We start from the raw sequence: 923,623 nt of genomic DNA on the forward strand, positions 1-923,623 counted from the left end.
TGGCAAATATTACAAAATAAAACTAATCTGAATGTACTGTCTTTAGGTTAAAAACTTAAAATATAAAACTCTTCATACAGAAACACTGAAAAGGTGTTCCCTTGAACACTATATACCAAATTGAAAGCATTCCACTATAAATTCAAAGAGTGCCTCATACTCTCTGTGTTTCCACAGGACTGGACTATATGTTATTCAGAAGAAAGGCACCTTTGAAAACCTGAAAAGCTGCTGTGTGAAAGGAAGCTGTCTTCAGCTACAGTGACACTACAAAATGACTGGGAATGGGCAGGCTGTTCACAGGTAACGTTTATTATTCCACAACGGGGTTCTTTACTGGCTGCAGATAATCTGAAAAATGTCTTCATTTCATAGATTTGTTAACTGTATGAAACTATGAGCCGTTTTCATGCAAATATATTGCAGTCTTTAGATTTCTTGTGGAACCCTACTGTGTGTATTACTTTAGACACAACTGAAAATTCAGACTATTTTTATAGATTCCTACATTACACCACTTGAATTTCTGTTCCTGCTCTGGTCTCTGTGTGGGACACCGCTGTCTTCATTGGCCATGCGGCAGCTACCAATGTGGATGAGCAATTGCTGAGAACTCAGAAACATGTTTGACCTCAAAAATTTGCGTATGACCTCTCATTTGCTTACAGATAAGCATGAGGCTTAGTTCATCGCTCTCTTAAGATCTAGCATGTTCGTAAGTGCTTTGATTACAATCTAACACTCTAGCACATGCATGTACTTCATTTGCATGGTGTTTCCAGTCATGTTACTCAACTGAAAATTAAGCATGTGTATTAACTCTCTGTAGGATCAGCTTGTAAATATCATTTTAAAGAGTAAAGTTTCCAGTGCAAATATTCTATTTATTAGTTTAAAATTCATTGCATTATTATGCAGCAGTTGCCATTTCAAATTCACTACTGTTGCAAACATTTCTACTCATGAACTTATTTGTTGGACTATTTATGAAAATCCATTAAAGAACATGGGGCCAGATGGGGTCATATTCAGGTCAGGCAACCAGGCTGCGTCAGTCTAATCCTTCCTGCTCTCAGCTCAGGTGCCCAGATCTGCACACAGCACAGCATGTACCATCTCATGTCTGCAAAATGCAGGCCAAGTCATGCTCAGCTCTAGGCTGGAGTATGTCCAGTGCAGGTGGACATGTACAAAGAGACAGATAATGTGGATTTATGTTGAAGTTAGAGATGTCACATTTTGTAGAAGCATCAACAACATTTCATGAAGTCATGAATTCTTATGGGCTAAAAATTCAGCACTGAAGTGCAAAGCAACATTGTCTTTTGCACCTGGGACCTTAGGTGGAGCTGTACTCTGAAAAACAATAGCTTGAGTGCTGAAGAGACCATCTGGCAGCGTGTTTCTACCCAGTTGTCCACAGCATCAGATGAGGCTGACCTGAGGGCGGCTAGCAAAGTAAGTGTTGATTGTTTGTTAACGTTTCCCATTACATAGCACCAAAGAGGTCATTCTAAATGAAACAAAGAATCTCCCTCACATGCCGTGCAACCTGCAAGCAATATCTGATATAACTGAAAATGCTAATTTTAATGCTAAAAAAAGTGGGAATTGTCATGCAGGATCAGGCCTGAAGCCTGTCTAGTCCAGAATCGTGTCTGAGCTAGAGGCCAGCACCAGATGTCTCTGTGGTAGATATTATGATTATGTGCTCTAAAGTAGCCTGCTGCAAATCTGGGTATCTGAGCCAGTGCAGGCACAGGACATTAATTACCTGGATGGCAGTATTTCTCAAGAGATGCACCAGGAAGGCAGCAGCTTTAACTTAGATACTAAAGTTAGTCACTAGCAAGCTGTTTAAACAAGTGCAAAACCCAGACAGGTGCATACTTCATTCTATCAAACTATCCCCTTTCTGCAGTCTCTAAGGGAAAGTACGCATCACACAAGAAATGTAGCAGTTTTCAACTAGATTGTGGTTTTGTCCTAACAGATATTTTCCAGATATTAATAATCAGGAAGTAATAAGCATATGAGCAATCCAAGCACATGACTGCATCTTCATACAGAAATTCCTGTTTTTCATATTGCTTATGAAGATGGAATATGGTTGCTCATGTGCCATTATGGATCATTACTCTGCTGAAGTTTGCTTTTGTGTTTCAAACACTCTTATCTGATACATTTAATAAACAATGTTCTGTATATCTGATGCTCACCAACATTTGCCATGCAAAAAGGAGATTCATTTGTTGAAAATTCAGTTTTGGAAAAATTATACAAACACATAGAGAAGGAATATGTGTGGACTTAGTTCTATTATGTTTTGCTGTATTAACCCATTAATAAAACCTAAAGTCTTCTCTAACAAAGGCAACACATCATTCTCTTCATGTTTCTCTGCTTCCAAAGTGCCGGGTTCCCAGCCCAGTAGATCTCTTAAATACTGTTTGCTCGTGCTGCTACAGCGACCAAAACCTCATGACACAGTCATCAGTTGACAGAATTATTTATTTATTTATTTATTTATTTTTTACAATAGTAACTACAGGGACAATTCAACTCCCATTCATTTTGATGTTAATCCAGAGATTTACTCTGGGGAAAGTGAAAATAACAGGAACACAAAGGAAAATATCTGTTTAAGAACATTTATCAGCCCCATTTTCTCTGGCTCCATTTTTTATTACATAGGCTCATTTATCAGTATTGCTCAGGTCTTCCAATCTCAGTGCAGTCTCCAGTTCTCAGTCCTGTACCTCTCTGCCTATTTTTTATTGCAACAAAATATTTATATATATATATATCTGTCTTAATTTAAAATTTTTAATTTTTAAGGCACATCTGGAGTATAAACATTTACCTATATGCACCTCTGAACAGGGCACACTGTCTCCAGGGAATGGTTTCAGAGTTCCTCTCAAGAGGATATAGACTTAGACTTGGGCACTGGAGACGATCAATAGAAAAAAGATTATTTTTCCTCATATTCATGCACAAAATAAATGTGCCTGTTAATTTAATTTAATTTGCCATTCCAGGTACAGCCTTAAGCTTGGATCTTGAAAAAAACCTAAGTCATTAACATTTAGTTACTGTGAGGCTCTGTGATTTGTTTCAATTCACAAGCAGTTTGTCTGAAGCATGCACATTTACAGTGAAGCCCAGGAGGAAGGCAAAAAGGGACTCAAAAGATCACTTAAGTAAGGGATGAAAGGAGGACAAAGCCATCAAGAATGCAGGGACACAAAGCAGTAACAAGGTAGTAGTGGTCACTGTGAAATACAGCAGTCAGACTCGAGTGAAAATTTTCTGGGCATCCTAATGAGGGGTGTATCCAGAAAGGATTTGTAGGGTGTCGGTGGGCTAACTGAGCAGAGGTTTCCAGGAAATCGCCTTTCCTGCACTTAGATTGATGGGGGAGAAGGCATGAAACATTTTCAAACAAGCATTAGACAGCATGGGCACCTGGCAGAACAGAGACAGGAATTGAAATCTGGCAGCAAATAGGAGGTGGTAGGTTTGGTAAGGATGGGCTACAGAGCTTTAAGGTGTGCTGTCTTTGAAAAAAGAAAGGACAGTGAGGATATGCAAAAAGAGGTGATGTGGTAGAAGCAATGTGCTGGGAAAATGATTTCTACTGCAGCTCATTAATGGGATAAGAATGGGAAAAGACTATTTGTCAAAGCCAGAGAAGAGGCTGTATTCACCAAAGCCTAACATACAAGCTGTCAGAAGATCAGATTGTTTTAAATGCATCAAGCCAGCAAGGTCAGTTACAGTAATCATGTTGTATCTCTACTAGGAGAAAAGTTCGGAAGACCTGGCTGTAAGATTGCTTGCTTCCCAGACTACTTGTAACATCAGTAGCTCAAATAGGGTGACTCATTGTCAGGCAGAGATACTCACATTTTAATGCTTGGGTGAGTGAAGTCAGTCATACGAAAAATGTCCAGATTAGTGGAGTCACTGCCAGGACCAGCCCAAATTCAGCTGTCCCAAAAATACAGGGCCACTGAGTTATTTATATAGGCATTTTCACTTAGATAATTAAGTCTAGGAATTTTAGACATACTTTCATGATCACTCCATGAGACAGAGATTACAGTAATAAAATTGCAAGACAGCTTTACTGTTCTTATTTCATTTATTTTGTAAACCAAATGTCATACAACTTTCATTACTGTTTACAAATATTAGTAAATTTCAGATGCAGGTTTCACTCAGAACAAATTGATTTTCATATTGTGTAGGGCACACACCTCTAGAGAAATCTACTTATGTAAGTTTCACCTTTCCTTCTAGATTTCGTTACTAACTGCCCAAAGTACTGTGTTTGTTTTTAATCAACCCAGGTTGGGAGTTGATACAGATTTAAACCTAAACATTCTTCCCTTGACTTTCTATGAAGCCAATTATTCACTTGTTTGTGGATTTTAGGAAAAAAAGGAGTAATAGTGATAGAAATCAGTCACTGCCAGGACTATGCAGTGTGAACTTTTTCTCTAAAATAAACACAAACCCCAAATCTGTAGCAGGGCTTTCTAAGTGTTTGAAGTTTTTCAGATCCCTGGATTTTGTTCACGCTATCACAGGCACAGGAACTGTAAATAAAAAATAGGTCTCAAATGTGATTCACCTTGCACTGTCTTGATGTGACTTGAGACTTGTGACTCAGACCCATCAGTAGTCACTCCCTGCCATGTACACCGTGCAGGAAATCCAGCTGATCTTGTCTGAAACAGCTGAATCTCCTTTCTTCAAACAAGTAATCAGTTCCTCAATATTTCCAGAAAACGTTCTATTCAAAGACTGTTCAGCTTTCACATGGACATCTGCATTTCTCCCTAGGACAAAATACAGATTTCTTCTGTACTTCGAAATACAGATACAAAACCATGATTCTACAGAATCTGTGCAGAATCAGTGTCTCTCAGGAGTTCATCTGCTCCTGATGGTCGTTATTTCATGATACTCAAAATCTTTTCAAAGTTAAATTTGTCTTCCTATCAATATACTTTTGTATTCACTTCTTGCTCATAGCTCTCACAAGTGCTGCTAAATTCGCTAACGTGCTTGATACTTTACAACATGAACAAACAAAATTCTGTGCTGAAAAGAACTTATTTTCTTGGTTTCATGACAAGACACAAACAGGCAAATAAAGCACAGATGCAGGATATGAGAAGGGCAGTGAGCGTGAAAAAGGCAAACCAATAGTCACAGCTCACTGCCTGCCTAGGTACCAACTGCCCTGCGAAATGAGAATTTAGCATCACTGTAGCTTTTTCCTTTCTTCAGTGAACTTGGAATATGGAGTGACTTGTTTCCCTTAAGCTTCTACAACAATCTCCTCAGCTGTTGGCAGTCCAGGTCCCCACATGTTCAACCTGTGGCTAACACGCCACAAGGTGCTATCTTTGTTGCTGTCATTGCAAGCTGTTCTGAAAGACTGATCTGATTTGGCATATAATTACAAGATTCCTGGTTATGCAGTTGCACAAAAATGTCTGTGGCAAGATGCATTGAACTTGATGTGTACCTTAATGTGCCATACAGAAACCCATTCAGTATCTTCCTTTCCATGCTGTCAGGCACAATACTGTCCTCGTTAGGGACAGCAGACACTAACTGCAGTGTTTATCCTGGCCCTCTTGTAAGTAACACTGTTTAAATGTTTTGGCTATGCTCTATGCTAAGCTTTTCTATATAAACTATTTTAAAGGGCTGATGTGTTTTCAATGTTTGAATCGAGTGTTAATATTATTTACTGTTAATGTCTAACAAAGCAGTAAATTGCTTGCAACTGTGTACTGTCTTCTACAGATATCCACATAACCATCTATATTGCTAGGTATTTATGCCTAACTCCCTTCAAATATTAAACTCTTTCTGAAGTACTTGGAAAGGGCATAAAACAGAACCTTAAAGTAAAGAATTTCCTCATGTTATTCATGAGTGAAATACAGCCTTTTTTATTCCATGACTAGCCTGAACTCTCTTCTGAAGGAAAGCATTCCCTATCATGAGCAATCTTTTGTTTCAATTTGAAATGTATCTGATGACATACTCTTAATCTCATTTAGGAAGCTGAATAAAATTTGACTAATGTTCTCTGCTTAAAATCAGGGTGCCGAACACCTCAAAGGAATGGTGAGTATTATATTAGCATTTAATGATTTTAAAAGATTGTGTTTCAGTTACTGCTACATTTGTCTGTCCTGGATAATATATCACTCACTCTTTGGGGGTACCTTTGTGCAGTAAGGTACTAATAGCATCAATAAGAAAACGAGACTTCGAGACTTCATTAATCTGTCTCAGCCTGAGAACAGCATTTCCAGTGTCTTCATTTTTTCCTATGAGTCAGCTATATTGCTCCCATTCAGGACTTTCTCAACAAACATGATGATATAACTTCGTAATTTTGGTACATCTAGCATGCAGTTACCCAAACTGTCTTTGCCTGCATTTGACTTCAGTGATCTCCCATTTCACTTTACCACTCTGATGGGGGCTACCAGTTAGTTCAGCATCATGGGAGACTGATTCCTTGCAGGGACCACAGAGCTAACTTTACGCATGGCCTGTTATGAGACCATAAGTCAGCCACAGTTTTGAGGTGGATCTGCCTAGTCCTTTTCCCTATAGAAATTCCCCAAAGAAGACAAAAAGATTCAAGAAGCCAATTATGATTTGAGTGAAAGCTAGAACAAAAACAACTTGCTAGTGAAACCCAACCAGTCAGGGAAGAGAGCAGAAAATTGTTTACACCTAACTTTCTCCCTGATCACCATATCCCTGCAGCAGCTCTTGCCTCCAGACTTGCTTTCAGATTAACTCAGTGCCTTTCTGAGCTGTAGTAAAACCCATGTTTCCCTCTGGTCCTTATGAAGTTCTTTCAGTCCCACCTGAGGCCTGGGTGGCCCTCATCTTCAGTGCTGTCTCTGCATGAGCTGCTGGCTCCCAGCTCCACGTGGTGCTGCACGACCCTGTCATCTTTAGGATCTTCTCTGCCTGAGCACAGTTGGTAGCTCCATAGGAGAGGTTGCAATCTCCCTGCTTCTTCTAGAAGGTCTTCCTGACCTGCTCTTCTTGGGCTGTCTACACTAGTGTGGTATAGTAGGAAAGGATCTGTAGAGAGAAGCAATCAGTGCTAAGGGCGCTGTGTCTGCAACATATGTATTTTGGAGGGAACAAAGGTATTCTAGACCAGCTCTAATTTGGTCCCGTGGACAGAATACCTGTGGGTGGAATGAACTTGTCTTTCAGTTTAGTTTCATTCAAAAGGAAAAGTTTGCATGCTCTGAGACTGCTCTGTAATGCAAACCACTAACTCAGGCTCAGTGGGAGGTTTGCTTCAAGAGTACTCCCTAATGCAATCTAAAACAGTCATGTAGATTCACTGATGCAAATCTCATCTAATACAGTTGTGAATAAAAGAAAAAATGTATTATTGTATGGCCTGACCCAGTTTTGAACACAATCCTCCAGAAAGGAAACAATGGATCCATCAGTACATTTTGTACAGCTTGCTTCTGTTTTCTTCTGAGTTGTACAAATGTGCACAGCCATGGAACTGAGCAAAGATTCATTTTATATTAGTTATAGAATGTCCCTTTGTGGTCTATTTTGTTGTTAAAAATCTGGAATTGGGATTGTACAAGATAATGTCCTGATACCGTGTGATAAATTTGGTACATGTTTATTGTGGAATTTGAATTATATTCAGAAAATGCAACTGTTGTATTTCAGTTATACAACAATACAACGTGTTCTTCTATGTCTTACTCCAGGTTATCACTATTAAGAGAGGAAAGAGGGGTTAGTTTTAAAGATAATTGGTATTGATAGCTTCAGATATTGTGTAAAACACATACCAGTTAATCTGAAACCTGTAAAACTGAACCTTTCAGTGATGTTGTAGGAAGTCTGTTGATGCTAGTGTAATTTCAGTTATTGTATTCAGCCAATAAGGAGGAGATTGAGGTTTATTTCATTTTTTTAGTCTGCTTACTTACTGCAAGATGCTCAAATAAAATGAAAGGTGTTCTTCTGAATAAGCAGCAATAGGTAGAGCTGCATACTTGAACTGTGTAATCTTTAACTACAGTTCCTGGACCAAATGTAATCCTAGTACAAACTTATGAAATGAAATGGAAGACAAAGTCTGAATCTACTGTTATGCTAGTGTAGACCTGAAGAAATGCTAAGAAAGGGGAGAAAAAAGAAGTTAGAGTAGAGATGAACTGGGAGCAGAGCAGGATGTGATAGGCTAGGAAACAGACATGGAAGAGCTATAACTGCATCGCCTTGTTTCTCAATTTTGTCTCCTCTGGTGTGATAATTGAAGTGAGTTTGATCAACTGTGGAGATGAAACTAGAAATTCCAGCCCATTAGCAAATCCAAAACTTGATAAAAGGAAGTGGGGAGAGCGCAAAGCAAGAAACCTGACTGGCTGTCTTTCCCACTTGCCTGCCTTCAATGGAATAGCTAATCGGGGCAAGAACTGCAAGTGCAATCATCTATTTTTATAATAAGCATTGTAAATTTATCCAAGGGTTTTCCAGCAGCACCTAGCTGTCACTAAGCACTTCCCAAGTAAAATTTCCTTGGGATTTTAAGGAGAGTAATTTATACTGATGATGAAATCAAATGGAATAACACCTATTTCAGGACAAATAGAACAGTAAGTGTTTTGGGTTTGGGGGATTTTTTTCCTCCACTCTAAACCTTGCTGACACATTTAGAATAGGTTATAAATCCATTGTTCTATGGCTTGATGGAGTGTAATTTAAGCATGTATCTCATGAAGGATTAAGTCCCTTCTTGGATCGAGGCCTTAACAAGATTGACTCAGAATTTTAAAATGTAATGGAATTGCAAGACATTTTAGTTTAATGACTTATGGGTTTTTGATTTGTCGGGAAAGGATCACTAGCATTGAAAAGTTGCACACCATATTGAAGAAGAAAAAACTCACAAGAGTAATATGAGATAATTATATTCTCAAAATGTATTCATGATAGGGTTTAAAGAAATTTAGTACTTGGAACAGCTTAGGAGTCCTAGAGACATCCACCTATAGGAAATAGAAAATGGTCACTTATGTCAAGACTTATGTCAATGAACTGAGCATTAATCATATGTGAAATCTGAGTTGCTGCTGTGTGTATTTTAAATTTAAGAACATGCTCATGTGCACTGTTGAATTGAGGAGTCTGAACTAGTTGTCTCGCATAGGTAGATTACCAGACAAAACTTCTTGGAATGCAACATTTTTTAACCCTTGCCATATTGCAGGATAGGATGAACTATCCTTTACAGGCTATTATATATTTGGTGGCACTTTTGCATGTATAATTGTTGAGAATCATATAGTTTAGACTGAATTTTGAGTAAAGCATTTTTTTTTAAATAGAAAAATCCCTGCTTAAGAAAATCATCATTGGTATCTACTCTCTGCAGTTGTCCACCAAAAGCTTCCATGCTTAGAACTATTAATGTAGAATGTGGCAGAACTTTTTTCTTATGAAGAAATTTAGGCTCAGTAATTAATTCTACTTTGATTACTAGTTGCTACTCAAGGAAATTGGTTTTGAAACACACTTGTCTATCCTGATATAAACCTTGTTACAGAAAAGCTCCCATTGATTTCATCTGTTTTGTGATCTGGTGTTTGATGTAGAATTGCTTAAACGAGAGGTTTTCTCTTTTGACCTGGATAAATTCAAATAAACAACTTGGAGGAAAACTGCTTGATACCTGACATTTTGAATTCCTATTGGAAAACAGGCACATGTAACTGTTCATGTAACATTTGATTTCCAGTATCATTTTTCAGTGAATATTCAGAATGGAAATGATTGTGGAACAAGGAGGCACTTCAAAAGAAAATGTTACTTGTAGGATATACATACTGGTTGTTAAAGTAACAGAAGGTGGCACCAGTAGAAATTCTGATCTAGGCCAAATTCTCATTGAACTTGATGCATTCTGTCTGAGTAGAGAGTTCAGTATCTAAAAATTGGAAAGAAGATAGCAAAAGGTCAAATATAGAGAAGTATTAACCCATTAGAAAAAAGTTGATGAGTCAGCTCAAGTTATTGAACCAATTTTACTACCACACTTAGTTAGGAATATAATGCCATATTCTTCATGTCCCACTATAGGAGCCTCGTACTTGCTTTATAAAGAGAGAAGGAAGATTGTACTGACAAAGTGTAACAAAAAGACAGGCAATGCAGGGACACAGCACAGCAGCTAAGAACTTGAACCCTGGGAAACAGATGTAGAGTGAAGCTCCTAATGTTAACTGCAGTTCACATGTTTGGAAGGAAGCCTAGAAGGTTGCAAACTAGACTGAAAAATGCTTCTACCGTAAATAAGGCAAAGCCAGGAGAAAGTAATGTGCAGGAGCAAGCAAGCTGAAGTCTTGACCTCATCTGGTGCAAAGGAGATTCACTGACACTCTCATTCTCATACAGGCTGCATCAACATAGGCAAGCTCAGTTTTCCCCTAGCTAAGTCTGCAAATGTAGAATACCTTTGGATAGAGTGGGCCATTTGTTTGTACGCATGCTTGCTTAGATCTGGAAGCTGTACGTCACACTGAGCCTCGGAGCAGAGCTGAGCTCTGTATCAATTCAGCTATACAGCCTCCCACACTGAGCTTGCTCTCTCCAACAGATGCAGGTCTTTCTACACATGCTGATGCAGACATGTTGTTGAGAAAAACACACTTGATCACCAGATTCTCAGCTACTCTAAGCTTGCCTTTGGGGACTTACACTGGTAGGGATATATTGCAAAAAAAATATCTCTGTGCTTTCAATTACAGAGTAATACTGCAGCAGGATTCTATTGTTCTATAATGTAATGTTATTTTGTTGTTTCTAGTATGAGTACTAAATGCATTGCTCTCTCAAGTAGCCCTGTTCTCTCAAGAAGCCCTGGCTCTGTTTCTTGCCTCTGTCATTAACAGGCTGTCTGTCTAAAATCTGTAAACACAATAGCAGATGAAAAAAAGTGTGAAACCTTGCATTACAGTTTAGCTAGACAGCACAATTTGCATTTGGTTCAACGCTCTGTGCTATAACATGTAATTTTCTTTGTGTATGCTCAGGCTGTTCACCATCTTCAGTGTGGGATTTCTGTTCAGTGTTTGAGCTCTGTAATATCTCCAGATTTACAAGGATGCATGTGCCACAGATGCTTCTCTGGCATAAAGCACTTTCTGATCAGTTGAAGGGTGTGATATTTAAATGATCAAACATTTTGAATCTCAGGCTAGCATAAAGAGTCTGTATGAATGTTTACATGGCTGATGAAAACAGTGTCAGCGCCCTAGGAGTACCAATAGCCTTAACTGCCCTTAGCTATGTCATCTGGGGCCATCACCCCATGCCCGCTGTGCAAGGGTCCAGGAGCCCTATTTAAGCTCAGTCCTCACTGTGAGGGAGCAGCAGGTGTAAGGCTGCCCCACGTGGCAGGGCTGAGCCAGGGCCTCGGGTGGCCCCAGCACAGACAGGGCAGGGACCTTGCTGGCAGGCCCCATTCTGAGCAGGGCAGGGCTGTTGGCAGCCTGGCTCCCCCCAGCCCGGTGACCGCCTGAGCAAGGCGAGGGGACGAGGCAGGCTTGGGTCAGCTTGTCAGGGCCAGGACTGGGCGCAGGCGGTGGCACGGCTCAGGCAAGGCCTGGCCCCGGCCTGAACTGAAAGGAGCTCCGGTGCCTGGTGTGAGCCAGGTAAGGCTGCTCAGGCTGGGGAAGGCCATTGGTCCCCTCAGCACCTTGGTAAAGGGTGGGACTCGGCTGAAGATTGCTCACTTTCTCCACAAATGATTTCTCCAACTTGCTGTCCAGAAGAAGAAAAAAAAAAAACAATCACATGCAGAACACGCTTCATCTTCACGATGAGTGTCAGAGATTGCTGTTTCCCACAGATCTAATCACAGTAGCGAGAAAGGAGCTCAAGAGCAACTAACCAATCATAAGAAACACTTTTCTAAAGTTTGATTTTTATCATCTTCCTTTTATATATGTTTAAAGCCATAACCAGCTTCATAGCTAGTCTTGATGCCACCGAAGGCAACTGAAATTCAAGTGGGGAGGTATGGACCTTGAACTTAGGACATCTTAATGTAATGATACAGTGTATATACTTGATAATTTGGGGGGGGGGCAGAAATCTGTGAATATAATGTAAAGGTGTCCCTTTTATAAGGAGACTGAAAACAAAAGAAGAGCTTAAATTTTAAGGGGAGTGTGGGGCTTTCTTTACAGTGAATTTACCATTTGAGTCAGGCATATTATGTCACTAACATTATTGCTGTCCTGAGCCAAATGTCCCATTTATTGTGCATATAGGAGACTGGCCATGAGCCAACTTGAGCAAACTAGAGTTGGAGGGTGCAGCCATGATCTGGACATACTGGAAACAAGCAATTTTGAACAGATTTTCTGGTTGATGAAATTGAAAGAGTGATGAAAGGAATGGTAACATAAGTCTGTCAATCACTGAAATGTAACATAAAAATATATTTAATATATTTAATGACTACTTCCCTCATGTCCATGTCTATAGTACCTCTGTTCTCCATCCAGTTCTACTAGAACACCCCCATGCTTTAATGGCATTCTACCTAGTAGGAAAGGAAAAGCAGGTCAAAGTTCAAAAACCCCAGGTAAATGTGCTACTAAAATGGAGTGGTTCCTGCTTCTGAGGCTCCCCTTACTTCTGTTTGGGTAAAGAGTTTATTCCTCTTCTACTAACATATAGTTCACAATACAAAAGGAGGAAAACTGCTGAATAGTAACCTGGTCAAATTAGGGGTCCTTACCCACCTCCCAACCTCTCCTTCACATCATGGACATGCTTTTCCCTGTAGTTTGCTGGTGGCCCTAGGAAGGGGCTCCAGCCACTCAGACCAGGAGAACTAGGATGTGCTGCTAACCCACACCTGATGTGGGCAACAGTGAGATTGAGTGCTTGGCCACGCCACAGGTAGCATACACAGATCCTGTGTGTTAACTAAATTTATTACATGCCTGCCACTGTGGGTGATTCAACATAATGCAGATGGACCCTTCAGTCAGGTGTTCCTATATTCTCTTGTGTACCCTACATTGACTACCTGCATGGCTTTAGGAAGGCTATAGCCTGCCACTTTAGACACGTATATTTTGTTGCACAGCAACAGCAACCATCCTAAAGTACAGCCATCTATTTATGCCCCTCCATCTCACAAATTTATAACTGGTAGGACTGATTGAAACTGAGCAAATGTAGCTGGCAAGAGCAAACCCACAGTCAAGCAGAACATGTAGAAATTGAAACTGGGCTCATAGGGAAAATATTATTATTCCAAGGGGCGGGCATAGCTCATGCACAATTATAAGTGAATATCTTAGGCCCCTGCCTGCCATATGACTGTAAAATGTGCTGCTCAGTTCAAGCAGATTGAAAAGCCAATAATAAGTCATCATCATTTCATTTTACTGTGGCTCTTAATTTGTCAAGCCTGTATTTCCCAGCAGAGCATGCATTTTATAGAACCCTAGAGCTTCCCAGGAAGCCAGGCAGTGCAGCATGTTCTGTTCTGTTACATTTTGTTTGAATTTTCATTGTCAATGCACGTCATTAACAGTGAGTCGTTTTACAAGGAAAGAGTCTACTGAATACCCCCTTCCAGGAGCTGGACACACCCTTGAAAGGCCACAGTTACGGGCAAGGCTTGTGCTGGACTGGAACAAACACTGATTTTTTTTTTTTTCTTCTTCTTCTTCTTCTTCTTCCTATTTCCAGTCTGCTGTTCTGGGTATGGGTTCTGCTCTGCACGATGTTACCAGTTTGTTCCATCCAAGTTACAGACTAGGTTGCCTGAATCCTCTAGTTTGTTAGACTGGAAATGTTTTCACGAGCAAAAAGGGGAACGCACCTTATGTGCAAAGCAGAGAACCTGTTTTTAGTCTAATTAAAGTCTAAGCAGTCTGATCAAAGAATTAATTTTAGCCTAGTTACAATGATGCTTACATAATTCAAATTGTATACAGTTAAAATGATATATACATAAACTTCCTAATACTTACCCCTTTCTCTGGTCCTTGCACTGCCCCTCCAGGTCTGAAGGTTGATGGTTCAGGCTGCTAAGCAGGGAGTTACAGCATGGTCAGTATCTCTTGTCTGGGAGGAGTATGATGTTGATTCTTCCTTCTCACTTTAGGATCTGGTTGGGGTCAATTTAGTGTTTGCTAAGAGGATCTACACCCCGCTCTTTCTTCCTTGGTCTGTGATACTGCGCTACAATTGTGTTTGTGTGTTTCACATAGGTTACATACTAATTTTGTTCTCTTCCCTTACCAGAACTGTTTTTACTCAGTTCCCAAGGTTGCTTTCTTTTCATGACCAATAATTGACCATTTCTGACTTGTTCCTAGTCCTCTGGCCTCTGATATCATCCTGTGCCTGTGCTTTCAAAGCCCCTGCTCTCATCCCCTCATCCCACACCTGTGCTCTTTTGTGCTTTGTCTTTTATTTGAAGGTTGTAGATAATTCATTCTGCATATAATAACTGCTTGCTGTTGCTGTGGGTTAGTTGCAGATAGCAATAGGTATTACATCACACAGTTGTACAAAGCTAAGCAAGAACTAAAACAAGGTCAGTAAATAGTTACCTGGTCATTATATAATTGCTGTTACAACCAAACAAGCCAAAAGGAAGCTTTAGGGAGGCCAAGACAAGTCCAAAGTCTGACAGGTCCCGAGGCCCATGGTAGCTGGGAGGCATGTAGCCGGTTGCAAGCAATGGCAACACCATGTTTACTGCGCTACAAGGCTACACCTACATGCACCATTGAGCACAGAGAAAATATCTCAGCCAGCTCCAACCCTCTTTGAGAAAATCTTTTTAGTACACAGAGGGAAGTGAAACATCTAGTCCACTCCCCCAACCTCCTTCCTCCGAATAGACAAAAGAGCTAGGGGAGATAGAAATAACCAGTCCCCAAAGAGCTCAGAGCTCTGGCATTCCCCAGGAGCAAAAAGATACTTGCACATGCAGTGAGATCAACTGGAGAAAGAAATTCTGCAGATTTTGGAAGAACAGGATATACCTCTATTAAAACTAGATGGGAAGATCATGTAGAAAAGTTATAGGGCCTTCCCCACAAGTGATATGCACTATGATACACTGTCTGAAGCCCCAGAGCATCTTCCTCCCAGGCTGAAAGGCAACTGCTCAGATTAGTGGCTGCTTTGTTTTTCCTGAGTCTGAGAGATCCTGGTGCTTATGGCTCAAGAATATGACTTCCAGTGAAACCCCAGAGTCTTCTGTAAGAGAGGCTCCCTGTTCCCTCTGGAAAGGGAAAGGGATTAAGCATTTCTCTGGAAGAGAAAGTGAGGCTTTTCTCATTCCTAGTTCTTTCTGTGATCCATCCCAAAATTGCTTCACCTTGGGCACTCCAAAAGGCTGTGTTTCCAAAGCCCCTTTGCTATACCTGCACCAAGTTTGAGTAATGCAGTTGCTTAATGCTTGGAATATGTCTTTTTCTTTTTCATTGTCTGAATATTATGTAACAGGCTTGAACAAATCTCACTGTCTTCCTGCGAGGATCTGGGAATCTGCCTGATCTTTTTGCAATCATTTAAGGGCACTCCTAGAAGATAGAGCAGACAGGTGCTTCTCTCCCCATATTGCTGTACTTCCTTGTAGAAACACTGTGCTAGGTGCCATTCTGAGGTCTTATGTTACTCAAGTGCTAAAAGAGTTGGTAGCAGGTATGACCTTGCAGCTACGCATGATAAAACATATCAGGTTCAGTTTGTCTCCAGTCTACCTCTGTAGCAGAGCTGACAGAAGAGAGGAAAAGGGTTTTACAAGGAGCTTTGAAACTTCAATTCTTGGCTTACTAGGCAGAGCAATTTTACATTCACGGGGGGCTTGCTTTGTTTGTTTGTTTACTGAGGGGAGAAGGTTGAAAAATTTTTCTCAGTTATTTGATTTCTTTTCCTTCCTTCCTATTTCTTTTCACCATTAGTAAATGGCATGGAGATTAAAAAAAGAAACATTTTAATTAATTTGGGAATTTTTTTTGAAGAAAAAAAAACCCCAAACATTTTGATGAAATAAGTCTTCATTATGATTTTTACCTTTTTAAAATATAAACAAACCTATTTTGTAGATTTATTGGCATGCTACTGGAATTCATTCTGAACAAAACAGAGAAACCACAGTGGGAAGTAAGAGATCATGTTTATAGCCTTGGTACAAGGTTTTCCAGCCCATCCATTTGAAATCAGTTGCTGGTGGCCATTGCTACTTGCCGCCATTACTGCCTGCTGTTGCCTCCTTTGACCCTTTGTTAGCCTCCAGTTTTCCTCTTATTGATACAGCTTTCAGATCCAAACACTCATGTGGCACTTTAATTGTCATGGCTAGTACACATGAGCTACACATATTTAGATATAGTGCTCACTCCCAGAGCTCATTATTTTCTAAATTAGGCTCCTTCAGGCTCCAATCCAACTTTAAACTCCCAGCTGCAGCAACCACTGCACAGTGCATTAGTCAACCCTCCTTTGCTTTTTTGTTCCAAGAAAAAAGTCAGTCACTACAACAAATCTACAATTGTTCAAATTGGGATTACACACAGAGGTTCCTTTTGCCCTCCTTTGTTTTTTCTCCAAGGACATGTCAAGAACACTAACTGATTTTCTAGGAACAGAATTAATGGCATGGTCCAGAGATGAGTCTTATAGCTCTATTTTCCATACATTTGGAAAAGCTGCTCTAAACAGCAGAAGGTTCACTCCCAGGGCTTGGAATTACATCCTGTAATTCCAAAAATAAAAAGCTTCACATATTATCAAGGTTTCTGGGTAAACAGAGCACAACCCTATGTACTCCTAGCAATCCACACAGTGACAGAATGTGAGGTTTTAAACCTGCAAGTTCAGAGGCTTCAAAGGATATTTTTGAAACACTTCTGTCAAAGGCCACAGGCTACAATGAAGAGTCAGTTTCAGCTTGTTTGGAATTATTTTCTGACAAAGTAAATCTGTGACTTCAGGTTTTCCCCATGGCTATGCACCTTTTTTCCTGACTGTGGAAAATGAAAATAAGATCTCACTGGCCATATCTGGATGTGATTTGCCCTGCCTTCAAACACTGAATCTTTTAGGAATATAGATCCCCAAGTATCTTTGTAAGTAGAGAAGAAGGGAGAACAACATGATAAATTCTATAAAAGAAACTGAGCAGTCTAAATCAAAATCTGTGGCGGAAGTTGGCTCCAGCCAGCCATTCCAAATGATATTAATCTCTCATGTTGGCATTCAGAACCCTCTGTTCTTCTACCAACCCTGCTTGTATAAAATTCTGTTTTCAGATCTAGACAGACAAAATCTCTCTCTGCTACAGGTCTGCTCCAATCTAGACAGGTCTACTCTTACAGATCCCACTACAACACACAGCTAACTCGTTCAGTTCAGTGATACCCAGCTTGCCCCCTGAGTCACATCTGAATGAAATTAAGATACCTTGACCCATTATACTTCCAGCTACAGAGATTCCAGTTGGGAAACATCAAGCAAATCAAGTTTCTTTCTGTAGGGAAATGGAACATCATTATCAAACCAAAACTCATTACAAAAACTAGAGAGTGAGACATTTATTCCTCTGCAATCCGTCTGCCTACCCTATGAATAGTAACAAGCTTTAGTCATGTATACAATCAGAACTGGACAAGTTTCAAGCACAGCAGCAAAAATAAGGAGACAGAATTATGGATGAATTTAAATTTATGTCTACTGAGATGCCCACAGCTGTATTAGCCTCTTCACTTTTAGACCTCCATCCCACTAAGCCATTTCAAATGCCCCAAGCAGTGTTTGGCACCAGGCCATATCCCAATACATAATGAAAGACCTTAATACTTACCTGTGTGCTTCCAATTGCAATATTGTGACCTCAGTGCTAAAACACTGAAACAAAGCAATTCTGTATGTAAAATGAAAAAAATTAAATTGACCCACAAATACCCCAGAGGAGCTAAATGCAGAGAAATGAACAAAACAAAGATTAGAACTCTTACAGCCTTAGGAAATCACGTGCAGGCTTTTTATAGCAAATTTTTATCTGATCACATCCATTAAGACTTGTTTTTTTGTATATCTTGCACAACGTTCCCTCTGCTTAAAGAACTAAATTTGGTGAATGATTTTTTAAAAAAGCGTTAAGTTCAGTTTCCTTTAAAGTTCCACAACTCAACCTTATTTGATTATTTAGAACTGTGATTTGGCCTCTCCTTGTCCCTTTAAAAAACTGGGACTCTCACTACAGACTGAGCTGCTCAGGGAGAGAAAAAAAATAAATCTATTTTTCCATGAAATATATTTCTACATGAAAAGTGATAAAAGGAGGTGGTTGTAGAACACCAAGTCTGCCTATTTGCTATGGAAACAGCAGTTACAAGAAACAGTGATGGGAAGGATATGAACTACTGCTTCAGTCTGATTATTCCACCACGCAGACATAGCCAACTGTAGATTGTTCCTTACGCAGTTTGATAGACTTGCCAGTTTTATTAGCATGGTAATTATGAGTTGCTTCTTGCTGCTACTTTTGAAATGTCCTACTTTGTTATATTCAGGAACTATAAGGAATGAAATTAAAAGGAGAAGGCAAAGGTGCAAAGGGCTCTCACCTAACACTGGCCTCTCACCTCATTTTTGTGAGGCCAGCAGTAGCCCTGATGCACATTTCATTTATCTAGCTTCATCTTCCCGTTTCTCTCCATCCTGGCATGGGCCTACATTATGAGGAAAGAGAGGGACTCCTTGGAGACTCCCAAGAGACAAAGCAGTGTAGGTCTTATTCTGGTGTTCTACTTTTTGAAGGTTTTCGTTTCATCTTTGTCAGGAAAAGGTTGAAACCAACAGTGCCTCCAGGTTCTAACGAAGCTTAATCCAGGTTGCAAATCCAAATTTTAGCACAGAGTTCCCTTTCCAGAACTGTTACTACTCCCTTAATCGTCATCTCTCTGATCTTTGCCTCTTTCAATTTCCTTTGCCTTGCTCCTCTCCAGTCACCTCTCACTCCATTATTCCTTTCTTTTTGCTACCAAAGCTATAGTAGCAGCTTCCTGCTCTCCCTTCTCCCTATTGATGTGAGCAAAAATACAGCAAAACCAAGCAACTGTTTTTGCCAAAGGAAAGACAAACACACGCTGAATGCATCAGACTCTACAGAACAGAGATGATTCATAATCTGGAAGAATTAGCAGCATTTGATGTCCTGCCCATAATAAATATGCCATGAGGTTTGGCTGCTTCCAGTGTTAGATAAATGCCCTTCTCCTAGCTGTTTGTAGCACTGCTGTTCAGCAGGGTTCATAATGATTACTCTCTTGCAGAGCCATCTTCAGCTGTGATAAAGCAGCTGAGTGCAGATTTGAATGTATGCTACCAACAGAGGAATTTCTTAATGCTCTAGTCTTTTGTCATAGCTCTGGCATCCTTCTACTTTCCACAGTGTATTACTGATCAATATAGGAGGAAATGAGTTAGCATGGCAGCTTTTCTTTGCTTATCTCTAGCAGCACCTGTTTGTTTTCCACAGTATTGCTAAACAAAGCTCTGTCACTAGCAGAGATGCATGGAAATTTCATGCTATCAGACAGATGAGAAGTCCATCCAGGAAGTTTGTCCTTCAGAAATGATTAGTCCCCAGCTTGCCACATTCTCCTGAACCAAATGCAAGTAAGGTAGAGTGTTGCCAACCTTTTTTTAGTGCTGGATTTAAAGTATTTATAAGTAACTGTTGCTTCCCTACGTCTTTGCTGATTTCAAGGCACTTGGGAATGTTTTGGTCTCCAGCCTAATTAAACATTCCCTAAGCTTAAACTGTCTTTTAGCAACATGCCCTAGTAGAGGTTATGATGCTCAAAGATCACTGCCTCCACACTTGGGAGGCAGTATAGGGAGGAAAATGGTCAAGGTTAGAGCTCAACACCAAGCAATTTTGCTGGTCCTTTGTTCTAGGGAAGTCCTAGTGGTATTTGTTTACATATACGAACCACTTCTGGAAGGGATATGTTAGAAACAGGTCACACCCCTTTTTGAAGCATCCCAGACCACAGCCAATGCCCAGTTCCCTGATATCAGCTTTACCCCAAGAATTGGCTGAAGTCAGAGCAAAGCGACAGCCATCTCCCTCATTCCCTGATACATTTCCCACAAAACACGTTCCCATTATATAAATACATCCCTGAGGACTAAAAACTTGCTCACAGGCTAAAAAAATGTATTGGAATACACTTTAAAATCACAGCTAATACATGATACTATAGCAAAGATATACCCAAATACTATAGGGTATTTTGCTTGCTTTATTTGATCAAGAAGTGATGCTGAAGACAGAATATGACTGTGCTTTAGCTGGATCCAGATTTTAGCTGAGTCATCAAGAGCACTAAGAATTCATGCTGTAGTCATGCAAACTTTACACACACTGCCCTTTAATCAGAAAATCCCTGTGCTGTTATGTCCTCTCTACACAAGGTACTGATTTTTCCTTTTAGTACTGTTCTAAGTAAAGTAAGATTCAAAGGCGCTATTTTGAGAGGGACACTCTGGTCCGTGTTTATGCAATGAAAACAAAATTAAAGAAAACATTGTTTAATTCATCAAATCCTATTTTAGATGTACAATTTGAATTTACTACATTAATTTTTTATGAAGTATTATTGCCTGACCATACAATGGTTATAATCAGTAAAATGCAGCCACTTTGAACATGATGGCATGAATATGACTCTTCTGTCATGCCCCTTTATTTCATACTTAGCAGCCATATGCATTGGATATGGGCTGTTAACTTTAAAAAATAAACTTAAATACGGGAATTCAAAATTTCTCAGAAGCCTTGGGTATGCTTTGAGGGCCTACAGGGAATATGTTATGAGAAGAGACTTTCATTTCTCTTCTCCTATTGAGGGGTATTAGAGATGTTTATCTAAGTCCAAGTTGATGAAAGTTTTCTTCAAGGTGGCCGAATGGCTATATTAGTATCCACAAGACAACCTGTTTTAAAAAGTTATTTTTAAAAATAACAATGTTATTTCTTCTTTCTGATCTCAGTGTGCCTAAGGTCATGTCCTTAATGCTTCCTTATCCTATTTTAAGGATCTGTATATGACAGAAGAAAGTAAAGTAGCTAATCCACTGGACCATCTCAGCTCGGTGTAGTTTATCTGAGGCAAGGGAAAGCCAAATTCTTTCAGCAATAGGCATGGAAGTGGAATAAAACACTATTCAGTAGCAGCTGTCTCACATAGAAACTCACATTTTTTACCCATATTACTTGCCACACTAGGTGCTAAGCAGGCATACAGCCAATGGTTTGAGCAGTATTTTACAGCTGTTTTAGCTGCCAGCATAGCTAGACAGAATGACATGGCTGTGCAGTCCTTGGCCTGGATAGCTCCAGGCCACTTGGCCCCTGTGGCTTCCAGATAACTTCAAACTACTCTGATTAAGACTGGGAACAGCTTCACTACTGGCAAACCCTAAAGAAGGGGGATAGAGAGCGGTAAGACAGGGCATGGCAGCGTAGCAGACGTGAGTTTATAAACAGTTCATGGAATAATTTGGTGAATCAACAGTAACTCTGCCAAAGTGGTTGTTCAGTTGATAACTGCAACGGAGAGCAAACCTTAGGCTTCCTTTACAGGGCATGGGGGGATTCAAAAGTCTCCAAAGGTGATTCAGACCAGCCCATGAGATAAGTGGGGAGTGGTCTGAAGTCACAACATTGAGTGTGCAGCCTTTAGCAGATGCTAAGTACAGAAGTGTATCTAAAATCCCAGCCTTTTCTTAGCTTGCGCAGGCTTCAGTAAAGTGCCTTCCTCATCTGAAGAGCCATAGCTGTGACCCTGCAAATAAGTGCTGTTCTCTTTGTTCTGGAAAACCAAACAGGGATGGCTCTTTCGCAAGGAGAAGGGTACTGCTCTTTTATATAATGTATGCTGCTAATTTGAATGCCCGCTAGGAGCATCTTCAGATCATGTCTTCCATCTCCCAGCAAAATGCTTCTAGTACCATCCTATGCTATCATGGGAGATGGAGAGACTTTCCATCCCTCCTGCTGAATGTGCCAATATATATAACAGCCAGGATTCGTTGTGTGAAAAAATATGCATACAACAGCAAGCATGAGTAGACACTGTGATGGGGCACTTACTAGAGACGGGGAAGTTGAGGTCCGGCTCCTGCTCCAAGGTCAGCTTCTGAATTTTACAGTTGCAGTCCATGAGGCCAGCCCAATGTGCAGGAATTTAAGTAACATTTAAACATAACTAATTTAAAAAATAGCATTAATGGATATATACATATGGGAGTAAGTAGCAGGTTGAGTGGGAGTTTTCAGGATAATTTTGAACCTATTTCCACCTAAGTCTCACCAAATGCACCCAAGTACTTATCTCTTCCTGGGTTCAGTTTACACAGAGGCACTCAGATGTGGAATAATATTTATGGTGAGCCTGGGATTCAGATCCAGCATGCAGCAATCTGAGAAGTGATATCCAGAGTTTCTTACAGTCCCCCAAATTTTCAGCTAAATAAAATCAGCTTCGCCCAATTTTATCTTTTAATCAACAGCCCAGACATGCATTAATGAAATTAACTTGACAATAAGTTTTCATATGAGAGTATTCAGACAGGCAAATAAGCATTGTTGTAATGAAATCTACCAATCACCAGAAGCCAGATTCTGCTACACTGTTCTTCTTTGCACTGGTGGAAATATGCATTTGGTCCACTGACTTTAGAGGAATAATTAACATTTATAGTGGAGTAACTCAGAACAGAATCCAAAGCTTTGTTTGTTATTAGGTGCCCTGATTGTATAAGTAAGCACAGAGTGCAGCCATTGCAATTTTTTTAAAGCCATCTTACATTTAATATGCAAAAGTAGTCAAAACTAGTTTACCTCTCATTTTATTGTGACATTTCTAAAAATAACAGGTGACAAACACTAATTCACATAGTAGTATTAATTCAAAATCTAAAATATAGAGATAAAAAAGAAAAGTGCTCTCATGAAATAGCTTATCTTAGTCTTTAAATGAGATTGCTCATCAGACTGTCTCCTGTGTCCTTCTACATACAAAGGGCATTTACAGATTTTCAGTATGAATAAGAAAAAGGGGAAATAAAGTCTCCTAAAGGAAACACAACTGTATTTCTTCTCTATCATGGTATATCACAAAATGGCAGCTGTTTTACTTGCACCGTAAAATCCTACAAATTACAGAGACAATAAAACAGAAAAAAAACCCAACAACAACAACAAATGGAAAACCCAACCTACTAGCACATCTAGAGGGCCAGACTATCATCTGGGAACTGAAAGCCAGACATCCAAGCATCTCAAAACAGGAACAGCTATCACACTGATTTACTTGACTGCAATAAGAACTAGTGTTTTATCCTCCATGTTTTTCTTGAAAGTATCTTCTCAGGAACACTTATTTGGGCCAGTCATTCACCAGCTTTTCCATAGTGTCACTGTTATTCACCAGACTTTCCTGGAATGAGGATTTTGCTTCCCTTGTTGCTTCTGTTTTCTTCACAAATAACCCATAACATGCCCAGGAGAAGCTGTTCTGTTCCCATGTGCATATATTTGCTTTCATACATGCATTGTCCATAGTCCTGACTGCAGCCCTTGTGTCAGTGGCTAGAGACATTCTGAAGAGATCAACAATACTCTGTCAGGTCTATTCTGTTCCTGACAAGACTGTTCTGTCACTGATTTGTCACTGCTTTAAAACTTCATGTTACATTTCTCTATGCAATTCCTTGGGTAATGACCTTTCTCCTCTCTTTCCATTACAAGAAACTAGCTCTCCTTAGTCTCAGAAAGCTGGGGGATGTGAGTAGAGGAGAAAAGATTTCTTTTCTCTTTCCTGACTGCAGTATTCATCTTTGCAGCTGCTAAGCATAATTTCCTAGAAAATAAAGTCTGGAAGGGACATCCCAAAGTCATCTGGTCCAACTCCCCACTCCTCATACTGATTATACATAACCCCTAGGTCATTTTTGCATATAAAGCTCACAACATAGTGTTCAGACTGCAGTTAATACTGTATTAGAACAGCCTCTTTACTTAGCCTCTGTTGGGAAAAGCATTTCATGCCCTGTGAGGTATTGAAACAACTCAGAAGTAGAAAAAAAATCCCAAAACCTTAATTTTAAGGTCAAGCTTGGAAGATTTATGGAGGACGTTGCAGGAATTTGGAGTATGCAATAAAAGGGAAGCGATGGACTCAGTGATTCAGGATATTCCTCCCACTCTTGTCTATGGGTGAAATTCAGCAGATTTAGACATCTGAATTTAGAGGTCTGCATGAGAACTAGGTGTCTGAACTCCCATTATAGAAAATCAGAATCAAGGATGGGATTCAGTTGCTCCTATTGAAGTTTGTAACACCACTTGAAATGCCCTCAAGTATCCTGCCAGAAGCTCCTCCAGAAGGGCAGGTTTCCCATAGATCATGGGCCATCTCTGCCAGGCCCATATAGATGTCTTTCATATCTTGGGGGATCTCAAATGACACTAGACATGCATTTACAGGCAAGTGAACTGAGCCTCTAGACAAGATAGTCAATAAGCCAGTGAGTCTAAATTATGTTTGGATCATCCTAAAATAGACATCTCCATTTAGTCATGTGAATAGCCCTCAGACGCCCTTGAATATGTTTGTGTTGACTATAGGGTTGCTTAGACACCTACTTTCTATGTGGACACCTAAACATGGACATGAAAATGACCGTTTCTCAACCTGTGAAGGTTTCTCAACCTAATTCATCTAGACAAAAGAGTCAAGAAAGACAGAGTATTATAGTGTGTGGATGGGGTACACATGCTGTAGAGCAATCCAGCAAAGTTACCAAAGGAGTCTCCAGCAAGTCTAGGGCCAACACAGATGCTGGCAGCTGAGCACAGGACTAACCTTCCTTGTGGTAAAGGTCCTTGTTACTGCTAGCAATATAATCAATGTCACATGGATCCTTGACAGCATTATCAATTAAAAATAAATAGTCTCACCTAAAACACTTCCTCTGCCAAAGACAGTTTGTTTTTTTTTTGTTTTTTTTGTTTTTTGTTTTTTTTTTTTTTTTAAACAGTACAATAGGAAAGTATCTCTTCTTCCAGTGGAAAGAGTAAAATTAATAGCTGAATAGGAAGTGAAGGCTCTGAACATACCCCTGGAATGCAGCATTAGCTCAGGACTTGATTCCAATATTTCCCAAGTAATAGCATTCAAAATGTTTTGAACTTTCAGAACAATGTTATAGGCGTAAGCTGTGGCATAAAAAATAGCTAAAGATATATACATAAGTGAATACACAAAAGCATCAAGTATAACGATGAATACAATGAGAATCTCTTCCTCAACATTTCCCCACTTGTGGCAGCAGTGTGCTTAAGCAGTCAAAGTAAAATAGGAGACACAGCAAACCTTGAACTTTATGTAGCACACCAGATTTGTCAGGTCCTTTTTCAATAACAAGGTCATAAGCATGAGCTATCCAAAGGCCATATGTGACAAGTCACTTCTGTTCTCTATACACATACATATGAAAGGAAAATTACCTAATAATTTCAATTTCAATCCCTCAGGATTATCTCACTGTACATATTTTTCCACATTTCTATTGTGTCATTAATCTTCATCCTGTGGCTTCTGCAGAAACTCCTTTTTTCCTCCATGAAGGCTGCCAGGCTCCTGCTCTCCAAGGGGTCACAGGTTGCAGAGGAATCCACAGAAACAGGAAACCCGACTTCCTCATTCAGTTTTGAAACACCAAAACCTGTTTCCTTTCTACAGAATAAAACCCAGCAGGGCATTCTCTGGATAGGCTCACTGTATGAGCAGCAGCTCAGGGGAAGGAAGAAGCAGCAGGGTCCTTGCTTGGGGAGTACATGTGAGAGATCTTGTAGCCTTTACAAACCAGCAGAATGAAGGAGGTAATTTTACTGCTTGTATTACACTTACAGAGTGGCAGTGGTGGAGCTAATACTCCACACAAGCTCTGGACCACAGCTCTGGGTGGCAAAACCCAGACAAGTCCCTCAGACTTGGCTCCGTCTCCTACTGCAGTGCATGGCTCTGTAAACCCACTGACAATCGTAGAGTCTCCCCATTTTGAGATCCAAGCTGGCAAAGAGAGTATATTACAGGGACCCACTTTGGCATCTTCAGGCAAGACTCTGGGACAGAAAGCAGTGAAGAAAACCTCCAGTCCTACAACCTCTACTCCTACAAGCCAGTCAAATGGACACAGTGACAATGACAAGGATAAGATCAGAAGCTCATCTAGCAGCAATGGAACATCTCTACAGGGCAATCCTAGAAAGGCCCCTCTTTTGCAAGAGGTCACTAAAAGCCAGGATTCAGCTACAGGGAACAGATCTCTCAAGCAGTCAGCCCACAACACTGATATCACCAGCACCCCGCAGGATGTCAGCTTCAAAGCATCTGGCTTTGCAACTACCAGAGGAAAGTAAGCAAAATTACATATTTTTTCTTCTTTCTTACATACTGCTTAGGAAAGCTGTTGGTTATTTTCTTGTTCAAGTTAAATAATTGGCAAAACTCGTAGTAATTTCAGTAAGACTGGTTTCTGAGCTTAAGGAAGACCATCAAAAAAATAAGCAAGGGACCAAACCTGCAGTATTTGCTCAGTCAAAACCGTACAGTTGTAACAGAATAAAGGCTGAAATATTTAATTCCTCACAGTAGTTATCTCAAAGTCAGTAGGAAAGTTATTACCACATATGAGTAGGAAAGGACTAGAAGAGATGCCTCCTGTTTTATGCCCAGTAAATTTTTCTTTCTTGTGGGTAAAAGAAACTGCAAATGCACAGTTTTGTTTGGAAGCCATTAAAAATTGTGCTTGTAAAATTCTTATTAAATAGAAAAGTAAACAATTAAGCACAAAGTATGTCAATATCTGACAATTAGAAATGCCATTACTATTATCATCAAAAGGCGTGTTGCAGGATGGTGTGCATTAAGAACTGTATAACTTGATACCTAATAGCTGTGCTTAACAGGGAATATCAAGTTGTCCTGTCTAGTTTTATGGCTCTGGAATAGTCAGTTAGCCTCTTTGAGCTCCTACATCTTCACCTCTAAATGGGGATGTTAATATGACACCTCCAAGGTGAGTAAGTATTTCACTGAAATAAGTCTTTAGAACAACTATGAGTTGGCAAGTATTGTTTCTACCTTGTACATATGATCAGTCTTAGGTAAATAAGCTTTCATATTTTATTTATTGCAATAGGATTTAATTGTGATTGCAGAGAAGCAAAATAATCAATTCTTGTATTTTCTAGCACCTTGTTTCATGAGTGGCTGAGGAATAACCAGCTGTGCAACATGCATAAGGGTCTTATTTTGCTTGAGTTCACGTAGCAAGTTAGAAATAAAGCTAGGATTAGATACTGAAGCTAGTTATGTGTAGCAGCATGCAACCCCAGCATAAAGCAGTGCTGAATCTCCTCACTTTTTCTCCAACTGCTAGGCTGCAAAGCCTCTTTGTAGCAAGTTTCTACAGTTCTTGTGCATTACAGATCTAGTCTTCCTACTGCATACCAGTGCTTTTGAAGTCTTGTAAGGTGACTTGAGCTGTTCTTCTAGTTTTGCCACTGACCTAGACTAACTCAAGTAAGTCACTTTATTATTGTCTCACTTTCTCTATGAACTAGACCTGGATGAACAATAAAGTCTTATGTGACTCTCAGCAAAGTCATGAAAAAAAAATGCCAAGTCTAGTGTGCTCGATATTATTGATCACTACTGCAACACACCTGCAAAGTTACTGCCAAGGAACTATGCATTAAGGCACATGTGTTTTTATTTATTATGTGCAGGTGTTATTGCCAACACACTAAATCCATTTCCAGGGTGTTTTCTGTTTTTAATTTTGCATCTTTATTGCAAATAGACTGAAAGCAATGCTGTAAAACTTCCCATAAAGACTCACAGCTTTCTTTGAGCTTTACTTATTTAATGCTTCAGAGCAGTATGAATGAGTCAATGGCAGATTTCATAGCTGTAAAGTGTACTACCTCTGAGGAAATTTGGAAGCACAATTTGCTTTTTGCTTTGAATTGAGACAACTCTTCGGTTATAATCTGCATTTTAACCTGAATTTTCCAGTGACCTTGTAGGAACGGCATGAATCTAATTCTTTATGGCAACCCATTGTGCTACCATATGTGCAGAGATGCTGATATCAAAAGGTTCCGTATAGAAGGAACAATAGAGAGAGTTCAGGGACAGATGAGAGGGAGAGAAAGAAAAGGATGTGCCTTTTTTTCTTTTTAATATATTCAAAAAAATTTTTTTTTAAATAGTAATACACATACTTTGGTGGAGAGTGACTCTGTCTCCAGGGCTATCAAATTATCCACAAGGTAAAATATGTGCCCATTGTACAAGCTTAATTACGCAAACACCCTCTTTCTGAAAGAGGTTGTGTGCCTTCATAGCTTAATTGCTAAGAGAATTCCCTCAGTTAGCTTTACCCTAGATTATCTGAGGACAATATTATGTATAGATATCACATGGATACTAGGAATAGATTTAAAAAGTTCTTCTGAATCTTTTTTTTTAAATTTGTTCTTTTTTGACAAAAATCATGAAAAGATGTCATAGGAGTGTGATTTGGAAAGACAGGTTTAGAGAGTCTGCATCTGAGAAATTCTTTTTTTAATAATTTTTTCTAACTTTAAAAAGTCAGTTGCATTCACTCACTATTAAAAATAATTTCACTTGTATAGAACTTCCGCTCCAAGCTATGTATAAAGACCAGTACAAAAACTGAATTAAAAACACATAGAATTAAAGAGCAAGTTTTCAGGTACAGTGGTAAGAAAAGTTACCCATTATCCTATGGAGACAACAAATTAAACAATGGATTTGTGGTTTTAAATACTCTTTTCAGGGCAGAGCAAGGGCTGGCTGCTCTCTAAGGGACAGAGAGCTGGGGGTGAGTAGGGGCTCCTCATGGTGGCAGGGCAGGTCCTCACCAGCCAGGGTCCATCCCACCACCCCCAATGAGGGAGTAGGGCAGGCTGGGGGCAGCCCAGATCCCCAAAGACCAGGCACACCTGTGGTGATGGGGTAGGGCTAGGCTCAAGCTGGGAAGGCAGGTCAGTGAGTCAGGGTCCAGACGGGGCCTGTGGGAATAGTCAGGTTCAGACTGGACACAGGCCCATGATGGCGAGGCAGGTGACATAGCAGGGCCAAGGCCAGGCCCTCCATAGGGCAGAGGTCTGGATCGGCAAAGCCTGTGGACAGGCACAGCTGCAACACAGCTGGAACTGAAGATCTATATTCTTATGATGTAGCCCAGGCCTGAGCTTTAATGGGGCTCCTTGGCCCAGGTGAGACTGGTTAGGGCAACTAAGGCCCATTAGGGTACTCAGGGCCCTGACAATTTTCTGTTTCACTTCCCTGATACTGAAGAAACAGGCTGAGTATTAGAACTGTCAGAAGAAATTGATGGGGTTTTTTCTGCTGAAAAAAACCAGTTTTGCAAAAGACTATGCCTTTATTTTAAAAGCTTGTCTCAGGCTGGCTTTAGGCTCAGGTTCTAAGAAACTGTCTCAGGGCAGAAAGAGAGCAAGAGAGCCATAGTGCAACAGTCACTGAGTATATATAATAGGGCTATAAGACTCTGGATTGAAAATTCTGCTATAAACAAGGCAAAGCTTGGCTTTGAGCACTTCCCATATCACATTCTGATTTGGTATTTTAAGTGCTAACTATTAGGCATATCCATATCTCTAAAAACACTCAAGTTTTCTTTATTATTCACTGGAATGGAAGTGCAGTTGGAAATCTTGTTATTCTGCAGTAAATTAGAAGAATTTTATAGTCAACCTTAGAATAGGTACATAAGTTATAGATTCTTTAACTGAGACATTCATTTTAATATTCATTTGTCAGCAACATAACATGCATGCTATCAAACCATCTCAGAAGAGTGGTCTCTGGTTAGGTACCTTATTTTCTGGGAGGGTCTACACCCAAGGCTTCAGAAGGATAGGAAATTTCATAGTAAAAAATCTCAGCTAGGCTGAGCTGAAGAAAAACCTCTTTTTTTCACTGCCAGTAATGATTTTGACCTGAGCTCTGAAATGCACGGATTATGTTTCTACAAACAAATTTTCCTTTTTTTTCTTTAGAAGTATTTCTAGTTTGTTATCTCCAAGTTTTCATGCTATCTATATCAATATCCTATATTCACACCTTATCACATTTTTTGAAGTCTCTGAGGAAAATCCTGGAACAGCAAGTTTCACTATCCATATAGGAAAATTATTCCTTTATAGTACTTACTTGCCAATTTCTGAATGTCCCCTAGAAGAAGAGATGCATGGGGAAGCCTGAGGCAGGATTAAATTACAGTACTGTTCAGTTTTTCATTATTTTCCTGTTAGGTTCATTTTTTGTAGACCTTGCAAGGAAATACACTACTTCAGAGAAATCCATATATATCAACTCCTAAAAACGCTTCCCTGTCCTATTATAATGGCTGACTACTTGACCACACCTGGAGGGGGGAGAGCCAGGTTTAACCTTTTAAATCAGAGGGTGTTCCTGTCAGGGGGCTTGCAGGTGTGAGCTAAAACAATGCTGGATAACTAGTTGTGCTTCAGCAGTAGGGATGGAGTCTAACTTGAGTTCTTCCAAAGGTCAGTAAATTTAGATGTGAGCACCACTTTGATATCTAAGAAGAAAACTGATGCTCCATCCTTTTCAATTGACTTTATGTGAGAGATGCAATTTTTTTCAATCTGTGGAGAAGAAGCTGTTGCAATATTTTACTGTATAAAGCAGCTTAAATAACAGTGGGACTATGGAGCAAGTCTGAGGCCAAGTCCTGAGACTGGTACACTTATCCTTCCATTCTGAACCCAATTTTATTAATTACTATTCAAGACAGCTCCTGAATCCATCAGGCATTCATTTAGGCTGTAAATTAACCACACTTTCTCCACATTATTGGATAGCTCTGCATTACTCTTTTCCTCTTAGTATGTGCATATTCCAAATTTTCCAATTATCATGAATCCACTGAGGGTCTTCCTGGACTTCCCCTGCCATTACCTTGTGTAGCAGTGAGGTGATACTGTTTTATTATTAAGTGCAGAAGGGTTTAATAATCTCAGTACCAGGGACAGATTTGCTTAGCTGTCACATGCTGTGGGAGTGCTGAAGTATTTCATTCTCATGACCAGATCTCTGGATTTCTCCCTGGAAATTGCTTCTGCCTTTATCAGCTTGGTAGAATTCCTAATATATAGTTAAAATAAAATCAATGGCTAAGCTCGGTAGATGGTTCAAATGCACAAGACACAGAGAAACCTGATTTAACTGCCTGGTTAATTCCAGGTTCACAGTCTCTTTTGATCATGTCACTTTTTAATGGAGCAGAGAGAACAATTCTTGAATGGATTTCTGAAGATTTTGCATTGCTGTGTATTTACAATAAATAAAAGTGATGCATGGTATAGGTTTCTTCCTCACTAGGCATATTCACTAGAGCCTGGAAGGAAGAACCTTTTATGCTCACACTTAGTTTGCATTGGTAGCTAAGTGGCAGAAGAGGCTTGACAAGCAGTGTTTGCTTTGCCTTCCAAACGTTGTATTCTAGCCATGTGCAAAAGACCTTTGCAATGATCCCCTCTTTTCCAGCAGTGTCAGGTTCTTGAAAGTACTTCTGAAGTTTGGCTACTAGCCCACAATTTAATGCGCTGAACATAAGCTGAACACAGTGTTACTCCCACGGCAGTTCTAAAGACCAAAGCAAATCATTCAGCCAGGTACTGGTATTCACTACTTTTACTGATTCTTCATCTACAGAATGAAAGGGGCAAAGACGTAACTGTGTAGTTTTATAATGGTGCATGCAGTGTGATACCAAGATATAAGTGTCCAAAGAGAATTTTAAGGGAAGTATTTAAAAACTGGTGCTGTTTTCTGCTGAGCACAGATGTAAAATAGTTGATGGGCTACTAAGAGTGCTGGTATGAAGTAGCAGAAGAGCTGCATTGTACAGATTAGGTACTACAGCACACTGAACAGCAATATTTGTATGGGGCAACAGCTGCACAGGGTCAGTACTATTCACAGAGGTTTCATTTATATCAGTGCTAATAAGCATTGAGGAAATCTCTGCCACTACTGATGTCCCATGCACAGAATGAACTAAGAGTCCACTTGTTCCAACATGCTGTTCTTATTACAAATGATTCCAGTACCTGATTTTGAAGGAGTCGCTGCAGGAGATGGCATACACAGCTTGCACAGGCTCCCAGAGAGAATCTTAGGATCTTTCATCTTTCAGGGAGAGAATGGTAAACAGATATCCATACAATTTTGAACTGCAGGTGAAAATAATAATCATAATATCTGAAAACTAGACAAAAATGCAGGAAATAACAAAATCCAAGGTTCTGGCTTTCTGAGACTCAACCTTTCAGCAACGATGGCTCTGCAGTCATGACAGACTGCTTTCAATAGCATAGGAAACACAGCACTAGGGAAGAAAAAACAGAAACACGTCTCCATCCACACCACTTCTGAGATGCTAGCAAGGTACTTACCAATCTTCCAGCAAGCTTCTTCCAGGAAGCTCTTAGCTTCCTCAGAGTTTGATTATTTAGTTTTCCTCTGATCAGATTCAGATAAGGCATCACTATGCTGACAATTTCTTTCCTAAGTCCACAAAATTTTAATGAAAATAATAAAGGTTTTCATCCTTCTCATTACACTAACTACTGCATTACTATTATGCTTATCTTTGCTCTTGCTTTTTGTTGGTGCACTATGGGAGCAGCGAGGATTTAAGAACAGATTGTTTGCCTTTCTTGTTAATGTCTCTCCATCCCATTGCATAGATTAGTATTACAGTAACAACCTGGACACAGTGTTAGGATTTTGTTCCCAGCCACTGCAAACATTAAATTCTTTGCAGCATTTTCTTTATGGTACATCAGAAACATCTGCTCAAATTTGCACACAGAATATAGATTCTCACAAATCTGAATATAATTAACACTTCAGAAAACTGACACTCTAAATCCTAGAATAGATGTGGCAAGGAAAAGAACAGCAGCAAGGTGTCCCCATATGTTTTCCAAAGGCATTATCTGTGTTGCTAACTAAAAAATGCAAGTGACTCAAAAGACAATTTTTCTACTGCCAAATTCAAAAGCATGTATTCTGTATTACACTTCTGGTGAGTAACATCATAGCTGATGAGGAAAAGCCTGCTGGAGGGTCTGGGAAAAATCACCTTGAATTTCATGGACTTTTGCTCAGATTCTTTTTGTTCAAGAGCCCCACAGAAATCAATCAATGACAGAGTAAGGATACAGCTCTGCATGAGTAAGTGGCAAATCAGGTACAAAGCAACTGATAAGGCAATTTAACCCTTTAATGAAGCTAAATAAGAAAAGAGAAGCTGCCCAAAACAACACTAAAAACAGGGATTAAAGAGGAGTGACATTCATTCCTGGAACTGGGATGGGATTTTTTCTGATGTTGTCAGTATTTCCAAAAGTGTAAGTCATTACTGCCATATTGCAATCTCCTTTTCCGTAGATTAGAAGAGGACTAACAAAACAGTGAAAACCTGTGCCACTGAATGTCACCTGAGAAGCAGTGTCAGTAAACCAGAACAGGACTAGCTTAATGAATTTTGTACTCTGAACCAATTAGAGGAGGGAAAATAAATTTATATTCCCAAAGTAAAATCTTGGATTTAAGACCTTTTCAAAAAGCAGTTTATTTGGGTTTTCAAATGTGTTTTAGTGGATGATTCTCAAACCAGACTGATGGATATCTTTTCAACATTTAAATTTTATCTGTGAGAAATTCTGATTATTTTGAGGGACTCTGGGAAATAAGGTCTGAAAGAGCTGATCTGGTATGAAACAAGACATTTTTTCATGCTAAAATAGGTTGGTGAAATGCTAGATAAGTGGAAATTGTTAATTAATGTTGCAGGACAGGGCAGGACATGCAGTTAGTCACAACAGTAAATAAAAATTTGGATGGGACAAAGAGGCCATTCACAGTCCAAGGTTCCAGCGCTGTACATACAAAAAAGGGAAATGAATGATGAGAGTAGAATTTGTATTTTGGAAGAGGCAGGACAAAGTGTCAGGACCCTGAATCCTGCAAAAAAACCACAATCCAAACACTGTAACTCTCCACACCCGATACTCCCATGTCAACAAGTCAGCTGCTATCAGGGCTAAAAACATATCCTATGAAACACGTTTTATTGTCACATACTACAACTATATTTCAAGTCAAATGCACTTTTCAGAGACTGTCTGTTTTTTTCATTCCATTCAGCATGGAAAACAGATTTCTCAATTTCACTTTTGTTTGTGGTCAGTTCCTAGACAGTATTGGTTATTTTTTATTTCAGCTGAGATTAGTAGATTCATACATCTCAGATGAAAGGAAGCAGAGCAGTGAACATAGAAAATTAATCAATTTTGATTCAGGTTTACAATTTCTGTTTGAACTAGAGCTTATATTTTAGAAAGATGTCTGATATTCATTTAAAGATACAGAATCTATCATATCACTAGTATCAAACAGGTGAGAAGTCTCCTTAGTGACCTATTGGAGTTTAAAAAGAGTTGTTGAAACCAAAATCTGGTCTCCCATGCAATAGCAAAAAAATTGTAAGGGTGCTTTCTATCCTTTTAATATGTGTGTTTACATTATGCCAGTCAACATTATCTCTCCTCATCAAAACTTGGCAGGATTTTAAAGCAAACTGAAAATATATGTTTTTAAATTAATCACAGCAATGTACTGTTATACAACCTAAATTCAGGGCCTTACTCATTCTATGCTTATATGCTGTTCCTTGCATAACAGTTTTTCAGATTGGGAAGGATCCTAGCTTAAGAAAGTGGAATAATTTCTGGATTTTCACAGTTGTGGATTTCTGCCACACCATGTCAGTGTATGTTTTTATATAAGAATACACTTAAACTACTGTATTCAGAAGAACAATTGTATCACCCAGCAGATATATATAGATACATATATAGATATATATATATAAGCAAAGATCAAAGGATCACAGAACCATAGGATCATTCAGGTTGAAAGGGACATCGAGGGGTCTCTACTCCAACCTCCTGCTCACAGCAGGGCCAGCTGTTAGATCAGACCAGGTTGCTCAGGGCTTCATCCAGTCCTGTCTCAAAAACCTCCGAGGACGGAGACTGCAGAGCCTCTCTGGGCCCCTTCCAAAGCCTGGCCGTCCTCACAGGGAAATAGTCTTTCCTTACAGCCAGTCTGAACCTCTCCTGCTTCAATTTATGTCCCTTGTCTCTGATGCTCTAGTGCTCTGCTGTGAAGAGCCTGGCTGCAGCTTCTCAAAAGCCTCCTCATAGGGACCGGGGGCTGCCGTGCGATGCCCCTGAAGATGCCCTGCTCCAGGCTGAATGAGCCCTGGCCCCTCAGCCTCTCCTTGCAGGGCTCCTGCTCCAGTTGCTTGTAATACCTTTCCACAGTCTCTTTGCCTAGGCGTAAAGGACAATACAAAGAGAAAGCAAATCTAGAATCAGGATTCCTATTTCATACACTATTCTATGAAACACTCATCCACTGCATATAAACTGAATGAGGCATGACCACCAAGTCATGCACTGACTTTAACAAAAGCTCTAGCTCCCGGTCCTTTTGTATTCCTTTAGCTACACAGATTTCCCATATTCATGATTCAGTGATGTTCAGCTGTGCTGATTCAATATAATTTCTATTAAAAGCCAAGTAATCTAATTTTCTTGTGGATAAAAATAACCCATTTTCAGAGATAATATGAAAAGGACAGAACAAAATCTGTACCTTTTGTGTTCTGGCTGCTGCTGGTGTTCCTTTTGTGTGGCTTTAGGACCACTCACAAGGCTTGTTCAAAAGCATGGCCCACGCTTAGAAAGCACATGGAAGGGATCACGTACGGGCATACTCTATAGGCTGTAGCTGGCAGTTTTTGTGGATTTTTTTTTTTTCTTGGCAATGTACTCAAAGAACTGTTTACAGTGGAAACCTGCTCTGGAAGTGGTCACTGCCGTCTCAGAAACTTCCACTCACCCTCTCACCCTAAGGAAATCATCACTTTGCAGTGACAGTGTAAACTGTACTTTGCTTTTCATTAACATCAGATATCACAGTGATAAGGGGACTGGTTCAAAGCCCGTTGAAGTAAGCGGAAATATCTCCATTGACAGTAACAGTGTTCAGAGCAATCCAGTCATACACCAGATAGTTTTGTCAGCAGGCTGCTATATCCTTATGACATACTTTTGCAAAGCTAGAGGAGTTATTTTTACTTAAAAAGAGGGACGAAGGGCCTGCTTTCAAGAAAACAAAAGATAACGGGTAAAAGTCACAGCACCCTTTTCTTCACGCTTTGGAATCAAAAAGAAATTTATTGTGGTCTTTCCTTTTTTCCAGGCCCTTTACCCTCCCTAATGAATTCCTGGGAGTTTAGCAGAAGGTCGCAGGCCTCTCCGTAGCTGTTCGTGTCAGTAAACGGTACGAAGTGAAGCGGCTTCACCCCGCGCTATATGGGAACGTCAGGTAGCCACAAGCCCGCCCGACTTGGCCCCGCGGGCACGCGTGAGCGGCGCCTGGCGGGGCCGGGGCACCTGGCCCACCAGCGCCTTCGCGGCACGGCCGCTAGCCCGGAATGTCCCCCCGCGGCCCCGGTTACGCCGGCGCTGCGGCGCGAGCGGCACGTTAACGGTCGCCTTCCCGCCTGTGCGGGGCAGCGCCGCCACCTGCTGGCCCTGCCCGGCAGCGCCGCGGCGGCCGCCCAAGAGAGAGTCAGCTAAATAGAGGGAAACACTCCAATAATTTGTCTTTTCCTTTCAGAAATAAGTTTTTTTCCAACGGAGGGAAATGTATTATTAGTACAGACTCGTGTAGACTGGGCAGTGGTTTTGTTGCCATTTAGTATACGCAGTGTGGGCAATCCTTGCTTACAATTGCCCTGAAACTGCTTTCGTTTCACAGCTATATCCAAGCTGCATCCTTTCTGTTTTCTGACCAATTACAGAAATAAAGAAATGCTTCATTGGAGTCTTTTCTCTGTGGAAAAGGAAAAAGGACTGGTGTAAGCAGAAGAGAAGAAAACTTGCACAGTAGAGCTTTAACACAAGATTTGAAAAAACCATATAGGACATGTAGGATCCTGAAAGCTATATAGAGGCTTAAAGGCTTCCTTTAATAAAACCTCATTTAGGTTTCATTAATATTTTCCCAAATGCAGGCCCTTTGCTCCAGCCATGTGTGCAGACTCCACAGCCTGAAAGCTACTCAAGACTTCAAAGTCATAATGGCTGCACAACCCACAGGACTCTGGCCTGCTAAGACGACAGCGTAGACGTACATTTTAGTTGCAAGGGAAACATGCCACGCTTTGTACTAAGCCCTGCTTCTCATATGTGGTCAAACTGCACTTGATATAGAATTGGGCCAGCAATATTTTGCTTTGAGCTGAAAATTGTGTTGCAAATACCGCAAGTGAAGAGGTTATTTTAAAGATTCGAGGACGCAGAGGTAGTCTGCCGCGCTTGGCTATGAGTGATTTTTCCTGGCCAATACATGCAAGTGAAGGATGAAATCTGTCACAGGGGCTTTATGCCAATCAGGGACTTGCACTGCTTTCTCTAGGGTGGAGAAAGCTGTTGTATGTTGTGAGGATTTTGTTTTGTTTTTAAATATAGCTTTCTTGATTGAAATCAGGCTCAATGCAAAAGAAACAACAGGCTCCTGCAGCTCTCAACAAAATCTACGTGTTAGAAGCCTGTGTTGTTAATCTGGAATATATTATTCCATGAAACATAAAGAGGATTTTCAGGTTTAAATTCCTGTTATGCAAAACAGTTGTCTTGTATCCTGCCTTTGCATTAACACACCCTGTCGTAGTCCTTCTGCCACGCTTCATCTTCTATTTTCAAAGCTACATTTTTTCAGACAATTTGATTTCAAAATTATATTTACATTCTTAACATCTCTTAATGAGCTTATTTCATTGGTAGCATAAACCTAATTATGAGTCACACCAGGGGCTCTTTTGCCATGGATGTTTTCTCCAATTTAGTCTGATCAAAGGTTGCCGGCCCATGAGAGAACCACAGCCTCAGACATTGCACTGATGTACCTTAAGAATGAGTTAACTACTTTAAATAGAAACAGTCTGTTCACGTTCAGTTAAATTTTTGGTGGAGATCAGAGATTGAGTTCAGACTATCTTCCAAAAACAACAGCAACCCTTTACTGGATATTTGGGGTTCACTGTATTACTTTTTTTCCTTTGGAGTGCATCTCCAAATGTGCAAGATTCTGTAGCTGTTACCTTGAAGTTAGCCACTCTCAGTCATTATGATAATTAGTGAATTTACATGTTAAAAGTAGAGGTTTTTTTAAATTCCCTGTATTCCAGGCCTTTCATGTATTTTACAACAGCTTTTTATGTCTGCTTTCTTTGTTTTATCTTTTCGCTGATAACATTTGTTCAGATGTAAAATGAATCCTGTTATCAAAAATTATATCTAAACAATATGCAGCACAGAAAGGATCTGCACTGATAACACTGCTATATTTCCTTTGCTTTATCCCTTTCTTTGGTGAGCTGTAGGGCCCTGCACATGAGGGTAGAGCACAGGTTAGGGAGCTAGGAGCCTAAGTCCTAACCACTGGCTCCCTACAGTTTGGGATGAACCGCTACTGCCAGATTTTGAAAGCTGACTCCTATTTTGGGGACCTTGGTTCACAGATGTGTTAAGGAACTTAACTGCCCAAGGTACTAGCTCTTAGTTCCTCATTTTCCAGACAGCTAACTTCCTATAGTACAAGAGGTGAGACAGTAAATATCTGCTTAACGTGGTATTATCACTTTGGAGATCTTCTGATCAGACTTTTCATATTGTTGGTTAATTCCTGAGAATTATTCAAGAATTTAGATTTTACATTCTTTCTACCAAGTTCAAATCATAAGCAAACTACCACCTTTAGTGAGAGCTCTTCCTAAATAAACCACTGTCAATCTGGCCCAGTATCACTGTGAAGAGAAGATGTTTAGTACCCTGTTCATACACTGAGAGGCTTTTTTTCTTCATCTCTTTGCTGTGCTTCAGAGAAAAATACAGTTTTTATTCTCAGGTATGAATATGCAGAATCCTCACTAGAGCTATGACATGGAGAAGGCCCAATGCCTGTAGTGAGAAAGGAGCTCAGTGTCAGGTCCCTGAGGGCACTAACAGGCCTTAATTGCCCTGAGCAGCCTCACCTGGAGCCTCCCCTCCACACTTCCTGCTTAGGGGCTCTATTTAAACCCAGGCCTGAGACTTTGTTCCTGTTTGGAGCTCTGTTGTAGGGGTATCTATGTTTAGTCTTGCTCCTGAGTTGTTCTTTGGCTTTCTTGGCTTGAACTTGGGCCTGACTTGTTACCTGGCCTTTGCCTGATGCTCACTGGGTTGTCAATAAGGCCTGTTGCTGTTACCATGCTCCTCTGCTCACTTGGTTGTGAGGCGGTTCCCTCCCAATGAGGTTAGTACCTGGCTTAAGTAGCAGCTGCCATTGGCTTCCTGCTTGCCTTCCCTGAGGAAGTAACCCTGCCTTTGCTGCTCCCTGATGCTCAGCAAGAAAGCCATCTAGAAGAGCTGAGCTTCTGGCTGGGCTCCTAAAAACTAACAGCCCAGCAGGTGCCTTACCATGTCCTGTTCTGACTGAATGCTGAGTGGGAGGAGGTACCTATATTCTCTGCAAAGATATGCTAGAATGGATGAAGTGATCTGCACACTCTCCACTGTCATTTAACTTGTGTGCTGAACTGCTGACCATGTTTTATTGAAGGTATCATTATTGTTTGGTTACTAGTATTACAGTCTCCTCTAAGCTGAGAGCATAGACTCATATATGACCCATACTCCCCAACCACAGTGCTGCTGTAAGTAATCTTATGATCTGTTTGTGAAACACAAAAGGCATAAATCTCCTTTTGATTCTGCCTATTTTATGTGCATATAATGCCATAAAGTGGTGCGGAGTTCCTTCTGACTTCCACAGAGGTGGTGAGAAGAGAACCTAATCTTTAAGCTTATGGTTTAGAGCTGAATTTCATCTTTGGTGAATCTTTATTCATAGAGTTTCTAATGTAGAGACTTGGACAAAAGGCTGCAGCCAGAGGAGAGAGAGAACATAAAGGATGCATCAAACAAAACCACAGGCTCTTTATACCCAATTAAAAAAAATATTATCCTAATGAAAACTCTCAAGGAAGTGGAGAGTGAGTGGGTGAGATCAGATCAAAGAGATTCAACAGCACTCTCACATGAAATGCATTATTCATCAATTAAACAATGTGTGTTGTGTAAGGAGCACCACAATATGATATTGGAAGCATAAATACTGAGAGGTTCAGTATAGTGACTTCACTTAACATCTTACTTGCTAGGTTATCCTACTGTTTTCTCAGGAATCATTTCTCCAAGTAAAGCACTACTGAATCTGAGAGTAGTGCACCAGTAGGACCTCTGAAGGCAAAAGCAATCACTTGGGGATAACCATTGCTCTCATTTGCAGCAGTGGAAATCTGTAGTAATGCTAATTAAGTAAATGGAACTAGTGTCTGGAACTGTATTTTGATTTCCACTGTGAGCAGCCTGTAGCAAAATACTGATTTTTAAGGCTGGCTGGGTAATGTAAATATATATTTAACTTTCTTACCTGATTATGAAATGCTTACAGAACTACAACAACTGGAAGCAAGTAGCATGAGCAAAGCATGACAGTGGAAGGCAAGCTTTCAGTTCTCATACGCAAGTATTAGTGTAGAATTACTTGCAAGTTCACCAGTCCTATTAATCTTGTCACTTAGTTGCCCAGTCAAAATCTAAGTACATTTCAAAATGAACAAGGAAAGGGTGTATGACTGTAAGAATGGCCAGAGCAGTAGTGGTCTATCAGTAGAAACCAGTAAATGGGGGGGGGGGGGGGGGGAGGAGGAAAGGGAGAGATGAGGGGCAAATATGCAATGATACCTTCTTCAGCATGCCTTCAATCTGCAGCTGAGGGACTTGGTGAGTCAGAGATTATACCTCCATCTTTATGTTAAGGAGCCTTAATGGCACTTTTTTCATGAAATCAATTGCTCTTTTGTATTTATTTTGGCTTCCAAAACATCCAAATTTGGCAGACAGTCTAACTTCATGAAAACATTTTTTTCCTCTTTATTTTAGAGCTGATTGTTTTGTTTTCATGCCTGTTGGTCTTGTTATGACAAACAGTGAATAATGACCTCCATGACTTCCCATCCTTCAAGCCTTTCAAGTTGAAGGAGTCAGGCACTGCTTAGTGTCTGCTCATAGACAAGCTTTCTAGTACTTCTGTTATCTTTTTTTCACCTGTCTCTATCTGTTCAATTTGAATCTTTTCCTCTTTTTAGGATACAGGGGTAAAAACTGCCTTCTGTATTCAAAATGTGAGCTAAACCTAAGTTCTTGTACAGAAACAAGGAATTAATTTAGTCAAACAATGGTGGTTTCTGTTTTTTCTCTAGTTCTTCCTTCATAACTCCAAGCAGTTGACTTGCGAATTTGACTAATGTGAAGTATCAAATTGACATATTCAAAGAGATACAATGGCTTCAGCCCCTTTTTCCTGATTATTGTTGATGTAGATATTGTCATACCACATGTACAAGGCTGTCTTTTTGTGCACCAGTCTGCGTTATGACTTTTCTGCCATTTATTTAGTTGGAAATGCAGTGTCATGATTTCAGCAATTCTTTATGATCAGTTTTAGGTTTACTATCCAAAAGGATTTTGTATACAAAAAGAAAGCTATTTGACTACTTTCTACATCATTAATGAATATAATGTCTATTACAGATTCATGTTGGATTCTGCTGATAAACCCTTTCTTGAGAAAGCTGACTGTTGTCTGCTTTCATTTAATGCCTTACTAATCTACAGGAGTACCTATTCTCTCACTATTCAACAACCTTTAAGAGCTTTTCTTTAAGAGCTTTTGGTGAGTGACCTTGCCAGAAGCCTCTGAAAATTGCCCTTTATCCACATGCTTATGACTCAAAGAATGCCAGTAAACTCGTGGCATGATTTTCCTGTACAAAATCTGTTCTGAGCCATTACCACTTAATTCTGTTCTTTACTATAGTTTCTACTAACTTGCCTGGTTTTGATATCAGATTTAGCAGCTTGTAGTTTCTTGCAACCACCTTAATCCCTTCAGAAATTGGCCGTACACTTGCCAACTCAAGTCTTGTGCTACAGTTAAGTTTGATCACTTCATTTGTGACTTTTTTTGGGAGGAGAAAGGGGGGAAACTCCCAGGGACACAGGCTGGCACGGAGCTGTGGCACATTCTGGCTGGGTCTGGCCTTGGCCTCAGAGTGCAATGCAGAATAGTCATGCAGTCTACATGTATGCAGCCTCTCCTGGGAAAGGGAGGAAGAATAGAAATATTCATCCATAAAATAGAAGAATGGATAGTTTTGCGTGTGTAAAAAAATATATATATATATATATATATATATATATATATATATATATGTAGCTAAACCTTCCTTTGAATTGTGAAGAAACAGTTTGTGGTCTGTAATGTGGGTGTATTTTAAGACCTGTTATTACTGCAGTCTAGAAAGGCCTCTTTGTACTTGGTGCTCCACAAACATTTACAAATAAAGATTTAGATTTGCAATATAAATATGCAGAGGTGGAGAAAATGATTGGCTCTTTTCTTTGTTAGTGGGTAGCTGAAGCACAAGGACTAAATGTCTTGGGCAAGACTACTCTGGCAGTTTGTGAGAGAAATTAAACTTAATTTTCATAACTTTTCCTATGCCTTAATTATGGGATTAATCTTTCTCTAAGTATCATGTCTTCATCATGTTTTTGCATATACTGTTTGTATATTTGATTATATTTACCTTCTGTCTCCTACAGGAACTGGTGTGCTTATGTCCATACCAGACTCTTACCTACAGTGGTAGTGGACAACCTGGAAACCTTCTCATCAGGCAGAGTGAAGCCTTGCACTTGGCTTACTGGATCTTGTGCTCAGAGGTTTGTGGAACTAGAAAGAAAGAAAGTACTTGCAAATATTTGAATTATCACCAGCTGGCAAGTAATACAGCTGAGACTTCAAAAATGCAAACAAGAATGCATTTGAATTAATATACTCAAATGAAAATTACAATTGTGCCTCTTCTACTCCCTCTACCCCTCTTACAGGACTAAGTTTAAAAAATAAAAAAAAGTTGGGGTAGTTAAGTTGTATAATCTTTTGGTCTCTAAGCAGTTCTTGCATCCAGAAAGTGTGCATTTACCTAGCTTACCTAATCAGCCAGCTTGGAGCCTGCTGGAGCAAGTTTTGGAGCCTGTTGTCCCCACATACCTACCTGGGTTTCCTTCCTGTGGAAATTAGAGTGTGGAGGAGAGGGGGAAGCAGACTAGCCCACTTCCAGGTCTCATCCTAACAAGGGGCTGAAGTAAGTATAAAAGCTTACAGCTGGGAAATGCCTCCGAGCTCCTCAGTAGGGACTTCGGTGCCCTCACTCTGGCACCCTCTGGTTAGTACAAAGCCTTCAAATAGGCCCACTGCTTATTCACCTCTTTCACGGTTCTGCAAGGAAGGTGCACATGTGCAAAGCTTTAAAGCACATGCGGAAAAGAAAATCCCGTCTGTGCAGCTTCCCATGTTTGTGTACTGTGAGAGCATAAGGCTTTCCCTGAACAGCATAAATGTTTTTATCTGCTGGGGTTTTTATCTTTGGCAGGACTTTGGTGAGGCAGTAAACCTAGATGAGTAATGGTTGTGGACATAACTTGTAAATAAAGATTGTGCTAAGCATATTCATATTGTCCTTTGCAGTTTGGGTGCCTCATTAGATTCTACATATGTACAGACCTCAGTAAATGAGGTTGAATTTAAATACATGAGGCTGGAAAACAGCAGCTTGAAACAACAAAATGAAAATTGTAAAATATTTGTCCCTTGAAAAATTTCAAAAGCTTCTCACCTGTCAGTATGACTGTACTGAGAATTGTGCCCTAGGTGGTATGGCAGAACATGCTTAAAGCTTTCATGTGAGACCTGGAGTATAGTATCCTTAGTATTTTGGGACTCTGAGATACAGCCAACAGCATCCTACAACTGTGGCATGAGCCCTGCAGTTGCAATTTGGCCATCTTTTTTCCTAATTTGATCTTCGGAATAATTCTGATTTTGTAAGAAAATAAGTTCCTTAGGTTACTTCTGTAAATAAGTCTGTTATATACAGTTCTGGGGCTTGTCTACATGAAGAATTATTTTGGAATAGCTATTCCTGATTAATTCCTTTCATGGATACTACTTTTTTTGAGTGCTTTCAGGAATGTATTAGGCTAATGCAGGATATGGCACTCCTATAAAATAAGAGCATCCCTACAGCAAGAGAATCAGAGCTCTCTCACTTTTGGTTCACTTTATTCTTTATTGCATTCTTGCTATTGAAAGAGCCTTTTTTCAGAGGCAGAGCTGACTGGGGATGCACAGAGCTCCTGCCAGGTGCTGTAGAGTTAAAGATATAAGATGGCATCCCTTGTGGAAGGGTGACAAGGCTAACTGCAGTGGAAGACATGGTGGCATTTTTTTCGTTAATTCATTTGGAAGATATTTTTTGGTGTGACGTAGTTGGCATTAGTCTTCAGATTTGCCCTCTTTCTGCAATGATTTAAATAGGAATTGTGTGTCCAGAGGTTCTCTGTAGCATTTTTTATCTTCACATTTTCTGAGTTTTGAAATCTTGTTCTCTGTAATAGCATTTAGCAACTGCCAGGACTGTTTGATACTCTTTATTCTAACTTTGTATTTAACTTGTTAAAACTGGCAGGCAGACTTGCTGTGGCTTTTTTCTTGTATGCCCTGTTGCAGGAGGTTCATTCTAAACTGACTTCTCTGAAGTTAAGAAAGCTAAAAGAGGGAATGATATGGGTAGCCAGGGCACACAATGTGCTGGAACACAAAACCAAAGTTGCTGCTGTGTCTGCAGTTGCATATTTAACAGTAATAACTGAAATGTCACAACTGTATAGCTATACATCCTTCAATTGACTTGCAGGCTGGATATCTCAAAGTTTTGAGATGAATGTGTGTAGAATCTCCTTCAAAATAATCAACCAACATGGCGTAAAGTCATCTTTAAAGTCTGGCCCCACAGAGAGCAGCAGAGGCTTTATCACTGATTTTAAAGGAGCCAGGATTTCACAATGGCATTTTTTTGGCTCACTCTGTCCAGTTTAGTAGATACTATAATATCTCCCATAACAGTTGGTAGTATTGAGTGCCTCAGTAACATATTTGGGGGAAAAGCCTGACAGTGCTGAATAGACATCAGGCTCCTTTAAGATGTATCCGGATGGTAGAAGGTTGCAATTTTAAAACTGTGGTTGCTGTTGAAACACCAAGCCCTGATGAGGTTTTACTTTCAAGCAGTTAATGAAAGAATACAGTTGACATGCTAGAAAGTATAGCTATTTATATATGTATCCTACAGCTCCTTTACAGTCACCTAAAATAGGTTTAAAATGGTTTTTTTGCAGGTCTCAGACAGCAATGCTTCAAGCCTACAGAATCAAACATAAAATAGTGACATCACTAGAGTGGAAGTGTTGTCCTGGGTACAGCGGACAAAACTGTCAGCCCAAAAGTGAGTGAGTTTTAGTGGTTTGAAACCTATTCACTTCCAGAGAAGAAAACAATACAATCTGAGAGCAAAGGGCTCTGCTGAAAATGAATACAACTCTTTGTTGATTTAAAGCCAGGAAAAATGCAGAGTAGGCTAAAACATTTTGGGATGTTGACTGTTTACCCTGCATGAATTTCCAAATCAGATGAGCAGTGCTTCCTTTCTTCTCTTCCACTCCAACTAAAATTCATAATGTTGAACCTCATTCTGTTTTGCTAAAATATGGAGTTTGCGTTCAGTGCTTCACCAGTTCTGACTTTTTAGTTATTGAGTGTTGCAGCCTTGGTGATGTTAAATACAGGTTCTCCATTGAATACTTGCTATAAAAAGTCTGCAGCACTGTAATGCTTTGGCTTTCAGACTCAGGCTCTAAGAATATATTTTAGATGTAATAAAATAATCTGGCAACTTTGTTTCTCTCTGAATTGGGTAGAAATGTTGTTGTTCAGTTCAATAGGGACTGAATTTTACTTGGTGTTTTACATGATCCATGTGTAACTTTGCCTTTTTTAGACAGAATGGAGTGTTTTACCATTGCCCTGGTGATCAAACATATGGCAATGTACTGTAGTTTAACATCTGTACAATAGCTGTTTCTTTGCTCCTGTCCTTAAGTAAGCTGCCCTTGAAAAATAAGATATGGCATCAGCATACACACTTTAATTGAATGAATATTACAAGAAAGGCCATTAGATGTGGTAGGGAATTCAATCAGCAGTGGTAAAGTAGAGGCTGTGATTAAAAATTAATGTAGAGGAATGAAGAGAAATCACTCTTATTTACATCCAGGAGGGAATTACCAATGCTGAAGAGACAATCTCAGCAGGCACAGAATTCTCTTCTGTGCAACTAAGCATGGAGTCAGACATTAATGTGGGGCTCAGTCAGCAAGCAAGGCTGTCCAGTAAGTGTGGATCAAATGGTTTAAAGGTTTGTTTTTACCTGTGAACATTTGAAAAAATAGATTAGAATTGCTTAAAAAGGGGAAAGTACAGTTGATGGAACTGATATAGCATTAAAACAGGGAAGCATTGGTCAGCAAAGAAGATGTAACAACTTGCAGTGACATAACATAAAAATAAGAATAAAGGAATATATGTTGTCAAGTGTTACAGCAATGGGTTTTAAAGCAGATCTCTTCAGTTGTGTTCTCAAACCTCTTCTGACTTGCTGAATAACTTGGAAGTCGCTTATAATCTGCATGCCCAAGTGTACCCGTCTAGAAAATTGAGATGACACTTATCTTGCAGGGGCACTGGGAGATTTAATTAATGCTTGTAGAAGTGCTTAAAGAGATTGGGATGAAAGGTGTTATGTCAGAAATACTCCTCTTCCCTGCTTTTGGAATCCTCCCTCCCAGGAGGAGCAGACCACCAGCGCGCGCCCTGCCTGCATTGTTCAATTCCCAAGCAGGGACTTCAGCTAATGAACTCGAGCAGTTGGGATCCCAGCAGCACTGTCTTCAGGCACTCCACTTATAGAGTGGCAGCAAGAGCTACTCTGTAAGCTCTGACTGGTGCTCTGCAGAGTCCTCCCCTTGGCCTCCCTGCTCAGACAACAGAACTGTGATTTAACCACTTCTTTGCTAAGGGAACTGGGATGTTCTGACAGTATGCTTTAGATCCTGGGGAGGCACCATTAGGGTGATATGGGCTGGTTGTAACACAAACTAATAATTTAGAAACTCCTTCTGGTTTAGCTTTTCTCTCAAAGTTACCATGCATAGTGATTTCAGTCTGACAGTCTAGGCAGGAAAAAAAATCACTGTCTGATAGCTATTACTAGACATGTTTTAACCAGATCTGGTAGCCTTGTTGCAATTGCTTGGCTACAGATATTTCTGCAGGTAACAGTAGTGAGTGAGACTAAAGAGCCTTTGGAAAGAGACAGGGTTTTAGATCACTGTCTTCAGCTCCATTTGGCATGTGGCAGTGCATATCCCAAACTGGGATATGACATGGATCCTAGTCCAGCATGGACAATGCAACTTTACAAGGAAGTCTTGTTAAGCAAGGAACAATGTGGATTTAAATTACTTCTTACAAGTCTTACAAAACACTACCATATGTTAACAGTTTAGTCTGAGACATTCTGGACCATTCAACAAAATAAAAATATCTTTATTTGGGAATATCAAATGCTTAAGTGGGAGTAAAATTGCTGAAATGAAAGTTTGTCAGTTCTGAGCTGCAATGTTCCTAACACTTCATCTTTACCAAGCACAGCTTTATATTTCAACTTTCATCCTTATTCCAGAGCAAATGTCTATTACAGTGTCTTGGGAGAGGTGAGAACTCTCAGTTCACTCTTGCTCATATGGTCTCTGCATGCTATATAATGTGCCACAAATCATTTCAAGAACCAGAAGATTCATCTTCACATGTAAGTCACACTGCATTCAAATTCAGCTGTTCTATGGAGGGAAGCTGAGGTGACTTAATGTACATGGATTCACTTCCATCTACCCTAGCTGTGGTTTAGAGCACACAGGTCTTGCTTGAAATTGCTGACTGTCATAACTATTGTTAGTGCCGAGTTCTCTAACCTTGTAGTGATATAACTTCTCCAGCAGATGGCTCTAAAACGTTCTGCTGAGAAGCCAGCGCTATCCTCTGTGTGTGGTGTGCTGCAGACACAAAAGGCAGTGGTTCACCTTTAGACACAAGCGTTATAAGGCAAAACAGGAGGAAACTACCAAACTCCCTTCAGTGATTCCCCTTTAGCTATTCCTGCTTCATCAAAAATATATTGAGAGAAAAAGATCCAATTTCCATATTTCTAATATTCCCTGAAATCATTTTGCACACTGTGTTTAAAAATACATGGGACAATAAATTATACATCTCGGCCAATATATTCAGTGATAGGAGCCTAACATTGGGTTTCTATGTGCATTATCTGATATTCAGAAGTGAACACCCTGAAGCTCCTGGAGGAATGGGAAGAGCTCTTCATTGCTCAGCATTTCTAAAATGCAGCTTTTTTGTTGTTGCTTTCATATTGTAAATGGCACATGTAAAAAGGATGTAGAAGTCTACTTTCAGTTTTATGTTTTCTTTTCTGAAGGTTTAGCTTAAACTGAGTGTAGCATATCCAATTTTTAACCATTCTCAAATGTAAGCCATCCATTTACTATATATAACCTAAAGAATATGTGTTGGGGTTTCAGTCTGGCACTCCCATCACATCTACTGCTGTTTCCTATCCAGGAATATGCACATAAGACTTAATCACCACATGAGGTGATTACCACTGTCTCGGGGTGGTTCCTTTGGAAAAGGGCTGAGGCATATTAGAAGAATGATGTAGGAGAAGCTATATTGCCATTGACTGCTCTGAATTTGTTTCATAAATGAAGATACTGATTTTCTAAGGCTGCCCAAGAAGTAATCTTGCCATATGGTTATGATATACCATAATTGTAGAATATGGGGTTTTGTCTTTTGGCTTTTGCTTGTGGGGAGGTGTGCATGCACATCCCTGGCTCCAGTCCTTGCTTCTGTTAAAAGCAGGATAATGCATCAGTGGTACTGCTGTTTTGTTCCAACAGTGTGATATCTATGCCTCTTGTCTTACAGAGACTGAATTATCGGAACAGTTTAAAGCATTAGTAAAACAAGCACACAGTGATAAATATATATCCCTAAAACTCTAAAAGTGAATAAAAATGACCCTAAGGGTTTGGGAATTCTGCAATGTGAAGCTGTGAATGAGGCATCTGGGATAGCATAAAAAATAAAATAATATCTATAAAATCTCTGCTGTCTGTAGCAGTAACACTGGTGGTAAATATGGGGGGGGAAGGACAGAGGGACAGGAAGATTGGTAAATGGAAGAATAAAAGGACATCAGTCAGCTGGTCTTTATCACAGGCAAGTGACTGACAGGCAACTGACTCCCTTGTCATAGATTATATCATCTAATCTAGTCTAACAGATTATATCATCACATCACCACCTGATAAATCCTGTGTAATGAATTGGGCTGAATGCAAGTATTTAACTCCTGTCAACAATCATGGCCACAGGAAGATAACAGAAGCTGTTGAAATTGTAAACATTTGAGGGTTTTGGTTTTGTATTTTTTTTAACCAGTCAACTCCAATAGATTGCATGAAAATTTCAGTACATATGACAATTTAATCTGATGAGTACCTGTTCTAATTGCTTCTTCTCCCATTAATTTACAACCTCAAACATATTATATCATCCTTAAATATAATTTATTGATCCTCATATACACTGCCAAGAGGCCGATGATATGTAGTGAATTTCTTGATTCAGCATTTCATTCTGTTTCCTTGGAAACTTACATTATGGTCAGATTAGATTTTTAGTGCTTGGACTACTGAATAGTGTCCCCATAACAAGTTCATCTGCTTGTACTGTACTGAAGGTTAGAAATCATATCAGCTAAAGTGGCATTCCTTAGATATGCTCCTGCTATGACAACATCTACTTTAAAATGCTTCATGAACTGAACAGCTGTATAAAAATTGGTATGAACTTACACTAGCGCATATACAGCCTACTTTGTATATGTTTCATTTTGCTCAGCAATACTGAAATGAGAGACAGTTAAGTCTAATGGGTAGAAGAGGAAGTCAGGAAGGTGGAAATTTCATTTCAGTTCCCTGCTCCATCAGTTGTTCCTGTTTTTTTGTGGGTAAAGGCACTTCACTTTTCTGGGCCTCAGCTTCTCCAGCTGCAACACTGACATAATGTTTGCGTATCTTTTTGTGAAGTGCTCTGGGATCTTTGGGTTGAGATATAAAATAAGCTCAGAAAATCTCATCTGCTATGAGCAGAGAAAATATTTTTCAGACTTACCACCTTCCTGAAGGCAGGTATGTTACTATACGTACCAATCAGTTTCAAATCTCTGATGACATTTCTTGGAATTTGATTGCATTTTGTAATAATTTTAAAGTGCTGCAAAGATGTAATGTCACCGCTGCCTTTAGTGAGTGGCTTTCATGGTTGAGCTTTTGTGTAATCCACAAAAAAAAAAAAAAAAAAAAAAAAAAATCAAGAAATTTGGCCAATTTCATACCTATGAAAAACATCTAATCAATTTTAGAGCTGACAGTCTGTATATTGAATATATTTTAGTGCTGTTTTATATTGATCTAAAATCTCAATAATTTTTAGCCTTGGAAATTTTCAAATTCTACTTGCTATAGGGCAAGCTTTGACCTTTGAGTATTAACACCAACCCCTGCAAGTTGCCAACAACTACAGTCTCAGGAAGGCACTTATAAAACCTTTCACTGTTCATCAATGTGGTCCCACACTGTGTTATAGATGAACTAAGCATATAACACAGAAATCACTGCAGATGATTAGGCTTTAGTAGAATTGGAATAGAATAGAGAAAAGGCAGTTGTTGAATCCTGATTTTGTCATGTTCAGTATTTCATTTGCTTTCCTTCCTTTTTTTCCTCCCTCTTTTAGCTCAACAAGAATTACTTATACATAGCAACCAGGCTGAAAGCAGCAGAACTGTCAGTGAGAGAACACCAGGAGCTCCACAGGACCCCAGTGAGCCAGGTCAGCTGTTATAATTGCTGTCATCTTTTGCCCAGTCTCTGACCACGTGACTCACTAAGATCACTGCAAAAATAATTTAAGAAAAATCCCTGTCTGCTGAAGAGACTTGAATGACTGATTAGGGTTTCTGGTGGTCATATTTCAGTGGCGCACTTCTCTGAGAAAGTTAGGGAGAAAAAACTGAATTTAAAGATCGTTTAGCAGTTATAGAGTGTCTATGACTAAGCTAATAAAAATGGGGGAAGTCATTCTGCATAAGAAGACTTAAACCACAGTATTACTGGGTAGAATAGGTGAATTCACATAAACTAACCCAAATCTAGGAGTAGTAATATAGACTAGCATTGCATCATAAAAGAAAATGGAGTTAATTATATTATCTGAAGACACGATCATTGTCATTGTGTATCTTCTTATAAAAATTGATGTTATATTCAAAATTGGTACTGTACGGTGACTCTTCAAACTTTGGCAAGGGTAGCTTAAGTTTATTTTAAACTGTCCCATCTAGGATGATGAAATAACTAAGCAAGGTAGGGGCAGTTTACAGCTTTATATCACGAAGGTGTTTATATGACCATTTCTTATTGCAGTGTTCATTTGCCCACTACTGTGTTTACTTCTGTCTATCTAGACTGTAAGGTTTTGGAGCAAATTGATCAGTATTTTCTTGTGTGCATATGTACAGAGCTCAGCATTGTCAGAGCTAGTCAGCAACAATAATGCTTTTATTCCAAGTTATCTCCACTGAGAATTTACCTTAGGTGACTGCTGCATGAAAAGCTGCTTCATCTCTTAGTCTCTTGAGTTGTTGGGTGTGCTCATTTCCCTTTATATTTATTTTCCATTACCATCTGTGTGATTTAAAGTTTACCAGCACAAATGTTCCAGAAAATTAATTTCATAGTTGTCTGCATAAGCATTCTTAGGAACGGAATTTTATTCATGCCAGACGTGTTTGCACACTCACTAAACTAGGAGCAGAAACAATGATGTGATTTATCAGATCAGTCTAATTAACCAAAAATTCAAATATCAAGTGTTCACTGTAAAGAAACATGAAAAGACACCCATGAACTAGATGTATTCAAGTAATTGATAGACTGTAATATATTCTAGTCTGTATCTCCTGAAGGTGTATCTTCAAGAGTGCAGAGATGTTGGCAAGGCAGAATGATTTAGAAATAGAAGGGCTTTGTACTCAGAGAACTGCTAATAATCAGCCTATCATGTGATTAACAACAAAAGAAATACATGAAATATGTTTGAATAAGGAAATTGTCTGAAAAAAATTATTCCCTACTTGGGATATACTCACCTATAGTGACTGAAACTGCATTTGTCAGGTAAATTTTGGGGGCAAATTGCATGCAAATTATTTGGCAGTGTTATCTACGTACTGCCAAATGAGCTTGTGCAGTTTACATGGTGAGGGGCCAGAAGATGGACAAGAGGTAAAAGACATTGTAAAGTTAAAAAGGCAGGTTCCTTGAACTTTCTTACTACTATCCTTTTCTTATGATCCTTTGGTGTTTCAGTTACAGATGTCTTCACTAGCTTATTATATAACCTCCACCCTGTTACAGTCTTTGTCCGTCACACAACTGGCACGTATCCTAAAACACTTTACAGAACCAAATAATAAGGCAAATTATCTTCTTGGGTCTGTATGTTCCATTTGTCAATATACTGCTTTCACACTGGAATGGATGTAGGGGGAAGACAGTGTCTGAATCCAGACTGCTGCCTGGCTCTAAAGAGAGAGTACATGTGCATATGTTTATGGCCATGTATGTGTTTTACTTTAATAATAGACAAAGAGAAAAATTAGAAAGCATAGGCGGGAGAGGAAAAGACTGAATGCAACATGGAGATATAGAAAGGCAGTCTCAAATGGGAATTATAAAGGAGAGGGCTCTTGCACTTTGATGCTGTGTGAACAACCAAGTTTCTCAGCATTGGAGGAAGCTGTCAAGATATCAGGACCCATATGAAGAAGTGAGCCAAATCAACAATGCATGAAAGTAAACATGCCACTTCTCTTAGTACCAATTCTGCTCTGAAAAATAACTCTAAAATGGGTATCTCAGAGTTCTGTGTTAATTGCCTTTCAGTGATTTTTAAATCAAATGGGGTCAGAATAGAAGTACAGAGATACCTGTTCTATTTGCCAGCCCTGCAAATGTGGCCTGAGGCCAGAACTATCTGACTACCCTGGTCTGTTGCTCCATCAGCAGCTGCCAGGACTCTGCAAGCCAGATTGTTTTCAACTCCCACTACGCAGCCGTGCCATCTATTAACCAGACCTTCAGGTTCATTTACGCAGCTCGTCTATTCCCTTCAAGAGGAGCTCACAGAAACATAACTGGGGAAAGTGTTGCACCCTGCAGATGGCAGTTAGCTATCACTTTTGGTGACCATGCATGAGCCAGTAATGAATTCAGCTTGCTTTCTCCTAGTAACAATTCAACTAGGAGCAGAAGTGTCCAGACCTTCCTTCCTTCCTTCCTTCCTTCCTAGTCAGAGAGTAGTATTTTGATTAAGAGTATTCAGACAAAGAAAGTACATCAATTGCTTGTCTCCGTGGGGCACTGAGGAAAGCTGAGAATTGCCAGACTTCAAACCAGTCATAAGCACAATTTTTCCTCTATGGAAGCAGACACCCTGGATGGGCAGACTGGACAGCTGGAGATCATCCTAACCCAAAACAGCTATATCCACCAGGCTCCACCTATTAATAGTTTTACAACCAAGGTGCCTCTATGTGAGAGCATTCTTGTGGGTGTTGGCACACTTATCTGCACAGACTTGGTGTATTTAATGGATTTTTTTTTTTGTGAATGCTATTGAGCTGAATATTTTTGTTTTCTGCATACTAGAATTTTGAAGAATGAAAGTCTAGTCAGAAGATATGCCCTTTTACATGCAACTTACTCTTTCTTTGTGTAGTCTTTAGGCTCCTGTGCTTCCACATCATTTCTGGTTATAAACATTTACTGCCATGGGGAAGGACACTGATGTCATAATGCAAAGTGACATAAGATCAATAGCAATACTATAAATTTACACTAGTATGTATTTGTATGTACTGTTAAAGAATATCTTGCATAGCAGTTTATTAAGTCATAGCATGGTTTGGGTCATGCAGCGTAGCATCATGTGTATAAGGTAGGCCATTTAGGCTGCATTGTTAAAAGAACCAAAGAGATTTTGTAGCTTAGTTTATAGGAATTAGAGCATTTAATTCTCTCAGCGTCTTTGGAAAATCCCAGGCCAAGTCTTATCCCTGCAAGCAGCGAAACTCAAATGGATGCTTGAAGTCATGTAGTGTCTCGATTTGCAAGATCAAGGCCGCCTTCTCCGCTGCCTAACCTAAAAAAAGCCAGGCAGGCCTTCTAACACCTAAGGAGACCACAGATGTCAGGGACAACTTGTGCAGGTTTTAAAATAAACTGGACTTCACGGGTTGGACGTTTTTTCTTAATGACAGATAAATAATCATTTTGAAATCATTTATTAGGTGTTTTTCTGGTATTTTTTCTGCCTTGCTACTGTGTTGAACTAGTCTTTATTTTGACCCCAACACTGAAAAGATGATGTATTCCTTCAGACACAAGCATTGCAAATTCATGCAGTTATGTTATAAATGATAAGTAAAAATTAACGCTTTTGTGATTATATTAAAGGAGATAGAATAAATGAGAGCTAACTGAATCCCCTGTAGGGTGCTAGGTGGAGGAAGACTGGCATTATGCTGATTAAAATATGTTAACCATTCAAAGTACTCTTCTAGAATTATAAATACTTTATAATGGATACAGATGCTTCAGTAATTAGTTACTGCTGTGCTGCTGAATGTCACTAATACATGATACATGACAAAAATCAAGATGATTCACTCATGACTAATAATTCAGAAACTTTTCACTCCACTTTCAGCTAGTATCTCTCAAGTCAATTATACTTTCTCCCTCCCCCCCCCCATTTAATAATAATATATTTTTTTTCCTCTCTCGTTATGTTCTCTGACCAAGCACTTACTCAAAAAATGAATGAGAAGATTAGCAGCCAGGAGATGAAACTGACTTTTCTACAGAAGAAGGTTGACAACATTGCTGCTGCCATGAGTGATGTGAGCAAGATGCTTTCCTCTCTGGAAGGCAAAATCAATGAAGATAAGGGCAGAGACTTCCAGTCTTTTCTGAAAGGTAAGAAAAATAAATTAATGTAATCACTCACCCAGTTAAAAGTGCCAGAAAAAAAAATACTGTTAAAAACATTCACTGTGTCCTATTCTGTTGTTCCACGTTTGCAGGAAGAACTCTTTCTTAGCTTGATATCATAATAGAGGATTTTTTTTCTTTTAAACATTTCTTATGGTGTCCTTTATAGTAACAAAAATAAATTACGTTGTACTGCATCGTTTACATGGTAACTTAAGTCGAGCCACTATTAAGGCATTTCCATTTACTTAGAGCTTCTGCAAATATTCTAATCTCTGTTTTTTGTTTACTTGACAGCTGCTAAAGGAGGTAGTATTTGCTTTGCTGCGAAGTCCAAGTAATATTCTTTAATACATAATTCACATATGCAGGGGAAACATTTAAGAGACTCTGTAGTTGTATTAATAATGTGGCAACCATCCTGCTGAATAATTTGGCTCTGTGATAGTAATAGGCTAACTTTGATAAACACCTGTGATCATGAGTTAAAAAATCAAGTAAAAACACTATTGCTCATCTGTTGGGTATATGAGAAAGATATGGCTGGTGATCAGAAGGTTGGGCAGCAGAATCATGCATCTGTTCTTTGTGAATCCTACAGTAAGAGCTATTTATTATCCAACTACAAAAGGTGCTTAACAAACAGATCAGGACTGAAGCTTTCATCTTCTTGATATGCAATATTTTCCACTTTTTTGCAGGCGTTATCCCCAGACTGAAGCTCTTTACATTGAGGTCTTGACATTGAAATAAAACAAAATAATAAGTGCTTTTGTATCTCCCTCAAATTTATCAAATGTGGTGCCATTTCTTATATTTTCAGTCCTCCTGTCTCCTGAGTTGCCTGTGCTACATGCTAGATGGCTCTCTTGTACGCTGGATCACATTTATCCCATCTCTCTCTGTGACCTGCTTTCACCTCTCCGCATATTGCTAGATGGCATTCCTGACCCTTGGGCATACATTTAATTTGTCTTGGAGTATTTCCCATTTCCCTTCTGCTTTCTTTTCATTCTTTTTATGTTCTACTCATTCTAGCTGTCATTTTCATGCTCTTCCAAGAGGTGTTTTGCTGCATCCTTTGCCCCGATTCTCCATTCCCTATCCACATTTTTGGGTCCAGATTCTAATTAAAATGCACAGTACGAGAAACATCGCTTCATGCTTGTCTGCAAATGTGTTTTAAGCCCTTATTGCTTTTATCTGCCATGTCCTATTTTATACCTGCTTAGATGAAATCTCCAGTTGCTAGTGCTTTTTTGATTTATGTTCTCCATCTATCTCCTAATCAAGTAGCCCTAATGAAAATGTTGCTATCAACTGCTTTCCTTCACTCTAATTATGGGCACTCCAATACAGGTTATTCTTGACTTGTACATAGATAAACATTGGGAAAGAGGGAAGGAGGGGGGAGAGGAAAAGATCTGTGTTTCTCTGTTGGCTTGTGTACGTAATGGCAAGGGGCAACTGTAGTTCCTGTCCACTGAGTATCACTCTGTCATACTTCAAGTGGGTAAAGAGCATCCTAAAATAAGGGGAGTACAGATGTGCAGCATATAGCAGTGCAGACATGTCAGACTTGCAAGACTTGTTTGCACAGAAGCTCACTGGAAGGAAAGCACTTCACAACTTTCCCCAGCACTACTGCCATCCTGAAGCAGCGGGCTTTTGAAGCACGATTAAATCTGTAATGGCTCCGTGCTATTCAGACTTCTTCCTGCTTCACTCCCTTTCCATTTTCTTCCCATGATGCTCTGGTCCTTTGCTCACATCCATTTTTCACCCTCTTATCACAGAATTTCTAATGGGTACTCAGCTTTTTATCAAGGTTCATTAGGCCTGAGGTCTGTTCTGTGAACAAACAATACAATACAGTTTGCAAAGCCTTTATTTCTTGTTTTCATTTGCAGACAGACTTTGGTCCCACATACATCATCTGTTGATACAGGGCCACGATCACTGTAGTAATTGATATGTTCCTGTAATTTCATTAGCGAAACCTGCTGTGCATTCAAAAAGGTTGTTTTCAGTAGTCAAGAGACTGATCTCAGTTTTCACTTATTTAGAGAAAGTAATTTGGTGTTCTCCCTTTAATTTCTCACTCTGCTTATTATGCATTTTTCTTCCTTCCTTCACCCATGTCTAGCCTTTTTAAGGACTCCTTTCCTCTTCGTTATTAAAATAACAATATATACTCTTTTAAAAATGAACCTAACAATGGAGAATTAATCCCTTCCAAGTCAGAAATGTCATTTACAACTGAATATATAACCTTAACTTAGTCCTCTGTGTACATACTTTATTTTGCACATTATTCTTCAAATAATAGTTGAAACTGCAAAGGGAATATATGTTGACCCAATGTAATTACACACTTTGGATTTCAGCCAGGGAATTAGAATTAAAATTTATAATCTTATAAAAAGTGCAGGAGATCTTTAATGATCATAAGTAGTTTGGACATTCCTATTTCAAAATGAGCAATAGAAAGATCAAGTTACATCCGTGAGGGTACTTGTGTGTATTCTTAGCTCAAGCTAAGATCATCCCCAATCGTCGCCTACAGCACAAATTCTCTTCAGGATTTTCCATGGAGAAGTGTGCTCCCACAGCTCCCAGTGAACTTCTAAATACTTTTTGCTTACTAGTTACCTGGTTGTCCTAGCCAGCAACTAAGGGAGGGAAACCCAAAGTTGTCTGTTTTGTCAGTTTCTACCCCCTTTAAAACAAGACGACCATCTGAAGAACAGAAGCTGAGCTCCACACAGCACCTGTGATTCAACCAAATAGAGTGGGAATGGGAGAGAGCAAGGCTGTTTCTTTACTGTCACAGAAGAAAAGGTCAGTATAGATCCTGTGCAAGACCTCTTGCTGCAGAATGCCTCTTATCAAGATTTGACACAGATGACAAAATTTAATGAGCTCCTCAAAGAAGGCTTTGAGTAACCTTGCCTCTCTCTGTAGCCATTAAACTTCTTTTCGGAGTTCCTTGTATCTCTTAACACCACAGAACGTTTTCCAGCAGCATGAAGTAACCTGACCAAATCATTAGTGGTAACAGATTTTTTACATGTCAGTTATTTTGCCCTTCATCCATGTCTTGGTTGCTCTTCTCAGCTGCCAATATATCCTCATTCTCAGGTATCTTCTTGTTTTCACTTCCCTAAAGTTCAATGACAAAGCTCTGTGTTATGTGTGAGTGCACATCCATATGTTTGCATCTGTCTAGTCGTTTACTTGCTCTTCTAGTAGTAAAAGTAAAAAATAGAGAAAATCTCAATGCTATCACTTTGCTGTTTTTTACACTTTGTGTAAAAATCACTGTAACATCTGTGACCACGGTTCAGAGCAATTGAGTGTATTGCTTGGGAAACTTCATGCTATTTCTTAAGTGGCTTTTTTCAAGGCTATCAAACTTACTGCACCTACCTATTATATCCTGCCTTGGAAAAAACACTGAGCAAGTGACAGTTTTCTCCCCTGAGCATCGGCAGTGTTTATCATCCATTTTCCCAGACACAATAAAGAATGAGACTCATTTTTAGTTCCTAAAAAGCAACTATTATCAATTACTCTAGCTCTGTTTCCAGCTGGAATCGCACAATTCAAAAGGATTTCCTGAATAGAAAAAGTACTGTACTGCTCTCTAGCTTGCTGAACAAAACCATTTTTATTTGGAATCCTCTGGATTTGGGCTCCCCTGGAGCCCAAATAATTTTCACAAGTTGCACGGGCATTTACTACCACCAGCTTTCATGGGTCTGATTTCCTACCATTTTACTGCTCTTGCTGAGAAGGTACTTTCAAATATGGTTTCAGAACTTGCTGTGCTGTTTTAGAGATGAAGCAATAAAATCCAGGCAATAGCAGTAAAATGGGAAGAAAATGGGGGAAGTCAACAGGATAATTTCTGCCCTTATCAAGACTGTTTTAATCAGAATTGATGATCATCAAGGAATTATAGAGGTTAAAGGATTTGACTATCATATCTTTAACTATTATATGGCAAGCTGACTGCAAGGGTGCATTGGGTTTGGAAAGAAACCTGCAAAAAATGCTCCAGTCCTTTAACTTATGGGACATAGGGGCTACCTTTGGTGAACAAATTAAAGAAATCCTTCTAATCTTAAAGGAACAGAATTGCTGCTCTAATTAGCCCAAATTTGTTATGCAACAGGCTTGATGGACACTTTTTTTTGGCTGTTTTTACCCACTTAAAGGCTACATGGGAGACATATTCTGTTACTGTTCACAGGACTGGAATTCCCCCACATTCACCTCTATTTGCCTAGTACTTTTTAGGATCAGTGCTCCTAGGATCTATATTAAAAGCTACAGTATGCAAAACTAACTAAAGGTGTATGTTTTAAAATGTCTGCCTTTTGCAGGAATTATAATATACTAATTTTAGGTACTCTATAGGCCTATTCTTCCTATTTTCTTTTTTCTCTCTATGCCATGTTATATGATCACTTGCCACATATGATACAATAGGAAGGTAATAATAGTTTTCCTTTGTTTTTACTTCTTGACCAGAACATTGATGAAGCAGGTGTTTGTTACTTACTTTCCAAATGGAGAAAGGACACATTTCTCCATTTTTTCTGAGCAAGCCACAAAAGCACACAGATCTCTCCATTTCTATGCTCAGGAACAGCTTAGCTAGGAGATCAAAGTTGATACCATATATGCGAGGTCTGAACTTACTGTTTCACGATCAGCAGCAAAACTCTTATTGATTTCACTAGAAAGAGGGATGAGTCTTCAGACAGTGTTAGTTGCCCTCTAAATATAGCTTCAAATATGGGGGTGGGTAGATCAGAGGGGGCTATCCATTACATTTCAGTTCCATACTGCACTGCAAGTTTCCTCAGGTTGTGAAAGTAAGTTAATGTTACTAAGAAAATTGGTTTGATTGTTTCTATATTTCTTTTTTTCTTGAAGGTCTCAAATCCAGAACTATTAATGAATTCATTAAAGACATTGTCAAAGAACAGTTAAAAGTATTTCGAAATGAAATGCAAGAGAGCATGGCGCAAATTTTTAAGTCTGTGTCTAGTTTATCAATAGATCTTGAAAGTACAAAAGAATTAATCAAGCATTTGAATGAAACCCAAGAAAAACTTGCTCAAGAGAAAGACAGTGGGCCAACAAGGCTTGATATTCTGGAGCTAAAGAGCCATATGGTGCAGATAAGAGAGGAAATGACCCTCACTTGTGACAAGCCTATGAAAGCTCTACAGGTAAAGCAGAAATCCTTAGAAGATAACTTGGAGCATCAGCGGTCAAGAAGCATCATTTACTATGAATCTCTAAATAAGACCCTTACTGAAATGAAAGATGTGCACGAACAACTGCTGTCAGCTGAACAGTCTTCAGGCCAAAACATCCCTTCAGCAGATAAAGTCGCAGAGTACAATGTTACAGAGTACATGTTCACGCTGCATGAGAAAGTAAAGAAACAGGGCCTGATGGTGCTGCAGATCTATGATGACTTAAGAGTCCAGGATAGCAAGATCAGCAATCTCAGTATCGCACTGGAAATTCAGAAAGACTCTATTCTGGGAGTCTGTGATGACATGTTGTCAGTGTGCAGAAAGGGTTTCCAAACACAGCTGGCAGCAACCCAAGAGAACGTTCTTGTCCTAAACAGAAGTCTCTCTGACCTGATCCTTCCATTGGACAATAAGATGGATAAAATGAATGAGCAGATTAATGATTTGTGCTATGATATGGAGATTCTGCAACCCTTGATTGAACAAGGGGCACCGTTTAGTCTGACTCCAGAATATGAACAACAAATTGAAGCTGAAGCAATCAACAAGAAGCTCGAAAACCTGACGACTGTCATTAACAAAATGAGTTCTGCAATGAAGGAACTTTCCAAAACTCAGGAAGGACTTCAAAATGAATCTCAGGCTTACCAGGAACTCTTTGAGAGTCGTATTAATGAGTGCTTCATGGAACTAGAAGATGGATTAAACAAGACCATGATAGTTATAAACAGTGCTGTTGACTCTATTCAAGATAACTATGTACTGAAAGGTACACTAAGTGCTCTGAAAAATGAGACTGAGGTCTGCTGTGGCAGAGCTGAGAAGCTGGACAGCCTTCTGGCTTTCATTCCCCAGTTCCAACAGTTGAATGAATCCCTCTGGATACTGCTCACTGACAAGAAAAAGCATGAATTCATTTCACAAGTAGCTCAGTCCCTTTCCAGTTTTCCGTATGAGGGGGCTGATAAAAGTATCCTCCACAATTTCAGAAAAGTTTACTATATTTTAAATGAAACTTCATCAAAAGTAGACAATCAGCAACAATATATCAGCCGCCTGGAAGAAAAACTATTTGACTCCGTGGAGGAATCAAAGGACCACGAAGTTCGCCTCCAGAGTGTGGAGTCAAAAATTTCTAAGTTTTTGGCAAATAACTGTATCTCACTGAAAAAAAACAAAGCTGCTTCAACAGAGAAAGAGCAAATGGTCTCACTTCAGCTCCAGACACTCAGTTCTAGGGTTAAGGCCCTGGAAGCCAAGTCGATCCGCTTCTCAAACAGCATGCCACTTCTGAACAAGACTGCTCACGAGGCCTGGGGCCTGTGTCAGGATACCGCCAGCAGCATCCAAAAAGTTAATGCAAGTTTACCTGTGCTAATTAAACTTGCTCAGCCAGATATCCCCCTGCTGCAGAGAGGCTTCAAAGAGCTCATTGAATCTGTGCTTGAAATAAAAGCAGAGACTATCCTGAAGAACTTAACCCTGCATGTTGACGTATTGGTGGCAAGTGCAATGAACAACATCACCAAACTTCAGAAACAGGTGAAACCAGCAATAAAGAAACCGGCTCCGGGGAAAAAAGGCACAGCAAACTTCACCATGAGCCTGGCAGGCCGAAGCCAGAGAAACACAGATAATACTATAGATTCAGGTAATGCATTTTACCATACTGATAATTGGGGTACTTTACCTCATAATAAAGGCTTATGTAATCAATATGATGAACAGAGTCAAAAGGGTAATTCTAGTGGAGGTGGCAAAAGAACTTGCCTGAAGGTGAATAAAAAGTCCAAAGAATGTAATGAAGAGTGTTCCAGAGGAACTAGAGGTTCCTCTAGTCTGAACTTATTCATGAGAGAATATATTTTTCTTATGAGGAGACTCTGCACAAAAGTGTCCAGAAGGTCCATTTAATTTTCATGAGATAGAAATTTCAGTAAAAATGTGCAACCCAAGGAGAGAAATCTGTAGTTGCATCAGTACTTTGCAGCGTCAGTGGGGATAAAAAGTATCTAAAACCTGACGTAAATGGAATGATTGTCACGAGGCTTTTGCCAGCTCCTTCAGGACTTCCTCAAGATTAGTAGTTCAGTTACAATGATAACTGTGTGTTCTTGCTGGATCAGGGGTCCAGCCAATAAAGTAGGTTTAACTCTGAGTCCTTCCGGAGAACAGCTCAGCTGAGTTAAAACTGCCATTCTTAAAAAGAACATTTTGAGTATAATTGGCTTCCTAATTTAAATTCAAACATCATCATATGAAATGAGTTCATATGGATGAATTCACAGAAATACAAACTCGCAGTTATGCTGTTTGGCATCAGACTTGAGTAAAAATCAATAGCACAAAAAATGTTTTATGGAACTATCATTTCTGAGAAAATACAGAAAATGAAAAGTGGTTACGTGCCTAGAAATCCTCAGAGGACTCTAATTCACACTGAAATAATTGAGAGAGAGACTCCTAAATGAGGTGGATGTCCAGATACTTTTGAAGACCTGGACCTAAATCTTTTTGTAAAGGATTCTTAAACTTATGAATTTTTTTAAGCTGTGTTTGGTTCCTACTGTAAGCAGATGTAGGGGTAGTAAGAGCTATCGCTTGCTTGCCATAAGCAGTCTATCACTCTCATTCCTCTTCTCCCATCCTAGGTGGAACATTTTAAGTAAGCACTCAATGGGATGAATGCTCATTAAAGCCCCTACCTCACAAGTATTTTGGCTTCTCCTGAAATGCATCTTCATTGAAGAATTTCAGTCCTTGATTAGAGGAGAGGACACACAGCTATTCTGACAGCTGGTCACACTTTAAAATGCAATGAAATTTGCCAAATCCTTACTACAAAAAAAGTAATTAAATTATTTTGATGTTAGAAATGGTGATTCTTTCTCAGCCATTTCCCTTTTCTGGCTGTTCCTGCCACTGCATGAGACAGAAATTCAAAACCCTTAATCACAATTAAAACTAAGGAAAAAAATTATTTGATGTCTTTGATCCCTCCTGAATCTTTTGCTTTGTTGGAGACTGTCAGTAGTGACACCTGCCTAGAGCACAGGAAGCTGCTGCCTGCTTCAAGGGTTTGCCCTCCCCCCACTATTCATGAATTAATATCTTTATTATTTATCTGATGCTGAATTTTAACGAATAGCTTACATGGTAACATTGGCTATGTGCTCACTCTTATAGAAAATGGGGATCTTTGCAGATAGAGTGAAGTCCTATTTTTAAGCAAGTCGTTACATAGCAATGTTTCTGTAAAGTTTTCTGTCAGTAATGAGCTTTTGCACTCACTGAAATTTGATGCCTAGCAAAGTCACACACTACATTTCTGTAAGTTAACAAAGCATGACGATTAAATCTGTTTTCTACCTGGGTAAATTTTACTTCTGCATGAAAGGTTTTTCTCTCTCAGTTTCAAGAGACCATTCAGAGTTGTGTGTCAATTCTACTAACATTTCTAGAGAAGATCTTAAGATACAAGTGGGTAATTATAAAATGTATTAGATCTTAAATGGTCTTTTTTCCTTTTCAATTTGCAAAGATTAGGATCAAATGCCATAACCAGTACACAGGTGAATGACACAATTCTCATTGATTCCAATAGGTTCAATATTTGATCCTACTTTAAAAGTCTGGAATTTTTCATTGGCTTTAATGTGTTCAGGATGTGGCCGTGAGGTAATACTTACTTGAATAGTCATTTGAAATCCAGGGGAAGCAGTGTGAGCTTGTACAATGTACACAGGTAGATATGGGTTTGAATAATTCTCATGTTGTAGAATGGACAAAAGATTTACATCAGCTAGAGGCTAGGATACGTTTATAGGGGAAGAAAAACCTATCACTTTACTCGATACTAAATGTAATGACAATGTGAGGTGAATAAAGAAGCAATCATCTCAAGACAGCTGAAGGTAGCTAATATGGGGGAGATGACAGCCTTTGAAAAAAAAGTGTATAGTAAACTCTTCATTAGCTTTGGTTATTGATTATGTGTGGTCCTACCTCCCAATAAGCTGCTCTTCTGCAGAAATGCATGATGCAGAGTGCAGACAGTTTAGCTCAGTTCCCATTTTCCCATTGCCATGTAATGCCACATCTGTTCTCTAGAGAATCCAGTGGCTGTCATGGTTTTCAAAGGTGAATGCGCTTTCTTCTTGCATGTATTTTCTATTAGCTGTGGATTTCCTTTATTCAGCTTATTCCATGCTCACATTATCATGAATAACTGAGAGTATAACTGTGATATATATATGCATTTAAAACAGGGCATCAGTGTGAGAGAAAGAAAGGGAGCGAAAAAAGAGGAAGGTCATTTCCTTTTCATCTGCTCTTATTTCCAATCCTTCCATCTCAATACACTCACATGGACATGACTAAGATCAGCCTTCTCAGTTCACTGGAGAAGCAAGCATCCACGAAGTTAAAGTTTACTGATGTTTCAATAATAATTGTGCTTTATTTTCTATCTTCCTGCTTCTGACACAAACTCCCAAAAGCAAGGCAACCCACTGTACTGAAATAATGGCTAATACAGTATGTTCTTATCTTTCAATAAGCTACACTTCATCTTTTAATTTTAAAACAAGCCCACATTTGTTTCATCCATGATGGCACACTCAAACTCAAGGCTAAGTCAAAAAATTTACAGTTGTATCCGTGGAAGTTGTTTTGGCTTTTTTCTGTCAGATTTTACAGTTTCACATAATTTCTGACTCCTTCTAACAGAAATGCAAGCTTCCATTGTTGCTTTATTACTCAGGCCTGCAGAGAAATAAGCCTATTTGAATGTGCTTTGCATTTTGTTTTAATTGCACAAGATTGATTATTCTAATTCAGTTTGATGACATATGCTTCAATTTTGCATATTTAGTATGTTAGATTAACAGGTAGATGAAAGAGTTCTATTGTTTTTATTTTGGCGATCCTGAAAAGCATCGCACTGGAAGTATTAGATACCTCTGTTTAAGAAAGAACTACTTCAACAGACTTGCCAGAGTCCAAGTCAATGTGCCTCCACTCAAAGCTGGAGAGCACAGCTACAGTGAGGCAAGGGGCCCCCAGGCTTTCCTGGGTTGTGCTGGGCCGTGGCTGGCACTGGTTACCATCACCAGCCTGCCCCGCTCTCCTTTTCCAGGCACTGTGGGACTGTGCTGTGGCCGCAAGGCCCCTGTCTTGTTGTCACCCTCTGCTCCCGACTGCCTGCCCTGGTGGGACAACGCCGCTCCTGCAGCTCCCAGGCACTCGTTGCACCCAGACTACTGGGGGAACCTGTCGCTTTTATCACTCTCACACTGAGAGAGCAAAGCCAGAAGTGATTAATAATCGGAGATGGACAACCGGTCCGAGCCTTCGCTACCAGAATAGTTGGGCAGATTTCCAAACTCTTCCAATCTCTCAGTGCTTCCAGGGAGACAGTTACTGATAGGTAAATACAGAGAAAATGTTGGTAAGTCACTTCCTGTTCAGACACTTACAAATTGAATCTTCTTTCCATAAGGAGACACTTCTTTCCATAAGGAGACTATTAAATCACTAAATATTTGATTTGCTTCTAAACAACACCCCAGTAGATACTGACAGAGCTTCATGATTTGTTTGTACAGTGTTGGCAGTCTATTCCCTAAAAGAGCCTCTGGCTGCCTGCCTTCCCAAAGAGAGCAGAACTCTGCATTAACCAGCTATGCTCAGTCCCACCGTACTGTGTGTAAATAGCAACCGCATTTAGTTTATCCTGTTCTCTTAATATCTTCAGTTTAAGTCTTTCATTTAATTTATAGTCTCTCTTTTTTGCTCATCTATCCTACTAACTTGTGAAAGGTTAAGTAAAAACAGAGTATGCACGATAGCTGGAAACCTATTCCTAATCTGAGACTCTTGGCATCTTTACCCCAACCAAAGAATATCTGTAGCATGGATATATTGTCTCAGGATGCCTGTCAACAAGGAGGAAGAAAAGAAAACAGCTGGAGGAGGAGTGGGGAGCAGGCTGGATCAGAAACTACAACAAGAAGGTGCTGTTGTAAGACCACATGGAAAAGACATAGGGGTATCACCTGCTCAGTGGAGTTCTAGGGCATCTGCCTTATTCCAAGAATCCTAACTTGACGCAGCCTCCTCACAGCTTTTCCTAGTTTATAGAAAGTGGAGTAGACTCCTAACTGTTGTTAAGCAGTACTGATTCATTACAGTTAATTTATCCTAAGTAAAGCTATGCCTGAATTTGTTTTAACTCTGGGGTTAAATTCATGCAAAATCATCCCTCAGCAGACTGTTAAAACACAAGTCTTAATCTCACTGTGATTTCCTTTTTTGTGATCTTTTTTGTGTTTCTTGGATATACTTGTTTATGATAAGCAGAGGCCAATTAACAGAGAGGTTGATATGTGTTCTTACACAGAGCTATGGTATTTTGGGAATATGATATAGTCAGCACAATCAACTGTTTTGCTTATTTCCTGCTTTCCTTTCACACAGCTTCTAAGCAGTTGTGGATGCGTGATAAACATGAGTGAAAAATAACTTCAATTAAGTCTACAGGCAAAACTATTATCTGGGAAGAAATACATACTGTCCTCATGTGCAGTTGCCTGTGCTGTGACCCCGGTCATGGCAATTCTGAATTGCCTGTTTCAGGCTTTACTGGATGGACAGCATTTTCTATGAAAAAAAATACTGATTTGTGCTTAAGTCCATATGCTCCATCAGTCCAAATTCAAGTAGCATTACACAATATGCTGTAGCTTTCTGCTCATTGAACTAAAATTTCTCACAGAAATAGTTTGCCTTAATGTCTGTGTAATGGTTGGCCTGGAATCTAAAGATAGCTATGGGCATTACTGAAGTATCTGGGTGAAGGTGGAGTTCAGCACTTGCCTGGCAGTAAGCAGACCCTTTTATGAGACTCCCACCTACCAATTTTAGATTTATACTGTCATAGGACTATGCCTTATTTCTACTCTGGGATTCTCTTTCTAGATCTCTGTTGGTAGATCCTGGCAAAGGAAAAGCTCATTTTCTAAAACATCTGACTTGTATTTGACTAAAGCAAGAAAAAGGGAAAAATGTACAACTTCATGTCCTGAGAGTAAAGTCTAATACTATAGATGCCTTGTGTATGCTTGATATCCAGGTTTTTTCATAGCAATATTTAGTTTTTATTGTAGCCTGAAAGTTTTTCCTCCCAAAACTGTTATAACAAAATGTTACATAAGGACACCCCATAGCTACTGCCTCAGAGCTCTGAAGCTAACAGATTCCTCTGTATCATCTGGGCATAGTTTGGCCAGTTGAGACATACTCAGGAAGAGTGGCAAGGGCATTCTCAGTGAGGGTGCTCTGCAAATCCACCTGTTGGTGTAACTTGTGTTGCTCACAGTGTGGGTGGATGGGTTACAATCTCTGTAAAAACTCCACAGTGGTCTCAGTGGAAATTGTAGTAGAACTGAGTTATTTATAGGTAAAGGCAAGTACCGGAAGCAGTTTGGATAGCACTGAAGATCTGTCAATTCCAGTAGCCAGACTCTCCCCCAGTTATTGCGACACATCTGGGTGAGTCGTGTCATAGACAGGACGGCCCAGCCTCAGCACCAGCAGTACAAAAGCTGAGTTTTGGTATGCCCAAAACCAAGCTAACTCTGCTGTGCAAGGGCAGCCTTCTGCGCTTGCACCAGGGAAACCAAACAAAAGCACAGGTTTGTCTGAAGTAGCAGGAAAATAATTATTTCTTTTGTTTCACCAAAAGAAGGAAATAAAATTGGATGCGACAGCATTGCCTCTTCCAAGTTTTGTTGTTTGCTTCAAAAGTACGGTCAGCTCCAAGCCTCTCAGCTTGTTCCCATTCTGGTAAAGATTAACCAGCTGATTCAGCGTATTTCTTTAACCACGTGATCTCAGACTGCCTGATTTTCCCATTTGTCTTGGTTTGCTCTGGTGTCTGAGAGCTATCATACATGAAGAGTGGAAAGGGGCTAAGCCAGCGGTGTAGTGTTCAGCACAAAAAATCAGCTGCTAGTGTGGCCGCCAGCTGGAAGAGGGAAGTGAGCAGCCGGTGCAGGGTAGGCTGCAGGTTTCTGTGTCAGGCTGTGACAAGAAGAGATGGATTCTCAGCAGCCACCACTGTTTGGGAGGGAATAAACATCCTCCAAACAGAATTTGGCCTGAGGGCTACCTGTAGGGCCATCCTGCCTTGGATTATGATGATAAAGACTCTTTTTGGGAACAACAGAAGGAGAATTTCCTAATGCTTTGGCTGTAACCAGGCACTTTTACTCCATGGAGGTTTTTAAATTAAGGAGGGAAGAAGGGAAGAAATGAGCAAAGGTTGCTGTTTGTTGAAAGGGAGCACTTGGACTATACAATTGCAGCTGTTCAGATGCCCCAGTCTTTAGATGGCTTTCATAATGTTTGTCCAGCAAGCTGCTCCAAAGAAGGTGGATGTGTAATATCTTTCATGTTACTACGTGTATCAGACACTCCGAGACAAGCAGAACTCAGTACTTATAGGTAATTCTGGGTATCTCAGATCCTGGTTGAGGTTATGCTGTGTCCAGGCAAAGCAACCTGAACAGGATCCGAGGTTGGCCTTCACACGCAGCCTCCAAAGAATTTTGACTGGCTTTATGAATCAATAAAGAGGTTTTCGGAAGTATTAAAAACTCAGGGAATATCACTGTAGTAAGTGTTTGGGTACGTATAAACCATTTCAGCTGAGGCTGTTGCTTTTCCTCCCTCTTTACCACAGGACAATATTCAGCCTGCGTCAGTTCCCCCTGCCAGAATGGAGGAACCTGTATCAATGACAGACAGAGTTTTATCTGTGCTTGTCGCCACCCCTTTGGAGGAGTCAACTGCAGTGTGAAGTTGGTGGATGACAATTCTCTGAATGTAGGCAAGTAAAAAATTTAGTAGTGCAATATGCTAGCAGTATGGGCCTCTGCCCCAGGGTCTAATTAGACAGCATTTGCTGGTCAAAGGTCTCACATTTCACATTAATGAGTGCCAGCTCAAGTAGTGGTGTCCTGTGCTTTGGTGCTGAAGACATCAATCCCCACAGGTGACTCATGATCTCTTTCTCTAATACGACCAAACAATGGGATTAAATTGGGCTGGGACCAACCATAATAGCCAGAAAGCTGCCTGCTGAATTGTGTGGGGGTTGCTGAGAGAGGGTATGCAATAGATGTGTTTGAGCACAACATCATGGAATTCAAGGTGGGGAGATGAAATCACATCATTGGGGAATACTAGCTTCAGCACTGCAAGAAAAGCAATATAAATACCAATAGCTCCTGTAATATCTGAGACTACGGCCTCAAGGAGTCATTTTAGGCACGTGCTGATTTTCACCGGAAAAGGACGAAACCCTTGAAAGACGTTTCAAAGAGGGAATGTGGAAACTATGCATGTTCAGCCTGGAAAACAAATAAATAATTTACATCCTGGCCACATGAAATGTGAATTTAATGCAGCTTTCAGCAGCTGTTTGGCTGATTCTTATTCATGACAACATATAAATAGTGAATAAAATCATTTTTACAGTGCCAGGGATCTTACTGTGTATGCTCAGCTGTAATAGAAAAACATAGACTTTTATTCCCCCATTTAATGTCAAGAGTGCTAAACCTCTCCAGTATTTGTCTAAGATTTGTGAGGAAAATTCTTGGCTTCAGCACGCACAGGCAAACACAGTATAAAGAGTTGTGACACAGTGAAAGAGATGCTGGGGCAGGAACAGAGCGGGGTAGGAGGGGAACGGAGAGAAAGAAAAGAAAAATTCCAGTTCTCTTAACAATAATATAATATAATCAAGCATAAAGTTCCCTTGCTGTTTCTAAAATCTGTCTTTTGTGGATACACCTGGCACTAATTGTGAAGAAAATTACTTTTTCTGTAATACAGAAAAATTTATTTAGTTTCCATTTTTGTTGCTCAAGCTACTTGCAAATGTGATTTCAGAGAAGCTCTGTACACTTTCCTATCTTCAGGCCAGTCCAGGTTGCCTGTCTACAATGTAATATGAGGAATAGGAGGGAAAGATCAAGAATATCATTTGAAATTGCTCTTTTTTTCCTTTCCAGATTTTTCGAAAGGATCATACAGATATGCACCCATGGTGGCTTTTTTTGCCTCTCATACCTATGGGATGACAACACCGGGACCGATCAGATTTAACAATCTGGATGTCAACTACGGAGCATCATATGCCCCAGCAACTGGGAAGTTTCATGTTCCATATCTTGGGGTCTATGTTTTTGAATATACCATTGAATCATTTAGTCCACATGCCTCTGGCTATCTGGTCATTGATGGAATAGACAAACTCACTTTTCAGGTTGAAAATATTAATAGTGACAAGTATACTGACAGAATAATTGCTGGAAATGCTTTATTAGAGTTAAACTATGGTCAGGAAGTCTGGCTCAGACTGGCAACTGGCTCTATCCCTGCCAAGTATCCACCAGTCACTACATTTAGTGGTTACTTGTTGTATCGTACCTAAATCACTCATAAATGTAAACAGCTACCATCTTATGAAGAAACTGGCACATGAATTTGTCTTTACCTTTAAATACTTTCCGTCTTTCACAACAGTAAGTTTCTGAAAGTAATCAGGTCAATGGCATTTCAGGTTTCTCTTGCGCCGATTCTCCAAGAATTCCTTCTGTGTAACCATGTGCACATCTACAAAGAGAGTCCACAGGTTAGGGACAGGGGGAAAATAAGCATCCTCCTTGGACAAGTGTGAGTGGGAATCCCTAATCTAATTATGTTCTGCATTTACATTGCATAACATATACTTACACAAAGCAGTTGAGAATCGTTTTTCAAGACAAATCAAAGCTGCTTTTGATTATTCCTTTGCAACTTAAAATTATGCCAAAGGTGATGGCTAGGTCTTGATGATTCAGATGTTGTGTTGCTACTTATCTCATTGTATCAAGTGAAAATTATATATATATATATATATTCCTTTTGGAAAAAATACTATTTTTCTTGTTTTGCCTCACATTTTTCAACAAATATCTTGATACATTAACATTTAATTGGTTCTCAATTTTGCATGTAAACAATATTATAGTGAACTGCTTTTTTATCTAGCAGAACAAAAAGCATAAGAGGCAGTATTTAAAGCTGCATATAGATAAGTTCAAACTAGAAATAAGGTGTGCATTTTTTATAGTGAAAATAATTAGTCGTGGGAAAAACATGACAGTGGATTTGGTGGAGACTGTTGCTTGAAGCATTTAAAACAAAGCTGAATTTTCTTTAGGTGATATGCTTTTGAGCAAACATGGTTATATGGGCTTCCTGCACATTTTAGTATGTAAATTTTGGCCTATAATGTACACAAGGTTAAATGAGGTAATCATAGTCCTTTCTAACTTTGAATTCTATAAATCTATCATCTTATTTGTTTCTGCATCATATTCATTAACTGCTAAGGCAAACTGAAATGAACTCCAGTCTACATAAGCCAGGACATGATTTTCAAGAGTCAGTCCAATAAAAACAGCATTTTCAGATCACGCTATGAACGCCTGTATGCCTAAAATGGTAGCAGCTTAAACAACCTTGTAGATAAAAATAAGATGACTGAATTTTATGTTCTTATACAAGCAAATGCCATGACTAATGTAAATGATGAGAGAGTGATGGCCTGGTCAAATTTTACAGTCAGTCGGATCTTATTCTTTCATAAGGAACACCAGGCAGTGTGGTTCATGATCTCTTAATTTTTTGCATTCTGGATTTATTAAATATTTGCACTGCTGGATGGTGGGTCAGGCCTTCAGTTATTCTTAATCAGCATGTTCCAGTGAACTGTAGCAACTTAAAGAAGCTGAAAATGCTTTGAAGCTCTCTGAATTACATTGTTTTCCATTGCCAGGAATTCCTCTTTAACATATATGTTAATCTTCAGCTTTGCTCTCAGTATTACTTTGTTATTGTACTTTATCAGATCTTAAGAAAGAAGATGAACATCCAAGAAATGATTGAAAGAGAATTCTTCCATGCTTTATATACTGGGTAAATAATCCACAACAACTTTCCTCAGATGTGTAAAACTAAGTAGACTAGACTTTGTTATTCAAAATTAAAATGCATGTTCTTCACCACAAAAATAATTTGCATTGGCTTCTGAAGCTTGTCTGTGGGCATGTGCCAGTGTGCTTCAGCTGCCTGAACTAAGGAAGCACACAAGATTGACATTGTTCTCTCTCCCTCAGAGAGTGGCATCCTACCATGACCTGTGGTTTAGGACAGCACTTTGAGCTTGAAACGGAGGCTTTTCTCTTACGTAGGCAAGATTTGAAAGCCTCTTATGTTTGTGCTGAGCATGAATAACCTTTCTGGGCCAAACCATACCACTTGCTCTGTCAAAGCACAGAGAGAAGTCTATGGAATGAGACCTGCAAGCATGGGTCATCCTGGAAGTGGACAGTATTAGGTGTGTCTGTACAGCTGGATACAGTATTACGTTATATTAAATCTGCCTCCACATCAGCATGTTTCTCTCAATGATAAAGGCTTGTTTCATAGAAATCGACATCCCACATTACACAGTAAGCATAAATCAAGTGAGGGGTTGTTCAGCCTGTTGGGAGATGAAGCGACTCAAAGCATCCTGTGGCAGCAACCACAGCAACAGGAGATCCTGCATAGCCTACCCTCAAAATTAAGGCTGCTCTTAAACACTGGAAATCCCAAGGGAAGGAGGACAGCGTTATCACCATCTGCTCTAATCTTGGGTTAATCCTGCTGCAGAATAGGAAGCCTGTTTGGACTAGGGAACCTCATAAAGCCTACTATAGACTAATTTGTCCAATTGCATTTGTTTTTCCTCTGAATCCTGTGATCTGAAAGAAAGCCTCTTATCGTTTCTTTGCCCACATCATCCAGTTGGTTACATGACCGAGATTCATGCTCTGTTCTGAAAGGCTTACTTGGATTTCAAGGGAGGCAAAAATTTTGAATAAAAGCCTATTTTCTGAAGCCCTAAATCCACTAATTAGTTGTTAATGGGTCTTACAGCACATAAATAGTCATAAGAATACCATGTTTCGTTGAGCTGTCTGAAATAAACAGAGACACCACACTCGGTGTCAACTGCAAACCTTGTTAACAGGTTGGGGTGTTTTGTTATTCTGTTTTTTGAGGCCAGAAATCCTTTCTTCTTTGTACCTAATGGATTCTCAATACACCATGAACCCTAAATGAGTGTGCTGAAGACCCTTCTCCTGTGGCATTCCATATCTTTCTGTAAACACTTGAAATCCTTGATTTGTCACTAGCTCAGCCTACCGTATCATTGAATTTTATCAAACGTAATGCCTGCATGCCCCAATCCCTCCTTGTATGACTTTGTCATTTTAATAATGCATTTAGTCCTCTTTATTCCTGCTGTGGCTATGGCTAAATGGCGTGAAAATTACCCTGCAGATGAAATTCAGATGACCCACCAGAGACTGCATCTCTGTTTTAATGTGACTTTCTTTGCCCTTACTGCCCTTGCTACTACATTCTTCAAGCTAGGTCCTTCTCTTCAGAGGTGCTAATTATTTTTCTCCCAACAGCCAGATACTTGCTAGGTCACTGTATTCATTTTCTTTCCTGTTTTCTCTTTTTCTTCTCTCACATAACTCCAAATTCATTAGCTATAGAATAAGAATTCTGATTAGAGCCAGGTCTGTAGGAGGAGCACATAAAAAATCATTTCCTTAATGCAGAGTAGGACTGCTGCATACTATTTCGAATATAGAAGAAATAATCCTTAAAAAATATAACCGTGCAATATTATATTTCTACTGTGCAATAATTCACAATAATTTTTCCTCAAATGTATTCAAACTAAATAGACTGGGCTTTGTCTACTGTTAAAAACTAAAATGCAGGTTTTTCACCATAAGTATATATTTGCATTGGCTACAGAAACTTATTTATAGGCATGTGACTATGTACAATGGCTACCTGAACTAATGAAGCGTACAAGATTGAAAATAACTGAGGATCAATAAAATCAGTCAGACTACCCATTATGCAGAGCAGACAATGATAAATCAATCAGTCTGAACTCCCATGAGACCTTTTTTAGGAATCATGCAGCAAAGGTGGCTCCCAAAGCACTTTGTCACCCCTCCACTTTTATTTTTACTCTCTGATTTGTGTCCCCTAATGATACCAGGCAGCAAATCTGAATGTTTGTCTCTACCTGCAGCCCTTGTAAGGGACCACAAAGCCATCCGGAGCCTTTGTACTTTAGAGTGAGCATTGTTCTCTTTCTTTGGGTGACTCGATAACCATGGCAACATTTTGTCTGGTTTGGTTTTGACAAGCCCATCCAATTTACTCTGGAGCTTTGCGTTATCATTTCCTCACCTACACCAACCTAGTTATCACTGAATGCATTCCCCAGCCCCTCATATACTTAGCATTCATGCTGAGACCAGCACTTTCTTTTCTTCACAACCCTTTTCTAGCTGAACAGCCAGCACAGCCCTGCTTCTTTCCAGCTTATGCCAAACTCCTCTGCTAACAGATGCCTGACCGGTGCTAACTTAAGGGTATTACATTCTGTCCATATACATGGGTTTTCTTCTTATCATTCAATCTTTTTTCCCTCTGGCATAGTAACATCTAAATTTGCAACAAGCTGGAGGAAAGGCGTTATTTCTGCACTCAGGCATTGAGCTGTAGGCATCTAGTAGAAGCAACACTGCAGCTAAACCCTGCCAAAATCAGTGGGAACCTGATGATTAAGTACCTTTGACAGTGGGATATCAAGTGCTTTGAGACATTTGGAAAAGCAAATCTTCCTAGCAGCTGAATTCAGACAGGTGAACAGATGAGCTGAAAACAACACAAAACACCACCACCCCAAAGAAACCATAGAGAAAAAAATGTGCCCAGAAAGACCATGGATTTACACATTTTTGTTATCAAGTTGTAACAGCAAGCACAACATTGTATATGACATAAAATAAATGTGGACACATATTGCACAGATGAATTTATATATATAAAAAAAATCTTTCGCTAACTGCTACTACCTGACTGCAGGAAGTATTGCCTGGTAGCTTCGTGTATTGCATTAACCATTTTAGTCCATCAGAGGTATTACAATGGAGTTGGCAAGATGCATGTTTTTTCATCCAGTTTTAGAATGCTTCATTCGTATTTCTTTATACATTCAGCTTACTGTTAAGAGGCACAAACCCCATATGATTGTTCCCATTCTAGAGTGTTATCAAAAGTAGAAGACAGGAATCTCCTTGAGTCATGTTGGAGGAAGTTTTTGTACTTAGTAAATCTTACTAGTCTAGTCATGTTTTCAGCAGAGTTCAATATGAAATACAGGTATTTATCACCACTTTGTATTTAAAATGTACAAGTCTAGTTCTCATTTTCTTTTTGGAAATTGTCATTCTTGTATGATAGCAGTAATGACAGGACAGGTGTCCAGAGTGAGATACAAAGAAATACTGTCTTTAAATGGGACTCCCATCTCAAAAAGAATGCTTGGAAAGAAACCTTCATTAGCAAGCTGCTTCCTTATTTTAAGGCTGATGTAGCTATGTTATGATGAACTTCATTGCCCTGCTTCCCCACCCTTAGAATACCGTGGTGCCTGGTAAATGAAAACCGTCTTCTGCATTCTGCTATTTCATATAAACAAACCAAAGTGTTTATGAAAAAATTTATTGTGGAAGTACTCTTATCTTAGAAAATGCAAGTTGCAAACAAAACAGGGCCAAGGACATGGCTGTTTACAAACAGCTTACAACTACTCCCAGAAAGCTTGCTGTTCAGACCTGGGAGATACTGTACAAATGATAACTCCAAAATGCATGGAAGTTCTTTGTAAGTAGACAGAGCCTTTTGAAAGTGCTGCAAAGTGAAAATCAGTATATCCCATATCCACATAAACTTAGTTTGGTAAAGGCTTGATGTCTCAGATGAAATCACACATCTGACATTAAACATCTGCTAGAGCATCCTTCCTTCTTATGTCAAAGTCAAGAAGGATAGCGATTAAAAAAACTGACTAAAATGATGGACATTTTCAGTGAATTATCCTCAGCTCTACCTGAATTCTCCGAGTCCTCTACAAATTGCCTCGCAAAGGGACAAAGGGTGCAACAATCCATTGCTGGGCTACTTACTGCTTTTTATCTTGAAGTGGAAACACACATATGTGAGAAACCTGCTTACGATTAGTGGCTGTCAAAGAAAGTGTCATTACGTGCCTATAAAGCAAGGGACAGTTTTAAATCTCAGGATGTAGGCACAACTGAGAAAAACATGGTAGACCTCCAGTACAATTTTCTTTAAAAATTCCTAGGATCTGAGCTAAAATCTGCATGTTGATCACTGTTAACCTGTCCCCAGCAGCTGAACATTACCATAACTTGTTAGTAGATACACAGTATCATAACACATTTAATTCTGGAAAAACAGGAACTATGCTAACATCAAAAAGAGAAAGATCTCACGAAGAATTTAGAGAGCAGCAGAGGAAAATCCTGGAACTGCTATTAGCATTAAACACACCGTTTGGCCAAAAAGTGTTAATGGGCAATAATTTTTATGGAGGTATATAGAAAGAGGAGATGGATTAAAACTTAGAACCTCATCCCTTTCAGTATTGATTTTTTTGTGTTAGCTAAATAGATATATGATGACAGCTATAAGGAGCCACTACCTTTTAGAGGTGGAAAGTACAGATCTAGACCTACTGTTCAATTTTTCCATAGGCTTATCTTGTTTATAAAGGCCTGGACTTAACCTAACTAGCACATATGGCTTTTTTACCTAATGAAAATTCAAGTACTTAAAGTATTCTTGAAAGAAAGACACAGAGATGTAAATAAGTGGGAAAAGATACAAGTACTGCTTTTATCTGATAAGCATAAGACAAACTTTTTTTTTTTTTTGGTTGATGTATCTTGTACATCAAATATCTGAAAAGCTACTTAGATGATAGCTCTAAAGAAAAACAGTACATATACCTTCTTAAACAAGGACTAAAACATCTAAAAGAAAACAAAATTAATGTATTGAAGTCAGCTTGACCTCTATAAAGGAACACTTACCAACAAATAAGATACCAACTTGGCAGGCGAGCTTTTGTAGGCTCGTCCCTAAAGCTGAAAGAGTCACAAGTAACAGCAATTGGAAAAGTGGGAACAGCTGGAGACAGTGCTGTCCTACAAAAGGGACAGTGGCAGAATAAGGCTGTTTTTTTTCCCTCTCTAGCTGTGCTTGGGGTTTCTGTTTCTTTTAAAGTTAGAAATAAGCTACTTGCATATAGTAGGGAGAATTCTGCTATTTCAGTATTATTTTCATTAATTTTAGAATAATGTATTTTCTTGTCTTTTATGGGTGTATGTATATACATACATATTTATTTACTTAATATAGTAACTGAAGCATTTAGACAGTAGAAGGAGTAATCTAAGCTATCAAAGGAAGGTGGTCTTCCCATAGAAAGGGTGTAACTTTTAGTAACTGTAGAGTAGAAATAGGATGTCTTCATGGAATTGTTGTTTAGGGAACTAACTTCTGTTTTCCATTATGTGAATTAGGTTTTCTGGTGTGTCTTTATTTCCCTTATGTAACGTAAAGGCTATTCAGTGGATATGCAGTGTTCTAGCACAGACAATAAAGAGCCCCAGACTTCAGTGAAGGCTGAGAACATGAACTACTGCTCCTGTGAAGTTGTGTGCTAAGTGAAGCTGGTAAGTCTTGTCTCTTCCTTATGTAGCAGATATCAGCATGTATTTAGTAACTAAAAGCTTCCTTTTTTGTGAATATGACCTTTCTTCTGAAAGGTGTTTTGTCAGAGTAGCCTGATGTAGTCTGCTCCATGGCATCTAGATTCTTCATCGCTAGTGTCCATTTGATATAGTTCTCACTTGAATCACAGCCCTTCCTTTCTTCAGTTTTTCTGTCTTATACCTTGCATTTCTTCTTTCTTTTTAGCTGATTTATGAGAGCAATCAGACTTTACTGACTTTAAAAATCATCTGCAATGTAGCATACTTTTTTTTCAGACCATTACTGAGCTGTAAAATATCCCCAGCTTATATGCTTTCTTTTGATTTTGCTAATCCCTGTGGTCATCCCAACTTAATGTATCTCTCATATATTGATCAGAAAAACTTTCTGTTCACTGAGGGCAGAAAATGAATGAAAAGCCTATAGATGCATAGAGTATGCTTTATATTTAATGCACCTAAATACAAGTAAAATTTTGCTGTCCATTTAAAAGTAAAAGCTAGCTACAGGATCAAGAATCTTGAGACTTCTGAAATTTGCAGAAGTATCAAAGGAAACAGGAAAAAGTGAAGCTAAGGCCACTTGAATGGTTTAAACTTCCTTATGGGGAGGAACATGATTAAGCTGTTCCAGCTGTGGATGCTAGGGCATCTTGGGCAATCTTGGCTCTTACTGTGTTATCTCTAACAGTACCAAATATCGGGGTATAACTCACAAGGAGACATGTAATGTGTAACTCCAACTTGTACATTGATGCGTACAATACAGTGCTTCCCTTAGCTTAAAAGTACTGATCAAAATAAAGTCATAACTGAAGTTATCAATTTCATTTCAAATTAGCTGATGTCAGCTGTATATACTTCTGAACACTGTTTTGCAATAACTGAAAATGGAAAACTGGGTCTCTGCTTAAACTCTCAGTGGTTCTCATTTAGATAAAGGAGCAAATGTTACAAAAATAATGAAGAAAATGAAATTACATCTTGTAGTAAAATTGCAGGTTGCACTTTAAAAATTATAGCAAGAAGGTCCAACAATTGTTTGCTAGATATCGATGGAAGTTAAGAGCAGGGAGGGGACTGGTTTTGCTGGTCTTTAGTTCCACTAACTATAGTGAACATGTAGGTAGGGGGAAGGGTGTTTTCCTGCACACTGAGTCAGTGTGGTGAAGTCCTTAAAAACTCAGACTCAGTGGGTTACAGCAGTATGGGCAGGTGCTTATGAATAAATATAGAACTGTGTGTTTAGCTCTTTGTCCTAAAATAGAACTGTAGAGAAGAATTCACACATGGCTGGTACTTTACTGCAATGATGTTGAGAAGACTGATGTTTGACAGAAGAAAACTAACATTTACAGCAGGCATATAGAAATTTGAAGTATCAGAGAATTAGGAGTGTGGGAGGTGCTTGACAGTAATGACAGAGCCAGGTTCCTGTTCAAGTTACTGTTGTCTTTGGTACCTATTTCAGTAAGAAGTCTTTCTCACTAATCTCCAGTAATTTGTACCTTTCTAATTTCAAGCCACTATGAAATATAATCATGAGCCCTATATTCTGCAACCAATGTGAATACTACAAACAGCAATGCCTGTTTGCTCTGTGTGAAGACAGCGATCTGAACTAGTGAATTCTAGTAACTTACTCCTAAACTATTGAGTGTTAGTATGGATCAGTCTGACCTTAGGATGAAATGCTGTCTGTAACTAGTTTTGCTTCCACCTTGGTAAACTGGATAGTTCTTGCTGCTTCTCAGCTATTGAATAAAATGATGTGTTGGGTACTGTCTTGGAGTAATCTTTCACCACCATCTAATTTGCTACTTTTCCTCCCACAATAATTTTTAAAAGTGCTGGCAATAGCAACTGAAGCTGTATACCAGCTACCACCTTTAATGAGAAATTTTCGTTTGGGTTTTGATTTCCCCCCAGCATGATGACTATCCTTTGCAGAGCTACAGCATCAATCATGCTAGCACATACGCTTGTAACAGCATGCTGCAAGTGCTAATGTTGTTGGACTTGTCTTTCAGACCTGACAGAACGGATCAAAGGAGTTCATCTCTAGCGTTCAGTATTTCTGCAGTCCTTCAATCTTGGAATAAATCCCATACAGTTCTGTACTTTTAAGTTGAATTTTTTCTGTCAGTTCACTTCAGATGTGCTGTGAAGTCTGATAAGGCTCAATTCTTACATCTGTGCTGCTCTGGCCTTCTACCTTTCTTTCAGGAACAGGCAGTCCACAGTATAATTTCCAGCATCATTTTATGCCGATGACTTGCCGGTTTATTTATTGACTGCTTAGGGATGCAATTTCAAATCCTATTGCTTCCATAATCTAGGAAGTCTTAAAAAAACAAACAAACAAACAAACAAAAAACCAATGTTAATGTCTTTCTGCATCACCTCAGTGTAATTCTTGCCTTTTTTTTAAAAAAGTTTGTTAGGTGACCTCTGAGTCATTTTTGCCTATGAACTTAAAAACATCACTGAGTTCCTATGTGCCTTTTAAGGGCCTGGTCTGTAAATATATTGCTCTGTTCAGCCCCTAGTAAGTTGATCCATGTGTACCTTAAGAAGTTAAACTGTCCTTTAAGGGTAACTTTCCCCTCAAGGCTATACCTGAATTGCTCTTCCTTCCCCACTTTGAAGGTATGTTTCTTTTCTGATATGGCGACTGCATATAATTTCTATCTGACCTGCCAGTGCTTTCCTACGCTAGGCTTTAGAAGTGTATAAAGAACAGTTTCTAGACAATAGGTTTGACATGGAAGCAAAAAGCTGTCACCATCATTCTGCAAATGCCCTGAGTGCAGAGGCAAGTGAGAGACTTCTAAGGAGAAAGTTATCAACCAGTCCTCCTAGAATAAAAACTAACTTCAGTGGAGATACATGTGGGGGTAGCTAAAGACAATCTAGCTCCTAATCTGATATCATATTGTTTTAGACATTTTGATTGTGAAAATAACTTAAAACACAGTGAATGCTTGTTTTCCCCTCTGGGAACCATTTTGATGTTTGAAACTTTCTTGTGGGAATAGAAATGTTTGTCACAGCATTTTAAAGTTAGCTTGAAACTATGTATTCCTCTGGAGTCCTCAAAATATTTGAAGCTAAGCACTTTTAAAATTCAAAGAGGCTTTGCTCAAATTCAGAGATGGAAAAATGCTTTCATGGAAACATTAGGAACCCTTGAATTCCCTCACTTTTGCACCCTCTTCCATTACTAGACATGGCAATTCTTCTTGCAGCTTGCACATCTAAATTGCACATTTTGAAGTTAGAGCTTCCTTGTGTTCTGTTAGGAACTGTGAACCCAACTTTGTCTGTAAGATTGCAGACTGAAGTGCCATAATCTTTCAGAAAATAGAAAAATCTTGCTTTGGGAACTTACTGTAATTTACTAATGTTGCCAGTTTTATGCGAATTAGCAGATATTCTTGAAGATCTAAAATCCTCTAAATGCAATAAAGTCAGGCACGTGCCCTCATGATCATTTTATCTACCATATGGAATGAGTTTTGCTTTTACAGTTGCTAATGCGATAATTATTACATTGTGCAGCTGTACAGAAGAGTAATAATTCAAGACTTAAAGAAAAAAAAACTAATAAAGCAGGAAAGCATCCTGCTTTGTATGGTATGTTCTTCCTTCATACCAGTACTATTTAAAATGATTTTTTCAATTAAGATTGAAATGAGCAGCTTGATTCTGAGGACAGCAATCACTTTCAGAGTGCTCTGGCAAATAATTACAACTGTCAGAGTTCACTTATGTACTTGCAGTAGCCATGTGGTTCTGTTTCAGATTTTCAATTTCTCTCTTATGGGATCTATGTCCCTTAAATGGTTTTAACATTGCTATCAGCTTAATACATTTCTGTTCATGCAGTGCTGAGTTGCACACCACCTGCCCACCACTAACTTAGCACTAAGCGGATGAATATGACATCCCATTCCCTCGAGATTCCTGCACTCTGCTTTATAACAGGTGGCTGCACGGCAGGATCTGAGCCTAGGAACGTAACCAGAAAATGAAAGCGGGAGAGGGAAAAGGGAAGAAATGAGGCTGAAAATGTAAAGTATAAAAATTTAAAGCCTAGGTGAGAAATGCATCCTTATAAGGATGAAAGTGTTACTGGAGTGGGAACTCAGTGTTAAGTGAAACTCCTCATATGGGAACGAGAGTGGCTGTGTTAAAGCTGAACACTGCAAAGCTGCTGGAGGAGAACATGAAACTGGAAAGCAGGAAATGACAAAGGGAAGACAAAGCAATGTTTGGCAGGCAATACTGAAGCAGATGAGAAAAGGAGGGGAAGGAGGGGGCCACAGTATAGGAAAAGTGACATTAAGAAAAGCAGTGAATACTGGGGGAAAATGACTGCGCACAGTGATTCATTTGCTAGCATTCATGGGGTCTGGGAGATTTCCAAAAGGCTGAAGCTTGTCTCAAGGAGTACCTCAGGATTTGGGCCCCTTGAAGGAATGTGGAATGAGACTAACTGGAGCTCAAGCTAGAACAAAGAACAGAAGAAATACTTAGACAATAGCTTTGTGCTGCTGTATTACATTGTCCTCATTTATAGATGGGGGAATAGAGGCACAGAGTAGCTATGTAACTCTTGTTTTATTCAGTCTCACAAGCAAATCTAGCTTTCTTCAAGTTCCCTAGTGTGGTTTCTATATTCTGTTAGTTGTGCTTGATTTTGGGAGGGGTGATAAGGATCCATCACTGATTCTTCATATGACTTGAGCAGTTCTTGGGCTAAGCTGTGCTATTTTACTGAGTAAGAGCACTGGTTTGACCAAAATGAAGCATTTGTGTACATGTTTGCCAGATTAATGCCATGATAGGAAGAGCTGAAATCTCTTGATGAAGAGCAGAGCATCCTTTCCTACTTCTCTGAAAATTTCTTTTAAAGCCAGATGAATTCTTCCTTGTGCTAATATCTAGAACTCTATACCTGTTACTACTTGATTACTTTTCCACAGGTATGTTGTTACAGCTTGTGATGCACAAAGCAGGATGGGAAGAGACAAAGTAAAACTTGGGGGAGGCAGAGAAGAACAAGGCAATAATATCCCTTGCAGGTAAAACTTGAAAAAAGATGGAACAAGATAGGGCCTGCAAAGATTGTTCTGAAAAACAAGTGTCTCAAGCCAAACTGGGAAAGTGGAAAGGATCAGATAGTCTGTCGTGATTTGTCCCCTCCAATTTCCCACTTCCAGGGAAAGAATGGGCTAATCATTTCCTGTCTGCCTGTCTCTTCACTCTGACTTAATTTTGTAACTTGTTTTTGGCAATGCTATGACTGTCAACTACAAAATGAGTTTTTTTTCTGCAGTTCTCTTCAGAGCTCAGGAAAGTGTCTAAAGCATCAGATGGCCTAAATCAGCACCGTTCAATTGATTTCAAATAATGTAAATGAAAGCTAGCCTGAGGAGCTAGTACAGCAGAGGGGTGGAAGGAAGGAGAACTTTCCTGTAACATTACAAACCCAAAATAAATGGGGATGGATAAGATTTTTGTTCTCACTCTTAGACCAATGCTGTGGAATTGGAATACATATTAGGGAAGCTTTCCATTTTCTAGTCCTGTGATATGACACATTGTTCAATGAAAAATGACTTCTATGCTTTTCCAGTATCTCCTAGCAATTTATGCTACAATGCTTGTCACATGGTAAAAGGCTTCCTGATTCATTGGCTTTCTGTAGAAGAACATATCTCCTTTTCTTGGTGTTTCATAAGATAAACACTTCCTTCCTGCAATTCCTTTTCAAGTGATACAGGAGAACCCTGGAATTAAAGATGAAAATAGAAGCAAAAACTCCTGTATTGATTGCCTGGATTTGCTGATGAAAGTCTGCTCAGACCCTTTATAAAGTGCACAGGCTGCAACAAGGTGCATCCTATGTATTTCAGGTTTACTGCAGGCAGCACAAGAACAGAGCAAAAGCTGACTGATCTTTCCAGGTTAAGGAAGAGGTAGAGGAAGACAAGAATCAGTTTGAGGTTAAGGGCTTTTCTTGAAAAACAGTCTATTTAAACCCACCAAACTAATCTTTCTCTGTCATTTGACTTGTTTCTGGAAACTGTTTTTATTTAGGGTGGAAATAGGGTGCCAAGAAGCACCTGTGCCAAACTGGCCAGTCAGAGCTCAAAAATGCACTGGAGTGGCATTAAAAACCATGACCTTAAGCAATCTTTTTTGGTTGGAATTTTATTTGCCTGATTTTTTCACTCTTAAGAATTTTTTTTTTTTACATGAAAAATTAAAGATAGGAAAGTAGAGGGGGGCTTTTAAAATCTTATTATTTACTTAAAACTAATTTCATTCATAATTAATTTCACTTCATGGCTTTGTTCTGGACCTTCAAGAAAACAATGGACTAGGAGATTTGTGGAAAACTGTCAGCCAGGAAACTTAACATTATGTGTACTTGTATGGGGTGTCAGATTTGTGCACCAAAACGGCAGCAAGGTAAGCTGTCATCTGTAAAAACTATGATGTGAATAGGCCTTTTATCTTTTTCTTCTGATACAGCATTCATTAATGTTCTGTTGTACTGTTCAATATAAATGCAACAATATCTATGAAGTTTTAGTTGAGTGATACAGCAGTGATGACAGAATTGGTAAGTGTGCATGTGCAAGTGATCATGTTACGCTTTTTTACTGGATCTTAAGGATTCAAAGCCCAATGTTGTATCCTGTCCCACTAACATTTTGCATTTAAATGTAACTTGCAGTAAGTAACAGATGCTGAAATAAATGTACGATTTGGGGGAGGATGGTATTAGCTTATATGCAGTCATTTATCTTCTGATAGCATGAGCAAAGCTTAAGTCAGACACAGTTAAATGGACTGAAGCTTTAACAGTGCCTTTTGAACTGCTTGAATTAACAAAATCAATCCTCATAAATTAAACTATCATTGATCTATGATACAATTAAGTTCTATAATCAAAAAATGCTATCAGTGCATGCACTGTCACCATACTTGTTCCAGCACTGAATTTTAACCACTGCTGGCTAACTGCTCCTGCCATGTTGTATAAAACTCCCATCTGGCGTGTGAGACACTAACATTATGATACAGTATTTCTTTTCCATTTTTCAATTTAGGCTGACATCTGCTGGTCTAAGCAAATGGCAGGCATCTCTGCTGAATGTAAACCAATTTGAGGTGGCAGCTATTTCAGTTTTCCTTTTGTCATTTTAGAGGATGGAACTGCAACCAAGCCACTTAATTACAAAGGAAATTCACATAGAATAATAACCCTGTAGAAGGAAGGCAAGAACAATAGTGTGTAAAGAAAATGAGTTTGACATGATAAATTATATGCATGCATGCATGCCCAGTGTACTGTGCACGTACTAAAAGGAGCCAATAGAAGCTAGTATATATTGGCCAATTAGACCTACATAAAAAGGGTGCTATTTAAGGGCACCACACTGCGGGCTGTAATGAGGAGTCTGTAGATACAGAGAGAGAGAGAGAGAGTTTTCTCTTTTACCCTGTCAATAAGGCTAAAGAGAGGGGGAGTGGCACCATGTTGGGCAATCAACACTAGATGCTTGAACAGGCATATGGCAATTGTCACAAAGTGCTTGCCCTTCTTCAGGGGGGTGAGGGGCTTCTCCGGTGGTTACTGGCAGCCCAGATGGAGAAGCTACACATCTGGCCAGAAGTAGCAATAGGAATGGGAGGCTGCTCTCCACTACTGTGATTTAATAAAATGAGAGAAACCTCCATGGTCCCAGCAGGTTTTCCTCTGACTAAAATTTCAGAAAAATCAGCAGATGGGCATCTTATGTTGACTGTAGCACTCCTTGCTCCGTCAGCTAGCTTCAAGGCAATTCAGATCTATTTCCAGTTGTCCAGCCTTCAGCTGTATGGATTTTGTTTTCTGTTTATTTTGAACAGTAAGTCACTCAGAATTAGGCTGCACATGCACTGCTTTCCCACTGTGATCTGGAAATCCTGAGTAAAACTAGTCATATTTGAATGAGCTGTCGATATATGGATGTATTGATATTTGTGAACTGAGAAGTCTGGGGGCTGGTGCTCTCCTCTGCTAACTGTAACAGCAGTTACAATGTGGATGCTAACAAGACAGCATTTACTGATTCCACAGATTTAGTTTGTCTTGGTGTATATTTAGCTCGTGCACTGTGACAAATCTGGATAGCAATCAGTTGAGCAGTCACAATCTAAGCAAAATCTGTTCTTTAATAGGCAAATGTTACTGAATATGTATGTTACTGTGCAAAACTGAGCAGCAACGTGCGTAGCCCCTGTTACCAAGTTCTCACCAGCCCATCAGTCAGACACCCTGGGGGTCTTGAAGCTAGCAATGGGAAACTGTAGAGGGTCAGGCAGCTTCTGCACCTTTAAGTCCAAATTGCTCACAACTTCTGTTCTTCTCACCCTTTCTTTGTTTCTTTGTGCCTGGTAATGTCCCTGCTTACTTCTGCAGCTGTATTTCCCACCGTTGTTATCTCTTGATCTTTCCCAAGACACTTTCTAAGCAGAACGGAGAAGAGAAGGGAAACTTTAATTATGCAATAGCAGCTACTCTTTTAATGCTAGGGTGTTTCAGTTGTGGGTTATTTGCACTGTTCATGCCACCTACAGACTTCTTGGCCTACACTACCAGATGCATGATAGTTGGAATATTATCCTGCTTTTCCTGTGCTGATGAGCTCTGCTTTTTCAGCAGTATGATTATACTGTGTCAGCTGTCTGCACTATTTCCCTTTAACGTAGTTTGATTGCCACATACAAGTCATTGCACAGGATAGATGCACCCTAAATTCTACACTGGACTCCCCAGCTGATTTTCCTTTTGTAAGATGTCAAAAATACTTGGTGCTAGTTATGATGGCATGATGCTGATACCCGTTCTTTGAAAACTGGGTTGAAGTCTGCTTCCTTTCCCATCAGCCAACTTATACCTGTAACAGTCTGAAGGAGGGCTCTTCCAAAGCTGCCCGTTCCCCTTCAGTGGGCTGTCACACAGCTGGCAAGAACCTGAGATGTAGCTACATACTGGACATCCTGCAGGAGATGAAGGGTATATAAGATTTAGGCCTTGTTATTCTCTGTTCCTGTAATGTCACACTTGTGACTCTACAGTGCAAAATGGAGCAAATGCCAGGTGGTAGCCTCTCCAAAGGGCCAGCCAGCTACTGAGAGTACCTAGGTTACAGAAAATGTGCTGATCACCTATTTCTGCCTTCAGTCATGTGGGCAGATTTAGAGGCAGGGAGAGGCTATGGAAGAATTGACGCAAAAGCTGTTCACCATGTGAGAAATCCCATGGACACTGAGAATCCGCCAGCTGATTTGGCCCAGAGCAGTGGAAAACTGCCCTGATTTTGGGAGGAAGTAGCACAGCACAGTATGCACTTGACAAATCCTAGTACAGTGCTAGTACTTCAGCCAGGAATGTGAAGTCAAGCTGTGTTTTCTGGCATAGGCATAGTGATTGTTACTAATTGCAATTAAGGATTATTGTATATTAAGTGCTGACAGATGTGAAAGGAGATGGTGCCAGCCCTGGATGACAGAATCAAATAAATGGGGAGTTGTTACCAATAATTCTGATTCTAGGTGTTAAGGTGCAGCTGAATAAGAGTTGTGCTAGATGAGCACCCTTCAAGTAGGGCTTGGTTAGTGTTGGCATGATGTGTGAGCCAGGACAGTGTGTCATGTTTCCCTTGCTAAGGTAACTTGCATTCACAGGAGCAAAATGCAGTTTTGAAAAGTATCAACTCCTTGGATCCTGACTCTGAGAACGCATCTAGGGAGTTAGACAAGCTGGCTAATAAGGTGACTTTTTTCTGTTAGTATTCCTCTGATCGTACCAATTAGCTGATACATGAAACAAAAGTGCAGGACTGTAGTTAGCACAAGTCTATTGATTTGTCTAAGGTATATAATGGCTTTTTGCATTTAGCTTAGTCTTTACAGCTTTGATTATCATCTTTAAACAAGTGTGTAAAAAAAAAAAAAAAAAAAAAAAAAAGCGTAGCCAACTAAATTAAAGCCATGACATTGGTATAAGCGTCAAGAAAATCCCTAAGTTACCTTAAGCCTTTAAATGGCCTCTTGTCAGTTTGGACTGCTGTGTAAGTAGCTGTAGTGATATCTGGTGTTTCTTCAGGTTAAAGCCCTCTGGATGCTCCTGATATCTCTGAACTGGGGTTGAGATTACTGTGTATCATTGCTTCCAAATGAAAATGAATGTGTACCACTAAGTGCCATCCTATTGCTGGTGTTCATTTCTTATACTAGCAAACTCTGCTGCTGTTTTTTTCTGTCACATGTTTAATAGTAACATTAATAAACTGATAGGTACACCCAAGTATAATGCAATTTACTAGAGCTGATGGGGAAATGTGCTCAGACTTAAACTTGCAAAATGTAGCTGTTGTATAACTTACATGATTGCTGTTCTTGAACTTTGCCTCTGAATGTTGATAGACAATTTTCCCTTCCATTCATTCCTCTGCTTATCATTATGGTAGGTACTTGCAGCACAGATCAGTGAACTGTAAATCTGTTCAGAGACTTCAGCATATCATACAGCAGAAAAGGAGCATCATACAAGTCAAATTTGTAACAAAGCTAAAATAAATTACAGTACAAGTATCTTGCTAATGTGAATTTGGGGCTCCAGTTTTTCAATGTCAGAGCTCCTTGGGCTGAGGTTTATATCTGCCTGCTGTGATGCTTTGGGTAGCAGACTTTAAACTGCTGCGGTCGCACTGAGTGACACACCACACTGCTGGATGGACTTCTGATTCTCTTGTTAGGTTCTTGTATGTGCAGAGTGATGTGATTAGCAAGTTGAATATCCTGGATTCAGTTAATGGTATAGTAAGAATCACTCTGTGTATTTATACAATAAAACTTGTCTGTGTATATATAAGGGACATCAGAATAACAGTATACTCAAATTTGGTAGGCACTTAGCAATACAACAAACAAGACCCGAGCTATTCTCTGGTTGCATTGTATCTTAAATTGTTAATGGCTATATCTATATCCATGTTACGGATATGACTGTTACAGCTGGAAGCTGCAGAGCATGACATTTAAGATAGGACTACTTAGATTCCTGGGCTTTTATGATTAGCTCGCTATTTAATGCTAAGAGGACTCTTGCTGTTAGATACCTGAAGGTTACTGCTTTTCCTGTAAAAGTTGAGGTAGGTAGTTTCATGTTTAAGAAAACTGTATAACAGTGCCTGAGCATTGTACATACAGCGTTGTAGCATTTACCTCTGTCATCTTGGACATTAACTTGCATAAATGCTGTCCCCCTCATACAATCTCTCTAACAGTGGCATCACTGCTAACAAACAAGACCTGCAGATATTCATTTGCTCGAGTTTAGACTGTTTAAGTTGGACGATCTAAAGCGTTCCAGTTTATTAGGCTCTCCTTTGACCTGCTAATGCAGTTTTATATTCTGGGCTCCTACATAAATGAGCACACAAGAGGCAGAACAGGAGCATCTCAGCTGTGTAGGGCCTTTCTCACATTTGGTTGATAACCAGAATTGTCTTTATGTCCTTTTACTATTTCCTAATGAAACAACCAACTTGTGTTTCTGTTAGAGCTCATTAGGTTTAAAAAAAACTCTAGTGTAAATTGAACTCCATAGATACAGTCTTTGAAGGTTTTTCAAAGAGTTGAAAGGAATATAGTTGACAACCCCTGAACTTGAAAAGGGAGAGGCAGATGGAAATTGTTGGGCCTAATGACCTGGATGACCTTTTACCAAAGTCAAACCATAGAAAACTCTACTGACAATTTGGAGGGAAGAAGGGAAAGCTTATATTTCGTAGCAACATCATGAATAGAAGTTCCAAAGCTATGATGTAATTTCTTTTCTAACTCTTCTTTTTAGACAACATAACCCTCTGGATCAGCTTCTAGCTTCTTTAAAAATTCTGATCCAACTTCTTACAGCCTTGTTCTTTGTCTTGTTTACACCAGCAGAAGTTAGGAACCATTTTGGAACAGCTCAGATGGTGACACTTTATATTCAGTGTGCTTCTGACAACATTTGACACAGGTAGAATTTAATGCACAGGCAATAGGCACAAATGATCCAAGGTTCAAATGGTGACTTCTCACACAGCAAGCTCAGGGCATTTGTAGCATGAAGACGACTTCTTTGAGGGAATTTCTGCACAACAGAGCTCAGGGAAGCAGGATATGTTGGTTTCTCCAGCAGCCCCTAGCTGTGAGACAACAGTGGGATATAAATTAGTGAGGCTGCTCTGTGTCATACCTGGAGAGCTGATCACATCCTGACTAGCTGTGAGGATGTGCAGGCTGCAGGATGGGTGCAAATCCTGCCTAACTTGGCAGTGAAGAGCTCAGGTCCAATAGCTTCAGTGTTGCTGCAGAGTCTGTCTGCTTTGGTCTCTGTTCAGCTCACTCAGATGCTTAAGTGGCAAAACATTAGCCTGAGTTATGCGAGCCAATAAATTTTGTTTCTTTCTTTTTATTGTTGCCCTACAATTCCGTGCTTAAAATTAAGAATTTTTACTTTTTAGGATAGTTTCTCTTCCTTTCTGTTCACCTTCTGAAGTTGCTACTCCTAGACGCTGATTAACTCAAGACTGCTTGCAGTGTACAACTATGAGGTATCTCTGAAGTCTAGGTATGGAAATAATATTGGGGGAAGATGTGACAAGCAGTACTATCTGCACAGTTTATTTGAAATCAGGCTTGATCTTCAGGACTGAACCTTGAATATCTGGATGAAAGGCTTAACTTTAAAAAACACACCATAGAAAAAGTGGTCAGACAGGCTGTGGAGCTCATAAAGGAAGTCACTGTGTACTTGGACCTCTGCATGAGTTTTCCATCTGTTGCCAGTGGCCAGGCTTGAAAGACTGAGCCTGTGTTCCACAGCACTAGGTAACGGTAGGAAAACTTATCTGGGATGAGGAAGAAAAGTAAAATTTCTTAAAGCTCAATTTTACAGCAGGTAGCTTTTCTTATCTCAGTTCTATAACTCCACAGTGGTGAGAGAAACAGTGGGTTCACTCTCTCCTGGTAACTGAACTCACCCAGTTCCCTCCATATTGCAGTGTTTACTTGCTGTTTTTTATAAGTGACATCTGTAACAATTAAAGTAGGGCTTCAATTCTATAAATATCAGCGATGCTCTCTAAGGCACATCTCCCAGCCCTAACCACCACATAGTTCTCATTTAATTGTTAGTGCAAAAGGAACTGCTCACATTCTAAGGCAATATGGCTCTTAGGCATCTTTCTTCATGATTCACACAAACATTTAATTTTCAGAACTGACATATTAACTCCAATGGCCTAAAAGAATGAGTAATACTGTAGAGTTGTTCACTAAACAACAGGAATGTTTTCCCAAAGATCTTTTTTCTTTTCTTTTTTTTTTTTTAATTGAAGCCATTTGTCATTTTGAATGTAGAATGTATTCATTAGAAAGCAGCACCTCGGAGGGGACTGGAAGGCTCAGGAGATTAGTAATAAGGTACAAAGCCTTTTGCCTCTAGGTTGCTGGTTTCAAATCTGGCCATGTCATTATTGATCTGAAGAAGTCATTACGGGCTGACAGATGTTTCACGGCTTATATAGAAGTGACCTTGTCAGATTAGTCAAGCTTTTTGTGAAGAGGCATGTCCCTGCTCACCAAAAAAAACTAAGCAAAAATCCTCATTACTACCTTGTTGGTAGTCTTTGCAGCATCAGTAAGGACAGGGTAAGCTTGTTTATGCTAAATCAGAATAGAGAGCATTTGAGCAATCGAAACTTTTTTTAAAGCACTTCATGACACTGAAATTTCCAAGTTAATTCTCTATTGCATAGTTTAAAATGAATCCTTTTTACAACATTGTCCCACTTTAATCAATATCTTAACTGAGATTTTTCTGGCATCATCAATATGTGTATTAACAGTAACATTTGCTTAGCAGAAAATGCGTCTGAAATAACTGAGTGCCACATAATTATCTTTCAGTGGTTTTCAGGGTAAGTTCCAAAGTATTTATTCCTGTGGGTAAGCCACTGCTGAATGTATATGACTTTTTTTTTTTTTTTTTTTTTTTTTTTTTGACTGATACTCAGCAAGGAGAGAAATCTTGCAATATTGCCAAGGGAATGTCAGCTCAGCCTGCAATAGCCCTTGTTTGTACTTCTAACAAGATTCTTGCTCTCTTGGCCAGGATGATGGCCACCAACCCTGAAAGCAGAAGTCTCTCCTTGCAAGGCTCTGTTACAGCTTTGGTATGATCCTAGTCTTTCAAAAGCCACACGGGCTATCCCTTGGTAGAGTGCACATGGGAGTCTTTGAACACAGGCTCTTAGAGGGATCTCTTTCCATTGTCCTTTTGAAGATCCTATGGAGAACATAATTCGGCTTGGAAGAGATTCCTCCCTTTGCCCCCCAAGTGTGGCTTCAGGGGACTTCACTGAAGCAAAGGAGAGCTGGAGGTTTGGAAATGCAGAACCTCTAGTGCAAACAGATTGCATGGGAGGTAGGTCCCATTGATTCTCTGAAGTGGAGGAGGAAAATGCCAGCGATTCAGTGGGATTTGGGTTTTTCAAAGGGAGGAAAAGGTTGGTTAAGTTCTGCTTTTTTGTGCTGGTGCTGTAAATTCAGCTTGAGACAGAAAAATCACTTTGAAGTCTTCATGCTTTTTATATCACCAAGAAATATCAAAGCTGGGTTGATAGTTTTTTTTGGCAGAAAACAAAGTGCAGATGACATTGGTTCTATATTGTTAACAGCAGGTAAAATTCATCTTGATCAGTGAGGCAGGTAGGCGAGCTGTCAATTTGTGCTGTTCTGTTTTTGATTCCAGGCCAAATTCTGCCTCTAGGGGACTGAATCAGGCTTTTTCTCAAGATAAATCTGCTTTTCTGGAGGGCTTTGTACCAGGCCCTTTACCCACGGTAACACCTCCACAAGGGTCTTATAGGGTACTCATGCATTAAAGGAGATGTTTGCACTGGGATGGTTTGTTTTAAGTAGTTGGCACCCCTTGCTGTATCCTTTAACCAATTATAGCATGTGACTTTGGTTCTTTCTGTGTCAAGAACATTTGTTGTGAAATGCCGCAAGGATATGGGAAGGTGTGCCAAAGCTTCTGTGCACCTTCAGCCATTTTCAAGGTGATAAGAATATACAGGTGCCTCTATCAATAACTTAAAGGAGAATTTAGCCTTTTGCAGAGCACAGAACGCTATGTGCTGTTCAAGTCTTGTACAAAAAGCTAAGATAACATACTGTATTTTGGAGTTAAGGATTATGATCAGGTTGTGTAAAAAGACGAACAAATATACAATGTCACAACACTTCAGCCATCAAGCTCAGCTGATTTGATTTTTCACATTTTTTTCTTATCAGTGAGGAACTTTAACCTGCATGCTGTACTCTTTCTGTAAGGCATAAGTAACTGTGTCTGCAAGAAGTAATGCTTCAATGTGTGTACTTTATCTGACCTGCCTCCAAGCGACATCAGCCGTAAGCAATGCATGCCAAGTGCTTCAGACCCTCATAAACACAACTTTGTACCCCAGTAGCACTGAAGGCACTGGCCCAGAGCAAGTCTATGGAGAAAAGTACTATGGAAACACACACTGAAAAGTAGCTCTTCACCTGAGGAGCTTACTGTTTAAATGGGCGAGACAGAGCAGGGGAAGAAGGCTAAGGTAACTTGTCCAAACTTGAGCAGGGTATCAGTAGGAAACTAGCCATTGGGTACCTCATGTCTGGCTTCTGTTCCCATAGAGCACCATTGGACTCCTGTCCCTCCCCACAATCAGGCTCTGGAAATGACTTTTTAACAAGATGTGCAAGACCAGTCTACTCTTAAAGCATAAGCACTGACACCACCAAATCGTATCAGTAATGTGCTGGTCTTTCCCACTGTTAAGGGTCTGGTCTTCTAATCACTTTTAGCTGCAGTTAGCATCTCTATTTCTAGATTTGGCATGCAAGTTGACCTTGATGCAACTGGAAATACACTCCTATGAATTTCATAGGAGTCTAAAAGGGAGAATAAAAAGATACACTTCCAGAGTACTGTCATGGAAGAAGGCAGAACCAACAGGCATCTCTAAATTAGTCATCATACTGATAAATGCTACATTACTGACCTGCATATATGCTTCAGTCTCTTGTATGGGCTTGTACATTAAGAGATGTGTCTTTGACCTAGACACAACTGTAGTGTTCTTTGGTGTGCAATTAAAAACCTAATGAAAACTTTTCGAACACTATATACTAAACCTGGTCTCTGACAACATATAGAAAATAGTCCTTTGTGGTAAAAGGAATAAAAATGACTCTGTACTATTTCTAGCCTTTCATTTCAGTGTGGGCCTTTGAAAGGAAACATTGGTTTTGTGAAAGTAATTTTATTTGCCTTCCTGTGACAGTGTAGCTAAACAGAAGTTTTGTTTCCCAGTCTGTGCAGCTAGCCTTCCTGGAGGCACATGCCCCTGCAGGCAGCATGACTTGACATGCTCGAGGAGAAATTTTAACCTGATTCAAGGCGATGGGCCAAATTAATTTAAATCACCACCGAAGGCATTTCAGAATAACCTGGCTAGCTTCTCCTTAAGTGGACTCAAAGCTTTCATACAGTTCAGAAAAGCTGCTTAGCTGGGATGTTATAATGAAGTAGTCGGGCAGCAACTGTCTGAACTGCTGCAGCTTTCTCTGAAATAACCTTGAGTGTTTGGATCACCATAAAGCAGATGAAAGACTAGAAATAGTACAACAGAGGTCTATAAGAAGGCTAATGTAGTGAGACATGCGATTTGGTAAAACTTTCCTTTAGAACTTGCATTCATTTTGATTCTTCCTTACCCAAACAAAAATGGAAACTGTACCTCAAAGGAAAACCTTAAAACAGAGGGCTAAGAATTTTTCAAGGTCAAAATTAAGGACTTTAAAAGTCTGCATAAATATTACTTTTAGTAACAGATTTAGAAATAGAGGACATAAGGATAGAAGTTTAGTGAGAAAGCATAAACATTTAATGAGTACAGTTCTTCAATATTGTTTCAGCTAGATGCAAATGGTCAGGAAAAGGTAACTGTACAGTAAATGGAAACAAACATCAGAGTGGATATGAAGGATTACAATTTCAAGGGGAAAATAAGAATAAGGAAAGTTTTCCTGTAGGAAAGCTGAGAAGGCACAGCTATTAAGGGAGGGATAATTCTTGAGACTATTGCAGGCAGATGGCATGCTCCAGAGGCTACTGACACACAGAGGGGGAAACTAAGCTTTGACTAAATAGCCTTTAACAAAAAGCATATTGTGGGATTTTTGTATGGTGGGTGGCATCATTTGCATTTCTCATTTGCATCCCATCATATTTCCTGTTGAGATCGATAAGTACACTGTGTCTGCAGTGTAAGTACATAACTCTATTTTCTTGTTGGTTTCTTTGCATTGCTGAAAAACCTGCAAATAATGAGCAAGAGAATGGTGTAGTGGTCAACTGTGTGGCCTGAACTAGTTTCCTAAAACAGAAATTTGTCAATGTGGCCAAGATGGACTTCGCAGGGCAAGCAAAGGGCAAGTCAGAAGAAGGTAATATTGTGCCACTAGCTGGTTCGGCCAGTGCAGTTCTACCCAATTTCTGCTTCAGCTGTTTTCAAGAATCTGCAGCAACTGCTGGGAGGCTGCTCCATTCAGCAGACACTGTCCCTCCTCCTTTGCCCTTACCAGAGGAATGCCAACTAGTAATTTTGGATGAAGTGTCTCCAGAACACATGCAAGTAAGTGCTCTTTGCTGATACATACACTTTCTCAAATTGTGGCTGCAAAGAGCTAATCACTTCTTAATCTTACTAACCGACTTGCCTCGGCTGTATGTCGGGGTTAAAATTCTTGCTGATAAGATTAAGTGCTGTCTTGAATTGGGCCTTACCTAAATAATAATGCTAGTTACACTGATCAGGATAAAATGTAAAAAAAAAAAAAAAAAAAAAAAAGCCATGGGACATGAGCCAGCTACTAACTGTTTGTGATTAGAAAGGAAGTTCTTTTTACCATCCTTTAGGGGTCTACACTGATATAATCACTTTTTACTCCTCACACTGACCTCAGCTGTATTTGTCTATGGCATTTGAGCTAGACTTTTACCTTTTGAATACAGGCTACCTGCAGATGAACTCTGGGCTATATTAATCACACACTTGGTTTCTGTAACCATATGAGGTTATATTTTTAATTTGATTTGCAACTGCTGTAAAATCTTTCTAAATGGCAGTTAGTCACACCTTAGACTTAAGCCCCTCATTATAAAGCTGACGTGACTTCCCTATTGCCATACCATTTGTGACTCAGTGCTCCTTTTTGCTGACAAGTAACCCATTATATTAATGAGTCTGAGAAATACAATGGCACAGTTCTAGTCATCTTTGTTTCTCCAGCATCTGTTGATGAATTCTAAAATCAAGTCTGTTATTTTAGTGAATAATCTAAGGAGTAATGTCAGTTACAAAAACACCTGTTTCCTTCTGAGAAATTAAGGAATCCAAAAGAGACTGAGCACTAGCTTTCTAAGTAACAAATGTCTCAAGCCTGCCTGAAACCACTTTTGATGTAAATAGTGTATAATATGTATTGTACAATATGTTAACATATCCTGCACTTTGTATGTCTCTGTTTATGTACAAATTGATCATAGTATCTGAATGCCTAATTTAAAAAAGTATTTCCTTGTAAATTCCTCTACTGGAGGGATGGGAGAAGGGAGGAGTATAAAAATACTGTTTTTCTCACTTTGCTGAAAGTACACCAAGATTGCTTTGAAAATCCTAAATGAATGGCTAAAATCACAAGAGAAGTCTCCACTTGATTCAGGAAAAGCACTTTGCCAAAAGAACTAGGTATGGCATGCCTGTGTATGTGTCAATAAGACTTGCTTGAGATGCCATTCCTGGTTGTGAGTCTTGAGGTATCTTTGTTTCTGTGTTGTGCACTGTTAAGATAGAAATGCAAATTTCCTGATACTTTCTGGGAGGCCATAGAGGGAAGAAAGTGAGGAAGTGAATCAAAGAGAATATATTATTGATGACAGCAGCTATACTAAATGAGAGAAACAGGCATGAACTGAGGATCTTATTAATGAGAGAAGGTAGGGGAAAGCAGACCACTGTGAACGCTAAGCTGTGGGGGGTGGGGTGTTGGTGGTTAGAAGGACAAAATAGAGTTTATCTAGTAATATTTCTGATTCTGCAGTCAGTCTCCTAAGTAGTGTCTACCTCAATTGAAATGGTCACAAATGCACTAATCATTTCTCCTGATACCTTTCTCCTAGAGCGCAGCTGTTCTCTCCCTTTTCCAAATCTCTTGAACTCATGTTCTCCAATACTGATTCTAAACAGATTAAGATTAAAGCTCCTGCCATTTTGACACTTTCTGTAATAAATTAGTTATCTTGATTTTTTTTTTCCATTTCCAGTTCTTCTTATTATATCTTAAAATATGTTTAGAATGAAATGTTTTCTTTGTTCAGAAAGAGAGCTTTCAAGTAAAATGATTTTCTTTTCAGAATATTTCTTTCACAGGAATTTCAAAATTATCAGGTTTTATTGTAGCTCATACTGAAGCCAAGACAGATTTTTGAATTCCCTAAGGCCTTTGCCAAAAATTTTCATCCTTTTGCCAGGTCTGGTTCAGACTTGCAGCAAGAGTGCAGCAGAACAGAACATGTGTTATGCACTCATCCCTGACTGTTATGCAAGGCTTGTAAGCAGAATGTGTGTCCTCATCTTTGCCTGTAACTTCATTTCACAGCTTCGCTGGGTTATTTTGATTATTTTGTTATCAGTGCCATGCTTTCTATCTTGCTTCTTCCCTAGAGACTGGAAAACCATGCTGCAGAATCACAATACTGTTTTTATGTGCCTTTGGAAAGGCTTGGTACCACTCTCCTGCAAGTATTACCCTCCAAATGCATTAATTCCAAATCTCTTAATTTATATGTTTATGTAATATAAGCACCATCTCCTTTCTACCAATCATTCTTTGTATTTAACTACATTGACATTCTTTTGCCTGTTATGGTCATCTTCTGTGATCAATACAGGCTTTAGGTGAACACTTTATGCCATCTTGTCAGTGTCTCTCTGCAGATGACTTGCCTTCATAATCTCTGTGCTGTTGCGTTTAAGACTCCTTCAAAATATTTGGGACTGGTGTAATACCCAACCAAGATTATCAAAAGTTATCCAAATAAGAATGATAATGGATGAGGTGGAAAACTGGATACATACTGCATATTACCCTTCTCTGTAATGGGAATATTTCTCTCTCCTTTCAAGTAGAAATGGAAAAATTGGTGTTGATTTTGTTTTACAAAGCAGAGGGATGAAATGTTGTAAAATCAGGTCCCTAAAGTGTGGATGGAGGTGCTTTCAAAAACACTGATGGGAGTTCTAGTAGATGTGTCCATTGTACTTTTGAAAATATTGATTTAGAAATCAAATATTAGAAACTTACTTCAGTAAAATGTAAGCTTTCATCTTCTGAATCTTATTGCCATGTTAAAATGAACTTTATCATATGTCCTGTATTGTGGGTAGAAAGTCATCATGGTTTTAATGAATAGCTTCTTTATGAATGCATGCAATGCCTTTCATTGATACTGCTACACTACCTGTCTCTCCTGTACTCTAGATTCATGATATATACAATAATATATTTAACAGCACAGTACCATCAAACAAGGCTTACAAGGGAAATTACAAAGGTGTTCAGGGGGAGGATAAGAAAGTTTAAATTATACTGCATTTTGATAGGTAATATATAGAGATATCTATATAAAAGTAACCTTAGAAATTTAGGCCAATGGGTTACAAACAGTACTGAAGAGAGACTAATGCATGAGTCTTACTCTTTAAAATTTTGTTCTAATAGTGTCTAGTGACACTTTGCTTTCAGATCAGATGAGAATGATGGCATGTGTCACTGAAAGCTCTTTTTTCCACTCTAGTAAGAGAAGCAATTTCTGAGATTCTTTGACAGTCCTTCTGACAAAAAAGCAACCAGGTCGGTTAAAATGAATTAGTATTTCATACAGAGAAACAATACAATCATTTTATCAGGAGACTGAAAAATAAAAGTCATGTTGGACAGGAAGGAATGCTCCTAGATGATCAGGTTCTTTTGAAGAGCAGTCTTTTATTTGAAATGCTGGGGACTTAAATGAACCCATTTCTCTTAGACTGATAAGAAGCTACTTTGTGTTCTGTGACATTCTTAACATACACAAACAGAAGAATGAAATCATTAGATCATTTTCAAAAGGGCTCATATACAAAACTCTGGGTAATTTAGCCACTTGGCCAATTGCCAGCAATCTCATAATTCTCATGAAGCTGACATTAACCTAACTTGAGACTTTGTGCAGGATGAAATCTTTTTCTACAGATTTTTTTTTTTTGTTTCTACAAGGGCCCTACTGCTCAAAAAAAAAACCCTGTGAACTATACTGTCTTTTGGTGCAACTGCTTGAACTTTCCTGCTTTTCAGCATGCCTCAGTAGCAGGGGTCTTGAGTGTGGGTTTCTTTCTGAGCACAGTAAGTGTGGACCAAAATATTCCTCCATGTCTAGCAGGCCTCATTACCACAAAGTTGCTTTAAAGTATTTGAATAATGGAAACAATCATTGTTATATCTCCCTGGATGAATTACCTTAAATGAAGAAAGGAAGAAGATGAAATTGGGCTTGTTGGTCTGAGGCCCCATCTTACTGTTTAATACCCATGGTGCTCCATCACTGAAAACATGTTGGAGATTGGATAGCAGAGCACATCTACAATGCAGTGATAGAGCCTTCTACATGCAGGCTTGAATTCAAGGTGTTCCAGGTAAGTGTGTGGAGCAGAAAATCATATACAACAGGACAAATGCTAGAGGAGATCTGCTGGAGAAAATGGGATTTGTCTCCAGCTCCCATCCGACCAAGAGGGTAGTAGCCGAAGGAAGGGACCTACTGACTGCTGGCAGCAGCAGAGTACCCATCAAAATGTTCTTAGCTATCTGCAGCACCACTTCCAGAGGAAACTTCTCCATATTGTGTGCCAGAAACAACTAAAAACACAAACAGCTGTATTACTGGAAAATCCATGTTTAGGGAAAATACAAAATCCATAGGCAAAACACCCTCTAGTTCCAGCAGCCTTAATGTGCTAGGAACACAAGGAGCCTATGTGCAGGTTTCTACTCTGTAATCACACAACTGGATTAGAAGGACTGTGAGGATGATTTGAACTTCCTCTTGCCATCAGCAGAATGCCTGCCTGCCTTTTTTAATATAGCTTATAAAAAAAATTTATAAAAATAACTTTCTAGGCAATGCATAAAAATCTTTTAAACTTAAATGTTGAGATGCTTAAGAAATATGATTGCTAACTGGAACATCAAAAGGCTAATTTGACAATCCTTTTTAAATGGGGGAATGTATGAATTTGAACAGAAATGTGCTTCTAGCTAAGGAATTGTCCTCTTCCTAATCAGCAATTGCTATTGATTGTCAATTCCATGTATAAAGTATTGAGCTAGAGAGCAGTCTTGTAGTTCCCACTCTTGTCTCTTTTGTGCATTTGTAATTTGAATACATTCTTTTGTGTAAAAATTGGTTAAAAAAAAAACAGCATCAGTGTATTATTTTAATGCAAGTATAAATCTATGTCCACAGAAACAGCAGTTTCAGTGTTCAGTTATAATGTGTGCCAAGAACTGTGGTGTTTCTGCATAGTTTTACTGAAAGAGCCAATTGCCTTTCACTTTCTTTAACTACATTTTACCTTGATCAAAAGCTGATGGCTTCCTACTATCAAAACAGAAAAGAAATTGGATAAACTCTTTTAAAAAAATTGAATTTTTTTCTTGAAACAATGTATTTATGGATTTAGTTCGCTCCTTCCCTTTTGGGAAAGACATATTACAGAATGCTTCAGGTCCCCTGTATCAGCTACCAAAAATTTTGGATTACAAAGCTTGGAAGAGGGAAATACCAGATTTGGATGGGGTCAGTCCTAAAAACTGAGGAGCCGTCTGGCCCTAGGTCAGCAAAGCACATGCTTAACTATAAGCAAATTGAGTCATACGGCAGTTAGAAAAGCAGCGCTTGTACTTAAAATGTATCACCTACTTAAGTGCTTTTTTTTGTTGGACAGGGTCCAGGCATCTCCCCACCTTGCAGGACTGAGCACCCCCACAACCTGCTCATCTGTTCAGTTCTTGATCCCAAACCAATGAAGTCAATGACAGTGTCCCACTGTTAGTGGGCAGTGTTATCTCCATCGGCCTTTGAATTGGGCCATCATTGCAGCCATTTTTCTTAACTTTCCTGGACACTTTGAATTTTCAGGGTGAATGAGATGTAGGTTTCAACACAGGTTCCTGTCACTTAGCCAACATCTCCTCCTAAATATTCCACAACATTGTTCCATTACTTCAGTCAACTATTTCTACCCTATTATCTAGATCTTCATTAAAGCGTAATTGCTCATACATCTTCACCTTTTTTCCTCTTCTGGGTGACTAAACACAAAATAACAGTTCATTAACCCTGCCATTATAAAGTTCTTGTTAATTTGATTATCTCCCTCATTTATCAGTGGACCTGCTTTTCCCTGGTGGTTCTTTTATGTCCATTCCATTAAACAGGCTTTTATTATTACCCTTAGCTTTGTTAGCTGCCAATAATACATTATGCATCTTTTTTCTCTACCTTCTCCTATAAAATTCTTAGACTGGTTATTTTCTACTGTCTTTTTCCTCCTCCATTCCTCGTGTGGCTTTTCCTTTTGTTTCAGCTCTCTGTGAAGCAATGATACAGGCAGAGTTTTAGTCAGCTGTCTGCAATATGGTGGTTCTTGCCCTCTCTGGGCAGCTTTGAAAGCATGGACAAGATATGAGCTGTGTCCTGGATACATTCCTTTGCAGAAGTCTTTCACCCTTCAATCTATCTTCCTTTGGAGAGAGCCAGAGCATATCAGCCTCAAGAGTAAGCTGATTTTACTGTTGACAATGTGAGCTCTATTCATTTTTTAGCACTGAAAATAGGCTCATATTAGAAATCAGTTACAGAAGTAGCATTTTTTTTCTTTCTTTTTTTGTCTTTTTTTTTTCCACATTGAAGGAAGGAAAGAAGGAACCCCATAGTATTTTTGTATTCTGCCACTGTTTTTGTACCTCCTGTTTGGGGACATATTACATGTTGCTGCCCCAGTTCCTTCTGTGAGATGTCGGCTTCTCATTCAGGTAAAACTGCAAAATGGCCATTAATTTCAATGGGACAGAAAGGCCTTGTTAGCTTTGTGACTGAGCCACAGGTGGAAAGCAGGCCTGCTCTTTTCCTTTAGCTGTGTGATCATGCTGACAAGTAGGCACAATGTAGGCAGTCTCTGGGGTCTTTCTTCCTGCACCGTATTATTTCACATGCCCTTTTCGGTAAATGCATGCTTGAGTCTTTGTCCTCCAATATGTTTTTACTGAATACTGATGATAGGTGTTGCATAATGCACGAGATGCAGGACTGCAGCAGCTAAAGCCCCCCTGCAGATTGCTCCCTTTGCTGCTGCTAATTCTTTCCTATTAACCTGAGTGATCAGACTGAAATCCGAAAAGAAGCCTAGCCTAGATCACTCACAAGAAACCTGCTTTATCCTCTCCTGATCTCCTACAGCTGAAAGATTTAAAGCCAAGGTGCTGCTACGGCTGCCAGTCTGTGGTCACAAGAGGAAGGAAATTCTGTAGCTTAACATCTCTTGTATTCTTTCACATAATTTCTATTTATGTGGCCAAAACACTAGGATTAGAGTAAAAACAGAAGTCTCAACAGAAATGGCATAAGCAATTCTACTGCTTACTTCCCTAGAGTCCTCATGTTAAAACTTCCCAGTCTCTGAAACCCATGGCTAGAGAAGATAAATCACAAAAGAATAAAGTAAGACAAAAATCCTGTGACTGAATGGAAGAAAAAGCAAAACCACAAACCCAGCTTTATTAGCTGGATCCACTTCAGCCTCTTCTGCTTATACATATATACCACCAGTACAAGATTTCTGAGCATCATATTTATCTAGAGAGTTGCTCTCAGTCAATCACTGGTTAGAAACCAAGCAGATGAGCAGTGTTTCTTTTCACTTGTGTAAAAAAGGAAGAACTTACCCATTCCAGAGCATTTTACTTCTGCAATATTTTCCTTGTTTATTATTACTCTTCTATGGCAAAACCCCAAGGGTCCAAAACATTATGCAGAGTGCTATGCAAATAAATGAGAAGGCAGAGCTCGTAGCCATGGGCTCCAGTCTATGCCATCCCTCTATACAGACTGAGGCTGTTCGGGCACAAGAGTCCACTTTCATGAACATGTTAGATCACTGCTTATGCTGAGGGAAGACTCTAAGTAACCTTGACAAATAGGAAGTAAAAATTTAACTTGGAGGAGGAGATTAATGATAAATCTACAAGACTAGATACATAAATTGATGCAGTCATGTTACATTGATTTCTACCAAGTATCTGATTCCATGAGCCTGTTCCCAGGAAGGCATTAGCAATCACAAATTTGTCTGATCTATGGATATATGGATCCTAGAAACAAAGGAGTCATCCAGCATTTTCTATGTAAATCCATGTACCTGGAAGAGGAGAAAACAAACCTGATAAGTTACTCCCTAGTGTAAGACTGTCTCTTTTAAGTGTTTACTTGCTGATGCCTGGAAATAAGGACACTTAATGCTCATCAGCCATGGAGTTTTTCACATTTTCGCTGGAGCACCTGCCCGCTCACTTCTTCAAATGCAGGGATGCTGCAGAGAAAAGATGCACAGCATAAATAAAAGCCCCCATCCCAAGACTTGAAAACACTATGAAGCTGCTGCTTGTATAATATCTGTATTCATTATTCACAGAACATCATGATTAGTAGGGTAATCCAGAATACGCAGACAGCTCATTAATGCCTGGATATTAGTTGTCATGGGGAGAACCCTTACAGCTCCCATTCCCAGTCAGTTCAAGTTTTTTAATGAAGTATGCTATTTGACATTTTATATCCATCAGGAGCAGATAATAATTTTGTTTTGTACAGTGTTGTTAATACATCTTTACCACATGGAGAATAGTTTATAGCATCTATCCCATATTGAAAAAAAAAAAATCAGTTTTGGAGAAACTGTCCACATGCAAGACTCTGAGACCTTAACCCAGTGTTTCCAAGCTCTGTTGCCTCTAATCAGAAGCATGTCTTGGTCTCCTAATTTTTCTGGAGAGTACTGTAAAACATGACATAGCTGCATGCCAATTATGACAGGATCTTTGCTTGCTTAATCCTCTCACTGATTTTTTTCCCCTGTATTCTCTTTTATGAAGCCACTTGTATGCCAGCTGGGACACTGCACTTGACGAGAGGCGCCTCTCTCTGCAAATGCAAGATTTTCTCTCAGACCTATTGTTAACAACTCCCACATCTCTTCTTTACTTTCTATCTTCATCTGGGGTCTTAGTCTTACATAAGGCCCCATATCTTGCCAGTGTAGATGGGTAATAAGGTAACACAGCCTAGATTTTTTAAGAGTTATGTATTGCCTCTAAACAGATGTGACAAGATAATGTTTAATCACTGTAGCATTCTTGACATCCCCTAGGCTAAATGCCTAAAAACCACCACTCGTATCAGAAGTGGATGATTGCAAAAGAAAAAAAGTCTATTTGCCTTTTTGTTCGATTGCTGAGGAAACATAGATACACAGCTGCTTTTTTTCATTACTCTATGGCAGACAGAACATAGCATTCACTGCTGAGCAAAATAATCCCCCCCCAAAAAGGAGAGATGAAGAGAGAGGAGAGTCTTGCCTAATTAAGATAATTTGTTTGGAAGCAGGAAATTTGTAATCCCTCCATCCATACCTATTGTTCATTTGCATCATATTTCCTTCTCCTCAGCTGAAAATAAGCTTACAGTTTTTTTCTTCAGAAAAAACAGCAATTTTTTTCATTTGGCATTTATGCTGTATGTTCGTCTGTGTTCTTTGTCAGACAGTGCTGGCATATTGCTTGGCGGCTAAGAAGCAATGTCTGACACAGGAATGAAGTGGGGGTAGAGAGGAGAATTCACTTTTTCGACCCATGACCACAGAGCCACATCTGGAATTCTGGGATGTCTACAATAAATCCCATCTTATTATCCTGCATATGAAATATAACTCAGTTAATGAGCATATGGAGCAGATTAATCTGAATAGAGTTTAATTTGGTAAAGACAGGAAAAAATGAAATTCCTTACTTAATTATCTAGGGCATAAATACAGCAACAGACAGTATAACAGGAGGACCATATTTAAGAGACTTCCCATCAAATGTTTTAATGGCATGTAGGACCCAAGGCAGATTTGAAAATGCCTGGCACTGCTAATGAACTTGTAACAAGGCTTTGCTTTTAAAAGCATTTTGGCTAACGTTTCTGAAATTATTAGTTATTAGAAATATCTTGACTTTTCTGTCTGCCCAACTCGCAACACTTCAAAAGGGAACGATTTTTAAATGATTATGTACAGTAATAATTGTAAATCAGTAATTATATCAAGGTAGAGCAAGTTACATTCTGAAAAAATCAAGGCACCCAAAACTTGCTTGGAGGAGAATACAGCATGAGCCAATTGCCAACATAAATTCAGATGCTGCTTGTTCCCGAGTGATACTCCAGAAATTTATCTCATTTGGGATAATAGTCCTTCATCATCTTAGCAGACATAAGAGCAACTTTCAAATATCATGTTCTGTCTGTACAGGCAGCAGGCCATCACTTCACATACGTCACTGTTTTGGATTCCCTATCCAAGCCAGGCAATTCCTTTGGTTACTACTGCAGTGCTCAGAAGCCATTTGTTTTCTCATATACTCAGATTAGTCCTGGTAGATGATGGTTGCAGCAGAGCCTATGGAATGTGGTTTTACTGTTAAAACAATAGTTTTTACCTGATTTTTTCTGCTGCACTGAAAGATCCCAGCTGCTGTGGACCTCATTGTGAAGCGTGCTGTGCAGACACACAGCAAGAGACTTTTTTTTCATGGAAAGCTTATTCTCTAGGAAGCAAAAAAAGGAGAAAAGAAGTAATGTGTAGAAATCTAAAGAGTAAGTGAAGCTGTTTTTTAAGGCAAGTTTCACCGTAGTTTTGAAGTGTCTTTGTTGTTTTTTTTTTATTAGCATGTTACAGTTATTTTAGTTAAAGCTAAAATGATGCTGTGATTTTTGCTTTTGTTTTTACATACAGTCCTTGATTTTTCTAAAATACAAGAAACCACGCACAGCATTTTTTTTTATTCCTGACAGCCTTCTTTCTGCCTGCCACCCTAGCTGTGAAGCAGTTTTCTCTCTATGTTGTCACATATTTGACACAGGATGGCTTGGATTATGTATAGCAAAATGTAATTAAAGATACATATTCCAAAGGAGAGGTTGAATCACCAAGGAAAAGAAGATTTGCCAATCCAGAAATGAGGATTAAGTAAGAAGGAGGTTTGCACAGACTTGAATACATTAATTTTCATAACAGCTTACACAGCAATTCAGAGACCTCTATTGTGTACGGTGAAGTTAGTGCCTCCCTTGACCTGGAATGAAGAAGAAAGCATTTACCTGCATGGATTTAGATGAAAGAATATTTTATGTGAGAGTCAAAGAACAAACATCCCAGAACTAAAAAGAATAGCTGATAGACTGTAGCCAAGGATTAAACCAGGAACATCACAGAGGAAGAGACACGTGTGCCACCTTGTCTTTTGGGACTGTAGCTAAGAGAAAATTAAATGGTCAGTATTTTCCCAAATCTTGGTGTATTGCAGTGCCATCGGGCTTTTCTTGCGTTGGTCTCAGATGAGCCAGCTCTGAAAATAAGACAAATGTCACCCCAGCATTGTCTGTCAGCTGTTGAGTCTCAACCAAAGGGTCTTAAGCCAGCATCAATGGTTTACAAAGAGCAAAAATATCAGTGTTGAGTAATATAAGAGGGATGTCCTTTAGGAGCTGTGTTGGCATAGGGAGCAATGTTGTCCATTATGCTCTATCACAAAGGTCTGTCCATTCACTCGCGTAATTCCTGGGTTTCCATGCACTTTTGTGGATGTATGAAAGCACTATGAGCAACTCAAGTGGTTCTAATATAACGTTAGTAGCAAGATTGTACGAATAACAGAAGGAAAAACACTCCACTAAAGGGCGATGATTTTTAGGATGAATATGTTTAAATTTGTATTGTATTGTTTACAAAGATATCTTACATTTGTATACAAACAAATAAAAAACTTCTTGTAAATCAAAACCAGGGGATTTGCCCTTGGTTGGCATATTCCACGGGAAAGGTAGGGTAACCAAGAAGAAAGCATGCTGATCAGATATGAAGATTAAGCATGGCACTACAAACATCATTGGAGTTATACTGATTTACCCTAGCTTGGAGGCTACTGAAAAGGTATCCCTCATAAGAAAAGGGGTTGACAGAGTATCATGCACTGCATATATAGGAATATTCTACTGCTGTCCATCATGCCAGCTGTTATCTTGGCCATGCAGTAAAGCTGGGTGCTGGTATCAGGTTTTCTGTCTGCACTAGGATATTTGCTTCTAAGCAAATAACTCTGAGCTGTCTAACATCTAAATCATGGGACCTTGGAGAGCTTTCCACTCTGAGGTTTGCAACCTGCTCGTGTCCTGTCTCTGTGCTGGGAAAAGACCGAGGCGTGCACCATCGGCTGTGCAGCCATGAGTGAGGGTAGCACCTGCACTGCACGGGACCACCCGTGCATTCCTCTTTGCGTCTTCTTTTGGGGGAAAAGTATTCAAGTGTTGCTCAGTTGTACCATACAAGGGACTGTTTTTAAAAGTCTGTAGTGATCTTAATCATGTCCACCTATAACTATGTTCCCATTCCCTCATCCTGAGCTACCCACTTCCCCAGTTTTGCGTATCTACATACAAAATGGGAATCACATCCTGTGTGCCTGCACTCCAGAAAACCCAGACAGTGGTGTCAGAGAAACACATAGGACAAGTCACAGTCCAGCATATAATTTTGACATCTGCCATGGGAAACTGTGCTTTTCCTTCTGAGGTGAGAAAGAAATTGTTCCTATCAAAGAAACATATGTTCTGTTATCAATGCAGCACAAAAGGGAGAGCAAAATACATCTGATTTTTGGTAAAACTTCAGGAACATGATTCACTGGTTTTATTCATTGGAATCAACTTCTTTTGATTTCATCCTAATAGAAGGAAGTCTTTCTTTGCTCCCTTCTTTCTCCACACAGCCATAGGCCTGCTTTCAGCTCAGGCTGGAGTTTCCACATGCCCTCGGAGAGCTGATTCTCTCTGAAGCCTTTCACTTGGTAGCCGTCTGCGTTTCCACTAGCTGCCCGGCCCTTTCCCCAGCTGCTTTTTCAATTGTGATAGGAGTCCTATGGGGCGGATACATAATTTCCTGCCTGTCACACAGAACAATCCGCAGTGATTGGTCATGTGTTAAATATGGGTCCTTGTAAGCGTTGCAGTATTTTGTTATTGCCTTAATCACATGCTTGGTGTGTTTTCTACATGCTGAAAATCCTTGCCTTGGTTTTATAGGAACCCATATGATACACTGTTGTTTTTCCTGGCTGTGTTGAAATTTATTTGTAGAGCCTAAGGAATCAAAAAAAAACGGGCAGCCAGCCTGAAGTTCGGTGAAACTTTGCATTTTGTCTTGTCTACTGTGCATGCATAAGTAATTTCTTTGTGAATACAGATTAAGGCTTTTTTAAATTCAGGGATTATTTGAGGACTGAGCTTTCTTTCAACCCACTGTTTGTGGAGAAAGTGAGAGCAATTCCCTCTGTGCTTTAGGCCCCACAATAAACCCACACAGGCTCGTTTCATCGGCTTCTGCAAACATGGGCCAGTTGCACAGAGCCGGTGATTTCTATTTGGTCATTTTATTTTGGTGATAGTTTGCAGTAGAGCTGGTGGGACAGTGCACTGAAAACCCACTGATGGCAAGGGGGTGATTTTGCCAGGATTTCTCAGTGGAGGCTGGGACGCGTACGTCCCTCAGGTTCGGCTTCATCCCAAGAAGGAGCACACGGCAGCCGAATCCTGCTCCTGGTGTGTCCTCTCCGGGGCATTCAACAGCACTTCCAAATCTTGTACACTGGCACTGTCTTAACCACAGATGTGTTCAGCCTTCTCACGGGGAAACTACAAAGCTTGAGCCTTATTCTCTTAACTGTTTAGTTGTTTTCTGCTTTTTGAGGTGCCAGGTTTTGTCTCTTGTTTTTTTTTTTTCAAGTGTCCTAATACTTTTAGATCGTACCTGACTAGACTCTTTGACCAATACTGGAGAAAAAACCAATACATTTCAAAGAAAAAAGCAGGAAAACAAATCAGGCCACCACAAGCGCGAATTGAGATCAGATCGGCCTACTTATATTCAGAGTAAATTAGACATTGTTTCTGTAACAGGAACACAGCACCTACGCTGCTGATGATTTGTACTGAGTCGGAAAAAAATGTTGAATGTGACATGACAGCTGTTACAGAACATTCATTAATACTAAATTTAAGAGGAAATCTGTGAGATTCTGCATTATACAGAAACTGCAGCCTCTAAATCTAAGTACCTGCACATGCTGGAGTGCTTCTGAAGTCCTGCAGAAGCTGTTCACTCTACTCTCTGCTCTCAGTCAATTCACCTGCTCTTCGAGTGTGCAGGATCTTACAAATGCTTACTGATGTGTCCCAGCAAATCCTTTCCTGTAGCAGGGAGGTATGCCAAATAGCAGTAGATTTAATTAAAAATACTGAATTTAGAAAACTGGAAAGCAAAACCTGTTGAAAAGGCAAGGCAAACAAGCCCTAAGAGCAGAGTTTAGATCAGATTTTTGACCTGTACTCAAATTTCCTAAAAGTTGCAAAATGAAATTAGTTTAGGAAAGATTATGTGATCATTGATGTCTCAGTCAATGGTATATATGGCCAAATATAGCGACCAATTCCTTTTAAAATGGTATATGCTAAATGATAATTAATCACGCTGTCTTCTTTTAGGCATCCTTTCAGTGATCCAATGTGAGCAACTGCAAGTAGATAAAATAATGGCAATAAAAACTTCCAAAATCTCACAGCTTCACAGAGTGTTTTGCTGTCATTTTACTGAGATTAGAAGTGGAGTTAGAAAAAAAAAAGTATTTATTAAATTAGTTGATACAACTGTCTAAAACCAGCAAGTTTTGGGTTCATGTACTCTATCTGTTTTGTCCACTGTATGTAGTCCAGCTGTATAAGCAGGTCTGAACAAAAATATTTCCTTTCTCCAGAAACGTTGCTTCTCTTCTATATTTTTAGCTACCAGAGCTGCAGCTACACTACTACTACTGGTACTGGGAACAAAATATTTCTAGTGTACTGATATTTTTTTCAGTAGCACGTGAAACTCTGGCCTTTTCTCCATGTCCGCAGAGGACCCCTTTGCAGCAGAAGCGGAGGCTGTTCTGCTGTACCCCTCACAGCACCCATCACCTGTAGCTCCCGCAGCGTTGGGGGAGGGAATAGAAAAGCTCCTGACTGGAGCCAGGAAATTCAGATCTGGATATCGCTACTCTCGCTTCCTCTGTGGGAGCTGTGTGTGCAACAACCCTTTCTAATACCTTCCTTTCTTTCCCTTGCTCCATCTTCCGAGCGCGGTGTCCCGTGTTCAGGCAGATCAACATGTGCAGCTTTAGCTATAATACGTGTGTTAAAACTGTAGGCACAGATTGCATACTGAAAAACACAATGTTTTTTTGCTGAACTGAATAGCCTGGGTGTCTTGATAGCACACGAGATCATTATGCCTAGCCTATCAGAATAATTACACTATCAATGACCTTGACTAAGAAGGTCAGATCCTTTTCACTCATCTCCCGGTTTAGTGTTATCTTTTTCATGCAGCTTACGTTGGCACTTAAGTAATCCATACAGTGTAATTAGCAGGGAATGGCCATGAGTTTTAAGTCAAAAAGTGGAAAAAAAAGGGTAGGATTACTCTAGTACATACTTGACTCTTCCCTAATTAGCGCCTGTTGTATCATTAACATCAGATACAGCTTTCAACAAATGAAGGCTAGACAATACTGAAAGCAGACCACTCGGTGTGAACTCACATACAGACTATTTTATCTGAAAAAGTTCACTTCTGTTCTTATAATGATTTGTCTTACTAAGTGCTTCATAAGCTCAGGATATTAGAGAAACTTTGGATAGATTCTTACAATCAAGAATTTTTTAAGAACTAGTCAAAGCCTTCTGGTATTAACTGTTAACTCATACTGTTGCATGAGAATGCTCTGAACATACTGTTTATAAGAGTTGATTGATGATGTTATACTAATATTTTTAGAAAAACTAGTGGATAAACGCTGTGTTGTAACTATACTAAGTGCTATGTAATACTATGTAGTGTGAAATCATGTGCTATGTCTATCAAATTAGATCCTCATGGTGAAAGCGTGTCCTTTTTTTCTGCTGTCTGTGCTTCAGTTCCTTTTCTGTATACCAGAGATAGTATCATTCCCTCATCTCACAAAGGGTGCCATGAAAATTAATTAATTTTTGCAATACACCCAGGTATTAGTATAATGAAATTCCAGCCCTCACCACCTAACTTTCTGTAATATCCGATTCCTTTCTCTCTTGCTGATTCTCGTTCTGATCTTAGTATTCACCCACGTACAAAAATGGCACTTGTCCAAATGTCCAGACAAAAATTATGAATCAAAGGGTTGTCCAACATTGAACATTGCTTTTAGTCAGGATGAAGACTTCCACTTTCAGCCTTTTTAGCCATCTTCGGTTAATGAAACAAGCACATTATATCCAAGTTAAATGTTCTGAAAACTCCTGCATTTTCCTAAAACATTCTTCCCCTTTTCTATTTTTGCAGCAGAAGTATTTGTTAAATTCAACTTGCGGGCACAAAAAAATGTTTTGTTCCTGGAACATTTTTCTGTTTATCCGCTTAAACAGGCTTAAATTGGCCCTGGCAGAGCAGCTAGCTCTGTTCTGTAATAAAACAAGCCATGGGTGTTGTGAATCAGCTCAGCTGAGAGATTTAAATAGGGTCCTGGTTCAGGTGGGAACAAGTGTTTGAGAGCTGGCTCTGTGGCTCACTTCTAGGAGAGTTCCCATTTCCTCACTTGAGGACCACTGTAGCCTGACCAAATGAGGATAAAAAGATTTTTTCTTTCTCTATCTCTCTCTTCCTTTTATTTTTTTAATGGTGTAAAAGTTTGGCTAGGTGGACTGTTTCTGGTATCTGGTGGTCCTGTGCTGGTTAAGAGTTGTAACCAATCTTGTATGGAAGAAAATAAAATGACCAGTCCTGAGAGAGATGTGATGCCTTCTTTCAGTTTCTGATGCCTGGAAAAAGTCAGATCAGTTTAATTCTAACTTAAGTAGGAGTAAAATAATGTTGTTTTTAACAGAAATTGAGTTTGAATTGTTGTTCCTTTAAGGGGCTCTAATAATGTTCAATTGCTTCTCTTATGAGCTCCTACTATTAATACTATTTTACAAGAAGTCAGAAATAGTTGCAAAATTATGAGGTCAGCATTTTCCCCATAAAGGCTGGTGGAACAGTGAAAATCATGCTTGCAGTAGACTTATTGCGATCTTTCCTAGCAATGCAGGGCTCTGTAATAAGGCTCTTTTAGTAACAGCATACTTGATAAGCTAGGAGAAAGAGGTCTTGCTTTTCTTCACTGCTTCTTAGCTGCCATGCAGGAGAGTGGTCTTCCTTTGGCCATGTGAAGGGATAGTTGTAGCAGAGCTTGTTTCTGCTCAAACCCTGCTGCAAACAAGGACGGAGGATGAAACACAGCAAGCTGGCGAGGTGGAAGGGGCCCTGTGATGGTGCTTGGCATCCAGACAGTACAATTGCAAGCAATGAAGCGCTCTACCATTCTGCTCCCCGCACATTCCTGATCCCCCCACAAAGGACGGAGCCTGCAGTGCAGAGGTAAGTCCAAACAGCTATGAACAGAAAATCACTTCTTTAGCTGAGTAGAAACAGAGCAAGAAAGAGGTGGTGAAATCCATCTGTTTGCAGGTACTAGGCTGTAGTTGCTCAGCGTGGCACAAAGTAACTAGAGAAAGTAGCAAATAGTCACACTGTCTTAAAGAGATTGTTTGCATTCGTTTCATTATCTGCATAAACCTGTTCTTATTTTGTGCTGTTGCTGTGCAATCTTGTGCTTATGTTCTGCCCGATTTTCAAATTGGCACACTGGGGAGATGTGAAGTTTCACACAATAGTCTCAACTTGATCCATAATATCCCAGTTATTATGATAACAGCTAATTAAGAGAACGTGAAATTAAAATGCATTCTTATCTAAGGGGACCAAACTGAGAATATGGAAGAAAGTTAGATGAAAGGTATAGTGAAAAATGTTGCTACTTAACACACTAGCTGCTCTACACCGTTTTTGAAATACAACAGATAAATCTAGATGCTGGAAAGTTAGCTTAGAGCATGGCTATGCCTCAGAGGTACTGAAGCGTAATTCTGTGTAGAAGTAATTGCATAGTCTTCCCTGTGAAGCTAATACTATTAATATAGATATCATAGCTTTTAAAGGCTAGATCTAGAAAAAATAGCTTTGTGTGTATGTAACCAAACTACTTAAAACACTTGTTGATCAGACAAATATTTACATAACAAGGTAGTTGTGAATTCACATTTTCAATCACAGATATTTTGATTGCTCGTGTTTCCCATAATCCAAAATAATAAAAGGTAGCTATTCCTGAATTCAACTATGTTTCTGTACAAAATACTTCTAGCATGTAGAATGCATATGCATATACATATATGTCTGCAAACATATCTGCATACATCAGCATATCTGCTATTCAAGCATGTCTCTGTGTCCTGGGATGTCACTAGCTAACCAGTGAATCGTTCATGCAGAAGAGTTATCCTTGCGGCCAGGTTCTTGGTGGATTTCCTTTTCCTTCCACGGTCGGCTTGGCCTCCATCCCCCTGGTGTACGTAGTGGGTGATGAAGCCTGAAATGAAGGCTATGCATTGCTTTCTGCAGACACATTTGCAGAAAACTGACAAAGAGAGGAGGTTCAGTAGCTCTTTCTAAAACTTTTCTCTTACAGTTCCTCATCTGTGATGGGCAATACTTTCAGCTGTTAAAATTTGTTTTGAAGATAGATGGTTTTAGGTAATGAAATGCAATATTCTTAGAAATGAAGGGAATGAAATTAAGTGTATTCCACCTAGGGTAAAAGGGTTCCTTTCTGCTGACGTACGTGTATTGTATGATAGTGATGGACACACTTCTTTAGCAGATTCTATTTCTAGTAATGAAGTATCATTATTACAAGTTCTTACACCTTTTTAGAGAGCTATGGCTTTTTTTCAAGATTATTTCTGCAACGATATCACACAAATGTTACTTACTGCTTAGGAATAAAGAAAACATGCAGAATGCAGGAAAAGAGTTTCTCTGTATGATTGTTTACAGGAAGGTGCAAATTTTTTTCGGGGATACGTGAGGTCTGTGAAGTTGGCAAACAAGGCGTTACAATGCAGGTCTTCCTATATTCTGTCAAGTACTTCTCAGACTCCACGGTGACTTTATTGTGGTGTTGTAGCAACACCACACTTGCCCTTGATGCCCATAGCTAGGGGTGCACAGCTAGTTAGGGTCTATGTCCTACTAAGCCATACGAGGCAGATAAACTGGGAGTTGATTTTCTAATGATTTCAGTTTTAGCCTCTGAGCTCCTAAAGAAAGTAGTATCTAGTATACATCCTGGACAACATAGAGCATGTGGTATTATCCACTGTTACTTGTGGTGCAATAGTTTACTGTCCACAGGTATGTTTCTTCAGCCTAGCATAAATGTGTGATGTCTGTGCTTTCTACGTAACAAAATGTGTACATGTTGCTATGAGGACTTGATCCCCCAAAAGGCTGTTTCTGCTGTTTTAAGGTGAATTACATGAAATAGCTGCTTCTTTGGAAAAAAATGACTGAGTTGGAAAAGACCAGTTCTGCTTTATTATTTTCATTTGATGCCTCCTGTGGCCCCACAATCAGAAGGAAAAAAGAAACTGATGCATATCATGAGGGAGAGAAAAAGATGCATCCAGGGAATGATTACTTTCTTTCATGAGTTTCTGAAGGTTAAGGGCCTGCCGTGTGCGGCTGAGGCATGACTGATGTCTGCAAACACAACTCTGACCCCCTCAGAAAGCATAGGAAATGTGAAGGTAAGTTAGGGACGCATGTTACAGCTACTGCCAGACTGCCCTCCCAGAGACTGGGAGGGAGTTTAGCTAGGAGCTAAGCAGCAAACCTGAGGCTGTCCTGCCAGATGGTGGGGTATTTTGAAGATGCTGGCTCTAAAAATCAAATTCCCTGATTCAGGCAACAAACACTTCATAAAACAGATTATAATGCATCTGCCCAAGCTAGTGACCTATCAAGCTAATATGGGTAAGAGATACTGATTTCTGTACCACCAATAAATAAAGGAGCTAGAAATTCACTGGCGTTAAATGAAAGTAACTGTTTTCACAAATCTGAATTGAAGCTTGAACTCATCTATCAACTGGCATAAACATGCCTTAATTATTCTGCTATGTCAACTCACCCCGAGATGTGAAAAATGAGTATGACACTAACTCAGTGGGGATGAACTTGACATTTTCCATCCATTTTGCAAAGGCAGACCACCTCAGGAACAACAGATCGCTTGCTATCTACTGCTGATGCTCCAGGTACTCCTGCTAGAATTTTATTCCTGTTTTGAAACTGTGGTGCAATTGTCCGTATTCCAATTAACACGTACTAAAAAATTCCTCTGATGCTAAATTGATAAGCAGACAAACTTTGAGCAAACCCATGAAATGTGTTTAAAAAAAAAAAAATTAACACTGGTCTGTGAAAGACTGCTGAAGCTGGAGAATATCCAACCATTAATTATCACAGATACCTCTGTTTCAGTAAGTGACAGAGCTGCTGATCCCTTCACCACTTCTCTACTGGCGTCCTGCTGTAGAGAAGTAAATGTTGTTTTCAACCTCTCTACGGCCTACAGTGGCATATGACTCAATTACATAGGTTAGTCTGAGAGAGTGAATTACTAGTAGATTACTAGGTAGTGTAAGATCTATTTTCTGTAAGAATTATTATCAGATAATAAGATTACTAGATAGTATAAGATTTAAAATCTAGGAAGACAAGTCTTGAGATTTAATTTGGGGTTTTTAGAGTTCTGTAGCCAGACTTGAATTATGGTTATAAATGTATCTTGCATGGACATCTATATTCTATATATTAGAACTGGAGCTCTTCCCAGATCTAAACGTAAAACTTCTATTTGGAGAAAACTGAAGTGGTTCTTGGGAGAGTCTCACTGCAAGCTACAAAATTATTGATGAAAAACTGCAAACCTTTTTTAGCCTCTGCTCAGATACTTAGGCTGTTGATGGGTAATTGCAGAAACCTGGTAAGTTCATATAGAAAGATTTAAGTGTTAAAAAATCTGGTTATCAACCAGTCTTAACTGGTACAATTAGTGAGCTCAGTGGAGCTCTCTAGGTTTGCACATTCTGAAAATTTGGCCATTCAGTGTCAGATATGTGTTTTCCTGGCAGGTTCTGCCCCCTGCCCCTGCAGAAAAAATCAATTGCTTTCTCCCCCATGGTCCCCCTGCCCCCCGTTGCTTTTAAAAGCAACAACAAAAATGAATAACACGGTCAAATTATTCTGAGTAATCAAGGAAGTAATTATGAATTTTAATATTTACTTTAAAGAGCAATTAGGTATTGGAATAAAAATGCCTGGAGAAAAACTGGTTTCTCCTTCATTTGGTGTCTTTAGACCTGGGTATCTTTTTAAAGGAGAAACTGTTGCTCAAGCAAAAGCTAGTTTTAATGTAGAAATTTCCAGATTAGCTTTTAATACCTAATCTAACAATGTATGTGAGTTCATACAACATGCTTGCCATGGCTCCTTTTACCTTTAGCCTGTGAACTAGTGAATGTTTATTTCACCACCATGACCATTGTGCAGCTTGAAAATACGTGCATCCTTCTCATGCAAAGAGAACTACAAGATTGCAGTCTTAGAGCAGGATTAAATGCTACTTCCTATTCTTGTTACCAGTGTTGTCAGAAAGGTGGTGTCGTCTTCTTCTGTGGTCAATAAAAATGTATTGTGAGAACCAATTATCTGAATTGAAGCCTCAGCAACACTTAGGGAAAAGCGTCATGTGAGACTGCTTCAGCTGATCCTGCAGAGTTTTCCCAAGCTCTGAAACTAGAGGCATCCAAATCAAACTGAAATATATTTTGCAGTTCAAAAAGAATGATTTAACTGCACTACATAGTTACATAGTTGAAACTTTTCGCTAGCTCTGGGCCTTATCTGGCAAATACATTTTTGTTATTGTTATGCTACCCTGTTGATCAGTGTGTATTTGACAGATCAGATGCTGTGATGGGCATTTTCAAGATACTTGGCGTATGTCCCTGTAGAACTAGATGTGGCATCTCCTTTGGGTTGTGCAGATGCTGCCAGAAGTCATGTTGTCAGTGCAGTATTTCATGTGCCGTTGCTCTCTCTGGGAGCAGCCAAGGAGGTACAGCGCTGAAGTCTCCTGCATCTTTCTGTCAGAGCTGATGCCGTGATGGCCACATGAGGACCACAGATGAGAGGAGCTGGCCTAGAGCTATGGGGTGTGAAAATGATTTAAAGCTTTCTTTGCATAGCCCCACAGTTGCCCTGCATGGTTCTATCCAATGTGCATAATTATTTTTATGATGCTTTTTAGCAGGCAGCATTGTCTGTTACTGAGAGAACTATATTAAGCACATTTTTTGGTATAACGGATGCTTAGATGATATGACCTATGGTTAGTCCTGATATATTCCCTATTCTTTGGTAAACAAGACTAATTTCTGAATATTTCTGAATGCATCAGGAAATAGTGAAATAAATCCAAGCCATCTAAGTGAGTATTCAGTGCAGGCTATATAAATGTTCCCACCTGTATATTATGGACTGAAGCAGCGCAGGGAAAGACTTAACTGTACTTTGGCAGAAGAGATATAGCAACTGCGTATAGCCATCTTCCTTTTCAATGCTGTTACCTGTGGTAGAGAGAGCTGGCTCGAGAGAGTAACACAGAGCCCCAGTTATGAAGCAGATTGCTACTGGTCCCAAACAGTTATTACCAATACAGTTCTTCAAATTTTGTTTTACAATCCAGCTGCAGATGTGAAGTGCCTCCCGAAGCCAACCTCCCCCTACTTCTATCTTTGATGCAAACCTGGTTTCTGCAAAAGAAATACAAATGATGCACTTTGCTGTTGCTAACTATTCATTGCAGAAGATTTCTGAGGATCTGAAAAGGAAGCATTAGAATAAATAGCTTAAAATTAGCTTTATCATATAGGCTACACAAAATCTCTGTTTCATCGCAGAAGAAAATAAAGCAGGAGTCTGCTGAAAAGATAAAGGGCTCTGTTTTCTTTGTGATATGTCAGTGTACAGTAACTCCTATTAACATTAACTGTAGTTACAATCCTCTGCTGCTTATGAAAATGAGGGTAGAGCTCAGCAGAAAGATGACAAGATTGGTAACGCACAAAATCCCCTTTCTTATCCCTGTCTTTGGGCTGCTGGTGCTGAGGAGTTTTATTACTGCTAATGCTTCTGCAAACACAGGCGCTTCTGACAACACACATTATCGGTGCATATGCTGCGATCACAGGAAGAAGCGAGAACGGCTGTAGACTGGCATAGCCTCCGCAAGGCAACCACTCCCGCGCAGGGCTTCCTCGCAGCCTGCCTCCCGGCAGCCAAGCACTGACACCCTGCCTGCGAGCGTCCGTCTGCCTCCGTTTTAAGCAGCCTCGTATTGCAGGAGATCTGACGGATGGCCTCTGGCAACGCTCGGGGTCATGCTTGAGGCCGTGCTGTTGTACAGTCACCAAGTCTGGTCTCTGGGAGAACCTTGGGGAAGCTGGATACGGTGCTTTGGATGCAATCTTTATTTTTTCCTCCTTTGGGTGTGCTGGTAGTTGGCTCGCCCTGGGAAGTCCGGGAGTGAATGACGTTGCTAAGGAAGATATCTTTGGTTGAACATTAGGCTTTAAACCCACCACAGGCTGCCCAGGCAGCTCCTGGTTAAGTTTAGGGTCAGGCAGCTCCCAAGTACTTGCTTTTAGCTCACTCTCAAGGACCAGTACTTTGCTGTAGGCTCGTCCTCTAACACTGGAACAGTTGGCTTTGTTTTTTGCTTGCCAAACTGACTTTGCAGTGGCCTCGTAACAAAGGCTTAGCGGGTATGTCTGGATTTATGGCTATGGGCTTGTTAACTGCTGTGGGGATTTCTGACTCCTCCATGTACCTACCTAAGCCATCAGGATAAAAATGAAACTGCTTGGTAGCTGCCAATAGAGAGAAATGTCTCTGGCCTGAAAAAAGAGCTTGACTAAATATCTTATTTTCCAATTCCTGTCAAAACTTTCAAATGAAAACTTAACCTTTGGTGCTGTTACTTTAACTCATTCAGTCTGTATGGTGGGACACGTTATTTCTAATCCCTCAGCATGTGGGACTAGCTAAATTAGTTACATGACGATCTGAACCTTGGCTGACTTTCTTTTATTCTGTGCAGCAGATTAAGAAGGGTAAAATGGTAGGATTTTTACTTTTTCCTTGCTATTCAGGATTGTCCTAAAATGAGATTTATTTTTAAGCATTTGTATTGTTCTGTTGTTTCTCATGAGAAGGAAAAACAATGCAGAGAGGGGAAGTATGGGCTAACCGTGCCACTGATCTAATTATACCAGTCACTGAAGATAGGCCAAGAAGAGTTTAATCCAATCAATGTAAAATTAGACCCTGACAGTTACAGTACTATTTTAAACATATACGGCCTTTTACTTAATTAACATAAAAGGCTTTACTTTTTGGCAGTACCACTGTCCAATTTTAAATGGCAAAACAGACACAAGTCAATTTAATGTGTTCAGCTCCAGTGGAAGATCCACACGTAGAGCCCAGAGCTCCAGACCTGTGTTTGGGCTCTTAACCACAATGCACTCTGCAGCCACCTACACCCATCAGCTCAATTTCATAAGCATAAAATGGAGTGTAAACAGGTTAAGTGAAATACAGGTCTGTCTTCTCACATGCTTGAAATAACAATAGAAGTTGCTGACCGCATTTTCTGAGGATACATTTGCTGTCCTTTCTGTGCATTCGTGTATTGACTTGGTGATCTTTGGCAATTGCTGTTCTATTTTACTAAAAAGCTGAAATAAATAAACACACTGTCAAGTGCTGTCTGATTTACACTGGGGTGGGTCATGAATGAGGACAAGTTGTGGGTTTTATGAAAAGCAGAGTATTGAATAGAATAAATGCCAAGGACAAGCATTCATTTGTTTTGTGATTTCAGTGTCTAAATCATAAATAAGGCATACCTATTTAAGTCTCCCTTCTGAATTAATCTGATATTGCTTTGAAACAGTACTGATGGTTACGATCTTTTTTTAGTGCTTATATGGACACTGGCTGTATTTCCATTTGTGCTGTGCAATTATCTAGCAGTATTAAACACTGCACTCTTAAAACAGTTTACCATGAATTCACACATAATGTGAATAGCTTAGCTAGTAAATAGATGGAATTTAAAACAACCCACATACAGCTAGCTACAAGAAATATCCGTTGCTGTTTGTGAGTGTTTTAATACACAGAACTCCTGTTAGTGTATTTTAATGCACGCTACTATTGGTATTCTACTCCAGCATAATTAAAGTTCCACTATTAATTTTAATTATTACCAACCATGTATTGTCTTTCCACATGCCACAGACATTTATAACAAATACATATAGATGGGTAGTTCTCGGGGAAAAAAATTAAGACTTGAGCTTTCAGCAAAATGAATGACATTAAAAGGAATAATGGAAACACTTTTTTGTCATTAATGTACAGCGATGCATGCAACACTTGACTGGTTAACACACACACCGCTTAAAACGCGTAGCACATGGTCCAACCCTGCTCATATTGTATGAAGTGCAAGGCTTTTGTGAGCTGATGTCTGCAAGATTTGTCTTAATAGCAGTAAACAGAAGCAGTAGCTCTTCAAGATCATTTATGGTCAGCTGAGCAATAAAGTTTGCTGGAAAAGGTGGGACTGTAACTAAGTACTAAAGGAAATATGGCTGGGATTCGGCCTCTGTTAATAAGATTGTTTTAAGTGAAGGGGCCAACACCAAATTGCAGGAGAAGACGGAAAACAAAGGACAAGGTTAAAAGAGCAGCTTCCGGACTTGCACGTCAAAAGCAGCTCTTGGTTTTCCCCAGAATGGGATGAGCTACCAGGGCTGTATATTCCCTGTCAGCTGTGTATGTTTGGAAACCGTGCTGAAAAGGCAGAAGGGAAGCAGCTCTTGTGAGCACCACATGGCCCAGATGAATTTGGTGCCCCAACAGCACGCGGCTCAGTAATGGGGCTGTGTCATTTTTGTGTATCCTGGAGTTTTGTTGCCCTTGATTAGGCTATGTTTCAATACTCTCATTCCCTTTGAAGCAGTAGTCTGGCAGCAGATTGGAAACAAGAAAGCATGTTCAGATAGGGGTGGCTGTGATGCAGGTCCACTAACTCTTGTGGAGGTGAGGTTTCAGCAAGCAGGAAGGAGAAGCAGCAAGCCGCTGCCGCTAATGCCATGATGTCCAGGCTCAGAAACCTTGTCTGTGCATCTGAAAACGGTCCCTGCTGTTTCCAGCGTAAGGCAGATGATTTGGGACTGGGTCAACCATATGATGATACTTAGCTGGGGCACGCTGCATCCCTGGACTATCTCTGGTCCCCTTTGCCTTGCAGAGTTAGGCTGCAGGAGTTCCAGGAGCTGATGCCATTCTCTCCCTTTCCATCTCCGCTCTGCAACTGGGCTCTAATTCTGCATGGGGACAAACCCAGAGCCCCTGAACATGATGAAATCTTCAGTGTCTGCAGGGTGCTTACAGCTTTCTTGCTCCTTCTATGCATGCGCTGACTCAGCCTCATTGGTGCAGTCTTGGGTGCACTACAGTGAAATTTTTCAGGTATTTAAGGTATTTTTTTCTTTTTTTTTCTTTTTCTTTTTCTTTTTTTTTTTTGTCGAGTGAGGAAGCACATGTACTGTTTAATCATGCTGGTGGTTTAAGAAAAGAAAAGGAAAAGATGAAGTGACGTTGCAAGACTTTCCTTACATCTGCCTGAGTATTCTTCAAAAAAATTGCAGTATCTTCCTTCTAATTACCATGTCAAATAAAACCTCAGTGATTAATTTTGATGACACTGCAAGTGTTTAGCTCTGTAGACCACCACTGTAACATGTCACACGTTATTTGATAGCCATTGACAAACTACCTGACCATTTGCTTCATGGTCTAATGCGTAACAATTTTCTCATGAAATTAAGAAAACTCAAGATCCCTACAAAATTGTGGCTTTTATTTTTGAATGCATTATGTACCCTGCTGGAAAAAGAGAATTGGGTCAGGCCATCTGACTGAGGTTCCTTCTCCCTCTGCTCCCAACAAATTCCCCCAAACCTAGTGATCCTTGAGTCACAGGCTATGTTCCACAGCTTATTTTAACAGAAAAGTCTTATATCTTTAGAGTTCAGTCCTTGCTTTCAAGGTTATCTTTCTGAACCAGTCTTAAAATTATGCTGGTGTTGCAGATATGTCCATCCTGATCTTAGCACTATTTTTTTTTTTTAAGAATTCGTCTCTTATTTCAGTTGTATCTCATTAGAATTTAAGTACCTGTAAACAGCTATTTGCTAGGCTGCAGCAGGAACTGAAGGCAGAGAGAGCCGAGCATGCATGTGTATTTTGCCTGGTAGGGGGTATGTCTTTTATAAGCTATGGAGAATGTAGGTGTTGCATTTTCATATTAGGCACAATGGCAGGCATCAGGTTTTAGAGCTTACTTGCTAGTCGGTTCTCCTACTCGGTGAGGTGAAGTGATCCATACTAAAGAGATATCCAGCAATATCCTAGCACATGGCAAAGAAACCACCTCTTTATTGTTGACGGTTATTTCCCTGGTGGAATGACATCCTGTTTTTATATGACCAAACAAGAAGAAGGTGCAAAGTTGGCCTTGTCAACCGTGATAGAAGATTTGATTGAATGCACAATGGCAAAGAATAATTAAATAAATATGCGTTCTTTCTCTAAGAAATGCTAGCTTAAGTGATTTTGGTTTGTATCATAGCTCATAATTTCACTTTTCTCTATATTATGGTTAGGAGACAGAAGGGAACATCTTAAATATACGATGTTATTACTAGATGTTATTTATAAACATGGTTTTTCATTAGTTTTGTGAGCTGATTTAGTATTTATTAGAAATATTTTCTTTCTCTTAAAAACACAGTGTGGGATTCAACTTTGTTGTGTATACAATCTAAGAAGGAATAAGGATATGCTATGCAAAGGTCACGTATAAGGTTTACTTTCTTTAAAAGGTAAAATAAATTCATTAGAGTTTGGTAACCAAAAACCAAAAAAACAAAAAACAACCACCACAGTGAGAGTTTTTCCCTTGGCCTCTTCCTAGGATTTCTGGCAGGGCCTCCTCCTCTTTGCTCCTCACTCCTCTGATCGTGGGCTCATGTCCCCTTTCCTCTGTTGCTCGAGCACTCGCAGGAGAGCCTGCTGCCGCACATCACAGGCATTTCTGCTGGTGTCTAGCTCCCGTAAACAAAAGGCCTTGCTGTCCTTATTTCTCAGTGGCAGAGGGGCCAGATGAACAACTGAAAACTGCTCTAAAAGGCTCTTATGTTATGAACATACAGCTTTCATAGTGTGAAGAGAAACACAAGCTTGTCCTGCTCATGTACCACCCTCCCCATCAGCCTATACAAAATTATTGTGGTGCTAGTTATTTGCTAGTGGATTAAATATTTTGAGAGCATTGCTTAACAACTTCTTTCCATGAACACAAGCATTCTCCATTTGTTTACACACAAACATGTTAAAAAAGCTGCAAAGGGCCGACGTGAAATTTTGGTGGTCTTTGTTTGGAGAGTCTGCCCCAGGCCTTGGCTTCGTCCTGTGCCGATGGAAAGCAGGAGGTCAGGGCAAAGCAGGAAGAAACTGCACCCTTGGATTGGATTATACTTGGAGGAGCCTGCGAACACTGTGAGTGCAGCCAGGGCAAAGCAGCCCTGCAGCCCCTGTGAGCAGGCGAGGACCCTCCTCTCCTCTCTGCCCCGGCACCTGCCTGTGCACTCAGCCTGGCCTCTTGCAGGGAGAGGAGGCGCTCAGGTCAAAGAGATGGTGTTCAGTTTCCCCGGGGAGGTGGATGAACTCGAATATCTGGTTCTGTCGTAATTCACGTGATCGCTTCACTAAAGAGGAGATCAAAGCGTATTTATTTTTGGTGTGAGATTGAAGCAGATTCCTGCAGCTGTACGTCAGCAGAGCATGGGTGATCCCTCTGATCACTGTACTATTGTATTCCCTGTAGTTGCACCAAAACTTCATCGCCCCTCATTGCACCTTTTGGAAACAGGCTCTTAGCTATCAGAGCAACTTTCCATAGGAATTCATTTGTAATGATCAGGCACATCTGATTCTCCTGATTTTTTTTTTTTTTTTTTTTTTTTTTAGATTTTTGATAGTTGTGTTACAGGTCAAAAATTATCTTCTCAGACTCTCAGGCATCCAACTGGAATAACTGTGAAACAAGTTGATCAACTGACTCATCTAAGGTTGTGCCGTAAAATATGGTTCAGTTCAGCTTAGAATTTAAGCTATGTTCCGCTGTAGCTGTAATGGGTAGGTGTATGACTGCCCCGTTGCCTCCGGCCAGTTCAGTGTTCTTTGGGCTTCCTTACCGAAAGAAGATGATGCTTACTTCAAGTTAGAAACCTTCTAACCCTTGGCCCTAACCCATTGTAGTTAATTAACTGGTCACTATGCTCACGTTCAAAGGGTTTTATTTGTTCATTTTCCAGTGCTTCCCTTTTTGTCACCTTATGAAGAGGAATGTTAGTCTAGAGCCTTTTCCTCCCTGCCAGCCCTTTGCCACATCAGCAGCTTTATCGTACATTAGTGTGGCTGGCATTGAGACGTATTTTTTTCTACTGTAGCTACAGCATCTCTACCATAATTGTCTTCATTCATATTCCATCCCATATTTTCATTATTCAAATAATAATTTGCATACTAATGGAGATTTTGTTTGTGTCTATTTCCAAAAGAGTAGATTTTAGCTTTCAGCCCGTACATATTATAATAGAAGATCTACTCAGTTTTTTCAAAGTTTTTTTTTTTTTTTTTTAAATAACTGACATTGGTAATCAGCAAGCAGTGCGCTTTATAAAATTCCTTGTGAAAATGGTGAATACAGCATCCCTACTATTTGGAGCGGAATATGAGTGGTAAAAGCAGTGTCAGAGCTCTAATGGCAGAACCACTGATTCTGGGCTCTCCTTTGCCTAGTTACTTTTCCTGGCAATTCTCCTTTTGTGGGGGCTGATCTGACGTACTATCGGGTCAGCAGAAAAATGTGTATCATGGTAAAGGTACTCTGGAGTGCTCTAGTGCTTCCAGAGGAGCTGGGATGCTCTGCACGACAGGGCCATGTTTTCAGGGTTTCTTCATATGTCTCAACACTTGATCTGTATTTAGCATTCAGGCCTAAATTGGGTTTCTGGGCTGCCTGTATAATGCTCAAAGAGATGACATAAAAGAAATCCTCTGAAACCAGTGAAGCCCACACTGCTCTGACAGCTTGGGAAGTGAAAAATAGAAGAAAACTTCAGTTTACCTGCCCCTTCCCCTGCCATTCACGCAGGATCCAAAGACATGTCCATTTTCCCAGAGTTTATTCCGAAATGTGAAGTTATTTGGATCTCTCTTTGAAATTGGTCAGACCAGCTGACCTCCAAAGGTCCTTTCCAGCCTGTATCATTCCTGGCTAGTGGAGCCTGGGTAGAGAGAAATAGCTCCATGTTGACCCATGCTGCTGGCTATCCAACAGCTCGTGGTCAAAGCGGCCACGTGTGAGAGGCCCAAGGTCATGCTCCTGGTCTGCCTCATTCACAGAAATGTGAATCCCTATGTTTTACTCCCCTGTGCTAACCAGCAACCTAATAGATACTCTGGAGGAGGGTGGACTCCCTAGGCAGCGTCTTTTGGAGATGTTTACTTGAATATACTTTGAGAAACAGCCAGCTGAATGCCTACTCCATAGGTAAGTGCACTTGCCTACAAATGTAAAAGACTGGGCTAATACATTTATGCAGTGTAGATGGGAAAGAATACAGAATAGTTTCCAGGTTACTATGCTTACCTGGGACGCGAGCCCCCTGGGTCAAACAGGGATTTGACCATGACCCTCCGACCTCCTGGCTCAACTTGTTCACTGGACTAGCTGCTATTTGGTCACGTGCCATGGCTTCAATAGCTTTTTAGCTCTTGTGGCAGTGTCAGCATTTATGCAGTTAACTGCATACCAACGTCAGAAACGTATTTACATACAGGCTTCAGTGGCAGCCTGCTTACACCAAAGGGATACCAGCAGTCCCTGACTGGAGCTGAAAGGTGTGCATGTATCTTTGCAAATTTGGCCCTTGTCCTGACTGCAGTCAGGCCCCACAGGCTCAATTCTGCGTGTTTTTTTTCCCAGGAAAATCTTACTCTACAATGAATGTCAGGAGACTTTCTTCTATAAATACTGCCATAATGGGCCCATATGAGTTTTCCAACCAGTGCTGAACATCATCTTTCTTTTAAGTGCTGGGTAAATACTAGAATCTGAATTTCTACAAGTTCATCTTACTATAGGTCAGAGCATATTCCTAAAATATTATAAGTAAAATGCACATAATTGATGTAAAACTATCAACTTACACACACACACAGACACACACACAATTCTATTGATGTAATGAACTTTCTATTGCAAAGGAAAACTAATTTTTTGCCTCTGGCTTAGAAAAGTAAAACATTTCATTTCCCTGTCCAGTTCAAATTATGCATTTTAAACAAATAATAAATCAATAGACTAGTCTATATAAAAAATGTAGAAATAATATTTTTAGGCATTTTACTAGAATAAATGGAATAGCTCTGCAGAAAAGAGCTTCAGCCCAACTTTTGTGCATAGTTATATTAATATAAGTGGAATTAATATAAGTGCATCTGGATCAAGTCCAAAGAAAGATTAGATTGCAGTAGAGCCAACACTGAAATCAAAGGCAGTTTTGTTGTTGATTTTGGTAGATGCAGGATGTTGGAGCCAAGAAGGATGGTAGAAAACTGACATTATTTCTATTATTTCTATTGTTAGCACCATGTTGATGTTTCTTTCATTTCATTTCAAATTCCTTTCATTGCTCTGTAGGTTTTCTCACAGAAGAAATGATTGAACCCAGACTTTAAGGGCTCAGATTCTAATACAACAGCCTCCTAATGGGCCAGTCATGAAACTCAAAGCTTTACAGCCAAACTAGTTATTCTAAGAATATGCCATTAAATATCTATGTATGATGAGTGTTCTGATAAAATGACCTGGATATTGCTGCACTATAGGGTGTCTATGGCATTGTTTTCCTCACTGTGAGGAGAACCCACATGGTCCTTTTAGATAATTGGGTTGCTGGTTTTTTTCACACTAATTAAAGGGAAAATGTTTTGAAGTGAAGTCAGTCACTCTCCATTGGCAAGATGCCATACTGAATCATATAGGGATAGACTCATTCACAGCTCTCTTCACAGCGTATGCTGTGTAGTAGTGTACTGTGAGGGACATACAAAAAGATTGGTGAAAAATGGACAATTCAGGGACAATAAAAGTAACAGCAATATTAGACCAATAAAATTAACATTACGATCTTAATGTACAGCTGTAATTATTTTCCTTTAAAGAGGGTGAGGGAAAGGGAGAAGTAAAAAAAAGAAAAATTTTCATTGCCAGCAGCCTGTGTAGCAGAATGCCTGCCGCCTCCTCTTTCCCTCTTGCATCCACACATCAAACAATTGCATTAGCACTTCTGCTGCCTTTCTTCTCCCACCCTCTTTTTTCACACTATTTAAGAGCTAAAGCAGAGTGGTGTTGATAGTTGAGCCTAACAGCAAGTTCTGTTTGAACACAACATATACTATCAGTGATAATTCAGAAATTTCTGTGTGTATTTCAAAGGCAAGTTTAACTAATTTTTAAAGACATATTCTCCATTTACATATAATATATCAGTTCAGTTTGATGTTTTTAAAATCGTGCTTTTGTAGTGGAGCTAGGTGGTGAATCTGGAACGGGATAAAATTGTGCCTCTGCTCACAGGGATGTGCTCCTATATATTTGTAGATTTAGATACCTGTAGTTTTTAAACATTTTATAACTTATTACTCTCTTTTTGTTAAAAAGCCATTATTGTAGAAGAACACTCTGCTACTGAGAAAGCAATTAGTAAAGGAATGGTGGTTCAATAACTCTGGCTGCTTTCTGCAAACAACTGTTTTTCTCTCAACATGTTTTTAACAGTATTTAGATTGGGCCTCAGATATGTGTAATTACCTTCCTGCTTTCAAAGGTATTAGAGTGTAATAGTCTTCCCATTTGGATTTTACATTCTGGCTATTAATACTATAGATGCTTTAAAATGCACGCTACAGCCCTTGTTCTGCTTCTATTAGTCAATGCCTAAACTCCTTTTTTTCTTCAGAGGGGCAGGGAGAAGCTTTTGGGAGTCTAAATATAAGCATCTATCCATACACAGGGGAGGGGTTTAGTAGTATTGCTATAGGTGTTTCACCCACTGATACAACTTCAGTGCTGCTCTCCTTAAAATTACTGGGACCTTTGCCATCAGTTTCAGTGGATACTAGTTTGTGTTCTTCACTAATAGTACTTAGCAAAATATACATATTTGCTCATGAGCTTCCACAGCAAGCTCACTCTTTTTGACTGAGTCAGTGTATCTTCTATAGGGCTAAATTTTTCTGTCCTTGGTGGTCTTGTATAACGCAATCACAAGTAATCATTTCTAAATGAAATCTGGGTCATCGGTTGGTATTTTCAGAGGTCTTACTTTTTATAAAACAAACCTCTCATATAGACTCACAGGAAAGGGTTGTCTTAAAGAGCACATCCATTTAGGATGGAATTTTTGAAGAAGTCTGTGGGAGTTAGTATCCAATTTCCAGTAGTTTTGGTAGGATTTAGATCCCTAACTCTTCTATACTCTTCAGAATATCTCAGACTTATTTACACCCCAAAATCTTCAGTGAAGACCAGAATCCTGCTGTGCTAAAAACTGTATAAACACAGAATAAGTGACAATTTCTACCTGAAAGAATCCTATGTATAATCACTTCAAAAATAGGATCCAATTTTTAAAGAAAAGAAATCATAGGTTTGTGTAAAATGCCTTTTTCCAACACTATGGCATAAATATTAAAGCTTGGGGCTGTTTTGACTTGTCCTAGTATTTTTTTAAATCATCATTAAATGGAATAGAAATATCTAATAGGTATTTCTCAAAGAATAGTTCAGTATCTTGGAATTAATTAATGGACATATGATTCTTCAGGTTTCATGGCAGGTTTACAAATATTACAAATGTTTATTGAAGAGAGAAGCATTTAGGGACATAAATCTATGCTGTTTGTTGAGGCATAACCCACTGTTGCCCTTGGGAGGGAAAGACTACATTTTGTGTGTGTGTGTTAATGAACACATATTTAATATACTGGCACATTTTACATGCTACAACACTTAGTTTTTCATTTTCCTTTGTTATTTAATATCCATTCCAAAGGCACTTAATTATCTAGACCCTAAGCATAGATAAGGTAAATTCAAAAAACTCTGAAAATTACATGGAGCTGATAACAAATATGTGTGTGTTTATTTCATAACTACTCTATACATCTGTCTCAAAAGAAGCGTATTTATTATCGATATATGATTCAAAGGTTGTCATGATAAATATAAAAATATACTCAGGGAAGAGCAAATAGGGATATAAAAGTCAGGAAACGTTGTGACACATGAATTATCATCACTGTGCATCAGTGAAATAAGTTCTGCATTTCTCTTATTGCTTTAATTGTGGACTGAATTGGCAATGTTTGTGTCCTGCTGAACTCCAGAAACTTCTGGTACTTTTCTACTCACATCTTCTATGCTGTTGTGTTTGCTACTGCTTTTGAAATCCACGCTATTAAAAATTAGGCTGTTTAATGCCAGTTATCACATTTATGTGATGACGAATGACATAAATAATTAAATTATCTAGGATGAAGTTAACAGATTTGATGTCATTCCCCAGGTTATTTAAACTGCCTGCCAACTGGGAAAGAAACTTCCACAGCAGAATAGCAGTGGCCCATTACAGGGAGTGAATACCTTGCTCTGGAACACCCGCCTGCAGTCATTGCTTGTCCGAGGGTGCTGGGCTGGGGAGACTGCCTTCGGCTCGCTCCTTTGTCACAGCTCTTCTCTTCTGGACTCAGGTTCCCTCGCAGAGGCATGTGCTTCAAGGACCTGAGCCAAAACATGAGCTTAGTCAGATGTTCAGTTCATGAGGAAACACTGAGCATTTCTTTATTTGGGGAAATGTGCTATTTTTTTCTCATACTAACTGTGATAATGATATACATCACAGGTGTTTGTGATGCTAATAATACTGCGTAATAACACAATACATAATGCAGTAATAAATCTCCTTTAGGATATGAGCCAAAGCCTGCTGAATTCGGTAAGAAGACTAGATTTCCAGCCTTTAGCAGCAGACTTAAATCAGAATCACTACATGGGTTTCGATGACTGTCCGTCTCCAAGTCCAACAGAGCATGCTGTCTAGAATATTTTTGGAATGAGATTTCTGAATGAAGAAAACTCTCTCTCTTCCATATATACTAAATACAAAGCTAGGCACAATAGACATAAATGTGAAAATATGCATCTTAGCACATCTTCATATCTCTGATTGCACATTGTGAGAGCATGAAGGAGAACTTGTGGTTTGATGCCTTTCTCCTCTGGAGTCCTGTGATCGCGTGAGCCAGGGCAATGCCTGATGAGGCAAAGCTGCCCCTGCTACAATAGCAATCTGAAGTGAAATGCAAGACATTAATCTCTTGCAGATTTGATACAAATTTGGAAATTTCCATGCGAATAATACCCTATGAAACTGCTGTGTCTCATTCATATGCATCTTCTTGAGCCTGTCGCAGGTAATAGCGAATAAAAAGCAAGGGCAGCACTGTGGGAAAAGGCAACAGGGCTGGATTCAGAAAACTTCCTTCTAACTCCAGCTCAGCGAGGGGCTTCCAATGCGAGACTGTCACTTCATTTAGTTCCATACATCCACTCGCCAACTGCAAGCACAGATATGGCAGAGCAATGTGTTCACTGAGTGTTTAGACACACTCTATTGCGGTAGTCTATGAACAGTCTGCCTCCAGGATTAAAAAAATTCAAATTGATAGTTAAATCTAAATGCTTTAGTTTTTGCTTAGATTTGTTTTTACTTTTGTATAGGCATTCAAGGGCTACCACAGTTTTTGTTTTCTGTTTTTTTTTTGTTGGCCAGACATGACTGCTAAAGACCTAGAGACTACAGTGCTTTTTCCTCTATTTGATGAAATATGGAGCTGATGTTCGGTATGAACACCAAACCCTCTCTGAAAAATGCACTAGTGATCATCTATGTACAGCTTTCCAAATTCTTATACTTGCCTGTGTGGCTGCTATACAGGGGATATACACAGACAACACCTTTAGGGGACTGAAAATTATGTATTCCCAGTATGTTTTTCCAAGTAGATTCCTCCTGCTGAAGATCTAACTGAAAGGGTGTTTGAAGAATGTCAGTGCCTGGATGAGCTTATATATTTTTCTGGGTGTTTCCAAGACAAAGCTTATAGATGATATCAACTAGGTGCCAGCAGAATAAAATAAAATCTATGAGTTAATCTCCTGGTTTTGGTAATACTTATTTGGTAATTCTTATTCTCTAACCAATCTTCAAAGTTTAACTGGATGTTCTCTATTAGTAGATTTTTTTTTTTAATTTGCCAGACTAAAAAAGTATAGAAACAACTGTTTTTTTTCTTCTGTGAGGGTCAGTATAGATTAATGAGCATTTGAGGAGAGACGTTTGATCTATAGTAGCGGAGGTGGACGGGAGCACTGGGAAGCTGGCATTGCTCTACCTGGTAAATGTCACAGAGTGTAATCTGTGATGTGGAGAGCCTGTAATAGTTGTAAAGGTGCATCTTGAGGCTCTTAGTTATCTGTGGCAAGACAGAAATTATATGCTGCTGGAAGCCTTATTTTTTCATTAACTTGTCTTTTGGGTCTTACACTGCATAAAATATGGGCACGCTTTATACATGTTCTCATGTATTAATATATATGTTGGCACAAGAATACACCATCTATGCCTGGATATCCTACATTCCTCTGAATAACCTCAGATGAGGTCTACCTCTTTATCTGCCTAATATGTGGTCTTTTGTCTGCAAAGCAGAGAAATTGCTGCTCACTAAACACTAAGAAAACTTTCATAATTCCAAGCTAGCTAGACAACTTTAGGCGTATTTAGGCCTAAGGCAAGCCTAATTAATGAGAATTAAATGCAGAATTTGCTCAGACCCCCAGGTTCAATGGTACTGCAGAAAGCTCCTGCTGTGATGATGCATTAGAGTCACAGATATGATAAAATGAGGCATATATAATTATTTTATAATCCTCTATTTTCTGGTACAGAACACCACCCTCAGACTCTGTTTTCAATGCTAATACTCAGTATGTTTCAAATAGAAATTCAGTTTTCCCTTCCAGCGGGTTTCCTTCCTATTCACATATTGTACAATGGATAAATAACAATGCTCAAAAGAATGCTTGTCAATTTCAATTTTGCCAAACATGTAAATGTAATAAAAATAAACTTTTAAAAATCCCTAGACAAACCAAAATATTTCCACAATTTAAGTACAAAGAATAAACAAGGCTGAACAGACAAATTACAAACAAACAAACCGTAGTAGCCCGGAGAACCAAAATATTTTGACACGGGGATCCTCGAAGTGAAAGAGCTCAGAATGAAAAGTAAAACTGATTTTATACAGACTTTTGTTGGCCAAATAAAAAGGAATGCAAACACACAAGGACTGAATTGTATGCTTTAATTAAGCTACTGTTTGTAAAAATATAAGGCCCAAGCCTTTGGAGTCCTTCAGATTTCCGTAGTCACGTGGAGTTTCAGGGATCACGGTGCAAAACCAGGAATTTGTTTGCTTACTGCAGGATCAGAGCCTCAGCCTGGCTCTGCAGAGATTTTTACCGTGAAAATATCCTTCTGAGTCAGGAGTGGGGCTTTTTCTTCAGTTTTGTCAGTGTAACATGGAAAGAAATACAGTTACACTTATACAATGATGTCTTCTCCAGTTATGGCATATTTCTATATGAAAATGTAAACAAATGATATCACTAAGCTAATTTATGTGGATATTAGAGCTGATAAGTTTTTTACTATTTTGATTATACCCATAAAGGTATAAAGCATGAAACTTCTGCATGTAGACAGTACTTGAGATGGTACTAGCTAAAGAAATGAATTTGCAAAGTTTGATTTGGATTATGTTGAAGAGAATTTTTTTTTCTCTTCACTGCCCTTCTGTTGTATAGTGGTACATTCACTGGCATCACAATTTCAGATTCAGTCCTTCTATTTCAGGGAAAATAATTCAAAGCTTGCTTTCTGATTGATAGAAACTTTTTTCCTTCCTTTTTTGCCACCCACTCAATTTTTAAGAGACTTCTTTGGAATCAGTACACAATGCGTGATGACAATGTCTATGTTAATTGTTTAAAGATGTTTGAAAAAAATATGAAAGACAATAAAATGAACTTGGCAGTTTTATCGGATAAAACAAGGAGTATAGCAAGGGTGTGGGGATTGCTTCTTTTTTTAATGCTGCACTGGAGATTTTTCATCAAAGCTAAATTAATGTCAGATGTCTTACTACAGAGCTAGTTTTAAAAAACGATCTCTTCGTTCAGTTTAATAAGGTAAATTTTGAGAGCATAAAGAGCACTTGTCTTTATGAATGAATGGAGTGTATTTTACATTTCCAGTTGTAATTGTTCTTTTCGCGCTTACTACTGAAGGTGGTTATCTTGCTAGAAAGTGGTGTCATTTGTGCCATTGACACAGCAGGAGTCCAGTGACAGAGACTATAAATCAATTTACGCCTGCTTAAAAGCAGGGGACAAAACCCATGAACATTAATTAAAAAACTGCTTGAAATTACTATTTTTTAATGATTAACTAAAGTGGACTTTAACTTCCTTTGCTGAGATTTTAATGTTAGCATCACAAAATCCAACACTTTTAACAGACCGACCAGTTCCCATTACACTGTTTATTCAGCACATTGCATACACATAGCACTATACAGCAAGTGGAAGGTCACTTGATTAATCCTTGCTCCAAAGGTGTAAGTGAATATGATCCCAGGCAACACAAAACCAATACATATTGATTACCGTTACAGTGCTCCACCAAACAGCTGTTTCTTGAAAGGAGAGTGGTAGCAATTTGGTACAGGGGGCCTCCCTTGCACTCTTACATGATGGCAGGAAAGGTAAGCTGGCTTGACTGACCCAAGTGTTTCATGGAATCAGTGGGGCAGCAACCCCCCAGTGCCAGCCTGGCCCTGGCTCAGATAATCCTGCTAGAGAAAAACCCTTAGTGAAGGCCATACGGCTCCCCCGTACCTCTCAGGACGCCTAGGAGTATCCCAGGGCCAACGTTAGACCATTCACCCAGGCTGTAGTTGTAAGTCACCACTCGGTGTGTTGAGTTGTTCTCGCAGAACTGGCTCCTTAAAGGTTTGTAAAATACACCTGCAAAACAGATGTGAATCTATTGTTACCCCAAAGATGTTTTTTATAGCTATGGCCAGCTCAAAACTACATGTGGTTAGGATCACTCATGCAGACGGTCACTGACTGTCCTGTCTCTTCAATAAGGCAGACTAGCACCTATTTCTCTGTCTTGCCTCAGGAATACGACGTCTGTATGCCTATGTACAGGGCTGAGGCCTTGCAGAAGTTTACACAGGGATGCACTCACAGCCCTGATGGACACTGCTGTTCAAACTGGTTTGTTCCTACTGGTTGTGCCTAAGCTCCCTCTGCACCTACCTCAGGGTGGGTCCACACTGACATGTGAAAAAAATTTGTGAAAAACTCAAAACCCTCTTTTTTTTTAGGGAGGAGGCAGCATCGGGCATGGGGGATCATGAGAAATCAGGCAGTTTGGCCAGGAAACAAAGTATGAACACAAGCTGAGGAGGAATGGAAAGAGCAGAAAGGCGATGCGAAGGAACTAGATATGTCAGTTGTAATGACTTTCAGTACATCTATTTCTCAGTCAGCGAGAATGTCCTGTTCCTGGTGAATCTGCATATCTCTGAATCTGAAATTTTCTCTTCAGGCTTTGTTGTGCCGGTAAAATAACCTGATGGCAAAGTAACCTGCTATACAGAGAGGCTTTCTGCTGAAGTCACTGGGGCCACGCCATTAGGAAACTGGTGGGAGAAGAGAAGCAGGTTGTGTGCTTGGGAAGATGCAGGGTGTGGTGGCCACATAGGTTCCTCCTCCCATAGCTGTCTGCTTGTGTCTCAGCAAGCAACCTACTTCATCACAGAGCTGCTTGATGCTTCGACTTGTTACAACAGGGACTTTTTTCCCCCATTCACCAGAATGCAATTTAGTGTTCAGAAAGCTGCCATTATTCTGCACAACCTCTAGCTGCTGGCTGTTGTTCTTCTGCCTGTGTCACTGCACTGATCAAAGCCTCGCCTGCTTCACTAGAAGCATCACTTGCAAGTTTGTCTGGAAGTGCTGCTTGATCACAGGGGCTCACCTTTCAGGGCAACAGCAGACAGGAGAGCTTATAGAAACGTGCTGGAGAATCAGAGTTAACCGTAAGAAGGCTCTGAGAATCTCTTGCTGAACCAGGGAAGAAGGAGGAGGGGGAAAGACTGTGCGGGAAAAACATGCGAGACTCTTAGGAGAATCCTGATTCAGCAAAATGCTTATTCCTCTGCCTTTAACTTCAAGGCTGTATAAGTTTAATAGAGAGGCTAAGCAGACACACAATTTCAGTTATGGGAAAAATCTTAGCCTTCATCAAGACTACTCATGCACATAGGGTTAAGTACATGCTTAAATGCTTTGCTGAGTTGTGTACTGGCTCTCAATAAAACTGTCTGTCTACTGCATTTTCTTGTTTGATATTCATGACTTGGGAAGATAGGTACTTTTAATAATGAAAAACTTCTCTTGAGATGGTGTCACACAAGGTTTTTCAGCCTTGTTAATGTGCAACATGGGCTACTAAAAGTCTTTCTTTCTATCCCTGTGGCATTGTTGTGGTCCTACTGTGTGCTATGTAATTCCCCTACAACTTACTGTAGAACATATTACCTGATTTAGGTTTGTTATCTAGCCCAAGAAGAAACAGGATAAGGTAACAGACACACCTTTAGTTTCGGTCATTACATTTCACAGAACAATCTTAAACATATGACTGATTGACACAGTTATATTTATAAACAATTACATATGGTGAACTCACTTGTTTTAAAGTTTATCTTTTCTAAAGACATGTTTATAAACCTTCAGTTTCCTGACACTTTCACACCAAGTCTGATCAGACACAACTCCTGCATTCTCCTGCAATTCCTGTTTAGAATTTCAGTAGAAATAGGCCTTACCATAGCTATTAAGCTGCATATGTTTTATAGAAATAGAATTTACTCCAAATTCTGCAAAACTCTCATTGACTTTGTTCCGATCTGCATTTCACTGTGAGCCAAAAATTTAAAATTTCTTTTAGTGTTAGAAATTTGTCTTCAGTTTCAGAATGAGGAATGACACTACAGAATAAAGAACAGTTTGTTCCCATGAAAACTTAAGTTTGCAAAGCCAACATGATACTTAAGTGCATAGTTATGCATGTTATTTTTTTGCAAGATGAGGGCACAGAATGCATATCTGCAGTCTTTCGCCTTTGTGAATCATTGCTCATATGATTTTCAAGTATATACTCAAGTGAGGTCTCTACTGAGGCAAGATAGTTTACTTTGAGAAGGGATGCAGGAATGATCCTCTATAAATTGACAACCCCCTCCCCTTCCCCACAGTATGAAAATTCAATCACATCCCTTAAATGTTAGTTGCATAAAACACTGTTATTTCTCTGCTTCTGTTTTGAATGGAATTGGCAACTTAATTCGTTACACTAAGTGGTGTGTAATTGACCCCTGCCCTGACCCAATATTCCAGGGGAACCATTCCTGCGTTTACATTGATGCAGATGAAACCTCGCCTTTGGTATGGTATCTGCCTTTTAAATGCTGCTCCCTTTTTCCTTTTTAAAGTATGACCATGTGCCTGGATTGTGATAGGTTCAGAAGAGCAACTGAGAAATAATTACCAAACACGTCGCTGAAAAGAGGATGAGGAAGTGAAATCAGACTGTTCCACTACCCTACGGGAAAAAATCCTTGAGCAGATGGTGAGCGTAACTACGCTGGAGCAGAGCTGAATTCCTGCCTGGGCGACTCGGCCTTTTTCCCCGCGGTGTGTTTGCCCCTCCGCTGGGGAGGCTCGAGGGGCAGCTCCCGACCCCCGCGCTGGCTCAGGGCCCGCCGAGAGGAGGCTCCCGCGGCCCCGCGGCTGACCGGCCCGGGCGGCCCCCGCCGCCCTTCTGCCCGCCTCGCGGTCCCGCCGCGGCAGCGGGGGCTTCGCCGGCAGGTGGCAACACACACACACGGGTACACAGGGGCACGTCCAGACATACGCACCCCCCCCCCCCCGAAAACACGTGCACCGACACACACATATCACTACCCCCCAACAAACAGACACACACACAGACACACGTCAACCCCCCCAAACACGGCACACGCCCCCCACGCACGCACAAGCCACACACGCAGACTCCCCCCCCCAGCACACCACACACGCGTAGGGACACACAGTCCCTTCACCTCACACACAAGCACTGCCCGCAGCACACCCCACACCCTCACATCACGCAGGCAACTCACACCGCCTCACACACACACCCTCGCATACCCTCCGCGTCGCGCACACACACCGCAGCGCAGCGCACGGCACCCCCCCCCCCCCCAACACCCCACACCACACAGACACACACGCGGAAGCGCCGCCCCGGCCCGCCCCCGCCCACTCCCTCTCTCCCCACCCGCCGCCAATCCGCCCGCCGCGCACACACACGGCCACAACATGCCTGCCTGCCTGCTTGCCTGACTGACCTGGACGCCGTCGCTCCGGCCGGATTATTCACCCCGCGCCGAGGGTGGCGGAGGCTCACAGAAAGCAGCTGAGCAAGTCCCTAGGCGGAGGAGGTGGCGGCGGCGCCGGAGGGGGGCTAGGAGGGTTCCCAGCCCCCCGCCCGCCTCCCCCCAGCAGACTGCAAGCGCCCCGGGCGCTGGAGGAGCCCGGCCAGGTAGTGCGTCCTCCCGGCCCTGCCGCCGCCGTGGCGGCTGCGCCCAGCCCCGGGCAACCCCGCCGGGATGAGCCCGCCCGCTGGCGGGGCCGTGACACGCGCGGTGGCCGCGGGGAGCCGGCCCAGGCCGCGGGGCGCTGCCGGGCTCCTGACACGCCGGTCGCGGCGGGAGGTGACGGGGGGCGACCGTTGGCGGGGGGCGCGCGGCGGTTGGCAGGGGGCGCGCGGCCGTTGGTGGGGGGCGCGCGACCGTTGCGGGGCGCGTGGCGGTTGGCGGGGGGCTCGCAGCCGTTGCGGGGCGCGCGCGGCTATTGGCGGTTAGGGGCGCGCGGCGGTTAGGGGCGCGCGGCGGTTAGGGGGGCGCCTCGCCTCACGCCTTCCCCCCCCGCCCCCCCGGCGCTGAGGTGATGCGGGAGGGTGTCGCTCCGGGAGCGCGGGGTCTCCCCTTTCCTTCCCCACCGTGGGGCGGCGGCGGCGGCCCCCGGGCCGAGGCGCGGCTGACCCGGAGGATCGGCGCTGCCGGTGCCGCAGGTCCGCGCTGATCTCCGGGAGCTCCGCTCCCTGGGATTAGAGAGAGCGGCACGGCGAGGGGAGGTGGTACGGGCACAAACCGCTTTGTGGCAGGGGCCCGGCGGCCGCAGGTGTCACGGGGGGCGGTCCCTGGTCTGGCCCGGTGCGGGGCCGCGGCGCTGGAGAGGGAGGCCCCGAGGGCGTTGCGGGCCGGCGGTGATCCCCGGAGCCTTGCCGGGCCCTGGCTGCGGCGGGGCACGCCGAGGGGAGCCGGTGCCGCGGCAGGCGCGCCTCTGAGGGTCAGCTCCTGCCTCGCTGCTGCAGGTAAACGGGAAGAAAATCAGGTTTTTTTTTTCTTTTTTTTCCCCCTCTTCCCTTCCCCCCCCTCTTTTATTAAGGCATCTGCAGTTAACTCGTGGGGGGGTGGCAGGAAGGGTTTTCAGAAATATGTGAATGGGTAGGGCCAGGTCACTGGATGGTGATGTGTAGCCTTTGCATGGGGCTGGATTCGGAGGCAGGAGCTGGAGGATGCTGCCAGTGTTTTCCAAAAACGCATGGTACACTTAAAAGGTAGAGCAGATGGAGATGGTACTACTCATTATGGATAAGATTTGTGGAAATCCTATGCTTTTCTCTGCATAATTTTTGTGTTGTTTCCCCTGGCTGGAAGAGGTGATCTTTCACTTTTCTGCAAGGAAAAGAAAGTTGGAGAGAGTTGTCTTGCTAATGAGTGAACGGGGTAGTTCTGCTTTCTCATGGAGAAGGGAACCCCTCAGCTCTGTGGCTCTGTCTCCTTTGAGATTGTCAGTAAGCATCTCGGCACAGAAAAAAATTGTGGTAAACTTATTTTTGCACACCTTTATAGTTGAATGTAACTAAAAGGGAGACTTGAAAAATCTCTTCTTATCCTTCTTATCCTTTTCCATGCCAGATGTGTTTTTCTATCACATGTATATTGTACTTGAAGTGTTAAACTCTCAAGGGGCATGGAGGGGGCGATACGAGGCAAGGTCTACTAGTTACTTCAAACAATTCTTCTTGCTCATACTTAAAAAGGGGAGAAAGGAACATGCTGTAAAAGCAGCTGAGGAATATATAAAAGTGAAATATTAATGAAGTAAAAAAGCTTCGATAGCAAAGACATTGCGCCTAACCATTCAGGAAGATTCTTGTCCTCTTTACAACTCTTTATTGTATGTGGTACTGTGTCTCTGTAGTAAAATGCAATTATTAAAAAGGGCAGCAAGATTTGTTACTATCTAGCTAGAAGTAATAATAATACATAAACATGTTTTGCATTGGTCATCTTCTCCGTAGGGACTTGCCTGACCCTTGGTTTTAGAGGCCGTTGTAGGACTGAGGATTACTGCAGAAGCAGTAAAAAAAAATATTTCAAGAATGTTTTCTTAGAAATGAAAATGCTAAGGGCTGACTCAGTCCTGGAATAAGCCAGAGGAAGGATTAGCCTTAGAAAGTTGTATTAAAGATGTGTCGATGACTCTGTTCATCCCAAAGTTGTTTTTCTTCTCTAGCATCCTGAGTCGAGAGCAGCATTCCCTAAACAGGCAGCACAGTGTAAGGAGAAGGCACTACATGACCGTCCAGGATATGTTGGAAGTGTGTGCCTTACAGACAGGGGGATACTGTCTTGCAGATTGGAGTTCCTTTACCCACAGGAATCCATAGTGCAAGCGTCTCTGTGGCGTTTCAGTTTGCAGTCGTAACCTATGTTTCTGCCTTCTAGTTTGCGTCATGCTTATGTGAGCAAATATACCCAACTGAGAAATAGCGGCAAATTCAGGTCCTCTGCTCTAGTAAAGGCTGCCTGGATCTCATCAGTTCAGCACTGGGAAATGCAAAGAGATTGGGCAGATGTCAGTTTACTGTTTATATGTTTTCCTTGTAGTTCAATTTTTGTTCATTTTCTAAAAAGAAGACTCACTCGTCTCTGGGTTGCCAGGATGTTCCTGTTCCTTTTTTTTTTCTTCTTAAGAAGAAGTAGATAGATAAAAATGGAAACTACCCGATACAACGTGAAAGTTGGTGACAGTAATTTAGGTATTTTATCATAGAGACTGATCCAGATTCTGCTGAAGCTTGTGAAAGTTCAGAAGAATTTCACCAGTTTCACTGGGAGGGAAACTGGATTCTTGCAGCAACTTTTTCAGGCAGTTCATCATGAATTTAATTCAGTGGGGTTGCTGTCTGTCAGCCTGTAGGGTGGAATCCAAAAGCCCCACATTGTATTCCCTGGCAGGACTTTTTGGAATAGCTTGTGCACATTGGTTTAGGAAGGGCCTGCCTTCTGGAGAGCTTGGTGCAGGCCTGAGTAATAGACATGGGGCTGTTCTGGAAGGAGGACTTGGAATCAGAGACTATGGAGGTGTGCACTGTGTCTGGGTTACACGAAGAGAAAGCATTTGGTGTTGAAGTCTGTTAGTCACAGTAGGTGCTGAGGAAGAGTTGCCTTTTATCCTCAGGTCAGCATATGGTTGCGTGAGAGTGTGAGCTCTCATGCCGCATGTGTTGTGTGTGCATGGCTGGAATTCTCCTTCCTGATTCAAGCTTAATTCCTACATGAGCCTTTGTAGTTAATAGCTGGGCACTGAATAACTTGTGGTAAATTTGGCCATGTTTTTTGTTTGCTAGATGAGTGGTTTCATAAATTATAGAAAAGACATGGGGATGTTGCTCCATCTGGACAAATTACTACTCCTCTGTGAAGGTTTATGGAAGTGACTGGGGCTTCTGGAGTAGTTGAGAGGTCCGAATCAAGTAGGGTCAATGTACAGTTTTAAGGTATAGTTGTACACCGCAGAGCTATAAGTCTTTTGGAAAAGTATTTTGTTAAAATAAACTTACTGGTACATTTTGAAAAACATCAAAATCTGCACATTCTCAGGGCATCACATTTGCATGGAGTTTTAGTTCCTGGATTGTCTACTACTACCACTGTACTTCCAGAGATGTTCTAATGTAAGGTGGCTGTGTATTTTCCAGATATTAGAGACCTTTGAGAAGAGGTGAGAAGTGGAAACTGTATGGTGGTTTTTCTGAGGTTGATTAATAAAGGTGAAGCGTCAGATGAAGTAACTTTTGTGTATCAAAGAAAGTATTCGTGGAAAGGGAACCTTATAGATGCTTCAGGTTACCAATTTGTAAGAGCTGTAAATCCTATTTTTGAAAGAATTGGCAACCTGTTAGGGGCAAGAACTGAAGTGTATCCTGGATATTGCAGAAGTTAAGGCTTGTCTGGACTTTGAAAATTCACTGCCTTAGGTTTCTGCCTTGCAAGAAGTTCTGCTGAAATGAGGGGGTTAGTCATAGAGGGGGAAAAAAAATTGAAACACACATGCACGCACGCGCTGGATTTGTAACTCGAGCAATAGCTTTGCAAATTCATCAGTTTTTTTCCTCATTGTTAGATTTCTTTGGTGGTTTTCTACAATGATAGTAAACTGTTATCTTGGTAGAGTTGACATGTTTTTGTGTAAGACTAGCTATTGAATGTGTTGGCTGTGTAAGATGACTTAAAAAATACAGCATTCCTAAACACTTAAAATAGTACATGTAGCATGATTTGTACTTGTAACATTTCATGTATATTCCTATACTTCAGCAAGGGCCTATAACTTTGAGATAACGGAAGGTGCAGCCGTATATTTTACATGCAGTTGTGTTAAAAACCTGCATAGCTGTTTGCTAGGTAAACATGTAGTTATTTTTATTTACTACTTTTTGACTTGCTGTCACTGTACATGGCAGGGTGTATCACTTAGATAATATAAACTGTCAGGCTCCATGATTGACAACTGTTGTATGGTTTCTTCATTGTATGGCAACAAAGTGTGCTTCACACAGAGGCTACTGCTTTTATCTGAAATGTCATCTGCCTTATACATGATAGTCATATGAAACATATGAGCGTAGTGTAAGAGAACGGAAACCACAGGCAAGCAAAACACTAAATGCAGAATAGTCTTGGATGTGAAAAAGCATGACATTTTTAAAGTATTTGCATTATAGTCTGTTGCATGCATTTTGTAATTCTACACAAAAATAACTACAATAAAAAAGACCCTGAATACATTATTGAGGTGTATTGTAAGATCTGAATAATGATGTTTCTGTATTGATGTTAAAAGCTAGTCTTGATAGGTGTTCCAGAAGGTTTCTGTATCTAGGTGTACTAACCTGTCTACAGGTGGTACTATTTTTTTGCCCTAATTATTGCTGTGAAAACCCCTTTGAGTTCTGAGGTATGAATATGTAATTATTTTCTTACTTTTTGGTTGGGGAATTGAACCAGTGAGTGGGTTGAAGTCATACAGATGATTTGTGATAGAGAAGACAGTTGAACTAGACCATGTATCCCAGCTCTCACAGTACTGTCCTAATGACTTAACCATATTGGTATAGTGTTTTTGATAATTTAGCATAGCTGTGGAAACTTCCTAGAGATACAGTTGCAGGATTTGGGCATAAAGTTATGCATCATTTTCTCTATAAAGATTAATTATTAACAGATTTTTTTTTCAGTGTAGGAGAAAAGGCTTTCCCTCGGTTTTGTTTTGTTATTAAGTTTGAGAGAGAGCAGCCACTTTTGGAATGCAATGACACTTTTACATTATTTAAGAAAATACCACTTAATTTTTTATAATGCTCTAGTATAACAGGAATTTGAGATCCTCTGCTCAGTAATGCTTCTGAGGGTCACAGCTGTCTTCCCATGTGAAGAACCAGTTGCAACAGACTGGAAGGAAGCTTTAAAAATATTCTTTGCCCATAGGTTTTGTAGTGCAAATCAATGCTTCTGAAAATATATTGATTCCAGTGCATTCACAGCTTTGTCTTTCTTCTTTTTTGTTTTTGCTTCTTTCATTCTTGTTTTTGGGCCTTTTTTCTGTTCCTGCTTTGATGCACCATCTCGATGTGATCTTTTCAAATGTTTTAGTGGGACAACATCAGCTCTTAAGTGATGTACCAATTTTGTATAGCACAGTGTGATTTAGATTTGGCCGAGAGTGTGGAAATGCTCAACAGGTTTCTCATCCAGGTATTGCTTGTGACATAGTTTATACCATATTATATTATAATTTGAGGCAGAACCTCTGAGGCAATAACATCAATGCAAATGTTACCTTCTAATGGTGTTAACATATCATGATGACCAGCAAAATCAGACCCTAAAAAAGAAAAATCTATTTTTAATCTCGCTGTATTATGGAGTCGAGTAGTACAGCCAGAATGTGGTAAAAGGGATATGGTATGCTCAAGTGATTATGGCAGGCTCTGTTCCCTCCAAAAGTAACCAAATAACAGCATTTTGTAAATCCTTTGTATTTTGCTCTGTATCCTAGGTGAGTCCTAGTTCTTCAGTGTCTTGTAGCTTCAGTAATTATACTGTGAGCATACAGCTCAACCGTTCAACTGTCTGGTGTGTGTGTGTGTGTGTGTGTATTGCATACATTTTTTTTTTTTCTAACTGTACGACCGGTGGATGGAGAGGAGGAGAAGGGTGAAGTGAGTTTTGGCCATATAAAGAGTGCCAGAACTGCTACTGGTTTGGATGGGGCCTTGGTGACCGTTTTAACAGGTATTATTGCTGCTTTACGACTTTAAGAAGAGAATTAAAAACATACTTACAAGTTGATTCTTGATGACCAACTGAACATGTTGTGTGGCAAGTACAATGGAAACAGAATAACAATCTTGCCAAAAATAAGGTTGCCTTTCATTTTCTGTATTAGTAGTCACCATACCTATTACTTTAGTCTGTGCAAGGCAAATAGTATTTATTTTTATTGTTTATCACAGTTTACCAGGGAGAACACACATGTTTTTGAAAAGAATGTAATGTGTATACTGAAATCATGTAGGTGCTAACATGGTAATTTTATTTGTGTTATTCAGAAATATTAATAAACTGTCTTGGTAAGCAGATTCTTCCAGTGATATATTAACATTTTTTTTCTCTTGAGATCTCTGAACGGAAATGACCGACAGAAAATGGCCACAGGGAAAATGATATGGCTTTCACCATCTTTATTTAAAGCAAAGTGATTCTGCAAGTCAATGTACATTCTTTCAGATTCACAGACCTCTCAAAATACTTTGAGAGTAGATCATGCCTCCATTTGTGAGTGCAAGGCATCAGTTGTGCTTAAAGTGATAAACTAGCCATAGATAATATGTATCAATGCATGTTAAATTTGAGTAATATTACTTAAATATTTAAAACAAGTATTGCTGGAACCTATAGTATCTATAGGAAACTCACATCATGCAACACAGACATTAGCTTCAGTATATGTACAGAAGTGCAAAGGTTATAGTATAATCCCTTTTTGGATGACTACTTACTGTTTGCAAAAAATAGTGTAATATGTGAAAGCATACACGTGCGTCTTCCAGCGGCACTTTATGGATGCATTCAGCTTAATTGTTCTGCATACATTTTTTTCTGTTAGAGATTAATGAGGTGCTGGGGAATCTTGGATGGGATAAAAATGTAGATATCTCCTATTCGCTGTTGTTTTTGCCATTTTCCAATGTAAAAATAGATGGGGTACAAGGAACGTGATGTGCAAAAGTGATGGTGGGTACTGTCCTCGCTGTAAGTAGCAAAATAACATGTTTTTGTTTTGTGTGTTTATGTGGATTTTCTAGTGTCCTTTAGCTACAGTTAGTGTGGTAATTATGCTGTGGGCAGAAAACTCAGTCTGCCTTATTTGTTAGTGTTTTGAACTCAGCTTTTTATGTATAAACTGCAAGTTCTGTGAGACATTTTAGCCCCATAAGCCAGCAGCAAAACTATTGATTTGAATGAGGCACTGATTTTACCCTTCAGTAATAATTTCATGTCAGTTCTCTTTGAATAGGTTTGCTTTGTGCAACATTTTTTTTTCAATGGACTCACTTCTGAGAAGTTACTAAGCATTGCCTAGTCCTCATGGTTTTTGTTAGATCATTGAATTCTCAATACCACTAAATAAAGTCATCAAAAATTTTCTTAAAATGTGTTGAGAGTGCGGAACAATAGGAATAGGATTTTCAGAGTGGTCAAGAAACTTCAGATTCAATTGACATGAATAAGTAAATTCAGTGCCTCTGAAAAGAAACTCTCAGGCACCTATTCTGTACTAACAGGAATTAGGCAAGGGCACCATATCAGGTAGGAAATAGGATATTTCTAGTTTTTTTACAAAGTCCAGCTGGAGCTGAGTTTAAAAAGACGAGAGATGTTAAAGGCTTTCTTGGTTTTTAAATATTCAGAGGATGAGGAATATAGAGAAACTAGTTGATCAACTATTGAAGTTGGTACCACAAATAGCTTCTTTCTATCTGCTAATCTGTATTTTACAGCTGGTAGACTCTTGGGCATCTGCTGAGATGGGGGAAGAAAAAGAGGCAAAGGAGAAGTGGTAGAGAATAAAAGAAAAACTGGCTGTTAGGTTCTCCCAGCTCTATGTCTTTGTTCTACTCTACCCTAAAAAGGCTGTTAGAAGAAATTCAGGGATTAGCCACAGGGTAATCCCTATCCTCTGTCTCAGACCTTATTTTAACATGCTGGTCTTGGTCAAATATGTTTTTTGGTGGCTGACCGGGGGCAGGGGGTAGGGGATGATGTCTCAGCAAATTTCACACCGATCTTCAGTACTAGCTCAGAGCCCTTAATAAGGGAGTGATGGACAAATAGGGACTTTAGTCTGTTAATGGTAGGTTTTGTTTTAGATAGAACTTTTTAACATGCAGAAATCAGAACTGAAGTTATAGGGCTGTTTTAGACTGTCACATGTGCAGCTCTGGAATACTCATGTACATCTTTAACATACAGAAAAAACGGTTTAAACTTGCTTCATTTAATATTCGGTATGAGCTAGGAGCATGCAAGTAGCCACTTAATGTGGCATAGCTAAGGCCTAATGTGGTTATGCATCAGAAACGTCTTGGTCAGGGGGCACACAATTTATACATATAGTGGTTTCAAACTAAAAGTGGTAGCAGGGGTGTGTGTCTATGTGTATACATACATACAGTCTTTGTGAAAGTTAGAAGGTAGGTTTCAGTACTTTCAGTTGAAAATTAGGCTCTGTTCTAGATGTGGAATAGCGAATGTTGTGTAAAGGTTGGGGGGGGGGGAAGGGTTTTAATCATCATTTAATTGTTTTTGTTCAGTAAAATCCAGAAGTAGTTAAGTTCACAGACAAGATAATTTAAAATTCCCTCTCAGACCTCTAAAAAGTTAGTAACTGGAGAGAGAAAATAACAAAAATAATCTCCTGTTTTTAGGAAGTTCAGTGCTTTATGTGCAAGATGTTCCTGAAATGTGCATGTTGGCAATACTCGCAACCTTAGTTCATACCCTTAGTTTCATAGGGGCTTGGGATGACAATATTGATTGAAGAAGGTAAGCAAGGAGTTACTGTTGTAACTGTTGGTAGAATTTTAGAGGACTTCTCTATTTTATTTCTTGCTTTCATTTAAATTCAACTGTGATCCTACAGTGTAGTTATTGTCTTCATCAAAGTTTACTGTGATTCTACGTGCTTTGAAAATAGTCAAGGAAAAAAAATGTTATGTCTGAACTGAAGCAACTGAACTCAAATTAATGATTCTCTGTTCCTTACAGTTTGCAGTTGCCCAGGACAATGCATATAACTTCCAAAATGCTGAAGCTGAGCGCTAGAGAAATTACAAAACACTTACACAGCACTATATCTTTATGCAGCATTTTCTAAATATACACTTAGTCCTCGGCCTAAAGAGTTTATATAGTCTAAATAAAACAAGACTTGACATGACACAGAACAGCTTGAGAGAGGCATGAGACCTATTGGTGAGGAACTGTGAGGAACTGAACAACTGTTTGAAGTCAAGGGTTTGAGGGAGGCTTGAAAGGATCATGAAGATGCTCCCTGCTCATGTGGCCCTCCCATCCCCCCCCCCCCGAAGATTCAGTAGTCTGAACTAAGTTTTTGCCCATCTGAGGTTTTTCATACCAGTTTTCAGAAACTACTATTTCTATCTAATTTAGCTAGTAGAAAGAGTCAACACGCTGAATCTGTGGAACAACTTGTTTTAGTAAGTCATAAACTAAAAGCTGTTTACAAGTGTGTGTTGGTGTGTGTTACGGAGCTAGATCCGCAGCTAGCATTACTGCTGTAGTACTGCTGCTTTCAGTGGAGCCAGATGCACTTACTGCTGGTAGCTCCTGTTTGGCCTTATTCTAAGCAGTGATTGCTGAGGGCCTGGTGAAAGAAACATGGAGAAGGCAGGCAGCGTAGTAGCTTCTGAACTGCAGTGCTTCTAGCACCTTTCCCTTGGTATATTGTTGATTCTCCTCTGTTCTTCTTGAACCTGTTTCTGTCTTGGAAATCAAAAATGGAGGCTTGCAAACCTGTGGCAAATTCTGTGATGCTCAGAGGATAAATAAAAACATGAAAATAGCTTATCCTGCTTTCAGCTGGAAACAAGACTTATGCTGTCCTGCTGTCTCTGTGTGTCCTTTGTATATTTATTCCCACCAGATATTTTTGAACTTGTTGGTTGCTTTCAGCAGTATTTGACAAAAGGATGGAAGTCTCAAAGCTAGTTCAGTTTTAGCAAGTTTTATGAAATCTGAGGGTTTCTAGTTGAGAGAAGAGCTGTTCTGGTAAGCTCATTCTCTTCAGGATCCAGGGGTCAACCTGGGAGGGGAATCTTGTATGTGTGCTGGTAGCTTCTTAGACATTCAGATGGACTAACCACGACATGCAAATCCATAGGAAGCTAGGTCTTGTTAGATTTGGCACTCGTAATGATATGTGAGGGCAAAAAAAAGCCTGAGAGATTTGCTTAAGGTTTTCTTTTGATGGTCTTCCTCCATCCCCCTAGGTTATTTTTATACAACCTTTTTCAAAAGTGTAGGGTGGAACACATTCAGAGCACTGGACCAGTGCCTGCCTGGTGAGAATGGATTTGTTTAAGCCCATGTTGCTGTATCCATTTACACTACCTGAAGATTTGTCTTTGTTTTTGTTTTTAATACCTACCCACCTGAAGCCCTCAGGGAAGCATCTTGCAGGTATGGAGCATTTGTTGAACAACTTTTGTCTTGTTTTGTTATGGAGCTCTTGTCTGGAAAGGTACTGTATTTGAGTTGGTCTGTCGTCTTTGGCATCCAGCAAACCTGTCAGCGGAAACAGAGAAGGCCACACTTGACTTTTTCATTGCATAGTGTTGACAAAGGATAGGGGGAAGCCCATACAAACCCTTCTGAAATACCCTCAAAAAGAAGATGAAGATTAGTTTTTTTTTCCTTTGAACTAGTGCTACTAAATGCTTGGAAAAAGAGCAGAAGACATGCCAGCATAGAGAATTGTATATCTGGCTGGCCATAGCGTAGGAAACTAAAGGCGAGATCACAACAACAGATATCCAGCTGAAGATGGGAAACCAGTAAACTATGTTATATGGCCATTTAACATATCTCTGCTATCTTTAGTTTAAGGAGGCACATTGAGAAGTAGGAATGAACTTTAGAGACATGTTTTCCTATGGCAAAAAAATTTTAACACTTGCTACTTTGTAGCAAATACAAAATCCAAATACACCGCAGTGTGCAATCCCACCAACATTTTTAATAGTTTGTTGCTGTAGTAGGAAAAGAGCATAAAAATAAAGCAAGGGAGACTCTTTGTGACAAAAAATTTTCAGACATACAGAACTACAAGTTTCAGTACTTCATTCTTTATGCTAAGACTTAGAAAGCATGATATATTTCTCGACTGTATCTGATCACAAGTTATGGTGAAGAATAATATGCAGAATAAATACTGAAGAGCGGTTTGCCCTAGACTGTGAAAAATGACTATATAGTACGAGTGTTTGGCATGATAACAAAAACAAAAGCCTTCTCATGTGGTTATTTATTTTTGAAAACAGGTTGGACAGAGCACTGTATAGTGATTATTCAAGGGCATGTTTATACATAAAATTAGCTTGGTTTGCTCTATTAGACAGGTGTGTATTGCTGCGTTCCTGTAAAAGCATTTGCTGAGCTTGTGTGCGGAAAAATGCACCTGTTTATCTCAGCTGAAATTTTCATTCCAATGAACCTGTATGCAGGGTACAACAAAATGACTCAAAGATGAAGCATCCTTTTTAAACTGGAGTTCTTGCTTTGGCACTGGAATAGTTTTGTATTTGTCAGTGTTAGTTGCACTTCAGTTGCAGTCAGATTATTATGTATGCGTATTAGATGGACCTTTTGTAACTTATCAATTATGAATTATTTTTGCTTAGGAAAATTATGTTTAAAAGGATATTTTATTATCTGGGACACCACAAACCTGTAATGCTCAGAGTTCTGCCAGAGGGATTTAATGAATCTGTGACAATGGAAACAATTACAGGGGTGGTGGAAAGAATCCTTGAATGTATTATTTTTATTTCCCTGGAGTTAATCTTCACATATCAAAGTAAATTAAGCAGAATACACTGCTTAGATGTTTTCTGGATTTCCAAGTCAAAAGCTATTATGAACAAAATGTAATTCTTTTTACTCCCTGTCCTACAATCTTTACTCAAAGTATGCTTCTAGCGAAGTCAATATAATTGCAGAATCATATTTTGCATCCGCTCATGGTATTAAGGGAAAGATACCAGTCACTGTGGTATGTTTAGGTGAAGCATATGCTCTGCTATTTCAGATGATGTTTAGCCATGTTTTTTTTTTTTTCTCTCTCTGTTAAGTAGATTGTTGCCATTAGTTAATCAATGCAATAAAAATAAACTGTTTCCCTGTAATGAAAGGCTGGGTCATAGTCAGTTGTATCATTCTGGAAAGACTTTTATAAAGGGTGCAATTTTTTATCATGAGTCTAGTTTCAAATCAATTGAAGACCCACTGGAGATGCATGCTTTGTTAAAGTGGAATGTTTGCATGGCTCGCTTTGTCCATTTAATGGCCTTTTGGTTTTCCTGCTGAATGGCATTTACCTGAGAAGTCAGATTTGATGGAAACTGGAATCATATCCCCGCTGGAGATGAAACAGTATATTTCATATATGGTTATTGGTCTAGGAATAGATGCATGCAAAGATGAATTTCAGTATAATCCCCAAACTGTTTACTATGTTGTGCTAATTTCTCCAGCTACATCTGATTACAAAAGGGGAAAAAAAAAAAACAACCCACCAGTAGGTTTTAAAAGTTTCTGCCATCTGTCTTGGTGCTTTCCCTTCCTTCACCATAAGGATGTGTTGTGAGCAGCTTGAGAAGCTCCCAGTGTATTGTAACCTTTTATGCTGTATTTATCTTCTGTCTGTCCTTTTGGCTCTGTCCGTTCTAGTGGAACAGCATGTGTCTTGCATTTCACCAAAACTGTACCTATTCTCAGATCCTTTGCCTCAGTTGCCCAGCATAACAGCTTTGGATTTGGGACCTTCTTTTTCTATTTTATCTGAAAAGCACCTTTCACAATGAAGTTTTGGTAAGGAGCAGGTGTCCCGAGTCTATTATAAAAACAGCAGCAAGTGGAACTACATGCCTTCCAGCCCATTCCTCCTCAGGACCTTACTGCTCACAGGCTAGTTGTACTCTGCTTGTGGTGTCAGCTGAATGCTTCTTCAAATCACAGCCACTTCAATGATTGTACTGTTCAGCTGTTTTTGTGTATTGTGTTCATCCTGCGTCCTCATCTCACACTTTACTATTTCTGTCTGTTGGGGAGCTCTTGCTAGATTTGATACCACAGGAGGGGGTTTGGTTTATACTTCCAACAAGACAACAGCTTTCTGGCAACTCCTCCTACTTTATGGTGTGTATGAGCTAGGGCAGTTAAAAAGAATATGATTTACTTGCAATTGCTGTGGAGGAACAGACTCTTTCTGAAGAACTGAGTGAGGCGTACAATGCACGGCAGTGTATTCCATTCTGAAGTACCTCATTCATCTAAATCACATTTTGTCAATGTCCTGAATGTAATAAACAATATGTCATTAAAGCTGGTAATGACCTCTGTGGGCTTTTCAGAAAATGCTATCATTACTGAAAAGCTGGGTTAATCTCTCCCTAAATCCATAAGTAATTCAGACCATTACTGTGGTTTCAACATTTTTCCCTAGAAAGCACAGACCAGTCAGGTGATGGAGATCAAGAGAATAACCTACAGATACAAAATCTGAGGACCAATCCCCGTATTTAAGCATTTTTAAACACTGTTTCAGCAACACTTGCTTTTTTGGATTTTTTTTTTTTTTGGGGGGGGGGGTTCTGATTCACATTTGAAGATTCAGATATGCTCTGTTTTTTCCCCATAGGCTGTATTTAAATAAAGTATTAGTTCAAGACATGAAATTGGTCATGTCACCACTACTCAGATACAGGTAAGAAGGAATAGATGTCTAAAAGATTTTAAATTTCATGGTGGAATTCCTTTAAAGTTGTGGGTGTAAGAGAGAAGATCTTGCTTAACTTGAATTATTCACACAGCTGGATGGAAGGAACGAGTGCTGTCAGAAAGTGTAATTATCAAGTCTTTAGATTTTTGGTTTAGAGGCTTTTTGCCTCCCTGATTGGTACCCTCTCAAGATCAGTTGTGTTGTAAAATTACAGTTAAAAATATTGGTAAAGGGTTTTTTATGTTTAATGTGCATTAGCTGTGTTTAGTAGTTTTCACTGGCCATGGTGAATGAAAAGAAATTAGATGTTGCTAATTCCAAAACAAACTCCTTTAAAATGCGCTCTTCATGCAGTGGATAGGTGAATGGGACGCTTCTTGCTAAAGGGTGTGATGAAGGTTAAAAGTTTGTGTGTTTTCAGGGACAGGACAAATTTATGTTACAGGACAAATTTATGGAAGAGTAATCCACTGGGCAAGTACGCAGAAATCATTCTCTGAGATGAAAGTGGCAGGAGACTGGGGGCATATTCTGAGGAAGCATCCTATGTTCTTCTTGGAAATAGGATTTTGCTAGTGTGTGAGGCAGGATTGTGGGCTGTGGCCATTCTTAAGCTCTTACTGGCAGTTTCCTCAGGTAAGTGTTTAGAATTGTGCAAATCAAGAACTGAAAGTCTTTATGAGAACTAGTTATGTACACAGTGCCCAAGATAATGCAGGATTACACTATCTGGTAAATCTCATCCTGGGTGTTAGGGGAATCTTGCTGATCTTTTTGTTTTTTGAACTTTGATAATCCACTGTTCCATGTGGCAGGACAAGGAAAATCTTGTTTGTGGTTTATCAAATGATGGCAACTCTTTCTCAGCAGCTGAATTCATTTCATATTCTGTAACATGACTTCAGATTAACGTTGGACTTCTCACAGCTAAAAGTGGTTTTGCCTCTGAACTGTGTTCATAGAAAGAAAAAGTCCTTTCTGAGGTATTTTTGTTTAAATCTGATCTCTCTTACTTTCTTACACAGCATGTGTGTGTCACATTTTGGTGTCTTAGCCGGTGACAGTGTGAAAAGCAGTGTGGCTGTGATGCTAGCATCACTTCTTTTAAATAGCAGTTCTTAAACTTTCAGAATCTGGATGAACAAAAAGGTTGGTAGAGTATACATAATGGGAAATCAGTTTCAAAGAGTGATCTGAGCTGCATAATAAGATGAACTAAGTCAGTTGTACAGTGTTCATTTTAATAAGCTAAATTAAACATCATATGAGTAGGAAGCAAAGATTTAGGTCACCATTAAACTACATCTGGAAAACACTGTCTCGATGAAATGGTGGTTAACCAATCCCCATGACATGCAGGGGGATGTGACTGCAATATGTCTCTACATAGAGGAATACTGAGCAGAAATAAAGGAGGTGCTTTTCCTACTATATATTTCATAAGTGAGACTGCTTGCTGGAATGAATCCGTTTGGTGCCTTAGACTGAAAAATACAATGTTGACTTGGGAAGGGTTTTAAAAAAGTGAGGGATGCTCATTCAAGAATCAGAAAATCTGTTTTACACTGAAGGATTAAAAAAGGTCTCTCTGGGTTAATGGGGGGGGGGGCGGGAAAGAAACCTGATAAATACAAATATGTAAATACGCATGTATATAAGAGGAAGCTTCTTGAAATAGAAGGGTGTTTAGTTACAGTTTAGCAGTTGGAAGTGTAACAAGAGATTCTATGAAATCTGCAATCTGCATACAGAGGAATTAAGTTGTATAGACTTTGAGGTCTGATGAGATGCTCGTCACGGTTGCTTTGTCCCTAAAATCTGGGAATAACAGAGTTGTTCTTAAGATGCACAATAGGACATGGTAAATATTATTATAAAACTCTGTTCAGTTGTTTTTATAGCAGAAATTAAAAGTGTAAACTAGAGATTTCAAATTTGACTATTCAGACAAACTCAACAACAAAAATGATGATAAAAGATGTTCATCTGGATTTTTGCCTTTAGAGATTATGAAATAGCTAAAAAGGATTAAAAAAAAAAAGGCAGGAAGTATTGAAATGATTATTTTCAAGGAGTGCTCAGTCCAGATATCTTCTGTTTAACACTGCAATAATTTTAATACAGAAGTATTTTTCACCATTCATGCTAATTATTTTCTCAGTTTTTTTACAGCCTAGGATAGGAAAATGATCTAACCTCTTCCATCTTCCTGTTCTTACACACTAGGACAATCTCTTAATAAGAAAGTTGATGAAGAGAGGTTAATTCATTTAATTAGTTTCCGTGGGACTTAAAAAATAAATATGGATACAATTCATTTTCTCATAGAAGACCGTTTTCTGTAAGCCTATATATTGAATTAAATTTGGCTTAAAATCTTTATGGGGAACTTATTTTTATATAGCACAAGTGTTAGGATCACCAAGTTTTGTGGGGTAGAAAGAGGGGTCCAGTTCTGGAAAAGTGCTTCCTTCTGCCCTTAACAGCAAACGTGCATAAGCAGCATTTATGCTGTATGCCTGTCTGCGTTGAAGAGGAGGCATTCAGCTGCTAGCGCTGTGTTCATTGCTTGAGCAGCTGTTCCGCGTCTCTTCCAGGTGACGGGCCAGATGGAAGTGTCCCACGTGCCAGGTATGGTCCACAGGCTGTCCTCTGGATCATCCAAATGATTAGCCTGTGTCCACAGCCCTCATGGTATGTTTCATTATTAGCAAAAGTGGGTTTCCAAAAAGATTGCAGTTCTGTTGTGCAACAGTACACTTAAAAGTTTTGTTTTATTGAGAATAATGACAGTAATAATGAAAAAGGGCAATCAGAAATTGAGTGGTTATAGATTTTGGTAACTTGAAACTTATGCCCCTCCAGCCCCGCAACAAGCTTGGAACTGCTTTCCTTGCTGTCTGCTGGCCTTTTGCCTCTTATGTCTGTGGACACATGCAGTTACAATCAGTCACTCCCTACCCTCCGTTAGCACTCAGTGCCAGGAGGAGCCCTCAGAGACCATGGCTTAATTCTGCTTAGGCTTGGCTGTACAAGCACGTAGTTAGACAAAGCTTCACATTGAATTCCATGTCATTGTGAAAAGGTGCATCTAATTGCTTCTTTTAGCCAACTTAAATGAAAGATGGGTGGCATCGGTTTAACAAAGTCCATCATTATCTGGAGATTACAGGGGGAAATAGTTTTATTTTCCTGTTTTAGTGTATTGGCTCAATATCCCTCTGTATGGGTTCATTGCTGACCTGGAGTCTTACAGGAAACTTTATACAGTTGCTGTATTGCTTGAAACTGTTAGAATGTGTCTCCGTATTGGAGTTTTCTCACACTGCTGTGGAAATCTGAATACCTCGTCCATAAATCTGAACACGCAGAAAGAGAAGGTGGGCTTTGAGTCTTCTGTCTGAGCTGCACAGTACAAAGACCCTAATGTAAACAGGTTTTTCTCATTTATTTCCACTATTACATTCTCTATTACAATAGAATTCTCTATATTTTTAGGACTTCTCATTAGCGTGTGAATTTTTCTTCCTTTCATGGAAACAAAACTCCACCAAAGAAATCTTTGTGCCAAGAGCTGCATTGAAACACATCAGCATTTCAAGGGGAAAACAAACTGAAAAAGTTTGTAGATAATTGAAGGCATACCATATGTTGTTCGCCACTTTGCCACAGCTGGGTTTTTATGAAGATTGTCAAGGTAGCATTTCACTGGGTGAAGTGAATGGAGGACATATGGCATGTTTCTCAGCTGACTATGAACTCCTGACTTTCATAGCGTATGGCACAGGCATAGTGCTTTTTTAATAAAGGTTTTGTGTGTGTGTGTGTATATATCTATATATATATGAGAGATTTGGTTATAGTATAGTAGCATAGTGTTGTAAGGTATAATTATGAAAGCTATAATTAAACTACTACTGAGTTATATAGTTTAGTATGATACATTATTTCCTTTTGGATTGAGGCCATTTCTTTCATGTGGTTTTCATGTCTGTGATTTCTTATTCTTCAAAATATGATTAAAAACTCAGCAGACATATGCAGCTAATGACATAGTGGGAAGTTCAATGTTTTAATGACTTTGAGGCTTAAAGCCCCCCCCATATTGATTGTTTATTTATTTTAAATTAAAAATGGTGTTTAATACTTAATTGAATGAAAATCTATGCTAATGAAATATGTCAGAAAGTGAAAACAGTTTAATAGAAGCAAACACGCAGCATCCGCGGAGAAGCCAAGTCTCACGTGTTTAGGATATTGCATGTGTGTATTCCAATGCTGTCTTTCGGGTATAGGCTAAAACTGCTTGGATGCTGTGTCTCAACTGGTGATAGTGGAAGCACTGGTTGCTTACAACCAGTCACATGCTAGTCCCAAGCATTTCAGTGACTGAAGGATTGGGATGGGGGTGTCCTGTTCTAAGGGTTATCCTTTTCTGCCCAGTCAGCTGTGGCAGATGTATTCCTGGAATGGTTTTTATGAACTACTTCAATACCATGTTCCAGTTTTTTTATATAAAACATCAGAAAGATACTCAGGACTTTGACAGTGCCTGCATCAGAAAAATGTGGGTGATGAGTAATACAGGTAGAGGTGCAGTGCTAAGGGCACGTGAAGAGGAATTGGAGAAACCAAGAGGCAAGGAAATAGTGACGTGTTGTATGTGTGCGTGCAGTTAGTGTGCCAGGCCCTTGATTGTGTGTTAGAGGACGACAGCAGAACTGCTGACCTTGAATGATGCTTTTTTTTTGCCATATGACAGTTGTATAGCTGTAGCTTTTCTGGGTGAACCTGTTCAATCAGAGACCTGGACAGGCTTTCACAGAAAAGACACTGGCGGAAAACAGTGAATGTGTATTTGCTTCTCTGTATTTCTGAGCAAGCATGTACACAGTGTTTGTGTTATGTAAAGAAACATACCACATCTGCGTAAGCTTATGTCCTTTTGCATACATGATTTCTGTATGTGGGACAATGAAAGTCTTTACTCATGCCTGTTGAAAATTGTTGTGCATTCTGTTTGACTGAGCGTTGTTTTTGTGAAGAGAGATTTCTGCACTGATTTTCCCCCCCTCCCCCTGTGACTGTGATACAAATTAAAGTAGGATTGGTTAAAACTTAAGAACAAGTATTTGCTCTTCTACAAAAATAGAGCATATGTTTTTCAATTAATTTGAAATCTTTTCTGTCTCCTTACTATGGCAGTAACATTTAGGGCTTACACAGTGCTTGACCTTTCCAAAAGCACTTTACAAATATTAACTAATTGTTTTCAGAGATTGAAAAAGTCACTGGTGGTGGAGAATGTGGGCTGGAACACTGGAAATGGCCAGGCCAGGAGAGCAGAATGTGTCTAGCCACCTCTCATTATTTCCTGTTTAAAAGACTATTGTCAGAGGTGACAGCCTTCTTTGATAGTTGTTCTCTTTTGGTAGCTCTTATCTTGAGGATTCCACCCTGCGTATTTCTCAATGAATCTCTCCTCTAACAATATACCAGGAAAGTTTTGCCTCCTATATATCTATAGGCCCACCTATAGGCCTCACTCAAAAACAGCTAATACAGCTATACATTTTCTTAGTATACTTCAAACTAAAAACTGTTAAGATTCTGCTTTCGAGGCCTCTGTTTTATACAAATGTTGTTTTAAAAAGACTCTTAGAAATAAAAGAATGATTAGCATTTGCAGGGTATCTTCCAAATAGTGATTGGGGAAAAAAAAAGCCTAACAAAGTTGGCTTTCCCCCATTTCACAGATATGTAACAAAAAAAAAAAAAAAAAAAAAAAAAAAAAAAGGTCTGGGGAAAAGCCAAGCCATACATGTCAAATTGTGTTCTCAGTAAGATAGTGGGTACACCTGGGAATTTGTATAGGACAAATGATTACTACCATTGTTACTTACTTTCAGATTTCATTTGCAGATTGATTAACAAGGCAAGGACCAAGTAAGCTAACTTTAACACCAACAGCAAAAAATACTGTCCTGGATCACAGCCTTTATTAGGGTAAATCGCCATTGCTCCATGGGTTTTGGTAGACCTACGTTGATCTGTGTGAACTGAGGAACTGGCACAAATCTCTGTTGAAATCACTGTTTTTACTGCCAAGTACATTAAATCCCATTCCTCCTGAGTGGTTCTGAAGCACTAGAAATGCTTCTTTCCAGTGGTCTCTTTCCCTGGTACATCAGAAACGGGGCTGCTGTTTCTACAGATTTTTCCTCACCTCCAGCTCCCAATTATAGGCATAACTTTAGTGCTGTGCTCCTCCACATTTGGTGAGGTATGAGTAGAACGCATGTCCTGGGCTCTGGCAGGCCTGTCAGGTTATGTAATAGTTGCTGGGACTGCAGCTTGCCAAGTTTGAGTGCACCTCTCTTTATGCATCTTGCCCCCTCCAGTTCAAGGAGAACAGGCTGTCGTTTCCAGTGACCCCTGCCACGTGCGCAGAAATGAAAGACAGAGTAAGAAAGGAAAGAGGGTGTCAAGGAAGGAGGAAAATGGCAGATGAAATCAAGAAAAAGAAGATTCTTGTTTTCTTCTGCTGAGTTGTTATAGCTCAAAGAATTTAGACTTCTCAGGCTCTGTCTCAGAGATGTTTCCAGACTTTTAGAAATTCCTTATTAGTAAGAAAATGCATCAGACCTTGTTTTACCTGGAATTACGTTTTTGTCAAACATTATCTGCTGTAGTTTCAGGGAATGGTATCAGCATTTAAAAGAGATTTGCTTTGTTTTTTATTTAAAGTCAAATTTTTTGACCTTACAGAAACAGAAACTTGATTAGCTGATGATTATGATAAATAATGATTTCCTGGGAAGTCAAATTGATTCAGTTGAAATGATAGTTATTTTCCATCATCTTAGTTAGCTAAGAGTAATTAGTACTGTGTGTTATTGCCTCTTTTTGCTGTCTTTCACTGCTTGTCTTAGTTAAGGTGTGGACCTTCTATTAGGCATTTTGCAAAGTAAATAGATATGTCTGAAACAGGTCAGTCCCCGGCCTGTTTAATCTAGTGTCCTGCCTTGCATGGTAACCAGCAGCAATTGCTCCAGGACGACTTGCTGGCTTGACTCCTATGTAGGTATTGCTTTTATTCCTTGCAGTTTTGGTATTGCTAAAGCCCTGAAGGATGAGATCTAACAAAATATTGGGAAAGGATGTTAACATTAAATACTGTCGTCATCAATGTTATCCGTAAAGTTAGACACACTTTTTTTGACTCTTTCCAAATTCTAAGCCTTGGCAACCAGGAATGGGCCAGGTAACTCTGATACCCAGTATACCTTAAGGAATAGAAATGGGGAGCACAGATCACTTTGCTGTGTTGTAAAGCATCTTGCTGTATTGTTAAAGCATCGTGAATGTGCTAATATTCCTCTGAAGTTACATACTTTGATGATTACATGTGCAACATCTTGATTCCTGCTAAATAGCAGGGGGCTTTTTTTCTTTTCTTTTTTTTTTTTTAATTTAAAAAAGACAGCTAAACTGTAAGCATCATCAGCAAAATGCATCTTCAGTGTTGACAGTGTATTTGTGTTCTTCCTTCAAGAAGCAGGGAAGAATGTACATGCACTGTTAGAAGCCCTGTGTTCTAGTAAAAGTTGTAACCACCTGGAAAGCTAAGGCAAATGTATATGCACAGGTCAGTTGTGAGGAATAAGCTGACTTTGTCTTTTTGATTTTAGTTTTAGTACATGTTTCTGCTTAATTATGCTCTCTGCTTCTTTTCAAGTCTCTGTTTGTGTCTGCAGCTTTCTGTCTGACAGCGTATACTAATGTTCAGAAGTTTTTCAGGGGAATAGAACTGGAACAGCTAATATTAGTGGTATTTTTATTTGTTTGTTTAAGACTGGTCTAAAGAGGTGTAAATAAACTCCCAGTTTGTCACCTCAGTATGCATCAACTCTGCTCTTCTGGTGTCTCACTGTACTGTGTCCGGTGACATTGGATAAACATGTTGTCCGAACACTTTATCAGAACTGACCAATGTTCAGATTCTTTCTCAAGTTGATATTTAGGTTGCTAAGTTAACACTTTTTTTTATATGAATGCTAGCAGTTCAATGTTGCATGTAGGCCTGTATTTTTAGTCTTTTTCTTGACCTAGAGAGAAACAGCTCTGCTTGCCTTTCTATGTACTCATATTGAGAAACTTATCTTGGAAACATACAGGCTTTTCTCTTTCTTTTCTTTTGCAGAAATGGTAAATCTTGTGATTACACTAGAAGGTCTGGTGTTTTTGAAGATGTGAGGCCCTGATTGTTACTTATTAAGAAAGCTCAATTATTCCTGAGAATAATTTACAAAGTGACATAATGTTGAGACTTCTCAGTTACAAGTCCAAGAGTTTTAATCCTCTCAGTATCAGGTCCGATTTGTTTGTATGATATTTTTTTAATCATCAAAGAAGTGATGTTGAACAATATGCCTAGCAGCTTTTCAGAAATGAAAGCATCTAGTAAGCCTAAAATTATATTTTGGACTAGTGGGCTATTATAGAGCTCAAAAAACATGCTAGGGCTTTTGCACAATCATGTAAATAAACGTATGCTCTTCAGTAGCTAAATAGGCACGCTATTGGCCACTGTTCGGGTCATTTGAAACACCTCATACAGTGAGAAGCCTGATAATGTGTAAAACTTTTATTTCAAATTCAGGCTAGTATGAACCTTTAGTAACCCCACCAAAAACAGTAGGGTTATTCTGTATTTACATCCAAATAACTGACTATCCAATATGAAAACACTAGTTAGAAACCAATAAATTGAAAGATTTTTGACTTTATTAGGGTAAATGTTGAAATCTGTGTTAAGAAATGAAAACTGAATGAATGTAGAAAGGCAAATGATAGGAGCAGCCTGTTTATTCTAATATGCTGGATGTTACTCCGAGCATAATGCTGAGAAATTTTTTTCCACCTGTAATTGAACATTTTTCATGGAGTTTTATATGAAGCATTGAACATAAACAGTTTACCCAAGCAATTCTTGCAATTTAAATTGTGGTACATATTCTATTAGATAGTGTCACTGCAGACTGACTGGTGGAGATCAAAGAGTTAAATATTGGAGTTGGGTTCTAACAGGGCCAGATAATTTAATAACCCATAATAGCATTAATAGTTATGCATGCTAAGATAAAGGTTATCGTGCTTCTCTGTATAAGCTGATTGCTGTAGGGACCTGTGGTGCTGCTTTCCTCCTCTATTCACTTTAGAACAGCACAAGAGCCGGTGGCATTAAATGAGGAAAAGGAAAGGCTACAGCTGAATCAACCTTTCAGAAGAAAGATATGGGACTTAAAGGTTCAGTGATCTGAACTTGTGTAGTGAATCTTTCATCACTTCAGCTGTACCAATGAGATACTTGCATCGCAGAGGTGTTTTGTGAGGATTGATTAATGTTGGCGCAGCACCATGGGGAGTTAAAATGCTGTGTCTGACTTTATTGCCAAAAACATTATTAGGGTAAAGTAATAGCAGCAGCTTGTTATGAGTAAGAGAGTTTAAAAGTGGATTAGGAACTCTTAATCTCCATGTCAGTACAGATGGATACCTCGATTGAGAGAATCTGGTAAGCTTTTGGGAGAAGATGTGCATAACTGCCATTCTGAGACTATTGTAAGACCTAATCAGAGCTGAACAGCTTTAATCTGTTTGTTTGCTACTGAAAGAGTCCATGCAAGGAAACATGGAATAAAAATTAAATTTAAAAGGTAGTAAAATGGTTTTTGTTTGTTGATTTTTAGTGTACTTCTTAGAATAAAATTTGTAGTCAGTTAGTGGTGAGAGAGGAGGAGGCAAAGCACAAAAGCCAGACATGATCGCTAGGAAAAAAAACTTACCCCTTAGTATCTGTTTATTCAGGACTAGCTGCAATTTCAAGTATGCTGTCTGTTGATCTGGACTTTATGAATGAATATTGAACGGGAGAAACCACATTTGCAAAGAGGTTATTACTTGCTGTTCAAGCACACTGATTCATCTGCTGAGTATGTGGTGAATGTATTATATTCTGATAACTAACCTGGGCGTATAGAGAAGTTCATTACTGCTAGTTTTTTTTTTTAATACTGAGGGAGGAACTACTAACTTCAAATATAAATACGTTGACACTCAGTGTTTATTCTCATAGTTCATTTCCTTCTTTATACTATATTTTTACTTTTCTTCCATGTTTTATTGGATGTCTGATTCCTTCTTTACGTTTCCTCATTTCTTCCACATTTCCCTAAATAATGTTGAATTAAAACTTAGTTATACTGTACGTTGCTATACAGTACAGTGAAAGATGGCTACCTTATCAAAGAAAAATACATACCGCTGTCTCGAGCCATTTAGAATTGAACTTTATTCCTCATTGTATATTTAACTGGAAAATCAAAATTTCCCTAGTCTCAGATGTTTTAGTGAACACAGTACTCTGACTTCTCTGGGGTATTGCTTTGATCAGAGCAGAACATACATCTTAACCGTTGGTGCAGTGGGGCTACAGGCATCAAAATGTCTCCTTACCATCAGTCACTGTCCTGATCAACAGATATTTCAAGGAGAGACTTAGTGTATGAATGTAAGATAAGCTTCATGCTATACACATTTAATGGACAAGTGCAGAAAAAATGTGCATGGTCTTGTTTCATTAAAAAAAAAAAAAAAACTGCAGAGGGACTTTTCCTTTTTCTTATTTTTTCCCATTCTTCCACCTTTTTCAGTTGTGTAGTTTATATAGTCACAGAAACCAGGGATACACAAATGCCTCCAGCCTGCTGACGCTGGGATTCCCTCCCCCCTTCTCAACCTCAAGCTGCAGAGCAAAAAACAATCCCCTCGTCTAATTGGATATCTAACTCCTTTTTCATGCTGGAGGTTACTGTAATTCTCGTGTACTGAAATTGGTCTAGTGGTCTGTTATGGGAAACAGTAAATGACTGCCTATCTAGCTGTGATTGATCTCTCGGAGAGTATGTAGTTTGTCTGGTCTCGTTGTCAAATGTCAGGAACAATGCACACAAATTAGGGTTTCAGCAAGGATTTTTACCTAAGTCTGTGAAATTGCCGAGACCTTTCAAATCTGCTTGTTAGATTAGGGGCAGAAGGAATGCCTTAGCTTTGAGTGTGGCTGTGTTGGTCCACATCAACCCTCCAATAATATAAACACTAGCACTTTTATTCTCTTTGATTAGTGGAAGCTTGGTGGAAATCAGGAATTGTTCATACAGAGATACTGAAATATTAGTGTTAACAGAGTAACTAAAGTAGTAATTTTGATGTCTTTCTGTTTACCAGTTGTGTGGTGTTATAGGACATGGTATACCTGAATTATTTTTAAATCTGACTGTTGTTTAAAAGCTATTTTTTAAATATATGATGATTTTAGAAACTTTGAAAAGGCTTTTGAGCTCTTATGTCTCTTCCGGAAGGAAGAGGCAGATTGACTCATCCAGGAAGAATACTGAATTTCCTTAATCAAAAGTGTTGCATAACTTTGGAAGGAACAGAACACAAATATATTTATATATATGTTAGGTGTAACTTCTGAGCATGTTGAGTGCAAGATTTTTATACTGGAAACATGATTTACTGTTGCAGGTATGATACTGCTATTGGAAAAACACTAAGCAGAATTTCTATTATATATATTAATTTTTTGAAGGGGTGATGGTGTGTTCTTTGTTTATACCTAGTCTTTATCAATAAAGAAGAGTAAATCTGGTGTCTCAGCTGAAGATCTGTATAGGAGATCTCCAGCAGCAGGTTATTTGGAATTAACAAACATGTTTTGTGAGGCTGGCATATGCAGTCTTCTATACAAAACTGCAGAATGCTCATCACTTGGCAATGGCAGTTATAGCAAGTGGGCAAAAGAGTTTTATTCCTTATTACCCTGATCAGAGGTTAAAGTTACTGCATAGTTGCCACGCTTGTAAATGGCTTAGCTTTTGAACATAAAAACTGTAATACTATAGACATGAATTGGCAGTAAGGAAGCTTGCCTGTCCTGTAGTAGCAGTTCATGTGATAGCTGAAATCAGCATGAAGGAATTATCGTTCCTGAAAACTAAACTGACTTCTAAAAATAGGTACAACTGGTAAAAATTGTGGTTAGCCCTGCTTAGATTAGAATCAATTATGCTAAACTTGGCAAATTACAGAAATGGAGGCCAAAACAAGGGTTAGGAAGAGCTTGGTTAGGCTGTGCAGCAAATAAAATTGAAGGGAGAAGATAATGCTTTTTCCCTTTGTTTTCCTCCTAAAGCATCTGCTGTAATTTGGAGAAAAAAAAAAAAAAAAAAAGGAAAAAAAAAGTCAAGTGAAATTGTTGCTTAACATTTGGCATCAAGTCCTTTCTTTGTTATTTACACAGAAACAGCTTCCTTCTGAAAGGAAGCCTTCTAATTTTTTACCAGGGAATTCCATTTCCTTGTATTTGATAATTGTAATGTTTTACATCAAAATGTTTTGGCAGGAGAAATGTTGTATTTTAATAACCTTATTTAAACCACTTTTTGTACGATGTGTGTACAACAGTTGTGAAGTTTTATGCAATTGGCTATATTATATTTTGTTTCATTTTGGCAAAACAGAGAGTATGGATTTTTTTTATTTTTTTCCACATTTTAGTGCATTTTTTGTATTGGCGAAGGAAAGCTGGTTAATTTAACGCAAACTAAGCTTAATGTGGCTAAACAGGTTACATTTCTGAGTCTAATGCCCTCATATGCTTTAGGGATTTCCTTGAGTATTTCCTGATATCCTTAAAATGTGGTTGGCCTTGTTAAAGAGAATCTCTTTGTGAGTGTTGGCAGATAGAGAGTTTTTTGAGAATAGTTGGACAAACTCTTTTAAGTGATGTCTTCACAGTAGCCCCTCCTAATCTGCCGAGTACCAGCTTCCACCTCGCTGGGGCTATGAAGATTTACTGCAGCTACAAGGTTAGAATAATTTTGAGAATCTTCAGCCAGGAGAGCAGTGAAAGTGAGATTTCCATGGATGTCTTAGTTTTGTTGAACTAAAGTAAAATGCTACTTTGAACAGAAAGTTTATGGGAAAGAAACGCAGCACATACCTTTTCAGGTTGTGTCTTGGGCTTCATGAATAGGACAATAAGTGTAAGTACCTGTGTTTTGATGTTAAATATGTGCATTTTTGAGGGGAGGAGGCATCCATGTCATCTGACTTTAATCACCTAATTAGGGTTCTTATATTAGGAATCTGTTTTTCCTATATAGTCAATGGAGAGAGAGAGGCTTTTCTGCAAAGCACTTCAGAGCATCTAAATTAGATTACTTCTCTGATTTGCCCCCGATGGAGCCCACCTTTCTTCACAGAGGGAGCTTAGGGAAGCTGTTTTCCTAATGTACTCAGTCCAAAGTCAGATATGCTAGAATTCCACTACCCAACTTAAGTAATGATATTAATATATTTTCACATTATATGATGGAAAACCACCATAAATTCAGTATCTTAACACTGAACCTATCCCTTTCATTTTAGAAAAACTTTTCCATAAAACGTTGGTGATAATAAGGAAATATTACAATCACCATAAAAGGACTTTGAGCACGTCTTTGTATTAGTCTATTTATACTGTCATTGAAAAGTAGAGGATATTAATTTCATCACTGGTGGAAACAAACCCATGCCAAATGCTCTTGAAAATCTCACTTAGGATGGGATAATCAAATACGGTAGTGTGCTTCCTACTTCAAAATATGTATCATTATGAGGGGGCCAAACAGAACTGACTCTCTGAGGCAGTCATAAGTAGTGTATGTATTGTGTCTACACAGAAATAGTCCTAATGCTATTCGTGACCCATATATTGCAGTTTTGGATGTTCTGAAATTAAGAGAGAGTAATGGTCCGATAGAGATTTCTGGAAAATCTTACGCATGCTTTTACTTATACAAAGTGATTAGTTTACTGACTTCAATAAAACTTTGGTGTGCAGGTGTTAAAGATGTGTGCACAAGTTGTGGGGTTGGTCTGACTTACTAATAAGTTAAAATGGTAATGTTTACAGTGTATAGGAGAAGGAGCATTGCTTTTGGGTCTCTATCATTGACTGGCAGATTTGGTGCACAACTGAAAGGATAACTGTGAACAGCCTGACTTTTTCTGCAAGCTGACAGTTAAGCAGATTTTTTTTTTTTTAAATAGTTCCAGTCAGTTTCATAGGATCACTTCATGTGCTTAAAGTTCATCATTGGCTAAGTGCTTTTTTGGATCAGGGCCAGCATGCTCACTTCCTCAAAGGATCACACCTCTGTTTATCATAATCTGTCTTTCTGCTTTTTTCTAATTTAAGGGGGGCATGTTTGGAAAAAAAAAATCCTCAAAAAACTAAAGCAAGTTGTCTCAGTGTCAGACACTAATACTTGCTAATACTTTATTTCATATTGTTCTGCATTTCCTAAAGTACAAGCAGGAAGGTAAATTTCCTAGCCTGAGGAGCTTGCAGCCTGATAGGAGGCAATGTGAAAAAGTGAGGCAGTGTTCAGCTAGGCGGGCCTGGGAAGGAAGCCCAAAGGTTGCTGCAGTAAGATCACGCAGTTACTCAAGTTAAGCATGTGCATATCTTGATTCAATTATTTCTGTTTAACAAAACAATTGTTCACTAAGCTGAAAATGAAATACACTGAAACATAAAAATATGTTCCTGAAACTTCTTGTCTCAGTGACTTTCACATGAAATAAGAAATGGTAAAATTTTATTCCAAGTAATGATATTTATATTATCTGTTGGTCTTCTCTCACAGTAGAATAGTCTCAGTGCTCTCAATCAAATAGCAGGTGTTTTCATGCAAAAGAAACATGCCATGGAGAGCAGCAGAATGGCCAGGTACACTTTGGCTGAGAATTTACAACAGTATTAAATGAGAAAACATTTAGAAGGATATGTGGTCTATTTGAAATATGGAGTTTTATGTCTAATCTAATGCCATAATGAAAGTAACATGAAATATATAAATCAGAGAGTAGTACATTCGGTTGACAAGTGTGGCTTGTCAAAAAGGGCATAAAATAGAGAAATATTTTAATGAACTGTAACTCTTTCCTGTGAACTTGGGTTTACAATATAAGCAAACGTATAAAATACTCGGAGTAATTTACATGAAGCTGTGGTAGTAGACTCAGTGGACTTTCAAGGCTTCATTCTTCACTGGATAATACATACATAAATCTGGAGATAAAAATACTTAGTGTCTGAATGACTGATTTTAGGAGTTGTTCTGTTGTCAGAAGTGCAAATCTGCAAAAATAGAGGACTTAAACAAAGGAAGCCAAAGTCTTACTGAGAATATTGAGCTAACTAAAGGCTGCACAGTCTCTGACTTTATGCTTTGCTTCCCTCCACCCTGAGAAACAGTTTACACTAGCAAAACTCACTGGAAAAACAGTAGAACAGGGCCTGAGCATTAGGCCACTGCTATGCTGCTGTCTTGTAGTAAGGTCCAAGCTGCCTGAGGACCCTTTGCAGCTTAGGAGCATGGCTTCATCTGGCAGTCAGTGCTCTGTAACATGTAAACACTGCTTCCAGCTCTGTGCAGCCTTTGCTTGGCTTCACTTAGGGATGGAGCTTGAGCTGGCTCACTTTGTGTGGTGCTTCCTACATGTTTGTGAAAGCAAATTTTAAAAGTTCATGAAACTGTCTGAATTGGATTATTAGGCTGATAGTGGCCTAATAATGTTGGCCACAGCTCACAGATACTGAAAGTGTTGTAATGACCAGATGTGTTTGAAGGAGTGACGACATAACCTTAGTTTCATTCCGCATGTATATAAGTAGGAAGACAACAAAGTTCACAAAATCATGGTTACATACTTTGACACTCCCCCTTGACACTTGGGTTAACGATACTGATAATACAGTGTTGTATGTCACACCTGTTATTTGATACCACTTGTAGACATGTAAGTGTGTACTTATTTAAGATATTTAACATGTAACTTGAATTAGGAGTCTGTTAAAACAAGGTGGCAAGCTGTCTGATTGATAGGAATCTGCTTTTGGTATTACTAAAATTGTTTCTGTTTTGAAGGTCAGGATACTGCACAGGTCTTTTAAATGACGTAACATTGTACTGCTAAATAGGATCATGAAACAGCATATATGTTTTCTTGTTTGTTTTTGCTGAAGGTTTGGATGGAATCTGCATTCTTTTGACAGATTTTATGGAAGCTTTCATCTGTTACTTGAAAACCAGTTATTGTTAGTTCGAACTGAAAAGTATTTTTTAGAAGTGAGGGCAAATTAGCAGACATTTCTACCTTCAGATTTTTTTAAAAATGAGTATTTTCTAGGGAAAACAGGTAATTGCTACAAATAATCACATTTTGACTTGGAAGCCCATTGCATTGGATAAGTTTAAATGGAAATTTTCATCTCATGTCTGTGGAATATTCTTTTTTGTTCATTATTTGCAAAACCAATTGGTCCATGAAAGATTCACTTCACTTATAAACTGCTGCTGATTTTACACCAAACTGTGAACACAAAACAGGGCGGGACAGGGTAAATTGTAGTCTGTTGTGCTTACTCATCCACATAGTGTTTGTAAGTATAAAATCCAAGTTGTTGGATGTGCATCTCATTGCGCTCAGGGATATTAGCTCAGACATACCAAAAATGTGCTAGAAATACTTGAAAATTTCTCAAAAAAATTAGGAAAAAGCATGCATTGCAGGATTACTCAAGAGTCTCACTGATTCTGTCTGCAGCAATTATGAAGGCAAAAATCATGAACTGGCATGGAGCATGAAAAGTGCATAAGCCGCCTTCTGCTTTTCATTTGGAGATAGCTGAACTTTGAAAAGCTGGCATCATTTTTTTTTTTTCCAAGTGAATTGCTTTTTTTGGATGATAGATCCTGTAAAAATATACCAAAGTTTTCCTCAATCTTACTATTGATATAACTTCTTACAGTTACTGGAAAGACTGTATGGCCATTATCAACATAATGCATAGTATTTTGATTTTGGTGTAAATTGGTTGGTCAGCATGAATATGCTTGCTATTACAGTGCAGTATTACAGACATTGCTTGCATGAAAAGTCAGTATGTAGCAGATTTAAGTAAACCTAATTGTTGTTTGATGACATCCTAGTCTTGTGACTTAAGTTTAGCCAATTTTTCCAAGTCATTGAACAAGCGTTTGTTTTTTCATGGAAGTCGTGTTTCTCTTGTTTTCATTTTTTAGTACTGCTGTGAAAATATGCTGCATAAGGCCTGTGCTCTGTATTGCAGAGGGACAAGCAGAGAGTTGAACACATCCAAAGCCTTCTATAAGCCCACTCCCTATGCAGTACAGGATCAGACCATTGCAGAGCAATAGCTAGATTTTGATCAAGCCTGAATTGTACTCTGTATGAATGTATGTACCCTGAAGGCATCTATGCCCTTCTTGAAGTGGCACATCAGATGACATCTGGAAGCATACGTAGTCAGTGCTGAGATTGAGAAAAGTACCAAAAAGCAATTGAGTGATTTGTAGTCCCCTTACTGGAATCTATTTTTGTGTTATTTTTCTCATATTCATTTAGTTTAAAGCTAACTGTATCTATTAAATTAAGAAGCCTTTTCTTCAAATGTGCTTCCTCAGCTTCTGTGCTACTTAAGATAAGATCGAGTGACAACTGAACATCACGTTATGGCCTTCTAGTTTTTTGTTTAGTGGTCCAAACCAATCGCAGAGATGTAAGTATTATGTGAAATATCTATTTGAAATGCAGTCTGAACATAGAGATGCAATGATGAAATGGTGCAGAATCAATAAAAATCAACGTCAGTACTTGCCCTTTAGCTGCGTTGTGCTTCATCACTGAAGGAAGAATGCTACTGTTTTGCAAGGGAGAGAGACACCAGCGAGGTAACTGATAAACATTACCCCTGCAGAGCCCAGCTTGTGTTAAATACGTCAGTTCATTGCCTTATAACTCCAAACCCATTTCTTTGCAGGATTCTTTCCCCCTCAAGGAGTGTAAGCGTCAGAAGATGACAGTTCTGCTTGGTACAGTACATTGAGATGTGCTGCACTTGATCAAGTGTAGCTGACGGTGCATATTTATCTCCAGTTGGTGGAAGTACAGTGCCTCTCAAGCATCACTATAACATTTTTATTTCACTGAAATGCCTTGATATAATTTTGAGAAAGTGTTTGAAAGCAACATATTCCAATTCCCAGTAATGCTTTGGTATGATTAAACTTATTTCCAGTTTCCAGCTTTACAAAAAATGCCCCCCCCCCCCCCCCTTTAGGTCTTTTGAACAGCAGCATGTAGTTGACATCCGTCAGCTTTTCAGTCACTGGCACAAAAAGATTGGTGCTCTTGGCTTGTTTCTTTGCATGCAGGTAGGCTTATGCTGTTTAACATCTTTATCAGTGTCTGCAATGGAAAACCTATTAAATAGTGTCATCTTTCTTCTCTTAGGGACTTCTTCTCCGAGCCATTCATATTAGAGGATGATGGGTGGGAATCCTGTATTGTCGATTGATATTTTCACTAGTTGTCTACAAAATACCTTTAAATATTGGAACATTTTTAAGAAAGAAGAGAATGCTGTAGAATTTTTGTGATTCCTTTTTCCTTTAACCAATTGTAATAGAAACCCTAAAAACATAAACCTAGAATAAAAAAAAGAAAAACAAGGCACAAAAAAAAAAAAAAAAAAGACAAGGCATTTGAGAGCTGTTTTCAGGGCTCAAAATTGGCCTTGTTTTTGTTTTTTAATATTCTGTCTTTTTTTTTTTTAATATTGTGTAATCAAAACAGTAAGTGGAAACTTTCATATCCTGATTATCATTTCAGGTTCTGTAAAGGTGTAGGAAATTTTTTTTTTTATAGCAGTATAGATGGAACAGAAGGAGGAAACTGTATCTTCAGATTTTTTTTTTCCTGCCATTTTGGAGCCTTTTTGCCATACTGCCAACAGGAACACGATAAAAGCTTCCAGACATCTCACTTTGAAACATAAATCTTTCGTGTGCCATCCTCCTGCTATCCTCAGCATGAGCCAAGACGAGCTGAAGCTTTGGCAAGAGCAGGGTTTTTTCATTGCTGTTTTCTCTGGCAAATGGCCCTCGAGAAAATAGCCTTCATTCGTGCTTTAGACCCATGGCCAGCACAGAATTCAGCAAATGCACCTGGCATCGAAGTGCAGTAGAAATTAGGGAAGGAGGGAAGAAAACAGGTGGGGAGAAAAAGTGAAGACTGTTGTTGAGAATGTGTATAATAGAAATGCTGCTTTCCTTTGCGGTGTTTCTTTTTCTCGTGAGAGCTGGCTTCCCAGGAGCACAAAGGTGATTCTTTTTGGAACCATACAAGATACCACGCAATAGAACAGTTTGTTTATCCATTCTAACAAATTGAAATTACTGTGTCAAGGTGTAAAACAAAACTGCTATAGATGTTTTAAAATAAAATGTGATCTAGGAATTGATTTCCCTAATAGCTTTCTAGATATTTCCTTCTTCTATGAAATGATATCCAAACATTAAATAGTATACACTTCTTTCCATCAGGTCCTCACAGTAGAACTGCTCTAGGAAGTGCTTTAGTCCCTTCCTGTAGAGGCGGTGCAAGAAGTGAGCCATAAAATTAGATGTGGAAGATAAGAATTTTCTTCTGTGTTCATCCCTAAAGTCTGGAAAGCTTTTAAGTATCTCAAAGCCTCCTAGGCTGGTTCATAACATTGCGTTTGAGAGGATAAATACCGTTTTCTTGAGGTTCTGTGAGCAGAGAGTAGCCTTAGTAGGAAATGATGTGAAAATTCATGAAATCTTCCCCTTCCTCCCTTGGAACTATTCACAGTGCAGTATGTTATTGAGGGAGTAAGCAGAATGGAGGGAAAGATTTGACAGCTACTCAAATTAGAGTATTTGGTAAGTCCAAGGATCTGCATATTCCTAAGTTTGTGCTAACTGCACATTTACTGTATCTGGAGTGTGATTAGGTGTGACAGGGCAGCCTTCCAGTGCGCAGAGAAGTTAAGTTTGCAAAATAGCACAGATCAATTTGTGAAATCTCTCCACTGCAGAATGTGTGTGAAGGAGAGAAGGGTCTTTGTGTAGCCCTTTGGTTACAGGAAAAAGATGCTGGGAGCACCATGAAAGCTTCCTCTGAAAGTCTGGAAGCATGTAAAGGTTCAAATATTATCCATTACTCATCTTGCAAGAGGATAAATTTTAGCCATTTGCTCTGAAAGGAAGGAAGGAATAATTTGTTTGAAACTCTGCGGAAATGCTAGAGTTCCCTAGCACGTACACAGGTGTTTCCTGGACAGAATGTGATATATCCCTATATTAACCTAGGGCATCATATATTAACATACAGTTTTGCATATCTTTGAGCATTTTCTGGAGCCAGATGGATAAATTCATTTTGCTGTTCTTAAACTTACTGGTGGGGAAGTAATGAACAGCTTACCAGTCATGTGGTGCACTGGTCATTTGCAATACTAGTGTTATTTATCTTCCTAAAAGCTACAGAATTTTTCTTTAGTGTAATGCGTAGTGGAGGACAGGGATGCTTTTCCTAAGGCTAGCAAATTAGCAGCAAATAACACTGATCCTTAGTGCTTTTGGTAAAGCCTTGTTTGTCATCCCCTACACTGTGAAGATGAACAAACCATGAGAGGCATGTTTTAAAACTAAACTGAGCAGAATAGTAAGGCACTATGCTACTGCTTTATCTTGACTGTTGGGGATTCTTATGTGTAGCCATGATTACAGCGTCATTTCAATTCATCAGAAGTCCATGCTGCCACTGGAGGCATGATCCTGCCATCTTCTTTGTTCCAGGCAGTAGCATTGTCTGACTGTTTCTTGCCATAGCTGGCTCATAACTAAGCCTATGGAAAACTTGCTTTGCTTTTGTCTGGTTAGTTTTCAGCTAGTGGAGTTCTCTGATTTGATTCATGCCTGAAAGCACCGGGGCTGGCATGAAAGGGTGAGGTGGGAGCGGGACAGACAATGCTAGTGCCAGTTGGTGGGAGAGGAGGCCAGAGCACCATGCGATTACAGAGCAGCGGCTCTGTAATTGTTCACTGGGGCATTTGGCAGACCTGAAAACAAAACAGTGTGTGTGTGTTTTCTGAAAGAGACATTTAAAAAAGGCAAAAATCAAGCAAAGCAAATGACATATTTCCTTTAGTACTGAAGACAAGGAACAAACTCTTACTACTGGATTTGATCTGCAAATATTTATTCCTTTAGTTTCTGAATAGTATTGAGGCACACGCATTTATGACCGATAAGCTTTCTTATTGGAAAGCAGTGTGTCTGGAGAGCGGTGTGACAGCTATGAGGAATTTCCATCTGGCGCAGAATATGGTGCTGCACCAGCTCAGCAGCGTAAATTGATTAGAATGCAGGTTGTGCCCCGTGCTCCAGATGTTGTGCTGACTCCCTGTGGAATTCCAGATTAAACTGAACTCCTGGTACTGATCTTTAAAACCTTCATTCAGTTTGTCTTCTGCTAAGGATTACAACAGAGGAATGTTAGGCTCCATGGGAATTTCCCTTTTTAAGAACTGTGGGATTATCTGACCTGTGCATTTGTATTTTAGGGCATTGCCGAACATGTAACTGCTCTTCCATGTGGCTGGTGCGTTGCTACCAGGTAGACTTTCTGTTTTTTTTTTTTTTTTTTGTTTGTTTGTTTGAGAACTCTGTTTTAACAACTCAAGCTGTATAAAATGTTTTTAACATTCAGTAAAAAGGACCTTGAGCTAGCTCATGTGTTTTTCCGGTTAATTTAGTCCTTTACTAAGCGTAAATTGGCTGTCCATTTCTAAATCTGGTATGCATTCTATACTTTTTTTTCTGTCCATCTGGCACAGCTGAAAAGGCTTTTGCGTGTTATAGTTCAATAGTTCAGACCTACTGTATGCTGAGATCATTGTAATTGCATTCTCAGGGCATACATTGAGCTAGATGATATTTTATGAATTTATTCATTGAAATTGCTACCTCTAATGCTTTCTGTCTGAAACACGGATGCATTATGATTTACTGTGATAAATGTTAATTGATAAATGATAGTCAGTCTCTTGTTTGCACCCTATTACAGATTACAAATTAAAACTGATAGAAACATTTTTCTGCATGCATGAATGGTACCAGGCATGGAATAAATCTGTTTTGGAAAATCTGTAAAAGATCCCACAGTAGATCAGCAAAACTCTTAATGTCATGTTTTTAGCATGAAGAAAGACTTGATGTGATTTTTACATTGATCGTTAAAGTGAATGCTGAAGTGGATCCTTAAGTGATACACTTAACAGTTTGTATTTCCTTCTCAGTGATAAAGTTACATGGATTTATTAGGTGCAGAAAATCTTTCTTTGTAGCTCCTGTGAATATGTTTGTGATGGTGATGATTTATGCTCCTGCTAGAAACAGTTTATCGCCACTCAGAGTTGCAGCTGTCACACATGCAAGTTTGGGAAAACAACATTTCCAAGTAATGATTAAAAATAGTTTCCAACTGTGGAAATATAGTTAGGATTGGTGAGACTTGTGTCCTTCCTACCTCACTTTTGTGAAGTAGTTACTTTGGGATCACTCTTCTCAGTGTGAAAGTAGGACTTAACTCTCACTCTTTTCTTTTCCTCAATGGATAACTAAGTATGTTGTACAAAATAGTATGGCTTCAAAAGGAGAGACAGCTGAGGAGGGTCCTGTATTTGGCTGTTACCTGATTAGTTACAAGTGGAAGGTAAGTGCGTTAGCCAGAGAAATCATTGCATGAGAGGTCAGAGGAGGGGGGGAACTCTTACAGATGTTGAGCAAGGGGCCAGTTCTGTGAGATGAACAGTTCTTGTGGTTTTCCCTACTAAACAGTGGCCAACTTTGTAAAAATGATTTTACTTAGTTTTTACTTTGTAGAATTATAGCCCGTAGAGTAAAGCAATGAATGACAGAAAAATTGTGGTCAGATTAATTGAGTTAATGGGTTCATTGTGGGCTTGGGATGGAGGGAGAAGGGAAGGGAGTATGTGTGGCAGGTGAACAAGGTGGAAGCAGATGATTTGGGATTATGGAGGGACATGATGCTGTTATCCCAGTTCTAATAATTACTTCTCTGCCCCCAAAATGGATCAAATTGCTTTGGATTTTAGAAGGTGAATCAGGCTTTGTTTCTTTGGTCTAACCTGTGCAGATGGATCAGTGCAGGGTTTGGTTAAATTCAGGTGAGCTTCATGTAAGTGCTGGAGTCTGCCCATGAACAGCTGAAGGACTGAGGATAGGAGATAGCTGAGCTTCCAAAACTCTAATAAGAAAAATAAAATTCCACCTCTGCGTTTCCCTGTTAGTGGTAAGACTTTTTCCTCTCTCTCATGCCATAGTCTTTGTCACTTCTAATGTACCTCATTCTCCTCTTTGTGTACTCATTTTCATTTTAGAAACTTATTTTCCTTTTTCTTTGTTTTTCTTTTTCTTCCTCCAGTCTTTTTTTTCCTGAGGATCCCTATAAGATTCTTAGCTGTAACCTTCCCTGCTACTTCTGCTATTTTTGCTCACTACCTTTTGATTGATGACTGTACTTCTGATGCTTACTCTTTAATTTCTACAGTCCTTCTGTCTGCCACCACCCAGAAACATGTTTGGAATGGTTGGGAGCTGAGACCTAGATGAACAGTTGTTGACCCATTTGCCTTGGGATGGCCTTGAAGGGAGCATAGTTGATTGAACATGAATCCAAAAGAAATACTGTTTTTCACTATTAAAAAAAAAAAAAGTTTGCACACTAATTTGTGTAGACCCAAAATGCAGCAGTGTAAGTCCACATACCCTGCAGCTTAATAAAAAAAAAAAAAAAAAAAAAAAAAAGTTTAAAAATCTGCTTCTAGGAACGAGTTTTCTGTGGAATTTTGTTTTATATTGCAACTACGCTAATTTACTTCATATAGCATCCTATTATGCTTTATTGCATATCTGCAGTAAATCTTAAGACAGACAAGTTGCTTAAGAGAAATATAGCAAGGCCATGGTGTTTAGAAGTTGTTTCCTTGTTCTACAAGATTTTGTAGCTTGAATGAATGTCATATGACATTATTTATAGTATAACTTTAGGTGATTTGTGCTTATTTTATTTGAAGTAGCATAAGATTTTGCTTTAGGAAACTGGCTTCTTTAGAACAATTGTTTATTTATAAATCCCTTTTGGAAATAGGTTATTCTGTATAAGCATTAAGCAGTGCTAGATATTAGTTATTAATAAGATGGATTATGATGCAGCATTTAAAATTTAATAATTGACTAATGCCACTTATAGACAGAACTCATTATGCAAATATTTGATTCATTTTTTTTCTCCAGAAAAAAAGTTAAGATGCAGTAATTTTTCACTTGGTTAAATCCACAATATATTAGCTTTCTATGCCAGTATGGATTTTCTCTATCAGTATTGATTTCAGGGAGATATGCCTCTCATGTTTTATTTGCTTATAGAAAGGAAGAGGCTAAGCAGTACATATTGACCCATTGCTTCATTCAAACTACAGCTGTAATTTGGCAATGAGATTAATAATGGACTGAATGAGCTGTGTTTGAACTTGGTACTCCCCAAATAAGATTTAACCAGCCTTTTCCTACTTCTTAGAAAGAAAATACTGAAAAATTCGTAAATTGAGATCTTGATGTACTTTGCTGCATGACAAGTAAATTTGACATAGGACATACACAGATACATGTATACAGCGGTTGTTGAACCTTTATTGTTATTTTTGACAGAATGAATGAATTTGATTATGAAAATTCCTAAGTTTGTGAAATCTTCCTGCAAATTCTGGATTGGGAAACAGCTTCCAACTCTGATACTGATTCAGCGTTTGACCATGAAACCTGCATCCCTTGTCTCAGTTTATTCTTCTGCAACATGATCATTTGTGAAGTGGTTGTGAGGCTTGCTTAACACCTACAAAGTAGCCCAGGGCATTTGGATGAAAATATATCGACAAATTTATGAATAGAAGATAGTTTTACAAGACACTTTGTTAAATAGGTGTTTTTTTTTTTTTTTTTTTTTTTTTTTGCTTATGTTGCCTCTTGAAACAAAGTCTTACAATCAAAGCAAAATGTATACCTCTGTTGGCCTTGTTCAATTTTCCTGAGTCTTTCTTTTCCTTAATAGTCTTTACTGCACATTCTTTATTGCTTGCAGGGTTCATACTATGTGTCAGCTGAATCTGAACTCTGTTGTAAAATAGGAGACCTTGGTTTGTTCCTATATGTTGCTGGGTCACAACCAATGTTAATCTTATTTTAGTGTAATATGAAAACTAGTGTTCGGTAAACTCTGTAAGCTAATTCTGCTTTTTGAGCAAGCAGAAAGACAATGTAGTGAGTGATTCTTGCTCTGCTTGTGGACCACACTTTTGGGAGCTGTGCTTCCAGTTTTTCTTGTATGGCTAAGTAAAGGTGCTGAAGAGGCTGAACCAAACTAGTGGTCAGCAGTATAGTTCATGTGATCTGCTAAGTGCAGGATTATACTTCATGCTGTGATTGAGCAGTACGTTAACATCAACAAGACATTGTTTGATTTGGCATTTCAGTGAAAAAAGAATAGGTAGTGGGACCTTGAGCTTTTTCAGGGAAGATAGGTGTGGGCATTTTATTATCAAGACAAAATTAATAGAGTTTATCTTTGCATTTTAAAACAAGGCTCTTTATCATAGACTTAGTTTCAAGGTTATCTCTGTTCAGGAAAGCACTTAAACCTATGTTAGATTTTTGTTGGCAGACAGTGACTTAGATCAGATGTTCTTTTCATCTCTACTTTCTCAAATCAGAAGACATCTATGAAAAAAAACAAGCAGGGGAGTTTCATGTAGTAAAGTGCCCATAATTGTGATGCTTGCTGGTAGTTCCTCTGTCTGTCCCCTAGAGCTCCATGGTTCTGAAGAAGAGCCAGGGATTTTAGATTCAAAGGGTCTGATATGGCAGGAAAGAATAGTTAAATTGAAAATCTATTTTTTTTATCTTAGCTGCAGTAAAACAAGGAATTCTCTTTTTGTTTGAAGTTTCAGCTGTTTTACCTGTTTTGATTTCAGCTGTCATTTAGATTGTGCCTTAAGTATTTTGTTTATGGAACTGCCTCTTCCCAAATTTTGGGAAGCCCACCACTCAAATTTTTGTTAATAAGATTTTTTTTTTCTTTCCCTGGAAAGGTATGATTTTACTCTTTGAAAAGAAGCATTTCAAATATTAAGGGATCGCAAATATAGTGGCAGAGGATTAAAGCCCAAAGCTTTCTTTAACTGTACTGTTGCTTTGTTCTGGTCAATAGTGTGCCATGAATATTTACACCACAATCCTCATTGTGAATCAGCCTCAGCATAGAAAATACAGTATTGAAGAGACTCATACTGCAAAATCCCATTCACAGACTGTAGTACGATTCTGTTAATGGCATGACTGCAGCGTCAAACTTAAGATCTGTTGGTGTGAGTTCTTGCATTTAAAAATCCTTGAGGGAAAAGTATACCTATAAATACTGCCTAGAAGGATTAATTTGCTCAGAGTTTTGAAAGTAGGGCAATTAATCTGATTGTGCTACTTCCAAAAACTGTTTTATAGTCGTTTTCTCTCTCCATGTTTGCCTTTCATGTTTGAAGGGAAAGAAGTTCCTTAGGATTTAAAAAATCAGAGTTTATACAGCAGACTTCTGATCAGCTGTACCTAGGAAGGTGACAAAAGGTAAAAGCAAAAGTGGTAACTTTGAAAATCTTGGTGTAAACAAAAGGCTTGTTCACTTGTGTTTTATTTGACTGAAGAGGTGTTAAAAGGTCCAGTTTATCAGAAATACTATGCCATTAGGAAGAGTTCCCAGTAGAGTTAACTGGGTAGTAACAAACAGCTAGAATATTGTGATATGCGTGTTAATGCTGTCTAGACTCTTGAGATTAAGCCTCCAACATTCAGCTGTAATCGGGATCTTTGGTGTTAACCCTCTAACTGACGTGGTGGAACAGATATATTTATTAAGCCAACTTGGGTGCCCCTGGGTGGGCTGACTCTTCAGCAGTGAAGAATCCACGCAGCATCTATGTGAAGCCTGTAGAAGCTGTGGTTGTGTAAGGGTCAGCAGTCACATTTTACATCTAAAAAGGACATGTCAGTTACACAGCTTATTCCCTGGGTTTTAGTGAGCGTGTTTTGTTTGTAGATCATTACGCCAATTATCCTCCTTGCAGAGATAGAGAAGGTGAAGCACAAGGACATTAAGTTACCTGCCTAAAGTCACAAGAGAATCCCCTGGCGAGAGCTGACTCCACATCTTGTAAATCTCATGCCCATGCTCTGTCCACTGAACCACGACGGCCATTTGTGTTTAATTATTTTCTTAAAAACTCTGAAAGGGCTGCTCTGTTGTTATGGGCGCTGCATTTCAGACATGCTTTTTGGACATATTTTGAAACAAAACTGATAATTATTTGTATCCTGAGAAAGGAGGAAAAACCCAGACCCTTTTTCTTTTATTGGAAAAGGCATTCATACCCAGATGCCAAGACCCATCCCAAAGCAAATTTTACAGCTCGGTTATTAACCCCTGAATAAGAACTAGTAATGAAAACACCAAGAGTTCCTTAATTATAGTGATTCTAGCAGAACCTGTAATAATAAGGTAGCACTCAAGTTTGTTGAGCTGCAGTGTCAGCTGTCAAACAGACTAGCAAAAGTCCCTTTTTGAGCAGAGCTTTGGTATAATGCCATTCAAGAACAACTTGCGTATGCTGTTCTCCGTCTGCACCTTTGGCTAATATATGCAATGGTACTTTCCTATCATAACAGCTCTATGTCTTACTGGTGAAAATATGTCTAAACGTAGTTTGTGCCTCTGCTTCTGTAGCAGAAAAAAAACATTTTGTTCCTAGACTAGATGAAAGCCAGTACTATTCTAGGCAATTTGGGAGGATTAGCAGTGTCAAGAGTAGAAAAGGTTCTTTTTTCTTCTATTTTTTTTTTCCTTAAAAGATCTTTAAGGCAGACTTTTCTTTTGAAGTGCTGGTACTTGAGTTATTTGTAAGATATAATGGTGAAACCTTCCTAGTAATATCTGCTCACATGCTCGAAGACTGATACACCAGTGACCCAGTTTTCCTAGGTACATTAGGTTTCCATTCTGCTGTGTCATCAGTTGAAGATTTTTCACAACTTATTTACTTTAGATTATAGAAAATTGCTAATGAAATTAGACTTGGTGAGTGCGAGGGCCTCAAATTGGTGTTGCATGTCTGTTGCTGAAAGGTCACTTCAGGAACAAATCCCTTCCCAAACAAGCTGCCACCTAGCTGTGAGCACTGGGTTGCACCGCTTGCTTTAGGTAGGCCACAGTTACTTTCAGTCTCTGAGGACCTGCTGATGTTTGGCCATATTTGCCAGGTGGTGAACACATTACCAACACAATGCCTGATAATGCCAGACGAGTCAGCTTAGCATGGATATTTAAGAACTTGGTTTGCTAACACTTTAAAATACATACATGAATAACTAGCAATTATATATGTGATTACTAGCTATTGTATTTCTTTGTTCCTAAAAATACTTCATTTTAGGTTAGCTAATGAAACCTCTCTTGTCATTGTTCATCTAAGAATTGATATAATTGAGCTTTAAATACCAGTCTTATCTGCAACAAGACTTTTTGGATAGGAAAAAAGATTGTTGATTTAAACAACTGTCTACTGGGTTTGCTTAGGATTTTTAAAACGCGTTTGCACTATGAGATCATAAAGTATATTTTTAGAATTATTTTTCCTAGTAAGCAAGGCATTTTAGATAACAATCAGGAAGTAGGGTCTGTACGTTTCCTTCAGGAGCTGGTCGTCCTAAAAATAGCAGCTTTTCAGCCAGTGGTATTGATCACTTCAGTACTGCTAAGACATGTACTGTGCTTCAAGCATTGATCTATAATATTGTGAGACTTCTTTGGGTAAATAGCCATATATAAAATTGATTTTAGTTTTATTTTTCAAGGGAAGTAGTTTTAGGGGAAAACAGTCTTTACTAATATTCAAAAAATCAGTTTTATTTGGAATTTATTAGATATAGGGATTTAATTAGCATTACTACATTTGTAAAGAATAAGCAAAATCCATTTTTTTCCTAAAAGTAAGTACTTAAGTGCTAACTGAAACATGGTTCTGTATTTTTTCCTTTCTTAGAGATGAAAGGAAAAAGTTCCTTTTGCAAGCAGATTCATAAGCGTGGCTGTAGTTTTCACAATGCAAAGTCACTTTTATTTTAAGTTGTAAATTAAGAAAAATGCTTATATCTTTTTTTGAAGCTGTTCAACATTCTCTCCTCCTGACAGTCATTTGGGGAAAAAATGACTGAAAAATGCTTGATAAAGATTTCCAGCCTGAAGCCGTAGGCTTACATTTGATTAGGCAGCTGCACCTTCAGGTCAAGTCCTTGAGAAACCTTTCTCAGCAGAACCACTGACGTATCAATAAGCTGCATTTGACTTATGACTGTTGTATAAGCCAGTAGGAAAACAGTGTTTACCCCCTGAGTCTAGCCTAGGAGCAGTGCATGCAGTTCAGTGTTAATAAACTGAATACTGGTATTGATATTTAGGTGCTAGGGCGTGTGTGCATGTGCACAGTTCAACTTGATATCAAATGCTAGAAATGACTGACTGCTATGGATAGCACCAAAACCACAGTTCAGATGAAGCCGTGCTGGTTGAAGCTATAGTATACCAAACAACCACCTCCTGTCAACTGCTGTTCAACTCTGTTATTTTTATTCTGTTTGTTGTATGTTGATAGTTGTGGTAATGCGATGAGTATTATTTAATACCGGTAATATGAATCTTACCAATACAAACCAGCATCAAAGATGTTTCAGAACTCCACTACTTTTGTCATGAAATCGGCAGACAAGCCGTTGTAGTAACGTGGTGTGACAAAATTTCATTAGCTTCCATGCTAGATCATAGCGAGAAAAAGGCAAGAATAGGGCTTTTTCAATTTCTGTGGCACTTCTAGTGTTAGCTGGAATACTTCAGTTACTTTAAGTAATTCATTTTGAGATACTGATGATGATCCATGAGCCTGGGAAAGTTCTTAATTTATGAAACCAGCTCGGCTGTCACGTATTACTCTTCAATTTAATGGAATCAAATTTCATATTATTTTTCATTGCATTCTGTTGTGATTTGTTCATTTTTTTTGCTGATGTATGATGGAGAAGAAACCTGAAATAAAACTATGGAAGAAAATAGCAAAAAGTATACATCTCCAGGTGATAAGAATAACTTATACGTTCATTCCCCTATTTTTTCTCCTTAATCCCCCTCAGCACCCTTCCTTATTCTCACTTCTTTCTCCTTTCAGTTTGATACTGGTCTTTTTATATTTTTGGCCATTGTTTTCTCCACTTTGCTTACTGCAGTGCTCAGATCCTTGTTTTAAAGAGGAGATGACTTTATTTTCAGCATTCAGTGGTTGGCAGTGGGAATTTCTTTAGTAAGGCAAACTGTGCATATAGTGACAAAAATATTTTTAGACTAAGGGCAGGGTTCCACAAGCCCATTCTCTGGCATTTGTTGCAGTATAGGCTTTCCAGAGGCTGGGTGCTTGCTGCTAATTTTGATGCTAATCTCTGGTCTAGACAAAACCTTGGCACCTATGATTCATTTAATGTCTGTTTTGCATTTGCTTGTCTATGCCTTCTTTGGCAAGCTGCTGGCCTATCCCTTCCTATGGAATACATCCAATCACTAATACCAGTCAAAGTCATATGTAGAACATTTATTCTAATTTTGTAGAGTAGAGAGTATTATGGCTATTGTTTTCTTATTTCTACAGTCTGAAACAGGCAGATAATTGGGAGTGACCTCTAGTAAATGCAGCCTTCTGGAGGAGCGTATGTTTTTTGGGTCCTGTCTGTGGGAGAACTGAATTTCTGCATGGTTTCACTTTTGGCCAAAGAACTCGTTCTAAAGAAATTAATTCTTTTAGTTTTTGAGGTCTCTGACTCCATCCCGGGTATCCTTGCAATCATAGTTACTGCCACGCTAGCAAGTGCTGTTTCTGAGGGGATCACAGGATGTTGATATTTTTTTTTTATCATCTTTTATATGATAGAAAAATCTTAACTATTTGGTAGTTTGCATCTGTGACTGTTTCGGGCAGAGTTCAGTGTGCCTAAATTTGTAAAGTGTGCATACGAATCAAAGCTGTTGTGACTGTGGCTCATGGAATATGTTTTCAGCTTTGGTTCCAGAGGACCCTTGTTGCTGAATCCTTCTGGGTGATATTTGTCATTTCAGTTGATGTCCACTGTTATCTTCTTGTGCCGCCGCTGTGGCCATCCTCTCTTGGGAGTGTTGCAGCTTTCTGCAACTTTGTGCCATTGTTGAATCTGACCTGTTATCCTCAGAAATTTGTCAGCACGTAAAGTATTTCCTCCTTCCTCATATTGGGAATGCATATATTCTCAGAAGTATGGTCTGATTTGACTCTTTACTGAGCAAATGAATAATTATAGCTTAATATGTTGTATTTTCTAATCTGCCTTGCCCATGCAATTTAAATAGAGGTCCTCAGAATAACAGCCCACTATTACGCGTGTTCCTGGGATATTACTTCTCTAAGGTAATTCTACCTCCTGGAAATAGAGACAAAAGTATTTCATGTAGCTCAAAACAGAGCATGGGGGAGTTGGTGCCAGCTTCTCTTCTAGTTTGTGCCTTGGGAAGTGCATGTCTATTCCTGGTATTGTGTTCCTGTATAGCTTATTCCTTAATGGCGGAATGACTCAAGCAAGTGTTCCTGGCTGAGGTTACAGGTCTTCCCCTCTCTCATTCAGTATGTCCTGGGACTGCTGTTAAACAGTCCTAGTTCTGTGAAAACGTAGATAGGCTTTGGACAACACCTTACTGAAGTTTTTCACTCTATCTACCTCACTTATTTCAGCACTGGTATGCCCTGCCTTATGAGATTTATCTTTTGATATTTTCATAGTCTCTGCACTAGTAGTATGAGCTGCTGACATTAGGTTATAGTGGTATCACCTGTAAACCCTCCATGTTTCCCTGAAATGTAAGTAAGTGTCACAGTGGATTGCTTTTACTTTTCTACAGCACCTTTTGCATTTACTGCCCTTCCAGAAACCCAATCTACTGCCCTATTTCAGTTCCTTCCTCCACCTCCAAATCTCAGTTAGCTTCAGAAGTTGCTGAGGAACATTGAGGTTTGTGCTATTTGGCCAATTCATCTCTCATTTCAATTTTTGTCTGTCAGAGCCTGAGGACTGTGGCAGTCACTTCACACAGCCATCAGTGGCGTTTTAGATGTTACGAGCTGAGGCTGGGCAGGCATTTTGAAACGAGTCTCTGGGAGCAGAAAGAGAGACTTTTGCTGAAGCATTAGGCCAGCGTTACAATCGGCTGTGCAGGTGTGTGCTGTGACTGGTATCCCCAGTCTGATAACTTTACAGAATATATAAAAACTGACCTGAAGAGAGGAAGGTCAGAGTCAGAGTGTCAGGGAGAAGAGACAGTGAAAACAAAGGTTCATCTGTTCTTTCAAAGAACAGTTTATCCTACCGCAGCATCTTTAGTGATTCCAGATGACACTTATGAAGTGGCTGATCAGTGGTAGGATGAGCACCTGAGGATTTGCTACTGCCATTTAAGTTGAGTGAGTCCAGAATAAAGCAAATTAGTCATATGTATTTCAGATATGGATATGTAATAGCTTCAAATCAGCTACAACAAGATTAGTGTTAAGCTTCTGGATTTTATCAGTATCATTTGGCATGGACCTTCCCAGCAGTGTTTTACTTCTGTAGCAGGCTTTGTGTTGGGTCTTAGTGCACTATCCGTTGTATATTCAAATATTCATGTATTATATTCAAATAACTTTTAGTTACATTTTTGGTACAAATGGAACTGTCTGTCCAGCCGTGTCATGTTCATGTCTTGAAGAATACTGTACTTGATTAGTTTGGCTCCTTGTAGAGAACTTCACTTTTCTTGGTATATTCTATTTAAAATTTCTCTGTATTTTGTTCCCTGTTTTCTAGTAGTCATCTTCCTGGGCAAAGTTTAAAGTCTGAGTAGTTGGCTGCCTTCTCCATCTCAGGGGTGTGTCTACCTATTTGTTTTTAAACTTCCTTCAGAAACTCAGTATAAAAGTAGATTCTTAAAGCTGGAGTCATAATGGATAAAGATGAGACCATAATACTTAATATAACCTATTGGCCCGAATGTTGCAAATATTTTCTTGTTTACAGTTCCCTCAAATCGGATGAGGCAGGTGTGTAGAAGTGCCATTTGCATGCCTGTGAAGTATTTCTGAAAGAATGAAAGTAACTTTAAACAGGCACACCAGCATCTGAGCTTTGACCTGCTAATGACTTCCTCATTTTAAAAAATCATGGAACAATGAATTACTGTGTTTGGCAAATTCACACTGCTAATGTGCCAAAGCAGAATAAGAGGAAAACATGTTTTGTAAACCACTGCAAAGAATGTAACAAGAACAGAAATCTTAGTAAAAGGAGCACTAAGATGCTGAATATCCTTCTTGTCCCTTGACAGTGGTGAAACACAGTAGGACTAATCCGTAGTGTCCAGTATGTCCATTCACTTATGTGTCAAATGATTCATCTGCGCAGATAAAACACAGGAGTCTCCTACATGCTAAAGAATGGACAGTGGTAGAGGCCTGGATTTAGTGGAAGCAGTAAGAGGTTAAAGTAGATACGAAATCATTTACACACATTCATACGTTTCAAATTACTGAATACACTCACATGCAGATTTTGACAGGTGTTTTTTGGTTGCAGAGATCAGTACAGATTTTCAGTTCAGATCATAATTCTGGTGCTGTCTTCCAGGGACATTCCTCTCCCTCCTGCCCCCCTGCTTTTAATGATCAAAATAAAGGTAATTCTGATAGTATGTATTCCCTCTGGAGGTTAAACAGCTATTTCCAGCCAACTGAGAGATGTAAAGGTGTCCTTAACTCCTATGTTATTTAGTCTGTTGAATGACTTAGGACCCTAGCTATATAGTTGTAAGGAAAAAATTACAAATATTCAGTGGACTGTTCAAAAAGGACCATGCAAACATGTGCCTAAAGCCTGATGCTTGGTGTGAGAGAGCAGCTTTTGTGTTGATGTTAGTGCAAGATACTGAACAATGCAAGTGCTTCTCAAGTTATGCTTTATTATCCAAATTAAGTGCTGTGTTTCTTTAGTCAGCAGTTTCTGTTACAATTTTGGACCATATGTTCTTGGAAAACAGCAGATGCATGGTCTAACAATTAGCAACAGATCTTTCCCACTTGAGGGTTTGGGATAACACTAAGATAATTCATGATTAATTTGTGTTCTATTCGCAAGGTAGATTTTTCTTTTTGATACTATTTGTCCCTGCTGTTTTCTGTGCCTGTTTGGTGTTGCAGAAGGGTTTGCTATTTGAAGATTCGAGATCTCTTTCATAGATGTTACATTAAATCTTTCCAACAACTCCGATAGGATCATCTGTTTTAATGCTCGAATAGCTAGATGACTTCCCCAGAATCACAGAAGATACCCTAGATAAGCTGGGGGAAGACCACAGGTGCCTTGAAAAATAATCCTTCTGCAAAGGCAGATGTAGCTGCAGCATTGTCACATCACACCAATTACCACACTGGAGGCAGTGCTGAGAGAGGTTGTCTCTTTAGTCCCTTTACCCCTTTTGGGTACTATACATTTCTTTAATAAAGAGAAATCCAAGTACTGGGCGATACTTCCAGTTTTCTTTCCTGATGAAAGGTGCTTCTTTCTAAGACCATTGAATATGGAGGAGATGGAAGGTAGGTATAAAGTTAGGTCAAAAATAAGGCATAACATAATAAGAGGAGGGAAAAAGGCCAGTTTACCACAGCAAATTTGGGTAGATCAGCTCAGCCCTGGCATAGTCTGAAAGATGTCATCTGAATTAAAAGTCCACTGAAATCAACCTTCCCATTAGAAGAGCAAAGGGCTTGACTGGCTTAATAGGGTATTTTTTTTTTTTTTAAACCAATTAAAATTATTCTTGCCTAGTTATTTCTTCTAAAAGGACTCTTGTACAGTTTCTTGTGAACAGTATGTTAGCCTTCATATCCTCTTGAGAAATGTATTGATTAATTTCCTTTTCCCAATTCAGCCTTACAGTGCTACATAGAAGAATGTGTATAATGTGTGCACATTTTCCTTCAGCAGAAAATGGATTATCTAATAACTTTCTTATATAGCCCTCTGCTAGAGATAAATATAGTCTTACAGGATTTTGATTCTGAAGTTCCTGTAAATAATGCCAAAGCTGTAAGAAAAGGCAAAAACCTTCTCTTTTAATTTATATTTTTCATTTAACTCTAAAAGTTTTTCAGCAGTTTTATCGAATGTGAAGCTTGATATATTCCCTAGAAAGTGTTACTGTCCCCTCTTTTCACACTTACTCATTTACAGCGCATTGGAAGTCCATGACTTCTTTTGTTCCTTTCCCCCGTAGGCCAATCAATAATTGGCGGATCTTTCATTAATAGCAATTTAGTAGGCTGCAGATGTTTGATTTCACTCCCCTTGGTCTAACTGAGCACCAGTCAAGGCTGAATATACATTTCTTTGGTACAGTATTATTCACAAAGTAATCAAGACCCTCAACAAGTGGATACAAATAGCATGTTTTTTATGTGTGCACAACTTTCTACATTATTTCATTGCATCATAGACCATTTTGTCTTACCAGGTCACTGTGGTCTTTGAAGTTTCCTCTAAGCGTAAAGCATGAGGGGAAAAAATCCTGCCGTTGTTCGGTGATATTTCTTGATGGTATCTAGATGAGTGAATTAACTATTTAAGATTGAATTATTTGCACTAGTGTTCCATTCTGCCCAGAAAATGTATTGTATTTCTAGTGATAAAATATGAGTATTATTTTTACTAAGAAGATAGTAATTAAATCTGGCATTCAGCCCATCTTACCTGTCCCGCTATTTCTGTTACTCTCTCTAACGGAGCTGAAGGAATAGTTTCCCAAACTCACTGCCGCTTCTATCTGGATACTAACACAATCCCAGGTCTTCTCCCAGTCAGATTTAATTCCAAAGTATGCAACACGGGTTTTTTGGCTTTTTTTTGTCCCAGTCCTATTCAACAGCTATCCCTAGGGATGCAGACCTCTTTTTAGCCTTGGATTTGTCCAGCTATGAGGTTCACCAAAGATTAAGGGATTCACTGTTCAGTTGTTCTGTTCTTGTACATTTGTGTACAGCTGCATTCTTGAAATCATCATTCTTTACTTCTCGAAAAGTGTCCCTCCCCCCCATCCTAAATAATGTGCTGCTGATCTAAACAGACTTCGTATTGGATACAAACAGCAGATGCTGGCCCAACAGAGATTTGACTGTAATCACCAATAGAATGAAGTGCGATTTAATAAAGATCAATTTTAGTGAAGTTGAAGTTATTCTGAGGGGAGACAGTTTCTCTGTTACTAACTTTTCTGTCTGCTAAAGGCATCTGTTAATTTGGCTCGCTGTATTTGTCTGTCTGTCTGTCTCCCTCTTCTCCCCCCTGCCCCCCCCCCTTTCCTCCCAAGACCATCAAAGAGCTCTGGCTTTGAAAAACATCAATTTTTCTTTCTTTTTTTTTTTCTTCTAAGACTAAGTCTCTATATTAGAAGGTGAAACTCATAAACTTAATATTTCACAATAAGCTTTGCATGATGCCGCTAATCTTAAAGACATGTTTATTTAAGAATTGTTGTCCTGTCTTTTCAACTAGAGCAATTTGCTTTCACGTACTTCAGAGCCTTACTTTTCTTACTAGCACTGTGAGAACTCAAAGCATTTTTACCCTCAGTTGGCCTTGGACCACACACACACACCTGTTCAGTTATCATCACATCTCTAATTCCATCCAAGAATAAGACTTGACGTTTCACTTTTTTGGCTATTGGGTAGGAAACAGGAAGTTATTCCTTAACAATATCAAAGTATTTTTGAGCTGTGGCCTGCACAGAAGAAAACTCTTGTTTGAAAAAACTGTCTTTAATAAAGGTATTGCTCTCACATTTACATATCTCAGAATACTTATCTCTGAAATTAGGCATATGATGGGTAAAGAGATGGATAAGGAAAAATACTTTAGATTTCATTTTGACCTTTTGCTTCCTCTGAACTGCTGAAGATACTGATATATGGTGCAGTGTGTGACAACCCTCCCCCCCAACTGAACTTGAGGTATAACCAGAAATACTGAATTTGTAATAAGTTTCTGCTTTAACAACAATAATTCAAGCAAAGAAAAAGAAACACATTTCAGAGTTGTAATGATACGGTAAAATCATTATTTCTTGAAAACAGAATGTATTGCATATACATTTTTCTGCAGAGCTACTGTGCAGTATTGACAAAATCTGTCCAGATGTCTTGACAGGTATATTGTTAACCGTTACGAATAGTGCAAAGTTCATCTTCTGGTGAGATTACCAATGGAATATTTATGATTGCATATTTTTGCTTGTGACTCTGGCATAACAAGATGCATGCATCACAGTAGGGAATGCTTGGTGATAAAAGATATGGTCTTTGTATCTTCTAGTCGCTCAGTACAGCTTCTGGTGTGCATACACACATAGCCAATCATCCATTCTTGCACAGGCGCACACATGCCTCATTGGGAGAGTGTGAACTTCATGAAATGTGCCAAAAACTCTGAAATAACAGAATTTCATTTCAGATTCTGCTGGTTTCTTTTTTGGCCAGTGAGTGGGGAGTCTTGAGTCCCAGTCTTACTTCTGTCGCATTAGCTCCAACCTTTCTGCACTTTTCCTTCAGTCTGTTCTCCTGTTGTCTGCCTTAATTCAGGTCCCATGCCCCTGTATTTGAGCCAGGCAGCTTTCCCTTCTTGGGAAAGGCAGACAGTCTTGGGACAGTGGAAAGTCACAGCTATTACAGGGATGTGTTCCCAAATCTCTGCTTTGATTTTTTTTTTTTTTTTTTTTTTTTTTTTTTTAGTAATACTTACACTGGCTAAAATATAATCAAAGACAAGTACTTAATTATAGTACTTGTCTCCTCACCTGAGGACAGGAGCTTCTTGTGTGAGTAAAGAGGAACAGGTAACAGGATAATAAGAACAAAGCTGGTATTTCAAAAGTGGAACTAGTAAGAAAAATTGGCAAATCTTAACGTTGGTCTGTGCAGGCATTTGGATGTGTGTTTAACTTTGCATGTGAGAGTGTGGTCACTTAACCCTGTGGGACTGATTGCAAGAATAATGTTATTCACATGCACTGTAGGAGGGGCTGATTTTGTGACTGTGCCTTAACTGCTGCTGATGCAGTCCTCCTTTGTTTCCTGCCTTTTCTTTGGAGGACCCTTAATAATTATCGTGACTGTAACTTTTCACTGGTTGGGAGGTATTTTGCAAGAACCCTGTGCAGAGTAACTTCTCTTTGTATCTTAGAACATTTGTGTAATGTTACATTGGCTTGGAGCTAGTTTCATATAAAGCATGTATTGCTGAAGTACAGATGTGCATGTAGCAATAACTGGTGTGAAAATGATTTGAGCACAGCTGCTAAAACCTTGGAATTATTTCAGTATAAATCTAGCAAAGAGAAATTAAAGATGCTGTGGCTAGTTCCTTTCTTTTGCTTTTGTTTAATAAGCTGCATGTCTTTAAATATTTATTTATATTTAGGAATGTTCTTTCTTACTTCTGGAGAGAAGATGGCACAAGTTTATTCTGTATTTTAAGCATATATATATATATATATTTTCTTTGTCATGTCTGGTAAAATTGCATAGAGATGAGCGTACAAATATTTTTTTTACTAAATGGAAGAGGCTTGCTCCCCCTCCACCCCCCATTTTTTTTCCTCCTCTTATCTGTCTTTCTCCATTTAGGGATATGAATTCAGAAAATATAACATCCTGGGGCAGATTCTTTCCTAGTCTAACTATTGTGACTCTAACAGTGTTACATGGTGGATAAATCTGGTGGTGGGTGTGAAGAACAAAATAGTTATCAGCCTTTCTTCCCTCTTCAGGATGTAAATTTCTTCATGGTGATAATATGCCAAATTTGTTCATACCAGTTTGAAAGCACTACTGAATCTTTCTGTTTCCCTTAGGCTACAGTTGGCAACTGCAGACAGTGCCGTGGAAAGAAAAATTCATTGCCAGAAAACAAGGTGGAAAAAAGCACCTAGTTTGGAGTCTTTCTGATTTATCCTGTGGGAGAAAGAACACAGGGAGAGAGAGCAAACCATTGTTTTTGTTTTGATAAATCAAAAAGCAATATAACTTTATCCTGAAGGTGATGAATACTTGCTAGTAGAGAATACATAAGAAATCTGAGATCTTTTCCAAGGGATGGAAGTTCACTGCTTTGACCGTAATACAAAAAAAGTTTTGTTTGAAGATGTCATTGATAAAATCTTACCCTTGGTCATATTTGCAGGTATTGCTGTAAAAATGTTATATGTGGATAGATTTTTTTGTAGAAAAAATTTAGCTTAAAGAGTTCTGAATCTAGGACTGAGTAGAACGTAGAAGTAGTCAACTAGAATCTTGAAATGAGAAAAGCCACGCAAGTAAATCTAAGAGGGAAATTGAGACCTAACTTCAGGGATCTTAAGATACATATTTAATATTGTAGCATAGTGAAGAATTGTGTGTTTTGTGTTTATATTATGTACATAATGAAGGGAATCTAACTAATGAGGATTCAGCTGCTGTGAGCTGAGCTTTCCTGGCGCTCCAAATATTTTTCAGTTAGCCATGTCTTCTAAAATAGTTTGCGAGAGGATCAAAGAACAGACTGAAAGAAAACACTTAATATATTATGGAACAGCCTTTGTCCCACAGCCAAAAAATGTTGGAACCCGGACATAATTATTAGAATAATAGTGTGCTTAAAACATAATGTACCGTGCAATCTCTGCCCTGTGTTACTAAAGAAATATATCTCCAGGCACAGTCTTGGAGTCTCTCAGGGGCTGCAGCAGCCTACGCAGAAGATCTGACAGGGAAGGTTAGAAGTCAATGAGGGGAAAAAAAGATGCAGGAAATTTGGTGAAATTGCACTGACCTAAGGTGGTTAGTGAATGCAATTAGGAGGACAAAGTAAAGACCAGGAGACTTCCTATGTATTGTTAAGGCTTTTTGTTGACTACAGAGGACTCTTAAGAAATCCTCATTTGAGTTATAAATAATGAGTAAAATGAACTTAAACAGAAGAAAAGAGATAGCTAATGGAAGCTAGGGGTAACCAGTCTTCCTTCTCCTCCGCCTTGACTCCAGTGATCCTACAGTAATTTTATAATTTCTAAAATTTGCTATGTGGCTTGTAATTTTTCATTATAAAACCAACTCAGAACCACAATAGAAAACTTTGCACCATGACAAAATAATCATATAATTTCTCTATCGTTATAGTTCAGTTTTTTTCTCATTCCTACTCTGCCCCATTCCTTCATCTCCGTTTGTTACGATCAGATATCTAGGTCGTCTTTAAGTTGTAAGCTCGTTGAAGTGCGGACCATATGTTTTTTGTCTTAGGTGTAACATGTACCACAGGGGGCCTCAGACAGGACCCTCAGGCACTGATCCAATCCAAATAATAAATGACCTCTAAAATAATAAGCTCCTATTTTTTTATACCAGAAATTCTTGTCGTACGTTAAAGATGATAAAACACCTTGATGGTTCTGTTAGCAGCATTTTTTTTTTATTTTCTTTTTTTTAGAAGAGACTTCCCTTTCCATTCAATGTTCTCTTTCACTGCCTGACACTGCCTGTCCCTGTCAGGCGCTGGAGGTTTCTCACCTCACTTCTCTGTTGTATTTTGCACTGGGCATGCGTGAGACCCACCTTCACGGCATATGCTTCTGACCAAGGCAACTGAGGGCGGACCTGTTTTGCCATCCTGTTGTCATCACCAAACAAGTAGGCATTAAATTTAACACTGCGTGAAGTAATATCTCATGAAGTTTATCCAGCTTTTCGCTACAGTCTACTGTAGCACATCAGATGCACTAGATTTTTAAAGTACCCATTGCCTCTCGTGGCAGAAGTTCTGATTTTTTTCAAAAGATCTCAGTAAAACTGACCAAGTGAGACTGCTGCGTGTCAAATGCTTCCCAATATCTCGTCCGTGCTAGTAGACAGCACAGAGCTGTCACTATTTGAATTTCTTGGTCACGCTTTTTGAATAATAGAGATTTTGTACAAAATACATCCACTCCACTGAAGAAGGGAGGTTTGCTTGCTCTGAAGGTGGCAATTTGCTGTCAGGCAACAGAGCTTTCCTTTAATACTTCCAAGTGCTTCACCTCTGGAGTGTAACTCCTTGTTCCTGTGTCATTTTGTTTGCCCAATTTTTACTGTGTGCGAAGAGTCTGCAGTCAGGATATACATGTTTTACAAGTGCAAAGCAATTACTTATTGTCTAACCCATGCAACTGACAGCTAGAACTAATGAGTTACTAGGATAAGCATTAACATGCTTGCCATCCAAATGAGACACCTAAGGAGTCTTTGCACACCAGTTGGGCAGGGGGGGAGTCATTCTTTTTTGCCCCTTGGAACAGGCTGATACTTAATGTTTGTGAAGAGTCATGAATGTATATTAAAACACAGAGATTTAGTAAATACAAATTAATGCACCTTGTCTTTAGAGAAGACTTCCTTTCATAAGTAAAGCAAAGAAAAAGTTTTCATGGGGAAAAGCTTGCGTGTTTTTCTTTTTTCTTTTTTTTTTTTTTTTTTTCTCCTGTCTCTTGATTCATGCTGTCTGTATCTTAGTCGTACTATCTTCGCATATTCCCACAGGAATGATAAACAAGTGTGCTGTACCAGGATTTAGAAGGCTGCATCATAGTTTCAAAAAGAGATTGCTTATTATGACCACAACTATTGGAATTCAAGTGATGTTATTCTATTATTCTAAATTTTGGCTGCAGTCTGCATCTTCTAACAGAACGCTCTTCTTTGTGTTTAATAAATAACAGAGCATTTTGGTCAGCTATTTACTTTTGGTCTCTTTTTTTCTGAAGAAGAATAGATGGCCCGTTTCAGGAAGACAAGTTTATGGAAGATGCAGGGAAAGCAGCCAATAGGCAAAGGGATTTAGTGTTGAACAAGTACACTTATTTCATGTGTTAACAGGAGTTCTTCTTCACAGAAACTGGTAATAACAGTAGCTTATGTGTCCCTGTTCTGGCTTTAAAGTTATTAGTTTGTGCCAGTTTGAAAACTTCATTATGTCCCAAGCAAAAGATCAAGGAGTCCATGAAAATTAGTGTATGTGGAGGTCAGTAGATGGTTTTTGTGTTCACATGTAAGTGTGCTCTGTTTTGGGAATATATTCACATGTTGTGCTCCAGTGTAGGAGGGTCTGATTCAGCAGCCTTGTTAACCAGCCATTCCAAACGGAAGATGTTTCCCTTCCTAGTGTGCAGAGCCTGAATCATCTCTCTGGCTTGTATTCATTTTTACATTGCTCATTCGGGACCAACTTTTTCAGAGCTACGTGTCTCAAGATCAGTTTTGGGGTATCTTTCCCAGTCACCTATAATCCAGGTTTGAAACTACTTTATAGAGCATCTTGCTTTGACATACGGAGTTATTCTAGGAGGCTTTTTTGCAGCTGTCGGATTTTAGATTTTGCCTTTCCACATTTCCTCCCAACTCTGGGAACTGGGCAGAATTATTTGTTGGCTTCTTTTTCTGGTGTAACAAAGCTTTGACTGACATTTTCCAACATCATCCGGTTTAAAGCAGATACACCTAAGCAGAACAAGCTAAAACTATTGGAGATGTAAACGTGTAAAAGCAAGCCCTTATAATGGGAAGGGTCAGCCTTAGTATTAGAAGTCACTCGCCATAGGAATAATAATCACTGCTGGGAGTGTGAGCTTTGATTTCTAATCTTAAGGACCATGAGAAAAGGATGGGACTGGGGTAACTGTGCTTGTGCAACAGCTGAGAAATGATATACTTGTATTCACAGCACTGCCAGTATTTGTAGGTAACTTTGAAAGTGTGGCGACGTTATTGTTATTTAATTTTATAGAACTTGAGTGTGAAGGAATGAGGAATGTGTAGGTGCTGTTGTGAGCCCAAATTTAAAGCAGTTCATAACTTTTAGCTGTGGGCTCATAGTTACTCGGTTGTGAGGGCCTACAATAGTAAATTAGGTCGTATAACTTAATTTTATCATTCCTCTCTACTGTTTGCTAATACTTTCCCCTTCCTCCCTCCTCCCCCCTCCCCCCCAAAAAAAACTTTCTTCAGGCTCACCTGTGCTGAGAAATCAGCCAAAATATGCTGATGTACAAAGGACAGCATATAAAACTACTTATTTCACTTATCTGGAAAGAGCATAGCCAGATCAGCAAAACCTCGGATCTGTATAGAGTTGGAGGACAGTGATGTATAAATGTTTGTATCTCATGACCATCCAGGCAGAAATGGAGTAATATGTGCTTCTGAAGATTTTATTAATATGAATAGCAGTCCTTTGTTCACCTGAAATTATTAAGCTTTAAAGATTTAGTGCACAAAATGGTTTCTTATTAAGAGCAGTTGAGGTAACTGGGGAATACCCAGGCTTGATTTTAAGACACCTTCTCATATGCGTTGGAAACTGTGTTTAAAAAAAAAAAAAAATTACGAAAGCATGGAGACCTGCATTTTGCTGTCTCTTAATCAGAGTTCTGTGTTCACACGCAAATGTGTGAAATCTGCTTTTATGTCTGTGATTTTTGGAACTGAGAACCATATGGTATCTTGGTTTTACATTCCTTAGATCTTCTTAATCGTGCCTGCATAGCAATTAGGCTTGTGCATACATTTAAGAAAATAACATATTCATTTGTTCTTACTGTATAAAATACAGCAATAACTCATTGTAGCTTTTATAATAACCTTAAACAGCATTCAGAATAGGGCAGTTTGGCTTATAGTTAACTAATAGTTGAATTTTTCACCCTTTAAAGTTTATTGTACTATTCTTTCTCTTATTGTGCAATAGCAGACAGAGGATGTTCAGCTCATCCAATGAAGGAAACTAAAACTTCCTTGCTCACTGATCTAGCAAAGCACTCAGCATTGTGCTTATGTCCCATTGAAGTCAATGGGACCACTCATGTTTTGAAAGTTAAGTATGTGCTTTTAAGTGTTTTATTGAATAGGGATGAGATTATTCTCATTCTTAAAGTCAAGCATGTGCTTAAGTGCTTTGCTGAATTGAGTGAGCACCTATGAGTTAGCACAAGAAAAATGAAGCTGTAGCACACTTGTTCAGAAGGTGCTATTTGTAATCCCATTGAATTTGATGTGACTCTTGAACAAAGACTGACTCTTAGATACTGTCATTAAGCAATAAGCATAAGCAAACTGTTCTACTCAAGATCTTTCAATGGAATTAAAAAAGAAAGAAAGAAAAAGATTGGGCTGCTTTTAGAACTCCTTCCATTTCTGACTTAGTTTTGTCCCCAAGTATCTTTTCTTTCTTCCATCTTTGTCTCTGTTGTTTACTTCTGTATTTCCCATCTGCTTTTTCTTAGATTGTCCATTTCAGCCATTTATCTTCTCTCCAGGTTGAGAGGGGAGTTGAATTTCTCCCTTGAATTTCTGAGCAGTTCTGTACTTCAGTGGATCTCTCCCCTATTGGGATATGAGCTTACCCATTCTCTGTGTTTCTCAGCCTTGAGGTAGGTTCCCCAAAGTAGCTGCCTACTCTGATTTGACATGAGAGATGATTATTTCTGTCATTGTTTATCTGTTGTTATCAGCTTTCTTGCTCACCTGTTTTCTGACTCTGTCCTAACTTCTCATGTGCTGAAATAATGGGAGAGGAAATGTGGGCTACAGATCTGTATTTTTCAGTAGGAAAAGGACATGTTGTAAAGAAACAGCTGTTTGTCTTCCTGTCAAACTTCTAGACATGATGTAATCATCTCTGCTCTCTGTCTTCCCAAGCAAGAGGCAGTGCACAAATGGTCAGTACAGTGGTAAGGAATTAATTTTTTGATTGGACTTAAAACTTTCTCTTCTGTAAAATTGCCTTAAGAAGTGTATCTGATTGTTCAGAAGATCAAACTGGCTTTGAGAGTTCACTTGAGGATAGATGGGAGTGAATGACACTAACTTACACATCATGGTGGAGTTTGATTAGAGACTCTTTAAAACTGTACACATTTGTTTTAGTTAAAAAATGACAAGGGACACGAGAGAAGTTCAGGGAGGTACAATAAAAACCTTACCTTGTAGGTTGAACTCTGAATGTTACATGGCTCTGTCACCTGATCTGATCAGTTTTGGGGATAATTTTTTGGAAAATGTGGAAAATGGTGGTGGAGGGAGGTTCAGATTAACAGAATCCAGTTGGAAATGATGCCAACGATGCTGTAAGAGGGAATACAATACTGGATGAGAGAGGTGATAGGACTACTCGAAAGAGTAACTTGGCTGGAATGGTGGAAGTGTAGGAACAAAATTTACTTTCTATTTTTAGTTTTAAAATGGAGGCGGGCTACTCAATGAGCGGAATAGGAGATGCATGAGCAGAATTACTGAGGCAATAAACTTGAGAACAAAAAATAGTTGAAGAGGATTGTTATTTGAACATCTATAGTAAACTTTTTTTTTAAACCCATTTTGAGTCTGTATTCACTTTCTTGATTCTTAAGCAATCTGAATGAAGCTGAACTCTAGTCATTTGTTCATAGCATCCACCATACAGCTATTCTCTTCTGAAAATGCCATCCTTTAATCAGCATTTCTTATTACATGTTATCCTTTCCTAAATGTCTGTCTTCATCACTCCCTGTCTCCTTTACCTCTTCCTGATGGAACATCTTCTGTCTTAGTGGGTATGTTTGGGAGTGAGTGAGTGCTTCACAATCAGATTTAATATTTGATTCCCAAATATCATTGACCTGAATGCTAAACCTGATTTTGAAAGTAACTGGGGATAGGTCGTTTCTTTTTCTTTTTGTATGGCACTGACTGTTAGAATTGTTATGAGTTTGTAGAGTGTTATGTTGGTGCATGTGATTTTAACAAAGATTTTGGTGAAGAGGTCATAGAAAATTTATTTGATAAACATTTTTTCTTACTTTTTATTGATAAAAATCCTCCTAAATAATGTTGAAGTATTGTCCTGAGATCTTTATTTGGCCGTTTTGAAAATGTGAATTCTAAATATGAAGTTAGTATTTATTTTACTAAAATATTTATGGTACAATGTTTCATAACTCTGATAACTCAGTAATACTTTTCTCTGCAACCTTTCATCCAGATGTCTCAAGCTGTTTTTATAGGACAAAATCATAATGCCTGTATAAGACAGACAAGTATGATCCCCAGTTTAGATGAGATGGGTGGGTTCTCATAGGTCCCTTAGGGTCACAGAAAAGATCACTGCAAGTAGTTGGAAGAAAGGTGATGGCTTCAAAGAGCCTTACTTACACTTGACTTCTGTATATTTATTGGGTGCGTGTGGTAAATAGTAATTGAGATGCATCATCTTTTTGCAGGCTTGCCTTAGCTGAACTTTGTTTTGAATCCTAACGCTAGTGGAAGCCTGTGTTATTTTGTGGCTACAAGCTGTGAATTTCCCAAGAGCTGGGTTCTGAAACCCAGTAGAAAGCAAATGAAAGTTGTCTGTTTATTTTCCTAAGACTCCTTTGAAATTCCATGCTGTTTTTTTCAGTTAGGCAACTCAGTCTGCAAGCTGTTGTGTGTGTCCGTTCCCCCCCCCCCCCCCCCCCCCCATTTTTTGCTTTATTTGTGGACTTCAGTGTATTGCTTACACCATCTTTACCGTCAACTTCTGTAAGGAAGTGCAGGTCTTTATGTAAGCCAGGAATATGTGGTCTTGAGCATTACCACTGTGGCACTTGAATTTCCTCAAGTGTGCTGTATCTTCTGTCCTCAGGGGAGACACTGCCGTAGAAATGTGAGCCACTATGCTTTAATGTTTGATTAACAACTTGCAGTCAGAATTTGAGTATGTAAGTGCACTCAGTTGTCTTGAGAATTTTAATTTGGAGTTTTTTTCTCTTTCATTGTTTTTATTAGTAAGAAGATAGATTGAAATGAGTCTAATAAATCTAATCTAGAAATAATTATATTTTTAATAAAGCAGAAGGGGAATTGCCTAAATCTGTGCTGAAGACTCATGGAAGTCTTAAGTAGATGATCTCAATGGTATGATTTATTTCTGAAAATGTGTTCTTACAAAAGCGATGTCCAGTGGAGTACATTAACATATAAATAAACTAAAGCAATTAGATTGCAATTAAAGTAATAAAATTACACAATATTAAGGGTGGAAGTTATTAATGTATTTAATATTCAGCCTCGTGAGGCACACATCTTATGTGTTGCAAAACCTATAGGGGACGAGAATCATGCAGTTCCATTTCATTAGAATTTCATAAGCTGCAAGGAATTTGTCTAGAGGAGTTGGTTGAAGCTATCGCTTTATCTCACACTGCTAGACATCTTCTTTCAAGATGCGAGTTGGGAATTGTTTTTCTCTTTCATTGAACTCGGGGAAATTTGGAAAAGAGCAAGAAAAGCTCTCCCAAGTTCTAGCTACCGTTGCTGTCAATGATGCATTATTTTGTGGTAACATAGTCAACAGCTGCTGCAGTGATCTACCACAATTACCTTACTGCTGATCGGAGATAAATCTGTAAATGAATTTATCTGTTAGGGAAAACTTTCATGATTTGTGTTCATGAACACTGTTGATTACACTGATTTATTTTAAAATCCTGTCATTTATTTGGGTCTCCTGGAAAAGCTCTTGCTGCCTAGCCCTTCTTGCTGTAAGGATGCAGGGTGGACTATGGGCCCGTCTATCACAGTATGCTGTTTCCAATAGCACCTCTAAACAGACATCCAGGGAAGAGTAGGAATGGAGTGCTGCCATGCTAATCTTCCTAACTGTGATTATTTGGTTAGGAATTTATCAATTTAATATAAATACTAAGCAAGTGCAAAATCCCCTTTTTTTAAAAAAAGAGACACAAATGAAAATATCCTGCTTCCATACAGTTAAATCAGGAGTCTGTGCAATAGGAGTGATTCGATTATATATGTTTAAGTATTGCTGTTGCAAGAGTTAAAGAAAAATTACGGATGGGGTGACTGAGGCTCCTAGAGATGAAAGGGTAAATGGTTTAAATCCGCATAATTCACTTCAGTGGAGCCACATGGATTTACAACAGATGAGGATTTGGTTTCTCATAATGCAGTTCAGGTCACACGTTCAGCCAGTGACAGCAGTAATAAATGACCCTAGTTCTTGTTGGCACCATGGCTGCCATATACACAGCAGCAGCAGGCAACACTTGAGCCTGAGGAGCAGCCAGATGAGAAAAGGTGCAGGAAATTTTGGCAGAAAAATAAATTGATGATGACATTGAAGTTGTGGTTCTGGAAGATAAGCAGAACAGACAAAGGAGAGTATTGAGCAAAGATCCTCAGTTCTACTGGGGCTACCTAGTGTGAAGAAAGTTATGGGATGGTTGCTTGAAGGGAGCAAGAGCTAGGAATTTGTAATGTATTGGAAGAAAATTTTTGGAAGAAAGGCATTAGAGTGGTACTTGAAATCACTAGTGATTGGATAAATCAGCCAGATAGTACTGAAAGACCCTTACGATGCCTTGTGAGCCAGCAGAATGCTGTAAGAAAGTGTGTTTGCTTGTGGAGAGCTGGTGGAGGTGATTTGAATGCCTGTGGGGGTTGTAGCCAAAACTGGTGCTTTGCTTTATGCTTCTGACAGATTTTATGTAGTGAACAGTGCACTGCGGATTTAGAGTGAGGGCTGTGTTACTTGCTGTATTTTCCCCCTGAGATTGCCTGCTTGCTTACGCACTGGCGATCCGTTCCACTTGAATTCCAGAGCGAAAGGAGCTGGCAAAGAGCAGCCCCCTCTTTCTTCTTCTTCTTCTTCAAGTCCTGGGCTGAATGAAATGTTAGATCTGTTTTTTCCCAAGTACAAATGAATCAGTGCTCCAGCAGGTGCAGTACACCTGTTTTCCTGCATGAAGGAAAAAGAAGATCCTTTCTAGGTCACTTTTCCTTTTTGAATAGTTTCAATTATTCCAGCATACAGTAAAGTAAGCAAAGACTGTAGGTAGGAAAGAGCAGAATATTGTGTGCGTACAGGTCAAAAACAGGGGGCTCAAAATCCATATAGATGAAAATTGAATTACTGTGTATAAACACATTCTGAGTTTAGGACTACATCACAATATTTAGTACAAAGTACAAACATAATTATATTTCTTAAAGCTTTGATTGAATGAACAAGATTTTCTGCTTTTTGTAAGCCTCACAAAACCACTACCATCTGCATTGTCGGTGGGGGATGGAGGGAGGGAGATGATGTGAGGGAAGCAGGATGCCATTTAGTGCTATTGAATCCTATCCAGAGTTACTTGTCACAAACTGCCATTTCTGTGTCCACCAAAGATGTCTCACCATTAGTCAATGTGTTTGCGGTCTGCATGGTACAATTTCCATTTGCACTTAGGCCTAAGTCTTTGGCTCTCTTCTCTGAGGTACCTTTTGGTGTGCTACGGAGGTGTCTGAAGTAGTGGCTGTGTAAGTTCAGGTAGGAAAGAATGATGGCCTCTAGGTTTCTAGAGATCTGTTTCCCCAGTTCTCTTTCAGTAAACCCACTGGTTTACCCAGTATAAGTGAGATGAATTTACATATCCAGTGATAATGAAAAAAATGAATCACCTGTGACCTATCTCATGCTAACATTTGCCTTCTGGATAATTTTAAGTTGAAAGAGGAAGTAGATGAGTTATCTGCAGCTTTCTTCTGTGTGTGTGTGTGTTATAGTTCTAATTTAATGTGAATGGGAATAGTATTTATGCGCATATAAAATGCTGTCTTAAGTTGGTGCTTGACCAGTCAAAATTGGAGAAGGTGTTTTGAGGTGTGTGTGGCTTCAGTGCATATTAATCTGTGTGTTTCGTCTTTCTTCTTTCCTAAAAGTACATTTGAAAGTAAAGATAAGTTTGGACTCCAGTACAGATGCAATTGAAGGAAATCTCTCTTCTTGCCCTCAGAAACCTGACTGTTTGGATGCTGTGTTCTTTCTTTCTGGATATATAAAAGTTACTTTTCACAAGCAGTTTTCAGTACAGAGAGAAAATGTGAGTGGAGTTGTATGTGAACTTATATGTGTGCACGTGTGTAAACATTGTAATTCTGTATAGGTCTAACACCCTGTGTTAGGTATTCTTCTTTTGTTTATAATGAACTCTTCAGAAAAAATAAACTCCAAGCAACTGCCAATGTCATAGTAGTTTAAACAATTACGCCAGAGTATATGGTTACTGCCGCTGTTCTGCTAAAGAAATTCTTGAGCTCAGTAGCACACTGCAAGGGATACATACACACAGGAAAGAAAAAGTGTTATTCATAAAGGAAAATGGAACTGTTAAACATTGGAAGGAATTTCAGTCTTTTCATTTAAAAAAGCAAAGTGCCTCAGTTTACGCCATCTTATCTTTCTTAGCTGGTGAATGTATTCTCCTGTAAAGACATTTTGTTTTGCTAACATTTTCAAGGAGGCATTTTTTAATTCAGTTATTAACAATATCCTTAACACCTTAAGTTAGACGTTTCAAAGGCAGATGACTTTTTATGTGTTAAAAAACCCACAATTTTTTGAAAGGGTCTTCCTAGGCCTTCATAGTCTCCTTGTGTACAGGATCCCACACAGGGACATTTGGGAGCTATACAGATATAAATAAGTCACAAATGTGCTAGAGACACAAAAAATATTGGAATTTAGTAAAACTTAAATGCTAAGGACAGTATGGCAATAGGATCTGAATCCTGAAAGTTTAATTATACTAGTGGGAATGACAGGCTGCAATGTTATCTCTTGGAATAAAGAAAGGAGAGTTCCTTATGAATGTGTGAGTCTGCCCATTTAGAAGCATCAATAGGATTGAGGCATGAGGGCTTCTCTTTTGTAGTAACTTACCAACCAATAAAAACATTTATTTTAATGTATTTATTTATTTATTTGGTATTTATTTCAAGTATTTGCAGTATGCTTGGGTAAAGTACAGTTCTGTATGACTCTGGAGCCAACTAGTCCATACATACCTTTGTATCACATCATTGATCCCTGCCTTCTACCTTGTGGAGTGATGAAGTGAGGATTTGAAAATGTTCTGAGCTTAAAAGATTTACATATGTTAATCTTGTATATTTTATTTATTATATGATTACTGAGATAAAGCATTAAAAAAATAAGTGTCATCTCCCTCTTCAAACTATGAGCTCAGCCTAAAAATCACACTACTGTGGAGTAGATTGGCAGGGAGCAGAAGAGTATTTATGTTCTGCTCTAAGATTTGAGGTTGGGGCTTTTAGGTTATGTGTCATGTTATCTCTCAATTTAGACTTAAATATATAGTTCTGTTTTGTTCTTTGCCTGGAAGATATTGTGTGATATTTCCAGGAGGTGGATCTTGAAGCAAAACATCTTTAGGAAATCTCTGTTTAAAAAATGTTGAGAGATAGTAGCAGTGTGGTTATTTATAAAGGTTGCATTCGTATTGGCCTACACACATTACTTTTTTGCTGAATAAGCATATGTTAGCTTTTGGATTGTACATGTAATTATGATGATGCTGAAATTTGCAAATAATTTCAAGTCCTAAATTTGTCTCAAAGGCCATGATAGATGTACAAGGCACTGTTTTCTTATTTGCAAGCAATGAAAAATTAGATCCACTGCCCCACCTACTGGTGTTCAAGAACATCCTCAGGAGCTGCTCTAGATTAAATACACTGCACTTCAACACAGTTTTGTGAGTAATGCTCTGACAGAAGATGAAATTAGAAATACCAGTTTTTATTTTTTCAGTTGGTGGATTAGTGGAGTAGATTTCTCTAGAGACGCTGACCTAAGATTTTGATGATCTCACCCACTTTAACACTTGCATTTTCTTTTTTACCGTCTTTATATTCACTGTTCTGAAATGAGCAATTTGTTTCTCTTAACCAAATGCAATAGTATTTTACATGTGGAGCATTTTGAAAAATTCTGTGTCCTGTTCATTGATATCTTTTTCTACTCATAGAACTTCTGTAGACAAGATCAAGGGCTAATAGTGTGTAGCTGGATGGTTCTTAAGGTCTTCTGTGTGGCTGAAGAAAAGTCTCGTGTAAAACACCCAGCCTCTTTGTGTTCTCCTGTAATCAAGTACATGACTTTGAGATATTTTCCAGATTAATCAGAGGTGTGAGTTTTTGTAGTATTTGCATTTCTGCAACATCTTGGTGCAGAGCAAAATGAAAAGAAACTATTCCCGTTGGAATTACTTCTTAAATTGCTAGTAAGGGGGAAAACATTTTGTGCACACTTTGCCTGTTTTTCATTTGCATTGATTTCAACACAGGAGCATGTAAATTTTGAGATGTAGCTAGGTGTTTGAGGAAGAACAAAACATGAGATAATTATTCAGGCTGCAATTAAATATTTTCCAGGTACTTTACTTATTTTTCTTCATCTCTTTTTCTTTTGTGTTATACCAGCTGCAACAATGTCCCCCAAACATCAGTTGCATAAAAATCAAAATTTGAATCTCTCTCTACTGTAGCACCCAAACGATAAACACTTCACACAGTGTGTAACCACTTTGTTGTTTCAGCAATATTTGGATTTTAGAATTGAAAATATTAAAAAGTAATGGTTTATGTGTTTGACCAGGAGCATATAGTTATTGTAAGAGCATATAATAGCATGATAAGAGTCAATCCTAGTGTACTTTTTTTTTTTGCAAGACACAAATATCATTTGAAATGTAAAACAAAAAACCCCACCACCACCAAAAAACAAAACAAAAATGAACACATCTATAATTTTAAAATGAAGGGGATGTATGTATAATTTTTCCTGGCTAGTCTGACCCCTGGTGACTTAAGTTGCACCAGGTAATCAGATTCCCATATCCACACAGAGTACCATACAGAATATTGTTGGCTATCCACACCATGTCCTAATGGTGCAGAATATACTTTGTCCTAAACAAGGTGCTTGATATAATTGAAAGCCTTTCTAGACTTGGTCTTTCCCTGTTCTGCTTCCTTCTTGTTTGCTTGACTTCTTGCTAGGGTTCTGGAAAAAAAAAAAAACCCCTCCCGTTAGTTTCTTTCAAATACATTGAGTTTCATATTAGGTCCCAGATTGAATTTGCAGGATCAGAATTGTTGTGATAAGTTTAGTAAACGCTGGTTACAATCTGGAAGATTAGTCCAGAATGACGTAATACCATTGCCAAGGTGTCTTTCTGTGCTGCCCTCTTTTTCCCTTCTTGCAGCTTTTAACAATTACATCAGCAGCGATGAAGAAGTTGGATATAGAAAATAATTACATAGCTGAATTGTACTTTACTCTGTATGGGTAAAGCGGTAAGCACAGATAATTGTTATATGTGAAGACTGATGAGAAACGCCTCTTATTTTGTTAATAGTAGGTCATGTATGGCAGTTTGTAATCCCCCCTGCAATAAAGATCAAAATTAATGAAAGATCTTGATTTATTAATATTTTTCCTGCCTTGCAAGTAGAATTGTCATTTTAACTCAATGCCAAGCTTTGTCCTATATATATAAATAACTATTCATGTGTGCCTATATACATGTATGTATACATGGATGTTTTCTGTTTTTTTGAGGAATATTTTCTGATAGCCGTGGTATGTCTAGAAAGACCAATGTATTATAACTTATATTTGGTGTGCTGCTTATTTTTGCTGCTTAGGTAACGGCAGAAGTGTTGACAGTCTGTGTTCTTTCTTTGAGAGGCAGGGAAAAATGAATGAATAAATGCCTTTTATGATACCCATAGTTAGAGCTATTGTGTTCTAGTAAAAGCTGTAACTACCTGGAAAGCTTGGGCTATGTGTGTGCATGGGCCAGTTGTTAGGAGTAAGCTCCTTTTGTCTTCTAGACAGAGCCTTTTTCTTTACAGATAAAGTTGGTCTGAGCATAAAAAAGCCTACAGCAATTTAGTGTATATTAAAAATATTTTTCTCATCTACCGCGGTTGTAAAACTGTATTATCAAATCTCCTTTTAGCAGTTACGATGCCTTCTTAAAATACAAGCAAGAATCCTCACAATTTCTAAATGAGTATTTTGTGTTGTATATATACACACCTATCTGTACAGACCTGCATGTCTGCAAGTGCACATGCACAAAAGCAGAAAACATTACGTATCTTAAAGTGATTAAACTTAAAAGTGGTTTTATATGGGGTGAGGGTGGGGGATTGCATGCAACTTTGCAAAGCATGTTTTCAGTGGCTTGAATTAGGGGCACATGAACAGGCTGGTCTAATGTAAGCCCGTATGTGAGTTCACAGGGTCTCAGTTTCTCTATATTATTGCCTGTGCTTTTGCTCTTAGAGTATTGTAAATGTAAACTACCTTATCAGTGAAATGGGACAACCAGCCTTGTATCAGCTCATTTTGTGGATTTTACAGCTACTATAATAACCTGTTTCTGTGCCTGTACCTCCACTTTATCCTTGTAAGACTGAAATTTGTTTCAGTTGCAAGACCTCAGTATTGTCTAGCTCAGATTTTAGCTTGTCATCAGACATCAGTGAGTTCTCAAAATTAGTGGCTGTTCTCAAGCTGTTTCTCTTATTTTAAACTACAAAATTGCTTATTGATTCCTGATGCTTGTGACTCCTTCTACTGTGGCTGCTTGGCAATGCATGTTCAGACTGGAGCTGTGCTAGCTCTTTTAATATTTTAACAGAGCAAAAATTGCAGTCCACTGTCTAGTCAAAAATAGAGTCTCTGGACTTATTCATTACTCTTTATAGTAGTATTTCATACATTTAGTTTTATTATTGCTTAAATACTCTGTTCCTATTTTGCACACACACGTGCACGCGCACACGCACCTGCAGCCTCTCTTGTTCTTGTGATTACGTATTACATGTCTTTACTGCTCTCCTTGTGGTCCTGACTCTCACAGCAGTAATTTGTTATAACAAGAGCTGAAAGAAGAGAGGTCTAGTATATGCTTCCTAAACATGAGTTTTCCTCTAGCATATCTGCTGTGCTGATCAAAGTCAGGTTTTATTGGTTAAATATTTGTAAAAAATGCAGGTGTTTACTAATTTCAAAGTGCAAAAATAGTGAATTCTTTCTTATAGGAAGAAAAGTAGGCTATAGGGTGGTTTCAGAAAAGTGTCGACAGGAATCTTAATGTTTGAATCTAGAAATGTGATCATACGTTTTAACAGTAAATGTGTACAACTTAAAATTCCTTAGGAATTTGTGGTGGTGCATACTTTAGCTTGACTGCAGCACTAGCATTTTCTCTCCTGTGAGGCTCTTTAGTCAGAACACATAAAGGAATGAAAAATCCAGTTCATCAGAAAGTTCAGTGAGTTGGAATACTTAAATCCTGTGGTTTCTTGCAAAAATCTGAGTATCTTAAAAAGCCAGAATAAAGTTTGGCTTTATTCAGATCATGAAAAAGCTATAGTTGCTTCTCAGAGACTTTTCAGCTTGCTTGTAGTTGACTTGTCCCAAGAACTTACAGAAATAAAGGACATTTGGGTGATACAATCGTGTATCTGCTGGCATGCGGATTTTATACTATTACCCAGTATAATCTGCATTGTATGTTATATAGTATTGTATATCTCGTGTAGAGAGTACATCTTTTGAGCCACATCTTTTGCTTGACTGCTGGGTTTTCAGGGCTACAAATTGTAAGTCAATTTGGTATTCTAAAGACCTTCAATAATATTTTTCAACAAACCACAGCTATACTTAAAAATGCTGTTGATGTCTCAAGTGTTTAGACTGAGCTAAAGCCTGCTCACCCGGACTTCAAGGCTTAATCATTCATCTCTCTCTCTCTTTTTCTCATCCCAGATTAGTTTATTGGCTAACAAGAGCCACAAACACTTCAGGCCCTGATGGGGGACTCAGGATCCAGAAGATCGACTCTAGTATCTCGGTTGCCAATATTCAGGAGAAGTATTAGCCGCAGACACGACTCCCTTCCTTCCTCACCTTCCTCTGTTAATACTGTTGGTGTCCACACCTCCTCTCCTTCCAGCACTAACTCCAGCTCAGGGAGCACAGGCAAGCGCCGGAGCATATTCCGTACTCCTTCCATTAGCTTCCATAACAGGAAGGGGAGTGAGCAGAAGCCCGACTCCACTAGTGAAAATGTTGACATCTCAAATGGTGCCCAGTCTTCTCTCAGCAGTTTTCAAAAACTGAGCCTAGAGGAACACATTAAAAGCCGAGGGAGGCACTCAGTTGGCTTTGGCAGCTCGCGTAGCAAGAAGATAACGAGGTCTTTGACAGAGGATTTTGAAAAGGGAAAGGAGCCCTCAACTAATAAGAACGTCTTTATAAATTGTATAAGTTCTGGGAAAAATGAGGGCGATGATTCTGGCTTTGCGGAGGAGCAAAGTCGATACTCCGTCAAACAATCCACACGAAAACTTCTCCCTAAATCTTTTTCATCGCACTACAAATTTTCCAAACCAGTTCCGCAGAGTCAGTCAGTTTCGTGTGTGCAACAGTCTGGATGCTTGTTAGAGATTAAATCGTACGTCGAAAGCGAACCTCTAATGGTGAAGTCCGCTCCGCTGTGTTCTGCTGAGACGACAGAATGCGCGGGAAGCTCGTTGCAGTCTCCACAGCTTTCGGCAGACCTCACGACGGCCCAAACCCCCTCGGAGTTTGTAACCTTGACAGAGGATTCTGTTTCGGAAGTTGATGCACTGCCTGGCAGTGGAAATGGAGTGCTGCTCGCAGAGGATTTTGGCCACAATGTCTCTACCTCTCAGATCTTCCCTAATCCTGCTGCTGCTCACGTGAGGAAAACAGATCATGTGGAAAGTACTTGCCAGTCTGCTGGTGTATCTCTTGTGAGTCACGCAAGCTTATGTAGCACTGAATCTAATACCTTATTCAAAACCTCTGCTGCTAATCAAACACAAGTATCATTGCAAGCCAATGGACTACCTATTACAGATTCCAGGCACATAGGAGAAATTAACTCAGCAAATGCAAATTTAGAGACATTTGCGTTGTATCACAGAGACGAACTGGAGATGTGCTCTCCAAAAGCACGGGGGTTAAGTGGGGACCAAGATGAAAGAATGCTATCTAAGCACATAAGAGAAACAGCTCCTGTAACGGAGTCTATATCATATTCTGAACCTCAGTCCTTTAAAACACAACAGGGATATGAAACAAACCATTCTAAAGGTATGTCTCTTGGGGATGGGTAGGAGGGGCCTTAGTTTTTCTGTAACAATTGTGTAGTCGTAAAATGTTTTTTTGTAATGTTGCCAGTGCTAGAAAGTTCAAAAATTCTGAATTGTGCTTTCCCAAAATCATGTTTAATTCAAAATTATGAAAAAAAAAAGAAACAAAAAGCCTCTTTTTTCTTTTTCTTCTTTTTTTTTTTTTAGTTAATATCTCATGGTTTACTAACCCATCAGTGCTGTTGGTAGCTGTGTTTTCTATGATAGAAAATGAATTAAGCCTGTATTGATTCTCATCTCTTGTTGAAGACTGAACCTGGGATTTTTTGAGGCTGCCTATTACGGACTTGCATGAAGGGGTTACATTGTTTGAGATAGAAGCATCACCAGGGAGATAACACAGGCTTATATTGGTGTGGGTTTCAAAAGTTTCTAACTTTCGCTTGCTGTATTCAAACAGCATTATAGGCTGACTTAGAATGGGTGTTACTGTCACAGATGACTAGATTCTGTTTCCGTCTGAAATAATGTTGTGCGAGTTTTCCTAATATAATCTGTGAAATGGAGAGAGTTAATTATCACTGAATTTTCATATTGGGTCTTTGGTTTATTAAAAGTAGTTTGAAGTGTTTGGAAATATTAACAAGATTAGGTGGAAAAGCTGTGTCTAGAAATCACAACCTGGAGAGCTGCAGATGAATAAAGGCACCAGGCCTTTGAGTGAAGGACACCTTTTAGATGTCATTTAGCTCTGATAGTTTTTCTCAAAACAACCTAAAGACTGATGTACTTTTGCTTAATCATGAGGCTGCTTCTGGCCATATCAGAATTTGTGAGAGATTACAAAACTGCATTTATAGTATTAGTATTGGAAGATGAGTGTAAACTCGTATGAATTAATACCCATCCTTTTGCTTGGACATCTAGGTATGTAGCCCATATATGCATGTGTTTATGTATGGAATCCTGCATTTTGAATTATTTGTCCCTGAACAGGTTTGGTTGGATATCTCATACATAAATGGCAACATGAAGTTAAATTAAACCACCGACTTAGTTTTCTGGAGTGAAGAGGTGCCTTCTCATGAAACTCAGTCCGTTGGGACAAAAAATGTTTCCCATGTTATCTGTCCTGAATGCTTTCTTTGGTCTTCCTTGCAAAGTTAGCTCATCTTTGAATGAATTCATTCCGACTCTGATTCTGAGGACAGTGGTCGTACTGCAGAATGACATGGGAGCAGCTCAGTGACATTTAGAAAAGGAATGCACAATGCATTTTAAATTCATACATGAGCAGAAGATACATATTTAATCTGTACATCTGGAAGGCAGCACGCTGGAGTTGAAACTGCCATAGAGAGACTTCTGTAAATAGGACTCATGCTCACAGAATCACTAGAGCTAATACTGCTCTATATACAAGTCTGTTATTAATTTTTATAGTTTTATAGTCCTGTTCAAAATGCAGTTCTTTTCAGCTTCTTTCTTCTGTAGTGAAAAGTGTATTTAATATTAGGAACTGGGCTATAGAAGGGGACCATTAAAATAGACATAAAATCCAGCCATATATGAAATGAAACAAATATAGAAAGATGTTATGTGGTGTTCAATAATTTAGGCTATAAGTAGTTGTATCATCTGTTGTAAACAAACTGTTTTGGAGGAGTTTTTAGTACATTTGGTTTTGCTAACAGTGTTTAAAATCAAATGTGAAACCAAAAATATTTCTGTGCATTTTCTTTTGGTTATAGATATTTTCACTTTCATAGCTGGTCTCGTTGCAGATTTCATTGTAGATAAGACAGTGAACTTGACGTTAATGTATGAGCAGGTATGACAAGTCATGTATTTCTTAATATACCTTTAGAAACTTCTATGTGATATAGATGTTTTGAAAAGTCTTAGAAAAATGTCTGTTCTCTCTCCAGTTGCAAAAGAAGATAAGAATTTATGTGTTATGTTTATTATACTATTATGCTTTTCTCTTTCCCTGTCTCTAAATTTCCCCTACCACTACAAAACCTATTTTTTTCCTCTTTCCCAGTGTGGTGTTGTTTAACTGTAGTTGGGAAGTGGGATTCAGCCTGCTGGCTGCAGGAGAGCCCAAATGCAGGGCTGACCTTGGAAGGCTGCACAGAAGCCAAGACTGATGTGTATCATTGTCTTATGCAATGATAATGTGAGGCTTGGCTGTCTACAACCTGGACTTACTTTGAGACACAGGGTAAGACAGGTTGGATTTTGCACCAGTGAGTGTTTCTCTGATGGATTTTACTGGGCAGCAGTTTGGAAGCCTCCTAGAATGAGGAGAGAAAGAAGAGGAAGGAGTGAAGGTCCTGCTGGATTCCTTGAAGTAGACTGAGCATTCCACTCAGTGGGAGCTGAACACCAAACTGGTGGCCTAGGTTGCACTTTCATCTAGATAAACTAGATCTACTTTTTCCAAATCACCTAAATAATTATTGCTGTAACACTGTTAGTTGTTCCCCTTCAATGCAAGCATTTCAAGCAGAGTGGTGTTCTCCTTAAGAAAATATTTGTAGAATATAATTCTCTGTAGTAATGCTGGTTGCTTCTTTGTCCATAGTTGATCTTGCCAATAGCTTCAGTCCATACCGAGAAGGCAGATTTATTGAGAAACGGCTGAGATCCTCTTCGGAAGGCACTGCTGGAAGCAGTCGGCTGATCATAAAACCGAAGGACGGAAACACAGAAGAACTTAGCAGTCTACGGAAGCAGAGAACAAGCTCATCTTCCTCAAAAATGAACAGCATGGTGAGTTTATTCTCATACATGTATGTTTTCCTGTGACTACTGTAACTAATAAGCAACAACTTTACAAATAATGCATGGGAATACAACATGTTGGCTCAGGCTCACAAAATGTAGTCCAAGCTCAGGTACAGAAGTGAAAAGTATTTTTTTCAGATTGTGACAATTTGAAAAGGTTTGTACACTTTCTCTGATGAGGTTCTTACAGTCGTGCTTTGATTTGCCTGGGAATAAAAATAAGGGGAGAGTAAAACGTAGCAAAATTTGGTATGACTACTTCTGCGCTTCAATATAGAGCACCTAATTCACCACTCTGGTGCAACATTTTCAGTGTTACTGTGTTACTTCATGGAATTATTCCTGGTATTAATCAGAGGAGATTCAGACCAAAAGTTGTATACAGAGTTGTTTGTCATGAGGCTAATTCCAAAGGTCTGAATGGTCTCTTTAAAATTGGTGACAAGGTTAAATGCTTTCACTCTGAGCAAAGGACAAGAGAAAGAGGAAAGACTCTCTTGTTCTTCTGAACATCCTTGAGAATCCTTAGAACTGTGAAAGCTTAACAACAATCAGATAACTATGGGAGAGTACTTTAGAAACCTCTTTGAAGTGAAGTAAAAAGAAGGAAGTTGACTGACTTAAGTCTGCTTTTCTATAGCCAGTGAGAATAAATGTCTTAAGATGAGTATAATTTACATATATTCATGTGTACTCCAATAAGAGAAGCTAGAAACAGCAGTGCTTCTCCTTTTTAGCTTATGGAAATCCTTAAAATAAGTTTTATGGCCATTATCAGTTTGGAATATTTTATTCAACATGTTGACTGAACAAAGGAGAATTTATTTCGTACCCATGTCTGAAAACAACTTTCCAGTCGTATGCTGCTCTTGTGTAATTTTACAGATAAAAATGCAACAGCTAATACCTATTATTCAGGCAACTTCTATGACTGTGTGCTGCTTTGACTGCTACTAAATGTAACATCTTGTTTTTTTTTCCTCTTGAGACTTGCACAGATTTGCTCCTGGTTGGTAATTTAAGAACAGGTCCCTAGAAAATGACGTGAAGTTTCTTTTGTCATGGTAAATCTCACCCATATGTCTAAAAGTATCATCTGAAGATCCTTTGCGGCTGAACTCACAAATGCCACTTTGGATGGCAAGAGAACAATTACGTCAGTAATGAGAGCATTCTTATGATGTATGACCAGCGTACCACAGGCTTTCCTCTGTGCTGGTGTCCTTGAGCAATGGTCACTATAACTGCAAGAACAGTTGAGTCACTTGGCTCAGCTGTCCTTCAGAAACACTTTCCTATACACTTGCTATGTGTAACCTATGCAAAATGGATTACCTGCACTTGAATGACAGGCTTGTTTTTTTCCTTAGGGTATCAGATTTTTCAGATTTATCAGTATTGACTAATGAATTTTATACTGGCCTTTCAGCTAGTAAGCAAATTTATTTTAAGGAGAAGTTTTTGTCTATCTCAGTTTTTCTTTTCTAGAATGTTGACAGTTTGTCAGATGATCTAGCACAGTAATGCAAAATTTATGTTAATAAAAAAAATTTTTTTTTTTAAACACAGAATTGTTATACCCAGAGATACAGGATAAAGATGTTGAATGACTAGATAGGAGAAGAAACCTTGGTGCAATTAAAGCATATAGTTACAGCATGTTTCTCTGTTGGCGCATATCCAAATATAAGCGAATATCCTAATATCAATGCATAATATCTTATTTTTCAAAACCACAACATCTTGACATTTAAAGATGCTGTTTTCATGTAGGCATACAGAGCATTACGCAGATGTACTTCCTGCCCTAAAAAGCTCATTAACCCTGGCTCAAGCCCGTAAACCTTATTTGGGTCATCAGGCCCGAGCTATTAGGCAGATCTTTGCTTTCATTTAAATAGTTGGCTAGGGTCATGCCTTAGCACTTCATTTTATTTAGCCGTGTATTAATGATGCGACTGGGAAACTGATGATGTCTTTGGTGTCAATACTGTAAAAATAGGGGGGAAAAGGAAGGGGAGTTGTGATTTGGGCCGCCTTTGCATTTTTTTTGATTATGAAATCCACTTTTTTTTGTTTTTTCTTCTATTAGCAAGATTGTTCACAAATTCGTTCATGATTGCTCATGATTATTTTTATTACAGTCACAAACCCAGAACTTTCATATCAACTGTAGGATTACTGTGCACACTCATTTATGAAAATAAAATTATTCCTGCTTTCCCCCCCTATACATAATGTGATCATCTTCATATGTTAAGAAAAATGCTAGATGAAAACTTTTGTATTTAAAAAAGAGGAACAGGAAGAAGAAGGGAAAAAAACAGAAGACAAGAATAACCAGAGGTTCCCGGAAGAAAAGGAAATTAAAAACCAGAGAAATTTGAATGTTCATAAAAATGCATATCTGAACAGTAAAAGACCCCTTCAGAATAGTTGTCACAAACAATTAATGTTCAGTTCTATATTAGACATCACAGACTTTTACCATAATCATAATGGAGAATAATTATGTGCTAAGTAAAGAAGAATTGGAGTTGCTAAACAAAAAATATTATAAAAATAATTGGAAACGTAATCCACTTTTATTCAGCAATCCTGTATATATTAGTGAGTTAGGAACTTTCTCATATGCCTAGAAAATCATTAACCCCTCTCTTCTGCACGTATTTGTATTCATTTTGTTCTAGTTTAGAAGAAAATTAACTGAAGATGTTTAACTGATTGCAAGTTCATTTGAGATTGCCTTGTTTTCCCTGATGAGGGCAGCATTGCTTTTCAGTTTTATTCTGTGGCACCAAGTGCTGGTAGCTACAGTTGCTAGTTTTCTTGCATCGTTCAGAAGTCATGTGGCACTGAAGAAGCTTTGTAGCTTGTAAGATACCCTTTCCCCACAAGGTGAAGAAGGCCCTCCAAGACCCTGTTACTTTTCTTTTTGTTGCTGGCAGGCTGTGTGGGACTCTTCTGCCGAGTGGCTAGAGGGTATCAAGAGCCAGAAGAACTGAGGAGAAGCTAGATTTTTACAGGACAGGAAGGGGGGAAAAAAGGCAGACATTAGCATCTGAGAAACTGTTATTCCTCCTAAACAACTCACTGAACAGAATATTCTTATGTGATTGGCACTGCTGTTTTTGAAGATATTAGGTAAAACCTTGGCTGTGTGGAACTTCTGAATATTGAGAACATGCATCTAACCTGCAAAGAGGGGTAACCAACTCCCCCAGTAGTGGAATGAATTCACTTTTGAGATACTGAAAGAAATTTAGAAACTAGGGAAGAGCAATGCTTTTAAAACCAAGGTGTAGGGCAAAAAAAACCTGTTTCAAAATAACTCACTCTGTGCAAATGTGTGCACTTCTCAGCAGTGTAAATAAAGGACTGAACTGAAACAGACTCATCAGATTAACTGCTCAGATCACTAATTATACCTGTTTTTAATCTGAGTACATGTTTTGAAGCAGTTGTTCTTGTAGTGACTGATTTATGCCACAAGATGTCAATATTTGACTAAAAATAGTTTTAGACTTTAGTATTACATAGTAATGCGAAAGATTAAAACTGAAATTCAGGACACGTTTTTGGAAGAGTTAAACGTTGATTAGCCCATGCACTCTAATAGAACCTTTTCAAATAAACATGGTTGAAACTGATGCAAATTAAAGGGATTCATAACTGCCATAGAAAGTCTGGTCATTAAAATGTTTGAACGACCAAGTTGGCATTTGCAACTTTAAATATTTAGACATGGAAGCTAGTTAACTATGCCTGACAACACTGGCAGAGGCTATGGCTGACCTCTCTGTTCTCCACTCAGGTTCTCCTTCTTTCTTAATGTGTAAGACAGGCAATAAGAAAGAAAATAGAAATTCAAGAAAAATGCAAGACAACATGATAAAAGAATGGCTTGAAATATGCAACACTGCAACCGTGCAAAACCAATGAGAAGAACGTAAACCCTGGCTGTTGATACAAAGGAGAGAATGCGAATAACAAAAATAAAACAGAGAATAATATGGTCAGATCCCAAAATCACTGTAAGTAAATTCTTGAAGAGCATCAAGGGACAGACCTCCAGGGAAAAATGAGTAGTTGTGCTAGAACATAGAGTGCCAGCAGCAGAAATTGAGGTGAGCTTGCGCAACAAAATACTATCCATCAATTTTCATAGTAGTGGTTGTTGTGGAAAGATGACTATCCCAGACATCATTACCAGTAATAAAAAGGAAATGTAGTAAAACAAATTAAGCTTCTAATGCAGATTTTGAAATAAATCATAGTCACTAGAACCAGATGATCTGAGAGGAAGACATGCTGTAGGTAACAGGATAAAAAAAATAGAGGGATGTTGGAGATGCAAGATCACAATGCTTAACTTCAGCACGTGAGCTGTACTGTGCTGTGTGCACACATGTGCATCTGTTTTTAATCTGACTAGAAATACAACTGAACACATGCAGTAGAATAAGACTATCCATAACCATTGGACTGTCACAGACCTGCCTTTCTGCCTCTGTCTCTCTCCATTAGAAAGACAGTATTTGGTTGTCCTTGTGACTGCTCCCTTGTACATACCTGGCTATCAGCATATGATCTACATGATTAAAAGGAACCTCATCTTTCTGCTTTTTCCTTTCTCTGTGGGTGAATGTTACCGCTGTCCTCTATTCCACAGGCCCCCTATCTTTGCGCAGTCCCTTCAGCACCAATATTTCTTGAGTTTCTTGTATTTAAATCATGTCTAAATGTTGCCAGTTCTTCCTTTCTTAGATTCAGATACAGCCTATGGTTTTCATCCTTGCAGGCAGAAATTTTTATGCTTATCCGCAGTGCTGCATCTTCCCCTTCTTTTGCCTGAAGTAAGGCAGCCTTGCCTACTTGTGTCGTTCCAACTAGGATTGCACAAGCTCGTCTTGTGCATTGTTGCTTTGACTGTACCATTTCTTTGCATGTCTCCCATGATTTCAATATATTAGAATTTGTTTATTTCCAGGTCAAAGATCTTACCCTTAAGGTTACCCCAGCTCTTTTCCCCAACTTTGACGTTGATGCAAGTCTTCATTAGCCACTTGTCAAACTGTCAATTGAATTCGTGCTTCTCTTGCACTGCCTATCTTGCACTGTAGTAATTGCTGTTGCCACAAAAGCACGTGTTGTCTTTCTTCATACCCCTTTTCAATTTTGTTTTGATTTGTGTGGTTTTTTTTTTCTTTTTGTCTAGCCTACAAGTAACATGATGCTGTTTAGATAACTATTGAACTGATCGTTTTCCAAGATGCACGCCGGAGTTGTATTACAGGGGTTTTTTTTGTCTTTGTTTTTTTTTTTTGCTTACCAAACAAATGCTGAGACTTGGGCAAAGTCTGCTTTTCGTTATATTTGCACTATGCTTGTTATGTATGGATGCTTTGATTATTTAACATTTTATAGTATACATCAGTAAGTATATGCAAAAAACTGTGTTGGAGTATAGGGTGATATTTCATGGACTATTGCAGGGTTCCATTTGATAATGGGAGGGGCTGAATATGCCAGTCATATGGGAGATTAAACAGTAAATTTGTAAAATTAATGATCGACTAATTTAGTGTAGAGGGAGCTGCCTGTAAATTTGGACATAAAGGTAAATAACTGGCATAGAAATAGTGAAATACTAGCAAAAGAAATATGAACCACAAATGGTTGAGATTCTTACCATATCTTCTGAGGAAGTGGAATGGCAAAATATAGGTCACTTTAACAGAAATGTGTTATGGCCCCTCTTCAGAATGTCTGTTTTTAATCATTATCTGTCTAATTAGCAGCTAGTATCTAATTTTTAGTTAGATGTCTTGAATATATTGTGCAGGTCACTGTATCTAGATGATTTGGGGTAACATAGCAATTAATAATCAAGTTGCTAGTGTACTTCAGAGAGTGCACTTGCTGTGTTAGAGCAATTATCCAAGCCAGTGTATTCAGATCCAGCCCTTGCCTTTTATATTGTATGTAACGAAGTGGTAGCTAAGTCTGCAACTCATGAAAATGTGAGCAGTACTTTCTCTGGCTTTATTAATGTTTGAGTAATCCTATTATCAAGCATCAGTTCTCCTACCCCAGCTGCTAGGTCATGGGAGAAACAGCAGGGTTCTGTGCCCCCATGGGCTTTGCTGAATGTACATCTGAGGCTGCTAGAAGAGCAGAAGAATAAGGGCTAGAATGGTTTTACTGTATTCATCTTCTCTGTGCTGGTTTGTATGATGTTTTTCCAATATGTGATGAGGAAGTAAGCATAGGTAAAAGAAGGTTGGCTGCCAGTCTAGCCATAAAATTGAAGTGGGATTGATATTTGTTCCCAGTTTTTTTACATTATTTTCTCCCAGTCTTTTCTCCGTGAGTATGGACTTGACCTTCTGCTTCATACCTTCCAGCAAACTATACAGAGTATCCAAAGCAGAGTCTATTTTGAAACTGATGTTTTATGGAAGCCAGTGGCCATCGCGTTAGCTGGAGGATGCCATCAAAAATACACAAGTCGAATGTTTTACGAGCTAAAGCGGGTGACTAGTAGGCTTGAAAGTGGCATTGAAGGTGGCTGTTTTTTGTGGCCTGTAAATGTGACCTGTAAAGGCTTGAGACATCCCTATGGGATACACTGTCTCTCCATTTACAGGCTGTAAATGCACTAATGATTGATGTGTTAACAGCAAATAAGCTTCTCTCTTGACAGCCTTTGCTGGGAAGGCAGTGAATTAAAGGTTATGGAGAGGATTTGAGTGCTCAAGATTTCAGGTCAGATTCAAAAAAGCTGAAACAACCTTTTTCAGATATTCCAAAATTGTCATAAAAATATGAACCAGGTAAGCAGGATGTCCACGCTCCTTTAATAACCTCTAGACAACCTTCTTTAGAACTAACAAGGTTATTTTTCTCTGAATAACTGCAACCTGTTGTTATACACTGTACATACATTACCTGTGGTATCTGTGATGTTCACACAATTTTTTTTGTTGTTAAAATAGTCTAGGTTTTGTTTTGTCATTGAATTATGGGATTTCTACTTAATTCAAATTCGTCTCTGCTGTGTTGGCCTTCTCAAGGGAGAATATTTAGCAACATCAATTCTTATTGAACTGTTCAAGCAAACCCTGTAAGGCTGCAGTTCACCCTTCATGTGAAGCGGACTTGACAGCCTTCATTTATAACTAGCTTTGTACTAACATTACAAGATTTCTTCATTTGCAAAGAATATGGTGTTTTGCTTCTTTGTAGAGGAAGCTGTGAAAGCCACTTAATGCCAGAACTGTCAGGTCTATTTGGATTTAAAAAAAAAAAAAAAAAAAAAAAAAAAAAAAAAAAAAAAGCTCAACAGTGCTATCTAAATGGGAATAAACCACTGATTGCAGGTAAGTAGTACTTTGGGGCCTCATTTTCTTAATTTGGCACAGAGAAAGCACCTTTCGGATGCTGTAAGCCTAAGAAAGCTGGAAATGGTGAACTGGGATTTAAACATTTTGTCTGTGATTTTTTTAGGTCAAGTTAACTAGAATCTTTTCAGCTAAATACCTTGTGGGCAATTGTCTGTTGTGTAATATACGTTTCTTAGCATATTAAGAACTTGTTAAAAAAAAATCAGATTGCAGTTATTACACACTTTGAAATCATTCTTGAGATGTGGCTAACAGAAATTACACGATTAAATACTTACGCTGTTGTGTAGTATGCAGTTCCATAAGGACACAATCATTATAGTCCGGAAAAGGGTAAACAATAGTTTTAACACTGGCGTAATTTTTCAAATTGAATACATTTATGTTAAGGTGAAGAAAAAAGAAGGTGAATTGAGTTATTAGCAATTGTAAATCTCAGAGTAAACATGGTAGTGGATGAATATGTTGCTACAGAGTGATAATAATTTGTTCAGTTGAATATCTGATATTTTCTTCAAAAGTTCAAATATAACAGTACCTGATATAAATATTGTCTGAATTAATTTACAGGTGACTGGACTTCTAAAGCTACAGATAGTTGTCTTTTATAATGAGTTTGTTTTTGTTTTCATATTTTTCATGAATGCCTTTGTGTTGAGATTTGCCAGCAAATACTGTTGCATCTAGTTCATGGGTTTTTCTAACAAAACACTGTTCTCTGGTAGGCTAGCTACAGCCTATTAATACAAGGAGGCAGCTTGTTCTGAGGCTGCTCCTCTTTTTGAGTTGGTGACGTTATTTCTAAGGATTTCTTTTCCCATATGAAGTGAAAGATTGCCTTCTGTGAAGGAATATCTGGTGAAGTGTTAAAACATGCTATCATGGTCTCTGTTTAAACACATAACTATAGTTGTTCAGGAAAAGAAGTTTTATTCTTTTTCTGTTTTGACTTACACATTTTAATTTCCTGTTCACCATTATTTTTTCTACAAACATGTTCTGAATGCAAGCAAATGCTGTTACACGCTATTGTTGGCGAAGACTATTCCATGGTCTTCAGTCTGTCTGTGCATGTGGGCTACTGAAGCCTGCATGTCACCACCTACATGCCATGGCCAAAGAGACACCTCACTTGTGATGAAGACCTTTACCTTCCGTTCACTGCCTGCCAAGCCATGGGAGTGTGGGAGAGGTCAGGGATTTACCAAGGATTAAATAGTCCTCCAACCAATCTAATCCATGTTCCCTGCCAATTCTTGCCGTATTTTAATCAGTTATAGGGCTGGGATAGAATCACAGAATAGCTGGGATTGGAAGGCCCCTCTGGAGATCACCTAGTCCCACACACCCCTGTTCATAGTAGGGCCAGCTAGAACAAGTTCCCCAGGGCCATGTCTAGTTGGGTTTTGAATATCTCAAAGGATGGTGACAGCAACCTTGCTGGGCATCACTCTTACAGTTAAAATAATACTTTTTGTTTGTTTGTCCCCTCTGCCCCCCCTTTATTTTCCTGTATTTCTCCTCTGCCTGTACTGGTACATGTGGTATTCCTCCCTCGGTGCAGGGCTTAGCATTTCCCCTTGTTCAACTCCATGAGGCTCCTGTTTGCCATTTCTCCAGCCTGTGGTGGTCCTTCTGAATGGCAGCACAACCACTTGCTGTATGAGCCACTCTTCCTAGTTTTGCATCATCTGTGAACTTGCAAAGGGTGCTCTCTGTCCCATCGTCTAGGTCATTAATGAACATGTTAAACATGAATAAATACCTTCTAATATGGCATTATTTGTTTCTGTATTCCTTCCTCTTTGAGCTGCACAAAAGGACTTACCGTGCTGTAGTGACAGAGTATGTATCGTGCAGATATACGGGAAGGGTTCAGGGGTAGGGAAGGAGGAACAGCTCTACAGTCTGGACATAGTACACCTTGTTTCCTTTTCTTTGTCAGCAAGTAAGTCTCTTATAGAATGGGGTGTCTCATGATATAGCTGGAATAAGCAGGTGCTGACCGAAGAGTGTGAGTTCTGCATATGAATATCAGTCTTTTATATGATCTGTATTTTTCAAAATCCAACCTTTCTAGCAAATACTTGAAGAGGCTGTATACAGGAGAATCTGTCTTCGCTGTGTAACTGAGATCTTAGCTGCTTTGGATCAGGACTGCCTTTCTGTTCTGTGTGTAAGTTCTAGCACAGCAATTTGCTGGTCAGGGACTGGGGTTCCCAGGCATCACTGCAACACTGCGAACAGTTAGACTGATACCTGTAAGAGAGCTCCACTGAGAGTTACTGATTAGGCAAACCATATCTGGTTTAGGAAATCCCCCAAGGGGAAAATTACTTAGCGGCTGGGACAGTGCTTTGGGAAGTAACATATATATATTTGATCTGGTTTTGTACTTACTTTGGTGTCTGATATGGATACTGTGTCTTTAAATTTTCCTATTAGTTTGACTGAAATAATGTCTCCTCCCCCCTTTCTCCCCATGCCAAAAGTAAGGAAAATACCCAAACCAAAACGAGTTCAGGGGATTAAAATAAAAAGAAGGAATGGGGTGGGGAGAGAGTCAAAGGTTAAAATATAGGGACCGGGAACTACAGGGAATACTGAAAAGAGCTCTTTTGACATCTCCCATTGATGTCCCAACTCGTCTGCTGTGCTGCTGGGAGGGATAGGGAAGTGGCAACCAGGACCTTAGCAAGAGGTTGTGGCCAGAAGAGGTGGTGCATTGCAGTGTGCCCTCTGACTGTGCGTGCTAGGATCTCTTCTTTCTCACTGCAGAAGGGACAACAAATCAGGGGACCTTGAGAGCCGTCACTGTTGGACACAGGTTACTGGGCTAGGTGAGCTGGTGTGGCTGACCTTATGTCCTTATTTCAACTACCGCTGTTGTGTTTTAAATAAAGGAAAGGTATTTATGTAATGAATAAGATATTTTAAAAAACTTTCTATCCAAAATTGGTATCAGAAGGTAATTCTTAATAAAAAAGGTAAATGATTTCAGTTACTTTTATGCACAGGAAGACTACTGTCACATTTTTTTGTTGGGAGGTACACTTAGAGCTGTCAGTATTTTTGCAGCTGTGGTACTTCTTCTCAGGTTAGTTTATCAAAATAATACATACAATAGGAAGACAGTAAGTGGCAGATGACTTCTCTGAAAGGGTGAATTAAGAGAGAATTCACCGAAGTTAAAATTTATGACAAGAGAGTATAAATTAAACAGTGTCTGGAGTTATTCGTCATGTAGGTCAGATGGTTCACAGGTGGTTTGTGCTCACTTGGTTTTTATGAAAATAAAAGTGGAAAATTGGGACAATCTTGTTGGTAGAGTGACTAATTCAGTGCCTGTCCTTCATTGTGTCCATCATTTCCCATTGTGTTTATTAGCCTTGCTGTTTTGATAGGACCTTCAAGTAATGTGACCAAGAAGAATCTCATCATAAGAGTTCTCCACCATGCTTCCCCATGGACTGCCTATTATTACTCTTTTGTTTACGTGAGAATAAACACAGAATAAATATGCCCTCCTGCCCCCAATAGCAATTCAAAGCAGGGTCCTCCTTCCACGCCTTTGAGCCCTTTGTTTGGTAAAGTGAACATAATGGGGAAAGATGCCCAGATGCTTCTCTTGTTTGGTCATTGTATTTGCAGTCCTCCTTGTCCTGCCTGATGGGTTGCTGGAGGCAAGACTAAACGAACCCTTGGTTAAGGATCTGCCAGCAGCTGGAAAACTAGCTGCAGACCTGAAAAGCTTGCTATTTAGAACAAGAGTGCTTTCTGATTTGGAACCAAGTCTGTGCTAGCTAATTTAAAGACTCGGATTCACATTTAGTTTGGTATATTACTGATTGATGTAAGGAAGTTAGGTTTGGGAATAGTTATCGAGGTTAATCCACCTTAGGAGAAACAGGCAAAGATATATCCTTTAAGAAAGGAATGGGACATTAGTGCATGTTTCTCTGATTCAGAGATAATGTTTTGCATTCATGTAATTTGTTCAGTAAAATTAATAACATTCATTTAAATAATATAGGCCTGGTGAATATCTTAATTTTTCTTTTCTAAATTTTTGTAGCTCACAGAATAGGTGTTTTCATTATTAAAAAAAAAAAAAAAAGACACAAAACCACAGACTTTTCTGAAATTAATACACTCTTAAATTTGGGATTTGCCTGGACAGAAATGTATGTATTTGTAATTGAAATCTTGGTACAGAAAGAAATATATTTTGTTATTCTTGAGCTTTGAGAAGCTTACTTGATTTTGAAGAATAATGATGTCAGGTAATTGTCTAGGATTTATAGTTACATGAACAGTCTGGATAGCTGTTACAATTCAGGACTGATTGGCAGTTGTAGGAGCCATGCCACTTGAGAAGTAGTAGTTAGTAATAAATGTCATGCAATGAATTGTTCCATTTAAAATGCAGTGTTTGATGCCAAAAAAAAAAACCTGGGAAGGGGAGTCAAGATGTTTATTAACAGCCTGACTCAGGATCTTAAACATTTGAAATGGGATAGGGAGTTTTAATCAATATAGGGCTAGTGGAAGATTGTTTACCAAAGTCCAGTTCTGGTGTTTGCGCAGGGTGAGATTTCTTGGACAAGAAGGACTTCCATTTTTCTTAATTAATTGTTTTTTTATTTATGTGCATGTTTTAAGTTACTTCCACACATCCAGCCTGTTATGTTTGATACTGTAAAATAGACAGCATTGTAGCAGAACTCATGTTGTCTACTAATAGTGACTCCTACAGGATTCTTCACTGGATAACTTTTTGAAATACATTAAATAAAATTAGGCTAGCTTTGACTGACAAAATCAGAATTTTGTATTGGCATGAAAAATCTGTTGGCATCTTTTTTGGCATGTTGGAGTTGGGAAAACAAAACCCACCAGCTTGACTTAGTTACTGTAACCTGAAATGATCAAATTTTAAGTGTTTGGAATAAATTTTAAAGATATTATCTCAAAATAAGCATTATGAAATTTATCTTGTATCAACTAAAATGAACAAGTAGTGGGATGGAGCAGTTAGCTAAATGAAATTGCTTTTATAGATCTGCAAACTTGGCAGATAGTTTTGGAATCCCACCCTCTATTGGAGCAGAGGGGGTGGAAGTACAGGCAAGTGGGAGAGCTGATCCAGAAAAGAATGAGGAGGATAAATAAAGGTGAGGACTTACTGGAGCACGGGCTATGGTACCATATGAAAATGGGGAGGAGTATGAAGTGTTGATAATCAGCGAGAAGGAGCTGGATGTAACAAAACTGGGATTAAGTATGGGGTGGAGTTCGCTGCAGGTAACATGGAAAAGGAAATGATTAAGCGTGAGTAAGGAAAGAAGTTTATGGGAAACTTGAGGGTAGTCGACCTCTGAGAGTAAGAGCATGGGAAGCAGATTAACAGAAGGAGCGGAGAAGGAGAGGGGAGAAGCTTTATTATTATTATTTTTTTATTAGGCAGGAATTCAGGGAAAAGCTGGGAACTAAAAAGGTCAACTGCTGGCAGAAATGGTTGCCAAGAAATATTCATAACCTTTTTATTACCTAAAGTGTTGAAATCCAGGAGTTAAAGTCTCATTTTCTGTGAATATTTCCTCTAAAGAGCGTTGTTCAGAGGAAAATAAGGCAGCCTGTAAAATATGCATTGTTGGCAATAAACCGTCAGACATTTCAGCTGAAAGAGGAAAGTAATGTAATTTTGCTGCTGTAAGTGCGGCAGTGTGCACAGTAATGTAAGTCTTTTCATATTTTCATTAGTCACATTTTAAGAGAGTTTTCCTCCAGATTGAAATAAGGAGTTGTCATTTCTGTCTTTACTTTTTAAGGACAGATGTGACATGGAAAGCAGTTTGATCTTGTTATCAAAACTGTATCTTTTCTTTTGAAATGCTTTACATTTTAGGAGCCTGTAAAAGGGGGAGAAAAAAAGGAAGATTTTTGCATTTTGATTCATAGAGGTTTATGCCTATAATTTCCATTCATACTATCTCTGTTTGCAGTTAAATCACAGAGTACTCACAGCACCAAAATCTTTCTTAATTTGTTAATACAGATCTTTTTTCATGATAAGCTTTTCCTTTCTGATGTGACAGTTGCACACTCTTTTCATGATAGCCTGCAACACTTAGCTTTTCTGTATGATTTTATCCTTCTACCTGTGACCATACTCACGAAGCACAGGGCTGCAACAGTTTCCACAGCTGTCGTTTAGGCTCTACCTTTCTGTTCCACAGTTTACACACGTGTAATGTGGAAAACAGTTTTTTAAAATCTCTTATTAAATTAATTCATATTTGATGAATGGATTCATAAAATGATTTGGCAGTCTTTGGCGAGATATTTAAAAAAGTTAATGTGAAACAGCAAAGCAGACTTACGAACTGTTTCAGAACAAGACTGAAGTGGGTTAAATGGATTTAGATGAAAAGAAGGCCAACAGTCACTAGAGGCTACAAGCTTTTTACGGGTAGAATCGTATACAGGACAGTGTTTACCTGCAGATAAATTAAGCTTCTGAAATGAGTTCTGTGTGCCTGATGTGTTAGTATTTCTAAGGAACTATGAAAAGCTGTTGCATCATCTGTTCGTTCATACCATCTTTCTGTTTTATTTAACTCTATGCTTCAGGGCTTCTGCTAGTCAGGGAATTACATGGTCAAAAAATAACCAACAGCTGGATCAATTAACCTTGATTTGGTTCACCATGCTTTTGTCACCACCACGTAGGGAGTGATGGGGCATAGGGCACTTGGTAGTTGAGAGCAGAAAGCAGAGAAAGCTACTCTTTTGATATCACTGTTAACTTAAAATGCATGTCGAAGTGCAGCCTCAGGCTGGAGAGGAGAGATTGTAGCTGGTGATACAATATTAGATGTCTCTCTTAGTGATATAAGGATTTTCTGAGGTACCTAACTGATACGTCTTGTTCTCACCTACACTCTTAAATCAGTCACAAAATGTGGAGTCAGGACAATTCTTTCCCCTGAGTCAGACAGAAATTAACTCTTGGGATGCTTTTGCCTTTGCCATAGCTTAGGTTTGGTTCTTTGCATTCCTATGCCAGAGGCAGAGTGCACAGTCACTACAGAGTATGTGGGAAGAAAAATGAATGAAGAGAATCAAGACAGAATCATGACCAGGCTCCAGATACTGCTCACTCCCAGGGACATGCGAAGTTCAGGATGTGTTTTTTATGTAACACAATGTCTGCTTAATGTAAATTAGTTCTTAATCAGCTATAACATAACGTGCAGATTTTTACACTGACTCGCTTGTTAAATTTGCTATAGAGGTTAAAAAAATTAACTGTGATTTCATTGCCATGTGGAAAATGTGTTTTCTCCTAAACAAACAAGAATCATCATAATGACTGAGAAGTATTTCCAGCATAAGTTCTCTTTCAAAGACATGCTGTCTAGCAGTCTGGTTGCATTTTGGATCTCTAAGAGTGGAAGAAAAGTAGAAGTAAAATGAATTTCTCAAAACAATACAGTTTATTAATAGGATGTGATCAGAATTGGCAAACTGTCACTGAGTAGAGTGTTACTGAATTTATGTGAATGCATATGTTCATAAACATGCATATACTTCTGTATATCTGTCTATATCTATCTTCATGTGTGGCTGAACTTCAGAAGTTAAATTCCCATTAAAAAAAAAAAAAAAGGAATTGCTTAATACCGGCATCTTTCACTATGTCTAAAATATAACGACCAATATTTTCAAGCCACTTTGGCTTTTTAATATATTAAGAATGTTGTAGATGCATCATGAAAGCATGTGGTTTTTTAAAGCCAATCCCTTCCTAATGTGCTTGTATGTATTTATATGTATTAAGGTGTGTTGTGTCAATTTGTTTCATACTGTGGTATCAAAATGAGAAAAAGTGTTCGCATCCAGTTGTGCTATTTAGAAACATTCTTTTTTTGAAGACTAAATACAGAAGGGAAGTAGTAGGGTTTTTTCCTCACTGTTTCATTTTGATGCAGTTTTAATTTTGTGGTCATTTTTCAGGCTTTCTAAAATAAGCAAATCATGAAAAAATAAAATGTCTGTGTTACTTTTCTGGTCCCTTATGCAGCATAAGAGATGAAATAATCCATTGGGAAGTGAGTAGAGATCTACAAAGCTTATCTGTGTAAATGAAATCTGCAGAAACCTTCCATCCTAAGCCTGTGTATTTTGGATATGAGGTTCCTCCATATCCTATGTTAGGCACTGATAAGATGAGACATTGCAGCTCAGCGTGTTGGCGTCTTTGGGAGGTTTTTATTTCAAAGAGATGCAGATACATTAATACCAATCTTGAACTTAAGTGAAAGGAATAGTCAGCCATTTGGCCGCAGTTCTTGAATCACAGCAATTTCTTGTTTTAAAAACTTGAGTAAGAACACTGGATGCCAATCTAATCTGAACTCCATGCTTTAAGTGGACTCAGCAGTCCACCGGAAGGATCTACAGGTAGAAGAAAATAGAACTGAAGCTGGGATGCTCTGCTTACTAAAATGAGAAAGAGAGGAATTATGCATGATTTTGGTCTCAGATAGCATTCACCTTTATATGCAGTCCTGCATAACAAAGGCAATTGTGGCATTATTCAATGTTATGAAGTGATACACTGTTTTCTTGAAGCATAAATATTGTTGCACAGTGGGAGATCTGTAAGGTCTAGTAATGAGAGAAGTTCAAAGATATTTGTTGTTGTTCAATATTTATTTAAAAAAATTACATTCAGCAGGGTGTCAAATAAAAGGTTTTAGGATCTTCTGTTGTTGCTGTAATGCACATTTCAGTTTCTGTTCAATGGAGCTCCTCATTTTGGAGCTAATGCATGAAGCTGCCAATGCTAAATCACTCATCAGCTTGGTTGTTGCTGTGGCGGGGCGGGGGGGAGCCAACAATCCTACATATAAGTCAAAAATAAAATCAAGAACTTTTTCATGATTGAGTGTTTTAATCATAATTGTGTGTTTTTAATAGTTGGTGAACAAATTATCATTGCTTGTTATTCTGTCTCTGAGTTATGATGGCAAATAGTAGTTGTTTACCAAATATAGAACAAATGCTAAACAGATTCTGTCCAGGGCTTTAATCAAGCTCAGAAGTGTTTGGCAAATAGCAAAGGAAATTACAGTTTTTATTAAGTCTACATATTTCAAAGGTACAAAGATACAGCTTCAGGCAGCATTTTTGTGTAAATGTACTGCAGCTTATTTTCCTATTCGAGGTGAGCAAAAAAGATTAAGGGAAGCTAATGTGAATTAGAATTTTGGTTCAGACCTGCATTCCATTTCAATATGCTGTTGCTATGTACAGGGTTTGCACACTGTATCATTGTAAATATTATATGCTTATATGTATCGTCAGGGAATGGTTGTACTTCTAAATTCAAACGATGTAATAATATAAGGCAAACTGAAATCGTGGAAGTTTTCATTCATGAGTGGCTTTATGTTGATGATGATGAACTTGAATAGGACTAGACATGTACCTAAAGATATTCTTGAGTGTAAGTTGAAAAGGTGTGCCTCTATGAATAGAAGAAAAGAATCATGTCATATTCCCCAATATCCTTCCTATTTTAGCTAGTTTTAGACCAAAAGCAGACTACTTTTGTTCATGTGCTTGTACTTCTGTTTATAGAGGTATGAGGGGGTGCTGTGCCCAAGCAGAAGGGAAGTATCGGTGCATACGGTATGACAAAACTTTAGCGACAGCAGAGTCACTGAGAATAGCAGAGCAGAGCAAATTGCACACAAGGGGTGGTATCAAACAACTTCCTGGTGCATACATAGCCACAGGTTTCAACAGAAAAAAAGTTAATAGATTTCCAAAGCTGCGAAGGACCATCGGCTCCTCTGGCTAGACCTTTTTTATAACACACATCATAAAACCTTACCAGTTACCTCTGTGTCAAGGACAATATGAAGTATTGGAGTAAAGATATTCCCAAGTATAAAGAGATGGAACAGATACCCTTTCCCTTGCTAGGTTGTTCCAAAGGTTTAAAAAAAACAATTTAACCGTTTGAAAAATTGTGCTCTGTTTCTAAATTAATGATATCTGTGTTTTGACTTCCAGCCATTACACCTTAGTTTGTCTTCCATAGTTAGTCTCTCGTAGTACCTGGCATTTTTCTCTCCGTTAAAGCTGCTTGTAAATAATAAACAAGGTTACCTTTCTGGTATCTTCTTGTTTTAGTTGAGCACCTTGAAGACATTATATTATCTCACTTTGTAGAATATTTTGAGACATTGTATTATTCTTTTTGTAGCTTTTTACTTGGCTGTATGAATAAATGGGGGAGGGTTAGTTCAGCACAAGCAAAAAATAAAAAAGTCGGTTGGATTCCAAGAAAACTTAATAAAAATAACCTGTCAACCATTTGTGAAAATAACTGATATAGAAAGACAAAAACCACTGCCTCATTCCTGTTTTACTGTCCTTCATACAGATAATAGCCATAGTATGAGTGAATAATTTTGCAGAGAGTAAAATACACTGCATCTCCTGGGAAGATGAATTCTCTCATGGGAAGTATATTCACATCACCTAGATGTTACTTGAGCAAATGATATGAACAACTAGTCCCTCATATAGCATTTTGCTCAGTGAAGGGAGTAGCTCTTTTAACATTTGTGCAGAGCTGGCAATTTTCCACTGTATTAGCTGTTTTGCATAAAGCCAATGCAACCATGTATGCATTAGAGAAAATGGAGCACAGACAGCACTCATTTGGTGTATCAGTTGTATTCACTGAAGGAGGAGTCTGGATGTAACTCAGTTGGATGATTTATGAAATTATTTCCAGTGTGCTATGGGAAATAATGTGAGTTTAGATTTTCTTTGTTGCGGCTGTTCTGCTATTCTTAATAGTTTTTATTTGTTTCAGAGGGCTATGTGTATATCTTCTGGAAGGGCTGCTGATAATAACTTTTTGTCTGTCAGTTCTTAATTGAATATTCTACATCCCTTAATTCAACTAGTACCTGCTTGTGTGGAATTCTACAAACATAGTGAAGAGAAACTTGTTGGTCAGATGAAGTGCTCTAATTTTTAGATGTAATGCTGCAGAAAAATGCAGCAATACAGGTAATATTTTATTATACCAACTGAAATAGAGGAAAAAAATAAACAAGCTTTTGGGGCATAAATCCTTCTTCAGGGCTTGTTCTTTAGGTAATATGTAATTATCATGGAAGAAGTGTTTCTGTCCAGAGGACTTGTCTGTTTTTTTTTTTCCTAACTATAAAATTGGTCCAGTAAAAAATATTATTACTTCTAATAAACCTTGGCTCTCTTGTATCTTTAGTCAGTCATGGCTACAGCAGTTCTGCTAATGCAGTGTTTCAGTAGCTCTTGATTTCTCATCTCTCCACTTTTGTGTCAGCAATAGACACAAGCAGCATGTAGGCTTATCTATCTTTTACACATGTGAAAGTCTGCAAAAGCTGAAGTATATCAGAAAAATTCAAAATATACCTGTTTAATAAACTTTTTTAGACAGGTACTTTTCACAAAGGAGATGCTGTTGCTCTTCTCATGCTGCAGCTTTTTGCTGTAAGCTCCTATTTCTTCATTTTTATTTTGTTGATAAAGCAAGATGGTGCCTTTCTTAATTTGACAGTTTTCATCATTTATGCTTTTAGGTAAAAGCTGCCAAGCTTTATTAAGGGGCTAAACTTACAAGGGAGATATTTGTGATGTTTCCACACGTTTCTCAAGTTCTTTTCTGTACAGTTGTTAACTCAAGCTGTCAAGCTATAAAGTACTCTTGTAACATTTGCACATGAGGTACTGTAAGAGGTGACAGAAGCTAATGGACGGAGTTTATGGTAACAGAAAATCTTGTTTGTACGTAGTGGGAGTGATGAGCTCAGGGACTTGTGCTTTGATTGTGTTATAATTAACAACGCTTTGTATATCTTAGTGTGATAGCTGCAGACACGACTGCCATCTCGCAGGCCCTGTGTGACAGGTTGTCTTCTGCTAAGAGATGTGGACAGCAGAGAGCAATTGAGCAGGTTTGCAATCTGTCTGGGCTGATTGCAAGCTTCTCTGCTAATCACAGACATATCACTCATGATTAAGAATCAAAACCCAGCCTTCAGCCTTACATCCCAAATGTGGATGTAATGGCTGCAGGCCTCTTTTAAAAGCATTCCTCTTCTCATTTAGTAACAGTAAAAAATATTAAGTAACAACAGATATCCACAGGAATAAATGCTAATGAGAAACCACAAAGAAAGCTTATAACATATTGTCATAAAAAAGCATGGGAAGATAAACTTTTTATGGCTTTTAGAGAAGAAGATTTCTGCACCAGATGTTTTTGAGAACCTGTGGGCTGTTTGATTTTATAGTAGTGTTTCTGATTACCTCTTTAGAGAGCAAAGGCATTGTCTACTGAATGTCTTACTGCACTTGACTATCGTTCTTTCCTTTCCCTTATAAAGGAGGGTTATAAAGGAGATGGGTAGCAGTTTCTGTTCAGTAGCTATGATAATGTGACAGTTGCTTTGGTTTGTCTTGATGGTAAGTTGGCTTAGTTTTCTCTCTGTGAATCCAAGATGGTCCCCCCCTTTAGGACAAAAAAAGACGATGCAAACACACAAGCTCATTTGAGAGAGCTCCCTTGCTGTCTCTTAGGGTCTATGTCAGTCCCACAGATTCGCCTCACCCAGCATTTAACATTGCTAATGCAAGTGCTTCTTCCATGCTGAAGGAAAGCTGCTTTTTTCTTCTCTTAGGGCCTTTGACAGCAAAGTGTTTCCTTGGCTTCTTTTTGCTTATGATCTTTTCTAAAGGCTTGGTGAATTTGGTCTTTTCTTAACCAAATGCTTCAAGGGATAGACCTGAAAAACTTCTTCCCCTTCAGGGTCTTCTTGCAAATAGCAGGCAGAGTGGATTGTATTTCACATAGCTTCCCCAAATTTCTCATTCATATACTGAAGATTATGCTTCTGATTTTTACTGAGAGCAAATTGTTGAGGCTAGAACTACAGGAAGAGAAACTTGAGCTAACACGTAAGAATCTTTTATATTATCTGTAGTGTAATAAATAATTTATAAATTGGTTTTATTTCAACCACATATGGATTCAAGTCTTAGGAGCTGATGCGGCATCTCCTAACACTGGACATTTGTCTGCTGATCTTGTATAGCTAGTAACCGGTAGGACCAATTTGTAAAGCTTGCCTTAAATCTGTGGCTAATTTCTCTGGTTTCCTTTGGTAGTCAGTGGTGAGACAGGCTCCCCCAGGAGGTAGTTAACAGTGGCTAATTTCAGGCTCCATTATAAGCCACACATACAAATATTTTTGCGTTTCTCTTGTCGACTTTCTAGAGGAACTAGAGATTAGCCTCATAGGGCTGGTTCTTGTTTCAAAACTTGGCCAATTATTAAAGCATTCAACCTGTTTTGGTTACTTTCTCCCTGATGATGCCCCTTTCCCCTCTTCCTGTCCCCCTCCCCTCTTTTTTTTGGGTGTACCCTACGTTTGCATGTTTCAGCTGAACACATTTGGCCCCTTGCATCTCTTTCATGTTTAGATGGCCAGATTATTTCAAGATGCTTGCACACCTACCGGAGGTGTTGGTCCTCATTATGTATATGAGACACGTTGCTCACGTCATTTGATGTGAGCCAGTTTATACCGTTAGAGGTCCAGCTGGAGATTCTGTGCATAATGTCTCTCATATTTTAAAATGGGCATTGGTTTAATATAGCTAAATAAAAATTCCATTTCACTGGAGCAAAAACTCAAACTTTATGGAGGTCTTTTTCCTATATGGGCTGACTTGTGCTGCCATGAGAAAGCTATGTAAAGAGATGTGAGCCAGCATTTTTTATGTTGTGCTATTTTGGATGCATCTTTTCTCTGGAAATGTTTTTTTCCTACGCCCAAAATATTGCATCCTACAATCTTCTTGGTCTTATTGCTAAATGTTTTCAATGAATTATCCAAATATCTTGGCTACAAGTGTATTAGAAGGGATCGTGAACAGCAGCAACAAATGCCTGAATGTAATTCATTTAGGGTTGCGATTTGATTTGCTGTTCTTAAAGGTTTTTTGTTAAAGGATGGAGGTTGGAGTCAGGGAGGAGAGAGGGAAAACAGCTTTACTAAAGAGGAAATGTCATCTGGAAATTCCAGTGTCCTACAAAAATGCTTAAGGAACTGGAAGACAGATTTAAGCTTTTTTTTTATTTTATTTTTTATTTATTTATTTTTTTATTCCAATAGAAGTAACCCTACTTATGGACAACATGTCATAAGTCACTTCTAAAAATGTGGACAACTTACAAAAATCTGCAATGTCTTCACAGAATTGTTGACTGCTGTTTGCAGAGAAGAAATGCTCTTTTAAAATTTTTAAAAGTTTTAAAACTTTTTTTAAATTTAAGAATTTTTAAATAGCAAATAGCATATTGCTGTAAGAGGCATTGTAGGTGTGATTACTGCTTGGCTAATGAATTGTATTGCCCTTTTTCTCTCTTCAGAAGCTGTCCTCTCTGGTATGTATCTTTCTGCTCCGTTTCAAATAGCTAGATCCAGGTATGTCTAGAGCGCTGCCTTGCAGAGAGCACGGGGAGCGTTCAGGTAGTGGAAGTCGCGGCTGAGTTGTTGGAGAAACCTGCAGAAGCCAGCCTGTGGTCAGTATCAGGTCCATGTATTTCTGAATCAGTTCTGCTGGGAGTTTACTGTTGTTATATAGGGATGTAATTATGTATTTTTTTCTTTTTCACTGGTGCAGTTTTTTGCCTTTCCTTATTCTCATATATGTGTACACACGCACATGCGCGTGCATGCGCACATGCGCGTGCATGCGCACATGCGCGTGCATGCGCACACACGCGCGCGCGCACACACGCGCGCGCGCACACACGCGCGCACACACACCTCTTTATTTTATTTTATTTTTTTTTAGTCCTTAATTTGGCTGTTGCTATACCTACGATGAGGTAGAATAGAGCCATAAATTCCCTGAGGAGCTTCATCTGGAAAAGTCTTGCCATGACATTTGAATCTTTGTGCCTTTACAATGCAACTGAAGACAATTGTTTTGTGTTCTTGTTTTATGTTGTTGCTGGGTTTGTAGTTTGAATTGTGAAGTTCAGTTCTTATTCTCTGGGTCTCATTTATTTATTTATAGCAGCTTTCACTGACCATTAGTTCTTTAACCCTGTTTTTATCACTGAGACTTTTCTGTGTTATGATACCATATTTTAAGATTAACTTCAACTGACAATTCTAAAAATTGTGTTTGCATCAGGGTGTTTTTCAACGTTAGTGAGAATGGTAGAAACAATATTTCGGTCACTTTTCTGCACAAATACTATGAAGTGTGAAACAAACTATAATATTATAGCAGTGTTTTTTTGGATACTTTTCCTCGTTTTAGTCTGTGATCCTTGAGGTCAGGTAGGCCGTAATCATACCAGAAAACACATTTGAATTTAGGAATTTAAAAAGTGTAGTTACTACACACTTGCTATTTTTCATATGAGCCACACTCACCTCAGTTTATCTCAAACACCTGAAGTCTATTAATCTATCAGAAATATAAATATTTCACTACAGAGTTGTAAGAAGAAATTTTAACTGCCAAGTGTTGCTCTGCAATTCAGACATTGATCAATATATTTTTTAATAAATACTTCATACCGGCTATAGAGGAGGTTCAGTTGTTGATGTTACCTGAAATTGTATTGGCTCTGTAATCTTTGGGGATGGGGGGGACCCTACTTTTTTATTTTCATAGCATAAAGTCCAGTTTTGCAGCATTTGACGTTTTATTTTAGGAGTGTATTTTTTATTAGAATAATAAATAAAGAATTGGCAAAATTCTACTAAAATCAGTAGATATTTTGCATGAGAAAAGGCAGGATGTAGAAGATTAGGTCTGGCCAAGGATCTTACAGTTATTCTTCATGACATCCTGATGTAAATTGCATAGTCAGATGCTGGGAAACACTTGTAATTTAGATTACTTACCTTATGCTCCATTAAATCATCTTTCTCAGAATGTCTGTTTGTAGTTCAAGTCCGGAAAAGGAATAGCTTAAATTTAGTGAAAGAGAATGTTATACAAGTCAAAAGACTTCTGTCGGTTGTTTCTTTTTTAATGAAGTGATATTTTCCCCAAATCTCTCATGAGTTGCGGTGATACTCTACCCTCTTACTGTATGATCCTGGATTTGAAGACCTGAGAAATGAGTGAAATAGAACACTGAATTTTTGGGGTGTTTGGACAAACCTTTAGTTTGGACAAACCAGGTTTGAAACGTTGGTCACTAAGCAGGCAGATTCCTTTTTGCATGAGGAAACCCCTCAGGAAAAAGGGGGCAGGAAAAGTAAAAAGTAGCATTGCTCAGAAAAAGCCTCAGATAGTACAAGAATTTCTTTTTCTCATTTTTATGAAATAACTCATCAGGACTTGTTATGGTAAATACTCCTACTGCTGGAAAAAAAACTTGGTATGAAGAGTGTTTGCTGTGTCACTGGCCCCTTGTAGGGGGTTGAAAAAGGATGCAATTGGAATAGCAAGGAGATTGGAGGGATCAAATGCAGGAATTAGAGATCTTCTAATGGCAGATCAGATTTTATGTTAATTTAGCCAATAAGCTGAAAATACAAATGAAGCTAGAAAGAAAGAATATGGAACTAACAGGTAAAGAACTAACAGCTTAATATGTAGAGATCCGATATTGCTCTTCCATTCCTTGCTTCCCTCTGTTGATTGATGTATTAGGGTAATTTGGTTTGCTGCTGCCTTTGGGATTTATTTCTAAATTCATGAATATGATATTGCACTGTATCATGTTATCAATGTTCCTGCCTACTGATTCAAGGCTGAAATCTGTTTTAGGCTTGATGCACTACATTTCACCCATTACATTCTCAAGAAAGACAAATGATTGTAGGTCTACTCTTGATAAACAGGATCTCTAGGAATTAGAAACTCCTTTCTGTCCTTTCTTCCCACAGTATAAGGACTGTGAGAAGAAGAGAAGAAGGATCAACAATGTATTGTAACTATGAATAAAGATGTTTAAAAAAAAAAAAAAAGTGAGAGAAAAGAAAATATGTACATTGAAATCCTTTCTGCACAATTGGCTACATCCACAATAATACTTGTAGTGTTACATACAGTCACAGTTCAGTGAGAACGGATTACAGATGTTTGGCTCCTTAACACCAATATGTATCTTGCCAATTTGAAGCTTAGCTTACTTTGTAAAAAGAAAGTTCCAGTCTAGTTATTAAATGATACGATTCCCTCTTTGGTAAATTCTTTCCGTAATCTCTACTCTATATTTTCTTCCTTGACAGTGTTCTCATTTAGAACTCTCCACTGCAGTCATTAATGCAACACTCTCAATCGTGTTCATATTTATTTTTCTTCCTTGTTTTTTGTAGCCAGGACTAATGAAAACCCCCATTTGTCTGATGTCTGTGAAATTGTAGACTTCATAATTACAGCATTGCCTTTATTTATGTACAAAGCTTGTGGCGTGCTTGGAATACAGTACAAACTTTTAAAATACATATGTTAATTTAATCTAGGTCTCTGGGTAATATAACTTTATTTACCGTAGTAGAAAGAAGGTATTTCATAATAATATAAGATGCACTGTATGTTCATATGGTACAATATAATATGAATCAGTCTTTGTGTTTCTCAGATACCACAGTGAAGGGATGGTAATAAAACGAAGGCAGATGTTTTGAGCTCACATTTGTTGAAGAAGGACTTTGTTTTGCTGTGCCTGGTGTTCTAGTCTGTGGAACAATGGAGAGCTGTTAACTCTGAAGTTCATTCTTGGTTTCTGTCGTTGACTTGCTGTGTAGCCTTATCTGAGTCATTTAAATGCCTCCCCCCCAATCTGAAAAATAAAAATAATACGGTAATCATGCTGGCTTTGACAATTCTGGTGTAATGAGGTATTATCTCCTTAGAAGCATAAGATGATGAAAGATATCTTACTAGAGGGTGTTACTATCGCTTAATCTGCCCTTTTCAGTTTAGTATCTGAATGGATTCAACAGCTAAAAGCCTGTATGCATTCTGAATTTTGCTATAATGAATAGATTTGTAAACAGCCATCTAAATGTGAAGGATAAAGGGAAGATTAACACAGATTTATGTTTGCAATTCCAAGCTACTTCATGTTATATTTTTGATTTTATTATTGGTATAATTCTGTGGATTTCTGATGTCTTTGAGACTGAAAATGTACTTCAAAGCATTGCTGCAGCAAGTAAAATTAGTACTATATGATTCAGAATTCATTTTCCATTAATTATAAATGTCATAGCTAATTATAGGTATCAGTTCGTTTTATGAGTCTATTGACATTTCAGCCTGGTGGCATTTGTCAAGAGGAAAGTCAGTTTTTTCCTGTCAGCCATACAAGCAATACACAAAAATCGTCTTTTTATCTCAATAAAACATTCATTCCAAGTATTAATATTCTTATGGACGAAGGAGATGCTTATGTGATTTGTTTGAGGAAAATCTAAGATTTTCTGTCTTCTGTGAAGACTAATGTCCTTCCTGTCACATCTGAAAAAAAACCTAACCCTCCAACCAGCCAACTCTGTGCTCCTATTTACATGGCTTTTCCTGTAGTGGAAACCTCCACTGACTTGACTGGTTTTATTGCCTTTATATTAGTAAGAAAAAAATGAGGTCTGTGATGCTTTGACGGACCCAGCGCATCCAATCTTAGGTTGAAAATGAAAACTCTGATTCTAGTTAGCCTGTAGGCATGACGGAACTGTTAGGAGAAACCCAGGCTATTTATATGAAACAAAAAATTATATGTATAGAACAAATTTGACAAAGTGGACCTGTAACAGAAGTTCAGCACAGTACCAGGAAGATTAACTACTACTCTTACTGCTTTGGCAATTAGAGGCTTTCATGCTCATGTCAGAGGTACAGTTTGTCAGTGCCCCTATTTTTTGTTTTATTTTATAAAGGTTTTTTATTTCTCTGTATCACTATATCACTATAATATTAACTATCGTGATTGTAAAAACAGCACTAATCTTGCAGATGCTTATCAGAGCACATGGTAGTCACCATGGAGTATATGGCAACTTGGAGCAACATGGGCGAGCATGCATATTTTGTTTTTGTAAGAAGAACAAGGCGTTGCCTGTCCAGTGCCCCCAGAGAGACTATTTGAAGGAGGCATCTAAAGTGTATTGCATTTTTATATGTCAGGCATGGTAAGATGGTGCAGCTTGCTGGGACATCAGGGGTCCAACATTCATTTAAGCAAGGGAAACATTCAATTGAAGTTCAGAAAAAATATTATAGTATGAAATCTTGCTTGTTTCAGGCAAGTTTTCATTTTCTGGAAACCTTGGAGTGTTATTTTGATGTGGCAGGGGGGACAAAAAATTCCAATTTTATTAGTATAATTAAAAAAAAAACCCACTGGAGTTGTTAGTAGCCTACATTAAAAATTCTGATGATAGACTTAACTTGATACTGTATGCTCTCTGTAGAAGAGTGATTTTCTCTAGATTACTGGATCAACATTCCTCCCCCCCACCCCCCACTTCAACTTGAATTGAGATCTGTAGTGATCCTGATGCAGGCATATAGTGGTGAATATATGTGATGAGTTTTGTTTTCTTCTTCCCAATGCTAATTTTGATTTGTTTATCTTTAGATAATTTCAACTATGGACATGATACCATGAGTACCCAAATTGTACTAAAGTGATGAATAGGCAAAATGTAACACTTATATCTCCCACTGTGGAGTGTAGAGTCACAGGGGGTAGTTTTCTTGTCTTTTATTTTCTTAATAAAAAAAAAAGTGAAGAGAATATTAAGAAAAGACAAGACTTGAATTTTCCCATGGAGTATAATCTGGTGTGAATTCTGTGTATTTACTGGGAAGTGCAAAACCCATTATAACTTGTAATTTCATATGAGCTTACTTGCTGTTGTGTATTCTTAGGTTGCTTTTGTCAATTTGGTTGCCTGTACTAATAAACTTCAGGTGTATGTCTGTGCAAGGGCTGCAACAGGCAACGATTTAAGGTTTTACTTAATGCCTTAATACAACCCTTGATCAAGTTAATGAAATTCTGTATTGCCAGGGGAGCAATCTTCTCTGACCGGGCTCTGCTCTGATCTTACAGATGAGCATAGACTGCAAAACTGCAGATGAGAAACAACTCAAGTTTGGATTTGCAGTACTGAGGGTCTGTTATACGATGAGGCAGCTAGTTTTTCATTCACTAGTATAGTAATAAAACACACTTTTTTGGATGAAGAGATACCAATTCTGAGCTCCATATAGCCTGTCACAGGTAAATAAAGTGCTTCAAAAATCGTGGTGCTTCAGGCACAAATCATGAAATAGTGTTTTTTAGAACACACTGTTTTCAGTTATATTAAACCTGATCTAGCAGAAAAGAACACATCACTGCTGGGCACTGAGCCCTTGGAGTCTGTATGTGCTGAGTATATATTCAGGACAAAAGTCTGTCTAAATGTGAAAAGCCAGGCCTAAGCCTGTGCTTACAGTGGTGGTAGGGGAAGAGAGAAGTGGAAATAAGCTCCTCTGCTGGTGTGTCCTCCCAAGCCCTGTCCACAATCTCTTTTTTTCTTTTTCTTTTTTTTTTTCTTCCTTTTTTTATCATAAAACCTAAGTTTGGTTTTTAGTGAAGTCACTTTTGTTTGTGACAACATTTTCCATGGTCAGTTTTTATTGTAGTTCAGTGTACTGTTATGCTAAAGGCAACTTGAAAAGAACTGTCCTTGAATATGAGAGACATGGGAAAGTCATGAGTGACAGAAGAAAAGAATTTAAAATGCAAACAGTTAAAACTTCATTTTCTGTAGTGTCAGTAGTGCTACAGTCATAATGCGCATTCATAAGGGACAGTCCAGGAATACCCAGCACAAGCCAAACAGTTGTGCAGCTTATTTCCGTTGCCTTTCCCTTACATATCTTGAATACGTCTGAACATATCACACTGTTTTAGATGGCAAAACACTCATTTTAATATATAATGTTTAACATTAGATGAAGGCCTTCTTTATTATCTTTCCTGACTTAAAATCTAGATCTTTCCTGTCTTAAAACTTAGATTTTTCTAGTTTTGTCTGTGTGTTCTAGCACATACTACTTTTCTGTGCTTTTGTTTCTTGAGGAGTTTCCTTTATTTATTTATTTATTTATTTTAATTTCTATTTTGCTGAGAACACAGGAATAAATTTAATGCATTGTTATGCTGGTGGAGGGATTAATGTTATCATGGATATTTTTACTGAGTGAAGATAGCTTTCAGTTTCTTGAGGCCGTTGTAACCCTGGGATTGTAATGGAGCTCCAGTGAAAGCACTGGTGGTAGTCAAGCACATACTGTGCCTGTTTACTTGGCATGTTAAGGGGATCATACTTCAGTTCTTAATGTTCATGATGATTCAGCATAGAATTTAGCATCTGTCAGTCAACAAGCTGCTGAACTGGAGACATTGTTTTGAATTGATCTTAATTGTAATATTCATATCCTGATTTATAGAAAATACATTACGGTGATAGTTAAAACATGGTCCTGAAAATTACCTAACAGAATAACTATTACTGAAAACCTCTTTGTGTTTGGAAGAGATGCCTCCTAATTTTAGGATACATAAACAGAATTCAGTTTGCAACGTGAAGTACAGTGTTCAGTTTAGGCATCCATGCATCAAAAATATGTGGAGCACAGGAAAAATTGAAAGGAGAGCAACAGGAATGATCAAAGAAAACTCTGGGGAATATTTGAGTGTTTTGAGCTTGAATAGCCTAAAGAAGAGAAGTTTGAGGAGGAAACGATAATTACTTTCAAATGCATTAAAATCTGCTGGAAAGATGGAGAAAATAATCAGTTTTCTGTATCCAAAATGTTTAGGGCAAGAACTAATTATTTTAATTTGCATTAGGAGAGTCCAGAATATGTACTCGGAAACATTTTCTGATAGTAAGAGGTAGTAAAACACTGAATTAGTTTAAGGGTATTGTGCAATCTCCATCATTGGAAATCTTGAAGAATAAACTGGATGAGCGTTGGCTAGGAATTATTACGTGTATTTTACCCTGCATTTGGGTAGCAGACTTGACCAGGTGACTGCTTTTAGCCTGCTTCAGTCTTTCCAATTCTGTGATTCTGAGCTATGTAGTGTGCACTCTGCGGGCAGTTGTGAAGCTTCAGCATGGCGTACCAGCAGGTATGGTTGATGTATGTAGAAGGTGCAAAGTCGAAGCCAAAACGGGCAGGATTTTTGACAATTCATTTGCTGTCTGCATGTGTCATAGGAGCAAAGGAGAAAAAAACCTGTTTTTAGAGGAGCCAGCACCAGAGAATCAGCAAGACCTGAAATACTCATTGAGAGCACTTTAAATCACCTTAAGGTCTCTCCATTAACTGAAATTATCCTTCCCATTAGATTGCAGTCATTGCTATTAGATGTTATTGTGCTTAAATCTCCTGTCTGAGAGAGATTCTGGGGAACGTATGTATGTGTGAAGTTAGGATTTTAGATTGCTAACCATGCTGCCTGAGAGCTAGTGTGTGCATGCGTGTATAATTTACTTAGATGAATTTGTCAGGATTCAAGTGTCCAGAAACAACAGCTTTCACATTGTATATGTCTGCATCAGACTTGCTCAGGGAAGTTATATTAGAGAAGTCTTAGACATTTTCAAACTTTAGCAAGCAGTGTATTTTTATAAACTTCCTCTAGTGACATGTGTTGAGGTATGCTAGCACACCAACGAGCTAATTCAACGAAAAAATGGTAACTCTCCATTTTGTCCATCAAACCAACATAATCTCACTCTCTTTTTCCAGGAGCAGGACTTTGTATTTTGAGGGTTTGGATGTTTCAGATCATTCTGGCAGATTCAGTCAGCTTGCTCTGTCTTCCGTGCTTCCTGTTGGCTACAAACATCAACAGATCCTTGAGCCAACCAACTATAGCAAGAACTATGTAAGGTGACTCAGATGGAATTGAGGCAATCTGAATATGGATCTGAGTATGAAAAAATGCTTTTATACTTTTCTTAATGTGAGGAGAAGGTGGCAACTGGCCACATGTTCAGAAATATATTTTGTGGTTTTTCACCCCAAAACCATTGGCAAATTTCTTCAATAAACAAAGTATTGTTTTAAATGGGGGGGAAAAAAAACGTAAAAATACTGTGTCAGGTCACTCTCTGACTTTTATACAAATGTCTGAAAGGTCCTGCAGGAATGGATTTGTCAAGCAGCTTGCCTTTAAGTTTAGTTAAAAGAATGTGTTAGTATTCACTGAATGCATTAGCTCCAACGTCGAAGAAAGTCATCCAGTATTTTAAGATGCGAGATATCTCAGTTAAGGGTATTTTTTCCTTCTCCTCACATTTACCACTTCATTTTCTATTCCCTTTATCTTTCTACCCTTGATTAAATACCGTGTTGTGGTGCTCATGAGAATAATTGGGATGAGCAGAAGCATTGCTAATAGGAAAAAATTGCTGCCTCCAGCAAATACTTTCTCTTATTAGTCAATGCGCCACCTTATGAGAATGCGATTAATTTGAAATCAGAACTTCACTTTAATGATGTACTGATGTAACACCGTATGTGGGTCATTTGTTCCCCCAGCCCCACAACATCTGCTGGGTGGTTACAAAGTTCTTACCTTTCTTTTTTTTTATTTCTATGACGACCACTAATGAAAGTGTGACTTCTTTCACTTATGCTGTATTTTCACTGAGGAATATGTCTTGGTCTTAAACCTAATGCTAGAGAAATTGTAGTAATACAACACTTGTAGCTTTTTCTTTACTCAAACCAAACTCGAGGAGAGGCTTGTTTTTATAAACCCGTATTCATGGGGAGACGGGGTCATCCAGTGGCTGTAGCATAGGGATGAAAACCTTGGATTTCCTTTCTATTGTACTATCTCAGCAAACCCCCTGGGAATTTAAGAAAAACATGATCCTATTTCTTCCTCCTTTGCAGTGTAGTGCATATCCTGAATTATCGTGATCTGGAGATGACAAAATAAAAGTGCAAAACATTGATGCCTGCAAATCTGTTTTTGTCTAGGATGTTGATTTTGGGAGCAGGATATGATGGTAATCAAATCAGTTGAGTTAAAGCCAGAACTTTTTCAGATGATTCCATATGGTCAAATTATGCTCAGACTGGAATTCCTAAAGCTTCTTCTCTTGTCCCCTTTATAACCTTGGACATTTTCAAAAAAGGCAGATGATCTGGCTCATAATAATACGGAATTATTTTGTGTTTCTGTAGGATTTGCTTAATGTTTCTATGATTTCACCTTTGAACATAACAAACTTGTATTGCCTGTGCTGCCTATAGAGAACATCTAAAACAGGAAAAGTCAACATGGAAAATGTCATGGTGATAGTAAGAGGGAAAATCCTTCCTACTGAACTTTCCTTTTAATTCTAAGAAGAGTGAGAAGAACACTTTGGCTTAAACAGTCGGACTCTTGAGTAGACCTCCCAGCTCTCCCATGTGGAACTGTGTGACGACAAGCAACAGATTTCACTGAAAGAACAAGTGGCCCATCTACAACATCTAGAAGGAGCAGTGACAGTGAGATGCTCAAATGCAAATTTACTTCAGAATGAGCACTTCGCAGTGTTAGCAGTTTTGCTCAGCTGATACCTGCACATTCCTGCTGCCCACTTGCTCCTTCTCCTTAACAGTGAAGAATTTTTCACTGGTGACTGCATTGTTGTTGCAGTCAATTAATAAGTGAATGAATTCAGAAGTGCTGTTTATCGGTCTTGTTCCTGGCTCCTTTTGGTCAATGCATAGTTCCAGTCCAAAACCCCTTCCTTAAAGTTGATTAGCCTTTCATTTTAGGACTGTGGAGGCTAACATCTATGTTCTGCAGGCCAAGTTTTGTCTAGTGGAATTGCATGACCTCTATTTGTGGGTAAAGAATGACTGAAAATCTTGATCTTGGAACACGTTTAATTAATTTACAAGTCTGTGGGATGGCCGGGCAGTCTGAGGGACACTGCATGAAAACTCACCACTGCTTTGTTGTCTTTGCTGAACTACAGGTTCAATGAGTTTTTTGGTAAGAAATGAGCAAGTCACCTAGTGCCACTACACTGTCTTTGGATAAATTTGTAGAGCATCTACCACATTGTGGACTTCCCTGTAATATAAATTCTAAATATAGTATTAGGCATTCCACTAGTTTTTGTGATTTCACATAGAGAGTTCTTTTCTTCATTAGAATTAAGGCCCATAAAATCAAGTTTAAAAATTAATTACAAAAACCCAATTTGTCATCTTTTTTTTTTTTGCTACCTTTTATTCGTAGAAGTCAGTAGTAGTAGTAACTCCCTTATCTGTTAGTGCAAAACATGATCTTATGATATTGTATCAGCAGATTCAAACAAATTTGAATTCTTTCTTCAGCAGTACTGTAGTAAGAAACTATTTTGAAATCATTTCATATTTTGAAATCGTTTCATAACTCAGAAGTTTGAAAGTTTAGCTTTGGAAAGAAGACAGTTTTTCACAGTCCTAGAAAATATCCTGTACTTTATTTAATAGTTTAAAAAAAGGGGGGGGGAAGAGGGGGAAATGGAAAAGATGTTTTCATCATTTATTTGAATGTTGTGTGAATGAACCTCTTCTTCTGAACAATATTGTCAAGGAAATAGTTACTTTTCATTGTATTTATCATTACTATGTGTTTTCCCCAGCCATGAGCTGGGAACCAAGAAAGTTCAACAGTCCTCCGCACAGAGGTCAAGCTTTCGTAATGGTAGATAAGGAAGGACCTCATCTAATTCTGAACACAGTACAGCTGATAAAGAGTAATGCAGCATAAAGAGTGTGGGGTAGTAAATGAAAGAATACAATTCTGCTTCTTCAAAAGCAACTCTACGTTTATTGCCTTATCAGTAGTAGGGAAACATCATATGCTATAAAAGAGAGATTTATTTGCTGTTCTCAGTGAAGCTTATGTTACTTACATTGCTGTTGGAAATGCTGGATCATCTCTTGTGATGTTCTGTGCTTTTGATGTCTTCTTGTCATTTTCTATCTCACTAGCTTAATTTAACAAATCTAATAGGAAGATAAGTCCCATTGTTCTATAAATCTTATGTGTATAGTTTCTTGTTGATTCATAGGGTTATTCAGGTTGGAAGGGACCTCAGCAGGTCTCTAGTCCAACCTGCTGTGCACAGCAGGGCCAGCTGTAAAGTTCAGACCAAGTTGCCCAGGGCCTCATCCATTTGGGTCTTGAGACTTTTCTGGTCTTTACATCTCTATCACATCATGTTAAGTGCAATATTACCAGCTAAAAGTAACAGAGGTTGCTTGGTTAGATAGCACAGATGAAGTTAGAAGATCTTTTATGAGTGCATAGACAATCTAGGAATAGACTCATCTCAATATAGGATTTAACTACCTCTCAGTCTTCAAAATAGAAAAACAATCCTTAAGAACTTTTCTTTTTCCTCATTGCCAGCTCAGAGTACAGTAAGATTGCTTGTGTAATAAGCTGCTCCTTTTCCCTGAGTTTGAGTAGGAGTTCATGCATGCAAAAATTAAGCTGACGTTTTTCTTTGTTTTGTGTTTGCTGTTGATTTAGAACTATCAGCTAATACTAGAAATTATTGATATTTCTAGTATTGTGTATCACATGAAACAGGAGAAAGTGTTCGCTATCCAGAAAAATTATTATTATTGACAATTGAACAGAAACATTTGGGGTGATGACACAGTATAATGCAAATGGGTTCAGGAAGTTGTTAAAACTTTTTTTTTAATATCACTGAGAGAAAATGACCAGTAACACCTGAAGAACTTGCAAAACATCTTCTTTAGGACGACCTTAAAATCAGTAGAAGTGGGCCACCGTCCCATAACATGTTAGTGCAAGAACTCCCACGAAGAAATAAGCAGTGAGACAAAAGTCAGGTGAAATTTTTTTTTTTTCAAAGTGGATCTGTGTTCTGAGGATTTAAAAAATCCTTTTGGGTATATATATTTTTTAATTTACTTTATAATTTTTTTTGTGAGATTTTGAAATAGTAAGTCCTTCAGGACCTCTGTAGTCACCCAGGCCCACTAGGTATTATTCCACCATGGCTGAAAAAAAAAAAAAAAAGATAGAGTACTGTCTAAGGTACTGGAGCCTGCATGAACAGTATCCTTCAGTGGCTGGGTAGAAGGCAGTACAGTATCGTCCTGTTTTATTTAGTTTAAAAAGAAAGTGTGTGTGTGTTTGACTGAAATCTAACTGTAGCAGAGAATGCATTTGTAACCCCTACATGTGGAGTTAATTTAAAAATATGCCAGAGAAGTATCAGGTCTGCCACTGATGAGCAGTAATGATTTACTTTTTTAATTGTGGGTAGCATTAATATTTAAATTCTTATACCTTTCCATTCTGGAGTAAATTTATGATGCGAATCCCTGAGGCTAAAATTGAAGGCAATTATGTTAAGGTATGAATACACCATTTGTCTCCTCAGAGTCCAAGTTGACTGTCTGTTGCTTGTTGTGCTTTTAAATAAATTTTTGATTACCTTATTTTCTTAACACAAACAGACCATCAGCTGCAATTTAAAACCATTTGGGAAACGCCTCAAGATCAGGATCTGCAGGCTTTCTGCACTCAGTGCATTTCACCAGGAATGTTTCTGTTAGCCGCTTGGTGGCAGCAGGATTCTTTGTAACAATAACTGCTGATATAAAATGGGTCCGTGCTTCCCAGAATAGAAGGCTGCTTGATTTCTCACGTAGTAGAATAGATAAGCCTTTTGATTAAAATATAAATTCTGTTTTCCTTATTTTGTACAAATAACGATGTGGTAATGTTTTGGGAGCGTTTATTGGAAACGTACCACACTGGAGCATAGGAAAATGTATTGCGACATGGAGAGAAAAGCAAGCAAAAAATTAAATGATAGTTTCTCAGCAGTTGAGGCCCATGACAAGGAAGGCTCTTTTAGCTTTTATTACTGATGATACTGCTGTTGTAGCCAGGAAGCGATAAACCTGTGATGTTATGAAATTGGCCGTGTCTTGTCCTCAGGACTAGAAGTATCTCAGATCACTCAGCAGTAAAGAAGCCTGACAGCTAAATTGCCATTACAAGTCAAATCTTATGTTAAAGCTCCATAGAATCAAACATCAAGTTTAAACTTCAGAATCGTGTTTTGTATCCTTACAAAGTGAGGTGAGACCTAAAGGCACTGACTACCCAGCAGGCTTGGATTTTCCTTGTAGTGCAGAGAAGTGTTTGTGAATGCTGTGACTCACCGGCCAGCTCAGAACATTTTGTCTCTCCCTCTGTGAGCAGCAGGAGGGAGCAAAAGAAACTGGCTGCTTTTTAAATAGTAAGGTTAGTGTATTCAGCAGAGGCAGTAGATGCAGCAGTTCAGTGCTGTTACCAGGTGAGCTCCAAAGAGGGCGTAAGGACTAAATGAAGATAAGACAAAGATTCCTTCTCTTATTTTCTGTAGTTCTTTATCTTTTTTCTTTTCTTTTTTTAAGAAATACATTTAGAAAATGTATTTATCATTGTCTTGCTGTTTTAAACTTCAGTTTATTTTTACAACAGAATTTTTTATCCAACCTATTTTGAAGCACATTATCCTGGAATGTTCTCATTAAAATCTGACACCAAAGTCCTTACTAATGAAGGTTAATATAAATGTTTGTAATTGATTTGTCATGCTTTCAAGCTTCTTGTTGCTCAATAGCAATACAAGTAACAGGTGGAAGGGGAAATAAAATCTTAGTGCATTGCGGCATAAAAGGGGTAAGCTTGATTTTTTTTCTTTTTCTTTTTCTTTTTTTTTTTTTTTTACTGTAAGTGCTCTCAAGACATTTCAGAAAAGAATTAATTAATAGTACACAGACGTTGTAGGCAAATGAAGGAGCCATTTTTTTGTGTGGAAACTATATGGCACTTAAGGGTATGACACCCACCAAAAAAGTTAAGGTATCCTCTGAATTTTCTTTGTTTAATATTACACTACTTTGTCATTATTTGTGTTATTTTAGCATACGAACACTGATATACAGATGTTATTAGAAGAGGTACTTGGCATTTTGCATAGACATAGGATGCTGAAGGTGAAATATGTTGTTAATGGCTGAAGTAGTTGTAGCCCACCACTCTCCACCTGATGCATCTTCTGGCCGAGAAAGCAGAACCTGAGATGTGACTACCAAAGTTTGCCTCACAGACTTAAAATAAGTTAATGCTACTGTCAGTTTATTTTAACACTCCTGATGGTAACTGGTGGCAGTTCAGAACTGAGTATTTGTCCCATGTGTCCTCATAAGGTCATAATAAACTTGAGGCAGGATAGAGCAGATTTGATGTTGGTGAACTCTTCAGCTGTCCCTGCTAAACCTTCTGCTGAATATGAACAGGAAAACTTGGAGAGAATGTTTGCCCTCAGACTTGCTATGTAAATAAGCTAGGCAGAGAAGGAGTGGGAGAAGAAACCCTGGTACCTTCAGGTTGAAGAGATTACCTGAGGTAATGAAGCAGCAAGTGCAGAAAGTGTATCAAAACTCACAACTTCTTAGTCTGTTGATGCTCCCATTAGATTATGCTGCCTTGCAGTTTTAATGATTGAATCCTTCTAGATTTTTGGTTTGGTAAACTCAACAAATTAAAGCAAGATATAATCAGTTGTCAAATTTCTCTATTATTTCATATCAAAACTAGATAAAGATACAGGTTTAATATTAATTGTATTTAATCAAGGGGCTTTTGCAAGCTATGTAACAAATCAAGCCAAATATTGGCTTGGATTCCATTTCAAATGCCTTCCCACCCTGCTTCAGGCTTTTTTTTGTTTTTTTTTTTGTTTTTTTTGTTTTTTTTGAGTAATTGACTAAAAGCAGGTGATCACCTACCTTTTTTCAAAAAGGCATGAAATATGCTTTTTCTTGGACACTTAGCCCAGCCCATGTAGTAAATGGCACATATGAAGGATGCCACTTTTGTCAATGCAAGTGTATCTTCCAACCATATTGTGATACTGTAGCATTATATTGGAAAACATTCAAAGCCTGGTATAAGTATCTATCCTGTGTGTTTTTCTCTTTTTTCTTTTTTTTTTTTATGACCCATAAACTGTGAGTCTCCTAATGTAACCTGAAAAAGTGTGATGTGCATTTTTGCACGTATAGGTTTTTGTTTGTTTTTAATATTTGATGTTTACATTCGTATAGATTAAAATGGACTTTATCCCAGAGGCTGGAATATCAAACCATCATTTGATCTACTGTATTTTCAAATTTTGCCTTGTAGTCTGTGAGGAAAGGAAGACAACAAAACCATTGTATCTTTGCATTTTATACTTCTGAGGTCAGTCTGAGTCTTTTTATAACTTAAAGAAGAAAGCACATACTGTAACACTATTCAGCGTGCAGAAGAGCACTTGTCTTGCAGCTAATGTGCAGGACTAGAGCTGGGAGCAGTGTGATCTCATCACACCAGTGATGGAGTGCTGCCTAGATAGTTACCAGTAGAAGGAAAATGAAGAGTTTTGTTTTTGGTGTGTGTTTGCTTTCTCATTTCTTAAAAAAAAAAAAAAAACAAAACAAAACAAAAAAAAAAAAACAACCCAAAGCAGGTTAATTAGTTTATTGTGCTTATGTCTGTGAGTAGTTGTGGGTGGTTTTTTGTTTTGTTTTGGTTTTTTTCTATCTGCAGGTGTGAATAACTCCTCTAGGGAATGAGAACTGTAAGAAATTACACACATTTTTCTCAATCCACGGTGGGCTTCATAAAAGTACTGACTCCTGAAGCAAAAAATGTTCTAATCCTGGCCCCATAGTTTTCAGAGACTGCCTCTTGCACTCCTAAATCTCCATCAGGTAGTTGATATGGCTGTTGTGTCAATGCAGCACAGCTGTTTTAGGAGGTTAAAGTCATAAAGAGCTCATCATCTCTCAGGTAGGACCATTCTCTACACCCTTTACTGCCTGGTCATTGACCTGTAAATGGACTCTATTCAGTGGTGAAGGTACTGAAATTATGTGTTTGTGATGACAAGTGCTACTGAAGTAGATGAGCTGGTGTGTTGTATGTCAGTTTAAATATATGGAAGGGGCATGTCTCTGTTCCTAGGTCATTTTCAATAATCACACTTCTATAATAATATAATCATAGCATTTACACCTAACCTTTAACACAGTAAATCTTTAGCTACAATAATTTGCTTATAGTTCTCCAACAGTTTAGGATCCTAATCCATCTGAAGTGAAGGGGTTTTGGAATACAGTGTTAGAGAAGAAAAACCTCTCCTTTCTCTTGCTAACCGCAGGCAGCATATGATTATGCCAGTACACGCTATGTGTTTTGGGAACTATGAGAAGGGATACAGGGGTTTAGCTGCTATTATGGCAACACAGTCACCTGTTTAAGAACCTCTAACAATTCAGAGAAATCATCTCTCTCTCTTTTTTTTTTTTTTAATTTTTTTTATTTATTCAGTTCCACTAGGTGAAAGTTTACTCAAAGATACGATAAAAACAAACAACAGCTCAATGAGGCTGGCGAAAAAACCGGGGACTCTGCCTTCTGGTCCCAGCTGTGCAGCCATCTTATTCTGTGGAGTAATTTCACCTTTCTGTGATTCTTCTCCTAAAAACACTAGGATGTTTAGCTGGTCTATATTAATTAGTATATGCTAAGCAATTACAAAATACTCACTGTTTGATTGTATAGCAAGCAAATGTAATTTTGTGAGCACTGGAAATAGAGAAGCCTGATTTCAAGTGGATTTATATTTTGGGGCTGACTGAGACTGATGGTAGTATCAAAGAAGATATAAGGTTTGACTGAAACTTTTCCTGAAGTTGAGGTAAGAAGGGTGTTTCATACCTACCATTGTAAGGTATGAGTTTGTACAGTAGTTTTGCTCATAGCAGGTACACTGTTGGAATCTCACTTTTTTGCCCAAATATCTGTTTTCACTCAGCTTCTTACCTATAATTAAGACCGTATTTCTGTCCAATTTAGTTAATGTTGGTAAAGAGATTCAAGATTTACTGGGAAAAGAATGAAAAAATATTTGTGCTGGACAATGGGATGACCTGAACCTTGTTCTTTAGGAAAGTAGACGAATAAGTTATCTGTAAAAATGTATGTGCACTTTCATTGCAGAGCTGGGAATAATAGTACTGAAAGCTGGTATTTACATACTCTGGCTTTATCAAAATAGTATTGGCTTTGTGACTCCAATAAACAGAAGTAAAATCAAAACTCATTTTTGCCATAATCCAGTCTATATATACAGAATTAAGGCTGCAGAAGGTATGGACATTTATGTTTGTTCAGGTTTCTTTTAACTCAGGACATTCAGTAATATGTAATCTTTATTTAGGCCTGTACTGCCTGTTTCCAAAAACTCTTTTCCTCTATACTTCCTTTTTATTTTATCCTAAAAGCAACAGCAGCTACAAAGGATGCCTAAATGCAGAAAAGCATGTTAAAAATAGGGATGTTGACCAAGACAGTGCATGTTAAGCGATTTTGGATGTGGAAAGAGGTCTGCTTATCCTTATATGAGGCTTCATTGGAACCTGTTGACTAAAATGAGCTTTAAATCAGGGCCATAATTGAAGCACCGAAGAAAATCAAGTGTTCAAGTGATTTATAGCAGTAATACCAACACTAATGTTCTCAGAAGGATGATACAAGTACTTCTTCATTCTAATAAATATTTTAAAATAATAGCAATCTGCTGTTGCTAAAGCGATAAATATTTACTGTGAAGTACATTAATTTATTCTGTAAGGTCCTGACTACATAGACATTGAAGACTTGTCTCATTTGAGAATCCAAGTTTTTCCTAGCATGAACTTGAACATCAAGTTTATACACTGTTATATGCTGACTATCTTGTCTTGGTAAGTGTTCCCCAAAAGATTTTATTGTGGTGACCATGCTGAAGCTTAGTCCACGAGGATCTTGTTACTTCAGATTAGGAGATAAGAAGCTGCGGAGTTCTAAGTGCTGAGGGTGTCTGAATTTTTGTGGTGTTGCCCATTTAGAATGGGAATGAAGTAGCAACATTACATTAACTGAATTGATGAATGCTGCTGTCCTTATTAAAAACAAAACCTAAGGTTGTGTTTCGTCTGTTTTGGGAAAAATAAAATAAATGTTACAGAGCAAGCTACCCTGTGATATATGTATTGTTGCTTCTTTTTAGACTTGGACTTTTGACCAAGAGGCTGTCTTCTTTTAGGCCTCTTACAGTATTGCTCTGAACACATAGCCGTTAACAAATAATGAGAGCATCGATTCACTGAAAGGAAAAAACTGGAGCGCATTAGACTATTAAATTAAAAATTTATTCCAATTAGTACTGGGGGGATGGCTTTCTACCCTACTGAATTAGGCAGTTGGGAATTAATAGCAAGTTAAAAATCATTATAATGACAGTCCTCTTTGGACTGCAGTTTTGAGAAAGTTTCTGACAGTGTCACTGTGACCTCAGAGAGTTTCAGTTGCTTTCTATACTGCAGACGCATAAATGTGGATCGATGTAAAAGGGCTCTGGAGTACTTTCTAGTGAAGCTAAGTCTTTCCTAAGTATCTCAGGTCTGACACCTAACCTGTCAGTTTAGTGTAACAAGCTGTCCATCCCCATTTGTTCAAATAGTAGACTCATCATGTGCTCAAGATGAAGAATTCTCTGACTTGATATGTGATGTTTAATGGCAATCCAGAGAGCCTTAGCAAGTAGGTAATTTGCTTATTGAGTGCGTGCATGTTTTCATTCATTGCCTGTTTAATCAAAAAATGTTATTTCTTTGTCATTTTCTATTATACATAATATTCCCTTTAAATTTATGGGAAGAATGGGAACTTTCATAGAAGTATTGCAGATGCCATTTAAACTGTTAAAATGCAAAGCCACGCAGTGAACAGAAATAAGTGGAAGCAGAATTGCAGAGAAAAGGCCCATAAGCAGAGTGATGAATAGACTTTGTGCTTCACTTTGGGGCAAACCCAGCACATAGCTTTTGGAAGTCGTCTTCTGAAGAATCAGACAGTGCTGTGCTCTCTACAACACTTATATCACACAAACCTTTTTGAAATGCATTTTCCTCTTTGAGCCGTCATTGGTTCGAAAGCATCAGCAATTACTTTTTCCCTACCTGACATCAGTCCGATTTGTAGAACAGCTACATTTACTTGAGGACGTTAATGAAGGATTTGATGACCTGCCAACAGTTAACAGTTTGTGATGCATCAAGATTGTTAAACGTTCGGCTGTATTGCAAACGACCCTCTGCGAGTGGGCTTACAGCCGCAATCATCTTTTGCTGCTGCTTTGGCTCTGTAGCCACAATAAAAAAGCATGCTGTGTTTCTAGTGCTACAGTGCTGTTATGGGGTTGGGCTGAACAGACAGGCAGGTGAATAACCTTTAGGACTACACCAGTTATCTCTTCTGCCCTGCCCTGAGTAGCTCAAGAAGAGTATTACCTCTCTGAGAGCTGCAAGTTCTCAGGTGCTTCCACTTTACACCTATAAGGAAATAATCTGCTTAATTGCAGACTGACTTCAGTAACAGATTTTGAGGGAGAAATGCTGTGGCATAACCAGGTTCTGTTAGTTGTTCCCAGTTGCTCTTGGCAAAGTGCCCAGCAGCTGGCTGGACAGATTCTGGTAGTTTCTGAATTCGGCCGTAACAACCACGTGACCTCTGGCACCAGCATCTTGCGCTGTTCCTTGATTTGGGCATACACAGCCGACCAAATTCTTCTATTCTATTTAAGCATCTGTGTAAATTATAGGAAAGAATTTGGCACTGTCTTTATACAGATACTGATGTTTTTCCTTCATTCTGATATCTAGGGGGCTAAATATTTGTTAGAAGAAAATGCATGTATAGATACTGAAAGGAATAGTTGTTTTAAGCATCCGAGTGTTCTAAAAGTAAAGAGGAGCAGTAACAAAGCCTGTAAAAATGTATGTATTGCAGAATGTCCAACAAGGGATTGTTGTTCCTTAGCTTTCATGAGATTTAGATTCCTCTCCAGGGTAGAATATTACTGTATTATATTTTGTATTGCTGACAGTGATGTTAGTCGAAGCTTGTTACAGGATGCCTTGCTTTTTCAGGTTCCTACTTCACTGCCTATTCAACTGTAATAACCAAAAAAATCCATCTTCTGGACCAGTAATTGCCATTACTGTTTGTTTTTTTTTTTTTCTTAAGAACAAAACAAACTAGGAAAAATATTCGGTAGGGAAAAATGACATTTGAGCAAAAGCCTTTCTCAAAGAATGATTTAAAACCCTGTTTACCAGAGCAGCTGTAGGCCAAAGTTACCATGGAAACAGAAAGAATTCAAATAATATTAGCAATAGCGTATCTATTATGATATCGCATTAAGAATGCTATACTAAAGGGTCAGTTATGGTTTCATTTGCAGGGCTTAGTTTTGAGTGATTTATCACCAATATTGCAGGCTACAAATTAGAATTAGAAATAGAAAGTTCAACCTTGAATTGGCTTATAATAATATTAGGAGGGAAAAAGTATTAAATTTTTCTGTTATTAGACGAAAACATTGTATTTATTTAAACACATAGCTGTGACAGTTTTGAGATTTTTGCATGCAACAAGTTCATAGTGTTTTCTTAAAAATAAAATAACGCTGTCGTTTCAGGCTGTAAAATAGATTACCTTCCCTTAGCATCCTGAAGTGCTGACTGCAGTAGTATAGGTGATACAGCTAAAGCTGAGACATTTTGGGAGAAACAGGTGCACGAATAATTGATTAATTCTTGAACTTTTTATCATATACATACCTCTTCTGCACTGCTTAAAGACATGCTAAATCGTGTTAGTTCTGTTGCTTTGGAGAAATGAGCCCTAAATTCCATTGTCAATATAAATTCTCTGCTAAATGAATGTGACCAGTTCCGGGTAGTGGCAGAAGTAGTATTGGTCTCATGTTTTGTTGTCGCGCTGCTGCTGCTGCTGTTGTTGTTGTGCCTTTATTTTACTTTTTACTTTTTTTTTTTTTTTTTAATCTTTAAAAGAATTTCTATGTTTTGCCCCTAGGAGTGGTAGTGGATTATCAAGACGATAAATGATGAGGTTCTCCCTCTAATCTCCCCCTGAGTTTAAATGTGTCTTTTTTGGCAGCCAACTCCTCACTGGTTGTATAGGTAGATCTTTTTTTCTCTGTGTTTACTACTGGCCAAGAAAAAGCCACAGTGACATCCAAAATTCATTTAGTTTTGTAAAACAATTTTTGACCCTTTAAATGCTGGTTGGAGCCTCGACTTGGGTGCTGTCAGGACACCGCCAGAAGGTTCTAGTGACCACTTTCAACTGACAAAAGGTTTAGCCGTAAATGATGTGTGTGATGTGCTTTTGTAAAACTTCACCTGACCAATCCATCCATTGAATAACCTGTTGTACTCATATCCTTAATGTACATACAAATAAGCTTCACAGAATGGTCTAAATTGGATTCTATATAAATGCAGGCTAGAGATACCTGAGGAGCTTTTTCTGTTTGGCGGCAAAATCTGGCACGAGAGGTAGAAAAATTTCCCGAAGCTATATGATGATAACGACTGTACTAGAAGGCTTGCATAGTGCTTTGCATGTTGTAAAAGCTGTAAAAACATTAACTGATCCACAAAGCAAATTATGTGTTGCTGATGTATCCCTCTGCTGGGAGGAAAGCATATGCATGTATGGGTGAGGGGAAAAAATCTGTTGAAGGAGGTTTTATTTGGCCATTTTAAGCTTTACTGAGTGGTATTTCTCTGACTGACCTTTCATAGTTTTTTTTCTTTTTTTCTTTTTTTTTTTTTTTAGCAGAAGAAACTTTCTTAGGATTTTGTTAGTGAAATTACAGATTGAAGTTTGAAAAATGTATATACCTTTTTCTTTTTGAACACACAGAAAATCCAGTTGTCATGGTTTTATTACAACCGAAGTGAATCCGAGTGCTCTAGAATTATTTGAAATATTGGCAAACATTAGTACCTCTCTTATTGAAATGGCTTTTTTTCTTCTTTTATTCACAGACTCAAATCTCAAGGTTTCTGGCACGTAGAAGCATTTTAAGTGTGTTTTTTACTTTGATAGTCTATTGCTTGATAGTTAATTCAACCTTAAGTGATTGCTGTCTTTATCTGCTTTGTCAAGACCTCATTCTTATCTAGGGTGTGACTTGAACCTGGATCATTTTGAAGACAGTAATAGGAACATAAAGTATAATAAAATTTAGATGCCGCAGGTACCTGTTGCCTCCCTGTTCTCTAAGAGGTCATTATCCATGCAGCTAGCCCACGTGTTGCAAATGAAGGTGTGTGTGCGTACATATGTATACAGGTTTGGGAATTATATTGCTGTGATGGCAGTGTTCAGAAGACTGACAAACCAGGCCAGGTTCGAACTTACAAACAACACTTTACTGGATTGTCATTCGTTAACCATACAAATTGCCAGTGATGACTTCTTAGGTGTTATCAGTCATTATCACCACGTATTTAGAGCAGTCGGTCCTTAACAATCACATCTCGCACGAGCTGAGAGCCTGCGGTGCTGTGAAGGGGATGCCAGGTAGCGAGCACTGATGGGCCTTGCTGGTCCCAGTCGCTGAGGCTGCGGGTGCTGGGCTCCAGCGCTCTTTGACGTGGGAAGCTGGAACTGAAGAGGGCAACTTCTTTTTCCATCTTTGCTCACTTATCCTTGTTGTTTTTATGCTTCTCAGCCTCCTTCCCAAAAGAAAAGGGAGGGGATCGTGTCTGCTCCTCACACAAGTCATCTTTTTTTTTTGCACCAGGACTTGTTCTGGTTCCACCGCACGCCTTTCCTGCCTGTTCTATGTCCATGGTTCTTATTTTTCTGTTTCTTGTTTGTGCAACTATATCACGAGTCTCTGAATCTTTGGTGTCAGGTATTATTTATATACTCAAGTTTAGCTGTGTTACAAAGTACTCACATTGTTACCAATTATGCTATTAGTACTATTACAGTGTTACAGAAAACATAAATACTAGGAATTGTCGCTTTATTTTACTGTGCTTCTGTCAGAATTCAAAACAAGCAAATACTAAATGTGTCTTCCGTAACATCCATTTACTTTATTGGTGCAAGTAGGTCTCTGCTTTGGCTACAGGAGCAAAAGTGATCCATTAGTGTTCACATGTCTCAGGAGCAGATTACAAAATTGCAGTATTATCAGTGCTGCAGGATGCTCACCAGCCTGTGGCTCTCAGGCCCTGTGTTCTCCTCCGCAGTGCTGAGTGCAAGAGTGGATGACCAGATAGTGGAAAACGTACCTGCGAGTGGCCGGCAGCAGTTGCTGCCTCGGAAGAGGAGCTGCAGGTTGGCAGTGGCAGGGTAAGGAAGGTATGCTAGTGACCTCGGGGTGCTGAAGTACCTTAACAGTATGACCCCTATATATGGCGTTTTAATGACAGGAAAACTACTGTTAACGTGGAGAGAATGAAAGATGATGCAGTACATCAACACATTATTTGCTCCAGTGTTTTCTCCTGTGGACTTTCGAAGTTAGGTTCCATTTCCCTCTGTAGTCTGATGCTGATTGACAGTATAGTATATGGCCTAACAGAAGTACTGTCAGATCCTGTTGCTGCTGAAGTTTGGGGTCTGCGTTGTATTACGGTTCTGTGGTTTCAGTGAGCAGAGCATATTGTGGCAGAATGAACCCCATCTGGGTGAGTGCAAAGGAAGACGTGTTAGGAGAGTCCATTAGTTATAATCACTCAGGCAAAAGAAGCATCATTGCAGACATTGATTTAATGCACAGAGAGGATCGAAAGGGCAGAAGCAAGAACAGGGTGGAAAATAATGCGCTTCCCTTACACAGCCGAAAGCACATATGAAAAATATATTTTGAGAAGTATTATGATGGATCTGAGATAGGTAGTTAGATGGTTCCCTCCCCTGCTAATTTTCTCTCTCTCGGTCTTAAGAGCACATTAATTTATAACACAAATGGATTTCCACATGTTAGCTACAGAAAATGTTCTTATGAGATGTTACAAGACTTTTTTTTTCCTTTCTAAAGTATATTTAAGTAGGGAATAATATGCTTATTAGGTGGTGCTATTCAAAAAAAATAAAGAAGGCTTTTAAGCTGCCCTTGGTATATGAAAGGCATCCAAAAGCTTTACATTTGATACAGCAATTTTTTGAATGTTGGCAGGGATTCTGTATTTTTAAAGGTTTTTCTGTTTGCTGGGTCTAGTATACTTTTTTTTTTCTCTTTGAAGTATGTGGGAGAGTGCAGAAGGGGAAATACTTCATTATATGCATGAATTATTCAGGTATAGTACTAAGAGTTAACGTTACTTTAAATAGCTCAAGGTTTTTCTTCTTCCTTGAGCATGTTTCAGATTTTTCTTTCTTATGCTGATTGTATGCTATGTTTCTATGCTGAGCACAATTTTGATGAACTACTATCTCTTGGCAATCTCTAGAAACCCTTTCAGACTTGAGGTAAGTATTTAATTGTGATCTTTTTGGCATCAGATATGTAATAACCCTGGGTAGATATGGGGGAATTGTCATACACATGTTTTTGCAAAAGAATCAAATTATTCTTTCTAGAGTATGTTTTTTTTTTCTGCTCTTTCAAAAGCATTGGCTGCCCCCCCACGTTCCTACAGTGGGGGATGTGGGGAGAGGAAGGAATCTCTGATATTAATTATACATATAATAATACTATACTCTTTTTCTTATTTTCCAATGTAAATTTTATAAACCACATGTAGGACATCATTTCAATTGGATAGCATTATCAATAAACCCTCATATTTGGGGAAAAAAATCAACAGGATATGAAAATCTGTGTTCAGAAAGTGATTAAGAACAGGAACATAGAGGAAGAAGAGATGATGTCTGAATGCCAGTGCAAGGTAAAATGGAAAACAGAACAGAACCTAATGAATATTCTAAAAAGTGATTTTTGATTTTTTTAATTCTAAAATATCTTTGAAAACTCAGTGATAGCCACCTAATCACTTAGGTGAATGAGACATAGGTCCTTATGTCAGAGAAGAACTTTCAAAAATTATTCTCCTGGATTTTAGGGCTCTATTGATATAGTCTAAAGTGGGATTATAGATTCTTGTGGAAAAATCTATCTCTATGGCAAGCTGGTGGTGATGAGAGAGATGTCCAAATGGGATTCCCATGACCAAATCTCATCTGTTGAGTTTGAATTCTGGCAGCAAGAGTGTGCTTACTGAGCATGGGTCTTAGTCTGACAGTTGGTCTTCATGATTACAGGTGAAAAGCTTGACCAAAAGAAATATTAAGGATAAAAATGTAGCCACTATGTGTGTGCTCATGGTGTAAGGTTATATCAATGTATAACCCAAGTTAACTGCCAGTAACTTCTATGAACGTCTTTAGCTATATATGTATCTGACAGAAATGTCTATGAATTGGGTGACTGGAAACCTGCAAGTGCTCCTGTCTTGTAGCATCATTAAATTGCTTACTAGACCTCAAGACCTCAAGGGTTCTGAACAGTCCTCCAAGCAATAGTCAAGACTTTGTTGCAGTATTGCTATAATGGAGTGGAAATCTGTGTCATTTGTGTAAAAGAACACTGAAAACCACTGGAGGATGTCAGGGCTGAGCGGTGGCTTGTGTAGGGACACTGCAAAGCAGTGGTCAGAAAAAGTCTGCATCCCCTTGCTTAGGAAAACAAAAGTTTGTTGGAGCTAAATCTCCCTCCAGATAGCAGCACAGAAAATGAAAAAGAAACCGAAGCAGTTGAAAATCCTTTTAACTGGGGACTACATGTTAATTGGAATAAAATTGCAAAATAATGTAGAAAACTCTGCAAAGATACTGGTAATGACAGAGAACCTGTGCCCGCTGTCTTTAGGACCTTGCTGGTACTATATCATTTTGATGGTGTGGGAGCTACAAGTCTGGAATAGAAATGTGTGAAAAACAAAATAAAGAAATGAATTGTTTTATCAGTTCCATTTATTGCTGAATGTTTAAAATGTTCAGATTTGTCTCCTAAAACCACATGTTCATTTTGGTTTTGAGTATTATTTGTAAATGTTCAGTTCTGTGTGGGCTCACCATGCCTTGTTTATACATTGGGCAATTAATAGGATTTCATTGAGTCCATTTTGTATTTGAATTGCATTGTTAAATGAAATTATGTGCTTTAGTGTATTTGTATATTCCCATGCATGTTTTATTGTCAGTTTTCAAGCGTCAGGAGCATCAGGATAGTGCATTTTTAAATGAGTATACTGTAATTCTATAAGCAGCAATTTTTCTACCTTTTTTTATATGTGTAAATTGGTTACTTGGACTAACAATTAAAAAAAACCTGCCATGGTAAAGGGGGCTTCATAAAGAAAGTTACTTGCTTTTTGTTGTTTGGTTAAACCTAACAATAGATTTAAGACCTGTTATGTTGGGCACTTTGTATGTATTTACTAGTAAAGCTGTTCTTATTTATTCCAGTTTTCAAACTCTTTCTCAAAAGGCCTGAACTGTGAGATGAAACAGGGCTAAAAATGATGAAATACTTGACTGTTTGGTAAAAGGATTGAGAGCTCATATATTATGCCTGAGGGTTTCTTTGAGTGATTATAAGAAAAGAAGCTAGAAAAGAGAAAAGAAGTAGGGAGAGAAGGGAGGAGGGAAGGAAACCCCCTTCAGCTACCCTGAATAAACTTACTGTCCAGACTCATGTGCACCACTGGCTGATAGGTGCTGTGTACCTAATATGTCTGTATCCATGTGATATTTTAACCTTTTATGAAGTATATCCATGCAAATCTCTGCATCTCTTCTTTCTATAATAAAACTATTCTTAGGTCGTGTTTCGTAGTTAGGAACATCTGGGTCCGGTGAAACTGAACTGAGTACTGTTGATTTCAGTGAGCTTTGAATAAGGTACCTGGCAGTTGGATGGAAGACTAGTTCATTCTGTTTGTTGCTGCTGAAAGAATTTGTGATACAAAAATTGTTACTGAAAATTATTGGTGCCCTGAAATATTCTTGGATCAATACTCTGTTCTGGTGCAGCCTTTAGAGAAAGTATGTACCATAGCAATTATCAGAAGCTGTGTTAACTGATACACAAATTGCTGACTTTCCATCTGGATTAGTATTGTTTAAAATAGCACCCCTGAATTCTTGCTTACCTACTTGCTTAAGGAACAGTGGTATTTTACCAAGTTAAAGTTGGAACAAGAAGTACCTAAACTATCTAGGACTGAAGTCTATTTTAAACAGGAAAATGAGGAAAAGCTCTAACTGAGACATAGTGAAAAGATCAGCTAAGAAGGTCTATTCCCATGTACCTCTCACAAGTTACAATGTGTTCTTTCCCCTCTTCCTCCATAACTGAGAAGGTTGCTAACAGTGGCTGCAAGGCAGTGTTTTGTAGGACATAATTCTGTAGACCTAAATTTATTCCCTCTTCTGCCACGCACTTCTTCCATACAGAATTTTAGACGAGTCCCTTCAGCTTTCTCTGTTTTACTTCCTGATCTGTTGAAATAACAGTAAGGGAGATGGTATCAGGACAGATGTATTAGATTATATGTACTTGAGGACCATGATAAAAGTGCTCTGTAAACAGTCTGAATAGGGCTGTGTTCAGCACTTTTTTATATCTGGTGTTGCACTGAACTTCTACCCAAACGAGCACTGCAGGGATTGACTCTACTGGGTATTTCTTTGCAGCAGCTGATCAGCTTGGGTTGATCCGGGCACGTGTTGCAATTTTTGATGCTGCCACACAGGCAGAGACATTGTGGTATAACAAATGTTTAGATAAACTGAAAAAGATAAACACAGTTGTGTGAATTTCAACACCGTTATAAATGCAAAACGGTGGAAGAAGTCAAGTGGGAAACAAAGACACCAGAAATAGGAAAAATGTCTTAAAGCTTCTAGGAAGCTATTACAAAGCCAATAAAGAGGTTTTTGCTGCAGAGCTGCTGCCTTCACAAAATGATTTGCCTCCTGGAACAAATAAATGGTGTGTCACCATAAAAAGATAGTGAACGTTTCCTTGGAGGCTTGATAAAAGTGTTCAGTTCTTTCTCTTTATATAACAAAGCCTTGAAACTCTTCACTTTGAACACTGTTTAGGGCTTGATCTCTCTCTTTTTTTTTATTTAATTGTGTTGTTATTTGAAGAACGTAGTAGCAGTGTTTAGGAGGAGAGTGGGGAAAGGGTCAAGAAATATTAAACTTAAAAAGAAATTAAAATTGTTGCTAATTGTTGTAGCACAGTGGGGAAGAGAAGCAAAGGGAGCACTACAGGTAAGGTAGTCGAGCGAGGAGGCGGAGAGGCAGGGACACAGGGCTGCGTTCACAGCCGCACCGCTCATCTGTTCTGTGGAGTTTGGTGGGCCATTCGGTGGGTCTTTTATGATCTTCTCTGAAGAAGTACATTTAGGGTAGCCCCAGGAACCCTATGAATGTTTCTCTGTTTGTGTTTTTATATCTGTTCATGAGCTTGTGTCTGTTTTACATCTCTGGGATGACTTATTGCAAACAAATGCTTCTCCTCAGTGGTGGATGACTAAAGCAAGGAAGCAGCTGAATTAACATAATTGGCACATCTATAAATAGAGGCGCTCTCCATGTCAAGTGTTCATTCTAGCTGTGATGGATATTAATCTGTTTCATCTGTTTGTTCCAAGTTTCGTGACTTGTTCCTTGAAAAAGTAGTAGTCAAGTGAACTCCTGGCTAAAGAGAGAGATTGTTTCCCTGGCAGAGATACTTTTAAGAGGAAATGTATCTCAGGGAGCTTTTCAGCATCACTTGTATCTCACCTAATGTTCGTGCAACTGGAGCGGGTCGTAGGAGAGGGCAGGCGTGGGAGGCGCAGCCCTACTGGGGAGGCAGCTGGGAGCCCGCAGGCCAAGCCGGGAGGCAGGGGGCTGCTGTGAGGGGCTGGGGGCACGCTGGCCTCCTTGGGAAGCTGAGGGGCTTCCTCGGCAGGGACAGGAGGGTACAGTTTGCTTCTGCTCCAAAAGTCCCTGAAAGCAAAGACCTTCCTCAAAGGCCATAGTGTGCAGGGAAGACTCCTATACAAATTCTTGGGTTTGTTTCATCTTACTTGGTTTCCTGGAGTTTCTTCTATTTAGAAAATTTAATTTTTGTTTGTTTGTTTGTTTTTTCGCAAGTCAAATAGCGTTTTTTGTTGGTTTTGTTGCCTTTTTAAATCTTTCTGGAGAGCTCAGTATTTTGATAGGATCGGAGCAGATCCTTGTCAAAGCTGCAGTCGGTTAAGGCTGTGTCACACTAGCCCTGTCGTTCTCTGGATCACTGCATTTCCATGTGCAATCTCCCAAGTATTTCAGACTATGAGTTTGTGAGGAAGAACAGAGTACAAATTTTTAAGTGTCTTGCTGCTACTATTTTGAAAGATATTTAGGTATTAAAGGATACAAATGAGCCCTAAATGAGACTTTCAGTCTTCAGTATTTCACTAGCTCCAACTAGTGAATCAAAAGCTATTTAAGTTCCAGGCTATAACATTGAGGTATGTGTGTTCTCCCACTTTCATTTAATAGAGGCTACTTCCCCCTGCCTCCCTCCCCCTTTTTTTTTTTGTTAAGTAGTTTTGGCTTGGGTTTGTTAGTCTTAAAAGTACATCCAGACTAGAAAAGTTTGTATGTGTAAGAGTACTGGATACAATAACTTGAAACAAAGTAAAGCATTTTTCATGTTTTATTTTTATGCTTGTTTACTGTATAGTAATACATAATGATTACTGAACGTCTGTGTTTCATTGGCATGAGGAAAACAGTCATTCTGAAGCAGGTTTGCCAGCCACTCTGTGAGTTAAATGTTGAGCAGTAAAATAAAGGGATTAAGATGGGTCTGTGTTTCATGCGATTGTAATGGTTACATGGTACTTATTTTCGTTTTGTGCTATACTGCTCGGTGAATGTGCAGAGGTTTCTGCACTTCACGATTGTAATTTTCTGTAGTTGGCATCTGTAAAAGTAGTAGCAGCAGCATTAGCAATCGTTTCTGTATCTCAGAAGAGGTATTCTAGCAGTTGCGGTAACTTAGGGGAAAGAACGCAAGAAAAAGTCCTTGTGTTGCTTGTACGTTGCTCTGAAAAAGAGCAAACAATTTACAGAGATTGTTACTCCAAATGATGAATGAGTATAGGTTGTGAGTAGAAATAAGAATTGACATCTGTTATGGGGAGGGATTCTAATTCAAAGAATTAGAAGGAACATAAAAAAAAATACGTTTTGAACTCGAAGTCAAAAAGGTCATTTGCTAGTTTGATGTATACTACTGCATATACTTATTTCTCTGCTTTCTGTACAGCAAATTAATCTTTACTGAGAAACCTCTAGCCTCATGAACAGTTTGCTACATTAGAATGACCACCCAGACTCGTATACACTGATTTCCAGTTTTCTTTGGATTAGATCCACGTGGGGAACATTTGGGACATAGAAAGCCAACATCTGATGCAGGATTGACTAATTTTAAGAGGATTTTTGCCTGTGGATGGACTGAAGAGTTATGCCTGTTGCAGTATCACTGCAAATTTGCAAACAGAATGCCAGCTGGAGAGTGCATGAATTATCGTTGTAGGAAAAAATTACAAATGTCATGATATTATCAAGTCAAAAGAAATCCAGTAGAGCCTGTAACTGACAGTACGTGATACTACTTATTCCCCATTTTTTAAGTTGCCATCCTTTCCTCATATCATACTAATTAGAAATGCTTGACCATAAACTGAATATACATGGGAATACTCTTTCACTGTCTTTTGAATGTAGTCGTCACACCCCTTTCCACTTTCAAAAGATGTATTGTATAAACCCCACTTATCTGTTTGTAGTTGAAACTTAGAAAATAAAACGAATAATAAAAAGGGAGTGGAGAAGTAGCCAGCTACATCTCATATTTCAAGCTTTCTTCTCTGACAGTGTAATAAGCCTTTACACCCACCTTAATAATTCATGAATTGATTCTTTTTGCCTGAATTTGTTGTGTATCCTAAATTTGTGTTTCTTTATACCTTGGATAAGTAGAACAGTAATTCTCTCTTCAGAGAGTATTAGTAAGAGCATACAGTGCTTAGAAATAAAAATTTAGTGGAAAACAAGTACTGATAATTTTATGTTACGTTAAGAATAACCTTTTTTATGCACCATAAAAAGTTATGATTCAACTTACAAAGATATAAATTATCACTGAAGTTAAATGGTATAAAAAATGAAAATTATATGGACAGCGTTATTTATAATTCTGTTTTTTAGTTAAATATTCAAGGTCCTTTTAGTACCAGAGAATAGTGACAAATACGTTTCTGCTTGGATAGTTCATAAATTTTCCCAGTGGTCCAAAGTTAATAGAGAAATTTTCCGTACCTACTCTTCAAACTGATTTCCCAGATCTGATTCCTGATTATATTGTGCAGAAGAGTTTGGTTACCCATCTGTCTAAACGCTTACTTTTATTTTTTATATCAGGATGTCTTGAATAACTTGGGTTCTTGCGAGCTGGATGAAGATGACCTAATGCTTGACTTAGAGTTCCTAGAAGAGCAACATCATCATCGTTCTGGTAAGTCAGACAAATGCTGGATATTTTCAGCTAGGTATTATATTTTTAGAAGTACAGAGGAAATGTGTTCAGTACAATTACTTGGAAATAGCAAAGAAGTTCCTTTATGAAGGGAAGAGCAGTATGCATTTTGTAGCATCATAGTTCTAAATGCCTTTGACATTTGACAAAGACATACTCTATACGCTGGCATTTGCTGATCTGTTGCTTATCACTGTTTGCGATGCTGTCTTTGCTGAGGATCTGACCTTTTCCCATAGATCACTTGATGTGGTCCATTATCAGATGGAAATGATTTTTGCAGACACAGAAGACTTCCAATTATGCAGCCACAAAAACAGACCCATTTGGTGTTCTGGATATTTAAAATGACTGCTGCCTCCTGGGCAGTTAACAAAAAGACTGTTGCTGATAAAATTATGATCCCGTTTTGTGTGTTCCAGAATGGTATGCTTCAAATGTAAGAAGCTTTGACTTGAGACTTGGATATAACTTGATCCTTTCTTTCATGGTTGGTTAAAGCATTGTTACACTTTGAATTAACTAGAATTGCAGTGATTAATAACAATAACCAAGGTCAACTCAAGGCGTATTCAGAACAGTTTTATAATAAATAAGGTCTTGGTATGAAGTATCATAAGAAACAAGGTCTTGGTATGTGGTGTCACCTACAGCGGGGAATTTTGTGTTCCTTTTGCTGCGACATAGAATGATGTAGTCCATAAACAGGAAGAGTCCTACTAATTCCAAAGGTTTCAGAGAGACTTAAAATTACTGTGCTCTGTGTTAGTGTTCTGCTGTGATACACTGTTGTGACACTGGTATGTTTATAAGCGGGAATTATTCTGAACCTCTCTTTGGCCTGCTGTTTTCCGACACTTGTTTCTCCATCCACATGTGCAGGTACCTAGAGGCCATATTCTCAGACACTCATGTGGCGGGGGTGAGAGAGTTATGACAGATGTGCCTGCAGCTGTGTGCTAACTTCAGTTCTTGTCCCTCCTTTGCTAAAAATTTAGCAATGGTTGCAGCTCAGCTGGTTGAATTTTGCTGCAGTTTCGGTTGTTCTCTGTATGATAGTTCTATAAAGGTTGTATTTTATCATTGTATTGTGCTTTTAAAACCTGTCTGCATATCTGCTTTTAGGAAAAAAATTTAACCTACTCTGCCATAATAGTTGGTAGAAGGCAGAGTAACCAGTGGAAATGCAGGGCTGTAGCAGCAAAGTGACCATAGCTTCCTAAGTTACTGAGAGCTATATGTTGGACGATGAAACAAATTAACTACCCAGAAAAGTGCCCTTTCTAAGCAGTCCTGAATAATGGTACTAACTGTTTACAGAAAGACAACTCATGGGTGTAGAAACATGGGTCAAAAAACTCCAAAACAAGCCTTACTTTTTATGAGAAATCATAATTTTAGACTTACTCATTCCCTGGTCATTTTGGAAATGAATTCACTGGCAGAACCATTTTCCGTAAATAAACTTCGCTAACATTTTGTACTTTGTCTCACCTGTGTTTTCTCCTTTTCTCTTTATAAAGCATTCAGTTAACAGTGATAGAAAATTTATGTCCCACATGTTGTTATAAAGGTTAAATAGCAGCTTCTGGAACAGTTAAGATCCTAATGCCTAAACGACGTTACACTTAATGGAAAATAATTAAGATGGAGGTGTGATATGGTACATAATCTTTCTGCTCTTGGCTTATTATCCAGAGCAGATAAGAGGCTTTTAAAACAGAAATATCTACACTGCAATTTGAAGAACGATGACCATTTGTATTTTGAGCGCTAACGTAGAGGCTCACATTGCAGTATATGCATCATCTTTATAAACACAAAGGTGTGCATTTTATTAATATTTGCTCTGTGATTTGTTTGGTTCATGGTTGCTGTTAGCCACAGAAAATACAGAATTTGCTTTTTTGTCGCTGCTGTAATTAGAATAAAGAGTTGAAAGGACAGATCCACAGTATAAGTTGACAGAACTTCTCCAATTTAAGCTGATGTATTTTTTTATACTGGCTTAGGGTCTGGCACAAAATGGTTAGACTTTGTTGCTTAAAAGTCATCATCTTAATCCATTTTTAGATATTGAAATAAAAGGCTTGATTTTTAGAGATTTTTGGCACTTGAAGTACATAAACCCCTAAAATTAGACACCAACGTCTAAACCTCTTTGACAGGTTGCTGTTTTGATTGCTATATTAAAGTGTGGCCCACTTTCAGGATTAATGCTTTTCAAACAAAATTCTTTTTAGTAATTTCAAATCAATCTATTCTGTTTGTTTTGATTTTTGGGGCTTGTTTTTTTCCCAAAAGACCACTCCATTCATATTTAATTAGCATTCCTCTGACCCACTGCAGTTTGAAAACATTATAAAATATTATTGATGCCATTTTTTATAAGCAGCTAAATATAGAAGTGATCAAGCGCTCACATGCAAGATATACAATCACTTTAATGCAGAGCTTTAAACTTTTATAAGCCCATCAGAATGGAAGTGATAGTATTTTTGGGCATGCACCTATCAGCTCTTGCAGATAATTGAGATGCAGCATACTTTTAAAAGATCTTTAATCTTGCATCCTTCATAAACAAGATGATGATAGATAGCTCACTGAAGATGAACCAGTAGTTCTGACAGTATTTGATATTCTACTGGAGGTTATATAAAGCAAGCGGCTATTTTAATTCTTCTAGTATGTGACCTGCCTGAGAAAAGATTACATCAAGTAATTTGATAGCTTTTTTTTTTTTTTTTTTTTTTTTTTTAAGATTTGTTTAAAAGCCCTTTAAGGCAATGGACTTGATCTTTCATATATAGCTTGCTTTACCAAAATCATTCAAGACAAGCCTAGACATACAAAGATGTGTAAAGGTTGGTCAGCCTCATCTTCCTGTTGGTATTTACTGCCCATTGTATACAGGTCTTAGGCCTGAGCTATGTAAGCTTTACATATTTAAACAGTTTTGTAGCAGTATTCATTAACAGTTTTAAGAAGTTCCTTAAGTTCCTCTGATAGTACAAAGGGGTCTGTATTTGTGACATTCACATGTGTATTACACTGAAGTCGGCTGGGAATTAATGTGTATGCTTCCAGATCTGTTATCAAAATGTGGGTATTGATGGGCATCTGAATATGACATTAAGATGTTTTTTGCATGAAAATCTTAAAATTGTCCCCTTCTAGAATTCAAACATACCAACATTATTGTGATATTTGTAGTGCAATTAAAATCCCGTTGATGTTTTACATACTGATTCTGATTATGGCTTTTTTTTTTTTTTTTTTTTTTTTTTTTTTTTTTTTTAATTAAGATCATCAGTCCTGGAGCCATATTACAATTCACTTGTGCCCCATTATTGAACTTTGGCTTCTTACAAAGAATTCTGTGGGGAATTACTGTAATAGGAAATATTCCAAGGAAAGTTCATTTCAATAATTTAGTAAATACATAAACTATGAAGAGGTATAATTGAAAATGAATTTGGTTCTTAGATTCTTACAGAGGGACACCTGATGAATCAGGCAAGTTCTTATTCTTCACGTTCCCAGGAAAATCTCTAAAACGTCAAATTACAGGCAAGGAAGGACTAGTATCACACCTTTGACTTGAATATCAGTAAATGCTCCTTTGTTGGGAGGCTGTTTGCAGCAAGCTGTGACATTGGAACACGGCCATTCTCCAGCATAGTGCCATGACTAGTAAGCGCAGTGGATGGGTTGGTTAATGGTAAATTGAGAAAGCTTCTTTACTACTGTTAGCAGCTCCAGGTTTTAAGAAACTTCATCAGTTAAGGCCAGATTTACAATAGCTTCAGCTTTTACTGATGTTGTTGAAAAGTATAGAATCTGTTAGGGTGAGGATATGTCTTTTTGGATTTCTACTGAAGCTGACAATAGCTTGGTAGTTAAACCAAATAATTATGATATTGTGGTCTATCATAATTTTAGTGACTGTTTATGAGTAGAAAATTGGACACTGTTGGAAGGATTTTGGGGAGAAATGTGGTTATTAAGGAGCGAATTTTAAAATAGGAGCTAAGAGACCATTGGCAGACAAGGGGAGGTTGTCCAAAATATGGAACTGTTTATTAGTTAAAATACAGAGCTCGAGAGGAGAAAAAGAGACAGATCTTTTGGATTTGTGGTGTTTGCAATTTTTCTTTTTTTATTACCCCAACTACTTTTTTCCTTGTGTCCCTGTTCCATCCTCTCAGCTTTTCCCTGGTGATGCTAGTTGCCCTCCAGCAGCATCCCCATGGAATGGAGTTCCTGCAAAAAGGCGCTATGAAACCTGATGAATACTAGAAATACAAGTGTATCCGTAACTTTTTCTCTTTCTTCTTCTTTGATAAACCATGGAAAGAGAATACCCAGAATTCAGGTGGAGAGTTTATTTTGGTACAGTACGGTACCTTTAAAATGTAGGTGCTTCCACTGCAGATCTTTCATACAAGCAAAAAACCAAAAATCTTAAGAAAAAAATGTTTTTATTATGTAACTATATAATTGAGGAGAGCCCTGCAAATCTGGTACAGAGCTGCTACTTTAGATGTAGATTTCTATGGCCGAATAGCCTTAACATGGCTTTAAAAGTCAGGAATCCTTCATTTTTGAACCTTTCTCTGTTGGTGAGTTTGCTATATTAATTTACTACTTTTGCTTCTGTTTTTCATCGAGAATGTAAGACAGACATTTATTGTTCCACCTCACACAATTGCTTTGAAATTTAATGAAATAATATTCATATAGTAGTTGGGTAGTGGAGAGTACTGCTGCATACAAATACTAAATATTAACCAGCCTGATTTGCTTAGATTTTTACATACTGTTCTTAAGCTGAAATGTTTAAAACTAGGCACAATATGACAAACATGATGACCCTTGAGGGTGTCTTTTTATTACTTGAAGTAAATTAGACTTTTAAAATACGCTACAGCTTTGATTTCCTGTTGTAAAATAATGAAATTAGTGGTTTGTGTAGCGGGAAACCATTGACTGTTTATAGAAAGTGACAGCATTAATTTAGCCTTACTCATTTTCATTTTCACTGGTGAAACATGGCTTATTTGATTCCAAGTATTGATTACTCACATATGTAATCAAGACCTTTATCTTGAGTGATGTAAGCAGTGGAGAATTTATTAAAGCAGTGCACGTTAATATGGATGATTTGTTTGCTTACGTTATGCATAGCCTATTGAAAAACTAAATATTTGTTTTTATATGTTTAGCTTTGTTGCTTAACTATGACTACAGCAAATGCCTTTTCTGTAAGTTCACAAAGCCATAGATATCCGAAGTATTTTGTAATTTCTTAACTATTTGCTAAAATGTCATAAAACTACTACCACCAACCCTGTTTTCCCAAAGGTAGGTGCATGCGCCTGGGATTTGTACTAGGTGGTGCAGCTGAAATCAGTAGGAATGCTTACTGTGAACAATATTAAGCACATCTGCGTGTCTTCCCAACATCAGGGTCTGAACTAGGCAGTGGCTGTTCGAGAGTGCAGTGTTGACTAGCTGTGTACCCAGATTGTCCTGCTGCGTCCATCATATTATTACTTGAATGTCTGCTGAATAGGTTTGAGTAATGTAGTTTGCTGTCATTTTTAGAAGAGATTTGTCTCTAGTCATTTCAGATTTAATATCTCAGCCTCATCTGTAAAGCAGTGATACAACAAGCATGTAAAGCATAGTTATTTCATCCAGTGTATTTCAGAAATGAATTGTTTCACTTGCTGGAAAAGAATGGATGAGAATTGAAATATGAAAATGTACTTTAGTATCAGTCTAAATATTTTTCAGCTCTTAAAAAATGAAGACTTTCAGAGGTAGGGCACATTTTGTGCTCTCATTCAAAGCTAACTTATGCCCATTTCTATGTTAGAAGCTTTTTAAGTACATGTTTAATTTTAGGTATGTGGCAATACATGCTTCGCTTGGTTGCTTGAGTGGTAATGTTTTCTGGGCTCCAGGTTTATGGATGTAAAAGAGTATAACTGACGTGACAAAATGAATTTTGAAATGGTGGAAATGGATATTATGTGCCCTATATAGTATTTTACTTTCTTTATAAGTGGATATTCAGAAAGAAGAGCATGTTCTTTGCGTAGTTTTGTGTTAATGTAACTGAAAGGAATAAGCACGTGAAGTTCTGATATAGTAGTATCACTATTATACCACTTGTTCCTGTATAACTATAAAATCAAAAAAAGGATTATTGAATAAGTGTTTTCTATGTTTAAAAAGTAATGATGCGGTATGTTTTCTGTTTAGCACTGGAAGTAATGAGCAGGGAAAGTAAAATGTCAATGAAGAGATGAGACCCCACGGGTTATTTTTCTGTCACATGTTCCTACTAGATTTTCTTTCTTTAATAAACAGGTCATTGTGAAATTAGCAGATAATTGAATGAGTTTTGCAAACTTCCTAGTGTAAGGTAGAAATAGAGTTTGGGGTTTTGATATGGCTGCACAACTTAATTATATTGATTTTGAATGTCAAATTACAATCACCATACCAAACTACAATCTTGTAGCAATTTAATTGCATTCATAAGTAGCAGCCTCACCACCAAAAATGCAGTGCACTTGTTTCTTAGAAAGTAAAAGTCAGGAATTTGAGGGAACAAGCAGTGTGAAAATTCTGCAGCAGGTTTGGAGCTCCTCTGTTTTAGTTATTAAAAAAAAAAAAACAAAAACAAAAAACCCCCACAAAAACAGAAGTGGCTCAGCAGGGCTTACATAGGCAGTTTAGCCTTGCTGAGAGTTTTGCCCCAGGTCTCGGGAGGTCCAGAGTGCCTTTGGCTACGGGGCCAGACCGCAGCCAACCAAAGGGTAACCCATGTCAAAAGCTGAGCAGTGTGGCGGACAGGAGCGGGTGGGCAGCCTGCGGGTGCTGCCGCTGGCCAGGCCCGAGAGCCGGCACTGAAAGAAGCTCTGGCACTGAAGCAACCTTCGTCTCGTTAGCTGTTGTCTCGTTTTGAAAGAGAGTAACCCCAGCCCAAAATCTTGAAAGGGGCAAATACCGCTTGCTGGAGGTTTTCTGAGATCTCTAGCAAAGCAGACCTGGTTTCCCAAGTCATCTCCCAGTGTCTAACAAAGTGCCCATGAAATGTATTCTTGTCGGTTCAAGGGAAGCAGATTTTGCAGTTTTTTTAACTTGCTTTCAAATAGAGAGTAGGAAAAAAAATCATAAGTTTATATTTTTGTCAGCCAACTGATGAGAATCAAGACAAGTGATAATGTGATAATTTGAAGGTAATAGTTTTTTAATGAATGTCTCACTGGCAACAGCTTATATCTCTGTGTACAAAAGCGGTGGCATGTTTTGATTTTTAATTGGAGAAGGGCACCAAACCCCTCCACAGAGGTGTTTTGAAAGTTGTGTCTTCCCCAGATGCCACCCTTTAGAGGTTTATATGTTAAATATCAGGTTAAACTAGGGCAGCCATCATTTCAGTTTTCTGCTTGAAATTCCTGTATATAATAACATTCGATTACAGATTTTGAGCAAAATAAAAATTTTGGCAGTAAAGTAACAAAAAACTGTGTATCTCTGCTGAAAAGGAGATGCAGGGATTATTTTGTTCAGGAGCATCTTGGATCGTGACTGGAGATTTTAGGCAATGAGATAATGCAGAAAAGAAGCAGCTTTAGTAATGAATGTGACAAAAACTAATGCATGCTTCATTCACTGTATAGTCTCATAAAAATTGAAAAAGAAAGAAAAAATAGAAAAATCAGTTCTTGTTAGTTTTTGGTTTTGTGAGGAAAGACTCCCTAAATCAATGCCTGCTATTCTGCTGTGAAACTGTTTTAAAGGGAGAGCAGCATGAGCCAGAGCTCTGACCAGACTGGTTTCACATTTAAAACCCAACAATTTGACTTTTTCTTTAGTGGAAGAATAGATAGCATTCGTTTGGAAGTATAGTGTGTTGTGTGCTGTTATTTGTGAAATAGCCTAGTTTCTCCATAGCTAGAAAACATAGAAGCGGAGGGATTTCTGTCTTTCCAGAACAACCTTTTCCACTCAGCTATACATTTTCCCCTGAAGCATTATACAATAAATCTGACACAATAATGGAGTAGCTGAAGGTCTCCAGTGAATAAAATAAAAGTTGTTGTCTTCCAAACTCTTTTAACCATGATCTACAACTTCTGAAAGAGCACCGGGCACATAGGAGTGGGATATTTGTGGGCTTTGCAGTGAAAGAATAGGTAGCATTATGAACTGAAAACAGCATAGTTGTGTTAGTCAGAAATAATCATTGCCTGCTTGTGGCTAGACATATTAGGAATCTTAAAGCAGAAGTTGCTGAAAGCAAGGAGAAGAAGAAAAAAGCACTCCGAAGAAGTTAATACTGTATTAAATTGGAACGAAACTAAATAGAAATAATAGTCTAATATAAGGTTAGTTCTCCAGTATCCTGGGGCACCCTGGTCCATACTCTGGAAAAGAAGTAATTAATTGAGTTCTATTGCTGTTTTGCTATTTATGTAAATGAATAGTGTAATCTAATTCCAATTTTAACTGAAGAAAAAAATCATAACATAAAAGTGGTACCAATTTAATATTATCCTAAAGGCTATTTCTCAGGCTGTTTTACCTGAGAAGCTGAGTTACAGATGAGCCTAGTGCATGAACTAGAAGAGGCGCGGAGACACTAGCCTCTAGCTGTGCTTCCTTCAGGACATGTTTAAAACATGCCAGAGGTATCACACATAATTTGCCTATGCTGAGCTTTCTCGGTGGATCAAGGAAAATGCTCAGTTTCTTGAGCAAATAGTATGTTTAATGCTTTTTTGTGTGTGAAGAGGAGGGAGGGCCTGACATTTTCAAATGGTGGGTGAAAGTTTGGTTCCTTTCTAGCCGATTTGAATTTCATTAATGATATGCACTTGAAAATCCTGTTCACTTAAATGGGACAGTTAGAAGATCAGCACTGCAGAAAATCACACCAATAATTTAGATGCCAAGAGCTTTCTGCTTCATAAATAGTCAAGAAGGGCAAAAGAGCAAGTCTTGAGCTCCAGGGTCATGAGAGAATGCTTTGAGTGAGATGCATTTGTGTACTTATCGTGGAGCAATTAGAAGCAGAGTCTGTATCTCCATTTCCTGCCCTTTCATAATTACAGTGTGACATTTAGTTACAAATCCTTATTCAAACTGGTATGCTCAGCCTTCCTTTACTGAAAGAACCAGGGCAGTAATTAATTCGGGCATATGGCCTTCCGTCAGTCCTTTGCTTTTTATACAAACACTGAGATGAAACATCTTCTTTAATAATATCTGCAGCCAGAAAATAAATGCAATAATAAACATTAGGACAAATCAAAATGTACCCTCTAATTTAAAGTAATTTGACATTTTTAGATGACTGACTTTGAATAGTGTGCCAAATGCTGCTTTTCTCTCTGTCCTGCTTAGTGGGTTTACAAAGATGTTTACAAGGACTTGCGCTAGTCACTTAATTTGCGTGTAATGGGTAGAAAGTGGTACTTCCATTTTCACAAGGATTTGGCATTAAAGTTTAACAGACTCTCAGGTACCATTGGGATGGAGCTACGTTGATATCTAGAGTTATTATAATCTTTAGAGACCACTTATGTTACTATTCATATCTCGTTCCAGGAAGTGATCTAGACACTGCTGTTGCTGATGCATTTGCTACTGTTACTGCTACTGTTACTTTTGTCTTTCCTTCTCCTGAAAAAATGCTCCCCCCCCCACACACACACTTATCGCAGGAAGAAAAAAGTACTGCAAGAGCCTATCACACTCATCAGCCAGAGTCTGGACTTAAATGATTTTTTAAACCTTTGCAAAGTTGTACCTACCATACATCATTACTGAAAGATTGGATCAGATCTTTTGTGGTGTTTGAACATATTATTTGCCTTTATTGTTGTATTTTTTGTAACTGAGTCTCTTGTGATGTGAGACCCTGTTGTCCCCTCTTTGTTCCCGTGAGAAATCTGGCAAGTATTTAACATCGCTTGGGTTTTGTCAGTTTTTCTTTCTGTTTTTATTTTTAACTTCTTTTGAGGAGGAAGGCATTCACAAGTAAGGGCCATGCAGGGGAAGAAGCCTTGAGATCTGCTGCAGCCTTGTTTTAGCTGTAGGAAGTGGGTCAATAGGGAAAGAAGGCTTTGGAGGTAGGTTGGTAGAAAGCGGAGCTTTGTAGGAAGGATTTTGGCCTCTAGGAGACTCCCAAAAGAAGTGCCTGCTTTTGCACTTGTGTATCTTAGCTAGATTTGTGTAGCCTGTTGTAAGGAGGAAATCATACACTTGTCTTTGCCAGAGGAACAATTTGGGATTAAGTCTGAAAGGTGAGCGTGAAGAAACTCTCTCTTTTTCACCTTCTTTACTTAAGTTTATTTTAGGATTGTTCAATCTGGTCCATAATGAAGACTGCCAGGCTATCTCTTTCTCGCTTGCCTGTTTTTGAAATTCTTCCACAAAACCCTTGCTATGGGGGACAGCCTTAAAATGAAAGTTTGTCAAAGCATCTCCTTGCCTCTGCACCAGTGTCATCTGAAAAGGACAGTCCATGCATTAAGTGTGCTGAGGATGACATCAGTACCAGTCATTCTTGTTGAACTGATTTTTTTTTTCCCCGTTTCCTTAATATTGTAACATTTTTAGGATAGAGAGTCTATTTCCAGTTAAAATTAAGAGGGAAGTGCAGTTGCAATTCACAATATTTAGAATGTGCTTCTGAGAAGTGGCAACAAGTGCTCTTGCAGCATGGATGCCACGTATGCTGATGAATCTGTGAGAGACAAGATACACACACATTTATATAACAGTGAATCTATGGGCAGCCATCTCATTTTCCCTTTTTTCATAGAACCAAATATGTATCAGTTTGATAGTTAAGAGTAGCTGGTCCAGGCGTTTGTGAGAAGCTGATTGCCAGTGTATGTTTTCCCCCTTCCAAATACGTAGTATGATGAATGGATAGCTTGAGAGCGCTTGGATTCTTGCTCCATGAAAAGTGTTTCTCTTTCATCATGAACGGTGGTCAAAATGAAATTTTCAGGCCTGCACAAAAAAGAAAAATAACCATATTCCTGTAGGCAATGCACTGTGTGATGAGGAAAAGACGTAGCAGTTAGTTCTGGTGAGACGTATGGTATTAAGACCACTTAAGATGCAAATAAAAGTGAATGAATTGTCAGGCAGTTGCGAAGGCGGAGGATTATGTTAGCACGTGTGTGTGTGTGTGCTTGAACTAGCAGAACATGATTGATGGAACAGACAAACCAAAGGCATTTTTTTTGAGGGGGTCAGTTTGTAGTTCAGATTTTATATGCTGTAATTCCTCAAACAATTCAAAATCTTCAGAAACATACTTTTCAGAACAAGTGACAGGTTTTCATATTGCCACGCAGGAACTGCTGAATCTGCGAGGGTGAGAAATGCGACAGAGTTGCTTGTAAATGCATGTAGTGCTTTTTGGTTGCAGCACAGATAGTGTGCTCCTCCTCTCCTTCCGCTCTGACTGTTTCCAGCACTGCAAGCACAGCTCATGGGGTTTGGTTTTGGTTTTTGTTTGTTTTTTAACAGATAAGATTTAAGCTGGTATCTTTCCAAAGGTTAAGGGAACCGCAGAGGCATTAGGACCTGAAAAACCAAGATGAAAATAATGTGGTGGTGATAAACTTTTCCTTATTTTGATTGTGATTTTGTGGACTGTCAAAAGGCCAGGCAACATGATTAACCTGTTGAATGTCTTCCTGACTGGACTTTTTTTTTTTTTTTTTTTTTTAATCACGTAGGTTTTTCTTTGTAAAAGCAATTTAGTTTAAAAATACATTTCGTTGTTGAAAAGCAAGCAGTAGAGAAAAGTACAGCTGTGTGGTAATATTATTTTTATTCTCATGCTTTTCCCCAAAACTGCTAATTTCACAGAAAATAGTTTTGACAAGCCTCTATATTTCTACTACATATTCCCTATGAATAAAAGATGGAATAACTATTTCTGAGGCTTGGTTTCATTGCTTCCTTCCCTCCTTGATCTTTAGCTTGTTTGTTCAGCTTCATTTGGAGTTTTTGCAGAATTGGAGCATTCAGGAAAAGGTTTTCTTTAGCTTCTAAAAATAACATCACTGACAACATGCGTTTGTTGTAAATTACGTATTTAAACTAGCGTGGCATCAATACCGTGTTACTTACCCATGTTACCACCAGCGTATGCTAGATTGGATGTGAAGTTCAGAAGGGTGCCGGGGTACCGTGTAGGCAGGCAGCGCTCCCGGTGGCAGGTAGCTATGCTACCGGCAAGCTTGCCGGCTTGGTTGTGCGCTGCTCCCTTGGCTCCCCGCAGCAACCCCGCAGCACGGATAGGAACCGAGGGAGAGGTGTGCGAAGTGGTGCATCTGCCCACACAACGTTTGGCACTCTTGCGTAACCTGCAAGAAGAGCTCCGGAGGTTTTTTTCTCCTGGTGTAGTGGAATAATAAGCCATTGGGGAGCCGGCTCTGTGGCAGGTGTGCGAAGGGAGGCAGGCGGCTGTACCTTCTTCCAGTGAAAGCATTTGTTTTGCACTGATTTTAGAACTACAGATAAAAGAAGACACTTACTTTAGGTCACATAACGTTCTTTTTAAAGGGGGGAGGAAAGGGACCTCTATTTCATATGCAGCATGTCTTAATCTCTCTTATTTCCTAACCAGCTTTCTGTGCTTTCCTAGACTATGCAGGAGCCTATGCATCTTAGAGATGGTTTGGATTTATTGTGATTGTAGCTCCAGCCTATAAAAGGAATCATTTATTTTGCAGGTTCAATTTGTCATATAGATGTCATGCAGAAATTCTGCTTGTGCACCTGTAGCTCTTCTCTTGACCTATCTCCATTTGCTTTCTATTAAAAAAAAAAAAAAAAAAAAAAAGTATTTTGTTGGGCTTCTTTTTGCTTCACATTCTTGCCCAAGTGGCAATTTGAGGCATGATGCAAACAGCATGGATCTTTCCAACTTCGTTAGTTCTTGATTTCAGATGACAACATATTCATTAAGTATTATATTTTGAAGTATAGGCCAAAGATAAGTCTTGCTTGCGTCCACGCTTAGAAGTCTAGATACCTGACAAATTAATAAAATTACCAAGTTTTTGTATTCAGATATAATAATGGAGAATCCCATCTCCTAGTAGACTATTTTGTTTCTTTTCTTATAGAATTGAATCACCACGATTCTTTATTTAATAATGCTAGCTGTAGTTTTAAATTGTAGGTTAGGCATGCTGGAGCTGGCAGAATTCCTTGGAGAGCAACCTGCTTGCTAATTATGTGTGGGGATGATTTGTCCCTTTATTTAGTGCTGCAAAATACATTTGAAATTTTGCTATCAGTATTTAGGTCACTGTATTTACTGTTCTGTTCATATTCTGATCTCATCAAGGATGATTCAGCATGTTTTACATTTACCATGTATCTCCTTCATTCTTTTTTTTAAGTTCATTATGGATTCAGATCTCTTTTACGACATTATTCATTTGGTATATATGCATGTTGTTAACCTCTTCACTAGTTTTTTTTGGGGAAAATGTTACTATGTATCACAGAGTACCTAGAAGAAAGACATCTTGCCTGCAGGAAGCAGAGAGGCACCGTTCCATCCTTGAAGAATTTGCTGTGAAAGCTTCTCAGTGGGGCATTAAGCATTTATTTAGCCTGAGGCACATCAGTATCCCCACTGAAGTTAGTGGGATCATACACGTTAGATTTAAGCTTATTCATAAGTGACCTTGGTCCTAGGAATTTGGACTTTGACCATACAGTGCCTCCTGTGAGACCGAATTTTATAGCTATTCAGTTGCCATTGCTTGCTTTTAATATACTGAGTTGCAGCTAAAACAATGTGCGACTGCAGTATTGATAACAAATATGGTAGAAGACAAAACTGTGTAGCCTGGTTGAGGAAAAGGTGTAGTTACACATAGCTAATGTATGGATTAATTTCTTCAGAATATTGGTACTAGTTGCAGCATAGTTGAAGTGAACAAAAGGTCACATTATTAAAAGATTAATGAGAAAGTTCCCCAAAACAGACATAGGGATGCAGCCCAGCTGTTTAATTTCATGTAGTTGATAGGCATGGAGGCAAAAGAAAAAGATCTGAAGATACTACAAAATTATTGTTTATATCGTAAGGATAATCGAAGTTGGTAGCAAAGTGCAGTACATTTATTTATGTTAAAATGTTACTGTATTTTCAAGAACAAACTCCTGCAGGAGGCACTCTTCTCCCTTGAGACTTAGTTCATACAAGCCTCTATCTTCCCGAAGCGATGAGAGGAATTGTTCCTGGCTCATTCTTAATCATCCAACCAGTGTAGAAGTTGGTAATATGTAGACTTTACTCCTTTTTTCTTTAAACAGCTTCCTTCATCACTGACAGTTTTCTACACTAAGTAGTTTGAGGAGAGCTTGAATTCAATTATGTAAAAGAACAAACGAACAAAAACTTATTCAAGGTTTGTTTAAATGAGGTTCATTTAAAATCTCAACATGCCTTTTGACCTACTAGACTCCTTTTTAAGAAGTGATGAGAGATGGGTTCTTCAATAGAAGTAAAACTTTTGCATGCTGATTAGGTCCCTTGCTATGTCTCCCCTTAAACAATTCATTTTGTTTGTCTTCCATGAATATAATGTCTAAATATTTTGTATTAACAGAAGAAATTGTTAGGCCTTAAGTTAATTATTTCTGTAGTCATTGCCATTGAAATTGTTTCTAGTTAGCCTACAGAGTACGACAGTCTAGTTTGCTTATTAATTGAAGCTTTGTCCTTCGTGGAGGTCTCAGTCACACAGGTAGTCTCCTACATGCCCGATGAGGCTGGATAGGAAATTCCTAAGGAGGATATTTGATTTTTGTCCTCAACCAATGACCGTGGTCTCACAGTTCTGTTGCTGAATTTTATATCCTAAGCCTTATTTTTCCATACGTGTTCTAAATAAGTGCCTAAAGCTATATTCCTATTTTCTTTTGGCCCACATTTTTAAATGATTTTTTGAGCACAAGATTTTTACAAGATTTTCCATCTCTCATGTGACCTATGTGAACATCTAGAATACTTTCACTAGGATAAACAAGTCAAGACTCCACTGAAAGACTCAATTTAATTTATTTTGAAAGAGCTTGTGTTGTAGGATCAAATCACAATTTCTGTAAAAGCAGTTCTGTCTCAGCAAGTGAAAGCTAAAGCTGCTAAGATTTAATGGTATTTCTGCTGCTACCTGACTGTGCAGTCTGTGCTGTTAAATTGCTTAAACCTCTACTTCCACCCTTCTGGGAAGGTAACAAATAATCAAATAATTTATGGAGGTGTCACACACTGATTAAAAAAATTTTATGGAGTTATGGAGCCACTCACTGTTCCAGTGCTGGATGTTATAATTTGAGAAAAATCAGAATACTAACTGTATTTTCTTTTTTTGATATTTATGCTATAGTACATTCCTACACATAGTAAATAGGATATGTATGGCTGCAAAAATGAAGTAGGTTAGGGTAAAGCCTCTTTACAGTAAGAATAGAATCTATGAAAATCATTATTCTTTAGATTGTCAACAATATGGTGAGCTGTAATTTTTCATGTTCTGAGGCAATTTGCCATACTTAAGGCCATTCAGAAAGCAGCTAGACCTGTTTTTTCGCCCTTCAGTGATCTCATTATTATCTGGGGTTTTTCCTTGCTATTCATATGCATCATTTTGTGCAATATAGCTGTCCAAACTGCAAGAATAAAATTATAGCTTTCCACACTTTTTTAGTTTACCTAGGTATTTAAAAAATAATAGCCAGTGTGCTATTCAAGCCAAGTATAGCATTTAGAAATCGTTTTCTGATTTTGGCGGTCTTATGCCTGAGGATATAACATAATAGCTTAAAAAGATATTTTACATAGCAAATAGCTGTGTAATAGGAAGCATTAGGCTATACTTATTGCACAGCTTTGGACTCTTACCTGTAATTTTTTTTTCCAAAGCCTTTTTTTTAACCGGGAATCATTCTGAGAAATTATTGTATGCTATCCTGAGAAGATTAAACTGTAGTTTTGTGAAATAATGTTACAGAAACAAGATGTCTTATGGGTTGAGAATTCATTTTCTGTATTCAGCAGCAAAGCAATGCAGCTGAGTCACTCCTAATTATTGCTTACACATTTTGTCACTTGAAAACAACTGTTCCTTTTTAAACAGAAGTTCTCATGCCCAGTGTTGGGGTTTTCTTACAAGTCCTAATTAATAAATAGCATTATATTTCACTCATCTAGAAAGTTTTCTCTTTCTTGCTGTAGAAAATGGAGCTTTTGTGGTTGTGCTGTAGGAGTTTCCTCCTTTTCTTACCTGTTGCTGAGGAGTTGGAATGGAGTTTGGGAAGAGCATGGTATTAAATACATTATTTTCATTAGAGGATTTTTTCAACATTTTTGCTAATAAGAAATCTCATATTGCTAAAGTAGTGATAAACTTTCTTAGGTGCCTTTTGGCTTTGGGAAGAGTGGAAAATGTTTCATTCTCTGCATAGCTTTATAAATGTTGGATCTACCCTAAAGAAATATTTGTATTAGGAACTTGGTTTCAATTTCCAAATGAGTGTAGGATTATGTTTTGCGTTTAAAATTACATTTAACAAATAGATTGGTGAAGTCCTAATTTTGCTCCAGGTATAAAATGCCCGGCAGCTTCACTGTATTGCTGTACCACACTGTCCACTATTGTCTTTTGCTGGATGCTTTATGATGTTAGAGTTGACTCGGCTTTAATGACACTGGTGAGATTCAAGAAAACTCAGGATTTCACAGGTTCATATCTGTTAGTATGGGCTTGCCAGTTTTCTGAGAGATGCGATATGTTATATATGACAAAAGACATGGGTGTACAATATCATTGAGAGGTTTAATGTAGCCAAACACTGTCATTTTGAATATATGAATACTGAGATGAAAGAATTTACTTCCAGTGACTTTGGAGAGAGTAACTCTTGTTCAGTTCCTCCTCACATTTGTACCCGGTAGGGAACTGTCTGATTATGTGAGATCTCATATCTTTCACGTGATTCAGAGCGATGTAACAGTGCATCTAGCATTCTAGGGCATCATGCAGATTTACGAATTCCCTCGAGTACCTTGAGTCCAGAAATCTATAATTATACTGACAGTAAGACATCATAGTTTGGGTTGTTGGATTTGGGGGTTTTGAGGGGAAGAAGAAAGGTGTGGGAGAGGAGGGGAGGGGAAAGATTTTTATTTTTTATTTTTTAACTAGGTACAGGTAGAGGCAGCATAAACTTTAAGAAATAACAATGAATATATTTTTAAACTGTGTGCATTTGATAAATATGCCAAATGAAACTGGCACTAACTTTCCATTCATATGTTAGTTTTTGGTGTTCTGAACAAATCACTTCAGCTTCACTTCTGGTATATATTTTGGTGTTCTCCAAAACTGTAGTGGAATTACAGCCCCACTCTGGACAAGCAGAAATAAATCATTCAGTGTACAGGAAAAGTATGTAATCTGGATTCAGGAAATTTGAGCTCTGCTTCTGCCTCTGCTGCAGATTACCTATATAATATTGGGCAAGATACTTATGCTAGCAATAAATACTGATGAGCAAATACAGCAGAGTAAGGATCTTGTTGGGATACACTCTTTATTTCACACATGTTTATATATTGTGATTCCAAGTGCCATAATGTATCCTACAGTTGAATAAGTAACTGTTTTGTAAATAATATTCTGATATCAACTTGATTGTTTGAGAAATGTTTCTTAACCATTTTTTTGCTGTAATTTTGCAAGAGAGATTTACTTTTAACGAAAGAGAAAGTAGATAGCTTTAAAATTGACAGTGATAAAACAAAATGCTTTGAAGAGAGGTTGGTCTCTTGATTGACAATGAATAAAAACAAGCAGGAGATTCTGATCTGGAATATCAGAAATGAGAACCACCGAGAGCTACACCCTCAGGCTGCATAAATGAGCCTGCGCTGAAGGGGCTGGTCCAAGGGCTGCAGTGCTACGCACTGTCACTCTTCCTTTGACAAATCTATAGAAGTGCTTTCTTGATAGGTATTGCATCACCGGGTAAAACATTTTTACTTCACAGAAGTTATTTCCATCCATGCCTCCGTATTTTACATGAAATTGTTGTTATTAATGAGTCTCAAAACAATTCACATCAGAAACAGTATTAATGGAATTATGTCCCTTATTGTACTCTTAGTTTAAAACACAATTTGAAAAAAACCCCAAACCATCAAGATGACAAAACGGAGCCATTTTCATCATCTACCTTTACCAGTACATGCTGTACCCAGTCTTGGATGGATTTATTTTGTGATTTTGCGATCCTGTGGTTATAAGATTGTTTCCCCTTTACTGTTTCCTGGCATCCACTAGTATTGTGGGTTTAGGTGCTCCTGCTGTAGAAATTATTAATTATAATACAGCTATTATTTGTTTATCTGCAGAAGTGGGAAAATAAGTTCATATGAAACCAGAGGAAATTTGGAAAGGACACATAATTGATCATCCCTATGTTACAAGACAACCCTGGGAAGCTCAGAAAGAATGCTTGAACTAGGTAGATTAGGATAACTTCTATCTCTATTTTCTAAAAAAAGCATTCTTTGATCAAGGGCATCCTAGAACTGCTAAAGCCCTAAAAGATCTTTAACTGAAGGCCTTGGGACTTGAACTGTAAATTATTGAACTGAAGCTGTCTAGAGGTAGCCACTTAGATAAAACTTGCTTAGCATGAGTAGCTAAATTTGCTGAAGCCTTAGGCTGCACTCCTAGTTCAGTAAGAAAGAGCCCCAGAGCTGGTGCAGGCTGGGAAGATAAGGGAGTTACAAGCAGTCTGCATTCCTGTGCCCTGCTCTCCGAAAGGGAGGATGTGAAGGCTTTGAAATAAGGCCTGCTTGGGCGCCAGGACCTTGGGAAACAAAGCCTCCTCTCACTGCTGAAACAATGTTAATTAAGGGGTCTGGACTATCCCCCACCTCGTCAGGACCTTGGGAGATAACACCTACTTTCCCTGCTGGGGCAGTGTTAATTGCTGGAATTACTATCTCCCCCTCGTCAGGACCTTGAGAGACAGGGGTGGGACCCGGGGAATGAAGAAATCACTAACCATTCAGTGTAAAAGGGAAAGTTGCAAACTTGGCAATTTGTTTGTATAAATGCTACTTGAAAAGTCGGAGGGGTGTGCTTGATTTGTGGGAAACCACCGAGCACCCAGGCTTGCGCAGCTCTGAAATAAATAAGCAAATGTCTCTCCTGAGTGTGTAATTATTGGCTTGTTGCACACCGGGCAATGAATCCGCTTTTCGGACAACACCTACCTCTGTGAAAAATATTTTGACATCTTTCACGCTTACATGCAGCCAACAAGTATAGGTTTTATTGAGTCAGTGTAAATCACTGTAGTTCTGGAAAAAATAAGTAGTGTTGGGCTTATGTTAATGAAATAGAAAGCTTGAAAAATGGAGCTGTTGCATGCAGTCACACCAGTTTACAGGAAAACGGAATGGTCCTTTTTGTGGTAAGGTTCAAATATTGTCACTCAGCAGGCGTCAGGGGCAGAATGGTACGGTTTTATACACATTCGGCCCTGTGCACTGATCAGCTCAATGCACTATTCACTTTGAGGAGGTCGCACTTTCCGTAGCACATCATGGGCTTTAAGTAGGAAAACAGAAATTCAAAGCTGTTGCTAAAGCTGTTACTCTGAGCCTCAGGTTGAAGAATTGAACGTGTTTGTTTAAAATATAAATCAATTATTCCTGAATTACATTGATCACCATAGTAACCTACATTCATTGTATTTCATAAGAAGTCATTTAAAGCCATTTAGCTCGAAGAAATAAGTGGTGTCAATTATTGATATATAAATGTAGCCTAATCATATTAACTGTGAAGCATTTTTGTAGGATGAATAATTCTTCATGCATTGTAGCTTTATATCATTGTCAATAATTAGTGTCAGTCATTTAGGTGAACTGTAATTCTTGATTTTGAGAGAATTTTTTTGGGGGGTTCCATATCTCTCTTATACAATGGGTTTTATTCAACATTTAAAAATTATACAGTTACTTGTGTTCTTTTTTTGAGTGCACTTGCAATCTTACTTCTACTGAGAGACATCTGTGGGGGGGGTTGTTTTGTTTTGTTTTGTTTTTCTCTTCAAGTATCTGTCCATACAGGGTCTGCATTGGCTGCACACGTGCTCAGAGTCTCTCTGCTTACCTTAAGGTCCCTTATTTGAAGATCTTGAGGGGCATGAAAACACTCATCTTTATCCATATATTTTATAATTGCCAGTTAATTGGAACTGTAGTTCTAGGACGTGGCTTACTTAATATTGAGAGTCGTCCTTTTGATAAGCCTGTGTGGCTGGACGGTTAGAGAATCATTTCCCGAGCCTCTGCAGTTTACAACTTGGCATTTTAAGACAAATCAAAATCATCAGCAGTTTACCTTAAAATGGAGATCAGGAGTTGGCTTATGAGCTGCTCAGACGTTTTTGGCATGGGCAGAGAGCACGGTAGTGGTGGCCTTGCCAGCCTTCCCAAGTAAGCCATTCCTGCTCATCGAGTCTTCAGTTTGTTTGCCTAAATACCCTGGCAGAAGCTAAGTCCCTGGGCTTTAAGACCTGTCTTGACTATAATCCTTGGTGACTATTAACAGCATGCATTTTAAGTGTGTTGCTTTTGAATGAGAAACAGCCAGAGATACCTCATGTTGTCCCACTGTTTCTTTCATTGTCCTCAAAGCGTAAGTGAAGGCTGTTCTTCTGCAGCATCTGATTGATCTCTCCCCTTTTCTCTCTATCACTGCCCGGGGTTGGAATTCATGTTGACCATTTTAGACGTCTACTTTTGAACTAGTCATCGAGGCTGCTTGTGGGCATACATCTAGGCATGTAAAATAGGTCAGGTGAGCCATATTTCAGAAGGGCCTATTTGTTTGCATGGGCTGTACAAAGAGTCTGAACAGCTGACCCGGGTATAGCTGCCTGCTGAAATTAGGTGAAATGAATCTCTCCGCTGTTTTCTTTGATTCTATCTTGGCTTATTAAAACAGATTGAGGGCTCTGCCTGTGTCTTCCTGCTTAATTCTTCATATTTTACCAATTTGTATTTGGAAAGTAGTCGGTGAATATTAGGTTTTGTGATAAAGCTGTAGTTGCATGCTCCATCTCAGCATGTATGTGTTTGTGGATTCTTGGAAGTTATACATTCATATCCTCTAAATACAGCAATATGTGTTTTTAATGCACATACAATCCCTGTCTATGTGTTTATACATAATGTTGATATGTCACAACAGCATTAGAAGTGTTGTATACTATTTAGATACACCCCAGTTTTCAGTGCTTGGAAGCACCTCAGAAGCCAGTTGACATAGCTAACAGGAGGTGATTTACTGATAGCCCTATCTGAACACAGGCTTACCTGTACAGTCTCAGTTCTTTCATTAAACATCCATTTATTTATTTATTTATTTTTCTGTTAGACCATAATTTATGTGGTATTACAGAGCCTGATCACAAAGCCTCTTGAAGTTGCTAGGAGGATTTCCTTCATCCTGATTTTTCAATGGCTTTTGCATGTGCACTTGATTAATCAAACTGTTGCCTATTTGTTTGTTTAATTAAACCCAGTGGTGTTTGAAAGCTAAAGAAGCAATGGAGTAAACAGCCTATAATTGACTGAAATGGGAATTCCATTTGAAAAACTGTTGTAGAATCAAGTTCACTGTGTAATTTTGAAATGCAGAGACCGCTTTTGTTGTTTATGTATGCAGCTCTTGTTCATTACGCTGAAATTGAGCTGAGAATTGTTCTCTTTTGCTGCCATTAATTTTAATTTTTAAATTCAAAGTAAATTAAGTTGCTAACTTCAATAGCTATGGAGTTGACTTCCTAAATATGAGCTAAAGCTGTCCTCTCTCTCCAGCTATGCTTAACAAGCCACACTTTACTGTGTTGTTTCCAAAAAATCTGCCGTGAAAGACAATATATCTGAAAAAAAAATTTGTCCCGATTGCTCTGACTAGTATAAACTGCCCATTGACAGCAGTAGGCAAATAACCCTGAAGCTTACTCTTCGAATTTTGCGTGGTGGCTTTACCTCCTTCACTGCTGATCACTTCACCTGAAGCATTCAATTCATCCAGTAGGGCTGAATAACACAGAGCTGGAAGGAGCTAACTACCTCTTCAGGGTTGTTCCTTTTCTTTCTTTTCTTTTTTTCCTGCCAATGCAAAATGTTTCCTCCATTGTATTTACTGTCAGCTTTGCAGTTATGAGACTGCTGCCAGTTGTCTTGAGAATTTTCCACATTTCAGTATTTCCTTATTTTCACTTGTATCAGGAATTCATTGATCTTTATTCTCTGTATGATGCCTGAAGTAATGCAAAAGATGTATATAGTAAGATGAGGGAATTGGTGCATATAGCATTCCACCTCTTTCCTACATTATTCTTAATCAAAATTGCATTTTTTAATGATTTTTCTGTAACAGACACTTATTTTAAGCATAAGGGATATTAAACTAAAATGGAAATCTCTAGTAGCTTTTTTTCTGATGTGGGCTGCATTATTATTTAAGCAATTCTTTATATGAGTATCAACTCCGGGTAAAATAGATGATCTTGGAACTACCATATTACTAATCAACTGACAGTTTAAACATCTTCACAGAGATTTAGTTCAGTCTCTGTACTTAATATGTACAGAGCTATAAATATAAAGCAATTACCACATGCATTTTTTCTTTCACAACTTCTCTAATGCAATATTATTTTTTTATTATAGTAAGGAAAATGTCTAGGTAAAATACCTTCTTATTCAGTAAGTCAGCTTGTGTTTACATATTCTGGTTCTCATCTGCTCACTTTCTTACAAAGTGAGGCGTCCAGAGTTTTTACATTTTGTTTGGTCTTCACTGTTGGAGGAGAGAGTGCAAAAGAGAGGAAGTTCTTTTTTCTTGGTCTTAATCAAATTTTTTTTCAAGAAACAGAACTGAGAGCTGCTTCTGATTTTATTATTAGTGGTGATTCATTAGCCTGAAAAAGAAACCCAGATGCTGTGTTAAGCATTCAAACGCGGCCATGAGAGAAAAGGAAAAGGCTCTGGTAATAATCGGAGCGTATTTGGCCTAGAATCATGTTGCAAATGAATGTGAGACCTCATGAGGCTATTTCATACGCAGTCACTCTGAGCTTATACATTTGATAAACACATACATCAGTCCCATAAATAATATGAATATTCTTATATTATACCTTTTAGTGTTTAAGAGAAGTGTTCTCAAAGAAGGTGAATAGTTTGGCTTCTGTGACTTAGATTTGCAGAATTGGTCTCTTTTGAGTGTTTTGAAGATCAGCAGTCAGTCTTTGGATTTATAGGTTCTACCATCTCTGAATGCTCACTAGGGGCCTTAATATAAACTTTAATTTCAATAGTTTGGTTTTAGTATTCATATTACCTTTAAAAGTTAACTTGTTCTTCTCAGCCTTACAATTATTAAATGAGATATATTTCCCAAAGTGTTCCAGGGCTGCGTGGAAAATAAATAATAGCAGAACTCAACTGACAGCGTCTGCCTGCTAGTCTCACAAAGCTGGAGATCTCAGAAGTATTAAAGAAATATCATTACTCTTCCAGAGCTAATGGTGAAGATCAGCAGCTTAGTAATGCAAATTGCACATCTGTGGCCATGTAAGTTGGAATCGTACATTAATCAGCTCCTTATTCATAGAAGACTGTGTCGGTTAATGTGCTTTTGACTTAGTAGCCTCTTTGTGGTAGAAATCATTATTTTGATTTGTGTTTGCATAATCCTCAGCATACACTGCTCTGGATGAATACTGCTACTAAGAAATAATAAGATAAGTAACACTATCCTGAAAGAAAAAGAAAGACCCTTCTGTTTAATACGTCTCTGCTTTTATAATCTTTGTAAGAGAGAAGTTAGGTGAAATTGAAGGATTCATATGGGAAATGAGGCTGCAGAACAAGTATCTTTTAGTATCTTTTCATAGGGGGAAAGTTTTTCGGTGCTTTAGTTTTAAATGCCTTGAAGGCACAAGGTAGCACTCTCAGAATCACAGAGTCCTTGAGGCTGGAAGGGACCTCAAGCTGGCGTTTACTCATGTTTTCTGTGATCTTTGGCAACGTGATCCAGAGCAATAAAGTTATGTCTATTAACTGCTTCTATGAAGCTTTTTAGTTAGAAGAGAAAAGTTTTATTTTAAGACCTTGTGATACTGGTTGTATGATAAGTTGCACCACCTTAAAAATACTGGTTTAGAAACTGGCTGAGCATAGTAGATGTCACCAATGGACACACACCTACTTTATTTTCACAGTGCCTTATTGTTTTTTATTAAATTAATTACCACTTCGGTTGTTGGAGCTGTCTGTGGTATACAGCTGACCTGTGCAGTCTTATCCTTTATTCTTTATTAAAAGGATGAGCCAACTTCTTTTATTACTTTCTCTGAGGAGCACATGTGCACGGTGAGATTCTGGCAGCAAGCAGGTCTTCAGAGGCAGTGCCCTGTAACACAGCAGCAGCCGCAACCACGTAAGGGTCTCTGATATAGTCTTCCCTCAAAATTTCAGAGAAGCTGAAAAATAAAATGATGTAGCCCTACTATGTGTGGCATAAATAACAACTGCATACAATTGTTTGAATGAGTACTCATAGATTCCCAGAGGCTTCAGGGAAGAGCGCTGGGGAGATGTGGTCAACTGCAGGTAGCTAGTTCTGCCCCGTGTATCTCAGTGTGGTGTTTCTTAATACGCTTTCTTAGCATGCCTTGGACTCGTAGCATGACTGTAGAGAACGTAAGCCTATGGGGGGGACTCTGAACACTTCCATCTGTGACAGTGGCTGACAGAAAACATGAAAGAGTATTCCTCTGGTACTTAATTAAGCCTTGAGTCTTTGTAACAAAAACAGCAAACAATTAATTAATGATTAAAAATTAACTGTGTGTCCTTTGTATGGTGATTTATATGCATAATTAATGCTGTAGCATTTTAAGGTGTTAGCTGTCCATTACAGAGCTGTGCAATAAATGGTGGCTTCACAGGGTGTTAGGTAAATTGAAATCAACGTTAACATTACTCCGCAAAACTGCTAGTACTAAGAGAACACACCATACAGAACTATATTATTGTACGTACCTCTTTTACCTAGATAAACTATTTCTGTTTCCAGTATATGAATGCTTTACATGGCTTTTGTTTGAAGGCTAGGAGGACTGATTAAACAGGCGTGTTGGACTATACAGGTATGTAATATTAAGTGCTCAGTTTGAGTTATCCCAGTTTTCATCAGCTAGGTTCTCTGCCCAGACTTTTAAATGTATTGTTAAACTTAGCATTGCAAGACCTAATTGATCTCAGAGTCCAAGTCTTATTTTAAAAAAATTGCATGGTTACTTTGGGGCTTTCCCTTGACTTTTGGTGAGATAAAAGCACCCAGGAGGCTAGTTGACTGTAGAAATCAGACAGAAGTCCTGCATCCAAACAGAGCTAGATACTGTCTTGCTCAGCTGTTAAAACTTTTGGATCTACTAAAGCTCGGCTGAGTTAGGCCTTACAGTCTAAAGAAACATGCAAGTCTGTCTTTAAAACGTGGGTCTTAAGCCTTACTTTTTCACATGGAGAGCAATGTGGAAGGCTGGAATTTAGGAAATACGTGCACAGTGCACCCAATGATCTGCTTGCTGGAGTCTTCCTATATCAGTGATGGATTTAGGAACGATACCAGTTTTCTGTTCTAGCATCTTCATCTAGCAGTCCAGTTTTGTCTGAAAAAGGTTATGTTCACACAAAATGTACTTCGAGGTTAACCGTGATATCTTATATACTTAAGTACTTTTAAAAAATTATCTTAGAGTTTAAAATACTCTTTGAAAACAGTTCTTCACTGTATAAAGGAATATACTTTTATGTTCCTGCAAATACAGATTTCAGCTGCAAGCATTGATTGGAAATATGATGAAGATAAAAAGGAAAGCTGTGATTCAGCGGCTATGAAGTGCTTGAAAGAAATATGTGAACTAAGACCATAAGGAAAGATTACTGTACAAGAGTGCTTTGGTAGAAGTTGGGAATTTTTATATATTTTATTTCTTACAGTACCTGTGTCCATATTCTACCTGCATTCAAAATAACAAGGAATCTATACATACAATACAGTGTAGATACGATACTTCATTTCAGGAAAATTGTTCTGGGAAGTAAGGGAAATTCTTAAATGTAGATGTTATAATAAAAAGGATAGAATGACATGATAACATGGGAGCTTACGTTCTGTATCAGAACAGTGTCTATTCTCATTCATTCGCTTGCCTTTTTTACTTGGCAGAGCTTAGCGATAGTTAAGCAAAGCTGTTCTTTTTGTAAAAAAGGTCTTGTAGAACTTACTAAATATTTTGTGCTTTATGATAAAGCACATGCTCAACATTTTTGCTCAAAAGCATGAAGAGGATGCAACACACAAGACCAAGTTGTCCTTAGAATAACTTTCTGCACCTGATTGTATTCTCAAATGTGAGGGAAACCGTATCACTCAATTGCCTAGCATATTACAAAATGTGGAGAAATTGCATCATATGGTTCTTGCCAGCCCCCCAGCAACACTTTTACTGTGTACCCTGAAGGCAGCCAAGTACTGGAAGGTGAAATGGGCATGTTGAAGTTGATGGGGCTGTGTGTGTGTTTGGACTGTAGCTCTGGACCACAAAGAGCGTTCTGCAGGTGGCATAGTTCTGCTTGTGTTTATTTGCTTATGTGTCAGTAAGTTTAAACTTTACCAGCGCTTTATATGATAACTATTAAATTTTATGTGATGCTATTAAGTTCAGCAGTAATTAGCAAACTGGTAAAAAGGTAATTTTGTCTATAGAGGCTATGCTTTCTAATGAGACTGTTTATCAGTATCCCTAAAAAGCCACTGCCAAAGAAAACAAGAACAAGTTTTGCATTTAAAGCATCTACATATGTAGTCATATTGCTGTAAAACTAACAAAACAAATTACCGAGAAGCTGAGTGATAATCCCTCTCTATCCGTTATGTAAAGATTAATCAGGTTCTTAAATGACAGATTCTTCTACAAAGCGTACCTCTGCCACCGGTCCCGTTATCTTTCAGGGTCATAGTCCTGCTTGCGCTTTTGCTAGGACCCGTGAGATTTTTTTTTTTTTGAATGTAAGGTCTCCATGGTATGTACACTTTGCATCAGAGAAGCAAGGGTACATAGCTGTAGCCTATGAGAAATTAACATTTAGAAGATTAAAAAAAAAATAATAAAATTTAAGGTGTGATGATGTTTTCCTTCTTAGTGAGTGAAAATTAAATTTGACATTAGTAGTGACTTTGCTGATTAGGTATGGACCCTGGGAGTTAGTTTATGAATTAATTGAATATTGGATTAATTTCAAAGGCACAAGGAAAACAAATGAGTAAATCTTTCTTGTATTTTTACAAACTTTTGTTAACATTTAGGAAGAAAAGTAATCCACAGCACTCTACAGAAATGAGTATTTGCTTGCCTGTTTTTGTCAGTGTATGAAATGCATATGCATGTTCTCTGCACTTTTTTCTGCTAATATTAGTAAGTTTTGGCACCTGATTTGAATAGGATCAGAAGTTTTTTGAAACAACTACCCACTTGAATGTGTACCTAAATACACAGTGTAAGCAGCTTAAGTGAATTACTTACTAACTTTTTCATCACTGATTTCCAAGTTCTTAAAAATGCAAAGTTAGTGCTGTGTTAATGTAAATTTTACTAGGTAATATTTTTAAAGTTTAATACTGTTGTTGAATATTCCAGTTCTAATAACATTACTAATGCACGCACAGGCGAATGCGTTGCTGCAAATTATATTCAAGGGTAATTTCCATTATATTGTACTTTAGTGTTCTCACACTGTAATCATAGAAACTGAACTGTGGAAATACTCCTCAAGGGAATGCAGCTCCATAATCAAAATTGTGAAATACCTGTATAACAGCATGGTAATAGTGTACTTGCAAATAGAGTAAGTAACGTAGGAAGTACTTTTATTTTCCTTGTAGAAATATTTGTAAGAGATTACGTCTAAACTGATTTCAGTTCTTGATCTCGTTGTTTGCTCAGAGAGAAAACTGAACATTCGTTTTAAACAGGCAGCACGTTTCCCTAAATATCAGGGTGGAGACGCCCTGTAGCTGGGAAGGGAATGGGGGCCTGCTCAGGAGGCAGAGAGGAGCAGCAGTCCCACGGTCGGGGGGTTCTGTTTTGACGGGGATGTGAATGTTGCCTGCCTGCAGACCTGGAAACGCAGGCCAAAAGGGAACAAGTGCCCCAAGCATCCCATCAGGACTGGTGGTCTGAAGCTTGCCAGTTCAGTTAGCTGTAAAGCTAATGACACACGGGACGGAAAGAGGAAATCACCTGATTTATGGAATAAACCTTTTTTTTTTTTTTGTCATTGCTAAGTGTTCTAGGCAATGTACGCAGGACTAGATAGAGCCTTTTCCCAAACTTATTGACACAAGGGAGGTTTCTCATGCACCCTTTTCCCCTTATTCCCTTAACATTAAGGAGAAATTAGCTGAGGTCTGTGCATCTGTTCAGCATGTTTTTCATTATTAGTTGTTTGGTAGCATCTGTGATACACTATAAGTAGGGGTGCCCAATATTAGCCTTCAGATCACTCTGTGCATACATGAATACAGGCTGTATGCAAAATTCCTGGAAATTCTTACTTTAAAAAAGTTCTCATGTTCAATTTTTATGTACAGCTTTTAAAAACTTGCAGTTGTCTAAGCTATGGCATAACTGCTATTAAACTTGTCTTGCATATGATTTTGTAGCTGAGCTATGTACATTACTGTTGCCCATTAATCATTAACAACAAAACCTGTTTGTTAATAAGCTTAAAATTCTGCATATTGTTGTCATTCGTATTTCATTAACATAAAGAGACCTCAGGCAGGGAAAAAGGCCTTGTTAGTAGGGGTCTGAGCAAAGTATTGCCAACTTCCTAGACTCAAAAAAAGTTAGTTTAAAAGTTGTAAGATTTTAAATACTCAGGTTTTTTGCATTTTTTTTCTTTGCCTTCCAATTTCAGTGACATACTGAAGTGGTATTTTCGAACTTCACTCACTGTCACAGGTAAGTCTGTAAAAGCAAATTAAGTATCAATTCCCACACATTATGATTTTCAGAGCTGATGCTTTAAGACAACAAAAATTATGAGACTTGCAATAAATCTTTGGGACTTCCAGTACTGTTTATCTTATGAGAGGCCATCATATTGATTGAGAGGCAAGCTGATATTGAAAGTTAATTGCACAGAAAGTTGTTCACCTGTACCTTCTAGATTGTAACACATTTCAGTCGATTAAACCCTGTTGCTTTTACAGCAGACACATTGCTGTAAGGAAGAACTAGAGTGAGCTTTCATTCTAGGATAAATGTAATAAAGCAGCTCGGCACTTGTGTTTCCTCAAAAGATGCCTCAGGAAATACCCCGACTCAAAGGAAGGGTTGATTGCTGGCTTCCCTCTGCTCGGCTGGGCGAAGGGCTTTGCCGGAGCCCTTCCGTCACGGCGGTGGCGGCAGCTGGGCCCGCCTGCCCCCTTGCCCCGGCGCAGCTGCCTGCAGGAGCAGCCAGCAAGCACTGGGCGCCCGGGCCCTGGAGAGCGAGCTGAACAGTGCTGGAATGGGCCATGGGGCCTACATCCCCTGTTGGCCCTTGTGGCTTTCGGGGATTTCTGCGGGGTGAGCCTGTCTACAACAGTTCAGCCTTGCGTTGGGGATATATTTGATAGCATTCAAAGCCTGGGAGTAGGCTTTTTTCCCTCCGTCTCTGTGTCTCTTTTAAGTGTAAGTCTAAACTAACATCTGAATTTCCAGTTAAGGTACCTGATATGGACCACTTTCAAAAGAAAGCGCGTTCACTGCCAGAAGGTGATACTGATTTGGTGTTAAGCGCTTACCAAAACCAAAGCGTTTATTTTGGTGTCTTATATTAGGTATCCACTAGAAAATTGGACAATGTCAAGTGAATTTTCTGCCTTTGCTTTCCTTTTTCCTGCCTTTTCCTTGCTGTAGCAAGCAAAATACCATTTTTGTTGAGATTTGAAAGTGAAGAAGCAGACGAGTGGTAATACTAACCCAGTAGACTTCTGAATCTTGGTTTGTTTGCTGAGACTACATTTACTGTGGAGCCTACCAAGGGGCTTGGGTTTTTCCCTCTCTGTCATTTGAAATGCTCTTTTCTTTAAAGCAATTTATTTCCCTCAGTTTTGTTTTTACTTCTTTGGGACACTTTTTGTAAGTATTGGTACATGTTACTCAAAGTTCATACAAGGTGGGTTGCGTTTTGCTGTCTTTCAAGGGCATGTCACTGGGGACGTGCCTGTATGACTGCGTATGTGCTCCAAATGCATGTGACCAGGGAATTTTTAGCTGTGTTGTCTTGGCCCACGCACATCTCTTGTGACTTTGCATTGTCCTATGAGAAACTATAAACAACACAGAGCTCCTTTTCCCTGAGCCCTGTGTCAGCCAGATGGAACCTGGAGATTGCCTAATACATTGCTGCATGCTGAACTTTCAACTCTTTTTCATGAGTTTATTAAGAAATATTTCTTCATTCTCTTTATCTTCCTGATTTCTGTGAGTTAGATGTTCCATAATCAAGAAAGAGAACGCAGCTAATGCATGTGATAGTTGCTTGCACATCCTCTGTACATCAGTGCAAGGACCTCATCACTGCTACCCTCCACAGCACACTCCCCGTTTTGAGGTTTTAGTCTTTTAATTGAGGTGTGGGAAAGTCCTACTGAGAGCAGCAGCTGGGTTTATTAGCAATGTCCAGGACTTTATGTAAGGTTTTACTTTAGATATACTTTGTATGCACCTTTTTAGCGTGTTTCCTTGTTACTTGAGGCACAGCTGGATGATTTAAACCTTAAACCGTTTCTCCATAGAAAATACAGCAGTGAAGACTATCTTACCTCTCAGTTTACTTCCAGCTTACTAATCTTCCTCTTACTCTTAGAACAGCGGCTACCACCTCATGCTTCTTCAGGCCTGTGCCAACATCCAAAAAATGCAAAGAGCAATACAGTGTGACCAACAGGACTGCATCTCAACCTACCTGAACCTTGGATCTTAGCTGCTAGTCAGACACCAAGTTGAGGGCTGTTATTTCTGACTGATGCAGCCAGAAATCTTGACTCCCACCATCTGGAAAAGGCACCTCTTGTCAGTTGCTTTATTTAAGAAACATTTGTCTGAAGAAGAAAGAAGGTTATATGTACCGTACAGTAACTGTATGTCTGCGATTTTTTGTGGTCAGCTGTTGTCCCACAATCATCTAAACTTAGTTGTCAGTCTTCAGCTACTTATTACATGCTTTGAATTTCAAGGGACTGAGAGGGAGTCCTGGTCCCTCTGTCATTTTTGATCTTGCTTGGGAGGCATGGAGGGTGGCTACGTATATCCTACCTGAAACCTCCGTGAACCGTACCTTACTGTGCAATCTCTGCTGCCTACTCTAGCACAAGGAATCAGAGTTCTGTAAAGTAATCGTGCCTGACATCATTAATACTGACAGTAGAGCGCTGGGAATCATTTGCTAGTTAAATTGAACAGTCTCTCTGCTGGCTCAGCATTGACAGGTTGCAAAACATTTAATATATTACTTCATATTAAAAACACATTTCAGCCACAAACCCATTAGCAGATCTAAGAATCAAAACAGATGCTCAGAAGTCAGAAGCCCTATCGATATCATGTGTTAATATATTGCTCTTTCACGGCATTCTTCAGCTGTGGATAGTAATTCTTTATATAATCATTGTTATTCTCATTGCTTGTGCAGTTGTACTAAGGCAGACATGGAATGGTGGTCAAATGAAACCCTGGTCAAATGTTTAATCCCAGGGGATTGGAGCTGTTTCACAACACTAACTTATGTTTTATATTGTTATATTAGAGAGTGTCTCTGAAACCAAAGCCGATAAACTGAGCATACTGAAGAAAAGTGAAAGATGTCTAACCTTGTAACAAGAAATTTTTGTTGAGTAGAAAATGCATTGCCTATTTCTTAACTCTAAATAAGTGCTGAATATACTTTGGTGTGAGCACAGTAATTCAGGCACTTTTTCTACATGTCATCTCACATCTGAATAGTGTTGGTTTTGTATATTTATTGTGATCTATATTTGGACTGAAACAGAACTACTTTCATACACAATAATACTGCTTTAGGTAACTGAGTTTGCTTTTTTATTTTTTTTTTTTTTTGAGTGTATAAAGTATCTGGTTAGTTCAGAACCCACTGATGAATCACAATTTAATTATGTAGGGCAACTGAGAGGCCATTTTAAGGAGGATGATGTGTTAAGCATGTTTCCTTCAATTATTGGATCTTTATATTATGTATATTATCTTAACTGTAGATTAAATGCAACACATAGCATTCATATTTAAGATTTTTATCAAAAGTAAAATTTCATTTTGATTAATACATAGGATAGTTAAAATATTGTGTAACTTCCAAATAATTCTTATTTCTAAATTGGAGAGCTTTCAGCAAATGTCAAGTATTAATCTTAGGCTTGCTTTAAAATTCCAATCAGCTAAGAGCATAATTGTTCACCAGAGACTGAAGTAAATTACCTTCTTATACACAGCAGTTTAAAGAACTAGTGAGAAGGAGGTTCCAGAGTTGGTGGTCATGCACCGCAAAATGTGAGGAGATGATCTGCACGCAAGAGATCACATTAGTCACCCTCCCTTTGAAGAGACAAGGATAACCTTTGCGCCTTGTGTCTAGAGCCCTCTTGAAGTTAGTGGGACTCCTTCCAATGAATGCTCTGGTTTTAAATTAGGTTGTGGAGGTTACAGCTCTTGACATTTGGATGAAAATGGAGCCATGCCAGAGAAGGCTGAGATACTTGAAACGTTGTTCTTTTTGAAAAGAGGAGTAGTTACATGCTGTGTTTTAGAAACCCGGGAGCTAATTTGTCCAGCTTCACTATGTAGGTTACCATTTCTCTAGAACCTGGATTTTTTTATGTGGCTGTATGTGCCACTCTAGTGGCAAGGACACAAGTGGTGGACGTTGATGGATACAGCCAATTTTATATATGGCCAGATTCTCTGGTATTTATTGGCAGATAAAAGGTAGCTCCAAAATCACTGTGATTTAGAAAGAAGTGGTTTGTCTTTGTTTTTAGATACCTCCAGAAATCTGACCTGTTTTCACTGTGCTAGTTTTCAAAAGAATCTATTTTACTTGAACAGTTCCTAGCATGGCTCTGTCATGACATCCAAAGTAAAGATCCAAGATTTCCCAAGGGAGAGTGGAACGTGGGACTGTAAATATGTTCTTGTTATTTAAATAGTCATTAGGCCAGATTCTGCTCTGTTCACAGATGCACATCCAGTCTTCCATATTCATGAACACACTTCATCTCCTTTGACAAATGGTGCAATCTGAGAATTGAGCTTTCATCTTTTTCCTTCTGTTTAGCCAGTTCACCTTGGGCTCAGAAATCTCAAGTGTGATGATTCTAAAGACAGCTTCAGGTGAATTTGGCCATTCACTTTTATCTTCAGCTGGAGAGTTATCCTGTGAAAATCAGTAATATGTGCTTTACTCCTATTTACTGTGCATTTTCTGCTGTTTTATAGCATAATGACTTCTTCCATGGAACAGATTTTCCAGTTATCTTTCTGCTGACACCTACAGAATTTTACTGTATCCTGTTTTGTATTCATAAAATTTATAGTCCAGATTATCATCTGCTGGAGAAAGGACATACAGTTCTTTCGCAGCAGGGAAGATGAAGCACAAAAGGATTAAGTTCAGGTTCCCTGTCATGCTTTAAATACAACACCATCCTTCTCCTCCAAAAACATTTATTGTATTTGATCCAGTAACAAGAACAACAACAATATTAATAACGGAGCCATTGCTCAGCATTTGTAATTGTCTTACAAATATTGCTAGTGTACAGTATTGCATTCAGCTTAAAAGGTGTAGTAAATCTGCCTGGCCACTACATGGCACTCTTTCCTTTTTAGAGTCAGAAACAGGGGAAAGGTGCCTAATCAAGGTAGAGGCATAATGTGCAAGTGTGCATTTTCTTATTATCTAGTCTCCAAATAGTCTCTTGCCAATAAAAGTGGCTTATTTATTTATTCTTGTTGTCGTTATGACTGGCAGAATCTAAACAGACTCTGATGTTTGTAGCATTGATTTCTGTTAAGAAATTTATGCATTATGCAAAAAAAGAGGAGGAACAACTGACTTTCTTTGTAGTTTGGTGTTGATTCATGTTAGGAATTTTGAAATACTTCTAACTGATATGATTTCTGATGCTTAACAAGAGCATAGAGCATATCCAGTACAGACTTGGGCAGAGATTGCTGCGCTGTGGCTATTTTGCTTCTGGGACCAGTATATCTACATGATGCTTCATTGTCCTATGGTGGTAGCCTGCTCTGAAGCATCTGGAGTATTTCAGACATTGACTTATAGACGCCTAGCAAATGGCCAGCTAAAAGACATTTGCATGTTGAGGAGATGTGACCTGTGCAGTAGGAAAATATTTTATTTTTTTTGAGAAATTAAAGCCAAGTATTTTTATTTCTAATTTGCTGGTAAATGATCTGATTCTTCTTTTGCTCCATTGAGCTCTGTAGGGCAGCAATGTCACAATCAGACTTGAAAATTACAGGAAGAGGAAAATGATTTAAATAACTTTTTTAAGGAAAACAGTAGGAAGCTTCCAAAATATCTCAAACATTCTGATGTTAGTTCACTTGCCAAGACTGGTCATATAATTAGAAACACTAGTTTACAGGTCAGGATATCTGGAACAGCCATAACTCCACCCTTGGACTGTGACCTTGAGCAACTAGCTTCTGTGACTTTTACAAGTAGATGAGGTCCTCAGTTCATCGTCTGGTCTCCTAAATATCAAAGCAATTATCCTTTGCTTAGTTCTGCTGCTAATGAACCTTATAATATATACTTACCTAACATACATCTTTCAGAAAGTCATTCGTCTTAATTTTAAACATATATAAAGACGTACATCTAGCAATTTTATGGTAAGTTTTTCCAATAGCTAAATAGCTGTTAACGCCACAATTTTGACTCTTTTGTTAAATCTTTCTCTGTGTACTCAAGGAGGTCCCCCTGCCCCCGGAGCTTTTTCCCATGCAGGATTGCATACACCGTAATGAACTTACCCTTCAGTTGCCTGTTTGATAAGGTGAGAAGGTAAATGAGTTGCGCCTGACTTCACCAATTCCATGTTTGCACAACTGAGATTTGCATTTGGGATTTTTGCAGAGGCAGCATACTGAGTTCCTGGTTTCCTGTGAATCAAAACTGCATTTCTGAAATGTAGTGATAGTCTGCATCCTTTGTTTCTAGGGGTGTTGCGTTTGCCCATATTCAGACGTTTTTGTTAGAACCAGCCAGCCTATTTGCTGTTCTAGACTGCTAAGCCCGTCTTATCATTTTGACCGTGACCCTTTCTGCCAACCATGTGGTAATCTATTTGTGTTTCAGTGTATTTATCTTTGAAGGAAAATAAATCTACCTCAAAACTTACTTAGATTTCAACCTGTATTTTTTTAATATTTAAGATCTTTAAAGAAGTGTGAAAATGTATAAATGTAATCAATTACTTTATTGCTTTTTGGAAAGATGCATGTGTTGTTTGACATATGCTGTATATCCTGCATAGATATATGGCTGTCATTCTATAGTTCTGAAAATCAACTGGAAAAATTATGCTGTTATTTTGACCTATTTGTTGGGAGAACTCAGCAGATCACTTACTAATCTGACATAGCAGTGATTTCCACCAAGGTTTTGCAACAGGGTAAGACAGGGAATAGTAAATTATTGCTATGCTTTTAGAAGAACCACAGCCTGTACTGTACCACATGTCAGATCAGATGACCGTAATAGTTTCATTTGGCCTGGAAATCTGGTAACTTCTACCTGAGAAACACTAAGTATAGCAAAATGCACGAAGTATATTAATGGACAGAATTCTGAAAGTGCTGCCATGGCACGTGGACGAGCAGTTGTATTCTGCTTCACAGGTTTCTTCTTGGCATGGAAGACTTCAATGTTCTCTTTCCACAACTGCCACTGACCTTTCTTATCACCTAGCTAACTCATGTATTTATTTCCCTGGCATTGCTTGAAAAGCTATATAAACAGCCTAGGAAATTCATATTCTGGCTGCCTTTTAGAATCCATCTCTTGCTGGCTGTCACAGCATATCAGTGAGGATGCTTCGTTGCCCAGTCCTGTGAATGTACAAGTGTTCTTCTGTGGCACATAGGTTTAAGTGGTGACTGTAGGTGCCTGTGTTATGGGGTATGGTGTATTCTGTCTCATTCCATGATTTAACCTGCTGTTAAGTCTCTCCATTTTTCCTCTTGGTTCAGAGGTGTACCAATAGATAATCATGATCCTGCCCTCCTGTTCCAGTTGCTGCTGGTATATTGGTTACTGAGACTGTGAGTTAAGCTGTATTTCTCCACTGCTTTGAGGTTGCACTGCTGGGATGAGATGAGCCTTAGCTCTTTGCTTACATGTGCCTGAATGCAAGATTGCCAGGTGCTTGCGGAGACATGAGAGTTGACTTGGCTTTCCTGCACTGTTCTGTGCAAGTGCAGATGCCGGGCTGCAGTTTAGCCCGAGAGAGGCCTGCTACTGCTCCAGACATAGTTCAAAGCATAATATGGAGTTGACTTTCCCCAATAAGCTTTTATTTTTATTTTCTGAAGAGAGCGCTTTTATTTGGTATACGTTGTTGTATATTTATTAAATAATATCAAAAACCTGTGGTTTTGTACAATTTTGATGATTTTAGTTCTAAGAAAAACAAAACAAAAACTCAATACCAGTTACGTACACAGTGATCTTGAAGTTTCTCCAGGGAGATGTGCCAATATTGAAATTATTAACTAACCAAGGTTCTGGGGTTGGGGCACTTTTAATCACTGCACAAAAACTCCCTCAAGAGCTAAATAAATAAATAAAAAATACAGCCCACCCACCTTAGAGTGGGCAAAAGAGTGAAATATATTGTTTGTGCTTTATTATAAATGTGGAAGAGTCTTTTCTTGAAAAAAAGAGACAGCATTTTCTTCACGGCTCCTCTAATCATTTCAGTGTCTGATGCAAATGTCTAATACACACTATGGGAGTGACTTACGCAAAAGAATGAAGGGGTTTGGAAGAGCTGTGACAATATACAAATGTGACACATACACTGCTTTAGGGATTGCTCGCTGAGCTGCTTGTCACTGAAGTTGAAAAAGCCTGTCATTCAGTGTCTGAGGAGACATACAGCTCCATTTGCAGTTATACCTGGTGTTCCTGCTAGCAGGTGCCAGTATGTTTATTACGGAAGGGCAAACAGCCTTGTACTATTCCTCTTACAAACCAAAAATATCTCATATTGTTTTCCCAGTGAGTTGTTTTTGTTAGAAATTGCAAGGAGGAAGAGATGACACTGCATTTTTATTTAAAAACTTTCTTGGAAAACTTTGCTTTTGGAGGTTTATTTATGTATCAATTGCTTACATTAATTTGCTGTGATTATAACTGTTCCATACAAACAACAATGAATCAATTTTGCTTGCCTGTCAGTCTTTTTTTAGCTAGGCCAAGACTAATATTAGAGGCCAAGAGACTATGCACCTGAAAAGACTTGCTATTGAGTTCTGACAATTTTACTTGTGGTAGATGACAGTAGAAGATATTGTCGTTAAATATTGTTGAGATGTTGTTGTTAAGCTGTTGTTGTCAGGGGCTTGTGTTGCGCTTACAGAAATGCCCTGCAGGTCTTTCTATATTCCTTCTGTGAAGATGCCAGTGTCACAGGCACTTCTGTTCCTCTGCTGATTTCCTTGAAGGTATCACATAGCTCAGGTAGAAACTCAAACCCAAACATGATCACGAAATAGAACTAAAACTATCTTTCTTTTTTGGCTGAAAAGGGAACTTTGAGGCAGCCTGTTCATATGGCTGGGAAAAATCACTGTTAGGAATTTTTCTGTTTCTTTCAGGGTTGAACTGTTTCTGGTACCTCATCAAAATTGCCGGGGGCTGGCTTTATGCTTCCATCTAGAAATGGTACTTTCAATTACACTTTTTGCATTCTTATGGAAAAACAGAGGTTTTGGCTTTTCTCTCCTTACTACTTCCATCAGCCAGGGCTGGTTTTTATTTTGCAATTAGAACTACGCAGAGAAGTGTGTCTTGGATATGCTGATATGTTACAGGAGCACAGCGCTGTGAATTGTGGTTCTCCCCGCCACCAAGAGCAGTGCCGGCTGCGAGCGTGGCTGCTGCCTGAAACCCAGGGCGCTGCCACAGGGTGAGCCTGCAGGCAGCCCGGCGCCGCCTCCTGCCCTCCTTCAGCCTGACGTCAGGACCAGGGCGTCCCAGAGCCGTCTGCGTCGTTTAGGGTCTGCAGATTCAGGTCTACCTGCGGGTTTACTACAGCTTCCTGAGTTGTTCCATGTGAGACAACTGAACTTGCAGCCATTCACAACTGGGAGGTAAAATGCGTTAGCTTCAGCCACTTCGCTGAGGCGTCAGATAGGGCGCCTTGTCCCAGGCTTGCCACAGGCTAACAGGCAGTTACTGGGCTCAGCTGGCATGACGCGACTCTGGTAAGCTGCAGAAACATCTCTGTGTGATCCCAGAAAGGACACCCTCTAAATCCACTCGCTTTCATGCTTCTGGAGAGCCTTAGCTGAGGCGTTTTCTACTGAAGAGATCTTAGTCCTTTTATTGCAAGTACCTTGTCTTCTTCAGTTATCCCTTACAGCCAGCAGTCCTGCTAGGTGTGGTGGTGGGGCCGGGAGGGTACTGACAGCCTTAATTGCCCTCAGGAGCCTCACTTGGCCCCCCTGTGAGCCCAGGGGCCCCATTTCAGCTCAGGTTGGGGGGTGGCTGGCAGCCTGCACCCAGCCCTGCTCCCCCTGGGGCTCACTGGCATGTCCCAGGCCTGTGTCATCCCCATGTGTTTCTCCGGTGGTTGCTGGCGGGGAGGGAGCTGAAATTTGTGTTTTGTAGCTTAAATGTGTGCACAAAACCACAAGCTGCTTCAGTTAATGTTCTTGAGGGCTCTGAAAAGGTGCTGTTGCCCACAGCTAGAACCCAGCTGGCACTTAGATGTCTCATAAGCTGCTCCGGTTCTGACAGGGGCAGAAGTTGCATCTCAAAGAAATAGTTTTGTGCGACTTCTCTCTGCTATTAGTCCTCTTTCACCAAGTCTTCAAATTGTCCTGGCAGCACTGAGCAGGCATCAGCAGTTGTAGAAAATTCTTATTCGCAAGGTAAGCTTTCACAAACTTTTTCTTAAAATCTTTTTTTTTATTATTATTATTGTCATTGTTATGTTATGTTCACGTAGGAAAGGATGCTTTTAAAAAAAGAAAAACACAGACACGCAGACACCCCCCAGAAATAGTTTTTAAAAGAAGCTTGTGAAAGCTGGTAGTGCAGGAGAGTTGCCAGGGGCAGCTATTGCTCATAGCCTTGACAGAGGTCAGAAGGATGGAGGGAGAGGAGAATTAAGGGCATTAGAGTGAGAGGAGAATTAAGGGCATTAGAGTGATTTAAGAAAGGAAGCCTATTTGCCTATTTCTCTCCCTACTCTAGCCCTTCCTTATAAATGCATGAGTGCACTGTAAAACAGCTACATATGAGCATGATTTAGATCACAGATCTCTTAGATTCAATCAGACCAGCAATTTTTCAGAAGCTAGGAGGGCATTTTGAGCTAGAGCTTAATGTCTTTTTTGTGCAAAGCTGCTAATTCTAGTCCTTCTAAGGAAAATTTTATTACATGTGAGTTTTCCAAGGGCTCCAGCTTTTGCAGTCATAGATTTGTCAGTCACAGCTTTCATTATGTTTGAGTATGTTTCTAGCTCTCCTGATAGTAGAAAAAGTTTAGAAGAGCTGCAAGTACACCATAAAGGCTCATAAATTCCAAAAGTCAAGTAGAAATAAACCGGCATTTTCTGTTGTAAAGTAATATCATGAATTTTTAAAGTAATTTGTCACTTCTGAAGCCTGGATCATGTTATTTGAATGCTTAGGGTTAATATTATGAAATACGCAGACAGGTGGCGCTTTGAGGGTTCTCAGATGGTATATGTGGTATACGTGAGTCCTGCCCTTTTGGCTGGGCAAATAACTTAAAATTTTAGTTCCTTCCTCTCATACTCTTCAGCTGGCTCTAGAAGCAGATCCCATAGCTCTTTCCAGTATCATTCGAAAGTGTACTTTTGTTAAAACTTGTTTATAGGCCAAGAACTTTGGATATGCTATCAGTGGAGGAGGTTTGAGTGAAAATCGCTTGCCCCATAAGCCTATCCACGAAGTCTCTGAGCAGCTCTGTGGATAGGCACAAATTCATTATGTTTTGGTAACTCCAACATGTTGAATACTACGTTCATCTCTTTTTATCTCTGAGATTATTATTGTCACGAAAAGTGATTCTATTGCCAAATGTTACCATACGTTTGTGTTCACTTAGAATAACTCACCAAATTGTTAGGAAAATCTAGCTTTTCTTTTCAGTTACTGTTGTGTTCTCATGTATTCAAGTTCCCATTTACTTGCGTTTGTACATTTTTCTTAAGTTAGCATAGTAGCTTTATCTTAAAGGTATCAGTTTTTAAATGAATATATATACTTAAACATATTTTACAGATGTTCTAGACTCTTTTCTGTGGAAAATGAATTTAACTGATTACCTTCAAAGCCTCTTTGGGAATATGCTAATGCTTGTGTTTGAACTATATCTTGAATATTACCTTATGTCCTAAAAGGAATGAATAAGGCTGTGCTTTTTGTGCTCATGGGTATTCATACCTTATAATTATGGTACTTCTTGCCATTTGGCAGGATTAGACATGATTGCTGGGGTTCAGGTCATTAGTCTTTCATTGCAACCTTTCACTCCTTTATGCATGTGCTTTCTGTTGGTGTCCATGTGATGAAACAAGCCTGTGACGTCATTCTGACTGATAACGTGTTGCCAAAAGCTAGTGAAAGTTGGCTGCATTTTAAACTCTTAATGTTAGTAGTTCCAAGCAAGAATAATGTTTTCTCTCAATATTATCTCTCTTAAATTATGGTATCTTCCTATAAGGGATCCTATTTCATGATCATGTCTCTGTACCATTTATCTGCTAGGATATAAACAAAGAAGGGTGAAAAGCTATAGTTTGTTGTATGTAGCAATGTTTACGTTCTTTGGCGTAACAGGTCTTGTAGAGATGCTTTTATGATCACAGTAGTTCGATGTATAAATATTTGGTATTCTCATTTAACTAGTAGTGTTCTTTGGCGTAAACCAAAGTCTTTCTGATAACTTATTTTTTTTCTTGAAGTGAGAGGACTAAATTCTGCTGCAGCACAGCAAAGGTGCACATTGACTACTGCCATTGAAATCAATGGATTGTAGCTGGAGGCGCCTTAGTGTATCACAGCAAAACAGTCTTATTTTTTAATATATAATATTCTGAAATATATAATATTAATATATAATATAATAATATTTGATATATTATATTCTTTTTCAGTTTTTCAAAATAGTTTTCAGATACAGTTTGTAAAGAGACTTAAAGACTCCATTTGAGAAGTATTCTATAGTTTTGTCTGCAAGTTAGAGTCCTGCTGTACACTGATTTAAAATTAACATTTGATATTACTACTGAAAGATCACAGGATGATTATTAAAATGCTATTAAATTAATTACCCAATGAGGCATATTTAGCAAGTGCTTAGAATTTATTGTATTAAATCAGGTTTTGTGAAGAACCACTAGCAAAAGTTGGTTCTTTTTATAATGTTAAAACTAGGTTTTAAAAAGAAATGCAACTTCATAATCAACGTTAATGGGACCTTGGGCAGGTGGCTTTAACTTCCTGCTCCACCATGGGTTTGTTTGTGATCCCTTTGCTTATCCTTTGGAGCAGAGGTTGCCTTTTGGTCTGTATATCTGTAATTAGCTAGCACAATGATGTCTTGGTCCATGGTGCTGCAGCGGTACCTAGAAATCGCCCTGTCCTTTAGGTTAAAGGACATGGTGTTCTGTGAGGCAATGATTTCATAGGAACAGGAATCACAGATGTTTTGTAGGTTAAATATAAGCATGGCCATCACTTTTCGTATGTGAATATGCAGAGGAGAGCTACTTGGTGAATAAAATACAAGTTCTCCTTCATGTCTTTTGCCAAACACTGCTTTTTGATATTGGGTAGCAATACCTACCTATGAGACGTAGAATGTGCTTCTGTTTTATGCTTTGAAAGTTAATGCTTCAGTTCCTACGTGTGTGTGTGTATGTATGTATAATATAACAATATCATCTTGAAGTAGTTCCCTGTGAATAAGAAAGTATTTTAGAAGCAGCCTCAAGCATGGTATACTTACATATATATAGTTACACTCAGAATGTTTTAGATGTAAAGTATTTACAGCTGAAGAAGTAACCTACTTATTTGTCAGTGAATACAGTTATAGTTTCTGCCAGTTTTGCTACAGTGATCCGTTACTGCTGGAGTTTGGTGGGGGATAATGGGGTGATCAGAGATACAGAACAGATTCTGCAAGAACAAACTCGGATTCTGTAGCCTGCAAAAGAGGTGGCTGACTAAGCATCTAATGGAGGTCTGTAAAATGATGAATGGAATAGAGGGGTGAAGGGAGAATTGTGCATTGTCTTTTCCAGTTTAAAAAAAAAAAAAAAAAAAAAAAGTCAAATGAAACTAGTTGGTGGCAAGTTTAAAATGAACTAATGGAAATACTTCTTTACATAACATACATTTCAGCTTTGGAACTCTGCAGGATGTTGTGGATGATAAAAATTTCTATAGGTATAAAAGTAATTCAACAAATTCGTAAAGTCCATTAGGGATGAGTAAATAGAGAGACAACCCTTCTAGTTAAGGAAGTCCGCAAGTCGTTGTAAGCTTTGGGGAGGTGCCACTCTAAACAGGAGTTAAGGTGATACCTTTTTCTTCTCAAGAGAGACTGTATTGAGCAGAAAAGGAATGAGAAGTGGCCACCAGTGTTGTCATTATCTAGGTGATTATTTTATTGATGAGTGCTTTCATCATTTATCACCTTTATAGGATGATTAGATGACCAAGGTCCGAGGATTACCATTCTATTAGGCATTAGCGTTAAAAGAAGCATCAGGAACTGCTTCTTTTAGTTTAATTTCTTATGGAGTGCAAGTTAGTAGGCCTGAATTTCATATATGACTATTACCAAAGTATTGCAGTGGCCAAAAATAAACTTAGAATACAAATGCAAGGGTGCAAATAGTGCACTCTGGAACTTGCTAGTGTTTTAGAAGAATTACCTGACTTCTGAATAATGCTGTTATATAGCCTTCACAATTGGGTCCCAGTGTAGATAACACAAAGCAGATATGTGCGTGCAGCCTTTATGAATGCTACAAAAGAGCCAGAAAGCCTAAGAAGCTGATAGAATGTAATTCATTTGCCAGTAATAGCGACAATTACAGGGCCATTGCAGAATTTCCGATTGTGACTACGCTGTGTTTAAGAATTGGGCCTGTGGTTTTATTGCAGAGTTATTACAGCAAACCCTTTGGGGACTGTGAGCATATAGTCTCATTCTCTTAAGCGTTCCTTTGGCCAATGTTGTGAAATGTAGCTGTTTCTGAGGGACAAGAGGCACTAGAATAACTATTGAACTAATAAGAAAATGGTGATACGTTTAGTTCCCCGCCACGCACCTTTTTTTCCACGAAGGTCCTCATCAAGTCTAGGATCAAGAAGCAGGAAAATCAGGCATTTTCTTTACTATTAGGCTTTTTTTTTAAAGTAGATGATCATAAATGGTTTTCATCCGAAGTACTCTGGCCTTTTGCATGACTTCAAAGAGAGCAGCAATCTCCTTGGGCTCTAAGGTTTCGTAACACGGAATTCAAAGATTTTGTTGTGTTTCCGGGGCTGAGAAAGAGGTTGTGGAAGTGGAATTGGACACTAGGTTTTGCTGAAGTGTTTAGTGCATGTGATGTTTCGAGTTAGCAAAGACGGGTCTGAACAGTGGCTATTTCTTGAGCCCGATGAACGGACAGAAAAAACTAGACAACAGGTTTGCGTTGTGAGGAAGGGATAACAGATTTTTAAAAAACAGCTATTTATAGGATGCAATAATAAAAGGTGAATAAAGCTTCCTAAGAAAATGACTGTGGAATCTAGAAAATACGGTGGTGATTTGAAAAGGTAACGGTATGGCTTGGTATACTAGTGCGGCTTTGAAGTTTTTTACTGCTTGAACTAGAGGATCTTGATACTGTGTTGAAACTTCTCCAACGCTTTGCAAGTTGGCTCAGTGCAAGTAAACCATAGGAACTGAAAACTAACCAAAAAATTGATGACATGAAATCCCAAATATCTTTCTTAATTCAGACCAGAATGTCTTGAAATTTTATGACTACTTTTGGGGCATTTCCCCCCAATGTGTTTTCATTAACTTGAGTGAAATCTGGAACTGTAAGTGACAAACTGTTTCTTAGTGCTTCATCTTCATATCCCTGCCTTTCTCTTCTTTCTTTTTTGTTTAGGAGGAAATGATGATTACATGTGAAATTAGGGAGAAATGTTGTCGCTATGAGAATCTTCAGCCTGGTAGTAGAGACCTGAGAGATTAGAATAAGCAGCCAAAGTTTTTGTTGCCTGTGTAATGAACATCCCCAACCTTTGAGGTTTACTTCTCTACTTAAGCATGTATTGCCTAGAAATACTAAGAAAATCCATGGAAAAAATTAGAGGTCTATTTTAGAAAATTTAAAATATAGTAAAAAGAAAAAATAATTCTTAAATTTAATTCAGATATAGCATAGTTTAAAAATGTATGTTAAAATTCAGAAATAGATAAAATTTAAAATACAATAACTGAAAAAGACTAAGTATATGAGGAAAAACTAAAGAGAGAATGAACAGTTGAGGATTCTTTTGGTGAACAGGACTACCAAGAGATACTGAAACTGTGTAGCTTTTCACTGAATTCTAAATGTCAGTAGAAATAAATGAGTGTAAATCTTCAAAAGCTTCAAATTTCAAAAATTAACCACAGTTTTTACTGGACATGCCAGAATGAATACACTAGATTGCAAGATCTTCTCTTATGAACTATTTCGAGTATCAATGGCTCCTGGAAAGACGGCTTGAGTTGCATGTTTAAAATGTTCCTTTTTCTTCCCTCAGCTCTTCATTCATTCTCCTTAATACCGGAATAACGTATGTAAAGAAATTTGCAGTATCACCTCGCTCTCTTGTGCTTTTTTTTTTTTTTTTTTTTTTTTTTTTTTTTTTGAGGAAAGCCTGTGTGACCTACTCTTTGCCTCACCTATAAAACAGTTCTCTGTCCTTCCTTATTTGCTTTATTCAGAGAACCTACTAGTGCACATATGAGTGGGATATTGCAACTCGTCATTCATTCAGATCAGCTCAGAATTCAGCTCGTTTCCTAAGCCTCATTATGGCAGAAATCTAGCGTGTTGAAATGTAGTTGCCTGAATCTGGAATGGGTGCTCTAGAGTAGTTAAAATACTACAGAAAGCCAGCAAATAAAAAATAAAAATAAATAAATAAATAAATAAAAAAGTATGATTGATACTTTGGATCCAAATATTGCTCCCAATGTTTCAGTCTCCTGTATTTAACATCTTCCATGCTCCTAGTTGATTGCCTAACTTTTTACAGAAAAAAGCAGAAGCTTTCGGTTAAGAAAAAGAAAAAAAAAAAAAAGCAGTTGTTTCCAGACTTGTTTTGTGTCTTTAATAATGACAGTTGATTATTTTAAACTTAACAGTCAGAAGTACAAATACTTTTAATTGTTAGAATTAGTGTCCAGCATGTTTGAATCCAGGGGTACTTCATTGTGCTCAGCTGCCTGTGTCATGACTCTCTCATGCTTCTGTTATACACCGCATATGAACATTTTCCTTTTATTTTCCCTAGATTGTGTAGTACTTACTATTAATTTCAACAAATCACCTTTTCTATCTTGTATCAAAGGAGACTTTTTTTTTTCCCCAGTGAGTGATAATAACCAGATTTCATCTGTTTTCTAATTAAAAAAAAAAAAAGTGTACAATTAACAGAGTATTCGCAGTAGATACTGGAGAATATGCCCCTAGAGCTTAAAATCTTTTTTTTCTCCCAACATACGCTTTATATTCAGTGACTGTTGAAGGTTTCCTACCAGCCCTACTGTTCAGGGAATTAAAATTTTTTCTCTAGTTGATCTAACTTGAAGTCACTGTTAAATCAGTCATTCCCATTGTTCCTGAAAGAAGCAGAAAAAGAAAGAAATTTCTCATCTCCAAATGTGTAGATTTATTTTGATAATAAATAATGTTCTGGGAATGCTTAAACCGGCTATGATCAGTCCAAGTCAACCCTCCTAAGAGTAAGTATATGAGGTACTTTTTAAAACACTTGGCAATGCAAGAAAACAGACTGCATACTTCATTGAAGTTAAACTGAAGAATCTGGGGGAGGAATTAGGTAACTTTGAAAAGCAATACTGATCTCTTAAAATACCATTATGTGAAGTTAGTTCGTTTGTTTTTATTCTTTCTGTAGAGTTGTCCTATATATGACTTGATACATACTGTCTTTATTTTACCAAGAGAAATATATTTTGTAAATGGTAATACATAGCAAAGATGTTCCTCCCGTTGTATTATTTCGCTACAATAATTGACTGGTTATGTAATGGTTAAATTAGGAATAAAGGAGATGGGATTACTGAAAAGTACCATCTCACCTGCATTGGAATTACTAAATTTAAAGGAATTGCTACAATTACTATAAAATTATCTCGTTGCTTGCTTCAGTGCTGATTCCTTGCACAGTTTTTTCCCACCATTCTAGAGGAATGCAACAGCAAATGTGCTAAGGAAACTCTAGATTCAGCATGTACTGGAATTTTGTGTGCCGTTGCGAAAATATAACAGATGCATCAGAAAATAATGGGTTGGTACTTTCTTGTTTTACAAACAATTAAAAGAACTTTTGTCCTTTTTTCCATCCTAAATATTGAATGAAGTGATACTGGTAATTTATAATATACAGGCCAGATTAGAGGTAATGCGTCACCACCAACTGTCCTCTCATGAAGTGATTGCTAATTATAAATAAATAATAACCTGTGTTGCCCAGTGCACTCCCGGCAGACCTATGCACATTGTGTAGAAATTTATTCCCTCATTTGCGGAGCAAGATACTACCCGGTGCAAACGAGGGAGCTGGACTTTGGCCCTTAAGACAATATATACAAACATAGTGGTAGTTCAGCTTCATAAGGCAATTTTTGTTACTGCTTATTTATCTTTTGCTGTAGCTGGAAAATAAAGGTTAAGGAAGTGCTGAACTCTGATAGTGATCCTATACAGTACATGCACTTGGAACATAAGGCATTTTGGGGACATTTTTCAAATGCAGAGACATTTGCTTGTACTATTCCCTACATATTTGTTGGTGATTAGATTTAACGTGTTTCACTTCGCTTACTACGTAGTGGTAGGCAAAGGGCACATTTTTTGTTCATAGGCTGAAGAAAAACACCTGCTTTTTACACAGCACAGTCTTAGGGAAATGGAACAACTAAACGAATGACCATAATCAGGCATTTTGCAAACTTTCCTATATGATACCCAAGAAGAATAGAATTAAAATAACATGTTAAAAACATTTGGTAAAATCCATCATGTTTAAGCCCCATCAGTAGCATTGAATGGGAAATCTAACCAAGCTGGTGATTAGAAAATACGGAGGAAAAAGCGGCAGTCAGCAGCTATGGAAACTTATTCCTCACAGGTTAAAAATACCAGTTCTCCCCTTTGTCCATAAACTGCAGGGATATATATGTACAGGGAGCCGAGTCGATCAGTAAGGCATCGAGCTAATTTGCACACTCGCTTCCAAAATACAGTTAGAGCCTGGGGCAGCTGTTCACATTGATGGCATTTATGTATACAGACTCATATAACGAAAAATTTTCCTTTTTTCTGTTTTCCTTACCAATTTGTTTGGGAAGGCTAAATTTCAAAGTTCCTGCTGGCTAATAAAATTGGACCCTTGAGAGGACTTCTGGTTAAAAGAAGGGAAGATCCCTCAGTGTATTGGTTTGGTATTCCAAAGTGTGTAAAATTTTGGGACTCCTAAGAGACTCAGATTAATGATGAGTACAGTAGATAGACATCAATAAATTTCTTTTTTTGGTTGAAATGTAGACCAACAGTACCTAAAAAGTGAAGGTATGGAAAACAAATTACGCTTAAGAGAGATTTGAAATGGAGAATGGAAAACCAGATGGGCTTCTTAAGTAGAACAGTGCCCTTCCCCATCAGTGTTAAACATGAGCGCTGTTGTTCTGCTTTCAAGCACATTCTCATTACTTGAATGAAAGCTATGCACAGGTAATAGGAGAACACACTCCAGCCGATGAAAATTACTTGCTGCCGTGTTGTCACTATTTCATGATATTTTAGTTAATTATCCCATAATGACTTATGGCTGTGTGCACAGAGACTTGAGATAAAAAGGAGGAGTTGTAGTGGCTTTAACAATGCCATGCCAAAACATATTTCTGTCTAGAATGGGAGGATAATAAACTCCTCAAGCACAGCTCACTGCAAGACTTACTGGGTTTATCTTCAGCTGTAAACTGGGGGATTATTCAGCACCCACACAGCACTGGTCATTAAACAAAAGCACTTTCAGGATTTTGCTCATTCTTGTGAAATTTCTGTAAGGGGTGAGAGGCTAGCAGTGTCATCTCTTTTACTGCTTTATCTTTCTTTGTAGCTGCTCTGATGGATAGTAGGTGATCCAGGCAAAATCTTACCCTGTGATCTTGTGCAAGTTGTCAATTAATAATGAAATCTTCAAGGGGTACTACAACTCTCTCATTTTAAAGAGAAATACCTATTTGCTTCTTACATTACTCTCCCTTTTTTAAATTGATGTTTTAGGTTAAAATTCAGGTAATGAAATTCAATATTGCCCCTAGACAAACCTATCTTTTTACAATTCTGCTATAAATCAAGAGTCAACTAGACCTGAACCTTTCATTTGCACATACTCCATTTCAGTCGGTGGCTGTAATGAGAAGATACTAATTGGCATGTACAAGGTATTGGAGATGCTGTCACTGAATTGCTTGGTGCCTACCAAATAGCATCTCACGGATCTGAGGTGCGCTGGTAGTGTTTACAATGAGATAAAACTCCTATCTTCTATATTCTTACTAGCCGTGTTTTGCATACTTCCCTCCTTATTTTTTTTAAGTGGCAACTTGTCATGTTTATCCCACTCATATGTCAATATGCAATGTAGTAAGTTGCCTTTGGGTATGATCATGTTTTGGGGATTGGTGTCTGATAGCGACCAAGTCATGAATAACACTTCCAAAGAAAAATGGAGGTGACACTTCAGTACTGGCTAGTTCAGTGTCGGTGGTATTTAAACATACAAGCATAAGCAATGCTGGAGAACATCCAATGTATTAAATGTAATTACTGGTACTCCATAAAAAGATTTTCTTCCTGTCAGAATCTGCCCATGGTCAGAATGGCTCAAAATTGCTCTGAAAGCAGAAAACCGTTGGCATGTTTCAGACCTTTGTACAAATATCCAAGTGGCTTTTGACCTTTTCCTTTAAATCTAGTCTGTAGCTGCCTTAAAGCACAAGCTTTCGCTCCTGGGTGCTTGTCGGGCACGCAGCATCTGGTAGATGTGTGCCGGATTCATACTCAGTGCCATTGGAGTGCTCAGGGCAAAATGCCACAGTACTGATCGCGTTAATTGTTTGGGGTTGGCACTCGGTGGCGGTGCTATGGGTGAAGTTTCACTCCAGAGCTGTACTAGAGGAGAACAGGCTCTGCAAAAGATAGGTCGCCTGTAGGCAGTAAGGAGGAGGCACATCCCTGGGGAGGCTGGAAGGTTAGTGGGGCATCAGAAACAAGTTTTGCATTGATATATGTCCCAGTTCAGCGTTCCCAGCTGTCACAACCTTGCACCAATGTATGCACTGATAAAATAGGTTCTTTCTGGCTTTAAATCACTGGCAAGGTGTGGTGGTCATTCCTGTTTTACTGTCTGTTACTGGCTGTATATATGCATGTGTACATTATAAAATATTCTATAGTTTTATAGTATATTAAACTATTTAAAAATAGTTTTATATGTTATACAGTTAAAATCCTGTGAGACTTTCTGCTTAAAACATGAGTCACCACACTCTTTCTTGCTTATGTGCAGCATGTATAGTCCGACGAAAGTATAATATAAGAAGCTGCTGTGGTTTGTACAATACAACTAGCTTTTACTTCTAGCTTTTATATGGCTCATAAATGTAGACCTTGGCTGTTAAGGAAATCTACACCTTCAAAATAACTACTTAAGTGCTAAATTACTAGTACTTGCCATTTAAATTTTGGTATATAGATGTATGTGTATATGTCTATATATGTATATATTTTAACAAGTATAGCTGCCTCTTTGGAGGTCAGGTGCTTTTGAGAATTCATTTATTAGTACTAATTGGGCCAGATGCTCAGCTGAGATAAATGATTGTTCTTACAGCTCTAAATATTATCTGAGTCATATCATCCAGCACAACAATACATAAATAATTTGTATGAAGGGAAATCAGCATGTCAGGTATCACTCCTAGACCATTTGGATTTGGCCTTTTTGGACTGAAGTGAGACTTGATGGTTGAAGCCAAAGAACCTGGCTAATCAGACTTTCTCAAAACTAGTCTCTTACCAAGTCTGAAATTTCTAACTGTGGGAGGCTGCTCTGAAAACCTCCCTTACTTTCCGCTCTCACTTTTAATTTGTGACAAAAAAAAGAACAAGAAATGCATCATACTCTGATGTTACTTGTGAAAATATGAGTCCTTTTAGGACTCGGACATAACAGTGAGCTAGAGTAAACTGGCATCATATCTTGTGCAAGCTAAACCTTAGTGAGTGATGATGGGCACATCAGTCTATGGCAAAAAGGTGCCAAGCAAACACTTTAGGAAATGTGGAAAAACAATGAAGCCTTTCATTGCAGGAGGCCATAATGAAGTCTGATAAATCATTTGCAATTTTATTTGTTGCACTAGGACTTGATTATGTATTTTGCTTTCTAAAAAAACATTTAAAATACACACTGAGTTCACTTTTTAACACTGAGATTTTTATCTTTGCAGTTTGCCGGGAAGATTCATACCAGTCGATAGTCTCATGTGCTGCTGTAGTACTTACCCCTGTAGAACCGACAGTGGATACAAGGAAAAAAGAACAGACAAAAATGCCCGATGTGTCTAAACAGTGAGTTATTGCTTCAAGTAACATGATCTTTTATAAATGCAATTTAAACATCAGGCCAGATTCTTTTTTGTGGGTATGCATGTACACCTCTCTTCTGTTTCACCAGGGGTTGCGTAAGAATGTCCAAAAGCAGAAACTGACCGGAGGCTAGGCTTCCTTATGTTTATTAGCCTGTCTTTTCCATGGCTTTTGGTAATGAGGTGCACAGAGGAAATGGGCATTTAAACTTCAAGAAAATGACTTTTTAGCAGGCTTAATACAATTATTCTTTTTGTATAAATAGTTCTTTTATTCTTGCACGTTTTCTAGTCAACAGTTGATTTTTAGAAAGAACATAATTCCTAAATGCTCATTTTAGATACTTGAATATTTTTCAGCAACTGTTTTACTGCTGTGATACGAGATATGATGGCATCTTCAGAAGTGTGGCAGTGGTCTTCCAAGGAAATCCTATTAAATTAAATTGACTGTAATTTGATATCTTGCCCTGTTGCATTAGATGAGAATCATGACCACAGCATGAGTAGTAACATTTATCTTGCAATGCCAGGCAGGATGATTTTTTTTCTTTTTTTTTCAGGAAAAGAAAGAAAACACAGTAGTAGTAGAACTTGTCTATCAGTAATTCTTTTTGTATAAAATCTTAGCATGAATGCTTTTTAACTGTAAAAATCAACAACAGTAAATTAGATATGAGGCCTGAAACATAGGTGCAAATACTTTGAGTCAGATTAAAATATACATAAACTATCATATCTGTTACTAGCTATAATAAGGTGTACTTATAAGGTATGAAGTCTGTCTTCCCCTGACGCATCTAGTCTTGGTACAAGTATGTGGCTTAAGTCTGCAATCTAACTGCTACCTGTTTCACTCTGGTGATCAACTGCTTCTTCCCTGTCTACCTGTATCTAAAAGTTTAACACAATTTCTGTTCATCATCTAGCTCTTCTTAGAATGACTTCATGTTGGAAATACTCCCAGCATCTAATTGTTGTCTTACTGGTATGACTTTAGATGATATGGTCTCAGAAATGTGCTCTGACTTCGGCTACTGTTCCAATTCGTTGGTCTTGTAGGTCTTTGGGATTCTCTTAAAAGGAAAACAAGCTTGTGCTTAGGCAAATTAGACATATTTGAATTTCACATAAATCAACATCACTGTATTAATATCTTTAAACCAACATTTCTTACAAATATATGAGGAATGGAACATCTTTTCAGAAATCTTTTGCATGCTGTTCAAACAGGAATTGAGTAAATTTTCTATAAACTTTCACAGCAATTGTGGGGGGATTAAAGCATACTGATTCAAGGAAATCTCAAGAGTTGTGAAACATCAGTATCCCTTTCACTTTCCTCTTCTGATTTCATCCCTGTGCTTTCTGCATGTAGACTGTTTTCCCCATATCCACTTTTAATCAAAGCAAAACAGGTATCACTTCCTTTGTCTAAATCTGCCAGGATCATCTGTTTGTCTCCACTGTAAACATCGAGCAAGAGGAAGCCCTTGACACATGCAGAGTTGCACTGACTTGAGTGCAGAGTCCCTCTGTGGGCTGATCTGCGTGGATCTTCACATTATAATTATTGGCATTCCTAATTACCTTTCCTGAAAGTAACATAGATGTTTTGATTTGTATGCTTGTTTGTGCATCTCAATGGTTTTGCTTTATATGGTTGCAAAAGTGTGAATATCACAAAGGGCTGAGCAGTGGCCAGCTCTCCTGCAATGAAGTCTTGGGAAAGAACATTGCTGACTTCAGGGCCTTGGGCAGAATGTGGTTAGAATAAGAACTGCTTTCTAAAGGAAGCTCTGTATAATCTAAAACTGATAAAATACATGTTAATGATAAGACAACAAACAGCTATAAATAACTAAAAATAATAATATTGTAAACTGCAATAGAGCTGTATGTAAGATCTCTAGGATACAAGAAGCTATGAATGAAGCCTGGGGGAAAAAGAGCCTTTAGTGTAAATTGTGTAATATTTGACTAATGATGTTATTTTGTCTTAGTAAGAAACTCTTTAGTGTTTTTAAATAATGTACTGTGTTTGCTTAATGTAATTTTACTGTAAGTAGCAAATAAACATGCCAGAAGTGGTAGCAGCAAAGCTTAACGATTCTTTGAAGTGTCAGTAATTAGACATTATCAGGATTGGAGGAATAAAAGGCCAATTTATTTACTTTTTTCCTGTATTTTGTCTTGAAGTTCATAAACATTTCGTGAGAAAGCCGTTTCTTAGCAATATGTAGGGAATTACTAACTCTTGTGCATCTCATGCACTGTGGGCAAAATCCCTTCCTCTGTCATTCAGCAGAGATGAGTAATGGGATAATATAAGAATGAAGCAGCAAAATAAGCAGAGAAAGCTCTGGCTTTCCTCAGGCCGAGCAAACATCTTACCTTTAACAGGCCTGGCAGCAACATAACCCATCATGACAAGCCTGAAGGAACCTGTTTGATGAAGCTAGGAAACCTGCAGGAGGAAGATGCAGTCCTTGCTAGGTGCTTTGACCGTTTTTCTGTGTTGCTTTGAAGGCCGCTAGAGCACCGAAGGGGTTCGCTGCTCTTCGTAAATAAGCGTTTTGGAACAGGAGGCGCTTCTCTGCGTTCTATAGAAGAGTAATGCACAAGTCTTCGTGTTTTTTGTGCTCAGCAAAGTGTGCTTTGTGTGTCCGGCTGGCGATAGCAAGAGGCCCCCCTTCGTAGCTCTCGGCCTTCCAGTCCCCAGCGGGCTGTGGTGCAGAGAAACATATGGTCTGGATGTCAGTGCCAGGTCAGGACAGAAAACAAGAAACGTGAGCTCCAGCTTACTTCTTCCTTTGTGCCCTCCACTTTGTCTAGGATATTGAATTAATTTGTTGTTATATTTTGTAGAAATTCAAGCCTTAAAACCCACGCTGGCTTAACGGTTCAGGTTTTCGAGGCCTCTCTGCGTTGCTGTGGTGATAATTCAGTCAGTTTCTCTTGAAGGTGCACAGATGCTACAGTAATTGGAATTGTTTATTCTATTTGCATAGTCTTAACTTCAGTCCTTCCTATCTGAATTCAAATAAAAATAAATCAGCTGCTGAGGCCGAGCAATGACAGGAGGAATCCTCCCTTCCCTTTCGAGTTCTTACAGAGAGCATGGGAAAGAAGGCAGGGCCAGGGAACTGGAAGTTATGCTTTCAAACAACGTATTCAGCCTCTGCGATCAGAGTATCAGCTGAATGCTCACACTGCAAGTGAGTATGTAAGGAAACAGAAGTTTCTCAAACATACCAGTTTCTGAGAAGATAATATTCAGCTGCTGTTTATATATAAACAATGAATAAAACCTGTTCATATGCTGTCAGTGCTTGAGAAAAGTGTAGTGCACTTCAGGTGCTTAATTGTAAATTTAAAGTTAAGCAGGTGCTTGTGTCCTTTTTGAAATGGTATCATTGGATATGACTGCACTGCGGTACAGAGAAGTGATGGCAACACTTAAAGCTGGCTTGTGCATTTGTGCTTCAGCTGCAGTCACATTCGTAGGTTTTGCTTTCTTGGGGTGGGGGTATTATTTCTGTTGATTTGTTTTTAGAGCTACTAGTTATGGCATGAATCAGATTCTGGAATTTGCCAGCTGTTTGCTATATCATAAAGAAATATTTTCATGAACTTCAGGGAACATTTCCAGATTAAGTTCTTAAGTAAAAGCTATAACTTCTCTGTCAGCGCTTTACGCTCTTAGGAATCAAGTCAGATTTTTCTTCTGATAAATACATCAGTGGACCTACATGGTGAGTCATTTTAATATCCCATGTGTGCTGAAGCTGTTTAATTTGTGCCTTGCAACTGTACTTACCTGAGCAAGATGCTCGTGCATGAGTTCAGCTTCAAATACTAGTCTCCTTGGAGTAACAGCAACTGGTTGGATACTTACTGATGGAAAACAGGGTAAATGGAAGAATTTGTGCATCAGTGCAATTGTATACTGAACTGCTAAGTACAGGTACTCAGTTTGGCAGCTGGGAAGGTTTTGGTGCGTGTATGTTCCATATTTGCTATCTGTAGTAAATTTGTAGCTAAATTTAGGAGCCTTTTTTTTTACATGAACTTCAAGTTGTAGAAATGTAATTGTTACATTAGAAGACTCTGGTAGTCCTTGTTGACTTTTACAGCCTTGCATTCTTCCTTTCAAAAGGAATAGAAATGAAGCTGATTATAGTTTGCTCTTCAATTCTTTGAGTTACAGATTCTCTTTTCTCTTCTCTCTCTCTCTCACTCTTCCTGTGTTTAACTTTTTTCTTCTTTTGATAAATCTCTGGGGAGAAGTTCTTCGCTCAGAGTGACAGTGCTATTAGTTTACCTCAGTGCTACTCGTTGCTCCTCTGTGGTGTCAGGAGGTGTGGTCTCTAATGCAGCCAGTTTGCCGGGCTGTAGTATCCCCCTGCAGATTTGTATCTGGTTTGACAGTCCATTCAAGAAGGCATGTTTCAGTAATGTGAAAAATGAATGCTTTTCAGACTAGTTTGGACAACCCGTTAAAAGATGATTGAACTGTTTCAGTCTCTGGTGTAATTGCAATGATGCACTAAGAAAGCATTGCTCCTTGGGTAATACTGAGAGTATATGGATGCCCACTGTTGCTCCAGAATTACATTGGTTTGAAAACTCTCATTTAGACTCAGCTCGAAACAGTAAAAGACAGCTCACCTGAATTATAGTATACTTCCCACTACAAGATTTTATTGATACTTAGGCCAAAAAGTAGAATTTGTATGCATTTCTTTAAGGCGTGCTTAAAATTTTAGTGAGGAACTTCTAATACTGATGTTGTGAATAGTCAAATGAGCTAGTACTGGTTGCTTCCTGGACTAGTAATACAGTTCTGCAAGGACCAGATACGTTCTCTGAAGTGCCTGACAGACACGGGTGCTTGGGATGCTGCGTAGGGAGCCAGCCAGGCCTGGGTCTCCTCAGGGCCCAGGCCGGAGGGGTTGGGTGCGCACATATGGATGACGTACTGTCTGCTTTCCCCTAAGCCCAGCTAGCTGAAACTCCTACCTGACATTGGCTCTCTTTTAGGCAGCTCGGATTGGTAATTTTTTTCTGCTTTCCGAGAGGAAAAAATGAACAATAACAAATCAAATTCTGATGTTTCTATTGTTTTCTCTATGTCCTACCACAGCCAAAATGAGTTACGATTTTGTACAGAAAAAAAATAAATAATGGTTGTGCAAAGGAAGTATAATTAGACTACAAAGCAAATGTGGAACCAAATTTCTATCTGGTTATAGAATGAGAGTATCAGCAGTTCTCACGTTGCTTCTCAGTCATGGTAGCTAGCAATTTATAGGAAAGATCAGCAGGAAAACCATATAGTTAAGTGTTTTAATTATTTTAGGCAGTTGTTTGCAGCTAAAGGATTAGGGAGTTCTGTGTAGCTTAATTTGATCTTTAGTTGCAAGTGTTGAAAAAGCTGTTTTTTGAGAGCCACTAGCTAATTGTAATTATAGCATTCAATATTATATTCAGTTATTTATAGTTCAAGTCCTGTCTTTTTCTGTGTGGTGGTGAATAATGCAAGAGGCAGAGGAATGATTGCAATTGCCCTGTGGAGGAAAGATGCTATACAGAGTGTATCGATAGCCCTGCCGTAACAAAATCTGCGTTGTGGTGCAAAAAACTCTGCTCCTTTAAGTATGTATGGTCATTGCTTGTAATGCTTCCTTCTCCTTCTGAAGAGGACTTGGTTTGTAATGGGCAATTAGCCATAAGGGTGTCCGTCGTTGCCCTTGAAGTATTACTGACATGCCTAAACCTCATGGCAGGTCACCCAAAGACATAGGGAAGGCATGTCAGTCACAGTGCTGAGCTGGGTCCCTTTGAATCAAAGCAGAGAGGAGCAAGAGCACCGAGGCATTTCCATGTTGGGATAGTTGCTCTTTGCAAAATAAGGCTAGTGCATTGTATCATTGTGTAGCTATTCCTTATTAATTAATAAGAGAAAACTAAGAAAATAAAAATGTCAAAGGATAATACAGCTTTGTTGAAATATGATGTGCCTGATCTCCAAATGATGAAAATTCCTGTAGAACTCATGGAGAGTCAAAACAGGTGTGATAATTTCCAGTGACAGAGAATGGGACCAGAGCTGACTTAAAGCAGTGAACTCCGCAGCCTAGGGAGAATGCGGTTCTGGTAACAGTGACTGCAGCTTTCCTCTGCTTCAGCAGCAAACGATGGACTAAATAGCTGCCTCAATGACTGTAATTTTCTAACTAGACCTAAAGTCATTATTCTGAAACCTTTGTCACCACACCACAGTTACATTTAGAAAGCAATTCTGCTTTAGCTTCAGGCAGCAATAAAATATAATTTTGTTCCATTTACATCCCTAAGCTTATATACTTTTCTGATACTGTAAAGTCATTCTATTTTTGACCATAACTCTAATAAGAATGTTTTTTGGAGTAGGATTATCCATTCATGTGTCACTCTTGAGATGATTTTCCTCCTAAATTAAACTGAAGTTGATGCATTTCCATGTATCTTTTCTTTTCTGTTCTCTGTCAACCATCTTATTCTGCATTTGGCATTTCTACAGTAGTAGGTGCTTTAGTCACCTGATTTGCTCGTTCTACTACTCCAGAAATCTTCCTGAAGGAAATACATCAAGATTAGTAGTTTTGCAGCTTCTAATTTGAAAGAAAAAATTCAGTTTCTAATTTTAATTTGAAAATCTTTAATTTTATGTGAAAAGCTGCCAATTTTCATCCAGATAGACTTGTAAAGGCAGGTGTTTAAGATGTGCTTGGTATAAGAATGGAAAATCACTTTGTGTGCTATAGTGTCTGGAAATGTTATTTAGATTACAGAGAAGAGCATGGACACCTAACATTCAGCAACAAAAAATTGGCTTTTTTGGCCAACGGTCATGTAGACTTAACTTGGAAAAAACTGCTGATACCACTATTTTTGATGGGTTCTTGAGTATGCAAGTCATGAAAAGAGTTTTATCCAGTTGAAATCTATTTTGGAGAAAAAAGTAGTGTACCAAATGACTGCAACAGTATTAAAGCAGATTTTTTTGGTAAAAGTATCTTTTAGTGCATGAAATGGATGGATCAGAAATATATACAACTGGCTTGAGCCTAGGTGTTGCTGAAAGGCACGGTAGGAATGCAAAGGGCTCTTCTAAGCTGATGGCCTTGAATAATCATTGGAAAACATTCTTGACAAATACATTATAATGAGACCAGTGAAACCTAACTCATAGTTACAACTAGATAGGACTTGCTTTGCAGTTTGAGTTTTGTATTGAGATTTTATCATGGGATGAAATTGGAATGATTACGATTATTGAGAGTCCTTAACCTCCGGAACAAGTCTAAAAGGTGATTTATTTGAAGTAAATAAAACCTTACCTGGCTCTTAGCAAAGGACAGGTTACCATAGGGAGTGCAGGCAGAAACAGTTGGGAAGTTTTAGGGAATTGAGCAAATGGAGCAGGCTTAGGCAATTACACATCATTTTTTTTTTTTTAATCTGGAGATCCGCATTTAAAAAATTGCTGTCCTAAATTGTAGCCTCAATCTCTTTTAAGATTTGTTATTCTGATAAATTTATGGTGCTTTCCATTATTTTATGTGGCAGCTGCCTGAGCCCTCCAAACCACATTGCCTACTGGAATGACTGTAAAATGCCATGAAAACAGAGCAGCTTTCTGAGCCAAGGCTACAGTTTGCAGTGCAGAAAAGGACCCACTCATTTACGTTAGGATAAAAAGAACAGCAATAACGAACAAAACCAAAAAAACACCCCACTTCCCTGTGGAAAACCAGGGCTTCGTTTTTATCCAGGCTAGACTCCTGTCAGACATAGCCACCCAAAATGAACATCCGTACTTGCTGAGCCTCAAGTGTGTTGTAAAGGAGGTGTGAAGTTTTTATTCAGCACAGCCAGCGATGGTGCAAGCTTTAGCGTCTCAGGAGGAACTGAAAGCAGGTCTGGGCCCATGCTTTTGTGCAGCAGGACCTGCAGTATGCGGTAGGGTCCTCTGAGGGCTACGGCGGGGCTGCAAGGGAGAGCAGACTGAGGGGGATAATTTGTTTTGCAATTTAGAAGTCTGTGGTGTTCGTATTAAAGTACAAGCCCAGTTCTTGGAAATTAGATTTCAAAGCATAATTGCAGCTCAGATGTAAAAAATTAATCAACTATGTTATTGCTTGTGAACAATTAAAGCATCATACAGTGGAAAATAAATATGAAGGAAATATGCTTGTACATGTAATACTAAGATTGTGAAGTACTTAATTTGGTTAGACAAATGCACTGTAGATTAAAACTAGAAAAAACAGATTAAGTACATAGCAGAGATGTACTGGTTTTACTTTCACAGTAATTTCATAATATCACTGAAGCATAACAAAGAACAGCATTTCTCGGCAATTTCTTATTCTCACTGGAAGAAGGGGAAAGGAGGGATGTCAGGGAAAAAATAGGCAGATTTGCCGTTGTGATTGTATGATATAGCTATTGGGCTCCACCGTTTGATTTTATAGCTTGTTGTGTGCTTCCAGGGAAAACATCAGATGCTCTTTCGCGTCTGATCAGTGAAAAACAATAATATTGTGATGGTGATGTTACTGTTTTTATTGAAAGGTTTTCTAAGCCATGCATTTTGTAAAGCCTTCCTAAAAACCATCATCCTGTGCAGTGGCCGTACTTAGAGTTAACTTTGTTATAAAATATTACACTAATCTGTGTCATATTATTGTGGCTTGAAATAGTAATAGCGGTGGAGCAAGCGAGGTTCAGTCAGCGTGCCGCCAGAATTGCTTCATGGTGCTCCAGGTCTGAGGCGCTAGCTCCATCCTAGAGGGAATGAATTATGTGGAAACACACAGATCACCTGCACGTTATGTTGCCCAAACCATCGGTGCGATTTCACTTTCTGTTTTGCAGAACTGCATGGAGAAGGAGGTTCCGGAGGAGTGCACAATCTGAATATCAGTATTTCTAAGGGCAAGATTTGTTCTGTTTTGCAGAGAAAAGAGGTATTGGGGAAGAGATAGAAATAATTTTAAAAGCATTCTCATTTCCCTCACTTCCAGCTCCTTTGTTTGTTTGTTTTGTTCTTTGTTTTTTCCTGGAGGGACTGAAGATAGAGAGGCAATATCTCTCCTACTCCTGTATTTACCTTTTCAGCGTGCTTAGGGATAGCTCTGGGAGTAGGGATTTTAGTAACCAATCCAAATACATGTTTACATTGAATATTGAATACACTGTGATTTACTGGCATGGATTTGCTGATAGCAGGGGTGAGGGCGTACAGCTAGAAAGGTGAAGTGGTGGCGCTGCCCTTCCTTTTTCTCTCCCTCGCTCCAGAGGAGGCAGGAGGGAGAGGCGGTGAAGGGAAAGGCCAGAGCATTACCACATCACCATGCATGCAGCACTGCTGCCGTTGGGTCGAGACAGACATCTGCGATTATATTGAAATAAAATTCAGTCCTAAAGACAAAATATTGTATCAAGCAACAGTGAATTTCAGATAGCCGAAGGCCACAGGAACTATCCGTACAGTTATGAAGCAAGTACAAAGTGGTTCTTCCTCCTGTGCTGCAGGAGCAGGGTTAAGCTGGGATGCACCAAGGAGATCTACTGGCCAAGCTGCTTTTTATCAGCAGTAGCAGCAGTAGCCGCAATGGAATAATTTACTGAGTTTTGTGAAGGAAGACTTTTTTCTTTTCATTTCTTCTCCCGTGCCATACCTACAAGTACTTCATGTGCTTCCTGCGCCAGGTCCATTTACTAGGTCTTCGAGAGTGCGGTAGGATTTGACTCAAAGGAACATTGAAAGTTGTTTTGCTTTTTGGACTTTAATCCTCTCTCTTGTTACACAGTGGTGTAGGCTGTAGCTTTTGAGCACCAAACATTTCCTGCTGCTACAACATTGATTAGAAACGTTTCAGCATATATTGCAAATATGTCCACCTATTAATAATCTAGATTTAGAGCTTCCCTCACAGCAGCTCACCATGTCAGCTGTGTACAGCTTTGATAAATGTCTTGAAAGAGAAAGAAGGAAAGAAAAAGAGGCCAGTGCTTGCATCATACCTGTTTCTTTCTTTATTGAACTGTTGAAATAAATGTTACAGGTTACTTGCAAGTATTAGGAATATGTAAGTTTGAGCTGCAGTGTCAGGCACTGCAGTGGGGTTAAGCGGTTTATGAAACTCTGAGAGTCCCACAGAGCTGTGCGGAGTCTCGGTTTCGACCTGCACGTGAAGATAGCTGGCCAGAAAGAAGTGTGCATAGGATGGAAGAAGCGGGTTTTTCAGAAGCAGGTACATATACATCAAAGCATGACGTAGGTAACAATTTAAACAACCTGCAGTTCTCTCCCTTTTCTACTCAAAGATCAGCTGTTTTATGTTCAGCAAATCCCCTAGATCCCAGGAGGATTCCTGGGATGAGCAAGATTAAGTGGTAGGAGGGAAACGCAGATAAAAGAGATTATTAGGTTACTGGGAATGTGCTACTGCAGTGAAAATGAAGGGAAGTACAGGCAGGGGAAAAAGAAGAGTTAGTTCTGAGGTAAACTTTCCCATGTTTAAATCATTCATGCTTTTAAACTACACTCTCGGTAAATTATTTGTTTATTTGCTTATACAAAAGCCTATGGCATATTTACCTAAAGGTATGATAATGTTCCTCCAACTCTGTCCTTCCAACCTACTCCTCCATCCCCAGCCTTTTATTCAAGCTTCTTAACATTGAATTTTCAAGAGTATTCAAAGTACCTTTTTTATTAAGTCCTCTTATATAATATATTCTTTATACACCATTTTATTATGTGCCCAGCTTGCTTCCTTGGAAGATAATGACTTGAAAAGGGCCCATCTCTCCTGGCAGTAGGAGGAACAGAGATGACAGTGACCCCAAATCAGTCACAAAACAGCCAGGCATGAAAGTTATGAGAAGCAAGAATGAGAGGCATTCCTTTATTTTAAGGAGCACTTTTTGTAATGCTAATTGCATCAATGTGCCTCAGACATACAGTTTAGAGCCAAAACAGCAAAACCAGAAGTCATTTGACAGAAGAGCTAGTGGTAAGGTGATGCCAGGTCATTTTGTGCCGCATTAAGGTCCCTTAGGCATATTAATGGGGTTGTACTTTGAGCCTTACTTTTCTAATCCTTATCTGGACCTGGATAAATAATGGAAGAAAGTTGATACTTTTGACTGGAAAAATTTTAATGGTCAGGATAAAATTGTCGGAGTTGACAGTTAATGGTCACTATAGCAAATTGTGTTACAGTACTCAAAAATGTGCCATATATCTCCATATATAAATAAAACTCCTCTGTTTTTTGTCCAAGGGACAGTATTTAGTATAACAAATGTAGGAGCCAGAAAATAACATTTTTAGGTCAGTGTAGAGGCACAAGTGTTCAGAAGTAGGATTACCATGTTCCTTTCTAAATCATGTGCTGGGATTGTGGGAGCAAATATACATGGAAATAAAACACTAATTATATTTTACTTTAAGAACTGAAGGTATTAATATAAGGTGGAATTGGAATGAAGCAATGCAAATATGTCTAATAATAAGTATTAGTTGTAATTATTTTCAAGTACTATACTCCAATTCATGGCTCCATTTTAAAATCATACACTATCATTAAAATTTAGAGAATACACTGCTAAAACAAAAATTTATTTTAAGAAAGCAAAGACATATCATCACTCTTAGTTTATTCTCCTAGAAATTACCTCTGTTTTTTAAGGGTGTCGCATAAAAACACAAATGCATTTACAGAACTTGGAGTTCAGTAGAAGTCCAGTACAGAAGTTAATCACAAAGCTGAGCCATAGTTCAAGAAGTCTCAGAAGGAAGTCATATCCCCCTTCAGATCATAGGGAACTGTCAGCTCTATCAGGACTTGTTTATCCTAATATATAAAGTTTAGATCAGTAAAATTCACCTGTTCAAAATTATATTTAATGCTTGCACCTTTTCAGCATCTGCATGCTTATTCTTGAATTATTTTTTAATGTGGTAGTACATAACAAAATATGCTAAGTGCTTTAAATTCCAAATGATAGAAAATGAACCTGAATTTATACTGAATGTCTGATAGACTTCAGAGAATCCATAATTTAGATGGCAACAGAACAAGCTGACTCTAGCTACAATAATAGATTATACTTGAAAAGGCAACAATTAAATGAATATAATAGAATGGTTTTGGTTACTATGGGAACAGTTAAAGGAAGAGGTTTTTCAGCATTACAAACCACTGTGTGTATACAAGAGAAATAATGTTATTCTCAGGCAAAGAACCCATGAAAGGTTTCCGAGGAAAAGACTAAGTGATATAAAATATTTGAACCCAAAGCTTTTAAATACCTCTCTACAATATGTCAGTGCTTTTTTTTTGACTCCCCCCCTTCACTCTTTTGCCACTCATTTTTGGAGTTGGGAATTTTTAGCTGTGTGGCAAAAAACACATTGCAAAGAGGATTAGTGACTGAAACAGCAATGTGGACAAGATATTTTATTTCTGGGACCATTTACAAGAGATCTAATCTTGTCCTCATGAATCTTACTTCGCTCTGGCTGTCTATACTATCATTTACACTTTCTTTGGTGTTTTCTCTTTATTCTCTTAACCTGGAAATAATGCACAAGAAGAAGAGGAGGAAAATAAGGAAAAGTTGCTCTGTATTGTGTTTGGCCACCAATCATTAAATTCAGAAGTGCTCAAGTGCTTTCAAAATAGGGTTGCACAGTGACATTATGCATGCAATGCTTAAAAATATTGCTAAACCAGATATTTACCTTATTATTCTTTCTTTCTCTTTGGCTATTCACCTAATCATCCATAACTCAATTTTGATACTTGTTAATGGAAGTGATGTCAGACAGGAAGGGTACTTACAGCATCAAGCTTGCAGTAGAGCAAATGTTAATTAAAAACATTTAAATCAGCTTGTATACTTGATCTAAATTAGAGTTTTTATTTACCTATTGAGGAAGGAGAGTTGCTCTAGCAGCTTGATGGTTAGGAATGCTGTCCTGTACTCAAACTGGCACAATCTGCAGAGTTTGCAACATCTGAAAAGTTGGCTCCCTTGGAGTAAGGGAATCTGCAGCTGATGCCAATTAGCACACTTACTTTCACGATATGACAGTGATTTTGCAAAGGAGAAGGTTCTTTGATTGCCCTTAAAAGAAAGAAAATGTCTGGAAGAGATATAATCAGCTATTATTTAAATATGTATTAAACAACACTGGGTTGTGTTCTGTATTTCTCTCTTTAAAACTCTAGATATTTGAATGTATTGACATTGAACCACAACCCAGCAGTTATATAAACTTTGTGAAATATGTCATCTAATTTTCTGTGCTTACCTCTGAAATGAAAGGAGATACTTTCCTATGCACAGTACCATGCGACGTATTTGTTTTCACTACTGAAGTAAGAGTACCGTAGATTGACAAATACACATGCAGGGGCATATTAAAGATATATATTTAAAAGTCTTTACAACTCTTGTTTTTTGAAGACCTTTTTTCACAGTTATGTAGGAGAAAAAAAAGAAAGACTCTGTCTTGTTATGGAAAATGCTTCCCTATCATAATTGAGAGACCTGGGACCAGATGACATATGTGTGTGTAATCGAGAGTGAAGGAAAAGTCTCTAGATTTAGACTCATTTTTGCTTCAATGCTTAGGATCTTCACTGTGCCTGTGCATGTTGTTACTTTTCTCTTACGTCTTACCTTTCAAAGCTGAGGAAGTATTTCGTATCTTATAGCCACAGTGTCATAAACTGAAATTTTTTGTGTTCTGCAATTTTTGAAAAGAAAGCGCATCTCTTCCTCAAATTCCAATTCTCAAGTGTTTTTCATACAGCATCCAGGTGCCTTTAAATCACTCAAGGTTACTAGTAATGACAAATCTGCCTTAGAAGCAAGCCGGCCTCCGTTACATTAGTATCTGAATGCCTAACAAATATTTTTTCTGTGTTTATCCTCACAAATTATCTTCATATTACAAATAATGTATAATAAATTCCTGGCGAAGTGTCATAGACCGTCTCTGTTATAAGGGACAAGGATTGAACATGCATCGTGCAATTTAGGCATACATCTAGCTACTGAAAAAAAAAATTACATTCAGAAATTATTTCTAACCTGATCCTGATCTTATAATATTTAGAGACAGCTTTGTCTTCAAAGGGTAGTTTTACAATGGTCTTCACCTATTTTGATGTGCTTAGATCACTTAATAAATTCAAATTTCTCATCTAACTCCAAATTGCTGTCAGAACTGAATGAACAGAAGAGTCCTAGGGACGGAGGGAACGTTGTGTGTGAAGGAGCTCGGCGGCCTGCTCTTGGCTGCCCACGTCTTCATTGGCCTTGACGTTCTTGTCTGTGGACAAGACAGATTTGGGGGCTTTGAAGCCAGCAAGGTAGGTATTGTGGGAGGCTTTGTGCTGCTCTCTGTCAGCAGCTCTTTGCAAACCTTTCCGCCATTGCCACCGAACACCACTGCGAAGGCCGTATGCTGTAAATGTGCTGCTACCGTGAGTATTACGTGCTGCTGCCTTAGCATCCCGCGCCTGTTCAGAGCAGTAGCAGAAAAGCTTGTGGAATTGCCTTAGTGGGAATTGAGACAAACCTGTTGTGCTGCCTGCAGACAAATTGCTAATGGAACTGAAATGAATTTAGGGCTCAGCATTATCTGCTTGATATACTTCCTTGGCTGAGGCCGGTTTCACATCATCAAGCCCGGTAATATCATGGCTAGCGAGGCTACACAGAGAGTGCAGGCACTGCTCATTCTGTCGAAACAGGAGTCTGTACAGAGCCAGGAGTGCCAATGGCAGCTTTTCCTGCTGTACCTCGTCTAGGAGGAGAATAGCTTTTGTAGCAGTGACAGAAAGTAAGGGTTTTTGGTTTTGTTTTTTCCTTCACTTGTTGACAGCTGCTTTAAAGATGACCTTAGAACATGTCAAAAAGGTAATAAAAGACAAACATGAAGTTTAGCATGAGAGAAGAAAAAATGAGTACATTTTTATAGCTTGCTTTTATAACTTGAGCTGGAGCAAGCTACCTTGAGCCTAGCCATCACTAAGGATTCATAAATGGGGTTACAGGTATTCCAATGATTGGAGCAATCAGTGTTCCATAAAGCGATCACTTTCTTTTCAATGAAATGAAAGCAGCCATACTTCCATTATTCTTATCGATGGCATTGTCCTGATTTGCCACATTTATCTGTTTTCTTGAACGACCTTTGCAAAATAAATACAAGGTAAAACAGATCTTTCACAAGGTTTATTTTTATGCACTATTCTTGCTAGCATTGGCTATGCAGGAAGCATATTTCTATGCAAATTCTGTGAAAAGCCATTATTAAGGGACCAGTTAGTTTATTTTTTTATGTTGTCTTAAAAATATGGATTTATGATTTTCATACATATGTTCATTTGGTAGTCAAAGTTACTTTTCTATACTGCTGGTTACTTTAAGTTAGCCTCGCTTGGGTGAAGAAAGCATGTAGCCTGAACTAATTTTCCTCGGACACTGAACATATTCTAAAAATACTTTGCAAATATATCTGCCTTATTCTTTATAATGAAAGTAAGTCATTAGTAAATAGCCGAAACTAACAGCAGAGATTATAAATAAATGTGATCATCAGCAAGTGAGTAGGGGGCTATTGCCTCTTGCCCAAACCAGGAGCTTCCTGTGGGTAGGCAAGATTTCTGATGTATCACAAAATGTATACAGGCGCTCTATCTTTAACTGACCCTAGGTGGTGTTCGTAAGGGTCAGCTATGTTGCGTACGGTTTTTTTACGCCAGAAAAAAAAAAAAAGAGGCTCAGGGAACTTCCGATGATGCAGGAAGAATTTCATTTGCTTCATTTTCATTGTTGTAATGGGGAAAAGTATTGGGTTCCTGTGTACCTTGCAAAGAAATCAGGCTTTCCAAGGCAGTTGCACAGTTCAGCTTCGGAGGCATCATGCCTTGTCGCAGTGAAGTCACTGAGACATTCTTGAAAAATGACTATATGCAACTATGCCTGTAGGTGTCAGTGGTTCAATACAGTGCTATGGAGAGAAACCTTAAAACAGCTCCTGCACAAGCTTCCTTGGACTCTAGAAACAGCAGTTACCTTTATATTTTCACATTTGTTCATTAGTTTTGCTGAAAAATTGAGTATTTGAGCTCGAATGGAATACTGCCTAACATGTCTGCAGTAGTTCTGCATGGCACTGTTGGCATAAGTAGTTACTTAACACTGACTTTAACCTGGAAACAATATGCAGGATTTATTATTTATAGCTTATTTCTGTGGTTGACACAGTTGTTCTGCATTTGAGATACTCTTATCCAGTCTGATCCAGATTTTTTTTTTCTTTTACTTTGTAGCCCTTTTTCTACAGATTCTCCATGGAGTTGGAAGGAGAGAACTGTACTGATTAATATAACGTATAAACATTCATCATTGTTGATGGTGAATAGAACACATGCTAATCTCTATTAACTCCTCATTTTTGGTTGCAAGGGGGGTTAACTGTAGTTCATTTTGATAGGGCGACTAAATTTTGTGAGACATCTAGTCTTGAATCTGTACTTGCTTACATTAGGACATCCTTTTCTAACCGGCATATATGCTTTGTGATCAGGACTGCTGCTGGAAATGGACACGGTTCAGCCCTGCCTCTTGTACGAATGCTGACGAGCAAAAAGCAAGTTTGCTACCTTGCCGTCTCTCCTCAGGCTTCTTGGGGTTAGGAATCCCATTGTATATTGATGACACAGGGATAAACTTGTTCATTCAAGCACACCAATGAAAAATTCATGTCTGTTCTAAAGATCTGTCACCTCAGATGCATATTGACGGCCATGTGAGTATGTCACATCATATATTGGTCAAAGACTTTGGAGTTTTTAAAGTTCAGTTCACAGTAGCTTTAGCCATCTGCCAAAGCAAAAGTAATGACAAATCTTGGGTCAGCGAAAATTTGCATGGAAGTTTTGATTGAAGATCACAGCTATCCTGAGGTTGGACCTTCCTCCAGATAGTGATGAACTAAAGTAGCTAAAAGGAGTAGCTTGCCCATGAGTTATATAGCTAGGTAAGTACAAAATGTGACAGCTGTCACACTGCCTTCGAAAGAGTAGTTACAATCTCCCCATTTCTTACGGCAATGCAGATACAGTGTAGTTATGTAAAGCAGTTTAACAGTTGAGATTTGCTTTCTGGATTTTAATTTGCTGACATTATGAAGTCTGTATATTTAATGATAATGTGTCTGGTTCCTGCATTATGCTGAGTGTTTCTGCCCAGTAATTTGTTCTGCACAAGAGGGCTGCTATGACTACCGAAAGCTAGAAGAGGATGACTGTCCTTATACACATGTGAGCTTATAAGACTGGGGCTTTTATCTTGTATGAATAGTTCCTTACATATAGATTTAGATTCCTCTATTAAAAAAATATATATTTTTAACTGACATACAACGGCTAAGTGTATTAGAGAACATTAACAAGTCAGCTAACTTTGTGGGATTGGATTCATACAACTTTGCTGACGCTCAGATCCTATATTGAAAAGAGAGAAGAAAACAGATACAGAAGAGTATTTTAAAACCCTTTTCTGTTTTTTCCTGTGTTTGAAACTCCATCACAAATTTTGATGTAATGAGTTTTGCAGAAAATGTAGCTTACCATAAATACACTTTTATCTGAAGTCTGAAAGTGTCATAATGAAGTAAATATATTTTAAAACTTTAACCTTAGTGTTATGAAGATCTGCATACTTATTCCAATTTAAGCAAATGACTGGTCCATTGAAATTTAAGTCTTTGTGGCAAGCTTGTGCTGTTTTATCCAGTGTTCTTTCATTCAGTCAAGCAAACTGAGATGGTGTGTAAGTCTGTGAAAAGAAAGTATAAGTGTTTTTGCGTGGTAATATTTAAATAGCTTTAGGGAAATTGGTTGGAAAACTGAAAGAAAAACAGAAATAAGATAAAAGATTTTCTATTTCCAGCAGAACTAGTCAGATATTTTCAGCTGGTCAGTGGAAAGAGACAAAGGAGAAAGCTGTAATTCAAACAGGTGAAGGCTGTGTCCTTATAAAGAGTGGACTGTGTTTTCATTTTGAATAATCCAAGCTATTTCTGTCTTTTGAGGCAAGGACTGTGGAGGGAAAGAATCTCTTCTAGAGTTTTAACCATTAAAAAGAAATTTGGTGATCTCTTACCTTTTCTGTCCTTTATTACATATACATTTAAAATTCACTTTAGATATTAATGATACTTATAAATCCATTTGCTATTTATAGTGATTTCATTGAGGAAGACTGAAATCTTTCATGGTAATGGAGCTCTAGCTAGGTATTAGTTATTAGATACTTAAGATCTTATTTCTTCCAAATGGGAATGTTTAACCTATATCCTGAGCACTTTTGATAAAGATCTCAAATCACCTTTTTCAAAAGTAAAGATGTTTTTCCCAGTGTCCTAATTGAATCAGCAGTAGCTTTACACCTTCTATAGATGCTTTCTGAGAGAAGTGTCACCTCCTGCAAACTCCAACCTTCGTTTCTTATGCTTTGGCATTGCACAGAAACCTTCCAGCATTGAGGATGGTCTAAACTGTAGTCTTGAAGTCTACCAGAGCATTACACAAAGATTTCTAAATATTGTTACAGTTTTGCCAAGCTGGCAATCAAAAACTGGGAAGAGCATTCTCAGTTTGTGCAACATCCATTTGGGCTATAAGTGTTCTCAGATATGGATGGTAAAAAGTGAGTTTGATGCCTTCCTGACTTCCTGTCCTCCCCTCCCTCTTGAAATTAGGCTGCAGCCACCCAAAAACTTGATTCAGCATTCAGTATCACTCGGAGGAGAAACCTAAAGCAGACGACTGAGGGAGAGGAGTGAATGTCTGGAGCTAGAGAATGAATTGGGAACTTTCTAAAGCATAACAGCTAGCAGTGAAATAAAGGCTGCTTTTCTTTCCTTTTCTTTTTAATGGCAAATCTGTTTCAGGAGCTTTTTGCCCTCATAGGCCAAATCCCCAGCCAAACACTACATAGCTAATTTATAGCTTTGAGTTTCAAGGAGGTCTTTTGGTGAGGACACGGTAACAGATGTGTCCTAAGCCTTAATTAACAGATATTTTCAGGCTATAAGGTGTAGCACTGTTTACAGTATTTGTTTTTCTCAAACATTCATTTTTGTAGATTTTCAGGAGCAGAAGAATGACGTATGTAGAAAATTGAGCATGCTACGGTAGATGTTAGTAAGGGGTGGAATTTGTGTAAGCACCTATTGCTGTCAAAGTCAGGGCCCCTGGAAGAAGTCTGGTGTATAGTAAAACAGAATGACTGAACAGACTTCACTGTTCATTTTTTTCCCATGATTTTTCCCATGTAAAACACATCTTTTTGTGACAATCAGTTAAAAAAAATCTCAAGTTGTTAGGAATTTTGGGATACAGGCTTAAAACAGGCCATTTAAAAAGAAGACTCCATATCTAGTTACCTGCCGAGTTCTGGATCAAAGATATTTATTGTTCCTGCATGAACTGTTCATACCACAGTCATGCAAAACAGCTCATTTTTCGCGCTGTTGTTTGGAAGAGAACCACAGAAATGTAGATTCAAGTGAGGCCAAAATCTTAGCATATAGGTGGGACCGTATACGTTGAAAGCTTGAAGTTGTACATGCACTCCTTGTTATAGTTTAAAACCATCACCTTTTCTTTCTCAAAAAGATTTTAGTGCAACTTGAAATTTCATTCTTTGCTTTCAAAAAGGATTGCTTTTGAAACTGAACTGATAATTTAGGGGTACATCTTTTACACAGTCAAATTCCTCATTTTTAAAAGTTCTGTTACATCAATGTCATAAAGTGTCTTTTAGCCACTCCAGATCAAAAGCTTCCCCGAAGTATAGTGTGCATATTCGTTGCATGTTAAATTCACCTCTGCTTTGGACTTCAGCTGTTGGCCACTTTTTTGTTCCATGAATAAAAGGAAATTGGTCAATGGGAGTTGAGGTTAGTAGTTCAGAAGAATAGGAGTTACCCATGCATATCTGAGGGCAGAATATGAACCAATTATGTTTAATTAAATGTAGTGTTCTGAGCACAAAACAGATCTAACCTCTATTTAGTCCCATACAGGAAAGAGTAAATCTAGTTAAGCAGCAGAATAGTGGTACTGTAGGAGATCTAAGGAACCAGAGGTATTGTTAAGATGTCATTGGACACTGGAGCTTCATCTACCCTGGAAATAAATTGCATGGATGACTTTAATGCTGAGCTGGAGATGCTGCTACTGATGGATCTCTAAAACTGATAGAACAATGCAGTGGAAGAGAACGGCTCCATTCAGAAAGCATCAGCCAAAGACTGAATGTGTTTGTATTAATCCAGTTTTGAGTAAGGGTGTAGAGCTCTGCTTTATGTTACTGATGTGTTAAAAGCTTAGTATCTTCCTTTAGTATCTGTTTTACCTTGTAGAGAGACTTTCTTGGAAATCCCTGGTTGTATAGATGATTTATATAAACATGATTTATGTTCCGTTTGTCTAAAGGCAAAAACATCTTTTTTTCTCTTAAAATGTTAATGTGACTTTTAATCCAAATAATGCAGTCTTTTTCAGCTCATTCAAGGCAGATTTTTTTCAGAATAAAACCCAGATTCCTCATAATCTGTAGTCTTTGTATCCTCAGAACATAACCTGTGGGAATATTTATTCATACTGAGCTCAGAGGATATGGAAACTAATCTGCACCCTTAATGCCATAGATGATCCTTCTAAGCCTTCTCTAAGGAAACTTCATGGCATCCTATTAGGCAGATAATAAAAGACTCATTTTTATCAGTCAAATATATTTTGGCATAAAATAAGCTCTCCTTTAAGTTGCTAAAAAGCCACATTCTTTAGTTTTAAAATTTCCTGCTCCTATTTGTCACTGCAAATCTAGGAACTAGATTTTTTTTATTGTTGTTGTTTTTTATTTTTGTTTTATCCAGAGAGCATGAAGTACTAGTAGTATCAGTGTGGTTGTGTTACTTTGTTTTTCAACTAGTTCCTGTGAACTTGCGCTATGTAAAGCCTGACAGTATTGCTTTAAATCTATTTTCTCACTGTTGTGAGCACTTTATTATCAACACCACAGAGAAAAAGAAGTCTTGCAGCAAAATATAAATACCTTATTGGTTTTGCATAGGATTTTTAGATGGTGTTCGACACCTATAAAAATATTGGAAAAAGTTGCTTTCAGAAGTGTTTTAATGCTCTCTGTCTAGCCAGTGGAAGTTGATTCTTATGATATCATGCCCTTAGCTTGCTTGCATCAGGACCTTTTGTCTGTCTTAGCATTGAAGGGGTTGTCCATCGGGAGAGTTTTGAGGATAGAGTTTTGGGGAAAACCTCTCTTCTAAGTTCTGCCAATTGCTGATGTAACTTACATGTTTTATCTTTCTGGTGGTCTTTCTAAATCATGATTTTTCCACCAGATCACATTGCCCATCACAAATGCAGTTTATATAAACTCCTTGCTTGCACTTCTGCCTGCTCACATTTGTAAAACCTACGACAGGTTGCTTTCTCCTACCAACTGCTGGCATTCAAAGTAGAGGTTCAGAGGCCTTCCAGTCACAGACGCTATGAACCATATACAGTTACTTAAGTACCAAGACTTGTCCGGTTTCAATCTTCTAGCCATGCCTCTCAGCTCCTAATGGTTTGGCCAGGATGTATCATTAAATTTAAGATCATATGAAAGTTATTTACAAATATATATTTTACAAATGAACACAAATCAGCACATTCAGTAAGCTAACTTACATTTCTGCAAAGACTATGACACCACTTGTGGACTACTTGTCCAGAATTTCTCAGGCTGAATTCTGTCCTTTGAGGACACACTGTGTTTTACAAAGTTGAATCTTTTTAACTAAACTGATATTGTTACAGCAGTGTAATCCACTCTGTGTGAATACTGGTCTATTTGTTTATATTGGTGTAGGTTTTGTCATAACGAAAGATGGGCTTAACCCATGCAGTTCATCTTCATGCCATTGGGTAGAAAAGGGCTGTAGCGTATCCAGAGATGCACTGTATGTCTGGGAGTGCGGGAACGGCAGTGAAATGCACACAGCCAGCCGGAGGCTTTTGGTGGTGGCATGTTCTAGGGACAGCAGCAGCCTCATGGTGGCTTCTGATTCGATGGGTGGGCGGAGATGACTGATGTTGTTAAACTGCATCAACTACTGTTAGCTTTGCCGTGAGAGCCTGGTGGTTAAAAGGATTGTGGCTGTAAAGTTTTTTTTACTGTCAAGTTGATTCTTATCATATAGTTATTTCTAATGGCAATTAAAATTTAATCCCAGTTTACAGCTATATATTGTCACAATTTACAAAGAATGCCAAGGATGGAGTTTAGCTTGGCAACTAACATACTGGCTTTAATGTTTCAAAATACTTTCTATGAAACCATAAACTCTCTCTTCCCTGAACTTTTATCTCGATTCATGGTAGCGGTCAGATGGAGAGCTGCATTCCTTGGCAACTGGTGGGGTTACACTGAGCAGCAACCATCTATAGGGGGTAGGGGAGCTAAATTTGTAGCAAACATGGAAGGATCTAGACGTTGTGGATGAGAGGGGTTATGGTAGCTGGGTTGCTGGGCTGCAGAACAAGCTGTGACCAGCTGGCTTTGCTGGAGATGGCATGACAGTAGGTTGTAACGCGGTAGGCACCTTGGCAGAGCTGTGGGAGCAGTCTTGATTCTCTGCAAATCCCGACTCCGTTGACCTAGACGTACTGTTTCTTCTGCAATTCTTTTATTATAATTATTTTATCATCTAAAAAAAAAATATGTTGTACAGCTAGGGTAGTGTTTCAGGAAACGTAGGTAGTTTTGAAGTTGACAGTTGACTCCATCCCCCTCACCCCAAAGAAAGCGAAGTTCTTTATCTGGGCTTTCATGGAGTGTGGTGGTTAAAGCTTTGTCTGAAGGCAATTAATGCTCTGCATCTGCAGTAATGTCAGATTTTCATGGTTTATTAGTCTCACAGTATGCTGAAATTTAAACAGTTTTCTTATGGTACTCCTCTCTCATAGTTCTTAATAGTGAAAAGTTACAAGGTTTGCTGCTGAAAAGGAACAGAATATTGAAGGTCTCTGTGATCTTTTTTTCTTTTTTTATCAGTCTCTTCAGTTACCTAAGCCCTACAAAAGGGAAATAACCAAAAATGAAAGCTAAATAAAACAAGTAAAAGACGCCAAGAGCTGGAGAAGGTGCACAGTTTGGCAGTACTTTCATTATTACTATTGTTCATTTGAACTGATTAAGATGCTTTCCTAAATTACGGGTAGTCAATGAACAAATGGAGAGGCAAATTTGTCGGGAAAGACTGCCTGCTTATGGCAGCTTTTATAAGTACCTATGTGCCCTTTGTTCACACGATACTCCGTACTATTTTATACAACGCTGTAAGCCATGAGGCAGTCTTTGTGTGTCAGAGCTGCTGGCTGGGCGGATCATTTTCTTCCTGCTCCTAACCTCACACCACTTCATGGCACCAACTGTATAGCAGCAATATAGTTGAGTTGTAGCTTGCTTCTGTGAAAGATAGCCGTGAAATGTAACAAGGAATACAAAAAGAAAAACCCATGACATGGGCAAAGAGGGGAAATAGTTTCCTTAATAGAGCCGTGTTTAAAAATGTGTATCTTCGAGACAGAAAGAGTAGACAAGCTAACTTTCTATTTTCCATAAGAATTAATGAGTGGTGAATAGACCAGCAGAAATGCCACAGAAAATACTGTCCCTTTTCCACTGTATTCTCAATTATATTTTGTATGCTACTCTAAACCAAACTCTTCTGTGTTCACATTGAAATCTATGTGCTATTGCTTACTAGGGGTGGAATTTGGAATACCAGCTCATCAGTTCAAAATAACTTCAGCCGTATTTGCAGGATGAACCTGATATTTAAATACTGCAAAGAGGTTTTGCCAGCCTACCCCAGTACTGTTTTTGAAGATCCAGCTTCTAGCGTGTACGGTCCTTTGCTCTTCATTAATGAATAAAATATTTCCCTTACAACTGACTCTGATGAAGGAGAAATGAATGTTAATACAATTTGTAACTATGGATTCTTAAAACATGAGGTTTGATCTATTAGGAATTTGTGCAAAAACCTGAAGCTAATGAAGTTAATAAATGCTGCTTGACAAAGACTTAAACATTGTTTTTGGGAATCAAATTTGTTTTCTGTTGGAAACTACTATGACATAGTGCTTTAGTGGAAGACACAAGCCAGACTCTATTAGCTCTACCTTAAGAGTGAGGAGTATCTCTAGGATGTAAAAAATAAGTTTACACTGCTTTTTGGAAAGTATTTTTCCAACTACTAAAACTGGGGTAAGTTCCTGATACTTCCAGGTCTCCCAGTCCATCAGAGAGGGGAAAGAACTGATTTTAGATTCTTCTTTTGGAATGTGAATGGTGGTTTACCATAAATAAATGTTATCTCAGATAGATGCTATTTTGTGCATTTATACAATTTCGTGTGCAGAAGACATTTAATACAAAATAACTCCTCATGTTAGTCTAATATACTGACTTCCTATAATTGCAAGTAGAATCAAAGTCTGAGATCAGATTGCATCTTGAGAGGAAGAAAGCTGAAAGCCCCTTCTATCCTCTGGAGTGATGCATAAAATGTATTTTCATTGTACTTAAATAAGTGGAAATTTCACACCTGTCATGTCTGTGAAGACTCTCTTCATTGGCTCCTTTGAGAGAAAAGGTTAGGAAAGGTTGTGGGGTTTTCTGAGAAATCTAAAGTTAAATTAAAAAATGGATATTGCCTCATTTCTTGCCATTTCTCTACAGAAATAAATGCGATGTGGATTTTTTTCATGGTTCGTAGATAGTGCTCAATACGAAGGCTAATACATTCTGGAATGTGTCTTTCATGAAAGAAATCGGTGGTATGAGTGAGTGACTCTCATTAAACCTGTTTGTAGTTGCACACAAAAAACTCCGTATTAATCGTCTCCCTACATGTGGACAAGAGCTTAAAAAGAATCAAAATATGAAAGATTAAAAGAGGATAATGACATATTCAAAAGATGAAAGATATTATCTAAAAGAAAAAAAGTGGAGAAAAACTTGAAATCTCTTTGTGTTTCCCCTAAGTTAAGCAGGAAAACTTTGAAGATGACAGTAATATACCATTGTGTTTCATCTTTTTCATAATAACAGGTTTTGAAACCTGGAGTGAGTGTATCACCTAATAATGTTTTTTAGGAATGCATAAGAAGCTGTAATAGCAAGTGCAATATAAATAAGATGTTCTTCTACTTTTTTGCCGTAATGACTAAAGATACTAGCTTGTTAAACTTTAAATAATTCTGCTTGGATGAATCTCTAAAGGAAAGGGAAATTGATACTGGTGATTTAGTGGATGCCATTTTACAACTTAGCTGCAAAGTGAAGTCTTAAGGACTCAGAGTCATCGTGCTGGGTTTTGGATGAAGTGCAAAGTCATGATTCTGACCATGGGTGGTCATTAAAGATCTCATGTCTCATTTGGGGAAGAAGCCTCCTGTTCTGGGCACATTTCATTTTGGTTAGCTACACAAATGATGATATCAGATGTGACGTTCCTCCTCTTCCCATCCTGAATCACTGGGCTGAGCAGCTTTGATGTTGCCTAGTCAGTAGATCTTGGCCTAAAGGAGATTGTGGTTCAGTCGTGAGTTAAGTGATGCAGTGTACTTGTTATTTATTATTAAGTTAGGAAGTTCCTGTATTTGTTTGGAAAAAGGTTCATGCGAGATAGATAGGTTATACAGTTTCACCACCACCACAGGCAGCGTGACTTTATGTCCACAAGGCAAATGCTCTGCCTGTTCTCATTAAAAACCAGATTCTTTGAAAGGGTGACCATATCTCTCACGTGCTACGCACACACGCACCTTCCGACGCCGTGTGTATGTGCAGGCTAATCTCAGCCAAGGAGCTGAAAACACCTGATATTTTCCAAATATAAGAAGTTGCTGGAAAATACTTCATTAACAATTCAAAAACAATATTTGAATTTTTTCTAAACACGGAAGTATAAACTTCTCATACGACAAATACCTGTGTTCATGCATGTTCCCACCCAGTATGGAGTGATTTTACGCAGTGATGCGCCCTGTCAATGATAAAGGGAATTATTGCCAGAAACAAGGACACCCTGATACCAGAGCCCCCAGGAAACTGAAGTTGGTAACTGACTATGACGTTGTCTGTTCATAATATTGTAGTTTGTTTAATTTTCCTTTGTTTTATTTGAAAGGCATGAATGTGACTAGCATATGCTCAAGTCCCTCAATTTATTTCCAGCAATTTTCGTCCTTGCTGAAGAGATGACGAAATTATGCAACAACAGAATAAAAAAATTCCCTTGTAGTTTCAAGATGACAGTTTCTGTCAGATGGACTTTGCTAGTATTTTGTGAAGAGAATTTCTGTATTTTAAAAAGATTTCTGCGGTACCTTTTAAAGAAAAATATTGTGTCTTTGTAATAATGGCTTTTATTCTTTCCGGTGAATAGGGTTTGGTCTGGAGTACAAATTCTTCTTGATTAATGCAAGGTGTCATAGACAGCACTGATACAAATATAGCTTCGAACAACAGCCCCATATTTACAGATTGTGCATGTGGCGTTTCACTTACCATGCCGGTCCTCCATGCCTTCCACAGTGCTCTCCATCTGGACCGTGGTGAACCGTAAGCCTGCTTTCTGGAGAGGAGGAGGTCCGTGGCTAAAAATCAGGCTTTAAATGGGGAGTGAGCTTAGACCTTAGCTTTGCCCAGGGTGCTGTTCGTCCATGGTGCTGTGCAATTTTTGTGTATCTAACGTTATTACTTCTGTCATAAGTTTCTTTTATGAATACTGTTAGCAACTGAAGGCAGTACCACTCTTGGAGAAGCTCTGCGCTACTTAGAAAGATTTTAGTGAAACAGCAATAAAAAATCTCGTACCTAATTGCATTGTTCAGTGAAACTTTTCAGCTTTTGTTTCTATCACTTGGACCTTTCACCTGTGCCTTAAGCAAAAATAATTTCAGGTCCTCTGAAATGAGCTACACAGAAAAGTCATTATTATTTCATTTGGCTGTTTTGAAGCCAGATTTTAGCTGTTGTTTGAGGTGCTGACATGAGCACTTTTCCTGAGCTGCAGCAGCTGTTGGGCAGTCACTGCTCCTGAGCTAATGCTTTGGGACCAGCAGATTATTTATATTTCATTAACATTTAATTAGCCCACAATACCTATGCCTTACTAATGACAGATGGATAGAGTAAACATAAGGACTATGTAATTTCTTAAAATTTATTATTTAAAAACTGTCTTGCTGTCTTTATCCTTGCCTCCCTTACAGTAATCTGACATTATAATAGTTTTTACTTAACATTCATCAACCCTTGGACAGTTAAGCTTGAGGAAGGAATTAAGCCTGCTTGTGACATTTGAGATGGCAGACTGCTGTAGGAGTGCACTAACCAGATGTTCTTTACCAGGATACCTCCAGAAACCATGTCCCACCAGACTGTGGTGTAGACATCCACCAAATTATTCGAATGCTAGGATTTGCAAACAGGTTCGGCCATTTCAGATTGGGTTGTTTTGAAGGTCAAGTTATTCTTGAGGTACCAGAAAGCCAATCTGACTACAGTGTTTGCTTAAAGGAGCATTTTCATTGTTTTTCATCCTTCGATGACATGAGAAGCATTTACGCTGTTGGGAGAGTGATTTTTGAAAGATTTTTTTAACGTCATTTTGATGCTGTAACAAATGATTATATGGACCCTTTTGCTTCCTGTGGCATGATGTTAAAAACGGAAAAAATGACTACAGCATAGAATTCAGAAATGTAAAAACATTTCCCAGGACTCACAGGAAAGCAATGAAGAGGAAGCACTGCTCGCCAAAAGATTAAACAGGTTGTAGTTCTGAAAAAAAACAGGGAGTTTGATGGGAGCCTTTCCATTGCATTCAGTGTGAAATAAAACAGGGCATACTTTCTTGGGAGCCTCAGGAATTTAGTAAATATACAGCAAAGTGAAGAGAAGTGGAAAGAACAGAAACAGCAACCAGTATTTTGGACATCTATATTCTTTTGGCTATTTCTTTATGTCATTTGCTAACAGAGGAAAGTCTAGCTTAACTGAGCAGTTTATTTTGGAATTAGAAAAGTGATTATTAGGACTGTTGGTGGGCATGCGCTTTGAAGCCTTTAAGTGACTAGAAATGGCAGATTCTTTACCTGCAGAATCCAGGACAGGATTCAAAGCACCGCTCCACAGCCTTACAGAAAAGTCCTGAATACACATACACTATACACTTACATATTTTGTCCTCTTATTAGTCAGGTTTGTGAAGTCCATTAAGTTCAATAGGAATCATAACTCTGGGAGCTTCCCCCAAGGGCTGGAGTATTCAATCTGACTGGCTTTACCAGGGCGATGAAGAAGACCTCTCTTAACGTTTCAGTTTTGTTTTCACACAGTAGCTCAGATTCATATGGATGCCACCAGTAAAGAAGGCCAACAGACGCTGTACCCTGGAAGACTGCATCTTTAGACTCGGTCTGTGAGGTCTACTTGGTTAGATTGTTGACGGGTGGTATCCAGCCTGATGAAAAACCTTCATTTAAAAACTCTGGAGGTCAGGTCAGTATATCTGTGTGGCCCCCTTCACGGGGCCCACGAGAGCACTGGCCCTGTCCCTGGAAAGGGGGTAATTTCTCAAAATGATAACAGAGGGAGGAGTTTTATGGGAACTCCATATCCTAAGAAGCTGAGAGGTGCTGGAAGGACAACATGCTGCTAGTAAAGGTTGGAAAGGCATGAGCTGCCCTTCTGCCTCTTGAGATCTGCCAGTCAGTTTGTTTAATGTTGTTCTTTCATGGCTGAAATCGTTCACCTGGGAAGTCAGTGGTGAAAATGTCCTCATAAACTCAGAGCTTGCCTGACTGCCCTCTGTAATACATCACCTCGTGGCTGCAAGAAGGGGAGTATATTTGAGATGGAAGTAAACATCGCAAGAAAAATGTGTTAGTAAACCTGCATTGGACATAAAGAACAACTGAAAAGGAGGGTATATTTGGAAACGAGTTTTCTGCCATTTCCAAATGCAGATACGGAAACCAGCTGATAACTGATTTTCCCTATATGGTAGGTGAGGTGCAGGTTATTTAATACATAACGTTGTGGGAACAAAAGGGATTTGAAAATAAGCTACCATGAAATAGCCGTCCTAACAGCCCCAGCACCCCCACCTGGCACAGCACAAGGCGTCACTGGTGTTTGGATCTGACATGGAACAAATTGCAGCTTGCAATTGTTTTCATTACAAGTACGAAGCCAACTTCAGAAACCTGTGGTTCGGGAGGATGAATATATGCATGCTGAAAATTCGAAAGGAAGACAGTTTTATTTGTTGAAAAATTGAAAGTAACATTTGTGGGCAAAAATTGCTATTTTCAGCCTTCACAAAGGGGAGGAAATGAAGATTAAAATATTCTAGATGCATTTTTTTGTTTTCTCTCCCTCCCCTTTTTTTTTTAAAAAAGGGACTTACTGTATTTCTTTCTTTGTAAGGTTCTCTTTGAGTTATTCTTCTACCTACTGAAATATCATTATGCGAACTGATGACTGCATACCCTTGGGGATATTGCCGCATAAAAATTCTGTTTTTGTGAAATTAATCTCTATAAAATTGGATAGTAAACATAAGCAGCAAAGCTCTTGAAGAAAATCTGTTGACTTTAGCAATTACATATGCCGTTTCAGTGCTGCCAAAGGATGATCGCAGCTTGAAGGTATTATTTAAATGTATAAATATATGACTTCCTCTTTTGAAAATTCTTGACTAACATCCAACATTAATTTACATTCATTTTTAGTAACCACAGTTTGAAAGCTCTCCTCTTTGTATTTGCAATCAACAGTTCACAGTCTAATTCACGTTTCACATTTTTACTTTAAAAAGAACTATTTGGGGGATGAAAAAATTATCAGCTTCTACTCTAGCAGTTATTGCATGTGAGTGATTGCATGTGAGAATGTAGGAGTGAAGCTATACCAGTGAGCAAGATTTGATTTCTTACATTCAGATCTTACATAGTCAGTGTAACTTTTACCCCCCAAATTTGTATGTTAATGGTCCCATTCACATGTTACTCTGAACAGTTTAACTAACACATTCTCATCTAACTATTGTGATAGATGAGAGGGCATGGAGCCTTGGGTGTCTCTGACAACCTGTATTTTCAGGTATTCAGGATAAATCATGAAGCTAACCAACGTGACATTCCAGCTGACAAGAGGAAGGAATACTTCAGCTTTGAATGCTCATTCTAATCAAATTATGATATAAATGACCAAATTTGTGATTTCACTTCAAAAAATCTTAAACCAGCCTGATAATATACATTATTTCCAAACTAAAGTTATTGTGCTAAGTCTTAGTAGGGAGAAGAAAAGTAATCTAATTACTTATATCAAAGCTTTCCAAGAGAATATCATGTGTCACAATAAATTGGTGTCATTGTTTGGACGTGAACTACAAAATGGAAGTACAATGCTTTTGAAACAACTACATAGAATTATACAACTGTTTTAAAAAGTAAAGCATACTTTTTCCCCTCTATTTCTTTATCACCATATTAAATCTCCTTTCTGACAGCTAAAAGGAAATTACGGTGATTTAGGGAGTGAATCTTTATCAGTAGTTGACAGGCAGAAAAAAAATGATAAGGCCATACAAACAGTTATTTATAATAGCATTTAGCTGGCAAGTGGCAGTTGCTCAGTATTTGATTTATGTAATTTTTCAAGGCAATAGAAATACCTTCTGCAGTCCATCAGGCACTTTTTATGAGCCTGTTATGAAGCATGAAAGTGTGTCTGCTCACTGCAGAAAGAACAAGATAAATGCAAAACTGGATACAGTCGTGTAGCAGATAATGCAATTATAGATTCTTGTCCTGCTTCTAAATGATAATTCCTTTTTAAAGTCGAGCTGATATTTAACAGTTCTGGCTTCTCCCCCCTTCCCCAAATGCAAACAGTGGCCAAACTCTGCCTGCAGGGTTTAGTCTCTTACGGTATCGGGAGCTTGGCACAGCCGTTCAGGATGTGCCCAGTAAGAGAAGGGGTGCTGGAATTAGCTTCCCTGTCTTTTCCTTCTTTTTTTGTTTTGCTGCTCTTCCATTCTACTTGAGGATTCCTCTTCATGTCACTGGATGCTTTTGTTTAGCATGTTTAGGATGGAGAAATGCCTGCCCTATTGGTGTCCTGGGTTTTTAAGAAACATTGTTAAAATTGATTCTTTGAAAAATCTTCAACTGTGTTGCTTTCTAGCCAGAGTAGCAATTGGTAAAGCCAAAATGTTGCGAGGGTATCTTTTTCTTCTTGCTGGGGTTTCTGGCAAGTACTGAAATGGGATTTACCAGCGTGAGTCTTAAACAGAAAATCATCTTATGCTGGAATTGCATGGTTTTCAAAAGACAGAGGCTGAGTTTTCAGAAGTTTAACTGGACATGCTGTGATGCTTCTGGATCTCTTCCATGGTCTTGTTTACTCTGTCTCAGTTTGCAGGTGACCTTACAAAACTGACAATTTTGCATTGCTACTTTCTCAAACTGTTCTGCAAAACTGCTTCATTTTACTCATATCCAGTCAAAAACAGGTGGAGCACAAGGCCTTCAGCAGCCCTGGGGTGGCTCTCTGTTGGAGCCTGGCCTGCGGTGTGCTGGCAAGCTGAGAGCGTTAGTCTGGCGTTCCAGTGAATGCATTGCTGGGGGAACAGGGAAAATGGTTCAACAGCGGTAAAGCACATACGGTTTCAAATACTCCAATCGCATGAATACGAGTTTGAGAGATGAGGTTACTTTAATTTGCTTAGAAATGAATTGCTGGAAGTTGAAGATGGAAATTACATATTCAGTAACTGGTCTAAGATGACTTGTTATTAATTAGCTTTCCTGTTAACAAACCGATGTTTTCCCATGTTTTCCTGCTAGTATACACTCTCCACCAGCTCCTTTTGTCTGTGAGCTATCTGCGGTAACATAGTAGTAATGAATTAATATAATGCTGCCTAAAAGCTCTTACTGCAAAACACAGCCTCTGCTGCCAGGGTTGTATGCTCTATAGAAGTGAGGCAAATTGTTTCTATGTCAGAAAAACAGTGCAGCATGTAAGGATCCTGTGAGCTGTGATTAAGGTCTTTTATTGATAAATCATAAGATCGTTCCTAAAAATATACTTATGGTGCATGGGGCTGTTTTTCTGATTGTCTGTAATTTCAGAGAATGGAGATGAGGGATCTTGTAATCTGTTCCAGTTTTACATGCTTCAGATCAGTAGCAACCTGGGACAGGGCTACCAGCTGAATTTGGATTTTCTAAGGTTCGGTCACATGTTTTAATCACAATTCTATCTTACAGTCTGTCTTCTCTGGATGGTGCCTCAGCATTACCTGTAGAGTATTGTTTAAATATTCAGAGATGTGAGGCAGGGCGAAATCACATGCTCTGCTGCCACTAAGAAAATAGACTACATGCAGATGAGTTACGCAGGAATTTTTTTTTAAAAAAAAATAAACCCTCGTCGCTACTGATGGGCATAATCCATTGGTCTGTATAGGTGACAAATATGGCACAAAGCAGATTAGGGTATTTAGCTACATAACATATACTGATTGCAGTATAAGTTGTTGGCTAATTCCTGAAGTGGGTGTTACTGGCTCAGCAATTGTTCTGATGCTTCATCATCCTCACAGTGAAACATTTCTTTCGTTGCATCCAGTTAAAACCTTCCTGTTTACGCCTGCTGCCTCTTTTTTCCCCACTTGCACCTCTATCAAGAGCTTAGTTTCTGTCATTTTGAAAGCCACCTCATCGGTCCTGGGGCTGCTGTGAAGTGCCGCCGAAGCCGCTGTGCTTCAGGCTGAATGCGTCCTGGTCCTTCAGCCTCTCCTTGCAGGGCTGCTGCTCAGCCCCTGACCAGCTCGTGGTCCCCTGCGGCGCTTGGTCCAGTTTATCATCTGTCTTGTTCCAGAGGACTTAAAAGTGGATGCAGTATTCCTGATAACATCTATTGAGTGCTGAATCAAGAGGAGCAATCACTTCACTTGATCTACTGGCTATACTTTTGTTGATAGAGCCCTTAGGCTGTTAGCCTTCATCCTGGCTTTATACGCATCCCCTGTCACTGTCCACCTGGCAAAACTCTGCATGACTGTCATGCGCTTAGAAATGTTTATGCCTAAAGAAAGGCAGGATAGAAGTTTTCACTTCCATATGTTGGAAAATGAGGGTTTTTTCCTCCCCCTTTATGAGGCCTTAAGTCAATGTTATTGTGCCTTACAAGAAGGTAGTAACATCCTAAAAAACAACTGTTACTGTTGCATGAAGGATGTAAGAGAATATTGTTTTTGACCTTTGCTTCTGCATGCAGATCTCTACCAAAGCTGGTTACCCTTGCTGTGGGTTTCTTTTATTTGTTTGCTAAAGCCTTCTCTGCTGTATCAGTGCAGTTGCTGGTTTTACAGTGCCTTCCCTGGTAAGGACCAGTTAATCACAAGGTACTTTAGATTTAGAATTAGATTTTTTTTTTTTTTTTTTTAAGTCTCGTAGTATAGAAGTTTAATAGAGGTTTTGGTGCTTCAAGGAAGAAATGTTAACTAGCCTCCTAGCTGAGCATCCGCATTACATTACCTTATGCTTAGTTGCTTAGGTGAAATGAATAATTTTCTGCCTTGTCTGGGTTGGCTCTATAGAAGCACCATAAGCATCCGGTGAGGCAGTTCTGCATGTCGATGCATCCACTTCAGTACCAGTTTAATGTGGTCTACTGTGATATTGCCATCACCTGTAAAATGGCATATCTTTTAATGATTTTGTTTAAATTCATTTTGAGCTCACTGTGTGTTAGGGTGTATATATTTAACTAATGATGGAGGTGTACATCTCTGTTGCACAGTATGCATCACTTGTTTGAGTAATTAGATAGAGGCACTGAAGGTAGTCTATGAAATAGAAATATTCAAGCGGAAATCCTAATCTGCCACAATAATTTAAAGAAAAGGGTTATCATTGCCTCCTGTAAATATTGAACAGACTGTGTTATTTTGCAAAACCACAATAGCATAAAATTTAGCCCGGTGAAATAGAGATGCCCTTTTAATATGCTGGATTTTATCTGCTCTAGAAATGGGTGTTTTGTAAATTAAAAGAACGCAAAGATTTAATAAGAGGAAAGAATTTCTTCTGAATTACACAGGTTTTCAGGTGAGTTTAGAGAAGGTATATAAACTGTCAGATAAGGTGGGAAAGGTCTAAATATGTTGACATTTCTAGGGGTGAATGCTTAAGTATATATCAACATAACTAGAAGAAAATGTAATAACTCCTCTCCTGCCCCCTCCCTCCACTCAGTCGATTTCCTGGTTCTGGGTTCGATGGCCCTGCTGGGCGTGCAATTTTTTAGGAGTTTTTTTCAGTCTGATATTTTTCCTCCATGGTTCAGTCTCACACTTTGGCCTTGGCAGCCATAACAGAGAAAACAAAATAGAGTAATTGGGCAGGTGGAGCAGAAGTATAATATCTGGTCAAAACTGTAGAGTTTTCTTGCATACTCTACGTTTGATGCCTGTGCAGAGGTTTGCCTCCACGTGGTGCAGAACCCCGTGCTGAAGCCAGTGTCCCTGTCTCTGTCGCCAGCTGTGATTTGTATCTGTAGCTGTAGTCTTTTTTCCCTGTTTTTAGATGATATCTTTTTGTGCACTCTCATGGTAAAGATCGTTTGGATTTGTGAGATTTGTCATTTTTTTTTAATCTTACTATATTTTTGCCAATTCATCATGTCATTTGGCATCATATGACTGGATGAGGACGATCAAACATTACTTGTCAGGGTCATTCAATAAACCAGTGCGAAATTATTGAATCTCTGCTGACAGCAGTTAGCAGGGGGGAAAGCCGTGCGAGTGAGCAGCTTCAAAACCCAAAGGTTTCAAACCAAAAAAGTAGGCATACCCTACCAGGAAAACCTCTGAAATATATCCTTACATCTACCCTGCTGGCTTACGTGACATGTTGATTTGCTTTTCTCTCTTTTTCTCTTTTATTTTCTTTCTCTCCTGTTTTTAATCCATTATCTCTTTTTTAGTCAGTATTTTACAGTTCTCAGGTTTGCGTGAACAGTTATCAGCTATTTTAAGTACTGGGAAACATTGCAGTAAGTCAAGTCTTTGTGGGTCAACTGTGCTGAAATACTCAATTTTGGTGACTTCAGTATTTAGGTATAATGATTTCCAGTGGTGGTAAAAGCTGGCATATTTACTTGCCTGACTTTGTGTGCTAAGAGAGGAATTTTACTGTAAAAGACATTGGAAGAAGGGACTACACCAGGTGTTCGAAGAAAGCCAAAGAGAATCTTGTTTTTTTTCTTTTTTCCTGTTCAGTTCTCCCTATTTCTGTGTATGCTCGTGGAAGAATTTAAGATACTCCCCCAGGCTACCAAAGCATTTTGCTTCTCTGAATGGGAGCAGTTGATCGGAATTAATGAGAGTTTTGTCATTGATACCAGCTGGAGCGTTAGTAGGCTCATTGCAGTATTTTCCAACGTAACCAGCTCATTTTTAAACATAGTTTATATCCCCAAATATTTCAGGTCTAAGGCATATCAAATACATTTTTCAGTTTTGTCTCCTAATTTCTTTGCCACTATTCTAGAATTGCAGGTTCACTTACATTTTTTCCAAAATATGGTGGCTTGATTATATCGTTCCTGTGGTACAATGTATTATGCGAATTTCTGCAAAAATCTAAGCATTGGTTTCTTTTTAAAAATAATATTTTATCATGGTTATGAAACAACTAAACGGTAGATTAATAATTCACTTTTTCACGTTTGAAATAACACTACATTGTTTCCCTCTTAAATACATCCAGCGTGTATCTGGCAGTTCCTTTTTTGTAAGAGAAATGAAATTGTATTCACGCTTATAATTTGAAACCCATGAAATAAAATGGAGATATAACTTGTGTGTTTTATTCTGGTAATTGCAAATTTAAAGAATGACAAAGCAGAAAAATTTATTCATTTTGTCGTCGCTTTATTATTTTTCATTGTTCATGTAGAGGAGAAAAGAACTGGATTATTACTGCGACGAAGCAGTGTTTCATCAGCGTGTGCATGTAATCTATTCTTTGACACTGTAAAATGATTTTAAGTATCATTATTTGGACAGTGAGCTGCAATTATTCTGATGTTTATGTATGGTATAGATGCTCAAATTAACTGCTAGGTTAATCAAAGCCCTTGAGCTAATATTCGCTATCAGCCGTGCAGTACAGCTGTTGAATGGTTATCCCTGAATTTCCTTCTACTTGTATGTACTCGGACAATAGCAGCCGTGGGAGAGACAAGGAAATGAGGAAGAGGAGAGAGGAGGTAACAGGGTAAGCAGATGGTCAAAGGCCAGGTGGCTTTGGATTTCTCCATTTTGGAGTTTTAGTTGAAGATAATTCTGGTTTTGGACAAAAGAGTGTGTGTGATTTCCAAGTGCCCGTGGCCTCTCCAGTGCTTGTGGCCTCTCCGGTGGTCTCAGCAGCGCTGACTGGAGAGAAGGCATCGCCCCCCTGCGCCTGCTGCCTGCCCTCTTGCTGATACAGCCCAGCGGGTCGTTGGGCTTCTCCAGCACCGCTGGGGCTCGCTCTTGACTCCTGCGCGGCTTAGTGTCTGCCGGATCCCCACGCGCTTTCTCTGCAAACTGCTTTCTCAGTAGTGAGAGCCCACGCCGTGGTGTTGCATGGCACTATCACTGCGATACCAAAGGGTCATCTGCTCCCATCCTCCCCCAGCTTAAACTCCTTTTGCAAAACGAACGGTGGAGCACGTTCTGGTGGTTTAGATGCCTAAATACAATAAACAAAATTGGACGATGAAGTGGGATCTGACAGCTGCAATCAGTAACATAGCAGCTGCTTGACAGTGTGGGTTGCACTCTGACAGTTCAGTATCTCTCTGCAACCCAGCTCAGGCACTTCACATGGAAAAGGTTTTTGACATTCATCTCCGTTGAGTGTTTCAGATAGGTTAATTAGGGGTCCTGGTTTTGAGCCCGCGATCCACTTTTAAACAACTTGTTTTTCTCTGCCCACTTAATCACGGCTTTAGGTGGCTCAGCCAGGGCTGCAGTGTCTCCTCTGCAAGCCGGGCTCTCAGCAGCTGTTGCCATGTTCTGTGTCACAAGCTGTAAGTGTCTTTTTGGATCTCACCACCAGTGACTGGATCGCTCTGCATAATTTATTTGACATGCTTAGCTTGTTTTTCTTGCTGAATATTTGTGAGGAGAGTGCCTCTATGATGAGCTATCCAAAGAGCCTCAAAGAATGGCTTTATCATGTATTTTTAAAATCACAGGCTTAATTGTATGAAATTCATACTCTAGATTCAAAGTGTGCTTTTTTTTTTGGCAAGTTGGTGATTATGCTTATTCTTTTTGTTGTTGCTTATATTCCTTTACTGCATTAGTGTAATTCCCCTGCTTGCAGGCTGAAGACCGGAGTCTAGCATAGCATGTTTTCTGTGCGACTTGATTGACTCTTAAAAGAGTAAATGATTCTTTCTCTCTATTAAGGCAGGTTGGTGCCCAGTATTCCTCACAAAAGTATGTATTAACTTCACTTCCTTGTTCTTTAAATTATGTCACTGTGCAAGTGCATCTGTACAGCTATCAAGGGAAAAAGTAAATACAAAATCTAGTTGTTGCCCTTGCTAATGGAAAATAGATCAGAACTGTGAGGCAGACTAATAACCTGATGCGACAAGAGTTACTGTTCTTTTTAGATCCTGACAAGTTCTGTTGAACCACCACTTGCATGAAGAAACTTTGACTACCTTAGATCAGGTTTGCTTCCTTTCTTTTTTTTTTTTTTTTTGTTTGTTTGTTTGTTTTGCTTTACTTTGCTTTGCTTGTTTTCACAGTTATGGTGTCTCATACTATACCAGTCTTTTAATGGATGACTTGGCAATTTGTCCTTTTTCCATTTTAGTTGTGAAAGGGAAGTGCTGGTAGTGGTTCAGGCTGTAAGTACTGGGACATTTCAGTCATCATGTTCCATTCCTGGAATGAAAGTAGTTAAGATTTTTTTTCTGATTTGTCACTTGAGTTCATTCCTACTTCTTACAATATCAAATGAAGTGTCTGTGTCTATAAGATAATACTATATAATGAAATGAGGACATGGGCATTGCGCTTCTTGTCTGTACTTGTATTATAGTAAAGGAGAACACAGTTCCACATGTGGTTGCATGCAGTTTCAGGATGGTCTTCGGTCACTTTTTTAGACATACTTTAAAACACTTATGACAGTGGCCTTTTAATGTTTATGTTTTACATAAAAAGTCTAGAAACCCATACTAAGAGTGGCATGGTCAAACAGTGCCCTTGTGGCATAAGGAAAAGAATGCTGCTTATAAGGCTTTTACATATATGTTTGTGTGTGTATGTGTATATATATGTATATACGTGAAGGTTATATGTAAAAAACAATGAAGAAAAAAATTGATGTTTTGTGGGTGCCTTGCTAAACCATTTCAATGTTGGTGATACTAAAATTGCTGTTATTGCATATGAGAATATTGAGTCTCGGATGATTCTTCTTGAAGAGTTTGTGGAGGGTTTGTTTGTCTTTTACTTTAAATATGAGCAAAGTGTAAGAACAGATCCAAACCCTGAGCTATTTATTTTATTTTATTATTTTTCCTAGGGAGAGTTGAAATATAAGGGGTTCTCAGAGATCCATTTGGGATAGGAAGGAGGGGAAAAAAAAAAAGCATAGATGTTCCTTTGTATGGTCATGTTTAGAAGAAGATGCTTCCCTGGGGAGGATGCTCTCCAGCTGCGTCCTGGCTCTGTGCGGAGATGGCAGCTAGGCACACGTGATCCTCTTGTATGTGCCAGGGTTTCTGCGGGAATGAAACCTAGAAGGCTGCAGGGGTTGAAGGCTGACTGCAGCTCATCTCTGTAGGTCCTGAGGCCCTGCAGAGCCTCTGCATCTCCAAGAGGACCTGCCTGGTCACCAATGTGGGATGTATTCAGTATGTCAACTACTGCATGTAGTTGATCCATTTTTATGATTTATTTCCCTGTTTGATTGGAGGTGAAGCATATCGCTGTGGGCAGCCCAAAAGTATGCATTTAAAATAACTTAATTTAGCAGATCTGCAGATGTACTTCAGGGCAAATAGATTAAGCTGGCAAACAGGCAAAATATCTCACCTTAAACTTGGATGCTGAAGTGTATTCACAAGAGTCTCATTGCCCGCTGCAAGAACAGGCTGTCTTTTGTGCTGTAGATTTTCTAACAAAATTTGAGTAAACAACAAGACCTCTGATAGCTTCTTAGGAATAACAGAATTTATGGAGTTGGTATATTATGTTGTGACAGTCCTTAACAGTAGCGTGGCATTAAGTGAAATGGATCTTTAGAACAAACAGTGTTCAAAACTGACTAGCTGAAGAGGAGATTTTGATGCATAATTACCCCAGGTAAAAAGAACTGTTCATGAGAGTCTATTTGTAATGTAATCTTAGTGCAAATGGTTTTTAATTTGTAGTTCTCTTCCTCATTCTTCTCAGTCTGGCTTCAGAGGTACATGATATGCAGCTGTCATGTGAGGAACTTTAGGGTTTTGTTACTTGCCTCATTCTGCTGCTTGTCTGTGAAGCAGCATTTTCTGTCAAAAGAGAATTGCCTACTTGCAAAATCTCTTTCCAAAGTTTTGATGTAAAAGTGCTGTGATTTTCCAAAATACTTTTAAAATCATATATTAAAATTAAATGCTGAAATATCTTGTTGCCAGAGGTAATGTTTTTAGAAATGCATAGAAGCGCAAGAAACAGTAAATTAATTAGTCCTAAGGGCCACATTGTTATGCTTTCCTGTTTCAAATGCTTGGACTGTTTTACTCCAGCTTAGGTTTCTTTGCACACATTGAAGTGTAGACCTATCCCAGATGCCAATTAAGTGAGAAACTTCAGAGTGTATGGTGGAGATAGCCAGTAATACTTAGCTGCCTGTGTGTCTTGGGGAATGGGAGGTTACAAAAGCATCCACGCTTCTGGGCACCTAAATCCCATTGACTCTCCTGCTTAGTTACTTCTGGAAGCAGAAGTAGACATCAGTTGCAATCTTCAAAGTTTTAAACAGTCTATCTAGGAATTGTGGAATTACCTGTCAAGCTAGAAATATCGCCCCGTTAATATAGGGCAGGTTTCAAGACAGAACCTGATGCAACGTAGGAGTTACTAGGTAGTCTTTTCAGTGAATGCTTCTGTTATATATTAGATTTGAAAAGAAGAGGGGAAAAATACAACTTCCTAAAAAGGATGATAGGTAATATAGTTTTTGTAGGGTGTTTTTTTTCTATTCTATATAGTGACACAGTTGAAGATTGACTGTCAGACCACATTAGGCTCTCCGAAATATTCTGTAGTTCAGGGGAAAACAAGAGTCTTCACACAACAGAAAGGGAGAGAGAAGTGCATTTACGTCAGTCAAGCTTATAGACACTGTTCCTGCTCTCACCCATTTTCTTCCTCTGTCTTCCCCTCCCTCCTTTTCTCTCCCCATTGCTTAGAGTGGTTGCATCAATAACAGGAAAGCTATCAATGCATGAAACTGGAAATGCTTCAAGATAGCCAGGTGTACTGAGATCCTATAAAGGAAGCCCAGGCCCCTGCACAGAATACCCCCATAGCTCCTCACGTGCATTTTCTGTGTCCTCTGTGTGATCCTCCTTAAGCCTGGATTTGGAACACAGCATTTGTGCAGCTTGGTGGCATATTCATACACTGATCGTGGTTTACCTGAGAGATTTGAATGTTTCCTAAAAACATTTGCCTTAGCAGCCTTGTGATGAACAGTTTCTGTCACTTTGGACAGAAACTAAGTACTAAAATGTGGTTCCAGCAAACAAATCAGCTGGGCCACGGGGAGAGAGATTGCCTTGATAGAGAGTGTGGGAACGCAGGGAAAATACCTGCTGGTTGGCACAATTGGATCCTTTACAGATTTTATAATACTAACTTTCTAGATTTATTTTGCTGTCTGCCTGTGGGATTATCATGTCTGACAAAGCTGGTTTTAACAATATCTAAAAAGACAATAAACTTCACCAGAGGCAGGAAAATAACCTTCTAACTGTCGGCACAATTTTAACAAGGCGCTTCCAAGTGTTTCTCCTCCAGCACGTTACTGCTTCACACCCATTTAAATCTAATCTTTCATTTTTCATAGTCATGTTTGTATAATATTTCATTTCTACCCGGGAGACTGTAATGGGCTCAGGCATATTATTCTACACTTTTAGAGAATACATATGTTGGCCTTATACATACAGGTCACCAGTGCTAATATAATGCTGAATTGCTGTGCTGACACTTGGCTGTTAGTTTTGGATAGAGAATAGGTGTGGAAAATCCAGTCATCGACGAAAATAAACATTTCAACCCCTAGTGGGTGGTATTTTTTAATTAGGTTGAAAAAAGAGCACGAGAATCATATAGTAAATTGGTTCAGTCACCTCGTATTGCCAGTCTCACAGAGTTAGTCTATGTTGGCAACGTCGAGGACCTTCACACTACTAAATGACTTTATTGAGCATGGAAAGAAATGTTTCTGTGCCTTGCTAGCAGTGTTTAAATTTCTGCTTTTTCCCCTCGAGATGCCAGAGTTGCGGCTGGCGAGGTTTTACAGAAGATGGTATCCCACTGGGCACTGGCCAGCCCAATCCTCAAGTCTCTTTTCTAGGAAATGGCTTTGGGAGATTTTGGAAAGGGAAGAATCACTTTTCCTTAAATCCCTGGTCCAATTAATATTGAGACACTTCACGTTTTACTTTCTCTCTGACAAAGATAACGTCATTCACCACTACTTAGTGCTTACCAGTTTTAAAAGGAGAAATAACTGAGTGGGCAAGGCTGAGTTGAAGACAAATGTGAGGGGGCTAACATTACGTTAGGACTGAATATCCTGGATTTAGAGCAGCGAACTGGCCACTAGGATATTTAGTTCTTTTTCTGGATCTGCCCCACATATGGAAAGATCATAGATTTGCTTTTGCATTTGCTTTTCTGCAAAATGCACATAACTATGTATGCTGAAACTGGGAGTTCCTAAGTGGAGATTTCGTCTAAAAGAGTTTTATCACTTCTGTATTTTAAGCTGATGTATCACGTTATTTGCAGATTGATATCGATTTTATCTACACAGTAAGAATGCCAGTTTACCCAAGGTACCTAGCCCTAATCATTTTCTGCAATATTAACACTCAGTATGCTTTATGGTCAACTTACAGCTTATGAATAAACAATTCAGAAAGCTTGGATATAAAATGAGCGTGTTGTTATGCTTTGCTTCATTGGCAGTTTAGAAATATTTTTTTCCGATATGGAATTAAAGCTTTTATTGGCAGATTTGGAATTAAAAGTATGGGTATGCTCAAAATATTTTGTTCATGTTTCAAGCTTGTAATGGTTTCTTTTGGCTTTCTTCAAAATAAAATGTGATTCTAATAACAAGAATTACTTCAAACGGGAAATTATATAAAACTACAAAACTAGCTATATCTATTTTTTGTAAAGGAGAAATCCAGTGGAATTGACTCATAGATGTATTTTTTTGATTCTATTGAATTTGTTTTGCATTCAAGTAAAGCTGGATCTGATTATTTCATCCTTTTAACTTTTCTGCTTAATGAAAACTGAGGGGATGAATTGCATGGACAAACAGCTGCTTTCAGTGTACTAGATTTGGAGTTACAAATTTTCAGCCTCATCCCTGAACACTGTGGAAGGCTGAAGGCAAAGTGCCCTTCCTCAGCCGTGGCGGTCGCTCCATCTCTGCTGTTTGTATAGAAGAGGCTGGAGTCTGTTTGGAGGGCCCGTAACAGCTGCTTGACGTTTTGAGTCTTAAGATGGCTCAAAAGAGTTGACAACTTTGGATATGAGTTAAACATTAATCTCAAGAAGATGCAGAAATCTGATTAGTGATTTTGAGACTTTTTTTTTCCCTACATCTCTGGAAGAGTCATTTGTGATTATGCTACATGCGTAGTAGTATTATTACTTCACTTACTAGTGGCTTGCTAATTTTGGTTGGAGTTATCACCAAGGGAAGCAGGCGTGAATCTGGCTGCGGTAGTGAGTCTGTCTCCTCAGACAAGAAGCAGATTGCCTTCTCTCATACCATTAGACACGTGTGCGTGTCACTGCTGCGATAACGATGAGAGAAATCGTTGCGTGCTGCTGAGCTGCCAGAGCTGCCCCAGCTACACTTGTTACTACGTCTTTTCTTTTGTTCAGGGAAACTGTGAATAACTTTTATACAAAAGGAGAGTTTTTAAATTTTCAACACCGTGTATCATTTACCAACTTGTCCTTTTATTTGTGAATCTGGGAAATGTCTACACAGTAATTTGGGGACTGACCTTTCAGGAAGAATCCCATGAAATATTTTAGGATAATTCCAAGTTCATCATCTTCTGTGTTTTCTGCTTTCCTGGCAGCTCGCTGTGTTCCTGATGTAGCAGGTGGCCCTTTCTCCCAGGTAACATGTAGTAAGCCTATCAGCTGTAATCGCACTCACTTGGATCTTCAGGGAGCCAACATGAATGTTGCCCTTCTCTCTTTCTGGTGTCATTGTTAAAAGAAAGGTAGATATTTAGATAATATTTATAAGAACCAAGGTATAATTACAGTATTTAGATATGAGGACTGAGAGTCCTGTGCTATCAGCTTGATAAAGATGATAAGCCACAAATAGTTGCTTTGGTCTGTAAGGGACCTCTAGATAAACACTGATAGAAAATCAAGGTGAGATGATTTCACAAATTCTATCAGAGTTCAAGCAAGCTTCTCATTTTCTTACTCAATGCCAGAGAGCTTTCCTAGCTACCACAGTTGGCTCCACAGCTCTTGTTCCCTCTCAGTGTCACGTAACTTCTGAAGAATTATACTCATTTTCAATATTGCCATGTCTGAACATGTGCAATGCTTGATACTAGCAAAATAGCTTGAAACCTTTAATTCACCTAAGTGTAAAATCATACACAATTTTTTATTTACAGCATCTAAAATATACAGGAGCATTTGTAAATAAATAAATAAATATATATGTAAGGAAGGAATAAGAGAAAATGAAGCTTAATTTACCTTAGACAAGATCACTTTCTTAAAGTCTCCATTGCTGTCCCTATATTTCTTTGACTTTCCCTAGACGCCCTCCTGACCCAGCTCATCAGGAATGGTGTCCTCTTTGCTCCGAGATGCATACTCGCTTTTACGACTTCTCTTTTTGTTAGGGTTTTGCAGGACTTGAATTCAAATGCATTTACACTGCCACAAAGCTCATCCACTATGACTCCGGGGGTGGTTTGACAGCGCTAAATTAAGAACTGCTTTGTCTCATTGGAGATACAAATACCTTTTTTGTGATCAGGTATCACCTCCTGTAGTTACCTAGTGTGTTAGTAACTCCTTGACTCAGTGAAGTGAGAAATTCCTTTTTCTCCTATTTCTAGATGACTCAATATTTACTTTTCGTTCTAAAGTCGCTGCACCGCTTGAACATTTTATTTTATATTAACCTGTAACATGACAACTGTACACGGCACAAACATCTAGTCTGGATTAATGGGCGAAGGCTATTAATAGCTTTGAACTGAGATCAGAGCCAGAGGTAATCAACTGCTTTGGGATAATAAATTTGTGACTGATTCTAAATCATATCATATGGTGTTTTGACTGCTGGAGCAAATCATATCATATGGTGTTTTGACTGCTGGAGCAAATCGACTGTTTTTGAGTGTAACATTCTCTGCAGCAGTGAAAGCGTACAGCTGCTTTGGAGGGAGTTGGCATGCTGTGACAACGTATCAGGAGGCAGTTCTCTTTTTAAAGTTGTGGTTTCCTTCTTCTGTATTTTGCCTTAAAGTCTATTAGTACTTGGTGCTCTTAGTTTCTTTCTGTTAGCTTCTCTCTCTTTCCCAAAGCATAAACTCATCTCAGGCTGGTTTGTAAGGTCTCATAGGGTTTATACGCATTTATATGTTCATAGACTTCATTTGCACAGGGATTTGACATGTTGATTAAGTATAAACTTTAGCATTTTGTTTGCAGAAGCAGCATATTGAAATTTTTGATCTGTACTTAGCTCTTAAAAGGTCAAAGAGATAATCAGTCGGCTTGCAGAATTTCATGTGTGAGAGGAGGTAATTTTTTACGCAACCCCTTTCATGGGATTCTCAGCCTAGTTTTCCTGCATCTTTGTTGCTCACGCTAGAACTTTGCTGCCTCTCTCTCTGCTAGTTTGCTGACCTGAGGCCTCTCACAAACTCTGGCCTTCTTTGTAAAGATTGATTGGTAAATGCATTCTGTACTGGGACGTTAAGAAAGAAAGGATGCCTTATCCTAAAAATGTGTTGCAGAAAGTCTACCTGTAATGTATTAAACATAAAAGCTTAATTGTTATTACTTCGAAATATAACTTTCACTTTTGTATGACTCTACTGGCATGCACATGATCTAATTTTCTGTAACTAACGTGCATTAATAATTTTAAAATCTGGATTAAAATAGTTACCGATTTCCATGTTCAATCACAGGTTCTCTGTGTAAAAAATGATGATTCAGTAGCAGTAGGAGAAGGTTTGAGAACCCCCTACTCCCAGTGTGTCATCCCTCTAATCTGCTGTAGCTGCTCCCTTCTGCCCTTCCTTTCCCTTGGATTTTTTCCAAGCCCCAGTTTGCAGTTATCATCTGGAGTGTGAGTTTTCTAAGAGTATGGATAATGCAATGACTATTTTTTCAAATATCTGTACTTTTCAAGGAGCTCAGTAGTGTCATGTGCAAGTTACACAAGTGTAATTTTACACTAATATATCTGTGTATGTAGTTCCCGTATCCTCTTTTTGTTTTGCTATTTGCTTACTAAACATCATAATAAACAAGTATTAGAAAAGATGTAGGCACAGAAGATTTTACAGTGTTGTTCCAGAGGCTGCAGTTACCGAAACACACTTTCCGAAAGCGTGCCTGCTCCACCCGTAAACTCTGCTGGCTAATGCAGAAGGACGTAGCCTCTCCTACGTAAGTACCTGTGCAGCATATCTCACACACCTGAATGTTTTGGGGGTCCGCGTATGCTGGTTCGTGTCTGTCAAATGCCCAGAAATTCCGGCCGTGTTACCTTGTTCTCCCGACCCAACTTACCACCTGCAGAGAACGTTCTCCTTAGGAAAAAGGGGCACGCGTGTCTGGTCAGGATGTCCCGATGTCCCATATAGGAAGCAGAACAGAAAACTGACTTCTGTTTTCTCTTTTTCCTCTGCTACTACTCTTTCCCTTTGAAACTAGCCTAAGTTATGCACAGTTTTGTTCAGTAAACTAAAATGAGCCTTAAAGTCATTAGTAATGATGGTGAAGCACCGCTGTGTTTATCTTAAAATCTGTAAGTTTTCTAATGAGCATGAAGAGTGCAGTTCTTGAGAGGTCGTTTACCTAATAAAGATTAATGGCTTGATTCTGCTCGGAGAGGAGTACAATACGCTGTCTGCCGTTGCAGTCAGCCATGGCACTTTCATATGCCTGTCAGGCAGCTGGTTTGAATGTATATTATTCAACATGTCTGTGGATGAGAATTCAGAAACAACCCCAATCTGTAGCTCATGGAAAAAATCACTTCAGTAATTGCTGTCTCAGACAAAGAAGGTTTCAAGCAGACCTTTGTGTTTGTTCTAGCTTAAAGTTTTATTCCAATTCAGCAATATTTTCATTCTTTTGCTTTCTTTGGCTTATTGAAAATAAATAGCATAATTCAGTTGTTATAACTGTTAATATAATGGTTATCAGACACTATAAAAATAAGAACAGTTTAATAACACAGATTGTTTTAATTGCTGCAATAACACAATTCAAAAGTTTGTGGGTCCCCCCCAGTAAAACTCTCTATAGGACGAAGAGTGTTCCGGAGAAAAACCAGGAGCCTTCTGTGCTTGTTGGATTATGTTATCTTGCAAGCTTTGAATATTTTATTAAAATACACCAAAACCTCTATTTTTTTCTTGTACATCTGCAGACAAAATGTCAGGTAATGTGACAGGAAAATTTCTAATGCCTTTCGTCCCGTTGTGGGCAAGGATCCGTATCTGAGCTATTACTAACTCAGCTCATGCTCTCTGCTCTATAAACTCCAGATGATGAGCAAGCTTATGACCATTACTTCATTCACTGAAGTCAGCCAGGTTTCATAGCATAGTTTACTAGAATTAGAGCTCTGTGAATACTCCAGTTTTGAATTGAAAATGTGAAGGTCGTCAGGGAACTCATTTGGCAATGGATCTTTGGCAGGAATTGGCCAATTCACTTAAAGATCTTCAAAAGAGCCAAAGACTGATGCAAAATATCATGCATGACCATAAACTGCAAAAGGGGGAGAGGGAGAAGTGTTGTTGTGCTTTTAATCTAATTTATAATTCATAAGAATATGCATCTAAGCCATGTGAGGATGTTACTTTCTATGATTACGTAGTTGTGAGGCTGTATTTCTATTTCAGTCCCCATTAAGGAGTGCTCTGTTATCTCTTCAGTCATACTGCAAGTTTGGGTTCGGGGACTTGATAACAAAAAAGCAACAACACTAGAAAGGATGGAACAGAAAATCTTAGATTCTGCATTTCGAGGGTGAAACTTCTGTCAGTTCATCTTAGATTTATTACCAGACAATTTACTGAATTTAAATTTGGGACCAAATTTGATGTGACAGTTTGCCATTACAATAATATGGGTCAGAATTTGCTATCTAGTGTGCCATGAGTAAGCTCTTTAGGAAGCAACTCCCTTGTTAAAATAAGTAAAGACTAGAATTATAGGAAATAAAGACTAATTTCCTAGGTGTCAAAAAAGCTGCAGTTAGCCAATGTTGTTCAAGTAATGGGTTTTTACTCAGGCAGCATGTTTTTTTTTTCTGCCAAGTACAAAAAAGAAGTCAGTAAATTTGGCATTTAACATAGAAAGGTATAGATTTTAGCGCTTGTGTTTTCAGGCTCCCAACGATCCCTCAATTTTCAAAGAACATGATTCTAAAGCCACTGAAATAAGTAATAAAAACATCCTCTTAACTTAAATATGGAAGGTTTAAACCTAGAGTATATCCCCCTCAACAGTAGAAATGTGAAAATTCAGGAAATGCACGTAACTCTTTTTCCTGTACAGTTGCTTTGTTCAAACGGAGGTGGTGTCCAGCTAACATGCTGGCCCCTAGGAAGGCCCTCTCTGATCCCTGCCAACAGCAGAATTTGAATTCCACACGGTTACCCCTGCTAACCACTCTTACGGACACCTCAGGACGTGTTTGTCTGGCTTTTTTTCTGATTGACTGCCTGTCTGTGGTAGGGAGAGAAGACAAGGGGATAAGAAAAGAGGAACTGTCAGTGTGTCTTCACAGGAGAGACACTAAGGAGTCAAGAGAGTTGCCCGAGGTCACGCTCAGTATGTGGGGCAGATAGGAATGGATCCCACGTCTGTTCAGTCACAGTCTAGGATTTCAGCATTAAGAGTCTGTCCTAAAAGGCTTACTCGCTCGTTGTAATTTGATGGTTTCCGACTGTCACTTACATTATCCATTTCTTGTAAGTGAAGGATTCCTTTTTTTTTGGAATGTTTTACTGGTTTTACTTTATACTGGTATTTTACTGTAGCTCCATTTCCTGTGCTTAGACTAGCATGGCTGGGAGTCCCTTTAACTTGAGATTTGCCTACTTCTTTTTCTTTAAAATAAAATCACCATCAGAGAGATCAAAAACAACTGTAAGCATAGAATTTCTTATACATTTATTTATCTTGAACAAACAGATTTGTTTAAATTAATTAAAAAACAAAGATGGTGCATTTTAAAAATTCACTTTGACTGTTACTTTTAGCCTGAATATTTTATCAGTAAAGTTGTATTTAGCAATTTGGCTTATTTTACCTTAGATTTTCAACAGTGATGCTTGCAGTAGTGAGTCCGAGCACACTAACATTTCAGACCAAAAATGTTCTGGATTGCTTGATTGTGTGGTTTTGGCAAGTTAGTTAATTCTATAGAAACCACAGTGATATTTAGAACAAGTTTACTACTTGTTTTAGGGCAGTAAACAAACAGGCGAAGAGTAAAGGTAGTATAAGTAGGTGAAATGAAGCTGCAACAGAGTAATAATACACTTTAATGTTAGGATATTTTGGATTAAAGGGAAGGTAACTTTCTGTTGTATATAATAGGCTTGTTTGTGAAGCTTAAGAAATAAATTATTCGCTTATTAAATGCTTGTGCTAGAGAACTTTGAGGAAGCTTTGAGGAAGTCTGAATGGGAACTTCTTGGCCAGCTTTTCTATTTCTTCTCAGTCTTTTCAGGATTTTTATACTTCTATATTTGGGAGGAAAAATACATTTGATTAATTCAGGAACAGAATTTTTAGAATAATAAAAGATCATAATAGCTACGGAAAAACCAAACATATGAAGGAAAAGATGATCACGAAAGGTTAAAAGCACACTGAAAGTACAGGATGAAAGTGGAAGAAAGTAGCAAAAATGTTTGAAAGTAGAGTCAATGTTCCCTAGACATGTTTCTCTGTCATTGGAAACTCTTATTATAAATATATGAAATAAAAGAAGAAAGTATGAAACAAAGGTACATTCCACAGGATGCCAGGACAAAGCACGTATCTCAGTGGATGTCTCTGCCACAAAGAGAAGTACTCAAAAAGAGGGATAAAGTACGCACGGGAATCTCTGCCACCGTGTTACCCACACTGGTCATTTAAAAGATAAATGGGTAAATCCTGCGCTAGAACTGCAGTTAATTTGTGTCTCATGGTTTAAAAATACCTTCAGGCACTGATCCTGTGAGCTGTGTTTAATAAGACACACATTAATAATTCCATTTAATTACACTGATCTTTGGCTAGGTTTAATACAAGGCCATATACACAGTTACAGTTGGAAATACAGAGAAAATCCATGAAAGTTATGACTGAAGCCTTGAATAGAGCACAAAGGAAAATGTTCTAATGTTTGTAAAAATAGCTGTTGGGAATCCTTAATTCCCTAGAGGTAGTGGCAAACACAGACTGTCTCCGATAGGGTCAGACCTCCAAAACTTCTGAGTGAGATTCTTGACTTATATTCAATGTAATAGATTTGTAATTGCCATATATGTATTTAACTAAATGATATTTGTGAAGTGCTTATGAATTTCCCTTATAGTATGCTCAGTGATGGCACAGAAATAACCTTTGGTCCTTTTCCTGAAACTCTGTCCAGGACTCCCAAAATACCTATGCCTGTTATTGGCACAGCGGTCTCATGTTTGGCCAACAGCCAACCAGGAACATCCTCACGAGAATTATTCCCACAGAAGAGTTGGTGCCACTCAATCCACCACACGTGAACCCCTCTCAGCAAATTCCTTCACCTGTTTTATATTAAGAGGGACCAAGAAGAGACCAAGTTAGCAACTCCTTTTCCTTTCCTAGGGCTTCAGTTATTATTGTTCGTTTATTATTACAGATACCATAATCTCCTTGAAGCAAGGGTTGTCCTCCTGTGTTTTGTGATCAGCCATAACAATCTTGTGTTTGACGTGCTGCCAACAGCAGCATTGCTTTATTTAGTGAGGAGACTTTTCAGTGCAGTATTTGTTCCTTTGGTGGTATTCCACATTTGTGCTTTACTGTCCAACAGTTACAAGGAGGCAAATTAGAGGGGAAAAAGAAGGAGTGCAGTTTATAGGTCATAAATGTCTGAACCTAGAAGAAATTCAAACAACCTCGCTGAGAGGAGAATTTACTAAAAGTGTACAAGTAATATCTCCTGGGAAGGACATGTTGGCATATGTGTGTATGCATGGTGATGTGATCTCTCCCTCCGTCCCCTCCCTGCCTTGTCCTGAGTCTTTAGTTAGATTCTGTTAAATTTATATTTAAAGAATCTGCAGTTTGCTAAAAATTATCAATATTTGCCTTTGTCAACAAGTAGGCCTAGGCAAATGCTATTTGAAAAGTAATTATTTGTTATATTTATGTGAAGGGCAGAGCTCCAATTAAATTAGTTGAAAGTTTTTTTCACTGTTCATTCTTCTGTTATTAAATCACATGAGAAAGGGAAGAATTGTGAGATGTAAGATGCATTGGGCTACAACTGCATAAGTTAATATATAAAGCCCTATCTTTTATTTGGCATAAAGGTCTTATTTTGTCATGGTGCTTCACAGGTTAATGTTGAACAAAAAGATAACTCAAAAGAATAGCAGATCTGGCTGAGAAAATGTAGGAGAATGAGTATGACTTAAGTACCACTCTAAAGGTGGAGGGAAGTAAGTCATTCTCTTGGAATATTGAAGTTACCCACACAGAGGAAAAGCAGAAAGTAATAATATAAAAGTGAAACAGAAGCAAGAAAACCTATTATGACTGACTTGTAAAAGAGATGGGAAAAATATTTGAAAGTAATGGCATGCAGAATAGAGCTTATTCTGACATACCATATTAAACACAGTGCTTTGCCTAAACTAGAAATGATAAATCACCCTCTGTTGATGAAATAATAGTAGACATGCTTGAGATGACTAGAAAGAGCAGGGTGTTTATATAGGCAGTATGCTGCTTGAAATGAGGAAAGTTCAGTGCTGTAATGGATTATGTAAATAAAGTAATATAGATGGTGTTTGAATGTAGAAGCGACTACATCAGTCTAATAGTTGTAAAAGGGTATTGATTTTCTATGAAAAAGATAACTTTGCAAAGTAGTTCTACTTTATTGGTAAATGTAGTGGGTTTTGAAGTGAGATAGTTGGGTACACTGAACTTCTATCAGCCAAGGCCCAGCGAAGCAGTAAAATTTAAAAAAAATTATAAAAATAAAAATGATACCCCTGTTTTTATTTTTAGCAGTGTAGATGAACAACATGGGTCTTCCGGTCATTACAGAACCAGACTGTTTTGGAAATATTTTTAACTGCAAGGATAGAGGAAATTGTTATTGTATATGAATAATGTGAGACTCTTTGCCTCATAAAGGAGATTATTATTGTATATTGTGAGACTGTCTCGTAAAAATAGACTTTTTGACAGATTATTTTTCACTTAAAAGCCATAATGAACAGAATCAATATTATACATGTCTACCTTTTGGACAGTCAGCTTGTCTTCACAGTTTCTTCAGGTAACTTCAGGTAGTACAGAACTTCCTGAAGACACTGGACTCCAACAGCAATAACTGACATGGCAGTCTTACCAAAAATGTGATACAGATCTTGCTTTTCCCTCCCATGAAAGAGTCGGATCAGGTTGGTGGTCAGTGTTCAACTGATGTGTATGAGGTTAGGTAGGAGGAAAACTATGCATCTCTGTGGATTGGCTGCATATACATATGGCTTTGCTGTAGGTGCGCATGTGTGTGGAGAAGCCCTGGTGAGCGGCCAGCATTGTACTCTGGCAGTCCCGGAATCACACCAGGTCTTCTGGGATCGTATTCAGTTGCCAGAGTTTACAAACGCCGTGCCTCACCATAGGCTGCTGAGCTCAGTAATCCCCTACCGCTTGTGATACTGGGAAGTCCCAGTCGGCTTCACGTGCATCCTCCAGCTCTCGTTGCTGAAGACTAAGCCCTGGAGGCTTTGGTTGTACAGCAAGGAATTAAAGCCTTAGGTTCGTAGTTGTGCTTGTCGATTTGTTTGCTTTTATCTGAATAGTGAGAGACAGTCCTCAAATACAAGCCAGAATATAAACTTCCCAATGCACTTGAGGAAGACCAAATACAAATGTGTGTCAGTGGCTTGAAGGCAGTTTGCCAAAATTGCAAATGAGATCTGTTACAAATTTTTTACGTATTTTCTATGGAAAAGGTCTGTAGCCTTTTGCAGATGTCAGTGAGGGCTGCAAGCACTGGACATATCGGGATTCAGTCAAATATTCTTAATGAGCATGTCTCAGAAGAAAATTGTGGGGAGAAAGAACTTTCCCTACTATTTTCTTCCTCGTAATAGCTGGGTCTCTAATTAAATGTCAATAGCCTGACACACTGCCTTTTTAAATTTCTGCGTCTTATCTAGAAATAAGAACTTTGTTTTATGAAATATGTCAGGGCTTTCATTGTCTGAATGAATCCAAGCACACTTAAATCATTTTCAATGAAGAGGGTTGGCTAGAGCTTACAGGTTAAGAGGTAGATTTTCTGTTTCTTTTTAGTGTTTTCCTTGTTCTCTGTTTCAGTAAAACAGAACCAAAAAATCTTGAATAGATTAAGACATTTCAAAGATCATATTTTTTTTCCTGCATGCACACACAAGGTTGCTGAATATTTATGAGGTTTTTTATTATGGGTTATGATCTCAAAATCTGTCAGAATTTCATTCCTGACCAAAAACCTGCCTTCCAACCTGCTTGTTCTTCCAGTTCACTGATCGTTGTTTTATTCTGTAACTGATCATGCCAATAGAAAACCCTTCTATGTTGAATTGCATTGATTTGGCAAAAATAAGCCAAAGACACCAGCAGAAATCATTTGAAATTATACATTCTGATGATACAGTAAAGACATTAAATAATTCATAGATGCTACTAGCCAGTTGGGATTAGTAGGTCATCATGTCTGACCTCTTCCTTAAAATAAGCCCAAGAATTTCATTCAATTACTCATTCACTGAGAATGTTATAGCTAAGTGTACGTGTAACTAACTTCAATGGAGTCGCTACTTTGATTAAAGTATATCTGATCATTTTCTTTATGTAATGAAGCCTTACATGAAACAGGTAAGAGTTTATTTCAACGTTCAGGAAGCTTAGACTGTATCTGGAGTAAAATTTACACCAAGAATGGCTTAAGAATACTTAGCAAGATAATTAGCATACTCCATTAATGAAGAAGTTGCTGGCAAAGGTCACAGAATGCGAATATCAGCATCTCGGGTCAAAATTTCAAAATCTTTCTCAAGACTTCTAAGTAAAAATCCTAGTTTTAGAAGTAGCTTATGCATTTAATAATTTTAGAAGCAATAAACCCTTAATGAAATTTAGGATAAACATTTAATCATCTTAAATTATAGAACATAGAATCCTTAATTGCTTAAGGCACCTTCTAAAATTTACCTCTAATATCTTACAGCCTGTGCCCTGCAAATTTTGGAAGATCACAAGGGTAAGGTCCTATATTTTGTGTGCTTTTAATGAAAATGGCATAGAGCAGCACTTTTCATTTTTATTGTAGTAGTTTTGGCATAGGAGATCTCTCTGAACTCCTCACTGCTCCCCATACTTCTCCATTTCATGGAGCCAGACACACTTTCACCTTTTGCTCTCTTTCATTTACCGTTCCTTTACTTTTTGGTGCCTTGTTTTTGAATGCTGTGAATGGAGGAACTTCAATACATATGACGCTTTATTATTATTTCATTTTTGGCTTGAGCCCTGTGGGTTTAGCAGATGCTCCCTGATGTTGTATTTTCAGCCTGTCTCGCCCAGGCCTCCCTTTTCCCGTTTCCCACCTCCCCCAAAGCAAAGGCTGGAGAATGCTTTTTGGAGTCTGGGCGCCGAATGGCTGCTGTGGATTAATGGTCCTCTTTGAATGTGAATCTGAGGTGGATTATCTGAACTTATCTTGGGGGGACAGATAACAATTGGCTCATATAGAATTATTTCACTTATTTCATTTTCAGCGTCAATTTCTTCCACGTGTGCAGTCTTTACACACCGTATTTGAAACCTTACAACTGATACAGCATTTCCTTGATTAGAATATTACAAGTTTACAGAATAGAGAGATGGATTTCTGATGCATTTCTGGTTTCACTCGTGTTAGGAAGATAACTGCAAGGCTTCATGATCCTATAAATGTTGCTATGGCTAACAAATACATGAAGAGTTCTAGCAATAAGATTAATTACCTGAATTATACATGGCTGTGTCAGTACAGATACTCTAGTACTTCACAGAGAACTGAAGTGTTAGAGGCACTAGCTACAGCTATAGATGATGTCAAAACCAAAAGAGGACATAATTTCTTAGAGGACCTGGGGAATATTTTCAGAATTTATCCAAGTATTTTTATATGCAATGTCTTTCATTTATTGCCTTCATAGAGTTCCAGTTTGTTGCTGAATTACTCAGTCCCTGTTCATCTCAACATAACATCTATTAAAGTTTTGGACTGCTTTCCTAAGAAAGACTATTTGGATCTTGAGGATATTAAAGGCATATAATGTTCTCTTTTCAGAGCTGATCAAAACCAAAGAAAACATGCATCCTGTAGAAAATAAAAAGTGAACGAAGGAGAGCGTGCCATCCTACAGAAAGTTTCTCTGCAACCTTTTTATTTCTGTAGTTATTTCCAAAACTCAGTCACCCTATAAATGTGTTTCTGACTCAAAATCACCGGGCTTAGGCTGCCTCCCTGTGTCAGTGACATTCAGAAAGCCCTTGGCTGCTCTCAGTTACTCTTTTGTGTTCAGCGCTAAGAATGCTGAGGTCTTGTCAGCAGACTCGCCCTCTCCTATATCAGTGATTGATTGACCACATACATGTCTTTCCTCTTTCTGTATGTTTCAAAATGCTGCTGCTAACTAGAACTTACTCACCGTGCTGACAGATGCCTTCAAAGTATAGGAAGGAGCAAGAACTGTTTGGCTGTTTAGTTCAGATATACTTCCATTCACATTTGGAAATTATTTTTGGCACTGTATGATCAATAATTTAACTGTGATAAGGGGATTCAGCTCCAAATGAATGACAGTAGAAGCTCGATGCCGAATCCTGGAAAATCAGAGATTGCGAATTGTAGTTTGCTACTCAATTATGAGCTGTTACTGCCAGTCGGTCTTCTAGCTTACTCTATCCTGTTCTTCGTCTTACCAATTTTTCTTCAATTATTACCAAATTACTGTTTTCATGTCTCACTGCTGTTCTCCAATAAGCTTTGTCTTTTTATTTTTTAACTGCAATTCATTCCTACCTGTTCTACTTTATATTCCTGACAAATAATACAGTTGAATTATTTACTACAAAGATAAGGGCCTAAATTGGTCTATTTATAAATATCATGGAACAGGAGTTTAGCTGTTATCAGAGGATGCTCTCTTAAGTAGTCCTTGCTTTTCTTGATAGATGTTAGATTTCATGGCAGGATATGATTACATGAAAAAGTATATTAATATTTTTTTTAATATGTAAGCAAATTTTCATATGAAAATATCCATATGTGTATGAAAACCAAGTGTGGCTTTTTTCCTTTGGGAAAAGGAATACGTAATGAAGTGATGATATGATCATATGTTTGAGTAACTCCTATTGTCTCTAGCCTCAACTATATTTTCCGTGTTGTTACCCCTCTGTGCTATATATGCACTGAGTCTCTAATCTCCTTGATCCAACATCTGTGTTATTTATTTACGTGTATGGTTCCCTGTACATTTATATGTATTAAGAGCCATGTATGCCTGAAAATACAACAATAATATCATCTGTACTGCCACACAGGTTAAAAAGGATATGATTACACTGCCTGTTGCCTGTCACCTTTGTAAAGTGTTGTCCTGCCAGTAGACATTGATTTTTGTGAATCATTTGGAGCTTATGGAGAGTAGTGATTTGGGAAATGTCAAGACACCAATCACAAGGTGTTACAGAGTGGTTTTGTTCACAACTAGTAATCATTTTTACCAGTAAAACGTTTTTATTGTATGGTCCTATACTGCTGTCAACTGTTGAAAGGTCTGGCTATTGAACAGCGAGTAGGCACGCTACATCAAGTTTACATCAGGTTTCAACTAGCTCCTGTAGCAAAAAGAAAATGGCGATTTTCCTTTTGAAAGGACTTAGACTTTAAAAACGCTGATGAAAATCTGGGAACATATGAGGGAACAATTTAAAAAGTAAAGCTGCCACTTCATTAGGTGACATGAATTTGAATTGTGGCGGTGTCTTCTTCGACATCCCACCCATTCCCAGCAATGCAGAATACAGTGCTAAAGTGTCATTAGTGCAGGAAAAAGAAACCACAACAGTGATTTCAGTGTGTTGCTGCATTTTCAATGAGAGACAATGTTTTCTAGCATGAATTTTCATGATTCTTATTTTTCTGTTCCATTTTGTTTCGTTATTTGCGTGATATCTGTGTATTGTGAACAGAGTGATAATTAAAAGAGAATTCTAGGTATTTGAGACCACTTCTCAACACTTCCTTCCTCTGTAAATGGTGCTGATAATCTCGAGTTACTGATCTCAAGCCCTGAAAGGATACAGTGCTCCAGCGGAGAAATCTCTGTAGCAAAAGCGGATCACGCTCAACTCTAGTAAATTCAGCAACTTCTGTAGAGTTGCAATGAGGTTTAGATCAGTTTGTCTTTATACTTCCCCAGGTACCATTAAATAGGAGTTGACAGTTATTTTTTAAATGAATATAGTGATACAGAGGAGCTCAGTAAGTCATTTCTCCAAAATCATGCAGCAAGTAAGTTCTGTAAGAAGAATCTGCATCCATGAGCTCTAACAATGTGCCCAGTGCCACACGGTGTTTGACGTGAAATGTCACCAGAATTTCTGATTCCTCTTTTACTGTTTCCCCAGGACAAAGAACATATAATCAGAGAAGTAAGCAGGGAATAAAACCAGGAAAGTAAGGTTTTTCAGATCATTCTTAGCTTCATTATTTATGTGCGACTAGGACAATAGACAATAGAAAGTGATGGAGATAGGTAAAATCAAGATATTACTTATTGTTTATTGACTTTCTTTTAGTAGTATTTTTTAAGCCTGATATTCTTAGTATTTATTTGAGGAGGACATGTTACTTCCTTTTTGAGTACAGGTACTTGGCATCTGAAGGCATCAAGAGTCTGAAGACGATAAGAGGGAGAAGTATGTGGTGATTAATACAGAAGGGAAATGAAATAATTTTGTGATGGAGTGAATCAGTAAATGCTAAGGTTTTTTCTGAAAGCAGGAAACAACTCTTTTACGAGCACAGTATTTTCTGAGTGTCTTTGAAAATTTCCTTTGGAACTTGACAACTCATTTGGTAGTTGTCAGCTGTAGGGTTCAAAAAGCTTGGCATATAAAATTCAGCTTGGAATGGAAAATCTAGAGCAGCTTTTCTAGCAGATGCTCCTAGCAACTTCCCAGCAAATTTCCACACTATAGGCGATGGGGGTTTAACACAGTTCTCTCAGTGCTGGATTATTTTGTAGTCTCTACCACCTAGTCATGTGGCATTAGGGCAAGTTATGAAGGAAGGAATGAAGTTGATACAAATGAACAAATATATACATATATAAATTTTGGACTAGAGGAGCTAAGTTAGAACAGGTACATTATGAACCTGCTCATGCAACAGGAATCTAGGCTTTTCTTGAAGTGGATGTTGAACTCTATTGATTTTAGTAGATATTTGTAAGGGCAGACAGTGAGGGATTGGACAAGATAGAGTTAAGGAGCCAAAAGCCTTGGGAGGAATAAATAGCAGTATGTAGATAAGGTAGTAGCCACACGGAATGAGAAGGAGCGATGATGGGAACTTGAGCTTCAGGAAAGTACCGATCTGGGCTAGAGCTTATATAAAGGGCTTGCTTGCTTGAATAAAGTTGATTCTGATCCAGCACATTGGAGTCCGTGAATCAGACCGCCACAGATATTTTTCCCTTCTTTAAGTGATGTGAAAGTCTTTGGGGAAAACACTGTGTAAACCATTGAATCAGTAATAATTTTTGGACAGAGATAAAAATGCTCGGTTTGGTTATTCACATGGAGCGTTCTAGCCATTAGTGGAAGCAGCAGGCAAAAGTTGTGACCCTCCTTCCCAAAGCAACTTTCTTAGTGCCTCTCAACAAGCCAGTTAATTTTTCTGTACTCATCTTTTTCATGGATTTTAGAGAAAATGATAATACTTGTTTGTGCTTGTTTAAATGAGAAATGCGTATTCAGTAAGATGCTTAGTTTTCTCTTAACCTTACCAGTTGATTTCCAGAGTCCTTAATGGTTGATATAATGATAACACACCATTTTTATAAGTACTGATATCTATAGTATTGCATAATACTGTTTATGGAATGGGAGCTTTTTTGCATAGGGTATGAGTTCCTGAATTTGAAGATTGACTTTTTGAGTTTTTCTATGCTCCTGGAGAGCAAATACAACATCTCTGCTGCTGCTGTCACTCATAAATGATGGTTTATAATTCTTACAGTCTGTTTGAGGATAGTTTTTGTTGTCCTTGTAGCATAACACGCCATGAACAGAACTCCCTGTCAGAGATGAGGACCCAGTTATTCTGGGATCAAACGAACATGCGAGATTAAGATGGGGCACTTCACATTTAAAGAGTTTGCAACACGAGACATCTGTATTCTGTGAGTGCAGTTCATGCGGGTGTTCCTGGGGTAGCTGTAAACCACTCAGCTAAGTGACTGCTAGCTGTGCAGCTACCACACCTGGAGTTTTATGTTAGGAGGAAGGGATATGGCTTCTGTATTAGCTCCATCTGGTGTTATCTGCATGGTTTATTTTCTTTACAATACTACTTTCTGCAGTTCATTCCCTATTAAAAGATAATTCCCTAGGTATTTACTCAGTTGTGTTTTGCAGCCCATGCTCTGCTCTATATAACACTATCCTTAACCCAACTAGTTTAAAACCTGGCTCACGTATACATAACCAAGAGGCAATTATTTCATTGTACATTTGTATACAGGAATTTTTCATGAAACAATTTGTGTTATTTGTGTAGGGATACTGTGCTATATTCATGCTACGCTGCTTCAAAGATGAGTCATTTTTTCACTCTAGTACTAACAGAATGAATCTGTTCTAGACTGGCTGACGTTACGGTGGACACGAGGTGAATTGCAGTCTCTTCAGGCTTTGAACTGTGAAGTCTGGAGGTGTTATTTGATAAATAATTTAGTAAGAACATTACACGCTCCATTGCAAATCTACCTCTAATATTTTTCTGGGTTTAAAGAATGCTTATTAACAGCTCTTGCATTTGAGTGCATCCTCTTCTGTCAGCTCCTGCAGAACTTACCGACGAACTACGACCTTTCTACAGAATTGACAAAGCGCGCAAAGAACTGAATAAGGAGTGTTATTCATGATGGCAGGCTCAGAAAAAAATATATATATAGGAGGAAATCTGCTCTGTTAAACTCTTTGAGGTAAAGCGACTAGAGGCATGTGGGTATCTAAGTGCTTTTTTTAAAATGGAAATTGAACTTCCAGGCACTTCCAGTATTGACAAAATATTTGTGTCATTTGTGGTGCCCAAGTTATACCTCTGGGCATACTCAAAGCCTTGGTATCTTGACACGAACTGCTCTGCATCTGGCTCGTTTTTTGGCTCCGTTGGGATTCCCAGAACAGGCAGTGCGGCAACTGCCTGCCTCGTGGAACCAGACGATAAAAAGGTGCAAAAAGTGTTCTTTCAAAGAGCCACTGAGGAGATACTAAGGAGCGGTTTCAATTTTTGTTGACTCTTTCTTGTCAGAAGCTCTTTAGACTTGAGAGAAATATTTCTATTGGTTTCCGTGTTCAGTGTTTTCTGTGTTTCAGTGTTTCTGTGCTTGTACATACTGGGCTTCTACTAGAAAAAAAGACCATAACTGACCTGACAGAAAACTTAGCAAAAGATGAATCCAGGCTTCTGCTTTATCCAGTGCATCAAAGACCTGTAAATGGGAAATCCCCATTTCAGTCCTGCCTGTGGCTTAGAGAACGTGAAGCCCGACTTCCAAGGAGGGCTTCTAGACTTAACTCAGGACTTGGAGGTTGTTTTAGTCCCTTCTGTTGAAACTCTTCTGTTTAAAAGGGGCAGATAATCAATGGAGCATTAAACCTTTTTAAAAATATTCCCTGTGGCCTAATAGTTGAAGCATGAGGAGGAGTCAAAACATGTCGGTCAAAACTCCCTCAGGCGGAGGAGGAATTTGAATCCAGGACTCTCAAATGTTCTACGTAAGTTCTTATTTTTAGGCTCCTGAGCAGAGAGAGGCTTAGTACCCCATAGATTTCCTTCCCATCTAATGTGTTAGAATATTTACCGTAATGTTACTGTAATGGTTTCAAGTTTTTTCTACCTTTGCATACATTTCACTGAAAAAGCCATTTAAATGAGTGTTTTCCAGATAGAAGGGGGCGATTTTTGTTGTTTTCGTGATATGTGCAGTTTAGGATCGCCATCTGTACTCTTTTGCTACCTCACATAAATTATCGGTTGTTTAATTTAGCTTTTTTCTCGTGTCATTTATTTCCGCATACGGAGGTAGCAGCTTTACCAGGAGATAATAGGAAGCTATTAACTTGTTTCACCTTACATTCCCACCACCACACGCTGCTATTTCTTGCAATAACCTTGGGTCCAGCAATATGGCCCTTTGTGGGATCTTTCAGGAATGTTGTGTAATTATGTTGCAGCTATGAAATGAATGTCGACTGTCATTGCATTGCCCTACTAATCTAATATGGTGATTGGGGTGGTGTTTGGATGATACTTTCCCACATTTCTCAGCTGATAAAGTTCAGTTTAAAATTAACTGTTTCCTTTTCTGCATCGCTGGTGTATTCTGCTCCACTAGACAGCCAGGTTAGGCGTAGGGGAATGTCTGTGAAACTGCTAAAACACAGGTGTTAAAACTGATAGAAATAATACTCATGTCAAGGTTTTAAGAAGACACTACCAGCAGCAGAATCAACAAAAATCTAAACCGTTGAGGATTTTTTATTTCAATTGTTTTAATGGGGCAGTTTAAAATGATAATTTTTCTGAAAGTTTTTGACCTAGTATGATTACAGGTAATTTTTAAGTGTACCGCAAAAGGAATTTTTATTTTCTTTTTAATTTTTAGTTGTGTATTTGTTAAATACTTGCTCTATACCTAGCATTATTGTTTTCCTTTGTAAATTCCTAAATAAATTAAATCTAAAAACAGGAAGGAGGGATAGTGCTGAAAATAGCAAACTAGAGTATTATTTAAATTGCACAATTTAGTGAAGAAATTTTGGAGTTAGTTTCAGTACCTGGAACTTTGACTGGACTTTCACCATGTCCATTCAAATTCTCTTTATTAATTCTTCGTGCTGAATTTGACTGCCTTCAGGATTTTTCCCCCACTTGGCAGATTATGTGGTTCTCTGCCCAAAGATGGCAGGAAACAGAATTTGTGTCAGCCAGTTTTTTTCAGCAACATACCTACATCAAAAGTGTTTGGATCTTTTTCATCAGGCTATAAGTATTTTGAAGCAAATGGCCAAATTCTCTGGTAATGCAAATCAGCCTGATCTAAATTAGTGGAGTTTATCTAGTAAAACCATGTGAGGATTTTAGCCTGTTTTCCAAGATGCCCCTCATCGTTCATAAAAGGTTACATTAGTGATTGCTAAGACATGTAGAAGTTGCTGGAAGGTGAAAAGTTGAGAGAAGATGAGAGCAGATGCTGTAATGTAGATACAACTTCCTGATAATTGTGGTGGATCACAAGTAGTATATGCCCCCACTGTTCTGTTGTCTTTACATATTATTTCACATGCCTTAAAAAAGGTCAGCATGTGGCTTACCTTTTGTTTCACTGAGATGCCCATATTTCATAGTGTGAAACATTGCTTGAGCTGTCCTCTATTACGGTGTGCTCAAGCACTTCAATAAAATTAAGATCATATCTGTCCAGGATGAAGAGAGATACTTTTATGGAGCAGTGTAATCCATTCATTGGTTTATGAACCCAAAGTTCTTCAGAGAGTGCCACAAATATTTATGATGTCCTTGAGTACTTGATCTCTGGATCTCTAAATTAGCTGAAAGATGAGTAAAAATTTATATCGTTGGGCAGCTCTCCCCCCCAGCTATACACATAAAAAGGCTGGGAAGCATAAATCATTCCTGCCGAGGTCAATCGTAATTTATGCTATTTTGCCTCCACATTTGCTTTTCTGAGGAAGCAAACTATGAAGAATATTTGCATGTGAAGAAGAATGTCTCTGTCTGCATTAAACTTCACTCACTCTGAGAAATCTGTTAGTATCATGATAATCTGAAGAGCTTCAGCTGAAATCAGAAAGCTGAGAAGATGCCCACAGCACTGTCTAGTGAACCTTAGAGGTCTGCCGTGACGATGTTACTGAGTTTCTGTTCTGTGGAGTTCAGTGTGCCATAATTATATGGCTTTTTCTAAGTATAAATAGTAAGTAAAAGTAATAAAAGTAAATAATAATAAATAGGAAATAATAGTAAAATAAAAGTAATAATAAAAAGTGGATCACAAATGCCCAAGTTAATCTTTGTTCTTGCAGCATCATGTTGAAAATGTAGTTACAAAACAATACAAAAATTTCCAGCTACAGTTTCTAGAGCAGCTTTGGTACAATCATATTGTGTGGCTGATTTCCCACTGATGTCTGGGTAGCACTGAAAGACTTGCTTAGGACTTAGGGGCCTGAACGGACTTGAGACCCTCCTCTATTTGCATTTGATAGTAATTGAACTGGATCCTGCTCCTTGAAAAAGTCACGGAGCTATTAGCTAAGTAACCATCTAATGATATCATTATTCTGATTTTTTTTTACTGTTCCTTGGGCCATAATATTCCAGATTTAGTGATGGCCCATACAATTTGCAAAAGCCGCCTGCTTGGTGCATTTCACTGGACTGGAAATGTACTTGCAATTATTACGATATGATATAAAGTGAGTTTTGTGGTGGCAAAATTGCTAATGAACTCATCATTTCAACTCCGCTGAGTATATGATAATTGTTGTTCGAAGGTACTGGGCACCCTAGGCATCTTTTTATTATTATTTAAAGATTAATAAAAATAAAGTGAATTACATTTTACGCAGCAGTATGCCTACTGTTGGATTGCTCTTCGGTGTAGTCGCAGCGCTTGTACAGAGGGCCTATTTTACCCCTGCTGCATGAGGAAATAGAGTTGGGCAGAAGCTCGGTGCACTGTGCATTTGGGTATCCTGCTTCTAGAGATCAACTCCAGACGAGGAGGGAGAGCAGCAGAGTCCAGCCTTGTCTTTTCTCCAGCCCTCAGGCTGCCTCCTGGTTACCACGCTGAGATACGTGCTCTTGAGCGGTGTGCATTGTCGCACTCGATGGTGCCCCAGTCTGAAAGCTTTGGAGACTTATTTACATTAATAGAATTTCTTCCTGTCAAGTATTTTTACCTAATAGCCTTAGATTTACTACCATTCCTGAGAGTACAAGCACTTCTAAGCAGCTAGGGTAAGATTAATTCAAATATGAATGACAAGTAGAAACTGAACACCCAGAGTCTTTTCTAGTGTAAATTGATTTCAGTGGGACATCATTGATTTATGCAGGAAACAGCATTAGATCTTAAAGGTCTGAAGTGAATTTTTTGTCAGAGTCAGTAGCTCAGAATGGGACTGTGCAGGCAATCATATGTCATCAGAGCAAATTAGCAGTGAGTGGACGATGCGGTTTAGTGCTTGTGATAAACAGAGACCAAAGTGTCAGCAGTCTCCATGGCAGTAGATGTGCAGGAATTTCTTCTCTCTCTTTAGATGTGTCAGATCAAAGTGCTTCATCCTGGAATAATGTAATGAAGCGAAAATATGAACCCAGCACCTCCCCAGTGAGCATTTACATGAAATGAGCATTTAGAGTGGTAACAACAGTGGAGAGCGAGCTGAAAGTATCAAAATGAAGCGGTGTTTTGGCGCCTGTCTCTGTTGTCCTTATAACATGGCAAGGGTTAGGTTCCATTAAGTTGTACTCGGAGCCAGCTTTGCTTAAATGCATACATAAACTTACATATGTTATTTTTTATGCAAGCCACTGGGACGGGTTTTTGCTAGGAATTAGGAAATACCCTTAGGCAGTCAGAAAAGCCTGAGTTAAATCAGCTCAAGCTAGCTGGTGCTGGTTTAAACTAGCTAAAATCCTGTCAGCGTATTGCCAGAAGAAGGAAACACATACAAAAACCCTAGTCTTATATTCTACTCTTATTTCTTTGTATGTTGAGGATTCATAATCCTCCAATAATTAAGTGTCTGATATGTGCCACAGGGGTGTCACAGCAGAGTAATCCCCCAAACACAGGCCAGCTCCAACTCTCACTCTGTAGACTGCAGCTGAAAACTGGAATTCGGGTCACTGAAGTTGTGTTTTGGTGCCAGGAATTACTCCTGACTTCGTGACGACGAACAAATCTTGAAACAACTCTGTCTCTTTAGTTCCCACATCGTAAGTGCTCTTAGCGCATCCGAAGGAATTTTTGTAAATGCCTGAAGTATCTTAAGTCCTTGTGTTGTTGGTATCTCGCATGGATTAAAGGACATGGTGGGGTTACAGTTTCACCAGCTTGTTGACAGTAATTCTTTCCCTAATCTCTCTTGCTTTGTCCATTCGTGTAATCTCTTCTTTTGGGATGTCTAGCATGGAAAAAGCAAGTGGATGTGAGCCTTAGTAATGCTGGTAGGAGTAAAGGAAAAGAGTTAGGAAAAGCAAACTAAGACTGTTAGACTGTTCCGGCCAAATGGAATTTCCTTGCTTTCTCTGTCGTGGCTTCATTGGGAGTTTATCTGAACTTGCACGCCTTATATGTGATAGATAAAAATAGATCCAAAACCTGGATTACTTCCAGATGTTTTAATTCCATCTCTGTCTGGTATTTACCACTAAGTAAAGGTTGAGGGTGCAGCCATTATAAGGCAAATAATCCAATTTTTCTTTTTGTCACTTCCATGCTAAAGATATGGCTCTGGTCAAAGTGGTCCGTTTAGGAAAATGTTAACAGGTTATCTGGAAGATCCAGCTGTTGTCATTCTCCAGTTCTTTTTTTCTTTTTTTTAAGAATAGGAAGAAAAAAGAAACTAGCTTATGTTATTGCAGTTCACGTTTGTGGTACATAGTAAATCTGGTGGCATTAGCAATGGGCTTTGTTAGTTCAAATTCAGTTAAGAACAGATTTCCTTGTTAAATTAATATTTTAATATCTTGCTCTAAAAGTTGATGTCAGTCTAAAGTGAGAATATGTGACACTTAGCCTCTCTTTTCTCTTTTTTGCTTTAGCCCAGATTTTATTGTCTAGTTAGTTCTTCAAGGCAGCATATACCATACTTCTTTCTCTAAACTATTCTATCACAAGCCTCCTCTAGATTAACAAAGTGAATAATAATGCTCGCTCTGGTATTCATTTTGCTGTGCCGGTGTGCTGTCTGGGGGCAAGGAAGGCTAGCAGCAGAAAATATGAACTGTTGGAAATGCATGAGGATGCCAATAATGTCATTATCTTTAATGAACAGGAATGAATGAGTTGGTCTGTCTTTTTACTTTTACATACAAATTGTTTCACATTAATACTTATGATCGCGCAACTGTGCCCAGTGCTTAATCTCCCTTTATGAAGAAGTTAGGCAGCCTGACAATGTTGTGAATTGCTAAACAGCTCTAAGAAATACTCAACTCCTTAAGCTGCAGAGATAACCGACTCTGTGGTATGATTATCATCTCTGACACCAATACCAGCTCTAAGGAAAGATGGGCTTTTGCATCGAGATATTAAAAGAAAAAATAGTTTAAATTCTCCTCTATTTTTAAAAGGCAGTTATGTCTGAAGAAGTGTCATTTATTGCAGAATGCCAAAATAAAAGTACGCCAATTATATGAGAGTTTACTGCTTTCAGCATGAATATTGTTGTTACCGGTTGAATTTGCACTCATTTTTACATATGTTAATGGGACCAGGCATGGTTTTCTTCCAAATTTCAGCTCTCTCCATAAATAATAAATAATAGTAATAAAGCAAAGTGCTTTTTCTAATTGAGTATAGAATGTAATAGCATCTATCATAATACATTATAGGAATTGCTTTAAACATCATTTACTACATTCCACTTCACTTTAAGGGGCACACTGGAACAGAAATTGTGCATCTTACTAACTTCAGGGTCTTTTTGAGAAGAAAAAAAAAAGACAGACAGACAGGGGAAGCAGTTATGAGTTTGAATATGGGCACCTGGAATCATTTTTGCATTTTTCTTACTACCTAAAAAGAAATTCTATTCACAAACCAAAATTATTGCTTCTTTTTATTACATTTCCTTAATCTTCATTTCTAAATCATATTTTTGCTTCTGTTCTTGGTGTTTTCAGCCTTTAATATTCAATCTCTGTTTGTATGATACTTAGACATTTACAGTTTTGAAGTTCATTACATTGGTCTTTATATTTTATTGAAGAAATCATTTATCCACTGAATATTAAAATTGGCAGATTTTTCCTTGCAATTGCCATTCCATTTTTTGTTGCAAATTGAGTTGTTCTTATACCAATTAAGAAAAAAATGTAGCAGAAGGATTTGGGGGGTTTAGGGACACAGTTTCAGACTAACTGTGACATGCTGCTACTGTTATTATTTTAGTCAAGATTTTCAGTCATGTAGAGCAATTTTTTCACAATAAGAAAGCTTATCCTGTTTGCAATAATTCATACTCCTGATTTTTTTTTTTTTTTTTTTTTAATTAAGAAATGCCCATATGATGAGCATCCATATTGTGTTTTCTAGCCTGTTACTGCTTTGGACTTGGGAAGTAAAACGTGTCCTCTTTTGATTCACCCTAGGATGGGTGAATTCCAGCTTTGCAAAGCCACCGTTTTTCATAATTTCTTTGAATGGTTGTTTCTTAGGTATCTTTCAAAAGCAGTAATTTTACTAATAGCAACCAAAAGTTGCTGTGTAATTTTAGCATTGCATTTTCTGACCTTTTTTGTTGATCCCATAGGAGCTGTAGTTCATTATCTTCCCCACAGTAGATTGCGGTGTTACTGCTTGTGCTATCAGCCCTTTCTCATACCATTCCTTCTGTTATGGTCGTTGCAATCAGTGTTTCATTTCCCCACAACTGAGAGAAGTACACCGAGCCCCTTATAAAGGGGCTGGAAGTGCTAATGGGCTTACATCCCCCCCATGGCCCTAAAAGCTTGCCTGAAGCTTCAGGGTCCAGAGCTATAGGCTACATCTTGTGACTAAGGACCAGCTGACATCTAAAGCTCCTTAGTTCAGAAACCTGGACTGCCAGAGCTAAAAGCCAGGATGGTTTACCAGAGGTGTGGTGGCACGACTCTCTGCAGCTGGAGGGCACCAGACAGCACTGACTTCTGGTAAATCCTGCTCCTATGGGGAGAAGTCCTCTCTGATGGAGCGCTGCTTGGTGGCTGGCAGCACCCTCGCGGGGCGCGTGCCACCTACCCCGCCGGAGGAGAGAAGAGCCAACTGCTGATAAGCAGCAGCAAGATTCGAGGCATGCTGATAAGCAGCAGCAAGGCACTTGAGCAATATAAGCTCTTCTCTTCGTTCAGCCGCAAACACTTGAGAGGCTTGTTGCTACCCAGCTCAGTTTTGCTTCTACCTCTCTACCCCCTTGATATCTTCTCAGTGATGGCAGACAAATTTTGCGAAGGCTTAGAAGTGAGTGCTGAGGTGAGAGAGTAAATGGTCCCCATAATCCTTGAAGTGCTACACTATAACCACTCCTGTACTTTTTATGGCTGGCACCAAATGTGCAGTAATGGGAAGTAAATCAAAGTTTTTGGACTAAAGAAAGTCGGTGATTGTCCAAAAACTAGAAAAAGAGTGATTTTTTTGATCCTCAAAAAAAAGGGGAATGGGGAAGAATGGACATTAAAAAACAGATCACCATTTTATGCGGAGAGATGTTAACATGACTATAGCCTTTTACTGTGCCAGTAAAATGATATGCCATCATAAATTTCTAACTGTGAAGCATTTGGCTTTATAACATCGTTTACATGAAGGTTTTTTTAAACAACAGTGAAACATGATTCAGCCGTTTGGTTTAATTACTGTTGTTTGTATAAGATTATGAAAAAATAGGCTAAATTAGATGGGTATTAAGCTTGTTTTTTAAAGCATTTTGGCTTTGTGTTTGTACAGACTTCAGTCAGAAATAGATTGTTAGGCAATTTAGTTAAAATTTTGTTACTTCTTGATAAGCAGCTGAAGAACTTAAACTACTTCCGTAATGTTCGTTCTCACGTTACTTTGCAGTGCAGTTTTCTCACAAAGTGTTGATACACTCTGTGCTCCTTTTTGATAGCTGTTTAATTTCTTTCCATTGTAGCAAGGCACTTGATGCCATTTAAGAAACTAGCAGAGATCTGCGAAGAAAGCACTTGTTGCACTGTATGACACTTAAAATCAACATCGAGCTCTTTTGCCAAACCAAACCTTTCTTGGTGTAGTTTTGTTTGTTTCCCCTGTCAGGTTTAGTGTCACGAATTTACTGTGGCTGGATTTTATTCTCAGTGCTAGTGACTAGTAAACCTTTTCCATTTTCTCTGTTTAGGCTGGTGAGTGAACAGTCAGTGTATGAACCCACCTTTTTTCCTTGTTCTTTCATGTCTAGAAAACAGGGGAGAACAAGCCCTCCCTGCAATCACCAGTGAAAACCCCTTCCTAAAACCTCAGAGCATTACACACCATACCTGTGTGGGCTGCATACGTATGAACTGCAATATATGTAATCCTTACAATTGCACTTAGGCTTTTGGAAACAGTGTCCAGCTTGGCAAGGGTGCGTGCCCACTTTAGCCAGGTTGAGTGTCTTACAGAAAATAAGGATGTGTCTGTCATCCTAAGCCTTAGACTTTGATAAGCCACTTTACATATGCAAAAGTAAATACTGTCTGCAGGTCCTTTTGTGAAAACCCAGTCTCTTGACTGGATTTGAGGGATTTGGTAGGGAAGAGATTGCTCTGATAATCCACAGTGGAAGAGTTTTCTGGGCCGCATATTTTGAGCTTTGCCTCTTAATTGAAGTGTGCCTCATTGACAGATAATTTTAAGGTAATCTTCAGGTAAAGATGATCTTAAAATAACGCACCGTGCCATTTCAGTAATTATGGAACCCAGGCCGATAACTACAGACCCGGCACAGCAAAACCTTGAGTGCCGGGCAGGCTGCTGGTCATTCACACGCGGCCTTCGCCTCGTGCTTACCGCACTTGTTTTCCATCCTGTGCCTGGCTCGCCAGGTACCGCGGAGGCTTGAGCTGCGCAGCTTGCGTCTTCCTGCCGGGTCTGTGTTCTTCTGTATGCGGAGCCTTAACAGGAATTAGGCACAGGGGAATCATTACATTTATTAGTTAAATATAGGGGGAAAAGTGGCAGTTTTGAAAAGCAACTACGATGTGATGTGATGTGATACTTAAAATACTTTTTTTTTTTTTTTTTTTTTTAAGTGTTCAGCCTTACATGTAAAATTTCAGGCCTGGTGGTAGAGAAAATCTGGAAAAATTATAAACACCTGAAACACAGGTTTTTCATATAAAATGACAGTTAATCATAGGTCTTTATATGGGGTACATTAATAATGAAATTAATATGTCTTTCCTTCTGCCTTCTACCCTCTGTCACTCTAAATATGCACATGCTCTCTGTAATATTTTTATTAATTTTTTTTAAATGAATACAAGTATTTGGATTAAAAATGTTACTGGAGCCAATAACATCAGATATAAATTTCAATTTTTCCTTTATGATTCTGTATTACAGCTGCCCCTTCCTCAGCTCTGTGAGTGTGCGCATTCACTGACTTACCCAAGCTGGTAAAAGCTGATATGGCTGGCACGGCTACATGAGCATAGCTGTTTGCCCAGGTTTGGATTGAACTGTAAATTACTGAGGCTGAAAATGCTGCTACACGAAAACAGTGCTCAGAAAGAAACACGGTATTTTGATCTCAAACTAAAGGAGTCGGAGTTGCTTCCATTGTCTATGCCATCCCTGTTCTCCATACCTGATTTTCCAAGAAGGCAGGTGTATCTCAGCACTACTGTTGCTTTTAGTGGTTTTACGGGTATGAAATTGTTAACACCCAAAATTAACAATAATCAGTGTTACTTGCCTTAAATGCTTTCACAGATTCTAGAGTGGGATGTAAGAGAGCTGTAGTACTTCAGAGCGTTGCTCAGAGAGATGCTTTCACAACAGAACCTGTCAGATTTATCAGATCGAAGCCTTTAGCTGGAAAGAGTAAGCCTTTTCATTTTCCCTCCTCTGTATATAATAGATACTGTTTCTCCATTGCTCTGATCGAAATCATTTTCTAAAATTCCTTTGGGATGGCGCTTATGATAAGTAGCAATGCAGTGTTACTTTATAGAGGAAAGAATGTGACTGTAATATTTTGATTTTTATGGGACTTCATCTGTGTGTAGTATCCTTCTCTAAGGCTTAGTTCTACTACATTGAATGGAGATTTCTTAATTATGTCTACTTGACTGTTCTGGATGATTTCTGAGCCCTCTCCCTGAAAGACCTGAAGCTGAAGGTTCGTCTTTCCACCACTTCATAGACCTTTAGGGTGTTTTCACGCTTTTCCAGGCATGTCCATTCTGAACGCCACGGGCTGTGGCATCTGTCCCTTAAGCCTTTACAGAGCCGTGGCAAGGCACTTCTGGTACTTACTCTCCCCAGTCAATTTAAAATATATAGGACAGAATCTTTTGCCAGTTTACAAGGATACATCTAGAAAATGCGTTGTACTCCTGTGTTGTTTGAGGCAATTCTGTCTCAGTGGTAGAGCTCCACAGCTTCAAATCGCAAGGCAGAAGCACAGCAGATCTGAGAAGCTGAGCTGTGTGCATATTTTGGGAATCAGACCCAAGCCCAAGTAACTGTCTGAACCTTTGTTTGGTTAATTTGCCTTTTTTCTCCAAGTCCAGCAGGGAAGTAGCACAGGATCTATGCAAACAGGATTTGGTGTATTCTCAGGTGGCGCTAATAATAAATATTTGTTGGACTGTAAAAGTTCAGGGAAAGCCAAGGTGACATTTATAAAATGGTGCCAGATGTTCTAGGATTGTGGTTCCTTCTCTAAGCTGTTGCCTGGGAGCATGGGGGATGAATGACTTAGCCAAGGTTAGGACTGTTAATTGAAGCAATTAATAAGGATTTTAGCAATAACCATTTCCAGCGCTCGTTTCCATAGAAAAAAGGTCAGGTTTATTCTATAAATCAGATTAGAGAATAACCACTGACACCTTCAGGCACTAAAAGACCAGTACTAAAACCCAGAAAGAAGGGGAGAACCTAGCTTTACAGGTGAGATACAGAATTTTTCTTTCATGTCAATGGTGTTTTGCGTATTCATCTAGTTAGCCCTCAGTGGAATTACTGCTGACTGAAGTTCATACAATATTAGGCATGATTCCCAACGTGCCACAATGCAAATGAAGAGTAAAAGAATTAATCTCATGTGGACAGATAAGTAAAAACAGGTGCAGGGCCAGAAACAGACTTGTAATCATAAGGTTATAATCTGTGATTGCATGTTTTAAGAGCCAACTTTTTAACCTCTTGTAGCTGTTTTAAACCAATGATGTGAAAGTTAGCCAAATTCCTTCTGTGCAGAACGGCAGAGGCTCTAACGTGTCAGATCGGAAAGAAATAGTGCAAGGCATTCAGTTCAGACCCCTGCAGTCTCCCCAAAGACTTAACTGTTTTGTCAGTCGTCCTGTGGGTCCTGGGTTGTTACAGAAGCCAGCCGAGCATCGCTGCTTTGAGGCAGTAACACGAGAAGCTATGATGCGGTGGACTTTGCTGTGTGGGGTTGATTCTTGACAGCGGTTGTCCCACGTCTGTCCTGCCGACTCCAGGGCTATCGTCAAATTTCTACATAGGTGGAGCAGATTCATAGTTCATCATGATAAGATCCATCCGCCTGTTGGCAGGTATTAAAAAACAGAACAAGAAGAAATGACTGGTACAAATTACCAGTGAGGAGCACGTTTCTATACGATGCATTTGGTTTTCAATAAAGAGGAGCAATTTCCAATAGCCAGAGCAATGCCTTTAAGAAGCTAGAAATCAAAAGGCAAACATTGATTTCCAAACAACTTGGAAACGATAGTAATGATTCCTTCCCTGAGCCAAACTGTCAGACTGCCTTCCTGTGACATGTTGGTTTGTCGTTTGCAATGTAAAACAGATATAAAACATTTTCCACTGCTCCAAAGTCCTGTACAGCACTGATGTCTGGAATAAATTTTCAAAGTCAGTTGTATAACTAAATTCCATTTTTAGTGAGAATTAGTTGCAGCCTTTGCAAACCTTTCCCTTTTGTATTGACAGTGAAATCAGGAGAGAAATGCAGTGATAGCAGAGCTCTAGAAGTGCTTAAAACCGCTGGTGTCCCAGGTGGTTTGGCTTTTCCTGTAACACTTGTCACCTCTCTTTGCTACTTTTGTTCTAGTTCACCTACAAGTGGCAGTTGTCCACAGTTCAGCTGGGACTGCAGTTCATAGCTTCCTCACTCACTCAGATCGTCCCGCTGAGCCTCCCTTTGGGTGCAGTCATCTCCCTCTTGTGTTTCTCCTGAGTAATATTGCCCTTGAAAGGACTCAGCATTTGATGGTGATAGTGAATTTTATAGTGAGAAGAGCAGAAAATGTCAAAAGAGATGTTAAATGTTAGAATGAAAATGTTAAGAAAATAATCTATCACTCTGTTTTGCAGGTTGAATGAAGAAAGATCTGTTGATATTCCTTAATTTAAAACTAAGGGACTGTATGTTTGGGGGTTTTTGGGTTTCCTGATCGCAGTTGACAAGTCAGAGAGCTACCAGAGAAGAGATAATACATATTGATGAAATTAAAAAAGAAAATCAAAATAATTTATGAGGTCAATGACAGAAGAAGGGTGATAATGCTAGGGCAAAATTGTTTCATTCTCAGTGTTTCTTTCTTCACTGTGTTTTTGTACTCCTGTAGCTCATGGCAGGGGGAAAAATAAGAGAGACAAATGGCAAGTCATGGTTCAGTATTTTTTTTTTAACAATGCCTACAAGGGGAGACATCTGACATTTGTTTCAAACTGTGGTATGGGAAAAATATGGGAGAAAGAAGGGAAGAAAGAGCAAGAATCAGAAAAGAATCCGTATCGAATAGCTAATTGAGTGCCGCTGTTGGAACATGGCCTGGAATTCACCCCGGTCTTCCATTCGGTGATGGAAACCCACTCGGAAAGGAAGACTGTTGGTAAGGGCTTGGGGGTATTTTTTTTAATGCCTCTGTTAGAAGATTCCTACAAAACTGGCCTTAAGCAATTAATCCGTTAGCCCCATGCTTTGTTCCCACCCAGTGTCCCTATTGCTTAATTATGGAGAAGTTCTTTACTGCGAGACTGGCGATTCAAAAGTTTAAACTGGGCATTGGCAAAACACTTCTTCTCCTGGCATGGAAGGAGCTATATGAATTTTAAATGTTATTATTACATTAATAAACTAGCTATAATCCACAACATCTAGAGGCTTTTAAGACATTGGTAGGAAAAGCATTTTGAAAAAGCATTCCAGTCATAGCTTTTTTTTTTTTTAAACTGTACTGTTGTAGGCCTTTCTTAATAACTTCCTTCGCAGATTTGTGTGTCCTTGTTTAGGTTAGGTTTTCCATTTAAAGATACATTGCTGATATTTTGAAGCATGAACTTGCAAGGTAATGGAAGAAAGCATTTTTATTGATGCTCTTTAAAATCTCTCCCCTGTGATGTCATTGATATTGTATATATATAGACCAGAAAAATAAGAAGACTTTATGAAGACAAAGGCAAGAAGCTACAAATCAGCTGAACGTAGCAGTAAGTGTCGACGTTAGAGTTGTGAACTGCATCAGACCAGGATGAGTGGTCTCTCTCTTTCCTCTGGAAACAGCTCCTAGGTGAACACTGACACATGAAGCATGATAGTCACAAGTCAGTCTTAAATTGAAGTTCTTCCTTAATCCAGTTAGGCAAATTAGCCTCTGATAAAAGTAATTATTTAAAATTAATATAGAACTGTTCATCCAAATGGACCACAAAACACTTTTCTCCCTAAGGAGTCCTGGCCAAAGCCTCCATGTTAAAAAGATGTAGCAGTTTAAGGGGGAAGTGTACTCTCTAGGCTTGAAAGCTGGCATATTTTGGAGAAGATAACTGCTTGTGATGAATATGGCTGCCATTTAGGAAAAAAAGCTCCTTATGCAAGACGTTGATCAGGAGGATTTGGTAGAATGAAAGAGAGGATATGATGCGGGTTGGAGCAGGGTGCAGTGCTGAAAGGAGAGGCTTCCGGTTATAACCAAGAGGCCTCTCTGCACCTGAAAACAGAAAGCTCTTGGTTTGAGAAGAAGAGCAGCTGAAAGTGCAATGAAAGGTCATAAAATTACTGAGTGTTGTAGATACAGTCTGACCCAGGATCATGCCAAGGAGATTTGATAGCAAGTCAGAAAGAACAATGGGAGACACTTGGGTGGCTCTGTTTTCCTTGAAAGATGTCAGATGGCAAAAGGTAAAGGTTGGCAAAGTAAGGGATGGTGCTAAGTTTGACAAGGTAGAAATGGGCAAGGAAAGCAAGGGGAGAAGTTGAAAGGATATAGATGAAAGCAGAGAGCGTAGAATGAGTAGAGGTAAAGGGTATCAGTGAAATAAAGATACAAAAGAATGTTTTAAAGCAGAAGTGATTAATCAAAAACTGAACAACTAAGCCTAAGAACAGATTTTAAACTCGGAGAGATAAGGTTAAGGATTAACCTCTTCCCTGACATGCATTCATCTTCCTTCCTTCTTCCCTCCGTTCCTTCCTTCCTCAGAAGCCTCAAAATGGCAAATGGGATGTGAGTGATTTGCTGCCTCTCACTAGGCTCATTTCAGCTACATGCTGCCATGATGTGGTTTCCAGGATTTCTTTCAAACCAGGGTATCATACCTCCTGTGAAGAAAAACAGAATTTCCTCGAAAGGAAGAAAAACTGTAGTAATTTTGAAGCCGTTGCTACGGCTTGTTAATTGAAAGCAAACAAAAAGCCCCACAAACAAACCAGCTCCAAATTTTTGATTTGAACATTTCCATTTGAATTCACCCATATAGAAGAAAGTTCCTGTCTATTCTTTTTTCTTTTCTTTTTTTTTAGAGAACTCTTTTTCCTCCACAAACTAATTCTGTAATTGCTTACAAATGTTACTTCTGAAGAAAGCCTCTATGAATGTAGTATGGACCACAAGATCACCTCTTTCTGGTTGTTTTTATATTTTATTCCTGTGCACTACGTGAAGTTTTTAAAATGTTTACAGTGGTTGAAAAAAAAGCTTGTGGACTGCAGAATTTACATGCGCCGTACTCTTACATTTAAATATCCTTGTGTGTAGGAAGAATAGTTCAAACATCCACAGTGTTAGTAAGTCGTCTTTATCTCTCTTCTTTTGGATATACTGTTGTATAATCTGTCATTCTGTCTGTGTTTGAGTAAATGTTCAATTTCTTACTTTTTCATTGTTACGAATTTGAGCAAATTACCCTTCTTGATATTCTTATTACTTTTATTCTTGGAGCATTACGCATCATTTCACATCAAACCAGCTGCATGGAAATGTTGCAAAAAATGAGTAAAAAAAATTTCTAATTTGATGGTTCATTTCCTGAAATTATTATGTCTCTCAGAGGTAATAATGATCACTGGTGTATGCATTTCTCTATTCAGAAATAGGACGGGGCATCTGAAGACAGGAGGGTTAATGTACAACTCAAATGGATAGACTCAGTCATAACGCAGAAGTAGCAGTGCTGGCATTCTGTCCTCAGGCAAGTATGTTTGGATTTGAAAATCTTGAACATCAACCACTTTATCGTTAACAATTTTGAAATACATAAAGCTTTGTGAGAAGTTTACTTTTTGCATTGTAAAATTTGATTTGAGCGTATGTCCAGGGGCAGGCGATGTGTATATCTCAAGTGGCTTTATAAGGGCTTTTATTTGGGAGAAGATTCTACTGTACAGCACATAGGTTTCAGGCATTCATTCCCTATGTATATAGGAGGCAGCTACATAGTTTAAGGTGTGAATTCACGATACTGGCAAGCAGTTTTCATGGACGAAGAAATGTCGTTTGAAGTTCTTCAGTGAATTCTGTGATCAAGTACAATTTTAGCTTTGTCTTTCCCTACAAAACTGTCTTGAATTTTACGGTACACAAAGCCATCTTGTGTGGCCACTGGCTATTGCTTAGTGGGCTTTTTTTCCCCTCTGTTTTCATTTTTCCATGTGTTGAATGAATAACTGCTGGAACTGAGAAACACAGATACAGACTCTGTGCTTACCAGCCTGTTTCTTCTTCTCCATTGTTTTCAGATGATGTCTGTCATCCATCTACTTATCTACTCTTTTCTTTACTTGACATTGCTTAAAATACTAGGAAACTGCACACAGAAAAGCAGTGTTTAGAAAAGAAAAATAACTGGCTCGCAGAGTAAAAAATTGAGAAATACTGTAATTAAGGTCACCTGTGCCACACTAGTTTGACTTTTTTTGCATATATGCACTAGATTAAATGTATTTATTTTTTCGAAAGTGCCCTACTTTCATTCAAAGTGATGGGCGACCATGTATAGGGCCAGAGCATGAACCCGTTTCTTGATTGTTTTCATCTCCAAGAAAAGAGAACCAGGGCGGCAATGACCGGTCTTTCCCTCTTTCTTGCTTCTGACATTCATCTGCAGAAACATAGGTTTTGTTAGGTAGGGTTTGACTGGACTGAAGCACTTAATTCTTTTTTCCTATGTAGGGAGAGAACGTGAAAGTAAAATACTTACAGAATGTCAGCAAGTCCAGCTGAAAATAATATGAAGTCATGTTTGTTTTTCATGTGAGATGAGGAATATTTACTATGGAAAATAATGAAAAAAATCTAGACAAATGGTGACAAAGGAAGGAGAGGGAAGGAACTATGCATGCCAAATGTTAAGTCAGTATTCTGGTTTTAATGTTTTGTGTCTCAGATTGAGACCTTTGTAATAGTTGTATATGTATTACTATTTATAATATGTAGGTTGCAAGTTATTATGTAGCTTATCTGAGAAAGAGGAAGTCTGAGAGATTTTAATTAACTTCACAGGCGGACGGATGAGCTTAATATTCTCCTTCTCACAAACAGTGAGCCCTAAGCATGAACATTTTGCTAAATTAATTAGCAGGAAGGGTGAGAGCTTCAGGCTCCGGTTCCTGGAGTCATTTTCAAGCACTGCAGCTTAGATAAACTTGCAGCTAGCTTGAAATACAACTTAGTCCCTTCCCAAAGGCGGCTTTGCTGAGGGGTGGGTGCACTGCAGTGGTCCTTAGCTGTGGAAGAGATACCTTAGAAAAACCTGTATGGGCAGCTTGCTAAAGGGATTAATTCCTAGCGTGGTGAAGAGCTGCATTTTTTAATACAGTTCCCAATTATGTTTTCAAGAACTTTTTGTTTTTCTAGACTTATTTATTTTGTAAACTTCTGTAGTGTCTACAGTGAGCTTATGTAAACCTGAGCATAGTGGTTTCACAAAAGCAAAAATCCAGATAAATTAGTGCTGAAGAAGACAGTAGGACTCATTGTTTTCACAGTCCGAGTCTGTTTTTCTCACATTTCTTTACTGCTACACCGTTGTCTAAAAGAGATGAGAAGGACTAGGAGAAATCAGCGCAAAGTGAAGACATTTGGTAGTACTCTGTGCAAAAAATTAAAACTAATCAATTAACAAAAAAAACCCAATGCAGAAAAAAAATGACAATTATTTGATTTTTAACTCTGGAAGATATTTTTCTTTACTGTTCAGGTCTCAGTGAACTTCATGAAGATATCTTCCCACTATACTAGTGAGTATTTTGAGTTAAAACTGCAGAGAAAAATTTCTAGTCGAACTCTTTTTTGCCCTCTTGTTTGTTTTCCAGTACAAGCACAAACAAAGATCTGTGAACTCGTTTTCATTCATTTGCTCGCTTGCCTCAATGTAGTGCTTTGGTTTCAATTTCGATGTCTGACAAAAATGTTTTGTTCAAGTCAGCTTTGACAAGCAACATAGTCTGTCTGTGCTTTTCCATCTGTACGCACGTGACAATAATACACCGTTTCTGTACCGCTTTCCTTTCTCTCCTGTTTAGCTTGTGAGCTGTCAGTCAGCGCTTGCCTCCAGCTGTAAACTTAGCTTGTGTGGTAGGTTCTCAATTTGGCTGCTTGCAACGACTGTAAGAGCTGGAGATCAGCCTAAAATACCTGCTTTATCCTGTCCCTGCATCTAGGTGCGCTTGCACTTCAGGACGAGGATGTGCAGCTCGTAAAGCAGGGACGGCGTTCTCTTGTCGTGGGTTTTGTATGCTTGCAAGTGACAGAGCAAAGCATAAATACGAGCATCTGTCCAGATCCCTCACGTCGCCGGGTACTCTCTGTACTGCACGTATTTACAGTTTCTTTCTTCAGAGCTGTCATTCGCTATGTTAGACACAGTCAAATTGCTTCTACTCGAAATTTCATTTCTCTATTACTGATTTTTTTTCCCCATGAATGGGTTGTCACTTATTTATTTATTTAGTTTGAGTGCTTCAGTGAGAGTTTTTATTTCAGCCTCTATGCTCCATTTCCTTGTGAGATGCCTCTCTTGATGTTTGCTTGTCTTTCCAGTCATTAATTCTCCTAGGAAGCAGCTGGGAGTAGCAAGTTGGCGATGTGGTGTGGCTCTTGGCATTCTGGCGGTTGGTAGGATTTTCTAAGCATAGCACAGCAGGTCTTGTCATCATCAATTTGGGAAGAATATCCAAAACAGAAGAATTATTTCTTATTTTTTACATTCAGAGACAGCAAAGAATTGTCTTTATTGTTGTGTCCTTTGCTTCCAAGAAGTTCTGCCTACAGAGCAGGAAGAGAAGTCATATCTTAAAGCAATACTTGTATTTTGTTATGAGCGTATTGACCGTGTTGCCCCGATAAGTGCTAATGTGGAAGCCTGTACCCATCACGGTTGTTGGTTACAAAATTTTGTCTCTGTGGTGTGCAATCAAGTGCAATGGGGACAGTGCACATAAATGCCAGAAAGTGCTAGTGAGGCAAACAGCTCTTGAATGTCTTTGAAAAGGATCAAGGAAGCAAATGAACAGAAAGGCCATTAGCCAGCATATGTTAGCCTAGAACCGCAGAAAATGCTCTTTTCCATCCCTCTGCTGTTAAATAGCATGGGTTTGGAAAGACAGTTTTGGGAATTCTGAGGGCAAAGCTTGCTCTCTAAAAGCTCAAGATATATTTTACGTGTTTTGACCGATATTTGGATATATGACTACCATGAAAGTCCCTGCTCCTGCAGTCAGTAGTGCTTATGAGAGGCTCAGTACTTTCATTTCATATTTCAACAATAGTTAATGTGGTGATAAAATGTGCTGTTCTAAGCTGGGATATAAGATAGAAGTCTTGCCCGTATTAAGTTACTAAAAGCCCAGATCTTTCTCATTTAGAAATGGTAACTTCAGCTATTAGTTGTAATTGAGAAGTATGTTTCTAAATTTCTGCTCTCAAATTGGACAATGGTGACTGTTCAAAAGCTTGCAGAGATTTTTGCTAGTTTGCAAAGAGAAGTTTGCATTTTAGCAGCCAGCAGGTTTATGTGTTTTGTTTAAATTGTGTATGCTGTAATGAATAGTGCGCCTATCTGAAGTTCTGATTGTTTTCACTGCTGATTTCAAGAACGAAAGTGGGGTTATATAGCAGATATTCACAAAATGACACAAAACCACGGTGTGCCACACATTTCTAATATTCACCTTGCACCTGTTTGTACTGATACAGTCCTTACAGTCCTAAAAACAATAACACTTCATTTTAGTTTAGTCTAGTTAACTTCCAGGACTCTTGTGGCTTAAAAAATACTTATCTGTTTTCCAGTCTTTCACTGCTTTCACTATTTTTGGAGATAAGTATGGAGAGATGTGCAGAGAGATGGGCACAAATACATAAATCAAGGTGCAGAACTGCTGTCTTGTTACCTTGGCTATTCCATGCCGTTTTCAACTACAGTTACCACTCTGTGTCTTTAAGTATGAGAATTTAATGCCGATTAGAATACATAACTTTTCAAAAAATGGTTCAGCACATACGAAATTGGAAATAAAGTAATTAAAGATAGAACGTTCACCCTGTTCTTTTAAATTATACTGTGGGGAAAAATACCATCCACACAAGTAAAATTACTGGTTATCCTTTAATCATCCAAGCAGGATAAAAGCAAAGAATAGTAGAGACGAAAAAAGATATGTCATCTTAAACTTTCTTCCTTAAAACTTTTGTTTTTGTCGGTGACTGCCTCAACAATTATCTTGTATTGCCGTCTCTGGTTAGTGCTCATTTATCCTTGGGTCGCTTAATCGTCCCTGTGGGATCCATAGGGTTTCTCTCTGCTGGGAGCGAACCAGTTGCTATTCGTAAAAAGTAGGCTTCTATTCTTCCACTGAAGGGTGTGAGAAGTGGAATTATTTCTTTGATTATGCTCACTTAGTTTGCTTAAAATGCAAGAATTAATATTTCTGTATCTTCTGCTTTACATTTCTAAGCATTTTCTTCTCTTTATTTTTGCTGTGGCAAGAACGTGACTTGTGACATCTAAGTTTTGTGTGTCAAAAATTCTTACTGGCTTATTCTGAGGAGGAAGAGTAAAGGTCATATACCTTTCATCACGTGTCTTGGAAAGCTTTGCAAGTGCAGAGCAGAGGTCCAGTAGGTTTGGATTGCTTCTTCCCTGTTTTCTGACACGTGCATAAGGATTTTACCATCCGGTACAGTTTTCTCTGTCATTTAAGTGAGTTGCTGCATTTGTCCCTTTAAAATTATTCCCAGGGATGGCTTTATTCAGGAGTGGTGGGATGAGGGGAAAAGCCGTCTGAATTAGCTTAATGAATTTTTACTTTATTTTATGTTTCCTGGAAATCATTTGTAGTATCAAAGGATGTATAAAATGATTTGGAAGTGATTTTTGCTTAAACTGTGCTCTGATCTAGGAATTTCTGTTTTCCAACATTGTGTTCATTGTTGAAAATTAAACAAAAAGCTTGACAAATGGTGCTGTGCTAAAAAAAAAAAAATCAGAGTTCTGCTTCTAGAACTTATAAAAATGTCTCTAAAGAAAAACTTATTAATTGCCTGCTGCCAGATTTTGCTGGCAAACATTGTGTTTTACTGTGCAACTCTGGCCTACAGAAGCTGAAAATTTCATTCAGGGGTGGATAGAGAATGGTTTTACGGGGAAGGAGAAAATCTTGTAGGTTATGCTTTGGGGTTTTATTGGAACCATCGCACCTGTGACTAGTAAAGGATCTACTAGATCAGCCTAATGTCAGTTTAGCCTAACTGTGCTTAATTATACCCATTTATCATGCTGGCTGCATGTAGGCTGCCACTGGAAGAAAGGTAGTGGCTTGCTGGCGAGGCAGGGTGGTGGAGGGGGGAAAGAAAGAATTTCCTTCCTTTCTGGGATCACCTCTGTAGTTGTGACAGGTTGCTGCCAGGAGTTAAAGTATAGGCGATGGAGGAACAAGGAAGCAAGCGAAAGGGATGCTAACAGCTCCTCGCCACCCTGGGAAGCAAGTAGTAATACGGATTCTGCATGTCATAGGTCTTTTGTGCCCTCTTCCCTTTCTTAAGCTTTGGCCACACTTTGTATCAACTTGATGTATGAACCAATAAAATACCCTTTTTATTAGGTGGTATAAATCTCCATAAACTGCTAAATGCAGACTCAAAGGCACAACATTTCAATTTTGGGGGACTGAGAACTGTGGTTTTAAAGCGAATACTGCTAGCTTCCCTAGGGTTTTGTGACATCGAGATCTTTTTTAGTAGTTAATTTGATATCCGTCTCATCTTCCTCTGTCATCTCCTCACAAAGCAGGTGAAAAACAGCATTATAATATTTGTCAGTCCTGTCAGAAAAATTGAACTTTATCCCTCTGTGACAAGTGCCCTTCACTATATTCATCGGAATGAGGTTGTCTCTCCTGGGAGAGGTCACAGCGGAAAGGAAGACTTCCATCATTTTTCCTCACTCTGCACATAGCAGTCGTTTGCGTCCTGGGCTTTGTTTCAGGCACAACTGAACAAAGATAGCGATCGGTGTTTATGCTGCTTCGTGTGGATAGAAACCTTCCCCTTTGCTACCAGCCAGTGTTATCTGGTTTTAAATGTCAAGCGCTCTTCGGTGTGTACAGCAGAGAAGATGAGATAACATTCAGGTTGCCCGAGTTGGAAGCAGGGGCATGGCACCGGGAGGTAGGTATTTGCACCTTGTGTGCAAGCCTTGGAAAGGAAACCTCCCCGGCTGGCCCACTGAGCGTGCTTCTGAACGCGGTCTGCGCTGGTGTCCCTTGGACTGAGGTTGTGACATCTCGGGTGTCTCAACTTCTCTTGAAGTTGAGATACCCCAGACTAATTACATGTTTATGCCCAGGCAAAGCCTCTGTATTCCTAGGCATGTTATCTGCTTCTCTTTTTATTACAGTTGATCCCCAAATGTCTCATTGCTTGTTCAAAAGCATGAAAAGACGTAGATCTTACAAAACAAACAAACAAACAAGCCCCCCACAAAAACGCGTAAGTCAAAAAAGGCCGCGGGGGTGTGTGTGTGTGTGTGTGTGTGTGTGTGTGGAGTGGAGAACAACCGGTAAGTAATCAGATTGTTCTGGTAATAGCAGGCAAATGTCTTGTTGTTCTTCATTCATTCATCCCTCCTAAATAACTTCTCTTTTCTCCCTTCTTTTCTCTTCTGCCGGTGTCCCATGCACGCTTGCTGGATCTCTTCTCTAGTGATGCCTGTAAATCCCTAAAGTGTTCCTAGGTTTTTGTGTGTCAGACTTAGAGAATGACAGCCTAGCTAGACAGCGAGCTTAATATGAATGTTAATGGATGTGTCTGATGGATTTTATGTCCCTGAAAGCAAGGAGGGAGGGTGGCCTTGCATTATCAGCCCAAAAGATTCAGAGTCATAAGTCAAGCCATACCAAAATTCAAAGATTGAACAATGTATAGATGTACACAGGCATATGTTTTGACTTCTTTATCTTCTGCTTTCAAAAGGGTGTGCTAAAATCAAAATGGCAACAGTGCAGGCTAGAAGTTGGCTTTTCATGCAACAATTATCTCTATTAAAAAATCCAATATATTCCAAAAGCTGGAACAGTGATATTAAGTGCCTTGAAAGTTAATGAGAGTTGGCAAGTTAAGTTTAATCTTGATTTAGATAGGGCTTTGGACAGTGAGTTTTAATACACTCCAAAAATTTCTAGGGCTGTGTGCTACTAATGCTGTCATGACAAAGAGTTTGCAAAATAAGTAAATAAAAATATAAATTAATCTTTTATGTGATATATATTTAATATTTCTCAGAGGAAATGCTATGAATTCTACTACATATTAATAATTCTACTAAATTGTAATCGCTCAAAAAACAGTACGTACAGTCAAAAAGAATTCGGACTTCGGACATTAATGTGAAATCACGGGCCGTAAATTTTCAATGAGATGCATCTTTTCTAAGCTTGTATCTTTTTGCCCAACAGTGCCCTTCATGTTGTGCTCACCCCTTAGGCATGCCTGCCGGTGCAACCCTAGGAGCAATACAGTGCCTCCAGATAGTCTGGTAATTCAAGCAGGGTCCCTAAAGTAGAGAATGTAACAAGCAGAAAGTAAACCACTGATATAAACATTTAATCTTAATGTGGATGATCTAAAAACCAAAGGTGTACGAGGCAGAGGATATAACATCCTTGTAGTCAAAGAGAGATGAGTAGCAAAATAAAAATATAGTAAGCAACAAACAGCTCAATGCTGCTATTATATTTTTTTATGCTACTTCTTTCTGTGTACTGGACTCCAAATAAATATTTAGAGGTACTGAAATTTGATTCAGAGACCTGGACTTTGGGTCTCCATAGTCAACCAACCTGAAGGTTTCTTTTTCGTCTGCCTCTGGCCTCAATTTGCCAAGATTTTAGCTTTACTGTGGCATAGAAGGTAAAGCTAGGGGAGTGTAGAAAGGCTTCCTCTGTAAGAGGGCAGTATAAAAATACTGCTGCACTGTTTTGGTCAAATTAAACTAAATATTCTGATTATTCTTTGAATTGAATCAAGAAGAAAAACATTCAAGGCCATACTGGAAGAGGCTGGAGAATTTTCTTGTAGACGGGCTAGCCTCACCGTATGATAAAATAACCCGTTTCTGCTGAGGCACTGAGTGACTGATTATGTCAAGTAAGAACAACACAATTAGGTTAATTTACACATTAATTACTTTATTGCTTTCTTTTTGTTTAGTCCCTAACGTCTTTGTTAAAAAATCGAGCATGTTCTTTTGGAGAGGTCTGATTTCACTAATTAAAATCCGAGCACACAGACAGCAACACGCGCCTCGCAAGTGAAAACTCTCTGAACGAAGAGAAGCCCTCTAGGAGCTTGATAGGACACTTTGACAAGGAAATAGTGCCCCAGAGCTCCCACAGCTTACAAGCTTTCGTCCCGCGTACAGCTGGGAATTGGTTGTGTTGGCCAGTTACGTAGTGGTCGGGATGCAAATGGAGGCTTTGTGCCCCTCGAAGGCAAGTGGTTGCTGCACCATCATTGCGCTTGGGAAGCTCCCAGTGTCGTATGTAATTGTTAAGGTGATTATACACAGATGGGAACTACTTAATTCCTGCATCGTGGTTCCACTTTGGCACCTTGGGTGCCTGCAGCCACTGTGCCCAAAACGGCGTTAAATTTCTTATTAGCAAACTTTACCAAATAACTGGTGTGTTTGTAGTTAGCGTTGATGCTGGATTTCGCATGTGTTGTTCCTTCGCTTTAATCAGGCTTTTACAATCACTGGGGCTGTTCAGAAGTTTGTCAGTGGAATTGGAACTTTTGTGACAGCTTAATTTCCTAATGTTTCCTAAAAACCTTACAGATGAATCCAATTTAAGGATTAATTTCTTTTTAAACACTCTAGTAGATTGCAGTTTTTCAAGAATGAGTATACAGTGACATGCATGTTCTGGATTTCCTTATAAATTATGTCCCTAAATCCATTATATGCTTTCATTTATTGGTCATAAAAGGGGATTTAACATAAAAGCTCTTTTAAGAATAACACTAGGTTCTAACCATTTTATGTGATAATGAAATAGGATGGCTTTAAAAGTTGCAGTTTCCTCCTGACAAATTAATCAAATACCTTCCATCTACTTTATGTAGGGAATCCTCTGCACTTAAACACAACTCTTTATAACTCATTATTCTTAAACTGTGAAAGACAGCAATGAGAACTCTCAGGGATACATTTGTTTAATCATATATTTTCACTAAAAGGAAAGTCCATTGTGTTGATTCCATTAAAGAGTATAGAATATTTTCTTCACTCAGAAAGTGGTGTTTGTACCAAGTCCAGGAGGAAGGAAGAAGTCCCTGAAGTGGCTGCCCAGGATGAGGGCACCTGGGGGGTGGGATGTGAGGAGAGCAGGTGGAATGCATCAGGTATCCCACTTGGAGTATTTTATTAAGTATTAATTAAACCCTTCAAACTGACTGGTACGTATCTCACGTGAACCTCTTAGCTAACAAATTGTATGATGAATTGCCAGCTCGTTTCACAGAAGTGTTCCTGGTGCTGAATAGCTTTGTCAAAAGAGAGAAACAGGGTATACTCTTGGTTCACGCAGCAGTAATGTGGTTAGATGCTTCCCAAATATTTAAAAACCCAATCAGACAGGGCCTGAAGTAGTCTGATCATTCTGATAGCAGGATTAATAAAGAGTACTACAGGTTGGTGGCTTATCTCCTTTCTAAAGGATATGCATATTTGACTGAATTTGCTGGTGTCCGTGAAAGGCCACCTTAGCTGTCTGACTCAAGTCGGTGAATTCAACCAGGCAAGAATGTCACTGAACAAACGTGTTGCAAGCCCTGCTTTCCTTTTGTCGTTCAGTGGATTTAACCTCATCTGTTAACGTACCTGTCTTCCCATTGAAGCCTGTATTAGCGATCCTATAGGATTCTTGCAGCTTCTTGCAGACAATTTTTAAAATCTTTTTTATGTATGAAATATAAATAGTATTGAACAGAATTTTGGAAGGCCTTGGTAGCAAAAACTGCTGACCTTTAGAAGAAAGTAGTTAGCATTTCGTTTTTAATTCAGGGACCCAGTTTGGTAACTGAATGAATAGACTGCACTTCTTATGCTTCTTGGAAGGCAGTCAGCATGTCCAGTATCTGCCTTAATTTTCCAGCTTGTTTTTACATGTTTTAACCCCCTGAGAACTGAAAAGTTTTCCATCCCAGAGCAAGACCCAACCATTTTACAGCAGAGAGCAAAGCTGATGAGAAATGCCGTTTTGATCTAGAAGGTGGCAGCAGCAAAACGGATACACTTTTCTCTTTTTCCTCAATATTATAAAAGTTTGCTCAGCACACTTGTGTACCTGTCTTCTTCTCTATATTAGTTGAAATTTTGCTTTTCTAGTCCTGGGTCATGTGAGCTGATTCAGTTATGTGGGGCGCATGTGGAGTAAGTCTGGAGAAGACACCGGGCACCTTTAGCTCTAGCTGTGCGGAGACAGTGTCCAGTCTGAAGTACCTAACTTTTACAAAGGGTGCAATGACTGCACATAGACTTATCCTTATCCAGATAAAAAGTAAATCTTCTTTTGTTTATACCACGAAGAGAGAGAAGATGTTACTTACTACTTAATTTTGTGCATAATTAAGCTGTACTTTAAATTTTGTAGACCAGTTTGTAGACTATTTGAATAAGCCCCACTGGTCTTTTCCAAACAGCTATTTTCTTGGGTGTTATCTGACTACTATAAAGTATTACATTATCTTATTTGTGCCATGTTTAAAATTTCGTAATCGATTCCTGGAGGAAGAAGAGGATCAAAATCTCAAGTTTTGTGTTTTTGTGTGCTAGATCAAGGGAATATAAGGGGAGCTCTTGACTCCTGTAGAATTTAAAGAAAGAAAAGAAATGTCAGACATGCCCTTAGCAGCTGTACTTCAGCGGTAGCTGAAAAATGGAAGTTTTTTTTTTTAATTTGATTCCATATTTCTGAATTGCCAAGTTCTAGCCCAAAGGAAATCTTTATGGCTGAGATATAAACCTCTGAAAGAAGAGGGGTTATAATGGAAAAGGCTGACAGTCTCTTGACTTACAGCAACACTAGCCGTTATAGTGTGTGTGCACATTTGTGTGTGTGTGTGCATAGTTTGGTCATGACAGATACCGAACATCATTTTTCCAAAAGGCTGACCTTGAAAAATTTCAGCATCACACTACCAATAAATGATACATAGTTCTAAAAGCTGTAAAATGTTAAACAATATATACCTTATGACATGAGGCAGTTTCATTTTCTAAGATGTCATCCCTGTAACTTTTGAAGCATTCTCTGTTAGAACAGAAGTAACATTGAGAAATTGTGTGAAGAGGGTGGACAGAGAGTCATAAAGATTTGATGCCAAAAAATGCCAATAGGGGTAATTAGTCAAGTGTTTGTTTTGTTTACCTGTTTATCTTCTCAATATTGCAAAGCCTGAAACCCATTTTCAGAATTGAGTGTGGAGTTTAGGAATTTTTATCCTTCTTGACCAGAGTTTGAAAAGTATTTAGGTGCTTAACAGCAAGTGTGATATGCCTTTTCAAAAAGTTAGACATATGCCTTTAAGAGTCTGTGCTCTGCTAAATGTGTGGAAATGCCTTTCTTTTTTCCAACATTTTTCCATAAATTTGAATTGTAATCTGATGGGATAAAGAACATCGCTTACTAAATGAGATTAGCAAGCGATTACTCAGAGATTAAGGTTACTAAATGAGATTAGCAAGAGATTACTCAGAGATTAAGGTCCAGTCAGGAGTGACTGCAGGAGTCGACAGTAGCGTGTATCATTGCAAGAGGGCCAGAGAGTGCTTTGAACTGAATTTTGGAGCTGTTTGAAGTAGGCAGATTTTTCTCTAAAAATCAGATGTAATTGCTTTTATGTGGTCTAACTGAGGGCTCTTTCTTGGAATAATAGTGATTTTTTTTCTAAAATGGGATCCCTTTCAGCTGTTGGTGAGAAAAAATAAAATAAAAATCTATATGGGTGGAAAAGTAGGTATCGAAGGCTATCCAGATTTGTATGAAAAGGATTTCAGGATCGTTTCTGATGTTGTCTCTATATTGAGCTAACAACATTTTTCTGGTATAAAAGGAAATATGCTTCCTTGTGGGCAATGTTAAGAAAAAATAAGAGGTGGTTTTTGCTGAAATGTTCCCAAGGATTGAATATATGTGCATTTATATGTATGTATATATTACGCATGTATGTTTATGAGTGTGTGTATGTGTTTGTGAGTGTGTATGTGTTTTACAGCTATACATATGTGATTATATACATGAATGCATACGCACACTCAGATGCACGCACAAACACTTAAAAGAAGTGGTTGAAAGCTTTATTGAAGCCCTTGCTTTAGGAGATATGCCCTCAGGGAACGGGGAAGGTTTGTTCAGGTCTTCTCTTAGAGGCTGGGGTCGTTTGCGCTGCTGGGAGAGCTTGCACACAGTGCTAGATGCCTCTCTTCTGCTAAGCTGGTATCCAGAGGTGCAGGCTCTATGGGACCAATTGTATTAGTTCAGGCTAATTCTGTTACGCCAGCGTCTTGAGCACTGTTGAGGAAAACTAAGAAGATTAACCTCCACGTAATCTGGGGATCTTTGTGTAAGTGAAGTTCAAATTACCATAACGTCTTCAAATTACTGATTTGAAGATCAGTAAGAAAGAAAAAACAGCTCCAACTAGCTCAAATTGCAAATCTTTGGGTTTTTTCCCTTACGGTAAAACCTTTTAAAGATGATTTGGAATAAGAGATTTGTTCTTGTTTTACTTTCTTATGGGAAGGAAGCTTTGAAAGGAGCTGCACAATTGTGTCTCTTCCTGGGTTATTTAACATACTGTTGCACTGGATTTATGGAGGCCATTAAAAATGCTAAGCTTCTGTCGTAATTTTTGTTCAATCTCACTATTTCAATAGTTTGCTTTTGAAATAGAGCTGCTCTGCCTTAGTGACACTATCACTTTGCTAAATGTGGATATTGTAACTTGAAATGAAGAAATGTATTTATGATATTTGGGAGATGTGACCAGTGATAGGACAAGAGGCAACAGGCACAAACTGGAATACAGGAAGTTCCATCTGAATATGAGGAAAAACTTCTTTCCTGTGAGGGTGACAGAGCACTGGAGCAGGTTGCCCAGAGAGGCTGTGGAGTCTCCTCCTCTGGAGATATTCAAAACCCGCCTGGATGCGATCCTGTGCAACGTGCTCTAGGTGACCCTACTTGAGCAGAGGGGTTGGACTAGATGATCTCCAGAGGCGCCTTCCAATCTCAGCCATTCTGTGATTCTGTGAAATCATTTGAAAGAGTGATAGTTGGGATGGATCAAGCCATTTCAGGAATCATCCTAACACTAGCAGGGCTGTTGACTTCCAGCTCTGAGGAACATATTCTGGAATGGTTTAAGTAACTACTGTGGACATAGCCTAAGCGTATGCATATGACAGATAAATTTTTAGCTCAGATAGGAGTCATATATTCAAATGTGGCTAAATTGCTTTTTTGAAATTTTTTTGATACTATTAAAGAATTAATATTGTCATTTAAATGAAATACATCGTCTTCAATCATTAAAATAGACCTTTTGAGGTTTTTCATCCACAATTCAGAAAGTTTGTCGCAGTTAACACATGCCTGTGAAATGTTTTGATTACAGTAAATATTTCTTTGGAAGGTAGAGGGGGTTGGCCATCGGTCAGCAGCTCCTGCCGCTGACGGTCAAGGAACTTGCTCCTTCTCCAGATTCAAAGGCAAAGAGGTGTTCTACTAGTAAGGGGAAACTCCTAATTTTAGTAAGAACTTTTCTTCTGCTAAATCCTTACTGCTGCTTTGAAATGAATTGCGGTGGATTACCGTAATAATACCATAATAGACAACCTAGACATTGTTAATGGTAAATTGATGAAAAATCAATTGTGGAATGAATTTCAAACTAGCTTTTTCCTGCAGCAAGTAGAAGTAGTTGTATCGAATAGTGAAGAGTTTTTCTGTCACAGATCAGTTATGTTCTATTCAGATACTTCAGAGATACTATATGATCTGTGCACTCATGTATGCCAACTGTAAGTAGACATTAGTTTATATAGTAGCAACCGAGGTAGATTTTTAACTCTTATGACTGTGAGTTTTGATGTATTATGCTTCTTTTCGTATCTTAGTACAAGATTCTGTATTTAAAAAGACAGTAATTTCATGTGTTCAGCAGCGTGATGGCAATGTGAAGCTCACTGAAGTCTTTGAAAGTATTTCCTTCAACTCAAATTAAGATTTGCTGAATTTTCAGTGCATTTATAGTTCATACATAAATACTGCATCTGTTCCATCTAGCAGAGAATGGTAGTTCTCCAAGTGTACTGATGGTTTCTCTAGTCACAAGGGGAGCAGGCTATTGCTGTTGATGCCAGGTTCTTCTCCCTGAAAAACGCACTGTGAAAGACTCCTTCCGGGAGGTGTTACATCTCAGTGGGTTATTTCTCGGTGTCAGGACGTTATCCACACAAGGCATCTCTTCAGGAGCATGAGGAAGATATAACTGCTGCTGGCAGTCGCAATGTGAAGATGGGGAACGTTCTAAGCAATATTTCATCTCCCAGCCTGCAGGCGTCAGGCAGGAAAGAAAGAGACCTAGTTCTGTTTTACCTTATTCAAGTTAAATAATGTACTTTTTTGGCTACATAAATCTTACTGAAGTGTAGATTCCCCTAGTTTGAATATGGCTTTTTAAATAAAACCTTGAAAGTGGCTTATGCTACAAAACTTCCGTTAAGGGCAGTTTTTTTTCCTCTGCATGATTTATACCTGCTGCTTTAATAAAGGCCATGAATGAGCAGTAACTTAATGTCCTTCAGGCTCATGCCCTTTTACCATCCACCTCAGATTATCATTTTAAAGGGCACAAAATATTCCATTCACAAAGTTGTTTCAGTGTATTTAAAAAATTAAAACCAGAATAATTTAATTCTTCACCAAAAATCTTCAAAAGCCTGGATTAGAAAATTCTATTTCCGTTGTCCATTATGATCATCTGTCCAGATCAGTGATCTGTTTTAGTGCATTCCTTGATCTAACGCATTGTCCATACTGCACATTACATACTCGGTGACGTATAAAAATGAACCATCCATGTAAGATAATTCTGGTAGCATCAATTACCATTTATTAGTGTGACACTAGGAATTTTTTGTCTTAAAAAATCTTATTAATCCTGTTTTTGCATGTGGTTCTTATAGAACCAAGGTTAACTTTAAAGTAAAATGCACGTGGAAAAACTTCCTTTGTTCTTCTAAAAGATGGCAATACTTAAAATTCAGATTCAAAGTTTTGTGTTGCGTGAAATTTCAAATGGAACAGAAAATTTGAGCTATACATTAAATGAATAATAATCATTTTCTTCACCGCCTATGCTAACATCTTTAATTATAGTGAATTAAATTAGTATGAATATAGGTGTCATATGCATTGCTGTTACAATCCTTTCATAATTTAGCAATAATTAATATACCATTATTACACAATGCAACCACATTCTGAGATTTATTCTTCATTCAGCATTTGTCCTTTCTGCCACTGGTCAAAGAGAAAATAGGTGCAACATGGAAGTTTTGAATGCTTTTCATGCCAGAAAAAATATCCGTAGTTTTTTTACTTATTTTCTGTTCCACCAAGACGTCAAATAATTTACTTTTAAATTGTTCCCCCATTATTAATCGTTTGGCTGAGTTTTACAATCCTCTAGACTACAGAATCATGCATTTGAGAAGGGACCTGTGCAGGTCTCTGGTGTAAGCTCCTGCTTGAAGCAGGTTCAGTTAGGCTCAGGGCCTTGTCCAGTTGTGTTGTATCTCCACAGTTGGAGGTCCTGCAGTTCTCTGGGCCCCTGTTCCTGTGGTTGGCCTCCGTCATAGTAAAAAAGGAAAAGAAAATCCTCATATCCAGTCTGTAATCCTATTATGCTAGTCTCAATTTTTTGTATCGCAGTTTGTATCTGTTGTCTCTTGTCCTATTGCTGTGCACCCCTGAGAAGAGCCTGGCTCCATCTCCTCTGTGCCCTCTCACTGTAGACATTGCTGTAGACAGCATTGAGATCCCTTCTGCCTTCTGTTCTGAGGTCTGAACAAACCCGACTTTGAGGCTCTCCTCATGTGTCGTGTTCCAGCCCCATAATGATCTCATTGGCCTTGCTCCAGTATGTTACAGTGTTTCTCATAGATGTCTTGCTCTGATATTAGTGGAAGATAGTATGTCTGTAGAACAGGATTTCAGGTGCAGAAAGCATAATAATGGTATTCCTTTACCTCCAAAGACCATCAAGATCTATCAGGATCTTTCCATTGTCTTTAATGGGTTCTTAGCCAAAACCTAATCTTGTTTCATGTCAGGTTCTGCTTAAATAGCTTCAATGGTAACTAAACTTAAGGGTGAGTAAAGATTAATTGAATTTCAAATTCCAGCTTATAGAATAACATGGTCATGAGGCCAGTCCAGAAGGGAGTATTTTCTTTGATGGTTTGTCTTTCTTTCTGAGTTTCTGAGTCAAAGCATATGGAAGAACATGATTAAACTTTCGAAAGTACATGCAGATTGTGCAATTACTCGTTTTCTCATAAAGCGGAGCTGCGGCAGAATATATCCATAGCAGTCTGGCCCATAGGGTATTTTGGTTTAAGAAAATGGCTCTCTTCTGAAGGGCAGGGGAGAGGGCTTGGTTTCAAATCCTGTAGAAAACGACACTTTCTAAATGCATATTTTATTGCTAAGACCATTTGGTTATATGTACATTGTAAAGGCCATTCATGGTAGCAGTCTCAAAAAGTGAATGTGTAATGCCTCTTTAAACTCAGAAGAAATAAAAGCTAAAAATCATTGGTTTTCTTTCCTTTTCATATTTCAACGTTGATCTTTCTGTTTTCTCTTGCAAGGAACCTATCCCTGAAGCTATCAAAGGATGTGGACCAAGGAGAAGCCAGGTACCCTCGTGTCAGCCAGCTGGCTGGCAGCCCGTCAGTGGAGTGGCCTTTTACTGGCCTGGAGGAAGGGGGAGGCATTGAATCTTTGCCCTTCAGGCTGATGTTGCAGGACTGCACAGCTGTAAAGACATTGCTGCTGAAAATGAAGAGGGTTCTTCAGGAGGTAATCACTCATTTATTAAATTAACAGCTTGCAGAATTATTGAGCTAAGCAGCAGAAGGGGGTCAGAAAAATATTATGGACTTGATGTCTTTTAATATGTTTTCGATATATGGAATTGGTACAGAAGTATTTCTTTTGAGTGTCTGAAACCCTGGGGCGATTTAAGATGTTCTACTCCAAGTGGCCACTGGTGTAAAAGCAGGGGGGACATCCTATGAATCAGATTGGAGCAGAACATCTTTTTCATTATTTTATTTCGTTACTCATTGTTCTATCTGGTGTAAGTCTTTTTCTAGATTGTGCTTTATATCTTAAACCTATTGTGATAAATAGTGCCTCAGTGTGGCAAAGGTCAGAAAGCTTATAACTATACCAGAATTTAACTGATACTGCCATCTCTCTGTGCAGAGGAGTAAACTCCTCTTAAGCCTTAACCAAAAAGGTGGGGGGATGGAATGGGTGGGCTGCTTTAGATTAAAATAAATTGTTCTATCTTTTAACTCTCCTATGTTAGAGATTTTCAGTTTTCTCTCTGCATTTGTTACTCAATAGGAAGTTATATGCAATTAATTCAGAGGAGAGATGCACAAGGAAAGAAAATGCTCTTCTGAGTATTTTAGAAGTATTAACGTTAAAGGTTACTAGCTTAGGTTCGTAAATGACAGATGAAATCAGATTTCTCAGGCCATTCTAACAATTTTGAGAATGCTGACTTGTTCAGTCCTGCTGTATTCTCCAGCCTCCCTCATAGACTGTGGAAATACATTGAAAATTTTATTTTGCATTAAGTTCCCTTTAGGATTTTAGAAGAAACCAAATTATTATTGGTATTTTCTGATGTTGTCCATCTGTGGAGCTGTGACACAGATTAATTTATGACAAGCTTTCATTTTTGTGTCAGTGTCCCGCAGAACGCTGTTCTTTGAGATCTGCAAGATTGGTCATTTGTTATTTTGGTTGTACAGTTCCTGAAAATATAGAATAATTTAGGTTCTGAGGACTCTCTGGAGGTCCAACCCCTCTGCTCAAAGCAAGGCCAGCTTAGAACAGGTTGCTCAGGGCCTTGTCCAGTTAGGGTTCTGGTACCTTAATGGGGATTCCACAGCTTCTTTGGGCAGCCTGTTCCAGTATTTGACTACATCATTGTAAATTTGTTTCCCTGATAGCTGATCAAAATTTCCTTTGTTGTAGCTTCATACTATGATGAAGTGCTGTTCATTTAACTGAGACAGTTGAACACCAAAATAAGACTTTGGCAACATTTTTTTGGTCACTCCTTGACCAGCTGTATCCGAATCAATCAGTTATTGTCCTATCTAGAAGATGTGTCAAAGGTTTAACTTTGATAGTTATCCATTAGTTCTCCTCAGTAGCATGCTTTTGCCAGATGGTCAGCCCCATGCCTTCCGGTCTCCTTCAGTCACTAGAGGCTTTAAGTTCTTGAACTTCCTTATTACCTTCTGTTTTGCTGAATTGAAATAATTAGTTCTCCATAACTTTGAGCTTATATGCTTCTAGTATGACTACTTCTGTTTTGCTCAAAAAAGTTTTTCCTCACTCTGAAGGTAAGGATAAGCATTTTATTTTTAACTTACTGAATTCTAGTAGACTTGGGTATGGATCTATTGTGATTTTTTTATATAGAGATATGCCGTACTTTATAGTACATCACATCTATATGCATTCACCAGGTGATCTATACGAAAAGAACACAAGATATTTCATGCGAGGCAGTTATTAACTCCTCCTTAGGTAACTTGTATTCGTTTTTCTTCTTACTCATTCCATCTCCTCTTTACTCCTTTCTTTGTACCATGTAATTTCCAACTCCCCATCCGACTGTAACACGATGCAGTTCTGCTCTTTTCCTTTTCTGATTGTCTTGCCTATCTCATGAAATAAAAATGGCCTGTTTCTAATGCTACAGTTGGATATTATATGTGGTGCGTATGTGCTGTGATTTACCTCCCAGTTTTTCTGTTGCCTTCAAGATCTTTTTTTGTTTAATCAGTGACTTGTGTAGTGTCAGTGACAGAAGAGGTATGGAACGTGCTGTGAAACAGTGTGGGAGTATACTTTTTAGCAACCCTACATGAGAAATAGCTATTTGATACTTAGTACACTCCAGTACACACACTAATTCTTAAAACAAAATATAATTTTGCAAGGTTTTTGTTAAACTACACAGTTTTCTTATCTCCATAAGGAGTAAAAAAAACCCTGTCTGTTATACGGTGGGCATCATCCATGGTATAACTGCAACAGATTAAAAGAATAGTAACCATAAATAAAATATTTGCAAACATCTTTAAAACACATTAAAATATATGGGAAATAAACAAAGAATGGAATATGATTGCAAAGAACTTTACAAAGAACATTAGGATCCCAGTTTAACAGTGTGAACAACCAAAGAAAAAAATGACCTTGCAGTATATTACTAATTGATGCTGGAATTACACAACTTGATTATCTTCAGAAATACAGACATTTATACATTTATGTCACTTCTAAATTATTAGTGAAAGACTCCAGAAAAATGTAATTCAATTGAATGGAGGTATTGAGTAGAAGACTGTGACAAATAAGTCATCTGAGCATATTTGGCAGGCAGTTTCCATGGAGAAGGTATCATACTTTTACTGTAACTAGATGTAATTTCTTCATCCAAAAACTCATTCCTCCCCAACTAATATTATAAATCAAACTCACAACAGTACAGAATTAAAAGACGTGAAAGAACAATTCTTTCCTTACCATGGAATTTAGGCCTACTCAGACATAGTCTCTTGCAGGTTTATATGGTATGCAAGTGAAATATTTTATGCCTAATGCAATATATAATAAATTTATTTGTTTGGAAGAATGATAGCATGTCACATGCTTTAATCCACTTTTAAAAATATATAAAGCATGCAATCTACATGGGAAAAAATCTACACATGAATTATCTGGAAAAAGCCGCAGTATTTCTGTTTTACAGCTCATGTTATCCATAGAAGAAGAAATTACAGTAGTGTATACCTCTTTATTGAACAGTAAGATGTTAATTGAGTTATAATATAAGCCCTGTTTTTCAATATAATGATTCTTCTTAAGCACTAAGCACCACGTCTAAGGAACAATTTAATTATGATCTGGCAAAATGTAATACCTGCTAGAACAATATGCTATTTTTTGTTGCATTGCTTGTGATTGAAGAATTTATATGGAAAAAACTACATATAATATATGGAGTACTGAGCTGTGGGCTTATAAGGGTGTAAGTTTAGCTTATTAGTCTTATCATGAAAAGGGAAATTGAAGACATGGCAGTAACTGGCAAGATTGAGAATGTTATTAGGTAATGTATTTAGTAGAAGTCTAATGAATGTTCATTCAATTACGAGAATTAATTACCATTTCGCTTTTAGTGAAAAAGCATTGAAAATGTCTGCTAATAATTCTTTGTAAGTTCAGCCATGTAAGTCTCATAAAGCAGAATGTCCCCAAATGCTTCGAGAAGCTCAGTGAACAAAGCTGAAGATCATCTGGAGGACCCTAGCGCGTGAGGAAACTCCGTGATCCCACACAAACTGGCCCAGAAAATGTTTCTTATTCCCCTCTGGCAGCTTTCGCTCCTGGATGTTCCACTGCTGATAGACGGGTCTGCAGTAAATGGACTAACCGAGACTTGTGGCCTGCAAAGTTAGTTTAGTGAATAAACATTGCCAGAGGTGATCAGCACAGGCAGCTTGACAAAAAGAATACAAGACATTATAGGCTGTTTCGTAGCCTGTCTGTGATTTACAAGTAGCCCTTGGTCTCCCTTTTCTCCTTTGCAGTGGTGTTTATTGAACCATTTGTTTCTCAAGGTCTAGTTGCTGTTGACCTTTGTTCAGTAAGAACTAGCTGACCCATATACGAAAAAGCAGAAAAGAAGGATGGGGAGCTGGACGGATAAAATTGGTAGGTTCATCCTCCCCTCAGAAATGAAGTTTTTATCTTCCGATTTCAGATGGGTGTCTGTATTCTGAGATGGTCCTCCAAATCACAATCTGTGTCATTATTTTTTCTCCTCCATGTGCTTTCTATGTTTTATTACATTTCTGGCCAGTAATTGGTTGCATATGATCAGTGAGCATCAAAAGCCTCCATAAAATCAAAATGTAGCTTCTTGCTCATTTATTGCTGTCAACACTAATGAATATATAATGTCTCTTTCCCAAACAATATATAGACTTTCCTGTACTCTTCCAGATGGGATTGAAATGATTTCTCTCTAATAACTTCTTTATGGTTTGAGTTATAGCTAATTGAGACACTATTTGAAGGCTGGTTAATTGAGAGAACATTTAAGGGCTTTGCTTTTATTGAAACCGTTGGTAGAACATTTCAGGCAGATACATGCGAGGAAAAATATTTCACGTTTGTGCCTGGGAAGAGAGGGGTTTTATGCTGAAATAACCATACAGAAGAATGCAGCTATTTTGGGAAAGAATCCAGTCTTTCGTAATGGGTTGTTGTTCAGAGTGTATGAGTAGGGCTTGTTGATTATTTTGGGCTGAAGCAGAGCGTACCCATATAAAGAAACTCTTGCCCACTTTTAGGCTTTTTTCCACAGGTCACGTTTTCTCTGTATTCTTTGTGAAGCATATACATTATCCACTGCACAACTCTCCTGCTTTTAGATATTTTTATGAGCCTATCGAAAGTGATCTTACTGTCTGGTAATCTGGCAAATTAAGATACGCTATCTGTTTATGTAATTTGGAGCATAAATTATTCAGTGTGGTACCCGTGCTTCTTTCACAACCCTGCAAAACACCATGCAGGCTGTGAAGCTTTAGAAATTGAAGCTAATTGCTACAAATAGCAATAGGGATAAGTCACTCTGGACATATATTCCATACTAGTTTTACTAATTAATCATTTATTTTACTGAGAGAAATTGCAGCTGTCTGTGGCTGTCATTAAAATTTAATGTTTCCAAAACAGTGCTTTTAGATTGCGTTGGAAGAAGTGAGAACCTTGGACAATTTTCTCAAAATCACTGTGAGACTGGCCGTGGTAGTTGCCTGAGACTTGGGGGCAGAGTCAGACCACTCGCTCCGCAATTAGCCTGGTGAATGACACTGGCTGCATTACTTCTCCCCATGCATCTTTCACCTCATCAGCAAAATGAGCATAATTATAGCGTTGTCTTTTATGCTGTACTAGCAATGTACTAATAGAAAGCACTAAAGGAAAGCTAAGTGTCATTTGCAGTATTTTGCAGCCTGAGTACGAAGCAATAATGAATAGTTTAAATATTCAATAACTTTAAACTATGTTTTTTAAAGACATGAAAGTATTTCCTGCGGTCCACTGTGAAATGTATTGAGTTTACTAACATTTGTCTCTTAGCCACTTAAGAAGCAATTGCAAGTTTAATACACTGTAAAATACTGCAGGTTTTCTTCTTTTTAAGTGACTTTGTAATTAGCCAGTGTAGCATTACTGATTTATTCAACAACTCTGCATTTAATGCAGTCCCTTTTATCAAGTAATTCATGCTGGAAATTGGTAATTCCTTCATTTCATGGTGGGTTGACACTGCATATACCCATTAATTTAAATAACTAATAAAAAAGGCTCCTAGATTTAGTAATAGGATTTAACTTTATCATAAGATCACTTTTTCACTTGTAAATGTACATTGGTACACCTTTGCTCAGCTGCTTGCAAAGAAAAAGCAGGACGCTCCACTGGCACTGTGTGTGTGTGTTTTCCAGTAGCTTCTCTCAGGGTAACCGATAGTATTAGGAGTTTGTGACTGTAATCAGATGTTCTCTTTGGCAGCACAGGTGTTTTATTCTAAGATAATCCATTAAAAGTTATTTGATAGTAACAAGTAACAAATCAGACTTACTTCAGTGCTTGCAACAACATTTAAAGTTTCTTTAAATTGTTAACAGTTTTTTGATGGTACTTTGGAAAGTCATCTCCTCTACTGATTCATTTAGAAGGCCACTTTTAATATATTAAGTTGGGCATTTTGGAGAATGGTTTTAAGGATGGAGGGTAAAGAAAAAAGTTAGAGGTATGTGTATCTTCACACTTGACAGCAGGTGCTCCTGAAGGCCTGTACATCTGCTAACGCTCTACGAGTATTTAATGAGTGTGAGGTTACAAGCTGTGACTGGCATACAGCTCTGCCGTTCTTGGGGTCTGCATGATCACACTAGTCTCAGCTCAGCGAGAAGATGCTCTGAAATGATCGAACTCATGCCCATGCCCACTACCAAGTCTTTTTGCAGGCCACATTCAAAGCTTTTTTGAGCTACACTTTGAGATTATCTGTCCCAAATGAATACACTTAGTATTTAATACTGAAAAATAGAGGGAGAATATTTTTCTCCCCGCTTTTTATCCCATTTGTTCCACCACTGACCTAGTGGCTTAATCTTTGTAGACTAGCTACATCTGTGTCCTGCACCCATATAGAAGCCAGATTCACCGTGAAACACCTTGTCCTCCCACATGTAGAGATCATATTGGTGTATGTGCCTTCTCCACGTGTTCAGCTGGCCTTTGATTAGTTTCTTCCCTGTGTTTTGACATTAAACTCCTGCTAGGGTTCCCTGAGTGAAACATTTTCATATGACACTGCAGTGTGCTGCAGGTCTGCAGATATGCCTAGCCCCAGCCTCCTGTACAGGCGAGTCTTAACAGCACCTTACTGAGAAGCATTAAAAATAGCCACGCCATTAATATGTAATGGCCCAACATCAGCAGTTCTGTGCAATTGTCTGTGATTAACTTGTGGCTGAAGACCATAAAATTATAAAAGCGACAAAAACGAAACCACTTTCCCTGTTTACTACTTTCATGGATTTGATCAATTCCTGCAGGTCAGTCAGCTAAATCCCCCCTGCCCCTCCTCGGCAATGGAGCTGATCACACCAATTACCTTTTCTGATAAGTCTGCAAATACTGAAAAGTGCATTGCAAAATAATGAGCAAGCAATGGAAGAAATTCGGAAGGTGCATAGAAGTCTGCAGAAGGAATTGATTGTACTCAATTGTTAGAAAGAGCTTGTGAGTGATTTTGAGCTTAATGGCGCAGTACGGGTGGTAGATGGAAGAGTTTCTGATAAGAAAACAAATCATAGTGCCAGATCTGACAAGGTTCCCTATGAGTTATCTGGTGTGCAGCACCCAAGATGCACTGTATTTGGATTTCCTACCAATTCACCAGGATTTTAGATGTTAAAATACCAATCTCTCAAACAGTTTTGCAACTTATAAAGAAGAATTGAGTCTGAGACTCACAGATGGTGCCCTTAACTTGAAGTGCAGTAGATTAAAAACAAGAATTATCCTAATTTAAATAGATTTAAATAGATCCTAATTTAAATAGTTTGCCAATTGGAAATTTCACAGTCGCATATTCCTGACATTTTAAGAGATTATTTTTTCCTGTCATGATGGGTTTCAGAGACCTCCCGAAACAGAAAAATGACTGATTGTATAGATAAAGCAGAAAAACTGACTATATGCAACTGTTGCCTTACAGGGATATGCAAGAAGAATGGAGATGTGTTAGGTAAAAATGTAGGTCTAGTTTTCAGATAGTGGAGGGTCAGCCGTGCATGTAGTTACACATTTAAATATTTGTGTTTGTATATGAGCGTATAGATGCTTTGGCAAAATCTAACTTTAATCTCTTAATTAATTGTGCCTTATCTTTCATCAGCGAAAATTTATGGAATAAGCCCTAGTATAGTCACAAGGGAGATTCTTGCAGTTCATAACATGGATCTTGGCATAGCTCTGTGCTGCAGATTTATTTAATGTTTCCTGTGCACAGTGCATACCATTACTTTAGAAAAGATTCACTGGATGGCTTGTAGCCCAGGTTATCAGTACAGTGCTGATCATTTTCGTAGTGGAAGAAAGAAAAGACACAAAATACTGTAGTGATACCACGCTTATATAAATTCAGGAATTTGGCCAAAATAATGCTTTGATTCTGTGCAGTCTGGCTCTCCTTTAATTCATGAAGATCAAGTGATTTGTTCAAAGGGTAAAATGATGGTTCCCAGTGACAAAAAAGGCATCTTCCCTTTGTACTAGGAGTCACACATCTGGGATGTTTTCTACACCTGTTTTTGTAATTGTCCAGAGCCATTTTTGTTAGGAACATGTAATTTTTATGAACAAGTGGTGTGTTTGGAAGAAATACTGCATATGTCCAGTATTCTGTATTTCTGTGCTTTATGTATTTTGCTATTATAAACACAGCAGTTCTCTGCCTACGGTCAGAGCCTCAGCTGGATGTGAGAAGGCAGAGGTCCCTTTAATCCGGCTGGTACTTGGAGCCTTTTCAGAAAGCTACTCTCTTCATCTTTCCCTTCGCTCTGAGTTCCCCTTATAGAAACACTGATCATCCATGTGATTAAGAGCTTATCAATGAATAAGGCAAAGTTAGCTCACACCTGCAATTATTCTTTAAATATAAACTGAAACTTTAAATATAAACCGAACTTCATGTGATTTCTCTCCTGGACTCAATCACAGTGTTTGGGAAGTTGTCAGGTGAAAGCATTCTCCTCATATATAAGCCTAAAAGACGGGATTCTTCTTCTTATCAACAGTTCTCGTATCCAATCTGTATGAAGATAATGCATCTCGGAACAAAGATATGCTCAGAAATAACTGACATTGCCTCAGTAGAAACTGAGCATATCATAAAACAGCTAAACAAGGATGCAGTTTGATGACAACCACTTCTCTTATCTCTTTTAAGCAGGATAGAAATAACTAGAATGAATGGCTAACCCAGAATCACTTATATCGTAGGGTTTTTTTCCCCTTAAATGGGTCTCTTTTTCCTCTTCCTTTTGGTGAAACTATTGCCCATTTTGAATATGAAGAAAACAGCTGTGGCTCTCAGGTCACAGCTATAAAATGTCACTGTGGAAAACTGAGGCTCAGGTTTCTGCTGCTTGCCACTCCATGCAAATTCTCTTCTAAAATTGCTCTTCGCTTTTGACTTGAACTGTATTATGAATTTAGCTCAGGGATGAAATGAATGTTTGAATCTCCAGTGTATAGCCATCCAAGACCTAGTCATCTGCATAAGACCTCTGCTACTATTAAACTCTTGGCAATATACAGGGAAAGCAAGCATTTTTTGTGTGAGCCTTTTGCTGTAAGAATGAGTATTTCTCCCTCTCTTCAGTTCTCAAACCCTGGGATGCTGGGAGACCTAGCAGTCGTTCTTTCCATCTTCTCCACCTTTAGCTCATGATGCAGCGCTGGATCAGATGATTTCTTTAACCTGTACTCCTAGCCTGTCCGATTTTCACAATTGCTTATGCACGGTGCTAAGGAACAGCGAACGCTTTCAAAATCAGACTAGCATGGTGTATGTAGAAAGAGAATGCTTAGTGTGTCTAACTGCGTTATAGATAAAAGATTTCTCAAATTCATCAGGTAAAATCTAAACAAATCAGAGTTGTTAATTATTTGGTTTTACTTATGTGAGACCTATCTTGATTTGCTTCATCAGAAGGAAGAGCTTTGTATTCGTTCTGGGTAGGCTACTTTGACATTTAAACAGAAAGCTAGCTGCTTTTGCATATTCAAGCTGAATGTTCAAGGTAAAATCTAAAATAAGCCAGAATGAAAATATTGTTAATCACATTGACCTTTGCAAAACTGGTAAACTCTCGTAAATATAAATTGGCTAATTCTCTTTTTCATTAAAGATCTCATTGAGAACTCATTGAAGTAGTGGAAAGCTCTGTATTCGTGTTGGCGAGCTTTGGATAACTCCCTACATGAATAGTGCAGTGACATTAAAATGAATTTGTATTCGCACTTTCAGTTTGTATGTGGTTGCAATTATAATGTTAATACAAATGGTGATTCTGGCCTGCCTTGTTTTCATTGTGATTGTGTTTCTGTGGGTAAAATGCAAGTGTACAGCTGTGTGTTATGTAGACACTTTTATAATAATCAAACTAATTATGAAGATATATGTGTCTGTGTATGTGTTCACACACGTGTGTACTGTTCTTACAAATATGTCTAAAACAAGTCCACTCTTGTCTCTTGATAACTGAAGTGATGGTGGTAAAAAAATTTCTCTATCCTCTTTTTTTGAGGTATTGAATTTGCTGCTAAAAACCCAGGCCATGCTGAAAACTTGTCATATAATTCCAAATCAAAAATATTTTTAAAACCTGTATTTCTTAGACTGCTCTTTAGATATTGATCTTTCCTATCTCATTCCATCTGTTGTTGGACTGTTCTTTGACAACTGACTTTTCCAGTGAATGCAAACTTTTGTATATTTGTTCTGACCTCTGTGATGAATGTCATTCTTGCTAATGCCTTTTCTATTGAGCTATCGTTATGTTTTGACAGTGCGGGTTTCATTTGTACATTTTGTCTGGCAGTTTTGCCTATTATATCTTACTGTATAGTGTAGTTTTCTGATATAAGGCAGTATTTGGATGTTGCTTTATTATAAATTCATATAATTCAGTAATTTTTCCATGCCTTCACTATCTACCAGTTTATGTCATGCTTATTCTAAATGTTATGGAAGCTTCTTTGGCAATTTATTAGATCAAATTACAATCATTTAATATTTGTATCCCAGATTTACTTGTAATTTAATGATGTAGTATTATTTGGATATTTCTCCTGTATCCTAGTCATTTTGGGACTTGCATGACATACTACTGAAATGGCCAGAAAGTTAAGAATTAGTATAGAATATTCTTCTCATTGTTTTGATATTATGCAGCTTCCTGCCCCTACAATGGATTACATCTATTTCTGTAGGAATACTGTGGAGGATCTTAGAGAAACATTTTTTAATATCTTGACAGCATTTAGAGATAAAAAAAAAAAACCCAACAAGCTATGTAAACACAAAGTCTCTTTTGTACACTTCAGCAAACTTGGATTATCGTTGGTGCTATAATATTGTAATAACGTAGTAACATGTTCTGCACAGTGTTTAAATTGATACTATTTATAAGTATAAGTGATTTTCAGAACTCTCTACCATTAGATAAAATGCAGTATGGTCCTGCAGACCGTGCTGGAAACCAGTTGAGATTTTGGCAGTTAGATAGGGTATGAGTCTTACGGAGCATCTTCCTGTCAGAGCTGGAGAAGGCACCTTGACCATGTCATTTGGTGGCAGAATCACCCCAGGTCTTCAAAGCAGCACTGACTCACGTTCTTCTCATTTATTCTTTTAACAGGATCGGGATATTAATAGATGTATGGTGAATCTTCAAGGGAGTGTTTTCTCGTGCTCAATTTTATCTTTTAAGAGCTCACTTATTTTGTCTGTACCAGGGTTACAGTTTAGATCTTCGTTCCATTTGCTACGGAATCGACATGAAAATGAATCTTTTTAATGTCCTGGCGTCTGAAAATATGTATTCTTTTTGAGCTGTTTCAGTGTGTCTGAATAATCAAAATCTGCATGGCCTTAAACTTTTTTTTTTTCACTCATACATTCTTTCTGGGAAATGCAGTGCCAGGAATGATTAATAGCTTTATGCATGTGTGTCATTCAAGAAGGCATTCTGTGTAAATTACACCAGAAAAACCCTTCAGTGTATCCATCTGGGGTTTTCATGTTAAATTTCAAATTCTTGCCATGCTCTGAAATGTAGCTGGGCAAAGGAGAGGATGTGAAGGAGAAGTTCAGAAATTGGAAGAGGAGAAAAGTGGTGAATTAGGAACTAAATGTGGGCAATAGAAATGCTTCTCTGGAAGGCCTGTTGTTTGAGCTAGTCTGGCACCCTGACAGGGCTGCTTCTGTACTTGCTACTTGCTGAAGCAAATAATTTATCCTGACACTAACCTTGCCAGTACTGCAAGAATCCTATTTCACTAAGATTAACAACTTCTCCCTTGCCTCTAAGGACAAATATGCTTTATTTCTTGTTTCTGGATCCTCTTGCCGTCTGTCCTGCTGGTCTTGCTTTGTTTTAACAAGTATTTTATGAACTCTTGCAATAAGATCTAGTAGCTGAGCTTTTTTGCTTTCTTGAGTTCTTTTCTTTTTTTTTCTTTCTTTTTTCTTTTTTTTTTTTTTTTTTTTTTTGGCAAGGCAACATTGCATCATGTGAGAGTTGCACCTCTGGTCTGTTGTCTCAAACACTGCTGTCATTAAAATGTTCCTCATTCTAGCCATCCGAGATCTATATTTAATGTTATCTCCTTGTATAAGAATGTGAGCTCCAATGCCAACAGAAAGGTGGAAGGCAATGGTCTGTGAGAGCCATTCTTCCAAATGTGTTATAAAGCAATAGCTTGAAGTATTCATATGCTGTATGCTGAAATTCTCAAATTACCCACTGTAAAATACTGCTCTTCAGTGAGATATGTACTGATGTTGGCAAAATGTAATGTATAATTTATGCCGTCCATCTTCAGATTTGCAATTAATGTGTAAGAGATTTCCTCGAGCCATTGGGTGATCAAAATCTGCAGTACTCGAATGCAGTGCAAGTCTGCCCCATGTGTGCCAAGGCACTTAGGAAAGCAAACGAAGAAACCCAATTGCAAACCAAAGAATCACATAGCCTGCGTTGAAAATCTGCCCTTATGCATTATTAGGCATCCTACAATAATGGTCTAAATTTTAAAAGTCAAAAGCTTTTGTAATTTGTAACATCTTTTTACTGTAGTAAGCTTTTACTATAGTATTTGTGACAGATTCGCTGCACAGTAATGTCCTGTAAAAATGAAGTGCATGTCACAGGAGAAATGTGCAGCAGGAATTCTGAAAGTACACTTTGCCCGATGCCATTAGTCATAAATCTTGTTCACCATCCATAAGGTAACAGGTTCACTCAACTGTTTTTTGAAAGAAAAAATATCTTAGGAGTGAAGAAGAAAATATTGTGAACAGAAGCTCCTAATTATATAATGTACAGGATTTATTCTAAGTTGAGGATTGCTTGGTAGTGAAATTGTGAGTATTAACTTAAAGCAGGATGTGTTTTTCTCTTCCCATATTAGGTTTTAAGGCTGAGTTTTACTTAGAGCAGTTTCTGCCCAGCAGAATGTGTTGATAGCTCGTAATGTTGGCAGATAGAGGAGAGGATGTTGTGCACCACTGGATATGAGCAAAGTGACTGCTTCTACCAAAGCATGGTGTTTAGTTTCACAGTGTGCTTGACAGACAGCTGCAATTCAAATAGCAATGTTAGTGAAAGCAGGGCTTAGTTTTTAAGACAACTCAAGCATTTTGTATATTTATCTGATTTTATGTTGAATCATTTGAACAACTCTTAATTTTCCCTGAAAACAAATCTGAAGTCTACCATTCTTCTCAGTTGCAAATAGCAGTCTGCTTCTTTCCAGGCTCTTACAGCCTAAATAATCAAATAATCACTAGTGCAGTTTTTGTCACAGATGCCTGACTTCCAGTTTTTTACAGGAGTCCAACACATAGCAGCTCAGCTGTAGTATGATGTAGAGGCCTTCATGAAACCAAGTTGAAGCCAATCTGGCGACTTGGATGTGCAAGCTGTAGAGTAGCCAGTGCACAGCGGGTGGCACTTCTCATGCTCTGGCTGTCCATAAGGGCCTGTAGAGCCCACCTGAAACAACTTTCCAAGCTGTATTGCGACACAAAATACCTGAGATTCTGCACTACGGCCTCTTCTACTGGCAGTTTCTCCTGCTTCTGTTCTTGTATCTAAAGCAAACACGTACTTAGCTATTCCGATAATGGTGAATATATGGAAAAGAATGTTTTTGAAACAACTTGGATTTAAGCAACATTAAATAGTGGACTTTAACCAGTGATTATGGTGGTTTAAATTCTGCTGTAGTAGAAGTTTTTGTCTTCATCAGAAGAAAATGATGACTATCAATTTATAGCTATGTTCCTTTAGCTGCTCTGCTAAATATTTTCTCCCTCTCTCCCCACCCCATCACACTTCTAAAGTACCGAAGATGTGGTTCAAATTTGGAAAGCTAGGAATTTCAACATTTCAACTGTTTGACTGAGTTTTCACATATAAAGCCTTCGTGGGCATTAACACCTTTTTATATCTGTGTGTGTGACAATGTTGCACTGTCAGCACAGCAGTTTGTTTATAACTCTATTCTTTTGCCTACTGGCAGTGAAATCCAGTGATATGGAGAAGAGTACAATCATCAGTTTCGTTTTGAAAGTCTGCCTATTACGATTGTTTTCTGTTTTGGACTTGACCGTGAAAAGATCCTTACCTGTGAAAATTAAAAAGCCGTGTTGTTGCTGCAACCGGTTTTGATTGATTATAGCACAGAACTATTACAGTACAAATTTGCTCAAGCTAATTCTATTTACAAAAATAGTCTTCACCTGTAACTAGAATAATTATTGTCATGCTTTAATGTAATTTTAAGAGTTTCTCAAGCCAAATCAATTCCTGAAGTTAGATGACTGCAAAGATAAAGTTAGGATGGCTGCGTGGCTCTGACACTTACGTGCCATTGCATTTTAGGTCTCACTTTGAACAAAAGGCCCCTTAAGTGTCCTATCAGAGAAATGGATGGTGTTGTTTTGATCTGCATCTTTCATCTGTGATTTAAACATTCCTCCTCTTCCTTTTGTGAACACTGGTAGATGTTGTGAACATGTGTGAACATGCTGTGAGCTTTGCAAGATACTGATAACAATTTAATTTGCTCCATTCAGAGGTGATTAATTCATAGCAAAATTACCGCTACCATGTATCACTGGCCTCTTGCTCCACATATGCATGCATATCACTTTTTCTAATACCCATCTTTTTCAGTGAGTGTCCGATACAAAAAAGTCAGTTCAAGGCTTTCCAGGAGCTGAAATAGGCATCAACTGAGAGAGGACTCCGAAAGAGTCTTTCCATCTCCTTTTAAATAAATTTTACAGGGTTCAATGCAGAAAGATAAGTCTTTGTCAATGTTTTTTAGGTCTATCCTCTAAAACTTAATAAAACACTTATACATTAATGTAGAATTTTTTTTGACTCAGGAGGCCTATTAAAGACTTAGCATTTTCTGTGGAAGCTGGTACACTGATTTTGTTTTGCTCTTGCCTCCTTCATTTTTAAAAGACAAAAACCAGTTCAATCTCTAAGGACATGCTTTCAGTGCACATACACGTTTGTATGCCTGTCTGACAACACTACATCCTGTAAAATGTTTACAGCTTTTAGACTTTGCAAGTCTTATTGCCAGAATACTCACACAGTTTTGTATAATAATGGTAATGTTAACTGCTTATGAACAGAAGCCTGAAGCGATTTTAAAGGCTTACAGGTGTGTACTTGTAAGTAAAATAACTTCAGGAAGTAGCAACAAGGTTGTCTTAAGTTCTCTTAAAAGCAAGATACTAGGCTGGTATATATGTACTGAATTAATTTATAGTTTTAAATTAAAACATACTTTTAGGCCCAGTCTTCAGGAATTTTTGCACTACCAGAAAATTTTCAGTTGTTTATTTGTCTTTCGGTATAGTTAGTTTTTTAATAGACCGGTTTTCTCAGATGCTGTTTAGAAGAAGCAAGAGACCTGGGAAGAAAAAGCAAACACAGCTTTGGAAAGAAGGAAATAAAAATTATAGCACACAGAGAACAAAAGGCTCTTGAGATTACCTGAGATTCCTTCTGAGCTTATTTCTTGGAGAGGATAGATTTTTATGAAATATGTTTGTGTGAGATGAACAAGTCATGTAAAACTTCCAAGAGTCATTTGTACATAGACACTTCTCCATGCTTACAGCTGTTAGCTATGTCCACTGTTAAGTGCCTTCAGGGAGCAGAAGCAGTTATTTTGGAAACAATATACAGGCTGGCAAGAGCTTGGTAGCCAGCTGCTGCTCCTTTTTGTTTCAAAAATTCTAGCAAATGCTTCCTGTAGTCTTAATTTTTCACTCTGAAAAAGATAGAAACCCAAGAGTTTTTCCTCTAGCGCTTGCTCATTCTCTCATATAAAATTGGTTCTGCTCAATACTGAGACTACAGAAGAGCAGTTGGGGTAGTGTCAGCCTTGTAGCACATCTACATGTGCAGCAGCTGGTAACTGCTCTTGTTAGAAGCAGCCCAAGGAAGAAATGTGGTCGCTTTTCCTGCCTTGCTCTTTCTTTGGTCTGGGGAAGATCAGGCAAGAGAAGGAAACTACTATGGTTCTTCAAGGAGGAAATCTGATTTCCCACACTGTGCCTGTCCTGCTGCACTGACTACAAGTTGGTGAAACTAGACCTCTGCCTTCTCTTGATATGTAGTTTCAACACCTATTTGGCAGGAGGGGAGACTTCAGTGGGCAGTCACCAAGGGAATCATTGGACCAGAACAATTTCTGAGTAGGTCAGGTAAGCCTGAGGGACGAAATAATTTGTTCTTCTACATGGCTGAGAATGCGCCAGCAAGATCTGACCTTCTGAGATTTCCATGTAATTTTCAAGTTAGGCAGCATGTACTAGCATGCAAGCCATTTGCAGACATGCAGAACTACGAAGAGGGTTGTTTTGAAGTTGCCTTTGAATGTACAATATAGATGTGCTTGTGTATTTTTCCAGTGTATATGTGGTGATGATCACAGATTCATCACATGCATGTGTACCTTTAGATATTGAAGAATACGTGAGCTAGAACAGACAACTAACTAGACTTTTCTTCCTACAAGGAGGGCCAGCATTCATGAACATATGTCCTGCTTACACTTCCAAATGAAAAGCCTTCTGAAATGGCGAGCGTGTTTCCTGTCTGATGCCGACGCAGACGTTTTCTGATGCTTTCGAGCACATTTGCAGATTGCAGAGCCAAGGAAGTTTCACAGCATGACAGACCAAACTCCAAACACTGTTGCTGAACACAGGGGAAGATGAAATTACCCTTTTTTGAATTTCTGTCAGTCATTATACATGATGGCAAACTTTAACTTTAAATTGGAACTTGGTGGAATAAAAATAGCTAGGAGTAAAATTGAAACAGAATATAGTGAAACTAACCTCTCTGAATGGGATACCATTTTCATAGAGTCCTAATGAAAGACTTAGAGGTGGCAAAATATATCACTTTCAGTCAAGAGAAAGATTGATAGCCTTAAAATGTGTCTTATCTTGCCAAAAATAATCTTTATGCTAATGGACATTCCTTATAATATTGCCTATAGGTAATTAGAAATTATGAAAGAGGTCAAGAGACCTTGAGTTCACATTAATAAAGTAGTAGAGTGAGGGAGAATTGAGAATAGCTAATGTGTACTGCTGTCTGGCAGACAATATGAGAGATTATTGAAAGGATATTTAATTTTGATACTAAATCAAAATTATGGTAGAAAATAGAAGACAAATTTTTTTTAAAAGAGAGATAAAATTAGATCTTCTTTGGCCGTTTTTTATGATAGGTTCAAGAATAGGAAAGGATCTTTTTATAGCTGCTTCCCTCCCGGAGAGGAGACTTCTAGATGTGGGGATATTTGGCTTTGGTTTTCAGTTTGAAAGACCGTAGTCAGGGAATGGAGAGGAAAATCCCTCAGTACATGAGTGGTGAAAGAGGCTTTAGTATGGCCACAGAGTGGTAAGCTGTGGGAAACTGAAAATGAAGTATATCTGTCCTATATATCCTTATCAGACTATAAAGAATAGACTTGACAACCATCCTTCCTTGAAGGAGTTTGCAAATATGTACATGGGAAGGAAATGAGAATACACGAGCTGAAAGACGTTTTTCCAGCGGTATTAATGTATAATGGGGACTTACAACTAAGGGGCTTTGGTGGAGCTTGTTGTCTGTGTTCAGATGAGACACACTGAGCTCTGAGAAACACAGCGCTAAGGATGATAGTGTGAGGCCTCAAGCTTTTGCATGTGATTTATGTAAATAAAAAAATAACATAGGATTGAGTGATGAAGGCATGTTGAGTTTGTTCATCTGTGAGAAGTTCTGCTCTGGTGCTGCTTTCAGCGGCTCCTTCTAGATCTCCGACAGTTTTGGGCAGAATTGCCCTGTTTGCTGTAACCATCAGCATATAAACTTGAACAAAAACCAGAATGATTCAACCAGTTTCGATGTCTTCTGGAAATGCAGAGCTTCCACTAGCTTCTGGAATGTAACGTGGACCCTGTGTGTGTATATAGGTATGTAAAGATTGAAGGGGGAGAGAGAGAGATGTAATTTTCCATTCTATTTTGATAATTCTGTACAGAGCAAGAGAAGTAAAAAATGAATACATGAAGACAAAGACGTGATGAATAATATAAGCCTCAGTAAGAATTATTCTTTTTGATTAACTGTTCTTAAGATTTCCCTTGAAGGTCCTCTGGTGCACTTCCTGAGGTGGCTGCACCTCACTCGGCAAGATTTTAGCATCTGAGTCAAGAGTGTTTATGGGGAAGAAACCCCATCTTCCTTACAGAGGTTCTGGCACATTTCTACCTCATCACAAACTGCACGCTTGGAATTTATATACACTGTCAAGGTATAAATTACGGTATTTGAAAGGCTGAAAGGGCTTGATTCAGTTGCTTTATTGTAAGTGCGGAATACCATTTTATATGTACTAGAGTATCCCAGCTGGCTTCTAGATGTAGTTCTTGAAGAGGCAAGAGGGTCTCCTATAGGTCCTATTTCATGTCTGCCAGCCTGTGTGTGTGACTCAAATACTCTAGGACATCTCACAGATACATACATATATATATATTTAGGTGACTGAACTGCACCTAGAATCTCAAATCAAAACCTGAACAGGTCAAGACAACTGCAGTCTAACCACGTTTCAGCTTTTTTATGGCACTGTAGGCAGCAACAGAGCATAAAGCTGGGCAACTGTTTGCTCCAAATGTGTTTGCTGCTGTAAGGCTACCCATGTGGAAGTCTCTGTTTTATTTTATGTGTATGAAAGAGAAAAGACATCACTGATTTCTGTAATGGTACTTTCCTTATTGTAGTCTTTCTTTTTAAGGAAAAGATCTTCAACAGAAATTAAAAAAAAGAAAAAAAGAAAAGGAACAAACAATCAATCAAACCCAGCTTTTTGTGTGCAAGTCTCCTTACCTTTCTGACAAGAAAGCCTAAATTTCCATTTTTGAGCATTGGTAAGCATGCAGTGAAGTACTGCAGTTACAAGACTTAATGCCAGTATCAAACCCTCACAGCTTGCCTGTATCGTTCAGAAGAAACTTTTCATGTGAGGCAAGAATGACACTAAAATAGTACATCTAACAGCACCATCGGTGCTTTTCTGCTAGGTTTAATCTTTGAAGTTGTGGGCTGTTGCTATTGAAGCTCCAGTTTCAGCGAGAGCGTGTGTTAGCTTTGGGGAGCCGTTTGATTTCATTGCGAGGCGTAGCTCTGCTGCGTTCCTCGGACTGCACGCTCCAGCTGCCTTTGCAAAGCGCCTGCCGGGGGGAGCAGGAGCCTTCGCACGATGATGAAAAATTAAGCCTTGCATTTGATGCTCCTTTCATTGAGTCTCTGCAAATGGATGTTGAAACACTCTCTGTGTTATTGACAGCTGCAGTAAATATTATCCATCGGTGTGGTCGTCATGGTTTATGTGAATGCGTATTTGCCACTGTTTCCAGTGATGAGCTGCAGCGAAGCTTGGCGAGCTCCTAGCGCGCACCCGAGCAGTGTCGTTACTATGCTTCCCCTTACGCTTGGAGGCTCTTTGTCTCACGCTTGTTTTTATCAGTTTCTCTGTACGCCAAGTGAAGGAGCTCCGTTCTTACCAGTTAATCCTCCTTTCCACGTGGGAAACATGAGGAGACATAACCGCTTCAGAGCTGCTCTCTATATACAAATAAATACAAACCTGTCTGAAAGAACTGTCAACCTTAACCTGGGAAGCAGCAGACGTAGGATGTGCCTGCCGCGCAGTGACTGCAGCTTGTGTAGACACAGCGGAGCTTGCTTTAAACTCAAAGCAGCTAGTAATGTAGCTGCCACGCCGTTGAGCACAACACGAGCTTCAAAAGCTGCCTGAGACTTTGAAGGCGTTCAGAGGCAGCCTTAGCGCTGATGGGAGATGCGGGCTGCTGCAGCTGCTGCGCTGGCAGGGCCCACGCTGGCTAGGTGAGAGCTGGGGCGGGGACGTCTTGCTGAGCAGCAGCGATTTCGGTGCAGTCTTTTGTACCGCTACGGCGCTACGTTGGCTTAAGAACCTTCCCTTTCCGTTTTGGGAAAGAGACATAAAAGCCAATTCTACAACATTCGTCAGAGTTGTTTCTGTTATTTTTATCCCCGTCAAACGGTGTTATTCACAGTGTGCAGGTGCTCTCTACCTCGAGTTGGTCCACGTTTTTGTAAAACCCTGTCAGCGTAAGGAAAAAAAAAATTCAAAGGACTAGTAAATTTTAACTCAGACAGGCTCCTATTAACAATTTCCTAAGAATTGGTGCTAAGATTTTTTTTTAGTGCTTGATGTAGGACATATTAGTGTTCATAAACTCCTTAGGCTCTGAGCTATTAATTCCATAATGAGTAAATTTCCTCACCATTTCTTTCCAAGGAATCAGTATTGTCCAGACTGTGTCATTTTTCGGGGTATTCCCAAAGAAAGGGAAAATTTCTCAGCAACAAGGTCAAAAACCCTCCAGAATTACCTGCTAGCAATTATATTCATCATGTACCGCTTTCTCGTGGCCTCACTAATTGCCTATAGTGCAAAGTAATTTTATGTCTAAAATGCCTCTAGCATGGGTATGAGCCAGAAAGCAGGCCCCAAGTTTTAACTGATAAATCGGAACAAACTCCAAGCTAGTGAAGAAGTGCATTGGCTTGTACCACCTTCTGCCTCTCAGCTCTGTCTGTCTGTCTGTCCTTTTCTAAGCGGTTTCAAACCAAGCAGTTGCGTTCTGCGAAGGCAGGGGAATGCCAGCTGCTGTCTGGTAGCTGGGCTGCCCTTATATTCCTGCACGCTGCATCCAGCCAGAGCGGGCAATGGGCAGCCTCCTGTCCTCCAGGTATCTCAGCCTGACAAATAAGCATCAAAGGATGACGCGGGACATATGTACTATTTGTAGGAGTCTGAAGGCTGCTACGTCTCCTGGCAAAGGTCACGTTTTCAGAACACTTTGTGTATCTCGCAACAATTAGGAAAACAGGACTCATGCCGTATGAATAGATTATTAAACAGTGCGAATCTGCATCTCCTCTTATGTGTGTATATATGCACACATATGAACATGCCCACACATATTCTCTCACTCACTCTTGTTCCTTGATAAATGCAAGAAACATTGTTTTTTTTGGCGATGATTTTTCAGAGTGTTTTAAAACATTAAAAGAAATTAACTTAAGTATCCTGGTTTTCATCGTATTTTATAAAAAAGAAACAAGTGCAGACCACTAGCAAGCTATCTTCCTTTCTATTTTCTTTCTTCCCCCTCCTTTCCCTTCTCTTTTCCACTGCCTGGTGGCTACCTGGGAAGAGTTAGCAGCCTGAGGGCTTACGCTACCTGGAGTGAGGCAGCTCAGGGGTCTTATCTTCATGAGGGTTCATCCCCAAAGTGGCTTTTTTTGCTTTTGTCTGTTTGTTTGTTTATAAAACTAGCTCTCTGTCAGCTCATACTCTCCATGAAGGCAAGATGGATATTCTGAACAATTTATTTTTGAATATTTCAGCACAGCGGCTCCTGGAAGCTAATAGAGCATTTACCCATAAGTCAAGTCAGATTTGAAGCATTTGGCAGTGACATTTCCCTGTGTATTTGTATAGAAAAGCTTTTTTATCCTCCATCTGGATGCTTTGGTACGAATTACTCTGGATGGTATAAATTACTGTAAATTAGAAGATGCTGTGTTTCTGTGATGGCATCTTTTATTCCTGATCCTGAAAAATAAGCATCATTTTCATTCATTTTTGGTGTTATGCTAGGATATCACATCTTCTGTACTAAATACGGCTTGTCTGCTGAAATGAAGGATGTATTTTATGCTCAGCTTGCCAGAGTGCCCTTTGCTATCATTCAGCGTGACATAATAATAGCTTGGATGTCTTTTGCTTTGCCTACACCATTTGCAGTATGGGGAAATTATGAAACCGTGATTTTAGTGTCGCTTGTCAAGAAGTTCTGAAACTGTCTCTTATTTTATACCTTCACTTTTCGTCTTGCAAACAGCAGAGGCTGTGAGTATTCACTTCAGATTACTAAAAGAGCAACAAGGGAAGCTCACATTTTGAGTGGAAAGTGGCATAAAATAGCATTTAGAAAAACACCACCAAAGACAACAGAGACTCTAAAATAATGGTCAATGGTTTTGTGCTCAAAAAGCTTTAAGTTGTGAGTTGTCTTGTTAATTATAATTTGTCCTGCCATTTAGGAGTCTGAAATTTTGTTTCTGAAAGAGCAGACCTACTTCAGCCGTGTTTTAAATCTGCTGTCTGTGAGGAGGTGCCAGCTTTTTGCCCGTCTGTGGGACGTGTAGGGCTAGACTCTCAGCAGCTGCCCCTAGACTCCCGCCGTCTTGTCTCACATAGCTCCCGAAGCACCTCTCCTCTCTCGCTGACTTTTAAATCTCTCTGCTTCCATGATCTTTCTAAACATCGCACGATTGTTTTCTGATGAAAATAGTTTTACTGAAATTCTAAGAAACTGCGATGCTTATTTATTTGTCTATGAGTAATATAAAGCAAGAAAGTTGCGCTGGTGCACATGAATAAATGAAATTTATTCTGAGAGTTGAATCCAAACCTGTTCCCTAATCCAATCTTGAAATTGTACAGTAGCTTGGATGTTGATCTGAAAACTGTAAGTAAGTGGCTCAGCCTCATGGAGGATATGTCCCAGCTTTGAAGTGAAAGCCAATCTCTTGCGTGGAGGAAGCAGTGGGAGCGTGGGCGGGATCAGGCTCTGGACCTTGGGATGCCAGCTCACCCCTCCTGCTTGTGCTGGCTTCTAATGAAGAGCGTTGCTCTCTTCTAACCTCTACCGTTCCAACAGCCAGAGGGCATTCGGTTCATTAGAAGAAATATATGCTATTAATGCTGAGCAGTGTACTGGCTAATGGCAGTAGACGGTGCAACACAGACCATCGAATTGTTCAGAGGCAAAATCTTTCAGTAGCTTCTCTAGATGATATAAACATTTAGTGGTTACTCATTTCACCTTTTTCTCTTTTCCTTGTAATATCTGATCTAATGGCTCACCTTCCTGCATTAGGAATGTCACGGTGAGGTATGTTTTTAAATTTCTGATGGTCTCTTGAAAATAAGGCCTATTTAGAGAAATAAGTCTTTCCTTCCCGAGGTCCTGTTTTTTTGTATGATTACTGCTAGCCAGAGCTGAGTGTAATGCTGAATGTAACTTAACCAGTCTGTTTCTCAGTCTTTTCGTGATGGGAGGAAGAAGAGTCAAAGAAAGGGGAAAAGAATGCACCAGGCTGGGAATTGCTACTCGGTCACTTGGCTTATTTGCAGATTTCTTCTGTGCAATTCACGGAGTTATTCCGAGCCTGATCTAAAACTCTGCTGAAGTCACTTCAATGTCCTTTACCAGCTACGTGGCCTTTGGGCTCAGCCCATAGGCGCTGTAAGGACCTGGCTTCCTGTCTTGAAAATACAAACGCTATTTCCCTTTAGAACACTTGTTCTATTACCCGTGTAAATGCCCATGTAAACTCCATGTAATGCTGTGTTTAAACTAGCATGGGAACACATATTTAAATCTTTTGGAACTCAGTAGGATACAAACACTTGCTTAGATATAATTTGTCTAAAGAGAAAGGCCTGTGCAGTTAACTGGGAATCTGTTTATACAGAGATTAAAACTGTAAGCCTCTTGTTTTACTTGCAGCCCGTAAGCATGCATGGAACACAAAAAAGGAAAGAAAGACAGCTTAGCAGTCTACTTATCTATCTAGACTCTTGTATTTTCTTTTATAGAGATTCCTTCTCTTCTTTTAATGTTCAGAAATGTCAGTGAAGCATTTTTTTATAGCAAAAGATTGTCTGAAATTAAGATAAATATATTAGTGAAGGCAAATCTCTCCTCGCAGAAATTCAGAGGGCTGTTGGAAGGTGTCAAAATATGACAATATTGCAATCATAGCAGTGACTGCACTTCAGTATTTGGTATTTGTGAGTATTAAGAGTTACCTTTAAAGTACTGACTCTAAACTGATAGCTGTTTAACTGGAATGGAGGGAGTTACATGTGGGTTGTGAAACCCACCAAAGAATCAGCGAAAATTTATCCTACCCTGTTCCTGTTTGCAGTAATATATACAAGAAAAAAGGCAAACTCTGTCTTGTCTATCCTGAAGTTAATGTTTGAAGTCGATAAAAAGAATTTATGAATGCAGTGCTGATATTATGGGTAAAGGTGGCCCTTCCTTTTTTAGAAATCAAAGTCCTGAAATCCTCCTTATTTTGATTTGTCAGATAATTGGTACTTATTTCAGGAATTTAACCCTGTCATGCTATTCCCCTGCAAACAGAGGCAGGTAGGTTTGGTGACCTTTCTCTTTGGCCAGATACTGTATAAAAGGGGCTTTTGCAGTTCTGTTCTCCGCAGAGCGTGATGCATCAGTCTGTTAAGGAAGCCTGGAGAAGGCCCCTTGTCCCCGGCGACTCTGGGGCCCGAGCAATGCCTGCTTGATGGCTTCCTGCTGAACTGTGGTGTGAGATGAATTTCAAGCTGCTCTGCCCTGCCAAAGCAGTGACAGTCTTGGCCGTTGGGGGTTTCCAGCAAGCCAAGCTGTGCTTGCAACGTTGAGCAAAGAGGTCTCCTTCTCCCTCTGATGCCAAGTGGTGGCACGGAGGTGGAGTTACCTTGGCATGCTCCTTCAGGACTGGGAGCTTTTGCGATTGACTTGTTTTTAGCTGTGGTGTGTGTGAATGATATGAATGTGATGTGGTGATCAGCCATTATTAGCAGGATTTATCTTCGTTTCTTTATTTGTTTTCAAAGAATACAGGGTTCAAATCTTTTCTCATAGCTATTGCTAACTAGTCAATGAAAGAGTAAAATCAAAATGTGTCTGCATTGGCAGAAATTTGCTGCAGATGTGTAAGTAGATGGTTTCTTATTTGTAGGAACACCTACTGGCCTGTCAATTAGTAATTTTAATCTAAACTTTAGGAGGTTGACCCTAAAATCCAAACCACAAAATTTTAATCGGTTTTGAATTACAATTGGCTGCCATTCAAAGAAGTCTAATTATATAACTGTTGTTGACAATAAGAATAACCAGCTGCTAGTTCAAGGTTATCAGGTTTAATTTAAAAAACTAGAAACACTAAAGTTTTGATGGTAATTCTGACACTATCCAATTGGGGATGTACCAAAATTCAGGTAATTGTTCACCAGCTGTGTAAATCATTTTACGGATGTAGTAAATGAAAAGACGAGACTCTTCAAGGAAAATGTCTCTATAGATTTCCCCACCACTCATCCCAATTATATAGTGTGTTTCAGAGTAGCAGTTAGTTTATCACCTTCAGGACATACACATTGCTGCAGAAATATTTATTGAAGATAAGTAGTTGGTTAAAATCTTCAGGGTGCTTCACTGAGCTGAGATAAAGGAATAGTAATATTTGGCTTATATATGCTGACTGTCTCAAAGGAATGAAAAACAACTGTTTGAAACTCCAGTATGTGCATCTGTGTGTGTGCATGTGTATATATATATACACAGATACCTGTGTGTGTGCAAATTACTCATATTCTTACAAAATTACATATTCTTACAAAATACAGTGCAGGACTGGATATATATTGTTGCTTGCATAACAGGTGTTTTAGAAAAGCTGATTTTGGCTTTGAAGATACCTGTTTTAAGTGGGGAAACTTTGTAACTGGGAATATTACTAAGCTCTTACTTCTGTTGCATACTTGAGTTTGGATTATATAGACATATTTCAAATTAGGCATGTATCCCGCCAAATGGCTAGTAAATTTTACTAGTCATGTGGAAAAGCAAAAATCTTTGTTTGATTAGGCACTGGCACATATTTATATTATATACGTCACCATTTGCAAATATGTTTGTATAGTTGTAAGCACTTCTGTTTTTATAAATCTAGCTTTTCCTCATCATACAGAGCAGTTAATGGTCCAGACTGAAAAAAACCCCACTTAAAACGTTTAAGAGGCACCTGGGAATTTTGTTGCTGAAAGGCAAAGCTGCAGTCTAGCAAATCTTCTCTACCGCATTATGAAGTTGCCAGAATGTTGCGCTCGCTCATGCAAGGACGAGCTCAAGATTTAGAAACGAGGCATTTGTTCATCTAACTTTGCTCAGGTGTCTGTACCAAACGTGTTTTCCATGGTCCTTTCTGCCAAACCCCAATAATCTGGGTGTCCTCAATAAACCCACTCATGGTTTTTTTAGTAAGCTGCCAGAGAAAGTGGTAGCAGCGGTGCCCTTCTTTACATAACAGCAGAGTTGGGGGATGCTAGAGGCCTGGGATCGATTCCTTCTTGTACCCAAGGAAATGTAGAGCCACCCGTGGCGATTCTGAGTACGCGGTTCATGAAGGTGGCAGGGGAATCCATTCCTCCTTTCAGTGTTGCTCCTCTATGCAGAAAAGAATTCAAGATTCATTGGTTCAGATAGAGATTAAAAAAACAAGCGTTAGATAGCGAGCACGATTTTGCATTGATAGCTGTTCAGGACTTGTGTTAGGGGAAAAGTCATTGTTTCTAGTTCTTGATCCAAAGACCATCACTATATTTAATGCAGTGCTTTTTATTTAAATTATATTCTTAGGAATGACTAACATATCAAGAAGAGTTACCATAAAAATACAGAACTGATTTGATAGATTGCAGAAATGATTTTGAATCACTGTGCTAAACAAGTCTAGAAAGCAGATGGCTAGCATTAAGTAAAAAGTTAATATATTGGCATTGGAAGTTAATAAGCCTTAATCTTTTCCAAAGAGATGAATAACAAAAGAAGGAAAAAAAATCAGAAATCCAGTTCTTAGAAGAACAACTCTAAGCGTTCCCTGTTTTTTTCTAAGCTAATTCATCTTAGAAAATATTACTTGGGTCAGTCTCGCCTTCTGGTTTTCCCACGGCACTTTAGCAGGTCATGTATTATGAACATGGTCAAACACCTGAGTCAGGATCTTGACTTCATTAACTTGCACCTAAGGACAGATGTCCCTAGCTGATATGCTCATTCATTTGGCAGTTTGATCAATTCTGAGAGAATGACTGCATTTAACTTTTGGTGTGAAGCACTAAATTGGTCGCTAAAATTAAATCCCAGTTTTCTAAAGAAGTGAAAACATTTCTAATGTGCTGTTTCCATACTAACTAGCAGAGATTTTGTCCCAGGCTTCGTTTTTGATGTAGCTATGATACACAGGTTTTAGGAAATGGACAACCCAAAGAACTAAAGATTGCATCCAGCATTTAATTGAGTTGACGTAGGAAGATAAAGTAATGTATATACACAAATTTATTAAAGAATGACCTGACTTCCCCTCCCCAGGAAGAATGAGAATCTGGCTTATCTTAAGTACGTGGAACTTTGCATTTTTAGCATCAGTTCTTGCCGCCGCCTTTCTGTTCATCGCAGTCTCCTGGGAGGTTCTCCATGCTTGAATGTGAGTCTCCACAGCACCTTGCCTCTATTCCCCAAAAACACACTTGTTCTACGGGCAAGTTATGCTAAACCCATCAGCACTGTCTGTGGAAAACCTCCTGCAATGTATTAACTGTAGAAGTAGGGGCTGTCGGTGGAATTCCTAGAGGTATTGGGCATCAAACAGAGCTGAAAAGAGGCAGACAGCCTCCGCACGCAGCCGGCCTCCTGTGTGCAGGAATGGCCCTCTGCTAAATCCTGTGGTGTGGTTCCCTGTTACCAGGCTGATGTGTCCCTGCCAAGGGAACCTCTATCATCCACCGTTCCTAGGAATGTCTTCTAGGAAGCATTTGTTCGTACTTTTACTGATTTTCCCCTTTTATTCTAAAGCAGATAAATTTTAAGCTCAAGCTCCTTTCTTATGTCCCTCCAGGCCCCTGGCAGCAGCCTGCCTGCCTGCCTTCCTTCCCTCCTTCCCTTCTTTCTTTCCTCCTTCCCTTCCTCCTTCCCTCCCTCCCTCCACCACTATTATGTTCCATAAACTGGAGGTATTTGCTCATCTGCACTGTGGTTTTCCCCTCTGCTATCCATCTATGTATTACGTTATTGCTCAGGCTTGTTAAGGTCAAGCTCTGTCTTGAAGTCTGTTTATCACCGTCACCAAAGCTTCACGTGAATAAGCAGTGCTAAGTGTCCACCGAAAAAGACTTATGCTGCCGAGAGAATGACAAGTTCTTTTTATTCTCTTGGGAAACTCTGCCTTTTCTCCAAATGAGAATTCTCATCAAGATAAGGCATTTTCTCATAGTGAATTACGGGGCATCTGTGGCGTTTGCACAGTTACAGTTATATTGGTACACAGTTATAGCATATTTGGATCCCTTTCTTAAAGGAAAAAATGAAGTCTGACTGCAATTACATCATTCACTCCACACTCTTCCTTCCAGAATGCTTTAGGGCTTTACGTACGACAGTTCAAGAGTTAAAAGAAATGAAAGCCGACTTGCTTAGGAATTGGGTCTGTTTCTACAACTAGTAAAATTTGGGAAGTCTGACTGTACTGCACTTGAACTGAACGATTACAAATAATAATCCTAAATTAGATCTACTAGGATATACAATGTGTAGCAGAAGTATGGCAATAACAGATTTCTATGTAAAAGTTAGATTATTAATGCAGTGTAAATGTGCTTATGTAATAGGAAAAATGAGCTGCATTGTTCATTTTTCTTTTAAGGCTGACTCAAGGCAACGTCACATTATGCATTAGCTTAGTCCCGTTACCCATTGGGTATATGAGTTATGAAAGTTACAGAGCATGTAACTACACATTGTTATGCATTTTGATGACGTATTTTTGTAATGGCTGTATGTATGGTATATATTCTATAAATTGTGTTGACTGCGGTTATCTGAGAATGCTTTTATTGATCCTGGCCTTGTATCGGTGAAATAAACTAAAATTTAAAAATTAATAGGTGCTGACAAAGTTGAGGTGGAAAGGGGAAGATTATTTCACATTTTATTAAAAAAGGGAATTTTCAAAAGAAGACATGATTAAAAAGCCTCAGTCCTCTTCCATCTGTGTGTGCACAAGTTTATGACTGACTGCTGTAGGGTCTGATCTTTTCATTCGGTTTTTATAGACTTCATATAATAAAGTCGTGGTCTGCTATACAGTCCTTGGAGCTCTTCCAGTGCAGATTATAACAGAACCTTGTCAACATGCATTTGAGGTCCTTAATGCTAAAATTAGTTATGGAGGGGTGTCTTGGAGTATTCTGGTAAAAATCAGTTTAGATTCAGTTGATGAATTACTGGAGATACTCTTTTTTAGTACTTTGATTTCTTTAAACTTCATCATTTTAATGTTCCATTTCACATATTATGTTCCTTAAATAGTGCCTTTAAATTCCATTTTTCATGAGGAACAGTATTTTCGGTCTTTGGAATTTTATATATATTATTTCTATGCTCTTCTTCACAATTTTATGTGGTCAGTCTGTTAGTTTAGAGTACAGTTGGCCATCTGTCTAGATACTCTCCCTTGGACTGCTGCTCACCGTTGCCTCCGGTTTGGGCATAGTTCCTTTCAAATAATATTTTGTTGTTATCTACTGGGTAGCTGATGGTGAAAGCAGACACCTGTCACATGCAACTTCATCAAAGATCTATTCAAATGAAGAGGGCCTCTTCCAATCTTTGCAAAATATGGAACAAATCAGAATTTCTTCTTTCTGTAAGTCCTTAATAGTGATTATTCGGGAATATACGACAGAAGGAAATACTGTATTAGTAACAATGTTAACAGCTACAAACTTTGCTTTGAGGTATAACAATGCTGGCACTTGATTTCCATCACTTCTGCCTTTCCTACAGTCTTTTCCCTTCTCCCTTATAGATTTATTATCAAGTTTTGCATTTAGGGATTTCAGTCAGACCTGGGAGTGGAACAGCAGAAGGCAGATGTCCCCTTGGGCCAAATCTAGGTAGGGCGTTCTGGAACTCATTCAAGTTCAACTTGCTCTTTTAAAATATGTCTTACTGGTTTTTTCTTGAAATTTCAAATATCGGTGTGGTCACATGACCATTTGAAGCATTAGCAAAGCTCATCTGGTATAGCTGCTTATGGGTGCAGAAGCCATTTGTATGGCAGGGAAAAAGGAACTGATCTTGAAGTTGACTGTAGCCACTGGCATGAGTTCCTGGTGGGATGGGTTAGGTAGAGCCCCCGGTGAAGGACTCATGGGTGAGTGTTTCTGTACAGCATGGTATGGCACGCCTTGTGCGTTCTTTGATACTGAATTGCCCTAGAGGTATTTCTGGTACATGCCCAGTGCTGGGGCTTTTTAATGAAAAGGAGATTTCTAAATAGCTTTGGCATTATTGAGAAAGGAAGTTATTTAAAATACATTTTTTAAAAAAGTTCTGACTGAAAATATTTGTCCTAACTAAAATATCCACGGTTTTGATTCGTGTGAAATATACCTAAAACCTAAATCTCAGGCCATCTTTGAAATTTCCAGCAATTTTAATACATGCCTAAAAATAGCACCAGCAATTGAAAGCAATGAAGAAACAGCCTCGAGAGCATTACTTACAATAATGTAAGCTTTTCGCATTTTTTCCCCCTCTGTGTCAATACTTATTTTTCATACCTACTTGTATCACGTGAGGAAGTCAATAGAATTTATAGTTTGTTTTTATATGCTGTAGTGTATTCGTAGTATGTTTTTAGTTGGTCTTTTTGAATAGGGTCTGCTGCCATGGTTTAGTACTGTTAGTGTATAAATTAAAAAAAAAAATCAAAAATACTATTCTCATTAAAATAAGAGAGTGGGTATTGATGTTACACACAGCGTGAATGTCAGCAAGCTTGTTTTTTTCAACCAGAACAGGACTATTAAATGTTTGTCTCAATTACAATGTTTAAAACAGAAGAAAATAAAGTTGGAATGGGTGAGAAGGCAGGGGAGAGAGCAACACGCAGTGAGATTCGGTGGCATAAAAGTCCACTTGTGAGACTTACGCATGTTCCCTTTGTGCAAACCAGTTGCTTTAAATCAGTACTTTTTTATCAGAGTTTTTTTTAATCAGTAATCTGTGCGTTTTATGTTAGATGGCTTGCTTACCCCAGACACTCCAGTGGAATCACCCAAAGAAAAAATAATAGTCTGAAGTTTCAAATATTATTTGTTTTATGCAGATTTGTAAACAGAAATTTGTTAAATAGTGTAATATCGTATTATGTTATTATTATTGGAAAATATATATGAGACGATTTTCCGATGTGAAAAATAACCCTAATTCTTGGACCTAATTCTTGTTATAAAACAAGAAGCAAATTAATAGTTCAAAAACAAAGAGGTCTAGTGGTAATTAATTGGCCCAACCAAATAGCAGTTTTAATAGGATAGTTTTCTTAGATGTATTAGGTACATATAGAGGCTTTAGGAGAAAAGCTGTAACCTAAAGTATATCTCAGTGAAGGTGAATATGAGCAAGCTTCTGAGACAGAGCTGGAAAATTGTAATAAAAGATCCTGGTAAAAGAAGCACGAGTGGTGCAGGAAAAGCTTAATCCAACCTGGATGGGAGTGAGGACAAAATGACCAAAGATGACTGGAATGCAGTTCTGGATGTCTGTGGGGTTGGTTTTTTTTCCTTCTTCAGTCTTTTCCTTCTGGGTGTACCATATATCCAAGCCTTTGCCCTTCTCTGAGTGCTGTCAAGGTACCAGGTGGTTGGAATTGTCCGCAGGGAGAGGAGACGAACAGGAGCTTTACAATTTACAGGTGCTGGTGAAAGACTGCCAAACCCTGGGAGGAGCCAGTAAGATTGTTGGGGGGGGCAGCCAAAGCCTCCGAAAATTAGCGTGCTTGTGCTGTTATGCAGAAGTAATTTGGAAAGCGCATGAGCTCACTGATCACCTTTTACAAGTTACCGCTGTGCACTTCAGGTTACCTTTACAGGTATGTGGATTTGCTGAGATGAGAGTCTGCATGGTCCCCGTTTACTGCATGTCGGTTATATTTTTCAGTTTGGGATCTCAAAACGTAGCTATCCTTAAAACTTTTTTGCCATACTTACTGCAGAGAAGAGCAGCATACCATTAACTTGCCCTAACCACTTCTCTAATACTGATTTGAGAGCAAGAGAGGAAGGGGATATACTACTTTATATGACACCTGCCTTTGCTTCTTTTTTCTCCACGACAATTCAGGTATAGATATGTCAGTGATTTATGCCGTCTGCTCACAGAAGGTCAACAATTACTTTAGTCATCACGTTAAATTTTTCCAAATTCAATACAAAACATCGCAGGACCTCACAAAAAACTCTAATGTCCAGCTGAGATAGTAGGATGTGAAAGTATATTATCAGCATAACTGTGTTGTTCATGTGGGCCACTGCTGTCTCTCATTTTCCCCACCTGGCCTATTAGATCTTGCTTTACTTCTCTTTTATCGTTTACTAATGTAGCCTGGAATGTATATGAGACAAGTTGTTGACAGGGAGAAAGTGTTTGTACTACAGTAGTGTATTAGCATTGCTTTTTATACTTTTATTTTGGTAAGCTTTTCATTAGCAGCCTGTCAGCATGTGATTGAAGTAGGTCAGGCTGGAAAATGTTTGTGTGGGTAAAGCGCCAATTTGGGACATTGGCAAATAGGCCATAAGTGCCTGGATCAGCCATGGAGCCTTTAACTCTTGGACCATTTGTTTACTCGTTGCATCTTAGTGTCATAGATTGTTGTGAAAATGAATTAATTGGTCCTAGGCTTATGATCTTTTATTTTTTTTTGTTATACTACAGTTGGCCCTGTCTTAATAGATAGAATAGCAAGCAGGGTAAGGGTTATTGGCTTTGAGGCTCTCAGATGCTTACACACAAGAACCATTAAGAGCCAGTTAGCTAAGCAGGGGTTTCATGGTGATGACTAAATTGAGTTTTGGCATAAGCAGCTATTATTCAGGATATTTGAGCTGGTCTGCATTGACTAGGGTAGTAGTGAGTCTGGCGTACTCTTCTCGCTTCTCTAGCACTCAAGCAAGAATGTACTTGAATCTAAACCCTGTTAATTGATACTTAAGCCTAACTCTTCATTTAACAGATTTGAAGGGCTGCTCAAACATACTGTAGGAATCAGTCAGAGCAGAAGGACTTGCAGTCCTTTGGCCTCTGCTTCTGTGCTCATCTCCTTCAAGACTATTGGTTATTCCCCGCTATTTCTGCAGGGTAAAAACAGTAGGGCACCAGTCTATCCTCCGCCCCCAAGATGCGTGCTGGTTCACCTGGGACTGCTCACTGTGAAGATTCACTGAATCGACTGGGATTCTCCTCCCCTTCCTTGGCTTCTTATGGTTCTGAATAGTAACTTCTGGATAGTCTTCTGGAAGAAATTACAGGAAAAATTCTACGTACACTTTCATTTTGCTTGCAGCCTTCTGGTGATGCTTTCCCAGTTTCTTTTATTCTCCATAGCTGTCACTGCGGGAGCAGTTTGTCTTGCATGTTTTATGCTGAAGTAGAACAGTCATTGCAAGGCATTCAAATACAAACTTCATCTTAACAGAAAACAATGTATTAGTACATTTATTAGTAGTTGCACTACATAGCTGTTCACAGAGACATCTGCACTTAAAAATACATATGCAAGGCCATGCATAAACAGGGTGTGTTCTAGCTTCATGGAGATGCTAAAGATACCGTGGCCAATGTCTTAGAGGAAAGAAGGAGGAGAGACAGAGGAATATTTTTGAAAGAACATAAAAAGTTTATATGCAAGCTGCAAAGCAATACTTACCTTGTCTTCTGGTTTACTTTATGTTGCTACTTGCAAAACTGAAGAAATGTTTTGTTAAGCATTTCCGTATTTGCTGGTGCATATCTAATTTCGGAGGAGGGTTTTCTTAGGATGCTAATAAAACTTCTGAGAAGGGGTGCTCCTTCCTGGACAAGAGAATTAGATCCCCTGTTACAATATTTTGCACTTGCATAACTTTTGTTTATGCTTTAAAGAAAGAAAAAACAAATGAAATATTTCTACCATGCTACCTAAGGTTATGTTTTTGCCTCCTTTCAGCGAGCCGCACTGCTGTTTGTAGCATAAACAGGAGGAAGGTTAATGTTGAGGACGGTGCTCAGAGCAGGCAATGTGCAGCATTAATCACGGAAAGTGCTGTCGCTGTGACCGTGCTGGTATGAGTAACTATTTCTAGGTTCTCCTGTTACATATGGAAACCATGGCTTTAGTGTACCCCAGCAAACAGCCTGTATGTTGCCAAGCTGTGAGTCACGTCCGTCTGTGCGAGCAAGCGCGCAAGCGGCCTTCAGCTGGGGCCGGTCTGCAGCAGCCCCTGCCACCTCCCCGGTGTACCTGCCTTTCTGCCCCCCGAGTCTCCCCCTCCCCTCGATGATGTTTCCAAAATGCTTGTCACCTGGCAATGAAAAACCGTGGGGTCAGGTGAAGCTTTCCGACCGGTACAGTCCTGAGAGCCTGAGCCTGCAGTATCACCATCTGGCTTCAGATCACCAGACAAGGCTCGATAATAGCTGCTCGCATCTTGAAAAAGAGTCATAACCAATCTGTTTTGGGTATTTGAAGAGCGAGGGAAGAACACTTCTGGTGCAGAATAAACGAGCCTGTTAACGATGGTGCTGAATAATGTTAAACCATAATAACAGAGCTTTATAGTTGTTTTTTATGCTTTCACAACATTTATCTATCTCTTGCGAGATCTCTCATGCTCAGTCCTATTTCTTTTGCCCACGTTGTGCGGTGAGAAGCCTGAAGGAGCGTTGCCCAGGTAGCTGAGGAGTCTGCCTAACCTTCAGGCACTTTTTTCGTGGAATGGCTGCTGTGGAGGAAAAGAGCAGGGGCCGGACAGAAATGCTCTGCTTGTTGCTATTGATCTGGAAGTCACCAGCATCAAGGCACAAGGGAGCTTCAGCATGTTGCTGCCTGTTGCAGTGCTGCCTTTCAAAGGGCAGCCTCTAATTGGAGGCACCATCGGTGTCTTTCCACACCAGGCAACCGGGACCTGCCATAGCGCTTCACCTTCAGGGAATTTCTTCCGGAGTTTCCAGACGTGCATCAAAAAAGGTGTTATATATCCCATCACCTCTGGACAGATAGCTCTGCTGGGAGAGGCACAGTTCCCTCCTGCTGCTGACCTTCTCCCTGCACAGGTCGTGTGAGCGTGGTTGCAGGCTTTCCTGTGTGCTGCTTGCTCTCTCACAGCGGGTGCCCACACGTTTATAATTAACAGTCAGATACAGCAGCCGGTGGCAAGCACAGTTAGAGCCTGAACAGGGTTTTTTTTGTTTTTTTACTCAGAAGAACTGTCCTACCCAGACCTGAATATTTTCCATATAAGTAGGTGTTGCATCTGGCATATGCTCCTAGCTTTCTAGGCAATAAAGGTCACCTGCCAGTCCGCGTGGTCTAAGTGTGTTGTCTTCAGTGCAATTACATTTAAAAGAAGTTTTCTCCTGCCTCCATGAATTTCCCCTGATAGTTCCATTCAGGTGAAAAAATCTTTTATTTCCTGGTATAAACTATTTTGTATCATTGCGCCATACCATTAAGCAGATCAGTTTTTGAATCTTCCGGTAGAATATATAATATATAAAATCGTGTCATTTTACAACTTCTGCATGTATTTATCTGTATACATGAATTAACATTTATGTGGAACTGTACAGATGTTGAAGCTGTAATCAATGTATATATAGAAGTGTGGATGTTTGTGTTTTAAAATCACCGTTGCCTGCTAGGAGTTGCTCTCTAAGAAGAGGATTGTTTGCTTTGGGAATTGCACTTTTTTCAAATACAAAAGAAACTTCAGCAAAATCTTTTTTTACATTGGGATATCAGAAAAACATTGCCCATGAAAACAAGGTGACAGTATATCTGAACCCTTGCAATATCCTACTATTGATTTCAAGTTTTCCAGACTATAATTATTAGTTTAGAAGCAAATGTATACTTCATTATTTTGCATTGTGGAGATACGCAGATCCCGACAGAAAATGCTATGCGTCTCCCTGCTAATACCTTGAAGAACTGCACGTATTCACTGTATATAGAGGGCGATACGTAGTTGAGGTGAGGGGTGTACATGGTGCTTGCATATATATATATATATATATATTTATATTTATATATATGCCATATTTTACATACAGTTTCTCAGAGTTTCTAAAAATTTTTGTAATTTTTCAAATCACTGAAGTGATCCTGGCAGTGGTAGTGATACTTGTGGTTGTGGTTTTTTCATGGCTTTCTAAATAATGGTCCTCATACAGCAAATGGACGTTTTACTTTCGCCAGCAGCTCACGGCTATTCTATATGCTGGGGTTAGGAGGAGCTACTAGTACTCTAGCCATGCAGTGGCCTGAGTCTCACAGTTTTTTACAATGGTGGGTTCCTGCTTTTGGTGGACTGTCCACGTTTTCCTGAAGAATGCAAAGAAGTGAAGAGAAATTGTGTTTTTCTGAAGAATGCAAAGAAGTGAAGAGAAATTGTGTTTTTAAATGGCTTATATCTCAGCAAGATTTCTTGAGACAAAGAAAGTTGCTTCTTCGGTTCAAGGCTGATTTCTGTCCTAAATACAAAAGACCTGCAGAGAAGAGGGTGTGCATAAAAGCCGCGAGGAAAAGGTCGCAAGAATTCTGTGTAATGAAGAGCGTTCGGCAGCCTGCCGGTAGGTGTCATTACAAGCTGTCGAGTGGGTACCCGGAGGCCTGCCCTTGCAAACGACAGAGTACAGACATGAGTAATTTTAATTGTGTACCTGCCAAATGAAAAGACAAATTGAAATATTTCAGCATTTGTAAGATCTTTATTTTACAGGTTTCCTTTCGGCTGTTAGAACGAAGCCACGTAGATTAAATATGGGACACTGGTCTAATGTAGTTTAAGTATTATATCACAAGAAATCGAAGAGCACTTTTACATAACACTTGTGCTCTTTAGTTTTATGCTTTAAATTGGGTTATTTTTGCATAGCACATCAATACGTGGTCAAATGATTATCATGGTTTGTATTTTCTGTTACTTTCTCTGATAGAGTTTTTGGTCTAAAACTGACTCTTCATTCACTTTTTGGCCTTGGAGAAAATGTTGTCTTCTGAAATCAGAACTATAGTTTAAACTAAACAGTTTGCATATCATATGAGTGCATTAGCTGAGAGGGAACAAGACAGCGGGCTGTGCTGGGGAGTGAAACTTATCTGTAATTGCTGAGTTGATCATGTGTGTCGAGATGCTGTACTGAGCAGTATAAGCTGCCTCACAAGGCACCGTATTTGTGAATGAGGTGTTTATAAATGCTCTTCAGCAAAGTGAAAACACGTGTTTCGCTTTGGTTTAACACCAGTGTGTACTGAAGCATATATACTTGAGTATGTACATGTATATACTGCGTGCCATGAGGTTTTTTTTTTAGGCAACAAAATCTTGTCGTCTAGGTAAGGAATAGCAGTTACCTGTATTAATAGGGTTCAGTTTGGTTTGGTTTGGCTTTCTCTGTGATGTTTACTGAGATGTGATTTAACACTGCTATATGAACTTCATGTTAACTTGCTACCACAAAAATGATTTTATCCTTCAGATTGGCTAATGTGTTAGGCTATTTTATTTTATTTTATTTTACTTTATTTTATTTTATTGTCAAGTATAGCAGGACTACAGTTACATACAAATCACCCTATTGCTAGGGCACACATGGAACCGTACGAGAAATATGCTGTTATCTCGGCAGGAAAAGCAAGAGCTTTATCCTTCTGTACAGGTCTCTTCTTTTTTAGCCTTAAATTCCAATTTATGTAACGCACTGTGAAACAGAAATGTCCATTTCTGAAACAAAACAAATCATCATAAAAATGAAGCTGGGGTATTGCTTTATTTCTTATTGTCTTTTCCCTCCAGAGACCAGACATTGCACACTACCTTCTTCTAGGTCCCTTTTCCAAAGAATTCCTTTCTTCTGAGGCTCCCACCCTGCTGGCTGTGCGGCCACGTCAGGTTCCTCGCTTGTCCCCACTCTCCAGTCTCCCCACTGGCCCCAGTCAGCCCACTGTATTTCACCTAGCTTCTGACAGAAAGCCTAATGTGAATACTCCCCTCACACACACCCTTGTTTTCTCAGCCTCCTCCATGCCTTACTTGCCACAATACAAGCCTTCTTTAATGTCTTCTCTCTTAAAAGGCGACAACCTCGGTACCACTGTGGTTGCTTTTCTCACACTATTTCTGAGAATGGAGTTGAAAGCTTCTGCTTAGGACTCTTCTTTTCCAATAATCCTAGATGTCCTCAGACGCATCTTTGATCTCTTCCACTCAAGAAACTTCGGTCTCTAGTGATAACTTCCTAGTCAAAAGGAAGACTCAGTACTTCATGCTCATTATTTTACACCTGCCAAGCCCACACATCAAGATGTTCTTCTGACATTGTCCTTCGTGGCGCTGGCGAATAGTCAGCTCGTCTGCTTCGGACTCTTGGGTGCTGCCCTTGGTATGGAATCCCCTGGCTCTCTCACCAGCGCGCTGTGTCAAGCATTTTTCTCTCTTTTCCTTACTTTCTTCACACCCTATTCCAGTGATCTAATTGAACATATTATTCTGTCGTACACAAGATGAACTCAGAGCTTTAATAATCTTCTCCAGACCAGTTCTGTTTTCTTCAAACTAAATGTGAGTGGGTCCAGAGATCTACCCCACGTATAGTCACATGTAATGTTGTCTATTTTCCTGATATTAATCCAGCCTTATTATATCTTGTGACGTACCTCTGAAACTGCGTGCACTGTTGTAAATTCTTCTGGAATCAAGTACTTCATTAGCATGCTATTGGATTTGGCTTGCTGATTTCTCACCCTCTCACAAAAAGATTCCAGTAAATTACCTTGGTCTGAAGTGGTTCTGAGGGACTCTTGATTTCAGAAGCATATCTGATCACAGCAAGCACTTGAAGTAGCAGCTTGCTGAACTGGGGCCATAATTAAGGACCACCTTGTAAATGTTTACATTAAGTCTACTAATTCTTCTTTCTTAAAATGAAATATACAACATCTACAGAATTATCAATGGAGATGAGGTACCCAAACTGTTGTTATTGATATATTACTGTGACTTTTTTCAGGAATTGTCTTTTATTGAGCCTATCCTTTAATAAGCTACAAAAATTTCTCTCTGTGTAGCATAGCTCTTTTCATTTCAGACCGATTATCTTTTGAAGGCTTTCCTTCCCCCCTCCAAATTTGTATCACTTAATGGAAATTAACTGCAACTGATGTTTCTTCTGGAAGCTCTCACACGTGGCTTAGAGTGGATTTCCTCTTTGCTGAATTCCAAAAACCCACGTCAGAAGGCTGATTGCAGCCACTACAGTAGATTAAGTCATGTATCATTGCTTTTTCCCTATTAAAAAGTCTTCAACTGTCATTTAACTGCATGAAAATCATGTGATACGAGGCTCTAGTCATACCAAATATTACTCTGAATGTATACATTATTATAAAATTGAATAGGTTGGGATTATACAGTATGTTACTGTTCCAAAAAAGTGTTGTCAGTCTTTCACTCCCAAAACCTTGAATCACACTTATGAGTTTTGCTATGTATTAATGAGAATATGCACTTTGTAATGGCCCACACAGATATGATGATTATTGAAAATAAACAACCCACAGAACTAGTACCTCATCCTATGTCAGCAGATCATTGCAGAATCACTAAAGTGGCAACGAGATTCATCCGTATGTCCGTGCTAGAAGTTCTTGCTAATGCCCTTTCTTAAATACAGTGATGATTCACCATGTGCAAGTCAGATAGACCCTTCTATTGTATCCCCTGGCAACCAGAGACAAAATGTATCTGTTCTTGTCTGATGTCCTTAAAGAACACCTCTGGAAAGTAATTTGTTTTCACAAGATCATCATGCGTCATTAAAATTCCACTCCCATCCATTCTGCTGGAGTCTTCGCTGGCTCCTGTCCTAAAGAACGGACAAGCTGTAGACCTCTAGAGTTAGTGTTATTAATCAACAATTTATTCTAGCTCGTGATGAATACAGAGTTGTAGGGCAATTATTTTTGTATAGATTTATGCTATTTAAGCATTGCAGAAAAGATTCCATCTGTGAATTTATCAGGCATGAAAAGCAATACCAGATTTTATCCAAATTACCCCTAATATTTCATGTACAATTGAAATGTGAGAGATGTGACTCTGATGCTTGGAATCTGTCATTCCTGTAGCAACATAGAATCTTATTTTTCTGTTGCTTGACATACTGATACTTTTTATTCTTTAGTCTGACAGTTTAGGATAAAGAAAACAGAGATTCCATTTTTCACAAAACATGTAAAAATTTGGAACATTTCCTTTAAACGTAGTATCTCAAACGAGTGGGGTGTCTGTGTAGGTAGCTGGAATTCAGTGAGTCAAATGCTTCAAAACTCTTGTCAAAATAAGCACAGAAGACACCGGTTCTTCTTCGCAAGCTTGTTTTGCAGCAATCACACACGCTTCTCTTTCCTCCCAGCATCTAGCAATTGATGCTATTTTTAGAAATTATTCTGATAATAATCATTCGGCAGACAGAGTCGTTGAGAATACAGTAGTCTTAGCTGGAGAATTACATGATGATGTACAGAATGCTTTGACCTTGTTGATTTTCCAGTTTCCCTACTTTGTTTCAGAAACGTAGAGCATGAGAAAAAAATGGGAATTTATATCTTAACTTACTGTGCATTAACTCCCTGCATAGACCTGCCATAGGGGAGAAGATGTTTTAGTCGTGGAGGCAACCTGCTGATTCTGGCTCACAGGTTAATTTAGCCCTGCTTGTACAATGCTGCAAGGTGAACTTTGAATCTGTGCACCCCCGCCACCGATTTAAAAAAGAAGGTGGGAACAAAAGGCCTGTTTCTCTTGAAGAGTGTTTAAATGGTCTTGAGAACTGAAACTTTTATTCACTTTCTACTATGAACCATTAATCAGCTTTAATTACAAATGTATTCAAATATGACTGCAGAGGTGATCATAATGCTCAAAATAGAAAATGAAATTATCAATGCTGTTTTGATGATCACACATTTTTACCCTTTTTCCCAACCTAATTTTTTCTTTGTTTTTTTTCCCCATTGGTGTTGATTTAATAAATTAAATGTTAATAATCGTAATTCCCTGTATTCTGTCCATCACTTCAGGCCCCAATTATACATAACACTCAGTGCAGACAGAGCCCCTCATCTGCTTGAAATAGCTCTTAAAACAGGGCCCTCAATCACTTAAACCTGTGCCTATTGCATATGAGTCACTGCTGTGTAAATCCAAGGAAGGCCTGTGCCTGCTGTTTTCAAGATTTGAGGTGATATGAAAGCCTATGGTTAGGGAAAAAGCTCCCTTTTTTCATCAAAAATCCTTCATGTTTCCAATGTTCATTGCTTTTACCTCTCAGTGGAATAAATGCACCTTCAAAATCAGGTGAGCTCATTTCTTTGTTCATCTAATACTCAGACAAGGCTTGCATTTCTTTGTTTTCTAATGTTTGTGTGTTAGGAATCTATTTGGAATGAGGACTTTGGGGCATTAGAAATGCCTTTGTGGGCACTTGGAATCCAGTGGTGTTACGTATTGGGAGCCCCGGCAAAGATTGAGGGACAGTTTCATTTTGCTTGATTATGCTGTGCAAGATTCACCTAAAAAGAGTTTCACCACCTTAATAGTTAGGTTCAGGCTTGTGATTTTTCTCTCTTTTACTACATACAGTTAGTACACAGATCTGCCTTAGGTTCAATTTGCGTTTGTAGGGATGGCTCCTTTCTGGCATAGCCAGATTCAGGAAGAATGCTGTAATTATTAACTTTCCTTACAAATCCACATGATTTTAAGCCTAGGTGGTTTTGGAACGCTAGACATCTTAATTTCCAAAATAGCAAGGTCTGATTTTCGGGAGATTAGATTTTTTTTTACATACTCCCAATATAAGCATTTACTAGTGACTCTTTCGAAGCAAGCCTTTTTGTTTTTGGAAACTTTGGGAAACACATGGAAATAATAGCATTCAGTGGTTTTCCAGTGTTGTGTGTTGTTGTAGTCATCCTGCAAAAGAGTCATCCTGCTGCCTGTGAGTAGCTTCCCAGGCAAGAGTATTCTCATGTGAATTTAATTATGGATACCTGCCTACAACACCCTGTAGAGATCATTCAGCAAGAGTCCTCATGAAGGTTTTCTGCTGGATTTTTGCATCCATCCATCCATTAAAAAGCTATAGAAAAGCTTTTTTTCCTGCTTATTGCATTGAAATGTGATGTTCTCCAACTTCCATGCAGAAAGCAAACGAACGAAAAGCCGCGTACAAGCCCTCTGTAATGTATTGTCTTTAAGAGCTGTCAGTAAGAGTTGCAGGTTCTCCTTATTTTGAGAAGTTTGTTAATGAGGTTTTGTTTAATGTGAATGCCAGAGAGAGAGCTTTTTTTAAAATGAGTACGTTTGTTTAGTTTTAACTCAGGTTTCTTTTTTTTGGCAATGCAGTGCTTTTTGTGTTCTAATCTGTATTTCTTTTTTAGTGGAAGAAATGATTCTGGGGTGGAGTTTAGGAAACAATTAATTTTGTGCTCAATTTTTTTTTTCTGATTCTGTTGACTTTGTGCAAGGAGATGGTTACTGGAAGGAATTAATTCATAAGGACATGTAATGAATATCTGGGTTGTATGAGAATATTAAACAGTAGGATTGAAGTCTGATTGTTAACTCCACATAGAATTTCAAGAAAAAGTGGATATTTATATTTGTGCGTGAGTCTTTGTAATTTTAAAAATATTTCCACAAACTTTGAGTAGCATATTTTTCTGAATACAGTTTTGGTTGATGAGACTCAGATTTTAAGCGTCTCGGAGAAGTCTGTGCAAATGGTTCTTAGACTTGAGTAGTCAAATAACTTAAGATTTATCGTGTTAAGAGAGGAGACAAAAGGGGATGATAATTTGTACCAATGGTAATTCGTTTTTCCCCCATTAAGCTCAGGTTTGTATATTGTTAATGAAGTATAAAAGATTTCTGTAAATGGGAAGATCCTAAGTTGCAGTTCTTAGAAATTTCTTCTCTGCTCCTGCTGTACACAAATTTTACAAATTTGAATATTAAAAGTTATCATCTTTAAGAGCTTAAGTTACTATATGACTTTTTGAATGAGTGAAAAAAAAAATCCTTAAACCATAACTGTCTGATAGAAGAATTCCTTAACGGCAGCTTTGGAAATTCCCCGGAGCGCTCCGTTCCCCTCGTCGCGGCAGCCTCACCGCCACCGGCTGGCTCGACCCGCTTCCTTTCCGTGCCGGTGATGACAAAGACGCGTGGCCCGCTCAGCGGGGAATGAGGCTGCGCCTCTCCATCAGGCAGTCTTTTGTCTAAACCACCTTTTATGCTGCGCCAACCTCTTTTCCGATTTCCCAGTTCCCTTCCTCTGTTGCTTCCTTTGGCCCGAAGGTGCGCGCGTGGTGTTTGGCGTGTCGCCATCAGCGGAGGCCGCGCGGGGGATGCTGAAGCTGCTGCTGACCAGCTTCTGGGCTGGAAAGAAGTGAATCATGGTGATCATACGGAGGCCGTGGTACCATAGTGACACAAGTCATCTCTTCTCAGGACAGCTTCCCTACCTCTGCCTGGCGCTACTCCTCTGTGTACAGGGTGCCTTAGGTATCGATAAAGGAGCGCAGCGTTGGTGTTAGCTGCTGCTGTGCTCCCCGTCCTGTGTCCACGCTGCCGTACGGCACACGCCACTACGAGGTCATTGCGCTGGCTTCCTCTTCGGTGGCTTCTCCCTTGGTGACGAGCTCCCGTCCCTGGCTGTGCGGCCCTTGGCTTTCACTAGGGGATGAAAACTGGGGTTTGGCACGCTGATTTCTGACGGTTTTCCACCTGCAATGGGATTCATCTCTATTTATGAGTCTGTGCGCTGGGAATGAAGAACTATTTAAGCTAAAGGTAGTAATGGCATAAGCAGGAAAAGGGCATGACTATTTGAATGTTTAGACTGGAAATTATCAATGGTGACCCAGGGAATAGAGCCCCGTGGCTATCTTTTTCTGTGCAATGTTAGATAAACATTGATAAACACAGTCAGTAATGCTGTATTTACAACACAGGGACCAAACTGCCAATTCTGTTTGTAATGCTCCATAATAGCTTGATTTTCGCATGAGCCTTTCAGTTGGTTCCCAAAATCTGGTCTTATGAAATGCATTCGAAGCTTTCATAAGGGTTTTTCATCGTATTTTAGTGTGAAAATATGAAAATTTATGTATCACAAGGCGGTAAATGACATTTCTGATACCTTTCACATATGTTCTGTCCTTGCTAGTCTTTAACCATAGTAGGGTAATTAATGTGATTGTGTGGTGCTTCTGTATAATTGAATGTGCTTATCCAAACTCATCTGTTACTTTTCCGAAATGGTAGATCAGACATTGAACTATAATTGACAGACATTGTAAATTAGAGTCTGATTAGCTTCCTGATGATTATTATTTTTAATTTCAGATCAGTTTATTTGGAAAAACACTCCATTCACAGACAAAGTGAATAGTACATGCAGTTTTACTTAGCAGTGTTTTATTCTTAATCTCAGCTATAGATACACTAATTACTTCATGTTGCAAGATTCTCAATTTATCAGTTGTTTTAAGGTTGTTTCATTTCAATTGACATTCAATTAGGATTCGAAGAATTTGTTTATTTTGACTTTTAAAAATTCTGTTCAATTCAATGCCAATTGGTAAACGTGCTATTTTGCTTTCAAAATAAATGGGGAATCAGGTAATGATAAAATACTAGATTGCTTCTGGCTTTTTTTCTGAAGACCTTCCAATTAGAATAGTAACAAATAGTGTAATTGCCCACAACTCCTGATACTGAAATCTGTATCTCAGCGACAGCTCTGGCTACAATAAGAGCTAAAACTACTTCTGAGCACCTATCCCTCGCCCTTTTAATAAAGAAACCAAGTAGACTTTATACTACTGAAGGACAGGCATAACTGAGTGAAAGAAGCAGGGGCATTAGACTAGAAAGGATTAGAGCCTGATGCCAGAGTTTTTTCTGGACGTGTATGGTCAGCTTCCAGGCCCTTTGCACCAGCCAAGTGATACAGTATGAGTGTTATATATGGAAAAAAAAATATATATATATATGGAAAGTTTAAAAAAGCCATCATTTGGTGCACCAATTCAAGCAGAACTTTGGCCAAAAATAGTATGTGGTCATTAATTAAAAGGTGTAATAAAATATATGGGCATGGATTATACTGATTTTAGCATTTCCTCAATATTGATTTCTTGTTCCAGCAATGTTCCAGTAATATGTTTCTGCGTGTGCAGTGCATATACTAATATTGGATCTGTTCCTCTGCTGTAGTCTGGTGCAACCCCTTTGTCATAAAATACTTGTTTCCATTCCCAGAGTGACATCCTTTCAAGGACAGCCCTCCGCAGCAGTATCTGATGTGGGCAAGTCAAAAATCCTCCCAAGTTTAAGAGGCATGAGAAAACAGACGGATTACATTTCTACGTGAGCTTAGCATTCAGGGAAGGTTGGGAGTGAAAACGGGGAAGAGGCGGACCACACCGGGAATGGCGCGAGCCAGCCTTTTCAGCACAGCTCTGTTGCGGCGCCTCGGTTGTACCCAGCGTGCGTTTGCTGCCTGCCTTGCCTGTGCTCTCGGGGGGTATGGCCTTATGTCCTTTTGGCTCTCTGTTTCCCAGGGAGTTCTTGGAGTTTTAGGACGATGTTGGGAAACGTTTTGCTTGTAAATCGGATGCCAGCTCGTACCTAGGGCCACGCAGTCCTTGCTGCTGCCCCTGGAAGCAGCCGCCAGTGCGGTGTCAAGTGCGAGGCCTCCACTGAGCAGCCGAGCGGTGCTAACGCCTGCCCTCACCTCTCTGGTGCACGGGAGTGAAAGATGCCACTGGCGGATGCCAAGAAGCACCTCTGTTTTTACCATAACTGAGCCTACAGAGGTTCTTGGAAGTGGTGGCAGCTGCTGAGCTGAAAAGTGGATGTAAATCATAGTGGTGAATGCAAGGCAAGGGAAAAGAAGGAGAGGAATGGAGCTCACTAGAGCCATGTAGATAAATTACCATCAGATAAGCCAGGGTGGGTGCCAGCTATTTTATGGTGTTATATGAATATGAATAAACTCTTACCCTGTACTATGAGTCTAGGAGTTTGCTGACATGCCTCTTCATTTGCTTTAACTCTTGCTAATTTATTTTTTCTAATAGTTCTACCTAAGCTTTTTCAAAGAATATTAATTTGTCACATGATGATTGAACGAGTACCTTAAATTTGTTTTGCAAAATTACGAAACTGGAGAAGAAATAAATATATAAATAAGATGGCTGGAGATGCATGTAACAATATTTCCAAAGCAAACGGACATCATTTATTGAAACAAAACATTTTCTGTTTGACAGGCTCCTTATATTTTATTGTAGTTAAATGAATGTGAAAGGTGTGTTCAATTTTTCTCCCTGGTTTTCCTATTAATGGTGAAGAGTATGAAGAAATTATACTTATTTGTATTTCTGGACATAATATAAATGTAAAATGAGTATTTTATTGGTATTGGCTCTATCAAACGCTATTCAGTTGTCTCAGCAAGTGTAATACAAAATTCCATTGCAAAACAGAAAAATGAAAACAAAATGTTCAGTTTTAATAGCTAAGAGCTCTAAAAATAACAATAGGGCAATGCCAAGTAGCAGACAGGCAACTCTAACTCTGCCTTTCCTTTGCAAGTTGCATCAGTTTCTTGAGCAATGCACTGTAACAGCCCCAAACTCTGCAGACCTTGGGGCTGAGCAGCTCTGTCCAAATGGAGATTCACTCCGGTCTTTGAAGCCTGTCATATTTTTCAGACATAAAGTATTTGACTAGCTTCACTGTGTATCTTTTCAGTATCAAAAAGATATTTTTTCTTCTGTAACCGCCATATGACTGTTAAACCAGAGCAACTAAATAAGAGATTCTTTTCTATGAAGTTGAGTCAATTTATATATATATATATATATATATACACACACAAATATATATAGATAGATATATAAACACACACGCATACCAAGAAATGTCATTAATTTTGATTTGCGCCATTAGCCCTGCTCCTGCAAATCTTTGTGCATACCCAAACAATGATATAAATAGTTCTATTCAATTGCTTGGATTTGAGGTCATGATGGGATCTGTGTCAAAGGCAAGACCTAGGTTAGAAGTCTGAATTAATTGTTGGGTTTCCTACTGGCAATGAGTGATGAGAAATTTCAGCCCCTGTGAATGGACAGAAAGAAAAGAGAGGTGAAAACGTGGGAAAGAGAAAGAATTGTTGGTTCAAGGGGTGAAAGATGATTATTTTAATTTTCTTATTTTTTTCATAGAAACAGATTGTGTAAGATCCTGTACAAAAAGTAAAGAGGGTGAGTCAGAAAGTTTGAGGATGAGTAAAAGGTAGTGGAAAGGTATCTGGAAATAATCTTGTCCTTACATAGTAATGTAAAGCTTTCTGTATTGGAAGAGGGCAAAACTGAAAGGGCAGAGGTGATTCTGGATGGAAGAAATCTGACAGGATATTTTCCAGAGATATTTTGTAGTTTACATGTACGAGTGGGAGGGTTAAACCAGAGCTCCTGTGTGAATAGGCTGAGAGTGAGGAACTGTGAAATAAAAAGGTAAGAGGGGGCATTAAGATGGCTGCTGAAGTTCTTGCTTGTGGCAGGGATTATTTGAGGAAAGAAATACACGTTGCGAAGTTGTGCAGTCAAGAGATGAGGAGTGCCGATGAGCGTGTAGGTGAACAGCAGATGATGGTATAAAGGTGGAGAGAAAGAGGAGGCCTGTCAGGTGCAGTACTGATCAACAGACAAGAGAAAGTGGTGGGAGGGAGGCAGAAATATTGGGAACAGGCAGGGGAATGCCAGCACCCTCCTTTCCAGTGGTTGGAGCAGGGTCAGCAGCGTGAGACCGGCCAAAGTCCTCAGAGAGAATGAGCAGCAGAGTGGGCGTCAGGGGCTGGAGAGGACAGGGTTGGCTGAAGAAAAGGAGAGAGGCAGAGAAGGTAGGAGACTTTCTGGTTCAGATCTTTGGCACGGTAGGAATGGTGGTGGTGATAGGATGGATGTGGTGTGGAAAATGTTGTGAGTAGAGGACATTGTGCAAATATTGTAAGAGGTAAGAAAGAGTGGGCACTTTTGATCTTGATTTGAGCTGGTGGGGAGAGAAGGAAATACTAGAACAGGGAAGGGAGGAAGAGCAAATAGAGCAAGAAAGACTGTGGAGAGCTCACCGCAGCAAAGGCAGTTTCCATTGAACCCGCTGACAGTGTGGGAGTTGACGTTCCCGTCGTGTATTTCCCTTCCCAAGCCTGCTCTTAAGGATTACAACTGCTGCCTGAAGGTAGGAACTCAGCATACAACATTTTTACAAAGTCAAGGAATATTTGTTCTGCTTTGACTAACTCTGCTTTGAATCCTGCTTGCTAATGCAAAAAGCAGGCTCCACACACTTCAAAACTATGCATTTCCAGAGCTGAAACACTGCCTCATTTTATACAAGTTGATTAAACTTGATGAAAACATTGAAGAACTTTACTGTTAAAAACACTCTGAAGCAAGTAACATGGCAGAAGTTACTTACTGAATTTTACCTTTTATTTCTGCAATATCATATGGAAGTGTTGCAGCTAGTGAAAGTGTACTTCAAATTGTTAAATGTCACTTATAATTTTTTTTTCTTGCAATGGGGAAAAAAAAATCTGTGTTCCTTGATTTAGCAACAGAAACATACAGATGTTTAATGTTTTCTTTAAGCTGTTACTGGGAAATACAAGACAGTTTTGAGAATGAAGCCTCTGCATCTAAGTAAGTTAAAATAACCTGTCAGAAGTGGTTCCGTACCGAAATTGTAAAAACCCGTCTGAGAACTGATGAACAAGTGAGAAGAATTGCAGTCACAACATTTAGAAAGTGCAAAGTGGCTTGTTAAAGACTCAGTGAAATATGGAGGAATTTAAGGAATGTGAATCTTTTTGAGAGGCACAGGAAAATAAAACATAACCTCACATTAAAAGCTTTCCAGTGTGAAAAGCTGGCAGTGTTGTCCCAGATACTTAAAAAATAAAAGGAAGATAGATAACAAACAGACAATTGAGCAGTGAATTATTAAGGAAAATCAGGTTGTATTTGTTTAAATTCAGCTTTAAAAAGTAACGTTTATTAATATTATTAAACTAATTATCTTCACATGAAAAAATGTGGCAAGGAAACTATAGACAGAAAACAGCACAGTTGCAGCAGATATCACATCTGAATATATTACATATGGATAAAGAGATGTACTGAACAATAAAGCATGGGTAGTTTTTTTGTCCTAAGCTCAGTAGATGAGAAAGTGGGTACCTTAAAGAAAAATATTCTTTAATAGAAAATCCAAGATTTTTTTTTTTTTTCTTGAAAAAGTCATTTCTGTTTCTCTGTGAGACTCATGAACATCATGGACATCTTTCAGAGCTCCATGGAAAGAAAACAGTTAATTGTATTAGTATGTGAGTATAGAAACTGTTTTGTTGGAACTGATACCTAAATCTCTTCTGGCTCTGTCTGGCAACGACAGATACCTCAGAGGGACTTATCAAACAACCTGTTTTCAGGAGCGTTTTTTTCCTAACCCATGAAGACAGTTACTTTATGATGTCCAGAAGCATATAAATGTATATCCCATCTATGTTTTTATTGAATGGATCCAGCTTGTGTCTTGGTCCCAATACCTCATGGCATATTAATGATGCAGAATACACATAAATGTGTAAGGGGGGAGAAGAAGAGGTGGTTCTATTATAAAATCTGATCCTTTTTAGATTGATTAATTAATCATGTCCTTTCTAAGTGCTGTATATAGAAGGGCAGAAAATTGATGGGTCTGTAAGGTATAAGGGGTTGAGAGCGCCCCAGGGTGGAGTTACTTTGCAGATACAGACTTTGGGCTAATGCAGACGTCTTCTGCCAGAATCAGGCTGTGGCTGTAGCGTGGAGTATCCATGTAGTTACTTTGAGTGCTTAAACTGTGTTGCAGGTTTTGGACAGATAAAATGTCCTTCGGACTGGCACCGAAAAAAGACATAATTGAAGCTAACATATGAAACAACCTTCATATTTGCTACAAAACTGAATACAATTTGAGTAAAAAATGCTTACATTTAAACCTGAGATGAGGAAAAAGATCTGTGAGGAAAGAAAAGGAATCGAAACAGGCAGCCTGCAGATTAAAATCCCAGGAGAGTACTTGGTTCTCTCAATTGTCTGCCAAAAGAACAGAAAAAGCTGATGTTATATGATATTATTAGTGGAGAATATACACTAACAATGTCAAGGCTGGGTGGTGTAGTCAATGAAGTATGAAAGAAACAATAGACACTTAAGAGGGAGCAGAGCTGAGAGTTTTGCTCAAGGAAATCAGTTCTCCGCTGTGTTGTTTGTTGCAAACAAAATGTTTGCAGTCTGGGAAAGCAACCCTCCGTTTTCATTAGGACAAAAATATGACCAGAATCGCAGTTAATTTAATGCGTCACAGCAACAGTCCTAGCTCACACGGTGACAATCATTGATGATCCTGCAGTGCACTTCACCAAGAGGAGATGTTAACCCCAAAGTCATTGTTCAAATTACTTTCAAAATTACATTCTGTCTGCAGATAGAAGTGAACAGGGTTTTTTTTAGAGATTAAGTAGGATTCAATTTGCTGTTTGGGGATCTAAAGGTAATCTTCCCCTAGAAATTAATGAAGATAAAATTGGACTCTTCATCTAACCTCTAGGTGCCATGGAAGTATCTGCCCAAGTAAACTTGTGTTGCTGTTTATTAGGAGTCTTGTGGAGGAAACAGGGAATGGAGACCAACAGGAAGGATAAGAAATGAAAAATTGAAGAGGGAATAAAGAGAACAAAGGAAGAAGTGTTTGTCAATGTATAACTTTATTAGTTACATAGCACTATATATGGTTTTCATTATGAGAAATACCACATTTATGTACATTTATATGCCCATAAAAAGGAGGGGTTTTTTCCCCCCTCTCTTTGTGCTCAATTGCAAATCAGCACCCTCCAGTTCTTGAGCACTTGTGTTCAGAGGCTTATTTCAGCTTTTTATGATCTTTAAGTTTGCAAATTTAAAAACATATTTAGTAAGGAGTTCTCCTTGTGCCAGCCACAAGATGTTTTATATTAGGCATTTTTGTATTTCCACTTTCAGGTATGGAAAGACAGATACTAGTAATAGGAGTTTGTGCCTGGTACTTTTGTATTCTTATACTTCTGTGTTTAATGTAAGGAGAGGGGAGACAGCTAATTAAGAACAGCTAAATCTTGTGAGTAAATGGAATAGAAATAAAACAATGTGAAAATATAACCTGAGTAAATAAAACAATATGAAAATATAATCTGAGTTTACACCATTTCAGCCACTGCAGCACTGCAACAAACCATGGACTGGTTATGTAGTCTTTATGTTGCTAGTTGGTTATGGGCTTTATAACCCTAAATAATGAGCTAAAAGAGCATCTTCCCAGCTATTGTTCAAAGTAGAAACAAATAATAGTCAACAGAATATCTTTCATCCTGCTCCTTTCTTGCTGTAATGTGCAAAATATTACATTTAATGTGTTTGCCCATGAGCCTGGGACTCTGAGTCTTCTGTGATGAAGACTACTAGACATACCAACACTGCTAAGTGACAGATCAGCATCCTCTCTTAAATGAGCTGCAATTTCCCACTGACATCTCACAGCTCAGGTTATTAGCTTTCCTCTTCTTAGAGTCTAAGGAATCAAGTCTAATTTGTCTGCCCATATATGAAGTGCTGGTTAAGAATCAGTAGATAACTGAACCACTTAAAACTTATTTGGCTCTCCACAGCTCACATGCTAGCATGAGAAGAGGCAGCAGAAAGTCGTAGCAACTGTAATTCATGCTTCTCTTCTGAGATGTGAGCTATGATCACTCAGCCTTCTACGGCATGGCAGCAGCAATCTGTAGGCAGTGTACCAGGGAAATACCTAAAAACAATAATCAATTCATATATATGAGCTGATAATTGTAAATATTAGCAATTCATAAGTATAACCAACTATACCTAGTAATAAAAGACAAGTGAAAGGGGATGGATAAATAAACCATCTAGATTGTATTCAAATGTGTTAGAAAATAGGCATAAACATGTTTAAAGGAGGCACTTCCATTCTTTGCCAGCGAGAGAGAAAAGGAGGTGTTGAGGAAGATTTATCAGATGTGGTGGGGGTGGGAGCTGAAGTTGTGTTTTGTTTTTCAGTCAAATTTATCTGTGAGTGCTGATGTGGCACTCATTTTGAATTTTTTTGAAAGTGAGAGAGTTAAATTTTATTAGTCAACCTTCAACATGAATTTAGAAGTTGAAACCATAGAGAAGATGACAGTGATATCCTGACATCCCAGAAGTCATTTATGGTTTTGGGGTGTATACTGGTTGTGCTGATGTGTTTAACTGTAGGAAATTCTGGACGTGACAGTGCTCAAATAAGGAAAATAAAAGCTCTGTTGTGCTTATAGTGCTCAAAAATCAGGCAACTGTAGCATTTGCTGAAACCCACCAAATAGCTACCTTTCTCATCTTGGTCACTGTTACTCCCTTCTTCCCCTGTGACTCACCCTGAGTTGCAGTACCACTTCTCTCCAGCCTCCAGTCTTCAGCACAGTCACAGCAACTGCTCGTGCCTGCGCTGTGCGAGGGTTGTGCGAGGTGTCCAGACCGTTCCTTTCTTGAGCGAGGCACGTGCTTGGGGAGGCTGCTGAAATTGGAGGGGACCAGGCAGCCTTTTCAGCGCCTCCTCAAGTTGCTGAAGAGAAGTGGGGCAACGGGATGTTCAACAAAAGTTGCATCTGACATGAGACCGTTATCTGTTTCTCTTTCCCTTGTAATTACAAGGAGACGAAAACAAAGGAGTCTGTCAGGTCAGGGACTATCAGAAACCTGCTTGTTACTGGAAGACTGATTAAAACAGCTGATCACACAGTGTTCATAAGCAACCACCGTGAGCGTAAGCAGTCAGTTCTGTGAGCACTGAGGCTTCGTAGTTGTGTTTGAGCGCTAGGGCTACTAAAACAGCAAGTCCTATCAGTGTTTGATAGAAAAGCAATTTAATGTCTTTAATATCCTTAGATATTAGAAAGATACAAGTCCTGTTCTCTATTGATGTTGTTACTCAAGAAAGATTCTAGTTCTACTTGCAGCCACTGGGAACTTAGCCTGGTTTACCCAGAACAAAGGCCATAAAACTATGCTCAGAAAATTTTCCGAACATTTTTTTCCATACTCCAGAGATAATTTCCCTGTAATGTTTATTCAGGTGCAAGACAGTAGAAAGCTCATTTCATATATCTGGTACTTTTGTTAACACAAGTAATTTTAATTCTGCTGGCTTCCATTGTTTATAGTTGTTTTATTTGCAGGAAATTTATGTACCAGCAAAGTTTCTTCATGATGTTCAATAATCTAAAAACTACAGAAGTTACACAGCATTCCAAAAGCTTGTAGGGGAAGGCTGCACGCTCTGGACGAACAACCAGAGTGCCTGGCTGGGTGAATTCCTGCCTTCCGGCTTTGTTTTTAACAGTCTTCTGTAGCTTTGAGCAGATCACTTCACCACCTTTTTCACTTCCGTTGTTGATAAAGTGGGGTAGTGATATTTAAGCACAATATTTCATGAAGATACTCTGCAGATCCATTAATAAATCCGTTTACAGTTCTCTGATTACTTTCAGTGTATCAGCATGTCACTATTGCGCTTGCTGACTGCACTTACTTAATATCCTGCTTGTACTCAACTTCTAGATTATAAAGTGATACTTAGTGACATAACTTACGATACACTCATCCACTACTCCTTAGAAGAAGCTGTAAAGTACACAGATTGTCCTTTCTTTTCTTTTCTTTAGTTATTATAAGGATTTATTTGTTCTCTAGCTCTAATATCCACCGAAGGTTTTCTCTGTCAGTATTAACTTCTCAGATCAATAAATTGCGATACTGATCTCCAGAGAAGTCAATGTCTGCCAACTATCATTTCAGTGTTTACTTTTGTTGAAAAGCGGTTGGAGCAAATTAAATTGGCTTCTGTCACTGCATGATATACAGTGCATGGTCCATATTTTATGGTACAATTAACTAAGGTTGATACATAAGCCTCTTCCTACAGAGTAAAGGCAAGATGCTATAGCTAGAAAAATGCCAGCTTATAAGATGGATCTGTTTTCATTTAAAGAGCAGCATTGAAGACTCAAAGACTGGAAGATGACTACTGCTTTTTTAGGAAGTGTAGTTTTAACAATGTGCATTTATATATCCTTAATCTGGTGTACTGCTTGGAAAACATTGACTACATTTTACCAGAATGGAATGTGCTTTTTAATAGCTTTTCCTCAGTAATGTATTTTGTCAAGTAACAAGATTCGTTATTGCTTCAAGCTGAAACATTTTGACTAGTGAAGTGTTGGAGGCAACAATCTCAGCCCTTGTAAACAGAAGAGAATGTAGGCAAGGTGTGGGGTGGTGGACAGCATTGCAAATGAGAACAGCACTTCCAAATCAATCAGATAAGAAAACAGCGACAGATGCAATCCTGATGGTAAGACAGTCTCCAGGCATGGGAAAGTAGCGGTCACTTTGAGTGGCAAACAGATGGAGGCACAAATATCGCTGCCTGAATCAGGCAGGGCCTTTGAGGCTCACAGCAGCGAACACGTTGCGGCGTTTGGCCCGTGTCAGCGCAGCGGCAGAGAGCCTCCCCCGGCAGCGGCCTGCGGCAGCAGCTCAGCAAGCCGGGCGGGAGGGAACCGGGGAGCTTCTGCGACGGGCGGCCCCGGCCAGGGCTTCCGGTGTCCCCAGCCCTGCCCTGCTGGGCCAGCTGGGCCGGGGCCTGAAGGTCTGGGGCTGGGAAGGACCTGAGGGGATGAAGCGCACCCCGTGAGGCTCAGCCACGCGGGCGGATGGGCCTGGAGGAGTTGGTTTGCCATCATTGCGAATGGAGTGGTCCTGCGCTGCTGAGAAACCTTGCGCCGCCTCGCTTCGCTGCAGCGTCGTGTGACGTGTGCTGTCAGGTCGAATGTCGGTGGCGTTTCTATGGGCATTCAAAAGGACTGTGCTTTACACAGCTGGATGGCAACACTGCCAGGAATCACCCGTGTTAAGCAACATGCCCAAGTATGGAAAACACTAGTGTCATGATAGTAGTACTAGTAAATGCTGTCACCATGGTAGCCTCAGGATTTAAGAAGGCCCTGCGTGAAAAAATCTGTGTGTAGGAGGGATCCACTATAAGGCAAAAGCAATTAGTGGAGTAGTTTGGTTACAACTGCATACACACCTATATGCCTTGCACCTACAAAACATGCAAACCGGTATACTTGTGACAAGGATGTCATTACAGTATTGGTGGAGACGCTCGAGGTTCAGCCTCCTCTGTACTAAAGATGGTCTCGGTAATATTTGGTATTAGAACTGTTCTCCTTCATCGAGAGCTTCCAACCCAGAGAGCAACTCTGTCTCGCTGCTGCGTGGCTTAACTTGCGTGTGGTGCTGGCTGCTGGGCACTCAAAGGGTGTACCACTGTCCACGTTTCTCACACCTAACGCTACAGGACCGTTGTCATTAGAGAATGGATTTGCCTTGCTGCGGTATACGGGCTAATGAACTGGTCACTGGGTTTCAAGACATATTTACAGAAGCGGAAGAAAACAAAACGACACCAAGCTGAAAACTACTTGAAAGCAGCTACGGAAAGAGCTTCTTTCTGTTTCACCCAGCTAAAAAGGTAGGATGCTGTCCTTGAGCAAGATCTTCATCTTGCATCAGCAAACAGGAAAGTGATGTGGGGAAAGGTTGCTTTCTTGCACTTACTTTCTTCCTTTGCTTGCCTTATTCTCCAGAAGTCTCCTGATAGTTAATCGCATTTTAAATGTTTCTCTCTAAGGATTAATGATTACCTCTGCCTAGCAGTGATTGCATAGTACATGTTCAGTTACACAGTGAGGATCATCTATGTTTAGGCTCATCAGCTCTAGAAATTAGGAAAAATACTCAAGCATTGGTCATTGAAATCTTGGAACAATTATCTTCAAATGTCTAATGTCCATTTGCTGGATTTTAACACATAGCTCCAAAGGGGAAAAAAGTGCTAAAACCACACGAAGAAAAGAACACAGCTCTTTTTCGACATGGCCAAGAGATTATTTTCTCAACTATTGTTCTGGGAAGTAGTTGAATTGTTTGATATTCAGACATTTTCTATATAAAAATGGAGTTTAGGTGATTGAAACTTTGCAATATCCTATGCCCTTTAGAATATTAGGAAATTTCCAGCAACCCAGGTGAAAGGCACAGTCTACAAAACCCGGTGATGGTATCATTTTGCATTAAAAACGTGTTAAAAAATGCTACAGTTGCAGAGCTGGGTACTGCAAAATTAGGATATATCATAATTTACCTCTGTTTCGCCTAATATGTTTAATTATGACATGAACAATGTTGAACATCTACTATGACATTTAACATAGGATTGTAGCCTAATGGTGTAGCATCTTCTAGTTAATATATGACTAAAATCAATCAAGTTTAAGTCAGACTACCTGCTTTTCTGAGAACAGAATTGGGTTAGGGAATGTCAGATAAAAAGTCCTCCTTGGATGAATTCCTCGCAGTTGGAGTTTTTTTACGTATGGGGAGCTTTAGACTGAGAAGTGTGATTATGACAAATGCCCTGTGGCTAGTAAACCTAGATGGGTGGTGTTATATAATTTGAAATTGTTAATGTGTCCCTTCAGGAGGGCAAGCTGACAATATTTCTCAAAGCAGTGATTAGTTTGGAGAGGGTTTTTTTTGATAGCTCAAGAAACAACCCTTTTGATACTGTCTCTCTCAGCTCTCCTATAATAAACTCTACTAGCACCCCTGGATTTAATTAATTTACACTTGCAGAGAGGCTGTTCTGCATTCCTTATGGAGGAAAACTGCCGACGTTGTTGGAAGGGCCACTGCGGGTATGTATAGCTAGACAGCCGTAGCCAGACGCGAGCTCTTTTGCCAGTCCCTCAAGCTGGCCCGACTCAAACCAGCTGCAGTCCAGAAGCTGTAGAGTCGCTGTGGCCAAGCTCTCCATAGCCGTACCGTTCGGGCACGCTGCTGCAGCAGCCCACTTTTCCAGACCTGAGCCGGCTCATGGCCAGCCAGCATGGAGGAACTTAGGTTTTTCTGAAGCTGTCATGTGGATGTGCCCTGAGGAGTTTTGTCAGAGCAACTTCGGCATCCTCAGGGTTGTTTGACCCTTCTGAGGTTCTAGCTGTATTTGAGAATTTGCAGAAACTGCAGCTCACGGAGAGCCAAGCAGGCACCGATCTGCTTTGCAGCTTTCAAGCCAAGGCTGTTCTAATGCTTAAAAGATTGGACTCTCTTCCTGTTTGCTGCTAATTGCATATTAGGTTGCTGGGTTTGGTTTGGAGAGCAGCTACTTGATGTTTTTTTGTTTTTGTTTTTTTCTTTTTTTTCATTCTATGTATATTAAAAGACAAATTATCCTCGGCTGAACTGACTGATTTTTAGACAGCCTAGTCTCAAATAGAAGGTCTCCAGTTTTGACTGTGCTTTGAATTTAATCTGAAAGAGCTGTATTTCACCTCCTTTTAACGAATATTTTAAGTTTGTTTCTGTGAACAACCAGCTCAGGAGTCTAAGTGTTAAAATTCATAACTTTACTGAGTACCAAAGCCATGGATTCAGCAGAGATACTGGCTTTCTGACATGCTGTAATCTTCCTTGTTCCCAAAGAACTTCTGTCTTCCACAGATTATAAGCTGCTCACCTCTGTCTTCCTCCTAGAAAATAATTACCACATCACCCTTCAGTTCGCCTTTACTAACATCCCTTTTATTCAGAAAGTACCTATTGTCTTTACTTTCAGATACGGTGTAACTGATACCTATCTAACTAAACTCCGTAATTTTCTCAATAGGTATTAACTTGGAAGTCTGTGCCCTCCATTTCAGATCTGAGGAAGGGATTAGGTGCCCCAAATCTTGTCTCATTTCTTTTTACTGCACCAGCTGGTTGAATAAAATGTGTTATCTCTACGTACAAATCCTCTCTTGCCTGCGTCCTTGCAGCTTCCTGGGTGCAGCAGTGGTGTTCGCTTGTGGAGCCTGTGCTCCTCGAAGGAGTCGTGTGGGCTCATAGCAACGGCAGAGCACATACCTCATTAGTTAAATGCAGAAGTTGAAGTCGTTAAATCATTCTGCAATGCAACGCCACAGTGTGAAAAGGAAATACACTTCTGGCTGTTCAAGCAGACATGTTTTTTGTGCTCTGCATTGTAACTTGTCTTTTTGCTTTTCTTTTAACACTTGAGAATTTCTTTCCCAACAGGTATTGTGTGCTCTGGTTTTCTCCAGAGCAGTCTTTGATATTGTTTGTGTTTTCTGCTTAAATCTAGATTTGTTCTTATAGTCTTATTACCATTCAGAAATGCACACAATTTTCTCACTACTTTTTGCAACTCTCTCATCTATAAAAGTAATTATTATGTCAACCAGTATGTTACTAAAATATCACCTAAAAAAGACTAGGTTCTTATGTCAGTCTTTCAGACAGCGTGTCTGTATACTTCCACTGAGGTATATCAATTTATTTTCAGTATTAACTTTGCTGTTCACTGTTTGTTTTCATATATTAATGCTTATTTGCAAGATATATTGACTCATTTTAAAGTAATCTTTTTTTTTTAAACATTGATCCCAATTGTTTCCTGTAATATATAGCTTTCATATTAACTTTGCCTTATAATTTTGTATCAGGACATCAAAAAAAGTTGTATATTGTAGTTTGCTCTCTATGAAATCATTTCTGTATTCTCAGCTATCCTCCTGTATTATTCTTTTGTGGACATAGTTTTTGAAAGGGGAGTTAATTTGAAATACAGAATATACAAAATACTTATCCATTAGTAAAATAGTTAATCTTTTACTAATTAAAGATACAGTATAGATTGCAATTGCTTTGCCAATGTAATTCTGTTGAATCTTCTTCTAGTTTTAATACCAACAGTGTTGTTTTTGAGGGTTTTTTTTTTTCAGAATGAAAAAAGACGTCCCATAAAAGGCACTGAAGAGCAGTATGGTGTTTTCATGCCCAAAACTTAACTGGAAGCGCTAACTGCTGTGTGCTTCTTTTTCAGAGTACGGACATGAGTCCAGCTAGCAGTACCGCCTCGCTCCCGGTCAGCCCTCTTCCTGAGGAGCCGATACTTTTCAAGGTACAGTTAATCGGTTTGATAAAAAATATTCAATATGACTTTAGGCTTATTATGTACTAATACTGATATACCAGGAAGTGCTGGAACTATTGCTTCACTTTCTTAAAATTACTTTGGTATCAGCAGATGTTCGTACGCGCTTCTCAAGAAATAGAACAAAATATTTTCGTTTGTGAAAGGATTATTCTTCTGCTAACAAAAGAGACCAGAGCTAAAAAACTTTATTTAAAAACATGACGACTGTGTTTTTATATATTTCATCTGCTGGTGATACATTTTGATATGTGTGTATATACTTTTTCTTCAACAGATTTTTCTATATGTTGCATTTCAAGTGCATATTTTAATGACACATTTAGTTTTCTCAAACGTACAAGAAATCTTCAAGGCATCTCAAAAACCAGTTTCGTTGTAAATCCAGTGTAAACCACAGGACTGTCACTCTTGTTAGTTAGGGTCATCGGTGTACTTTGGTGGTACTGACTGTGAGAGATGCTGCACTCTGTTTTCAGCTTCCCTCTCGGCAAAGGAACAGGCATTTCTTAGGAACTTTGGTAACAAGGTGCTCATGACATCATGCAGCTTTGTAATGTTTACGCTGTGAGGGAAAGGTGGCCCTATTTCATTTTTTTATTTAACTTATCCCATCTCCAGGAGCCCTGGGGCACAGAAGGGCCTCTGACATAACCTGGCTCTTGTGAGACTTCTTCTGAGGCTACGTAGCTGTTTCAGGTGGTGGTTTACGCTGAAGGAGAAACAGGTTCCTTGCTGGTGTTTGCCGAGACAACGAAGAGGCGACTTACAGTTTCAGCACCATCATTGTCTCAAACGTGTGTCATACTATGGCCAAAGTTATACTTCGTTTAAAATTTCCCCTTTCCTCAGTAAGTTTCTCACTACTGTACAAAGGCAATTAGTAGCCTGAGTTGTTCTTGGGTCACTTTGTGATGATGCCAGAGGAAGGCTGAGGAAGTAGAATTGAAGAAATTTTCTAATTATACATTTGCGTCCCTCTTGCACATGCCTTCAGTGCAGGAAATACTAGCCTCCTTCAGACCTTTGCAACCCCGTGAGAAACCTTGATTTTTCTCTTTCCTTATGGCCTTTCACTGCTGTAATTAGAGCGATCCCCAGAGCTGCAAGTGTCACCTACTCAGGTGGTACCTGTAGTGTCCCCTCAGTGTCCTTACAGTACTTTCAACTGCTGTGCCCACTCCGCTTTCTGCACCTCTTATTGTAGATTTTTCTCATTCCTCCCATGTTTTATGTGTCTGTGCAAGAGTTACATGCTGTGGCTCAAAACCGTGCATGTTCTGTCTGTAGTTCACTAGCCATGTGATCCATGTTCTCGGTTGCCCGGGGAGTAAGCTTGCTCTCTGTTTTCATCTGCAGAGGTACAAGTGGGATCTCTGTGTTCAGCTCTCCGCTGATTTCCATTTCTCTTTTGGGATTTAATGTTTTCAAGACCCCTGGCTCCTGGTCCATTTTGGCTGACATTGAGCAATGTTGTGCCAAGATACTAGAGCACACAAATCTTTTTACCTTGGGAAACCAGGTTAAATACATGTTGAAATGTTCTTAACATTGTAAGGCAAATTCTGTAGTTATTGTTTCTCCCTGTGCTTTGGAAACAGCAAGGGAAGGGGTGGCTCAGCCCACCTAAAGGTAAGAAAATCTAGCCTGAAATAGTTATAATAAATGCTTGAGTTCAAATCCTCAGCTGACGTAAGCCTGCACTACTCTCTTCGCATTAGCAGCACTCTGACAAATACACCACAGTGCATTTATTTATTTTTAAAGGAAATGGTGCCTGTATAGCTCAAAATGGGTTGTAAATGGCTTCTTTGAAGTGGAATAGGTGCTCTGATAAAGAAATAAGGTATTTCTTAATATTAAAAGTCCGCTTCATTTATATTTTATATATACTGAAATATATAGACCGAAGAAGAAGGCAGGCAGCTTTATTTAGTCTTTCATATTCAGACAATTTTCAAAACAGGAGATATATTTTCCTTTGGAATTTATATAAATTTTGAGGTCAGACCAAGAAAAAGTCAAATACATCTCGCAACCAGTGCCGTTAGGTAGAAATAAAAGTAATATAAAATGCAGCAGTTTTTGTTACTGCTTTCTGACTCACTCCAAGAGAGAGCAATATTGTTCCAGTAGTAATGTGAGTGAGTGGTTTTACAAACCATAACCCTTTCCAAATACTGTCAGTTCTACAATATTGGCTTTTGATGATGGGGTGATATATTTGCCTTACCAACATGGTAATAACCCTTCCCACCCCCTTGTTGTATGAAATAAAAAAATTGAAAAAAAAAATCTACTTCGTGATTCTGAAAACACAGATGCAACAAAACAAGGCAGTTTAAACACTTTGTCTCTTGGAATATTTGAGGATTGCTTAAGCTAATGAGCTTTTGTATTAGACAGTGAAATGAAACCAAGACCCTGTTCTCAATCATACCTGACTTTTATACCAAGGAAGAGAACTGTCCCTTCATTTCTGTATAAAAAAAGCATGCAAATCATATCATCATACTGTTACTGCATCTAACTTTACCAAAGCAGATGCTTGTGATTTTTAATCCCATGGGATATGTGATCTATAAATATGAAGAAGAGCCAAAACTTGTTCAAAAAACATTTTGAGATTTTGAATTTAATCACAGGAGAGTTGGAAGCAGAATTCCCATGGGAGTGCTTATGTGTTTCATCTCAGCTCTAGCAGCTCTGAACTCGGCTACCATTTTCACCGTGCATTGTGTATGCTATGGTATGCAGTACCACCTGGGAGCTCCAAATCTCTGCAGGCAATTTTCTGGAATATTTGGGGGAAAGTCTGTTCTCATACAACAAGAGATGTTCCACCTGGGTCCGTTGTATACCATTTTTTTAATTCAATCGCTATATTTTATTTGTGTTAACACATCTATAAAGGACTGTCAGTGATACCTAAAACCAGGAAAAGAAAAGATTAGAGTAAGAAGTTAAAGGTAGCCAACTCCAGAGCCATTTAAAGGTAAAAGCAATCCAGAGGAAATGAAAGCATAAGGTTCCCATTCAGCAACCTTCTCTCCCTAACTGTTGTAAATAGTAAAGTAGTGAAGGAAGTTGGTTTTGGCTGAGCAACGAGCACAGTAGTCAGAAAGATAACCAATTCTTTATGTGGCTTCAGGTTTACTTCTCCCTGTGCAGAATTAGCTATTTCCTTGTGTCCAGAGCAGCCTTCCCTAGCTGTGCACTTTAAAAGTTTAGGAAATCCTGTTCAGACAAGTATGCACTTTTCAAAAGCGTTTCTCTCCCTCAAATCTAAACCAGTTTTTGATGAAACACTCAAAGGCTCTTTCTCTGAGGGTTATTTTTATGTCAGATTTCAGCTTTTGATCCTCATCTGTTTTCCATGGTTAAAGCTATTAAAACAGCAAGATCTTTTCCTGTATTAGGGAAAAGTGTGTGTCCTCTCTCTCAAAAGAACATCTTTGTTGTTGTTGGTGGTCTTAAACTTTTTTTGTAGAGAAGAATCTTATTTTGAACAGGAATTTATCCTTCTGTCCCTGTATAGTATTCCTTGGAGAACTGGAGAATTAGAGCCTTATCTTTGGGAGAAATGTGACACAGCAGTCAAAAAATTTCTGAATTAAGAGTTTGAAAAACAGGGCAGAATGGTATTTGTCATGCAACCTTAACCCAAGTGATTATTCTGCATTATAATAGCAAAACTGTAGCTGGCACAAATGTGACTGACATTTAATTATAACTACTTATATCTATGTTTATAAGCTGTAATTAAAAATAATTTTGCCTTTACACTTCATTTTGAAAATCAGTGAAGGGAAGGGATATTTCCGAAAGGTCAACTTACAGAGCAGCATCTCATCCATTTTTTTAGAAACTTTCTTTCTCCTGCTCATTATATCATGCTTTAATATAATAGTATTTTCTTAATTTTCAAGTTATTCTAAAATATAGTGACAGAAACTTTTAAGATGGGAAATCCATGAGAGCCAGTTAGTACATAGTGTCGATTACTTGTAGTACCTAATGATACATCATCTGTTATAATGAGCACCAGTCTCAACCACAACCACAATTGTACACGCTGTAACCACGTTGTAAATACTAATCATAATAATTTACTAAAACAATGGCATTTGCATTCCATTATTAACCTCAGCTATGCTTTACTAATTGGCATTAAACATAAGAAAAAAAATCCTAATATTCTTTGTATTCCACGTTAAGAGAGCTAAGATTTTCCTAAGCATTTATTACCTTACTGTATTCTGACTTCTGTAACTAATACTCTTGATGCTAATGCCCTGAGTGAGAAACAGAAGTGTCAATACAAGTAGCAAAAGTGAACAATCCTTAGCAGTGTCACTAAAAGTAGAAGTTAGGTCTATACTAATAGTTCTGCCATTCATCCTGGAGCTCCATAGGCTCTGGAGCCTCGATACTGGCTATATTCAACATCTTTGTAATCACTAGTGGACATGACTCTTTGGCAGCCTGTGGCATTTGTGCATGCAGCTTTTCCAAGAGATAAGTTTTCCATCTAGATGATAATCAAATTTGTATTTTTATACAGATGTTTGGGAGGATCACTATGACAGTTACCATAATGTTCGCTGGCTGGCCAAGGCAACATACCCTTGACAGTGTGACTTTACAGATCTGGCAGAAGAATAAGATTTTATCCTAATTTAAAGTTAATGAGAAAAGATGGCCACAACTTGGGCTTGTACTTAGTAAGACTGTTTATGCTAGTTGACACAGAGCCCATTTACCATCTCTTCATTAATGAAAATGCACTATTTCCAATTTTTTGGAAAGTATTTGCCAGTACATCTTTGAATGAGGTCATTTTTAATGGATTGCTTCCTTTTCCCCCCTAAAACACACCCAGAAATAATTGCATAGGCATTATGTCCCACTGAGCAGATACAGATTAGGTTTCAGTGACTCTCATTCATGGGATGGAGGCTTCTTGAGCTCTTCTCCCTGTCATCTCACCCTCTACCTGAAGTTCTGCCTTGACTGAACAGCATGTAAGGTCTGAAGTCTCAGATTTTCTCCTGTTACAGAAATATTTTCGTTATTTCTACTAAAGTGACTACAGTTATAGAATGAGTAATGCTAATGACCCAGCCACATGTTTTCAAACATAATCCTTTACTCGAAGAAATACAGGCTTCTCGTTTTGAAATTCTTGTCAAGTTGGATGACTGAAAAGTGAGACACTAAAAATAAGTGACTGATTTTGATAATGCTATCCTAGAGATTAAAAAGGCAGACGTTCTGGTAAGCAATTTAGACAGCAGTTACTGAGAGTGGGATATATTCAGTTAATTTTAATCATCTAAAATTAAAGGCAAGATTAAATTGCTGAAACACAGATATCTTGTGCCACTTAAGAAACCCAGCTACATCCTACCTTTCCTCCAGCTGCTTCTCCAGTAGAGCAGACAGACTGCCAAGATCTGCTGAACGCTGCCCTGTTGTAACAGTTTGATTGTGTCACGTCACCCTTTTTTTCCTTTGGGTCAGTCCCTTGAGCATGAAGGGTTCTTAAATGTGGAACTGGCGCTTCGTGGTAGTCCAGGAAAGTTAAATCTCGTAGGATGCCTAGGGTAAGAAATCTATTTAGTGCGACTTCTTCATGTATCAGAGACCAATGGGAGTGCTGAAGGATATAGCAAATTGAGACAATAGAAAGTGTTGGTCATTTACTTATTAAAATGTCTAAAGGCTGTAATGAGGTGGTGTTTCATTATTGACATTAGCAATATATATAGGGAGATGCCATTCCTACTTCGAGCAGCTTACAGATTACTATGACACTTTTTTTTTTTTTTTACAGACTGTAGAAACACTATTTTATAAATAATTGAGGATGTGATGCATTTATAAATTGCTGTAAAAGAATAAGTGGTGCTTTCATGAATGAAGGATTTGATGACGGGAGGAAAAATAGCCCTTAAACAGCCATTCAGTTCTGGGCAGCTGAATAATGGACAAAATATTCACCACATTGTCTGACAAAAATTGACAAGGATTGACTCAACCAAGAAAAAAAGGGTGTTTTTTTTTTTCATCTGTTAGATTTGGAGTCTTCAAATAAGGATTAATTCTAGAGATGAGAAGGAGGGATGAAGTTTTATTTTGGAGAATATTGTCTAGATATTTTTAAACTTATTTTTCCTGGCATACTGTTAGCCAAATGTTCCCTCCTTGGCATTTTAAGAATATCTGTATTTCAAATCTCTTTAAGTTATATGTCTACAGATGCCACACACAACTTACTGGAATGATATGAAAAAGTATTGACTTCAGTGATTTTTCAAAAGACCCCTGGTAGATATATATTGTATTGCTAGGAATAATGCAGAAAATAGAGAGTAGGAGAATGTTTTGCTCAGTCCAAGCTGGAAGGTATGGGAAGTTCAAATCACTGTTGAGTGTTTACATGGGTGAGGCAGTGTTGGGAAGCACGTACTGAACCGGGCTAGTACCTTCAGGGAAGCCTGCAGTCTTTGTATTCTCATTCTGTCTTCTTTCCATAACTGAATTTAAAAAAAATGTTCCGTCTCTCATGGCCTTTTAAAATTAGTAACGAATACTGCATATCCTACCGCTACGTTTTTTTACCACCTTGCTTCCATTGCAGTTTTGGCTAACCGGGAACAAGACTCAAAGTTTAAAAAACTGAAATTAAATGCTGTTATTACCAATTAACTCATCTTGTAGTTGTTACAAGAATGGGGTCCTATAGTAAGCTGAGAGGGAAACACAGCTGTGAAGAGAAGAGCTGCACACTGTTAGGTGCAGTCAGATGACAGACTTCTGCATTTTTAACAGGAGTTCTCAAAGATTAAATTAAAGCTAATCAGGGTACAGTGGAAAAAAGTTTTCTTTAAGCACATGACAGATTGCGGACAGGTTCGATTCCCAGCTCAGTAGCCGTGAACCGCTGTGTGTGTTTGTTTTACCTCGTGGCAGAATGGTTGTTTCAATTCAATGCATTCAGTTTTGTAGTTAATTCCTAGCTCTTACTGGTCTTAGGGAAAACCACGTAGTAGGAGCAGAGAACAATGAACATTTATATCCAAATAATTCTAGGCTTTGATGGGGTTAGGATTTGAAAGCGCATCAGGGATGGGAATAGATGAACGGTGCCTCGACAGGCATCCTTAGGTACAGAACTGAGGATGTGAATGGGGCAGGAGACATCCTTTCCCATTGGTACCGCAGTTCAACTTCATTCCCAGTGAGCAAGTGAAGAAGTTCGTTACTGTCAGCAACGCTGTTGCTCGCTGTCAGGAGTCAGGAGCGACGGGGACCTCCTGTACCTCCCAGCCCCTTCCTTCCTCTTCTGAGCGATTATATCATACAGTCCCCAAGCTAATTTGATTCAACTCACTTTAGAAAATGCCTTTGATCCTCTAATGGTCTTATTGGTAGACTGTCCCAGAAATTTATATTCCAGGAGTGTCTGACTATGTCCCTGGCTTGAAGTCGACATTACCGTTTGCCCTAATTCTTCCAATTTTGGATATCTTCAATAAGCAAGCAAGGAATGATCAGGCATGCTTGATTTTTCTCCACATGCCAGGATCCTTCCAAAATGCCGTTGTTTCATATTTACATGGAAAGATGGAGAAGCATGCTACACTCCGTGTGCACAGTATAGAGCGAGTCTTAGTTTCTAGGGCTCCTAATAAAATGCCTAAATATCCATCTTGTTCAAATAAATCAATAAACAGAAATGAAGTTCAGAAAAAAATCAATGCATCTAAAACTGAACCAAGTGAGGGTTGGTTCTGAGGAATAAAGAGTTGTTTTCAAAGCCAATTAAATACCAAATTTGTACAAATCAATTACATTGCTAAAGTTTTGGGTTTGCCTTTCACTAAAAATACCTAAATTAGTGCTTCTTTCATAGCCTACCATGTCTGCATCAAATTTAAAGCGTCTAGGAAACCTGCACTGACTGAAAATCCTCTGAATGTAACTATATATCCTATAAAAGCAGATGCAGTAAGAATATGAAGAAGAGAAAGAGGAAGAAAACTGGTGACAGTGCATGTTTAAAATAATTTAAAAAGATACTAGAACATTTTATTAGCAAGCTGCTATTCAATTTGCTGTGACTTTGTGAAAGTCTGGGACTTTCACAAAAGCTGTAGTTAATCCTTTTATATTACAAGAGGGAAAAAACGTGAAGGCAGTGAGTATTGTTTTCATGCTGGTGTTGTCGCTGTGAGGTCGGGTGTAGCTGTGATACCGTTTGAGAGGGGCAGTAGGACGGAAGCTGCCTAAAGTCTGTTGTTCCTAAACGAATCTGCAACCTGCCTTTGAGGATTTAGGCTGGCATGAGGTGGGAGGTGAATCTAATGCCAGTTGTCTCTGCAGAGCGATACTGTGCAGCAGCTGGGCTTGATTCTTCTTCTTCCTCACTGCTTCCAAACCGGTATAGCACTGGTGTTGTACTTTATGTTATACTTTACGTTTTGGGGTGTAATGGGAGAGTGAGCCAGTCTGCAAAAGTTACAGGTTGCGGGTTTGGACAAGTATTGCTTAAAATGCTCAGTTGAGTTTATACTTACTGATGCACATATTTAAAATAACCACAGCAGTAATGTGATGCGCTGAGCACAGTCTCGCACAGTCACACGACAGCAACACTGTCGGCAGTATTTCTCAGTTTTAAGAAGGAACGGGTCTCTGAAGGACTGTATCAAAGTTCCTACCTGTTTTCTAACTACTTTAATATAACTTTGACTTGCTGTTGTTTTTATGGGACTGTTTAGATTGCTGTCAGTCAGTTTTCTTTATCTGAGAACTCTTCCATCTTTTTGGACCGAAAATAGGTGTGCCTGCATTTGCCAGCTCTGTAGGTATCTTCATTATTTTTGTTTATGCTCTGGTAAATCCTTGAGGACACTCCTACAATTGTGAGTTTATTTATTTTATGGCTATTGCCAGTCTTATGAACATTGTGAATAAATAATATATATGGCCCTTTACATTATTAATCCTTTAAGTTTTTTGCTTCACTCTCCTCTTTTGACTGTGTTGTAATGCGCTCTCCCTCCACAGCTGCAAAATGGTTGATTCCAGTACGCTTCTCTTGATTTCCATAATTATCCTCGGTGATGCGTGAGGATGAATGCAAATTTGTTAGCAAAATGATAATTCCTTATCGTGACAAGAAAAAAGCAGAATTGTCTGTCCATAAATTAAAACAACATTATTATTGGGTTTGATCTATTTTATAAAGTAGCAGGCACCTCTTAGACAGAAAGAGGTCCTCGGAGTAAATGACATTAATTGGAAAAAAACTAAAAAACGTTATGAAGCTGTCATTTTTCTTATATATCAGTACTGCAATCATGTAAATGCTACTCACATGTCACCCAGATGTCTTCGGCATGCAAATTTGAGGGGACTGATCAGCATAAATATTAATTTATTCTGAGGTGCTGAGGTCCTTGCAAACACTAATCCCCATAACACTCCGGTAGGACGAATGGGCGTTTTCATCTTCCTCTCCCAGGGAGAGGCTGGAGGCGTAGGGAGGTTTCTGTTGTAATTCTAATGTTATGTGCTGGCCTGGGCTGGGACGGGGAAGAGAGCCTACGTCTCCTGCCTTCAAGTCCAAGCTATTAGTTATTTGTCACCAACCTCTGCCTCACTCAGAGGGCTAATTTTCTTGCTCAAAACAAGGATTCTTCAACTCCTTTGCTTCCCCGCTCGGGGAGCCAAGAGTGCTGTGCAAACAGATCTTCCCATTCACAGTCACATGTGGGATATTATAATTTCCCTGAAATAGAAAAGTGGTATCTGAGAAATATTTGTAATATTTTAAGACAACTTCTAATTCACGTTAAAAAAGAAGTAATTGGTCACTGAGTGACTAGTCAGCTCTCTGTATAGTACTACAAATTCAAAGCTCAAGGGGATGGAAAAGGACTTGAAAAATGCTATTTTCAAGCTTGTGTCATATTATTTTGTGGGAAGTTTGGAAATGTGGAGTGGTTAATATTCCTCTTTACAGTTCCTTTTTTTTTTTCCTCCCCCCCCCCATACAGAGTCCTTCCAGTTGAACATGGAAACAAGTTTCATTATTTCCCTGGTATTTGTTTCTGCTCTGGCAGTGTGTATACAAAGGACTTTAAAAAATTACTGAGCGGGGAAATATAATTGGCAGATATTTGCTAAAAATTTTAGTCAGTCTTCTGCCGCAAAGAGAGGAGGTGTAAGTGTCCAATTCTGTTCAAGTCCTTCTCTGATGTTTTCATACACTTTGGGTTTTTTGTTTGTTTGGTTTGTTTTTTCTGCTTGTGGAAATCCTAATCACTCAGCTGCTCGTAGCAGTGTCCAGCCTCCTCCACGGATCATTCGAAGCAACAGCACAGCAATCTTCGTGATGCAGATCCCTTAGCAGAGTATTCCTGTAAGGGTGCAGAAATAGCAAAACTAGCTGAATCTAAACAAGTGCAGGCTTCACCAGGGAACAGATTCAGATAAACTGGCTTAAAATTATGATTTAAAGTGCGTCGAAAGTCCTTCTGTGATGTATCCAAATAGGTTGCTATCCAGTGGCAGCCAGTGCATCCCTTCTGGCACTACTGGCAGAGTGAGAAAACACAACTAAGCATCATGTTGTGAACTGGAGTGCAGCCGATCACTTCGTTGGGTGCTTGCATGCCACTGACCGTAGTTTGTCAGGGAAAAATTAAGAAAAATTTGAGTTCAAACAAATGTCGCATTTAATGTCAGCGCAAGCCTAATGGCAGAGGAGTGAGTAGTCAAGCAACAGCGTTGTGATTTAAGTCAGATAAAAGATCAGCAGCAAACGAAACGCTTGTTGTTTGTGTTTGGAGAGGCCGGAGCGGTGATTCGGTAGGCTTTTAGCAGTCCAGCGGTTTAGGGCTTGTTATTTACTGTACCAAGAGCCACCGGAAGGGCCCTGCAGTCACAGCAGTGCTGGGCAGTCAGTGTCTAAGGTGTCCAATTCAAGACGGATGGCTGGCTGGATGGCTAGTGGATGGCCGGATGGGTAATGTCAGGTGGAATATATCAATTTCCTCCTGTGTAATGAAGGATTGACACTTTCCCAGATCCCTTCATAAGTATAAGCGTATGCTTTGGGACACCACTGACCTGTAGTTTGGACCAGTGACTGAAATATTAGTTTTTGTTATCCAAACCATTTTTTTAAATGTCCATCCTAATCAATGTGACTAATGTTGTAACTTGTAACTGTATTAAATTAGTCTGAAGACAGATTAATATAGAAGAGATGCTCTTAACCTGACTTTTCAGCATTACAAAATGTATGTAGTTCTGTCAAGGAAGTTCATCAAAGGGTTCAGCTGAAAAGGTGTATCTGCAAATGTACAATACGCGTAAGCTACTTTTCAGCCATACCACTCTGTTATCAGCATTTTTTAATAGTTTAGATGTAATTTTTATAAGACAAACTTAGTTAACATCCTTTAATCACTTTTAAGCTTATGAATCATTTTGGATAGGGAAGGTTTTTTTTGTTTTTAAATGAATCAAGTAACATTTTCATTCTTCAGCGTGTGGGAGTTACAAGGGTAAAAAACCCCTGATGCTGTCACACTGTGTGTCTAATGAATATTAGACTGCTAAGCAAAGCCAAGCATTTGGCAGCATAACCACAGTGTTTATAATCAAGATGTTTAGTGGAAGTAGCCAATTGTTATGTTAAATCAACAGAAGCCATCTCACTTTGCCCTGTATGAGTTCAGTTTATCAAGTGGCTCTTTCCATCTGGTTTTCCTTTTTTTTTTTTTTTTTTTTTTTTTTTTTCCTATGAGTAGTCTTAAATAACAGCGTGTTCATCATTCCACCCTCCTGCCTCAGTTTTGTCTCCGTGAGATCAACACGCATAGGACAGCAGTTTTGTACATGGAAATTTCACATGGCTAACGCCAGAAAATCTTTTCTTTATAAATATTTTACCTAAAAAAAGGATCCGATATAGTCTGCAATGTGGCAGTTCATGTTATTCCTGTTTTTAAATAAGAATGCTGATACGATATATGATCCGGGATAAGCACTGCTAATATGGATAGAGAGGGTACCGAGGGGATTCCTCTGAGCCATTGCACAAACACTGTCCTGGAGAAGGTGCCTGTCTTCTGAGATGTTTCTGTGTCACACCAGCTTCTTGGAAGCGGGCTTTGGAAACAGGCTGGGAATTAGACTCTTTTCCAGTTCTTTCGGCAGCAGAATTTTTAAAATTAAGAGTTTGGGGGCTGATTGGGATTTTTACAGAAAGCTTGTTGTGTTTCATACTTTGATGATACTTTCGGCTGCAGTGTAGCCTTGTCCCCCGTGCTCTGCAGTGAAGAGTTGCTGTAGGACTACCCCTCAGAGGTGGTTGAATTTCGCTTGTGACATTGTACTTCAGCAAAGAGGAATGTGCTTAATTCTTTTGACAAATTGCAATAGTCATTTCTGGTTTTGATTAGTATATAGTCATACAGACATCGTTGTGGTATAAACACAGCAAAATAATGCAACATACTTTTAAGCAAATACTTCCTGTCAGAAGTTACAGGCATTTATTAAGACACAGCTCAACTGCAAAATTATTTGAAAGTATTGAATAGAAGTCTGATAGATAAAATGACTATGAAAGAGCTAAAATGATACAAAAAGCTATTCAGTTTCCCAGGAATGCAACAATGTTACAGATCTAGTAATAGAGATAGCTTTAAATGAAACATTTTAAGAATACTGAGAAAAAATGATAAACCTGTAAGGGTAATAGAGTTGGTATAAGAACTATCATCTCACTAATAAGGGTCAACTGATGATGCCAACTGACATTTTAAAATTCAATTTAAAAGTCCATATTATTAACTATTTCATTCCTCCTGTTAAAAAAAGATACAGCGAGCATCACAGATCTGTGTAATGTGCATTTTTTAATAGTTTCCTCTGTTACTTATATGCCAGATGGGAGAATATAAGAACAAGTCTATAAGCCAAGAAAAGCCAGTGGGCATATTCTGATCTGCAGAGTATATGCTAGCTAGGGAAAAGGACATGCTGTCAAATCGTATTAGCTACCACATGCCACTCAACAGGTGTCAGGTAAAAGTTTGCTTGTGGTTTGTTTGTCATATAGCTCCATTTGAGTTAACTTGCTGCCTTACTTTCATATCAGGGACTGGAAGCAGTCTTTATTTAATGAATTGCAAATGAACAAGAATTGGCCACAAAAAGTAAAAATACACAATTTCAGGGCAACAGATTTCTTGCATCCCTGAATTAAATCAAAATAGATTTCATACCATAAAGCTGGGGAACTTACTTAAAGAAATATTATGTTAGAGCCACTTCCTTTTATTTTTAAATCCTCAGGCACTGAATGGATTTAGGCACATTTTGTGATGTTCTGTGCTGTGTGAGTCTCTGCTGACTTCCACTGTAGTCAGCACTGGACGCCTGGTGTACGTGCAGGGCTCCATACTCTTGTAAAATAAAATATCAAGATCTATGCTGTTTCCGCATTGAGCTGGAATATTGCTGCTTTCTTTGTAGTGTTTTGGAAATGTGAAAAACTGTGTGAAAGCGTAAACAAACGGGAAGATCATGGATCAATATTATTAATTGTAATTTGTACCGAGAACATGTGATAATCCAGAACAAGGTTGTCTTATCCAAAGAAGTTGTTCAAGGAAGGTATATAAATACATCTGTGTAGCAGATGACCTACAAAGTGATTGTTATGCTTGTCAGTCTTTATTATCTGTGTGAAATTCTTAAGTGTGTTTAAAAAAAAATCACTGTCTATATATACAGTACAGATTGGCAGGACTGCAGCCTATTGCACAAGCACGGAGTGATGAGACGGCTTTCCCAAGGTCATAAAGCAACCAGGAGGTATCAGCTGCCCTAGTTCCTTTCACTAACAAGTAGACCACTATTCTGCAATTAAAAATAAAAAAAATGAAAAAAATTCCATTTTAAACTACTAAAAAAAAAAGGGTAAAATTACAACATGGAGCTATGAAGAAGTAACGTAAACACACTGTCAGTGACAGAGAATCCAGAACTTCGGATTCTCCATTTCACTTAGCCCTTGAACTGACACAAGCCCAAGCTGCTTGAAGAAGCAGTTTCACTTCCAGCCTCACTTTTCCTCCTCTGTCATCAAACCAGTTTGTATAGAGGCCTGATAGACCAGATCCAGGACCTGATTTAGCTGAAGAAAATAACCTTTTCTCTGAGCTCAGCCAAGAGATGAGATCCCCGTTGCGGTTGGAGTCTGCTTGGTAGCCTGCTGGTGGGAAGCAGGAGCTGGGGTTGGGGAAAGGGCTGGAGCTTGTCTCTGGGGGCAGGACCTGCCCCTTCCAGGCAAGTGTTAAGTGAACTGAATCCTCCAGATGGTCTGTGCATAGTGTACAGTAAGAGCCAGTACATTATATAAGTAGGGAAACAAAACTTCCTTTTTTCTTGCATGACAAGCTAGAGCAAAATTTTCTGAATGAAGCAGCTTTCAATAAGTCTGTAGCTGACAATTGTGTGATCTAGTCAAGAGCAGTTCAGCATCCAGCTTCAATTAGAATATGCTCCCACCGGTAAGATAACCAGAAGAGGCCAAAGATGACAGGAACAACTCAGTATTTCCTGAGATAATACAATTTTAGTACATAAAGAGAAGCCCCAGGAGACGTTCCTGGAAGTGTTACAGATGGTAGGACTGGAATAGACAGAGAGGCCAGCTTTGTACCACTGTCACAGAGCAAATCCCGCGTTTTAATTCCAATGTAGTCCGTTTTCTTTTTCTGTACATTTAAAGACCCTTCAGGTTTCCTTAAGGAGTTTCTATTAGTTTAATTTAAAATTTATTTTACTATAAAGCTTACTAGCAGCCTCACTTGGTAACCTCTTTCATCTCTATCAGATATATACCCACCTACAAATATAGGTGTACATTTCTTTTACTTAGTGTAAATATGCAGTCGATTCCTTTCTTTTTTTTAAAAAAACCCCACTCTACACCTGCTTTTGTTCAGAGCTGCCTGTGTGTAGCTCTAGATGACGACAGCCTCCTCATCCTTGCTTTCTCCTTTGTTTCATTCTATGTCTTTGGGTGAAAGAGGAAAAAGCAATAAAGAAGAGGGAAAAAATCCTTAAAACAAGTGTCAATCAAAGGTGCTTAACAGGTGCCTCAAGCAAAGAAAGCCAGCGTTGCTCTGTGTTGCAGAGCAAGGCACTACTTTTATCTGCGGTGTTTCAAAAGCAGAATGGGATTTTTCTTTCTGTTTCTGTTGGTAGGAGAAAGGGAGCAGAGTGCACGGGCAGGGATTTCTGTTTGAGGTTTACAGACATGTGTTTAAATTACAAATAGCTGTCTTGTGTTATTTTAGTAGCTTATTTATAGGGAAAGATGGCCTTGGGTTTCAGGTGTGAAAGTGAAAATCAGAGGATATGGAGTTCTGTCCCAGGAGCAGCATTACCTTCCTAGGGGAGATAATGTAGGAGATTTGAATTCTGTCTGCAGAGCTGCCACAGTGCATTTATTCTTTTTAGTGGCATAGTGAGACTAATTTTATTAAACCTTTGAAGTACGTTTCACATTCTCAGAAGGCAGATGTGGTAGATGTGCAAAATATTAGTACTTGCAAATGTTTTAGATGCTAAAATACGTAAGAATAGGGCAGTGAATATGGTACTGCAGGCTGCTGCGTACCAAAAACTGAGGAGGTGCTAATTGGGGATAGGAATATTAATCTGCATCAAATAATCCACATTGGCATCTGACTGTTTGTTACGAAGGTTATGATTTAATTACTACTTTCGGGCAGATCTGAAGCTGCTCCATCAGATTGGTAAGATTAGATCTGCAATGCATGAAAGGGAAGGGAGATGTCTTGCCTAATACAGCTATGTCTTAATTAATCTCTCCCTGTCATGAATATAACAGACCTTGAGAAGGATTGACACCTTACATTACAGGAAACATGTTGCAACTCTCTTGCTCTAGTTCTTTCTCATTTCATGCATTTGGCGACATGCTTATTAGACAGTTTCAATGAAAATTAAGTTCCCCCACAAATAGCATCGTCCGCTAATGAGTAATAAAGTTTGGAACAAGCGAGCTGCTGTAAACAACAGAAGATGAATGCATTTGGAGAAAGGCTGCTAATCTTAAAACTCTTTTTTATTAATTTCTTAATAGCCATATATTATAGTACGCACACAAAGTCTGAAAGTTTAGGATAAGAGCCTTTAGAGTTTAATATTTTGAAGTCTAAGCAATATTTCATTACCGGTTTTTCTTTCATTTCAAATCTCTTCCCCTCCCCTCCTATCACAAGAGGAAGTAAACAATTCTTTCTTGATTAACAGATAATGAAATTGAAATTCAAATAATAATGAAAACTTGATTAAACAAATTGCTGTTTCCATCCCTTCATTTTTCTGTTGTTCAAGTGGATGAGAGGCAGTGGGGTAAAGCAGAAATAATGTGATGGTAAGGTGACATATGGTTTAATTTCTCTAATGACTTCATTTCAAAAAACCCCTCCAAACCTTAAGACTTGGTCCTGTTTCGAATGTTTTCAACAGAAGAAAAGCTTCACTTGGAAATGAAGGGAAGATGAGGTATAAGACTAGTATGAAAAAATCAAGAATCTATCATCACTAGATATTTAGATGAAACTGCCTGTGAAGATGGCTAGTTCCATATTCTAATTCTATTACAGAATTGCTAATTCTTGCTCATATATATGTATGTACACACACACACACACACACACACACACACACACACACACACACACACACACACACACACACACACACGGGACTTCTGTAGCTATTGGATCATGGTAACAATGTTTCTAAACAACCTGTAATAGAAAGCTATGATGTGCGGATATACCTCACAACACTTAACATTTTTTTGAGAATGGCAGAGAGATAGTAAGTAGCAGGGAAGCCACATGGCAGAGTAGCTGAAAATATCTAAATTTGGGATATTCATCCAATGGTTGTTGAGCCAGACCCAGCCTGCGAGAAAGTGCGAACAGGGAAAGAAGAGAGGCCGAGAGAAGCTGGCTGCTTCTCCAGCCAGTTGGCCAGTCTGTATGGAAACAGCATGGCCTAGCGTTTAATAACGCTAAGAGTTTTGTCTACCCGTATGTGGGAGACTCGCAGGAAGAAGGTTGGATTTCCGATGCAGAATTTAGGCTACCCTGGAAACTAGCTGCCAAATTGCCCTTTATCCAGGCTCCACAGTACAGGGAGTGGGACCAGCTGAGCTCTGCTGGGGTTCAGAGTCCTTCAGGCCGCAGGGTGAGGCCTGGGGAAGGCTGGTCCCCTTGTGCTGTTAGTATCAATTAAAAGCATTGACTGTACTAAGTCGTTGGTAATAGTTAAAACAGAAGAAAACTGATGCTAATTATGGTGGATATTTATGTAAGTTAAGTTTATATTAGAAAAGCGGCTGCACAGTTTACACAGCGTGTGAAGAAAAAGGTATGCCTAAAGAAAGACTGCACACTGTATGCTGTTTGTAAAATGCCCGCCCACATATACATTCAATGATGTAGACAGGGTACCTTCTTATTTTAGTATATTAAATACATTTCTAAGCAAGTAATGTCATAAAACTCACTCTATTGTTATGCCAACTTGTTGAAGCCTGTGCTTACTGTAGTTCGTATATTTTCACAGTTTGGTAAAGCCACCACAATATCCAAATTGCTGTCAACTTTTTGCTGAATAAATTTATCAAGTGAAATTGAAGAGGCTGCTAAAAGTGTCCTTATAAGCTTGCTGTCTTCATCAGGGTATTGACTTTACAATCGTTTTCCCAAATGTATTAATCAAGTATCCTTCAATTTTCTTGAAAGGTAATTTTTATATTTCTGATGTTTTGCTTGAAACCTGTAACAAGTTTTCTGCACAAAGTCTGTGAGGATGCTTTGACATACTGTACTTCTTATATCACTGAATATTTTGAAAACATAACTTCAACTGGAACAGCTTCCTTTTATGTTCTTAAAATATAGGTCTAATACAAGCACGTGCTTATCTTTGCATGTATACTTAGGTTAATCAGGGGTTTATTGCTGGCATTTTCAGTGTTAAAGAAATTAAATCCAAGGATCAGTGTAAGTGTGCCCTTCTAAAGGAAGCAGCCGTTCCAAACAGGGGTGTTTTCTGGAGGACCGGTCCTAATTATTGGACCATCCTGCATAGAAGTAGAATTCACCAGCACTCAAATCTTGGCAATTAATAATCTTTTGAATGCTAGGAGGAGAAATATTGTACCATGACAATATTCTGACTGTAAGTGTTGTAGTGGTAGCAATTATTTCATTAAAAAACAGTGGTTTTCCAGCATTCCTTCCTCATATTGTCCTGTCAAATTGGCAAGAAAAGGTGGTGAAACTTTACTGCTAGTGCCTGTATCCAGGGGTGCTGTTGTACAAACAGGATAGGGAAGAGCTAAGGTGGCGTCTTGTGCCCTCAGAGACATGGGGAAATCATTTAGGCAAACGTGTTTCAGAATGAATAGCCATCGCATGGTAACTAGACAGTTCAGACATTGTTCATCTGTCAAGCGAGTGTATAATAATGAATGTCTGCTAACAGAAAGCGCAGACCTGTGATCCCAAAAGGAATGTTTGATGAATATCAGGACCATCTTATTTGTACTTGCAAGACAAATCTATTTAACCTTTCTGATAGGGAAACAGCTGCAACCTAATATTTCAGAAAAGATACATGTTCCTTTTTAATCAGTGAAAAGTTTCATGATTAATAGGTCTTGGGATGCAATATTTTTTAATTTCTGAGTAATGCATAACATGTATTTGATACATTGGGAACACAGTTCTACAGATAAAAGATCTGTCAAATCATCATTAATTTCTGAAGATTTCCAAAACCAAAAATTAGATTCAGGAGGTGCTTGACTTAACAATCTAAATGAGCATAAATTGTCTTCATTTGATACTGATTAGAGTAGGGTAACTTTGGTTAAGAAAACCTGTTTCATTTTGCTCACTTAATGGCATACTGGCATCTTTCTAGTTCCCTCTGGCATTTATTATGAATTTATTAGCTAAGAGTGTATAGCATTAATGCTTTTTGGAACTTTGAAATTACAAATATTTAAGTGTTTTATTGCAGAGGTGAATTATAAAGTGTTTTACATGCATTTTAAAAAAAGAAACTAGCTGTAGCTTGGATAATGGGAAATCCAAACTTTATACCAGACCATAAACTTGTAATTTTTTAAAAATTAGATACCGTATTTTGTGTCTGATCATAGCAGGATGTAATCCAGACCATCCATCATCATGGCATGGCACGGCACTCAATCTGCATAATATTTTCCCTCCACAGTTTACAGAAATCCGCTCTGCCTTCAGCATGATTCAGTCTCTGAGTCCTCACCTTCTGACAGGCGAGATGCCTGCTGAAATAATGAGCTTCTGGAGGCAAAAGCCTGATCTTGAATCCTAGCTTCGTGCTGGCCACCTCATTGCTCTCTCTCTTGAAACAGGAGTCCTCCCCTTGGATTAATGTTTTTTCCAAAGACCTCCTTCTTGCTCTTAGTTCCCCATATCTTTCTCATAGCTGTGCTCTCCACCTTCCTTAACTCACTCTTCCCCCCTCCCTGCAGTTTCTACTCTATAGTGTGATATTCCCTTCCCCATCTCTGGAATCACCCCACCAGGTTCAGGCTGAGCTTTCCAGTCCTATGATTCTCAGCTATGGGATACCTAATTAGAGTCTGATGGTAGCTTAAGTGGGACCTATTCTAGCCCATAAATGCTATGAGAAAAATCTTACCATCCTCCCCAGCAGCCTGAGTAAAAAACAGTCCCCAAAAGACCACAAAAGAATGAACATTTGTCGTTTTGTTGCACTTAAGAATGTTTTATTCCCTCCGTGTAAATTAGCCAATTTTCCAAAGTGCTGTTCTTGTCTCCTTATGTTTATCCTTCAGCAAATTACAAAATTAAATTATTGATTGACACAGTTAGAAAACATCTTTAATGAACAGATTTTGATAGCTAAAAATATAATCCGTCAGTTTGGTTGCAGTGTGCTTTTAAAAATGTCCAGAGCTTATCGCTCTTTGCAGAGTGCTGTTGAACAATGGGTAGATGAAGAATTGAATGAAGTGCCCTGCAGGTTAACACATTTGAACTATTTTGCATAATGGGAGAGGAGGAAGAGCTATGACTTCGGCCAGCTGATATGATGAGATGGCCAAGTACAGTGGTGAGAGCAAGCCCCACCATCCTGACTGCAAGTTTTGAGCGCTGGAAAGCTTGAAAAGAGAATAAAATGAGGTGTAATCCCTTTCCTGGTTCTTAGGTTGGGCATGTCTGCTCTTTCCTTTGATGACCTATATGGCTCTTTGGCCATTCTTTGTTAAAAATAAGCCAGGTACATCCATATAATAGTTTCACCTTCATTTAAAAGGAAAATATTGTAATCAATATTTTAATTTATTTTCAATCCTGAATATTATTATAATGACACGAAGCAGAGACAGAATGTTTTTGTCAATGCGAAAATAATACCATCTGGTATTTAGTTTCAATTATTGTGTGAAGCTTAGAGTAATTTTTATTATTTTCTGTCAAATCTATTTCGGGAAACACACAGCCCTCCAGTAAATTGAATTCATTAGGATTGCTATTCTGTTGATACTGAAATAGGTGCAATGTAAAGTTATAAAACATTTATGAACTCTAACTAGTCTGACTCTGGTAGTGAGGCTCATCTGAAGCGGTGATCCATCCTTTCTGTCTTAGGAGAATGAGCACCAGGCATAGCTATTATAAGACACAGGGTCGAATTGAAGAGACAGGTGAGGAACTGCCCTGCCAGCCGTATGTAGGCTGTGTTTTATCTGTATCCAGAGACTGAAAATGATACAGAAGTACATTATAGTGATCCTAGTATTGTCTGGGGAACGGGGCGGGGAAAAAAAAAGAAGTATTAGACATATTGGCTCTTCTGTCAAATCCCACACTTCTCCCTCCGCAGAGAGAGGTTCTGCCTCCTCTCCTCCCGGTGCTCCCTCCTTCTCTCCGGCCCTTTATCCTCAATCAGTAATTCTCAGCTTCCCCCTACGGGAAATGATCTTTAGGTTACGCTCCTGTATCAGAGGCACTGTCTGCGCAAGGTCCAGTTGATCTCTGCTTTTTCCAGCCCATTAAAAGTCTTGGAAAAAAGGAAACTTTCCTTTTTCTGTTGTTGACTCTTCATTGATTTGAGCCTTTTTCCCACTGGAACAGCAACTTTCCTGTGGGGCTGCCTCTTTCAAAATCGTTGAATACTCAGAAATTTAGGACCACAGTCATTTCTTGATGTAACCCCAATTTCATTCCTTGGGCCATTATTTCATCTAGAGCATTTCACAGGATTGCCTTTCTTTCTAAAGCAAGGATGAGCACTGAATATCGTAGTTGCTTTTTTAAACTTCAGAAGTCTGGGCTTTTGATGAAACATTCATTTTAGCTTTTTTTTACAGGAAGATTATATTCTGCCTGTGTATAATATGGCTTTATTTACACTACTGTGTGTATTTTGGTATTGATTATTGCAAACTGTACCGGACAAAGTTAAAGTTCAGATTTTCCTTGACATTTATTCGCTTTATTTTTTTTCTCGCTAATTATATTTTCTGTCAGAAGTTCTTTATTTTTTCTTCCACTATTTTTGATATTTTTCTCTAAATTAAATTGTACTTCATGGCTTTCCTTATATACCTTCTATCACAGCATCATCTTTTCTCTGTGTCTTATTTAATCCATTCATTTATTATATTACTTATTTGCCCTTCTTTTGTGTCTCCTTCTCTTCACTTGCGGTCTCTGCGGTTTGGGGTTTTGTTTCTTTGCATCCACTAGCCCAGGCACTTCCGCAGGCTTTCTAGAGAGCCAGCCAGGTCTGATAAGCAGGAGAGAAAGCGTCGTCTTTGAAATAGGTAGGACTCTTTTTTTCTCAGCCCAATGTTTGCAGAAGGACCCCAAAATAAAGGTTTTTCTAAAGCTATCTGGACAGTTTGAATTTAATGGAGATATTACTGGGTAAGGGAGTTTTGTCCAGTTCTGCGTAGAAGGCCCATCTCAGTGACTGGAAAGGCTTGTTTTACCCTTGAAATCTGCCTTTTTTTCTGGTATTCTCAGCCATTCCCCTGTCTCCTGCTGGTGGCCCTAACGGCCTGCAGTGGTTTGGCTTCCGCCGTACGTGCAAGCGATAGGAGGCCCTGCATAAGATACTGTGCCTGAACTGGGATGGGCTTAACACCTTGGTAGCCTTTAGCAGCTGTCTGTGGGGCTGGGTAAGGAGGTGCCCTCCAGTACGTGGAAGCAGCTGTCCTGGTGCGACAGTCACGTCCTTCACTTCTGCAGCAGGAAACGGCATCCCTCTGCGATACCCAAGAGCAAGTAGGAAGACACGATGTTCAAAGCACTATGATATTGATCTATGCCTCTAATTTGATTACTAGTAGACTGGAATAACTTCAGGTAGGAGAGGTAGGATTCAGTAGCTGAAATTAGGGGATGACTGTGAATTAAAACGGCAGTCCTTACCTGATGCGTCATTTGTTACCTATATCCAGTAAGGAACTGCGTAGACATATTTGTTTGGAAGAAATGTATGATTTCGGTTGTAGCTGTCAGAGAGGATTGTACACTGCATGTCTGCATTCAGATGCAGATGATTTTGTACCAAGAATAAAAGGTTATGCCCTCTGGAAATAAGCTTTTTTTCTTCTTCTTCTCCTTCTAGTCAGTTGTGTCATCTTGACTTTAAATGTGTATTGGCACTTTCTTCAGCAATGAGAACAGTGACTCAGTCAACAAACTTCCCATCTTCACATTCACTGCAGCAAATGGTCAGCAAATGATTCTTTTGCTATTATATTAGAATTTGATTTGGTTTTGATGCTTAAAAGGTTAATAACATTTGGTCTCATTCACGCTTCCCACATACGTACTGATCTGATTTTATCAAAATGGACTTAAAGTAAAAAGGCCAACAGCATTCCTAAAACACTTTACAACTGCTAGTTCCTATCAGCGCAAAAGGATTTTCTTTGTTGCTGTGAGGATTAGGAGAAATTTCATGATAGGGTTAGACAGAAGATGATTCATTGGATGTTTTCTAAGGTAAAAATAACTTAATTGTTTTGTTGATGGGTTTGGATGCATACTAAGAACTTTACAAGTTGTCAGAATGGGAGTAAAAATTATAAACCAACTGAGCAATGAGATGCCCAGCAGAATACACACTGCTCTTGTAAAGAACAAAATAGAGGTAGTCCAAACTGATCTTTACGATACCGTGAAGTGCTGTGTTTCTTTCATAATTTTGCCTCTTTCCATTGAATCAAGAAAATCTATGCCTCTGTTTTTAATGGAGAAGTTCTGCTCTAGGGTTTTCATCTATATGATATCTCTGCAAAATCAATCTGGCTTTTTCTATTCTCAAAAGTCTGTGCTCATATCTCTGCAGGATATAAAAAATGACTGCTCATTTCTGTAGGTATTTAATACAGGCTTGCTATCTTGCATAGTCCCATTTATTTTCGTAACACTAGTAGTAAGTACTGTGGCCTATTTTTACTGGTTCAGACTCTCACTGAGTTTGCAAACAGCTCTCGGAAAAATATGTAGGGCAGATCCTCCATCTCTGTAGAAGTCTAGTGGTTTATAGCAGATGAGAATCTGGTTCCGTGAGTTTTATGGGAACTGTCTTTGCATGGGGGAGTGGGGAGGATGAATTGTGTGCTAAAGTAATTACTTTGGTATAATATACTATATACATAATATAATGATAATACATGCAGCAGTGTTCACTGCAGGATCTGCTTCAGCTTCAATGGGAAGAAGCCTGTGCTGCGCTGTTACTCCAGCTGTGTTAAACCGCATCTGCCTCCCTTAAACGTGTGTGCAGACTTTTTTGTCCATAAAAATTCTCACATTTACAAGAGCAAGGTGGATATCATGACCTGTGCTTTGCCCCTGTACTACTTAAGCTTGTCAAAGTGTGAGTGAATTTTCTAGCAGGTTGCCACTTGGTCCAAAGCGTGAGTGTCCTCCCGTTTTGAGTGCAAGTGGCTGCTTCGTTCACTACAGATTTCTTGCTAATTGTTTCCCTAGGCTTCTGCGTGCGTTCTTGCTGTGCGCCTGGCAGGCAAAGCAAACAAGGCAGCGTCTCGCCATAGCACACGTGAGATAGCCTTTTGAGGCACCTTTTAACGTGACGCAAACTCCCTGTGAAAATGAGTCGTTCTTTGAACGATGACCGTAAATTCTGAAGTTTTGCTTCAAAGATTTAACCTGTGAGAAAGAGTGCTTGATACTGTCTTTAAAGGTCAAGACCTCATTAGGACAGATATTTAATCATGTATATAGATGTGGAAGTCATCTCTGTTCCTAGTTTATGGCCTTTATTAAACTCCTCATTGACAGTGTGAAAGGCACTGAAGGACAGGGTCTCTGGGACTACCTCATTTTCTGTGTCTGCTGTAGTTGTTGCCAAAGGGTTTTCACAAGCCTAAATTTATTGAAAAAATCAAATGACACCATGTGTATTTCCACAGCAGTCTCACACCCACATGATATTCTCTACAAACATTAGTTAAAACTTCTGCTCGTTTAATGCAAAATCAACCATTCTATATCTTTCAGGAGTTAATATTTGACTTTTCTAGGACAAAGCTAGTGCTGATGGCACTTACAAATGCAGCAGCAGCTGGCAGAGAATAGTTAAGCTTAAATTCTGTTTGCTTATCTGTCAGACTAAAGATCTTTGAAAGACTGGTGTTTAAAGCATTGACAACGGCAGATACGCTGTCAGGAAGACTTTAGCAGTACTCATTGTCAGTCAGCTGGGGATAGCCCTGAGAGCCATCATCTTCTTCCTTTCAGGTTATAGTTCAATCTCCAATTGAGAAACTTAATTGAGAAGGAAATAACTCTTTCTTCCATTTCCAACCTGCCGATATAAGGTAATTGTTTTGTTTAATTTGAGCTGAGTAAGAAGACAAAGAATCTTTAAACACAAAAGCACATAATTAGCTTTACAAGTGGGAGTATAGTCACTACTAGCGGTTGAAGTTAAACATGTATGTGCTAGCAAAACTAGGGTCAAGGTTAATAGGCATGGTCTACTATTTTAAGAAAAATTTGTATGTACTCTTTAATATTTCTGGCTTATTTTGCTGATTATTTTGTTTTTCATTATGTTCCTTGGTTTGGGTTCTGCCTTGTTACTGCTTTTTGTGGGTTGGCTGCTGCTTGTATTTGGCCTTTTTCTTCATGTAGAGAGAGTATAAAATGAAGGACAGTCAGTTCTTTAAAATAAACACAGATGAATGGCTGAGATCTTGCCTGTCTGTGAAGTAAGCGGGAGTTCCAAATGCTGAATCTGACATATAGATTGATACAGGTCTGTGATGTTATTTGGAGAATTCAGAAGTCATTTTTCATGAGCTGGTTATACTGATGAAAAATGTAGATTTATTTTTTGTGAGAAGAGAATGATATGGTTGATACCCTGTCTTTTAGTACAGATTTCAAAAAGGCATGTTTGAGAAAATATAATTAAATGTACTGTAGTGCTAGTAACATACTGAAGGACTGTATTACAGGTTTAGAAAACATTTCAGTGGTTATAAAAGCTAAATAGAATTGGAGAAGTAGGAAAATTTACTTCATCTTTGTCCACGCATGTATATTTTGTTTAAATCAGTTGGACCATGTTTCTTCAAACGGAAGTATTTATTTCTAATAGAATAATAGTTTTGGTTAATGCAATTGGTCAAGTTATAACAAAAATCCTTGTAACTTTGGCTGGCTCCAGTTTATTGACACTGAGCTGAAGATTTTTATGAGTGTTTTCTCAAACCTAAAACCCTGTGCAGATTTTTTCAGGTCAGGCATCCAGAACCTAAAGGAACGAATCTTGTAAGTCTAATTTGTAAGTGTAGCTTATATGTTTCTTTAAGTCCATATATAGTTCTGAATATCTGAATAGTCCTATTCCTATTAATTAAAAAAATGAGGTTCTTAAAACATATGTGGCAAAGTTACTTCAGCAACAGTATATTTTAGTCATTAGTACTAACAGCTGACAGTGAGTGGAAGAAGTGTGGCTATATTTCTTCCACCACAAAATGGACATAAATTGAATATTCACTGACCATAGGGAATGTTAGCATCATTTACAGATTCAGTGATCCTAAATTTCACCTGGTATTTTCACAGTATTCCCTTCACAAGTAAATGATTTATTTTTCCTATGTCTTCATTTTGTGAATCATAGAAAAATGCAAAACATCCATAAAAATAGACAAAATAATAGTAAATTTAGATGAAAAGGAATTGAAAATTAACTTATGAGTGTTGTTCAGTCTGCAGACATTTGTTTTAAGACAAGTGTAAAATTAACATCTATAAATGTACCCCTCCATGTACATAAGAATGAGTGATGGAAGTATATTCTGAATTGGTGATTGATAAGACCAGGGATGATCAAATTTCTCAATAATTTGTCATGTTAGTGAAGTAAATTATTGCTGAGCTTATCTTTAGAAATAGGAGTGCTTTTCATTTTAAGATCAAATTTTCAGGTAATTTTAAGAGTGGCATAACCCAACATTTTATCTTTTCCCCCCTGAATATATGAACAAATTAAACAATGTAAAAAACCCACAACTGTTTCATCTGAGTTTTCAGACAACATCATTATGTTTTCATGCCTTGTGTCGTTCAGCCCTTGTGAATATCCACTACCTCAAAGCCTTTCTTTCTTCTCAAATTTTCAAGACCAAATTGGTGTTTACACTTCAATCGTCTAGTGCAGAACAAGCGAGTTTCTTTCTGGTTATACAATAGATCAACTGTGCTCTGCTATTTTGCTATATGTAGCAAAATAGATGAAACTAGCTCTTGACTTCTTTATATGATCTTTGTAACATTCCCCTCGACAAGCAGTCCCATTTATTACTCTTGAGTATGATACTATTAAGCTTGAGTTAGGCCAGCAGAATCTGGCTGTCTGATTTTTTTCCCATTTCTGTCATAAATATGATACCTGTGAGTATCACAAATGGAGAGTTGCCAAAGAAATAGAAAGATAGCCAAAGCACACAGATTTCTGGGCATGTCTTTTGTACAGATGTGTTTGCTGTTATCTTAAAGGTATTCCTTGCTACTGCACTGTGGCTTACAGTACTAATGAAATAAATCTTACAAAAATCTTCTGACAAAGGTCGTTGCTATGATCTTACAGAAAAGGAAGCTGAACATAAAGGGCGATGAAAAATCTCAGAATAAAACTTGGAGTTTTTTATTTTCCACTTGGTGCCCTGATCGTAACACGATTCTTCTCTCTTTTGCTTGTTACTGGCTCGTACCCCTTACTCCTCTTTAGCCTTGTATTACCTTGGGGCCACGTGTAATCAGCTCATCTCTTGATGTATACATTTTCCAAGCTACACTGGTTCTGAATCCTGGATTTTGTATTCCAGAAAGCTTTTCCAATACTTTACAATGGAAAGGGTAAGCCAATACTACTGGTATTATGAAGCATAAGGATAGGTGACCTTTAGGTCCCCAAACTGGAAATATTCAGTGATAGGATTCCTATGTCTGCTTTCAATCACTGAAACAGGAGGAGGGATGTGGGGGGGTATTTTTTTTAGGAGCGATTAATGCCAACATTTCCCATGTTAGATAGAAGAAATTCATCAGATAGATGAATTCGATGCAAGTAAAATTTGTTCAACATCACCAGTCTTTCTTTATGTATATAGGAAGAAGCTAGCTGTAGCTTAACTAATCCACGCAGACCGATCACTCTGCACATTTTGGAGTCTGTCAAATTACTGTCATCTCACCTTGTTCTCACTTGCACCACATACTTATTTACGGTTTGCTGAGAGCTCTGGAGTGGAACTGGGGCTAAAAATCAAATCTCAAATAAGGCAGTAACATAAAGCGGATGTGTCAGAGCAGTTCTGTCTTGCTGCTTCGGATTGATTTTCTCTGAACTTGAAGCAGCCATATGTAATTGCCCTTGATAACACAAAATTAGTGTAAAGGCTATTTTCCATTTGTTTGCTCATTTGTTTGCAAAGCCATTCAATGTATTAAAACGCTGGGTTTCCCCGAGAGCAAGACCTGCTTGTTTTGGTTTCATATTTTTCTTTAGGAAGGTGATTATCTTGCCTTTTAACTCAAAGGCTTATTCGGATAAGTCTTACTGGGGGAAAAAACAAAGAGTCTTCTAGAGTTTGGGATCTGTTTTAGGGAGAGAGAAAAGAGGTAGGGGAATACTATATGCAGATGAGGACATTTCTTCTCGTTTCCTTCTGGATTATTATTCAAAGTTCATTCAAGTAATACTTTGAGAAGTTTCATCCCTTTTTTTAAGTATGTATTATTTACTGGCAGTTGTCTTATGGTACCATTTGTTACATAACATCAGCCTAACACCATTTAAAAAAAATTCCCTGAGGTATTAAAAGACTGATTTGCATGCCTTCTATTTTCTTTTTGTAAGGCTACACAATAGTGCCTGTTTGTACAGCTAATGCTGCCTTTTTTTTTCCAATTTGTGCTTCTTTTTCCAACTTCCGATTGTCAAGAAAAGTGTGGAAATGCCTTTGCTAATTTGGGGGATGGCTGGGAAAAGAGGCCTGCATATTTCTGTAGAAATTCCAGTTACCAATTAACATTTTCATTACAATATTTGAGTCATAGTTAATTTGCATTCGGATTTATTATCTGAGTAAGCTTGACCTATTAAACCTTCTAAATCTATTCCTGTCAGCTCATGTCATGATTACAGGAAGAGTACACTGTGTGCCATAGCAACACTGCTGTTCAACCAGATTTTTAACTTAAAATCATCATTGCCCTGTTTATCACTGAATTATTAGACATGATAAATTATTTTATGCTAGCCACTGTCATGTCCATCTTTTTAATACCTTCCTTGTCATTATAAGTGCCTTTAGCCTTACAGGCTAATGAAAGGTTCTCGTATCAAGTCTGATTACTACTCTGATGTTTTCCAGGCATGCTTGGTGATGAGCTTGGCATATGAAACAATTTCCTACGGTAATAAAACTAATTAAAGTGGGCAGTCATCCCCACATCACTCTTTAATGAATTATAACGAGCTCATTAATCTATCCGTTCTCACTCAGCACATCTATTGGCTAGGCTTCTCGGTAGGTATGGCAGGATATAACTCTTGGACAGAAAAAATGGACGCTGAAAAAGCATCTAGTTTCCTTTTTTGCCTAAACATAGGAGACAGTAGAGGTCTGCTGCAAGTGAATATTCTTTTAAATAATCAGAAAGGGAAGGGGTAAATAGCTGAGGCCCTGTAACGGTGGCCAAAGGAAGGATCATGAATGAACTTAACTAGATGTAATGTCATGCTGGGAATGACAGCGTAATTAATGCCTTCGTGGCACACACAATTCACTTAAAATATGACTCACAAATAAAGCCTTTGTAACTGGATCTCTGGGAAAGTTCCTTAACAAAATAACATCAGGCTCAGCCTTGGCTGAGCTCCTTGGTGTTTTTCTCTGTTCGTTCAAACTGATCAGAGAAGAGGTTGTAAGCTTATGCCTCCAATTCCATAATGACAAATACTGCAAAATTAAATGGTAAAATTTATGAGTGGAAAGAGGCCATGATGCATGTGAATCTCCGCGTAGAAGAACCACTTATTTTTCTTAGATTGTTACTATGTAACTTTCCCCATCAGTAAAAGATGCAGTCTGGTGATAGCTAAGCATAGGTATCCACTGGAATTTTCTAATTCTTCTTAGCGTTTGGCATTCTTAGCATTGCTCTAATTAAAATCTCACAGGCATAATTACAATGTTACCAGGCAAATGAATCTTCTGTTTAACTCCATTGATTTTATGCATTTTATTATTAATAAAAGAAGTCCTGCAAAATGTATGTTTGCAGTGTATACACAAGAAGGTTAACTAAATATGCTGTTCCAAATACATAGTGTTAATTTTCCATTGGTGTCTTGTCTGGGACAGGCTCACTACTCTTCTCTAGTTTGCAACAAAGATGCTTGAAGAATACGGTACTTAAAAGAGGCATACATTTTTATGCAAATTACTGAGGCTTTGTTCCACTTCTGCTATAGAGAGAAAAAGTGAATGCTGCCCCAGGATGCCAGTAAGGCAGCAGCCAGGGCACCCACACTGAGTGCAGGTGAAGGCCGGCGCCGGCATGGATCCCCATCCCTGGGGATGGGCCCTGGCCGCTGAGCTGATCGTCTGCAGCGGTGTAGGGTAATGGCCATGCTGCTTTTTGCTAAGCTGAGTGAAAACATTTTTGCTGGTGTAAGACTTCTCAAAACCGATGATTTTGTGTTCAGAAAGGTCCGGGGGCTTTTCCTAATTAAATAAGCTCTCTTTAAAATGAGAAGACACATTGCCATGCGGTTCCCAATCTAAAGGAAAAGTAGATTAATGGGCAGCTCGGCTACAGACAAAACAAAACCAAACCAAACAAAAGGGATTTCTTTGTTTCGTGGCCATTACTCTTTCCCATGGAATTCTGGTATCATTGTTTGTTTTTACAGAGAATATCTGTCAAATTTACAGAATGTTCCTAAATGTTCCTAAATACATTTTTAAGGCGGTTTTAGGTTTTCCAAAAATAGGACCAATATAGTTTAGGTTTCTTCTGCAGGACTGTGATAAACTTGAAATACTCGAATTTAAAATGTGCTATGTAGTAAAGAAAAACTTCTCTTTCTATACGTAGCTTTATGTATAGAAGTTTATGTTTTCTTGGCTTAGTGCAGTGATTTATCTCTATACACGCTAGCCCAGATAACAGGAACAGCAGAGCTGTATTCGCAGGCTGATTAGGCTGGCAGGTGTTGTGCCACTTACCCCAGACGGTTCTCTGCACTAGGTGAACTCACTAGATATTTCTAGTTGGCACTCTGTTGCCTTGAGAGACTTAGATGTTGCAGTATTTTTGTAATTATCCTGTGTCAGCATAACTCCATCTTCTGATACCTGAATTTTGTTCATCTCAGTTAGCTGACACAGCCTTTTTTATTTTATTTTATTTTTGGTTAAAAACCCATTAAGATAAAGACCAGTTTTCTTGGGAAATGATCATAATGTTAATGTAGAAATGAGATGTTCTGCACGCATTCAAAGTTGGTGGTATTTAACGATTGATGTAGCTGCGTAAAAACTACCAGCAAAAAGTCACATTACTTGTACAAAGGTTTATTCTCAAATGAAAAGTGCATTTTCATTTAAGGTCAATAAGTAACTTGGTATGCAGTTTGTGAGGCATTCACACTGAATGTATAGTCTAATTTGGTCTTTTTTTTCTTAATTCTGTGACCCAGTAACCTGGAACAATAACATGGAAAATTCAGAGTTCTTTTTTAGAAATGCATGTATCCTAAGTATCATTCATAATTATTCAAGTTTCCTCCATTGCCCTGAAACTTTCATGGAAGAAAATGCAAGAAGTTGCTGGAGATGTACCTATATGAACAGGAAAATAAAAGCAAAATATTTCTTTGAGAGCATCAAAATAACAAGTAGCAAGAATAGTTCCAATAAAAAATAAACAAAAAATTACCCTTTTCATAAGACATACACTGAAAAGGACATTCTTTCATTATCTTGAAGTTTCCTTAAATGTATTTACATAAAACTAAGTGAGCCCCTCCAATTTTGGTAACGTAAAGAGTGTCATGATTGACTTTACACAGTGGTACCTAATGCAAACTATGTTCAATGTAATTTAAAATCAACTCTTGCCTACCTGGGAAGACTGGATAAAACCTCAGTAGTTCTGTGTAAGAAATGAATGTTTGAGAGCTCTGTGAATTAAATGGCAGCAGGGTGAAAAGGATATGCAATGGATTTGCAAAATTGTTCCTCTAGCAAAATAAATTCTACTTGTGCTCAGCAAGTGTGGTAAAGGCAGGAAATGGCCTTCCTGTTTTATACCTGCCAGTTTTACTTTGGAAAAGTGTAGTAAGATGTTCTGAAACATCAAAATGGATTACTGTTTTACTCACCTGCTATACATCATTTTGCTGTTCCTATTTTATTTACTAGATAAGTAATATAATGTGTTTATTGATGTAATAATATATTTGATAGTCTATAAGCAGTAGTAAATTAAAGGGGTTATGTTTTTTTAGAATGTACATCATGTTTTCCACCTTACTCCTTACTGATAAAATACATATATGTATATATAAAATATATATATATATGTATAGACTATGGTACTTCTGTGCTCTCTCATTGTAAACAAATATGAGGGTCTTGCTTTTCTGCCGTACCAGCATGAATTGATGGAGTTAGACTGGTAGAAAAATAATCTAAGTACAGTCAAGCAAAGCCATTATGTTTTGAAATATTTTATTTGAATGAATATGGCCCCCAATAGAGATGTCATTAGGCATTACTCAGTATGGGTATTAGCATGGCATTTCTTCTGATCAACAAGAAGCCCTTTCTGATGGGCATAAAGCTCGGCCAGCCTGTCATCTCCCACTGGCTCTGGGTACTCCAGGCAAATGCTTCTGCCCATATGTATGCCTGAATATCCTTCTCTGCCGAAAAAGGAGTGACACGGGCCTCTTTATATAGAAATTTTTGGAATCTAATATAGAAAAGCACTCATATTTCAAAATCCTCTATATTTGGGAATTTGAAGGGGAAAATGAGGAAGCCAGGTGCAACCCATTAAAGTGTAACAACATGATCAAATTCCCTGTATATAAAAATGTCTGGTTCCCTAAATACTTGCAGTATTTTATAGTAATATGGAAACAAAAACCTTGCACATAGTGAAATAAATATACTTTCCAACATGTAGTTTATATTATGTAGTCTTTAAAGTTTATTTTAAAAGTAATTTTCAAACTGTTCAGCTAGTAGGTCCTCAATTGGAAAAAAAAAGGGGGGGGGACCTTTTCAGAGATACTGATTTCTTAAAATTGTAGTTGGTGTCATTGCTTCAGAGCTTATTGTCTCAAGAAAGAAGTTCTCTCAGTTTGGGCACACAGAAATAGAATTATCCTGAGTTTTGTGCCTTTTTCTGAAATTGTTGAACTTGGCGCTAGTTTGATCTCATTCACAACACCAGAACTTCAGGATACTTATGTTAGTCACTGAAATTGCAAAGGTTTTTAAAGTAGAATACAGCAAATTAAATAGGATAATTAGGAGAAAAAGGTAATGGAAAAATTTTAAGCATCTCTTTAAATTAAAATGATGAATGAAATTAATTAATTGGTTCGTGTAGACATTTTCCAAAGAAGGTGCAGAACCTTCATGGTCCACTTAATAGTAGGCTTATTTTCATTTCTTTTTTCTTGATGGGCACCTTAAAAGGACACCCTAACTCTAGGTGGTCTAAGCACAGTCAAAAACAAAGTTTTATTCAAAATTCCTAATGGACATGTGCATGCCTTCAGAATAGTACATATATATATATATTTAGTGTGTTTAACAATTATTTATTATTTAAGGGTATTTTTAGTCGCCTTTTCCCCCAGTCTACTTACCACCACTAGAACAGAAGTCATCTTTAGAATTAAAAACGTTGGTCTCTTAATATCATGAAGTATTAGTGGTCCAATCTAAACTTGAGAGTCCAAGTATCAAGGGAAAGGTTTAGGTAAACCGAGGATAAACTTTCCATTTCTGAAACATGTTTGTATGTCCACTGCTGTCCTACTATTCTGTATCATCTTTCAGTACCTCTTACTTTCTCTAGAAAGCTCATTTATCTGTACAGCATATTTCCCATTTTATAAAAAGATAAAAAATAAACAACTTCTAAATTCTTTCTTATTAAGAACACCTTCTTATATGAATTGAAGAATTTGTAGTATTTCTCCCTGTTAATCAGTTGTTTAAAGCCCTGGCAGAGAACCAGGTACCCTGCCACCATGGCCTTTAACAGTCTTTTCACTTCTCCCCAGACCGGCACAAAATGATGTTTAATGGTAGCTTCTCTGACTGCGTTAATTCTGTGAGTATGTAATACTGATTTGCATATTTCCAAGGGCACCCAGGAAATGTATGGATGGATCTAATCCATTGGCCATGCATGTGAAAATTTGTATTTTGGATCCTAAAAACTTTCCCCAAATTATGCATTCCTTTTGTCACTGTGATCTCTTCTTCCTTGTAATATATGCCCTCTCCTTTCACATGTTTTGATATAACAGAGATTGGATGTGCTGAACAGGTAGTTAGTGGCTGGGTCACTTCCCTTTCTTATTCTCTAGATCGTATTTAATAAGGTTATTTCCATCAATTTCTATGTTTTTGGAAGATCTAAACATTTACTCTTTCCTTTCCTCCTTTAATCTTCTCAGCCAATCTAAAATTTTTCTTCAGGTCCTGAAAAAAGTCTTGACTTGGCTTTAAAAATAATAACAAAACATAAATATGAACATTTTGTCTTTTGGTTGTTGTGCACAAGAGTTTGTTTTCTCACATTTTTCCTCACAACTTCAAGAGCTGAATTTGCTGTCGTTCCAGGCTCTCCTTTCCTCCTCTCTAAAATTTTTGTTACATCAAGAAGAATTCAATATAAATAATGGAAAGGTGTCGCACTTCCAAGCAAACAGTAGAGTATTACAGGGAGTTTAGTGGAAAGTTCAGCCTTCTGGCTTGTCTTGTGTTGCAGTTGGAGGCACTTTGCTCTTGCTTTGATTTTGGCGATGCCGGGGTTGGATTTGAGCTAGTCCTCTTCTGTTTAGAGAAGTGATTTTTTGCATGGGGCATTATTCTCTGAGTATGAAGAATTGCGTTTACTGGCTTGGCTGTAGTGAAACCTTTCAGAAAAGGTAGGAATTAGCAGATATTTTTCCTTCACTTCTTGGCCTCAGTTGTTTTGTCATGCGGCTTCTCACAATTAAACTGACACATATCAGTGAAAAAGTGGCTGCATTTCTGTTGTAAGTAAAATTATATCGGTACTAGGTTGCAAATCTTATAGGTATGCTTTGACATGAATCAGTCTGTCTATCTATTTCATGATTAATGTCTTTTGCATTTAAGAGTGTAAGGGGGATTTGGTTTTGCTGACTTAGCACTAGTGCAAAAATTCAGATATTAATAGGATATTTTCCAGTGGTGATACAAGTCAACAGGAGAATACTAAATTGCTAAGCTTTATGGTCATAATTTATGCAGAATTCTTCTTCACTTTTGATAAGAAAATAACCCCCACCCCTCCAAACCTTTCTGAAGTATATGTCCTGAAGCTTATTTTATTTCCTATTTAAATCTGTCATTTATTTTCTTTTTCATAAACTTTAGCACGTCTAATATAAAACTGTAATAAGCAAGGCCAAAATATTGTTAAAAACACCCTAATTGCAAAAAATTTTCCTCAAATTATTAAGTGGCACGAAGCCTTCCAGAGGGTTCGCAAGACTGAAAGATAATTGTTGTGAAAGGCATCACTCGTGGCTAATAAGGTTTTCATAAAAAAGGTAAATAAATGATCTGTGTTTGTTTCTACCTAAGTAGCTACTCACACCAACAACGTTGGGGGAACAAGTCTGAGGAATGAGTCTTGAACTGAAGTTACTTGAGAATAAAATGGGAAAATGCAGAATAAAAATCTCTAGCACCAAGTACTCATTCAGTAATTCTAAAGAAAATGAAATAAGAAATTGTTGAACTATTAACTGTTATCTGTTATCCAGTGCTTAAATTCATCTTCAGCTTAGCAAAATGACAGATGGAAATAAGATGCCTTTTTTAAAAAACAACAGTAAAGCTCTGTTAATCTGACTTTTTAGTAGACAAATTAGTAGAAATGATTCTAGCAAATAGATTTACTTGGCCCGTGAATGAAGGTAATTAATGGGGAAGAGCCATCCTGACTTTGTGATTTTAATCATACCTCAGAAGTCTGCTGGAAGAGCCGTCAGCATGTGAATAAGGATGATCTGTTGTGCATAGTTAACTCAATTTCCAAAAAGCTTTCGACAAGGCCCTTCATCAAAGGCTTTTAAAAAATAAGAGGATGAGGGGGAAAGTCTTCTCTTGGATTAATAGCACATTAGGTGTAGAGTACAAAATGTGTGAATAAGTAGTCATTCATTAAAGGAAGAATTACGCTTCCAAAAGGGTCGAGAATAGCCAGAATTAAAATGGAGTACAAAATGTTGCAGAAAGATCTCATCATGCTGAATGATTTAAAGATAAAAGGCAGATGAAATTCAGTGTCAATAGACACAAAGGCATACGCATGGGGAAGACAACCTTATTTTGATGAATTCTAAACAAGGAAAGGGATAAAAACACCAGTTTAGTACTCAACAGTCAAAAGGTAATTACAGTTGAGGAGTTATGCTTAATACTACTTGTAGGTCTCTTGATAAATTATGTATTGAGAAATTGATCCCAAACTGCTTATTCTGAAATTTGCAGCTTTGATTTCAGGTTTGCAAAAGGGTTTGTGATGGAGTTTTTCCCCCTCTTTTACAGAAAAAAATGGAAGACATGGGGTTTTCTATAAATCTGGCCTTTTGACAATTATTCAGAATAATACTTTAGAAGGGAATACGAAACAGCACATGCCAACAAGAACAAATACCGTAACGCAGTTGTGTGAGAGGATGGTTAACCCACTTTTTGAGTTCTACATAGAATTCTAACGATCCAGTTCTACTGAATGATAGAGTCTAACTAGAAACTGTAGGTCAGACTTTTTGATGAGACTCCCAGAACAGTTTCTGTAAGAAGTGAAGTTATATGGACAACGGTTCCTGGGCTTGGAATGGAGATGACCAAAGTTGGGGAGTTACCATGCAGACATACAAAACCGTGGGAGACATGGGGAAGGGGAATACGAAATACTTTTTTCTTAAGACAAGAACAATGACTTTGTTCAGCAGCAGGTTTGAAACAAAAGGAAGCTTTGGAAGTTGGGGCTTTTGTTTGGTTTTGTTTTGTTTTCTGTTACTGAATGTATAATTTAATCAGAAGGTATTATCAATGGAGGCATGCTACGATGTATTTGAATTCTGGCTGAGGAAGAGCCAGAAGGAGAGGGTAAATGGAGAAGTTATGTCAGGAAAAAAATCATTTATATGCTCATCTTGTTATACATTTCCACTGCTGGCTGCTATTCAAGTCTTTCCGCAGGTTAGATACACCTTGGGCTTGACCTAGTACAGTCATTCTAACAGTTTTATGTTTTGGAGTTTATTAATCAAACTGCATTCCTCTAAACTCCATGCTGTTTATTGTCACTGCTGCAGAGAGCAAAATTCAGCTGAAGCAAAAAAACCCCTAATTTGCTGAGTCTGTAATTCACAGTTCACTGACAATTGGATCACTGTGAAGAAAACATTATTTATTTCTCTATTCATAAATGTCTGAGGTTAAAGTAGTATAGTCTATACAGTCTTCTAGAGTGTGTTAACTTCATAGTAAAGTATCAATTGAATGTTAGTATTCAAATGGATACATCTGCCCTAAATCTTTCTAGTAAAATATTTATTGAGATATTTGGTGTAATTGAATTTCAGTAGAACATGTGTATAGAATCACAGAAGGTTTTATGAGGGTTAATCACCCCTATTTATCATTTTAAGATCAGATCCCGTGCTCCCCAAACTCCATTTGATGTCATGACCAAGAATGTAGAGCAGTTCATTTAGCAAGGCGATTTGGATGCTGTAGTTGCATTAATAGAAGATGCACATAATGATGTCTCTTTCTGACAAGACCATATCATTCAAATGCAAGTCCTTGATTCAGGATTGTATTGATTTTGTTCCTGCTGGACCAGGGAAGGTCCCGTGTAGCGAGACTCTGCTTGTGTTGAGTGGCAATGGCCTTGGGGAATTGAGGAACGTGCCTTGTTGTGCTTTAAGAGGAATTTAAGTGTGAACTTGCCCTCGCCCTTGTGCTGGGCCCGAGCGACAGCTGGTACAGCAGTGTGAAGCGAGAAGCAGGGGAGTAAATGTGCGCCTTGCCTGCAGTGAGAGGCCGGTGTTTGGGAGCGCTGGCAGGACTCTGGCCGAGACAAGAGTTGCTTGGCATGGAGTACCGAGAGCAAAGATGAGCCAAAGATCAATGTGCCTTGCACATGAGAAGAGTTGCGGCCAGCCAATTCATTTGTCTCTTGGTGTTATTGAAAGCAATTGATATGACAGATACAAATTGATATAACAGGCAGAGCCGGAGTGGGCACAGAAAGGGAGAGTACCTCTGCTGGTAAGTGGTACCACATACATACATTCCGTCACCGTGTAAATATCTCTCGGGGACCGTCTCTCAAAGATGGATCTGTGGCTTCATTGTGAAACAAAGCGTGCAGTATCTTCTCTGTGTCATGTTCACATTATTAAGATTGTCACAGAACAACAAAAAATATTTTCTTCATCCTAATCACCAATAATAACCAACACAACTATTCGTTATCTGAAAAAAAATCCTATTTCTGAAAACACAAACTTGAATGTCTGTGAGTCTATTAACATGAGTAATCTCAGCTCAGTAGATCCTATTTTAATACACAGAACTGCGTGTGTGCTAACATGTTACATGTTAACACGAGTGGCGTCTCTGTTTGGGGGTGGATGAGTAGTGCTCCTCTACAAATTCAGTTAAGATCCACAAAGGAACTTGGTGCTTTTCAGATGCCAAGTGTTACAAAGCAAACTGTAGAAGACCTCCCAAATCCTGCACATAGTCTAGGCTCCTGCATCTCTGCCATAAAAACCTGTATGTGTTGAAGTCCTGTGTTTTCTGTTTATGTCCTAGAGAGTTGTGCAGAATGTTATTAATTCTGCTCTATGAATCTGCAGAATACCTTATAGGAAGCTTCGGGTATTATGACATCTATGCAGCTGTCTGGGCCTGTCATTCAGTTTTAAATTTCTTAGTATATTTGTTTGTTGCCTCTTAGGATGATATTTTTAAAGAAACTACAAGTAATTGCTGATTTTTACATTACCCTAAATTGGTAAGCAATCTGTTTAGCATCTGAAATTCAGCACATTTATCAAATGAGTCAGTTAGTATTCTAATTTTATGGTACTATTTTGGCAGCATATTTGTTTGGTATCAAAGTAAAATTGCAGTAAATTTATCTTCTATAATACTTGGTTAGTTCTGTTTATAGCACTTAGTGATTACAGTAAGCACAATATGCCTCCTTGTTCCGAAGTAGGAAGAGGTACAAAGTAAGTTTGCAAAATGTAAGTGATTATACTTGTGGGCACTTAGGCATAACCTGTTACAGCTGTCTTCCCACATGCAGTATAATTTGTCATCTTGTGATCTGATCTGATAAGAAACAGGTTTACTATTATGTTTAGCAGTTTCCCAGATGGACAAAATTAAACTAAACACGGAAAATACTAGCAGTGAGACATAGCAATCAGAGTCGCAGACTGCAAGGGAAAATAAGTAAAAGGGTGATAATTTGAAGAAGTAGAAAGATGGTAATTTGAAGAATACTCTGACCATGAAGAAGTACAGAAATAACAGCAGATCCATAGTGACTATACAGCTAAATCCTGGGATTATTATTATTATTGTTTGCAATATCAGTAAATAAATATGAAGAAAATGAGACTAACATTTTATGCAGAGCTGCTTTTATTTTTTTATAAAGTATGCTGGTAAACCAGTTGTATAAATGCAGAGAGTTGAAATTTAGAATACAAAACTTTTCAAATTATCTCCATTTACTAAAATAAAGTATTTTGAAGACACAGCATTTTATTTACTCAGTATGCTGTATCTCCTATTGTCTAACAATTAGTTCTCTTTAAAAATCTATGATATATTCAATGAAGAATCAGCTGACCTCTCTTTTTATCAAGTATTTTCAAAGTTTTGGATGAGGCTATTACTAACGTGCTTACTGTATTGGAGAGCAGATTTTTTTTAATGAGGGTATTCATAAAAATGCCGTCAGAATATTATAGTGTGCAGTATTGTATGTAATAGGTAGTACATAGTTTATTAAACCCAACAAATGTGCTCAAAGCTGTAGCATATTCAGATAGCTTTTGAACAAATGCATAGAACGTGATTCAATTTATTGGGATGATGACTAATATTTTCTAAGGATACATGTTCTCGCTGGACTGGTATGCTTGATGAAATATACGGATATAAACTTATTTTGTAAAAAGAAGGTACTAGAGTGATTAAGGATGTTGATATACTAAATAGGAATGGTAAATGTTACCTAAAAATTTTAAAGCTTACTTGATTCTCTTACTTGATTCTGGCTGGCACTTGAACTCAACTATACTTACCTGTCAATGTATTTTTTTTTTTTTAATAAATCCCCATTGGACTTTGTCTCCTATTCCTCAGTCACCTTGAGAAGCTTTCCTTAAAAATTTCTTGGTCTTCACATAACAGTTCTGCACTAGGGCCAGCTATAGTTTGACACTGGATAATGAAACTTGTTCCAAGTCCCTCCAAAGAGTAAAGGTGATCTGTTTCTGAATGCACAGTAGTTGATGCACGTTGTTGTTTAGCCTCTGGACTAATAAATAACATAGTATTCCAGCAGCCTTTGCTTTCCCAGACCTTGCAAGTATGTGTTACTTTTTGGTATCCTCCATACAAGCCTTCACTGAAGTTTTCCAGCCCTCACACAAGATGTGATTTTGGTGCCTTCTCTCTTTCCCCAGCTTTCAATTCAGTTACCTTCTGGAAGAACTGTATTCACTATTTTGGCAACAGGTAGTTGTTTCCGTAACATATTTTTCCTCTGTCAGTATTGCCTTCAGACAGGTGTATGGGATGTTGAAATTTCCCAAGCCTGTCTGCAGCCCTGCTTGCTTTCTTCTCCCTTATTTCCTGTATGGTATTATCTTCTTCTCCTGCCCTCAGTTGGTATTACAGCAGGAATGTCCCTAAAATACAACAGAAATACAGACGAAGCACCAACCAACAGTTTCTTTTCCTTTTTTCTTATCTTTTTGGAAAAAAATGGTGCTTGCATAAATACCACCCAGCAAAATGGTATTATAAAATCCTAATCCTACACTGTGTTTGTGGAGAAAGGGTCTTTACCTTAATATAAGAAAAACACCCCTTTACTTCTTGCAGACCCTGTGTAATATAGGGTGGATGGGATAAAGACTGAGTTTGTTAGTACTTCTTTTACTAAACAAAAGCAGAAAAATCTGGGAATGTTTAGCACTTTGCTTTTACTAGACAATTCTGGGTAGCTCTTGCACTGTCTAAGGAGGATGCTGAGACTCAGCTGGCCGAAGAAGTCTGCTGTTTGGTGGTGGCGATTGTGGCACCTGCATTCTGCAGTTAAGGTGTTCATGGTCAGGGGCTGGAGTAAGGGAGAGTGATAAACGGAGTTTTCTAGATCAGTGTGTGTTTGCCCCTCTTCAGTTATCAAGAAGCAATATATGTTACAGTTTCCCCAGTCTCACTTGGCCATACACAGGGGCCAGACACATCATGCCACGTTTTTGTTTGCCATTAAGCCTGTCCTTATTGAGAGCTCATAAGGAGCCACATCTTTTGTACTCATTTGTGTTTGTTATGTGTTCTTGACAACGTTATACACTTAAACTTATGTATATTCAGAAGTCATATGATTAAGCACAAATGCCTAGAAAATGTGCATTTTCATATTGTCAATAGTTGTCTTTATAATCAACAAAATGTCAAGATGATTAATATCCATCCAGTGGAGTGGAGCACTCTATATTCACAGATGATCCAAAAGCTGTATTGAATAATATGACGTTAGCAGGGGACAAAGGTGTTGAAAGATGAACTGCAGCCCTGAATTAAATCAATTATGAGAACCATGGGTTGCAGAAGACCTTGAGGGTAAATTCATAGTTAACTGAAGAACATTGAATAAAGGTATTTCTGAAGAGGCTTCACTCCAAGTTGATATCCCTTTCTGGGAAGGAAAACCTGAAGACAGAATTTGTTACAGGGCTAAGGGAATTGTATAAAAGCCTCCTGACACTGGTTTTGACAGGACAGTCTGCTAACTGGAAAATACCTACAAACAGCATCCAAGTCATTAGTAGTTCTGAAGGTGTGTTATTAATGGTACCTGTCCTCAGATAGAATAGCCAATATGCTAAGCATTAAAACAGTAAAATGCATTTTTTTTTTTTACCTAACTGCTAGCTTAATACTGAAAATTACTTAGGTAAGGAGAGGAAACGACAGGTATACTTCTTTCTCCAGCTGGCAAATGCCTGAACGGTATGGGGCCTACCATCACAAGCATTCAAGCTCCGTGGGTCACCTGGAAATTGCAGGATGTACTTTCACTGAACTGCAGAGCTCTGCATAGAAGCTGCTAAGTATTGGTTTAGAAGAATCCTGTCCTGCTGGCAAGTGTTAATCAGAGTTTCACTGACGTGCAGCAAGACAGGGAGAAAATTACTTTAGCCCCAGATATTTTTTTCCAAACAGTAACGTCTCCATGCAGTCTAGATAATAAGAGAAAATCGTTGCATGGAATATATAAATTAAGTGGCTGGAGAGCTGCACGGCAGAAGACAATACCCACATTAGTGTGGGCCTCTGAGGATGCCTTTAGCAGATACAATAATCCTTACAGAGGGGCCAGTCACTCTATACATACTGTTCTTCCCTTAAAAGAAGTTTTGCAGTTCCCTAGTATGGGTGAGGAAGACCCAGCTGGGTGCATGACTGCATTTTGCCAGGAGAGATGCGCCATTATTTTTAAGTCTTCAGAAGCTTTGGAAGGCAGAAATTTTCTTTGAGCTGTCAGTAGCGCTGGGGAGGCCTGCACTGCCTCCAATACAATACCTAGTGCCAAAGCTCATCTCAAAAATCTTTCTTGCTCTAGATACCATACACTAGTATTGTTGTCCGAAAAGCGGATTCGTTGCCCGGTGTGCAACAAGCCAATAATTACACACTCAGGAGAGACATTTGCTTATTTATTTCAGAGTTGCACAAGCCTGGGTGCTCGGCAGTTTCCCGCAAATCAAGCACCCCCCCCCCCCCCAGCTTTTCAAGTAGCATTTATACAAACAAATTGCCAGATTTACAATTTTCCCTTTTACACTGATTGGTTAGTAATTTCTTCATTCCCCGGGTCCCACCGCTGTCTCTCAAGGTCCTGACGAGGGGGAGATAGTCCAGACCCCTTAATTAACACTGTTTCAACAGTGAGAGGAGGCTTTGCTTCCCAAGGTCCTGGCGCCCAAGCAGGCCTTATTTCAAAGCCTTCACATCCTCCCTTTCGGAGAGCGGGGCACAGGAATGCAGACTGCTTGTAACTCCCTTATCTTTCCAGCCTGCACCAGCTCTGGGGCCCTTTCTTACTGAACTAGGAGCGCGGCCTAAGGCTTCAGCAAATTTAGCTACTCATGCTAAGCAAGTGTGCAGCTACTCATGCTAAGCAAATTTTATCTAAGCAGCTTTTTAGAAAAGAGAGATAGAAGTTATCCAAATCTACCTACTTCAAACATTCTTTCTGAGCTTCTCAGGGTTGTCTTGTAACAGTATGGTATGCCGGTATGCCTCATTACTGTATTTACCTGTGCATGCTTTTTAAAAGCTTTTTCCTCTCAAACTGTTGTAATAATCTGTCCTTGCTTAGTTGCAGGAACCTGTTTTCCTTCTTTCACTGCATAGTCCATGAACGCTTTTTAGGGGAAAACTGGGTCATAGCAACAAGTAATGTGAAAGTCTGCTCACTGAAGCACTCAAAAAAGTGTAACCAAAAATTGAGGTACTACAGCTACCGTGACATCGTTTTTAAAGCCCCCTTTTAAAAAAAAAATGGCCTCAGATAAAATATTAGTAAAGTTCTAGACACTGTAAGCTAAATATTTGATTAGCAGATATTTTTTATAAATAAAATATTAAATATATTGTAATAAAATATTGTGTGCAGTGGGCTATACATCTTTTTCCAGGATGATTGATATTTTATGTTCAGCTACCATTCCTAGACAACAAGTTAGTAGACAGTAAGAGTGAAATCCTAGTGTATCGAATAGCATTGAAACCTGTGAGTTCTCCCCTAATGGAGATAGTGTACATCCTGTGTACATCCTGACTTTTTTTTCTAAACGTAAGTCTTCCAAGAGATCTGTACATACTACTGAAGTAGTGCATCAGCATGTTCATCATCTGTCTGCCAGAAATGGGATATCTCTTTTTATTGTGACTGTTAATATTTTGGGTTTTCTATATGAATATTTTGTTTCCTCTTCCAATTCAGAGCAGAAGATAAGCAATATAATTGCTTTTAAAGGTAATTACTGTAATTGAACATTTAACTGAGGAAAATGGACTCTAACTAATAAAACCTAGAAGGAAACTTCATATTTGTATATTTGTGTATTTACTTAGAGTTGCAAATGCATTAGCACTGACACTGTTCAAGTTTATCACACTGGTTATGCACTTCTGAACCCCCGAGCTCTTCATGGCCCAAATAAATTTTCTGCATTTGTACTTGTTAGCTCATGTTTGCTATACGCCCAATTTTCTTATAGGACAACTTTAAACTAAAGATGAAACTGTGGTGCAAATATCACTATATTTCCGTGTTGTGTAGTTTATTTTCTTTGAGGAATCTCCAAGCCAGCAAATTGCCCAAACTTTGTAGTTATGTCTCTCTACTAGAAGGACATAACAGTATAGTTCTTCATTTGCAGTTGTACCATCAATTTGGGTTTTTTTGGTTGGCTGGTTGGTTGGTTTTTTAGTCTTCAGCAATTTGGTGATTTCATTTGAGTCTCCCCTCTTGGATATTTACCAGAAAAACACACAAAAATATGTGATTGATAATTCTTTTCCAGAAAAGGTGGTTAGATTTACATGAACCCACAAAATTGCTGGGGGGCGGCTCGCAGACTGTCTCAAGGATCTGGGTTTGGCTACAGTCTTAGCTATTTTGGTTCATTTTTATGCACATGAAATTAAGTTACAGTTAGCACTATGGACGTCTCACTAACTCACAGGGTGATAACTACTTTTTTTCCTCCATCCAGCTAATATATGAATTACTGTTGTTCGGCTGATGTGAGAAAAATTCATATGCACGGGAAGGGTGCTTTGCTTTTCCTGAGATGGTCTATTATGCTTTCTTTTTTATCCTAAGATTGAGAGCTCCACAATAAAGCTTCTAAATTGGTATTTCTGTAAAGTTGTTTTGTGTGAGTAAAATTATGACATTTCATAGATGTTCCTTAACTGAAAAAGAAGTGACCTGATAGGAACTTGAATGAAAAGAATTAAAAGAATCAGAAAATAACAAAATGGACTTCTGTACAGGGAGCTATTCACATTTCTATGTAATGTCTTTGGATGCATTAATTTGTTTATACTGCAACTTAGACTATGTTATTAAAAAGATCACACATGACAAAGGAGAATTGAGTTTCATTGCTTGAATGTAATTATCTCACACTGTTTGAAACAGCCTTTTCTTGTCAAGAGCAAAGTAAATGCGTTAAGCCTATTATAACATCTCTTTTGATGTTTTTGTAGGATGTAATAAAAGATGAATGCTCAGTGCTGAAGCTACAGCTGAAGGAGAGAGATGAACTCATAGCCCAACTTCGTGAGGAGCTGGTAAGCAGGAGATGTTTTTTTTCTTCTTCTTCTTCTTTTTGTCATTCATTTACCTGACAATGTCATTCACCAAGACCAATAACTAAATAAATACAGTTTCACACCTGCTGCAGAGTGGCTATCCTAAGGCTATGTTAATCATTCAGATTAACACTGATAACACTGACTGCACATTTCTAGAGACTTGTCAGCCTCTGAAATGGCTGCTATCTAAATGCACTCCTAGTAGAGTTTGTTTTAAAAGATTGTGTTGACAGTTGTCTTGCAGAATCAAAGAGGCATTAATCAGTGGTGAAGGAAGAGCACAGCACTGTATGCTCTGCTCAGCATCTGCCAGAAATCTTGAAGGGCTGTGCACATGTTCTGGTGAATTGCGCGCATTTCTCCCATGAGCTACCTTTCACAGCTACAAAACTGTCTGGTAGAAAATGAAATACTTTTTTTCTCTTAAATAGATGCTCCTCTTAAATAGATGATTTCATAGAATAGATTCATTCAAAAAAAAAAAAAAAAGATAGATATTCTCACATTTACTGAACTTTCCCTTATATTACCTAGCACGGCTTCAGTATTACCATTTTGAGCATAGGTGTATTCCCCAGAGTGAGGCAAAATATGTGATCTATCAATTAGAAAGCCCAAGCCCATAAAATGTTGCACTATTAAGACTGTTCTAAAACAATTTAAAAAATCCATTGTGCTGGAACATGATTAAAACAGTACGCCTTCAATATTCTTAATTGTATAAAAAAATTGAAGGCTGGAGAATTTTCTGCTCCTCTCTTCACAAATAGAAGAGTTGATTAAAAACTGCACAGAGAAAGCATGCAAGTACGCGTTTGGGTCACGACGTTCAGGAAGAAGCTCAGCCTGTGCTTAAGGCTCATGCACTTGGCACTACGGCCCTTAGAGAGGTACAGGCACTTCAGATGTTGTGTAAGCACCCTTCTGGAGGTGGGGTTGTTTCCTTAACCAGAACTTCATTTTCTGATCTAGCTCAGGTGCTTTTTGTGCCTTTTGGTCTCACACCTGGTGGCCAGGTCAAAACTGGGGCAGAATGAATTCAGGCCCACTCATCCAAACCGGAGAGAAGTTTGCTAAGCTGGCTGGGCAGTGGCGGGCTCCTCTCAGAGATCAGAAGGGTTCTCAAGCGCAGCTAGCCATCACCGTGGCAAAGTTACACTGCACGTCTTTCTTACTAACCAAAAATACCGGTATATTTTTACATCAGCAGCCATAACTAAATCTCAGTTTGCACGGGGAAAGTGTAGTGCTGCTCACTGATGAAAGATGCCTTTGCTGTGTTAACATCTGCAAAATAAACACAGGCCGTCAATATTCTTTGTTTCGTATTTGGCTGCGTTAATAAATGACGTATTATGTAATTATTATCTAGCATTAAATGACAAAATGGGATACAGGGAACATTGAGCTCCTGCTCACTCCTGGAGCATTAATTTTATATCAGCCTCGTTCCAAACATATGCTATTAACTGGTTGACAACTTTGTCACTAAAATTATCCTGTATTCATACAGTGAGCTGTAGCTCATTTGCTGTTGACTGTTGTCAGAGTTCATCTGTGCCTATGTCAGCTGCAGAAAAAGTCACACAGGCAATTTGGTGTTTGTATTTCTTAATAGGCAGAAAAGTCTGTTGTCATAGGGTCCTAAAATAAGGCTTTCCGGAAGAGTTAAAATGAGTGTCATGGATTAAAACTGACTTCAGTACTGACACTCTAGGACTTGTTAAAAAGAGTACAGGTAGGGTTCTTGAGACCACATTTAGTCATTTTAAATTAAGTTTTGGAAGGACTCAGCGTATCGCTCTTACTCCTGTTGAGCCAGATAAAGCAAGAGAGGGAGACTAACAACACAGAAGCTAGATGGAGGCTATGAACCTTACTAAAAAAAAATGTAGTGAGTGTGCACTGGGGAGAAAAAAAAAGAAAAAAAGAACATTGTGTGTCAGGTGCATAAGTACGGCATTAGCACCCAGGCTTTGGGTTGCTATATATATATACATTTTTTAACTCTGTTGTGTACCTATTGCTATACTACTTTGTAAATGTTCGGGATTTTGTTGCTGTGGCATGGGTTTTTTCTTTTTTTCTTTGTTACCAGCTGCAGCAGCAGCTGCCAGACGCCCCTCTTCTTCCCCTAATGCCCATGGCGGCCCCGCCTGCCCGCCTCCCGCCCGCGGCGCGTGCTCGCCCCTCGACCGTTAGGCGGCGCGTGCTCCCCCCCTTCCCCGGCGCGTGCTCGCCCCTCGACCGTTAGGCGGCGCGTGCTCCCCCCCTTCCCCGGCGCGTGCTCGCCCCTCGACCGTTAGGCGGCGCGTGCTCCCCCCCCTTCCCCGGCGCGTGCTCGCTCCTCGACCGTTAGGCAGCGCGTGCCGCAGCGCCCCTAACGGCATTTTCCTCTGCGGTCCTTGCCTGCTGTGTTTGCGGCTGAGGTACTTCTGGGCAGCTGCGTGCTGCGGGGCTGCCCAGGGAAAGTGAGTTCTCTCTTTAGAGCCGCTATAAGTAAAGGAGGCTTAAAATAATGGCTGAAAAGCGCAGTTAATTTTTTTTCTTTGCTTCTGTGATATTGGAGAAATACTGATGCAAAATGCATGTTTTAATAATTTGCAAGTCTGAACAGCGGTGTTTATATATTCATGAGGTGGTCAATGTTAAGTGTGTGAATGCTTAAAGCAAATCAGTGGAACTATAGTTTCTGGCCGATAAACTGTCTTGGAAACTAGCTGTGGTATGTTACAGACGTGGTACTTGTTAGGTAACTTCCTCTTTTATTCTTGAATCTTGGGCCAATATGTGGTTGCTGTCTCTTTGAATATGGTAATTTAATAGTTGCAAATACAGCTTGCCTGTTTTAAAATCTTTACATTGTGATGTAAAGATCAGAGATAGAATTTTAACATGATAATCAGTTTGGGTCAGTTTCGTAATTTGTGGAAGGTGTATGTGAAAATTTGTGCTTTCCTCCTGGTCTTTAAGTTGGTTACTTGCATGTAGATAGGAAACACCTGGTTAATTAGTCTTTCTCCAGGGCTCTGCAGGTAGTCTAAAGTGAACTTTAGGTGAACTTTAGCTCTTTAGGGGATTTGTTTCCTCTGTTGCTCTAGTGCAGAGCACCTGCAGCTCTTCCTTCTCTTAATTGCTTTGTAGCTCTTAAAGGGAGGAAGGGGGAAACTCCCTATTTGAGGACTGAAAATTGAGAGAGTTGGATGCTCAGCTATGAGGCCTGGGTAGAAAAGGCAAAATGCAAGGAGACTTCACCTACCTTTGAGCAAGCAAAGAAAAACAGGGGAAAAATGGTAAGGAATTATTTTTGTATTTTAATGAAAACTATTGCATTGATACCCTTAGTAACAAAAACTGCCTGTTTTCTTTGGAGAAATAAAGTACAGGTAGATGGAGCAGTGGAACTACTTTCTCTATTACCTGACTGTTTCCTGAAAAATATGAGTTTCAGAAATTGGCAGAGAGTTTGTCCTCCAGGATGTCTGGTATCCAGAACTGCTCTAAAGCTACTTGAAAGTGGAGAACTTCAGCAGGAACTGAAAGTTTGAGTTCAAATATCCCATTGGGTGCTTTAACATATAGGCTGCTGATTACTCTGGGACAAGTATCACTTCCTCTCCTGTACTCCTTGGTTTAAAAAAAAAAAAACAAAAAAAACCAAAAAAAAACCCCACCACTTTTCCAGAAAATTAAGGAAACAAAATGAGTCCATTACACAATGTTTGCTAAAAGGAGTCATTCTCTTGTGCTTGTTTTGTCCCCCCCACCCAACAAATAAAATAAATCTGTTTTGATTAGGCAGAGAAAGATATTTGAAGTCTGAACCATCTCCTACCCAGGTTTGCCCTAAAACAGCTTCTGTTTATGTTTTTAAATCTTTTTCACTGTGGTGTGACTACTAAAACTACTTCAAGTAGCAAATATTTTCGTAGTGACAAAAATAACTGAGCAGTGCCTGCAGTAACATTTGTTCTGCTGCTGTCATTGGTACAGCTACATTAATACTGAAAAATGAGTGTTAACAACATTATTCTGTCGGCCCTGATGTACTTGCATAACTTCAGTCAGGTGTGCTGTCCCACTGAAATGAAAAATATAGTGAGGCATTTTTGGTGTATTCTGAGTAAAAGTTAAGTAATGAATTGCCCTTATAGCACAGCTGTGGGAGATTTTTCTGTTGTGAAAGTGGTTGTTCATCAAACTTCTTAGTAGTTTGGGGTTTTTTTTTTTTTCTTTCCTGTTTATGGGCTAGCTAGGTACAGTGCTGGCCAAGAGACCTTTACCTCAAGCTGTGGAAGTAAATGCTTTAAAACGACATGTTCTGGAATCAGCTTGTCAAAAAATAACCAAGATATTTTTTATCTGTTTTATCTTTGTGAATCACACAGAAGTTCCACCTCCTTGTCCAAAACCTATGTTAAATCATTTTTACAAAATTACAACTTGGGAATCCCTGGAGGGCAGAAAGATGGCAAGCTTAGCTCTTCTGTAGGTTGATTTTACTAATATGCAATTAGCCAATTGCTGCTGTTCTTAAGTATCATGAAGACAAGTACTTGCTCTCTAGCCTTGTAGTGTAACTGCCTGAGATGTGCTTGAATCGTGCTGATGAACTGTTTATGAAAGACACTTGGGTTAAGTATGAAAATCGCCTTGAAATGTAGTTATGCCGATATAGATTCCTTGAAATGTACATTCCTAGAATCATAGTTTGTGGGGGTTTTTTTATCATTGTTGTCACAGGCCAGGAGTGAGATTTGGAAAAATAAATAAATAAGCTCATGATAAATACCATTTCTGGAATTGATAGGAAAAAGAGGAATGTTGATTAGTCCAGCTTCTTTTCCAAATTCAAAAAAGCATGTGCTTGAAACCTAAAAAAAAAAATAAAGTAACTTCTATTTGAAAAAAAGATAATCCTTAAGCAAAAGAAGTATATTCTAGTTTTATCTTTACACTAATTCCCCACTTATTGTGCACTTTAGTGTTTTGTGATACTATTTCATGTTGGCTATTTTATGGTGGGATATATGTAGACCCGTGGATGATTTACATAAGAACAAACAGTTGTAAGTACTTTCAAATCCTCTTTCTTCCGCATATTTAGGAAACATTAAGAGCAGAAAAGAAATAGATTAGGCGTACTTAAACATTATTAAAGTGTCGGGCTTCTTTCCCCCTTTTTACAAGAGAATTAATTGCGTGTATTCCAGAGAAGGCTTATCTTGGCTGTAATTACTCTTGGAATCAGTTGCACAAGACAGATGTAGAGGGTTGAAGTGGCAATATCCTATGATACACAATGGGGATTAGCCTCCAATTCCTTGTGTACTCCAGTCTCTACATGAGAAGCTGTCAGTAAGATAGAATCTTTAATATTCCTTGCTACTTGTGGAGGTGATTCTGCATATTAGTTTAAGTCCTTATCACAAACCATTGTCATATTGCAGTGTTTGGCATAGGTAAATGATTATGTCATTGGTATAAAATAGTCTTCCTAGTCTCACTCAAGTGAGTAGCACTACAGAAATGAGCAAATTTGAAATACAAAATATGTCCTAAGCTTCCCTTGAGACACAGTGCTCAGGTTAAGATTCCTTTAATAATAAAGCATCACATATGCTTGTCTTCTGCCAAAGTGTCACTTGTGGATTGCTGGCTTCATGAGACATGCAGCATTTCACAGACAGGTCTTTTAGTAAATGCAGGCAAATATGATCTGGCTTTACTTTGAAATCTCTATGAACTTCAGTTCTTGTGTGGAAGACAGAAAGTAGGTCTGAATTTCACTTTTTTTAAAAAAAAAACAACTTGAATTAACTAGATTTTAATTTTAATGAGAATATAAAAATACTGATTTTAGGACAAATGGAAATAGCACATTTTGGGGTGGGAAGGAAGACTTTGTACTCTTCAGTTCATCAGCTTTGAAGATTCTTTCTCCTGAAAGGAGAAAGTTGTATGCTTTTCAACTGACGTGAATTTTAGAGATTCAAATTTCACTTTAAACATGTGATGAATGGTAGATGACACTAGATGCTGCTATATAGGGAATATAGTGTTTATCTTGTGCTATGACTGTGTCATGGTCTAACTAGAGCTTTGATAGTGTTCTCTGAGCTCTGTAGAAGTAAACTGATGTACATCACCTGAGCGGCTGGCCAGAGCAATTAACACATAGGACTTGCACATGGAGTTTTGGTGATGCAAAACAGGATTTACACCTATGCTTACTGGGTAATTTAGGTAAAGGAAAACTTGCTTTTTTCTTTTTTTTTTTTTTTTTATAAATGTTACAACTAAAGGATATGAAGAAGGCAGCGAAGAGCCAGTGTGATATTTTTTTTTTTTGGTAGGGTTTTGTTTGCTAAAATTCCTTTTATTTAATTTTTTTATTCAGCATGTTATACATGTATGCATCTTGGTGGTTACTCTCCACTCCAGAATTACTGACCTTTTGGTGCCAAAGATGACTGTAGAGGAAATGTTCTCTGAAAGGATGGAAACTTGCTGTTGTTTGATCTGGCCCTGTGTTCTTGATTTTTTTGGATAAATGCTCAAAGCAGTAGTGAGAGTTTGGCTTGTATGAGAGTGAGTACAAGATAGGACCTTCTGCTAGTATCATCTAGCCACGTGCTGTTATTGCATTAGTTGCTAAAAAAAAGACACACGTGTTAGAAAGCTTGTTGTGCTTCTCAAGGTCAGCAGTTTAACTTGTATGACATAACAGCTTCAGTATGTTGCTAAAGGCATCTTTGTGAAACACTTTTATTGTAGCCATCTGATGTACATGAGTTCCAGATTAATAACTGCTTTATCCTCAGTTCTGCACAGCAATGGTTAATGAATCAATTGGTACCGTTGTTTCTTCCAATAATTACTTCTCCGTTTGGGGAAATGTGTGTACTTTGGAAGATATAGGATGTCCATCAGTGTAATTCACTAGAGAGCTAATAAAAGAATACTCTTCGCCCCCCCCCCCCTTTTTTTTTTTAAGCTATGGCTTAGTGGCTTGCCCAGTTTTCCTTGCCATACCTGGGTGTGATTCATGGATCTGTCTGAGCATACACATTGGTATAGCAAACATATTAAAATGAAGAATCATCTGTGCTTTAATAACAAAATATCTTTTTTTGTTTATGTTCCAGTAAAGTTCTATAGGGAAACAACATTATGTAACTGTTTTTGTCCTTAACATTTGTATAATGTAGCTGAATATTTTTCCTTCATGCGTGGTATATTCTAAAATAAAGTATTTTTATGTCCATAAATGAGACCTGTCCACTAAGGAGGATTCTTGGGATGAAAAATAGTAAACTTCTGTTTGAAAGTACTTTGATGCAAGGACTATGAAACTCTTCTTAAGCCATTGAAAACTTGAACAGCAATTTCTGTCCTTTCCTAAATATGGAACCTAGCAAGAAATAAAGTGTGTTTGAGTATTCTTTGGACCTTTTTAATACTGCTTCACAGAAGCTGACTTCATAAAATCTCTCCAAATGTTGCATGTTTTTCTGTCATTTTCTTGTTATTTCATTGTAGTTTCTATTTAAGGAATGAGACATTTTTCTGTTGTTTGAGGCACAAGAGATTTAAAGAGTTTCATTTAACCAGTGCTTTCTCACTGAAGATGCTTTCTATTCTATGACATCATGAATGCTGCGTGCTTCAAAAGGTGCTCAAATGCCTCTTCAAGTACTTTGTTTTCTTTGCAGCAAGCTTTGCAGTGCTTTTAGGTAGTTTTGGAGCTACATGGGCATAGAGTTTTAGTGTAACTTATAAAGCAAGTTGTAACTGTCGTATACCTGATGCATCTGTGTAAAGAATGCGCTCTGAAATTATGCCTATATTTGTGTTGCTACTTTCAGGTTTTGGATAGCAAAAAATGTATTTTACATAGTTATTTTAAGTTCATTTGGGCTGGAGACCAGGTAGTGTGTGGGGAGAGATGGAGTGAGGAAAATCTTCCCATGCTTGGGAAAAGTGAATTAGTACAGTGAAATACTATTGATCATTTGGATCTGAGTAGATAGTAAACATCTTGGGTAGCCTGTGTTGTTTTTACTAGGTTGAGAGAGAAGAATGGTGAAGTTAGATATCTACTGGAAGCAGTGCCCTTTATTTTCAAAAACTTAGATAAAATCCTGTTTTCTTTACCATTGTAGAAATTTAACAGCAATAAATGGTTTTTGTTGACAGTTACAAGCCTCTTTCTTCCAGCCACCTCTCTAAGTGCTCCACCTCTGAAGTTTTGGGGCTTTTTCCGGCTATTTTCATTTTCCACATCCTTCTTTCTTTTGCGGTATTGGTCCCTTTTCTTTTCTGCACAAACCAGCAGTTTTCATTTCATTGTCTCCTGTTTGTTTCAACCAGTGTTGGAGAAATTGGACTTCAATGCCTGTTTCTGTCTTGGGTGGAGGCTGCTGTTATTTTCAAGCTCGGTTACCCTGACTGATGTTCAGCTGTAATATCTTCAAATCTTGCTGAGCTTTCACACATGTCCCAGTATGACAAGGAAAGGGAATGGATTCTGATTGTGACAAAGCTTTCATAAATAACCTGATTATTATCCTATTTTTATACCAGGCATCTGGTGAGGTAGGCAGTGGTTTACAGAAATGCTTCATCACACTTAAGGAAGGAAGCAGGTGACTGAAAAGCTGTAGTATGTTCCTGCTGAGTAATGGAAAATTTATAATATCAGATATCACTGAAAAATAGCATGTGACAAGTGTCCTAGCAGAAAGCTAGCTTTCAAATTTGTATTTTCATTGGTAAAATCTTTGAAAGAAAAATTTGCTTAAATAAACTTTCATATTTTAGCTCCTTGGGTAATTGAACTCGATGAGCTTTTTATACCCCTCTGTCTTGATTTAAAAGAAGATAAGAATGTAGTATGTGGTCATAACAGAAAATCCTATTAAAGAACAGTGATCTTATTGACTTCTAACCACGGATTACATTTAAATTACAAGGAGAAGAAAATAAGCTGCTGGTTAATACTTTAATTAATAGAATCTCACGTGTTATGCATTTGTTTGTTTTTTTTCCTGGTATATTAAATTCTGACCTTTTTTTATTAGGTTGCTCTGTATGGCTAGTAAAATAAAAAGCAGTAAACTGTTGCTTAGGAGTCTGTTCAGCTCAGAATATAGAGTGAAAATGTAGCTTTTTTTTTTTGCAGAGACATTGTTTATGAATTATTCACTGTATTTGAAATGTACTTAACATATTTCAGATTTTTCTAGCAATAATGCAAGACATTCATCTTACATTTTCCAATTTGACTTACAGATGATATTGTTTTTCTTAAAGGGTGCTCTCATGATTTAACAGAAGACTAATGTGGTTTGCAGGCTGTAGTGTTTATTCTTGTATTCACCTATTATCAACACAGGGCTTTATAAAACCAGGCTTTATCACAATATAATAATTTATTCCAGCTTACAAATGACTTTTACTGAGCAATGATAGGTGGGTGGTAGGACACTATAGTATGGTTTCAGGAATAACAGTGTAGGTACTGTACTAGCAGTATGAGGATGAGAAGGAAGAAAAATAAGCTATCTTTATGTAAACTTGTTTTGGTGCGTTTGGTGTGCTGCTGGAGGAACTCAGGCTAATAGTCTGGAAAAATAAAAAGTGGTACGATTAAAGGATGATCTAAAGCAGCAGGAGAGCTTGTTTTGCTGTTCAGCTGAACTGAGTATGTATCATAATACTTCCAAGAACAGGGTGATTCTGAAGGAAGGTTTGTGTACAGAGGACTGAGGATTTTCAGATTGTCCTTAAAGCTACCTTTTAAGATGACTGCAAATATAGATGCACTTTGTCTGCTTACAGAACTTGCCATGAGAATGATCCCTCCTTACTTAGCCAATATGAATAAACTAGATTAGATAAATCTCTGGCATTTTGTGGCGTTTCCGTTGTTGCATCTTGTTTAATTCATGGAAGTAGAATTCCGTCCCTAAGGGGCAGAGAAGTTTGCCTTTTTTTTTCTCCCTCCAGTTTAGAACCACTAGGTTGAACCACATCAACTCCTTTCTTTCTTCCCTGCAGTGGCTTATTAAGACAACTTCCCTAGTACTATTCGATCTTTATTTGTCAAATCGGAATTAATAATGTGCATCCATTTCTCTCTCTCTCTCTCTCTTTTTTTTTTTTTTTTTTTTTTTACCTCTTAAACCTAAAATTCTGGGACCATTTTGCCTAGCCAGCAGAATTTAAGAAATATCCAACAAGAGAGCTTGTTTGCATGCATTGTTATTACTGGAGCACTTTGAGACCCAAAATCTCAAGTTCTGCACAATCAAATTAGAAAAGTAAATGTGTGAGAGAGACTGAGAGACTAACCATTAAGGCTTACATCTAATTAAGCTGGAAAGGGGAAAATGAACATATCACATGGAGAATCTGGAAGCTAAATATCTCATGCATGTCTGATTATCTGTTTGTCTGCATAGAGAGGAAGACCTCTAAAAGAGTGGCAAAGTCGTGGTTCTGTCTTAAGTAATTCTTATAACTGGCTGTGAAACGAGGCTTGAGCCTCATTTAATTTTACAGATGGTCAAGTGAAAGCTTATAGATGCTAGGCTAAGGAGTTAAATGACTTGTCAGCACCTGTCTAGACTTCCGTAGAGATGCCTGGAAATGGTGGTCAGTTGTTTGATTCTTCCTGTAAGAGTTGGAGGTAGCCAATGGATGGAACTTCCCAGTGCTTTGGAAGAAGTGGTATATAGAAGTAAAAACACTATGACCCTTTGTTTTTCCTTCACTTCTCTTGCATATTTTGTTCTATCTGTTGTTTTGACAAAGTATTGTTTGTTGGTAAGTTTGTTGACATGGAAAGCAAACTGGATTGCAGTTCTGCCTGTGAAAGATCAGTGCTCAATCATGAATACTTCAAGCTTGGGCTATTCTAGCCTTTCCCATGCACTGTTTGCTCGCTTACTGTGTTCAGATAAACATGAATCCCTGTCGAAAACTTACTAAGATACATAAGAGCAGTTGCAGAACATACTAATTAGAAACTTATTAATTCTCACTTCTTCCAGCAGGTTTACATATTGAAGTTTAAAGTCTAAATCATTTGGTGTTCATTTTTTTCACCTCTCTGTCATCCCATTAATAATTGGAACATTGTATGGTCACTAATGTGCTGTGTTAGCACAGAGTCTGGAAGTAGCATTTCAAAAGGTGCTAAAAGTCATAATGCAAATAAAAGCTGTGGGGGGCCTGCTAGGCAAGCTTCTCAATATACATTTGCATTTAAGGAGAAGAATGAACTATTCAGTGAGGCCACTAAGCTCTAGTCAAGTCTTTTCATAATCACAGGTTGTATGTTTTAATTAAAAAAAAAAAAAAAAAAAAAAGTCATGGTACTTCTGGTCAGGTGTTGCAGACCTTTTCTGCAGAAAAACTGTAAACTGCAGCCTTTCCTACTGAAGCATGCGCCTAAAATTCTTATCTGCGTACTTGTCTCAGTTTTACCTGTATTCCTAATTCGTTCACATATGATTCTTATACTCCTACAAGAAGCTTGATCAAGTCATTCTGTCTTTTTATTCCTCCATTGGCTTTCTCCTTATTACCTTCCTATCAGTGAATATGAAAATTAACTTTTTTTTGGCAGCCATCTTTGCACTGGTGCAGTTTTGTTTCTTGTGCTGTTCTGCAGACTGGGAGGAATCTGTAAACATCTGGAAAGCCTCTTCTTTCAAGTACCTCCTTAAAACTTACTTGTGCAGCAAGAACTATAAGAACTTGTCAGTTTGTAGGCTGATGATAAAATATTGCTCAGCATGCGTGCCGGTATTGGTTAACTTTTTGGCGTTGATTGATAGGAACAGACTGCAGTGTTAGGGTCTTCTTGAACAAAAGCAAGTAACTTAAGATAATGGGTAGTTTAGGTTAGAAGCATCTCTGGGAGTCCTCTAATCATACCTCCTGCAAAGTTAGGCCGGGTTGTTCAGGGCCTTATCTAGCCATGTATTGAAATAACCCAAGGATGGAAACTCTACAGCCTCCTTAGATTACTTGATTAACCAGTCTTATTGAGAAGAACTTTTTCCTTAGGTCCAGTTGTATTTCCAATTTGTGCTGTTGCTCTTTGTGCACATCTGAGAATGATCTTCTCTATCCCCTGTTAGGTAGTGGAAGACTGCAGTTAGATTCACCTTTACCTTCTCTGTTCCAGACTACCCAAACCCTGTTTCCTTAGCCTCTCCTTATGTCTCCAGTGCTCTTACTATCTTGGTGACCTGTTGCTGCACTCTACAGTTTGCATCCCTCTTTTGTACTGGGGACCCTAAAACAATGCATGTTATTTCCAGATGCCACCTCACCAGTGCTGTGTAGAGTGGAAAAACACTTCAATCGGTCTGCTGGATATGTTCTTGGCAATGCAACCCTGCACACAATAAAACTTCATCATGGCACACTGACTCCTGTTTGACTTGTCTACCAGGACCTCCCAGATTTTTGCAGAGCTGCTGCCCAGGCATTCAGCCTGAGGCTGGACTGATTCAGGGGCATTTCCATCCTAGGTGCAGGACTTTACATTTGTCATGAGGTTCCTGTTGGCATAATTCTCCGGTCTGTTGAAATTCCTTTGAAGAGCAGCAGTGCCCTCCACTGTATCAGCCAACAGCCCAATATGGTGTCATCTGCAAAATTGCTGAAGGTGTGTTCTGTCTTTCAGTCCAGGTCACTGATGAATTTACAAGTTAATATTTCTTTGCTCTGCCGTTGTTACATGCTGCCGTGCATTATATAGATTGAAAACTCCTAGGGCAGGAACTGTCCCTTCTCTTTTCAGTGTCCGGTCTGAGACTCTGATTGTAAATCACAGGTTGTATTATTTATGTATATTACTGTATTTTAAGAAATTTTGTGCTTATCAAAAATATGATCCGTCTGTCATCTTTCACATGGACGTTATCCAAAAACCTAGCCATTTATCAGGCTCCTAGCATGTCTTGTAATGATATCTGATGTCAAGGTGTTACTCAGGAACTTACTGTTTAAAAAACTGTGAAATCTGGATTCAGACCTGAACAGGGCATTGGAACCATGTAGGTTGGGTTGCCGGATAATATTTTCCTATTAATGGTTAAGGTGCAGATAATGCTTTGCCATCTGGGAAGGATGCCAACAATCCAGATTAATGTGCTCTTACGCTTAGTTCTGAGACTGAGGCATTAACATCTCTTAGAAACTGTCATCGCAAACAAAACCTTTTCTACTGGTTGCTCTAGTGTTTGCTTCTCTAGATTCATTTACTTAAGCTGAAACCCAGGAAAAGAATGAAGGTTCAAGACAAACCTGTGTTCTTCTGTGCATACTGCTTTCTCTGTGGAGAAGTGTAAAAGTACAGCATGTTATGGTTATTAGATACACTGTTCAGTAAAATAGTGTAAAGGTCTTCTATTCTGCTGTTAAAGTCTGTTTGGGAATACAAAAAGCGGTAATAGTATGGGGCTTATTCTTTCAAGCAAACAAGTTCAACCTTAAGATCTGCTTTAAAAAACACCTTATGAAACGATCATCAGAATAAATCTGAGTAAAGAATAAATCCGAGTGAAAAGAGATTAAATCATGAGAACAGATTTCTACTTCAATTAAGTATGTTTCAGTTACATTGCTTTGGTATTTGTGCAAATTTTAATTACAACTGTATTTTTAGCTTTACTTAGCCATCCAGAGGCCTTTGGGAAGGCATAACTATAGATAAAAATCGTCTTGTTGATCAAGTGTCAAGCCTCTAGAACATGCGGCCTGATTCTCACTGAATAACATTGCTGGCATGGCAGTGTCATTTAAGAAAGTGTGTGTGTATTTCTGCAAAACTCACTTTTAACCGTGGAGCAAAAATACTTATGAAATATAGTTACACCAAGGCTTTATGCTACCTAAGTTATATCCACAAAATATGTATATTTTTTCCCCTCACACTAGCTATTTCCCCAAGGGGAAAGTTTCTCAAAGTAGTTACATTGGTATATATCTACTAGCAAATACACTGTAGTGTGTTCAAGTGTTTATTTTGTCATACTTTCAATGTTTTTTATGCTTGTGTACTTTTCCTCATGAAATTCTGCAGTCCCTGACCCTACACATACTGTTTACACTTCACTGTGTTTCTTCAGTGATGGAAATGGTGTCTTAATTTTGCTTTCTTGCGCATTTTCTGTATTGCTTTAATGGTATGACTGAGTCCTGGACTGAAACTTATAACCTGCCATGGAAGAGTTGAGTTCAGCTTGCTCATTTAATCTTTCCTTAGGTTGTTTAGGCTATAATAAGGGTGCATGTTAATGACAAAGGATGGTCTGGTCATGTAGACACCTGTCCAGTAGGAGCAAAATTCAGCTTGTTCTCCATAGGTCACTGAACATCTAACAGAGAGTAATAGCTTTGTGACATGCTGTGGACTTGACCTGGATTTGATTTGCTGACCTACAGGTGAAATACTCTGGTGTTTCTGCTTTCTGGTATTCTCCCTCTAAAAGTGTGAGAAACTTAAAAATGAAGAAGTTGTGTGGATAGGTGTGGTTTTTGTTTGTTTGGTGGTTATTTTTTAGTCTAAAAAGATTGAGCAAGGAATTTAACAGAATATTTCCAATGAATTCTAGTTTGAGGATGAACTTTACAAATGAATATTTGAACAGGGCACACTTTTTATATCTATATCTATCTGCGTGTGTGTACATACACACAATACATGATATATATATTGTACATGTATTTAAACAGTGTGTATATGTATGTGTGTGTGTATATGTATGTGTGTGTGTATGCATGTGCGCACACACACAGAGATATATATATATATATGTATATATATAGTGGCAATGGCCTTTGGATAAAATTGCAGGGATACGTATCAGGAGGTGTGATTCCAGAACTGAGAATCTAGCTTTGCCTCTGCTTAATTGACTCTTCAGGTATGCCTGTGTAGTTGCAGTATGCAAAGTAGGGTATATTTGGAAGAACAGGACATTAAGAAAGTAAATGTGTGGAAAATATTTTTCAGATCATGGGCATGTGATGTACATTCAAGTAGATGAAATAATAAAAAAAATAAGGGGGAGGAAGGGGAGGCCCTATTAATGCAGTTATTTTCAGAACTGTCAGAGCATGATTCCAGTTCAGAGTTTCTCTGTGGCGTGTGACTGTGTAGTTCAGGTGAAAAGCACACTTAAGTTGACACAAAGTGCACAAACTAGATGTTTCTGTGCTTCATCATGATGAAAACAGGATGAAGTTACTCTTCTTTTCCCAATAAGACACTGTAAGCTGATGTGATGGTTCATTTTCCAAAACAGAATTGTTCTCGTTATTGTTTTTCTGCAGCTTTGACTGAAAAGCTTTTTAGTGTGTGTGTGGGGAGTTTGTTTTGGTTTGGTTTTTTGCTTTTTATGAATGGGTTTGTCTCACTGTTAAAAACTTTCTGAATGGTGTAGGCCATCCCTTTGCACAGAATACTTTGTAGTCTAGTCGTCTTTGGGCTTTGGATAAGCCACGATAATAAAGTGTATCAACACAGGGAAGTTTGTGTTTAGAAAGATAAGGAACTTGGTCACTTCTCCCTGAGAAGTGTACTGTTTCCTGCCCTGGTAACTAGCGTACATAGTGCTTTTTTGTGAGGTAAACTTATAAAATGTTTCAGGTTTTTAGGTATACTTACACTAGTGTGTGCTAAAAGTGTCAGTGTACAATATTAGTAAAAAGTTGCTCATTTAGCTTAGTGAACATCTCTACATAGCTGTATTGTACCATATGTTTTACCTATGGAATGACATCTCTCAAAGGGGTCTTAAGGGCCTCACGTTTACAGGTTCGATGAGTTTAGCTTTGCTAATGTCTTAGCTTTCTTGGTAATGACTTTAAGCTGCAGAATCTAAATGTTTGTTTGTGAGGAATGTTAAGGAAATACCAAACCTGACTACAGGTAACGTTTTGCTGCCTGTAACCTGTTAAGCTGGTAATATTTTGTTGTGAATTGTACTTCTGTTTTTCTTGGAGTTACATTAATCATTAGCATACCTCTTTATGCATTTCTTATTACCAGAGTCCTTGTATACATTTTGATGTGAGTAAATAAACCACAGGGTAACATATCTTTTTAATGTTGCCATTTCTGTTCTCCCACTAGGCACTCGATGAAGTGAAGTAGTTCCTGAATTGCACTATAAATAGTGCTGCAGTTCTGAGAAGGCTTGGGGTAGAGTTTTATACTTATGACTAATTAATGCAATTTAAAATGATCATGTACAAGGAGACGTCTTTCACAGCTCATCTGTTTTTATGTGAAAATAAGTGAAAATAACGATCCTTCCTTTTTCTCTGATGTGTTGGCTGCTTTGGTTTTTCATATGTAATTATTGCAAGAGAATCGCATGTACGTGCTTATGTGTGATTGTTGTTCATGAAAGTCCCTTTTAGCAACCCCTGTTGTGAGCTGTACATCATGTTGGACTTGATTCTCCATTGTGTCTGGTTTGAACTTAAATGGAGTGTAGAAAACAAGTTGACCGCATCCCATTTGTGTCTTAAGATTAGAGCCATGTAGTTTCATATCCCGTTGTAGGATTGTAACTAATAATGCAGTCTTTTCTTCAAATGCCCTGTGCTAGTCCCAGAATAGCCGTTTTCTGTTCCTCTCACCGGGTTTGGAAGGGTGGCTACGTGAGGGGCAGCCCAGAGCACCTTAGGTACTGCTGTGAAAGTTCTTGCCTACAGACATCATTCTCAGGCAGCCATCTTTTGGCCACTTGTCCATTCCTTGGCAGAGCTGAGAAGTCTCTTACGAAGTCAGTAAATAAAGAAAAAAACTTGCGCTAAAAGAGGACTTGTTTACCATAGTTGCAACTGAACTATTTTATAACCCTAAAAATGTAAGTAGTTCCTTGTAGCGCAGCAACTTCTCTCTTAGCCTGTGTACTTACTGGCATGACACATTCTTAAAAAATACTCTTTAAAAAAAAAAAAAAAAAAAAGGAAGAAAAAAGAGGAAAAAGCCTTAGGTTTCCTTTTTCTAACAACAAAAAAAAAAGTCATTAGTTCATGTGTTTTTACACCTTTTAACTTGGAACTTCTTACAGCTTTTAAAATGACAGTTAAATACATTTTCACTTCGCCACGCAGTGGGGATAACTAGTTTAGTGGAAGCCCCAAAATACTTGAGACTGAAATCAGAGCTGACTGATAGTTTTTTCTCTGCAAAACTTCAGCCTAAAGTGTTAAGAGGAAAGAAAGCTCTCATTTCTGCTCGTTATGGTATACCAGCCCTTAAGAGCTAGGTCTTTAACTGGCGCAAGTAAGCGTAATGCTGATGAGCTGTGCAGATTTACGGTAAAGCCTGTCACTGCATGCCCAGAGGGAGAAGTGTAAGCATCCGTTTTGAGAGAACAATAGAATGCTTCATTTACTTAACCACGTGCTTTTGATGGACAGGTGTATTAGTGTAATACCTCACATGTAAAGATTGTTGGCAGCTTACTTATTCCTTTTTTCACATTGTGTCTCTTGATGTAGAGAAGATTTGTGTACTGCTTTGGAAATAGATGAGTACGAAAAAAGGCCAGTGTTAACTAAGTTGCGTGTCTCCCTTTATGATTAATGGTGTGACCTCCTTAACTAAATAACCAAAGGAAAAAAATACTATTTTTAACATCAGACTGGAAATAAACCAAAAGGTTGACCATGTCATATGCCAACATAAAAAAAAAAGAAGAAAAAAAGAAAAGCTTATCTGTGTAGTAAATAGAAAGCTAATCTTTCTGAAGTGAAATAAAAACACTGTCTCACAGATTTCATGTGGTAAAAATGAAGAAAACGAGAGAATAATTTTTAAGGTTTAGTAATCCTTTTAGTTCTCCGACACTTCTTAGGTTTATGGTAGCTGAAGTACACAATAGCAGCTGTGAGGAGGCAATCACAAAATTAACCAGAATGACAAGATGGCCTTTAGGGAAGATTTGAAAAAAATGCGCTCAAATCCTAGAGAAAATTTCTCTTCTGTTCACAGGATCATCTGTTGTAGGTGATTATCACTGTCCTTTCCAGTGCAACTGCTGTGAATCCTGTAATGTTTTTGTGAGCCAAAGGAATCAAAAATGCATTAGAACACTTCTAAGCTTTGATGAAACTTAGGTAGGAAATGACTTAGAGTGTTTTTTAGGCACTTACAGTGCCTAAAAATTAGCTTAGAGGCATGTTTGAGTTGTCCTGGAAAAAGGTGTTTTACCAAGTCAAAACATGTTAGCCTTGAAAGAAGAGTTACCAAAAAACTAAATACGGTATGAGAATTCTGTTTTTGTGAAAAGAAATTGGACACCACTTTTATTGCTGACTCTCTTGGTGATGAGAAAATAAAACTGTATGTACTTATGCCCTTTTGGGGTGGGGAAGACAAACAAGGATGAAAGAAAAAAAGGGTTTGTGCTCTTCCTCATCTTTTACTTTCCATGGTCATCCAAGAGAGTCTTACCCTGCCAAAGCTGTATTATTGTCTTTATGAATTTGGTAGACTGTAATTTTTTTTTTTTTTTAATTTTCTCATGAATCAGAGACAGTTAAAGCACTCAGAGCAGAGCATGATTTTACAGTTGAATTGACAGGGCATTTTGTGTGTGTGTATACAGAATATAATGTAGTAAGTACCTGAAGAGAGAGAAAGCTGACTTTGTAAGGAGGGATGTGCAACATGTTGTCATAGGGATTTAAAATCTTAAAGCTTTAAAAGACAGAGTTCCAAATGATCAGCTGAGAAGCCGTAGAGAAGTCTGTCTAATACAAGTTAAAGTTTTGTTATCTATTCTAAAAGTGTGGCTGAACATAAAATGGTGTTCAGGCATTCTTTTAAAATACTAAAAATAACAGCAAACTCCATTTAAGCCACGGTGAGGAGCTTTTTTCTTCAGCAGGAGTGAAAACTTAGCAGTCTTAGGCTTTTTGCTTGCAGTTCCATAAAGGTGTAATACTTTTCTGCAGATCACTTCTGGAAGTGAAAATGAAGATTGTTACTTTCCTGGTGTCAGGATACTTTGATTCTAAAATTTTGAGTGCAGTCCTTTGCATAGTAGGTAACTTTAATTGCAAACTGATTTTTTTTGTTTGTTTGTTGTTTGTTTTGTTTTTTTGTTACTTCGGGGGTTTGGAAGAGCTAACTTTTTATTTCAGGTAAGTGTCAGAAATGGTTTATTGGACCTCCTTTCAGGCAGTCTGTTACAGGACAGGCAATCTTTTTTTAAATGGCCTTGTACAGTGGCTGTGATGGTATGGCTAGGTTTGGAGTCTTCAAGTGGTAATGCAGAAAGGTAGCTCCAAGTCAGTAAGACAACTCTAGTGGCTTGAAGGATCTTTGATTTCAATTCTGTGACTAAATTTAAACTCAGTTAATTTCGGATGTAAATCATCTCAGAAGTCTCAGAAGAAAACCCTAAAGACTTAAACTTGTCTCATTTCAGAAATAATTTAATAGAACCAGAAATTAGGTTGAAAAATCAAACCCCTCAAAATGCGTTTGTGATTTCAGTTTAAAGGCGTTTCAAATTTTTAGAATTAACTTTAGTATTACTGTATTATTTTCCCCTTGTGAATATTTCTTAAAAAACCTGACAAAGGAAAAATGATGTTAAGATGCAAAGATTTGTTTCCACTGGCAAACTTCAATCACTGCTCTTTAAAACAGTGATTTTGTAGCTAGGGAGGTTGTCTGCATTGTATACCTCATATGAGTTGGTAAGTTTCTGCTGTTTCTATACTATCCCGTAGCACATACTGACATCAGTAGGAATTAATCTGAAGATCATAGCAGTTGGTTCTGAGGACCTGGTATCCACTCTAGCCATATTTTGTGGAGTTTTACTACTAAATCTGATCCCCTGTTTTGAACGCTTGTTGGTAGCTGAAGCACACAGGGTATGCTCCTGAAGTACGGTTTTTGATTCAGTTTGATCTCAAAGGAGCTGAGTTCATGTGCTCTGAGATAATTGTGTGGTATAAATCAAAATAAAGTAAACAGCAAAAAGAAATCGCTCTTTAATTTCTTTTTTGAAATTGCATTTAAAAGCATACCTGAACTCAGATGTCAATGTGGATGCACCCTTAGAAGACTGGTTAAGTTTTTAGAGACTTGTTTTGGGGGAGTAAGCTAAATGGGTTGCATGCGACTTCACCTTTGGAAGTGTGATCTGATGTATGCCACAGAATGAAGTAAAAGGACTTCTGCTTACCCTGAGCCATGAAGATGCTTTTCAAAAGATTGAAAAGGCAGTGATCTCTTCTCCTCATCATAGAGCTATGAAGTGAATTGAACATGTTAAAAAGCTTTATAATGTCATATATCATTGCATTTCCTTATTAAAATGATCTGAAATGGACTGTTCACCCAAATGTAACACAGGCTCTCAAAAAGCTCTAAAGTTGTTATTTCTTTGATATTTGAAGAAATGAATTTTTAGCACCATGAAATACCCTGTTTGGGTTTTGAGGTCTGCTTTTTTTCTCTATGCAGTGATTGAAATGTTCATTGAAGTCCATGTTTTGCTGCTTTTCAGTGTCTGTAGATCACTGAGAAGATGCACAGGTTTCAAGTGAAAAGTGCATTGTTCCTCCCTTACAGTGTCTAATGAGTTTATAAAAATCCTGCTAGTATTATTATTCCAGCATTTAGGCTTACACTTATGCCATTGTGATATCATCAGTGTAGATCTAAAGAGAGACTGGAACCCTTGAATGCAGAGTGGTGGTATAAAATTCATTGGCTAATGAAGGAACTAGCACATTTAATTCTGATTATCTATGAATGATTCATCATATTAACCTCTGTAGTTCTACAGGTTCAGGCAAGTAGATATCAGTCACTTCTAGAAGTTGATGGCAGGATTTCTGTTATGTCTGATTAGGTCAGAGTTGTCCCTTGCAATTATGAATACAAAGAACACGAATTTGCTGCGTGGAAGAGGCTTGTATTGCTCTTTTGTGATGTTGAGTGGACTTCAAGTTTTGCTCCCATTTAAACCCCATTGCCTTCAAATAGGTCTGTGTCTCCATTTCAATGATGATGTTTCTTGTTATACACTTCCTCTGTATGTGACTAAATATACTGATTAAATAGATCTTGATACATCATTGCTTACATTTCTCAAAAGTTCAGAGTCAAAATCTGATTTCTGTGTTTATACTGAATGACGTTTAATTCCAAAAATAGTGCTATCTATAGGAGAACTTATTACTCAGCGTAATTTTGGAAACTGTATGTTAAAATTTTAAGTAACAATGACAAAAACCAAAGCTTTGAGTAACTGAGCATTGTTTAGTTCTAATGGACAGCACATATTAGGGAATGGGATGTCCCAGTGTAAATGTCTATCTTCAGTCTTGAGTCACAAGGTAACTAATCTTTTTATGATAAAATGCAAAGTAATTTTGGGATTCATTGAGCCTCTTGTATTTTTAACATGCATTATATTACTGGAAGAGGAAGCTGGGCATCAGGCAGTTTTGTTTATTCCACTTGAGAGATCTAGCCTGGATCTCTGAGCACCCAAAGAGCTTTTTTTGAAAGTCTGGCTTTTATTGCATTATTCACAGCTCTAAAATGGGAGGTCACACTCTAAGAAGTGGTCAAGGATTTAGCTTAACATTTCTCGAATGTTAAAAATGTTGAATTATGAAGAAAGTGAAATCAGTAGTGCCTTTTAATGACGCAGTGGTTCTGTTCATTGCTAAATGCTGTGCATATCATTTGAAGACATGCACATTCTTTTACATGTAATCCTTAGTGATAGTCTTAGGTGGACTGTTTGTTTTGGGAAGTGCTTTGAAATACTCTTTTTCCTCCTTTTACACTTTAGAAACGCTTAAGCTGTTAATGATATTCTTATTTTTTAAAGTACCATTGTAACTTCAGCCTCTACATTTGAGGCTGTAATCTAGCTTTTATAAGATATAACCAATTAGTTCATGTCTTTAAGCAGTCATTTTGATAAAGCATTGTTGTATCATTCACATTCAGAAATTTTGGTGGTGTTGTCAGAACAGCTGTGTAGTTGCAGGGCTTCGTTTGTTTGTTTGTTTGTTTGTTTTAATAGAAGATTGATAGAAATCAAGTTTTCTTCTTGTTCCCCATGTGTTGCGTACCATGTACTCAATGACATGGATTTTCTTAGTGCTTGGAAGCCTAGCTTTATTTCTTAATTTTTATTTATTAATTTTTCTTATTTTTTTGCAATGGACCACTTGGAAACTATTTAAATTATGGAAGGTTCACTGTGCTGAGAATAAAATACCTTGGAAGGATTGCAGATTAAGACTCTTAATAGCTTTGTGCTCACCTGAGCTATGGGTCTTAATGCAAGTTGCCTCTACAACTGAAATATTGAAAAGGGAGAACATATTTCTTCTTTTGCAAGGAAGGCAAGAGAAATTCCACTGAATCGTAGTGCTTTTATGTAGGAAGTCAAGGGTGGATGAGTAGTTGATGAAGAGTGCTAGTTCTGTGGTGGAATTCGAAGAGTGGTAAGAGTAACTAACAAAGCCTGAAGCGTATTCCATATTGTCATGGGATTTTTTTGATGCTATACAGGATTATCCAGTAAATTGCCTGACTGTTTTCAAACTACAAATATGGTTACAGATGCATAATTGTGTAATGCTCAGTACTTTTCTCAGTCTTGTCCCCTGAACTTACTGTTTCAAATATTCATTTATTGAAGCAAAACAACTTGAATGCAATTGTAAATGAATGCAATGCATTTCATTGAAAGGTTGAAAAAGCTATTGGTGTCACATGCAGTACCTGACATTAAGCACTGTTGCAAGCAGGAAGTCTGTGATATATCAATTGACATTAAATAGGAAATAGTTAATGACAACTGATATTAAATCTGTACAGTGGTACTGAATTAATGCAAAATGAGTTAGTGGGATAGAAAATTGTTTTGCCATTAAGTGAGAATTTCCATTAAGCCTCTTGATACTAAGCAGAGCTGACTACGTGTTCATCTTCAATGTTTAATGTGTAAAACATTAGAGTCTTTTTGAGTAACTTCTTTTAAATAAGATGTTTACTTTAAGGTTATGAATACATTTTTTAGTGTGGAAAGCGGCTTTTTTGAAGTTTCTCAATGAAATGTTTCGTTATGAATAAATATTATAAAAATGTCTGTTACATCTGCAGGTGTAATGGAGAAGTTAGTTGACCTTGCGATACAGAGGGTGTTATCACTTTGGAACTTGGTGCTCTTACAGCTTGTCTTCTCTACAAAATCATTACACTTAATTTTAGACAATACAAATCCTACTTTGGATCCACTGACACCAGAGTAAAAGCTCTTATGCCAGTACAGCTTGCTCTTCGAATGGAACTGTGCTCATGTAAGAGTTTCTTAGTTGCAGTGTGAGTGTGGAAGTCTCTAAACAGTAGGTCTGATACATCTCACTCCAGTCTTATAAAGGGAAAAAAATACATCAGTTGATCAGTTCAAATGTTACTGTTTTTCATTTCAGTTACAAAGATAAGCAGGTCGTAATGTGTCTTCTGATGTCTGTAGTAAGAATATTTTTTGTTTTCCTCTAACAGTGATTTAGTACTGTGAGGATCTCATTCCTGATTTTGGTTTGTAGAGATGCATGTAATTTTCTCTTGCTAGTTTTAGCTGTGGAAACAATAACTTCTGAAATGAAAATTCATATTTTGAAGCCATAAATTTGGAAGCTGTAAATTCTCATGTCTATTGAACAATATGAATAGATCTTTTTAATAAAACTATTCAAAATAGGCTTTCTAGAGTGATCGCGTTGAACAGTGATTTTGCTAGCACCTGATGTTATTTTTGCTGGTTTATCCACAGACAACTTTATTATTTATTTGTATTACTTTAGTACAGAGGAGCAATTTGAGAGTAGGCGCTCACTGTGCTAGGTAGAGTGCAGATATGCAGCAATCGATAGCCTCTATTCTGAGGAGCCCAGCGGGGACAGGGGAAGTTTGCAGGGTGTTTGCCTTCCCTAGTTGTTTGGCTTAGTATTTGTGGAGGGACTTGGCTAAGAGTAGGGTAGCTAAAAAGAAAGACAGGGCAGGCAAGCAGACTGTGGCAGAAAAAAAGGATGAAGGGATAGAATAACTGAGGAGGAAAACATGGGAAGCAATTTTTTTTTCTTCCTAACTTTTTTTAATTTGGGTTCTTTATTCTTTCTGCCTTTAATTCACAATCTTTTTTGTACTTTCAGAAGTTACCATTAATGAGTTGCTTCAGAAATGTCAATTTGCAATGAAAAGTCAGTGTGTTCCTAGTCCATAGATTGTTATTTGTGTCCAAGTGTTTATTAAATTTGCCACACACAAATGCGTCTATAGCTGAGCTAGATGTTACCTCTTTTTCCTACATATGGACTTTCTTTTGGTTTTAGTATTTGGGTTTTTTTTTTCCCCCACTTAATTTGATGGCTTATGCGGAGTGAAAATTCATGTCCTTTTATCAAAGTTTTGCTAGAGATGTGTCATTGTTATACACTTGGCTGCAGAAAGGAGCAATTGAAAATTAGATGTAGTTTTGTTTTGTGATGTGATGCGTTATGATTAATTGCCTCATTGAAAATCTCTGTCTGGATTAATCAAGAAATGCATGTCTATTACACACTTCCTCTTTTGCAATACCAAGGCAGTAATCCTGACTTCTGGCCCGCAAGGGAAAAGATTAAGCTGCAAGCAGTTGCAATAATGTAATATGCACAGGTGTGTGTGGAACTGTAATCACCAATTCTTTTTTTCAAGTACTGGTTGCAGTGGATTACTTCTGAATGTCCATACTATCACCCAGAAAACCCCATTAAAAAGTATTGATACTGAAGATATTTTAACTTTGTTTGGAATTTTCTATTTGTAGATTTATTTTGTGGTGTCATCTTTAATCCTTTAGTGTTTACCAAGAGTTTACGTAGAAGAAAGAAGGGGAAAAAAAGTCAAGAAGGTAGTGTCAGATCTTCAGCTGGACTTTTTGGGGGGCTAGATGCAGATTTTTAGCTTCTTACATAAAGTTTTTCAGCTAGGGGGCTCAGTCCTTAGCTGCTTTTTATCAATGTGTTTTTGCTTATTTCAGAAGACTTTGTTTTTCACTATATGAAGCTGTGGCCTGGAGATTATTATGTGGTTTCAAGCAGTTAATACGACGTACATTTTCTTGAGGGTTTTTTGTGTGTTTAATAGTTCTTCCTTCTTCTCATCCCAGAAATAAGGAAATAACTATTCCGTATAAAAGGGACTTTACAGGTCCTGTTGTTTAAATCTCTGCTAGAGAACCACACGTGCTGCATGTACATATACATGCATGTGTATGTGCACACACACATATAAAAATAGTAAATGAAATAGTCCACCCATGAAAAATGTTATAGAAACAGTTATTTCCTCTTTGGATTAATATTCTGAACAAGGCAATGAGTGAATGCACATCAGTATTATGCAGAAGGATTTTAAGCAATATGTTAGAAATCTTTAATAAATGTTGCCCTAAATGGAAATAATATGAAACAGCTGTGAGATGCTAGAAACTTTACAATCCCCCCCTCCCCCCCACCCCACCCCCCCCAAGATATGCTGGATCTCTGATTACCATATTAAAGGTTCATCTGACTATGGAATTTTCTCAAATTATCATGGAGTGTCAGTAGTGGACAGTTTAGTGTGGTCAGACTGGTTTTGCTTGGGAGCTATTTGAGCATCTTATTGTCTTACAGGGATAAGAAAGTTACTGCAGTTGTGGGCTAGCTTTGTTTATAAGATTATGAATGAAAGATCAAACACATTTTTGCCACTGAGATGAGTATAGGAACTCAAGGAAAATATGAAACCTGTATGTTTTTGGGTACCTACAAGTTTCATGTCTCCATGACTTTTACATCAAAATGAATATGAAATATTAGTTTCCAGATGACTAGCCTAACACTAGCCTGTTTAAATACCAGTGTCTGTGAAGTGACTTTTTTAACCATAGTAAATGAAAATGATGCATTTCATTTTCTCATTTAATGACTTCAACAATATCCTCCTTCATCTTTATTTAAAAAATGATAGAAATTATTGGTTTTAGTTTTCAAAAGGCATTAGTGGTATTGCCAGTATGTTAAAGTTGTATTCGGTCTCTAAGATGCTGACAGGGTCAACTGTGTTCAAAAGCTCTTCTTTATAGTAAGCCAGAAATTAACCTAAAAATGACCTGGAAGATTGAGCAATGCAGAAGAGTCCCATTCAATACTCCTGGTCATTTTCTGCTGCAGCAAAGCACTTGAGCGTTATGTGTAGTTTAAATACATAGTATTTTAAATTAATTTGAGTCATACCTGGACTTAAAATTACGCCCATATTTAAGTCTTTGGCCAAAAGTTAGGCTTCAGTTTCCATGACATTCATGGTGAGCTATGTTGCCTGATCCCTTTGAATGCCTGCAGGTTTCTCAGTTGGATCATGAAAACATAAGGGTATAAGAGCAACCATTTATATTTCTAAGACTGTAAGAAGAACAATCGGTTAGTTCAAATCAAAGGTCCATCTTCGCTAGTATCCTGTCTCCAGCAGTGGTCAGTAGCACAGATGCCTTGAGAGAGAGGATAAGAATGGGGCAAATATTACACTGACATACAGTGGAAATGGACAGCTGGGAGCTGAGAGTTTGCGGGAGGAGAGTAAGGATAGCTGAGGATGCCCTTTGTGGATTAGACGTAATGTGGGACTGAACCATCAGTTTAGTATATAGGATCATAATAGGTTTTCAAAAGATCAGTAAACTCTCTTTTCCCACATGCATATATATGCAGGCAGTGTTATCATTTCGTATCAGTATGACATTGACATTTAAGGGTTGCCAGTCTTTCATCAGAAATTAAGATTCAGCTAAATCTTACGTCAAGATGCTATTGTGGTTAGGGAGGCCCTCAAACTACGGGGGTGTGGGGGTTGACACTCTGGATGCTGAAGAAATTGCTTTCTCATTGTGGTCAGTCTTTCCAAGTCTCCTGTATAGCTTCAGGCCACCTTGTGATTTTTTGAGTCGTGTTCTTTCCAAATGCATCCTTGAGAAATATTTATATATTGTTTCTTTATTTTCTCTTTCACGTATACGCAGGCATCTAGACATTTATTGTAGGTGTAACCTGAATTGGTATGATGTGTGGTTTTCTGGCTTCCATCTGTCTGGTTCCTGAGTGAAATTTCAGAGACGGTGCTTTCATTGTGCCCCAGTCCATTTCTGTCCAGGTTTCTGCACTTTTCCAGTCTGTAAAGAGATGGTGTTAGCAAGGCCATTGGTTGCTTAGATCTGTCTTTCCTGGTCAGTGGTTTAGTTTATCACTCTGATCTTGATAGAAACCAAATAGGAGGAAAGCAAAGCTGAGCTCTGGCTAGCAGAATGAATTCCAAAATCAACATTCCTTTGGTAATTTCACTGTTTATTTTTATGTAAGACAAAAGCTTATATTGACTGAAGATAACGTATTGAGCATAATAGAATTAAATATGAGCAAAATGCATTTAATAAAACTTTGCAGAGATTCATATTTTATAAGCTTTTAAAATATCTAATTAGCTCCTTTGTTTGAATCCTATTTAATGTATTGTTAACTTAGATGCGGATATTTATATATTTACATATGTATGCAGATTTCTTCAATATTACTTTATATTTCTACCCAAAAGGCCATCAATATTCAGCATGTCTAATTTGTGTCACTTTTAATTTCTTTGCTTCCATTAATGTGGAGTTAAGAAATTAACACTGACTCCTGGGTAATGATGTGTACTAACATGTGTCATAGGTATTCATATGTTCTCCCAGTAAATTTTTAATCTTCTTTCAGATCAGCAGTTGAGAATAAAATACGTATATCAGTATTAGGAATTCACTGTGATATGTCTCTGATAAGCTGACTAGGCTGTGTGTATAAATTAAGCTTGAAAACGTTTATTATTCTTCAGAATGGCAATGTTATATATGTAAAAATGGTACTGGTCATACCGGATTTTGTGACTCTTTACCCCCTTCATAGGGCTCCATCACTAAGTGCCCCAAGCAGCTTCCTAAAGATCTCCCTCGCAGTCTTCGGCAGAGCAGGGATCCGATTTTCTGTCCTTTTTCAGAGCTTTCTTGCTCTCCATGAACTAAGGAAAGTGGGAGTGTGATGAGCTGTGGAATAAGGAGTACTGAAGCCTTCAAATTCTTTTTTGCTATGAAGAATAGGTGCTTTCTATGTTTGGCCAGTTCTGCAGGGGCTTATAATGAGTAACTTGATCTCTGAAAGGGTCTTTCAACCATGCAAATGAAACTTACTGTAATCACAACACTTGTCTTCAAAAAAGACCATTGCATACCCACCAAAAAATACCACTTCCTTGCAATTAAGAAGTAATATAAATATTTCTTTACATATATATATCTCAAATAAAAGCCCCATGGCAAGGAAAGCTTTTTATTTTGAAAGGAAAAAGTAGGACTTTTTATTTTGTGATTAAACTGCTTAAATACTTTAGCACTTGGTGGTGTTCTGAAACTTTAGTATAAGATGGGAGTTTCTTTACAGGAATTTATTCTAAAGCTGTAATTTCTAGTTTGGGTGGGTGGGGGGCTGCCTTGTTTGTTTGAAAAGCCTATTGTCCAATTTCATGTGAGAATTATTAGAATTACTAGTTTCTTGATCTTCTGGAAAAAATATCTCTGTATAGAATGGAAAATTTTGTTGAACACCATACCAATGTGTTTTAGAAAAAGACAGTATGGATTATGATTGCAAGTCATTTTAGTCCAGAGTGTAGCCCAGGGAGAGAAAATACTGAATTTTTTTTATATAGGTTTCCCCTAAACTTCTCCTTTATATAGTTCTTGCTATTACCAGTTTTCATGAAACATCTGCCTCACTTCATATAAAGCAGATCTATTCTGACTACTGGAAAAGAAGTAACCTCTACAACCCCCCTCCCGTCCCCTCTCCACCCCCCCCAATCCCCAAAAAAGGGATCCAACATCCAACTTGTGGTCTTACCTGGGGGTATGTAATAGTTACCCTAACAAAGTACAAGGATTTTTTTTCTAATTAATATTTCAAAAATGAAAACTATTAAAAGAAGTTGCATCCTCTTAGTAAAGACTTCCAAGGAAACTCTTCAAAATTATAAAACTTTTGTCCTTCTAGAATGTAACAGAAAGGTAGGGGGAGGAGAAAATGCTGAATTTATGTATTAGTCAGTAAAGCTGCTGTACACCTGAGTACAGTGTGTTACAATTCTTTGATAGAGGCTAGGTAATATGTTAACATAGTATCACAGTAAACATGCAGAAGATGGACTTTTTCTTAAACTTGAAAGTAAAAAACCAAACATCTTATTTCTAAGCCAATGTTTTTACAACTTAAGGATACAAAGGGCTTAATATTTTTCTTCTTTCAGAGAAGTACAGATAAAGGATTGATTTTGCTGAACATGTCTTGTACCGAATTTCTTTTTATTTATTTTCTTTCATTTTGGGTTTTTTCTTTCTGTTCCACAAGACAGAATAGGAAATAAGTTAATACACTACACTTGCAGGTATGTCAAGATCCTTGAAGGCCTGTTTCTTCCATTGTGTTATTCAGTCTTTCATGTATACATCTGTCAAAGTTGGCAGGTTCTCAATTGTGTTTGACAGAAAATACTATTTTATGCACCAGAATCTCACTGCAGAATGCAGCTTCAAATGGTTCTCCACCAAGTCCATCGTTCGTAAGTCGAACTCTTAAAGTTACAGTCTGCACCTATAGTTTTGGATGCAAGAGAGCGAGACAGTTTCCATTTTCATATGCTTATTCCCTGCAAGTTCTTATAGGGTTGGTCCTCAGCATGCGTTAGCAGAAGTTAAAGTCAAATCTGAGTGGAAATTTAATTGAGATTTTTTGATGTGTATTCATTGTTCGGCACATGCTTTATTACTTTGCTAACATGGAACAAGACAGAAGAAAAATTCTTTTTGATCAATTGCATTGATCCAAAATAAGGGACAAATTTTTGAGAGGATGTGTTAATGGGAAGCCGCTAACTGAAAGAACACTTGCTATCGATAGTAATAGAAGTTCAGCTTTGTTATGCATCTGAAGTCTCAGCATGAATAAAACGTTTTCTCAGCATGCGGGGAATTATGCTTGCTTCTACATCTTCTTCCTGATATGTTTGGGAGAATATAATAGAAAAATTGTAGAAGGTACAACAATCTGAAATCATTCATGGTCATCTATGGAAAAGGCTACGGTTGAATTTTAAAGACCCTAGTGTCTCCAGAAAGTCTCAGACACAGCTGGTTCTTAGTGAAAGAAATTGGCCTTGTTCTTTCTGTACTTTTTGTTGATATTTACATGGCCATTACGCAGGGTGTTACTGAATTTGAAATGCTAATCATTAACTCTTTAAAAGCAGAACAAAATCCCTCATAATTTACATTCTCTACATGTTTGTTAAACACAAATTGCATTTTCAAACAAAATGCTTAAACTCAATTTCTTGCCTTGAAAGCCTTAAGTTATGGATTCATTTTCTGTTTCTCTGCAACTCCTGATATTGTGTATTGTTGTAATGGAATTTAATGCTTACTTGTGTAGACACTTAGATCTAATCACTGTTGCCAGAGTAACATACAATTCCGAGTTTGGTATTTGGCAGTCAAACAAAGGAAGAATTGACTGTCAAGTATTTTGTGTTTAAGTATTGTTATCATGGATCTCTTTTGTTTTGTAGTTCGTTGGGTTGTTTTTGTTCCTCTGGGTTATAACTAGTGTCCGGTTGAATGAAAGACTGTAATCAGTTAAAAATGTCGTAGATATGAGAGCTGTGCCTTCAAATGTCTTGTATCCATATACTGCTTTGTTTTCCACAATTCCCAGTTCTTACTGTGAAATTATAGTGCTTGTTTGGAATTATACAGAAAGCAGTTTACATAAGGTTTTATATGAATGTTTTAATCATTGTCATTTCATAATTGTTAATAGAGATCAAGTCAAGTATTTGATGTCAAATATTCAGTTTTTGATGTTGAAGTATTCTTTAAGCAATTGTTTAGAATACTAGAAACCATGTCAGATTGAGCTCGGTTTGTTCATTTTAGGTGTTTTTTTGTTTGTTTTTACTTTTTCCCAAGTCTAAAGGAATGATTTTTTGAAATACTTCTGTAGAAAACAAACTTCTATTTTATCAGGTAATCTCCTGTTTTCAGATGTTAAGATAGGCTTTTAGTACCTAAACGGTGTCAAATCACATGTGATTGAAAGCAGCAGACTCTGCTTGCTTTCATCCTTCGCTAGATTTTAATAGTCTTTATCACAAGGATGTTGGAATAGTAATCAGCTTTCAAATAGTGTGACTTTCTCAGTGCCATGACCCTATGGTGAAATTTGGCTGCTGCAATCATGGAAGATTAAAATATGGCAGGGAAGCAGGGTGGTGATTAAAATGAATTTAGAAAAACAATATTTGGAATCTGTTTTATTTATACATATTTAAAGTTTCTGTGGGGTTTTGGATATTTAAGTTGGAAAGCTTCTGATCGCTCTTGCAGTACTAATTTTTTTTTCCTGTTTTTTAGTAGAAGCCCTATCAGAGAAATTTTGCTGATGTAGTAGGAACTGCCCAATTTCCTGTAAGGCAAGCTGGATCAACCCCCAAAAATGTAGAGAATGCTTAATTTATTAAAACTAAATTTTCCTTTGCTGTCTACCTTCATGTAGGTCTTCATGTAGGTAGTGTGTTGGGGGGTGGTGTAATCAGGGCTGCAGTATATCCCTGTGGTGGAGCTGTGTCCATTATGGCACATCCTTATACGGAAATATCTTTGCCCAGGACATAGCTCGTTGCAAGCAAGCTGAAGTAAGCACAAAGGGTGGCTGTGTGTGTGTATATGGGGGGGGGGGGGGGGGGGGTGTGCATGTTGGGTTTTTTGTTTGCTTTTCTGTGTTTCTGGTTTTCGTGTTTCGGGGTTTTGTTTTGGTTTTTTTGTTGTTGTTTTTTGCCCGTTTGTTTAGTTTTGTTTTTCCTGATGTCTGGGTGTTTTGGCTGTTACAGATGAATGCTGAATTGGGTTATAACCAAGGAAAGGTTTAAAGAGTTATCTTAGAGTATTTTGATGTTGATGAAAATCAGCTTTCTGTTTCATCGGAGATACGTCATCAGTAAAGGTTAGCAACGTCTCCTCCTAGTTGGTCTCTTTGCCTTAGGTATTCTCTGTTTACAAACCATCACAGCTATAGTTTACAGTTTTTAAAAGAACAGTTAACTGCTGATGAACAAAGTATCAAGCTAATTAACATGAATGACGTTTTTGCCTTATTTCAGTATTCTAGCTGATTCTGTTCCATATTGTTCCTTTCTAGACTTGTCATCTGAAGTTTCAGCTTTGATTCCCATTAGTTTCACACTTTCTGTATCTGATATAGAGCCATATCGCTGTTTTGCTCTCCTTCCTTCATCTCTGAAGACATTCCAAGAGCATCATTACTTAATCATTCAAAAGATGCAGTTTCTTTTTTTGCATATGCTGCTGTTGTCAAGACTAATACAATGTTTTAACCCTTGTTGGAGAGGATTTTCTTTTAGGAGTGTTTGATAGTTAAAGGAAATAGATTTGAATAATAAATAAAACAAGAACAAAAAACCAAAACAGCGTACCTTATCTCTTTTGACAAAGTATCTGCTAAAAATGGTGTATTATGACAGAATAACTAGTGACTTCTCCTAATTCCAGCTTTTTCACAAATGGCAAAACTCCATTACACATAATGAAGGATGAAATATAGGAGTAATCTAGCAACACATCAGACCAGAAGGCTTCAAATCTATGTATTCGGAGAAGGGTAGAACTGCTGGTTCAGTTATTCTTTATAATATACGCTTTTGGCTGAGTGGTTGTGCTCTTTACAAACTTGAAGCTTAAATGACTAAATATACTCTCAGTAAAATGTAGAGAAGTTTCTAACCATGTGGTTATATATTTTGTAACTGTGTTCAGTTTAGTAATATGAAATATCAGTTTTCCCCTAAGGTATTGTGTAGTTGTAGATCATAAACTTTTAGCTTAAATTAAGCATCACAGCTGGCTGCCTTAATTTGATGCATTATAGCACAAATGTTTCAACAGCTTGACTAAAATGAACCATACTGCAAATTCAAAAGAAGAGCGAAGGTCAATGCACGTGGTACCTAGTGACTTGCAATTTTTTTTTGGAAGTTACATATATTCTGCAGAATGTCATTTAGTGGAATAGAATTTAACAGGGTAGAACAGGTTAGCAAAGGATCTTGAATCGATTTCACTTAAAAATAATATGGCATAATAAGATAGTCCAAAATAAACTTTCAAATTTCCAGAAGGAAATTAAAATCTGAATATCTTCTGGATAGCCAGATCTTCTGGATTCTTTCATACATATTTATGTATAAATATTTCATATAATTCAGAATCCTAATTTCTAATCACAGTTTATTGCATTAAACTTTACTTGCTTGCATTTTAGGAGCATTGCAGTCATATGGCTGCAATGCCAACCATGTTTACAGGTGGTCTTAGTCAGGAGGAGAAATCTGGGCATCAGGAGACCTGAAATCTAGGCAAAGTCCATAGCTGTGTTTCAAGCTAACTGACAAAATGCATCATTCTGCGCTGAAGTGGGAAGCAGCCTTACACTTCAAAGTGGCTTTTTCAAAAAAAAAGCAGCTACCATTGTTATGCATCTACTCAGTATAAGCCTAGTGTTAAGAAGTCATATCCGTGTAGTGGAAAACTTTTATTTGGCCTAGCGCAAAGAAAATTAAGGCCATCTTGGTGCACTTGAAACTACAGTATGTTTAAAACTATGTAATGAAATTCTGTGTAGTGAATTCTGTTTAATGTGCGCTCAAAATCCACATTAACTGTTAATCTATCTGTAATTGCACTTAATATACATACCCATATATGGAGTTGAAAAACGCAGTTCAGCAGTTTTCACTCACTTAAGCAGAAAGTAACTTTAGTTTTTGTGTGCTTCAGAAACTTGATCTGGTTCATAACTATGATAATGACCTTGTCCTCAGAGGAACAAGACTCAAGGAGCCTTAGACTGAAGAAATACTGGCAGAAATGTATTTGGTTCAGTTTGCTGGTTTGCATTGTATTTCATGTGATTAATAACTTGTGTGAGAGAAAAATGGGAGAAAAGGCTCGTACTAGTGCAGCGTTCTTACTGAGTCTTATGCATATATTTGAGTTCAAATGTTTGAAAATCCAGTTAGTTAGTCTAGGTTCTTTCTTCACCAAACCTCAAGGTTTTAATTATGCCTTTCTTGTATGGTCTCCTGATCTAACTTGTCAGTGTTGTTCCACCTGTGGTACCTGCGTTGATCTGCTGAAATATCCCAGGTCATACAGCAACTCTTTAGTACAAAGCATGTCCCTGTAAGTACTGAACAGCCTTTCTTGAGTTAGCAAATACTGTTCTTGGTAGAATACCGTTATATATGCAGTTATTATGCAGCAGTGACTCTATCTGCTGTAACAATTACCATCTTCCATGGTTCCCTGAATTTCCAGATACTTAACTTCAATCACCTTTTTTTTTTTTTTAATAATTATTTTCCTGTAACATTAAAAATGCTTTATTCTTTGCTACTTTTATACTTTTGCTTTTTCATTTCTTTGCACTTTGTGGAACTAAGTATGGTTTTTATTTTTCCCCAGGTATCTATCACCCTATAAGGAACTTTCCAAAGTATCAAAGTCATGTGATTAGTCGATTAATGCTGTGTACTAATGCAAAGCAGGAATAATTATTGAGGGACTAAATCCCCCTGACTGTAAAGTAAAACCTGTATTTCTTCAATTTGCATGCACTTGCAGTTTGTCCTCCCCCTGTTACTTCCCAAATCCCTGGCACCAATGCTTGGTTAAACGGGCTGATAACCATTTATGCTGATTGAGGGGGAAGAGAAAAAAGCACTGAGGCATGTTTTACCTTTGGACTGCTAGATGTTTGTTCTGTCCCTTCATTTTCCATGTAATGAAATTCTTTGTAACTGTTCAAAATCTGATTCAAAGATTTGCATGAAGAATAGCAAATGCTTGCTATAGAGATTTCTTGTGGATGAATACAAGAATAGTTCTGTTGACATATTTGGCTATGATGCAATTCATATATTTTGATATTGGCGAAGTATCTGTGTGAAACAGACTTTTGATCAGACCCAAAGATCAGTTGTCTTATTCTGTTCTTCACTAAAACTTAACTCCAGGTGTGGTATTATATTGGGATGCTCTAAACCTATACTTGTATCTGTCTTTGCATATCAGATGAAAGAATTAATTTTTGCAAGTTTTGCTTCAGGGTATAAGATAATAGAAATATTTTATAGTTTGTTTTCGTTTCAGGGGAGAAAAGTTTTTTCCTGTTATATTCAAAAATGTAACCATGTGTGTTTTCTTATGATGCCTGATTGCTTAATTAATCTTGTGTGTGAGTGTGTGTGGGGATTACAAGGCTCAGGCAGGAAATGTCTATGCATTTTGCATGAATCTATATTAAGTGACAAGACCATGGAAATTGTATAAGATTCTGTGTTGGAAGGGGCCTTTGGAGGCTATTTGGCTCCAACCTTATGCTTCAGAGGGGGCCTTAGATTATCCTGAGTCCTGAGTATTTTCAGCTAGGGAGTTTCTGCCTCTTCTCTAGACAACCTATTCCAATATTGGGTTGTTCTGACAGGAAAGACTTTTGTTCTTTTTTCTCTTACGTTCTGATGGGATTTCCGCTGAAGCGGCTTGTGCCTGCTTTCCTGTCCCTATGCATCCTTGTGCAGAGTGTGTTCCTATCTTCTCTGTAGCGACCCTTTAGGTATTGGAAGGCTGACTACATGCACCCTGAGTTTTCCCTTCTCTGTGCTGAGCAAACACAATTCCTTCAGCTTTCTTTAAATGTCAAACTCTCTAGTTCCCTCTGATCATCTTAGTGATCCTCTGCTGGGCCTGCCTCTGTCTTGCTATGTCTCTCTTGAACTGGGGCTACCAAAAACTGGCCTGGATGTTCCAGATGTGGCTGAACAAATGGCAAACAGGGGAACAGTCCCTTGATCTGCTGGCTGTGCTCATGCTGCTGCAGACGGGGCTGTGGTTTGCTGTCATTGCCGCAAGGGCACAGTGCTGACTCAGCTTGCTGTCACCCAGGACACCCTCAAGGCCCTACTGGCGGAGCTACGCACTGAGCAGTCAGACCCCAGCCTGTATTGCCACGTGGGGTTATTTTGTCCCAAATGCTGGACTAGGCGTTTATCTTTAAACCTCATGCTATTCTTATTGGCCTGATTTTCCAACTTCTCAAGATCTTTTCATATGAAAGGTTTTCCTTCCAGCACATCGGCCTCTCCTCCTGGTTCAGTGTTATCTGCGCATGTGGTGAGTTTACTCAATCCCACCTTTCAGGTTAAGGTATTGTTTGTAAAAGGTGTTTGTAAAGGTATTGAATAATACTGCATCCAGTTTAAAAAAAAAAAAAAAAAAGTGACTAAAAGGTACTCCAGTTTTTCAGTCAAGAGCATGTTGAGCAATCTCTGTCTCTCTGAGGTCGCTTTTCTGAAAACCAGAAGCAAAGGTATGCTTTTTCCTCTGTGTTATGCCTCTGAAAATCCAGAGAAGTTGCAGCAATTTCAGTTGATAATTTCTGAATTTACATTGTGGCACCCAAGATCAAATGTGGTCTAAATTCAGTATTTAATATATCAAGTCTAATTGGCTTCAGCCTTCCTAGATTCAAGACTTGTTGTCATAAAGTGAACTAATGATCTAAGATAATGCTGTACTAAAACATTTTCATTCGCTATCTTTACTCCACTTTAATCATGGAGAATTTAATTGAAATTTACTGTGTTAATAAGAAATAAAAGGTTCATTCATTAACTTTGACTTCAGTCTATAAAGGAAAAGTTACACATCTGTAATATTATCTACTAAATAATTACATAAATAAAAATAAACCAACTGTTACGTTCACTGCAATTCATTCTTCACCACGTACCTCTTCTCAAATCTTCATGATATGGTTTTCATAATATTTTCTAAAATATCCTTCATTTCCCACTAGTTAATTTCTTGTATTCATGTTATTTTTTAAATGCCTCTACTTCAGTGTTAATGCTTTAGGTTGTCATTTAACTTGATTTTATTTAACAAGTTGATAGCAACAATTATTGCTCATTGACTTGTGGAAACTTAATTCAGTTGGTGACAGTATGTTGTACTGTGAATATGTAAATGTTATTTTAATCTGATGCTATAGACAATGAAGTACTTTAACTCTTGTTTCTCTTCTCTTCTGTTTGGTTTAAGGATATGAATTTATCATACAGCCAAATTTTGGGGGATGTGGTTGTTCTATTTGTGGTTTGTTGTGTGTTTTTTCTTTTTTTTAATTTTTTTTTTTTTATTAATTGAAATTAGGCTTCTGTGTCCTTATCTTGAAAACTGCAAGAGTGACATGTCTTCAAGTAAAATAGGTATTTGGTAGTCTCAAAGCTGGTATAAATCACTGGGTCCTTAAAATTTTTGAAAAATTGGTTGCTTATGGGCTTAGAAACTGAACTCCAGATTTGCAGTCTATTTTTTTTAAAAAAAGTGTCATCTGAGTGCTCTAGAAATCTCAGTGCAGACACAGATAATTTGGAAAAAGTGGTGACATCCTCATTAAGAATAGTTTAGTTGTCAGTACTTTATAAGAAATGAATTTTCGTCTTTTAAGTACCTGTCTCTGAGGCCAAGCATCAAAATTTTCTGTGCTGATCATATGGAAATATGATTGAGGATAGTCTTTATTCAGCAATAGGGTAAGGTGATCAGTATAAATTAGTTTTTACTTAATAGAGCAACACTAATACTACATAGCTTTTGAACTACAAGTAAGTCAAGTAAGGAGCATCACTGTACAATGAAGTCTGGGGAAAGAATAGTCCTTTCCTCCCACCATACTGTTCAAGAAGCCCTGTCGCAGGGAGATCTGTAAAAGCTGTTTAAAAAAAAAAAAAAAAAAAAAAAAAAAAAAAAAAAAGAACTCTGAAAGCAAGAATATCATTTTATCACTTAGTTCTAGCATGTGTTTTAGAAAAGCCATCTATTACACTTAGAAGTTTAAAAAAAAAAAACAAAAAACTTTTTATGAGATAGAATTAAGGAGAAGTACCTAAATGGTTATATTGTTTATATGATGAAATTATGTAAATATAACTATAAAACCTTGAAGAAGAATTAAGGCTGCAAAATAAAGCATTCACTTGGGATTTATTTTAGTGAAGATTGTTTTCCTTTCTGGTCCTGCTTCTGTCGGCTGTGCTAGGCTTTTATGTGAACCTCCCTTCTTCCATCTTCCCCCCTTTATGCCCCCCCCCCCAAAAGAGTGAAACATTAATAACATTAATCTTATGATGGGATTTCAGTGCTTTTAATTCAGTCATTGTTTATTATGCAGTCTAGACTTTCTTTTTTGAGACTTCTTTTCAGTGAAACACAGAATTGTTGATTTTGTCATCAGCTAAAGGTGGTGAGATATCCTTGGAAAGGCATGTCTAGCCCTTAGAAGTTTCCACCTTCCTGTTACATTTGAAGTCACAGCTGCAAGTACGGAAGCCCTAGAAATCAATAAAAAAATTTGTATCTTACATAGATTAATTTCTGATAATACGTTAAAGAAACCTTTTAAGGTCAGAGACGAAATATCTGGCAAGAAAAATGTGGAGGAGTTGAACTTTGATTTGAACTTTGACAGAATTATTGCCGAAGTAAAAGCAGCTCTTTTCAGAGTACAGCTAAGGTTGCCTGGCATTCAGTAAGGTCATTACTGTTAAAGGAAAGCTAAGAAAGAAAAATGTTTATATGATGTTGTTCAATTAAAAAAAAAAGATTTAAAAAGCAGTGACTTCTGTCTAATAATGGGAAAATTCTAGCTGTCACATACAGAACACAAATCTTCTGACAACTTCATGTAAATGAACTTTTTTTTAATTGCTTTCTTTGAGACCTGCTTCAGCAGGTTATATCATGTGAATTAATGTCTGACCACACTTAATTTCACACAGATGCCAAAGTATCTTTCAGAAGCATATTCCTAATACCACATGAGTATTAAAATGTCACATACCTTACGAAATCCAGACAGCTAACTTTATGGCTTTTCGAATGGCATAAATAAGATTTGTTCAAACATGCAGGAAGATACTAGTGTTTTTAATCACAGACGATCAAATAAATACTACTTGTAGAAATAGCAATGAAGTATTCTGCCATGAAATGCGTAGTGACTAAAAAACAGTGGAAATTTAGACTAATGGTTTGTGCTTGCAAAAGAAATTTAGAGGAGTACCTAATTGTAAAACATCCAGCTTGGATCTCTTGGACAGAAAAGGCAGTGATAAACCAGATTTGTTAACCTGGCAGATTGTAACAACATAGCACGCTTGGGGAAATCAGTATTACTGTTCTTTGCATGATAGCATCATGAGCACTACCACTCACTAACTGTAGGGAATAGAGATTCAGAGATGGATAAAGAAACCATCTGTGTAAAGCAGTCAGTTGAAACACAAGAGCAGATATAACAGGGGAGTATATGAACACTGTGACCTGTACTGCAAGGCAGTTCGGCAAGAATCATTGGTATAGAGCACTGAATTTCTGGTAACTACCTTTTTGAACGGCAAAACGAATGAAAATATAGAAAAAGGGTTACGTCAGAGAGAAGTACAATACAGCAGAACTGTATTTCTCCCTTTTGACCTTGGATTTTTCATCATGTCTCATTTAAAATTTCCTCTAGAAAGAGGGCATCAGAGCCAGTGTGATTTGGAGCATTTTTCTGAGAATGTATTACTATAAGTGTGTATTAAGTTAGACTTTAAAGTTCTGGGGCTTTTCTTAAAGAGTGCATGAGAGATATTTTATGCTATACAGGGCATAATTTTACTTTAAAGGATGATTATAAAATGTAACTCAAAAGGAACCTAAGAAATACTGTTCAGATACATAGAATAGACGTTATTTGGCTCAGGGAAAAGAAGTACATATATGTACACCCAGTTTACAGTCATGTCTTAATGCTGTTCACTTCCACAAAACAATTAAAATTTTTGTTATTTCCTGGAACAATTATGAACAACAAGGAGGGGTTCTGTGCTCCAGCTGGTTTTCTAGGGTTGTGTTTATAAAAGGACACATCATTTTTTTTATAATGCTTATTAATGAAAACATAATTTTTTAATTTCCTTTCATGTCCGAGACTCGCAGAGATTATAACTAATTTCATAGTTGAGACTGTTGTGATATTAACTGTTACACTTATATGCTGCTTTTATGTTTCTTTGGACCACTACAACTAAATTTTGCACAATTCTGACCTCTACCAGTAAAGGCATAATGCAGCAATACACTTTTAGCTTTTTCTCCCTCCCCAAATGATTTGCACTTGTCAATGAACAGCTGAACAGTAGAGTGGTCCTGCTGGCTCACAAGTATATTAGTGTGAGTATATTAGAGAGTATATTAGTGGCAACGATTTTTGCACTGTGAGAAAATTGCAGAACTGTTGGGAAGCTAGGGCCATCTCGCAGAACACAGCAATGTGTATGTAACTGTATTGTCTAATGATGACTTTGTAGATAAAACTTTTGGACTGGAAGTTCGGAAGTGTTTTCCCTTCAAACTGGACCATATCAAGAACAACAGGAAGTTATAATGATGTGTGATTGTCACCATCATCACCAGCTGAATGGAAGGCACCACTTACTGCGCACCAAATATGTTGTGGGTTTTGTTTTGTGTGTTTTTTAAGTTCTAGTAGACTTAGGCTTTCCCTATTCTGTCTGCCCTGTACTGTGGGGATCAATATGCTGCATCCAATCCACTTGGCTCTACTGTGCATCCTTCCTATAAAATCTGGAATGTGCAGGCCGCTTCACTAAATGCAGAGGCATGGAAGGCAGAAGAAAACAAGGTGAGAGCAGGGCAATGTGGTGGAGCCTATACTGCTCTGCTCTTAATGTAGTTAGAGAACTCTGGTATTCTAGATGATTTTGTAGAGTCCTAGATACAGGAACAAATCTAGCTTCAGCTTGGCTATCGGTTGTAATATAGTTACCTGGAATTCTGCCACACAGAGAAATATAATTGTCTTCCATGAAGATGAAGCAGAATGTGAGGAGAGTCATCTCACTCTCTGGAGGCTTGCTGATTTGGACTTAAAGGTCTAGGCATGCATTCAGGATATAATACTAAGCAAATGGGTGTGATTCAAAAGCTGCTCTGTAATGGAGGAATAAAGTGGTCCTATTCCTGTGGAGAAACCACCTAGCATCGTTGTTTTGATGTTGAGAAACCATCTTTAGCATCTCTTAATATACTTTGGATTTCTGTGTGTCAGGATGTTCTAAGGCTATACAAGCTTCAGTTTGAAGGTAATTTCTGCAGTGAATTCATTTCCTTTTTTGCCCCCCTCTCTCCAACACATCTTTACTTCTTCACAGAGAACTCTGAACAAGGTGGCAACACCCAGGACCAGCCCTGGAACATTAACCACCAATTTGTTATGCCTCTGAAGCTGAAACTGATGTACTGGGGGGGGGGTGCCTCGGGTTCCTGTGTCACATGCATCAGAAGCTGAAGGCTAAAGGGAATAGCAAAGTCTGTCATGGAAGGAGAAAGAACAAAGGTTCTTAATCTTTCTGTAAACAGGGAAAGAAAGGACCCAAACGGGTACAAATGAAGAAGGAATAGGCTACCAATCGAAAACGTCCTACCTAGGGCAGATGAAAAGGGAGAAGGGGGGAAGAATTGGGAGAGAATTTTGTCAAAAGTTTAACTGTAACACTTTTATCTGATTCTGATCTCTCCTAATCAGTAAGAAGTTGTGAAGTACGAACTTTCATAGAAAAAAAAAAAATAGTTCGTACATCAGAAGTGCAATAGAATGTCCATGCTGCCAAGTTTTGCCAAATCCCTCTAAGGATAACACTGATTATGAAATCCACTAAAGTGGATAAAGCAGGTAAGTAAAACTTAGGGTACTGCATTGCAGAAAGAGTTAAACTCAGAGTTGTGCAAATGTAATCAGGACCAAGGGATTATCAGTAGATTGTCAAAGGTTGGGTCACTATATGTAGCTAGGTAGGCATTATGTGCCCTACACTAGCCTAAGCAAGCAAAGGTCAGTGGTACCACCTGGACCTCTGGTGGACCAAAGGTGGTGAACGGAGAAGACTGGATGCAGTCTCAGTCTCTGAGCTTGCAGACCTTTTATAATGCCAGCCTTGGTATCCACTGACAATCAGTGATCTTCCTGTGTTGCCTGTTTTCCTTGCTCAGTGTATTGTGTGCAAGTAGTGCTGTGATTAGGACCCTGTATGGCGTGGTTTTCCTCCTGCCTGAGATTCCATATAGCAACAGCCAAAAGGACTAGCAGAAAATAGACAACTGATGGGACACTGAGCAGTGACTAAGACTGCTGATGAATGGAAGCGACCTTTTGAGCGTGTAGGATCAGATGTGGTGAGAAATGTCTGCGGTGCCTCAGGAGAACAAGCTAAGACTAGGATAGAAATGGAGTGTGCTCAACACAAATGAGGACAATGCATGTTTGTTTCTACCACCTATCGTAAGGCCCTTTAGTAGAATTGAAAATTCAGCCGGCTGAAACCAGTTTAGTTTTTTGAAAGAGGGTTTTATTTTTTTTTTAATTCAGATCCAAACACTTTCATGTGGGTGTTTGTTTTTCCCTCCTCCTCCTTTTTCCTCCTCCCAAGTATTTGGCACTTCAAAAAGTAGTTGCTGTTTCTTTCCACTTTCACTTGTGTGCAAACTCTGATAGGAAAGCAAATGCTGGCTCTGTAGGTGATGCTAGAAAATTGGTTTATACAGAGTTTAACCTAAACTGAACATCTTTTCCTAAAAATGTTGACCATTGCATCAATTTTCAAGAAGCTCACCATTCTTGACATAGTGGTGCTTGTGAATAACTGAAGTAAATTTTGACTGCAGGCTTTATTGAACATACAGCTAGATAACCTGAGAGTTTAAGACATCCTACTTGAGAAATTCTCTGGAATACATGAAAAACTCAACTATTTTTCTATATGAAGACAAGATACATCCTTTATTTCTAATAATATCTGTATTTTGTAATATTCATTCTAGAAATGAAAATTATGTCTCTGAATTCTTTTAGTGCCTTGACTGCAGTGGTCATTTGAGAGTTTCCTATAAAAACTAAGTTTGCAGCAAATGGAATCATCGTGTTTTGCATGAAGGTTGGAAAAGGGATATTCGCTGCCATTGAATAGGATTTGGTTGTGAGACCCTGTGGTAGTATAACAACCTGTGTGTCTGAATTGAACCTCAACTGAGCTGTACAACATCTTGAAGACAGAGAAGACAAAAAGTTTGAAGAAAGTTTTATGGTATAGCATAGTAGATAACTATTTATATTACTATATATGTTTTACTTTCTGATATTGTTTCATAGATTATGCAATTTGTAAATAGATCTGTGAAGGCCTGCTGTAAGTGCATCATTGAATTCAGATGAGTGAGGCTTTTTGTTACTGTTAATGGAATAACGTGATAAATGTGCGGGATGCAAAGATTAGCAAACCTTTTGTGACTGTCCACTAGGCAGCAGCACTGTCCGAAATGGTTTGTCTCTATTTACCTGACTTTGAGAGTTTGGTTATATTTTATTAGTCTGCTGAGTCAGACTGAGATTTGAGAAAACATAGGAAACTGGGAAATAAGTGAACTGATTTCCTGATAGAAAGAGATGAATTTTATTCACATTTAAGTTCTGCAAAGCTCATTTAATCAGCAAAGCAAAATCAGATTTTACTTTGTTTTTTGGTAAGTCAGAAATAACCAAAAATGGGGATTGAACTTGTTGCACAGCTTAGACTTAATGATTGTATGTGCTGTATGTGTTATGGTGGTTCCTTAAATCCACAGATATCTTGATATGCTGGATGCTGCGGAAAGTTTCTGGAGAAAACAAGTAAAAGCCAAAATAAGTAATAATAGTACGGTATATAGCCACACAGGTTGTTGCATTACCCCAAGGTCTCGCGACTAAATTGTAAAATGCCTTTGCCGCTACCTTTTGGATGCATCTTAGAGGCCCTTGTGGAAGTCTCTTCATACTTCAGCATTAATAAAACATCTGGTTTTTTAGCCTGTTTTATAACTTGTGCTCAGTTTGAAATTTTGAAAATTGATCTAGAGCTGCCATACGGCTCCCAATTAAGGGGAAAATGTTATAGCTTAAAGTAAGTTGTTTGTTTTTTTAAATTAAACAGATGTTTCTTGTTGCATTTCAAAACTGCTAACCAGTACTTAGTCCCTGGACAACGCTGTGTGGTTGCTAAATATTTATAACTCAAGATCAAGCTATGGAGTGAACTACTTGATTTTTCTTTTCTTTTTGTTTTGGCAGAGACTTTTTTATTTATGTGTCATCATCATGCGTAGGTAAAATCGGCCATGGACCACAATGTTGACTGAGTACCTCTCACTGTACGTTGCTTGTTAGACCTGAAAAAAATTTTGTACTGAAGTAGAATGTTCTGTAGCATTTATGCTCCCCTCCCCACAATCACCTTATCTTATAAATTTATCTTGTATATTGATCTTTATGCTATTCTCTCTCTCTGATTTTTAAACACAAGATTCTTCATCTTCAAACAGTAGTCAAGTTTGGATTTACATATAAAAATATATAGAAAAGGTTTATTTTCCATTGTGGATAATGCTACATAGACTATTTTGATATGCCCAGTTTGAAAATACATACTGTTGTTACACCCCTTGGTATAATTTACCGAAATGTAATTGGAATGAATACTGTTCTCTTTGAGTTTATGTAGTTACCTACAAAGTCCTCCCCAAGATGTGCTGTTTAGTAGCTTTTGCTCATTTTTATTTTATTCTTTGCTCTTAGTACTGCAAGCTTCACTGAAAAAAAGGAGATAAATTCCACATAAAGTATCTTTTCCTTATTAAGAACAAGGAAAAATCAGAAGAAAAGTTAAGAGAACTAGTTTTTCATGCCTGTGTCAAATCGGTTTGCGGTGGATGCTGAGACTGCTGTTTGCAAACATTTCTTTGTTTTACTCTTCGGATTTGTTTCACTTATTAGAGTGTTAAGAACAGTTGTACTTCTTCAGTCCAAGGGTTTGCCTAACCATTGAACTGTTGTGTCTACAACAGTGCCCGAAGCAGATGCTTAGAGGAAACTCTGCACGTGAAAGTTGGTGTTATTTCCCTCAACTACTCTCCCCAGTATATTATCACTTTTCAGCTCGGAAGGATCTCCTACACCATACTTGTCCATTGTTCCCTTAGACTTGTGAAATTTTTGCAGTATTTGTAGTTTTATGCCATCATTTTCTACTTGATCAACTCACTGTATCTTTTTTGGTTTATGTTTGTAGACCAGAGGGAGTCCCCTGATCTTTGACTAACTGTGAGAATTCAGCCCTCTTCTTGTGCATCTTTGCAAAACTTCTATGAGAGGTAGCATCTGTTGAAGAATGAGGCATCTTTGGAAACACTGACTTGTCTAAAGGCAGTGTTCACTAATAAATCCTATTTTAGTAATAGTCATGAATTGTGACCTAAGATAGAAATGAGACAGCATTAAAGAATACTTGTAAAAATTTTAGCGAAACAATTTTTTTCAACAATAGTGTACCAACAGGCTGATTATGAGCCAATAAAAGAGGGTTTATTTGTCACATTGAATTTATGGTATGGTATAAAGTGGCTAATAATGTTTTTTGATTGCCACAGGTATGCTGTTAGCTCTTTCCACTTCTATTTTTCTGAGGCAAAATTAGAATTTATTCCTCTTTTGTCTGAGTAGCTCTGTAAGATTGTATCGGGATGTCTCTTTAGAATTGTGTAACGTAGTTGTTATGCTTTTATGAATATATCATACTGTTGGTTGTTATTTCCCCTCTTCAAGCAGTTTTATGTGACAGCTCCTTATGCTCATGATTATAAGTCATCTTTGTGGTTCCATTATAGCAGTAATCTAGGAACCATTGCAGTGTGTTTTGCTGATGATATATGTCAGTGGGAAATAAAGGTCTAGTTAGTATTTCCTTAAATGATGAGAAACTATATTTTGACAAGAGAGATAAAAGTAGAAATCTTGTTGCAGTGCTCTTTCGTTAAGATCCTCTAATACTTTAAAAAATAGAAAAAAAATGTGATTCACATTCTTTGTGTGATAGTTTCTTTGTGCTTATGCAGTATACCAATGCTAGAATGTAATGGTTGCTTTCCGTGTGCAGTATAAAAGGGTCTTAATATTTTCATAGATGCTTGGATTTTATATGGTGATGAAAATGTTTTGCTACGTGCTTTACTTTCATCAAGTGAAATCAAAACCTCAGTGCTAGAAATGCTCAACTAACTCGGTTTCAACGTATCAGTAGTTTGCTGTAGAAATCATAACAGCACTGTGGTGACATTGAGTCACTGGGAAATTTTCTAAATTAAATGTTTGAAAGAAGAGGAGAATGATATACTTCTCTTCCATTTCAAGTGGAACATTGCTATGTCATAGTCAAATGTTACTGAAAATATTAACTCTGCTTTGCATTGCTTTGGTACTGTCATAGTAAAAATTGAAATTTTATTGGCTGATCAAGCCTATTCTGCCTTGGTAGAGCAGCACGAAACATTTCTCATGGGTTTTGGTTAGGTGTGTGTGGGAAAAAGTATTAGGAATATCATGAGAAAGTATATTAAAATGTGCTGATTTTGTCTTACTGATTTAAATATCATTTGCTTTGCTTTTAATTTCTAGTATCTCAGTTGAGGTGAACAGGTAAGTGGAGGGCAGGAGTGGTGAACCTAAATTCATAATAAAAAGTATTCACCATAATAAATGTTTCAGTATCAATTTCTAGCAAAATGCATGCTGTGGGCTTCCCCTGAGAGCAGGTCCACAAAGGTGAAAAGTACTTATTGGTACTCATTTATGCAAATAAATGGTGAGGAAAAAGTCTTGGCTGTGCATCTGGGAGCCTGATTTAGTGATTGAGTTCTTCCATAAGCGATACCACTAGGTGCTGCTGTGCAGGGTTCTCCTCTGGGTTGCACCACAGTTGTTGGTTTTCCCCATAGCTGTCCATACGCTGCTTTCCCTTGCAGGCTGGAAATGTTCTCCTAGTTGTTGCCTGGGCAGAAGGCAGTGTGTGTTGCGCCTGGCTCCAGCTGGCTGCCATCTGGCCTTTCAGAAGCCCCGAAGCTCGTGCTGAAGCTGTTTGACTCATTGCAGGTGCTGACTTAGGTCTGTCCAAGCAGTGGCTTTCATTAAACTGACAGAAACTTCATTTCTTAAACACCTCTGTTGCTTTGACTAGCTGGGATTCATCATTGTAATCAGAAATTATTATGGGGATGGACAGGCAATATGATCATTTCCAGTGGGATTGCTTTCAGGAGGGTAGGGTAAGTAGTAGTCTTTAACTAAAGTTTCTCACTTTGTGGTGTGCATATGAATGCAGGACAAACTTAAGTCACATAGTTGTCCTTAAGTTTGATGTTTTCTAACACAATGCTAAACCCATGCATTTTTAAGCTGTTGGTTCTATGAAGAATATGTGCAGATATGCCAATTATTCAATAAACTATTTGCATATAATGTCACACATGAATCTACTCAGAAATTGGCAGCTGTGAGTTGTTTTTGTTATCAGTAGACCTATTTGCGGTGATAACTTGGATCATACATTGTTGATACCCATAAATAAAGCTGGGGCCTTCTGTTATTACAAGGCTTGATTCATGTTGTTGTTTTCCTTGGTGGCAGCAATTGCTTGGTTTATATGGCTTTTTGTTGTTGGGGTTTTTTTCCCCCTTCCCCCTATTCCTTTGACCAACAAATGATCAAAATCTGCCCTGTGTGAAAGTCACAGGAGCAACTCAAAAATTTTATTTGTAGTATACGCTTTAATGTTGCAGTCCTGAAGCTTTTTCTTCAGGACAGCAACCTGTAAAATTACTGTAAACTTGTGGCTGTGTGAAGCTTAATTAATGCCAGAAGCCCTCAATAAACATTAGTTGCCATTTGGAATGTGCTTAGTTAATGATTCCTGCAATCTGACAGACTAATGCATATGCAGTTAAATCTGTGTGGAAGGTAACTGGCCCCAGCACCAATCACAGCACATGTGTCTCTGCTTGCACAGAGGGAAAGGGAAGAAGAAACCAGCAGAACTGGTTGACATAAAACGTACTTAAATATCTCCATTCTGAGGCCTAAAGGATAAAGGCTTCGTTTCACATGGTAAGGAAGAAAGATGTGATGAAAATTAAATAAGCGTCTTTGTTTCTTTTGAAAGCTAAATAATTTACCGAAGTAATACTTTAAATGTTGCAGGATCATTTGTTAGTTATTACTACATGATCTTCAAGTGTTATCATACTGCTGCTGTTTTGTATTGTGTTTGTTTAACCACAGAGGTTTTTCTTCAGTGAAAACTAATTGGGCTATGGGAAGAAAAAAATAGCTGACAGAACTGAGCTATGGAAAGAAAAAGACCTTGTGAAACAGCAGTTTAGGAACAGCCCCAGGAATTATGGTCTTGTAGTCTTACAGGACTACTTAGAGCTGGCAGTATTTGAAACTGTGTACATCGTACAAGTGACAGATGTGGTGGCCCTAAAAGGGGATGGGGGGGGAAGATCAACTGTTTTCTTTGTATAAAAACAGTTAAGTGATTTGCTTTCATTTGCCTGTTTCATGTTGTCTGTCAACATGACTGTCAGCTGAACTGTGAGTGAAGGGTGTACCAACTGAAGGCTAAGTTATGGCAGCATGTTTTAATGAAAAGAGTAAGTGTAGGAATAATCTACATGATCCTTTTTGTCTTAATCTAATTTTTTGGAATAATCCTTGCTATGTTCTATGATAGGACTAGCCCTCTACTTCCATGTAGAGGGAGACAAATACTTGAAATAAATATGTTTATGTCCTTGTTTAAGGTTTAAGATAATGGTTTGCTAATGTGAACGTTTTTCTAAAAATCCCAAACACTGGTTTACTTGGTTTGTGAGTAATTCAGTTAATCTCATTCTGTTCTTAGTATTTTCCACTTTACGTGTCTTTCCTCCATTTTTAGCTAGTAGACTTAAGTGTGCCTTAAATGAGATAAAACCTCATTATTCTTGATGATCAAGTGTTTTACAGCTGACGGTTAACAATTGCTGTGCAAAAGAGCCGTAACATATGTTCTAACCAGTTTCACATCTTCAGTGGTCCAATTTAATGCTGTACATTTAAGTAAATGAGAGCTGTAGTTGAAGAGAATTCCACTGCTGTATGTGTCATGTCTGTTTAGAAAAAAATGATGAAATATTGGGAATCTAGTGGCTAGAAATACAGGCTATTTTGAAAATCAAAGGTGTGCAAGTTTGATCTTCAAACCTGAAAGTCCTGTTTTGCAGTGATCTCACATGTGTAATTGTATTCAATACCATTTAGTGTTTACTATTGTAGAATGATTTTTTTCATTTTTTGTACTGGAGATAGTGACAGGATTCTGAGGAAATAATTGAGCTTAAAAACTCATATTAAAGGGGCATATGTTGAAGCCTTAATGGTGTAAGAAAGACTGATTTTTGTAAGTAGGACATAAGAATCGGGCTGCTGAACTATGAATCCCTCCTTATGTCTGCAAATGACTTCACACAGGACCTTGAAACAAATCACTGACTGTTGTTCTTTAAATGTTTGTAGGAGAATGAAGTCAATGGTATTAGATAAATGCTTAATACTTCTTGTGCTTCATAGCTCTAAGGCTTCATCTGTCTGTATCACAATTTGTGAATTACCAGACTGGTAGTGTGTTGCAGCTTTGGCTCGTCTGTTCACATTCTCAGCTTTAGGCACAGGATTGTATTTATCTAAGTGGGACTAGTGGTGGTGTAGCTGTGATCATCTAAGGGCATATGAGACAAGATGGAAGTAATTCTTTAAATCCCATACTAAGTGGTCTAATACAATATTTTTCTTGGACAAGTGGATACTAGCATAACACAAATTAGAACTAATAGCAATGTTACAAAAAGTTCAAAACAGTACTTGGGGAGCTAATTTCTGCAGGAATGACAATATGCTTGATGATGTGTTTGCCTTTGGGAGGTTTGTATGACTGTATTACTGATCGTTTCTCGTTCCTTCACCCACTCTCTGCCAGCTTTTGGAAAACAAGAACATGCTAACAACCATTCTTTGTTCTGGTTTTGGGTTATTTTTGGTTGGGTTTTAGACTGCTGTCACTTGTGGCTGTTGCTCACAGTGTGTGACACTATAAATGTCTTATACTGCATGCAGTGACACACCTGGGTCATATATGAATGTGTGACTTGTAATTTTTTGTTTATTTTGAAGGTGTGATAATCAGCTTGAGTTCTTCTATACCTTGCGATGTGTGTGTATGTAAATGTGTGTTAGAGCATCATTGATATCTTATGGGAAACGTGCATAATAAAAAAATGATTACTTGCTATACGGTTTTACGGAATGACAAAGTGGTTGCTAATCATGGGTTTATAGCCAAACCAATAACTAGGTATTGATTTAAAAAAAAGAATTATTCATTCTAACACCATTTGGAGATGCAACTGATCAGTTGATGCAACGGACGAAACAGGTGATAACTGAGCAAGATACATTTGTTGTTCAAGAAAATTAATCCAAGAAATTGGATTAGTGTTGTAACTTTGATCCCAAGAAATGGAAAGTTACTTTTTTATAGCATAAACAGATATCCACTATATCTTAAACTTCCAAAGATGCTTTAAAAAAAGGAAAAAAGCTCAAATATATTTGCCAAATCATTATCCTAAAATTCTGTGGTAGTCGCATATCCTTGTAAATATTTAATTTTATAATACATATACACGTAAAAAGTGCAATATTTAGGATACCCACATGGCCCAGTCAAAGAAATGGGAGTGAGAAGGTTCAGTTTCTAAGTTTGTGTGTGTGTGTTTGTTTGTTTTTCATGTCTCTAGCATTCATCAGCTTTGTGGATTAAGTGATTCACTTGTTTTTGTTTCTTTAGATAGCTCTGCTATAAAAGCTTGAAGTCTTTTTGTTCTTTCTGTATGGCTGCACAACGTTCAACAAAAGAAAATAATCTGTTTCTGTGATAGAACTTAAAAACGTGTGCGCGTGCCCCCAGCAGCTAGGATCTGGTAACCCTTTGCTCAGCCGTGAGAATATGTAGCATAATCATAGTGAGACTTGGAATTTTGTTAGGATCTGAACTGTTCGAAATACCTGTTCATCTTCCAAAAGTATAATCACTTCATAATAACTCCTTGAAGTTGCTTTTCTTTTTCTCATAAAATGTACTCAGATTTATTTTTTTTTATTTATTTATTTTTGATTTGGTAGTAAGTAATCATTGAAGTTTTGCAGTCTGCTTGGAAACCACCTTTTCCTGGCCTTTCTTGTTTCACACCTGGATACTATGTTTAAATAGAACCTAAAGCTAAAGGGACATCCTCTTTCATTGCAGATATCATTTGTAGCATATGTATAGGAATTTGTCTTCTCTACGTTTTTTAACAAAATAATTATTTAATAACTGAAAAACTATGTTGGCTCGTGTAAGAATACTACATGAAAAATACTGGGTGCGAAAGCTATGAAACTTTCATTGAAATTACCATTGAAATCTTTTAGGTTTTTTGGTCTTTGTCATTTATTGTCAATTGACAAGAGTATAAACCTTGATGAAATCTCTGCTTGTGCATAATTTTATGCGTTCCCACCAACTTCACCCTAATTTTTCTCCTGAATAATAGGCTAGTGCCCTTGTGGATGATTGCACCCGTCTGCTGCTATGACGCCAGAGTAATGCCTCTAATATCAATGCAGATTTTTAGCCTCCGAGTTCAGTTGGTCTCCACAAACTTCATACTTTTTGTAGCATTTGAGTGTGCTTCCTGTAGCCACGTTGTTGGTTTGTGGTGGAAAGACATTTGGGCTTTTTGCTGAGCTCCATAAAGCGTTTCCAAGTCTGATATAATTCAGCTGTACCTGAGCTGATTGCTAGAACTATACTGTATTAATTAGTTTTTCCTCCGAAATAAGGAGATAGTGTAAAGACTCAATTTCTGTGGAAATAGTTATCAGAGATTCAATTCTGTAGCTTGTGGTCCGTAAATTAGGTAGATGTTGGAAAGCAGTTTTCTGGTGCTACTTGTTACCTGTTTGCTCTTGCTACCTGACTGCTGCTGTTGTATCTTTTTAGTCCTGAAGCACATCAGGACTGAAAAAAGGACATTTGCATTTTTATAAGAAAGAAGAAAAGCTTTTCTCCCCAAGATCTCTGTGACAAGCATAAGTTGTTATTCACAAGTGGAGTAAATGTAAAGGAAACAATTACACATGAGCGGTAAATCTGACTGCAGTGCCGATGCTGACAGTTACAGGCTGTTTGAGTGAAATACATTTGTCTCCATAAAGCAGTTCTGTAATCTGTACAGTCTATGTGAGAGATTGAGTTGTTTGAGTGTAAAAAGAATGCAAAAAGTTGTGAGGTCTTTTATCTAAGTAAGAATAAAAGTATCTAAGTAAGAATAGATTTGCTCTTAGGCAAAAAAAAAAAGTTAAGTAACTTAATATGTTATAAACTAGACAAAATAGATTGCTTAGTGAGGAAAGCCACAGCTGTATTGGTTAACATAATTTTGAATCATCCAAAGCAACTGGAACTGTAAGATCTTTCTCTGTTTGATTAATGTGAATATACAAGGTAATTTCTAAGCATTTGGGGTTTGGAATTTGCAGTTAAGCAAAATGCCACAAGTAGCCCCCATGCTGCCACTGATAGGAAATCGGATGAGAGAGTTGTCACAAAAAAATACCCCTCAGCCTATTCACAATCAAAGATATCAAAATTATTTTATGCTCTTTAGTCCTGAGAAGAAATGCAGTAAAGAGCCAGTCATGTGTTTCAAGTTGTTTTAACCTATACTGACTCCTCAAATACTAGTAGTCTGGTAATAACTCACTTTACTTTTAGTCTAGTAGCTATCTTTTAGCTGTAAAGGTTTTATGCTAAGCATGTTTTTCCTTTGTTACGGCAGTTCCCATTCAAAACAATAACCCTAAATGCTACTTTTCACCACTTCAGATGAAGTCCTAATTTTGTTCTTAATCAAAAAGCACATTTGACAGGTGAAATTCCACCATTCAAATATTTTGTTCCAATATACATTTAATTTGAACACATCTAAAACATCAATATTTATTTTTATTATTAAATTATTAATATTGTTATAAAACATCACTGAGCCTCTGTTAAGGCACATTGGCTGAATTTTGGGGGGGCTATTTTCAAACAATACAGAATCAGAATATTTGGTATTTAGTTTAGATTTATAAGGAAGTTGGCATATGGTTTGGATAGCTTCTGTAGGTGTGTATATGTTAAGGGAATCTTTTCAGAGTGTAGTTTGGAGCAACTATTCCTCATAATGATAGGCCTGTTTGTAGAACAGTGACAGATAAATGTATCAATGAGGGGTGTTTTATGCTACTTTGTGTATTTATAGCATGCGGTATAATAAAAATCCAAGCTACAGCAATAAAAATGTAGCTCTTAGAGTCCATGAGGTAATTCTGGTGTGTCTAAATATTAAAATAATTTGATAGTCTTTGGTGCGTCTGCTTTCTCCAGATTCGTCCAAGCCATTGCTTGTTTTAACATCTTGTATCTACTATCATGTCAGATTAGGGGAAGGTAGGTAGTTGGTGGATTGATAGCTCAGTTCCCATCAAATGAATAGGTATCTGAGTAAGAGTATACAGAAGTTAAAATTGCCGTTATTCCTGTGTGTGGTACCCAGAGACCTTTTATGTACAAGACTGCCCTTGGGTGCAAAATTTCTGTTGTGTTTGCAGTTCGAGCAATTGCCCTGGACCCATGCAGGAACAATATTGGCAGGGAGCTGCTGTGTTTTAAGACTTTGTATTACAAAGACACTTTTGCCAATCACATAAATTCTTTGTTCCCTGTACTCATTGCATATTAGTCAGTGTCATTTCTAACAGCTGATAACATGTCAGCACCTGCAGAAAGCAGGAGTCAGAAGATAGCTAGCCTATACAAGTGACAAGACGCAAGGTAGTCTCTTTCAAAACTGTAGTCTTGAAGTCGTAATAGAGTTTTCCTGCTCTTTGTATGATTGATCCTTAAATTGCACGGTTAGGTGGAATGCTTGGTGGGGGTAGGGGAGGGGTGTTTTTTGTTGTTGTTGTTTTGTTTTGTTTAATCTTTTCCTTGATTTCTTTTTTTTTGATCATCCAAAGACGGAGCAAGCTTTATGGGTAGCGTAGTGAGAAGTTAGGTAACTTGTGAACTCGGGGCCTTGGCAAGGAACAGGGTACCTGACAGGTGCAAGGGGGATTGTCGGATTTGCGTGAGGAGTGTCAGCCACAAGCAGGCTGACTTTGAGTAGTGCATTCTGGAGAGGGAAGACATCAGAATGACTTTTGCTAGTCCTTTCTTGAGCAGGAATTTTAATGTATGTTTTGGGTGGGTTTTGTTTGTATTTTTCTCTTCTTCCAGTGGTGTAAAGAGGAGCAGAGTAATGAGGCAGAAAATACTCGGGATCTTTACAAAACTCAAGCTCAGTCCTTGACGTTTTATAAATCACACACATTTAGGGATATGTAAATCTGGGGAGAAGCACTGGGTGGTTTGTTTTGTTCATTTCTAACACAAGTTACGGTCTTTACCACCACTCTGATTGCATTAGTCTCTATCAGTCTTCAGATGCAAATTTATTCTGGTTATCACTTTGGTACTCTACAGGGATGCAAGGAATATTGGTATTTTTTCCTTCTCTTCTCTCGCATTCTTTTGCCCTCCTTGATATTTTTTTCCTATTTTATCTGTAATGATTTTACATGCTTGTGATCAGCTGATGCCTATTATTTTCTTGTCACTGTACCCCTCAGCAATATATTGCAAACATAACAGTAATAATAAGTATATAACTAATGACACTCATGTGCTGTAGGGAGTTTAAGATGTAAACTACATGTGAACTTATTCCCTTATAAAGGAGTAGCTTCATTGATCGTGGTCTAATGCTTTTCACTAGGGCCGTTGCAGTACTTCAAGTAGTCATCTCAGTAACATAAGCAACAGAGAATGATGGAACAAGGCATCATTCCACACAGTCATTTAAGTACTCTCTCTCATGAGGTTAAGACAGGTTGGGATGAATGTTGCTGGCACTGTTGCTATGAGTTAAGTGACTTAAAAATCACCGACAGCTCTTCTTGCCTTTTCACTAATTAGTGAACCCAGTGACTGAGAATTTTTCATGCTCTTGTTCCTGTCACCATACAAGTGTACTCTTAATGCTATTTATTTTAATAGGGATTAACAGCATGCAGAAGAGTAAGAAAAGACATTAGCTGAGGATCTATTTTAAAAAATCATGTAGAAGTAGTTTGTTTGAGTGATCTTAAAAATTTTAAATTCATCTCAAACAAATGATTCAGTCTTCTTTTGGGCTTTAGAGGAGGTCCTGTGAAAGACCACCGAGATGTTCAGGGGGCCAGAGCGTATGACATACAAGGAGACTAGGGGAGCTAGTTTGTTTGCCCTGAGGAGGATTAGGAAGGAGCTAACTGCAGTCCCTTGTTCCTGCTTACCATCTTGTGGAGAAGATGGAGCCAGACTCTTCTCAGATGCACAAAAGAAAAGGACAGTAAGTGGGAGGCGGGACTGCTTAACCATCTATGATTCTATGGAGTACCTCAGTAGAGAAATGAAGAGATTAAGGAAGCCCCTATACTGTGTTTTAACTTTTTCAAAATGCTTACATCTCAATTTGGAATTGTGAAAAGGAGGTTTTGAAGCTTTTTGATAGGAGAGAAGATTGTATATATGCATTTAGTATGAGGACTAGGTCACTTATGGAAACAGTCACCAGTTGTTCAACTAGGAAGCATCTGAAAGAAGGAGATACTGTAGTGTTCTAAAATGGCAGCAAAGTCTCGGGGAAGTTTCAGAACTTGAACTGTTTTAAAATGTTAGTTTATAATACTAAGCACCTGTCTTTGGGAGTAATGCTGTGATGGCAGTTGAAGACTGCAATAAAGAATATATCCATGTAATTTATTTCTTTGTTATTAATATTAAAGCATGCCCCTTGACTTGCAAAGTTAGTCTTTTATTTGATTGATTTGCTATACTCGAGAAAAATGGGCAAGGTTTTGGTTCCAAAAGCCCTTTTCCAGAACCTGGGCACCCAGAAGCTTGTCCATGTGTCCCATCTCTTCTAGCTGGCCAAGCAAAAGGTATGAACTTCCTTTACAGCCTGTCTCTCGCGTAGTGCCGTAGGCCATTCCATTCCAGCAGTGCTGCTGGGTTGTACCCTTTCGAATGGTGAAGACCAGAGTAACTGTGGGCATCTCGGCCACATCAAGCAGTGTACTAGGTAATGCACTTGCAAAAGCAAAATGAATAGGTATTTTGGACACCAAATCTTTTTAAGTGATTATTCTTAATAAGAGGTTTTGAAAAGAACATATTTGGGCAAAGGTGAAGGTCATCTCCTGTAAGCAATTTTTGTTCTTTGGAGAAGATTGCCTGCCTGCACAGGGTGTTTGGCTGTGCCCAGGAGCTGGGATTTGTTTGAAATCGTGTCCTGTATATGGGTGGGAGCAGTAAATGCATGGCCAAAAGGAGCCAGTGCTGTAAATACTTAGTGAATATTGTCAAATATTCACCAGATTTTTTTATACAATAAAATAAAAAGTGGCTGTTAATATTTTGCACAACATTTTGTGTAGAAGAGGATTAATATGTATGTATTGCATAAGTTCTGCTACAGTTTTACAGAAATAGTTGCACTCAAGTTTTAACTTGCTTTGTGTAGTGTATAATAATTTATAAAGGTAAACTTCGCATTGCGATGTAAAAAGTTTTTCTTTCTTTCCAGCATTTTATCAGTTTAGTCCATTAGAAAGTCTGTCTGTTGATACAGTCAATGCAGCATGAAATGATATTTAAAATACCACTTTGTTGTTTTAAGAGGAGCTTTTATATCAGAAAGAACACCTTATAGCATTTTGGGGGATCTAATACCTTTATTATTACCAAAACTATTTTGTAAACTAAGGTATATCTTGTGGAATAAATATTTTGTTCTAACAACAAGAAATCTCTCATCTCTGTAGAGAAGAAGTTGTGTAAGTTAGTGAAACATACAGAATGAAGATGATGTTGAATGACTGTGAAGTGCAAGTAGCCTGTTCCAGCAGGATGCTGTTTTGTAGATAACTTGCCATATCACTACATGGAAAAATATTATCTCTGTAGTTTTAAATACTTTGTAGACTTTTGCTGCATCACTGGAAAAAAGATGATGTATTCTTATTATCTTTAATACTTTTGAAATGAATTAAGTCACATTATGAAGCTTGTTTCACATCAACAAAATTGCATGCCTTTTTTTTTGTAGAGTATAAAGGAGGTATTATGCATTGTCAACGTGAAAGTCTTTAACTCCCGATTGTGGTAATTGAATTACTGTGGAATCAGAACTCGGATCACTGTGTTGAAACTTGATCTCTCTGCATAGACATAGTTAAATGAGCTACTTGCAGAAAAAATAATTTTGGAGGATTCCAACCTTCCTAGCTTCCCAGATTAATAGGCTATCTTACAGAAGGTTTTGATTTCTTTGGTTTTTTTTTCAAGTGAGTTACTCAAAAATATGTATTTGTTGATCCATATAGAAAGTCGGCAGATGTTAAATTTGATCAGATACAGGTTGTTAATACTGTTTTTGGTCCAAACATCATGTTACTTAAATAAATATTCAGTCTCTGTGAATGCCTGGGTTTGTAACTGGAAAATTTATGCAGTTTTTTAGCACCAAAATGTTACTGTCCAAATATTTCAGAAAGTAAATACCGAACAAGTGACTGGTACCTAAACAAAATAAGTTAAAATGCTGTGGACAATGTACTGCTAACTGCATACTTAAAGAAGATAAAGTTATTCTGTTGGAAGTAAGAAGCTTGCCTTTGCTTTGAATAAAGCCTTATGTAATTGATTACGTCAGTGAGTTTGGGCGCAAGCTGTCCTATATCAGTGAAGTGATCAGTCAGTGGTACGTGTGCTTTTTTGTTTGCTTTTGTGGTGGTGTTTTTGAAGAGTTGTGATGTCAGAGACTGGACCATTTTGGTGTTTTCTTTCTGCTGTGCACATGCTTTTGGTGAAAATAAATTTGAGTTGTGTGTTTCAGTCCTTGAAAGGAATGACATTTAATTTTAAAAATACATAGAACAAGTATTTATAAAGAAAATCACAACCTAAATAGCTGAAAATAATGAAGTTTCTCTATGTTTATTTTGGTGAAAATTGAGATTCATTCAGTTTGAGATTCAATTAACCTGAAATATAATTAACAAAGATTCTGTTTTACTATAATACATCGCTGTCAGTAACATGAAAGCCTACTTTAATAGGTTTGTAGCATGTCAGTCTGAGGCGAGTTAAATATTTCATATGGACATAGCTGAAAAATAAAAGTGTGAATTGGTAGATAGGAATGCTTCAGTAAATGCAGTGAAGATTTTTTAGTATTCTTTTTTCTGTTCAGAGAACCTTTTCTTCCTGTGCGCGTTTTCCCACCTTACCCTGTATCATTACGGTGTTGCAGCATATGCTTTCCAGGAGAGAAGACCTACATTCCAGGAGGGGGAAAAAAACCCATACATATTTACACACACACAGTATTTTATACATATACACGTAAGCTGAGGTTGGATATGAGGGTCAGTATTTCTAATCAATGAGAAGTTTTGATGCTTGAAATGAAGCCTCCAAATGCTCTTAGTGAAGCCTCATAATTGCGTCCAAATGGCCAGGTTTCTGTGCTTGAGTCTGTCCTGGAGATGGCACGCAAGGCTTCAAAAAAATGTTGGGCTGGGGAGAGGCTGCAGGGGGGAATAGGAATGGGTACATAGCCAGGAAATGTTCATGCTTTGCATAACTTGTTTACGTTGAGTGAGAGGGATGTTGTCTCGATGTTTTGATCTGCTGTAGAATTTACATATTTCTTAATGTTTCTAAAAATGATGTCTTTGCTGTTAGAACAGTGTGGATATTTAGATTTGTTACTGATCCCTAGTGCAGTTTGCATATTGAGGCATATATTTGCTCTGGAAGAAGGTTCCTGTGCACTGCAGTAACATCTGCAGGGTGGTCCCAGTTCTCCCACGTAGTCATTCTTGCTGTGCTCGCTTTCAGTTTAAGAGAAGGATCAGTTGATAAAAGGAAATAATAGCAGGGAAGTAGACCTCCCAGTGAAAGTAATGCCATAATACATTAATTTCTAAACTGTCTGTGCTTGAGTTCTGTACTTCTTGTCTGGATGTTTGTAGCTGTAAAGCACAGTGAGGAAAAACGTGACTCACCTGTGATATGTTGCTTTGTTTTACAGGAAAAAGCCCAGTGTTTACAGAAGGCTCTTGCTTCCCAAGCAGATAAATCCACTCAGACAGAACTTGTAGGCCATGATGTAAGTAGCTGTGTTGAGCAGGATGGGTGTTGTTTTTTTGTTTGTTTGTTTTTTAAATCACCTTTATGGGTTTCAGACTTCTGTCAGCCTATTTGCTTCTATGGCTGTTGTCTCCGTGCATTGATTTAGGAGGATTTATGTGGAATACCATTCATCCTGTGCTCTTAAATGATTCTCAGATGTCTTCTGCAACATGAGAAGATAATTACAGCTACCTGCCAGCATGCTAATGCCCTGTTAATTTCATGTTTTACCAACAGCTCCAGTATACTGAGAATTAGCATAAATACATGTGGAGGATGCATCTAAGTGGATCCTGATTTTTTTTTTCCAGTGTCCAAAGTAATTCACTCACTTAATAACAATATAATGAGGTTGTTCTTTATAATTACTATACATTGTCCAAATAATATTTGAGTTCTGGAAAGTAATGGAAGAAGTACAAATTTATCAAGTCATGTTAAAATTTTATTTCTTGAGCAGCATCAGTCAGAATTCCTGCCAGAAAGTGAGTTGACAGTTTGTATCTTCATGCAAGAATATACATAAGGAAAAATCCTTAAAATATAGATTTGTTTGTTTGTTTTTAATAAGAGTATTCCTTCTATGAAACACTGCCTGAATATATGTAGTGATTCACTTATGTATGTGATCCTTCTTGAATAATCTTTGATGAAGAGTGCCCCAATGATGAATATTTAGTATGGTTCTTCTATTTTCTGTCACTTGAGCAGAATCCAGCAATACTTGTTACCAAAAACTGTTCTGCAAAATAAGGTTGTAGTTCTGCAGTGATGTATATCAATGTGCTGCTTCAAATTTTTGAAAAGAATGGTGAATCAATTGGTGCTAAACACAAGTTTTGAAACATATCTTTCAATATGTTTTGTAGCGCTGGAGTGTTAAAGATCTGTCTTTTCAGTCTTCAGGTATTCTTCTAAAGATAGAAAAATAAGTTTCACATGTGTAATCAGAAAAACTCTTGAAGTCAGTTGCACGTGATTTTCCTCTTAGTCACATTCTTTTAAGCCAGGCATGCTAACTTTGCAGAGCTAAATACTTTGAACAAAAAAAATCTGTTACTTTGTGTATTACTCTTAATACTTGGGGGTTTTTAAGTCTACACATTTAGTATTTTATCTTTTGAGTATTTTTCATTTAGGGTAAATGTGCCAATATTTTACTCACTGCATCTGTCTGCACTGATTGATTCATGTACATGGCTTGCGGAATATGAGCCTTTATGTTCTGCTGTGTCTTTGTGAAATGACAGCAGTGTCTTTTTGATGTGCTGAAGATTTGAGATATGTTCATTGGTGGTGAAAATCCCAGAATGTTCAGTAATACTTTAAAGCATTTTTCTATGTTGTTATACTATACCTCTTTCTGCTGGGAAAAATTAGTTCTTGAGAGGTACTTTACTGAGTGTTTTAGATGTTGAATAACTGTTCCACCAAAAATGTGAATAAGCAATTTGTAGGAGTTTGTGCTTTTTGTTTTTGAGGGAGTTTTTTTGTTTACTTGTTTTTTAACTAATGTGGTTTGTGTTTGGTTTTGCTTCTCCACCCCCCCCCCCCCCCCCACACACACACACACAATATGTAGTGTCTAATGCTGCAGTGATCCATGCTGGTAAATTAATCCACCCCCCACTCCTTTGCCCCTTTCAAGTGGGAGGAGTTTTCTGTCAGTAAACTAGATGATTGCTATTCCTGTAGTAAAATCAGAAAGAACGCCCTGCCTCCACCAGTACAGTTTTCTGACTTAGGTCTGAGTATTTATTTATTTATTTATTTAAAGGAGGGGGGCAAAAGTCCTTTCAACAGTAGCGGCACAACACATTTTTCAAGGCCTTACCTACCTACTTACCTGCTGTGTCATGGCTGGAATCACGTGTTTTCTTATATGGAATAGTGCAATACCTCAACAAAAGCAAATGAGGAATGTTTTTATATGGTACAGCATATCCACCTGTATTGATTTATCTTGTACAGAATGCTTGTGAAAACTACGTTACAGGGAGTAGATTATGGATAAAGTTGAACAGGACTCTACAGGAACGACGCATGCTTACTGTGACCTTCATAAGGGAACTCAAGTCATGCTAGAATGAAGAAAAATGTGAAAAGAAATAGTGTGTTAACATTTTTCATAATATCAAATGTTATGTACTTCTATTTATTAGATTTTGCAACTTGCCTTCAAAGAATGGATATTAGAGGTAATAATGGCTTCAGTTGTGTTTCCACTGAAGACAAGTGGCAATTGTATTTGTATTCTTTGCTTTTATATGAGGTTTTAAAGAAAAAATTTTATCTCTGATAAATGGTATCTTTAAATTAATATAGAATTTGTTTAGGTGTGTATTAGTATAAATACAAGAATATTGTGCTAATGTGAAATTCGATGAAATAGTTGAACATAAAACAGGTCAGAGAATGCAAAATGCAATCCTCACCCCATTATTCTCACATTTGGGGAATACCATATGCTGAACAGTTAAGCTAGCTAGTTTAACAGGTAAGCAGAAAATTTAAATTCATTCCATCATCACTACAGTTTTGTTACTGTAATTCCAGAAAGGAGAAAGGTCACCTGTTTTATTGCTCTTTAATAAAACTTTAAAAGCTATCTATGATCAGGTAAGAGCTTCGTTAATAATGCACATTATTTCACCTATGTTGTACAAACAGAACACGCTTCAGAATGGAGCATTACTGAAATTCTTGAATTAGTGTTTCTGTGACAAGTTTGTTATATATTCTTTCCTATTTTTGCTTTGGTGTATAAGCTTAATAGTTCCATTAAAAATCCTGTAACTTTTTCCTATGTCCTCTCTCTGACTCTGAGATTTTGGAGTAGTAGTGCTTTTTGTTTCAATGACAGAATGATATCCTGAAAAACACCTAAAAAAAACCATGTACCTTTCCAGTGTATTATGATGCCTGATGAAGTCATTTGATTCTGCTTTTCTTCTGCTGTCTGCAACATGTGTAACTGGCTTTGACCCTTCCTCCAATGCAGTTACCTTGAATTACTGTCAATATTTTATGTTCCCTATGTTCCCAAAGGTAATCCAGAATACGTAGATTTTAACACAAGAGTATAAAGGATGTATAATAGTCTGTGCTGCAGTTCTGTCTTCAACAATGAATGTCCTAAGGCAGGAAGGAAGGGGTGACAGAGTCTGAGACTGAGAGACAGGGTAGTCTCCAAAATAAAGCAATACTCTATCTTATTTGACTTCTGCATTCTCCAGTAATTGAGGTACTCTTCTTTAGCTTTGGAGCTGTGTCATTAGAAACAAGTGGAAGTTCTTGCTTTGATTTAAACAAGAAATGATTGCTTTCATCCATAAGGTGTACAGCAGTGGAAAAAAGGCTAGAGGTTAGTCTATTTTTGGAAGGAATGGGGGGAGGATGAAGAATGTTTCAATATTTCAAAGGGAAGAAACATTTATTTCTCTCTGTGGAGCTGCTTTGAAAAAGTATAGACAAGTGTTGACTCTGAGTGTTGTAGGTAAGTATTTGAGAGGATACCGGAATGGAAGTGAGTATAGCATATTTTATGCTTATGCAGTCTGTCATGCACGTGACAGGATACTGGACATAACGTAATTGGAGTTGGGTTCTGACTGTCAAACTAATCGGCAAGGTATGGGATCATGCAGTCTTCTGCAATAGCTATAAATTGTTGGATAATGCTTTGGACATATTTCTTCGTTTTCTCCCATCCAGACCTCTGAGATTTTTCTAATTGAAATTGCTTTAGAGTACTATATAACCAAGCAAATGGAAGCCAGATTTGGTAGAAATAGTTTTCCTGTGAAGTGGAAATTATAAAGATAATGTTAATCTTGAAGAATTATTTCAACTAGAAAGCTTAATGCTTAGTCTGTTTTCTGTATTAAAACAATCTAATAAAATAGTTAATTACAGAATTTAAAGCAAAAGTTTTAAATAAGTTTTGATAAGCAGAAGAAAGGTCTTCCATGGTCAGAAATACTACTGTTGCTTCAAGTGGTTAAGATGACCACTTGACTACTTAACTAAATTGAAAGTAAAATATCAAGCCAGCTGTAGTCTGTATTGGGACAAGACATGAGAAAGTAATCCAGTTTTTTTTGGAAAGCTAACTGCTTTCTGCTGCAGACTGTCAAGGGATGTCCACCTTTTGATTTCTGCCAAGTTTGTTCTGTTTTCCAGATTCTCTACTGAGAATCATTTAAAACATGAAGTCTTGCAGAGAGAACCATATGCGTAACAGATTGATGGGGCAGACTGCTTAGTAATAAACGATGAATGTGTCTTAAATGATCAATACCAATTTAACCTCTTTTGCCTGGCTTTGTCTGCACAGACTATTGAGAGATCAAGTAGCAATTCTTCTGTCAGTCGTGTTACTAAAACACAATGGAAGATGAATAGATGTAGTCATCCAGCTTTGTGGCTGATTACAAGATCATGTTAAGTGATGTACTAGAGTACAACTCCGGTAATGGCCACTAGCTAAATAAGTAGTTCTGAGTACCATGCAGGCATCACATAAACACTCTGTAGCTTGCAACACTGCAAGTAAGTTTTCATTGAAATGTTTCTTGAAAGCAGAGTCAAACAATCGCAGTGCAATTCTCAATTTCTGTTAACAAAATGAATTCAGACTTGGCACTCCTTTGTCAATTGACTACTGAGTGGATTTGGGTGAAAGGAACTTGTACTTAATTTTTTTTCTATGTGGAGCAGAATTTTTGAAGAGCTGGAATGATTTCCACAGTGTCCTTTCTGTGTTTGCCTTAGTCTGATATTATGAATTGGGCATCTCAGAGTTGCTATTCTGTTTGTTCTTTATCTCTCATATTGAGAGTAAAATTGATGTTAATAGGTTTCAGACGGTTCTTCAATTCATTCCCCATTAAACAGGAATCCTTTCCTCTTCAGTGGATTTTGCATTTTTGTCCTGTGCTTTTTAGAGTCTCAGACAACAAAGTTGCTTATTATTACTTCCAATTTGCTTACTGTTTGGTTTTCGTATCTACAAACAAAAATTATCTTGGATTGATGATCACTAGCATTATGTTTACAACAGTGCCAGGTAATACACAAGTATCACAAGTGCGGACTTACCTGTACTACCATGCAGTATTAAAATTAGTAGATTCCTGTGCTAAAACACTTTCAGGGTATTTGTCTTGTAGCCTACTCTACATTACACTATGCAGCATGCCTCTAGTTCCCTCTTAAAGCCTGGGCACTGCTATCTGAACAGCCTCTGTGTTGTCCTAGGAGGGAGAGGAGGATCTAGAGGTGATGAACAGACAGACCTGCTCTTCTCCCCATTCCATTAATGCTCCTTCTCCTCCTTCCCGGCAGAGTGACAGGGTGGCTTTGTGGATGCTGGAAGGGATTGTGTTGGGCTGTGCTGCCTAGTTTAGGAAGGCAGGGGAAGAGAGTAACGAAGTACTTGAACTTTACCAGTTTTATGTAAATAGGTATCTATGCGGGGTATCATGTAGTTTGTTACAATGTGAAATGGCTTGCCAGCTGATACTGAAAATACCTTCTGCCTCTGCTGTTTTTTTTTTTGCCTAGGAAACTTATGTACATCCACTATTGTATCTTACTACATTACTTGTCTCCTTTTATTTATTTTCTCTCTCAGAGATTGTTTTCTAACTTATACAACAGTATAATGCAAAGTTATGCCTAATGCAGCTCTCTAATGTAAAATTTTTTAAACAGTAAGTACCTTTAGAAATCAAATCATCCATTTCAGATCTTTTCCTTGCTTATACTGCTATATACCTATTCATATCTTGATATCCAAGTTGTTTCTTTGTGTGCTTTTTCCTTACAACTTCCTCTAGCAATCACTTTTTCTTTTTAATGTCTATTTTCTTTATTTTGTGTATTTATTTTATTTTCATTTAAAAACTTCCTGTGTTTATTCTGGTTTGTTCTATTTGTGCAGGTTCTTTCAAACCTTCTATCCATTCATAGTAAAAGATTATGCTGAGACTTTTTTCTTTTATGATTGTGTCCTGCCAACTCTTGCCAAACACATAGCCTAACCATCAAATTGCTAGGCATTTGCTATTTGAATTCTGTTCAGCCATTAAGCTATTAACATCAATAAGCTTTAGAAATAGTACTGCTCACTAGAGGGATGGATGGTTCAAATATTGGGTACCAAATTTGTCAGAGGATGCTTGCTTGTGCTGAGAGTTTGGCGACTGTGGTAAAATACAGGAATATATGTAGGTTGTCATATAATACGCATGAACTCCAAAAGCAGCTGGGTGCTGGGACAGAAACTGGGGCTTGCAGTGTGGAAAACACAGGCTTCCGCTAACCAGTTGATTTCTGGGATTGATTATCTCCAGGCATTAAGCATTTCATTTTGTCATCTCGAGGAATAAATAACAGTGAACTCGACAGTTGAAAAATGCGTAATGGTGCTCAGTTAGCATCAGTGATATTCTGCTTTGGTTTTTTGAATGTAGGTTAACTTCTGGTTGCTTGAATAAATAAAGGTGCAGTTTAAGTATTTGTAGAAATACATGGCTTGGCGGTATAATAGCTTGGCTTCCTGGTAGATCAGAAATTAATATTACACTGCTGTCTCTGTATCTTTTAAAATTTTATTTTCCTGTAATACACTGTATAATAAACATGCAGTGTTTTTCTTGGCTTGTAAGGTTTCCATCTTCCTACTTACTCTACGGTTCTCTCATATGTTTCTTCTACGTTCATAGCACTTGATACCTTGCTTTTAAGGTGCAGTAAAATATAGTGTGAGGTGCTTGGTGACAGTAAGTCTGATCAATACTTCTCTAAAACTTTTGCTTATATTTCTTGCGGCTGGGGAGAAGAGGAGGAAAAGTGAGTGTTTAGGTATTGCTACTTGTTCATACTATAAATCCTTTTTCTGAAGATAGTGCTTTTCCCTCTTTCTTCACTTCATCACTGTCTTCTCCTTGCAGTTCTCCATGAGCTGGTAGCTCCATGAGCTTTTCACTTAAGCAGCTCTATCCATTTAGTTATATTTATGTTATTTGCTTTTAATTTCCTTTAATCGATAAGTGAGCCTGACTTAACATGTTATTGCGGTATTGTATTTGGCTATACAGTTTCTACCATAAAGTGCAGGATCTATATGAGGCTGTCCATAACATCTGTAAGTACTGAATGAACAGGTGTCCCTAGAATTAAAAGCACGCTTTTACTATGTAAACTTTGACATTCAAACCTGTTACACTAAAGATAGAAATAAGTAGGACACAGGCATCAAGACCTTTAATTGTTTTTTACTTTGTTAAAATTAAACACCTATTCTAGTCCCACTGAATCATACCTTACTGACGCTTGTTTATGTGTTATGCTGGATACTAGCTGTGACCTGCTTATAAAGCCAGAGTGTGGTTTGGGAAAATTTTAGCAGCATCGAAGACCTTAGAATTTTATTCCTTTATAAATAATAGTTTGTTAAAGGGGTGAAAATTATCAGGGAAAAGTTAATCTCAACTTCTAATAGGTTATCACAAGTAAATGATTATGAGCTTAAGGAAATATGTTCACTAATACCTGAATGGAAATTCTTAAAGATAGCAACATTTCAAAGTAGGGTTTGAGCATGTTTTCTTAAAAACTAGAAAAACTTGGACTCAATTTGGAAAAAGATCAACTAGCAAACTTCAGAAATGAGCTGTAGCTAACCACAGTGTTATAAAGCAATATAGTTTAAAGCATATTTGTATTAATTTGAGTTTTGCATATTAGTATGTTTAAAAAGGCTTTTTAATGAAGAACTAGCTACTCAGACATTTAAATCATTTTGTGGGAATATTTTTGTATTGTGTGCATGCTGCATGTAAATTCCCTCTATTAGCATAAACTAGCTCATCCTGATGTCTTTCTTCCTGTACAAACATGACATCTTGTTGTACATATCTGTTTTCTAACTAGAAATGTGTAATGCACAAGCTTCTGAAGAGTCGTATTTCTGTTTTAATATGTATTGTCACTTAATTCCTTGTTATGTTGATTGCTGGCTTGAAAGCAGCTTTATTTTTACGTGCTGCCTGCATGGAATGCTTATAGCAGAAACGAATTTTTTTCATTTAACTTATTTTGTGTTACCATCAAAGCATGCATCTTTAAGATTTCATTTCATTTCTTTTTTCTTTTTTTCTTTTTTTTCTTTTTTTTTCTTTTTTTTTTTTTTAAGGCCCTGCGGAATTCACCATGTTCTGAAGGCTTAGTTTACAAACCTGTCAGCATCTCATTGGTTCCATCATTATTAAATTAAAAAACAGCATCTGGACATTCTGCACTTACGGATGTAATTAAATACTGCTGAATATGAAATGAGTCACAAGTTACCATTACTGGCGAAATTCTGCTACTTCATAGACTTTGTATTATCAAAAGTGAATCATCAGCTTTTTGCAGTAGTCTCTTCATTGTTAAATACATCTCTTAGTAAATTATTAGTAAGCTATCATGAAGTTATCTGAAATAAAATTCAATTATTCTTGTCATTGTGTCCACTGAAATCATCCGTTGGCAAGTCACAACAAATAAGATCATACTGCAGTGACCGTTGTCCCACGTAGATTGGAAAATGTGTCTTCAAGGCCTTTAAACAGAAGGAAATGTTTTTTTACAAACCTTTAATTTCTGTCTTCCAGTGATAATAGCTTTGAACTGTTTGTGAATACAGGGTCAACTCCTTTTAATGCTGTGCTGTATTAGGGAATATTCATATTTATTATGTTTGTAAAGATCTGTAATTTTTATGCCAGATTTGAGGCATGTTCATTTTCTGCAGAAGAGTTTTAATAAACATTAGCAAGATCAGAGTTTACTCAGCTTCATCTGAGGAAATGGAAGATCTGATCCTGCAATGTGCACTGATTTCTGAATGCATTAAAATCATAGCTTTATTGTATTTGTGATATTTTTTCCATTAGTACTTCATTTTCTTAGGGGGCTTTGCAAAGATATCACTAATACATGTGGGCAAAGTAAAGGCTGTATTGCTGGATGTGACTCTGCTACTTGAGTGGATAGCTGCCTTTGTCAAAAAAGAGAGGGGAGAAAAAGAAATTCTTTCCTAGACTATGGCTTTGTTAGGCAGGAATTTGTAAGTAAAATGAAGGATTTACCACAAACTCTATCACCACTATAAGTTGCTTCGGTGTTCCCGAACACTGGCTTGTTTTGATCCACCTGAGAAAGTCTTCTATGCCTACCTTTACCAGGTAAGATAAGAAGGTGCTTATGTTGTATGCTGAAAGCTTTCCTGCTAACGTGTCTCTATGATCTGGAGGTGATACTTGAATCTCGTTACTGTGCCATTTTGGTCGGACCACATGTATGTAATAAAAAGAGTTGTTCAAGTTGCTTGCATTTCAAACAGAGGACATAACACTTTCTCTTTTAAAAGTTATATATTACAAATGCTCAGTTCAGATCCGTATAAGGATAATAAAATCAACCAACTAAATATTTGTGCAGCTCTGTGAAGTGGGTCTGAAGGCTTCAGATCAAGGTGGGAGGTGGAGGCTACGGCAAGTCTGGCATCCCAAATCTCTCCTGGCAGGAGTGTGATGCTCATGATGATTTCTTTCCCCTCATTCTGGGATCCACCTTGGATTCAGTTGACATGTTTGTTAATATGCTGTATGCCTTGTTCTTTCTTCACTAGCCTGGAAGTCTACATGACATTTTTATTCCCTGTTCCCCTTACAACAGTACCCTGGCTCCTGGGGGTAAAGGATGATGGTAATCGACCACTGCTGAGTTGTTTAGAGCCCGGGGGCCTCTAGTGTCGTTCGGCGCCTCTGCTCCCGCCCCATGCGTTTGCTCTTTTGTGCTGCATGTTGTTTGAAGGTCAGCTCAGTCTTTGCGGGCGGAGTGCTTGTTATTGGTATCTACAAGCACATAGTTAAGGATAGGTGTTAAACCTCACGCTTGTACAAAGCTAAACAACAGCTAATATGAAGTAGGTAATAGTCAGCTGGTCATTAAATAATTGCTGTTACAAGCTACAACAAATCTCCAGGCAGACCGAGACAAGTCCAGAAAAAAAAAATTCAGGCCCATGTTGTTAGCTTACCCCCAAGCCTGTGGCCTGTTACAAGCAATGGCAACACTGTATTTACTGGGATACAGTGGTAAAATAGTAGTGCTACAATATGTTGTTTTCATACTGAACACTGACATAGGACAAGTGTGGGATATTCAGGAGTGGGTGCTTGTTTTTGAAGGACAGTTTCATGTTTGTTATTTTGACTAAGACGAATTGTTCTTTTTCCATTTGATTATTTTCAAGAGGCACCAAATAACTGAAATTTGCTGTCTGCACTCTTCTCCAGGGATTTAAGTAGATGAACAAGGTTTTCCAAATATGTTGTGTTATGCTGTTTAATATAGCACAAGAAGGAACAAGTGGAAATAGAGTTTACTGGATTTAAAATAACACAGGTGCAAAAATGATACAGTTAGAACAAATATGCTGTGGTAGATTTTGAGAAGGAAGAAGAGTAATTTTAAGAATGATAAGCCGTTAGACAGAGGTCTCAAAAACCTGGTTAGAATACAGAAGTAGAAAGATTGCATCTTGCTTGAAGGGAACTGGGATTTTTTCATGTGTCAATTAAAGAAAAATAATAGGCTGGAAAACTTTCATATAAGTTTAGAAATACTCTGTGAGTTCATTTCCCACAGTATTGGAGAGAGACACAGAGTATTTGTCTATATCTGGACTTTACAGATTATTTGGAATCCTGAAGTCAGTTTGAGTGCTTCTCTGTTCAAAATTTCCGTAGCTTAGAGTGCTCTTTTAACAACCTTTTTTTCCTCTCCTTGCAGTGATGTGAGTGACTTTTGGGATCAATGTCCGTGGATTGTTACAATGTGTACAGTATCAGCCGATTTTTAAGAGACCTCAATTTCAGGATTCACTGAAATCACTGTGTGGAACTACTAGGAAAATCTGTCAGTATCTGTAAATTAGCACCCCAGATCTCCCAGCTAAATTATCTATATTTAACTTCTTTTAGGTCTCCCATGGTTTCCCCTTTCTCCTTCCTTCCATCTCTGAAGCTCTCAAATGTGTACGTATGATCTGTAACGCCTACTGTATAATCAAGTAGCTAAGACAGTGGGGGGGGGGGAAGTAAGTAAAACAAAAGAATAGATAAGTGGTGCTCAAATAATGATGTGGTAGGGTTCTGTGCCTAGAGTACAGGAACTGTCTGATAAAGTCTGCCTGTGCTTGGGTTTCAGCATCTCATTATTGTTTTTTTCAGTTCTGAACTCTGTCACAATGAGATCTTGTAAATATAACATTTTAACTAAATTTAACTGAATGAAGTGTGCTCCTTTTATTGACTATATTTAATTTAGAGAATTACAGTAGATAATGATAGAACTGAGTTATGTTGGTGCAGGTTAGTAACTTCGCACTAAGCTAATACAAGGAAGAAAAATAGTCAGGGTGTGTAAGATGCTGGATTATGGGTAATAATTAACCATTATATTTAAATTAGTTAAAATCTGTAGCCTAATATATTAAAGTTGAATACTCTTGGAAGATACTGCAGAACCAGTGGAAGCGATGGTGTCTGGCCATATGTATAGTTCAGTAGGGCTTGTTGATGGTGGTTGTGGTAGAAAGTCTTCTGACCAAGAACTTAATTTTCTGAAACAGTTTCAATGTGAGAAATATGCCGAACAGTGTAGAAATGAGTATCTAAATTATTTCACTGTATCTCAATATGTGTTTGGGCCAATAAAGGATTCTTATAGCTTGCAATGTTTATGACACCTCTAAAATAATTTGAAAATTAATCAGTGAGGCTATTTTGGGGCACAGGAGTGGTGTGCATGGTGAAAGGGATAAAAAAAAAAAATTGTTGTTTTTCTTAACTACTTGGGAGGTCTGTGGCTTAGCTATTACAGATGAGTTTATCTAGTGTTAACCAGTAGTTTTTTTAGGTATATGTATGTGATTTGGTAATTTCAGTATGCTTTAGAATTTTACATGAAGTTTAAAACTGAAAGAGCTTAGGAAGATAAAGTTAGCATACAGTGTATGACCTATATTATACCATAAATAGAAACAGAAACTACCATTTCTATCCTTGGCCTGTTACTAGGACTTCCTCAATAAAAATGTGGGGAGTACTGCATCTAGGCTGTGTACCCTGTGTTTATTTCAATACAGTGCTGTTTTAGTATTCATTTATTCATTTTTAGTAATAGAAGTTTCTGCTTCTGAAGGGTTGACAGAGTATTAACATTAATGATAAAACAGCAAGAAGTAGCATGGAGGGAAAGGTTTACAAATGAGATTTGGGAAACAATAATACATTTCTTTTGTAGTTCACAAAAAAGTAATAAATTGAAAAGAGAAACTATGTGGATGCCAGCAATAAAATGAAAAAGTTCTTTTTGGTTACTAGCAAATGTACTGCAAAAGATCCTGCAGAAGTATGGGGGGGGGGGGTGTGCGTGCGCATATTAAATGATGTCAAAGTTGAAACAGTGCATGAGTTAGATGCTGTGTTACAACTTATTTTTCTGGACCAGCTCCATTACTTTAGGATGTTTGTATTCATCTGAAAACATTCAGGGAAAAACTTAGTGATGCTGTTGATGTTAAAAATCATGATGAAGTTAAGTGATAGCTTCGTATTTGATACTAATATAGAAAGACTTGATTTATATTGTGTAATGGTGCATACACATTATCTAGTATTTGGGGAAAAATGTGAAAACTGTCACTGACACATGTAATACAAAGTTTTTAAGCTGAGAACAAGAGCAATGCACAACTGCGTGACAGGAGTAGATGATAATCGTCCAGAGGCAGTAGGCTCTCTATACCTTAAATATATGAAACAACTTTTAATGCACATACCAGGGACCTCAGCGTCCCAATATATAAGCATTAAAAAGTGTACATGTATGTGTATATACGTTTGTCCATCTATGTATGTTCCTTATTACAGTCTGTTAAATGAATGAGGAGAAAAGACCAATGTAGGGACAAATCTGTTATAGGAGTCTGGTGAGGTGTGGATTAAGTTTACAAAGAGAACTCCTAAGAAACTGTAAATTTTCAAATATTACAAAAAGAAGGACAAAGCGAATAAAGGTAAGTTTCCTTGGTTAGACTGGAACTTTAGACAAGGACAGGTTCAACATGAAAATGGACTCCATCTGAAAGTCACCTTCTAAGATTCTGTATACTTTACAGACATCCAGGTACCTTGAAAAAACTCAAGTAATTGCACAACATGAGTAAAAATCCTGGGAGTGATGATGAACAGTTGATTTTGTCCCATGTTTGCTCTTTGCAGTCTCAGCACTGCTATTTATGGTTCCTTATTCCTGCTGTCGCAAGGCTTTTTTGAAGGCTTATCAATCCCTGAAGCTAGAGGGTTCTTACTAGAGAAACAGTAGCTAAGAGATTAGTTGCCTACCAGAGGCTGTTGCACGCATATACAGAGCAGAATCAATCCAGGAGTTTCTCATTATTGTGGTAACTGGACAGAAGTTGCACATTGCTTGTACAGGAGAAGATCCTTGAATTACCGTGCCAAATATAAGATGTGCTGAAACCACAGATAGTGCTGTTTATGGGACTCTGAAGATGTGGAGAGCATATCAGTGAGCTCAAGGCAGGCCTATGAGTCAGAGAGTCTTTTGCCTTTCCTGTTTTTCAGTTGGGATCTGAAACTGAGGGGTTAATTATGCCTCTTCAGTGAGTATAATGGTCTCTGAGCAAACTGGTGTGTGGATATTGCTATGGACAAAGGCTCTCTTGGTCAGTTGATGAGGAACTAATCGCAACAAATCAGGACCTGGAAAAGAATGGTAACTTCCCATTTTTTGTTTTATAGTTGTTCCAATAAGTAACAATTGAAGCACAGTTGGCACAAACTTCTTCCAAAATAGAAGTAAGGAACAAAATTCAAAGAGTGATTCCAGAGTTGACCTGAATGGGATGAATGTTAATAATCTTATAATTGTTTCTCACTTCAGGAAAACAGAATACTGTCCTGGAATTTACTGATCTGATAATGTAAATATGCGAGGAAGGAGAATTATAAAATGATTGACTAGATGTTTGAGCTTAGATATGTTAGCAAATTCAGGAACTAATGAAACTTAATTCTGGTACCAAGTGACCTTGCTGAGACTACTGTTCCAAAATATCTGGATACATTGATTACTGCATGGGGGTTTTGATGGTCATTACTATGAACTCATCTTTGGACTGAGAGACTCTCTTGGCAGAACTTCCAGTGTTGCCTCAGGTCAAGAGATGTTTTGTTAATACAAGTGAGATACACCGGATACAATGTCCAGCTATCAGATAGATGAACAATTAACCTTCATGGACCTCAAAACAATTAGCCTTCATGAACTGCACAAGAACTGGAATATTGTTTGATAGCTGGTGGGATAAAAATTGATTGGCGCATTGTATTAAATTCTGTAAATACTGGAATTCTTTTTCAGTAGTAGGAAGTTAAGAATGAGTGTTTGGATTAGAGGTCATTTGGGTGAAGCAGACAGTGCATTCAAATTATTCTGGAGAAACTGCAGCTAATGTTCATTTAACCGTAGACTCTGAACATGATGTTAAGAGTCAGTGGAAAGGCTTCATTTAAACATATGGAAACAAGTATTTACTCCATGTTCTGCTGGGATACAGTCTTCCCATATGTTCATTCAAAACAATCTAACAATCAAATTTTGCATAAATAAGATTAAAGGTAGCCTGTCTTTAAGAAGACTGTCTTTGTATTGGCAGTGAATATCGCTATTCTGGAAAAGCTTTGACACAATGTAGTGTGCCATGTATTTTTAGCAGTTCCATGTATGTGGTGGTGATTCTTCATCACATTCTGTTAAATCTGTACAACACTTAGGGTGTGCGAGCTTGACATCAGTCAAATAGTAGTTGAAGAGCAGCTACATTTTACTTTCCAAATGTAGGTCACAAAATTCTGTGGTAGCCATTTCACAAGCATCTATAAAACCTTGAAAACTTAATCGGTGAAAATAAACTACTTGGCAAAAAACCAAAGATTTCCTATACGAGACACGAAAGAATAAAAATTGTGTATCTGCAGTGGTCACACTTGCTGTTGTATTGCTAGAGACCTGTATTTTCAACTTTTATATCAGTCTCTTTTTAAATCTGTAATTTCCTAATTACAGTTATGAACCCAACAATAACTGAAAGAGTAAGGTCTCTAAAAAAAAGTTTCCTGGCAGTGGCACTCCTAAATGTGATTTGAATGATGTGGCTGGTAAAGTAACATGGACAAATAGTGTGAAATACAAAACAAGAATAAAAATAGTGAGAACAAGGAGGAGAATGAAACCCCAATGAACTCGGAGTCTGCCAACATCCATCCAGTATTTTCTTTACTGTTTTAACATTTCACTTTGCAATAAAAGTGTTCAGTTTCCAGAGAGAGCAATGGATCTGTCTTCTGAAGGTCTTTCTAGCTCCATGCTCTTTCCCTAATGTTGTCCAGTAAAAGATATGTAGAGAAGAAGTAAGAGAAGGCAAATGTAGTGTGGCATGAACTATGCAGTTTACCAAAGGACATAAGGGATTTTTGCCACCAGAAGCTTGAAACTGCTAGTAGAACCAGTCTCTCTGAGGTTAACTCCCTTGTGACCCCATCTCTTATTTTGGTCACTACAGCATCCTTTAAAAAATTTTGGGGGGTTTTTTGGTTTTATTCATCTTTGTAATAATTTTAACTAACTTTCTTCACATCATCTGTAGTGATGATATGACCAATATCCAGTTTTCAGGCTTTTTTATAGATCATTTCTAGTAGTTCACTGCCATTATAGTTCTGAAGAGGAAAGCTATTGTCTTTATTGCGTAGAAGCAGATTAAATAGATATTACATATACGGGGCATATATTGCCAAAATAAGGTGCTGAATGCTTGACTCTAAGAGCTTTTTATAGTCTCTTAAGCAGGAAAGGAAGAAATTAGTTGGCTAAATCCATTCCTAAAAAAACAGATTTTTCTCTGCCTTTCTTTCAGACTTGAATCTCTTGTTGCCATGTCTGCAAATTTCCCTTGCTGTTGGGAATATTTTGAGCTCTGTTAGCAGTGGGGCTTTTGTTCTGGCTCATTATTTTCCCCTGCTGTTGCTCCTTTGCTCATTTCCTTTTATCTAGCTGTATTGTTTTTATTTTCTTTCCACATTACAGTCCCATTTGGCTCATCCTCTCCTTTCTTTCTTTTCTATAAAACATTATTTTTATCACCCATAAAACATGCTCCTAAAACTTTGACAATAATGCAATCCAGAAAGTCACACTTCTTTTAACTTCTGGGGTTTTTCTTTCCCCCATCTTTTTTCCTATTTTTAGGGGGGGAAAGATGAGATAAAAGGCATTTAAGGCAAACTACCCATACAGAATGATTTCCAGGGAGTAGAAAGTGATATTTTTTCCATATTTAAGAATGGTAGCTGCTATGGTCAAAATATGTAAAAATAAAAAAAAAATCGGTTCTGTGGATATTAAAGTAATTTTAAATATCTTGTTAGATGTTTATAAAATTGTATTGGTTTCATCCATCCTGTGTCAAGTAAAAAATTCCTGTAAAATTTGATTCCCCACCCTTTGGTTTTCTTCAACATAATCTCAGATTCTAGTTCCTTTTTAAAATCCAGATTAAAAAAATTAAAAAGGAGTTGATAAAAAGACAATGAAAACCATCACAAAGTTTACCTCAGCAGGTATTACACTTCTTTAGATATTTTCAGGTAACAGCTTCAAAACAAAGTAAACTACTACTTCTGTGAAAGATTAACGTCTCCATTTTGCATTTGCCTGAAGTGAAAATGCTATCAGCCTGGTAGCCCTGGTAGCAGGAAGGTCTTTTACCATATCTCCAGATCTAATGGCTTGTTTTGAGTCTTACCTCTCTGAAGCCTAGTGCTTGGCTGTCTGATCACAGTGGACCGATTTGAATTTAACTTGGATACGTCTTGTGTCCATTTTGTAGCAAGTTTGAGTTCACAAACTGCATTCTGTAAATGTGATTAAAAAAGCAAGTGAGAGAACCTCACAAAAAAAAAAAGACCCTGTCTGTCTTCTTCAAGGAAAAGGTTTTCTGGGAGCTGGCTGAGCTAACTTCGAACTTCAGCCCTTTTGGTTCTGGTTGAATGCCACACCTGAAGATCAGGTTTAATATTGGACTGTCAAGGTTGCTGAACTCTGGTCTTTCCTCACAGTCAGAGAGAGGATCAGATGCAACGTTTGTCCTTTCTCCTCAAGAGTAAATGCCAGCATGTTTATAAACTCCAAGTATGCTGCTTTGTTGAAGCAAGGTAAACATGAAGACAGTGCCTAGAGAGGCTGTAGAGTGTCCATCCTTGGGAATAATCAAAAGCCCCTTGGACAGGGTCCTGGGCGATGTGCACAAGGTGACCCTGCTTGAGCCGGGGGGTTGGGCTAGATGATATCCAGAGATCACTTCTGACCTCCCCTGTTCTGTAGTTCTGTGAAGCTATACTGTATGTTGTCGTCATAGAGCTTGGACTGTATAGAGAATAGTTATTTGCAGTTGACCATGCTGATGAACAATTCAATTCAGAGACTTTTTTTCCCCCTCCTTTGGGTATCTAATTTTTAGACTGCCAAAAGACTCACTTAGCATTAATGCTTTGTGGTACCATAGTTTAATGAAATTTCAGTAGGCTTTGCCACTGTTCTGACTAAACACACAAAATGCTTTTTGTGTATGTGTTACGCCATGCGTTAGTGGAATATCCCATGACAACAAATCAAAGAGTATGGGGAAAGTGTTGATGTGGTATGTTCCTCTTTCATTATGCTAGTCTGTATGCTTTAATTGAGATCTCATAAAGCTTGTTATTCACACAATTACACGTTACATTCTTAAGTAAATTTAGTTTTAAAACTTTAGGTGAGTTGCTTTACCTTTATAGAAAATACAGGAGGTTCTAATGTTTAGGCAGTATTGGGCTGTTCCCTCTGCTCCGCTTGTTTCCATTTTGTTTCTGCCCTGTATTGTTGCTTCCATTGCTTCCCTTAGCCCTTTAGTTATAAGTAATGAATGTAATGCTCTGCTTTATTCTTGATAAATTTAATTTAATTTATGATTAGTACCAATATTTCTGCATGAGCATAAAAGACATGTGCAGAGACTTGAGGCCATGTGCTTGTAAAATGCTCAGCATGTTCGTGAATTAATTTGACTAGATTAATGTGGAACTAAAATAAAAATGGTACTCAGTAAACCTGGGAAAGCATACCCATTGAAAATTTGCACAGCAGGGAATAAAACCCTTTTCACACAGGCTTTTTAAAGGCCAATATTTGAAGGTAAAGAAAGCACCAAAATACCCTGTCATCTAGAGAATTCTTGCCCGGGGGATGTATGCTGTTTTGGATTTTTTTTTTTTTTTTTTGCCATTAGACTAAAAGAAAACTTCTACAGAAGTATTTACAGTATACAGCTCAATATCTATAGCCAGAGAGAGCTCTGTTTGGACTGAAGAACAAGGAAATGTGGACACCCTGGTTCAACTTCCATGTTCAATTTGGGATTGCAGTATGTTATATTGAATGATCCTGAGGCATTATGGTGAGTCATTGGAACACACAACTTCTGCACATCATCTTTGTACCTGAGTTTTATTTTGCTCTTACTAATTTTATTTTTAAATTCATTGGCTAAAAAAAATTGAGTAGGCTTATTAAATGTAACCACAACAGTAAAACATGTTACGTTGTACCCAATACTTGCGTAGATTTACTCCACAGTCTGCGTGTCTAAGAGATTATCTTTCAAATAACTAGTGGGGGAAACCTCCCACAGTACATGAAAATTGTTTGTTTTTGTGTACCTCCAAGACTAAAATCTAGCTTGGTTCTTACAGGTTAGTTATTTCTGTAAAAGGTCTGTTGTCTACGATTAGGGATGGAGACTGTGTAATATCTTTAGTGAAATGTTAGTTTCCCCATGCTTATTTTATCTTTATTTGAAATTCTCTTTGAAATTTTTCAGTGCCTTCCCTTTCCTATTCTTGCAGACTTCTGGGCAGCCTGTTCTAGGTGACCCTGCTTGAGCAGGGCGGTTGGACTAGATGATCTCCAAAGATCCCTTCTGACCTCAACTGTTCCATGATTCTGTGACTTGCCCCACTGGCCCATTACAATTCTGTACTTCCCTAGTCTCTGCTGTTACTTGCTATATGTTTATGCATATATATATAAAGTATACTTTTACTTCCTAGCTTTTTCTCTTCAGTACTTTTGCTTCTGCGTCCCTCCTCTTCTGTGCAGAGTTTCCCCATTTGCAGCTTCTGTCAGTTTCCCCTGTTTTTAAATCTTTCCTTGAAATGCATCTCTTTTGAGGATTTTGGTCTTTTTCTCCTAGATTATTCTACCACTAACATAGTAACATAGATCACTTTGCTGCACAGATTTAAAAGATGCTGTATGGACAGTGAGTCAAGTTAGTTACTAATTCCCTGGGCAAGGACTGAAAGTGCAGAACCAGTAACCTGGAGTCCGAGTTTGTCTGTCTTAATGTGCAGGTACCAGTGAAGTCAAGAGGGACAGCTTCTGGGTACAGGATAGAATTTCCAATTTGAAAAAAAAAAATTGCTTATTTTTTACTGACATCTTTTATAATACTGACCTTGTATATTAGTTACCACAAAACAGGTTTTGTACCTGTGTTGAAAAAGTAAACTAAATTAAGGATTGTCATAAAATTGCAGTAATGCTTTGCCTATGTATAATTTCTAAACTTTTCAACATTAATTTCTATGAGTTTGCATTATTACAGTCCCAATTAAAAGGAACAACCTTTCTCTTTCCTTTTCCCGCCTTCCCCCTATCGGATTCCTTTTAAATGGGCCCTCTAAAGTTCCTCTACAGATCTCTATAGAGATGAGACAAGTTTTAGGAGGGAAGATATTTCATCTGCAGGGTAGTTCAGAGTCTCAATCTTAGATAAAAACTATTTCCTGGATTGGTTTAAAAAAATACAAGGGAGCCAGAATCTATCATTGTATCTTCTTATATCTGTTTGTATTTTCCTTTATCTTAACAATCAACTAAGTGGTGATTAAATATTTTCCCAGGTAAAAAGTACTATGTAGCTAATATAAGAATATGCAAAAGCTACCTGTCTGTTATAAATGCTTTGAATTTAGTGCAGTCTTTCTGAAATAATTGATCAAATTACATGCAATTATAAGAAGCAACATGCTGCAGTTGAATAGATACATTAACATTCCTTTAGTTTCAAAGGGGGCTACATTTGCTAAGGTAGGACTGAGCCAATAGCAAGTTTAGCTTTTGCAGGTTGACGGATGCCATGCTTGAAGACTTTTCTCTTTGTAGCCTAAATGGTTTGTTGATGTTCTGTTGTTCTTGTTTGTTGTTGTTTTGTTATAAATATCTGTATTACTGTTTAAAAAAAAAAAAAGTTGGTAAAGCAATCTGTGATGACATGCTGTTCACTTACAGTACCTGGTTAAGGATTATAACTCCATCACTGGCTGTAAACAGAAATGGAACCCAAATCACGTAAAATGTCATAGGAGCCCTAATGGTACTGTAATAATGGGGTAAAATTTTCCAAGTACCTACTTCTATATATTGCAATAATGTTACCTTTTTAAAAGGGTTAAGTTACTTGCCTTAACAAGCATTAACTGCAGTAGGTTACAATTTTACTGTAATTTTCTTGTTTCTGGAAAACAATTAGTTGCTGAGCAGCATAATACACTTCAACCAATGGGCTCAAAGGTTGTGCTAAAAGTGTATTTAAGATCCAGCGCCTCATTTCAATGAAGCATGTAAAAACATCGTGAGCAGCATCTTTGAAAGTAATGTAATTGATTTCTAAAATCAAACAGCGCTGATATTTGTTGGTGAATGGGGTTGAATATGTACATAGGTACAATTATTCTAATTGAAGATTTTTTTAGAAAATTGGAAGCTATTGGGAGACACCTAATATGCTAAATGTGTAGCACATCAGTCTAAATGCAGAAAAGTATTTAAGGACTAGCTGCAGTCAACATCCTTCAAGGACCTAAGTATGTTTTGTGGTTTTGGGTCAAGGTAGCTGTTGGAATTTTAAATATCTTTGTAATGTAAATGCCATGAGCACAACTTTTTATGCAAATACAAGGTCCTGGTGGGTTTTGTAGGAGAACTAAAATTTATTTCAGACTTTTTTTTTCTTTTTAGAGAGATCTTTTTCATTAGTGCTTCTCCTTTTTTCCACCATTTTATTTTCAGTTAGCATAATGGAGTTTTTTCTTTGTGAACCTTTTATACATGAAATATGCCAAGAATTTTATCTTGAGCTAATGAGTATTTACTGCTTTCTCATTTTGTATAAATGAATGAAGTAGTTATGTCCTATAAGTGTTTTCCATTGTATTTGTTTGGAAGAGGTTTTCACCACTGTTTGAACACAAGTCTGTTTTTGCCCTTGTAATGAGCAAATACGCTGTTGTGAAAGGTGTTGGAGTTGGGACGTATTTATTTTTTTCATAATGGGATCTGGAATGGAATATGTTCATTTATTTATGTGGTGTAAATAGAGTAGCATGACATTTTTTGCACAGTTCACATGTACATATGTATCAAGACTGAAATAAAAGCTATTTGCAAATTGTGAGAACAAGGGGAATAGCAATTTCTTATTTTTCATTGGTTTATCCCTCCAAATTAAAATATTACTTAATGTGTATGCTTTGCTCACTTTCCATAGTGTTTAAGGGCCATGTTCTTAGCCCCTATGAAAAGAGTTTGGGATGGGTGGTATTTATTATTATTGTTATAGTTGTTGTTGTTGTCAATTCTTTGCACTGTGGCTAGAGAAACCAGGGATTGCTCATTCAGAATTTAGAAAATCTTATTACCTTTGTAAAATGAAACTGATTTTTTTTCAGCCTGCAAATTGTTTGATGAAAATGTTAAAATTTTAAATATATATAATCGAAGAAGACACTTTCATCAGAAGAATAGAAGTTTTCTCCAGCCATTTGGCATTGTATAACCTTTGTAGCGAATTAATTAGGTTCTGATCACATCAAGTTTTGTTACAAAGTTACACATTATATAGAAGGCTATGGTGTGGGTATTTAAGTGTTTATCACTTTTCAGGCAGGGAGAAATAGGTATTTTGTCATCTTCTTTCAGTTGTGTCATGTTTTAGCACTCTGAATTCTTGGCTCTGAACTTGATCTGTGACAGATCAATAGTACTCCACCAGGGTGTTTGAGTACATCATAAGCCATATGTATCACAGTATCTTCTGCATGGGTGCTGTCTGTGCTTTTACATATTTTCTTTTTCCGTGAAAGTTTCTGATATTGAAGTATATGGTTCCATTTGTTTTACCAAAAAAAAAAAAAAAAAAAAAAAAAAAAAAGTGATGCTGACTTCATTCACTCTATTACTTTGAGCAAGTGTGATTCACAGTTAATCTCCACTTGCATATGCTATTACAAACACTAATTAATCCTGTTTGCAAAGACAAAATATGATTAATGCATATTCTTAAAATTTGCACCTAATTACACAGAATATAATCTCTACATTTGTGTAAATAGAAGTTACAGTATTGAACACTAAATGAAAATTGCTCAAAATATTTTAAAACTTAAATTTGCATATACTAATTAAGGACTGCTTCATTGTATTTACACTTGCAAACGGGTTGTGTTTTCATTACTCAACTTAGTGCTCTGTGAACAGAAGAAAATAGCATGCTATTTTTGGCACAGGTCCAAAACATGCAACTTAAGCTGGTTTTGAATCTAGGCTCATCTTTTCATAACTTAATCAGTAGTATTTTATTTAAAAATCATATTTCATTTATGTTCAGATGAAAGGGAGTGAGATTTTGGAATTTCTGTTTTTTTCCCCTCTACTGTTTTGCATAAATGCTTACTTTTTATTAGGCTGCTAAATAATTATGTAGTGATAAACTTGTACTTGGTGTACAAATAATACATGGCTCAATGTGCAATATAAGAAGTTTGTGCTCACAGTAATCATAAATACTTTATAATAAGGTTTTTATTGTAAATATGCTTTTTGTCTGTTCTAATGGATAAGCAGAATTCGAAGTCTGGGCAGTCTGAAATTCTGAAAGGAGAGATTTTCTGAGATGCTTTACTCTCTTCTGTTTTTAGTGGTAGATTAAAGAATACGTATTGTAGATCAAATAAGATTTCTGTAATGTGATAATTTAAACCAAGTATTAATTTTCAGCCTTGATAAGCTGAAAATAACATCTGTTAGATTCTATTTTCATAGTTAGTCTATAACAAATTACCTCTTCCTTTCTAACTTCAGGTAAAAACTATAGCTGAAACCCAGCTGTCATACTGTATCTAAATTCATTCACTACTTCTGAATTATTTTGACTATTTTGACTTTTGAATTATTTTGAATTATTATTATTTCCTACCGTGAGTCAAAAAAAACCCAATGTTTATAAAAACATTTATTAACAATAGCTGCAAAATATAGTTTCAAGTGGTTAATATTTTGAGATGATGGTTGATATGTAATTGGAGAAAATATGCTTCTTAGTAAAATATTTCTGTGTGTTTTTTTTATATCATAATGAATTATTTTAAATAAGTAGATGATTCTTAAGCTCACAAGGTGATCTTTCATGACATTGTCAACAGTGTTAATATTAGGCTTCATAGTCGGACATAATCCTAACAATGCAACATGTAACATATTTTTTCTTTAGTGGCGTAATTCTGTTAATCAGTGATGGCTAAATTGTCTGTGTTGAATATATGGAAAGCTGCAGCACAGAATGATGAAGACTCAGAATTTTAAACAAAGGGATTCTGATTTTTGAATCTAAAACTGGATTTTTACTAAAACTTCCTGATGCATGTGGTTTAGATCTGTTGTTCTTTTTTACTGTAAAAGCACTGATGAACGTTGAGCACCTGCTTCATTAAACATCTGCCTGTTCAGTGTGTTTTGATTAATTGTGCTTGCTGAAATAGCTCAGTAAATCCAGTTTAGAGGCCACTCAATGAGATAGTGATAGCCTCATTAGAAGAGCTGCGATGAGAATCCACTGTTACAGTTCCTGGGACCACTTCCTGACTGGCATTGTCTGGAAAGGGACCACCCTCAGGGTTCAGTTCCATGGCAGAACACACTTTCCTCCTCCTGCTGTAAAGTTCAACTTTGGGGATGATGCTGAAGGGTTTCTAATTTTACTTGGTAGCATTTTAAAAATTGGTAATTCTGTGCTCAGAAGAATGTTTGTATTAATCAGCTTATAGCATGTTTTCCACGTTTCCCTGAATCAAAAATGAACAGCATAACTTTTTATGGACTTCTTTTTGGAAGGTTTCTCATGTATAGAGTAACTTTGTAACATATATGTGCTTTTGACTTATTAATTGCTTTTAAAAAATCTTTAGGTAAAAAGCTACTGAAATACTTCTATTGGAGGGGCAGGTCTTCAGATAGTAAACAAGTATAATCAATATGAAGAAAAAAAAATTCAATGGAGAACAGCAAAAATTCAAAGCCTCTTACTTTCTGAGGCTTATCTGATCTTCCCAGGTCTGATTTCTTGACAGTGGTTGATCTCTCTGAGAAATTTTTCTTTGTGTATTTTTATTTTGGTTCTTTAAAAAAACAAAACAAACAAACAAAAAAAAAAACCCAAACTTGTGATCTAACACAGTTTCAGTGCCAGAGAAAAACAATGACTCCTTTACTTATTACTAAACTTACATGCCACATCCAGTCATTGTTGGGATTGAACAAGTTCTCTGAAATGATTTGAGGGAAAGACTTTGCTAGAGAAGTTCTTTCTCATTGGGTCAGTAGAATTTGGGAATGAACCTATTTTTTCCCCCAAAGGAATTAAATGAATATATTTTTGTACTATAGAGGACACATAGGTAAATGACAAAGTCATTTGCTGTCTACTGTTCCTTTCAAGAAGAAAGAACAGTGTGTTTCTCGTACTTTGTCCAGAAAAATATTAGAGCTTATTAACAAACTGATTTAAGGCAATTTTATTTTGGGTTGGTTTTAATAAATTATCTCAAGAGATACTGCCACAGCTATCCTGACAAACTAATTGTGATTTTTCAATAGCATTTATTTTGGAAAACTTAGTCATCACATCAATCCTCTGCTCACAGATTTTCATTTTCAGTTGTGGCCTTTTACCTTCCACAGACTATTTTTACCTTTATTTTAACTTCTGTGAAATGAAGCCTTTCTTTGCTTAGCTGCTATTAATTATCCAGGTCCCCTAAAAGCAAGTTAATCTGTATTCACGTGTTGCGATACTGCTGTCTCACTGAAATTTCTTCAGTTTTCTGTGCAACTCACATAATGTGTATGATTACTCCAAAATTATCGGTTGAAAACTGGATGCCTAAGAGGTGGTTTTTATTTGCAAGTGCAAATTTGAGTTTAAGCACTGAGAAATTATTTCTTCAAAAATTGTGTAGTTTTGCCTGTTTGAAAGTTTTTTCCAGAAAAACTTTGAGCTGCATTATTTGGTACGTCGAACAACCTTCCCTTTGCTGGGATTCAACTTAGATAAATTGCAGTTCTTTAATAGGTCACTGTTTCTTTTTTCTTCTTAAAATTTGAACTATGTATTCTTATGTTCTTCTCACAATGATGCAGTCATTAAACTTTCAAGGACTGTCTGCAAGATATGAACCAACTGTAATTTATGTAATAGTGTTTGCGAGGGATTTAAGGGAGGCGGAAACAATCGCTGTTAAAGAAGTTTGAGTCTCCCCGCATGTCCTCATTTGGGGTATTCACTTGAGTTGTCATAATTTCTTGAATGTGACATTTAAACATTTCTTCTCTATCAAGGCCTTAAGAAAGTGGAGTAATTGCAGTGGCAATATGAGTTCTCTGCAGGGAGGGATTCTGAATTATAGCCAGAACCTGGAATGCTTCTACGATTTCTGCCCTAATTATTCCCTGCTGTTGGTGAAAGTTCACATAAATCAGTATTGTTGCATGTATGTGTACTAGACAGATTTCTGTAAGAAGTCACCCTCATTTGTTCGACCTCTATGGAAGTGAGAACGTCTGTACATAAAGTTATGTACAGTTATGAAAAAAGGAATCTAATTTTACAGTTACACTATCTGTTTTCTTAAGATTAGGTAGATCTGAGTATTTTTTAAAAGAATGCAAACTGAATTTGAATTAGTAAATACTGTGAGAAAGGGAAATATTGTAGTGGCATACAGAAATAAGAATTTTGTCAGCAAGACAAAGTAATTCTTCCAGTCCATTCATCATTGATAAGGTTTCCTCAGAGTACTGTCATGTTTTCGGGACTGCATTTCAAGACCAGAGATGGATCAATTTGAGAAACTTCAGAAGAAGCAAAGGGGGGTGCTTAGAATTCTAGAAACCATCACCTGTGCAGAGAGGTGGGTAGTTGTAGTATGGCTAGTTTAAGGAAAAGAAGTCTAATTTTAACCTTTGAACTTTATTTTAAACCTTTGAACTGATAAACCCTTAACTTGGATCTCTGCAAAAACTGTATTTTAGTGCTTCAGTATCAGTAATTTCACAGCTTGGGAACTGCATGTGAGCAGTGGTGAAGTTGAGATGAGAGTTAATTAAAGCTAAGTGGGAAGAAGAAAAATGGCAATAATTCTTTATTAATAGGAACCAGGGAAGCAAGAAGATTTATTAGCAAAAAGTGGGTTTTAATGTTTCAGAGCTGAGGTTACCTGGAGAAGGACTACCCTGAGGGTTCAGTTCCATGACAGAGCAGCCTTTCTTCCTCCTGCTGCCTCTTTCAGCGGTGGTGAACTGTTAACTCATGGTGCAGACCTACATCTAACTCAGCCAAAAGCGAATACTTTTCTGCTGGCTTAGTTCAAAGGCTGCTTAATGCCAGGGCCAGCAGATTGAAGGGCAGTATCATGCCATCAGGAACAGTGTGTGATTACAGGGAGGCATAGCTCCTCCTTGGAAATGTGATTCATTCCTGCTAAACCTGTCCAGTGACAGTCTGCCATGGAAGCGACTGGTCCCATTTGGCTTCTCTTTCTGCCCTTGCGCCAGCTTTTGCCAGACCACGTGGTGAGCTGGTTCAGGATGTGAAGTTGACAGGAAGGTATAGTCACTTCTCTGTCGGGTTAGTTCCCCCTGACTGAACCCCGACGCGGCTCCCTGGGGTGTCAGATGTATGCCAGTGCTGGTACAAAAAAAGGACAAAGCCAAAGGGAGGCAGCTTGCAGCTGTATCCCTTTAGGGCTCCATCAAAGCAGAAGACCCAGAGATAGTGTAATCCTCTCTGTGTGGCCTTACCACAGCAGATAGTGCTTTTCACTAGTCTAGGTGGTGCATTGTCTCAGGCAGCTCATCTGGCCGGTGAGCTCCTGCAAGAGTGCAGCTGCTTGTCTAAGAGCAAGACTGTGGCATCCAAACTTTGACTGACTTCAGGTGCTGTGGAGTAATACCTCAGCTGTGTAAAGAGCTGACCTCAAGCTTTACCTGAAATTCTGTTGATCTATTGCATTTTTAAATGCACAGTCAGAAGTTATGGCCTTGGTTTGAGAATTTAATAGAATAAATGAAAGCTGGTTTAAATTTTAAAAGCAGTGTAAGTAGTCTGAGGTTTAGCCCATGGAGGTGTATGTGCATGCTCAGGTTTATGTACCTGTGGGTATGTATTCTTGCCTGTCTAGTTAGTGTTTTAAATCCTTGAATAATCAGTCTCGAAGTTCCACATAGCATAGTTAGACAGAATTGCTTTTTAAATAAATGGGAAAGTACTAATTTTGTTAACTGTGTTTTCAGCTGGGTCATTAAAAAGAGTTCAGTTACCATATGTACCATAGCCTAGAAACCCTGAGGCTATTGAAAGGGAAGCCTTAAAGATGTAGTTTAATGTTTGCTAAGAAAACTCCATGCTATTAATATAAATCTGACAAGAGATAAATGTATCTTCATTCATCAATATTTCATTTAGGCAAATTTATCTTAATTATCTTGGATCCTTAAATATATTCCCTGAACTCAACTGAAGTGTCTTCCAGCTCCATCCTTAATCTAGCATCCTGCAAACCCCTGAGTGTAGGGGTAAGAAGATGTCTATGTATGTGGTGTATTATCTCCAAGTGTTGAATTCTTCTTGTCAACTATACAGTCAGCTGTTAGTAGGTTGTATGCGATGATGGTTTTATAAATGCAGGAGAACTTACTGGTACAACTGGAGAATATTTTTATGCCTATATAACAACAGTAATTGCTGATTTTCTGTGTTTGGAATTGGGAATTGGTTAATCAAGTTGTTTTGTATGTCAGTAACATAGAAATCAGAGTAACTCCTGAATTAAATTGTATCTGTAAATGCATCTGAACTCTTCCAAGGATGTGATCTCAGTCTTACCCTTTCTTGCACCATGATGCAAGATACTAGATCCTAATCATCCTGGTACAAGAGGAAAGTTAAATATATCTAGATTTTTTTCTTCTTTTTTTTTTTTAAACAAACCTTTTGTAGTTGTTAGATTACAGTACTAGCAGATTCAAAGTTTAGACCACCTTGTTGCACATGTGACTCCTCCTTCTAAGGTTTTTTCATTGCTTGTAATAGTATCCAAGATCTGATGACTGTACTCTTTCACCTAGTAGGTGACATGTCCAGGTGATGTGGAATCTCTGTAAGGAAATGCCATGAAATATCTTAAGCATTTCCATTGAAAGAGAGTATATTCAACCTTTGCTGTGCAACATGCAGGTGGAAAAAAATCCATGATATAAATTCACCTTCTTGTAAACTAACAGTAGACAAAAAGATGCACTTTTTTCTTCCCTTGGAGTCAGCTGATGCATCCTGTCTGCTCAAGATAAGCAGCTTGTACTTTGCTATACTGTAGGTTGGTAGGCCTTAGAAGATTCAGTGGGAAGTGTACATACCTCTGCTTCCACTTGCTGCTGTGACTCTCAGACAGAAAAGGAATTTCATGATATTTTCACAGATGGCTGGCCCAAATGACATAAATTTAATGTTGGTCTCCAATGCAATTTTATTTTTGGTATTTTTGATTTTTTTGGTATTTAGACTACAGTCTCCTAAACCAATGAAATACATTAGAGACATGAGGGAAAGGTGGTAAAAAGGAAAATGTGGATTGAGGCATTCATGCTCAACTCCTGGGGGTATGTGACATGCTTTTAGATGGAGATATGTCCCAGTGGCCGTGTGAAATGTGTTCAGGCAGGCATATGTCCACATTGTGAGTTAAGTTTTAACATTTAAAAAGTAGGCATTCTCTTACGTGTACAGACCTTCTCTTCCCTGTGCCCTACTCACTCTGCTCATTCCTGTACATGTGATGACTCGCTTTGGATCATGTTATGAGCAGCAGGACTGCAAGGCCCTGGAAAGAAATTAGTGAGTAGCCACAGGTGGTTTTGCCAGGCTGGATTTTACCACAAGCCATAAATCTGATATTTTTAGTTATGGATTTAACTCAGGTCATCCAGTTTTGTGGTTTAAAAAAAATTTTTAAAGAATCTTTTTGTGTCTGTTATTGAAGGAGGATAACAGCATAAACAGACAGTAGATGCAAGTTTCGCAATGAAGTCTAGCTAGCCTTTGTAAGATTTTTGAGTAACTGATGGAACTAGTGTTGACGTTTGCTAGCTGGATAAGCTGTGAAGTTGCAGTGTCGAAAAGTATCTGTAGTGGATACTGTGTGTGTGTGTCCACCTGCTCTCCAAAGTGGTTGTGACTACCTTTATGTTAAGGGCTGTTGACTGAGATATAGCTGTTCTGAATACTGTTTAGACATTTGTATCAAATAGGTTTGTTAAAGTACATACTGATTTTACCTCCTCTTTGGTTCTGGCTCTAGGGCTTGTCTGATGCAGCAAGTCTTCAAATTACTAGCCCAGAAAAAAGTTACTAACTTATTTTAAAGTTATTTTTCTGCTAGATTAGAGAGTTAAATTAGTGTAATTGAGCTCAGATGGTCACTATGCTGCTGGGATGGGGTTGGAACAGAGGGCAGGAATTGGCAGGAGCCAGGACCCCTTTTGGCAATAGTCAGGTTTGGCCGTTTCCTGAAATGCATTCTTTAAGTACCAGTAAGACTTCAACTGAGTATTTTTCTTTCTTTGGGGTGGAGAATTTAAAAAAGAGAGAAGCAGTAGATAATGATATAGTTTGGCACTACACTCAAGGTGCTTCAACAGCAAGATGCTACTGAAGAGGGTTTCTGCTTTGCATATGATGTTGAATTGTGGATTGCAGAGCCACAGCATGAGTCAGTTTACAGAGCTGGGGTGGGGGGCATGTTCAGCTGAACCAACTTGTCCTGCAGCATCATGATCTCTGGATTTGGCCCAAAGCAGGTGGTGGGATGCAGAAACCCATGGACTTCTCTTCCGATGCAGCTTGTCACTGCAACAGGTTTGTTGTGCCAAAAGAGCTGCCTCAGGCTGTGAGAGGAAAGCAAGGATGAAAGCAAGCTGATGCTCAGCTTTGCAGCACAGTCTATGAAATAGACTGTCAGTTTGAACACACATAGGTGCTACACAGGCAGGGTCAAGAGATGGTGTTGCAGGGTGCACTGCAGGAAACGGACTTCTTTCAGGAGGGAGAAGCTTGTTGTGGTGCCTGGTGATAAGTAGGGGACACTGGTGTTGTGGCAAGTCTTGGAGAAATGAGCTGGTGAGCCCAGAGTGCCTGGAGAATTTGTCTCGTGCTACAACAAACCCTGTTTGAGAAGGCTGCATGCCTCTTCCTAGGGAGCGGTGCTGAAAAACCCAAGTAACATCCAGGGACACGACTGAGGAAGAGCTAGCAGTCAGCAGCCTGCAAGTAAGTTGTTGGTGTTGTAATCAATGATGTAAATACCTTGAGAATGATTCCCCTTCTGTTCTGGGCAGCTGTTAAGGGATGATGATGTATTTCTTTTTGAGAAATACAAACATTGAAAATTTTTTTCTGAAAAGTATAATGCTTAAAAATCAGTCATTAAAGACCAGCAGGGAAGAAGGAAAAAAAAAAAAAAAAAGGTATGCACAGCAGTATTTATGGTAGGAAAGAATGAATAAAGAAGATAAATGATCCAGAAGGAGGAAAAACTTTCATGGGGAGACTGCAGTTGAAGTTCAGTCTTACCAAGAGCATTTCTCTTCATCTCCAAATGGTACAGAAGTCTAAATTAGCATGTACAAACAGAAAGAGTTCTGTGCCTGGGATGCAAGTGCTATTACCTAAGCATTATGTATATGAAAATTTTCTTTTACAGTTTGCGCAAAATTACCACTCAAATCAACTGTTAGCTTCTAGAAGAATGCATAAGTAGTTCTACATTTTAATTAGGTACTTGCTGGAGATAAAATGCTGTAATATATTTTATGATTCTGAAGGGAGCAATGAATTGATGGTATCTTAATATTGGTATTTTTGCTCTTTCGGTGTTATTGCCATCTTACTCTGTATATGTAGCTGTAATGCCATTCAGTGCTCAGAGGAATATTCTGGCATTTATTTATTATCTTTTCATTTTTAGAAGACCTGGTTTCTGACCCCATGCTGCTGCTAATATTCTATATGATCTACTGTGTCACTTTTCCTTTCTGTATCTCAGTTTCCCCATTTGCTGTTTATTGAAGTGATGCTTTGAATTCTTTGAAGGGTCAGAATAGGAAATATCTGCATAAACATTTAAACTTGTGATACTGCATTTTGGGTTTATACAAGTTTAGCGTAGATATCAAATTCGATGGCTTTGTGTCAACGTTTTAAAATAAAAGTGAGTTTATAATACAGAAGCCATTAGCTAATCAGACTATTACTAACAATTTAAATAGGTAAATTTAAAACCCTTCTCTGTCTTTACCTAGCTTTAAAAGTAATACTATGAGATTGTTAGTGGATTATAAATCGGTGTAGTTTAAATGCCACAGCTCTTAATTTTATATGCGTTAACTATTAAATCATGAAATGTGTATGTTCAGTATTAGAAATTGGCCTGGTGTTAGTATATGGCACTTGATAATGTTTGACACTGCTGCCACTCTCTATTAACAACATACTGAATTTTATAGGTAGTGTTATGCAAATGAACTAATATAGCTATTTCTGTGGCAGCTGATTTGAACAGATTGGAATTTTTCTCAAAAAAAGATCAGGGCAGGACAATTGTTTCAAAAATACAGAAGTGGAAGGATCAAGATAATTCTTTTTGTTCCTTCTGTTTGAACCGGAAAGGTTATCAGAGACTGATATGCTTAAACCTAAGCAGTTTTTGATTTTGTATTTCACAGCACTATGTTTTGAATATTCTGCAATATATTTGTTTTCTTCTGTTGTGTTAGAAAACAAAATTTCTACCCAACGCTTGGAGAATTTTTGTCCAAAAGCATGTTCCATGGTGGAGAGATTAGATCAAGTTAATACCCATCTGTGAGACATAATTCTTGCAGAAAATGAGAATAGGTTCCTAAAAAGAAGAGAGCATAAATCAAACTGGTTCAGACTAAGATCATCTCTTAGGTGTTTTGGGTTTTTTTGTTGTGTGGGGTGTTTTTTTTTTTTAACTTTTCATTAATGAATTAACTTTTTCTTAGCAAAACTAAATGTTAGTTTAACACACTTTCTCAGCTGGTCTCTAGGAAGAGCAATGTATGTGCAAAAGTAAATTTGCATTATTCCCTGATAAGATGCATTGACATTTTTGACACCCATCCCTTGATTTAGCATGAACTACAGTTCCAAGCATGTGTGGACAACTGTATTCTATTGTTGAGAAGAGTTGAGTTTCTTGTGTTGCTACTTTATGTGGCTTAGAACTATTATGCAGCTTGTTCTGTGTTGCCGTATTATGAGAGGATGAACTACTGTAGTAGATACTGCTATTGTGATTAATGCATTACAAAATATGGGCCAGCTGGACAACAGCCTACCTCATGAGCCTTCTTATGTTTTCAAATTCATCATTCTCTGTACGCAACCTATCTCCTTTTTCCCTTAGGCTGCCATAACCTACTATTCTGTAGCAAGGTTGACCTCCTAAAATATCCAATTTGATGAAAAAGTGAAATATAACTCTAAAAGACAGGACTTGCTTGTAACCAGTGAGTCCTATTTTCTTTTGTTATGAATTGGTCAGTTGGATTGCGCTATAGCATGCCGCTCTCCTGTTGAATTTGATTCAAGGATGTGTCAGTTCCTTTCTATTATATATCAGCAAAACAGCATTGCCTGTCAATTAAGTACATTCTGATTGCAGCTAGACTAGACACATTTTGGATTACTTTGTGAAGATATCAGGACACTGCCTTTAGTTTTGCAAGTGAGCCATCTGGCTTTCCCCTCCCTCCTCGAAGTGTAGAGGGATTAATTGTTTCCAGGCATGCTCAGCTCAGATCACAACATCCTTGACTAGTCCTTGCTACTACTACTTAGCCTTTGTGGTGTTCCAGTGTTTGAGATCTATTGCTGTGGCAACCAGGGCAGAGACAAAAGAACAGGAACAAAGCAAACCAAAAAAAGCAGTTGTCACTCCAGTAAAATACAAGCACTGCAAAACCCAAAGCCTTCCCTTACTCACCTTCTGTTGTCTCGCTTGTTTCAAGAAGGCGTTATTTAGAGATATGTGGAGGATTTGGTTCCAGGGAAACCATAGTTTGTTGTTAGGAAAAAAAAAAAAAAAAACTGTATATGTGTATTTCCAAGTTATTTTGCAGTGGTATGCACAGCCAGTGTAATGAGAAGTCTACTTTCTGCTTGAAATACTAACCCCAATAAGGAGTTGTTTTTCATTAGGAGAACTGGCAACTCCAAAGTTGATCTCTGATACCATGTTGTCTGAGCATAAAGGAAAACCAGAATGCCGTGGAGGCAGAGACCTCCTATTCCTTTTTCTTTCCTTTTCTTCTTAGTTTGCTGTTAACTTTACAAGGACTTCTTTTTAAAACTGATTCTGATCAGAGAACATGAGCTGCATTGTGAAAGTGGAGCCTGCAAACTGCAAGCAGACCATTTTACTGAGGCAGCGGATTGTTAAATTGTGAGACCTGCTATATGATCGATAATACGAATCATCTTACTAAATGTCCCCTACTGACAGCGTTAGAAATGGCAATATCCAGGAACAGCTTGGTCTTGTTTTACATATCCTGTCTCTCTTGCTGTGCTCAGTAGTGGAAGCCTGGTAAGTAGTGTACTAGTTAATCCTCTGGATATCTGATCGAGTCTCAAGTTTTAATTTTAATTTAATTGTTAAAATTATCTTGTTTTTTATGCAAAAAATTGAGGTTTTGGAAATAATATTGCCATCTTACGTTGGTGTCTGTCAGAAGTCTGATTACGTTATTGAAAAGTATGAGAAAATTAATGTGACAACATGAGTGCAGTCTTCAAAAATAACTGTACACAGTTCATTCCCATATCATTTTGACAGAAGTGTTAATTCTTATACAGTTTTTTGGTTACTTCCTTCCACTGATTTAGTGTGTTACCAAGACTAGCTGAAAATACAGATTGTGATTCTGTGATAGAAGTATGCTTTTGTGGTTGATTATTTGGAGGAGAGGAGATTGAAATGGTTAACCGTATATTTGACAGTATAAAACTTGTTTGCAGAAAAGCAGATTTATTCCATGGCTATCTTCAGGTTTGTACATCTAAAAATGCACTCTAAATTTATGTCAGGATACTATGTCATTAATGTTTAACAGGAGAATAAATCTAGGTATCATCAGCATAGTAATGCTATAATCTTTGGATCTGAATGATGTGTCTCCTGTGGGTGGACATGGATGGCAAGTGAGATGGGATAAAATATGCAGCTTTATGTGAGGCACTGTAGGGGGTTGGTGGAGAATCTGGATGCTATTCTTGAAGCATAGGACAGTAATGTCCTATAAAATCAGAGTTATGCCATAAAAGAGACAGCAACATTAGCATAAAATAAAAGGAAAGACATTTTTACTTCTGCTTTAAAACAAAACAAAAAAACCCCCACACAACAAAACCCCACTGCAAGCAGATGTAAATCTTGGGAAATCAGAGTTAGAATTATTTTCTATCCTACAGTAATTTGTTTGCCTACGTCCAGTAACTTGTATGCCACGAAGAACAAAACCAAGGATTAATTGAAGGAGACTGGCAGTGTGGAAAGACAGCAAATTTGATTCATACTTGTTGGTATTGGGGCTTCAGAGTATATCTCTGTCTATCCATATGTCAGGATAGTTCTCTCCATTTCCAGAAAGAGATGGAGTGAACTATGGGAATGTTACTAGATAAGGCAGCTTACACACCTGCAGGTGCTATTGAAGCTTCCTTAACTGATGATACTAAGAGAAAGAAACTTCTGATGACAAGAGTAGTTTCAGAGTTAGACCATCCTCTACTCTTGAGTATTCTCATTTGACTGTAGCCAGGCTTCCTTCGGCTTCCTGTGAGTTTTGAGATACCCCAGAAACTGGTAATCGTGAGTCAGTCTGGCTGAGGAAGTTACAGGTGAACTGGAGCCGCCAATATATTTCTGAATTTTCTCCTTTAGGCAGCTCATGAAACGCTATGAAGTTTTGTAGGGAAACTTGACAATGTATTCAGGGCTATGAGCCAAGGAACAGGCTGTGCTTTAGAACACCATCCTGCTTTTCAGTTTTCAGAAATGCTTTTGCTCTTTTTGTGTTTTTTAATCTTTTTTGATTTTTAGCTGTCAGTTCTGTTTTCAGTCTTGGGCCCTTCAGAGCGTTATTAGTGCTGCATTTGCATTATGTAGAAACATAAATCTCATGCCTTTAATACATGTACAGTTCAGTGCATCTCCCTTAGAGGCACTGAGTAGCATTTTTTCATTCTCCTTTTTGGTAATTCTTGTCAGCATAGATCCACTTTTTCTTTTCTTTACATCCATCTATTACTTACTATCTTCTTATGTATTGCATCATTTGCAGATTTAATTAACGGCTTCATTTTACAGCTACTTGTAGAACTTTGATGAAATCTTAATGCTTATCCAGCTACTGATGCAGTAGGCTTTTCATCTAAGCTAGATGTAATTCTATTATGGTTCTTTTTTGCTTGTGGCTCGTCATTGGCTATGATTCATCATCCAGTTATACTTTCAAGCCAGCTTAGTTCACTTTTGTTGTTACACTTCCTGACATGATTTACCAGTCATTACTTATTAAATGTAATAAAATGTTTCAGATCAAGAACATGACTAGTTCTAGAGGCCTTTAAAATCATTTTAAATAACTTGTGAAAATTAGACAATTTAAAGGTACACAGTTAGACAGAATACAATTAGAAAAATCTGTTGCTGAAGATGAAAGTTCTTGGGCAACAAAAACTAAGTACAGGTGACTCTAAACACTCCCTAAGTAGTGTTCAAAGTATGTATCCACGTTTCTCTTGTTTAAATGTACTGTAATTAAAAGCAGTGTTGTGTCTTCTGTATTAAATGACATAAAGAAGTACTGGAGAAAGCAGAGTACCTGAGTTTCTTGACTGTTGCTGTGAAGGCTTTATTTATAGGTTATATTTATTTATAGATTATATTTTAACTGCTTTCTTGCCATCAGCTGAAAAATTTCAAGTAATAAGAAAACTCTCTGGCCTAAAGCGATCTATTATTTTTTATTTAATGCATAAAGAGATGAAAGCAATTAGTATAATAGGCAAGTGGACTATTGTCTTTGTAGATATAGTGGCTGTCTGTAAAAATTCCTATTCTGATTTTGCTAGCTTGAGAGTAGTAAACCAAATAAGTATCCAAAGAAGTACATGAAAACTGAAGAACCTCACTCAAATGCTTATTTTCCCTGTAAGTACTGTGTTTTGAGTATGATGTTCTTGGCGTGTTTTGAAAAGTAATGTCCTTGGAATTTGTTGGGCTGTAATTTAAGATGGAAAACTGTTGAATAGAATAAATCTAATGCAGAGTGATTTAAACAAATAGAACCTCTTTGTCCTGCATCTATATACATCTCCTTTGTTTAGTTTTTATTAATATATTTTCCCTCCTCTGTTTTTTTTTTTCTTTAACAGCTACTGCATGCTGAAGTTGAAACCATTAGCAGTATTTCTTCATGTGGTAGATACGTTATAAACATATTTATTTCTGCTAAGTGTTTGATTATTCAGTTGTGTGTGTAAGAAAACCTGCATGAGGTGAAGGGTATACACATACCCTTGCTCATTGAGGGAAGCCCTTGAGAAGCCCTGTGAAGCAGGAGAGGCTCTCTGAGACTTTAGTATTTCCATAATGTATTGGTAAATTCTGTTTGTTTCCTAGAAACCACTGGTAAGCTAAACAAAGGTGCACATGCACACTCTTTGTGGGGTTTTGTTGAATGGGATTGGAGACACCGAACAGTCCATGCAAAGGTGGGCAGGCAAATTTATAGCAGAGCTAGAAACATAGCCAAAGTACCTTAAAAGGTTATCTAAGCTCTTAAAATGTGATAGTCTTCCCTCCCAGTTACTATGTTTGAAAATTAACCATGATAAACTATTCAAAGATGACCATTTTTTTTTCACCACATCTTACCTTCCAATTTCATGCTGTGAATTTCTATTCCCAAAATGTAGCTGAGGGTGAAGTACATAGCTTTGACTATACTATGCTAATAAATCTGTAGAAATTCTAGATTATTTGGGATTTATCAGTGAAGAAATTTCATGACTTGCGCTTACTTCTCTTGCTGCATATAATCTAAAGAATCACTTATTCTCTCTAATATATTGAAAGAGTAATAACTCTGTTTATACTCTCATTATAGAAGCACTGTGTTCTTCTGGCCTTATGATCGACTGAGTCACTATAAAGCGCTGATAGAATGATAGCCTGGAATTAGCGTACTGCAAATTTTGGATATGATTTAAAAAAAAAATCCAAGTCATTAAAAACAACAGCAAATAAATTGACTGCTCAAAATTTGTAGTTTTACCTCAGTTATACTTGACTTTGTAAGAATTTATAACTTTGTAAGTACTTTCTGTGTTAATAGTTTAGCATAAAGTTTTAAAGGCTATTAAACAGATTTAAACTCTCTTGTTTGAAGTGAGGAGCCATGTTTTTGCACACCATTAGCTGGAAGGTATGAATAATAAAGAGCATAGTTTATTGGGCAATAATGATGGAAGTAGAAGATATTTATTTTAGTTTCCTGGAAAACGCGTTCGAGCGTGCATTCAGCTTGTAGCCGAAGTGCAGATCGTAAGAAACCGGCCCCTGATGAGGGCCCCTTCCCAGTGCTCTCGATGAATCTTAACGTTTCTAGGATGTCCTTGTCCCTGCTTTTGTCAGAGTGGGAGGGAAGGCCCGGGTTTGTCACCATACTGTATCCCATAAACCCCAGAAAAATCACCATCTACTGGACTAGTAAGCATCCTGGATTACAAAACAGTGCCTTCATACAGTACATCTCCTCTCCAAACATCTTACTGTCTTACAGCACTAAACTGTAAGTACGTGTCCAAATGTGTCATTGTAATGCACAGTAAATATGCTGATAGTGGTCCATCAAGCATAAAATCTCTTGAAAGTGATATCTTTTAGCATGTTTTTGGAAAGATCTTTTTTCACTATGTTTAGTCGCATTTCATGAACAGACGTAAAAAACAAATGTTGAATATGGGTTTTGGTTTGGTTTTGGAGGATAAAGACTAGGAGAGAGAGTGGTGTTTCTTTGATGTTTGCATTTGAGAGTATAAAATAGCTTGTAATTTTTTTTTTTTTTTTTTTTTTACCACGCACAAACACTGCTTACAGATGTCATTTATTTATTTAAATGCTTTTCAGTACAGAAACCGCATTTGACAGGATAATAGTACAAAATCTTTTTTTGTTATTCATTTGTTTTCTCCATGCATGTAAATAATTCTCTGATTATTTATGTGTGCACAGAAAATGAATCTGGAAAGCTCCAAATCCAGTGAATGTGATACACATTGTTTCCCAAACGATCTGAAAATGATGTTATTAACTCTGGAAAGATAGTTTGATCTAGGAGGAATGCTTCTAAAGTATCACCGCAAACCATTTAAGCATCTCAGAGAGTCTTTAATACGCATTATTAATGTGTTAGAGACAGTTACTAGCTTAAGGAATGGGTAGATGATAAAGATCCAGGCTGAGCAGTAACTCAGGGTGAGGCTTCCTTTACAATTATTTTAGAACAGAAAAATCATAAAATACTTTATTTTTAAAAGCAAGGAGATTTAATTACTTGGATTGTGTGTAGTGCAACTGAAAGAATGAGCAGTATGTTTTGCAGTAAGGCTGAGCATTTTTTTGCATAACTTGTTCTAATTTAGAAAGTACTAATGAGTGGGATTAAAATAACTACTTATTCTTTCAGTCCAGTTTCTTCAGATTCATTTTTTCCACATATTACAGTGCTAGCAGACAAAAACCCTATCCAATGCTCCTTCTAACCCTTCTATACATACTGCAGTGTTGTTATTTATTGTGGCTGTTGCGTGGCAGAATGTTTATAAAATTTATGCTTGAGCTGTAAACGTCGGAAAATAATGTACTAGCAAGGGAGACAGAGAAGGACTGAATTCTGCAAATCATGAACATGGGAGTGATAATTAAAACTTTGAACCAGGAAAAGAACTGAAGAGCGGGAGGTCAGATATAAATCTGTGTTGCTCTGTTAGAGACAGTAACATTGTGCCAGCCTCTGCCAGCTAATGTTCCATTTCTCACTGTAAGGGAAGAACAAGGATATGAGAGTGTAAAGATCCATAAAACTGTCCTTCATGCATGACTTTCCAGTATGAGATTTTTATCCTGTCCTTTTTGCTCAGAACAGGTTGGTCTGCCCACAAGTGTCAACTCATTTTTGTTTTGGCTGTGTGAGTCCGCCAACCCTATTAAGTGGGGAAGGCATATCTACAAGAAGTTTTGATTGTAAGCATGTGCATATTCCTATTATCATGAACATTGTGTTTTTGTAAAAGGATGCATCACCTAGAGTTGAAAATGGAAGTTTAGCTAGTTAAACAGGCAATTATTTCACCTCAGACCTGTTTCAAAATAAATTGAGACATACTCTAGTTGTAAGGCAGGAAACCTTATTCTTCAGGATATACTACAACAGTGAAATAAAAATAAGCCTGTCTCAGAAGAGGGAGTGCTTCACAGGCTAGTAGATGTCAAGCATGCTCTGCTTCGAAGGTGGCAGTGTGAGTGGCTGTGTCAACATTATTCTTTGCAAATTACATCACATTTTGCATCTTATTTATCTCCATTTGAGAACTGAAGCCTCAAATTCATACGCATCATAGGTACGATCACATTAACTGATTTTTTTCCTTAAATAGTGCTATTTTAACATGATCGATACCATGACATGTAATTGGATTGGCATATCTAAGTAAAAGAAGATGAGAAATGCTGAGAAGGTCCCTGCTCTCTCAGGTTTGTAGCTAAGGTACTACAGTTCAGAAAAGCATTTAAGTGACTTGATGAATGCCATCCTAAGCCAGTTTTGAGGATGTTTTAACAATGGAAATGGTTTGGCATTTTTAAAGTTTTCCATTTGAGTAGAAGGAAAAAAATCCTTTTTACCAGGATTTTTAAAATAGTTGGAAGTTTTAGGAGTTTATTGGCCTTGGTGAGGAAATCAGTTGTAAGAGGAGTCTACAAATATTGTGAAGCAAAACGTGGAAGAAATTTCCAAAAGTAAGAGTTAGATGAAAGAAACTTCAACAATATAAAGTAGATAGATATTATTGCAGATGGATAAATAGTAGTAGAGATAAGTTAGATTACTCATCTGAGATCAATGACAGATGAAGCGAGTACAATGGTCTTTATTTCTACTAAGTTCTTATCACTAGCCTACACACTGTGTGGTGTTCACTATTTCTCATCCTATAATAAAAATAGTCTTTTATAAGTGCTTAATGGAAGTTGTATACATTCCACATAAAATGATGGAAAAAAAATAGAGTTCTTTCTTTTTTTTAAAAAAAGTGTTTGTAATAAATTGCTAAGGAATTTGTCATTTAGTCAAATCACTGCTTAGAGAACACTTATCCATGTAGAAGAAGGTGACAAAAAAAAAAAAGGCTGCCTATGATACAAAGGCTGTGCTACTATAATTCTGGTTACTTTTTTGTCATAATAAATGACTGTGGCATGTGTCAGAAGTTTTACCAAATGAAAAAAAAATTTTTTTTGCCTTTCATTTGTAGTCTAACTGTGCAGAAGAGGGTAATCCTATCTGTGTTACTTGATCTTTGTAAGTGTAGATAAATCACTTCTCAATACATAAATGCATTCATGAGCAAGGGCTATTTCTAGAGTACAATGCTGCCCTCCCTATATTTTTTTAACCATCTCTTTTTTGTTTTAAGTTAAAATGCTGCCATAATATAACCAAACACCATGCCTCATACTACTCTTCGTAAGAAACTTTAGCTTTTAAAAATAGCCTTGGGGTGAAACAATTCTAGAAGAATGCTAAATTAATATTTAAATATTAGTCAAAGCATCCTGCTAAAGAAAGATTTATTTATTTATTTATTTTAAATATGTTCAATACCTTTATTAAGATGTTTTAATATCTTTATTAGGCAACTTTGTGGATAGGTAATGTAGTTGTCAGTTCAGAAATTTCCTTTTTCCTCTAAATTAAATGAGGTCTGACTAATTGGTGGCAATATATATAAAATGTTACATAGATGCTTTTGACCTGGTGTTCAGTTCCTGGACAAAATTACTGTGAATTAATTATTTATATACTTTGGGTATCAGTGGGTATCTGCTTTAGAAGAACATTACTGGAGCTGCGTAGTTGAGGCACCGTTTGTGAGATCTGGTCATAGCATTCAAGCTGTTTTTCTGTTTACAGCTGCTGCATGCTGTCTTGGGAACATGTTGATTGTACAGAATTTTGCAGTCGCTTTACATGAGAGTGACTGACCCCCAGTAAGGTCCTGAGGCTAGAATGCACGGATATTGCAAACACATGCAGTGAATCTGTATAGAAGTGATGAGGTCATATGGGTGTGCACTCACTGTTTTGCTCATTCTCAGATTAAGCTAGCAAGAGGATAGACTATCTGAATAAACTCTGCTGATCACTCGAGTAGGCATATCCTGAAAAATAAAGGAGGAAAAGAGTAAAATCCCAATGTTAAGACTCCAAGAAAGAGAAAATAGAGGCATACTGTCAAACTCTTGAATGCCACTCACTTCTTGTAGTTTAGGTCCTGGGGACTTTGTTTTCTACTCTGGCCCAGGAAAGTCTCTTACGTTCTTAGAATGGAAAAATGCAGTTTTTGAGGCAAGAAATTCTAGGTAGTCGTATAACTTCTTAAATAATTTTTGAGAACTCTGTAAACACAAAAATTGAGATGCGTAAGAGACATGAAACTTTTCAGGAGTTGCAAGCATCTGACTTGATAGAATAATTTGTCTATTGCATCTGTTAATGGATGAAAATTCAGAATAGTTTAATAGGGGGGAGAAAAATTGCCTGGTATTTATACAAAATGATGAGCAACAGACTATTGCAAAGCTCTTGTGGCAGGAGAAGTCTGGAATTGAAGAGTTCTCCTGTCATTGTGCAAGAAGTCCCTAGGTATGGAGGGTGCCATGGGCTGAAATGCATTATTTTGACGTGACAGCTACCAGGTGTTCCATTTCCATTTGTTTTCATACAAAGCAAATCTGAGGGTCTATCACAAATGAAGCAGAACTGATGCTGCCAGCATAAAATTTCTGTTTAGAAAAGTAAATCCCAGCTGCTACATAGCTAAGGGTAAGGTAATTTGCTTTAGCACAAACAAAATATAATGTAGTTGAACATTTTTTTTTTTTTAAATAAAAGTATGTTGCATCTGCTCACTAACAGCAGAACAATCCAGCTAAGTTCCTGAAAGCAAACAGGGTCAGTTAATTTAAAGGTAATCTTAGAATGTACTTAAGTGAAAAATTAAGTATGTTCATGAAGTAGGTTTGTCTAACACAAATTGTAAAGGGTATAAGATAGGGTTTTTTTTCCTGAATCAGCCTTAATTTGCTTCCAAGAAAAGGTAAGTAACATTTCTGTTGTCCACCAGTTTTGCCGCAAACAGGCAGAGCTTTTACTGGCTTGTAATCAGCTTCACATGTTGAAAAACTGTTATGTGTTGGTATTTACTACTTAAATGCTTGCTGCAAAATAATTGTGAAATATAACTGATTATTGAATGTTTCATTATAGTACAATGTCAGTCTGGTATGCATATTCCTACTTATATTGTATTTTGTCATGGATGTAGGAGAGGAAATTGGATTATCTGACTTTAAGCCAAGCTCACTAGTTTAGTATCTTGTTTTAAAATTACCTGTTTTATACAAACTGTAGAGTACAGTTTTTCTGGAATACATTTAATGGCTTATATTTCCTCTTCTGAAAACCATACACACCTACACAGATGTTTCTCATAAAATTGTGTTTGTCAGTTGATGAGGTTGTGATTATAAAACTTCCTTAAGGCTTTTGCCTTTTGGCTTTCAGCTGCATCAATTCCAGGTTGTTTGCTATCCTGTGCTTTGATTTTAGCATGCAAAATAGGCCGTTTGTCTCTCCCAGAGAAACTCTAAAATGCTAATATAGGCCGTTGCAGTCTTCCCTGCACCCTCCTGTAGAGCAGCCACCCTGATCCTTTGTGATTCCAGCTTCGGCAAGTATTCTCCTGAACACTTCAGATCCTTGGATTACTGTATTTTAAAGTGGAAACACTTTACACCAATTCCATACTATTGTGACTTCATTAACTTTGGAGACATACCAGCCTGCAGTTGTTTTAATGTCACCAGATGTCAGGCTATTGCATGTTTTTTTGTTTGTTTGTTGTTTTAAGGTATTTTACATAATATGATATTTTAATGATTTATGATGCAGAGATCTTGCAGTTTTTGGTTTAGTGCTAGGTTATGAGAATGAAATGCTTGGAAAATGAAGCAAGATTGGAACAATTCATGTGTAAACTGCACATATGTGTACTTGCTTGTGATCTCTGGAACAGTGTGCTATGCCTCTGCCAGTCTCCGCTTGTGGTGTCCCTTTGAATAACTGTTTTCTAGTTCCCTCTTGTGTGGTGCAGAATCTCTCAAAACCAAACTGTCCCAGTACTGTCGCAAAGCAAGTGCCATCCAGCTGACAAAATCTGACAAAATGGCTGCAAGCATATAATTATTTGTATGTGTTTGTGTGAGACCTTTACAGGCAGCTGTAGCAGCAGCCTCTGTAACCTTGACTTAATCCTGTTTAATAGCATAAGTTTTTCTGCTAGACTGCTATCTCTAAAGCAAGATAAAATCTCGTCTGTACAACCGGATCCGTTGTTCCAGGTGCCCTAAAGCAATAAATAACACATGCAGATGAGCAGCTTATTGTTGAACTAAGAATTGCTAAAAGTTGTACTTTTTTTTGGTTATTAATTGTTGTTTACATGGGCCTGAAGAGCTATTTGCAGTTCCTGTGTGTAACAAGAATGTAACTGTGATTCTGTAAGGTGCTGAAAGGTTGCAAAATACTGCAAGAATCTTGCATACCTCAAAAAAAAAAAAAAAAAAAAAAAAAAAAAAAAAAAAGCAGATACTGCTATACAAGTAAGTGGATGTACTAATGATTATTTCTGAATGAATGCTGGGTATTGGAAGCATGTTGCTGTTTTGTACACAAGTTATTTCCTGTTTTTGAAGACAAGTAGATTAGTCTTTTGAATTTGCCCATGCAGAAGTCATGTCTTAATTGTCATATTATAATACAAAGGAACATTAACAGTGAACTCTTTACCTCTTCTCTGTCTCTCAGCCACCTCAATAACCCTTTTTTGTGCTATACAACAGTGATTATATGAATGTCTATAAAGCAAATAAAGCTGTTGTAGAGAGTTATGATGGGAGTCACGGCACCATGGGCCTGATGGGGTAATGATGACAACCTGTAATTATCGTGAGATTTTTTTCCCTCCTCTGGAGCCCACTTATTTTGACAGGACTGTTGAACTATAGCGTGCTCATTCAAGGCTGCTGTGCTTATGGGCACCTCAGTCCTCCCTGGAAAATTCTGATGAGAGGCAGGCTCTACTTCTGCGTCGTCGTTTTATTCTGATTTTTACAGAGTCAGATTATGTTTCAGCCGCGAGTGCGTGGCATAGAGCATCTTGATTGTTGATAATTGTCTGACCTTAACAAAAATTTTAATAAAGGATACTGATTAGAATTATGATTCCTTGATACAATTTTTATTTAAATTTATTAAGACAATTACCATGTGATTAATAAAATATGTTAGCACATTCATTGAAGTCACCATTCTGCTATCACACATTGTGGTAGTTAAGCACAGTAAATGCTTCTAATTAGTTAGTAATTGAATAACATGCATTAATTTTTATTGTATCTCCCATATGAAGTTTAATAAGATAGTTGGCTATTAACTGCTATTATGAGATATATGGGAAGTGTTAAGTTATATAATTATCATTGTTCAAGCATTTTGTAGAAAAGCGTTAGACCAACTGTTTAAAACAAACAAAATCCTCATCCACTGTGCTTCCTTGATATTAAAAATAAACCAGGACAAGCTCTCCAAAAATTAACTATAAAGCTATTTATTTTGTAGATAATCATTTTATGTAGATTGTTTTTATTGTTGTGAAATTGAGTCTCACTTTAAAAACCTGTGTTTAAAGGTGACTGAAGCTACAAAAACCAGCTGCTTCATGTTCTCAGTATTTGCACCGGTATGTATGGGTTTTGCATGAAAGCATATCACATGCATTGAGCTGAAATGTGCACTGCAGGAAGAGTGCAGTGTGAGCTTACTAAGTTTTCCTGTCTGTTCTGTTCATCAGGGTGTGTTGTGGTTCTTAAGTTGCAAGCATATTCCTTCTGTTTTGAAAAGAACGCTTTCCAGAGCAATGTTTTTGTTATCTTTTTCTTGCTTATGGCCCTGTGCATTTCTAAGCCTCTGCCATTCTTTGTTTTTATTGAAAGGGCACAAGCTTCTAAATTGATACTTTGTTGCTGTTTAAGTATATAAGCGGGCCAAAAGACTGCTATAAGTTGCTGGTAATTTTGGGGGGGATGCTCATTTAAGATCCTTTTATTTGCATCAGATTTTACAAAATATTGAAAATATTATGGTGTCCTGAGTAGTACATCCCAAAATCACCAATTTGAAAATATTCCCAAACTTCTGACATCATAACAAAAAGTGAGCTTTTCAATACTGCCCAACCTCAAACATCAAAATGAAGTATTTTTATTACCTAAATGTAATACCTAAAACTTAAATTTTTAAGACTTAAAATATCTTTTCTGTACTTGCTGCAAAACAGGTTTATGGTAAAGTATCTGACTTTATATGCAGAAGTATTAAAAATAGGCGTGATAATGCTTGAGTGATAAATAGGAAAATATTTTAGGAATGTTTTAATGACATTCTTTGCATATAGTTGGTAGAGTAAGGAGACATACGTATTGCACTTACTGAGGGTGAGTTTGTCATGAGTACTTTGTCTTCTGTTGATAATGCAGCAGCTAACAGTTTATAATGGCAGAACTTCTGTATTACAGCATCATTTTTTGTGCATTTCTCTCTTCTTCCAGGAATAGACTTGTTTGGTTTTTATTACATGTGGAACTTAGCCATAGTAAAAGAATAATCTGTTTATCTAATTTTATACAACTTAAAAGTCTAGAAGAATCACATGAAATGAGAGGTGCGGTGTTTTTCTCCAAAGACTTGAAATTTTTTGAAAAAAATGAAAAAATTTGATTTTTTTTAAAAAAAAAGTGTGATAAAAAGTTTAAAAATATGCAAGAGGAAGACTGTAACATGTTGTTCTAAAGTCTAGTAGTGTCAGGATAATATGTTCTTTTCCAGAATTCATTCTCATACTTAGTCAGTCACAATAGCCATGAGGGTTTGAGGAAGTTGGCTTGTATGTGTGGTTCGTTGTTTTTCTTTAGGTACAGAATAAATTGTCAAAATTTGGAGGAACATCCCAAACCTGATGGTAATGTTAGATCATTATAATGTAGTTATAGATAATTAGGACTATTGTTACCATTGGCAAAGCCCTTATATCTTGTGTCTCAACTGGAATAGGAATTCAGCAGACTGAGAGAGCTGTTCAGAAGAAAAGCCTGCTCTCGCTATTACAGAAGAGGACAGTGGAAAACTTGGTCGTGTGGTTCCAATTTGCTGAGTTCAGTAAATTAGAGATTTCATCAGAGATTTGGTGTATTTGGTGGATTTTGATGTTGCAATATAGGCAGTAAAGCTGAATGATGATGGGCAATGCTCTTTAAGGGAAATAGTTTATCTAAGCTATGAACGGCATGAGTTGGAATCAGTAGATCAACTCTGAACTGTGATCTGTTACTGCATTTTAATATACCCATGTGTGGGGGTGGAGGCTGGATTGTGCAGGGAAATAAATTGAAATTGAGGCATCAAAGCACTAATTTTCTGTGAGAAACAGAAGGCAAGCAAGTCATCCCATTCTCTCTCGACCATTTTTCTTTTAACTTTTTCCATTAGCTTCCACATAAAACAGGGAAAAAATAGGGCAGCTGGTTGCTCTGAGCATCTACAGTTACAAATTTCCAGCCTGGTGATGCATCCAAGTAATAGCTTCTTTCTCATTATCTCTGGTATTTTTCTTACAATAAGCAAATATTAAAATAAATAAAAGCAACTATTAACAACGACAACAAAGTAACAGGTACCTTGTTTTGTGCTTCACAGATAATCTGACACTTGCACTTTTTCTTGAGGTGAAAAGGTGAAGAAAACAGTGGTAAGAGCAGAGAGAGGAATTAGGTATGAATTACTTTTAAAAAAAAAAAAAAGAAATTGCCTGGGGACTTCTAGGAGTGGAAGGAAGCTGTCAGCATGCTCAGTACTGATTGCAAGGGAGGGGAAGATCTCCAAGAGCCTTTTATACTCGGCATGATGCGGAGTCCAGCTCTACAGTACAAGTAAACATGTAACAGGCAAACGAGTGGAAGGGTTGATTTTGAGGAATACCCCTGGCTTCTGGCATCATCTGTAGGCAGATCTGCAGTTTTTTAAGACCCTTTATCCTACCTGCAGTTTCTTAGTGGCTGACAAAGTGCCGCCACCACTCCCCAGTCCCGCAGGTAGTTTGTGAGACACAAAGGTCATCTAGTGAGTTGTCTGTTCATTGCATCCACAACCCTCTTTCTGTATCGGACACTGAGATGCGCTTAGTTCAGTTGCTGCTCTCTGTAGAGATTGCTTTCTTAGGAACCAGAAGATGAAGACACAGGTAAGAAATCTTTCTTCCAGTGGAGTCATCAGGAAAATTCCTGTTGATTTTGGAAGAGCTGTGTTTCTTCTTGGACATAAGTGGATGCTAAGGATACTGATCATTCAAAAAAGAAAAAAATAAACAAACCCCTAGCTCTTTACAAAATCATACAGCTCTTTACAGAATTCTTACTTATATAAAAATAAGGGAAATGTTATTAAAATATGTTTTTCTACATTAACATTTCTTTAAGGTGATGTGTGAAAGTACAACTATGGAACTATACAAAATATTTAAAGAGAAAATAACTTTCCACAAATGATCTCTTTTCTCTGTTGCCAAATTTAATTGCTGAGAATAACTGTTCCTTTTTCCTGGTGTACTTCCCATTCAGAAAGGATTTTTCTTTCTCTTGCCCTACTTTTAAATGGAATGTAGGGGAATATAGAGGTACAACCCAAAATTTTCTTAAAGTATTTCCAAGTAGGGCATATTGCTTAAGTTTCTCTTGTGCTCTCTCTCTGTCTTTTTTTTTTTATGATGATCTACTGTATTATATTCTTCCTACTATCTCCGCCTATCTTAGCAAGAACTAATTATTTGAAGGCTTGAAGACTGCTGCTGCCAAATGGTCTCACAGTTAGTGACTGAGTATAGAAATGAAACAGAACACTAAACCTTGGGGATTCACCTGGCCTCCTTTGCAAGCCAGGCTTGTTCCCACAGTGTCAAGCAACAATTAAAGGAATTGAGGTTTGAAGGTGATTCTCTAGAGGTCAAACTAAAAAAACAGGTTTCACATTTTAGTGGTGTACCTTAGCATAGGAAAAAGTGAAAGCATAACACAAGGAAAAGCAGACCAAAAATATCAGTACATGGGATAACGTTTAAAAATTTTTATCAACAACATTTGCAAGATCTTTGCTTATTTCTTAAGCGTGTTTATTTTGTAATGCTCATTAGTTACAGTTTCCCTAGGGCCACAATCACACAAGAAAGTATGTCTATTTAACTTCATGTATATCAGGAGGGCTCCAAAATGGGTACCTTCTTTCCACTTTTGTGAACATGTAATGTGTATGTTGTCTCATTGAACACAACAGAGTTATTTGCATGTATAATATATGCAACAATATGGTGAATGCAAGTGCTTTCTTTTTCCTTCTTAAGATCTCAAACCACTCTACATACTTCACTAATCACCTCTTAATGGAGGAAGTCAGAGGTGCATATCCTTAGGTAACAAGCACTTAAATGTTTGGCTTAACACCTTAGACTGTTTGCTCGGTTCAGTGCCTGCAGTAATCAGTAAAAAGCCATTTAATGTAAAATCCCATGTGAGACCTAGGAGTCTAGAAGGGAGAGCTGCAAAAATAGTAAGTTGTTTAAGTGTTTTCTTGGGGCAGCTGAGTGCAAGATTGATCCTCAAAGACCTGTTTTGCTCTTGTTATTTCTTGGGGGAACATACATTTCTGACATTTAGATATTGTGAGATGCACTTCTGGGCAGCTTGATGCATATCTCGCTCTTATTCTTCTTTGTAATTCACAAATCAGGCACTGTTTTTCTATTTCTTGCAACAACCACTGCAGTAGTCATTCTTAGAGCACATGCACTGGATCATACCCCCTTTGTCTGCTACCGCTGGTCTGCTGCCTCTCCTGTGAAATAGAGCTGTCCCCCAGGATTCAGAAAACCAAGTAACTGTGCACCCTTTTGCTTGAGGAGGTGGGGCTGCCTATCACTCACCGCCTGGGCAACCTAACTGCCAGCCTGTTGGTACCTGTGATGCTCCCAGTCCATCTGTTGAAGCTGTTGCATTTTTCATAGCTTATTAGAGACTTGCTTGGCTGGTAAGGAGAGTTTGTCTCTGGAATCTAGGTGTTGAGACACGTGCCTGGGAGAGGAGACACGAATTCTGCTCTGTGCTTTAATGCATTTTAAGTGCATCAAGTAGCCATTGGCACAGGGAGAGGAACTCTTGTCTCCCTTTCCAAGTGACTGTAGCATTGGGCTAAACAGTGCAGCTGCCGTGTTCCTGTTTCCTGAAAAATAAGATAGCTTCAGTAGGAGAGATCAAAGCTTCTCACTCCACAATAGAAGACAGCTTGCTGATTGGAGCACCGTGCTGGGAGAATCAAATCTCCTGAGGCTGAGCAGGAAATCACACTGTGCTTGCTCACATTGTGGGTGCATATTTTAATGACCAAACTTTTGGTTATGGATTAGCGCTTGGGTTAAGGCCTCCCTGTTTCTGCTGTCATGTTGGGGAAACTTCTTGCTTGTCCCTCTGCCTTCTTTGGGTTCCGTCCTGATGTCCCTCGTATTTCACGCACTTAACAGAAAGCCTACGCCGTTTGAGGTTGCCAAAAAGGGGCCACCTTGGGGGTCCCAGGTTGCTAGCGAGCACATTCTCAAAGGCCTTTGGGCACTTAGCAACCTTGATTTTACTGGGAGCGAAGTACCTAAATGTCTTAAAGTGTGGCATCAGTACATAAAGCTAGGGTTGATTTTAGATGGCTGAGTTTGTCCATCCTGTGCAGTCAGTGACTACAGCTTGTGAAGACTATCAGACAGTCTGGAGGCATCATCCAAGATGGTCCCCATGTTTTCGAGCTTCAAATTGCTCTTATTCCTTACGCTTTATTCCTTTGCTCCACGTGTTAACACACTGTTGATCTTGCTACCTTTGGCAAACAATGGAAGGATGGAATAATTTGTTATGAATATAGTGAAGTCCAGATTGAATTCAAAGCATATGAGCTTTGGGGAATAAGTTTGACAGTTTAATGCAACTTGTTTATTAAATATTTTAAGTGTTCTAAAGATTCAGCTACTAAATTCTGGAAATACCAATAAACAAATAAGATTTCAATCCTGGCATGAACTCCATATAGGGTTGGGCTCGTGCCACATGCTGGTAAGTAAGGCTGTTGCACATAATACTGAGCGAAAATTTGCACTGCGCACTGCATATTGTTGAAGTTAGTGTTCTGCTTATATTTAGAACCTTTCCTTTTGTATTTAGACACAATAGTTGTAGGGAAAGGACGAGAGAACTGAGAGTCGCCCCCTGGATCTGAGAAGGTTATGCTTTTCAGCTTTGCGTTGCTCCTCTGACAAAAGCTGTCTGGCATGTAGTCCAATGTCCAAAATGAGAATTCGACCAGACTGCGGTCACCTTTGCAGGTGTCTGTGCTCCTCTTTTCCTGTATTTGCACTTCAAATGAACAATTATTTTAAAACAGGCTGTTAAAATCTGTAATAGGCACTATTGATGCACATGCATAGCACTCTACTGCTTTTGAAAAAAGAAATTTCAAGTACAAGTCTAATATTTCTGTTCAGTGCATCATACATAGTTCAGTGGACAGTGTAAGTTGTTTGCCATTGCAGAAAGCTTTCCATTTGCTTTTGAGTATATTGTGTTCTATTAAGTACAGTAGGTCGGAGGGTGTGATTTGCTTAATTTTCAGCAGTTCTCTAAAGCGAAATAATCTTGTATTATGCTTTTTTTTTTCTTTTTAAATAAATATTGTTTTGAAACTGTTTTGATACGTGGTTATCATTGATACAAATTAGCATATGTAGAATTAATCACGGGGAAATAAAGTGACTTGAACATAACCGTAGACAGTAAGATATGGCTCCCATGAACCTAGTACCTGAGCAGAATAGGAGTGATTTCTGTCCGGGCAGTCATGGGTAGAAGAGAGTTGAGGAGTCATCAGTTGAAAGGTGGCTTGAATGAAAGCTTGTATTTTGAAAAAGGAATTGCCTGCCTGGGATTGGTTATTCCCACTGAAAAATTCAAGCCGTCCTGGTTATCTGCCAGCTCTGGGCAACAGAGTTAGGAGTGGGCCTAGATGTCTTTAAAGGAGTATTTTGTGTGACTGGGTATTTTTTCTCTCCTGTTGCTGCTGTTTCCATAGCCAATGCTAATAAGAATGTATCTATAGGCATGGGTTCAGAAGGCAAATACCGGGGCATAAATATATACATCAGGTGCATAATACATTTTTCATAGCATAATGTATGTAGTATGGTATCATAAATAATAACTTAAAGCCTCTACAAACACCTGGTTTCTGGGGATACCCTTCTGAAGAGGATGGCAGCCTCATTCAGCAGTGCTGTGATATGGCATACAGGAAAGTAACAAAAACTCTTTAAGGTTCCCTAAGGTGATAGCCCTTAAATACTTTTAGGGAATGAGACTGGGGCATTGCCTGGAGCTCTACAAATGCGCTTCTGTTTTTGATGTATATTATCATGCAATGTTGTGCATAACTAGGAAATAAAATAGGGAGATAAGCAGGGAGATCAAAGCTTAATTGGGTTTGAGGAAAACATTTTTAAGTGATTTGTGCTCAGTGAGTGTTTTCTGATTTTTTTTCAAAGGTAAAATGGTCAGACTATAGCAAGGGCTATGGCAGTTGTTTCAAAAGAGCAAGTACTAGGTGATTTAATAAACCATTAGCCTGTTTGTCTTGTAAACCTCTTGGGAGAAAACTAACGAACTAATCCTGTGCAAAATTACTTAATGGTAGAACATCACTGATGACCATCAGCAGATAATTTGGCGCTCTGCCACTGTGTCTACGGTGCAGGACAGATGCAGGCTGTCAAGCTGCAGAAGTCCTGGTTTGCCTAAGCGGAGAGCCTCTTGCAGTGGGCTGTGGTTGTCTTGCAGCCCATGTGTCCTGCTCTCCTACCATGGGAAAGAGGCATAGGAGAGGTGGTCTGTTCCTAACCCTTCCTGAGGGTGGAACCAGGATGTGTCCGTTCCGTATGTCCTGTCTCGGCATTTATATGCTTCGGAGTGTTGCAAATATGTTGCACCAGTGAAAAAGAGAGAGCACAGGCATAAGAATTTATATGCTTGAGCAAAAGAAGTGTATTTGAGTCTTCCTTGTTTTAGTGCAACAGGTATAATGTTGTTTCTTTTATATTCTATTGTTTTTAACGGTGGTGGGATTGTTTATTTTTAAAATTGAATAAAATTATTTATTTTATTTTTTCTTTCTTAAGTAATTGTAGTTGAGTGAGGTACCAAAATAAGAAGAAAAGTTTCTGTCGGAAAGCCAAAAATATGATTATTGGTTTTATTTTATTTTATTTTAATTTTATGTCACAAAATGGCAACTAATACAAATGCAATATTTCTCCTAGCAAATATCAGGCTCTGGTGGAGCAAAACAAACATACAATCAGTTCCATACGAATTGTAATGGAAAAAAAACATATATTTTTTCTGTCTATTTCAGTGGGAATTTCTTCTGAATTTCATGGCATGCAGGAAAAAGGTAGGATTTTAGCTAGTGGACGAATATGAGATCTATGAACAGGTGAGGGAGGGAGGAAGAAAGATAGGGAAAGAGAGCAAGCACTCCAGCCAAAGTGAGTAGTGATGACATAGTGAACTTTTGGTTAATAGGAGGAAGAGACCAGAGAATAATGTTTAGCACAAAGGTTATTCATCATGCCATGCAAGTTTTAAGAGTTCCCAGTTGCTCCACAAATCTAATTTATGGGAATAAGTGGTTGAAGCTTTATTTTAAATTACTGTAGAGAACTGTCCTGCTTGCAGCCAAATTTGAGAGTTCCTTACAAAATAAATTCTGCATAACATTATGCCAGTTTGAAAGTACTGGCCATAAATAAGGATAAAGGTCAATATACTCAAAAGACAGTAGCCGAAGGGCAAATGAGATTGCCTTAGAGAGTGTTCAGAGGCTGCTGACTTAGAACAGTGCAGATTAAGCATCTGCAGCATCTCTGGAAAAAAAAACAGGTTATCTAACCTTTGATACCTAATTATAAAAATTTTGATCAGAGGTGAGGACACCACGACTGAATACACCCTTATGACTCTAAGTCATTGATCCAATAGAATTTATTTATGCAACAGAATAAGTAAGAGCAAATGTATATTGTATGATTCAAACTTTCACTCAAACTTAATATTTCATTTACCCTTTAGCTATGATAACCACAGACAAACCCCATGAAACGTTATTTGCGCCTGTAGAGTACCATTAATTTTCTTCTAATCTTTCTCTGCCCCAGGAAACATTTCAATTGAATTTTGCTCTTTATGGATGGAATCAAGAGTACTGAAAGCCAAGCTCATTTCCTTTCATTTTCCCTTTATTTCCATACCTTAATGGATTCATGACCCATGGTATTAATACTGGAGTTACTGTAGGAACATGTTAGATTAAAAATATATATTTGTTGTGCCCATCTGCTAAATTCCAACATCTTTCCAGAATTTATTGAATTTCCTAATATCAAACCTCAGTTTTGCAGTTTGGTCTAGTGACATTTTCCTTGAGTTAGACGATTTTGTGCTGTCTACCTCTTCCTCTCTCTTCCTCCTTGCCCCCCACTGTTTTACTCATCTTGTCAAGCTTTCATGAGTGCTTCTTATACTGCTCTCCCCCTCTTCTTATTGACCAAGATCTCTCTCCTGTTCTCCTTTTAACTCAATCAAATTGTCTTAACCTTTCTCCTGTTTTGTCCTCACAGTTGTTCTTTTCTAACCCAATTTCCTTTCCTGTTTTTCCCTCGTTCCATTAGGTTCTACCTCTTTTTATTTTTTTAGCCTTATTTTATTTCTTTTACCTGCACTCCAGGTTGAGGAAAGCTACTTTGTTGGCATTGGCGAGAACTTGCAGAAACTTGGCTATAGCCTCTAGGAGGTATGCGCTGCTGTACAGGCATGTCCTTAGTTCTTAATTTAATATCCTATTTCAATGTTGTATCTTCAGCACTCTGGTAACATCTTTCTTTAAGAGGGATTGAAGCAGTTCTTTGACATAGAATAATGCCACAGTGCAGCTTAACAACATTTTCTTAAAAGTGTGCTTTGGATCGGTAATGATTATAAAATCAGGATCTCTGCTGTACTCTGAAAGATAACACCTCTAGCAATCTTAACCCTGAGATGCTGGTTCAGAATTAACTCGGAGGGAAGAGTACCATCTGTTGCTAAAACCTAACACTGAAGAGCTCAAGCTTAAAGGGAGGATGTGGACCTGAACCTAGCCAATTAAGGGAAGTGGGGTGAGGAGTGGAAGAAAAACTTAAAAATAGCTTCTGGTCCTTCGTTTGTGTCTGGTACTGGCTGCTGATATAAACAGTGGAGAGAAATAAGAGTACAGAGAAAACACTGCACAGAAAGTTCTGTCATATACCCAAAGTAAACAAGTGGGAAAGGACAAATACAGTATTTTGGCTGTTTGATTTAGAATAGCGGTATTGTACTACGTAAAGCATTTCCCAGCTCACTTAACAACATTTAAACTTCTACTGCCTCTTTAATGCTTTTGATAATCAGGACTAATTTCTGTGCCAAAAATGTATATCCTGGTTACTAGCTTATTTCAAGACTGTTTATCAGCCAAATCCAGCAAAACAATCAAACATTTGTTGCTGATGCTTCTTTACATAAACAGTTTGTTTCATCTCTTATTTTTTAATTGAGTGCTTTAGATGATTTAGAAAACAAATCAAAAAAGTTCTATTAAGTTTTCCATTCTGCTAAGAGGAAAAAAACACCCCCCCAAAATGGCAAAATGGCATGGCTGCTTGAGATGAAATACAGTGCTCCAACTTGCTTGCCTATGTCATATCTTCAGATATTGCAGAGATGAATCTACCATAACTGTGGAACCTGAGTAAATGCAGATCTGACCTTTGTTTACACGGTATCAAGGGAAATCTTTATGAGACTGCAAAAGTGTTTCAAAAGGTTTAGAATCATTATGAGATGGTAAAATGGGTCCCCTGTGGATAATTTTGACAGCAGAGATCTGACACTATTTCTCAATGAGCAGTGCCCTTTCTGTAGAGATTTGAACAAGCTATTTGGAAATGACGTTTGAGAAGCATTTTTGGTAGTATAATTCAGGGAAAGAGTGAACTGTGTTTTTTTAATTAAGCAGGATTTTAATGTTACTAAGATATTGCTAAAGTATTTAGCATAATGTTAAATGATAACATTAAAATAATGTCATTACAATATTGAACGTAGGTACTGATGTGGATGTTGGTACAATGCAAAATAAATGAGAAAAGGTAACGTTTTCCTTTCAACAAGAAAATGAGTCAAATTCTGGTGTCTTTTATACTTCCTCTAGCTCCCACTGGTTATAATTGGTCATCTGGTTGTAATTAAGAGTGGGGATTTATATCAGTTTGGCTAAAAGTCCAGATTGTGTTTTGTTACATGAAATGAATCTATTGATTAAACAAATGCAGAAAAATCTACTGCTCAAGGAAGGATTCTTGCTGAATTCTAGACAGAAATGATTAAAGTCTATTGCGCTGCATAGAGGGAAGTGCCTCTAAAGAACAGGATAGTAGGTTGGGACGCAGTGTTTGGATTAACCCCCCAGTTCTGTTTATTTTTTTGCCAATTTAAATAACTTGGGTAACCTGTGATTCAGCTTCTGATTTGTAGAAAGGTACTAATTATGAATACATTCACTAACTATATAATCAATTTATATGGAGTTACTGGATACATAGAGAATGTATGCATCTTGTCTGCATCCTGATACATGTACTCACTTGCACGGGGAAATGTATTTCCTCTCACTCTCATAGAGAAATATCTGAAGTTTTGTTCTACTTTGAATAAAGATATTTGATCACATCCTATTTTTATGTATGCAGTCGTAATAAATCTTTTAGTCCTGATAATTTTTGATATTTTGCATGTTTCCTAGGAGCCTGCTAGATCTAAGGTCTTAATCCTATTATTCTAGTATATGCTTATAGTACTGTGTATGTATGTGTTTCCATCCCTCTCTCTTACATGAGTAGTATTCTGTGTGTGCATGTATGTATGTACCTGTATATATCACACAGTTATATGTATACACAGAGAATGTGATTTCAGAAGTATGTATGCATGTGTATGCATGCATGTGCATGAACATACGACCACATAGAATCATTTCTTGAATGTCATGATCAGTGGGAGAGGCTGAGATAACCCAATTAATTAAAAACAAAACAAAACCCCACATACACAAATTGAAGAATAGGGGCAGGGAAGTGGGGTCGTGCAGAATCCAATGCCCTGATCTCTGCCAGAAGTTTTAAGGAGATGCTGTTTGAGATGATTGTGGCTTTATATCTTAAGTTTACCATCCTTGAGAAATGCTTAGAATATGAATTTGTAACAATATATGCTTGGTATAGTTTTTATTTCTGTCAAGTCATACTGATCACAGTTATCAGGACTGCTTATCCTATTGTTGGGACTATTTTATTAATATGTAAATTAGCCTGGTACTTAGTTATTAACAAAAAATAATTCTAGTAAATGTTTAAACACTCAAATTTACTACTGTAAGTATACCAGAAGTATGACATGGGCAAGTTTATTGAAGACCTGACTGCAAAGAGCATCTAGGTGCAGCTGACTTGGAAAGAGTCATTGGGGTGATGAGCCCATTTCTAGGTAATCTCTGATGCATTCAGAATGACATTTTGTGGCCGGGGAGGAACTTACGGCAATGATTAGGCTGATCCCCCTTTCTGTAAGGTCATCTGGGATTCTTGCCTGTAGAAAAAGAGCTCTTTTTAGTGGATTTAACTACTTAAATAGTATTATAACTGCGGAAGTATTCCATTCAGTAGTGCTGTGGCTAGATTAGTTCTGTAATTTCAACTTTGTGCGGAAATTATTTTGTGGTATGTGCACGTATAGCATGGTCACTTTGGCAGTGTTCATGTTACAACAGGTTGCTACAGCAACAGGCTTCTGCAGAGAGAAGATGATTTGGCAGACGTTACAGTGTGTGTTTACTGTAGAACTGCGTAAACAGGCTTTAATACACTTTTAACACTGCAAATAAGACAGCATCTGGGGTTGCTGTCTGTGTGCCCCTGGGGAATCTGCCCAGCATCTCTCTCCCGCTGAAACAAAGGGTGAGTGTTGATAATGGTGGTTAGCAGCTCACAAGAGGAATTGCGCCCCTACTGCTGGTTTGTCGTGCTGGTGTCCGGTACTCGGTTCAGTGCTAGTCTACAGGTCCCGGTCATCTGCCATATAAACCCCTCTGGTTCTTAAGTTTCTGCCAGTCAAGCCTTTGGTACAAGTTTGAGTCAGAAGACGTACACAGCTGCCGCTACCCTGCTAATTCCTCTGATTAATGATAATGCAGGAGACTATGGTAATTTGCTGCTATATCTAAGCCATATGAGAATTGCATTTCATGGTGTGCTGGGTTGTTGCTCTGATTTTATCATCTTTCTATTGTATATTGGAAGTCAAAACAGTTCTCCCTCATCCTCATTTTATTTTATAAAATGGAGATAACATATATATTTCACTGACATCGAAATGCTAGTGAAGTGATTAATTAGTTTTTGTTGGCCTTTGGGTATGTAAAATCACAATGCAGGTTATGTAGTTTTTTGTTTGTGGATATTGCTGTGTTTGCAAATGAATCTATCTGTTACTGGCCTCAGGCCATTAAATAGTTACATATTGCAAACAGTAATGTAACAAATTAACAAAATGTATAACCCGCCTCCACGTGCACTTTTTTAAAGAGTAAGCCATTTAAGAAAAGAATAAAATTCCATTTGCTTATTTAACTACAGTGCCAGCCTCCTTTGCTCTACCTTATGATCTCTGAAATGAGATCATCTGGAAATTAAACAGATGGGAGCTTCTTTAGACCGTGTGGGTGTTGGTGTGGGAGGGGGTGAGGCACAGTGAAGAGTGTGTCCCAGAACGAGTAATTCTTTCTAACAGCCGCCTTTGCTTTGGGTTGAAATGATGTGGTGGTAACAACATCAGCATCACGCTGATTCACCAGCTTGGCTCTAGTTTGGGTGCGTGAGTGCAGAGAAAAGAATGACAGAATTGATGATAAATCTGATCTCCATGTATTGGCCTGACCCTTCTGCCAATATTGACTGATTCCTGAGCGGAATACCGGCTCACTGGGACAGGCTGCTGTTCCCCTGTTCTGTAACATAAGCAACGTGCAGAAGGAATTGCTGCTTGCCACCCCCCTTTTCCCAAGGAAGTGAGCTGAAACTTGGCACTCTTCGCACTGTTAAAAACATAGAAGTGTTTGTATTATGTATGGCTGTGCCTTTTCTTTAAGAACCACTGTATTTGTAATTAATGCTAAATATTAGAAGAACACAGAAAATGTCTCAGCTGTACAATAGTGCTTTTCCTTCTGACAGCTCTTCTTCATACTTACTTAAATTGTCATATAGCAGGTACAGCATTTAAAAAGAAAAAAAAGGGTGTTGTGCTAATATTCTTCTCTGTGTGGAATCTAAAGTTGTATTCATTTGGTCACCTACTACATTTGTTGTCTGATTATTTTTTTGAATGCGTATCATAATTATTTCTTTGTTTAGAGTCTGCTGCTTTTGCTTTGGTTTTGTAGATGTTTTGGGTGCAGTGTTTACCTTTTAATGACAGCAAAGATGCCAGTTGGGGCCAGGATGGCCTTTTGTTTTTTTTTGGTTTTACACTGTCATTTTCAAAATAGTTGGGTCTGTTCATATGACTGACATTTTGAGTCTTTGATACTGCTTGCAGAAGGAGTTGCAGAGTAAGCTATAGAGGAAGTCTCAGTTTTTTTCTTTTTGTTGTTGTGGTAGAGCAAGATGAAAAGGATTTCATTTTCAAGATAAAATGGGAGGGGAAACACGGAATATCTCAGTACCTATCTTTTCATCTAGGTGATGTTTCTGTTTCAAAATGATCAGAATTTGTGTTGCTCACAGAGAAGGCCTGTAAGTCATTGTCTACTGATGAAAAATTTAAGCATAAGCAAACAGCACTTAGCAGCTTTCATCATGAAGGTGTAGGTATCACACGGATTAGATTATAAAAGTCAGTTTATATTTCATTTTTGCAGTGTGATATTAGATTTTTTTAAAATAGGCAAGTTTTAAAGAATAAAGAAAAAATCTTTAAAAATTCAATGTTTCAAAATTCGGTGTTCAAAACTGTACATTTTGAAGCTGATGTAGATTCATAACACTTGCAAATATTTGGCAGAATTTAACATTCTTTCTGTTTTTTCCCACTGAACAACAAGTATGAGCAGTTCTGTCTGTCTGCCTGTTTAAACAGAGAGCTAACAGTATCAGTCCAGACAAGCTGAGTAATGTATGATTTTTTTCACACAGTCATTTAATAAAACCCTTTTTTGAACCAGTTACTGTGTTCTAGTTTTGATCAGTTACAGGGAAAATAGTATCTTCTTGGAACAGGTATTTTAAAACATAAAAAATGAAATATTCAGGCAAAGCAGGGTATACTATATCTAAACTACTGTCTAGGCCGAACAGTTTGATATACATTTCTTACACTTCCTCTTAACGTTAAATTTCTTCTCTTGAGATTTGCACGGGTGTAAACTTACACCTAGGAAAGATGTTTACGTGGTAGGGTATCAAACCAGGATGCAGCATACCTATGTTAAGATCTTGGATTTGCCAGTTTTTCTGTGTGGTATTGGTCAGATGATTTAGTATTTCTGTGCCTCATTTGTCTATCTGTGAAAATGATATATTCATGATTTTTTTTCCTTCTTATTTTGCAGGTGTCTAGCTTATTCTTTGTAAAGTACTTTGATGGGATGTGGCATTTTTCTGTGGACTGTTTGTGATAGAATAACAGTAATTTCCTAATGATAGATTAGACTGAAGTCAGTGAAATTGCACAGAAATGAAACAATATGTACTATTTGATTGTCAGACATGTTTTTTATTAATAAAAATATTTTGGTTTTATAATAGCTTCTGTGATATCAGTACGTAGTATCTAGATGCTGTGTCTTAATATGCAATGTAACATGAATCCTCTTTAGGTTACCCTTACTGGAACCTCACTGCCTAAGGAAATTGCACAGATAATGTTTTGACAAGTTGGTACTGCTTGAGCTTAGCTTGTTTAAAAGTGTTCTAGTTCACCTTAAAGTACATAGTAAAAGTTATGAATTCCCTCTATCTCTTTTTTTCAATTGTGTTAGAATCAACATTCAAAAAAACCCCATTGTCTTGAGGTTTTCACATGTTTTCTCCTTCATAATTCATTTCCTTTAAAATATAACATTGGAAGAGCTGGGTAGTATCACAGTCTATTTCATAAACATACATCGGTTGAATTCTGTTCCGGTTTGTGTGACAGACCAGATAGCTCCAACTGATAGTTTTGAAGCAGTAAGAACACAGGAACTGACATTATAGTATTCCTCACTGTAATGGGAGAGCTATCATCCAGCTATACACATATTTCTTGTCTTGCTTTTTTTTCTGATAAGTGTGGCCAAGTGCTTTGGAGGTTGGGTGGGCATGTTTCTGGTAAAGGAACTGAAGAGACACATGAAAAGCTTAGTTTCTGATTTGGCCTTCCTAGGAGATGGTTCAAGTGACACAGGGAATATACATAAAAGAGAATTAATAGATGATAATGTTGATGCAGTCAAGAAGAGATAGTCTTAAATCTGTGTTTAGAGTCTCTCTTAAATAGGGCTTATGATGCTTACTGGATTCTTTTTCACAGCTGAAATTTTATCAAAGGATGGACTGTCAGTGTTCTGTTGGAAGATGGTGTTAACCTTGTTTGAAGTAGTTTAGTAACGCAGGTCACGTTAGTTCAAAACCCATTGCAGACACAGTACACTACTGTAAATACTGTCTCTGTTCTCACCATCCTGTTTATGCCACTGATAAAGGGTCCAAATCTATGTGGTTCATATCTTGGCAGCTAGATTAGTGTAGCTGTACAGGCAACTCAAACTTTCTTGCAAGGAAGGCCATAAATAAGTCAGGGCAAAGGACAAGGAGAAAAAAAAAAGCACGTAAGCCCAAAATACTTCTGTGGACTTCTTTTACATTGCACAGTTCTGTCCAGTCATCGGGCATAGCAAAGGAACGCTCTTTGGTATTACTCTAGGTAAAAGGGAAATCAATCATTGTCATAGAGGCAACTTTTAGTGAACATGGTAGGAAAACACGTGCTATGCTAGCATATAGTGCTTTAAGTGTGGATGTGAATCTTCAGCATAAAACTAGCTTGCCAAAGGTATCAGAAAAGACTGTTTCTGTTGTGATTAAAAATTTATTTTGATATTATCTATTATATCCTCATTAACTGATAGTTGTTTTATAGAGTGATTTTTAAATTTGGGAAAAGAAATTAAGGGAAAAATCTCACTTCTGAATACATCATTTCGCCACTTCTGCTGTTACTTGTTTTCTATTTGTACTAACAAAATACAGAAGAAGAAGAATTACTCCTAGGCAGAACGACGTCAGTCACATTGAAATTCTAGTTCATTCTGTGCAGGTGAAATATAGAAGATTACAATTCCTATGATAGTTCCCTTTGTCATCACACTTTTCAGAATTACTTCCAGATGCACACCATTTCTGATAATGTAATCAGGTACTTGCTGACAGTTCTGCTGGCTTTCCCAAATTTCTGAGCTCTAGCATAACGCGTCTGATGGTAACAAGCCTGTGACAAGCTGGTCCTCTGTGAATGCACATGCCTCCGTACCTCCACAATCTTGGCTATTCTTCATTGTTTCCAACAGGAAATGATACTTTAGTATGGATTTGTGCTATGAATCAAGGTTACCCAGTCTCATTTGGGGTGAAGGGGAGGAATTCTTCCCTTTCCCAGATTTGATTTGGATAGGATTCAAGAGCCTTGTATGTTTGTCCAGGATTTCTGTATGTCATTTCTGACCAGACCACTGGTTACCCAGAAATCATAGATGTGGTCCACACAGCTCAAGTGACATGAGTCAGATCCTTTGGGAAGTATCGGAATTGCACTTGCAAGATTTACAGTCCGCCTGTGCAGGAATAAGCATGGCAGCTAGCCATGGGTATAAACAACTGATAACACGTTCTTATAAAATGACTGTTGGCCATGTAATTTAAAAAAAAACATTCTTGTATTTGCTTATTGGAGGTAATGACAACAGTTGAGTTATGCTTGGAAAATTCAAGTAGGCAGTATGCCGTTTAGCTAACTGGTAAATGCTATTGGAGAACTAATTGCTGCATAGCATATCAAACTTTGAACGTAGTATGCTGAGTACCAATATAAATTAAGAGAAGAATAAAATATATTAAACTTATTTAAGAAGTAGAGAATAGTACCTTAGTTTGTTACGTTATCCATTTTAATAATATTAAATTAGATGCTTTTGCTGTTACTTGCATTATAAACTTTTAGTATGTAAATGTGTGTACATAAGGTATTACCAATCATGTCTTAACTATCTGTGAGCAATTCTGTTGTTAGTCCATTATTATCCCTTCAAATGTAATTTGTTAAAATTGCATCATTGATACTGTGGTATAACTTACCTGTTTAATTATCATAAGGCTGAGTGCCTCGGTCATTTTCCTCACTGCTGTGAGATACGAGTTTTACCCTTTTCTAGGCCTACTGTATCATCTAGAGAAAATCATTTAATGTATCCTGTGCTTAAACTGCAATCTATCAAAGAGCAAATGTAAATTTATGTCCAGAGTAAATGTAAATAGGTTGTGCAGAAAGTATATGGGTAAATCAGGAAGTAAATTCTAGTTGATTTCTTATTTCATCAGAGCAGTGTTTCCCTTAAGAGAACACAGCTTCCTTAAACAGTGCAAACCGTTCATATCTAGAGAATTAGATAATGCTTTTCCAAAGGGTTTGAATTAATATTTTCCTTAGGATGCTGTAAAAATTAGCAGGTACTAGGATGTCCCTATCCCTAGAAAGCTTTTAAAATCTTAGCTGTAAGTTTGCTTTCTTCTACCACTGCCTTTGTCAAACCCCTTTCTTCCACGCTCCCTTTACCACAGAAACTTTTCTGTGAGCTCAACCAACCAAATTAATCTGTTACAGTGAGTAAACCAGAAAGACAGGAGGAGTTATAAACTCCAGTCTTGGGAAAAAGAAAGGCTGTTGGCTTGGAACTGGTATGGAATTTTCTAATGAAAAAAGAGCTTTTTAAAATTACTGTTTCCATGATTTACATGTAAAGGAACAGTTCTAGTGCTGGAAAGAAACATGAGTCTCTCCTGCTTTTTATGGTAGTCACCTACAATGTAGCAGATCAAGATTCAGTTCTCTATTCCAGTGGATATTTATTTGCTTGTCCAAAGAACTATTGGGAGAAACTAGGACTGGCCTCTGAGTATCCTGTAGCTGTATGCTAGGGCATTCCTCTGGAACACGGGTGGCAGGAGAGCTTGGATCCATCCGAATGAGGCGGATTTGGAACCTTACTTGCATTTCCCAAGGAAGTGCTGCGCCCTCAGCTGTTGCTTATCCAGATGAAGCTATTTCTGGTTGTTTTCCTTTTTTTCTTCTTCATTAAGAGGTTCTTAGCTGACATAAATCAAACATTGACAGAATGGACAAATTATCTCATGCTTAGTCCTGTATCATGTGGCTCGTTTGAAGTGAAAAGACTTGGTGCTTCAATACTGAGATAGTAAGTTTAGCAGTCTGATTACTTTAGAGAGTTGCAGAACATTGACAGCAGACTTTGGCTAGATATATCCTTGTTATTTGGACATTGCCACATTCAAAGCGGACCTGCAGCAGAGCATGTGATGTTTTTTATAAACTGATTACTTTGAAAGAGTAACTTGGCCATGCAGGGTACGGTTTTCTGGGGCACTAGAACCTTCAAAAGCTACTGCCTGGAAAGAACAGATCAGACTTTTCTGTATAGCATCTGTATATGTAAGTGTGGGGTTTTTTTTTTCTTCCTTCCTTCCTCCACATGCAGCTTGTCAAACCAAGTGAAATTTATGTACCAGCAAGTGTCAGTTTTTTGGGCATCTTTAGCCTGATGCAAAAAGTCCCTGCAACCAGCATAAGCACAACTTAAAATCTAAAGCAGTTACTTATTGTCTGACTCATAGAAAAGGCTGCTAGGATTTAATGAGCTCTTAGGCTAAGCAATGGCATGCTGTTATTGGCAGTAACCCCTGGTAATAAGGCAGCCAAAGAGTCTTTGCTGCCTAGACAGGTATCAGTCAAGTGGAGAAGGGTTCCCCAGCTGTCTGGGTTGGATGCTCAGGTTGCTGAGTTGCCACGTCCCACCAGCGCCATCAGCACAGACAAACAGACCTGGTCATCCAGTGATTCCTGACTAGCCCCTAGCTAACCCTTCATGGGGTTTTGCTTGTGTGTGTGTGTTTCCCCCCATTAGGATTTTTATACCTTTCCATGCTAGTATTTTCCATCTTGGGTCATGGAGCTGCTGACAATCCCATTGCAACAATCCTGCCTCTGTCTGTCATTTTACCTTTCTTACCTCTCTGCAGATTTTGGCACAGCTCACGCTTAGCCATCTGAGCTAAGGTTTTGTTGCTGGGCTGTATCAGAGTGGGGCCTTGGATGCATGTTACCCAGGCAGCTAGACCCTGGGGGTTGGGGAGAGAAGGTTACAGAGAGAAGTTTGTGAAGCGAACTTTGTCACAAATCAGTCTCCCACCAAGTTTTTAACATCACGCTGGTTTCATTTTTGCAAGTTACAAACCATTCTCTCCTGAGGATTAAAAAAAGAAAATCAAGACAGGATTAAATCATCCCTAACCTTAACAGCTGAGTGCTTTATTCATTATAGGACACATCAACTTTTTTTCCCTTGGGAAAAATAGAACAATTTACATTACTTGTTATCACATAAAGTTCATAGTTCCTCAGAGAATCTCATTTTCCATTCTCTAAATAAAACATTAGCTATTATATGGAAAAAAACACTGTTTACAAGTATCCTTATTCCATTATACAAACATGTGAAAAGCCTTCACAGCAGGGCTGTATCAGGTATAAAGGATGACACTGTGCTTCTGTTTCTGCTCTGTGGGGTCACAAATGAATGGGCAGAGTGTAGAAGCTCTATGGATGTTTCCAGGTTTAGTTCCAAGGGCTTGCAGCCATGTCTGCTCCTAAAATCCATCCAGAAAGAGGAAAAAAGTGCGTCCAAACGGGATTCTCTGCGGTGTGAGCAGGATTATCTTTTACTCTGCTTCCTATGTGGATGTACCAGGAATCTGTGCTTCACCTGTTGCATGCAAAAAACGTGTCACTTTGGTAGTGGCTGTGGATGCGTTCTTGCCTTACAAGGCGCGGTGCCTAAGGCACTGCCCAGGCCGTGTGGCTCTACTCCCTCCTTAGTGTGGCTGAGACTTCTGAAAGCTCTACATCAGCACCAGATGAATGTACTGCTGTGTTGTGATTTGAATCTCAAAGAAGTCGTGAGACGTCTTTGTGGTTTTGCTTTTAGGCAGTGCAATAGGGGAAAAATTGGTTGAAATCTAAGCGACGGTTGTCAACACAAAGTAAAGTAGTACTAGAAAACTGCTACAACAGGCACTTTAGTGATGAATAGTGGGGAATGATTGACCATGTAATAATTTGGTTTAAAGCATCCTTCATGAACTCCCCGGAGTGTGCAGTTTGCACGTTAGCACAGTGGAGATTCAGACCCGTGGTGGTCCTGAGGCACAGTCGTCGGCACGGCTCTGCCAGCTGAGCCAGGGCAAAGCCCCCCTCTGCCTAAACCAGTGCGGGTACTGCTAAGCTAGTTTCAACTTGAAAGTCATTCTGCCTGTCTTAGAGTAGACAGAGAGGGATCATTCAGAGAATATGATTAATGCAGATGTGAAAAATTATAAATGAGAATCCAAAGCTTTGGTGATGCTCAATATTCAAGTTTTGGCTCTTTCATTCGCAGAAACAGCTACATATAGTACAGTAGGTCAAATTGCACAATCTAATAGATGATGTCCATGGCAAGCTCAGTGGCTTTTTTCCCTCACTAATTCATTTGTAGATGTTCAGTGTCCCTGATTTGCAAGTGTTCAGCGGTTAATTAAGAATTTGCATTAATGAAAGGTATCCTCTTAAGAGTATCTTGCTGGTACATTACTTGCTGGTTTTGTTCCCCCACCCACTTCTTTTTTTAGATCTGATTGATCATAGAGAATTACCCTCATTGAAATTATCTCTGAATTACAAGACTGTAAGTGCACCATTAAAGTTTTAAGTTCAAGTATCTGCTTTTGTGATTAATCTCAGAAGATATTCAGAGCTCAAGTCATTTAGCCAAGCAGATGTATTTTGACTAGTGCCACAGAAATGAGAGGAAAGGACAGAAGGAAATAGTCAGCAGAGGGAACAAGCTACAGGGAAAACTAATTAGTTGTTTTCTTATCACTGACACTCATGCTAAAGTGTTGTCATTAGGGGAATGAATTTTATTAGCAGAGTCAGGAGGACAATAGAAAGCTTGCTTAGGGTTTTACTGGATAATGTGTGTGTGTGTATATATGTATATATATAAAAAGGTCAGCATTCTTGATATTCAGTATTAACAATAAGTCTTGACTGAAATAGCTTCTTACTCTATTCAGTAACCAGTAGTAATGGATCTTAAGATGATGAGACCTCAACAAGTGGCGCTTATAAAGCTGAAAAATAACTGATTTTAATGGAGGAAGCTATTTAACCTGAAAAAAAGGTTCTGTATACTGCTGATGATACGAATTGTGGTCAAGTAAAAGGGAAAAGTGAAACTTTTAAAAACCTTCAGAAAATTGTATTTATAGGATTTTCTATTTTAACTCCTTTTTAGTAGGGGTGGGTTTAGTGGGGGTATTTGGAGTTTTTTGGAACAGTGAGAAATGTAGGTGAATTTCATATACTACTATTCAAAATAATGAAAGCAACAATTAAATGGCTTTCTTTGAAACTCCTACCTTTGCCTTTTCTGGTAACTGATATAGTGCAACAGAAATGTTTGTTTTTGGTGCTGTTACTGGGGGCTGCAGACAGATCTTCTGCAGTGATTTAGCAGGACACAGATTTTTGTGCCCTGAAAGTTGCATTTTCACATTACAAATTAGTAGAAATCTATGATTTTTTTCTCATTATTTAAATACTGGCATAAAATAAAAATTCTAAACTGACTTGTCACCTGGTCTGAGCTGCTTTTTAATATATATTGCTATCTTAAAAAAATTTTTTTTCTTCTTTTTTACTCTGGAGAATTTTTCAAAAGGACATTTCATAGGACAATCAAAAGCTTCTTTCACACAAATTATCAAGAATTGTTGTTACTGCTTGTTGTTTGCCTAGACAGATGTTAGTAGAAGCCCAATGTTTGTGCCCATAAACTATTTTTCCGGTCCATTATTTTTGATGCTCTCTGGCTCTGTTGCAGCTGGGGCAAAAATCACTAATTCTCAGTGGTGACTATGCCAATGTTATATTTCTGCCTTGAGCCATTTTGTGTTTGTTGTTACCAGGGATGGAGCAGCAGCAACATATGATACAGTGCATGCTCCGTGCCCTGGATAAATTGACAGGGAAATGAATGGTAGCTTGGACATACCTACTGGCTATTTTTGCTCTTTTGATTTCAGGGTTAACATAAGTTTCCATTTTGCTACTGATGCTCAGGTTCAGATGGATTAAGTTGAAAAACTTACTGGAAGGCCCTAGAGCTGGCTCAATAGTGCGATTGGAGTATCACCTGTAGGTTACAGCAAACATATGTGACAATTGTAGCTTCAGCCCAGCCAGAGGAATGCTGATAGCCTTTAGATCTAGATTTCAAAGCTAAGACTTACAATCCTCCCTGCTCAGCAAAGGAAGTAGGCATGTATCTTTGTATTTTTGGTTTTGGACCAGGGGGCTGACAAGAAGAAGAAATAGTTGTTTTATATTCCTTTCCGCCTGTGAAAAATCAGAAGAAATTTTGACTCAAACTACTCATACTTGTTTTAAAAAGATGTTGCTCTAAATCAGACTTTTGTCAGCTATTTGCAGAACATTCGATACCTTTCCACTGACAGGAAACAAATTTAGAATATATTTTGTTGTGGGATTGTACATTGTTCTAACAATTACTTTTCTCCATATGATCTCAAGCGAAATAAGATTTTAATAATAAAGCTGGGATAAAATGTGTTGCTTTAGGGTCTAAATATCTGATTCTCTAGAGCAGACTATAAATGCATGTTAATGTAATTTAGAAAAAAACTTGGAACAGGTTTAAAGAGAACACAACGTTTCAGATTGAAGGGAATGTAACATGTTTGTTCTTTATGCAAAAAAAAAATTATGACAAAAAGGAGTACAAGTGCAAGCTAGAGATATTCACATGCATCTTTTCTTACCTATTGGCATGTCTGCCATGTTTAAAGCACTATGATAATTTTAGAATTGGGCTGTCTCCTGGGAGGTTAAAATATAGAATAGGTAATACAGCTTTGTGACAGATCCCATACTTTTACATGTCTGTCTTCCTTTACTCATCTTTAGCATCTTGCATTTCTCTGGCTTAGGATTTCAGTACATAATTGTATTACAGTGACACTGTAAGTGACAACCTTGCCCTGAAGATGGTTTGAAAGGTAATATTGTTACTATGTCCACAGCCAGCGGAAGTGCCAGCAGCTTTTTGGTGGTGGCTATATGCGGCAATTAAGTGGATATTGAGGAAGGGGATTATACAAATGATCTGAATATGTAAAAGCTAATGAATTGTATGATATACAATACTTTTCATAAGCAGTTGTTGAGATTGTAGTTACATATGAGAGTGGTCAGTTCCTTTTCAGATTTTTAAGCTTTCTGTGTGTAATGACAAGCATTAATCCATTCAAACAGTCTCTATTTTAATATGCTATTAGTTCTTCAGCTAACTAAGAATGAATGAAAAGATTTCCTAGCACTCTAGTCATAGGTAGAAAATACCTTCATCTGCAAAATCAGATGTGTTACAAGATGTGGGGTGCACTGAGCAGCTTTCTCTTCTCGTACTGTGGCAATGGGTGCTCTTCTGCACCAGACTCTCATAGCTGCTGATCCTCGAGGAGATAGGAAGGGAAGATTTCAATGCCAGAATTGGAGAACTCTGTGGGAGGTGAGAGTTCCCCACTTTATCTCTCTTGGTTATGATGGAAGACTTCAAAATCACGCGGGTGTTGGCGTTACGTGCCCAGGAATGTCCTTTCAAACAGGTCAGTGTTCTTCGTTTTGGATGAATATATGGGAGGTGCAAAAGGAAGCATGGAGATTGCAGTATCTCTGCATCTGTTGTGGTAAAGGACCCGCCTGCGTTCCAGTGCGTGTTAAGGCTGTTATAAACAGCCCGTGTGTGTGGAGAAGAGCGTGGTGGATGTTTGTTATGTAAAAGAAGCAGGAAAATTGCTTCATATGCTTGTATACATTCCACTCTAAATATCACATGTATTGCTTTGACCTGAAAGAGCAGTGGTCCTAGGAGAAATGTGCAGTACCAACCTCAGAGCCAAAATCGAAGTAACCACATACAAGCTAGAGCTTATTAAGCGATACGCACATCAACTCCCTCAGCGCCGTTACTGCAGACTGTAGCAGGTCAAGTGTTGTTCTGTGTGGATGCATGAGTACGTAACCTTTGGATTTATTTCATCTATTTAATATTTAGCCCTTTGAAACAGAAAAGTGTAATTTCTGTTTACTTTATCCTATCTCTTCTCTATTGTGTTGCTTCTTATATACAAGATCTATATGTTGGTTAGCTGTTTTGAAGAACTGTGACCTTTTAGGCCAATGTAATGGTTGGTACACTGAGTTATTCTCCCAACAGCAATGTAGTTTCTTGAATGTTTTGCCAGTTAAAAGGATTTCATAGCTGTCTAATTTTAACCCCCTTTTTTTGGTAGCCAGTAGTTCCTTTCTGAATACATAACCCAGAGCCATGGCTTTCTGCCATTCTTTTTTCTGGTTGTGTATCTGTTCATGTTCCTGTCGAGTGGTAGCCTCCTCCCTCTTCTCTTCCCAGATCTTCTTATCATCCTTTCGTCTTCTACTCGGAAAATACTTGCTCTTGCAGGAAGTACAAACTTCGGCTAGCTGTGGTCATCTAAAGCAGGTTTCTATCCACAACCTTGACAGAGGCTGCTGGATCGCTTAAAACATGCTCTTCAAGATAAGTGATTTTAGAGATGTGGATTACTGCATCAGTTTAAACTTGAAATTTGTTTAGAAAATAGTATTTAAAAATTCCATTTTAAAAAGATTAGATTTGCCTGCATGTAATTTGCAGTTTGTTATGCCTGTAAGAAGAAGAAGAAGATTCTGCATATAGTGTTCAATTTTTATTGATCAGGATGTTCAGAATTGAATGTTTTCTGATGGGATTCAAAGGGAAAACATGGATCAAATGGTCACTTATGGCATTAAGTATTTGAACTGGTTTGTTATTTAGTTTGTTTTATTAGTTGCTTCTTAACTTTTCTACCGTTGCCCATCTGCAATAAAAACAATGGAGTGTAATTTTTCAGAATATGAAACTTTGGGGCTTCTAAGCACACTCTGTAGATTTCCAACCATGTCTTCAGGGGTGTCATTATCTGGTTTTGCAACAAAATGAACATATTCTAATTAAAAAGTTTTTTTAATAACCTTTGTGCAGTCTCGGATCCATGACTAGCCTTTATTTCTATATAGGTTCAAACTAAAAATTCATCCGAAAAAACACACAAAATGGAACTTGAAGAAAAATAAATCAGATCTTAAGTGTGTGGCCAAGACCTAAGAAAACTAGAATGCTTTGGACATGGTATCCACCCAAAAAGAATTGAAAAATAGGATTTTAAGACAAACTTTTATTTCTGAGTATATTTCAAGTCTTGAATTTGGATTGTTTAGATTGCCCCAATTTTTTTGTCTTGCTTTTGAATTCAAGTGAAGCTGCTACCTATCAAGCTCAGCTTTTTTATCTTTTTATTTTGTCATTAACTAAAACCAGGAGGATATCTACAAAACGGCGTGCTAATGGCTTTTTTCCAGCCCTAGGATCTCTCTCAGCATAATGTTGCATTGATTATTGCTAAAAGAGAAGACTAGATTTTCTGGGGCTCGCTGTCATTTAGCTTTATCTATCATTAGAAACAGTGGCCCCTGGCTAAAAGATGAGCCAAGGGAACGTATATTCCATCTTCATCTTCTTTCATTAGGACAGTGGTAAAATTCAGTAATTTCTGGTCCCTGTTCATACGCAGGTGACACTGTAAAGGCAGTATAAGAAAATTTTGTTCTCGGCCTCTGACATCTTGTCATTAATCCAGTGATACGTTTTCAGTTTTTCAGTTACTTGTCCTTCAGGCTACCTCTTGGGAAATGGACAATGTTTGATGCTGCTACCACAAAGACGGATTGTATAATCACTTTTTGACAGTTAGAGGAGCCATTAATTAATTGTACTGTCCTTTTGTACTTCAGCAGAAGTTGCAGCTGAGATGCATGATCTCATAATTCTTGACTGGGATGGAAAGGCACATGTAAACAAAAAATTTATAATTTTTCAGTGATAGATATTATTGTAAAGGTGTATATCGTTTCTTCCCTGTTGCACAGAAATGATATGTATTTGCGTGTACGTAATCTTATTAACTTTCCAATCAGATTACATTGGCTCTTCCTCTTGCAAACAGGCCTGGAAGAGTGCTGGTCTGTATGAACCTTGCAGTTTGCCAAAAGATAAACAATCGCTTTGTTTCCGTTCTGAGGCCTCAGAAGCAAACCACGCAGTGAATATGTTAGCTAGAAATATGCCATATGCACTTAGAAATTTGTCGCGAATGGGAAGAATTACTGTTGTGTTATAATGATAAGCTGTTTGTTTCTTTTCCTTTTTTTTTTTTTTTTTTTTTTTTTTTTTTTTTTTTTTTTGCATTAACTTAAATTCTGGTCTACAGATTCCAGTAAAATAAGATGATGATCAAATTAGAGCACATTATTAGAATATGCATGTATACCTAATATGTCTGGATTACAAAGGTTAATGGCACATTATGATGTTTACTGTGTTAATGTGTTCAGAGAATTGCATTTCAACAGCTATATTAAAAGAATATTACAGCTTCAAATTTGGTTAGAACTGGTGGAATTAGAGTTCTCCTTGCAACCTTCATTCAGTCTCATAGTGCTATGCTGTGGTAAGCACACCCCAAAATAATCACTTCATCACAACGGTCCTGTGTGCCTGTTTCACTTTTAGGGGACTGAGGCAAAGAGATGCCAAGACTTCAAATGATCAAAAATGAGTAACTTTGGTATGTGAAACCCATGGCCTTTTGAGAGGTTAGTTTTATACTCTTCAAAGCAGAGATCCAGCTGGCTTCATTTGCAATCCTGAGCATTCTGCACTTTATCAAACCCTAAATGTCTCTCTCAGCTCTGAAAATGTAGACTGTAAAAACCAGTGGATATCTGTGAAAATTTTGAGGTTTGGTGGCTTGACTGCCATTAATTAGAAACTTGATGGTAGAAGCAAGCATCTGATTTTCAGATGTCAGTAACTTAGACTAGCTTTTCTCCCAATTCATTGCCTCATTCGTTTGACATCTTCAAGTTTCTACTTATCAAAGATCTGTACAGATAGCGAGATTGTTTACTATATGGATGTGATGTATTCTTTGGGCAGTATCTGTGCTGGACACTGAATGAAACAGGAGCTTTGGGGAGAAATATGTGGTTATCAGATTCTGTGTTATGATTCACTCCACTGTGCATGTGCAAGAGAAGTCCTGCTCAGCCACCTATGGCATGGTAAGTGCATTTGAGCTGTGAGAAAATAGAACTCATTTAGTACATAGGAAGAACTTTAAGAACATGTAGAGGCCAAATACAAATGCATCTGCCATGAAGCTGCCTGTAGGGGGCTTTTTGGTGGCTTGTAATTTGCCCAGGTTTGGCTCCTTTTCCATAAGAATGACAAAGGACTTAGCCATGAAACCAAGAGGACTCTCTCACCTTCGAACTCCAAAGCACAGAGGCACTAGTATTTCCAAGTGAAGGGGGTTGATTTGGGAACTCTGTCCAAGAGTGTTTTGCTTTGACATCATTCTTAAACTTAGCGAAACTATTTTAATTTCAGATTTTTAAAAAGTCAGCTTGAGGCAGACATAAGGCATGAAGAATTTCAGCCCAACTGTTTAAAATTCAGCAAGCTGTAAGCAATTGAATTTTTTTTTATCTGGGGATGTGTTCAGCAACCAGAACAATATATAGAACTGTTAGCTCAGGCTATAATCTGTTTTATTCTCTGCATTAGCATACACTACTAAAAAGGATTTTCTGTAATATTAAAAAATAAAAAGCCTATATTAAATAAACAGTAACTGTTTAGTTATAGTCATTCCAGAGGAGATGCAGAAAAAATACTGTTAGGTTTGTTTCTTTATATTATCAAGATCTTTAGGCTATTCATATGCAAAGTAAGTGATTTGAACCAACTTACTCTTTGTCACCAGGATGTTGCATGCAGCATGCCTACCCTCACAATGCAACTGTTGCTTCTGGCTCACCACCCAGCTGTCCTGATACAAGCTGCTGATGTTAGGGTTGCTCACTTGCTTTCTCCTTTAACTGTTGACTGATGTGTTTTGCTTGTGGTCGGACTCGGGCTCTGCGCTTCCCCAAACTCTTCTGGAGGAACACACGTAAGAAGGCATCCTTGATCTCAGAGATGTGCTTCTCCCAGTGTTTTTATCAGTGAAAAGCCAAGAATGGCTTCCCTGAGATCACAGGCTTTCATGTGAAACCTGTTGAGATGTTAATCTCTCCCACTGTGCTCTGGCTCGGGTCCTACTTTACAAAACTCAGTGGTCAGTGGGAGTTATATATGCTCACCTTGCCCCAAAATCGGGCCATAATTGATGTTGGCCACTATGAAAGGATAGTTCAGTGCTTCACTCTTCCACATTATGTTACTGTGCATGGACATACTCAGTATGACAGATGTTTAAGAAAGATAATGATAACTAGGCAAAGTAGGAATTATTTAATAAAAGAAAAATCAATTCTTTAAGCCTTCAGGACTAAAGAACATCTTTGGGGACACGTATATCAGTGCCAATGTTTTGGACAGCTTCTCTTCTTTTTCTGACCCTTGCTGGGATTGGATGTCAGCAATAGTTTCAAGTGTTCAGCAAAACAAAAATGTCAAACATAGAGAGAGGTTACCATATAAAAGCCAGCTACTGAAGGCTGAGTACAAAGGAATGATTTTCTATTTCACATATGCAATCAGGGGCTTGAAGACCATCACCCAAAAAAGGTGAATCTCATACTGTGATAGAGCAGTAGATCCTTTTGCCTGAAGAAGGTCAAGAACCACTCCTGTGAGTGTCAGAAAGGTCTGTGATGGAGCACATCTTCACTCAGAGTTGCCAATCAAGAGCAGAGTGTGTTCAAAGGTAAAAAATGCACTGTGTCCCATGTTAATTTCAATACTGTGTGTGTAATTTGTAATTTGGAGGAATACTTTCCAACTGTAATGCAATAGGAACTTGACTGCTTACTCCTGCTAATTACAACATTTCAGCTCCTCCACGTAGACACCTATGGTTATATCAATAGTAAAGAGAACAGCTTATTATTCATTTTGTGATGAGGATGTAAAAACTGAATTAAAGTGCTTTGAATCAAACCTGTTAACTTGCATATAAACCTTCAATCTCATCATTAAAGAGAAGCTTATTTTGATACTAGTCCCTCATATTTATAGGTGAGATTATCTGAGCTCCTTCAGAGAGAGCTACTGAAAAATGTGTTTTTAGAAGAGTCCTAAATGGTCAGTTAAATACACACTGACTTAACTTGGCTTCTCTGTTTATTGAATAAGTATACACTGTAATCATGGTACAGTCGGCATTACTGTTACTTATTTCCGAGAGAATTGACAAGCTGTGGTTAAACAGTAAATTTCATTTTCAGATCTATACTCCTACTGTGCCACTGATATTTTTCTGTTCCGTTTTGTAGCCAACTCAGCTTCTTTCCAAAAGAGTGCTGTTTGGACGTTATATTCAGCATCTCCACAGTGATAATCAATTAATTCCCAAATGCAGAGAATTTTGTTGCAGTTTGTGTTTGGGAGTTTACTTTCCCTCAAGGAAAAAAATGTTTTGTGGAACAAATATGTCTCTTGCTCTTGTCAGACTGTGACTAATTACTATGACTTCTGGCACTTTTGCCATGGTATTCTGCTGGGACCAAGGGAGGGATATGACCAGATGCAGCCAGTAATTAGGGCTAAGCAAGCTAGCAAGCAGTGAACTACTTCTGCCATACTGTATGCAAACCAGATTCATATAATATATCGCGATAGCTGAAGATTTTTAAAAAAAAAAAAAAAAAAGGAAAGAGAGAGTATGAAATGTAAATAAAAAGAAAAATGCAGACAGAAAGCCATATCAAATACTGAGTATGCATAATGATGTGTGAAATTATATTGTGCACTAAAAGAAAGAAAAAGCTATTGTTCTTACTCCTAGGGGGATGGCTTTAAATATGTTTTACTGCATAACAACAGTGTACAGAATTCAATGCAGGTACTACCTAAAGATATTTAAATAGCAGTCTCCTTTGAAGTGGACATGTATCATATAATCAGTTGAAAATTGATTTTTGTGCTCTTTGTAGTATTCATGTAGAACTTGTGGACATATGCCATCGGAATTTGGACACCAGAGGAGGCCGGGATTATTTAGCTTTTTTTTCTTCGCTAGTGCTCTTTATAGGATAAATAACACTAAAATTATCTAGCGAGCCATGTTGGCTTGTAGTTGCTAAAGAGTACTCTGCAAATGTGTAGGTGAATGTGCTTTGCCTGTGCCTTTTAAATTACAAGCATTAGGCTTAATCACTTGCTCTTTCAAGTCATTTGCAATCATCTGCTTTTTTAATATTTATACTTTCTTTATGCGTGCTGTGGAAAGATTACTTCCATATATATAATTATATTTAAATGATATGATGGTTATGACACACATCAGCAAAGCAGCAACTTGTTTGGGGGAAGTATAAAAATGGGGGAGGTAGGTCAAACTGTCATCGTGCCGTCTTTGACAAGCTATCCCTTTAATTAGTCATTAGCAGACTTTCCCAGACAGTTTCTCAGCAATGACTGTGTAAGTGGGAGAAGGCGTTGTATAGCAAAAAGGAAAATCTAGCCAACAGTGTCACTCAGAGCTCAGAGGCCTGTTTTTAAATGGATGATTTACAGTCTCATGTCTCTTGTCAGGTTCTTAAGCCAATTTTTCTCCCCCTTGGCTGGGACTTTTCCCTTAGCAACAAGTTAATAGACTGTATTGTTATATGCTTGCTGCTTTTGGTTTTGTTTCTCAGCAAATAAAAATGTTTTCATGGCATTTGTTCTGATACAAAAGATGTATAACTTATTAAAAAAAAACAAACTATGTAATCATAGTCTCAGCCTGTTTACTGGCTCAGGTTTTTTTTTACAAGCCTGTTGTCCTGCTTTTGAAAAGGGTATATGTGTGTGTGTGTGTGTGTGTATATATATATATATATATGTCATTTTAAGAATGCTATGGAACAATGCTGGATTAGCCCTAATCAACAAAATATGCTTATAAAGATAAAAAATTTACGTGTAATTTGGGAGTAAGGAAGGTTTCTCAGCATCTTCACAGTGTCTGCACACTGGTTGAATAAAGCATTCTTAGAGATGTAAAGCCTTTCAACCTAAATGTTTTCAGCCCTAAAAACAGTGACTCCCGTTTCCCTCCCATCTTGCTGTGGATGTTGAGTTTTTCAATTTTATCCTTTGGCAAGCAAGAAATCAGGATTAGCAGAAGAATTTCTTTACTACGGTTGTACCATTTTCATGAAACTCTGGGAGACTTGCAGATAACTGCAAATGGGCGTTGGCATCCTGCCTATTTCAGGGTGTAAACTACCCCTTCTCCTTGAAGAGCTCCAGAAATGTAGTAAAACCCTTCACAAATTCTGATGTCTCATTTTTGCTCTATATCTTTAAATCTTTCACCACCATCACCACCTTTTTTCGGTTGTTTTAGCCAGCTTCTGTAATGTCATGGGTAGATGATTGTTCGCTCATGTTACCCTGCTAGTATCTTATATTTCATCTGGATATTTTTTGCTCCATGTAGCATCTGATTACAAATACCTCTTTGCTTAAAGCAAGCATAGTCTGTCGTAGTTGTTCCTGAGCTTGTGTACCGTTACTCTAGTTTTCCTCCTCCATTGCCAAACCAACATACACTTTTCAAGGTCCATCCAAAGCTGCAATGGTTGTACTTTGCTTCTGCAGACATCTGTAGAGAATTTTAGTATGTGCTAAAGGATTTGTTGTTATTATTTGTTTAAACTTAAATAGCTTATAAATTAGACCAGCAGCATTTGATATGAAGGATAATATTCCAAATCGGTAGATGAAGGTTAGAGGCTATTAACACTCATAACTAGTTGGCTAATTTGGAGGTTAAAATTAACACTAAAAAGAGAAGCAGGCCACCTCATTCTGCCAGCTTCTCTATTATGCTGTCAAAATGTCTCAGATAGCTGCCACTTTGCTGTTAAAATGCTGCCCTTCTCCCCATTAGGTACATCTATGTCACCCCCCAAAATTATACACGATTTGGAGCTGCTTAAAATCACTTAAACTAATACGCTGTTATCTTACATATCTATATACTCATGGGTAGCTTACTCCTTTGTGCTGCTACCAGAACAACTGCCACTCTATTTGTAATGTTATGGAAACCAAGAGAATTTCCTTGGAAGGCGCATAGTTTCCCCTGGAGCATAGGAGCTTTTCTTTGTTCTGTGGTGGTTTTCATTTTTAAAGACATTGCCATCTAATTGGTATGAACTTAATTCTGCACACAATGGTTGTCTTACAGTGGGGAATGCTTCCAGTTAAGTGTGGAAACAACCAGATGAAGGCATGGGAAGTTAATTTAAATCATTTCTTTTTCTTTGAAATCCTGTGAAACGGTCAATACTTTGATATATTTTTAAAGTGGAGGTGGCACTGAATTTGGCATCCTTTTAATAATGTATTCTTCATCTAAGAACCATAATTTAGTGGGCAAAAATATTGACAAGACCTCCTACTTACATGTCTTGTGAAACTAGTACGTTTTGTATCAGTTTGTATAGTACTGGCGAAGATTTGTGAGGTTTACTGAAACTGGTAAGTCTAAATTAGAACAAATAAATCTGAGTTGACATTAGGAATATTAGTCTCTGTAATTGAATTTAGGGAAGTAATAAAGTGCACAAATTGATACGTTCTTACTCTTTGTATATCTGTTTACATGGAGACCCATGTCCAACCTGACTATTCTTCTTCAACACAAAGGAATTAATTTTTAGGTTTTGTTACAGATCTGTATAACCCAATCTAATTGTTTTTTATGGTATTTTTCAAAAAAAAAAAAAAAAGACAACCATATACTGATATATTTAATTCTGTGTGTTATATGCATCTGTTAAGAGTATGAGGTTTTTAAAAAAAAAAAAAAAAAAAAAAAAGGCATCATAGTTTAAAATCTAGGTTTTTTTCCTCTTTTGCTGAATTATCAGAATGTAATCATCCAATACTGTGACTTTTTAATACTCACCCTGAAGTACTGAAGTACTAAGAAATTTCCTCCTTTTCAGGTAAAGCTTAGTCTTTTAAGTAAGAAAAGAATTTCCATTATTTTCCATCGTGGAGAATTCCTTGATTGTATTGGGGTATTTTTCTTTTATTTAACAAAAATAGAGAAAACAGGTGGTAGTTATTCTGTAGTCATATTATAAAACATTTTCAAAGATTAATCATTTTTAAGTCAAAATATTTTTATATTTACAATAAAAACATTACTATATTCATGTTCACTATAGATAATTAATCATTAGATTTTCTTTTATTATAATCTCACATTCCTATCTGCATTTGTATTTAGTTAGTTTCCTTCTTTCATCTGCCTCTACAGGGATACTGAAATAGATTTATTGGTTTTATGTTCTCGTGTACAATGCTGCAATTTTGGAGTCATCTAGACTGCTGAAGATGCATTCCGTTTCCTTTTGAATTTTATGAACATCTCTCACACATACATATGAGAGAGTTCTTCATTACACCAATGTCATGCAATGAAAAAATGAAATTTGGGACCAAATCTGCAATGAGAGTCACTTGGGAAAGTAGTCATGCAAAGGGTGAAATCCACTTACAGTAGCAGAATAAACTCAAAGTTAGGTACTCTGGAATCTGAGGCTGTGGTGGACCTTGAATAACTCATGTGCTGAAAGTGGTGTCTGATGAACAGTGATATGCAGGCGACAAGCATTATTATTTGTTGTTGTTCCTCTTAAAGGAAGCGCTGCTTACACTGCGGGGAAAATATGATCCCTGTGGGTTTGCACTAGTTTCATTAATTTGTTTACTGTCTGTGTATGTTGTGTGGCAGAAGCTTCTCTTCACATTATGTTTAGAGTTGGGTGTTTGCAGATGGTGGTGTTTTTCATCTGGCATTGCCTAAGTAAGGCAACCAGCAGATGAACGGTAGTGTATGCTTACACTTTTCCTACCAACAATTCCTGTGACAGCTGCTACGTGGTATCTTCACTTTCAGCATAGGCTAGTCACATCTCGAGGGTCCTTCTTCCACTTTCCCCCATTATCCTATCGTGACAATATTGTTGAGGGGCCTTGAGTGATTAGAAGGAGATCATATGTGATGCTGAAATCAGAATCAGCCTTGTGGTGATGCCAGCAAAATTGCAGATCAGAAAAGGAGGAGAAAAAAACACACAGGAGCTCCACCTCTTTATGTCTTTTCCATGTTAAGAGAAGGACTTGATACCAGAAATTTTGAAATCATCGCATTTTAAAATTCTATCTTGGAATTTTGAAGTGAGGCATTTTTCTTTTTCATCATTTTCACCTCATTTTCATTTCTGTTACATGCTGTTTAAGAAAAGTGGTAACACAGAAGAGGAATAACAAAACTAACTCCTAGATCTTTGGCATTCTGAAGAGAAATTGAATTATTTGTACAGCTAAAATATTTTTTTGTTGCTGTTTGGTTGGTTTTGCTTTTTTTTTGCAGTCCTCGTGTGTGATAAGAAGCATCTTCTCTTTCACTCTTTATATTCTGGTTGACTTTCTTCCTAAAGCTTTGGGGGGATTATTTTTAGTATAGAATTACCCATTGTACTAATGTTCCAGTAATGCACACTCAAAAATGAAAAAGGTGTCTCTGGTGCCGTTGGTGAGAACTTAAGTCTCCCACTTAAATCGGTGAGAATATATTACTGAGAGCAGGTTTTGTATAAAATTTTTAACGTGAAGTGCCTCGAAAGAAAATTGTCTGCGTGTGTAGAGATTAATCCTAACCTCTTAATTGCATGTTTTCGGGTTGTCTCTTTGCACTGGTGTGCAGGACTTGACTATTTCTAGTCTGAAGGCATTAGGAGGTTGAACTGACTGCTCTTGTTCCTCTGTAAATGAAAAGTAAATCTTATGTGCAGTTATTAAACTTAAGGAAAAACAGATATGTGGTTATTTAGTTGTATTAGCATGCATTATTTGCTGTATGTCTAGCCCTGTTAAGTGTTCACAGGCTTTCGGGTTCTCGCATAGTGTACTGCGGTCCTGCTCAGAACAAAACATGGGGAAAAATGGATGAGATTTTTTCCATTGGTTTTGTGATTGCAAATTGTGGATTGTGTGCATCTGTAATAGAATACCTACTTAATTTTTGGTTCTGAGGGAAACAGCCGTTGTCCAAGCTGGCTCAAGACTTGCCAGCAATGTAGGCAAAACTGGGTTTTGCTGCCCTGAGAATGAGGATGAAACCACTGTCTCAGTGAAAAAATGTAACTGAAGTGGAGGGGACAGCAACTGGTTTCTAACAGTAGAAGCAAGGGTGAAGGCAGCCATAGAGTGGGGATAGGAGCACAGGCAGCAGAGCTGGGGCTGCCTGTTATTTGCCTTTGGGAGTAGTTCAGGTAACTTGTACCCTGAGCTGGGATTAGGGTGTTCAGGCAAGCTGATTTTCTGCTGTTTTCATTTCCTATCGGACTGCTGCGCTGCGCTACCTTGCTGCCTACTATGCCTGTCTCAGAAGCTAGCCCTGGCCTTAGGTAATAATTTGCATAAGACAAATCATGTATGAGTAAGACGAATGAGTTGCTTGGTTTTGAATAAAAGATAGTAGTACAAGTGGGATCTAGTGTTGATAATAGGTTTAGTTGTATTTTTTTTAATGTGGATTTTCTAAACTCACTAAATACTTTTTTGACATTTTGGACTTAGTGAACTTAATAGCTTTGGTCAGTATTGGCAGTGTTCTGGGAGTCCTCAAATGAGCTGCCATGTTAAATCCCTTCAAGTGTCCTTTTTACCTGTGTTTCTGCTGGCAGGATAGGCCTTCTGAGCCTCATTCAAGGTGGACACCAGCTCTACAGCTGTTTTGGAAATGATTTCTGAGGTGTGATCCCTTGAATTTTCCAAGTATGTCCCAACTGTGATTGATACCATCTTTTCTTACAAGGCCTGTGAAGAGCAATTTGTTCAGCCCAAAATGCATAGCAAACCTAGCACTGCATAAAAATCCTAAGCTCAGTTTTTATTTTGTTTCATTGCAGGTTCACAACAGCCAACCGTGTTTCTAGATCCACACTTAGTAGCTTCTAAAGCATCTTCAAATTTCTTGGGATTGTTTCACACTTTAGTCTGTTGTGCTCCCAACCGAAACCACTCATTTCCTCCCTCATCGATGCCGTGACTTGGATCCCCTTTATTCCTGGGTTCAAGTAGAGGAAACGTAAACCATACCAGCCTGGAAGGAGCTACAGTTGCGGATACTTCTCTTACTGATATCTTGCTATTTTTTCTTAAAACACTATTGGTAATCTCTGTGATAATTACCTTACTTTTTTCTTGCTGCTCCCAATGGTGTCTTTTGAGGCATGCAGAAAAATAGCAAGTATTTTCATTATAGGCATAAGATAATTTATATCCTCCTTGTCTTCCCCCAGAACCCAGTTAGCCTCAAAGTGTTCTAATTAGTTCAGAGAAATTACTTCATGCCTTCAGATGCCAGTTCCTCTAGAGCTAAATGGATATGGTTAAGTTTTGCAGTGTAGCAGATTTCTTGCTGCAATGCAGCGTGAACCTAATCCTAAATCTGAGCATTTGCAGTAATCGCCATCTTTAACTAGAATTGAGAAGGTTCAAACCTGAGAGGAGGTTATTAGCACCTGAAGGCTCATGCCTAAATATGGTTGAAAATTGTCATTGCTAAGGAAAAGTATACTTACCAGCTAGACTTAACTTTTTAGCACAAGCTTTCTGACTGCAGTGGAATCCTAAGTAGTTGTACCTGCGTTACAAGGTTCTTTATTTAAATGGAAGAGTATCGTTATAACATTTCTATTGATTGTGGGTTTTTTGGATAGCATGAAATCCAATAGCTAGATTCGGTGTAAAGTAATTATTAATACATTTTCTACAGGGCTTTTCATAAATATGGTCAGTATGTGTTTTGACTAGTCATTGTTGATTTGTTAGAAATATTACGTACTTAAATACACCTGTACATTTTCAAAAGTAAAACTGCAGAAAAAAATCCTTACTGTGATAAAGCACAATCTGTCTTTTATATAAGACAAATTTCACCCAGTTTTTTTTTTTTTTAAGGAGATTAAGATGATCTCATTGCACTTTGTTTATTCCAAATAAAGTTCAAGACTACTTTTCAGTAGTCTTCGGAGGGAGGGGGGGAAAAAAAAGAACAAAAGAAATATTCTCCTCCTTCAAACTTCAACTTAGAAGAGTATGAATTTAAAATAAATTCACCACATACATGCATTAAATAGATTCAGTAGGATACCAAAGAGCCAATACTCTATCAAAGAAAAAAAAAAATCTGATGTTCCTGGGAGACTACATGATTCCAAGTGTACCTTGAGCCCCTGCAGAAAAATGAAAATTCTCTGTGCTTGCTCTAGCTCCTCCTGTCCCAAACAGCAGGCTCGTGTCAGGCTCACTGGATGCGTGTCCTCAAAGTCGAATTCCTAGAAGAGAGACGCTGGGGCCAGGAATATGTTTCTTCTCACGGGGGAAAAAAAGAGGGTAAGCAGTTCCCCTGCAATTTGCCTCATGTAAACCATGGATTAAAAGAATGATAATAGAAATGATTGTAGAGAATATTAGAGATTCCTTGGAAAACGCATATTCAACACGTAATAGTTACACTGAACGTCTCATGATACTGGAGCTTGACTGGTCAGTGTCTTGCTGGGGTTTGTGCATGTCGCCTGTGCGGAAATGTCTATACCCTGCCTTATGCCACAAGGCGAGGTTGGCAGCGTTGTCTTCTGCAGCCCCAGGGAGCACGGCCTTTTGCTGCCAAGGCCTGTGACTTGGCCTCAGTTGCTGGGGGCTGTGTCGCAGCTGCCTCTGGGAGAGGTGGAAGGGGGTGAAGGGAAGCAGCAGTGAGCAGGGCCACTGCACTGCCCTGCTCTCCCCATTGGTGCTGAAGGCAGAGTTGGAGGCAGCTCCAGGGGCAGTTGCATCTAGCTACCTTTAGTTGTGTACGTATCAGAGAACACATGGACCATGGCAGGAAACTGCTTTTTATCATCTATGTGTCTTTAGATTTGTAGTCAAAATGATGAGGAAGCAGGACATAATGCAGCAAACCCGTGTGGTGAGTCATTTCCAACTCTCACAGGATTTGGGGGCTACGAGGTGTTGTTTCATATTCTAGGGCATATCTACACAGCATTCCCTGAGTATTTGTGCAGGTGCTTGAAAGAGCCTGGGTAGCCCATAAGAGGCTGTGACCCTGCTCAGCAGTACCCATGCTAGGTAATTTCAGTCTAGCTTGAACGGAAATGAGTTAGAGCACTGGGTGTTGACTATTTTACATTGTTAGCCTGGAACTGAAGCTGCTTTCTTCCTTTCCCCCTTTAAAAACCCAGCCAGCAGCAAACTATAGCCTTACTGATGAAAAGCTCCAGGGAAAGCTGCTTTTACAACCAAAAATATCTGGACCTCTAAGAGAACAGCATGTACGCTGCCACAGATTTGCCATTTTTGTTAAGGAGTGGTCGTTATGTGTAGTCTTTGGGCACTGTGCTTTTCCTACTTGTGAAGCAGCAGGAATGGTATCTATTTAACAAAGTGCAAGACACTGTAAACCAGATCCTGTTACTCATACACGTCCTGTTTAGTATCTCTTCTGAATTAAATTCCTTCTGATTTCATTGTCTGCTCAGCCTACATTGGTAAGTAGGGTGATAAAAACATATTTGTGTCAGTGCTCTACTATGTGCCACAATTTGTACACTTACATTAGGGAGTGGAGTTTACTTTTCATGTTACTTAAGCACAGCAGAGAGCAAGTTCTGTGCAATTATTTTATCTCCTCTTAATATGATGTTCAAATACAGACAAGTCTGTGTTTGCTGTCTTCACAGGATGGCAGGAAAACCACTGATGGCAGGGAGATTGCAAAGGGAGATTTAGAATCACAGGCCCCGTCTCGACAGTTCCAAGTGCACCAGAATAAAATATTTCCCTTTGCTCTTGTCTAGATAGAGCATAACTGGCATTAGACCAGTATAAATGCTGATTGTTTCAGTTAGCCTTTGGTGTTTATTCTGAGCTTTCAGTTTCTTTGCTCGTTTTAATGGTAGAATGTGGTTTAAATTAGCCAAGAGGCAAGTGAGAACAGTGAAGGAGACTTCTGCAGAAATCTGCATTTCAATGCAGAGCCGCATCAGAGAACAAGCCATGCATTCTTTTATTTCTGAGCTTACCAATTTGGACCTGTTATGTGAGTGAAGCATAAGAAAGTTTTTGATTTTATGTTACTTCCGTACTTTCCTTCTATATTAGCAGTCATGTTTACAATCGTTCTTTTCTGCTTTGTGTCATCCCTCTCTGTGTCTGTCTGACCTGGTTTCATTTAAGAACCAAGTGTTTTCCTTCCACCTTATCTTCTAGAGGTCCTAACAAAAGACAGCTAGGGTTTAACTCCAAGCACTACAACATTATGATGAGCAAAGTATCAGTCTCAGGAAAAAAGATAGCAACTTCAGTTATCATTTGGCTGCTAAAATACTTTTTCCATTTTTGTAAAGGTTAAAGTTTACTTTTAAGATCAGTTTTTTGAGGGCTGCTTTCTGGAAGTGCTAACTCTAGTAAGAATTTGCTGAATAGCCGCCTTTGGGGGCTTGATGCTTACTGCCCCCTGTCCTTACTGTTTGAGCGTAAGATGTGATACACTAACAATACATCTCACGATGCGACAATAGGTATTCTCTCACACAGTATCTAGAAGTTATGGTTGAAACCAGATCAGATCTGCTAATAGGGGTTAAATTTGATGCCCCCAAAATCAAGGTTTCAACTCTGTCAGGACTTGGTCTACAGTACATGGCTTTCTTTTATTCTCTGGATTCTCTAGCACTAGTGTCTTTACTTTTTTCGGGTTAAAATGTGTATTCAGCTCAGATTTTATTCTGGTACATGTTGTCCTCCAATAGGAGCAATGCACAGCAGACCAGCTGGCAGGCAAAGGGTAACTCACAGGGTATTTTGAGGACTGACCTGTTGTAGCAATGCAAGGAGCAAATGCATCAGTTCTGTTTTCCCTGCTGCTCCTCCTTTTCAGCCTGACCCCAGCCAGGACTGAGAAGTATAGTTGTTGACTAGGTGTGGAAGAAAGCAAGTACTGATTTATTCATTCATATAGAGTTTAATTTATAAAAGGAAAAGTCATTTTGAATTGACAGTTTTCGTTTACCTTATATTCCCACGGCCATTAAGAACCTTCCTGTTCCATGATAAAGCTAGCTAACAGACTTGAGACATTTGCCATATTGTCAATGAGCATCTGGAAATGCATTTGTAACCATGTTGGCCCTAGCAGACTAATGCATTGCATCTCACTTGTAACCAGATCCTAAACTTAAACATTATTCAATGGCAATCTATTTGAGGGGTGGAAAGGTGTGACGGGCTGTTTCTAAAGCAAATGCAGTCTGAGAAAGTTCTAGTGATTGCTTACAAAAGTGTATTAGGTTGTTCATTGTGCAGCTGAGGCCTACATCTCATAATTGGGCACATAATTCTCATTCGAGTTTTTGTTTCAGCAAAATCTGAGGAAGCTGGTGACCATTAGCTTGGAAACGTAATTTTGAGTTATTGGCCGTGAATTAATGCATCCTTTGTAGACTGTGTCAAAAAACTTTTATGTCACTCTTATGCTATGCTCCCAGCATGGTTTTTCAAATTGGAGGGGAGGGAGAAATTAAAGGGGATTTTGAGTTAAGGCAGGAGCAAAATAACAGATACAAATATAAGTAAAAAGTTACTAAAAATGTGAGCAAGAGTTCAAGGTGATTATCTGATTACTTCTTGGAATTCAGTACTGGGTACTGTACAAAAATCTAAGGTGTAGTTAAAATATTAGATTACCAACCTAATTGGGCAGTATAATTTTGCACCAATACATAATGAGAATTCAGGCCAATCAATTAATTCAGTGGTTCAGTTGGTAGAATTCTTGGGTAGAAGCCAGCTTCTATTACAATCTCAATTAGTTTCTTTCTTTTCTCCCTGTCTTTCTCCTGAGAACGATCAGCCTATTTTTCAGCTAGTTATTTTAAAAGAAAATTACTCTGAAATTGTAGAAGTTAGATGTCTTAAAAATCCAATGCTGCCAAACAAATACTAGCTAATTCTTAGAGGAGAAGGAAGGATAATATTAGTAAACTACTTTGCTGAAGTAAAAAACTTGAATTTAAAAACTCCTTTGTGATAAGACACAAGTTTTTCAATAGTATGGGACTGATACATAGAAGTCTTTTGAAACCAAGCCTTTTGGCCCGCTTACTCCATTGATGCTGTGGTCCTAGAATCCTCCGTACTGTTTTCTAGGCTAAAGTATTGGTTCAGAAGTGTGTGTGTTGCTACACTAATAAAGGTAGTAAATATTCTGTATATTTTACACTGCTTATAAAATTACTTCCATTTGTTATCAAAATGCAGTCTGGTTTATGGGTAGCCCTACATCTTAATGCTCCTCCAACATGCGTTTTAGTCATACGTCTTTTAAGAAAGGATGATAGACTGCATTTGGGTTTATTAACTGTGCTGTACGTAAAATCATATATTCAGGAAATATTTCCAATTCAAGTCTTCTATTTTATAGGAAAGATGAAAAGAATTGCTGAGTCTACAGATAATTTTCTTGCTTGAGGAAATACTGAGTACTTCAGTTTGTTGTAACTTAATAGAATAAGCCAATGCAGAGGCAACTTAAATTATCAGTTTATACTACAGCTAATTTTAAATCCAAGTGAGTTCCTCTGGAAACTAATGTTTAGGAATAGTAGTAGGATTGTGGTTTAAGAACATTTCAGTTGTCTGTAGGACTCCTTCCATGGGTTTTCAATCTTGTTTAATATATGAACCTTTTTCTGATTTCCCCAGGCCCAAAATATGTTTGTTGCTCACCTTAATGGATGCCTTAGCAAAGGAAACAAATACATTTGAGGTGTATACCCAAAGTGTTTTCAGTGCCAAACAAACACAAAACATTTCTCTTCCCTGAAACGTTTGCAGTGTGACAGTATTGCAAAAAATCTCGCTGTGGAAATCTGTAGGTGAGAGAGCAAACTTGCTGTGGCTGCTGTTAGGCTGTTGCTAACGCTACAGCGTTCTGAAGAGCTGGTCCAAGCTCTGAGCTGTAGGATGTGGTATTTATTTATAGATTAAGCATTTTTATTGGGATAGATCAGAGTAGCTGGCCTCAGATATTTGGCCAATATTGTCCACATTTAGATTGGCAAATGAGTGCATTTTTCCAGCTTTAATAGGCATTCCTTGCCGTTTGTGGAATCTGCTAACAAGATGTGTCACAGATGGTGAAAGATGCATGCAGTACAGCTTAATAATTCCGCTCTTAAGATTTGAGTTGTACTAAATATCTTTTTGTAAATTAAGTTCTTTGTTGTTTTCTCCTGCATTACAGCTTGTGAAATACAACCTCATATTTCTCAGTGGGTCTCTCTTCTGTTGTTTGTCTAACAATAACAAAAATCCCAGAACTTATGGAATGCAAATATATCCTAATTTATCATTTGTAATGAAAGAACCACTTCTGAACTGTGCATACTGTGTCTCTCCCTTGTGCTAATTAATTATTTGACTGAGTTGACACCAATTTTGGCACCAAGAGGTTGAGCTGCTGACCGTGTTATTGCATTAACAGTTTTTGGTCGCCTCCTCACTTCCAATAATCCTAATCATGTGCTATTGTAACCTGTTATTGATTAAGCAAGCTAATTAAATCCCATTTCAGTCTACATAAACATGCCACAGAAAATCAAGAAATCATATCAAGCAATAGTTAAACATACTCTGGAAAAGATACTGTCTGCTAGAATAGATGCAGTGCCACCCTTCACAGAACTAGACTTTTAGTTGAAGAGCTCTAAAATCTTTAGAGGGTGTAGTGAGCTCATTGGGAAAAAATACATGTGTAATCATTCTTTTTCCTTAGTTTAAAATATGAAGTATAATTCATGGATTCCGTTGGGATTATATCAGAAGCAGCTTCATATCAAAATAAGCTTCAAGCAGAATAAGCTTCATGGCAAAAATAGCTGGTTGGTTAGCCAGCTTATAACTGTTTCCATTTCGTGTTTTTTCCATCAGAACCCAGAATGCTTTTGCTTAAGAAAGGTAGTTTAAAGTATTTTCTTAAGGCTGATAAGAGAGCATTTGGTCTCTCTAGGAATCATACCCTTTCCACATTTTCAAAGTATGGTACTGCAATGAGTATTTAGCTTCTTCAAGCTTATTCAAACTGTTTTGATGCCTTTTCAGGTGTTAGCCTTAGCTGCTTATTTACATACTATCTGCACACTGGTTAATCTCCCAGGAACTGGCGGATGTAATTGCCGTATCTATTGTCTGTATGATGTACCTTCCCAGTGGTTTTAGAAGGCATTTTTCAGAAGCTAGCAATTAGAAAATTGTTCTTGTCTAGCATTAGTAAATTAGATGAGAGGCTTTCTGCCCCGACGGAAGAAGCTTCAACAGTTTATTAATAAATGCATTTTATGCCCTTCTCACAATCCACTACTGCTGTTCAGATGCAAGGCATTAGGTGCTGTTAGGATGCAAATCATTCTTGCTATTATCATGTCTTAGCGCTTCAGATGCTGTGTGGATGCCCTCTTAGGTAAATGGATAACTAACGCAGGGCCAAAGATAGCAACAAAGCTGGGAGGTGTAAGGATGTGTCTCACTGATCTCCATGAATCTTCCATAACTTTACTTTCTACTCTTGCTTTCAAAAAGCAGGGAATAATAAGGGCTAACGCTACTCGCTCCAAAATGAGGAAATGTTGAGAGCCCCCATGCAGAAAGCAACTAGAAGCAGCTAGTCATGGTGAAGAGAATATGTAAACCTGGAAAGGGTAATGCAGGAAGTAATGGAAGGAAGTCATAGGACTGCCTGTCTGGCACTTTTGTGGATTTTCAGGTCTTTAGCTTAAAATGAAGCTGTATTTAGAATGTGGGTTGTACAAATACCTTCTGATGATTAGTAGAGACACTTCTGAATGCCAGAAAGCAAGTAATATTTCTTGGGCTAATTGTTTATTTTTTGTTTGTCAGGTTTAAGCTTTCGTACTGCCATTAATTTTACAGTTGCTATTCAAATTGTTAGGATAAATACATTTGTTTGCATGCTTTTCACAGAGTAATTCGCAATCTGATCAAGATTTATAGTGCCTTCTGTCCGAAGTATGTGAACTTGGAGCTTTACTCTTTCTGTTGACTGTACAAGGAGTCTGAACTTAGACACTGAGGAGAAATGCCTGAAATAGAGTATAAATTCCCCCTAGCCTCTGTTCCAGAAGTGAGTAGGGTAATAAGAAATACAGAAAATACTATAAAATCTGTAAATCAGTATCTAATACTGATGTTGCCTATGTAAACATTGGAAGTATAACTGAATGAAAGAGGTTACAGAGGTGATGGTATCATTCAGTTCATCATTCAGAGAAATTCACAAAATAGAGAATTTAATTTTTAATGTGGAAAGTAATTACTGTAGAACTAATTTTGGGGTAGAAGGTATTGAACTCAAAGTTTGAACAAAGAGTAATGCAAATGATTAATCCTTCAGTTTTTTTATGAAATGAATTTTGTTTCTTGATTAAATTTTAAAAAGTTGGATCTTAAAAAATCACATTTTTGAAACAAAATATTTTTTGAAATAAAGGAAGCACGTCAGTTCCTGAACTTTGTAAGTAAAACGTCTTGATAATTTTTTGAGATATGAATCTCTCTAGCTGTAAATGTATTATACTTACATGCTGTAAGACTTAATGATTATAAAAAGTTCATATTAACGTTGCTCTATAAACCAGCATTGCTTTTATATATCAGCATTATTTTGTTCTTTAGCAACAATGAACTCTGTAGGTATCTAAAGTATATCACGCAGATATTTATCTCATGTAACATGACATAGCCTCATTTCATTCAATAAAGCTATGCCATTTTATAGTTTTTACTCCATATTTTATAGTCATATATATATATGACTGAAATACATCTCTTTATCAGAAGATTTTCTTTGTCGTGAACAAAATACATTTTCATTTCTTGCATATCGTCATAGGTTAAAAAAAATAAAGGCAAAAAGGTTGTCCTCCAAGTCCTTATAAGTGCCTTTTTCCTCAGTGATGCAGTTCACAGCTGGAGCTGTTCACCTGGAGAGCGAAGCAATGGCTCCTCCAAAGTGTTGGCACTAGTGAAACGCCTTTCTGATCTAAAGCAATGCCACATCCTAGGAGAAGAGGAAAGAAAGAAGGTGGTGATCTTAAGGCAGCCAACTCTTTATGACAAGTTTAAGCTTCAAAGAAATTTTATTTTTGTGGCAGCTTGGATTTGACCTGACCAGTTTATCAATGAAAGTATATTAGTTGCACTCTTGTGTCTACTTCTTGCACATATTATATACAGTTGCTCCCCCCACCCCCCAAAACCCTTCTTCTCCTACACTAATGTGTATCTGCTTTTTTTCTTCCGTTATGTTCTATGCTGTTGTGCTAAGATGTCGCTGAATATAAAGAGCATTGCTGTGATACTCATTAAGAAACTATGGAATCTCTTTAAAGGACGAAGTGTCCATTTAAGACAGGACTTCTTTCTTCTGAAAATTTTATTAGCGTTATAAGAGTTGAGGCTCCTGCTTAGGTGTTAGATATTAGAAAAAAGAAGTAATCATTGAAATATAATGTATAATTAAATACAACTTTATATGTGCCAGTCAGACACAAGAAGGTGTTTTTAAGTGCTTTTGGTCAGTGTTTTAAGACATGAGGAGTTTTCATCAGGGATTATTTTATATAGTTTAATGATAAAAATGACTACTCTAAATATGATACTAATGAAAGATCAGTATTCATCAGATCCAAAACTTGATTTTAAATACATTCCTATGCAATTTTTCCTACAAAGAGACTGAAAACCAAGCAAATTCCCTCAGTTTCCTCTTTGTCAAATGAGTAGTGATAGGCCTGAATGCTTCCTAATTTTTGGAAGTAAGAGCTGTTGGCCTTTGTGATGCAAGAAGAGCAACAAGCCAGATTCTGTACCCTACACTTAGATTTCCCTGTCTCACTGTGTTTGGCTCTGTGCTCGTGAGCTATTTACTTAATAGGGTGCTCACAGGGTATCCAGTGTGCTCAGAGACCCGAGTAGCTACCTGGTACAAACCTGGAGAGAGCAATGAAGGACTGGCATAGAGGTGCTCCTCCCTTGTGGAAATATCTGCCAAAATTTTCATCTTGGTTTAACCCAAAGATACCACAATTCGAAAGGGAGTGTTTAGGGGGAAAAAAAAAAAAAAAAAAAGTGTAACGGACATGGAACTCATCTTGAATGTACAAATTAGGAAGATATTTGTTCAATTACCACTCAGAAGAACTGTGAGTCGTTTTCAACAAGTTTGAATATCTCTGAATCCTAGAAATCTATAATAATATATAAAAGAATAAAAGAATTAGTCATAGTATCAGCCCCAAGTACCTGTTTGTTTTGATTATTACTTCTGTAATGCTCTATTTCTCCTAGCTCTTTAGCATCTGACAGATTGTCATGCATACAAAGACTTCAGAATAAACGTACTGTGCTTTGGCATGTAATTCACTAAAAATCCACATTGTCTAAACACAGAATAGAAATCTGTATAAAAGATTTGCAGTGGTTCTTTTATATTTATATCTCAATTTATATGTTAATGTCATGAACCATATATAGAGACAGTGAGCTCCCAATTCCACCTGAATTAAGCTGATCTTTTCCAGTATAGTAGCGTTTATTGCAAATGAAATGTCAAGCTTGATGACCAGCATGTGGTACCCAGTCTGAGGTCACTTTTTGTTATGCATATGGCTCTTTTCTGGATGATGAAAATCTGCATCTTTTAGGAGATAAAATCGTCGTCCTAATTGTTTTGCCATTTCACTCTGCCTGGTTCACGCTTCTTGCATCTCAATCTGAGATTGTAAAGACTGCCTGTTAAATGGATCAAACGTAGGCTTCTTGTGACTTGGCTGGTAGACTGGATACACCGGAGGAATTACATATGATTTCATGTTCTGTGATCGCGCTTAGGGAATTCTGTGAAATGGAAACTTTGTTTTTCAAGATGAAGTTGTATGGTTTCAGAAATGCAATTAACTCACATTTTTTTTTGCTCCCCAAGTATTTATGGCTTTTTGTGTTTTTTTTGTCATATAAATGTTAATGTGTATTTCAATAGCATCGAATACTTTGGTGTCTATCTGGTACATAAGACAACTTGAAGGGCAGCTGAAATGGCTGAGGCTTTATGTTTGGAAGACAGAATGAATAGAGTGTTCCTGTGCCACAGACTTTCTTTTCACTTCCTTTCTCACCCTGCTCCAATTCAAAATAAAATGACCTATATTACTGAAACATTAATAGTTATAGAAGTTGAACTGAAGCAGTTCTGCTCAAAAGCTTTTAGGTCATAATGATATATAATTAACACGTAAATATATAAAAATCATGTTAATAGTTAAAAGATTTGAGCATTAACTGTCATTCATTTTAGGATGTCTAGAGTTAAGGATGGAATTATTTTGGGGAAGGGTTAATAGCATCAGAAATATTTACAAAAAGGTTGTGTTGGTGGTCTTCCTCTGTTTTAGGTTTTTCAGGATAGCCCTTGAAACAGCGAATGTCAGGCAACTTTCCCAAATGAAATATCCTTTCAAGACACATCTGATATTAACTTGATGTAGATACAGATCAGATGAGTTGTCTTTGGCAGTTCTGCTTGTTTATGATATCTGAGATCTGGCCCACATTGAATTAGCAATAAGAGATAAATACATACTGTTTTTATATATGCATATTTCTATTTATAATACCTTTGTATATATATTTGCAATGTAGTGACTCTAAATACATATATAAATACATATACATATACAATTAATGTATGAGTTATAATTGCATAGACAGAAAAAGTGATTATATGCAAATACCTCTGTGTTCATAATGTGGGAGTAAACTGTAAGTAAATCCATAGAAATGTAAATACTCTGGTGTGAATGCTTTCTTCTTGTGTATAGTACACACAGACATGACACTATATTAGATATCTTGACATGCGTTAGTATGGCCTATCATTATATATAGGCCCATTTGGATATAGGTATGTGGTTGTGTTTATGTGTATATAAATATCCTCCAGTAATCCTGAAGTTTCAGAGCTAAATTACAAACCCCTAATATTGTTAACCTGACCAATCTGCTATGTGATACATCACTAACTTGGCAGATGTCAGTGCGTTCTCTAATGTGTATCATTAAATATGCAGAAGCTGTGGTGTTGCTGAGTAAATGCTATTTATCTTTTGAACTTTGCAGTCTTAGTATCACATTAGTATTGGTTTTTGTTCAGTCAGCTTAGTCTAAAAATAAGAGTAAGGATTTGAATTGTGGTCAAAAACATCTATAACTAACTTTTAATATTTAGGCTTCTTCAAAGTGAAAGTAGCCTAGATCAGTTTACTTCTATGTTGTTGCAGTTGTTAGGTTGGAGATAGAAAGATCAGTTATACTTCTTACTTGCTTTATGGATTTGTCTCTATCAGATGCGTTGTGTTGTAAAAGTTTTAATAATTCATACAACTATGCTAATTCATACAACATACTAGTTAAACAAGTACTTTCTGAATCAGGAGGATTACCGTGTTAGGTATTGTTTCAGGTAGTTGCACTTAATCCTGTATTCAGTGATAGTTTACTGAATGCAACTACTTTTTTCAACCCAGAAGGTACAGCCCTGGTTCTCCTGAAACACTGGTCCCTAAGTTCACACCAACGTCAGTGCAGCTGTTATTTTTAAGTACTTTAGTATTATTAAGTAAGTATTTTTGTATATTATATTAATTGCTATTTCTCCTGTGAGTCACAACATAACACTGCTTAATATTTCAGTTTAGATAAATCTCCTATTTGGGTGTTGTCATAACACAATTCTCTACTCTTTTTTTCCTGAAGAAGAATTAGAATTTACTGAATATTATGGACTGCACTAAAAGCTTTGCTGAACATGCGTACTGGGATAGCTGAAAATTTTACCATGCTCATGAGTACTGGGATAGCTGAAAGTTTTACCATGCTCATCTTTTCTCCTTGTTCCCAATATTAGAGACTGGAGCATGAGGAACTGCGTGTATCAACTCAGTTTAATAGTTTCACTGATATAGTCTTCCCTATTTCAGCTGTTGGGTTGATTCCTGTTTGGTTTGGGAGCAGAAATATACACTGTGCTATCTCAGAGAGAGAGAGAGAGAGAGTTTTGTTTTCTGAATAATGAGGATTTTAGGACAGCTTAGTGATTCACTAGAGGGCTTTGCCAGTGCCCTCGCCTCGCTTCACTACCATCGCCTAATTCCAGCCAAACAGCAGCAGAATCCCAACATCCTAGATAGCTTCCCCCCACCCTGCCAAGTATTTTTTCCAAAACAGTGTCAATATGTGAAACCAATTTGAAATGAAAATTTGAATATAATTATAATTCTCTGTTTATTGTCCTAAAGCTGAAATACATGGAGAGATTTTAAAATGTGGTATACCCCCCAAGATCTGTAGTAGCTCTGTGAAGAAACAGTCTGTGAATACATCCGAATATAGATAATGACCTGACTTCTTTGCTGAAGTGATAATCCATTCAAAGGCTTTTACAATTAATTACCTCTAAATTACTTCCATTATATTAGGTTATTCCCTGAAAAACAGGACATATGCTAACAGATGAAACTAAGAGACAGAATCTCAAATTGTTTTACAATACTCTGCCTAGCATAACTTGGTAATATAGTCATATTTCTTGCCCTGCTTGACAGAGATGCTATGTGATATACTTCTCAGAGGATCGTTTTTTCTTTATGCCTCTTCAGCTTTCAAGAAAAGTGTAATGGATTTTATCCTTCTCAAATTTCCACCTGTGTATCTCTACCACTGAGTCCCCTTGGTGGAAGACCTGTTGTGATCCTCTGACTAATTTACATTAAAATATTCAGATGAAAAGTGCGAGCAGAGCAATCAAAAAAGTAAGGAAAAAAAAGACTCAGAAGCTTTTTCACATATGAAACTTTATGAACTTTTATGTTCTTTGTGCTGAAACAATCTGTCTGCCTAATTCTGTTTCTTCTGCATTTAGAGCAAAAAGAAATAAGTAATTGCCTTGCTTGAAGAATTTTATCCATTGTTCTACCTAAAATCGATGGGTTTAGATTTTTATTCAACCATTACTTCTAGGAGTATCGTTTTTCATTTCACCCTTTCTACTGCCACAAATTATATATATACTGTATTGCCACATTTTGTCCTGTTTATTCTTCAAACTGTTGGTTTTGAACAATTTAATAGCTCTGACAAATATCACAAATGTATTCTTAAAAACAAAACGAACAGTGCTAACTAAGTATTCTTTAATTTTTTTTTTCTTTTGTCTTTTAGCAGTTTAAAACTCCTCTGATTACAGTTCTGTTCCCCCCCCCCCCCCCCCCCACTCTGGAATAAATACGTAGCTCAGTATTTTAACTACACAGTTTGTAGAAATGATAGGAAGCATAGTAAAATTGCAAATTAGCATTGGATGAAACCCAGACCCTGCTACAGTGGAGGAGATTAGAAATGATTTGTTTAGTCTCTGTGGAGAGGTGTGCCAGATGTCTCTCTGTTTGAACAATCCCTGTTGATTAACCTATGAAACAGTATCCTCAGCAGTGACTGCGCAAAGCGGCTTGCCGCCTCGCAGCACCACATTAAGTAGCGTGCAGGAACTTCTGCAAGGGTGCCTCAGACGTGGGAGAGATCCCCCCACAGAAGTCCATTTTCAACAAAAATATGTATAATGTGGGTTGCTGGTACTTTGAATGAAGGCCTTCAATAGTTGGTGGTGTTTTACACATCCGGACTAGGTAATGATGTAACCTGAGACAAGTAGTTCACTTTTACTTTGCTTGCTCTGCTTTCACTTGACTACTGGGCTAATTATGTCAAAACAGGAACCCTTTGCAAAGTAAAGGAAGGTGGTTGAATACAGTATAATTTACTTAAGTTTTTGTACTATGTCCTTATCTGTGGTATGATTGGTATATGTATATACACGTACGCATACTCATCAAATATATGTAGTGCTAGTGTAGTCTCCACAGAGGAGAAAAAAACAGGTGAAATTAGTGCTGATACTGTGAAGTAGTGGCTTACAAGAGGTCATACTGAAGGGCTAGGCATGCTGCTGGTGTTTAGTCTAAGTCCAGTAAAGTTGGAGCCTAAGACTCGGCTTTAACTGTGTCCTGTTCTGTGTAGCTCGCTGAAAGACAGTGATGACATGAACACAGAGAATTTTTTCAATAATGCAGTAAATCACTGATTTTTACCACTTGGCATATATGTTCTGAGTGAAGACCTTATTTTCTTGCATAATGTTTTATTTTGGTATCAATGTTCTCCTTGAATATAACATAAGAGAGCAGGGGGTAGAGCTGTGACTGTGGCTGTACTACTTTATTTTGGTAACTCAGTTCAGAAGTGGTGACCAGAGGCGGTGCAAGGGCTCTGTATGTGTCGATGAGGGCCCCGCGTGCTTTCCACAGAGCTGAATTTATTTGTTGCCATTGGCCTGCTCTTCAGCACAATTGAGCAATTCCTGTTAAGTGTTGCGCATCTGCCCCCTCCTTGCAAATGGGCTTTTATGTGAAAATGTTATGTATATTATGTATTTTATTCAAGGTAAATTAGCTGACTGGCTAAAAATAAGTGGCTTTAATTTGCTATAAATATAATGCAAAAGCTGCTACTGTGAAAATTAACTGCACCCAAACAGGAATTGTCTTTGCAAAGTGCTTTTTTATGAAATGGGAACTATCACGCAGCCTTTGAGAGCAACTCTGCAGGAGAGGGCACTAAGGCAACAGAAACACTTTGAACGGTTCTGTTCCTGATGTTTACTTTCCAAAAGTGGGTAGTCAGATCCATATGTACCAGAGGAAAGTATAAGCACATATGTATCGCATGGATGTGTTTTCTGCCTTGTGTAGTAGCTGTTAGGAGGCTGTCATGCTGTTGATGTTTTGATTCCATCATCCCATTATTATTTGCACGTGCACGAATGTTCGTTACGGCCATCCCAGAGATAGGAAGTGTCATTGACTTAGACCTAAGTTGAGTTGACATTTTGACCCAGATTTAACTGATTAGGGAAATAGTTCTGTTTCAAATTTGGTATGTGCTGTAGGCTACAAAGAAAACTAGGGCACATAGGTTCCCAGAGGATGGGGGTGTTGAATGGGATGTGTGTTTAAATGTATGCCCATATAACTATGTCACTGCTAAATCACAAACCCATTGGTTTGCTTGATTATGAAATATTTGAAAGAAGATATTGCTCCTTAATTTTGTTTTTATTTCCCCTGCCAAACTCGACAATTTAGTACAAATAAACTGTATTCATGAAATATTATAGTCATGATATTGCATGCCTAAAGGTCAGTACATTTAAAGACACAATAAAGTCTTCAGTGTGGTGTGCTTTATGGATTAAAAAAAAAGGGAGGAACTATAGTCTGTTTAAACCCAGCATAGCTAATAAAGCATGAAATTTCCCCACCATCCATGAGACATTTGATGTTGGACAGTGTGACTAAACATTGGAAAATTGCTTCCCAAAAGAGGTTGTGCTCTGCCTTGTCAATATTATTGCTGCGTAAGGTAGATTAAGAATTTTATAGATGCCTATTAGTGTATTTCTTTAATCAGAAGAATGGGGGGGGGTTTGTGTAATTCTATCTAGGAACCTACTAAAAGCTTGAAATAATGTTTATACAATATTTAATAGCTGCTCGGTGTAAACAATTACTTAGTAGAAGGTAGTTTTAGCTAGCTGCTTACTTAATTTTATAAAGATTTCTCTGGGGGAGTTTAGCATCATAAGTTAATGCTGAAAGCTTATCTGAAACAAAAAATAAATAATAAAAAGGCTAGTTCGTTAGAGAATATAATCACCAAGTTGTTTTGAACATCCCTACTTAAGCGATTGTCAGCATAACTAATTAGCCTAATTAGGCTACCTACATAATATATACTAAATGTTATCCTGCAAAGCCTCTATGAAAGGATTTACTTCAGTTGTTATGTAATTTGATTGCTGAAAGCTTATTTCTGTCATTTTGACGAAGTTGCATTTTTGTTACATTCACAAGATGTAGAGATGATATACTTGGAGGGAAGAAGAAACATTATGACAAGATTTTAATGTGATCTGCTGTTTTAAATCAGATACCCCGATTTAAAAAAAAAAAATTCTTTGACCTGTATATCATAAGACTGTCAACATTGCAAAAAGAATTAAAGCAATACAGCTTTACAGCAGTTTAATATGTCTTTATTATTTAGATTTATCTTGTTTTCATAATAAGTTTTCCATCATTTCAAGTAATTCAGCAGGATTTAGATTTTGTTACTTTAGCGTTAATGTTTGGCTCGCTTCTTATAAAGCACTTCTGCCTTTTTTTTCAGTACTTGTTTATCCAGTCATCTATCTTGATTGTATAATGCAGCAATAGCTATTCCAATATTTAAGGTTGAATCAAACTTTCCACTATATAAATCTCATTTTTTAACCAGCCTCCAAGCTTCTCCCATAATAAACTAATCTCTGAAATTGTAAATGATACATCTTGCCCAAGGTTTCATTTCTGGGAGAAGTGTGTGTGTGTATATATATATATGGAAAGAATTTTAAAAGCGGAATCATGTAATGTAATGGGACCTTGTGCCTGCCTTTTTTGTACAGTTTTTCTCTCTGGTATCTTGGCTGAAATTGTTAGGGGAAAGCAATATTTACCAGGTATCATCAAGATATTTTTGATGGTAAGAGCAGTCCTTACAGCGAGCAAATGCAGAAAGTGATTACGTTTATAAACAGCTATAAACATTTTAAAATTTGTACTTCGGAAATGCAAATCAATAACGGGAAAATCGGATCGTATCACTCGCGTCTGCAAAACTTGATTGTTCAGTTTAGGGAAAGTCAACTGTTGCTTATAGCAGAACTTATTTTTTAGGGTCTGGATAAGCTGGCAATATAAAGTAAGCCCTTAAGAGTTTTCCTGTCACTAATAAGGAAGTTTAAAATATCTTAACTTCTTTGCTCCCTGAGAGTCAATCTGTTGAGATGTAGAAAAGACATCACTGTTATGGAGTGAAAGCTCGTCTTGGAAAGAAGCAGTGGCAGGCTCAGAGATGTATCCCGTAGTCTTGAATTTCACATGTACATCCATCAGCGCAGGCTCTAGCAGCATCTACAGTATGTAACTAGCATTGGGACTTTAATAATTCTAGACTTTGTGGAGATGACAGAGATGTTTAGTTTGAATGTTGGTGCTGCTTTGTGAGGTACAACCTTCCTCCAGGATGGTTAAATTCACTACTGAATTTCTCTTCTTGGACATAATGTTCAGGATGCATTGGAGTTTGGTTCACTGTCTCTGCCTGCTCCATCTATTCTAACCTTTAAGTATTTTGTACTACCATACATATTGTGCAGCACATTTTTGCGTTTCGTCCCTTACTAGCCGGTTTGGTCAGGATGAGTTTACACCTGTGGAATATTTGGGAAAGAGAGAAGCTCTTTATCCACTTTCTGATACTGTACAAACAGTTAAAGCGACTGAGGAATGAAGCTCTGGCAGGAGTAAGAGGAGTTGCTTTTTATGTAGACTAGTGCATGTGTCGTTGAAAATGTCTGTGGTGGTGGCTAGCTTTTAACAGAAGCAGTTCCCCAGGCCATCTGGAAGTATTCGGGGTGCTGCAAGAGGGCTATGCTTTGGAGGATCGCCTGCCTGGCTCCTTTTTTCTCTCTCCAGCCGCTTTAGCTCTGTACCGGCTGCCCTAGTGGCAGCCCTGCAACGGTCAGTCCCTCCTGGGAGCCGGGTAGCTGAGGCAGGTACCGCTGCAGGGCTTCCCTTTCATCTCTTGGAAGACAAGGAGAGAGAGAGCTGGCCACAGAGGAGAAAGCCGTTATTCTAACCCGGCAATAGAATATCTGTGTCGACTTTTAAAACTCTCTAAATTCCTGTGTGAACTGGTTGCTTGCCTGGTTTTTGAAGACCAAACTCTTTAATCATACCTGTTGAAAGTTTCCTGCAGTTTAGACTTTTTTTTTTTTTTTTTTTTTTTTTTTTTTTGTTATCCATTCCCTCTTGAAGAGACTTTACAGTCTACTTCCCCTTCAGTTAGGTCACAGCACACTTTTCTCTGTTCCACTGAGAATATAACACGATGACATGACGCCTTGTGACCTGCAGAGTGTGGCAGAGAGTTTTAAAAACAGAAGGAGAAAGCATGTACTTCAGTTCTGATATTACTAGTTTTTCAGTGAACAGGAAGCATCTGATTTGGATTTCTTTGCAAAAGGGGAGTAGAGGGCAGTTATTTCCAACTGTCCCCCATTATAGGGTGATGAATTGTGACTGTGATCTTCCTGTTCCTATTTTTGCTAATGTGCTGGCAACTCACTTGGAAAAATTGCTGCCTAGATTAATTTATTCTGATTATACTGTTTTGTATCAAAAAAATTATTTCCCTGTCACTTTCCACGAATACAATTGGTAGTTCTAGTAGGCTGGGGCGAGGGGAACTAGCATCTTAAGTGCTACAGGAAGAAAAAGCAAACTCCTTCCATACCTTTGCAAGATCACGTTTAGGAAAACCGGTGCCATTGGTATGAAGTGAGGCCTTCTCTTAGGAACTGAGTTTATTTGCTGTGCTGCAGGATCATCACTTTTAGCATTATGTTTTACCTTAGCTAACGAGCGCTAGCTTGAACAGTTAAAAAACCATAAAAATGATAAAAGGTATTGCTTTGAGAATTGGGAGTCCGTGCTCCCAGTGCATTTGGGCAGCTTTGTGAAGCATCACGGATACGATATGGTCCCAGGGTGACAGGTGTACGTTCCTCTGGTAGGATCAGCTGGAGGCAGGGTGGCCCCAGCTGGCATAACAATTTGTGTGCTGCTATTATAGCTTGACTCAGGGGACACATGCAGGACTCCTTCCCAAATTTCAGTGCCCCAAGCGAGACAATTGCGGGAAGCTGAATAGCATCACTCATGGCAAAGATAGTAATATATTCAAGAACTTTCAGGGGAAAGGGAAGGGTTTCTCTTTGACTTGACAGACTCTTTTTACAAGAGTAGTCACCCCAGCTATGGAGGCCTAACTAGGTATATAGCTGAACTTTCCAGGAAGCCTGAAATGTCCTCAGATGTGACTAAGATTCCTGGTCTAAATGGGTTTACCCAAAATACAACTGAGAATGGAAGCTAATTTAGTTGGAGATGGCTTAAGTTAATAATAATTGCAATAAAATTAATTTCTGTTGCTGTGTCTGGGATATATAGTATGTCACTATATAGACAGGAAAGTCTTTCTTCAGATAACTTAAAACTGAATGAGATGATGGGTAGCAGATATATGAAATGAGAGAGGTGGGAAATATATGACAGGAAGGATTCTGAGCGTCGCAACTGCTTAGCCATTGCCAGTATTTTTATTTGTATTAGGGAGGACTGTGTGCGAAAAGAAAAATGGCTTCAGGGGGAGGAGAGGGTTTGAGGAGTAACCCAGCAATGCAGAAGGCTCCAGGAGGTTGGGGGGGAATTGAGGAGGAACAAGGCAGAGGAGCAGAAGTGTTAAGCTAGAAACCTGATAGAAAAATTGAAGGAAGAGGACAGAGGGAGAAATCAGTCTGGTTAAAGGATTCCTATCAGAAAGAATCAAGGAACAAGATCAAAGTAAGCTTTTCTCAAGGGTGAGGTGGGGGAGACGTTTGTCATCATAGCCCTTTTGGTGAGGAAGAGGAGCATGTAAGTGTGGGTAAGGTACGTGAAGCCTGGGAAAGAGGGCATCCACAGCTCAGTTAAGAGCTGAGGGGCGGGGTTGAAGGCAGAGGAGAAACTACTGATGCTGGTGACCTGAAAGGCACAGAAAAACATTGAAGGGGACTGATGGGCAGTTTGTGATGAATATTTTCGAGAGTCAGGAATGACCGCTTTGAGTGTGTCTAGAGCTTAGCGTCAGTCAAAGAAACTTGTTTATTTCAGTTATGTTACAACACAAAATTCGGAAGGTTTCGGCTGGTCAGGATAGTGGTGGTGGTATTTTTGTTACTTTTAAAAGTCTTAGTAATTGTGGTTATTACCTGTGTAATGAACAGCAACTATCATGAAAGCGCAATATAAAATAAATACAATTTGCACAAAAAGCTGACCAACCTCTTGGATTCTATTCTGATGAGAAAAAAAAAAAAAAAACCCTCAAACTGCACGGTCATTTAGCAAATGCAGTCTGTTTTCATTTTGCCTTTTAATGAGATGGGTAGAGCAGGATAGCAAAAGCAAGTAGGAAACTAAGGAGGAAAGTATGGCTAATAACCAATAGGCTGGCCCTGCTCCAAAGGCCATAGAATTGCAATTTCTAGGGGAGTCTCTGTATCGGCATCAATAAGCTGGCCTGAAATAAGAAAAATGGAGAGGAAAAGAACCTCCAATTTCACCATCCTCCTTTATGGGTTTCGTAACGCTGGCATTTGAGGTAAGGCATGTAAAATGCATCATGTTTGCTCTCTTGGTTTTCTCTTTTATGTAGAAGGAGGAAGACTTGATTTATCAGAGGTATATAAATTTCATTATCTTGCTACAAGTTAAATTCTGTATGTGGCCTGTTCTGGGTAGCACTGAGGCGGGCTGATGGCAGGCATACACCTGAATCCTCCTAAATGTTTTAGTTTTACTGTCATTCAGCCTCTTCTTCATAGAATGTTTTTCCTGTAGTTAAACACTGTACTTGGGGAATAAGATGCAGTTCTTGCTATTATTTTTGTCCTTGTTTTTCCTTTTAAACTGGAGAAAAGATCATTGAGTTGTGATGAGTTGAACTTTATGAAGAAATACTGCAGGAAAGTCCTGCATTTAACATCCAGTATTTTGACTTCAGCAGGAAGGGATATGCTTTGGTGTTTTTCAGTTCCTTGTTAAAGAGCAAGAGAAGGGGAACACTGGTTATTCTTCAGTAGTTTTTAAACGTACATTATAGACAGACAGTTTGTACTCTGAATCAGGTATGTTTAGTCCGTCTTTGGTAAGTACAGTCATTCTCCTTTCCTTTGAAGATGCTTGGGGCTATACGTAACCTGACCGGACTGCCGTGGCAGACTCTCCCTCCAAGCTTTGATTAGGGAGAACAGGAATACTCAGTAAAATGTTTTAGAAGTAGGAATAAATTAGTAACTCCTGCTGATACAAGGTTACTGCCCACAGTCATCAGTTCATGTCCCTTTACTCCAGTTCTTATGTGAATCAAAATAATACTTAAGCACGGTAAAAAGTGCAGCGTGGTTGCGCAGTGACTGAGAGCAGAGCCCCGGCTGAGGTGGAGGCTGGGGAAGCCGTCCCGTGCAGTCCCCCATTGCCTGACGGGTCCTGCTCTGTATTTGGCATGGTTTGGCCTGTGTCACTGATTCTCATTCTAGATGCGTGCCCATGCTGAGCTTTGAGACCAAATTAGTCCAATCTTCTTCTGAACAGTGAAATTTTAATGACTTGGGTTGAGCGTGCATGTTTTGTCTGGTAGTGGTGTAATGTACATCAAAAGAGATTCTGCCTCTGCCTGGCTAGGAAGGTTCTTGCTTCTGTTGAGCCATATGCAGAGGCTAGAAAAAGGTCCCCCCTCCCCTTTTTTTTCTCCCCACTGTGGTTATTTCTTGTTACTATACCTTTGCAATGAACAAGTGTGCTTAGAAAGATACAATTGTCCTCGATTTACAAGGGATTCGAAAATGCTAGATGCAAGTACAGGTAGCTGTAGTCAGCATTCACAACTGTTTGGAAAGACTACAAATCCTGTGCGTCTGATGAGAATTTTTTCATCTGAAAGACCCTAATCCAGCTTTCAGATGCTGCCAGTGACAACTGCTTGTTGTCTGTATTTTACCTTTTGTCCATGAGGCGGCAAACACTGTTGATCATTGGCTTGCCGCAAAGAGGTATAATGTCCCGTTGTTCCTATTTTTTCTTACCATCAGTATGGTAGTTACAGCATCCTTTGTGTTGTTTTGCAATAAATGTGTTTGCCAGTATTTAGCAGCATCAAGTTACAATTGCTCTTCTGAAAGAGCTGGTTCGAGAGGTTACGGCCCCTGACTTTTTCCACTGCTCATTACCGAGTCTTGTCTCAGCTTGCCATCCCTGTGGCGGCAGTTACCCCCCCGAGGTTTAAACGACGTGGAGGAGGGAGTGGTGACCTGGAACAGGGTGGAGCTACAGAGCGAATTTCAGCAGACTTGAAATATAATTTGTTGCAGAGTAAATTACCTGATTAATGCAATAGATTTGCCAGGTATTTTAAAATTTATATATAACATTTCACTGTGTAAAGAGTGAAATATCTTTATTATTGCTACCAAAAAAATGAAAGAAAAAACCCCCAGAGGGGTTACAAATCAAAAACATGATGGCTGGTTATGGGCTGTACGTTTTAGGCTAGTACCTGTGGTTGCTAATACAGGCTTAAGATTATCTGCATAGGATTATCTGTGCAGGCAGATCGCTGCACGACATGGGCTTGTGCGTGGAGCTTGCAGGATGGAAATCCTGGTGGCAAACAATTACTTACCAAGAAGAAAACCGTATTTGCTTTTTTGGAGAATCTCCAAATGATTTCTCTGTTTTATATGTATGGGAGTGTGCTTGAGCTATTCTTTTCAGTTCTCCACAATAGGTGGTGCATTAAAAACACCTTGTTCTATTTTTCACATTTATAGGATTTAGAAATACGTGGAGACTGCTTCTCGCAGGTATACAATTAACTGTGAAGTCACTTACATTGAGAATATGTTACTAAAACAAAGATTTTCTCCAATTAAGTGTAAGCACTGAGGAATCTCTGACATTTAGCCTGCTTAATAGCTTTCCTTTCATTTTTGTCCTTTAAAGCAGGTCTTCTACTGGTATTTTTATAAAGTCCATTTGTTCTTGTATTTGGTTTGTTAATTGCTTATGATGCTCCATATTTGAAGAGTATCAAGGTAATAAAAGTGATATGTACCCTGTAAAAATAGTTATAATTGTAGATAGTCATATTTCTCCCAGGTTGTTCTGGTGACTAGCACTGGACTAGGATATTCTTAATTTAGGTGTCTCATGCTGTTTGGATTTTGTTCGACCTTGTTTGTCTGTGATAAGCACTTACGTTGACTGAGAGGAAGGATATATGCATTCCCAAAAGTTTACTGGAGTAAAGGACAGCTGCTAGCAGCTACATTGTGAGGGAGGAGGAGGAAGACAAAGCTTGAAAGCCAAATGACTTAAATCAGAGCAATGATCTACTGCCTGTATTCATGCATAAATATTTCTTGATTTTGAAGACTGCTTCAAGAAGTATTCTTCTAGCACTGAATGAGAAGAATTACTTTTTATTTGCCAGTAAATATATAGCCTGAATAGAGGAGAAGCGTAAGAACCAAATCCTTGTTACTCAGTATCATTTTAGGGAAGGGATTAGGGTCGGTCTTTACTGTTCTTGATAGGTCATATTTCACTGGGGTTTTTTGCATTTTAACCACAGAAGTACAGTAACACTGGCCCATGGTTCTTCAAATACCAAATAAAAATGAACAGGTTTTTTTGGAAAAGAAATTACAAAATTTAAGATGTGTATTGCTGACAATAGAATTTTACATGAAATTATGGAGATACCTGCCTTCCTACTACTACTTTTTTATCCTATTTGTGGGTAGGAGTTTGCAGTGCTTTGCTTTTCTCTACTTACCGTAACTGTAGTTATTATGCTGCCATTTGGTAGTACATTGTAGATAGTTTTCCAGAGTATGAATGCTAATATTACAATTTTGTACTAGTTTAACGCTAGAAGGGAGCTAATCCCTTAGAGTCTCAAAAAACAAAAACTAAGCACTAGAGAAAAAAGTGAAGATTCTGAGTACCCTGTTATTCAAATCATACTTTTTAAAAATCCACTTTTCTAGAATAATTTGCAAGAGATCCATGTTTTTGAGAAGCGTTAATGTATGTGGACCAATATTTTGGCATGCACAAATTCACCCTCAGATGCCACTTTTTATAGGACACATTGATTTGTTTCCACTCTCCCATCCCACAGTTCAAACTACAAAATATTTTGTTTCTGAAAAAGTTTCTGTGGTCTGAAATTCTTAGTAGTACCTTGCCAGTGCCAAGGATACCGTAAATGTTATGGCTGAATTAATCCTGTCGGGGAAGAATGACTTTGGGCAGAGAGGGGACCTGGTCTCCTGTCAATAGCGTGGGCCTTAGCACAGCCAGATACGCTTGCAGGGCTGGGATCAAGTCCCTGGAATGAGTCTTAATATTTCTTGCTGTGTGTGTCTTTGACAGTGACCCTACTTACAGGAATTGCGTCTCTTGAAATTCCTTGCTTCCCACAGAAGATGTTCTGTCCTGCAGTTTGACGGAGGAACATTGAGTCTCTTAAACAGAATAAAATTGCCACTGTTACTATTATTTTGTGGCATGTGTAATGTATGCTGAGCTTTCAGAGGACATTTTGATCACGCTTTTTCTCCTTAGTAGCTGCATTCTTAATCAGCAATTTTGGTACTTGAGAGTGGGTCCGTGATTATACCTCGCATGGACAAGTTCATTTTGTCGGGAACGGAACATTCCCCAATGTTCTTGATGGCGGTTCATGTGTAGTAGAAGAGGAAAACTGTTGAAAAATGTCTTCAAACTTACGATGCGAATTTGAAAGCTTCAGTTCCCAGCTCCCCAAGTCATTTACCATCAATTACATTTAAAAACATCAGCAGTTGGAAATGAGAAATGGAGCTACTTCTGCGATAGACTCATGGAAATGTTTGTCCAAATAACCACTTTTTGCCTATAATATGTCTGCATCAGTCCATAAATTCTATTTGCTCTGTCCTGAAAAACAGTTCTGTTAGTGTAGTTATCAAAGGAAAAAATCACTTTGTGCAGTGAACTTGTACCATCATTTAGATAATTGTGTTTGATAATTATATTTGTGTATTGGATGCAATATGGTACCCATCTAATTTTAGATTACTATCTCTGGGAGGAATATAAGGAAAGAAGAGAACTAGATGTTCTTCTAGTGAAAACTTTGTACACTTAATTGATTATTTTAGTTGTTTTAGAAAGCTGTTCCCTTTTTTTAACCTTTCCATAATGAAAAACATATTTTACAACCTCTTACCAGAAAAATACGTAAAACAATATTCCAAAAATGGCACTGTGATTTTGAAATACTTTTGCAACCCGGATTTGTTTTAATGGCAGTCAATTCATTGTTACATTGCAATAACAGTATTTTACCGCCTGATGATTAGCACTATAGCTAAATTTTCAAGGTCATTCTGCCTTGGGTGGATTTTATTTTTAACACACATAGCATATTCATTTAGCTAATCCATGATCAAGCAGTCTTCTTTTTCCTTTCCCTTTCCTTTAGTTTCTTTGATAAAGCTTGCCTGGGGATTCATTAAATTTTAATTCACAATACAAATCTTAAGTGTGCTCATTCCCTGCAGTGTAGCCCATCACTGATTCCTAGCCGATCTGTCCTTTTGTGAAGTAATTGCATATCCTCCACCTCCTCTAATTCTCATGCTATCTCGGTCATTTCCATAGAGCAGGATTCATAATTGTCCCCCTGATGGACTAAGGTGCTCAGAAAGGCCGGAGAGAAATATTAAACTTGGCGTGCGTTTGTTTACTTGTTTAAATCATGCTTTGTCATGTAAAACTCACATGCAGTCTGTGCTTTTTAAGCCTATTACCTACAGGTCCAGTGGAGGAAAAAGCGCAAGAACATGCTTAGTAGCTTGATTTTCAAAGTGTGAATAATTTTATCAGTGTCAATGAGATTACTAGTGCTTAAAAGCAAATGTGCTGATGTACTGCACCGGTGTGAAGATTCTGAAAATATTTCTGTTCCTTTACGACCAAAAATAATGTCATAAATGCAATTGTTTTAAAGATTACCAGAAATCTTTAGTTGACAGAGTTCTTGTGTGATTTCAAGTCTACCTGGTTTCCTACCTGACTCAGACATGCAGTAGGAAGCCCTTCTACCAAAAGCTGGTCGCAAACTGGCATTAAAGTGTAGAGGATTCAATTCGATGTAAAATAACAAATAGGATTTTTTGTTTGGCTGTTTTGGATTTATTTTTTTTAACCTAACTGTTCTTACTGCTCACAGAAATCCTGGGAAGCAGCTTGCGATTGCAAAGCCAGTTCTGCAGAGGCTGAAATAAATGAGGGAAGACAGATAAACTCATACAATTTATTGGATACTTTAAGTTTCACCCAGGTTGCAGGTTGAAAAGAAAACTATGTCTACCTTTTAAATTCTGTTTTTAATAGGAGCTAGAAAATTCTTAGAAGCTTTTCTTCCATCTTGATATAATTTTGCATTTCTTTTAGAGGTAGGATTTCCAGTAGCTTCAGTGGCTTGTTATGTGCCCTAGTATAGTTTAAGCATATAAAGGCAGCGTATCTTATTTTTAAGTGTTTAGAGAGCAGGCATAATAAATAATGTTGCAAAAGCCTTTATCACAATCTTTGTCCTCTCAAGATGTATTTGTTCCTGAGACTGCACCTTTCAAAGGTGAAGTGAAAGTGAATTGCTTAATGAAATAGTAATTTTTAGATAAGTCCCTCTATCCAAAGATATCCCTTTAGATTTCAGGAATAATAACTGGGCAAGAATTGTGATTTTGTATAAATTATTGAAGTTAACATGTTATTGAGACTCTGAAGCACAAAACGCTGGTATGCAACTTAAAGGACACTTTTTAAAAAAAGTTAATTAGGTCATTTACAAAAATAGAATTTTAAAATACTATTAATATTTCCCCCATTTGACTGTCTGCTCTAATAAGTACTGGTTTTTTTCAATGTCGACTGTTTGAATTTAATGTGCTCTTTTTTTTTAAACACCAAAGAACAGCTTATTTTCTATAAGCTAAAAAAAAAAAAAAAAAAAATCCAGGAAAAATCGGAAAATATTTCTGTTGGTCCCAACAGGTGGCATAACTAGTTTATAAAGGTAGTGCAGCGAGCAGCATACATCACTGAAAGTGCAGGTTTGTCTTTGCAACTGCTCTCCTCCTTCTCCATTCAAATCCAAAAAGGAATCAAGGCTCTGTGATACAGAAACATCATTATTCAGCTATAGCTTAAAGTATTTGTTAAAACCTCTCTTGACTTTGTGAAACAGCAGCACGTGTTTGCTGCAACTGATGATGCTCGTGTTTTAAGAAGCGCCACGAGGCTTGACCGTTTTGGGAGGTTGGTTTGTTATGTATAGTTTTGAAACCTGCCGTTCTGATGAGCTGCTTACGTTCAGTCAGGTTAGAGTCTCTGGGAAGGCTGCGGTGAAAATCCTTGTGTGTGATTTCAGGGTCTTACAAACTGGCAACCAATGAGCAATGCTCTGTTGCTAGCTGAAATGAATTGCTGGCCAATATGAAATGATCTACATCGTACAAACATTTCACTGTGCAGGAGAAAAAACACCCTTTCTTCTCCCAGCAACCTTTTTGATACTTGTTAGGGCTTGATCATCGAGTTTTTTGGTTTGGTCTTGTTTTTTTTAAAATATTTTGGATGCTACTGTGATATTTAAAAATAAACAAACCTACAAGTTTTCTTCTCTGTTTTTTCCTCAAGGGTTGCATGTTGCCCATACTTGTATGTATTTTGGAATTTATTTATAATCTTTAGTGTGCTATTACCTTGCAGTTTCATTACATTATTGGCATTTTTCTAAATTCAGCATTTAGAAGAGTGTGCATGTAAGAATGTGTATTTAGGTGGGTGACCACAGATAAATCTATGTAATCAGATGGAGCGAACACTTTTGTGTTGAAAGGCGGGGAAAACCAACTATTATTTTCAAAACTAATTTTGGTAAATGATGGATAACTATATAATCCCTATTCCATGGGTGAGGAGGAAGGGTAAACACTTGAAATAGTGAAAATTCCACCCACTTTAAATACATAAAGACCATGGGAATTTTCACTGCTGTTACCTAAGACTGGAAATTAGTATCCGCTTACTGCCTTCATCCCATTGCACAGTATAGCTTAGCTGGGTAATGGTTACCACAAGAACAAAAATATTCTGGGTACAGCATACAGTCAATGCAAGTTCCACTGTCGTTTGTGACTGGAACTAGAGGGTACAGATATACTTCAATGCAAAAAGGACAAGTTCAAAGATGAGAACATGTCTAGCTTGAATAGGGTCTTTGCTATCTTGTCTAATCCCAATTTTATTTTGTTTACAGTAATGCTTCTAGGTGCTTTGTCTGCTCCTGTGCGAAACCACGCATTTGCATCTTACAGTTGGTATTTCAATATGCATTCATTGTGCAGCTCTTCACTGTAACTGACTGCCATCTGGAATTTTTTTCTTTCTTGGGAAACTCTAAGCACAGCGTAGTTAATTAGCTTAAGACCTTAGGACACATTCTTTGGGCTTCTTTAAAAGTAAATAATACTTTGTCTATTTGTATACATTTGACTGCAGGAAAAAGAGAACTGGCACATGTTTCTCTTTCATTTTCCTGATAAAGGTCAATTAAAAAAACTTTAAAGCGAAGTTGGTAGCAGAAACCTCCAATCCGAATGTATGTGTTTTATAGCAGGTGTTTCAGCAATTATTACTAATTGGAAAATTAGAAGCTGTTGCTATAGTAGCATCGTTCTTCACTAATTGATTTTGGCACGTTTTATCTAGCACTAGCTTAGCTAGACACAAAGCTGTTGAAATTAGGCATGTGAAGATTTTTGTCAAAATGGTGATCATGTGCTGTGAGTCAGGACCTGAACCTGCCACCTCTGTGACCCTGGGCACAAACCAAGCTCTGTATGGGAGCACAGACAAGACGTGAGTATGGTGGCCTCAGCCATGGTAGTAACCCACCCAAAAGTAGGAAACAGGTGAGATTCCCAATGGTAGTCCTACAGTTCTTGTTCTTCATTTCTGTTTTGACTATTCCAGTTACTTCAGTGTCAGCAGACTCAACTGCTTTTCCTTTTCGGACTGCTTTGTAGCTGGCTTAATGTCTTATCTAAATGCAAATACGTTGTTGCTTTTAATATTTGGGTGGGTGATGTGTTCCTTTTCTGATCTCCAAAACCTATGAACTTATCTTCCCTTGACATACCTTGTGCTTCTTCCTTCAGTTCCCATAATGAGCTCTTGCTGGGGCTGGGTCGATCAAGTTACCTCAGTATACAATGAGGCATTTATTTTCTGGGCAGTTTGGGTTTTCTGTGGAGTGCCTCCTCGAACTTACTTCATAGGAGGTTGGAGCACCACTGAAACGCTTCTGAAACCACAGAAAGGACTGCCTACTTTAAATGCTTTATTCCCTCCTTGGATTTTGAAAGGTAGAGTCTGCTATGCAATATCCTTTTTTGGTTTTTTAGGTGTTTTTGGTTTTTTTGTCCCCCCACCCCACCCCACCCCCGGCTCCTCTACCAAAGCTGGATTTCCTGAAGATTTTGAAGTCCTGAGGTTTAGCAGATGTTTTTGAAACTGCACTGCAGATTGTTTGGTTGGTTTTCACAGTTTTTATTCATTCTTATGTGTTTTCTTTTTGATTCCATTCTCTGCTTCTGACAGCACTAGCACGTGTGAAGTGCTCGGGTTGCCTTCAAGGCCTTCTCTTCCACCCTTTGTTTTGCAACTGTAGGTATCATTTGAAGGAGAAAGAAGGGTTGCTGAACAGAAATTCTGCTTCTTTGACAGGTGCTCTCTCTTCACTATCCATTCTCTGTCTTTTCTTGGTTAGAATCTTTTTCAGTTGCTGAAAAAGAAGTTGAAGAACTCAAAAATCTTTGGAATATTTCCTCCTTGTATGCCTAACCTAATTAAGGCGCAGTGAGTGTCAGTCTGCCCTATGTATTCTGCTAAGGAAAAAGATTATTCTGATTTTCTAGGCTTGAATACATAGGCCACATTGTGAGCATTCACAAGTCAAACTTCTCAAAGATTACTCATAAAGTTACTATGACGTAAGTTTAGAGCTGTGCTGCTTTTCACTGCAAGTTAATTATGTGGTAATATGTCAAAATACTGAAGTTCTGTGTGCCAAAAAATTGCTGATAATTTTTCAATCTCATGATTCTTAGTGGGTAGTAAAAACATTTTGATCATATGGGTTTCACTTCAAAAAAGCATTTAAATAAGGATGGATTCTCCATTTGGATGTGTATCGTTCAGGCTCTTTATGAACATGAAGTGAAATGAGGATTTGATTTCTACATGGTTATGAGTAATCGCACCATGGCAACCTTTAAATAGCATTTACATTTATTATTATTTTTGTTTGTACTGGTTAAATTCTTGTTTTGATGGGATGATACATTGACAACAAGTAGTTAGAAGTACAAGTTCTTTGCTAGGATGACAAATACTTACAAAATATTGGCACTGTGGGCACTGTTAAGAGACTTCTTCTAGTGTGTGGTGCATATTCAAAAGTATTTTTTTATTATTGTTTTCCTTTATATGTCAATCTAAATGTTAAATCAGGAAACAGAAGCGTGCCCCTGCCTCCCAGTTAAGAGGCTGCAGGTACGCTTCTTGGTGATACCTCCTTTTTACTATATTAGATATTGTCTAAAGGGAGAGGGAAAACATTTTGAAAACCTGTGTTTGTCATTGTTTTTTGTAGCTATTACTCTAGGACAGTTTTGTCTGTCATCATTAGTTCTTAATAGCTGGCTTCCTTTTTTGACATTCAGTAACTAACTGTATTAGCCTCAAAGCAAAGTCAATATGTAAAAAGAAAAAAAACCCTAAATGATAACAAAAAGTCAATGTGACTGTCATAATGATACAGTAAACAAGCAGACGTTACTGTCATTTTTGTGGTGTATGTAAAAACTTCAGTATGGTATCTAATCCCTTGCGTGTATGTGTATAATTAACACCCACTCACCAAAAAAAACCTAGGAATATCTTGTTTTGCCTTACAGTTTGATTTCTGCAATGTTTAACAACTTCTTTTCCAATAATTTCTCTTTTTTCATATTTTACCTCGTGTTTTGTGGCAGATCTATATCCATGATTTGGAAAGTTATGAAGTTACGATTAGAAAATTAGTCACAGCTTGAATATGTCTCCAGCTGTGCAAAACTGGGTTAGATGTTGCTGCAAACCAGTTCTAATCAAAGGAGAATTTCAGAGATCCAAACCCCAAAATTTCTTCAGAGGTTTGGAGTTCAAAGTAGAAATGTCACCTGCTTCATTTCTAATTGACTTTGGAGCCATGTTTATTAGAAGTGATTTTCTGCACAGCTCGGAACTGGTCCATACACTGTAGCTGAGATCTTGACCTTGGCATTTTTACTCATTTTAATAATGATTAACAGACATTTAGTCTATGAATTTGGGTCTGAGTTTTCCTGTTTCTTGTGTTTGTTTTAGTCCCCCTCTAATTTCCTCTTGTTTTATGCCTCATTGGTGAAGCTACTTAGTAACATAGGTGGTTCCCCCCGCCCAGCCTACTGTCAATTCAGTAAGATGTTGCAATTTATTATGGTATATAAACTACTGGCAAATTAATTATAGTAATGAATCCTAATTCCTTCTCCCTATTAGGACTGTGTAAAATATTACTTCTATTGCAGAATCTGGGAAGGAAGAAATGTTTGGAGCCAAACTCAGTTCTGTTATGCCTCACACCCTTTACGTGAGGCAGGCAGCACTTGGTAGAATTGCATTCTTAGGGAAATATGCCTTAACAAGATGTGAGGGCATCCAATAAAGAACAAAAGTAAGGGACTGAGTTGTATTCAGCAGGTGTGGATGTACTTATAAGACGTTCACTTGTTTTGAAAGCCCTTTCGTGTGAAAGAGATGGGAAAAGTACTGTTTAACTGATTATTTCTGGGTGAATTTTGAGGAAAGGACAGAACTGAATGGAATAGGGATTGTGCCTGGAAGGCCCGCCGCCCCTTAACACTGAAGAAAACCTAAAATCAAGTACCAGCAGAAATATTCAGGTAGTAACAGCATACAGCTTAGTAACAGAGTAATCCCCTGCAGCCATATGTAAGGTTCTTTGTTTCATTTTTTGTGATGAGCTCCTTCAGCAGCCGAGATGCTACTATGCTAAAGGGCTTCTGCAAAAAGATGATGAATGGCCTGTATTAAAGGCAACGTTATCAATACGTGCCAAGAAACCTCAAATGTTATATTGCTCAGGTGCACATAGGTCAAATTAACCTACACACACACACACACACACACACACACACACACACACACACACACACACACACACACACACACGTGTAAATGAAAAGACAAGAAAAAGGTAGGAAAGCTGAATTTAATAGCAAACTTCTGTGATTGACCATCTATTCAGGCAAGTATTTTACTATACGCAGCTGACAAGCCTAGATGCTAAAGGAGATGGATAAACCATGAACACATGGATCAGGCTACGGTTTAGATACAGGAATCATGAAAACTTTTATTGTTTTAATTTCTCTCCCTCTTTTAAGTCTCTAAGGTTCAACTACCATGACTGTCTTATCTACCTCTGTTGAAAATAAAAAGGAAAGTTTTTCTTTGAAGGGGAAAGAAAAGGCAGCAAAGATAGCGGTCTTCAGGAGCTAAGGAAGTAAAACAGTTGCTACCAGAACACTTGAAATTAAATTCTGAGAACTAGTCACACTGCCTGTAAAATAAGGATGAAAATGAGATATATCTAGAATCATGTCCCTTTCCTTGTGTGGTGAGCATTTTGTGTATATTTTAATTTCCTTTTGAAGCAAAGCTAAATCAAGAATCTGAAAGAACAAAGTCTTCTGTTTGAAAATGGGACAAATTAACATAGATCTCTGCATTGAAATCTTTCTTATACAGCAGTTTCCTTCAGCTCTCTGGCATAAGAGGACAGCTTGTGTCCAATCAATTTTTTTATTATTATTTTTTTTTATTGAGCAAGGAGGATTTTATTGTAGTGTTTTATTGTCATGTGAGCATTTGCCAGTGAGGACCGCAAGCCCTAACGTCATCTCTTGAGAGTGATCAAGCATTGATCCGATGGCAATTGCTTTCATTACTGCCTGCCTGAGATTTTGCTGGATGAAATCTGCATCTTCTAATAATCATCCCTTTTTTCCTTGCAGCCTTCTTTGTCTTGTGAAATCATGTGATTTCTTTTTTTTAAAGATATGTTTGTATTTTTCAACTATAATTGAAATTTCCCTGATTGCACCATGAAATTAGTTTAATTGAGCAACAGGCCACCCAAAAATTCTAATCATGTTATTTGTACACAGTCTTGAGATACAGATTCACTGTATTTGTTAGAGATCTGTGGAATTAACTGCTTCTGTTTGTTAGAATAGCTTTATTAAACACTCCCTAACACACTATAGGAGTCTGTCACCAAACTGCTTTTTCAGCAGATGGGGGTAATAAAGGGCACCGCAAGAGAGTCTTACTATTATATTTCATCTGAGGACAAATTTTAAATGCCTTACATCTTTTTTTTGTGTGTATTTATACTTAATAGTGTTGAGCAAGAGCTGCATCTTGTGCTGGATCCGAGCTTCCCATGATTCACAACATCTAGATCTAGAGCACTATCCAACTCTACTTTCTTTGACCTTTGAACACACTGAGTTCAAGAAGTAGGGGGTCACATACCTCGTTGAGAGGGAAATGTGCTTAATGGTGATCTACATTAATTATTTTTTTAAAGAATTTATGTGAATAAAGGATTGGCCTGTTCCCTATTGGGTTAGCTTTGGCCTGATACCACCTTATGCTCAGTGCACTTAGGCCTTTCACTTTCAAGGTTTTAATGACTCTCATTTTCTTTCAGGAGGCAATTGTAGAAATGGTAATAGGATATTTGGTTTAATGAAGTGTTCTAAACATGACAAATAAAATGATACTGAGCTAAATTAAACAAGACCTTTCTTAAACTGTTCTCTACTAGTTTTGGTTTAGGACTATGAGTGCCTGGCCTTGGTGTGGACAGTATTTTAGGGCTTGGTACTATATTAGTGTTTACGAAAGGAGAAAGTGCTTTTGGGACAGGAAAGATTCCCAGTGACTTTTGATTAGATCTATAATGTGATTGCATCGTAACCTGTGGTGTTAATCACGTGATTATTTGTACAAAGATAATCAAAGGTTTTCATCCCTTAAAAATAAGAAAAGGAGCTTGCCTTGCTGGGATACTTCAGACAGAGACTATTACAGGAAATAGTGTACTGAACTATAGAACTACTTATTTAATATGGCAAAACAAATGTTGCAAGGCCTGCACTTTCTGTATGTGTGAATAGATTTGCAGTTTGCAATAGGGAGAAGAATCTGAATTTCACACATTCATCGTTTTTTGGCATATATTTCTTTTTTCCTTCATTTTAGCATTAGAGCTATTCTTTATGAAAGCATTGGAGGTTTTTTTAGAAATAAATGAGCTCTAGCAGAAATATGTGCTGAAAAGGTAGCAATAAATGTATTCTCCAGCATTAGTTTCTGACTATAAATCAAAATTGGTATGTGAATCGCTAGTGATTCAGTTTTACTTTATACAAACATTTACTGCAGTGTTATATTCTGAGCTAGATATAATCATCTAGTGGTTTCTGTTGTTCTCTATATTGAATTTTTAATTTGGACCTGGATTAAGTGAGAGCTTGTTGATGCAGGAGGGGGTACGAGGTGACCAGCTGAGTCCATTCCGAACAGAATGAGTCAGATTCTGTGATTTTCAGTCAATGGCACGTACACACACCCCTACCATACTTATTTTTTGATGTGATACTTGTATATCCCAAGTATATTGTGTGCATGTATGTGTGTGTATGTATGTACAGTGACGGAGAAATGTGTAGACAAGAGCAGTAATAGGAAAAAAATGGAAAAGAAAAAAATTAACTTCACAACCACTCGTTTGCTTTTTTTGTCTCTGTTTGAATCTAACAAAGAAAGGTCCCAGTGGTTAAAGCAAGGAGTAGTTCAGGGATAAATAAGACCAGCCTTCAAAAGAACCCCTTAGTCATGCGTCAGCATCACTACGTGTCTTCCTGAGCAATATCAGATTCACTCATACATGTTGGTTAGAGCCAAATGGTTCAGATAAGAAATGACATCCATCCCACTTAGGAACCTAACACTCCCTGAGAGGCTGTGAGGTATCCATTACTCTTTAAGCCATCTACAGTCTCTTTTTAAATGTAGTATTGGCAAAAAGTATTTTGCAAACACTAAACAAACTTTTGTAGGGCCTGAGATTCACCCATTCTATTCACATATCTTTATGCATTCTGTACCAGAAATTATGTGCTTGCTGGTAAGCTCATAGTAGGGTGTGTGCCCCACCTTTTTCTTTAATTCATTCACAGCACGCTATCTAATGTATGCGACAGTTTATTGCGTAGTAGCTTTCCGGCTGTCCTCCTTAAAATATAAGCTAAACTGTCATGCTATATAATGCAGTTAATTCTTTTCTTTGTTTTTAATGGGATCTTTAATGTGTGCAAGAAAAGATTGAACATTGCTTTGCAGAACTGCTTAACATAGTTATGTGACAGGTACAAGCAGATAAAAAATGGCAATTCACAGAAAAAAGATTGCCAATATCACTAAATATAGAAAAATTAGTGCAAGTAGAAGGACCTAAATACATGGTATCTGCCCAGATAAGACTGTCAGCAGAGTGAAGACTCTTGGCAGGAATAGAGGGCTGATCAGAAGTAGAAGAGTTGTGGAAGTTGTCTTAGGACTGAGACTGGCCAGGAGTTTCACTCCAAGTTGATTTCCAGCACACAGCTCTAAAATAGAAACACTGTTACGGAAGTGAGTACAGCTAATACACTACAAATGAAAGATGTCATAGGTAGTAGTGTCTAAGAGGCCTGGAAGACCAAGTTCGGGAAAGACTTACATGAGCAAAGCAGCAGTGTTAAAACAACATGTACCAACTTGAATGCAGGAATAGCTAACTTCAAGTTTTCTTAAGGAAATTAGTACCCTGAGAGCATAAAAAAAATTGGGTGGACAGCTCATATCGTGATTAAGAAATTACACTAACATTATGAGTGTGAATGTGATGTGTGCAATGTGAGGTACTGTTTTTCTATTTCATGTTTTTATTAGGTTTGCAACTACTTCTTTAAACAGGAAGAACAGTATTTCAGCAGATGTTGAGACATGCAGGAATTCACAAGTTACCCATAAGATGTTTGTTCCTAAGTAATTTGAGCAGATTGTTATTGTTGCTACTGAGGTGCTTCCAAGGAAACATCTGGTTAACAAATGCAAGCTAGCTCTACAGTAACATTAGTTGGGTTTTCCATTAAAAACAGTTATCCTATTGCTAATCACATAACAGACTGTAGGTGTGCAGAAAGGCTGACTTCTGTGGGCATTGTATCTAGAATTGATATATGTATAGTTTGGCCTTACGAGGTTGCAATCCAGACTGTAGTGTGAAAGTACATGTGAGGGTCTTTCACTTGTATGTGGAAGCAGCAGATTGCTGAGAAGTGCTTGTAAATGTTAATTCTCTGGGAGCTGAAAATGTGCCTAGAGACTGCTAGTGAAATATTTACTGATAACTTTGAGATGGATAGGCTTTCCTTATTGAGCTATAACTTCAGTTTGGAAGATATTTGGAAGAGGAACAGATTTATATTAATATATCTATAGACTATGTGGTTGCATTTGCTCTTGAGGCTATTTTCTATTAGTAATTTTGTTCATGCCTAGCATAGCTTTAAAGAAAAAATGAAAATAAATGTGATCTCTGTGCTATCATCTGCAACAGCATATAGCTTTAAATATTTTGGAGTTGTGTGCATGCCACGTATTGGTATTTCTGCCTACTGTAGAAACAAAATATTTTTTCTTGTTTCTTTGTTGAAGGCAAAACACATTGCAATCTGAAATCTAATAAAGGAAAAAGACACAAATGATAAGCAGTTTTTCATCAGAGGGATTGTAAAGACTGAATGTTGGCTGTTATTAAAGTTGGATGATGCTATAAAAGAGATTAAGATGTAAACAATTGCTTGTGAAATGTAATTTTTTTTTAGCATTTTATAATCCCATCTTTCTAAAAGGAATAAGAATTTCTGTTCTGCTTATGTTCTGTTTTAATGCCTTGGTTGTCATCTTTAATACTGCTATTTTGACTACCATTTTTCATTTGTACTTATGCAGCTGATTATTCATCCAAAAGTACCAATCTCTTCACCTTTCTGTATTCAACTGATCATTTCTTCAACCTGTCAAAATGATCCTGAAGTCTAATTTTATCTATACAGGGTGGATGAGCTCTGCATAAGTAAAAGTGATCCTAGCACATAAAATTTAAAATGGGAATTTGTTTAAATGAAAGACAAGAAGGCTAGCAGCTGCTGTAGAGCATCCAGTCCAAGTAACTTCCTCTTTAAAAAACAAAAACAAAAACCATAAAGATTCTTACTAATAGATAGTAACTAAGTTACTGAAATTCAGGTAGAGAACAGTGCAGAGCTGTCCTAACAAACTAATCCTGTTGGATCAATTCGCACAAAAATAGGTGACCAAAGAACAAGTTCTTCTATCCCAATGGTAGAAATCTTAAAAAATACAATGGATGAACTTCCATCGTCTGAAATAAAGAGACTGACAGCAGGCATCTCAGAAACGTAGTAATTGTAGGTAAATGGTTGGAACAATAATGTCAAGGTGAAGAATTGAACAAGGCTATTGTTCAATTCAGCTATTACAAGCTGCTTTCTAAATGTGGCTGGAGGAGACAGTACTGATGTCGAGGAGGCCATGGGTCATGATATAGTAATCAAGGCATACTGGAGAGCTAAATATAGGTCTCAACTGTGCAGCAGCTTTGGAAGAAGCTTGTGCTCAGAACAGTTGAGTGTGCACAGAAAAATCCTGTGGCGAAGAAGGTATTAATGAATAAGGATCTTCCACCAAATCTGCACCTTTGGAGAAAGGACATAAAATCTGGGAAAGGTCTGCATTTTTAGAGTATAGTGGCACTGTGGTATCTGGAGACATACTAATGTCACAATACTGAAATTAAATTAAAAAAAATAATTTAACAGTGACATTGTGTTACAGAAGTGGTAGATCCAAGTCCGCCTTTACTGTACTTATTCATGCTGAGCAGCACACTGCTCTGAATTATCTCATTAATATACTCAACCAGTGAAGTGCTACTTGATACAAGAGAAAGCTATCAGATCAGTGTGTGGCTTTCTGGTTTAGTATTTGCTTTGTTTATGAGGGAAAAATATTCTGCCCTTGCAGGAGAATGCGTTAGTGATCCAGCAAATTTCCATCACTGAGCAATCTTATATATTAATGGATATTGTGCCATCATGTATTGACAAATAATTGTCCTTCAGAACTCAATGGCTCATGAAGCAATAAAAAACGTATTGGAATTCAGTTATCAGCTCATCAACGGAGTCTGTCTAATTACTCAGTTATCAGTTACCAAAATTTCCATGTTGCATCAGCTGAACGTTTCTTATGTGGTAATAATGAAGACGTCAGTACAGCTTGTCATTTAAGATGGTGCTTTTTCTTCTCAGTAGTGCTCTGAAATGTTTTGAGGTATCAGTCTCATTTCTGTGATGAAAAGCAGCCGTTTATTTTTTTTTCTAGGTCAAAGTATTATACAATTCTGTTTAGGGAAAATGTCACCTACCATGAGTACCCTCTATAAAGATCAAAGTTTTTTTATTTGTGACTTTGTTAACTATGTAATAGGTAGGCTTGTGCTCTAAGGAAAAAGAGGGCGTTTATTGGAAAACCATTCATTTGATGGGTAGTGAGCTCTCATTTTCTTCTGGCATTGATTGGTCTGTTGTCAATACACATCTTTGTGAAGATTCCTCATAGAAAGCGACACAAAAGGAGAACAGCAACAGTGTAGTTGGGCTGCACCGGCGGTGTTCAGTTCAGCTCATTTCAGATAGTGCAGTACTCGGACTTCCAGGTTGCTGAAGATGAACCCAGAGGACTTCAGTCACTATGTACAATAGAGTTGTTAGCAGGTGAACTCATAACTTCGGAGTTCAGGGAGGCGTAGGCAACTTATGCAACTGCTAACATATTTTTACTGAAAGGATTCAAATAGCCATCTACTACATACATGGATGTTTTGCTTCATTGAATAACTTGCATTATGAGTCCTTTTCATTCAGACTTTCTTGCTGCTGTTGTCCCAGAATACAAACAGTCACAGCTAGTTAGGCTGTGTTTGTGGTCATTACTTTAAAAATTGGCAGGAACTGGTTTTGGTAGATGTGCAAAATAAAATAACTGTGGGAAATTAATGCCAGATTCCCTTGGTGAGTTCATTGGAGCTTTCAGCAAGTACTTACTCTGACTTCTGATGGAAATTGTGTCGTACTCTCACCTTAAAAAGATTAAAAACTGATAGTGTTTTCAAGAAGAACCAAGTTTTGTAATGTTCTGATTGCATTTCTGAAAGCTAAATGAAAAGAAATTGCAAATGACTGACTGAACAAATATAAACAGAGCAACAATGTATCGGCTTGTTTGGTGCATAAAATCCACATTCGCTTTAGGGATGTCTTGGGTAATCAAACATTCCTGCATTAACAATGAGTGATTGTTGCAAGGATATCTTATATGGAAGGAGAAAAAATAAAAAAAAAAAGTCTCTTTTTCTTGAGAGGAACAAAGGCTGTAGTGTTGAACTGCATGGCACAGGGAAGTGTAGAAAAATTGTTCTCTGCCCTGCTTTCAAAGGGAGCATACTTTCTAGGGAAGCTACTGGGGGTCCATCATAAGCATGAGTAACTAGCTAATTAGCGATTAGTTCAGCATCTGATGCTTTGGTAAATATGAAATAACTGAATATGACTATACAGAGATTTTAAACCATTTTTGAATTCTAAGAAGTGTCTGAACGTGTCTTGTGCCTACCTGTAGAACATGCGAGCCGGTTTAGCACGGGAGTCCTGGAGTAGGAGCTCTGGCCCTCCCAGGGTAGCAGACCAGCACTCGAGATTCGAATCTTAATACTCCTTTTGTGCCACAGGGACATAAAAATGCAGGAGTCAAGACCTGAGCAGGAGCGTTTCCCCTTCATACTGTGCTCATGTGCAAAGCAATCCTAAAAGCTGTGTTTCCAGCATCACTCCACTGAGTCAGCAATGTGTTAGAAATTGGGCATCCTAACAGCTTTGCTCTGAGAGGCTCCTGGATCTTGACTGAGTCTTTCTGATCTGGTGAACTTTTCACATATCAATGACTGCTTTGTCCTCACGTGCCTGTTCAAAGGAGAAATCTGAGGGCTGTCCATTTTTAAACCTCTCCAGGAGGTCTCTGATCACAAACAGCAAATTACTGTTCAGTGGCATGTTAATTGGCTGATGATGAAGTGTGGCTTGCTGCACTCATTAAACTGCATTGGTATTTGTTGGAAGCGTAGCGTACTTTGTAATATCAAGGCTATAATTCTAAAAAATCTATTCCTTGTTAAATGATTTAGAGGCAGACTCATTTTATGTATGTTAAGACAAAAAGGTCTTTAGAACTAATTTAAGTGATTAGGAAAGGTAAGGAATATAATTGTCATGAAAACCTTTTTCCTCCTTCTTGTCAGTGACAGTACAGACTGGCTGGGTTTAGATTTTAATGTAAAATATTAAGTGACCTTGAGTGGACGTAGCCAGTTATCAACCAAAACAAACAAGAAATGTGTGCATGGTGCTCCTGAGGCTGTGAAACCGCACCTCTCTTCCGTGCGTTTGCATAATGGATGTTCAGAAGATACTATTATTAACATGTTTTATTTATCCTCTAAAACAGCTTTAAAACATTTAAAGTGAAAATGAGTTGCATGCATTTAATATGCATGTAAATGCTTAACACATAGTTAAGGTGTTAAGGTGTTAGGTGTTGGTTAATACTTAATGCCTAATGCAACTGTACTACAGTACTGGAATATTAAAAAATGATGCCATGCACAACCAAAATTTGAACTTTACTGTATCCTAGGAGCAATTATTTAAGGGACGTGTAAGTAATCTCCCTGGATTAAAATTATGCAGGAAAAAGTTAGGGAAGATTTAGTGCTTTAGAAGCATTTGGGGAGTGTGCTAACTTTATAAAACATTGACATAGTAACAACAAGTCAACCCAGTTCATCTGCGGTGCTTATGTGCCTCTGCATTATTAATATAAAAGTGTCTGCTTATATAAGCTTCTACATTTCTAGGAATCACAGGGCACTTGAAAAACTTAATACAGTATTTAGCACATGAGTTACCAAGGAGGTCTCTCTGCCTGTAGGATGAAGAAGTCTTACCATACACAGAGAGAAGAATGAAAAAGTGTTAACCAAACTCAGAGAGAAAACAAAACAAAAAAAAGAAAAGGCAAGAGAAAAAGCTATATGTGATTAAAACTGTAGGAGTTTATTAAGTAAGAAGAATATGAATATCCTGTTGACAGTCTTTGCCCACACTCCAGGCTCGTTATTTTTATTTATTAATATGTGTCATGGGATTGGTCTTTAATCAGAAGTGGCTGAGGCTTGGCTACCAGATTTTGTCAGAGATGTGACACACCCTGATGTACAGTATCTTCTGGAGAATGATGAGGCATTAGTGCAGTATTGACTCAGAAAGAGAAATGTCACCAATAAGAGTTTCGACAGAGCCTGAGTTTTCCATGGAGACTGTCTGAACTTGTCTTTGCTTACTTTTGAGAACGCCCGTTATCATGGTGCCAGATGTTGCTGAAGGGAGTAGCATTTATTTCTGGAGGAGGAAGGGAGAAAAGGAAAGGAGGCTCTGGTTTAACGAGGTATACCTATCCTTTCCCCTAAAAAGGTCATTTACTCAGAAACATGAAAAAGTAATGCAGTCAAATTCATTCACGTTTTGCCTTTCAAAGGAGTGTTAGGTCATTAGAAGTATATTACTTAGCTGGGGGTTATTAGAAGTATATTACTTAGCTGGTTTCAATAGTGATAATGGTAACTAATAATATTAATGAAATTCCCAATCCTTTGGTTGAAGGAATTGTATATATTGAGGTTATTTAAATGTTTTCTTTTCAGTTCATCAGGGAAAAATCGTAGAAAATTGTGGAAAAAAGTACTTTTGGTAAATTAGCAGGCGGTCAGTTAACTAGTGTCAGATCAATTTACCTAGTGTTTTTCATTTCTGTGTATTTTTTCCACAGATCATTCCAGCATCTTTAAATGAATTAAAAAATGTTATCTTTAGGGGAGTAAAAATCAAGTTGTAGAGCTCTCTGCGAATGTATGCCATGGCTATTGCAGTTCCTAGGAAGAAATCGGGAGTCTTAGTGTGCCCGGTTTAACTCATGTCAGGGAGCATTCTTCTGGATAGCTGCTCTGAGCTTGTGTACTGCAGCTTTACTAGAAATCTGCCTTTAAGCATGTGTCTGTAGATGAATGCGTGTACTCTTAGTATTTGCAATAACTGTATTTTGATTAGAAAACACTTCTAGGAGCACTGGAAATTGTTCATAAAGCCTTAGTAATTTCTGGAAGAACGAGGTAAGTGCCAAACGTACAATTAGATTTGGTACCTCAACAGGGGCCTACGTACTTGTCCTTCAGTAGCTTTTTGTGGTTACAGCGAGATAAAGCTGGGCTTTGACAGTGCTGCAATGACTCCCCAGATAGGCGGGGAGGCAGTGGGCTGGCGCGTTTGCGGCACGCCGCCTGCGCTGCGGGGACGGGCTCCAGGCACACCGCCTGCCTGCCCCCGTGCGCTGGGCCGCAGGAGAGCTGAAGGCCTCTGCGCGACAGCGGAGTCGGTGGCCTCCGAAGTCAGAAGGGTCTCGCCGCGCCTACATGAGTTAACCCCAGCCTGCTCCAGTGGCTACTTGTGACTAGGGTAACCTCTCCTGAGAGCTGTGGGAAGGAGCTGGTCATGGCTTGACAAGCTTTGGGCACAGTGAGACAAACGGCTTCCGTGGCGGTGCTTGGCGTTGCCCGCGGCCCCCACGCGGCGAGCTGCAGTCTCAGCCACGCAGCTGCAGCGGCCAAAGTAACCGGTCATCAAGGTGATGCTGGTTTTCACTGAATAAAGCCAGATGGGGAGGAGTGGTGTAGAGATGGTTTGTCTGTGGTGCTTGCCAGATACGCATGTCTGTCCTTCGCCCTTGCCCAGTAAAAGTGAAAGAATTTTAAAAGACCTGAAAAATACAGAAAACAAGAGCGTAGCAGTATTTAAGTGCCTGGTAAATCAGTTCCCAGTCTTTAATTCAAAGTCCTGCATAGCAGAAGGAAGTGAAGCTCCGCTTGAGGCTTATATGATTCAGGTTTTTGGTTTTTCTGTAGGCAATAAATACAATGTAGTTATCACCATATTTAGTCACTGTTGACTACTCAGTCCAAATGATCAGTACCCCGTTATGCCAGAAAGGCGAGCAGAGCCTTGGACCCCATGTCAGAGGCAAGCTATAATGCATTATCTAGTTTCAGAATGAGATGACCTGGTTTGTTTTAATACTGCTCTTTGTTTTAATACTGCTCTTTTTCTAATCCTTCTCTTCCTCAAGCTTTCTGTTATGGGTTTGTCTTTAGGGAGGCACAGGGTTGGGGGTTTGTGGACGAGGCTTGTCAGTAGATCCCAACCTGTATAGCTCGCTTGGCATTTGATTCATATTTTCTTTATGTGCATAGTTGGTATTTCAGAGCTACGTGGCAATTACTGGCATAATAAGAAAAGATGTAGCGCTCTATCTACTGAAAGAGCAAGCTGCCTCTATTGATCAGGGACTTGCGAAAGCGGCTTCCTATCAGCTGTCATCAAACTGCCCCAGTGAGTACTTGTGAAAGAATCACGGAGAGAAGATGAGGAGGGAGTGACAGGGACCAAACTATTGCTGTGCTAGCTCTCCTGCCTGTTTGAAATTTACCTTCAAACAGTGACAGTATCAGCTAAGACACTGCTATAATGGAGCCTTTTTATTTTTGTAAAGGAATCCATTTCAATATATACTCTGTACGTTGTCCTTCCATCAAATCTAATTTCTGACAAGTGTGAGCATGCCTGTCTTATGCTGATACTTTTTTCTCTCTGTCTTCTCTCTCTCTTTCTCTCTTTCTGGCTCATTGTGTCTGCTGATGGGTGGATTACTCATAAAAACTTTCTATACTATAATTTATGTTTATCTGAAAATAGGAACTATAGTTCTTCAGTAATAACAAGCTCCTCTATCTAAACAGTCTCTATTTTGTTTCACTGCCTTCATTTTCTTCATGTCTTGTCATTTTTTTCATTTGCTGCTGTTGTTAATCTGACATCCTTTGCTCCAAAAAAAAAAAAAATGTGTTTTATTTACAGGGCACAGCATTTGGAAGTGCTCCTGTACCTTCTCGCAGGCAATTATGTGAGTCTCTTAAATTCCGCTCTGTGTTGTAAAGATGACTATGTGTTCATGTGCTGTAGCATGGCATGCCAAAATAGAGTTACCGCCCTGAGGTCAATATTCAACTGCTGGTGTTGTATATTGCCTGTAATGTGTTTGTAGCTCTCAGCTTCTATTGACCCCTTCTTTATTTCTTTGTTGTGTTTGTCCAACACATAATTTGAGGCTGTGCTGTGCACTATGGAGTTGCAAGAGGGGAAGAAAATACCATGATGACTCAAAGTCTGGAGGGAATGCAAATAATATCTTCAGATCAGGTCTTCAACGTATTAATGAACAGCATTGTTAAAACCAATGAATATCTCTTTCCTATTCTTCAAATTAATCTCTCCATTGTGCAAACAAACCAAAAAGAATCTGGGTCTCAAAAAGCTAAGAAATGGAAAATCAAACAGCATGGTGCAGGTCGGACATTCCTGAGACCAGCTGTATTTTGTATAATCCTTCTAATTAATTTGAAGAACAAGTCAGTCCCCTGAGCTAGGAAGGAAAGGGAACTTTTGTACAGGGATCTTTCGTTTTTTTCCTTAAATCCATTAAAAATGGTTTAAAATGGTATTGACAATAGATGCAGTTTCTTTTATAGAAAAAAGATTCCCTGCAGCTGTCTGCCAGAAAACAAGTGTAACGTGTTGTATACATTTTTAAAAAGAGAGAAAAGCTTTGATTCTAATTCAAGATGATCTCTCCACTGTTTTAACATGGTGTGCGTGTGTGTGTGTGTATATTGAATATATAGATTCTCGGAATACCATTAGACTTTGAGATGAGGACTTTCTCACATTCCTTGAGTCTGTTTCTGTCTGTCTCCTCCTACCTTGATCTAAATGTCCATCCTGAAGACATTGGTGTGTATTCCATATGCATATAATAAGCTGTAAGGGCCCCCACCATGCACTTAATTATAATTACTATGCACTGCATCACACCACTGAATGTCAAATAGATTCATCATAGTGTAACATTACAGGCTTATTCGTGAAATACAGTGCAATTTGAATGATGCTTCATTGCTGGCAGTCTTAAAACATGTTGCTTGCATAAATTCACTATTGCTGCTCTGTGTATTTGTAGGCAAACATACAGCATTTGTCCATGAATGTGGGTCTTACAAAAGTAATAAAAGTTATAATCTGTATTTCACTGTCCTTTTTTTGCGCAGTTATCTAAGATGTTCTTATTCTATGGGATATATCTAAGGAGACAGGGAAAAAAAGAAATATTAAGATGAAATACTGTAATCGTGCTCCCATTATGGTTATTTAAATTATGGTGGAAAAATAATATTCTTACTGAATGTATATTTTTATCTTTCACAAAAACAATGACCCTAGCTTGTCCCTAACCTGAAGTTAGTATTTTTATCCAAGATGCATTACACTTAACAGTCTGCTAAAATGAAAATTCAAACTGCTGTCTGGCTTACTTTCGTTTAAGTTGGTCTTGCTGCTGGTCTCCGTGGTTAACAAAATCAGCGAGGGCTTTGAAAGCATACCTACTTGATAATACGCTTAGCTATAAAAAATCAGAAAGGTGCATGGTGTCACTGCTGATTCCTTCATTTTATGGGATCTGCGTTTGAGGTGAGCATGAGGTATGATGTACTGAAGTATTCAGGACTGGAACGTAGGAAAGCTTTGGGAAGGGCAGAAAATGTTTTTTTCAGGCAAAGACAGGATTAGGCTTATGAACATAAATAAAGGTAAAGAACTGTGATGTGAACAAAGAGGAATGGATGGTGTTTGGATTAAACATATGAATGGATAGGTAGGAAACAACAGTCAATCTCAGTGAAATAAAGATATGAAATAAGGATGAAATTAAAATCACTGAACTGGTCATATGTGGGAAGTAGGATTTGAATTGCATATATGGAATGTGTCTATGGTGTAATTGTAAAGCCATTAGGAGTAAAAGAACAATATAAATGAGGGAATCAATAATATCAGAGACGGAAAAAAGAAGGTGCTATTCCAGCCAGCTTTTTTCTGCTTTTGTGTGTCCTAGAAGGCAAAGACAATATGGAAATATAAATATATTGTGGCAAAGTTCTTCTAATAGAGGGCTAAAATTAGAGTTTAGGATTTTTAAAGTTGTCTCCTAGCCATTGGTGGCAATTGTTCTGGTACTTGGGAAGTGTTGAAAATTCAGGTTGTTTACTGCCAAACACAAGAGAGATGGATGTCCAGGAACCCAGAGTGCTTTTGCTGCTGGACAAATGTCTTAGCATGCAGAAGCTCACAGGCTGGCTGTATCTCTTCTAATTAGTGCCATGAGAGATCCTAGAATGAGAATCCTCTGCTGTAGAAGGTAAAAGGTTAACTTGATCTCTGAGTTTGCACAAGGTGTTTTCAACTTAACTGGGAACTTGTGGCTGCTTCGCCTCTGGAGTAGACAGAGGAGATGTCCCACTGCTTCTATGGTCTTGACAGTCACCAGCAGGTCACGCATTTTGGGGCATCAGAGGTGCCAAAGACATCAAGGGGCATCTGTACTAATGCCGTGTTACCGCACTGCCCCTTGTCGCCCAGAGGAGCTGCTGGTGAAATGCAGCAACTTAATGAGTAGTCAAGACTAAGATACTGTTTAAATAATATTTTAAAATAACAAGCTTCTACTAATGGTGCCTTTTAAAACTCGGGCTGTAAACTGCGAGTGCAAGGAGAATAGTTTAAAAATTCAGTAGAGGAGTTAAGACTCCTTTCCACGAGATAAAAACTTAACCTTTGAAGACAATAGATTGTGACTTAGTTTCTTTTACATAAAATACATCAACAGAAGCAGAAGTAAAGGAACATATAGTCAAAACCGATCATGTTATTGAGGAGGTCTGTGGTTAACAACAAAATAAGATGCAGACAGATAACAAAGTGAAGGGGAATCCAAAGCTAATATATGTGTTGCCTTAAGTCCCTAATGATAATTGTATGACCCAGCTTTGTTCATTTGAATACTGCTGACATAAAAGCAAAACAGAGTTACAGAATACACTCATGACTAAATAAAACAAAATGCAGCTTCAGCTTTCTAGGTAGAATGCTAGGTAGAATGGCAGTATAATTGGCCTAGGAAGAGAAGATCATTCGTATTTTCTCCAGTCATGTATACCTGCTACATGAAACAGAAGCACAAGTACACCAGTGAAACTGATACGCTGCGCAATTTAAACTGTCGGAATATTTTATTCACATATTACATTAAGAAGAATAAAACCCACATTCTGACAACACATGTTCAGTACCGAATTTCCTTTTCACTGCACTCTTTCCCATGCAAAGTATGGCTACGCTCTTTTCCTGCAAAGACACATAGGAAAGTCAGTGTTAAGTTTATATCCACTATTAAACCAACTGGAATAAGCTGATGGACCTTGCACTAGATGACAAAGCTTTAACATTTCTATATGCGTGGTCTTTTTTATCAAGGCAACTTTATTTCAAGCCTTTTCCTAGTTCAAGCCGAAATGTCCTCCAACTATAATTACAAGTTAAGGGCAACAGTCAGAAGTACTCTCTGAGAAAATATATTATCATCTACATGTAATTTAGGAGATGATTACTGTTTTTGATTAGCACTACTTAGAAGCAGAAATCGGTGAGAAGGAATATCCAGGCAGAGAGCGAGCCTTGCTAGAATGAGTGTTGCTGAAACACAGTAGGAGCTTGGCAAAAATCAATGCAGTTCTGCCATACCTGACAATAAACTTTACAGACAGAACAAATTGGATCAGACACTTGAAATAGCTATACTATATCCAGAGAATTTCATAGCCTCTAATGAGAAGAGAAGTGCCAAAATCTAACGCAGTTAAACTAACCTTTAGGAATTTCAAACAACGAAGACTTTACTGTTAGGATATATATATATATATATATATATATATATATATATATATCCTGACATCAAAGTGAAAAGAAGTAAAATCCTTGGATTCTTGATAAATGTTTTAATCTCACAAGGCCAAGTTGAATTACTTGAGGCAAACAGAAATATTTCAGTGTTTTAAATTCAGCTGCAGTGATTTTTTTTTTAAGTGTAAATTAGAGCAGAAAATATGTAGAATGGAAATTACAAGAGTTAAACTCTTAGCCTGGATAGTTCCAGGTATACAGCAATCTTTTAAAAAAAATAAAATAAATAAAAATACTTCCCCACTGTCGAGATATTTCAAAAGGATTGATGGCTCCTTTGGTCAACCAGATGGAGAAAATGAGGAAGGTAGGTAGACTGCTGCTAAGTTAACTGTTTCCTTTGAATCACTGTGCATTGTGGAATTCTTTCTTATGGGAATGAAACCTTTTTCATGCAGATGGTTTTCTAAAAATAGAGAAAAAACTAAGGTGATAAAAATTGGTAAATGTAAAAGTTGCAAATTGAAAGATTCGAAACCTCTTTCAAGATTTTAAAGGAATTTAGAAATGAGTGGGCTAGCCTATTAGTAAAAACCGACTTTGTTCACTTAGAAAATGTAATGTACTGGCAGTCAGTTCTTACAGAGGTCATCAAAGTATATGGAGTCAAGATGCATTAGTAGCAGATTGGTCAAAATAGTGCCTAAGAATACCTCACTGAAAATACCCACAAGCTTGTGGAGTCCAACAACAAGGTTTTCTGCAAATATTTATCTATGAGGGTTGGGTTTATCATAAAAATTAGGATTTTTTTGCATATTTTAAGCTTTATAAGGAGACTTTACCTTTGCAGAAGGATGCAATCTTTTTTTCTTTGTGTGTCAGATACAGTATGTTGCCCAGACATGACTTTGAACTAATTAGGAATCACAGTCTGTGTTAAGACTGGTATCAGTTGTTTAATGGGTTTCTGCTTGAATTGATGCTAATACGTTTGTCCTTATTCTGAAAAATAGAGTCGATATTTGTGTAGCAAAATCTACAAAGACAATATTATTCAGGTTAGTCAGGAGGAGAAAGGGACTTCAGGATAACTCAAGGTGTTTGAGCAGGCTAAATGAATGTGCAGAAATATGAGAGAGAGTTGTTTGAGAACTGCAGGGAAGGTAAAGTATTAACTTTTGAGGATGCAAATATTTTGTTTTCATCACAGAAGGTGCAATTTTAGGCAGCTCTAGAAAAAAGTGTGTAGAAAACTTGCGTAGGACAATTACATGAGCTGTGTTTCAGCACCTGAGAGGTAAGAAAGGAAGAATGCTGAAAATCTGCAGCTGTTCGTTTGCCATGATTTCTTCAAAAACTTAACAGCAACTACTTCTGCCAAATAGTTATGGCTGCTGCTATCACAGCGATTGATACTGATTTCTTGGGCCTCTTGCATGGCACGATAGATGGCAGACTGGAAATCCCCAAGCTTAATGTAAACCTGAGCTATTAAGGCTTTATGTGCATTAATGCACTATAGCAGAAGCACATCCCTTGAATGAAGTGGTTAGTGCTGGACCTCAAAATTCTGGTCATACGAAAATATTTGAGTGACACTGTGTTAATCTCAGTAGGAGTCTTTGCATTTTTTGCACCCTACCAGTGGATCCGGGATAGACTCTCTCTCCAGGATTTTGACTGAAGAAGTTAGAATTTTGGGTGAGGTTAATTCTGATTTCCAGATTTTTTTTTTTTCAATGAAGTATTAAATGAGTATTAGTTGTGCAGAGAGGTAGACTTAAATTCTGTGAGGAAGAATACTCCTTAACTGCTGTAAAATATGTAGGATCTTAATTCTGTAGAAGTTTAGGTTCATACCTGGGTGATGTCCGTGGAATCAGTTACTGGCTGGCTGGAGTTTAGAAATATATTTGACTAACTGGAAAAGGTTTGGATAAGGTTTTAATGAAGTAATTCATTCTCAAAAAAATGAAGAAGTGTAATAGAAATAAATTATACAAATAGTAAGAATCCTGAGGAGCTATTGTTTTACATTTTTAACTCATAATTCTTTTTGTAATATTTCTAGAAATGGCCTCATCTGACAGTCACCTGCTAAAGTTAATTTAAAAATTCATTAGAAAATTATCTATTTGACTGAATAGGCTTTTGATCAGGTTTTTTAACTCAATAATACATTCTCAGCTATTTAGGCTTATTCTATTGTAATCAGAAGTTATAGTCCCATTAACTCCAGTGGATGTAAGATCATGCTCTGTTTTTGCAAAATGAGAAAATATATATTCTGACAATAGTTATATTAATGTATTATTATTTTTAAGTCTTTCATTTGTGGGAGAGAATTCTAATTCCTTTAACAGCAGCTCTTGCTTTGAGTCTTGTTTCCATGGAAACAAGCATTAGCACAGTAAAAGTTTTTTAAAAGTTATTATTTTAAAGCATTGGGGACTGGAGAATTCATTTAAGCAAATTTGGAACCCGTTCAAAAACCCGTGGAGTTTGGATATAGAACAGAAATAAAAACTTTTTATTGTATAGCTCAGCATGTGTTTTTTATTTGTTTCTTAATTCTCTGATTAGAGACAAGGAAGGATTTCTCCTGAAAAAGAAACTTTATTGAATTTGGAGTGTGCTAGTAGAGAACTCCCCGAGAGGGGTATTACGCTAGGGGATGTATTTCAATACCTAGGAGTATTGAGGAACTCAGAGGAACTGAATTTTCAGTATGTGCTTCATGAGAGAGAAGAGCATTTATGTTGGAGTGGTGTATACATTGGTAAATTGAAAATCTTGGAGAAGATTGGTTTGCGTAGTGCACATGAATATGGAAGGAGAAATAAAATGAATATGTTGTTGCTGTCTCAGCTAGCTTATCCTTGAGCACAGAAAAGCTATTGTGTTTTTGTAATTAAAAACAGGGTTTTTCTTCAAAAAATTAGTTATTCGTCACTGACAGAAATAACGTCAAGGGGTGAGAGTCACTAAATGAAGGTATCATCAGTTTGTTGTGTCCTGCTTTGTGTTCCCAGACTTGGCTGTACCTTACCAGAAGGAAAGGAGAGCACAGAAGGCATGAGCTGCAGAACTGCCTGTTCTGTTTGTTGTTTGTGGTCACTGCCATTACAGTGTGCAAAAATAAGATATGTTCTTTTACGCTTCTTTATAAGGTTAAAAGATGAACGATAAGGGAGTCTGTAGAAATTATGTAGATTCTTGTGAAATTAATCCTAAAGCAGAACACAATTTTAAAAAGAAAGATGCTTCTCTAGGCTCCTTAAACTACCTGAAATAATTTTATAGCTGGAATTGAATGTTTTCTGACATTCTGTCAAGTATTTTAAAGCATCTATAAAATATAACTCATCATTGTAAGTGTTTCAAAATAATTTCTACATGAAGCCTTTTACTCTTCTGTTCAAAATGAGCATTAGGAAAACTTTTTCACTAGACAGGCAGTGGAGCTCTGGAACGGGTCGCTCAGGTTGTAAAATCTCTGTGCTTGTTGGCGATGGAGTTGGTGATAGTCCCAAGCTGGAGGTAGGGCATGATGTCTTCCAAGGGACCCTGTCCACCAGCACCTCTGTGATTCTGATTCTGCCAGTTGGGGAGTGGAGGTGGGCATGGAAAGGAGTGAGAAAATGCAGTCCTCTAAACCTGCCTCATCATTGTGAATTTATTTTCTATTTGCACATTCCAGTTAATCTTAAGAAGCTCTTTCAAGAAGTGTCAGCTAGTGACATGAGTCATTTTTTTAAGTTAGAGATCTGTTTTAAATTTTGCGAATGAGACTGAGATTTCAAAGTAGTGATACAGTTTTTAAGTTAACCTTAGAAAAAGGCTACAGTGGCAAATAATTTTTGAATTAAAATAATATTTCATTTTAGGCTTAACAAAATATTCTTGATTGATCTGATCTTTTTCATTGAAACATCAGCGTCCATTATTTACCCAAGTCTATTTTGAGTAGTGAAATTGAATCTCTGATAGATCACCATCAGGAGTAAACTCAATGATACATTTATTCTGAATAAATTACCTGTCAAAGTAATCCTATTTCCTGTTAGTGAATTATCTAAAAGCTGACAGTGATTTTTTTTATAACTGTGTTTATTCTTTGGAATTATAATGAATTGTCAGTGTACGTGTACGTTAGCTTATGATTTGGCTGTGGAATAATCTCCCTTGTTCAGTGCTTCCCTTTGAGTGCTGTAGTACTGCCTCTGTTCCTGGGCTCCCCTGCAGGGAAAAACTTCACTTTCTCCTGGTGACCATCTATTGTGCTACAATTGCACTATCCATTTTCAAAGTGTCTGCTGTTAAATGTTCCTGGAAAAAACTTTTCCTACTAGCATTCTTAGTTCTTTGATTATTGTAAATATTCTGGTGTACATAGTTACCAAAGGTTTCTATACAGAGAGTGTGAGGAAAAGGAATAAAAATGGCTCATACAAAATCAATGCTTTAACTCATTAATGAGTATAGTAGGGTGGATTTTGTGTAGATAAAGCTTGAACTTCCAGTGAAAGAATTTGTGGTAGGGAAGACTGTTATGGTGAAGAAGAGTGCTCTCGGTTGAGAAAATGCAGAGCCCGCAGCCATTGCTAGCTGGAAGGCTCTTGCTGTGAGGACCTTTGAGTGTCAGATGTGTCATAGCTTCAGGCACCGGCCTTCTGACGGGTGCTGCGACAGGCTGAAGCAAAGCACTCTCAGGCAGAATTTAAACTAAAGAAAATACTTAGCTGTGTTTTTCTGGTTTCAATCATGTAAACTAGCAGAGAGTTGTGACATTATTTCACGATATGAGGAATTACACCATCATCTTATGATAGAAGGACTTAGAACTTGCAAGCTTGCAGCTTAGTTCCCTTTGTTGATATTCAGTGTTATTAAATGTGGAGACTGTATTTACTTTTAGATTCATCATTGTAAAAGATGGTGCTTTTCTGCCATGCGTAGTTAAATTAAAAACTGCTACCTTCATTGTTTTGGTCATCATTTCTCACTTCAGGGGATTAATGAAATTTGGGAGTGCTGAAGATAGCCATACAGTAATTTAAGTGACTTAATAGGCAAGTCAATATTAAAAACTTAGCAGGCCTTTCTCATATTGAAGTATGTTAAATATGGTGAAGAAGACCTAGGAAACTAGTCTTATTGGCCTACTGTTGAATATGCTATTAGAGTATATTACGAATGGTTTTCTTGACATAACTTCAAACGTGGATAGACTGGTTTACCCTGATGCCGTTTTTCATGCTTTCTTCTGATGCAGCTGTTAAACCATTAACAGTTGTCTGTATCTTTCTGAAATCCATTGGCTACTGGTAATCAACTTCTAATACAGACAGCACCGTTTTTCCCAGATTACAGGAAAAAAACTGTTTACTAACAGTGGAAAAAAACAAATTGATGTTTTATTTCATATGACTGGAAAGAGTTAATATGATAAAGCAGGACTTTGCAAATGCTTGAGTTATTCAGGGGTGCTTACGAAGTTCATCCATAAGAACTTTAAATGCAAATAATGTGGTATGATTTGTTGAAAGTGAACATTTAGTATCATGCAGATTTAAGTAGGAATGTATAAATACTTTACATTAATATATCGATCCAGTTTATTCAAGTTCATTCTGTTTTCATTTATTTTTCTAATAACTTTTTCCTCCTTTTCATGCATTCATTTCTAACATCCTGAAAGAATATGCTGCTTTGCCTTTATAGAGAAGTCAATTCGTTCTTATCATTTGGTCATACTGATGAAGCTAAAACACACAGAAAGAGAATGAGTGTTTTTTGTGTTCTTTGTTAGAGTTATCTATTGTTGGGAAATAAATATCTGCCGAATGTTTTCTGGAAGCTATTTTAAGCGTTCATTATATGAAAATACAATAAAAGCAGTGCTTACTATAAAACCTTGTTGAGGCTTTCTGTAAAGTAACAATTTTCGTGTGCCTTCTCTCCAAAACACTAATAATTGCCTTAGTTTTGTTGTTAAAATGGCATATTATATGAGGTATGCTGCTTCTGGAAGTTGGGTTTTTGACGTTTGTCTTCACATCTGATCTTTTTTGTTTAAAAGACTATAATTCCAAAGAAAATATGCATCAAAGTTAACATGGTAAAAGCAAAATCTACCAGATAGCATAAAGCTATGCTGGGATTTTATTACTTACTTTGAAATGATAGGTTTTGAAAGTGAAAATTATATCCTTTGTACCAACAGCATGGCTAAAGAAACTTATTTAATGGCAATTCTATAGCAGAAGAAATTTTTTACTAACAGTGTGCAGTCTTGTAGTCACTATCCTTCCCATACAGCAATCTTGTTCTACCTGTTGCTTCTTGATTTTGGAAATGCTCTGTTGGACTCCAGAACCAGAAAGTACAGATCCTAGATGACTTTTATTGTAGAGAGAATTGAGTCTCCCTCTCCCCTAATGGAAAGGACACAGTATTCTTTAGTTTTTGCAGGTGAAAATTGTAATAAGTGTTAGCAGAGATCATTATTTGTTAGGATAGTGAGTAAATGTACGAATTTGGCCTTACCCCCAGCATTCCATGTTTTTGTCATCAGATGTTCCTTATTTCTCCTGGACTGTTCATGTTGAGTTTTCATATGTAGGTTTAGACAGTGAAATTAAGGCACTGGGCAGTTAAGCTAACTGAAGCAAGAGTCCAAATACTGTTGTGGAAGCAAGTAACTGAAGAAAAATACCATCATCCACACAAACAGACACATTTGCAAGACAAGTGTAGGCAGGGATGCAAAGAAACGTGATTCATTAGATGTGGGAGCAATCCAGCAGTGTGAGCACAGGTCTTCTGGATGTTGCTTCCACTATGGTTGAGACTAGATGAACTTGCACAAGTACAAACTGGTACAGAACAATCCCCAAAATGTCTATCTTTTCTTTCTTTTTCGTCATTTTTCATCACATGTTCCTGCTTACTTGTGGATTGGCCTTTGAATGTAACCTTTTCTATAATATATCTCCTATAACATCAATAACAGTTGTTTGTGTGAAAAACCTTATTATTTTAATTTATTCATAGTGTTTGTTTCTTAAAAAAAGAAGTGTGTAATTTGAAGAAAGAAATACTACCAGTGGGAGATCAGCTTGGTCTGTTCTTGTCCTTAGTGTTTTGTAAGCCTTAATAGCTTATAACTTAGCTATGACTGTCTGAAATTCCCCTCTGAGCTACACATTTTGAAGAGAAAACCTTGACAGAGACCTTCAGCATACTGTGATTTTTCTCACTGGGGCTTGCAGAAGCATTTTAAAGTTTGAATTCATTTGGGTATTGGTTATGTTGGCCATGTGTGGAGTATCTGCTAGCATCAGTTTCACCTGCTTGCTCTCACCTGAAGGATTTAAGCAGCATAGTATAAGCTCAGCCTTCAGTAGAAGAGGGCCAAGAAGGAGTTTTCCTGGGAAGAGCACACTGGCTGAGATGAAATAAGGTTTTTCTTCTTGCTTTCCCTCTAGAAGCCAGGGCTTTTCAAAAGGAAAAGAGCTAGTTGCGAGATGATGTACTCCAAGCTTTGGGGAAGTCTGTGGGAAGCAGATGTCCCATCTCTTTGCTCTGTGTGGTAGCCCTCAGCTATGGCTTTTATGGTGCTACTTGTGCCTGGACACCAATAGTACATGTTTATGGTTATAAGTAAAATGGCAGCCTAGTCGTTGTTTTAGCTTCAATGACTATGTCACCCCTTTCCTGCATGATAAAGTGTGAGCGTACGTTGGGGTCAATAAGAGAGAGCTCAGTGAGAGTTCTGCTGGCCTCTTTGCGTTCCTTCCCTGTGAAATTTCAAAGAATGAGATTGGGTGGTATGATACAAAAAATAGTGAAGCTAGGCTTCTGTCTCCAAGATGTAAGCACCTGTAGTTTGCCTTTCAACAGCAGTGAAGTTCTGTAAGCTAGCAGTTATATTGTATAAGTCCTATCTAACATCTGTCTTTTGTCATTTATTCTTTGGACTATAGTGGAAATAGCATTCAAATTTTTCATGTTTGAAGTGCACAAAATATTTGTTTTTATGATGCATTCGTGACTTTATAAAACCACCTAGTAGACACTTATATTAGCAAAATAAGCTGAGTTAGTTGAAATGAGCTAAAACAACTGATACTTAGGTTGAGAACAATAAGGCACTTTAGCATAACATGAAAGAATGTATGTATAAAAGAAAAACAGTACCTCCTTTTTTCTTTTCCTCTTTTTAAATTACTGATATTGAAGTAGTTGGAAAGTACTGTGAATAGTGCTCCTGAGCCAATGGAGGCCTTTCCTCTGTGTAGGGTTAGATATGTTTGTGTTTCTAGAAAGGGGCCTGGGGTGTCTCCCCGCTGTGCCTTGCGTTGTGTTCCCGTGCTCGGCTCTGACTGTCCAGGCACAAGGTTTGGGGCTGGGAGCAGCCCCACTTTGTTCAGGGGGCCTTCCTGGGAGAGGAAGGAGTTTTAATTCACGTATAACTGCTTATAAACACTTGAAGTACGTGACTTCCAACTGTCGGACTTTCCAGAGAGCTGCGCATCTCAATGATCTGTTAGGAGCAACGGAGTTGCTGGCTACTGAAAACTTTGTTAAAATGCGGTCATTTCAGGTAGATGTTCAGACAGAATATGAGCACTTTTGAAGGAAGCTTCAAAATGTGCAAAGTTATTCCTTTAGTCATCTTTGTGAAGTATGTAATCTCTCTTCGGATGTAAACGCAGTCTCTTATTATTTATTTGTTATTATATTAAATGTTATGTATATGGTAATGTAAGTATCTCAAATATTTTGAAAGAGACTGTCAAACAGCCACAGACTGAACTCAGAATTGCGTCAGGATATTTTTCGGTTCATTTTGACTTCAGTGCTAAAATAAATGTAATTTGTGTGATAAGTCACATGGCATAAAAGAATAGCGTGAAAAAACTCTGCAGTATTGTTTCATCTCAGAAGGAAAACTCCCGCGCCTGGGTTCTTCTCTGTGCCAAATGTATGTTTTATTGCCTTAAGCATAGGATGCCTGGCTACTGATTTTGCCTTCACGTTTACCTTGAGCTATAATGTACAAAAGGAACCACTGCAGAAAGCAGGCGAATTATGTTGATTCCTTATGGACTGGAATGTCACGGAACGAAGTTACCCTACAGATACTTAACTAAATAATTACAGAATGAGGTGCTATATTGTTGTAGTTTTTTTTAATATACAGTTTAAGCAGTTACCTTGCTTTTGAATTATGCAGAAAATCAAGAACGGCAAGTAAGGAGTATTTCTACATCCTGCATATTTATTTTGTAACTAACTACTGAAAGGCTGTTCTTTGCTTTGCAAAACGACCGACAGAAGGCAATTTAAATACTGTAATTTATCTTTGATGGATGATGTATTTAAAGTAGCTGAAAGCAAATAATTTGAGCATGTAGCAATTAACATTCTGATCCCACTAAGGGATTCATCTATGCTGACCCTCACCACCCAAATGCCACTGCTGCAGGTACAAGGTCTAGTTTTAGCTTCAGTTGCAAAGCAGAAATGTTATGCTTCCTTGTGTTGACTTTATATGAAATGCCAGGAGATTCTATAAAACTATTGTTACCGTATCCAAATTTCGGTGGCCAAAATCTTCTGTAGCTACCAAGAAAATCTGCAAACTTCCCTTCAGGAAGGTGCAAGGGACTTGTGACCAAGTAACATGTCAAGCTTTATCCTTAACCTAATTAACATGAGCTGAATATTTCGTGATTTTTATGCACGCTCTTGTGATTGCTGATAATATGGAGTCCCTCCCTGGGCACGTCCACTTTTTCCAACGCTGTTTTTATTACTGCTTGTTGGAGAGGAATCAGTGGCGCTGGAGGGACTCTGCTGCGCTTAGCTGGTTTCCTCATTTGCAGTACAGCTGTAGTACAAGTAGGTTTTGCCAAGTGTGTGGCGTGAAATGGCTGTTCGGCTCCCCTGGAATCTGGATAAATATGTCAAGAAATACAAAAGACAAGTTCGTGTTCTTTTTTCCACAGAAACCTGCAGCCAGGAAGTCGTATTTTACATGTGCATGTTTTATAACGCTGTATTAAGGAACATATGGTACAGTCCGATGTTGCTTGTTCACAGACATCTCTTAGTGAAAACTAAGTTGTAAAAGAAATTCGCGTTAATGACAGGTGACGCTGAAATTTGAAGCAGTACTCTTCAAAAAAGACAGTCTGCAATGGGATATACAGGATGAGTGCGAAGATACCTGCTCAGCTTTCAAACAATAGCCCAACCTCAGTTCTGGGCCAGCGAAGGAGCAGTAGTTTGAAAATGTGCACTTATGAAAAAAAGTGCCAGTGGGTAAATGGGTTCTCAGGAAGCCAGAAATTGCAAGCCTCTGATGTTTTTCTAAAATCGTAAAAATTAAATAACTAATTTGGGAAGAAAATAATTCCATCCACTTATGGTTCACATGATTTTGCCAGTTTTTAAAAAGAATTGGTTTAGAGAATAATAAGCTTTATAGGATAATCACTTGATATTTTAGGCATGTTTAAATGCCTGTGTTCATTTTCTGGTATCATTAATAAATTTTAGACCAGTTTCAAGTTATGTATGTGGGGGGGAAAAAAAGACTGCATCCTGAACTCAAATTCTTGTTGTTGTTAAAGACCAGTAACAGCAAATAACTGAATTATTTTGATGTAGGAAGTCACTGACAGAATAAATATTGAAGTTAAAGGGTTGTCTTTCTTCAGAGTAGGATCACTTTTCTGCTACTGTCTTTCTAATATAACTTTGAACTTACAAGCTTTGTTATATGTTTGTTGGATCTTAATCAGGACGTATGCCAGATGTTCTCTTCCCCAAAACTGGTGCACTTGTGATACTGACTTTACATGAAATTATATTGCCTTGTCACATTCAACTTAATTTTGGACTGTATTCTAATTCATCTCAGCCCTTCAAGCTAACATTGCTGGAAAAATACAGCATTTCTGAGTAAAGTAAAAATTAGAGTTTGAGTCAAGTAAAATCAGGGAAATGTAAAACAAACTAAAAATTTAAAATGAAGTAGTTTTCTGCATGTCTATAGGTCAAGTAGTAGATAATTCCGGTTTAGCTACTTTATTTTTCTTTTGAACCTTTAATTTCTCCGGCTAGACTTTAAGTGAACAACTAAGTCTGAAAGGGCACTGATGGCCATCTGGAGCCATTTTAAAGCTATTATTGAAGAAAATGTATTTACTTTGACATCCATAAGCCAAAGTATGCTAAATAATTGCATTTAAAAGTAACTTACTGCCATGCCATCATGTTATTGCAGTCATTTCTTGGCTTCTAGGTTAACTCATCAGAGTTATGGAACAAAGAACAAAAAGGGTTTTTTTAAGCTTTTTCTATTATTGTATTGGAATATGATATAAATGCAATAGTGGGAAATTAGTGTGTGGATTATGAGTGGGATCTGACTGTGCAGAATGTGTCCATGAAATAAAGTTCAAGTAGAAACCGGTTCTTAGAATGACACAACAGTTATTCTCCAGTTGCTTAAATTATGTTTGTATAGCTGAGAGACACATGCTTGTGTTACTGCAGAAAGCTGGCAATCCACAGTGTTCTTAATACCTTTTGGTGACCTCAGCTGTGGTTTGCACCGTCTTTGTGACCTGTCATTTGGCCCTCTTGTTTCTGAAGCACTTGGAAGTCCCCCAGCATGTTCACCATCCCAAGTGTTACTCTATTGGAGCATACGTGTGTGTTTCAATAGTGTTCATAAATCACTATATAAACGTGTCACTTACCACAAAATAAATATCAATGAAAATATGTACTGCTCTTAGAAACATACTGTAATGAGTAGTTTTACTGTAAAGTCTTTTTGAATGTGTCGAAGCCCTACTGTCATAACAGTTAGAATAACTTGAAAGGGATGACTAGTGCTTTTGGTTCTTTTTACTGTGGTACCAGAACTTTTCATTTAGATTCATAATACGGGTTTATCCGAGCCCTCAGAATAGCTTTGTTTGCAGTAAAATATCTGTTTTGTGACAAAATACTCCCTCGAAATAGAATTGGAGAAATCTGGAACAAAATACATGTTAAAACAGCATCCAAGCTGATTTTTGAAGTAGTTTAATTCCGTCTGAGCAAAAAATTAAGAAATATTGGGCCAGTGACCTCGTAAATGGAAAAGGAAGGAAGGAGAAAATTAGAATGCAAAACATTCTCTTGGTATTTTGACCATTTACTTCCCTTTTGTCACCTTACTGGCCTTACCAAGTGCTTTCGAAATGACACGTAATTGCTGCTTATCCTCTCTTTCTTGTACAGCTTGACATTAATGTATTTGAAGATATTGCCCATTAGGCACTAACTATTCTGTATTGGTAGTAAAAACTAGAATGACGGAACTTAATATCGGTATCTGCAGTTTGGAGAAGTGCGTATGTGTGTTTCGCGGAAGAAATAACTTTTAAAAGCACTACTTCTCATTTTATTTTTTTGTGGGCCTAATAATTTTAGTAAGCTTTGGGAAGATGAAATGCAATTAATTAAAACAATGAATAAAGTCATAAGGGAAGTTAATATCAGTATACACTCCCTGCCATTATACAGAGAAGTTAGATGGCTTCGGTGGTAATGCTCTCAGAAACATGAGGTGTATCAGAGTAGAGCTGTCAGTACCAATGCTGCATCGCTTGTTGCCGAAACCAAGACAGTATTTCTTGACCAGTTTATTCTTTATGAGAAAAGGACCTAGAATTAACATTTTACATTTCAGAGATTGAAAGGAGAGGTGAAACTGCGGTGCCATGGTGTTTCTTCTTGCAGCTCTCTGGGCAAAATAACACATTTAGGCCCTTTTGATTAGATCAAGATGAACCTATGAGGGAATATTAGATGTACTGAACATAGGTAAAGCTATGCTCTTTTAGTTAGGATAAAAGGAAGGATGAGAGGTGAAATCCACCTTTCATTCCCTTTAGTCCAGATGTGCCTGGATGTGCTTTTGGCTCTGCAGCTGTGTTTTCTTGGCAGGCCAATTCCTCTGCCTTGCGGAAGTAGCTGATGAAATTTTAAAGAAGGGAGGGCATCTGACAGTTTTCCTCAGGAAATGTTTCCTTGTTTAAGGTAATGCTTCAGTCATCTAACTGCCTCACTACCTTTATCGAGAGCTATGTAAATGTGAGTCCTGATAGAGTACCTTAAGATGTTTATCTAAAGCTTGTGCAATCTCGAAGATGCACATTGAGATGGAAGTGTTGCAAGCATGAAGGCAGGCCTCTGGATCGCCTCCACTTCTCACTTTACACAAACTCTACTGAGAACTATTTTTATGTGATTGTAAGTATTCCTGCTTATCATTGTATCAGGAAAATGCATCAGTAATTTTTTAGTACTATCCCCCACTTGAGATATTTTGGGGAAAAGTTAGAAAAGGGAACCTCCTCAAGCTTGGGCAGTTGCTGGATTAATTCACTTTATCAGTGACTCTTTTTCTCCTTGAAAAGCCATAGCTTAAAGCAGGGCAAGTCCTGGGAGACAAACAAATAGCATGCAATTAAACATCTGAGGGAAAACATGAAATGTATCATGTGGTTCTGTGTTCTGGACTGAAATCGGTGGTAAGAATGGAAATCTGTAAAACAAGATTTGTTACAATCCTATATCCAGCACACCTTTTGCAAAGGCTTCAGGATGATTCACATCTAAGATTTTGCTTGTTGGTTTCACCTTGAGATTCTGACATGGCAAGTATTAAATGTGTCTGTGCACCTCAGGCATGCAATAACAGCATTTTTCAGACTTCGCTTAAATTCTCTTAATTTTTCTTTTTATCAGTCAGCCACAGAGGTTTTAATTTTGCAGTGAGTATTGTAAATTTATTTGTAGATTTAAGTTAATAGTAATATAAACTACAATTTTCCCAATGAGGAAGTTTGCGTGTTTAGCTTTATAGCTTTTTCTGGATGCTGAACTGTTGGTCCACTAACATGAATGATTTCAGCATTGCTAGGGTTTCACAGTTTTTGTTGGTTGGTTATTATTTTTCCTTGTATTTTTGTATCTGTTAGTATCAGTTAACACCTTCAAACTGTGTTCCTAGACCGTGCCCAGCCCTAGGTGAGGCTGAAAAGTGAGGATATGTTTGTATGACTGTTCTTCAAGGTGTTGTCCTGAGAAATAATTCAGGCACTTTCCCACACCCTTAAAAATCATTTGATATAATTGGATGCCATTAAATATGCATTAACCTGTGGTCTTTTAACAGGATGAAAGGAAAGAGAAGAGATGAAAGACCATGTTTCATATCCTCAGTGCAGATCTGTCTGAGGCAACACTTAGCCCCTGTATATAGGTATAGAAGTAGTAGTCATATCACATTCGCTAGGAAGAAATCTTAAATTAAGCATTACAGATAAACTAGTTTTGTAAAGAGGATTTAGGCTGTCGATGAAAGAAATATTTCTAGTTGTCAGTGAAGTTTAAAGAATTCACCCAAGGACTCTGTATTGTATTATAGTTTTCCTGGTGACACAAACTTTCAGACCAGACTACTTGTTATTCTCAGGGAAGTTTTCTTTCTTGATATGACTTATTCCAAGATGTTGTTTCCATTCATATGTATGTGCATACATACATATACACACACACACACACTGCAGAATGCAGAGTGGCAATATATGGAAAAAAACGCATTGCTTATCAAACTATAGTAAGTTTGGGTGTGTATCTTTCTGCACTAGCTAAAGATTAGATTGGATTTGAACTTTTAATATATTTTAGAAACATACATTCATCTATAAATTTAACCTAGATAATTTCTTCAATATCTTTGTTGCCACTGTGCTTTTTAGGGAACCGGGCACTCCTGCGGGGGCTGTATTCTGGGACTGAGACACCGGACAAATATCAAAACCTCAGACAAGCATTTATTTAAGCCCATCTACTAATCTTTTAACAGCTAAGAATCAAGCATTAATCAAGCATGTTAGTGAAGCCTTAGGTATACAGTACAGCTATTTTGGTGCCGTGTTGTTGGCTCTGGTGGCCACAGTCTTTGATAGCTCTTAGCCCCGAAGGTGAAGCTGGCCATGCTCTAGAGCCCTTCCACAAGGGAAACCAGACCCGAAAGGGAGTTCCCCTGTGTGTCAGTGGTGTTTGTAAACACCTTTCCAGGGGGTCCAGGCCAGCCTCTGCCAAATGGTTCCTTCTGCTTTTTCATCAGGCGTCCATTCTGGCTTGTCCACGTGGGTGTAACCTCCTGGGTACAGATCTACTCTGGCTCACTGAGACAGTACCTATTTATTGACTGGCTGCTGGTCATCTGGTTTCTTTTGCAGAGAATTGTAGAGAGCATATTATCTTAGTTTGACTATTTTTATGCAACTATTATTATTATGTTACATACAGTTACCTCAAAACACTTTGCTTCTTACCCTAAATGAAGCAGGCTTGTAGTATATTTAAGTGCAAGACAAGTAGAACAAAAACACAAATAGTCAGTCGTGCTACATCATCTCCTAACCTTTAAGCATCTTCTTCTTACAGGTCCTTTAAACACCAGTATTCTCAATTTTAGGTCCCATCAGCTGCATGTTGTTTTTTTTCCTTACTGCCTGCAAAACCCAACAAATTAAACAGGTGCACATTTAATCAAACATAATAGACCCAACAAATATAGCAGTGCTTTGGCCATTCATCTCTTTTGTATGTTGTTTTTTTCACTTGTGGCATGTTGGTTTAAACCAGAAACTCCTCAAGGCATAACTAAAAGTGCTATGACAGGCCATAAAGTATCCAGGATATTCTGCCATGCTAAATCCATAATGTTTTAAACTATTTATTTTAATAACTAACCAAACCTCTCATAGCATTCCCTTGCAGTGATGAGAAAGTGAAGTGGTGTGTCTAGAAAGGTGATCCTGGAATAATCTGCTATTGAAAGAGAAGCTGTCTGCAGTCTTTCTCATAAGAGCTATAAATACAAGAGGAATATAGGGTATAGGAATAAAGATTGTTTGAAGTAGCATACTTAATTATTTCTTTAAGCTGCAGAAGAATTCTTTGGTTTCTTAAATGTTGCCTTCTAAGAAATAATTCTATTTTATATTTATAAAGCCTCAGTGTCTGAGGAACATCATTATATGTGATTTGTTCTTTAATACAAGAAAATTGTGGGTTCTGATATAATACAGTCATCAGGTGATACTCAGAGAGCATTACTGAGCTGCACAAAGGCTTCAAAGTCAATGCCAATCATTTGATCCTGGAGTGAACTTAGATGATAAACCGCTGTGTTCTTCATCTGTGGAAAGCAGTACAGATTGGCATTATTGATGCTAATACTGAAAAGCAGAAAGACGATCTCTCAGGGAAACTTGCCCTTTTAAATACCAACCCAAGCATAAAAATTACACCTTTATTTAATAATAGTTTTTGAAGGGAAACAGAGGTTGGTATTTATTCCCTGTTTGAATTAAGGTACCAGGTCATAGATGGTATTACATTCAACAAGGATGTTTCTTGTTAATGATGAAAAATACTATATATAGTGTTCGTGACCAGGTTTGTAAATGCTGATGAAATTTTTTACATAATTTTAGTATTGTCTTTGAGCATGACAGGAAAAGTAGGCAAGTTTTTGCATGCAGAAGTCCTTTCCCACATCTGAAGTAAATTTGAGAAGAAAATCTGAACCAAAAACAACTACTGTGGCTTTATTTAGACATATATCAGTCTCTCTGAGTGAAAAGGTAGCTGGTACTTGTGAAGCAGAGGAGATGTTAGTAGCAAAAAGATGTAATAAGATGTTTAGCCCTGAAGGAAAATAGAAATTATGCCCCATCAACCATGGAGGTAGGAAGGAGATCATTATGTTGTTATGCTGCTATTTGATGTTCTCTTGGGATAAAAGGAAGAGGAGCGTCTGGGAAGTGTTTACAGTAGCGACTGAGGAAAAGGGTCAACACATCGTGCACATACTGCTTTGCACACCTGTGACACAGTCTAGCTATCCTTGAGGCATGTTGGTTGTCACCAAATATGCTTTTGATGAGGAGCTTAGTGTGGATAGTGGACTGCTTGAAGTATAGAAAACAGGGCTCTGGGGCGATTACTTTGAAGATGGGTCATCTTCTAGTGGTAGATTTAATCATGTAATGACTTCCTGTATAGGTGCCAGGGCAGCATAGTATGTGACATCCAGGGTGTACAGTCACTAATTGTGTTAAAGTAATTTCTTGCGCGTTATTCTGACAAAAATCCTACCTGCCCCCCTGTACGAGTGCTTTAGTTAGGTGAAGGTAATGCTTCCAGTAACAGAACTACTCAAGATTACTTTTGTGTTTATTAACATGAAGCTCCATAGTTTGTGTTTTTAGAAGTTATGAAGTAGGATAGCAAAAATATAAAAGGCATCTAAAGTTCAATATCTTTTTCACCAGAAATAAATGTTAGTATGTAATTCAAGGGACTAAATACTGATAAAGGCTAAATAGCTTTAAACCCATTTTGTAGTATCTTTTGTTCGTGCAGATTTCTCAGGCTATGAACGTGGCAAAGTGCTCCTTCACTGGTAAAGGATGCTGTGCGCTAGACTGATCCTGCTGATGTGATTCACCCTTCTTTCTTTTTAGAAGGCCCCTTCTTGTGAAGGGTTGTTTCAAACAAGTTGTTGAGCCTGAAGAGTTTGGGGTATTGCTTATCTCTTAAAATTATTCTAATTAGTTCATCTACAGCAGAGCATAGAGCCACAGCTGTATCGAGTGTGCCATGCTTCTGCTGCGTGCCAGGAGGCAGCTCTACAACTTCGTATGTGTGTGCGAGCATGTAAAGCGTTCCTAAGGGTTGTCTCCCTCGTTCCACGTTGTTCCTAATTATGTTACGAAAATTTGTTATCTTGTGGACTAGAACTCTAGGAAAGAGTTATTACTGGTCAGGGTGCAACCTCTTAATGTGGATGCAGCACAGTGAATACGAGCCACAATTGCAGGGTGGGAAAGGTGTCATGAGAACCAGGGCCTGAGTCAGCTCTACGCAGTTTTTTATTTCCAGAAATGATACAGATCAGCAGCTTGTGAAATCATGGTAATGGGCACTGTAAGAATGCCGGCAGTGCCGATCACTGCCTGTGGCATACCAAGAGCATGAAAGAGGAAGAAAGTCAGGGTAAATGCACACTCTGTGCCCCTGCTTAGCTCAGAGGCTGCTGTGTCCGTGGACGTGGAGGACCGTGTCTGTCTACCAAAGGAAGGAGAGTTCAGCCCTCTAAAATTATTAAGCAGTGATGATTTTATATTATCCAACTTTCAGAATATTCTCGTACAAATTTTGTCACTTTTTGGATGAAGCTCTTTGTTACATTTTAGCACATTTACTATAGGTGGTGGTAGTGTGAAGGGATTAAAAATATTTCACTGCAAAATGAAACTAAAGATCTGGAGATATGTAATATATTGAATAAGGAGGAACAGAAAAAGCCACTGTCTCCTGCCTTTGAAGTAAACTAACTTAAAGTTTTGTGCCTTATTAAACATTTGTTAAGTCTTTATATAACTATGTATTTAATTAAACTGCAGACGGTTTTCTTATAGATCTAATATATTTCTAATGTGCAGCATAGATACTGACTCTTCAGAAAAAAAGCTTGTATTACATGCAAATATTTCTCTGAAATATCAAAAATCCTTGGTGTGAGGGACATATGTCAGAAGTGTGCATGACCTTGTTTCCCTTTCCAAACAACACCTAGTGCTTTAGGAACTGGGAAAGGAGCAGGTGCTCCTCAGCACCTCTGAGGCTATAGGGTGATATATGTAATGGCACTGCTGCCCTCGCTGCTTCCCCTGGGGAGAGCGTAGCAGTGTTGCCTTTTCTATTTCTCTGCAGTCTTCAAACACCAAAGACAGCCGAAGACCTAAGTATGCATTAACTGCATGAACTGGGTCTTGCAGTGTTTGCTCTCTGCCCGTGCAGAAATGTGCCTGGAATCATTCAGTGTTGTTAGGACTAGAGAAAAACTCACCTCTGTGAATACAGCGGTTTTGTTGCTTGTAGCGATGGATCTGAGAGGTTTTGCCTTTTGTCATCTGTTCTGTGATAACTAGTCTTTATCCCCTTGGTAAATAAAACAATGTCAGAGGCAAAGGAGCAGTTTCCGGATTTTTGGTCCAAGCATCGGGCTTTCCTTATTAGCAAGTCTCCATAAATCCATTCATTTATCTACTCATTTATTTGTTTAAAATGAAAGCATGGGTTTTGAAGTAGCAAACCTTAGTGTACTGATAATATCTTTTCATTAAAAAGACCAGACATTTCTAACAGTCAAATTCTGAATATAAATATTCTCTAATATATTTTATATATTTCATTTTTTAAATTGAAACTTCAGGCCGTGGAACAGTATCATAAGCCATCCAGATAAGCTTCGCATAGCTATTTAGGTTTGTTGCAACTTTGGTGCACGACTGCCAAATCTAGCAAATACTACAGAGAACTGAATCTAACAGTGGTTTTTGGTTGATATACGTTTGCTGTGAAGCCTAGCAAAAACGCTGAATGCCTGGCAATGCTCAAGAATTGGTGGTAATTACAGAAAATAAAGAAGACATCAACCACTTCAAAAGCCATCCAGGTTTTTACAGAAGTTGAGAATTTTTTATGTAATGACTAGGTTTAAAAACAATATAATGGTTTTGTGAATGGTTTGAGGTGCAAAGAGTAACGTGATAAGTGAATGATTACATTTGCAAACCAGTAATTTTCAACGACAAAATTTTCTTGGTCTGTTGAAAAAATTAATTTTCAGGATGAATTTAACAAATTTCTTATAAAAATAAACATTTAGTCATTTAATTTATGATAATTACTTCAGAATTCATCTGATTACATCGAAGTAGTCACTATATTCAGTTTTACAGCTTGAAATATAAATAATGCTTCTATATCAGGGTGGGAAAAAAATTGATTACATAGCCTTAAAAGAGGATTACAGAGGCATAATATTGTCTGGTACACGTAAGTCCTGACTGTGAGAATGACTCGGAAAGGATTCTGTATAGGAATCTCATGTTTTTTCATGGCTTATGTCATCTTTTATATGAGGGAATTAATGATGTGTTGTTATGTAGATCCATGTGGCTTTATCATGCTTTTTTCTTTTTCCTTTTTTTAACTTTGTGCAAATAAATTGTAGGCTGCTGAAAATATGCTGAACCCACTGTACAAAATTTCCAGAATAACGTTCTCCTTCCCTGCTACAGCAGATCAAGATCCGTGCCAGCACGCACTCAGGTACAGGCACACGTGCACGTAAATACCAGCATGTTTTACCTCTCCTAGAGGTAGATCATACTAGTCAGTTCCTGTCTGTATTTGGCAAAGGTATATGCTATAAATCTCATACGTAGAGGCACTTACAATTGATCTTAATGTGGTCATACTGTGGTTGCTTCTAGTGCGCCGTATTTTGACAGCGTACATGTGTTGAACAGGTGAATGCAGTGGGGCAGCACACCATAGATACTGCTGTCCTGTATACGACAGATACTGAATTTGGATAAGCCCACTGTTGAAAAGTCAGAAACAATTGTGATATCTCAGGCACATGATGGACTTAATAAGCATATCTGTTCAACAAATGTCTTCATTTTCACCATTTCACTTTTAGAGACAAGCTAAGTAACCACGGGACAAAGAACAGGAGCTTGTCCTAGTCATACTCAGGCTCTTCTCGCCCATTATCAGTGTTATGGCTGCTGCTTCAGCAGTTTCCTTAAAGGTAGAAATGGGCATTTTTATTCTTCTCTCCTGTGCCACAGAGCAAATTGGTATTTTGAATAGGCCTGAGGGTGGGAAACTATCAGTAATTACGGTTCTGAACACCTATCACTTAAACGAAGTACAGGAGCAGATGGAAACAGTAATTCCTGAAGTTTCTTCTTTTGATGCTTCTTTTCATACAGTTTGTAAAATCTGATAATTACTTCAGGTTTCAATATTGCCATCTTTGTTTTTACTGATAATTGCAAATGCTAAAAAAAAAAAAAAAAAAAAGCAACAGAAATTGCACTCAAGCATAATTAAAATTTAGTTATTTAGTTTTGGTTCCAGAAGTCTGCGTCTGTTTTACTAAGGGACTTTGGCCTTTGTTGATATTTCACAACTAATAAATAATATTGTTTGTACAGTTAATTTCATGATGTTTTAAATAAGAAAAGCAGCAATACATATCAAAGAATTTTGTTGAAAAGGGTAACAACAACATAAAGATGGACACTATTGTTTAAAATGGAAACCGCAGCAGTCACTATGGAGTGTTTAGGGCAGCTCTCAGAGACCCCCTGAAAGGTTACTAGTTTTCTTGGGGGATAGTTACCCCTACTGTACAGATAGTCAAGGCAGCTTGATGAGCTGAAATCTGATTTAAGTTAATTACTGCAACAGTTGCATAAAAAAATCTAGAACTCCTAAAGTCCTCATGATATACCCAATTGCTGCTTTTTTTACAGTATTATGAGGTATAAGTATTTCAGAGCAGATGATTTTTCCAGCAAGCTGTGCTATAGGTCATGGTATAGCGAATCCAAAACATTCACAGATGTTTTACGTGTGTTGATTTTCTATGTCTTGGGGAGAAAAGAGAAAGCTTGTCCACCAAGCTGTTGACTGGCTCATGTCATTTCTGTCTAGATACTTTCTCAAGTCCTAGGACTAACTATTTCTGTTTCCTAATAGTTTATATGAAACAATACAGCTTTTGAAAAAGTAAAATGAAGTTGGCATATGTCTGTATATGTCCATTAGTGCTGATCTACTGCAAGTACTGAGGACAGTTTGTTTTATCAATGATCAGGGAAATACTATACCTCCAATATATTTGAGACCTCAGATATATTTGAGATGAGCGTGACATGAACTCTCACATTTTGGGGGTTGGAATATTATGCTTGGACTCCCGCTAAAATACTAAGATATGTCATAGCAGTGGAGCACCAAAACCAGCAGCCCCTAGCAGTTAATGATGCTTCAGATAGACTGTCTGTCCTTTTATACAGCTAATCCTCTGTTCTGCTCTTTCTGCCACCTATTTAATTATGAGGCCAGTGAAAACCAAGGAGTCTTTTTATCATCATCTTTATGAGACAGATAAAAGACCAAGACAGAAATATGTTGTTGGTCAAGGTTGTTTTCAGAGTTGTTAGCGTTCCACAGCAAAGCCGAGATTAAAGTGTGTGGCTCAGCCTTGTAGTGTGCCGTCTGGAATCAGACTCATGGTCTCACCCATTTTTTGTGTTGTGCTGCACATTGCTTGCTTGCATTGGCAGCATTGCATATTGCTAATACATGAGCCAACTCACAGATCTGTCTTCTTCTATTACTTTATTTATTTATTGCTAGGAATAAGTACTTGGCAATATTCTGTTTCTCTTTCTGTCCTAGACAAGTAAAGAAAAACAACCTGAGACCACAATTAAATATTAATAGCTCAGAATACTGTGGAGGGTAAAAATGAGTCATTAGTTTTATCTTGGAAAATGGAGATGTTTATTCATTAGTCACAACTTTACGAATCAATTGTTTAATGGGAAATTAATTTTTTTTTTCCTTTGGAAAAGCAATTGTTTGACTTTTTTTTCTTGATTAAAAGGCAACTCTCTTAAGTAGAGGAGATTTTGACTCTTTCTTAGGATTAACTAAAGGCAGCTACTATGTGTATGCTTAGTCATGTATAGGGAGAGGGCAGAGTATTTTCACCCGTATGCCCAACAGTAGAACATAATTATATTGAGAAATAGAACTGAATGAAGAGTTCACTCAGTGTGCAATAAAGAGCTTTCAATTCTTTGGCTTAAAATACACACACAGTAAGTCAGTCATATCAAGAATGGTGTTTACAGTCTTGGTGTGAGAGACTGAAGTTGTTTAAAGTCATGGATTGTCTTTAGCGCTGACAATCTGTGAGCTAAGCCTCAGCTTAGCCTCCTAAATACAACTTGAACTGATCATTAAAAGTGACTTGGGGAATCTGAGGACCTCCTTTCTCCATATCAGGGTTCCTTTCTGCAGGGAGTTTTCTAAATAACGCATGAAAGGCTGTATTAAGTCAGCTTGCCCTGCGTTAACTCCAGTGGTGGGCAAAGCCCTATGATAGTGCCTTCCCCTATACTTTCCCACAGCCCAGATATTTTCAGCTGTGATTCATGTGTGCCTTTGGGTATGTTGTAACCCTGAGCGGAATTATTTTGCACAAGCTTGTCCAGGCTCCCACTGAACCTGTTGGTTTTCAAAAGCAGTAAGCGAGGGAATCCCTACAGTGAGGGCAAATAAGTATTATGGCTTACCATGGTGCTTCATGGCGCAAGCTAGGTAACACAGTATGTTACCAGTTGCCAAAGATATGACTTAGTTAACATCTATAGGATGCATTAAATTAAGTTTATATCTACTATCAATAAGCATAGCTATGGTTAAGTGAGGCTTGATCAGATCTTACGTATTTTCATACAGGAATTTGAGATCTTGTGTTGTTTCTTAGCTCCCTACCCCTCACCCATCACTCTTCGTAGACTCCTAAGGGCTATGCAGAAATATTCACCCAGTCAGAGGTTTCATCACATCATCAACACGCAAATAGTCAACCCTCGCTTTGTTTTCTCTGATTTGCTGCAGCCCTCAGACTGCCTTGGTCTGGCTTATGTTATCACTCAGGTCAAACACAAGTTAAAGGATCAGTTTTCCTCAGTTCCCTGTCTAGCAGCTATTTGGCTGGGTTGGTTTGAGGCCTCCCATTGATTATATAGAGCGTATTTGTGACTTGCGATGTGCTGCGTGAAGAACTGTGTCCTTTTGTTTGTTCATCTGATTGTTCTAAGTGAGTAGATAGTTTGTTCTTAAACACTTTTTCCATGCCCCCCTAGTAATTTATTTTCCAAGCTGAAGTGCCCTTGTTTACTCTGCTCTTCCTTGTAGAGGAACACCTTTTCCACAGCTTTGATATATATCCTAATGCAGAGATGATCTCATTCTGGCCACTTGGTGCCCATTCACTGAGTCCTGTAATGTCCTTCTGCAGTTCTTAACAGTCGTCTTTGCCCTTTGTACGCTGAATAACGAAGTACTGTTGGCAAACTGTCAGATAGCTGACTCCTCTCCAGTGGAAAATGTTTATTCTGATGTACACCAATTCTAGATTTTTTTTGTATTTCTAATCATTTGTCTAGTACAGATACCATGAACATCTGTAGGTCTTCAGATCTGTCACTTCTTTCCAGTGAAACCAACTTATCATCCTCCAGTTCTTTGATGCTAAGGCTGTTTTAAGCAAGAAATTATATACTGTAATTAGTAATGTAGCTATTTCATACTGAGGTCCTTCAGAGTTCTTGAGTGGAGACTGTCTGATCCTGCAAGTGTGTTATTCTTCTCCCCTTCTTCTGTCCAAGATGTCCTCCCATGTCTGTCTTTTTTGTATAGTCCAATTTGTTGGACTGTTGATTTGTTTTCTTCACTAGGAATGCCCTTTTTCGGTGAGTCACGTCCTTCCTGAATGGAGTTGCAGTGTTGCCTGTTTGCTCTTCCTCTTACTGCCTGAAGTGGGGTTCTTCCTATGGAAAGAGGTTTCATGGGCAGTTTCATACTGGTGAAGTGTATAGAGCTTATCTGAGAGAAGCAGTGCTGTATTTGTTATTGAAATATACTTCAGAAATTAAGACTCAATGTATTTTATTAATCATATATCATATGAAAATTTCGCTGAACATATTTTCATTAGGTTTTGTATCTAGAGCCCTTTAAAACTATTTGTGGTGTATCAGTAGCATAGACTATAGACTTAATGCTGCAGTTTTTGGTTCCTTGTCTGTTAGGCTTTGCCAACTGAGAGGAGTTGAAGCTTTTTTTCCTAACTAGAGGGAATGGTTTATTCAAGTTTTGTCCTTGTTGTGTGCTAAATAAAAACAATTTAAACAGTGTTTTCACAGTGCAGACACAGTGTTAAGCTTCATCACAAACATGGAAATACCTGGTTCTGGATGTATTTGCCTGTTGATAGCTTTTCTTCCTCTTAAGTCTGAAGGAAAAGAGTTTTGCTATTTTGACACCAAAGAAAATGAAGAGAAATGACTTTAAACATTTCTGAATGTTTCTGACAGTTTTTGAAAAAGTGGATTTCTGCTTGATTCAAAGTTTATTTCATTCCATGGCAGTTTCTTGGCTGATCTCAAAGGATTTAGATTCAAGTTCTCATTGCACAATTTCAAGGTGCGCGGCCTGAAGCAGGATAATGGTAGCAACAAAGGTTAACCCTGTAGATAAGACTGTATCAATAAATAGTTATATCTTATCTTTATAACTTAAAATAACATCTCTAAAACAGAAAGGGTAGATTTGTAAGTAGTCCTAAAGAGACCAATATTATGGGGAATGTTTTATATTTCTAATTTAAAATTTTAGTTTCATCACTAAATTTATAAAAATGGAGCTCTATGTTGTCCAAACTTAAGAGTATTTTATATAATGTGTAACATGTAAAAAAAAAAAAAAAAAAAAAAAAATCTGCTTCTTCTAAACAAAAATATGTATATGAATTTCTTGTTTACTTAAAAAAATCCATCTGAACTTGTTTTACAACTCATGAAAGTTGATAATTTTCAGTTCGTCTCTTAAATGGCTATGTGGTAAGACTACATGCTAGTAGGAAAAAAAAATAAATGCATACCATGTCATTTAAAAGACAAGTAATATAAAGCATTTCCTGCAGTTTTGATTCTGTTATTCTTTTGCTTTAAAGCAGACTTTGTCAAAAAATAGGCTAGTTAAATGAAAATAGGTAGAATATGTGTTTAAGCACAGCTAGCAGATTTAATGCATAAGAGAATACAAGTGGTCTGGTAGGCCAGAAATATTTTCAGTTATCTGCAGTTAGACTGCAGTTGCCGCATCATTATTTTCTTTCCTTCAATCTGTTACCATAATCATTAAATTAAGATTTTTAAAGTGTTTTTGTAAAATCTTTTAAAAAGTGTCTCTTGACAGAACAAAAACATTTCACATAATGAATTATGGTCTGATGATATATAGCCCTTTTGCTTACGCAGAAGCTTTCAAATGCACTTTTAAGCAATGCTCATTTTTGACTCAGTGAATCTTTAAGAATAGCTGTATCACAGAAGTTGTCTCTCTGTATGTGCATTTGCTCTTGATGGTCTTAAGTGCCTAACCAGCCGTTCTTGTCAGAAAGATCGTCTTCACTACACAGCTGCCTAAATATTTGGGATCCTGTTGTTATCAGAGGAATTGTCCAAGTGTGCATGTTTTTATAACCGTTATGCTTGGATTGATAGCTGGGGAAGAGAATTTTGAATACAGTGTAATATACAGTCTTAATCAGCTGTCAGTGCATGTCAGACACTTATTTACCAAAGCAGCATCTAAATGAAAATTTAAACTGGTTACTGTAGTTACTAATTTTACAGCAGGAAAGTATTCTTTTTGAACCAGCCTACAATCTAGAGAGGCATTATAAACTGGAGAGTGTTCTACCAGTGCTTGCTCACTCTCTCTTGTTTTTAAACTGTGCTTATTCAATAGCATCGTAAAAGAAAAAAAGAAAAAAAATTGAAGATACTTTCTTCTGCAGTTCCTTCCCCTGATTTACATTTCCAATTCTATCTTTAAAATGAAGCAAATCCCTTTTTTCTGTTCACCCTTTAGTTGAGTGCTAAAAGGTTTCTCCTTTTGTGAAAAAGCTGTTGAAATTCCTTGAATCAACAAATGCTGCTGCTTAACCGTCTTCTGCCTGGAGAGCCTGGGCACAACCTTGCCGTTACGCTGCCACTCGTATCACCCCAGCCCTGTCTGGGAATCGATAGTGCAGATTCTTGGTCCATTAAATCTGGTTGTGTTTGTTCCTCATCAGAAGGCTAATGTAAAATGGCAGATCCAGCTGGCTGAGCATTGCTATGGACTGAGGGGAAAGTATCCAATTGACCAGAGAAGTTTCCGAAGGGAGCTGGACAAATCCTTCGCTAAGAATCGCCATGTGCACGAAGCCCTCCTGCAGTGCACTTGAGGGAAGTGGAAGGCAGGCTACAATTTCAGGTGTTTGTGGCCCAGCTTCACGTGAAACTGGGCCACATACACCTGAAATCGTGGTGTCATACCTTGGCTCCATTTCAGGTGATGGCAGATGGCACCAGGACTTTGACTGAAACTTTCTGTACATAACTTAGGAAATTCTGTTTAAGAGACAAAATTGTAAATATTTGAAAGCTTCTAATATTTTGGGAAAATTAACATTTCAGTTTTCTAACCTTACTGTACCCTGTACATACATGTAAGTCAAAACTGAAGCTGGTCCTGTGCCTCCATCCTTTATCATTTGAAGATATTCCTGCTAGGCTTTGAACTCTGTTTTGAGCCTATCTGTGGTCTCGAGTACATTCCACTTTTATATCATTTGTTTTTTAAGCAAACGCATAGTAAAACTTGGAGCAGATGACAGCTGCTGTGGTTTCAGTTCATAAAAATTGACCATTTAAAACCCCAACAAGAGTCTTTAAATGTTGCCGAGCTCTTAGGCTTGTAGTGTTTGGCCTCTTTGTGACTCTAGGTGCGAACAGCCTGCTGTGTGGTTGATTAGCACAGCCATTTTGGCTGGAACAGTTACAATCCAAATTCAGTTGCTTTGTTGCCGGTGAGAGTTTTCTTCTTCATGTTTCTGTCTTTAGGGTTGACTGTATTGCATGCTAGACTAGCTCTAAACCAGCTGGCTTTATTACGAGAAGTATTCAGCGTCTAATTTACTGCTGTTTTAGAGTAACAACTCTGCAGCAGAGTTAAAATGGTCTTCATGCAACTGTGGGCTAGTAGGCCTAATATCCTGAATTATACACCCCTTCTAACAAAAGAAGCCACAACTATAGCTATTTTCCTTGGCTTTTTACTTACACACTGATGCTCTTGGTAGGCCACTATGCTTGTAGGCCACTTCGTTGGCTTTCAGGTGAGAGTGTGTGGATAAGGGATTTCTGCATCTCCCTCCTAGGAGAAGGAGAAGCAGGTTTTAACCTGCTACCTACAACAACTTTAAATGCTTTCCCAGTACTGCAGTCTCCATAGCAAAGTCAAAATCGTTGCTCTCACAAGTGGAGTTCGCATTGTGAACAGACATCCCTGGGGCAGTCTGATCTGGGATATAATAAGCAATAGAAAAAACAGGAGGAAGATAATAAAAGAACTCCCTCCTAACATTGCAAAGAGATTTGATATTTTCCCTACAAGGGAAAAGCCCGTTCAGGAGAAAAATTTTGCTTGGGTTAGAAAAAGTTGAAAAATGCTCTAAAAGAATTTTTCTCAGCAAATAAATACTTTATCATGTTAGAGCTTTCAGTTTAGAAGGCTAGATTGCTTCCCATATGAGTCTTTGCTTGATGTAAATGTACCATTGCACTTTTCTCACGAGGTACAGCGATTATTGTTCTTTGCATAGTTGGATATATTAGAAACTTTTCTAAAGGTGGCATTTGAGCTAAAAAGTATTAGGACAGATGGTAACAAAAGATTCTATCCTGATGTTCTCTCGGCTATGGCAGTTTGTCTTTCATGCGTTCATCGCCTTGGCATCTGATCACATCAAATTTTCATTTAAAATGTAGAGAGCAAATTCCCACTCACCGTCTTTTTTGCTGGCTTTATCTTGTATAGGCTTGAAAGAAGTGGGTTTGCTAGTTGCTGTGATGGGGGGAACTTCAGAGCCCTTCGGATCTGTTCAGCAACTTAGTATCCCAAGTCAAGGGTCCAAGCTTCTGTGTTTAAACGGCGTTACTGAGTACGTTTTTGTTCCTGTTGTTACAAATGAGCATTTAGTGAAAGGGAAGCATCTCCAATAATCGTGCCAGTCTCATGAAGGCCTTACAAGTTGCAGCATGAAATGTCGAAGTTAAGCTGCTGTTCAACAAGAGGTTAATAAATTAGAGGAAAGCCGCTGGAACTGCGTGGGCTTTCGCAGTTCGGTTTCCTGGGTGTTCTTGTGCCTTCTCGAACAAAGGGAAGCAAGCGCGTGGCAGGATTTCTGTGGCTTCGGTAACGTGAGATCCTGCCGGGGCTGTACATCTGTTGTGCTTTTGAAATAACAGCGCTGAGCATGCTTTAAGTATGCAATATATTCTGCCTGTGCCACAGCTCATAAAACTGTCAGCAGCATCGAGGATGGAAATGACATGTAGTTCAAACTCTTGGACATTGCCAATTCCCCAAACTTGCATATTGAAAACCTTACTGCTTAGCTGTGAGGCTGAACAGAAGAATTAGCAAGATGGTACAAATCACAGTGTACATATTGCCATGATTCTTGAATATTTTTCAGTAGGAAATGCAGACACAAAAACTTGATTACCAACTCAAAGTATGTGCTGCTACGTTTTTGGAAACCTGTGCTCCCTATTATGAAATAAGTAGCCTTAATTCTTTTCTTGCAAGAAAATTCTGGTTAGCCTGCAAAAGGCATTGCAAACCCAAATTGCTTTTGTTCAAGCTCAGGCTTAGAAGATGTATTCAAAAAATAAAAAACTCAGAATTTTAATGTAGAAAAGCACTTGTGCCCATGGTGGCCTTCTAGGTCAATAAAATCACTGAGCAAGTAACACTGCTTACTGTTGTTTTTTTAAAAAATAAATAAATAAATAAATAAAGCTTGTAGTTTGCCAGATCTAATGAACTGACATGTTCTGACCTCCTCCATTCAAGGGGCACTCATGTAAACTGAACTATCATAACATTTATTTAAGATATACATGTATGACACTTCTGTTTTGCTACTGAATAATAGTTTTAAAAGTTATCCTGTTGTATGATCTTTTGGGTGGTATTTGCTAAAGATACCAGTCTTGTCAATAAAGCTTTCGGCTTTTCAGCTCGCAGTTCTGATATTGTTGTTCTTTTTGTAGTTTAAAGAGCATAGGCATTTGAGGTCTGTAGCCATCCTTTTTGTATATGAGTAACACAAGATCGATGACTAATACAGCAACAATATCAAAAAATCCTGAGCAGTTTGTTTTTGTAATTTAAAAATTATAATTAGGCCTTTTTACTGTAGTAAGGATTAATAAATTTGGGATGGGGAAAGCTTTCCAGAAAGGATTATATAAATCAAATAAAACATTCGAAGTAAGAATTTCTTTTTGTCTGATCAGTATCCTCAGAGAGAGATATGAGAGATGTTTTATTTCTGAGCAATATCTTTTTATTTACATCTGTTTGCCTCATTAGCACAGTGTAAAAACAAGATCTTGTACTAGAGCTGATGAAATAATTGCTGGAAGCTGAATGTTTAGACACATTGTGCAAGTTAAATGTATAAAATTCATCCATTAAGATCCCTTGTGCCCCCATTTGTCATTCAGTCCCAATTAGGATTTTTTTTTTCTGTAGAACAAACAGACAAAAAAAAACCCTCAGGACCAATTCTTCAAGGTGCTGAGGGTATCGATATGGTTGAACATCCCCTCTTCAGCTGAAATCACTTCTGTATCCAAGATAATTATCAAGGTGTTTTGCTTTTTTTCCCATTGTTGTCCTTCCCCCGCCACCTTTTTTGTTTTGTGTATTTGCTTTAAATGAGATCACTTTGCTGTGGGACAGAGTTTGTTCCTCTGTGTACATTTACGCATAGTTCGTGGTTCATAATAGTCAGCAAGCTCTAATGGGCTTTTGGAATCTCATGAAAAGACGTTTACGTTTCTAGCAAATGGTAGGTTCACAAGAGCGTGCAGATTGGAAAAGAGCTCTTCTCCTGCAGCGTGCTTTTTTTCCCCAAGTAGTTGAATATAAGCCACAAGCCTGTTACAAACTGTTGCAGCCTGCAGTGGCTCCTGTCTGCTACTCCAGCTTTGGGGAATCAGAGTACCTAACTGCATCTTTCATGATTTTGACAGGTTTTTATTGCTGAAGAGTTAAGAAGTAGTTTCATAGAATATGCCACGTTTAACGCTAGTGGTCTGCCCACACTGAAAAATCCTGCGTTTCTACACAAAAAGCATTTGGCATCCCTTGCAGTCAGTGCACAGAGGGCATAGCATGTACTGGACTCCACACAGAATTCTGCTAGTAGTTTTCTTACCCTTTTTTTCTTCAATCTGATTTATTTTTGATACTATAATCTTTTATTTTTTCAAGTCACAACAATAACAGTATGGGAGATACAATGATAGACATCATTCCACACATTTGTCCTCTGGGTTGGTGGAAGCTGAAATACTGCATATCATTTTACAATTGTGCCAGTGTCCAATTTGGGTTTTATATGTTGAGAAGTAATACAAAATTTCAATAGGAAAGTATGTACTGATGGTAAAAGGCATAAAGGGAATAATTCTGATGAAATGAAATCCCTATAAAAGTAAAGTCTGCATCCAGCTTATTCATCCACTTGAAAAGCTGCTGCTGTTTACTGATTAATTCAGGTAGCAACTTTGAGGTTTCAAGATGAAATGAAGGGAAGATCTTTCTTGCCCAAAACAATTCCAGGTAAATGTCAATCAGTATCCTGATAAAGCAGCTAAGCAAACTTTAGATTTCAGGCATGGTTTTAATACAGTGACATAAGCAGACTTGGTGGCTTCCAGCAGGGCCTGGTGAAAGATGCTGGATGGAGGAGCTTGCAATGGCAGTGTATAAATGCCGCTGTTAGCCTGCTTATCTTGCCATTTGTTGAATGTACCTGAAATCCAGCTCTTGTTTCACAGCACAGTGGCCAGACTGCTGTGTTTTGCTGAGCATGATTCTGCATAGCTAACGGGTATCTTGTGTGTGAATCTCTGTGATCCCCAAAGCATTCCTATTTAGTTCTGTATAGAAAGGCAATTAAATGAGGAACCTAATGAGTTTGGAAAGGAAGATTTTTCCAGTTGTCATAATGACTGTAAACAGATGCATTGATTATTTAAAATCAGTATGTCTGCTTGTGGAGTAAGGTACTTGAGCATGATTTATGTGAGGTGTTATTGCCCCAGATTTTTTGATCCTTTGCTTTGAGAATCAGATGTAAAGCCTCGCTCTCAGACTCAAGGCTGAATACAAATCCTCCTGAGCTTGCCTGTGTTAAATTGTGTTCTGCCACTTTCCCCAAACGTTCAAAGCTTTCAACAAGGCCAGACTCACAAATCCCTCCCCACCTTCGCTTAGCCTTGTGTTTCCATGCTGTCTCTACATGTGGAATAAGCTCCCATCAAAGTTTACCAATGCAGGTCTTTTCTCAGTCTTCCTATAAATGTCTCTCCTACGGTGCCACGTGAATATTTTTGGCGAAAGATTAAACACGTAGTACTTGAGTGCCTGTTAACCATCATAAAAATAATTAATTTTAACTGTTCCCTTGCATGCTAAAAGACTTATTATACATGCTCCATTAGAGAGATAACAGGAATTGTTTTACCAAATGTGTTAGGTATTTATTTAGAGCTGTATCTTTCATTTGGAGGTTGATTATAAAGTGTCAGGAAATCTATTTTTATCAAGGCAGTCTTTATAAATATTCATTTTGCAACAATTTTTATGGAAAGTTTCCAGGTGGTTATTGGATGTTTCAAAACAAAAACATTTTTTCCCGATGAGGAGACACAGCCAAGAGAATTGTAAACTGTTCAAATTAAGACATACCAAGAGGTATAATATTGATAATATTCCACAGAAGGAGATTGCACTCAAAATATAGAACAGAATCATTTCTCTTTCTAAAAACAGGGAATAAGGCATCTCTTCAGGAGAAGGGTTTTTTTTCCTGATTTCTTATGGGAAAAGTAGTTTAGGATGTAGAGCAGTAACACGGATCTTGAATTAATTTATAGACAAACTGTTGGGAATCATGTCATGCAAAGCAATGGCAAGTGCCATATAAAAGAGCAACAGAGTTTACCCAGCAGAAGCTAGTGAGAGAGACTGACACCTGATACACTGAACGCAGAGCGTTGCTGGTTGATAAAGCTGAAAGGGCATCATAAAAAGAACTTGAGGAAATCAGTCCTATACTGTTTTAAGAAAAAGTTTCATGAAAAATAGGGGGCAAAGTAAATTTACTAGATTTCGAGGACAGACAGATAATTTCTGTAGTTAAGGTGGGGGGATCTCTTATGTTTCTTTAGTGGTTAATGCTGTCTTACAAATCTTTGCTTTTGTTTTTCCCGTTGTTTCTTTACTTTTTAATTCTTAAACATGTCTTGAAATTGAAGATTCAGACTATAAAAATATCACTTCCTGTCCTCCTTAAATGGAAGACAGTTGAGTTTTTAATATGCTTACTCATTTTAACTAATAGGATTTGGAACTCCTCATCCTTTATGGTTTCTTTTTGGTACTCACTGTCTTAATTGTATCACAATGAATTCTCAGCCAGCCTTTTGCACTGATGAGATCCAAGCTCTACTAGTGATTGCAAAGCAATGCAAAAAGGTGTATCCTTACTCTAGGCATTTAGCAAAACTAAGACAAGAGAGCTCAAAATATAAAATAACCTGTGATAAATAGATGTTTCTTCAAATCATGCAATTACTTCTGGGTATTCCAGGTTAGCTTTAAAAGAAATAAAAAAGCAAGAGAAGGAAACTCTGTGAACCAGAGGTGTGATGAAATACAGGAAAATGCAGTGTAACTCTCCCTCTCCGAGGCACTTTGTTGGGCAACTTTTGCTGTGCTAAAGGAGACTCTTCAAGAAGGGTATACAGGATAAGGTTATAAAGCAATTATCTATTAGCAAATACAGTACATTGCTAGGAGTAGTAACCTACTAGGCTAAGCAGTAATATGCCCTGGAACAGGCTGATGCTGTTGCTGAATTGCTGTCCTCTGTGTCTCTGCCCCTTTTCTCAGCAGTTACACTTCCGATTTTCCTTTTTTTAGTCACTGCTTTAGCTGGTGCACTTTATTACACCTGAAAAACAATTTTCTGAGTAAGCAATGGTCACACATATGTGCTGCCTCAGTCTAGTCCTGGGATCCCAGGCGGCTGCAGCCCTGGGCTGAGGGTTGCAACAAGTTCTGTCCCAAAGCTGTGTGTGGGGAGAGAGGAGTAAACAGTTTCCAGGTCCTCCTCTGGGCTACCGTGAACAGTGATTAAGTGGCACAACCTCTCTATCAACGAATATCAACAGTAGATAAAAAGATGTGCCAGCTGATCATACATTAAAAGAGCACTCCCTAGAGTGCTGATGTATCCATATGGAAATATGTGTCCCCATGCAGAGGATGGAGGAGTGAGTGGAGTAATGGACAGTTGATTTATTTGCCAGTCTCATCTTTTTATAAAAAATGAGATCAAATGTGAAGTGCTACTTGTTGGAAAGCAAAACCTATGAACATGAAGTGTATTTAAATGGCAGCGGGTCAGCCTGTGGTTATACTGACGGAGCAGGCTACCGCAGGCTGTAAAGGTAGCCAGGTGAGCTGTGACAGAGCTTGAGATGGCTTCAGAGGGACCACTCATGCCAAGCAGTTTGCTGAGTTTGAGCCTTGATTCTGGTTCCTTTTACATTTAGGACAACTTCCTTTCATGCTGTGGGATTCCCACTCTGATCAGTCCTTAGTGGGCCTTTTGAGAAGAATTTACAGAGTTTTGGTTAGAGGCAACTTGCTTAAACACCATTTGTTTAGGTTTTCCCTTCAGTCCTTAGCAGTGTCCAGCTAGTATTAGGCATTAGACTTCATCAGGCTTAATCTTGGCTTTACTGGGCATGTCGTCAAAACTTCAGCACAAACTCTATGACTGAAACTACTGCTGAGTTTCCCAATTTTAGTGAAAAGATTAGAAAAAGTCAGGGTAGCATGGTAGCTTAGCTGCCTACATCTCAGTACGTTCAGTTGCTGTTTCATCTTGCTCCTTGGACTTTATGTGATACTACAGTTGCTTTCAGTTCTTTGCTTTAGGTGTGGCTTAAATCATAACTTTCTGTATGCATCTATGTTTTAGCTCTGTGTTTTATTTTCAGGCTTATTTTCTCTGTAATTGAAAGTTGTAATGGTGCACTAAGGAGAATGGTAGCATAAAAGAACTTGCAGCGATTTCAGCATTTTACTTTTTTGAGCCATCAATTAGCAATATAGCAATTCTGTTTTGAAACTGGGATTTCAGTTTATAATCTAATTATTACTCATTTAGAAAGTAATTTAAATTAATGTGAAAATAGTATTAATGATTTTTCAGATAAATCAGGCGAATAACAGGAAAAATGTATGTTATTTTTCTTCATTAAATGGTTGTTTTAGTTTCTGTTTGGTTTCTCAGTTTTGTTCATTTGTTCTGCTGTTCAAATTACACTAATAGAATATATGAACCAAAACCCCTAAATAGCAGTTTAATGATAGTTTCCTTAGAAAAAAAAAGAAAAGATACAAACTGAGTTTAGTAAACAGAATTGTTTAATTGCTTATAATGAAAATTGCTTATAATGCATATATTTTTTCACTTGCATGTCAGCTTAATGGACCCCTTTCATAAGTTTTGCATTTATCTTCAAATTCTCATAGTCTGATAGTGTTCAAAAAATAAACATGTGGTCTGAGTATACACAAAATACACGTGTGTATATAAGGTACACATACAATAACATATGATATACACAGGTGACATACACATAATACTGGTAAGCAAAGGGGTCCTAATTCAAAAAATTGCTCTTTTCTGGATATGAACTTTTTTTTTTTTTACAAAGTATAAAGTTAGTATTTTCCTCTCTAAGAAATCAATGTCAGAACAAGAAAAGATTATTCAAAAGATTCAAACATGCAAGTAATTCTTACATCTTTGATAACTAAGCAAGCGATATCCTAGACTAATAAAGAAATGCAAGATCCTAGACTAATAAAGAAATGCAAGGAGCCTGTTGAAATAACTGCATCTCTTACTGTCTGTCCAAAAATGCAGTCCCGCAGCTTTAGTCATATGAGGCTACCTTCCCCCATCAGTAATCAGCCTGTTTACTGGTAAAGAAAGAAAGAAAAAAATGCAAAAAGTTACAATAAATGATGATACCAGTCACTCAGAGTACAACTTCTTTTGTGTTTCTTTCTGTGGAGGGCTTTCAGCAGTGGTAACAACTTAAAAATGTAGAAGTCCTGATAACACAGGCAATTAAAACGCTCTGTATAAATGACAGATTAAGGTTGCTGTCTCAATGTAGTAGAAGTTTATCTGCAGTTGTATCTTTTTGGCTAGCTGAATATCATTTGCAAGACTGTATGTGGGCAGTTATGGACAGTCCTGCCAGTGCTTAATGCTGCCATTGCTTTGGTGCCAAACCTGATTTAAGAGGTTTCCTCCTTTCCCTGCCCTTCATGCTGCTCCCGCTGCCAGCAGCACATTGTTATCCTAGCGGTTCTGCTGCGGCTTGTTTTGGGGGAGGTCGTCTGAACTGCATCAGTGAAGTGGTTTGGACTAAAAGGAAAACACAAGAAAGAAATGACAGGAACCTCCTAATCCATCTTTCAGCCAGTTGCTTCGCTCCCCTCAGGCACGTGTAGCACTGAACCAGGGAGCTGGAGCTGCTTTTGGTCTGTGTTTTTCTTACCTGTTACTTGTTTCTTACAGATGACTGCTGCTAATGCTGTAAAATAGTTTAATTTTTTTTATTATTATTATACTTTGAATGCTGGGGAGGGGGACTGTAGTAATGGAAGTATTTCCTTTAAAATTTAAGATTTTGTTTTTCATTTTTAATGGGGGCCCCAAACCATATAAAGGCTGTCTACAATTAATAGCATTTTATGAGATCCCTTCTAAATCCCCATCTCCACTGTAGAGGTCTTCAAAGAGAAGTGGACTTTGGAAGGGAATTTTGGTGGAAGACTGTCAGACCTGGCAAAGGAAAGATGGATCAAATGTTATGATTGTTACGTGTGATTTGAACAAGACTCTTAAATGTAGTTCCTACTGAGGAATTAGGGTACTTTAGGATGGTTTTAAAGATGTATCAAATTTTAAGATAAATTCAAAGTGGCTATTTCTGTTGGGATTTAACAGAAACTTTGTACTGTGTATGCTCATAACCTAACATGACATACTGGGCCGGCTACTCACCAAAAAGACCCAGTTGGTCTCTGGTGACAGTGGTGGGACTTTGTTGAACCACCTGTAACGCTCTATTAAGGGGAGCAGGTTAGTTGAAATGTTACATGCAGAGAAGGCTGGTCAGTCGTCACTGGAGTGATTAGCAGAAGGTAAACAGATGTCAGAACATAAAGGTATGTTTTGTGTTTTAGTTTGGAGGTTTCGGAAGTGAATTGGAGGGGATGTTGAATCTTGAAGTTTTCAAGTTGTTGTTCATGTTTGTTGTGCATGTATTTATATCATCCTCATTCCTTTTCTTTTTTTCTTCTATCCATCCATTGTCTCAAATTGCGTTCTTGATTACAGTGTGTGTAATCGTTACCACCGTGTGAAGGCAACCCCCCACATCACCAGGTACCGTGTCTTATTTCTCTGAAAACAAGTGCGTGTGTTTTCAAACTTTTTCAGTGTTGTGTATTGTCTTAGCAAGGTTCTTTCAGATTCACCTTTTTTCTCTTTCTCTTCCTTTCCCATTAGTTATGAATTAACATTCCTGCACTATCTACAATAACTGCTCTTACTTTTAAAAACAGTTCATTATATTTGTTTGTTTTGCTTTGTTTACCATTTGATGTAATGCGTTGAAGCAGAGAGGGATCTAGATCTAGGGAAGAGCTAGCACATGGTGTCCCTCCTACGGACTAGTAGGCGATACTGCACAGGTTTCTCATAGTCCCGAGGTCATGGCTTGGACCCATAATTTTTTTGGTGTGTTGACATTATTCAGTTAGTTTTTATTGTAATCCTGAACGATTTATATTAAAGGCCTGATACTCAGCTGTACTTTTCACCTCTTCAGTGACAAGCACTGGTGAATAAATAAGTATTTTGTTGTTCCTCATTGTTCTATCTCTGTGTATTCAAACCACTGTTATTTTTGTGGCTCTCAGATATAAGTTGTTCTGGGATTGGTGTATAGCAAGCTGAAAATGCCTTCTGTAGAGATGTTACTATTTTGTCTGAAGAAGGTAGCAAGATCGTAAAGATGTTGCCTTAGATGCAAGTTTTTATAACTTTCTAATATGTTTCTGGACATCACTGGCTTGTAGCTTGATTAGCCAGTATACCGTTGCACTTTGGCAGAAGAAAACCTTATAAAGGAGTTGTTGTAAATAAACTGTTGGTGGTGATGGCAGAACATAGAGTTAAATGGCCTTACAATGTATTCTTCAGAAATAAAAACTAAATTCTTGAAATTGTTATGCACTGTTATTACACGTGGACGTGTCAAACATGCACGATGTATTTCTAAACATTCTTCTTTACACAAGAGTTGAATTTAAATGCAAGTTACCAAATCTGCATCTGGTAAATATGAATGTATGCAGTTGATTCTGATGGTGACACATCTCATCCCATTTGAGATGCTAGTCCTTTCTTTTTAACATTTGTTTTCAAACAAATTACAGTCCTTGTAACTCTCAAAACTAGTGTTTTTGAAAAAGAAAAGCATGTGTGTATTGCATGACCCTTTAGTCTAGGCTCTTTAGTCATCTCTAGGCTCTTCCATTCTTATCTCCAGTGTATCTGTGACAACTGTTTAATAGCATAATCATTTTTCCATGTAAACACAATTATTTTTCCATACAAGTTCCTCTTTTGATAGGTCAGTAGGAGGTGTTTTGTCTTTCTCCTCAAATTCAGACTGTAAAATGCTAGTAAATATTAGGAAGTCAATAAGGGAGGTAGCAAAGCTTCTCTTTAAAATAATACTTTGAAAAAGCTGGATTTATTTGTGCAACTTTTTCTTCTATTAAGTGATCACACTTAAAGGTGAAGTTCAACCCAGTACCTCTTTCCTAGCTTTACACAGAGGTATTGGGGATGTATATTGCCATAAATAAGATGTGGTCCTAAATAGCTGTAGCTTGATAGCCTGCAAACTGCAAGGTACATTACTGAGAGGTCAAACCTAAATGAACTATCATTGCTTCCCTGTTATGTTCCAGCCTGTATAATTACATTACCTTAATTGATTTTCCGTACTTAATAGTAAAATAAAAGATGGGGAATGTAAAATTAAATATTAATTGGCTCAGTTAAGCCAATGGTTAAGGATCATGGCTCAGTTATGGTAATCATGGGGGATAATAGCCGTGATGTGGTACCTGCTGTAGAATCACATCACATTTTGCAAAAGCACAAACATAATTTGATTTAAAATAATTAAAATTTGATTTTATTTTTGAACAGTGAGCTTCCTAGAGAAGAACTGGAAATGCTGAGATAACTGGAGATTATATATATATGTGTGTGTGTGTATGTATATGTGTGTGTGTGTGTGTATGTATATGTGTGTGTGTGTGTGTGTATGTATATGTGTGTGTGTGTGTGTATGTATATGTGTGTGTGTGTGTGTGTATGTATGTGTGTGTGTATGTATATGTATATGTGTGTGTGTATGTGTGTGTATGTATATAATGGATGGACAAATAGTTAAATGACTGTGAGTCTAATCCTGCCACTAGGCTAAGTGATTTTGCAGCGTTCTTGGATTCAAATTAGTAGAGAGAATTCCGCATTATAATCAGTGTTTGAGTTGCAAGATGCGTGCAGTGTACCTGTCATATATTTAAACAAATATGTAAATCCATTTTAAAATTTATGCATTCCCCTTTTACTAGGGTTTGGCAATCTCAAGATCACTCTTGAAATTCAAGCAGCTCCCTGATTTACAAGGACCATAAGATTCTAATAGAAGCTGTTTAATTTTTTTTAAGCATAACCTTTAGTCTAGTGATAAAAATTCAGTAAATTTTAGGCATTGAAAATCATTTGCAAAGTGAAGATAGGAAATAAAGGAGGAGGAGAACAAGAACTGAAAGAAATTACTAGGCCTGTATTTTGCTTCTGAGGACAGTCTGAGAACAAACACTAGAGCCGCATCTTGTAACACTGCTCAGAAGTAGGATAATAAAATCTACAAAACAGCTCTGCCTGATTTCTGCATTACACATTGCTAATGAGAAAGTAGGGCAATTTAAGCAAAAGTGTGATTATACTGTATTTGATCATGAATTAGCAGCAAGTTTAGAAAAAGAAAAGTTGTGTTTAGCTATTGTTTAAATCCTGATCCTGGCAATTTGAGCCTTCTCTGATCCCATGGGTTGGTATTATATTATTTATCAGAGATATCCCCTAAACTACCCCTTCTGTCTCATAGAATAGATGAATTAAACGTTAGTACTTTTTTGGATGTAATCAGTAATAGAAGAGTACATGTGAGTAGTACTGTTTAGATCTGGTCAATGCTATTTTACTTTTTGTTCTGTGTAATTCCACTTTTAAAACCTTTTTCTTCAAACACATCTTGGCAATTGAGTTACCTCAGTGAGATTCTGTGGTTGGGAATATTAGCATTGAAGTACTTTTTATTAGTGTCACTTGTTCTGTAATTTATTTTCCAAAACATATACTGAAAGTCTTTGTCATGGAAATGTAATGCCATATATTTAATACCGTAATTTTTCATCAAACAATATATTATTGATAGTTCAGGTTATTTAGAGATGCTGTTCTGCGATCAAATTGTGAGACTTGGAAGTGTTTTTCCCTCTGATCATTAAAAATCAGACAGGATTAAAGCATAATTTTTCTATGTAGCTGCCTTGGGTTTGTGCAAAAAAAGTAATAATTAAAAAAAAGTGTAAGTAGGAGGAGATTGCTATAGTTCCACTCATGAAACAGCTGAAATCTTCACACTTTTAAGTTTGTGTAAAGCAAAGAAAAGAAATCTATCTGTAGTTTTATAAAGAAAATACTACTGGAGTTTTGTTGAAAATGTGCTTGTGGGTTAATTTAAAATGCACTGAGGGTATGAATATGTAATGGCATTAAATGCCACCACTGAATCACGGTGATCAGATGTTGTCTCTTAACAAATAGTATCTTCTCAAAAAATCAGTTTTTGTAACTCAGATTCAGTTACATATGTTTCAAATTTTAATGAAACAATTCACTTTTGGCACACCACTGTAGTGGACAAGTGCCAGAGGATAGAAGCAAAAGGCAAGGTGTTTCAGGATATCTAAACATATAAAATAAAAAATTAAAATAGTTAAATGATATTCCAGGTCCATGCAAATGCCTCAGTTTTGGTGTTTTTAAGACTAGTCATAATTCTTTATAGAGCTTAATCGGTGTTTGTCACCACAGCCTGGGAAGAGAAGCGTTGTCACCATTTGCTCAGCACGTCCTGCTTCCCTGTGCAGCTGCAGTCAGATCGGTTGAACTTCATATAGCTTTTGACTGTCTTGCTGCTTTTTTACAGTACTAATTTTAAGCAGTTTATTAAATGAGGGTAAATTTCTTACAGCTCAATATATTCCTGTGAGCCTTTGATAATTGAAATAATCACTTTATTTCCATTTCCACCCCTATAAGCTATTTAGGCGGATTCTACAATAGACTGAGGCTTTGAATGTTTTCTTCTTTCCAGCCGTATGTTTGTTATGCAGCGTAACTGAAAATCACTGTTAGGCTGTGTGCCAGTTACTGGTTCCAAAACTTTTAATTCCCACAGAAGTTATTTGTGAGTACTACTAATTTGCCACCTAGATTTTCCACTGGCAGAGAATAGTTTCACATGAGTGGTAGCACGGGAGCTCTTAATGTCTGGGGAAAGACATCAGTGTTGAAGGCCTCAGCTCTTCTCCTCGGCAGGACGTTCTGGCTTTCGGTCATAATTTGTGTTTTAACGACAGCACAGTGCTACTGGTGGCTGTGGCTTGTAACGTCAGGTCATCCTGTGAAGGAGAGGAAGACTGTCGGCAGGAGCAACATGAATAAAGCTTTATTCAGGGAAAATGTATTGCCTTTCTACACGCTCACCAGTGCTCATATTAACACTGTGCTTATAGATATTGCCTGTGTTTAGGGGTTCATAATTTACTGTTGGTTTAAAGATACATCAAGGCACATGGCCTTGCCTTTTGCTGCCCTGCACATAGTGTCTGCTTCTGATGTGTTCAGTGTTGTGCTGAAACCACCCTGATTTTCTAATTGGACTTGTCAATATAAACACCACAGAGGAGCAGAAGAAGAGCTTTTGTCTGCAATTGTGCACTCATACTGCTGCAGTTCAGAGGCAGTTTTCAAATCATCTGACTTTCAAAAATAACAATTCTTTCTTATTTTGTTATTTTATTTCATTTTTTTAAATATAATAAATTTATCTTATGTAGGCACCCATTTCATCCAAGAAGACATGTCCTTCTGCCAGCTTGGCTAACTAAGCCTTTTTTTTCCTTGGGTATTTTAGTGTATTCTTCTATGAAAACAGAACAAAATAACATGTGCAGAAATAATGAAAGAGAGACATATGTCCGCACAGAGGTGTAGCACTTGATTCAAAGAAATAACAAATATGTTATCAGAAACAAACTGAGAAATCACTAGGAGAGAGAATTAACTTTTAAACATAGTCAAATGTATTTGTCATTTGGCAAAATACATAGAAAACCGAGGAATGTGACTAAGACCGCAATCACAATGAAAAAAAGCTGTTACTGTTAACTCAGTTGACGTGCATAGGATGAAAAGAGATTGCAAGTATGAGAAATGAAGATGAAAGGTGTAATTAAATCATGGCTGTAAGTACCTTAGAAGGAGTTTTAGGTAGAACTGAGATCTCACTGTTCATACTCTTATCCCCTCCAGTTCTGCCTCTCCTCTTCTCTGCTACTTTTCACGTCGCCCTAGAGTGGCCAGTGTCACTTAGTTTCTTGTTTCATTCAATTGCTCTTCTTTTTAGTGCCCACTTAGAAATAATGTCTACTGAGTGCCTGACCTCACAGATCCTAAATTATGCTCTCGATCATGTGTGTGCTCTCTGTGCGCATAAGTCTCTCCTTTTGCAGCATCACAGCACCCTCAGGACGAGTGGAAAGTGCTCAGCTCTGCCTGACCCACTGCCCCAAATGGGGCCTCTCGTAGGAACTTGGAGGTGAGCAGCTTTGGCCACAGGGCCGAGGAGAGCATGGAAACAATACCGTTCCAAAAATAACCCCCTGGATAACTACCTTCCCCTCCTCCACATGTTTTACAGCAAAAGAGTGAGAGGCCTCTGTCTTTCTTTCCAAGAGTTGATGGGGGTTTCACCCTTTCCAGAGAGATCTCTGTGCCCTCGGCAGTGTGTGGGTGGGCTGCACGCACTCGCAGTTGGTAGCATAGCTTGAGAGGGGATTATCTCCTCCTATTGCAGGCAGTTTATGAAGCACTCCTCTAAGACTGTTGCTGCTATGAAGTACTGAATAAGGAATCCGGGTGCCTGATTAAGGGCTATGGGTTTTTCTCCAGGACCAGGTACCTGAAAATGAGATGCCACCCTGTCTGTCATTTACTTGCCTAAATGTGTTTTGGAGTCTTGTTCGTAGTCAGATGCAAAAAGGATTACAGGAGGCCAAACAGCTGGAGAGGGCAAGAGTGGGGGCTAAATGAAGGCTGTGAGTAAAGGATATTTGTGAGTAAAATTCTCTTGTGTAGCAATTTGGGGGAATTTTTTTTTTTTTTTTTGGTAACAAAACTTCTTGCATCACACTATAATACAAAATTCATCAGCAGATCAGTGACTTTGAGTTATAATGATGGTATTTGGGAGAAGGGGTCACTGCAGTATTGAAAGGATTTACCATGTTGTTTCATTGAATTCAAAAGCAGGTCTGAAGAGCATAAAGATGATTTATATATCTGTATACTAATTTCTGAAATGCGAGCTTTCTACAACAGCTTGATTATGAAGCAAGGTTTTACTAGTTACTGTACAGGAAATAGGGATTGAGTTAACAGGGTGTGAGGAGGAAGGAAAAAATGCAAAAATTGCAAATAAAATAGAGGAGAGAAAGGAAGAAGTTGAACTCATAAATGGAGCTCACAAATACATATTTTATTCCAAATGTTAGAGGCCCAGGAATCATAATCAGGGAGAACTAAAACATTCAAATAAGAGAGTAAAACGCAGTGTAACCTGAATCCAGGAGAATAGTATTCATAATAATGGTATTCTTTCAAAAAATTTTTTTCTCTTTCCAGAGCAGAATAAATGAAAAATGAGTTCACAGCTCTAACCTTAGGGGAAAAAAGATGTGGCATTTAAATTATTTTACAAATTGGCTTTAAAAAAAAATGTTGAGTATCAAATTATTGGCGGTAGCACTTCTTTGCTTCCTCTGTCCAGTGGAGGAAATTTTGAAGTACAAAGAGTAATCTGTACACACTTATTTCAAAAGTAGCTGTAAGTAGGGGTAAATGATACAGCTATGCACTTATCACTTGCCATAGTAGAAAATGTTAGTCAGAGTGTGGTTTTTTTTTCATTTTGATTGGAAAAGAAAGGTGCTGCCTCCAGTCCTAGGCGGAGTTTGCCACACTGTCAGATATGCCAATACAGTGCTTTATGGGAACATTTTTCACACCAGAAACAAGTTGAATAATGTGAGTTAATTTTTAAGTAAAATTGAAATTTATTTTTAATCAACATCGTATCGGTGATTTGGTTTGCAGCGCAGCTCTACTGTAGATGTAACAGCACAACTCAGGTAGAGACACGTGCTGGCATTCCTGAAGCCAGCAAGGAGCAGTCCAGGGACAGGCAGATGGGAAACTTGCTAAACCAGCTTCGTTGTCAGTCACAAAGCCAACGCGATTTTACATCTTCAGAGGGGAATAACGTGTTTCTTTAGTATGTATATAAAAACTTAGAATAAGATTGTGCACAAAACCACTAAGGGATTTCATTTAGAGAAAATGACAATTGAATCTAGATGAGAGTTCAGTTCAGCCAAGATGCCAAGATTAAAACACATTGAATAAGACTGAAAGAGCAATGTTGTGACAGCATTCCAGACTTCAGTGCCACAACTCCATGGGAACCCATCTTCATGGTTTTAGTAGTCAAGACTAGCTGTGCTTTCTTATCAGGATTGTAATGCAGCCTTTAGGATGGGGCAGAAAATAGAGAAAAGGTACTAGCATAATTTTTAAGATTTACTGAACTGCATAGAAGTAGAGTGAAAACTGTAGATTTACAGGACATTCAGCAGTATAGAATATAATGGCCATAAGCTGGTTACTTCAAATATTCGGCAACTTTTTAAGCTGTTCAGTCAACCAAGTTCTTAGGAAAATGTACTGAGCTCTTAAAAGAGCAGTGACAACGTTGTTATTCTTATGCTAGATTTGCATTATGTTGATGGTGAAGCAAAATTTGGTGAGACAAACAAAAATGTAATATGCAATAAATAGAATAGGGAGGCTATTTGTTAGAAAAATGAAAGAACTGTAGTAGAATCAAACTTTCTGTATGAAGGAAATGCATTATACACAGCAGGGGTACCAAAATAATAAACTTCTCAAAACAACTTTACTTTTTCAGATTAGAAAAATGAGTCGAAAGCGTATTGGGAAATGTGAAGTTTTTCTTAGGTGCTTAATGGCTCATTTGCACAACACACAAAATTATCAAACATGCCTAAATGAGATTAGGTTTTAAAATAAGGAGAACATACTTTACCAAGGAAAGGATACCAAGGAAAACATATATTTTAGTCTTGTATTGTTTTAACAAAATATTTAACTGACCTATCAATATGTCATTGTTAAAATACATGTGATATAACCAGGTAATGAGATGAGCTGTTTAGTAAGGCATTAAGTAATAAATAATAGATGTATTAATAAACAGTTAATCAGTCCACATAGTGTAAACAGTTGTAAATAGTTTTCCTAAAGCCTGATGCTGCAGTGCATCATCTTGCACTTGCAGTTCTTGTGTTAATTAGAGATCAAAGGTAAGTCATATCACATACATTAATAACTTACGAAGTTTTTTTTTTTTTTAATGTGTGAGTGATGAGAGACTATTTTATGACGAAGATCTGCTTTTTGTGTTCTTGGAAGCAATTTAGATGTGCAGAGCTTGGTGGCACACGTGTTGTCCATTAATTTTGTTCAGAATAAACCCCTGCTTGACTGTGTTGTTGTCTTTTACATGTTTTAATAAGTCATAAAACCTAGAACTCTAGGCAAAGGTTTTATGATAAAATTACAAAAACAAGCTATTGAAAACTAATATCTAACTTGTTTCTGTCCTCAGAAAAAGAGGATTTCCTCACTTCTTTTTTTTTATTCTTGGCTCATTCTACCTGTTTATTTCCTCTTTTACATCACCTGCTTACTGAAGGGAACAGTGACATAGCTTCACATAGTTCAAACTTCTTCTTTGCTGGTATCATAAAATAGCAAGAAGTCCTGTATGATTTCAGAATTGCTCAGAGGGTTTCCCACCCATGTTGGAATGAACAGATTATATCCTGTACATTAGTATTTTAAGTGCTTTGAGTAGAGGTAGTGTGCTGAGCTAATACACTAAACTTTCTTCCCCTTAACAATTGGGCTGTGGTGAATTGCTGGTTTTTTTCTTGTTTTGCGTGAACATTTACCCCTGTCACCAAGTCACTATGTCTCTTGATGCAATTTTCAGCTTCAAGAACAAGTAAGGACCAGAAACAAAAAACCAAATCTTTTTACAGAGAAGCGATGAAAGTTTCATTGCAGCGATTACTGGGGAGGTGTCATCCAGGTTTTGACTTGACACTATTAACAAAAAGTCCTAACAATAAAATTATGTATCGAAAGCAGTGGGTGAATTAAGCAGCCTTCTTGAAGTTGGTCTTGACTGCAGCACTATAAAGGACTGGGAGAATAGTTCTGTAGCCATGTAAAGTTGTTTATGGGTCAGTCATTAGGCAACAATCAGTCTGTGCTTGACATTTTAGCATGTCAACTGGCCGCAATGCAAAACTACAAACTTTAATCACACGTCTCTGATTAAACTTCCAGTAAAACTGCATTACTGCCTGTTATGTTGTGAACATGTATTTTATGTTACATATTATTCAGAAAAGTGATTGTAGTTCGTTCTATAAATGTGTATATTTCCTCTGTTCTTTTAGAAGCTTTTACCTGTTGTGTGGTACAAATTAAGCATGAGGAGGTCATGGAGCTTTCTCCTTAGAAATGGGTAGTTCTCTACTGGTTGAAGCATCTTTAGCTTCAGTTGCAAAGAAGAATTGAGATGTGTTGGTGAGTAAAACTACAGCGGTAAAAGATTAATTAGCTAATATTTGTAAAGCTCTGAAAATAAGTTAGGCCACACAGCATAGTTGTTAAGTATTATTGCAACAGGGTCACTGAATGCAGTGTTGAGAGGTGGTTGGAGGGTTGGATTTTTTTCCTGAATCACTCACCTCACCTGAAATTTTCCATATTGTGAAGACTTTGCAGCTAAGCAAGGAAAGTTGCATGATAATGTCCCTGGCACTAATGGATCAATGGTTCTCAATTAGCTTAGCCCACACTGCTCTCACAGTCTATTAGTGCCTCTACATGTCTCATCACAATAAATCCTTGGGGGAAACTGAATGGTGAGTTGTTCTTCATTTGCAGTTCTTTGCCTCTGGAAGATAGAAAGTCAAGTATTTTGAGGACACTAGTGATCCTTAGGTAAAGTGACCAAAATCCGGAGATTCTGAATTGTCAACTTTCCGATGGAAAACCTGTAGCTGTGTATGGATTTCCTTGTATCAAATAAAAAGTGGCATAGTTATATCAAGTAAAGTACCAAAGCAGTATAAATTCAGCATTTGATTCAAATAATTTTGACAGGTTAATTGAGTATGGGAAGGCTTATGTGGGTTCTGGTATTGTCTGACCTTCTTAACGGACGTAATGCTGGCATAATGACATTAAAGCTGCCACTTCTTCTGTATTGTGCACTCCAACTAAGATAGGTCTGGGATCCCTATCTGATATTTATCAAATTTGTATTAGTAGGTGATCTGGGAGTCCCCATGGTTGTTAAGAACAGTCGCACAGCTACAGCCTGTCTGGCTAAGGACCAAGAGACGAGGCTTAAGAACGGGACTTGCACCTAGCATCAAGCTTTACACCAGCCATTTTGTTAGACGTGGAAAACCAAGGTTAAAGAATAAGCCACTTTTGAAAAGGTTGAAGCAGGGAAAGTGACACCTCATTTTACTTTTTTTTTTTTTTTTTTTTTTTTTTTTTTAAATCTTAGATTTTAAAAAGTATACTATGGTAGACTCTTTCCAAAAGACACTTTGTCAATAGTAGTTTGTCGTTTTCATTTTGTAGAATATGCAGAACTTCAAACTTGAATTACAGTCCTCTCTTTTTTTCACCATCTCTGGTCTTAACCTAGTTCCCCATCCAGGTTCACTTCAAGAGGCCTGGTTTCTCCATCTGATGCAGCAGAAGTCCTGTAACATCATCTTCCTTGTTTTGTGAGGTTTTTTTGGAAAAGTAAGGTTTCTTATAAAAAGGATTGTCAAGACAGGAGCTGGAGGATCTGTCCTCCCATCGAACAAGGAGTTGCCCTAAGCACCAGGCAGAGTAGCCATAAGAGGAGCATTCAGTTAGGAATGTTACCCTAGTGATAGTTTGTCTTTTCCTAAAACCTGGGAACACAGTATTTTCAGTTTCTTAATGTAATCTTTGTCATTAATTTGGCACACTGTTCACAACCATTTAACTGCTCTGTCCAGTAAATCAGAGAAATTTGTTCTCTTAATCTTTCACTTAATTATCTTTAAGTAACAGCAATCTGTTCTGACAGTGATAATTTCATATTTACTTACTAATTTTGTTTGTGTGTCTTACACCCATTTACTGAACCTTTCCCTGTTGTCCTTGTGGCTACCTCTGTAGTCTTAATATGGAGTTTCCTAGAGGGATTTTTTTCTCTTATTATCTTTGAGCTCCTTATTTCAGTATGAGAGCCTGTTTGCCATTTAGCAGACTCTCTGCCTTCCCCTCCATATACACCGCCATACAGTTGGGAAGGGAGGGTTGCCACTTTTCTGGTTTAGGAAAGAGTAAGAAATGATTAATACTGCATCCTCATTTTGTTTAAGCATCTCTCATGCCACCTTTTCAGAGAATTGATAGAAGATGTGCACTCCAGTAGAAAACCTAATCTTGAATAATAACTCACTTTGGGGGAGAATTTTATTCAAATATAGACCCATATCTACTTCTGAATCTACATTGGATCCCATCACACAGACACGGGTTTAGACACAGATAAAGGAATGTACTATAACTGTAAGATTTAGACAGCTCTTCCTTTACTGTGTGCATACAATTCCACTTAGCATATAATGGGAAATAGGTTTGCACATTTCTTGATGAGGCTAGACCTCTGCTTCCAAACATTTTGTCATTTACATTTTTATAGAAATGCAAACTGTAATGGTATTGAAACGGTTCTGTTTTGATTTGATTTTAAAAATAGCAAGTGGAGGGTTCTGCTGAGAACTTAGCCCAGTGACAAAGTCATGTCACCTAGTGAAATCAGAGGTGCTCCAAAACCGCTGGGCGGGGGTGCCTTCCTGGAAAACACCCTTGTCCTGATGTAATGTGTTCTGCTCTGAAGGCGCCAGCTGCCAGGATTCCTCTTGCTGGGAGCTGCGCCTTCTGTGCAAGACCAGTGCAGCCCAGCTGTAGTTGTAGCTCTATGCTATAGCGGTAGTGTATGGGGTCGACTGGGGCGCTTGTGCGTATTTCAGTTTCTTTTCTGTTGATGTCAAAGAAGAAAGTTCCAGTTTGCCACTTGATAAATAATGGAGGCCTGTGCTTTATTTGCTATTCATATGCATTGTGTTTGTCATGAGTAAGAGTTCAAGTGAAAACTCCTGCATCATCATAAAATTTTCCTAACTTCATCCTGCGTAAACTGTGGCAGCAGCATAGATTTTTGCTTAAGGAGGGATTGCCCAAACTTTAGTCTCTAGTTCACTTAAGCTCTCTAGAACCATATGGTGGTGCACACTCAGAGATGACAGAGTTGTATTATCAAGCTCCTCTTGTGGAACAGATTGAGGAATTACATTTTAATTCTGCTGTAAGGCCCAGAAATGCCTTCAAATGTAATTGGACTTAGTATGCCTGGTACAAGTTATATTCTTTGAGTTTTACATTTTGAAGAACCCTATTTCTGATGTACAGTAAAAAAGGAAGTGTTTATCCAGTGTTTAATTGTCAGACAGATGGTGTAGTTTGATGGTACAGGAGGATGTGTTCTTTCTGTCTTCTGGTTAAAAAGGCAACAGGATAGATTAAGGGAAAATGTATGAGCAGGGAAATTCTGGTTTTGGTATTTCAGGGAGGGAGCAGAGTTGCATTCTGCTGGAGAGAAAGACTCAATCCTTTAAAATTCCAGATGTACATATATTGCCTCCCCCAGAGACCTGCAGCTGGCTGTAACAGGCAGACATGGGTGTAGTCAGCGATTTTTGTAGTTTTAAAGCATTGTGCATAAGATTTTCTGCATGCTTGACTCCAGTTTCTGGAACATAGAAGGAGATGTCTTTTTCCAAGAATTAAGAAATATTGAGAGAGGTTATGCTTAGTAATTTTGTTTTTAAATAAATGCAATAAGTTAATTTCAAGTGAACATTTCCTTAGTTTCCACTGGTTGCTTGCTGGTAAAAATGCGATTTGCAGTTTCCCTCTGGAATTTCATCATCATTCTACTACAATCGTAACCGTAGTAAGAATGTTTCTCTACCTCTTCTTGATGTTGCTGTGCTTTTGCAACTAAGTTGTGGTAGTAATACAGCACCATGGAGTAGACCAGCAGGTTTTTATTGTTTTTAATATTTGATTTATATTCATATATTTTTGTCTAGTAGTTTAATGTTGTTTTAGGAATGTGGTTGGATTTTCTTTTGTCCCTGGCTGTTTGGACTTTCCACCCTAGATCTTTCGTAACAAGGAATTTTCTCGTGTCTTTATTCATCATTGGGAACATAGACGCGACAGAAATTAAAACTTTTTTTTTTTTTTTTTTTTTTTAACTTTGTATCTTGTCACTTAGTATCAGGTTCGGCAATTTCCTGATAAGTAAATAACAGTCGTCGTCCTGGTAATGCTTGGGCTGAATATCTTGGGACTAGATCTGAGCTGTTAAATGGCTTTGCTTATTTTTCCTCAGTGAACTTTTTAGTCAAAAGATGTTTTGCTACTGTTGGCTGGTCTGCAGTCTCTGATAGTACAGACAACTAAAGATTGCCTCGAAACAGTCCCTTCTTTTCAACACTTCTCCAAAACACATTTGTCATTCTTGTCACAATTATTGCATGTTGCTGTTTCTTCCAGATTAAATAAAGTTGGATCTTGTATTGATCTAAAGCTACAGTGCATGTACTGCCACTCTGCAAAGTGATGACTTTGTAAACTAAAGTGTTTTTTAATGTAGTTACTTTGAACTACTGTTTTATTTCGCAATAGATTTAAAAGTACATGTGGATTTATCACATTGCCCGTTTTGGTGGCCCTGAGCCCCCCCCAGAGCTGTGATGGATTGCTGCAGATGAAAAGGACAGCTGGAGATGATATATCCACACAGTGGGGCATGGTTGAAGTGCAGGAAGGTGTTCTGATAAAAGGTAGTGGCACCCTCCGGACAAAGAAGGTGGCAGATGAGAAAGGCTACAGCAGACTTACTCACATGGCAACTCTCTTGGGAGGTTGGTTGTTTGTGTTTCCATCTCTTACCATTAGCCAAAGAGAAAAATGTTTTCTCCCCATCAAATGTTCTCTTTATTTCTGATGCAATTGAGTCACTGTTGTATTCCATCCTAATTCAATGCTCGCTGTATTCCTTGTGTCCTAAAGTCTTGAATGACATTAGACCATATGCGCTTCAGCCTCTGTTAAACCTTAATGAGAAGCAAAACTGGCTTGAATTAACCAGGTCTGACTATATCAATATTTTAACAATGTAATTTATGACTATATGTAAAAAGAGACTTGTAATTCTGAGGATTATCCACTGTTGTATAAGGAGGAAAAAAAAAAATCTCATAACATTTTAATGCCTTTCAAGACTTTCTAAAATTGGGTTCTCCCTTGGTTATATTTGCAAGCAGAAGGATTTTTATTTTATTATTTTATTTCTATTTCATCTCCAACCTTTGTGGAAAAGCTCTCCGGACCAGTGGAATGGAACTAGGAGAAACCACTGAGCTGTTCTTGAAATTAAGGGCCAAATTGTGATGCTGCTGTGTCTGCACAAGGAAGCAAGAGTCTGTAAAGGCTCCCTTCTTCCCTGAGATTGGCATTTGATGGTGGAACTTGACTTTCTTTCCTCTATTTAATGGGCAGTATTTGTAGCATAATAATGTTAATCCTAATAACTCTACCTTTTGTACATGTGAGAATCATGACAAAAGTGCTTGTTTAAGCCGCGTTTTCCTTTTTGCCCTCAGACCCTTGCTCAGGATTTGAGACAAAACAAACAGCTCACATCTACATAAAGTCAATTGTTGCAGCATATTGTGAAGTATAATACATATTTTGAAGTGAGACATATCTAAGGCTATCTCGAGCATTTCTTTATTCTATGTTTTCTTTTAGATAGAACTTAAAACAGTTTTGAAAAAAAATTTCTTACTCTAAAGTCTTCAGCATTCTTAACTGGTGTTATTGAAAAGTATTTTTAATGCTTAAGGGCATGTCTGCACCCAAAATTGTCCAGAGTGCATTAATTAGGTTTACCAGGTACCACGAAAAAAGTCATCAAAGGACGAAAAAATTACTTCCTTTCTTGGTTGCTTTTCAGCCAATTATTCTTCGCTGTTAAGCGGGACTGTAAGAAAGAGCTCTCCAACAGAGAGCAGCTTCAAAAAACAGTCTTAAAATGTTTTATCTCTTTAGCAGTGTACCAGACTCTCCAAGCTCTAAACAGTGATTTAAATCAGGTTTTCATCATTCCTTGGCTATTACCTTTGTGTTTGCTTACTGAGTCTTTGACCATTTGAGTATTAGTGAAAGCAATGTAGTCCTGGAAGGGTAGAGACTTTATTCTTCAAAAACTAAAACTTCTTGCCCTCAGTTTTTCAAGCCAAGCTTAGGCAGAAGTTGAGGTGTCTATAGAACTACTTTTCATAGTCTGTGAGCTTGCAGCTCTGTAGTTTGCTGGGAACAGGGCCAGGCTTGTGAAGTGCTTCTTGAAAAGCAAGTTCCCTGACTGACTTTCAGACTGATTCAGAAATAGAATGGACAGAAGTCTTGTTAAATTAACAGAGCAACTTTGCAGTTTCACATTGAGATTTCTATTTCCATGCAATCCTAATTTAAAAAAGAGAGTTCACAAGTACAGTGGTCATCAAGCAGCATCTGCAATGCCATTAAGAATGAAAGAGAGGTAAGGACCATTATTTTGGGACACAAATCGAAAACAAATTATCAGCGGCTCATTGCTTTGAAAAAGTTTCCTAACATCAGTGTTGTGATTTAAATAATTCTTTGACAAAGGAGGGATGTGATTTGAGCTCAGAGCAGAAATCTCTCATCCTGTCTTTGAGTCTGTCAGCAGAGTAGAGTAAACAGATTTTATATGAATGGGTTTTCAGGGGTTTTGTGGAACTGTATGTCTCTTTTTGCCTCTTTCAAAGAGCTTTGGTTTGATGCAGTGGACTTGGAGCAGTAAACTAAGTCATGTATACCAGCACAAGAAAAGCACAGTATAAGACTCAGTTTTCAAGTCCCAGAGAATCAGTGAACCATTTTTTCAGCTTTAGTTCACAAGGTATTGTTTTTTCTGCCTTGTTTCATTCCTGCACTTCAGCATAAAATAAACTTGTAAAACATCACCGAACTTGGTTAAATGCATCTGACCTATTAACTGGAATCACTACTTTTCCAAACTCCGTTTGAGGGCTTGTAACATATCTTATACGGACAACCAGCTCATTTCTCCCAGTCCGTCTAGCTCCTGCATCCAGGAGCTGCCGCAGGACTGAAAATATTCCACATTACCACACTGCAGTTGTTGTAATGGCTATTTTGGGAGCTGATCTTGTCCCGTAGTCCACCAAATGCAGTCACATTGTGGACTGTGGTGATTTGGGGTATCCTGCATGCCAGAACACCTGCTGCCCATTGACTGACCAATCCATTTTGTAGGATTGCTGTTACCAGATTAAATTACAAACAAACTCACAGTTCAGAGAGTAAGTGTTAATGGTGTTTCTTTTTATGAGCTGAAAATCTGCTGTGTTGCCAGTTAGTATATTAGAATAATTTATAAGACAATTGACCATCTGCCAGTGATATTCAATAGTATTGGCTGGCCATATCAATAAAGTTAAATACTGCCTCCACTTGAAAAGACTGTCATTCGCAGTATAATTAATTTGTTATTGTTTATGCTGTCTGTATGGTCACACACCTTCTCTTAGAGTTTCTATTAAGAGAATAAGATCAGTTACTTAGTATAAGTACTCTTATTTTTAATAAGAGAATGTTAGTCTGTGAACCTTACACGCTGACAACTGTACTGTAGTATCTTGGCTCTCTAGTAGTTTAATTAATAAACATGCATTTGCTCATTTTGTCAGAGCAAGTTTATTGCCTTAATGAAATAATGTTTTACTGATGAATGAAACTCTTCAAATCTCCAAACTGATTAGTTTCTTAGCTTGAAAATGAAGTGGATTTCTTTTAATGAACAGGTTATTCTAAGGTGAATTAAATGTTTTTCTTTATTAATGCATTTTCATATAATTATTTTCCTTGTTTTCCTCTTTCAATTAGCTCTTCGGAATATTGCGGTTGTGAGCTTTCTGAAGTTTCTAAAATTAGGTAGTCTCATATTTTACATTTGATATTTTACATGAATTGGTTCCACACTACTCAGACATATTGAACAATCACCAAAAATTGTAGGGAGTTAGGTGAGTGACTTTTACACAAAATTCTCTTTGCTGCAGATTGCCTTCAAATGTTGATAAAAGATGAAGCTTTTGAAGTGGACTTTCCTGTCAAAGCCCTATAATGTTTCATGAGTCTTTATTTGTACAGGTAAACCATGAGTACATGCATTTTGTAATTGTACCAAAAACAGTGAATTTAATTAAGTTATAGTTCAGATTGTTGTTATTCCTCTGTATGTCATTCTCTTTCTCTTTCCCATTTTCTCATTTTGTTTGGCTTTTGGAAGAAGTTAAAGGACTCTAATTTTTTTAAGAACCCTAAAGGGAAGTTTGCTTTTGTTACTCATTTCTGGAACACCTGTGCACTATTGAGTTTAATTGGGCTACAGCTGGTGCCACTGATGTGTGGAGCGAGCAGGGCTTTGCAGCCTGACTGGAAATCTTGACATTGTGTGTCATTGTCTGTCTCCTAAGCTATTAGTGTACTTACGTAAGCTACAAGGTGTTCTAATTTTTAAGGGACTGGATTCTCTGTTGACCAATATAGTTGGTGTAGAAAAGATCAATGTTACGAATCTTGTGTACATTATGCAGGAGCGCAAAACACATTTGCTGAGCACCTACTGAGTAAAACTGCCATTTGGAGAAGCTAGGTGGTCATCTTAGGAACACACTAATGAGGATCTTAAAAATGTTGAGGGGAGTTTTCTATAGAAGCAAAAAGGAAGTGTTTGGCTTGAAAAGAGTGAGTGGAGGTAAGTGACCCATCTCTGTCCTAAGGAGATTCTAGAGGACTTGTAGGTGAAGCAAATTAATTATGCCTCTCAATAAAGTTAATGAAAGGAGGAAATAAGCTGAGCTGTGCTTTAAACATACTGATCAGAAATAGGAGAGATTTGGAAGAAATTAATTTAGGGTTAGCATATTAGATATGGAATGCATTAAGTTTAGGAACTGTAGTAAATCAAGTAATACTGAACTTAAATTTCAAGATTTATTCTGATTAAGGGCTGAATAATATTAAGGAAGGAATTAAGGGTATCATCCATTGTGCATAAAAGATGACGTACTGGTCTTTTTCTTACACAACTTAGTACCTAAGTTTTACATGCACAGTAATATATATCAGTGCTTGAAGAAATCAGAGACACTGGCCCTGGTAATAGATCAAGTTTACCAATAAGCTTTTGTGGTTATGTTAAAAACAGTTAAAAGTACATGGTACATCTGAATGTTCCCCCATAGAGCACAGTAAGTATGGCGTGATGGATGATACGCGATAAAGCAGTCTGGCCACCATCTCTGGTCCGCTCTTTGTTTAGCTTGTACAGCTGAAATAATTTCAGCATAATATTCCTGTGGTGGCCCTGAATTACCACAGACGGCCTTAGCCATTGGCACTTTTTGAGGACATGCTGCCAAAGGACCAGCTGCTTCCTGTAGGAGACCTGCCATCTGGAACTTAGATAGTGATCCCTTTGATAGACATCTCTGGGAGTGAACTATTTGCCGCATCTAATTTTTCCTCTTTTTTTTCCTGAACTTTGGGAGGATGTTATACAGTCAACCTTGTGGAGAGAAGTTAAGAGACTTCTCACCTCTCCTCTCTGGTGTGATAGGGAGAGAAGTTACCTGATTAATTGTTTGGAATTGAGCTACAGATGACTAAAGTTTGAAGCTAGAAATTGCAGAAAGGACTGAGGCTCTGAGAAGGGTAGTGTCGGAGACCAGCAGCCAGAAAATATGTGAGTGGACACAGTTTGATACAAAGGAAGTGAACTGATAGTGTTCCAGATAGAAAGCTATTAAGAAGGATTTTGTTTGCTGTGTGTTTAAAGACTCAAGAGAAAGAACTTGAAATGTGATGAAATCCTCTGTTGAGCTGAAACTGCCAAAGAAAGCAATAAACTTCAGAGTGATTTAGACAGGCTTGGATTCAGGTTAGATGGATGGATTTTTAGTTACACATGGAGAAATACAGAACCACAGCAACATAGGATGAAGGACATGAAAAGGAAATGTGCGCTCGCTAGCCAGGAGTTACTACATAGCAGGCAGAGTGTTATCAGGAGATAGCAGTAGATGCAATTGTAAAATCTTTGTGCTAGACAGCATAGAGTAATGAGGCTCCATTCTCCCTGTAGGTCTGAGTTCTGCTGGGGGACTGCTGGCTCAAAATGAGTCAGCTAGAATAGGACCTAGATGGATCTACATCTTCCCAGCAAAGTAGACCTATATTTGAAATCCTAAACAGAGTACAAAGAGGATAAAGAAACGTAAGAGAGAAAAGCATCATAGTTCTGTCAAGTAATTTCATGGGGCGCACAACCTTTTCCTAAGGTGGTTCTGCCTCATTTTATGCTGAAAGGGTTCCTGGGACGTAATAGGGTACACTGAGAGGCTGCCTAGCTGTGTGGTTAGGCTGTAGGGTCATTCACACACTTCTGCAAAAGTAGAATTGCCTACCTGGGAGTTTCTGCTCGACTTGTCTTAGTTGTAATAAGGCTTGTAAAGGGAGTGCAGTCATCTTCCTGGAGTGTCTTCTAGAGCAGCAGGCAAAAGTCTAGTCTAGGGCTGGTCCCTTGAAGCCCTCCAAAAGCAATCCTTGGGGTTGTGCATGGGGGCTAATAGGGGTAGGACAGAGCGTTTCAGTGGATGCAACAGTGAATCAGGTTTAGAAATATGTGTCTGTCACTGTTTTACTCCTGATTTGCTTTACAACCTCACTTTCCACTTCTGTATCTCTGTGTCCTCTCAGTTATCAAATTGGAAGTTATTCAGATAACTGAGTAACTGGTCCCTAGCCATGACTTATTCAAGTCCTACCAAATTGGGATTCTTTCTGGTCATGCTTGAGACATGCAGGTACTACTGTCATTTACAGAATCTTTCTGTAAGAGCCAGCTGCTTGTTTTAACAATGATATCAAAGAGGATACAAAATTTGTGCCCAAGAAATATGCTAAATTTAAGTATGGAGCTGTATTTTATATAGGTTTCATTTCATGCATAGCTCTCATTCTTTGTAGTAAAGCAAAATAATAAATAATTCCTGCAGTTAATTCAGTGTAGAAGTACTGTTGATTTACTCCATTCTTTGGAAAAGCTATTTATTTTCTACAAACTTCAAAGCAGGAACATTTCTTTTATATGAAGGTGTGCATATGTTATTAGGAAATGAGAGGAGAATTCATTGCAACCCTGTTTTCTTATTTAAGAGTTTACAGCTATAAACTGCCTCTTGTGCTTTTTGATGGTATGTTGGCCTGGCATAGGAAAAGAGTAACCAGATGTTCAAGGATGATAACTCACGGTGGAAGTGGCCTGTGTCACAAGAAGCAGGCTGTGCCGTGCTGATATAGATGCGATGGTTTTTGAGATTTAGCTAATTTTTGTGATTAGCAAATTTATGAAGTTTTTAGTGAAAATAGGGAGCAACGCATGTCTTAAATGTCCTTTTAACAAGTGGTCTAACATGTGACATATGAGAAATACCACTCCACTGGTATTTCCCCTCAAATTCAGTCCAGCTGGATCTATCTGCCCATACCAGAGTAGGGCTCTAAGCTGCTTCTGCCCAAAGCTATCCTCAGTAATGCGATAGTCTTTACTGTGATGTCAAATTTCAACATTATTCTTCCAGTTGTGGTGTCTGCAGTTTGATGTTACAGATGCCTTTTACCCGCTGCCTCTCTGTCTCTTTTTTTCTCTGTCTCTCGCTGTCAAAGGGTTGGTAATGCCACAGCGGGAGCAACAGATAGAAATGACTGTGGTTCAGTCGTTGTGGACTCAAACTGCGAGCTGCAGCCATTGAGAAAGGGACACACATTTGTTCCTACCGCCTCTTCTAGATGTACGGTCCTTTCTGACAGAAGTGGCAAGCAGGGTAAGCGCACTCCAGGGAAGCAGAAACTTGTATTTTTTATAAAGTTTGATATGGTCCGCAGGAGCCAAAATTCCTGTGCTTTGCTTTCTTGTTCTGGTTAATGAGAGCAGTTAATACATCACATTCTCAAAGAAACCCAGATAAAAGCAGAAGTGGAAGTCTGGGTGGTTTATTATAAAAGTTCCTGTACCACAAAGCGCTGGAGGCTAAGGGAGTGTTTTGGGGAACTATTCCTTTCCAGTTGCCCAAGATCTCCTACCCTTTCCTAGGCATTGGGTCTTGGCCACTGTCAGAGGCAGATACCAGGCTGGCACAGTATTGGCCTAATCTGGTGTGGTCATTCTCATGTTTCCTATGTTTTAAGAAGCAGATGGGAAACTTGAAAAGTCTGTATGATAATACAATGGAAATTAAAAGAAGGAGCAGAGTATTTGCATTTACTGAGGTACAAAATGATATTAAGATTAAACTCCCCCCCCCCCACCCCAAATGATACTGTAAGTGGTCCTTCAGAAGATGTAGCAGTAGACGAGGGTTAAGATGTTAGGATTAGGCAAACAAAAGATGAAATCAAAACAAACTGAAGTATTAGAACTATGAACACAGAAGATGTGAAATACTACAGTTTCGGGATCTGTCACAAAAATTTCATAGTAATACAAATAAGTATTTTCAAACTGCAAGTTAACTACCTTTGGACAAATGTTAATTCAGCATGAAAACAGTATTGCATCTTCTTGTAGAATATCAGATTCCCATTTGCACTGTTTATTTTCATTGTTGTATTATTTTCACTGTTAATTCAAATGGGATTTGTGTTCCCATTTGCGTTTCTCAACTAAGTGGCTTGCTTACAGCAATGAATTGAGTGGTGTGTGCTATAAAATGAATCTGGTTAAAGTTAGTACTGATGGGGCGTTTTACCTTAAACAAATCTGATTTTTTTTTTTTTTTGTTTAAATCAAAAAGCCTAAAGATAAGAGTCCACAGTAAGTTCAATTATCTGTCAAGCAAGCCTAAGCCTTGCTGCCTGTGTGCTGCTCCCCAGGTCTGATCGAGGTGAACCAGAGTAATTCTGATTTGGATTGCACACAGTGCATCAGCACTACCGCCAACCGCAGTACCGCTTATGCTGGGGGTGGATATGGGGATAGAGACAATGGGCATGTTATGAAGTCCTACTCATTATACCTTATTTAATTTCCATTTGCAAAACAGACAAGTTTTGTGCTGTTGTACCTGTGAAAGAGCCATATTGACAGTGGAAAAGTCAATATTTGAAACCCTGGGATAAGTTTGTTCTCCACTTGTTCACAGGGTGCACAGCAAAGAATAATTCTTTGCCTTCTTACACCACAGCTCGGGTATTTAGACAAATATGAATATATCAACTAATATTTTGAGTCTGTCTTAGGTTCTCAACGCTTTCTTGCAGTGAGTTGCGCTGGTTTCTTGCACTTCCAGATTTGCTCAGCCTTGTGGCTGCTGACAAGTAGCTCCATCCTTTCTCATCCTTCTGGGCATCCCAGCTGCAGTGTCTGAATTTCAGTAATCTTAGAAGGTGCTTAATTTTGAAGCTGAGCTTATGGTTTGCACAGTCCTTCATCTGAAACTTAAACAAGTCTGTTTTTTTTTGTTTTTTTTTTTAAACTCACTTAGGGCCTCTGTGTTTATAAATATAAATTGAGAATTTGACAAAATGATTCTGTGTGAGTCAGATTCTGAAGTAGAAAAAATATGTATGTATATGTGCATGTATATATGAATCCTTAGCTTTGCATCTTAGGATTTGCACCTTACTTGCTTTTCTATCTTGCATTCTACATTTTCAGTGAAGTTTCAAAACAGAAATAATGGCTGAACATTTAAATTATTTACAGTAAAGATTTCTTTTTGACTATATGGTAGAAAAGTATACTTTTAAAATTTGAGTAACTAAAAAAATAACAAAGCAATTAATTTTGAGCTCAAAGATAATTTCGGGCCCAAAGGACTTTTCTGGGAAAGTTAGCAATCACAGAAATGGAAATAGGAATGGAAGCTGGAACTTAAAAGAAGTAATTTGCCTGTGTTATAACATCTGTGTGATATATGTTATTTAAATATAGAGAGAGTTGGGTATAGTTCACATATTTTCATTTCTCATACTAAATTTATGTTAGTATCAGCTACTTTATTGCAGTACTGTAATTGCTTGATAAGAAAGACTTTTCCTTTTATCAGTTACTTACCAGTTTAGCTCTTCCCTGTAAGCTGATACGGTAGGTGCAGTGTTCAAGATAATACACTAAATAAAATAATAATCAAATATTGTGCTATGCATCTCCTGCAAATAACTTGCTAGTGTCTTTTTTGCTTCAGAATTACTTACAAAAAGCAGGCTTTGTAATGTTCTCATAACATGTATTTTGGAACATCTGTTTTCTTTTATGTGTACACCTCACACCTACTATTGCAAAACATGCATTCTTCACTGCAAATGTTATTTGTTGGTGCTTAAAGGTTCAATGAATAATTCAGCCCCTTTACCCTTCTTGCTTTGCTGCACACCTATTGAGCTCTCAGAGCAGAGTCATATCAATAAATTCTGACTTGCTTTACAGCTCTAATTTCATGCTTGGCCTTTCTTAAGATACATACAAGCTACAAGCAAAAATAAATAACTGAAAGAAAATATGTATACAAATTGCTTTAGCAACCCACATGTACACCTAATAAGCCCTTCCTATCCCTCCGAAGTTAAAATAGATTGATTAAAGAAAAGCCTGCATATTTTGATAAGGCAAACCCCATTGTGTTACAACTATGGCCACAAACGGGTGGGTGAGATTTTAAAAATATAATAGCATTGCAGAGCACTACTGGTGAGAGTTGTAAAGGTCATGAGCACGTCACTGTGTATGCACTTATACACAAGCAAAGGCATATATTATGGTGAGAAATGGAATTATTTAGTCCTTCATTTAGGAGGCCTAATTTCTCTGTGTGTACTTGAGTTGATTGCAGTGGGACTACTAAAGCAGTCAGGCAAGTAGATACTTGGATATTCCTCTCACTTTTTCACTGTGAGGAAACCCAAACTTAAATGATCTTTAACTGTCAACAGTTTTTGCCACTTGTTAACTTGCATACTCTTCAGTTCATGAGAAGCTAATTATACAGTGAATAACAAAGGGGTCAGCAGGAGAAAGGATGTTTTTTAATCTCCTGCTGTGCAGAGGAGTTGTCCTCATTGAAAACTGAGGACTGTTGTAGTAAGCATAGTGTGAAAAGTGGCTCATCCCTCAGTATAGTCAAGATGTGTCTAGCCTTATATTGGAAGGCTAAGATTTATCCACCGATGCTAGACCCTGTTAGGAGCCTGAGTCTCACTGCAGTCAGTGGGATTTAGTGGTCTAGATTCCATTAAAAGTCTCAAGTTTAATTCTTGTAGGAAAGTGGTTGATAGGTTTAACCACAATCACTTGAAACAATTTAAATTTGGAGAGTCCGTTGTCCTCAGTGAATAATAAATGGTATTTAACATAATACTATTTAACCTTGCCTTAATTCCGAGTGTTTATTGGGCATGATTTCCTGCAAGATTTAAATAAATGAGAAAAATACTTGAAAACTGGAAGGCATCGTATAAAAACTGATTTTCTGTGGGATTTCTACTCTTAATTTTGTTTCAGTGGAGCAGTAAGTTGGACTCTTTTGATGCTGAAATATGTTGGCATTTAAACTAAAATTTCTACTTTCCTTCAGTCACCAACTTGTCAGACAAACATTTTACAGTTGGGGTTATTCAAGAGGAAAAGAGAAGGTCCCTTTCAAAAGTGCCTTTTTCTGTGAAAAATAAATTTTAACATTGAAGGGAAAACATAATAAAGTACTCAAAGCATACCTTGAAATCAGAATTGTTTTCCCTCTATGATGAACCTGAAGGGATTTGATTCTCCTAAATAAGCAAAACCTCAAGCTACAGACAAGCTGTCCATAAAAGTCTGCAGATTTGAGAGTGGAAGTGCTCTTTTTTCTGAGTACTGCTACAAGACTTTGGCTGCTAAATTATTTGCTAGACCTGAAGGTATATTTAAATATAATTTTTTTCCTCCTCTTTCATGTGAAAAAATACTGCTGATAGAAATTGCTGGGAAGAACCTTTTCTAAAGCACAGTTACAATTTAAATGGCAGCACTGCAAACTTTTCCCAATATGCCCCAAGAGGGTTCATTTTTTAGTGTGAAAAGACTTGAGCAGGGTAAGATTAATCAGCTGCAAGCGTGAAGCTTCTGTATTTATTGTATTAATCCACGAAGCTCTGATGCACTCGTTTAGGAATAAAGTGTACTTAATCTTCCTGAAGATGGTTGAATGGTTCAATTTATTCAGTTTATCCACTGGTTGTGTTTTTGGTGAGATCGTCATCTGGCAGCACTGAATGTATCTAGCATGCACTGCAGTGAACAATTAAACTGATTCTTACATAAAAATCTGAGGTGCATAAAGAACAGGAACATGGTGCTGTGAGGTCACTTAAGGACTTCTGAAGATTTGAATTTTTGCTCAGATACTATAGACTAAAAAGAGGAAGTGCTGTACTCTGATTTTGCATTCTGTTTTTTCCCAGATTCTTAGTATCACCATCTAAATATCACTATTTCTTATTAGTGTTTGCTTGCTGCTTGTCTTAGTGATGTCCCGATTTGTGGACAGGAGATACTGAGATGTTAGTCCTCTAGAGCTTTCCAAAGTGGAAAGATGCATTTGCTGTGATATTGCACGTAATGTCCCAAGAATTTTCAAAGCTCCTGTTTATCTGGTATATAAAGCCTGTACTGTGGGTCTGGCATATTGGGGGTGGGTGTGGGGATGGGTGTTTGTTTTCAGTGCACTGTAGTGCAAAGTGACATTATGCATCAGTCACACTAGCTAATTCTATTCTGCTCAAGCAGAATACAATTCTCATCAAGAAAAATAGCTTCTCATCAAGCATGCAAGTTGGTGGGACGCAGCAATTCCAAGTTCTAGCAGATGGAAGTCACTGTTTTTATAACTATAAATAGTGCATTTACTGTCATTCATTATTTCCACAGAGGTAGATGGAATAAAAGGAAGTAAACTGATACAGTAATAAAAAGAAATTTGCGACGTTTTTGGATGGGCTGTTATACTTTTGTGCAATTGATCTTTCTTAGCCTTTTTAATTTCTAGTGATGTCAGCAGAAACATAGCGAGTCTTCTGTTGGAAAAGATGTTTAAAATGAGTATTCTACAAATAATGCTAGCTTTTTGGAGAATGACATTATCATAATGATCTCAGTTTAGTTTTCTGTGTCATGTTGTTGACCTGTATACAGGATGTGCATTGAAGTCAGTGGGAAATACACACCTGGAGTAAAAAAGGAAAATGTATGCATATAGCCATATTCATGAATGATTCTTTTCTCTATGAATTCCACTTCTGTTCTCTTCATTCTATGTTTTTAGCCTCTTCTGACATTTCTTTCTCTCTAAAGCTCCATGTATTTAGATATGTACAGGTAACTTCCCATAATGCAGTTACACTTATGTACTTTAACTGGTCCGGCTTTTCTCATACATAAATGGGAATAAACTTTATACCAGTTTAAGTCTGCCATGGTGGCCACTTGTCTGTCTGTCCATCTATAAAAAAAGGCAGTAGTTTTAAACCTGGAATTTAGTAATGTACCTTTCGGGGGGGAGGCATTGAAAAAGAGCATTAATTGGTTACTGAAATGCAGTGATCTTATTTCAGCTCCCAGTTTGCTTTATAGTCTTTGTCAACAATTGGTAAGTAATAGTTGTGGTGTATTTAAGTAAGTGCTCTGTTGCTCTTTGCTGGGGTTGCTGAGGTTGTCGACAGCGAAACTCGCTCTGATTGTGAAATACTCCGCTACCTGGGGAGACGCGTATTTCTGGAAATGTGGTAATGTGGCAGCCTGCAGCAGCAAGCACGCGATCCACAGGGCACCGAGAGCAGCGTCGCAGCTTCTCCGCTGTGAACCCCGCAGTCCGCACAGGCGTAATGTTTGCTAGTAGTCAGGGGGCCTGTGGCATGATCGCTGTTGAGAGCAAGCAGCCATTTTCCATACATAAATGAACCTTGAACATATTTTCTTCATGATGTAAGAACCTGAAACAGTTTTTCAGATACAGGAGGAAGGCAATGGCCAGTTCTCACTATATTTTTTTTAATGCTGAATAAACCTTACTGTCTTCAATGTAGACAGGACTAATAAATTACATGATTGTTTCTTCAGAATTTTTTGATTCTCTTAATTGCAATAAGGGAAGTCTCTGGCACCAACAGCTCAAATTCAGGTAGCTGTATCCTGATTTCCGTTGATAACTTTTATGCAGTCAAAAAGGAGCTGCAAGGATTGTGTTTTAACTGGTTAAAACAGTTCAAGGGTTTTTCTTTTTCTTTTTTTTTTTTTTTTCCCCCCACCAACAATATGAGATTCTGTGAAGATTTTGCCTCTGGTTTCTGCTCTGGGATGCAGAACTCTTATTCAGGCTTGATATCTGCTCCTTTGGGACCAAATCTTCGTATGTTTTATCAGACTGTGCAGGATTTCACTCCGCATGAGTCGGGTATAAAGATTTGATCCTTAGTGCACATATCAGTTTCCTGATAGCAGCTGCCCATAACAAACAGCATGCTGAAGGGTTTGCACACAAAGAGGTATTTTTTACTGTCTTTCATTTTAGAAGCAGCTGTTTTATATAAAGCAAAGCACAAATGGTCTGGTGGCAGGGTCCTACTTGGCTCCTGTACTCTGAGGAGATTTCTCATTGATTTATCAGATTCATACCCTCCATCCCGTTCACAAGCTGCTCACTTGTTACAATAATTCATTGAATAAGTCAAATTTATTGTATCTGTTTTCCTGTGTAAAGTGTACTAATTTAAAGGTAATCTCCTGATTTCAGTATTCGTCAGAATTCTGTTAAAATTTGTCACAGGTTTGATAAGAGAGGCTTTACTGATTCAGTTGATGCTTTTACCTAAGAAAATTCTGTGGAAGATTGGTATGAGGGCCTAAAAAAAAGAAGTATTGTAATGGCCATAGAAGTACCAGCGCACCTTTTCAAATACGTGAGGCTACGCTGACCTGCCCCGTAGTCATTTGATTTTGGAATGAAGCTATTACCGTGACTTGGTAATCCATATTGACTGTAGGAACAGTGTTACTGTAATGATACTAATTTTGAAACATGCTGCTTTGTATCATTCACTTCAGAAATGCTGTTTATTTCATGAGACCCAGTGTAGCATAGGACATTATTTTGGCAGTACCTTTTCTTTCTTTGTCAGATCTGTTATTTACTTTGGCCAACTTCTGCAATGGTAGAGTGTGTAATGATGTAAAAATTCTTACATGATACATTGATCTGTCCATGGAGTAGACAATAAAGGTAAAAGAAACCAAGCATCCAAAATCAAAACAGAGTTTATTTTCTCACAGTTGCCAATTTTAAGTGGTTTAAGCTCCTGCTAAATATCACATTTAGCACCTTGGGTTAGCAATGAGCAAAGTAATTCAAGCTGCACTGAAGGGCAGACTTTAAAGGTTAACAACTTCTGCATGCGTTTTTGGTGACAGCTTGGACCGAGGTACAGCATTCAGAGAAGTAAATTTTTATTAATTAGAAAGTTTCGTTGACAGGCGCGATGAGATTTTAAAAAAATGGGGAGATACTATTTTTCTTGCTTTTTCTTCTCTATTACAATTTGTACTGAGTCTGATTATGAATAATTGAAGTCAGATCTTCAGATTTGTTCAGCATTAGCCTAAATCAGCTCTTACTAAAATCACGGTGAATCCCAGCTATGCCTTTAAGAAAAGGCTGCCTCAGCTCCACCCTTGATGTATATATATATATATATATATATATTTTTTTTAAGCAAATGGATTGATTTTTTTTAGTTTCTCAAATTAATTGTAAGCTTTTGGAAGTATCAAAGGGCATGTAATTTTAAAGAGGCAAAAGACAGTTAAGATTCCAGTTAGAAAAGAGGATACAGTCTAGGCAACATCTCTCCCTAAACTTAACTTCTCCTGTCACAGTGTGAGTTTACTGCGTCAAAGCAAGAATAGATGTGTTCTTGCAACTATCAATTGGCATGTGTCACCATTTATGATGGAAACATTTCACTTGAAGTTAAAACTAAAGGTTAAGGTGTTAGAGACATTAAAGCCAACATACCTGAGAGGGAAATATTGATGTATTTAATTGTCCTTTACCATCTAAGTTACATGTTGTGTCCTTATTTCCTTCTAAGAGAATTATATGCATTTATTATCATAGATGTTCTCCACTGGGGCCTCTACTGAGTTGTTGTGCCAGAAGAAACAGAATTCTTCCTTATGAATAACCTGGTCTCTAACTGGAAATAGCAATTGACTCTACTTCTACTTTTCCAAATAGTAGTGAACTAAACTACTTGTCCACTGTTGAGGGGCATTTCTTATAGCAGGGTCACTGAAATACATTAGAAAAAAGGATATTTTCCAAGCCATATCATCTGACATTTTTTCTATTTCAGTTTTCCAAGAGGACTTTTGAAGGAAACTGTGGAAATTTGATGTCCAATTTGTGTTTGTTTATAAATATTTATAAAGAGATCTGGGTGCTTTGTTCACCAGGCTTCTCTGAAAATCCAGTCTTTAGACTAAAATCACTTAAGGGACCTGAAGCAGCATTTCTATTATAACTCATGGACCACAGAATTCAAAAAAAAAAAAAAAGAGAGAGAGAGATGCTTTGAGGCACATAAGTGATTTTAAAAATCCCTTTCCCCACCCCCAACTTTATTTAGGGTACTAGATTAGGTTAATATGATAATTCTTACTTTGGCTACTTCTCCTGTCTTTGTGATGCTTTAAACTGTTCATGCAAGTCCTGGGCATCTCTGTTCATGCTTGCTGTTTATGAACTTAAATTTTTTGAGAGAGAATACAATGAATTGTATTACTGTATGTAATACATACTCTTTATGCAGTTTATAATAATATAGATTGTGATACCTTTATTCATGTTGAATAGTATCTTGCTTCAAAGTAGTTGCAATAAATTCAGTGGAAGTGTACCTCAGGAATAAGATGTGCCCTAACTGCATAAGGATGTCTGATTTCAGACTGAATGAGGTGGAACTGTCATTGTTTTACACATCACACAAGTACTAAAAAATGGCTCAATGCAAGAAGTCAAAATAAAAAATGGCTAATTCTTCAAAATTAGACTGTGAGGATCCAAACTCCCCTGTACCATGTTTGTGTTTCTCTCTGTTGTATCCTAAGAGGAGCATGTCTGTCTGCCTTTCTTTGATTTCAGATGGGCTCTTGGGTCAATTTGTAGTCTGTGATTTTAGAGAGCATGCAGGAGATTCCCACGGTGTGCTCTGCAGGCCTTGTAGTCATCTTCTGGGCTCAGCAGGCTTTTTTGGTTTACCTGCCCTTTGCTGAGCAATCTCACTATCTGCTCTCACTAACTGCTCATGGTATCTTCTTACGGATCTTTTAGAATATAGTCATGCATACGAAAAGCTGAAAACTTAGCATTAGTCAGTATTTAGAAACCAGGTGCCATGTGTGTTTGTGTGTATTGGAGCATCTCTAATTCAAAACACAGAGTATGAGGTTGTAGGTGGAGTATTGAACTACAAGTCTAATTAGAGCTGGGCAGAAAATATCTCGATATTATTACACAGCACAAAATTGTGCCACCTCATTAAAAAAGAGCTATTTCAACTGAAAACCGAAGGCACATAGTATTTTTAGAAAAATTCTCTTGTTTTCAGTTTTCCAAGAAGAACTTATCAGAAGAAATACTTCTGTTTAAAAAAATCCCTGTCAAAAAGCTGCTTTTCTTTAAATACAGCTTCTAAGATGTATTTACTACCCTTCATTCTTATTTCTTCTTTGCCTTTGTCAGCACCTTGAGACTCGCTTAGTCTTTTTACCCTTCTATAAAAGCAGAGTAGAATATTTAACTGTATAAAAGTATTATGAGGAATCAGCTTAAATACCTTTAAAAAAGAGTAAATAATATTATTTCTTTTAAGTGTCTCTGTAAAGCAAAAAAGCTCAAGTTTCAAACTGAAAAATGTGTTTAGTTCATTTTTTTCAAACCCCTAGGCCCAGTTAAGCATGTACCAAAGGAAGCAATATGGAAATGGTATTGAAATTCAACAAACAAACATAATATTATCTAGGAGCATGAGTGGAGAGAATGGGCAAAAGTTGAGATTAATGAAAGCAATCCAGTGGCACAGGCTGAAACTGTGTCACTGCACTAAGACATACTAATGTAAATGATAAGACAGCATGAATCTAGCAGTTGTAGTTCTGCTAATTGTTTTCATTCATGGCTTAATGATGCTAGGAAGAAATGGTACATTTCTCACTAAAATGCATCTAACTGACACTTAAGCCAGCATTATATTCAACTGTGAACCAACTGCCTGTGTAGCTTGCTTTGCAAGCATTTGAAGCAATGCTAACCTTTGAAATTCCCTGAGGGAAGTGTTACTCTCTTGATTTAAAAGGCATTACAACAGTTGACATGCTAAGTAACATATGCATTAAAGAGAAATTGCTGTAAGATCACAGTGAAGTTGCATCTCTTACACATTAATAGTTCCAAGCACCTTTCTGAGCATATTTGTGCACTTCATTCTTCTCATAAGACTTGCTGTTGTTGACTCCTTGGGCTTGGCTTAATGGGAAGAAGGGAGCTTTAAAGATGAAATTTGCTAGCAAGGAAAAGGTTCTATTCTAAATATCTTTTGTTAAGAAAGAATATAAATAATAACTTCACCAATGGCACAAGTATTACATAGAAACACAGGACTGAAATGCCCTGGAAAAGCATAGTTGGGTCCAAAAATTTCCAGCCCCTCCCCTTTGACAGGCACAGCTGTCTCTGGTAATCCTAAAAATGTAAGAGACTCAAAGCTGAAACTGCAGCGTGCAAGTAGATGAGAGAGCAGGAATGTCGCTTATGTCTTATGTCTCTGCAGCGTCGGGTCTACATTAAGTAAAACTGCCTTATATGGGGAGCTTACAAAGGCCCAATGATATTGCCAGCCTGACGGGAGTAAAGAGTTCCCACAAACCTAGCAATTGGTTTAGCTGGTGTCAGCAGGATACACAACAAGCACCTGAGAAATGTTAGTGTTGCTAACGGTATCTTGCCTTACATTGTATTTGTAATTGTAGCAATTGAAGATAAATTAGGCAAGGAAAAGGGGAAAGGTCCTCTTTTCTACATCCCACAAGTTGCTCCTGTGCAGAACCAGCAGAAATAAACAAGCATGGAAATAATGCAGTAAAAGCATGGTACAGGCTTCCACTGTGCTTCAAAGAAAGCAACACCTAGGTAACTGTGAGCTTATGTTACTAATGTTTTTTTAGATCCAAGAATTCTGGTGTTTGTATCACAGTCCTTCCCATAAGTTTCTCCAGTTCCAGCATAAAACAATTAATTTTCTTGCCCTGCTGTGCTGTTTGAAAGACAGTTCCAAAACTCCCTTCTCCTAATTTCTATTCAAAATATATTGCAAGACTAGCAGTTTTTAGTTTATTGATACTGTTTGTCTTTCGATAGTCTGCTTTGCATGTGTGATCGCGTTGACTGTGCACACAAATGCTAATAATAGTGCAGTACACGTAATGCACAGAGCCCCTGAGCAGGGACAGTGGTACCCTAGAACATTATCAGCACATACAAGTACAAAAGCTTTCCTTACACAGAGATCTTGTGCGGAGAGGACTTCTTTGAAAGTTTAAGGCAGTGTTTATTGTTGGTTTGCACAGACAGAACTGTGAACTCTTTTCCTACTGAATACCAGTGAGTGAAGAACTGAAGACCAGTTCCTACAGATGTAAATTCTCATCAGTTCCCGTGGAGGGACTTCAGGGTATGGATTGTGGATGATACTGACCCACCTTGGCTTGCGCAGAGCTTTCACTGTGTGTGTGGTTGTGACAGTCCATTTGAAGGGTGAGAAATGGCTCCATATTTGCATTTTTAACATTCATTATGGAGAAGCTAGAAGCCTGTGGTTTTCAATTGCCTTTCTAACAGTGGTCAGATGATGAAGACAATCTGTTTAACAAACTGGCATATAAGATAGCTTGCTCCGTATGTCACACATTTGCCATTCCATCTGCTGGGTAATAAAGCCAGCAAAAACCCAGCCTGACCAGCCCCTTAGGTGATCTTGTTGTTGTCTTCCAAAAAGCACCAGAACCAGCAACAACAAAGTCATTTAAATTTCTTTAATGCATTTCATTTCATTTAGCGCTTTTTGTTGTTCTTGGTACTACATAATGTAAAGCCATTTGGCATAAACAGGGTCTTTGAGGTGAGCATTATTTCTGATTCTTTGTCCTTAAAGAAGGAAATAAATGAGGTTATGAGAATATAATGTGCATTACTAATGACTTCTAATGGGTACAATAAGCTAGCACCTCTTCCTTTTTTTTTAGTTAGCATTAGTAAAGAAGAGTCGGACTCATAACACTAGGAGCAGATTACTGTGTTGCTAGCATAAACAATAACAGGGCCAGACAAATGGAAATTCGTTCCATGCAATTGAACAAAATATAGAAAAATACAATGACAAATAAGCAAAGCACCAATTTGCCAAAGCAGGTTTTTTATAGGCATTTTGCATCTAATGGAAGGTGAAAAACTTTGGCAAGAATTGATTTGAATGTATTTTTCTAACTGAACAAAAAAATCTACTTGGTATGCAAGTGTAAAAGTGACATTTAATGTTGGGGTACTTCAGAGCTTCCTTGATATATTGTTAAGCTAGTCTTACCAGTTTTCCGCTACAGATAGTATTGTTGTTTACCAAATGCTGATAAGGTTATGCCAAAATCAGTCAAAGTTGGATCCATCATGGTGTTTGTCAGTGAATTTAAGCCTTTTTATATTCAGTGTTCATCTTGCAGTTATTAAAAAGAAAACTAGTAAAAAGTTTCTATTGTATGTAGGCTCCTAGTAAAGATGCCTTCTGTCTCTGGAGACAAGTAAAATGATCTTAACCAGGTGTTCTCAATTTTTTAGCTATAGCCTAGCTACAAAGCTGTACAAGCACAGCAATAAAATGAAGGTTTGGTTTATAGTATTATTCAGGAAAAATACTTTCAGAGTGCATCGTGGAATCTTGTGCTTTAAATAAAAATCTTTTAGTTAGGTAGAACTGCTAAAAAATTACTTCAACTTCTGAGAATTACTTGAGGGGCTAGAGATGACAGCAGCAAAGCATGATTTATTAGATATTCGACTAGAAGATGTTCTTAACTCAGAGATGGAATCACTAGCTGCAAAATTGTTATTTATACCTTTAATGGAGTCAATCTCCTCTTAACATTTTCTTCTTAAGGTATGAAAAGAAAGGTGCATGCCAGCAGAACACAGATCTTTGAACTGTAACAGTATATATTACTTTTTGCCATCTGACATAGCGACAGCCCATTTGTTATGAAATGATAAAAAGGCAGAAACTGAGAAGTCCTCAGTGGAGGCGTTGTTCTTCAGAGGGGTCTGTGTGGCCTTGCTCACAGGCTCTGGTCCAGTCTCAGGTGTGCACGTACATGTTAGGGATATTTACTCTCCTGCGTATCTCATTCTCTAATTTTTAAAGCCCCCTTCTCCTTTTTTTAATTGATAGACAACTCTAGCCTTCCTTCTCAGTTCACGACTCCTAAATATGATACTGTTTCACTAGCTCAGCTTTTACTGTATGAGAAGAAATTTATTAGTACTTGAGGCAAGATTTATCCTTTGACAAGCACAATTGTGCAACATATGTTAGCCACTCCAGTCTCAGTGCCGTGAAGACCACTTAAGAACTTGAAGAAAATAGGCACTGTCAAATTACGAAGAACTGTGATTTCCTTCTGTTGAAGCAAAGGAATTTCACATGACTGTGTTCCTAAACTGCTAGGCTGGTGCTGAACTTCGTCTTTTCTTTTGTTACTCTGTTTTCAGTTTTCATTAGTTCTCGCAGAGTTCCCGAAGTAAAGACCTCCTCTTCTGTCCCTGGCTAAATTACTTGAAACCTAACTGTCATGAAGCATTGCAGAAAATAGAGGGATGGCTTTTCTCTTTTCCAGGACAGCATGTTTTGCTAAAACAGAATGTAAATATGGATGGATACTGTTGCAAAGGGAGCAGTATAAGAGTGCATATAACACAATCAAGGGCTACTTCTGCAGGGAGCACTCAGATACACTGAGTACAGGCTGGTAAAAAGTAGAGAGCTGATCTCTGGTCCACATTTAAGCTTTTTATTACTCGTTGTTCATAAACCACAATATTTTGTACTCACTGTTAAAATACAAATTAGGGGTTAACATTAAATGAACACATTTTGTAGCTTGTACGTTCTATTGCCTACTACAGGTGCCTGACTTAGAGAAGTACCTTTGTAAATGAAGATGCCAGTTACAATTACTCTTTGTTATTCATGTCCTCAGATACAGTTACATCCCTTTATTTTGCTTCATTTAATTTCTGTTTCTTTTTCCTTAAAAAGAAATCCTGATGCCAACCTATAGATAGATTTTAAAAAAAAGAGATAAAGGAGACTGTGTGGAGGCGTGTGGAGGAAGAAAAGAGGGAGGAAGCAATATCGTCTGCTTCTCATCCAGATCTTCTTAGGGGATCTGAAAGCAGCTAGTTTTAAGATTTATCTCAAATGAACTCCACTTTTTTTCTTGGACTTGTGCTGTAGTGTATCTAGTCCTGTTCTCTGCAGCTAGTCTCACTGGCATACTATGCTAACCTTGGTGTAGTGCCTAGGAAAAGTAAAGCTTTAGGCTGCTATGTGTTCTGATATAACAATAACAAACTCTGTTTGCTGGGCAAATGATTCTTTAACGAGTATTATTCCTAAAGTCATATGAAGATCAGTGTGTTTCGTACCAACACACCAGAAACAGCACGCAGTGACCAGGATGTAAGTGGCTCCCTAGTTCCAGCACTGCTAGTATAGATCACAGGCAAATTTAATTTTGTGAAGTCCTGTGCTAATCAGTGCACTCTAAAAATGATGGTTTTTTTCATGTGCAAGGCAAAACTGAAGAGCCCAAATCACTTTCTTAATCTCCTGAGTTACTCTATTTTATGGTGGAATTAAAGTATTTACTCCAAACTTTCATTTTTTGGTGCATTACATTGTTTAACTGGTTCATGTCAGGTCAGAGGAGATAAAACAATGCCAATATGGAGAGATACAAGCATTTTATATAGCGTATAGATAAACTTAGACAAATTCTGAGATTAGAAATGTGGTGTCATACGGCAGTACTCAGTATGGTATGCATTTGGAGATGCATTTTGTGTTTTTCCACATTGGTGTCTTCCCCAGTTCTTAACAGTGGGTTCCTCCAGGTTACGGAGACATATGAGAAGGTGAAGCTACTTAGTGCCGGTGTGATGTGTTGCGCCGCCTTTCCTTGGGGAAGATTACCATGTCTGGAGAACCGTTCTGCTGCAGGTGGCCAAGCGTGGACAGTGCTTTCTCAGGAGCTGCCCGTTCATAGCAGAGTACATTCATCCTGTGGCCTGATTATTGTAGCACTGAGAGAGCATCACCCCAGTGAAGAGAATGTAAATTCCCTCCTTGCAGATCCCTGAGTTACTGAAGTCGTTTGAGAGAGGCATGAGTGCTTTTATTTTCCTCATTAAAAATAAATAGCAATAGCAGATTTTCTAAAAATCATGTTACATTTTTGGAGATGGGGAACCAGGAACTGCAGAGTCCAGTGTGTACCACAATGAGAGGTCACTTTAAACTGTTGGTAGACAGAAGTTTGATAAATAACGTTTTGATTTGAGATAAAAGCTGGTATGGGATAGACTGATGCTTTGGGAAGAAGAATCAGAAGAATCATGTGAAGGTGAAACACTAATAAGGGTTCGCTTTTCTTACTTTGTTGTATTTTCCTCTGAAAGATTATTTAAAGTCTCAGATTCCTGCATACGTGTGTTCTTCTGTGTGCATTTGTTCTCTCTTTTTGTTCAGTTTACCTCTGTAGGGATGTGCCTTTTTACTCTGTAAAGATGTGTTGTTATAGCTACTCCAGGAACATTTTCATTGCTTTCTCTGTTGCCTGCATAGCTGTGTGTGTACTCTTTCTCCCTCTCCGTGGGAGAGGAGAGGGAGAGGTTTCCTCTCTGTGAGGAAACCAAACTTCTTTTTAGTCCAGTGAAAACGAACATTTTCCCAATTTTTTCTTGAAAAAAAATGCAATTAATTTCTTTTCAATTCAAAACATGTTAATTTTATGTAGAATGCTGGGTTTTTTCCGTTTCAGGATTTTTTTAATAGAAGTAAAGCAATAGAAATGTAGGGCCAAACTTTAAAGCCAGTCATAATGTCAGAAAGCAGGAGGACATCATGCTCTCAGTTTAGGCAACGCTTAGCCTAGGCACAGGGCACAAGAGTCAGTTTTCTTTCTTGACTGAACAGATTTGAAATCACAACTTCTATCTCCTGTCCTATCTCTAGAGCCGTGTTATATTATGAGGTGACTTAATTTTAGTCTTTTCTGGTGATTCTTTCCTGCAGTTCGTTTCATAGACATTTTTTGTCATTGAGACAGGGAAAAGAGGGTGTATAGGTGGCTGTGATCACTTGGAAAGTAATGCCTGTACTTCAGTCGCTATTTCGATGCATGTCCAAGTATTTTGGAGCACCCAAAAGGAAATGAACACCCGCAGGAGAAGCTGAGTGAGGCCTGTTTCAGAATGTCGTGTAGCTCCGTGCTTAAGAGCTTTCCTCAGATGTGGGAGTTCACACTGATGTTTTTAATATAAATCTATTTTTTGTCTGGAGTTTGAGCTATTGGCTACCATGCACTCTTCTCAGAACAAGTACTTTGTGCTGAACAAAAGAAGCGTCTGAAAGTTATCTGTTCCTGAGTGATATGTAGGATTGTTTTGTTTTTAAATTTAAAGCACTTCTTTCTTTTTCCAAGGTTGAAAGATTTTTTTTTTTCTCTCTCATAGGGACCCTAATGGATGCAGTTTTCTCAGGGAAATAAAGCTACCCTAAAGATAAATACTTTATACAGTGTTCAATACGTATTTGTTCCTTGTTGTATTTATTGTATTTATGGCTCAGTTTATCAAAGTATACAGTTAAATTCTTGATGTGTTCTGAAATTATACTGTAGAACTGAAGACGTTAAGACTTGCTGGCATAAGTTTAACTAGGTAGCAAAAATGAAATCAAAGTGAAGGGTGACAGGGTTTTGACAGCTGTTGTGGTACAGCGTTTAGAAGAAATATTTAAAGCATTTCTTCTCAGAAATATTTTAACTTATTTCAGAATGTTTCATTCTCCTGAACCTTAGTGTTTCTTTTGCCAATTATAGTTATTTGTTATTTGCAAAGCTGTGCAACATTTTTTTCCTTAGCAACTTCAAAAGAAATTGCTATGTTATGTTAGATCTTTGCCTTCCTGGAAGAAAGAAAGATTGGCTATATGCATTCATCCATATGTAACACACACGTGTACCTGTCTTCTAGTTTTGCAGTGCTCTACTGTGAGTTCAAATGCATAAAGATTTCAGCCATATACAGGAATAGGTTATATGTAATGTAATATATAGAATAATGTACATGATGACCGCATAAACTCCTTTTTTGCTGGAAAAGAGATTTCTTCCTATTCCAGGGATTCTTTTGTAACTTTTCCATATCTATTTCAGTCTCTTCATAAGTGGCTGAAAACTGATCCATATTAACCCTTTCTGGCATTTATGCAAGTACTGCATTCAGTACTTGCTGTGCAATGATAACTTCTGACCTTAGGATTTAATCTTCATCTGCAGTCCTTGGATTCTTGGCATTCACACTATTCATGACTGCAGTCTTTGCAAAGTCATCCAAATCATATTTATGGGATTTATATGTGCCGTGGTGCACTGACAGTTTTATGGGTGAAATTAATTGAAGCATCTAAAGATAAGTTTGTTACTTGCCACTTTCTTCCCTTTCCTCCACCCCATTGTAATTAATGGGCTGTGCTTTTTTTTTGTGGCAGGCTGACTTAATTTTAATGATGTTTCTTCTGTGCAAGCTTTAATTATATTTTATAATCTATGATACATTATTCTTTTTCCTTCCTCATGCTAACAGGGTGATAATCTGGAAAATGATATTTCCCTGTAGGCATGTACAGATGAAGAGTGATGAACAATATACAAACAAGCTGCTTTTCTCTTTAAAAAAAAAGTCTGCCATTAATGCAATTTTACTTGCTCTCAAGCTGATGATTTTCGTGAAAAAATCAAAATTCTTCTCAAGCAGTATGTTCAGGAGCGCATAGGAAATAATATATAAAGTTTTATAATATTTAATTATTGTAATTGTAAATAGTGATGAAATGAAGTGATGGAATGTTTATATAGAAATGATGAAGAAGCCAGTAATTGCTTTATTTGATTATTCACTCTAATTACCTTACAGATGCAGTGAGAGAAATACCATATAAGGTAGAAAGCACTAGTGTATCCCTGATATGTTTGCATATTTTCAGTAGTATTATTTTACAGTTCATATTGCTCTGAAGATTTTGTATTTTTCAGGATTCTTGTATGATGACTTGAAATGCCACTTGAGCTGGTTAGGTGCAATCCTGGTTTCATGAAAGCCAATGGTGTAGGGAGAAGTTTGCCCCTGCGCATAGCAGGGCCAGCATTCGTAGCCTCCTTCCAGATACCTCTAGTGTTTTAGGTCAAGCGAAGTTCCCAGGTGCAAATGATCTTTTTGTACAAGGATATAAGGCCAGATTTCGCCAAATGGCATCCATCCCCTTGTCTTTAGGAGTATTCCCCGGCTTTATATCCTTTCCCAGTCTCACCTTGTTTTGGAGGGCAATAAATAGTTTGTGTCTGATATATATAACAGCAGCAATACTAAACCATCTATTCTGGCTTAGATAATTTGGATGCTGTGTTATATGAGCCAAAATGAGATCTATCTGTCATCTAATGCCTAGTTGAACAGGCTTTTCAGTTGTAGAATGCCCATTATTTGCTAAATGTGAAGTATTCCACATTTAAGGGAAGGTCACTTCTTCTGACCTTAGAAAGAGGTACAGCTCAAACAGAATCTAGCTCATAGCAAAATTACCTACTTAATGTAAGAGTATTACTGGAATTTAATAACTCTTTTCAGAAAACAGGCAGTTTGCAAGTGTTGCATCCAAATTCTGCAGTGTCTTTTGCCTTGAGGGATATGAAGGGAAATATAAAATTAGGTCACTTTTACCTATTATCTATTTAAAATCAGTACACTTGTATTCACAGGGGTTGTGAGACCAAAAATATGTCAAACTTCACATACAGAGTTTAAAATAAAAGTGGAGGGGGAATTTGGAGAAATAATGTTTTATGTTTTATAAACATGGATGAATTATACCTAGGTATTACATTTTTATAGTTTTGCACTGATATTGCAGTAAGATGATCTAATTCCATAAACCGAGGATTAAAATTTTTCCCTTATTTATGCTAATATAAATTAACAGAAGCAAGTGTAGCTATTCCGCTTCTGTTTTGGAAATAACAAACCTGCAGACAGTTTCTAATCTGGGCCAGTAGGCACAGGGCAACTACACTGAAATCAGAACCTGGCTTTTTTCACTTCCAGTACTTTGGAGAACTATGAAACGGGGAATTGTAAAGATTTACAAGTGGGTTTCTAGGGTAGTTGAGTGCTGATTTAATCTAAGACTATGGATATTCTGTATTTTCCCTTCCACATCATAAACAGTTTGGGCTTCCTATTACCCTTGGAGGTAATACAGACATTTCTTTGCCAAGAATGCGAGTTTTGTATAAAGGCAGAAATTCTTGTAGCAGCACATAAATGATTTAGGCCTCAGGTTTTAAATGAATTAGCGAGGGAAGTGTGCTTTTGTAAGATGAGGCCACAGCTGATGAAGGTATAAGTTGTTGTCATTACTGAGTGTGTGCATTTTTTTTTGGTTTTTTTGTATTCCTCTTTCTTCATGTTTGACTTCTCTTGCCCTATCTTTTCTTTCTCCTTCTCCCTTTTATTAAGCGTTTCTTTCTTGCTGATAACTGCTTTTAGTTCATTTTCTTGCTCTGCTCCTTTTTTTTGCTTTCACTCACTCTTATTTCCTGAACTTTTTATTTTTCCTTGCATCTATTTATGTGAGCATTCATGTTTTCTGCAAGAAAGAAGTGGTACTTTATATATGACTGGAATATCAAATACAGAAAAACCTTACTTTCCATTGCAAACTGGAAGAATAAGATTAATTTTTCTACAGAACAAAGCTTCTGAATATTTTTAGTCATGAAAGCAAAAATGTTTAATTTGTGTTTTTCACTTTGATTTTATGCTAAAATCATCATCTTAGTATTACAGTTAAGTATATTTTCCAACAATCAAAAAAGAACGTCTATATTATAATTGAAACACATCAACAGTACCAGAATGAGGAATGTGATTTATTTTGACTTTTTCTGATGGAAATTCAGTGGAATAAATATATTTTCCTAAAAAATATTTTACTAAGAGCAAACGTTTTACTTAGGTAAGAGCTGCATTTTATTTTCTAACAACTAGCTTCTCTGTTACAAAGAGTGTAATGAGCTGTCATGGGTGAAGAAAAAGAAAATGCCAGTTTGTATGAGATATCCACCCTTCTCTAAAGTGTTTTGGATGAATGCAGTGTAATACTACAGAAATAAAAGATGGCATTTATTTGGTTTTATGGGCTTTCCAGGTGCCAAAGGAGGATCACTTCTTTAATACATTATCTGAGGGTTTACTCTGTTCTTAAAAATGGATCTTGGTTTCTTAAAACAATTGTGAAGTTATTTGCAAACAGTTTCATGCTAGTCAATCTTTCCTTAAACGCTTCACAGAAGATTGAAGGGTGAAAAATCAAGAACCTGCTGCAGTTGCAGTTTTCTCCCCGCCCTGCCTTTTTTTAAACTTTTTACTTTTTTTCTCTGTCTTGTCTACAAAGCACTGAAACCATTGCTGTGGTTGAAGTGAAGTTGAATTACAGTGTGATCTGAAACTTGTGGACCCAATTAAAACAGACTTAAGAGTTTCAGTAGCCTGTGCTGTGCATGTCTTCAGGATATGAAATAGCTTTAATTGCCATGTTCATAGCTGTAATATGAATCCAAGGGGACAGCCTAAATTGTAGCCTTTGTAGCTACTAATATTTGTTCCAATTAATTTAAAGCTAGTTTGGATATGTTAAAACAAGCTGCACTCAGTGCACCTTTTCAGTTGAAAAATTCCATAATTCCATAAAAAGGACCAAATTCTCTCAGTAACAGCTGTGTGAACTGGGAATAATTCTCAGAGTTTGAGGGTTGCAGGAGTATGTATATATGTGTTTGGTTTTTTTTATAGCTGGCATAAGTAAGATGATCTCATTTTCAATAATGGCATTCACTGTTGCTACATAAGTAAGTTTTTCTTTTCTTATCATAGTCCTAGCTATAACTTTCAATTTACAGCAAATTTCCATGTGAGACCCATCATCTGTATGTCATGACAGTTGAGGAGAGACTTTCAGCCTACCTCTTAACCCTACCTAACCAATGAAGATACTGTGTCCACTTCTTAAAATGATTTTCTCTGCTCCACTGTACTTGGAAATAATGTATTCTGCCAGGTCATTCATATGTAAAGAATAAAAACCCAAATCCAAGGCACTCCATGACACTGGTAGGCCCACCTGTTATCTTCTTCCATTTCTTACAATTACTGCTTGATAAGACTTTTTTCCCCCCCCTCCTTGTAAGCAGGCTCTAATTCATTTTGATAACTCTTTCCTGCTATAGCACTTTGACATGAGCAATCAAACCTCCTTGCAGACATGGATTTTATACCGTGAGCCTGTTTTTCATGCTGGGCAAATTGTATCCATTACTTCACCTTTTTCCTTCCAGTTCAGTAATGTGCTCAGAGGAACTCAAGCATGTCTGACAGGTGTGATACTCTTTCGTGAATCGAGGCTGACTGGCCCTTATTTCACTGCATGTTGTATATAAACCTTTCTCTTATTAGTGTGTCCTGAAGCACGTCACAGCTGACAACAGAACCGCTCCTTGATTTTGTTTTTTATCTTAATTATGGGGACATCTGCACATATTAGCCATCTCTTAGCTTCTGTTCAACCTTCTGTGACCTACAAAACCATCTTCCAAAGATTTACATGTTTCCCTCATGAATTTTTGGGCATGCACCCTTCTAATTGTTTCCATGCATCTTTCCAGTCTTGGTTAACAGTGCAACTGAACTATTTAATTGATTCCATGGTATTAAATATTTATTTCTTGCCTAATATCTTGACCCGTTACAAAGTGTTCATATAAGCTGTGGCAATTAAATAGAGAAGTGTTTTATTTACTCTCAGGAAGATCTCTCTCATTCCTGAGGGATGACCTTCAGCTTTCAATGTATAAAAATTAGGCAGAGAACTCATGCAGCCTCTCAGCAGTTTGACTTGAAAATATGTAGCCACAATGCCACTCATGTCCCTTAATAGTCCCTTCATCTAGGTGCTCATATCTTGTGTATTTAAAAGACTTGCCTGATCTTCATCTTTATTTTTTGCACTATTTTTATCTTATTGGCTGTTTTTATTCCCCCACATCCATGCAGAGATTCTAATTTAATTTCTGTTAATATATCTTTCACTCAACCTCTTTCACTGATATTTATAAGTTCCAGTAAGACTTTTTCTCAGTCTTTTTGTCAGCCTGCCTTTCCAGCCAAATGTCACAGAGCTGTGGCATTCCAGCAGTGTATTATTTATTTTCTAATTCCTATAAGCAACTGCAGTACTATCTGTATATTCAGTTAATCATTCTCAGTTCCTCCCTTCTAATTTATTCTTATTTTTCCTGCATTCTCCAGTTTACTTCTGTCTCAGCAAATGTATGGCTTTATATACACCCAGCCTTGGAAGTACCTCTCTTCTTTGTAATTTAACTTGTCTTTTAATCAAAATTGTGCTACTGAGATCCTTCTCTGCCTTAAATGAGATGTTTCTTCCTTTCTGTTCCTTTGTAATTTGACGTACATGTTGAATTTAGTAACATTTCAGAAAGCCCAGCGTATTGTGCCCCTTGGTCTTATTACTTCAAATAGATGTAATCTGGGCTCTTACTTCTCTGGATAATTTAAATTTTACACTACTGTCATTCCCACCTTTTTAAATGCTACTTTATTAACGTAGTCATTTCATAGTCCAGTTGTGCTTTCTGCAGAGAAAAATCCTACCATCTATCCCTGTAATTAACTTGCTGTCTGAAGCATATTCAGCCACAATGTCTACTAGTTTTATTCTGTTCTGATTTCCCTCCTGTTCCCTTTTCAAGGACTTTGAAAACCCCCTTGGCCAATCAGACTCTCTCCTTTTCTCTGTTTTTAGCTGTGGAGTGTGTATGTTGTATTCTGATTATCTGGAATATAATAATGAATTACTTCCAGCCAGTTTTTGTTGTTAGATGATGCAGAGAATAAATCCTTGCAGTTTATAACTGGAAAGTCAACACATCTAAACAGAGGGGGATTTGGGGAAAAGTTGAAGTATCAGCTGTTCTTCAGAAGATCTGAGCTATGGATGATACTATGAGAGGGAACCCAGATAATCTTGCATTCCAGGATGTAACAGAATAACTCTCAAGTTAATACCAACAGCTTCTTTTCACATAGAAAATACAATACTAAGCCTAGCCATCTATTGAAATGTTTCTCTCTGCAGTATATATTTAGCACATTTTCCACTTTCACTTAAAGGCTTGGACTTCAGGGAATCAAGGGCCACATACTTCAAGTGCCCACAGCTTGACGATGCTCGCGGTTAATGGTGAACTTCAAAGGCTACTTGCATGGAGTGTTGCTGCAGCAATGCAGTAAAATTAAGTAAGGTGCGACTTCCCCCTTCATTCGGTTTCACAAGAAGTGCTTTCTCCTGTGCTATCATCCTCCCCGTCAAAAATCACAAAGGTATGCATTTATTCTCTTTCAAAAAATAAAAAAGTCATCTTTAGTACTGTACTTGTGTTCCTGATCTATTGACAGATTGCTGTTATCTCACATAGGGTTGTTTGAGTGTCAGTACTTAGCTGGACTATCCTCCAATTTACAGCTCTCTGCTTGCATTTTTTTAACATCCAAAATCATGAGATCTTGAAGGCATAAACTAGTTCCGGAGGCTTTTTATTTATTTATTTATTTTTGCATGGTGCCTAATAGAATCAGGTCATGCTATCCTCTGATTTGTTCCCATAGAAATATTAAAAAATAAGTGTGATTTTTGCAATTTTATAAAGGGGCAGAAGCAAAAAGGCTTAAATACAAGGTTGCACATCTCTTATTTTTAGTGAAATCACTCTGTATCTCTGGCTTTTATTTCACAGCATTCCTCTATCACTGCAGTAGTTTAAATTAATCACCTTAAGGGTACTAGTTTGAACTAACTGCTGCAATTAAGACAAACTCAAACTCTGTAACAAAACTCTGATACATGTAAAGCTAGTATCATAAATATTAACAATTGCTATACAAAGCGCTGTCATACTGATTGACTGTATCCTGATTGCAGTAGCACTGGGAAAATAGTTGTGGCAGTTTAATAGGATTCCAGCTCTAGAGTTGTGGCCCCTTAACTGTGAGTATAATGTTTATGCTGTAGTCTATAAAAGACTTTGTATTAAGCTACAACAGAAATCAGAGTGGTTGAACAGAGAGAGTGCTGTAGCACCGAGAATACATCAGATGATTTCATTGTAAAATAAATGTAATAATGTACTTTTGAGTTTTAATTTCCCTCTGATTAAAAACTTTGAAGTTAATTAATAAAACATTTTTAAAGTAGAATTGGCAGGTGTTATTTACTGAATATTAAAGCTTTGTCTGAGTTTGGGTATGCTGGAAGGCATGATGTTAAGTTCTGCGAGGAGAATATATGCTTGACAAGATTCAATACAGGCTTAAACTGCAATTTTATGATGGCTGTGTTTCACAAATGTTTTGTACCAACCCAAGGGTATGTTTGTGCACAAACAGAATAGAAACACCTCTGCATAAACTAAGATTATTTGTGATCTTAGAAAAATCATTTTCTTTATTATTACTTGGATGCAAGGTTAGGAGTTTAAAGAACCAAAATTAGGTGCTTTTTCTCATGTTGTATTTTGTTAATTCTGTCAGTTTACACATTTGCCAAATTGTGGCTATTCCTCTTTAACGACTGGCAATACTTTATGCTTCGCTCACGCCATGTTTACCTATATTAATTTCTCCACTGTCTCTCGTAAGATGAACTGTATATTTACCACTAAAAGAGCAGCTGAATGGGTACCACATTTAGTCGGATGACAGCAAGTGTATGAGGTACATGAGCTTTAAAAAAGTGGTGATGGAATGTGTTTCAAGCCCCGAGAAATTCTCATGTAGGATCCATTTGGGAGTATCTACTATGCCATATGTAACCTCCAGCCTCCTCTTTTTTCAGCTTCCTTTTCAGTTGCAAAATCTTTACTTTTGTGGAAAACTAAGTACAATACTTGAGAATAGTCGTGATTGATGAAGTTTAGTGAATATGGATCTTTTTACCTGCTGCTGAACTAAAATGGAAAACAGCTTCAGTTTCTAACCAGAAAGATGGTGAAAATGTATGGTTTTGTGGATAGCAAAAACCTGGAAAAGTTTTTCTCAGACTGATGCCTAAATTTTTTGTTCATTTTAACAAAAAGGCAAAATGCTTTCTTTAGAAAAAAGCCTATCTAAAAGTTTCTAAAAGCTTTCTCTATATATTTCTATCAAAATTACTATCTGAAATAGCTTGATTTAAACAAATATTTTCATCCTCTAATTGTTTGCCTACTCTCTCCTTCAGTAGTACATCAGTAGTATGTAGAGTCTTCAGAATTCTTTTCATACTAGTGCAGAGAACACGAGCTAAAAATCAGCACTGATCAACAAAACTAAAGTTGTTGCCCAAACAGCATTAAATCTATCCATTCAATAGATGATTCTGAGATTGAATCTGTTTACCCAACCTCAATATATTTCTTCCAGAGGATGTTACGTTAAATAGGTAAAGCCAGAACACTTATGCTTTAATGAATCATATTAACACAGTGTATTAAAGAGCTTAGTTTTTCCTTTGGACAAGACTAAGCTTAGTGCTGTGGCAGCATGAGAAGTAGCTATTGTCTTGTTCTCTACAAATGTACAATGAAAGCAGTGCACTGTATATGTAAACAGAGTTTTTAGCTTTGTCTGTGCCAAAGAGATTAAACGCGCTGAAATTCACCATATGTTTAAGATGAAGTGTCATTGTGCATAGGCCATTGCACAACAATCCTTTAAGAGATTGCTGTGATAAAGAAAGATACAGCATACATAAGAGGTCAGAATAATTACCAGGTTGCAGTGTGTCATCATTTAGAGTGAATGAATTTGGCATTTGTATTTCATATTTTTAAAGCAATACTGAAAGGAAATTATGGTCCATGTAGGTATTTTCCAGTAAGCTTAAATAGCCCTACCTTTGTCATAGGCAAAATAAATCTGCTGAATTACAATTAATCTAACTATCCACAGTAAGGAATTGTTCACTTGGGCAATTCTTTGTACTTAATACCTACCTGCCTCATTTATATAAGAAAAAACTGACTCAATAGGAATTTATATACAGCTGGTAGGCAAAACTGAGTATTTGTTTCTGTCTGACTTGCATCTGGCTTGGTAAAATAACACGCTACAGAAGCCCTTCCTAAGAATCATTTCTTGAACATGTCCTGACCAATACTGATAATAATAAATAGAAGCATTATGTATTTAAGGTAACATGTAGGCTAAAAATGGTGAAGAATCCCATTCTGATACCTATTATTTATATTGTTAGTTGGAACACTGATTTCAGAAAGTATGCGAGATCAGTAAGAGCATTTTATATTATTCATTTAGAGAAGGCTGCCCACAAAAAGTTCATTTAAAAGAAAAATTGACAGTTCAAAGTTATTTTTTCATATGTTTCACTTCAGCATTATTACAATGGACTAACTTTCTGCATTTGCGTGTACTTACTGTTTAGGCTGGATATAATGCGCATTTTTTGATTTTTGACAAATCTTTTCTTTTGAAGCAGAATGATGACAAATCAATGAAGCAGGCATTAATTCTTGTTTATCAACAGCTTTGCTTTCAAATTGTCCATGCGGCAATATTGGGTTGCAGATAACGAGAAGGAATTTTTATTTGTTTGAAGAAGCCCTACATAAAAAAGAAAAAAATCTCTTCTTATGTGTAATTATTAAAGAAATAGCTGTTTTTTCATGCAAAGAGAAAAGTAGTAGTGTTATAATACTTAAGGAAAAATAATATATAGGCAAAGCTAATTTCTGACTAGTAAGAATACAGGGAAAAAATGATTATACTGTATCTGGGAACAATCTTTGTGCATCAAAACGTACAAAGCATTCAATTCTCTTCAAAATAAAGGAAAGTATGATTAATTTGATAATTTACTTAATGTTTTGCTGGAAAGTTTTTAAACGATTATCTAAAATATAAAAATATTTCTTAGTCCTCAATTAAGTAAAAAACTTTTTCATAATATCTATACTTTGACTCAAATTTTAATTCATGGTTTCCTTCAAAACTTGTCAGATATACATCTTCAAATCATCATAAAGTCAATTATTGCTAATAGTTTTGCGTAATTATAGAAAGTACATTTTTTAGTAGCAAGATTTTCATTAGCTTGAAAAATTAATCTCTAACATGTTGTCAGTAGTGAATGAAATGGCAGTAAAACTGCCCTGTAACTTGTATGAACACAGAAAAAAAGATAGAAATAACTGCACATAGCTGAAGTTAGACTTTGGCCTCAGATAATCATAGATAGAACATGAAAGTATTTCTCCCTTGCAATCCCAGACAAAAAACCCTGTAGTCAGTTACAATAAGCCTCATTAATCCTGTAAACACTTTTGCAAGGAGTGATCAATATACTGTTCCTTCTGTGGCAGAGTAGATAATTTTTTCCTAAGTGTTTGGGGAAATAAAAGAATAGTCAGAGTTAAATAGATTGACTATGATGATCTCCCATAGGGCTGGCGTGTGCTATGCCAGTTTGTGTGGTCGCTTGTAAGAGAATCTTACTTTACCTCTAACAGAGGGAGAAAGCTGCCAAATTTTAAACTGAGCAAATGCATAATAGGAAATCTAGACTAGATGGCAGGAGATTTGTTATTTACATCCTATCCTTCCCAAAATAATACAGAAGTCTTTATTTTCAGGAGATATCTTTTTTCCTGGTTTCTCCACATCACCTTTTTTTCACTAGCACTAGAAATATTGCCCTTTCTGTTAGTTGTAGGTTTGAATATATGTAGCATGATTTCTTTGCTTTTTATGCCTGAAATACAGAAGATGTTCTTTGGTTTGTTTTTTAAAAAAAGAAAAATAAAAGGTTCTGACAGGGCTGGAGAAGTGTTGAGGGAGGCTGAGTGAAAGCTCATCTGCTAACCCCTGAAAAAAAACATGGAAGGAGTGTCCTGAATCCATCTGAAATTTAGAAAAGTATCTCTCTGAAGAAGTGTGGAGGTTCGGGTGAGAAAAGTATGGACTAACACCTTGGATGAAGTAGGCCAACATTATAAGTATGATCAGAGAGCTTTTGGCACATATCTGTCTTTCAGCTAGTCAGGTGATAATATCAAGCCTAAGAGAGAATCGCCATGTTAGAGAAGAGCTTTTTGAAAAAAAGGGTAAAGCATGCAGTGTGGGTCAGAGAGCGAAAATTTTTGGCTGTTTATGTTCTCTAATTTTGTAATGCAGGTTTTGTTCTAGCTCTGTGTCAAACTCATTAGAAGACAATAACAACATCCAGGAAAATGTGTATGTGCCAGTCAGTCCCCTAACTCACAGAGTCTCTGTGCTCAGGACTGCAAACCCTTGCTCCAGGCTGAGTTTAACAGTTGACATACTGCTGCAAAGATTTAGCGTGTGTCCCCACTGGAAGTCTTCACAGAAGAGCGGTGTTTCATTACACAGGTAGTAGTCCTCCTGGTTGCTGTAGCACAGACTTGTACAGAGCAGTAGTTTGCAGCTCAGAGTGAGCCAGGAAGCTCCAGTGGATTTGCTGGGGTGTTTTAGGATGTGGATGCTGTGAGGGAAGTCTCAAAAGGAGAAAGTTTAAGGAAGTGTAAAATACACAAGGATGTTCCAGGCTTAAAACATGATTAGGATGAGGCAGTAAGCTAAGGAGAAGATTTGACAGGATAAGTGACTGTACTTAGAAATAACATTTTAACTTCTGAGGTGAGAGAGTGTCTTGGAGCTATGATACTTCAGATACAGTCAGTAAGTACAGGTCAAACAGCAGTAATTGTAATTGTTATTCCATGGCTTTGTTTACTATCGTGTAATAAAAGAATGGGTGAAGTGTTTTATAAACATTTTCACACAAATACTTTTTCAGTACTTATAGTAATGGGTGTCTGTTTCGATATGCTGCTTTTTAGAAGATATGTTTATTCACTTAACTAATTTTCATAATATTTGGACAATTTTTTACTTTACCAACTTGTGTATTTTTAATTTTAGGATGTCTCTCAGTCTATCTTGAGGCAAATTATGGTAATTGAATCTTTTTGTAAGGCTATGATGCTACAGATTTCCAGAGAGGTAGTAAAATGTCTGCTGAAGGATTGACAGCAAAGTTAACAGAAGATCCTCAAACTGAAATGTTTAGTGCAAACCTGCTGTTGATGTTTCCAAGGGAGAGCATTTTGATAGTCAGTATAAGTTTCAAATGCTATCCCTGATTATCAAGAGATAAATGGATGCCAAATTTTTGATGGACAGTTTTTCAGCTCCTATATTATACTTTAAGATCGGAGGTACAATTTGAAATTCAGAAATAAAATGTGATACTGCACTCAGGAAAATATTTTATTGCATTAAAACATTAGGTTTAATGTTTGTGGCTGTTCTTTCCTAAGGTGCAAATTTACCCATGTATAGAAAACCCTACAAGGCCTTCCAAAGGGCTTCCTTTCCCAGTGTGCTTTTGCGTGAGGAAAGTGCCAGCTGAATATTCAGAAAAGATATCCCCTGCATCCTTGTCTCTGTGCTAGTCTTGTATTTGCAATTCTTTGTATTTTTGTTCTTTTTAAAAAGTCATTATGATTGATGCATCCACCTTTTCTACAGAACCATACACACTCACTACTTGGGTTACAAAAATACCAGTTTAAGCTTCCTCTGCAACAGCTAATAGAAAAGCTTCAAAATGAGCATGACTGAGTAATACTGGGTTGAAGTGAGCATGGGGAGAGCTACTTGCTTTCCTAGCCATGAACTTGGTATTTCATCTTTCATCTCAGACTGCTAGGGAAGGTAGAAGGGAGCTGCACTGTGATCCAGTGGAGAGCATGTATGGTGCATGTATGTACCTGTAGGGAAAAGCGATTCATCTGGCTTTTCTTCCCCTTCTGCATGTGTGGTACTTCAGCTTTAGAAAGTCTGGCTGTTCAGTTACTCTGCTCTTTGTACAATACTGAATCGGCAATGTCACACAGCAAACAGGTGGCTGGACAGAGAATCAGGCGATCCAGATTTTCTTCTACATTCAGCTTCTCTATCTGTTCTCTAGAACAGGAATGACAGATTTACCCTTTACAGAATGCTTTCATATCTACTGATGAAAAGAATTTTTGAAAAGCTAGGTATTCATTTCTGTAAGAAATGCTATTGGATTATAATTAGTCGAATGCTTAGTCTGTGTGCTGCGTTAGTTTTTATTTTGTTGAAGTGTTGTTAAAAATAGATTGTCTAGAGATAAATTTTGAGTCTTATTTCAGTGTCCGTTGATGTGAATGAATGCCCTATAGAATTCAATGAAAAAACTGGCTAACTGCCACCAGAATAGCTTTGTTTCAATTTTAGTCGTATATGCCACTTTTCACAAAGCAATTCCAAGACTGCAACTATTTTTTAACAATAAAATAATATGTCTGGCAGTATATCTCGGAATGTTATTTAGCATAGTTGTAGGCCTCATATTAGTTGTCCTTAAAATGTCTCAATCTACTAGACAGGGAAGAAAACACAAGGCAGCTCTAATTCAGAATCTACTTTGCTATACTTTGCATTTAGTTGAAAGATACAAAATATGGTAGAAAACATTGGGTTTACAAGAATTAATGAAGGATCTCCCATTCATTAGAAAGGTAGTCTGACTCAGTCAAGGAACAGCACAGTTCTCAGAAAGTAAAATTCTCCATATTTTGGTTATGAAACATAGAATACTAAATAGAATACTAAAAGACTAGAACATAGAATACTAAAAAACTGCTGAAAAAAATTGTGCATATGGAGGGGAAAGGGAGAATGGACTTGAGAAGTGAGGTATAACAAAGTGAAGAAAGGAGCAAGATTTTGCATTTTCATGCATGTGTAAATCAGGAGTTAAGTCACTTAGGGTTTAACTCACTGTGTTAGTGTGATTTCTTGAATGATAGGATCAGTTATGTTTTGTATAAATGGGAAAATAGAGCTTGAAGATGTGTTTTTTTTCTGACCCACTGATCCTCATTTTGAGAAATGGAATACATTACTGTTCTAATATTTGTCAAAAGAAGAGAGTCTTGGAGGAAAAAAAAATTACCGGTTTATTCTAAAAAGCATTGCTGTTTTTCTTAGAAAACGGAAAAATTTCCAGTCAGAAATGTAATTGCAGCTATTTGCAGTTTTGACTGCTCAGCTGGACACATCCTGGGTCACCTCTGCCATGGGAAGTACATGTCCCCTTTTTGTTTTTGTTCCACTGTGACACAGGTGGAACATTTACTATCATTTCTTAAGAGCAAACTTGATCAAGATGACATCATAAAATTTGATTGCATTTTTGAAATAGAGGAACTGCTAAAGTGCATAGCTAGAACATCTCTGGGACGTATTAAATAATAGATTTAATATCCCAAATTATACACAGCTGTATCTTATTCCACTTAAGTCAACCGTGCTACTGAAATAACAATAGTGCTAGTTGTCAAAGCACAAAATAAGATGTTCTTTTCTAGTGAAGGTCTCGATATGCAGAAGACAACAGCGTACTTCTATTAACTTTTGTGAGTCCCTAATCGAGATCCCATTACACAAGGCGCTCCTGCTAATTAGAATTCTTACCACAAGCAGGTGTAGAAGACTTTTTTCCATTTAAACTCATGGAACGGACCTGTGGCTGATAGAAACTGATGCATTTTCATTAAAAAGTGCAGATACGCACTGTGAGAAGACCGTAGTCAGGCTTTGAGAATCGCTCATTATTAATGCTGCGTTCTGAAGCGCGAGAGAACACCGCCAAATGCTCCTGCAGCTTTTTGTCACCTTCCTCCCCGCGTGCTCCAAGGAGAAGCAAAGTTCAGTTATACAAAACATAAATGCCTTCACCCAGATGGAGCAAAGGGAAGATTTCATTAAATCTTACTGCATATGCACTCACTAATCAAGCACTTTGAAAGTACAGTTTAACCAGAGCATTATATATTAGTTTGAAAACAAGAGAGAGTTAGAATTGACTTGTTCTGTTCTTAGATGATCTAGTGACTTGCAGACTATACTGGGTGAGTCAGATTCTCCTTCTGCCTGAATTTCCCTAGTGAAGAGTAAATAACATTTACCCAATTAATGAAAACGTGATAAGACATGCCTTCTAGAACAGTTCCTTTTGCCACATATTAACTTGACTTTAAAATCAAGATTGTAACCTACTCTCCATTCACTGTGAACAAAATGAGGCTTAAGTTTAGTAGGAGAAAAAAAGGAAAATTTGCAAAAATGACACTGTGATAGCCTTTAGGCAGAAATCAAGGCAGAAAGCCTTATTGTTTTGTCTGTTTTTAAGAAAACTTGTCAGGGATATGAAGACAGGCAGTTGCAAGAAAGGTACAGGAGACATAAATACTCACTGGCATACACAAATTTTTGAGGAGAATCTGTAGCTAGTGGAAAGTATGGTTCCTGCATTAAACAGGGATTCTTCCATATGAACAAAGATAACCAGCATATATATTATAAATAGCAGAATCACTTTTGAATCTCTTTTTCATGAAATATGTTATTAGTGACATAGTATTTTCATTGCTATAAAAGCACACGTCTACATTTTTTGATCAAGAAAAAACAGTTCATGGTAGCGTCATCTTGCTTCAGTCTGCAAATGGCTCAGTTTTTCCAAGGCTAGTATTTCAGGGAATGCAAAAAGGACTACTTAATGCAGTGCGTGTACTAGACTTTCTTTATTGCAGCTTTATAGAAGAAGGGGAGGTTTGGGGGAGGAGAACAGAAGATTATAGTAACTGAATAATCAGTTTATCAGCTTTACTGTCTTCACTAAATGTCACTGTCATCAGAAGATATTGTTCCAGAATACTTTTAGAGGACAAAAGGATGATTTGACAAGCTCAGAAAAGCTATGGGTTGTGGGGGGAATGGGATAATATGGGAAGGAGTGAATTTACATTTATGAATCATGACAGATTTATAGTTTAAATATTTCAGTATATTAACTAATAAACTTATCCCCATTTTGCCTGGATCTTTGTTAACAAAACAATAGGGAAAAGTGAAACCATATTTTCATGTAGTCATGGACAACTCTGACAAATACATTTTTAATGTATTAGGAAGGGAGAGAGAGGAGAGGGTAGGCATGATGCCATGCTACTTTTTCTCTGTTACTCTACGGTTTCGTATGTTCTAGTCACTCTGTAAACGGTACGGTAACAAGTAATGTCTATCATGTCTTTGGAAGCAGTTTTATTTCTCATAAAGGTCCTGATCAGTAGAATCCCCCTACTTGAACACGTACCATAATAAATATTATAAGTGGTTTTCTTTTGCTGCAAGGTTCTGCCCTCACCCAAATATTATTCACTGAGAACTTAATTATTATGTTCTCTTATTTGTTTTTGTTCTAACTCTTATTTGATCCCTATTTTTAAATAATGAACAGGGCTGTATTTAGCAAGGAAAGAGGAGGATGTGCAAGTCATAGGCTAAATGGAAGTTAGTGGGGATACTACACAAAAACTTAGATGAGGAATTACTGTGTGCAATGATGAACATTTTAACTTTTGAGAATATTCTTCATTTCCACTACCTGTTTCAAGCATCGTGAATAGCTTGAACTGGTGGTCCTAGACTTTGAAAAGATAGCAAAGTCACAATAGAAGGAGCTTTGGTCTGAATTTTCTGTCTCTCTCTGCAAAGGCAGTATAATAATAGATTTAGCCATGTCATTTGGAGCCAATCTGCTATAAAAAGTTATGCCGTAAATGAATGCCACGCCACCGAAGTTGAAACAAGTCAAAGCTTTGTTCAAAGCAGAGCGTGTCAGACAGATTTTAATTAAACTCTATTTAAAAATAGCTCTTTGAAAAAGAGTGTCCATTGTTTTTGCCAGCTCCAACTATCTTTATGACAAAAATTATTTGTCTATTAATGGGTCTTGGATTCTCATCTTTTGCTCTTTTCCTTTGACCTTTGTTTTACTTTGTAGCAGCATTTTAAAAGTTACCTTGGCTTCTCGTAGCTGCTTTCCAGTAATGCGTAAGAGAGTTTTGGTTACTAGCAAAAGCTGCTTTTAAAAATGCCAGGGGGAGGCTTGGGAACTAAGGGCATAACAGTGGTCCATCTGTTGCAATCATTACATACAGAAATTGCTACAGTACATTCTTTTCTTGTGAATAGGACATGAAAATGTTCCTACATAATCTACACACAGGCCAATAAATATACAGGGAATGGGAAAAGTCATAGGTGAACTGTCTGACATGATAAGTAAATGGTTTATTATACAAATAAATGTTAACAGAGAGAGTTTTACTGCTTTTGACTTAGCTCTGTTTTTCAGCTAACTTAACTGGAATTCAGTAAAATGTCAATTTTTACAAACAGCTTAAAGAATTATCAATATGCAGGACAGGGAATTGCAGGTTTCTTTTCCTGTATTACAGAGGAATCAAAGCATTTTGCCTTTTTCGTGAGCTGTCCTTGACAAAAGTTTAATTTAGGGAGGTCTGAACTCTATCATAAGGCATAACGGTGGTCCAGTACAGTGATAGTTCTTAGGCAAGCTGTATGTTATGTATCTTTTTTACTGATTTTTTTTTTCCTCCTTCAATGAGAGGGAATAGCAGGAGTTCCAAATTTTAAAACAAGTTCATGCAGTTTTCAGTTCCTACTGTAGGAAGACCATGCATTTAGGTTTGGTTTTCCATGAAGAAAAATTCTGCAGACATGTCCAGTTCACCCATTCTTGTTACTACTGTTAATTTTAAGTGAATAAGTAGTCTCATTAAAGTCAATGACAATTGCTAAAATGCTTAAAATTAAGAGTGCTGTTTAACTGCTTTTTTAGATGAGAACTGAGTCCTTAGAAATCACATTACATCATATCTATCAGCCAAAACAGTAAATCTTCATGATTTTTATACTAAAGTACAACTGAAATGAGAGACCTGTGTGGACCTTTAAAAAACAAATAAGCAATGAATAATTATAGTACCTTTGTCTAAACTTTGATTTAATTTCATTCACATAATTTAGCTATCTGCAGAAAAAGATGTGGTTGCAACAAATACTCCGTCCTTTTTGACTGGCTATTACCTGAAAGATTCTCACAAGGTTTACAGTAGTAAACACTTGTGGACAAATACTGTTTGTGTACGTGTTTATTTTAAGAATTAACAATTTATCATAAAAGAGTTAATGCTGGTTAAACAAATCTGTTTTCAGAAGAATTAAAGTACATGAGGCATGTGTAACCTCTAATGCATAGCAGCTTAAGTAGAAGAATGGGCTGACTTACTACGTTATAAAAACAACCTGCAAAAATAATAGCTTCTGTAATATTGGCTCATGTGGTGCAACTCACCAGCTTGACAGATATGGGGATTTAGTTGGAGGAGGAAGGATCAAGAATGTTACAAGAAGTATGTTAGTCCCTCACTAAATAATACAGCTTAATATAAAAGCTCTAAAATAAGTAGAACTTCACAAACAATTAGTTAATATTAAGCTCACTTCATGAAATTAGGTCAAATTCAGTGAATATTATGAAGATGAAAGAGAGATGTCAATGTTATGTGCAAATAATATTCCCCTTGATACCTTATTTCAAAAAATTAAAAGGAAAGCAACATTTTTGTTTTGTTTCTGTTTTTTCATTTTTTGCTTTTTTAATTAAAAAGTTAATTTAGCCACTGGACCAAGAAGTTCACTCTTTAAACAGCTGAGATTATTGCAGTGCATAATGTCCTAACCTGTGCTTTGCATCCCTGTGTTTACCTTAGCTTCTAGAAAAAATGCTTTTCTGGTCTTAGAAACATCTCATGATTCTGTAGAGGATGTGCATGGTCTTTCTCTGACTGCATCAAAGCAGGGGATATTGTTATTGATAGTATGTGCCCTCAATTGAATATTTTCTACTGAATTCTGTCTTTGTATGTGTCAGCCTGTTTTTACCATCCATAGTTCTGCACCTCAGTATAGTGTAAATGGCCTAAGACAGATCTAATTAATGTGTTATAGAAGATAGTAATAAATCATAAATTTAAAGGCAGTGCAAAGCTATTTTTCCATAACTATGCCTGACAGTAACCTGAAGGAGTCAGAAATACTCTCCAAGACAGAATGTCACACATTTGCTAAATCTCAGATGCTAAAAGACTTGTGGGCCAAAATGATAATGCTTTTAAATTATTACTTAGTTTTGCTCTGTCAGTCCCCTTCTTTCCATTAAGAGATGTAATGAAACAGTAGGTTTAACTGCAAAACTTTTATGTTGGTATATGTATGCTGTGTTCCTCTTGTAAAAACACTAGCCTTGATATGCCCAGCATAATGAATACATCATCTTTCTATGTGCTTGGTGTCTTGAAACTTTTTTCCTAGCTAGAGAGATCGATTCTGATTATAAGTATTGTGGCCTTTTAAGTAGTGTACATACGTGTTTTCTTCTCTGTTTCCTGAAACACTGCTTTTAGTATCAGATTTAGATGACCACAGAATAGTTTATGAAACCCCACAGTTAAACCAATATCTCTAGGTATTATCTAAATTTAATGACTTAATGGCCTGCTTTTTCTTAAAAGAAGACAGGTCGCTCTTTTTCATGGTTTTCAATGTTCATTAACTATGACAAATTAAGTCTTTCAGCAGATGAGATGATTGTAAATATGAAGATTGCAGTTAGGTACATGGATGTTTCCATAAATTCATTGGCTTTTTCTATCCAATTATAAATGGTGTTGAGTTGATGCTTTAATCAGTTGGTTATTTGTACATCTTACGCATTTACGTTTGCTGCCAGCAGCTTGCTTGCTCTTTCACCTTGCTTATAATGTTTTTGTTTTAAATGGAGAAAGACTGCATTTAGTTTTCCCATTAAGCAGATGGTTTATTATGCCATATTAATTTTCTTTAGAAATAGTCTGTTGCTGCATTAGTGTACAAGGTTAGCAGATGCTAGTACGGCTACTTTATCTCTGACTCAGTCATATGTTCTTTGTCACTTCCTCACCTGCTTGCAGTTATCTTTGTCCAACAACATGTCTCTACTGCAGTCTATGCCCTTCATATTTTCCAGATGATGTTCTGAAACAACACTCAATCAATATTTTGAAATCATAAATGTGTGCTTTCCTTTTCTGCATAGGCTTTATGTTTAGGGAAATTTTAAATAGGGAAGGGACATGAGCAATGATGCTAAACAGGGAGTGGCTTGACTTCACATGTAAAATATTTTTACATCCCTTAGGTGTTAAAAGTGAACTGAGGTAGGCATTAGGAAATGTAATTGTAGCTTTCTGAAGTGTAAAGGTACTAAAAATTAGGAACAACTCATCCCTAAACGTGCTCAGATCTGTAAGTTCAAGAAATGAATATATATCTGGAGAAGGAGAGAACAAAAAAAGGTCAAGAATTTAGAAAGACAGATTTAAGGCCTTCCAAACGTGAGAATAAACAAGCAGTAAAAACACTTGCCGGAATTTTTTCTTTCTATTATGAACTTCAATCTTTCAGTTTTCAATTTCCCTGAGCCTCCCCATGGCTGTTTGTTTTTAATGCTCCAGAAATTTCTTCCTCCTCAATCATAGGCTGAATTCACATTGCAGTTAGCTCTTTGTATGACCACGAACTTGTCTGACATTTACTTCAAATTACCGAGCTCGGGCTACAGTACTCCTGATCTTCTTTTCCTAATGATTTATTCCCTCTAGGTTCGGAGCAAGGCCAGCATGCTTGGATGAACCCAGCTCTAAAGTCAGTTATAAGACATCAATTCTGTAACTTTAAGAATACTCTTCATGATAGAACCCCTCTTTTTCTGTGCTGGGTCCCTTTTTTCGCCGAAGTTATTCAACTAGGCGTTCAAGCATTTGCTGAAATCACAGATTGATACGTTTCTGCTCATGCATAAAGTTGCACAGAATTGAAAACCAGGATATAATTTTGATCGTCTTAATATAATTTTAAAAAGGTAAAAGGAAGCAGTGTTTTGTACAATTACAGTTACATATACAAAGTAATAGATAAAATTATGTTCTGTTAGTTTTGAATGAAGCTGGAACCTGAACAGGTTACTAATAAGAATCATTACAAAGCAACAGTTAATTAGTGCCCACGATCTCATGGCTAATCAAGCTGCAAAGGCGGTGTGTTAGGCCTTCATTCCGGTACATTGTTTTTCTTCTGAAAACCCATTCCCAACAGCCATGCCTGCACTCCTGAAAACTTCCTTTGAACTACAGAATCCATTTGCTGTCTTTTAACAGAAACAGGTTGCAGAGCAAAAGTAGATTTGAGTTGAACTTTTGAGTTAAGTTTTTGATTGAGCTGAGGATTTGAATATGAAAACCCTAAACTGGAGTGAGTTTTTTGCTAAAAATAGGTTATTAAAGCAATCTCATCCTGAATCACAGGTGCAGTGCAAACATAGAATTAGCACTCTTGAAATGTTTTTTCTGCATTCATTTCATTCTTTTCAATGTCCTCTTTTTTAAATATGTTTCTAATCATTTTCATAACATATTCTGCTTTTGTCTTTCTTCTCAGAATCCAACTTATATCACAGAGTCCCTTTGAAACAAATGTCCGGTAACCCTGCACATTAGCCTAATAAGAAGGATAGCAGCCATTACTGTTTGCCTGAATTTACACATTCTAAAGGACAGTCCAAGATAAAGCATATCTCTGAATTTCTGAGCAGCACTTAACAGCAGTGTACATTTTTTATAGGATATTTTAAGAACAAAGTGCAGCTGTTGCCATATGAAAAACATAGTATCTGTGCTGCACAATTTGATGTTCTGTGCAGTATATCTGGTGATAACTTGCTGTCACATTGATCTTCACAGACAAACTATATTCCAAACTCTACATGATGAGGTCTAAGAATAACGGATTGAATTGTGTTATCTGCATAGTAGTAGTTTCTGCTACACATCACAGATGCAATCCGTTTCTTACAATATAAAAGATTCTTAATCTAAAATCACATGCAGTCTCTGAACACCTTCCTTGCACTGGTGTATTAGTCTTAGTTCTTGATTTCGCATAGGCTGTGCCTATGGACTTTTGCATAGTTTAAAGGTTTCCCCCAAAAAGAACATTTATCATCCTGAAAGTTCAGCTTTTTCTCTTGAAGCTCTGATTGCTGACTTGGCATGCTTTTGTTCCTGTGTTCCATGCATTCAGTTTTCTATGATTGACAAGGTTAGATCACCTCCTCCTACCTTAAGTCTGTTATGGTGTCCCCAAGTGTTTTTTCATGAGTTTTCATGACTGCCACCTTAGCAGTAACACTTCTTTACATTTTCTATCCAGTATACAAATGCCAATCTAAAACTCCTACTTTCTTTCCGCTCACCTGGACAATTCCTTACTTTCCTCGTGTCTAATCTTCATATGCATCTGTTTCTGTTGCTTTTAATTTCCACTTCTCGTACTCGATGCGTATTCCGAAGTAGTAACGAAAGAGCGCCTTCAATTGAATCTTCCTCGATTAGGCCATCCTTCTGAAAATGAATTCAAGATTAAAATATTTTTGTCTTCTATTTTCTCTTTTCTGATTTCTGCAATGTGTGAAACTACTAGTTCCATTTTTTACAAGGTATTTGGCCAAATATTTGTCACCCATTTTCAAGAGTGGTAAGAAATGAAGAGGAGAACGTTTTTGTCATTTCAAAGCAAAGAAAAAAATCATTTCTGCAAGCAGGTTCAGCACCAGACAGCCTGAAAGTAGGATGCTGGAGTTTCCTGTGAAGTGGAGTTCCAGTCCTGTAGTCATGGCAGAGTCACTGAAACCGCTTGTTATTCAGAGGTCACAAATTTTAGTTGCCGTAGGACAATCACTACTGAATTTTTTTTATGGAAAGTGCTTCTGCTTTGGCAGATCCATCTGAGGGTTCAAAAATCACAGTAGGCCTATGCAAAAAAACATTTTTACCCAAAGTTTCTAGTACAGGAAGCTGTAATGTACATGAAAATATAAATGACTTACGTATAGACTGCCAGGTCCTAAAACCCTAGGATTTTAAATGAAATTCAAGTAACTTAAAATAATTTTCTTTACATAGATGCAGAGAAAGAAATCTAGCACTTCTTTAAGCAAGTACTATATCTTCATAGAATAATTATTTCAAGATCTGTGACAATTGCTGATGTGAATACAGTTCTCATTAAATGTGTGTGTGTGTATACATGCTTATGTGCATATACATATGTATACACAATTTTGTAAAGTGTACTTTTATATTCATATGCAGGACTCCAGCAATTTGACAGCTTGTTCCTATGGCTGTGTCTGAAACGTACTGTTTAAACACCACCCTATGGAGATAATATCCTATTTGCACTACTTATTATCAGGCAGCATATCCCGTTTTTCAGTTGGCAGTCTTTTTTTTTTGGTTTGTTTAATAACAGCGATCGTTGAAAGAATACAACTGAAATAAACAATTGAACATACAACGTTACGGAGAGATAAAGTACCAATTGTTACTGGAATGAAAGAAAAAACCCTCAGAGAATTGTTAGTCCTCTTGCCAAAAGGAATACAAAAATGTTCATTACATTGGTATGCTGCTTTTCCTGTGCTTCAAAAAAGAGAAAAGTGTTTATCTCTGAGAGTAGTAAAAGTCATCAAAAATGAAAGTTAGGCTGTTATTTCAGGTAGGATTATATTAAAAACAATATTCTTTTCTTGGGTAAAAGTTGCCTGTTAATTTGGTGAGTGTGCGATGGATGCTACCTGCTGGAGCATTTCCTGTACTTGGGGTGGTCCTTCACTTGGCAGCGATGTGTGTTGGTTTTTGTTACTCCAGAGAAGTTTTATGGACGATGCTAATGGAAGATCTAGGAAACAGTGAAACACTCAAATAATCTAAGCGTGTGCACTCTCCAGGTTTAAACACAGGGTTACTTGACAGCAGTTTTCTTTTCTGCGTTCTTCGACTGCAAGTAGGAATTCTGAATGACTTTCTCCTATTTTAACTTGTCCCCCTCCTTTTTTTAGTGTTAGAAAGCCCTGTGCAAATCCAACTGCTATTTCAGTTGCCAGATGCTTCTGCCATCTGTAGATGGGAGTATTTGCTATTACATCCCCTCAAGAAAAGAACAGAAGTAACCTTAACAGCTTGGCTGTATCCTTGTCAGCGTTCATCCCACAAAATGTCTCAGATCATAGGTGATATCCACCTTTCTTTACGGAGCTTGAATGTGTGTTGAATCTTCTCCGTTGGATCTTTTCCAGCACTTAGCAAGATTATCTCCCTCCCTTCATAATACAAGAATACACACACACCTAACAGAACTAAGAAAAAAAAAAACTTCAAAACTCTTCCTTATATAATGCAGTGCAAATCACCATGTCGGTGACTGACTTCTTTATCGGCAGTTATTATGTAGGATTGTATACAAATCAAAAGAACTACAGAAATATTTAGAGTAATAGTATCATGCCAGTAAATAAAGCTAATTAATATGTAGCAGGGTGGTCTTCCTGGATAGAATTAATTGCTTTTATCATCACATTTCTTTTGATTTGTTAAGGTGGCATACTTATTTGCAGCTCCAGGCAGTCCGAGATGGTTGGGTGTGGAGTGTGAGGTGGGGAATTGAAGTGTTTTTTCCATAGATCTAAAAGAAAGGAGTACCTTTAGCGAGTCATGTTTAAATTGTCAAACTATTATTGCTGCCGTTTCACTTTTCACTTCATTCTGCCAATACTAAGGATTTTTCATGAGGTCACGTGTTATCCTGCATTTGACCCTTGCACAAGAAATTAACTATAACACAGAGGACTGTCATCTTTGTCCCAGGTAACTCATGTTTAAAGTCTGCATTAGAGGATTAATTGGTAAACTGAGCAAAATTTCTACTTTCTTGGATGGAATTGGTTTTCTTCAAAATTTGCCTTGAGCCATCCTACCTTTATTTCTTCCTGGAGGCCAATTTCTGCCTCTATCAAAGTAGATGAAAGAAATTCTGTGCATGTAAATCTTACTGAGCAGATGGTGGTGGCTGGAAGTGAAATCAAGAGAGGATAATATAAGATAAGACTGACCTTAGTTTTCTCTGCAAATTATAAACCTGTACAAAGGAATACACAGTGCTTGATACTGACTATTGAGAAGTTCTTCAATTCAGGACCTTCAGACCTGACAGGTAGGGCACATAAATAAGCTCCTTGATTGTATTGTGTACCTTGTCAGAAGAAACAGAAGTCAGCTACTGTCCTATCTCGAAGTGCTGTAGGTGCTTTATGAAGTCTGATAAAACTTTGGAGCGAGCCGAGATTCCAAAGGCCTTGGTCTTCAAACAGTGGGCAATATTCCCACGAAACTGTGTGCCACAGAGATCCTCCTCTATTCAAGTTTGGTGAAGCATCATGAATTCACTGGAGCTATATGAGATTATTCTTTGTGAGGATGTTAGATAATTAGGAGATGAAAATCAAAATGTCATCAGAAATGTCACTAGTCCAATAATTCCTCATGAAGGCAACATCAAACAGCTGAATGCTACTTGTGAAGTGTGAAATAGTTAAATTACTTTAATCTGTTTTATATCTGAGGCCTAAATATGTACTAATTTGCTGTCTCCTGCCTTCATAATTGCCCTCCATCATGAAAGAAATGAGGTGTTCAGGATGTAGTATTTAAAGGGAGAAGCAGATAGACCCCGTGTGATGTGCTTAGATATATTGTATAAAGGTTTCCAGTACAGTGGAAGAATAGCATATAGTACAGAATGGTAGTAGTGGCTTCTCTTAGGTTACTTCAAAAGGACATAAAACATAGTTACTGCCATTACCTATGGGCTACAAAAGGGACAAGAACTTTTGTGGAGGCAGTAGTTGTAGCATCATCTTGGTGATACAAGATCTGTTAAGTGTAAGCTTTGTGGGTACTCTGGGAAGTAAGAGAGAAAGGAGTTTTTCTCCTGAGAAGATTTTAACACAAAAATATGTATCCAAATACTATATATCTCCAGAAAGCAAGACAAAGTGTTCACAACACTGGCAAAATTCCTACTGGTACTTGTGAGAAGTCATTCAAAGAGTGTGGAGCTCTAGCGAGAGTTTTCATTAAAAAATTTAGGAATATTGAGTATCATACAGGCATCACTGATCCTTCCTCAGGACAGGAATATAATGACTTCTGAAAGTCTTACCATTTCTGTTTCCTATTACCCTTTTTTTTATTGTACTGTATGCTTAATGCAGTGGGACAGATTTACATTGCATTTGTTCTACTTTTTAATCACAGAATAAACTGAAGCAGGTGAAAATTATACAGAAAGAAAAAAGCGTAAGCATTAGAGATAAGCAGAGGACTGTTGGAAAGCATGAAGAACTCCGTAGTCATATACACTAATGCAAATCAAAGGATCACTTTTTACAAAACTCAGTATGATAAATGATCATTTGCCATGGGCAAAAAACCCAAACTGCTGGGCTTGTTTCATTTTCCACATAAAAAGTTATAAATTTGGCAGCATACTGATCCTGCCCAACACACTGCAGCCCAGTCCCAAATAAACTTAAGGCATAATCTCCCAAGATGAACATTACCTTGCACACAAAATCATTACCAGAGAGGGTGCAGTTAAATGCACATTTTTAATAATCTCTCCAATAAAAACAGTATCTACCAGCAGTCACTGCAGTAGGTGTTGAATTTAGGGATACTGAAGACCACATGCACATACTGAAGACACACGAAATGTAGAGATCTGAATCCACTGAACCTAAAGAGTTTTACTGCTCTGTCACATTGACCTGACAGCTACTATTATTTTTGGTGCATGAATAAATTGTATAAGCATTTCCTGTTCAGCACCTCTGTGTAACATAGAAAACAGTTGCTTTTTTTTAGCTTTTCTATCTATAGCATTATTGCTGCCTTGTTATGAATATGGTATCATTTAAGAAACTATTTCAGGAGATTTTGACTTTGTACCTTTCTCTCACCCTGAAGAAAACCTTGCTAGTTTTTTTAATCTCCGCCTTCACAACCAGCGTTTCAAGCTTCCGAACTCTGTCGTTGGAACTCTTTCTCATGGTCGCAAGTCAGAGTAGCATTGAAAAAAACCATCATTGCCATTTCCTTGAGTTATTGCTACCAGAATTTGCTGAGCACTGTTCTTCAGTTTTCTTTTGGAGGGAATAATGTGGTGTTTCAGATGCAAAGCTAAAGAATTTTATGTATGAGAGAGGCTGTTTTCTTTCACCCTCCCAAAAATATGAACAAGCTAATTTATCCTTTTATTAAAAACAATTTGCAAACCTGTTTTGTTACAGAGTTCTCTTTCTGTGATGTGAATTCCTGTAATGCACATTCTGCAATGCAGATTTCATTAGCTGAATTTCAAAGGAACATATTTCATCATTTCTTATTAATGAGCATTTATGAAAAATACTAGTAATGCAATACTGTTTTCTCTTCTAAAGTTCCCATTTGTAAATGATATTGCCACCACTCTTGATGTGCTATGTTTCTAGAGTAATTTCTGACATAAGCCTGTGTGTAATTTTTACAAAAGAAAAAGAAGTAACTTTGATTTTATTGCTGAACCTGAGACCTTGTTTTTTCTACAAAAACCACGGTGAAATAGTTCAACGCAGGCTACATGCCATTTCAGTTTTTTAACAGAATTTTGTAGCTGATGCTCATCGCCAAAGAAGAGATGAAAATTAGCATTAGAAACTTGCAATGAACATTCTGATGAACAGTGGAAAAAGTGTTGCAGGTGTCGCATCTCCATCTGTGCCACGTAAAAAGCAGAAGAATTCTAACAGATTCCTAAGCAGGGCTACATTGTACAGCATTTCCATCTAATATCCTCTGGTACTAAGTTGAAGTAAATCCAAAGCAACAGCATGTTCCAAAGAGTTTTATTTTGCAGTGACTGAACTGCAGATGCAGTTTTGCTTTGTGTGTCTCCTTTGAGTCGTATTTGGCCTGGCCTCCCTCCTGGTGTAACCCAAGCTGGCTTTGCACACAAGAGCTATTTGCAGGGTGGAGACAGGTTGTTCCCTTCACGTGGACAGCACCTAGGAGAACCAGCAACTGGTGTGAACTTTGTTGCCAGTAAAGACATGACATGAACATGCAGATCCCTAGTGGATCACTGCAAATCAACTCCAGTTGAATTCAATGGTAGTTATTGAGGCAGTAAGGAAGTTCAAAATGACTGTGAAAGTGTTGTAATAGGGCAAGTACAGGTATAGTGAAAGCTGTAATAGTTGATGAAGAAGTTCAGACATCAATAGGCAGTTCATATGATGGTGGTCTGAGACACCAATATATGAAGGCAGCTGTGAATATAATAACTTAGAATTTATTTTGGACCATGAACAATAAGTCACATTAGTGGTAATTCACTTGGAGGCTGCGATGGGCCGCTAAAACAATCTATCTTTTTATGTATTTATCTGCAGCAAGGAATAGATGTTAATATGCCACATATGTAAGTGATAAAAATGTGAAATGGTGAAGAGGAATGTTTTGGATTTTCTTTAATAGAGCTTTATGATAGAATAGAAGGATTAGATTCATTATTGCATGAATCTTTAAAAAGCTCTTAGTATTCAGACCAATCATATGGCACAGCTGGCATTTAATACAAGTCATAGTTCTATTAGGTGAATAAAATGTGAAAATAGTTTTCTGAGTTCCCTCCTGATCTTTCTACAGCATGCACCATTTATTCTTGACCTCTTTGGTGTTCTTGGTTTAGAGGAGAAGGGGAAGTGGGGGATGTTACGCTCTTATGGTAAAGATGGTGGAAAAAACACTTTTCATCCAAAGGCAACCTAGAATAGTTATGTAAATCAGCTTAGAGGAGATTTTGAGCTACAGAAAATCCTCATATCACAGAACTAACCCAACCAGGGCAATACGGATAGGTGCTTGTTGCAATGCCCAGCTGTTTCTAATTAATCATACTCTGCTAGTTCCAAACTGCAGGGGTTGCAAGCACTACAGGTTTCCTTAATGATACTTGCTAAGTCTTTTGTGGCATTCCTCCATCAAGCTCCAGTGAAATGGATGCCAGAAAAGCTGATGAAAAAGTCTAGTCAAGGAAGTACACACTAAAATATAAATAAATAAAAGCAGAAAATGATGGCAAGGATTCCACTGGTTTAACAGTCAAGCATTTTAGGAGTAACAGTGGTTTTGATCTTCCTCAAGAGAATGATTAGAAATTATGCAACTAGAAAGAGGCTTACTGAAAATGTAATTAAACTTTAAATATGCACATCAGAATTCTGTACATGATGGAAAGTAATATTTTCCAAACTGGTAAGGGGAGAGAGAAGATTACCTCTAAAATTAAAACCCAATGAAACCAGTCTCTCTTCCATTCTCTTCTTTCCCACTTTTGATACCCTTCTTTGAAATTTTTCGTTGTTTTCCTTTCAGATTTCAACTACTAATCATGCTACCTTTCTAGCTTCCAAAATATTATTCTCTGCACTATGCAGATCAAGAAAAAGCAAGTACAGATTTCTACTTGCACGTTTGGTAGTTCTTTCTAAAAATAGGTGGTCTCTATGGCAATATTTCGCATTGCCCTTGAAGGTGAAAATTCAGTTTTGCTAAGCAGAAGTCTTTTAGCAAAAATGATGGATCTCACTACTGTAAGGAGATTACTATTGTCAAAGCTGTATATTGTGAAAAGCCAAAAGAATTCAGAAAAATATGTCTTAAAAAAGGCAGAAACTGAGACAAACTCTTCCCTTGAAACTGTTGCATATTACTATTACGTTACTTTGATATTACTTTGTCCTCTTTTGTTCAATTCTACAGAAGTGCACAGTTTGATTTTCTTACTTTGTGACAAAGATCTTTATCAACTGTCTCATCTACTATAGAAATGAAAAACTTAACTCTCCTTATCACTTTAAGTGTTGCTGGTGTTTTTAGAAGGTGTCTGGATATTGAAAACCCATATATGGAACTTGCTGTAATGAGCATTTTATTTTCTCTAATCAGAAGCAATTTCACTTTTATCTGATTCGGTTCTGTTATCATGACTCACTGAAAGAAATGCAAGTTTAGCTTTAGTCAGGTCCGAAAGACTGGATCCTTTATTGTATTCCAAATAACTATTAACTCCTTTGTGGGATACTTTATTATTTTGGGCTCTGGAAGAGCTTCTGAGGAAGAATACTGTCTGAAGAACATGTCTCCTACAAACTTCAAAGTATTTCCTGTGTGTTAAAGCAGGTTTTTAAAACCAGAGCCACTTAATTGTCTATATGCATCAACTTGCCTATCTTTCCTACAACTATATAGCCAATAGGCACCTGCAAAGCAGGTACTGCAGTGTGCACGTAGTCCCTAAACATGGGCTTTCAGGGACCTCATTTGTTCACTTGAACATACTGATCGAGTATCTACTCAGTGCACACAAATGCGATTTGAAACAAAACCTAATTTGGAAGATTCACTGATGTCTTATAATGTATAAAGCTGCAGAATTGATGGCCAAAAGGATTGGGTTTTTTTCTTTCCTGAATTCAAGTTCTGCAATATCAAATAGAATATAGAAAATATGAGCACAGAAAATGAGATTTTAAAGACACATTTTTGCAGAAGTAAGGCTATTATTCAAATGATTATCAAGGTAAAGGGATGGATGAGGAGGAATAAGAAATTATTCTATATTCACATCAATAATATAATTATTATTGTATCAATTATTCTGTATTTGCGTCAACTTTAGCTTTTTTTTTCATGAACGTTGTATCATTAATATTGTGATGGATCTTATCCCAAGAACATTAATACCTGCAAAGATAATTTGTAATGCTGCTCCTGTTATTTCCTTGGCTTAGAAACAGGATGAAAAAAATCTTTAACCAGAGTCTGCTTAGCACACTTACTTCTGGTAGAGGATCAGAAAACCACTCATTGGAATGAGAAGCTACCAGAGCAACATTAGAATTACTCTCTCTGTTAATGAGAGAGTCATTGCTTGATTTCCTTGGACTAGGCTAGAAAAAGAGATTTTTTTAACGGATTTTACTTGGGTTCATTCATTTCTATGTCACATGCCTGATACATGCTCTGAACATTATTATTGACAGAACAGGTTGTAGATATTTACTAAAATTCACATCAGAGGGTAGTGAGAGGGAATTTATTTACTTTCTGCATGTATATTACATCTCTTCCCTGCAGCACTTCATATCCCAAGAGTGTTTTCCTCTCCATTATGAACCATTTTCATATCTACTGAACACTGAAACTGCTTTTCAGATTAAGAATAAAAAATAGAAAACTGAAGTAAAAAATACATTTTTAAGTCAACAAATCTGGAAAACAAAGACCTCTGCACAGCACTTAACTGAAATGAATTGCTGCAAGACTGTCTTCTATAGGTATGAGGGGAAAAAACACCAAACCAGGAATGTAAGTTTTATGAAAAGCTCATTTGTTATTTCATTATCTGCACTGATGAAGCAAGGAAACTGTGAGGTTTGGAATGCTACTATCAAACCTAAAAGACATTAGTTTGTGGGTTGGGGTGCTGAAAATATACTTCCGGTTGTACTGACTAGCTCTAGTACTAAATTTGTAAGTGATGTACTTCAGTGAAATATTTATATTTCTATAAAGAAATTATTTCTTGCTAATAGTCTGCTGATCTTTCTGTTTAGAAGAATGTACTAGAAGTCAGTTCCTTTTCTGAATGTTCTTATTCTGTCCATTTAACAGAAATTTGTAGATATACTGAAAAATACATCTCATAAGATTATTCATTTTAAGTGTTCACTATATTCACTGAAGATCAGCTTTTAGTGTATTTTTGTGCATCGTGTTTAATAGCAAAGCTATATCAAGAATATTCTTTGATGGCATTATTGAGTAGACATAGAGATGGAAAAAGTTCTGTTGAATTATTAATACTTAATAAATTTCCCCTTTATATGCCTTTCTCTTTCTTTCTTCCCCCCATCTTCAATGGAAGATCCTCAAGTTTGCATCAAATAATATAGTACATTTTAATTTTTGGTGGCTTGAATGTCATGTTTGAATGAACCATCTTTCTATTTCAGGAAAATGTTGGTCATTTATAATCCAAAATATGTAAAAGTATCATAAAATCTATAGTTATGAAATTCTTGATTTTCTTGATATTCCTAGTCATAGTTTTTAATTACAGAGTTCCTTTGCATATTATTACCCTGCTGGCATTACTATATTTTGTGATATGTACATAATGTGGGAATCAGGTTGAATTTGAGATATGCAGACATGTATGTCACTTCCTCTCTATATTCTCTTTCTCTCCCTTTGACATACACATTTGATATATATATGGTATATATTTTTATAGGTGTACTTTGCCTTGTGCATGTTTATGATGTATGAAATGCATCATATTTCTGTATGACATAAAGTAAACATTTTTAGACCTCCTAGTGCCTGAAGAGTTTATGGACTCCTTATTTAAGGGACATAGTCAGCTAGCACCTTTACATCACTGGGAACTTAGGAAAGCAACTTAAGGACCAGAGTTTTAAATTCATCTAGTTGCCTGAAGAAACCATGTGGTACACAGAAAGATTATGCAAACCAGGGTCCACTTCAGCTTCACTGACTTCTCCTTTGCTTCCTCCTAAGTAGAAGTCCTCCATACATGGATGCAGCAAACTCTCTTAGGCTTCACAGTGGTGCACTCGTCACAGCTAGAATAAAATCTGTCAGCCATTGAAGGGCATAAAGATTGTTTTGGGGATTGCTGATTCAAAGGTGAATGTTCCCTAATTAAATTGCAGAATGCAATGAAATGTAATCTTTACTAGTGCTTTGGTTAGTAATATATTATTATAAGACTGAAAATGGAAAATGGCATGCATTGCTTAAATTGACTGTTTTATTACATAGCATAGGCTAACTGAGACTTTTGTTTCTTCTCATAAGGTTTTCTGGACAAGATCATTACAGAATATTGATTAGTTATAAGAATTACAATATGTTTCTCATTACTGCTTGACTGAAGGAAATTAAGAAAATGGCAAAATAGGTTGCTGTAAGTTTTAGTATCTCTTGGTGTTCCCTTGAAAATACAGAGGTTGTGTTTCAGCCTTTCTCCTGTGTAATTTGAACACTGATGTTAAACTGAAAATGTGAATATTTCTTTTCATAATGAATATCATGAGTGATAGATGGGCTCAATCCTCTCAGTTTTGAAGTTTGAGTCCAGATTTCATTTTGACACCTACCACGTGATACGTTTAGAGCTATACTGTTTAAAATATAGTCAAATTTTATATATGATAGTAAATTCATTAAAATCAATACTGTTTTCATTTAAGGACTGTTGACAAAGCTGCTTTAGAACAGTCTTCTCAAAAGAATGAGACACCTTGTACGTTTGCTGAGAAAGAAATCATCTGAAAATATTCTGTAGCCATATCAGAAATGAAGCTTAAAATATGGCCTAGAAAGGGTTGTACAGTTTAATGTTAACTAAACTAGTATTTCATAAAACTGTGACATTTTTAATACACTTCAAAAAATAACATGTATGATTTTGCAGTTTATCATGGGACGGCTACCCACATTTCAATTGTTTCTCCATATTTTTCCTACTTTTCAAACATTTTGGTATTATTTCTGGCATTTTATCCTCTGAGGGGTTTCAAAGAGCCAGCTTTCTTTCTTTGAAACATTTACATTTTAATTCTAATGACTTTCAGGTCTTAGAGAGGGAACAGGGTAGGTTCTGATTCTCAGTTGTGAGAGAGAGTGCTGACCCCAGGGAGCTGGTCATAAACCACAGCAATCTGGTCTCAGCAGCAGAGCGTCTGCTGTAAATTCTGCACGGGCTACGAGTGCGGTGGAGCTCTGATCCACCCAAGCCTCTCAGCACGTGGTCTCTTTCTGGAACAATTCTGACATTTGCCAGCCTTCTACAAAAGCAGAAATTGGCACAGTTCTCTTACAAAATCAGCCATAATTTTCAGCCAAATCATTTTTAATTAAAAAACACATGCAATACAAACAAAAACTATGTGCCCAGAAGCTGATGGATTGAATGAAAGGAGAATGTTAAGAAACCATTACCCATGGGGAATTGTCTCTTGGGTCTCTCTGGCTAATTAATAGCTGGACTCTGCCTGAGGGCCCTTCATAATTTGAAAAGGAGACTCCCAGATTAGCAATAGAATATAACATTTCTTTCTGGCCTTGAAATATTTCTAAAATTTCAGATCTTTAAGACAACAATGCATTTAATCGAAAAGCAAAGTTAAATGTATTTTTTAGTTTTTGTAATTACCAAACTTTTAACCTTGCTCACTATTAAATCTTCTACATCCTTGCAATTTTAATGTAACTATTTATAATTGAAAACAGCCTTAAAATTATCAACTTTCCACTCTTCTTCCTGCTCTAAACAACTCCTGCTTCCCATGCAATGGGAATGAGAAAGAATCAATGGCCGAAGATTGTCTTTTTTCAGATATCGAATACTTGCAAGCGTAGGACTGGCATTTATTTCTAACTTTAATGGAACCTCTGGGACAGATAGGCATTCCTAGCTCAGTAGGACAAAGAAAGAGTTTTATACCCTGAAATTATGTAGAGCTATCTTATTTTAAAGACACAGCGTTATGCAAAAAAACCTGCATGGGGTCCTACAGATTTCACATCTGTCTTAGATGCGAGAAAGGCATAATAAAAAAAAGGCCAAGTAGCACTTTCTAAAAAGGTTGTAAAAGTTTGTGAAACACTGTTTTTCCTTATAAAACATGGCACGCTGCCACATGGTATAAAATTATGGAGAACTGCAATTTTCAGTCAAAAGGTGATCCCAAATTTACACTGTGTGTGTAACACATTGTGTGTTCTACATTACATATGATCTTTGCCTGTTGCATTATAGTCTGTGATGAAAGAGAAGGAAGAAACAAAGACCACAAAATGACAGCAACCCACTGGGGTCCTGGGTCCAAAGCCCAGTGAAGTCAATTGAAGTTCTTCCATTTGCTTCAGTGAGGACTGAATTAGGTCCAATGCGAACAAGCAGCTTCATGAATAAATTTAAGGCAAATAACATGGCTTTCTCTTACCAATTAGTTAGCTTCAATTTTTTTATTAAAACAAAACCAGGAAATAAGAAACCCCCGCTTACTTAAATAGTCCCTAAGACTCCTAGGTGTCCAAATCGAATCGAATTTAAATGCTACATCATTACATTTCTTCCCATTTTTCAAAAGACTAAAAACCATGATCTCCCTTTCAAAAATGGTCAATTGGAGTTGCACAGATTCTTACTGATATTGCAGAAGGTCCTTTATAATACCTCCAGACTTTTTTTTAAGGATTAGTGCAAAACTTTAAAGTAGAGCTTTCATATGACAGAGCTCAAACCTCAACCATTAGGGGAATTTTTTGAGGTTCTCTCCTACTTTTATGTAATGGATTTTAGCGGGAATATCATTTCCATTGGAATTCAACCTGCTATCTTGCCTCATGATAATGATACATTTTGGCAAGAATACTGCAGTTGATTTTGGAGAGAGCAGTGATATTTTGATTTTGTTTCTTTTTTCCTCCAATAGTTGAAGTAGATAAAAAGCTCAAACTGAGAGAGAGAATAGTCTCCTATTCTTAACTGAATTACAGGCTGATTCCTGCCTAATTCAAAAAGGCAAGTACTTAATCTGACTTTTGATCAGTGCAGGAGCAAAGTAGCAATATGAGCATGTCTTACATGTTAATACAGTATAAAGGAGTCTTCTGTCCAGCAGGGACCTAATGTGCTCTGGAACTCCCTACACGCTAGCAAATATAGAAATAAATGACAGTTACTAAGGGCCTCATTCAAAGCTCTCTGAAGTTAGTGGGTCAGTTTGTAAATTTGTAGATAAGAATCTAGTAAGTTTAAGGGCTGAACTAGAGCCTAAAAATTGCCTTAAGATTTTTTTATAACTGTACCTGGAAATATAAATTATACTCTTTCTAAATGGTTTTAAAAATTAGTATGTGTGGTAGTCAGCAATCCTGGAAGAGGGAGGACAGAAGTTATGCATTTCAAACAGGAAAGCAACCCTAAAATGAATGAGGAGGCAGCAAAACTAGTTGTGAATTTATCTGAATTGTTAAAAGGAAGAAAAAAAAACAAAAAGGAAAGGCCAGAAATGTTAAGTAGGATACAAAAAGATTTTACCAGATCTGCTGAGACCATTGATAGAGGTTTACAGGGACTTCAGAGAATTTATTTAGTTTAGGTCTCAAACAAGAGGTTATCAAAATGACTGATAGCTTTAAAATGCGGCATTGAAATCAGCATTTGGGATTGTTTTGGACACAGTATGTGCAATGGATATAGGAATATATGTATGGACTATATTTCTAGATATATTTGTGTATAGTTTTTCTTAAAAGTCTTGGGAAACCATTCTGCTGCTTTTGTGCAGAGTTCTGAGACTTGAAATAAAAGTGGAGCAAAGAAGTCTTGTATTGTAACAATTTCTTCACTTCAGAGTGTCTGAGTTTCCATCATAATGGCGAATGTGGGAGGTGAACGAGGATTTCCGTTACGCATTCTTGCTTAAAAATGCAAAAACTATGACTGTATACTTAATGTCCTGCTTCAACATATACTGGGATAAAAATATCTGCCACTAAAATCTGAATGCATACATTTCACTATGTATAATGGAGAAGAAAAATAATTTCTTCCTCCTAAGTAATCTACCTTGCTATCTACAAAGCCAGGGATATTAAATTCTCACTTGACACTTCTGGGAATTGGCAGCTGTCATATGTCCCATTATACAAAACATATCAGAAAAGGAAGAAGAAAAAACAAAAAAGCCCTTTAAGTTTATTCTTTAAAGCCCCAAATCTTCAGTAAGAGTCATGTAGGTACATGGTTGTATACAGAAAGAGCTCCACTAGGTAACTGCTCTCTGCTAGCACAAGTGTGTACAAAAGACTTAAAATCCTAGCTAAGCCCTATTTTCAGGGATAACATGTTTTGGAGACCTTATCGTGGCTCTCTACAAAATAAAGAAATTCACCTGAAAGCCACAGCTTCCATTCCTCTTCTGCATGGCTTTATATCACCATCTGCAATCATCTGGCTAAATTCAAGATATCCTGCCAGAAATCTGTAAAGAAAAGAAAGATTTAATTATGACAGAAGCTTTGTCTGTGTTATTACATCACCTGATTGTAAACAATGTGGATAAACAAACAACCTAGCATCTGTGCTCTCAAGATTGAAATACTGAAATAATTCAAAGTTGTCCCAATTTTTGGAAAAGCATTTTTCAATATATGTAATGTGACATGGAGGTGATGCTGATTTATTTATTTGTCTTGTGCTGCACAGAGTTTCTGAGAATAACATTGAATCTGATATAGAATCTATCACATGTTAAAAATAAGCAAATGTCTACCAAACCAGAACAGATGGAAGCCAGGCATTGCAATACAAGACTGCATTAGTGATTTCATTCTCTTTTTGTAATAACAAATGATAAACATTTTATCGACTCTGTGTAAAAGGCAGTATCTTTTCCAGGGATTGAAGAGGAGAAAAGAACACTTGAATGTTCTTCTGGTGTGGAACTGACAAAAACAGAGCCAATCCTGGGATCAAAAGATCCTTGTGTTAAATTAGGGAAGACATCACTCCTTTATATATCATATGCCTACGAGCTTATAGCTCTTGCCTTCTTCCCTTGGTTTTCATTGGAATAACTATATTAATATCTGTGAAGTAATCATATAACAGGGGACAGTGGTTGTATTAGGAGAAAAGTTAAAATAAGGGAAAGCTCAAATAAAAAAATGTTCAAAACTGAACTACCTAAAGATGAAACACTCCGGTGTGATTTTATTAATGATACCATCCTCACACCTCACACTTCCATAATGTGGAAAAGAACAGTTTACATCTTCCTATGACCAGTAGGTTTTCATATCAACATTTACTGAAGTATTTTATCTCTCAAATTTAGTAAGAATAGGGGTTTTTATCATTTCTAATTGTCTGGACAAAGTCTTGATCAGCAGCCCATATTTAAAACCAGTATCTTCACATTTTCTTATTACAAATCTGGAAAATATAACAGCACTACACGTTTACAGATAATTAAAAAAGAAAAAAACACCCTACAGAATAATGTTCCTATATCTGCTTCTGGACAAATCCGATCTCATAGTGGAAGTCGATTTCCTATTTAGTATGTTGAAATGATGTGTAAATAAATAAGTAAATGGAACTCCATGCAAATGTGTTTATTCTAGTACAAAATATTTATTAATAATTTATATGCTAGAAAGAAGAAAGAGGGACTCCTTATGTATTTTATTTCTTGTGTATCTTTTTTGTCATTATTTTCTTACGGACAAGAAGATTTACCGTGGTGATGGCTTTCATTTAATGGACTAATAGGACCTAAGACAGCTGGATGTTTATGGCTTTTTCATAGTACAGTGGTGAACAGTCGTTAACAGCAACAGCAAAATTAGTAGTTAGATGGTGACCTTGTGAAGTTACAAAGCTGGTAACTCCCACTGATGTCACATATAGGAGAAAGCTTGGATTCTTGCAGCTGTGTCCACACTTTGACCTTGACAAACCAGAACTATGAACAAAATTCCCTGAGAGGAATGTGGCAAGTCCTGTAGGTGACAGTGATGCAGCACAAGGGGATCGAAGGTTGGGGTTATGCACAGAGGCAGCTCTTTTGCTGGAGGTGGTGGGATCTGTTCTCACCAGAAACTGTAATCCTCTGCCCCTGCATGAGTCTCGCTTCCCTTGAGGGCTGAATGCTGCTGGTGCGTTTGGCAGCATCGCAGCACGGTGGAGGAAGTGCTCTGCCTCTGGCAGTAGAGCTTGGGCATGGAGGACAGGGATCCCCACCAGCTGGTTTGCATTACCTGTTTTCATTTACTGCAGGACTGCCTGTGGCCAAAAGCAGAGATCTTGCTTTCCCTCTTCCCCTTTGCCTCATTCTGGCTGATTTGCTTGTGCTAATAAAAGCATTTGTACAACCACACAGTGAACTTGATCAGTGAACTGTTCTGGTTGAAAAAAAAACCTTCCGCAGGGAGAGATTTAAGGATTTAGTTTTCAGCCACATCAGTTTCCTTATCTACCTCACTGCGTAGCCACTCAGATGCTAATATCTGCACAAGGGAATTTGCAAGAACGGATGACTGGGAACGAGATGAGCCCAGCCCTGAAGCAGCTGGGAAGATTTATTCTAAGTTAAAGAGTAAAGATGGCATATGACCAAAGGATAACACAGCTTGTGCCCCACTGTGGCCACCATAGTGATGGCCGTTTTATTTGATATATCATCATTTTCAAAAGCATGGTTCCCAAGAATAATATTCTGAAAAGAACCCAAGCCTCCAAAATAGGACTTTTAAGAGTGCTCTTTGGAAGGTACATGCTACTTTTTAGTATGAGCTTTAGATGATTCCCCACAATATACACCCTGTTCCCTGATGTTTTAGGAAAAAAAAGTAGTGATCATAATGAGCATAGCAATATACCATCTCAATGTAGACACAGCTGTTAAATATGGAGCATAGTCTGGTATGCAGGGCATTCTCTAAAAAGGCATTGGGATACTGTTCATTTGCTATAATTGACCTTCAAAACATTGGCAAGATAGGGACATTAATTTTTTTAAAGCCACGCCCCTATAAATTTATCTTATTCTCATACCTCATTTCCTTTTCTTCTCTTGGCAATTGTAAGCACTGGAAATCACTTATAATTAGCAAAATCTACTAAGAATACCTAGTTAAAGGTTTTGCTGACACAGTGCAAGTGGAGAGTAGCACACATTTTTCTTTTATGTGTCTTTTTCTGATCTAGCATTTTGCATGCTAAAAAGTCAAGCTGTTGTTACTTTCTACTAGTGATAGCCATAAATGTTAAGAATGAAGTGAAAATGGCTTAGCAAATTACCATTTTTTTTCCCAAGAGACTGAAATAAAGTATAATAGGTATTGTTTATGGCACTGTGAACCAGTTAGATTTAGCAGGCTTTTTACTTTGCATTTACATTGACTATATAAATCAAAAATGGTCAAAATCGGCCAGCACATCATGTCAACATTTCTTGCAACATTAAGGGAATATTACCTGTGCAATATATAGGTTTCGTATTGGCACATATATAGTTTCTTATAAGTCCTACCACACAAACCCAAATGTGCGCACGTATACACACAAGTAGCTTTAGTCTGACCTGCCATTTTCTTATGCTTCTTGTGGGTTGCTTTTATTTTTTTGTTTTTTTATTATTTTAGTATATTTTTATTTTATTCTGAGGTTAGGTTTTTTTCTTTCTGCTTCTTGGCATATATAAAAACTCTTCTCTGTACGTGTGAGATTTATTATAGCTAAGATTGTTTAAAAACAAGGTAATGTTAAAGTTCCACAGAAGAAAGTAGAAGGAATTTCATGAGAGAGGATGTTAAGTAAAAATCATTAATATTTTTTCTGTGCATGTACATCCTACACACGGAGAGAGAGGGGTTTCTATGCGCGTGTTGGAGGTATCATTTGTAGTTTTCCTTTACGTGGACATACAAGGCTGCTTGAACTTATATTAAGATGATATTGTGAGATTTCAATGCTATTAAGATAAAGCTTGCTGGGTGCTATAAGGTAAAAAAGAAAAGATTTAGATGCCTTTATCAGAGCTTTTGAGGGAGGGCATGGTTTAATATTAATAAGAACTCATAATGAGACATTTTGGCTACAGATTCCAGTAACTGTGTGTGTTGCGCGTATAGCATAAATTTTGTTAAATCCACTATTAAGACTTCAAAGCACTGGTGCTCCATCTTGAAATGAAGAGTGTTAAATATGGACTATTTTTCAATTAAATAATTTCTGTAGAGTCAGAAGAACATATATTTCTGGTACTTGAAAGCAGTTTGATTTTTGTGTAGGTATGGGATGTATTCTTTATGTTCCCGTATAAAGCTTTGTATTCATACACACTTTCAGCATTCATCTTCAGGTACTAAAAGGAGAGAGCTTTTCTTTCCACACACCAGTTCCTTCCTATTTATTTTCCAACACATGCTTTTCTGCATTTAAAGGAAAGCGGTCTGAAAAGTTATGATCCATATTTCAGTTCAAAACCAGTTTGCAAAGGAGTCAGTCGGAGCCTTTTCCCAAGAAGAATTATCGCATATATAACTATTTCATGTGAGTGGATTTCAAGTAGCCCTGTGTTTCCTCCACTCCAAGGCAGGGTATCTTGTGGAAACCAAGCTGGAGTTACTGAGTTCCACCTCATAGGTCAAGTTTGTGGAAACCTTATGATTGCTCTTTTGATATTCTCCTCCTCTTCTGACACCAGTTTTCAAATTCTTGGGAGCTCATGGAAGGAGCAGTTCTCTGCACTGCGGTCTGGCAGTCAGGCATATTCAACAGTTTCTGATGGCATCTTTGACATATTGTCACTGTGACTGTTCTAACAATCGATTTTTGGCATCGCAGCAACTGCTTTAAGTTCCTCTTCCCTCTAGCTGCATCTTGAGGAAAATGAGTAAGTGGAAAAAGTGAAGGATAACAGAAAGATGAAACAGATGACGCCTGAGCCTGAATTTTCTTGAAGCAGTATAATTCTGTGTAGTGAGGAAGAGACAGCTGCTCAGTGGTAGAAAAGGACTGCGTTGCAGATCCAGGGTAATCAGGTTTGGCTGAAGAGCGTCTGCATTTGGTTTCCTTCCCCACAGCTACAGGCAGCATACCAATATGAGAGTTTGCTGAGAAGCGTGTGATTATTCCTCCACGAAAAGTCGCAAGTCTGCTGTTGACCTGTCTGGCCTGGGGAGATGAACTGTTGAGACTGCTCTGATGTGGTGACTTTGTGGTACTTATTATATGCGGCAGGCAGCAATTGGTGTGTGTCCTACTGTTTGCCAGTCTTCCCGACGTTACTAGTCGCTTTGCATGCAATCACTCAGCCATACTGGTGCGGTTGCAGGGAAGCACAATCTTGGGACTATCTCGGCAGCAGTAAATTAGATACATGTCAGAAAGAATAGGTTCAGTTGTGCTTCAATGCCTGATAAACACTTGATTCATTATTTTTAGTGCTGATTGATCTGGAAAAGTCAATGAATTGGGATTTTCAAAACACCAGATTGATTTTCCTAAGGAGAAAAGGGTGATTTTGCAGCACGCTAAGCAGTATAGACATGAATGGCGTCAGTATACTTGGCTTTATTCTGGGACTCCCTGCTTAATCTCTGTTTCTACAGCTGAGGAAGCCTTTTACTTTGGAATCAGAGCACAGAACTGCCAAACTAGTGGCTAAGCAGCTGCAAGATCACAATGGAGATTGTGTTTGAGAGACTTTAAAGGTAGATGGCATGCAATAGCTGGAAGCCTGGAGGCAGCAAAGTAGATACGTGCCCTGAATTATAACTATACTCCTTGTTTTCTGCAGTGTTTATGAGAGTGAGGGTAGAGGCTTGTCACTGGCCCAGAGGTGATAGGGGGCCCCTAGTAAGATAATTCTTCCTAAGTAATGATCACCTAGGATGCATTGTAAACATAGCCTGTGTAGCCTACTTTGAAATAAAGAAATACTGTTTTGAATGTGCTGTTGGGATATTCTGGGGAGTTGCTTTGTGTGTGCTTTGTAAGCTTTTTTGAGTTGCTGGATGTCAGTCAAATGTGAGGCTATGTTTTATCAGTCCCCAGGGTGTGTGTGTGCACACGTTGTCCTCTTTCATGAATTTCAAACATTGCCCATCTTTATCTTTCACTGTACAGCGAATCGGAGTGCCTTGTATGCTGGCCTAGATAGCTTCCTTGTCTATATGCAATGTTTTGTTATTCTACTTCTAGTGCTTTTCTGAGTTTTAAGTATGGTGCCTCTTTAGCTACAGTGCTTGGCCAGTTTAAGGGCCAGGGTGTCTCAACCAACAGGCAGGTTCTTTGCCTGTGGGTTTTACTTAGTGGATCCATTTTAGATAAACCAAAGTTCTTAAGACAGCAGTGTTTTGGCTCAGGGGCTAACACTAAGCACATTTACAACACTAATAATGCTACAAAATGTAGCAGTTCAGCTTAATGGGGATTTGAGATGAGAGCTTACAGCAGAAAGTGTGATGGTCAGATCAGAGTTCTCTCATGAGTTACTTGAGAGCTGCTTGGTGCTCGAGCGTCACAGCAGCAACCCGGTGGTCAGGCTTGGGGCAGGGGAATAACTCAGCTCCTACAGAAGTTTGTTTTCCTGAATAGTTTAAGCTGTATCATACTCTTCTGCTCCATTTAGGAACAATGCACTGGCTGAGCAGATTTTGGAGTTGCCGTCCTGGCTGTAGGGTGCAAATAAAAAGGGGAGGTAGACAGTGAGCTGTGGGTCTGACATGTATGTGACTTCTTAAATCCCATCCTGCTAAGCCTTTTGCTTCTCACCTATTCTCTTTTTCTATTGTCAGACCAGCAAAATACCTTTCATCTCTGAAATCTGTCTTTGATAAACAGCCCTAACCAGTCAGAAATTCATCTTTTGAGACTGTTAATTATAATAAACATTTTGTTACTTTTTTCTTAAAATTCACTGAAGAGCCTTCTTTTTGCAAAGAACACGTATTAGAACAAATTGCTTTGGTCATGCATTATTTAAAGTAATTATATCCTTAATTTGGGGATGGGGGAGAGAAATAGCTGGTATCACAACAGCATATAGTACTCGGACAAGGAAAAAAAATCTGGTCGCATCGACTTTATATAGTAGGAAATAGCCTTCAGGCATGTGCCTAAGTTCGTTCCCGCTCAAGACTTAACCACATATTAAAGCCAGGTTAGTGGATTCAATGGGACCATGATTTTACCTACTGTGTTACCATTTCAAAATTCAGGAATTCCATTAAAATGGCACTTAACAAAATAGGATTTCAAACCATGGAGGTTAAGAGCTGAGCTGATGCTTAGGTCATGTGAAGCCTAAAACACTGGACCACTTTAGCAGCTAGTATATAGCAACTAGTAAGTCAGCACTACTTCATGAATTTACATCAGCTGAAAACCCATAAATGTAGGTGAGTAAATCATCTAATATTTTTTTATGTAAGAGACACATGGTATGGCTGATAAAGAAAAGAAAATGTAAACTGGCAGGGAAAGGGTGTACTGTAACAGGAAGTAGGTAAATGTCTCCCTGTGTGTTATTACTGTAAATTGGAGGTACAGTACAAAATGTAATCTGTTGCAGTAAGTTGGAGGTAGAATATGAAATACAGTCTTGCTAATCTTCCTTACAGTAAGCAAATGAATAGAGAAGCAGAGAAATTTCTGACATCAACTCTGCTAGGAGAGGCAAAATAACAAATTTCTGGGGGTGCTTATTTATGTTTCCGTTTCCTTTTGTTCTTTTTTTATTTCAAAAGTTTGTGTAATATGGTCTTGTTGAACAAAATAAGGAGTTGATATGCTTAATATTTTGAAATATCTGCATTAACTGTTGTTTGCATGTTTCCAGGCAAGTGAGATGGTAAGGAAAGTTATTTTCTTGGTACTACAACACTTTTGTGAAGTGTTGGGGTCTTTGCCTTGTTCTGGGCTATAATGGGCTCTTGCTGGTCCTGCGCTTTGAACCCTCATTTATCACAGAAAGTAGGACGTTCACATGGTACACGTAGCTACTTACACAACCAAAACTTTCTCCAGCCAGTATCATTCGAAACCTAGCCAGAACTTTCTCAAAAATTGCCAATTCCTAAAACGTCGTAGACACTAGTCCCCTCTGTTCTTTAGGGACACTTTACCTCCCAGTAGATTTTAGCAGTAGTTCTGTCAGCAGAAATTGTTTAGTTTCTGTTGTTTGAACATGAAATTTATGATCAATTAACAGAATATGTCAGTGTTTCCAGTGAGCACCTGAATTACAATGTTAGAAAAATACTTGAATGGATTATGAAAAAAAGTAAAATATATTCTCCATTAATTTAAGCCTGTTAAGTTATGCTTTAATTCTACCACTTTTTTGGATTACATGATTTCGCCAAGAGAAATCTATGGCTTCTTCTGCAGAGAAGGTCAGATGATGTTTATAATGGTTTTTGCTGGCCTTAAAATATGTGAAGTATAGGAAATAGTTTTACCTTGTTAGAGTCTACTTTCTAAAACAGTAAGTAGTACTTCTTGTAATGTTCACCTTGCTACGCTAGCTATTTTATAAAGAGCTGAACTGAATGGACCTTTATAGAGCTATAGTAAAGATGCTATGAGATACTTTTCTTCTGCGTAAGCTACTGCCGTAGACAGGAAGAGGTTATGTTGTCTGCTTACCTGAGAGGTTATCTTGTCTATGCGAAACTTGGGAATTTTCTATCAGCACCAACTATATACAGTTTCAAAATGAGAGGGGATCAGGGTTTTTTTTGTTTTGTTTTTTGGTTTTTTTTGAGAACATGAGAGAAATTATGTCATTCAACTACAAAGATTCACTGTTTTATCTTAGCAATAACTGTCATGTAAATTAGTACTGTGGATTCCTTCTGGACATCAGGTTTCCTCCACAACTTAAGCCTCTTGGCTATGGGTCCTCTTCCTCTTCCTGATAAAGTTTTATTGCTGTAAATATATCTGATATTGCCCTAATGAGATCAGAGGAAAGTACTCATATACGCAAAGTCCATGTTGACAAAGCCAATACCTTTTGTGGCCAGGTGCTTTAACAGAAAAAGGAGATTTAGAAAGGAGAGTTATTTTTAGCTGTGTTCTCTGGGTTTTAATTCCTTCTGCTGAATTACTGCCTTACTTATTTTGCTTCTGCTCTGGGAGACCCATGTTTGTTCTTTTCAAATTTCTAAGATTGTCAATACCTGAGAAATCTTTCTGTTTTAGTTGAAATGCAGTTCACTGAGTATCAGATCCACAGTGCAGCGTTCATACAGTCTTTTCTGACTGAATCCTACGGGCCCAGCATCAGTATCTTCTAGCAATAGTAATGATTCATCTTCTTGTAGGAATCTAAACTATTTCTGTGCATTACTGAACACGCTGAACTCTACCAGTTAAGGCTAAGGAGTGATTGTAGGTATGCATTTGTCTTACCACACAAAAAGGCTTAAATATGGAAGCACACTTTAGGAATAAGTGGTATCTGTGATATTTCATTTCTAAAACAGGTGCCCTCATATAAAATTAAAAAAAAAAAAAGACTATTTTCTCTTTCTCTTCAGGGATGTCTCGCTCTGAGTAATCTTGTCATAAAAATAAAGAGTCAAGTCAATTAAAGGATAATTAGGACTTCTTTTCTTGTCATCTGGATACAAGTTGCCCTTTTTGTTAGTCCTTTGATTTCTCCTTTGCAGATTGCATATTGAGCTGAGGGATAGCATCACTGATTAACATGACAGTAGCTGAACATCATATGCCAATGTATGCAATTCCCCTGTTGTTCTTCGAAGTTCAGTCCCTGTTGTTGACAAAATTAAGGATGCTAATCTGTGAAACTCAGTTTAATGAAAGGGTTTTTTATTGTTGGTAAAAAGTGTAATAGAAAAAGATGTTGGCTAAACACAGTTCCTGTCTTTTGTGTCGTGGGCTTTTTTTGAGAGAACAAGCAGTGCCTTTTTCAGAAGGCACACTTTCAGCAGGTATCTGATTTGTGACATTCGATAATTGAAAGTGGGACAATAAAGCCCTGAACTTAAAGAGAAGTGCATATATGACTGTTTTCTTCATAGAAAGTAAGATAATAAAAATATACAGTGATGAGGTGGAGGTTTGAGTTCCTGTATGTCTAGCTGAGGCAAAAGCCTCATCTGCCTAAGTCTTTAAGATACTCATCCTAAACCTAACCAAATTACATCTCTAAGCATAATGTCTAATGTATGCCTCTGCTTTTTAAATGAGAATTTATAAGCAATTAATGTGGGCACCATATTTTTTCTTTTTCTGTAAGTATGTCTCAGATACATAGCTATGTAGATACATGTAAAACTGAACTTTGCATCTTTAAATCTTTTTGAGACCACTGTGTATCTCATTTCACTGTGTATCTCATTTCACTGAATGCATAGTCATCTGAACTTCATTTTACTTGTGGAACATGTGTTACACCAGGAAATCACATTAGGTGATATTAGAATAAGAAAAATAAATAACTGTATGAACAGAGTGTTGCTAAAAACTAAGCGTGTCTAACACAACCTAGCTGTCAAAGGGGATTACCACCTGTAAATCAGTTTTAATTCAGATCATCTACAGATAAGATAATCAGGTTTAAGTGACCACAGAGTCAGACCTGAGATTAGAAATGGACTTCATAGCTTTCAGGCAGCCAGTCATCAAAAAAATACCTAAGGCACAAGGTAAAGATATCTGAGATATCTTGGCATAATCTGTCTACATGACATATCAAATGCTGTACAGAAATACTAGTTTGGCTTGCAAAATCAGAACACCTGTGTTAGCATAGCAATACACATCAGCTGAATAGCTCTGTCTTTCAGAAGGGCTAAGTAGCACTTGTGCAGTTTTCCTGTTGTAATTCCAGAGCAAGCTCACTTAGTGTTTCCCTGGGACCTTTGTATCGTACTTCAGTGCTCACATTGCAGGAAGCACGGTCTCTTGAAATGACTCTAGAGTTCCAGTGGAGCCACTTCTGCATTTTCCGTCAGTTCATTTAGGTTTCATTTCTGTAAAAGGATCCCAAGTGTAGACACCTATGACTTCCTGTAACACTGTGGCTACAAGCATGCCATGGCACAGGTGGCCCTTAATTCCTGGACTGCACAGAGACAGTGAGACCCCATGTACTGGGTGAACATAGGGCCTGTCTAGTCCCCTAGAACGTAGCTGTGAGGGTTCCCAAGCAAGGCCAACTTTTGGCACCTTATTCTAGGCTCTGCCACCTGTAAACAAAGATGGGGCTTATTTAGCAAGAGCTCAGTGAAGATATTATCCGTGTCAGTGGCTGCAGTAGCTGTGGCTACCTGAAGAAGCTGACGGGGTAGCAGGCCAACAAAAGCAGATGTTAAAGACACCCTCTCAGGATGAATTCAAAGCTGACAGAGGTTGTATGAGAATTACTGCAAGTGGTGGAGCTAGTCTTTGCTAAAGACAGGATGTTTCCAAGATTACAGATTTAGCATATTTTTAAAATGGGGGTAAGAGTTGATTGAGTCTTTCTCACCATTTTGTCCCCAAAGTCCAAAATAAGAAAAGTCCATCTGATAAGAAATACCGTCTTTGGATTGACCTACTGATCCTGGGGAACTCTTACATAAGGACGATGTGAAATAAAAATTATCTCACATGGTATGTTCTGTTGCTTTGTAGTCATATTGTTGAAACATCCACACTGTTCAATTGCTTTTGATTTTCATTAGCATTTTTATAGGTATCTGAATTTTAAGCTATAGGGTATGACAAGAGGTACTCAGTATCTAAATGGATTTTGTATCATTTTGGATGCATATGACTAATACTGGTGTGAACAGCTTTCATAGTTCAAAATGTTTAATTTGAAAGGGGATGATAAACAGCTGTAATATGCAAAATTTTCCATTAGCTTTACCAGGGAGAAAAATCTTCCAGTTAGCCCTAGAAATACAGCATTGAGAATGCCAAGCAGTGATTTACTGTAAGTTACTGGAGGGTAGTGGGAAATTCTTCACTGTTTTCTTTCCACTTTATAAAACAGCATTATATCTTTTTACACCTAGTTGCCTGTAATTGTACTTTATTACATAAATTGAAATTGTTCAGGGATAATTCTATGTAGTGAGAAGACAAGTATCTTAATTCAGCCCTTACTGGGCTACTTATCACACTTGATTGTCACTATCTGAAAATCCTTTTAGGATATTAGCTGTATTCATTCATTGTATTCATTCACTTCTATTAAACTGGACTGCTGTTTAAAAACGCGTTATGGTAAGAGGCATGCATCTTAAACTCTCATAGTTTTTGCTTTTAGTAAGTAAATAAAGATGCTAGAGAAATCTGAAAGGGAGGAAAGTAAATGCTTCTGATTTGTGTTGACTGCATTTTGTAATTGATAATAGCAGAGCCTGCAAATTGATCAGCAGCTGGTTCTTGCCCCTAACCTGTTGGTACTAGTCCCCATGCCTTATCTCAAGACAGAGGGCTTTGTTTCTTTAATGTGTCACATGTTGCCAGAAGGCAGCATCAGTTGATCAATAGGAGCATATTTGGGTTGTTGTGAAAACTACGCTTATGGTCGACGTCCTGCCTGAAATCAGTACGAAAGAGTGCTTTCTAAAAGACTTGAATGAAGAACAATTACCTGCTGCAGCTAAATTACATTTTGTACTGGATCATCTCATACGCTGGAAGCTGGTGGGCACAAAAGTGAAGAGGTGTAGAAATTAAGGACTTGACATAGTGACAGATGTGGTACACCAAACCCCTGAGTCAACCTGTGTTGGTAAATTAGATCTGCACCTATAAAAGCTGTCAGAACTATGAAAGGCATCTGAAGGTACATAAATTCAAAAGCAGAGGGCTGCCATCCTTCTTATCCTTTGGAGAAGTATAGAACCATATTAGCTTGTTTCGTTTCTTGACTTCTTCATGCTACTTTATAATTAATGAAATCAGAGCTCGATTGGGGATGAAGGCAGTTCTGCAAAAGATGCTGAAGTCCAACGGACCTGACGGGGGACAAATGAACTATGCTGGACTATATAGTTAATATTAAATTAGAAGACACATTTTACGTTCCTTATGTACCCACAAACACAAATGAAGCAAGAGGTAGAAATCTTAAGGGAATCCAGAATGTCTTCAGGTCTCTGTCAGAATAATTACTCCCTGGAATGCACTTTCTTTAACACCTCTGAAAACAAAAATCCTTTGGGGTGGGAAAATCTTGTTCTTCAAATCCACTGTTAATTGGATGTCAGTATACGCTGGGTACACTGGGTAGAGAATGTTTTGTTTGATTTTAATCTCTGCCTGCTGTCAAAACGATGTATTTAAGAAAGTTGCTCTACTTGTAAGAATTACATTAGAGGCATTTAAGACTTCCAGATGCTTCTGGGCATAGGCATCTTAAAAATCTGCATCCTTTTCTTGGCGTTTTTGTAATTCATGTCTTTTTCTATTATTTTATATCAGTGCTTTATCACAAGACAGCAGCAATATCCATTTTTAAATGTCCTGCAGCAGTATTGTCTTGTCGTTAACTCCTGTCATATTTCACTCACTGGGTTTGAAAATGGAAAGTGATGAATGGCTTCAGTGTTTTTTTTAATAATATGTCTCTTTCTGGAGCTTTCTGTAAGGGTCATCAATTTTCATTACTTCAAAGTGGGTCACTGAGGGGTTGTTTTCTTCTTAATGTAAGAAAAAGTTGCCAGAATGACAATTGCATAGGGGGACTCTCAAAACCATTTATGGAACAAACATTTTAAGAATATTAAATTCCAGTTTTTGGTTTAGTCTTAATGAATTTAGTACTAGTGTGTAATAATCAAACCTAAAATTCTTACAACTTCCTCATATTCATGTACCATAATGCACCAGGGATCAACAAACAAACCTGCCAGTATTTTACAGGCAATCAGACTTTAATGGAAATACATTTAAAAAAAATTGGGGGTGGGGGGAGGAGAAATAGACACCTTAAGCAAGAAAGCATTTTTTGTTTAATCTGATCTGGGAATTCAAAACCAGATGTTTTCTTAAACATTCAGTTTAAGGCATTGTTTTATGTTGGGATATTTGAAACAATGAAGGAGCCTTTTTTCTGTATATTTAAAACGGGTTATTTTTGAAAGAAATTTAGGAGTAACATTTTTCTCCTAATTGCAGCCCGTTTCCTGGGTCCACAGATAAGACCATAGGGTGGCATTTGGGGATTTATGGGGCAGAGAAGTTGGGTGGTTTTAACTGAGCCACTGGAAGATAAAAGGGGAAAAGGGTGAATCGTTTTTTGCTGCAGCGATCACCAGCTGGCAGATTGGCTTCTTGGAGCACTGCCAAGACACAGTTTGCAGCAGCCCTGCAGCTGCTCTAAGCTGGTTTGAAAGCCAGGCTGGCGTGGAGACGCTTTCAGCTTTGAACCATGGCTCGGCCGCGAGATTGGCAAATGGCTCCTTTGGATTGCAGCTTTGCTCACTAACATAGCTAAGGCACATGGCATGCAGTTGCACCCAACAGCCTAGCATGGAAAATGTTGCATGATGCAGTTACAGGAAGATGAGCAGTTTTGAGAAGTATGTTAAAAATTAATTCTTGAATTTTCTGAAGTTTTTGTTGCTCTTGCATGTCTGTTTTTTACTGTTCCACGTTTAATTCTGGAATATCTTTCATGCTCAGTTTAAAAATGCAGTTGGGCTGGATTCTTTTTAGCTAAATGATCCAAATTCAAAAAGTTAACAACAACAGTTATCTTTAGCTCTGGATGTTGTTGTGATTCTCGTATGAAAGTTTATACAATAGCAAAGTATAACTTCCATTAATTTCAAAGCAGCATTCAATGTCATTAGATACTGTTTTGTCAATATTTTTGAGGGAGAATAATGAAGTTCTTTTGTGGGGGGAAGAGATTTCTTTTTGATTTGCACTCCCAACTGGTCACCGTTTTTCTCTTTTCCTGATCAGAAACTGTTATTCAGTAGTTTGTCATACATAACTGTGACACTATTACTTCTTAGCAACGTTTCTATTAAAATCTCTGTTCTCTATAAGACTAACTATACCTCTGATGGAATGAGTTTGTCTTTCCTTGTTTAACAACCTGTGACTTACTGCTGGAGATAGGGTCAAACCAGTGTCTTAGAATGCGGATGGCAGCTTCTAAATTTCTATTGCTGTTTTAGAATTTCCGTATATTAGCTCTTAATTTGGCACCACCTGGTTCTTGTTTAATTATTCAGCTGGAGAGGAATTTCAGCAAGTTACAGGTTTACAAAACTGAGTAAGACTTTTCCTTACCACATACATACTGTTAAACATTTATTGGTGCAAACACACACACTGTATATAAGCTCAACCTGAAGCCAGTATTTTAGAGACCTACAAACCCAGCAGTTATTTTCTAAAATGAAAATACATCATCCAAAGCATAACCTGATAAGGAACAGGAAAGAAAAAAATTCAGTGTTTTAGGTATTCAAAATTAAGCATTTCACCTTAGATCTAGTTAAAATAACAATATACAAAATGCTGTAATCATGTCTGTTGCCATTTACTGCTACTTAGTTGCTTTGAACTCTCTCTTATGTGTTTCTGTATTCCTTATTTTCAAAACCAGTTAATTGTTCTGTATTTATTTTAAAACACATCTTGTTGGCATATCTTATTTGATAAAAACTTTTTTCCCTACAAGTTTTTATTTTTTATTTTAGCTTTTCAAGAGAGACAAACTTGCTAAGCCATTCTTAAACTATAAAACATGTTGTAGCCACGACCTCCAACAATGGTCTTGCTTGTCACTGGAAGTGGCATCTATATCCAAGCCTACAAGGATCTGCAATAACATGCTTAAACCTGGTTAGGCGAATGCTATGCTGTTTGTAACTGTTTAAGAATAGTTGCTGATTAAACAGATGAGTGATATGCTTTCACTGGCACTTCAGTAGCTGGTTTAAGAAGAGGAAGAGTTTTTAATTCCTGGACTTTTTACTGAGCTGCGTATAACACCGTGAAAAGCATAGAGGCATTTTTATTAAAGCAAGTATAAACTGATCAGGTGCAGTATCAGTGTTTGCTTTTGTCATTTTTGGGGGGAGTTTATGAAAAAAGATAATCAAAAAAACTATTTACAAGCACCTAGAAGAAAACAAGGAGATGAACAAGAGCCAACCTGGATTTCAAATCAAACCAATTGTTAAACCAATCTAATTTCATTCTGCAGCACAGTAACAGCCTTTCTGGCTAGAAGAGAAGCAGTCGATGTCAGATTTCTTGCTTTTTAGTAAGGCTTTTGACACTCTTACAAACATACTGGGGAAATGCAGACTAAATGAAACAAATATAGAGTAAACTGGAAAACTGTCCTTGGGAAGTACTTAACCAATGGCCCAAAGTTAAAATGGAAGCATGCATCAGGTAGGGTTTTTTATAGTGTTCAGTACTGTTCATTAACATCCTGGATGGTAGAGTAGAGAATATTCATTTTAAATTTACAGATGACATGATGCTGGGATGGACAGAGAATATGTTAATGGATAAAACAGGAATTCAGAATGATCGTGCTATATTAGAGAAAAAACCTGAGAAAAAGGATGAAAGGAGAAAAAGTGGAGAGAAATGTGGGATTTTTCCTCTGTAGAAATAATCAACAGAAAATTTAGCAGCAATTCTGTAGAAAAAAGTCTAGGAACTATTGTGGATGGTCAGATGAATGGAAGTCAACACATGCTATTGCAAAAAGAAGATAAACCTCATAATGAAGTGAATTAACAAGAAGCAGGTGAAGAAATGCTTTGTAGGATTGTTAGTACTTCTTTTGCTTGGTAGTGGTAGGGATACAGTACCATAAGTAACAGTAAGTCTTGGGCCATCTACTTCAACAAAATTATGGAATTACCGAAGAGAATCTAGAGAAGACCAGTGAGAATGGCTCGAAGTCTAGCAGACAAGTCTTACGAGAAAAGATCAAAGTGGTATTTTTAATTCTGCAGCAGAGGAGACTAAAGGCTGGCGTGATAGCATTCTTCAAAGACATAAACGGGTTATTGAAAGATGAAACAGCAATCCTTTTTGAATTCCGTGGTAGACAGAAAAGGAATAGACTTGCGGCCAGAAAGATTCAGTTCAGACCTTAAGAAGACCTTTCCTAACTGTAAGGAATACATACTTGAATAGGATATTTGATGAGTCTGTATAGTTTGCATCAACGCAGGTCCTTAACAGCCGATTACGAAAAAATATGTCAGGAAAGACATAGGAATAAGCTAATCCTAACCAGAAGTGCAAAATAGACTAGATGTCCCTTCATGAGGTTCCTCCGAGACCTACGATACTGTGGTACGGTAGCATGGTATGTTTCAGAATTTCCACTACTTTGTATGTCCTTGTGTCATGGCAAGTTCTTCCCCTCAGGCACAAAATTAGATATTTTCATTTACAAAAGTAGCTCTTACAGGTTTATTACAGAAACATAATTTACACGAGCTCATAAGTTGCAAGGAAATAGTGTTTAATAAAGAGTCTAAACATTCCTCAAGAAATACTTTCCTGTATATTCATGAAAGACATTTAGTAAGTGTGCACTCAGATACATAGGTAATCCTAGAATATATATGGCTGTTGTGGAATGGGACATGAATCTTCAGACTGTAACTCCAGAATCACTCCCTTACACCAAAAGCAGGGATTTTTGGCAAGGTGTTGAATTTGAATCCCTTGTATTAGTGGAAAGATTTTATTTATTGACATAAAAAAACCCCGTATAATTGAACCTATAGACAGGTCTCCCCAAGAATGGTTCCTTAGGAACTAAATTGAATTTCAGCTGAATACATATGTGCTGCAAGGATGAACACTTAAAGTGATGTTTGTCAGAAGTGTTCTACTCCCACTGATCAGTCTGGGAGCAATCATCATTGAATTAAGTGGGAAAAATGTTATGCCAGTACTGATCCTTTTTGAAGATGCCACCTCTGATGTTTAAAATGTATTGCAATATTTGTGTCCATATCTACATACGAATCTGTGCAGAAGGATAATCATTAGCATGCCTGCACAAAAAAAAGGTGTAAGCCATGGATATTGACTATATCCTTCTTTTGAGTTGCTTAAAAAAGCAAAGGGCATGTGAAGTGATACAAGTTTTCCTGAAACAATATATGAAAGTTTCCTATGGAATCATGGAAACATCCTGAAATACTTTTTAGCAACATATTGGTATAAGACTTTAGAGTATTTTTGATTCTCTTAGCTTTGTGCTGTAATGTCTTAGCCTGTATGGGAACAGCAATATGAATGTCAAAAAGCTGCTACTGAGCCCTTTCAGGGTTCTGCTGCAGAAAACCTATATGGTATAATAGTGGTCTTTTATTGCTAATGAATGCCAGAACTAGGTTCTTTGAACAATACCTGGGAAAGTGGGGCAGGGATAAAACAAGGGAAAATGTATATTCCAAAATAACTTTTAAAATGAAGTAGAATTGTTGCTATTATTGGAATCTTTTCTCACATAACTGCAGCTTAGTTACTGTAACCTGACTAGTTTGAAAAAAAAAAGAACAAAATTTGAAGTGCACTAATTGTGGTGTAAATTAAAGATTTTCTTGAAGCGACACATTATATATATCTGGAGAAATTAATGAAACACCTCCCTCCTCCTTTTTTTTCTTTTTTTTTATGCTCACACTATATTAGATCACTAGGGAAATAGATTTTAGGTAGCTTACAGTTTTTCCAACTCATTTAAGTGTAGCTTTCAAAAATTTAAATGCTTAAATTTCAAACCTTCAAATATTTAAATTTTAGATGTTAAAATGTGTAATTTTTATTTGACAAACTGGTGTCGGATATGTTTTGCGGCAATTTATAAAGGTATGAAGCTTTCTTTTGAAGTCAGGTTCAAAACTCAAGTTTGTCCAGAGTCTGAATGTCTGAACATTGACAGCTTGGCTAGTGCAGTTCTTCGGCCACAAAAGCATCTCCCAGTGAGCTGCGTTCCTTGGCATGACCTCTAGAAGTTACCTAGTGCTGACCGTCATGGAGCAGGCAGAATGCTGCTTTGACTGTGCTAGCACTTTCCCCTCAACATTTTCTTCATTTTATTTGGTATACTGAGAAATGTTTTTAAATATGTGTGAGAGAAGGTTTAAACTTGGTCCCACAGGCCTCCCTTGTCCTCCCCAGCTGGGTGTTCTGAGTAGGGGGAAATGAAGCATCACACTAAGTGGAACTGGAAATCTGTAGTGATCTGGTTTGTCGTGAACAGATAAATTCATGTATTTAAACAGATAAAAATACACGCATGCTCACACAGTAAATCAGAAGTTGCTAACATTCTGGAATCCTTCCTACAATGTATTTTTTTTCAGGCGGCTGGAATGAAATTACTGCTGTGCTCTGGCAGAGCACTTTAGCATGTATTTAACTCATCAGTAAGCTATAAATTACCTAGATTCAAGGGACGTTAGAAGTTGAGCATGTTCTGAACTTAACCGAGACATGAAGATATTCACAAAAGATGTTCTTTACATTTTGTAATAATCTAAAAGTATTAAGAGTTAAACTCTGTACAGTCAAAATTCTTGTTTTATCAAATAAAATGCTCTTGAAAATCTGCATGTATGGAACATTTGATCCATTTATTATGTTCTTTAAAACAACCTTTCTTTCATTTAAACAAATATTTTTAAGGAAATGCTGAAAATCAGTACATATAATAAGTATGAATCTTCCATGTAATGCTGGCAGTGTTTTAGAAGGCTTTATTAGCATTCGAGATTTGTCTTTCATTTTAATCAGCCAGCCAGGTGTGCTGTGCATCCATAGTTATTATAAGGTATGTTTCATATAGTCTGTACCATAATCCTAGTAATATGTTACATGTAACGTGTTACTAATACTTTTTTATTATTTTTTTTTTTTTTTTGCCCCAGGCTACATATCAAAACAGAACGGGGAACCAAAGTCTCAACACAAGGGACAGAAAGTCAGCACATACTCCCACCGAGGACCCTTTTAGATATCCATCAGGCAACCAAGCAATAGCCTATGAAAGCAAAAGCTGTCAGCTGTCAAATTTGTGTCTGAGTAACCTTTTGAAAGAGAAAGAAATAGTGGACGTCATCAAGCATACTAGAGGTACATATGAAACCCTCGCTTCAGAGGTCACCCAGAATGGTTTGGCCACCACTGCACAAAGTACAGCAAAGCCAGCATCCAAGACAGACAGCTACCCTGTTTTTTCAGGCGCTCCGAAGGACCAAAGTGCTGTACCTCGGCAGCATACCACTTTCACAGGGAGACTGGGACAGCCTCCGAGGGGACCCATCTCTTTACACATGTACAGCAGAAAAAATGTTTTCCTCCACCACAATTTGCACACAGCAGAGCTGCAGACTTTAGGTCAACAAGATGGGTAACAGGGTTCTTGTATTCTTACCGTGGAAGGAGAGTTGATTAAACAGGAACGTAAACTCTTCTAGAGCTCAGTCTTAAGTTTTCACCTGCTGCTACCTTTACCTGAAAAAAAAAAAATAGCATTGTCTATAGGTTCCATACTTTCCCATTTGGGACTGTGGCAAAGCGATGAGCTAGATTGTTAAATAACTAAACTGATTTGTTGTGCAAAAGTTACTATGTGTGTAATAAATGGGACCATTTGGCTGGCATCGCTAATCCAAAGTTAGCTAAATTTTTTTTCTTTCTTGTCTCTATAAGCCACTAAGATCCACTGAAGTTCTGGAAAGCGGTCGTAAATAGCACTGTGTACATTTAATAATGTTACTGTAGAAGTAGATGTGAGGATTGAATAGATAAGTAATTAGGAAACCCTCTTGAATTCCATAGACACTAACGAAATGAAGAGTCAGAAGTCTGAGAACACTCTTTGCAGTTTTTTTTTTTTAAATACAATGACATTTGCTCACTTGTAGAGGTATGTTACCACTTCCTGCTGTATGTATTTTATGGATGCCTCAGGGCACCAGCAGAGGGAATGACTGACTTTTTTCTTCCTTTAACAGTTAGGTTCATAGAGTTTTACCAGGTATTTGACTCAGTACCTGGGATCCAAATGGAGGATTGCAGCTTGATGCCTCAACCTTCCCTCCCCCCTCCCTTTTTTTAAACTATATTTTTTTCTACTATTTTTGTGCTATTATAACATGTGATGTTGTGGTGGTATTTGTTGTGCTTTTACAGACAATATATCACTCGTGACGCAACATGACAGCTATATGATGCGTCATATAATTGCATTTCACTTCCCACACCAAAATGGCTGGAAGTAAATTTTACTTGAATAGAAGCAGTTGTCTTATTTCCCAGTCCAAACTACCCATGCAATCAGAATTCCTGTAGACTATATCTTGCACTTAATGACCTGAATTACACTAACTCAGCAGGTTTGATAGTCTCAATGTATTACGCACAAGCAAGATGGATTTAGTGCTATTTGGCATGCAGTATGCTGGGCTTATAGGAATATGAAATCATCTGATGACACTATAGAACTTAAAAGCTTGTCAGGAACAAAAGACCCTGTTTTCCCTTCTCAGAGGGCTTGAGAACAGGTAGCTAAATCAAGTTACTCTGAACATGTGGCATATACTAAACATGACGCTTAGTTTACAACCTCTCTGATGACGGGTAATCTGTCCAAATGATAATAGATCGTATAGTTAGTAGCTCATAAATAACCCAGCGCATTTAATTATGATTGAGACAGATCTGAGACAAGTCACCTCTCTCTTTAACTGGTGATTAATAATGAAAGGCAAGGGCGTAGCACATTCTCACACAAAGAATCAAGCACCTGGTGTGACTTAACTGAAGTAGGATATAAAGAAAAATGAAGCTTCTGTAGCCAGTAAAAATGCTGTAACTTTTAAAAGTAAGTCCAAAAGGCATACAAAATGAATTAGTGATACAAATTTTACCTAGTGTTAAACATGACCTCCATTCAACTAGTTAATTCTCAGATTAATAGGAAGGATTAATAGGAAGATTGGTTAGGTTATGAAACAACTAGACTCTGCAAAGCCATTTCAACAGCCCAAACTTCCAGGATTCTGTTTATTGAGGATTTTAATTAGGGTAAAGTAAATTTGATGACATTATCAGATGTTGAAGAGAGCAGGTTTTGTCTAAGTATTCTATAGTGGTAATTTTAGGTGTCCATAGCTGGATACATATGAGTCAAGACAAACATTTGCCAAACTTCTTCATGCTTTTATATATTTGTGTGTGTTGCTACTGCCAAAACAAAACATGCAAAAATTGCAAACACAGCTTCACTGAATGAACTGTGGGTATTCAAGACTTTCAGTCCTGCTTTGAAACTCATAGTTTAAAGTCTACCAAAAAAATTTAAAATACTAGTAACAGAATTTCACTATTTAGTCATGTTTTCATCTGAGCAATTTCTTAAGCTTATGGTAGATTGAAAGGACAGTTGGTTATTGTCGACAGTACATTTCTTGCTTATCTCAAGAGTTGATGTATGCAATTATATTTCAGATCTGTAAATAAACTTACATTGTAATCAAGGAATTTTTTTCCAGGATACAAATGTGCTATACTACATTAAAAAAAAAAAAATCAATTTTAACTCATGTACTGTATCTATAGTTGTTTTTTCCTGGAAAAATGGACTTTTGGATTACACTTTGTTAAAAAATCTGTCTATACCTTTCAAAAATAACATTTAAATGCTACTATTTTCTTGAAAAATCTTTTTTAAAGCTGAAACTTAAAAAAAAAAGCTGGAGAAAACAGTTCAATTAAAGTGAGGGATATTTTTTAAATGTCATCTTGAAGCTGTTTTGTATCAGTATTTTCAGCATTGTTATATTATTTGTAATACTAAGTGTAAATCTCACCCAGAGAAGGGTATTAGCCACATGTTAATGTACAGTACAGCAGTAACTGTAAAACAGAGGTCCTTTGTTTGATCCTCTTGTGTATATAGTAAATCATAAAGCAACAGCATGTGGACATTCTTTCAGTGAATTGATTCCTTTGTACTAAAATCTCTAGTTTTTTAAGAGTTCCATGTATAAAATGATTTATACATTTCTCCAAGGCTGTACATATCCAAAGACATGACACCAGGGGGAAAAGGCACTTATTATTTTTGCCACGGATGTACCTTTTTTTTCTTTTCTTGATGTTTCTGCACAACAAAGCATAACTGTAAAATTTCTACTGCAAATTACTTCTTGTTACTTCTAGATCTTTTCGTGCTGTAGAGGGCATTTTAAGGAGATGGAAATCCCCAAAGAAAAGCTGTTTCCATTTGAATCAATGTCCCATTTTTGAAACAGTCATTTGGCATGAAAAACATTATTTCTGTGCCCTAAATATTTTTTAGTAATTTAATAGAGCCACATCTCAAATGCGGCATCAACTCTGTAATTATCCTTTCTTCCATTACTAGAGTGCTTCCACTTACATGTTTGAACTGGATGTATTATACCATACAAAGCATGCTAGGGCCAATCTTAATTCCTTTTCCTTCTACTAAGGTGGAAGGAAAACATCTGTCCAGTACTGTACTCATGCTTGGCTTTCAGAGTAGTGGAAAGGCTTTTGGTATATGCTTTGCACATGAATGAAGTTCAAACTGTATGCTTTGTGCATACTGGCGGGGGAAATCTTTCTACCGTCCCCCCTATCTAGGCTATTTAGCAGCATCTGAAAGCATTCAGCAACATTAAGACAATTGAATACCTACTGCCTTTTAGACACAGGGCATCCGTTTTTACACAAAATGAAACAGCTGGAAGAGATTCCTTTTTTCCAGTTCAGACTGTTATATTTAACTTCACTGCTTTTCATTGCAAAAGATCAAGTTCCACTCAAATGCTGGAAGGGCTTTCCTTATGTGTTTTTTTTTTTTTTTTCTGTAAGTTTTGAAAGAGAGTATTTCCAGACTGAAAATATTCAGATGACTTTTGAATAAGCATATGAATGCTTACCTAGGATATTCATGTTTGTCCTACAATCTAATTCCAGTCACTTCAGCAAGATGATGGCAAAGGCATAAATTGACCTTTTTCCTTTTTCTGAAAGCCAGTTTGGAAGCAGTGATTTCTGGCTGCTGTAACTGATTCCCTGTATACTGTTAAATATACGGTATAATATACAGTCTGAAAACTAATGGATATAGGCTGTTTAAAAATCAGTCCTGTCTTTTATATAACTGTTGTGCCATTGTGCCTCCACTGATTTGATTAGTGTAGCATCATTGGCTTCAAATAGACTATACTGAGTTAAATCACTTGAGGATTAGGATTGTGGCCTTTAGTCCAACCAATCTCAGTATATGCTGTCACTGAATTCTGAAATCTTTGTTTATAGAAAAGATCAGAAAAGATTTGACCTAGCAAAATACCAGTTCATAATCTGTATCAAATGTACGAATGTTTTTCCTTCAGGTTAAAAAGTGGAAAAAAAAAAAACACAAACAAAAATCCCCATAAATCTATGTAGGTCATAAACAGAGTCCTCTGATACAGTAGAGTAACAATGATCTCTAACAAAACTTTCAAATAATTTCCTGAAACAAAAAAATGTAGTGGAATCCTCTGACAGACATTTTGGATGAACAGAAGATGTTCTATAGTCTCTTTTCTTCCACCCTCCCTACTGATGTTAGGTATTTTGCCAGTCTTTCCTAAATTGTTTTCAGGATGAGGATTTGCTGTTTGAAGCTCATGCCAGATGAAGTAGACACTACAGAGTGAGAAAGTACACTGAAAGAAATGGTGGAGACTTTCTCCTATCTTGGAGAATTATACAGCATTATTTCCAATATGCATTTTAATGTTCTGTGGTCAGCAAGAGGTTTGCAGACATCCCTCAGGTGAAGAATATACTGAAGTCATGCAGGCCGTAACTGCCTTTAAACTGAGTTTAATCTAATCTGGTGTCCTACCTAAGGCACTCTTAAGGTCATTTGGAAACTTCAGCAGCTGTAGAATGCATCTTGCTGATATTTAGCCAACCAATTTAAATTTAAAAATGCCTCGTAAGCTCTGTGTATTTGGATCTTTCCTGCTCGCTGATTGTCCAACTTGTGAGAATGTATCAACCATGATGCATATGATGCTGACTCCTTGTATTACAAAAGACATTGATATGTGCCCTCTCTGAGAGTTTTGAGATTTGCAATTTATTTCCAGTCTAGGGCAACTTTCTGGATTTAATTATCTTCACGTTAAACTTCAAGGGCCTTCTGTTGTTGCAAGGGTAATTGGTAAGGGAACTTACTGATGTATTCTGTAAGTATTTTGTAGTTAATTTTTTTGAATATGCTTAAAATGTCCCTCAGTAGCTAGTGGTTAAAAAAAAAAGAAAATAAATATAACTTTTCCCACCGCAACTTTCCTATAAATCAGACATTCTCAGTAGGCACAGGTGCCACCTGCATTTTGTACTACTGTGAAATAATTTCAGACTGGCCATTTTTGTTGGCTTCATTAGCAGCAAATTGTTAACCCTAGTTATGTTCTTGTGCCCTCAGTCCTGTAAGTCCAACACACAGGGGGGACTGCTGGGGATTTCTGAAGAAGTAATCCTGCCTCTGTGAAAGCAGAGCAACAATAAACTTACATGAGGGTCTCTACATAATCCCTGGGGATGAAAAACCTATGCTGACCCATCCTAACGATGAAAGGTTTGTGAGAGGCTGATGGATCTGGCGAGTGTCTTATCTGTTGGTTTCCCAAACCTGTACAGAGGTTATAGAGCAGAGAAGATTCCACAGAGCAGGTTTTTCTTGTGTATGAGCAATATGAACTTGTATTTTGTTTTGTGATCCTCACTGTGTCTCTCTGTCTGGCATTCACAAATGCTTCCTTAGGTAAATTTGTGTTGATTATGCAGACAGGTTGCTTTGTAGCAACGGAAGAAGTAGTGTCATTTCCACCTTAAGAAGGCTCCACAGTATTTTTAACATAAACTCACTAACTTCATTAGTATAACAACTCATTAACATCAGCTCACTAAAATGTTTAATATTTTCTCCCAGAATGTTGTGCTGCTGCTGCTGGAGTAGTAGATAGTAAAGACACTAAAAATTTCCACTTCCAAACTAAAGGCTCTGATACTGGTTGTGTATCTTTGGGATTCTATCGACTAGATGTGGTTATGTCAGATTTACATCCAGCCAAAAAGAATCTTAAACTTACTTAAGCACCTGTATAAACTAATACATTGTGTGATTTGAGCCTGCTTTTATCATGCTGAAAAAGCTCAAATAGAGTAGCTTTTAAATGTATATTGATATAAACAGTAGTAGCAGAATTTTGATTTCTTTTTATTTTCCATTATGTCAATGCACTTTATATGAGGGCTTAATATGAATTAAAAATTAGCTTTTATTCTTTTTCTTCATTAAATTTGATTTCAACAGGGCTCAGAATTCTTTGCTTAACTTTAAGCATGTGAACAATCCCATCAAAGTAAAACAATCACATCCTGATTGTTTGAAAAGGTAAACAAGAAAAAATATTTTTTCTAACATAAACAGTCTCATTCATATCTATTGTTTTAAAGGCATGATGTGTGAAATATATTTTTCTTTATATATACATATAAATAATTTTCAAAACCCTAAGACAAGTAGAACAGATGAGAAACAGCTTTTCTGCTCAAGCTCCTTGTCCAACTATACTGTCAGACTTTGTTTTCCAACTCATTAACTTTTTTAAAAAATCTATTTCTTTTCCATGGTTAAGAGTGCAAAAAGTAATGGTTTTGTATATACTCTACACCTTGTGTGTAGGGATGATCAATGTTACAAGGAAAATATAAGAAATCAAAGTTCTTAATCATTGAGGCATCTAATGTTTAAGCTAGAGGCTCAACAGTACGTAAAAATCCATGTAAGTGGAGAACAGATGTTTTGTATCTGGTAAAAATCTAATGGAAGGGTAAAGGGCAACAGATTGATAGCTCTTTTTCTCTTCTGAGGGTGGCAGTGCATAGCTGTTTTCTGTGAAATACACTGAAGTAATATTTACAAAATAAATCTCTTGAAATAAAAAGAAGTGAGAGATAAAATGATCATATAACACCAGAAGGTGTGCATAAGGGTACGTCCATATTTCGATCAAATAGCATCCAAGTGAATTTGCAACTTTTTATTACCATGGTGTTGAGTTATCTTTATCTAAAGGATGAGTATAAACAGAACAACACACTTGTGCTGTAATTCAGAAACAATTCAGAAGAAAAAGATTGTATCTTTAAAGCCTTGCACTTTGCGTAATCATTTTTATCTATCTGAAACAAGTTTGTATAATTATATTTTACACAGAGGTGGTAATATCCTTACACTAGGTATATGCATACTCTAAGCAATCAGTAGATACGTAAGATGGGAACCAGACCTTCTATCAAGAACTCCGTTCAGTTTATGTGGTCACTGTTTTGTTCCTACTTTCCAGTGAAGGACTATGATTGTTTTGGAAAAACTTGTACAGAAGTATCTCCAAAATATTCTATCTGAATGAATCCTATCTGGCCTATCTGAAATTCAAACTGATTTTTGGGATACTTACAATTAGGTCAGGCCTGAGCATTTTTGATAATTGTCTTCATTCAGTAATAGACAGTGACCATTAGAAAGCTTTAAACTTTTTTTTAATGTGGAATGTTTTAGTTTGAGTATTAAAATTAGACTGGTTATATCTGATCATTTTCTCACTGTGCACTTGTTTATCTGTTTCTTGCTGTTCAGGATGATCATTTTTTTTACCTACTGACCACTATAAAAATCAAAGGACTAGACATTGACTTTCATATTATATGCTGATAAACATCCATTTTGTTTCAATAGCTGTAGGCTGCAAGGCCGTTTGTTGTATACTATTGATTTACTTTTTTTGAATGTAATTGGCAATAGCATAGAGAAGCTTTGAATTGGGGCTGTAACAAAGAGGAGAAATGGAGGAAAATAATCACCTAAAGTTTGAGTATAAAACAATGCAATATTGAAAAGTATGGAAAAGAGTACAGCTCTGTGGAAGACTTTACTATGAACCTCGTTTAGGCCAGGATTTCAGTTTGAAAACTTAGAAGGTAATGTCAGTTTAAAAAGAAAGATATGAGAACAGTTTTTAAAGAAATAGCATACTTAAATAGGTAACTTACTTAAAATCAGTTTGGAATAGAATTTACAACAGTGAAAGTATTTAGCCCATGGTAGCTAACTTCCAGTTAAGTTCTGAGTAAAAAGCTGTAAAGTGTATCTAAGATCTGGTTGTACAAGTTCGTTGGTGAATTTTGGTGTTTTTACCCTACGAAGACACAAATGAGTTAAATTCAAATACTTACTTACCAGTTAAATATTGTTTAATATTTTAAAATGTTCAAAGCATAACTCTAACCTTTGATTTTAGTGTCACAGCACTCCAGCTCCTCTGATTTTTCTTTTATATGTGAAGGTTTTTTTAATTGTTTTGAGCTTTTGTAACTTGTGTGCAATATGAACCTGATTGATTGTTTCAAATTCAATCTTTGTGCACTGACTGAAGAAGCCCCCCCCCCCCGCATAACCTTTGAATACAAACACTGTAGTGTATGAACACTATGAAGCAGCATTCTGTTGGTTTTTTTTATCAGATTACTGGGGATATAAATGTGGGCTGCTTTGAAGATTTATGGCAGCTCATAAAACAGTACCACAGGATTCTATTGGTATTATTTAATGGACATTTGTGTTTATTTCTAGCTGGCATTCACTGTAATTGTTTAAAGGCCAATTATTTTTGCTTTTCAGTTTGATGGAAAAATAATATTTTATTTTTGAATATTTAAATGGAATTTTAATTTTCAACCCCACTGTAGAGGTGAACATTAAGATATTTCCATGTTTAAAGTAAACATAAAGGGCTCTTACAGTTTTCTTTCCTTTCTTTCCAAAAAAAGTTGGTTAATAAAAATCTTGTTATTCTGATGATCCTGTGTTGTTTTTTGTTTGAGGTATCTTACATTTATTTGACTTTTCTTCATACTTTCATTGGTGAAATACATGCTGCACTTTAATGAATACAAAAGCTTTCATGAGTTTGTTAGCAGTTATTAGCAATCTGACACAATCAAAAGACTTGTATTACTTTTACAGTTGGCCCTCTCATCACTTCAATCCCAGATTGAAGCTATTTGATACTGCACCAATAATTAAATATAAAGGCCTCTTCTGAACTTTTTACACAATTAGAAGTGTATATACAAAATAAACAGTCCTACTCTGCTGTAGGAAAAAATGAATTTTCCATTCTGTCTTGAATTTTGCAAAGTCCTTATTACAGTGTTTCCTGAGTATCAATGTAGTTTTGCCTCAACAGCTCTTCTCAGTTCCTTACTCCACTTCCCACTTGTTCTTAGTATGAAAATAGTAATTTCCATAATCAAAATTAGGCCTAATTTTATTTTGCTTCTTCTCTACAGCTTTTTGTTCTGCTATATTCTTTGCTTACATTACAAGTATACTTGGTTATTATCCATAGCAGTGTTTCAAGTAAGGATGTTATAAAATACTTGCTCTTTATTTTCCCTGTAGCATGTCTAAATGAATCTCTGACCTTCAAAGGCCAAAATAATGAATATTATTTTGATTCAAATATAGGAAAAATAAGCAAATTATCACATTTTTAGGGCTATAAAATATTTGTCATCACTAACACTGCTCTATTAATAAAAGAAATATGAAGAGCTAAATGATTGCTGATGCTGTCATAACTGATAATCTAGTGGCTAGCAAAATGCCACTTCAGCTTATTCCTGCATGTAAGTAATTCCTATGGGCTGCATTCTTAGTCCAGCAGGTTTATTCAGTTTTGTTTTGCATCACCAGCAATATACCATTTTCAGTCCCAACACTGAAAGCCTCAGTTTGGCCTCCGATTCAGCATCCAGAAATGCCTGTAGCTCATTTTGCAATACTTATATGTCCAAGTACTCTGTCAATAATACTGTTAAAAATATATATCCTACTCTAAGCTATTTCTTACAGCTACTATACAGAGTTCAACAGCTGCTCCAGTTCAGTGGTGTACCTACATAGTGATTCTTTCTGGCACTTGACTGTGTTGCAAGAATGTAACACTTTTTAAGTAATTTTTTTTGAGATCTTCAAAGGAAAACAAACTATAAAATTGGAATGCATGATTATTAGATCAGTAGAAAAATACAGTGTTATACTAGCCCATAGCTGTAGAGAACACTGATGCTTTTCTGTGAACTTAGATTACTGTACTATCACTCAATGAAGCTGAATGAAAATCAAATTAGATACAAGTTGGAGGAGCAGAAGTTTCTTTGAAATTTGCACGTTACACAGTGTTTGAGGAGTAAGTGATAACACTTCTATGAAGCATATTGAAGCTTGATTTCTTGCTGTGTTGCCAAAATGATGGGCAGTTTAGCCTTTGTATGTTGATAGTTGGTAAAGTACCTAAGACTTTTTCTATGCTTACGTATTATAGACGTTTCTTTACTAGCCTGTAAGACTGCTTTTATGAAACAATATGAAAGGAATTTATTCCCTATCACATAAACACCTCAAAAGCTATCGATTAGTTAATCGTTAGTTAAAAGTTACTGATGAGTTAAATAATATTCAGCGAACAGCACAGTAATTCCTCAATTGTTTGGCTGCCTAATGTGAAGTTCAAATTAAGATTTTTGCAGATACTCTGAAAGACACAAGCATATCATAATTCTGTTTTAGTTATACAGCAGTGTTCTCGCAAAATTTCTGTTCCAATAGGTAGCTTTAGCTACTGGAAAAGTTAAAGTGAAGAAGAGAAGAACCCAGAAGGTATTAGCAATTGGAATTGTTGAGTTTGGAAGGCACTTGTAGAGATCACCTAGTCCAACTGCCCAGCGCAGAGCACGTTCAGGTAGAGCAGGTTGCCCAGGGCTGTGTCTAGTCAGGTTTTGAACATCTCCAAGGATGTAACCTCCACAACATCTCTAGGCAACCTTTTCCAGTGTTTGATTACCGTCACAGAAAAAAAGGTTTTCTTATGGAATTTATTCTTACGAATTCCATTATGGAATGGAAATTCTTGTACTTCAGTTTGTGCCTGCTGCCTCTTGTCTTTTCACTACATATCACTGAGAAGAGTATGTCTCTGTTTTCTCTACCCGCTCCACCCATCAGGTATTTATATACATTGATAAGATTCCCCCACTCCCAGCCCCGAGTCTGCCGGTCTCAAGGATGAACAGTCCCAGGTCTCTGAGCCTCTCCTCGTATATCAGATGCTCCAATCCCTTCATCATCTTTGTGGCCTTTCACTGGACTTGCTCCAGTATGTCTGTGTTCTTGTACCGGGGAGCCCAGACCGGACACAGCACTGCAAATGGGTGTCTCACCAGTGCTGAGCAGAGGGGAAGGATCACCGCCCTCAAACAGCTGGCAATGCTCTTCCTAATGCTGCCCAGGATGCCGCTGGGCTTTGTTGCCGCAAGGGCACGTTGCTGGATCATGATCACCTTGCTGTCCACCAGGACCTGCAGGGCCTTTTCTGCAAAGCTTTCCAGCTGGTTGGTCCCCAGCCTGTGTTGATGCAGCCGTGTTGATGCATGAGGTTATTCCTCCCCAGGGGAAGGACATTGCATTTCCCTTTTATTGGCCTCCACGAGGCTCCTGTTTGCCCATTTCTCCAGCGTGTCATGGTCCCTCTGATTGGCAGCACAACCATTTGGTGTATCAGGCGCTCCTCCCAGTTTTGCATCATCTGCAAACTTGGAAAAGGGTGCACTCTGTCCCACCATCCAGGTCATTAATGAAGATGTTGGGCAGTGCTGGACACAGTATTGGCCCCTGGGGTACACCACTAGTGACTGGGCTCCAGCTGGACTTTGTGCTGCTGATCACAACCCTGTGAGCTCAGCTGACTCCTGCTCAGCAGGAGGCTCACGTCCTCACTATCTACTTACCTAGTCCATAATTCACTAGTTTCTCTGTGAGGATGTTACAGACAAGTGTTGAAAGCTTTACTAAGGTCAAGCTAAACAATAGCCACTGCTCTCCCCACCTCCATCTACCGAGCCAGCCGTGTCATCACAGAAGGCTACTGGGTTGGTTGAGCACAATTTCCCCTTCATCAATCCACACTGACTACTTCCAGTCACCTTTTTATCCTTTATGTGTCTGGAAATGGGTTCCAGGATTATTTGCTCCATCACCTTCCCAGGGACTGAGGTGAGGCTGACCAGCCTCCGATTCCCCAGATCCTCCGTCTTGCCTTTCTTCAGCATAGAAGTGACATTTTCTTTCTTCCAGTCCTCAGGAACCTCCGCTAATCACCATGAGCTTTTAAAGATAATCAAGGGTGTCCTCTCAATGACCTCAGCCAACTCTCCCAGCACTCACAGGTGCATCCCATGAGGTCCCACAGACTTATGTATCTCCATGTTTTTTTTAAATGTTGTCTAACATGATCCTCCTCCGCTGAGGGTATGTCTTCCTTCCAGACTTTCTCACTGGGACCTGGGATGCCTGGAGGCCAGGCTTATCACTAAACATGAAGGTGAAGAAGCTACTGAGTACCTCGGCATTTTCTGCGTCCTTTGTCACAAGGTCCGCTGCCCAGTTCAGCAGCAGGCCCACATTTTCCCTAGTCTTCCTCTTACTGCTGATGTACCTGTAGAAACACTTGCCCTTCACGTTCCTCACCAGATTCAACTGCAGGTGGGCTTTGGCTTTCCTTACCCCATCCCTGCACATTTGGGTAGTGTCTACTCCTCCCAGGTCACATGACCCTGCTTTCCCCTCTTGTACGCTTCCTTTTTTTTGTATTTGACTTCTGTCAGAAGCTCCCTGCTCATCCTTGCAGGCCTCCTGCAGCCTTTGCTTGATTTCTGTCTCATTGGGATGGATCATTCTTGAGCCTGGACAAGGTAATCCTTGAAGATCAACCAGCTCTCTTGGCCCCCCTCTTCCCTCTAGGGCCATATCCAACAGGATTCTTCCAAGCAGGTCCCTGAGCAAGTCAAAGTCTGCTCTCCTGAAGTCCAGTGTTGTGATCCTGCTTTTTGCCTTGCTCTATCCTTTCAGGATCCTGAACTCCACTATGTCATGGTCACTGCAGCCGAGCCTGCCTCCCCATCAGTTATTTTGTGTTTGTGAGTATCACATCCAGCAGAGCACCTCCCTCTGTCGACTTCTCGATCATCTATTCTAGGACAGTGCCATCAATGCACTCCAGAAGCTGCCTGGCTTGCTTGTGCTTTGCTGGATTGTCCTGCTGGGGTGTCCCTCCAGCAGATACTGGAGTGGTTAAAATCCCCTAGGAGGATCAGAGCAAACATGAGGTTTCTTCCAATTGTGTGAAGAAGACCTTAGCTACATCTGCTTCCTGACCAGCACACACCCACCACAGTGGCCCCCACATTAGTCTGAATGCTAATCCTCATCCATAAACTCTCAGCTGACCCCCTCACCTGTCCCCAGGCAGAGCTCCATGCATTCCCGCCGTGCTCTCATGTAAAGAGCAACTCCCTCTCCTCACCTTCCTGGCCTGTCCTTCCTGAAGAGTATATATCCATCCATCGCAGCACTCCAGTTGTGTGAACTATCCCACCACATCTCTGATCCCAGTGAGATCCTAGCCCTGCAGCTCCACACAGACCTCCAATTCTTTGTGTGTTTTTCCTCATGTCATGTGCATTAGTGTATAGGCAGTTCAAAGAGGCAACCAGTTGTGTTGGTTTCCCAGAAAGGGCATGAAAGCCTTCCCCATAATGCTGTTCTGTGGGCATCTCCTTAGTTATATGCATAGGCTTGAGCCCCTTTCATCTCTGTCATGTTGATTACAAAGCCTTTCCTGTTCACATCACCCTGCACACTTTGCTTGCCAACCCATGAGGTGAAAAAACAGTCCAAAATTAAACCAGATGTGACATTTTGCTTTGTTACATTACAACGGCTTAATATGATATATCTGAAAAGAATTTCTCTGTTATACTCTGTTTTATATCAAGGGGGTAGACAGTTTAGTATGAAAAATATTCATTAATTGTAAGCAAATGAAAATGGTTCTGTCTGTTCTGCCAAACTCCACTATACAGGACTGTATGTCAAAGAGCAGAACAATTCCAGGTTCTAAATCTCCTCCTAATTCTCATACAAACTCAATTTTTGTGAGAATCACATTCATAAGAACAATTTTCTTCAAATGGTTCTTCTAAAATGCTTTGGTCTTCCTTTTTGTCTGTGCCTGGAGGCAAAAGGGTTGCATTTCATTAGAATTAGTGTTTCAGAAAGCATAATTCAAAGTCACATGAACAACTATATGTGAAGGCAGGAAACTATATATTAAGAAGAGTTTATATATTTATTTGACCAGATGTGGAACCAAGACCTTGTGACTTACTGCGTTCAGCACAAGTAACTTGTATAATGCAAGCAGTAAATATTGGTATATGTTATTATTTATAATGATTTATAATCACTCAAAAAAGATTATGAATGTTATTGTTTTAGAAAAAACACATACAAGAGGGTAAGTCTTAATTCATGGCTTCAGATTTTTAAAAAGTACTAACATTATTTAAGTAATTGAATAAAATCTCAGAGATGTTCCAAATGTTAAAAAAGCACTAATAATAAGCATCGTTCCTTGAGTTCATCTCTCTTAACAACAAACATGAGCTACTTTAGCTAAGAATTATACTTCTTTCAAAAAAACCCTTACATACACTGATTCACTGCAAGGTAATTTATTTACAAGCATAACTTGATCTATATGCACTGTTTCAAGCAAACTGATGTTATCCGGAGCAGTATTTTAGGGTAATAGACATGCACCTAACTATACTGTTGCACAACACAGAACATATGCGCTTCTGTTAACTCTAGAGCACAAGCAGCTGGATCCAGGCTCTAGCTGAAATTACTTCAGTCATTTTAATCATTCTCTGTTTTTCTTCCTTCTTTTTTTTTTTTTAATCTGTTTTACACTTTGTTACAGATTTCTATCTGTAATGTAAGGTATCCTGATCCCCTTAAGAGAGCTTCTTGAACTGAGTTTCACCTGTGCCTGATTTAACTCCCAGATCATTAGCCTAAGAAGGTGGCTTTATAGGATGGTAGGGAAAAGGAAGCTGTTGCTATGATCAATAGCAAAGACTCTAGTTAAGTGAAACTCAGAAGCAGCTAGTGTACTTTGTGCGGTGAAAATGCAAACAGTATGTGAACTAGCTTTAAAAAATACCTAATAAGGAATAAACCCTACAGAAAGCAGTTTAAAGACAGAAAGAAGTTTAGTACTGAGAATAAAAAAGATCTGCTGCTTCCCAGAATGAACTGGAGAAAGGGACGGGCTCTATAATTTAAAAGAAGAAGAAAGCATGGATTTTTTTTTTGAGTCAAAACCAGAAAAAGCCTGGAAGTGTTCTTATTAATCATAGCAAAGACAAAAGCCACGCAAGGAGGGGAGCGGCATACTCTGAACTACATGTTATGCTCTTCTTTAAGACTGCAGTATTTTAGACTGATTACTGGAGAGGGGATGAAAAACTACTCAAACTTTGACTACATAAAAGATGGAAGCATTGTCACCGTCAAAAGAAGACTGCCATAAACCAGGTGAAAGAAGACACTGGTAAGTCACTATAGCCCTACACTTTAATACTATGAAATTTTTATTATTGAGAGGTGGCTACATGCTGCTGGGTCGAGAAATTTTGGACCTATTAAATAAAATCGGGCTTTGTTTTCATCCTTTAATTCATTACACTTAGGGCCTGTCACTTAGAGTGTACCCTTCTCCCCTTGTTATTTTTAAACCTGACTAGGGACTAATGAAAATGGGATATGTCTTCATTTATTTAGCATGGCTTGCTGGAGAGAACGCTGGCAACAGATCATATGCATTTGTAGCCCTAATTCTATTGATAATTAGTTATCCTGGGATATGTAATATACATATAATAACATAATCCTGGGATAATTATTTCATCTTTATTGCTGGTCTTAATTTTGACCTGACTCACTCTTTTCATGGCTGCAGGGCAGGTCTTCTTTATCTGTAAGAGTCAAGTGTGAAAAGGATCTAAATTCGTGGTCTTTTCTAATACACACACACGTAGACACATGTGAACTCTTGTGACCTGCTGTTACTTTATCTTCTTGAAGCCTTGTTGCTTTCTTGCTGTAAAGATACAATTCCTTACAGGTCTATCTAATTCTAAATACATTTTTTTTAAACGATCCAAGCTGGATGAGATGCAAGAGACTGCAATTATGGATGTATCTTGGACAGGGAGGGAAAGAAGCTAAACTTTATGAGCAAATGGAAAAAAGTTGACTCTGACAGTAGAATCTAATTCTGTGGAATTCCCCCTGTTCCCTATTTTGCCCCCTGACAACAAGAGGAGTTGAGTCTTCTCAGTGCCTTAGCAGCACCTGGCCTTAAGAAAAGCTTGCACCAGACAAGCATCAGATAAGGTACATATGAATAAGTAATTTTCTTTATTAGTTTCCATGGTAACATGCCAGTATATAAAGCTAAGAAAGAAATACATCCACAGAACACGGGGTTAGTTCAGCCATGCAAACACTGTTACTGGTTGCCTGATGCACTAAGCCATCAAAAATGTGCAATATATAGCTGGAGCAATCCAATTGTAAAATTAAGAGCTTGAATTCTGGAACAGTATCACTGAATTACATTAGCACAGTCATAGGCATATTGGTATGGATTGAGACAGCTGTGCTAGATGTTGACCAATACCATTTTTCCAAAAGCTTATGCTCTGATACAGAAGTGACAAAAGCAAAATAAAAAAACTTTCACTGCAAAAGACCTTTCAACTCATGACAGGTGGAAAATTGACACTAGTACAGTACATACAACAAACAGGCAAAATGACTGGGGCTTTTTTTTGACAGGGAGATGGGAGGTGTTAACATCCAAATTAATTCCACTGGGATCTTGGCAATTCTCTGGTTTCACTACGAGCTTCTCAAGTTGAAAGTCAGACTCCAAGGATTAAAAAAAAAACAAAAACAAAAAAATCCCACCCTGACTAGTTTCTGGTATATCTGTTTGAAGCAACCTTAAAAACTCTCCCAGGTTATGCCTTGAAAAAGAATTTCCCTTTATACTTCTCCAAAAACAGTGTTGGCTCAGTGACTGAGTGAGTCTTGGGACTTTCTTCTAAGGCTGAAATGTCTGTTCAGAGAATTCTTGACATTATCTTTTCTAGCAATGATACCTATTCATATATAAATTAAGTTTCTTTAAATTTGCAATACCTTGATTTTATTTCTTAGTGTTTGCAAAATATTCATCTTGGTCCTTGAGAACGTGGTGTATTATTTGAATGCCTTGACTCTTCTTCTAAGCTCTGTTGAATTGCTTTACCTTTTCTTTGAACCCCAGTTTCCTTTTCCTCATCTTCAGCTAAGTGTCTGCTTTGTTAGCTTGGAACTTTTAAACTCAAAATCTAACTTTTTTTTTTTAAAGTTGCTCCTTATGGAAGTCTTATTGGGATGTTGATTAGATGACAGATGCCAGAGGGAGGCAGACTTGCTGATACTGTCTCTAGCCTTGTTTTGTTCAAATTCCTCGTGAAAATCTACAAAGGCAGAGCTTTGACTCCCACTAAGGAGAGTAATACGTGGTTTGGGCTATATGGGCTGTGGCGAGAGAGGGTCATGTGCACTACGGTTATTTAGCTTGTTAAACTCTTCCCCCTGTTCCCTTAAAGCTGTGAGGTGGTTCATCTTTTTTTTATTTTAGAGGGGTTTTTTTGTTTGAGAGAGAGAGAGAGTGTGCATGTGTTTTTAAGAGAGTGGGGTGCTGCTGTGGCATGCTATTCCCAAAAAGCCAGTTTTAGTCTTGAATTTTGAGGTAGGCCACGCATGTCTGTTAAATTTTTCCCTGCGTCCTACTATCCTCATCCTGAACCATGTTTCCGCAATAGCTGCTGGCATCATATTGTTGCTTTGAATTTCTGCCAAGTTTTTTTTTTCTTGTTTGCTTTTTTCTTGCTTTGTGGTTTGTTTGGACTTGGTTTTTTTCACCTAAGTAGTCTCTGGTTATGCAATAATGAGAAACAAGTCCTCCACTGATAGGTATGACACCTTGACTGCAATGGCTGACATTAGTGTCCTGCTTACCGAAAACAGTACACAGCAGATTACGAAGATAGGGTGGTGGTGTGCAAGTTGGGAGCCTGGAAGGGCTGATGAGTATGTAATGTCTGCTATCCTACCTTCAGAGTACTGTTAGGAGATCTGGATCATGTTATGGCCTCATTAGTTGTGAGTGATAGAAGTTTTGTATGAGATCTTGTGAGAGTAAAGAGATAGACAATGAATGATTGTTAAATCAAGGCTGCGGTTTAGACACTTAATGCTCCAACATGAAACAAAAAACATTTATGCCTGTGAAATGTGTAGTTCTATTCTGCACCACTCTTCTTTAAAGCTTTGAGTTTTCATTTCAAAGAAAACTTCATTATGCCATGTGAAAAGCCTACGAAAAATGAACTTTTCAGTTATCTGGGTCAAGGTAAATCAAAGATCTCATGATGAGAATAGCAGTCGAATTTAAATTCTATGATACCTGAATTTCCCTTTGCTGCTCATGCTAGTATGTTTACAAAGATATAGAAAGGCTTGCACACACCTTCTCACAAAAATCAGGCTTACAATTTTCTAACTCAGGGCACCTCTCCAGGAGAAAGTTACAGCATAGTTATATCTGGCTTTGCTTTAAATACAAACTTAAATGGTGAATGTACTGTACTGTAATACAAATTATAATACCATATGACATGAATTTTGATACAAAACCATCAATGGGCCAAATTCTGTCAAAAGGAAAGGTGAATTTAACAACATGATCTAAATTCTGGCCTACTGTCAAGCCTGGAGTTCTCATCTAAAAGCTTCATCTGGGGGTTTGTGCACACTAGACACTTTCAAAGTATAGATATTAGAGGTATTTGTATATAGGTATATTAAAAATGGGGAGGAATGGATATAAGTAAGAAAAAAGGGACTGACTATAGAGTTAAGTACTGCTTGCTTCTGTTTGAGAAGTAGGTTCGGAGAGGAATGTAGAATGGAAAAGTAGTTAAAAATAAAAAAATATAGTAATATCAACTTATGGGCCAGTCTTCTTTTTGGATAGTATTTACTCCCTTTTAATAACTGTTCTGACAATTTTTGGGGGGGGGGGGGGGGGAGTAAAATGTTTTGAGGTATTTTAATGTAGACTGATGTACTAAAATAGCATTTGCCCAAAAGCTCTTGCCCCTATTCTGAAAACAAGAAAATCCACACCTAGTAGACTCTAAAGGATTGCAAAGACCTTTTAGATGTGGATACTTGCTCAAAAAGTTATCTTTGAGAATGAGACATGACTAAAGATTTCCCACATCAATATGAGACAACATGGAAATTTGAGACCCATATTAATAGACATGCTAAAGAAGTTTTTTCTCCAATTAGCTGAATATTTTGAAATAAACCTTTTCTACAATGCTGAACAGTGCAAACAAGCTTTAAGCAAATCAATTTGGCTGAGAGTCTGTTTTCCTAGGCAGATATGTAGTGCCCTTTCAGATGTTCCAAGGCCTGAAGCACCTTTCTGGTATTGACAGCTCTGACCCTGGATGTCTAAAAGGCAGGGGAGGAATCTTACTCCTCCAGAGCAACAGCTAGAAGCTGTGCTTGGTACCCTGTGTCATTTAAAGGAGCAGGAGACATCTATGTCTGAGGAACATTTTATTACAAAAGTGAAACTTTATAGTAATAGATTCCATAGTGCTTAATTATAAATGAATTTCCTTATCCCACCTTTCAAAAATAATAAACACTTAAATTAATTAGAATGCCTATTAAGATCATTGTCAAATTTCCATGTCTGTGTACTCAGAGTAAATGATAATTCCAGACCCTGGAAACTGTTGAATTTATTTCTCAGAAATACTTGTGAGTCTTTCCTAGTGACTGTTACTTCTGTTTTGATTGGAGGGAGTGGAAAAAAATTGGGAAGGAAAGGCTTGTTGTACCAACACACACGCACGCACGCACGCACGCCGATCACTGCTTTGGCATCCCTTAAAGAGGGCTTCTTTGTAATGCTACCTTCCTCAACCAGTTAAGAACTTAGAGCCAAAGGCTACTAACAGCCCAGTCTTCCCCTAAGAAAGTGGGAAGAAGATATATTAGAAGACCTAGCCATCTGATGGATAAATAATTGGGAAATGTTTCTGCCTTCAGCAACCTTTGCTGTGAAGGATACTTCAAAAGAACTTCCCATGGTCTGTGTGTGACAGCCATATAAAATACCTTCAGGAAATGCAGATGCTTGCAGTACAGTTCAGATATTGCTAGAAAGCAAGTGACATCAGGACACTGATGTGTGAGAGAAAAAGCATCTAAATATTTAACTTTTATTTTTCTCCCCTGAATCATGTAGTTTCACCTTTAGGTGTGATGATATAACTTAATAGAGTTAGTAAAGTAAAACTTGAAAGGAAGTTGCTAGCTGTGGCAGTTCTTGTGGAGGCACAGCAAGCACTCCACTTGTCTAAGTTACCCTGGTAGCAACGGCACATAATGTTCTGCTTTGGCCCCCAGCTCTTTTACAAACTGGTATTCACTGGTGACAGCAAACTTGTTTAATTGTTAACAAGTTAATCTATTCCAAGCATCAGTTATAATCTACATGAAAATATGCATGCTGGCTGCCATTGTGATTTGGATAATCCGTTGTCTTGCTGTACACACACCTCCGAGCTCTTGGAACCAGACTTGACTGTAGCAAATGCTCAGTTTGGCCACTAGAAGTGAAATACCCCTAATGTTATAAACCCTTCTAGCCAGCCTACTTCTTTAGAGGCAGATAGGAGAGGAAGTCTGATAGAAATTTCATAGAACTTAAGTAAGTACCTAACTGAAAAGTCTAAAGAATTTCTATTTCTCCCTCTCTAAGTCTGGCAACTTCTGGGTGGCTTGCACTAAAATGGTATTCTTGTGCTGACTTGGAGAAGGCTAAGTTCATAAAGCCATGAGAACAGCTACCTGCCTTAGTGCTTATCGGAGAAATGTCTCCGTCTGTGTTAACTGCCTCCAATATTTCAACATTTTGTTTCCTTATGCTCCACAGTTATCATCCTAAACTTCAAAATAATTTACAATTCTCATACAAAATCCCTTGAGAGACTGTTTCTGTGGTGTTTCTTGTAGTGTATCTTTCTTCTGCTTCTTCTGCGATAACCCTGCTATGGCCAGACTGATTTGCAGCTGGATTGCTTCCTACAGCGACTAGCTTACAAAATCAATGAAGATGTTGGGCAAAGGTGGTTGATAGACTTGAGACCTGAGATCTGCCTTTCTGCCATGGAGCTTAACTATTCCATACTGTATCCTTTCCCTGCTCTATTTTGTTTCTTTGGGAACCTCTCAGGTGCCAGATGCTTTGTATCAAGTGTATGGTAGCCTTTGAAGGCAGAAAGAGCATTCAGTTGATTATACACTTGTGGCAACAGGTAAAAACTGAATCAATTGTCTTTATCCACACGTTAGAGCTAAATTATTTGTGGGGACTGAATCGGCACGCCCTTAATGCTAGCCTGTCCCAAAGAGGAATGTCCTTCCTTTCTTAAGAAATCAACCATATAGGTTTTCAGATGGACTATTTCAGCCCAAAGCAATGATTTACTCAGCTTGTATTTCAACCACATACTGAAGTGCTTCCAAGCAAGTTGTCGCCATGTAAACTGTAGGGCTATGCTAAAAACCAGGTGTATAAACAATCCTGGTTAAAAATAGCCCTCCTCACCTTTTTTCAAGGTCTTTTCTTTTCATGAGCTTCATGAATAGGTGTAAGAGTGCAACTGAATAGGTAGCAAACCTAGAGGAAGAAACAAGGAGTACTTGCCCTGACCTTGCCACCAGTGTATTATGGCACTATAGTATCAGGTCATTTAAAATTCTGCTTTCTGAAATAGCTGCAGCCTGTTACACAGCAGCATCAGCATGTTGCCACCAGGTCACTTCATATTATTCTGAGTTGCCATATGGGTGTTTAATTTATCCAGGTGGTTTTGGCCTTCTGTCTTCTGACATAATGAAGCATCATTAGAGACCGTGTACCGTTCCAAATCTCACTTCCATGAGTAGCATAATTTCGCAGACCCCAAACCTTTAGCCTACAAAAGACTAAACGTAGTTTATGCATTACCACTGAAACTGATACGTTTCCCAGTGTAAAACCTTCTGGTGGCAAGAGGTAAATATATTGCTGCGTGGGCTTTACATATGTATAATTAAAATATAGCACATAGGAAAACAGCAGCTACAGTCACTTCCTATTTTGGAAGCATGTCATAAAAGATAAGATGCTAATCCCTTATTTTACTTTCTGTGGTCATTGTAGCCAACTGAGAAAGTGAATTTCTTAAGGTATTTACAAAGCAGCAAAATGTTCACAGGAATTGTTTAACCTACTTGAAATATTTATAGAAATAATGACAATTTCCATCTGTTACCCTAAAAATGGTACTAATGATTGCTCAAGATCTGTAATACTTGAAGCTGTCTGGCATGCTTAGAGATAGGGGGGCTGGGGGGGGGGGGGAAACCATTTGTTTCTGTTGTCTGTTGATTATCAAAATTGTAGCTCACAGAACAAAACCAGAAGTGATGGCCATAATGCCATAATGCCTAGGACACCTTAGGAAAGCAAGCTCTTGATTAAACCAAAAAAAAAAGGGGGGGGGGGGGGCATGATACTTGACCTTCCAAAGCACAAGACATTCTAACACATCTCTCATATTTTAAAAACTTAGATTCAAAATAACAAATTTGCAAGACAGCCTGGCTTACCCTGTTAATGCTCTGTGTTCTGGAGGGTGGAGGGGGTAGAAAAATAACTGCAAAGGTAGTATTTCTATTTCTTATCTGAAACACATTACTCTACAGCATAAAGCTGCTGTCATGTAATTGCCTGATCATCACCATTTGTTGTCATACACCAAGCCAGTACCACCATTATCAGTGGTATAAGGTGCTGTGGGACAGATTGGGACTCTTCACCAATTTCTCATGTATTAGAGAACCAGATGAATTCAGCACTCCCTAGAAGAGATGGTCCTGAAGGTCACCATTAGAGCTACTGTTTCTCAATAGCTCTGTTAATGCATTGTAAATGCCTACTGAAGGACTGGCAGCTGTGTCTGTAACTGCATTTAGTCTAGCTATGTAATTGTGGTGCGTTTTGGTAATAACAGCAGAAAATGGTATCATCCTTCAGAACAAGTATCTGGGAATCACTTATGTAAGTTCTGAAAATACCTGGGGCTTTTTGGCCTCACACTTGTCTTATAACAAAAAAACCCCTGTAGTTTCCTTGATAAATTAGTGTCATCTAAATGGATTCTACAGTCTTAAGGCTGTGGCCATTGCTCTTCTATTATGCTGCATCTGCACTTTTAGGAAAGATGATTGCTATTTTGGGCAGTCTAAAGCCTTTTCTTCAGTGCGATGGCAAAAATGCAAGAATCTAATGCTTTGCAGGGGTATCTGAAAGATTAAATAGCATGGTAAAGATACGATTATTAAGAAAAATGCAAGTTTTTGGAAGCAACTTCTTCTACAATCTGTAGAATTTGACTGGGCGGGGGGAAAGAAAACTGCCTGAAATCCTGAAACAGCACTCACTGCTTACAGTGGATTACAATGAGCTATTCAATTACATCACAGCCTAATGAAGCTGCTGGTATTGTAAACCAAAGAACAAAGTATTTGTTTAAAGATAAACCCATCCTCTGCTGAAGTTTTTTTTTTAAAAAAAACTTGTTTTCAGTAAATAAGAGTAAAATATTTTCATGTCAAAAAAAATACAATTTAACAAGAAAAGTATTGTATTTTGACCAAAAACTTTGATAGCAAAATTTCTTCCTTAATATACTGAATTTATATATGCTTCTTTGGAATAAGAACTTGTATTCTATTCCGGGCAAAAGTTTAACACACAATTTCAATCATATAGTCAAATTCACCATGCATTTATATTAAATTAAAACTGCAAACTCCAGGTTCACAATACTTTGTCACTGGCTGCTGTGATGCTTTGTTCATCTTTTTCCCAGCTTCAGTTTAGCTTTTAAGGATCAGCCTGGAAACAGGCTGGACAAGATGAGTGAAATAAGTTACAAATAGGAGTTGGGGAAATAGTAAATTTCAATTCAGAAACAAGTTGAATAAAACTCTAACTTGTTGCTCTTGGACAGGGGACTAGGAGGAGGCAGGAACTCTAAGCCCTCCAGTGTTGAATCTTTTTTTTGAATGTACTGAGCAGGCAAAAGGTTTTACAGGTGGGTTTGGTTTCTTTGTTTTTTGTTTTTTTTCATTGTTGTCTTTTACTCTCTTGCTCTGCTCTTGTGTACAGAACTGGAGTACACTATTTATCATAGTCCATGGGAACTTTGCCACTGTTTCCTGCTGAAGTCTTGTAAGGGAAAAAAGCAATGCCTTCCTCTTCTTGGACCTTCCTTGGCAGGGATTTCTTGCCACCTGAGAGTAGGAATACCTGTGTCTTGGTGCCTTTGCTCAGGTTCAAATAATAAAAATGAAAAAGAAAATAGTAACAAAAAATTATCAAGCTAAACATGGCCATGACATCAGCCTCAAGTTAAAGGTGTGCTTAACTTGAAGCTGTACTTCAACCAGTTTCTCCTCTAAGAAATATGCATGGTGGAAAAAATAAGATAATTATCTCATACTCTGAAAAGCTTGTCTCCAAATGAAAATGTCAAATACTTTTCTTTAAATGTCTTAATGCACAAGTAGGAGCAAAGCTGTTCATCTTAAGTTAAGGTTAAGTCTCATAGGCAGCACTTGGCCCTTATAGCACCAAATGCTCAAAGTGAAGAAGGACTCAAAATCAGTTGCCTTTGCTCAGCTCGACCAGCTCTTTATTTTTGTGTGGTCTACTGAAAGAAGTTTTAACTCTACAACAAGCAAAGAGAAAATGCTTTGTTATTACTAGTCACTGGATCAGACCAAGATTAGATGGGGCCCAGTTAACACTTTGGGTGTGCTTTTCACCATTCACTCAAAAACAACTGCAGAAAGTCATGTGCTTATTTAAGCAGAAATGAAGAGAAAACTTGTCTTGACCTCAGCATTATGAAGGCTAGCTTTTGTAGTGTGGCCTGGGAGGAGAACTCCCGTAAGTGTAGCTGTCACATTATCTACTTAAGAGTTGCTTTATTGGCTATGCACATTATTACTATAGCTGCTGCCGCTGTCACACCTTAACCTTGCAATTCACTAAGTTCATAAAAATAATTTTAGCAAACAGCCCAGTCTAACACAAACCTCATGTATTTTCCTTTAGTCAGTTTGGGGGTGAGTGGGGTATCACTATAACCTTTCTGGAAAGCAACTTAGGGTGGTGCCTCAAACTTTTTAAGGTCAGCTTTTTCCCTACTTGTGTTCTCATAAACAACACAGGAACAAGGTTAATTCCAGTTTACTTTGAGCAGAATGCTTAAATATGTGCTTAATCTAAGTGAATAGCCTTACGCAATTAAATGGCAAGAAGGACTTTTATGTATTCTGAAGAAGCCTACTGGATGCTAATGTGCATTTTGAAACAGTCTTTTATAACCCAACCTCAATAGCTTTTCCAAGGTTACTCAGTGGTTCTAGCATAAGCGAGAAGTTGAAATTATATCTTTTCAGTCCAGGAGTGGTGCTTTTTAAAAGGTCTTCTCTCAACTTTCCTGTTGAACTTCTGTGCTTACTCTTAAGTGGTAAAGGAGACTACCACACAAGAAGCATCTGGGCAACAATTACTATAACCTGGAAACTCCCTTATTTCATTCACTTTAATTTGAGGAATCATTCTAAATTCTTACAGATTTATTTTTAATATAAATCTTTCTTTGCTTTTTTTTGTGTGTGAACAAATGAATTCAAGAGCCTGATGTGGCTGGAAAAAAAAATTCCCTGAAATTTTTTTTTTCACAGAGGCAAATCAAGAAATTAAACTTGAATCAAAATGTAGAACTTGTTTGACAGTAAACTTAACAAAAACAGAAGTTAATTTAACTTTTTTTTTTTCTTGAATGGGATGAAGTAGGAGAATGGAATTATCCTAAAACTCTGCTTTCAGCTTGGAAAACAATGGGGGTTGTTTTGTTTTTGTTTTTTGTTTTTTGTTTTTTTCCAAACTGAGATCCCTTTACTATTAAAGCTGTACTAATAGGGGAGTAGCTGAGAAGCCTAAAATAGATCTTTTTCTGTGGGTGGAAAATTAAGGGCACAATATCTGAAGAAGGAGTTTCATGCTTGCAATCATATGCATCCCCAGTTTAGCACTTCTGATGTCTAGGTCCCTGATCACTCTTTCTGTCACTTACAACAGTGACTGAATTTAGCTTAAAACAATCTACTTTGGTTCATTTTGAAGAAAGAAGAAACTTCATACTGGTACAATTTGTCCTATAGGCAATGGAATCATGTGACTATAAGGAAATTCTTTTCTCAGAGGCGTGGGGGGCCTGAATCTGTATGAAAGAGAAGTGAGTTTTCAGGGAAGGGTTTCTGGTACATTATCAGTGATAGAAACTGCATGGAAAGTCAAGAAATAATATTACAGAATGCAATTACAGAAATTGGGATAAGCTGCCACTGGCACTTGAATATATACTGGCTTTTCCCTACTGAGTATTGCAATACCAATGTTATGGTAAAAGGTGATCAACATGTACTGGTATAGATAGCCACGTAATTTCCAAATATTACAGTCTGGAGCAATTCTTGATCCTGCTTTGTTGGTTTTATCCTTTGATGGCTAAGTACTTTTCAAAGGATGGCCCTAACGAAAGTGATAGTGATTGCCCAAAACCAAAAGCAGACTGCAATACTGGGAAGGTTTAAAAAAAAAAAAAAAAAAAAAACCCACAAACACAAACTTGTGCTTGCCCTTGTCCCTTACTCTTTGCTGTTTGGAACTGCAAGAAAGTTGCTTGCCAATAATCTGGCTAGCAGTCACCTTTTGCAAGTTATTGCTTTGCTGCCAGCAGAACACCCAAACAGGAAGGAGAAATATATATTTCCTTCTTCATTTGCAAGGACATCTGCAGAATATGTAGCTTCAGACAAGAAAACTAGGAAAACATATGGTTGGGCAAAAGGGCCAAAGTACCAAGTATCAAAATACCAGGCAGGGCTTCCAAAACCAAAGGGGGATACCTCAAGATGCTGAGAAGATGAAGTGTTTTTAAACGTTGATCCTTCAATTAGTAGTGTTGACAATTGCTTTCTCCTTGTGTCAGGAGCATATGACACTTCTCCTTTCATCTCTCTAGTTATCTATGCTGTACCAATGTCCTTTCTGCTCTGCGCCAGTGCATATGTGTGATTATGGTGAGAGCATGTCAGCATGCACTGCAGGGCAATGAGTGATGCATATCCTTCTCTCTAGCCTATTACTACCACTAAAAATTTTTTAATGAGAAAACTGTAACCTTTTCCATTCAACTTACAGCATAAAGCCATGTTAACTCTTTAAAGCTAACTGTTTTGAGCTAGGATGGTGTGTGTTCTAGATGACTAACCATAAGTTATTGTGGTAGAAAACTGAGTGTGATCCTCAGTGTGAGCGCCATCTGGAATGGCTGTTGTCCTCTGAGCATGTGATTAACATCACTGCAACAGCTTATCCTTTTGCCTAAGTTAGGCAACAAAGCTGTGTTATGCAGGAAAAAAGATGAGTTTTTAGAGTGTCAGATACATCATAAGTGAGCTCAAGAGCAGTATCGTAGTTAAGGAGAACGAGGCACCTGTTTTTTCTAGTTTTAATTAAGGCAGCTTGGATACTGAGACCTGTGTAAACCACGATATAAGCTCAATACAGGCTAATCCCTCAGGGAAGGAAGAGGGAGGTTTTTGTATCCTAATGCTGTAGGTGAAGTGTTCCTTGATCCTGAGACAGTTCAAAGAAAGCTTGCATAGTCATCACAGTCTATATATAGTCTGAAATTTGGATATGCCAGTATCTGCATTAACAACACTTGTTTCACTTTCTTTGGGGTTTGGGGTATTCCAGGCTGTAGCTGAGGGTTGTAGTTTGGTTGCTGTAAAATTATTTTTGTGCATTTCTTAGTCATAGGTAATAAGTTGGATCTAGTTCTGCTCAGGTTAATGGTAGCTTGCTTTCTGATTCAAATGACCAAAACTATGCAAAGCCTTATTTAATACTTTGACTTGCATCAACTATGTGATACAGTACATAAAGATTCAGGGGTCAAAGATGCAAGTTATCATCTTAGGGTGTTTTGGGAGTCAGATGGCCTACGATTTTTGTATTGTGTCTTGAAATCAAAAGGTTAACAATTCTTACTACTTTTTAGTCCAGAACAAAACTATAACTAAAAAAAAAATTCATTAAAAGGCCAGTATGAATGAAGAGTGGCCAGAAAACTAAACCCCTACATACAAAGCTTTAATGGGTTCAGAGGCAACCATCCAATAAGGTATTAATTCCAACCTGTAGGCATATTACTTAACCAAAAAAAAAAAAAAAGAAAAGAAAGAAAGAAAAAATATCCCCAAACCACACAACAGAGCAAAGCAAAAATAAGTCCAAGGATAAAGAACTTATTGTTGCATTCAAGCTTTCAGTAGACAAATAGACAAGATACAGATAACGGAATGGATATGTAGTAAAAGCTTTCATAATTAAACTACTGTTATAAAAATATTTAACTATTATGAAACATTTTTTTCTTTGGTGCTTTGAATACTGATGTACTGCAATCACTGTTTGAGCTTATGAGAAAAACCAAATGGCTTCTCTACTGTTATGGAAAAATCTGAGGCATTTGAGGGGGATAAAGCAGACTTGTTCCATGAAGTTTCATACTTCTCCCCTCCCACAGGGTTTATTACAGGAGGCCTCTGGCATCTGCTATCCGTGTGCCTCAGGACGCTGCAAACAATTCATTTTACAGTGGTTCTGTCCAACTTCAAGGTCTGCCGCCTCCTTCTGGGACACTGGCAGTACAATTTGGATTTTTTTTGTTCGCTGTTAAGTGAACATATAAAAAATGGTAAAAGCTGAATTCTGAAAGTTGTTAGTATTAACTGTGTAGCAAACTTCCTCATTTCTTATTCAGGGAATACCTGTGGCTTTTTCGTGCAAGGTAGAAACCTGCATGTGTGTTAGTGTTTGTCCTTTTCATGCACGTGTTTGCACTTAAATATCTGCAAAGTGATTCAGACCAAAATATCCAAAAATGTCTCTAAAACTCTAAAAGAGTTTTTGTTGTATTTAAGAAAATCTGCACCCGTTATTTAGTAACATATGTATTTCAGCTCTGACCCAGTTTTGTCGTGTTTTCCTTTGCTACTAGAAATGGAGGAGGAATAAACTAGCATGTTTTCAGAAAAGCTATTAAAGATCAGAGATTTATTTTTGTCAGTAGACAACCAAGGAAAAAGATATTTTTCCATGATATAGGGCTCTCTTTTTTTGACAGTGCTTTATACTATGAAAATAATTGTAAGATGCATGCCTATTTGGTAGGAATAAAATTCCTAACTTTTTTTATTTTGGAAATAAAGTTGTATGATCCTATAGCCATATGAAATCTAATGCAGGCATCAGCCAACGGTCCTAGTTGTAAGCACTATGGCCTTTATTCATTAATAAGCATACTATGGCCAAAGAGGTCTGTTAGTAAGGATCTCTTTTTTTTTTTTTTTGAAGGGTTATGTCAGGTTCCTGAAACCTACTTCAAACACAGGTGCTGGTTGTCTTTTTTCTGTGCTTGGCTCCACTGAGCAGAACTGCTTGATTCAATGCAACTCCCAAGTCATTAGATAAAGTCAATTGTTTCTCTTTCTGTATCTGGCTACTTGGTACTTCAGGAAAATAAGTGCAGCCTTCCTGAACCTTTTGTAAGGGTGATAATTTTGCAAACCAAAGAAAAGCAAACAAGAAAACAGGTGTATAAATCTTGACTTTGACCTGAATGAGGATGAAAGAAAAACTCAGTTTTTAGGTTGGTTTTCTTTTTCCCTTGCCATCCTGTTCTAGGAATTAATTTTTCCTTACTACTGACATCTCTTCAGCAGTTCTAGGAGGATAAGTTCAACCTGTATTTGAGATCTTACTCACTTTCATCTGTTCCCAGATGAAGTAAAGACCCACTCGTATTGCTGAGTCAGTAGAACTTGCTTACTGATTTCCCAGCAGCTTCAGTACATGTTGAGGGTAGGACTGATTTGCACAAACACAGCTGAACACCTGCTTAAGTGATTATCCATGACCAGCCACCTTATTCTAGTGGGAACACAATGTGAGTTTTGCCCATGATAGCTATGGTTCCCGAAAGGCCATGTGCTCACACTTCAGTGAGAACACTCTACTATTTGCTGAGGAGAAGGACTGCTCTTCACCTGTTAATAAACTGTTGCTTCGTTGGAGAGAGATTTTATGTTTCCCTAGACTTTCAGTAAAGAGCAGTGAGGTCTTAAATTGGTCTCAGTCAATTTGCCATTGTCATCGTTTAAGCCAAATTATAGATGGATTCAGTTGGTAATTATTCTGAACTTTAAACCCAGCTTCTCTCGATGGGAGTCCACACTAAACTTGCCACCCCTCTAGATCTGCGGGACAGCCCAGCAATCCTAGCTCTCACCCATGGGTTCTCCTGGCTGCTTAAAGTGCACCATAAAGGCAGTCTTGTCCACCAAGGATTGAATCTGACCAGAAGCATGTGACAAGAGCAAACAACCCAGCAGACTTTGAATATTGGTTTCTTTGCTACTCTTTTAGTCAATATGGGAAAGAAAGCAACTCAATTGACTGGGTAAGGACACTCTACAGTAGAAAATGCTCTTTACTGAGGCTCTGTATATCACAGTAAACCACTGTAATACACTTATGATCCCCAATACATACAAAGAATTCATGGTATTAAAGGGTGAACACACAAAAATGATCCCTACCTCATATGGCTTAACATCAATTATGCTGATGTACAATATGAGGTAATATTAAAAAGAAAAAAAGTTATTTGATTAGAAACTTTTTCTACTCCATGACTCAAATTACACAGCCCATATCAGGATGAAGTGGAAACATTTTCTAGGAATGAAGCACAGGAACATACCTTTTTTTATCAGAGGGCTGCCAAAAGCTTTAAATGGATACAGCTTGGGATTAGATTAATTGATGGGAAACAAGTCCCTTTTGACTATTAAAGCAGGTTACAAAGCCCCTAAATCAGTGAATGCTGTCAGCTAGGTGGGTATGCCATAGTAAGAGTCACAGAATTCATGTTCTGATTCTTTTACTCTTCTTTAAACTTCATTTGCTTGCTACTGTTAGAGACGAGGTGTAATTTAGATTTAATGTTGCCACATACGTCCAAGATGTTGTTCGTCCTTTCTCTTCCTTCCCACCCTCATGCCTCCCTCAAGAGCAGCTTTTGCATTGTGGAAACTGTTAGTCTTTGCTGTCCTTGATTTGGAACAAGAACTTGAACAAGCATTTAACAAAGTCTACTGGCTGCATGCTTTGCCCTTTTTATTCAAAAAGCTGTACTTTGTACAGTAGGTGCATGTGCTTGTGTGACTATTCAGTTTAGTTTACAAGTTGCCACTCCAGCTCTTCTAAAGAATGTTCGGACTAGATGTGTTTTCGAAGCCCCTGAGCAAGGTCAAGCAGTGCAAATAGCAGGGAACAGATTCGGAGCCTGATCCAAAATCCACTGTACTAATGACTAGACTAGGTATTTCTGATTTTGTTGGTGAGGAATTCATAGAGCTAATTTGATACATACAAGGTTGCTAAACAAGCGGCATACTGAAGGCAATAGTATAACGCTATGCTTCAAAGGATTTAACGTGCTTTACCACAGAAATAGCTAAAGGCTAGAAGAACCTCAACCTTCTAACGTATGACCAAAATGAGGAGCCTGAACTTTTCACTGACACCACCCAGAACTATTCAGTCTCTCCTTTCTTACGGTGATCTTTTAGAAAACTTGTATTGTTCATTTATGAAGCATACTTTATAGGCATCTGTGGATAACATGTATTGGGGTAAGTGAGTTGCAGAACACAATGCCAGGAGAAGCTAAAAGCAAAAAGACGAGTACAGAAGACTGGAACATGAATGCATTCGGATATGAAAGGAAAATATGAACTTGTTGAAACTGAATTTATTTTGGCTAACCTTTTGTTTCTAACTTTGGGTGACAGTTGGAGCAGTTCAAGCAACATGGAGGAAAAACACATAGTGAGCCTGGAAAGATGCTTTCTGATGCCTTGTCTGCAGCCCTCTTTAATAAACAGTAATTACTGAAGCCATGCAATGAGACTGTGGCAGGAAGGGAGGGGAAGTTATTGGATAGGGTATGGACTTAAATGGGCAAAAAGTTTGCAAAAACCATACGAATTAAAAACAAGCCTGAACTGGAAAAGGTATAATTTTCAAGATGACTCCTCTCAAAACTATTAATCCATCCAGGTTAAAATAACAAAGAGCAGGTAGAAGGATCACATATGTATAAAAATGTTGAAAAATAACTCATAATTATTTAGGTCATAAACTTCAGGAAAGTAAATGCACTAATATGACAGACAGTCCAATAGGTCCCCTGCCTCATATCCAGAAAGGAAATTTGTCTGGTTAAGGGCAATTCAACTGTAACAGTAGCTTGTGACAGCTCTTGGCAACTAAACTGTACATATGTGACAGACATTAAAAGCATTCAGGTTTTTCTATAGATGCACATTGTTATTGATGACCACAACCCTTCAAGAGCTGAGTAGTACTTTCAGAAACCATTCAATTCTTAGATTAATTTGTTCAAAAAGATTGGAAATACACATATGTAGTAGTAAGCATTGATTCTCCCGTGACAAAGAAAACTATTAATGGGGGCATAGAATGCTTCAGTGTGACCACATTAAGATAAGGTGACCTTAAGGAGCTTTCTTTTCTGATGGTATAGATATAAATGACAAATCTCATTAAATGTGGTTAGATCCAGCAATGAAAAATGTACCCAACTTTGTATTGCAGCCTCATTTGTGCTCTTATGCTGGCATGAAAAGTAACACATTTAATTTCAAAGAAAGTTTAATACCAGAAAGGAGTTCAAGAAATGCCTGAATGTAGGAGAGAATATCTTCAGTAGGACAGTTATAATGAGCAAATAGTTGTGGGCAGAACTTAAGGTCACCTCTTTGACAGAAGGGGAAAAAAAAAACCAACAAAAAATCTACTTCCAATATGCAAATTGAACATATAGTTAGCCATCTGGGAAATCATAAGTACTCCAACAGTGTGATGGCACCACAAAGGGATTTGGAGAGCAAACTGTTTTCTGATTAATTCCCATGCCTTGAGGGCTTATTTTATTTTGTCTCTGGTGAGGAAGAAGACTCGGAGCCAGACCCTGAAAGAGGCTAACTGTCTCCTGACTTCAATGAAAGCTCTGCACTTCACAGAGTCATTTGGGACTAGTCATTTAAAGGGCAAGTTCAGGAGAGTAGTTTCAGAGACATCTAGGAGATATTCTGTAAGCACAGGATCAGACCCTGAGTGAGATAATCATAGCTGAAACATACCTTTTTAAAGGTTTTTCTATGACTAGAGACAGAAGATATTGCATTGCTTTTAATCCACTGAAATGTTAAAAGCAAACTAATTTTCAATACCAGAAGCTGCTTTTCACCTAGAAAAAATTTTGTCAAGTTCAGAAGCATAGTGGAAACTTCTGATTAAGTGTGACATGTTTTCAGTCACCCGCAATATCCCTTTGAGCACTAGGATGTCAAGGTAAAGATAAGGTCTACAGATCAGTGACCCTAAATGTTTAAGTATTGTTACGAACTTTTACTTTTCAAACAATGAGAAGAAATCTTAGTAGCAGCAGGGGTCCGGCAGAGTGCTCCTTGCTACTGTGCTGAAAAGCTGTGCTAGCAAAAGTGATGCTATTTAATCTGACATTGTAAAGTTCAGTTTGCCACCAAAATGAGCCTCAGTAGAGAAGGTCAGACAGAGGATATTCACCCCATTAAAAATGCCTGTAAATAAATAAATTAAATCAACAGTAACTGTAAATTACACATACAAGCGCTCTGTGAGCACAAATTTAGGAGGAGGCTTATAAATATTAAACTTATTCACCTACTCTTTCTGATTCATATTTTGAACAAAAAGATAATGTAAAAATAAGGTACTTAAACTATTTATATTACAGTCAACTTTCAGTTAAAGATTCTTCCCTGTTGAAGCAGACCATTTCTTCTTTCATCTACCTAGTGTCAATTCAGGTAATACTTTCAAATACAGCATAAATTAATTTTCATAGTGTTTTCCTATAGTCATGTGATAAGACATTGAAAAAGCAGCAGTGGCAGTACATAATCTCACTACTGAACCTGAATTCATTGACATGCCCCTTATTCCCCATATATTCAAATAGAACTAATTTATAAAGGAGGATTTTGGAATCTGACGATGGACATTTGCTTGGTTTATACAAATTAAAATTCATTAATACATTTCTGAGCAAATTCTGCTTAAAATTCTTAAATAATACAGTAGTAAGTTCATTCCAAAACTGTGCACGCAAAGTCTCATTTTCAACTGATGTGCTTTTGTGCATATTCTAACCAGGAGCCGAAAAGAACACTTTTATGCTGGGAATTTTTCTATGAACGTTAATGTTTTGCTTTGAGTCTGCTGGAAGAACTGATATACATTCCTATCATATATTTATTACAGGGTACTAAGACTGTTCATGAATCTCTGCTTTTAGCAGATTTTGTAGCTTTTATTCATACAGTTTGCCTGTTCTCTTAACAAGAAATTGCCTGTAAATGCTATTATTCTTCTACCAAAAGTACTCTGTCTATGCACTAGATGGGCTAGTTACCTCTAGATCATCTTTTCCTGTGGAGCTGTTCACAATCTGCGGTGCCCCAAAGCAGACAAGGTTTTTGTCCTGCATTCTCTTCACAGAAACACTACTTTTACCAATACATTCATTCTAGTAAGAATGGAGGGAAAGTATCAGCATGGAAGGCGACTCTGCAGATTGTCTTACTAATGCTAGTAATATACTACTTTGATTCTGCCTTGAGTCACACGAGAAAAATCCTATGCACAGGAGTCACTGTCAGTGAATACAGTTTTGCCAAGCACTTGAGATTCCTTCTGGTAATAACAGAAGTTGGAGGTGCTCATTCCTGTGAAAATTATTTGTAGATCTTTTTAAGCTAGACAACCAAAGCTGGAGGCATATCCTGGTTTTATAGGCATGCTACCTTTACCGATATACTTCTACCACATGTACAATACAACCCTTACGAGTGTTCACAATATGTATTAAGTATATGACAAAACGCACATTGTGCAGTTTTCCATCATGTATTCTTTCTAGTCATCCTCTCCGTGGTAGGAAGAAGCTACAATACACAGGCAGAGCGCATCATTGGGAAAGGAATCCACAACTGAATTCCATAAAATGATACTATGATATTTTGAGGATATTTTAGTGTTAATGTCAACCTCCCATCACTCCTGAGTGTTCACTTAGCATAATCTCTGATTTCAGTGAATTTCAAATAATGAACAAGAGAGTAAGCCCACTTAGATATTAGTGTCAAGTGTGTTTTTTAACGTATAGATTGACACAAAGTTCAGTAGATGGAGTCACTTCACTCTAAATTGAACTGTAAACAGGGTGAGTCATCAGTTTGAAAGTAGAAGGGGGAAATTGTTGATTAGCCATCCAAGCATGTGAGATAGATGATATCTGTTTAAAGAAGTGGCATTCCTACCTCCAAGGTAGTGAGACAGTTCTATTTTTGTTAGACCATTTTAAAGACTCTTGTAAGTTAAAGGTAAATAATTTGCAGACAAGGAAGGATGACAGTTGGCAAGTCTATTTATAGCCCTTGGAGGCATTCAGAAATGGAGAAAAGCTATGAAACATGATGTACTGGGTGGTGGTTTTCTCTAATGGATGCAACCAAAGAAGTTTCCTGTTTTCAGGAAGGCAAAAATTCTGACAGAATGGGTGTCAGGGAAGTATCTACAGCAGGTTGGCTGGCTGCAGGGAGAGGGTAAGCTTCCATATTTAATCTTGAGAGGCGTTTTATGAGACAGCTGAGCCAAACTTTCTGCTGCCAAAAGGGATGATCTAATTATTCCAAACTGTGGTCCAAACTAGAAGGTCCCAGACTCTTTCCTGTGATGGCTTTGGCACTTGACAGACCCTTAGATCAGTCACTACTGCTCGATAAACCTGTAGAAAACATGTACTATTTGTCGTCTTCTGAACCACTTTTCTGTCTGCTTGATAAATCAATCCAGTTCACTACTGGAAGTGCCAGATCTAGACAACTAAACACTGGGAGTGCCCAGCTGAACAGAAGTGGAAAATGGTGGGACAGAATTACTACTTTTTTAAACAACAGCAATCCTATAGCTTGGCTTAGCTATCTCATGAAACTTTGCCTTTGGATTGAGCAGTTTTTAGTCTTATTGTTCCAGGGACAGCTTGTTACAATGGTTTGCTTCTCTTCTGGATGTTGTAAATAAATGTTGTTATTTGCGTAACACTTTTACCTGCCTTAAGGGTGACTTCAGGATAAATACGTAACAACTAGGCAAACCTCACTTTATGGATGCAGCAAATCCATGAAAAAAAAAAAGCCTGTCTCCAAAAACATGCTTCAGAATGTATGAAGGATAGTAGTTTGTGCTGCCTTTGAAACTACTTTGAAGATATTGACTGTAGCTGGTATAAGCACGCAGGAGAAAAATACATACCTGCCAGTCATAATAGGAGGAATACCTGTTACTCAACAAGTTTGTAGGGGTAACATGCTTGATCAGGGGAGGCCTTAGAAGAATTCAGTATCAATGCTCTATTTCTTTACCTGTAGCATAGTAGGTCTTGGGAACCTGTTAGTCACTGAACATAACATGAACTGTCTCTTACAACTCATTCTAATATGTAGTTTTCAGTTTGCCAGAAAGCTTAAAGCCAAACACTGGGGAATACTGTACAATCTTCTAAACTTCAAACACAGAAAAAGAAAATATGAACAAAAAAAATCTTTAGTCAAATGTCCTCCGGCATTAAGTTTAAATTTGTAGTGTCACATGGAGAGACTCGTTCCTGATTCCTGACTCCTTGTATCAGTAATAGAAATTTCGTGCCCAATTCCCACATGCTGCCTGCTGGAAATGCTGGCCTCATTTGTAATCTGCAGTTAGTGACAATCATGTGCTAAGACCTCAAACCTCTTCTCCATTCATCTCAGATAAAATTAAAATTGATAGAAATTAGTTCTGCACAAAGTGAAACTGATTACTGGAAAGCTGAACTTTAGAGTGTGCTTTTTTGCTTAGATAGAATCTTATGCTATTCTAATGTAGTAGCATTGTCTTTGGAAACCTAGAATTCTGAGCATTTTCTGAAGGATTTTTATTTTTTTTTGTATTTTTTTTTAGCCACATATTAAGCATAGTATCTGTCTGCCTAAACTAGAAAAGTGTAGGTATAATATAATTGGCACAAAGTTTTTATCCTTTTGAAGTACAGAAGCACAGTAGGGATGAATTAAGAGGATAGATGCAGACAGTATTAGAGAGAGAGAGAATGGAAATATGGTATGCAATACGGAAAATATTTCAAGATTTGTGGCACCATGTACATTAATTAGTAACACTTACTCCAACATTTACATCATAGGTAATCTGGAGATTGAACATAACCATTTAGTTCACTTATGCTACAAAAATGTCTTACAACTAAGCAGCATGGTGAAATAAAATTATTTAAGATTTATCTTGTGACATATATGAAAGTATAATAAACAGAATATTGAGCTCATAAGTAATATGTAGAGGTATTGGAAGTTCCATAATACCTCCATGATAGTATATACTATAGTATAGTAGGATAATACTGATCCAAGCGTAAACAACGGAACTCTCTCCAGTCAATTTATTCGGCTTTAGATTACGGTCCAGATGCTTTGTCTGGTTTTGTTTTCTTCTCCTGTCAACCCCATGTTGGATGTCCCTCAGTGTTTATCAAAAAGATAAGCTCCAGTTCCAGTTTCATGCACAGAAACATACATACTTTGGTTTTCAGTACTTTTCTTTATAGGTGATGGTTGAAGGAAAACCAACATTAATCACATAGTCTAAATGTTACCTTGCTATTAGTCATTTTTATTTTCATTAGATTTCCATTTCCTTGTGATTTATCTTTTGATAGAGATCTACAGTTTATGAAGAGTGTAATAGTTTTACTCTATTCTGTTCTTTTTATTGTGGGACAAGCCTTGTGAAAACAAAAGGTTAGCACATGATCCTGTTCTTTTAATGTGGTTTGTAGCTGCACTTCGTATCCCACTATTTGACATTAGTTTCAGATCATGATCGTATTTAAACTTGGCATGATACAGAACATCAGCTTCATGTGACTTTAATGAAATAATATGTAGGTCTTATTCTCACCCAATTGGCATATTCTTCTATCTATTTTCATTTTTCCCTTTCCATGGGTTCACAAGGGATGACCATGGATACATGTCTAGTGTTAGTTTCCCTGGTTTCTTGCACAGACAAGAACAGCCATTGTTCATGCTTGCACTCTTCCTTCCCAAACAGAAAGAGTTTGCATTTATTACTTTTATTTATTTATTTTTTTTACTTTGCAGCTCCTAAACCCAAAATATAAAAATATTGAGCTCTCCAGGAATTCTGCGGTCTTTTTTTGACCTGGATTACCTTTTAATAATGGTCTCTTCCCTTCTCCTGTGCTAGTCTTATGTAGGTTATTCCTTTTTCTCACTGAGGTTTTAGCCACTTGCTGACTGAGGTTCAATGCCAGGGTGCCCATTGCTAAATCCTCCCACTCATTTGTAATTACTTACTATGGGACATTGTATTCTCTGTTCCTACGCAAATCTGTTAAACAAAGCCTGCTTAGCACATCATTCACTAGCTATAAAAGCTCTGTTCACTAAACCAGCACTTCCCTGCCCCCAGTCATTCATCACACAAAGTATAAAAACTGCACCTGTTTCTGTGAGCTACCTTCTATAATTCTCATGTTTGCTGTCTTCTTGCTACTTTTTTTTTCTATGTATGGTTTTTAACTCTCTTCTTAGTCACTCACCTCAATCCGCCTACCTTTGGTCTCATTCCCACTCTGATCAAAATCTCTATTAGGATTCATTCTACTTCTTCCTTTGCTGCGTTGATGTTGCTTTGAATGCTGAAGTCTCTGAAGACGGACCTGAAAAATCTAATGCAGGAGGGAGGGGGAGGAAGCAAAAAAGCCAAAGGCTTTAGTATTTATTATCAACACTTTATAAATATATATTTACATCCTAGTCCTTTCTTTATCTCATTACAGGTTTTTAAATCTTATGCCAGATCTCAAACTTATATACATTGGTATAAGTCATTAAAAAAAAGTACTCTCTTTTTATTCTTAATGATGGACCATAATTCTGTAGGTATTTTATGAATGGTGAAGAATTGGGTTTTTTGATTCTCGCGTATTACAATGTCATCCACAGGAAGCACACAATAAACTCAGATCCAAAACCTGTTCTCATTTAAAACCATATAACAGACCATACAGAGTCATTCCCTAAAGCTAAGCAGAATGATTCTTTTTTGGCGCTGCTGCATCTGAACTCCAATACAAAAACACACAGATACCTAGCCCCACCCTTAAAATATGTAATAAATGAAAAATATACTATAAGGTGGAGCTTAATTTTTTTTTTGCTGATGACTGCATGTAATAGGGTACAATATTAAAACAAATCATGTTTTTAAAGAGGAAGTAATCTTTCTATAGAGTTTTACTATATTTGTTCTAGAAAATGTACTTTTTATCTTATAACCTCTAAACTTCTTCCAGTCTTCTTACAAAGCTTCTTTGAATATATGTTCACTTCTAATTACCATCCCTTTCTATGCCTTGCTATTCAGTGCAATAGCTGTTTCAGTTCAGACTATCCATATTAATATAAAATTTAAACCAACAATGGCACTAACGACTGAAAGATATATTTTTAAATCTATGAAATGTAATCTCTTCTCTAATGTTACACATTAATTCTAGGCAACTCAAGACAGAAAGTGGTATTTCTTTTGCACCTATTAATATTCTTCTTACTGATTTCTCCCCGTGTTTATACTTACATCCAAGTTTTCCTAGAATATAAAAGAAGTTTAATTTGAAAAAGTGATTTTAAAAAAAAACTGTTTTAGACTAATCTGCTTCATAAATACCATTCTGAATGAGCGTGTGAAGAGTGCTTTTTTAAACTGGTCGCATTCTATCTGTGAACATTTGTAATGTATCACATTTGGACAGTGTTTTCTAATGATACAAAGCTAGCTGCCAATTAAGAGCAGGACCACTCCCCCTCCCCACCCCCCATTTTTTCTCTCCTGTCAGCAGGGTAGAAACATGGAAAATACACCTAGACTGTAAATTCTCCGAACTAAGGATCGTTTCCATGGATGTTCTTAAAAAAAATATATAGATAACTTCTAGCATAAGACTTTGCATGATAAACTCTGACCCTTGATTGAAACCCTAAGGTACTGTAAGAGATGAGAACAAAGTAGAAAACAATCTAGTAGTTAAACTGGAAGACAGGACGTTCAGTTTTTGTAGTGCTTTTTTTATACCCAGGTCAGTATGTACTTAGAGAATTGAGGAAAGAAAGTGAAACTGCAAGGTACGGCAATATTTGTTTTCACTAAGGCAGCCTATTTGCCAAGATGGGTTAAAATGGGATGCTTTATCAATGGAGAAAATGCACTTATACCAGTTGTGAAGTTTTAAATGAATTTCACAGGAGGAGTTTGAAATGGCAAAGGACACAGGAAAATGTAATAGAAGAGCTAGTTTGTGTATCGTGATACTCAAGCCAAATACCACATTGTAAGTACTTCAAAACGAGAAGCTTACAAATGACCTCTGTTTTATAATGAAACAGGTGTATCTTCTGGCAAGCTGCAAATATATTCCTGAATGCATATGCTTATTATAATAGTAAATATATGCATATTTACTATTTCATACTCTAGAATTCCTGAAATGGATTAATTTTGAGAAGGACCATCAGGGTCTGCAAGTACCTAGATGGTACATGAACAATTCAGGTCTATCAATTTTCTTTTATAAATTTGTTTTCAGAAAATTATTTTCTGAAATAAAATCTTTTTAGAATTTCTAACTGGGACCACATTTTGAAAAAGGTGACTTTGGTCAAGACAAAATTTCAGAACAGGACACCATCACAAATTATTTTACACAGTTTTAAGTGAAGCCTGGCTTTAATATGATGGTGAAAAATTCAGCTATTGACAAATATCGAGGCCCAGGACTGAGCTGACACATTTTGTAGGATGTTTGATGTATGACAGGAAGGTAAGGGAATATCTCGAGGTACTTTCTTCTCAAAAAGGAAAGCGTTAAGAACTTTGGTTTAACAGGAGCTTTGTCATTTAAAGTAATTCATACATTAGTTCTGCTGTACGTAAATGTGATAGTGGTTACAATGCATACTGTAACTCATTCACACACCAGTTGCTGTGTAGGTGTATGTGGTATCATACACTGTAACTCCTAAGCCAGACTCTTATGAACAGTTCAGGGATTTGTTTCCTACAGAGCAGCAGAATAAAAGCGTATCATCACACTATGCAATCTATCGATGGTTGACACTTTAAAAAATTTGTAATGCAAAACACATCCTCGACAAGCTTTCTAGTGCATCTCAGCAGTCCAGTTTAAAAATGTTGTTTGATGTAGGACTGCTTCTCAGGGAGTTGGAATTTTTTAAAAAACAATATGAGAGAAACATTAAATAAAAGTGATTTCTGCAAGAGAGGCAGAGCTTTGCTGTAGTACATTTCACATGTAAAACATTGAGAATTTTTGTTAGTAGGTCTGTGGGAAAGTCAGGCATCCTAACATGGAAAGATAGATGTTTTACTGTTCATAACTACAGCAGTGTGTATACAGACATCTTAAATAGCTCATAATACCCAACTGTACACTCAGCCGGATCAAAATTCATCACTGATTTCAGGGGATCTGAATCCACAGTAGATCTGGCACTTACTGTATGAATGCCTTGTTTCTGACACTGCAACTTTTGCATTTGCTCCCTATCTTGAATGTTTCCATTCATGGCTAATTCATATTCTATTTAGAATACAACTATTTACTTGAGATGAATACTTAAAACATTTTTAGTAAATATCTAAACTCTTCCTCCCTTTTGTGAGGATAGTGGCAGTACTGGACTGCTATCATTTCTTGTATCTTGCTGACTCAAGTGCATTCTGTGCATTTAAGTGGTATTTAAAGCATTCTTACCCTTGCTCTTGCAGTAGGTTAAGAGATGGGAATTTGGTACCAGTTGAACCCTGCTATGAGCTATTGCACAAACCATTAAATGAAAGGAGGTGGATAATTAGCCAGACCGCTTGCCTGTGACCATAGTACACTTCCTGAAGCTTTGGGCAGTGCTATTCCAAAAGATGTAAACCCTATTCTAAGTTCTCTCAAAAAGTAAAACACATCTAGACTGGGAGTAAGTATGTCTGTCTCCATCATCAATAATCAGTATTTTGTATATGAGGGAATCGGCATGTCTGATACCCCTGCACAGGGTAATAGCAACCTACAGCAGCCATCAGGCAAGAATGGTAGGAACAGAAGCCCTGTATGGAGACATCCTCATTAGCAGACTACTTCCCATTTGAAGTTTACCACCAGCTTGTAGAAATTTAATTTTCCAGCTGTTCAGCAAAATGAATGCCTCTGTATGGATTATTGGAAGTAATGAGAACACTCAAAAAAACTTTTAGATGCAGGCATTTACAACAGGAAGCTTTGAAGGGACTAAAACTGGGAAATGTAGGACTACATTTTCAGCTGTTATATAGGATGCTTCCACCTTGTCTTGCACATAGCCAGAAACCTAAAATGAACGATCTCTTCATACGTCCCTCCGCTTAGGACTTACAGCTTTGTGTACACAGAATATATTTACTTTATATAGACTTTATAAAAATTACTTAAATAGTGTATCTCAAGGACCAGACAGGAATTTATCAACCTTTCATCCTTCTTTTTTTAAAATAACACATTTGCCTCTTTTGTATTTACCCCCTATGATGTCACACTTTTTATTCATAACCTTTTATTTGCTGCATCGTTTACTATGCTACCATAGTAGCACAGTATGCTTTTTTAGTATGCAAAGTGCATTTTTAGTATGCCAAGTGCTGTATTAAGCTCTAAAAACATGGAGTTTCTGAGGGTTTTTTAAGCTCCACTTTTTTAAACTGATGAGTAATTTGGGTGTTTCTCAGCTTGTAAGGTCTTGAAATTGCCTGGTTTTACACAAGGACCAATCACCTTGAAAAGTCAGGTCTCTGAAGAATCTGATGTCATATACCCAAAGCTTCAGGCACCTTCTGATTTCTGATGTAGCTTGCTCCTTAGTAAATCACCTGGGATTAAGGCTTAGCTCCTTTACATTCTTTGCTGTTGAACCTTTCCTGAGCTAATTTGCTAATCCCTCTCCCCACAATGTCAGGAACCTTCCTCATTTAAAAACTCTTCCTTTTTTTTTCTGAACTGAACATGGATGACTTTCAGAAATATGTTCTTGGTAGTTTACTCTTCATTTTTTCCACAAGTTTTTCCCTGAGAATTAACAGAGAAAATAAACTACTTTCTCTAGACTGCACTGTAAGATCTGTATATTATTTTTTCTTGCACTGACAAGAAGATTGCCTATTTTTTTTGGAGGAAACTCTATGATCTTCCTGTAGTAATTCTACATTCAAAAGAACTGTGGTAAAGAAAAACCATCTCCCTCCTTCTGAAAAGCCCTACAGTGCCTAAATTAAGTCTGATCTAAATCATAAGATGCAAATTATATATAACTTATACTTAGGCCTTGCCCAGTCTCTGTTCAAAGCAGTAGCATTCTAATTCTAAAGAAGCATACTGGGAAAAAAAAGGAAGACACCGGAAGAACAATAAAGAAAATAATAGAGTAGTTGGCAACAGAAAAGAAGGTTGGTTGAAGAAATGAAAGCCAAATGAAAGGGGGGCAGGGGAAATAATCAGAGAAAAGGGGGGAGAACAAATGCAAAGCAAGATGTAAAGAGAGGTGAGGCAGCTCAGAGGGAGAGAGGGTTCTTGAGTACATCCGTGGGTTTCCCAGCTGCAATTCCAGGCAGATTAATTTCAGAAACCCCAGGGAACCGTAGAGCAACTGCTTGTGGTATTTCTTCTTTTGTGTTAAGTTGCTTAATTTTGTTCCTTGCAGTGTGTATTCTGGAGGGATACTGTTACTTCTCTGAGTAATTTGGTGGGATTGTTTGTGTTTGGTTTCCTAGGCATGAAGAACACTTATTTAATAGTAGTTTGGTATTCCAAAATAATCTTTTAAGAGGATTTCTCTGTCTGTAGGGCTGGAATGAATTGATTCACACTAGATAGGTGATTAACAAGTTTAATGGTACAATATTTGAAAAGAAACATTTATTAGTGTATATTTTGCCAAGTGGTATGGCAGGGTTTTAATTAGCAATACAGTTGGCTTAACTAAAAGTAATTTGCAGTAATTACAAATGTGCTCAATTACTTCTAGAGATAGCAATTATTTGCTAGGAAGGTTAAAAGAATATGTTTAAATGAAGAACTGAATGTTCACAAATAGTGGACATGAGATACAAAAAAATAAACCCTATCTTACACTGTGTGGGGAATAAGGTTGGAGAGGGAAGAGAGAGGCTCAGAATGAGACTAGACTAGGACACGGTATTTCCCTGTGTTTTTTAGATACTTTCTGTAATCATAGAGTAATGCACAATAGTCTCACATCAAATGCACATAACTGAAAACTCGCTAAATACTGTTTAAATAGTGACTTCTCCATCTTGTGCATCTAAATTGCACATAAATCCTTCAAAAATTCATGTGCATACTGGAAAGGATGTTGACCTGCTTCAAAAACAAATGTGAGCAAACAGAGTTGGAGATGTCATTGCTTCTGACACCCTCTTGAGATTGTCTCGTGACAGCAAAGTGACATCAAGTGCATTAAAATGTCCAGATTTTATGTAAAAGTAGTGAAGGTTAAATGAACTTCTGTAGGGGGAAAGAGAAGGAAACTAAGTGTTGCAAGTTATATGAAAGAGACTAGATTAAGGTAAAACTGGGAGAAACCCATTTGGAAATCAGAGAAGTTTTTTTGAACATACAACATACTAAATGATTGCAGGGAACGTTAAAGAGGCTATTACAGAGAAAGAATGAAAGAAAATGTGTTGTTTATAACCCTTTCTCATCTCTTCAGCTAACCATTCCTTCTCAACTATGACCAACTTGCACTTTTCAAACTGGAAAGCTAGGGCACTTATAGCAATAGGCATGGTTGACACACACCACTTTTTCATTTTTCTTTGCTCCTTTCACTATATTCTATGAGTACTGGCAACTTATTTATCTCTGTAGAGCTGTTGGAGATTCAACTGCTTTTCAATTTCTCCTCTCACAGTCCTGGGCCATGAAAATAAGAGTTAATGGCCAAGGGGACTGCAAAAGTGTGTGTCCCTGAGGGTCACATTGGCCTGCTGTATCTTCATTACTGCCGGAGATGCACGAGAAGAAAATTAGCTAATTTGGATTTCAGGGCCTAGCATCAGTGATCACACTTCCAGGTAACAAAATAAGGAAAGGAAACAAAATCTAAAACCTACAACACTAGTCCAAAAGCTGAGCAAGTGTCATATGAATGGTGATGAGATACAGTAAAGAAAAATCACTCCATGTACCCTCATATAATGCCACTTTACTAGATACATCTCTGGATAGAGCTATCTTAATTTTTATGTCTGTTCCATAAAAAACTAATAAGGCTTTTGAGTAATGTTTTTCTAGGCAGAATCTGACACTTGCAGCCTCATATTAAATTTTAATTGATTCTGCTTTAACATCCCACTGTAGATTTGAGACAGTTTCATTAGAATTATTTGGAGTATTACGCTCAGCTTATTTACCTAGAGATAAACTTCTGTCAATTACTTTACTGTGTAGAATACTGCATATAAGGAATCTCTATAGCATTAGAAGTGCTTTGTTGTACTGTATCATACAATTTAGTATAAGAAATAAAAAGTCAATTTAAAGGAACTGTACTAAGGGTTCCTTCAGTGAATTCCATACATAATTCAATGAATAATATATTGCCAAAGGTGTTTGTAGGTATGGAACATCAGCTAATTTTACTCACTGTCACCTATTTATAAAACAGTGTTTGATGCTTTATACTGAAGAGCAAAGTACCCAGCAGTTGTCTGCTGTGAATCTGTTGAGGCTGAATAAGCTCCAGCTGCCGGATTGTTTTAGTCAGTGAAACGTTGTGAATTCTTGCAACAGTCGTGCATCAGATAGTCCACATTTCACATCATTATATGCATATTTAACACACAGAATCCTTTTTGATTAATATGTATTAAGGTATTTTCTGAGGATTATTAAATTGGAGTCTGTATCTTTTCGGAGAAATAGATATGCATGCAGTAAAATTCATCTGCCATTTTCTACTGCAGTCAAACTTTTTTCTTCCACTAAAATAAACACATTACTTCATATTCTACACTTTGATCTCATTCCCACCCTTACCTACTTCCCACAAGATAACTTGGGCTGGCTAGATAGACTTTAACTGCAATGAATAATAATGAGGAAGTCGCAATCTTTGGTGGGGGGTTGAATCTTCCATCTATTGCACAATAGTGATGTTTTTCAAGAACAATTACTGATTTCTTTCTGAAATTCTAGACATGACAAACTAGCCTGCTTTCCACATAAGGTAAACAGAGCTTCTTCTAATGTAAATGAAATCTGTTCAGCGTTGTTATATTTTACTCCCCAGACAGCTTTTTGTAATGTTACTTAATATAAGCTAGTTGTAAACCTGAAATGTACAGAAAAGAACTGCTGAAAGGGGAAGAAAATTCTGTTGATTAAATTAAAATACAAACTTTTTTTGGCTCTAGTAGTGTGATATTAGCCAGCTGCTATAAAAAGGAAATGAAAGCAATACAGTTTGTTAGAAATACATTGCAAGACTTCTTTATTTTCCAAAAGAAGTGCCCAGTTGCACAGGACTGCGTTTTCCTTTGTTCATGAATTGTTGTGCAACCGATCGATGAAACTATGTATCCACTAGTCAAAAGGACAAGACACCTAAAAGGAACTTAAAGGAAAAGAAGCATGAAGTTAAGTCTGTTTGACAGGAAAATTGAATAAAGTAGTGCCTCAGTGATCTGAGTCATTACATTGAAATGAAAAGGTCCTGCCTGATGAATAAGGACATAACCATCTTGCATATACCTTGCAAGAAGAAGCATTTTACAGGACTGGTTTTTGCTTTCTAGCATGATGCTGTGGAGAAAGAACTGTGCACAACATTGGTAAAGACATCTTGGCTGTGTATCAGTAGGTAGCTCCTAGCTTCCATGGACAACTACAGCAGTGACAGATTGTCTTTTTTATTACTAACATAGTGGGGACAAAAGAGAAGATAATAAGGCAACCTAAAATCAAAGTTTTTTTTCTAATGCCATAAATCAAAAACTGGCTAAAATTCTCTTCCAGCTCTATTACAATACACCCCTATTACTGCTAGAAACATTCACAGCAGCATCCATATCACTCCTTCCAAAGGTAACTTTTAAAGATGTGCTGACTAAAGCTACCTAGTGTAGCAGTCTGTGTTGTTCTGGCCCTGAACACCCTCTGTCCCAATATACTTTGCGATTTACTACAACTAGATACCTTCTCCCTCCTCCTCCTCTTCTCAACACAGAATGCCCTCAGGTACCTCCATCCTTTCTAGCTTCTTCGAGGAGAGATGAAAGCACATTTCAGAAAATGTTTTCTTTTCAGAATGTTTTGCACATTGTGCTACCTCTGAAAAAAGATGCAGTTTTTGAGCACTGAGCATAAAATGAGCCCTGATTTGTGTCCTCAGATTTAACAAAAAAACTAGAGTTAATAAAAACTTTTATCTAACTCCATTGGCAGCTTGCCATTTCACATTTTTACTAGTGTGATGAATGTCAAAGATATATTTTAGTGCAAGAGATGCATATTGTTTGTTGGAATGTAACTCTAAAAGTAACAGAATTTTGATCTATAAAGTAATGAAAGAAATTAATGTTTTTAACACCAGTTAACTTAATGAGTGCAAAGCAGCTGCTTGAAATTTGGCTCAAAAGATGATTTAAGGGTGAATTCTATGTGACTGGCTTAGTTGCTTGATTTGTGGGAAGTTAAATGCTATTAAAGTTATTAAATGCCTAGCATCTTAAAAATACTAACCATTTTGTTTTTTTCTTCACTCCAAAATTCCCATCAATTATGTGAAAATGTTTCAAAACTTAGCTTGTATAGAGAATAATGCTGTTGGTAGATGGATGAAAAATATGAGCTTGTGGTTTATTTAAAAAGTGTATAGATGACTTACAGAACACATTACAATATTCAAACTGCAATAAGGTAAGTTTACACTCATATTTTTCATGGACTATTTAAGCTGTTCCACAGAGTTTTCAATTGCAGTACTAATAACACTACAGTCTGTTTTAAATGTTTTCATTTGATGAATGTAGTTCCTATTGCTTCTTTGTTATGAGCATGCACTCTTTTCTTCCTCCCTTTTCTGGTTAACTTTAATATACCAGTTGTTCATACCATTTCCTTCTGTCTAGAATGGAACTATTGCTTCTACACTGCACTCGAAATCTCCAGCTTCATTATTAATCCTGAGAGCAGCATTAGTAATGGATTCATTATCATTTTCAGCACTTAAAAACAAGTTCATTATCTGATGAGATGCAATTTTCTTCATATGCCTTTGAGACCCTTGATTTTTCTTTATTTATACTCTTAGTAGATAATTCTTTCTCACAATCTGTAAAGAAGACAACTTCTCTTAGGAGTAAATTGTCAAGCTGCTCCTTGCTTACTGCGATAGTTCTCCCTGTTGCTTGTTTGACTATACATGGCTGTAGTAAAGGAAACTCTAGCACTTTTCAAGTCACTTTTGAAGTTGGACTATTTAAGTGCTTGGTACTACTTTACTTAGCTGGATGTTTTATTTTAAAGGTCTTTGAGATCAACAAAAGAAATGTGCTACCAGAAACCCAAATACTTATTTTACAGTGAGCACTCAATCTCATCTCTTGCACATGTGCGCACTTGTATCATCTTTATACATAACTCATACAGACTTAGGCTTATATGATACCTCTAAGGATATCTTATTTTATATCGGTACAGTTCTATTGACTTTGGAGTAACTGACACCAATTGAACTGACCAGGCTGTTGGAGTGTGTGTGCGTATGTGCTTAGTACATATACATAGACCTGTTACAGGTGCTTCAGTAGAAAAATAGTTTCAACTCATCCTCATTCCATGTTTGAATGCAGTCATGGTTGGAGATGCATATATAGCTGTTCAAACTGTGGCTCACTGATTTAATGAACATTTCTCTCAGGGAAAATATTTCTGTTTCTTCTGAGACAAATCAGAGTAGTGTTCTTTTTCTTTTTTTAAATGGATTTTAAGTATGCTTCATAAAATCAAAAGATAACTTACTGCTTAGTGTAAGTTGGCCATTGGCTTAACCAAAAAAGGACTGATTCCTAACTAATGAAATAAGCCCAGACAATGATTTCATTAGTAAGGTATTGCCAAAAACAAAGCAAAACAAAACAAACACCAGCAAATGTGTTAAAAAGAAGCATGTAATTTTTTTCCAAAAAATTATTGGATCAGAATGTATGATTTAAAGTACTTCAACTATATTAGTTCAGCATAATCACTAAGAAAATACTCTAAGGGCCATAAAGTATTGAATGTAGACAAATAAAACTTTTTTTTTAATTCCAAAGAAGTATTGGAAATGTGAGCTCTGCTCAACTAGAACTTGAGGTACTCAAAGCTTATCTGCCAGCCTAATACAAATATGATTTCATTAATTGACTATCATCACATATTTGGTTGAATATCTGGCTACGAAATAACCGTAGATGATTTGTATATAATGAGATTTATTCTAAATTAAACTCTCATTAATATGTCATTCTCATATGTATATGCTTAACTTTTAATACTAAGAAAGTGCAGACTGGTATAGTATTCATATTCTCTGATGTGCTTTAGTTTTACTCTACTTTCTTAAACAGAAGACTCTTACTACAGAAAATTGTGATGAAATTGTCTGTCAGTCTAATTTCTAAAATGTGACAAATCTGATAACTTACTGCTGTGATTAACACATAATATTCATGAAGAGTTCAAGAGAAGATTTACTTGTTAGCTTGTCTTGGTTTGGAGTTTTTGATGGTCTGCTAACATTGCATGTTAAAAGAAGAACCTGGGCAAAAAAGGCCCCACAGGGAGAAAATAAACCCTTACTGTTAGTTATATAATGTAGCATCATAAAGAAATCAATGTATTAAACAAATTTACAAAAAGATAAGGCCATTTCTTATCGCTTTTCCCTTCCTTTTTTTCTCCCATAGGCAATTAAATAAGATTGTAATAATGCCCCTCAATGTGACATTAGCATTAGTCATAGGCTATAAAATGCCAGTATTTTTTCCATGAGGCTATTACATGGAGTTCTATGAGAAATTTGTAATTCTAATAAAATAAATTTCTTTTTTTCCCCCACCCCAGCTTAAAAAAAAGATAAGCAAAAAGGTTGGTTTTGGAGAACAAAATCAAACACAGGATTAGCGACTCCAAGTCTGACTTCTTACTCAGTTGCCAATTGGCAATGTATTTATCTGTTGACAGCTAATGGTATAGAAGGGGAAGTAAGGTCTGCGCAGAGATAAGCTGCTACCCACTTCTCTCATTTTCTGCACAGGTTTTTTTCCCTTCTGCTGAAGAAAAGAATTTTTCTCACTTCTTCCATCCTGCTATTTTGAGGCAAGAGCCTCTCTTCTGGAAACTTTTCTCAGTATACTCTTTATGCCTGGGCAAGTACATTTTCTGCTTTACTCCTATATTCAGGAAAGCAGGCTTTGGGAAGGCTGGGTCACCCTCACAGGTTGCCTGTCAACAGGTTTTCTAGCAGCAACTGCTACATGAGAAAGGTAGTGGTAAAGATCATACGCCTTGTTTTTATATAAAAGAGCGATACACTGCCTAGTGCTTGAACCTGTGTAAGGGTCTTACTGATAGGAACCATTAGAAAACTAATAATGTAGAAAAATAGCAACAGCAATGAGGAGTAAGAGGATCTCATTTCACTATTTTTCATCTAGATTTGGTAGGCTTTCTTAAACCAAAGCCACAAATGAGTTTGTAGTCACTGATCACAAAAGTAAGCTTGAGTCTGTTTGCTTTCCCCATATACATTTTCAAATTTCTATTTTAAGTTTAGCTCATGACATTTGTTACACTCTCCATACATCTGAACTGACTGTTCCAAACGAGAATTTCTCCAATTACCTGTATTAAATTCTGATCAAGGTGATGTGACACAGTATAGGAAGAAGGACATTTCTCTTTGACATGCTGTGCTCAGTGCAATGAAAAATTTTTGCTTACAGTGCAAATTCCTGAACTGCACACATATTGACCCTGGGAACAGACACACAATAAAATCTGATTTGACCTGTGCAACAACTGGAAAAAATCCTGTCAATCACCTTTTTTCTTTTCTTTTTTTAAATAAGACATGAAAATTTTTGTATGCACATTTCAGTATATCCACCACTGCTCATTCTTTTATTTTACTCTAGTTTATTCTTAATGCAATGCTTATCTTAGGTTCTAACCGGGCATGCTTTTCTGCCTCCTTTTATTCCTCTCTTATTAGTACTTACTGGTTATTCAGGAATTTTGAGTGTTATCCCTAATTCTTTTGTTTTTATTAGCTCATGCTTGCTTTTTCAACCTGAGCGATGTGATTTCAAGTTCATGTTCTCTGTTAGAACAGTGTGTGCGTATATATAGAAATATATGTGTATGTGTGTGTGTGTGTGTGTGTATATATATTTACACACACACTCTTAAAACTGGGAAAAAAGTGCTTTGTCAATCTGTCCTATTTGTGCAGCAAAATTCCATACTCCCATCAGCAGAAAAGCATCAGCATATAAAGTACAGTTCCTCCAGTGATGAAAATTGCCCCCTGACTTCAGTAACATTGTGAAAGTTTATATGCACTAACCATGTGCCATGAGATATTAAAATGGTGGGGAGGGATTATAAATTTTGTAAAGGGAGTCAAGACTCTGAACTGAGTAGTCAACACATTTTTCTGGGTAATCTTAAATAGGAAAATAAATAATGACAGGAAAACAAACTCAAAAAAATTACCAGAGTAATACTATGCTAAACAAGGCTATACAAAGTATCACTGTGAGATCATTAATCTGCTCTCCCTCTCTGTCCCTCTTTGTAGCTCTCTGTCCCTCTCTTTTCTTATGCACAGAAATTCAAAAGCAACTTTGTATACTAGATAACTTCACGCAGGAAAAAAAATCTACCTTAAACAAAACTTTTAAATTAACAAACATCTCCTGTTAACAAGAGAAATGAATTAAACTGTAGATGAAAAGAATAAATGAAACACCCTGAAATCTGCACTTTCAAAAATAAATTGCAACAGCTCCTTAGAGTTTTATTAGAAAACTGTGACGGAACAAATAAATGTCATGGCCTTAATGATTCAAAGCAGAAATCAATTTTTAACCATGATACAGCTCCAGTTAATCAATATGAGCAATCAAGAACAATACACTGAAAGTAAAGATAAAAATGTGAGAAAATTCTTTATTCTAATAAAAGAAGTCCTACGGTAAGGTGTAATTCTTAGCACTCATACCTGGGCTTGGGAACTGAACTAATTGCAGTCTGTGCCTGACTTTCACACTTTCCCAAACTGACACTGCTTTGCTGGTGAGAATGTTTCCATGTATATATGCATAAAACAAATGTATCAATGAGCTTTGACTTCTGACACAGATGTCAAGACACATCTCTTAATCCAATCAAGACACGAAATACATTTCAAACACGATTTTTCCAAAGCCCCTAAATGGCATTCGTATTAAAAATCAATAGATATACACTCTTAAGTCAATTACATGCCTTTGTAGACCTACCCTTAGAAACCTTTCTATCAAATTTTGTTAAGAAAGTATTTGGCACCGCTGAACACTTTTAGCGTTTTAGGACTGGACCCTCCCCGTATTTCTGTTGCTAGGTTCCTTTCATTCTGATGACTCTTTTTGCATGCCTCCTCTCTCCCATAAGTTACCCATAGAGATGATGATGAAAGAAAACTGCTGAAATTATGCTGTTTATATATTTGTGAATGAGGTAGACTATCTGAACACATGATATGCATCTCCAATCATGGGGCAGGAAAATGATAGGATTCATTAAAATCATACTTAATGCTGATACTTGTGATCACTTCACTATTGCAAATATATTTAAAAACTGGCAAAAAAAGTCAGTAGATTTTCAAAGATATGTACAGGGCTGAGCTGAAGGAATAAAAAAATCTGAAAAGACTGACAAAGATAAATATAGTCTGGAAACAAAGTAGAAGTACTATAGTAACGGATAACCAAAATATTAAATGTGTTATTTTAAGAATGGAAATTAGCTCAGCAAAGAAGTAGTTTAGAGATGTAAGCAATTTCTATGCAAGTCAAGAGACAGATGAACCTAGAGAGAGACTCTGAACTGAGTATTAGGGATATCATCTGACACTGAAAGCTACTAATTTTCCACAGCTATCTCAACTGTTTTCTCTGGAGTTTTTGTTTTGTTTTGGTTTGGTTACTCCCTGATGCAGCACAAAGAGCTAGCAGGGCTTGTCAGATTAGATCTTCTCAGATCTCTTATGACCTCCCCTCTCTGCCATGGAACTCACCTGGAAGCTTGTGTGGTTTGAAGACCAGGAGACACCTGGTAGTTGTAACAAGCTGTGGCAATGCAGTGACAAGGATAAATAACCTTCCTCTAAGCACAAAGGGCTTCTGGGCAGAATTCCTAGACTGCTATAGGCAAGGCATTTATTTCAAAAAGTAGAAACATTTAAAGTCCTAAAGGGCAATCTCCTATCTGTTTTATATCCCAGTTTACTCCATATTAGTTTAATGCTGCTATTTCTTTTATCTTCTAACGACCTAGTCTTTCCTTTCCTCCCTTTTCCCTTTTTTACTCTTTCATTTAAGTGTACAATCAAAGAAATCTAGCCTTCTATACAATTTCATGTTATGTACTATTATGGTCTATGGCAGATGTAAACAATACCAAAACCTCTTGTTATTCAATGCATTAGGATTTCTTTTTTTTAATTCTACTTTTTTTAAAGTGACATTTGATTGAGCTATTTCATTGCCCCAGGAAACAAACTCAGATGACTAAAGACAACAGAAGTCAAAGCATAGCAAAATTTTCCTGCAGTAGACTCAGTTTATCACATAATTGACAATAAGCACAGAATTCAGCCAGTAGTTTATCTGACATCCATTTGCACCTTTAACACTATCTCGCAGCCTAATGAAGGGTGGTTGTAGTATTATGCAATATGGATGTGCAAATTGGCAAGTGTCCTTATGCAGCATATAAGGATATATTGCATGAACTAAATCCAACAACTGTGATCTTCAGTGACTGTTTCACTTACAAAGTAATTAGCCAGTTTAAAAATTACTGATAGATACATGATGGGAGATAATCAGAAGGTAAATCTGAGCAACAAATTATAACAACTGAATAAAATTTGTAGAAAGCAAAGCCGGGGCTTGACTCTTTTAGACCTAGGCTTACTGTTTGGTCACCCGTGTTGGGCTTGTTGCTGTCTGTATTGCCTGAGTACAGGAAATCTCTGTGACAAACCTAGTATAGGCTAGTGGTGTAAGGCAAATCCAATGTAGTCAAGAATAGATCCCTGAAACAGAAGCAGTGACCACTGCAGAGGCAATTCTGAAGGCAAGTAGCAACAATCATCACCCAACTAGGCTGTTTTCAAGTCAGGTATATTAAACATAAAATACTGTAGTAAACAAGAATGCTTTTCTTCTTCCATTAATCTCCTCCCCAACTTTTAAGGGAAATTATATCCTTTGTACTGTAATTTCAGGGAGGTAATTTTAATAAAAATGATTGTCTACATGTGGGAAATGGAGGCTGAATTCTACTTTGGAAACAGTGTGGCCACAGAGTTCCTTCCAGTGACTGTTCACTGCTTGTGAGGGTCATAGGGCTGAACAGTGCAGGGCCAAGCCAGACTTTCAAACTGGCAAGAACTGCTTAGATAGGCAACCACTATCCTGCATGTGTGACTTTCTCTGTTCTTTGTCAACTTGTAGGCTCACCATTCCAATATCAGGAAACATGAAATGCAGTGCATTAAACGTTGGCAATACCACAGCACTACAGCCCAGTTCGACACATGTGCATTCAGAAACAGTTCATATTCGTGCTAGCAATACCACCTGTCTCTCTGGGGAGACTCTAGAATTCATGCGAGATGCTTTATTTTTTTGGGGGGGGGGGGGAAATGAAGAAAAAAAAAATGAACTCTTGTCCTCTTCTAAATATTTCTGATTGATACCTGAAAGAGTGCAATACTTATGTAGCAACTCCTTAGAAATGTGCTCCTGTGAAGGACTGTAAATCTAGAGTGTGATTTTTTTTTTAAAAAAATCCATTTCAAGGCAGGAATTCCTGACCTGCTATAAAGAAATTCTTTCTGCTAACTGAATATAGCTAAAGGTATGTTGCTCTGATGTCAGTGCCACTCTGACATATTTCCTTGCTAAAAATCTTTCACATGTACACAAACCCAGAACACCTTTGGGATATGTAACCTTCAAACAGGAGAAAAGAATATAAATCAATTGAGATCAAAACACTCTCTTAGTAAGTATGAACAAAATGGATCATTTTGCTTCTCTTCAAGTGTGATGGAGCATCCTAATAATGTGCTTTAGTCCCTTCTCTCACCAGAATAAGGTTTTCCAAATCTTTCTAAATACCAGCTACTAATATGTGCTGCTTTTGCTGCTTCACCTACATTCTTGTCTGTAATAGTAATGAAAAGTGGATGTGATTTGCTCCACTAGTAGCAACAGTCTCACAGACAATAGGATATCATACAGCATAAATTTGGATAGCAATAAAATGACATTCAACAGTGAGGGTTTAGAAATAGTTAAATTCCCATTTGTAAGCTGCAGAACAATCCTCTCGAAATTTCAATCATAGAAAAATATGCGGTAGGACTTGCTATATGATCCAAAAACTGCAAAGCATATTGCTCTCAAGACTATCCAGATTACTGTCTTGATTCATTATGATACCAGTCCCTGCTCATACCACTAAGACTGAGATTCATTTCTACTCTGGTAGCATTTCTATTCTAAATCACATTACTCAGAGGTTTATGGCTTAGCCACTGCTGGCGGCCTTCAGCCAAAAATGTCTTACAGAGATTGTTTACCCTTGTATAGAAATACAGATATAACTTTATGTATTCTAAAGTTATTCTTCTAGCTATAGAGAGAAATGACAAGAGTTTAGCATTAGTACAACAATAGCGTTATACATAAGTGGTGTCTGTAGTTAAAAATCTGAGACTTTGGTGTTTGAGGAAAGACTTTGCACTGAACTGTTGTGGGATTGGAGATTAAAATGCTCCTCTTTCTGGTACTCTTTATGTGGCCATCAGGGATGCCTTGGCTGCTTCATTGTGCCACTAGGGTTAACTAAGCCAGTCTTCCTGCAGAATGCTAAAGATCACCATATTGCTGTAAATCATGGGAAAAGGGAAGGAGAGTAATAAGCACTGAGGAGATGATGTGCAAAGTGGACTTTAAGCAGATTATACTATATGATTCTGAGACTATTCAGTATTGACATACACTAAGAAAACCTGTAGTCTATTTCCCTCTTCCCTTCTCTCCTCAATTTCAGTATGTTCATTTCTGTTTACCTGTACATCTTTTAGTTATCCCTTTAAGACGGAGAATATCTTTGCAATGCGCCGGGAAAAGTCCAATACAATGAGGCTCTGTTCTTTGCGTTGTTTTGTACAGCCATCCTTGCTGAACTGACAGCGTGAAATAGAAACCATTAGCCATATGCCCTTCAGAGATCCCCTGCTAAATAGGTGTTGTAAGTTGAGCCAGATTTTGACAAGGCAGGATAATGGGGTTCAGTGCTCTTTTTTTGCATCTTCATGCAGAGGAAGAGCATGTGCTATGCCTAATCTCTGAAGTACTTCACCCCACTTGGCACACCAACAGAGAAGCAAAGAGGGCAGTTGGGTAGCTCACTTCCGCTGGTCAGGAGTGAGAGTTCAGGAGGAACTGTTCAGGCCTGCAATGTTCAACCAGATCTGTGGAGTGTTTGCATGCAAGACTGCTTTGTCATCACAACATGGTCCATTCCTGCAGGAGCTCCTTGTGGTGTCTCTAGCTCCCAGGGCAAAGATCCTCCCAAACTCTGACTGATCCCATACTCTCAAGATGAAGAAGAAAAATTTCTTTAGTTAACGTTCCTATAATATGACTGTGCCTTTTCTACTCATTTTCTACATCGTATTTTTTTTAAATTGTAGACAAATCTATTTTCCATTCCCTCCTCCTCTTGTTTCTCACTGATGCTTGTGATCTGCCACATAGGACTCCTAAAGACCAATTTTGTGCCGTGGTCTTTTGTTTGCAATTGTACCTTTTATAGTAACTTCTTCCTTACGCCCAAAGTAGGACTTTTTTAAAAACCCAGTGGAAAGTAGACTTACTTAAACATCTTATTCCTTATGATTCTCAGGTGAATCAAACAGCTGGCTTGTATTTGTACATTTGGAAACTCCTTTTGTTTAAATATTTTAATGATGGTAGGAGAGATCGATTATACCCATATTTTGACAAGGGTATGCAAAGAAAATGTGACTTTTTTCTTCCTAGTCTATATAAGGTATCTCAAAAGCATTCAGTAGAAGCATACTAAATTATGGTTTCCTTCCAAAACAGTTTTCTTTTCTAGCTGAATCCCAATATTAACATTAGCAGGCTATTAAGTACTGCATGACATGAAATATAAGCCGTTGTAGACTATTTATGACAGTATGATAAGCTGCTCTGGTCAGCTCATGTTACAGTTAAAAAAAAAAAAAAAAAAGCCAGCTAGATATTTATATCAAACTGATTTTAATAAATATAGTACAGTGTAACATATATTTTAGCTTATTATTATCAAGGTGAGCTGAACCTGTATTGACAGCACAATTTAACACTACATAATATGCTTTTACTGAGACCTTCTCAACTACACAACTTCCTCAAATTAATCACTTTTATTTGTGTTTTTTTAAAGTCTTCAGTGAGAGTTGATCCCATTCAGCATTCTGAAAGACTAAGCACTGTTATTGTATTGTTCTCATTATATTGGGCATTATTCAGTCATGCTGTATGTGATATCTGTTTTTTTAAATCATTGGCTTTTGGTCTTAAAAATAAGAGACTATGCATTTTTTTCCAAATAAAGTTTTCATATGACTTTTTTTACTCCAGAACACAGATGTGCAATTATGATGGGCTGCATATTCAAACATCCAGAAAGACAGCACATAAATCGCAGATCAGGTATGGCTAAGATAACCATCTGTGGTGCCCACAGTGTGCTGTCCCTGTCCAGGTCAGCAGAGTTTCCAGACTGGGCTTTCCTCCCATATAACAGAGAGACGCATGCCAGTAGGATTCTCCCCCTCATCACTAGAAGTGTGAATTTGATTGCTTTAGGCATGTAGGCACAGGTCATCTTCTGGAATGCTAGTACTGAGGTACCTGCTGGTGCTTGGGAGAAAGGTAGTGGTCATATAATAATTTCTAACAGGAGTAACAAGGAACAATACTGGGTTTTAATTTTATGATACAAGTTGGATTCACAACAAACAGATTATTTTCAGGAAAGTTCTGTTTGCAGAGTCAATATAGCTTTCCTCCTCTAGTTTCCTACTCTATTAAATAGCTATAGACAGAATTAAAAGGACAATGTAATTACAGTAAGTGGATGGCATCTTCTTAGTAGCTTTTGTCTTGTTTCAGAAGCCTACCACAGCAGTAACAAGAGATGGCTTTGCCTGCTTTCCATGTACCCAAAATGTACCACTGAGCTCCACCATGCCCAAATGATTTCTTCAACGAGTCTTTGTGTAAGAGCAAAAAAGGCAAAATTCTTTGTGATTCTAAAGAAATTGCTAAGTATGGACTCTCAGTGATGCTTCTCCAACTGAACTGGTAGAAACTTCTGGCTTCACAGAAGGAAACTGTAGCTAGAAACACTGGAAGGTAAACAACCATTTATTGCTAACAGGAAATAAGTAAAGGATGGAACGCAACAATGCAATAGAATTTTCTTGGAACATAAAGATCTTGGTTAACATTTCCAGGACCAGACAGTGCCAGGGAGAGAGAGATGCCTATTCAATAGCAGGGTCTGCATGCCAGATTTGTCCTGCATTCTTTGCAAGATGCTTGTGGTAGCAGCAGTGCTGTATGAGGAACAGTGTAAGAGGAACAATAATATTATTGTGCATAAATTAGAATGAACTGTAAGTGTCCTGTTGGGGTCTTGGTTTTGTCCTAGTTCAACAAACGGCTAGCTATTCAGGAGACAGATTCTGCTTCCTCTGAAGTCAGAATAGTGTCATTAAATTTACTGGCAAGAATAACTGACTAAGAAAACATTGATGCCAAACAATGGTTAACTTAGTGTAACTTTTGAGATTATAATGAGGTAGAGGACAGACCTGTACTGAAGTATGAACCACATTTTTAACTTTGTAATTAATATAAACATCAGAAGCAATTTTTCCCCTTAATTTGGGAATGAAGTTTTAAGACACAAAAATAAGAAGTTGTTCTGAGTCAAGTGCTTTACCAGCAGAAATTGTGAAAAATGTCTGCAGGCAGTTCTCCCTGCTATTCCAGGCCTTGGCAGAAGATCAGTCACATTCAATTATATGGTGAGATTTTGGCATGCAATATAGGGGATTTAAAAAAAAAAAATCAGAAATATTTTCACTTCAGACATTAAAAGCCCGGAGTTTTCTGTCATAAGGGGGCAAAGCAAAAAATCCTGGATATAAATATCTAGGCATTCCAAATCTACATATTGAGATTTGATCATGGAGGCTAGAGGCCAAAGGATTTGTGAGAAATCTTAGCTCTTTCGAAGCATCACAGACCTAGCATTTGGCATGGTAGACAGTGTATGTTCAAAATCTGGAAGGCATCCCACAGTATGTCACTTACACTTTAACAGCTAAATTGATAATAAGTGAAATTCACGTGGTTTACAGTGTGTCCATGTAAAATATGACTATGCCTTTCTAAGGCTGTGAATAACAGATGTTTTTAAATATTAAGCCACCACTAATCCATAAAATGAAAACTGAGTTAACCACAGCATTCCTGGCTTCACTCAGAAAAGCAAGCCAAAAAGTGATAATGGCTATCATAAAGTTTGCTTCCAGGAGCTTACATCAAAGTTTCATTCTTTCAAACAGCTGTTCTTGCTTATACCTTGTACTTTTTGTACTGATTTGGCACAAGTTAAAGATCTGTGACTTCCACTGTGAATTTTTTTTCTCAGCTGTTTCCTCTTGGAATACTGGGCGAAGTCTGTGCCCTGTTTCCTGACCTACATTACTATGTCAAGTATCAGAATAGTTATTTGCAATTGACATTTGTAACACAGAACTCAAAATGTGCTGTATACGGTTTGCCTATTGCTTACCTAAAGAGGTACATAAAGTAAAGAAAAGCTGGAGAAAGAAATATGACTTCAGCAGGATCGCTACATAATGTGGCCTGTGAGGGTCAGACTGAGGAAAGAACCCTGAAGTGACTTCTGCTGTTCCATTTATGGAACATCATGGTGGTGTTCTTTCCTGCTATTCCATTTAATGATATGTGTTAGTTTGAACCTCAAAGAAATTAAGGAACAGAAAAGGAGAGGGAAGCACAACAACTTGAACTTCTTTAACCCTGCCCCTTAGGATGAGGAGGGTAGAGGAAAAAGAAGGTAACCTGCCTTTCTCTCTGTGGTGTATGGTCTAGGAGTCACATTTAGCCCCATTTTCCAGTTTAAAAACAAGGTCTGTATCATTTTCCTTCACATGTCCCCTAAATATGCAGAAAGGTTGAAATCTTAGAGCAAATTACATGTTCTCTAGGGAATAATATAATCAGAATGTATTTGATTCTGCAGCCCTAAAACCAAGGGAAAGTGTTGCCTGAATTAGGAATGCAAAAAGCAAGAAAATTGCAAATGTATTCTTAGTAAGATTTTAGATAGATAAAATAGAAATTCTAAGTAGAATAGCAGTTTTACTTCTAGTGTTCAAATACTCACTGCAATAGTTTAGCATAGATTAGTGAGTCATTTGCAGTGTGATATCCGGAAGCAGTCCTGATACAGACGTGTACAGACACATGTACGACATGTCAAGTTTGAATTAAAAGGTTAGCTTTTAGACTGAGAAATGTAGCAGATGCTTACTCTTAATGTTTTGAGCACAGAAGTGAATGTCTGATGCATGGATCTGTGGAGTATACTGGGGGAAGTTTCTACACAAACTAGCAGCAAAGGAAGTGGTGGTAAAATTGAAGAGAAATGCCTCAGATTTCAAGTCTTTCTTGTCTGGATTCTATTGCAATCTTCCCCATTACTCATTCTTCCATGCAAAGACAGGCCAACACATTGCATCATTCTTTCTGAAACAAATTTTAAATAAATTGTGACTGTTTCTCTAAACATACCTCTTTTAAAAAGGTCAACTTTGCCAATATTAAGGGGCTACAGAAAACTGCAAAACCACATGCCAGAAGTGAAAGCTCTTTAAAAGCATTGTTTCTAGTGTTGACTAAGTTGAGGAAACCAGAAAAATAAAAGGTTAATACCATTGTGATACTTGACTGCAACTATGTGTCTAATAATTCCTTGCAATCAAAAGATGTTTGGCAGTGATGCTAGGTGAAATACTTAGTGTTATAAATGTGCTAACATTTTGACCATCCAAAGTTCAAGTCTCCTTAAAATCTGAATACAAAAGCATATTGCTGATTTTAATACCTATGTGAATACTGTGAATATTTCTTTAAATAGGTATTGTGAACTGTATGACGTATATTTTTCAAGAAACTATCAGGAGAAAACTGTAAAGAATAAACTTGGTTAATATATCTTTCATATACAGGCATGATAAAAAGGGAGCAATTTGCCTGCTTCTTGAGGGGTCAGGGTATTTTTTTGTTATTGTTCTCCCTTCCCCCAGCTGGGAACTGTTGTGTTGGCCATAGGCGAGAACAGAAATGTTGCTGGTATTTCTTCCATTTGGATATTTAACTGAATCAATATATTTGGGAATGGGAATGTGACAATGATCTTCTTCCCCCTCTCCCACCTGAGTCAGAAAGAGAATGATCTCTTGCTTTTGAGAGTAGGAAGAAATGAAATTTAGAACTTTACATCTGGTAACAGAAGTTTTGGATCCTATTCATCATCTTTGTCCTCAGGACTCTGTGGCACTCCAGCACTGCAGTTTGTAAGGAGACTAACAGATTGTGTGGAAGTGCAGCCCCAGGCAAGAATGGATGGATAGGTCCTCATCTCCCATGCATTTCTTTTTGCTAGTCTCATTACTAAGCAGCATTATCTTCTACGGTTTCTTCTGTGAAGACAACAGAAGTATCAGTACTAACATAACTCCCCAGAGAATCATGAACTGGAAGGGCAGCACTGCCCATTTCCCAAGGAATCATGAACTGGAAGAACATAACTGCCCATTTGCCATTGATTTGTTGTTATGCTTCAGGTTTAGTTACAGTATAGATACTTAGATTCTGTAAGTTTTGATGATTTCACTATGTGCACTTAACCCACAATCCTTTTGATTTATCAGTCATTTCTTAAAATGTTATAAGCTATGAATCTCGCAAAATGATTTTCCCTGCCATTTCTAACTTTCAGTTTTCTCTTTAGCAGGAGATGCATTGATCCCTAAAAAAATTAAGAATACTTTCCTGAATAGTGCATACCAAACACGTGTTTGGAATGGTGAGTACCAAACACGTTGCTTCCTCTAAAGAAATGAGGGCACAATAGTATAAAACCTACCTTTTAGCAAGGATTCCCTAGACTATGACATTAGAAGCAAAAGCCACAATTGTTTCCAATTCTTAATGCATGATCGTGTATATATATATATGTACACATTTCCAGGTTCTGCATGTACCTTTAGCTGGAAATGTTGGTTTCCTGTCAAAGTACTTGAAAAAGATCATTTGCTTTCCAAAGATGACTGTAGTTTGACCTTGGCCTATCAGTTCTTAGACTGATTTGACTGCATTTCTCAGAAAATAAATGTCTCTGCCAAAACCAAGTTCTAAAACATAACTGACAGCTGCTTTCTTTCCAAACCTTATCCATAAAAGTACTCATTAGAAAAACAAATAAACTTAATCCTAAACATGAGAGAAATCAACTTCTCTGGGCAGAAACCTGAAGCTCATTAATAAATCACAAAGTGAAGAGCCTGACTCTATTCTGTATGCACACCAGGAGCAGTGATCTCTGTGAGGAGCACTACTAATAACTGTTAGTGCTCGAAGTTTCTCTTTGTTTTACTCACAGAGTGTTAAGAGCTAACTTTATCTAATCTGACTTTAGAGGAGTGGTCCAGATGTTAAGGAGTCCTTCTCCTGGGGGGGACCCAAGTTAGTTGCATTTGTCTAGTACAACTAGCCTAGCAGATCTCAAGTTGCAATATTTAAAAGGTGCACTTGGACAGATGATAGTTAGAATTTGGGTTCCATTAAAGCAAGATTTTGTATTGTTCCTTGGTTCAAAGTTCCTATACTGTCCTAAAGTAGTCTGCAATTCTCGGGTGTGCCTACCAAGCATCTCAAACTTTGTCTTCTAAAAAGAATAAATAGCCTGAAACCACCTCTTCTTCTCCTTCCCCTTCCCCCTCTCCCTGCCCCAAATCCACACACTTACATAGGAAGAATCAATATTTTTCTTACTTAGACACTTGCAATTTTTTTCAGAGTCCTTTCCTATCTAGAACCAAAGAATACTATGTAAACAAGCATAAGGAAAAAATTCCAAAGCAGTCAGGGAACAGAGCCTTCTGGCATTACTGAGTTTAGAAGAAAGTAGAAGTGATATCTTCATTTACTCCCATCCATGCTTGTTTCTCCCCTGGTCAGGACTTTTTTTTTTTTTTTTTTTTTTTTTTTTTTTTTTGAGAGGGAGAGAGACACAGTTTTGTCCCATTGACCGAACTATTTTTATCTGGTTACTTCAAAAGGGATGCAAAGGCTTAGTACTTAAACTGCTTTTGAAAATGAGACCAAAGGTACATCTATTTTGCTTAGATAATCTTGATTCTAGCATCAACTACATTGCTTCTAGATCTGAGAAGCAGTGTGGGTTTAGAGATAGTGATTTCAGGTCATGAGTTGGTGTTTTCTCCAGGCACAGTATATTGTGGATATAACACCTGAATTAATACAAAGGCAGATGTCTCCAGATAGTAGTCCCTTGCACAGTACAGATGGGGCTCATTTTTAAAAGCAGTTTATTCTCTGAACATCCTCTCTGTCTCTGCCCTGTCCATCTCCTCCTGCCTGTGACTAAGCATGCATTTATCGGGAAAATAAAGCCATATGCCTTTTGAAAATATGACTTAAGTTCTTAGCTGTATAGGTGCTTTGGTCAATATTATCTAGGGCTCAGGTAACAACCTTTAGGATCCAAATTTGATACAAATGCTAATCTGCAGAAGTCTGGAATACCTCTGGACCAATACTTGGAAGCTAGAGTCAGTGTCCTTAAAGCACATCTCCTATTTCAAACCCATTAAAGCCAGAAGTTTTTTTTTTAAAAAAAATCCTAAACTGCAATCCTAAAGATCTTCAAACAGCTCCAGTCTCACTCTTTTAGTATGACAGTATTATATATACTTCCTTTTTTATCTCAATTTTCCACAAGGATATAGAAGGCTGCTGCTATTCATGCCTAAAAAGGCTTCAGTTTTGATAGAATTGAATATTCTAGTTCATGCTTAAAAGAGTCACTATCCAGAAACAAGTTATTTTCTTCTCCTGCCACTTTCTGCCTCATGGACCTTATCACAGTAGTCATTACTAGAGGATACAGGTCATTTAAGAGAGAAGGAGGAATATCTTTTGCTACCTTCCCTGCTCATACAATAGCCATGTTTAATGTCTTTGTACATAACTGTAAGACACCCAGTTCAGCTTCCTTCTCTACCTGAGGCAACTCTCATGTCCCTGTAGGGTGGATTGGAGCTATTTTTATGTAAGATGATGTTTTCCATCACTCTCTAACAGTGAGAGGAAGGGGGGAAACTATGAAAAGAAAAACAGGAGAATATGATACCATAGTTTCAGGCCCTTGACTGGGGCAGGAGAAAACTAAGTTCCATTTCCTATTCCAAAGATTATTAATAATTTTTTTTCTAAAAAGTCACTTAATAAAATGTATAAACTATCCTCCCATCTTAATTTGAGCTCTTTTCTCGATTTTCCTCTAGCAGCAAAGGTTTTAATCACAAAGAAATTATATGTGCTCTTGCCCCATATAGCCAAGGTATGAGAAGAAACTTATTGTCATCTTTTCTCTCTTTTTTTTTCTTCCCTTCTCACTCACTTCTAAGGGTCTTTAGCCCCACTACAAGACTTACGATCTCACTCTTGTTTGTTCTTATGCCATCTGGATTTTCTTTTGATGCTGTTATCAATATTTCTGGCAAATTGTAGATTTATACCCTTTAGTCTAACTTGAAATTAATGAATTCCAGAGTAGAAATCCATTTTATGCTCTACTGAAACAGACTACCGGTCCTAGAAAGAACTCCTCTGAGAAAACAGTGCTGTTTTCCTCCCCTTTGTCTATGCTTCCTATAGCACTGCTGGTCACATACTCAGGTAAAGGACAGTTCTTTCGTTTTTTTCCAAGCACCAAATATCACCACCAGAGCAAAGTGTACTAGATTTTTTTTTAAAGAACACTATAGCAGGATACAGTTGGCTGTTGTAGCACCTTTTACAGTTCAGTTTACTACAAAAGAAAGCCTTAGCTGATTCAGAAGATCAATAGCAAAGCCCAAGAGGCAAGGCACTGCTCTGGGACTGACAGCAAATGCAGCTGAGGCTGAGCGGCCAGGCAGTCTCAGCTATGCATCAATGCCAGTGCCACTGAAGCAAGTTCTAGAAGAGTCTCTATGTTGGGGTTGCTTTAAAGCCCCGTATTTACTATGAAAAGAAACTGCTTCATCTGTTTCTCTGTGTTTACGGGAAAAGGACACTTGTATCCTCTGTGTAAACAAACAGCAGTTCCCCAAAGAAATATAAGACTTTATTAGCTATGTTTTCTGTGAATAGAAAAAAACTGAAGCACTTTTGTTCAGGCCAGGAAGGTCAACAATATATCTGTAGGCTGAGACAAGATAATTAGCTATTGAAAACAAGAGTGATCTAACTGACACAGAAACTGTAAGAGACTGGCAGTACTTTAAAGGGAAACAATTCAGGTTTAATAGAAGATCAGAGCCGAGGCACTTTGATAATGAGATACGCAATATGTTCTACAGCTTGTGTTGTTTGGGTAGGTGTCTGTGGAAATTTGGATGTGTGGAATGTGTGGTTATAACTAAGTTTCCTTGCTTCTCAAGTGTCCTTAACACACCAGCCTTGATTATACAACTCCTTTCTAGGATATAAGGAGGTAGAAAAGTTGCTTGCATTTCAGTGCCAATGCTAACACAAACTGCAAAAGGAAACAAGGCTTAACAAGAGAAAGGTGTGGTGCTGCTGAAAGCCCTATGTAACACAAGATCTCTTTTACTGCAGATTCAAATCACCTTTCCCTACTGAAAACTCCTGTGTGATTTTATCTTTCTTGGTGCTCAGATCTAACTCCCAATAGCCTTTTGGCACAGTAGCCACCCTGGGGGTCTGAAGGAAATTCTAGTCTAGTAATTAATTTTTAAGCATGTCCTTTCAGCTGAAAGGAAGTAAATACAGGATTGCCTTTTCCCCATGGATGTTGGGCCCTGTTCTTTTCATCCCTTGTTCCTTTCATTGTTTACAATAGTATTTTACAGTTGCTGCAATTTACCATCATCTGTTTAATGTTTTTATTCATGTTTGGATAGCAAACAGATTCATAAGCCTATCTTGTGGATTAGTTCATTTCTAAACATCCCTGATGAACTCTCTCTAGAATTTCATTTAACAGAGACATAATTACTAGGCTCCCATGAACCTTTAGCACCTCTCAGACTGTTGAGGTTCTGGTATAAGCAAAGGACACAGGAAGATCTAGGAGGTTTAAATTCCTCTGCAAGAATTATTACACAGTTTTCCAGTGAGGTAATTTCTGATCAGAAAAATTTATAATAGTAGCCATGGCTTACTGTTGTAAAAAAGGAATATGTGATGTAGCTTAAAAGACAGCAGGACCCTGGCATTCAAATAGAAAACTCAAATAAATATATAAAATGCTTTCCTTGCTCTCTCACTACTTCTTCGAGCTATTCAGTGGCAAATCTTTTCAGTTTTCTCATCTGGCCAACGGGAACAACACCACTTCCCTTCCTTGAGGACATTTTAAGACCTATAGATAAAAGAGCAGCAGTAGGGAAGGTAGTGCCATTTCCCCGAGCCAGCCAAAATGCACTGCACCCTATGTGCAGTTCCCACAGTACCTTACATCTGTATTGCTGCAGTACTTGGCACAGCAGGCACACAGTGACTGGAGACCTACTACTTCCTAATTCTATCACAGTTTGTCTTTCCTTTTTGATATCTCTTTCCAGTTAGCAATTCCTGAAAAGCAAGCTGGATGTAGGCTCTTTTTTTGTTAGAGCACATGCGTGTTTAGCCACAATGCCTGGTCACTGAACATGACACACAAAAAAAACCCCCTTTTAATTTATCATGTCTAAACCCTGCAGTAGAGAAATCCTGATTAGATTTTGACACTTTTAAGTGGACTGCTCTCCTTGGAGAGTTTGGAAGCTTCTAATAGAGTGTAGTAATCCAGAGCACACAGTCCTTTGGCTCCTGCAATGGTGTATCTTGGGAAGGCTGTGGTCAGTTCTTGTGATTTCAATGGTTGTGAAGCAAGCATGTACTCTCAAAAACACACTCAAGTATCTGTCTATATTTTTAGACAACTAAAAAAAAAAAAAAAGAAAAGAAAAAACCCATACTATTAAATGCCACTTGGACCTGTACAGGTTAGATCACCACAGCATATAAAGCATACAACTCTTGTGTCCTCTGTAGTATCACAACAAAATATTTTACTATTTTTTAAAAACTAGGATTATTAGAACCACCACCAACATTATGCTACAAAATAGATTAAACAAAGGCATTAGACTACAGTATAAGAGCATGTTTGCAATGCAAATGTAAACAATGAATCTCTAACCTGTAAATTTATTTTGAAAACTTATAATTGAAAGCATTGTCCAATATAATATCATTTGTAGACAATTTGAACAGAATCAGAAAATGTTTTTTCTTTGAAATGACCATAAATTTTATTCACTTCTAAAATATATTTTGAATATACTTTCTAAAGGAATGCACTTGAATACAATACATAGTACATTATTGTTTATGATTCTTTTGTTTTTACATTTTCCTTCTTTCCATTGAGTATAAAAGGGAATGGAAAAGGACAGAAGAAAATGAGAAGAATGTAGGGAACTTACCATCCGGGAAGAAAATAAACCACAAACCAAAAATTATTCTTTTCATTGTCTATTTCATTTACACCATTTTTGGCTGCAGGAAAAAGGGAGGAGGGACTTACCTGAAACAATTTTTAACCTAGCTGTTGCTCTTACAAAGCAGCCTGTGAATTACACCCTTATGCGCAAGCTTTATCATTACATCTTTTGTTGTGAACACACCATCACCATGAAAAATAAAAAAGATAAAGGCAAGTGCATTTGTACGTTGAATTAAAAGGTATTACTTTGATTCTTGCTTCTAGATTTGCAGTGAGAATACAATCCTACAAGAAATCTTCACTTACACTAAAGATCATCTTTTCCATCGTACATATAATTATGACTAAATTTGTTGTAAGCTATAGAGAACTGGATCTTCCCTTTGAAAAAATACTCCCATACATAGAACTGCATGTCAGAATAACCATTTGGGGCTGCAGTTCCATAATAATCACCTTAATTGGAAATACCTCAAAGGACAGTTTTTGGTCCTGTTGAACAGCTTTCCCAAAGCAGTAGGATGTCATTTTCCCTTTAAGTTTGAAAAGACTAAATAACATAAAATACTCTACTGAATAAAGATGCAAGAATATAAATGCAATTCAGTCCGTTTCATCTTTATTTGATCTTTGCTTCTTTAAATTTTTAGTTGGCAACTTCATTATTAATAGACTAGCTCAGAGTTTCACACCTAATTAACGCCTGGTTAAACACCATTTAAAATAGGATTTGGGGTTTGGTTTTCCCCCCCCCGAAAGGCAATTCTAAGGCCACAGTTTTGTGTACATTGTAAATTGGCATGAACTGCCCTTCTCTCTAAAAGAAGCAGTTTCTGTTTGGAGGGTACGTCTAGATTAATTAAAAAAAAACAAAAACAAAAAATCTCTTTATTTCTGGCTGGGTTAGCTTTTAGGAAAGACCATTTCTCTGCCCCATTTCCCTGGCTAGGCGCAGCACTATTAACGTCAGTGTTCAGGAGCGGACGGCGCAGCAACAGAGCAGGGCCACCCTCGGAGGTAAGCATCACGGCAAAACATCTCGAGTTGGGTGATTTTACTTAAACTATTGCCAGTTAACACAAACCTCTGATGGCCAATTTGGATGTTGAGAAGAGGGAGGACACAAATGGTTTTACAAACACTGAACACCGATCCTCCACCCGCTCCCGGCTCAACTTGCCTCATTTTTGCCGTCGCCGAGTCCAGCCCAATCCCTCCGGGAGGCGACGGCGCAGGCGATGGGCGTCCTTGGCGCCCTGGGCTCTTCCCGCCGCTCTTGGTTGCTTGCTGTTTATTTTCTCGGCTGCTCTTTGCCTCTCGCTGACTTTCTCTGCTGCTCTGCTCCCTCAGGGGAGACCCGGGGGGCCATCCGTGGCCCATTTTGGTGCAGGGCCGGCAGCACAGCTCCGGTCTAGGCGAAGCCACGGCGCTGGGCGGTTTCCACAGGTGTTTGCACCTGCCTCGGAACTGGCTGGAACCGGTTCCAACCAGCCCCCACCTGCACCAGCCACCGCAGCCACCTGATGCTTAAACCTCCTCCCTGGGGGGTGACAGGTACTGCCCACTTAAACTAGTTAAAAAAAACATAAGAAATGGTGTTTTTTTCCTCTGGCATGGCGGGGCTGCGTGTCCAGGCGGCAGTGCCACCTCCAGGAGCCCTTTCGTGTCTTCACAGCTCCTGGTTTTCCTCTCCTGCGTCCCCATCGCAGGGGGGAACTCGCTCGCCCTGAGGTGACGCAAGGCGTAACCTGGCTGATGGAAACCTCCCTGCCTAGCTGCGCCCGGCTGTTTTGGGAACAAAAGGGAGAAGATGGGAGTGGATGTGGTGGCTTTCTGGTAAATGTGAGTTTTTGTTTGGTGCCACATATGTCTGTGATCTAGCACGGTGTCACGAACAGACATATTGGCTCAATTTAAGGGAGAGCAAACTGCAACCCCAAGGTGGAAAAAAAAGTAGTGAGGATGGGGGCAGGTGGCAAATGACATTTTTTTTGACTGTCCCCTGACCAGTTGACATTAAGTCTGTATTGCTGCCTAAGTAGCAAGGATCCTAATTTCAAGTCTTTGCCACAAAGCGTGAAAGCTTTGTGGCATAGTCTAAAGCACTGCAGTTTTGTCCCTTGGAAGTAAGCTGAGCTATTTTGAACTTGCAGGAAAAGCAAGTTGTCCCAAGATAGACATGCCACAGAAAATTTCAACCTGAACAGCTTGTCTGTGGCTGTTTCTAGGCTAATTGAGGCCAGAAAGGATCCAAATTGCGTATGCGAAATTAATTTAAGGGGAAAACACAGAGACTTATGAACTTGCATGTATGTTCCTACCAATCTTAGTCTTAGTTCACTGGAGTGAAACTCTTACAGTAGGATATTTCAGGCAATATGAACTAGGGATGTTGTTTAGCTACTTACCATAATGTTTGGACAAAGTGTAATCTCAACCTCTAATGCCAACAAATGTGTGAATTGAGAGCCGGATGAGCCCAGGTTTCAACAACTCAGCAGTCACAGCTGGAGTTGTATTTTCAGCCAAACTTAATTCAGGTGTCAAAAAGTTAGAAAAATCTGGTAGCAATTAACAAACACAAGTTGCTGAATTCTAAGCATTCAAAACTTAGCTCTAGAGAGGATTTTATTTAAAACCTCATTTCTTATGTCTACATAAGATCTAATTTTTTTTTTCTTTTTTACTGTGGCAACACTTTGTTCATTATCAGTGGTACGGCATTCTCTGTTACAGTTTCGTTATGTGGAATTAGAAAGAAATATGACTCGTAAAAGTATTTTTCATTCCTTATGGGTATCCTAATATGTGAAAAACAATTATTAGAACTTCAGCCTGTTTGGATCTATCACAAAATTTACACAATTTAATTAAGAAAAAAAAAACTTGGAAATGCTTTAGCTGATGTAAAAAAAGAAGGAAATCTGGTGCTAAATATTCAGCATTAAATACCTAAAGGGGCTACTTAACATTATCATACTGTATAATGTTTAATCAAAGTTATAGTTCCCACAGCAATTGTAATTAATTTTTATTGTATATAGGTAGCATTTCTGGACTACAGTATTTGTCATTGTTATATCTTCATACAATCCATTCAAGGTGATGTTGATGACTACTTAGAGATCAATATGAGACAAAGGATTAAATTGGGGGGCCTAGAATTAGCATTATCTATTTATGTAATTATTACCATCAACTTTGTAATGCTAAATTGCCAGCTCTTGAAGTCATACAGTCATATGATAATCTTACTCTTTTCTATTCCTTCTGTTTACATGATATTGCATTTAATTAAGGTATTATGTAGCATGAAGTACACAATTTATAGAATTACTTAGGATGTACAGAAACAGTGACTAAAAAACTGCCCAAAAGGTAAGCATTAATTAAACAAGTAGTCACAATTCTTATCCTACTGTGCTTGCTTTCCGTAGAACCGGTTCCAGCTTCATGAAGAACACTGTTTCGTGTTTCATTCTTCCAGTTCCTCACCCACATCAACTTGCTATCCAGCTGAAGGAGAAGAAACTCATCGAATGAAGTTCTGAACCTCAAGGTTGTAGAGAAAAGCTTGAAAGTTTGAACCTTAAAGTCTCATGAAAGTGAAGACACATGCAAGGTAAGCAGTATATATGCATAACATACTTAATAAGAACAGTGTCTAAATAATTTTTTGAATGTTTGAATCTTTGATGGGACTGTAGACTGATTAACTACCACTGGATTCTGCATAGTACATAGCAGGTGTACAAAATGAAAAATGAAAAGGAGAATTAATTTTATCTTCAGATTCCACTTGTCTGCTAACTGGTAATTGTGTTCTCACTGATTTCGTCATGATTTATTCCTAAACAGCTTAACTATTTAATCTAAACTGAACATTCTTTTACTTTAAAGACAATCTTAAATTCATTCTGTGCACTATGTTCCTGAAAATATGTTAAAAAAAAAAAAAAAAAAAGTGAGCAAGACTGACTCCCTTTTTTTAACGGGTCTTTTATGACTTTCTGTCAACCTGTCTATTGGCCCTTCTCCCTGCTAAACACAGTTTTTAATTTTACTTTTAAAGCATCAAAAAGGGCAGGTATTTAAAATCTGTTAATTTCTGTTTACAACTACAGAGGAGGTGGAATTTACTGAAGAATTACTGTAATTTATAGACATTCCTAACAGACCTGCTTAAGGAGTTGGATTCCAAAATGCTTTGAAGGGAACCAGAGAAAAAGAGTTCATGAGGTGTCTCCCTGTTCTGATAAAAGGCTTATTCTGCACTGCTTTTTTAGCACCCTGCTGAAAGGGTATGTTGATTATGGAATTGGCCAATACCCAGCATACAGCTTGTGGCTTATTAGTATCCCTGTCACAAGGTAAAAACTGTCCCCCTGAAGTGCCCTTTCCAATGAAAGAAAAGCAGGCAGTAACACGTTCAGAGCACATTACGCTTCCACCTCTTTTTCTGTTTGCTGTCAACGAGTAGTTTGCAGCTGTGTTGAGGCGGGGGATATGGAGGTTTTCTCCTGTTAGTACTTCTGAGGAAGAATCCTAACTTTATCTGACATTCACAGTACGACAAGTTAGTTATTCCAGTGCAGACTGCTTTGGAAAGCTGCTAACTTTAGCTCCTTATTTTTAGAGATCACATGAGAGGTTTCCTCTTCATTAAACTGTGGAAGAGCTACTCAAGTTAGTAGTTGTAGTTACTTCTGCCGAAGTGGTTATGTAAAAGTCAGTGACAAAGATGCAATTTACTGATTATGATAAACTGATACAGTCCTAGGACTCGTAAAACATGATTCTTATTACAAAAAAAAATGCACTAAATCTGTGAGAAGTAATTTCCATTTGCCTACTGGGATAAGAACACTTGCAAATTGGTTTCATTGTATCTTAACTGTGTATTTTATTTAAAGAGCTAGTTAGCTACTTTTAAGGTAAGGAAAATGTTAGCTGCAGAGCTAGGCAGAGCACAGTTAGGATGAGTTTAAGAAGTTGAGGTTTTCTGTTACAAATAACAATAAAGCTAATACAAAAATACTGAGTTTTGCTCTCTACTGCTATTAGTATGGAGATAAATAGAGATCAGGAGATTAGTTTATCCTAACAGTATCTGGTTTTGACCTTAAAAGATCATTTTCCAGATCATTACATTAAATGGAGTAAAAGCTCTACTCTCATCAGCCAGGAGTGTGCAGGAGTCAGCTAAAGCAGGAATCAGTTCACTTTTGCTGTGAATGTCCTGAAATAGGGTGAGGTGACCTCTGTTTATGCTCTTCCCGCATTGCCAGAAAGGTGTGCAGTGATCACAACAGTCTGAAGAATTTACTCCTCAAAAACAACTCATTTTGGTAACTCCTCAGCAGTGCTTTGACTACGTTCATATCCTTCTTTATTCCAATCCACAGTCCTTCTCCAGCTGTCCTAAATGGACACTCCCAATCTTTATCGTCTCTTTAACAGTTTTCCTGTAGCATATATCCATCAGACCGATGACTTTGTATCTCTTGGCTAGGAAAGAACTGAGACCTTCACAACCCCATGATAATGAGTGGTGTTTGTGGAAAACTGGAGAGACTGACTTCTTGTCAGGACAGTTCCATGGAGCATTTAGTTGGTAGTAGCTCAGATTTTAGTCTACTTCTAGGATCACAACTTTCACCCGGCGTTCAGACTGAACAATGTCAGAGTGTGCAGTGGGATTGTACTGGTTTCTTGCGTGTGAGCCCTCTGTGGTGCTGGAGAAATGAACCAGACTGGTGTCTTGATTTGTGTCTTTGTCTTTTTTTTTAGGTGCCATGCTGTGTCTAAATTTTGGAAGTAGGAAATCATGTTCCCTCCTCCCTTTGAATTTTCTTGTTTTTCAGTTTAACTCCGAGTATGTGCTGCTATTGTGTACACCTCCTTTCCTCTATGTCTTTGATCCTTTTATATTTGCTCCATTAAAGTTATCTTTAGATTTGTTTGTTTTTGGCTCAGACATCAGTCAGCAGCATTGCCTTTGATGACTGAAGGAGCCTGGCATTTGTCTGTGAAAATACAGCAGTGTTTCCACAGGGAGGCACCAGTCTTCTGATTTGCTTCACTGAATTGTACAGCCCCTAGCTGGGCAAAGTTACTGAGCACGTACAGTAATCTCTGGCTACAGCACTGTTTTCTCTGCTTATGAAAAGCCAGAATCTCCACTGTTCTAGAAACTCTGGACTTTTCTTCTCAGAAAGATGCATCCAAATTTCATTAGATGAGTTTTTTCCTCCTCTGAATTTCTTGAAAGGTGAAGTCTTATTATCTTAATAGCTAAGATGTAATGAATCCTGACAAGTTTTTTTTTGCAGTTTTGTCACAGCTATTCCCAGTAAATGTTGTCCACTGATTCCAAGGCAGCAAGTAAGCTACAGAAGGATAAACCAATAATTTTAATATTCTTTTATTCAAAACAGACAGTAACTTTGACTGTTTACTAATATGGGTGTAGGCACAGTTGCACAGACAGAACCCATGGATGTATGTAAAAAGAACATTAAGGTTGGAAACAAAAAGAACAAAAAGAATTTCTTGAAGGTTTTTAAAGAGTAGTTGTATCTCAGCAACAATTTTTGTATTTGTGCTTCGCTGAGGAAGTAAGTGCTGTACGTAATAATCTCAGCTACTTAAAGTCATGACCAGAGCATTAGAAAGACCGGCCTATGTTAGCATAACAATATCCCATGGCACTGTTCACGTTTTAAAAAAACATCTGCATTTGTGTGATATGTAGATAAGTATTTTAAATAGCTGAGAAAGTCTTCAATATCTTCTGCTATTTTACTCTGCTCTTCAGACTCCAGAAAAAAACGGGATACAATCAGCTTTGAAGAATAAAATGATATGTTCTTGCTGGGTTTCAAGAACAGATAATTTCTCATTTACAAATCTATGCTTCAGGCGGAATTCAATAAAATATATACAGCTTTTGTGGCCTTGTGAGAATCTGCAGTGCGGAAACTAGATATATTTTTATTGAACCTATCTTTTAGAAATTTATTGAGTAACAGACATGAGGTTCTGTTTCAACTTCAGAGCAGTGTTGCAGTTTTATTATAGTAACATCCAATTGTAATGTTCTGTTAAGACTGATCAGACATTTGTGCTGTATCTCTTCTATTCAGAAGCTTTGTTACTAAGTCAAACAGAAGGATGAAGTTTGTGCTAAAATTGGCTTTAAAAAAAGTCTCTGCTCATGAGCAAATGTTGATGTATTATGAAAATGAGAGATTATCCATCTTTCTCCCTGTTCTTCTAATTTTAACATTTTAACTCATCCATCAATTTATATACACCTTGGTTTTGTGTCTTCATGCATTAGTCTATGTCACTTACTTTTTTTCCCAACAATTAAGGCACTATTTCAAATTGTCTCCCTCTTCTCCAATATCTATCCATACTGAGTTAGCAAATAGGTGTGAGGCAGTGAGGGACACCAAGAGAGGGAGAAGAGACAAATAAGCCCAGAAATTTTTAGATTTCTGGAGCATATTCTCTAGAGATGTGAAGTTGAAATTGTGGGCAGTAGAACCACAGTTCTTTCCACCAGCATTTCTTTTTGGACAGAAGGAGAGAGGTTGAATATGTATGTTTTGCTCCTGGAAAGTAATGCCACTAAGAACAATTGATTTTTTTTTTTTTTAAATCAGATTTATTCTGAAGAACATATCTGAAACAGTTTTTCTTCTGTAAAATCCTTTTTTCATTCTGGTATACAAAAAGGCTTGGCACATGTCATGAAAATGCTGCAAAATACTTTTAGATAAACCCAGCATTCCTTTGGGTATATTTGCAGTTTGGAGGAAAAAAAAAAAAAAGCACTATAAAAACATTTGAAACATTTCTACTTTTAAGAAAATTATTTTCCTGAAATGTATTTGCAAAGGGAAAAAGCAAGACAATTATATTTTTCTGAGTTTAGCAATGGCATGTATGACCAGGAGTAGAGCAAGGAATAAAATGAGAGGTGGCATAGAAATAAAGATAAACCTGTACTTTTAATGCAAAGTATTTTTGTGATATTTTGAAATGAAAAGAGAATTGATTTTCTTAATTCAAAGCAAATTCTTTTTCTTTAAGCACACAGTTACTAACATTATTCCCAGAAACCTCTTTTAAAATAATGTTTTGTTCAGTTAAAATTCTATTAACTTAATACACATTTAGCAGATAACAGCAGTTTATTAAAAGGCAACATTTTAAGCTATTGCTACTTGTCTCATACTTTATTAAAAGGCAACATTATAAGCTATTGCTACTTGTCTCAAAATCTCCATGCAGTGAAAGGTTCCTATGTATTTCAGTGGGAGCTGACATTTTGCTGGTATTTTTTAAGATTAGGCCTCCTGGGAAGAACACTGAGATAAAAGAAATACAGTTTGACAGTGAAAATGAATGGATATATAAAGATATTCTATAATGCTGTAAAGATAATCTGTTTTATGCTTGGCTAGTGTAATGGCACTGCTATTGGAAAATAGCTAGTCTAAATCCTCATTTCTATCTAAAGTCACCCTTACATACAAAACAGTTCCAGATGAATATAGCTATGATCTGTCTACTAAAACAAAATCCTTGAACCAGTTCTGTTGTCCAGCTGGAGAAGAATTTGCAATTTACCCACAGAAGTAGACACACATGTTGATTTTGGAAATCTGCCTCTAATTAGCAGGTGTTTAATATTCCAAATGTATTTGCTCAGGTATACACAAGCTAGCAAGCTTTTACTGCTACTGTATGCAAGGAAATTCTCACAGATTAGTAATAAAAGTAAATGGAGTTAGAAAGAGACGCTGAAAGAGTGGCTAATGTCCTGAAGAGAAAGTCTTGCAGCTAGTCCATAGTCCTATTAAAAAAAAAAATTGTAGGAAAGAAGTAAAAATGCAGAATGAGTAGGGCCTTCTACTAGGACAGAGGAAAGCACAGCAAATGTCACACAGAGCCTGTCATATAGAGTAGTGTGTTGTATCAGAGGCATTCTAAATTTACAATTAGACAGTGTGCCAGCAGTGGGGATGAGTATGCATGTTCTTCATCCATATTTCAGCAAAGGATTAATGCAAAGTATTTTAAAAATATAATTTATGCTTTATGAACTATGCTTCAGTAGCTAAAAGCCAGGTTACATAGTTGCCAAAAAAAAAAAAAAAAAAAAAAAAAAAAGGACTAGCATATGCATTGTTAGATGCACTGTGGCATAGCATATTGCTTCGCCATTTCATCATATTTCCCAGTTTGAAGGGATCAATATACCAATATGCAAAACATTTCCCAAAGGGAAGGAGGGGCACAACCTTAAAATGATGATCTTTTCAGCACTGAAGCAGTAATTGCTAATTAGTGTATTCACATTAATACCTTGGTGGAAGAGAGTTAGAATTCATCCTTTGTGCACACTAATTAGTTCATAATTTATTAATTTAATTAATTCATGAGTCCTGAGAAATATCTCAAAAATGGCTTTCAAATATACAAGCTTACTGTAAGTAAGATCCTCTAGCTGTTTTGGTGCCTTATTTGGCCCTTCAGGGGCTCATTTACTTGGGTTTTTTTCCTAGACTTCTACCTGATATTGCAGATCAAAATGATTGATCAAACATGCTTAACATCTATTGCTACAGCCCCCATCAACTTAGTTTTAATATAACTGGTCCATACTGTTTAATATGATTACCACACACAAGTTAATTCTGGGCATAAATTAATGAGGAGAGAACAGGTGATTATTATAGCTGATGAATAGTCTGCAGTAAAATAGGTAAGTCTGGAAAAAAAACTGCTTTTTTATATTTTCGTGTTACAAGTCTAAGATGTCTCCTGCACCCGCATTTGATCCAATGTCTTTTTGCTGAGATGATTTTCTTTGTAGTGTCTGAAATAGGTGAATTCAAGATATGTTCATCATGATAGTTGAGATTAGCAAAGAGTTTGTTTTGTGACTAGTGGGTAAACTTCATAGGTGAACCACCATCAAGCAGAAGTTTCAATAGAACGTGTTCCATTCTACTATTTCCGTCCCCAAATCTCCTCAAGTAACTCAAAATGTAATCTTTTCTTTGAATGCACCTCAAGTATATGTAAAATTCTTCATAATATTTACACCTATGACATGCAGCTAAATAAGTAAATATGTCATTGTATCTCTCCTCCATGTTTCCAATGCACCAGAGATGATCTACAACACACAAAGAGGTTATTATCATGCAAACAGTCTTCTGCTCATCTTGAAGCAGATGGATTCTGTCTTAGTAAAATTGCCACACTTTCTGCAAATGACAGAGCCCTCACGTTTCCACATGTTCTATTGCTCCTGAAGGAGAAAAGGAGAAAGACAAACACATTCTCCTGCTGCTGATACTGTCACTGCTTCTCTTCCCAGTTTCTTTTTTTTTTTTTATCTGATCTGTGAAGCATTTGCTTTTTCCAGAAACTTCCCTCAGTTAATTTTTCTTTAGCTCCATAAGCAGCTAACTAAAGTGAACACCAAAGAGAAGATGATGCTTGGGGAATATATTTGTGTTGCTTTTAACATGAAATCCTGCTTCTGCTGCTTATTGTCCCTTTTGCATGGAGTGTAGTAACAGGCACATTATACTCAAGAGTATAATGACTGCTCTTGGATATCCTTCTTTAAGAATGATGTATAGCTTAGAGGAGAGCATAAGGTTTAGGATAATAAAAATTGAGTAAGATTTAGAAAGCTGAAAGTACTGGGTTTGCTTTATTGATATGGGAAAAGGTTGATGGACAGCACCTCAAAAAATGTTATCAGGAGGTTTTGTCGTGTCTGCACATGGGACAAGAAATAATCTTAGCCTGTATAAAGAAGATTTAGGTAACGAGGTAACCTTGCAGTTTTTAAGAATAGGTCTCACAAAATGTCTGTATGGGGTGTTCTAGGTGTACACCTCAGCTTGCCTTAGAGGAGAAAGATGAACTACATAATCTTGCTGGATGCCTTTCAGCCCGACACATCTTTGATTTCCACATTGATAGGTACTTCCCTAGAAAGCTTTTTGTGTTCTGAAGAGTTAGTATAATGCAACACAAAGGAAGGTGTTGCCCTCTAAGTGATGCATATGCTTGAAAGACAGTCTGATTCATTGGAAAAAACTTTGGAAGGCCTCCAGTTCTTTACTTTCACCCTCACTAACTGCTCTGTTAATTTGCACAAATCGTTTTTAATGTGATTGTGTGTCCCTCTTCAGACTTCATTCATCTTCCAGCACAGACTATGATCCCTTTTCCTGAGTGCCACCTAAACAGAAACCCAGAGATATATCTCAGTCAGAATGAGTGGATGCTACTGCAAAAAAGAGCAGCCTGTTTCTCTGCAGGCATTAGCTGACTGACTGTTCATTTCCTGAATGTTGCTTGGGATGTTCATATTGGTAATTTTTTTTTTTTTTTTTTTTAAGAGATCATTGATTGTTCTCTTTGACAGAGAAGTATTTTGGTATGTTTGGAAAATCTGGGTAAAATCCAGGCTTCATACAAATCAGTGGGAAGTTTTCCTTTGATTTTAATATTGTTGGGCAACTTTTTTGGTTTATGTTTTCAGTCTGCTGA

General features: G+C 38.0%; 2 protein-coding genes and 1 long non-coding RNA gene across 4 annotated transcripts; 2 read left to right on the forward strand and 1 right to left on the reverse strand.

The window, feature by feature from the left end:
* The first annotated feature begins 25,917 nt into the window (after positions 1-25,917).
* Positions 25,918-74,038, forward strand: MMRN1 (multimerin 1). Its single transcript, XM_026101187.2, has 8 exons — positions 25,918-26,571; positions 43,091-43,210; positions 45,728-45,834; positions 51,327-51,422; positions 55,457-55,630; positions 60,590-62,572; positions 69,665-69,811; positions 71,001-74,038. The coding sequence occupies exons 1-8, from the start codon at positions 26,027-26,029 to the stop codon at positions 71,420-71,422; spliced, it is 3,594 nt and encodes a 1,197-aa protein (XP_025956972.2). The 5' UTR covers positions 25,918-26,026; the 3' UTR covers positions 71,423-74,038.
* A 27,347-nt stretch (positions 74,039-101,385) lies between these two features.
* Positions 101,386-139,280, reverse strand: LOC112983827 (uncharacterized). The gene is made up of 5 exons (XR_010388884.1): positions 139,157-139,280; positions 135,585-135,713; positions 131,205-131,342; positions 106,719-106,826; positions 101,386-104,551 (listed from the first exon to the last, which is right to left on the reverse strand). It is a non-coding gene; the product is annotated as an uncharacterized LOC112983827 (long non-coding RNA).
* CCSER1 (coiled-coil serine rich protein 1) lies at positions 139,220-852,011 on the forward strand. 2 transcript variants are annotated; one of them, XM_026101188.2, is made up of 10 exons: positions 139,220-139,350; positions 209,204-210,556; positions 213,143-213,330; positions 267,304-267,397; positions 318,769-318,889; positions 412,924-413,134; positions 472,457-472,534; positions 518,130-518,213; positions 577,802-577,879; positions 842,983-852,011. In XM_026101188.2, exons 2-10 carry the CDS (start codon positions 209,248-209,250, stop codon positions 843,466-843,468), a joined length of 2,649 nt encoding a protein of 882 aa, XP_025956973.2. In that variant the 5' UTR covers positions 139,220-139,350; positions 209,204-209,247; the 3' UTR covers positions 843,469-852,011. The 2 variants fall into 2 exon arrangements, with proteins under 2 accessions (XP_025956973.2, XP_025956975.2); XM_026101190.2 differs by lacking the exon at positions 842,983-852,011 and adding an exon at positions 586,103-586,825.
* The last annotated feature ends 71,612 nt before the right edge of the window (positions 852,012-923,623 follow it).

Source organism: Dromaius novaehollandiae, chromosome 4, assembly GCF_036370855.1.
Source record: "Dromaius novaehollandiae isolate bDroNov1 chromosome 4, bDroNov1.hap1, whole genome shotgun sequence".
NCBI lineage: Eukaryota > Metazoa > Chordata > Aves > Casuariiformes > Dromaiidae > Dromaius > Dromaius novaehollandiae.

Excerpts from the sequence above, each read along its gene's own strand:
- CCSER1 (XM_026101188.2), top strand. The coding sequence starts at position 209,248 with ATGGGGGACTCAGGATCCAGAAGATCGACTCTAGTATCTCGGTTGCCA. Across the intron at positions 213,331-267,303 it reads CCTCAAAAATGAACAGCATG|GATGTCTTGAATAACTTGGG; the intron begins GTGAGTTTATTC and ends TTTTTATATCAG. Across the intron at positions 518,214-577,801 it reads CCCAACTTCGTGAGGAGCTG|GAAAAAGCCCAGTGTTTACA; the intron begins GTAAGCAGGAGA and ends TTTGTTTTACAG.
- MMRN1 (XM_026101187.2), top strand. The coding sequence starts at position 26,027 with ATGAAGGAGGTAATTTTACTGCTTGTATTACACTTACAGAGTGGCAGT. Across the intron at positions 26,572-43,090 it reads TTTGCAACTACCAGAGGAAA|GAACTGGTGTGCTTATGTCC; the intron begins GTAAGCAAAATT and ends TGTCTCCTACAG. Across the intron at positions 43,211-45,727 it reads ACTGGATCTTGTGCTCAGAG|GTCTCAGACAGCAATGCTTC; the intron begins GTTTGTGGAACT and ends GTTTTTTTGCAG.